General features: G+C 39.1%; 2 protein-coding genes, 2 long non-coding RNA genes, 1 other non-coding gene and 4 pseudogenes across 10 annotated transcripts; 4 read left to right on the top strand and 5 right to left on the bottom strand.

Moving 5' to 3' along the window:
• The first annotated feature begins 210,947 nt into the window (after positions 1–210,947).
• On the top strand, positions 210,948–214,138 carry LOC137254238 (lysophosphatidylcholine acyltransferase-like; annotated as a pseudogene).
• A 34,849-nt stretch (positions 214,139–248,987) lies between these two features.
• Positions 248,988–1,050,328, bottom strand: SREBP (Sterol regulatory element binding protein). 5 transcript variants are annotated; one of them, XM_067756908.1, is made up of 10 exons: positions 1,050,151–1,050,326; positions 945,660–946,249; positions 869,745–870,579; positions 792,494–792,666; positions 791,832–792,437; positions 791,403–791,776; positions 555,434–555,557; positions 525,832–525,999; positions 310,963–311,299; positions 248,988–249,511 (listed from the first exon to the last, which is right to left on the bottom strand). In XM_067756908.1, the coding sequence occupies exons 1-10, from the start codon at positions 1,050,269–1,050,271 to the stop codon at positions 249,501–249,503; spliced, it is 3,339 nt and encodes a 1,112-aa protein (XP_067613009.1). In that variant the 5' UTR covers positions 1,050,272–1,050,326; the 3' UTR covers positions 248,988–249,500. The 5 variants fall into 5 exon arrangements, with proteins under 5 accessions (XP_067613009.1, XP_067613008.1, XP_067613010.1 ...); XM_067756907.1 differs by lacking the exon at positions 248,988–249,511 and having other exon boundaries at positions 310,753–311,299; XM_067756909.1 differs by lacking the exon at positions 248,988–249,511 and having other exon boundaries at positions 310,753–311,299; positions 1,050,094–1,050,225.
• On the bottom strand, positions 282,116–285,000 carry LOC137252796 (glycosylphosphatidylinositol anchor attachment 1 protein-like; annotated as a pseudogene).
• On the bottom strand, positions 867,583–867,977 carry LOC137233674 (uncharacterized). The gene is made up of 2 exons (XR_010947531.1): positions 867,881–867,977; positions 867,583–867,819 (listed from the first exon to the last, which is right to left on the bottom strand). It is a non-coding gene; the product is annotated as an uncharacterized lncRNA (long non-coding RNA).
• Positions 875,613–901,857, top strand: LOC137252795 (T-complex protein 1 subunit eta-like; annotated as a pseudogene).
• Positions 992,011–993,055, top strand: LOC137252794 (uncharacterized; annotated as a pseudogene).
• A 15,125-nt stretch (positions 1,050,329–1,065,453) lies between the features above and the next one.
• Positions 1,065,454–1,065,532, top strand: LOC137234075 (U4 spliceosomal RNA). The gene has a single exon (XR_010947678.1). It is a non-coding gene; the product is annotated as a U4 spliceosomal RNA (small nuclear RNA).
• A 7,456-nt stretch (positions 1,065,533–1,072,988) lies between these two features.
• Positions 1,072,989–1,152,736, bottom strand: LOC137251840 (succinate--CoA ligase [ADP/GDP-forming] subunit alpha, mitochondrial-like). Of its 2 annotated transcripts, none has more exons than XM_067786733.1 (5): positions 1,152,615–1,152,736; positions 1,152,315–1,152,542; positions 1,080,607–1,080,796; positions 1,080,304–1,080,534; positions 1,072,989–1,073,308 (listed from the first exon to the last, which is right to left on the bottom strand). In XM_067786733.1, the coding sequence occupies exons 2-4, from the start codon at positions 1,152,398–1,152,400 to the stop codon at positions 1,080,391–1,080,393; spliced, it is 420 nt and encodes a 139-aa protein (XP_067642834.1). In that variant the 5' UTR covers positions 1,152,401–1,152,542; positions 1,152,615–1,152,736; the 3' UTR covers positions 1,072,989–1,073,308; positions 1,080,304–1,080,390. The 2 variants fall into 2 exon arrangements, with proteins under 2 accessions (XP_067642834.1, XP_067642835.1); XM_067786734.1 differs by lacking the exon at positions 1,072,989–1,073,308 and adding an exon at positions 1,077,673–1,077,811.
• Positions 1,129,021–1,146,707, bottom strand: LOC137251841 (uncharacterized). The gene is made up of 2 exons (XR_010953372.1): positions 1,144,398–1,146,707; positions 1,129,021–1,129,244 (listed from the first exon to the last, which is right to left on the bottom strand). It is a non-coding gene; the product is annotated as an uncharacterized lncRNA (long non-coding RNA).
• Positions 1,152,737–1,153,433: the final 697 nt, after the last annotated feature.

The raw sequence follows: 1,153,433 nt of genomic DNA, 5'->3' as shown, positions 1-1,153,433 counted from the left end.
GCCTATCAACGTTTACCTTCGAATTAGAGGCAAAGTACCCTATAAAGCCTACGTAGCAATCTTCGTTTACTTCGGATGCATTGTAAAGTTTTACAAGTAGGATATGTAGCAGCACGCACATACACAGCCACGCTCACCTGATCAAAATGCTTGTTCTTGTTCGTTTTTTTGTGGATGCTATTTGGCACTGTTGTACTTCTTAGGTCAAAAAAAAAAGTAGCAGCTGCTAACGAAAACCTGTAAAAACGTAATTGTAAAATTACAAAGAAATACCCTTATTTACTTTCAAACGAGCACTTAATTACATCTCTCTTTAAAATCCATATGTTTTGGACAATTTTTTTTAACAAATTGTGATACTTTATTACCGGGGACGATTGCTAAAACACGACCAAAACCATCAGGGGAGGCATTAATAGATGCGTTTTGGCCACGGTTTTAATAACCCGAACATGTTTTCGCTTATGGATTATTGATACCAGGACAAAACGCGTCTTTTCATACCTCCTTCCACAATTTTGGGCGGGTTATTGCAGTCGACCACGGTTTTAGACTGTTTTTCGCGGAGAACTTTTGAACGGGTAGAAAAACTAACATCCGTATTTGTATTCTTAATGCTGGCATAACTACGCGTCCTCATATACCCCAATCGAAGACTCTGTATAATTTTCTGTAGGACCCATATAGGTGCACTTTATTTTGATACTATATTCCTCTCCTTTTTTGTTTCCCTGCATCGCTTTCGGCGACAGCAACCCCTGTAATTTTGACACTTCGTTTAGTGTCAAACTCATGTTCCACGCAGATTCCACGCTATTTTGACACTGGCCGAAGTGTCAAACGGGAGTGTGCTAGAAAGAGAAAGGCATTGTTTTCTTCTCACATATATCATACTTGTAAACTTGTAAAATGGCTTAAGCGGATGATTGGTAGAAGAGGCCTTCCGTCAGACATATTTTGCGACAATGACACCAAGTTCGTTGCTGCTTGCAGCAAACTAGCTGAATTGAAAGAGAATCAAGATATAATACCTCTTTTTTTCTCTAATGAATTTATCAATTTTCACTTTATTCCTCCCAGCGCATCTCACTTCATCAATGTTAAGAATTAACGAAGAGAAGTTGACGCAAGAGATTATCACATTCAACATGGTTCCATCGTCAGTCCACGAATCATCAGTGGCAAAGTTTGCTTTAAAAAATTCCGCAAACAAATTAGCAGATTCACTAGGCGATGACGAAATCTTGGCTCTGGGATGTTAGTGTCACGAGAACATACATACCTACCAAATGATAGGGCATATTTATGCTACCTATGACGTAGGCATATTATATGTATATTCATTTACACGTATATATAAGTTCCACATATGCATTTACATTTACTTCATTACTCAATAAAGTCAGTCTTTAACTTGCACTCAGCGTATGTAGTTATACGGTCAGTACTCTATCGGCACATGGTGCCGAAACCCGTTTCGAGAAAAACAAATAACTCACAACGCAATAAAGTGCCAAAGACTCCCGTTGGAGTAGCGAATAAATTATATTAAAACTTATAAAATAAAAAATATAAGCAATATATACATAATTAAAATTCGCATAATTATTAAAAATAAATAAAACAAAATGGTAAAGCCACCAAAACCACTCCTAATAAATAGCGACCTGGATATGGCACGTGAATGGAGCGAATGGTTGGAAACCTACGAATGTTATGCCCTTGCTGCGAAGGTCAACAATGAGGAAGTCCCTGTCCAATTGGCAAATTTCAAAACTGTGCTAGGGCGAGAAGGTATTCGACTAATCAATAATTTGGGCTTAACCGATGCCCAAAAATCTGATTTAACCGAGTTAAAAAAGAAATTAATGGAGCATTTTGTACCAACGCGTAATAAGACGTACGAGCGGTATAATTTTCATCACATCAAACAGCAAGAAAATGAAGCTTTTGACGATTTTCTACAAAAAATTCGAGAGCAGGTACGAAAGTGCGATTTTAACGATGACGATGAATTCCTAACTAACCAAATCGCTCTTGGTATCCGCTCTGATGATACCAGACAAAAACTTTGGATCGAAGAACAGCAGTCACTGGCAAGAGCTATTAATGTGTGCCGCGCGGCAGAAAGAGCAACAAAACAAATACACGACTTGAACGAACCTAGTTCTGCAGTGAAAATTAATAAAATTGATAAAGCTTTTAACTGCCGTAGGTGCCTTACAACTCACGGGCCCAAAAGTTGCCCAGCATACAAAAAAGAATGCTCGCGTTGCGGAAAAAAGGGTCATTTTAAGGTTGCGTGTAAATCAAAAGCGAATAAAGAAAAATATTCCAAACCAAATCAAAAGAAAAAACTGAAAAGAATGTGAACGCTATAGAAACCAATGCCGATAGTGATAGCGATAGTTCCGAGTTTAGGTTCGTAGGCAATATAAGAAATTCCGTTAGGCCAGCCGAAAACGAAGAAAAATGGACAGAAAAGGTGCGAGTTGGCGATTACGAGCTAAAATTGAGGTTAGCTGAAGCTTTTTGTAATGTACTACCAATCAAAGTTGCCAGAAAGCTCGGCGTAGAAATAAACCCCAGCGAAATTAAGCGCCTAAAGGCCTACGATGGCGGTTTTATTAAAGTAATAGGCCAAACAGAATTGATGTGTCGCACCCAGCGCACATACAACAACGTCAGAAAAAATGTATGCTTCAAAGTAATCGAAGAAAACTTGCAGGCAATTTTAGGAGCTGATGACTGCGAAAACCTAGGATTCGTGAAGCGTGTAAGCCAATTAGGATGCTGTAACAATTTCGAGTATGACATAGATTTTGTAGACAACCCAAAATTTAAAGTCATCCCAGCGAGAAAAATACCGCACGCAATCGAGAAAAGCGTACAACAAGAAATACAACAAATGGTTAAACTCGGAGTAATAAAAAGCGTTAGTGAGCCCACACCGGCCGTTAGCCCAATGCTAGTTGTAAACAAAAGAAATAAGCTACGTGTATGCATGGACCCTACCGAACTAAATAAATATATTAAACGTCCTGTCTACCCAATAAAAACTGTCGAAGAGGTAGCAGCAAAAATTCATGGTAGCAAATTTTTTACTAAATTAGATTGCCAAAAAGGTTTCTGGCAAATCAAAGTAACGGAACGAACATCAAAATATTTAACATTTTCTACACCATGGGGACGTTTCAGTTACCTTCGTATGCCGTTCGGTATCTCATCAGCGCCAGAAGTTTTCTGCGGAGTAATGAATCGAACATTGGAGGGCATAGATAGGTGCGAAGTTGCCATGGACGACATTTTCATACACGCACCGACTTTAAGTGAACTACGAAAGACAACACAAAATGTAATTAAGCGATTGAATGATGCTGGATTTACGTTAAATTCCGAAAAATGGGAGTACGAAAAGAAGTCACTAAAGTTTCTAGGTCATATTTTCACCGAAAACGGGTACAAAGCAGACGAAGAAATGATAAAGGCAATCTGTCTACTCAAAAGGCCCACCTGCGTTAAAGAGCTGCAGCGCCTTTTGGGAATGGTAACGTATCTCGGTAAGTTTATAAAAAACTTGTCGCAATTGACAGAGCCATTGCGCCCACTGTTACGTAAAGAAAACGTGTGGAGATGGGAACACGAGCACACAAACGCTTTCGAAGCTATAAAACGAACATTAACAACGACTCCCGTACTAGCTTATTACGACGTAAAGAAACCGGTGAAGCTGTCCGTCGACGCCAGTAGTCAATCCATGGGGGCATGCCTAATGCAAGGCGGCAGGCCATTGGGATATGCCACAAAAGCATTCACCCAATCGCAACAAAAACAACCACAAATCAGCAAGGAAGCCTGGGTTATCCGTTTTGGATGCCAAAAGTTTCACGATTACGTTTACGGAAAGCAGTTAGAAATAGAAACTGACCATAAGCCACTGCAAACGATTTTCAGCAATCCGATCCAGAATGCACCTATACGATTGCAGAATGTGCTATACGATATTTTGCAATATTCGCCGAAAATAACGTACACAAAGGGAACGATGTTACAGATACCCTGAGTCGCGACTGCGAACCTACAGAAGTTGATAAAGATGAGCCAGTTCATTTAATTCACGCAATTTCTGACAACATACGTGAAATTTTAATTAGAGAAACTTCATCCGACGTCGAGCTACAAGCACTCAAAAAAGCGATCATGAAGAAATGGCCAGAAAATGAGGCAGAAATACCGCACATCATTAGAAAGTACTCGGCTTTTAAACACGAAATTACTTATGAAGACAAATTGCTGTTAAAGGGTAACAAAATTATTTTGCTACATAATTTAATACAATCTGTCATTGCAGAAGCACATAAGGGCCACAGCGGTATCTCAACGACCATACATCGCCTACGCCAATCATTTATTTGGAACGGGCTTACAGTTGATACAAAAAACTTCGTCGAAAGGTGTGCGGTATGCCAACGAACACAACGAGCGAACTGTAAGGAACCTTTAATACTACGTGACATACCAGAATACCCATTCCAATTAGTATCAACAGATATTTTCAAATTTAAAGGTGATGATTATCTACTTATCGCCGATCACTACTCTGGATTTAATGACTTCCGAAAACTTAAATCTGCTACATCAATGGAGGTAATATATTTTTTGCGTCAGTGGTTCTCCGTACATGGAATTCCCGAAATACTCGAATCCGATGGAGGTCCACAATACAGTAGCCAAGCATTTAAAGAGTTCACGACAAATTGGCAATTTAAGCACAGAATTTCGTCTCCACATTACCCTCAATCCAATGGATTCGCAGAGCGCAACGTTCAAACCGTGAAAGGTATTTTAAAGAAGTGTTGGCATGACGGAAGCGATCCGTACCTAGCGATGTTACTGCTGCGAAATACTCCACGCAACGAAATACTAAAATCATCAAGCAAACGATTATTCAGCCGTCAAACCCGTACCACTCTACCGACTGAAAAATCTAACTTAATACCAAAAGTCGTAATTGGCGTCGCAGAAGAATTGCATGAACTGCGAAACAATCAGAAACGCTACGTCGATCGGGTCGCAATACCTCGCGCAGTGCTTAAAACAGGCGACAACGTCAGAATGCAAACGGGTCACCGCGAGTGGAAACCAGCCAAAGTGGTCGAGTTGACTGCAAGTCCACGCTCAGTCATAGTGGAAACTCCTGAAGGCAGAAAATATCGTAGAAACAGCAAGTATCTCCACACAACAAAAGCGAACATACCTTCAGACAACGCGCCCACTTTAGAATGTGAATCCAATAATGCTCGCGAGCCTGTATCAAACGAGCACGAGAAAACGACGCCTACCGAACAAGCACCTACCCATAACAGCGGTACTAAAAGTCAGTATAGTGGTGATGGTATAGACCAGCAGGTCTCACGCTACGGACGCAAAATCAAACCGGTTGTAAAATACGATCCTTCAAATTATTAATACTAATCAAGATTTTTTTCTGTTTAAATTGGAATTAATAACTCATGTACCTTTTATTTTCTTTATAAACATATATATATATATATATTTATATATATATATATATATATTTATATATATATATATATATATATATATATATATATATATGTATATTTGCATTTATATAGTTTATGTATGCTCAAATTGACATCCAATATTGAGATTAAATAAATCATTGAACTAAATTTTTTTTTTTTTTCTGAAAAGAGAGGATGTCACGAGAACACTACCTATACCTACCAAATGATAGGGCATATTTATGCTACCTATGACGTAGGCATATTATATGTATATTCATTTACACGTATATATAAGTTCCACATATGCATTTACATTTACTTCATTACTCAATAAAGTCAGTTTTTAACTTGCACTCAGCGTATGTATGTAGTTATACGGTCAGTACTCTATCGTCACAGTTAGCACCCCATTTCTGGAATTTTATAACAAACATATGCCAAATAATTGGTCACTAATTGGTCATAATTGGTCAGCAGGTTTCAGTAATTGGTCAGCATTAGAAAAAATTTTATGGAAATTTTTAAATTTTCATGGTCGGGTGTGGGATGTTGGCACCCCATTTCTGGAATTTTATAACAAAACATATGCCAAATAATTGGCCACTAATTGGTCATAATTGGTCAGCGGGTCCCACTAATTGGTCAGCCATAGAAAATTTTTTATGGCCATTTAAAGTTTTCCAAGGGAAAAACAATTTTCCTGTTTAAACACCCTGTATACATAAATTTTCCAAAAAAAAATTATGCCAATTAATTGGTCATAATTGGTCACCAGGTTTCGTTAATTGGTTAGCCATAGGAACTTTTTAATTAATTTTTAAAGTTTTCTTTGTTATCGGATGTTACCCTGTTATCGGATGTTAGCACCCCATCGGTGGATTTTGAATTCGAAAAGCATGCCAAATAATTGGTCACTAATTGGTCATAATTGGTCAGTGGGTCCCACTAATTGGTCAGCCATAGACAATTTTTTATGGCCATTTAAAGTTTTCCAAGGAAAACCAATTTTCCTGTCTAGACACCCTGTATACATAAATGTTCACAAAAAAATTATGCCAATTAATTGGTCATAATTGGTCACCAGGTTTCGTTAATTGGTCAGCCATAGGAACTTTTTAATTAATTATTAAAATTTTCTTTGTTATCGGATGTTACCCTGTTATCGGATGTTAGCATCCCATCGGTGGATTTTGAAATCGAAAAGCATGCCAAATAATTGGTCACTAATTGGTCAGCGGGTCCCACTAATTGGTCAGCCACAGAAAATTTTTTATGGCCATTTAAAGTTTTCCAATGGAAAAACAATTTTCCTGTTTAAACACCCTGTATACATAAATTTTCCAAAAAAAATTATGCCAATTAATTGGTCACTAATTGGTCATAATTGGTCACCAGGTTTCGTTAATTGGTCAGCCATAGGAACTTTTTAATTAATTTTTAAAGTTTTCTTTGTTATCGGATGCGTTAATTGGTCAGCCATAGGAACTTTTTAATTAATTTTTAAAGTTTTCTTTGTTATCGGATGTTATCGTGTTATCGGATGTTAGCACCCCATCGGTGGATTTTCGATTCGAAAGGTATGCCAAATAATTGGTCACTAATTGATCAGCGGGTCCCACTAATTGGTCACCCATAGAAAATTGTTTATGGCCATTTAAAGTTTTCCAAGGGAAAAACAAATTTTCCTGTCTAAACACTGCTCTGGGATGTTAGCACCCCATTTCTGGAATTTTATAACAAAACATATGCCAAATAATTGGTCACTAATTGGTCATAATTGGTCAGCAGGTTTCAGTAATTGGTCAGCATTAGAAAAAATTGTATGGAAATTTTAAAATTTTCATGGTCGGGTGTGGGATGTTAGCACCCCATTTCTGGAATTTTATAACAAAACATATGCCAACTAATTGGTCACTAATTGGTCATAATTGGTCAGCGGGTCCCATTAATTGGTCAGCCATAGAAAAGTTTTTAGGGCCATTTAATGTTTTCCAAGGGAAAAACAATTTTCCTGTTTAAACACCCTGTATACATAAATTTTTCAAAAAAAATTATGCCAATTAATTGGTCACTAATTGGTCATAATTGGTCACCAGGTTTCGTTAATTGGTCAGCCATAGGAACTTTTTAATTAATTTTTAAAGTTTTCTTTGTTATCGGATGTTACCCTGTTATCGGATGTTAGCACCCCATCGGTGGATTTTGAAATCGAAAAGCATGCCAAATAATTGGTCACTAATTGGTCATAATTGGTCAGTGGGTCCCACTAATTGGTCAGCCATAGACAATTTTTTATGACCATTTAAAGTTTTCCAAGGAAAATCAATTTTCATGTCTAGACACCCTGTATACATAAATTTTCCAAAAAAAATTATGCCAATTAATTGGTCACTAATTGGTCATAATTGTTCACCAGGTTTCGTTAATTGGTCAGCCATAGGAACTTTTTAATTAATTTTTAAAGTTTTCTTTGTTATCGGATGTTATCGTGTTATCGGATGTTAGCACCCCATCGGTGGATTTTGAAATCGAAAAGCATGCCAAATAATTGTTCACTAATTGGTCATAATTGGTCAGTGGGTCCCACTAATTGGTCTGCCATAGACAATTTTTTATGACCATTTAAAGTTTTCCAAGGAAAATCAATTTTCCTGTCTAGACACCCTGTACACATACATTTTCCAAAAAAAATTATGCCAATTAATTGGTCACTAATTGGTCATAATTGGTCACCAGGTTTCGTTAATTGGTCACCCATAGAAACTTTTTAATTTATTTTTAAAATTTTCTTTGTTATCGGATGTTAGCACCCCATCGGTGGATTTTGAAATCGGAAAGCATGCCAAATAATTGGTCACTAATTGGTCATAATTGGTCAGCGAGTCCCACTAAGTGGTCAGCGATAGAAAATTTTTTACGGCCATTTAAAATTTTCCAAGGGAAAAACAGTTTTACTGTTTATACACCCTGTATACATAAGTTTTCCAAAAAAATTATGCCAATTAATTGGTCACTAATTGGCCATAATTTGTCAGCAGGTTGCGTTAAACGGTCAGCCATAGGAACTTTTTAATTAATTTTAAAGTTTTCTTTGTTATCGGATGTTACCCTGTTATCGGATGTTAGCACCCATCGGCGGATTTCCATATCGAAAATTTTAATTTCACTCTTTTTTAAGGTAGATGAGGTGGGTTTTGCCTAAGGCTGGGGTAATGCTCAGTTAATCCAGAGTCGAGTAAAGGTCCCATAAACCCCTACTGAATAAAAATACATCATTTATGTGTTACGAACACACGGCTGGAGGCAGGGCCGTAGAGAGAAAATCCGGGCCCGGAACTAAAGTCCACTAATACATTTGATTAATTTGAATTAATGACGTCTCATTCAAGAATCATTACTGATGGATTACATCAAAAAAATTTTTGCAACATCAACTAAATGATTTGTGGACTAAGAGCTGGAAATAAAATTAACACAGAATATTTACTATTTATACTATTTTATTGTAATGTAGTATTAAAATTCTCTTTTAACAGCCACATATTGTTTCAAATAATCTTTTCTAGTTATTTGGTAACATTTTAATACATTTATGATAAAATTAATGATGATTATAAATTTTAATTATTCAATATAGAAGGTTCGGATATCAAAGAACGGCTTTTCTTGCTTTTTTCGTTGCACAATTTTTTATAATATCAAAATTTAACAGTCTTGCCAAAACGGATTCAACACAAAGCGTGGCAAGTGCAGAAACTCGATCTTGAGATTAACACGATCTATGAAAGTTTTTGATCCTTGAAAGAACGCTGAAGGAACGTTCTGCACTAGATACAGTGACAGGTATAATACAAAATATAAGTAAAGCAACATAAATGTTGGGGAAAATTGTATACAGATTTTGAACATATGTAGATGGCATTTAGCAATTCCAATGATGATAGACCTTTATCAAAATTTGCTTCGTAAATGTTTTTCAAGTGAATTATTTCGCATCATAAGCTTTGATAAATGTCCGACTTAAAGTTTTCGACAAATTTTGCTGCGCTCGCCCGAACCGCAGTGTCTTCAAATTGCCACAAAAAGGAAAACGTCTCGCTCAAATCGTTCAGTAATGCCAGTGGTTACTGAATCAACGATCACCAGGAATGTATTGTTTTTAAAATCAGACTCTGAATCATCCGTAATCATATCATTTAAATTATCTTCAGAACGGCTTTTGGGGTTTCTCTTTCGAATGCCCGGAAACTTTGGCGAGATGTTCAATTGCATAGCAACTGTTTTGCATTCGTTTAAAATTGGTTCCCGTTGGTTCCTGATCAACTTCAAATCAGCTAATAAGGCATATAGATGGTGGACCTCAACATCTATGGTGGCATATCTAGCTTGGGGGACCACGTTTCATTCATTAATTCAACCAAATTGAGGAGATCAAGATACATCCGAACTTGTTGATGTACTTGAGAATGCCGGTAATATCTCCGTATGTTTGCGCAGTCAAATTTGGCTTTTGTCTGAAAGACTATGAAGAGAGCTCGGTACATTTTTTTTGAGGATGTCCCATCGTTGTGGATTGCTGCTGAAAATAGTAAAACATTTTTGTACAACTCCGAAGAAAGTAATTGCAGCCGTACAACATTCTGCAGCATGAACACCACATAAATTGAGAATGTGGGTTGCACAATGCGAGTAATCAGCATTCGAGTTTTTGTCGCGAATGTGACGTAGTGCTCCGTTGAAAGCTCCTTTCATATATGCACCGTTATCGTACCGTTGCGCACGACAATCTTTTAATGGGATTTCATGTTTACTAGAGTGTGGCAAATTAGATCAGCGATTTTCTGACCAGTTTTTTGGTTCCAATTCACGAAAACCAAAAACCGTTCTTGAATTGGAAAATTTGTTGCTTTCGAATTGAAATGGAGTTAGCGCAAAATGAACGTAGTCAACGTGACTAGAATCAGGCATAGCATCAACGATAATATCAAAATATTTGGCTTTCTTGCCTTGATCTAATAAAGTTTCTCTTACGTGCTACGCACAAATTTCTATAAACTCGTTCTGAATGTCTGGGGAAAGATAGTGAACTTGTAAACGTTTGTGCTGCTGTTGTGAAATCCTAACTTTCTCCAAATGATCTCTAAGTATCGGATCATAATGGCTTATGATCTCTTAGATGCCAAAGAAAACAAAATTTTGCATAAGTATTATAATTGCATAAGTTGATAATATGCAATAGCTTTACCGCGGCAGTCCCCGAGTGCCACACGTCCTTTTTTCTATCATCAAATAACATTGTTAATAAAATGTTTTCTAGATGAGCGTAATATGAATTATTTTGGATCACACCATCTACAATATTAAGTAAATTACGTGGTAGGTATCGTGTTCAACGAATAAACTTTGATAAAAGTACGCTGCCGTATATAACAAAATTATAGTATTTTACATTGAAATACATTGGCACATAAATTCTAATAATATAAACTGCTAGAGTTTTCAAATTTTCCGATGGTGTATTAGTTGTTGTATATAGACGTAATACTCCGCTCGCTTTGGTTAGCCATCGAGAATGTACAACTGGTCCTGGTTTTATGTTAGCTAAATCAACTGAAACAGCACCAATTGAAATTGCTTTGGCCATTTGATATCATCTGTAGATAATTCTCGTTCTTGCTCATCACTGATAATACAAGGCATATTTTCCAATGCTATTGGTTCAAAATCACTTACAACCGAAAAAGTAAATTTTTTAGATCAATTAAAATTAGTATTGTTGAGGTTTTCACTTTTAGCAATTCAATTGTATCTTACAATGTGGCAACTACATTTCGTTTCCTGTATGTCATAATTAAAATTATTGCGAATTCTGTAATTCCTTTTCCGTTTTTGTTATCTCTCTCTCTCTAAAAGATCTCGCTAAGGTGAACACGTTTCTTTTGATACGTCTTGTATATTTCATAAATTGTAATCAATACTCATCTATTAATTACTTGAATTAAATCATTTATCACATAGCATAAACCTTTGTCGTTATTACTTGGTCTGTTCTACGTTTTTATTTGGGTGATCCTGAAAAATCTTCATTCTATTAACAGGTTATGGGCCCAGGATCCTAACTGCACAAAACGCATACCATTTTATATGGAAAGTAAAGAACCATCTTCCCATATAGATTCTGCGATTGGAACGGAGCTGACAGAGAGTTTAACCGACGGTGATAGGTCTATTCAAGCCGAGGGTGAAGACATTACTGAGACAAAGATGAGTGAATCGAAGGTGTATCACATACATCGTTTTAATGGGCAGAACTACCAACTATGGCGTAGACAAATGGAAATATACATGGCTGAAAATAAGCTAAAGAAATATATCCTGGGAGCGGAAAAGCGAACGGACTCAAATGCCACAAAATGGGACGAAAAGGATGCAGAAGCGCAAGCCTTCATCATGAGAGGTATCGAGCTTGAACAATTAAAGTATCTTACAGAATGCTCTACAGCAGCCGAAATGTGGTCTAAATTAAAAGCTGTCCATGCCGAAAAAAGCGAGCAATCAGCGCAGGTTCTCTTAGAAAAATTTATGAGTGCTAAAATGAGCGAAGAGCAGCCAATTGTCGATTACGTCGCAGATATTACATCCGTAGCAGAACGACTTAAAAATATGGAGTTAGAGCAGAAGGAGCCTATGGTAATTGCAAAAATCTTAAGCAGTTTGCCAGCTAGATTTGACCATGTACGCACAGCCTGGTATGCAGTTCCACATGAAAGCCAAAATATTGAGCGGTTAACAGAGCATCTAGTAAACGAAGAAAGTCTCATGAATTCCCGATCAAATGTAGACACCAACAATGCGAGCAATTCGGTCTACTCAGCAAGTAAATTTAGAGGCAACAACAACTATTCAGCAAACAAAGGTAAGAACAACAATAATGCAAAGCGAAAAGGCAATTGCAACTATTGTCATAAGCCTGGCCATTGGGCTCGCGAATGTCGAAAACGTCAAAAACATCAACAAAACGTAATAGAGAAGAAAAATGAGTCTCAAAATCTATTACTTGAAAGTAAAACAAATGACAAGAAAGGGCAAACAAAAGAAACAGCTGATCGTCAAAGCTCATATTTATTTATTTTGAACGCATCAAAAAATGCAAATAAATTTGAGAATGTTTTCTATGCAGATTCTGGTGCAACAGATCACATGTCATTTCAGAAAGAACTCTTAACGAATTTTAATAACAAAGTGAGCAACGTATATGTAAAAGTTGGCGACGGCAGGCGTCTCAAAGTTGAAGGTAAAGGCGATATCGAGGTACGTGGCTACATGAACTGCTTGCACGTAATCAAGGACGTTTTACTAGTTCCAGATTTAGACAAAAATTTCATTTCAATATCTAAAGCAACCAGAGGTGGTGCAAGTGTAGTATTCGAATCTGGTGGTAAACACGTATACTTTATGAATGAAAATAATGTAATTAGCAAAGGTCAAATTGAGAGCGGCTTGTATCGTATGGACTTGAAACCAGAGGTGGCATCAGCTGCAAATGTTCTAACATCTGAGACTGCAATGTTATGGCATGAGAGATTGGGTCACGTGAACTTTAATACACTTCAAAAAATGTGTGAGAGGAGTGTGGTAGATGGGCTGAATCTAACCGATATACAAACAACCAATGTATTTTGTGAAGGCTGCGCATACGGAAAACAGCACAGACAATCTTTCCCAAAAAGCGGTGCGAAACGTGCCCAAGTACCCGGAGAAGTTTTTCACATGGACCTATGTGGAAAGATGAGTATTCCATCGGCTGGTGGGTCCAATTATTTTCTTCTTTTGAAAGATGACTACTCGCGTTATTGTATTGTTTATTTTTTGAAAAATAAAACAGATGTTTATAAAAAACTTTCGCAGTTCTTGGTAGACGTTCGAGCAGACGGACATTCTGTACAGCGCATACGTTCAGATGGTGGTTTAGAGTTTTGTAATGAACACATTAATCAATTGCTCCTGAAAAACAGCATAAAACACGAAGTTACTACGCCAAGAGCGCCCGAACAAAATGGTTTTATTGAAAGGCAAAACAGAACCATAGTTGAAAGTGCAAAATCAATGCTTCACAGCAGGCAGCTACCTTTGCATTTATGGGCTGATGCTACACATACAGCAGTTTATTTAAAAAATAGAACAGCTTCGAGCGTTATTGGTTGGCGTACCCCATATGAATTGTGGTTTGGTGAGAAACCGTCAGTGACACATCTTCGGGTTTTTGGTGGTGACGTGTATGTTCACATACCGAAAGAACAGCGTACAAAATGGGAGAGAAATGCTTTTAAGGGTATTTTAGTTGGCTACAATGAAGAGAGCAAAGCATATAGAGTATATGATCCTGAGACCAGAAGGGTCCTAATCCGGCGCGATGTTATTTTTAATGAAATACCTACAACAATCAACGAGGTATGTGAAAAGAAAATGGATGATAGTACAGTGTCAGAGGGAGTGGGCACAAAACCCACAGTATCATCCACATCACCTGAACGAAGAAACTCGCTAGAAAACGAAAAACAACAAACATTAATGAGAAGTCCATATAATACGAGAAGTGTAACAAAGACTAAAAAGCAAACTGTTAACACAGTGGTTGCTGAATTATGCATAGCATCTATAGAACCTTCATCATTAGAAGAGGCTTTGTCAAGTGAAGACTGCGACAAATGGACTGAAGCGATCCAAAGTGAAATTCAATCTTTGAGAGCAAATAATACATGGATTTTGGTACCACGTACGAGTGATATGCACGTTATCACAAATCGTTGGGTTTTTAAGAAAACGTTTAAAAGCAATGGAGAGATAGACAAGTTTAAGGCTCGATTAGTGGTAAGAGGATGCTCTCAAAAATATGGCGTCGACTATGAAGAGGTTTTTGCTCCCGTTGTCAGACATGAATCAGTAAGAATGGTTATAGCCGTTGCAGCAGCTCGTGGTTTGGATATGGTTCAATTCGACGTCAAAACTGCTTTTCTACATGGGAATTTAGACGAAGTCATATACATGGAACAACCGTATGGTTTTGTCACAGATGATCGAGTTTGCTTATTAAAAAAGAGCTTGTATGGCCTCAAGCAAGCTTCAAGGCAATGGAACAAGTGCATTGCAAAGTTTTTACTGAAGTTTGGGTTTAATCAGTCACGGGTTGATTCATGTGTATTCATCTACCAAACCGAAAAGGACATCATGTTCCTATTACTCTACGTTGACGACGGGCTAATATGTGGCAGCGATAAAGAAATAATGGAGAAGTTGTTACATAACCTACATCTTGAGTTCGAGATAACATACAACGAGGCAGAGTTTTTTGTTGGTTTTCAAATTGAAGTGAATAAACACAATCACATGTTGAAGTTGCATCAAAAGGTGTATGCAGAAAAGGTACTGGAACGTTTTAATCATATGCAATGTTGTCCTGTGTCAACACCAGCTGAAGTTGGAAGATATTTTTCAAAGGATGATGCAACTGAACAGAACCCTAAAATACCATACCGCGAAGCCATCGGGTCACTAATGTACTTAATGGTGTGTACCAGACCAGACATTGCTTACAGCGTGGGTGTGTTAAGCAGATATCTCGAGAGGCCTTCCGAAACGCATTGGCAAGGCGTAAAAAGAATTTTAAAATATTTGAAAGGTACAGTAGACCATGGCATATGTTTTAATTTGTATTCTGAGCATTTGCAGTTGACGATGTATTCTGACGCTGATTGGGGGGGTGACTTAGACACAAGGCGATCTATTTCTGGATGGGCTGCTTTCTTAAATGGTGGTCCAATTGCATGGAGCTCACGAAAACAAACAATCACTGCTACGTCAACTACAGAGGCCGAGTTCGTTTCGTTATGTGCAGCAGCAAAAGCGTCGAAGTGGCTTAGGGAGCTTATGTATGAGTGTGGGCATGAACAGCAATCACTTACAATATTGTATTCCGACAATCAACGTGCTATAACTTTGGTTAAAAGTCCCTCGTCGGCAAGGCGAACAAAACATATTGACATTCAATATTTTTATACATGCGACAGCAAGCTCAGGGCGCAATCGATGTTCAGTATATGGAAACAAAGGAATATACCATATTCACCAAGCCACTAAGCAAAGAAAAATTTCTTCATCTTGTCAATAAGTTTGTTCTATCCTAACATATGTTTAATTGTAAAAGCGAGAGGGAGTGTTGAGGTTTTCACTTTTAGCAATTAAATTGTATCTTACAATGTGGCAACTACATTTCGTTTCCTGTATGTCATAATTAAAATTATTGCGAATTCTGTAATTCCTTTTCCGTTTTTGTTATCTCTCTCTCTCTAAAAGATCTCGCTAAGGTGAACACGTTTCTTTTGATACGTCTTGTATATTTCATAAATTGTAATCAATACTCATCTATTAATTACTTGAATTAAATCATTTATCACATAGCATAAACCTTTGTCGTTATTACTTGGTCTGTTCTACGTTTTTATTTGGGTGATCCTGAAAAATCTTCATTCTATTAACAAGTATAATTTTCTTATTTTAATTTGATTGAAAAAGTAAAATAATTTTAACAAATCGTTAGCTTAATGTGAAAATGTGCTAAGTCACTTTTTTGGAAATTGTATTTTAATGCAGTTTTAAACCTGATTCAAAATACATCGATAACAAGAAAAAAATATTATAATTTTTAATTTTTACATGCTGTTTGCAATGATGTGTAAATACGCTAAGTCGTCAACTGTTCAAAAAAAAAAAAATGTGCTAAGTCAACCAGTCAATAATATCAATCTGAATTACTAGGCATTTCTTTGTGCGCGCATTTTATTTACTTATTTAATTCATTCAGTCTAAAAGTACATGCTTTGTTGTTGTTGCTGTATTAACGATAAAGACACTCCCCGAAAGCTTTGGGCCGATGTGGATGGTCCTTTGCCGCATATAGATCCGGTACGTTCCGGTAACAAAGCACTATTATTAAGGTACTAGTCTGACCATCTCGGGAACGATTTGTATGACCACATTAAACCTTCTAGGCCATCCCGTCCTCCCCACCCCCTAGTTCCATGAGGAACTTGCGATCGCCAGAGCCTCGGCTGTCAATGAAGCAGAATTCGCCACAGGTAGGTGAGGTTGGCAATTGGGTAGAAGAAGCCATATATTGCACTGGGAACCCCTTGAGGGGGTTGCCTGCACAACCCCTTGAAATTGGATGCACCCAATTGAGACTTACCTTTGGTGTTTGATAAATGCTTTGTGCTCCCCATAATCTACTTTAATTCTTACATGTCTATAACTACATGCTTTGTTACAGACAGTTAAAAATAGAAAACAATTCAAGCTTAAACTTATATAAGCTGTTATTAAAATTAAGAACACTGCTGAAACGATTTGCTAGATGTATATTCCTAGTTATAGGTTCATTCATAGCATAATTCGTGTTATTAGTTATTTAGATAAATAATCTATTATGGCGAAGATCACGTATTGGAATATATGGAATGAACAAATTAGATATATCAGAGTAATTTATTACATTATAGGCAAGCATGAGTGAGATAAAAGTTCTTCTGTCATGCAAAGTCTGAAGACCAAGCAATTTGTGCCTGCTGGAAGATGATGGGAGGCCGTCTGGCCAGTGAAGCATACGTTAAGCAATTTTTGTAAAAATTACTTGAACTTTCTCAATTTTATAGGAGTTAGATTCATAGAAAGGATTCCATATTATTGAGCAATATTCAAGACCACTTCTGACCAAGGATATATAAAGTGTCTTCAACGTTATAGGGCCCCTAAAGTCACTGGTGTTACGTCTACTGAACCCAATCATTGCAACAAATTTTGAAACAATGAAGTCAATGTGACTAGAAAAAGAGAGTTCAGAGGCAAAAATTACACCCAAGTCTTTACTCTCTTGACAACAATTAAGAGATTTAGCATTTAGTTTGTAGATAAAGTATGTGGCAGTTGTCTTTATGGAATAAGACACAAAACAGCATTTGTTTGAATTTAAAAATAAATTATCCGGCAAAAGAGTCCAGATCAGAACCGTTAGAAACAGTTTGACCAATAAATATTATCTTTGGTGAAATATATAGTTTTAGTGTTATATTTCAATCATTAAAGGGGAGGAGTGATGGGGAAACATATTGAGTAAAAAGTTCTAAATCAGGAGAAAAAATTTGTTTTGAGTGCGGAAATTATGCTAAGTCATAAAATAGCTGCTGGGTTGACATACATGATTTTTATTTATCTTTTTCAAAGCTTCTACACTCAAAAGCATTACAATTAAGATATCCTCATTCACAGTTTTGAAAAAAGAAGGTTATTTCAAAAGTTATTAATTTTTTCGTCTCCTGTATAATTTGTAAAGGTGTCTTAGCGCATTTTTACATTAACGAAATGCATACCTGAAATTTTTCACAGTCTTGAATGTCTTTGTACATATATTTTTCAACTTGCTGCTCTTGGTCCACTGGTGACTGTTTTATCTAATGCTCTGAATAAATGACCAAATGGTAATTCATTGAAATGAAGCAAACATATAAACCAGTACAGTAGTCTATTTAAATGCTTTTCAAAAAGTCTTATACACCATTTTCTATTCCAGAATTAGCTGGTTCTCCATCGCTGCATATGCCAATTAATTGATCTATTGACAGTTTTTTTCTATTGAAGAACTCATTTAATTTGTTTAATTTGCGTTTTACATTTTGTTCTTCACCCAAATTAACATATCCAAGTAATTCAGCATTAGGCTCTTTTTGAACAACTAAATGGGGTTCTTTTACCATATTTGTATGAAATTTCTCATTAATTTTCTCTCTAGTTAAAGAGCTTTAATTTTTTCTATTGCAACTTCTTCACCTATCTTCGAAAAGGGCTGTTGCTAAACATGAAGCAACTCTATCTGAAACACTGAATCTGTCACACATCATAGCAAAATTTATAGCATCGTATCGTTGAGTATAATGTACTCGTTTCATTGTAACAATTACTTCTGCAACTGCTTCATTTGCAATTTGTGCTTCACCTGTTTCCATATCTGTTCCAAGTGGACCGTATGTTGGATCATCACTTTTGGCATTGTTGGTATTGTTGTAGGTGTTTTTTCCTAAAATTTCATCCACATATTCAGGTATTGTGAATTTTCTATCATTATGTTGGTCCATCACAAAATCTTTTAAATGGTTTGGTATTAAACCACATGAGCATTCTGTTGTTTTTAACTTGCATTTACATTTTCCAAGGTAAAATAATTCATTTGTTGATTGTACGTATGCTGTAAATTCCTGAACTTTTTCTGTGTTTAATGCTTTCGTGATATTTTTCAATTAAAACATTTAGTTTTCTTAGAATAATACGTCTATCAATTAGTGGAATATTCAATTTATTCCAAATTTCAACCAATTTATCAATTAAACGAGGAGTTAAATTTTTATGCGAAACCATTTTACTTTGAGTTTCAGCATGATCACTTAAAAAAAAAAATCTTAAAATGTCAAGACTAACGGTAAAATCATACTATTTAATTCGCTAGATAAACCAAATGCAATAATATCGTGTTCAAGTATATGTGATAACGTGGATTCAGATGATGTAGAGGGATTTGGTTCATCCATTTTAAATTTAAATACAAAAAGCTGTAAAGAAAAAATTGTCCATAAGAAATTTGTTAAAAATGATAATATAGTAGTTAAAGTCCATTTTAGGCTAATTTCTCATAATTTAAGCCTGATAATCTACTAAAATTCAAAAATACTATAGATATTACAACAGATTCTGAAATGTACGTAAAATACCTTTAAAGTAAGCCCAATATGATATTTTTCCTATAATTCTATCAGAAGCTAAGAAGATTTTGCAAAAGTGGGGGACTAGAAATCGGACTTAGAGCTATGGTGTCTTCAGCAATTTTTCTGTGGATGTAGATTACGTTTTTGCTATTCTCCTGATAGAAAAAAAATTTGATCCGCTCTAATATATATATATATATATATACTAGCGGGACCCCGGTGTGCACCCCAGCGGGTTAGGGGATCAGAATATACCCGCGGTAGGTATGCCTGTCGTAAGAGGCGACTAAAATAGGGAGGGAGGGAATGGCCTGAAGGTTTAATGTGGCCACATAGATCGTTCCCGAGATGGTCGCGCTAGCACCTTAATGGTGCTATGGTACCGGAGCGTACCGGGGCGTACCGGATTTGTATCCGGCAAAGGACCATCACATCGACAGGACCAAAGCCTTCGGGTAGCAACCTTATCGCTACAACAACAACCACCCCGGTGTGCTTCGCTACACCAATAGAAATATTGGAAAAAGAATAAAATATCATAGAATTTTGTAAATCTTTATTTCAATTGTTAATCCAAAACATTTGGATACACTACATTTTTCGTTTTTCCATCTGGGATATGAATAAACAAACAATTTGGAATGTCTACTCAACGCATAGCTGTCCCTGCGAATAGCACGGTTCCTCCAAATTCAATCCGTATACTCGAAGCGTTTGGCCTTGCGCCTTGTTGACTGACATAGCAAATGACAGGCGCACTGGAAATTGCAAACGCTTGAATTCAAATGGCATGTCTGTTGGTATCCCTTCCTGTTCCTTCAATTAAATTCGTCATCTACTTTTTTACATTCAGTCTTGTTCCATTACACAATTTTAGTGCATTTAAATTCCGTAATAAAATAACTGATGAGCCGGCCTTCAAATTTAAACAAAGCGGTGGCATACCCGATGGTTCCGATGAATTCAAAAATTCAACTGGATAATTCACTGCGTCATCTTGATTCATTGCGCGTGACTTGTATGTTGTCACCACACCTGGCAATTTTTTCAGAATGTGATGATTGATTTCATTGACATGTACATTTTTTGGTGCCAGTATTGCGTGTTCTCTCAACCAATCGTGATTCATGTAATTTTGAACAATATGTGGAAACACTTGTTCAATTAATTCTTCTTTTGATTGGATAATTGTACAAAAATTGTTTGTCAATGTAATCCAACCATTTGTTTTGTCGATTAGAATTTTGCCGTTTCCGATCTCTAACAATTGCTTCGAGAACTGCTCTGCAGACTGATCTTTGTGCAACTGAACACGCATGTTTATGTGTAATGTTAATTTTTTCACGTATCGCCACAAAAGGGAAGACTTCAAACATGCATTGATCTTATCTGCCGGTGTTGATCGTGGAATAACGGGCAATGTTTGTCGAAAGTCACCTGACAATAAAATCAAAGCACCACCAAAAAGCCTTCGGGTTCCACGTAAATCTTGCATCGTTCGATTTAATGCTTCCAATGATTTTTTGTTTGCCGTTGTACACTCATCCAATGAAATGGCCGCTGCTTGTTGCAAAACTTTTGCCATCGCTGAGTTTTTGGATATTTTGTAGGTTGGAATTTCAACCACCTCTATATTCAATGGCAATTTTAAAGCTGAATGAGCTGTTCGTCCTCCATCCAATAAAGTTACAGCAATTCCAGAAAAAGCGAGTGCCAAAGCAATTTTCTGTTGCGATCGAATAGTTGCTGCAATCAATGAAATCAAAAATGTTTTTCCGGTGCCGCCAGGTTATCAGAAACAGCTTGCATGATTTTTTCATATATATCCTTTTGTTGATTGTTCAATTTGGTGATGTTGGATTGAACAAATGTACGTCAATCGTCACAATCGAATTGTTGTTCACGCTGCAACTTTCGACCAAATAAATCATGTATTGGACGATTTGGTAAAATCAAAGCTAATTGCCCCAATGCTTTATTGGCAATAGCAAGAAACATATGTTCAATTATTATCAAAGATTCATTGTACATTTCCAATGTAATCAGCAAATCAGAATCCATTGCTCTACGACGCATCCGAATTAAAATATCTTCAGTCATGTAATCTTTATATTTATTCCACAATTCAATTGGATTCGATGGCATGCATGTTGATATTATAATCGAAAATAGCATTCGTATTTGCTGTGGATGTAATGAAATCGATGCATCATGAAGTGTTGCTTCCCAATGAGTGTTATCTTCTAACAAATGCAAGAGCTGACATGCTTCGCGATATATCTGACAAACATGACCGTGAACTGTTCTTAAATCCTGAAATTATTTTGGTCCCCGAACGTTTACCAACAACATTCGCAAATAGAAATATTCAGCATTGTTGGGATGTACCGTATACATCCTGCCCAAGGCATCTGTTTGGAAAATACCTGGATGACCATCAACTGGTGTTCCTTGTTTACGCCGTTGACATTTTTTCGATGATGCATTCCAGGTGTAATATTGCGGTATATCAAAAATGTTGATTCAACATATATCAAATTTCTGGCAAATGTGTCGATTTCACACAATTAAAAAAAAGTCATTAAAGAAGTTGTTGGTGGTTGTGCTGCTGTCTGCTGTACATTCTCAGTAGTGAAATAAACTCGTTGACCATTCTCCAGATGAACTGTCAAATGGACAACAACAGGATGTCTTTCGTACAAAGGAAACGAAAAGATCCGCCAAACTGCTTCATTACTGCTTATGTATCACCCCATTTGATATTGAGTGATTTCATCATTTCTATTTTCACCATCTACTCTAAAAACAGCCATATAACTTCCTTTATTCACGTATTTACAAATGTATTTGATAGACTTTACTGAGTTACAGTACTCAACATTTATGTGAGCCTGAAAAACTTTTGACAGTATCGTTGAATATGGCACGACCCAACGATTGTCAACTTCGAGGTCTTGATTGCGCACTCTTATTATCGCCGTTTTACCATTATTTTCAAATGATCGACGTCGATACAATGGATATCCGTCATTGCCTGTTATGATATCGGAAATTAATGCTCTTGGTACCGCTTTGAACATTTCCCATCGATCATTCATGGTGAATTCATATTTATTTCACCGCATGGACCGTGAATCATGTTTCAAATAATTCTGGATCGATGGTTTGATCTGGTATTTCGGCTGATATGACGCTATAAATCTCGTCCGGTGTTATTTTAGGTACCAGCCATATCAATATATGTGCGTGTGGCAAACCTCTTTTTGCCAATCAATCGAGTACATCCAACATTGTACCTTTCCAAAAACGCTTAATTTCACAATTAGATCTATCAGTGACTTCAATTTTTGCCGGAATACACGTGCTGTAACATGTTGTTGTTGTTGTTGTAGCAGTGCTTCGCCCCACCTAATAGCTGCGACCGAACACAAATTTTCATCAATATCCTCTATCGGGAGTCCAAGAAAACTTGCTGTTTCAACAGGGATGGACCATAATGAAAGGGGTGTTAGAGGCGTTGGTTCCACATTACAATTAAAGAGATGGTTGGTGCCATGTGGGGACACATTGCAAGCGGGGCATACATTTTGTATGTCGGGGTTGATTCTGGATATGTAAGAGTTTAACTTGTTACAGTATCCAGAACGAAGTTGGCCCAGAGTGACTCGCGTTTCCCTGGGGAGTATGCGTTCCTCTTCCGCAAGTTTTGGGTACTGTTCTTTGAGTACTGGATTCACCGGGCAATTCCTGGCATAAAGGTCCGACGCCTGTTTGTAGAGTTCACCAAGGACCTGCTTGTGTTTTTTGCTTCATACGGCTGAGTTCTCAGATGCCGTATTTCCTCAAAATGCTTACGAGGATGACTCCTTAAGTCCCTAGGCGGTGTTGGCTCATCAATCAGATGTCTGTTGGGATGCCCATGGTTCTGGGTATTCAACAGGGACTGTTTGGTTAGCATCTCATTTCTCTCCCTGATGGGGAGTATTCTCGCCTCATTATGTAGATGGTGTTCTGGGGACATAAGAAGACAGCCCGTGGAGGTTCTAAGAGCAGTATTTTGGCAGGCCTGTAGCTTATTCCAGTGGGTAATTTTTAGGCTTGGCGACCATATGGCGGACGCGTAGCATGCAATCGTCTGGCCAATTGCTTTGTATGCGATAATGAGCGTTTCTTTGTCTTTTCCCCAAGTACTGCCAGCAAGGGATTTGAGGATTTTATTATGGGTCTGGATTTTCGGAAAAATTGCGACTGCGTGCTCACTAAAATGTAGATCCTGATCAAACGTCACACCTAAGATTTTGGGGGTGTAGGTCAGTCGGTAGCGTAGTGCCATCGACGTGGATGTTCAAAATGGTCGACATTTGGGACGTCCATGTTGTAAATAAGGTCGCGGAGGATTTAGACGGTGATAATTCCAGGTTTCGCGGGGCGCAAAAACTGGAGAGGTCAGGGAGTTAGCCGTTTATTCTGTTGCAAAGCTCATCGATCTGTGGGCCTGGACCTGTGGCCATTATTGTGCAGTCATCGGCGTAGGAAACGATAGTAACTCCTTCTGGTGACGAAAGTAGCTTAGATATGTAGAAATTAAACAAAAGTAGGGAGAGGCCACCACCCTGTGGCACCCCCTGTTTAATTCTTCTTGGTTTTGATGTTACGTTTCTAAATTGCACCGATGCCTGCCGACCACCCAGATAATTTGCAGTCCACCTTTTAAGACGTGCGGGAAGGGTAGACCCTTCCAGGTCTTGTAGTAACGTGCCATGGTTGACCGTATCAAAAGCTTTTGATAGGTATAGCGCAACGAGTACTGTTCTATGGTGGGCGTTTTGATTTAAACCGCTATTTATCTGGGTGCTGATGGCATTTAGCGCGGTGGTGGTGCTATGGAGTTTTCTTAAGCCATGCTGATGATAGGCTAGCGGCAAATTAGCTTTGAAGTAGGGGAGCAAAATGGCTTCAAGCGTCTTGGCTACTGGAGAGATATCGGGCGATATGACTCTCCTATATTAGCTGGTTTCCGAGGCTATAGTACCGGGAACAGCTTGGCCATTTTCCATTTTTCTGGTATGACAAAGGTGGAAAGATACAGGTTGAAGACATGCGCTAAATATTTGAAACCCTCTTTCCCTAGGCTTTTAAGCATCGACAAGGCTATGCCGCCTGTGCCCACTGCTTTGGATGGTTTAACATGACCGATGGCATCCTCAACCTCTTTGGCGGTGATGGTAATTGGCGCTGAATTTATGTTTATGTTCGTGTCTGTTGGCCCTCCGTCTCCCTTTGTCGACCGTAGAATGTATTATATATTGTCGGCAGAAAGCGCTCGCGCATTTTTTCGCATCCGACAGCACTTTATCGCCAAAGGCGATGGAAACTTTGTCATTGTGCCTAGACGGATTCGATAGGGACTTTACGGTGGACCAAAGTTTACCTACACCGGAAGAGAGGTTACAACCGCTTAGGTGCTCCTCCCATTTCGCACGCTTGTGTTCATCCACAAGCAATCTGATGCGTTGGTTTATATCCCTTATTTGGGGGTCGCCGGGATCGGTCTGTCTTATAAGGTCACGCTAAGCCTCCGCCGGGAGGTGGGGCCGAATTTCGGGAATTCTACCGGTGGGAATGAAACGAGCCGAGGCAGATTCAATGACCTTGCGTAAAAAGCACGCTCCTCTTGGCGGGTATCAGTCGGGATAGGGAGGGCAGCAAAGCGGTTGTATCTAAAGGATTTGTATTCGCCCCACTTTCCTTTTTTAAAGTTAATGAAAGTGCGTTTTTCTGTGACGATGAAGTCGGCGGAACGCTCGAGCGAAATAAGGATAGGCTTTCCGTAATTCGATATCGATCAATAACGAGTATAAAATAATCGGTTTCGCTTTGCGGAACACAAATTGTCGACGCGTCGTATCGAACGTTCGATACAAACTGTTCGATACCAAATTAGGTGTCGAATTGCCTTTTTGAAAATTATAATTTTATGCTTTGGTGATTATTTAGGGAATGATTTTTTCTTTAGAGATTAAGAAACAAACGCTATATATAAAAGAAACTATTTTGGTAGCTCCAAAAAGCCTAAACACCCTTTGAAATATGCAAATGATAGAGATCATACCAAGATACGGGAACTAAAATGGCATCATCGAGCGTTCGATATCGACTTGAAGTATCGAATCAACGAGTGTCGTCTATCGAATTACGGAAAGCCACCCCAGGTGGTCGGATGCCAATGTTACCATCGGCTGCCAGTTGACGCAGTTTACGAGTTCTGCGCTCACGATTGAAATATCCGGCGAAGTGTGACAGCTTCCTACCATACGTGTGGGGGCGTCTCCGTTTATTGTGCAGAACGTCTTTTTTACTATTTGATCCGCCAACATCTCACCCCTACTGTCCACCCGCAAGTATGAATGCCATAGATCGGTATCCAATAGCGGTATCCACTGCGGCAACAGGTGCCAGGAGGGATGTACATGTTGATGATTTCTAGGTTTGCATCGTCTGACCGGACAGATAAGCCTTGACATTCTAAGACAATGTCCCTGCGGTCGATGTCGGGATCAAATATATGATATTGCACAGAGTGGTGTATGATAAACGCGTAGCTGCCTCCATTTCCGCTCTCGCGATCGTTTCTGTGGACATTATACCCAGAACAGGTCTGCAATGCAAATATTGCTGTGAGTTTAGTCTTTTGAATCGCATCAATGTGGATGTTGTGCCGCTTCATGAAATCGACTATCTCCGTGATCTTCCCAGTTAATGCATTACAGTTTAACTGCATAATTCTGAAGTGCATAGGGGGAGACGTCGTCACTCTGGGAGTAAGTGACGGGTGACTACGCCTGGGTTGTGGAAAGCCAGGACGCGACTGCTGTTGTGGCCCTGGGACTGGACGTCCTTGGGTAAGCAATGGGGTACCCGGTGTATTTGGGTATGCGGCCTGGCAACATGGCGCAATGAAACTCGTTGGGGGGTTTCCGTCGCGAAGACCAGAACATCTGGGAAAGTGGCACAGTCCATGGCAGGAGCTGCATTGGGCGGATGTCGTAAACATATATGTTCTGTTCTGGCAGACGGTGCAAAGGGAGGTAGGGACTAAAAGTCTGTTTCCCCGACCTACACAATTGCTGCCGGAAAAGAGGGGAGAGAAGACGGGGGCAGGGGCTTATGCTCGGAATTGCTCCCGACTCTGCGGAGATTATAGGTATGAGTGGGAGCAGCCGTGTGAGTTGGTGGCGCCGTGGGGCGCGAGCAGCAGCGGGTACTTGTTGTGGCTTGCTGAGGAGCGGGGCTGCTGGAAGGTAGCGGGGGCGCTAAGGCGCAGACTACGGGACGTCCTAGGGTGTGAACATCAAGGAGCCACAAAAAATTTATAGAAGTTACGAGGACGTCTGGTTTTGGGATCTAGCCCAGAGCAACCTGTCCGATGCAACCATCCCTTACACGAGACACACTGACAAGAGCATGACCGTCCTAAAAAGATTATTTTCCGGCAGATGCAGCAAAACAATTTCTCAGGACCGGGGTCAGGAGACGGACCCGGATTGGGTTCGATACCTTCACGGATCAAGATAATATGGAGCAGTCCCCCTGCAAGGAGCTGGTGGGAGGATGACAATTTGTGGGAGCAACGCAACAAATTAAATGGGGTTACACTGAAATGGCAGTCCTTGGTCGGAAAAAATTCCAAGTCGCTCCGGTACATAGAACCGACGGCCTTGGGAAGCGGCGTGCTGTAACATCGTGTCGATCTTTTGGTGACTGATCGTCGAACAAATTATTTTTTATATCGTTCCACATCGGATTACACGTAAAAGTGATCTTGTGCATATTGAGAGCATCTTGTGCATATTCGTGCATGTGGCGTGGACTACCAATATAAGAAGCTGGTAATATCATCAGACGTCCGATATCATTCACATTTGCATCATTCGCTATTGCATCTTGCAAATGCATGTACTCTTCAGATCGCAATTTTTCTTCATTGATCCGGATGAAATTGAGACGTTCAGTTTCAATTTTTGCATACATGTCTACAATGTATTGGTGAAAAAGTTTACCACATCTCAGAATGTAATTTTGTTTTTGTGCACGAATCATCAATCGATAAGAATAATAATTCATCTCAATAACTTTCTTTTGAACATCTCGACCTGTAAAAAAGATATTCATTCGATTTTAAATTTTAGTTTTTATTTAATATCTGATTAGTATAATTAGTATATTATTTACCGGTTCTTGGATCTATCATTGGTATATTAATGTGATAACCATCATCACCTTTCCAATGTAGAATTGAATGTTGTAATGCGTCGTGCGATGAAGCTCCGAAACACGCTGTAATTGTTCATTTCTACAATGAAGTACAATGTCGAGGGATTGAAACTGATCGCCAACAATTACAATTGCCACTTCATCAATCGTCGTTATATTAAATCTTCTGGCATGCTCACCAAAAGGCGTTTTATCCTCTCTGATTATGATTTTGTGATTATCAGATGGCATACGATTGAGAGCGGTTTGAAAAATTTCACCAATTCATTGTTCTGATGAAAAAATCTTTGGAGATCGCAAATAATCGATCGTTTTGTGTGTGAGCCAATTGTGCAACGTTCATCCAACTCACGATTTTCATCTCCGATAAAATATATTTGCAAAAATTGATGGATAGCGTCAGGAAATGGTAACAATGCATGCGCTAGATGATAAATCTGATCTTCAATCTGTAATATGTATGCAATGTAATTTGATGTTGGATCAGAATCCTTAAAAACATTGTAGAAACTGTTACTTAAATCTACAGAACAATTAGATATTCCACATGAAGTATTCACTTTAAATGTCGGCATAAAATTGTCTCTTATAATTTTTATAGCACCAAAAGAAGTCATTTGAAGTGATGAATTTTATTCTTGTATATGATTCTTAAAATGCTTCGACATTGGTGATCCTCCAAAAATCAATGAGTGCAATGGATCAGCTGGAATTTCAAAGGCCGGCAATTTCACTTTGCCATTAGCACAACACACGCCAGCCGTTTCACCCATTAACTTAGTTGCTTCACAATGTGGACCATATCGCACTCATTAATCCAATATATCCATGCATACTGTAATTAATTTGTGGATCGTAATTAAAAGCAGCACGATACATATTTTCTAGGTCGTGCTGGTTTTTTTGCCGCTGTGGTTCTGCAGATCTATTTCGTGCATATCGTTCACGTCCTATTTCAATTTGTTGTGACAGGTCATCAATACTTTGCGCTCTTCTTTGAAGTAATACGCCAATTACACGGCTCAAGTATCCTTGTGCCAATTACCAATTTGCACAAGTATTTGCCCGGTGTGTGCACTGGTTGCGCTATTTGCGCAGAGAACTGCGCTAAAATCAAAACGATTTTGATATTTACGCATGTCTGCAAATATTGCACATGCTTTTTTCTTCGTGTGTGGTGAATCTTACACAGTTTACCTCTGGTTCCTGATAATATAACATCAGAAATTATTGCTTAAAAATGTTAATATAGAAGGCGTAAGGACCATCTCTAGCTTGTGACAGGAATTCACACAAATTCAATAATACATAATAATTTTTTATGCAATTAGAACACTGTTTCATTTGTTGCGCTAGTTGAAAAATGAATATTGCGCAGTGCTACAATGAGTTGAGTTGGTCTTGCAATTAAAATATATATTTTATAAATACAATGGAAAATAAACGCTTCTGGTGCGAGTTTTTCGACTTATACCGTGAATTACCAGCACTGTGGAAAGTAAATAGTGATTTTTATACAATTAGTGCCTTTTTTATACAATTAAAACACATGTTTCATTTGTTGCGCTACTTTAAAAATGAATATTGCGCAGTGTTTTTGAGCCGTGTATGTCAAAATTATCATTTGCACAAATTCCGTCGTTTTATATTTGCGCATGACTTTTGTGCCATGTATGGGCCGTCTAAGTAGTTAGCACTACGCGTACGTCAACCGTTGACGTCTAGCTCGAGGCATCTTCTTCAAGAGAAAGGAAAAAAATTCACTAAAACTCCATGTTCAACGCAAGAAATTTAATTTAAGAAAAGCACTTTGCCAAAACTAAAAAAATGCGCGGTCGAAATACACCCACACGTATATGTCCAAAAGACAAAACGAAAATACAAACCGTGCAAAAAATTTGATGAAAAACACAATAAAACACGTGCGCACGATTAGATACAGTTGAAATCGTTAAATGTGTTCTTTAAAATAAACGAAGAAAGAACATCTGAAACAATAAATTTGAAGAGAAAAACATGATACACCATTGCCACAATTTTCTACTATGTTTTTGCTCAACGATACGACATATTTACAGAAGGAATTCCCAATGTTTATAAATATTGATATGAATTCAATTGAAAATGAAGAAATACTCAATTATGAATCGAAAACTACATAAATATTGAACACACGTGTTGATTCTCCATAGTTCATAACAAAAAGACCTAAGGGCCTATTAGGGTATACAACTCAACTTTCAGACAACTCAACTCCTGTTTGGTATTACGAATTACAACTTATTTCAGTTGAAGTTGAATTGGTGCTGTCAACCTAAGAAAGTTAAATGAACAGCTGATCAATTTGTGGGGAAAATTTAAGCATTTGCAAAAGTGATTTTGTTAATAAAAAAAAAAAAATTTATGTAAGGCGCGATAACCTCCGAAGAGATCTAAGGCCGAGCTTCTCTTCCAATTTGCGTCGTGCTCCTCTTGATTTTCCCTACAAATTGGCCGGATGGGACCTACATGATTTTATGCCGACTCCGAACGGCATCTGCAAGGCAGATGAGTTTTCACTGAGAGCTTTTCATGGCAGAAATACACCCGGAGCGCTTGCCAAACACTGCCGAGGGGCGACCCCGCTTAGAAAAATTTTCTTCTAATTGAAAAACTTTATTTCTAAAAATTTTGATGTTGCTTTGCCCGGGGTTTGAACCAAGGGCATCCGGTGTGGTAGGCGGAGCACGCTACCATCACACCACGATGGCCGCCAAGATATTATATGATATGAAATCTATTTTATAATGGCGAAAATGTTGGTGATTAACATATCGCGAATACGGAAAACATTCGCGTGATCATTCCCTTGGAACTATCAAGCACAAAGTACGAAAATGTTTAAGTGACAAAAGATGAGCTTCAAATGAAGTTATTTTGCAGATTTGAAATGAAGCATTTTGCTTATTACTAAACACAATTAAGAACCATTTCCGCAAACGCGTTCGAGGGAAGGCTTTACCCCTATTTTAAAATTATTCGCCACACTCCGATTCCTTGCTGATGGCAGCTATCAAAAATGCTGTGGAAATGATTTTGGTGTTGGACTGGTTTTAGATATTATTGAAGAGCATATTTGTGCGAGGTGGATTAAAACCCAAACAGCAAAATTTGTATTTTACTCTAAAACAGGATTCCCAGGAGTAGTGATTAGTATCAATTGGACTCACGTTCGCATAATTTCACCTCTTTTGGCTGCATCCGAACTGTGGCCAGCCTCGTCCAACTTCGGAATGTCGCTCCATAAAGTCAAAAAGTTATTCAATGCAATCCTTCGTGTAAACGTTGTTTTTTCTATAAATGTGTACAAAATTGTCGATTATTGTTTGATTATAAAAGGTTTAACTACCGGCTTTAAATTTTTTGTTTTTTTTTTATAACGTTTTATGAGCCCATGCACCATCTAACTTTTATCAAAGGTGGTATCAAAAGACGCGTTTCGATCTCCGTTTTTAGGATTCGAAAGCGGAAATTAAAAATTTTATTTCTGTCGAAAAATATTTACAAAAACCCACAAAATGGCCCAGAGAGGGTCCGAAATGTGAGGCCCGCTCCACAGTTTTTTTTTGCACAGAAGATCTTTCTGTGTTGGCGGCATTTGGCCGCGATTTGTAAAAATAACCCTGGGTGGGTCCAACGCCTTTCTGCATTAGTGTGTAAAAAAATCTGGTAAAATACAACCATATGAAAATTTGAACCGAAATGGTATGACAAAAATTAAATTTGTAATTTTTGTTTTCGGATTCTTAAATCGGAGGTCGAAACGTGCCTTTTGATACAAACTTTGAAATTTTTTGTTAAAAATTAGGTGGTGAACCGTCTTCTAAAAATTAAAATTTTTTCAAAACAACTGCTAGTAATCAATTGTAAGATTTTGACGTCTTTGACAACTACACCAACACAAGGTTGTAAACGGTAATGCCACAAAAAGTTGTTAGACTAGAGAACTCCACCGACATTTTTTTTTTGACAGGGTGAGTTGTAATCGGTAATACCAAATTGCGAAATTTCAACCCAACCAGACTTGAGTTGTAAACGGTAATAGGGGCACTAATGTCAATATAAGTACACCGAAAGTACGATGTGACAGATACATTTCTTCATTATTTTTTTATTTTTTATTTTTTTTATTCTTAAGGCATCAGAGTAAACAAGTTAGTAAGTGTGTAGGAACAACAATTTTCGGGACGTTGGTGAATATATTCGTTGAACTCGAAGGATCCATGAGTTAGGTTACCAAATAGTTGTAGCGATATTGATTCGAAAACAGGTGGGCGACTGTTTCTAATGTTGACTTGATCCGTATTTCGAAGAAATATTGTATATGTAAATCTTATGGCTATCAGATTTGGTAGTCGTAAATTTGCAAGTTGAATGGCAACAGTCAACGATTCTGTATATTCGTTTTCCTAATAAGTGATTTCTCGTCGTGAAAGAAGATTGAACACGTTACGCCGAACCGTTGTTTGTTGGGACAGTTGTGTAATGAAGAGATATTGTAAATTTTCAGTAAGGAAGATACTTCCACCGATGATTGCCTACTTTTGGGAGTATCTCAGATATGTATATACATGGGTTTGTGCGTTTCTCTCCGCTGCTTGTATGGACATATGTGTAGATATAATGATTAATTTGTTTACGTACATACAAGTATGGCAGCTTGATTTATTGTTGTTGTGTTTTTATTTACTTAGTAAACACTTCGAGATGGTAATATTCGCCACAATATATATTCAATAATATATAAGTGTAAACCTCCATCATCCTCCGTCATTTAATTTGCAATCGTTTAAAGCGGCATGTCTATATCGCCGCTCCCAATGAAAACTAACATGGTTCGCTATTTGCGTGGAAGACTAACATACTTCGTTGTTCGCAAGAAAGACTAACATGCTTCAGTTGTAATATAAACTTTTAAAACTTGTATCACAAAAAAAGGTATACACCTATTGTGATTCACAACTCAACTAAATTTCCAGTTGTAATTTTGAAAGTTCCTTTATTATTCAAAACATAAACAAAGGAAGTTTTAAAATGTGAACTGAATATTCAGTTGAGTCGTGAATCACAATATGGCCATCATTATTTTGTTTAGTACCTCCATGCAGGAGATGCCGTTGGTAGAAGCTAGTTGTTAATAAATGTAATAACACGAGAAAATACTAACGTGGATTTGTCGGATCTACCATTTTTAAATTGATAGAGTAGCAATCTCACCCCTACAAAATAAAACAGGATACTGTAGTGCGTCATAAGACCGATGTGTTTCACATACACGTTGTAGTGTGTCGTTTCTTCTGCGAAGTACAATGTCACGAGATTGAAATTCATCACCAACAATTACAACAGCAACTTCATTGTTCAGAGGTGCATTAAATCTTCGTTCGTGTTCTCCAATCGGTCTTCTATTAGCACGTATGACGATTTTATGGTCATCGGACGGCATTTGATCAAGTGCTGTCTTAAAAGTTCTAATCAATACATTATGTTCGTGAAACAGTGTTTGCAGTTCTTGAATAATTATTCTTCTGGCATTTCTAAAAAATGAACAACGTGCTTCCACTTCATTTTCGTTATTTCCAAGAAAATAAATTTGCCAAAATTCATGTTTGACATCTGTTAATGGTAGCAATGAACCAATTGTGTGGTAAATTTGCCCTTGTATCTGCAATTGTAAGGCAAAAGATCCGTGAGAATTTGTGAAAAGCAGATATCGGAAATAAACCTATCCACTTTTGTCCCAAAAAAACTGTTGTAATCTAAGCAATAAACTAACACACCACTGAGAAGAGATGTTTTCTATTTTGCAGATGTGGGCTCTCGCTCAGTTCTAAACGGTTATTTATGTACATTAGTGTGACCGCTATTTACCAAGTAGAGCTGGATTCGATTCGATTTTTTTAAGAATCGATTTTTTCGATTCGATTCTAGAAAAAATCGATTTAATCGATTAAATCGGACCAAACAAAGTTTATTTAAATTTTGATTATTCTTTGTAACAGTTTACTTGCTTTCGTACGTAACCATTTACACGATTTTTCTTGACAAATAAAGCTGGGCAGTTTCTCAATCGTTTCGTTGCCTGCCGACAAAATTAGAATCATCAAGGAATGCCACATGGGTCTTCACTAGATCCTTCCATCGGAGTGAGATAATTAGTATAGTCTTTACCGAAATGTCATACTTTTTGCGCTTTTTTGAATCTTTTATTTCAAAATGTAGGGAAACCAACCTTGGGAACTGTAACCAATACACTTTCTTCCTTAATACTTATTATTACATTATGTATAATGTTCTCGCTAGAATCAATCTATCTTCATCGTCATATAAAAAGGAAGTATTTATTACATACCTAAGGTAACATGTTCTCAGTACACGTTTGCAGCTGGTTAACCAATTTGTGTCATGGTTTGCGTAGTTTCAGTTAAAAACTTTATGGAAGTATTTCCGTTATCTTCGAAAATCCTAAAGGGTTGCATATCTGTGGCAATCATTCTAATCAAATAACAATCCAGTTGTGTTGTTGTCGCTCATCTACAGACTGAGGCACCTTATGTTGTTGTTATTAGGTTCAAAAAAGGATTCTATAAGAGCTACTAATGAAGACATTTCCATCAACGTTGGATGTGACCGCTTCAAGTAATTTAACAAATTGGTTGTATTTCCACCTGTTTTGCATTTTTTTTTTCGTACTATTTGCATTTCGCAGATTCACCCCGCACTTGACTAAAATACTTCCAGACAACACATCTGCGAATCTTTGGATTACTTATAATATTAAATTCCCCTTCAGTCACTTTCAATTGGCTTACTAGAATCTAAAACTGTGGTATTAATTTCGTACTGAACACAATATCGTACCACAAAATAGATAAACATATGTTCATTATATTGCTTACCAGAAGTGCGAAGAAATTTCTTCATCTTTCTCCTTTCCCTCGAATCCACCAACGCAATAAAGCAAAGTTTATAAAAAAGAAAAAATTACAGAATATGTATTTCCTCAAGCATCCGTAAAGTAGATAGTGATGAAAACTTCGATGCTTAAAGAGTCGAACGTTAAAAAAAAATCGATTCTACATTTCTAAAAAAAAGATCGATTAAATCGATTAACAATCGAATCGAAATTCAGCTCTATTACCAAGTACCAAGTAAGTACAAACCCCTCAATGTACATACTGGTCTTTAGACCGGGTTGCCCTGAAAGCCTATATGTTTTGACACGTCAATTTTAAAAATCAGATGTCAAAAAAAGTAACAATAAAAAACCATTTGGCCTGTTTTTTCAAGGATCAACAAATTTTTCCCGAATCCCTCTCAACATAAGCTTCAAATTGCAACTTTTCTTTTTGTATGAGGATTAACCCGGTCTAAAAACACTATATGTAATAAATATTGGAACTGCTATAACTTCTTTGTTTATAAACTTAGTCAAATCGTTCTAAGGCAACATTATCATGAATTTTAAAGCGCTTTACTTTGGTGAAACAAAAAGGATGTTTTAAGGAGTCCAACTCCTTGCTGACGCAACTAAGTGTAAACGACTTCGGTGGTCAAAATGACATTAGATTATGTTATGAAGGCTCTCAAGATAAAAAAGTTTGACAAATAAATTTTAAAAATCGGATGTCAAATAAAAAATTTGAAATAAAGAAAACTATTTGGGCTGTTTTAGTAAAGCATATATGACACTACTTTATTTTTGCTTGGATTCCAAGCTAAAAAAACTTACGAAACTTTATCGGAACTTCAAAACACAAAAATAATTTCTATCATGAAAAAGCGAGACCACTATTCCCCAAAATTAGTGAGTTTGACATGTTTTGTTTATGTTTTACATTTTATTTTTACATTAACACTTTGAACAATAAAAACAATGCAAATAACACGCGAAAATTATTTCGGTCTCTAATGGTTCACTTTTTTCACAAGAAAGTTGATTTTAATTGTGTTTTTATTCACCAAATGTCAAAATGCCGAATGTCAAAAAAACCTATCGAAATACAAACTAGCTCGTTTGTTTTTAATGAACTAGACTGTATTTCCTTGTATTTCGTTAGTTTTTTGAAATATAGTTTACACACTTACACCAGTACTGAAGCCGTATTAGGAGGGAGTGCGACAAAAAATTGAAAGAAAAAATACACGAAAATAAAGTAGTGTCATATAGGTATAGGGATCAAAAAAAATTTTTTAATTTTCTCCAAGCGGTCTTTTTCAACTTTTTTTTCGACCCAGTCACTGGTCTTGGATACATATGGCCCTAATTGAGCTAAAAAAAAAGTTCATTTGGTTATATGCAAGTTTTCAAAATATTTTATTATGTCGTTTACATTGTATTCGATTTTAAACAAACTTCGGGTTGAGCTAGTGTGTAGGAATTTTCAGCCTCGCTCAGGTCTCGATGACAATACTATATAAAATAAAAATTATTCCGATAGCTTTCGCTTGATCCCTAAATTCTCAAAAATTTGATTTGCGTTCCAATTTCTCTGATATTTAAAAAAACTTACATATGTAGGTACATATATGTTTCTTACCTCTTTAGTTATTTGGCTACTGCTTCGGTATTACTTCCGTATCGACTTAGGACTATTAAGGGCTCATATCGATACCAAAAAATTATGGAAAATAATATTAAAAAAAGTAACAAAAAATACCCAAAATAGTAGCAAAACATACTAAATGCATTAAAGAAGTGCAGTAAAAAAGTATCAATAAATAAGAAAAAATTATGAGAAAATGTAGTAAGAAAATTAGTGTCACGGGAAAAAAGTCGTAGGAAGGTGGTAAGACAGTAGTAAAAAAGTACCAAAAAAATGCAAGAAAGCATTAAAAAGTTGTGAAAAACCACCAACAAAAGTAGTAGTAAAATACCAAAAAAGTATAAAAGAACAGTAGTTAAGAATAGAAAAATAGTACCAAAAAAAGTAAAAAGGTTTCAAAAAAGTATTTAAAAATGTTATCCAAAAAGGTAGCGTAAAAGTATTAAACAAGTAGTAAAGTGTTACCAGAAGTAGCAAAACAGTGGTAAAAAGTACCAAATGCAGTGAAAAAGTATCGAAATGGCTAGAAAAACTTTAAATGAGTAGTAAAAGTGTATCAAAAAGTAGTAAAAAAAGATCGCAAAAGTTTGAAAATCAGTGCTAAAAAAGTTCCAAAAAAGTAGTTACACAGGTAAAAAAAGTACCAAAAAGGTAGTAAAAACGTATTAAAAATAGTACTAAAGCTTTTCCAATAACGTATTAGAAATTTATCCGTACTTAGTAGGTTCATAACTTAACATACTTTTTCTATGAACGTGGTATATGAAAAACTGTGTAAGCAGTTATTAAAAACATTTATTCAAGGTTCGAAACGAGCACAAGGCCAGAACAATAATTTTTTGTAATGATTATTGTTTTTTTAATTTTTCCATAATTGAAACATTTTGTTTTGTTTTTGGAATAGTAAGTAGACAATTTTTCAGACAACCTGCCATAGCTGCCCAGATAGATCCATTTGGAAGGGTGCTAAGCCTTCATCATCAGTACACTTTAGGCACGCTGCGCTAACCATTTAGCTACACAGCCGTGGTTTGTTTGACTGACAAATTGCTACTTCTATTCCTTCTTACCAACTATATTTATTCAGCGTTGTGCCATCTGTTGCAAGACACTGATAATGTTGGATTTGCTTATTGCCAATTACTTTGTTTGACATTTCCCAAGTGCTCATGGTTTATTAACAATTATTTTTGTTTTATCGGCATATTGATAAAGTATTCAAGGTACGAAAGGAGCTCAAGGCAGAACAATAATTTTTTGTAATGATTATTGTTTTTTTAATTTTTCTATAATTGAAAATTTTTATTTTGTTTTTAGAATAGTAAGTAGAAAAATTTTCAGACAACCTGCATAGCTGCGCAGATAGATCCATTTCGAAGGGTGCTAAGCCTTCATCATCAGTACGCTTTAGGCACGCTGCGCTAACCATTTGGCTAAACAGCGGTGGTTTGTTTGACTACCAAACCAGAATAAAATTTTTCAATTATAGAAAAATTAAAAAAAAACAAATGATCATTACAAAAAATTATTGTTCTGGTCTTGAGCTCGTTTCGAACCTTGAATACTTTATCAATAGGCCGATAAAAACAAAAACAATTGTAAAAACATTTATGTGAAAAACTTAGGAATCTGTAAATTACATATTCCCAGGTCTTTGTTTTACTTAAATTGAGAGCGGTGTGACTAAACTAAAAAATATTGAAAAATATTGTTGCACTTCTTCCGAATAAAATTCCCAAAAATTGTAAAGCATTGGGCCAATTACATTTTTGACGGAGTTTTTCGTAGTTTGAAATCGCAGGCGGCTATCTGCCAAACAGGTAGAACAGAAAATATAAAAAATAAACTGACAGAAAAAATTTTGCTCTTTGAAATACTTGAAGTATAATATTGAGTCAAATTTTAACCAAGCAGGCAGGACAGAAAACTCAAAACAAAATTCAAAGGAAAAATACATTTCGAAATTTTAAATATTCTACGCAGTCGATATTTACGATGATTTTAGAAAATTTCTTACGGCAAGTTAAGTTTAGGTTTGTTTTCTTACATCTCCACTTAGATCATAACGCCATATACTTAGCTTAACTCAGCGTAATAAATTCATCAACCTTTTATATGAGAAAAGCTCATTAAGCAGTTATTGACATATTTGCGTAAAAACTTAAGGAAAGATTTAATATTCGCAGATTTTGTTTGACAAAAAAATATTATTGAAGAATATTTCATGAAAAAACTATATTTTCAAGTTTTCCTAATTTGAAATCACAGGCGGGTGACTGCCATAGGGTAGAACGGAAAATATAAAACAAAATTGTTTAACAAATTTTATTAATTTGAAATATTTTATGTAATGTATATGTAACAAACTTCTTACGCTGAGTACAGTTAGAGGTTATTTTCTTATGTCTCCATTTAGCACTTAGAGAAACAGTTGTAGTGTGAAAGTTTTGTCGTTGTCAAAGGCAAAGGCAATGCAAATAAGTGGAAAGAAACGGTTCCGAAATCCTGTGAAAAGTTTCACCTTAAATGTTTTATGTGCACGGAAATTACCTTGAACGTTGGCATATAGTTGTCTCTTATTATATTGGTAGCTCCAAACGAAGTCATTTGGAAACTTGAATTGTACATTTGTATATTGGCTAGAAAATGTCTTGATTCCCCTGTTGAACCAGAAATTAGTGTTGCTAATGATTCTGGTGGGCATTGCAATTCCTCTAGCCGAACTTTTCCTAAGGCGCAACACATTCCAGGCGTTTCGCTTTTAAATTTTAGTGCACAGCAAAATGGACATACATTGTTCATAATGCCAATTACCACAAATTTCTGCAAACTTTAATCGATATCGTTGTTATATTGAAATGCGGCACCACTCAAAGAAATATTAATGTTGCATCGACCTGGACGTGACCTGGCATATCGTTCCCTGTCAATGGCATTGTGAAGTACCCGTTGTTCGTCTGATCGACATTCTCTTTCGTTGGATCTATTTTGTGTTCTCCGCGATCGACGTCCAATAGTGCTACTTGCCCTGGAAGACATTTTGTAATTCACCCCACTTTTCACGAAAACTAACAGCCCAAAACTTAAAAAAAAGATTGGTCGAGTATATGCTCTTTGTTATCACACCACTTTTCACTAAAAGAAACTCGTTTGTAACAGCACAAAAACTTTAAGAGTGACCTCGTAAATAAATTCTATTTTTTGTTTGCTGGGTTGGAGCTGTTTTGGTCGATATGTATAAAGAAAAACCAAGAGTTTTTTACTTTTCTCTTCTATGCATTTCGACGCATCCGCGTCATCATCAGGAAGTCTATTTATTTTCAAACAAACAACATGAAAATACAAAAGTAATCATTATTTTCAATAAACATTACAAATTCAACATTAAAACAATAACTCACAATAATTTAATTAGTTGTACAAACACAATAATATCACAGGACAATCGACACATTCATTTTTCTTATTTTCTATTTTTGTTTTTATCATTTTCTATTATTGCTGTATAAGCGCTATTTGTATTGTCAATGTCTTCTTTAAAATTCATGACATTCGTCATATGTTGTTGGATGCGGAGACTTTCCAGTGTCATCCTCCTTTTGCATCTTCTCTCAACATCTAAAATTTTTGCGTTCCCAAAATCAGCTGTATGGTCATTGTCAGTCAGGTGTTGAGAAAGCGCGGTATTTGTTTTTCTGTTTTTTGCGTCCATTTCATGTTCGTGTATTCTCGTTCTCAATGCTCTTTTCGTTGTGCCAATGTAACATTTATTGCAGACATTGTTGTTGTTACCGTTGCATTGAATTTTATACACTACATTGCATTGTTGTCCCTTGTCTATTTTGTCTTTTGTTTTTGTAAAGAAACGATTAAGTGTATTGTGTGGTTTGTGAGCAAATGTTATGTTGTCTTTTTTCATAATTCTCCTGAGCGATTGATTACTTGTTAGTCCGGGTATATAGGTAACTCCAATATAAGTTTTGTTTGTGTTTGCTTCTGTTTGTCCATTTGATGAATTAGGGTGGTCCATTTCTTGTGTCGTATTAATTATAAGCTTTTCTATTAGAGTATTCGGGTAGCTATTTTTGAAGAGAATATTTTTTATTTTCTTCTTGTTTTCTTCTATGAAATCACCGTCACTTAGAAGATGTATTTTCCTTATTAGACTTGTTGCTGTGTTAATTTTCTGCTTCCATGGATGATTGGAGTGATAATTGATAATTCTTCCTGATGCCATCGACTTTGCATACCAGTTGAACGTTAAGTTTTGGTTTTTTCGGTGTATTTCTACGTCTAGGAAGGCAATTTTGTTGTTCTGCTCTAATTCTTTAGTAAATTGTATCCTGGTATGCTGTGCATTAAATACGGTTAGTATGTCTTCCACGTCTTTAGCTTTAACAATTGCGAATATGTCATCTACATATTTGGTTATGTATTTGACATATATGTCTTTGCTTTTTAATTCAGCGAGGCTGTCGTCCAATATTTTGTCCAGAACGATATTTGCAATGGTTGGAGATAGCGGGTTGCCCATTGGCATTCCGTAGATTTGTTGGTATATGGTGTTGTTATATGAAAAATAATTGTTGTCACGTAAGCAGAAATCTAGTATCGTCTGGAACTGTTTTTTGTCTATTTGTGTATGTGTCTCCAATTTTTCCCATTTTCGCATAATAGTGCGTATTGCTAAATGTATGGGTATATTCGTAAAAAGAGATACGACGTCGAATGAAATGAGAATTTCGTCGTCTTGAATTGTGAAATTATTGATTTTTTCTTTAAGTTGAAGTGAACTTTTTATATTAAGATCATCGGATATAATATTTTCTAAAATGCTTCCAACAAATTTTGATAATTTGTAACATGGTACATTAATAGATGAGCAAATCGGTCTAAGTGGTGCGTGTGGTTTGTGAATTTTCGGAAGTCCGTAAAGTCTTGGAGCATTAGCAGCCGCGGATGTCAGCTGAAATTTTTGTTTTGCATCGAGTCTCCTTTGTTTGTAAAGATTATTTATAATTGTGTTATTCTTCGTCATCAGTTTTTGTGTGGGATCATTCCTAATTGTTTTGTATGTGTTTTTGTCGTTTAGCAACTCTTTCATTTTTAGTTCGTATTCATTTTTGTACATCATAACTGTCTTGTTGCCTTTGTCTGCATTTGTTATTATGATCTCGTTTCTGTGTTGGTTAAGGAATCTTTTGGTGTCTGTCGATGTTTTCAGTATAAACTTGTCCTTAGTGCAGTTTCTAATTTTTTGCTGAAAAGTATTGATTTTTGCCGCAATGTCACTCCTTACAGTATCTTTTTCCCTCTCGTCCTCAAAACTTTGTACGCATTGTTCCAAATCGGCGATTATTTCAATGGGTGAAAATGTTTTTCTTGACACTGGTAGGGCGAATTTGTTGCCAAGTGACAATAACCAACGCGACTCCTGCGGTACTTCGATGTTCGTATTGTTCACAAACCAATCTTCATTTAATCTCATGCCAAATTTTATAGTATTCTTCGAAATTTGCTTCTGGAGTTTGTCGTTGTGTATACTTTGTGTGTTTGTGGCGATTTGTGTCGAAAAATGGTGGTGGTTCTCTATAATTTTTTCGTAATCTGTTTGCTGAAGTCTGTTTTGTAACGTTTCCTGTAAGTGCTTAACGGTCGTTGTGATAATTTTAATATTAATGTTTGATTCTTTTATTTCTAAGTTAACGACTTTCAGAAGAAAGCATTGTTCTAATTTCATAAGGTCTCGTCGTGTGGTGTCTAGTTTAAAGCAGTGTTGTATCGTTTTTGTCTTACCCTGTAAATGTGATGGAATGATGCCATAATCTTTGCACCGCAGTAAAAATTTTAGGCGCTCTTTTTGTTTAGCCAGTTTTTTGATGTTTTTGTTGTGTTGCTTGATTATGTAACAAATCTCTTCGTCGTATTTGTATTTGATGTGTTGGTAGAACTGCTTCATGTTGTTGTTTGTAATATTCCGCGTTTTTTTCCGGTTTTGCTCACCGTAAATATTTATATGTTGATTGGACCAAATTCTTTATGAAAATGTTTGCTGGGTTGGAGCTGTTTTGGTCGATATGTATAAAGAAAAAACCAAGAGTTTTTTACTTTTCTCTTCTATGCATTTCGACGCATCCGCGTCATCATCAGGAAGTAATAATTTAATTAGTTGTACAAACACAATAATATCACAGGACAATCGACACATTCATTTTTCTTAGAAAAAAGACCTTATGAAATTAGAACAATGCTTTCTTAGAAAAGAAGAATGTGTCGATTGTCCTGTGATATTATTGTGTTTGTACAACTAATTAAATTATTACTTCCTGATGATGACGCGGATGCGTCGAAATGCATAGAAGAGAAAAGTAAAAAACTCTTGGTTTTTTCTTTATACATATCGACCAAAACAGCTCCAACCCAGCAAACATTTTCATAAAGAATTTGGTCCAATCAACATATAAATATTTACGGTGAGCAAAACCGGAAAAAAACGCGGAATATTACAAACAACAACATGAAGCAGTTCTACCAACACATCAAATACAAATACGACGAAGAGATTTGTTACATAATCAAGCAACACAACAAAAACATCAAAAAACTGGCTAAACAAAAAGAGCGCCTAAAATTTTTACTGCGGTGCAAAGATTATGGCATCATTCCATCACATTTACAGGGTAAGACAAAAACGATACAACACTGCTTTAAACTAGACACCACACGACGAGACCTTATGAAATTAGAACAATGCTTTCTTCTGAAAGTCGTTAACTTAGAAATAAAAGAATCAAACATTAATATTAAAATTATCACAACGACCGTTAAGCACTTACAGGAAACGTTACAAAACAGACTTCAGCAAACAGATTACGAAAAAATTATAGAGAACCACCACCATTTTTCGACACAAATCGCCACAAACACACAAAGTATACACAACGACAAACTCCAGAAGCAAATTTCGAAGAATACTATAAAATTTGGCATGAGATTAAATGAAGATTGGTTTGTGAACAATACGAACATCGAAGTACCGCAGGAGTCGCGTTGGTTATTGTCACTTGGCAACAAATTCGCCCTACCAGTGTCAAGAAAAACATTTTCACCCATTGAAATAATCGCCGATTTGGAACAATGCGTACAAAGTTTTGAGGACGAGAGGGAAAAAGATACTGTAAGGAGTGACATTGCGGCAAAAATCAATACTTTTCAGCAAAAAATTAGAAACTGCACTAAGGACAAGTTTATACTGAAAACATCGACAGACACCAAAAGATTCCTTAACCAACACAGAAACGAGATCATAATAACAAATGCAGACAAAGGCAACAAGACAGTTATGATGTACAAAAATGAATACGAACTAAAAATGAAAGAGTTGCTAAACGACAAAAACACATACAAAACAATTAGGAATGATCCCACACAAAAACTGATGAGGAAGAATAACACAATTATAAATAATCTTTACAAACAAAGGAGACTCGATGCAAAACAAAAATTTCAGCTGACATCCGCGGCTGCTAATGCTCCAAGACTTTACGGACTTCCGAAAATTCACAAACCACACGCACCACTTAGACCGATTTGCTCATCTATTAATGTACCATGTTACAAATTATCAAAATTTGTTGGAAGCATTTTAGAAAATATTATATCCGATGATCTTAATATAAAAAGTTCACTTCAACTTAAAGAAAAAATCAATAATTTCACAATTCAAGACGACGAAATTCTCATTTCATTCGACGTCGTATCTCTTTTTACGAATATACCCATACATTTAGCAATACGCACTATTATGCGAAAATGGGAAAAATTGGAGACACATACACAAATAGACAAAAAACAGTTCCAGACGATACTAGATTTCTGCTTACGTGACAACAATTATTTTTCATATAACAACACCATATACCAACAAATCTACGGAATGCCAATGGGCAACCCGCTATCTCCAACCATTGCAAATATCGTTCTGGACAAAATATTGGACGACAGCCTCGCTGAATTAAAAAGCAAAGACATATATGTCAAATACATAACCAAATATGTAGATGACATATTCGCAATTGTTAAAGCTAAAGACGTGGAAGACATACTAACCGTATTTAATGCACAGCATACCAGGATACAATTTACTAAAGAATTAGAGCAGAACAACAAAATTGCCTTCCTAGACGTAGAAATACACCGAAAAAACCAAAACTTAACGTTCAACTGGTATGCAAAGTCGATGGCATCAGGAAGAATTATCAATTATCACTCCAATCATCCATGGAAGCAGAAAATTAACACAGCAACAAGTCTAATAAGGAAAATACATCTTCTAAGTGACGGTGATTTCATAGAAGAAAACAAGAAGAAAATAAAAAATATTCTCTTCAAAAATAGCTACCCGAATACTCTAATAGAAAAGCTTATAATTAATACGACACAAGAAATGGACCACCCTAATTCATCAAATGGACAAACAGAAGCAAACACAAACAAAACTTATATTGGAGTTACCTATATACCCGGACTAACAAGTAATCAATCGCTCAGGAGAATTATGAAAAAAGACAACATAACATTTGCTCACAAACCACACAATACACTTAATCGTTTCTTTACAAAAACAAAAGACAAAATAGACAAGGGACAACAATGCAATGTAGTGTATAAAATTCAATGCAACGGTAACAACAACAATGTCTGCAATAAATGTTACATTGGCACAACGAAAAGAGCATTGAGAACGAGAATACACGAACATGAAATGGACGCAAAAAACAGAAAAACAAATACCGCGCTTTCTCAACACCTGACTGACAATGACCATACAGCTGATTTTGGGAACGCAAAAAATTTTAGATGTTGAGAGAAGATGCAAAAGGAGGATGACACTGGAAAGTCTCCGCATCCAACAACATATGACGAATGTCATGAATTTTAAAGAAGACATTGACAATACAAATAGCGCTTATACAGCAATAATAAAAAATGATAAAAACAAAAATAGAAAATAAGAAAAATGAATGTGTCGATTGTCCTGTGATATTATTGTGTTTGTACAACTAATTAAATTATTGTGAGTTATTGTTTTAATGTTGAATTTGTAATGTTTATTGAAAATAATGATTACTTTTGTATTTTCATGTTGTTTGTTTGAAAATAAATAGACTTCCTGATGATGACGCGGATGCGTCGAAATGCATAGAAGAGAAAAGTAAAAAACTCTTGGTTTTTCTTTATACATATCGACCAAAACAGCTCCAACCCAGCAAACATTTTCATAAAGAATTTGGTCCAATCAACATATAATTCTATTTTTTATCACACCACTTTTCAATAAAATAAACACATTGTAGAAGCAGGAAAACTTTAAGAGTGACTTCGTGAAATAAATCTTATTTACTACTACCCTTTACCCGCGGCCCCGTCAGAAAGATATAATAAAATATATGGGCTATTCACGTTAGCCTGCTTATCAAGTTATCTGTTTAAATTATTTCTGTCAATGTATTTTATTTTTATAATAGAGTAAAAAAAAAATAACTAAATGAGCTGATAACCTGAAAGGCACGCTTACGTGAATAGTACGATACAATTTTTTCGAATTAAAAAAATACGTTTTGTTTTTTAGTTAAATTAATTGATATGACAGGGGAATTACTATTCATAGAACAAATGAGTGAACCTACAATTAGCTAAAACCAAAAGGAATTTTTTAGATGAAAATAGTGTTGCTTTTTCGGGTATTTAGTTGGTTAAAATAATACAAAAAGTGTAATTATAGTTATTACAGTTCGTTACAGGATTATTAAAAAAAAATCAAAGAACGAAAAGGCTGTGTTAGATATAAAGATAAAACATACCGAATTTTAGTTACGAATAATTTGCAGCGAATCCATGGCCATAAAAGCTCATAATTTAAAAAGGCATGTGTGGTGAACTACCGGTTTCAAAGAGTCCTTAAATGATACCGGAAGGGTCCCAAAATGATAGCAAAATAGTCCCGAAATGATCCCGACAAATCCCGAAAACCATCCAGAAATGATCCCTGAGGGATCTCCAAATGATCCCGAAATGACCCTGACGGATCCCGAAAACCATCCAGAAATGATGCCGGAAGAACCCTAAATGATCCCGAAAAAGTGCCGAAATAACCCTGATGGGATCCCGAAAGCCATCCAGAAATGATACAGGATCCCCAAGTAATCCCGAAATAGTGCCAAAAATGTTCCGAAATTACCCGGACGGATCCTGAAATGATTTCAGAAGGGTCCCAAATGATCTTGAAATAGTCCAGAAAAAGTCACGAAATGACCCCGTCCGGATCCCGGACGGTGTCTGAAAACCATCCAGAAATGATCCGGAAAGGATCCCCAAATTATCCCGAAATGATCCCCGACGGATCCCAGATGTGATCCTTAAAGAGTCCCCAAATGATCTCGAAATGAATCTGACGGGATCCCAGATTGATACCGGAAGCCCTGCAGAACTGGTGCCGGCAAACTCTCCAAATTATCCCGAAATAATCCAGTGAAAGTCACGAAGTGACTCCGACGGGATTCCGTAAGCCGTCCAGACAGGATCGCTGAAGGATCCCCAAATGACCCGGAATACTTCCGTAAAAGTCCCGAAATAACCGCGACGGGATCCCGGACGGATTCCGAAAACTGTCCAGAAATGATCCCGTAAAGGTTCCAAAATTATTCCGAAATAGTCCCGCACTTTGTATGCCCTCACTTTGTAAGCCCTCGACTTATTTGACCTATTGAGTTTATAATATAGGTGAAGGCAGTAAACGTAAAATTATAAGGTGTAAAAATTATTAAAAAGTAATTGTTCGAAGGGTCGTGAGACCACACCTCCCTTTCCATTTTCGAAAAAATTTCGCCAGTAGACTATTGTCTATCTGTGTCCCAAATTTCATCAATATCCGTGAAGACGTTCAGGCGTGATTCAGTCACAAAGACGAAAAAAAATTAAATTATAACTGTTCCTAGGGGGCGGGGACCTCCCCCCTTTTCAATAGAATATAGCTAGTAGATCTTTCTAGACTATTGGCTATATGTGTGCCAAATTTCATCCAAATCCGTCCAGCCGTTCTTGCGTGATTGATGCACAAAGACAAACGTCCGGACATACAAACATCCAAACTTTCCCATGTGTAATATATATTAGATTAGATTGCAAAAAGTAAAGCGCAATTAAAAATTTGTAATTTTAAATATTTCTAGGTACATATGTATTTATGTCTTGAATGAGTTTTCTTAATTTGAAATCGCAGGCGGCTAACTGCTGAACAGGTAGGATCGAAAATGTTCGTATAACAAAATTTTTTTGAAACTATTTTGAAATTTGAAATATTTTATATACATATAGTACATAAGTGATGTGTAGGAAATTTCTTATTGTAAATTAAGTATACGGAATAAAAAAAAGTGCGGAAAAGGAAAAAAAATATGTTTGTTCAATAGGGAAATGGATAGGGATAGGGATGGGGATAGGGATAGGGATAGGGATAGGGATAGGGATAGGGGCTTGCCTTATATAACGTCTTACCAATTTTCAGTAGTCTACATTAATACTTCCATAGATATTGAGTATGAAAGATCCCATTTGTATGGGGGATGCCACTGTAGCATTATACGTCATACCCACTGTAATGTAGCATTAAGCTTCATACCCACTGTAACACACTTGCAATAATAGGTATCATGAACTCCAAATATATTTTAGTAATAATCGTATTACAATATTTTCCAACATATATTATTGAACTAACCCAGACGGTTAACTAACATCAATGGAATGCCGAATATGAAACCCTTATCCGTTCACAGCTAATAAATTACTTATTACATACAACCCATTATGGGAACTAACTAAAATACTCACATCGATATTCCAACGTTGCGAACAGGCATACAAACTTACAAACTTACGTGTATGCATAGCATTAACTGAAGTACTCACATTGATCTGCTGACATAGCTAAATAACATATACAAAACTACATGTCTAGAGTCATGCATACAAAACTACATGTATACAAAGACTGTATACAAACTTACATGTACTCATACCACATTTTCAATGTGCATATTTTTAGTTATTAGTATTAAGATATTTATGAATGTATAGGTTAAGTAAATTACTATATAAGACAAAGAATTTATTGAATAAACAGAGATTTAATGTTTACACATCGAAGTCGTAACTTCTTTTCATTTTTCTCAAAACATTTCATGGCGATCCTGCCAGTCTAGATCAATAACTAGCACAACTGCTAAAAGATCTAGCTGGCCAGAAGAGCCTGTCGGTTCGGAAAAAATAAATAAAACTGGATTCGCCTGTAAATCAAACATTTTAACTGACTGGAAAAAATCCTGCCAGTCCGATCCTAAATAAGCATAAAAATTTGCTCAACAAGCAAATATTGCTAAAACGATCGACTGGAGGAAATTCCGCCAGTTTATAAACCAGGACAACAAGTAAAGCCTGCAAAATTGCAAACAAAATTTATATGATGAAAGAAAGAATCGACAACGCATCTGCAGTTTAAAGACCTGCTAATTCTTCAGTTGGTAAAAATCTCGGATGGTATTCAAACCAAGAAATTATTTTCATACACCACAAGCAATGCTGAAATAATTACACATACATACATGGCTAATCGCATAAAAGGTGGAATAAATTAGGACAGGAAGATACATGGCTACATACATAATCGTATAAAAGGTGGAATAAATTAAGGACAGGAAGATACATGGCTACATATATAATCGCATAAAAGGTGGAATAAATTGAGTACCGGTTGAGACGACAACAAAACTGGCAGCTATATAAATATAAGTAGGTATAAAATTTAGAACAAATTGGGCGGCCTTTACGGACGCTAAACAATGAGCAAACACGAAAGTTTTTGCTTAGGATTTTTTTTTGTCCTCTTTAAGTAGGAATTGAGATATGAAAGAAAATTAGTTAAAAAAAAAAAAAAATTTAGAAACACATTTGTATTAAACATGGAACAAATTTTTTTTAATTTCAAAAAAAATTATATATATATAATTTACCTTGTTAAAATTTAAAGTAAAATTTCTTTATGGAAAAAAAGAAGTAGCAGGAAAATTAAAATTTCTTAAATTCAAAAAAAAACTTTACTTAAATTTTTTAAATGTTAAAGTAAATTGGAATGTTTAGGACACTTCTTTAAAATAGTCAGTTAACTTCAGACAGTTTCACCTTTCCTTTGGAGAAAGCCTATAGGACATTTTTATAGATTTAAAAATAAAATTACTCTGTTAATAATAAATAAAAATGCAAAGAAACTCCTCGGACATTGGTGGGACGAAAATACCCGACACACTAGGGACCTACCCAAAGAATTAGAGGGTTTAAAGAAATTGTGGAAGATAATAGGTATGGAAAGGAAACCCACAATTGAGGACATTTTAAACCCCACTACTAGGGTGGAAGAAATAATGCGTATGATGAGGATAGTGTTCCCCAACAATGCCAAATGCTAAGTAGCATCTGAAAAAAAAAGCTCGTTTTCAACCTAAAAATTAGGAAAAAGATTGAAACTCAATGTGACATAGAGAAAAAAATAATAACAATAAATAATACTTAGAAATTTTTTTTCCCTTTCAATTTTAAGAAATGTCAAAAATATTAAATTTAAATAAAGAAAACTAAATCAGCAAAATTTAATTTTAAAATATTTTGAAGAAAAATTACTATTTCTAAAAATTAAAGAAAAATATTAGTTACTTTGTAAAATTATTTAAACAAAAGAAAAAAAAATTTAAAAATTTTCTTTAAGGAAAAATGTAAAATACTTAAATCTGAAATGAATAATTCTAAAGTAAAATAAAAATTACAATTTTAGAAGTAAATTGTTAAAATATCAGTTAATTAAATAAGATAAATTTCTTAATGGCAAGAGTAAAATAGAACGCATAGGATAAGAGAATGAAACCGAAAAATTTTATTAAAAATTAAATTTAGTTCATTACTCATAGAAGCAGGAAAATAATTATATTTCAAAATGTCTTGGTGGACAAAAATAGGCCAAGGCATTATGGTAGCCATAGCTGGCTACGAGGTAGGAAAAGGAAACTCTGAATCATCAGAGAACAGGATAGTAAAATATGAACCACCAGCCGAGGTAGAAACAAAAAGCACTCCAAACATTCCAGATGTTTTGCTAGCAGTTTTAATATGCATTATCGTGCTGTTAATCATAGCGATAGCCGCTATACTTAAAAAAACCTATATGAAATTTAAATATAGGCAAATGAATAACGTGCAACAGCGCGTCTAATATCCTTTGTGTCTCATACCCAAGTTTCCAAATTCAACACTGAGGAAGAGTAATAAACAATTGAAATAAAATCTCAAATAGAAAATCTTAAAATATCACAATAGACGGTAAAGGCAGCCCTGTCTAAAGCGAACAGCAAACCAAAAACTTGCATAACACCTCTAAATGCTCTTGACAAAATTAGTCAAGAAACAATAGCAAATTCTAGGACAGTGGAAATGGGCAAAAACTAAGAACAAAAAATAAATAATACAAAACTGCTAAAACCAGCCCATAACAACAAAAAAAAATAATGAAGAATAGTCACAAAAGAGAACATATAAACATATTAAAGCGCTATTTACAATAAAAGACTAGTCGCGCTCGTTTTTCATCTTAAGACAGAAAAATAGTAGCGTAGAAAATTTTCAAGTAACCAGATTGTTGAGGAAGTTATTGACTTAGGACAATATTCGACCAGGCATAAAAGAAATGCCGGCAATCCAGGATTTGAAAATTATAAGAAAATACACAGTTGTCCTGAGGGACAAATTGGTGATTAAGAATTGAATATTTACTGCAGTAGGCGAATTTATAAAATAATAATTGTTAACAAAGTTCTCTAAGACCAAACAATAGCACTAACCAAAGAGGTTGTGCATGTGACAATCCCGGTATAAAAATAAAAATATTCTTCATAAATGTTATAACGATTCTGTCTTGGTGGCCGCCGCGGAAATCGCATGACAAATAAGATCAAATAAATTGCTAGAAAAATAAGAAAAACAAATTAAAAGATGGGATAATTTTTGCATCCACTGTACCTTTTTTCCATTAACCAGCTAAACTACTACAACAAATATAAATTACTTCGCTCTTCCACCAACTACAGCTACTAAATTTCCCAAATAATTAGCTATACAATTTTTATTGATTTTAAGTTAAATGTAACCCTAATAAAATAATATAACAATGAAAAGGTGTTAAGAAATATATATAAGTATGAGGTGTTTCAGCTATAAAAACTCGCTTTTATAGAAACCATAATTTTAGGAAAAAAATTTTTTTTTTTCTTTAACTCCGATAAAATAGAATAGGAAATAGTAATAGGAAATATCTTTTACGCTAAACAGAATTGAATAGTAGTAAGAAATATTCTTACTTGAAATTCCTCAATAGATTAGAAAATATTAATAGGAAAATATTTCGATAGGAAAATAGGTTGCATGATAAAAATGGTAGGAACAATAAAAATAATTAATAGTCCATCTAAAATATCTCTTAGAAAGAATCTAAAAAGAAATATTCCAATTTGCTCAATTGTTTAATAATAATGTATATCTAAACAATTGAAAACAATTTGTTTTCTTCTGCTTCATATTTCCATACAAATATTAAAAATAAATTCTAAAAACAAGCGGATTTTATATGGGTCGACACATTTGAAATCCGGCAATAAAATAATAAAATAAATAAAATAAACAAGATAAATAAAATAAGTAAAATTTAAAAATTCTATATCTAAAAATTTAAAATTTTGAAAAAAGGACGTATACAAAAACAAAAAAAAAATATATGTAAAATGTAAACATTTTTGAAAAAAAAAAGAAAAGGGATATGCATTAATATACAAACAATAAAAACATCAAGGTCAGCAGATCAAAAGCAAAGCAAACAACCTCTTTCACTACAATATTAAGTAACAATAAAACATCAAAATCATTGAAAATACGACAAAGAGCCTTATACAATAGTCCACAAAACAATTATATAACACTCTTTTTTCTAAGGCGGATGGTGTAGCATTATACGTCATACCCACTGTAATGTAGCATTATGCTTCATACCCACTGTAACACACTTGCAATAATACGTATCATGAACTCCAAATATATTTTAGTAATTAACGTATTACAATATTTTCCAACATAAATTATTGAACTAACCCAGACGGTTAACTAACATCAATGGAATGCCGAATATGAAACCCTTATCCGTTCACAGCTAATAAATTACTTATTACATACAACCCATTATGGGAACTAACTAAAATACTCACATCGATATTCCAACGTTGCGAACAGGCATACAAACTTACAAAATTACGTGTAAGCATAGCATTAACCAAAGTACTCACATTGATCTGCTGACGTTGCTAAATAACATATACAAAACTACATGTATAGAGTCATGCATACAAAACTACATGTATACAAAGACTGTATACAAACTTACATGTAATCATACCCCATTTTCCATGTACATATTTTTAGTTATTAGTATTAAGATATTTATGAATGTATAGGTTAAGTAAATTACTATATAAAACAAAGAATTTATCGAATAAACAGAGATTTAATGTTTACACATTGAAGTCATAACTTCTTTTCATTTTTCTCCAAACATTTCACCACGCCCCTTTTTCCGATTTCAAAAAGGGATAAAAATAAGGATAGATCATCATCAGCATCATCTTCCTCAACTCCTATTGGAGCATAGGGCCTCGACCACCGACTTAAATCTTGTTCTGTTAGGCGCAGTTCTTGTGATATCATTCCACGTGTATCCTGCGTCTTCGAGTTCTTTATCCACAGTTCTTTCGCAGGTGCACCAGGTCTTCGGCTTCCTTGTGGATTCCATCGCAATGCTTGTCTGGTTATATTTACTGTAGGTCTTCTGAGAGTGTGACCAATCCACGGCCACTTACGCTTGGTTATTTCTGTGGCAGCCTTAGGTTGATTTGTTCTAGACCATAAGGATAGATACTTACCTTATATAAGGCCTTACCAAATTTCAGAAGTCTAGCATTAATATTTGCATAGATATTGAGTATGAAAGATCCCATTTGTATGGGAGGTGGCACGCCCCAATTTCCGATTTCAAAAAGGGATAAAAATAAGGATAGATACTTACCTTAAATAACGCCTTACCAAATTCCACTAGTCTAGCATTAATAGTTGTATAGATATTGGGTATGAAAGATCCCATTTGTATGGGAGGTGCCACGCCCCATTTTCCGATTTCAAAAGGGGATAGGTACAGGTATAGGGACTTACTTTATATAACGCCTTACCAAATTTCAGTAGTATAGCATTAATACTTCCAAAGATATTGAGTATGAAAGATCCCAATTGTATTGGAGGTGCCACGTCCCCTTTTCCGATTTCAAAAAAAAAAGTACATAAGAACCAGTACATAAGAACCAAAAAAGTGTACTTTTTATAATATGTATAGAAGAAGAAGAATAGAAGAAGATACATAAGTGATGTGTAGAAATTTCTTATTGTAAATTAAGTATACGGAATAAAAAAGGTGCATAAAGGCAAAAAATATGTTTGTTCAATAGGGCAATGGATAGGGATAGGGATAGGGATGGAGAAACCGGATAGGGATATGGATAGGTATAGGGATAGTGATAGGGATAGGGACTTACCTTATTTTACGCCTTACCAATTTTCCGTAGTCTACATTAATACTTCCATAGATATTGAGTATGAAAGATCCCATTCGTATGGGAGGTGCCACGCCCCCTTTTCCAATTTCAAAATGGGATAAAAATAAGGATAGATATTTACCTTATATAACGCCTTACCAAATTTCAGTAGTCTAGAATTAATAGTTGCATAGATATTGAGTATGAAAGATCCCATTTGTATGGGAGGTGCCACGCCCCATTTTCCGATTTCAAAAAGGGATAAAAATAAGGATAGATATTTACCTTATATAACGCCTTACCAAATTTCAGTAGTCTAGAATTAATACTTCCATAGATATTGAGTATGAAAGATCCCATTTGTATGGGAGGTGCCACGCCACTTTTCCAATTTCAAAATGGGATAAAAATAAGGATAGATATTTACCTTATATAACGCCTTACCAAATTTCAGTAGTCTAGAATTAATACTTCCATAGATATTGAGTATGAAAGATCCCATTTGTATGGGAGGTGCAACGCCCCCTTTTCCAATTTCAAAATGGGATAGAAATAAGGATAGATATTTGCCTTATATGACGCCTTATTAAATTTCAGTAGTCTACAATTAATAGTTGCATAGATTTTGAGTATGAAAAATCCCATTTGTATGGGAGGTGCCACGCCCCATTTTCCGATTTCAAAAAGAGATAGGTATAGTGATAGGGATTTACCTTACATAACGCCTTACCAAATTCCACTAGTCTAGCATTAATAGTTGCATAGATATTGAGTATGAAAGATCCCATTTGTATGGGAGGTGCCATGTCTCCTTTTCCGATTTCAAAAAAAGTACATAAGAACCATGCGGGGCCATGTATCTGACCTGTGTGTACGTTTGGTTAAAATCCGTCCACGCGTTTCAGCGTCAAGCGGCGACAGGAAAAAAAGTGCCTTCTTTTTATAATATGTATAGAAGAAGAAGAATAGAAGAAGATACATAAGTGATGTGTAGAAATTTCTTATTGTAAATTAAGTACACGGAATAAAAAAAATGCAGAAAGGCAAAAAATATATTTGTTCAATAGGGAAATGGATAGGGATAGGGATGGAGATAGGTATAGGGATATGGATGGGAATAGGGATAGGGATAGTGATAGGGGTGGGGATAGGGATAAGGACTTACCTTATATAACGCCTTACCAATTTTCGGTAGTCTAACATTAATACTTCCATAGATATTGAGTATGACAGATCCCATTTGTATGGGAGGTGCCACGCCCCCTTTTCCAATTTCAAAATGGGATAAAAATAAGGATAGATATTTACCTTATATAACGCCTTACCAAATTTCAGTAGTCTAGAATTAATAGTTGCATAGATATTGAGTATGAAAGATCCTGTTTGTATGGAAGGTGCCACGCCCCATTTTCCGATTTCAAAAAGGGATAAAAATAAGGATAGGTACTTACCTTATATAACGCCTTACCAAATTCCACTAGTCTAGCATTAATAGTTGCATATATTTTGAGTATGAAAGATTCCATTTGTATGGGAGGTGCCACGCCCCATTTTCTGATTTCAAAAAGGGATAGGTATAGGGATAGGAATTTACCTTACATAACGCCTTACCAAATTCCACTAGTCTAGCATTAATAGTTGCATAGATATTGAGTATGAAACATCCCATTTGTATGGGAGGTGCCACGCCCCATTTTCCGATTTCAAAAAAAGTACATAAGAACCATGCGGGGCCATGTGCCTGACCTGTGTGTACGTTTGGTTAAAATCCGTCCATGCGTAGATTATTCCAGAGCGGTTAAGTTCTGCAGCTAGTATAATTTTCTCCAGCATCAAAGAAATCGCACGCTAGCGCACGATAGGTGGTCACCCTGTCTGAAACCTCGTTTAGTTTCGAATGGCTGGGAGAGGTCCTTTCCAATTCTGACTGAGCTGATGGTGTTGCTCAACGTCATTTTGCACAACCGTATAAGTTTTGAGGCAGCTCCATTTCGTACTGTCGAAGGCGGCTTTAAAATAGACGAAGAGGTGATATGTGTCGATTCTTTTTTCGCGGGGTTTTCCAAGATTTGGCGTATTGTGAAAATCTGGTCGATGGATTTGCCAGGTCTGAAGCCGCACTGATAAGGTCCAATCAGTTGATTCTCGGTGGGCTTCAATCTTTCGCACAATACACTTGATAGGACCTTATATGCGATATTAAGAAGGCTGATTCCTCGATAGTTAGAGCAGTTTGCAGTATCCCCCTTCTTGTGGACTGGGCAAAGAACACTTAGATTCCAATCATCGGGCATGAACTCGTCCGCCCATATTTTGCGAAGAAGCTGATACATGCGCCTTACCAACTCGTCGCCGCCGTATTTGAATAGCTCTGCATGCAATCTATCAGCGCCCTCGGCCTTTTTGTTTTTCAATCTAGTTATTGCTATTCTGACTTTGTCATGATCAGGAGGGGGGATATTTATTCCATCATCATCGATTGCGGGATCGGGTTCGTCATCTCTGTGCGGTAAATCGTTGCCTCCATTTAAGAGAGCAGAGAAATGTTCCCTCTATAATCTAAGTACTCTCTGGACATCAGTTTAAAGGTCGCCGTTTTCGTTCTTACAGGAGTTTACCCCGATCTTAAAACCTTCCGTCTGTCGCCGAATTTTTTGGTAAAACTTTCGGGCGTTTTCCTGGTGGCTAGCAGCTCAAGCTCCTCGCACTCACGCATTTCAGCCTCTGCTTTTTTCCGTTTTTAATTCGCGGTAGCGTTCACACACTCCTCTTGTTGCGCTCCGTTCTAACGTAACCCTGTAGGCAGCGTCTTTTCTTTCGGTTGCAACGCGGCATTCTTCATAGTACCAGTTATTTTTCCGTGGACGCCGGTAACCAATTTTTTCCTCGGTAGCAGTACGAAGTGCTTGGGGGTATTTGCTCCTAATTCTCCTGTTTTCCTTCAGGCTGAGTTGTGCTCTCAGAGAGCAGGTGTGAGAGTCGAATTGCGAAATCATTGGCAGTCTCTTGCGATTGCAGCCTTTCGACGTCTAGCTTTCCTTGTGTTTTTTGTTCCTTGGTTTTAGCCACGCAGAGGCGGGTACGTATTTTAGCTGCGATGAGATAATGGTATCGCATATGTACGGTTACCTTGCGGGAAGCTGTTACAGAAAACAACTCCTGGTTCGCCGGGTGGCGTTACCTTCACCGCCTCTGACATCGTGGAGTGCGCCGCCTCCAGATTGTGGCCATTTTTAAAGGAAATTTATTAATTGATTAACGTGGCGGCCTTCTCCGCCAGGTTTTCATTATTAACCAGAAAAATACTTGTGTTTATTTAATATTTAAAATACACTTTACTTTTATTTTAAAAACACGTCCGCCGTAACAAGTTGCCAAAATTATAATGATGGCGGTGAAACATGAAAATGCCGATGCCACTCTTGCCAATCGTCATTTTCATGTTTCATTCCACATATATCTCATTATTTCTTACATGCTACCTTATAATATCTGATAATATATTAGGATGTGTTTTATTCTTTTTGTTTATGCTATTCACAAGGTCATATTAGCATGTGAGCAACTATGTAGCCAGATGGTTTATAAAAAGATGATTTGTGGGCTCTTACCCTTACATCACACTTTTTGGGGAAAAGAAGAATTGACAAAGTGATCAGTTTTGTCACATTCTTCTTGCCCATAAACTTATAAAAATTGTTGCGAACGAACGAATATGTTTATTAGGGTGTTCCTCCCCTTGTGGATTCGTTAGTTCTGAACCATTTCTATTATTATTAATTGAAAAAGAACTTAGAACTAAAATACTTGAAATTTAGTTACATATATGTTTAAAATATTTTCTTTGTTGTTTGTGTGTTTTTTTTTTTTGAATTTTTCTTTGTAAATATTTACATTATATATATATTCAATCTTAAGTGTTGTTAAAGTTTTACAGTTTTAATTTTGTTACTTGTGAAATATGTTTTTTGTTTTTTTTTTTTTTTGTGTAATTTGAGAAATACAATTTTATAATAATACAATAAGATTTGGTTAAACGGGAATTTGTGTTTAATTTTGTTTCATCTTTTGCTATGATTTCAATACAATGCTCATGTACCAATTATTTATTATTATAAAAACATTTTTTTTTTTGAATATACAAAATTTGTGCTATTCCCTTTTTTTGTTTTAATAAGTTTTTGTGCCTTCGTGGCTATTTTAAAATGACGAGAATGAAACTGGTACTAAAAAAAATTTGGATTTTTTTTCATTTGTTAAATTTAAATGTAATTTGTTTTGTTATGTTGATATAAAATGTTACTTTATTTTTATAAGTCGGTTTTTGTGTACGTCTTTTTCTTTTTTGTTTGTTTCATCGAAAATTGTTGCATTAGGCCCGTCTATTTTAGTGACCGTATATGTATTTTCGTGTTTTTGATGAGGCTCTTTTTATAAAAGAACCTTGTTGCCTACTTAGATAGATAGTGAACGTGCCGTTTTATCAAAATGTGTTTTAGCTTGAATTTTATGCCTATTTGTTAACCGTCAAATCATGTGACTTTTGCATTCTAAATTTGACTTCTTTACTATAGTTTTCTACGTTATAAATGGGATCTATTTGTTCTTTTTTCAATTCATGTGGCAATGTAGCCTTTTTCCCAAATACTAACTCAAAAGGAGTAAATTGGTTATTGAAAGATGTATTTGTTGTTGTGTTATGGAAAAATGTGAAATATTTCAGATATGTGTCCCAATCGGAATATGTTTCATCTAGGTATGCCCTTAAATATTCCTTAAAAACTCTATGATTTCTTTCGACTGTACCCACCGTTTCATGGTAATAGGCCGTTTAGAAATCATGTTTAATATTTAAAAGTTTGGTTAATTCGAAAAATACTTCATTTTTAAACTCTGTTCCTAAATCAGATCTAATGGATTTCATTATTCCGTAATTTAAAATGAAACTCTCAAAAATTGCTGATGCTACTGATTTATCTGGTATTGCAACTGTTACCAGATATTTAGTTAAATCACAAATCGTGGTAACTGCAAACCTGGTACCATATATGGATTCTGGTAAAGGTCCTATTGTAACTAATTTTAAAATATCAAACGGTTTGCAAGGTGTAGGTGTAATAACTAGTTTTTCTTTTGTTTTAGGTTTCGTTTTATACATTTATTGCAATTTTTACCGAATTTAGCTATATCACGACTCATATTTTTCCAATAGTATTTAGTTCTCAATTTTGCATATAGTTTTTTCGTACCGCAATGTCCACCTAGAAGTGGGTCATCGTGAAAAATTGTCATTAGTTTCTTTTTTGTTGTCGTTCCCTGTTACCGTTTCTACTGGGTATGTTAATATAATTTGTAAACATTCTAAAATTTGATTTCCTCTATCTTTCAAATTTATAATTGTAAAATATTTGAAAAATATATAATTTTTTGGCCATTCGTGCTGCTTAATCTTGTGAATGTCGGCTACTTTTTCAAGCCTCAAAAGTAACTCATCTAAATTCGTCATTTTGTTGGCACTCTCAAAATTAAGTAACTCGAGTTTTTTGTATTTTAAATGTGCATATAGTTGGAAATTTGAAATTTAGTCGCTTTTATCGTAAGTCGACTCGTAGGTGTTTTTACACCCTCCCTCCCTCATGTAGGGGCGGCGCCTCCTCCTGGTGGCACCTGGTAACGCTTCGGCGGCTAATTCGAGCGGCGACCTCTCTTCCCACTCCCCTCAACCCTATTTTCCCTTCTTCTTCCTTTTCCTTTTTCTCTCCCCTTCTCCTTAATGGGCTGGATCAAAGTGTTATACGACCCGTGCCGAGGATCAGCCTGGCTGGGGGCCCATAAATAGCCCAGTCGTTAACGGAGGGCATCGAATACCGGGCGACCTTCGATGCTATTAAGCCTTACCCGGACATCGCGGATCTCTGTCCGGGTGGACCTTTCCCCTTCTCCGCTACTCGTGGGATTTTAAGTATGGAGGAAAATTTTTCAAAAATTGGTAAGGAGGGCGACTCTCCAAATAAGAAGTCGTTAGGAGCTTGCTCCGCAAAGGCTACGGCTCAGCCAGGCCTAAAATTAGCTGAGAGAATTCCTCAGAGGTTCGCTGCTGCAGCGGCAGATAGGCAGAAAAGGGCCGAGAGTTTATCTGGTTCGAGCAGTCCGATGGCCAGTACCTCTCATGGAGGGGGTACTGACCGGGAGGCCATCAGTGCCACTACCGCCCCTCTCTTGGACCTCACCAGCAAACCCTCCACCCAGCGACAAGCGTCTGGTGGGTCAACTGCTGGGGGCCTCAGGGAGAGGGGGGTCGGCTATAGGGCCAAGGGCCAATCTAGGCAGGAAAGGGCTGAGGGAAAATCCAGCCAGGGTATTCCAAAGGCGATACCTCTCGGGGAGGGGCCACGGACCGGGAGGCCCTTGGGGCGGCTTCCGCCCATCTCGTAGCCACCAGCACGGATGCCACTCAGCGTCAAGCGTCTGGCGGTTTGGCTGCTGGGGCTCCAGGGGTGGGGAGGCAGCTCTAGGGTCAAGGGTGTCAAAAAGCCCAGTCATCAGGACAAGCGCTGGGCTGCCCGGATCCTACGAAGGAATGCCTCCTCGCCGATAAGGGAGGGGGAAGTTTCCGCGGAGGACTGGGCGAAGGCTCAGCGCGATCTTGCTTGGGCGAAGCAGATGTTGCCGGAGTTCAGGCCGGACTGGGTCCAGCGGTTTATGGATGAATTCAACCCTACGGCGCCGAAAAGGGCCAAGATGAAGGGAGGCTGGACTCGGTCTTTCGCCGAAATAGCCAAGGATCGGCAGATCATTGGTGTTATGGACGAGAGCAGCGAAGATGGCAGGATCCCGAAACAGCAGTGGAAGTGGATTGAGGCAGCGCTCGCTACTGTGGCCGTTAAGGTCAAAAAAGATAACCCTGGTCCGCCGCCTTCTTATACCGATGCGGGGTGGTTGCATGGCAATATAAAACTAATTGCGTGTGACGACGCCAGGTCGGCGAAGCTTTATAAAGCCACCGTTTCGCTGATAGGGGAGGTGTATCCGGGCGCGCTTCAAGGTAGTGGAGGCGTGTGATATCCCCCAAGGGCGAGAGCCTGGGTTCCAGTGACGCCAAATGACCCCGCTGATATCCTGGAACTGCTCCAGGCGTACAACCCGGCTCTACCGACCCAAAACTGGAAGGTTGTTAACGTGGAGAAGACTGAACTGGCCACGATGCAGATAGTCCTGCTGCAGACAGCGCAAGCGTCGAAGCGTTGAAAAGGCAGGATTTCAGGGTAAGCTACGGCTTCAAAAATATAAGCCTTAAGTTTTCTAAGGCTGACGTCGAAGCCTTGGTAAACCTTGCATCTCGTACGTAGTTGGCTTAACTCTCTAATCTGAGTATATGTAATAGGGGAAATGATCCCACTTTCATTACGAGGAACCGCGAAGAGGTCCTTGACATAACACTGGTCACAGACTCTTTCAGTGACCTGATCGTTTCATGGAGGGTTCTAAAGGAGCACTCCTTTTCTGACCATAGATATATAAGTTTTTCTATATCGCAGGCGCACGCAAGTCCTAAGTATATACAAAATATTAGAAGAACTAACTGGGGCTACTATAAGAAGATTATAGGTAAAAAGCTATCTGAGGAGGTACAAGTCCCAGAAAGCGAGGAGGAGCTGGACGTGTTTGTAAATAATATCAATCAAAATTGCAGGAATGCTTTAGATAGGGCTTGCCCGGCTAAAAAGGTTTTGGAAACTCACAAACCACCATGATGGACATGAATCCTCATGGGCTGCTTATAAAGCGAAGATAAAAATATATAAAAAAGCAATCCGGAAGGGAAAGCGATCCTCCTGGAGGGATTTCTGCGGCAGGATTGAATCCGCATCCGTGGCCTCCCGGTTAAGGAAGGTGCTATCGAAATCTCCAACTCAGCTAAGTTACGTCCAAAAGCCGGATGGGCACTGGACGGACTCCAGCGCTGAAACCATAAACTTGCTAATGGATACGCACTTCCCAGCAAGTACGGGCGTGTCTTCAAGTATTGTCAGCGGAGGGTCACCTAATGATCAGCTGATAAGCGAAATCACAGATGATAAAAGGATAGATTGGGCTTTACAGACCTTCAAGCCCTATAAATCGCCGGGCCGGATGGAACAAGGAATACACATTGGTGGCATTTCTAGATATAGCGGGTGCCTTCAACAACGTTCTCCCGGAGGTCAGCGCCTATGCGCTGACCGATCTGGGGGTGGACGCGTGCCTGGTGGAGTTTATATACAATCTGCTTACGCGTAGGCAGATTAAAACTTAACTAGGTGGATGCGTGAACCGCAGACCGGTCGGCAGAGGCACTCCGCAGGGAGGTCTTCTCTCTCCGCTACTTTGGGTGGTTACCGTCAACCAACTACTCCGCCTCATGGAATCGGAAGGTCACCAAGTGATCGCGTATGCAGATGACATCTGCGTCACCATGCGGGGGAAATTTCCGCAAACTCTTTGCAACCTAATGGAAGGGGCACTATCCAAAATCTCGCACTGGGCCACAGCCACAGGCTTGGAAGTGAACCCGGATAAAACCGAGCTTGTCCTTCACGAGGAGGTATAAGGTACCAAATCTAACACCGCCAAGAATTGGGGGTACGTTTTTAGCGTTTAGCGATCGAGTCAAGTATTTGGGAATAATTCTGGATAGGAAGCTATTATGGAGTGACCATATAGTGGAGCGATGCAAGAAGGCAGCAGCAGCGCTCTTCACCTGCAAGAGGGCAATTGGCACCTCCTAGGGATTCTCCCCCAAGGTGACATACTGGATTTATACAGCTATTGTGCGCCCGATTCTTCTTTATGGTGCCTTGGTCTGGTGACCTGCACTAGCTAAAACTACCTATCTTAAGACGCTTCAAAAGGTGCAACGGAGTTCGGAGCTCTGCATCACCGGGGCTCTCGGCTCCACTCCATCTGAAGCACTCAACACAATGCTATACCTTCCACCTCTTGACCTGGTGGCGAAGGAAATAGCGGTCTTCGCCGCTCTACGCATAAGGGAAACAGGTCTCTGGTCAAATGGATCTAGTGGACACGCGAAAATCCTGGGCACGAGCGCCCCAGTCCCAATACCGATACGCACTGACTACTGCACGCCAAATAACGTCTTCGTTAAAAATTATAGTATATATATACCATCGCGACAGGACTGGAATACCAGACAACATACGGTACCGGGTGCCATCAACATATACACGGATGGTTCTAAGCTAGACGGGAAGGTGGGAGCAGGCCTCTTTTCGCCGGATCTGGGTCTAGAGGTCTCTTTTCGCCTACCAGATTACTATAGTGTTTACCAAGCGGAAATGCTGGCGATACACAGGGCTGTGAACCATCTAGGGTCTATGCCTAAGGATGGTAAACGGGTGTTTATTTTCTCAGACAGCCAGGCCGCCTTAAAGGCCCTGGACTCATTCGTCGACAACGCAAAGTCGGTCACTGAATGCCGCAGATCTCTTAACGAGATGGCTCAGCACTTCAGTATCAGCTTATATGGGTACCTGGGAACAGGGATATCGATGGCAATTGCAGGGCAGACGAGCTGGCCAGAAGAGGCACCACCGACGATATCCTTCCGGGAAATGATTCGGTAGGCACACCCATGGCCACTTTCAGGCTTCGTGTGAACACAAGCACTATAAGAATCGCAAATGGACTATGGTCAGCCATATCATCGTGTGAGACATCCAGGCAAACCTGGCCCTCATATGACAAGGGGCGCACAGAAGCGCTTCTGTGTTAAACAAATCAGCTCTATCGTCCCTGATAAGGGTTCTAACAGGGCATTGCTTAATAGGCACGCACGGTGCTAGAATGGGGGTAACGACCTTCGACTATTGTCGCAGCTGCAGATGTACAGAAGAGGAAGAGAGCGTCCAGCACCTTCTCTGTCACTGTCCAGCGCTTAGTAGGCGTAGGATGGTTATCCTTGGTAAACCTTTTCTACATGACCTCGCTGAGGTCTCTTGCTATGAAGTAAAGGCTCTGGCAAAATTTATAATTTCCATGAGGTGGTTTGACCCGCTTTAGGCAGGGTAGGGGTCCTCTTTTGAGACCGTATAGGGTATTACAATGGGCCCATTGGTGGCCTAAGTAGTGAGCTGTTACCATAGTGCTCAGCCCTTGCAACCTAACCTAACCTATCGTAAGTTATTTGTGTTTTAACTCGCGGTATTTTCTTCGAGAAGTCGTACGAAAATTTGTCGTAAACCTGTACTGCCTGTATTTCACTAGTTTCGTCTGTCTTGGGTTTGCCGTCATTTTTTGGTTTTGTCTGTCTTGCTTTGACCTTGTTATAACTGCTAAAACTTGTTTCGTCGAGTCTTTTATTTCGTCTATGGTTATTCGTGAAAGCGCGCCAGCCACAACGTTCGATTTACCCTTAACATATACTATTGTAAAATTATATTCTGCAAGTTCTAATCTTATTCTTGTAAGTTTAGATGACGGATCCTTCATATTAAAAAGATAAACTAATGGTCGATGGTCGGACTTTACTATGAAATGATTACCATAAACGTACGGACGAAATTGTTTAATTGCGAAATATGTTGCTAAAAGTTCTAGCTCAATGATAGATTTTTTCTGTTCTCTTTGTTAAAAGATTTTGAGGCAAAACAGATTGGTAAGTCAGCATATTCATGTCTTTGACTTAATATAACACCGCATCCAACTTTTGAATCATCAACTGTAATTATTAACTCTTTACTAAAGTGAGGATATTGAAAAATTTGAGGAGACATTAGAGCTAATTTTAAATTCGAAAAAGCAACTTCACAAGCTTCCGTCCCAAACAAAAACCACTCTTTTCCTACTTAAACGAATGAGAGGTGCTGCCAGCAATGCAAAATTCGGAATAAATCGCCTATAATACGACAAAGCGCCGAACGGCATCTTTGTCATTAGGCTTTGTATATTTTTTAATAGCATTTATTTTAAAATCCTCTGGCAGCAATCCTTTCGAGGAACATTTGTGCCCTAGGAAAGTTACCTCTGGACGAAGGAAATTACATTTGTCGGGATTCAGTTTTAAGTTGAATTTTCTACAAGTTTCCAAAACTTTCTCTAAATTTTTACAATGATGTGACTCGCTACAACCTATGACGATAATATCGTCAATACACATGAATGCTTGATTAGGCGCGATGCCTGAAAATGCTAGTGACATCATACGCGAAAATGAGTTGGGTGCTACATTTAAACCAAAAGGTAAGACTTTCCAACGAAAAGCTCCTCTATCAGTAATTAAGGATGTTACGTCCCTGGAGTTAGGATCCAATGGAATTTGATGGAAACCAGAAAAAAGAGTTGAAAAATATTTTGCTCTACCAAGGTTGTCAGTACATCGTCCACGCTTGCTAACGGAAATTTGTCAGCGATAAGCTTGTTTTTAACCGCTCTAAAATCTACGCACATACGATATGCCTTTTTACCTGTGGGATCTTTTTTTGGAACTAAAATTAGTGGGCTATTTTAATTTGAAAAACTTGGCTCTATTAGATCGTTCTGCAATAAATTATCAAACTGTCTATTTATTTCTTCCCGTTGTGAATAAGGCAAACGATTGTTTTTAATGTAAACCGGATTTTTGTCAGTCAATCTAAGTTTCTGTTCGTAAAAGTTGTTAAGAGTCATACGATCCGTTTTTAAAGCAAATACATCGGCATATTTTAGGCATAAATCAAGTAATTGGCGTTGGTCATATTTTGGCATTTGTTTTTGTAGAACACTTTTTAATTCTTCCAAACGTTTCGAATTTTCAGAAGTTTCGCTGATTTTGTAAACGTTGAAGTTGGTGATTTCTTCAGTTACTATGTTGCATTTGTTGACATATTTTACCTCATTGGTTATATTTAAAACTTTACAAATTCGGTTATTTGTGTCAACAATGCACTTTGCAGTAAAAAAAACCACTACAAATTTCTTGCGCATCTACAAAAACAGGATTTTTAGATTTTTTCAAATTAAACAACCGATAAAATTCACATCTTGGAGGAATCAGTGTCTTGGAGTAAAGTGTCTGTAGTCGCACCATGTAAAATTTTTATACTATCCGAAGGTATGTTAAAATCGTCACTTACTACATGCAGTTTATGCGGAATGAAAAATTTTGATGCAATTAAATTTGTATTTACTCTACCTAACCTTGAAACCGAATCGGTTGTTACACCTGTTATGTTAATAATATCTTTACCCTTAACTTCAACTTTTTCTGTTAGACTTGAAAATTTTATTAAGGAAATATCAGTTTGAGAATCTACGAGGAAAGTTCAGGGTTTATAAGAATCACTACATTTTGTATTGAGTGTGTGATCTAGGTGTAAGCCATATACTATAAGATATTCCTATTAAGTTACATCTTTAAAATGAACGCATCTGTATAATATTACCAATGTATTATTAGTGTGCAGTTCGATAGTTCGATAGCTTTAGTACACGAATTGTAAGAAATAGACTTCCGTCTTGAACAATCTAGCTGTGCACACACGCCAAGTGGAAATTAAGTTAAATCTTTAAATATCTAATCAAACACATCAAGCTTTATACTTTTATAATATAATTACCATTGATATTTACCATAATGGCTGAAAATCGACTACCGTCTGAATTGGACTGCAGTAATCTCGCTAAAGACTGACCCAGTCTCACCTGCAAGTACTAGCAATGGCGGTGGGGTGCACGGTCATTAGCAAATGTGCTGGATGCTTTTGACAATTACTGCATTCCAAAAAGGAACGTGGCAATGGAATCATTCAAATTTAATACTCTAACGCAAAAAGAAAATCAGCCTTTTTCTGAGTTTAAAACGGAACTGCGCACTCAAATACGTTATTGCGAATACAACTGTAGCTGTGTGTCAGTCGTTCGGCGATCGTATGTTACGAGACCGAATAATTTTGGGTGTATATGACAAAACACTACAGCTTAAATTGCTTGATGGGAGAGATGATCCACTAGAAAAGATAATTGAGAAGTGTAAGGTATACGATGCTGCAAATGCTCACAAAATGCTATTGGAACAGGGAAATTCCAAAACTATCAACGCAATCGAAGAATCTGTGCATGCAATTACACGTTTTTGCTACAATTGCGGGCAACAATTTACAACTGGTCATTTAAATACGTGCAAAGCAAAGGAAGTAACCTGCCGAGGTTGTGAAAAAAAGGGTCATTTTGTGAAAATGTGTCGCGGAAAGAAAAACCAGCAATTAACGGATAAGAAGAAATCAAACAACGGACAGAGAGCAAATCCCGGAATAAGCAAGCAGCATGGACAGGTACACTCAGTAGCAGATCACTATAATTGGAACGATGAAGGTAAAGCTTGCAATAAAACAAATATATCAACCAGGTTAGTAGGTAATGTTCATATTTATAGAATAAATACCAGTAACAATGGAATATGCAAGTGGACCAAGAAATATTATATACAAAAAAAAAACCCAATTTCATTCAAAATAGACTCCGGATCCGATGTCAATTGCATTCCTGCGTTGTTTTCTCAAATCTTAGATTTAATATTGAACATAGGAAAGGTTCACTCAATGTGGTACCTGATTGTCTGTCACGACAAAATTTCTAGGAAGTAGCTGAAGGCCGTGAAATTGAGATCCGTCCGTTAGTTGATTTACAGTCGTCCGAGTTTTTGCCCGAAGATTATCAAAATTTATAAGTCATGTCCGTGAGAATGATAGCAGATTGCCTGACCTACAGGTAATCGACAACCTCCTTTATAAAAGCACTGAACATGCTGATGGCAATCCGAAAAGGGAATCGTTTAATTGGATGCTTTGGATTCCCAAATCTTTAGTTCCGGGTGTCATAGAAAATGCTCACTGTTCGCCAAATAAATGCCATGGTGGGATTGCGAAAACATTGGAGCGATTGCGAAATAATTTGTATTGGCCAAATATGACAGTTGATGTCAAGAACTACGTCAGCCGATGTGAAACTTGCAAACAAAGCAAATCGCCCAGTGTTACGCTAAGACCACCAATGTCCGCCCAATACACGGTACAAAGACCGTTTCAGAAATTGTATGTAGACTTTCTTGGACCTTACCCTAGATCCAAGCAAGGAAACATAGGAATATTCATTGTATTAGACCATTTGACAAAGTTTCCCATTTTAAAAACTGTTAAAAAGTTAAACACTTCAGTTGTATGCCACTTTCTCCAAGATAATGTCTTTAGTATTTTCGAAACTCCCGAAATTGTAATGAGTGACAATGGAAAGCAGTGGAATTAAACATGTTTATACCGCTTTGTACAGTCCGCAAGCCGATGCAAGCGAATGTGTCAACCGTTCAATAATCGCTGGTATCAGAGCTTACCTGAAGAAGGATCACGCACACTGGGACAGGAACATCTCCAAAATCGCTGAAGCTCTCAGGAGCTCGTATCATCAAACGATCGGAGCATCTCCATACTTTGCATTGTTTGGGCAGCAAATTATTTCCCATGCTGGTGACTATGAACTCCTAAGGAAGCTCAAAACATTGGATGATACCGTACTCGACAGGAGCGACACCCTGAAACTAATAAGATGAAATATTACCGAAAACGTCAGCAAAGCCTTTGAAAACTCGTCAAAACGTTACAATCTTCGTAGCATTGACAAACGCTTTGAGATTGGTGATTTCATTTTCCGTCGTAACTTTGTGTTGAGCGATGCCTCAAAGAAATTTTAAGCCAAACTAGCTCCAAAATTTTTAAAGTGTAAAGTTTTTGTGATAAAGGGCAATTGCATGTACGAGTTAGAGGACATCGATACAGGGAAAAGAGAAATTTATCACAGGAAAGATATTCAGAATAGCAACTAAGGCACACCGCACCAGCTCTCTAGGTGGGGGGATGTGTACCGTAGTACAAGGCAGCAAATATTTTTTTTTATAATTTCATCTTTTACTTCTTGCTGCTCTCAGTTTTTTCTATTGCGTTTATTTAGCCACCACTGTCCCTACTTAAGAATGTTGCTTAACAAAAGATATGTCAAAAACATATGTTTTTGAACAGACTTATCGACTCATTTTGGCAGCATGCGGGTCTAAATCTACTTCCGAAAAGAATCCTCTTTCTTTTCCTATGGAGTTTCCGCATCATCAACATCGTCAGTGGTCCGGGTAAAATTTGCAAACGTTAAAATTGCGAAGTTTTTTTATACTACCAAAGTTGAAGTGTAGTGAGTTAATAAATAACGCACTTAAAGAGATTTACTTATAAATATAATTCTCTATCAGAATACAGCATGATAGTGCTACATAGTTAAATCTAAATAAATAAGAACGGAATAAACTGTTTTGTGATTTAACTACAAATTCCCTCATATCAAACTAGGTAAGCTGCCGACATATTTGAACGACCGCGTGTTATATAATAATGAGGTCCATGCTTATCAAACGAGAAATAGAAACAATTTTCATTTGCCAGCTTTAAGATCGGAATTCGACAAAAAAATATATATTACGATGGATTAAGAGAATACAACGAGCTACCAAATGATATAAAACAATGTCGAAATAGCAATAAATTTAAGATTTTATTGTTCAACTACTGCAAAACAATGCCTTAATGCTAATTTAATGATGTAAACACAAAAATCAATTGCAATAACATAAAGAGATCTCATAGATGTAATTTTAGAAATTTAAGAAATTAAGTCTACAAGACTGTAAATAAATAAAATAAATAAATAAATAAAATAAAATAAATATAATCTTTCATATCCGCACCGATTTAATATAATTTCTAAATAAACAATTTGCATCCAGTCAACATACATATTTTGGGCAAAATTCTCTATGCAGGCGTAAATCTACATGCATGGTAAGTGTGCATATTTTTGATAGAGTAAACCTTATTCCCTTTCCCTTTTATATCTGTATGTTGTGTAAATAGTTTTAAATAAATTCCTAATAGAGCGGTATCGTTTTGTTCCGCAGATTCGTTCAAGAAATAAACACCACAATTTTCCGCAAATTCACTTGCAAGCATTTATTTTGCTTCCCCCCTTTTTACTTCACCCCGAATCAAGCTTCCACGGCGAAAATCTCTTTAAAATCCAAAAATATTCACCAGTTGCTGATGATCCAATAGACCGCATTTTCAACTAGCCAGAACAACGAACATGCATATTTGACCAGTTTTCCTCATCGTTGGAATGTTCAAAAACCTAACTTCCTAAACCATATTGAAATTTATATTGAAAGGTAAAAATTTAAAATTTGACTGAAAATTAAAAATGTAGATTAATTATTAAATAGTATACATAAAATATTAATAATGTCAATCTATTAAAAAGAGTCCCAACTCGAACCCTAAGAAGTAAGTTCTCCTTCTTCTTTAGTTTAGGTTTAGGAACATAAAATTATATTTATATATAAAATGTTGCAAACATATAAGAAAATGGTTATGAATTGATTGTTAGAAAGGATAAATCAAATGATTAATATAGTCAATATAAACAAATAGGTTTAAAGAAATGCTTTTTAAAACTTATGCCCCTTTATTTTAAAGGCCACTGTAATTAGCATTGGCCAACTTTGAAAAGTTGGTCAAATTTAATTACCTACCAAAGTATAGTTAGCCAAATCGCAACATATTGACTTTTACTTGGTTTTGTAGTACAGTAGTCTCGAACAAGTGCACGATCAAGCATATGTGAGGACAATGGACATGTTCGAGAGAGCTGTATGATGCATTGCGAGAGAGCGGTATGGCGCTCTTAGAAGTTTTGCATGATGTTCAAAACAAACCTTCGTTATACATAATTTTTCTCATATTGTGAGTACTTAACCCTTTCACCCCTGAGTTTTTTTTCCAAATCAGGCGGGATTTTCATCATTACGACAGCAAATACTGTAATATGGCTAAAATATAAGATGTTTGGCATACCTGAATCCTTACCGTTATCCTGGGATATATAATTCCAATAACATTTATAGGTGGGACGCATAAATCCCAATAATACCAAAAGGGCCAAAAAAATTGTACACGTCTAAAGGTATAAACAAATATTGGGATATTATTATCCCAAACAAATGCACTGTTGGGATTATATGTCCCAATGCAGTTATAAATATAAAAAACTTACTTTTTTCCTTATAATTACTTTCCAATTTCGAAGGAATAATATTTATTCACACCTAAATTTTACAGCAAGCGGTATATTATGAATAAAAACGGTACCAGATAGACGTTTCACACTGAAATACAACGCGTTACTGATGAAATTTCGCGACATGTCTGTGCAAAATATTGCGTAAAGGGAAATTGATGTCAATAATACTGGAAGGTGGGTACTGATCATCAAACAAGGCTTCAAGGTTTTATTGGGCGCATTTCAATGCGTAATTGGATAAAAATTAAAAGTTATACACATCTTTGAAGTTTGCTGGGACGTATTGTCCCAGTAGGGGCGAAGGGTTAAAATATTTGTACATTTCTTCACATGGTTGCCATCAATTGCGGTTTGGGCACATTATGATGTAATTTTTCTGTGGTAAACTTGTTACCATTATAGTTTGTTAGTTGCCTTAGAAAATACTATGCTTTTGAATTAAGAAATGAAAATCCATTTCCCGAGCAAGAACGCCTTCTAAGCTAGGTAGGAATGTTTTATACTCATGAAATGAATTTAATTACACATGTATATATATATATATATATATATATATATATTATATATATATATAAAGCATACTCTCATACATGGCGGCCGCCGTGGTGTGATGGTAGCGTGCTCCGCCTACCACATCTTATGCCCTGGGTTCACACCCCGGGCAAAGCAACATCAAAACTTTAGAAAATAAGATTTTTCAATTAGAACACAATTTTTCTAAGCGGGGTCGCCCCTCGGCAGTGTTTGGCAAGCGCTTCGGGTGTATTTCTGCCATGAAAAGCTCTCAGTGCCTTGCAGATGCCGTTCCGAGTCGGCATAAAACATGTAGGTCCCGTCCGGCCAATTTGTAGGGAAAATCAAGAGGAGCACGAAGCAAATTGGAAGAGAAGCTCGGCCTTAGATCTCTTCGAAGGTTATCTCGCCTTAAATTTATACTCACTTATTTTACATATTAGGTTTGTTAAGAATTTTCCTATTTTTTTTTTACATCAATATATTGATATACATGTGTCCTTTCAATTAAATTTCTTTTTGTTGCAATACTTTTTTTTGTATATGCGTACCTAATAGCGCATGTACATATTTACATACATATGTATATCAAAGTTAATTTTTCAATTCAAAGATATATGAGTTAATACGTGTGTGGAGACTAATTATAGTTCGACCAATGTATTTATATATTTTTTCCCCAACAATGATTTTTTTGAAACGGAGTTTTTTATTTTGGTTTATTAGTTTAGGTTAACTAGACTTAGCTAAACCTCAATTTGTAATGGATTGAACTTCTGAAATAATAATTCAAATAATGTGTAACTTATTTGCTTTAATTTGGTTTGAGTCATGGTGAGTTAGTAATAGTGGATCGCGGCCTCAATCACATCTAAGAGGCCAATTATAGGGCGGGTATAGACGCAGCCAACAAACGTTGCAACAACGAACTGCCAGGCATGAAGGGTAAGTATAGGGCGTCACATTGCTGAAGTGTGACATGCAAATGCGATAGTGGGTTTTATTTAATTATTTTTTTATTATTCTTTTTTTTGGTTGAAATCCCAGTGTGCAAAATAAATTATCCTGCGTGAACATTGACTGGGGAGAGCAGTGCTCTGCAGTGATCGCGTAAAAGAATCCACGAAGCTGAAGCTCCGGGCCTAAGCGCCAGTGCACACGCCGTGGTCATTGCACATTGCCACAAGCACTGCTGCTCTTTTGTCCGTGAATGTGCCTATCGCACACTCAGTCAATAGATATCATAACAAATTATTATCGCGGTTAAATTTTTTGTCAATAAACTGCAAGAAGAAGCAAAGGAACCACATTCGGAACAAACACAAATCTACAGCCACCCAGAAATGTCCAACGGTTATAAGGTGGTAAACAATTGGGAAGAAATTATCGAAGTCGGTCAGAGCATAAAAAGGGTCGAATAAACAACAGGACTGGTAGCATAATACGTATAATTATAATATGTATAATTAGCTTAATTCTGAAATCGGTTTGACAATTTAGACATTATTTTTAAGTAAGAAAATATTCGGGCAACCTAACGGCTACCTATTGAAAAGCAAAAATTTTATATTTCTGCTGTAAAATAAATATAATTTCTTTTACCCCTCTTTATTATGTTCCAAGAAAACCAAGAGCAGTTTGACCAAATCTTCGATAGTTTAACTGCATTGACTTTGGAATTAACAGAGAAAGGTAAAGTAGCCGAAGAGATTTGTCAAGGCCCTAAGCCGCTGACAATAGAAGAATATAGAAAAAGGAATAGGGTCCAAAAAATTCAAGAAACAAAAATTCCAAAGCCAATAAAGTTAAAACGGAAAAGAGGAGGAAAGCCAGTTAACATTAGAAAAACAATAACCAAGATCTATGAAAAAATAAATTTAAGTACTAATCAGGTAGAAAAAATTCAACTGAAACAAGAAATTAAGCGATTGAGAAATAATAATTACTCAGAGATGGTTTTTGCCGGCTCGAGGTCAAATATTGATTTTATAATAAAAACAACAAACACCCCTATTATGAATTTTCATACGATAGACGATAAACGCTTGCTAGCGTATCGTAAAAAATTAGCTTTCATATTGTGATTTCCACACGCCCGATAGATGTACTATTGTGAATGACAGCAGAGTTTTGCTTACAAATTTTTGTGAATTTATACGAAGCAGATAGCAAAACAAAACAAAAATAACCAAATTGAATTGTCTTTACGTAAAGTGGCAAAAGCTTTTAAAATATTTAATAAAAAAAAGGTTTCTGCAACCTCTGTTGCCTTTTAGATAAATGAACAAATTGACGAAACTCGGATAAAAGCCATAGAAAGAAGAAAATTGAGAGATCTTCCAATCCTCTTGAAATGAACTCTACGCTGTAAGTCTTGACATACTTAAAGTAAAAAAAAAGTTTATTAAAAAAAAATAGCTTTCAGAGTAATTTCCGTCTTTCAAAAGAAGCTTTCATGTATGTCTTAACAGAAGTGGAAGGCAGTTTTCGCGTCCGAAAAAATAGGACATCGATTCCAAATATTTTGAAAGTTTGTGCCACATTAAGGTTTCTTGCCCAGGGATCATATCAACAGAGTGTTGGAAATGAGGCTTTAGTTGGATTAGCTCAACCAACAGTTTCAATAGTGTTGACTGAAACACTAAATGCCTTACAAAGAGCACTCTGCAGTAAATGGATCAGATCGCAGTATACAGAGGAAGAAAAAAGGAGAGCTAAAAGAAATTTTTTTAGTACAAGCGGGATTCCAGGCTTAATCGGATGCATTGATGGTACGCACGTTAAGATTGTGGCACCGGAGAAAGGTTTGCAACATCTTTATTACTGTCGGAAGGGATAATTCAGTATAAATGCAATGATAGTGAGTATGAAAAAGAAAAATTGTATATAAAATTTTTTAAAACTAATTTTGCATACATTTCAGATGTGCGATGATTTAATGAATATTAAGTATGTCAATGCCAAGCACCCAGGGGCCACACATGACTCCATGGTTTTTCAAATGTCTGCGCTAAAGCCACAGTTGGAAGCAATGCATGATCGTGGTGAAGCTAACACTTGGTTGTTAGGTATTTATATATTTCAAAAATAGGTCCAATATGTTACTTTAACCATACGTTTTATTAAGGTGATGCCGGTTACACCTTGACTCCTTATTTGTTGACGCCTTACAGAAATGCTGACGAAGGTACCCTAGAGAGCATGTATAATAAGCGACACTCAAAGGCTAGAAACATGACTGAAAGAACCATTGGGGTTTTTAAGAGCAGATTTAGATGGTTGCTAAGTGCTAGATCCCTTCACTACATTCCACCAAAAGTCACTTTAATTATAAATGCTTGTGCGGCTTTACACAATATCTGCAACCATTACAATGTACCCTATGATGATGTCGAAGCTGAAATAAATCAAAATGAAGATTCTGAAGTTCTGGAAGATGGTGTCAACAATGATGGTACTACCTCACGACAAGCAGCGGAACAAATAAGAAGTGTGGTATTGTGCTTACGTTAAAATTCATCTTTTTATTTTAGCTTGAAGAAATAAATCATTTTTATTTAAAAGGTACATGTTTTCATTTATAAGGTACAAAATTAGTATCACATCCATTGCAAAAAAATTAAAAAACTTAAATACCAGGTAAAAAAAAAATACATTCAAATTAAATTTAATCCTACTCATTACATGATATTTACTAATATTTCTTTCTGTGCTTATCGCACATACATAGTTTTTCCAGTTGCCTCTTATATAAGTATACCTTTCCTTTTTGAGGGCCAACTTTTCTTTTTTTAAATGGTAATATTTTGTTTTGATATTTTCGATATTGGCTAAACGGTCGGCTATTTCCCTAAAAGTATTTAAATATTCCTTTTGGAACTCACCTTGCTGAGCTGTTTGTCGTTCCAGTAGTGCAATCTGTTCGAGTTATATGAGGCACCTCGCCATGTAACTTTTCATTTTTATGAGGCACCTCCTCATCATCGAGGATCTCCACGCTGAAAATTGCTCATTTTCGTTGCCTTAATTCTCGTCGACATCTGCACCAAATTTTTCTCCTGGGAGATCGTTATAAATTGTGTAGCTCATTAGCCTGTTTACCGTTTCCTCCAGGTTTGAAAGACTGACGGTGTTGTTTGTTCCCCCTCCTGTGACAGTACATTCTGCACGATTATGGGCGCCCTTTTTTTTTGTTTTGTATTTTAAGTCATTCCATACCTACATTTTAAATACATACTATATTCGGTTGAAAGATCACAACTTCTAATATTTTTACCCGTTGCCATGATTCAGAAAATCATTGAATTAAGTTCATCTGCTATTCTCTCCCAACGTGACTTGCAAAGATTCTTTGGGCATAAACCTCTTGCAAGGTCCGTATTTTCCTCCATTAAAGAAACAAGCCGCTCTAGCTGACGCTTTGTGCTTACAACTCTCGGCCTGAAAATCACAATATGATTACACTGCCTTTCAAAACTCGGGTTGTTAACTTTAATACTTACATATTTTTAATTTTTTTTCTTTTTAATTTTGTAAGAATTTTGTATTTACTTTTATTAAACTTTTATTGAAATGACCCGCATCGTATCGTGTAAAAATTGAGCAACGATAGCGAGAGTAGAAAATTGAGCAGCTGATGCGATAGTTAGCGTCTGGCAATACCACGATAAACGATAAACGCTAACGATCGGGTTTCACACGCTAGAATTTATTTCATAATACGGCATAACAGATTGCAAGCGTTTATCGTCTATCGTATGAGTTCATAATAGGGGTGAAAGTTTTAATTTTGTGTTCCGATATATTTCGATTACAACCTTCGGTAATCATCTTCAAGGGAAATTTTGTTTTACACTTCCGTTCTGTTTGACGCGGAGCTTTCTACACTAGTAGAAAGAAAACAAAATTTCCCTTGAAGATGATTACCGAAGGTTGTAATCGAAATATATCGGAACACAAAATTAAAACTTTGTTGTTTTTATTATAAAATCAATCAAGGCAACAGAGAGTATAAAAGCAGCGCAAGCTGAGTAATAACTAATCAGCTTGTTTTAAACACGCTATGAGTTGCGAAGTGAAGTATACTTGTGAAGTATAGTTGTACTACTGCCAAATTAGTCTCATAAAGACCATTTTGCAATACAGAATATCGGAGTGATTTATTCAACAGTTTAAGACATTCGAACGTTAGCAGCAGGCATAAATATCAGAAATCCCCAGAATTCGTTACAATATATATATATACAATTCTAAATATTGCCGCGGAATTTTGTTCTCGCGGATTTTTTTATTCCCGCGGAAAAATTCCTCCTCTTTTCTCCTAGGGAGAACAATAATTGGGGAATAGGAATTTCGAATTTTCAAAGTCAGCTGTTTTGTCAATTGAAATTTCGTTGCGCATTTCTTATTTTGTTTAAAAAATTTAAAAGTTTAATTATTGTTGCGAATTTGTTTGAAATTAAGAAATAAAATGTAAACAGTTCACAGTATTGCATTTCATATGGTATTCACTGAAATTAGTAACGAATTGGTGCCACAGCAACATCAACAGAGGAGCTTAAGAAGAAGTAGACGGCGGGATAACACAAAACCGCTGGAGGTGCCTATTTCCATTCAGCAAAGCAATTTTCTGGCGGCCAAGTCGAGTTGAATTCGTTTTTCGTCACATGCCAAAATCTATTTAAGCCTTCTTAAAAAAGCCTTGCGCTATTTCTGGCTGGCTGCATCAAATATACCAAGAGCTCTTCCGTTGCTTATGATATACTTTTCGACTTAAAATAAAGAATATTGTGATAGAATGTACATATTTTAGCACAAATTTGTACAAATAAGTGTTCTTTCTTAAACGAACCAATTTACTTTAACTATTTTGATGAATTCCCTTTAATGTAACAAGTGAAAAAACTCCTAAGAATTGGCAGAGAAATCTCACTCACATTCATAATACCTATTTTTCTCCCATAACCGGTTTCCGTCTTTTCGAACATTGTTCAGAATAAGAGGAAAGGGAGAAGTGAAAAAACTCACAAGGAATTTTTATTACGAGGAATGGGGAAAGGAAAAAACCCGCAAGAAAGTTTTGTTTAGAATTGGGCTGTATGAGTTTTTTCTCACTAGCCTGATCTCAGCACATCAGCATGTAGGTGCGTTCAACGGACGGAGGGAAATTTACATACATATAGCTCTTCTTACTCGCAAAAATACCATACATTCATTGCCTAAGTTAGGTTCAATGAAATTTTGCAATCAACTCCACGCTCACTCACTTGCGGTAGCGGGCGTCGAGTGGGTCAAAAAAAACCGCGGCCAAACAAAGATAAAAAAAAACGGGAGGAAAGAAAATCAATTAAATGTAAGTGACATGCAAAAAATTTGCTTACTACTAAAAATTTAAATCCAGTAGTTTGAATTTGCGTTCATATAAAAGTGCGTGAAATAATATGAACACCGCAGAAAAAATCATATGCTAAAGAAAACCACAAAAAAAAAAAAACCAAAAGTTGTTTAGAATCAACCAAAAATGTGCCTAAGTGGTAACAAAAAAATGTTCAAACCACGTGCATATAGCAAACAAAAATCTTTAAGCAAAATAAAACATCCCCATGCGGGTGTAGTAGATCAAAAAAATTTGTAGCGCCAGACAAAAAAATTACTAAGAGTAAACATAATTTGTGGCCATGATGCCATAAAAGGGAAAAAATGTGGTATGGTTAAAAAAGTGATCCTTCCGCCCTCTTTAGGCGTCGGTGATGGTGACGTCGCTGGTGTTGCTGTCGGCGTTTGTGATGGTGGTGATGCTTTCTCTGCTGCTGACGTTGGTTGGCTTTTGCTCAAAGTGTTGGTTGGCGTGGGCGCTGACTTTCGATCTATCAGTACTACTGCATGCAGGCGACGATCGTTTGCTCTGGCCTGGAAATCTCTCTCGCTCTATGACGTTCCACGGCAATCAGTTTGCTACATATATTATCGGAATATATGTTTCCAATATTTTGCATCATTCCCTTTTAAGTATATGCAAATGCGGGTAGGTAGGTTCTTTAGCCCCTTCCTAGGTCCTGCTTCAAAAATCTAGAAAAGTAAGAAACAGAAAAAAACGAAAAATTTTCTACAGGTCGAATATGATAAATATAGTTTCCTTTCTTTCCTTTATTTCTTCATGTACATATGTATGTACATACCATACACATAGCTTTCCAATTTCACTTGGCATATAATTTCACTTCAATTTTATGTTGAATATGCTTAGTTTTATTTTATTTCTACCAGGAACTTATTTTATTTTAAATGGATTTCCTTTTACTAAAACCCGATTCTAATTTTATTTTCCATAATTAAATTTTGAAATAACTTTGTTTGCAATGCTTGAAGTAAATTTTTAATTTAATTTTATTTTGAACAAATTTCTAATTTAATTACAATACATTTTTCATTTTTTTCTCTTTTTTTTCAAAATTGAAATTTTAAACAAATTCTGGTTAATATAGTTTTTTTTCTTCAGGACTTAAGGTGTTTTTTAATTTATTTAATTTTCGATTTTACACCAAGTTTATTTTATTTTATTTCTAAATTCACAAAAATTTTATTTTATTCTACTTGTCGTTTTCTACTGATTTTTCTTATGATTATTTTTTTCCTTTTATCATTCACCAGTGTTTAATTTCTTAATAATTTAACTTACATTTTTTAATTACAATACATTTTTTCTCATTTACATTCTATATATTTTAATTTACAATGTGAAATCTGCAAATCAAAATTAAAATTTGAAACAAATTCTAGTTAATATAGTGTTTCTTCTTCAGAACTTAAGGCGTTTTTTAATTTATTTAATTTTTGATTTTACACCAAGTTTATTTTATTTTATTTCTAAATTCAGAAAAATTTTATTTTGTTCTACTTGTCGTTTTCTACTGATTTTTCTTATATTTATTTTTTTCCTTTTATCAACCAGTGTTAAATTTCTTAGTAATTTAACAAAAAATTTTTTGTATAACTTTTATTAATTTTTAGCCTGCATTTTAAAGAAATTTTATTTCATCTTCGATTTATATTTAATGAAAAATTTTAATCTAAATTTAGGTTTATGTTAATGGAAAATAAGATGGATTTTGATTTATGTGAACTGAGAGATTTTTTTATTTATTTTACAATGCGAAAAATAGCTTTACTTTTCATGTCTGCTCAAAGAACTCATTTGAACTTGCTATTAAAATTGATTTTAACTAATTTTACATTTACATATGTAAAATGGGAACTTTCACTCAATTTAAGGCTACAAAAAAAGGTAAATAAAATTGAAAAATGTTGGGGCTATAAATTTTAATAAGCTAACTTTTAGTTCAAAAGTGAATCTTTTTCTTAAAAAAAAGGAAATAATTATCAACTGTAATTTTGATAAAACAACATAAGGTTTTTTTTCAAGCGATTTAGTTAAATAAACTGTACATTAGTAATTACCGATGGGAGGATGTCAAACACAATTTTCCTTTCGTTATCGGTTGGCTTATACTTTACAATTGCGCTGCAACGGATTCGAAACCGTTTTCCGAACACTACGGGATATGATTATATTTTTTTTCACTTAATTTGCACTGCCCAATACTTTAAATATTCCGCGGTACGCCCACGCACTTTAGATTCAACTTTTGCAATGATCTTCTGAACTTCAGCTAGATCGTGCGCATACCCCGATTCGTATCTAAACGGAAATTCACCCACGCATGTGCAGTTGCTTTAGTTTTTTTTTTGCGTACACAAACATCCATACCTGTACATATAGGCCTCCTTCCACTAATGTTGCGCAACATGCATAGATACCTGGTTGAGATACATTTTGTTGATAACAGTGTAACTCAAGAACAAGTTTGGTTGTATCTTAAGGCTAGCGTAACAACATTCTAAGGGTCCTTATGATCTCGGGTGCCATGACTGATAAAAATAATTTACTTTTCACCATCTCTCGCGCCTTACCTTTAAGACTCGCTTCAAATTTAATTAAATAAAATCGTTGTACCTTGCAACAGTGGTGCTGTTTTCGAAGCTGCTAATAAACAGCGGGCATTCTTCGGGGTCGCCGTTGAAGACCGGAAGCTGTTTGGGGATAGCCTGCCTCGCTGCTAGTTGTCCAGGTGCTCACCACATTGTCAAAAAATCTTACATTTGTTATCTAAGTATAACTGCTGAATTTTCATTTCTTCTTCCAATCTCTGAAGGTGCAAATTCCTAAATATTCCGGTGTATAACGGGATGGTAATGATTTTGGCTGGTTGTACGGTATACCAGTTGCAGAGATAGCGGCGCTGATCGACGCGGATTGTTGCGGCTGCATTTTTTCTTTCTTCTATTCTAATTTTAAAAAAAATTTCATTTAAGGAAAAATTCATCATAAAAATAACAATGATAAAATAATTATTGTTAAGCCTTGAGCTCGTTGCGAACCTGCGATCGTACAAATCAGTAGGCCGATATAACAACAAAAATTTTTAATACATCATAGAGCTCGGAGAAAAAGTGTCAAAAAATGTGACACTTTGGGATCATTACCATGAACCAAGTCCAATTTTCACGTAGTTTCTGCAAAAGATGTTGCTACGCTGTGAAAATCAATTGGCAAGAACCAGGATAGAAGTAGAAATATTGAAGAGAAACAAACAACTGCTTTGATGCCTAAATGGTTATAGCAGCAGCGTCGAAACGTTGCCTATGAAGGAATTTAGCAGTTCACAAAACGGATCTATACAACGAGCTTTGGCATTTGTCTAAATTTTTTCTTTCTTCTATTCTATTATGAAATTTTGTAGGCCGATATAAAAAAAATTTTCATATTTTAAATTATAAAAATATATAAAAAAAATTGTTATATTTTAATAATATACATTAAAACTAAATAACGGTCATCGGTACCACTCACATTTGGCATCATTGTCACACTGAATTAGTTTTAAACACAAAAAGGTAAGTTGGGGCGATGTCTGCTGTGTCTTTTTATCGTATTTTCTCTCTGTTGCATTATTCACAAGCTTTCTAATGTGTATCTGGTTCTCCCACGTTTGTTTTTGTTTAAAATTTTACAGTTTTATTACAAAGCTCATCGATGTTTGGGCCTGGACCTGCGGCCATTAATGTGCAGTCATCGGCGTAGGATATAATTGTGACTCCTGGTGGCGAGGTAGTTTCGATATGTAGAAGTTAAACAAAAGCGGGAATAGGAAACCACCCTGCGGAACCCCTTGTTTAATTCTTATGGGTTTAGATGTTGCGTTCCTGAATCGCACAGATGCTTGCCAACCAGATAGATTATTTTGGACCACATTTGGAGACTTGCAGTAACGTGCAGTGGTTGATTGTATCAAAAGATTTTGACAGGTCTACCGCTACGAGTACTGTTCTGTGGTGGGGTTTTTAGTTCAATCCGCAATTTAGCGACCTGTTAATGACGTTTAGCGCGGCGGTAGTGCTATGTAGCTTTCGAAAGTCGTGCTGATGATTGGCAATTCGCAAGTTATCAGCGAGGTAAGGAAGAAGAAGGGCTTCAAATGTCTTGCCTACTTTCGATAGGAGAGATATCGAACGAGTTTTTTAAGCAATGGCATGGCTATGCCATCTGGGCCTACTGCTTTAGATGACTTAGCATGAACGATGTCATCTTCATCCTTTTGGACGGTGACGGTAATTGGCGACGCGCTATGTTTATGCTTGTTGTCAACCGTAGAATGCATTACATATTGTCGGCAGAAAGCGTTTGCGCATTTTTTCGAATCCCATAGCACTTTATAGCCGAAGGCGATGGTTATTTTGTCGTTGTGCGCTAGTCGGGTTCGATAGGACTTTACCCGCACCGGCAGAGAGGTTACAATTCTTGAGTGCTCCTCCAATTTCGCCCGCTTGTGTTCTTATAAAGGCACGTTCTCTTGCTAGAGCTGCGGCCTCTGCTAGAAAATGTGGCCGGATTTCCGGGATTTATCCTGCAAGAATGAAACAGGCTGACGGTTGTTCGATGACCTTGCGGGAAGCACGCTCCCCTTGACGGGTATCAGCCAGTATAGGGAGCGGAGCAAAACATTTTCAGTATAAGTTTTGTAATCTAAATTTTTGGTCGCAGCGAGAGAGGTCAGACCCGTTTTGTTAGATCCGTGTCAGTTTTTAAATTGAGGCGCATTATAAATAAGCCTTATGTTTGATTTAAAAGTTATAAACAAGCCACTGATGAACAATCAATCAGCCCTATTCTGCACTTCGAACTAAACTGAAATTTCCTCATTTTGGTAACTTTGTTATCCTGCGTTCCGTTTTCATTCAGTCCAACTTCGAAAGCCTCGCTTTGACGTATTCTACACTTCGAGCGGAGTTCCGTTTTTCTCAGTTGCAAATTATTTAACGGAGATTGTTTTGATTTTTATTTTCGAGGACTTTAAAGCGAATTTTTTTAAAAAATATGTATGTAAAAATTAAATATGATTTTGACGACTTTTTATAGATTATACAATTTTTTTTTGCCAGCTCAAGGTCAATAAAACAAATTCTGTTTTTTATATTATTCCCAATATATTTCAATCTACGTCGGAGATCGTCTTCAGGGGCTACAACAATAATTACAAAAGTTTTCTTTTATATGTATAAACATTTTTTCATAAATACATTAATTATTTTCATCCGATACACAGCCTCCGTTTAGTTCGCCGTGCAGTTTAGGACAAATTTTACGTCTGTCAAGTAAGTGTATGTATATATGTGAACAGTTTTCTGTGTCTGTTTTGTAGTTAAGTCTCTTGTCTGTCGGTGTGTTTGCTATGTGAAGCATTTTCAAAGTGAATCTTTTGGAGTAATTGTTCTCTCTCCAGTATGCTCACCGATTCAGTCAGGTTGGTGGCCACTCTCTCCACAGTGGGCCGCAAGTGCTGTTTTTTGCGTGCTGCCAGATGATCTGCATTTTATGTCAGATCGGTGCCCAGCTATTCTGTTCTTTAATTTGTTTTTTGTTGTGCCCACATATTCTTTCGCACAGTTATCTTTTTTGTCTCCCTCACATGTAATTTTGTATATTGTGTTGTTTTTGTCCATCGTGTCTACCTTGCTTTTCATGTTGCTGAAAAATATATTATTAATATAAGCTGGTTTGTGTGCAATTCTGGTATTCTCCTTGTTATAAATATTTGATGTAGTCGTTCAGAAAAACCTTGTGTATACCATGGATTTATATTTTGTTGCAGATTTTTCTCCACTCTTCAGTTATTTCACTTTTGAGTGTTCTTTGGCCAATTTTTGTATTAAAGTGGGAGGGAAGTCATTCGTTTTTAGTATCTGTGCTATACGTTTTTTATTGTCTGGGTCAAACACCACATCGCTCGTGTCTAATACTCGTCCAATAAAGTTTTTGGCAGTGTTTATTATTCGTCCTGAATGAGTAGGTTTTTGATACCAGTCAAGTTTTATCTTATTGTCCATTTTGCACACCAACGTGTCTAGAAAAGATAATCTATTTTCGGACTCCAGCTCCATTGTAAACTTTATGCCTTTGTGGTACGAGTTTAATATTTTCAAGGTTTTGTCAAGTTCGTCCTCCTTTACTATGGCAAACACATCATCTACGTATTTGCTAAGTAGTCTTGTGTTTGTCACTCTTTCTAATACTTCTTCCATGATAATGGCGGCAACAATCGGTGATGCTGGGGATCCCATCGGAAGTCCTTTGAGTTGAGTATAAATTGTCTCTTCATAATTGAAGTATCTATTTTCCGATATACAGAACTTCACTATTTCCATGAAAAGATTTTTTGGAATACCAGTGTGCTCTTTTGCCTTCCCACAATATCAATATAGTCTGTATAGCCAAATCTGTTGGTATACTTGGAAATAGTGACACCACATCAAACGAAACGAGACATTCATCATCACAAATATAGGAGTCGTTGACTTTGTCTTTGAATTCTATTGCACTTTTTGCATTAAATTTAGATTTATTGGTCAAGTGTTTTAAAATATTTGTCAAGTATTTACATAAATTGTAAGACGGAGCATTTAACATTGAACAAAGGGGGTATTATCTTTATGGAATTTTGGTAAACCATATATACGGGGTGAGAGGGCTGTATGTGTAGACAATTTACATTTTTCGCTATCTTATATAGATATAAAAAGGAAGGCTAAAATGTTTGTTAGTTTGTAGCCGGTGTTTGAAGAGATGCGCCGGTCGATTTTGTTCAAACGTTCACGTAAGTTGCGTGTACCTCACGCGGTGGTTGCCACATAGGTTTTGTTGCGATTGACCCACAGGGTCTCGAGATATAGGCCAAAACGTGGACCCGGGTACCCCTAGAATATGTTTATACAATATGGATATCAAATGAAAGCTGTTCATGGGTCCTTTAGTAGGGGGTAATTTTCATATCCCTGGGTGACTAGGGTCTCGAGATATAGGCCAAAAATTGGACCCGGGTACCCCTAGAATGTGTTTATAGAATATGGACATCAAATGAAAGCTGTTGAAGAGTGCTTTAGTAGGGGGTAATTTTCATACCCCTGGGTGACTAGGGTATCGAGATATAGGCCCAAACGTAGACCCGGGTATCCCTAGAATGTGTTTATAGAATATCGATATCAAATGAAAGCTGTTGATGGGTGCTTTAGTAGAGGGTAATTTTCATACCCCTGGGTGACTAGGGTCTCGAGATATAGGCCAAAACGTGGATCAGGGTAACACTAGGATGTGTTTTTACATTATGGGTATCACATTCAAACTGTTGATGTGTGCTTTAGTGCAGAGTAAGTTTTATGCCGCTGGGTGACTAGGGTCTCGAGATATAGGCCAAAACGTGGACCCGGATACACCTAGAATGTGTTTTTACATTATGGGTATCAAATTGAAACTTTTGATGTGTGATTTAGTGCAGAGTAAGTTTTATGCCGCTGGGTGACTAGGGTCTCGAGATAAAGGCCAAAACGTGGACCCGGATACACCTAGAATGTGTTTTTACATTACGGGTATCAAATTGAAGCTGTTGATGTATGCTTTAGTGCAGAGTAAGTTTAAGACAGCTGGGTGACTAGGGTCTCGAGATATAGACCAACACATGGTCCCGGATACCCCAGAATGTGTGTGTATTATGCATATCAAATGGAAGCTGTTGCTGAGAGCTTTAAAGTAATTTTGATTGTGATATTCGATTTAGTCGCATCAACCTTGCAAAATTGATAAATATGCATGCGAAGCCGAAATAAAGACATGAATTAATAATACCCACATTCCTATATACTTGCGTCCTATTAGATTTGCCTGAAATTTGGTATATAAATTTGCCTTTATTAGTATTTACGATGCTTTTTTCCGGGAAGTAGACCAGAGACGGACTGGGACTGAGATTAGGACTGGGACTGGGACTGGGACTCGGAATGCGACTGGAACAGAATACATACCACCACCTGGGACTGGCAATAAGGGATGAAGAAAAATGAGAAGAACTTGAGAGAAGAGAAAAGAGAGAAGGAGACTGAGAAAGAAATAGAATGAGACGAAGATGGAGATAGATGAAGCCAAATGGACGGAGGGAGGAGTGAATAAAAAGATTAGGAAAAAGTGTAGAGGGGGAGGGCAGAGTTAGACGGCAAAAGCTTATTAAAATGTATGCAGATAGACCAAATTTAGGGCAGAACAACGTGTGCCTGGTCTTCTAGTTTGTTATAAGATTTAATTTGTGTAATTTTCGAACTAATTTATTATTTTTCTTTTGTAATCTTTACGTCGGGTCCTGCGTAAAGTTCGATAAGTTGACAAATCTTCCAGTAAGTTTTCCATTTTTTATCTATAGTCACTCTTTTCCATTGCCACCGTGACATTGCCTTTGTCCGCATTAACGATGATAATATTTTTATTTTTGCTTAAAAATGCACGTGTACATTCCACTGTGTCATTAATGGCAATATCCGTTGTTCTTGTTCAATTTTTGTGAGAGTGTCTTTTATAAGTAGTGACAACTTGTTCTCGCGGATTCTTGTTCTTCTTTGTTTGATATGCTCCTTACTAGTTCTTCTCCGTCAGCTGTGCATTCGAAAAGCGGGAAATTGTTTGTGTTGGCAGAGCGAACTTTGGACCTTTTCCAAACAGCGCTTCAACATCAGGTGGAAATTCTATATTTGTTTTGTTTATCAACCACTGTTTGTGGTTGTGAGTGTCCATTACCAATTTGTTTCGTGCCCTTCGTAGTTTTTCAAGTTTCGATTTTTGTTTGTTGTTCCACTGTGTAGCTCTTGTTAGTTGTTGTTCGCTTTCAAGGAAAGCTTTGACGTCCTCATCCCCGATAATGCGGCTTAGTTTTGTCGTTGTATATCCCAGCTGGTTTTTTTTTTGCTTTTAAACTTGCATGTGTTAGTTTAATCATGTTACTAAGTATTTTGTTTTGAAATAGTGTGATATGTTCGTCCAGTATGTCTTATATGGTTGGGTATGTGGTTGTTAGTGATGAATATATAATCTAATTTCGTTGTATTTTGTATGAACTTAGGTATAATTTTAGCCTTTCTACATTTTAATAAAAATCTTACATTACTCTGCAATTTTCATATATGATTGGATTTAGTCTTATATCTGTTGATAGCTGTCTTCGTTTTGTTGTTGTATGTATTTTTCAGCTTCGCATAAACCATTTTGCTGCTGTCCTTTTATGGCGTGCCTTCCGTGGTAAATATTAAATATGATTTTGACGACCTTTTTATAGATGAATCTACAATATCCTTTTTGCCGGCTCAAGGTCAATAAAACAAATTCTGTTTTTTATATTATTGCCAATATATTTCAATCTCAGTCAGAGATGTTGTTGTTGTTGTTGTAGCGCTAAGGTTGCTCCCTGAAGGCTTTGGGGAGTGTTATCGATGTGATGGTCCTTTGCCGGATACAGATCCGGTACACTCCGGTAACACAGCACCATTAAGGTGCTAGCCCGACCATCTCGGGAACGATTTATATGGCTACATTAAGCCTTCAGAACATTCCTCCCTCCCCAACCCCAAGTTCCATGAGGAGAACTTTTGTAATTATTGTTGTAGCCCCTAGAGATGATCTCCGACGGAGATTGAAATATATTGGGAATAATATAAAAAACAGAATTTATTTTATTGACCTTGTGCCGGAAAAAAGGAATTTATGTAAGTAAAATATACATTAATGTTTATAAAAATTAGTCAGCCCTATTCTGCACTTTGAACTGAACTGAAATTGCTCATTTTGGTAACTTTGCTATCCTGCGTTCCTTTTTCATTCAGTCCAAATTCGAAAATCTCGATTTGACGTATCCTACACTTCGAGCGGAGTTCCGTTTTTCTCAGTTGCAAATTAGTTGACGGAGATTGCTTTGATTTTTATTTTCGCAGGCTTTAAAGCGAATTTTTTTTAAAAATATGTAAGTAAAATATAAATTCATGTTTATAACAATTGTTTTAAAACAAACTTTTTATTTTTTTCGAGGTTTTGCAGGCCAACAAGTACAACACCAGAGCAATATGAAAAATTGTTGTAAATGATGTCAAAAAAAGAAGAGACATTGCAAAAGGTTTCTCAAAGAAGCCATGCTGGTAACTGCCTTCAGCAAAAAACCTCAAAGCAGCCATTACGCGGTTAATTGCTGTTAAGGAAGTCATAGTATTTTTCGGAAATTCTGCATCAAATATATCCAAGACATACATAAATGCGTCTTTATTTAACCTAAAGTTTTTTTTTTAATCTAAAAATATTTAAAATGTATGAAAGTTTAGCACTTTCAGCACCAACTTACAATTCATCGCTCATCCTGATTGGTCCACTGATGTCCTTCATACTCCGTCTTTCCACTCTCACGTCTACATTGTGAGACGCATTGTCCTCCTCTTCGGTTAAAACTGCAGCCGCTAATTCCATAATTTATTTATGTTAAATAAATGTTAAATAACGAAATTTTCACTAATTTATACTTTTTTCACAAATATTTCTTAATTTTTTTGTGTTCTAATTTCATCAATTTCTCACAAACAGCTGATTTTGAGAATTGGTTATTTCATCCTCTTCCTCTATCAATTCAAGCGGAACATTTGAAAGTCAGTCTAATGACGGATTTTAATTCACTCCTAGATCATAATGTGGAAATTAAAATAAATCAAATGAGAAAAGTCATATTAGCAGAATTGGCACAAACAAGAAACAAATAACGAAAAATTAAGTTCAGTTTTATCGGGCAATAATGCAAGCAACAACAACAACACAAATATTAAAAACAAAATTACATATGCACAAGCAGGCGCACTAAATGAAAATAGAGTAGTTATTAAATCAAAAGATAAAGATAAGAAAAACAAACATACGAACGCGTCCCAAGGCAGTCGGTGCTATGTACCGGAGCGACTCGGGATTTTTCCCGACCAAGGACTGTCATTTCAGTGTAACCCCATTTGCGTCCATCCCATAAATTTTCATCTTCCCAGCAGCTCCTTGCAGCGGGACTGCTCCATATTCTCTCGCTCCGGAAAGGTATCGAATCCAATCCGGGTCCGTCTCCTGACCTCGGTCCTGAGAAATGGTTTTGCTGCGTCTGCCGGAAAAGAATCTTTTTAGGACGGTCATATTCTTGTCAGTGTGTCTCGTGCAAGGGATGGTTGTATCGGACAGGTTCTGAGCTAGATCCCAAAACCCGACGTCCACGTAACTTTTATAAATCTTTTGTGGCTCCTTGCTATTCACGCCCATGGGCGTCCCGTAGTCTACGCCTTAGCGCCCCCCACTACCTTCCAGCAGCCCCGCTGCTCAGCAAGCCACAGCGAGCACCCGCTGCTGCTCGCGCCCCACGGCACCACCACCTCATACGGCCGCTCCCACTCATACCTACAACATCCGTAGTTGAGTCGGGAGCAATTCCGAGCATCAGTCCTTGCCCCCGTCTTCTTCCTCCCTTTTTTCCGGCAGCAACCGTGTACGTCAGGGAAACACAGCCTTAGTCCCTACCTCCTTTTGCACCATTTGCCAGCACAGAATATATATGTTTGCCACATCCGCCAAATGCAGCTCCTGCCTTGGACGGTGCCACTTTCCTAGATGTTCTGGCCTCCGCGACGGCAACCCCCCGACATGTTTCATAGCGCCATGCTGCCATGCCGAAAACCCAAATACACCGGGTACCCCAATGCTTGTCCAAGGACGTCCAGTCCCAGGGCTACAACAGCAGTTGCGTCACAGCCTTTCACAACCCAGGCGTAGTCACCCGTCACTTACTCCCAGACTGACGACGTCTCCCCCGTTGTACTTCAGAATTTTGCAGTTAAACTGTAATGGATTAACTGGGAAGACCATGGAGATAGTCGATTTCATGAAGTGGCACAACATCCGCATTGCTGCGATTCAAGAGACTAAACTCACAGCAAGATCTGCTCTGCAGATTTTTTCTGGGTATAATGTCCACAGAAAGGATCGCGATAGCGGAAATGGAGGTGGCCTCGCGTTTATCATACACCACTCTGTGCAATATCATATATTTGATCCCGACATCGGCCGCAGGGACAGTGTCTTAGAACGTCAAGGCTTATCTGTCCGGTCAGGTGATGCAAACCTAAAAATCATCAACATCTACATCTCTAATGCCAACTGTTTTCCCAAGTGGATACCGCCCTAATATCAACGCCTTACTCACTGGCAATAATCGCATTATCTTAGGCGATTTCATTACCCATCACTATCTATGGCATTCAAACTTGCAGGCAGACAGTAGGTGTGAGATGTTGGCGGATCAAGTAGAAGAAACGACATTCCGCATAATAAACGGAGACGCCCCACACGTATGGTAGAAAGCTGTCATAGTTCGCCAGATATATCAATCGTGAGCGCAGGACTCGTAAACTGCGTCAACTGGCAGCCGATGGTAATATTTGCATCCGACCACCTGCCTATACTTATTCCGCAAGGCCATTGAATCCGCCTCGGCTCGCTTCATTCCCGCCGGTAGAATTCCCGAAATTCGGCCTCACTTTTCGGCGGAAGCCGCAAATTTAGCGAGAGAACGTGACCTTATAAGACAGCTCGATCCCGGCGACCCCCAAATAAGGGAATAAACCAACGCATCAGATTGCTTGTGGATGAACACAAGCGGGCGAAATGGGAGGAGCACCTAAGCGGTTGTAACCTCTCTGCCGGTGTAGGTAAACTTTGGTCAACCCGTAAAGTCCCTATCGAATCCGTCTAAACACAATGACAAAATTTCCATCGCCTTTGGCGATAAAGTGCTGTCGGATGCGAAAAAGTGCGCGAGTGCTTTCTGCCGACAATATATAATGCATTTGAGTTTGCAACAGAATAAACCGCTAACTCCCTGATCTCTCCAGTTTTTTCGCCTCGCGAAACCTGGCATTATCACCGACTAAATCCTCCGCGACCTTATTTACAACATGGGCGTCCCAAATGTCAACCATTTTGAACATCCTCGTCGATGGCACTACGCTTCCGACTGTCCTACACCCCAAAATCATGGGTGTGTCTTTTGATCAGGATCTACATTTTGGTGAGCATGCAGCCGCAATTGTACCGAAAATCCAGAGCCGTAATAAAATCCTCAAATCTCTTGCTGGCAGTACTGGAGAAAAAGATAAAGAAACGCTCATAACCACTTACAAAGCAATTGGCCAGCCGATTGCATGCTACGCGTCCCCTATATGGTCGCCAAGCCTAAAAACTACCCAATGGAAGAAGCTTCAGGCCTGCCAAAATACTGCTCTCAGAACCGCCACGGCAGTCTTCTTATGTTCCCAGAACACCATCTACCTTTACGCCAGGAATTGCCCGGTGAATCCAGTACTCAAAGAACAGCACCCAAAACTTGCGGAAGAGGAACGCTCACTCCCCAGGGAAACGCGAGTCACTCTAGCTCAACTTCGATCTGGATACTGTAACAAGTTAAACTCTTACCTATCCAGAATCAACCCCGACATACTAAATGTATGCTCTGCTTGCAATGTGTCCCCGCTTGACACCAACCATCTCTTTAATTGTACTGTGGAACCAACGCCTCTAACACCCCTCAGATTATGGTCCACCCCTGTTGAAACAGCAAGTTTCGTTGGACTCTCGTTAGAGGATATTGATGACAATTTGTGATCGGTCACACTTATTGCATGGGGCGAAGCACTGCTACAACAACAACAACAAACATAGGAAAGTGGCGCTAAAAGCAGTGACCGAACCAACAGAATGTCATGTAACAATAGAGAAAGAAATCAACAACGGTGGGATAGTAGTGCAATGCAAGAACAAGGAATCATGCGAACTGTTGCAGAAGAAGATAGCGGAACAAATTGGAAATGAATTTGATATGAAAAAAAATAAAGATAAAAGAGAGCTGAAAAAACTATTTAAAGTTGTTGGTCGAACTGAGAGACTTAGTAGTGAGCGCCTAGTAGAATGTATTACGAAGCAAAACGGTATATGTGAAGGTAAACAATTTAAAGTTGTGAAGATTTTTGAAAATTTTAGTCGAAGAGAAGAATGTTTAATGCTATTGTTGAAACAGATAGAGAAACATATGAAAATATCATAAAACAAAAGATAATCTATGTAGAGTGCGACTCTTGTATTATTATTGAATATGAAAGATTATTTAGGTGTTTTAAATGTTTGGGTTTCAATCATAAATCTGTTGATTGTATTAACAAAAAAGCTTGTAGCAAATGTGGAGGTAATCACGACTTCAAAGATTGTACATCAATTGCTTATGATTGTGTTAATTGTTTGAACTTGTACAGAAAAAACTGTTAGAGGCGGATGTACACCATGCTGCATTCAGTAAGGAATGCCCAGCATATAAAAGATACATTCAAGTTAAAACCAAAACTAGAAAGTAGCAATCAAATAGTACCAATCTAATTTGTCTGTATCTCAATATAAATAGTATTTTAGGGAAAAAAAAAGAATTTGAAAGGCTGATTGAAATTAAAAATCCAGCTGTAATACTGTGTGCTGAAACATGTGTTACGCCAGCCTTTATGCTGCAAGTACGCTGGCAACAGCCTTTTTTTTCTTGAAATGTATCGCAACTGGGTATATGCTCGTGTTGCGCAACATTAGTGATAGGGTATCTACGTGTACCCTCGGTGTGACTGTGTGTGTGATGCAAACGAGGCCAGGTGCATCTGTGTGCGTGTAAATTCGTAAGGCAGTTGTAGGGAAATGCCGTTTGGATACGAACTCAGGGTTCGATCATTACTTGACTAGAATCCAAAACTCACAGCAGAAATAGTAGTTGAAGTGTGCGGTCGTGAACCTAAGCCTCGCCTCAATAAAAATCTGAAAAGTGCGCGCTATTTGAAACAAAAAAAAATTAATACAATTTTATGATTGAGTTGGGCCAAATATTTGCTTAGCTATTTAATATGAATTTGGAGCTTTTAGGCCGATTTAATTAAATAAAACAAGTTTATTTTTTTATTTCCGACGCGTTTCGACACATTTTCGTGTCTTCCTCAGGGAATCTATTTATTAAATACGAAAAACATATATGTTACATATACAATAATTGGTATTAATGTTCAATATTAAATCACTTACATTATTTAAACCAGTGGTTTTTGTCACATTTCTTTAAAAATATAAGTACACATATTAATAACAAACAAATAAGAACAATAATTAAAAATCACACCGACATTTGCTACATTAAAATACCGTCTATTAACATTAAAAACAATATTGCACTTGTCACCTCCAGACATTCTTTGTTATTGACGTCGCATAGGCACAATTAATATTATCAACGTCCTCTTTGAAGTTAATCGTTGTTGGTAGTTTTTGTTGTATGCGCAGTCCCTCTAGTGTCATCCTTCTACGTGTTCTGCTTTCCACATCCAGTATTGTTGCGTTGTCGAAATCAGCTGTGTGTTTCTTTTCCGTAAGGTGTTGGGCCAGTGCTGTGTTGCTTTTGTTGTTTTTTGCATCTAGTTTATGTTCCTTTATTCTCGTTCCTAGTGATCTTTTTGTTGTGCCGATATAAACTTTGTTACATTTCTCTCCTTCTTTACCATGACATCGAATTTCGTAAACTACGTTATGTAGTTGTTCCTTTTCAATTTTGTCCTTTGTTTTTGTATATATGCTTTTTAATGTATGATTAGGTTTGTGCGCATAGCTTGTGTTACTGCTTGGTATGATTTTGTGTAATGTTTTGTTGTCTGTTAGGTGTGGTATGTATGTAACGCTAGTGTATGTTTTTTTGGTATTTTCGCTATTTGCTGTATTCAGATTCTTGTGTTTGTTTTTGTTTATTGCTGTTTGTATTAAATTTTCTATTGTATTGACTGGATAACACTTTTTGCGTAATATGTGTATCACTTTCTCTCTGTTGTGATTTATGAACTCCTGGTCGCTCAAGGTGTAAATTTTTGATATAAAATTGATAATGGTGTTCTTCTTTTGCGTCCATGGGTGGTTTGAATGATAGTTAATTAGTCTTGATGATGCTATGGATTTTGTGTACCAGTTAGTTGTTAGTTTGTTATTGGATTTGTATATTTCTATGTCCAGGAATGCCAGTTTGCTGCCCATTTCTTTTTCTATTGTAAATTGTATCTTTGTGTGTTGTCTATTGAATGTTCTTAGAATTTCGTCCACGTCTTTGACCTTAACTACGGCGAATATATCATCTACATATTTCGTTATGTATTTGATGTATATGTCGGAAGATTTTAGCTCAGCGATGCTGTCGTCAATAATTTTGTCAAGGACAATGTCTGCAATGGTTGGGGATAAAGGATTTCCCATTGGCATTCCGTAAGTTTGCTGATAATAGGTTTCATTGTAAAGGAAGTAGTTATTCTCTCTCAGACAAAATTCAAGTAGTGTTAAAAAGTTTATTTTGTTGATGTTTGTAAAAGTCTTCAAGCTTGACCACTTCTTCATTATTGTGCTTATGGCGAATTGGATCGGTATGTTTGTGAAGAGGGAGACGACGTCCAAAGATATGAGAATTTCATCCTCTTCAATATTTAAATTTTTTATTTTTTCTTTTAGGCTTACGGAATTTTTAATATTCAGCGTTTCAGACACTACGTTTTTTAGAACTTTCCCAACAAATTTGGATAGTTTGGAGCAAGGTACATTGATTGATGATGAGATAGGTCTAAGTGGTGTGTTAATTTTGTGAACTTTTGGCAAGCCATAAAGTCTGGGAGCCGTAGCTGCTGTGCACATCAGATAGATTTTTTCTTTCAAGGTTATGTTGTTGTTTTTGTAGAGACAGTTTACAATGTTGTTGTTTTTGCGCACTAGATATTGGGTGGGATCATTTCTAATTGTTTTATATGTGGTTTTATCGTTTAACAGGTCTTGCATTTTCTTCTCGTAATCTTCTTTATACATCACCACTGTTTTGTTGCCTTTGTCTGCATTTGTGATAATTATGTTATATTTATGTTGACTAATAAATTTTCGTGTATTCTCGTAGATTTGGAGTATGAATTTATCTTTTGCGTTGTTCTGAATTTTGTTCCTAAAGGTATTAATTTTCTTCGCGAAATTGCATCTAGCCATATCTTTCTCCCTATTGTCTGTTATTGTCTGTATATTTTGCTCAATATCAGCAATTAGATGTAGTGGTGAAAAAGTTTTCCTGGAAACTGGTAGCGCGAATTTGTTACCTAATGATAGTATCCATTTACACTCCGGGGGAATGGTGATTTTAGTATTATTTGTAATCCAATCCTCATTATATCTCAAATCAAATTTTTCAAAATTTCTCTTAATTGAGTTATGTAGTTTTGTCGTGAGGGTACTTTCTGACTTTATTTTTGTATTTTCTAAAAATTGTTGTTGTGTTTCTACAATTGCTTTGTAATCCTTTTCTTCTACTTTTTGGCGCAATTTTTTCTCTATTTCTCTTGTAGTGTCTTTTATTAGTTTTATTTGTATGTTCGTTTCTTTTACCTCTAAGCTTAAGACTTTTTCCAAGAATTTCCTTTCTATCTTCTCCATTTCCTTCTTCGTTTTTTCTAATGTGAAGCCTTTTGTAAATTTACCAGCCTTACCGTTTAAGTGTGATGGTGTGATTCCAAAATCTTTGCATTTTAGCAGAAATTTCAGCCTTTGTTGTTGTTTTGCCAATGATTTTTGGTTTTTGCCGTATTGTTTAATAATGTAACAGGTGTCCATGTCATACTTGTACTTGATATGTCGGAAGAAGTGTTTCATTTTGAAGTCTTTATGTTTTTCGTACTTTGTTGTTGCGGGTTAAGCTCTCCGCTCTATTTATTATATGATTGAGTTGGGCCAAATATTTGCTTAGCTATTTAATATGAATTTGGAGCTTTTAGGCCGATTTAATTAAATAAAACAAGTTTATTTTTTTATTTCCGACGCGTTTCGACACATTTTCGTGTCTTCCTCAGGGAATCTATTTATTAAATACGAAAAACATATATGTTACATATACAATAATTGGTATTAATGTTCAATATTAAATCACTTACATTATTTAAACCAGTGGTTTTTGTCACATTTCTTTAAAAATATAAGTACACATATTAATAACAAACAAATAAGAACAATAATTAAAAATCACACCGACATTTGCTACATTAAAATACCGTCTATTAACATTAAAAACAATATTGCACTTGTCACCTCCAGACATTCTTTGTTATTGACGTCGCATAGGCACAATTAATATTATCAACGTCCTCTTTGAAGTTAATCGTTGTTGGTAGTTTTTGTTGTATGCGCAGTCCCTCTAGTGTCATCCTTCTACGTGTTCTGCTTTCCACATCCAGTATTGTTGCGTTGTCGAAATCAGCTGTGTGTTTCTTTTCCGTAAGGTGTTGGGCCAGTGCTGTGTTGCTTTTGTTGTTTTTTGCATCTAGTTTATGTTCCTTTATTCTCGTTCCTAGTGATCTTTTTGTTGTGCCGATATAAACTTTGTTACATTTCTCTCCTTCTTTACCATCGGCCTAAAAGCTCCAAATTCATATTTAATACAATTTTTTTCGCGGGTTCGAATCGAGCTCAAGGCCTAACAATAATTTTTTATCATTATTATTGTTATGAGAAATTTTTTCTTAATTGAAAAATTTTTTAAATTAGAATAGAAGAAAGAAAAAATTTAGACAACTGCCAAAGCTCGTTGTATAGATCCATGTCGGGAACTGCTAAATTCCTTCATCGGCAACGTTTAGGCGCCGCTGCTATAACCATTCAGCCATCACAGCGGTTTTTTGTTTGTCTTCATTAATCCTACTTCTATTCTGGTTCGTGCCAATTGATATTCACAACACTGCGACATCTGTTGCAGAATGGATGTGAAAATTGAACTTGTTTGATGGCAATGCTGCCATAGTGTCATATTTTATTGACACTTTTTCCCCGTGCTCTGTGATGTATTAACAATTTTTGTTGTTTTATCGGCCTACTGATTTGTAAGATCGCGGGTTCGAATCGAGCTCAAGGCCAAACAATAATTTTTTATCATTATTATTGTTATGGGAAATTTTTTCTTAATTGAAAAAATTTTTAAATTAGAATAGAAGAAAGAAAAAATGTTTAGGCAACTGCCAAAGCTCGTTGTATAGATCCATTTCGGGAACTGCTAAATTCCTTCATCGGCAACGTTTAGGCGCCGCTGCTATAACCATTCAGCCATCACAGCGGTTTTTTGTTTGTCTTCATTAATCCTACTTCTATTCTGGTTCGTGCCAATTGATATTTATTTATTTATTTATTTATTTATTTATTTAATCTTGAAATTGTTACATTTCTTACAGACTAATTACAAATGTAGGCAAATACCAACTAACTTAACTGGTCATTAAGTAGCATTTTAAACCTATTTTCACAAAAGGAGAAATCCAAAACTGAAGAATTCGGAAGCAAATTAAACTCTTTAAGAGCTCTGACAACAGGAGCATTGGCAGCATAATTAGTCCTCGCCAGCCCCACATAAAATGTGGCATGATTCCTTAAACAAATATTAGGAATAACAAAGAAAATACGTTCAAGTAAAAAGGGACAGTCCACCACCCCAGATATCAAATTAAAAATGAAAGTTAGAGATAAGAAGGTTCTCCTACAATTTAGTGTCTTAAGACCGATAAGCAAACATCTAGACTCATAAGCGGGAACCGGAAGTTCAAAATGAAGGGGTCGCAGAGCATACTTAATAAAGATTTTCTGAACTCTCTCCAATCGACTAATATGACAAGAATAATACGGACGCCAAATAAAGTAAAGAGTGTCTTTAAAGTATACGGATCGGAGAAATCTGAACTGAAACGTCTGACAAAAGCCAGCATAGAGTACGACTTAGCTATGGTATAGTTAAGATGGCTATGAAAAGTAAACTTGGAATCAAAGACCACCCCAAGATCAGTGATTTTAGAAACAATGTCTAGTTGTGAGCCACCAATAAAATATGAAGTAGGGATAAGAGTATGGGACTTGGAATAGGAGACATGGGAGCATTTTTTAATATTTAAGGGAAGCATATTTTTCTGACACCAAGCTACAACATTGTCAAGATCACTCTGAAGTTTCGTCGAGTCAAAGGAACACGTTATTTTGCTAAAAATCTTCATGTCATCAGCATATAAGAGAAATTTAGAATATTTAAAACAAGTAGTAATATCATTGATGAACATCACAAAAAGAATCGGACCCAATATACTTCCCTGAGGAACCCCAGAGGAGGCAATAAAAGAATACGAGGACACCCCATCAACTACAACTTCACATGATCTATTAGAAAGATACGATTTAATCCAATTTAAAAAATTTGAATGAAAACCAAAACTTTGTAACTTTGATAACAAAATACGATGGTTAACTTTATCAAACGCTTTCGAAAAATCCGTATACACTGTGTCAACTTGGGCGCGATTACTAAAGGCTTCAATGCAGTATTCGGAGAAAACTGCTAAATTAGAAGTGGTTGATCTCCCAGACATGAATCCATGCTGATCAACAGAGATGAGACGATGAATGGAGAAAAGAATTTTATTTTTCACTATGCATTCAAAAAGTTTTGAGACAGTGGAAATTTTAGAAATAGGGCGATAATTGGAAATATCGTTTTTATTGCCAGATTTAAAAACTGGAGTGATAAAGGAGATTTTCCATGCATCAATGAAGACGCCTTGCTCAAGGGATTTATTGAAAAGCAGCCAGATCGGGTAGGCGAGAGCTGCGCAGTTTTTAAAAAGGTGAGACGACAACCCATCGACATCAGTCTGTGACGACAGCTTGATTTGACGAATCCCAAGTTCAATATCATCTAACGAGAGTTCAAGAGCCCCAAAGTTTAGTGAAAAACCACTAGCATCCAAGGCACTAAAAAAACCACCACTACTCAAGACAGGGTCAGCCTCGAAATTCGTGCTGAAAAAATCTGCAAAAAGATTTGCAGCATCTAAAGCCGAATCCGCTTGTGTATCTTTGTAAAATACAGCAGAGGGAATACTAGAACACGATCTCTTTGACTTCACATAACGCCAAAAAGCCTTCGGATTCACTTTAATATCGTCTTCAAATTTACGTATATAATTCCGCTTCAAAACTTTGCTCAATGATTTAAATTCTTTCAAATATTTTAAATACAATTCCTTGGAAGTAGGAGACCTAGATTTTTTAAATTTTTTGAAAAACTTGTTTCGCAAAATCTTCAGTTTTTTCAACTCTTTTGTGAACCAAGGAATTTTGTAAACTTTTTTTCGTACACTCGGAATATGTTCACAACAAATGCAATTTAAATTATTCTTAAAAATATTAAAACAACTGGTAACTTCAACCTCAGCAAATAGCGAATCCCAATCAATAGACTCAATTGCCGCATTAACAGCATCAACATCGTAATTTTTAAAACAAAACTTGGAAAGTGAATCTTCTACGTAAGAATTAAACTCATAAAATTCCAAATGAAGAACAAGCGGTACATGATGGGGACCAGGAGTGGACAAAGGGTCTAGACATTCCTGGAGGCAAAAATTCATATTATCACTTAAAAATATGAGATCTAATATTCCATTAAGACTGTTATTAAAACTGTTAATCTGACTAAGGTCACATCTTGAGAAGCCGTCAATCAAATAGGTTTCAGCAAACGCATTTGAAGACATAGGAAGAAGCCCCCGACTATTATCAAAAGCAGACCATTCTAGATTACTGAGGTTGAAGTCGCCAAAAACGCAAACATTTTCATGACTAGATACTAAGGCTAAAATATTATCAACATGCTCTTTATAAAGTAAATCGCTACTAGTAGGCGGTACATAAGAAACACAAATTAAAAGTTTAGAAACTCCATGTACAGAAACGCAAAGCATATCTAAAAGAGAATCAGCATTCGGCAATGGCACCAGAGTCGCTCGATATTTTCGCCGAATCGCAATTAAAACGCCTCCTCCTCTAGACAGACCAGTTTTTAATGCATCGCGATCTTTTCGAAAAACGCAGAATAAATTTTCATCGAAAAATTCACCATCCATAAAAGTGTCATTTAGCCAGGTCTCGACAATAACAAAGATGTCAAAATCCAAGTTTGAACTCATCGTATATAGTGAGTCAGACTTGGTTCTTAGGCCAGATACGTTTTGAAAGTAAATTTTAAGATCCTTGTAAGAATGAATATTAGCTACATCCCGCGTCGAGGTTTGTATAGAAATGTATAAACGGTTCCTTGTACTATGTGACCCAACCGATTGCCATTGGACATCGGTTGGACCTTGTCGTTTTTTGAACGAAAATTAAAAGGACGCACGGCAATGTTTGAAGGCCATAAGTCAGGCACCAAAAGCTTAGGTAGTACACTTTCCTCAACACCCAATTTAAAATTAATATAACGCAGAGAATTGGAATCCACGCCAATCTTCACCAACGGAAAACAAACAATGGAGTTAACATCAATGCCAGTATGTTGAGAAATATGAAGTTTTATTTTATCGGATGTGACCGAGGCAGAGAAAGGCGAAATATGCAACCACTTCCTTTTAGAAACAGCACTTAAGTCACTATTAATGCCCGACCCAACAACTAAAGGTGGCGCTAACAAGCGCGAATTAATTTTATTACCATAATTGGGGGAGGGTCTAATGCTATCATTAGCATTGGCAGCGTTATTGTTGCTTACAGCATTATTCGGAATTGAACTAGTACCTGTGGTACCTGCATCAGAATTATCATTACTAGGACTGGGTCTAATGTTAACATTAGCAATGCCAGCATTGTTGTTGCTTTCAGCACTATCCGGCAATAAACTAGTACTTGTGGTACCTGCATCAGCATTATCATTGTTAGAAGCGCTTTCTTTGTTATGTTGAGTTTTATTTCTTCGTTTGAATTTTTTTTATTTTGCACTGTCTTCCATTCGTTTTGATTACCAACAACTGCAGGAGACGAAGTAGGCGAAGAAGATTGCAAAGCAACGGCGTTAGAAATTGGCGTCACAGTTGAAACATTGTTAACAACAGCAGCATCATTAGGCAACAACAACAACGATGGCTGAGCAGCAGTACAAATACCAGCTGATAATACGTCGGCAATAGAAGCGACGTCGACAGAGCCAGTAGCAACCGTTGGGGCGCACGCAGAGGCTGGCTGCATTGACGTAGCAAAGTTTTTTTTTTTTACACTACAATAACTTTCAAATTGCGTGAGCAATTGAGATAATAAAGAATTATTTTCGTTGAGCTTACAGTGCAAGTCACTAACTTCAGCTTGAAGAGAATCGGTTTTATGACGTAAGCACTCATTATCTTCACGCAAAGCAGTCACAGCAGAAAGAAGTTGAGTATTGACAATTTTTAACTCAGCAAAATTATTAACAATATCAGAGCGCGGAATTGGCATTTGCACTTGTGTGGCTTGTTGTTGTTGTAACGACGACTCGTCTTGCTGAGCGGGAGCACACAAACCACAGATGTATATATTATCAGCATTATTAAGATGATTGAACTCGGCAGGCATGTTACCAACAACACAATTCATGTGATAAATTTCTCTGCAATTTTCACACTGCACTGAAGTTTGAGCGCGCTCAACTCTGTGGCCACAGAAACAAGGCATATTAAATCAAATGTTAAAATATGATATGCACAGAAAAAAAGGCAAACAAGAGTCAATGTCTCCAACAATTATTGATTGTTAAGCGGCATTAAATAAAAAAGTTAAAAACTCAAAAATTAAATTAAAAATAGAAGAAAAACTCAGAGCACGGAAAAAACACAACCGTTCACGTGCGACATCTGTTGAAGAATGGATGTGAAAATTGGACTTGTTTGATGGCAATGCTGCCATAGTGTCATATTTTATTGACACTTTTTTCCCCGTGCTCTGGGATGTACTAACAATTTTTGTTGTTATATCGGCCTACTGATTTGTAAGATCGCGGGTTCGAATCGAGCTCAAGGCCTAACAATAATTTTTTATCATTATTATTGTTATGAGAAATTTTTTCTTAATTGAAAAAATTTTTAAATTAGAATAGAAGAAAGAAAAAATTTAGACAACTGCCAAAGCTCGTTGTATAGATCCATTTCGGGAACTGCTAAATTCCTTCATCGGCAACGTTTAGGCGGCGCTGCTATAACCATTCAGCCATCACAGCGGTTTCTTGTTTGTCTTCATTAATCCTACTTCTATTCTGGTTCGTGCCAATTGATATTCACAACACTGCGACATCTGTTGCAGAATGGATGTGAAAATTGGACTTGTTTGATGGCAATGCTGCCGTAGTGTCATATTTTATTGACACTTTTTTCCCCGTGCTCTGGGATGTATTAACAATTTTTGTTGTTATATCGGCCTACTGATTTGTAAGATCGCGGGTTCGAATCGAGCTCAAGGCCTAACAATAATTTTTTATCATTATTATTGTTATGAGACATTTTTTCATAATTGAAAAAATTTTTAAATTAGAATAGAAGAAAGAAAAAATTTAGACAACTGCCAAAGCTCGTTGTATAGATCCATTTCGGGAACTGCTAAATTCCTTCATCGGCAACGTTTAGGCGCCGCTGCTATAACCATTCAGCCATCACAGCGGTTTTTTGTTTGTCTTCATTAATCCTACTTCTATTCTGGTTCGTGCCAATTGATATTCACAACACTGCGACATCTGTTGCAGAATGGATGTGAAAATTGGACTTGTTTGATGGCAATGCTGCCATAGTGTCATATTTTATTGACACTTTTTCCCCGTGCTCTGGGATGTATTAACAATTTTTGTTGTTATATCGGCCTACTGATTTGTAAGATCGCGAGTTCGAATCGAGCTCAAGGCCTAACAACAATTTTTTTTATCATTATTATTGTTATGAGAATTTTTTTCTTAATTGAAAAAATTTTTAAATTAGAATATAAGAAAGAAAAAATTTTTAGACAACTGCCAAAGCTCGTTGTATAGATCCATTTCGGGAACTGCTATATTCCTTCATCGGCAACATTTAGGCGCCGGTGCTATAACCATTCAGCCATCACAGCGGTTTTTTGTTTGTCTTCATTAATCCTACTTCTATTCTGGTTCGTGCCAATTGATATTCACAACACTGCGACATATGTTGCAGAATGGATGTGAAAATTGGACTTGTTTGATGGCAATGCTGCCATAGTGTCATATTTTATTGACACTTTTTCCCCGTGCTCTGGGATGTATTAACAATTTTTGTTGTTATATCGGCCTACTGATTTGTAAGATCGCGGGTTCGAATCGAGCTCAAGGCCTAACAATAATTTTGTATCATTATTATTGTTATGAGAAATTTTTTCTTAATTGAAAAAATTTTTAAATTAGAATAGAAGAAAGAAAAAATTTTTAGACAACTGCCAAAGCTCGTTGTATAGATCCATTTCGGGAACTGCTAAATTCTTTCATCGGCAACGTTTAGGCGCCGCTGCTATAACCATTCAGCCATCACAGCGGTTTTTTGTTTGTCTTCATTAATCCTACTTCTATTCTGGTTCGTGCCAATTGATATTCACAACACTGCGACATCTGTTGCATAATGGATGTGAAAATTGGACTTGTTTGATGGCAATGCTGCCATAGTGTCATATTTTATTGACACTTTTTCCCCCGTGCTCTGGGATGTATTAACAATTTTTGTTGTTATATCGGCCTACTGATTTGTAAGATCGATGAAGGAATTTAGCAGTTCCCGAAATGGATCTATACAACGAGCTTTGGCAGTTGTCTAAATTTTTTCTTTCTTCTATTCTAATTTAACAATTTTTTCAATTAAGATTCGAACCCGCGATCTAACAAATCAGTAGGCCGATATAACAACAAAAATTGTTAATACATCCCAGAGCACGGGGAAAAAAGTGTCAATAAAATATGACACTATGGCAGCATTGTCATCAAACAAGTTCAATTTTCACATCCATTCTGCAACAGATGTCGCAGGGTTGTGAATATCAATTGCCACGAACCAGAATAGAAGTAGGATTAATGAAGACAAACAAAAAACCTCTGTGATGGCTGAATGGTTATAGCAGCGGCGCCTAAACGTTGCCGATGAAGGAATTTAGCAGTTCCCGAAATGGATTTATACAACGAGCTTTGGCAGTTGTCTAAAAATTTTTTCTTTCTTCTATTCTAATTTAAAAATTTTTTCAATTAAGAAAAAAATTCTCATAACAATAATAATGATAAAAAAAAATTATTGTTAGGCCTTGAGCTCGATTCGAACCCGCGATCTTACAAATCAGTAGGCCGATATAATAACAAAAATTGTTAATACATCCCAGAGCACGGGGAAAAAAGTGTCAATAAAATATGACACTATGGCAGCATTGCCATCAAACAAGTCCAATTTTCACATCCATTCTGCAACAGATGTCGCAGTGTTGTGAATATCAATTGGCACGAACCAGAATAGAAGTAGGATTAATGAAGACAAACAAAAAACCGCTGTGATGGCTGAATGATTATAGCAGCGGCGCCTAAACGTTGCCGATGAAGGAATTTAGCAGTTCCCGAAATGGATTTATACAACGAGCTTTGGCAGTTGTCTAAAAATTTTTTCTTTCTTCTATTCTAATTTAAAAATTTTTTCAATTAAGAAAAAAATTCTCATAACAATAATAATGATAAAAAAATTATTGTTAGGCCTTGAGCTCGATTCGAACCCGCGATCTTACAAATCAGTGGGCCGATATAACAACACAAATTGTTAATACATCCCAGAGCACGGGGAAAAAAGTGTCAATAAAATATGACACTATGGCAACATTGCCATCAAACAAGTCCAATTTTCACATCCATTCTGCAACAGACGTCGCAGTGTTGTGAATATCAATTGGCACGAACCAGAATAGAAGTAGGATTAATGAAGACAAACAAAAAACCGCTGTGATGGCTGAATGGTTATAGCAGCGGCGCCTAAACGTTGCCGATGAAGGAATTTAGCAGTTCCCGAAATGGATCTATACAACGAGCTTTGGCAGTTGTCTAAATTTTTTCTTTCTTCTATTCTAATTTAAAAATTTTTTCAATTAAGAAAAAATTTCTCATAACAATAATAATGATAAAAAATTATTGTTAGGCCTTATGGCAACAAAAATTGTTAATACATCCCAGAGCACGGGGAAAAAATGTCAATAAAATAAGACACTATGGCAGTATTGCCATCAAACAAGTCCAAGTTTCACATCCATTCTGCAACAGATGTCGCAGTGTTGTGAATATCAATTGGCACGAACCAGAATAGAAGTAGGATTAATGAAGGCAAACAAAAAACCGCTGTGATGGCTGAATGGTTATAGCAGCGGCGCCTAAACGTTGCCGATGAAGGAATTTAGCAGTTCCCGAAATGGATCTATACAACGAGCTTTGGCAGTTGTCTAGATTTTTTCTTTCTTCTACTCTAATTTAAAAATTTTTTCAATTAAGAAAAAATGTCTCATAACAATAATAATGATAAAAAATTATTGTTAGGCCTTGAGCTCGATTCGAACCCGCGATCTTACAAATCAGTAGGCCGATATAACAACAAAAATTGTTAATACATCCCAGAGCACGGGGAAAAAAATGTCAATAAAATATGACACTATGGCAGCATTGCCATCAAACAAGTCCAATTTTCACATCCATTCTGCAACAGATGTCGCAGTGTTGTGAATATCAATTGGCACGAACCGGAATAGAAGTAGGATTAATGAAGACAAACAAAAAACCGCTGTGATGGCTGAATGGTTATAGCAGCGGCGCCTAAACGTTGCCGATGAAGGAATTTAGCAGTTCCCGAAATGGATCTATACAACGAGCTTTGGCAGTTGTCTAAAAATGTTTTCTTTCTTCTATTCTAATTTAAAAATTTTTTCAATTAAGAAAAAAATTCTCATAACAATAATAATGATAAAAAAAAATTATTGTTAGGCCTTGAGCTCGATTCGAACCCGCGATCTTACAAATCAGTAGGCCGATATAACAACAAAACATGTTAATACATCCCAGAGCACGGGGAAAAAAGTGTCAATAAAATATGACACTATGGCAGCATTGCCATCAAACAAGTCGTATTTTCACATCCATTCTGCAACAGATGTCGCAGTGTTGTGAATATCAATTGGCACGAACCATAATAGAAGTAGGATTAATGAAGGCAAACAAAAAACCGCTGTGATGGCTGAATGGTTATAGCAGCGGCGCCTAAACGTTGCCGATGAAGGAATTTAGCAGTTCCCGAAATGGATCTATACAACGAGCTTTGGCAGTTGTCTAAATTTTTTCTTTCTTCTATTCTAATTTAAAAATTTTTTCAATTAAGAAAAAATTTCTCATAACAATAATAATGATAAAAAATTATTGTTAGGCCTTGAGCTCGATTCGAACCCGCGATCTAACAAATCAGTAGGCCGATATAACAACAAAAATTGTTAATACATCCCAGAGCACGGGGAAAAAAGTGTCAATAAAATATGACACTATGGCAGCATTGTCATCAAACAAGTTCAATTTTCACATCCATTCTGCAACAGATGTCGCAGGGTTGTGAATATCAATTGCCACGAACCAGAATAGAAGTAGGATTAATGAAGACAAACAAAAAACCTCTGTGATGGCTGAATGGTTATAGCAGCGGCGCCTAAACGTTGCCGATGAAGGAATTTAGCAGTTCCCGAAATGGATCTATACAACGAGCTTTGGCAGTTGTCTAAATTTTTTCTTTCTTCTATTCTAATTTAAAAATTTTTTCAATTAAGAAAAAATTTCTCATAACAATAATAATGATAAAAAATTATTGTTAGGCCTTGAGCTCGATTCGAACCCGCGATCTAACAAATCAGTAGGCCGATATAACAACAAAACATGTTAATACATCCCAGAGCACGGGGAAAAAAGTGTCAATAAAATATGACACTATGGCAGCATTGCCATCAAACAAGTCGTATTTTCACATCCATTCTGCAACAGATGTCGCAGTGTTGTGAATATCAATTGGCACGAACCAGAATAGAAGTAGGATTAATGAAGGCAAACAAAAAACCGCTGTGATGGCTGAATGGTTATAGCAGCGGCGCCTAAACGTTGCCGATGAAGGAATTTAGCAGTTCCCGAAATGGATCTATACAACGAGCTTTGGCAGTTGTCTAAATTTTTTCTTTCTTCTATTCTAATTTAAAAATTTTTTCAATTAAGAAAAAATTTCTCATAACAATAATAATGATAAAAAATTATTGTTAGGCCTTGAGCTCGATTCGAACCCGCGCTATAACAACAAAAATTGTTAATACATCCCAGAGCACGGGGAAAAAGTGTCAATAAAATATGACCCTATGGCAGCATTGCCATCAAACAAGTCCAATTTTCACATCCATTCTGCAACAGATGTCGCAGTGTTGTGAATATCAATTGGCACGAACCAGAATAGAAGTAGGATTAATGAAGGCAAACAAAAAACCGCTGTGTTGGCTGAATGGTTATAGCAGTGGCGCCTAAACGTTGCCGATGAAGGAATTTAGCAGTTCCCGAAATGGATCTATACAACGAGCTTTGGCAGTTGTCTAAATTTTTTCTTTCATCTATTCTAATTTAAAAAATTTTTCAATTAAGAAAAAATTTCTCATAACAATAATAATGATAAAAAATTATTGTTAGGCCTTGAGCTCGATTCGAACCCGCGATCTAACAAATCAGTAGGCCGATATAACAACAAAAATTGTTAATACATCCCAGAGCACGAGGAAAAAAGTGTCAATAAAATATGACACTATGGCAGCATTGTCATCAAACAGGTTCAATTTTCACATCCATTCTGCAACAGATGTCGCAGGGTTGTGAATATCAATTGCCACGAACCAGAATAGAAGTAGGATTAATGAAGACAAACAAAAAACCTCTGTGATGGCTGAATGGTTATAGCAGCGGCGCCTAAACGTTGCCGATGAAGGAATTTAGCAGTTCCCGAAATGGATCTATACAACGAGGTTTGGCAGTTGTCTAAATTTTTTCTTTCTTCTATTCTAATTTAAAACTTTTTTCAATTAAGAAAAAATTTCTCATAACAATAATAATGATAAAAAATTATTGTTAGGCCTTGAGCTCGATTCGAACCCGCGATCTAACAAATCAGTAGGCCGATATAACAACAAAACATGTTAATACATCCCAGAGCACGGGGAAAAAAGTGTCAATAAAATATGACACTATGGCAGCATTGCCATCAAACAAGTCCAATTTTCACATCCATTCTGCAACAGATGTCGCAGTGTTGTGAATATCAATTGGCACGAACCGGAATAGAAGTAGGATTAATGAAGACAAACAAAAAACCGCTGTGATGGCTGAATGGTTATAGCAGCGGCGCCTAAACGTTGCCGATGAAGGAATTTAGCAGTTCCCGAAATGGATCTATACAACGAGCTTTGGCAGTTGTCTAAAAATGTTTTCTTTCTTCTATTCTAATTTAAAAATTCTTTCAATTAAGAAAAAAATTCTCATAACAATAATAATGATAAAAAAAAATTATTGTTAGGCCTTGAGCTCGATTCGAACCCGCGATCTTACAAATCAGTAGGCCGATATAACAACAAAACATGTTAATACATCCCAGAGCACGGGGAAAAAAGTGTCAATAAAATATGACACTATGGCAGCATTGCCATCAAACAAGTCGTATTTTCACATCCATTCTGCAACAGATGTCGCAGTGTTGTGAATATCAATTGGCACGAACCAGAATAGAAGTAGGATTAATGAAGGCAAACAAAAAACCGCTGTGATGGCTGAATGGTTATAGCAGCGGCGCCTAAACGTTGCCGATGAAGGAATTTAGCAGTTCCCGAAATGGATCTATACAACGAGCTTTGGCAGTTGTCTAAATTTTTTCTTTCTTCTATTCTAATTTAAAAATTTTTTCAATTAAGAAAAAATTTCTCATAACAATAATAATGATAAAAAATTATTGTTAGGCCTTGAGCTCGATTCGAACCCGCGATCTAACAAATCAGTAGGCCGATATAACAACAAAAATTGTTAATACATCTCAGAGCACGGGGAAAAAAGTGTCAATAAAATATGACACTATGGCAGCATTGTCATCAAACAAGTTCAATTTTCACATCCATTCTGCAACAGATGTCGCAGGGTTGTGAATATCAATTGCCACGAACCAGAATAGAAGTAGGATTAATGAAGACAAACAAAAAACTTCTGTGATGGCTGAATGGTTATAGCAGCGGCGCCTAAACGTTGCCGATGAAGGAATTTAGCAGTTCCCGAAATGGATCTATACAACGAGTTTTGGCAGTTGTCTAAATTTTTTCTTTCTTCTATTATAATTTAAAAATTTTTTCAATTAAGAAAAAATTTCTCATAACAATAATAATGATAAAAAATTATTGTTAGGCCTTGAGCTCGATTCGAATCCGCGATCTTACAAATCAGTAGGCCGATATAACAACAAAAATTGTTAATACATCCCAGAGCACGGGGAAAAAAGTGTCAATAAAATATGACACTATGGCAGCATTGCCATCAAACAAGTCCAATTTTCACATCCATTCTGCAACAGATGTCGCAGTGTTGTGAATATCAATTGGCACGAACCAGAATAGAAGTAGGATTAATGAAGACAAACAAAAAACCGCTGTGATGGCTGAATGGTTATAGCAGCGGCGCCTAAACGTTGCCAATGAAGGAATTTAGCAGTTCCCGAAATGGATATATACAACAAGCTTTGGCAGTTGTCTAAATTTTTTCTTTCTTCTATTCTAATTTAAAAATTTTTTTAATTAAGAAAAAATTTCTCATAACAATAATAATGATAAAAAATTATTGTTATGCCTTGAGCTCGATTCGAACCCGCGATCTTACAAATCAGTAGGCCGATATAACAACAAAAATTGTTAAAATTTTTTTCTTTAACTGTTGTGGGCAGTTTATGAACCGAAAAGCCCAGGCAGCTGGAAGGAAGCCGCTGTAAGTCCTGCTACAGGTAAGTGCATATACATATATATATGTGTGATGAAGTGAAATTAGTGAAAAAAAAGGTGAAGCCCATAAAATTTATTTATAACTTCAAGTGAATAAAAATTAAAATGAATAAAAACCAACTTAAATGAAAATTAAATTAAATTAGATAAAACTAAAAACTAAAATAAATGAAAATTAAATTAAAATAAATTAAACTAAAAACTAAGATAAAAGAAAATTAAATTAAATTAAATAAAACTTAAAATAGATAAAAATTTAGACAAATAAAAATTAAATTAAATAAAAAGTGGATTAAATTTAAATTAAAATAAAATTATAAGTAAAGTAAATAAAACAAAAATTAGATTGAATAAAAATTAAATTAAAGCAAAATCAAATTAAATAGAAGCCAAATGAAATGAAAACCAGATTAAATTAAAGAAAATAAAATAAACGCCTAGTAAAATGCAGATAAAATTAAATAAAAATGAGAAAAAAACCCAAGATAAAATTAAATAAAATAAATGTAAAATTGGACGAAAAGCAAATTAAATAAAAATTAAGTTAAATGAAAATTAAGCTAAATAAGAAGTAAAGTATAGAGAAAATAAAGTCAATAAAATCCAAATCAAGTTAAAATAGAGGAAAAATTCGATAAAATAAATTGCAGATGTAGATATATATACATACTTACATGCCGGTGTGCAAATCCATAGGCCGGTGTGCATAGTGGCCAAGAAAGCATACCAGCATATATGTGTGTACCTAATTTCGAACACCAGATACTTGAATATTTCCCAAAATTTACCAAGCGTATCTTTTCTTTTGTATATCTTTACAGATTATTAGTGGCAGGACGCAGAAAAAGGCCTAAACCTTAAAGAACTTCAAATTTGGCTATACATACCAGCATACACCTCAAGGTGCGACGACAGCTAACACATAGCGACGGGAACTCTGTTCACATAAAACCAGAGAGGGAGAGAGATACGCACCGGGATTGGGTCACCGCACCAGAGCACCGAGACAAGTCAAAACCAACTATTAGCGCCATCGACAGCGTCAGTGCCCAAATGAGGCAGAGCAGCAGGAGCGGCGGCGACGACAGCAACGTCGTATTAAACAAATGCTGCTTACGCCAACGTCAACATCACCGGCAGAGCAGCGACGGATCGCTGACAGCGCAACCAGGAATTCAGCGGCGGGGCAACGCTAACCGCACCGTATTTACATCGGTTAATAAGTAATTTCTTTAGCTAATAGCGGCAGCGTGCGATAAAAAAAATAAAAAAATAATAATTTGTTCGCTTATCTGATTTACGGCCGTCAGAAGTAGTTTCCCGCTTTTTTTTATTTTTGCTATTTTTATTTTTTCGTATTTATTGCTAATTGCCGTGGATGATTCACTCGTTGCCCGCTATCACGAGTGAATGAGACCGGCATTCAACACTGAATCCCACTGAACCCTGCTTTGGTGAAGTATGTAGGTAGGTATGTGTACGAATCTTTTTTTCGTTTCTCCTCCACAGATTCTCTGCGGCTTGCTGGTACCAACAACGCTGAAGTGATCAGGTGAGTGGTATTTTGTGTTCCATTTTTCCCATGTACCTATACACATTAGCATTCATATACATATTAAGAACAAATGAACCTAGGTCAGGGATTAGAGGTGTGAAAAATATCAAATAAATTTTTATTTGCCCGACAGTACATATGAACGCGAGAAATTTATCTTAAGAAGACGTATCTTGGGCAAGAGTCTAGAAAAGAAAAAAAAAAAACACAAGGAAGGAAAAAGGATCGCACACATTAGGGTGTTCAGCTTTTGGCGTTTGAATTATCGTTTCCTTTTTTATTTTGTTTAAGAAATTGAATTAATGAAGATAGGAAATAGTTAGTTGTACGGTTAAGTTTAAGAAAATTGAATTAAATACTAGGTTAGAATCAAATTTGGAATTAAATTATTAAATTATTTAATTGTGAAAATAGGTTAGCGATAATACTAATAATTTGAATAAATAAATAAAAATTGTACATATTAGAAAGATGAAATTCCGTGTCTGAAAATTTTTGCGTTTGAAAAGATGGAAGGCTAAGTTTTCGTAGGCCTTTGGTGAGGGTGTTGCACCTGGGTAATTGAGGGGACGTAGGGGTGACGACCTGGCAATTGTCGACATGACTTGGTCCCTCAGACGGACGGACTTGGGTCAGGTTTTGGGGGGGCTGTAAAATAAGAGGAGTCAGCACAGCGCCAATGGCTTCGCGTACAATACGCTGAAGAGGGTGGGTAGACTCCCCCTGACTTTGGACGGGCTTCTTTTCTTTAACGCTTCTTCTTCTGCTTCCTCCTCTTCTTCTACCTCTTGGACTTGTCACTCCTTAATAAATTTTATCAGACATGACTCTCATAATTTTGTTGTCGTAGTTGTTGGTAAGGCTGGTGAGCAGAAGCCTACCCCATTCGACGAGCTAGCAGGGGCCAGCAACCACGCCACACGCCACCTTCGCCTTACCCCAACTATATAACACATGTACCATAAATTTAATAACGAATCAGGAGTTGAGTATACAAACTAATAACCTAGTCAGATGTTATTCACATAGTAGGCATACTCTTGGTGTTCTAGTGTATATGCATGATTCCATCGAATATAGCATTAAGTATAATAAAGCTAATAATAGCTAACAAGTAAGGAAGGTTAAGTTCGGGTGTAAGCGAATATCACATACTCAGTTGAGAGCTATGGTGACAAGATAAGGGAAAATAACTATGTAGGAAAATGAACCGAGGGTAACACTGGAATGTGTTTGTATGACATGTGTATCAAACGAAAGGTATTAAAGAGTATTTTATTAGTGAGTGGGCCATAGTTCTATAGGTGGTCGCCTTTTCGAGATATCGCCATAAAGGTGGACCAGGGCTGACTATAGAATGTGTTTGTACGATATGGGTATCAAATTAAGGGTTTTAAAAGGGAGTGGTGGTAGTACGATATGAGTATCAAATGAAAAGCGTTAATGAGTATTTTAAAAGGGCGTGGGGCTTAGTTCAATAGGTGGACGCCTTTTCGAGATATCGCCATAAAGGTGGACCAGGGGAGTGGTGGTAGTTTTATATGTGAAGGTGTTTCCGAAATATCGACCAAAATGTGGACCAGGGTGACCCACACCATCACCTGCCGGGTACCGCTAATTTATTTATATATGTAAAACCACGAACACTATTCCTGCCAAGATTCCAAGGGCTTTTGATTTCACCATGCAGAACTTTTTCATTTTCTTCTACTTAATATGGTAGGTGACACACCCATTTTTCAAAGTTTTTTTCTAAAGTTATATTTTGCGTCAATAAACCAATCCAATTACCATGTTTCATCCCTTTTTTCGTATTTGGTATAGAATTATGGCATTCTTTTCATTTTTCGTAATTTTCGATATCGAAAAAGTGGGCGTGGTCATAGTCGGATTTCGGCCATTTTTTATACCAATACAAAGTGAGTTCAGATAAGTACGTGAACTCAGTTTAGTAAAGATATATCGATTTATGCTCAAGTTATCGTGTTAACGGCCTAGCGGAAGGACAGACGGTAGACTGTGTATAAAAACTGGGCGTGGCTTCAACCGATTTCGCCCTTTTTCACAGAAATAAGTTATCGTCCTAGAATCTAAGCCCCTACAAAGTTTCACAAAGATTGGTAAATTTTTTCGACTTATGGCATTAAAAGTATCCTAAACAAATTAAATGAAAAAGGGCGGAGCCACGCGCATTTTGAAATTTTCCTTTAATTTTGTATTTTGTTGCACCACATCATTACTGGAGTTGAATGTTGACATAATTTACTTATATACTCTAAATATATTAAATTTGTTGTTAAAATTTGACTTAAAAAAAAAATAGTTTAAGAGTGGGCGTGGTCGTTCTCCGATTTTGCTGATTTTTATCAGGCATACATATAGTAATAGGAGTAACGTTCCTGCCAAATTTCATTATGATATCTTCAACGACTGCCAAATTACAGCTTGCAACATTTTTAAATTACCCTCTTTTAAAAGTGGGCGGTGCCACGCCCGTTGTCCAAAATTTTACTAATTTTCTATTCTGCATCATAAAATCAACTCACCTACCAAGTTTCATTGCTTTATCGGTCTTTGGTAATGACTTATCGCACTTTTTCGATTTTTCGAAATTTCATCAAGATACCTCAAAATTTACTCAAGTTATCGTGTTGACGGACTGACGGACGTACATTGCTCAATCAAATTTTTTTTCGATCCTGATGATTATGATATATGGAAGTCTATATCTATCTCGATTCCTTTATACCTGTACAACCAACCGTCCAATCAAAGTTAATATACTCTGTGAGCTCTGCTGAACTGAGTATAAAAATATGTGGTGTATTTTTTATTAAATTGAAGCATTTTAACCCAAAATGGCAAATCGGTGTGGTTTATCACTCACCGAGCACAAGTGATGCGGATTTCATTAACTACTTACGTACCGTCTTAGGTAGTACTAGTGAGCTGTCTATAAATAACATTCTTGTAGGCGATTTTAACATTTAACAATTAGTTGAACTTTTTAAATCACACTGTATGTATCAAGCAATTGATTTTGATACTCGCCTAACCGATGTATCCAAAACCAAAAATTGATTTACTTTTTTCGAATACTAAAGACATAGTGTGTGAAAAGTTAGATAATCACCAAATTTCCGATCATGAAACAATACAATTTAAAATGAAAAGAAGCCCTAAATTTAGAATGAGAGGCCCTATAATAATTACGTCATGGGAGTACTATAATATTGAATCACTTACAAATCAATTGCGCATATGTGATTTTAGCAATTTTGACAGAGTAAGTTTGGATAATAAAGTTTCGATCATTATTACTAATATTTTGAGTGTTATGCAAAATCTAACTTACGAAAAAGTAGTTCAATTAAAATTAATGAATAAATGGTATGACAATGAGTTAGCCAGTATGAATAAGTATAAATTTGAGCTGCATAAACTGGCGCAGTCTTCAGGAAAATGGGATGAGTACAGAAACATACAAAAAATACAAAGAGCTTGTAAAAATTTAAAAAATCAAACATATGGAACATAAAGTATATAGTAATATCCATGATAGTAAAATGATGTCGAAACATTTGGAACAGATTGATCAGAAAATATTATTATAAAAATTACCAAGCATTGGTATTAAACACATTGAATTAGATTGGTTTGATAATTTCAGCATTATCGGACGCAGTTGACGTTAAGATTGGTTTACCCCAAGGCTCTGTGCTAACTCCAATTTTATTTAATACTAGCAAGTACCCGGCTTACTTCGTTACGCCGAAAAAAGTAAATCTATTGGCCCGGAGTCAAGTCGAAATAAAATAGAGTTTTGGTTTAAACATGGTTCATGGTGGCGGCCACCGTGGTGCGATGGTAGCGTGCTCCGCCTATCACACCGTATGCCCTGGGTTCAACTCCCGGGCAAAGCAACATCAAAATTTTAGAAATAAGATTTTTCAATTAGAAGAAAATTTTTCTAAGCGGGGTCGCCCCTCGGCAGTGTCTGGCAAGCGCTCCGATTGTATTTCTGCCATGAAAAGCTCTCAGTGAAAACTCATCTGCCTTGCAGATGCCGTTCGGAGTCGGCATAAAACATGTAGGTCCCGTCCGGCCAATTTGTAGGGAAAAATCAAGAGGAGCACGACGCAAATTGGAAGAGAAGCTCGGCCTTAGATCTCTTCGGAGGTTATCGCGCCTTACATTTATTTATTTATTTTTATAAATTAAATATCATTTCAAGTCTGTTATAGTCCACTGAAACCCAATTTTATCTCTAAAAAAGTATTTTAAATTTAAAAAGACATGAGCACAATTTAAATTTTTAAAATAGGTTTTAAGTTGGTAGTCTGCTGTCAAAAGTTGCGAGAAATTATTTGCTATTTAAACGCAATGAATCTAAATGGAGGTGAAAAAAGGCTTCCTCGACAAGCAAATATACGTCAGGAACTAATTTATTATACCTAGAATGCGTATTAATATGTTTGTGACGAAATTTACACAATTTTAAAATGTGCGATGGTAACTTGGCTCCACGTATGCGAAATCTTTAATTAAGACTATTCCGCATTCATAGATATTTGTGAGTTTTGATATTTTAGTATCTTTTGAGGAAAAACAGCATCCTATACCGATTTTGGCATTAAATTTGGAAATAAATATTCAATGGAAGGAATTATTTACCATAGGCACCGATTTTTAATACATGTCCAAAAATTTCGGGAGAGGTTTCAAGTGACACGTTTTAACTTCGGAAGCAATAATCCGAAGGCGGCAAAGTAATACTTTTACTCTGTCAAGATATTTTTGCAAAAAAAAAAAAGACTTTCTTGTACACAGAAAAGAATCAACTAAAAAGGTGTTTTGCGCTGATACATTTTCACCAGTTTCGCAGCCGTTTGATGGTAATTATTCAGTTTTTTGTGAATATCTAATAATAAAAGAACAATTTCTTATTTCCGTCTTCTAATTATTGAATTACATTACAGAATTCTTGAATTCAATTCTGTTAGCATTTCCTTTTGTGTCTTCTATTCCCCTTTACATTTGCCAATTCCTCTTAAGAGAAAGCGTGAATTAAAACACGGAATACAATAAGAATTACTTACTTACTTACTTAATTGACGCTTAACCGTTTTAACGGTTATGGCCGTCCAACAAGGCGCACCAAGGGAGTTTAAATCGTTCTCCACCTGGTCCTTCCAACGGAGTGGGGGCCGCCCTTTACCTCTGCTTCCATAGGCGGGTTCCGATAGAAACACTTTCTTGGTCGGAGCGTCATCTTTCATTCGCATAACATGGCCTAGCCAGCGCAGCCACTGCGTTTTATTTCGCTGGACTATGTTGATGTCTGCGTAGAGCCCGTACAGCTCATCGTTAAATCTTCTTCGGTACTCGCCATCGCCAACGCGTAGAGGTCCATAAATCTTTCGAAGAACTTTTCTCTAGAACACTCCCAGAGCCGCTTCATCTGCTGTTGTCATGGTCCATGCTTCTGCACCATATAGCAGGACGGGTACGATAAGTGACTTGTAGAGTATGATTTTCGTTTACCGAGAGAGGACTTTACTTTTCAATTGCCTACCTAGTCCAAAGTAGCATTTATTGGCAAGAGTGATTCTTCGCTGGATTTCAGAGCTGATGTTGTTGCTAGTGTTGATGCTGGTTCCCAAATAAACAAAGCCTTTTACAATTGCGAAATTATGGCTGCCAACAGTAGCGTGGTTGCCAAGGCGCATATGCGCTGACTCTTTGCTCGATGACAGCAGGTACTTCGTTTTGTCCTCATTCACCATCAAGCCCATCTTTACCGCTTCTTTTTCCAGTTTGGAGTACGCAGAACTAACAGCGCGGGTATCAACGTCATCAGCATACGCCAGTAATTGCACGCTTTTATAGAATACTAGCTTATAGCAGTGGGTTTCACTCCACGTTGCTATAAAAAATATGGAAAATAAAAAAAAAACACCTTTAAAACACTTCTTGTTTTACATTTATAAGCGATATATATATTTATTATTTGTGTTAACATTTTCTGATGAATATTTAAATACTGTAATTAGCTAAAAAATTAAATAATGTAATTTTATGATTTTTTTTAAATTTAATTAAACCAAATTCTGGACTGGTACCCGACCAGAAAAGGAAAATATCTAAGGAAATTCCAAAAAAAAAAATAAAAATAAAGCTAATAATATTCGTAGGTATTTTTGAAAAAACGAACAAAGTGACGTTAGCTACAATGCTTATAACTGAAAAGCGCCAATTGTTAATGATTATGACCAAAAGAATGAATCAGACAAAAAAAATATCATAAATTAGCGGACGTACTAAAAGGAAAGTTAAAAGTTGTGGGAGTTCTCATTCCAAGAGTTTCATAGAAATGATTTCAATTTCTGTTGACAATGAATGGCAAGTGTGCAAATAGTATGCAATTCTTTCGGTATGAAATTAGAACCAATCGTTGAGTGTGGTCTGAATATGGGAAATTAATGTTTTTCATACGGTCAACTACATTTCTCATGTTCTTATGTTGGAAAAAAATTTACTTTGATAGTTTTAAGTTTACCTAAACGTGAACATGCTACATATAATTCACCGTGGGAGACGCATGGATATTCCAAATTAATAACACACAATGCTTTGTTTATGGTCATCGTAAACGCAAGACGTATTGGAAATTGCAATCGTTTAAACTGGAAAGGCAGATCTGATGGAATCATTTGAATCCGCGGAATCAATACATGCTGCCCTTCAAAATTACCTGTCAAAATCGTTGCCTCAATGAGGTTAGTCATAAGCCTTTTGACTGCTAGTCTGGTGAAAGCAAAAAACAAAAAGATGTGTTGACTTTGGTGGTCAGATCAATATTCACTTTATTACAAAAATTCTTTCCCTTTTTATAGCTAATTACTTAACCTACACATTTATAAATATACTAATACTAACAACTAAAAATAAGTACATTTGTATTACAGAGTATATATGTAGATTTGTATTGCTATGCATATATCTAGATTGTATTAACCCCTTGTTGACCAATCAAGAAAAAAGGCTTTTATGTTATATGCTTTAGTATATTTTTATTCAAAGGCATGAAATATTAACCAAAAAAATAAACAAAATATTTCAAGGACATTGTAGTATAAAAAAAGGATATGGATACTCGGAAGTACCTTCGGGCTTGAAGAGCTCATATTTTTATGCTTTAATGCCATGGTACTCGGAAAAACAGTTTTTTTTTGTCATTACAGCACAAAAATATTCCGCAGTGTTGACATTTCGAATGCGGCTTTGACTGAATTTTTTTTATACTGCACATTTCACATCTTCCTTGACTTTCTCCAAAAATTGGCCAATGTACTCCCAAATTACCTAATCGGACATCTTTTGGTACTGACTCACCTTTTCCACGACGTTTTTTGCTTGAGGGTGTTGGTGTAAGACTCACCTTGCGTTTGTTGGCAACATATTTTTGCGTCATTAAGCCTTGTGCAACGGATCGTCTATACTCTAGAAGAGTCATTTTATCATGACTTCGGCAATATACAATGTAGGAATTAACGAAAGCTATTTCCAAGAGCCCCCAAAACAATCTATGCCACCATTTTTTTGATCGCCTGCCTATACCGTATGCACAACGCAACTGATCTGCATGATCTACGCCACCCATGAATGAATTATAATCTTTAATTGCAGTTGGACATTGAACTTGCATTGCCTGACCTTTACGATCTCTCCTCTGGACAGTACTTTTCTCAGTGCCATGGAAGTTGGAAGCCAACAGTATGGGCTTGTTATCAATCCATTTAAAAAAAGTTACACCGTTCATAGTTGTTCGTGAATCGAACTCGCCTCTTTTCATTTTCTTGTCCGCTTTCATGTTTGAAGGAAGTCCTTTTCGATTTCCTCGTACTGTACCGCAAGCAAAAACTTTCTGCGTTTGTAGAAATTCTAGTAGCCTGACAGATGTAAAATAATTATCAAAGTACACGTACTTATTTTTTCCCCACTCCTCTTCTGTGAGAGATAAAACTACTCTCTCTCCCAGGCCATATCCTTCGTACTTTTCTTCGACAGCTTCGTCTTTTCCTTGGTATATAGAGAACTTTTTGATATATCCGCGTTGATCCGCCATTCACCAAAATTTGTAACCACGCTTAATTGGTTTCATAGGGCAATATTGTTTTATAGCACTTCTACCTTTGAAAAGAATCATAGATTCGTCATCTGGTAGCTCCTTCGTTCCATGGTATACCTCAAGGAAACGCTGATTCAGACCTTCAATCATAGGGCGAATTTTGAACAGTCGATCCTTATTGTTTTCCGGAATTTTAGAATTATCATTTATGTGCAAAAACGTAAGATTGAATCGAATCTGTTTCGGGACATGGTTTTTGGTACTATGGGCACAGCCAGATCTTCGCTAGTACTCCAATAATGACGATAACTTGGCAGGTGATGGTAGCCCATAAAAAAGTTTATGCCTACAAATGCATGAAAGTCACTTTTTTGTAAATTCAAGGTTTTATTTTTTTGTACCGCATATAAATTCGAATGAAATATGATTCCTTCCACAATAGGCTCCATATAAGATAGGAAAAATTGTTTTGACGTTTCCATATCGTCAAAAAATCCAATTATTGGTCCCTCTGCAGAATCAACTTGTGAAACCACGGTGGTTTTATCAATTTTTTTCCATTTTCGCAATGGTTCTTCGAAAACTGTGCTTCTTTCGTTTTCTAGCAATATATTTGTCTCTTCATTTTCTTCTTCCTGAATTTGATTTAGGACTTCAATCAAAAACTGATCTTCCCCGTTCGGTAAAGTAATCTCTTCATCTTCATCATCACTCTCGATATCTGTATCTTGCTCATTATCGATTGGAATTTCTTCCAAAATGGAAGCAATTTCATTTTCTGACAAAAATCTTCCACGGACTCCAGCCATTATCCACTAGTATTTGTAAAAAGCTGTGTATAAAAATCAGAAAATGCAAGGACAACAGAGCCCGACGGTACTTACAAGTCTCCTTCGGAAAATCAAAGATCACTGGTAAAAAAAAACAGTAAAGTTCTTTGTATCTTCAAAACTAAATACCAAATTCACAAAACTTATAATTTCTTTTTATTTAATAGAGATATTTTAAGAATTTAGCAAGATATAATTAAAATAATACACCACTTCTAATTTGTGACCGCACTATGGAAAACACTTCCTTGCAATGAGCATAAAAAGCAAAGAATCCACGAATTTTATTAAAAATCCCGTTATATATGTTCTATGTTTTTTACTTTAAAGTACCGTTGGTCTGCATAATGTAAAAAACTTACTGATTGCTTTTAAAGTAGCAAAATCAGAAGTGGTACTGGAGAGTACCGTCAGACAACAAGGGGTTAATATGCATATATGCAGTATATGTAGATTTGTATTATTATGCATATATGTAAATTTGTATTGCTATGCATATATGTATATTTGTATTACTATGCATGCATGTAGATTTGTATTAATATGCATGCATGTAGATTTGTATGCAAAGTCAGCAGATCGATATTCATGTGAAATGTGAATGTTTGGTTAATTCATATTATTGGTTGTATGTAAATATTTTGGTGACAAACTAACATAAACATAATTTGTGGTGTGTGAACTGACAAGGGGTTCATATTCGGCATTCCATTGATGTTAGCTAACCGCTGTGTGAGTTCAATGTAATTTATGTCTTATGATATTGTAATATGATTATGCTATTAAAATGTATTGGCACAGAAGTTCATGATGCGTAAGGCCGTAAATGTATTGCATAGGTGGGCATGACGCATAATGCTACACCATCCGCCATAGAAAAAGAGTATTATATAATTGTTTTGTGAACAATTGTATAAGACTCTTTGTTCGCATTTAAATGATTTTGATATTTTACCTTAGCTTGATATTGTAGTGAAAGAGGTTGCGTAATTTGTTTTTAATTTGCTGACCTTGATACTTTTATTATTTTTACATTTTATATATGTTTTTTTTTTTTCAATATTTGGTACAAATCTTTTTTTTCAAATTTTACATTTAACGATTATTTTACGTATAGGAAAAATTTTAAATTTAACAATTATTTTACTTATTTTACTTATTTATATATTTTATTTATTTTATAGCCGGATTTTAAATGTGTGCACTCATTTAAAATCCGCTTGTCTTTCGAAATTTTTATTAACTAACCGAGTAAATTGGAATACTATGGTTGAACCTGGTTTTTATTAAATTCTGTGTCAATAATAGATTTTTTTTTTTTTTTTGTGTATTTGTATTCCCATTACCATTTTCTAGTCAATTGAAGTAAGACTATTTCAGTTCTATTTAGCGTAAAAGATATTTCCTGTTACTAGTTCCTATTCTATTTTACCGGAGTTAAAGTAAAAAAATATTTTTCCTAAAATTATGATATCTATTCCCTCACTAGGGTAGGCACCTTGTCGTTGTTGTGAGGGCTTAGCCGAACTCCATAGCGCCCGACTATGAGGCGGAGCTGTTTAGGACTGACATCTACGCCGTTTCGCCTCATAGGAGGGCGGCGGGATGTCGGTGACCAAGAACTGCCAACCCCCTAATCCAGGGTGTTATGCGGACCGTGCCTATTGGACGATTTGCAGCCAGGGGATAAATTCGGCTGTATTCGAACGGAGCCTTCCCGATACCGGGCCATCTCGGGAAGTATTTATGGCCTTACCGCAGTAAGGGGCGCTGCTGTGGCGGACGGTTCTTTCCCCGTATATAATACTGGACCGCTGAGCCCGCCTTGTCGGGCAGGTGGTCGTACGACCAAGATGAACAACTCATTACCTGAACGTAATAAGGAGGATGTAAAGAGGAGGACTGAGTCGTAATCCAAGGACGACAAATACGAATTAAGCGATGCGTCGGACTCGGGGAGCGAGAGTAGTGCTGATTCAATGAACTCCGTGTTGGAGAAGCACACAAATGAAAACGGAGTAGAAAAGTGGAGAAGGGTACGGAGCAGAGGAAGTAAAAGAGCTCTCTCGCAGTACCGTGCAGCACTAAGAATTGTACAACGCTTGGGAGCAGTGGTCGACCCAACAGAAGTGGAGATCGAGCGCTTGGAATGGGCCCATGAAGCGGTAGAAGTAGGTCGAAGGCAGTTCAAAAGGTTTGCTGCGAGAAACCCCCGGTTCTGCAACCGGTACGAGGAGGAAGAAGCGTCGAATGGCAGAATGAAGAGGCAACGTTCGGCAGAAGGCGACAAGCCTGCTTTCAAGAGGCAGAAAGGACCCAGTCCTAGAGCCGCGAGGCAGGGCAGTCGCATAGACAAGACAAGTAGGCCCAAAGCTGTAAGACAGATGGGTTCCAATAGCGAGGTAGCAACTACCTCGAAAGCTGCCAGTCAGAGGGAAGTTCCAACTACGGAAGTAGGAAATAAGCCAAAGGGAGATAACGCTAAGACTCCGGCTTTCTCGGAGGCGCTAAAGGGAGTTAACGCGAAGACTCCGGTGTTCTCGGAGGTTCTAAAGGGAGATAACACTAAGACTCCTGCTTTTCCCGAGAAGATGAGTGATGTGGCAAAGCAGTCACTGACTGTGGCGCTGGTTGATCGTAGCAGTCCGTTCGGACAAATGACTACTGAAAGGTGGAGATCTGTGGAAAGGGAGCTTATTAGCTTAATGCTTAAGATGATGCGGGAACAACCAAGTAAGCCCCTTCCAACCTTTGATTCGGGGGGATGGTATAATGGTGTGAAGATGATAGCGTGCGACAACATCGCGAGCTTGCGGTGGCTGGAGGAAGTCGTTCCCCACGGTACCAAAAGTTAAGGTATGGATACCATGCGTGATGAAGTCGGAGGATACACTGCGACTTCTGCAGAATCAGAATCCGAACATACCGACACAGGATTGGAAGGTACTTACTGTATCTCGGCCTACCGAGGATGGTCAGTTCTACATCTTCCAAATAAACAAGCAGGCGGAGGATATTTTGTACACGCAGCTTGGCAAAATGTCCTTTGGCACTGGCAAAATTTACATGCGACTCAGGAAAAGAAGTCCCGAGGATAAAAATTCTAACACGCTGGAAGTGGGCGAAGTCGAAAAGGACCTCAGAAGCCTAAGGGAAAAAAGACAGGTGGAGGTCCCCGACGTCACCACGAACGTGCTAGAAGAGGACCAACCGCTAAATGGTGCTGTGACTCGCACAGAGGAACACACGGCACAACATTCACGAGGGGCTGAAGGGGGCCTCGAATACTCTAAACCAAAATAGCAAGAGGAGGACGACGACGTCAAGACGAAGGTGCTGGAGGGGGACAAACAGCCCAATGGTGCTGCGAGTCCTACAGATAAACCTCCAACACAGTAAAGTGGCGTCGAGCGAACTCCTCCTAACCCTTGAGGAGGGTTCGTTTGACGTGGCGCTGATCCAGGAGCCGTGGCTCTCATCGGGAGGAAAGGTTTCTGGACTTAGCGCGCGCGGGTTTGGCGTTTACTACGCACAAACGGAAGGACGGGTGCGAGCTGTAGTAATGGTAAGGAAACAGCTGCATTCATATATGCTGCCTAATTACACCACCGAGGATCTCGTAGCGGTGGCCGTTGAGCAAAAGAATAAGCAGGCATTTATCCTGGCCTCCTGCTACATGGCCCATGCTGCGGAGGTTCCACCGATGGAGTGCAAAAAGCTAGTACAGGAGGAAGGGCGCAAAGGGCGGTTGGTCATAGGCGCAGATGCAAATGCGCACCACAATGCGTGGGGAGGAGCAGATACGAACGAGAGAGGCGAATCTCTATTTTGTTACATCCTGCAAACCAATTTGCAGATAGCCAACAGGGGAAATGTTCCTACATACATTGGTCCAACATCCAGCAATGTTCTGGATATTACATTGAGCTCCGAGCGTGATATATCAAGGTATGATTGGATGGTTCTCGATAGACCATCCTTCTCCGACCATGCGTATATAAGCTTCAGCATCCCACTAAAGAGGGTAGAGAAGGGAGGAACCTTTAGAATCCCTAGGGCAACGAATTGGACTAAATTCCAGAAACATGTAGAAACGAAACTGGGACAACCCAAAGAGGTTGCTAATGTAGAGGAACTGGAGGAGTCGAATGAATTCCTAACAAGGACGCTTATGACTACGTATAACAAAGCTTGCCCTCTAAGAAGATTCAGAGGAAAAGCAAAGCCGCCATGGTGGAGCAATGAGCTGAGTCTTCTAAGAAGACAGGTAAAAGAAATGTTTAAACTCGCAAAGACCGCGGAAAGCGAAGCGTGTCGGGACGAGTACAGGGATCTACTGAGGATCTACAAGCGTGAAATTACCAGGGCGAAGAGAAACTCATGGAAAAGTTTCTGTACGGACATAGAGTGCTCCAGTGAAACAGTACGGTTGAAAAAAGTCCTAGCAAAGGGAAACATAGTCCAGGGACTAATAAAGAAAGAGAACGGGGAATGGTCACGTGATAGTGAGGAATCCCTTGGGGTGCTTCTCGATACACATTTCCCATCGGGAGACGGTTTAGAAGAACCAGCAGACATCACTCACACTTCGATCACGGAGCAAGTGGTGCCGGGCTTGGTGTGTAAACTATATTTCAAAAAACTAACGAAATGCAGTCTAGTTCATTAAAAACAAACGAGCCAATTTGTATTTCGATAGGTTTTTCTTGACATTCGGCCATTTTTTCTTTATTTTTTTCTGACACATGAAAATTTGGTTTTCAGTTTGAAAATTTGGTGAATAAAAACACAATTAAAATCAACTTTCTTGTGAAAAAAGTGAACCATTAGAGACCGAAATAATTTTCGCGTGTTATTTGCATTGTTTTTATTGTTCAAAGTGTTAATGTAAAAATAAAATGTAAAACATAAACAAAAACATGTCAAACTCACTAATTTTGGGGAATAGTGGTCTCGCTTTTTCATGATAGAAATTGTTTTTGTGTTTTGAAGTTCCGATAAAGTTTCGTAAGTTTTTTTAGCTTGGAATCCAAGCAAAAATAAAGTAGTATGTGCATTGAGGGGTTTGTACTTACTTGGTACTTGGTAATAGAGCTGCATTTCGATTCGATTGTTAATCGATTTAATCGATCTTTTTTTAGAAATGTAGAATCGATTTTTTTTTTTAAACGTTCGACTCTTTAGGCATCGAAGTTTTCATCACTATCTACTTTACGGATGCTTGAGGAAATACATATTCTGTAATTTTTGTTTTCATAAATTTTGCTTTATTGCGTTGGTGGCTTGGAGAGAAAGGAGAAAGATGAAGAAATTTCTTCGCACTTCTGGTAAGCAATATAATGAACATATGTTTATCTATTTTGTGGTACGATATTGTGTTCAGTACGGAATTAATACCACAGTTTTAGATTCTTGTAAGCCAATTGAAAGTGACTGAAGGGGAATTTAATATTACAAGTAATCCAAAGATTCGCAGATGTGTTGTCTGGAAGTATTTTAGTCAAGTGCGGGGTGAATCTGCGAAATGCAAATAGTACGGAAAAAAAATGCAAAACAGGTGGAAATACAACCAATTTGTTAAATTACTTGAAGCGGTCACATCCAACGTTGATCGAAATGTCTTGATTAGTAGCTCTTATAGAATTAGAGTTAGGTCGTTTCGTTCTGAACATGTTCAATTGACCGGGTCTCTCAACTGAACAAGTGAACTACATCTTCGATTTCGGTTCTTTTTGTTCTTTTTGTTCTTTTAGTTCATTTCTTCTTTTAGTTCGTTTTATCTAATGTTATTCTTTCTCTCTTCTCGTTCGCGAACACTGTAAATTCATACATACATACGCCGAAATTCACAGTGAGCATGAATGTCGATGATGCCACTTACACTAAAGATATGTGTGGTCATCTTTGTGTGTGGCACTGCTACAACAATATATGTATGGACTATTTATGAAAAACATGTTTTGTAAGAAACTAATTATTACATTTATTAAACTTGAATAGTTCATATTTACAATTTTTGTCTGTACTCTTTCAATTTCCTGGATCTTCCGAAATTTGTAACTTTTTTGAAGTTAATTATACATATATATATTAACTTATTTATTCATTACTCATTTAAATATACCTACACAAAGCATTGCTGCATACACACCCCCATCTATTCTTGATGGCTTTTTTCGCGGGTGCGAGCAGCAGTGATCAAATTTGCTTGAAAAAAAAGAGCAGATGAACAAAAAGAACAACTTGTTCGTTCATCAGAAAAAGAACGAAAGATTCGAATCTCTGAAATGAACGAAAAAGCACAACTCTATATAGAATCCTTTTTTGAACCTAATAACAACAATATAAGGAAGCCTCAGTCTGTAGATGAGTGAAAAAAACTACTGGATTGTTATTTGATTAGAATGATTGCCACAGATATGCAACCCTTTAGGATTTTCGAAGATAACGGAAATACTTCCATAAAGTTTTTAACTGAAACTACGCAAACCATGACACAAATTGGTTAAAAAGCTGCAAACGTGTACTGAGAACATGTTACCTTACGTATGTAATAAATACTTCCTTTTTATATGACGCTGAAGATAGATTGATTCTAATGCCGTAAACGAAGCGAGAACATTATACATATTGTAATAATAAGTATTAAAGAAGAAAGTGTATTGGTTAATGTTCCCAAGGTTGGTTTTCCTACATTTTGAATTAAAAGATTCAAAAAAGCGCAAAAGGTATGACATTTCGGTAAAGAATATACTAATTATCTCACTCCGATGGAAGGATCTAGTGAAGACCCATGTGGCATTCCTTGATAATTCCAATTTTCTCGGGAGGCAACGAAACGATTGAGAAACTGTCCAGCTTTATTTGTCAAGAAAAATCGTGTAAATGGTTACGTAAGAAAGCAAGTAAACTGTTACAAATAATAAGCAAAATTTAAATAAACTTTGTTTGGTTCGATCTAATCGATTAAATCGATTTTTTCTAGAATCGAATCGAAAAAATCGATTCTTAAAAAAATCGAATCGAATCCAGCTCTACTTGGTAAATAGCGGTCACACTAATGTACATAAATAACCGTTTAGAACTGAGCGAGAGCCCACATCTGCAAAATAGAAAACACCTCTTCTCAGTGGTGTGTTAGTTTATTGCTTAGATAAAAAAATAAAAAAATAAATGTAAGGCGCGATAACCTCCGAAGAGATCTAAGGCCGAGCTTCTCTTCCAATTTGCGTCGTGCTCCTCTTGATTTTTCCCTACAAATTGGCCGGACGGGACCTACATGTTTTATGCCGACTCCGAACGGCATCTGCAAGGCAGATGAGTTTTCACTGAGAGCTTTTTCATGGCAGAAATACAATCGGAGCGCTTGCCAGACACTGCCGAGGGGCGACCCCGCTTAGAAAAATTTTCTTCCAATTGAAAAATCTTATTTATAAAATTTTGATGTTGCTTTGCCCGGGAGTTGAACCTAGAGCATACGGTGTGATAGGCGGAGCACGCTACCATCACACCACGGCGGCCGCCGCTTAGATAGCAACAGTTTTTTTGGGACAAAAGTGGATAGGCTTATTTCCGATATCTGCTTTTCACAAATTCTCACGGATCTTTTGCCTTACAATTGCAGTTACAAGGGCAAATTTACCACACAATTGGTTCATTGCTACCATTAACAGATGTCAACCATCAATTTTGGCAAATTTATTTCTTTGGAAATAACGAAAATGAAGTGGAAGCACGTTGTTCATTTTTTAGAAATGCAAGAAGAATAATTATTCAAGAACTGCAAACACTGTTTCACGAACATAATGTATTGATTAGAACTTTTAAGACAGCACTTGATCAAATGCCGTCCGATGACCATAAAATCGTCATACGTGCTGATAGAAGACTGATTGGAGAACAGGAACGAAGATTTAATGCACCTCTGAACAATGAAGTTGCTGTTGTAATTGTTGGTGATGAATTTCAATCTCGTGACATTGTACTTCGCAGAAGAAAGGACACACTACAACGTGTATGTGAAACACATCGGTCTTATGACGCCCAACAGTATCCTGTTTTATTTTGTAGGGGTGAGATGGATACTCTATCAATTTAAAAATGGTAGATCCGACAAATCCACGTTAGTAATTTTCGTGTTATTACATTTATTAACAACTAGCTTCTACCAACGGCATCTCCTGCATAGAGGTACTAAACAAAATAATGATGGCCATATTGTGATTCACGACTCCACTGAATTTTCAGTTCTCATTTTAAAACTTCCTTTGTTTATGTTTTGAATAATAAAGGAACTTTCAAAATTACTTACTTACTTAATTGGCGCTTAACCGTCTAAACGGTTATGGCCGTCCAACAAGGCGCGCCAGTCGCTCCGCCAACCGACGCCAATTGGTCACACCAAGGGAGTTTAAATAGTTTTCCACCTGGTCATTCCAACGGAGTGGGGGCCGCCCTCTACCTCTGCTTCCATAGGCGGGTTCCGATAGAAACACTTTCTTGGCCGGAGCATCATCTTTCATTCGCATAACATGGCCTAGCCAGCGCAGCCGCTGCGTTTTAATTCGCTGGACTATGTTGATGTCTGCGTATAGCTCGTACAGTTCATCATTAAATCTTCTTCGGTACTCGCCATCGCCAACGCGTAGAGGTCCATAAATCTTTCGAAGAACTTTTCTCTCGAACACTCCCAAAGCCACTTCATTTGCTGTTGTCATGGTCCATGCTTCTGCCCCATATAGCAGGACGGGTACGATAAGTGACTTGTAGAGTATGATTTCCGTTCGCCGAGAGAGGACTTTACTTTTCAATTGCCTACCTAGTCCAAAGTAGCATTTATTGGCAAGATTGATTCTTCGCTGGATTTCAGTGCTGATGTTGTTGCTAGTGTTGATGCTGGTTCCCAAATAAACGAAGTCTTTTACTATTTCGAAATTATGGCTGCCAACAGTAGCGTGGTTACCAAGGCGCATATGCGCTGACTCTTTGCTCGATGACAGCAGGTACTTCCTTTTGTCCTCATTCACCATCAAACCCATCTTTACAGCTTCTTTTTCCAGTTTGGAGTAACCAGAACTAACTGCGCGGTGTTTCAAAATTACAACTGGAAATTTAGTTGAGTTGTGAATCACAATAGGTGTATACCTTTTTTTGTGATACAAGTTTTAAAAGTTTATATTACAACTGAAGCATGTTAGTCTTTCATGCGAACAATGAAGTATGTTAGTCTTCAACGCAAATAGCGAACCATGTCAGTTTTCATTGGGAGCGGCGATATGGACATGCCACTTTAAACGATTGCAAATTAAATGACTAAACCTCCACTTATATATTATTGAATATAAATTGTGACGAATATTACCATCTCTAAGTGTTTACTAAGTAAATAAAGGCACAACAACAATAAAGCAAGCTGCCATACTTGTATGTACGTAAACAAATTAATCATTATGTCTACACATATGTCCATACAAGCAGCGGAGAGAAACGCACAAACCCATGCATATATCTGAGATACTCCCAAAAGTAGGCAATCATCGGTGGAAGTATCACTCACATATACATGGCTATGCGAGAAGCTAGAATTGTGCATCTGTAGTTTTAGCTGAGAAATTTATAGCAAACAAATAGTAAATTCTAGAAATAAAAACGCCTAGAAATATGCCAACGAGGAAACCTAAGAGTATAAAAGCAACACCAGCTGAGGCACGACCACCCAGTTTGATATAAGCAGGCTATTGGTTGTGCAGTATAAGTGTTATTGTGAAGTACTTTTAAAGTAGTCTAATAAAGACCATTTCGCATTATTGAATATTGGAGTTATTCATTCAACAGTTTAGCGATACGAACTTTAGCAGAAGGGTAAAATAAGTGGAGTTTCACTAAATTCGTTACAATATATATCCTTGATGCGGGACGACGTATTAAAAAAATTGAAATAGATTTTGGACCTATCTGGGTCCACATTTTGCGCGATATCTCCCAACCCGATTCATATATCCAAGTAAAAGACACTGCTCTTTGCATACCTCTCTAGCCCCTTTTGTTTTATCTGTACAAACAAATTTTTTTGTATGTCTCTAGAATGTAGAGGGTATACCATTCTAAACTCCTGAAAAAGGGGGTACATAATTTCAAGGAGAAGGGTCCTGTAGTTTGATCGAGAAAGACTCGCGAACATACTCACAAACTTTCTCTTTCATAATTTAGGTAAGGAGTAACATGAGATAACAAGTACTTAAATATTGTTGCAAGTCAAGTTTTAACGTTGAATTTACTTTTTTCAGAAAATAAACTAAATAAAAACGCAAGTGCCATGAATTCCTATGCTTATAGGCTTATGGTACGCCAAAATCAGGAAAACAACATTTTGAAATGCCAAATATTGTTTCAACAATATGTTGTGGATATGTATGCGAAGATCGAGACCGAACGTTTGAATTTCATCCGATTCAATCAAAAGAAATTGAGATCGGAAGAATTCATCCATCTGCGGGATGCCGTCAATAATGATGATAGTGTTGCAGATATAGGTAGAATGGTTATTTTGCCTGCGACCTACACTGGAAGCCCCCGACATATGCGTGAATATGCGCAGGATGCCCTATGCTATGTCCGTTTATATGGTTGCCCAGATTTTTTAATAACATTCACATGTAATCCGCAAAGCAAAATTTGTACGTTGGACAATCTTCTGCAGACCGTGACGATATTACTGCACGGGTATTTCGTCAAAAGCTAGTCACTAATCAATTTAATTGTGAAACACAAAGTTTATGGGGAAGTTAACTGTTGTATGTATTCTGTGGAATGCAAAAGAGAGGATTGCCACACGCTCATATTTTGATATGGTTGGCCAACAAAATAATACCCAATCAAATGGATGATGTAATTTCAGCAGAGATTCCAGATCAGACTATTGATCCAGGTTTATTCGACGTTGTAACGAAAAACATGATACATGGGCCATGTGGTGTTATAAATGTCAATACGCCGTGAATGCGTGATGGAAAATGTACGAAACGCTATCCCAGAGCATTGCTTTCGCAAAGAATTACTGGGAATGATGGGTATCCATTATATCGTCGACGTTCAACAGAGGACAATGGCAAATCAATAGTTTTACGTGTAATGGTCAATAATAGGTAAGCTGACCAGACGTCCTCCTTTTAGGAGGATTGTCCTCCGAAAATGCAGATTGTCCTCCGAAAAATTCTTGTCCACTTTTGTCCTCCTTTTTGACAAAATTGTCCTCCTTGTCCTCCTTTTCTAGTGTGTCAGCTAAAATTTTATTCGACGAACTTTTATCTCCTGTGTACAATAAATTATTATATGCAAGCTTCGAAGATGCTCACAATACCACTTCGCATTAAGAAGTTGACTAAAAACTACCGATTTTGTTTGTCCAGGCTTTATACTGAAATACTATGTGTCTAGGCAATTATGTTGAATACTATCCTAACATATGTACGTAGTTATCGATGTATCGATACTTGGCTTGGATCACTATTGCTGTTATTGTTTTCGGATTACCTGTTGCTGTCGATATAAAAAGGTAATAAGTTAATTAGTAATAAAGATAAATAATAAATCTAACCTTTTCCCTAGAACTAACATGTCCGCGAAAAAAAGAAAATGTCATTTAACCGAAAATTTAAAGGCAGAATTCGCTTTCATACATTTATGCCAGAAGAAAGACGATTCTTTTGTGAGATGCGACATTTGCTCAGCTGAATTCACCATTGCAGTTGGCGATAGATCGAGCATAACAAAACATCTTTCTTCAAAAAAACACCAAAGCAGTTTAAATTTGGCAACTACCTCCCACAAGGTAACCAGCTTTGTAAGAGGTGAACAATTTGGAGATTCTGAAAAGAAATTGGCAACTGCGGAAGGTTTAACAGCATATCACGCTGTAATGCATAACCAAAGTTTTAGAAGCTTAGACTGTGTATCCAAAATTAACCGATGTTTGTATAATCAAAAATTTCACTGCGCTAGAACTAAAGGTGAGGCAATATTTCGTAATGTTTTTCATCAATATGCAATAGATGTGCTAAAAGATGACTTAGAGAAAGCTGCTTTTGTGACTATGTTGTCAGATGCCTCAAACCACAAAGATATAAAATTGTATCCTATTTTAGTTCTCTATATGGATTTTGATAAAGGTATTCAAAGAAAAATTTTATCTTTTGAATCAATACAAGGTGAGACGTCTGAAATATTGTCCAACCACTTACATAATGTGATCGAAACCAATAATTACAAAGTAAAGTAATTGCAATATCCGCTGATAACACCAATACAAACTTTGGAGGCGTCAATCGTAATGGTATTAACAATGTCCATAAAAAATGTATGTCTTTGTGTAAAAAAACACTCCTTGGAATAGGGTGCAATGCACATATTTTTTCAAATGCTTTAAATAATGCTTCTAGTTTAATGAGTATTGATGTTGAAATCATCATAATACAAATTTATTTACATTTTGAACGGTTTACGGTTAGGGTCGCTTCGTTGAAGGGTTTTTGTGAGGACGCCTCAGTAGAATACAAAAAGTTGTTAGGTTATTCAAAACCAGGTGGCTGGCGCTAACCCCAGCAATTGAAAGAGTGCTGAAATTATTTGAACCGTTGAAATCATATTTTATAAGTTTGGAAAAATGTCCTCTTAATCTAAAAAACTTCTTCCTAAATGAATGTGCTGAAACAATTTTGTTATTTATCCATAGTCAGGCCACCATGTTTCACTCATTAATAAAAAAGATTGAAAGGGAAAACATAACAGCAACTGAAGTAAGTTTTCACTGTAACACTTTGAAAGATCAGCTAAAACGACGATGTGAATGTAATTTTTTGCCATTAATTGTTCAGTCAAATTTAAACAAACTCACTCATTACTCATTTTTGTTTGAATGGGTTTTGTTAAAAAATTAAATCAAATGGGAGCATGTATTGAAACCTGTGCTCTTTTGTAAAAACAAACTAGGTATTGTTATTGATTATAACTTGCTGTTTGACGAGGTAGGCAGAATTAATAATATGTTGAGCAATAATATATAAATGAAATAGAAGATGTAGAGATTGATAAAAAATGGATCCATATATTCAACTTTTACAAAACACCACACTCCTTTTAATAACGTAAAAATAATAATAGAAATCGCTCTATGTTTACCGGGCACAAACGCAAATGTTGAAAGAGTTTTTTCAATACTTTTTGCTCATCTTAGCAATTTTTATGTTTTTAGTACATTTGTCCTCCTTTTTCTCCAAAAAATTCTGGTCAGCTTATAATAGGTGGGTTGTTCCTTATTCACCAATAGTGTCAAAGCTCATATAAATCGAGAGTATTGTAACTCTGTGAAATCAATTAAATACATCTGGAAGTATGTTAATAAAGGCAGTGACATGGCTGTTTTCGGTGTTGCGGATAATAGAAATGATGAAATTACCCAATACCAAATGGGCAGGTATATTTATAGCAACGAGGCAATATGGCGAATACTATCTCTACCGATTCATGAACGTAATCCACCTGCTGTTCATTTGACAGTACATTTGGAAAATGGTCAACGTGTTTACTTTACAGTTAATAATGCTCAACAGGTTGCAGAACGACCAACATCAACTACATTATTTTTTTAATTTACGTCAAAGAGATCCATTTGCTCGAACACTGCTTTACACCCAAGTATCAACATATTATACCTGGAACTTAAATTTAAAGGTCGTAGGAGAGGAACACCCGTTCAAGGATATCCTGGAGTGTTTGGAAGTGATACCATAGGACGGCTTTACACAGTGCATCCCAGTCATGGCGAGTGTTTTTATTTGCGTCTGTTGTTAATTAATGTTCGAGGCGCCACATCTTTTTTGGATTTGAAAACAGTTAATGGACAGTTGTTTCCTAGTTACCGTAGAGCATGCCAGGAATTGAATCTTTTAGAAAATGATAATCACTGGAATGCCACACTAATGAATGCAGCCAATACAGGTTCACCGCAACAAATACGATTATTATTCCAAAGGTAAAAACACCATCTTTTGACGGTTCTGTTCCTTTCCAGGTCTTTAAGCTACAGTTTGAAAAGACCGCAGCAGTGAGCAACTGGAATGCTGATGATAAAGTTGCTGCACTGTTCATGGCATTGAAAGGGCCTGCAGCTGAGATCTTACAAACCATTCCAGAGGGCGAACGGAACTGTTATGAAGCATTGATTGGCGCTCTAGAGAGACGATACGGAACCGAGCATAGGAGACAGATATACCAAGTGGAGTTACTGAACCGCTTCCAGAGGGCTGGAGAAACATTGCAAGAGTTTGCGTCGGATGTTGAAAGGCTGGCACATTTAGCGAATGCGGACGCACCCGTGGAATACACCGAAAGGGTAAAAATCCAGAGCTTTATTAATGGAATACGGAATGTCGAAACGAAGCGAGCGATGTACGAAAAGCCAAAACCTACATTCGCAGAAACGGTATCACATGCTCTGATTCAGGAAACACCGTCGTTTCCGTGTAAGCCAGTTTTCAAAGCACGCCGTGTGGAAGTAGAAAGGCCAGAGTGGGTAAACGCAATTTTGGGAGCTTTAAAAGCAACACAACAGAAGAATAATGAAGCAATCAAATGTTTTAAGTGTGGAAAGCCAGGGCACATTGCACGTCATTGCAGCACCGGTCCTGGTAGTTCCAACTTGGCGGTCGAAAACGTAAAGCTGGAGGAGATAAGCTAGAGCGAGTCAGATGTAAAGATCGAAAACTTGCCCCAGCTATTGAATGTCCTGTGACATCTATCTCTCAAAATTGGAAGAAACTCGAGCAGTCTTACCATCAAAGGAAATGTGGATGACAAGGAGCGTGTACTGACTGTAGATACGAGCGCTTCGCATTCCTTAATCCGATCTTATTTGGCCAACAGGAGAGTAAAGCCATTACCTGGAGCAAGGTTGCGTACGATCACTGGCGAGTATAACAAAGTCCAAAGAGAAGTGATATGTGAAGTCTTAATTGGGAAGGTCATGGTTCTACACAAATTTGTTGTGGTAGAGATTGTTGATGAAGTCATATTAGGAGTGAACTTCTTAGTCGACCCTGACATCAGGATCGATATGCAGAGAAGGAGTATGCGTTATAAGAACCAGGATATACCGCTTAACTTCAGTTTTGAGAAAGGGTTCAACAGTAATCGGGTACTGGTGGAGAAGATTCGACAAAGACCACGAAAGTCACAACTATACAAATAGTAAGTGGTTGGCTGAAAGAGCTATACTCGCTGCGAAAAATAAGACCGTTCATGAATTGAATCTAGATATTTTAACTCATATTCCTGGTAAATACCCTGTTTCTTATCCCTGTTACATATTAATGACGTTGACGCTGTTATAAATCAAGACGAAGCTGTGAATTATCACACGGAATTTTAGAATTCTTTAGATTTAACAAGATTTCCACCTCATTGTTTGCAATTAAAAGTAGGTGCTCCCATTATTATGCTTCGAAACATAAATCCACCTCGATTGTGTAATGGGACCAGTGTAGCATTATGCGTCACGCCCACCTATGCAATACATTTACGGCCTTACGCATCATTAACTTCTATGCCAATACATTTTAATAGCATAATCATATTACAATATCATAAGACATAAATTACCTTGAACTCACACAGCGGTTAGCTAACATCAATGGAATACCTAATATGAACCCCTTGTCAGTTCACACACCACAAATTATGTTTATGTTAGTTTGTCACCAAAATATTTACATACAACCAATAATATGAATTAACCAAATATTCACATTTCACATGAATATCGATCTGCTGACTTTGCATACAAATCTACATGCATGCATATTAATACAAATCTACATGCATGCATAATAATACAAATATACATATATGCATAGCAATACAAGTCTACATATACTGCATATGTATATGCATTTTAATACAAATCTACACATATGCATAGCAATACAAATCTATATATATACTCTGTAATACAAATGTACTTATTTTTAGTTGTTAGTATTAGGATATTTATAAATGTGTAGGTTAAGTAATTAGCTATAAAAAGGGAAAGAAATTTTGTAATAAAGTAATATTGATCTGACCACCAAAGTCAACACATCTTTTTGTTTTTTACTTTTCATGGCGATCCTGCCAGCTTGATCAAAATCAGAAAAAATTGCTAAAGATCTTGCTGGAGGAAAAAATCCTGCAAGTTTTATCTGCAATAAGCATACGATTTGCTGACCAAGCAAATATCGCTTAAAAGATTTAGCTGTTCAGAGATCCAGCCCAAGAAACTTTAAAAAACAAAGTATAAAAAAGTTAATAATTTTACCATCCGGGCAAAAGTTGAAAGGATCCTGATACAAAGGATTACAACTGCTATCACAGCACAAATACAATAAAACCAAATCAATATCAGCATGAGGGCAATGTTATCAACAAAATAACGAAGAAACAAATGCAGAAGGCAAATAACATTGAGGAACAAAATTAAGCAACAGCAGTGACCAAGGATGAATAAAGCATAAGACGAAGTGGAATAAATGGATTTAAAGGACACATTTTAGAAAAGGCAACCAAGGATGAATAAAGGATAAGGCGAAGTGGAATAAACGGATTGAAAGGACACATTTTAAACAGCAATATTCTGCAGGACCAATTGGTGGCATGACTGGCTGAAAGCAGTACTAATAAGTATATTTAGAAATAAATTGGGCGGCCTTTATGGACGCTAAACTATGAGCAAAAACGAAAGTTATAATGTCAAATAAATCAGGAAAAAATAGCATAAAAACTTATTTTTAAAATATTGTGTAAAATGAAAAAAAAAATGTTTACATTAAAATGCTAAAATTAAACAAATTTTTCCAACGAAATCTTTCTTAGACTTTTATGTCAACTAAATAAAGAAAAATAATAAAAGTAAAACGAAATGCATAGGATAAAGAATAAAATCAAAAATTTCATTAAAACTTAAATTTAGTTCATTTCTCACAAAAGCAGAAAAATAATTATAGGAAAATTTGAACATGGCTTGGAGGATAAAAATAGCCCAAGGCATTATGATAGCCATAGCTGGCTATGAGGTAGGAAAAGGCAACTCTGAAACGTCACAGAACAAGATAAAATATGAACCACCAGCCGAGGTAGAAACAAAAATCACCCCAAAAATTCCAGATGTTTGGCTAGGCGCAATGATTTGCGTAGTCGGGCTATTGATCATTGCAATGGCCACAATACTAAGAAAATATATGAAAATCAGATATAGGCAAATGGATAACGTGCAACAGCGCATCTAAAAATTTTTTTTTTCTTCTACCCAAGTTTCCAAACTCAAAGCTGAGGAAGAGCAATAAACAATTCAAGTAAACCTCAAATAGTAAACCTAAAAATGTCACAATCGGCAGTAAAGGTAGCTCTGCCTAATGCGAACACAAATCCAAAATTCGCACAATTCCTTCGATTGCTCCTGACAAAGAAGCAATAGGAAATTCTAGGACAGTGGAAGTAAGCAAAACCTAACGAAAAAAAAATACAAATATTTTACAACCAGCCCATAACAGCAAGCATGAAGAAAAAGTCACAACGAGAACCTATATATATGTATATATTAATGCGCTATATAAATTTGCAATAAAAGACTAGTCGCGCTCGTTTTCATCTTAGGATAGAAAAATGGTAGCGTAGAAAATTTTCAAGCAACCAGATTGTTGAGGAAGTTATTAATTTAGGACAATATTCGACCAGGCATAAAAGAAATGCCGGCAATCCAGGACTAGAAATTTTTAAGGAAAACACAGTTGTCCTGAGGGACAAATTGGTGAAAATAATTGAATATTTACTGCAGTAGGCGAATTTATAAAATAATAATTGGTACCCAGGTTCTCAAAGATCAAATAATTGCACTAACCAAAGAGGTTATGCATGTGACAATCCCGGTATAAAAATAAAAATAATTCTTCATAAAAGGAATGACGATTCTGTCTTGGTTGTCGCCGCAGAAATCGCAAGACACATAAGATCAAATATGTTGCTGGAAAATAGGGAAATTATCGAAAATATAAAAATAACATTTAAAAGATACGAAACATTTTTATTTGCACCCACTGTACCTTCCACTCATCCATTAATAGAACTACTATCGATACATATCTACCTCGCTCTTCCACCAACTACAGCTACTAAATTTTCCGAATAATTAGCTATACAATTTTTATTGGTTCTAAGTTTAATGTAACCCTAATAAAATGATATAACTATGAAAAGATGTTATTTAATAAAAATAATTAAAGAAATATATAAGTATGAGGGGTTTCAGCTACAAAAACTCGCTTTTATAGATATCATAGGTAGGTAGGTTGAACTGGCCGGTCCATGAGGACCTCACATAGACTGATTGAGTCCGTAGTGTTACCAGAAGTTTGTTTTAACGACCAAACTGAAAATCCCTATCAAAAACCAGGACCTATGTTATAAAATAACTCCGTCCTCTTGGCAAATACTAGAAGCTTCCTAGGACTTAAGCCACTTGCTGCTTCTAGATCTGACAGCTGTATCACTCCTAATAGCTGGAGTCTTAGCCTGGCAAGTGCAGGGCACGAGCACAGAACGTGCTCGATCGTTTCCTCCTCCAACCCGCACTTCCTACACCTGCTATCACTGACCAAGCCTAATTTAAAGGCATGTGACGCCTGAAGGCAGTGTCCAGTCAGAATACCCGTCATGAGTCTACAGTCCTCTCTTTTTAATGATAGAAGCAACTGTGTTAGTCTAAGGTTGTAAGACCTACACATAATCTTCGACACTTTACAGCCCCGCGCTTGAACACACGCCTTTTCTGCTTGGTCGATCATGTGCACCTCTCGCCTTCGCTTAATCTCGCCCAATCTAATTGGGACGTCTACGGAGCAAGCTTCAAGGGATGCGCCCTTTTTAGCTAATTCGTCCGCTTTTTCATTCCCATCTATTCCCATATGCCCTGGGACCCAATATAGATGTATGCTTCTCCCTGTCCCGATTCTCTCCAGAGACTGCTTACACTCTAACACGCATTTAGATGCTGTGCTATGCGAGATTATTGCCTTAATTGCTGCTTGACTGTCAATATAAAAGTTAACACGGTTGCAGCTTAAGCTATTCTCTTCCAGGGTTTCTACTGCTTTGGTTACGGCTAATATTTCCGCTTGGAAAACGCTACAGTAATCCGGCAGCCTGTAGGATCTGCTTAATTCCGGATCAGCGCAGTATACCGCAGACCCTACTCCTTCCACTATTTTGGAACCATCGGTGTACACATGTATCGCCTCGTCCGCCATTTGCGCACCCTTGCGCCAACCGTCCACCTCTATTGTGGCCTTAAGATCTCCCTCAAAGTGCAGGTAGGGAATCATGTAGTCTGTTCGTCTTGTGACTGAGGACGCTATACTACTATGGCCATATGGTCGGCGCTCAAGCTGCCCCGAAGCACCGAGCCTGGTTGCGGTCGTTAATGCTTTGTTCTTTGCTACCAGGTCTACAGGTGGAATGTGCAGAATGGCATACAGTGCAGCCGTCGGGGTTGTTTTCAGGGCTCCCGTAATGCAAAGCATCGATAGTCTGCATACCCCCTATAATTTTTTGAGGTATGTTGTTTTTTGTGTGGCTTTCCACCAAACAAGAACTCCATAGTATAGAATAGGGCTTATAATCGCTGTAAAAACCCAATGAGAAAGAGAGGGCGATATGCCCCACGTACACCCCAGCATTCTTTTACATGCATAGAGTGCCGTTGAGGCCTTCTTGACCCTCTCCTCCACGTTGAGCTTCCATGACAGCTTACTGTCTAGGATGATTCCTAGATATTTTGTGCAAGGTTTCTCCTGTAAGGTCACCGCTCCTAACTTAGGCCTGGTCCAATTTGGGACCTTGTACCTCTTTGTAAACAAGACCATATCCGTCTTCTCCGCATTGACTTTCAGCCCGACATTAGATGCCCAGGTATGAATATCCCGAAGCGCCCGATCCATCAAAGAACTAATCGTTGGAAGGCATTTTCCACTTATGACAATTGCAACGTCATCTGCGTAAGCCGTAAGTTTTACGGGTCCCTCATCGAATTGCCTGAGCAGTTAGTTGATGACCAGTGTCCACAGCAGAGGTGATAGCACCCCTCCCTGCGGCGTGCCCCTGTCCACTGATTTCGTGGCCTCGTACAATCCCCATTGTGATGTAATCTTTCTGCAATTTAACATGCAGCCGATCCATCTGATTAAGGCAGGATGTACTTTAATGTAATTAAGACCATCCATAATCGCCCATTTTGCAACATTATTGAAAGCCCCGGCAATGTCCAAGAAGACTCCTAGAGCATACTCCTTATATTCCAGGGATTTCTCTATGCTTATTACCACCCTATGCAATGCGGTGTCTACCGACTTGCCTTTGGTGTACGCATGCTGTGTTGTGGAGAGCAGCTTTCCATCCACGTTGGACTTTATGTACACATCTATCAGCCTCTCAAAGGTTTTGAGCAGAAATGATGTTAAGCTAATGGGTCTATAGTCTTTGGGATACACGTGACCGATCTTCCCCGCCTTTGGTAGAAAAGCTACACGAGCAGTTCTCCAAGAGTGCGGAACATGATTCAGTCTTATGCACCCATCGAATATTATTTTAAGCCATTCCACGACCGCCCTGCTTGAGAATTGTAGCATGGCCGGGAATATACCATCTGGGCCCGGCGATTTAAACTTAGAAAACGTCTTCACTGTCATATAGGTATAAGGATCAGAAAAAAAATTTTAAATTTTCCCCAGGCGGTCTTTTTCAACTTTTTTTTCGACCCAGTCACTGGTCTTGGATACTTATGGCCCTAATTGAGCTAAAAAAAAAGTTAATTTGGTTATATGCAAGTTTTCCAAATATTTTATTATATCGTTTACATTGTATTCGATTTTAAACAAACTTCGGGTTGAGCTAGTGTGTAGGAATTTTCAGCGTCGTTCAGGTCTCGATGACAATACTTATTATTACGATAGCTTTCGCTTGATCTCTAAATTCTCAAAAATTTGATTTACGTTCCAATTTCTCTGATATTTAAAAAAACTTACATATGTAGGTACATATATGTATGTTTTTACCTCTTTAGTTATTTGGCTACTCTTCGGTATTACTTCCGTATCGACTTAGGACTATTAAGGGCTCATATCGATACCAAAAAAGTATGGAAAATAATAGTAAAAAAAAGTAACAAAAAATACCCAAAAAAGTAGCAAAACGTACTAAATGCATTAAAGAAATGCAGTAAAAAAGTATCAATAAATAAGAAAAAAGTACGAGAAAATGTAGTAAGAAAATTAGTGTCACGGGAAAAAAGTCGTAGGAAGGTGGTAAGACAGTAGTAAAAAAGTACCAAAAAAATGCAAGAAAGCATTAAAAAGTTGTGAAAAACCACCAACAAAAGTAGTAGTAAAATACCAAAAAAGTATAAAAGAACAGTAGTTAAGAATAGAAAAATAGTACCAAAAAAGATTAGTAAAAAGGTTTCAAAAAAGTATTTAAAAATGTTATCCAAAAAGGTAGCGTAAAAGTATTAAACAAGTAGTAAAGTGTTACCAAAAGTAGTAAAACAGTGGTAAAAAGTACCAGCAAATGCAGTGAAAAAGTATCGAAATGGCTAGAAAAACTTTAAATGAGTAGTAAAAGTGTATCAAAAAGTAGTAAAAAAAGAACGCAAAGGTTTGAAAATCAGTACTAAAAAAGTTCCAAAAAAGTAGTTACACAGGTAACAAAAGTACCAAAAAGGTAGTAAAAACGTATTAAAAATAGTACTAAAGCTTTTCCAATAACGCATTAGAAATTTAACCGTACTTAGTAGGTTCATAACTTAGCATACTTCTTCTATGAACGTGGTATATGAAAAACTGTGTAAGCAGTTATTAAAAACATTTATTCAAGGTTCGAAACGAGCACAAGGCCAGAACAATAATTTTTTGTAATGATTATTCTTTTTTTAATTTTTCCATAATAATTTTTGTTGTTATATCGGCCTACTGATTTTAAGATCGCGGGTTCGAATCGAGCTCAAGGCCTAAACGTTGCCGATGAAGGAATTTAGCAGTTCCCGAAATGGATCTATACAACGAGCTTTGGCAGTTGTCTAAAATTTTTTCTTTCTTCTATTCTAATTTAAAAATTTTTTCAATTAAGAAAAAATTTATCATAACAATAATAATGATAAAAAATTATTGTTAGGCCTTGAGCTCGATTCGAACCCGCGATCTTAAAATCAGTAGGCCGATATAACAACAAAAATTGTTAATACATCCCAGAGCACGGGGAAAAAAGTGTCAATAAAATATGACACTATGGCAGCATTGCCAACAAACAAGTCCAATTTTCACAGCCATTCTGCAACAGATGTCGCAGTGTTGTGAATATCAATTGGCACGAAACAGAATAGAAGTAGGACTAATAAAGACAAACAAAAAACCGCTGTGATGGCTGAATGGTTATAGCAGCGGCGCCTAAACGTTGCCGATGAAGGAATTTAGCAGTTCCCGAAATGGATCTATACAACGAGCTTTGGCAGTTGTCTAAAATTTTTTCTTTCTTCTATTCTAATTTAAAAATTTTTTCAATTAAGAAAAAATTTATCATAACAATAATAATGATAAAAAATTATTGTTAGGCCTTGAGCTCGATTCGAACCCGCGATCTTAAAATCAGTAGGCCGATATAACAACAAAAATTGTTAATACATCCCAGAGCACGGGGAAAAAAGTGTCAATAAAATATGACACTATGGCAGCATTGCCAACAAACAAGTCCAATTTTCACAGCCATTCTGCAACAGATGTCGCAGTGTTGTGAATATCAATTGGCACGAAACAGAATAGAAGTAGGACTAATGAAGACAAACAAAAAACCGCTGTGATGGCTGAATGGTTATAGCAGCGGCGCCTAAACGTTGCCGATGAAAGAATTTAGCAGTTCCCGAAATGGATCTATACAACGAGCTTTGGCAGTTGTCTAAAATTTTTTCTTTCTTCTATTCTAATTTAAAAATTTTTTCAATTAAGAAAAAATTTATCATAACAATAATAATGATAAAAAATTATTGTTAGGCCTTGAGCTCGATTCGAACCCGCGATCTTAAAATCAGTAGGCCGATATAACAACAAAAATTGTTAATACATCCCAGAGCACGGGGAAAAAAGTGTCAATAAAATATGACACTATGGCAGCATTGCCAACAAACAAGTCCAATTTTCACAGCCATTCTGCAACAGATGTCGCAGTGTTGTGAATATCAATTGGCACGAAACAGAATAGAAGTAGGACTAATGAAGACAAACAAAAAACCGCTGTGATGGCTGAATGGTTATAGCAGCGGCGCCTAAACGTTGCCGATGAAGGAATTTAGCAGTTCCCGAAATGGATCTATACAACGAGCTTTGGCAGTTGTCTAAAATTTTTTCTTTCTTCTATTCTAATTTAAAAATTTTTTCAATTAAGAAAAAATTTATCATAACAATAATAATGATAAAAAATTATTGTTAGGCCTTGAGCTCGATTCGAACCCGCGATCTTAAAATCAGTAGGCCGATATAACAACAAAAATTGTTAATACATCCCAGAGCACGGGGAAAAAAGTGTCAATAAAATATGACACTATGGCAGCATTGCCAACAAACAAGTCCAATTTTCACAGCCATTCTGCAACAGATGTCGCAGTGTTGTGAATATCAATTGGCACGAAACAGAATAGAAGTAGGACTAATGAAGACAAACAAAAAACCGCTGTGATGGCTGAATGGTTATAGCAGCGGCGCCTAAACGTTGCCGATGAAGGAATTTAGCAGTTCCCGAAATGGATCTATACAACGAGCTTTGGCAGTTGTCTAAAATTTTTTCTTTCTTCTATTCTAATTTAAAAATTTTTTCAATTAAGAAAAAATTTATCATAACAATAATAATGATAAAAAATTATTGTTAGGCCTTGAGCTCGATTCGAACCCGCGATCTTAAAATCAGTAGGCCGATATAACAACAAAAATTGTTAATACATCCCAGAGCACGGGGAAAAAAGTGTCAATAAAATATGACACTATGGCAGCATTGCCAACAAACAAGTCCAATTTTCACAGCCATTCTGCAACAGATGTCGCAGTGTTGTGAATATCAATTGGCACGAAACAGAATAGAAGTAGGACTAATGAAGACAAACAAAAAACCGCTGTGATGGCTGAATGGTTATAGCAGCGGCGCCTAAACGTTGCCGATGAAGGAATTTAGCAGTTCCCGAAATGGATCTATACAACGAGCTTTGGCAGTTGTCTAAAATTTTTTCTTTCTTCTATTCTAATTTAAAAATTTTTTCAATTAAGAAAAAATTTATCATAACAATAATAATGATAAAAAATATTTTTCCATAATTGAAAAATTTTGTTTTGTTTTTGGAATAGTAAGTAGAAAATTTTTGTTTTTTCCATAATTGAAAAATTTTGTTTTGTTTTTGGAATAGTAAGTAGAAAATTTTTCAGACAACCTGCCATAGCTGCCCAGATATATCCATTTGGAAGGGTGCTAAGCCTTCATCATCAGTACGCTTTAAGCACGCTGCGCTAACCATTTAGCTACACAGCGGTGGTTTGTTTGACTGACAAATTGCTACTTCTATTCCTTCTTACCAACTACATTTATTCAGCGTTGCGCCATCTGTTGCAAGGCACTGATAATGTTGGATTTGCTTATTGTCAATTACTTTGTTTGACATTTCCCAAGTGCTTATGGTTTATTAACATGATTATTGTTTTTTTAATTTTTCTATAATTGAAAAATTTTATTTTGTTTTTAGAATAGTAAGTAGAAAATTTTTCAGACAACCTGCCATAGCTGCGCAGAAAGATCCATTTCGAAGGGTGCTAAGCCTTCATCATCAGTACGTTTTAGGCACGATGCGCTAACCATTTGGCTAAACAGCGGTGGTTTGTTTGACTACCAAACCAAAATAAAATTTTTAATTATAGCAAAATTAAAAAAAAAAAATGATCATTACAAAAAATTATTGTTCTGGTCTTGAGCTCGTTTCGAACATTGAATACTTTATCAATAGGCCGATAAAAACAAAAACAATTGTAAAAATATTTATGTAAAAAACTTAGGAATCTGTAAATTACATATTCCCAATTCTTTGTTTTACTTAAATTGAGAGCGGTGTGACTAAACTAAAAAATATTGAAAAATATTGTTGGGCCAATTACATTTTTGACGGAGTTTTTCGTATTTTGAAATCGCAGGCGGCTATCTGCAAAACAGGTAGAATTTTGCTCTTTGAAATACTTGAAGTATAATATTGTGTAAAATTTTAGCCAAGCAGGCAGGACAGAAAACTCAAAACAAAATTCAAAGGAAAAATAACTTTCGAAATTTAAAATTTTCTACGCAGTCGATATTAAAGATGATTTTAGAAAATTTCTTACGGCAAGTTAAGTTTAGGTTAGTTTTCTTACATCTCCACTTAGATCATAACGCCATATACTTAGCTTAACTCAGCGTAATAAATTCATCAACCTTTTATATGAGAAAAGCTCATTAAGCAGTTATTGACATATTTGCGTAAAAACTTAAGGAAAGATTTAATATTCATGGAAAAACTATATTTTTAAGTTTTCCTAATTTGAAATCGCAGGCGGGTGACTGCCAAAGAGGTAGAACGGAAAATATAAAACAAAATTGTTTAACAAATTTTATTAATTTGAAATATTTTGTGTAATGTATATGTAAGAAACTTCTTACGCTGAGTAAAGTTAGAGGTTATTTTCTTATGTCTCCATTTAGCACTGAGACAAACAGTTTTAGTGTGAAAGTTTTGTCGTTGTCAAAGGTAAAGGTAATGCAAATAAGTGGAAAGAAACGGTTCCGAAATCCTGTGAAAAGTTTCACCTTAAATGTTTTATGTGCACGGAAATTACCATGAACGTTGGCATATAGTTGTCTCTTATTATATTGGTAGCTCCAAACGAAGTCATTTGGAAACTTGAATTGTACATTTGTATATTGGCTAGAAAATGTCTTGATTCCCCTGTTGAACCAGAAATTAGTGTTGCTAATGATTCTGGTGGACATTGCAATTCCTCTAGCCGAACTTTTCCTAAGGCGCAACACATTCCAGGCGTTTCGCTTTTAAATTTTAGTGCACATCAAAATGGACATACATAGTTCATAATGCCAATTACCACAAATTTCTGCAAACTTTAATCGATATCGTTGTTATATTGAAATGCGGCACCACTCAAAGAAATATTAATGTTGCATCGACCTGGACGTGACCTGGCATATCGTTCCCTGCCAATGGCATTGTGAAGTACCCGTTGTTCGTCTGATCGACATTCTCTTTCGTTGGATCTATTTTGTGTTCTCCGCGATCGACGTCCAATAGTGCTACTTGCCCTGGAGGACATTTTGTAATTCACCCCACTTTTCACGAAAACTAACAGCCCAAAACTTTAAAAAAAGGTTGGTCGAGTATATGCTCTTTGTTATCACACCACTTTTCACTAAAAGAAACTCGTTTGTAGCAGCACAAAAACTTTAAGAGTGACCTCGTAAATAAATTCTATTTTTTATTACACCACTTTTCACTAAAATAAACACGTTTGTAGAAGCAGGAAAACTTTAAGAGTGACTTCGTGAAATAAACTTTATTTACTACTAGCCTTTACCCGCGGCCCCGTCAGAAAGAGATAATAAAATATATGGGCTATTCACGTTAGCCTGCTTATCAAGTTATTTGTTTAAATTATTTTTGTCAATGTATTTAATTTTTGTAATAGAGTAAAAATAACTAAATGAGCTGATCACCTGAAAGGCACGCTTACGTGAATAGTGCGATACAGTTTTTTCGAATTAAAAAAATACGTTTTGTTTTTAAGTTAAATTAATTGATATGACAGGGGAATTACTATTCATAGAACAAATGGGTGAACCTACAATTAGCTAAAACCAAAAGGAATTTTTTAGATGAAAATAGTGTTGCTTTTTCGGGTATTTAGTTGGTTAAAATATTACAAAAAGTGTAATTATAGTTATTACAGTTCGTTACAGGATTATTTAAAAAAAAATCTAAGAACGAAAAAGCTGTGTTAAATATAAAGATAAAACATACCGAATTTTAGTTACGAATAATTTGCAGCGAATCCATGGCCATAAAAGCTCATAATTTAAAAAGGCATGTGTGCTGAACTACCGGTTTCGAAGAGTCCTTAAATGATACCGGAAGGGTCCCAAAATGATACCAAAATAGTCCCGAAATGATCCCGACAAATCCCGAAAACCAGAAATGATCGCTGAGGGATCTCCAAATGATCCCGAAATGACCCTGACGGAATCCAGGACGGATCCCGAAAACCATCCAGAAATGATGCCGGAAGAACCCTAAATGATCCCGAAAAAGTGCCGAAATAACCCTGACGGGATCCCGAAAGCCATCCAGAAATGATACAGGATCCCCAAATAATCCCGAAATAGTGCCAAAAATGTTCCGAAATGACCCGGACGGATCCTGAAATGATTTCAGAAGGGTCCCAAATGATCTTGAAATAGTCCAGAAAAAGTCACGAAATGACCCCGTCGGGATCCCGGACGGTTTCCGAAAACCATCCAGAAACGATCCGGAAAGGATCCCGAAATGATCCCGGACGGATCCCAGATGTGATCCTTAAAGAGTCCCCAAATGATCTCGAAATGACTCTGACGGGATCCCAGATTGATCCCGGAAGCCCTGCAGAACTGGTACCGGCAAACTCTCCAAATGATCCCGAAATAATCCAGAGAAAGTCACGAAATTACTCCGACGGGATTCCGTAAACCGTCCAGACAGGATCGCTGAAGGATCCCCAAATGACCCGGAATACTCCTGTAAAAGTCCCGAAATAACCGCGACGGGATCCCGGACGGTTCCCGAAAACTATCCAGAAATGATCCCGTAAAGTTTCCAAAATGATTCCGAAATAGTCCCGCAAAAGTCTCGAAATTACCCTGACGGGTACCCGGACGGATGCCGAAAATTATCCATAAATTATACCGAAGAGTCCCCAAATGATCTCGAAATGAAAATTTTTAAACAATACAATGTTAAAACAAACAACAAAAACTACTCTAATGCAATTGTAGAGGTGGATGAAGATATGTTTACCAACGTTATGAAGTTAGATAAACTAAACGTAGGATGGGAAAGATGCAGGTTTTAAGATGGTGTTAATGTGACAACATGTTTCAAATGTAAAGGATACAACCATAAAGCGACCGAGTGTAAAAGTGATGAGGTGTGCAGCAAATGTTTGGGTAAACATAAAACCACGGAGTGTAATGAAACGCCTATAAACAAGTGTATAAATTGCATAAGGGCCAATGAAAAATTAAACTTAGGGCTAGATGTAAATCACTTGTGCAATAGCCGACAATGTCCGGTTTATTTAAAGCACTTAAGTGCAAAAAAGCATAGGCTTGGCTATTAGCAACTAACGCACTACTCAGAAGTTACAGATCAACTTGAGGATTATATTCCCGCAATAGTTAATCGAAAAAGCAAATCTGCAAAAGCTGATAACAATATATTAAAATGTATTTACCTAAACATTAATAGTATAGTTTCGAATAAAAGTGAATTGGAAGTGACGGCAGTAGTTCTCAAGCCGGCAATCATATTATGCTCTGAAACGTGTACAACAAAAGATATTGAAGATAATGAATTAGAAATAGCATCTTTTAACATGAAAAGATGTAATTCCCACAGTAGGCATACTGGCGGAGTACTAATATATGTACATAGAGAAATAAATTTTATATTATATATAATGGTAGTGTAAACATGAATTTGTGGTGCATTATAATAAAATTGAAAAAACTTGGAAAAAAGTGGCAAATAGGGGTGCTCTACCACTCGCCCAGCACAAGTGATGCAGCCTTCCTAGACTATTTAAATGAAATATTAATTGATAAATATGAAAAAAGTAACCACAATATACTAGTTGGTGATTTTAGTATCAACATGAATCACATATCAACATATAGTACAAAACTGAATGAAATATTTTCCGTGTTGGGTATTAGAGATATACACCGCCGATTAAAGCCGCCGCCGCCGCCGATTTTGGTCGTTTTTCGCACGCCGCCGCCGAATGTCAAAAATATCGGCGTGGCGGCGCGGCGTCCGGCGCGTTACTATATTTTCTACTCGTTTAAGACTGTTTAGGCCATTTATTGCTCATGTCGAAAATTGGTCGGATATGGTCGAAAGTGGTATCAACGGATGCGCATCACTGCCAGTTATAAGAAACTAATTGGGAAATTTAACTCTTTTTAACTATTCAAAAGTTATTTAAAATAACAGGCGCTTTTGATGTCAGCTTAACACGGACTTTCCATCACCCAATTCAGCAAGTTATTAAAACAAAATACTAAAAGAAAAGTTATATAATAAATTTATATGCTCACTTTGCATTTTTGAAAAAATTAATAATGAACAATTAATTCAAATAAAATTACCCAAGGCGAACATGTTTTTAAACTGTCCTCAAGAATAAGCGAAATCAGTGATGCAAAATCCTTTAGTATGTTCGGGGCATAAACACTCCATTGAAATTATTCTTACCTCATACTTAAGTTGAGGATATATGTACATATGAGAAGGGTTTGAAAAATCGCTTGGGCTTACATTCAAACATCTGTTGTTTATTTGCGAAACTATACAATAGCGTCTGAAATGTTAATTTTGATTTTCACACTTCATCCTTCAACACCCAAGTCTCCCGGTTTGACATTTCCTAAAGTTGGCGGCCCTATCCAAAACTAGTCCCTTGGAGTGAATCACATTGATTATAGCCTATCAACCAAGTTTAAATATCACCTACACGTTACGGCTCCTTTTAAAATTGTGAATACGTAGGCACATATATCTACCAGGTGAGGCTTTGTCCTTCGCAAGAACACTCAAAGTGGTGAAGCAAAAGCTTTCCCAAGACAGTGGAACTAATGACCGTGTGTGATACTACCCTAACGTAGTGGACAGTTGAACTTGTCTGAAAACTGAAGCTACGCGGTCATCCATAATGAGCTCCTATATCGTAAGGCCGGAAAACAGTAGTTAACAACTTTCAACTTAAAATCCGTCGACTTTCATTCTAAATTTGATTTAACGAAGACTATTGAAATCAATGTTGTGAACACAAACAGGGTCCTTGTAAAATTTTAGTTATGTAGATGCGCCGAGGATTATACGGATTTTCACCCATGACGCAATGACATCCACTTAGACTGCTTATGATTTCGAGGGCGGCATCTTTGGCCGAATAGTCACTCCCTAACGTTTCAAAGTGTAGCTCGACAGCATAGCGCAACAAAAGCATCCGTTGCAAAGTCTTCGGAGCTACACCTAGAGCTTCTAGGAAAGTGACGTCGACGAAGGTATGAGTTCGAAGTCGCAGTCGTATAGCTTCTGTACTGGCATATGGTGTGAGGCTCAGGAGTCGTGGTAGCAACTGGTGGTAGGATTTCCTACAGTTCGCACTTCGGAAATTTTAGCCCTTAAAAACAGCCGAAAAAAATGGAGGCGCCCTGTGCCACGATAGTCATGAGTATTAATAAACCATTCATAGCAACCCTAAGTCGCCTTTATGCGTGACCGCCAAGGAGCGACAAATGATTTAAAGAAATTGTGTTCGCGACGATTATTAGGAGTTAACCCTAGGTGAAACTACGCTTTGCACGAGATATACAGGCAAAAGTGTGACTATTTTATGTATCTCTATTTCTTTTCAGCAGACGCAGCAGTACCAATTCCAAAGACCGGGGTTAGGTTCGAAGCCTCTCTGGAGCATGCGAACGAGGGACAATCGCTTCGCAAGGAGCTACTCCTGAAAATGTTTGAACGGTCTGCGAGATTTTGATGCAAAAACCCCGGATCTTTCCGAAATGGCCAACACGTTGATTTCCTTAAATACATATAAACAAAAACTTTCCTAAATATTATTTTTTTAAATAGAAAAATCAAGCTTTTAAAGTAAGAACACCAGCCTACGCCGCCGCCGCCGATAAAGTGATCGGCGTAAACCTCTATTGGGTATGGTTCAAAAAGTGGATTTTAATACACGAATAACGGATACAACTGAATCTAAAATTGATCTCATATATTCAAATTCTGAAGAAATAAAGTGTAAATCTTTGCAAGCATACAGAATTTCTGATCATGAAACAATAATGTTCAATGTTCAAATATCTAAATCATATAAGATGAGAGTGATTAAGAAAATAATTGCTTGGGATAAATATAGTAATGACAGTTTATTAAACCTACTTAGGTCCCTTAATTTTACTTTCAATGAAAATTTACTAATAGATGATAAAGTTGAACTAGTGAACCACATTTTAACGCAAGCGATGGAAAATTTAACCTATGAAAAGGAAGTACATATAAAACTAATGAATAAGTGGTACGATAGAGAACTTGCATAAATAAATAAACATAAATTTTATTTGTATACATGTGCTATACAGACAGGACTGTGGGAAGAATACAAAAATATTAATAAAATGTACAAAAACCTAGTTAAAATAAAGAAAATTAAATACATGGAAAATAAAGTTATAATGAACGAAAACAACGCCAAAGAGATGTGGAAGTACCTTAAATCGACGGTCTGCTTGGCGCGGGATAACGATGGTATCAATAAAGCGGTAATCGATGGTATATTGGTAGAAGATGAACTTGCCTTGGCAAATGGCCTTAACAAATTTTTTATAAATAGTGTGATAGAAATAAATAACAATATAGAATATTTCGATATAGCACTCAGCGGTAGTCAAGCCAATTCTGAATTTAAGTTTCCTAAAATAACGACTGATGAAGTTATAAAAATCCTGCAAGAGTTTAAATACAAAATAGGTGGCAGGAACATTCTGTCCGATGGCGTAATGAAGGACTCTATAATGTATACAGGGTTTTTCTATGCCCAAATAATTAATAGCAGTTTGGAAGATGGTATTGTACCAGAAAAGTGGAAAATGTCAACGGTGATTCCAGTTGAAAAAATTAAAAAGACAATACAGCCAGAAGAGCTTAGACCTATAAACACCTTACCAAGTGACGCTAAAATCCTTGAAGTTTATGTTAAGAATCAATTGGTAAAATATCTATACTCAAACAAAATACTTGTCAATCAACAGTCGGGTTTTAGGAAAAAACATTCGTGTGAAACAGCTCTTAACTTTGTCATATCGGAGTGGAAAGATGATCTAAATGATAAGAAGGTGGTGGTTGCTGTCTTTCTTGACCTTAGAAGAGCCTTCGAAACGGTAGATAGGGAAATCCTTATCAAGAAACTTCAACAAATTGGTATTAAAGATATAGAGCTTGCTTGGTTCCGCAGTTATCTAAAACATAGGAAACAGCGAACAGTTATAAAAACAGCGATATCTGATGTATTGGAAGTGCCCATAGGCTTACCACAAGGCTCGGTCCTGGCACCAATATTGTTCCTAATATATATAAATGATATAGTTAATGCGATAGAAGACTGTGATATCAAACTATTTGCGGATGATGCATTACTTTTGATCAATGACAATAATATTACTACTGCGGTATTAAAAATGCAAAATGATCTCAACAATTTATACACATGGCTATGTGCGAATAGGCTAAAGCTTAATATAAACAAAGCCAAATATATGGCCATAACAAGAAAAAATATTAATGATGAGGACTTAAGTGAGCTAAAAATAAATAATGAAACCATACAAAAAGTTAATAGCATAAAATATTTAGGGATTATAATTGATAACAAACTTAAATTTGAAGAACATATAAACTACACAGTTGCGAAAGTCGCGAAAAAGATTGGTGTTGTGCAGAGATCTACCAAGTATATACAAGAAAAATATAAAATAATTATTTATAAATCTATTATTGAACCACATTTTGTGTATTGCCCATCGATATTATTCATAATAGCGGACAAAGAAATTGATAAGCTACAAAAGCTTCAAAATATGAGGTTTATTCTTAAAAAACGTAGAGATGCTAGAACGGCTGATATGTTAAGAAAGTTGAACTGGTTGAGTGTCAAGCAAAAAATTTATTTTCATACCATGAAGTTGATATTTAATATAAAACACGGAAATGTACCTGAATATTTAAGTAGTAACGTAGTTCTAGTGGAGCAAACACACAATATAAATACTAGAAATAGACATAATTTTAAATTGCCATTTTTTCGAACAGAAATAGATAAGCAAAAGATTTTTTACAAAGGCCTAAAGGGTTACAACGAGCTCCCATTGGAAATTAAAAACTGCAATGAAATCTTAGTTTTTAAGGCAAAATTTTATGAATTTTGTAAAACTCTACCTATAAAATAGAATAGTACTATTTGTATCTTAAATTAGGCTTTAAGCCGTAATAAATAAATAACTAACTAACTAACTAAATAACACCGACGGTATCCCGAAAACCATCCAGAAATGATCCCGGAAGGATTCCCAAATTACCTCGGAATGCTCCCGCAATAGTCCCGAAATGATCCTGACGGGCACCCGGATGGATCCCGAAAATCGTTCGGAAATTATACCAGAAGAGTCCCCAAATGATCCCGAAATAGTCCCGAAATAACCTTCACGGGATCCCGAAAACCATCCAGAAGTGATCCCCAAATTATCCCGAAATAATCCCGAACGGATCCCAGAAACCATCCAGATATGATCCCTAAAGAGTCCCCAAATGATCCCGAAATGACCCTGACGGGATCACAGATTGATCACAGAAATGATGCCGGAATGTCCCGCAATAGTCCCGAAAAAGTCCCGAAATTACCCTGACGGATACCCGGACGGATCTCGAAAATCATCCAGAAATTATACCGGAAGAGTCCTCAAATTATCCCGAAACACCATTCCTGATATGATCTTTAAAGAGTCCCCTAATGATCCCGAAATTACTCTGACGGGATCACAGATTGATCCCGAAAGCCTTGCAGAACTGATGCCGCAAACTCTCCAAATGATCCCGAAATAATCTAGAAAAAGTCACGAAATGACCCCGACGGGATTCCGTAAACCGTCCAGAAAGGATCCCTGAAGGATCCCCAAATGATCCCGAAATAGTCCCGACAACTATGCCCAAATGATTACGTAAGGGTCCCCAAATGATACCGAAATAGTCCCAAAATGAGCCCGGAAGGATCGCCAAATGACCCAGAATAGTCCCGAAAAAGACCCAAAATAACCCCGATGGGATCCCGGACGGATCCCAAAAAATATACAGAAATGACCCTGGAAGTTTCCCAAAATGATCCCGAACAGTCCAGAAAAAGTCCCGAAATTACCCCGACGGGATCCCGGACGGATACCGAAAACAATCCAGAAATGATCCCGGAAGGGTCTCGATATGACCCTGACGGGATTACAAATAAGGTGAATCTAATTAATAATAAAAGCACGTTAATAAGGCGGCAGTCGCGTTGAAGCGAATGAAGAGTTACAAACAAACATAGACGGAGGGTGTCACTGCTCACTTTGTAAGCCCTCGATTTATTTGACCTATTGAGTTTGTAATATTGGTGAAGGCAGTAAACGTAAAATTATAAGGTGTAAAAATTATTAAAAAGTAATTGTTCGAAGGGTCGTGAGACCCCACCTCCCTTTCCATTTTCGAAAAAATTTCGCCAGTAGACTATTGTCTACCTGTGTCCCAAATTTCATCAAGACCGTGAAGACGTTCTGGCGTGATTCAGTCACAAAGACGAAAAAAAATTAAATTATAACTGTTCCTAGGGGGCGGGGAACTCCCCCCTTTAGATCTTTCTAGACTATTGGCTATATGTGTGCCAAATTTCATCCAAATCCGTCCAGCCGTTCTTGCGTCATTGATACACAAAGACAAACGTCCGGACATACAAACATCCAAACTTTTCCATGTATAATATATATTAGATTAGATTGCAAAAAGTAAAGCGCAATTAAAAATTTGTAATTTTAAATATTTCTAGGTACATATGTATGTATGTCTTTGAATGAGTTTTCTTAATTTGAAATCGCAGGCGGCTAACTGCTGAACAGGTAGGATCGAAAATATTCGTATAATAAATTTTTTTTTTGAAACTATTTTGAAATTTGAAATATTTTATGTACATATAGTACATAAGTGATGTGTAGGAAACTTCTTATTGTAAATTAAGTATACGGAATAAAAAAAAAGTGCGGAAAAGGCAAAAAATATGTTTGTTCAATAGGGAAATGGATAGGGATAGGGATGGGGATAGGGATAGGGATAGGGACTTGCCTTATATAACGCCTTACCAATTTTCAGTAGTCTACATTAATACTTCCATAGATATTGAGTATGAAAAATCCCATTTGTATGGGAGTTGCCACGCCCCTTTTTCCGATTTCAAAAAGGGATAAAAATAAGGATAGATCATCATCATCATCTAACTCAACTCCTAGTGGAGCAAAGGGCCTCGACCACCGACTTAAATCTTATTCTGTTTGGTGCAGTTCTTGTGATATCATTCCACGTGTATCCTGCGTCTTCGAGTTCTTCATCCACAGTTCTGCGCCAAGTTTTCGCAGGTGCACCAGGTCTTCGGCTTCCTTGTGGATTCCATCGCAATGCTTGTCTGGTTATATTTACTGGAGGTCTTCTGAGAGTGTGACTAATCCACGACCACTTTCGCTTGGTTATTTCTGTAGCTGCCTTAGGTTGATTTGTTCTAGACCATAAGGATAGATACTTACCTTATATAAGGCCTTACCAAATTTCAGTAGTCTAGCAATAATAGTTCTATAGATATTGGGTATGAAAGATCCCATTTGTATGGGAGGTGCCACGCCCCATTTTCCGATTTCAAAAAGGGATAGGTACAGGTATAGGGACTTACCTTACATAACGCCTTGCCAACTTTCAGTAGTATAGCGTTAATACTTCCAAAGATATTGAGTATGAAAGATCCCAATTGTATTGGAGGTGCCACGTCCCCTGTCCGATTTCAAAAAAAAAAGTACATAAGAACCATGCGGGGCCATGTACCTGACCTGTGTGTAAGTTTGGTTAAAATCCGTCCACGCGTTTCAGCGTCAAGCGGCGACAGGAAAAAAAGTGTACTTTTTATAATATGTATAGAAGAAGAAGAATAGAAGAAGATATATGAGTGATGTGTAGAAATTTCTTATTGTTAATTAAGTATACGGAATAAAAAAATGTGCATAAAGGCAAAAAGTATGTTTGTTCAATAGGGAAATGGATAGGGATAGGGATAGGGATGGGGAAACGGGATAGGGATATGGATAAGTATAGGGATGAAGATAGGGATAGGGATAGTGATAGGGATAGGGACTTACCTTATTTAACGCCTTACCAATTTTCAGTAGTCTACATTAATACTTCCATAGATATTGAGTATGAAAGATCCCATTTGTATGGGAGGTGCCACGCTCCCTTTTCCAATTTCAAAATGGGATAAAAATAAGGATAGATATTTACCTTATATAACGCCTTACCAAATTCCACTAGTCTAGCATTAATAGTTGCTTAGATTTTGAGTATGAAAGATCCCATTTGTATGGGAGGTGCCACGCCCCATTTTCCGATTTCAAAAAGGGTAGGTATAGGGATAGGGATTTACTTTACATAACGCCTTACCAAATTCCACTAGTCTAGCATTAATAGTTGCATAGATATTGAGTATGACAGATCCCGTTTGTATGGGAGGTGCCACGCCCCCTTTTCCAATTTCAAAAAGGGATGAAAATAAGGATAGACACTTACCTTATATAACGCCTTACCAAATGTCAGTAGTCCATCATTAATAGTTGCATAGATATTGAGTATGAAAATCTCATTTGTATGGGAGGTACCACGCCCCATTTCCGATTTCAAAAAATTACATAAGAACCATGCGGGGCCATGTGCCTGACCTGTGTGTACGTTTGGTTAAAATCCGTCCATGCGTAGATTATTCCAGAGCGGTTAAGTTCTGCAGCTAGTATAATTTTCTCCAGCATCAAATTAAAGAAATCGCACGCTAGCGCACGATAGGTGGTCACCCTGTCTGAAACCTCGTTCAGTTTCGAATGGATGGGAGCGGACCTTCCCAATTCTGACTGAGCTGATGGTGTTGCTCAACGTCATTTTGCACAACCGTATAAGTTTTGAGGCAGCTCCTTTTCGTACTGTCGAAGGCGGCTTTAAAATAGACGAAGAGGTGATATGTGTCGATTCTTTTTACGCTTGGCTATTTCTGTAGCAGCCTTAGGTTGATTTGTTCTAGACCATAAGGATAGATACTTACCTTATATACCTTACCAAATTTCAGTAGTCTAGCATTAATAGTTGCATAGATATTGAGTATGAAAGATCCCATTTGTATGGGAGGTGGCACGCCCCAATTTCCGATTTCAAAAAGGGATAAAAATAAGGATAGATACTTACCTTATATAACGCCTTACCAAATTCCACTAGTCTAGCATTAATAGTTCTATAGATATTGGGTATGAAAGATCCCATTTGTATGGGAGGTGCCACACCCCATTTTCCGATTTCAAAAAGGGATAGGTACAGGTATAGGGACTTACCTTACATAACGCCTTGCCAAATTTCAGTAGTATAGCATTAATACTTCCAAAGATATTGAGTATGAAAGATCCCAATTGTATTGGAGGTGCCACGTCCCCTTTCCGATTTCAAAAAAAAAAAGTATATAAGAACCATGCGGGGCCATGTACCTGACCTGTGTGTAAGTTTGGTTAAAATCCGTCCACGCGTTTCAGCGTCAAACGGCGACAGGAAAAAAAGTGTACTTTTTATAATATGTATAGAAGAAGAAGAATAGAAGAAGATATATGAGTGATGTGTAGAAATTTCTTATTGTTAATTAAGTATACGGAATAAAAAAATGTGCATAAAGGCAAAAAATATGTTTGTTCAATAGGGAAATGGATAGGGATAGGGATGGGGAAACGGGATAGGGATATGGATAAGTATAGGGATGAAGATAGGGATAGGGATAGTGATAGGGATGGGGACTTACCTTATTTAACGCCTTACCAATTTTCAGTAGTCTACATTAATACTTCCATAGATATTGAGTATGAAAGATCCCATTTGTATGGGAGGTGCCACGCTCCCTTTTCCAATTTCAAAATGGGATAAAAATAAGGATAGATATTTACCTTATATAACGCCTTGCCAAATTTCAGTAGTCTAGAATTAATAGTTGCATAGATATTGAGTATGAAAGATCCCATTTGTATGGGAGGTGCCACGCCCCATTTTCCGATTTCAAAAAGGGAGAAAAATAAGGATAGGTACTTACCTTATATAACGCCTTACCAAATTCCACTAGTCTAGCATTAATAGTTGCATAGATTTTGAGTATGAAAGATCCCATTTGTATGGGAGGTGCCACGCCCCATTTTCCGATTTCAAAAAGGGATAGGTATAGGGATAGGGATTTGCTTTACATAACGCCTTACCAAATTCCACTAGTCTAGCATTAATAGTTGCATAGATATTGAGTATGAAACATCCCATTTGTATGGGAGGTGCCACGCCTCCTTTTCCGATTTCAAAAAAAGTACATAAGAACCATGCGGGGCCATGTACCTGACCTGTGTGTACGTTTGGTTAAAATCCGTCCACGCGTTTCAGCGTCAAGCGGCGACAGGAAAAAAGTGCCTACTTTTTATAATATGTATAGAAGAAAAAGAATAGAAGAAGATACATAAGTGATGTGTAGAAATTTCTTATTGTAAATTAAGTACACGGAATAAAAAAAATGCAGAAAGGCAAAAAATATGTTTGTTCAATAGGGAAATGGATAGGGATAGGGATGGGGATAGGTATAGGGATATGGATAGGGATAGGGGTAGGGATAGTGATAGGGGTGGGGATAGGGATAGGGATAAGGACTTACCTTATATAACGCCTTACCAATTTTCGGTAGTCTAACATTAATACTTCCATAGATATTGAGTATGACAGATCCCGTTTGTATGGGAGGTGCCACGCCCCCTTTTCCAATTTCAAAAAGGGATGAAAATAAGGATAGACACTTACCTTATATAACGCCTTACCAAATGTCAGTAGTCCACCATTAATAGTTGCATAGATATTGAGTATGAAAATCTCATTTGTATGGGAGGTGCCACGCCCCCTTTTCCGATTTCAAAAAAAGTACATAAGAACCATGCGGGGCCATGTGCCTGACCTGTGTGTACGTTTGGTTAAAATCCGTCCATGCGTAGATTATTCCAGAGCGGTTAAGTTCTGCAGCTAGTATAATTTTCTCCAGCATCAAATTAAAGAAATCGCACGCTAGCGCACGATAGGTGGTCACCCTGTCTGAAACCTCGTTCAGTTTCGAATGGATGGGAGCGGACCTTCCCAATTCTGACTGAGCTGATGATGTTGCTCAACGTCATTTTGCACAACCGTATAAGTTTTGAGGCAGCTCCTTTTCGTACTGTCGAAGGCGGCTTTAAAATAGACGAAGAGGTGATATGTGTCGATTCTTTTTTCGCGGGTTTTTTTTCAAGATTTGGCGCATTGTGAAAATCTGGTCGATGGATTTACCAGGTCTGAAGCCGCACTGATAAGGTCCAATCAGTTGATTCTCGGTGGGCTTCAATCTTTCGCACAATACACTTGATAGGACCTTATATGCGATATTAAGAAGGCTGATTCCTCGATAGTTAGTGCAGTTTGCAGTATCCCCCTTCTTGTGGACTGGGCAAAGAACACTTAGATTCCAATCATCGGGCATGAACTCGTCCGCCCATATTTTGCGAAGAAGCTGATGCATGCGCCTTACCAACTCCTCGCCGTCGTATTTGAATAGCTCCGCAGGCAATCCATCAGCGCCCTCGGCCTTTTTGTTTTTCAATCTAGTTATTGCTATTCTGACTTTGTCATGAACAGGTGGGGGGACATTTATTCCATCATCATCGATTGCGGGATCGGGTTCGTCATCTCTGTGCGGTAAATCGTTGCCTCCATTTAGGAGAGCAGAGAAGCGTTCCCTCTATAATCTAAGTACTCTCTGGACATCAGTTTAAAGGTCGCCGTTTTCGTTCTTATAGGTGTTAATCCCGGCCTTAAAACCTTCCGTCTGTCGCCGAATTTTTTTGTAAAATTTTCAGGCGTTTTCCTGGTGGCTAGCAACTCAAGCTCCACGTACTCACGCATTTCAGCCTCTGCTTTTTTCTTCCTGAAAAGGCGTCTCGCTTCCGTTTTTAATTCGCGGTAGCGTTCACACACTCCTCTTGTTGCGCTCCGTTCTAACGTAGCCCTTTAGGCAGCGTCTTTTCTTTCGGTTGCAACGCGGCATCCTTCATAGTACCAGTTATTTTTCCGTGGACGCCGGTAACCAATTTTTTCCTCGGGGATATGCTCCCAATGCTCCTGTTTTCCTTCAGGCAGGGTTGTGCTCTCAGAGAGCAGGTGTGAGAGTCGAGTTGCGAAATCATTGGCAGTCTGTTGCGATTGCAGCCTTTCGACGTCTAGCTTTCCTTGTGTTATTTGATCCTTGGTTTTAGCCGCGCTGAGGTGGGTGCGTATTTTAGCTGCGACGAGATAATGGTATCGCATATGTACGGTTACCTTGCGGGAAGCTGTTACCGAAAAAAACTCCTGGTACGCCGGGTGGCGTTACCTCCACCGCCTCTGACATCGTGGAGTGCGCCGTCTCCAGATTGTGGCCATTTTTAAACGAAATTTATTAATTAATTAACGTGGCGGCCTTCTCCGCCAGGTTTTCGTTATTAACCAGAAAAATACATGTGTTTATTTAATATTTAAAATACACTTTACTTTTATTTTAAAAACATGTCCGCCGTAACAATTTGCCAAAATTATAATGATGGCGGTGAAACATGAAAATGCCGATGCCACTCTTGCCAATCGTCATTTTCATGTTTCACCCCACATATGTATATCTCATTCTTTCTTACATGCTACCTTATAATATCTGATAATATATTAGGATGTGTTTTATTCTTTTTCTTTATGCTATTCCCAATGTCATATTAGCATTGGCGGTGAAACATGAAAATGCCGATGCCACTCTTGCCAATCGTCATTTTCATGTTTCACCCCACATATGTATATCTCATTCTTTCTTACATGCTACCTTATAATATCTGATAATATATTAGGATGTGTTTTATTCTTTTTCTTTATGCTATTCCCAATGTCATATTAGCATTGTGAGCAACGATGTAGCCAGATGGTTTATAAAAAGATGATTTGTGGGCTTTTACCCTTACATCACACTTTTTGGGGAAAAGAAGAATTGGCAAAGTGATCAGTTTTGTCACATTCTTCTTGCCTATAAACTTATAAAAATTGTTGCGAACGAACGAATATGTTTACAATACATTAGGGTGTTCCTCTCCTTGTGGATTCGTTAGTTCGGAACCATTTTTATTATTATTAATTGAAAAAGAACTTAGAACTAAAATACTTGAATTTTAGTCACATATATGTTTAAAATATTTTGTTTGTTGTTTGTTTGTTTTTTTTTGTTTGAATTTTTTTTTGTAAATATTTACATTATATATATATATATTCAATCTTAAGTTTTGTTAAAGTTTTACAGTTTTAATTTTGTTACTTGTGAAATATGTTTTTTGTTTTTTTCTCTGTGTAATTTGAGAAATACCATTTTATATTAATACAATAAGATTTGGTTAAACGGGAATTTGTGTTTAATTTTGTTTCATCTTTTGCTATTATTTCAATACAATACTCATGTACGAATTATTTATTATTATAAAAACATTTTTTTTTTTTTTGAATATACAAAATTTGTGCTATTCCCTTTTTTTGTTTTAATAAGTTTTTGTGCCTTCGTGGCTATTTTAAAATGACGAGAATGAAACTGGTACTAAAAAAATTTGGATTTTTTTTCATTTGTTAAGTTTAAATGTAATTTGTTTTGTTATGTTGATATAAAATGTTACTAGCTAAGCGTGGGGCAGTTGAGGGCGAGCAGTTTAATGTGAGTTGTAAGGGAGTAATTTGATGTGCTTGTATGCGTATGAGTCGTGGCACAGTGGATGACGTACCCGACTCACACGTTTGGGGTTGCGGGTTCCAAGCCCACTGCAAGCATTTTTTTAAATTTATTATCTTTTTTTTTTTTTTATTTTATGAATTACTATTTTAATGGACTGTATGTTGTTTTACTTTGTTTATGGTGTATTAAAAATACGGGACGATGCAAAGCATCGGTACACCTTATTTATGATATCTTTATTTTAATGTATTTGTTTGTTATTTTGAAATTTATTTAGACAGAGGTCACTATGTACCTGTTACACCTTGTATTTATTCATTGGGGGCGAGCACTGGGGGCTTCAAGGTGTTGGCTGCGGGATGAGCCACCTTGTTTTGCTTTGAAAAATCCATTTGTATTTATTCATTGGGGGCGACCACTGGGGGCTCTGAGGTTTCGCTCTAATGAGCCACCTCATTTTCTATTTGAAGAACCTCTTGTATTTATTCATTGGGGGCGAGCACTGGGGGCTCTGAGGTTTCGCTCTAATGAGCCATCTCATCTTCTATTTGAAGAACCCTTAAAAAATGTGATATGGAGGCGAGCACTGGGCTCTGAGGTATTGGCACCCCATCTTCTACTCGAAGAACCTCCTGTATTTATTCATTGGGGGCGAGCACTGGGGGCTCTGAGGTTTCGCTCTAATGAGCCACCTCATCTTCTAATTGAAGAACCCTTAAAAAATGTGATATGGAGGCGAGCACTGGGCTCTGAGGTATTGGCACCCAATCTTCTACTCGAAGAACCTCCATTTTAAATTAAAAACTAAAACTATATCTTTAGAATATTTCACTAACAAGTTGAGAATTACAAGCACACTCAATGGCTAATGAAACAAACGAAAGAAAAAAAGTCATAGTTTAAGTCGCTTAAACAGTTACTTCACTTTTATAAGTCGGTTTTTGTGTACTTCTTTTTCTTTTTTGTTTGTTTCATCAAAAATTGTTGCATTAGGCCCGTCTATTTTAGTGACCGTATATATATTTTCGTGTTTTTGATGAGGCTCTTTTTGTAAAAGAACCTTGTTGCCTACTTGGATTTTTGCATTCTAAATTTGACTTCTTTACTATAGTTTTCTAAGTTATAAATGGGATATATTTGTTCTTTTTTAAATTCATTTGGCCTTTTTCCCAAATACTAACTCAAACGGAGTAAATTGGTTATTGAAAGCTGTATTTGTTGTTGTGTTATGGAAAAATGTGAAATATTTCAGATGTGTGTCCCAATCGGAATATGTTTCATCTAGGTATGCCCTTAAATATTCCTTAAAAACTCTATGATTTCTTTCGACTGTACCCACCGTTTCATGGTAAGAGGCCGTTGAGAAATCATGTTTAATATTTAAAAGTTTGGTTAATTCGAAAAATACTTCATTTTAAACTCTGTTCCTAAATCAGATCTAATGGATTTCATTATTCCGTAATTTAAAATGAAACTCTCAAAAATTGCTGATGCTACTCATTTATCTGGTATTGCAGCTGTTACCAGATATTTAGTTTAATCACAAATCATGGTAACTGCGAACCTGCTACCATATTTGGATTCTGGTAAAGGTCCTATTGTATCTATTATTAAAATATCAAACGGTTTGCAAGGTATAGATGTAATAACTTGTTTTTCTTTTGTTTTAGGTTTCGCTTTATTTACAAGACATTTATTGTAATTTTTACCGAATTTAGCTATATCACGACTCATATTTTTCCAATAGTATTAAGTTCTCAATTTTGCATATAGTTTTTTCGTACCACAATGTCCACCTAGAAGTGGGTCATCGTGAAAAATTGTCATTAGTTTCTTTTTTTTTTGTCGTTCCCTGTCACCGCTTCTACTGGGTCTGTTAGTATAATTTGTAAACATTTTAAAATTTGATTTCCTCTATCTTTTAAATTTATAATTGTAAAATATTTGAAAAATATATCTTTTTTGGCCATTCTAGCTGCTTAATCTTGTGAATGTCGGCTACTTTTTCAAGCCTCAAAAGTAACTCATCTAAATTCGTTATTTTGTTGGCACTCGCAAAATTAAGTAGCTCGAGTTTTTTGTATTTTAAATGTGCTTATAGTTGGAAATTTGAAATTTGGTCGCTTTTATCGTAGGTTGTTTGTGTTTTAACTCGCGGTATTTTCTTCGAAAAGTCATACGAAAATTTGTCGTAAACCTGTACTGCCTGTATTTCACTAGCTTCGTCTGTCTTGGGTTTGCCGTAATTTTTTGGTTTTGTCTGTCTTGCCTTTGACCTTGTTATAACTGCTAAAACATGTTTCGTCGAGTCTTTTATTTCGTCTATCGTTATTCGTGAAAACGCGTCAGCCACAACGTTCGATTTACCCTTAACATATACTATTGTAAAATTATATTCTGCAAGTTCTAATCTTATTCTTGTAAGTTTGGATGACGGATCCTTCATATTAAAAAGATAAACTAATGGTCGATGGTCGCACTTTACTATGAAATGATTACCATAAACGTACGGACGAAATTGTTTAATTGCGAAATATACTGCTAAAAGTTCTAGCTCAATGATAGGTTTTTTCTGCTCTGCTTTGTTAAAAGATTTTGAGGCAAAACAGATTGGTAAGTCAGCATACTCATGTTTTTGACTTAATATAACACCGCATCCAACTTTTGAAGCATCAACTGTAATTATGAAGTCTTTACTAAAGTGAAGATATTGTAAAATTTGAGGAGACATTAGAGCTAATTTTAAATTCGAAAAAGCAACTTCACAAGCTTCCGTCCCAAACAAAGTCCACTTTTTTCCTACTTAAATGATTGAGAGGTGCTGCCAGCAATGCAAAATTCGGAATAAATCGCCTATAATAGGCGACAAAGCGCCGATCGGCATCTTTGTCATTAGGCTTTGTATATTTTTTAATCGCATTTATTTTAAAATCGCCTGGCAGCAATCCTTTCGAGGAACATTTGTGCCCTAGGAAAGTTACCTCTGGACGAAGGAAATTACATTTGTCGGGAATCAGTTTTAAGTTCAATTTTCTACAAGTTTCCAAAACTTTCTCTAAATTTTTACAATGATGTGACTCGCTACAACCTATGACGATAATATCGTCAATATACATGACATCATACGCGAAAATGAGTTGGGTACTACATTTAAACCAAAAGGTAAGACTTTCCAACGAAACGCTCCTCTATCAGTACTGAAGGATGTTACGTCCCTGGAGTTAGGATGCAATGGAATTTGGTGGAAACCAGAAAAAGATCTAGAGTTGAAAAATATTTTGCTCTACCAAGGTTGTCAAGTATATCGTCCACGCGTGCTAACGGAAATTTGTCAGCGATAAGCTTGTTATTAACCGCTCTAAAATCTACGCACATACGATATGCCTTTTTACCTGTGGGATCTTTTTTTGTAACTAAAATTAGTGGGCTAATGTAATTTGAAAAACTTGGCTCTATTAGATCGTTCTGCAATAAATTATCAACCTGTCTATTTATTTCTTCCCGTTGTGAATAAGGCAAACGATTGTTTTTAATGTAAACCGGATTTTTGTCAGTCAATCTAAGTTTCTGTTCGTAAAAGTTGTTAAGAGTCATACGATCCGTTTTTAAAGCAAATACATCGGCATATTTTAGGCATAAATCAAGCAATTGGCGTTGGTCATATTTTGGCATTTGTTTTTGTAGAACACTTTTTAATTCTTCCGAAAGTTTCGAATTTTCAGAAGTTTCGCTGATTTTGTAAACGTTGAAGTTGGTGATTTCTTCAGTTACTATGTTGCATTTGTTGACATATTTTACCTCATTGGTTATATTTAAAAATTAAAAATTCGGTTATTTCTGTGAACAATGCACTTTGCAGTAAAAACACCACTACAAATTTCTTGCGCGTCTACAAAAACAGGATATTTAGATTTTTTCAAATTAAACAACCGATAAACTTCACATCTTGGAGGAATCACTAAAGTGTCTGTAGTCGCACCATGTAAAATTTTTATACTATCCGAAGGTATGTTAAAATCGTCACTTACTACGTGCAGTTTATGCGGAATGAAAAAATTTTATGGAATTAAATTTGTATTTACTCTACCTAACCTTGAAACCGAATCTTATCTTAATATCTTTACACTTAACTTCAACTTTTTCTGTTAGACTTGAAAATTTTATTAAGGAAATATCAGTTTGAGAATCTACGAGGAAAGTTCAGGGCTTATAAGAATCACTACATTTTGTATTGAGTGTGTGAACTAGGTGTAAGCCACATACCATAAGATATTCCTATTATGTTACATCTTTAAAATGAACGCATCTGTAAAATATTACCAATGTATTATTAGTGTGCAGTTCGATAGTTCGATAACTTTAGTACACGAATTGTAAGACATAGACTTCCGTCTTGAACAATCTAGCTGTGCACACACGCCAAGTGGAAATTAAATTAAATCTTTAAATATCTAATCAATTGTTTTATTGAACGATACATGGTGTCAAAAGTGGGCCAAAACACATCAAGCTTTATACTTTTATAATATAATTGCCATTGATAATTGCCATAATGGCTGAAAATCGACTACCGCCTGAATTGGACTGCAGTGATCTCACTAAAAACTGACCCACATGGAAAGGAACTTTTTGCATGTACCTACATGCCAATGGAAAACTAAAAGAAAAAGAATGAAACTAAAAGAGAAAGATTTGTATGGCTTGTAGGACAGAAAGCAGTGGAAATGTATAACAGGCTGTTCCCAAATGATGGATCTACTGAGCAATTGCTTGGCATACCTGCAAGTACTAGCAATGGCGGTGGAGGTGCACGGTCATTAGCAAATGTGCTGGATGCTTTTGACAATTACTGCATTCCAAAAAGTAACGTGGCAATGGAATCATTAAAATTTAATACGCTAACGCAAAAAGAAAATCAGCCTTTTTCTGAGTTTGAAACGGAACTGCGCACTCAAATACGTTATTGCGAATACAACTGTAGCTGTGGTCAGTCGTTCGGCGATCGTATGTTACGAGACCGAATCATTTTGGGTGTATATGACAAAACACTACAGCTTAAATTGCTTGATGGGAGAGATGATCCACTAGAAAAGATAATTGAGAAGGGTAAGGTAAACGATGCTGCAGATTCTCACAAAATGCTATTGGAACAGGGAAATTCCAAAACTATCAACGCAATCGAAGAATCTGTGCATGCAATTACACGTTTTTGCTACAATTTCGGGCAACAATTTACAACTGGTCATTTAAGTACGTGCAAAGCACAGGAAGTAACCTGCCGAGGTTGTGGAAAAAAGGGTAATTTTGTGAAAATGTGTCGCGGAAAAAAAACCAGCAATTAACGGATAAGAAGACACCAAACAACGGACAGAGGGCAAATCCCGGAATAAGCAAGCAGCATGGACAGGTACACTCAGTAGCAGATCACTATAATTGGAACGATGAAGGTAAAGCTTGCAATAAAACAAATATATCAACCAGGTTAGTAGGTAATGTTCATATTTATAAAATAAATACCAGTAATAATAGAAAATGCAAGTGGACCAAGAAATATTATATACAAAAAAAAAAAACCCAATTTCATTCAAAATAGTGGGAATAAAAGAAAAACTCTTGGCACAGTAATATTAAAATGCACTGATCCTGACTTGAATACGGAACAAGAGGCAGAGTTTGTTGTTGTAGATAATACGAGCGCACAATTTTAGGGTTGGAGACTAGTGTGAACTTTAAGATCATAAAACTGATGGATATCAATACTGTACAGTCTAAAACGACACCGTTTCCAAAAAGTAAGAGTGATTTTATTAAGCAATATAGAAGTGTTTTTCAGTGGATTAGGTAAATTTCCAGGAACTGTTTCAATAACACTAAAGGAGGGGTCTATACCTTGTCTGCATTATAAGAAAATAATACAATTAAGTTTTTTAGAGCGTTTTAAATGCAAAATTGAGGAGATGGTGGGGAATAAAGTTATCACTCCAGTCAATCACCCTACGGACTGGGTACATAATCTACAGTTAGTGGAAAAGTAAAATGACATTCGAGTGTGTCCGGATCCAAAGCTATTAAATAAGTGTATAAAACGAGAGCATTTTCTGATCCCGACTTTCGATGATGTAACTAGCCAATTAGCAAACAAGTGTATATTTACTGTACTCGATCTCAGTAGTGGGTTTTGGCAAATTGAGTTGGATGACCCAAGCTCAAATTTAACCACGTTTATGACACCGTTTGGTCGCTATAAGTTCAATCGCGTACCCTTTGGCTTAAATTGTGCGCCAGAAATGTTTCAGAAAGAAATGGTCAAACATTTCGGAGATATTCCCGGTGTCATAATGTACTTTGATGATATGGCAATCGGGGCGGAAACTCTAAATCAGCATGACGAGATTCTCGCAACAGTCTTGAAGCGAGCAATTGACATAGGTATAAGATTCAATCCAGATAAAATTCAATATCGTCAAATGAAATTCATGGGTCGTGTAAAGGTAAAGGTACAATTCCACCAATTGACAAATATCGCGAAGCTATAATCAAGCTGAAAAAGCCAGAAAATAAAAGCGATGTTATGCGATTTTTGGGTATGCTTAAGTTTCTGGCCGCATATATTCCGCACTTATCAAAACAATCGGCAAAGGTACGTGAACTAACGCATAACAACTCTAAGTTTCAGTGGACTGATGCTCATGAAGATGAATTTCAAAATCTCATTACTATCATTACATCTGACCCAGTACTAGTTATATATGACAAGGAAAAACCGGTAGCCGTGCAGACAGATGCATCAAAAGATAGTTTAGGTTGCGTTTTACTTCAAGAGGGACATCCTGTAGCTTAGGCGTCCCGAACTCGCAGTAAATCACAACAGAAATGGGCACAAATAGAGAAAGAGTTGCTAGCTATAGTATTTTCCTGCATTAAGTTACCTTATTATCCCTACGGTCGTGAATTTTTAGTACAGAGTGATCATAAGCCGCTCAAATCCCTTTTGAAGAAAGAAATTGATGACGTCACGCCTAGGCTGCAGGCTATGTTCATGTTTTTACTCAAATATCCAAAGATGGAGGTAGTTTATGCTCCCGGTAAGCAAATGTTGTTTGCTGATTTCCTTTCTCGGGCTCCTTTCGGTGAAACGGCTGAAATTGCCGAGCTTAAGGGAGTTATTCATACGCTGTCAAGGAAAGTTTGCATATCGAAATCTAATTATGATTTATATTGCAAGCATATAGAGCAGGATGAGGATTGCTCAGTTATCACCAATTGAATGAGCTAAGCAAAAAGTTTCACAAATACAAGTCTGAAATCCACTACGAAAATAGAATGTTGCTTAAAAATCATAGACTAATAATTTCAACCTCGTTACAACCAGTTGTATGCAGGTGGTTGCACAGGCCACACCTCGGAATAGAAAAAACGTTAGCAAAAGCCATATCATTGTATTTTTGGCCAAACATGACTGAAAAGATTAAAGAACTAATCCTGGGATGTGTTGTGAAACTTTCAGACTTAATAATGCAAAAGAGCCATTGAGACAAGACGACGTCCCTAAATATCCTTTTAAAATAATAGGAATTGATATTTTTGAATATGCGGGCATATATTATGTCTCCCTGATCGAAGCATACTCTAACCTTGTGTTGTCGGAAAATCTTGCACATAAAACCGCTGGCTATGTAATCGACACGTTGAAAAAAAATTTTAACGAAAGTAGGATATCCCACAACAATCCGCTGCGACAACAAACCATTTAATTCATTAGAAATGGAAAACTTCTTTAATGATGCTAATATTGTGGTAAAGTTTTCAAGTCCTAGATACCCACAAAGAAATGGATTAGCGGAGAAAGGGATAGTAATTGCTAAGGGTTTGTTGAAACGGTATTTTGAAGCCAATGAAAAGGACAACTTTCAATATCATATTCTAGAATATAATAACACCCCAGTGGCAGATTTGCAGTTAGCTCCAACTCAGTTATTCTTCGGAGATTGATAAAAACAAAGCTCCCAACAGCAGAAACTATTGTTCCGAAACTCAATAGATGAATCAGAGATAGGGGAAAGGATTAAAAAAAAAAGGAAAAAGCAGAAAGATTATTTTGATCGCATTGCAAGGGACATTACCGGAATTACAGCTAGGCGATAGAATTATATTTAAGAAAACTGACAAAAAATGGTACTATGGCAAGATAGTGCAAAACATTAATGGAATATTGTATGTAATAAGAGATAATAATAATTATTATTTTAGACATAATCGAAGATTTATAGCAAGAAGTAAGAATAGTGTAAGTGGTCCTGAAATGTTATTTGAAGAAGGCATAAGTCAGTGTAATGAAAATTTGCCAATATGTGGCTTGAGCGGAATGATGAGAGAGAATCAGTAGCGCCGTCCTGCTCGTTAAATGAAAGTAGTGAAAATAATAGTAATACTGTTGAAAGAGATGAGGCCATGGATGCAGGCACAAGCAGTTCACAGCCATACTATCAAACACGAAGTGGACGTCTAGTTATTCCTCCCAAGCTGTATGGTTTTCATGATGATTAAAAATTAAAAGAAAAAAAAAAAAAAAACAGAGCATGTATTGAGTCTGTGAACTAGGTGTAAGCCACATACTATAAAATATTCCTATTATGTTACATCTTTAAAATGAACGCATCTGTATAATATTACCAATGTATTATTAGTGTGAGTGTGCAGTTTGATAGTTCGATAACTTTAGTACACGAATTGTAAGACATAGACTTCCGTCTTGAACAATCTAGCTGTGCACACACGCCAAGTGGGAATTAAATTAAATCTTTAAATATCAAAACAATTGTTTTATTGAACTATACACATTTACACATTTTAATTACCAAAGCAATTGTTTTATTGAACGATACACATTTTAATTCGATGAAGTCGGAATAGTTAAGATTGAAACAGTAGTGTTTTTAGGAAAGTTTTCATCTAGTATTCTAGCTCTTACTCCCCCAGTGTTCGCTCTTGAGGGGCATCCGCGTTTAAAACACGCACATGAGCATAATTACTCACATTTCCACGTCTGTTACTATTGCTTCCCCGAGAACTAGACCGATTGCCCGAATTATTGTTATTAGAATTATTACTGTGGCCCCTTCTAAAAATAAAATAAATGTAAGGCGCGATAACCTCCGAAGAGATCTAAGGCCGAGCTTCTCTTCCAATTTGCGTCGTGCTCCTCTTGATTTTTCCCTACAAATTGGCCGGACGGGACCTACATGTTTTATGCCGACTCCGAACGGCATCTGCAAGGCAGATGAGTTTTCACTAAGAGCTTTTCATGGCAGAAATACAATCGGAGCGCTTGCCAGACACTGCCGAGGGGCGACCCCGCTTAGAAAAATTTTCTTCTAATTGAAAAATCTTATTTCTAAAATTTTGATGTTGCTTTGCCCGGGAGTTGAACCCAGGGCATACGGTGTGATAGGCGGAGCACGCTACCATCACACCACGGCGGCCGCCACTGTGGCCCCTTCTACTATTGTTATTATACCTATAACTGTTTCCATTATTATTGTATCTGCTGTTGTTGTTATTGAAACGACTGTTATTGTTATTGAAACGACTGCTATTGTTATTGAACCTATTACTGTAATTATGTCCCCTAAATCCGCCTCGAAAACTATTTGGCCTATTAACACGCGACTGAAACGCTAGCACTTGACGCTCTTTAACCTCATAGTTTTGTTCTACAATTAGTTTTGCTACTACGTCTTTCGGATCAGTAAAGTTGAGTTGAGTCTAAAATAGTTTTGACTAAATTGGATTTTGCGTTTAAACGACACACGTTAACCGTTTGTTCGACTGCCATTTCATGAGCTTTCGCTTGAGTTATCCCTTCAATGATAAGAGACTCCTCAAGTGAATCAGCTAAATCTTCGACTTTTTTGGCAAAACCTGTATAATTGTTATTGTTAACGTGCAAAACTGCTATTTTCCCTGCTACAACTTTCGAGTTGTCTGGTTTGATCCTACTACGTAGGGCTACTTTAATTTCATTAACTGTAGTTACTTGCGTTGGTATTGCTTAACGGGCTTTTACCCTCAAGTTTTGATTTTAAAAATGCTATAAAACTACCAGTTAAATTTCCATCAGCGAACTTTTCAAGTAATTCAATTTTGTTTATAAAAGTCTCAAGTGTTAGAGGATCACCGCTGTAGTTTTCTCTAAAAGAAGTAGCACACATGTTAATGAAAGTTTTCTTTTCCTCAAGTGTTGCCATGATTTGATCGTTTAGATCTGAAGCTGAATTAGAAGAAGGTGAGGCAACGTTTGTACTAATTGGATCGTTAAGATCTGGGTTAACGTTAGAAGAAGGGGTAACTAAGTTTGTACTATTTGAGTAGTTAAGCTCTGATTTTAAAGTAGAAGAAGTTGATGTTAATTTTGCACTATTTGAATCATTAAGATTTGAAGCTAAATTGGAAGTTAAATTTTTACTGGAAGAATCTTCGAAGCCTGGAAAATCTGTTGACGAAGATAATATATTTTCCTGGTTTGTGACTTTTTCGGTCGAAGATGAAGTTAAACTTTCGTAGCTTGAGGCTGAATTATCGGAATCGGTTTCTGAATCTGAACTTTTTCCACTTGCTTACCACTTCTAAGGTACATATGTAGTTACCAGAATAGCAAAACGAATTCAGTTCAAATTGCTATGAAATTAATGAAGTACTTATTTGAATGTCTGAATTTATATTTGAAGCTGAAATATTGAGGAAAAAGAGAAAAAAAAATGTTTGTAAAAGGGAACTGATTTATAGGTGAATAGTCGCTAAAGAAATATTTAACAATTTATTGGAGGAATTAACTGAAACTGCAGTATACTTGTATGAAAAATCTGTAAAAAGTAATTGAATTTAAAATTGCTCAAAAGTATGTAAGTATGAATTGGTAAAAAATCTCAAAAATGTGGTAATCACGGACGCACCGCTTTATTCAAAAAAATTCAATTGGTTTTTCACGAAACCAGCTTATGTGAAAAAATTTTAATTGGTTTTTAACGCAACCACCGCATATATTAAAAATTTTAATTGATTTTAACGGAACCACCTGTCACGGTCGCCATGTGAAGTTCCATTTTGGAACTTCTAAAAATGTTCTTCTTGCGCCCACACACGCACAGCTGGGCACATGCACTTCTCTTTTATGTTTCTGGCTGCTTCCTTCTTTGCACTTTTTCTTTATTATCGAAACAAAACTTATTTACTTTTCAACATGTATATATCGTCTTTTATTCAACTCAGTTTCCTTTGTTTGTTTAATTTTAGGTTGATTAATTTATCTCATTTTGAAATAATGTTCCTTTTACTTTTCAATGCCGCCTCGTTCAGTCCAAATTTTAATAATGGCCGGTCTTTTTCTGCCTAGCCGAATTGCTCTGTTTCTAAGTTGTTCGTTCACACTAGACAACGGGTGTTGCAGCAATTTGGAAACACGGTGACATTTTTTTTATTTGTTAGACTGCTGTTACAAAACTGCGCGCTGCGAGATCTGGTGCAGATGACTTTCCGTATGTGAATGTATTGAGCTGGAATGTTTGAATATCATCATCTGGCGAACTTATTATATTTTGACTACGCCAAGCGCAAAGCAATGTAAACGAAAACGAAGTAAGAGAATGACGAGCTCGCTTTAAATAGTAGGTCCAACCATTTGGATATCATTTATGGATTTCTGAGAAGTTCGACAAGATACATCGAAAACCACTCTTAATTTAGTTGTTGTGCTATTAGGCCTCAAAACGCAGTGATGTGGGATATAATACTGAGGTTCATTTAGCTTCGGGTTTGGCACTGCTACCATGTGACCCAGGCCTTTATACTCATTCATAAATGCGACATATTCAGCGCTATTCTTGCATCCATCGTAGAAAATCTATGAATACAACCCTCCGCTATGGATACGAAGAATTTGCTATCACTGAACTCATATGAAACCGAAAAAAGTGCTGCCAACACATAATGTCAAATTTTGGTTATTCGAAGTCAGCTGAGCGATTTTAAATAAAATATGTCAGCTTAAATTTTAGTTTAAATTTTGCATTATAGCATTTAAAAAATGATTAGTGCTTAAAATGGATTCCGTAGCATTTGCAGTTGTGATAGAAGAAAAGAGCAAGAAAGACGTAATTTAAAAATTGCGAGGAAAGTCTTGAGAGATGCCAGCAATCCTCTTGAATTAGAAGATTCTTTGTAAGTAAAAGGATACTTATACTTGTTTCAATGAACTTATAAAGGTTTTCAAAAATTTAGGTTTATAAAAGATTTCCGCCTAAACAAGGCTGCGTTTACGTACGTGCTCGGTGTATTAAATGAAGGATGTCGTTAAGATCTGGGTTTACGTTAGAAGGAGGGGTAACTGAGTTGGCACTATTTGAATCGTTAAGATTTGAATCTAAATTAGAAGTTAAATTTTTGCTAGAAGATTCTTCGAAGCCTGAGAAATCTGCTGACAAAGATAATTTATTTTCCTGTTTTGTGACTTTTTCGGTCGAAGATGAAGTTAAACTTTCGGAGCTTGATGGTAATTTATCGGACTCTGGTTCTGAATTTGAAGTTTTGTGAACTCTCTTCCTATCTCTAAGGTTGTACATATGTAGTTATCGGAATAGCAAGAGAATTTAGTTTAAACTAATATGAAATTAATGAAGCACTTACTTGAATGTATAATTAAAGCTGAAATGTTGAGAGAAAAAAAATGGAAAAGGAACTGGTTTACAGTGAATTGTCGCTAACGAAGTATTTGGAATTTACTGGAAAATTTAATTGAAACAAAAATATTGATATGAGAAAGCTGAAAGAAGTAATTGAATTTAAAATGGGCTTAAAAATTTATGAGTATGAATTGGCAAAAATCTCAGTAATGTGGTAATCACGGACGCACCGCTTTGTTCAAAAAAAATCTCAGTTGGTTTTTCACGGAACCACCGTTTATATCAAAAAAAATCTCAGTTTGGTTTTTCACGGAACCACCGCTTATATAAAAAATTCAATTGGTTTACACGGAACCACCGCTTATATCAAAAAATCTGAATTGGTTTTCCACAAACCACCGTTTATATCAAAATTCCAAAATTTATAGATTACACGTAAACTGCTTATCTAGTCCACTGACTCTTATATGGTGAAAATTTCTTTGGAGAATGTACGTATTAAAAAAACTTAAGTATAATGAAATTTTGAGAAATGGAAATACAGATATGTGAAATTTTAAATGAAAGATTTGTGAAATTTGATATTAAAATGGAAGCTTGAAAGTATGGGAATTTGTGAAATGAGTTGAGAAGTTTTTAAATAGAAATTTGAAAATATTAAAAATTTGAAGAAAATGTAAATTTGTAAAATGAGTTGAAACTTGAGAGAAACATTTAAATGTAAATCTGAAAATGTTGAAATTTATGAAATGGTTCGAAAATTTTAGAATTGTTGAAAACTGAAAAAGTATTAGTCGTTAAGTTTGGACGGACGCACCGCTTTATTAAAAAAATGTATTTGGTTGTTCAACAGTACCACCGTTTTAATCAAAATCCAAAAAAAAAATGTATGTATATACGTAAATGTGTGTATGTAGAAAAAAAAATTTGCAAAAAACGACATATACATATGTATGTAATATATGTACTTAAATGCTGCTTCTTCCAAGGTTTTACGGCAATCGCGACTGCTTCTTCTGCTGCGCTGCTGCTGCGATGTTGGTGCTACGGCTTTTATGACGCTGACTGATGTTCGCCGCTGCGCGTTACTGCTGGTGGTGGTGACAAAATGGCGTTGCATTGGGTGGAGTGGTTTTTCGCGTTCCGTTATGCGTGGCGTGGCGTGGTGTGAGTGCCGTTACGTACAGGCCCGATGGTTTTACCAAAGTTACTAGCTTAATTTTGGCGATTCGATTTAGAAATTTTAGTTTTGTTAAATTTGCTTTAGAAGTTAGTAGTTTGGTTAAATTAGATTTAGAAATTGTAGTTTAATTAAATTTGATTTAGAAATTGTAGTTTTATTAAATTTGATTAAGAAAATTGAAGTTTTATTAAATTTGATATAGAAAATTGTATTTTAGTTTTGTTAAATTAGATTTAGAAATTGTAGTTTTATTAAATTTGATATTGCACACCACACACTTTATCCTTGATTTCACACACCACCCACTTTATCTTTTCACTGCTAGCCAAAGACTGCCCACATCAAAAAAATTCCACTCATCACCTGCAGTCCGGTCCTGTCACACTCGCCATATCGCATATGTACGGTTACCTTGCGGGAAGCTGTTACCGAAAAAAACTCCTGGTACGCCGGGTGGCGTTACCTTCACCACCTCTGACATCGTGGAGGGCGCCGCCTGCAGATTGTGGCCACTTTTAAACGAAATTTATTAATTGATTAACGTGGCGGCCTTCTCCGCCAGGTTTTCATTATTAAACAGAAAAATACTTGTGTTTATTTAATATTTAAAATACACTTTAATTTTATTTTAAGAACCGTCCGCCGTAACAAGTTGCCAAAATTATAATGATGGCGGTGAAACATGAAAATGCCGATGCCACTCTTGGCAATCGTCATTTTCATGTTTCACCCTACATATATATTACTCTTTCTTACATGCTACCTTATAATAGCTGATAATATATTAGGATGTGTTTTATTCTTTTTGCTTATGCTATTCACAATGACATATTAGCATTGTGAGCAACGATGTTGTCAGCTGGTTTATAAAAGATGATTTGTGGGATTTTACCCTTACAATGGTCCGAGTCGATGTTAGGTCCTCGGATCGTTCGCACATCTAAAACACTAGAGACATGCCGTCCGTATATCACAACGTGATCGATCTGATTGCGAGCATTTCGATCAGGGCAAAGCCATGTAGCTTGATGTATCTTTTTATGCATGAACCTCGTGCTGGATATGACCATGTTTCGAGCACCGGCAAAGTCAATCAGCCTCAGTCCATTAGGAGAAGTTTCATTGTGTATGCTGAACTTTTCGACTGTAGGGCCAAAACCACCTTCTTTGCCCACCCTGGCGTTAAAGTCGCCAAGCACGACTTTTATAATATGGCGGGGGCAGCGCTCGTAAGTGCGTTCTAATTGTTCATAAAAAGCGTCTTTCACCTCATCGTCTTTCTCCCCTGTTGGCGCATGGGCGCAGATGGATGATATATTAAAAAATTTTGGTTTTGTTCGGATAGCGGCGAGACGTTCGTCCACAGGCGTGAACGCCAATACTTGGCGACAAAGTCTCTCTCCCACCACGAATTCGACGCTGAAACTGCGCTTATTTATATGGCCACTCCAATAGATGCCATAATTTTTAATCTTCTTTCTTCCTTGCTTCGTCCAACGCATTTCTTGGATGGCGGTGATGTGAGATTTTGCTTTGACGAGGACATCAACCAGCCGGGCATCTGCACCAATCCCATTCAGGGAGCGGACGTTCCACGTGCATGCCCTCAATTCATTCTCCTTCAAACGTTTGCCATGGTCGTCATCAACAGAGAGTGTTCCTTTTATCCGAGGCATGTTGTTGCTTTTCATTGGAGTATGGTTTGACGTGGCGGGTCCAAATCCCAGCGCACAAACCGCTCAGCGGGGGTGAAAATATTACTTGCACGTTTATATAGCGAGCCGCTTGCTCCAAGACAGACGCCCGCTTGCAGCCGCACCTATTGGTGAACAGACGCTGCCGATGGGAGATCCCCCGGCTAGCTCTTAAACCGATTATGTCAGAATGGTCTAGCCAGGTTGTCGCCTTCTCTCATTAGGTTCCACTAAACGGATGTTTACTTGGCCGCAAGCAACCGGAAGTAGTGAGCTGCTTGAACCGCATGCAAAAGAATCGCTATGGCCATTCCCAGGTGAATGGCGGTCAGAAGCTTTCCCCACTTTCGTTGACTTCCACACACGGCTCCACCCTCCACCAACAAGAATTAGCAACAAAAATTTTAAGAACAGCTTGGTACGGGCGCTGCTGTACTACTTCTCTCCTTTATCAACCTCTTAGTCTATGTTATGATCGACTTGAGTTCAATGGCTCAACTTTCTAGGTCACTTCTTTCCTATGGAAACCTATACTAAAATCCCTTTATTTATGTTGCCTTTGCGAAGACAAACCTAAATTGGATTTAACCTGATTAACATTGAATGTCCTGCATATTTATTAGTATCGGGATTAGACATGTATATCCCTATTTGGTTTCGGGTCTATTAAAGTAAACTGCTTTAACGGTTAGGGCCACCTAACATTTAAGGTTTTCATCATTTTGTCCGTCACAACTGTCTTAATGCAAATAACTTTTCTTTACAACATTCTTACAAACTATCATATATATTATTTCTAATTCCTGTTTTTACGTACTGGTCCCATTTTCGCTCTTATTTGGAATCCAAGTCTATAAATAAAGTTTTGGTTGTAAAGATGGAGATTCGGGCTATTAGCGAGCTTTGGGCAATTTTGGTCGTAGTGCTTTTGTTTAGCTATATTTTATTAAAATAATTTGTTAAAAATAAACGATTGTGAGCAAACAAAGAAATCTATGTGTACTATGGCACTATTGTGAATATTTGCACTTCATTACCGGCAGTTGCTCTTATACGCCAGATGGCAGCACAAGCTGTAAGTTTTAACTGATTGATAGAACAGCTGATTTCTGTTGATATTTGATAAGAGTCTTTTAGATTGGTTGCGCAAGATGCGCACGGGTACGGCTCGTATAAACTATTCAACATAAATACGAGTGTATGAGTGAATCGCCTTGTTGCTTCCTTTGCATTAAGGACCCCAAATCCGCTTTAACTACCTATTCGTTTATTTTGCGAGATTTAAATAATTTATTTTTTAAGAACGAAATTAAGTAAATTTTCTTTAAATAAGTATGTTCATGTCCATTTAATAGATTGTGCGCTCAATTATAAAAAAGCGAATTTTTACAAAACGTTTGCTAATAACTTTTAAATAGAATTGAATGATAATAATCCGCCACGAGATTATGTTCAAAGCTCGTTTTCAGTTACTCCTTTGAAAATTTTTGTGGTATTTTAAGAGTTTTTGTTAATTAAAAAATAATCATTTTTTATACGTGGAGTCAAGTAACAACGGTTGTAAGGAAGACGGTGAACTTTTAAAACTTCTAAAAAATTTCTTCATAGCGCCAATCAATGCCTTATTTTCATGCGGATACCCTGTCCATGCTTATTTTAGCTGAAAACTGTGTTTAATATGTCTATGAATGATCAAAATTTTAAATTCCGTTTTCAATTTAGGCAAGATTTTAACCAAAGAGTATTTTAGTCAGCGACTATGATTACGGGCCATTGAGTTTTTGCTATTTGGGTATAGTTTAAAAGAAGATTATACACATACATAAATATGTCATGTATTTTTTCTGCTACGAAGGTATTAGTGTAATACCCTCTGTTGTATGAAATGCAAACACTTTTAAATTCGTTAGCGTTATAAACGATTTATTAATTAACAACTTTGAAAGAAAACAAAACGCAAAAAGATAACAATTCAAATAACATGAGTTAAGTACGTAAATCGACTGCTGAGTCTAATATCACTCTATTTCAAAACGCTTTTCAAAAACGCCCCACCTCAAAACTCTCTGTAAAAACACCCTACATCAGAATTTTTTTTCGAAAACGCTCTATCTCAGAATTTGATTGAAGAACGCCCTATCTCAGCTCAAAATGTATTGAATTTCTACCGAGATGAAACAAATTTTGAAATAGGGCATTTTTGAGTAAAATTCTCAGGTAGAACGCTTTTGAAAAGAATTTTGAATAGGGTGCTATTCCACTCCGGAGTCGAAATTGGATTCTAGAACGTAAAAAATTAATACATAAAAAAGGTAAATTTTTTTCATTAATTAAAAACTTCCGGGAATATAACATTCTTTGTTTTATTGTCATTTCCAGAAATTTGAAAACGTTGGTTCTGTGGGGAAACAATTCTTGAAATAGCGACATACATTGGGCCGTGAGGAAACACTTCACTACGAAGGTCTCCACCAACATAACTACATGTTTGTCCTTGCGACTTATTAATTTTAATTTTATTAGTCCAAGTGTAATAGGCGGGTACTTCGAGGTAAAGCAAAGTCTGCAATATCGTCAACTGATGAAAAGAGAAAACATGCTGTAAAAGTGGTTTGTAGTTGTTCTTGCAGTACCATAATCCATTGTCTATTTTCTAAGTGAACAGATAGACGCACAACCGTTGGGAATCGCTCATGAATCGAAAATCCCAGTAATCTCCAAAAACCTTCTGCTGTGCTTAAATATCTGCCATTCAAAAAATTTGCACTTCGTCCTTATTATCTTGAACGGAAAATGTCGCTGCGTCGCTACCTTTGTTGACATACTTACAAATATATTTTATTGCTTGCACTGTACTCTACATTTATGTGAGCAGAGAAACATCTGAAAAGAACGGGGCAATATGGAACGATCCATCGGTTGTCGACGTTGTCCCATTAGAAAGTACAAGGGTATAGCCACCGTCCGCTGAATACCTTCGCGTGTATATCGTTTTGAGCATCGTCCATTCAACATGCAGGGCGATGATAAATTATGAACCCCATATGGGCCGTGGATCATATTTTTAGTAATTATATCATACAACATCGGATCTTCATCTTTATTTGGAATTTCCGCTGATATAATGCGATCCATGTCATCGGGAAGAATTTTATCTATTAGCCAAATTAAAATATGCGCGTGCGGTAAAGCTCATTTTTGCCATTCAACAATAAACATATGGCATCTAACATTTCCAAAAATATCTTGTTTTGTAATTAAACTCATGAGTTGGTGTAGTTTGATATGGAATACTCTTGACATAATGTCGTGGCGCTCACCTGGTCGTTGATTCGGAAACAATTCGTTTTTGATTTTACTCCACCCTGGATTGCATGTCAATGTTATAAATAAGGCAGGTCTTACATAATGGCGGACATATAAGAGGACGTCTTGTGTACGATCATGCAAATATCGAGGCGATCCAGTAAATGAAGACGGAAAAATTACTAACTGACCAATATTCTCAGGATTGCAATCCTTATTAACAGCATCCCTTAGATGTATATATATAACTATTTGCACGCAACGTCGTTTGGTGTGCTCTTATAAAATTCAACCTTTTGGTCATCATTTTAGCAGCCATGTCCACACAGTATTGGTTACAGAGATATATATATCTATGAAGCGCATTAAAGCTATTTTCTCACATATCATAATTTGATACGCATAAAATTGCATACATTAAACTATTTTTGTGGGTTAGGTGACCCACTGCTTGGAGAAGTTTGTGGTATATTTATGCTGTAACCGTCCTCACCATTTAAAAATATGGTAGGGTATTGCAATGGGGTCATATGAAGGATGAATTTCTGACACACGATGGAGAGTGTTATCGTGTTATCGACCAGCATATTCGGCAACTATCAATACGGGGACCTCGCTTGTAGTCGGGGCATTATATCGACCACGGTGTTCATTAACAGGGCGTTTGTCGGCATGGATGATTGTTAACCACTATAACTCTATTTTAAATACCTTCTATATTATTGAATGGGAACTTTTATATATTTTCTTTTTTGAAAATATTTGTAACTCATTTTCTTTCTCCTCTTTATGTTCCATTTTATAATTTATCCCTATTTCTCATTTTCTTACTTTTCCCTTTTTCTATGTCACGAAACCCAAAATTGTAAGTCCTTAAAGGAAAATAGATAGACCCACCATTAAGTATACCGAAATAATCAGGTTGAAGAGCTGACTGATTTAGCCATGTCCGTCTGTCCGTCTGTCTGTTTGTATGCAAAATAGTCCCTCAATTTTTGAGATATCTTGATAAAATTGGGTGAGCGGGTGTATTTGGGTGTCCGATTAGACATTTGTCGGAACCGGCTGGATCGGATCCCTATAGCATATATCCTCCATACAACCAATTTTTCAGAAAGAGGATTTTTGTAATATCTTACTCAATTTAACAGATTGACGCTTCAAACTTCACCATATACTTTCGTATATTGTACATATTATTGCCTGAAAAAATTGTATAGATCGGTGGTATATATAGTATATATCGCATACAACCGATTGTTCAGATAAGAAACTTTTCGTAATTTCTGCCCCATTTTCACAGCTAGAAGCTTCAACTTTCACCGAATGTTTACATGTAGGGCATTCATTGTTGTCTGAAAAAATTGTGTAAATCGGTGGTATATATAGTATATATGTAATAAAACCGATTGTTCAGATTAGAAACTTTTCGTAATTTCTGCCCCATTTTAACAGCTAGAAGCTTAAATTTCACCAAATGCATACGTATAGAGCATTCATTGTTGTCTGAAAAAACTGTATAGATCGGTGGTATATATAGGATATATCTCATACACCGATTGTTCAGATAAGAAACTTTTCGCAATTTCTGCCCCATTTTAACAGCTAGAAGCTTGAAATTTCACCAAATGCTTACGTATATAGCAAATATTGTTTTCTGAAATAATAATATAGATCGGTGGTATATATAGTATATATCTCATACAACCGATTGTTCAGACAAGAAACTTTTCGCAATTTCTGCCCCATTTTAACAGCTAGAAGCTTCAAATTTCGCCAAATGTAAATCATAGAGATCGGTGGTATATATAGTATATACCTCGTATAAACTGTCATTTCTGTCCTTTTTTACGGCTAGAAGCTTCAAATTTCATCAAATACTTAAGCTTACGTCATGTATTGTTGAAATAAGTGATTCGTGGTCATAGTTTTTACACGCAGACCACAAAAAACGTGAAACTTTGCATCCTCACACAAAGCACCTACCTATTTTTTTATTTTGTACTAGCAAGTACCCTGCTTACTTCGTTACGCCGAGAAAAGGAAATCTATTTAGTTTTTATTTGGGTATAGTTTAAAAGAAGATATACACATACATACATATGTCATGTATTTTTTCTGGTACGAATATAATAGTGTAATACCCTCTGTTGTATGAAATGCAAACACTTTTAAATTCGTTAATGTTATAAACGATTAATAATGAACAACTTCGAAAGAAAACAAAACGCATAACGCAAAAAGATAACAAATATATTTTATTGTTTTCACTGAATGACAGTACTCTACATTTACATATGTGAGCGGAGAAACATCTGCAAAGAATTGGGAAATATGGAACGATCCATCGGTTGTCGACGTTGTACCCATTAGAAAGTACATGGGTATAGCCACCGTCCGCTGAATACCTTCGCCTATATTTTGGATACCCATATTCCCCGGTCTGCGTATGCTGTTGGAGCTCGCGTGTATATCGTTTTGAGCATCGTCCATTCAACATGCAGGGCGATGATAAATTATGAACCCCATATGGGCCGTGGATCATATTTTTAGTAATTATATCATACAACATCGGATCTTCATCTTTATTTGGAATTTCCGCTGATATAATGCGATCCATGTCATCGGGAAGAATTTTATCTATTGGCCAAATTAAAATATGCGCGTGCGGTAAAGCTCATTTTTGCCATTCAACAATAAATATCTTGTTTTGTAATTAAACTCATGAGTTGGTGTAGTTTGATATGGAATACTCTTGACATAATGTCGTGGCGCTCACTTGGTCGTTGATTAGGAAACAATTCGCTTTTGATTTTACTCCACCCTGGATTGCATGTCAATGTTATAAATAAGGCAGGCCTTCCATAATGGCGGACATATAGGAGGGCGTCTTGTGTACGATCATGCAAATATCGAGGCGATCCAGTAAATGAAGACGGAAAAATTACTAACTGACCAATATTCTCAGGATTGCAATCCTTATTAACAGCATCCCTTAGATGTATATATATAACTATTTGCACGCAACGTCGTTTGGTGTGCTCTTATAAAATTCAACCTTTTGGTCATCATTTTAGCAGCCATGTCCACACAGTATCGGTTACAGATATATATATATCTATGAAGCGCATTAAAGCTATTTTCTCACATATCATAATTTGATACGCATAAAATTGCATACATGAAACTGTTTTTGTGGGTTAGGTGACCCACTGCTTGGAGAAGTTTGTGGTATATTTATGCTGTAACCGTCCTCACCATTTAAAAATATGGTAGGGTATTGCAATGGGGTCATATGAAGGATGAATTTCTGACACACGATGGAGAGTGTTATCGTGTTATCGACCAGCATATTCGGCAACTATCAATACGGGGACCTCGCTTGTAGTCGGGGCATTATATCGACCACGGTGTTCATTAACAGGGCGTTTGTCGGCATGGATGATTGTTAACCACTATAACTCTATTTTAAATACCTTCTATATTATTGAATGGAAACTTTTATATATTTTCTTTTTTCAAAATATTTGTAACTCATTTTCTTTCTCCTCTTTATGTTCCATTTTATAATTTATCCCTATTTCTCATTTTCTTACTTTTCCCTTTTTCTATGTCACGAAACCCAAAATTGTAAGTCCTTAAAGGAAAATAGATAGACCCACCATTAAGTATACCGAAATAATCAGGTTGAAGAGCTGAGTTGATTTAGCCATGTCCGTCTGTCCGTCTGTCTGTTTGTATGCAAACTAGTCCCTCAATTTTTGAGATATCTTGATAAAATTTGGTGAGCGGGTGTATTTGGGTGTCCGATTAGAGATTTGTCGGAACCGGCTGGATCGGACCCTATAGCATATATCCTCCATACAACCAATTTTTCAGAAAGAGGATTTTTGTAATATCTTACTCAATTTAACAGATTGGCGCTTCAAACTTCACCATATACTTTCGTATATTGTACATATTATTGCCTGAAAAAATTGATGAGATCGGTCGTATATACATATAGTATATATCCCCCACAACCGATTGTTCAGATAAGAAACTTTTCGTAATTACTGCCCAATTTTAAGAGCTAGAGGCTTCAAATTTCAACGAATGCTTACGTATAGCATATATTGTTGTCTGAAAAAATCATAAAGATCGGTGGTATATATATTATATATATGGTGGTATATATAGTATATATATATAGTATATATATATAGTATATATATATAGTATATATATATATTTTCGCAATTTTAGCCCCATTTTAACAGCTAGAAGCTTAAAATTTCACAGAATGCTTACGTATATAGCATATATTGTTGTCTGAAAAAACTGTATAGATCGGTTGTATATATAGTATATATCTCATTCAACCGATTGTTCAGATAAGAAACTTTTCGCAATTTCTACCCCATTTTAACAGCTATAAGCTTCAAATTTCACCGATTGTTTACGTATATAGTATATATTGTTGTGTCAAAAAATCATAGAGATCCGTGATATATATAATATATATATATTTTAACAAATAAAAATAAAAAAAAGTGGATTACAACCCCATTCTTATTCGAATTAGATGGCATACGATCCATAGAAGTCATGAAACTTCCAACATACACATTATTTTCAAGCAGAATTTCTGGAATTAATTTCAAAATATCTCTTTGAAGAGTTGGTGCAGCATTTTGGCGCAACGAAAGCTGCTCCTCTGAGGAAGAAAAATATATTTGTAAAAATTTTGGGTGGTAATAAACTTCCAATAATATGGTACACTTGTCCATGTATTTTGAAAGTTGTCATGAAATTACTTTCTCTAATTTCATTACCGCCAAACGAAGTCATAGCGAAACAACCATTATATTTTCTTATATTTTGTTTAAAATGACTGGACTCCGTATGCTCTCCTGTAACCAGCGCTTAAGTAGCGGCTTAAAGGCGGTAGGATGGCGGACGGCCAACGGTCGTCGTAGCAGCGACTTAACGGCAGTAGGGTGGCGAACGGCCAACGTTCGTCGCAGCAGCGGCGGCTGAATGGCGATAGGATGGCGAACGGCCAGTGGTTGGTGTGGCAGCGGCGGCACCAGCAAGGCGGGATGGACACAGCGATAGTATGGCAGACGGCCAATGGTCGGCGTAGCACCGGCGGCACCAGAGGGGCGACGATGCGACGGTAGCGGCGGTGGGCTACGGAGAGCGTACCAGGGCCCTGGTGATAAGGGAAGTAGGCTAGCGATGGTGTTTACCTGAACAGCGGCGGCTCGTTCCGGGCGGGGTCGGTTAACGGTATCGGATTGATCGGTAGTGATCGCCAGATCCGGTAGTACGCGCGGTCGTTCACCTGGGGAAGAGACTGCGAGGACTCGGTTAGTGCTGGTTTCACCGCTGGACACCCCCGCCACCCTACTTGCACACTAGTAGAAGGTGCGTAAGGGGGGCGGGGTTGTACCAGCCGAGACGCCGTGGGTCGACCCGTGGCGGAGGGGAAGTGCACCTGAACGGCACAGCGGTAGCCCCTTGTGCGCACGCATCGGCTCACGGCCGAAACCAGCACTGCTTAGAGGGCGTCGTGCGTGCGTTCGGGGGGCGAGTCATTCCTTACCAGACCAGGACGACGGAGGGAAGGGTAGTCCGAAGACACCACTCACGACGTCTTGTTGCATCAGGGGGTGACTCGCGCCACGGCCGCACCTTCTTCTCCCCAGCTAACTAGAGGGAGTGGTCCCTCCGCTCCAGCCAGCCTACAAAAACCAGTGCTGAGGGGGAGGAGGGTTATTTGGTCATTAAGGCCGCTCAACGCCGAGGTGGGCGACGGAGGGAAGGATAGTCCGAAGACATCACTCGCGTCGTCCAGCCGAGGTGAAGGGTGACTTGCGCCATGACAGCGCCCTCTCCCGCTCAGTCCGAGCTGCGGGGGAGGGGGTTTTTGATCATTGAGGAGGCGGACCGCTCAACACCAGGGTGTGCGACGGAGGGAAGGATAGTCCGAAGACACCACTCGCGTCGTCCAGCCCTGGTGGAGGGTGACCAGCGGCATTGCAGAGCCCCCTTCCACTCAGCTGGCTAGCCGGAGTGGCAATTTTGTCTTTAAAAAGACAACCACTCCCGCTGGCTCACCTGCGAGGACTAAATTGCAAAAATACAAATTCGCTGTTTATATGGGTGGTGCCGCAAACTCGTTGAGAAATCAATACACCATTATTGTGATTTTCTTGTTTTGACGGAACACACCATTGGTTTGCTACCAGTCGTTGGTAGCGTGTGGTTATTTCCATAGTGGTTGTTGGTTATGCTATAGAAAAATAAGTACAGGGAGGTTCAGGTTTAAGTGAATAAGGAAATACAGGAGGGTGATGTTATTGTAACGCTACGTTACAGTCCCCCTCCCACTTCGGTTGACGGAAAGCTGCGGTGAGGAAAGATGGATCTCCAGGCATGGCCTAGGTCTTATGCCGGTGTGCATGTGGGCGAAGCACTTTATTAATTATTATTTTTTTCTTTTCTCTCAAAAATATACAGAGTAATTCCACTTATATCTAACAGAGTTTATAGGGGGACTCATGTAACCGTACAAATGCCTTATAAAGTGTGTAAACGTATAAATTTATCTAGTGCGTAAACGAGCTGTCAAATTTTTTATGAAAAATCATTTACACAATTTGTATAAATTTACGCGCACATTTCATTGTGTAAACGCGGTAAACTCAAAGGAATGCAACCTTGCAGACATTACAGCAGGCATTTGCATCAGAAATCTCCAACATCAGCAAGTAAAGGCGTTTTAGTTTTGATTTTTCATTTAATCTTGGCATTTTTTAATTTGTATAACAATCAAAAAAATTTTGTTTGGCAATAATACAGCTGAAAAACAATCAAGTTTATCAAGAGTATTACTAGGTGCGTTCATATAACCGCGCGTGTAAATGGATATAATTTTACACCTTATAAGTTTATATGCTTTCATGAGTCCCCCTTATGTTTTTAATTCATTTGTATAACGTAAGAATTATTACATTTCATTGTTCTTAAAACTAACAAAGTATATTTCATACAATTCATTATAATACATAATATTCTTCGTTTCCATCTTCCTCGGGTTGTGATTTCATCATGGCTATCAGGTATTCGGTAAAATGTGGCCCGAAAAAAGAATTGGTCCCCTTTGCGTTTTTGCTCGGTTGGCTGGCCACTGGTACTGCTCCCTCCGTGTGCACCCGCTCTGACGTCGCTTATTTCGCCGAAGTTTATGCCTGCTGAAGATACTTTTGTACCCTCTTTTCTGACCATGTTTATTGCAAGTGACATTTGTGGAATCTCGTAATCCCATGTGCGGTGGTCGCTCAGGAACGGTGCTAACGCTTTTCCGCCGATATGCTTCCCATTGTCGGTGAGGAAGGTTTTCGGACAACCAAGTAAGTATATGACCTTTTCTTGTAGCGCTTTGAGCACGCTTGCCGTTTTTGCTTGGCGAGCCGGGATTAACTCCACCCACTGTGTAAATCATGGCGAGGAGGTAATTGCTTCTTTGCTTGGAGCGTGGTAGTGGTGGCACGAAGTCGGCGGTTACTATTTCCCATGGCTGCGGATATTGCATGGTTGCCAATAATCTCACCGGGCTCTTCTCTGTCGCTTTTTATTGTGTAAAATATGTCTGGTTCGGTGTTTTGTAACGGGCGGCGGGAGAGCGCATTGCATATCGCGTTCGGCGCTCTTTTTCGGTACTCTTTATTGAAGTTGTATTTTTGTATAGCCCGGTAACGGAGGTAGAAGCGTTGCTTCAGCGGTCGGTTATGTTTACGGATGGTCGAACGTTCGGCTGCGGTAATTGGGCTAACGGTTTTACTCAATCGCTTCTGGTGGCGCTCCGGATTTTGACCATTGTTCACGTGTTCCCGGCTGGTCATTGCACATAGTGTGTCTAACTCGGCTGATCTCCTGGTCAAGGTGACTTTTAACGGCTGGCCATCTAGCGTTAAGGTGATTCCCCTTTCCCGTAGAAAGCCCATTCTTAAGGTCATCAGTTCTGACAGGTTCGGGATGACGGACATCATTGTTTTAGTCGATCGTCCTTGGTACGTAATTGGAACTTTAGATACACGTCTGGTCTGCCAATTGGACGCTCCGTCTGTGAAGATGTGGTTTGATGTTGCTCCTCTCCAGGTGATTTCGTATTGACCCATCGACGTATGAAGGGGTGGCGCCGGTGTTCACTAGTGCGCGCACGCTCATGCCCTCGATAGTTATCGGTATATAGAAACAGTCATCTACTTGCATTTCGGCAGCGAGCTCGCAGGCTGGAGGTTCCATTGGCATCTGTGGCCAAACAAATAATGCTTGTCGGCTTCCTCTCACATAGTTTCACGGCATACTGGATGTGTTGTTGTCGGTGGATTGGTTGGTCGAAAGGCATAGGCAGTCCCTGGAGAGGATGTTGTCTTGTCCACACCTGGAGCAGAACATTCTCCAGAGGCCCCTGCATTGGAAGCGGCGGTGTCCGCGTTCCTTGCAGCGCCAGCAGCACTCCTTGCTTTCGTACTCCGTTTGAAGATGATACAGGCTGCGGATCGCCACTTTGCCCTGCTTCGCTTCCTCGCTTTTTAGCAGCTAATATTCCTCTGTTATTTCGTCTTAAACTCGCTGCACTTGACGAAGAGGTTGTATTCAACGCATAGGCCATCGTATATTCGCTCGAGGTGGTTTCCTTGCACATTGTCGGATGCTGGCGGATCAGCGTTTCCAATGCGAGGACGTAGTGCTTGGCTTTTTCTCGGCCTTGCTGCCTGCGTTTTCGGATGGCCTCTTCTAAATGTTGAAGATGACGCTTAGGCAGAAAAAAATGTTTCACCTCCCTTCGAAAATCGCCCCAGTGGTTGATTTGTTGCTTACTGATGCGGTACCATTCGAGTATTTTGCCACGCAGCAGTTCCGGCATTGTTAGGAGGAGCCGGTGGACGGGGATGCGGTAACATTCGGCGAGCTCATCTATTCTCTCCAGAAATTCCTGCAGCGACTTCTCTCCCGAAAAATGCAGATCCCAGTGGCGGACGGTATTCATTAGCTCACCGATGCTCATTTCGTCTCGTTTCGGTTGCGCGCGTTCTCACCCATGCACATGTGAGGGGGGATTTTGTACCTGGGTGGCGGGTATTGACTTGGTCGGTTGTGTTGGGGTGATGTTTAGTGTCGGTGTTGGTAGTTTAGCTGGTTTCCCTTCGTCCTCTTCTACCTCCTTCTCCAACTCCTTCAGTACGTCTTCGCTTGATTTCCTCGTGCGTTTTGCTTGCACGTACGTGCTCAGTGCGCGGCGCAGATCGGCTACGGTTTGGCCTTCCACGTGAATCTTATGTTTCTTGCACTACTCTGTCAGACTCTCCCTTTTCAGAAATAGATCCAATTGAGTGAGTCGGTATTCAGCAGCGTGCCTTCAGGAACCGGTGCGTTTGTTGTTTCTAGTGGTATGTTCGTCGAACCCGCCGCGGCAGTGTTGATGGTTGTTGTATTTGTTTTTCCACGGTCATCTGCGGAGGAGGGTGCCTGCTCGGGCGTCATTTATGAGGTGGGTTTTTTTTAAGGCTGGGGTAACGCTCAGTCAATCCAGAGTCGAGTAAAGGTCCCACAAACCCCTACTGAATACACAATATTTATGTGTTACGAACACACGCACACACGGCTGGAGATATTAGGCGGGCGGCAGCTTTCCGTCGCAAGATGGCGAAGGGCGGAGCGGCGGCTAACGGTCGTTGGAGTAGAGGAGGTAGGACGGTTGAGCGGTCGGGTAACGGCCGGATTGGCACGGCGGTACGGAAGCAGCGGCGGGATAGAAGCAGCGGCTTAACGGCGGTAGGACGGCGGACGGCCAACGGTCGTCGTGGCAGCGGCAGGACGGAAGCAGCGGCGGGATAGAAGCAGCGGCTTAACGGCGGTACTATGGCGGACGGCCAACGGTCGGCGTAGCACCGGCGGGATGGAAGCAGCGGCGGAATCAGAGGGGCGACGATGCGACGGCAGCGGCGGTGGGCTACGGAGCGCGTACCAGGGCAGTGGTGACGAGGGAAGTAGGCTAGCGATGGTGTTTACCTGGACAGCGGCGGCTCGTTCCGGGCGGGGTCGGTTGACGGTATCGGTTTGATCGGTAGTCTTCGGCAGGATCGGTAGTCCGCGGGGTCGGTCACCTGGGGAAGAGACTGCGAGGACCCGGGTTAGTGCTGGTTTCACCGCTGGATAACCCCGCCTCCCTACTTGCACACTAGTAGAAGGTGCGTAAGGGGGGCGGGGTTTTACCAGCCGAGACGCCGTGGGTCGACCTATGGCGGAGGGGAAGTGCACCTTAACAGCACAGCGGTAGCCCCTTATGCGCACGCATCGGCTCACGGACGAAACCAGAGCTGCGGAGAGGGGATCGTGCGGTCGTTTGGGCGGCGAGTCATTCCTTACCAGACCAGGACGACGGAGGGAAGGGTAGTCCGAAGACACCACTCGCGACCTCTTGGTGCATCAGGGGGTGACTCGCGCCACGGCCGCACCTTCTTCTCCCCAGCTAACTAGAGGGAGTGGTCCCTCCGTTCCGGCCAGCCTACTAAAACCAGAGCTGAGGGGGAGGGGGTTATTTGGTCATTAAGGCCGCTTAACACCGAGGTGGGCGACGGAGGGAAGGATAGTCCGAAGACACCACTCGCGTCGTCCAGCCCAGGTGAAGGGTGACTCGCGCCATGACAGAGCCCCCTTCCACTCAGCTGGCTAGCCGGAATGGCAATTTTGTCTTTAAAAAGACAACCACTCCCGCTGGCTCACCTGCGAGGACTGAATTGCAAAAATACAAATTCGCTGTTTATATGGGTGGTGCCGCAAACTCGTTGAGAAACCAATACACCATTATTGTGATTTTCTTGTGTTGACGGAACACACCATTGGTTTGCTATCAGTCGTTGGTGTCGTGTAGTTATTTCCGTAGTGGTTGTTGGTTATGCTATAGAAAAATAAGTACAGGGAGGTTCAGGTTTAAGTGAATAAGGAAATACAGGAGGGTGATGATATTGTAACGCTACGTTACAGTTCCCCTCCCACTTCGGTTGACGGAAAGCTGCGGTGGGGAAAGATGGATCTCCAGGCATGGCCTAGGTCTTATGCCGGTGTGCATGTGGGCGAAGCCCTTTATTAATTATTATTTTTTTCTTTTCTCTCAAAAATATACAGAGCAATTCCACTTATATCTAACAGAGTTTATGTTTTTAATTCATTTGTATAACGTAAGAATTATTACATTTCATTGTTCTTAAAACTTACAAAGTATATTTCATACAATTCATTATAATACATAATATTCTTCTTCTTCGTTTCCATCTTCCTCGGGTTGTGATTTCATCATGGCTATCAGGTATTCGGTAAAATGTGGCCCGAAAAAAGAATTGGTCCCCTTTGCGTTTTTGCTCGGTTGGCTGGCCACTGGTACTGCTCCCTCCGTGTGCACCCGCTCTGACGTCGCTTATTTCGCCGAAGTTTATGCCTGCTGCAGATACTTTTGTACCCTCTTTTCTGACCATGTTTATTGCAAGTGACATTTGTGGAATCTCGTAATCCCATGTGCGGTGGTCGCTCAGGAACGGTGCTAGCGCTTTTCCGCCGATATGCTTCCCATTGTGGGTGAGGAAGGTTTTTAGACAACCAAGTAAGTATATGACCTTTCCATGTAGCGCTTTGAGCACGCTTGCCGTTTTTGCTTGGCGAGCCGGGATTAACTCCACCCACTTGTAGAATTTGTAGATTATGGCGAGGAGGTAATTGCTTCTTTGCTTGGAGCGTGGTAGTGGTGGCACTAAGTCGGCGGTTAGTATTTCCCATGGCTGCGGATATTTCATGGTTGCCAATAATCTCACCGGGCTCTTCTCTGTCGCTTTTTATTGTGTACAATATGTCTGGTTCGGTGTTTTGTGACGGGCGGCGGGAGAGCGCATTGCATATCGCGTTCGGCGCTCTTTTTCGGTACTCTTTATTGAAGTTGTTTTTGTATAGCCGAGTAAGGGGGGTAGAAGCGTTGCTTCAGCGGTCCGTTGTGTTTACGGATGGTCGAACGTTCGGCTGCGGTAATTGGGCTAACGGTTTTACTCAATCGCTTCTGGTGGCGCTCCGGATTTTGACCATTGTTCACATGTTCCCGGCTGGTCATTGCACATAGTGTGTCTAACTCGGCTGATCTCCTGGTCAAGGTGACTTCTAACGGCTGGCCATCTAGCGTGAGAGTGATTCCCCTTTCCCGTAGAAAGTCCATTCCTAAGATCATCAGTTCTGCCAGGTTCGGGATGACGGACATCATTGTTTTAGTCGTGCGTCCTTGGTACGTAATCCTTGCTGGATAGGAATTTGAACTATAGACACACGTCTGGTCTGCCAATTGGATGCTCCGTCTGTGAAGATGTGGTTTGATGTTGCTCCTCTCCAGGTGATTTCGTATTGACCCATCGACGTATGAAAGGGTGGCGCCGGTGTCCACTAGTGCGCGCACGCTCATGCCCTCGATGGTTATCGGTATATAGAAACAGTCATCTACTTGCATTTCGGCAGCGGGCTCGCAGGCTGGTGGTTGCATTGGCTTCTGTGGCCGAACAAATAATGCTTGAAGGCTTCCTCTCACATAGTTTCACGGCATACTGGATGTGTTGTTGTCGGTGGATTGGTTGGGCGAAAGGCATAGGCAGTCCCTGGAGAGGATGTTGTCTTGTCCACACCTGGAGCAGAACATTCTCCAGAGGCCCCTGCATTGGAAGCGGCGGTGTCCGCGTTCCTTGCAGCCCCAGCAGCACTCCTTGCTTTCGTACTACGTTTGAAGATGATACAGGCTGTGGATCGCCACTTTGCCCTGTTTCTCTTCCTCGCTTTTTAGCAGCTCGTATTCCTCCGTTATTTCCAGGAGCTCATCGATCGCCTTAAACTCGCTGCACGTGACGAAGAGGTGGTATTCAACGCGTAGGCCATCGTATATTCGCTGGAGGTGGTTTTCCTTGCACATTGTCGGATGCTGGCGGATCAGCGTTTCCAATGCGAGGACGTAGTGCTTGGCTTTTTCTCGGCCTTGCTGCCTGCGTTTTCGGATGGCCTCTTCTAAATGTTGAAGATGACGCTTAGGCAGAAAAAAATGTTTCACCTCCCTTCGAAAATCGCCCCAGTGGTTGATTTGTTGCTTACTGATGCGGTACCATTCGAGTATTTTGCCACGCAGCAGTTCCGGCATTGTTAGGAGGAGCCGGTGGACGGGGATGCGGTAACATTCGGCGAGCTCCTCTATTCTCTCCAGAAATTCGTGCAGCGACTCCTCTCCCGAAAATGCAGATCCCAGTGGCGGGCGGTATTCATTAGCTCACCGGTGCTCATTTCGTCTCGTTTCAGTTGCGCGCATTCTCTCTCATGCACATGTGAGGGGGGATTTTTTACCTGGGTGGCGGGTATTGACTTGCTCGGTTGTGTTGGGGTGATGTTTAGTGTCGGTGTTGGTAGTTTAGCTGCTTTCCCTTCGTCCTCTTCTACCTCCTTCTCCAACTCCTTCAGTATGTGTTCGCTTGATTTCCTCGTGCGTTTTGCTTGCACGTACGTGCTCAGTGCGCGGCGCAGATCGGCTACGGTTTGGCCTTCCACGTGAATCTTATGCTTCTTGCACTCCTCTGTCAGCCTCTCCCTTTTCAGCAATAAATCCAATTGAGTGAGTCGGTATTCAGCAGCGTGCCTTCAGGAACAGGTGTGTTTGTTGTTTTTGGTGGTGTGTTCTTCGAACCCACCGCGGCAGTGTTGGTGGTAGTTGTATTTGTTTTCCACGGTCATCTGCGGAGGAGGGTGCCTACTCGGGCGTCATTTATGAGGGGGGTTTTGTGTAAGGCTGGGGTAACGCTCAGTCAATCCAGAGTTGGGTAAAGGTCCCACAAACCCCTACTGAATAAATACACAATATTTATGTGTTACAAACACACGCACACACGGCTGGAGATATTAAGCGGGCGGCAGCTTTCCGTCGAAAGATCGGTTGAGCGGTCGGGCAACGGCCGGATTGGCACGGCGGTACGGAAGCAGCGGCGGGATAGAAGCAACGGCTTAACGGCGGTGATGGCGGACGGCCAATGGTCGTCGTAGCAGCGGCGGGATGAGTGCAGCAGCTTAACGGCGGTAGGATGACGGACGGCCAACGGTCGTCGTAGCAGCGGCAGGACGGAAGCAGCGGCGGGATAGAAGCAGCGGCTTAACGGCGGTAGGATGGCGGACGGCCAACGGTCGTTGTAGCAGCGGCTTAACGGCGGTAGGGTGGAGAATGGCCAACGGTCGTCGCAGCAGCGGCGGCTGAATGGCGATAGGATGGCGAACGGCCAGTGGCTGGTGTGGCATCGACGGCACCAGCAAGGCGGGATGGGCACGGCGGTAGTTTGGCGGACGGCCAGCGGTCGTCGTAGCATCAGCGGGATGGAAGCAGCGGCGGCACCAGAGGGGCGACGATGCGATGGCAGCGGCGGTGGGCTACGGAGCGCGTACCAGGGTCGTGGTGATAAGGGAAGTAGGCTAGCGATGGTGTTTACCTGGACAGCGGCGGCTCGTTCCGGGCGGGGTCGGTTGAATGTATCGGATTGATCGGTAGTCTTCGGCATGATCGGTAGTCCGCGGGGTCGGTCACCTGGGGAAGAGACTGCGAGGACTCGCGTTAGTGCTGGTTTCACCGCTGGACAATCCCCGCCTCCCTACTTGCACACTAGTAGAAGGTGCGTAAGGGGGGCGGGGTTTTACCAGCCGAGACGCCGTGGGTCGACCCGTGGCGGAGGGAAGTCCACCTTAAAGGCACAGCGGTAGCCCCTTATGCGCACGCATCGGCTCATGGACGAAACCAGAGCTGCGGAGAGGGGGTCGTGCGGTCGTTCGGGCGGCGAGTCATTCCTTGCCAGACCAGGACGACGGAGGGAAGGGTTGTCCGAACACAACTCGCGTCGTCCAGCCCTGGCGGAGGCTCCCGCTGGCTCACCTGCGGGGAATGAATTGCAAAAATGCAAATTCGCTGTTTATATAGGTGGTGCCGCAAACTGTTTGAGAAACCAATACACCATTATTGTGATTTTCTTGTGCTTTTCTTGTGTTTACTGAACACACAATTGGTTTGCTATCAGTCGTTGGTAGCGTGTGGTTATTTCCATAGTGGTTGTTGGCTATGCTATAGAAAAATAAGTACAGGGAGGTTCAGGTTTAAGTGAATAAGGAAATACAGGAGGGTGATGTTATTGTAACGCTGCGTTACAAATATCAGAATTGTAAATAAGGTAAAGGGAGGAAGAGGCAGAAATTGCGCGTTCATTATTTTGTTAAGCTACATACATATGTGTTCCTTTGTTTGTAACAAATCAATATAAAAGCAAATCACATTTTGGATTTCCATATAATGTATGTTTCTTTACCACATACATAAGTACATATCGTTAGCTTAATGTGAAAATGTGCTACGTCATTTTTTTGAAAATTTTTATTTTAATATAGTTTTAAAACTGAATTAAAAATATATCGATAAAAAAAATATTTTAAATTTTCATTTTTACGTGCTGTGGGCAGTGATGTGTAAATGTGCTAAGTCGTCAGCTGTTAAAAAGAATGTGCTAAGTCAACCTGTCAATAATATCAATCTGAATTAATAGTCATTTCTTTGTGCGCTCATTTTATTTATTTGTTTAATTCATTCAGTCTAAAAGTACATGCTCTGCTGTTGTTGTTGTATTAAATATAAAGACACTCCCCGAAGGCTTTGGGGATTATTACCGATGTTGATGGTCCTTTGCCCGATATAGATCCGGTACGTTCTGGTAACAAAGCACTATTAAGGTACTAGCCCAACCATCTCGGGAACGATTTATATGACCACATTAAACCTTCTAGGCCATACCGCCCTCCCCACCCCTAGTTCCATGAGGAACTTGGGGTCGCCAGAGCCTCGGATGTCAACGAAGCAGGATTCGCCACGGTTAGGTGAGGTTGACAATTGGGTTGGAGAAGCTATATATTGCGCTGGCAACCCCTTGAGAGGGTTGCGAACACAACCCCTTGCAATTGGATTCACCCAATTGAAACATGCCTTTGGTGTTTGATAAATGCTTTGTGCTGACCATAATCTACTTCAATTCTTACATGTCGATAACTGCACGCTTTCTTAGAGACTAGTTAAAAATAGAAAACAATTCAAGCTTAGACTTATATAAGCTGTTAGTAAAATTAATAACACTACTGAATCGGCTTGCTAGATGTATGGTCCTAGTTATAGGTTCATTCATACCATAATTCGCAGTGGAATATATGGAATGGACAAATTAGATAAATCTGAGTAATTCGTGCTGAAGTTTATTACATTACAGGCAAGCATGAGTGAGATAAAAATTCTTCTGTCATGTAAAGTCTGAAGACCAAACAATTTGTGCCTGCTGGTATATGATGGGAGGCCGTCTGGTCAGTGAAGCATATGTCAGACAACCGATTGGATTTATGCGTGTTTGTCTATTGGTAGTTCAAATGCAACTGAATTGAATTGTACAGAGTAATATGAATGTGTATCTGGAACAGTAATAATGAGAACAATATATATATGTATGAGTGTAATGAAATGAATAATAAACTAGCGATGACAGCTCGGCCTCTCCTGACATCCAAAATCGTCCCGATTTGGCTGCTCTTCGTCATCATCGCATTCGTCATCAATCTCTGGGAATAGGTTGCACCATGGCTTCATATTCTCAGGTGTGGAAATTGTTGAATACTTGCGATGTGAGCACTCTATGTCTTCGACGACGTATCGATTGTAGCGGAGGACCTTTTTGACGATATACGGCCCCTTGTAGGGTGGTTGGAGTTTACGTGATTCGCCAGAACTAGGAGGAGGAGCTGCGAGTAGAACTAGATCATTTTCGGTGTAGGTGGTTACTTTCGAGTGTTTAGCGTCAAACCGCTTTTTCCACTTTGTTCGGGCTTCGATGTGAAAGGCGATGGTAACTACAGTCGATGCATGGCTTTATGTATGCTTTTACGAAGTTCCGCATTCGAGGAAACCAAAAATATTTTAACACTCTATTGATGGTCCCGTCGACCCCTGGGTGACCACAGTCATCGTGGTATAATTTTACTATTCGCCACCTCATACCCTTTGGTACTACTAGCTGTGGTTGTTCATTGCCGTTAAATTTTAAAAGTCTATGAGTTTTCAAGATGTATTCTGAATTAAACTGAGATTTTTGAGGAGACGCTATCGCCCCTTGTAGAACATCGATTATTGATTTTAATTTCGCATTTTGTTGTTGCATAACTGATACCCAGTCATCAATAGTCAGCGCGTGTACATTACTCGTAGTCGCATGTGTCGATTCAGCTGGTTCGATTGGTGCGCGACTCATTGCATCAACGTGACACATTGATGTTCCAGCCCGGTGCACAATATCGTAATCATATTCAAGAAGTTTGAATAGCCAACGTGCTACTCGCGGAATCATTGGTGATATGGCTTGGCAATCAGTCACTATAGTAAAGTGCTTACCCAGCAGGAACGTTCGAAAACGTTGGCACGCCTCCACAACAGCTAGCACCTCTAGCTCATAGGCATGCTAATTTGTCTCCGGACGCACGCTTTACTAAAATACGCTACTGGTTTGAGATTACCATCTTTATCGCGTTGCAACAAAATACCAGCGATACCCTTACTTGAAGCATCTGAATGTAATTCATGCTCTTTTGTAACATCATAGATAGTGAGAACTGGTGCGCTCGCTATTGCGTCAATTAATTTTCTAAACGCATCCTCGCATGTTGAGATCCACTCAAATTCTATGTTCTTTCTTGTCAACTCTGTTAACGGCTTGGCTATTAGTGGATAACCATGTACAAACTTACGAAAGAATCCCGTCAGCCCACGAAAACGGCGAACTTCTAATGGGTTACGAGGTACAGGAAATTCTCTTATCGCTAGCGTCTTTGTTGCGCCTGGCCTAACACCATTTTCGTCTACTTCATGCCCAAGGAATGATACAGTGCGTTTCATAAATGCACATTTCGACAGTCTAAGAGTCAACCCTTCTTGTTCAATTATTTTTAAAAATTCTTCCAAATATTCTAAGTTTTCATCTTCAGTGCGACTAGCGATGATCACTTCATCGACATAACTAATAAACTTTTTCCCAAAGGCGCCACTAAATTAGCCATCATGCGTTGAAAGACACACGGAGCGTTCCGTAACCCGAATGGCATTCTAGTAAACTCGTAGTGACCATTGTGCGTTACAAATGCGGTAAAAGGTTTCGATGTCTCTACCAATTCTATCTGGTAGTACCCCGACATCATATCAAGAGTAGTGAAATACTTTTTCTCAGCTAACGTGGCTAGCACCCCATCGACAGTTGGCATCAGCCATGGTTGCTTTTCAGTAATAGCATTAATTTCACGGAAATCGACGCAAAGCCTATCCTCGCCGTTTGACTTCCGCACCAAGACGATGGGAGATGCATACAGCGATTTAGATTCACGTATAATGCCTAATCCCAACAATTCCTCTATCATTTTCTCAACAACCTGCTGTTTAGGTATCGGAATGCTATAAGGTTTCTTGGAAATTGACGTGGACGTTGTTAACCTGATGTCCATTTTAAAACGCTTTGATTTCCCTAACTCATACAATTTTTCCCCAAAACAGTGATTATACGTGTTTAATAGCTCAATTAATTTATCATCAGTACCTGGCTATAAATTATTTCCTACATCAACTGTGTTTCTCTCGATAGCCATTATGCTACACGTAACACCCTATATAACTACCTTTCCTTTTGATAATATATCGATTCCTATTAATGCTTCGTACTTCATTATCGAGTCATCGATTACTAATAACTCAGCTGCATACACCACTTCATCGAACTTAATTCGTGTAACCATTTTTTCTTTGCAGACCAACTCACCGCCGGCAAAGCCAATTAACTTATCTTCGCATGGTGTGAAACATTCGCAGCACCTATTAGCAATCGATCTCTTAATCAACGATTTAGCACTTCCCGAATCAATCAAAACATTGCATTTAACTTCTTGCGTACCCAAAATGGTAACACTCTTGAGTAACTCTCTTTGTTTTTCTTTAATTTGAATTTTGTTAACTGTCACTTCTTCCTATTCTTCACCTTCTACTGCCCTCGTATCTACACTTGCTTCTACATTCGTGTCAACACTTGCTTCTACACTATTTACTGACTTGCTTTGACTTTTCGTGTCAGTCTTTTGTTTTTTCGTGCAATTCTTTGCTATGTGACCCTTCTCTTTACATTTGAAACATGTCACACTCACTTCGCTTTTATTGGTTGCTTTTAGCTCACTCATACGAATGGAACGTTGTGGCATGCTTTTCTGCTCTACACCACTCACTCTCTTTCTATTAATGTCCCCTGCTGTTAAACTATGTAATGATTGCAATAAATCTGAACACATTTTAAAATTCATTGCGTTCAACGTACGTTTGATATTTTCGTCCCAAAGACCATTTATTATATACCGGTTAATTGACGCGTCGTCAATTCCTACACGGCGACCTAGTGCAACCATTTTATAATAAAACTCTATGACTTTTTCATCTTTCCCTATCTTTGAATTCATTAAACGTATGTGTGCGTCAGCAACATTATGCACATATGGAAAATCTAATAAGAATACACGAACAAACTCACCCCATTGTCTAAATACTGGCTGCGCATCTGCCCAACGCTTGGCAACACCTTTGAGCTTGCTCAATACGGCGAAAATAAGCAAAGAGTCTTCCCATTTGTAAACTTCTCTTAGCAGCTCGATTCGTTGCAAAAACTGAACCGATGAGTACTCATTGTCACACGGATCAAACGATGGTAAAATCGAAGCTATCTCATATAGCGTGTGTCGGTCTCTTACTGCTACAACTGGCTGTTCTGTACATGCATGTGTTTGTGGAAATATATTTATATACTCACGATTTGTGTAAAACGATGCTGGTGCCATTACTTGTGCTGGTGAATATGTATATTGAGATGACATACCTTGTCTGTTACTCTGCGCTGGCGTTGGCTGGCATGCTGTTGACGTATGTATTTGTGCTGCTGTGCTGTATGGCGAATTATCCAGATATGAAGCTATGCCTTCATTTTGCGTTGCGATGTGCGTTGACTGCGACGTAGGTAACCGTGCGTTGTTTGCGACTTGTGCAAGTACAGGCATGCTTGGCGACGTGCGTGTATAAAGAGCTTTCAACTCCGCACTAAGAGCTTCCACTACGCCTTGTAGCTCCCTTACCTGTGCCCCGAGTCCACTCTCCTCACCGTCCACCGTTCCTGCTGCCTCCTCCGTACCATTAACCGCTAAGATTGCTCCAACCACCTCTGCCACCTTTTCTGCGTCGGCTTCCTGCAAGCGTCGTATTAGCTCCACCTTGTTACCGGATACCTTCAACTCCATGTCACCCAGAGCTGCCTTGAGTTGCACTACACTCAATTTTGTTAAATCCATTTTTCGATTTTAAAACGCGATTTTCAATATATTTAAATATTTAATTCTGTATGTATGTACAATACAGTAGTTCACCTCACTTCTGAATTCTGTCAGACAACCGATTGGATTTATGCGTGTTTGTTTATTGGTAGTTCAAATGCAACTGAATTGAATTGTACAGAGTAATATGAATGTGTATCTGGAACAGTAATAATGAGAACAATATATATATGTATGAGTGTAATGAAATGAATAATAAACTAGCGATGACACATACGTAGAGCAATTTTTGTAAAAATTTCTTGAACATTCTCAATTTTATAGGAGTTAGATTATTAGAAAGGATTCCATATTATTGAGCAATATTCAAGACCACATCTGACCAAGGATATATAAAGTGCCTTCATCGTTATAGGGTCCTTAAAGTCACTGGTGTTACGTCTACTGAACCCAATCATTGCAACAAATTTTGAAACAATGAAGTCAATGTGACTAGAAAAAGAGAGTTTGGAGGCAAAAATTACACCCTAGTCTTTACTCTCTTGACAACGATTAAGAGATTTAGCATTTAGTTTGTAGATAAAATATGTGATAGTTGTCTTTATGTAATAAGACGCAACACGGCATTTGTTTGAATTTAAAAATAAATTATTGTCTGCGCACCATCCGGCAAAATAGTCCAGATCAGAACCGTTAGAAATACTTTGACAAATAAATAGTATTTTTTTTAAATATATAGTTTTAGTGTTATATTTCAATCATTAAAGGGGAGGAGTGGTGGGAAACATATTGAGTAAAAAGTGCTAAGTCAGGTGAAAAAATTGTTTTGAGTGCGGAAATTGTGCTGTCATAAAATAGCTGCTGGGTTAGCTTATATGATTTTTATTTGTCTTTTTCAAATCTTCTACACTCAAAAGTATTGCAGCTAAGGTATCCTCATTCACAGTTTATAATTTGTAATTTTATTAATATGGTTATCCTGGCACAACAATTTAACAAGAAATATTTTACAGTGTCAGTCGCTTATAACATAAATACATTTTCTTAGATTTATAAACAGTTAATGTAGTATTAGCAAGGAAAGAAATGGGAAAGAGAAACAGAGGAATGTAACAATGGGAAGGGGGAGTACAAGGGAGAGTAGAGTACAGTATTTGTTTAGGCCCGAAGCCTAAATTCTTCTTAACTTGCGCCATCCTATTAGCACCACTTTATCGCCCCCTAGTTCGCCCACCTGCATGTATATGTGTACATAGGTAGGGTTATGTTGTCCGTACACATATACATGCATGCCGGTACAACTATGTGGGGAAGCTTCCCCTTAAAACCGGAGACTTTTTCCGCGGTTCAACGGTTGTCCTCGACAAGGCAACCGTCTACTTTTCCAGCGATCGTTGAGCGAACCACAACTACCACCGTCCGAGGAGCCCCGCCACATTTTATTATACAAGGTAAATTATTGTGCTAATTTTAATTTTCACTATAATAAAGACAAATATTATAACGAGAAATATCTCTCGCCTTTCTTTCTTTTCTCTTATTTTTATCCTTAACACAATTGTGGTGCCTCCACTCCGTTGCCGAGTTTGCGACACACCACAATTGTTCATGGTCCTTTCTCCCCGTAAAAAGGAACCAACACCTATATAAATCTACAGTCCACATTGCGCAAAATTTTAACAAAATTATCCTGGTGCTTCATATAAAAGAACAAAAATCACTTATCCACACAAGCGTCGACATACACTGCATTTTATATAAATCGTGGTGGTATTCTTCAACCGTTTGGTGATACTTGATCTTGGTGATATACAACAATTTAACAAGAAATATTTTACAGTGTCAGTCGCTTATAACATAAATACATTTTCTTAGATTTATAAACAGTTAATGTAGTATTAGCAAGGAAAGAAATGGGAAAGAGAAACAGAGGAATGTAACAATGGGAAGGGGGAGTACAAGGGAGAGTAGAGTACAGTATTTGTTTAGGCCCGAAGCCTAAATTCTTCTTAACTTGCGCCATCCTATTAGCACCACTTTATCGCCCCCTAGTTCGCCCACCTGCATGTATATGTGTACATAGGTAGGGTTATGTTGTCCGTACACATATACATGCATGCCGGTACAACTATGTGGGGAAGCTTCCCCTTAAAACCGGAGACTTTTTCCGCGGTTCAACGGTTGTCCTCGACAAGGCAACCGTCTACTTTTCCAGCGATCGTTGAGCGAACCACAACTACCACCGTCCGAGGAGCCCCGCCACATTTTATTATACAAGGTAAATTATTGTGCTAATTTTAATTTTCACTATAATAAAGACAAATATTATAACGAGAAATATCTCTCGCCTTTCTTTCTTTTCTCTTATTTTTATCCTTAACACAATTGTGGTGCCTCCACTCCGTTGCCGAGTTTGCGACACACCACAATTGTTCATGGTCCTTTCTCCCCGTAAAAAGGAACCAACACCTATATAAATCTACAGTCCACATTGCGCAAAATTTTAACAAAATTATCCTGGTGCTTCATATAAAAGAACAAAAATCACTTATCCACACAAGCGTCGACATACACTGCATTTTATATAAATCGTGGTGGTATTCTTCAACCGTTTGGTGATACTTGATCTTGGTGATATACACAACCCACACACTTCTTCGTGATACCAGCATTTTTACACGTTTGGTGATATATTTTTGGTGGTATTTCAACAGTTTCTTGGTACAAGCCGCATCAAACAACAAACAAACACTCTTTCACGCAGCAGCTACGTAAGTAATATATTTCTTGCCACTTATTTTTTGGGGTTTGGTGATTTTGAGGTTAATTTTTATTTAAAAAAGTGCCGCGAGTGCTCCGAGCCCCTAAACAGTGAAATTTATCAGTGACCAGTCTGTGCGATATAGTGCCTCATTTTTGTTTTGTGCAATTGCTTTTCCCCTACCGCGTGTGTCGATCCGGAGTATTCCAAGACCACGGCAAGTTAATACACAAAGGTACCATAACCCCGCTTTTTTGAAGGCACCAAATATTTTCTGTGAAAGCAAATACACGGGCTCTGCACTTATATCCACTCACGAACACAATAATTTACTTCACAAATTTTGGCACTGGTAATTTTCACTATTCCGAGACGGTTTATTATATCGCGCACTCTGCACTTTGCTCCTTATCTGAGCCACAACCCCTTACAAATAAATTAACACACACACCAATACATACATACATATTATTTACGGGCGGGTGGCGAGTAAACCACACGGGTGTTTTAGTCTTCCCTGGGGAAAATCAGACGATTCGGCCAAGTCTGATCCAAACAAAAAATCGCGCAGAATCTACTAAAACACCGTCCTCAACACAAAATCATCATACAGACACATAAATATATATACGTCTGGGTGGCGAGTAGATCCTTGAAATTTTTGTCCTGAAAAATCAGACGAGTCTGCCAAGTCTGACCTACATAAAAAAATAAATAAAACCTTTAAAACATTGTTTCCATTTTGTTCAAAGAATTAGTTTGGTTTTAGTTGGGCAGGAAAGATTTGTTGAGAAAATGGAAAATTATGTCCGATCAGCTGAGTTAATCTCAGAGTTTGAACAGCAGTACAGCCTTATTCCAGAGGAAAGCCATAATAAGCACACTCTTGCGATACAGCAAGAAGAGTTGCGCTCCTTATGGAAGAAGGTTAAGTCTGTGTTTGACTCACTGATGGGATCAGACGATGTCGACGCAAATGATGTGTTGGCCATCCGGAAAAAACATATGTCTACCTACTCAATATATATGCGATGCTTATCCACAGTATCTGCTGAGGCAGAGAAATTTAAAAAAGGTAGAAAATAGTGCTATCTCTGAGCAAGCACTCCCAGCCGCACCTCGCGGGCATAAGATCCGCCTACCTCCTTGCGACACGGAGATTTTCAAAGGTGACTATTTATCATGGCCAACCTTTGGTGACCTGTTTACGGCCATATACATAAATAATTCCGACCTACAGGGGGTGGAAAAACTGTTCCATCTGAACAACAAGACACAGGGCGAGGCCAAAGGTATTGTAAAAAAATGCCCTCTAACAAATGATGGGTTCGATATGGCCTGGAAAAACCTGTGCGAAAGGTATGAAAACAAGCGTATATTAGTCAACACGCAATTGCAAATTCTTTTTAATTTAAAGAATGTAGAGAGCGAGTGTGGGAGCGCGTTAAAGAAATTACATAGCGATATAAACAATTGTCTATCGTCCCTCAAGTGTCACAAAATCGACACATCCAATTGGGATGCAATACTAACATATTTGTGTTCGACAAAATTACCGGAAAGTACCTTGGCTCTATGGGAACAAAGCATAGACCATAAAATGGACATATCTAAGTGGGAAGATATGGACAAGTTTCTATCAAATAGGTTTCAGACACTGGAAACAGTGTCTAGCTTCACCGGCACTAACGCCCAAAAGGGACAAAACCCAGCGAATACTCGGCGTGCAACCGAAACCCCAATAAAAAGACTTGGTGCCTTCCAAACGAAGGTATCAAAACCTACTTCAAAATCGACAGCAAGGGTTTTTTGTAAAATGTGCAAAGCTGAACACAGGTTACGGAATTGTCCCCGATTCTGTGATCTGACCCCAGTGGAGAGAATCAACTTCATCAAATCCACGGGTGGATGCCTGAACTGCTTCTCCCCAGGACACACAGTGACGAGGTGCACCAGTTCGTACAACTGTGCCAAATGCCATTCTCGTCACCACACGTTCCTGCATGCGGATACAGTTCAGCAAACTACGAGGCGCAATCTTTTTAAAGACGCGGATAATATCCCGTCAACTTCAGCACAAGCACAAAGAAGACAGGAATCAGGGCAACCAAATTCTTCTGCGAACCAGAATGTAAAATCCTGTCATGCTAATTCCAGCACAGGCGTGCTATTAGGAACTGCTCGCGTACACATTCATCATAATGGTACCGACTTCTCCGCGCGGGCACTAATTGATTCAGGGTCTGAATGCTCTTTCAGGACAAAGAGACTAAAACGCAGAATCAATTTGCCGGCAAGCAAAATGCATGCCCAAGTTTCAGGCATCACCAACGCAGTATCTGCTCAAGTTAAAGAGGCATCCACCATCGAGCTACGTTCACCAGTGGACCCATGCTTTAGCTTGACTACTCCTGTTCTAATTTTAGCCAAACTAACTGGGAATCTGCCATCCTGCCATATCGAAACAATGACTATGCAGGCATTTCCAGACTTAGTTTTGGCAGACAAGAGGTTCTGCGTCAATGAAGATGTAGGCCTCATACTTGGTGGAGACATATATCCCCAAATTATACTAAGCGGTCTAAAAAAGAATGTACTAAATACACTTCTGGCCCAAGAGACACTGTTCGGTTGGATACTAACCGGTCGTATTGAAGCACCGAATCCAACAAAGAACATAGTGTCGTTTTACAACGAAGTCGCGCTGGATAACCAACTAAAAGCATTCTGGGAGTTAGAAAATTTGCCAAAAGGCAAAAGCATTAATGCAGATGACGCATATTGCGAACAGCTGTATAAAGAAACAACAAGAAGGAACGAAGATTGGAGGTATATAGTATCCCTCCCATTCAAGCAGGGCTACTCATAAGAGCTGAGTTTAGGAGGATCCCTTAAGCGCGCATTCTCACAATATTATCGAAACGAGTCCCGGTTAATAAAAAATCCGGACTTAGGGAAAGAATATATTAGGGTACTCTCAGAATACGAGACTCTTGGACATATGGAAAAAATCAGCAGTGTCGTCGCGGCAGATGAAACAAATAATTACTTTCTGCCACACCACGCCGTTGTCAAAGCAGAAAGTATAACGACGAAAGTCCGAGTCGTTTTCAATGCCTCAAGCCCGACCGCTAATGGCACCAGTCTAAACGACATTCTCCTACCTGGTCCAATACTACAAGCAGATCTCCCAATTCTTATCCTACGTTGGAGACTCTATCGATATGTCTTCAATAGCGATATAGAAAAAATGTATTGGCAAATTTGGATGGATGCCAACCATACCAAATTTCAGAGGATTGTTTTCCGAAAAGACATTAGTGAACCAATAGACCTCTACGAGTTAAAGACTGTAACGTTCGGAGTTAACTGCGCTCCATACCTGGCCATCAGAACGCTTCTACAGCTAGCTGACGATGTTGAAAATTCCCATCCAACAGCATCGAGCATCCTGCGAGAATGCATGTATGTAGACGACGTATTAGCAGGAGGACACACCATTGCATCGACCATTAAGGCAAGGGATGAAATACGACAGGTACTACAGTCAGCTGGTTTTCCACTTCGGAAATGGACATCAAACTCGGAGGCAGTTCTAAAAGACATCCCGGAAACTGATCGACTAAGCGAAGACTTTCTGGCGTTTGAAGACACCAGCACCGCGAAGGCATTGGGCATAAGATGGAATGCGCACTCCGATCTATTTTATTTTAAAGCAGGACCATTGGAGGATCCGGAAAATGTAACTAAGCGAGAAATATTATCAGCCATCGCCAAGCTTTTCGACCCATTGGGGTGGCTCGCCCCAATGGTCATAGTGGCAAAAATATTAATGCAGAATATTTGGTTAGAAGGCACCGGATGGGACGAGCCTGTCTCACCAAATACATCAGAACGGTGGAAAACCTTCACCCAACACTATGGCGAAATAGAAATCCACGGCTTCTGTGACGCTTCTGAGAAAGCATATGCTGCAGCGATATATATGCGCGTAAAAAGAGAGGTTTTCATACACTTACTCTTAGCAAAAACCAGAGTAGCTCCAGTGAAAACCATCTCGCTACCACGTTTGGAACTCTGCGGCGCCGTGCTTCTCGCAGAAATGATGGAATCAATATTCCGAAATATTCATTTGGGACCAGTAAAAGTTCACCTCTGGACGGATTCAACCATCGTACTCGCATGGATACGCAAGCCGCCCTGTACTTGGTCAACCTTCGTCGCACATCGAATCACCAAGATCCTCGATATGGTCGGTAATAAGGACTGGCTTCACGTTGACTCGGAATCTAACCCAGCGGATTTAGGGAGCAGAGGACTACTAGCGTCAGATTTGGTCAACAATTCGTTGTGGTGGCAGGGTCCTTCTTGGCTACAAGAAGACAATTCTCACTGGCCAGCACAAGATGCCGATTACAACACGTCCGTTGAGGAAAAGAGGGCACAATCGTATGCCACGACAAGGGTAGATCATACAGATATTCTTGAACGATTTTCAGATTTGCCACTAGCTTTGAAAGCCTTATCTTATGTTAGGAGATTCTATAAAAGAACGCATCCTAAAACCAAAGCGGTGTTCCAAGAAAAGTCGTGCATAATCTCAGCCGATGAGATTAAGGCAACGACTCAAGCATTAATACGAGTCTGCCAGAAACAATTTTACGGTACCGAATATTTAAAATTAAAGAATAGGGAATCTATTGATCGGAAGAGTGAAATCCTGTCACTCAACCCATACATCGACAAAGATGATATTATCAGAACAGGAGGGCGTCTAGGGGCTTCAAAAGACATGTCATATAACGAGCGGCATCCGATCATCTTGCCTTACAATTGCAGGTTGTCTCGCCTTGCAGTCATGATGATTCATCATGATTCCCTTCATGGCGAGAACCAGCTCATGCTCCGCCTTATTCGCACTCAGTATTGGATTCCGAATGTCAAGACAATGATCAGAGCCATCATCCACAATTGCAAGACCTGCATTATTCACAGGAAGCAGGCGCATTCCCAACTTATGGGTACCCTTCCCTGCGAACGTACTACCTTTACTCGCGCGTTCACCAATACCGGGGTCGATTTCGCGGGGTCTTTCGACATCAAAAGCTACCGCGGTAGGGGATGTCGACTATCCAAAGGCTACGTATGCCCCTTTGTTTGTTTCTCCACTAAGGCCATCCACCTAGAAGCCACTAGTGACCTGAGCACCCCATGCTTCCTCGCAGCCTTTTCGCGTTTTATCGCGAGAAGAGGATGTCCAAAAAACATCTACTCCGACAATAGTACGAACTTTGTCGGAGCTTCCAGATCTCTACGATAGGAATTCAAAGCCTTCCCGGCAGAAAGCCGAGACCAAACCGTCTCCAAGTATAGCCATCAAGCATTAACTTGGCATTTTATTCCCGCCGGCGCTCCACATATGGGAGGCCTGTGGGAAGCGGGAGTGAAGAGCTTCAAAAGCAACTTCAAAAAGGTCGCTTCTCTCCATAAATATACCATGGAGGAGTTCTAAACCCTTTTGTGCCGGATCGAGGCATGCCTAAATTCACGGCCTCAGCCCGGCGTCCAATGACCCAACGGACCTGGTAGAGTCGTCAACGTACACCCCGGCGAAGATAACCGAGTACGTGTGGTTGACCTCATAACCGAGAAGGGTTAAGTCAGACGACCTTTGGTCAAACTGATCCTTCTTCCTACGGAGATAGATTGTGAGAGGACCACGAGCTCCTCTTAACAATCCTTCCGTTCCTCCACATCCCCGCTTTCATAAAAATCATCCCCAGCTCTCGCTCACCCAGAACGAGGCCAACCAAGCACCCTAATTCAGATCCGCCTCTGTCACCGAGACCAAAGACATTATCCGGCCCATTCAATTTTTAAATATTCAAAAAAAATCAAACTCAAAATTCACTCGTTATCCCATAACGAGGACAACAGAAAAACCTACCGCAGACGGGCGAACCGCTCTGCCACAGAAAACAGCTGCACTCGTTGGCGCGCAACGAGGCCCATCGCAAGCCTAACGCAGATGGAAAACCCACCTGCCCCAGATATCACCATTACTAAAGTATTCAGATTTTAGAAGCCTTAATGTACTCAATACGATAAGAACATTGCTAGACTCATCAAAAAAAAGGATATTCAAATATCATACCTCAGATGATTGAAAAGGTTCAAATTTACAAGTATTTTTTAATCGAAACATCAAGGTATCATTCATGATTCATATTCTTAAACACTTTTGTTTTTTTTTTCATCATATTTGATATGTTTGGATGATTGTGCCATCAACTTTTGGCATAAGTCGTCGTAATTTAATGGCACGATTTAACGAAACGGCGTTAAACGAACCAGCCATTGCTACACTAGAGGACGTTGATCATGCTCAAGAAGAAAAATATTTTAAAAAGAAAAAAAATTTAACTATTGAAAAGCCAATGGTTGCAGCAGTTGTTGAACAACCACCACCACCACAACAGCAACAACAACCGGTAGTTGAACCAGACGCCTCTGTGCACGGTGCTAAAGAATTGAAACAGCAAGAGGAAAAGATACGTCATGGTTCACCGAAGACACATGCCAACAACGCCAACAATATCAGCGGCGGTAATAGTAAAACCAACAACTTTCTTTCTCTGCCTCAGCAGAGTAAAAAACAAAACAAAGAAACTGCCGCTACGAAGGAATTATTTTGGCATTAGATAAACTTTCCGAATCGGGTGCAATTGGCGTTTCATTGCTAATGAATCTCTTTCGTCGTGCTGAACTTAATCGGTCCGAAATACAAATCCTCATCGATTATCTATTGAATAAACAGCAAGATACACCAGCAACACACTCTGAATGGTCCGATGACATATGTCAGAAGGTGAAACGTCAGCTGGAGGAGAAAGAAAAGGCCCTTGTCGAAGAGCAAGAAGGGGGATTTGAGCAAAATTACGTGAATTGCGCACCGAAATCAATACCGAACGCGCCCAAATTAATAATACTGTAAAATTATATCTTGAAAAACTTCAACCCAAGTTTTCGTAACTATAATGGCATTAATAAAAAAACTAAATTTATCTGATGAGCACAATAATTTGACTTAAATTTTGCATACAAAATTGGCTTTCACACGGACTATTTTAAGAACTAACTCTTATACCTCCACAAAAGAACTAAGCTAAGAAAAAAAATCGTTGGCCAAAGAGGTGTGCCTTTTTTCCAATTCTCGTTCCCTTGATTGTAGGAATTCACGCCGAACCTCACTGGATTTCATTTTTAAAATGCAACTTAATTTATTAAGAATATATTCGGCAGTGTGAGAATCTGCTTCAAAGTCGGTAACGCCTCAAATCATCATAACTCTCATATGCGTTTTAAGCATTGACGTCAACCAGTACCAATCTATAATGCAATTTTGGCGAGTAAGAGTTTCAAGTGTAAGCTCGCTAATATGTTCGTGACATTTGTGCTCTCAACCACTTAGCATTTGATCCCTTAATCGCTCAACTTGGGACCTGATCATTACCACTTTTTTTCCTCCTGTAATTTGTTGTTCACGGAATCTTCTTGGTCAGCACGTTTGCCTTTTCACTGACGGAAAAATGTCACACCTCTTTTGACAAAAGTGTTGATGTAACTGATGATGCTGGAGGTGGTAGCGGTATCGCATCAACAATAAAAAGTAAACTCGCTCTACCATTAGCGAATAGTCCCAAACAAGCTCAAAATAAATTTATGGAATATGCACGATTTGATGGCACTTATATGACAGGAATACAAACGAAAAGCATACATGTCTTTCTAAGTATGCTGCCGGAAAGGGATCGTAACTATCCAATAAAAATTTGCGTACTAGCCAGCGCAAAGATAATATTGAGGTAATTGGCCTTGTATGTTACAAAAGCAACAATACAGTACCCCGAGATTCCGTTCAAATCCATTAGGCATTATGCTTTATACATGACGGGAGATGGTATGGAAGACTTTCCCCCACTTTTCTCATCTAAAATTGGCGGAACGTAGGCCATTGGATCAAGTAATACGCGTTGATTATGCCAACAATTTAGCAACAAAATCTATTACATCTGAAGATCACAAAGCGAGAGTGGCAGCGGCAGCTGTACGCTCTATACAAAAAAATATATCCAAAAAACGGCGATAAATAGCTGTAGAGAATTTGAATATAGGTGGTTGGAAAGGATATTGACTGCCTAAATTAATGGTCACTTGAAATATGCCACCTTCGTACGGCGAATTTTTAGGCCCTGGAATTTTCGCTAATAAATATGAATAGTCATCCTCGTTAACAGGCATACATGAAATACCATGTTCATCTTTATTTTTTTATCTCAATTGGAATACGCATTTTTGTTATCTTGTTCATTTTAAAAATATTTTTAGCGCTTTGGCTCCCTACCGCTTTTGTGCACAAATAATGTTTGACATGATAAAAGGAAAGCACATTTAATCAATTAAAAGGAAATGTCATGTTATGTAAATTCGTATGACTTTAAAATTGAATCATAAAAAACAACTTAAAATAAATATGATGGGTTATAATTAAGGAAAAACTCATCAAAACGAATAGATTTATATGCTCACCGTGCTTTACTTCCCACTCGCGTTGTTGGCTGTTTTTTTATCACTTTTATCTGCATGGATGTTTGCCTGCATTGGTCTATATGGTCTTACAGTTGACGATGTGATGTCCAAACCAATTAGTGGTTGGCGTAGACATTTTAAACGAGTCACAGCCGCTGCTATGCGCATGTTATACGCTTCAGGGTCTTTTTATCATGTCAAAACGGTTGGGCAACGTGCCTCACCTAAACGAGCTCCAATTCTGGTGGTAGCACCGCACTCTTCCTACGTCGACTCGATTATTGTTGTAACAGCTGGGCCGCCATCAATTGTAGCAAAGCGTGAAACGGCTGATATACCCTTATTGGGCAAAATCATCAACTTCTCTCAACCGATTTATGTGCAACGCGAAGATGTAAATTCATGTCCAAATACGATACGTCAGATTGTACAGCGTGCACGTTCGGAGGAAGAATGGCCACAGGTGGTTATCTTTTCTGAGGGTACCTGCACAAATCGTAAGGCATTGATTAATTTTTAGCCTGGCGCTTCTATCCGGGCGTACCAGTGCAGCCGGTATTGCTAATATCCCAACAAGTATGACACATTCACATGGACTGGGGAAGGTCCAGGCATATTCAAGCTTATTTGGGTAACAAACGCACAATTTTATAATCGTTGCGAAATTGAGTATTTACCTGTTTATACGCCGTCAGAAGAGGAAAAATCAGATGCGTATTTGTATGCGAGGAATGTACGAGAAGTCATGGCAAAAGCGCTTGGCGTGCCAACGTCAGAATATTCCTTTGAAGATGTAATTACAATGAGCCGTGCAAAAGATATGCGTGTTCCCTTTCCTGGCGATATTATCGAAATTGATTGTCTTGCCTCAAAATAAAGCTCACTGTGACCGGGCGGGCGTATTTTTAAATAAAATTTTTTTTTCTGGGCCACAACTGTTCAAAAATTATTTTTTTAGTAATTACTACAAACATGTAGGTTGTACGCCAGGCCACGCCGTAGTAGAGAATGAAAGAACAGAAAATCACTTGATACATTTCCCATTGTTTCAATTATGAGGAATTTTACATTCTATACACGGGTATGTATGAATGTGCGTTTTTTGTTGTTGTCGTTGTTGTAGCAATGCTCGCCCCACCTAATAGCCGCGACCGATCACAAATTGTCATCAATATCCTCTAACGGGAGTCCAAGGAAACTTGCCGTTTCAACAGGGGTGGACCATAAGGAAAGGGGTGTTAGAGGCGTTGGTGCCACATTACAATTAAAGAGATGGTTGGTGTAATGTGGGGACACATTGCAAGCAGGGCATACATTTTGTATGTCGGGGTTGATTCTGGATAGGTAAGAGTTTAACCTGTTACAGTATCCAGAACGAAGTTGAGCAAGAGTGACACGCGTTTCCCTGGGGAGTATGCGTTCCTCTTCTGCGAGTTCTGGATATTTTTCTTCAAGTACTGGATTCACCGGGCAATTCCCGACATAAAGGTCCGACGCCTGTCTATGGAGTTCACCAAGGACCTGCTCGTGTTTTTCCGCTTCATACGGCTGGGTTCTCAGGTGCCGTATTTCCTCAAAATGCTTACGGAGATGACTCCTTAGGCCCCTAGGCGGTGCTGGTTCGTCAATCAGATGTCTGTTGGGATGTCCAGGTTTCTGGGTATTCAACAGAAACTGTTTGGTCAGCATCTCATTTCTCTCCCTGATGGGGAGTATTCTCGCCTCATTATGCAGATGGTGTTCTGGGGACATAAGAAGACAGCCCGTGGCGATTCTGAGAGCAGTATTTTGGCAGGCCTGTAGTTTCTTCCAGTGGGTGGTTTTTAGGCTTGGCGACCATATGGGTGACGCGTAGCACGTAATCGGCTGGCTAATTGCTTTGTATGTGGTCAAGAGCGTTTCTTTATCTTTTCCCCAGGTACTGCCAGCAAGGGATTTGAGGATTTTATTACGGCTCTGAATTCTTGGAAAAATTGCGGTTGCGTGCGCACCAAAATGTAGATCCTGATCAAACGTCACACCCAAGATTTTGGGGTGTAGGACAGTCGGTAGCGTAGTGCCATCGACGTGGATGTTCAATATGGTCGACATTTGGGGTGTCCATGTTGTAAATAAGGTCGCGGAAGATTTAGTCGGTGACAATGACAGGTTTCGCGAGGCGAAAAAACTGGAGAGATCAGGGAGATAGCCGTTTATTTTATTGCATAGCTCATCGATCTTTGGGCCTGGGCCTGTGGCCATTATTGTGCAGTCATCGGCGTAGGAAACGATTGTGACTCCTTCCGGTGGTGAAGGTAGCTTAGATATGTAGAAATTAAACAAAAGCGGGGATAGGACACCACCCTGTGGCACCCCTTGTTTAATTCTCCTTTGTTTTGATGTTTCGTTTCTGAATTGCACCGATGCCTGCCGACCACCCAGATAATTTGCGGTCCACCTTTTAAGACATGGGGGAAGGGTAGACCCTTCCAGGTCTTCCAGTAACGAGCCATGGTTGACCGTATCAAAAGCTTTTGATAGGTCTAACGCTACGAGTACTGTTCTATGGTGGGGATATTGATTCAAACCGCAATTTATCTGGGTGCTAATGACATTTAGCGCGGAGGTAGTGCTATGGAGTTTTCTGAAGCCATGCGGATGAGGGGCTAGCTGCAAATGTGCTTGGAAATGAGGGAGCAAAATGGCTTCAAGCGTCTTTGCCAATGGCGATAGGAGAGATATCGGACGGTATGACTCACCTACGTTAGCTGGTTTCCCAGGCTTTAGTAGCGGGACCACCTTGGCCATTTTCCATTTCTCGGGTATGACAAAGGTGGAAAGAGACAGGTTGAAGACATGCGCTAAATATTTGAAACCCTCTTTCCCTAGGTTTTTAAGCATCGGCATGGCTATGCCGTCTGGGCCCACTGCTTTGGATGGTTTAGCGCGACCAATGGCGTCCTCAACCTCTCTAGCGGTGATGGTAATTGGTGACGCGCTAAGTTTGTGTTTATGTGCACGTCTATTGGCTCTCCGTCTATCTTTGTCGACCGTAGGATGCATTATATATTGTCGGCAGAAAGCGCTCGCGCATTTTTTCGCATCCGACAGCACCTTATCGCCAAAGGCGATGGAAACTTTGTCTTTGTGCTTAGTCGGATTCGATAGGGACTTTACGGTGGACCAAAGTTTACCTACACCGGTAGAGAGGTTACAACCTCTTAGGTGCTCTTCCCATTTCGCCCGCTTGTGTTCGTCCACAAGCAATCTGATGCGTTGGTTTATATCCCTTATTTGGGGGTCGCCTGGATCAAGCTGTCTTATAAGGTCGCGTTCCCTCGCTAAGCTCGCGGCCTCCGCCGGGAAGTGGGGCCGGATTTCGGGAATTCTCCCGGCGGGAATGAAATGTGCCGAGGCGGATTCAATGACCTTACGGAAGGCACGCTCCCCTTGGCGGGCATCAGTCGGGACAGGGAGGGCAGCAAAGCTGCTGTCTGTTGCAGATTTATATTCTTCCCACTTTCCTTTTTTGAAGTTTATGAAAGTGCGTTTTTCGGTGACGATGAAGTCGGCGGTACGCTCGAACGAAATAAGTATGGGCAGGTGGTCGGATGCCAATGTTACCATCGGCTGCCAGTTGACGCAGTTTACGAGTTCTGCGCTCACGATTGAGATATCTGGCGAGCTATGACAGCTTCCTACCATACGTGTGGGGGCGTCTCCGTTAATTGTGCAGAACGTCGTTTCGTCTATTTGATCCGCCAACATCTCACCCCTACTGTCCGCCCGCAAGTTTGAATGCCAAAGGTCGTGATGGGCATTGAAATCGCCTAAGATAATGCGATTGTTGCCAGTGAGTAAGGCCTCGATATTAGGGCGGTATCCACTGGGGCAACAGGTGACAGGAGGGATGTAGATGTTGATGATTTCTAGATTTGCATCGCCTGACCGGACAGAGAGGCCTTGACGTTCTAAGACATTGTCACTGCGGTCGATGCCAGGATCAAATATATGATATTGCACAGAGTGGTGTATAATAAACGCGAGGCCGCCTCCATTTCCGCTCTCGCGATCTTTCCTGTGGACATTATAACCAGAGCAGGTCTGCAATGCAGATCTTGCTGTGAGTTTAGTCTCTTGAATCGCAGCAATGCGGATGTTGTGCCGCTTCATGAATTCGACTATCTCCGTAATCTTCCCAGTTAGTCCATTACAGTTGAACTGCAGAATTCTGAAGTGCATGAGGGGTGACGCCGCCACCCTAGGGGTAAGTGAGGGGTGACTACGCCTAGGTTGTGGAAGGCCAGGACGCAATTGCTGTTGTGGCCTTGGGACTGGGCGCCCTTGGGCAAGCATTGGGGTACCCGGATGATTTGGGTTTGCGACCTGGCAACATGGCGCGATGAAACCCGTCGAGGGGTTGCCGTCGCGGAGACCAGAACATCTAGGAAAGTGGCACCACCCTAGGCAGGAGCTGCATTGAGCGGATGTCGCAAACCTATATATTCTGTGCTGGCAGACGGTGCAAACGGAGGCAGGGACTAAGAGTCTGTTTCCCTGACCTGCACGATTGCTGCCAGAAAAGAGGGGAGGAGAAAAAGACGGGGTCAGGGGCTGATGCTCAGCATTGCTACCAGCTCTACTACGAAGGTAGTAGTTATGAGTGGTATCAGCTGTTTGAGTTGTTGGCGCCGTAGGGCGCGAGCAGCAGCGGGTACTTGTTGTGGCTTGCTGAGCAGCGAAGCTGCTGGAAGGTAGTGGGGATACGCTTAGGCGTAGACTACGGGACGCCCTTGGGCGTGAGCAGCAAGGAGCCACAAAAGATTTATAAAAGTTACGTGGACGTCGGGTTTTGGGATCAAGCCCAGAACAACCTGTCCGATGCAACCATCCCTTGCACGAGATACACTGAACAGAGTATGACCGTCCTAAAAAGATTCTTTTCTGGCAAATGCAGCAAAACCATTTCTCAGGACCGGGGTGAGGAGACGGACCTGGATTGGGTTCGATACCTTCCCGGAGTAAGAGAATATGTAGCAGTCCTGCTGCAAGGAGCTGCTGGGAGGATGACAATTTGTGGGAGGGACGAAACAAATTAAATGGGGTCACACTGAAATGACAGTCCTTGGTCGGGAAAAATCCCGAGTCGCTCCGGTACATAGAACCGACTGCCTTGGGAAGCGTGTGCGTTTTTTGTCTTTGCCGTTGGTATGCTGGTACCAGTGAGCGGAATTCTATAAATGAAGAGAGTAGTAGGTGGCAGGTTTTTTTTACCAAGAAAACAATAGCTACTGTTCATATTTATACCCAACAATTAATAATTTACTGTAAAACAAATAACGCGCATTTCAAGGAAATGACACTTTTTAAAATACGTACACAAGACAAAATTACGTGTACATTGGCAAATACCTCCAGAGCTTATGCCAATATAATACTCACCTTTTTGGCATTGCATTTTCTTAAACCGTGGATTTTTCGTTCAAATTGAATCACCAAAACTGATGAAAATAGCGTAGGGAAGTATTTGCGAACTCATTTGCAACAATTATCTCCGAATTTGTACACAAATTTTTTCAAAACTGGTTAGTGTCACCCCTAAATATTAGTTGGGTGGGCTCGGCAATTCAATACTGTAATGCAGTATACGGTTTCAGTGCGAAAATACTGAAATATTGGTAGAATCTAAGTTTTGGTAGCAGAAGTCGTAGTAGTAGAAAATGAAAAATGGGTCAAAAAGGTTGGTCAATCTACCGTGCAGTAAAGTCCGTGCACTGACTGCCCATATACTTATACCAACGTATGTACATATATATGCCGAGTTTTAAGTGTACATTATACTAGGGATGCATAAAAGGATGCAAACGGGTACCCAAAAACCCGTTTCTGGCAAATCGGTATCGGAGCCAAATACACTTCGGGAACCGTGCCGTTTAATAAAGACCATCAATAAAACCGGCCTAGAAGCGTACTTGGGGAAAAGTCGAACAAATAGTCGAAGGGCAATACAAAAGAATGGTTCGTTCGACAAATTTTTCTCCTCGTCCAAAACGAAGATTTTTTATTTTTTCTTTATATAGCATACAATTTTGCTGACGAAACATTTTTTTTTCTGTGGCGGGCAGGAAAGTTGTTGGTTTTTAGCACCAACAACACAAATAACAACGACTCGCAAGATCCCACATTATACACTCTCTACCCGGTTCGGTACCATAATGTGACTACCAAGCAACTTAAATGTTCACTTTTCTGCAGCACTAGTATGCCTGACTAGCTGAAGCGCTACCGGATGACACAAAATTAAACAGAATAAGGCACTAATGACCCAGGCACATAATGTGCGGGGAAAGAAGCAACGCACATAACGTACGCGAGATGAATATATTCTCGTAGGCCTTTAGACATATTTTCACCCTACTCACGCGCGAAATTTCAAAAGCGCCGATCATAGAATTGGGGCTTACTCGCCGCCGAACGCGTAACATAGTCATAATAAATCAACAAGTTCCCTTTATTTTTATTCCATCTTCTCTAAATAGAATGACTCGTTACGCTTCGCTACGAAAGAGGACCGAGCGCCAGGCCGCTCGTTACCCAAAGCCGTACCTTCATCCATCAGGTCATGCCCGATATACCGCGCAAAGTCCCCGCTGCAACGACTGCGCGAAATTATAAAGGCCAAGTACTGCCAAAATTGCCTTTCAATGGTACATCGCGCCCGAGACTGCACGAGTCAGGGCAGGTGCCGAAGATGTGGTAGCAACCATCATACTACGCTGCACCTGCCGATGGAGGACTTGTCGTCCGAGCCAGAGCCGCCGAAGAGCTGGAACCAGCTGGTCATGGAAGAAGAGGAAGCAGGGTATGAGCGTATGCCCACTATGCAAGAGGTGGACGACGGGACGATGGATGAGGCGCTGTCTCTCCACGCGTCCGAGTCGGCCTTTACAGACGATCAACTTTTTCCATCCGGGAGTGGAGCGGGCACCCATATAGCCCAACCAGACAGTAGGGGATCGGACCCACGGCCGTTCCGACCCCTACTAGCCCACGAGCGACGAGAGAAGAGTGGGCGGAATCACGGCCTTTCCGCCCACCTACGAAACGACGCCCACGAATAAAGCAAGAGAAGCGCGAGCGTAGACTGGCCCCTCGGCCGCGCCAGCTACGCGCTGTACGAAATCTCTACGAAGAAAACCGAGACGGTAGATTAGCCACTCGGCCGCGCCAGCTACCTCGCAGCAGTTCCTTCCGGAACGGAGTCATTCCGGCCCGTACTACAGCCGGCCCAACCCTTCGCCCAATGGCTACTTTGGCGCCGACCGCGGTCGTGAAGGTGGAAGCCGGGGGACGTCTACATCTCATCCGTGCACTCATTGATGCATGTTCCCCTCGCACAACGATCAACCGCAGGCTGGCGCGAGAGTTAGCACTGCCGACAACCAACGCCGCCGGCGAAACCGGCTGTTTTATTAGATTTAGAGGCAAATATGGACAGAGCAAGACGGTGACGACTCACGCAGTCTGCGTCCATGAGTTTAGGCGCGTCAGCCCAACTTATAGCGTCGACCCCAGCATCGCAGCTCCTTACGAACACATTCGTCTGGCGGATCCCCAATTTTACGCGTCAACACCAATCCGCCTCGTTCTGGGCGGCGACGTTTACGCTGAAGTAATTACACCGGGCACGTCACCGCCGTCGTTTGGCTCGCTCCTAGCCCAAAGCACCATCTTTGGATGGGTGCTTTCGGGGACCCACCCGATCTAACACGTCTTTGAAGGGTTACGTAGTTTTAAAGTTTATATATGTGAATAACATCGTTTTTTTCCCATAATAAATGGATTTTTGTAGCAACTGGCAAGAAATATATGATGCGTGTTCTTTTACTTTACCATTCCTTTATCTCGTCCTAGCTACAGGTACCGGCGAAGGCAAGGAGGATGCCGTCGCGCCATCCGGCGCGCACCGCTTAATTTTAGAATCTAGTTTTAAGACAAATCGTGGTCGGGGACGCTCGGGCGGAATCTGGGCTGTTGCGTACCGCAAGGGGGCCGGCATGTTTAGGCCCGAAGCCTAAATTCTTCTTAACTTGCGCCACCCTAATAGCACCACTTTATCGACCCCTAGCTCGCCCACCTGCATGTATATGTGTACATAGGTAGGGTTATGTTGTCCGTACACATATACATGCATGCCGGTACAACTATGTGGGGAAGCTTCCCCTTAAAACCGGAGACTTTTTCCGCGGTTCAACGGTTGTCCTCGACAAGGCAACCGTCTACTTTTCCAGCGATCGTTGAGCGAACCACAGCTACCACCGTTCGAGGAGCCCCGCCACATTTTATTATACAAGGTAAATTATTGTGCTAATTTTAATTTTCACTATAATAAAGACAAATATTATAACGAGAAATATCTCTCGCCTTTCTTTCTTTTCTCTTATTTTTATCCTTAACACAATTGTGGTGCCTCCACTCCGTTGCCGAGTTTGCGACACACAACAATTGTTCAGTATTTAATAATAATAATAACAACAATATGAAAACACGATTACATAAATCGTGGCAGGTTCGAGAAATGTATATATAACTAAGAGAGCTGTAGTGATTAACGAGCATTAAAAAAAATAGTCACCTTATTTTTAAATTGCAGTGTATTAGAAAGAAGTCTTAAACTAACTGGGAGTGAATTCCAAAGACGAACCGCATTAATAAAGAATTGACGTTCAGATGTCAAAGTTCTGTGCCTAGTGTAAATAAGCTGAGCTGATCTTGATATTGTACGAATTGAAGCCTCTGGTATAAATAGTTCGGTTCCTTTGTATGAATAACTTTGTGCATAAGCAACTGTATTAGGACTTTTGACAAATTATCGAAAGAAATATTTAGCAAATTTTCAGCAAACGCAGACACATGGTCAAGTCGTTTTAGCCCAAATACATGTCTGGCAATGTTGTTATAAACAACATTAAGCTTGCTTTTACATACAGAGTCACAATTAGCATAAATCTCACAGCCATACAGTAGCGTAGGTATTAAGTACGCTTTTGCAAAAAGAAGTCGGATGTGTAAAGGAGTGAAATACTGTGCTAGCCATAGTGTACGAAGCATTCCATACACTTTACCATCTGCGCTAATGATGTGCTTATTCCATGTCAGAGTTTTGTTAAATACTAAACCAAGATTTTTCGCTGTGTCAACATATTCAATAACTGCTCCGCCCAACAATACTTTATCTAAGTCTAGTGTATCGAAGGCTTTTCTGCGAATGACAATACACTTAGATTTGTTAGGATTTATTGATAAACCATTCGCAGATGCCCATTTACTTATTTGCGTCAGGTCAGAGTTAAGGTCGTTAATACACATACTAACACGGTCAATTGGACAGCAGACATATAATAGAACATCAGCATAAATATGGACACTACAATGCGTTAAGGTATTAGGTAAGTCATTAACATACAACACAAATAGCAGAGGGGCCCAAGATAGAGCATTGCGGAACAACCCCTAAGTACAGTTACGAAGTTAGACCTTTGCCCACCAGCGCACACGGCCTGACATCTGCCAACAAGGTAAGACCTGATCAAGTCAAGTGCATGACATGAGAAGCTAAATAAATTTTTTAGCTTGCGACATAGTTAGTAACTATGATCGACTGAGTCAAATGCCTTAGAATGGTCGAGAAGAGTTAGAAAAGCTAAATTATTACCATCAAATTCAATCCGAATGCTTTCGATTACATCTAGTAGCGCCGAAATGCAACTTCCTTTCGGTCTGAAACCAGACTAATGGTCAGTAATGAGCCTGTTATCATGCACAAATGACATTATTTGCTTATGCAAAATACGCTCGACAACTTTAGAGAGAAAAAGTATGATAGCAATGGGTCTGTACTCATTATTTTTCTTAAGTACAGGAATAATCTTGGCAACTTTCCAGCACTTCGGGAAAATAGATTTCGTTAGCATAGAGTTCACTAAGTAGGTCACATATGTCAGAATCTTAGGCAGTATTATTTTTAAAAACTTCGCACTAATTTCATCAAAGCCAATGGCGTTAGACTTGACCGAAACGATGGATTGAACAATATCACATTCGTCAACAAATTCAAAAGGACTGACATGAATACTTACACGATCACAATAGCTATCAGGACATACACGAGGGTTTGATACAGGCAAACAAGTAAAATTTTTGTACATTTCGTCTAAGTTTTTAGGGGGATGTAGTACTTAATCAAAAAGTCAGCCGATTTTATCTTGCAGGAAGCAAGCTTGATCATCAACTGATGTGAAACACCGGATGAGACTCCACTCCACCGACTTTACCGCAGAGTTGAGCAAATCATAACTAATTATCTTGAAGTCGCGATAAGTCAGGGAGCAAGGTATTCTGGTAGTCCGGAAATCGTAGGTCATGAAGATTAAGTCGTGTTTAGAAAAACTAGGGGCAGACAATTGGTTATAGTGGAGAGATTTTTGGAAGTCACTCACAAAGAATAAATCTAGAAGAGTGCTATTTGTGCGGGTGAAATGTGTAGGTGAGGAGGTGTTCACAGGATATAGTTCAAGAGATTCCATACATAGTTTCAAGTCGGAATCTTTAAGCAGGTTGCTGTTAAAATCCCTGGCTATTATAGTGTTACAGTAATTGCCTACTAGTCGTTGAATAAATTCTGTGAAATCCAAAAAGTTAACTTGACGATTAGGACCGTATACACATTAGACTGGGTCGAAAAAAAAGTTGTTAATGTCCGCCTCTAAATTTAAAGTTTATGTTGAGAGGGTTTCGGAAACAATTTTTTTTAAATTTTTTTTTTGATCCTTTGAAATACAGCCGAAAAGGGCTTTTTCGTTGTAACTTGGTTATTTGACGAACGATTTTTAAAATTGATATGCCATTATTTTGGCTTTGAGAAGCTTCACATTTCCGTTTAATGTCTTTTTAAGCTATGAAGTCGTTTCACATGATTAGGTCAGCTAACAAAAGTCAAAGTAAATAAGTGAGTCAAACCTGTTGTTTCGTATTTATAATAATAACACTATGCGACAAAATCAACTTTTTTTCTGGGTATTGGACAAAACCCACATTTTCGTAGAGATTGAGGCTTAAGTAAACAAAGTTCTATCTCCGTTTTTCGAACTTAGCCTCCAAAAAAATAGATATCGGCTTTCGAAGTTCGAAATTCTACATTTCGAAATTTTTTTTTATTTTTTTGTCAACGCGTTCAGCAAATTAAAAAAGTAAAAATGTGGGCGTGGTCCGCTCTTTTCCCTCATATGAAGGGCTGAATTCTTTTCTTGAGAAATTTAGTATAACAGCTGTTATACGAGGTGAAAAGTCAGAAGTCAGAGTCTGACTGTATTCAGAAGTCAGAGTCTGACTTTTCATTTCGTATAACAGCTGTTATACTAAATTTCTCAAAAAAAGAATTAAGCCCTTCATATAAGGGAAAAGAGCGGACCACGCTCACATTTTTACTTTTTCAATTTGCTGAACGCGTTAACAAAAAATAAAATAAAATTTAGAAATGTAGAATTTCGAACTTCGTATTTTATGTGAATTATGTTCAGTCCACTCGCTTGTCTGCATAGCACACGCATCATAGTAAAAGTAGCGTCTTTGGAACTCATAACATTAAGAGATAGCGAAGTCATAACCAGGACTTAAAAACAGAAACCTACAAATTGCACTGCTATACAACTCGCACAAGAGTAAATATATACTTAAAGAGGAAGTTATTGAGGAAAAGTACATAGGTGGATACAAACTAGACGTAAAAGTACAATAGAATATGAATATTAGAAAATAAATTGTATGTAATTATTTATGAACATCCTGGTGGTCGCCACAAGTATTCTGTCCTTCACGAAAGGATTGGCCGCTATCTGGGTTAGTGCATTCAAGTTCTTTCAGTAAGTCCAAAGAGTGTATAGGACAAGGATCGTCGGTTTTGCTGCTTTTAATGTAAACGGTGCCCCTTCTCGTGGACACGGAAACGATTTTTTTCCGTTTTTTTAGGCTAAGCACATATTTGAAAATCTCGTAATTAAGCCTAGTCAGTGATATGGATGCGGGCATAGGAGTCAATTCCCACATGCGTCAGACGTAGCCCATCCTTGTTGTTTTGGCGCCTGTAATCGGCCACGGCTTTTAGCAGCAAGTTCCTATCCTTAGGGGATTGAAACTTCATGATAACAGCGGGATAAACTTGGCTACCGGAAACATTACGGGCTCTAAATATGCCTTTGAGTGGGGACTGTTGAATATTTAGAGCAAAACAGAGGTGGTGGCGGATATTTTGAAGGTTTTCAGAATCTACACAAGGAATGCCGTGTACTCTGACTTCACGTGCAGCTGCAAGATTTTCTTGGACGGATAAACTCGCTTTTAAATCTACGATTTTGGCCTCAAGAACCCCGATTCTCTCCGTTACGGTCTCCAGGCATGTAGCTCTTTCATTCAATTGACATAAGGCACGTTGAAGAGTGTCAAACTTTTCCTCGAACTTACTCCGGAAAACCTCCATGATTCTCGTTTCGGACTCCAGGACTTGTTTTGCTACCAACTCATTGTTTTTGGCTAAACGTTGTTCAATAGTACGAAAGATATATGTTGGAAGATGAGTCGCTCATGTGCGGTGTTTTAGAATCGGTGTCATTGCTTGTGGCCTCACCACGACGCTTCCCAGCACCAGACGACCAGACGACGCACAGGTGTCGATGTTCGCGGGAATCCAAGGCACACACCAAGTTCAGATGAAAGAGGTGACACACAGATGGCGCTGATCACAAGAGCTGTATAGTAGTTGTTGGTATATCAAGCCGGCTGGCATGCAAACACAAAGCAAATAATTTGAGCACCTTTTCTACTTACTCGAATCTGTTGGATGAAACTAACTCCGGGATCAACTTTTGACGCAGTAATTACTTTAAAGCACATTTGCTATGGTAAATTAGTATTAACAATTCTTGTTTTAACGAAATTGCTTCACAAATGTAAAATTTACGAGGAGTGAAAAAACTTCCTTGTAGCAGTCACCAGGGTTGCCAATCCCACAGTTTTGAAAAAAAGGTTATTTAAAAAATTATTCAATTTTTTCGTCTCCTGTAATATTCGTAAAAAGTGACTTAGCACATTTTCACATTAAGCTAACGAATGGTGTTGCTTTGTACGGAAGTGACTGTTTTGATTTTCAGTGGTTGTCGCAAAAAAAAATCAAAAAACTCGTGCATTTGCTAAGAGTGAAATGGGCGTTGATCAGACAATTAAATAAAAGCGTCGTACGCGTCAAATTTCTATTTATAGTCATAAGTAAGACCAACTGAACCTTAATCAGGTTATGCTAGGCCTCATATATTTAGAAATTTCACGAGCCGAACGCTTTTATTTAATTGTCTGATCAACGCCCTAGATTGATGAGTTGTGTGATGACTAGTACCTAGGACCTACCTAATTATTTTCTATCTTTTAGTATTATTACTACTTAATGCAAGTATTGTTTTCAATAAAACCGTTTAACTTAAAAAAAAATTTTTTTAATTATTTTATTATATAATTAGTATAGATTTATATTAATGATATTAACAGCGTTATTCTATGCACTTCACAAATTGTCAATCAGTTGACAAGTAATCAAGATTTTTATCAAGTTGCCAAATATTTCTATTCTGTGCATAACTTGACAAGTCTAAAAAGCTCTACGACCTGTGCTTTCACCATATTTCGGTGAACTAAGTAATCCCATCAGGGTCATATCAAGACCCTTCCGGGATGATTTCTGGATGGTTTTCGGGATCCGTCCGGGCCCCGTCGGGGTTATTTTGGAACTTTTTAGGGACTATTCCGGTATCTTTTGGGGGTCATTTCGGGATCATTTGGGGACCCTTTTGGCATCATTTCTGGATGGGCTTCGGGATCCGTCCGGCATCCCGTCGGGGTGATTTCGGAAATTTTTCTGGACTATTTCGGGATCATTTTAAGACTCTTCCGGGATCATTTCTGTTATTTCGGAACTTTTTCGGGAGTATTTCGGATTCATTTCTGGATCCGTGCGGGATCCCGTCAGGATAATTTCGGAACATTTTCGGGACTACTTCGGTATCATTTTGGGACACTTCCGGACAGAAAAAAAAATTTAAACAGATAACTTCATAAGCAGGCTAACGTGAATAGGCCATATATTTTATTTTCTAATTGCGGATGGGGCTGCGGGTAAAGGCTAGTATCTATTATATAAAATAAATGAAAGTTTTAGTTTTTTAAAGTGTTGATATGTATCTAGATCTTGTTCTCTCTCCTTCGCGGGTGTACTGCGAAGAATCATTGAAATCTATTGTAAAACCATGACCATCTTCACCTAGATCTACCTCGTCTGGGGTACTTTTAGTGGTATTCGGGTTTGCAACCGGCGTGAGAAGCCACGGTTCCAATGGGTATCCTTGATATCCAATGAACCAAGACTCTCGTTGGTAAGGAACAGATGTTGCGTTAAGTTGGCACAAAAAATGTCAAGCACAAACGATGATCACATACCTTAAACATTTTTAAATTATAGAAGCATACCGTATTTTTAAATAAAAGCAAGATTTACCGTTTCAACATTTATGCTGTAGTAGCCCTTTCTACTTAGATATTTGCTAAGTGGCCGCTCCACATTGTTCGATGGCGGAGGAACTATTGCAATGTGGGTGCAATCAATTGCTGTTATCGTACTTTTTATACCGAATTTCCGGAAAAACCTAAAATTGTATACACAGATTTTTATTTAAAAATGTTCGGTAAAATATAACTAGCTATACCCTGTTTTAAAATGTTCTCTTTTTCGACTGTGCACGGAAATCCGATTTCTCTGCCCTTAACCCTCACAATATGGTTTGACACAGCCTTTAAACTCCGTGAAAAGGATGAATGGCTCATTGGCAAGATATAATTCTTGCCCACGCATTTCTGGTAGGATCCATTGGCAAAAAAGTTCAGTACGGCCAGAATCCGGATAGTTGCGTCTGTTGGTCATAGTGCGGTTCCAAGTCATCAATAAGGCGACGGCACAGTGTACGGGTGAAACGAAAACTTTGCACAAACACATTTTCACTCAATGAAAATGGATCACTGGCATCTCTTAGATATTTTAAGTACTTGGAACGATACTTATTTTCCGCGTTCTCCTCATCTTCCCATAATAATAGCAAAAGTAATAAATCTTGTTCCATTTTCTTTTTATCGCACAATAACAGAAATCTAATTTAAATTTATCCGTATAAATTAAATTATCAAGAGCGTTTGACTTATTGACAATTTGTCAGCGAAAAAGCTTTTTATTTTTTACATAGAATAGCAATTACTTGATAAATTGCCAAACTTGACAAATAAGCAAGAATAGGACTGTAAGTCTATATTGAAATTCAGTACCATAAAACTATTTGCGGATGATACACTAATTTCCATAAATGGTAGGAATGAACATGAAATAAGAGAAAAACTGCAATGTGATTTAGATGCTCTCTATATTTTGCTGTGTGATAACAGACAACGGCCCGATTCTGTGCACTTGACAAATTTTCAATAAGTTGACAAGTAATCAAGAGTTTTACCAAGTTGTCAAATATTTCTATTCTGTGCATAACTTGACAACTCTAAAAAGCTCTACGACCTGTGCTTTTCACCATACTGTGGTGACCTAAATAAAGTAAACCGAAATTAGCTGTTTAGTGCAACAATCGCGAAATGGAATAAACGTAAGAATTAAATATTGTTCATTATTTTTTGTAACAAATATTTTAATATCATGGTTTTTTCAGGGAAATCAAAAGTGGAACGTGCTACGAATGAGCAATTGGGGCGATATGTCTGATTTTATGCTGCTAACCCTGAAATGGGAATAGGAAAAAATAATCCGCGAGATTTTTTCGGGGTGATTTCGGCATGGCTTTGAAGACTCCCTCGGGGTCATTTGGGGGACATTCTGGAATGGTTTTGGGGACTCCATCTGGTCGTCCCGGCGTCATTTAGTGGGTATTCCCGGATGTTTTTGGGGACTTCCTCGGGGTCATTTGGGGGTCAATCCGGGATCTTTTTGGGGACTCCCTCGGGGTAATTTGGGGGGCATTCTGGGATTGTTTTGGGGACTTCATCGGGTCGTGCCGGCGTCATTTAGTGGTCATTCCGGTATGTTTTTGGAGACTCCCTCGGGATCATTTGGGGATATTCCGGGATGGTTTTGGGGACTCCCTCGCAGTAGTTCTGGGATGGTTTTGGGGACTCCCTCGGGATCATTCTGGTATGGTTTTGGGGTCTCCGTCGGGGTCATCCCGGGATGTCTTTGGGGACTTCTCCGCGTTCTCCCGGGGTCATTTGGGGACATTACGGGGTGGTTTTGGGGACTCCCTCGGGGTGATTTCGGGGACGTTCTGGAATGGTTTTGGGGACTCTCTCGGGGACATTTGGAGGTAATTCCGGGATAATCTTGGTGGGTCGTCCCGGCGTCATATGGTGGTCATCCCAACCATCCCCAATTACCCCCAAAATGACCCCGAGGGAGTCCCCAAAAGATCCCGGAATTACCCCCAATTGACCTCGAGAGGGTCCCCAAAACCATCCCATAATATCCCCAAATGACCCCAAGGGAGCGTCCAAAACCATCCCGGATTGTCCCCCAAATTAACCCGAGGGAGTCCCCAAAATAATCCCGGAACGACCACTAAATGACGCCGGGACGACCCGATGGAGTCCCCAAAACCTTCCTGGAATATCCCCCAAATTACCCCGAGGGAGTCCCCAAAACCATCCCGGAATCTCCTCCAAAGGACCCCGGGAGGACACGAGGGAGTCCCCAAAGACATCCCGGGATGACCCCAAATGACCCCAGTGTGTCCCCAAAACCATCCCGGAATGTCCCCCAAATGACACCGAGGGAGTCCCCAAAAAGATCCTGGAATTACCCCGAGAGAGTCCCCAAAACCATCCCAGAATGTCCCCTCATTGACCCCGAGGTAGTCCCCAAAACCATCCCGGAATGTAACCCTAAAGACTTCGAGGGAGTACCCAAAAACATCCGGGAACGCCCACTAAATGACGCCGGGACGACCCGATGGAGTTCCTAAAACCATCCCAGAATATCCCCCAAATGACCCCGACGGAGTCCCCAAAACCATTCCGGAATGTCCCCCAAATGACCCCGAGGGAGTCCCCAAAAAGATACCGGAATTACCCGGAGAGAGTCTCCAAAACCATCCCAGAATGTCCCTCATTGACCCCGAGGTAGTCCCCAAAACCATCCCGGAATGTACCCCTAAAGACTTCGAAGGAGTCCCCAAAAACATCCGGGAACGCCCACTTAATGACGCCGGGACGACCTGATGAACTCCCCAAAACCATACCGGAATATCCTCCAATTAATCTCGAGGGAGTCCCCAAAACCATTCAGGAATGTCCCCCAAATGATCCCGAGGGAAGCTCCAAAAACATACCGGAACGACCACTAAATGACGCCGGGACGACCTGATGAACTCCCCAAAACCATCCCAGAATGTCGCCCAAATTACCCCGAGGGAGTCCCCAAAAAGATCCCGGAATGACCCCCAAATGACCCCAGGAGGATCCGATGGAGTCCCCAAAACCATCCCGGAATGTCCCCCCAATAACCCCGAGTTAGTCCCCAAAAACATCCCGGAATGTCCCCCAAATGACCCCGGGAGGATCCGAGGGAGTCCCCAAAGGCATCCCGGGATGACCCCCAAATGACCCCCAGGTACTCCCCAAAACCATTCCGGAATGTCGCAAAATGACTCCGAGGGACTCCCCAAAAAGATCCCGGAATGACCCCCAAATGACCCCAGGAGGATCCGATGGAGTCCCCAAAACCATCCCAGAATGTCCCTCATTGACCCCGAGGTAGTCCCCAAAACCATCCCGGAATGTACCCCTAAAGACTTCGAAGGAGTCCCCAAAAACATCCGGGAACGCCCACTAAATGACGCCGGGACGACCCGATGGCGTTCCCAAAACCATCCCAGAATGTCCCCCAAATGACCCCAAGGGAGTCCCCAAAACCATGCCGGAATGTCCCCCAAATGACCCCGAGTTAGTCCCCAAAGACATCACGGAATATGCCCTAAATAACCCCGAGAGAGTCCCCAAACCATCCCATGTCCCCCAAATGACCTCGGGAGGACCCGAGGGAGTCCCCAAAGGCATCCCGGGATGACCCACAAATGACCCCCAGGGAGTCCCCAAAACCATCCCGGAATGTCGCAAAATGACTCCGAGGGACTCCCCAAAAAGATCCCGGAATTACCCCGAGAGAGTCCCCAAAACCATCCCAGAATATCCCCTCATTAACCCCGAGGTAGTCCCCAAAACCATCCCGGAATGTCCCCCTAAAGACCTCGAGGGAGTCCCCAAAAACATCCGGGAACGCCCACTAAATGACGCCGGGACGACCCGATGGAGTTCCCAAAACCTTCCCAGAATGTCCCCCAAATGACCCCAAGGGAGTCCCCAAAACCATCGCGGAATGTCCCCCAAATGACCCCGAGTTAGTCCCCAAAAACATCACGGAATATGCCCTAAATTACCCCGAGAGAGTCCCTAAAACCATCCCGGAATGTCCTCCGGATGACCCCGAGAGGACCCGAGGGAGTCCCCAAAGGTATCCCGGAATGTCCCCAAATGACCCCGAGGGAGTCCCCGAAAAGATCCCGGAATTACCCCGAGAGAGTCCCCAAAGCCATCCCAGAATGTCCCCTCATTGACCCCGAGTTAGTCCCCAAAACCATCACGGAATGTTCCCCTAAAGACCCCGAGGGAGTCCCCAAAACCATACCGGAATATTCTCCAATTTACCCCGAGGGAGTCCCCAAAACCATCCCGTAATGTCTCCCAAATGATCCCGAGGGAGTCTCCAAAACATACCGGAACGACCACTAAATGACGCCGGGACGACCCGATGGAGTTCCCAAAACCATCCCAAAATGTCCCCCAAATGGCCCCAAGAGAGTGTCCAAAACCATACTGGAATGTCCCCCAAATGAACCGCCAAAATAATCCCGGAACGACAACTAAATGACGCCGGGACGACCCGATGGAGTCCCCAAAACCATCCCAGGATGTCCCCCAAATGACCCCGAGGGAGTCTCAAACACCATCCCGAAATTCCCCCAAAAACCCCAGGAGGATCTTCCCACAATAATAGCAAACGTAATAAATGTTCTTCCATTTTCTCTCGATCGCACAATAACAGAATTCTAATTTAAATTTATCCGTATAAATTAAATTACCAAGAGCGTTTGACTTATTGACAATTTTTCAGCGAAAAGGCTTTTTATTTTTTACATAGAATAGCAATTACTTGATGAATTGTCAAACTTGACAAATAAGCAAGATGGTGAATTTGTCAAGAGCACAGAATAGTTGTAAAAATTAATATTGAAAAAACTAAATATATGGTAATAACAAGGAAGAAAATGGCTCATTTTGAAACTATTAAAATAAATAATACCAAAATTGATAAGGTGCAAACGATTAAATATCTCGGCAATCAAAAAGATTGCAGGCTAAAATTCTATGGCCATGTTGGTTATATAACAGGTACAATAGCTAAAAAAGATATTTCATTCAAAGAACCTGTAAAAACTTGAGTAGTTATTATATATAGTAAAATTATATAGAAGCGTAATTGAGCCATACTTCATACATATATTGTTCTACTATTTTCTTTATCTTGAAAGATTCGCAAATCGTTAACTACAAAAAATGCAGAATAAAGCTATGCGCTTTATATTAGGTAAACGTTTTGATACCCCTATTAAAGATATGCTACAAAGCTTGATTTGGATGAAGGTAAAACAGGAAATATTTTTCCACAGTATGAAGTTTATATACAATATAAAAACCGGGAATTCACCTGCTGATCTAAAAACAAGTATTAAATTTAACTAAGAGGTTCATGACAGAAATACGAGGCAGAGAAAGGATTTTAAATTACCTAATTAAAAAACGGAGTCTGAAAAAAATAGTATTTTTTAAGGGGTTAAAATGCTTCAACGAATTACCTGCAAATATTAAGAATTGTGATAATAACTTATTTAGAAAAGATTATATGCTCACGCGAAATCAATGAATATAAAATAAATATTAGGATTCGAATGCACTTGTGTTACCTGTTTCAAATTCAAATTCAAGTTCAGTTTCATACATAGCACATATTGTTAATTAATGCAATAACATTTTTGAATGTTGATCTAGGCTCTATGAGTCGTAATAAATAAAATAAATAAACAAGTTTTGTTGTTATAGCAAGTTTTTTTGATATATCGGCCTACTGATTTGTAAGATCGCAGGTTTGAATCGAGCTCAAGGCCTAACAATAATTATTTTGTCATTATTATTGTTATGATAAACTTTTTCTTAATTGAAAAAATTATTAAATTAGAATAGAAGAAAGAAAAAATTTAGACAACTGCCAAAGCTCGTTGTATAGATCCATTTCGGGAACTGCTAAATTCCTTCATCGGCAACGTTTAGGCGCCGCTGCTATAACCATTCAGCCATCACAGCGGTTTTTTGTTTGTCTTCATTATTCATACTTCTATTCTGGTTCTTGCCAATTGATATTCACATCACTGCGACATCTATTGCAGAATGGATGTGAAAATTGGACTTGTTTGATGGCAATGATGCTATAGTGTCATATTTTTATTGACACTTTTTCCCCGTGCTCTGGGACGTATTAACAAGTATTGTTAGGCCTTGAGCTCGATTCAAACCCGCTATCTTACAAATCAGTAGACCGATATAACAAAAAAACAGAAATTAGTATGAGTAGGGAGTTGGATGGGGGCTAAGATACTTGGCTTGGATATGGCACGTGGTTCCAGGCTTTGGGATCAGGGCTTGTGACGAACTGTCACGAGTGATTAGTTAGCACGTCCTGCACGAAGTGCCCCTGCTTCTACTGATAATGCCGGATCTAGAGAGGACAACTCGATAAAAACCGCACCCCCGAGTCATTTTGCCGAGCTCAGGGGAGGGAGGACTCTGTTTAGTGTCAAGATCGGTACACAACGGTGACGAACTGGATTGTTAGGGCTTTTGATGTTGACTTCGATTTTGGACTTGATTACTTTGGGCTGGTAGGTGCGGTATTCTACCACCTTAGTAGATCGGGGTGAAACCCTATCGAAATGGCTGGTAGGCTAATGCTGCACCTGCCCACGTCCCTTGAAAACCGTGGCGGGCCTCAAGGTACCTTTCGGCTCCATCACCGTTAAGTTGGTGGTGTAGGTGCGATTGAAAATTTTCCCACTTTCCGTCCGGTCTGGCTATGAACGAATTACCCATAAGGTAATGCGTCAACCCTCACGTGGCCTCCCTGCGTAGCACAGATAACCACGAGACTGTTGAGGGGCGACTATACAATCGGCTCCAAGTAGCGGCCTTGAGGAGGGACTTTTTAGAGTGGACACGACTAGTACGAATCTACAAAGGATGGGGTGCGGAAGAAGAGCGGTTTTGGTGGAAATCCGTCAAATCAATTTTCAGCACTCCAATGCGGCTTCCGCAAATTTGGTGCTCTGCCTTTAAAAAGGCAGAGTCGATATAGTCCTTGTCCAGGAGCCGTGGCTGAGTAGTAACGGCAGAAAATTTTCTGGATTAAGGACTGGAAAATTCAACACCTTGTTGCATTAGGAGGCAGGTAGGCCTAGATCCTGTGGGTTCTCACAAGAGGTGAGTGTAGGGTTCCTATTATCTTTATTTAACTTTGTATTTTAGTTACTTTGAACTTTTTAATTTTTAAATGTATTACCAATATTTTAAGTTTCAATATTGATTTCCAATTTTCAAAAATATTCATTGTTGTGAAAAATAAAAAATAAAAATAGACGCATACATTTAGGCGTATTAATAAAATATAGTATAAAGTTTAAAACATGGTTTCAATCTCCACACTGGCGATCTTAGTGATAAAGTGAATTAACTTTTATGACATTGTTACAAAAAAAAAAATAAAGTCAATTGTGCAAAATGAGAAGAAACTCAAACTAAAAATTAATTAACAAAACAACAGACATTCACTCCAGTTTACATCGGTCAAAAAGCATACACGCCGAATTGGAAATAACTTAAACAAAAGCAAAACCAACAACAAATATTTAGTCAACAAAATATTAACATTTTGGTGTAACACTCGGACATTTACAACTGAACAATTACGCCATTATCTGCCATTGCATCACAGTTTTGCTCGCCGCAGCTGGTCAAACTATTGAAAATATATTTACAAGGTACATAAAAAAAATACGCGATATAGCCATAGCATCCAAGAAAATATTACAATCAATACGAAACGAATTTCGTATATCGTTACCCGAACGTTTACCTCATATAGAACCAATATCTAATGCAGAAAGTCAGATTCGTCAAGAAGGTTGTTTCAACTCAGTACAAAGATTTGTTACATCGTACGAACTCCCTTCAAGACCGTATATCCAAATTGAACGTGTATCAAAAAGAATTTGTAGAATAATGTGTAGTCTTTCAAGCTGATCCAAATCACTACTTCTGTTGCTCTTAGATGTGTATAATTGTACCATTTATCATTAAATGCAATGTTAAGTAACAACAACAACAAAAATTAACAACATAACTCATCAATATTGTATCTTCCAACTATATTGAGGTCACGCAATCTCAACAAAGCCATTGCATAAACACAACTGTTATTTTTGAGTTCCCTGATTGAGCAGCTAAAACATCAAAAGCTATTGCATTAACAGCAACAAACTGCACATTCACAGCAAGTATTTTGGTGAACAGTTATATTTATATTATATGTGTTTATGTATGTATACTAATATATAGATATATTATTAATATTGTTGTAAACTCTCTGTTTATAGAATTACTAGTTTATTTTACTGTTTTGTTAGTTAACTCTCTTTTCATTTAATTCAATATGATTCGTTCACCACAACATAGAACGCAAACATCTACATTTACTAACAATTTAAACGACACCTTGATAGATTTACCACATGACACTTCTCAACAACAAATTACAAATCCATATGCAAATGTTACTCAAAATGAAATTTTGTCAGTTTCAGTAAAACTTCCACAATTTTGGACTAATTTTTCGGAATCATGGTTTATTCATGCCGAAACACAATTTAGTACTAAAAACATTACACAAGAAAACACTAAATACGAACACATCATTACAGCACTTCCGCAGGAAGTGATAATAACTATTTTGGATTTTATCCAAAATCCCCCCATTAATAACAAATTTACTGAACTTAAAAAAGTGTTGATAGAAAGACACTCACTTAGCGAAAATTCGAAACTTGATAAAATTTTAAACGATTCTGAGATGGGTGATCATAAGCCATCAGAATTTTATCGTTCATTAATTATATTAGCCGGATCAAATTTTAGTGAAAATATTTTAAAGAAAAATGAAATGCGTAAACTTCCTAAAAATTTGAGTATGATTTTGGCTAGTTCGAGTTCTAATAATATTACCGAATTAACAAAATTAGCAGATAATATTTGGGAAGTGATAAACAAAAATGAAGTATTTTCGGTTAATAATTTTTCGGATACAAAAGCACAAAATTCTTTTGTTGAAAACTTGGTTAAAACCACCTCTTTGGTGAGTGAAAATTTTCAGAAACTTTCTTTGGAGTTAGGTGAAATTAAAACAGAAATGTATCGGAATCAATCTAGGTCGCGTTCTATTCCTAGAAACAATTTTAGAAATTCTTTTAGGCGTCGATTTAACTCGCGTAATGATCCAAATTGGTTGTGTAGATTTCACTACAAATTTGGAAATAATGCTAGAAGTTGTGAACATCCTTGTTCTTATAACAAAAAACAAAGATTCAACAAACTAAATTCTTCCGTTGTTGCAGCGAGGAACAACGGAAACTTCGAATTTTCGACGCGTCGCTTATTTATTTTTGATAAAGAAAACAAATAGAATTTTTTAATTGATAGTGGAGCAGAAATTTCGGTATTACCCGCGTCTAAATTTCCTCATACGAAACGTTCAGACATAATTCTCACTGCAGCTAATGGCTCAAAAATTGCCACTTACGGGAAAAGGCTTTTAAACGTAAATTTGGGTTTAAGACGTGAATTTCCGTTTACATTTTTGATTGCAGATATAGCCAAGCCAATAATTGGCGCTGATTTTCTTTGTAAATATGGTCTTCTTATAGACATTAAACATAAACGTTTAGTAGATCCATTAAACAATCTCTCAGTTAATACAGTATCCTACTTTTGTGATATTCCATTACCGAAATTATTTGTGGTTGACAATAAATTTACAAAATTATTAAAAGAGTTTCCGTCACTTATTTCAGAGCCAGATTATACTAAACCTGTTAAACATACAACAGTACATCGACTTGTAACAGAAGGTAGTCTTCCATTTTCTAAGCCCAGGCGCTTAGATCCGGTTAAATACAAAGTCGCGAAAACGGAGTTTGATTTCTTAGTTAAAACAGGCATTTGTCGGCCTTCAAATTCTTCAGTTGCATCACCACTTCACCTTGTACCTAAAAAAGAGTTGAATGATTGGCGTCCATGTGGTGATTTTAGAAGATTGAATATTGTAACTGTTCCCGATCGTTATCCCTTACCTCACATTCAAGATTTTAATATGAACCTTCATAATAAAAATATATTTTCAAAATTAGATTTAGTTAGGGCATATCACCAAATTCCTATGGCTGAAGAAGATATTTATAAAACTGCTATTACAACTCCATTCGGTATGTTTGAATTCATGAGAATGCCTTTCGGACTTAGAAATTCTGCACAAACCTTTCAACGATTCATAAATGAGGTAGTAGGTGACTTAGATTTTGTATATGCTTACATCGACGACTTACTTATTGCAAGTACAGACGAAGAACAACATTTAGAAGATTTACGTATCCTTTTTCAACGCCTTACAGAGTACGGTTTAAACATTAAACCAAGTAAATGTACTTTAGGTGTAACGAATATAGATTTTTTAGACATAACATTTCTGGAACAGGTATTCGACCTTCCGATGAAAAGGTATCAGCTATTCGCAATTTCGAACGTCCAAAATCAGTTAAGCAGGCACAGAAATTTATTGGTATGGTAAATTATTATCATAGATACATTCCAAAACTAGCAGAATTTACAAATAAAATTTATGATATAATTAACAAAGTAAGTAAGAAACGTGACAAAACTTTGGTATGGGACGAGAATTCGAATGAAGCTCTTGAATGCATTAAAGATAAATTTGCATCTACGATATTGTTAAATCATTTTAACAAAGATGCTAAATTATCTCTAACGGTAGATGCATCTAACACAGCAATTGGAGGCGTTATACAACAAAATTACAATAATAAAATTGAGCCCATTGCATTCTTTTCTAAAAAACTTTCTCCAACTGAAATTAAGTATAGTGCTTTTGACAGGGAATTATTGGCGATTTATTTAAATATAAAACATTTTAGATATCTTTAGGAAGGACGACAATTTACAGTTTATACGGACCATAAACCTTTGACTACTGCTTTAAATTCAAAAACAGAACGAAGTCCTAGACAAACGAGACAATGGCCAATGGCTGTCGAGTGGTTGCATATGCAAATGACCTCGCTATCCTAGTCAGAGGCAAATTTCTGGGCACCCTGCGCGATGTCCTGCAGGGCTACCTGGATACTGTGGCGAGGTGGGCTGAATCATGTGGATTGGCGGTAAACGCGGGAAAACGGGATTGGTTCTTTTTACAAGGAGATATAAGATGCCCGATTTCAGAACTTCCTCGATTGGAGGGGTACCGTAGTAGAACAATATATGACCTCGCTTGCGATTGCTTCCAACTAACTGTCAAGCGGATCTCTTAGCCCGCAGCTGTATAAATGAACCGGATGAAGATGGCTGTAGGGATTTTGGGATTCCGCTGGCCACCTCTGGTTTGCTCCTCCATAGCTAGGCCTCGAATCAGATCAGCAAAAGTTGGGCGGACATCACCTCTTGCAGGGTAGCAGAATCTTTCTGGCCGAAAGTGGATGGCAGCAGGTCTGCCGAAATAGTTGGGTTCACTAAGTCTCACCTATCAATGGTCATTTGGGTTTTGACGGGGCACTGTCCCATGGGTATCCATGCGATACGTCTCAATATACTGGAAACTCCATCCTGCCGCCGAATGTCAAAAATATCGGCGCGGCGGCGGTGGCGTTCGGCTCGTTACTACATTTTCTACTCGTTTAATATTATTTAGGCCATTTATTGTTAATGTCGAAAATTTGTCGCATATGGTCGAAAGTGGCATCAGCGGATGCGCATCACTGCCAGTTATAAGAAACTAATTGCGAGATTTAACTCCTTCTAACTGTTCAAAAGTTGTTTAAAAAAACAGGCGCTTCCGATTTTAGCTTAACACGGACTTTTCATTACCCAATTCACCAAGTTATTAACACAAAACAATAAAAAAAGTATATAATAAATTTATATGCTCACTTCGCACATTTTTTTCAAAAAATTAATAATGAAAAATGAATTCAAATAAGATAACCCAAGACGAACATGTTTTCAAATTATCCTCAAGTTGTTAAAAAAAAGCAAATTACCCAAAAAAAAAGTGCCGATCTTTTTACAAAATTGTATATTGCGACTGGCTGAAAGAATAAGCGAAATCAGTGATGCAAAGTCGTTTAGTAAGTTCTAGGGCATAAACACTCCTTTGAAATGATTCTTACCTCATACTTAAGTTGAGGATATATGTACGTATGAGAAGGGTTTGAAAATTCACTTGGTCTTACATTCAAACATCTGTTGTTTATTTGCTAAAATATACAATAGCGTTTGAAATGTTAATTTTGATTTTCACACTTCATCATTCAACACCCAAGTCTCCCGGTTTTACATTTCCTAAAGTAGATGGCGCTATCCAAAACTAGTCTGTTTGGTCAGATTCAACCCACTGTGCCAGCGCATCATACTTACTTTCATATTTACATACATCATCTCTAATTTAATTATTTACTTACGCTGGCTAATTACATAGCTATGCTCAATCGCTCCCATATCATCATATATGTACTTGCATTTATTTTAACTAGCCTGCTTTGTGTCTCACCTACAAAGTTACTCGCATTGTATTTATATTAATATGTCGATATGTATATATGTATATACATTGTAGGCAACAAAGCATTGTGATTTAGTAGGCATTGAAAGGGTATCGAACCATATTATGGTGTATTTTTTTTATTTAGTATGCTATAGACAAATTCAGCAGTATAAAAATAATGATTTTTGTTGAGTACATTCGTTACTCAAATTATGTCATATTACGGGGTTCCACTTAATCATATATATCTCAAAAACGAATTGAGCAATTCCAAAACGGTTTCAAGCTTTTAAAAGGTAATAAAATTCTATAAACTGTGCATACAACACTTTTTGCTAGGCCTTGCAGATTCAAAGATAACGAACAATCATTACGGATTTTTTCCATTTTTTTTGTACCAATATAAAAAAATTTGTACTTTGCGGGGAAGGATCTCGAAAACTTCTTATTTTTTTGCAGATTTGTTTTTTTCGCTAACTAGCTGATATACGAATACTAACACATATGTACAGAGCTTAGAGAGAAAAAAACAAATCTGCAAAAAATAAAAAGTTTTCGAGATCCTTCCTCGGAAAATACAAATTTTTTTATATTTTTACAAAAAAAATGGAAAAAATCCTTAATTATTATTCGTTATCTTTGAATCTGCAGGGCCTAGCAAAAAGTGTTGTATGCACAGTTTATAGCATTTTATTTCCTTTTAAAAGCTTGAAACCGTTTTGGAATTGCTCAATTCGTTTCTTTTTTTTGGAAAACCTCGTTATCGTAAATATCTCAAAAAAGTTACCATAGAATTAAAAATAACCTTGATTTTCGAAATCAAGGGGTGATTTTACATAGGAATTTCATAATAGCGTCTCTGGTGCATTTTGGCTGTAAACTAGTGTTATCTTTCGTTTTATCGTCGCCGCTACTCCAAAAATCACTTGGCATAATCAACATTATTCGACCAGCTGCTGTGTTACTGGAGTACTAACTGGCAAATCACCTTTCGTTTTTTCGTCGCTGCTGCTCCAAAACCCACTGGGCATAATCAATATTATTATACCAGCTGCTGTGTTACAGGAGTACTAACTCGCCAATCATCTTTCGTTTTTTCGTCGCTGTTCTCCGAATATCAATTTGGCAGAATTAGCATTATTCGACCAGCTGATGGAAGCATACTGGAGCAAACACCAACTGCATCATCACCAACTTTCGTAAACTATCGGCCATCAACATTCGAAAATTGTTTAAAATTTTAATATCATCGATTTTGGTAAAGTATATATCAATTTTTATACACAATTGTCGTCGAGGCTCAACTACCAGTACATAAGTTAGCATGCTTACTCTTGTCAGTCAAATACCTATGTATATAAAATAGGAATACTTTGCGATTTATCCACATTTACAATACTTACTATCGTTGATTGAAAGTTTATGACCTACCAAACATTTAAATTCTTGCATAAACAATTTGTTTTTTTTTTCGATCTACTATTACTACACGATCTTCAAGGCTAAGTATAATTCCCATCATAATGCCTGATAGCCTGATAGTCCGCAAGGCGTACTTGAACTTTCCGCTGACAATCAAGCTTATCTAGCGTCACTTAGGCAAAGGAGTACCATCATTCTTCGCAATATAAGTAGCATGCAAGATCGAATTGGCGATGAAGATGGAGAAACCGATACCGCCGTACTTAAGTGCCGTTTGCAGATCGTTGAGTGGTATTTTCAACAGATTTGCGATGTACACAGCAATATTGAGGCTCTAGTCCCTACCGATAATTCAAGAGCGGAAATTGAAGAAACTTATATTTCAACCAAGTCAAAAATCGTGTCGCTCATCAACTCCAGAAATCGCGTCAGTGACTTGAACACTAGTATTTTAATTGCTACATCATTGGGACTCAATCCTAATCACAAACGGCTACCCAAACTAAAACTACCAAGTTTCGACGGAAAGTATGGGGAATTTAAAACGCTTATGCGTTTTATCCGCACATTTTCCAATATGGTGCACGATGACCCATTAATACCAGAGGTTGATTAATTTAACAACCTTTTGAACTGTCTTTCACGACCTGCTTTAAATGTTATTGAGCCATTCCAGGTAACCGAATAAAATTATCCGAAGGCACTGCAACGACTTAAGGAGCGGCATGATAACAACGTTCTAATTTTTCGCGATTATATCGCATCACTTTTCAGCATTCCAGTTGTAACGTAGCAAATGTTACGCCACAATATATGTTTCCTATATAGCGCCCACCCCTAACATCATATTTTCCATTTACTGCCCACCCCTAGTAGTGTATGTACCGACATACATATATACATACATACCGGCCCAACAACCATCGCGCAAGCACAAATCAAGCCAGCGATGGTGAACGCACAACGCTTGGGAATTTTCATTCGTGGAGCGCTGTGCGCGACAATGCGAGCATAATTCCCAACGTGTTCATAGTTACCTATGAATAAAATGATTGACCGGAATACACCAGGCACACTTCGCCGTAGGTAAGTGAAGTGCGTTGTAGGGGCTCCCTCTGGGTCGACGGGGGGTAAAGTTACAAGGTCGGTTCTGCCGATGGTACTTCCCCCCAGCCCTATGGGGAAGCCTTACCCATATTCCAGGGACTCCCTTTGGGTCGAGGGGGGGGGGGGGGGGGGGGGGGGGGTAAATTACAAGGTAGGTTCTGCCGATGGTACTCCCCCCCCCCCCCCCCCCCCGGCCTATTGGGCAACCCTAATATTTTGTTATCATCTCCTCTGAGTAAGACGGGGCTCACCCCCCTATTACTCAGAGGAAGGGTAATGCACGGATATACAGCTCAGGTAAGAGGGGAACATTTCCCACGCCTGCGGCGGGACAAACTCCCCTACTACCCTAGCCGAATACCCGAGCCAATATATTGTAGTTAGTTAGACTAGCCTCATACTAATATCGACACTTCGCCGTAGGTACAACATCCTCGGACATCCCATCCCGAAGTCTAGCCACCACCGTCGTCATAGCTATTTGGTGAGAGCCACCGTCACTCAGTACTCTCTTTTCGGGCTTGATCCTAACTGCCGCCGTCATTACTACCGCCGTTAGCACCCCGTAGCGAGAGCCACCGTCGTCTTCACCATCTCATCCACCGCTTAGCTAGCACTCTATCTCCCTCTCTCTGTGGAGAGCCGTCGTCCTTGGATTACACTATATTGTCAGCGACACTACCTAGTGAACATCTCTCTCTCTCTCTCTCTCTCTCTCTCCTGGATTCAAGGTCGTGGATATTTTAGTCTGAGAGCCGCGTGTGTGTGTGTGTTCGAAATAAAAACACTAATTTGCTGTGTATTTATTTAGGTGGGGGAAGTGGGACCTCCATCCGACTCTGGATTGACTTGGGCATACCTCAGCCTTTGACCAAACCCACCTCATACAGTAATGAAAAGTTCAGACGCCGTTCGTTAGGCTCTGAAAAAGACATAATAAACTCGATTCTTATATATATCGTTTTATCCGAAATAGATTCGGATTCGAAGGCATCTTATAATCAGAAGCAAGGATTTGAAACTCTACCATCATGGGATTATTGCTACAAATGTTTAAGTCGTCCTTGCCAAAATTAGAAACCTGTTCCAAAAAGGAAAATTTGGAGGTATCCCCTCTAGAAAGCAAACCAAATGGTAAGTGAACAACTGATAATTCTTTTGTTAGTGCTAAATATAGCTGTCTGCATTGCAAAAACGACCACCATGTCAACCGGTGCCCATGATTTATATCCTTTTCACCTAAGCAACGATTTGATTTTGTGAAGCAAGCCGGAGCTAAATGTCTATCAAACTCTCGTTTCCGTGTATGCCAACAGTCACATCACTCTAATTTACACTTTCCCTCGGTTTCAGCAAAAACTTCAGAGTCCACGCAATTAACGACAACAAATCAATCCACACCAGCATCTACTTCAACCAAGTTGTTATACAAATCTGGAACCAATTCGGCAGTTTCTTTAATTGCTCGCTCACATAAAACAGCTATAATACCTACCGATTTAATCTACATCCAAGACAAATTTGGTAAAATGCAGACTGCTCGTGCTCTATTGGATTCCTGCTCAGAATTGAACTTCATAACGCAAGAGACGGCTAAACGATTGCAACTCAAAAGGATCACATCGTCTGTGGAAGTGACAGGTATATCCGATATATATACTAATATAAAATTTGCAGTAAACACAACCATCAAATCTCGTATTGGAGATTTTATCTGGTCATCAAATTTTGCGATAACAAAACGTATTTCGTCACGTCCATTGATACATCTCAATGGCGCATACGCTCCCGGAATCCAGCTTGAAGACCCATTGTTCCAAAAACCGCAACTTATCTATCTTTTATTGAACAGCTAACTATTTTTTGAATGTCTTAAAGATGGCACCATATCTCTTGGGGAAGGTTGACCAATTTTGCAAAATAGTAAGCTAGGTTGGATAGTTGGAGGCAAACTTGTACGCGCTCTTAATTCTCGTCCTCTCGTATGCAATGTTGCATTAAGCTCGAAGCCATCTAACATCGACTCATTTCTACAGCTATTTTGGGAGATCGAGTAATTTGCCAAACCGCCATCTACATTGTCAGAAGAACACCGTTTAAGTGAGCAGCATTTCACTGAAACCGTCAAGGTAGAAAGCATGCAGGTGAAGTTGCCATTTAAATGTTCGCCAAACTTTTTAGAAAATTCTTTCGACAACGCTAAATTGCGTTTTTTCTCCCTTGAAGGTAGCTTATTACGCGACAAAACTTTAAAGAGCATGTAGTCGGAATTTATAAAGGAATATGTGGAACTTGGCAACATGTGTCCAATTAATGATTTCGATTTTAAAAATTCGCATTATATTATTCCCCATCACTGTATTCTCCGACCACAGAGTATAACTACCAAACCTCATGTATTTTTTGATGCTTCTGGGCGTACCACAAATGATGTACTTATGGTTGGACCCATCATCCAACCAGAGCTAATGAGTACACTTTTATCATTTCGCTTACATCGTATGTACTAACGGCTGATGTATCTAAAATGTATCGACAGTTTTCAGTTACCGAGGAAGACCGACGCTATCAACTTATCCTCTAGAGAAATGAACCACTGCAACCTTTTCAACTCAATACTGTTACGTATGGCTTTGCTGCTGCATCATTTCTCGCAATTCGACGTTTAGTTCATCTGGCAAACCTTAATGAGAAGGCCCATCCAGAAGCAGCGTCTGCCATTCGAGACAACTTTTATGTTGATGGTTTACTGACTGGCGCAGAGAGTATAGACGATTTAATTTCACTGAAATTTGAAATTGTAGAAGTTCTGAAAAGTGCAGGTTTGTCGCTAACTAAGTGGCACTCGAATTCGCCACAATTCTCTGACGCTTCTTGTAGCGAAATTAGTAGTAAGACAAATGAGGAGCATATCACTAAAACATTAGGTATATCTTGGAAACCTTCTGCATACATTTTCTGTTTTCGCTATGACTTACCAGATACTCAGCCATTTACAAAAAGATAAATCTTATCAGTTTTAACAAAATTTTTTGATATTCTTATCTATTAGCTCCAATTATTATTCGGGGCAAAATATTGGTGCAAGAAATTTTGATTCGAAAATTGCAGTGGGATGAAACTCTACCACAAGATTTGCAAAATACTTGTCTGCAAATCTGACCTAAAATTTATAAATAAAATAGAAATACCTCGTCACGTTTTCACATCAACCAATCCGTTTAGTGAATTTCATGTGTTTGCAGACGGCTCTACTCGAGCATATGGACTTTGTATTTATGCCAGTTCAAGGGTAGGAGCATATACAAAACAATATTGCTTATATCTAAATCCAAGGTATCCCCCATTAAGGCACAATCGCTTCCACGACTGGAGGTGTGTGCAGCGGTTTTACCTAGTCGCACTTGGCAAAAAATTCAAAATCAATTAATACAATACGCTTCTGAAGTTTATTTCTGGACAGATTCCGAGATAGTGCTTCAATGGCTTCAAACGCACTCGTCAACTTTAAATTGTTTTGTAGCAAATAGTCTCAGAGCTTGAGGAAAATTCGAAGATCATTTGGAGGCACGTTCCGACCAAGGATAACCCTGCTGACATTGTTTCGCGTGGGTCAAGTGCCATCAACCTTTTGGAAAACAAATGGTTCACAGGACCAAATTTCTTATACAGAGAGTACACAGATTGGCCTGTTAATAAACGGGTAGCAAATGTCACTAACCAAGAGCTAGAACGTCGGAAAGCGGTATCATTTAAGTGTGTAGTAGTAGCACTGAGGGAGTCATCATTAATGCAATAATCAATCGTAGCTCATAATGTCATCGCCTACTTCGCACTACCCCGTACGTCTATCGTGTTTTCAACAAAGTTCCAGTTGACACTCATCCTCGCGCTGCGATGGTGATACCCGTACCACATACAGAACTAGAACACACCTTCTGGAGAATTGTATCACAAACTCAATAAAGGAGTTCGCGCAAGAGATCGAATGTCTTCGCAAACAGGAACATGTGAAATCGTTTTTACAAAAACTAACTCCATTCATACATGAAATGAAAGTGAGCGATCTTACGAGTCCCATTTTAAGAGTTGGAGGTCGTCCATCTAAGGCACCAATACCTTTTGACACAAAGTTTCCAGCTATACTGCCAAAGGAATATCGTTTCACTACACTTTTTGTTGAATACTTTCATCGCAAGAATATACACGACAATAAGTCATTTCCCTATCACTCACCTTCACCTTACCTTGCCACGCACAAGCGCAGCACCTACACCAAAAATATGGATTTAGCCCTGCATATTTCAAGACAATATTTTCATCCAAACATTTTTATTTTATTTTTTATTTTTATTTATTACAAAGTTAGTTAAAAATACGTAGATATTCGCCCTTAGGGAAATGTACGCAATACCCAAAAGAATTCAAACAAACGAAGGTTAAATGCTATTCATACATATATGCTACGAATGTTGGCCAAAGACAGTTATAATTTCCCTACCACTCTAAAGGTATCTAATCTACCGAATGTAACCCAAAGCTATAAATAAAAAAAACGCTTAAAATTAATTTGTAAAAGAAGCAACGTAAAATAATAATATAAGATTTCAATTCAATTTGATTCAATACAATTGTTTGTAAAAGGAAAAAAAAAAACATCAGTAAAACAGGAAGGCTCCCCCCTTGTTTATTTCTGAAAAAAAAAATCAATTTTATGAGCCACCCTCATGCGCTATCCTACCAGCCCATATCTTAAAGTCTAACGATTCAGAATTCAAATAAAGTATGATGTAGGAGTAAACAAAGAAAAAAAATTCAAAAACCCCAATCCCTGACCTACCGCAACCGCTCAAGTGAAAGATCAATTATGTACAAAGAAAAAGTAGGTCATCAAAGTAAAAGAATTTATGTGTATATGAAAAGAAAAGGTACGCATGTAAGTGCAAATGTACGTTTGTGACGTTTTTCATGCATGTACATATGTTCGTTGCAATCTATTTTTATTTCTCTGATTTGCTAATTCCTGTTCTATTTTTGCAAGATCAGGAATCTGTGCTAACACATGTACATACAACTAAATAGGTGTATTTTGATAAATTTCAATGTTTCACTCAAAACACTCACCAAGTTACTCTTCTTATCCAACGGCGCCGCTGCAGTTGAGTAGCTGAAACAGAATCAATTTTAACCCCGTGATGATTGAACGCAAAGATTATATATAAAAAGAAAAATGTGCAATCTACAAAAAACTTCTTTAGTGCGGAGGGCACACTATTGTGTATACTCTCGGGGTGGCAAAGAAAACGTATGTTGGAATTGGTTTTCCCAATAATCCTTAAGGAAAACAGATAAAAAAGGGGAAAATTCAAAAATTCAGAAAATTTTGTTTTTCCTTTGTTGGTTCAGTGCTACCATAGGTAGCAGAAAACATGTGTGAATAAAGAAATGTGTATATGGTAGAAGATAAATGCACCAAAAGATAAAAAAAAGGACTGTCAAACCGAAAAAAAATGACACAACAAGATAATGTAGTACAAAAAGAAAAGGGATGGAGGCAGGAGTGCCACCATTAATTCCTGAAATATGGAGTTAAATTATGAAAAAAAACTATATATCTCCTAACAACAAAATGCTTTGCCCGGTAACGAAATGACCCTTTTGCGCATTCCTTACGAAGATTATGCCCTCTATGATAGTATTTAAATAAAAATATAAAAAAAATATTATAGTATATAAATATATGAAAACATAATACTATGACCAAATGTGATTCCGGAACAGCTCCTCCCTCCGCCGGTGTTTGCTGCTGTTTAGGTTACCACGACTACATGCACCGGCCAAAAATTGTACAAAACGTGTTGTGGTTGTTGCTGGTGTCTTTCTTTAGTGTCGCTTTGCCAAAAATCGTCTAGTACCCTTTTTTCTTGTATAAATCAATATAATAGAACATTTTCGTATGTACAACAATGCCAAGTAACAATAATGAATAAGAGATACATAGATAACAAAAAAGAGAACAGGGTTGACTTCATACTAAGAAATTATGGAATGTCAATTGTTGTGATGGCAGTTATTATGCTCTTACCTCCAGTAGCTGTTGTTGTGGTTGCGTCTCAATGCCGCCGGTGAAAAGTGATATCGATGTTGCCAATTTTATTGTGTTTTTGCAGTTGTTGTTGTGGTGTACACATGCAACGAATTAAATATAATGTAGTGTTTTTGGATGCGTGGCAATTCTTTTTGGCCGGAATGTCACCAGTATGATGTTGTTGTTGTTGGCGTTGCGTCGCCAATGTAATGGAGATGGTATAGTTGGTGTTGAGCGGTATGTCGCCAATGTGATGTAGTTGTTGTTGGGCGTTATGCTGCCAATATAAAAAAATGCTGTTGTGGTTGTTGCGGCCGCATATCGCCAATATAAAAATACTATAGTGGTTGTTGTTGTGGAGTGCGCTAACAAATTAAAATTTTAGTGTAGTGCGTGATAGTTGTTGTTGTTGTGTTGACCGCCACCAATTTGGGACTTTTTGCCGCCAACGATTCCGGGTTTTAGCCACCTTTTTCCCGATGCCGGTGCCCACTGTGCTATTTCCGCAAATTAAAAATGATCTACCACCAAAAAAGACAAAACAAAAAATTTATTAGTATACATATAAAAAAAATTATTCATGAAATACAAGTAACTTTATAGACGTACGCATGCTTGTTTGCCTGCTTCATTTCCTCACCTGTATACATATATACATATATGTATGTATGGGGGTGTGGAGCCATGCATGCAAGTTTACTTTTGGCTTGCCTGGAAACTAGGCTATATAGAAGCGAACTTCCCTGTGGGCATGGCAGGTTGGGAGAGAGAGTTAAAACACCGAAAGGTTACACTTTCCTGTTATTATAAATTTTGTTGGCGGGATACCAATGGAAACTGCCGGACTAGGGTATAAGTAGGCCTCGCAACTCCGCACAAGAAAACGTTTGCCCGTTGCCTAGCTTGATTCCCTTTTGTAGCCACCGCCGTGGCAAAGAACGTTATCCAGAAACGGAAAATTTTTACTACCACATGCCAAACTTTCTTTTCGGCTCTCCCGTATTTTCCATCTATACAATCAGGCACTCATACATTCACACGCTTACCGCTCCACAAAACGAACACCTACACAGATACATTTGGTTCGTGCCTTGACCACTCGCACTGATGCCTTCACACGCTTATAGCCATGCACACATACACATCAACATACATGGTCCAGAACAAAACAAACGCATAGGTAGGTGCATGACATTCGTCAATGTTGCTAGGTTGTTAGTAACATAGTGACTGCTGCTAACAACCTGATGCCAACGCGCAACATCTTATTTCCGGTGCAACATTGTGTCTACTGTAGGTACAATGTTGAATGTTGTCAATACGTGATGTCATTAGATTAGTGGCAACATTGCGGCTAAGGCACGGAATTGGACCTAGTACACATAGACACCTAGACGCATATACACTCTGCCACTCATTTAAGCCAGTATGGAGACAGGCTGTCGTTACATCTACTAATAACTTTCTGCTTTGCTTGAAACGTTTTATAGGTCGGCGCGGCATTCCTTAACGCCTTTATTGTGATAATGCAACCAATTTCATTGGACCTCAGGCCAAATTGAATGAACTTCAACAACAATTTTTCTCTACGGCAGCAGTCGATGATATCGTCAGCTACAGTAACACCACTGGTTTCGAACTTTGTTTCATTCCACCTCGCGCCCCTCATTTCGGTGGATTGTGGGAGGCAGCAGTGAAATCTATGAAAACAATTCTGATCGAAAATATTAGCAAAGGTCGAAGCGATTCTTAATTCTCGACCGTTAACCACTCTTTTTACCGATCCCAATGATATGGATCCATTGAAACCAGGTCATCTTCTGATTGGCAAACCTTTCCTATAAACTACAGAGAAGCATACTGAGGCCAAAAACGTGTCCTCTTTAACACAGTGGCAGCGAGTATCATACTTGAAACAACCTTTCTGGGAAGTCTGGGCGCGTGACTTTATTCTTAGTTTAAAACATCGGTCCAAATGGCTAAAACCAGAAACCAACATAAAGGTGGGAGAAATGGTCATTATACACAAGGAAAATTTGCCCCCGCAGCAGTGGCCTCTTGGAAGAATTGTGAACCCTGTTCCAGGTTCTGATGGCAAGGTTCGAGTTGTAGACATTAAAACCACAAAGGGTACGTCGCCAATAATAGCAGCATTACCAATTTCAGATTGAAACGCAGGCATTTCAATGGGGGGAGCATGTTTGGTCAGATTCAGCCCACTGTGCCAGCGCATCATACTTACTTTCATATTTACATACATCATCTCTAATTCAATCACTTACTTACGCTGGCTAATTACATAGCTATCCTCAATAGCTCTCATATATATGTACTTTCATTTATTTTAACTAGCCTACTTGGTGTGTCATCTACAAAAGTTACTCGCATTGTATTTATATTAATATGTAGATATGTATGTATGTATGTATATACATTGCATGCAACAAAGCATTGTGATTTAGTAGGCACCATATTTCCGTGAATTTTTTTTTTTTAGTATGCTATAGACAAATTCAGCAGTATGTTTAGTGCATTTGTTACTCAAATTATGTCATATTACGGGTACTCTTTTTATGATACAGAAAACCAGAACCTTAAGCACTTAGCAATAAGTAAGAGGAAATCACTTGAATAAATGAAATTGCCAATTGAACCTCGCGAATTGTGTTTTTCTTTGGCGGCAACATAGTCCCCTGGAGCGAATCACATTGATTATAGCCTATCAACCAAGTTTAAATATCACCTACATGTTAGGGCTCCTTTTACAAATGTGAAAACGTGGGCACATATGTATATTTACCAGGTGAGGGTTTGCCATTCGCAAGAACACTCAAAAGCTTTCCCGAGACAGTCGAACTAATGACCGTGTGTACTACTACCCTAAAAAAGTAGACAGTCGAACTATTATGAAAACTGAAGCTACGCGGTTATCCATAATGAGCTCTTATATCATAAAGCCGGAAAACAGCAGTTAACATCTTTCAACTTAAAATCGGTAGACTTTCATTCTAAAATATCGTTTTGATTTAAGGAAGACTATTGAAATCAATGTTGTGAAAACAAACGTCTGCAAACTTTGGTCTACATTTTAAAAATTTTATCCAGTGCCCTTGTAAAATTTTAATTATGTAGATGCGTCGAGGATTATACGATTTTCACTCAAGAGTTACGCAATGACATCCACTTAGACTGCTTATGATTTCGAGGTTGGCATCCTTGGCCGAATAGTCACTCCTTAACGTTTCAAGGTGTTTCTCTGGTGTAGCTCCCCAGCATAGCGCGACAAAAACATCCGTTAGAAAGTCTTCGAAGCTACACCTAGAGCTTCTACGAAACTGACGTCGACGAAGGTACATATGAGTTCTAAAGCTTCTGTGCTGGTATATTGTGTGAGGGTCAGGAGGCGTGGTAGCGACTGGTGGTCGGGATTGCTACTGTTCGCACATCGGGAATTGTAGCTCTTAATCATTGGGGATTGTAGCTCGAAAAACTCGATGCGCCCTGTGCCACGAGAGTCATGTGTATTAATAGACCAGAGAGTTGAAGAGATGGTTGGTGTCATGCGGCGACACGTTACAAGCAGGACATATGTTTTTTATGTGGGGGTTGATTCTGGATAGGTAAGAGTTTAACCTGTAACAGTATCCAGATCGAAGTTGAGCTAGAGAGACTCGCGTTTTCCAAGGGAGTGCGCGTTCCTCTTCTGCAATTTTAGGGTATTGTTCTTTGAGTACGGGATTCACTGGGCAATTCTTGGCATAGAGGTCCGACGCCTGTTTGTGGAGTTCAATGAGGACTTGCTTGTGTTTTTTGGCTTCATACGGCTGTGTTCTCAAGTGCCGTATTTCCTCATAATGCTTACGGAAATGACTTCTTAATAGCGGGTAAAATGCCACTTAACCGCACTCCTCCTAAGGGAGGAGGACGCCTGCTATCTCAGCAAACCCCAACCCATCAAATCAGCCAACAGCAAGAAAAGCTACCTCTTACGCAACCAACCCAATCCCAACCGCTCACCTCAATAACACAAGAGCAACAGAACTCGGAGCTACAAAAAACTCCCACAATCCCTACTGTGAGCGCCGGAAATATTGGGTAGCAGATAGAGTGTTGGTGGAGGAACTCTATAGTTGCAACTACTCTATAGTCAGCAACAAGCCACCCACCCAAAAAGTCACTAGTCCGACTCCAGCAGCCAACGAATGGGTGAACGTGCCAGTCTCTAAACGCCAACGCGAAAGCCCAGGTAAGAGTACAGAGTGAAAAAACAGGCCAAGCTCGAACAATATTGGCTTGGTAAGCGCCAAGTAAATGCCCCAGATACTAATACATTTTCCGTCCTTGAAGTCGAATAAGCAAGCCAACCCAAGGAGAAAGGACTGAAACCTCCCCCAATTTTCGGCGACAAAGTCAATAATATATCTCCACTGATGAGTTTATTACAAGAAATTGCCCCAAAATAGTAGATAATGAGCAAGTCAAAGTCCAAGCATCTTCTCTCGATATCTACAAAACTATCGTGACCCAATTAGAACTAAAGAACACAGAGCTCTTTACATATAAATCAAAACAAGAAAGTTCATTTAAAGTAGTTCTTAAAAATATGCACTTCTCGATAGATACCAAAGAAATTGTAGACGCACTCAAAAATTTTGGCCACTCTGTTACTAACATATGGAACATAAAGCACAGAATCACCAAAAAGCCGCTACGCATGTTCATAATTGAGCTCAAACCCGATACCAGCAATGAAGAGATTTACGAAATTGAAAGTCTCTTACACTCAAAAATTGTATTTGAGTCCCCACACCCAAAGCGGGAAATACCCCAATGTGCTAACTGCCAGCAATATGGTCATACGAAATCTTACTGCCGTCGGAAACCGGTATGTATAAAATGTGCTGGTAGCCACATGTCTGCAGAATGTAGTCGAAAATCCAAATCTGATGATGTCAAATGCGCTTTATGCGAAGCTAATCACCCAGCCAATTACAAAGGATGCGCGATCTATAAAAACTTACAAGCCATAAAATACCCATCACTGAGGAAAAAACTCACCCAAGTACTGTTGTCTTACATGGAGAAGAGAAATCCAATCAACAAGGTGCATCCTCAAGCCAAGTCAACCCAACTAGCAACACTATATCGTATGCTCAAGCCTTAGAAGGGCCCTTACCCAGCTCAAACTTACAAAACATAAAATAACCATCATTGAGGAAAAAACTCACCCAAGTACTGCTACCTCGCATGGAAAAGAGAAATCCAAACAACAAGGTGCATCTTTAAGCCAAGTCAACCCAATCAGCAATACTATGTCGTATACTTAAGCCTTAATGCTGGATCAGGTATCCTAGTAAGGGGCAATATTATGCATTGTAATACAAACTCGTACCACATGAATGCTTTCCAAGCCACTAATGTTACTGTCGAAGATTCAAATGACCCAATTACACTCTCAGCTATTTATAGCCCCCCAGACACGCTATCACTGCGGAAGAGTTTGAACATTTCTTTAAAACCCTTGTAAATCGATTCTTAGTTGGCGGTTCTGGGGCTCTCGCCTTATCACCACTAAGAGAAGGCAACTATATCAGGCTATTAGCCGTCTCAAATCAACTCCATTATCTACTGGAACACCCATTGGCCCTCAGATAAAAATAAACTACCCGACCTGACCGGCTTCTGTGTGGTAAAACGCATCTCTTCTTCAGAAATAACTTGCAAATCGTGCTTTGAATTGTCTTCTGACCACTCCCCAATATTGGTAAAAATTGATAAAAATCTCACATCCACAGCTATGGCCTCTATAATCGGAAGACTAATTGGGAGTACTTCCGATCTATGATCTCGTCTAATATTGACTTAAAACTATCGCTGAAATCCGACGAAGATATGGCTGAAGCAGTCGAACACTTTAACAGGTGTATCAAACAAGCTACATGGAACTCAACTCCAGGCACCACCGGGCAACAGGGAAATTTCTCCCACAGGAAATTATGACGCCAACGGTAGCAGGATTCACGTGGGCAAAAATCAACGGTATATACGTCTTCAGTTGCTATGCCCCTCCGAGCATGACCATCGCCGAGTTCGAAGACATGATATACGGGATCACCATTGAAGCACGAGGTAAACACCCGCTTTTAGTGTGTGGAGACTTCAATGCATGGTCCTCTGTGTGGGGAAGTAGACGAACCAACGAAAGAGGGAGAGTTTTCCTCGAAAGCCTTACTTCTTTGAGGCTAGAACTCCTAAATGAACCAGGGATATATACCTTCGATACAGGTACCAGACGATCCATTTTAGATCTCACCTTCGCTAGCAGCGAAATAGCAAGATGAGCAAAATGGTCCATAAGCAACGTGTACACACACAGCGACCATAAAGCTATTAGCGTAGAGCTGCTCGAAACTCCACGAACGGTAGCAGAAAGACATCGACAAAGTAGGAAATGGAAACAGCACCTTTTCGACCCACAAATATTTGACATTATCTGGAAGGACGCCATAGTACGAGAATCGCATGCGGAAGACCAGTGGGTTCAAATCACTAAGTTGCTATGTATGGCATGTGATGCTGCCATGCCCAGAAGTCGCGGAAAAGCACAGCGCACTCCGGTATATTGGTGGAATGACGAAATTGCGGAAGAGTGTAGAAAATGCCACAAAGCGCGAAGAATAGCGCAGAGGGCACGCTCATCACCACGATATGCAGAGCTACACAGCACCTATGTCGCACAAAGAAAGGCACTTAAAAATGCCATAAAAAAGAGCAAGAAGTTATGCTTTAGGGAACTGCTGGATAATGTCGACCTAGATCCTTGGGGATCAGCCTACAGAACTGTGATGGCCAAAGTTAAAGGACCGATATCACAGCAACCTACGTGCCCGATACTGATGAATATTATTGTTGAAATACTTCTCCCGGCGCAAGATCGCTGGACTTATCCAAGCGAGGATCTAGAAAGTACGGAAATTCCGCAAATTACAGAGCAAGAGGTGCTGGACGCTGCAAAAAGAGTTGCTGATAACAAATCCCCAGGACCCGACGAAGTACCAAACATAGCCCTTAAAGCCGCGATTACAACTAGGGCTACATTATTTACTGGTCTTTTTAATGCCTGTATGCAAGGAGGCGTGTTCCCTCGCCCGTGGAAACGACAAAGACTTGTCCTATTGCTGAAACGTGGTAAACAGCCGGACCAACCATCCTCATATAGGCCACTTTGTATGCTGGATTCCCTAGGGAAGATTTTCGAGCGTATAATTAGTGAGCGCCTACAGCTGACTCTAGAAATACCAGGTGGCTTATCGAATAGTCAATATGGATTTCGCAAATCAAGATCCACCGTAGATGCAATACAAACAGTCGTCAATATAGCTAGAGAAGCTATCTCTGGAGGCCAAAATAAAAGGAAGTTCTGTGCACTGATTATGTTGGACATCAAGAATGCTTTTAACCCTGCGAACTGGATGCAGATAATGGCAGCGCTGCAAAGCTTCGGCACTACAGCTTACTTACGCAGAATTATAGGTAGCTATCTTAAAGACAGAGTACTTCTTTTTGACACGGATCAAGGAGCAAAAGAGTACAAAATCACAGGAGGCGTCCCACAGGGATCTGTTCTCGGTCCAACGCTTTGGAATGTAATGTATGACGGGGTTCTAAAGATTGATCTACCAGAAAACATGCAAATTGTGGGATATGCTGATGATATTGCAGTGGTAGTAGTGGCCAAGAAACTGGACCTGCTTCAAGCATTATGTAATGACGCCGTAGCAAGAATAAAGGAATGGCTGACCAATACAGGACTGGAGTTGGCTAGCCAAAAGACGGAAGTGGTATTAGTAAGCTCCAAACGGTCGGCGAACGAGTTAGTCTTAACTGTCGAGGATCATCAAATCACCTCAAAGGATTCCTTAAAATACTTAGGAGTGCACATTAACTCTAAGTTAACTTTCAAAGAGCACTTCAGAGCGGTGGGGGAGAAAATTACCAAAGTTAATGGATCACTTATGCGAATAATGCCTAACATTGGTGGTCCGAGCGAAGCTATACGTCAGCTATTGTCCACAGTAACCAGCTCAATAATACTATACGCAGCACCAGTGTGGTATGGATCTAAACAGACCCATCAAAAATATATATTAGCAGCGTACCGACTTGCTTCTTTAAGAATAGCAAGTGCTTATCGGACGGTGTCCGACGACGCGGTCCTGGTTCTAACCCGGAAAATCCCAGTGGACTTACTGGCAAGCGAAATGGCCGATCTGTATAACACTAATATCGAGCGACCATCTGAAGAAGACAAGAAAAGAGCAAGGACACAAACAATAGCTAAGTGGCAAGAACGGTGGGAGGCCTCGAGTAAAGGGCGTTGGACTTTCACACTAGTTTGGAACGTAGCTCAATGGAATGAGCGGAAGCACGGCGAACTGAACTACCATCTCACGCAGATAATGAGTGGACATGGCGGTTTCAAAGAGTATTTATGGAAGCGTAGGATAGAGGAAGATCCTCATTGCCCAATGTGTACCACAGAGTTAGAAAACGCAGAACACGTCATGTTCTACTGCCCCCGTTTCCACGAAGAAAGACTCACCTTGCATGGGGTCTTTGGGGAGGAACCTACCACGAGAAATTTAGTTTCACATATGTGCAACAGGAAAGAGTACTGGACTGTAGTGACAAAATGGCATTTATAGTAATGACACGCCTGATGGATGCTGAGAGGGAGCGCAGAGAAATGCGCATGCGAAGCAGTGGCGCTTAAATGGACACTCAGAGCAAATAGCGGGAACCTGGACGCAGGGACAACAGTAGGCTCTTAAAAAATGAGAAATATGGAACGCCACCCTGAAGTAATGCGAAAGTGGTGCCGGGGTGGGCGACGGTTCCAGAACGGGGCTGTTTTTTAGTCTACGGACACACGGTTGCTGCGACGGCAGCAATTATGGTGCATTAGGCATTTTTCAGCCTCCCCGCAAAAAAAAAAAACAAAAAAAAAAAAAGGAACTCAACTCCCACACTCAGCAGGCAAAAAACCATAGTCGTTACCCACGAAGTAAAAGCCAAGCTTATAGAAAAGATGGCAGCAAACCCGGCATCCCGATGACAAGAAACGGTTGAATGCATTAACTAACGAACTTAAATCCATCCTTAATATGGAGCGCAACAGAGAAATTCAACAATACCTCAGTAATATTGATGCAACATTTGCAACTGATTACTCCCTTTGGAAAGCGACTAGCGAGCTAAATAGGCCAATTATCTCAAATGCACCTATACGAATGGAGAATAACGAAAAGGCAAAAAGTGATGTTGAAAAAGCAAATACTTTCGCACGCCACTTAAACTAGTATTCACTCCGCGTGATATTGAACCCCCACTAAGAATAACTAAGGAAGTGGGAACTACCTTAAGTCATCCATATCAAATGGATCCACTCATAAAAAATTCTCAATATCGGAGGTAAAAAACGTATTGCAAAACTCAAGCCAAAAAAAGCTCCGGGCTACGACCTTATCAATGGCACTGTTCTAAAAAATTTACCCCACGAAGGCATACCATTCTTGACACAATTGTTTAATGCAGTACTAAAACCTCAATTCATACCGCCACAGTGGAAAGTTTCGCAGATGAAAATGATTCTGAAACCCGGAAAGCCAGCTGATATAGTTGCATCTTACAGACCTATTAGTCTGCTGCCTATCGTCTCAAAAGTCATGAAAGTTATCTTTCTTAAAAGACTCTTGCCCATAATAGAAGAGCGTAAAATCATACCCAATCACCAGTTTGGTTCAGAAGAGGGCACGGAACAATTGAGCAGGTCCACAGACTCACCGAGCAAATATACGACGCTTTTGAGAAGAAAAAATACTTCACAACTTATTTTCTAGATATCTCACAAGCTTTTGATCGCGTATGGCATGACGGACTACTCTATAAAGTAAAATACACCCTCCCTATAAACTACTTCTTATTTATAAAATCATATCTAAAAGATCGTTATTTCCTCCTTCAACAAGGTGAGGAGCAGACTGCCCTTTATGAGTGCTTAGCAATTGTCCCACAAGGTAATGTAATGGGCCCAATACTCTATCTACTTTACACGTATGACCTCCCAATAGCGGTGCTGGCCGTTGACCCTAACCCTAGGGTGGCTTCATTCAAGCTCCAAGGAAGTTTAAAGAAAATTACCCGATGGCTGAAAGAATGGAGGATCAAATACAATAAATCAAAATCCGTTCAAGTGACGTTTACAACCAGACGTAACACTTGCCCACCCGTTAAACTCAACGATATTAGTATACCACAAAGCGACGAAACAAAGTACCTTGATATGCACCTCGACAGAAAATTAACCTGGAGGACCCATATATTCAACAAAAGAAAAGCCTTGGTATCAAACTAAGAAATCTGTAATGGCTTATGAACCGAAATTCACAATTATGAGTTGATAACAAAGTCCTGCTTTACTCAGCCATCATAAAATCCATTTGGACATATGGAATACAACAGTGGGGGACTGCAGCAAACTCAAACATCAAAATTCTCCAAAGATTCCAATCGAAAATCCCTAGAATAATTGTAAACGCACCCTACTATGTGACTAACAACCAGTTATACCGGGATCTAAAGGTTCCAACAAAAGCTGAAGAAATCAAAAAGTATTCTATTTCATACAACACGAGGCTTCTAACTCACCCCAACCCATTCATTCTAGCCCTGTCAGCGAGACAAACTAATTTCACGCGCCTGAAAAGAAAGTCATTCACAGATGTTCAACACTGATGAATTCTTAAAAAAATGGATGCACTACTGAGAGCAATCCATCCATGCCCATTAAGTTTATTAAGTTTAATTAATTATGAATTAATTTTAAAAAACCACAAATTTGTTAGATGTATTCTATGTATACAGTTGGCAATATATATTGGATGCTAAATGCTAAAAAAAAAAAAATAATGAGAGGGGTGTTAGAGGCGTTGGTTCCACAACACAGTTGAAGAGATGGTTGGTGTCATGTGGGGACACGTTACAAGCAGCACATATGTTTTTTATGTCGGGGTTGATTCTGGATAGGTAAGAGTTTAACCTGTTACAGTATCCAGATAGAAGTTGAGCTAGAGAGACTCGCGTTTCGGTAGGGAGTGTGCGTTCCTCTTCTGCAAGTTTAGGGTATTGTTCTTTGAGCACAGGATTCACTGGGCAATTCCTGGCATAGAGATCCGCGCCTGTTTGTGGAGTTCAATGACGACTTGCTTGTGTTTTTTGGCTTCATATGGCTGTGTTATCAGGTGCCTGTGGTTAGCATTTTATTTCTCTCCCTAATGGAGAGTATTCTCACCTCATTATGTAGACGGTATTCTGGGGACATAAGAAGACAACGCGTGACAGTTCTGAGGGCGGTATTTTGGCAGGCCTGTAGCTCCTTCCAGTGAGTAGTCTTTAGGCTTTTCGACCATATCGGGGACGCGTAGCATGCAATCGGCTGGCCAATTGCTTTGTAGGTGGTAATGAGCGTTTCTTTGTCTTTTCCCCAAGTACTGCCAGCAAGAGATTTTAGGATCTTATTACGGCTCTGGCTTTTCGACACAATTGCTGCTGTGTGCTCACCAAAATGTAGATCCTGATCAAACGTCACACCCAATATTTTGGGGTGTAAGACAATCGGTAGCGTATTGCCTGGGCCTGTGACCATTATTATGCAGTCATCGGCGTAAGAAACGATAGTAACTCCTTCTGGTGGCGAATGTAGCTTTGATATGTAGAAGTTAAACAAAAGTGGGGATAGGATACCACCCTTTGGCACCCCTTGTTTAATTCTTCTTGGTTTTCATGCTGCGTTTCTAAATTGCACCGATGCCTGCCGGCCACCCAGATAATTTGCGGTCCACCTTTTAAGACTTGGGGGAAGGGTTGACCCTTCCAGGTCTTGCATTAAAATGCCATGGTTGACCGTATCAAAAGCTTTTGATAGGTCTAGCGCAACGAGTACTGTTCTATGGTGGGGATTTTGATTTAAACCCCAATTTATCTGGGTGCCAATGACATTTAGCGCGGTGGTTGGCTTTGAAGTTTTCTAAAGCTATGCTGATGACAGGCTAGTTGCGAAGCCTCTCTGGAGTAAGTGAGCGAGGGACAATCCCTCCGCAAGGAGCTACTCCTCTGAAAATTTTTGAGCGATCTGCGAGCTTTTTAGGCAAAACCCCGGATCTTTCCAAAACGGTAAAAACGTTGATTTCCTTAAATACATACAAACAAACCTTTCCCTAATATTATTTTTTTTAAATAGAAAAATCAAGCTTTTCAAAGTAAGAACACCGGCGTACGCCGCCCACGCCGCCGCCACTGCCAGTATATAATAGAGCCTACGCCACCGCCGATAAAGTGATCTGCGTAAACCTCTGCTGTAGCTGTGTGGAGGATGAGGTGGAATCACGAAATCACTTTATGTTTGATTGCCCAGCTTTTGTCAGAACTAGGCGACAGTACTTCGGTCGCGACTCATTTGGATCTCCCGAGGATTTATCCAAGGTTGAGTACGGTATCATTTGGAACTTTATCGTTGCTACCCAACGATTCTCTAAGTAGCTAGATCTACGTCACCATTATATTGTTGTATATGGTATCACAATGGACCTTCGTGTTGTCCAAGTGAGCTTTCTTTATCAGGGCAGCTACCACCTAACCTAACCTAGATACTCAACAAGTCCTGCACTCACGATGAAAGTGTCTGGCGAACTGTGACAGCTTCCTACCAAACGTGTGAAGCGGACCCGTTTATCGTGAAGAACGTCGTTACTTCTATTTGGTCCACCAACATCTCGCCCCTGCTGCCCACCTGTAGATCAGAATGCCACAGATCGTGGTGAGCACTGAAATCGCCTAGGATAACTCAATTTTCGCCAGAAAGTATTGCGCTGATGTCAGGGCAGTATCCACTGTGGCAACATGTGACAAGACTGATGTTGATGATTTCTAAATTTGCATCGTCTGGCGGGACAGATATGCCTTGACGTTCCAGGACGATGTCGGGATCAAATAGATTATATTGCACTGAGTGGTGGGTGATAAAAGCGAGTCCGCCTGCATTTGAACTATCGCGATATTTTCTGTCGACGTTATACATTTTCATACATTTTTTTTTTTTTTCAAATAAATAAGTACTAAGTAAAAAAAAATTAATTTTATTAATTTTTGGGCCAATTGTTGAAATTTAAATATTTTGATTTTCAGAGCTTTAAGGCCGTTAATGTAAGACAAAAACTAAGTTTTTCCTTGTTCTCCTACGCGTTTCGATGTTTTTACAGCTTCTTCAGGGAGCCTGGTTTATTTAACATAAAACATAAAACAAAAATGACAATTATTAATATTTTCTGTATAATTACACACATTAAAATATTATTTAATTGTGACTACACCAATAACAATAATAATAAATAACACCACATTCTGCACATTTAAAAAGAGCCACTGCGTCCATTGCCTCGTACACTGTAATTGATTGCAGTCGCGTAGGGGCAGTTTATGTTATCCACATCTTCTTTGAAATTCATCATTTTGTTTACTTTTTGTTGTATGCGCAGCCCTTCTAATGTTAATCTCGTTTTCTCTCTTCTCTCAATATCTTTAATTTTCGTGTTTTCAAAATCTGCTGTATGGCCTGTGCTAGTCAGGTGCTCAGCAGGCGCTGTAGAGTTTTTTTTGTTTTTCGCGTCGGTTTTGTGCTCATTTATTCTTATGTTTAACGATCTCTTCGTAGTTCCAATATATATTTTATCACATTCTTCTCCTATTGCTCCATTGCACTTTATTTCATACACTACGTCGTGTTGTTGGTATTTGCTTATCTTGTCCTTTGTTTGTGTAAATATTGTGCTAAGCTTTTGGTTTGGTTTGTGTGCAATTTTTATGTTGTTGTTCTTTGTAAACCTTTGCATTGATTTGTTGTCTGTTAGGCCTGGTATGTATTTGACGCCTGTGTATATTTTCTTTTCGTTTTTAGTTCTTAAGCTTACATTATTTCGCGCATTGTTAGGTATGTTTGCCTTGGTTGTTGTAATCCATGCGTCTATGAGTTTATTAGGGTAGGCATTTTTGTATAAAATGTTTTTAATTCGTCGTTCGTTTTCTTTCATGAACTCCTGTTCGCTTAAGTTTAGAACTTTCTTAATAAAGTTAATTGCCGTATTTTTCTTCTGCACCCATTGGTAGTTGGAGTGATAGTTTATCATCCTTGATGATGCTACGGCCTTGGAGTACCAATTAATTTTAAGTTTATTGTTCGATTTTATTATTTCAACGTCTAGGAAGGCTATTTTGTTTTCCTTCTCTTTTTCTATTGTAAATTGGATTTTATTATGTTGTCTGTTTAGAGTTTTTAGTATTTCTTCTGCGTTCTTGGTTTTTATTATTGCGAATATATCATCTACATACTTATTGATGTATTTGATATATATGTCCTTAGTTTTTAATTCGGCAATGCTGTCGTCAAGAATCTTATCCAGCACTATATCAGCTACAGTTGGTGACAGTGGGTTGCCCATTGGAATTCCGTAAACCTGTTGGTAGAATTTTCCATCGTATGTAAAGTAATTATTATCCCTCAAACAAAATTCCAAGCAGGTTTGAAATTGTTTGTTTGTTAACGTCGTATGATCTTTTAACGTTGCCCATTGTCTCATAATTGTGCAAATAGCCAATTGTATCGGAATGTTGGTAGAGAGGGATGTTACATCGAACGATATTAGCGTTTCGTCATCTTCCACCGTCACATCTGTAAGGTTGTTCTTTTATTGTAGAGAATTACTTATGTTTAGGGTATCAATAATTATATTTTTCATTATTAGTCCTATGTGTCTAGAGAGTTTATAGCATAGCACACCTACGGAAGATGATATTGGTCTCAGAGGGCTGTTCTCTTTATGGATCTGTGGAAGTCCATATAGCCTTGGTGCAGTGGCCGCTGTTTTTTAATTTTAAGATTAATATTTTTCTGTTTATAGATGTTGTTTATTATATTATTGTTTTTCCTTAACAACTATTGCGTGGGATCATTTCTTATTGTTTTTTATATGTTTTTCTCTTTGAGTAATTGTTCCGTTTTTTGTTCATAATCCATTTTGTACATCATTACGGTTTTGTTTCCTTTGTCTGCGTTTGTAACGATTATTGTATCTTTATGTTTTTTAACAAAGTTTCTTGTGTTTTCAAATATTTTTAAAATAAATTTCTCTTTTGGATTGTTGGGTATTTTGTTTTTATATGTGTTTATTTTCGTTGCTAGATTACATCTTAGTATATCTTTTTGTCTCTCATCTTCTATTGTTTGAATGCCTTGTTCTAAGTCTGCAATCAAATGAATGGGTGAAAAGGTTTTTATCGAAACTGGTAACGCAAATTTTTTCCCCATTGATAGTAGCCAACGGTTCTCTGGTGATACTGGTATATTGGTTTCGTATATAAAACACTCTTCGTTCGTCCTTAGTTCAAACATTTCAAAATTTTTTCTGACATGCACATGTAGTTTTGAGTTTAAGTGTTCCTCTGTGGCAGTGTGTATTTTGTTTATAAATTATTTTTCACTTGCCAACACCGAAGTAAAATCATCCTCATTTAGTCGCTTTTTTAGGTCATACCTAATGTGTCTAATATCGGTACTGATGATTTTAATTTGAATATTGGCTTCCTTTATTTCTAGGTTTAAAATTTTCAATATAAATTGTTCTTGTATTTTCTCCATCTCTTTCTTTGTTTTCTCCAATTTAAACCCGTTTTTGATTCTGTCTGTCTTACCCTTTAAATGTGATGGTGTGATCCCGAAATCTTTGCATCGCAGTAGAAATTAACCTTTGTTGTTGTTTGGAAAGTTTTTTATTGTATTTGTTGTATTGCTTAATAATGTAACAGGTGGTCTCGTCATACCTATAACTTATGTGTTTGAAAAAGTGTTTCATTTTGTTGGTTTTATGTTTTATTTGTGCTTCGGTTTAGCTCTCCGATTGCTTTAATTTTAATAACAATTGTGGAAATTTAAATATTTTGATTTTCAGGGCTTTAAGGCCGTTAATGTAAGACAAAAACTAGGTTTTTCCTTGTTCTCCTACGCGTTTCGATGTTTTTACATCTTCTTCAGGGAGCCTGGTTTATTTAACATAAAACATAAAACAAAAATGACAATTATTAATATTTTCACAACAAACAACATTCATCAATATTTCACTTACATTAATTTGTATTATTACACTGTTTAGGCCACAAGCCTAAATATGGCGGTGCACCCTCGTATTACTTAACTTCTTCTTTTCGTTGTCCTTTTACCTCACATCTTTCATTTATACATATCGGTTTATACCGATAACCGTTTACCCCCCCGTTCGTGGTGAACGAGGGCTGGGTTATGGGGTTTGTTGGCCTCTTTCGGGGTGAACGAGAGCTGGGTTATGGGGTTTGTTGGCCTCGTTCGGGGTGAACGAGAGCTGGGTTATGAGGTTTGATGGCCTCGTTCGGGGTGAACGAGAGCTGGGTTACGGGGTTTGTTAGAACGGTTGGGAGTTACAAGTCTCCCTCACTGGAGGGAGGTAGTAGAACCAATTTCGTGATTGGTCTGGTGGTTTGTCCCCTTGCCGTATCCAGTTCGACGACTCGAACTCGCTTATCGGGGCCATAGTGAAGATTGGCTATCCGACCTAGTCTCCATTCGTTAGGGGGCAGATTATCCTCCTTAATGACGACTAGGTCTCCCTGTTTAAGGTTTGATTGTGGATGCTTCCACTTAACGCGCTTCTGCAATTCGGTGAGATACTCCGTTTTCCACCGTTTGCAGAAGGTTTGATGCAGCGCCTTAAGTTTTTCCCATCGATTGACGAGTGATGCGCGATTCTCGCTAACGTCGATCTCCGGTGGAGCTAACAGGTGCCCTCAAACGAGGAAATGGCCTGGAGTAAGGGGCTCCAAATTAGACGGCTGTGACGGACTTTTCCTTGACTTTGCCGGGGTTGTTCTCAGTCCGTCCAGGGTTCCTGGAAGTAGAAATTCCTAACGGTCCTTCTGAAAGAATAACTCAGTTTTGTTCGATACAAAACGTTATAAAAAATTATTTATTTGATAAAATTCTACTTTTCTACTCCTAGGCTGATTTCCTTGCTCTATAAGAGGTGACGGAGGTGATAAAGCCCTCGGCCAACCTCTGCGGTCGAATGGAGTGATAAAGCCTCCAGACGAGTATACTCTAAGTACAAATGAAGTGAAAAAGCCTTCAGGTGTACTCTTGGTCGGTAGTGATAAAGCCTACCGACTCGTATGCCTGTCTCCTAATCTCTGAATTTCAATGCGAACTCGTCGCTCTTATATACTAATTTTTGCACGCAGGCAAACGGTTATTTTATAATAACAACTTTGAGCTAATGGTATTAACAATATAAAACAACTGTTAATCCGGTAAATATTTCCTTCCCATGAATTTCCATGCACCATAATGAATACAATGCCTTTGTACTTGCTCATACTGTGCTTTCCAGGCTTTGGTTTATATATTGTGTGTTTGTATATTTGTTTGTGGTCACCTGATTCTAATGTTGTGTTTTGCTTTGCCCAATGCTTCTGCCTTCTGTTGTATGGCGTGCGTTGGTGTGTTGTATGCTAGTGCGTAAATATGTATAACGAAATTTCAATTAGTAGCGGCGCTTATTTTGACGACTTGCTGCTGATCTCCGTTCACTTAAGTTATTATGTATGTTGTATTTGTAACTGGGTACATTGGATTTTGAGTGTGCAAAGGGTTGATCGACCGCTGCATTTTTATGTTTTGTGCGTATCTACTTTCCAAATATTTAATGCATGTTAGGGTGATCCTATATTCAAAGTTTATGTTTGCGAAAATGTAAATACTTTGCTTGCGTGCAAAAGTGCGCAAGTCTAATTTGTCCTTCGATTTAACAATTATCAATTCAACGTACAACCGAATATATGTATTTAGAGTATAATTCATAAAGGTATACATATGTATATTTCATAAAAAATGTATAAGTGGTAAATTCAAATATAAACTCCAAGTTATTTCAAAACGTATCTTCTTTAGAAAAATGTATGGATATGTGTATGTTGTGAGGATACAAAGTCCTCGACTTTGGGGTCCTCACACTCCCCCTCACCTGCCGCAATGAGACCCACCGTCACCAGGTCGGTGCGCGTGATCCGTACGCGGAAGTGGTGTTCGCTCATGCTACTTCGTCGTCGCTGCCGTCGCTGGCCATCAGGCTCAATATGTCGCTGTTTTTGTCGTTGAGGCTGCCGTTGACCCCGCTGGCCAGACGGCTTAATTTGTTGATGTCGTCGTTGTCATCGTTGAGGCTGTTCGCATATCGCCCTTCCCGTCGGCAGTATGTGTGATGCCAGTCTATAAAATAAATGAAAAACTGGTGGATTTTCCTTAGGGTGTTCCCGCCATGTATGGTGGATTTAAAAAAAAAAGTGGTATATCATGCGCATAGCTAAAGAGTATATTTATGGTATATTTATGTAATTGTGGTTAGAGTTTACCGAGCTTTTAGTGGCTGATTCGACTTCCGGGTAATTCTTGATATGAAATTTCTTCGTGTATAATTTGACACTGTCTAGGCTGGGCGTGTCCGTTACTACCGATTTCATCCGGATTGAAGTAGAATCTTACAAAATAGTCTGTAATTCCGCAGTTGTCTCGGGGTGTGTGTTCGTTTAAGGCTGCCGTAGCGAACTGCCTTCCCATGTGCAATCTTGATCCATGCTCCGGTTTCCTGGCGATCTTTAATTTATTTTCTGGAAATATTCGTACCTGATTCTCCGCAATGTTTTGTACTTGACCGTCTCTGTATGCTATCAGCTGTTGACTTGTACCTTGGTTCTCTCCGTGTTGTCTCTCGGTCTCTTCGCTGACTCGTGTGAGCGTACCGCAAATGGCTACCTCGCTGTTATTTTTCTGTTGTTGTACCTCGGGCTTGTTGTTTGCTGTTCGATTGGATGGTGTTGACGCGGTTTGATCTTCACTAGCGCCCTTTTTGTATCTCTCTTTATGACTTTGCTTCCTGGATTCGTTGTTGTCGGCGGCGTCGGTTGCGTGGTATGCTTTCAGCTCACTTAGGTGGGCTGTCCTCCTCCTTCCTCTGAAGACTTTGTCTAGTTCTACGATCACTGGTGACACAAAGTTCATTACCCGGTGAGGTCCACTGTACCTTGGCGCTAGTTTGGCTGCAAAGTTATCTGCCGCTTTTGACAGCTGATGTTCCTTTACCAGCACTAGGTCGCCTATCGCCGGTCGCCATTGCCTTCTTCTTAAATTGTAATATTTCGCTTGCTCCATGGATGCTCTCTCTTGCTTCCGTCGTACCATCTCGAATATTTCTTTCATCCTCGTTGACTTCTCTCCTGGGTTCGCTAATTTCTCACCTGTACCAAATGTCTGCTCATCGTAAAGGCTGTTGGGGATTCTCGGTTCCCTCCCTTGTACTATGTATGCTGGACTGTAACCTGTCGATTCACATACACTTGTATTCAATGCCAGCGTTATCTCTGGTAACAACTCATCCCATGTCTTCTGCTCTTTTCCCGTAAATTGTGCTATCATCCTCTTGATGTTCCTGTTTGCCCTCTCTGTCGGGTTCTCCTGCGGTGTGTACGGTGCCGTTAATTGGTGTCTCACGCCAAGTCCCTCTAAAAATCTCTTAAAACGTCTGCTTATAAACTGTGCTCCGTTGTCCGTAATAAATACTTTTGGAACACCGAACCGTGCCAAAATCCTCTCTCGAAATCCTCTTATTAAACATTCTGTCGTTGCCTTTCTGATTGGTATTACTTCTACCCATTTTGAAAATTTGTCTAAGAATACTAGTGCCATTGTGTTTCTATGCTTCGATCGTGGCATTGGACCAACAAAGTCTGCACAGACTGTTGCCCAAGGCTCCTTTGCAATCTTCGTTAGCATCTTACCTGCGGCTGGCTGTTGACTCGGTTTGTAAATTTGACATGTGTGACACTGCTGTACGTACTTTCTTACATCACTGAACATTCCTGGCCAATAGTAACGTGTTGTTGCTCTTGCTATCGATTTTCGGATGCCCATATGCCCTGCGCTCGGTGTGTCGTGAATCTCCTCTAGCACTCTGCGTCGCTGTGAAGTCGGGACACATAGCTTCCATGGCACTGCATCTTCGCCATCCACCTGACTTCCTATGCGTCTGTACAATTTTCCATCCTCGATAACGTACTCTGGGAATTTCTCCGGGGTCTTTCTTACATCTTCCATCTTTGCTTAAAGCCACTTGCACTCGTCTTTTCCGTCATCCATCGTCAACGTACCCAACTGCTCGTCCATCGGTTGCCTTGATAATGCATCTGCCACAACGTTCAACTTTCCTTTTCGATACTGTACGTCAAATGAGTATTGCTGTAGTTCCAGCGCCCATCTCGCAATCCGACCAGTCGGACTCTCTATCGCATTCAACCATTTCAACGCTAGGTGATCTGTTATTACTGTAAACGTGTATCCTTCTACGTATGGCCTCATCTTTCGTATTGCCCAGACTATTGCCAAACACTCCTTTTCTGTCGGTGAGTAGTTCATCTCTGCCTTATTTAACCTGCGGCTTGCGTATGCTATTACTCGTTCTTCGTCGCCTGACCCTTGCGTAAGTACTGCACCAAGACCAAAATCACTTGCATCCGTCTGTAAACTAAACTTCCTCGAAAAATCTGGTATTTGCCAATATCCATTTTTCAAGTCGAGGCTACTAATAAATCTCGCGCTTCTTAATTTGTCCAAGATATGTTGTATACGTGGTAAAGGGTATGCGTCTGGTACTGATCTTGCGTTTAGTTGACGGTAGTCTACGCAGAGTCTCCATTTGCCATTCTTCTTCTTTGCCAAAACTATGGGTGCGCTGTGCGGGCTATTCGATGGTTCGATGCAACCTTTTTCGATCAGCTCGTCGACTTCCTTGTTGATAATTTCTTGCATTTTCGGATTCTTCGGATAGTACCTTTGCTTAATTGGACGGTCGTCTCTCATAACTATTTTGTGTGTGGCCACGTTGGATACTCCTGACATGTTTGCGAACACCTGTAATTCTTGGCTCAGAAATTTACTCACCGAATCCTCTGTCTTGCTAGTTGCTATCGCCGCCATTGGGTCGTGTTCCCTGAGACCTTCGCTATTCGTTTCGACCATAGTTGTACATGTCACTACCTCTTGCTTCCCTTCGTCTACTCTCAACGTTATTTCTTTACCACCACATCTCATCTCCAAGTTTACCTTCGCCAGATAGTCCGTGCCAATTACCACATCGTCGCCCAGTCCCGGTAGGATTAGCATCTCGTTCCTCTGTAGTTTATCACCCATTCTTAATTCTGCATCTACCGCTTCTTTGATTATTATTGCTCTGCCATCGCCCATTCTTACTCGCGTCTTTACTTCCTTGAATTTGTCATTTTTTAATCTTCTCGCCATTGCATCACTTATAAAGCTCCTCGTCGCTCCCGTGTCAATCGCTGCTACTGCTTCTTCTCCGTTCACATACGCTGTTACCAATATGCGGCCGTTTGTGTATTTGAACATGCTTAATTTCTCCGAGGTTGCACTTCCGAAGACCCCATCCCCCGGTTCCAATGTGGTCTCTGGTCGTTTCCCTGTGGCTTCCTACAACAATCACGAGTGAGCACGCCTATCTTACCACAAATCCAGCAAAATTCTCTTCTTATGCCTCGGCACCCGTATGAGAAGTGACCACCTCTTCCGCATCGTCTGCAGGCCGTTCTTGTATCTACATATTCTTGTTGTGGCTCTGACCTCTGCTGTTGTTGGATTTCTACTCGCTCTTCCTGTCTTTGTTCTGCCTGGAGACACTGGTACTGACCTTCTTGCCGCCGTGGTATGAATGGCCTTGTGGTTGGTCGCATTGGTTCCGTCAGGAATAATATTTTCATAGTCTTGAGCTAAACTTACCAGCTCCTCAAGATTGCTGACCTCGCTTCGCTTTATATATAGTTGGTACTCTCTGCGCGAGTTTCTGTAGATGCGGATTAATTTCTGCTCCTCGGTGTAGCCCGCGTGACGCATGATTCCTTGTAGTGCCAAGACATAATCTTTAAATAGCTCACCTTGTCGTTGTACGCGCATACGAATTTCATCTTCCAATTGCTCTAAGTATCGGGAGCTTAGGAAGAACTTCAGGAAGTCCTTCTTGAAGGTGTCCCACTCTTGCCAGTGCCGGTTGTTGTTGCTATACCATACCAACGCTTTGTCCTTCAACAACTCCGGCAGCGCTTTCGGAATTGTGTTGCGGTTGATTTCATACCCATCTGTTAGCTCCTCCACTCTTTCGATGAATCCTAGGGGATCTTTGCCTCCATCGTACTTTAATCCCCACTTCCTTACTCTGTCCATGGTCGTTGCATATGTGCCAGGCTGTTGAATATAATTTGTCGTTGCGTACATACCAGGCTGCTGAATAAAATGTACCGGCGGTTGTCCGACCTCCAATTGATTGGGTGCACCATTTGCCTGTTTATCATTTCTTGGTGAATTTAGTTCGTTGCTTGTCTTTGACGCTTGTGGACTTTTTAGCCGCGCGTACCGAATCGCCAACTCTGTGAATCGATCCCGTAAATTCTCGTTATCCTTCTCCTCTTGGATGAATGCCGCCAATCGTTTTCTTAGCTCGTCAACCGTTCCGCCATCCTCTAGCCCAAATTCCGTGCTGTAGGCTACCAGATCCTCTCGAGTGAGATAGTATACCCACGATACCTTTACCATTGTTTTGCTTTATATCCTCTTCGTATTAACTCAGAAGTGTGTGAACCTTGTTTCCCTCTTCGTTTCTGATTCTTTGAAAGTTTATCATAAAATTTGCTCTATTTAACCTGCTCGGGCGCCAAAATGTGACGGACTTTTCCTTGGCTTTGCCGGGGTTGTTCTCAGTCCGTCCAGGGTTCCTGGAAGTAGAAATTCCTAACGGTCCTTCTGAAAGAATAACTCAGTTTTGTTCGATACAAAACGTTATAAAAAATTATTTATTTGATAAAATTCTACTTTTCTACTCCTAGGCTGATTTCCTTGCTCTATAAGAGGTGACGGAGGTGATAAAGCCCTCGGCCAACCTCTGCGGTCGAATGGAGTGATAAAGCCTCCAGACGAGTATACTCTAAGTACAAATGAAGTGAAAAAGCCTTCAGGTGTACTCTTGGTCGGTAGTGATAAAGCCTACCGACTCGTATGCCTATCTCCTAATCTCTGAATTTCAATGCGAACTCGTCGCTCTTATATACTAATTTTTGCACGCAGGCAAACGGTTATTTTATAATAACAACTTTGAGCTAATGGTATTAACAATATAAAACAACTGTTAATGCGGTAAATATTTCCTTCCCATGAACTTCCATGCACCATAATGCTCCTTATTGAATACAATGCCTTTGTACTTGCTCATACTGTGCTTTCCAGGCTTTGGTTTATATATTGTGTGTTTGTATATTTGTTTGTGGTCACCTGATTCTAATGTTGTGTTTTGCTTTGCCCAATGCTTCTGCCTTCTGTTGTATGGCGTGCGTTGGTGTGTTGTATGCTAGTGCGTAAATATGTATAACGAAATTTCAATTAGTAGCGGCGCTTATTTTGACGACTTGCTGCTGATCTCCGTTCACTTAAGTTATTATGTATGTTGTATTTGTAACTGGGTACATTGGATTTTGAGTGTGCAAAGGGTTGATCGACCGCTGCATTTTTATGTTTTGTGCGTATCTACTTTCCAAATATTTAATGCATGTTAGGGTGATCCTATATTCAAAGTTTATGTTTGCGAAAATGTAAATACTTTGCTTGCGTGCAAAAGTGCGCAAGTCTAATTTGTCCTTCGATTTAACAATTATCAATTCAACGTACAACCGAATATATGTATTTAGAGTATAATTCATAAAGGTATACATATGTATATTTCATAAAAAATTTATAAGTGGTAAATTCAAATATAAACTCCAAGTTATTTCAAAACGTATCTTCTTTAGAAAAATGTATGGATATGTATATGTTGTGAGGATACAAAGTCCTCGACTTTGGGGTACTCACACGGCTCGTTGGAGGAGGGGCTTAACGGTCGAGAATTGAGACAGGACTCGATTCGACAAAGTAGTGTGCTGAACTCTTCAAGGGTAAATTTGTGACCCAAAGCGATCTTCTTGAAGTAGTTCTTGAAGCTTTTGACCCCTGCCTCCCATAGTCCGCCCATGTGAGGAGCTCCTGGTGGTATGAAATGCCATGTCAGGTTTTGGTGACTGTACTTGGATAAAGTTTGGTTGCGAGCGTCCGCCAGGAAAGCTTTGAGTTCTGAGCGGAGAGCTCTGGAGGCTCTGACAAAGTTGGTTCCGTTGTCGGAGTAGATGTTCTTTGGACATCCTCGCCGAGCGACAAACTTATCGAAAGCTGCCAGGAATGCGGCAGTACTGAGGTCACTAGTGGCTTCCAAGTGAATCGCTTTGGTTGCAAAGCAAACAAAAAGGCAGACGTAACCCTTTGACATGCGGCATCCTCTTCCGCTATAAGATTTTATGTCAAATGGTCCGGCAAAATCTACCCCCGCATTGGTGAAAGACCGGGAAAAGGTGGTTCGTTCTGAGGGTATATCTCCCATAAGTTGGGTTTGGGACCGCTTGCGGAACCTTGTGCACGTTTTGCAATTGTGTATGACCGATCGGATCATATTTTTGACCCTAGGGATCCAATATTGTGTGCGTAGGCGACGAAACATAAGTTGGTTCTCCCCATGCAGGGTGTCTTTATGGATGAACTGGACAAGAAGTCGTGTGAGCCGGCAGTCATACGGCAGAATGATCGGGTGCCGTTCACTGTAGGGAAGATCCTTGGCCCCTGAAAGACGACCGCCCACCCTCAATATGCCCTTTTCATCGACAAGGGGGGTAAGAGGGAGGATTTTACTCTTTGAACCGATGAGCTTCCCGGAATTTAAACTCGAAAGTTCCTCCGAATAGTGCCTCCGTTGGTAGAAAGCTATTAACTGACTTGTCGTGGCCTGGATTTCATCGGGTGAAATGAAGTGCGATGCCGCTTTTAAGGAAGATTTTGTCTTAGGATTGGTTCTTTGGATAAATCTTCGAACATACGATATGACCCTCAAGGCCCTGGACAAATTGGAAAACGTTCGAGGATGTCGTCTTTCTCTTTTATTTTTGAAGTTGCATGAACCTGCACCCGTTTTTCCTCTATGTTAGTCCGATAGTCCTTTTCTTGTATTGGCCATTCTGTCTTATCTTCTTGTAACCAAGAAGGTCCCTGCCACCACAAAGAGTTATTGACTAACTCCTTCGCTGATAGTCCTCGGCTAACCAGGTCTGCAGGATTGGATGCGGATTGTACGTGGTGCCAGGATTTGTTTCCTACCTTTTCTACTATTTTCGTTACTCGATGAGCGACAAAGGTTGACCAAGAACAAGGGGGTTTTCTTATCCATGCCAAAACAATCGTAGAGTCTGTCCATAGGTGTAGATTGAAATTTTCTAAATGCAGATTTTCACGCACTGATTCGATGGTTTCGGCCAGCAACACTGCACCGCATAGCTCCAATCGGGGTAAGGAAATTGTTTTAACGGGTGCTACTCTTGTTTTTGCTATTAATAAGTTAACGTAGACCTCATCCTTTATCTTTGCTCGTAAAAAGACTGTCGCGGCGTAAGCTTTTTCCGAGGCGTCGCAAAAGCCGTGTATTTCAACGTCGTTGGTTGGCGTAAAATACACCCAACGTGGGATACGAATTCCGTTAATGGAGGGGTATTCCTGCATAAAATTATGCCATCGGTCTAGGGTTCCTGCCGACACTGGTTCGTCCCAGTCAGTCCCTTCTAGCCAAATGCTTTGCATAATGATTTTGGCAACAATGACGACTGGGGCGAGCCAACCTAGAGGATCAAAAATTTTAGCGATTGCAGAAAGTATTGCCCTTTTCGTTAACATATCCCGATTTTCAATTGGTTTTTGGTGAAGTAAAAATAATCCGCATGCGCGTTCCATCGAATGCCCAGGGTCTTGACCGTACTTGTGTCCTCGAATTCCAAAAAGTCTTCGTTGAGCAGATGAGGTTTGGGTATCCCTTTCAGTATTCTTGAGCAATTTGACGTCCATTTGCGAAGTAAAAAACCTGCGGACTGTAAAGCATCTGTGATTTCATCGCGAGCTTTGAGTGTGGATTCGATGCTATGTCCCCGGCTAGAACGTCATCGACGTACATCCTGTCCGTAAGATATCTGCGGCAATTGATGATGAAGTTTCAACGTCGTCTGCTAGTTGGTGCAGTGTCCTTATCGCCAGATAAGGAGCACAATTGACTCCAAAGGTGACTGTCTTTAATTCGTAGACGCTGATAGGGTCACTAGGATTGTTGCGAAAAACTATTCTCTGGAATTGTGTTTGGTTTGGCTTTACCCATATCTGCCGGTACATCTTTTCGATGTCGCTATTAAAAACATATTTAAAGAATCTCCATCGAAGGAGTAGAATCGTTAAGTCGGCCTGAAGCACTGGTCCTGTATAAAGTACGTCGTTTAGGCTTGTGCCATTGGCTGTGGGACACGAAGTGTTGAACACCACACGAACTTTTGTCGTGGTGCTTTCTTCTTTTATAACCGCATGATGGGGTAAGAAATAGCAATCGGTCACGTGGGGTGGTATGATTTTTGGAACTTATGACATATCCCAATGTCTCATATTCCGCTAGTACCCTATTGTACTCTGTCTGTAGAGCCGGCGTCTTGGCCAGGCGTGTCTCATTCCGGTAGAATTGGGAGCATACGCCGTTTAGGGAAGGCCCTAAGGAGACGTTGTTAGGAAAATCCTGTTTAAAAGGAAGGGCGACAGTATATTTGCCATCGGAGTTTCTTTCTGTTGTAGCTTTGAAAAGTTCCTCGCAATAGGCATTATCTTCGTTAAGTGCCCTTTTCTTAGGTACGTTTTCATGTTCCCAGAAAGCGGTTAGTTGCTTGTCTAGGCTGATTTCATTAAAAAAGGATACCCGTGTATTAGTTGGCTGAGGTACTTCTGCACGACCAGTTAGAATCCAACCAAAGACGGTTTCTTGGGCGAGAAGCGTATTTAGAACGTTCTTCCTTATACCGTTCAGTATTATCTGGGGATAAATGTCGCCTCCAAGTATGAGGTCGACTGGTTCATTAATGAAGAACCTCTTATCCGCCAGAATCAGATCAGGGAACGCTTGCCGAGTCGTTGCGCTCACTTGGCAAGTCGGAAGGTCCCCTGTTAATTGAGGCAGGACTAGGGCCACTGTATTGATGCTTACTAAGGAGTCTGTAAGCGAACCTAGCGTAATCGCACATGATTCTTTTACCTGTGCAGATGGTGTATTATTTATTCCTGACACTTGCACATGCAGACGTTTGGATGGAAGGTTTATTCGCTTTTTTAGTCTTTCTGTTATGAAAGAGCATTCGGACCCAGAGTCTATCAGCGCTCTGGCGGAAAACTTCACTCCGTTGTAGATTATATTAACCCGCGCTGTTCCCAATAACACCCCTTTTGTTGTGTTAGCATGACACGAAGAGACGTTAATAGCATTATCTTGTCTTTTTTCAGACTCCATCCTTGCCCTAGCCTGCTGTGAGGTTGAAGGTGTATTGTCGGTGGCGTTTTGAGTCCACCTTTGAGGAGTTGTCTTTGGTTGTGCTGTCGGAAGATGGAGCAAGGTGTTGTGCCTTGCATGGCACGTGCTGCAATTAAATTGGCTAGTACATCGTGTCACGGTGTGTCCACCCGACAGACAATTCAGACAGTAACTATTGTTTTTTACAAATTCGATTTTCCCTGACGTAGACAACCTACGGAATTTTTGGCAATTTCGTAATTTGTGCTCCGTACTGTTGCACATCTTACATGCCGATTTTGGTACGCTGGCTTGGTAAACCCCAAGTTTTGTAGAATTTTCCCTAGAATTTGAATTTTGACTTTTGGGTGTTTTTGTCGTTTTATTACCCCTAAGATCGGAAACCGTCTCTAATGTCTGGAAGCGATTGGACAGGAAATTGTCCATATCCTCCCATTTCGGAATATCTGTTTTTCGTTCTACGGTCTGTTCCCAAGGAGCCAGTGTAGATTCAGGGAGTTTTGTGGAGCATAAGTAAGTTATAATTGCATCCCAATTTTTGATGTCAATATTATGACATTGTAGCGCGGAATGCAATTGTTTATCTCCCGTTGCAATTTTTTGATTGAGGTTCCACACTCCTGTTCGACTGCCGTCAGATTAAATAAAAGTTTAAGTTGTGTGTTGACGAGGATACGTTTATTTTCGTACCTGTCGCTTAGATTTTTCCAGGCGGGTGCAAAACCGTCGTTTGTTAATAAACACCTTCCCACTATTTCTTTTGCCTCCCCTTGCAATTTTTGTTTTAAATAATATAATTTCTCGACATCTTTCAGATCGGTATTGTGGATGTATAGTGCCGCGAACATATCTCTAAAGGCTGGCCAGGAGAGGTAGTCGCCTTTAAATACATCGGTGTCACAAGGCGGCAGCCGCATTTTGTGTCCACGGCGCGAAGAGTCTTCATCCTTTGCTTCATCTTTCGCCGGCTGTGGGGTGATAGCTTCGGCTTCAGCCGCCACAGCAGACATGCATTGTAGGTAGCATGCGAAGCAACTTTTGTTCTTTCTTCTTACCGAGCTGAGTTCCTCTTTGGACAGCTCAGGATTGCTGAGAAGACCTTCATATGCGGACTTGGTCTTCTTCCATAGTGCCCTTAGCTCCTCTTGCAGTAGTGCAAGGGTGTGCTTGTTACGGGATTCGGCCGGGGCAGAGTTGAAATCTTGCTCAAACTCCACTATGGAATCAGCCAATCTAATATAAGTCTCCATTGATTTTATTAATTTGAATAGTTTGTTTCTTTGAAGGTGTCGAGCGTGAAGGCAAAAGACTTAGTGGCGTTGGTGTATATTCAACCGCAGCAAAAATTGTAAGAGTGTTTTGTTTTTTGTACGTAGCCCAGCTATCAATCCTGCTGTGATTGTGCTGTGTGAGTCAAATCTAAAAAATACACGGATTTGAACTCCGATCGGATTGTATGTGTTAACACAGAAAGCAATCTTATGTGAATTTAGTGATAAGAAAAAATTTGAATCAGATGTAAATCTTGACGTGGTGTAATGTGTGGCCAGTGATATGAACCACTTATAGAGATCCTCACGAGGATTATGTAAGCCACAGATAGAAATCCTGACGAGGATTTAATGTGTATATAGTGATATGCAGCACAGATAGAAATCCTGAAAGGTTCTAGTGTGTACAAAGTGATATCAAACACAGATAGAAATCCTGACGAGGATTTAGTGTGTCTACAGTGATGTGCAATGCAGAGAAGAGAATTCGTCTGCAAATATTTAATGTGTCTAAAGGGTGTGTTGGACACAGATAGAAATATTTTCTGAAAACTTAGTGTGTCTAAAAAAAGTTTAAAACGCAGATGTAATCCCGATGTGGATATGATGTGTAATCCTCGAGATTTGAAACACAAATAGAGATCCTTATATGGATTTAATGTGTTTAAAGGGTGAAATTTGACCCACAGATAGAAATCCCGACGAGGATTTAATGTGTATACAAGTGAAAGTGAAACACAGATAGAAATCCTGACGAGGATTTAATGTGTATACAAAAGGTGTTATGTGAACGTTGATGAGTATCGCCGAGTATCCAACCAGGGTATCTTTCCCAATATAAATAAGACAATAAATTTGTTTATCCAACTTAATGTGGAAAATTACACTTTTAATTATTTATTATAAAAAACGCTGAAAACATACAGCTATGTAATATTAAACGATCAGTATAAAATTGTGTTTGTGACCAATTGTGATGAGCCACTAGCCACCCAACGCAGTGCTAATTTTTGGCGTTATGGTATTATTTCAGTTCGCAACTGATTAATAAACTGATTTCCGTTCAAAAGTTGTTGATTATATGTATATAATTCGGTGAAAAAATACTCTATATTAAATGCCTTCGAATTAATATGAATTAAGTGTATTCACAAATGAGCGATTTGCAACAATTCTTTGATTGATTGTCGCAATTAAGCAAAAATGACTACAAGCCACCCAACGAAGGTGAAATGCTTTAGAAAAAAAAAATTTTTATGTGGTTGCAGAATATTATAACTCCGAGAATATTGTGCTATTTCTTTGCAAGTTCATCAACCAAGTGAGAGTGTATGTAGATTGTTGCCGAAAATCAACAACCGAAAAGACTGTCTATAGAAACCGAGTGTAGTTGCACAGTGCAGTGATAATTTTGTTGCAAAAGGAGAAACAAAAGATCCACTGACTGTCTTGCCTTGAGTTGTGTCGGAAAAGTCTTACCACTGGTGGGGGACTTAGCCGATAATCAAAAGGCGCTAAGTGTGCGTTTAAAACACAATGAACCTCCACTTGCTTTGACTTGCAAATGGATATCACAAATTCACTCGATACGTGAATTCGTATATAAAAAAAAAAAAAAATGTGCACCAAAATCAACCACTTACCTTACACAAGTTTTGGTAACGTATGTGATTTGATATGATGTTATGTGGACTGTTGATGTGATGTTATGTGGACTGTTGATGCGATGTTATGTGGACTGTAGATGTGATGTTATTGTGATGATGTGAAAAATGGACGTGATATCGTATGATGAGTTGATTCGTTTTAGCTGTAGTGATAAATTTTTGGCTGTATGTGTGTTGTGATGACCAATTGGACTGTATGTGTTGCTCGTTCGTTTGCTTCTTCGCTGGTTGATTTTAATTTGTAAATTTGATACCTTTATATAAATAATATCTAAGCTCTTAGGCTTTTCACATGTGCTGGTTAATTTCTGATTGTAAAATTTGTGCTTCGATTTTATTCCTTCGATTTGGCAAATCTTTGTAATTAGGTCGCTTCGCTTTTATTTCGGGGAGAAGGACCAAATGTTGCGGCGGCAAGACCACAGATAGGGCGCGCTCGCAATAATGGTGAGGAGAAAAGAAAGGAAAAAACACAACGATTACGTTATAAAAAGATACACAATAATGTTTATTAAGAGAAAAGTAAATTCAAATTCAGAATTAATCCACTTAATCACAATTCACGATTTCCTGTGACGGAAGTGCAAAATGACTTCTATAATTTTTAGTATTATTGAAAGACTTACCTTCGGTGGCTTGGCTGCTGGCGGTTTCTTAAACGTTCGCAAAAGAAGTGAAAGAGGTAAAAAACCTTTTGTTCGCGGTCACCGCCGAATCCTAGGCTTAACTATTATCCGGCGGGGTAAACGGTTATCGGTATAAACCGATATGTATAAATGAAATATGTGAGGTAAAAGGACAACGAAAAGAAAAAGTTAAGTAATACGAGGGTGCACCGCCATATTTAGGCTTGTGGCCTAAACATGCCGGCCCCCTTGCGGCGAGCAACTTCGAAACGATCGTAACGCCCCAACAACCAAGTCCCAAAGGGCTCGCGAGAACGAGTCTCAACTTAAAATTAACGAATCTCAACTTAAATTTAGCCCCGCTGTAAATGCGTATGGAAGAAAAATAGTGTGACCAGGATACATAATTCGACCGACGCCAGACGCTTCTCCGTGGGATTCCTGTGAATAAAGAGATGTTAGTCGAAATAGACATGGGTTGATTTTAGTGCACTTTACTTATTGAATGGACAGAAACCCGGTTATTGCTGGTGGGCTCCAGACACTACCAACCCGAATATGGTGGCTTGAGTCAGCAGCCCGCCGACGTTCGACGGTGGTGTGCCGCTAACCATTAGGCTGGCGTAGACGCGCGCACCTAGTGTGAGCCGGACCGGTGTATACCAGCTTCATAAATTGGAATGGCGTGGCTACCGATGGATCTAGAGTTGCTGTCGGACTAAGCCGTGAATATCGCGACACCACTGTGGCCTGGGTCGTCACTGCTCCCGTTACTCCGTATTTCCCTCGCAGAACAAGCGTGCACTTCACGTGATAGGACGTGCCGGTACGCTCTAACCCGAGTTCCTTTGCGAGATTTGCATCGATGATTGAATTCGGAGCGCACGGATCGATAAGGGCGCGTACTGCGTGGAGCTTCCCTCCTGCTGCTATCCGAACGACCGCCGTTGGAGCTATGGCTACAAATGCGCGTGTAATGGTTGTTGCTAGAGGCGTCTCCCGGAGGCATCCTGTTCTGAAGCCGGCTGGCGTTGTTGGTTGGCGCGCGAGCGTGGTTACTTGGTTACGAGCATTATACGGGGCCGCCCTGCCAATTGAGCGTCGTGACGAGCGGGACGGACGCGGTTCCGCGTCGCCACGGCGCTCCCCGGCAGAGCGGTGCGATGGGGGAGAAAGGACGTATAAAAACGCGTCTCTTGTGCTTATTAAAATCTAAAGGGCCCTTTTTTTTCCAAAAAAAAAAAAAACAGCAGTCTGTGCAATTCATAATAATGCATACAATCTCACCTGACAGCATAATAGTAGCTAAAAGTATTTCCTTTGAGCAATTATGTCGACAGCCGGCAATTATCATTTTTGCAACTGTTGATCCAAATGGGAATTCCGATATAACAGCACCAAATCTGTCTAGCGATCTATAAGCTATTAAAAAACAAAATCATCAATGTACATAGAGCAACGAGATTACGGCACAGCCAACATTACCTTTCTGTCTTCCAAATTCCAAAATGCCACATGACTATTGGTACCTGACCAACTCAACCCCAATCTTGTTTGAATTCATAAGCACCTCATCGAGTTTAAAGTTAAGCACACCAATTGTGCCATCTTGATGCACCACAGCAGCAACATCCAGTGCTGGTGCAGGTTCAATACAAGTGACTTTGTTACCCCACCCAGCCAACGGGCATACCAAATCTATTTGGTACTCCATTAGAATGCGACTCACTTCTGGCCATAATTTTCAAAAGAACTATTTAGCAGTTAGGTTTGAAATTTTTAATTGATATTCAAGCAATGCTGAGAAATTGTTCGTTTATCACAAAATAAATACATAATGAGCATAAAAGTTGCAAATCTATTACTATTTGATCATTTGTAACAGCGCGTTCAAATGTTGAAACTCTAATCATGCTTTTTACTAGGATGAACGCTTGGAGTATGTCGGCCCAACGCAAGTGTCCAATATAAAATCCATAGCGTAAAATAAATGGCAGCATTGGCAGTATACAACCAATTGCCGTAAATAATACTGTCCATTAATCCAAATGTAATGGCATCTACTGATGCACCTAAAGCGCGTATAGCCAACTGACTGAGGGTTAACTCAGGAAATTCAAATAATGTCAGCCATAAAGCTAATAAATATATGACTATTATTGGATTGAGCAATAGTGTATAAGCGCGTGTTAAATTTTGACGAAATCCATTTTTTCTTTCACTGGACAATAATATTGTTAGAGGTGTGATGAGTACAGCCAATATAAAACCTAAAGCAAAATTTAGCAAACCAGTAACAATGAGTGCAACACCCATGAAAATTAATGCTGCTATATGTAGCAACTGCAGACCAGCCTCATCTGGCAAGTTATAGAAAAGCGGTAGTAACACGCCCATCCACACTTGTACGCCCAAAATCGTGGCAATAATCAGCTCAGTGCTCATACCAACCGAGGTAAAATAATCTCTTACTTGTTGGCTAAATGGCAAAGCATTACAGAGAAAACCTAATAGTAGCGCGATAACTGTATAAACTAAAACGGATATATATGGCAATTCCACAAGTGGATTTTCTTCAAAGATCACTATTTCATCTCCATCTATCGGTAGTGTAGTTGTTTCATCATTTGTTGTGATAGTAAGCCAGAGAAGAAAAGCCTTAATAAACATTGTGCTGGCTAAAGCTATAAGACATGGCATGAAATCACCAATTGAAACGAAACGGTCATTTTGCACAAGAATATAGAAGAAGTAGCTCTGATGAAAACGTTCCAACAAGTTGTTTAAGCTACGAGAGATGTGCAGTTCCAAAACGATTGTTGTTATTATGGTGTGTTGTACGTTTTACAGCTTCAAGTGTTAGTGATTCAATACGATAGCGATGAAAAAGACCATGATTACCATTTGGTACACCATTAGCTTGGCTCATTAGCATTTCCACCATGTGGTGAAAGTTATCCTCTAACGTTCCGCGCTGTGAACGCCTTCGCTTACGTGGTGAATGCTTGTAACCGGATGATAAACCGCTACGTGATGTAAGGCGTTGTACCAAATTAACATATCTAAATTGGGTAGTTGACCATTGAGGCCCTCGATTTTCACGTCAATATAATCGATATCTAAATCTTGTATTTCTAAATTTACAGCTACAGCTGCTTGTAGTGATCCTGCACGTCCTAGCAAATTACCACAACGTAAAATTTGTGGATCTTTGATTCCACCTTCATGATATGCCTCCAACCAGGCATGCATACCTAATTGCTCTTGCTCAGTTACAAGAAATATCAAATCTTTTGCCCAGTAATTTTTTTTTTGCGTGCAAAATCTGCAAACGCCAATATTATTGGTACACTAGCCGTAATGTCCGCATGCATGGAACCAATCCTTTTCAGCGTTGACGTGTGAGTCTTTTCTATCGTTAACTCCTGAAACACTCATCGAATTACCATCAGCAGCAACAACTGCTGCACTCTGCCGATGCATTGCCCGTTGCTTGATGATAAGGTGCGCACGATGTTGATACGCTCTATAACTGCGATGATTTATTAAGTACTGCCGCTTTGGTTTACGCCAACGTGCCGATGGATACGTTTATATTTGCCCACCACGAAATTCGGGCATTCGTTGCCGTTGTTTCATGAATAGAGCACAATGGGACTGAAATGACAAAAAAGAAAAGAAATAAGAAATTAGAAAATGTTACAAAATTATAAAAAGGGAACGATACTTATACTCACCCATCACACATTTTTTCCATAATGATTAATTCATTCAAAATGTCTCTATACTCATTTCCATGAATGAATCACATTTTGAATGAACGAATCAAGGTTGCCACTCGATGACATTTGCTTTCGTCGGTTCTTAAGCTGGAGACATTGGTGCTTTATCGGTAACCGTATCGGTAACCTTTTAACAGCTGATTTGACCAACCTTATGAGAATCAATGCAATCGATTATTGGTGCCGCTAAGGTCGTAACCGTATCGTAGCCAACCAATTGGGTTTTGGTCTACCGTCGTAACGATAAACAGCTGATTACGTTAGGGATAAGGATACAGCGATACGACATACGGCACCAATGACTCCGGCTTTACGTAGTAAGCACATTGCGCGCGATCCAAAGGGTATCTCAACTCGGATCCATGAGATCCAACACACCCGAGCGTTAGTATGTGAACAATGGGCTTCCTTTTATCAAAAAAAAAAAAAACATGAAAAAAATAAGCAAAATAGGAATTTTCCTTAAATCAGTTTGCCATTATTATTTTTATTAGGAAAAGTTAAGTTTTCTTCTAAACTCCAAATTAGTTTAGACTGTTTCGTGAACTATAAAGAAATAACTTCGAATTTTAAGACCGTAAAATTTCCAAGCCTTTCAACGTTGTTTAGTAGCGTACACTTAACGGTGGAAGAGCTAATGGGAGATTTCAATACAATCTTTACGATTGATAAAATAATTAAAGGAAGGGTCAGAATGTTTTTACGAAATAGTAATTCAACAAAATCAACGTTATGGGAAAACCCAAAACAAAAAAAATTTAAATTTCCAGAAATAATTATCAGCGTTGATGTCGCGTCAGGACTCAGACGCGAGCTGTCCCTAAATGATTGCATGACATGACCATTATGTCTCATTACGCTGCCAAATTGGCTGACAGCTCTACATATTACCACACTCGGTAGTGTAGGCTATTTCCGCCCGGATGTGTTGAAATCAACAAACACACCACAATTGTGATTCTCACACAACATGGCCCAAATCAACACAAAGAGTGTTCCCAGACAGCAAATAAAGGCCACTTTACATCTGTCGCACATTTATCTGCACGACGTCATTTGACTAGTCATTTTAGAGTCATTCAAAGGTTATATTCATAGTCACATTTGCATGGGCGTGGGTAAGCTTTGTGTCCAAATTTTTTATGGCAATTACAAGGAGCCGTGAAAATACACGGGTAACTCGTGATACCATCTGCTACACAAATGTAGCGTATATTACCGCATATTGCCTGTATTAGGCAAACACCAAAAAATATAGTTTGTCCTGAGTCTATATTTAATAATTCTAAATTTCACTCCTTGATTGTTTCAACATCAGAACTTTCATTCTGATGAAAATATTTTCAACATTACAGATACCTTTACGCGTATCTCAATGCAATTTTACTAAACCTAACAGTGGTTTCAATCAATACACGTCATTATGTCGGCAGACTGACTTAATCAGATTATTCATCCCGAGTACGCCAACCACAAGCTCAGCCTATTAAGCTCCTTGTCTCCGCTCATAAGCCACCCAACCCAAGGGCATCTACGAATGATCTATTAACAATTTGATATTCCAGAATGACTGGATTGTCCCATAAACGCGCCAAGACGGAGGCACGCGGCAGTACATTCAGCGTCATATGCCGGCTATGTGAAAAATCGCACAGCATAAGGCTCTGCCCAATTTACCGGGGCATGACGAACATGGATCGACTAAAGACGATTATAGATTTGAGATACTGCACCAATTGCTTATCGCCATTCCACCAACGGAAGACATGTCCCAGCGAAGATCGCTGTCATCGGTACAACGAGCAGCACCATCCACGCCACGGAACAAACCCTGTGGTGGGAAGCGGACATCGCCGACGAAGAGATCGAACGACGGGAAGATCCTACTGCAATAGTAGCAACAACACCACCGGGCGGTTCTGGACCACAACGTTTCCGACCGCTATTACGTCATGAAAAGCCTTCAAATTTACAACGCCGGGATGGCGGGGAGACACGTCCTTTCCCCCCATCGCACCGCTCTGCCGGGGGGCGCCGTGGCGACGCGGAACCGCGTCCGTCCCGCTCGTCACGACGCTCAATTGGCAGGGCGGCCCCGTATAATGCTCGTAACCAAGTAACCACGCTCGCTCGCCAACCAACAACGCCAGCCGGCTTCAGAACAGGACGCCTCCGGGAGACGCATCTAGCAACAACCATTATTCGCGCATTTGTAGCCATAGCTCCAACGGCGGTCGTTTGGATAGCAGCAGGAGGGAAGCTCCACGCAGTACGCGCCCTTATCGATCCGTGCGCTCCGAATTCAATCATCGATGCAAATCTCGCAAAGGACCTCGGGTTAGAGCGTACCGGCACGTCCTATCACGTGAAGTGCACGCTTGTTCTGCGAGGGAAATACGGGGTAACGGGAGCAGTGACGACCCAGGCCACAGTGGTGTCGCGATATTCACGGCTTAGTCCGACAGCAACTCTGGATCCATCGGTAGCCACGCCATTCCAATTTATGAAGCTGGTATACACCGGTCCGGCTCACACTAGGTGCCGACGTCTACGCCAGCCTAATGGTTAGCGGCACACCACCGTCGAACGTCGGCGGGCTGCTGACTCAAGCCACCATATTCGGGTTGGTAGTGTCTGGAGCCCACCAGCAATAATCGGGTTTCTGTCCATTCAATAAGTAAAGTGAACTAAAATCAACCCATGTCTATTTCGACTAACATCTCTTTATTCACAGGAATCCCACGGAGAAGCGTCTGGCGTCGGTCGAATTATGTATCCTGGTCACACTATTTTTCTTCCATACGCATTTACAGCGGGGCTAAATTTAAGTTGAGATTCGTTAATTTTAAGTTGAGATTCGTTCTCGCGAGCCCTTTGGGACTTGGTTGTTGGGGCGTTCCGATCGTTTCGAAGGTGCTCGCCGCAAGGGGGCCGGCATGTTTAGGCCACAAGCCTAAATATGGCGGTGCACCCTCGTACTACTTAACTTTTTCTTTTCGTTGTCCTTTTACCTCACATCTTTCATTTGTACATATCGGTTTATACCGATAACCGTTTACCCCGCCGGATAATAGTTAAGCCTAGGATTCGGCGGTGACCGCGAACGAAAGGTTTTTTACCTCTTTCACTTCTTTTGCGAACGTTTAAGAAACTGCCAGCAGCCAAGCCACGCTAGGTAAATCTTTCAATAATACTAAAAATTATAGAATTCATTTTGCACTTCCGTCATCGGAAATCGTGAATTGTGATTAAGCGGATTAACTCTGAATTTGAATTTACTTTTCTCTTAATAAACATTATTGTGTATCTTTTTATAACGTAATCGTTGTGTTTTTTCCTTTCTTTTCTGCTCACCATTATTGCGAGCGCGCCCTATCTGTGGTCTTGCCGCCGCAACAACACACATTAAAATATAATTTAATTGTTGTTTTAAATGTGCAGAATGTGGTGTTATTTATTATTATTGTTATTGTTGTAGTCTAAGAACAACCTTAGAGACGTGACGGTGGAAGATGACGAAACGCTAAGTTCGTTCGATGTAACATCCCTCTTTACCCACATTCCGATACAATTGGCTATTTGCACAATTATGAGACAATGGGCAACGTTAAAAGATCATACGACGTTAACAAACAAACAATTTCAAACCTGCTGGGAATTTTGTTTGAGGGATAATAATTACTTTACATACGATGGAAAATTCTACCAACAAGTTTACGGAATTCCAATGGGCAACCCACTGTCACCAACTGTAGCTGATATAGTGCTGGATAAGATTCTTGACGACAGCATTGCCGAATTAAAAACTAAGGACATATATATAAAATACATCAATAAATATGTAGATGATATATTCGCAATAATAAAAACCAAGAACGCGGAAGAAATACTAAAAACTCTAAACCGACAACATAATAAAATCCAATTTAGAATAGAAAAAGAGAAGGAAAACAAAATAGCCTTCCTAGACGTTGAAATAATAAAATCGAACAATAAACTTAAAATTAATTGGTACTCCAAGGCCGTAGCATCATCAAGGATGATAAACTATCACTCCAACTACCAATGGGTGCAGAAGAAAAATACGGCAATTAACTTTACTAAGAAAGTTCTAAACTTAAGCGAACAGAAGTTCATGAAAGAAAACGAACGACGAATTAAAAATATTTTATACAAAAATGCCTACCCTAATAAACTCATAGACGCATGGATTACAACAACCAAGGCAAACATACCTAACAATGCGCGAAATAATGTAAGCTTAAGAAATAAAAACGAAAAGAAAATATACACAGGCGTCAAATACATACCAGGCCTAACAGACAACAAATCAATGCAAAGCTTTACAAAGAACAACAACATAAAAATTGCACACAAACCAAACCAAACACTTAGCACAATATTTACACAAACAAAGGACAAGATAAGCAAATACCAACAACACGACGTAGTGTATGAAATAAAGTGCAATGGAGCAATAGGAGAAGAATGTGATAAAATATATATTGGAACCACGAAAAGATCGTTAAACATAAGAATAAATGAGCATAAAACCGACGCGAAAAACAAAAAAACCACAACAGCGCTTGCTGAGCACCTGACTAGCACAGGCCATACAGCAGATTTTGAAAACACGAAAATGATAAATATTGAGAGAAGAGAGAAAACGAGATTAACATTAGAAGGGCTGCGCATACAACAAAAAGTAAACAAAACGATGAATTTCAAAGAAGATGTGGATAACATAAACTGCGCCTGCGCGACTGCAATTAATTACAGTGTACGAGGCAATGGACGCAGTGGCTCTTTTTAAATGTGCAGAATGTGGTGTTATTTATTATTATTGTTATTGTTGTGGTCACAATTAAATTATATTTTAATATGTGTAATTATACAAATTAATGTAAGTGAAATATTGATGAAGTTTTTTGTTGTGAAAATATTAATAATTGTCATCTTTGTTTTATGTTTTATGTTAAATAAACCAGGCTCCCTGAAGAAGATGTAAAAACATCGAAACGCGTAGGAGAACAAGGAAAAACTTAGTTTTTGTCTTACATTAACGGCCTTAAAGCTCTGAAAATCAAAATAAAAAAAATTTAAATATGCAAAAAATTGCTACATAAAGTTTAGCTCAAACCCTGCTCATTACTAAATTTTATTGACGTCGCCAGCACGTAAAGGTCCATAATTCTTTCACTGAACTTTTCTCTCGAATGCTTGTAGAGTTTGATTTTCAATCTCAGAGAAGGGAATTTACTTTTCAATTGCCTTTTTTTTCAGTTCCCAGATCAAGTCCTTTAACATTTCGAAATTGATGCGAGCAACAGAAACGTGGTCACCAAGATAAGATTTCGATGAGCTCACTCTGCCAGATTTTCATCATACTTGGAATCTTTCACAGCATCTACCATTTTCATCAAAATAATTTTTGATAGCCCCGAACTTGAGCTATTTTTCAAATGGAATAGCCACCTCTACTAGCATTGTATACCAAAAGCTATAAAGCAACGAAATGAAAAGCAGATATTGCTGTGAGTTAAGTCTCTTCTATCGCAGCAATGCGAATGTTGTGCCGCTTCATAAAATCGACTATCTACGCGATCTTCCAAGTAAACCAATTACAGTTTAACTGCAGGATTCTGAAGTGCAACGAGGAACCCGTTGTCACTCTCGGAGTAAGTAACGGGTGACTGCATCTATGTTGAGGGAGGCCAGGTCGCAAGTGCTGTTGTAGCTCCAGGACTGGACGGCGCAGGGGCGTAGGCTTAGGATTCTTTTGGGCGTGAACCGTAAGGTACCACAAACGATTTGTAAACGTTACAGGGACGACGGGTTCTGGGGTCTCGCGCAGAACATCCCTTGCGATGTAACCATCCCTTACGGGTGACACACTGACAAGAGTGTGACCGTCCTAAAAATACTCTTTTCTGGCACACACAGAAAACCCATTTCTCTGGACCGGGATCAGGTACTGGCCCCGTATTGGATTCGATACCTTCCCGGAGTAGGAAAATATGGCGCAGTCCCGCTGCAAGGATCTGCTGGTATGATGACAATTTGTGGGAGGGACGCAACAAATTAAATGGGAATACACTGAAATGACAGCCCTTGGTCGGGAAAAATCTCGAGTCGTTCCGGTACATAGAACCGGCTGCCTTGGGAAGCGTTACATCTGATCTCTTACACAGCAATGTTTTGTTGTAGGGTTTGAGGGCTCTTTGTTTAAATATGTTATTAAAGGTGCAGTTTGATATATAAGCGAGAGCTGTTTTTTTTATGACTTATAATATCTTTTCTAGAGTTTCGGTGAGTTTAGGATTTTATTTTTTTATTTTTTCATAAAGCTTATTTATTGTAAATTATGGATGTAAATTTTCATTTCATTTCAAGATTGTGAATAATAAATTTTTCAACAAAAAGTTTATAAAATATTTATTTGCAAAACTATGGAATAAACAATTGAATTTTTAAAAAACTTTTGGGTGCGATATTGTTGTATTGGTAAGTACTTAACAAATAAGCAACAAGTTTTATTTTTCACAACTTCGGGGAAAATGGTGTGCGATCGAAAATACCAGCTTTCACATTCTTAGAATTCAGGTTTGGAAATGATTTTGAAATGTATTGGAAACATCCACAAATTTTTTCGAATGCCTTTACATATTGCTCCATAAGACTCAATTTGATATGCAGAGGAGGTAACATTATATGGTAGCAGTCAGTAGGTTGGGATGAATCCATTTAGAGTAATTTATGGGGTTTATTCCTGTGATGTTGAAATAGATAAATAAATACAAGGCGCAATACCCTCCGAGGAGATTTGAGGCCGAGCTTCTCTTCGAATTTGTGTCGTGCTCCTTTTTAAGTTTTTCTACAAATTGGTGTTTTATACCGACTCCGAACGGCATCTGCAAGGCAGGTGAGTTTTCACTGAGAAGCTTTTCATGGCAGAAATATTCTCGGAGTGCTTGCCAAATCACTGCCTAGGGACGAATCCGTTTAGAAAAACGTTCTTCTAATTGAAAGAAAATTGTTTCTAAAATTTTTGTTGTTGCTTTGCTCGCGGTGTGGACCAAAGATCTTATGCGGCCGCCACACTTGAAATTAGATCGTTTTTGTTTGCCGTTAAGCGTAATATATTTTCTTTTTCCAAAATATTTTCTTTTTTCAAAATATTTGTACCTCATTTTCTTTCTCCTCTTTGTGTTCCATTTTATCATGTATACCTATTTCTCATTTTCTTACTTTTCCCCTTTTTTATGTTAAGTATTTTTAATTGTCAGAATATCTTATATCATACGTGACTAGCACTGTTAAATACTTTTTTCAAAATTGTTGTGTCAGGATGAATATATATGTTAATAAATAAATAAATTCCTGAAAGCGTAATAACTCTACACAAATTTTACACATGAAATTTGGAAACCAGGGTTTATTTTAATTTCATATAGGGAATCGTCTAAGTCCATATAAGCTCGTTTTACTAGATCTGACGGATTCAAACGAAATTCTTTGAACATATCGAGCCATAACCGCACAAAGGGCTTAACCGACATAATTTTTGATTTTTTGTTTTTGATGGAAACCAAAAGGCCATTACCATATGCACCAGCTCCAAAAAAATCAAAGTCGTACGAAATACCGATACGAAGTTATAGATAAGCCAATTTTGGCTCAAGTGCACAAAACACTTTGTTTATATTTTTTGTGCTCGCAATGTGTAGGTTAAGCCTTTTTTTCCCAGAAAATTTTGTCATTTTAATACAAAGTTTTTACATTTTGGTATGCATGTTTCGTAATTTTCGTGTTTTTAATTTAAATATGGACGTCTTGCAAACACAGGTGATTATTTTAAGGTTTTTCTTAATATTTGATTTCTGATAAAGTTTCACTAGTTCCATACAGCGACACCGATTCTTCAGAGGAAATAGTTGAAGCAGATACTTGTGTTGGGAAACGAGGTAGGAGGATCCCGAAACCACTACCCAAAAGACTTCTACGAAAGTAGGGACCTTCTACTTCAGTTTATACAGGAGCTTACAGAGAATTTCATCGTTAAATTATTAAGATTTGATATCACTTTGTGATAAAAATATAATTCCCCAAATTTTCCACAGAGAGTACCTCAACTTAAAACACAACTCTTTTATCACAGATACATTACCAATTACTGATGTAGAAGACGGCAATGTGAAATGAATAGATTGTACCTTAGTTATATAGTTTTTATTTAGATAAACTTAGTTTAGTTGTAAATTTAAAATATTTGTTAATCAGTCTGAATCTTTAAATATGAATTCCGTCTTGAAATCTGAATAGAAACATTGATCTGCATCACCAACCACTGTTTTTATTGTTTTCAAATGTGTATATTTTAATATTTTAGTTTTGGATTAACCGACACTTTCAAGTAATGATGCCTTTTTTTGGAAAGCAAAAAGGGCGTAAGCGACAAATGCGCCATTATTATTAAAGAAATGAAAAAAATCCCACATTAGTATCCGTCAATTATATAGTCTTATATACACTCTAAAGTAATCGCAATATAGAGACAACAAAAGCGTCTACTGAATAATTTTGTTTATGCGGGTTAAGCCCTTTCTGCGGTTATGGCTCGATATACGCACCACCAATAAAACAAAAAACTGTTTGGATTGTTTACATACTCTCCTCCCCATTATGAACTCATAATAAACGCAATGGATTACAGCAGTTACTACCCGAATGGCTACCCTAAAAAACTAATACCGCGCGCGATCCACCACTGAATAGAGAATTGAACAAGAAAAGCAAATATACACAGGCGTAACATATTGTAACGAATTTACTGCAATTCCCCTTATTTGCAATCTTCTGCTAACGTTCGAATCACTAAACTGTGGAATAAATAACTCCACTATTCAATAATGCAAAATGGGCGATTTATTTGAAACTCCTGTTGCATATATGTCTTCTGTTCTTCCAGTTGAGATGACATTTGCGACGACATTGATGTTACTGTTGATGTTTGAGCAGTTATTGCAGCCAATATCATGTTCAAGTCTGTGCTCGTAACTGTCTGCGATGTTTCGTTTTTCTCTTAAATTTTTGTTGTTGTCTCGTCGACATCAAGATGAAAGACATACTCTTCCACGTTAATTCCTTCTGCTTCCATTCCCTCTCGTAGTCGTGCCTGAAATTAATGCCAGTTTTATTCAATCCAGGGCTCTCCAACTCCTTCTTCAGTTGCTGGATCATCAATTCACTGAACTTTGCCATGTCCTTGTTGTCCTCTGGAATTTATTCAACAATCCCACTTCTGACACCAATTACAACGAATTTACTGCAATTCCCCTTATTTGCAATCTTCTTCTAACATTTAAATCACTAAACTGTTGAATAAATAACTCCACTATTCAATAATGCAAAGTGGAATTTATTAAAGTACTTCCATAATAACACTACTATTGCTCGCCAGATAGCGTCTTACATTAAACGGATTGTAGCGCCTCTACTGTTGCTGCCTTTTATACTCTGTGATTTCCTCGTTGCATCTTCTAGGCGCTTCCAGAATTTACTTAGTTACTGCTATAAAATTATAACTACAGATGCACGTGTATAGCTCTCATATGCGCGTGTATTTGTTAGCGACACTTCCACAATTATAATTGCATACTTTTGGGAGCATCTCAGATAAGATATCTGCATGTGTTTGTGCGTTGCTTCTCCGCTGCGTGTAGGTACATATGTGTAGACATAATGATTGATCTATTGATGTGCATACAAGTCACTGCTTAGCATCGGCTTAGAGGTGATGTTGCTAATATTCGTCACAATATATATTCCAGGACTAACGGACAGCAAAACAATAGGCAGCATCAGACGCTACAGCAATACAATCCATTATCCAATGTTACTAACGAAAAAACTAATAAAGTATTGCGAGCCTACTTGCTTTACAAGAAAATATTTTTGGGACACCGGTGCCAATTATGCGTGAAAGGGCTAAGCACGTGTTACATGTTATAATGGTGAACGGGGTTCCTTCCATATAAGATCGGAATCTCTTCACATTCACGATCGCGGCATAGCATTCTAATTCATAATGCTGTAGTGCTGCGCCTTACTGAGTTTTGCTGAAACGTAGGCGATCGGTCTTTTGTTCAGGTCATCGTCTAGTTGAAAGAAAACCCCTCCTACTCTGTCAGCCGATGCATCGCATTGGATGTCAAACTTTCGATTAACGTCCGGGTGGGTAAGAACCGGTGCAGAAATCACACTTTGCTTTATAATTTCAAAAGATTTCATAGCTTCGTCCGTCATTGAAAACTTCTTAATTTTATCTTTCTTGAGGCAGTCGTAGAGCAGTGCTTCGTGGTTTTAGGTATGGGGAAGTCCCTCACAGCTACCTACTTTACCCGACTACGTACCCTAGATAACGAACCCCTTTAAAGCAAGACTTGCTCCTTTCGACATTGATTGTTAGTTTAGCCTCGCGAAGACATCGAGCGACATTTTCCATCAGACACATATGAGACCAGAAATCTTCGGAACAAACTAACAAATCTTCAAGATAAACAAACACACATTCACATTAAGTGACCGGAATGACTTTGTCCACTGAACGACACATTCGTTACGATGCGTTGCACAACCCTAAAGGCATAACGGTAAACAGGTATAGGGGTCGGCCAGGAACAGTAAAAGCAGTCTTTCCCTTGACTTCTGCTCCAGAGGAATCTGCCAGAACGCGTCCTTTAAGTCGATAGCGGAGATAAATGTTGTGTTTTGCAGCCGGCTGAGGATCCCGTCAATGTGAGGTAAGAGGTAGGCGTCCTTAATCGTCCTTTCGTTAACTCTGCGCACATCCAGGCAAAGACGGTTTTTGGTGCCTTTCATTCCGAGTGAGACTGGTGAGTTCCAACTGCTCTTGGGCGCCTCAATCATATCATGCTCAGCATTCTGTACAGCTCGGCGTAGATGAGTTTTTGGATGGCGGGAAAATTGGATAGTGCGGCTGTTTCACTGACAGATTATTGTCAACATCCTTGATGACGTGTTCCTCCTTACCTGTCTGGCCTAACCCTAACAGCGCCAAGGACAGAAACTGGGCTTTTACGCGCTTCAACATTGCATCTTGTTCCAGCGTTGAAGTGTGTTGAACGACACGTCACCCTCGGCGGGCACGAGCTCCGCCACACTGGCAACATTCATACTCTCATTCACACCCTTACTTACCACACTCAGACCGAATGCCTGCCAAAATACCAAAAGTTTACCCCCAGGTACCCCTCTTGTTGTAGACTAGGCCCGATCAAAAATTCGAATTCTTTTGTTGTGTTTTTCCCCACAACTGGTAACTTCATTACCCCTGCCACGGGGGTTTCCTCCCGTTCTGGGTTCGGATATTTCGCCCTTGATTTTCATGATCAAGGCATTCTTTCCTCGAAGGAGTGCAGCTGAGTATTTGCCTAGGCAGCTGGCACTCGTCTTTGAGTCCAAGAGAGCAAGGACCTCCTTATCTCCTTTCGCTGTTTTGGCAAATAACCGATTATCTCCTTTCACTGTAACAATAGTTGAGCTAATCTTGTTACGCAATCGTTTAAAGAATTTCCTTTTCTCCCTCATTTTCTGAATATTCTCATAATTCCTACTTTTCCTTTTGTTAAGTATAGTTTCACAAAAAATGCTACGTCTTGCCTACTCGTACTCCAGCTTTCGCTTGTGCAAGCTCTTAACCTCCTGTCTTTCTCCTCTAACTTCTGATTTTCTACTCCCTTCTTTCTTTTCAAAGCTTTCACTCTTGTATTACCGTTGCCTTTCTCATGGCTGGAGTCCCCGGCCAACTCCGCCAGTTTCGGGTTTCCCTGCTTGAAAACACAAAAGGACGAAGCACTTCCATATGCAAAACAAACCATACCGAGGAAGAGGACGAACATTTTTTCGATTTTTGTGCTTCTGCCGGGTTTTTTGGCGAAGTGATCCACCGGCATACCGCACGAAAAACACAATATTAAATGGAGTGGAGATGCACAGAAGGGATTGACAGTGGACTTAGACACGGGACTAACGGAAGGACTAGTACTATTGGGATGGGTAGAGATTTGGTGTTGGGGTTGGCGTTGAGGTTTCCTATCAAAATCTTCTATATTACTTTCTTCCAAATTATCGGGCTGTTCGACCTTATCTTATTAACTGCCCTGGTCCGGCCTGAGTTTTTCTTCTCCCTTACACTTGATCTCCGACACCAATCCATTATAATGGCGAAGATCAGGTTGGCTAAGGACGGCTTAAGGTTGCCTCTGATAATTCCAACCAATTCTCTATCGGGGATTCTCTTCCGCAAACGGAACGTCAGGTTATGGACTTCGCAATAAAAGTCTCCGAAAGCTTCTGTAGACTGCTGTTTTCTCTCCATTTTTTCGCGGATTATTTCCTAATCGGACTGAGCAGACTTGAAGTGGTTTAGCAGATCGACCTTTAGCTCGATGTAGCCAAAGTCGGGCTCCTCCGCATGGTCCTCATGGACCAATGTCACTTCAAGGCTCTGCCGGAAACCAGCCAGTGAAATTCCGTGAAAAGCTCCTGCATGCGTTCAACCCGAAAGATGAATCTTTCGACGCTTATACCTTTACTTCTGCCAACAAATTTGATGTGCCATTTTGCAAGATCCAGTTTTTCCATCAGGGTGCTGCTATCTCGCTCAACAAGATCGCTCGCTTGTGATCTGGTCAGATGAGTGGTTTGGTAGTATCGAACCTACCAACGTGGTGATAGCACAAAATTGAAAGTGACAAAAAAATGAAACCCCAGCGGGTTAGGGGATCAGAATATACCCGCGGTAGGTATGCCTGTCGTAAGAGGCGACTAAAATACCAGATTCAAAGGGCTGTGTAGCGCAACCTTTTAGGTTGCCAGCGCAATATATAGCTTCTCCAAACCCAATTGTCAACCTCACCTATCCGCGGCGAATCCTGTTTCACTAACAGACGAGGCTCTGGCGACCCGAAGCTCCTCATGGAACTTGGGGGTAGGGAGGGAGGGAATGGCCTGAAGGTTCAATGTGGCCACATAAATCGTTCCCGAGATGGTCGGGCTAGCACCTTAACGGTGCTATGGTACCGGAGCGTACCGGATTTGTATCCGGCAAAGGACCATCACATCGATAACACTCCCCAAAGCCTTCGGGGAGCAACCTTATCGCTACAACAACAACAACAAAAAAATGAATGTGAAGGGTAACAAACAAACCCTATTCGGATTAAATGATTAATTTTCGGTATGCCAGAAAGACAAAGGTAAGTTTATCGGAAGCGTTCTGGCAAATATATGTAGGTGAAAACTATGCGAAAAAAATCAAAGATAAATAGCCTTGTTTTATTACTGGTTGTTGTAGTTGTCGATCTCTCTAGGCTGAACCCGCTGGTACGAATGAATTGTGTGGAGCTGGTCAGTGCATGAAGGTGGTGTCGCAGTGGTTGTTGTTGTTGTGGCGATAATTCGCCGATACCAAAAAGTGTGGCCGCTAATAAAAATAGCGTTTTTGTTTCCGCTGCCTGAGCCGCAAATGGTAGTTGTTGTTGCCGGCAGTAAAAATGGGTAGTAATCATTGTTTCTGCTGGCGTTGTGCCGACGATAGAAGAAAAATGGTGCAGCTGATGTGGGCGTTGTGGGCCGTGGCAGTGCTGTGCCCGGTGAGTGAGGTGGCCTAGAATTTAATGCAATTACTGAGTTTAGCTCAAAATACTTCACTAATTTTTGACATCTATACAAATATAAATGTGTGCTTTTGTGTTTGCATGACTGCATCTATATTATGCTGTCTTCCTATTTGGCTTGCTTACGAAAATTGCTTGGTGGAAGCAAATTTCCAGTATGCACTCCAGATAGCAAACAGTGATTTTGGTTTACCTCGGCTTTTAACTGTCTGGTTCGTGGTCCACGGCTGGGACTGTCAAACGTACGCGCGGAAACTTACGGCACCCACAACTCTTATTCGCGCTTTACAAATAGCCTTTTTTTCTATTGAAGCCGCGCACTTCAAACTTATAATTTTAAATCGTTTTCGGGGACGAACTTTTAATTGAAAAGCACTCACTCTCACTGGACACTGATAATGTAATACTTTGTCCGTGACCTAATGTTGTGCCCTCTTAAAGCTACCGCCGTGGCAGAGAACGCTACGTATAACGGAAATTTTTACCTATAGGTGCAAAACTATCATTCGGCCTAACGTTATTCCCTTTTATAGCTACCGCCGTGACAGATAACGTTACTTAGAAGGGACAATTGACACTAACGCGACACTAGCAGTTTTGAAACAAATATCAACCGAAATGTCATCTCAACTGGAAGAACAAAAGACAAATATAACATCTCAACTGGAAGAACAGATATATCAAATTGAGTTGCAAAATCGCTACCAAAAAGCGCATGAGACGTTGCAGGAGTTTGCGTCGGATGTCGAAAGACTGGCCCACCTAGCACAATTTTGGAACCCCACTTAGCACAATTTTTGAAGCACTGAAGGTGTTACAACAGAAAACTGCCGGAGTTATGAAGTGTTTCAAGTGCGGTAACCCAAGTCACATTGCACGTCATTGCAGCACCGGTCCTGGTAGTTCCAACTTGGGTAAGCAGGAGGAGATGAGCAATAGTGTGCCAGATGTAAAACTCGCGAGCTAGCTCCAGCAGTTGAATGTCCTGTGATAACTGTGTCGGAAATTGGAAGAAAATCGAGTAGTATTAACGTAAGAGGAAATGTGGATGGCAAAGATCGTGTACTGACTGTCGATACGGGTGCATCTCATTCCTTGATCCGATTTGATTTGGTCAACAGGAGAGTGAAGCCATTACCTGGAGCAAGATTGCGTACGATTACTGGCGAGTATAACCAAGTCCAGGGAGAAGTGGTATGTGAAGTCTTAATTGGGGAGGTCATGGTTCTACACAAGTTCGTTGTGGCAGAGATCGTTGATGAAGTCATATTGGGAGTGGATTTCTTAGTTGACTATGACATCAGGATCGATATGCACAGAGGGATTATGCAGTATAAGAACAAGGACGTGCCACTTAAATTCAGTTTTGAGCAAGGGTTCAGCAGTAAGCGACTGCTGGTGGAGAAGACTCGAAAAAGACCACGAGAGTCAAAGGTAAAGGTTGATGGATCGAATGTGCCAAATAAAGCGAAAAAAAAGTACCTGCGAGAAAAATACTGGCATTGGCAAAATTAAATGGACGCACAAAAATGAAAGAAAGAATTTCCCAGAATGAGTGCGAGGGTAGTTTTAAGCCAGGGCGCACTACTTTTGTGAAGCGTCGGAACGATACTGATTATGCGAAGCCAATCCGTCAAGGGCAACCTCGACGAAGTAGTTCATTGGCCAAACAACAGAGTGTGAGGGAACAGTCTAGGATAATGAGTAGTAGGATGAAACACAGGTTTGCAAGAAAACAACAATTCGGAAGGTTTCTTGGAGGGAGATTTGGTACTATTATACAACCCTCACTGCCGGAGAGGTAGGTGGTGGGTAGGTAGGTGAAATGGCTGGGACCCTGGTCGCCCAAGTAGCTATTTAAAGCCGTTTTGATGCCATGTAACTCGTCTAAAAACCTGCGGAATGTTACGGTAAATGTATTACAACTAGCCAGGGTTGTTGATAAAATTAAGAATATTCGGGATTGCTATCACAGATAACCCTCTGAGGTCTTCTAGAAACAGGGTTCCAAGGAACGTTAGCCGGACTCTAGCTAGAACCGAACATTTGCACATAAAGCGTTTTCCTGTTGAATAATCTTGGGTATCTCTTCGCTACACTCTTCACTAAATAAAAGATTTGGGTTTTTTCTTAAACGTTATAAATCCACAAATCCACGGCCACCGTGGTGTGATGGTAGCGTGCTCCGCCTATCACACCGTATGCCCTGGGTTCAACTCCCGGGCAAAGCAACATCAAAATTTTAGAAATACGATTTTTCAATTAGAAGAAAATTTTTCTAAGCGGGGTCGCCCCTCGGCAGTGTCTGGCAAGCGCTCCGATTGTATTTCTGCCATGAAAAGCTCTCAGTGAAAACTCATCTGCCTTGCAGATGCAGTTCGGAGTCGGCATAAAACATGTAGGTCCCGTCCGGCCAATTTGTAGGGAAAAATCAAGAGGAGCACGACGCAAATTGGAAGAGAAGCTCGGCCTTAGATCTCTTCGGAGGTTATCGCGCCTTACATTTATTTTTTTTTTTATTTAATAATTATAAGTTAATTTCCAACTTCAAGTCACTTGCTTAAATTTCTTTACAATTCACTTTCTTCAAACTTGGTAAAATTCAAAGTATTTCAATATATACACGACTTTGTAATAGGAGCGCATCCGCGGTTGCCGTTTGGTAGTTCAAGACTAGCGAATGGAATCTTGCTCATGCGCGATGGCAGTGGTGGGTGTTCGTTCGCCTTTCCATTCGCCGCGCACGGCTGCGCATAGGAATTGCCGCCATCTAATGGGGATGGTGGCGGCTTAAACATCCTGCCCGCCCTGCAGGGAGGTGTTAGTAAGCACCTTCAGTAGTTTTTGTAAGGCGCGGGGTATCTAAGGCGCCACTGGCCGTGTTGCGCCGTTTGGCCACTTGGTGGGGTGCGCGCGATTATGCGCTTGGCCTTTCGTTCGGGTTTAGGGGTTGCCGCTGGTTTCTTCTCTTGTTCGATCCGCTGCGCGTGGTAGCAGTGGCAGAGCCCACACTGAAGGCAGCTGTCGGTCTCTGCCGTGGAAGCCAGATTGATGTCGTCCTGGAAGTATAAGAGCAGACAGAGAAACGCGAAGCGGTTTGATACAGCGGATGATAAACGGAAAGTTAATACTGAAAGTTAATTATACAAGGAAAATATATATAAGTTAGAGCGTTGTGCTCGAAGAGTGCTCCATTGGAAGGAAGCACAGTTTAACTAAGGGGCGCATGACAAGCCCATTTTGGGTGCGAACCTCTACAACCCGAACATGGTTATCAGGGCCCAGGCGAACGTTCTCGATTCGTCCCAGACGCCACTCGATGGGTGGGAGCGAATATTCTTTAATTACGACGAGGTCGCCTAGTTTGAGGATTTCGCTGTGGCGTTTGCCATTTATAGCGTCTCTGAAGGTCCTTCAGATAATCCTCTTTCCAGCGTCGACTGAAATGGTGATGAAGCGATTTGAGTTTTTCCCATCGATTTATCCAGGTGAGGTCTTCCGCGTTTAGCTCAGGAATGGCTAATAACGGTGCAGCTCGGAGGAAGTGACCCGGAGTGAGCGCTGTAAAGTCAGCTGGGTCCTGGGATAGTGAGGTTAGAGGCCTCGAATTGAGAACTGCTTCTATACCCACCAACAGCTTCGTGAATTCTTCGAATGTAAACTTGTGGGATGCAGCGGTTTTTTTGAAGTGACTTTTAAAACTTTTTACTGCGGATTCCCACCAGCCACCCATATGAGGGGAACTGGGTGGAATATACTGCCAGTTTATTCCCTGGGGGGCATATTTCTGCGCAATGTCTGCGGAGCATTCGTTAAGAAATTTAACGAAGTCGCGTTCGAGTGCGCGTTGAGCGCCAATGAACGTTTTACCATTGTCGCTCATCATTTTTGAGGGATAACCCCCTCTGCCAACGAATCGGGCGAATGCTGCTCGAAAGGCTTCGGTAGTAAGGTCCGAGCATAGATCGAGGTGTACTGCCTTTGTGGAAAAACAGACGAATATAGCCAAGTACCCTTTTATGATAGTCGTGGACCTCAGAACCGATGCTTTTATTTGGAATGGACCTGCAAAGTCTACTCTTGTTGTGGAAAAGGGGAAAAGGTTGAAAATGCATTTCTTTATAAGAGGCTTTAGTTTTGGTACGTAGTACTCTTGCCTCACCATTTGGAGCATTAACCGTATTTCTGCATGAAGAAGCAGGCGGTGTTAAAACTCTAGATACAACTGGCAGAACCTTGAATCCGGAGGAAGGATTACTGGATGCTTCTCGTTGTATGGTAATGTAGAATGTTCCAATCGGCCACCGATACGTAGGAGGCCGTCTCCATCGAGAAGGGGGTTAAGAGCCAGAAGGGAATTTTTTTTGCTAATTGGCATTTTGTTTTGTAGGGCGCTCTTTTCCGCCCCGAAATGGCGAGATTGTGCCATTGCCACAAGCGCCGTTTTTGCATGTTGCAACTCTTTATGGGTCAGATGGGGATTATGTGTTGTTTTCACCGATGTTGATTTGTTTGGGCTTGCAACCACGTGTACCAAGATCAGCAGGGTTGTCTTGGCTAGATACATGGCGCCAGGTGCCGCTAGGAAGATATTCTCGAATTTGAGAGGTACGGTTGGCCACATAAGTCTTCCAGGTCTATGGAGATTTTTCTAGCCAGGCTAGTACAATCTCAGAATCTGACCTAAGAATGTGTTGCATGCTTGTAAGTCGAGCTGTTTTTGAACAGTTGAAGCCAGTTTGGCGAGTAGGACTGCACCACATAGCTCTAAGCGGGATAAGCTAACAGTTTTTATTGGGGAAACTTTGCCCTTCGCAACCAAAAGAAAATATTTTATTTGGTTGCCCACATGTGTGCGCATGTAAATTGCTGCGCAATATGCTTTTTCCGAGGCATCACAGAACCCGTGGATTTGGGTGTTTTGCCCTGGAGGGACATTAATCCATCGAGGGATTTCGATGTGGCAAATGGCTTGCAATTTTTCTGCGAAATTTTGCCATTTTGATTGTGTTGGGGGCTTGGCGCTTTCATCCCAATCGCTGCCATCCAGCCAGATTTCTTGGAGGAGCATCTTGGCCTGGATCATTACTGGCGACAGCCATCCTGCCGGGTCAAAAAGTTTTGCAACAGAAGATAAAATTTATCGCTTTTTGACCACATTTTGGGTGTGTTCCGGCAGAATGGTGTATGAAAATTTATCCGTGAGCGCGTTCCATCGAATGCCAAGAGTTTTTGGTATTGGAAGTGCTCTCAAATTTCAAGAAGTTGGAGTCTAAAAGATCCTCCTTTGGAAACACTTTTAATATGGCCGGTGATTAGCCGTTAATTTCTTTAGTATGAAACCAGCTGATTTTAGGGCTTTTATCACTTGAACGAGTGATTCAGTGGCGTTATCGATGGTGTGACTTCCTGATAGGATGTCGTCGAAATACGTCTGCGTCTTGAGAATCGTTGCAGCCAACGGGAATGTCGCTTTCGTGTCATCGGATAGTTGATGCAACGTACGAATAGCGAGATATGGTTCACAATTGACGCCGATTGTTACCGCTTTTAGATTGAAATCGCTAACATTGGAGTTGGCCGATTTGCGAAATAGGATTCGCTGAAAATCTTTGTCGTCCTCGTGTATGCGGATCTGACGGTACATTTTTTCAATGTCTCCATTGAACACATACTTGTGCGTGCGTCTCTGTAGGATTAGTAGCATGAGATCTGGTTGGAGAGTCGGACCAGTGTATAAAACGTCATTCAGGGATTTGCCTGACCCAGATTTTTTGGAGGCGTTGGAAACCACACGATGGTGGTGACCTTATCTGGTTTGACTACCACATGATGTGGCAAGTATAATGAGAAGAACTTGGCATTCGAAGTTATTTCGCATGGGTCGGTAGATTCCATGTGGTAAAGGTCGAGATATTCTTGCAACACATTGTTGTACATTGTACCTAACTCCCCCTTTTTCTGAAGCGATCGCTCGATGCTGAAAAACTGCTGCAGAGCAGCCGGGCGGGATTTTCCGAGGAGAGTTTTTCAGGAAACTCTTTCTTGAATGGAAGTCGCACAATGTATCGACCGTTTGGTGCACGTGTCGTGGTTGTTGCATATATCTGCTCACACGCTTCATCCTTGGGGTATATCTGTGGAGGTTGTGGAATTTCCTCCTCTCCCCAAAATTTTCTCAGTTGAAAACTGAGTGTGTCGTTAGACGCTTGGACTTGTGTCAAGAATGACACAACATTTTCAGCTATTGGACCACTGAGAATCCAACCAAAAATGGTTTGTTGCGCAAGTATGCTACCGCACACCTTTTTTATACCTTCGAGCAGAACTTGTGGAAGTATGTCGCTGCCAATGACCATGTCAGTCTGACCTGGTATGTGGCAACCGGGATCAGCAAGCTCAAGGAGTTTGAACTGCTGCTACAATTTGCGACTAATGGTGGATGTTGGCAGATTCTTTGTCAGTTGCGGCAACACAATGGCATGAGCCTTTATCCTTTTCATGGCCTTGGATGCAACCAGTGTCAAAGGACAAAGCTTGGAGGACTTTTGTACGAATTGTCCACCCATACCAGAGATTTCGAACTTTGAATATTCGAATGGAAGTTTCAACCGTTTTTGAACTTTCGAGGAAATGAAAGTTCTTTCCGAGCCCTGATCGATAAGGGCTCTCAGTTGAAATAATTCCCCTTCGTGTTCGACTGCGACTATAGCAGTAGTAAGGAAAATTTGGCTGCATGCAATGATTGAACCGGTGCGTGTTTTGAACAACACGGTAGCTCGCTACAGTCGGAGCTATTCTGCGTTTGTCGAACGGGAGATGTTGACTCAGCAGTTGTGTGCTGCACGTTTGGTGCATTCGTTCGCGGGGTGGAACGTGGAGCTTGTGGGCTCGCATGCAACAGCGTGTGATGCCGTTGATGACATGTCGAACATGACCACTTGCTCGTGCACTCATTAATGATATGAGTGCTGCTAAGGCAGTTTGTACACAGCTTAGCTTGTTTTACGAATTGTGTCCGGTTTTGCACAGACATTCCTTTGAATCGTGGACAAAATCTAATAAGGTGCGGGGTGTTACAACATTGGCAAGTTTCCTTTTTAAGTTCTGCCACAAGGGTTTGCGTCCTGTTGAAGGATATGTTTTGCGCAGAATTTTGATGAGCGACTGGTTTTTGTTTGCTTGGTTCGAGCCTATTGACTTTTTCAGCGACTTCATATCTCGAGGTAAGAAAGTCGTTCATTTGTGGCCATGAGGGTAGATCTCTTCGAGAAGAGAGAGATTGTTCCCAAAGTGACAGGGCTGTTTCGGGGAGCTTTGATGAACAAATGTACACCAGAATCGGATCCCAACTGTCTGTCGTAACTCCTTGGGAGTGAAGAATGGATAGACAGTTGGTGATGGTATTTTGCAATTTCTGAAGCTGTTCACTGTTTTCGGATGGAATAGTGGCAAGAGTCAGTAAGGATTTTATCTGGATATCAACCAGAATCCGCTTGTTTTCGTATCGTGACCGTAAAGCTTCCCAGGCAAGGTAAAAGTTATCATCACTCAACGGATATTGTTTGACGATGGAGCCGGCTTTGCCTTGCGTTTTGTACCGGAGATGGTACAATTTCTGAGCACGGGAGAGCCTTGGGTGGTTAATGTACACCGCTGTGAACATATCACGAAAAGCGGGCCATTCTTCATAGCCACCATAAAAGGTCTCCGTGTCGCATGCTGGGACTTTGAGGTAAATATTTGCCTCCGCCGAAGGTTGTTCCACGCGGAGTGGTGGACTCGGCGTTGCCATCATTTTGATTAACGAAAGTTGATCGGCAATCTTCAGGGAAATTTTCATCTGGTTTCGAAAATACCATATCGTAAACCGATTGAAGCCGTGCCCAATAATCATCTAGTGATTTGTCCTTTATCATGAGATACGATTTAGTGTGATCTTGAGTCGGTGCTTCGTTAAATTTTGCACAGTATCTCATCAGATCGTCACTTTCCGCGATGAACTTTTGCGCGGATGGGTCAACTGATTTGGATTTCCGGCGGAGGGATGTTGACCTTTCGTTGGCCGTTTCTTCCTTTGGGCCACCTTTTGGTTTTGTCCTGGTTTCGGACGTTCTTGAGGGACTTAGACGCATTTTACGCAAACTTTTTGGTTTTTACCAAAAAAAAAACCAATAAAATATTTGTTCGCTCAGAGAACGTGCGCAAAATTCGAGGATAGATTGCTCTTCGTGCCACAGAAATTTAAAAAGGGAATTCAAATTGGTGGCGGTGTTTGTGTTTTTTTTTTGGAAAATAGAGTCAAGCACGGACAACGGGACGTTCCTTAAATAATTTAAATCCGCGAAATTCGGAATTTCATAGTATGTATATTTTGTAAAAACAAAAAAATAAATTTAAAAAAAAATCACAAACACTTTTCACTTATATATACGTGTGAAAATAAACGTGTATATGTAAATTATTGGTATATATATGTATGTATTAGAAGATTATACCTTTAAGTTTGTATGAATATTTTTTTCGAAAGTTCCTATAGGGACGAAAATATCTCAAACTTAGTTGTATGCGGTAGAATAAGTACAAATGTACATGCGCAATATATAAACGTATGTATATATGTTTGTTTGTGCGAACGTATGCACGTGTATAAAGGAGCTGCTCTGCTTTTGTTTACAAACAGAGTTTGTTTTGATTCGCTTCTTCGTCGCTTTAATATCGCGTTTCTTTTGTGAAGCTGAGTGCGCTTGATTGCACTGTTGGGAAAGTGCAGCAAAAAAAGATGAAAAAATTGCTATGGTAACGTTTGTGGAAATAAAGTTTTATTATTTTCTATATTTTTTATTTACGAAAGAAGATTCGATTTTAATTAAATTTTCATTAAATTTTTTAGGGGCGGCCAAAGATGGCTGCGTAGAACTATGAACAAATTGGCATTTCTTCGCTACACTTAACACTCCAAAATAAAAAGGTTTATAGTTTAGGTTTTTTTTTTCCAAAACGTTATAAAAATTCACTTGTTATTTATTATTTAATAATTAAGTAGTTAACTTTAACACGTATATTTGAATTTTTTTCAAACTCTAGCAATTGACTTGCAATATTCACTTTGTACAAACTTAAAGGATTCAATCTAAATATGTATATACAAACAGGAGCGCGTCCGCGGTTGCCGGTCGTAGTTATTGACTAGCGAATGGAATCTTGTTCATGCGCGATGGCAGTGGTGGGTGTTCGTTCGCCTTTCTATTCGCCGCGCACGGCTGCGCATAGGAATTGCCGCCGTCTAATGGGGATGGAGGCGGCTTAAACAACTGTCTCCTTGGCATTTGAATCTTTGCAGCTTCTGCAGTAGTCGTTATACGGAATGCCAATCTTTTCCGCATGCGTACCTACTGCCCAATGAGCGGTGCAGTCTGTTACCAGTTTGCGTGTGTTAGCCCTGGATTTGTTCAAAAGACTTCTCGTCCTCTTTCCATCATATTTTGGCCAAATGGATTTTGATACTGCACAGGTGGTGATGTTATTCCACTTTGTTTCTGCTTTCTTCAAGTAGAAGCCTTGGATATTCCCCTTGGCTACTGATAAGGGTATGCCTACTTCTACAGTGGTTATTTCCTCGTTCATCTCCGATGAAATCCTGCGTGCTAGCTCGTCGGCCTTCTCGTTACCCTCTATCCCCTTATGACCTGGGACCCAGGTAACGACTAGTTCTAGATTGGTGGATAACTGGGATATGAGTTGCTTACAAGCCCACACTAATTTTGAGTTAATGTGTGGAGAGGAAGCCGCTTTTATCGCTGCTTGGCTATCCGACAGGATTCAAACTTTACCAGCTACATTCAATCCCTCCAGTGATTTGAAGGCTTGCCAAATCGAGAGGAGTTCTGCTTGAAACACGCTGCAGTGCGGTGGGAGTCTGAATGATGCAGACAAATCTAGGGACTTAGAGAAGACTCCGGCCGCCACTCCCGATTCCATCTTGGAGCCGTCATTGTAGATTTGGATGTTTTCGACCCTTATGCCCGGGTTTCTCTTCCACTCGTTCCTGCTTGGAATGGCGATATTACTACCGTACTCAAACTTCACTTTGGAGGGTAGTAATCTGTCTCGGTACTACTGTACCATCCGGAAGTGTCTTTAGGATACTACTATGCCCTTGCTGAGTATCCTTCCAACACCCAGACTCCCTGAGTCTTAGGGCGGTTTGTAACGATGTACAAAGTGTATGCAAGTCGATCGGAAGCAGGTGCAAAATTGGGTCTAAAGCAGCTGTGGGGCAAGTGTGTCCGGCCCCTATGGCACCAACGCACGCAGAGCGCTGGACTTTTTGCAGGCTGGTGATATTGTAGCTCTTAATTAGAGCTTCCCACCAGATTATGGAACCATAGGTAAGAACCAGTCATACCACCACCTCGTATATCCAAAGAGCAATGCTTGGCTTGAGTCCCCATTTCTTACCAAACATTGATTTGCAGGCATAGAAGGCGATGCAGGCCTTCCGTACCCGCTCTTCGATGCATACTTTCCAATTCAACTTGCAGTCAATTGTTAGTCCCAGATACTTGGTACTCGATGACAGGTTTAGTTGCTTACCGTTTAAGAATGGTAGTCTGAAGGCAGGTGGCTTGTACTTCCTCGTCAAGAGAAGCAGGTCCGTCTTGTAGGGATTTAACCTAAGGCCACATCCCTGTGCCCACCTGCTGAGTTTAGTCAAGGCCCTTTTCATGATTTCGCTCATTACGGAGGGGAAAGGACCAGAGACCAAGGTCGCCACGTCGTTGGCATACGCCACGATCTTAACACCCCCTACGTTAAGTTTTCCTAGGATTTCATTTATGGTGATCAACTAAAGCAGAGGTGAAAGCAGTAGCCTTTCGAACGTTTTCAGAACAAAGGACGTGAGACTTATTGGCCGAAAGTCTTTAGCCACTTCATGCCCCCTTCTGCCGGCCTTAGGGATGAAAACCACCCTTGTTTTCGTCCACGATACCGGAATATGGTTGAGACGAATGCATGCCTCGAAGATCTCCTTTAGTTCCTTATCCAACGATTTCTGTGTCTTCTGCAGCATAATAGGTAGAATACCATCCACGCCCAATGATTTATATGTAGAGAAGCTAACTATTGCCCATGCAATTTTCTTCTCCACTAAAAGGTTGTCTATGAGCCCAACAGGTATTTCCTGATGTGCCGTCTATGTAACGCGTACTCCCTCTACCGATCCAAGGATATTTAGAGTACAGCCGCTGATCCTGCCCATGTTCCATCGGCGCGCTTGACAAATGTCTTGTTTGAACGACTATTGGCAAGAATCTTTCCGAGCCTGGCTGAGTCCTTCGTGGACTCAATCGACTCGCAGTATCCCCGCCAGGAGCTTGATTTTGCTGCCCATATGGCTTTCTTATACTTCCTGAGAGCCGTCCTGTACTCCTGGAAATTGTTCCTGAAGTGACAGTCGTTGAAGACCCTCCTCCGCTTTGACTTCAAGTCGCTGAGATTTTTATCCCACCACGGTGGGAAGGTCTTTTTGCTCCTAGAAATTGGACAGGCGACTTTAAAGGCCACCTGAAAATTTTTCTCCAGAGACCGGACTCGTCGTCAAGACTGTCTGTAGATTGAATAGGCGTCCTACTTCTATGGAGCCTATCACTGACTATCTTGTCAAATAGGCTCCAGGACGTCCGTTTAGAGTTTCTGTGCGGCTGACTTATTTCTTTTTCCCAGTCTATGTTGAAAATGATCAACGTGTGATCGGACAGGGAAAGTTTTTTCGACAACTCCCAGTTTCTAACCGTAAGCTCCCGGGAGTCAGATGTTATTATTATCAAGGACTTCCTCCCACCCGGGTAGTTCGCCGTACTCGGAAAACTAAAGGTGGGAGAGCTGCTCTTGTTACATACGTAAAGGTTGTTAGCTCAGCACCCGGCAGAGCCAGCATACCGGGGGTAAAGCACTTATACAACCGACCTTGCCCGGGCATCGGAGGGGCCGTTCGCGATCAGCCTTTCAATATACACCCGATGACCACACAGCCATCGGCACGGGTACCTCAACACCTTGGCTTGGGTGTTGTTGGTGCTGCAATCCTCACATCTCCTCCAGCGACAAGTGATGCGTTCTTCTGAACATGCCATCGACGCTGTAGGACATATGGGGCTTTCCTCTTAGTTCCTCTCGTGTTGAGACCCCTCCGCAGAAGAGATTCCAACATGATACGACAAGGCGATCAACATTTAAGGGGCGGAAAGGTGTTCCATCCAAATTTTGCTGCAGTTGGGAAGGCCCGTGCAGAGTTGTGAAGGGGATCAGTGATGTCATCTACCGCATACAAACAATTGGGAAACAACGAAATAGAAGGGGGGTCATTTGGAGAGGCTAGCAGCGATTAGATCGAGAGATTTGTTTGATCGGAACGATCAGACTTAGGTGGAGGGCAGTGTGACGAATATTAGTAACACTAAGTGATACTCACATCTCTAAGCCGATACTAAGCAGTGACTTGTATGCATATAAACATATCAATCATTATGTCTAACCATATGTCCATACAAGCAGCGGAGTGCAATGCACAAACACATGCATATATCTGAGATACTCCCAAAATTAGGCAATAATTTGTGCAAGTATCACTCACATATACACGCGCATATAAGAAGCTATACAAGTGCATTTGTAATTATAATTTTATAGCTGCTAACTAAGTAAATTCTGGAAACGCCTTGAAGTATGGAACGAGGAAATCGAAGTGTATAAAAGAGCGCAATCTGAGCAATCAGTCATCCGTTTGATTTTAGCACGTTATCTGTCGAGAAGTAGTAGTGTTATTGTGAAGTACTTGAATAAAGGCCATTTTGCATTATTGAATAGTGGAGTTATTTATTCAACAATTTAGTGATTCGAACGTTAGTAGAAGGTTGCAAATAAGAGAAACTGCACTAAATTTGTTACAATACTTTAAAAGCGAATTCGAAAGATATGAAAAAGTTACTCAGACTTGAGTATTTTTTTTTAAGTTAACAGTAATTACACAGGATTTGATTAATCAGAAGTCGATTAATGATTTGTCAGATAGATAGATGCGTATTTAATTTATTATTCGCAGTCCACAAAATATACTTTAAATGTTTTCGCCTATCCCATTTAATCTATTTTCTGAATATAAGGAAAATTTAAACTGTGAGTAGAACAATAGCTTTATATGGATTCGCCTTTATATGATTTACGTTTATATTTAAAGCTAAAAGCTACTAGTCTGTCTCACAAGTACCATTAAATAACTTTATGAGCTTATGGCAATCATTCAACCTTCGTTTATCTCCAAATCTTTTTAAAGTTTCAGCCGCTTCAGCCAGCATTCCTGCACGTTCTCCGGGAGAGCATAGAAGTGCAGCAGGTAGATATTTACATGCTATATAAATGGCAGACGCTCGTTCACGGTGAAATCTTTCATAGCAATTTTTCTTATCTTTACCACCACATATAGCAGATGATCTGAGAACTCTACGATGAAAACTTCTGTCTAGTAGTTGTTGAGTAGGTCCAGGAGAAACTCCCGCCATGAGGCGACAAACAGCTTCATACAGGTAAATGCGCCTGTTTCCAATCTGAAAGACATAAAAGATGAATATTTGAATAAATAAGTTTTTCCAGATATATAAGTCTTAATCTGTGGTGTCCAAGCCCTATACTCGAAAACTCATTTTGATTTTGTAAAACCCGTTAACATTGAAATTTATTTCGCAGCTCGCCTTTTCAAAAATAGAATCCCCGTAATAAAAGAGTAAAAAGTAAAATTGACGAGCAAAATTTGCGCGAAGGCATTTCATCTCCAAGGCATTGAGATGACGACAAACATTCCAAGTGTTGCAGCAGTTCTTTTTTCTCCAAAGTATAATAAAAGAAAATATGACATCAAAAAACAGTTTTTTTTAATATAATTCTAAATTTTCCCGCTGAAAGAAGTTGAAAAAGTTGAGAGAGATATTTAAAGACGAGTTTCGGTATGATTATTACACCTAATGTCAATACAAATTTTGATGTACTTTCAAATTTAGCTCCACAATAGTGCAAAGTAAAAACTGTTGGTGCAATGGTACATCATTACACTTTTCGGAGTGATATAAAAAATAAGTTTGGAGTCAACGCTGTTGCTCCTTGTTTTTGGTAATGGGATTTCAATCCGAACATCCTGGGTTCAAATCCACCCGAAGCAACATCAACATGCGAGCACTGGGTGTCCGACTTAAAGAGCACGAAGCCGACATGAGGAAGATGAAAACCACCACCGCCTTATCACAGCACACTACTGCAGCAAGTGGACACTCAGCTGATCTTCTAAACGCAAAAATAATAGACAAAAACAAAAAAGGCAGAACACGATATACATTGGAGAGTTTGCGAATAATGTGAAAGAGAGAAAACACAGTAAACAAGAAAGAAGATACTGATTTTATTGCAGCTACTTACCTTTTATGTTTATAATCAAAACTTAGTATGACAATGGCACCAGTGAAGAATGATATTGATTTATGACCTTTATAATAAAATAGCATTAAATTAAATTTTGTAAGTATTTTTATATGTTTTTACGTATGTACCATGACTGTCCGTTTTTGATGTCTAACGCATATTTGTTGTTGCAAATACATAGATCACCCCCGAGGATGCTAGGAAGCCTAGCGAAACTTAAGGTCGAACAAGTGGAGTTAATGTAACTTGCACTTCAAGCCAAATTGGTCAAAAAGCCCAATTTTGATTTAATTATAAAGTCAATTGACCGGAAAAACATTAAATTAAACATATCGGAAGGCCTGCCGAAGTACAATTCAGCAACAACAAGAAAGAAACAGACATATGCGATACAAACACGGTGAACATCCATGCATGGCACTAAAACACAAAAATTATCAAAACAAGTGGAACGACTGAAGTTTTTATTAGAAAACAAACGGTATGATCTAATTCCAAGTCATTTGATGAATGCAGTCGGGAAAATGCAATTAAACATTACATCTCAAAAATTAAAAGAAAAACTGCAAAAAACCAAGCATCAGTTCCTACGAAAAGTTTTGCTCATAGAAATGGCACAAACAAATTTAGAGATAAAGACACAGACCTATATAGGTGTATATATCATGCAACAAAGGAGCTAGAACGCAAGCTAAACGAAGGTTAGGTAAAAACTTATAAAAATAAAACACATTTTATTGGCAGAGAATAACGACAGAAATACAAGAAGTACACACAACAAAAATAAACCACTTAAAAACACAACAACCACGCAACTTAGGATTACATACAAACAAAGACTGGTTCGTAAATAAGACTAGTATAAGCTTCCCCGAAAAAGTCAAATGGCTGCTCTCGTTAGGGCAAAAATTCACGCTACCTACAACAAAAACGAACTTCCCAACAATAAACACAATTGCAGAAATATTGCAGAACCGGCAATTTAGGCGCTAAGAGATGAAGATGTAAAGGAAAAAAGGAGAAACAAGATTGGGATTCTCCAATTCAAAAGAAACATAAAAAACAGTCAAACGGCAAAATTCATCATAGAAACCTACAACAAAAGCAAAGCATTCCTAAAACTACAACAATAGTGATAACGGACGCAGACAAGGGAAACAAAACTGTGGTAATTCACAAAAAATAGTAAACAGAGAAAATGGAACAGTTACTAAAAGATAGCACGTATAGAAAAGTGAGAACGGATCCAACACCCACACTATAAAAGAAAAACAATAAACAAGTGGAAGACCTATACAAACAACAATACATAAACACACAAGAAAAAACTGCGTTATCTTGCTCAGCACCGATTGCCCCCAGGTTATACCGGCTACCAAAAATGTATAAACCTAACATGCCCTTACGCTCCATAGCCTCGTCATGCTACAAATTATCAAAACATATAGGAACCATCTTAAGAAATGTCACGTCGGAAGAGTAAAACATCAAGAATGTATTTGGGCTTAAAGAGAAGCTAAAAGAGATACGTGTCGACAGAGAAGAAGTTCTCGTATCATTCGACGTCGTATCATTATTTACAAATATTCCTACAGGTCTCGCCATACGTTTAATAATGAAAAAATGGGACAAAATAAAAACCATGACAAATATATCCAAAAGCAAATTCCGCGACATCTTAAGTTTTTGTTTACTAGACAACAACTACCTTATATACAACAACGAAGGTTATGCGGAAACATTTGGTATGCCAATGGGAAACCCACTTTCCCCTACAATTGTACGTATGTAGATGATATCTTGGCAATTGTCAAACGTAAAGATATCGAAGTGCACTGAATAATCACCACAGAAAAATTAAATTCACATGTGAACTAGAAAACGATTGCAAAATTCCCTACCTTGACGCCAAAATATACAAAAGCTGTGTTTTTTTTTAACGGTTTTATTTAGCTTGACTAGACAGGGCGGCCGGCCGGCCGTTGTGAACGAATTTTATAATTAAAATTTAAGTAACTTCCCGATAAGCTACAAGTTGAAACTTGGAATATAGTTCAGCTCCCGATGACAATGAAATAATAAGATAAAAAACTCCGATAGGTGGCGCATGGATCCAAATATTTCAAAAATCGTTGTTGTAGTCTGATTTAGCTCATATTTGGAACACATATTACCTTCCAAAAGAGAAAGCGACATATGAAAAAAAAATCACAGTTAGGTGTCGTAGATATCGAGATATTCAAAAAAAATCGTATTTATGCTCCTATTAGGCTCATATTCCGAATACATATTACATACATGAATAGAAAGCGACATATGAAAAAAAATCGCCGCCAGGTGTCACAAGGATCGATATATTAAAAAAGTCGTATTTGTGGTCCGATTTGACTCATATTCGGAGAACATATTACATACAGAAATAGAAATCGATTTATTGAAAAAAATTGTCAGGAAAGAGTCCTTGTAATAATGAGTCTCTAAATGAATTAAATAGTGTTCAAGCAACCTTGAACATTTTTTCTTATTTACAGGATAATAGTAGTTAACCGATTTGTAAATACAGTCCACTGTTAGAAACTATATTTTAGCGATTGAGCGACCTATTTAAATAAAGATAAGACAATCACGCACAAACACATGTATATAGATATGTAGTAAATGAACCTCTGTAAATATGAACTACTTACACAAACAAAGATAAGATAATGCATACGAGGTCGCTCATATCAACAAAACAAATATATGTAAATAAATATAGTTAAAGATAAGACATTCACACACACACACATGTAAATGAACCTTTGTAAATATTTATGTATACAACAACAAATTATAAGAAAGCTAGGATAAGACAAGTGTATATAAAGTAAGATAATTTTGTAAATAAATCAGAATTCTTTGAACTCTCAAACCAACCACTTCTTATTTTAATACAAACTGCTTCCCCCCACCAGAGATAAGGGGCATTTGTTGTAACGTTTGACAATGTATTTGGCTTCTCATTTAGAAACATTGTTTTGCTTCTTTAAAGTATTCTTTGGTTCCCCCCCACCAGCGGTAAGGGCCAAAAAATTACTTTTGGTATATGGCAATTTACGACTGCCTTATATTTGAGACCCTTACAAAATCTCAAGGAAGCTGCTCAATATTCAAATAGAATGAGAAATAATAGGCATTTAAATAATGAATAAAAACTTGAAAATAAAAGAATTAAAAAAAAATTTAAGTTAAACGGTTTTATTGAAAACAATACTTACATTAAGTAATAATAATACTAAAAGCTAGAAAATAATTAGGTAGGTCCTAGGTACTAATCAGCACACTCCTCATCAATCTAGGGCGTTGATGATCAGACAATTAAATAAAAGCGTTGGGCGCGTGAAATTTCTAAAAATGTGAGGCGTAGCTGTGGAGATTGAAACCACTTTCTAGTTTCATATATAAAGAAACTTTTATTCAATAAAGAATACGCCTAAATGTATGCGACAATATCTTGTATTTTTCACAACAATTAAAATTTTTGAAAAATCAATATTGAAACTTAAAATATTGATAATACATTTAAAAATTACAAAGTTCAATGTAACTAAAATACAAAGTTAAATAAAAATAAAAAGAACCCTATATTACTCCCCCTTCAAGAAAATTTAACATTAAACAAATTGAACGTAACTCTCTTTTTATGTAAATTCTTGGTGTTGCTTGTGTCTGTCGTTTCAATTATTGCAGGTTTTAATCTATCAATAGGAATAGTTTTAATATTATTATCTATTTCAAGTTTAAAACATTTTTGGTATTTTTCCACAATTTTGTAAGGTCCTTCATATGGTTGTTGTAATGAATGTTTATTAATGACTCTAACAAATGCAAATCTACAATTTTGAAGATCTTTTGCAACGTAAATTCCAGTATCAGAATTTTTATGATGACTTAAATTTGATCTAACATTTCGAAAATTTTCACGTAAATTACTTAAAATTTCAGTTGAAGAGAAATTTTTAGCTGATGGCACAACAAGTTCCCCTGGCAAACGTAAATTCTGACCGAAAACCATTTCCGCTGGTGTAGCCGAAATATCTTCTTTGTAAATAGATGGTAAACCAAGTAATATGACCGGTAACTCGTCATACCAATTATTTGTGTCCTCTCTAGCTATTATAGTAGTCTTTAATTCTCTATGAAACCTTTCAACCATACCATTTCCTTGAGGGTGATATGCGGATGTTCTAATTTGGTGACTACCAAGTAATTTAGATAACTCTGAAAACAATTTCGATGTAAATTGGCTACCTTGATCAGTTGTTATCTTTAACGGAACTCCAAACCGAGAAGTATATTCTCTAAAAAACTTATTTGCAATTGTAGTTGCTGAAATATCTTTTAATGCATATGCCTCAGGCCAACGGGTAAATCTTTCAATAATCGTGAAAATATAGCGATGTCCTTTTGAAATAGGTAATTGTCCAATTATATCTAAATGGATGTGTTCAAATCTATTCTTGGGAATTTGAATTTTGACAACAGGGGATTTTTTATGACGATAAACTTTAGATTTTTGATAATTAAGACACTCTTTTGAACAAATATTTATATCCTTACTCATATTAGGCCAATAATATTTTTTAACTATGAGCCGCCGTGTAGCTCTTGTACCCGGATGTGCTATTTCATGTAAAATATCAAATACTGTCTTTCGCAAATTACTCGGTACAAATGGCCTAGGAGTTTCTCCTGAAATTGCACACCAAATATTAAAATTTAAAATGGGAATACTAATTAGTTTTAAATTTAGATATTGAGAATCAGATACAAGTTGATTTAAGTCATCATCTCTTTGTTGTTCAGTTTGTAAAATTTTAAAATTCAGTTCTGCATTATATATTGCATTAACCTCGAAAGCTCTAGATAGCGTATCTGCTACAACATTGGATTCTCCTTTATGTATTGTATGTCATCAGTAAATTGTGCTATAAATTCTAAGTGCCTCGTTTGTCTAGGACTTCGTTCTGTGTTTGAATTTAAAGCAGTAGTCAAAGGTTTATGGTCCGTAAAAACTGTAAATTGTCGTCCTTCCAAAAGATATCTAAAATGTTTTACCAATTTTTGTTGTTATACATTTAAGTAAATTGCCAATAATTTCCTATCAAAAGCACTATATTTAATTTCAGTTGGAGAAAGTTTTTAAAAAAGAATGCAATGGGCTCAATTTTATTATTGTAATTTTGTTGTGTAACGCCCCCAATCGCGTGTTAGATGCATCTACTGTTAAAGATAATTTAGCATCTTTGTTAAAATGATTTAACAATATCGCAGATGCAAATTTATCTTTAATGCATTCAAAAGCTTAATTCGAATTCTCGTCCCATACCAAAGTTTTGTCACGTTTCTTACTTACTGTGTTAATTAGATCATAAATTTTGTTTGTAGATTCTGCTAGTTTTGGAATGTATCTATGATAATAATTTACCATACCAGTAAATTTCTGTGCCTGCTTAATTGATTTTGGACGTTCGAAATTGCGAATAGGTGATATCTTTTCATCGGAAGGTCGAATACCCGTTCCAGAAATGTTATGTCCTAAAAAATCTATATTTGTTACACCAAAAGTACATTTACTTGGTTTAATGTCACTGGACCGCGAATTTCAACCTTTTCTCTTTACCAGAAACGCCGTTGTGAAATTCGTATGTAAAATTACCCCCTTATTTCGAAAATTGAGTTCATTTTTGATTCTATGGTACTGTTTTTGAGATATTTGCAATTTACCGTTATTCGAAAAAACCAAGAAGATGGCTAACTAATTACGTATATCTCACGAACCGGTCAAGCAATTGCAAAAAAGTTTACAGAATCGGAAAGAAGATAAAATTTGCTATAAATGTATCATACATTGTTTTTTGCTCAACCAGTTTTCGAGATATTAGCTTATCATTTCAGATTTTTGTTTTTTTTTATGAAAAAATATGAAAAAAATTACTCTTTGCGAGGGCAGCATTCCAAAACCACAACTTTTTTTCCAGATCTTTTTCCTTTACGTAAAGCTCTGTTTAATTAGAAAAAATATAGGCTATCATCGAAGAAAATCGATGCAAAACTACGTAAGTTATAAGCGATCAAATAAAAATACCCAGGTTGCGCAACTTCAATGTATGTATACATACATATATTAAAGGTATAAAGTAAAGGTAAAAAGTCCGGATAAACGAATAACACCATAACAATGATAATACTTTTTCTTTAAATAAATTAAATAGTACTTTTAATACTCGAATTGTTTTATAGTAGGTAGAGTGGTTGCATCGAAAGCATGTAGTTATAAACATATATTTCCGTCACTTATGGGTAACCCTGCAAAAATCGTTGGATCATGTGGTTCACTGGAGTACTTACCATTGTACTCCATTGTAATGCAGCGATGGACCAACTCATATTTCTACACGAACATATTGTAAGCCGATCATTGCTCTTTTTTAATGATTGTAATCACTGCACGATGTTTATTGGACTGTGGGTACTCCATGGATTATTCTGATGTAATGCGGAGCTGGAGTATATGGTCCCGTCCTAGGACATCGCAATGTTAATTCGACCATATTTTTTGTATGAATTGTGGTAAATTTTGGAGCACTCGGTTGGTCCATAGCGATTACTCCATACATGCGTGCATGGAGTACTCGCGATTTTTGCAGGGAAGTATGCAGGTAGACTTTCAAAATTATAAGACACAGAAAATTTTTAAAGCCTACATCTAAAGCAGGTAGTATTTTCTTTTCCAGGCTTCGTATAAAAAGGAACCTTTCTGTCTAGGTAAGATTTGATTTTTTCAATTTTATTCTTGTTCCGAGTATAAATATGAGTTAGTGCGCCTTGAAACTTCATAACATCTGCAAGGCTCGCCGGAGATAGTTCAGTTCATGGGTCAAATTTCAATACCGCGGTTTATTAAAAAAAATAAAATGAATAAAAGGACGATCCAGATATGTTCTGTTTCATGTGTGGCCAATATACTATCATAAGGCGACGACGAGTGTTCTCAAATCATATCAAAACTTTATACTCCAAGTATTTTACTTTGTGTACATCGTGTCGAGTAGAATTGATTCAGTCGGAATCAGGACACCAATGATATGGAGAGAACCTACTTGCCATTCAATAAAGTGTTATATTTGTCAAACAAATGTACTTGGCGTTGGAAGATCAAGACGAGTAACCTATGCCAGCGTACCTACCAGTACTACATTCAACGGGAGTTGTGGATCCAGTTCCATTGTCAACAGTAATATCTGAGTGCGGGGAATCAAGTTGTACTGAATTTCGCATGGGAAACGAGAGAAACGTTCTGTCACAAGCACAACTTAATGATTGGATAAGAGATTTGGAACTATCCAAGGAAAAGGTCGAGATCCACACTTCTCGTATGCAACAATTTAAATTTGTGTCATCCGATGTTAAGGTGATATATTGTAGAACTCGTCACGAACCATTTTCCAAACACTATACCAAGAAAGACAGTATATGCTACTGCAACGACATTCCTGGTTTATTCAAAGAGTTTGGTCAAACATATGATTCAAAAGAGTGGAGATTGTTCATTGACAGCAATAAACTGAGTTTGAAGGCTTTACTATTGCATATTGGTAACAAAAAGCCTTCTATCCCGATTGCACATGCAGTAAATACAAAGGAAACCTACGAGGAAATGCAAAAACTACTCAAATTTATCAAATACGAAGAGCATGATTGGAAAATATGTTCTGATCTCAAAGTCGTTGCAATGCTATGCGGTCTTCAAAGTGGCTACACCAAGCACTGCTGCTTCCTCTGCAAGTGGGATTTCCGAGCTCGTAAGGACCACTACGTCAGAAAGGATTGGCCGGAAAGAGTCGAGTTTACCGTTGGTGTGGATAAAATCAAATACACCCCTCTTGTCAAGAAAGAGAAAATCATACTTCCACCCTTACACATCAAGCTCGGTCTCATTAAAAACTTTGTTAAGGCTTTGGACAAAGAAGGCGAAGCATTCGACTGTTTGAAAACAATTTTTCCAGATATTTCTCAAGCCAAGATAAAGGCAGGTATTTTTGTCGGACCACAAATAAAAAAGTTGATCAACAATAATCAATTCAAAGGACTACTCTCATCAGTTGAGGCAGCAGCGTGGGAATCCTTTGAAAAGGTCGTTGCTTCTTTTCTCGGGAGACACAAAAGCCCTAACTACGAGCAGATAGTGAATGACTTAATCAATAATTATGCGAAAATGGGTAAATATTAAAGGCCTATTAAAATTAATTTCCCAAATTTCTATAACTTGTTTACCTAACTAATATTTTCTTTCTAGGCGTAAATATGTCGTTAAAAATTCACTTTCTGCACTCACATTTGAGCTTTTTTCCGGCAAATCTTGGCGCCGAAAGTGAAGAACATGGCGAAAGGTTTCATCAGCAAATGAAATTAGTTGAGAATCGATATCAGGGATTCTGGGACGTCGCAATAATGGGTGATTACTGCTGGTTTCTCATAAGAGAAACCGACCCTAAACTGAATAAGCGTCAAAGTAGAACACATAATTATTTCGACTACATAGTAAAATCAAATTAAGATAAAGATTGTTAGAATATAGTATAAACATAAATAAATTAAAAAAAAGTAAAAAATATGAGTAATTTAATTCATAAATTGAACTTTTAACTAAATAGAAACAGAGCATAGCTAGATATTTCACTCTTCTTTATAGCATACATACGTTTTGAGGTATACGTTGAAATTGCGCAACCTGGGTATTTTTATTTGATCGCTTATAATATACATAGTTTTGCATCGATTTTCTTCGATGATAGCTTGTCTTTTTAACAGAGCTTTACGCAAAGAAAAAATATCTGGAAAAAAAATTGTGGTTTTGGAATGCTGCCCTCGCAAAGAGTAATTTTTTTCATATTTTTTCATAAAAAAACAAAAATCTGACATGATAAGCTAATATCTGGAAAACTATCTGGTTGAGCAAAAAACAATGTATGATGCATTTATAAATTTTTTCGTCTTTCCGATTCTGTAAACTTTTTTGAAATTGCTTGACCCGTTCGTGAGACATACGTAATTAAATGGAGCCATCGAATAACGGTAAATTGCAAATATCTCAAAAACGGTAGCATAGAATCAAAAATGATCTCGATTTTCGAAATCAGGGGGTGGTTTTTGATACGAATTTCATAACGGCGTCTCTGGTAAATTTTGGTCGTCGACCAGTGTGTTTAAACCGTACTCTGTAAGGCGTTGAAAAAGGATACGTAAATCTTTAAAATGTTGTTCTTCGTCTTTACTTGCAATAAGTAAGTCGTCGATGTAAGCATATACAAAATCTAAGTCACCTACTACCTCATTTATGAACCGTTGAAAGGTTTGTGCAGAATTTCTAAGTCCGAAAGGAATTCTCATGAATTCAAACATACCGAAAGGAGTTGTAATAGCAGTTTTATAAATATCTTCTTCAGCCATAGGAATTTGGTGATATGCCCTAACTAAATCTAATTTTGAAAATATATTTTTATTATGAAGGTTCATATTAAAATCCTGAATGTGAGGTAAGGGATAACGATCGGGACAGTTACAAAATTCAATCTTCTAAAAGCACCACATGGACGCCAATCATTCAACTCTTTTTTAGGTACAAGGGGAAGTGGTGATGCTACTGAAGAATTTGAAGGCCGACAAATGCCTGTTTTAACGAAGAAATCAAACTCCGTTTTCGCGACTTTGTATTTTACCGGATCTAAGCGCCTGGGCTTAGAAAATGGAAGACTACCTTCTGTTACAAGTCGATGTACTGTTTTATGTTTAACAGGTTTAATATAATCTGGCTCTGAAATAAGTGACGAAAACTCTTTTAATAATTTTGTAAATTTATTGTCAACCACAAATAATTTAGGTAATGGAATATCACAAAAGTAGGATACTGTATTAACTGATAGATGGGTTAATGGATCTACTAAACGTTTATGTTTATGGCTATAAGAAGACCATATTTACAAAGAAAATCAACACCAATTATTGGCTTGGCTATAGCCGCAATCAAAAATGTAAAGGGAAATTCACGTCTTAAACCCAAATTTACGTTTAGAATCCTTTTCCCGTAAGTGGCAATTGTTGGGCCATTAGCTGCAGTGAGAATTATGTCTGAATGTTTCGTATGAGGAAATTTGGACGCGGGTAATACCGAAATTTCTGCTCCACTATCAATTAAAAAATTTTGTTTGTTTTCTCTATCAAAAATAATTCTAAATTTCTAAATTTCCGTTGTTCGTCGCTGCAACAACGGAAGAATTTAGTTTGTTGAATCTTTGTTTTTGCCATATGAACACGGTTGTTCACACTTTCTGGCATTACTTCCAAATTTTTAGTGGAATCTACACAAACAATTTGGATTATTACGCGAGTTAGAACGATGGCTAAAAGAATTTCTAAAGAATTAGAACGCGACCTAGATTGATTCCGACACACTTCTGTTTTAATTTCTGCTAACTCCAAAGAAAGTTTCTGAAAACTTTCACACATTAAAGAAGCGCTTTTAACTAAATTTCCAACAAACGAATTTTGAACTTTTGTATCTGAAATTGTATTAACCGCAAAAACTTTCCTTTTGTTTATCACTTCCCAAATATTATCTGCTAATTTTGTTAATTCGTTAATATTATTAGAACTCGAACTAGCCAAAATCATACTCAAACTTTTAGGAAGTTTACGCATCCAAATTTTCTTTAAAATATTTTCGCTAAAATTTGACCCGGCTAATATAATTAATGAACGATAAAATTCTGAGGGCTTACGATCACCCATCTCAGAATCGTTTAAAATTTTATCAAGTTTCGAATTTTCGCTAAGTGAGTGTCTTTCTATCAACACTTTTTTAACTTCTGTAAATTTGTTATTAATATGAGGATTTTGGATAAAATCTAAAATAGTTATTATCACTTCCTGCGAAAGTGCTGTAATAAACCATGCTTCCGGACAATTAGTCCAAAATTGTGGAAGTTTGACTGAAGTAGCACAAATTTCAGAATTATTTTGATTTGCATATGTATTTATTAATTCTTCTTGAGAAGAATTTTTCTGTAAATCAATTAGCGAATCACTTAAATTTTGTGTAGAAGTGTGTGTATTGTGTCGTGGAGAATGAAACATTTTAACTAAATTGAAGTTTACAAATTTAGTAAAATATTAAATATCAATATTAAAAATATTTATATTTTATAATAACTGTTTAAATAAACAAAAAATATATATATATATATATATATATATATATATTTAACTTAGAACAAACCAATCTCAAAATTCTTCTTCCAAAATTTGTGTTAGTTTTTTCTTCCAAATTTTGTTCCCTTTTAAATTGTGCAATTGCTTTTGTTGAAACTTTATTTCTGCAGGAAGCCGGATGTAAAATAAAAGACTTGAATTAAACGTTTATACGTCTTAACAATTCGTTGATTTATTCAAGATAGAAAAAATTACATCAAATACTTCAGAAAATTTTTCAAATACATGAAACTCAAAGGTATTGTTGTTGAAAGAGAAAACTTAAATATCACATGTGTAGTTCTCAACTACAGTAGGTTTTCAACACTTCTCCTCAACAACAATTACGTTTTTATATTTTCAATCATTTTTCATTCCAAGTAAATCTATTAATTTAATATGTTTCGTTTTACAAAGGTTCTTGGTCATTATATCAGCTGGCATATTATCTGTACTCAAATATTTTAAATTCACAATATTACTCTTAACTACTTCTCTTATGTAGTGATACCTAATATCAATATGTTTGCTCCGATTATGATAAACCGGATTCTTTGCCAATTGATGTGAACTCAAATTATCGCCATATACTGTAAATGGACCTTCGCCTCTGTAAAAATTCACTTCGCATAGTAATTTTTTCAAGTACACAGCCTCTTTCGCAGCTGCTGAAAGCGCCATATATTCCGCTTCTGTGCTACTTAATGCAACTGAAGTTTGTTTTTTGCTCTCCCAAGAAAATGCACACCCTGCTAGTTTGAAAACATAACCAGTATATGACCTCCTGTCCTCTACACTACTACCCCAATCTGCGTCAACGAAACCTTCAGCTTGCTTGCCAGTCTTTCTGAAATGAAGCTTTAAGTTTTTAGTTACCGAAAGGTACCTTAAAATATGCTTTGCCGCTTTCTCGTGTTCAATATGAGGTTCTTGGTTGCGTTGTGCCAATTTGCTAACCGAATGTAGAATATCTGGTCTAGTTGTTACAGCCAGATACATCAACATACCGATAAGGGATTGGTATTTTGTAGTGTCTACTCTCTCGCACTCATCTATACAACATTTAGTTGTGAAACCAGGATCTAGTGGCGTAGAAGCCCCTCGGCATTGCTCCATGCCATAAAGTTTTAATAAGTCTTGCACATAATTTGTATGCCCAACAGAGATAGCACCAACGCTGCCAACGCGCTCAATCTCCATACCAAGAAAATGATGAACTCTGCCTTTGTCAACTATATCAAAACTCTCTGCTATTTTTCTCTTTATCATCACTAGATCTGTCTCACTCGAACAAGCAACAATTATATCATCGACGTAAACTGCTATCAAATTGTATTTATTGCCTTCATTCTTTTTGTACAAACACGGTTCCGTTTTGCAGCTTTCAAAACCAAAACTTTTCAAAATAGAATCCAACTTATGATTCCATTCCCAGCCTGACTGCTTTAGTCCATAAATAGCTTTGTTTAGCTTTAAGACTCGTTTAGGGTGACTCGAACTTACGAACCTCTCAGGTTGCGCCATGAAAACCTCATCCTCTAAGTCACTATTGAGATACGCGGTTGAGACATCTAGCTGATGCATATGCAGCTCTAGCTCCGCGGCTAATGCAAATAACATACGTATGGTTGCATAACGTACAACAGGCGAAAATGTTTCGAGGTAGTCTACACCATACTGCTGACTGCACCCTTTAGCAACCAGTCTTGCTTTGTAACGCTCAATATTGCCATGTTGGTCACGTTTCAAATTGAAAACCCATTTGCATCCAATCTTTCGTTTGCCTTCTGGCAAATCAACTAAAACCCACGTTCCTTTATTTATAAGAGAGTCATACTCTTTTTCCATCGCTTTTTTCCATTCTTGACTTTCATCACTTGATAAGGCTTCTGATACCGTGCGTGGGATTGTGATAGTATCTCTTTCAGCCAAATTCACTAAGTGGTACTCTTTACGTGGCCGACCAGGATTGCCTGTGCGCAGCACTTTTGGTCTTCCCCTTCCGCGTTTCGCATAAGTAATTGTCTCGCTGACACTACGATTATCGTATTCATCTTGGTCTTCATTTTCTTCAGCACTTGCTTGACTATCTGATCTGTCTGATGCTGTTTCATATTGCTCCTCCTCAAAATGAGCCTCATGTGCCACTATTTTCTCTTCAGAACTCAACGTTGTTTCCTCATTTTGCCCATTGTTCTTTGCTCCATTTACTTCAACTAATACGTGATCTCTATCTATCTCTTTCAGTTGTGCGTTCCCTGCATTGCCCAATACGCCTTCATCGAAAATTACATCGCGTTTTTCTACTACTCGTCTCTGTTCAAAATCGTAAAGCCGATATGCTTTTGCTGTCAAGGAAAATCCCACAAACGTATACTCTTTGCCTCTTTCATTAAACTTTTTGTGCTGACTCTTATCGAGTCCAAATGATTTTGCACCAAAAATTCGGAAATGTTTAACATTGGGCTTGAACCCCGTCCACAGCTCGTATGGAGTTTTATCACCTAACTGCTTTGTAACCGATCTGTTCCGTATGTATACAGCTGTTGCAACTGCTTCTGCCCAAAGAGATTCGCATAAGCCAGCTTGTATAAGCATACTTCGAGCCATTTCAACAATCGTCCTGTTCGCTCTTTCTGCAACTCCGTTTTGCTGAGGAGTGTAAGGAACGGTTAGCTGCCTCTGTATGCCGCATGCACTCAAAAAATCGTCAAACTCACGATTTATGTACTCTGTCCCATTGTCACTCCTAAGAACTTTTATTCTTCTCTCTGTTTGACATTCTACGAAGCTTTTAAACGTTTTGAATTTTTCAAATACTTCATTTTTTGATTTCAAAAAATAAACAAATAAGCGCTTGGACTTATCATCTATGAAAGTGGCAAAATAACGTGCGCCACCAAGAGACACAGTGGGCATAGGGCCACACACATCAGAATGAATTAAATCTAACAAATTTACCGAAGAATGCTCGCTGTTCTTTGGAAATGGCCGCGCACATATTTTAGCTTTCATGCAAACGTCACAATTTATATTTTTTGGCATACTTTTCAAATCCAACCCATTGACAATTTTTCGATTGGATAACTCTCCTAGACTTTGAAAGTTCAAATGCCCATAACGCTTATGCCAAATCATTGCATTCTCTTCGGCTGCACTAAAACACGAATGTGCTTTAATTCGAGTATTTACGTCAAAAATGTATAAATTGTTTTTCTTTTCAGCTTTTAACAAAATGTAGCCGCGTTGTTTCTTTAGGATAGCGCAATCATTTGTAAATGTTACACTTACACCATTACTTATAGCTTTTCCAACAGATATAAAATTTCCAATCATTGTTGGTACAAACAATACATCTTTTAAAATTTTTGTTGTTATATCGGCCTACTGATTTTAAGATCGCGGGTTCGAATCGAGCTCAAGGCCTAACAATAATTTTTTATCATTATTATTGTTATGATACATTTTTTCTTAATTGAAAAAATTTTTAAATTAGAATAGAAGAAAGAAAAAATTTTAGACAACTGCCAAAGCTCGTTGTATAGATCCATTTCGGGAACTGCTAAATTCCTTCATCGGCAACGTTTAGGCGCCGCTGCTATAACCATTCAGCCATCACAGCGGTTTTTTGTTTGTCTTCATTAATCCTACTTCTATTCTGGTTCGTGCCAATTGATATTCACAACACTGCGACATCTGTTGCAGAATGGCTGTGAAAATTGGACTTGTTTGTTGGCAATGCTGCCATAGTGTCATATTTTATTGACACTTTCCCCGTGCTCTGGGATGTATTAACAATTTTTGTTGTTATATCGGCCTACTGATTTTAAGATCGCGGGTTCGAATCGAGCTCAAGGCCTAACAATAATTTTTTATCATTATTATTGTTATGATACATTTTTTCTTAATTGAAAAAATTTTTAAATTAGAATAGAAGAAAGAAAAAATTTTAGACAACTGCCAAAGCTCGTTGTATAGATCCATTTCGGGAACTGCTAAATTCCTTCATCGGCAACGTTTAGGCGCCGCTGCTATAACCATTCAGCCATCACAGCGGTTTTTTGTTTGTCTTCATTAATCCTACTTCTATTCTGGTTCGTGCCAATTGATATTCACAACACTGCGACATCTGTTGCAGAATGGCTGTGAAAATTGGACTTGTTTGTTGGCAATGCTGCCATAGTGTCATATTTTATTGACACTTTCCCCGTGCTCTGGGATGTATTAACAATTTTTGTTGTTATATCGGCCTACTGATTTTAAGATCGCGGGTTCGAATCGAGCTCAAGGCCTAACAATAATTTTTTATCATTATTATTGTTATGATACATTTTTTCTTAATTGAAAAAATTTTTAAATTAGAATAAAAGAAAGAAAAAATTTTAGACAACTGCCAAAGCTCGTTGTATAGATCCATTTCGGGAACTGCTAAATTCCTTCATCGGCAACGTTTAGGCGCCGCTGCTATAACCATTCAGCCATCACAGCGGTTTTTTGTTTGTCTTCATTAATCCTACTTCTATTCTGGTTCGTGCCAATTGATATTCACAACACTGCGACATCTGTTGCAGAATGGCTGTGAAAATTGGACTTGTTTGTTGGCAATGCTGCCATACTGTCATATTTTATTGACACTTTCCCCGTGCTCTGGGATGTATTAACAATTTTTGTTGTTATATCGGCCTACTGATTTTAAGATCGCGGGTTCGAATCGAGCTCAAGGCCTAACAATAATTTTTTATCATTATTATTGTTATGATACATTTTTTCTTAATTGAAAAAATTTTTAAATTAGAATAGAAGAAAGAAAAAATTTTAGACAACTGCCAAAGCTCGTTGTATAGATCCATTTCGGGAACTGCTAAATTCCTTCATCGGCAACGTTTAGGCGCCGCTGCTATAACCATTCAGCCATCACAGCGGTTTTTTGTTTGTCTTCATTAATCCTACTTCTATTCTGGTTCGTGCCAATTGATATTCACAACACTGCGACATCTGTTGCAGAATGGCTGTGAAAATTGGACTTGTTTGTTGGCAATGCTGCCATAGTGTCATATTTTATTGACACTTTCCCCGTGCTCTGGGATGTATTAACAATTTTTGTTGTTATATCGGCCTACTGATTTTAAGATCGCGGGTTCGAATCGAGCTCAAGGCCTAACAATAATTTTTTATCATTATTATTGTTATGATACATTTTTTCTTAATTGAAAAAATTTTTAAATTAGAATAGAAGAAAGAAAAAATTGTAGACAACTGCCAAAGCTCGTTGTATAGATCCATTTCGGGAACTGCTAAATTCCTTCATCGGCAACGTTTAGGCGCCGCTGCTATAACCATTCAGCCATCACAGCGGTTTTTTGTTTGTCTTCATTAATCCTACTTCTATTCTGGTTCGTGCCAATTAATATTCACAACACTGCGACATCTGTTGCAGAATGGCTGTGAAAATTGGACTTGTTTGTTGGCAATGCTGCCATAGTGTCATATTTTATTGACACTTTCCCCGTGCTCTGGGATGTATTAACAATTTTTGTTGTTATATCGGCCTACTGATTTTAAGATCGCGGGTTCGAATCGAGCTCAAGGCCTAACAATAATTTTTTATCATTATTATTGTTATGATACATTTTTTCTTAATTGAAAAAATTTTTAAATTAGAATAGAAGAAAGAAAAAATTTTAGACAACTGCCAAAGCTCGTTGTATAGATCCATTTCGGGAACTGCTAAATTCCTTCATCGGCAACGTTTAGGCGCCGCTGCTATAACCATTCAGCCATCACAGCGGTTTTTTGTTTGTCTTCATTAATCCTACTTCTATTCTGGTTCGTGCCAATTGATATTCACAACACTGCGACATCTGTTGCAGAATGGCTGTGAAAAACAAGTCCAATTTTCACAGCCATTCTGCAACAGATGTCGCAGTGTTGTGAATATCAATTGGCACGAACCAGAATAGAAGTAGGATTAATGAAGACAAACAAAAAACCGCTGTGATGGCTGAATGGTTATAGCAGCGGCGCCTAAACGTTGCCGATGAAGGAATTTAGCAGTTCCCGAAATGGATCTATACAACGAGCTTTGGCAGTTGTCTAAAATTTTTTCTTTCTTCTATTCTAACTTAAAAATTTTTTCAATTAAGAAAAAATGTATCATAACAATAATAATGATAAAAAATTATTGTTAGGCCTTGAGCTCGATTCGAACCCGCGATCTTAAAATCAGTAGGCCGATATAACAACAAAAATTGTTAATACATCCCAGAGCACGGGGAAAGTGTCAATAAAATATGACACTATGGCAGCATTGCCAACAAACAAGTCCAATTTTCACAGCCATTCTGCAACAGATGTCGCAGTGTTGTGAATATTAATTGGCACGAACCAGAATAGAAGTAGGATTAATGAAGACAAACAAAAAACCGCTGTGATGGCTGAATGGTTATAGCAGCGGCGCCTAAACGTTGCCGATGAAGGAATTTAGCAGTTCCCGAAATGGATCTATACAACGAGCTTTGGCAGTTGTCTACAATTTTTTCTTTCTTCTATTCTAATTTAAAAATTTTTTCAATTAAGAAAAAATGTATCATAACAATAATAATGATAAAAAATTATTGTTAGGCCTTGAGCTCGATTCGAACCCGCGATCTTAAAATCAGTAGGCCGATATAACAACAAAAATTGTTAATACATCCCAGAGCACGGGGAAAGTGTCAATAAAATATGACACTATGGCAGCATTGCCAACAAACAAGTCCAATTTTCACAGCCATTCTGCAACAGATGTCGCAGTGTTGTGAATATCAATTGGCACGAACCAGAATAGAAGTAGGATTAATGAAGACAAACAAAAAACCGCTGTGATGGCTGAATGGTTATAGCAGCGGCGCCTAAACGTTGCCGATGAAGGAATTTAGCAGTTCCCGAAATGGATCTATACAACGAGCTTTGGCAGTTGTCTAAAATTTTTTCTTTCTTCTATTCTAATTTAAAAATTTTTTCAATTAAGAAAAAATGTATCATAACAATAATAATGATAAAAAATTATTGTTAGGCCTTGAGCTCGATTCGAACCCGCGATCTTAAAATCAGTAGGCCGATATAACAACAAAAATTGTTAATACATCCCAGAGCACGGGGAAAGTGTCAATAAAATATGACACTATGGCAGCATTGCCAACAAACAAGTCCAATTTTCACAGCCATTCTGCAACAGATGTCGCAGTGTTGTGAATATCAATTGGCACGAACCAGAATAGAAGTAGGATTAATGAAGACAAACAAAAAACCGCTGTGATGGCTGAATGGTTATAGCAGCGGCGCCTAAACGTTGCCGATGAAGGAATTTAGCAGTTCCCGAAATGGATCTATACAACGAGCTTTGGCAGTTGTCTAAAATTTTTTCTTTCTTCTATTCTAATTTAAAAATTTTTTCAATTAAGAAAAAATGTATCATAACAATAATAATGATAAAAAATTATTGTTAGGCCTTGAGCTCGATTCGAACCCGCGATCTTAAAATCAGTAGGCCGATATAACAACAAAAATTGTTAATACATCCCAGAGCACGGGGAAAGTGTCAATAAAATATGACACTATGGCAGCATTGCCAACAAACAAGTCCAATTTTCACAGCCATTCTGCAACAGATGTCGCAGTGTTGTGAATATCAATTGGCACGAACCAGAATAGAAGTAGGATTAATGAAGACAAACAAAAAACCGCTGTGATGGCTGAATGGTTACAGCAGCGGCGCCTAAACGTTGCCGATGATGGAATTTAGCAGTTCCCGAAATGGATCTATACAACGAGCTTTGGCAGTTGTCTAAAATTTTTTCTTTCTTCTATTCTAATTTAAAAATTTTTTCAATTAAGAAAAAATGTATCATAACAATAATAATGATAAAAAATTATTGTTAGGCCTTGAGCTCGATTCGAACCCGCGATCTTATAATCAGTAGGCCGATATAACAACAAAAATTGTTAATACATCCCAGAGCACGGTGAAAGTGTCAATAAAATATGACACTATGGCAGCATTGCCAACAAACAAGTCCAATTTTCACAGCCATTCTGCAACAGATGTCGCAGTGTTGTGAATATCAATTGGCACGAACCAGAATAGAAGTAGGATTAATGAAGACAAACAAAAAACCGCTGTGATGGCTGAATGGTTATAGCAGCGGCGCCTAAACGTTGCCGATGAAGGAATTTAGCAGTTCCCGAAATGGATCTATACAACGAGCTTTGGCAGTTGTCTAAAATTTTTTCTTTCTTCTATTCTAATTTAAAAATTTTTTCAATTAAGAAAAAATGTATCATAACAATAATAATGATAAAAAATTATTGTTAGGCCTTGAGCTCGATTCGAACCCGCCATCTTTTAAAATAATTTTACAATTTCCATTTATTTCAACGCTGCCTATTCCCTCAGCTTCCACATAAGTTTCCGTCGCCAACATCACTCTCTCTTTACTTTCTCTGAGAGAAACGAACATATTTCGCTCACTGCATATATGAGTGGAGGCACCGCTATCGAGACACCATGATGTTCTGCTGAAACCTGTGACATCTGCTGCTGCTAATGTTGCAAATGAACACTGCTCTTTCTGCTCGTTTCTAGTCTTTTTCGGCGCTCTACACTTCGACGCCATATGTCCACGCTTACCACAGTTGAAGCACTTGCCGTTAAATTGTTTCTTTCCCGATTTGCTTTCTCCTTTAGAATTTGCGAGAAAAACTTGCTGATTGGCTACAACTCCATTGCCCTTCTCCTTTTGATTCTGCCGGTCAAACTCCTCTAACAGCTTTGCCTTCAAAACTTCAAACGTTGGAAAAGAATCACGAGTTTCTATTGCTATAACAAAATTTTCAAAATTTCCAGGCAAACTAGATAGCAATATAATAACTAAAAGTTCCTCGTTCAAATCTATGCCTAATTCTGCTAACTTTCAGATACATTCATAAACTCTTGAATATGGTGTACCATTGATGTACCTTCAGACATACTGAGATTCAAAAGTTTTTTATATAATGTCACCCTTCTTATTGGTCCACTTGGCTTATATACACATTTTAACTTTTGCCATGCTTCGGAGGCATTGGTACAGTTTTTAAGATAACCTAATTGTGATGGCTTTACACACAGCATCATCGTAGCCAAGGCTTTTTCATTTTCGGCTTTCCATTTAACCAATAATTCGGCATCTTCTGGCTTTGCAAAATCGCCGTTTACCACGGTCCAAATCTCCGCATGTACAAGGACACACTGCATCTGAATGCACCACGTGTCGTAATTTGTATCGTCTAATTTTTCAATCTGGTATAGCGAACCCATTTTTAAATCAACGAGACTATGCGACAAACGCGAATATATACGAATATTTTATTTAAATTTTACACCGACACGGACTCTTGAAACTATGCGACAAACGCGAATATATACGAATATTTTATTTCAATTTTACACCACCACGGATTCTGGGCCCATAACCTGTTGAAACTTTATTTCTACAGGAAGCCCGATGTAAAATAAAAGACTTGAATTAAACGTTTATACGTCTTAACAATTCGTTGATTTATTCAAGATAGAAAAAATTGCATCAAATACTTCAGAAAATTTTTCAAATACATGAAACTCAAAGGTATTGTTGTTGAAAGAGAAAACTTAAATATCACATGTGTAGTTCTCAACTACAGTAGGTTTTCAACAGCTTTAAAATTGATTGATGAAATTTGACGATGGTTTTAGTATTGTGCAATGTCTTTAAAATTGATTGATGAAATTGGACAATGCATTGTGCAATGGCAAAGGAAGTATGATAGTAGTTTTTGAAAATGCACATCGCTGCTTTCAAAAAGTTTAGTTGTGCAGTAGTCTTTCTCCCTTTATTGAAATTTTCCAATTTTCATTATACAATGTTTGGTCATTGGTGCTCCATTAAATTCATACAAAACTACACTCAATTGTCACTGTTATTGCTATTTCTTAGTTTTAGTTGTTGTTGCCACTGCTCCGAATTCAATTAAATACGCGTTCTACGTATGTAGGTATATGCTAATGATTGGATTACTGATCGAACTGTTGTTGATGTTTTTAAAGTTTATATTTTTGGCATTTTTCTTTCACTTCTGGCGAAGAGAATTTGCAATAAAATAAAAACAAGTTGCTCTCCCGTTTTTTTTTAACTCTTTTTTTTAAATATATTTTGCTCGGCGAGCAGTTACGATCAAATGTGCATGCCGTTTTGTCTTCAGTAATTCAACTCACGAGAGCGTTTCCGCTGCTTTTATTTGGTTATTGCCGTTGTGTCGGTATGTGTTAGAAAATTCTTTTTCAATACTTTTTCTTTTTACGTCCACGCTGCTCTGCTCCTTTCTCTAAAGTTAGTTGGCTTGCTTTTTCTTTCGCCTTTCACGTTGTTCAAAAAAAATGCACACCACACAATTTTTTAAAATAGGCAGAGATCGCCAATGTGGAGATTGAAACCACTTTTTAAATTTTATTCAATAAAGAATACGCCTAAATGTATGCGTCAATATCTTTTATTTTTCACAACAATTAAAATTTTTGAAAATGAAAAATCAATATTGAAACTTAAAATATTGATAATACATTTAAAAATTACAAAGTCCAAAGTAACTAAAATACAAAGTTAAATAAAAATAATAAGAACCCTACAGTAGCATACACTGATTAAGGTTCAGTTGGTCTTACTTATAACTATCAATAGAAATTTGACGCGTCCAACGCTTTTATTTAATTGTCTGATCAACGCCCTCGATTGATGAGGGGTGTGATGACTAGTACCTACTTAATTATTTGCTAGCTTTTATTATTATTATAACTTAATGTATGTATTGTTTTCAATAAAACCATTTAACTTAAACATTTTTTTTTAAATTATTTTATTTTACATCTATAGACGTTTACGCTTAAACTTTATATAGACTGCTAAGCGCCAAACTTTAAATACACCTCTGAAATTGCTGCGCATAAAATTAGTACTACTAATTAATACTAATAAATAACTTACTTAGATGTAACTGAAATATGTGTCTATGTTTCACCTCTACCCTAATTCTATGTATCACCTCTTAAAATGGTGCGTGTCCACAATTCATCGCAACTGATTCCGCTATATGTTATATACTATGGAAATCAGAGGGTTGTGTCTCCGCTTTTCAGTACACCCTGTGCTGTAGCTAGTTGTTTAGCCACCGCTGCTAGATGGGTCTCCTAAGCATTATCTAAGCGAGGATAAGCGTTTTTTACGCGCAAACGTAAATGTATACGTGTGTAAAAAAAAACACGGCTAAAGATAAAAATTATGGAAGTCTCTCATTCGACTGGTACACGAAGTCCTTATCCTCTGGCCGCTTATTAAATTTGTATTCGCTGCAACCCTTAAAATACAAAATAAATACGACAAAAAATCTAATAAACAAAGTACTAACTATAACCGACAAGAAATTCGGGAATGCCAATCTACCAAAAATAAACAAAATACTAAAAAACAACAATTACTCAAGCACTCTAATAAAAAGCTTAACTGAACACAAAATACTTGAAATCAATAACAACAACAAAAACACAGATAAAATGAAACAAAGCAATATTTCAGCCCAACATACATTCCAAACATCTCCCGAAAACTCAGAAAAGCAATCATCAACAACAATCCAACTATATTATTAGCATATTATCTAATCGCACACTAGCCACCATATCTACACAAACAAAAAGACCCATAGAAAAACTGCAACAAAACAATGTCATATTCGAAATCACGAGCAAAGGGAAAGAAAATGAAAAGTGTGAACAATTATACATACGGACGACTAAGGGAGCACTGGGAGTCCGAATTAAAGAGCACGAATCCGACATAAGGAAGTTGCAAAACCACCACCACCTTATCACAGCACACTACTGCAAGTGGACAATCTTCTGAACGCAAAAATAATAGACAAAAACAAAAAAGGTAGAACAGAATACACATTGTAGAGTTTGCGAATAATGGGAAAGGGAGAAAACACAGCAAAAAAGAAAGAAGATACTGATTTTATTGCAGCTACTTACCTTAGTATGACAATGATACCAGTGAAGAGTGGTACTGATTTATGACCTTTATTATAAAATAGCATTAAGTTAATTTTTTAAGTATTGTTATATGTTTGCACGTATGTACCATTACTGATCGGTTCTGATGTCTAATGTATATATATTTGCAGTTGCAAATAAATAGATCACCCGTGCGGATGCTAGGAAGCCAAGCGAAACGTAGGGTCGAATAAATAGAGTTAATGTAACTTGCACTTCAAATCAAATTGGTAAAAAACCTAATTTTAATTTAACTATGAACATTTTTTTAATTATTATTCATATTTTGATTCAACTTATTGGTGTTGCTTGCCAGATGTGAACGCCAGATGTGAATACACCATAACAAGATTGGAAGGTACTTCATGTAATTCGACCCATGGTAGCGGCCAGTACTACATCCTCCAAATTAATAAGGAATCGGAGGATGTGTTGCACTTACAGGTCGGGAAAATGTCCTGTGACGCAGGTAGCATACATATGCGTCTTAAAAAAGGAGTTGTCAGGACAATAACCCCAATACGGTAAAAGCAGGGGAGGTGGAAAAGGACCTCGAGAACATGAAGCTAGCGGCATATGACGAGGCATAGGCGCAGTGGCGGAGATGCTCAAACAGATACACAATATGCTTAAAGCAGGAGAGGTAGAAAAGGAGCTCGAGTACCTGGAAGTAGCAGAAAAAGGCAAGGGTATAGCTCAATGATGCTATGAGTCCAACACACAGGAGGAGCAGGAGGAGGGAGAAATTGACCTCCAGGCCCTGGAAACAGCGGAAAAAATTCATCGCAGTGGAGGAGAATTTGGAAAGAGGACAACACAGCCAAGTGGCGTTGAGCGAACTTCTCTTGACTCTTGAGGAGAGTTCATTTGATGTGGCGCTGATACAGGAGCCATGGCTTACGTTAGATCTGCAGTCATGGTTAGGAAACACCTATACTCGTGTATAGTTTCTTAACTTCAGCACCGAAGATCTGCGGTGGTCGCAATATAGGAAAAAAATATCTGTCCCTTATCCTGGCATCCTGTTACATGGCCCGGAACAGGAAAGTCCTACCAGAAGAGATCAAAGCGCTGGTGGATCAAGAAGGCGGCAGAGGATGGCTTTTCATAAGCGCGGATGCGAATGCGCATCATAGCGTGTAGGGAGGCGCGATATAAGGATATTAATGATAGAGGTGAGTCCTTTTTTTGCGCTTCCCAAGGCAGTCGCTTCTATGTACCGGAGCGACTCGGGATTTTTCCCGACCAAGAACTGTCATTTCAATGTAACCCCATTTAATTTGTTGCGTCCCTCCCACAAATTGTCACCCTCCCAGCAGCTCCTTGCAGCGGGACTGCTCCATATTCTCTTGCTCCGGGAAGGTATCGAACCCAGTCCGGGTCCGTCTCTTGACCCCGGTCCTGAGAAATGGTTTTGTTGCATCTGCCAGAAAATAATCTTTTTAGGACGGTCATACTCTTGTCAGTGTGTCTCGTGTAAGGAATGGTTACACCGGACAGGTTGTTCTGGGCTAGATCCAAACACCAGACGTCCGCGTAATTTCTATAAATCCTTTGTGGGTCCTTGCTGTTCACGCCCTAGGATGCCCCGTAGTCTGCGCCTTAGCACCCCCCCCCCCCCCCCCCCCCCCACTACCTTCCAGCAGTCCCGCTGCTCTGCAAGCCACAACAAGTACCCGGTGCTGCTCGCGCCCCAGGGCGCCACCAACTCACACGGCTGCTCCCACTCATATCTACAATCTCCGTAATAGAGTCGAGAGCAATTCCGAGCATCAGCCCCTACACCCGTCTTCCCCCCCCCCCCCCTCTTTTCCGGGAGGTCAGGGAAACAGACTCTTAGTCCCTACCTCCCTTTGCACCGTTTGCCAGCGCAGAATATATATGTTTGCGACATCCGCCCAATGCAGCTCCTGCCATGGACGATGCCACTTTCCTAGATGTTCTGGTCTCCACGACGGCAACCCCCCGACGGGTTTCATTGCGCCATGTTGCCAGGCCGCATACCCAAATACACTGGGTACCCCAATGCTTACCCAAGGACGTTCAGTCCCAGGGCCACAACAGTGGTCGCGTCCTAGCCTTCCACAACCCAGGCGTAGTCACCCGTCACTGATTCCCAGACTAACGACGTCTCCCCCTATGCACTTCAGAATTCTGCAGTTAAACTGTAATGGATTAACTGGGAAGATCACGGAGATAGTCGATTTCAAGAGACTAAACTCACAGCAAGATCTGCACTGCAGACCTGTTCTGGGTATAATGTCCACAGGAAGAAAGATCGCGAGAACGGAAATGGAGGCGGCCTCGCGTTTGTCATACACCACTCTCTCTATCATATATTTGATCCAGACATCGACCGCAGGGACAGTGTCTTGGAACGTTAAGGCTTATCTGTCAGGTCAGCCGATATAAACGTAGAAATCATCAACCGACTTCATCGTCACAGAAAATGCACTTTCATTAACTTCAAAAAAGGAAAGTGGGACGAATACAAATCCTTTACAGACAACCGCTTTGATGCCTTCCCTATCCCGACTGATGCCCGCCAAGGGGAGCGTGCTTTCCGCAAGGTCATTGAATCCGCTTCGGCTCGCTTCATTCCCGCCGGCAGAATTCCCGAAATTCGGCCCCACTTCGCGGCGGAGGCCGCAGGTTTAGCGAGACAACGTGACCTTATAAGAAAGCTCGATCCCGGCGACCCCCAAATAAGGGATATAAACCAACCGGTCGACAAAGTTAGACGGAAGGCCAACAGACACGCACATAAACATAAATTCAGCGCGTCGCCAATTACTATCACCGCCAAAGAGGTTGAGGATGCCATCGGTCATGCCAAACTATCCAAAGCAGTGGGTCCAGACGGCATAGCCTTGCCGATGCTTAAAAGCCTAGGGAAATAGGGTTTCAAATATCTAGCACATGTCTTCAACCTGTCTCTTTCCACCTTTGTCATTCCCGAAAAATGGAAAATGGCCAAGGTGGTCCCGCTACTAAAGCCTGGGAAACCAGCTAATATAGGAGGGTCATATCGCCCGATATCTCTCCTATCGCCAGTAGCCAAGACGCTTGAAACCATTTTGCTCCCCTGCTTAAAAGAAAATTTGCAGCTAGCCTGTCATCAGCATGGCGTCAGGAAACTGCAAGCACCACCACCGCGCTAAATGCCATCAGCAACCAGCAGAGCAGATATTGCTGTGAGTTTAGTCTCTCGCAGCAATGCGTATGTTGTGCCTCTTCATGAAATCATTATCTCCGTGATCTTCCCAGTTAATCCATTACAGTTTAACTGCAGAATTCTGAAATGCATAGGGGAGACGTCGTCACTCTGGGAGTAAGTGACGGGTGACTACGCCTGGGTTGTGGAAGGCTAGGACGCAACTGCTGAGGTGGCCCTGGGACTGGACGTTCTTGGGCAAGCATTGGGAACCCTGGTGTATTTGGGTATGCGGCCTGGCAACATGGCGCAATGAAACCCGGCGGGGTATTGAATTCGCGGAGACCATAACATCTAGGAAAGTGGCACCGTCCATGGCATGAGCTGCATTGGGCGGATGTCGCAAACATATATATTCTGTGCTGGCAAACGGTGGAAATGGAGGTAGGGACTAAGAGTCTGTTTCGCTGACCTACACAATTGCTGCCGGAAGAGAGGGGGGGGGGAAGCCGGGGGAAGGGGCTGATGCTCGGCATTGCTTCCGACTTTACTACGGAGATTGTAGGTATGAGTTGGTGGCGCCGTGGGGCGCGAGCCGCAGCGGGTACTTATTGTGGCTTGCTGAGCAGCGGGGCTGCTGGAAGGTAGTGGGGGCGCTAGGGTGTAGACTACGGGTCGCCCTAGGGCGTGAACAGCAAGGAGCCACAAAAGATTTATAGAAGTTACGTGGACGTCTAGTTTTGGGATCTAGCCCAGAGCAACCTGTCCGATGCAACCATCCCTTACACGAGACACACTGACAAGAGTATGACCGTCCTAAAAAGATTCTTTTCCGGCAGATGCAGCAAAACCATTTCTCAGGACCGGGGTCGATACCTCTCCGGAGCAAGAGAATATGGAGCAGTCCCGCTGCAAAGAGCTGCTGGGAGGATGACAATTTGTGGGAGGGACGCAACAAATTAAATGGGGTTACACTGAAATGACAGTCCTCGGTCGGGAAAAATTCAGAGTCGCTCCGGTACATAGAACAGACTGCCTTTGCCGCTTCCACCTATCGTTGGGGCGTATTAAAAAATAAAATAAACAATGGTAAAACTTTGAAGGCATTGTCCACTACACTCTGGGAAGCACATTCGAATGCGAAGAATGCAGTTTACTATTCATTTGATATAATATTAGAGGCTCTGGAAATCATTGTTGTTGTTGTTGTAGCGATAAGGACACTCCCCGAAGGCCTTGTCCTTTGCCGGATGCAGATCCGGTACGTTCCGGTACCAAGCTCGACCATCTCGGGAACGATTTCTTATAACCACATGCGACCTCCTTGGCCATACCGCCCTCCCACCCCCTAGATCCATGAGCAGTTCGAGGCCGCCAGAGCCTCGGCTGTTAATGAAACAGGATTCGCCACGGATAGGCGAGGTTGACAGTTGGGTTTGGAGAAACTATATATTGCGCTGGCAACCGTTTCGCTACACGACCCCTTGAATCTGGTATTTTAGTCGCCTCTTACGACAGATATACATACCGCGGGTATATTCTGACCCCCTAACTCGCTGGGGAAGTGACCCCCTAACCCGCTAGGGCAGTAAATCATTGCTGATGATGAATCACAAAATACTGATATTCGTTAAGAGGCGACGTGTATCGCGAATAAAATGCCAAAATTCGAATTTGGTTTCATGTTAATTTTATGGAACTCTATTTTCACTGCTATGCGTTCAGTGAGTAAGTCAAGTGAAAAGGCAGATTTGCAAACGTGTGGATAGTTAGAAGAGAGTTTAGTTTCATTCCGTGAAAAGTTCAATGATTTCGAGGTGAAAACAAAACAATTATTACCTGGTGTAGGTTATACAGGAATCGTAAAACGTACTCGTCGTAGAAAAAAATAACCTAATGACGGAAATGCTCCAGAAGTCCAGAAGTAGAATTTTCGCCTCGCGATGATTTTAGGACAAAGGGTTTCCTCGAAATCATGGACAATCTTCACAGTGAAATCAAACGACGTGCGAAAGTGTATATGGAAGTTTCAGAGGGATTTGCATTTATCATCAACTTTTGTCTAAGTGATGGAGACCTCCGCGAAGCTATAAATAACTTAGTTCGTTTTAATTCTAGAGATTGGGAAGAACTTCTCCTTGAAATGAAACTATTCCAAAGTTACGTGAACTCCAGATACACTGATGCATAAAAAACTAATAGTCATTTGTATAAGATTCTAATGGAAGATCAATTAGCCGATGTATTTCCTAACACATAAATAGCTCTTCCGATTTTTTGAATATTAATGATCACAAATTGTTCTGCCGAACGATCCTCCTCGCAATTAAAAAGAATCAAAGCTGCTGAAAGAGCTACAACTCGATAAGAGCGACTCCAGATGTTAGGTATACTTTGCATTGAGTTAGATTTATTGAACAAAATCGATATTGATGATATAATTGATGAATTTGCCGAAAACAAATGTAGAAAACGACATGTTTGAAATGTAGATAGTAACTTTATTGATATTATTACATTGTGACAATAAAATTTATATAATAAATGGACATAAGTTTCAATCGAAAAAAAGAACGGAACGGACGTGAAAAAGGGCCCCAAATTGATGATTGCCTAGGGCACCGTTAAAGGTTAATGCGGCCCTGTACAGGTGGCTAAGAGGGGAGCGTTCCTAGATAAGTTGGGCCAACGTCAAGCAATGTGCTTGATATCACACTGAGCTCTGGTAATATCATATAGGGCCATGAAAATATCAGCTTAAAAAGGGTAGAGAAGGGGAAAACCTTTAGAACCCCTAGGGCAACGGACAGACACAAATTTCAGTAATGTGTATCAGGGGGGGGGGGGGGGGTGGAGCCGTGTGTAGAAGTCCACGAAAGTGGGGAAAGCTTCTGATCGCTATTCACCTGGGAATGGCCAAAGCGATTCCTTTGCATGCGGTTCAAGCAGCTCACTACTTCCGGACGCTTGAAGCCAATTATCCTCTGAGTAGCCACTAAACATCCGTTTAGTGGTGGGCTAATGTGAGAAGGCGACAACCTGGCTAGGACACTCTGACATAATCGGTTTAAGGGCTAGCCAGGGGATCTTTCACCAGCAGCGTCTGTCCACCACGAAGTGCGCCTGAAAGCGGGCGTCTGTCTTGGATCAAGCGGCTCGCTATATAAAAGGGCAAGTAATATTTTCACCCCCGCTGAGCGGGTTGTGCGCTTGGCTTGGGACCCGTCACGTCAAACCATACTCCAATGAAAAGCAACAACAAGCCTCGGATAAAAATATAACCCTTTATTGATGACGACCATGGCAAACGTTTGAAGGACAATGAATTGAAGGCATGCACATCCGCTCCCTGCATGGTCAAAACAAAATCTGACATCACCACCGTCCAAAAAATGCGTTGGACGAAGCAAGGAAAAAAGATGATTAAAAATTGTGACATCTGTTGGAGTGGCCATACAAATAAGCGCAGCTTCGGCGTCGGATTCGTGGTCGGAGAGAGACTTTGTCGCCAAGTACTGGCGTTCAGGTCTGTGGACGAACGTCTAGCCGCTATCCGAATAAAAGCAAAATTTTTTAATATATCATCCATCTGCCCTCATACGCCGACAGATGAGAAAGAGGATGAGGTGAAAGACGCTTTTTATGAACAATTAAAACGCACATATGAACGCTGCCCCCTCCATGATATAAAATCGTGCTTGGCGACTTTAACGCCAGGGTGGGCAAAGAAGGTGTTTTTGGCCCTATAGTCGGAAAGATCAGCCTACACAATGAATCTTATCCTAAATGGACTGAGGCTGATTGACTTTGCCGGTGCTCGTCACATGGTCATATCCAGCACGAGGTTCATGCGTAAAAAGATACATCAAGCTACATGGCTGTCCCCCATCGAAATACTCGTAATCAGATCGATCACGTTGTAATAGACGGACGGCATGCCTCCAGTGTTTTAGATGTGCGCGCGATCCGAGGATCTAACATCGACTCGGACCATTATCTCGTCGAACCCAAAATACGCACCCGCCTCTGCGCGACTAAAACCCAGCAAAGCTAGATGTCGAAAGGCTGTAATCGCAACAGACTGCTAATGATTTCGCAACTCGACTCTCACACCTGCTCTCTGAGAGCACAACTCAGCCTGAAGGAATGCAGGAGCAGTGGGAGTATATCTCCAAAGCACTTCGTACTGCTGCCGAGGGTAAAAATTGGTTACCGGCCGCCACGGAAAAACAACTGGTACGATGAAGAATGCCGCGTTACAACCGAAAGAAGAGACGCTGCTTACAGGGCTCCGTTAAAAGCGAGCGCAACAAGAGGAGTGTGTGAACGCTACCGCGAGTTAAAAAGGAAAGCGATCCGCCATTTCAAGAAGTAAAAAGCAGAGGCAGAAAGGCGTAGTGCGAAGAGCTTAAGCTGCTAGCCACCAGGAATAACGCCCGAAATTTTTACCAAAAAAAATCGGCGACGGAGGGAAGGTTTTAAGACCGGGTCAAACTCCTGTAAGAACGAAAACGGCGACCTTGTAACTGATGTCCAGAAAGTACTTAGATTATGGAGGGAACACTTCTCTGATTTACCGCACAGAGATGACGAATCCGATACCGCAATCGTTGATGATGGAATAAATGTCCCCCCATCCGATTATGACGAAGTCAGAATAACGATAACCAAATTGGAAAACAACAAGGCCGCGGGCGCTGATGGATTGTCTGCGGAGCTATTCAAATACGACGGCGAGGAGGTGGTAAGGCGAATGTATCAGCTTATTCGCAAAATATGGGCGGAGGAGTGCATGCCCGACAATTGTATTGTGTGAAATATTGAAGCCCACCGTGAATCGGCTGATTAGACCTTATCCGTGCGGCTTCAGACCTGGCAAATATACCATCGACCAGATTTTCACAAAAATCCGCGAAAAAAGAATCGATAAACATCACCTCTTCGTCGATTTTAAAGCCGCCTTCGACAGCTGCCTATATGTCGCTATGTCCGAATTTAGTTTCCCCGCAAAACTTATACGGCTGTGCAAAATGACGTTGAGCAACACCATCAGCTCAGTCAGAACAGGGTGACCCTATCGTGCGATTTCTTTAATTTGATGCTGGAGAAAATTATATTAGCTTCAGAACTTAACCGCTCTGGAACCATATTCTATAAAAGCGTGTAATTACTGGCATATGCTGATGACATTGATATCATCGGCCTAAACTCCCGCGCCCTTAGTTCTGCTTACTCCAAACTGGAAAAAGAAGCGGTAAAGATGCGTTTGATGATGAATGAGGACAAAACGAAGTACCTGCTGTCATCGAGCAAATGCGCCTTGGCAACCACGCTACTGTTGGCAGTCATAATTTCGAAATAGTAAAAGACTTCGTTTATTTGGGAACCAGCATCAACACTAGCAACAACATCAGCTCTGAAATCCAGCGAAGCATCACTCTTGCCAATAAATGCTACTTTGGACTAGGTAGGCAATTGAAAAGTAAAGTCCTCTCTGGGCAAACGAAAATCATACTCTACAAGTCACTTATCGTTCCCGTCCTGCTTTATGGTGCAGAACCATGGACCATGACAACATCAGATGAAACGGCTCTGGGAGTCTTCGAGAGAAAAGTTCTGCGAATGAAAGATGATACTCCGGCTAAGAAAATGTTTCTATCGGAACCTGCCTATGGAAGCAGAGGTTCGAGGGCGGCCCTCACTCCTTTGGAAGGACCAGATGGAAAACGGTTTAAACTCCCTTGGTGTGACCAATTGGCGCCGGTTTGCAGAGAGAAGGAACGACTGGCGCACCTTGTTGGACGGCCATAACCGTTTAAACGGTTAAGCGCCAATTAAGTAAGTAAGTTAGTATCAGGAAGACTGGGGCAGCCTAAAGGGGTTATCACCACAGAGGAGATGGAGGAGTGGAACAACTTCTTATCAAAGGTGCTGTAAACTGCCTACAATAGAGTTTATCCTCTGAGAAGATTCAAGAGGGAAGCAAGCCAGAGTTGAGCGCAGTTTAAAAAAGACTTTTAAGTTGCCGAAAGTGAGGATTAGTGGGACTTATATACAGATCGGTTGCGGATTTACAATCTCTTCTGTCAAAAAATAAAATTTTTCATTTTCAACCTTTTTAACCGGTCTCATGAGATATGGCTTTATTACCAGAATGCTGTGACCTTTCTAGGTATTAGTCAAACATACGGCATATTCAGATGACGTTTCGGTCCTCATAAGCGACAGATGCTTAACAATAATCAGTTCTCTGATGTATCAGACACTTCGGGATGTAAATGCCTGGGCATCGGGAATCGGGTTAACCGCCATCGCGGAAAAAACCAATATGCTGTTGTTTACTAGGAAATATAAGGTCCCTAATTGGACTAAGCCTATGATTGAAGGGTTAACCCTGCAAGAAAAAAATAGCAAAAAGTATACTAGAGAGCAGTTGTCGTGGAAATACCATGTGGAAGAGAGAGCGGAGAAAGACTCCGCGCACTGTATGCATGCAACAGGATGTTAGAATACACGTAAATTCCATCACCCACTCTCATTGAGTATTTACGACAATTTTGAAACCCATACGTTACTATGGCGTCCTTGTTTGGTGCATAGCCACACAAAAAAATACGTATTCCAAAAAACTTGAGGGGTTTGCAAATTATCAATGATTAGCATAACGGGAGCCCTTAACACTACCCCGACAACAGCATTACATGCCATTCTACACATCTCGCCTGCAGACTTAATGGCCAAAAATATCGCGTTAAAAGTAGGTTGTTTGGCCAAAGCTGTATTGTGCCATCTAATATCGGGCAAAGGGAATATATGGCCCCTGGCCTGAGCTTCGAAAGATATGTTGGGGCCACAATTACGCCGAAGGATAGAAGGTAAGGAGGGTGCACCCTCGCTGAATCGACGGTATACGTCCGGTCGCGAGAAATTATAAGGAAACAGGAGCTGCATATAATCCATCAAGCAGAAAAGGCGTGGAAAGAACACTGGTCTGCAAAATTTCTAAGATCATGTACAAATGCTTCGATATAAGAGCCACAAAGAGTCTCACATCTCCGAAGAAAGAAAAATAAAGGCACACAAAGGGCATGCTAGATGGGTACTGCCTTCTGGCGACACATGTTTATAAGTTAGGCCTCGTCAGAAACAACAGATGTTGGAGCTACATGAAGAAACGATTGAGCTCGCTCTGTGTTCGTGTCCTCCGCTCGCCAGGTCAATGCTATTAGGAGCAGCAGAGTTGCCAGATCTGGAGGTAACAATTAACCTAGGACCTAGAAACTTCTAGTATTTGCCAAGAGTACGGAGTTATACTATAACATAAGGCATCTGATTGGGGTTCTTCCATTTGGGCGTCAAACAAATTCTGGTAACACTATAGCCATTCACTCTATGTGAAGCCTTGACACCAATATTTTTTTGTGTGTAATAAACCGGCATCAAAGAGCCATATGCAGTTCTAAAGAAAATCCAAAAATCCATACCAAATCCAAGAAATGCTTAAGAAAGATTGCGGTTGTCAAATGTTGTTATGCAGTACGTATCTCTTAAGAATTTCTTAATTATTTTCTAAAGATTTTTCTAAGAAATAAATTATTGACACCTCGGAAGGGAAACAAAGAAACCAAGTTAAACATTTGTTAAAATCAATTCAATATCAATATTCTATATGTATTGTGCGTGAATCACCCTCCACTTTTTCGACCAATGTTTTCAACCAACCGTCGTACGTGCGCTTTAAAAATTTAAACTCATAAACCGTATTTCTTGTTTCGTGGAAATTTTTGGGTCTTTTGTTTCCTTTTTTATCACTGCCCTCATATTCGTTTCGTATGATATTTTTCCGTCAATTTCAATAGAAAATTTGACACTCTTGCAATCCATATTTGAGTAACTTCCCGAAATGCTAGGGCCTTGAGACTTGGAACACACATCCCGGTGACAATTTAACGCGAGGGAAAAAAACTTTGCTGAACCACCTTCCAGGGATCGTAAAAAAAACGTCCGAACTTTGAAATTTTGCTTTCGATTTTTATGGAACTTACAGATAACTCATATATATGAAACTTTGAACGAAGATTCGGCCTTATTATGCTGAATTATTTGAGGTAAAAGAGTTTTCTAGATGGGACAGGCATCGAGATATTTAGATATATGTATCTAGAAAGACCACTTACAAAATGTTGAGTCCTGAGACCGCTATTTGAGTAGCTTCCCATAGAGCTACAAAAACCATACTTTAGAACCCGATGACAATGCAACATGAAGGATAATTTTTTTGTTAGTTGGTCAATGGATCGTGAAAAATCCAAAAATTCTTCCGAGCTTGGAAATTTTGTTTTCGAGTCCTAAGAAACTTGCCAATAACCCAATGACCTGAAACTTTGAACATAGCTTCGGGCTTTACTACGTTGCAAAATTTGTGGTAAAAAAGTTTTCTCCATGGGACAGGAATCGAGATATTTAGAAAGTCCATTTACAACGTCTGAAATCGTGCGACCACATGACAATGCAACATGTGGGAACAATTTTCGCTAGTTCCAGGGATCGTGAAAATTCAAAAAATCGTACGAAATTGGAAATTCTTCTTTCGAGCCTTTAGGAACTTTTAACTAAGGACTTACTTCAGAGCCGCATTAAAATGCAACACTAAGGAAGACAGTTTTTGCTAGGTGATCCGGGGACCGCGAAAATTAAGAAAAAATGATCTAAATTACAAAATTTGGCTTTCGAGTTTTAAGTTTAAGAGTTTCAGATAACCTAGTGACCTGAAACTATGGCCAAATCTTTTGGGCTCATTTAGGTTCAAATACTAAGGATAAAAAGTTTTCTATATTGGACAGAGATCGAGATATCTAGAGATATTCAGAAAGTCCATTTACAACATGTGGAATTTTGCGACTGCTATTTGTATAGCGGCGGTCGCCGTGGTGTGATGGTAGCGTGCTCTGCCCAATACACTGAAAATCCTGGGTTCACGCTTCGGGCAAAGCAACATCAAAATTTTAGAAACAAGTTTTTTCAATTAGAAGAAAACTTTTCCAACTGGGTCGCCCCTAGGCACTCCGAGTGTATTTCTGCCATGAAAAGCTATCAGTGAAAACTCACCTGTTTTGCAGGTGCCGTTCAGAGTCGCTATAAAACATGTATGTCCCGCCAACTTGTAGAAAAAATGAAAAGGAGCACGGCGCAAATTGGAAGAGAAAGTCGGCCTAAAATCTCTTCGGAGGTTATCGCGCCTTACATTTATTTCATTTTTATTTGAATTCCCGTAGAGCTAGGTTCTTGTAACTAAGAACATAATTCAGAACCCCTCAACAATCAACATGAGGGAAAAAGATTTTCGCTAAGTGTTCCACTGATCGTGAAAAATTTAAAGCATAATACGAGCTGTAGTATAAACAGCCAACAATTTCAATGCCAAATGAGTAAACCAGTTAATATGGTACCCTGTAACAAAAAGAGTCTAAATTTTAATCAACACAAAAGGGGCATTTGCTAATTGTTGCTGACAGAGCTATTCACACGATTTAATACAGGTGTGTGTACAACGCACAACTAAATCAAATTTGCATTCAGGCAAATTTGCTGACATTGCGTTTCCCACGGACGTCACAGCTCAACACAAATATTTATGTACATATTTGTGTCAATTTGTATGTAGGTATGTATAATTAAAGTAAATATGTATGTAAGAATATGTTTAGAATAATTTAGTATAAATAAGTTTACAATATTTGAATAAAGATTCATTTACTCATTGGCACTTACATCTCACAAAACAGACAATTCATTTTCCACCTTTTATATTGTGTTCCTGCCTTTGATTCTGCTGGTTGATTTTTCAGCCTAACTTCATTACTGGCAAGGATACGCCTTTTATATGGCGATTATGTCTTGATTATACTGCCTGATTATTCAGTCTAATTAATTGGTAAGGATAATACTGGCTGATTGCAGCCTAAGCCTTATAAAAGGAGCGAGAAAGAGAAGCTATCGTACGTGTTTTCCAACTCTAATGTGTACCGTAGTACAAGGCAGCAAATATTTTTTTGTATATTTTCATCTTTTACTTCTTGCTGCTCTCAGTTTTTTGTATTGCGTTTATTTAGCCACCACTGTCCCTACTTAAGAATGTTGCTTAACAAAACATACGTCAAAAACATATGTTTTTAAACAGACTTATCGACTCATTTTGGCAGCATGCGGGTCTAAATCTACTTCCGAAAATAATCCTCTTTCTTTTCCTATGGAGTTTCCGCATCATCAACATAGTCAGTGGTCCGGGTAAAATTTGCAAACGTTAAAATTGCGAAGTTTTTTTATACTACCAAAGTCGAAGTGTAGTGAGTTAATAAATAACGCAATTAAAAAGATTTACTTATAAATATAATTCTCTATCAGAATACAGCATGATAGTGCTACATCGTTAAATCTAAATAAATAATAACGCAATAACCAGATTTGTGCTTTAACTACAAATTCCCTCGTATAATCTTTCATATCCGCGCCGATTTAATATAATTTCTAAATAAACAATTTGCATCCAGTCAACATACATATTTTGGGCAAAATTCTCTAAGCAGGCGTAAATCTACATGCATGGTAAGTGTGCACATTTTTGATAGAGTAAACCTTATGTCCCCTTCCCTTTTATATCTGTATGTAGTGTAAATAGTTTTAAATAAATTCCTAATAGAGCGGTATCGTTTTTTCCGCAGATTCGTTCAAGAAAGAAACACCACAATTTTCCGCAAATTCACTTGCAAGCATTTATTATGCTTCCCCCTTTTTACTTCACCCGAATCACGCTTCCACGGCGAAAATCTCTTTAAAATCCAAAAATATTCACCAGTTGCTGATGATCCAATAGACCGCATTTTCAACTAGCCAGCACAACGAACTTGCATATTTGACCAGTTTTCCTCATCGTTGGAATGTTCAAAAACCTAACTTCCTAAACCATATTGAAATTTATATTGAAAGGTAAATATTTAAAATTTGACTAGAAATTAAAAATGTAGATTATTAAATAGTATACATTAAATATTAATAATGTCAATCTATTAAAGAGAGTCCCAACTCGTACCCTAAGAAGTAAGTTCTCCTTCTTCGTTAGTTTAGGTTTAGGAACATAAAATTATAGGTATATATAAAATGTTGCAAACATATAAGAAAATGTTTATGAATTGATTGTTAAAAAAGATAAATCAAATGATTAATATAGTCAATATAAACAAATAGGCTTAAAGAAATGCTTTTTAAAACTTAGGCCCCTTTATTTTAAAGGCCACTGTAATTAGCATTGGCCAACTTTGAAAAGTTGGTCAAATTTAATTACCGACCAAAGTATAGTTAGCCAAATCGCAACATATTTAATTTTACTAGGGTTTGTTGTACAGTGGTCTCGAACAAGTGCACGATGTGAGGAAAATGGACATGTTGGAGAGAGCTGTATGATGCATTGCGAGAGAGCGGTATGGCGCTCTTAGAAGTTTTGCATGATGTTCAAACCAAACCTTCGTTATACATAATTTTTCTCATATTGTGAGTACTTAAAATATTTGTACATTTCTTCACATGGTTACCATCAATTGCGGTTTGGCCACATTATGATGTAATTTTTCTATGGTAAAATTATTACCATTATAGTTTGTTAGTTGCCTTAGAAAATACTATGATTTTGAATTAAGAAATGAAAATCCATTTCCCGAGCAAGAAGGCTTTCTAAGCTAGGTAGGAACGCTTTATACTCATGAAATGAATTTAATTACACATATATATAAACAAAGCATACTCACTTATTTTACATATTAGGTTTGTTAACAATTTTCCTATTATTTTTATGCATCAATATATTGATATACATGTACATACACATGTATGTACATACGTACGTTGCTATACATATATATTGGATTTAGTTTTCCTTTCAATTAAATTTCTTTTTGTTGCAATACTTTTTTTTGTATATGCGTACCTAATAGCGCATGTACATATTTATATATGTACATATGTCTAAATAAGTAGGATGTTACCTTAGTTTTATTACTAGAAATATTTCAATTTTATTTCAGTTTTTCTCAAATTTAGCTTCATTTATTTCAAGTAGTATTAGATTTAGATATTTAAGTAATTTTAGTTAAAGGTTAGAAAAATATTAGCTTTATATATTTAAGCTCATCTAAATTATATGCAGAAGTAATTGCTGCAACTTCGCACTGATCAAATTTGATAAAGTATATATATTACGAAAATATAGGGAATATAACTTTTTTAAGCGATTTGGATTTTCAAATGATTACAACTTTTATAAAAGTTCAACTTCGTTCTTAAATCAACACGACCGAGTTCTTCTCTTCAACTGTTCAACTAGTTTTTATGTTTGTTTGATATTTGTCATTTTTCGGACATAATCTAGGGTTGCCATGTTACACTCGGCCATCCTGATCGTCATCTGTCTCAGATGACAATAACACATCGTCATTTTCTAACGCTCACCACGGCTTCATGTTGTCGGCACTAGTAGATGTATTCCCCGGACCTTCAAATTCGCCACATTTTAAAACGTCGTATCTGCTGTTTCGCTTAATTTTGCTGATCTTGTATGGCCCTAAATATTCACTCGCTAATTTCTTTCCCGCAACAAACTGCGTCTTCTTTATGGCAACTAAGTCGCCAACGACGTATTCGTTTGCTGGTTTACATCTTTTGTCGTATTGCTGTTTCTGTCGTTCTTGCGCTTTTTGGATTTGCTCTTTTGCGTCCTTCCGTAATTGTTGTCGTTCCTCATCAAAACGTTGTACAAATTCTGGCTGTAGCATATCGGATATTTTATTGTTCATATTTGTATTCATTTTAACGCCAAACATAGCCTCAAAAGGTGAGGTATTCGTAGAACTGTTTATGCACGCGTTAATCGCTTTTTGGACCTGGCCGACCTGTTTAAACCATTTTGTTGTATCGTCCGCTGGCAACTTCGCGATTACGGCCAAAATTGTACGATTTGACCTTTCAATTTGTCCGTTGCCTCTTGGAACACCAGTGGTTATTAAAATATGTTCTACGTTACCTCCCTTACAAAAGTTTTCGAATATCTTCGAGGTAAATGCTGGTCCTCTGTCACTTACGATGCGGTGCGGATATCCATACGTATCGACCCACACTGCCAACTTTGCAATAGTCTCTTCCGCTGAGGTTGTTTTCGTGGGAAAAAGCCACAAAAATTTTGAAAACGCATCCGTTATAGCCAAAATGTATTTGCATTTCTTTGCGGTTGTGTCCATTGGACCCAGATGATCAACGTGTAGAATGTGCAACGGGGGTATCACCTTTATCAATTGCTTGCAACATTCCTTCTTTCTTTCCCAACTTTTTATTATGTATAATACATCTGACGCAATTGTTAATAACTTTGTTAACTTTTCTTTCTAAATGCGGTATATAAAACTGTTGCTCGATGATATATTCAGTTTTTTGCGTGCCAAAATGACCTTCTTCATGCGCATTTCTAATTATTTCGAGTTCCATTACTTTCGGAGTAAACAGTAACTCACGGCCATTTATACATTTGAATATTAGCCCATTTTTCATCTTGAAACCCTCATACGGGCCAGACTGTAGCGCGACTGCTATTGCGCGTATCGAGTCGTATTCTTTTTGTGCCTTTCGAAGTCTGCATGTTAGATCTGACGATACGACCATTACATCTACTGGATAGCGGCTTAAGCTGTCAACATGCTTCATTCATGCTGAGGATCGGTGTTCGACTGTAAATGTAAAGTCCTGGATATACATGACCCATTGAGCTACTGATCTTGGCAAATCCTTTTTGTTCGTTGTATGCTTGAACACCGAGCAATCTGTTATTAGTTTAAATCGTAAGCCTAATAAGTAATGCCGAAACTTCTGTAATGCCAAGTAAGCTGCCTTAACCTCTAACGTATAACTATTTTGCTGAGCCTCAGACGGTGAATTTTTCTTACTCCAAAAGTATACTGGATGTAGTCTGTTTTCGTATTTTTGAAGCAGTGTTGCACCAAAGCCTTCCTTCGATGCATCTGTATGTAACTCAGTTTCAGCTTGTCGGTCATATAAACGTAGTACAGGTTCTTTAGTAAGCTTAGATTTCAGTTGCTCAATAGCACATTTCTCAGCTTCTCCAATTTTGAAAACAGCCTCCTTTTTCAGTAAGTTTGTCAACGTAGCTGCTATCTGTGCATAACCAATTACAAACTTTCGAAAGTATTCTGTTAGACCCAGAAACGATTGGATATCCTTCACGTTTCTTGGACATGGGAATTTCTCGATTGCTCTGATTTTATCTTCTCCTGGCCAAATCTCACCATTCTCGATGGAGTGTCCCAAAAAATCTATCCTAGTTTTCAAAAATTTGCATTTTTTCCATTTAAGTTTCAAACCATATTGTGCTGCAACTTCAAATACATTATGTAGCTTTTTCATACATTCCTGTGGTGTTTCGCCGTATATTACTATATCGTCGATATATAGCTCCATCACATCGTTATTTATTAAACTTTGAAAAATATAGTTCACGTACCTTACAAAATTAGCAGGCGAGTTGCAAAACCCAAAAGGTGCACGATTAAATTCGTATAATCCTCGCTTCGTTACGAAAGCTGTGTACTTTTTGCTATTTTCGTTAATCGGGACATGAAAGAATCCATTTTCTAAGTCCATAGTGACAAACCACTTTGCCTTATTCAACTTTAACAACACATCTTCCACTATTGGCACTGGGAAACAGTCTTTTAAAACCATTGAGTTCAACTGCACATTTCTTCTTTACCACGACCACTCTGCTGGCAACTTCTGAGTGTGATCTACGAATTATTCCGCTCTGCAACCACTCACCTATTTGTTGGTTAACTGCTAACTCTTCTGGTTGAGGCAATCTTGCTGGAGCATGCCTTAATGGCTTCATGTCTGCACTTGGTACAATTTTCATAACAACAGATGAATTTTTAACATTGTCTACTGTTTTGTATTTGTATACCAAAGCTTCGATATCGTGCTTAAAATTCGGGTCGACATCCAGCTCTGACATGTCAACATTATACACATTTATTTCAATTTGATTATCTTCCGAATTTCTGTTGAAAAATGTATAACCGTCATCAAATTTACAAACAAAGTTTTTTATAAAATCAAATCCAATAATTGCATCAACTTTTACCGCATTGTTTTCTACAATAACAAAATTATGTTCCTTTTCGACGTTGTCCGCCCGCATCTTACCCCGGATATACCCAATCGGTTGAGTTGATTTTTGGCCTGAACCGAACAACATTAGTTTATTATCACATAATTTATGATTGGAGAATTTACTATGGTATATTTCTTTTTTCATTATCGAAACGTCGCACCTGTATCCACCAAACAATTTAATTCGACACCGTCTATCTTGATGGTTTTAAAGCGATTACTTGAAATGGCAACATTAACGCTTTTTTCCTGCAAAGTTTTATTTTTACTACATTCTTTTGAAATATGCCCAAATTTGTTGCATTTGAAACATTTCGCCTCATTTTTACATTCACTGCGTTTGTAATCTTTAGATCCACAATTGAAGCAGAATTTATTATTTTCCACTGTGTTTTTTGCCATCGGTTTAAAATTACTTTTGTTTTGCATATTATCCGTTCGCTCATTGACATGATCGAAAATTTCGTATTGGTCCCGGAGGTCTTTGTAACATTTTGCACTGTGCAAAATTTGCTTGGCACTCATCGGAATAGTCAATCCGTCTACTATATATCGTATTACCGCGCGTTCTTCCATGCCACAAAGTCTAGCTATTTTTTTTATTTGCAACATATACTCATGGAAGGTTTCGTCTCGTTTTTTCCGCCTTTCAGATAACATTTTGTGAACTTGAAAACTATCGTAATCGCGTACTCGTTTTCGTTGAATGTTGAGCAACAGCATCAGTTAAGTTTAGTTAAAAATAGATTTCCAAGCTTCGAAAAAGAAGGCTTAGGAAAAAAGTCTTTATTGTAGTACGAGATACAGCTCGAACCCAATGTCCGTCCGATAAAGCAGCGTTACTTTCCAATTTCACCAGCTGTCGAGAAACTCGTTCATGCCGAAATTGATGAAATGATTAAGTTAGGTGTAATCGGGGAATCTCCAAATAGTCCATGGTCCAGTCCGGTTGTGTTAGTGAAAAAGCCAGGTAAAGTCCGTCTGTGTCTTGATTCAAGAAAAGTAAATAGCGTTACCGTGAAGGACGCTTACCCCCTTCCTCATATTGATGGGATTCTTAGTAGAATACCCAAGGCAAAATTTATAAGTTCACTAGACTTAAGGCGTGCCTTTTGGCACATTCCCCTAGCCGAACAGTCCCGAGATTACACCTGTTTTACCGTCCCTAATCATCCGCTTTACCGATACCGTGTCCTTTGTCGTTTGGTAGATCGCGTAATTGCACCCAGTTTAAGAGATCAAGTTTTCGTCTATTTATACGATTTATTAATTGTGTCAGAAGATTTTGACACACATATGTCCGTCCTTGCTGAAGTTGCTCTACATTTAAGGAAATCGGGGTTGACCATAAACGTCAACAAAAGCAAATTTTGTGTTAAAGAAGTTAAGTATCTGGGGTATATTGTGGGCAACGGAACTATACGTATCGACCCCGAGAAGATTTATGCCTTAACCCAATACCCAGTTCCAATGAATGTCAAGCAGGTTAGACGATTCCTGGGAATGGCGGGTTGGTATCGCCGATTCGTGGACAACTTTGCTGCATTGACAAGTCCTCTCACTAATTTGTTGAAGAAGGGAAAAGGGTTTGACTGGAACGACGACGCTCAGCAAGCTTTCTGCGTTTTAAAAGAAAAACTTTGTACAGCACCAGTTTTGGCCAGTCCCGATTATAGCAAACCTTTCATCATCCAGTGTGATGCCAGTAAGCTAGGAGTTGGTGCGGTATTAATCCAAAAGAATGCTGATAATATTGAGGTCCCTATAGCATACTCCTCCTAGAAGTTGAACAAAGCGCAAAGTAACTATAGTGTAACAGATCGCGAAAATCTAGCAGCCCTGCTTAGCTTAAAAAAATTCCGAGCCTATGTAGAGGAACAAGAGTTCACTATAGTTACTGACCACGCTAGCTTGCAGTGGCTTATGCGACAAGCTGACTTATACAGCCGACTAGCGCTTTGGTCTCTCAAATTGCAAGGTTTTAAATTTAATATTGAGCATAGGAAAGGTTCACTCAATGTGGTACCTGATTGTCTGTCACGACAAAATTTCGAGGAAGTAGCTGAAGTCCGTGAACTTGAGATCCGTCCGTTAGTTGATTTACAGTCGTCCGAGTTTTCGTTCGAAGATTATCAAAAATTGATGTCATGTCCGTGAGAATGATAGCAGATTGTCTGACTTACAGGTAATCGACAACCTCCTTCATAAAACCACTGAACATGCTGATGGCAATCCGGAAAGGGAATCGTTTAATTGGAAGCTTTGGATTCCCAAATCTTTAGTTCCGGGTGTCATAGAAAATGCTCACTGTTCGCCAAATAAATGCCATGGTGGGATTGCGAAAACATTGGAGCGATTGCGAAATAATTTGTATTGGCCAAATATGACAGTTGATGTCAAGAACTACGTCAGCAACGTGAAACTTGCAAACAAAGCAAATCGCCCAATGTTACGCTAAGACCACCAATGTCCGCCCAATACACGGTACAAAGACCGTTTCAGAAATTGTATGTAGACTTTCTTGGACCTTACCCTAGATCCAAGCAAGGAAACATAGGAATATTCATTGTATTAGACCATTTGAGAAAGTTTCCCCTTTTAAAAACTGTTAAAAAGTTCAACACTTCAGTTGTATGCCACTTTCTCCAAGATAATGTCTTTAGTATTTTCGGAACTCCCGAAATTGTAATGAGTGACAATGGAAAGCAGTTCAGATCCTCGCAATTTAATACGTTGTTGTCGGCCCGTGGAATTAAACACGTTTATACCTCTTTGTACAGTCCGCAAGCCAATGCAAGCGAACGTGTCAACCGTTCAATAATCGCTGGTATCAGAGCTTACCTGAAGAAGGATCAGGCACACTGGACAGGAATATATCCGAAATCGCTGAAGCCCTCAGGAGCTCGTATCATCAAACGATCGGAGCATCTCCATACTTTGCATTGTTTGGGCAGCAAATTATTTCCCATGCTGGTGACTATGAACTCCTAAGGAAGCTCAAAACATTGGATGATACCGTACTCGACAGGAGCGACACCCTGAAACTAATAAGATGAAATATTACCGAAAACATCAGCAAAGCCTTTGAAAACTCGTCAAAACGTTACAATCTTCGTAGCACTGACAAACGCTTTGAGATTGGTGATTTCGTTTTCCGTCGTAACTTTGTGTTGAGCGATGCCTCAAAGAAATTTTCCGCGAAACTAGCTCCAAAACTTGTAAAGTGTAAAGTTCTTGCAATAAAGGGCAATTGCATGTGCGAGTTAGAGGACATCGATACAGGGAAAAGAGACATTTATCACAGGAAAGATATTCAGAATAGCAACTAAGGCACACCGCACCAGCTCTCTAGGTGGAGGGATGTGTACCGTAGTACAAGGCAGCAAATATTTTTTTTTATAATTTCATATTTTACTTCTTGCAGCTCCCAGTTTTTTGTATTGCGTTTATTTAGCCACCACTGTCCCTACTTAAGAATGTTGCTTAACAAAGCATAAGTCAAAAAACATATGTTTTTGAACAGACATATCGACTAATTTTGGAAGCATGCGGGTATAAATCTACTTCCGAAAAGAATCATCTTTCTTTTCCTATGGGTTTTCCGCATCATTAACATCGTCAGTGCTCCGGGTAAAATTTGCAAACGTTAAAATTGCGAAGTTTTTTATACTACCAAAGTCGAAGTGTAGTGAGTTAATAAATAACGCACTTAAAAAGATTTACTTATAAATATAATTATCTATCAGAATACAGCATGATAGTGCTACATAGTTAAATCTAAATAAATAAGAACGCAATAAACTGTTTTGTGATTTAACTACAAATTCCCTCATATAATCTTTCATATCCGCGCCGATTTAATATAATTTCTAAATAAACAATTTGCATCCAGTCAACATACATATTTTGGGCAAAATTCTCTAAGCATGCGTAAATCTACATGCATGGTAAGTGTGCACATTTTTGATAGAGTAAATCTCATGTCACTTTCCCTTTTATATCTGTATGTTGTGTAAATAGTTTTAAATAAATTTCTAATAGAGCGGTATCGTTTTTTTCCGCAGATTCGTTCAAGAAAGAAACACCACAATTTTCCGCAAATTCACTTGCAAGCATTTATTTTGCTTCCTCCCTTTTTACTTTACCCCGAATCACGCTTCCACGGCGAAAATCTCTTTAAAATCCAAAAATATTCACCAGTTGCTGATGATCCAATAGACCGCATTTTCAACTAGCCAGAGCAACGAACATGCATATTTGACCAGTTTTCCTCATCGTTGGAATGTTCAAAACCCTAACTTCCTACACCATATTGAAATTTATATTGAAAGGTAAAAATTTAAAATTTGACTAGAAATTAAAAATGTAGATTATTAAATAGTTTACATAAAATATTAATAATCTATTAAAGAGAGTCCCAACTCGAACCCTAAGAAGTAAGTTCTCCTTCTTCTTTAGTTTAGGTTTAGGAACAAAAAATTATATTTATATATAAAATTTTGCAAACATATAAGAAAATGTTTATGAATTGATTGTTAGAAAGGATAAATCAAATGATTAATATAGTCAATATAAACAAATAGGTTTAAAGAAATACTTTTTAAAACTTAGGCCCCTTTATTTTAAAGGCCACTGTAATTAGCATTGGCCAAATTTGAAAAGTTGGTCAAATATAAATACCTACCAAAGTATAGTTAGCCAAATCGCAACATATTGAATTCTACTTGGTTTTGTTGTACAATGGTCTCGAACAAGTGCAAGATCAAGCATATATGAGGAAAATGGACATGTGATGCATGATGTTCAAACCAAACCTTCGTTATACATAATTTTTCTCATATTGTGAGTACTTAACCCTTTCACCCCTGAGTTTTTTTCCAAATCAGGCGGGATTTTCATCATTACGACAGCAAATACTGTAATATGGCTAAAATATAAGATGTTTGGCATACCTGAATCCTTACCGTTATCCTGGGATATATAATCCCAATAACATTTAAAGGTGGGACGCATAAGTCCCAATAATACCAAAAGGGCCAAAAAATTGTACAAATCTAAAGGTATAAAGAAATATTGGGATATAATTATCCCAAACAAATGCATTATTGGGATTATATGTCCCAATGCAATTATAAATATAAAAAACTTACTTTTTTCCTTATAATTTCTTTCCATTTTCGAAGGAATAATATTTATTCACACCTAAATTTTACAGCAAGCGGTATATTATGAATAAAACCGGTACCAGATAGACGTTTCACACTGAAATACAACGCGTTACTGATGAAATTTCGCGACATGTCTGTGCAAAATATTGCGTAAAGGGAAATTGATGTCAATAATACTGGAATGTGGGTACTGATCATCAAACAAGGCTTCAAGGTTTTATTGGGCGCATTTCAATGCGTAATTGGATACAAATTAAAAGTTATACACATCTTTGAAGTTTGCTGGGACGTATTGTCCCAGTAGGGGCGAAAGGGTTAAAATATTTGTACATTTCTTCACATGGTTGCCAACAATTGCGGGTGGGCCACATTATGATGTAATTTTTCTATGGTAAACTTGTTGCCACTATAGTTTGTTAGTTGCCTTAGAAAATACTATGCTTTTGAATTAAGAAATGAAAATCCATTTCCCGAGCAAGAAGGCCTTCTAAGCTAGGTAGAAAGTAGATTTTATAAGATATGTGTTTGAAAACTCATGTGTTGATGTCATTTGCGTGTTGGAGACGTGGCTTCTTGAGGATCTTGATGATAGGCACTTTAATATTAATAACTACAAATTGTTTCGAAATGATAGGGTGGGTAGGAAAGGAGGTGGCGTAGCAGTTTATTGTAGGAGTCACATTAACGTGAAACTCATTTGCAAGTCGGTGGATTCGAGCATTGAATACTTGTTTGTCGAGGTGCACGATTTGTCTACGAAAGTCCTTGTATCTTGTGTTTATAGTCCCCACAAAACCAACAGCCCTGATATGTTATTTGCTACGTTGTCTCGGTACCTTGTAGACTATGACAGATTAATAGTTTGTGGAGACTTCAATGTTAATCTGCTTGTTCGTGACTCATATAGTAATAGTATGTCAAATTATGTATCTGGTGCTGGTCTAAGTGTTGTCAATAACAATGTGCCAACCAGGTTTGGTGTTAATTGTTGTCCTAGTCTTCTGGATTATTTTATTGTTTCTGACCCTTCAATAGTTTTAAAATTTGACCAGATGCCATTTTTATCAGACCATGATCTTATTTTTTGTTCCTTAGATATACAATTTAACCGCTGTGATACTGGTAGTACCTTTAGTTTTAGGGATTACCGCTTACTTGACTATAATGCTTTGTGTTCTGATTTGTCCTGTGTTAATTGGAGTGATTGTTGGCTACTAGTTTCTGCTGATGAAAAACTTGAGTTCCTTAACAGCAAAATCGTTAATGTCTTTAACATACATGTGCCTATTCGCTCAAGTAGACCTAGAAATGTTTCGTGTCCGTGGTTTAATGGCCAAGTTCAAGCGGCAATAAAAGACGTAGTAGGGCATACCAATCGTGGAGGAGGAGTAAAAGTAATGTTGCATGGCTTGCCTATAAAGCTGTCAGAAATATCGCTACTAAGATAATAAGGAACGAAAAAAGTAGATTTTTTACCTCAAGGCTAAACCCTTCGCTACCTCCAAAAACTCTTTGGCGTAATCTAAAAAGCTTGCGAGTATATGGAAGGGACAAACATGTATGCGAACTAAATGCTGATACCCTTAATGAATGCCCTCGCTGTCGAAATTTTTTGAAAGGCTGCTAGCAGAGCAATAATTTTGCACATTTCTAGAAATAACCTCTTATCACCACACCAAACGGCCTTTAGAGCCAAGCATAGTTGTACAACGGCACTACTTAAAATTCTTGATGACATACGCATACCTTTTGATAAAAACCAACTAACTCTGCTTTGGCTATTAGATTTTTCTAAAGCTTTTGATTCTGTTGACCATGTGTTACTTTCTTATAAACTTAAAACATATTTTGGATTTGCCTACAGTGCTTTGACGGTAATGGAGAGTTACTTAACAGGAAGATCACAACTTGTTAATAATGGTTGCGAAATTTCGGGGACCAAACACCTATCCCGAGGTGTTCCGCAGGGTTCCATTCTTGGGCCTTTGTTATTCAGTATTTTCGTAAACGATATCTTTTCGGTTTGTCAGCACATGAAAATGCACGCATATGCAGATGACATACAATTATATTTGTCTGGTAGTTTCACGGACGTAGCCAACCTCTGTCTTAAAGTAAATAATGATTTATTGTCAGTACAGAGCTGGGCCAATAATAATGGTCTCTGCCTTAATGCAACTAAATCGTTCATTTTGCCCATTTCGAAGAATAGGTCCGTTGATGCCCTTGCCTCACCAATATACATTGGAAACACGGCTTTACAAATTGTTTCTAGAATTAAAAATTTGGGGTTCGTTATCAACTCTAATCTAACTTGTGAAGACCACATCAATACAGTCATGGGTAAGTGTATACCACTTTGCGCAATCTTAGGCAATCTGCACCTTTCACACCTCCGCATATTAGAAGAAAACTGGCCCTACAGCTTCTTTTGCCAATAATAAACTATTCAGAGCTCGTTTATAACAAGTTGGACTCATGTTCTGCACACAAAGTTGAGGTCGCCTTTAATCATGTAACTCGTTACGTTTTCGGGTTACGAAAATTTGATAATATTTCGGCTTGGAGGTCCAAGCTATTAGGATGTAACATATTTGACTACCAAAAAGCTAGAAGTGTGATTTTTTTGTACCGCTTGATTGTCACAAAATCACCAGCATATCTTTTTGACAAATTGACATTCACTAGGTCTCCCAGGACGAGTAATCTAGTTGTGCCTAACTTTAACTTCGTTGCTTCGACAAGGCTGTTTTTCGTCAACACCGTACGTATTTGGAACTCTATCCCAGCTGCAATTAGGAATAATGTAAACCAAAGCAACTACAAACATATTATTTTCAGTTATTTTTCTAGTCAACAAACTTAAACTGGGCATTTATTTTATTTTTATCTTATCTTAATCTAATTTTAACCAAAATTTAAAATTTAAAAAATTAAAAATTTAAAATTTGTAGTATTGTTTTGATATGCTTGTTTTCTAGCATCCTTTATTTATTTATTTAAATGAATTATATGAATTATGTTTGTTGTACTACAAAAGACAATTTGTCTTACTGTACTAATGTATTTTCTCCGAATAAATGAAATGAAATGAATGTTTTATACTCATGAAATGAATTTAATTACACATGTATATATATATATATATATATATATATATATATATATATATATATATATTGTTACGAATATTAGCAAAACTAAGGGGTGCTGCTATCTCTAAGCCGATGCTAAGCAGTGACGCGAATTCACATCAATAATTCAATCATTATGTATCTAGATAAACGAAACAATAATTGCGTCTACACATATGTACCATGTACGTATACGAGCAGCGGAGAGTCAATGCACAAACACATGCATATATCTGAGATACTCCTGAAAGTATGCAATGAGAAAAGCTATAAAATTGTGCAATTGTAGTTACAGCTGAGAAGTTTGAGAGCTGCTGGACTAGTAGACTCTGGAAGCGCCTAGAAGATGCGAACGTTGAAATCCGAGAGTATAAAAGGCGGCAATTGTAGAGGCGCTGGAATTCAGTTTGATTTGAGATTTCGATTAAGACGCTATCTAGCGAGCAAGAGCAGTATTATTTTGAATAGTAGAGTTTCATTGAGCTATCAATCAGTGTGGTTATTAAGCAAGCTATTCGTTGCACAGTTTGAGTGTTATTATGAAGTAATTTAATAAAGGCCATTTTGCATTATTACATTTGGAGTTATTTATTCAACAGTTTAGTGATTCGAACTTAGCAAAGGGGCAAATAAGTGTATTTGCAAGTAAATTCGTTACAAAGGAATTGTTGAATAAATTCTGGACGACAACAAGGACATGGCAAAGTTCAGTGAATTAAGATCCAACAACTGAAGAAGGAGTTGAAGAGCCGTGGATTGAATACAAGCGGCGTTAAACTCGAACTTCAGGCACGGCTACGAGAGGCAATGGAAGCAGAAGGAATCGATGTGGACGAGTATGTCTTTTACCCTGATGGGGACGAGACAACAACAAAAATTGAAGAGAACAACGAAACGTAGACAGTTACGAGCACAGACTTGAACATGATTTTGGCTGCAACATCTGCATAAACATCGACAGTAACATCAATGTCGTCGCAAATGTCAGAAATGTCGAAACAGATTACATCCAAGATGGAAACACAGCTCGAAGAACAGGAGACATATATCGCATCCCAACTGGAATCACAGGAGGCACGTATTTCAGAAATGACGTCGCAAGTGTCATCTCAACTGGAAAACCAAAAGACATATATGGCATCTCAATTGGAAGCGCAAGAGGCACGTATATCTGAAATGTTGGCAGAAATTTTGGAACAGGTATCATCAAAACTGGAAGCGCAGGATGCAAAAATGGCTCAATTTAAGACAGAAGTAGATGATTTAAAATGTCGTATGGAGCAGTTACAACTAAATCGCCCAGCTGTTTCAGCAAGCAATCCAAAGGTAAAAACACCATCCTTTGACGGTTCTGTTCCTTTCCAGGTGTTTAAGATTCAGTTTGAGAAGACCGTAGCAGTGAACAACTGGAGTGCTGAAGCTAAAGTTGCTGCACTATTCGTGGCATTGAAAGGATCTGCTGCTGAAATCTTACAGACTATTCCTGAGGGAGAGCGGAACAACTACGAAACATCGATGAGCGCTCTAGAGAGGCGATAAGGAAGCGAACACAGGAAATAGATACTTCAAATAGAATTGCAAAACCGTTACCAAAAAGCTAATGAGACTTTGCAAGAGTTTGCTCCGGATGTTGAAAGGTTGGCTCATTTGGCAAATGCGGACGCACCCGTGGAATACACTGAAAGGGTAAAAATCCAGAGCTTCATAAATGGCATACGAGATGTGGAAACGAAGCGAGCTACATATGCGAATCCAAAACTAACATTCGCAGAAACGGTGCCACAAGCTCTGATTCAGGAAACAGCGTCGCTTCTGTGTAAGCCAGTTTTCAAAGCACGCCGTGTGGAAGTAGAAAGGCCAGAGTGGGTAGACACAATTTTGGAAGCGCTGAAAAGTTCTCAACAGAAGAATGCCAGAGTTATTAAATGTTTCAAGTGCGGCAACCCAGGTCACATTGCACGTCATTGCGATCTTGGTCCTAATAGTTCCAACAATGTGGGTGGCCGTAAACGCAAAGCTGGCGGAAATGAGGACGAGCGTGTCGAATGTAAAGAACGAAAATTTGCTCCGGCTATTGAATATCCTGTGATATCTGTGTCGCAAATTGGAAGGAAATCAAGCAGTCTTACCGTCAGAGGGAATGTGGATGGTAAAGAACGTGTACTGACTGTAGATACGGGCGCATCTCATTCCTTGATCTGATCTGACTTGGTCAACAGGAGAATAAAACCGTTACCTGGAGCAAAGTTGCGTACGGTCACTGGCGAGTATAACCAAGTCCGGGGAGAAGTGATCTGTGAAGTCTTAATTGATAAGCTCATGGTTTTACACAAATTCGTTGTGGCGGAGATTGTTGATGAAGTTATATTGGGAGTGGATTTCTTGGTTGACCATGACATCAAGATCGATATGCAGAGAAGGGTGATGCATTATGAGAACCAAGATGTGCCACTTAACTTCAGTTTGGAAAAAGGGTTCAGCGGTAAGCGAGTGCTGGTGGAGGAGATTCGACAGAGAACACGAAAGTCAAGGAAAGTAGATCGAGCAAAGGTTGATGCATCGAATGGGCCAAATAAAGCGAAATCAAAAGTACCTGCGAGAAAAACACTGGCATTGACAAACCCTAATGGACGCACTAAAACGACTGAAAGAATTTTCCAGAAAGAATGTAAGGGTGGTTTGAAGCCAGTGCGTACTACTGTTGTGAAACGTCAAGACGATACTGATGATGCAAAGTCAATCCGTCAAGATCAAGCTCTGCGAATTAGTTCTTCATTGGCCAAGCAACAGAGTGCGAGGGAACGATCCAGGATAATGAGTAGTAAGATTAAACACAGGTACGACAAGGAAAATAATTTGGAAGGTTTCCGGGAGGGAGATTTGGTACTGCTATACAACCCTCACCGGCGGAAAGGTGTTCCATCCAAATATCGGTGCAGTTGGGAAGGCCCGTACAGAGTTGTGAAGACGATCAGTGATGTCGTCTACCGCATACAAGCAATTGGGAAATCACGAAATAGAAGAGTGGTACATTTGGTGATGCTAGCAGCGTTTTGTTCGAGAGATTTGTCTGATTGGGACGATCAGACTTAGGTGGAGGGCAGTGTTACGAATATTAGCAAAACTAAGGGGTGCTGCTATCTCTAAGCTGATGCTAAGCAGTGACGCGAATTCACATCAATAATTCAATCATTATGTATCTACATAAACGAAACAATAATTGCGTACACACATATGTACCATGTACGTATACGAGCAGCGGAGAGTCAATGCACAAACACATGCATATATCTGAGATACTCCTGAAAGTATGCAATGAGAAAAGCTATAAAATTGTGCAATTGTAGTTACAGCTGAGAAGTTTGAGAGCTGCCGGACTAGTAGATTCTGGAAGCGCCTAGAAGATGCGAACGTTGAAATCCGAGAGTATAAAAGGCGGCAATTGTAGAGGCGCTGGAATTCAGTTTGATTTGAGGTTTCGATTAAGAAGCTATCTAGCGAGCAAGATCAGTATTATTTTGAATAGTAGAGTTTCATTGAGCTATCAATCAGTGTGGTTATTAAGCAAACTATTCGTTGCACAGTTTGAGTGTTATTGTGAATAAAGGCCATTTTGCATTATTACATTTGCAAGCAAATTCGTTACAATATATATATAAAGCATACTCTCATACATGGCGGCCGCCGTGGTGTGATGGTAGCGTGATCCGCCTACCACATCGTATGCCCTGAGTTCACACCCCGGGCAAAGCAACATCAAAACTTTAGAAAATAAGATTTTTCAATTAGAAGAAAATTTTTCTAAGCGGGGTCGCCCCTCGGCAGTGTTTGGCAAGCGCTCCGGCTGTATTTCTGCCATGAAAACCTCTCGGTGAAAACTCATCTGCCTTGCAGATGCCGTTCCGAGTCGGCATAAAACATGTAGGTCCCGTCCGGCCAATTTGTAGGGAAAAACAAGAGGAGCACGACGCAAATTGGAAGAGAAGCTCGGCCTTAGATCTCTTCGGAGGTTATCGCGCCTTACATTTATACTCACTTATTTTACATATTAGGTTTGTTAACAATTTTCCTATTTTTTTTTTTTTTGCATCAATATATTGATATACATGTAAATACACATGTACATATGCACATACGTACGTTGCTATACATATATATTGGATTTAGTTGTCCTTTCAATTAAATTTATTTTTGTTGCAATACTTTTTTTTTGTATATGCGTACCTAATAGCACATGTACATATTTACATACATATGTGTATCAAAGTTAATTTTTGAATTCAAAGATATATGAGTTAATACGTGTGTGGAGACTAATTATAGTTCGATCAATGTATTTATATATTTTTTCCCCAACAAGGATTTTTTTGAAACTCAAAGGGAGTTTGTTATTTTGGTTTATTAGTTTAGGTTAACTAGACTTAGCAAAACCTCAATTTGTAATGGATTGAACTTCTGAAATAATAATTCAAATAATGTGTAACTGATTTGCTTTAATTTGGTTTGTCATGGTGAGTTAGTGGTAGTGGATCGGGGCCTCAATCACATCTAAGAGGCCAATGGTAGGGCGGGTATAGAGGCAGCCACCAAACGTTGCAACAACGAACTGCCAGGCGTGAAGGGTAAGTATAGGGCGTCACATTGCTGAAGTGTGACATGCAAATGCGATAGTGGGTTTTATTTAATTATTTTTTTATTATTCGTTTTTTTTGGTTGAAATCCCAGTGTGCAAAATAAATTATCCTGCGTGAACATTGACTGGGGAGAGCAGTGCTGTGCAGTGATCGCGTAAAAGAATCCACGAAGCTGAAGCTCCGGGCCTAAGCGCCAGTGCACACGCCGTGGTCATTGCACATTGCCACAAGCACTGCTGCTCTTTTGTTCGTGAATGTGCCTATCGCACACTCAGTCAATGGATATCATAACAAATTATTATCGCGGTTAAATTTTTTGTCAATAAACTGCAAGAAGAAGCAAAGGAACCACATTCGGAACAAACACAAATATACAGCCAGCCAGAAATGTCCAACGGTTATAAGGTGGTAAACAATTGGGAAGAAATTATCGAAGTCGGTCAGAGGAAAAAAAGGGTGGAATAAACAACAGGACTGGCAGCATAATACGTATAATTATAATAAGTATAATTAGCTTAATTCTGAAGTCGGTTTGACAATTTAGACATTATTTTTAAGTAAGAAAATATTCAGGCAACCTAACGGCTGCCTGTTGACAAGCAAAAATTTTATATTTCTGCTGTAAGGAGGGTAGAAGGGGTAAAATAAATTATTTTACCCCTCTTAATTATGTTACCAGAAGAGGACATAGAAAACCAAGAGCAGTTTGACCAAATCTTCGATAGTTTAACTGCATTGACTTTGGAATTAACAGAGAAAAGTAAAGTAGCCGAAGAGATTAGTCAAGCCGCTGACAATCGAAGAATATAGAAAAAGGAATAGGGTCCAAAAAATTCAAGAAACAAAAATTCAAAGCCAATAAAGTTAAAAAGGAAAAGAGGAGGAAAGCCATTTAACATTAGAAAAACAATAACCAAGATCTATGAAAAAATAAATTTAAGTACTAATCAGGTAGAAAAATTCAACTAAAACAAGAAATTAAGCGATTGTGAAATAATAATTACTCAGAGATGGTTTTTGCCGGCTCGAGGTCAAATATTGATTTTATAATAAAAAAACAAAGTTTTAATTTTGTGTTCCGATATATTTCGATTACAACCTTCTACTCTAGTAGAAAGAAAACTCCGCGTCAAACAGAACGGACGTGTAAAACAAAATTTCCCTTGAAGATGATTACCGAAGGTTGTAATCGAAATATATCGGAACACAAAATTAAAACTTTGTTGTTTTTATTATAAAATCCATATTTGACCTCGAGCCGACAAAAACCATCTCTGAGTTATTAGATAAAGGCCGCCAAAATTATCATGAAATAATATATATATATAAATATAAAAAAAAAAAAAAAAAACATATATAAGCATTAGAGTGTCAAAATAAAAATAAAAATATTGTAAAACTATTAATTTTAAATTATGGAAAGAACTAGGAAGATTAAAACGTACGTAAAAGGCCCACTTGAGGACCTTAAAAATGAAATTAAAATTGTAGATGAAGAAAAAGCACTAGTATGTTTGAAAAAATGGTGGAAACTTATTGATATGCCTAGGGAACCAACAATATGGAATATAAGAAACAACACCTGAAGAATTATATAGGAACGAAGTCAAATTTTTAGGAAGAACATATTAATATAATGACAAACAATTAGTAAAGGAAAAAAAATTTTCTTTTTTCATATTTTTTATGATCGGAGGCCAAGAATACCAGCGGTAAACGTTGTAAACTCAGTCCAAGTAGTCTACCATACTGAGGCACTAGATACTATTAAGGTCATGCTTCTAATAATCTGCTCTACTCAACCCATAACAAATTCCTAAAAAAGCAATATGCCAGCCGCGCCGACGGTTTAGATGAGGCTTAACAAACTTTTTTATCTACCATCCCCAATGGGAATGGGAATGGGAAGATATCGTTAAACTACTTATAGAAGGAAAAACGATAGGAGAAAAATCTTACCAATGTATTAATAAAAAGACAAAAGTAAAGGCAGAAACAGTAGTAAAGCATCTCAAAATAATAGTTGACGCATTTAACAAAATAGGAAAAACAATACAACAGTTAAATCGTAAACTAGACGGCAATCGAAAAGACCAAGCATATCAAATTTTTGCCAGCGTTAGAGACAAATTGGTGTCCTCACTGGCAAGATATCATATAGAATTCATAGTACCAACGAGTTTCAAAAAGGAAATAGAAATAGACTTTAGCACATTCCTACTGGAGTCAGCCTCCGATTTAGAAGAGTAACCAGAAGTAGAACAAAAAGAAGAACAAAAACAGGAACAAAACGAAATTTTAATAGAGACACCAAACTACCAAACAAGAAAGAACAAAATGGCACAAACCAAAGTAGAATTCTTTAAAACGGCTTCGCCAATTCTGCCTGAGTTTGATGGTAAGCCTGAGAACTTACATAGTTTCTTAGACGCACTAGATATCCTAGAACAAATTAAGGATACTCACGAGACCATAGCAGTCTCCATGTAAAAACTAAGCTCAAGGAAACAGCTAGAAACCTTTTGAGAACTGAAAATTGAATACTAACAATAAAGCAAAAGTTGAGTTCAGCAATTAAATGTGAATCTGTAGAAGTTTTGACGGCAAAACTCCTAAACGTCCAACAGCACAGTAAAACAGCTAACCAGTACACTGCCGAAATCGAAAAATTAACAAAATCGTTGGAGGGTGCTTACATATCTGACGGTCTTGCACCTTATGTGGCAACCAAATATGCCACACAATCAGCTGTAAAGGCTATGTGTAAGAACTCAGCTAACGAAAGAATTAAACTGATAATGTAAGCAGGAACGTTCACATCTATGAACGAGGCTATTTCAAAATTCACGAATAGCTGTACTGAAGTCACGGGTAACCCAAATACAGTGTTACGCCTGACGCGCTCACAAGGTAATTACCGAGGTAACTTCCGAAGAAGCTACCAAAATAATAATTATGGAGGTAACCAAAACCGAAGATATTATGGTAATGCTAACAGATAAAATAATAATAATAGTAATAGACAAAATAATAATTTCCCAAGACGCAATTTTGGAGGTCAGTCAAGATCATCTAATCAGAGTAACACGAGTAATCTCCGTTATATAAACCAACAAGAAAACCAGCAAAATCCACTCCAACAGTAAACTCCAACGGTAATAAAGTATATACATTTAACTTGCATCTGAACAGCTCTACTTCAACGTTCCTGATATATGCAGGAGCGGATATCTCAATAATAAAAGAGGGTCATATTGACAGTAATGTCACAATAAATAACTCACAGATCACAGATTTAAAAGTTATTGGCCGAGGCATAACAAGCACACTTGAAAAAGTAAAATCAGATCTAACAGATGATAGTCTTTTAATAGGACACAAATTTCACATAGTAGAAGACAATTTCCCAATCCCATGTGATGGAATTTTGGGACTCGACTTCATTAAAAAATATAATTGCATTTTAGAGTATAATAAAAATGGGGACAGTCTACGACCATACGATTACCCAGAAGATATAGTTATACAAATGACAAATACACCAACAATCAATATCATTACAATACCCGCAAGATCCGAAGTAATTAGACAGGTTCATATCAATAGTTACAATAAGGAACTACTAGTACCACTGCAAGAATTTACTGATGGCATTTTTGTAGCCAACACGATAGTAAAAAAAATCAAGCCTTAATAAGAATAATAAATACAACAGATAAACATGCAATCATTCAAGATTATGACATCAAAACAGAAAGTTTAGAGGATTATGTAATAATTGAAAATACACCTCACTGTAAAGCTAATAATAAAGAAAAGTTAGAAAGATTGAATAAAAATTTCCCGCCATTCGCTAGTAAGTCACTCAAAATATTACACTCAGAATTCGCGTATATATTTTCATTAGAAACGGAACCAATCACGACCAACAATTTCTACAAACAAAAGTTGCATATGAAAGATAACACTCCTGTGTATATTAAAAATTGAGCATAAGAATGAAATAAATAAACTAGTAAATAAACTAATTCAAGATGATATTTTGGAACCATTAGCCTCAGAGTACAACAGCCCTATTTTATTGGTACCTAAAAAAATCTCTTCCGGGCAAACAAGAAAAAAGGTGGAGATTAGTTGTTGATTTCAGGCAAAGAAATAAAAAATTAACAGCTGATAAATTCCCTTTGCCTAGAATAGATGATATTCTGGATCAATTAGGAAGAGCGAAATATTTCTCATGCCTAGATTTAATGTCAGGATTTCACCAAATAGAACTCAGCCCAGAGTCAAGGGATATCACATCCTTTACAGAGGATAACGGTACTTATCGTTTCAAAAGATTACCTTATGGCCTCAAAGTAGCTCCAAACTCATTCCAGAGGATGATGACATTGGCATTCGCAGGTCTGAAATCAACACAAGCATTTTTATACATGGACGACTTAGTCGTATTAGGATGCTCCGAAAAACATATCATACAAAATTTAAGAAATGTCTTTTCAACTTGCAGAAAATATAATTTAAAATTACATACCGATAAATGTTTATTCCTCAGTCAATGAGTTACTTATCTGGAACATAAATGCACAAATACTGGAATTTTACCAGACCCAAATAAATTTAAAATTGTTCAAAATTACCCAACTCCCAAAAATGCCGATGAAGCAAAAAGACTTGTCGCATTTTGTAATTATTATTGAAGATTCATACCAAATTTCGCGGAATACGCCAGGATTCTAACAAGGCTTAGTAAGAAAAATTTAATTTTCAATTGGACAGACGACTGCGAGAAATCTTTTAGCTACCTTAAAAATGCAATAATTAGTCCAAATATCCTACAATATCCCAATTTTGATAGAGAGTTCTTTATTACAACTGACGCAAGTGGTTATGCTTGCGGTGCTGTGCTAAGCCAAGAGTATGAAAGAAAACAATTACCCATTGCCTATGCCTCAAGATCATTTATAAAAGGCGAAATAATCAAAGCCACGATCGGAAATGAATTGGCGGCCATATATTGGGCCATTATATATTTTAGACCATATGTTTATGGCAGAAAATTCACAGTGAAAACGGATCATCGACCTTTAACATATTTATTCTCAATGAAAAACCCTTCATCTAAATTAACTAGAATTAGATTAGATTTGTAAGAGTATGACTTTGGGGTGGAGTACCTAGCCGGGAAAGAAAATTACGTGGCAGACGCTCTGTCACCAATAGATATCAATGATTTAAAATAAATGGCAGGGCAGGCATGTAAAATAACGAAAGTCACGACAAGATCGCAAACTAAAAAGAATTCCAGTAATAACAGTAATAGAAATGAAGAGAAGAAAAGTCATAAAGAGAACCCTATAGTATACGAAGCTCTTAATAAATGTGAAGTAAAAAGACTACGCTTGAAGCTCGTTTTCGATCCTCCGAAATTATATTTCAAAAAAGGAAAGAAAATTTAATTATAATCGACTAGACACATTTAAAGAAACAGGTACTAAAGTTCTAAAAATTTAACAATTGCATGAACTCCGGAGGTTGTGCATGTGACGGAAAATGAGAAAATTAAAAAGATTCTTCAATTCTTCTTCTTATTGTATTTTGTGAATCTATATTTCTCAGCTGATGAGTTTCTCTGTAGCTGAGCGGTTTTGGATCTCGGCGCTTAAGAAGCCACTGCCTCTCAAAGACTCGGTAACAAAAAAATTATAAATAAAACATAAATAAGTATTAGGGCACAAAAACAAATACAAAAAAAAACAAAAAAAACAGGATTAGCCTGGTTTCATCGGGCCACTTGGGGGCAGCGCGTTGCCACAACGTCCGAGAAAAAAAAAACAAAAACCAAAAAAAAAATATCACGATGATCCTGTTAATGGTGGCCACCCAGGAATCAGTCATATAATTAATAAAATAACACAAAAATATTACTGGAAAAATATGAAAAATGATATAAGAAAATATATAAAGAGAATAAAAAAATAAAAATAAAATTTATAAAAATTTAAAAGAACCAATGATTTTGACTGAAACACCACCGAAGGCGTTCGAAACAGTACATATAGATACAATTGGACCTTTACGAAGGTCATTAAATGGAAGCGAATACGCTGTCACTCTGATATGTGATTTTACTAAATACTTAGTTGCAATTCCTATACAGAGCAAACATGCAAAAACAGTAGCCAGAGCCATATTCGAAAATTTCATCTTAATTTATGGAAGTATGAAAACAATAATAACGGATATGGGATCTGAATATAAAAATAGCTTGTTTGCGGAACTATGTAAGCTTCTGAATATTGAGCACAAAACATCTACGCCGTATCACCGCCAAACTTTAGGCACTCTTGAACGTAGCCATAGAACTTTCAATGAATATGTGCGTTCTTACATATCCATTAGCAAAGGTGATTGGAATGAGTGTCTGAAATAGTTTGCATATTGTTGCAATACAACCCCATCTACATTCCATTGTTATTGCCCATTCGAATTGATCTTTGGTAAAAAACCCCAGACTTACGAATTTTTACAAGAAAATACGGTAAGCCCATTATACAATTATGAGGCTTACGATGAAGAAATTAAATATAGGTTACAAATAGCACAGGATAGAGCCTTTAAATTAGTAAAAGAAGCTAAAGAAAAACAAAAGATTAGTTATGATAAAAATATTCAGTATAAGGAAATAACTATAGGAGATCTAGTGTTAGTAAAAAATGAACCAGGGCCCTATTCCACAAAAGAACTTATCAACTTTTCACTTTGCACTTTGCAAATTTTTGGCAATTTGCAAAACTTTGTGTTCCTCAGTAGTGTAAATTGGATCAGTTATAAGCCGAAGTTGATAAGTGTAATTTGAAAAGTCTTTGCAGTTTTTGTACCCTCTTTTCGATTTCTGTTCCACGTACGTTCTCTTGTGCAAAGTGCAAAGCTAATACTGAAAAGTGTAATTTGCAAAGGCTTTGCAAATAAATGCGCTCTTTCGTTCCTCAAAAACTGTAAATTCTATGTTTGCAAAGCCAACTTTGATAAGTTTGTCAAAAATTTGCTAGGTTAACGACCGCTTTGCAAATTCACAATGTTATTACTAGTGAAGTTTTTCAAAATGTTAAGACGTGAGTTTTTGTTCGACGATAGTGAAGACGCGGTTATAGGAAGAAATTATAGAGACCGAATTAATTTTTCAGGACTACAAAGCTTTTATTTTAAAGAGTGCTTCCGTTTAAACCAAACACAAGTTGATTTCATTTTAAACAAAGTTGGTGAAAAATTAGAGCACAAAACACAGCGCAGTCATGCTTTGTCGGTTGAAAATCAACTTCTATTTTGCTTACATTGGCTCGGAAATGGTTGCCAGTACCACAGTAGCGGAACTATGCATGGTGTTTCAAAATCAACAGTTTGCAGAGTCGTTCATAGAGCTGTCGATGTTGTAATAGACGTTTTATTTCAAAACACAGTGCGGTGGCCCGATGACGTCAGTGGTATTGCTGAAAAGATTCTTATTATGGTTGGATTCCCTTGTGTGTGTGGTACAATCATCAAAATTGATGCGCCTTCATTACACGAGGAAGTATATGTGGATCGGCATGGAACCCACTCATTGAATGTAATAATGATATGCGGTCCAGACTACACATTTTACAGTGTAAATGCATGTTGGCCGGGCAGCGTTCATGACTCAAGGGTGTTACGGAATTCGGCTGTAAGTCAAAGATTTGAAAAGGAATGGAGTTATTGGGTGATAATGGCTATGGACTGAAAAACTGGTTGATACCACCATTACGCCGAAATCCCGATAACCCTGCTGAAGGTGCTTTCAATCGTTGTCATAAAAAAAACACGGGTATAATTGAAAATAGTTTTGGTATTCTTAAAGAAAGATTCCCGTGTTTAAATTATTTGCGACTGAGGCCTGAGTTTGCAGGAAAGGTGATCATTGTTTTTGTCATCTTACACAATATTGCCAGCAGAATCGGAAGAAGTACTGAAAGCATGCAAACCATTGAAGACAATGGAGATGAAATGGAGGAACTGGATATGGAAAATGCTGAAGAAGAAAATGTAAATAATATGTATGATGCGAGTGGAATGGAAAGGCTTACTTCTCTGCTGCAGTACTTTTCATAATATCAACTACTAAAATATTGTATTGAAATAAAATTGTTTTTTTTTTTGACTACGAAACTACTAAATATTTTATTGAAACAAAATTGTTGTTTTTTTTTTTACTATGATATTTTTCTACTCCAAAACGTTGTTTCCTTTGAGGGCAGGTTTATGGTTTTAGATTAAGATCTCAGAAAATAAATAACACGGTGTTACGAAACAAAAAGTTAAAAGAACCTGGGAAGTGATCTCAGCAGTTGTCCATTTTCTTCATTGTTTCTTATTTCAGTATTATACCATAAAAATAAAATGTTTAACGTGAGTAAAACTTGATCCGTTTTTTTTTTAACATCATCTGTATCAGTCATCATCATCATTTATTGGCGCTCAAACGCCTAGGCGATTCTGGCCTGTATGTGTACTTTGAATTATTATGCAAGACTGAAGGAGGGGTTCGAAAAGTTTGAATGATTCAAAAAATGTTCCTGGTAAGGGCCCCCCCTAGTGGAAATCCAACTGGGGCCCCATTTCTATAGTTACGCCACTGGAAGTGATACCATTTTTCTGGTAGATCTGCATACAAGAAATTTTCAGGGAACCCCCAAAATCTTGAGTTAGAGGCGAAAATTCAGTTTTTGCTACCTCTGCACACTAATGACCCTGTACCGTAGTTGGCCATGGTCTGATTTTAAATTTTTTCTCAGATTTCGCAGGAAGAGACATATCCCTTTATGTTTGTTGGTCAAATATTTCCATTATAATATAAAAGCAAATATATGAAGTTCACTTAATGTTTATTTACGAAAATACTATATTATAATGATAATAAACAAAATAACAAGTTCATTTGCAAACGAAAAAAGAGCAATTCATTTAGAATAAAAAAATTTACAAATCTATTTAAAACTCCTCCAACAAAAGGATGTTTTCAACCCTTGCAGTCTCTGCCACTGTGAGTCCTTTTGTTACAACAGAGGGTGGCAGTTGAAGCTCCCTCTCCAATTTCAGGCATTGAAGTTTCCGGTAATAAACTTCAACCTCCAGGAGCTCCAGTCGACATTTTTTTCTCTATCCAAAGATTCACTTGGAAACTTGGTAGAGCTCTTCCTCTTCCTTATGGGTGCAGTTAGGTTTGCAGGTACTTCCTTTACGTTCGATATTATGGAATCAGACTCAGATGTTGGAAGGCTTTCTGAAATTCCATAGCTTTCTGATAAATTCAGTCCATCTACCACAGCTGAGTCTGATTCCAGAATATCTAGGATGACCAAGTCTCCTTCATCCATAATGCAATTCTTCCCACCTGCGCACCTAGTTTTTCGGGCTTTATCCCTTTTAGTCTGCAAAAAACAAAATTACATTCAAGGATAAATCTATATTTTATTATTGATTACACACAATTAGTTTTTTACGCGTTTTTCAGGAACGCATCTACCGTGTAAAAAGAGTACTGAGTGTATTTTCAAACAATCATAACCCAACAAACATTTTTATCAAATATCAATTTGAGATGCATTTGTGAAGCAACCCTATTCTCAAATAGCAAACGATATTTTTCAAATGCATCTCAAATAACGGTTGATAGTGTCCTGAACCTAAAAGAGCAGATATAAGATGCCTTATTATAATGTCTTACAAAAGCCTTATTTTAAAGGATTGATAACCCTTGGTATAAGGATATCATACGTTACGTAATGTATTATAATCATGCCTTTTGTAAGCCTTATTTTGTATGGGCATCAAGCCTTATATATAAGTTATCTTTCAAACCAACTTTATGCCCAATGACATGAGTACAAGAAAATAAGGTGTTTTATAAAGAATTTTTCATACGATTAAAACTCCTTAGGAATTTAAGGCCTTATTTTATAAACCTTATTGCCGAATGGAATAAGGCTTATATAAGGTTCAAAAGTTTGGTGGGATGCTACATTGCGTTTGAATGTATGTATGGTCTTTGATAATCATTTGTGTAATAATAATATGGACATGTTCGAGAGAGCTTTATGATGCGTTGCGAGAGAGCGGTATGGCGCTCTTAGAAGTTTTGAATGATGTTCAAACCAAACCTTCGTTATACATAATTTTTCTCATATCGTGAGTACTTAAAATATTTGTACATTTCTTCACATAGTTGCCATCAATTGCGGTTTGGCCATATTATTATGTAATTTTTCTATGGTAAACTTATTACCATTATAGTTTGTTAGTTGCCTTAGAAAATACTATGATTTTGAATTAAGAAATGAAAACCCATTTCCCGAGCAAGAAGGCCTTCTAAGCTAGGTAGGAATGCTTTATACTCATGAAATGAATTTAATTACACATGTATATAAACAAAGCATACTCACTTATTTTACATATTAGGTTTGTTAACAATTTTCCTATTATTTTTATGCATCAATATATTGATATACATGTACATACACATGTATGTACATACGTACGTTCCTATACATATATATTGGATTTAGTTGTTCTTTCAATACTTTTTTTTGTATATGCATACCTAATAGCGCATGTACATATTTACATACATATGTATATCAAAGTTAATTTTTGAATTCAAAGATAAATGAGTTAATACGTGTGTGGAGACTATTTATATATTTTTTCCCAAACAATGATTTTTTTTAAACTCAAAAGGAGTTTGTTATTTTGGTTTATTATTTTAGGTTAACTAGATTTAGCCAAACCTCGGATTGAACTTCTGAAATAATAATTCAAATAATGTGTAACTGATTTGCTTTAATTTGGTTTGAGTCATGGTGAGTTAGTGGTAGTGGATCGGGGTCTCAATCACATCTAAGAGGCCAATGGTAAGGCGGGTATAGAGGCAGCCACCAAACGTTGCAACAACGAAGTGCCAGGCGTGAATGCTAAGTATAGAGTGTCACATTGCTTAAGTGGGACATGCAAATGCGATAGTGGGTTTTATTTAATTATTATTTTTATTATTCTTTTTTTTTGGTTGAAATCCCAGTGTGCAAAATAAATTATCCTGTGTGAACATTGACTGGGGAGTGCAGTGCAGTGCAGTAATTGCGTAAGAGAATCCACGAAGATGAAGCTCCGGGCCTAAACGCCAGTGCACACGCCGTGGTCATTCCACCTTGCCACAAGCACTGCTGCTCTTTTGTCCGTGAATGTGCCTATCGCACACTCATAACAGATAAAATGGCACCCAACGTGTAGCCCGATAGAGGAAAGCAACTTTTGTGTGCTTTTGTCAAATATTGGCTTCACATGTATGATTCACTCCTTGAATCAAATAGTCTGTCTGCTTTTGGAATTTTTTTATTAGATTAACATTTTATAAATTTTTTAATTTTTTTTCTCGATTGTTGTTGTACTCAAACAGTTTTGTATGGATGCGTACCGCGTTAAAACTTCGCGTTTAGGGAATTATTTGAGCATAGCACTTCTTTTGGTTTTGTTGCAAGAATACGTTATACGCTTTTTGGGAATTTTTGTTATTACGGCTAAATGCCAATTGGCTTACCAGGCGTTCACATTTGCTACAATCCAATAGAAAAATAAAATATATGCAAGTTTTCATTAGTTAATACATCTCAAACTCATCGTCGAGATGCCACCTCAATTGTACACTCCTTATATAATTTTAATTTAATTTATTTGAGAAAGTTTTTGAATATGTCGGAATTTGTGAGTTTAAATCAAATAAATCACAAGCGATCTTTCTTTCTCAAAATGTTGCATGCCACAATAGAGTATGACAGTATGCCCTTACTTACACCTTTGTGCCACATTACCACTACAGAGACTCCCATGGTCTCAAACCAAGTTTATTTTTGATGATTTTTTGTTTTTTTTTTTTTTGATAAAGAACTTCTTTTTGCGTTGATTACCGAGCGAAAAAGCTTCTAATATTTTTGGTGATTTTTTTTTATTGGTTTTCTTAAAAACCATTTTGGTTGCGTTAAACTACCTTTTTTAACACTGCGTTAAAGGGTAAAATCTTTTTTTTGCGAGTGCAAATATATATATACCTTTTTGTTTTAACATTTTTTGGGAACATGCCATTGCGTCACAGCGACGAACACGCTCCTTTGCAGGCTGGATTTTTTCTATGTAGGAAGGCTTTTACGAATAGCGATAACATACCAACTACCGCGCGAGACCACCGCTTTCACCGAAACTGCTATTGCCGTGGCTTAAGAACAATTCTTCTTGCCCACTTTGTAGAGCTCCTTGCCGCAGTAGGGAGTTTAATCAAGATATATATAACACTAGATTATTGAAGACGATGTTTCAGGGCAACGCAGGTAATACTAGTGGGAGTGGAAACCTACAAAAGTCCCATAGGGAAGAGCAGCATGAGCTGCAACAAAGATCCGAAAATTCCAATAATTTGTCAGCTGAAGGAGCACATGGTGGTGACGTACCACCAGTAAATGATGACGAAGCTCGTATTAGGAATATGGTCTCGGCTATTGTATCAGCGAGGTCCGCAACCGTTTTTGAGGATTTAGAACAGCGGATAGAAAATACTTTATCCAATTTTTTAGAACGGTTAAATATTAACCAACACAAGCAGTCCCTGTTGGCAACGACATAAGCCAACCAGCTAATTTGTCCACAACTCAACACCCACCAAATAGGTCTACTACAGTGTGGCCTAGAGATGTACCTCCATTGCCAAATAATACCAATACAAATTTTCATAACCAGATCGACCAAATACGGCTAAGTGATATGTCGACCGTGTCGTACATGGGTAGAATAGCCCAATTAATTTCATGTTGGGATGTAAAGTTTGACGGTACGTCGCGTTTATCTGTAGATAGTTTCTTATCGAGAATAGAATTGTAATTATCGATTCGCTTAACGGCAATTTTAACCTTTTGTGTGAAGACATACAAAGCCTTTTTATTAATGAAGCCAAAGATTGGTACTGGCGATACCGTAGATCTGTCGAACGTGTAACCTGGCCAGCTCTTTGCCAAGCGTTATGAACCAATTTTCAACAACATAAGGGTGACTTCGAAATTAAAGAATCGATTCGTGCTCGAAAGCAGGGTCAAAATGAATGTTTTGACGAATTCCGTAACGCCATATTGAAAATCGCGGAACCTCTTGAAACCCCACTTTCAGAGGTAGAGTTACTCGAAATTTTAAAACATAATTTGCGACCTCGTATTCGGCAACAGCTTCTTTTCATTCCTATTCATTCTGTGGCAGAATTACGTAGACTCTGTTTGAAAGGTGTGAGTCTTGCCAATGAAATTGCGAAGACAACGCCATCTTCACAAACAAACAGCTTTCGACTATTGCCTAGGAGACAAGTTAACGAAGCCTACCTTGACTTGGAAGTAGAGGATGACGCGATAGTGCAAAGTGAATTTGCTAAGGTAGATGCAGTTTTTCAGCTAGCTTACAAACTAAAACCTGGCTGCTGGAATTGCAACAAGGAGGGACATAGATATTATGACTGCCTTGAGGAGCGAACAGTGTTTTGCTACGGTTGTGGCGCACCAAATACTTATCGTCTCAAATGCCCGAGGTGTAGCCCGGGAAAATGCAAAACGAGCGAGGAATCTCGACAGATCCCTCGCAACGACAGCAAATGCTAGACAGCAATATCTCACACAAGTATACGCAAACCAGCTGTGAACCGTCAAGTATACGCACTGGTGAATCTCAAATTTATACAACTCCGCCAAGAAAAGAAATTATTCCATACGAAGAACGGTTGAAGAGATACAATGAAGTTAGAAGAAGAATATTTAGTCCTGATGATAATACCTCAGAACTTCCAAAACGTTCCTCAACTCGTATGAAAGACTTTTGGATAAAAGTTAAAACAAATAGAAAAAACTTAAAGAAAGTTATTAGTTCGTTGCAGCGAAGCGAAAGTGATTTGAGGCCCTATGCCAAGGTTACGTTATTGGAAAGCGACCACTTAGGCCTCCTAGACAGTGGAGCTCAAGTGTCTTGCCTAGGAGGTTTGTTAGCAAAGGAGGTTTCCAAACGTCCTTTACGAAAACATCAAATTCCGATCTGCACAGCTGATGGCAAGAATCAAGTAGTTTTTGGCACTATAGACCTTACTGTAAAATATAAAAATAAAACAGAAATGATAACCTTCTTTGCTGTGCCTAGCATGTCGCAAGAGTTAATTTTAGGAATTGACTTTTGGCATAAGTTCCAAATTGCGCCGAATATTATTTCGGAAATTTCACTTGATGAAAATTATAATGACGAAAACTCGCTTTCGTTGAATGTTGAGCAACAGCATCAGTTAAGTTTAGTTAAAAATATATTTGCAAGCTTCGAAAAAGAAGGCTTAGGAAAAACTTCTTTATTGGAGTAAGAGATACAGCTCGAACCCAATGTCCGTCCGATAAAGCAGCGTTACTTTCCAATTTCACCAGCTGTCGAGAAACTCGTACATGCCGAAATTGATGAAATGATTCAGTTAGGTGTAATCGAGGAAGCTCCAAATAGTCCATGGTCCAGTCCGGTTGTGTTAGTGAAAAAGCCAGGTAAAGCCCGTCTGTGTCTTGATTCAAAAAACGTAAATAGCGTTACCGTGAAGGACGCTTACCCCCTTCCTCAAATTGATAGGATTCTTAGTAGAATACCCAAGGCAAAATTTATAACTTCACTAGACTTAAGGCGTGCCTTTTGGCAAATTCCCCTAGCCGAACAGTCCCGAGATTACACCTGATTAGGGACGGTAAAATCGTCCGCTTTACCGATACCGTGTCCTTTGTCGTTTGGTGGATCGCGTAATTGCACCCAGTTTAAGAGATCAAGTTTTCGTCTATTTAGACGATTTATTAATTGTGTCAGAAGATTTTGACACACATATGTCCGTCCTTGCTGAAGTTGCTCTACATTTAAGGAAAGCGGGGTTGACCATAAACGTCAACAAAAGCAAATTTTGTATTAAAGAAGTGAAATATCTGGGGTATATTGTGGGCAACGGAACTATACGTACCGACCCCGAGAAGATTTCTGCCTTAACCCAATACCCAGTTCCAACGAATGTCAAGCAGGTTAGAAGATTCCTGGGAATGGCGGGTTGGTATCGCCGATTCGTGGACAACTTTGCTGCACTGACAAGTCCTCTCACTAATTTGTTGAAGAAAGGAAAAGGTTTTGACTGGAACGACGACGCTCAGCAAGCTTTCTGCGATTTAAAAGAAAAACTTTGTACAGCACCAGTTTTGGCCAGTCCCGAGTATAGCAAACCTTTCATCATCCAGTGTGATCCCAGTAAGCTAGGAGTTGGTGCGGTATTAGTCCAAAAGAATGCTGATAATATTGAGCTCCCTATAGCATACTTTTCCCAGAAGTTGAACAAAGCGCAAAGTAACTGTAGTGTAACAGAGCTCGAATATCTAGCAGCTCTGCTTAGCTTAAAAAAATTCCGAGCCTATGTAGAGGGACAAGAGTTCACTATAGTTACTGACCACGATAGCTTGCAGTGGCTTATGCGACAAGCTGACTTATCCAGCCGACTAGCGCGTTGTTATCTTAAATCGCAAGGTTTTAGATTTAATATTGAGCATAGGAAAGGTTCACTCAATGTGGTACCCGATTGTCTGTCACGACAAAATTTCTAGGAAGTAGCTGAAGTCCGTGAAATTGAGATCCGTCCGTTAGTTGATTTACAGTCGTCCGAGTTTTTGTCCGAAGATTATCAAAATTGATAAGTCATGTCCGTGAGAATGATAGCAGATTACCTGACCTACAGGTAATCGACAACCTCCTTTATAAAAGCACTGAACATGCTGATGGCAATCCGGAAAGGGAATCGTTTAATTGGAAGCTTTGGATTCCCAAATCTTTAGTTCCGGGTGTCATAGAAAATGCTCACTGTTCGCCAAATAAATGCCATGGTGGGATTGCGAAAACATTGGAGCGATTGCGAAATAATTTGTATTGGCCAAATATGACAGTTGATGTCAAGAACTACGTCAGCCGATGTGAAACTTGCAAACAAAGCAAATCGCCCAATGTTACGCTAAGACCACCAATGTCCGCCCAATACACGGAACAAAGACCGTTTCAGAAATTGTATGTAGACTTTCTTGGACCTTACCCTAGATCCAAGCAAGGAAACATAGGAATATTCATTGTATTAGACCATTTGACAAAGTTTCCCCTTTTAAAAACTGTTAAAAAGTTCAACACTTCAGTTGTATGCCACTTTCTCCAAGATAATGTCTTTAGTATTTTCGGAACTCCCGAAATTGTAATGAGTGACAATGGAAAGCAGTTCAGATCCTCGCAATTTAATACGTTGTTGTCGGCCCATGGAATTAAACACGTTTATACCTCTTTGTACAGTCCGCAAGCCAATGCAAGCGAACGTGTCAACCGTTCAATAATCGCTGGTATCAGAGCTTACCTGAAGAAGGATCAGGCACACTGGGACAGGAATATCTCCGAAATCGCTGAAGCCCTCAGGAGCTCGTATCATCAAACGATCGGAGCATTTCCATACTTTGCATTGTTTGGGCAGCAAATTATTTCCCATGCTGGTGACTATGAACTCCTAAGGAAGCTCAAAGCATTGGATGATACCGTACTCGACAGGAGCGACACCCTGAAACTAATAAGATGAAATATTACCGAAAACATCAGCAAAGCCTTTGAAAACTCGTCAAAACGTTACAATCTTCGTAGCACTGACAAACGCTTTGAGATTGGTGATTTCGTTTTCCGTCGTAACTTTGTGTTGAGCGATGCCTCAAAGAAATTTTCCGCCAAAATAGCTCCAAAATTTGTAAAATGTAAAGTTCTTGCGATAAAGGGCAGTTGCATGTACGAGTTAGAGGACATCGATACAGGGAAAAGAGAAATTTATCACAGGAAAGATATTCAGAATAGCAACTAAGGCACACCTCACCAGCTCTCTAGGTGGGGGGATGTGTACCGTAGTACAAGGCAGCAAATATTTTTTTTTATAATTTCATCTTTTACTTCTTGCAGCTCCCAGTTTTTTGTATTGCGTTTATTTAGCCACCACTGTCCCTACTTAAGAATGTTGCTTAACAAAGCATAAGTCAAAAAACATATGTTTTTGAACAGACATATCGACTAATTTTGGAAGCATGCGGGTATAAATCTACTTCCGAAAAGAATCATCTTTCTTTTCCTATGGGTTTTCCGCATCATTAACATCGTCAGTGCTCCGGGTAAAATTTGCAAACGTTAAAATTGCGAAGTTTTTTATACTACCAAAGTCGAAGTGTAGTGAGTTAATAAATAACGCACTTAAAAAGATTTACTTATAAATATAATTATCTATTGGAATACAGCATGATAGTGCTACATAGTTAAATCTAAATAAATAAGAACGCAATAAACTGTTTTGTGATTTAACTACAAATTCCCTCGCATAATCTTCCATATCCGCGCCGATTTAATATAATTTCTAAATAAACAATTAGCATCCAGTCAACATACATATTTTGGGCAAAATTCTCTAAGCAGGCGTAAATCTACATGCACGGTAAGTGTGCACATTTTTGATAGAGTAAACTTATCTCCCTTTCACTTTTATATCTGTATGTGGTGTAAATAGTTTTAAATAAATTCCTAATAGAGCGGTATCGTTTTTTTCCGCAGATTCGTTCAGAAAGAAACACCACAATTTTCCGCAAATTAACTTGCAAGCATTTATTTTGCTTCCCCCTTTTTACTTCACCCCGAATCACGCTTCCACGGCGAAAATCTCTTTAAAATCCAAAAATATTCACCAGTTGCTGATGATCCAAAAGACCGCATTTTCAACTAGCCAGAATAACGAACTTGCATATTTGACCAGTTTTCCCCATCGTTGGAATGTTCAAAAACTTAACTTCCTAAACCATATTGAAATTTATATTGAAAGGTAAATATTTAAAATTTGACTAGAAATTAAAAATGTAGATTATTAAATAGTATACCTAAAATATTAATAGTGTCAATCTATTAAAGAGAGTCCTAACTCGAACCCCAAGAAGTAAGTTCTCCTTCTTCGTTAGTTTAGGTTTGGGAACATAAAATTATATGTATATATAAAATGATGCAAACATATAAGAGAATATTTATGAATTGATTGTTAGAAAGGATAAATCAAATGATTAATATAGTCAATATAAACAAATAGGCTTAAATAAATGCTTTTTAAAACTTAGGCCCCTTTATTTTAAAGGCCACTGTAATTAGCATTGGCCAACTTTGAAAAGTTGGTCAAATTTAATTACCGACCAAAGTATAGTTAGCCAAATCGCTACATATTGAATCTTACTTGGTTTTGTTGTACAGTGGTCTCGAACAAGTGCACGATGTGAGGAAATGGACATGTTTGAGAGAGCTGTATGATGTGTTGCGAGAGAGCGGTCGGACGCGAAAAAATGCGCGAGCGCTTTCTGCCGACAGTATATAATACATCCTACGGTCGACAAAGATAGACGGAGAGCCAATAGACACGCACATAAACCCAAATTCAGCGCGTCACCAATCACCATCACCGCTAAAGAGGTTGAGGACTCCATTGGTCGCGCTAAACCATCCAAAGCAGAGGGCCCTGACGGCATAGCCATGCCGATGCTTAAAAGCCTAGGGAAAGAGGGTTTCAAATATTTAGCGCATGTCTTTAACCTGTCTCTTTCCACCTTTGTCATACCCGAGAAATGGAAAATGGCCAATGTGGTCCCGCTACTAAAGCCTGGGAAACCAGCTAACATAGGAGGGTCGTATCGTCCGATATCTCTCCGATCGCCAGTAGCAAAGACGCTTGAAGCCATTTTGCTCCCTTATTTCCAAGCAAATTTGCAGCTAGCCTCTCATCAGCATGGTTTTAGAAAACTCCATAGCACTACCACCGCGCTAAATGCCATTAGCACCCAAATAAATTGCGGTTTAAGTCAATCCCCCTACCATAGAACAGTACTCGTAGCGCTAAACCTATCAAAAGCTTTTGATACGGTCAACCATGGCTCGTTACTGCAAGACCTGGAAGGGTCTACCCTTCCCCCATGTCTTAAAAGGTGGACCGCAAATTATCTGGGTGGTCGGCAGGCATCGGTGCAATTTATAAACGAAACATCAAAACCAAGGAGAATTAAACAAGTGGTGCCACAGGGTGGTGTTCTATCCCCACTTTTGTTTAATTTCTACATATCTAAGCTACCTTCACCACCGGAAGGAGTCACAATCGTTTCCTACGCCGATGACTGCACAATAATGGCCACAGGCCCAGGCCCACATATCGATGAGCTATGCAATAAAATAAACGGCTACCTCCCTCTCTCTCTCCAGTTTTTTCGCCTCGCGAAACCTGGCACTATCACCGACTAAATCTTCCGCGACCTTATTTACAACATGGACGTCCCAAATGTCGACCATTTTGAACATCCACGTCGATGGCACTACGCTACCGACTGTCCTACACCCCAAAATCTTGGGTGTGACGTTTGATTAGGACCTACATTTTGGTGAGCACGCAGCCGCAATTGTTCCGAGAATTCAGAACCGTAACAAAATCCTCAAATCCCTCGCTGGCAGTACATGGGGAAAAGATAAAGAAACGATCATGACTACATACAAAGCAATTAGCCAGCCGATTAGGTGCTACGCGTCACCCATATGGTCGCCAAGCCTAAAAACTACACACTGGAAGAAGCTACTGGCCTGCCAAAATACTGCTCTCAGAATTTCCACGGGCTGTCTTCTTATGTCCCCAGAACACCATCTGCATAATAAGGCGACAATACTCCCCATCAGGGAGAGAAATGAGATGCTGACCAAACAGTTCCTGTTGAATACCCAGAAACCTGAGCATCCCAACAAACATCTGATTGATGAACCAGCACCGCCAGCACCGGAGTCATCTCCGTAAGCATTTTGAGGAAATACGGCACCTGAGAACCCAGCCGTATGAAGCGAAAAAACACAAGCATGTCCTTGGTGAACTCCATAAACAGGCGTCGGACCTTTATGCCGGGAATTGCCCGGTGAATCCAGTACTTAAAGAAAAGTATCCAAAACTCGCGGAAGAGGAACGCATACTCCCCAGGGAAACGCGAGTCACTCTTGCTCAACTTCGTTCTGGATACTGTAACAGGTTAAACTGTTACCTATCCAGAATCAACCCCGACATACAAAATGTATGCCCCGCTTGCAATGTGTCCCCACATGACACAAACCATCTCTTTAATTGTAATGTGGAACCAACGCCTCTAACACCCCTTTCCTTATGGTCCACCCCTGTTGAAACGACAAGTTTCCTTGGACTCCCGTTAGGGGATATTAATGACAATTTGTGATCGGTCGCGGCTGTTAGGTGGGGCGAAGCATTGCTACAACAACAACAACAGAGAGCGGTATGGCGCTCTTAGAAGTTTTGCATGATGTTCAAACGAAACCTTCGTTATACATAATTTTTCTCATATTGTGAGTACTTAAAATATTTGTACATTTAATCACATGGTTACTATCAATTGCGGTTTGGCCACATTATGATGTAATTTTTCTATGGTAAACTTATTACCATTATAGTTTGTTAGTTGCTAGTTCGTTATACATAATTTTTCTCATATTGTGAGTACTTAAAATATTTGTACATTTAATCACATGGTTACTATCAATTGCGGTTTGGCCACATTATGATGTAATTTTTCTATGGTAAACTTATTACCATTATAGTTTGTTAGTTGCCGTAGAAAATACTATGATTTTGAATTAAGAAATGAAAATCCATTTCCCGAGCAAGAAGGCTTTCTAAGCTAGGTAGGGACGCTTTATACTCATGAAATGAATTTAATTACACATGTATATAAACAAAGCATACTCACTTATTTTACATTTTAGGTTTGTTAACAATTTCCCTATTATTTTTATGCATCAATGTATTGATATGCATGTACATACACATGTATGTACATATCTACGTTGCTATACATATATATTGGATTTAGTTGTCCTGTCAATACTTTTTTTTGTATATGCATACCTAATAGCGCATCTACATATTTACATACATATGTATATCAAAGTTAATTTTTGAATTCAAACATATATGAGTTAATACGTGTGTGGAGACTAATTATAGTTCGACCAATGTATTTATATATTTTTTCCCCAACAACGATTTTTTTTTAAACTCAAACGGAGTTTGTTATTTTGGTTTATTAGTTTAGGTTAACTAGATTTAGCAAAACCTCAGATTGTGAAAATTGTAATAAATTGATCTTCTGAAATAACAAATCAAATAATGTGTAACTGATTTGCTTTAATTTGGTTTGAGTCATGGTGAGTTAGTGGTAGTGGATCGGGGCCTCAATCACATCAAATAAATTTAAGAACTAATCTGGTAGACAAAATTCAACTAAAACAAGAAATTAAGGGATTCAGAAATAATAATTATAAAAATAAAAAAAACATATATAAGCAGTAGAGTGTCAAAATAAACATAAAAATATTGTAAAACTATTGATCTTAAATTATGGAAAGAAGTAGGAAGATTAAAACGTATGTAAAAGGCCCACTTGAGGACCTTAAAAATGAAATTACAATTGTAGATGAAGAAAAAACTCTAGTAAGGTTGGAAAAATGGTGGAAACTTATTGATATGCCTAGGGAACCAACAATATGGAATGTAAGAAACAACACCTGAAGAATTATATAGGTGCGAAGTCAAATTTTTAGGAAGAACAGATTAATATAACACAAAAAATAATAAAGAAAAAAAAATTGTTTTTGTTTTTATCGGCCTATTGATAAATCATTCAAGGTTCGAATCGAGCTCAAGGCCAGAACAATAATTTTTTTCAAATGATAATTATTGTTATTTTTTAATTTTTCTAAATTTGAAAAATTGAATTTTGTTTTTGGAATAGTAAGTAGAAAATTTTTCAGACAACCTGCCATAGCTGCGCAGATAGATCCATTTCGAAGGGTGCTAAGCCTTCATCATCAGTACGCTTTAGGCATGCTGCGCTAACCATTTAGCTATACAGCGGTGGTTTGTTTGACTGGCAAATTTGCTACTTCTATTCCTTTTTACCAACTATATTTATTCAGTGTTGCGCCATCTGGTGCAAAGCACTGATAATGCTGGATTTTTGTTTATTGTCAATTACTTTGTTTGACATTCCCAAGTGCTCATGGTTTATTAACAATTGTTTTTGTTTTTATCGGCCTATTGATAAATCATTCAAGGTTCGAATCGAGCTCAAGGCCAGAACAATAATTTTTTTCAAATGATAATTATTGTTATTTTTTAATTTTTCTAAATTTGAAAAATTGAATTTTGTTTTTGGAATAGTAAGTAGAAAATTTTTCAGACAACCTGCCATAGCTGCGCAGATAGATCCATTTCGAAGGGTGCTAAGCCTTCATCATCAGTACGCTTTAGGCATGCTGCGCTAACCATTTAGCTATACAGCGGTGGTTTGTTTGACTGGCAAATTTGCTACTTCTATTCCTTTTTACCAACTATATTTATTCAGTGTTGCGCCATCTGGTGCAAAGCACTGATAATGCTGAATTTTTGTTTATTGTCAATTACTTTGTTTGACATTCCCAAGTGCTCATGGTTTATTAACAATTGTTTTTGTTTTTATCGGCCTATTGATAAATCATTCAAGGTTCGAATCGAGCTCAAGGCCAGAACAATAATTTTTTTCAAATGATAATTATTGTTATTTTTTAATTTTTCTAAATTTGAAAAATAGAATTTTGTTTTTGGAATAGTAAGTAGAAAATTTTTCAGACAACCTGCCATAGCTGCGCAGATAGATCCATTTCGAAGGGTGCTAAGCCTTCATCATCAGTACGCTTTAGGCATGCTGCGCTAACCATTTAGCTATACAGCGGTGGTTTGTTTGACTGGCAAATTTGCTACTTCTATTCCTTTTTACCAACTATATTTATTCAGTGTTGCGCCATCTGGTGCAAAGCACTGATAATGCTGGATTTTTGTTTATTGTCAATTACTTTGTTTGACATTCCCAAGTGCTCATGGTTTATTAACAATTGTTTTTGTTTTTATCGGCCTATTGATAAATCATTCAAGGTTCGAATCGAGCTCAAGGCCAGAACAATAATTTTTTTCAAATGATAATTATTGTTATTTTTTAATTTTTCTAAATTTGAAAAATTGAATTTTGTTTTTGGAATAGTAAGTAGAAAATTTTTCAGACAACCTGCCATAGCTGCGCAGATAGATCCATTTCGAAGGGTGCTAAGCCTTCATCATCAGTACGCTTTAGGCATGCTGCGCTAACCATTTAGCTATACAGCGGTGGTTTGTTTGACTGGCAAATTTGCTACTTCTATTCCTTTTTACCAACTATATTTATTCAGTGTTGCGCCATCTGGTGCAAAGCACTGATAATGCTGGATTTTTGTTTATTGTCAATTACTTTGTTTGACATTCCCAAGTGCTCATGGTTTATTAACAATTGTTTTTGTTTTTATCGGCCTATTGATAAATCATTCAAGGTTCGAATCGAGCTCAAGGCCAGAACAATAATTTTTTTCAAATGATAATTATTGTTATTTTTTAATTTTTCTAAATTTGAAAAATTGAATTTTGTTTTTGGAATAGTAAGTAGAAAATTTTTCAGACAACCTGCCATAGCTGCGCAGATAGATCCATTTCGAAGGGTGCTAAGCCTTCATCATCAGTACGCTTTAGGCATGCTGCGCTAACCATTTAGCTATACAGCGGTGGTTTGTTTGACTGGCAAATTTGCTACTTCTATTCCTTTTTACCAACTATATTTATTCAGTGTTGCGCCATCTGGTGCAAAGCACTGATAATGCTGGATTTTTGTTTATTGTCAATTACTTTGTTGAATCCAGCATTATCAGTGCTTTGCACCAGATGGCGCAACACTGAATAAATATAGTTGGTAAAAAGGAATAGAAGTAGCAAATTTGCCAGTCAAACAAACCACCGCTGTATAGCTAAATGGTTAGCGCAGCATGCCTAAAGCGTACTGATGATGAAGGCTTAGCACCCTTCGAAATGGATCTATCTGCGCAGCTATGGCAGGTTGTCTGAAAAATTTTCTACTTACTATTCCAAAAACAAAATTCAATTTTTCAAATTTAGAAAAATTAAAAAATAACAATAATTATCATTTGAAAAAAATTATTGTTCTGGCCTTGAGCTCGATTCGAACCTTGAATGATTTATCAATAGGCCGATAAAAACAAAAACAATTGTTAATAAACCATGAGCACTTGGGAATGTCAAACAAAGTAATTGACAATAAACAAAAATCCAGCATTATCAGTGCTTTGCACCAGATGGCGCAACACTGAATAAATATAGTTGGTAAAAAGGAATAGAAGTAGCAAATTTGCCAGTCAAACAAACCACCGCTGTATAGCTAAATGGTTAGCGCAGCATGCCTAAAGCGTACTGATGATGAAGGCTTAGCACCCTTCGAAATGGATCTATCTGCGCAGCTATGGCAGGTTGTCTGAAAAATTTTCTACTTACTATTCCAAAAACAAAATTCTATTTTTCAAATTTAGAAAAATTAAAAAATAACAATAATTATCATTTGAAAAAAATTATTGTTCTGGCCTTGAGCTCGATTCGAACCTTGAATGATTTATCAATAGGCCGATAAAAACAAAAACAATTGTTAATAAACCATGAGCACTTGGGAATGTCAAACAAAGTAATTGACAATAAACAAAAATCCAGCATTATCAGTGCTTTGCACCAGATGGCGCAACACTGAATAAATATAGTTGGTAAAAAGGAATAGAAGTAGCAAATTTGCCAGTCAAACAAACCACCGCTGTATAGCTAAATGGTTAGCGCAGCATGCCTAAAGCGTACTGATGATGAAGGCTTAGCACCCTTCGAAATGGATCTATCTGCGCAGCTATGGCAGGTTGTCTGAAAAATTTTCTACTTACTATTCCAAAAACAAAATTCAATTTTTCAAATTTAGAAAAATTAAAAAATAACAATAATTATCATTTGAAAAAAATTATTGTTCTGGCCTTGAGCTCGATTCGAACCTTGGAAGAAAAAAAAATTATTTTTTCATATTTTTTATGATGGGAGGCCAAGAATCGAAAATAGAAAAACCAGCGGCAAACGTTGTAAATTCAGCCCAAGTAGTACACGATACTGAGGCACTAGATAATACTAAGGTCATGCTTCTAATCATCTGTGTAGTTAGTTGCATTAATTTGTTTCTGAAGCTCTACTCAACCCATAACAAATTCCTAAAAAAGCGATATGCCAGCCGCGCCGACGGTTTAGATTAGGCTTAACAAGCTTTTTTATCTACCATTCCCAATGCGAATGGGAATGGGAAGATATCGTTAAACTACTCATAGAAGAAAAAACGATGGGAGAAAAATCTTACAAATGTATTAATAAAAAGATAAAAGTAAAGGCAGAAACAGTAGTAAAGCATCTCAAAATAATAGCTGACGCATTTAACAAAATAGGAAAAACAATACAACAGTTAAATGGTAAACTAGACGGCAATCGAAAAGGCCAAGCATATCAAATTTTTGCCAGCTTTAGAGACAAATTGGTGTCCTCACTGGGAAGATATCATATAGAATTCATAGTACCAACGAGTTTCAAAAAGGAAATAGAAATAGACTTTAGCACATTCCTACTGGAGTCAGCCTCCGATTTAGAGAGGAACCAGAAGTAGAACAAAAACAGGAACAAAAAGAAATTTTAATAGAGACACCAAACTACCAAACAAGAAAAGAAATGGCACAAACCACAGTAGAATTCTTAAAAACGGCTTCGCCAATTCTACCTGAGTTTGATGGTAAGCCTGAGAACTTACATAGTTTCTTAGACGCACTAGATATTCTAGAACAAATTAAGGATACTCACGGGACCATAGCAGTCTCCGTGTAAAAACTAAGCTCAACGAAACAGCTAGAAACCTTTTGAGAACTGACAATTCAATACTAGCAATAAAGCAAAAGTTGAGTTCAGCAATTAAAGGTGAATCTGTAGAAGTTTTGACGGCAAAACTTCTAAACGTCCAACTGCGTAGTAAAACAGCTAACCAGTACACTGCCGAAATCGAAAAATTAACAAAATCGTTGGAGGGTGCTTACATATATGACGGTCTTGCACCTGATGTGGCAACCAAATATGCCACACAATCAGCTGTAAAGGCTATGTGTAAGAACTCAGCTAACGAAAGAGTTAAACTGATAATGTAAGCAGGAATGTTCACATCTATGAACGAGGCTATTTCAAAATTCACGAATAGCTGTACTGAAGTCACGGATAACCCAAATACAGTGTTACGCCTGACGCGCTCACAAGGTAATTACCGAGGTAACTTCCGAAGAAGCTACCAAAATTATAATTATCGAGGTAACCAAAACCGAAGATATTATGGTAATGCTAACAGATATAATAATAATAATAGTAATAGACAAAATAATAATTTCCCAAGACTCAAATTTTGGACGTCAGCCAAGATCATCTAATCAGAGTAACACGGAAAACCAGCAAACTCCAATCCATCAGTAAACTCCAACGGTAATAAAGTATATACATTTAACTTGCATCTGGACAGCTACATATCTTCCAATACTACTCTAAATAAGTCAACTTCAACGTTCCTGCTATATGCAGGAGCGGATACCTCAATAATAAAGAAGGGTCAAATTGACAGTAATGTCACAATAAATAACTCACAGTTCACAGATTTATAAGTTATTGGCCGAGGCATAACAAGCACACTTGGAACAGTAAAAGCAGATCTAACAGATGATAGTCTTTTAATAGGACACAAATTTCACATAGTAGAAGACAATTTCCCAATCCCATGTAATGGAATTTTGGGACTCGACTTCATTAAAAAATATAATTGCATTTTAGAGTATAATAAGAATGGGGGCAGCCTAATACTACGACCATACGATTACCCAGAAGATATAGTTATACAAATGACAAATAAACCAACAATCAATAGCATTACAATACCCGCAAGATCCGAAGTAATTAGACAGGTTCATATCAATAGTTACAATAAGGAACTATTAGTACCACTGCAATAATTTACTGATGGCATTTTTGTAGCTTTAATAAGAATAATAAATACAACAGTTAAACATGCAATCGTTCAAGATTATGACATCAAAACAGAAAGTTTAGACGTTATGTAATAATTGAAAATACACCTCACTGTAAAGCTAATAATAAAGAAAAGTTAGAAAGATTGAATAAAAAGCCACTCAAAATATTATGCTCAGAATTCGCTGATATATTTTCATTAGAAACAGAACCAATCACGACCAACAATTTTTACAAACAAGAAAGATAACACTCCTGTGTATGAGCATAAGAATGAAATAAATAAACTAGTATATAAACTAATTCAAGATGATATTTTGGAACCATTAACCTCAGAATACAACAGCCCTATTTTATTGGTACCTAAAAAATCTCTTCCGGGCAAACAAGAAAAAAGGTGGAGATTAGTTGTTGATTTCAGACAAAGAAATAAAAAATTAACAGCTGATAAATTCCCTTTGCCTAGAATAGATGATATTCTGGATCAATTAGGAAGAGCGAAATATGCCTAGATTTAATGTCAGGATTTCACCAAATAGAACTCAGCCCAGAGTCAAGGGATATCACATCCTTTACAGCGGATAACGGTACTTATCGTTTCAAAAGATTACCTTATGGCCTCAAAGTAGCTCCAAACTCATTTCAGAGGATGCTGACATTGGCATTCGCAGGTCTGAAATCATCACAAGCATTTTTATACATGGACGACTTAGTCGTATTAGGATGCTCCGAAACACATATGATACAAAATTTAAGAAATGTCTTTGCAACTTGCAGAAAATATAATTTAAAATTACATACCGATAAATGTTTATTCTTCAGTCAATGAGTTACTTATCTGTAACATAAATGCACAATTATTGGAATTTTACCAGACCCAAATAAATTTAAAATTGTTCAAAATTACCCAACTCCCAAAAATGCCAATGAAGAAAAAAGATTTGTCGCATTTTGTAATTATTATTGAAGATTCATACCAAATTTCGCGGAATACGCCAGGATTCTAACAAGGCTTAGTAAGAAAAATTTAATTTTCAATTGGACAGACGACTGCGAGAAATCTTTTAACTACCTTAAAAATGCATTAATTAGTCCAAATATCCTACAATATCCCAATTTTGATAGAGAGTTCTTTATTACAACTGACGCAAGTGGTTATGCTTGCGGTGCTGTGCTAAGCCAAGAGTATGAAGGAAAACAATTACCCATTGCCTATGCCTCAAGATCATTTACAAAAGGCGAAATAAATAAAGCCACGATCGAAAATGAATTGGCGGCCATACATTGGGCCATTATATATTTTAGACCATATGTTTATGGCAGAAAATTCACAGTGAAAACGGATCATCGACCTTTAACATATTTATTCTCAATGAAAAACCCTTCATCTAAATTAACTAGAATTAGATTAGATTTGTAAGAGTATGACTTTGGGGTGGAGTACCTAGCCGGGAAAGAAAATTACGTGGCAGAAGCTCTGTCACGAATAGATATCAATGATTTGAAAGAAATGTCAGTACGGGCATGTAAAATAACGAAAGTCATGACAAGATCGCAAACTAAAAAGAATTCCAGTAATAACAGTAATAGAAATGAAGAGAAGAAAAGTCACAAAGAGAACCCTATAGTATACGAAGCGCTTAATAAATGTGAAGTAAAAAGACTACGCTGGACGCTCGTTTTCGTTCCTCCGAAATTATATTTCAAAAAAGGAATGAAAATTTGTAGTGAAATAAATATAGAGAATCAAATTGTTGAGGCGAAGATTGACTTAGGCCAATTCTTTACCAGGCTTATGGAAAAAGTCGGCAATTTGGGAATTAAGAAAATACAGTTGTCCTTAGGAGACAAATTGTTTAATTATATTCGACTAGACACATTTAAAGAAATAGGTAATAAAGTTCTAAAAATTTAACAATTGCATTAACTCCGGAGGTTGTGCATGTGACGGAAAATGAGAAAATTAAAAAGATTCTTCAAAAATATCACTATTATCCTGTTAATGGTGGCCACCCAGGAATCAACGTACAATTAATAAAATAAGACAAAAATATTACTGGAAAAATATGAAAAATGATATAAGAAAATATATAAAAAGAATAAAAAAATAAAGTTTATAAAAATTTAAAAAAAACCAATGATTTTGACTGAAACACCACCGAAGGCGTTCGAAACAGTACAAAAAGATACAATTGGACCTTTACGAAGATCATTAAATGGAAGCGAATACGCTGTCACTCTTATATGTGATTTGAATAAATACTTAGTTGCAATTCCTATACAGAGCAAACATGCAAAAACAGTAGCCAGAGCCATATTCGAAAATTTCATCTTAATTTATGGAAGTATGAAAAATATAATAACGGATAAGGGATCTGAATATAAAAATAGCTTGTTTGAGGAACTATGTAAGCTTCTGAATATTGAGCACAAAACATTTACCCCGTATCACTACCAAACTTTAGGCACGGTTGAACGTAGCCATAGAACTTTCAATGAATATGTGCGTTCTTACATATCCAATAACAAAGATGATTGGGATGAGTGTCTTAAATATTTTGCATATTGTTACAATACGACCCCATCTACATTCCATTGTTATTGCCCATTCGAATTGATCTTTGGTAAAAAGCCCCAGACTTACGAATTTTTACAAGAAAATACGGTAAGCCCATTATACAATTATGAGGCTTACGATGAAGAAATTAAATATAGGTTACAAATAGCACAGGATAGAGCCTTTAAATTAGTAAAAGAAGCTAAAGAAAAACAAAAGATTAGTTATGATAAAAATATTCACTATAAGGAAATAACTATAGGAGGTCTAGTGTTAGTAAAAAATGAACCAGGGCCCTATTCCACAAAACAACTTATCAACTTTTCACTTTGCACTTTGCAAATTTTTGGCAATTTGCAAAACTTTTTGTTCCTCAGTAGTGTAAAATTGGATCAGTTATAAGCCGAAGTTGATAAGTGTAATTTGAAAAGTCTTTGCAGTTTTTGTACCCTCTTTTCGATTTCTGTTCCACGTACGTTCTCTTGTGCAAAGTGCAGAGCTAATATTGAAAAGTGTAATTTGCAAAGGCTTTGCAAATAAATGCGCTCTTTCGTTCCTCAAAAACTGTAAATTCTATGTTTGCAAAGCCAACTTTGATAAGTTTGCAAAAATTTGCTAGGTAAACGATCGCTTTGCAAATTCACATTGTTATTACTAGTGAAGTTTTTCAAAATGTTAAGACGTGAGTTTTTGTTCGACGATAGTGAAGACGCGGTTATAGGAAGAAATTATAGCGAATTAGTTTTTCAGGACTACAAAGCTTTTATTTTAAAGAGTGCTTCCGTTTAAACCAAACACAAGCTGATTTCATTTTAAATAAAGTTGGTGAAAAATTAGAGCACAAAACACAGCGCGGTCATGCTTTGTCGGTTGAAAATCAATTTCTATTGTGCTTACATTGGCTCGGAAATGGTTGCCAGTACCATGGTATCGGAGCTATGCATTGTGTTTCAAAATCAACAGTTTGCAGGGTCGTTCATAGAGTTGTCTATGTTGTAATAGACGTTTTATTTCAAAACACAGTGCGATGGACCGATGACGTCAGTGGTATTGCTGAAAAGTTTCTTATTATGGTTTGAATCCCTTGTGTGTGTGGTACAATCATCAAAATTGATGCGCCTTCATTACACGGCATGGAAACCACTCATTGAATGTAATGATGATATGCAGTCCAGACTACACATTTTACAGTGTAAATGCAAGTTGGCCGGGCAGTGTTCATGACTCAAGGGTGTTACGGAATTCGCCTGTAAGTCAAAGATTCGAAAATGGATGGAGACCTTTTCCGGATGCTGTTATTTTGGGTGATAGTGGCTATGGACTGAAAAACTGGTTGATACCACCATTACGCCGAAACCCCGATAACCCTGCTGAAGATGCTTTCAATCGTTGTCATAAAAAAACACGGCGTATAATTGAATATGTTTTGGTATTCTTAAAGAAAGATTCCCGTGTTTAAATTATATGCGACTAAGGCCTGAGTTTGCAGGAAAGGTGGTCATTGTTTTTGTCATCTTACACAATATTGCCAGCAGAATCGGAAGAAGTACTGAAAGCATGCAAACCACTGAAGACAATGATAATGAAATGGAGAAACTGGATATGGAAAATGCTGAAGAAGAAAATGAAAATAATATGTATGATGCGAGTGGAATGGAAATGCTTACTTCTCTGCTGCAGTACTTTTCATAATATCAACTACTAAAATATTGTATTGAAATAAATTTTTTTTTTTGACTACGAAACTACTAAAATATTGTATTAAAAAAAAATAGTTTTTTTTTTTACTATGATATTTTTCTACTCCAAAACGTTGTTTCCTTTGAGGGCAGGTTTATGGTTTTAGATTAAGATCTCAGAAAATAAATAACACGGTGTTATGAAACAAAAAGTTAAAAGAACCTGGGAAGTGATCTCAGAAGTTGTCCATTTTCTTCATTGTTTCTTATTTCAGTATTATACCATAAAAATAAAATGTTTAACGTGAGTAAAACTTGATCGGTTTTTTTTTTTTCAACAACATCTGTATCTGTCATCATCATCATTTATTGGCGCTCAAACGCCTAGGCGATTCTGGCCTGTATCTGTACTTTGAATTATTATGCAAGACTGAAGGAGGGGTTCGAAAAGTTTGAATGATTCAAAAAATGTTCCTGGTAAGGGCCCCCTAGTGGAAATCCAACTGGGGCCCCCATTTCTATAGTTACGCCACTGGAAGTGATACCATTTTTCTGGTAGATCTGCATACAAGAAATTTTCAGAGAACCCCCAAAATCTTGAGTTAGAGGCGAAAACTCAGTTTTTGCTACCTCTGCACACTAATGACCCTGTACCGTAGTTGGCCATGGTCTGATTTTAAATTTTTTCTCAGATTTCGCAAGAAGAGACATATCCCTTTATGTTTGTTGGTCAAATATTTCCATTATAATATAAAAGCAAATATATGAAGTTCACTTAATGTTTATTTACGAAAATACTATATTATAATGATAATAAACAAAATAACAAGTTCATTTGCAAACTAAAAAAGAACAATTAATTTAGAATAAAAAAATTTACAAATCTATCTAAAACTCCTCCAACAAAAGGATGTTTTCAACCCTTGCAGTCTCTGCCACTGTGAGTCCTTTTGTTACAACAAAGGGTGGAAGTTAAAGCTCCCTCTCCAATTTCAGTTTCCGGTAATAAACTTCAACCTCCAGGAGCTCCAGTCAACATTTTTTTCTCTATCCAAAGTGTCACTTGGAAACTTGGTAGAGCTCTTCCTCTTCCTTATGGGTGCAGTTGGGTTTGCAGGTACTTCCTTTGCGTTCGATATTATGGAATCAGACTCAGATGTTGGAAGGCTTTCTGAAATTCCAAAGCTTTCTGGTAAATTCAGTCCATCTACCACAGCTGAGTCTGATTCCAGAATATCTAGGATGACCAAGTCTCCTTCATCCATAATGCAATTCGTCCCACCTGCGGACCCAGTTTTTCGGGCGTTATCCCTTTTAGTCTGCAAAAAACAAAATTACATTCAAGGATAAATCTATATTTTATTATTTATTACACTCAATTAATTTTTTACGCGTTTTTTCAGGAACGCATCTATCGTGTAAAAAGAGAATTGAGTGTATTTTCAAACAATCATAACCCAACAAATATTTTTATCAAATATCAATTTGAGGTGCATTTGAGAAGCAACCCTATTCTCAAATAGCAAGCGTTAGTTTTCAAATGCATCTCAAATAACGGTTGATAGCGCCCTAAACATAAAAGAGCAGATACAAGATGCCTTATTATAATGTCTTATAAAGGCCTTATTTTAAAGGATTGATAACCCTTGGTATAAGGATATCATACGTTACGTAATGTATTATAATCATGCCTTTTGTAAGCCTTATTTTGTATGGGCATTAAGCCTTATATATAAGTTATCTTTCAGACAAACTTTATGCCCAATGACATGAGTACAAGAAAATAAGGTGTTTTATAAGGAATTTTTTATACGATTAAACCTCCTTAGGAATTTAAGGCCTTATTGTATAAACCTTATTACCGAATGGAAAAAGGCTTATATAAGGGTCAAAAGTTTGGTGGGATGCTACATTGCGTTTGAATGTATGTATGGTCTTTGATAATGATTTGTAAAATAATAATAATAGTGGTTTGTGGTGGAGTGCAATAACGGCCGCGGAAATAGCGCCCCTCGGCGTTATTTCTAAAAAAAGAAATAGGGCCCGCGGGCGTTCCACAGACATGAAATACAGCGCCACAGGCGAAAATTTGGAATAAAAAATCGCACGATATTTTTAAACTGTTCAGGCGATTTTTAATTTCCAATTTTCATTAAATATAGCGACAAAGAACGACATTATGGTCACTAATATTAGTTAAAATTAAAGAAGTTAAAGGTAGTAAAAAGGATTAAATGTAAGAAAGATTACTATAAAGAAAATCAGCACTGACAATAAGTAATAGATTCAGTAACGAGCAGTTTGAGATGCACTGTATTCTGACACTTAAAAAACAACCGCAAACAGCTGTGATAAATGTAGGAAAGATAGACAAAAAATGCACAACAACAACAATTAAGCAAAAGCCAATCAACAGCAATAAACACTATGCAAAATGACTCGGCAAGTAACGCGCGCGGTCTTAATTGACTTTCATCAGCGGGCGCTATTTCCGCTGCCGTTATTGCACTCCACATGATTTGTGTATTGTATTACAAGTAATACAAATTCTAACAAAAACAAGTGATGCAAATAAAATTATTTGCATGTATAGGCAATAAATTGTTTTACTTACCAATGTTCGACTCTTCCATAGCTCAAACAAGTTATCCCTCGCATAAGTCCATGTTTTTTGGTCCGACCCCAGTTGCAGTGACTGGGTTTTATTTAAAACTTCCTCCCAGGTTGCCTGCTTATCTAATTTATTAACCTTCAAAATATAATATAAGCTTAAATATGTTCTAAATACTCACAATAATTTTATAAAAACATACTTACTTTATTCTTTTGAAAGCTAACAAATAAAATACCTTTTTTCTTTAATTAGCTTTAGTACGGCAAATTTTTTCTCTTTTTATTTTTCGGCTCATAATCACACAATGCAAAGTGAAAAGAATCAAAACAAAGCAAAAACGTTTCAATGCTTTGTGGAACACCTTGCATGCTCACTTTTCAATAGAACCCAAAGACTTTGCAGAGAGGGAAGTCTTTGCAAAAATATGTTCCGTTAGCAAAGCCTTTGCAAAACTAACCTCAACGCATAGTGAGATTTGCAAAGAATATTGCGGAACAGAAACACTTTTCACTTTGCAATAAAATAAAAATCGATAAGTGCAAAGTGAAAAGTTGATAAGTTGTTTTGTGGAATAGGGCCCAGTCATAAGTTAGATAGTAGATATAAAGGGCCCTAGGTAGAAAATATCGATAAAAAATAATAATTTTACTCTAATACCCTATAAAGTAGGAAATATCGATAGTAAAAATAATTACACTTTAATCCCGTCTAGAATAGGAAATAATGATAAGCAAAAATTTCCCAGTAACATAGAAAATAGCAATATCATAAACAATAAGAATTTAATAATACAAAAAAACAGACTTAAATTAATATAATAAGTAAATTTTCAACCTACAAATATAAAATACAAAATATAGAATTAATTTATATTTAACTAAATAAAAGTAGAATGCTGTAGTGTAAACAGCCAACAATTTCAATGCCAAATGAATAAACCAGTTAATATGCTACCCTGTAACAAAAAGAGTCTAAATTTTAATCAACACAAAAGGCGCATTTGCTAATTGTTGCTGACATAGAAATTCACACGATTTAATACAGGTGTGTGTACAACGCACGACTAAAGAAAATTTGCATTCAGGCAAATTTGCTGACATTGCGTTTCCCACAGACGTCACAACTCACTCACAACTCAATTTGTATGTAGGTATGTAAGTATGTATAATTAAAGTAAATATGTATGTAAGAATATGTTTAGAATAATTTAGTATAAATAAGCTAACAATATTTGAATAAAGTATGTATAATTAAAGTAAATATGTATGTAAGAATATGTTTAGAATAATTTAGTATAAATAAGCTAACAATATTTGAATAAAGATTCATTCACTCATTCGCACTTACACCTCACAAAACAGACAATTCATTTTCCACCTTTTATAGAGCTAGGAAATTTTGCTTTCGAGTTTTAAGGAGCTTCCCGATAACCCAGAGACCTGATAGATAGAAGAAAACTTTAGGCTGTATAAGATGGAAATATTTAGGAAGTAAGAGTTTTCTAGATGAGACAGTGGCGGCCGCTGTGGTGTGGTAGTAACGTGCTCTGCCTACCATACCGAGGATCCTGGGTTGACGCCCAAAGCAAACCAACATCAACTTTTTAGAAACAAGTTCTTTCAATTATAAGAAAGTTTTTCTAAGCCGGGTCGCGCCTCAGCAGTGATTTGGCAAGCACTCCGAGTGAAAACCTTACTGACTAGATTGCAGGTTAACTTAGTACCAGTTTAACTAAACTTTAAAATGGGATTTACTGAGATAAGGGTCGAAATTTCTCAAGTAGGCCTCTTTAAAATCGATTGTCTCAGTTTTCATTAATTAATACGGTTTTTAATCGGCTTGGAGGTAAAAACGATCTCCCAAAAATATTTTTGTAAAAAAATTTTGCTTTCATTAGTTATTAGCAGTTAGAGTTTTTGATCATGTTATTTGAAAAAATTAATAACTCGTTAACGGTTTATCGAAACTCAACGTTTTCTACATCAAAATCTTCTTCAATTTATATACTTTGCCATAGGGTGGTTTACTAATCGATTTGTGTGGCTGACTGGCGTGGGTAAAAATCCGTAATTTTAGTCGTTTGACCTTTGTGGGTTTGTTGTTTTGGTGTGTGATTTGTTTTGTGTTTATTTGTTGTTGTGTGTTTGTCTGTTGTACTTGTCTGTTGTACCTGTGTGATTACTCTGTTTCTTGTAAACAAGTTTTAAAGGTTCGAATATTGTGTCAGAAATTGTGTTTATCTGTTCGTTTATTATTCTACCGTCGAATATTTTCTGTTTGTAGATTTCCATGTTTTCGAGTACGTTGAGACGTCGGCCTTTTTCTTGTATGTGAAGCCCTAACTGTTTTATTGATGTTTGCTGGGGAACATTCATTCTCGACCGCTTTCCATTGTAAATTTTATATTTTTGTTGCTTGTTGAGGTACTCCAGTACAAGCTCTTCGTTATTAGTAGTTAAAATGCATATTATGTCATCCACGTATCTAGCATAAAATGACACGCCTAGTCTGGACTTCAGCTCCTGTATGTACTTTTCTTCCAGATTTTGCATGAACACTTCCATAACACTTGGCGGCCACCGTGGTGTGATGGTAGCGTGCTCCGCCTATCACACCGTATGCCCTGGGTTCAACTCCCGGGCAAAGCAACATCAAAATTTTAGAAATAAGATTTTTCAATTAGAAGAAAATTTTTCTAAGCGGGGTCGCCCCTCGGCTGTGTCTGGCAAGCGCTCCGATTGTATTTCTGCCATGAAAAGCTCTCAGTGAAAACTCATCTGCCTTGCAGATGCCGTTCGGAGTCGGCATAAAACATGTAGGTCCCGTCCGGCCAATTTGTAGGGAAAAATCAAGAGGAGCACGACGCAAATTGGAAGAGAAGCTCGGCCTTAGATCTCTTCGGAGGTTATCGCGCCTTACATTTATTTATTTTATTTTACTTCCATAAGTATTGCTGATGTGGGGCTTCCCATTCCAAGACCGTTTGTTTGTCTATATATTTTATTGTTGAATTGAAAATAGTTTTGACGTAAAGTGGTTCTTAACGTATTTGTGATTTGCATACTTTTCACTTTGTTTTTTGTATTATGAACAATTGTTGAGCTAACTATGTCCAAAGTCCCCGATAGTCGTGTTGATGGGTATAAATTTTTATGTCAAAAGATACCAATTTGCTGTTCTTTAGCTCTACGGCCTCAAGTCTCTCTATTAGTTCTGTTGTGTTAGCTATTGCATATTCGTTTCTTAGCTCCAGAGCATCTTTCAATATCGTTTTTAAATATTTGGAAAGTTTGTAACATGGTGCCGATTTAAAATTAATGATGGGCCTCATTGGTGTGTCCGGCTTGTGGATTTTTGGTAGCGCAATCAGTGGAGGAGCCGAAGGGTTCATTTGGACCAATCTATATGCCTTATTAGAATCTACTATATTTGTTGCATTTTTTATAGCAACTTTGATTTGTTTTTGGTATTCATCTGTGGGATCCTCTCTCATTCTACGACATTTCATTGTCGCAACGAAAGCGGACAAAGGAAACACCACTGTGCTAATCGAAAAGAGAAATATATATCGAAAGCCGAAGATCTCATAGAGGAGATGAAATGTCGTAGAAGGAAAGAAGATCCCAAAAATGAATACCAAAAACAAATCAAAAAAAACATGCAACAAATATAGTAGATTCTAACATGGCACATTGATTGGCCCCAATGAACCCTTCAGCTCCTCCACTGATTGCGCTACGAAAAACTACAAGCCGGACACGCCAATGAGGCCCGTCATTAGTTTTTATTCGGTACCATGTTACAAAGTGTCAAAATATTTAAAAAAAATTGGAGCTAAGGAACGAATATGCAATAGCTAACAAAACAGAACTAATAGAGAGACTTGAGACCGTAGAGCTAACAAAGAAAAGCAAAAGGATATCTTTTTACATAAAAGATTTATACCCATCAATACCACTATCGGAGACTTTGGACATAGTTAGCTCAACAATAGTTCATAACACAAAAAACAAAGTGAAAAGTATACAAATCACAAATACGCTAAGAACCACTTTACGTCAAAACTATTTTCAATTCAACAATAAAATATATAGACAAACAAACAGTCTTGGAATGGGAAGCCCAACATCAGCAATTCTTATGGAAGTGTTCATGCAAAATCTGGAAGAAAAGTACATACAGGAGATGAAGTCCAAACTAGGCGTGTCAATTTATGCTAGATACGTGGGTGACATAATATGCATTTTAACTACTAATAACGAAGAGCTTGTACTGTAGTACCTCAACAAGCAGCACGGAAATATAAAATTTACTATGGAAACTGAAAAATACGGAGGAATCAACTATCTAGACCTCACGATAAATATTGATAAAGAAGCCAAAAGATTTAACTATGACATATATAGAAAACCAACGGCCACCGACACAATAATAAATAATACCTGAAATCACACCCAACAGCATAAAAATGCAGCATTAAGGCACTTGGTACATAGACTTGAAAGAACACCTCTTACACAAGAGGCATATAAGAGAGAACTTGAGGTCATATATAATATCGCTGCAAACAACGGATGTTAAAAAGCACTAGTAGATAAGCTCAGAAGGACAAAAGGAGAACCAAAAAGAAATAATGAAAATGAAAATAATAGCCGGACGACTATGACATATACTGGAAAAGCAACATATATATATATGAGTCAAAAATTACGCCAAGAGCGCGAAACCCATTAATTGAAGAAAAGGATACATTCGAAATCGAGCACACAAAAGAAACCAGACGCAATGCATCAGAAGTAGAGGAGATCCTCCGAAAGAGTTTTAAACCGTCAGCATAAAGCAAATAATTCGAATTGTAAAAGCATAAGCCAACATCATAAATAATCATTAAGAACAAAAAATAGAACAAGGATGCTACCTTGTGCTACAGTCGAGGTTGTTGAGAATTCATAAGACTTGATTTTCTCGATTTCAAGAAAAGAGAATCTATTTTCCAGGTAGGACTTCAAACACGACAGAATTTTGAATTCTAGAATACTGCGATCGATATTTAAGTAACTACTCACTGAGCTACAAAAATGAAATTTTAGTAACTTACACGATTGATAACACCAGACAACCAAAACCTTGGTGAAACGAAAGTCTTGACAAGAGCTACCACTTTTTTAGAATAGCAAATCAGAAAGTAAAAGCTTTACCGAGTCCGGAAAATATGGATAATATTATAGCTGAGCAAAAGAAAAGGAAAAAGGCAGTTAAAAAGGCCAAAAAAGAAGATTTTAAGAAAAAAAATAGAAGAAATAAATACCAATATGAGGAGGAAATCTTGGCGCTTTGTTAAGTCATTAAGGAGAGATTTTAATCAAGTAGAAGTAAGCATGTGGTATGCAGTCAACAACCAACATTTTTTAAATATGCTTAATCAACAAGTACCAGTTCAGAGTCAAAGACTCCCTCTTAACAACGAAGTAGAACCAAATCCTAATCTCACGTTTTCATTTGAGGAAATTAAAGAAACACTTTTTAAAAAGAACACAAACTCAGCAGCCGGTGCTGACAAAGTATCATACAGGATGTTAAGATCTCTTCCTGATATAACCTTAAACAACATCAAAACATGTTTGAACAAGATCTCAACAACTTTGAAAATTTAAGGTCAATAGCTTTAATAACAGTTTTTCTTAAAATAATCAATTCCTGTCTTAAGGATAGAATTAACTTATACATTGAAAACAACAAAATACGTCCACCCACAACCTTTACCTATAGGAAAAACAGTTCCACATCAACCTGATTAAATCACACAATACATCAAATCACTCTACTCAAAAGTAATAATAAACATGTAGTTTTCTGCACAACAGACATTTCAAATGCATATAACTGTGTGAATATAAATATCTTAAAAGATCAACTTTTTGATATCGGCTTAGAGAACTTATACACTGGATGGATAATAAACTTTCTTAGATATAGAATTCTCAAAATTGGAGATAAGACAATTGAAATTTTCTATGGTCTTCCTCAAGGCAGCTGCCTTTCACCACTTTTACTTATTCTGTACTGCCAAACTATTGAAGTGTAAAATCGAACGACACTTAAAACCATTAAATGCAACCCTGAATATGTATCCACTTTTCTTCTGAATAAATATGTACTTACTTCCGGTTTGAATTACTACCGAATGTGTCGTGTCTTCTATAAAACTGCGTGGAATAATCAATTTACAACAGGTTATGGGCCGCGAAATATTATTGATAAAGTTTAATAAAGTATATTTTCTAAACGGTTGAACATCTATTAAACGCGGATGGATTGTTTTTAACAGAATAATCAGTGATTTTTTTCTCAACATGACGGCAAACGCAGTAACCTTTACATTCGAAAAATTAAAAGGTCGCGAAAATTTCGACGTTTGGAAGTGCCACGCCAAATCCTATCTTGTAATAAAGAACTGCTGGAAGGTAGTTGAAACAGAACTACCCGCAGAACCTTCAGACAAGGAAAAAGACAGCGATGAACGTGTACTATCTGAAATAACCCTGATGATAGAGCCAAATAACTTTTCACATATAGCAATGGCTACAACGGCTCATCAAGCATGGATAGCATTATTTTCCGCATATGAAGACACTGGTCTTACGCGAAAAGTGGATTTATTGAAGCAACTAGTGCAGTTTAAACTTTCTAATTACGTATCAGTACAGGAATACGTAAATTCGGTCGTGATGACGTCACACACAGGTTATGGTGCCCCATTCTTCTATGCCATAGCTGATAATTATCGCGAGAAAAAAATGCATTGTTGCTTTTCGAGTCGTGACTATATTCTGTATCACAATTTAGACGAAATAAGCCATTCACCACATTTGCGGTTGCTATCAACTTTTTGTTGCTATTGTAAATTTTGCACCATTACCTTCGAACGTAATTTTATTTCCATTCATAGTCGATAGCAAATTTGCAACAGGTCCAAATCGTATAGATCGTTCAATCCTAAAACGCACAAAATCATAATAAGTAGGCATGTGGTTTTCTTTGAAAAGAAAAAGAAAAGCACGGGTGAAATGAACTATATAGTTGACCTATCAGACGCGAGTGAACTACTTAACATTGGCAATTCAGAAGAGGCAGATAGCAAAGAATCACCAACTGTTAAGAAAATTGAAATAAAACATGATGCCGATTGTGATAGTGAGTCGATCATAGTTGAGAATAGATTAGATATCGATTCCGCCACTGTAAGCAACAATACAGAGCGCAATACTGACAAAAGATCAGAATCTGACTGTTCTAGTTTTGAAAATGCAAATGACTCCGATGAAGTCAAAGTTTCGGAAGGTCATATTATAAGACGATCAAAAAGAATCGCAGCAAAAAGAGATGGTTACAATTTTTGTGTAGCCGATTTTGTATCGAATGAACCTCAAAATCTAGAATAGGCAATGGCCGGCGAACATGCAAATGAGTGGAAAGCCGCTGTAAATAGTGAAATGAACTCTCACCATTCGAACAATACATGGTGTTTGAGTGAATTGCCACCTGATAAGAAAGCACTGAAATCCAGGTGGGTGTTTAAAACCAAAACAGACGCAAATGGTCCGGTAATACGACGGAAAGCTAGATTAGTGATCAAATGGTGTAGTCAAATAAAGGGTATTGAATATGAGGATACGTTTGCTCCTGTAGTTAGATACACCTCGTTGCGTTTTCTCCTGGCGTTAGCTGCAAAACATGACCTACTTATCCATCAGATGGATGCAGTCACACCATTTCTCAATGCTGAAATTAACGACGAGATTTATATGGTACAACCCAACGGATTTGATGATGGTTCTGGTCGTGTTTGTAAGCTATTAAAATCTTTATGCGGACTGAAGCAATCAAGTAGATTGTGGAATGAGAAATTTAATCATGTTTTGCTAAAGATAGGTCTTACCCGAAGTACCGTAGACCAATGTGTGTATTACAAAGTACACAACAACGTAATGCTATTTATTGCCGTATATGCCGACGATGTACTTTTGTTTTCAAATGACGAATCTAACATGATTACGCTGAAAAAGCAACTTTCATCAGAATTTAAGATGAAAAATCTTGGTATGCGTATTACTAGAGACATTAAGAAAGGCACTATCGAAGTTGACCAGTCTCAATATATAACAGATATGTTGAATCATTTTGGAATGCTTGATAGCAACCCGGTGGCAACACCAATTGACTTGAATCAGCGTTTGGGCGCCACAATGTGTCCTACCAACGACTCTGAACAGCGTGATATGTCGAAAATCCCGTATATGCAAGCCGTTGGGTGCTTATTGTTTGCCGCACAAATAACGCGGCCTGACATCAGTTTTGCTGTAAACCGTCTCAGTCGTTTTTCAACAAATCCAGGAAAAGCACACTGGATTGCAGTGAAGCGCGTAATGCGTTACATAAAGGGCACCATTAATTACGGAATTGTGTTTAGCAGAGAAGACAGCAATCTTACTGGATATTGCGACGCAGATTGGGCTGGTGACCTCGATGAAAGGCGATCAACGACGGGCTATATATTTATGTTCCAGGAGGTCCGATATCTTGGTGTACTCGACGACAGCGAACTGTTGCTCTATCTTCAACTGAAGCAGAATTCATGGCTATGGCATCAGCGATTCAAGAATCAACGCGGCAAATGCGATTACAAGAAGAGTTGATGCCAAACACTTCCAGTGGCATGACTTTATTGCGATAATAAAAGTGCCATACAAGTGGCTTTGAACAATTCGTACTCACCTCTCACAAAACACCTTGACATTAAAGGTAAATTATTCGTCAACACTTGTATGAAGGCAAAATTAAGTTAATATACATACCAACCAACAACATGCTAGCAGATATCCTAACCAAAGGCATAGTCAAGTTAAATTATATCAATATTTGTAAATCACTTAGCCGCCAACAAAATTAGAAAAATAATAATAAAATGCTTCGTTTACAAATGAAATGAAAATATTAATTACAATTAATTATACTGTTTAAATTAATGATCTTGAATTAGCACGCAACCAATGTAATTAACGAAAAATATATTAATTAATCTTAATAATAACAAGTAAGGAAGGCTAAGTTCGGGTGTAACCGAATGTTTAGGCAGGATGCCTAACTTTTGCGCATCTGATTGCGACCCCCCCAATGCAACTCTGCAAATCGATACTCGATACTCGAATTAATTTATAACCACCCACACCATCACCCTCATGCATGTGCATGCGCGTGTGTGTGTGCTTTTTGTCATCACTCATGCATATGCATGTCGGGGTTGATGTGTGGGTGCCTTTCCCCTCCAAAATGGAGGATTTTGTGGGTCAACGGTTGTAGCTTGCTATAGAACCGGCCTCTTGGATTCTAACAGCCAACACGTACACATCTGCCGCCAACGATCTCTGCCGTTTATCAAAGGTAATATTAATTCCTGTCTATTTAATATCTACCAATAAAATCACAGCTATTATAACGAGAAATCTCGTCTTCTCTTATTTATTTTCAAACACCCCCGTTCTTTGAGATCGACCCGGTGCGCTCACCTCTCGCAAGGATCAGACGCACCCTGGCCGAACATTTGGTCCTATCTCCCCGAGAAAGGAATTAAAGCACCTAAAATACAGTCCACATCACAAAGTATCATAGCTGATCGCACAAATCGCAGGAATTGTCATAAAAAGTTTTCCGGATAATTTTGTCATAATCTTCAGTTGGACAACCAAAAAGTGGAAGGTTATAAATATACTTATATCACAGCGCGCGAAACCCCGAAAAAGCTACAGCCGGCTGAAGCAATTGCAACATCGCAAGCTACTTGCCACACCGGAATACAAATCACCAAAAAGTTCAAAGTAAGTGCAATATTTCTTGCCACATTTTTTTGGTTAAAAATAATAAATAAAAAGTGCGAAAATCCATTTGAAGTGCCATACGTGCTTGTAACTGACCGCGAAAAGTGTGAAAAACTGTATAGTGCCAAAAAGAAAAATAAGTGCAAACGCGTTGCATTAACGACGTTTAACATTCCTTGTGACTATCTGGTCTGTCCCCCCACCAGCGGTAAGGCTCTCCGGACACAGCACAAGGAAGAGGTGCACATAACCTCACATTCACATTAAAAATCTCACGCCATACGGCTGTGGCAATTTTCATTTTCTTTTCAAGCACTTTAATTTTCACTAATTCAATCGACACAGTTTTTGCAACAGTTTTCACTGAGTTTTTACACTTTTCGTCGAGTTGTTATATCAGCGCGCGCACTTATTTATAACAAATTTTAACGTTGAAGTGGCGAGTGGCCCCTTTAATTCCACAAAAGACGTTGTTGTTGCTTTCCCCTTCTCCCTGCTTTTCGGCACAAATAAGCTGCAAAGTCAGTGAAAAAATAAACAAATTGAAAGCGTTAAATAAAGAGTTTTTCTATATTTTAATCATTGTTGGTTGGGTGATTCGCACAGGTTTTTTCAGTTTTACAACCCCTTTTTAAGTTGATCACAAATTTTAATCCATGAACATGGAATCATATATTAGATTGGCCGATCGAATAATCGAATTCGAGGCCGATTTTAATGACATCAATGCGGCTCTGCACACTGTGCACACTCTTGCAATACAGCAAAAAGAGTTGCAAGCTAAGTGGGAAAAAGCAGAGAACGCCCTAGAGGAGTTGCTTGGCTCTGACACGCTCGACGCAAAGAAAATTGCAGCGGTCGAGATCAAGCATAAAGCGGCATATGCCGTATTCCTGAGATGCATGTCGAACATGGCTGAACTTCAAGCCAAATTGAAGGAGGAAAAAGATAGGGCAGTCAAACCTGAGGGAGAACGTGCGCGCGAGCATAGTATCCGCCTACCAGCCTGTGATACTGAGGTGTTCAAGGGCGACTACCTATCTTGGCCAACGTTTCGTGACCTGTTCACGGCCATATACAAAAACAACAGTCGCCTAAGCCCGGTAGAAAAGTTGTTCCACCTCAATCAGAAAACTCAAGGTGAGGCAAAGGACATCGTCAAGAAATGTCCCTTGACAAATGAAGGCTTCGAAACAGCCTGGAAAAACCTATGTGAGAGATACGAGAATAAGCGGATTCTCGTAAATTCACAACTACAAATTTTGTTTAATCTAAAAAAGATAGATAGCGAGTGCGGCAGCTCTATCGAAACCTTACAGCGCGACATAAATAATTGCTTGGCATCTTTAAAAACACATCAGATCGATGTTTCAAATTGGGATGCGATTATTACCTATTTATGTTCGACAAAATTACCTGAAAATACGTTGGCTCTATGGGAGCAGAACATTGACCACAAGACGGACATATCCAAGTGGGAGGATATGGACAAATTCTTGTCAAATCGTTTCCAGACACTTGAAACCGTGTCTGGTTTTACAGGGAATGCCACTTCTAAAGTGCAAAAATCAAACACGTCGCGCCAGTCGACGGAAAACCCTACAAAAAGACTTGGTGCTTTTCAAACCAAAGTAACCAAGCAAACAACAAAATCAATGTGTAAAATGTGCAAATCTACGGAGCACAGATTACGCAACTGTTCACGTTTTTGCGATTTAAACCCAGTAGAAAGGATTAAATTCGTCAAATCCACAAATGGCTGCCTGAATTGTTTATCCCCAGGACACAAAGTGACGAGGTGCACCAGTTCATACAACTGTTCCAAATGCCACTCTCGTCACCACACGCTCCTGCATGCGGACACACTTCAGCAACCGGCGGTACGAAATCCCTTCAAAGATGCGGATAATGCCCCATCAACTTCGGCACAGGCAAGGAAAAGACAGGAATCGGGACAACCGCCTTCCTTTGCGAATCAGAATGTCAAATCCTGCCATGCCAATTCCAGCACAGGCGTGCTATTAGGAACTGCTCGCGTACACATTCACCATAATGGTACCGACTTCTCCGCGCGGGCATTAATTGATTCTGGGTCTGAATGTTCCTTTATAACTGAAAGACTGAAACGCAGAATCAATTTTCCAGCGAGGAAAATGCATGCCCATGTTTCAGGCATCACAAATGCGGTGTCAGCTCAGGTGAAAGAAGCATCCAACATCGAACTACGTTCACCAGTGGATCCCTGCTTCAGCCTGACTACACCCGTACTAGTTCTAACGAAACTCACTGGGAATCTTCCATTCTGCCATATCAACGCAATGACTATGCAGGCATTCCCAGACTTGGTTTTGGCAGACAAGAGGTTCTACGTCAACGAAGACGTAGACCTCATACTTGGCGGAGACATATATCCCCAAATTATAATGAACGGTATAAAAAAGAATGTGCTAAACACACTCTTAGCCCAAGAGACAGTGTTCGGTTGGATACTGACCGGTCGTATCGAATCACCGAATCCAACGAAGAGCATTATGTCTTTCTACAACGAGGTTGCGTTAGACAATCAACTCAAAGCTTTCTGGGAGGTAGAAAATGTCCCCAAAAATAAAATATTAAATGAAGATGAAAGGTACTGCGAACAACTATTTAAAGAAACAACGCAGCGAAGTGAGAATGGAAGGTACACCGTGTCACTACCATTCCGGCAGGATTACCCTAACAATATTAACTTAGGACCATCCCTGAAGCGTGCATGCTCTCAATTCTTCCGGAATGAGGGGCGGCTAATAAAAAACCCAGATTTCGGTAAGGAATATGTTCGGGTGTTGTCAGAATATGAAACGCTCGGACATATGGAAAAATTGAAAGGAAATATCCCATCCGACGATTCGGATCATTACTTCCTGCCCCACCACGCCGTTATTAAAGCGGAAAGTACCACCACAAAGGTACGCGTAGTATTCAATGCCTCGAGCCCTACGGCCAACGGTAATAGCCTAAACGATATTCTCCTCCCAGGCACAGTTCTACAAGCCGATCTACCCATCCTTATCTTACGATGGAGACTATACCGTTTCGTCTTCAATAGCGACATCGAAAAGATGTATCGACAAATTTGGGTGAACGAAAATCACACCAAATTTCAACGTACTGTGCATCGCACTTCCCCGAATGACCCTATTAGTCTTTACGAATTAAAGACGGTTACCTTCGGAGTGAATTGCGCTCCATATCTCGCGATAAGAACGCTCCTACAACTGGCAGACGACGTGTCAAATTCACACCCTACAGCGGCTAACATATTACGAGAATACATGTATGTAGATGACGTGTTAGCGGGTGGCCATATGATCACATCGACTATTAAAGCCAGAGATGAAATTCGTCAAGTCCTACACTCAGCGGGCTTTCCACTTCGCAATGGACATCCAATTCAGAGGACATTCTAAGGGACATCCCCAAAGCAGACCTGCTAAATGAAAACTTCCTGGCATTCGAAGATACCAGTTCAGTTAAAGCGTTAGGCATTCGAAGGAATGCCCTCTCTGATTTATTTTATTTTAAAGCAGGGACGCTGGACAACCCGGAAAACATTACGAAGAGAGCGATACTATCAGCAATCGCCAAACTTTTCGATCCCTTGGGATGGCTGGCACCAATGGTCATTGTGGCAAAAATACTCATGCAGAGTATTTGGTTGGAAGGCACCGCTTGGGACGAACCAGTATCTACCAGTACGCTGGAACGATGGAAAACCTTCACCGACCAATACCATGAAATCGATAAAATCCGGATACCTGGATGGGTCAACTTTTCACCAGGAACCGACATCGAGATCCATGGATTTTGTGACGCATCCGAGAAGGCTTATGCAGCAGCCATTTACATGCACGTCAAAACGGATGATAATGTCTGCACGAACCTGCTTCTAGCCAAAACCCGAGTAGCCCCAGTGAAAACTGTTTCTCTTCCACGTTTGGAATTTTGCGGAGCCGTGCTGTTAGCGGAAATCACCGAATCAATTTTCAGGAACCTCAAGTTGGGACCAGTGAAAGTGCACCTTTGGACGGATTCAACTATCGTCCTCGCATGGATAAGGAAACCGCCCTGTTCTTGGTCCACTTTCGTCGCACATCGGATCACCAAGATCATCGACATGGTCGGAAATAAGGACTGGTTGCATGTAAACTCAGAATCTAACCCAGCAGATTTGGGTAGCAGAGGATTACCTGCGTCTGAATTGGTCAACAATTCGTTGTGGTGGCAGGGACCTTCTTGGCTGCAAGAAGACACTTCCCAATGGCCAGCACAAGAAAGTGACTACATCACCTCCGTAGAGGAAAAGAGGGCGAAGACATGCGCAACAACAACAGTAAATACTATCGATGTTCTTCAACGCTTTTCAGACCTACCTAGGGCTTTATGGGTGCTCTCATACGTAATGAGGTTCTACCGAAGAACTCACCCCAAAACAAAAAAAGCATTTCAGGTCAAGTCACCTTTAATCTCTCCTGATGAGATCAAATCAGTAACCCAACTCTTAATTAAAATCTATCAGAAACAACATTATAGTTCCGAATATAATGATATAAAGGCCGGAAAACCAATAGGAGGGAAAAGTGCAATACTCTCACTTAATCCCTACTTAGACCAAGATGGCATCATTCGGGTAGGAGGGCGACTCGGGGCGTCAAAGGACTTAGCCTTTAATGAACGCCACCGAATCCTCCTCCCATACAACTGCTGGTTATCCCGTCTGACAGTCCTAATGTTTCATCAACAAAGTCTGCATGGGGAAAACCAACTCATGTTGCGTCTGATACGCACCCAATACTGGATACTTAACATCAAAACCATGATTAGGGCAACCATTCATAATTGCAAAGTTTGCACGATACACCGAAAGCGTGCTCAGACCCAACTTATGGGTATTCTCCCTCGTGAACGCACGACATTCAGCCGTGCATTCACGAATACTGGAGTCGACTTCGCCGGACCCTTCGATATTAAAAGTTACCGCGGCAGAGGGTGTCGACTATCCAAAGGCTATGTCTGCCTTTTCGTGTGTTTTTCCACACGAGCGATTCATCTGGAGGCCACTACTGACCTCAGCACCCCATCATTTCTTGCGGCTTTTGCCCGTTTTATATCTAGACGCGGATGTCCCAAAAACGTCTACTCCGACAACGGTACAAACTTTGTCGGAGCTTCACGATCCCTACGATCGGAATTTAAAACTTCAATGCTGTCTCGAAGTACAGCCACCAGTCACTCACTTGGCATTTCATCCCTGCGGGCGCTCCCCACATGGGAGGGCTGTGGGAGGCTGGAGTGAAAAGCTTCAAAAGCCACTTCAAAAAGATAGCCTCACCACACAAATTCACATTCGAGGAATTCCATACACTCTTGTGCCGCATCGAGGCATGCCTGAACTCGCGGCCGCTCAGCCCGGCATCCAATGATCCAACGGATCTTGAGCCGCTTACTCCAGGTCATTTCCTCACTGGCAGCCATCTACTGGCTCCGCCAGAGCCGGATGCTAGTGAGAGCCCTGCCTCGATGATCAATCGGTGGCAGAAACTCAAAGTCCTCCATCACACTTTCTGCAAGCGATGGAAAACCGAATATCTGTACGAACTTCAAAAAAGAGTGAAGTGGAAGCATCCCAGACAGAATATAAAAGTGGGAGATCTCGCTGTCCTCAAAGAGGAGAACTTATCTCCCAACGAATGGAGGTTAGGTCGAGTTGTCAACGTACACCCCGGCGAAGATGACCGAGTACGTGTAGTCGACCTCAAAACAGAGAAGGGTCAAGTCAGACGGCCTTTGGTCAAACTGATCCTTCTCCCACCGGAAGAGACGGATTGCGAGAAGGCGACGAGCTCCTCCTAAGAATCCCTCCGTTCCTCCATATCCCTAATTTCAAAAAAAATCAGAGGCCCACGGTTGGTGATGGCATAGAAGGCAAATTAAGGAACCCGCGTCTTCGTGTCTCTCTATCCCTAAGCCTGTGGTTCTCCCGAGCCATATATTATAATCAACCCCCCGGTCTCGTGAGGGTGTGAGTCTACCGGAGGGGGAACCTAAGGCGTACTACGCGATGGCAATGGGGAAAGGGAGCGCGGGACATAAAGATGCGTTCAACCATGCGCCGTGATGCCCCGCTATCCCTAGGCTTCTGTCTCTCCCGAGGCCCGAATTATAATCAAACCCCCGGTCTCGTGATGGTGCGAGTCTACCGGAGGGCGATCCTACATCTGCTCTTTTTTTGTTCTCTACCCCCGGTCTCGTGTCGAGTCTACCGGAGGGAATCCTAAACTTGACTACTGGTGGGCAATGGGGAAAGGGAGCGAGACGCACGAAGACACGGGAGAGCTTACCAAAAGCTCGCAAACAAAAAGCAATTTTTTTCTATGGTTTTTAACAACACTAACCGTGGCCCCCCTGAACAAATAACCCAAATTCAATCACCCCCCAGAGCGAGGATACCAGAACAACCCTAATGCAGATCGCCCATCTGCCACCAAGCACTTATTTTAATTTTGCAAAATAAACCCCACAATTCACTCGCTCACCCAGAGCGAGGACACCAGAAAATCCCACAATTCACTCGCTCACCCCGAGCGAGGACACCAGAAACCATCCCATTCACTCGTTATCCCATAACGAGGACATCATAAAAGCCTACCGCAGAAGGGCGAACCGATCTGCCACAGAGTCTAAGGGCTTTCGGCCCTTTGTATATTTTAAACTTCCAAAATTCAACCCCCATTCACGCGCCTCGAACGAGGACGCCAGACCCAGGACGCAGATCTACTATCTGCCAGAGAACATAAATGCACTCGGACAAAAGCACGAGGCCAACAGAATTTTTTACTTAATGAGTAGGGACAGCCATATTCTAAATATGGGTTAACCTCGGTTTACAGAACTTTGCGGAAACCATGGAATCGTGGACCTTCGTAAACCTATGAACCTAAGAAACCTAAGCCAAAACAAAATTCATCGTTCAACGTCAAAAACCTCGACTAGTAAATGATTCGCGTAAAGCAAAAAGAATCCATATCGTTGGTAACTAGTGGAGATACCATAACGAAATGCACTCAATGACCATGTTGAATGATTGCTCGGAACCTTCGTCTCTATTTAAGAATTTGGGGAAGAGGTTATATTTGGAAATTAACGGTTCACGGACACGAGCTTTCCGAAACGGGTGAATACTCTTTGTTTAGCGGGATCGCACAAAAGTTGGACTCTTCTGCCCAAGTTAAGGCCGGAATCTAAAGTTCTAAGACAATAAGCCATTTTCTTTTGTTTTTGTTTTGGTCAGTTCATTGCGGCTGCTGAGTGGCGTATCACCCCATGCCGGCTACATCTTCAAATCATGCTATCTCAAAGTCAGAAATTTCCCAATACAGGATTTGTCTCCAAACCGCCCTATATTAGAGTGAGATTGAAGAACACTTAATCCCGGTATGCTTTTCATTAACTCCCTCCTGTGACAAAAATGCTTTGAACTTATGCTCGTAGGGGGAGTGTTGGCAACATAGTGCATTTTTGAATAAAATTCTAACGTACGGCATTCTTCAAACAATTTCGGGAAGGAATAACCAAAACAGCATGACTTTGTCAATTCACGAAATCTTTAGTAGAAACGGAATTATTTCCCCAAAAAACCTTTGGCATTTACAAATTTATTATCATTACTAATATACTACCAGAGATACTTGTCTACTACAATTTCACAGATTGTTCCTCAAAGCACAAACCTCTAGTAATTGAATCAAACTCACCCACTCATTCTCTGCCACAAAATCAGCAATAAAATTAGCAATATCATCACCTCATCATCCCATAAGAACTACGTCCAAATCTAAAAGTATTTTTCGATTAAAAAAGTAATGTATCGTCGGGAGAAAAATGTACCTTAAATGTGATTGTTCTTAAATAATCATTTAGGATTCACTTTACGAAACGCTTTATTCACAATTGATATCATTGTCAGAGTGAGCTTTAATTGTTTGGGAGTGATTCACAGGCATTTTCAGATCATGGTCATGAACATATTTTAATCGTTTTTGGTAGAGATGTATGAATGATTTTCGGATTGGATTATCATGTATTTATTCTTCATACCTCATAAAAAAAATAAGATCTTCAATGGACAGTTAAATTCTAACAAGTATAATATTCATTATTCACTCAACAGATATAATCAGAAAAGATTCAGAAAGCTGAATGAAAAATTATTAAAAATTGTTGATCCCCCAAAGTAACCACATTTAATTCGAATATGATTCCAAAGTATGATTGAAAAACTATATTCAATTTTTTGATCACCTAAGTATTCATATTTGATTATCTCTTTTGTTCAATTGTATGACAACTCATTATTCAGTCAGAAAGAGTAACCAGCTTTATGGATAGGTGGAAAATTTCGGAATTGTGGTAAAGCTTGACACATCGTCCATTGCATTCAACAGAGAGTAGGCGATATTTGTAAATAAAATTGATATATCAGACAGTAATTGCTAATATCCGCTTCTGTATTCAGTTATAGAGGTCCTTTTTTTCCGCCATCCTTACTTGTGGCTACAAGCCGCAGGAAGGGGCTCAGCGTATGATTGCGCAAGAATCGGTACCACCAAATCCAAATATACGACAAGGCTATTATCCTAACGGCGCACTTGATGCCTATCAAGGCACTGCAACTATTCACAACAACAAAAATGCATGCTTTCAAAACCTTGCAAAAGGACCCATAAGCCGGTAAATTGGCAGAAACCACGAAAAAATAACAAGTAACTTTATGAACCGAAAAGTTTTAGTCGGTTAAAAATATTGGGAAAACCAAAGATTGTTTATGCATATTAATTATTTATTTAATTGATTCTTACCACCAATTACATTCACGTCCTTAATCATTGTCCACGCCCTGCGATTGCAGTATCTCCAGACTAATATAATCGGGTGTGCCAACAGCGCTGCTCGACATCACCCAACCATTCGGTTCCATACGCCTACATGTACCAATTCCGGTCAGTTTTAAATGGCCACGACGATCGAGTAGCACCTTCTCTGGTTTCACATCACGATGCGCAAAACCCATATTATGTATGGTGTCAAGTGCGAGTACAACTTCCATTGTTAAAATATGGCCCATTCTTCTGGTATTGCTTACCTGGATATAGGCAAAACGTCGGTGCGCCGCCATGCAGGTGCATATCCGGACTCGGCGATCCCAGTTATTGTTTCGCTATCGGGGCTATGATATTAAGTTATGTATCTACCCAGAATTAAAAATTTATTATTTACCTTAGGGCGTTTGTTCAAAAGCGAACAAATTTATTTTGGTGTAAGATACACATCATCGCGTACTGGAATCACCGTCCGTAGCCAGTTTAATTAATTTTCTTCATCCCCTCACAAATCACAGCTTTTCAGACGTATTTTGTTGGGTGTAGTATAGGCTTCCATAATTAACGCATATGCATAACACTACGTGACACATTTAAATATATTTTTAGAGCCTTTCTGATTTAAATCTGATAAACCGACTTTATTTCTAGTTATTTCCATGTGCACGTTTTTGGTTCATCGCCTTGAATGGTCGAGTGTGGATTTTGAGCAGTTTTTATTATTTTTCCTTTATTCGTCGACTTTGATGTTTTTAATCTCGTTCCAGCACTTCAACTGATTTGGTGTTTGATTGTGTTCTTATTAATTCCACCATGGGCTTATGTTCATACATTTCGATAACACTGACACTTACGTTTTTAAAAAAGGGGTGTATCCGCTTCATACTTTCACTCCAAAAACTTTAAGAGCATAGCACCAACCACATTGTTAATTATGAAAGCGCCCCCGAAACAAACAAAAATTGTAGCACCCAGAACGATTAAGTTGTTATTGAAACGCTTTATGCGCTATTAAGGACTCAACTGCTTAATATATATTATATATATCTATTGTTATTACAAATCATTTAGTGGTTCCTTAAATAGCGAAAATTCCTCCCACAACAACGTACCTAGCCATTGCTATGCAGATTTCTCATTTGCTAAGTCCATTTTTGTTATGAAACGTCTCTGGCAATAAGAACACGGAACAACACTGCGTTTGCCGAAAAAAAGGGATAACCACAATGGGGGAAAATATACAGTGTCCTTTTGTGAACTGTTTCATTATGGTATTTCCATTCATCATAAACTTTAAAGTATTCATTACAATTGATGCAATGGTAACTTGTAGTAGTTTGCTCTGTATGTGTAGTGATGAAGTGACGCCTTAATGTAAAAGTTCGTGTAACCGATTGCTCACATAGTGGATCAGGACATTTGAAGTTACGTGGCCAATATCGTTGTTGGATATGCTCCAGTAGATGTATTTCGCACACATACGCCTATTCAGACTCATTGCATAAAGATCGCTTATCTTTGGGCATTATTTTATGAACGAGTTCAATGTGACGATAAAGAGTGGGCTTCCAAGAGAAACGCTGGGTACAATGCAAGCGAAAATGTTGGGGTCATATACTCCATTCACTGTGCGCCTCTGTCCTGTTATATGTTTACTTGTCTTCGTGCTGAAGTTGCACTCCTCACAATTGAAGATTACCACAATCGCAGGGTCTCCATCTTTCATACGCTTCGCTGATGGCTCACTTTGTGGTGATATCGTAACGTCTTCTTCCTTTTAGAATCGATCGAGCCTACTGTATGATGTCCTGGTGCTGGATTTAGTTCGGTATCGCAATTGTGAGGCATTTATGTGCTCTTCACTTTTTTCATGAACATTAGAATGCGCGTTTAATGTCTGCCTTTGCAAGAGGTTTTAACTGTGAACGTTGATATTGAAAGTTCTGTTCGGACTCTTGGCATTGTAATATAATGTTTTCAGCAACCAGAACAGATGCAGCACATTGTGAGAAAAATGGGCTTGTGGTTCATTCATTCATTGGAGATATTAACTCCCCGTTACTTATAACTTGTGGTTAATATTTCTTTTTCTTATACGTATAGATTGTAAAATTATCTGGACTTCGTTTAAAACAAATTATTTTCCTGAAAATAAAGAAAAAAATTGATTAACAATAATAAATAAAAGTATATTTATGTAAGTACCAAGTACAAAAATTTACCTACCATTTTTTCGTTCCTAAGAATCTTCAAACATGTACGATGGCCACGCGCCGTAGTAAAAGAATGATAAAACGGTTTAAATCATTCTGTTTATGTCCCATTTGTTTCAATTCTGTGGAATTTACATTATATACACGGGTGTGTATGAATGTTCATTTGTTTTGTCTTTTCCCGTTGGCATATTTGTAACAAACGTATGTAACAAATGTATGTATGCCTACTTGGTTCGGCACATCATATTAGTGTTGCACCAAAAGAGGCAACCGGGTACCGAAAACCGCAAGACATCACAATCGGGACTGACGCGTTTTTCTATTTTTACCCAGGTGGGCGTCTCATGCAGTACCAACCAGTCATACACAACAAAGGAATTCAAAAAAAAGGGAAACCAAAACAAAGACAAACCTCTCCTTGCACAAAAAATTTAACATTTTTTTACAAGGAAATTTTTTTTGTTGTTTTTTTTACCCTTTCCGTTTTTTGGGTACTGTTTTCGGGCGGGGGGCAGGACTTGTTGTTTTTCAACAACAAACATCACAAACAGTCATTATAAGGGCTCGGTACAAAAACAATCCGAGTCCCGAAATAAAAGAATCCCGACACGACAAAATCCCGAAATGGGAAAAGTCAACTGTTTCTACCGGCCTAGTGTGCTACTGCCCCAGTGACCTAGTTTTTTTTCAAGGGCAAGCAAATACATATATGTATATATATACTCGCACACCACAAATTCACCATACCAGCTGTCAGCTAACCCATAAATACACGACAGGGTTGCATGCAATCTCAGAATGGTACGTGCAGATAGAACGCGTCGTGAAGAACGCATCGCCAATCTGCATGTAAGCACCGGCAGTTGGTACATTTTCGAATTTAATTACGATGTTCGCTATTCGTCATGAGCTGTCGCACAAAATTAAATCAATACCGTCGTCAGCCTCTACGGTTCGTTTTAAACTCGGTTTATTCATATATTTTAACGTACGTTTGTTAATAAAACACCACGCGTATCACGAAAACAAGTAATTTTGCGCGGGTGGCTTGGAATCACGTCCGCTCCAACCTCCCACACACCGCAGTCTTGCTGGTTTTGTTGAAATACATAAGCTGCTCGAAATCACAGCACTAACTACTTTGCAAAAACGCTCTCGTCACTCCACGTCATTTGACTAGTCATTTTACGGTGATAGGTTATATTCGTAGTCACATTTGCATGGGCGTGGGTAGGTTTTGTGACCAGGTGTTTTGTAGGGTAATAATATAATACACAACTGACGAAATACATGCGCTGCAGCGAAAACGCGCATCACCCAACCAACCTCACGGCCACTCGCCCTGGCACATCCATAAAATGCCACAGTCGCCCTGAGAGCGACACGACACGTTATACGCTGGAACGGAGACCTCGGCCTCTTCGTCCAGCCCAGAAAAACCTAAAAACCCTCGAGTCTGGAACGGAGACCTCGGCCTCTTCGTCCACCCAACACAAAAAAACCGCAAATCTGGAATGGAGACCTCGGCCTCTCCATCCGAAACGACAAAAACCAAAGAATAACAAAAAATGGTGCCACTCTGGAACGGAGATCTCGGCCTCTTCGTCCATCCTTACTGGCCATCGACTATAGATATATTACGTTCTGAATTTCTATATTTAAGAATTATGTATAATACAATGGCAAGAAATATTCACTTCACTGTTCATAACCGCTAATTCTTTCATCTTAGCTCAGGTGGCATGCTAAGCAAGTCGGAAAGGATTCCCGGCCATTTTGCGTCGCAGACGAACTCTTCATTTAGATTAAGTTTAGCGTAAGTCTTATATTAATTTTTTCTCGTTTCAGCGGAGGTCATTGGCGAAAAACGATGTTGCGTATCGCAAGGGGGCCGGCATGTTTAGGCAGGATGCCAAACTTTTCCGCATCTGATTGCGACCCCCCCCCCCCCCCCCAATGCAACTCTGCAAATCGATACTCGATACTCGAATTAATTTATAACCACCCACACCATCACCCTCATGCATGTGCATGCGCGTGTATGTGTGCTTTTTGTCAGCACTCATGCATATGCATGTCGGGGTTGATGTGTGGGTGTCTTTCCCCTCCAAAACGGAGGATTTTGCGGGTCTACGGTTGTAGCTTGCTATACAACCGGCCTCTTGGATTCTAACAGCCAACGCGTACACATCTGCCGCCAACGATCTCTGCCGTTTATCAAAGGTAATATTAATTCCTGTCTATTTAATATCTACCAATAAAATCACAGCTATTATAACGAGAAATCTCGTCTTCTCTTATTTATTTTCAAACACCCCCGTTCTTTGAGATCGACCCGGTGCGCTCACCTCACGCAAGGATCAGACGCACCCCGGCCGAACACCGAACATTACATACTCAGTTGAGAGCTATGGAGACAAAGTAAGGGAAAATCACCATGTAGGAAAATGAACCTAGGGTAACCCTGGAATGTGTTTGTATGACATGTGTATCAAATGGATGGTATTAAAGAGTATTTTAAGAGGGCCATGGGTCTATAGGTGGACGCCTAGGGATATCGCCATAAAAGTGGACCAGGGCTGACTCTAGAATTTGTTTGTACGATATGGGTATCAAATCAAAGGTGTTTATGAGTATTTTAAATGGGCGTGGGCCTTAGTTCTATAGGTGGACGCCTTTTCGAGATATCGCCATAAAGGTGGACCAGGGGTGACTCTAGAATTTGTTTGTACGATATGGGTATCAAATGAAAGGTGCTAATGAGTATTTTAAAAGGGAGTGGGCCTTAGTTCTATAGGTGGACTTCTTTTCGAGATATCGCCATAAAGGTGGACCAGGGGTGACTCTAGAATGCGTTTGAACAATATGGGTATCAAACGAAAAGCGTTAATGAGTATTTTAAAAGGGAGCGGGCCTTAGTTATATGGGTGGACGCCTTTTCGAGATATCGCCATAAAGGTGGACCAGGGGTGACTCTAGAATGCGTTTGTACAATATGGGTATCAAATGAAAGGTGCTAATGAGTATTTGAAAAGGGAGTGGACCTTAGTTCCGTAGGTGGACGCCTTTTCGAGATATCACCATAAAGGTGGACCAGGGGTAACTCTAGAATTTGTTTGTACGATATGGGTACCAAATGAAAGGTGTTAATGAGTATTTTAAAAGGGAGTTGGCCTTAGTTCTATAGATTGATGCCTTTTCGAGATATCGCCATAAAGGTGGACCAGGGGTGACTCAAGAATGCGCTTGTAAAATATGGGTATCAAACGAAAGGTGTTAATGAGTATTTTAAAATGGAGCGGGCCTTAGTTCTATGGGTGGACGCCTTTTTGAGCCATCGCCATAAAGGTGGACCAAGGGTGACTCTAGAATTTGTTTGTACGATACTGGTATCAAATGAAAGGTGTTAATGAGTATTTTAAAAGGGAGTGGGCCTTAGTTCTATAGGTGGACGCCTTTTCGAGATATAGCCATAAAGGTGGACCAGGGGTGACTCTAGAATTTGTTTGTACGATATGGGTATCAAATGAAAGGTGTTAATGAGAATTTTAAAAGGGAGTGGGCCTTTGTTCTATAGGTGGATGCCTTTTCGGGATATCGTTATAAAGGTGGACCAGGGGTGACTCTAGAATTTGTTTGTACGATATGGGTATCAAATTAAAGGTATTAATGAGGGTTTTAAAAGGGAGTGGTGGTAGTTGTATATGTGAAGGCGTTTTCGAGATATCGACCAAAATGTGGACCAGGGTGACCCAGACAATCATCTGTCGGGTACCGCTAATTTATTTATATATGTAATACCACGAACAGTATTCCTGCCAAGATTCCAAGGGATTTTGATCTCGCCTGCAGAACTTTTTAATTTTATTTTACTTAATATAGAAGATGCCACATCCATTTTACAACGTTTTTTTCTAATGTTATATTTTGCGTCAATGAACCAATCCAATTACCATGTGTCATCCCTTTTTTCGTATTTGGTATAGAATTATGGCATTTTTTTTTTCATTTTTCGTAATTTTCGATATCGAAAAAGTGGGCGTGGTCATAGGCGGATTTCGGCCATTTTTTATACCAATACAAAGTGAGTTCAGATAATTACGTGAACTGAGTTTAGTAAAGATATATCGATTTTTGATAAAGTTATCGTGTTAACGGCCGAGCGGAAGGACAGACGGTCGACTGTGTATAAAAACTGGGCGTGGCTTCAACCGATTTCGCCCTTTTTCACAGAAAACCGTTATCGTCCTAGAATCTAATCTCTTACCAAATTTCACAAGGATTGGTAACTTTTTGTTCGACTTATGGCATTAAAAGTATCCTAGACAAATCAAACGAAAAAGGGCGGAGCCACGCTCATTTTGAAAATTTCTTTTATTTTTGTATTTTTTTGCAGCATATCATTACTGGAGTTGAATGTTGACATAAGTTACTTATATAATGTAGATATTAACTTTTTTTTTTTTTAATTTGACTTTAAAATTTTTTTTTTTTTTATGCGGGTGTGGTCGTTCTCCGATTTTGCTAATTTTTATTAAGCATACATATAGAAATAGCAGTAACGTTCCTGCCAAATTTAATCATGGCGGTGCCAAACCCACTGTCCAAAACTTTACAAATTTTCTATTCTGCGTCATAAGTTCAACTCACCTACCAAGTTTCATCGCTTTATCCGTCTTTGGTAATGAATTATCGCACTTTTTCGTTTTTTCGAAATTTTCGATATCGAAAAAGTGGGCGTGGTTATAGTCCGATATCGTTCATTTTAAATAGGGATCTGAGATGAGTGCCCAGGAACCTACATACCAAATTTCATCAAGATACCTCAAAATTTACTCAAGTTATCGTGTTAACGGACGGACGGATATGGCTCAATCAAATTTTTTTTCGATACTGATGATTTTGATATATGGAAGTCTATATCTATCTCGATTCCTTTATACCTGTACAACCAACCGTTATCCAATCAAAGTTAATATACTCTGTGAGCTCTGCTCAACTGAGTATAAAAGGATGTCGTTCAGGAAAAGTATTGAAGTGTAAAATCGAACGACACTTAAAGCCATTATATGCAACCCTGAATATATCCACTTTTCTACTGAATAAATATGTACTTACTTCCGGTTTGAATTACTACCGAATGTGTCGTGTCTTTTATAAAACTGCGTGGAATAATCAAATTACAACACAAACTCCATGATCTTCAAGATCAAAGTACTCAAGTATACCAATTTGCTGATGATGTCTTTTTCATATCCTCAGGATTTACACTAGAAAATGCAAATTCCAATCTTCAAAACTTTCTTAACTCCTTTGCATCAAATTGCAACACTCTTAATCTGAATTTTAATGCTAGCAAAACTAATGTCATGCATATAACCGAAGGTCCAACGAAGGAAGTCAATGTAACTATAAATGGTTCAACACTTGAACAAACAAAATCAGCAGCAATTTTAGTTAGAGCCATAAACAGTTCTTTAACTGCAAAAACACTATCAAAAAGTAATAAAATCATCTTCAAACAACGTAAAACTTTTTAAACATATTACCAATATCAAATCAGGTTAACATCCACAAAAAACTTTAAACATCTACAAAGCAATGGTCAGATCAAAGATTGAATATTGCAGCACCACACTTGCAAACAGTGCCAATTCAAGATGTTTAGGTCTAACACCATCAACACCAATACCATTAATATATGCTTTTGCCAATGAACGAGCCCTATGGCTTGTTGTCAAAGAAGTAGTCAAATTAATTGCATTTAACAATCCAATAGCAGAAACTATAAAATCTAGCTCACACCTTAACACTAGCTATGCAATTGCATACAACACTTTCTCCAACATCCTTGATGACATTGATGCGGTTCACCCCCATCCCCCGGCCACCAACCTTGTCATTTTTGAAAAAACTAATAGTACTAGAAAATCTAACATGACCCAAAAGAAATTCTAGCCCAGCACTCATCACTGCTTGCAGAATACAGAGGTACAAGTTTTAACATAATATATACAGATGCCTCAGTAGGTGAAGATAAAACAGGCTGTGGAATTTATGTGGGGTTCGGAGCCAAGTACTTACACTTTATTGAAACTAAGATCACTGTTCCATTAAAATAAGTTTAAATGGTATTTAGTACAATAGTTTATAACACATTTTATTGATTTTAATTAAATGTAAATAGACGTCCGTTGTGGCCTGCGGTAGCACGTAAACTGTAATTCTCTTCAGTAACTTGTATCTCTCGTTATCTGTGCCATTTTCGTTGTTCCTCAAATATACAGAGGTGTATTTGTTTGTACTATTGTCCGATCATACTATAGTTCGTTCATACTATCGTATAAGTCCGTCTAGTTGTCCATTTCTATATTCCCACATTCGGCCATCCTGATGTAACGTTTGGCCTCAAACGGGGGCTGCCACCTTTTCATATATTCGGCGACAGTGGTGGTTCGTTTTGGGCCTTCACCTTCCCCTACCTTTTCCACTTCATATCTTCCATGGTTCATTATCGTTACTACCGAGTAAGGCCCGAAGAATTTAGGTCGCAATCTTAGTGAACTACCGAACTGGGTACGCTTAATGGCTACCAAATCGTTTAGCTCGTAACTGGTTGCTTCTTTTCGTTTTGCATTAAAATTTCTTTTATTTTCTTGTTGGATTTTTTCAATGTTTTGCTGTGCTTCCGTACGTATGTATTCTCTCTCTTTGTTAAGTTCGTCAATCGCTTCATTTTCGAGGAGTTCTCGCAAATCCGGCATTGAATTGTCGCGCATCTCCACTCCGATAAGCAGTTTGAATGGTGAAATCTTAGTACTTCTAGGTGGCGTATTGCTCAAGGTTTTTTGGACTTGTTCGACATATTTGTACCAATTTTTCGGATTTTCTCCGCAAAGCTTTGTTAGCATGGGCAAGATGGTCCTATGTATTCTATCCACTTGTCCGTTTCCCCTTGGTACGAAAGTGGCTATCAATAGATGCTGGATGTTTTCGCTTTCGCAGTATTGCTTAAAGGACGTGGATGTAAAAGCCGTCCCTCTGTCTGAGATAATTCGTTTCGGGTTACCGAAAACTGACGACTGTTTCTTCAGATGGCCGACTACTTCCTCAGCGCCTGTGCTACGAGTTGGGTATAACCAAACGAATTTTGAGAACGCATCGACAATTTCCAATGAATAGACGTAACGCTTGCTGGTCTTCTCCATAGGGCCAACGTGGTCAATATGGTACGTACCCAGAGGACGATCGTCCTTGCATATTGGCTCTAGGTAACCTTCCTTTTTACCCGCCTTTGCATCCGAAATTATGCATTGTACGCAACTTCTCAATATTTGCTTTACCTTCGCTGAAATTTGTGGTATGTAGTACGTTTTTTCGACGATATCTTGAGTTGTCTTCGCTGAGAAATGACCTTGATTGTGTGCTATCTTTATAATTTCATCCTCCATTAATGCCGGTACCACTACAAGTTCCTTAATGGGATCTTTGTATAATACGCCACGTTTTATGTAGAAATCCTGGTAGGAGTCCTTCTCCAGAATTTTCATAATCGCTTTTGCCCATTCATCTTGAGCTTGGGCTTGCTGCAATTTATGTTGCAGGGAATCTTCCAGGAGTAGACATCTAACCCTACTCAGTGCGTCAACATGTCGCATTTTAGATCCACAGCGATGCTCCAACGTGTATGTAAAATCCTGCAAGAATAGTGCCCAACGCGACACTCTTAAAGGAACGTCTCTTTTCCGCATAGTCATCGTGAATGCATTGCAGTCCGTCACTATTTTAAACGAAATGCCTATTAAATACACGCGCCACTTCTTCAACGCAGCTATAATGGCCAAAACCTCAAGCTCATATGAGTGATATCGCTCTTCCGTTTCCGTGGTCTTGCGACTCATATACTGTACGGCGTGGTACTGTTGGTCTTCACTGTCCTTTTGGAGAAGTACCGCACCGTACCCATACATTGACGCATCAGCGTGAACTTCCGTTCCCGCTTTTGGGTTGTATAGACTCAGTACAGGTGCATTAATTAACGCTCCTTTTAATTGTTGAAACGCTGCGACTTGATCACTTCCAAGCACAAACTTGGTGCCCTGCCGTAAAAGGTCTGACAGTGGTTTAGCGACTACTGCATACCCATTTATAAAACGCCTAAAATATGAGGCCAGCCCTAAAAATCTCTGAACTGATTTCTTGTCTTTGGGCATAGGGAAATTTTCAACTGCGCACGTTTTTGCTTTCGAAGGTCGAATCTTACCATTTTCTACGATGTAGCCTAGAAATCAACTTTCTCTAACAGAAATTGACATTTCTCCCATTTTATTCGCATATTGTACTCGGCTGCCCTTTTTAACACAGTTCTTAGTTTGACGACGCCTTCCTCTCTGCCCTTGATGGGATAATTAGGTCGACCATTAAAGCAACTAGAGTATCATTATCTATTAGATCTTTAAAAACCGCAAAAATGTACCTTGAGAAAACCGCGGGAGAGTTACATATGCCAAATGGTGCGAATAGAAACTCGTATTGACCTTGGTGGGTTACGAACGACGTGTACTTTGGAGATTTAGTTTCGATAGGCACATGAAAAAATCCGTTACGTAAGTCGATGGTCGAAAACATACGCGCATTCTGCAACTTCTGAACGACGTCCATCAATGGCATCGGGAAATTATCTTTAATTATCTTTTGATTCAAGCGGCGGTAATCACAGCATAACCTGTGACTACCGTCCTTTTTGCCTACTAAAACGACGGGGGATGCATACTCCGAAGAACTTGGGCAAATGATTCCTTCTTGTAGCCACTCTGAAATCTGGTTCTCTACTATGTTCCTATTAGCGTAGGACACGCGTCTAGGTGTCTGGTAAACAGGGACATCGTCTATTAGAGAAATCTTCATTTCTATTGGGGAGGCATGGCGCATTCGAGGGTTATAACCTTTGATAAGGGTTTGAATTTCGTCGATTTGTGCCTGCTTAAGGTGCGATAAGTCTACGTCAACATCGCCTTTCTCTACTGATTCTGCGAACAAACACAAACTCCTAAATTCTCTTACTAAATCCAGCTCACCATCGCCCTATACAATATCTCCTACAAAATTACTATTTCCCTTCCGCTTAAATAAGACTTCGTCCTCTGATACCATTAGATCCACCTGCCTTAAAACATCATTTCCAATAATGGCTTGATATCCGATGTCACGCTCGCATACGACATGGAACGTGACATGTAACTCTATGTCGTCGACAATCAACTTCAAATCTAAACTACCCAGAGTACTAATGCCACTATTACCTATACCCTCCAGCCAGTGTATCTTGTTTGCTAACTCAACTTCCCCCATCATCATCAAAACGTCGTCTCGCATCAGGCATAAATCGCAGCCGGTATCTAGTAACGCCGAAAATGTAAAGTTGTTATATTTTAAATCTTTAAAAATCACGCAACCTTTCGATTTCTTTCTTTCCGAAACCCTTAATGTATTTATCTTGGGTTTCTCCTTTTTAACCTCAGATTGTTTCTTAGGACACTGCGCTAAACGATGATCTGGTTGACCACACCCGTAGCAAACTGTTTGTGTTTGTGCACAGCTAGTTGCTATGTGCCCTACCATTCCACATCGGTAGCAACGCCTTGAACTACCACTCCCTTGTGATTTAGAGGAAACCGGATTTTTCTCCTCTTTAACCCTAGATTGGTTCGAAAAGCTTGTACTGGGTTGGCGCCCGTTGCGAACCTTTTCGTATACAAGGATTTGTTCCTTCAACTCTTGTATTGTCTTTGATTGGTACAAGTTACTTTTGTTAGTCCTATCATCTGGTATGCCCTCGACAAAATATTCAATTAAACTCCTATCGTCTAAATTTATAGGCTTGCCGATTTCAATGAGACTGTATAAATATTCACGGAAGTCCTCATTGGGTCGTTTTCGGCGATTTTTAAGCGCCCTATGAACTTCAATGAAAGACACCGCTGTGCCGAACTCTTCTTTCAACGAACGCTTTAATGAGCTCCAATCTGAAACTCCGCGCTGACTGCGGACGAACATTTTAGCTGCCCCCTTGAGCAGCTGCTTCCCATATATATACTTTTGCAACTCATACCATTTCACGGCAGCTGCATTTTCTTCGAACACTTCTAGCCATTCTCCGACAGTAGGATAACCAGAGCCACTAAAAATAAGCATGGAGTGTTCAATGTCACGTAATGTGAAGACCGCACGTTCACCACCGACGGCCGGTGCAACAACGCTTTGAACCGATACGCTTTCATCACTTGAATAATTATCGTCGCTTACAGTCAGGCCGAAGTGCTCACATAGTCGGTCTTGTAACGTTGCCTTTCTACCATTAGTTGAAAGATTCAATCCACTTAATTTATCTTTAAGTTCGTTCACTGTTAATCTAAAAATTTGTTCACGGTCCATGGTCAATACAAACGTTAAAACTTACAATAATAATCAAATTAACAAGTATACATAAAACACAAATTGAATCAGATTTAATTTTTATATCAGCAAATTTTGAAATTTTAAATGCTTCGTAACTTATGCAAACAAATTAATAAGCAGTCTTCTTCGCAAAATAACAAACTTTGTTTACTTCTAGTTGCCTACGTTTAATTCTTATTGGATTTTGCTTTCTGTGTTATTAGTTCTCATCTTCTATGCTTACTTTAAATTCTTATTGGAATTGTATTTACTCTGTTATTATTTTTCTAATTTACGACAAATTTTTGTTTCAATGCTATTCCAATTGCAAACTCTTTTATTAGTGCAATGTATCAATTCTATTTCGTTCTAATTTCTCTCTGAGAAAATAAAAATCAAATAACGAATCAAATAAATCAAAAACTCATACCTTATTACTGTAAACTAAAAAATAAGTTCTCTTCTTACGATACCGCTGTCTGTTGTTGTTGTCCACTCGATGGTTTTTGTTTTCAAAAATTTTGCGATTTTGCCTTTGGTCGCTATGAAATGCACACGATTGCGTCTGTATTTAATAGTTGTTGCTGTTTTCTGCTACACATTTGCTTGTACAGTAACGGGCCGTAATTTCAATGTCTAAACGCCCTGCGTTCAATTGAATGTTTGACTTGAACGCTGAGTTTGAAACTTGGCTTTTCACTGCTTCACACAGAAGATAAACGCACCTGCTGCTATGCACCAATTTGTGCTATTTTGTCGATAACGGGCCGTAACTTCCGCGACTGAGCGTGACGCTGCGCTTAATGACGCTGCGTTTGAAATTTATACGTATACGTTGCTGATTCACATAGAGGCGAGCGCACCTGATACCGCGTACCAATTTAAACTGTTGATGATTTTCGCTTCACTCAGAAGCTCTTCTTGTTTGGACAATCGTATCGCCACTTTCTATATCTGTGCGCTTGAAGCTGCGCTCGACTGTAAAACGACTGTGCGCGTTGCTTCTTCACACAGAAGCCAACCGCGCCTGCTGCTATGCAAGTACAAATTCGATGTTTGATGACTGTGCGCGTCTCTGCTTCACACAGAAGCTCAACTGTCTTGGTGGTGCGCACAACTTTAAAACGACTATGCGCGTCGCTGCTTCACACAGAAGCCAACCGCGCTTACTAATTCGGTGTTTGACGACTGTGCGCGTCGCTGCTTCACACAGAAGCTCAACTGTCTCGGTGGTGCGCACAACTTTAAAACGACTATGCGCGTCGCTGCTTCACGCAGAAGCCAACCGCGCGTGCTGCTACAAACGAGCGTTACTGCGCTCACGTCTCTTAGCAACCGAGACTTTACCGTTTAACTTGGGGCTGAAACTAGCGGGATACTCCAATCATCGGGTGATGTGCATTTACCGGTGCTAACGGCTCACTGAGGCTACACAGTTAATGACTGTACTCGTCCAAAAACGAGAAAAATTCTGTTTCGCAGACCACACGTATTTTCGCACAAACTTTCGTACATTAAATGTTCATTTAAAAAAACGCTCACTTGAAAATTTTTGTAGGCTTTTTTTTTAGAGTTTCATCCTGCTTGTGGGGTTCGGAGCCAAGTACTTACACTTTGTTGAAACTAAGATCACTGTTCCATTAAAATAAGTTTAAATGGTATTTAGTACAATAGTTTATAACACATTTTATTGATTTTAATTAAATGTAAATAGACGTCCGTTGTGGCCTGCGGTAGCACGTAAACTGTATCTCTCGTCATCTGTGTAATTTTCGTTGTTCCTCAAATATACAGAGGTGTATTTGTTTGTACTATTGTCCGATCATACTATAGTCCGTTCATACTATCGTATAAGTCCGTCTAGTTGTCCATTTCTATATTCCCACATTTATTTACTAAATACAGCCACCGAACACTCTTTTCATATTCCATTTAAATCATCCTCAGCTTTTGGAGAATTACTCGCAATAGAAGACGCCATAAACATTTCAATACAAAACAACTACTCATCCGTCGTTATTTTTACAGATAGCCTAATAGCATGTCAAACACTTAAAAAACAGACATCTACGAATAGCATTGCAGCTAAAATTCTCAATACAATTTCAAACCACCACTTTAACAATGTACATGTCAAATGGATACCCAGTCACAAAAACATATTTGGCAACTAAAAAGCGGATGATATTGCCAAATCAGCTATTATAAACATCTCTTGTAAAACAGTAAAACTTCACTGAAAGAAAAATACTGGTAAAATCAACCGAAGTACGGGTCAATTCAACCGAAATTTCTGTCAATTTTTTATCCATCGCAACAAGATGTTGAATCAACTGCGCACAAATCGTTGATTCGTAATTGACCGTTTTAGTAGTCAAATGAACAAAAAAAGTTTTTGCGACAGCTTTGTATGAAAGTACCTATGTTGCCATATAAATAAATAAATGTAAGGCGCGATAACCCCCGAAGAGATTTTAGACCGAACTTCTCTTCCAATTTGCGTCGTGCTCTTTTTAATTTTTCTTACAAATTGGCGGGACGCTACCTACTTGTTTTATGCCGACTCCGAACGGCATCTGCAAGGCATATGAGTTTTCACTGAGAGCATTTCATGGCAGAAATACACTCGGAGTGCTTGCCGAACACTGCCGAGAGCGACTCCGCTTAGAAAATATTTCTTTTAATTGAAAAGCTTGTTTCTAAAATTTTAATGTTGCTTTTCCCGTGGTGTGAACCCAGGGTCTTCGGTGTGACAGGCGGAGCACGCGACCATCACACAACGGCGGCCGCCATATAAAAACGTAAATATGTGAATATATAAATACGCATGCTTGCTACATATACATACATATGAATATAGAAATGAAAATAGTAGTCACAAAACTGATTCTCAATTCTTTCAGTTGCAGCTCAGCTCATTCTCAATTTCTTCTCTCGCATGTAGTTGCCACACGTGATTGTTTCCAACAAAACTTGTAGTATAAATGTTTGACGTAACATTTTAAAAAGAGAACTTGTAAGTTATAGAGAAGTAAAGTATCAAATCGCAGGAAGATAGTTCACCACTGGAGCAACTTTACATGTAATTCAGCAAGTTTAATTTTTGTAAGACTTTAAGTTGAAACGATTCCAAAACAACTCAAACTTTTATTTTGTCGGAAAGATCTCAGTCCCAGTCCCACTCCGAGTCTTACCTAGCCCTAATCTCAGTCCCAGTCCGTCTGTGGATAATATATTACTCTGTACTAAAGCACTCAACAACAGCTTTCATTTGATATCCATACTGTATAAACACTGTCTAGGCATTCACTGGCCCACGTTTTGGCCTATATATCGAGACCCTAGTCACACAGGGATATGAAAATTACCCTCTACGCAACTAAAGACTCTACTGAATTAAAAAAAAATGTCATAGTACCTCTAAATCGCGGGCCCCCTCAGAAACTGCTAAACAGCTGATTAATTGGGTGAATAGCACACACAATAGTGCATAAAATAGCATATGTTCATACGTTCGGCTATACAAGTGTGCTATATCAATAGTAGAAGGTAGAAATAGCATCAGCAGTACACTTTGTGAACTCCTTAATTGATAGTACATTTAAAGAGGCATGTCACGAAGATTAAATGATGTGAAAGCTGTGATATAGTACTTATACACATGGGCATTTCTATGGTGGCGCAAGTGACATTCGTACGGATTCAGCAAAGCAGCGGTCAACTTAAATGTTCTCTCCTTCGATTTAATTTTTGAATAGCTCCTTATTATGCCTATATATGTGACCCGGTCTATGAAAACGTGGCTTATGACTAAAAAAAAAAAAATTGCGAGAAACAGCTGTTAAAGATAAACAATGCATTTCTTCAGTTTCTTAGTAGTTTTTCTTTGGCATTATGAACAGTCATGCCCAAAAGGCAAAGCACAAACCAGTTTTTGACCGATATTTTGGCTCCATTGCCATCGAAAAAAATGTTATCAAAAAAATCTGAGGATGCTTCACCAGCCACCAAAGTGGCATCGAAGGAACCAAAGGCTTCATCGTCTTTCATTTGTGCTCTTCTTTCTCTACATTTTTAGTACACTTCTAAGCAACTTAGGACTTTCTAGTTTTCACCACGTGAAAGAGCGTCTCAAAAACTATCGAAACCAGAAAAAAGTGGAAATATTTTTTTTAGTCACAAGCCACCTTTTCATAGACCGGGTCACATATAGTGAAAATTTTGGATCTATAGAAAAAGGTGTCTAGAAAATATAAACCAACTACTTAAAGCGGTTCGTGAAGTGGCATAAAATAGAGATTTCAGCTAAACTCCTAAGGAACTTGCTCATATGTAGATATTTTTATGTGTTTTATTCAATTTAAATGCAGGCTATCAATGCTTAGCAATACCGGAGCCCTGAAAAGAACCCCGACGACTGCATTGTATGCCATTCTGCACATTACACCTGTAGACACAATAGAGGTGGTTGGTTGTTGCCCAAATAGCGTGCGAGGCTATACATGTGTTCACAGATGGTTCCAAAGTAGTGGAAGAAGTAGGGTCTATGGTATACTGTGCTGATCCGAAAAAAAAAATTAAAAACAGATTCTACAAGCTGCCAGATCACTGTAGCGTTTTCAGAAGGAAGTATTAGCCGTAACCAAAGCAGTAGAAACACAGGAAGAAAATATCTTAAACTGCAGCCGCGTCAACTTTTATATTGACAACCTAGCAGCAATTAAGCCGATAATCTCGCATAGCGCAGTTCTAACAGTGTGTTAGAGTTTAAGCAATCCTGGAAAGAATCAAGACAGGGAGAAGTATAAATCTATGTTGGGTCGCAGGGCATATGGGAATATATGGAAAGAAAAAACGGATGAACTAGCTAAAAAGGGCGCATCCCTCCAAGTTTGCTCCGGAGACGTCCCAAACAGATTGGGCGAAATTAAGAGAAGGCGGGATGTGCACATGATCGACCAAGTGGGAAAGGCGTGGATCCAAGTGCGAAAAATTTTTGTAGGTCTTACAACCTTAGACTAACAAAGTTTCTCCTCATTTAAAAGAGAGGAATGTAGACTCATGACAGGTATTCTGACTGGAAACTGGCTTCTGGCGTCAAATGTCTTTAAATTAGGCATGGTCATTGATAGCAGATGTAGGAAGTGCGGTTTGGAGGAGAAAACGATCAAGCATTTTTGTGCTCATGCCCTGGTCTTGCCAGGCTACGGCTCGAGCTATTACGAGCGATACGGGTGTCAGATGTTCTAAGATTTTTTAAAAGAGAATTTTAAGGTACATGACGTTCGGGACCTGACATATAGATTACTACTAAAGAAATTGCTCACATAAATTCAGTTTTCAGTTATTATTTGACGAAAAGGGCAACATGAAATTGTAATATTAACATTTTAATGAATATACATTAGACTGGACATATTTTGTATGAAAAAAATAAAAGTTTATATAAACTCTGTACAGCCCCCTCAAATTCTTCCTTTGTATGTATGTAATTAATTTCCAAAGTCTTGAGCAGACAACTTCAGACTAAGGCGTGGCACATTGCCATTGAAAATGCTCAGAGACGGGTTTTTTGTAATGTTCGAGTCATGCCCGACAAAACCTTATAAAAAGTTGTTAATATTGTGACGAATATTAGTATCACTAAGCGATACTACCATCACTAAGCCGACACTAGGCAGTATGTACATAAACAAATCAATCATCATGTACACACATACATACAAGTCAACAGGGAGATACTCACAAACGCATGTCATCATCAGCGAAGTAGTACTAACACACGCATATGGATACAAATTATAAATATACATGTGTATAGCTGGTAAACAAGCATCAAGTTCACGAAATTACTAGACCTTAGGAGAAATGGGTGAACAAGGAAACCGAAGAGTATAAAAGCAGCACACGCTGAGGCATGACTAAGCAGTTTGATTTAAGCACGCTATCAGTTGCGAAGTGAAGTTTAATTTCGAAGTACTTTCAAAGTAGTCTAATAAAGACCATTTTGTAATGCAGAATATTGGAGTGTTTTAACCAATAGTTTAGCGATACGAACGTAAGCAGAAGGTTGCAAAAAGGCGGAAATTCACTAAATTCGTTACAATATGCTATTTCTCCCCTAAAGCGTATTTATAACAATTAAATGAAAATATCTATAAAACTCTTTCGTTATCTCCATATTCATTTCTTCCATTTATTCAAATAATAAACTTTAAATCACTCCATAGCGCGTTTTGCGTCAATTCGAGCTTCACGGCCGAGCCACAAAAATGTAATTTCTTATACATATTTTGCGGTTTTTATTGTATGTGGATATATGTACATAAACGTTTTGGTGGCATAAAAGTGAAAAAAGGAGCTAGCCGTTCATTGTTATCTTATGGCGGTGCCAGAGCAACAAAGTGTGGCGGTGCAGTTCAAGTTTTCAGAACAAAAGTGTTGCTTAGCAACTGACATTTGAATTTTATATTGTTCAACAAGTTTTCATAGTTGAGTCAGTCATTAAATATTTTTCATTGTGAAATAATAAAATACATTTATGTTTAAATTTCAATAGGAAATATTTATTCTTTATTTTCCTATATTGGTGACCCCGATAAAAGTTTAACGCGTATCTCATAAAATGCTTCGAGATGAAGATCAGCTCGTTACCCTTCGCGTAGAAAATGAGGAGCTTCAACGACAAATCGACGAATTACGCCAGCAAGCGCAACAACAACATAACCGTCAATTGGAGTATCAGCAGCAGCAGCAGCCACCATCACCGCAACCACGACAACAGCAGCAGCAGCCGCCATCACCGCACCCACGACAACAGCAGCAGCAGTCGGATTATGATTTTGCCGCTAACTTCGCCGATCATCGCCCTGCAGTCCATCGTGTTGCAGTAAAACTGCCGCCTTTTTGGTCTGACAAACCAAAATTATGGTTTTCACAGGCTGATTCGCAGTTTACGTTGTCGGATATCAAAAATGAGGTAACAAAGTTCCATTATGTTGTTTCGCAGCTGGACGCACGTATCGCATTGGAAATCGAGGACGTTATAGAAAATCCTCCTCTGCAGAATCCATACAAATTTTTGCGCACAAAATTGATTGATCGGTTGTCTGCGTCTGAGGAACAACGAGTCCGCCAACTTATCAGTGAGGAAGAGCTCGGCGATCGCAAACCATCGCAGTTTCTCCGTCACTTACGCTCTCTCGCTAGTTCAACTATCGTGCAGGATAACCTCCTTCGTCAACTCTGGCTTAAACGTCTTCCGTCCAACGTCCAGGCCATTCTGGCGACATAATCAGAATTGCAGCTCGACAACATTGCGGAGCTTGCTGACAAGATTGTCGAAGTCTCACCGAGCACACCGACTTTCGCTGTAAATTCAGCGCTCAGTGATAAAAGTATCGAAAGCAACCTATTAAATACGATCGCTGATCTACAAAAGCAAGTGGCCGAATTGTCTGTTTTCGTTCGTGCCCCCATCATTCCCATAGTTCTTCCAACAGCTCTCGATGTCGTAGCAAATCTCAAAATCGAAGCAACTCTAACCAACAAATTTGTTGGTACCATACAAAATTCCAGGACAAAGCGAAAAAATGTGTAAGTCCCTGTAATTATTTGGAAAACGGAAAAAGCAGTCTGTGAATGCGGCATCAGACTGCTTGTCAACCAGTTGCCGCCTTATTGTCACTGATAAGATATCAAAACATCGCTTTCTCGTCGATACTGGTTCTGACTTATGTTGCTTTCCTCGACGTCTATTACGTGATCGTCGTTCTCCTGTCAATTACGACTAGTGTGCTGCAAATGGAAGCAAAATCAAAACATATGGTTTTCTAACCTTAAATCTCAACTTAGGACTTCGTCGTGATTTTCCATGGAGATTTGTCGGCGCTGACGTCGATCTACCAATAATTGGATCGGATTTTCTCGCTTATTATCACCTTTTACCGGATTGTCGTACAAAACGCATCGTCGACGTCACAACTGGTCTTCAAGTACACGGTTTTTCTTAGCCTTCATCGCAAAGCAGTGTTAAAGCAGTTCAGGACTCGTCGACTTTCGGTGCTCTCATTTCTCAATTTCCTGAAATTACTTGTCCACCTGGTTTACCTCGTAATATAAAACACGAGACTGTTCATCACATTCGTACAACTCCTGGACCACCGGTGACAAGCAAAGTACGACGCTTAAATCCTGAGAAATTAAAAATAGCTAAACAAGAATTCGACGCTATGTTACAGGCTGGTACAACTCGTCCATCAGAGAGTTCTTGCTCATCGCCTTTACACTTGGCACTGAAAAGTGATTCAACTTGGCGTCCTTGTGGAGATTTTCGTGCATTGAATGCTCGTACTATCCCAGATCGGTATCCTGTCCGTCACATTCACGACATCACTAACTTTATCGATGGTTGTACGGTATTTTCGAAAATTGATCTTGTTAAAGCTTATCAACAAATTCCTGTAGCCGAAAATGACATTTCCAAAACTGCTATTATTACTCCATTTGGCCTTTTTGAATTTCCATTCATGACGTTTGGACTTCGAAATGCTGGCCAGACCTTTCAAAGATTCATGGATTAGGTTTAGATTTTTGTTTCGTTTATATGGATGACATTCTCGTTTTCTCTCGTTCCAAAGAAGAGCACGAACGCCATGTTAAGATCATTTTTGAACGTCTAGCAACATACGGATTGGTGATCAACGTCAAAAAGTGTACTTTTGGTGTTAATGAAATACCTTTTATTGGTTATATTATCTCTGCTGCTAGAATACAAGCTCCAGAAGAGCGCGTCCGGGTAATCAAGGACTTTCCATTGCCAAAAATAGCACAAGGTCTTCGACGTTTTCTTGGAATGTTAAACTTCTATCGCAGATTGATTCCGCATGTTTCTGAATACGAAGCTCCATTGAATAACGGAATCAGCAACCCACTCCTGAAAGGATCTCAACCAATCAACTGGACGTTTGAACTGGAAGAAGCTTTCAAAACCTGTAAAAACTGTATCTCTTCTGCTTCACTTCTGGTTTATCCTCGCATTGGTACGCCCCTTGGTTTGTTTACAGATGCTTCGAACCATTCAGTCGGAGCATGTTTACAACAGCTTGTCGATGGCGTGTGGCAACCTCTTGCCTTCTTCTCGAAGAAAATGTCCTCAAAAGAATGCTCTTGGCCTGCTTTCTATCGTGAACTTCTTGCGATCTACGCTGCAATCCAGCACTTTCGTCATTTTTTGGAAGGACATTCATTCACGATTTACACCGATCATAAACCATTGATTTACGCTTGTCAACAAAAACGTGAAAAACTTCCACCGGTTCAACTCAGACAACTCTCATTCATTGCGGAATTTTCAGCTGATATCCAGCACATCAAAGGAGCCGATAATGTCGTTGCTGATACACTCTCACGAGTTGAAGCTGTTTCTGCACCGTTGGATTACAAGTTATTGGTTGAATCTCAAGAAGAAGACGATGAACTTAAGAGAATTACCCAAGAAAATTCTTTTCTCTGCATCGAGCGTGTGCCAATTCCTGGTTCCTCACTTACTGTGTTTTGTGATACATCAACAGGAAAAGCTCGGCCTTTCATCACATCACCGTTTCGTCGTTCTGTTCTTGATCAGCTACATAACCTGAGCCATCCAGGTGCCAATGCTTCGCTCAAGCTAATCAGCGATCGTTTTGTGTGGCCGTCAATGAATAAAGACTGTCGAAATTGGGCTCGTGCTTGTAATGATTGTCAACGATCAAAAATCTCACGCCATGTTCATGCTTCACTTCGAAATTTTGAAACTCCAACAAAGAGATTTTCCCATATTCACATTGATCTGGTTGGTCCACTTCCACTTGCATGTTCTTTTCGATATTGCTTGATTGTCATCGATCGTTTTACTCGATGGCCGGAGGTATATCCTTTGCAGAACATAACTGCAGTTAATGTGACTCATGCACTTTTGGATTGTTGGATATCTCGTTTTAGCGTTCCTGAAATTATAACCTCAGATCGTGGAGCTCAATTTTCTTCTCATCTTTTCGAAATTTTTGTTAAACAATTCGGAATTCGACATAATTTCACTACAAGTTGGCATCCTGCTGCAAATGGTTTAGTCGAACGATTGCATCGTCACTTGAAAGCCGCAATCATGGCTCATTCCGACATTGACTGGGTTCGGGCTTTGCCTCTAGTTCTACTTGGAATTCGCTCAGCTTTTAAAGAAGATATCAAGGCTACTTCCTCTGAAATGGTTTATGGTGAGACGATTCGTTTGCCATTTGAATTTCTTTCTTCGAGTTTTGGACATAAAATTTCCGATGACACAAGCAGTTTTCTTTCAAGTTTACGTGAATTTATGTCGCGCTTGCGTCCACTTCCATCATCAAGACACTGTCAACCTGGATTTTTTGTTTTCAAGGAACTTTCGAAATGCAGTCACGCCTTTCTCAAAGTTGGACCATTTCTTAAAGGACTCCAGCCTCTATACACCGGGCCGTATGAAATAATTAATCGTGATAAAAAAAAAGTCACACTCAAAATTCTAAATGAACCAACTAAAGTCTCTATTGATCGTTTAAAACCAGCTTTTGTTATTCAAGATGACATTGTTTCAACACCTATTCCTACTTCTACATCAGATCCTGTTTCAACGTCTGTACCTGCTCCTGTTCCTACAAATGCACCAGTTCCAGAATGCACGACCCGGTCTGGCAGGAAAATTCGATTTAGAGAAATTTTGGATTTGTAGCCAAATTCTCTACCAAGGGGGGTAGTGTGGCGGTGTAGTTCAAGTTTTCAGAACAAAAGTGTTTGTTAGCAACTAACATTTGAATTTTATATTGTTCAACAAGTTGTCATAGTTGAGTCAGTCATTAAATATTTTTCATTGTGAAATAATAAAATACAAAAAAAGTCATTATTAATTACCTCGGAAGGCCTACCGAATAATAATTAACAAATTAGCAACAACAACAAAAGGCTCATAAACGGTGAAAAATCAAAAATGAAGGACTATTTTAAACACATGAAATATAAGTATGGCGAACACACATGCATGCGACTAAAATATTACAGCAAGCAATTAGCAAAACTAGCTAAACAAGTTGAGCGACTAAAATTCTTATTAGAATACCAAAGATACGATCTAAAAACAAACCACCTCAAAAATTCTGTGAAAAGTATCACAATAACAACTACATCACAAAAATTAAAACAGCGACTACAAAAAACCAAACTTGAATTTCTACGCAAACTACTAAAAATGGAAATAACAAATCTGGATATAAAAACCACAAAAGATTGCATTCATTACACGGAAAAAGAGCTTAAATAAAAACTAAGCGAAACAGAGTTCAATACATTTAAAAGCAAACAACACTTCATTAGTCAAAATATAGGAAAAGAAACTGAAGAAACGCACGCATCGAAAATACATACCTTAAAAGAACAACAACTACGTAACCTAGGAATTCGGACAAACAACGATTGGTTCGTGAACAACACAAAAATAAGTTTTCCTGAAGAAGTAAAATGGCTACTATCTCTAGGGGAAGAAATTCACATTACCTACAACAAAAACGAATTTCTCACCTATACACATAATAGCTGAAATGGAGCAAGCTATCCAAGCACTGAACGACGATAAGGCAAAAGAAATGGCAAGAAATAAACTGAGCAACCGAATTCTCCAATTCAAAAGGAATATAAAAAACAATGCGATGGAAAAATTTATTACAACAGCGTATAATAAAAGCAAGTCCTTCCTGAACTTACACAAAAACAAAATCATCATAACGGAGGCAGACAAGGGAAACAAAACAGTGGTAATGTACAAAAGAGAATATATGGAGAAAATGGACACGCTATTAGACGACAAAAAGACATACAAAAAAGTCAGATCTGACCCAACAGACTCCCTACAAAAGAAAAATAATAAGATAGTGGATGATCTTTATAAACAAAAATACATCAACGCAAGTGAAAAGTTTAAATTATTCTGCTCGGCAGCCATTGCACCCAGGCTTTATGGACTGCCAAAAATCCATAAACCCGATATGCACCTACGTCCAATTCGTCCTCCATAAATGTACCCTGCTACCAATTTTCTAAATATATAGGAGAAAAAATTCAAAATGTAACGTCAGAAGAATACAATTAAGATTAAAAGAAAGAGTTCAAGATATACATGTAGATGAAGATGAAGTGTTAGTGTCCTTTGATGTAGTGTCCCTGTTCACAAACATTCCCACCAATCTAGCCATAAACATAATCATAAGCAAATGGGACCAAATTAAGCCCACAACTAATATACCAAAGAACAAGTTTCATGACATACTAAAATTTTGTCTATTAGAAAATAACTATTTTATACACAATAATACAAACTACACACAAACTTTTGGTATGCCAATGGGCAACCCACTTTCCCCGACAATAGCTGACATAATTATGGATGATTTACTTGACAACACACTTAAGGCACTTAAGCAAAATCTTAACATCAGTATTAAATTTCTAGTCAAATATGTGGACGATATCTTCGCGATAGTAAAACAAAATGATTTTGAACAAATCTTAAATGGCCTTAACAGCTACCATAAAAACATTTAATTCACGTACGAAATGGAAAAAGATCGTACCATTCCCTTTCTGGACATAAGAATACATGACAACAAAGGAACCCTAATTTTTGATTGGTATACAAAACCATTATCATCCGGCCGTCTCATTAATTTTCATTCTTCACAGCCCCTAAAATATAAAATTAATACGGCAAAAAATATTATTAACAAGGTGCTAACAATAAGCGACAAACAATTTTGGAACAAAAATATTAGTAAAATGAACGAAATTTTAAGAAATAACAATTATCCGAGCACCCTAATAAAAAGCCTGACTGAACAAAAAGTAATTGAAATAAACAGCCAACAAAGTAAATCAACACGAGAAGAGGCAGAAACAAAACAATATTTCAGTGTAACCTACATACCGAAACTCACAGAAAACTTTAGCAAAACACTCACCAACAACAAACTGAAAATATCACTAGCCTACAAATCAAACCAAACATTATCGACGATATTCACAAGAACAAAAAGCCCTATTGAAAAACTACAGCAAAGAAATGTAATCTACGAAATAACATGCAAAGGCAATGAAAACGAAGACTGCAACAAAATATACATCGGTCAGACGAAACGGGCGTTACAAGTTCGACTAACCGAACATACAGCTGATATAAAGAAAAAGAAGCAAAGCACAGCATTATCACAGCACACAACAGAAAACGACCATACAGCTGATTTAGCGAATATACGGATACTTGATAAAAACAAACAAGGAAAAACCAGACTAACATTGGAAAGCTTAAGAATTTTACAAAATAGAGACAAAACAATAAATAAAAAGGAAGATACCGATGACGTCGCCGCTGCCTACACTTTATATCTATAGTCAAATTTATTAGTTTAGTATGACAAGGATACCACTAAAGAATGGTACAAATAATATTTTTTAGAATAATTTAATATTTAAAACAATATAAATATGTAAGTGTGATAAATGTTTTATTAGGGTGTTACGTGTTTATTTGTGATTTGTGATATTTATCATGTATTCATGTGTATATAAAAATGTGATGTAATATTAGTTTTCATTTCGGTTTTTACCACATGCTTTAATGTTTTTGTTGTTTTTCCTAAATAAACAGATATCCCCCTAAAGAAGCTAGAGAGACTAGCGAAACGTCGGGTAGAAAGATGAAATAAAGTTTTTATTTTGCATCTAAAATACATTGGTCAAAAAAGCCTAACCAAAATTTAAATACATTTATGTTTAAATTTCAATAGGAAATTCTTTTATTCTTTATTTTCCTATAAAAGCATAGCAACACAATCGAAATATATCTACCACAAAATATTTCTACAAAACCTTGCCTTTTTATAAATTTTAATAAGTTTTTATCTGCTCACTTGCTGATTTATTTGAAAATAATGAAACCGAACGGATTTCTGATATTCAAGACTCATTCTTGGAAACGAATGAACAATTGTTTACAATCGAATGAACAGACAGCTGATATTCAAGACCCATTCCTGGAAACGAATTGAGAGAGAATGAATGTTTAATATCAGGCCATCAGTGGCACAAGCTGACGCATGGCAGTTTGATTTAAGCACGCTATCAGTTGCGAAGTGAAGTCTAATTGCGAAGTACTTTCAAAGTAGTCTAAAAAAGGTCATTTTGTAATACAGAATATTGGAGTGTTTTATTCAACAGTTTAGCGATACGAACGTAAGCAAAAGGTTGCAAATAGGCGGAATTTCACTAAACTCGTTACAATATGCTATTTCTCCCCTAAAGCGTATTTATAACAATTAAATGAATCTCGATATATTTATAAAACTCCTTCGTTATTTCCATACTCATTTCTTCCATTAATTCAAATAATAAGTTTTAAATCACTCCGTGGCACGTTTTGCGTCAATTCGAGCTTCACGGCCGAGCCACAATCAAATTTCTCATATAGATGCGTTCAATGCAATCTTTTGCATGCCAGTAAAATCGCCACAATCACGCAAGATATTGCGTTTGTAAATATAAAGGTACTTCAGACTTAGCAATTGAAGTTTATTTCGCCTTGCCCATTCACATACAAAATTTCACAAAGCATTGTTATAAACATTCTCACAATAGAAGAAAAATACATATTTGATAACATATTTCGTGCCTTGCATTTAAAATTTTAAAACCAACGAGTGTGAAAAATAATTTCACTTGCTGAGTGTGAAAGCACATGTATCCAAAGAAAATGTCGAATTCTTCTTCTTATGCTTTGCTTGTAATAAAAGTTGTAACTTGGCAACTTTTCATGTTCAGCGCCAATGTCGCTTGATCTGACATTCTCCATAAAAATACGTGCAACCTACTCATAATGCATAACATTTCGTGAACGCCCTACCTCATTGCTTTTTTATCAACCGATAAACCACTGCCACTACGATGATTTTAGTCTTACTAACACATCCACACTTTTAATTTTGATGACCACTTGTCTAAAGTCAATTTTTATAATAAATAATAAATGGTTTTTTATTTAGCCAATAAATATAAGGACGTTGTTGGAAATAGTTACGCGCGAAATGGGCTTTCTTGCCTTGTTCAGCAACCCTTAACGAGGATTTTGATACCACTTAAAATTTTTTTCTATTTTAAAAAATAGCTTGGGTGCAAGTTATGTTTCTCGAAAGCACTGAAGACTCCGTGAACCAAAAAAAAGGACTTTCGTTTTTCGAAAGATATTTTACTCCCGCTGATTCTTTTAAAGTTGATCCATCAAAATGCCATAATGAGTCTGGATTTAAAAAGGAATTCATGTTTTTAATCATTTAACTGTTCTAAATGATGATTAAATAAAATTAAATAATTTTGGTCAACTTTACTACAAATATTCATACTTATAAAAAATAAGAATAAGTACTTTCTTTGCAAATTTCAACACAGAATAATGAATTGTCTAAAAAGGTGGGGTGAAACACAAATTTCAAATCATTAGTTTCTTAAATTTTTTGTTATAATGGTATTTTGAAAGTAAGTTGGTCTTTGATCCTTAAAAAAACTATTTATAAAAGGGGCGTGGTCCTTAACCAATGTGGCAGAAATATGTGACTTGAAACGTCAATTGGCTCTGAAACATTGAAAAATGCTTGATTGTTTTAGTTTCATTTTTTTCTTATAAATACACTATAAGTAAAACAGCATACTTAGAACTTTTTATAAGATTTTGTCGGGCATTATTTTCGATTAAAAAAAAAGGGTTTCGACATTTTCAATGGCAATGTGCCACTCCTTAAGCTGGTGTAATCTGCCTAAGAGTTGCGATATTGATTACTTACATGCAAAGGAATAATTTGAGAGGGCGGTACAATCTTTTTACGGAAATCAAATTTTTAATGCCACTCTAATGTACATAGTCATCTAAATTACTATAAAGGGTCGAATTTTCTCAAGTGGGTCACTTTAAAATCAAGTGTATTAGTTTTCATTCATTAATACGGGTTTTAATCGGCTTGGAGGTAGAGACGATCTCCCCATAATATTTTTGCAAACAAATTTTTGTTACATTAGTTATTAACCGTTAGATTTTTTGATCATGTCATTATCATGTTATTTTAAAAAATTAATAACTCGTGAACCGTTTATAGAAACATAACGTTTTATACATCAAAATTTTCTTCAATTTATATACTTTGCCATAAAAAAATCGCTTTTAATAACAAATTATTATTTTTAATAATCGGGGATTGCCCATATTGCTTTTTTTAAATGTATGAAAACATTTATTTGAAGCAATTTTTTAATTTTATAATTTATTTAATAATTTGGGAAAAATTTAAACAACGTGACATCAGGACGGACAAGGCGACAGCTGTTTCGATTATACCTTGTAAATCTCTTCAAAGCCTTTTCTCCCGGGAGTGGGAGTCGAACTCGCACCCCTACGATAGTTGAAATGGTTGTAAACGCATTCAGCTACGTCATGCCTGTTGTGAAGTCTTTCCCAATTGCCTTCTTTTTGCATATTTTAATCTTTTACACATTGCATACTTCGTATGCAATTATGTGTTAAAGTTATGCTTGGTACGGCGGTTTTCAAAGAAACTTTGGTTTTGTTGCTGTTTTCGTTCTATTTATAGAACTACAACGAATTAACCAATTTTGTCTGTTTGTATGATTTTTAATAATCGGGGATTGCCCATATTGCTTTTTTTAAATGTATGAAAACATTTATTTGAAGCAATTTTTTAATTTTATAATTTATTTAATAATTTGGGAAAAATTTAAACAACGTGACATCAGGACGGACAAGGCGACAGCTGTTTCGATTATACCTTGTAAATCTCTTCAAAGCCTTTTCTCCCGGGAGTGGGAGTCGAACTTGCACCCCTACGATAGTTGAAAAGGTTGTAAACGCATTCAGCTACGTCATGCCTGTTGTGAAGTCTTTCCCAATTGCCTTCTTTTTGCATATTTTAATCTTTTACACATTGCATACTTCGTATGCAATTATGTGTTAAAGCTATGCTTGGTACGGCGGTTTTCAAAGAAACTTTGGTTTTGTTGCTGTTTTCGTTCTATTTATAGAACTACAACGAATTAACCAATTTTGTCTGTTTGTATGATTTTTAATAATCGGGGATTGCCCATATTGCTTTTTTTAAATGTATGAAAACATTTATTTGAAGCAATTTTTTAATTTTATAATTTATTTAATAATTTGGGAAAAATTTAAACAACGTGACATCAGGACGGACAAGGCGACAGCTGTTTCGATTATACCTTGTAAATCTCTTCAAAGCCTTTTCTCCCGGGAGTGGGAGTCGAACTCGCACCCCTACGATAGTTGAAATGGTTGTAAACGCATTCAGCTACGTCATGCCTGTTGTGAAGTCTTTCCCAATTGCCTTCTTTTTGCATATTTTAATCTTTTACACATTGCATACTTCGTATGCAATTATGTGTTAAAGCTATGCTTGGTACGGCGGTTTTCAAAGAAACTTTGGTTTTGTTGCTGTTTTCGTTCTATTTATAGAACTACAACGAATTAACCAATTTTGTCTGTTTGTATGATTTTTAATAATCGGGGATTGCCCATATTGCTTTTTTTAAATGTATGAAAACATTTATTTGAAGCAATTTTTTAATTTTATAATTTATTTAATAATGATGGAAAAATTTAAACAACGTGACATCAGGACGGACAAGGCGACAGCTGTTTCGATTATACCTTGTAAATCTCTTCAAAGCCTTTTCTCCCGGGAGTGGGAGTCGAACTCGCACCCCTACGATAGTTGAAATGGTTGTAAACGCATTCAGCTACGTCATGCCTGTTGTGAAGTCTTTCCCAATTGCCTTCTTTTTGCATATTTTAATCTTTTACACATTGCATACTTCGTATGCAATTATGTGTTAAAGCTATGCTTGGTACGGCGGTTTTCAAAGAAACTTTGGTTTTGTTGCTGTTTTCGTTCTATTTATAGAACTACAACGAATTAACCAATTTTGTCTGTTTGTATGATTTTTAATAATCGGGGATTGCCCATATTGCTTTTTTTAAATGTATGAAAACATTTATTTGAAGCAATTTTTTAATTTTATAATTTATTTAATAATTTGGGAAAAATTTAAACAACGTGACATCAGGACGGACAAGGCGACAGCTGTTTCGATTATACCTTGTAAATCTCTTCAAAGCCTTTTCTCCCGGGAGTGGGAGTCGAACTCGCACCCCTACGATAGTTGAAATGGTTGTAAACGCATTCAGCTACGTCATGCCTGTTGTGAAGTCTTTCCCAATTGCCTTATTTTTGCATATTTTAATCTTTTACACATTGCATACTTCGTATGCAATTATGTGTTAAAGCTATGCTTGGTACGGCGGTTTTCAAAGAAACTTTGGTTTTGTTGCTGTTTTCGTTCTATTTATAGAACTACAACGAATTAACCAATTTTGTCTGTTTGTATGATTTTTAATAATCGGGGATTGCCCATATTGCTTTTTTTAAATGTATGAAAACATTTCTTTGAAGCAATTTTTTAATTTTATAATTTATTTAATAATTTGGGAAAAATTTAAACAACGTGACATCAGGACGGACAAGGCGACAGCTGTTTCGATTATACCTTGTAAATCTCTTCAAAGCCTTTTCTCCCGGGAGTGGGAGTCGAACTCGCACCCCTACGATAGTTGAAATGGTTGTAAACGCATTCAGCTACGTCATGCCTGTTGTGAAGTCTTTCCCAATTGCCTTCTTTTTGCATATTTTATTCTTTTACACATTGCATACTTCGTATGCAATTATGTGTTAAAGCTATGCTTGGTACGGCGGTTTTCAAAGAAACTTTGGTTTTGTTGCTGTTTTCGTTCTATTTATAGAACTACAACGAATTAACCAATTTTGTCTGTTTGTATGATTTTTTTTTGATGGGCAATCCCCGATTATTAAAAATCATACAAACAGACAAAATTGGTTAATTCGTTGTAGTTCTATAAATAGAACGAAAACAGCAACAAAACCAAAGTTTATTTGAAAACCGCCGTACCAAGCATAGCTTTAACACATAATTGCATACGAAGTATGCAATGTGTAAAAGATTAAAATATGCAAAAAGAAGGCAATTGGGAAAGACTTCACAACAGGCATGACGTAGCTGAATGCGTTTACAACCATTTCAACTATCGTAGGGGTGCGAGTTCGACTCCCACTCCCGGGAGAAAAGGCTTTGAAGAGATTTACAAGGTATAATCGAAACAGCTGTCGCCTTGTCCTTCCTGATGTCACGTTGTTTAAATTTTTCCCAAATTATTAAACAAATTATTATTTTGCTAAAAAATGCTGTTTGTTTTAAATAATTAAAAATTAATAAAACTTCTCCGCCTGCGAGAAAATTTTAACACATTTCATTCTACAATCCCTTAAATAAATGTTGGTGAAAAAAAGTCATTATTTTGCATTAGGTCGAAAGTGATACATGTTTTTGTGACCGCGCTCCTACCTCCTGTGCTAGACTAGCACGTTTTGATGCTCGCGACAAACATACCTACTTTAATAAGTATTAAATAAAAACGATTGATTTTTAATGCTAACTCCGATGATCTCGTTTTATTGGCAATATCATCCAAACAGCGGTCAAAAAAAGAAATGCACTTATATATATACTTGATCTTACTTACTAAAGTTTATCACTAATTAGGTACTAATATTTAGAACAAAGAGAAAAGGGTACGTAGCCTAAAAGAGAAGTTTGTAGGCAAGTTAACGTATGTAGCAATAACAGTAAATAATAGATGAAGAATTGAGAGTAGACAGACAATTAAATAAAAGTATTGGACGCGTCAAATTTCTATTGATAGTCATATATAAGACATATACGCCTCACATTTTTAGAAATTTCACGCGCCCAACGCTTTCATTTAATTGTCTGATCAACGCCCTAGATGATGAACTGTTATTGCTACATACGTTAACTTGCCTACAAACTTCTCTTTTAGGTTACATAACCTTTTCTCTTAGTTCTAAATATTAGTACCTAATTAGTGATGAACTTTAGTAAGTAAGATCAAGTATATATATAAGTGCATTTCTTTTTTTGAACGCTGTTTGGATGATATTACCAATAAAACGCGATCATAGGAGTTAGCATTAAAAATCAATCGTTTTTATTTAATACTTATTAAAGTAGGTATGTTAGTCGCGAGCATCAAAACGTGCTCGTCTAGCGCTGGAGGTAGGAGCGCGGGCACAAAAACATGTATAACTTTCGACGTAATGCAAAATAAATACTTTTTTTGCCAAAATTTTTTTAAGGGATTGTAGAATTGAATGAAATGTGTTAAAATTTTCTCGCAGGCAGAGAAGTTTTATTTTTTAATTATTTAAAACAAACAGGTTTTTTTTAGCAAACTAATAATTTGTTATAAAAATCAACTTTTTTATGGCAAAGTATATTAATTGACGAAAATTTTGATGTATAAAAGGTTAAGTTTCTATGAACCGTTCACAAGTTATTAATTTTTTAAAATAACATGATAATGCCATGATGAAAAACTCTAGCGGTTAATAACTAATGTAAAAAAAATTTTTTGCAAAAATATTTTGGGTAGAACGTCTTTACCTCCAAGCCGATTAAAAACCGTATTAATCAACGAAAACTGAGATAATCGATTTTAAGGTGGCCAACTTGAGAAAATTCGATCCAGCTGTAGTTGGTAGAAGAGAAAGGTAATTTATAATATGAAATATGTAACTAATTATGCAGAAATTTGGGAGCTATAATTCAACTAATGGGAAAGGAAGGTACAGTGGATGCAAAAATGTTCATATCTTTGAATGTCCTTTTCATATTTTTCATATTTTCCAGCAATATCTTTGATCTTATATGTCATGCGATTTCTGCGGCGCCCACCAAGACAGAATCGTCATGATATTTATGAAGAATTATTTAATTTTTACCGGGATATGTCATTTTCACAACCTCTAGGGTTAGTGCAATTATTAGACCTTAGAGAACTTGGGTAACTTTTTCTTTTTATTTTATTATTTTTAAATTTTCCTATTGCAGTAAATATTTTATTATTTCTCACCAACCCTGCAGTCAAAAGTCAAAGTAGTCAGAGAACATTCCAGTTCATTGACTACAATTTTGTGGCGTTATTCATACTAGTTAGTGTATGAGTAGTTAACTGACTATAATTGTGTGGCGTTCATCATACTAGTGTAGCATTATACGTCATACCCACTGTAATGTAGCATTATGCTTCATACCCACTGTAACACACTTGCAATAATACGTATCATGAACTCCAAATATATTTTAACAATAATTGTATCACAATATTTTCCAACATAAATTATTGAACTAACCCAGACGGTTAACTAACATCAATGGAATGCCGAATATGAAACCCTTATCCGTTCACAGCTAATAAATTACTTATTACATACAACCCATTATGGGAACTAACTAAAATACTCACATCGATATTACAACGTTGCGAACAGGCATACAAACTTACAAACTTACGTGTATGCATAGCATTAACCAAAGTACTCACATTGATCTGCTGACGTAGCTAAATAACATACAAAACTACATGTATAGAGTCATGCATACAAAACTTCATGTATACAAAGACTGCATACAAACTTGCATGTACTCATACCCCATTTTCAATGTACATATTTTTAGTTATTAGTATTAAGATATTTATGAATGTATAGGTTAAGTAAATTACTATATAAGACAAAGAATTTATTGAATAAGCAGAGATTTAATGTTTGCACATCGAAGTCGTAACTTCTTTTCATTTTCTCCAAACATTTCATGGCGATCCTGCCAGTCTAGCTCAATAACTAGCACAACTGCTAAAAGATCTAGCTGGCCAGAAGAGCCTGTTGGTTCGGAATAAATAAATAAAACAGGATTCGCCTGCAAGTCAAACATTTTAACTGACTGGAAAAAATCCTGCCAGTCCGATCCTAAATAAGCATAAACATTTGCTGAACAAGGACAACAAGTAAATCCTGCAAAATTGCAAAAAATTTTTATATGATGAAAGAAAGAATAGACAACGCATCTGCAGTTTAAAGAAATGCTAATTCTTCTGTTGGTAAAAATCTCGGATGGTATTCAAACCAAGGAATTATTTTCATACACCACAAGCAATGCTGAAATATTTACACATACATACATGGCTAATCGCATAAAAGGTGGAATAAATTAGGACAGGAATATACATGGCTACATATATAATCGCATAAAAGGTGGAATAAATTGAGACCGGAAATACATTAGCAATCGACGGAGTACCGGTTGAGACGACAACAAAACTGGCAGCTATATAAATATAAGTAGGTATAAAATTTAGAAACAAATTGGGCGGCCTTTATGGACGCTAAACAATGAGCAAAAACGAAAGTTTTTGCTTAGGTTTTTTTTTGTCCTCTTTAAGTAGGTATTGAGATATGAAAGAAAATTAGTTAAAAAAAAAAAAAACTTTACTTAAATTTTTTAAATGTTAAAGTAAATTGGATTGTTTAGGACACTTCTTTAAAATAGTCAGTTAACTTCAGACAGTTTCACCTTTCCTTTGGAGAAAGCCTATAGGACATTTTTATAGATTTAAAAATAAAATTACTCTGTTAATAATAAATAAAAATGCAAAGAAACTCCTCGGACATTCCTCTCTATTGGTGTGACGAAAATACCCGACACACTAGGGACCTACCCAAAGAATTAGAGGGTTTAAAGAAATTGTGGAAGATAATAGGTATGGAAAGGGAACCCACAATTGAGGACATTTTAAACCCCACTACCAAGGTGGAAGAAATAATGCGTATGATTAGGAGAGTGTTCCCCAACAATGCCAAATGCTAAGTAGCATCTGAAAAAAAAAAAAAAAAAAAATCTCGTTTTCAACCTAAAAATTAGGAAAAAATTTAAACCCAATGTGACATAGAGAAAAAAATAATAATAACAATAAATAATACTTGGAAATTTTTTTTTCCTTTCAATTTTAAGAAATGTCAAAAATATTAAATTTAAATAAAGAAAACTAAATCAGCAAAATTTAATTTTAAAATATTTTGAAGAAAAATTACTATTTCTGAAAATTAAAGAAAAATATTAGTTACTTTGTAAAATTATTTAAACAAAAGAAAATAAAAATTTAAAAATTTTCTTTAAGGAAAAATGTAAAATACTTAAATCGGAAATGAATAATTCTAAAATAAAACAAAAATTACAATTTTATAAGTAAATTGTTAAAATATCAATTAATTAAATTAGATACATTTATTAATGTCAAGAGTAAAATGGAACGCATAGGATAAGAGAATAAAACCAAAAATTTTATTAAAAATTAAATTTAGTTCATTACTCATAGAAGCAGGAAAATAATTATATTTCAAAATGTCTTGGTGGACAAAAATAGCCCAAGGCATTATGGTAGCCATAGCGGGCTACGAGGTAGGAAAAGGAAACTATGAAACATCAGAGAACAGGATAGTAAAATATGAACCACCAGCTGAACCAGAAACAAAGGCTGCTCCAAACATTCCAGATGTTTGGCTAGCAGTTTTAATATGCATTATCGTGCTGTTAATCATAGCGATAGCCGCTATACTTAAAACCTATATGAAATTTAAATATAGGCAAATGAATAACGTGCAACAGCGCGTCTAATATCCTTTGTGTCTCATACCCAAGTTTCCAAATTCAACACTGAGGAAGAGTAATAAACAATTGAAAAAAAATCTCAAATAGAAAATCTTAAAATATCACAATAGACAGTAAAGGCAGCCCTGCCTAAAGCGAACAGCAAACCAAAAACTTGCATAACACCTCTAAATGCCCTTGACAAAATTAGTCAAGAAACAATAGCAAATTCTAGGACAGTGGAAATGGGCAAAAACTAAGAACAAAAAATAAATAATACAAAATTGCTAAAACCAGCCCATAACAACAAAAAAAAATAATGAAAAATAGTCACAAAGAGAACATATAAACATATTAAAGCGCTATTTACAATAAAAGACTAGTCGCGCTCGTTTTTCATCTTAAGACAGAAAATAGTAGCGTAGAAAATTTTCAAGTAACCAGATTGTTGAGGAAGTTATTGACTTAGGACAATATTCGACCAGGCATAAAAGAAATGCCGGCAATCCAGGACTTGAAAATTATAAAAAAAATACACAGTTGTCCTGAGGGACAAATTGGCGATTAAGAATTGAATATTTACTGCAGTAGGCGAATTTATAAAATAATAATTGTTAACAAAGTTCTCTAAGACCAAACAATAGCACTAACCAAAGAGGTTGTGCATGTGACAATCCCGGTATAAAAATAAAAATATTCTTCATAAATGTTATAACGATTCTGTCTTGGTGGCCGCCGCAGAAATCGCATGACAAATAAGATCAAATAAATTGCTGGAAAAATAAGAAAAACAAATTAAAAGATGGGATAATTTTTGCATCCACTGTACCTTTTTTTTAAATTAACCAGCTAAACTACTACAACAAATATAAATTACCTCACCCTTCCACCAACTACAGCTACTAAATTTCCCGAATAATTAGCTATACAATTTTTATTGATTTTAAGTTTAATGTAACCCTAATAAAATAATATAACAATGAAAAGGTGTTAAGAAATATATATAAGTATGAGGCGTTTCAGCTATAAAAACTCGGTTTTATAGAAACCATAATTTTAGGGAAAATATTTTTTTTCTTTAACTCCGATAAAATGTAATAGGAAATAGTAATAGAAAATATCTTTTACGCTAAATAGAATTGAATAGTAGTAAGAAATATTCTTACTTCAAATTCCTCAATAGATTAGAAAATATTAATAGGAAAATATTTCGATAGGAAAATAGGTTGCATGATAAAAATGGTAGGAACAATAAAAAGAATTAATAGTCCATTTAAAATATCTCTTAGAAAGAATCTAAAAAGAAATATTCCAATTTGCTCAATTGTTTAATAATAATTTATATCTAAACAATTGAAAACAATTTTTTTTTCTTCTGCTTCATATTTCCATACAAATATTAAAAATAAATTCTAAAAACAAGCGGATTTTAGATGGGTCGACACGTTTAAAATCCGGCAATAAAATAATAAAATAAACAAGATAAATAAAATAAGTAAAATTTAAAAATTCTATATCTAAAAATTTAAAATTTTGAAAAAAGGACGTATACAAAAACAAAAGAAAATATATATATATATGTAAAATGTAAACATTTTTGAAAAAAAAGGAATATGAATTAAAATATCAACAATAAAAACATCAAGGTCAGCAGATCAAAAGCAAAGCAACAACCTCTTTCACTACAATATCAAGTAACAATAAAATATCAAAATCATTGAAAATACGACAAAGAGTCTTATACAATTGTCCACAAAACAATTATATAACACTCTTTTTTCTAAGGCGGATGGTGTAGCATTATACGTCATACCCACTGTAATGTAGCATTATGCTTCATACCCACTGTAACACACTTGCAATAATACGTATCATGAACTCCAAATATATTTTAGTAATAATCGTATTACTCACATTGATCTGCTGATGTAGCTAAATAACATATACAAAACTACATGTATAGAGTCATGCATACAAAACTACATGTATACAAAGACTGTATACAAACTTACATGTACTCATACCCCATTTTCAATGTACATATTTTTAGTTATTAGTATTAAGATATTTATGAATGTATAGGTTAGGTAAATTACTATATAAGAAAAAGAATTTATTGAATAAACAGAGATTTAATGTTTGCACGTCGAGTCGTAACTTCTTTTCATTATCTCCAAACATTTCACTAGTCAGCTTTTGAGTAGTTCATTGACTATAATTTTGTGGTGTGATTCATCCTAGTTTCTGTATGAGTAGTTAACAGACTTGAATTTTGTGGCGTTCATCATACTAGTCAGGTTTTGAGTAGTTCGTTAACTATAATTTTGTGGCATAGCACATCACCAGGCCCGGCGAGAGGGTGGGTCAATTGGGGGATTACCCCCGGCCCGGGGTTTAGAGGTACTCTGACATTTTTTTTAATTCAGGAGAGTCCTTATCTGTTCCATGTGCAATTTTTAAGCCGAATTTCAAAAGCAACGAAAATCTGCATTTCGTTTTAATATTATAGTGAAGTGTGAAAAATAAAAATTTATATATATAAAAAGAAAGGCTAAAATGTGTGTTAGTTGGTCGCCGGTGTTTGAAGAAATGCGTCAGTCGATGTTGTTCAAACTTTCACACAAGTTGCGTAAACCTCACGCGGTGGTTACTACACTACTACTACTGCGATCGATGTACAGGGTCTCGAGATATAGGCCGAAACGTGGACCCGAGTACCCCTAGAATGTGTTTATAGAATATGGATAACAAATGAAAGCTGTTGATGAGTGCTTTAGTAGAGGGTAATTTGCATACCCCTGGGTGACTAGGGTCTCGAGATATAGGCCAAAACGTGGGCCAGTGAATGCCTAGACAGTGTGTGGTGACCTGATGGTCGTCGGAAAAGGGTGAATAAGGCTCGAAAGCCGATCTCTAGGCCACCTACAGATGTAGGATAGGATAGGTTAGGTGGTAGCTGCCCTGATAAGGATAGCTCACTTGGACAACACGAAGGTCCGTTGTGATACCACATACATCAAAAATAACGGTGACTTAGATCTAGCTACTTAGAGAATCCTTGGGTAGCAACGATAAAGCTCCGAATGATACCGATCTCAACTTTGGATAAATCCTCGGGAGATTCAAGTGAGTCGCGACCGAAGTACTTTCGCCTAGTTCTGGCAAAAGCTGGCCAATCAAGCATAAAGTGATTTGGTGATTCCACCTCATCATCCTCCATACAGCTGCAGCAGGATGGAGTTTCCAGTATATTGAGACGTACCGCATGGATACCCATGGGACAGTGCCCTGTCAAAACGCCAATGACCATTCATAGGTGAGCCTTAATGAACCCAATTATTTCAGCAGACCTCCTGCCATCCAGTTTCGGTCAGAAAGATCTTGCTACCCTGCAAGACGTGGTGTCCGCCCAACGTTTGCTGATCTGATTCGAGGACCAGCTATGGAGGAGCGATCCACAGTTGGCCAGCGGGATCCCGAAATCCCTACAACCATCTTCATCCGGTTCAGTTGTACCGATGCGGGCTAAGAGATCCGCTTGACAGTTCACCATGGCCCGGGACCCAGATAATCTTAATTGTAAAACAATTCGATGCAATCGCAAGCCAGGTCAGGCACTCCCAGACCACCCTCGATCGCACTATAGTTGAGCTCAAGGCCTTGATAGCCAAGCGGTGCTTTCCACCAGACCAGCACCCCATATAGCAGAACCGGTTTGACCACCATCTCATAAATCCAGTGTACTACTCCTGGCGAGAGTCCCCATCTCTTTCCGAAAGCCCCTCTGCAGCAGTACAAGGCAATGGCGGCCTTCCTGGCCCGATCTTCCACATTGGGTCTTGTCCAAAACAATCCCCAAATATTTAACCCTATCAGAAAGTACCAACGGTATCCTTCCAATCGAGGGAGTTCTGAAATCGGGCATCTTATATCTCCTTGTAAAAAGAACCAATTCCATTTTTCCCGGGTTGACCGCCAATACACATGATTCAGCCCACCAAGCCACAGCATCCAGGTAGCCCTGCAGAACATCGCGGACGGTACCCAGAAATTTGCCTCTGACTAGGATAGCGAGGTCATCGGCATAGACAACCACCCGACAACCATTGGATTCCAGTTCCACAAGAAGCTCGTTGACTACCACAACCCTGAGAAGAGGAGATAGGACACCCCCCTGTGGCGTACCCCTGCACACCTTTCTCTTAATTATGGCCCCTCCCCACTCCACTGCGACAATTCTGCCGCATAGAAGTTTGCTAATAAATTCAACCAGAGCCGCATCGACTCCTAAACACACCAGAGCTCTTTCGATTGCCCCCGGTAAGACATTGTTAAAAGCCCCCTCGATGTCTAGAAAGGCACCCAGAGCATACTCTTTATGTTCTAGGGACCCCTCTATTTGCTTTACAATCGAATGGAGAGCCGTTTCCGTCGATCAGCGCTTGCAGTACGCATGCTGTGAAGCCGACAGTAACCCCCGAGGTATCCTTTCCCGTAGGTACAGGTAAATCAACCGCTCAACCGTCCTAAGAAGAAACGACGAGAGACTGATTGGCCTGAAATCCTTAGGTGATACATGAGAGCTTCTGCCGGCTTTTGGAATGAAAACAACCCTAACCGTGTGCCAAGACTTCGGGATATAATTAATCCTGAGGCGGTTAGTATAGATAATGGCCAACCAGCGGCAGGAAATCCACAAAGACTTTTGAAGTTGCGCAGGAATGATTCCATCCGGGCCCGGAGGCTTATAGGGCTTGAACGACCCTATAGCCCAGGTTATTACAGATGTAAGTTGCCGGGATGTTTTTAAGAGAAAGAAAAAGTCATCATATGTTTGATGTTCATATTCAATCTGTCTCTTTATTCGAAATCTTAATCTATTTATAAAATTTTTGGTAACACAAATTTAGTTTCTAACTCCGCCTTACTTGTCTCGTTTTCCCATGACTTCCAACGCTTGGTAATGCTTTGAAGGGCAACCAATCACATTTATAAATGTTCATTGTCTAACTGCATTCCGATGCAAGCAATCGCATTGCAGTAGGTCAGTACTCATGTTCATTGGTTGTGTGTACATATTTATGTACATATATATGTGACATTGCTACTCTAGCTCATTGATCGTGTGTATACACTACACCATCGCCTTTGAGATTGAAAAATTATTTCGTTTGCATAATGAAATAATTTTTCTGTTTTCTGAGTTAGAAAATACATTTGTGTTTTGTTTATACTAATTTCTTGTAGTTCTTATCTTATTTCTAAATACCTTGTTAAATTGTTATTGTGTAGTTCCTTATATTTACCATTAATTTCTAAAGTGGAGTTTATTCCATTTGTGCTTACAATTGTATACGGGCCGTGGTATGGGCTTTGATTTTTCTTTCTGTCTTCTATTCTTACATACACTAGATCTCCTGTTTCGAATTTATGTGTCTTAACATTTTTGTCACACTTAGTTTTTCTGTTTAGTTTTACATTGCTTATTAATTTTTTGGCGTTGTTTATGGACGGTTGGAGTTTCAATTTCAACTCATTAGCGTAATTTTCAATGTCGTTAATTTTGTTTACATTGTTTATGTCATCGCTTGGTATTGTGGGTAATTTTCCAAACACTAATTCAAATGGTGAATACTGGGTACCTACGTGTAGGGCAGTATTGTATGCGAAAGTGTAATATGGTATCCACTTGTCCCATTCATAATCGTCGGCGAATGAAAGTAAATATTCATTAAGAGTTCTATGACTTTTCTCAAGTGCTCCTATTGTTTGGTGGTGGTATGGGGTTGAGAATATTTCTTTAGTGTTAATTATATTACATACGTTATTCATCAGTTCATTTACGAATTCTGATCCTCTGTCTGACTTAAGTGTTTTAATGAAACCGTGTTTTAGGATAAGTTGTTCGACTAAAATGGTTGCAATAGTTTGGCGTCTTTATTTTCAATCGGGTGTGCTATTACATATTTTGACACATCGCATTGCATTGTTAATATGTATCTGTAGCCGTTTGATATGCGCAAAGGGCCTACAGTCTCAATCGTTATGGTCTCAAATGTTGCCGTTGGTGTGTTTGTCACTACAAGTGGTTCTTTTGTGTGTCTTACTACTTTATTCTGTGTGCATTTTTAATAAATTCTTTGACCATCTGTCTCATGTTTTTCCAGATGTATTTTTGTTTAAGTTTTAAAATTGTTTTTCGATTTCCTAAATGACCTGCAATGCTAGAGCAGTGGTATTCGTCTATAAGTTTGTATTTCATAATCATACTTTCTATTTCTATTGGAGCTTTGCATACATATATGTAATACTCCTATATTGCTAATAGAAAATGCTCGCAATGTGTTTTGAATTCGAAATCAAAACAAGAGAGCCTATAAAATTTTTGTGATTGTAGCAGCATAAGTGTGACAAGAAAAAATTTTAATTTAGGTACATTCGATTATTGAATACAAGAACAAAAACGTTTAAACAGCAATATATCGGCACTCTGATGTTTGGGAATGTACCTAGCCTTTTGTAGCAATATAGGAGTATTGCATACATATATGTTTGTATATTAAAATTTTTATTGGCGCGCGTTCATTTATTTCTAGCTCATTATATTTCTTTTTGAATGCATACATATCGATATTTTTAAATATCAAATCTTTTTCACAAACGGCAAGCTCCTTTATATGTGAATTCCTCAGTAAACTATGTAGTCTCTCCAACATTGCATCTTGATTCCAAGGCTCATCGCTACAAGTCGCGTGCACTTCATTATCAATTATTTTAATTGTAGTACTACTTTCTTTCCCTCACTAGGGTGGGCACCTTTTCGTTGGTGTGAGGGCTTAGCCGAACTCCATAGCGCCCGACTATGAGGCGGAGCTGTTTAGGACTGACATCTACGCCATTTCGCTTCATACGAGGGCGGCGCGATGTCGGTGACAAAGAACTGCCAACCCCCTAATCCAGGGTGTTATGCGGACCGTGCCTATTGGACGATTTGCAGCCAGGGGATAAAATCGGGTGTATTCGAACGGATCCTTCCCGATACCGGGCCACCTCGGGAAGTATTAATGGTCTTACCACAGTAAGGGGCGCTGCTATGGCGGACGGTTCTTCCCCGCTGAGCCCGCCTTGTCGGGCAGGTGGTCGTACGACCAAGATGAACGACTCAGTACCTGACTGTAATAAGGACGATGTAAAGAGGAGGACTGAGTCACAATCCAAGGACGACAAATACGAATTAAGCGATGCGTCGGACTCGGGGAGCGAGAGTAGTGCTGATTCAATGAACTCCGTGTTGGAGAAGCACACAAATGAAAACGGAGTAGAAGAGTGGAGAAGGGTACGGAGCAGAGGAAGTAAAAGAGCTCTCTCGCAGTACCGTGCAGCACTGAGAATTGTACAACCCTTGGGAGCAGTGGTCGACCCAACAGAAGTGGAGATCGAGCGCTTGGAATGGGCCCATGAAGCGGTAGAAGTAGGTCGAAGGCAGTTCAAAAGGTTTGCTGCGAGAAACCCTCGGTTCTGCAACCGGTACGAGGAGGAAAAAGCGTCGAATGGCAGAATGAAGAGGCAACGTTCGGCGGAAGGCGACAAGCCTGCTTTCAATAGGCAGAAATGACCCAGTCCCAGAGCCGCGAGGCAGGGCAGTCGCATAGGCAAGACAAGTAGGCCCAAAGCTGTAAGACAGATGGGCTCCAATAGCGAGGTAGCAACTACCTAGAAAGCTGCGAGTCAGAGGGAAGTTCCAATTAAGGAAGTAGGAGATAAGCCAAAGGGAGATAACGCTAAGACTCCGGCTTTCTCGAAGGCACTAAAGGGAGTTAACGCTAAGACTCCGACTTTCTCGGAGGTGCCAAAGGTAGATAACACTAAGACTCCTGCTTTTCCCGAGAAGATGAGTGATGTGGCAAAGCAGTCACTGACTGTGGCGCTGGTTGATCGTAGCAGTCCTTTCGGACAAATGACTACTGAAAGGTGGAGATCTGTGGAAAGGGAGTTTATTAGCTTAATGCTTAAGATGATGCGGGAACAACCAAGTAAGCCCCTTCCAACCTTTGATTCGGAGGGATGGTATAATGGTGTGAAGGTGATAGCGTGCGACAACATCGCGAGCTTGCGGTGGCTGGAGGAAGTGGTTGCAAACCTCCAAAGGCAAGGCACGAACGCGCGGTTTGAGGTGGTGGATAAAGCGCAAATCCCCACGGTACCAAAAGTTAAGGTATGGATAGCATGCGTGATAAAGTCGGAGGATACACTGCGACTTCTGCAGAATCAGAATCCGAACATACCGACACAGGGTTGGAAGGTACTTAATGTATCTCGGCCTACCGAGGATGGTCAGTTCTACATCTTCCAAATAAACAAGCAGGCGGAGGATATTTTGTACACGCAGCTTGGTAAAATGTCCTTTGGCACTGGCAAAATTTACATGCGACTCAGGAAAAGAAGTTCCGAGGATAAAAACACTAACATGCTAGAGGTGGGCGAAGTCGAAAAGGACCTCAAAAGCCTAAGGGAAAAAAGACAGGTGGAGGTCCCCGACGTCACCACGAGCGTGCTAGAAGAGGACCAACCGCTAAATGGTGCTGTGACTCGCACAGAGGACAACCCTGCACAACAGTCACGAGAGGCTGAAGGGGGCCTCGAATACTCTAAACCAAAAGGGCAAGGGGAGGACGACGACGTCAATACGAAGGTGCTGGAGGGGGACAAACAGCCCATTGGTGCTGCGAGTCCTACAGATAAACCTCCAACACAGTAAAGTGGCGTCGAGCGAACTCCTCCTAACCCTTGAGGAGGGTTTGTTTGACGTGGCGCTGATCCAGGAGCCGTGGCTCTCATCGGGAAGAAAGGTTTCTGGACTTAGCGCGCGCGGGTTTGGCGTTTACTACGCGCAAACGGAAGGACGGGTGCGAGCTGTAGTAATGGTAATGAAACAGCTGCATTCATATATGCTGCCTAATTACACCACTGAGGATCTCGTAGCGGTGGCCGTTGAGCAAAAGAATAAGCAGGCATTTTATCCTGGCGTCCTACTATATGGCCCATGCTGCGGAGGTCCCACCGATGAAGTGCAAAAGGCTAGTACAGGAGGAAGCGCGCAAAGGGCGGTTGGTCGTAGGCGCAGATGCAAATGCGCACCACAATGCGTGGGGAAGAGCAGATACGAACGAGAGAGGCGAATCTCTGTTTTGTTACATCCTGCAAACCAATTTGCAGATAGCCAACAGGGGAAATGTCCCTACATACATTGGTCCAACATCCAGCAATGTTCTGGATATTACATTGAGCTCCGAGCGTGATATATCAAGGTATGATTGGATGGTTCTTGATAGACCATCCTTCTCCGACCATGCGTATATCAGCTTCAACATCCCCCTAAAGAGGGTAGAGAAGGGAAGAACCTTTAGAAACCCTAGGTCAACGAACTGGACTAAATTCCAGAAACATGTAGAAACAAAACTGGGACAACCCAAAGAGGTTGCTAATGTAGAGGAACTGGAGGAGTCGAATGAATTCCTAACAAGGACGCTTATGACTGCGTAAAACAAAGCTTGCCCTCTAAGAAGATTCAGAGGAAAAGCAAAGCCGCCATGGTGGAGCAATCAGCTGAGTCTTTTAAGAAGACAGGTAAAAGAAATGTTTAAGCTCGCAAAGACCGCGGAAAGCGAAGCGTGTCGGGACGAGTACAGGGATCTACTGAGGATCTACAAGCGTGAGAAACTCATGGAAAAGTTTCTATACGGACATAGAGTGCTCCAGCGAAACAGCACGGTTGAAAAAAGTCCTAGCAAAGGGAAACATAGTCCAGGGACTAATAAAGAAAGAGAACGGGGAATGGTCACGTAATAGTGAGGAATCCCTTGAGGTGCTTCTCGATACACATTTCCCATCGGGAGACGGTTTAGAGGAGCCAGCAGACATCACTCACACTTCGATCATGTAGCTAGTAGTGCCGGGCTTGGTGACCGATACCAAGATCGAGTGGGCAGTGAAGACGTTTTCTAAGTTTAAATCGCCGGACCCAGATGGTATATTCCCGGCCATGCTACAAGTCTCAAGTAGGGCGGTCGTGGAATGGCTTAAAATAATATTCGATGGTTGCATACGACTGAATCATGTACCGCACTCTTGGAGAACTACTCGTGTAGCTTTTCTACCAAAGGCGGGGAAGATCGGTCGGGTGTATCCCAAAGACAAAGGCAATTCGGTAGACACCGCATTGCATAGGGTGGTAATAAGCATAGAGAAATCCCTGGAATATAAGGAGTATGCTCTAGGAGTCTTGTTGGACATTGCCGGGGCTTTCAATAATGTTGCAAAATGGGCGATTATGGGTGGTCTTAATTACATTAAAGTACATCCTGCCTAAATCAGATGGATCGGCTGCATGTTAAATTGCAGAAAGATTAAATCACAATGGGGATTGTACGACGCCACGAAATCAGTGGACAGGGGCACGCCGCAGGGAGGGGTGCTATCACCTCTGCTGTGGACGCTGGTCATCAACCAACTGCTCAGGCAATTCGATGAGGGACCCGTAAAACATACGGCTTGCGCAGATGACGTTGCAATTGTCATAAGTGGAAAGTGCCTTCCAACGATTAGTTCTTTGATGGATCGGGCGCTTCGCGATATTCATACCTGGGCATCTAATTTCGGATTGAAAATCAATGCAGAGAAGACGGATATGGTCTTGTTTACAAAGAGGTACAAGGTCCCAAATTGGACCAGGCCTAAGTTAGGAGGGGTGACCTTACAGGAGAAACCTTGCACAAAATATTTAGGAATCATCCTAGACAGTAAGCTGTCATGGAAGATCAACGTGGAGGAGAGGGTCAAGAAGGCCTCAACGGCACTCTATACATGTAAAAGAATGCTGGGGTGTACGTGGGCCCTATCGCCCTCTCTTTATCATTGGGTTTTTACAGCGATTGTAAGCCCCATTCTATACTATGGAGTTCTTGTTTGGTTGAAAGCCACACAAAAAACAACATACCTCAAAAAATTAGAGGGGGTATGCAGACTATCGATGCTTAGCATTACGGGAGCCCTGAAAACAATCACGACAGCTGCACTGTATGCCATTTTGCACATCCCACCTGTAGACCTGGTAGCAAAGAACAAAACGTTAACGACCGCAACCAGGCTCGGTGCTTCGGGGCAGCTTGAGCGCCGAACATATGGCCATAGTAGTATAGCGTCATCAATCACAAGACGAACATACTACATGAAACCCTATCTGCGCTTCGAGGGAGATCTTAAGGCCACAATAGAGGTGGACGGTTGGCGCAAGGGTGCGCAAATGGCGGACGAAGCGATACATGTGTACACCGATGGTTTCAAAGTAGTGGAAGGAGTAGGGTCTGCGGTATACTGCGCTGATCCGGAAATAAGCAGATCCTACAGGCTGCCGTATTACTGTAGCGTTTTCCAGGCGGAAATATTAGCCGTAACCAAAGCAGTAGAAACCCTGGAAGAGAATAGCTTAAGCTACAACCGTGTTAACTTTTATATTGACAGTCAAGCAGCAATTAAGGCAATAATCTCGCATAGCACATCTAAATGCGTGTTAGGGTGTAAGCAGTCTCTGGAGAGAATCGGGACAGGGAGAAGCATACATCTATATTGGGTCCCAGGGAATATGGGAATAGATGGGAATGAAAAAGCGGACGAACTAGCTAAAAAGGGCGCATCCCTTGAAGCTTGCTCCGTAGATGTCCCAATTAGATTGGGCGAGATTAAGCGAAGTCGAGAGGTGCACATGATCGACCAAGCGGGAAAGGCGTGGGTTCAAGCGCAGGGCTGTAAAGTGTCGAAGATTATGTGTAGGTCTTACAACCTTAGACTAACACAATTGCTCCTATCATTAAAAAGAGAGGACTGTATACTCATGACGGGTATTCTGCGGGTTGGAGGAAGAAACGATCGAGCACGTTCTATGCTCATGCCCTGCACTTGCCAGGCTAAGACGCCAGCTATTAGGAGTGATACAGCTGTCAGATCTGGAAGCAGCAAGTGGCTTAAGTCCTAGGAAGCTTCTAGTGTTTGCCAAGAGGACGGAGTTATTTTATAACAAAGGTTCTTGTTTTTGATAGGGTTTTTCAGTTTGGTCGTTAAAACAAACTTCTGGTAACACTACGGACTCAATCAGTCTATGTGAGGTCCTCATGGACCGGCCAGTTCAACCTACCTACCTACTACTTTCTTTTTCAACATAAAATTTCAATTTATTCATTTTCTTCACGTCATTATAAGATTTGCATTCCCAAATGTGAAGTTGATCAGGCTTCTTATGAGACATGCTGTCTTCGTTAATGCGTCTACCGGTATTCTTATTCTCTTGCGCTATTTATTTTTCTATCACTATCCATCTTGATGTATGATAGTGCATCTGCATTGGTATGGTATGATAGTGCATCTGCATTGGTGTTGATTTTCCCTTGCTTGTATACGATTTCAAAATCATGTTCTGACAGGTCTATTCTAATTCGTGTAATTTTTGATGATGGATTTCTTTGCGAAAATAGTGATACTAGTGGTCTGTGGTCCGTTACCACGATGAATTTTCTTCCATAAAGGTATGTCCTAAAGTAATTTATTCCCAGTGAATGGCTAATAACTCCTTTTCTATAATGGGTTTCTTTATGTCATGCTTTTGCAATGATTTGCTTGCGTATGATATTGGTAAATCGTGTCCTATTTCTCCTTGTGACAGTATGGCTCCTAGTGCAAAATCGGATGCGTCTGTTGTAAGTATAAAGGGTTTGTCAAGGTTTAAGCTATTAAACGCCTTTTCGCATTCTTCTGACCAAATAAAGGGTTTTCCTTTTTTCAATAGTGAGTTGAGGCATTTGACGATTTTTGCGAAGTCCGGGATAAAACATCTGTAATAATTTCAAAATGCAATGAACCTTCTAGTCTCGTCTGGATTTGTCGGTTTGGGGTAATTGCGTACTACTTCACGTTTGGCTAGATCGGTTTTTATACCGTTGTCCGTTATTAAGTGGCCTAAATAAATTACTTCTGACTTGAGTAATTGACATTTGCTCGGATTTAATTTGAGGTTGTAGTATTTTAATCTATCAAAGACTTTTAAAAGTTTATTATTGTGATTTTTTAAAGAGCATCCAAAAACAATGATGTCATCCACATAGAGAAATGCTTGTGACCTTAAACAGCTTAATGCAATTGTTAACATTCTTTGAAAACTATTGGATGATATTTTCAGTCCGAAGGGTAGGCGTTTGAATTGATAATGTCCGTCTTGTGTCAAAAATGCAGTCGGTGGTCTTGAATGATTGTCTAATGGTATTTGGTGAAAAGAGTTTGTCATATCTAGGGTTGTGAAATATTTCGCTCGTCCTAAAATATCAGGTATGTATTCTAATCTTGTCAATGGGATTGTAGCTTACTATTTTGTCATTTAGTTTTCTATAGTCTACTTCTAAGCGCAATTTCTTATCGTCACTTTCACTTTTCTTTGGTACTAAAAGCAAAGGAGAATTGTATGGGCTAACGGAAGGTTCAATCATGTCGTTGTCGATCATTTCTTGTACTTGGCTCTGAATTTGTACCTGTTGTGTTTGAGGTAGTCTATAGTTCTTTATGTACACTGGTAAGTTGTCTGTGAGATTGCGTTTTTGGTCATAGAAATTATTTACTGAAAGTTTCTCTCCTTCTAAATGGAATATTGACTGATTATGTCTAAAAATTTCTGTTAGTTCTGTTTCTGTGTATTTGTCTAAATTTTCGAGTTTTAATATTTTCATTGATTTTTTGAATCGTTGATTGTTGTAGGTATTTGGTTGACAATTGGCGTTTAAAATCGTGTAGTTTGATAATTTTTCTGTATTAAATTCTAATTCTTGAAGATTGACTGCATGTGTGTTGACGTTTAAAATATTTACATGGGAAATTCCCTTAGCTGGTGCAATTGAATTCGCTAAAAATACACCTTCTTGTAATTCTTTGTTTAATACTACGCTATCTTCTTGTATGTTTAGTTTAATTGGCAAGATTATCTCTGTCCTTGGCGGTATCCGTACTGTTTTTTGTGATGGTAATTTTGTATTGATTGGTAAAATATGTTCTGTATTGTTGACATTTATTGTAATGGTGAAAGTTTCGTAGTTAATTATACAAAGGTGGTTCATTAAAAAGTCTCTACCTATTATTCCGTCTGTTGCTATTGGAAAATCGTCGTTTACCATTTGAAAATCTATGGCCAGTTGGTCTTTCTGTATTACAAAGTTGAGCTTAGATGCGCCTACTGAGTAGATCTCTTCTTTGGTTATGCCTGTTAGTTTGCATTTGGAGCTGCTGTCAAAGTCATATTCGTTATTAAATGGATTTTTGCAAATTGAAATGTCCGCTGCTGTATCTATGACGAATGTCATTGGCCTATTCAGTTCTAAGTTATTTATTGTTACGTAGTTAGTTAAATTGTATGTAATAACGTAAATACAATTGGGCCTAGGGCTGTTTATATTTCCCTGTCCCCCGGAAGAGTGCCCTCGTGGTCCTTCGGATAGCCTTGGTTTCCCTGAAATTGGACATAGTTGACTCGGCGACTATTCCTCTCATTGCTCCTGAACTGCTGTGTTCCAGTTGACTATATTTTTGGTTCGGGTAATTACTTTGTCTTTGGTTAATGGAATATCCCTGGTTATTGTTTTGAATTTTGGTCTGTGATTATTTGAATACCCATTAATTGAATTATTGTTCCGTCCATGGTTGGGTATGTTCCTTGAACCATTTTGTTGTCTGTTGTTATTGTTGTTGTACCTAGGCTGAAAACTATTTCTGCTGTTGTTGTTATTCTGCCGATAAGTGTTTTGATTGTAATTGTTGTACCTCCTAAAGTAGTTCTGTCGATCATTTCTGAAGAATAATACATTTTTGCTGATGTTTTGGGTTCCTTGCTCTATCTCTAAGGCTAGGTCAACAGCGCTATCAAATGTTTTCGGTAGTGCGGCCAATACTGTTTGTTTTGACTGTTCATTAAGTCCATTTTTGAATACTGTTAGGCTATATTGTTCATTTAAGTTTGCAATCAAAGATTTTTGTTCCTTCGATGCACTCGCACATAATTGCCCTATTTGCAAAGCGTTTAATTCAGACACTAGTTGTAAAATTTTATTTTTATAGTTCGATATACTTAAATTTCTTTGGCTGAGATTGGCTAATTGGTTCTGTATATGTGTTATTGTAGCTGCGCTTTTATACTTTCTTTGTAAGGTGGTTTTGAGTTCTTCAAATGTTGTTGGGGTTGGAATTGCAATCACATTTGTCTTCACCGTATGACTCAGTTTTACATAAATTACAAAGTCGATAAGTGCTGGTCTGCTTGCCTCCGCTAAATCGTTATAAATGATTTCTGTAATCTTTAAAAAGGCTTCCAGCTCTTTGTAATTTCCGGAAAATCTCGGAATAGCTTTTAAGGCTAATTGTAAATTAAATTCCGACATTGTTGTTACGCTTTAAGAATTGTCTTTTTCAAAAATGTCTATAGGAAACTCAATGTTTTTGTCTATATCGTGAGGAATTTCAACTTCGTATTCGTATTTAGATAAAATTTTCAAAAGTTTGTCTCTTTTTTTCCAGAATAACTCTAAAAGCTTATGTTCCTTCGTCGTTTTCAAAGTATGCATTGGTAATACTTCTTATAGTTTCTAATTCCGTATATAGAATGGCTATATGTTTTAAAAATGTATCTTCTCTTACTCTAAGATACTTGTTCAGGCATTTATATGATTTATTGAATTTTTCTTCAGAAGTCATTTCGTTTCGTTTATTAACGTTGATTATCGTAACGAAATGATATCGTTTCGTTGGTTAAGCATGCCTGGATAATTTTATTTTCTCTTCTAGCTTTTGCCAAATAGAAATTTTTTAAATTTGGTAATTTTTCATATTACATTGTATTCTCTTTTTTAACTAGTTCCTATAGATGGAATGAAGTTTTATTATAAAGTCTATAATAAGGATTACAGTTATAATACAAAGCAAAATTTTTATACAATCATTATTTATGTCTTTCTTATTGTCGAGGGTTACCTCATTTATTACATTAGCTTTTGGGTCTTCTATTTTGGATTTTTCTGAACCCATAATTTGTTTAATTTGTAAAATTGTTTTTTTTTTTTTATGTAAAATGTATACATACTCAGTGTTTTAGTTGCTTAATAAGATCGCGAATTTGAATCGAGCTCAAGGCCTAACAATAATTATTTTATCATTATTATTGTTATAATATATTTTTTCTTAATTGAAAAAATTTTTAAATTAGAATAGAAGAAAGAAAAAATTTAGACAACTGCCAAAGCTCGTTGTATAGATCCATTTCGGGAACTGCTAAATTCCTTCATCGGCAACGTTTAGGCGCCGCTGCTATAACCATTCAGCCACCACAGCGGTTTTTTGTTTGTCTTCATTATTCCTACTTCAATTCTGTTTCTTGCCAATTGATATTCACAGCACTGCGACATCTGTTACAGAATAGTTGTGAAAATTGGACTTTGTTTATGGCGATGATGCCATAGTGTCATATTTTATTGACACTTTTTCCCCGTGCTCTGGGATGTAAAATTGTTAATACATCCCAGAGCACGGGGAAAAAGTGTCAATAAAGTATGACACTATGGCATCATCGCCATAAACAAAGTCCAATTTTCACAACTATTCTGTAACAGATGTTGCAGTGCTGTGAATATCAATTGGCAAGAAACAGAATTGAAGTAGGAATAATGAAGACAAACAAAAAACCGCTGTGGTGGCTGAATGGTTATAGCAGCGGCGCCTAAACGTTGCCGATGAAGGAATTTAGCAGTTCCCGAAATGGATCTATACAACGAGCTTTGGCAGTTGTCTAAATTTTTTCTTTCTTCTATTCTAATTTAAAAATTTTTTCAATTAAGAAAAAATTTATTATAACAATAATAATGATAAAATAATTATTGTTAGGCCTTGAGCTCGATTCAAATTCGCGATCTTACAAATCTGTAGGCCGATATAACAACAAAAATTGTTAATACATCCCAGAGCACGGGGAAAAAGTGTCAATAAAATATGACACTATGGCATCATCGCCATAAACAAAGTCCAATTTTCACAACTATTCTGTAACAGATGTCGCAGTGCTGTGAATATCAATTGGCAAGAAACAGAATTAAAGTAGGAATAATGAAGACAAACAAAAAACCGCTGTGGTGGCTGAATGGTTATAGCAGCGGCGCCTAAACGTTGCCGATGAAGGAATTTAGCAGTTCCCGAAATGGATCTATACAACGAGCTTTGGCAGTTGTCTAAATTTTTTCTTTCTTCTATTCTAATTAAAAAAATTGTTCAATTAAGAAAAAATATATTATAACAATAATAATGATAAAATAATTATTGTTAGGCCTTGAGCTCGATTCAAATTCGCGATCTTACAAATCTGTAGGCCGATATAACAACAAAAATTGTTAATACATCCCAGAGCACGGGGAAAAAGTGTCAATAAAATATGACACTATGGCATCATCGCCATAAACAAAGTCCAATTTTCACAACTATTCTGTAACAGATGTCGCAGTGCTGTGAATATCAATTGGCAAGAAACAGAATTGAAGTAGGAATAATGAAGACAAACAAAAAACCGCTGTGGTGGCTGAATGGTTATAGCAGCGGCGCCTAAACGTTGCCGATGAAGGAATTTAGCAGTTCCCGAAATGGATCTATACAACGAGCTTTGGCAGTTGTCTAAATTTTTTCTTTCTTCTATTCTAATTTAAAAATTTTTTCAATTAAGAAAAAATATATTATAACAATAATAATGATAAAATAATTATTGTTAGGCCTTGAGCTCGATTCAAATTCGCGATCTTACAAATCTGTAGGCCGATATAACAACAAAAATTGTTAGTTGCTTAATTTTACTAATGTGTGTAAGGTGGAGCAGTCTCTCCTGATAATTTACTGGTTTGTTGAGGAACGTAAGCCTCTTCTACAAGATTTTCGTATTTTGCGAAAATTTCGTCAATTTGAGCCTTGCTGATGGGGTTTTCTTTGTAGCTGTTCATTTGGTTTTTAAAATTGTAAAGTTGGATAAGTTTGGTTTGGCATGATCGGTTTGGTCTGGCAGGATCGCTATGTGGTGACCTGATGGTCGTCGGAAAAGGGTGAATAAGGGTCAAAAGCCGATCTCTAGGCTACCTACAGATGTAAGTTGCCGGAATGTTTTTAAGAGAAAGAAAAAGTCATCATATGTTTGATGTTCATATTCAATCTGTCTCTTTATTCAAAATCTTAATCTATTTATACAATTTTTGGTGATACAAATTTAGTTTCTAACTCCACCTTACTTGTCTCGTTTTCCAATAACTTCCAAGGATTGGTAATGCTTTGAAGGGCAACCAATCAGATTTCCGTTAGGTAAGCAGAAATATTTACATTTATAAATGTTGATTGTCTAACTGCATTCCGATGCAAGCAATGGCATTGCAGTAGGTCAGTACTCATGTTCATTGGTTCTGTGTACATATTTATGTACATATATATGTGACATTGCTACTCTAGCTCATTGATCGTGTGTATTGGGCTGGGTCGATTTGTATCGACGAAAGTTAACCATAAAAAAAAATATTTTTAGTATAATTTTTTTTTTCAAACTGCTATCGCCAACGTTTTTAGCGGACATATTTGGGTTGGACAGGGTATACATACGAACATTTTTTTAGTAGGTCAAGAAAAAACCTTAAAAATCAAAGTCGAAAAAAGTCAAAAAGATGAAATTTCATAGGGTCGAAAATTCTTTTTTTCGTTATGCGTAGAGGAACTTTTTTTCCTGAGCCCAAATCGTATCGAAAAATTGATGGCGCGATATCGGTTAATAAACGGACCCAGTCTAGTATGTATACACAACAAGTGTTTATACAATATGGATATCAAATGAAAGCTGTTGATGAGTTCTTTAGTACAGAGTAATATATTATACAGAGACGGACTGGGCCTGGGATTAGAACTAGGACTGGGACTGAGACTCGGAGTGGGACTGGGACTGGAATAAAATACATACCACCCTCTGGGCAGGCAATAAGGGATGCAGAAGAATGAGAAGAAATTGAGAGAAAAGAGAGATGGAGATTGAGAAAGAGATAGAATGAGACGAAGATGGAGATAGATGACGCGAAAAGACGGAGGGAGGAGTGAATAAAAGGATTAGGAAAAAGTGAAGAGGGGGGAGGGCAGAGTTAAACGGAAAAAGATTATTAAAATGGATGCAGATAGGCCAAATTTAGGGCAGAACAACGTCTGCCAGGTCTTCTAGTTGACTAAAATTTTGGGGTGATTCATTCTAGTTAGTGTATGAGTAGTTAACTGAATAGAATTTCATGGCATTCATCATATTAGTCAGATTTATAATAGTTTATTGACTATAAATTTGCGATGTTATTCATACTAGTTAGTATTTGAATCATTTAATCGGCTAGAATTTTGTCTCAGACGGAATACCTATGACGATGCAAAAATACCTTGACCATGAGGGCATCTGCAGCCTCGCACTTTTTTTCTACTTATCGTTAAAAGCACTTGCCATTCCAAAATAACGGAGAATGTCAAGGATAAACCCCCTACCAAAAACCGGAAATCCAACCAGTATCTAAAGATATTATCCCTTTAGTCAGTAACTCATTTAAACAAAATTATTCGGTTATCCAGACTTCCGTAAAGTGCATATCACTACTGAACTCCATTAACACTCATCATAGGACGGTGTTGGTGCTGCTTGGCCTGTCAACCACGACTGGCTCGTTCAAAAGCTTTTGATACGGTCAACCACGGCACGTTCATGGAAGACCTAGAAGGGTCTCCCCTTCCCTCAAGTCTGATCGACAAGCATCGGTGCAATTCAGGAAAGTAACATCAAACCAGAGAATTATTATACACTTTTGATTAACTTCTTCATATCATCACCAGAAGGAGTCACTATCGCTTCCTACGCCGATGACTGCAAAATAATGGCCACAGGTCCAGGACCACAGATGGATGATCTTTGGAACAGAATGTTGAAGACATGATTCAATTTTCGGACTAAGTCCGCCCCCTCCGTCTGGCAACAACCCGACCAGTGCGGCCAAGCGCAAGTGCAGCTCAGCTGTGCTTGCCGAACACCACCGCGCATAAGCTAAGTCAGTTGACCATAAACTACCCGCCCACTCGCATCGTGCCAGCAATCGTTCTTTTGCGTTTTATCGCCCGCCCGCCGTCGCGTACCTATTTCATTCTTATTTTGTTTTAAATATTTAAACAATTACGTAATTTTTATATACCTTATTAAAGGTTTACCTTGTGAATTCTAAATCTACATACATATATATACAAATAAATAAAGTGCCTGGTTTGAATTGTTCATTACAAAAGTATAGATTTTTTAAATAAAGTGTCTAGTGCTAAAATCTTTATACATGGTCCTTTGGTGCTAAAAAGGCAACCAGCGGCAAAAACAAAATTATTTTAAAGTTTATATACATTATATAATTAACATACAAAACGCGGTCTGTACGGACACAAGAAAGAACATAAAAGTGCTTAACAAATCATTTAAATTAAATGTGAACATAAATTAACGTTTTATAGTACGTTTTATATTTTTTAAAAAGGTAGCGGACTTGCGTCCGCTTTCATATTTATTGGTTGTGATTCAACTTAAGAATAATTACAATGAATGTCTTAACTTAAAATTACACCTATAATTGGCCATACGGCACACTGCATTTGCATGTGTGCCCTATTTCTTGTTATTGCCCAAAATCGAACTATTGCTGATTGTTGTTTACTGCGATCGTTGCTTACTGTTGTTTACTGTGCTTATTGCTGACTGTTGTTTGTTACAATTAAAGCGATGATGATGCATTTAATGAAGTTGCGCGTGCAGGCCGTTGGTAAGGGTCAACTTGGTAAGCGGTTGCCTTAACTCTTCCCCCTTTAAGTGTGAGCGTCCTCGATCATTAGTAGAATGGCAAATTGTTAAAACTCACATATGTTGGAATATGATTTTCTTGACTTGATTGACTAACTTCTTGATTCGTAATAGATTGTACTGGCTTTGCTATTTCTTCTTCTACATATCGTATTTCCACGGATCGTTTCCTTAGGGAAAAAAATAAGTATTATGATTATTAGGAAGCTGCCGTTGTGAAACTTCCGACAGAGAGTGTCGCTTTTTTAATTGAATTGATTTGATGCGTGTTTTTGATGTGCAGGATTTTTAAAGCTTCTAAGGAGAGTAATTCGATGTGGTCTTTTTCTAATGGAGTTGGCTGTAGTATTGCAGGAATGGTTTCAATTGGTCTTGCTTCAACATTTTCGAATGTTTGGCCGTTTATTTTTATTGTTGCATTGTAAAATATTATCACATGCGTTCCATTGATTGGTTGAGATACTTTATCAGTTTCCACTTCGCCTTCGAACCGGTTTAGCAATATTATTCCGGGTTTGATTTCTTCTAAGGTAGGGACGTGATGGCCGTTCGTTGTCGAACAAGTCGAATTTAAACTATTTATTATTCTAGCTATAAAATTTCTTTCTTTACAGATCGTTAGATCATTATAACTTTCACAATCATTTTTTATTCCGTACAGTGAATATTTTCCTTTTAGTATTTCATTATACTCAGTTTTTAGTATAGTATTTTTTGCCCTTTTTACAGGTCGTATGATAATTCTTCTAAATATTTCTTTCAATGTCACCGGTATTTTAACCATGTATAAAATTTTCATTCCTTTACTTAGTACATTTATTTGTGATACTTCTAGTGCTTCTTCGGCACTTTTAAATGGTATTTTTTCCTTTTTCATCTTGTTGATTGACAATTCTATTTCTTCTTTGCTTAATATTACAGAGTTCAATATATTTTCTTTTGCCCATTGGATGGCATATTTTATATTTATTAATTCTTCCTTAATTAACCTAATTCTATTTTGCAAATTTATTATGATTTCCGTTACAACATTTTCTTCTTTTCTAATAGTGTTTATCATTCTATCGACTATATTAGGTATGTTATTTATTCGTTTTTCAAATAGGTTATTAATTACTACTTGCTCATTATTATTTTCGTTTAGATTATTTAAATTATTGGTTATTATGTTTAAATCTTCGTGGTCGGGAGATCCGGCTATGTATTTCCATGCCGTTCCCAATATATAAATGGATCTTCTAGTTTTATAATTGATGTTAGAGGGTTTAAGTGTATTTAGGATTTCAAGGGTTGGAATGGTTTCATGTTTGAGGAGGGGATATAGGAAGTGATCGTTAGGGATTTGGTTATTTATCTCTTCATATGTCTCTGTCAAAAATTGTTCGTATTTTTCTAAGTCGATGAGGTAAATGAGTCTAAATGTTCCGTCTTGTATTTTCGCTTGTCAATTGTCTATTGTTACTAGTTGGGATTTGCTGTAGTCTAGAATTCGAACGTCTGAGGAAGAGGTAGTAGTCGTAATGAGGAGAATAAGAAGTTTGTAGAGGTCCATTTTATCTGGAAATTTAATTAGGTTTTTATTAGAGATTTGTGAATTGTTCGTCGTGATACTGTTCTAACTGTTGTCCTGTGATTTTCCAAGACTTCCTCCTTTTTATACTTTGGAGTTAGCTTGGAACCTAGTCTCTTGTTAATTTTAACATAGATTATTTCTCCTGTTGGGAAATCCTTATTTTCAGGTCTGTTTTTGTTGTGATACGAGAGATCCTGTTCTTGTTTTTTCTTGAGTAAGGCAATGTTTTCTTGCCTTTTCTATTCTAATTGTTGTGGGTCATTGTAAAGTCTATTTCCGAAAAATATCTCTATGGGTTTGTTCTTTGTGGTTGAGTGAATCGACGAATTGTATTCCTGTACCGATTTAAATAGAAGTTCTTCGAATGTTGTTGTAGGCTGATTGCTTTTGGGACATCTCATTATTTCTGAAAGTGTGCTGTGGAATCTTTCTACCTGACCGTTACTCGTACTACTGTACGGTGGTGTGGTGTGGACGTTAATGGACATTTCATCCTTAAGTAAGGATGAGATTGAGGCAGAGTTAAGAGCTTTTTCGTTATCAATTACTACGAGTCTTGGAATTCCAAATGCTATCATTAGTTCTTGAATCGGATCTTTAATATGCATTTTAACCTGGGCGTATTTAGAGAATTTATCAAGTAAGTATTAATTCTTTTTCAGTGGAATATATGTCAACGTGAATTATTTCACCTGGAGACTGAGGAATGGGGGTCGGCTGAATTTGCGGTTTTGCTGGATGCCTATTGTATTTTTGGACGCGACAAGTTGACAATTTTTTTACAAATTGTTCAATTTTCGCATTAATGTGTATAGACACATTACACGCAAAATTTTTTTGTTTTTTTACCACCCATACTTTTGCGGAGGTTTAACTGCGCGACCAGAACGTGTTCTATAATCGTTTCCGTTTACTGGTTCATTTCCGCTGCCTACATCTGACTCATCACTTTCAGCAGTGTTGTACTTCGATAGGGAGTTATCGAGGCTTCCACAGTCAACCTCTGTCGGATGTTCAATTCCCCAGCGACAACACCGTTAGATGGATTTATAGTGCCTACACCTTCGTTATTCGGCTCTATGTTGTTGCCATTCCGGCTTACATCATTCTGATCATTATAATTATAACTCTTGTTAATTGATATAATCTCAATTTCTGGTAGATTATTCCCTCGACCTGATTTAATATTTTTTTTCAAACAGGAAGTCGCTAGCATCAAAATCATCATTATTTGTTTTGGCTATTAACCTACGATTACGTCTAAAATAATTATCAAATGATATATGAGCGGCCATTAACCGTTCCACTAACTTTTCCGCAATACCATTTTTTATCAGTTTTTTTTTTTTTTTTTAAATAACTAAGTCGCCAATATTCAGTTTCGACAACGAATTTGCGTTTTTATCATAATAATATTTCTGTTTTTCCTTTTTTCTACTAATCTTGTTTTTAATAAACTCTTCTTTCACCTGTTTTCTACTAAGCATTTCTTCTAACACTGGCAGCTTTGTTTTAATTTATCTACTGAAGAACAATTCCGATGGGGTAATACTCATGCTTGCCATTGTATTGTATTCCATAATTCTATACTGAAACTGATCCACTTCATTGGCCTCATAGAACCTTTTTAGAATATTTTTAGCGATTGCTACTCCTTTTTCAGCCATTCTATTAATCTGTGGGTATCTTGGACTCGAATATTTAAATTGAACATTAAATTCACGTGAAAACTCGTCAAACCATGCCGAATTGAAGGGAACATTATCAGTTTTTATTTTCGAAGGGTACCCGATTAAGTTAAATATAGAGCAAAGAACATTAATAATATGTTCGGAAGTTTTATTGCTGACTTTTCTAGCTACTAAAAAATTAGAGTAATAATCATAAATCGCAATGTAGTCACTACCGGCATATTCAAATAAGTCCACTGAAGCCATGTGGTATGGGTATTTAGGAGTTTATTCTTGATTCAGTGGTTCTTTTTGATTATTTCGTTTAAAATGTTCACAAATAGTGCATGACGCAATCAAATCCTTTAAACTTTTGCTCATTCCTTGCCAAAAATAAAGCATTCTTGCCCTTGCAAGTGTTTTCTCAATTCTAAAATGTGGCGCATGTAACCACCTCAACATTTTGTCTTGTAATTTTTTTGGAATTACCAGTCGATGGTTCTTGAAAAGTAGCCCATCTTCAAAATGTAATTCTGCTTTAAATTTACGGAAGAAATGGCAAAAGTCATTTAAATGGCGGTAGTCTGGCCAACCCCTCCTCACATATTCGCACACTCGTTTCAGATTATCGTATGATTCCAATATTTGTCTGTAATAATCATAGTTATATTTCGATACACAGACGGATTTCGTTACCGAGTGGATGACAGTACTCAGTTCTGGTTCTTCTGTACCTGTATCCACTGATGCCCGAGACAAACAATCAGCTAAAAACATCTCTTTACCCGGTTTATAAACAATTTTGAATTGTGGATATTTTAACAACATCATGAACATTCTTTGCAATCTTGGTGTGACTGCATCAATATCGTGCAGGTTTAATACCTCCAGCGGTTTGTGATCACTTTCGACAATGAATGATCGACCATACACAAAGCTATGAAATCGTTTGCAGGAAAAGACCACTGCCAAAACCTCTTTTTCAATTTGTGCCCATTTTTATTCATTTTTGCTTAGGGTTCGAGATGGAAACGTAAGGCGCGATAACCTCCGAAGAGATCTAAGGCCGAGCTTCTCTTCCAATTTGCGTCGTGCTCCCCTTGATTTTCCCTACATATTGGTCGGACGGGACCTACATGTTTTATGCCGTCTCCGAACGGCATCTGCAAGGCAGAGGAGTTTTCACTGAGAGCTTTTCATGGCAGAAATACACCCGAAGTGCTTGCCAAACACTTCCGAGGGGCGACCCCGCTTAGAAAAAATGTCTTCTAATTGAAAAACCTTATTTCTAAAATTTTGATGGTGCTTTGCCGGAGGTGTGAACCCAGACATTCAGAACGAGTTTATAGGAATTTGTGCAAAACACGTGAGGGAAACTATATCAGATCAACGCGAAAAAGACAAGTATTTTGCTATTATCGTTGATTTTACGCCTGATGCTAGTCACGTTAAACAGACTACGTTCATTTTGCGCTACATTCATTTAAATTCGAAAGAAACAAACTTTACAATTCAAGAACGGTTTTTGGTTTTCGTGGATTGTAACCAAAAAATCGGGGATTTAATTTGCCATACTCTAGGTAAACATGAAACCCCATTAAAATATTGTCATGCACAAGGGTACGATAACGGCGCCAATATAAAAGGAGCTTACAACGGAGCACAACGTCACATTCGCGACAAAAACTCGAATGCTGATTACTCGCCTTGCGCAACACACAGTCTCAATTCATATGGTGTTGATGCTGGAGAATGTTGTACGGCTGCAATTACTTTCTTCGGAGTTGTACAAAAATGTTTTACAATTTTCAGCAGCAGTCCACAACGATGGGACATCCTCAAAAATAAAATAATAAACAAAATTTTAAGTTAAACCGTTTTATTGAAAACAATACTTACATCTCTCGGAGATCTTTCCTGGCAGCCTCTTACGTAATTGATAATTTTTGTCTTGTATCAGTAAATTATTTTGTTGACTTGGGAGTCACGATGGATGCTAAACTTTGTTTTAACCTTCATATTATGACTACTGCCAATAAAGCTAGAGATGCTCTATCATTCGTGAAGAGACGGTCTAAAGAATTTAGTGACCCTTATGTAACCAAAGCCCTTTTTACCACATTAGTTAGACCGATACTAGAATACGGATCAGTAGTCTGGAATCCGCGATATCAGGTTCACGCAGATAGGCTTGAGTCAATACAGAAGCAATTTTTACTTTTTTCTTTAAGGAATTTTCATTGGGACTCTGCATATAATCTTCCACCTTATACTAGTCGGTTAAAGCTTATCAATCTTCCAACGCTCGCTAGTCGTAGAGAAATGCTAGGCGTATTATTTATGGCTAAACTACTGAATGGAAAAATTTCTAGCCCTTTTCTTTTGAACGAAGTAAACTTCAATGTCTCATCACGAGCGTCAAGACATTACAAACCTCTTCTTATGAGGCAGTGCAGAACTAATTTCGAATTAAATGAACCTTTCCGGTGTTTGTGTCATGATTTTAACTCTTATTCGAATTCATTTGATATAACGGATTCACTTTTTACTATAAGGAAAACTGTCCTATCCTATCTTAACTCGTAACAAAATAAAAATAATAAAATAAAAAAAGATAAAAATCTTTATATGCTAAATCGTGAACTTATTTAACAATTTACTATATGTATAGTTTCCAACTGTTATGTATATAAAACTCAGCTGATTTTTATTCTGTAGCCAGCAGTTTTAGATCTCGAAGCTTAAAAAACCTCAGCCTAGCACAACTCCGCAAAAACAAAAACAAATCCGTGCGTCACGCGGATGCGCCCCTCGTGTCGGTTGGGCGGGCTTTGGAGGGTATTAATCCGTTGGGTTTATTATTATTATTATTATTATTAAGTAGTAATAATACTAAAAGATAGAAAATAATTAGGTAGGTCCTAGGTACTAGTCATCACATTCCTCATCAATCTAGGGCGTTGATCAGACAATAAAATAAAAGCGTTGGACGCGTCAAACTTTCTATTGATAGTCATAAGTAAGCCCAACTGAACCTTAATCAGGTTATGCTACGCCTCACATTTTTAGAAATTTCACGCGCCCAACGCTTTTATTTAATTGCCAGATCAACGCCCTAGATTGATGAGGAGTGTGATGACTAGTACCTAGGACCTACCTAATTATTTTCTATCTTTTAGTATTATTACGGCGGCCGCAGCACAGTGGCATATTTGCTTGGTTGAGATGCGAAAAAGTAAAAATTTTCATGTCGTTTTTGTTTTTTTAATTTGAATGCAGTTTGTTTTTGTAACGTCCACAGTATATAACGGTAATTATTTTTTCCTATAGTTATTGTTCTTCATTGCATAATCTGCTGCCAAACTTGTGATGGACTTTTCCTTTGGCCGGGGTATGCTCAGTCCGTCCAGGTTCCCTGTGGAAAGAGAAAATGATCCCTATCGTCTCCTTTCAAAGAGAAATACCCTGTTTCAATTTCAAACGTTATAATTTGTTTTATTCAATTTAGTTTCTATACTACTCTTAGGGCTAAAAGCCGCGGAGGTGGAAAAACCACCACTTCCTCCCAGTCGGTGGAGTTGGAAAACCCTGTTCTTCCTGAAGGCTGCGGAGATGGAAAAACCACCAAAATCCTTCTAACGATGGGGTTGGAAAAACCCCCAAAGTCTCCAAACTAAAAGGCTCGTGAGCTGGAAAATCTTAGGAGTCCAATTCACTGCTAAACCAGGCGTTAGCAGGCTACTATACCTAGCTAGCTACTACCCAACTTCTTACAAAATTCTCGCCTTTTATACTAGTTTGCGAGCAGGCAAACCGTTTCTTTGCAGCAACAAATCCTCATTATATCGTAGTACATAATTTACTGACATTTTCTAACAGTGTTTTATATACTTATGTGAATATGTAATGTTTATTGGGAATTAGAATTGGAAAATTATCCAAAAAGGACTTAAGGTCTTCTTACCTGCTCATGCCATGAGGAGTAGGTCCATCGGGACCCGTCTATTGGCTAGCAAAACATTGGTGGGGCGTTCGCGACCTTTCCTCATAGCACTAGACCCCATTACATTTTATTTCAGAGTCCCTGTTTATTTATCACAAAAAAATTTATTTGGTGCACTGGTCTCTCTAACCAACAAAAAAAAATGCGGCTAAGGGAAAAAAGGGGCATAACTAAGGCCAGAACTCTTCCTTCTCCAATTTATGGGCTGCCCAGGTGACATGGCGCTCGTGCTTCTTATATCCCTCCCTGCCTTGACATCTAATTTAGCACTAATAGTTGTAGATGTCCCTATGTAAACACCACTTACCACTTCACTTCGTTACCACCATTAATCAATTTACTCACTAATTTTTTGTTTCAATTCATTCACATATTAGATTTTTTATTTAATTAGAAATTACGCTTAAAGTGTAAATATGTACCAAATTATAGCTATTACATCTCGTGTACATACACAAGTACGTATCTAATTCATCCAATATAGAAATAGAAATATTAAAGCCTATTCGCCTATGTATGCTATCAATGTTTTATTATTTAAGATTGGAGAAGAGTTGTCAAAAACAATTTATTTTTATAGCCATGTAATCGCAAAAAAATTTACCTTTGTGGCACGAAAGTTCCCTATTTTAAATTGCATGTATAAGATAAAATATATGAAAAGTTTTAACTTGCAACGTTGTCGGACGTGCACAATTTAATATATGTATGTAAGTGTTTCAAAATCAACGCAACACCACTGTTATGAATGTTCTTACAAAGTCAGTATACATACGCTATTTATGTAAACCTTCTTTAACATCGGTGTTTGACGTGATTTAAATGTAATATGTTTGATATGTTCAAATTCCCAGAGAGCAATTATGTTAGTTTTTGACACAACATTCGATATTAGAACATCGAACATTTATACTTAATAAAACATTATCAGCACAATCCAACAAAATGTTTGCATCGACTTAACATCATACCAAAGAGTTTGCACAAAACTCTTTAATACAATTTATTTAACATCATATAGCCTGACTGAACATGATGTGCTCTCTGAGTAGTGATACCAATTATATAAGTTGAGCAATGTTAACTTACGTGAATTGAGAAACAGCCCACGATGAAAGCGCTTCCATGTATGCGTGTTGATCAGCTTGTAAAAGAAGTAATGTACATGTATTTATATGTGTTATGACCGCGAGAAACCATTAGGGTGACCAGAATATTTTAATTATTTATTTTTGCACATATATATATATATATTTTTTTTTTCAATTATACAAGTTGTTTAAGCTTTATAAACTCAACTCCGCACTTTTACAAATTTTGACCTAACCAAAGGCTTATTATTTCACTTTCATGAACAACACTTTCATGAGCAACTTTGTATATATTGTATAACTAGCTTTTAGAATTGCTTATGCATATATTTTATGTTTTCTATATACGCCACTAAATGAAAATCTTTCTTTTGTGTGTTTTTTTTTTTTTTTTTGTTTGAACGTAACTTTTTGAGCGGTTTTTATGTAGCCATGTACATATACATATACTTTTTGTGTGGTGCTTCTAACGTAAGACGGTTTCGTAAGCTTAAACACTTTTGTTTTTATGCTGTATTTACGTATTTACTTTTTTGGAAATTTAGCTAGTAACGTTGTTTTACTTAATTTCAGTTGCATTTATTTCATTTCACACCGTTTTGATTGCAACTCAAAGGGAACCAAAGTCCACGCTTTCTTTTTTATATTCACTAAAATTTATTATTTCTTATAACTTTATAGGCAATTATAAGCAATTAGAAATAGTTTGTATATGTATATATATATATATTTTTTTTTTGAACGACTTTGATTTCACTTTTCTTCATCGCGTTATTCTCTGTGCTTCCTTTTCTTTGGCCTACATAGGTGTTTATCTTTGCCCTTTTTTGCTTTTTTACATGTTTTCACTTTACAATTTTCCGTAAAATTTTTTTTTTGCTTTTCTTTATAGCTCTCTTGTGTCTATATGTAAATATGTTCACTTTTTTTACATAGCACTTCTTCTAAATTTTTCCTTACTTTTTATTTTGCCTTATGGCTTTCTTATCATGTAAATATTCTCACTTTTTTCCCTTTTTTATACTACTTGGGAATTATCCCTCATTTTTGGCTGACGCATTCAGCTTTTTAAAAATAGTTTTTATATTTATATATATATATTTATTTTTATTTTTAAATATCCTTTTTTGTGACTGCACCAAATTTTTAAGAAATTATTGTAGCACTGCTTCTTCCGTCCGCGTGATTTCCAAACTACCACTTGTCAATCTCCTCTCTTCTTTTATCTTCTCCTTCGTGATTTTTTTTTTTGCGAAATTTTTAGCTTGTGGTGGGAGAGTGGAAACTGTACGCAAGCGGTTTCTCTCCCACCAAACGTACTTATGCCTCCAACATGTATAATCTACGATTTCAGAATATTTTCATTATTTAAAATTAATTAAGTCGAAACTGAAAACCTATGCTATGATTCAAAAGGAATTTCTTCAGAAAGGATTTTCTTCAATCTTTCGATTCGAAATTTACTAAAATTTTTGAATAGTGATATTTAATGAAGTTTTTGATTAAATAATTTCGGCATAAGCTTTGCTTTGCCTCGAAAGAACTTTTCTTTAGATAAGGTTGTATGTACATACAAAAATGTTCGCATACTTTTCATATGTACAACCAAACCCTTTTTAAAGGAAGCTTTAACATATAAATTTTTTTTATTTTTACTTATTAAAATATTTAAATTAGCAAGTAAAATGAATTTTCTCCAATTTCCTTTATTGACTACAAAATAAGTTTGTCAAATAAAAAACACACTGATACACTAACAACATATATTTTTTATTTGGCACAACAAATGCATTTCGGACAGACCTGCTCTCCATCATCAGCGACGCGCTACTAAAACAAAGGAGTCAAGAATATAAACAAAATAGAAAATATAAGCAATATTATAGCAATTACAAATCAACGTACATATGTATGTATTAAACTAAAGAAAAAAGAGGGGAATTTATGTTCCCGTTGTCAGCATTCATGGCAATCTTGGTTTTTGTGATGTAGAGAGATTCGTAAGCGTCTAACTTTCTGTTGTTGTGCACAGCTTTTATTAAATGAAGACTCTCTTCTACAGTGCCGATGCTGTGCTTTGTTGAGCTGTCGTCATTTGTCGTGTGAATGTGCACTGCTACTGCAGACCGATGAATTTGTTTATTGTTGGCGTGCTTTTCGTGTTCTTTGAAACGAACAGAGATTTGCCTTCTAGTTTGTCCAACATATTTTGCATCGCAACCCAGGCAGCTAATTTGGTAAATGCCGCTACGCTCCAGCATTGGGACAGTATCTTTTGTGGAGCCCAAAATGTTTTTCAATTTGTTGTTGTTTGTATATACGATTTTCATTTCATTCTTTTCAAATATGTTCGTTAAATTATTGGTGATAGCAGGAAAATAACTAAATGGTATGCGTGTTAATTTGTTTGCTTTAATTTCAATATTCAATGGACAATATCTCGTTTGCAATTTTCATGGAAAACCAACAAAAATTCTTCGAACAATGCCATAACAGCTTCAAGAAAAAGCGCAATATACAAAATGGCAAATTAAAAAGACTCATCGAGGAACAACTTAGTCAACACCCAAAAGCCCGCCCCGAAATTCGCCCAGTAAAAAACCTCGTAATGAACCTATCTACCGCCATGTTCAACGAAGAAGAACTAGATCTATTAAATAGAGGTCTAAATTTTACTCCCCACACAATGTCCGGGAATGTAGAAGATGCCATCGTAGATATTGAATCCGCCATTCAGTTCAAACCGTTAAGTACACAAAAGACAATTCGTGAAACAGCAATGAAAGCAATAACAAATGCTAAACTCAAACATAAAAAACGTCAGAAACCAGAAGTAATCAAGACGATTAAACACTTAAAAGAGAAGGACGTCTACTATATGACGTCCGATAAAGGTAATAAAGTCGTTATTATGGACAAAAAAGACTACGACCGCCGAATGCATCTATCTATCGAAGAAGATGGTTTCCAACTTTTAGAACGATCCCCGCTTAATCGTATGGTTAATGACGCCAAATTAATCATCAAAAAAATTTGCGAAGTTTTTAAGACCAATAAATACGCCTTTTTGGTGCCAAATCCTAGTGTACCCAAAATGTACGGTTTGCCAAAGGTCCACAAGGAAGGAGAAAATATGCGGAAAATCGTCTCCAATACATCATCACCGTTGGTTCCCGTCGCAAAATGGTTGGTAAAAGAGTTGAGCAAATATGGAAATTTTGAGGGTGCCAGCATAAAAAGCACCTTCGAATTTGTTAACAGGACCAAAGATATAGAAATCCATAAAGGTGAAATTTTTGCATCCTTCGACGTAACAGCATTGTTTCCGAGCATCCCAGTTGATATTGCTATAGAGTCTCTTCGAAAACACCTGGAAAACAAACAGGCCAACCCGGATGAAATAAAAGTTTTAATTGAAGCATCCCAGATTTGTATGTCCCACAATTCTGTTGCCTTCAGAGATAAGTTTTATTCTAATGACTTCGGTACCAACATGGGAAACCCACTCTCACCACTAATTGCAGAAGCATTCATGACCAAATTCGAAAACGATTTGAAAGCAGAAGGTGTCTTACCTCGAATTTGGATCAGATACGTCGACGATGTGTTTTGTATAATTAAAAAACAAGAACTTCAACACACATTGGACACAATAAACAACAAATACGACAGCATAAAATTCACAGTTGAAGTGGAAGATGAACAAAACTCCATAAATTTCTTAGACTTGAAATGCACAAGAGTGAACAATAAAATTGACTATGCGGTATATCGAAAACCCACCTCAACTAACCGTTTAATCACAAGTGATTCTTTCTACCCCTATCAAACCAAAATAGCTGCATTTCATTCATTGGTTTATCGCCTTGTGAATTTACCACTCTCCGTAATTAATTATAAAAACGAGTATACAAAAATTATTGATCTCGCAACTACCAATGGCTTTGACAAGAAACTCATCGATAAACTAATAAAAAAACATTCCAGCTTACACTACAAAAACAATTTAACTACTCTCTTCGCTCAAAATAAAGAAATTAAAGCAAACAAATTAGCACGCATACCATTTAGTTATTTTCCTGCTATCACCAATAATTTAACGAACATATTTGAAAAGAATGAAATGAAAATCGTATATACAAACAACAACAAATTGAAAAACATTTTGGGCTCCACAAAAGATACTGTCCCAATGCTTGAGCGTAGCGGCATTTACCAAATTAGCTGCCTGGGTTGCGATGCAAAATATGTTGGACAAACTAGAAGGCAAATCTCTGTTCGTTTCAAAGAACACGAAAAGCACGCCAACAATAAACAAATTCATCGGTCTGCAGTAGCAGCGCACATTCACACGACAAATGACGACAGCTCAACAAAGCACAGCATCGGCACTGTAGAAGAGAGTCTTCATTTAATAAAAGCTGTGCACAACAACAGAAAGTTAGACGCTTACGAATCTCTCTACATCACAAAAACCAAGATTGCCATGAATGCTGACAACGGGAACATAAATTCCCCTCTTTTTTCTTTAGTTTAATACATACATATGTACGTTGATTTGTAATTGCTATAATATTGCTATAAGATTGCTTTGTTTATATTCTTGACTCCTTTGTTTTAGTAGCGCGTCGCTGATGATGGACAGCAGGTCTGTCCGAAATGCATTTGTTGTGCCAAATAAAAAATATATGTTGTTAGTGCATCAGTGTGTTTTTTATTTGACAAACTTATTTTGTAGTCAATAAAGGAAATTGGAGAAAAATCATTTTACTTGTTGTCAGACTACAAACCTTAGGTTCGGCTATTTTAATAAATAAATAGTTCTCACACAGTTTATTTAAATTAGCACTTACTAAACACTTTTCTCTTATAACAATTAACACACAAAAAAAATTTCCAACCTACCAAAAAGGTTGATGAGTTTTTGACGTCCGTCTCGGGTGAAGATCAAATACAAAAGGAGGAATGTCGATCACCGGAACGAAAGCCAACCCTCATTCTTGTCTCTTTTCTTTCATTTCCTTTGCTCAGTACATGACTTCCGTCATATGGATATCAGATTGAAGTTTAACAAAACTCTACTCTATTACAATTTGGAACTAGAATGATTTTGCGTTAATACGCTGGAAATGAATTGCTAAAAAAATTGAAAATTCTGAAATCGCACATTACAAAAAACTGGATAATTCACGATTTATTTTAAACCGGTGAATTAGACTGAAAAGGGGCGATCAAACTTTGATATCTTTGGCATGAAATGTTCCCACGATCTTCCCTTGCAAATCTTCTAAGACGTAGTAGGAATTACCCAGCTTCTCGCGAACTCTCGCTTTTATAAAAGCTTTACTTAATTTTGCATTGAAATTCTTCTCGAAATTACTTTGTGCAAAATTACGACGGAATACTTCTTGTCCTACTCTAAATGATACAGGTTTCGTTCGTATATTGTATTGTCTTTCATTACAATGATAGGCATTTGTTAAATTTTTCTTCAACTTGGCACGGCCAAGGGATAATATATCGTCTGTAGCTAGTTGTATGCAAGGTTCATCTAGCGCATGCGCTTTGCGTAACAATTCATATGATGATCCATGAGTGATCATATCGAGTCCATATAACGCGTGGTATGGTGAGCATTTTAAGCACTGATGTATTGAGTTCCGAAGCGCACAACTGATAAAGGTTAAATTTGTGTCCCATTCCAGCGATCAATGTACGGTTCACACGTTCAGGACCATTCGCTTGTGGCGAATATAGCGCTGTATATACATGTTTAACTCCATACTCCGAGAGAAATGCTTCAAAATCGTTGGATTTGAACTGTGACCCATTGTCACTGACAAGAGTTTCTGGTACTCCATATGTATGAAAAAATGTGTTTTTTGTAGGAATTCAATTATAATTGAAGACGTAAATTTTTTTAGAGGACACAGCCAGTGGAATTTGGACATGTGATCCAGAACTATTAACAGTCCGATATGACCTGCTTTGCTACGGGGATAAGGTCCTAAAATGTCTACATAAATTCTTTGAAAAGGACGATCTGTACTAACTTGGTTTCCCATTGGTGGTCGCAACACAACATTTGGAGCTTTGGTCGATTTGCATACTTCACAATTGCTTACGTAGGTTTTAACATCTCGAACTAATCCTGGCCAATAGAACTTGCGGCGTATAAGATCCAGTGTCTTATTAATCCCGCCGTGAGAAGAAATAATATGGTCGTGAGCACGCGACATGACATCTTTCCGAAGTTCACTAGGGATCCGCAGTTTCCAGGCGCATTCTTCGGTGACAGGTGTATCATCTGAGTGCTCTGTACGTATGTAAACAAATGTATCTACGACCCTAATGTCCGGAAACTTCTCTTGGTTTTCAGAAATCTTTGATTTTAAGGCTTGGTATTCTTCACTAGAAAAGTAAACAGAATCCAGATCGATTTCTGATTCAATCTCTAAAGAAAACAGCTCTTCACAATGCATCCTAGACAGTGCATCGGGAACTATATTATCCTTTCCTTTTCTATGGCTAACGTAAAATGTATAGCTCTGCAGCTTAAGCGCCCATCTTGCCAAGCGGCCATTTAACTTTGGTTGCCTCATAAGCCACACGAGACTAGAGTGGTCTGTAATAATTTCAAATTCGTGCATTTCTATGTAACACCCAAAACGTTCTATTGCTTCTATTGCTGCCAAACACTCACGTTCCGTAACGCTATAGTTCCTTTGGGCAGAGTTTAATTTCTTTGACACAAAGGCTATTGGACGTTCGTTTCCTTCACTATCTAGCTGTATTAAAACGACACCTATCCCGTAATCGCTGGCGTCGCAATGAACATAGAATTTTTTTGAAAAATCCGGGTTCTGTAAAACCGGAGCATTCATTAAACGTTCTTTAATTTTCTCAAAGGCTGATTGGGCAGCTTCGGTCCACTCAAACTTGCGTTTGGTAGACAAAACCTCAGTTATTGGATAAGCTATGTCCGAAAAGTTTTTTATGAATCTTATATGCCATCCCGCTAAACCTAGAAAACCTCTAACTTGTTTAATGTTTTTCGATGTTGGCCAGTCCTTTATTGACTCAATTTTCTCTGGGTCTGTCGCAATGCCACCGTTACCGATAACATAACCTAGATATTTTAATTTTGTTACACAAAATTGGCTCTTATTGATGTTAATTGTCAAATTCGGTTTTCTAAACTGCTCAGCTATCCTAACAAGAATAGATAAATGGGATTCAAAGGTGTCTCATACGATACAAAGATCGTCTAAATATCCAAATACACATGTTCGTGAGTCAGCTGGAATAATTTCGTCCATTAAACGAGACATAGTCTGCGCAGCGTTACATAAACCAAAAGACATCACAACAAATTGATACAAAGGACGTCCAGGCACAGTAAAAGCTGTAATTTCTTTGGCTTCCTCTGCCAAAGGAATCTGCCAAAAGGCATCCTTTAGATCGATTTTAGTTATAATATTTGCCTCTGGCAATCTAGAGAATATACCCTCTATTGATGGAAGTGGGTATGCATCTTTCTTTGTTACTTCGTTTATTTTTCTTGCATCTAGACACAGTCGAATTTTATTGGGTGTTATAACCATATGCATTGGTGAGCTCCAAGGACTTTGAGACTTTTCAATAACTCCTAACTTCAGCATTCTATCTACCTCTTGATACATTAATTTCTCTACTGCTGGTGAAACTGGATAAAAGCGTTGCTTTATTGCCTTTGCTTCTCCTACATCAATCTCGTGTCGCAAGAGACTTGTCCTGCCGAGTCCTTATTTTTCGAAATCAGGAAAAAGTAACTTAACTGCTTCTAGTTGCTGACGTGGACCCTCGGTCAGCGGATACAAAGTAGATTTATAGTTTTCACTTATGTGTGGGTTATCCCTATCTGAACTACTTTCACATTTGTCGTTGGAAGAAATACTACTAATTATGCTTGGAGCCAATTCAAACAATTTCCAAAAATCAATTCCTAAAATTAGGTCTTGGCTTATAGATGGAATTATATAAAGCTTTATCCTTTTAATTTTTGCCTTGTATTCTATATTTATATCAAGATAACCATTTATTGTTTGAGATTTCCCATCTGCTGTCTTGACATTAGATTTAAATTTTCGGAACTCGGATAAGTTTAACAAATCCTCTTTGGCTAAACTAGAACCTATACAACTGATATTCGCACCAGTATCTAGCAATCCGAACATTTCGCGGACAAGAAGCTTCACTTTTGCATAATACCTAGCATCTTCTTCATTTAAAATGGACAATATTAACATCTTTTTCTTATCTTTAATTGCCTTCCAAAAGCGCCTAAGTCGCAAGGTTGATCTTTTGGTTTTTATTGACGATTTATTGGGTTCAGGATGATCCTGGAAAATTCTGTTTCTTGCCTCAATATAGTTACGTATACGCTCATGTAATGGTTTGCGTGGGTAAATGAGTTTATCCACTTCTTTCGAATCGATATCTCATTTTAAAATTTTAAGGTTGTGGGAGTTTTCTACACCTAACGTTTGGTCGAATCCTAAATCACTATCGGAATTAATTTTAATTTTTTCACCATTTAACTCTAATTTTTCGGGTTGCTGGACGTTCGCTTGTGTTCGAACGTCTTCTTCGAGGGTTTTTTTTGGCCTGGATATGCAAGTTTCGCATTGGGGTTTGTATACATTTTTAGCACCACATCCGTAACAAAAAATGTTACGTGCCTTAGTGCACATATCCCATGGGTGACCTTCTTCATCACAGTTCCAACAGATTAGTTGCCGGATGTGACCGGATGTTAACTCCACTGCCGATACTTGTGCTTCCTCCAAATCAGAGTTGATTTCTTCCATTTCAGCTGCTTCTAACGATGCAACATTGCGTCTCGGAGCATATGTTGGCGGATTGGTCCAAGGTATGGGTGTTCGTTGATATGTGGCTTCATTGAACAGATTTTCCCTCATCTGTACTAACTTTCGTAGATGTGCTACTGAAAGTACAGGAACATATAGAAGCTCATGTCGGATATCGGGACGCAAATTCCTAGTTAGCAACTCTACTAATTCGTGCTCTTCCATTCGTATGGGGAGTCGATCTATCATGGACATTATTGAGTCATAAAAAGTTACAAAAGTTTCATTTGGAAGTTGCTTTCTGTTTCTTATTTCCTCACGTAGGTCGTATGTCGAACGGTAATCTTTGAATTCATACCTTAACACAGTACAGAAAGAATTCCAGTCGATTGCCGGTACTTGTTTGTGATATCGCCAATACCAGGTTTTGGCTTTGCCAGCAAGCAAAATATGTAAATTTTTGCAAACTGCATTAAAATTGTTGTTTAAACTTTCCGCTGTCAGCGCATGGACGCGATATATAAACTCGTTGCAAGTTAGTCCGTCAGCTGAACCGTCAAATTTTACGTGCCAGCTTTGTATGATGGTAGTTATTTTATCCTGGCGAATGGATGGAACGTTAGCTGGCTGAAAACCTTGCTGATCCTGTCGTATTTGGTTATTATCCGGGTACTGGTTTGTATTCGGAGTATTGGACTGAAGATTTAAGCTGGCTCTCAATCGTTCAATAGCTGCATCGACGATTTGAGATATTTGGCTACTATCAACTAAGTTTGAATTAACGTTTTGCCGGGTATTATCGTTTACTCGAAAACGATTATTTCGATTTTCAGAATTAATATTTATCAAAGGTAAAGAGCGATTTTGATCATCATTATTAGTTGGTTGTGATACGTTATTACTATTACTCTCGTTATATAGTCGGCGCTTAGAATTGTATCGAAAATTGTATCTGGGTACCGCTCCTCCTCGTCCTTGAGACGTTTGAGTCGGATTGGAAAATGTCGGATTATTACTTTTACCGATCGTAATCTTTTGCAATTCGCGAAAATTACAAGTTCTTCTACAATATGGACATTCTTGTGAAGTGGATAACCAACTTCTGATACACTCTGTGTGATATATATGGTTACATAAAGTTTTACGCACTTCCTGATCTGATTTAAGGTCTTGTTGACAGATGGTACAAATATTACCTTCGGCCTCTGAGCCTTCTGGTACCAGTGAAAGATTTTCATTACTATGTACTACTGCCATAGTGCTTTGTTTTCAAAAAAATTCCAAAAATAAAAAATATAACTCTTAAGGTGGTAACTTCTTGATGGGTAAGTGAACATCGAACGAGATGGAATTCTAGCTGGCGTTTACTTGGACTATTGCTGACAGATATTTTTCAGTTGTCCATTGTTTTAAGTAGGGGCTAATTTGGACTAAATAATGAACTAAAGTCGATAACTTAGTATTTCCAAAAATCACTTCTATTTGGTACAATGTTCTTTTATAGATTTTTTGGAACTGTATACTAAAGGTGATTAAACAAGAAAAGAAAACAGTTAAGAAGAGCCAGGCGGTCGATTCTACTGGGTCTTGAACACGCCCTATAGTCGATAATCCTGCGAGGATTCAAAACTTATTTCTAATATAAACAAAAAAAATTGTCTGAACTAAACAAGATATTTATGTGAAATTAAGGATATATATAAATAAAGATAATTGAGAAAGAGCATGTAGGAACGATAGAAAATGAAAAACGTATTACTAAAAAGAAACCGGTGCACTGTGGAACAAAATGATGGTTGCAGATGTTAAAGTTGCAAATTATTATGTATGTGTATACACATACAATGTATACATATATATCTTTCTTGGCTCTACCTAGCTTTTCTTGCCCCACACTTGGGCGCCATTTTGTAATGTTTATTGGGAATTAGAATTGGAAAATTATCCAAAAAGGACTTAAGGTCTTCTTACCTGCTCATGCCATGAGGAGTAGGTCCATCGGGACCCGTCTATTGGCTAGCAAAATAGTGGTGGGGGGGTTCGCGACCTTTTCTCATAGAACTAGACCCCATTACATTTTATTTCAGAGTCCCTGTTTATTTATCACAAAAAATTTATTTGGTGCACTGGTCTCTCTAACTAACAAAAAAAAAACGCGGCTAAGGGAAAAAGGGGCATAACTAAGGCCAGAACTCTTCCTTCTCCAATTTATGAGCTGCCCAGGTGACATGGCGCTCGTGCTTCTTATATCCCTCCCTGCCTTGACATCTAATTTAGCACTAATAGTTGTAGATGTCCCTATGTAAACACCACTTACCACTTCACTTCGTTACCACCATTAATCAATTTACTCACTAATTTTTTGTTTCAATTCATTCACATATTAGATTTTTTATTTAATTAGAAATTACGCTTAAAGTGTAAATATGTACCAAATTATAGCTATTACATCTCGTGTACATACACAAGTACGTATCTAATTCATCCAATATAGAAATAGAAATATTAAAGCCTATTCGCCTATGTATGCTGTCAATGTTTTATTATTTAAGATTGGAGAAGAGTTGTCAAAAACGATTTATTTTTATACCCATGTTATCGCAAAAAAATTTACCTTTGTGGCACGAAAGTTCCCTATTTTAAATTGCATGTATAAGATAAAATATATGAAAAGTTTTGACTTGCAACGTTGTCGAGCGTGCACAATTTAATATATTGTAACGAATTTGCTTGCAAATCCTCTTATTTGCAATCCTCTGCTAAGTTCGAATCACTAAACTGTTGAATAAATAACTCCAATTTGTAATAATGCAAAATGGCCTTTATTAAAGTACTTCACAATAACAAACTGTGCAACGAATAGCTTGCTTAATAACCACACTGATTGATAGCTCAATGAAACTCTACTATTCAAAATAACACTGCTATTGCTCGCTAGATATCGTCTTAATCAAACTGCTTGACAACTCAAATCAAACTGAATTACTTCTTACTCGCTTGCCCCGCTTTTATAGTTTACGCTGCATACTTCTAGGCTCTTCGATTTCCAGAACTTACTAGTTGTTTCGGCTACAAAATCGCCAGCCACAACTACGTGCACAAATTATTGCTCTCTCTTGTGACAACTCAGATAAGATATATGCATGGGTTTGTGCATTGCCGCTCCGCTGCTCGTATACGTACATATGTGTAGACGCAATTATTTATTCGGTTATGTAGATACATAAAGATTGAATTATTGATGTGAATGTTTGTAGTTTACAGTCTCTCGCGCGCACATAGGCATATAAGTAAATGCATCTGTGTGTGACATCTCTCTGAGCTGCCTTATATATGTGTATACTTGATTTAATTATTAACGTAAATACTGCTTGGCATGGCTTTAGCATCGCCTTAGTGATGGGATAATTTAGTGATGCTAATATCCGTGACACTGCCCTCCACCTAAGTCTGATCGTCCCGATCAGACAAATCTCTCGATCTAAACGTTGCTAGCCTTTCCAAATGGACCACCTTCATTTTGGTTCGTGGTTTACCGATGGTCTGTATGCGGTACACTACATCGTTGATCCGTTTTACAACTTTGTATGGGCCTTCCCAATTACACTGCAATTTCGGGGACAAACCTTTTTTACGTTGTGGGTTGTATAACAGCACCAAATCTCCTTCCTGAAAACCTTCTGAATTAATTGCTTTATCATATCTGGCTTTCATCTTGTCACTCATAATCTTTGTTCGTTGCCTTATCAGATCATGTATTTCTCTTAGCTCTTCTTCCAAATCACTAGTGGATTTCCTGACATTTCTCTCCGCATTGGCATCTATCCCAAACTTCAAATCAGCTGGCAGTCTAAGGTCATTGCCAAAAATTACTTTTGCAGGGGTTTGGCCCGTTGTCTCATGCACTGCTGATCGGTAAGCCATCAAGAATAATGGTATGCGGGTATCCCATTCTTTATGGTACTTGTCCACTACTTTCCTTAAGTGCTCCTCCAATGTTCTATTGAATCGTTCTACCATACCATCGGATTGAGGATGCAATGCAGTTGTCCGTGTTTTTCGAATGCCCAATGACTTACACATTTCCTGGAACACAGCTGATTCGAAATTCCTGCCTTGGTCAGAATGTAACTCCATTGGTACACCATACCTTGCAACCCAATTGTTTATAAACACTTCGGCTACCGTTTCCGCTTCTTGATTTGGGATTGGGTATACCTCTGGCCATTTGCTGAAATAATCCATAACTACCAGTACATATTTGTTTCCGCCGTTGCTAGTAGGAAATGGACCGGCGACATCCATAGCGATCCTTTCAAATGGCGCACCTGAGTTATATTGCTTCATCTGGCCATGACTTCGTGTTCTGCGCCCTTTCGCTCTGCTGCAAACCTCGCAGTTCGCAATCCACTCAGTGACCGACTGACGGCAACCAACCCAATAGAATCTCTGTTTAATCTTCTCGAGCGTCTTCGTGATTCCAAGATGACCTCCGCTTGGACCATTATGCAGCTCGCTGAGCACATCAGGAATCCTCTTTCTGGGAACAACTATCAGTTTATTCTTGTATTTACCATCCTCACTCTCCCATACTCGATGAAGGCAACCGGATATCAATTCTAAACTGTTCCACTGTGCCCAATATGACTTCGCAATGGGACTCTCTGCTGACATCTCTTCTCTGTTTGGTCTTTCATTTCGTTCGAGCCCTTGCATAACACGTGACAGATCTGCATCTTCTAGCTGGCACTTTCTTAGCTGTTCCTTGTCCCATTCATCTGTACATGTTATAGTCATTAGCCGGACATCTATAATGTCTTCTTTAGCCTCGGCTTTTGAACAGTGCTTGCATTCCAAACCACATGGTCTTCGTGACATTGCATCGGCATTTCCATGGGTACTACCTTTTCGATGCTCAATGGAAAAGTCATAGCTTTGTAGTCGCTCGATCCACCGTACCAATTGCCCTTCCGGATTACGGAACTGCAGTAGCCATTTTAAAGCTGCGTGATCTGTCCTGACACGGAATCGCTGGCCGTAGAGGTATTTGTGAAAATGTTTAACGCACTCTACCAATGCCAACAGCTCTCTCCGCGTAACGCAGTAGTTCCTCTCTGGTTTTCCAATCGAACGGCTGTAATATGCAACTACCTTCTCCTGTCCATCGACCAGTTGTGATAAAACGCCTCCTATAGCATATCCACTCGCATCTGTATCTAGAATAAATGTTGCTCCTGGAATCGGATATGCTAACATTGGGGCAGTGCACAAACGCTCCTTCAATGTTTGGAAAGCCACTTCTTGCTCCTTCTTCCATTCAAAAGCTTTATTTTTTCTTGTAAGCTCATGGAGGCTATGGGCTACGCTGGAAAAATGTTGTACAAATCGGCGGTAATATGTGCACAGCCCAAGGAAACTTCTTAATTCATGTAGGTTCTGTGGTCTTGGCCAATACTTTACAGCCTCTATCTTTTCGTTCACAGTGCAGATGCCCTCTGTCGTTACCTTGTGACCCAAATAATTTACTTCCTTTTTAAACAGCGCACACTTTTTGGGACTTAACTTCAGACCAGCGCCAGCTATTCTTTGGAAAACTTCCTCCAAGTTCTTAAGATGTTCATCGAAATTCTTGCCCAATACGATGATGTCGTCCAGGTACACCAAGCATGTTTTCCAATGTAGTCCTTTCAATACCTGATCCATGAGTCTCTCGAAAGTAGCTGGTGCATTACATAGTCCAAAGGGCATTACTGTAAATTGCCAAAGACCATCTCCGACGCTGAAGGCTGTTTTCTCTTTGTCTTCCTCCTTTACCTCCACTTGCCAGTAGCCGCTTTTTAAGTCCAGTGTGGAAAACCATTTCGTACCAGAGAGCGAGTCCAGAGTGTCATCAATTCTTGGCAATGGGTAGCTATCCTTTTTCGTAACGTCATTCAACTTCCGGTAGTCCACGCAAAACCTCATTTTTCCATCCTTCTTCTTTACAAGTACTACCGGTGAGCTCCAGGGACTAGCTGATGGTTCGATGACGCCGCTGTCGCTCATTTCTTGTATAATTTGACTCACAACTTGCCGCTTCGCCAGTGGAACACTACGTGGAGCTTGACGGATCGGCCTCGCATCTCCAGTGTCAATTTGATGTTTCACAACGTTGGTGCGGCCTGGTTTAGAACCATCCTGGTCAAATATGTTCGCGTACTTTAGGAGCAGTTGTTTTGCCTTACTCTGATATGCTTCCTCTAGCCCCTGCGTCCATGCCGTGATGTCATTTGAAATATTAGTATTACTAGCTGAAACGTGTTCCTGGAGCTGTTCACAGTTAATAACTACTTCAGCCTCTTGGCATCTTCCCAAAATAGCTCCTTTAGTCAGTTTGAGTGGTGAATTGAACTCATTGAGTACTCTTACCGGAACACGTCCATCTTGTTTTGTCATAGCCAGGGTTTTTCCTACAAGTATGTTCAGTGCTGATTTGTTTGCTGCTTCGACAACCCACAATTTGTTTGTCCCACAATCTCCATCAACCTTTGCCCAGATGACTGCTTCGGATTTTGGTGGTATTCGCTGACTCTCTTCCACCAGCACTCGTTTACTGCTGTAGCCTCTCTCGTAGCCGAAATTAAGTGGTACATCCATGTTCTTATATCGCATCGTCTTGCTTTGCATGTCGATCTTGATGCCCTGGTCGATTAAGAAGTCCACTCCAATTATGATTTCATCAACAATCTCTGCCACTATAAAATTGTGTACTACCGTGACGTTCCCAATTGCGACTTCGCATGATACTTCTCCTAGAACCGTGCTGTCTTCTCCAGTGGCTGTACGCAATCTTGCTCCATGCAATGGTGTTATCTTCTTGTTGACTAAATCCGCTCGAATGATGGAATGAGATGCACCCGTATCTACAGTCAGTAAACGTTCCTTTCCATCCACATGTCCTCCGACAGTAAGATTGTTTGACCTTCTTCCAATTTGTGAGATAGAGATTATGGGGCATTCAATTGAGGGAGCCAGCTGTCGCCCCTTGCGGCTGACTCGCTTTAGTTTAACGATTGAGTGGACTTGGAGATTTGCTCATCTCCTTCAGCTCTGCGTTTACGGACACCCACATTGTTGGAGCTATTGGGACCGGTGCTGCAATGTCGTGCAATATGACCTGGGTTGCCGCACTTGAAACATTTAATAACTCCGGCATTTTTCTGTTGTGATCCCTTCAGTGCTTCCAAAATTGTGTCTACCCATTCTGGCCTTTCTACTTCTACACGATGAGCCTTATATGCTGGTTTACTTAATAGGGAGGCAGTTTCCTGGGTCAATGCATGTGATACCGTTTCAGCAAATGTCAGTTTTGGGTTCGCGTATGTAGCTCGCTTCGTTTCCACGTCTCGTATGCCTTTTATAAAACTCTGGATTTTTACCCTCTCGGTGTATTCCACGGGTGCGTCCGCATTTGCGAGATGAGCCAACCTTTCAACATCTGAAGCAAACTCCTGCAATGTCTCATTTGCTTTTTGGTAGCGGTTTTGCAACTCAATTTGGAATATCTGTTTTCTATGCTCGCTTCCATAACGTCGTTCTACAGCAGCCATCAATGCGTCATAACTGTTCCGTTCGTACTCTGGAATAGTCTGTAATATTTCGGCAGCTGGTCCTTTCAATGCTACGAAGAGTGCGGCAACTTTATCTTCCACATTCCAGTTGTTCACTGCTGCGGTCTTCTCAAACTGTAGCTTAAAGACCTGGAAAGGAACAGAACCGTCAAAGGATGGTGTTTTTACCTTTGGATTACTCGTTGAAACTACTGGGCGATTTAGTTGCAACTGCTCGATACGTCCTCTTAAAGCATCCACCTCGGCCTCGATTTTTTCTTCAAACTGTAAAATTTTTGTATCTTGCGCCTTCAACTTCGAGGAAATACGTTCTTCTTGCTCTTCCAGTTGAGCAGATATCTGCGATGATATCTGTGCTGAAATTTGCGCCGACATTTCGGATATCCGTGCCTCTTGTGCTTCAATCTTCGCTGTTATACGGTTCTCCTGCGATTCCAGCTGAGACGACATCTTTGATGTTATACGTGTCTCTTGGGATTCCATCTGTGATGACAGTTGAGATGTTATTTCTGTCTTTTGCGATTCCAGTTGGGATATCATATACGTCTTCTGTTCGTGATGACATGTTGGTGATATTTGTGATGACATTTCTGTTATACGTGCCTCTTGCGCGTCCATCTTAGATGTTACTGTCGATGTTTGAGCAGTTATTGCAGCCAATATCATGTTCAAGTCTGTGCTGGTAATTGTCTGTGATGATTCGTTTTTCTCTTCAATTTTTGTTGTCTCCTCGCCATCAAGATGAAAGACATACTCTTCCACATCAATTCCTTCTAATTCCATTGCCTCTCGTAGTCGTGCCTGAAGTTCGAGTTTAATGCCAGTTGTATTCAATCCACGGTTCTCCAACTCCTTCTTCAGTTGCGGGATCTTCAATTCACTTAACTTTGCCATGTCCTTGTTGTCCTCTGGAATTTATTCAACAATTCCTCTTCTGACACCAATTGTAACGAATTTGCTTGCAAATCCTCTTATTTGCAATCCTCTGCTAAGTTCGAATCACTAAACTGTTGAATAAATAACTCCAATTTGTAATAATGCAAAATGGCCTTTATTAAAGTACTTCACAATAACAAACTGTGCAACGAATAGCTTGCTTAATAACCACACTGATTGATAGCTCAATGAAACTCTACTATTCAAAATAACACTGCTATTGCTCGCTAGATATCGTCTTAATCAAACTGCTTGACAACTCAAATCAAACTGAATTACTTCTTACTCGCTTGCCCCGCTTTTATAGTTTACGCTGCATACTTCTAGGCTCTTCGATTTCCAGAACTTACTAGTTGTTTCGGCTACAAAATCGCCAGCCACAACTACGTGCACAAATTATTGCTCTCTCTTGTGACAACTCAGATAAGATATATGCATGTGTTTGTGCATTGCCGCTCCGCTGCTCGTATACGTACATATGTGTAGACGCAATTATTTATTCGGTTATGTAGATACATAAAGATTGAATTATTGATGTGAATGTTTGTAGTTTACAGTCTCTCGCGCGCACATAGGCATATAAGTAAATGCATCTGTGTGTGACATCTCTCTGAGCTGCCTTATATATGTGTATACTTGATTTAATTATTAACGTAAATACTGCTTGGCATGGCCTTAGCATCGCCTTAGTGATGGGATAATTTAGTGATGCTAATATCCGTGACAATATATATGTAAGTGTTTATGTTATTCAAAATCAACGCAACACCACTGTTATGAATGTTCTTACAAAGTCAGTATACATACGCTATTTATGTAAGCCTTCTTTAACATCGGTGTTTGACGTGATTTAAATGTAATATGTTTGATATGTGCAAATTCCCAGAGAGCAATTATGTTAGTTTTTGACACAACATTTGATATTAGAACATCGAACATTTATACTTAATAAAACATTATCAGCACAATCCAACAAAATGTTTGCATCGACTTAACATCATACCAAAGAGTTTGCACAAAACTCTTTAATACAATTTATTTAACATCATATAGCCTGACTGAACATGATGTGCTCTCTGAGTAGTGCTACCAATTATATAAGTTGAGCAATGTTAACTTACGTGAATTGAGAAACAGCCCACGATGAAAGCGCTTCCATGTATGCGTGTTGATCAGCTTGTAAAAGAAGTAATGTACATGTATTTATATGTGTTATGACCGCGAGAAACCATTAGGGTGACCAGAATATTTTAATTATTTATTTTTGCACATATATATATATATATATTTTTTTTTTCAATTATACAAGTTGTTTAAGCTTTATAAACTCAACTCCGCACTTTTACAAATTTTGACCTAACCAAAGGCTTATTATTTCACTTCCATGAACAACACTTTCATGAGCAACTTTGTATATATTGTATAACTAGCTTTTAGAATTGCTTTTGCATATATTTTATGTTTTCTATATACGCCACTAAATGAAAATCTTTCTTTTGTGTTTTTTTTTTTTTTTTTTTGTTTGAACGTAACTTTTCGAGCGATTTTTATGTAGCCATGTACATATACATATACTTTTTGTGTGGTGCTTCTAACGTAAGACGGTTTCGTAAGCTTAAACACTTTTGTTTTCATGCTGTATTTACGTATTTACTTTTTTGGAAATTTAGCTAGTAACGTTGTTTTACTTAATTTCAGTTGCATTTATTTCATTTCACACCGTTTTCATTGCAACTCACTCAAAGGGAACCAAAGTCCATGCTTTCTTTTTTATATTCACTAAAATTTATTATTTCTTATTACTTTATAGGCAATTATAAGCAATTAGAAATAGTTTGTATATGTATATATATATTTTTTTGAACGACTTTGATTTCACTTTTCTTCATCGCGTTATTCTCTGTGCTTCCTTTTCTTTGGCCTACATAGGTCTTTATCTTTGCCCTTTTTTGCTTGTTTACATGTTTTCACTTTACAATTTTCCGTAAAATTTTTTTTTTTGCTTGTCTTTATAGCTCTCTTGTGTCTATATGTAAATATGTTCACTTTTTTTACATAACACTTCTTCTAAATTTTTCCTTACTTTTTACGTTGCCTTATGGCTTTCTTATCATGTAAATATTCTCACTTTTTTCCCTTTTTTATACTACTTGGGAATTATCCCTCATTTTTGGCTGACGCATTCAGCTTTTTACAAATAGTTTTTATATTTATATATATATATTTATTTTTATTTTTAAATATCCTTTTTTGTGACTGCACCAAATTTTTAAGAAATTATTGTAGCACTGCTTCTTCCGTCCGCGTGATTTCCAAACTACCACTTGTCAATCTCCTCCCTTCTTTCATCTTCTCCTTCGTGATTTTTTTTTTTTTTGCAAAATTTTTAGCTTGTGGTGGGAGAGTGGAAACTGTACGCAAGCGGTTTCTCTCCCACCAAACGTACTTATGCCTCCAACATGTATAATCTACGATTTCAGAATATTTTCATTATTTAAAATTAATTAAGTCGAAACTGAAAACCTATGCTATGATTCACCTTTCGAAAAAAGGGGTTGAAAGGATTTTCTTGAATCTTTCGATTCGAAATTTACTAAAATTTTGGAATAGTGATATTTAATGAAGTTTTTGATTAAATAATTTCGGCATAAGCTTGGCTTTGCCTCGAAAGAACTTTTCTTTAGATAAGGTTGTATGTACATACAAAAATGTTCGCATACTTTTCATATGTACAACCAAACCCTTTTTAAAGGAAGCTTTAACATATATAATTTTTTTATTTTTACTTATTAAAATATTTAAATTAGCATTAACTAAACACTTTCTCTTATAACAATTAACACACAAAAAAATTCCCAACTTACCAAAAAGGTTGATGAGTTTTTGACGTCCGTCTCGGGTGAAGATCAAATCCAAAAGAAGGAATGTCGATCACCGGAACGAAAGCCAAACCTCATTCTTGTCTCTTTTCTTTCATTTCCTTTGCTCAGTATATGACTTCTGTCATATGGAAATCAGATTGAAGTTTAACGAAACTCTACTCTATTACAATTTGGAACTAGAATGATTTTGCGTTAATACGCTGGAAATGAATTGCTTAAAAAATTGAAAATTCTGAAATCGCACATTACAAATATAATATTTTCTTATATATATATTGTAATTTCCCCTTCGGCCTGGAATTCCCCCCTCATATGTAAACATCTGTTGGCTAGCACTGCATCGATCAGCAGGTATTCTGCTGGGCATTCGTTGGGTGGTTTTCTGTGCTCCCATTGTCAGTCTACGCACTAACAATTTTCTTCTCCTTTTTGCTTTATGCTATGTCCGCACGCATCATATTGTCCACGGGCTAAATGTATTTTGTTAGTGTAACATTTGGTTCAGTGGGTTTGTGAACTTATTGCCTTGCTGTATTTCCGTTGTTGTTTTCCTTTCTTTAGAATTCCAGCCGGCTATGGGATATCTATGAAAAATATAATGTCCAACCAAAATATTCGCCGTATGCGGGCAGAGACAGTTATTTAAGCGACATAATTAGATGTTGTCATGAATGGTTATATGTACATACATATATTAGGGTCATTAAAAATGCAATATTTTATATGTATGGAAATTCAATTTTGTTAATTCAAATATATAGGGGTATTTATGTTTTACATATCATGTATGTGTATTAACCTGGGTCGATTTGTATGGACGAGAGTTAACCTATATCGCACCATAGATTTTTGCGATAGCAATTGGGCTCAGGAAAAAAAGTTCCACTACGCATACCCAAAAAATAATTTTTGAGCCTGCAAAAAAAATCGATTTTTCGACCAAAATTCTTCTAAATCTCAATAAAAGAATTTTTTTTTCAAAAAATTGCATTTACCAATTTTGCATTTGCAAATAGACACGAAAAAAAAATATATAAAAAATGATTTGGAGCCTTAAAAATGAAAAACTGCATAAAAAATCGAAAAAATCGTTGAAATTTTGCAGGCTAAAAATTATTTTTTTGGGTATGCGTAGTGGAACTTTTTTTCCTGAGCCCAAATCCTATCGAAAAATCGATGGCGCGCTATAGGTTAATAAACCGACCCAGTCTAATACTGTTTTCACACAGAAATTTAATGATCTCATTTCACCTTCTAATGAAATCGTAAATTTTTTGCTTTCACACAGAAGTAACTGCTCGATTAGTATGAAGGATGAAATGTCAAGCGAATAAAATGACAATGCTATATGACAGACAATCATGGCGGAACAATACAAGGTGGCAGCATGGTGACATACCTACAAATATAAAAAAATTCCATGTACTTGTAAATTCGATGGACAAATGTCAAAATCGTACTGCGCCGGTAGTTGATGTATCAAATCAAATAAAAAAGGTTATAGTCAGCTGTTCGACCACCTTGTATCGTTCCGCCATTTGACATTTTTAAGCACTGAACACACCAAAAACTAAGAAGCGGAAGGCTGCCAACAGAGTTGCATTGTGCTTTTGACTTCATTAGGCATTCGATTAGCTACTAATGAAATAATTATAGATTCGAATTTTGTAGGGAAGATTGAGTTCAATAAGCGTCTTAATGTAGAAAATTGCCTTTATTATTCAATAATCCGTCTGTGTGAAAATAGTATAATGTGCATAAATTCAATATTATATATATTATACTAGGTTCAAACACACACCAAATTGGCAATTTATACTGTTTGGGCAATTTATTACGCAATTTGTCATATAATAAATTGTAATAATAAATTGCCAATTTAAAAAAAATTGCGTAATAAATTGTTTCAAACTGCAAATGCAACATTGTAAAGTGTGTTTATTGAGTATATTTAAACGTCAGTTACGCATGGTTGAACTATATGGTTGGCTCATCTCATCAGCTGATTTTATGTCTTTCATTTCACTGGAGTAGGGATTGTCAAAAGAAGATGGGAAAATCAAAATGAAACCAAAACATTGAACACATTTTCTTACAACACACAAAAATTTCAAAGTTTTATGTTTTCATTCCATTCCATTCACCTAATACCAACACGCACATTTTGACAGTCTCAAAAAAGATATGTTGTTACTGTAGAGATGAGCCAACCAGCTATCAAATTACTATTGTGTAAGATAAATAGAGTTGTATGAACACCACTCCATTTAAATCGAAATAGCCTCAATTTATTTTTCTGTTTGAACATAGTATTAGATTGTTTTAAAAAATAACATTTTATATGAATTCGAAAACGATTTATAAATATTAAAATAAATTGTGACAAATATATGGGTTCGAATGTACGGGCTCCAAAGCCGGTTGATTTGGGTCCTCACACTCTCCCCTCACCTGCCGCAAGCAGAGTTATTGTTACCAGGCCTGTCCTGGTGATCCTCACCCGATAAGTACGACCATCTAGATTCCGGTGGAACCTCCTCTTTCTCCGTTTCATCCGTACCACCTGTAAGTGCTCCCTGATGTCTATGACTAGTTCTTCGGGGAGGGGTTAGACCCCGGTTGGCCCATGTTTCTGTCGCATCCGCTAGTGCTTTTTCGATCCACCTCTCGATTTCGGTGATTATATCTTCGCCCTCGCCTGTTTTGTCGTCGTCAGTGGGCTTATCGCCGACGTCGCTTTCTGTTGCCGACATGTCGTCGCTCGCGTTGAGGCTTAGCAAGTCGCTTACTTCGGTCGGGGCATGGTCTTCAATGGCCTCGCACCTGTATCGCTTGGCCGCTGGTGTGCCAGTCTCCGTATTGAGGTCGCCGTGGCAGATACGTATCCTTAAACGTATATTTCGGGTGTATTCCATGTACCCACGACCTGGTGTTTCCACGTCCTCCTGGCGGACCGACATTTCGTCTCTCCACGGTTCGGGTGCTGGGAGAACCGCTTTTGGTTTCGGTGCTCGGGTCAATGGCCCGTAGCTGTATTCGTCGTCCGAGCCATACGTTTGGCTCTGTATTTGGCTACACAAGTCGATGACTGATTCGACCGACTGGCATTCTGAAATTGTCTCGTACCTGGGGCTTAGTATCGGGCCGTCCTCGACGCTTCTGAGATGCCCAAACATTTCTGTGTTCTGGCTGTCGGTCTCGCTGGCACAGGCATACTCTTCCTCTTCTGGTGGCACTGGGCCCGTCGTATGACAGCTACTTTCGCTAGCGTAGCCTTCTCCCTCCTCGGTTGGCACTTGGCCCGTCGTATTGTTGTTGTCGTTTTGGTTATCGTAGTCTTCTCCCTCCTCGGTTGGCACTTGGCCCGTCGTATTGGTGTTGTTGTGGTCTAAGTCCCGCCGTATTCGGATACATAGGAGTGATCCCTTTTTATAGGAGTCCTCGCGGATCGTCTAACGGTAATATTCCCGGCAGCGCTCATCTCGATTTTCTGTGTCCAGTGTTTTGCTGCTGCAGGTTATTTGAATCTCTATATGTGCTTTGGTTTTCGCTGTTCGCTGCTTTGTTTGTGTGGTTCTGCTGATGCTCCATTGGAGTAGCGTATATTCCAATTTCTACTGTTTGTGTGTGTCAACGTGGGTATGTTTTGTGGCGCCTGATAATTGTTCGCTGAAGGGGTCGTGCGCCTGATGTTCGACTCGATGTTTTTTTTTTCTATGGGATAATCTCTCGCGATATGGGCCTTGTTCTGAAATGAAATGTTATAAAAAATTCGGCCATTAGGTTATAGCATTGGCTGGCTATGTTGTTGGCGTAGTTCATCGCCGCCTGGATCCCGTTATTCAGGGTTGGGGCCTGCACTTGTGCTGTGTGGCACCCACTCCGGTCGCCGTCTACCATCTGTTGATTATTGCTTAGGTCTGCCCGTTCGATTCTGGAACCATTTGCTCCTGAATTACCGAGTGCTAGCGAACCACATATCGCTACCGTGCTGTAATCTGTCTGACCTTCTTCCGTGACCTGGGCTGCTTGCGCTGTTGACGCACGTGGCGTTCCTCTTGCTACGGCCAGTTGCTTTGCGTGTTCCTCGGTGGATATCTCGGTGAATATTGGTTCGGGGTTCCAATACACGATGCTAATGATGGCGCGTGTTGTGTTGTTGCTATCGTCGTCGGCCGTCTCGTTTGTTCCCCGATGGGAACATCGGTGAAGCCCCCATTCGGGGCTTGACAAGATGCCTTCGACTTACCACGCTCACTAGGTGAACATATTCTTCTTTCTGCTGCCGGACTTGATTCTTATTCGACTGTCGCCTGATGGTACGCTTTTAGCTCGCTTATATGTGCCGTTCTGCTTTTGCCGTTATGCACCTTGTCTAGCTCGACGATCCCCTGGGATACGAAGTTCGTTATACGATGAGGCCCACTGTATCTGGGTGCTAGCTTTAGTGCGAAGTTGTCCACTGCCTTGGACAGCTGATGTTCTTTTACTAATACCAAGTCGCCCACCGCCGGTTGCCGCTGTCTCCTACGTAAGTTATAATGCCTTGCCTGCTCCGCTAATGCTTGCTGTTGTCTACGACGTGCCATCTGATACACCTCCTTCATCTTCGCCATCTTTTCGCTGAGAGCCACCTTCTCCCCAACTGTGCCAAATGTTTGCTCATCGTAGAGGGCGTTGGGGATCCTCGGTTCCCTACCCTGTACTACAAATGCTGGACTGTAGCCTGTTGACTCCCATACGCTCGTATTCAATGCTAGTGTCATCTCTGGCAACAACGATTCGCTCTCTGTCGGGTTCTCTTGCGGTGTGTACGGTGCCGTTAGCTGGTGCTTTGTGCCAGCCTTTTGTAAAAATTTCTTAAAATGCCTGCTTGTGAACTGTGCTCCATTGTCTGTGATTAGGATTTTAGGCGCTCCAAATCGGGCCAAAATCCTCTCCCTCATTCCTCTGATCAGATTCCCCGTCGTCGCCTTCCGTATTGCTATGATCTCTACCCATTTCGAGAATTTATCCACGAAAACTAGTGCCATCGTATTTCCATGCTTCGAGCGCGGAAGTGGTCCAACGAAATCTCCGCAAACAGTAGCAAAAGGTTCGTCAGAAATCTGCGTGAGCATCCTACCTGCAGCTTGTTGTTGGCTGGGCTTGTAGACTTGGCATGTGTTGCATGTGCTTCCGTACGTTTCTAAACATTCCAGGCCAGTAGTACCTAATCATTGTACGCGCGATGGATTTCCGTATAACCATGTGTCCTGCGCTCGGTGAGTCGTGTATTTCGTTGAGCACTCTTCTCCTCTCTGGTGTTGGTACGCATAGTTTCCACGTTATCGCATCCTCGCCATCCATTTCACTCCCTAATCTGCGATACAACCGCCCTTCCTCCATCACGTAATCGGGGAATTTCTCCGGCTCCTTCGATACTTCGGCCATCTTAGTCTTGTACCATTTGCATGTAATAGCATCCTCCTGTATGCTTCCCAAAACTTCTTCCAGTGGCTCCCTTGAGAGTGCGTCTGCGACCACATTCATTTTGCCTTTTCTGTATTGTATGTCGAACGAATACCGCTGTAATTCAAGACCCCATCTTGCGATCCGGCGCGATGGACTTTCGATCGCGTTCAACCATTTTAACGCCAAGTCATCGGTGATTACCGTAAAATTGTACCCCTCCAAATATGGGCTCATCTTCCTGGTAGCCCAAACGATGGCTAGACACTCCTTCTACGTTGCCGAGTAGTTTGTTTCGGCCTTATTCAACCGGCGGCTGGCGTACGCTATCACTCGTTCCTCGTCGTCCAACCCCTGAGTAAGAACTGCACCAAGGCCGTAATCGCTCGCATCAGCCTGTAACCGGAATCTTTTTGTAAAATCTGGGAACGCCAATGTTGGTGCTTGTATGAACGCGTTCTTCAACGCTTCGAATGCCACCTGTTGTTCCTCGCACCATTTCCACCTCCTTCCTTTTTTCAACATTGATGTTAGTGTGTGTGCAACCCGTGAAAAGTCGGGTACGAACCTTCGGTACCACGTAACTACTCTTAGAAATCGCCTTAACTCTCGTATGTTCTGTGGCGGCGTCAGGTCCTTGATGGCGGCGACTTTGTCAGGATCCGTATGGATACCCTCTTCGCTGACCACGTGACCTAGATATTTTAAACTTTTCTTAAAAACTCACATTTATCCGGATTGATCTTCAAGTTGGCTTGTCTTAGTCTCTCGAAGACTTCTCTCAGGTGGGTGATATGCTCTTCCAGTGTCGTGCTAGTAATTATTATATCGTCTAGGTAGGCAAACGCGTGTGGTTCCAACTCTGTGCCAATGACTCGATCGAGTGCTCGGAAGAGTGCAGTCCAAACGGCATAACTTTCCACTGGTACAATCCTCGTCCGGGCATCGTAAATGCTGTAAATTGCTTAGTACTTTCTTCCATCGGGATTTCCCAATAACCGTTTTTGAGACCCAAGCTGCTTATAAACCGCGCGCTGGGCAATCTATCTAAAATGTGCTGTATTCGGGGTAGAGGGTAAGCGTCTGGTACTGAGCGAGCGTTGAGTTGTCGAATCTCCATTTGGCGTTCTTCTTTCGGACCAGAACTATCGGCGCGCTGTGTGGGCTACGGGATGGCTCGATGCAGCCTTTCTCTATCAGCTCGTATATCTCCTTGTTTATTATCTCTTGTATCTTTGGGTGCTGTGGAAAATATCGTTGCTTTATCGGCCGATCATCTCGCATTACTATCTTGTGGGTGGCTACGTTCGACAAGCCGGACATCTCTTTAAAAATCTGTAACTCGTGTTTGAGAAAGGTACTCACCGCATCCTCCATGCTGTTCTCCGCTAGTGGACTTCTTGCTCACGCCCATCGATCTCCTTGACGTCTTTGTAATCTCCTTGGTTTACCATCGTTGTGCATGTTGCCGCCGGCTGCTTCTGATCATCAACTTGTAGTACTAATTTTTCTCCGCCACACTTCAGCTCCAACATAGTATTTGCCAGAGAGTCTGTGCCAATCGCCACGCTGTCGACTAGCCCAGGTAAAACTAATAGTTCACTCGCATTTCTTTGTTCGCCCAATTGTATCTCTGCCTCCACCGCTTGGATTACCCTCTGTGCTCTACCATCGCCCATCACCACTCGTGTCTCTACGTCTTTGAATTTGTGCGTGGCCAATTTCGCGGCTACCTTTTCGTTAACAAAGCTCCTTGTCGCTCCCGTAACGATCTATGCCATCATTTCTTGTCCCTCTAGTGTAATTGCAGCCAAGATTCGCCCTTGCGTCTGCCTAAGTTCTTTGTTGTGTACGAAGATTCGTTATTGGAGACCCCACCCCTCGCTATCAATGGGGTCTCGGGCCATTTCCCGGCTGCCTTCGACAGCAGTCACGTGTCAACACGCCTGGTCGGCCACAATGCCAACAGAAGTCGCGTCGCTCGTTGCGGCACCCATAGGCGAAGGGTCCGCTCTCCCCGCATCGTCTGCACGCGCTTCGTGTGTCTATGGTCCCTTGCTGTGGTCTAGCTGCGCTGCATTGTGCTCCTGCGGCCTCCTGTCTCGAGTATTCCTTCTCTCTCTCGCCTGTTTGCATGTACTGGTACCTCTCCTCCGGTCTTCGTGGTACGAAAGGTCTTGCTGTTGATTTTAGTGTTTCCTTCTCTGGCTTAATATTTTCATAGTCCTCGACTAGTGTTGAAGACATGATCCAATTTTCGGACTAAGTCCGCCCCCTCCGTCTGGCAACACTCGGCCAGTGCGGCCAAGCGCAAGCAGTGCAGCTCAGCCGTGGCTTGCCAACCACCACCGCGCTCACTCTCAATTGAGTTTAGTTGTCATTAAACTACCCACGCAAACGCATCATCGTGCCAGCATCATTCGCCGTGTTTTTTAATCTCCTGATAAGCTTTGGTCTCTCGCCCGCCCGCCGTCGCGCAAATATTTCGTTTTAATTTTAAATATTTAAATGAATTAGTATTTTATATACCGTGGTTTTGTAACTTAAAAGTTTTACATTTTAAATAAAACCATTGAATTTAATTTCGTGTGTCCTCCGTTTGTTGATACAGTACTAGGCTAGTGAAAATTATACATGGTCCTTTTGTGCCAAAAAAGGTAATCAGCGGCAAAAAGAGAAAAAAGTAAAAATAGAAAAAACAACACAAGCTTTTCACAAAAATTTATATTTTTAAATAAATACATAACAACCAAAAAAGTAAACGCGGTCGGCACGGACACAAAAAACAAAAGTGTAATAAACAGAAATTATTTAAACATACATACATATACATATGTGCACTAAAACAAAACATTAAGGTGAAAAAAATAATAATAAAATTTTTAGTGAGAAATCACAAAAAAAAAAAAAAAACCCAAAAATACATGAATAAAGTGAAGATTTATTTGAGGAAAAATAAATAAAATAAATTTTACATAATTTTTTTACAAAAAAAGAGAAAACAAATTTTCGAAAAAAAATTTACACAACGGTGATATTCAAAATATTGTGAGAAAAAGAAAATAAAATACTTGGAGAAAAAAAAATAAGAAGTGAAAATTTTTGAAAAAAACGAAAGTTTTAAGAAAAAATTGGGAAAAATTTAAAATTTGAGAAAATATATATATATAAATAAATTTGAAAAAACAAGTAATAAAAAAAAAAAATATATCCAAATATACAACATACAAAACAAAAGAAAAATATAAGCTCTACATAAAGAAAAGGGAAAGCCAAGAAAAACATAGGAGGGGTTGAAAAAGAAACAGTTTTGAAGAAAAAAAGGAAAAGTTTTGAAAAAACATAAGATTTATTTACAAAAAATCAAAGAATATTAAGGTTTGGAAAAAAAAAGTGGGTGAAGAAAGGAAAGAAAAGTTTAAAGCAAATAAAAATTTATTTGAAAAAATAAAAAATATAATTGTTTGAAAGAAAAAACCAGAGGAAAAATACAATTTTTAAATAAAACTAAAGTTGGAGAAAATAATTGGAAAGAAAAAAACACACCTCAAAAGAACATCACCATTACACCAGAGATACACAACATAAAGGAGATACAACATTACAACACAGCATATCACAAGTCACACATAAAACCAACAAAAAATGTCAGAGTGAGTACACCGTTTACCCAATATATTCCCATATATATTCCCTCCGTCTAAAGCACGGACCCCAAATCTAAAACCCTCAAACTTATATACTCCTCCGATCTAAAGATCCGGACCCTGGGTATATAACCCACATCAAAAGCCTAAACGGCAGAATTTTCATTTGCTTACTCACTGTTACCAACAGGTACAGTCCCTTCAAAAACACATAAATTTTTCAACAAATAAATTTGCATTCCCGTACCAACGGAAAATCTATTGCCCGGTTCTATATACCCAATAAGTTCGTTGCGCTAAATACCTACTTAATTATAAAAGTATATACGTATATATGTAATATATGTATATACCCACTTAGTTCGGTAATATCACCCGAGCTACACATTTTTCCAGCGTGAAATTCACCGCTGCCCAATTTACCCTTATATACATATATTACATAAAATATATTTTACAAAAAACCCATAGCAACAAACTTTGCCAAATTTTTGTCACTTTTCCAAAGTTTATTTTACCGGTGCACCCAATATTAATTCTGCATACAAACCTACAAGTATATGCACTCATAACACCCACACGCACTTGTACATCTTTTTGCATAAGCCAAAACCCACCCGCAACAAAGTAATTGCATGACCATAGGTAACTACATAATAGAAGGAAGCAACAAAGATCATCGATCACTTATTGGCATACATTTACTTTGTTAATAAAGATCAAGTGCATTGGCACAGCAAACAAAAGGTTGTTGGTACACCACAGTTTGTCGGCAAATATATTTCACCCATATATATAAATACTTACATACGTACTATATACCCATATTACTTGTGCTCAGACGCGCTGAGACAAGTACATATAACAAAGCAAAAAGCCGGTACACATTAGGCCGGTCTCAAAAAATAAAAAAATAAAAACCCAGTGAACACAAATATTATAATATTTATATTATTATACCCACATTACTTGTACTCAGAAGCGCTGAGACAAGCTCGTATTAAAACCAAGCGCACATTAAGCTGGTTTAAAAAAAAATTTTTTTGTGCCCTTTTGACAAAATTTTTTTTTTCTTCTCGATTTTCACAGCTTAATAAAAGCTCCCATTTCTTGGTAAATCACATTAAATTATAATGCCAAAAACCAACGAAACCCACAAATTGACCACTGCAGACCAATGCCTGCAGGAATTCATATACGACGGTAACCAATTAGAGGTTTACTGCTCAAGATGGTCACCCTCCCAAGCTACCGATTTATCAGAGTGTATGCTTAAGGTCAAATTAGAAGACCTTGATAAAATATGGGCAAAGGTGCTAGAGTCCCATCGAGATGTAAGTTTCTCTGATAATTATACAGATGTCAGCGGCTCGGTTGAGCAAAAATTTGCGAAATGCATGGAAACGTACCAAACATGCAAATCACAAATTTTAGAAGCCTTACAGCTTTTTAATACTGCTAGCACCAACCAACAACAAATACCCGCCCACCCAATAAATGATTCAAACGCAAACGGTTTTTATTTAAAAGTACCACCATGCGACACCGAAGTATTTCATGGTGGATACGAAGACTGGCCATCCTTTAGAGATATGTTCACGGCAGTCTATAAAAACCACCCTAAATTATCACCCGCTCAAAAATTATACCACCTACGCCTGAAAACAAAAGGACAAGCTGGGCTTATTGTAAAACAATACCCACTGAGCGATAATAATTTCGAGCTTGCCTGGGAAGCGCTCAGATCTGGGTACGAGAACAAAAGGATACTCGTCGACAACCAACTGAAGACGCTGTTCAACCTACCCACAATATTCGCAGAAAGCGGAGAACAAATACAGAAGATGCAGACAACAATCAACAATTGCATGCCAACCCTTAACACCCAAGGAATCCCGACAACGGACTGGGACCCAATCCTCGTTTACCTCTGCTCATCCAAGCTGCCAAGTGAAAGCCTTTCACTATGGGAACAATCCCTCAGCTCCCGAAAAGAACTCCCACTTTGGGAGGATATGAATAAATTTTTGACCAGCAGATACGAGGTAGTAGAGAGAATAAGTACCTATCGACCAGGCAAGGCGAAACCCCAATTTTCGAGTTTTACGCCACGAACGGTGAATCAAAACTCGACCCAATCTAACAATAATAGAACCCATGCATATCACACGGAGTTCAATAAAACGGCTTCGTGTAGATTATGCAATCAATACCACGCAGTCAAATCTTGCGTTAGGTTTAGAAATTTATCGGTATCAGACCGAATCAAATTTGTGAGAGAAAATAGTTATTGCGAAAACTGTTTGTCTACGTCACACCCCAAGAACGAATGTAAAAGTAGTTTCACGTGCGTTTATTGCCAAAAGCGTCATCATTCGCTACTGCATTTGCAGCCCAAACCCCAACAATCACAACCAAACCCCAGAGCTCAAAATGCCCAAGCCGGCACCCCTAGGAGAACGGACGACGAGCGAGCCTCAACATCGAAAGCCGCCGCAAGAGCCACCTCCTCCCAACAGTCTCAAGACAAAAACCCGGTTTCTTCACTCTTCTCGAGTAATCATGGAACCACCCTACTACCCACAGCAATAGTATCAGTATACTTTGCTGGCGAATTTCATAAAATTCGTGCCCTAATAGACCAAGGTTCACAAAAAACCTTTGTATCATCCCGCATACAAAAGGTTCTTGGTCTACCCACAAAAGAGTCTCTCCACCAGATATCCGGAATGGGTGGAACGGTTGTGAAAAATGCCAATAAAGTCTGCCAGATAACATTCTGTTCAGCAGACTTAACCCAAATGATAGACGCACAAGCAATAATTTTGCCAAAACTAACGAAGTTCTTGCCCACAGTCAGAGTTTCAAGCATCGATCTCGAAGAACTGTCCCATTTACCGTTAGCCGATCCGCAGTATTCGATACCATCAAAAATCGATGTGGTAATCGGCAGCGATATCACCCCGCAAATCCTCACCGAAGGGCTCCTACGAAATGTGAGTGGAACATTACTTGCCCAAAACACAATATTCGGATGGATATTAAGCGGCCCTGTAGCTGAAAAGGTATCAACCTTCAGCACTCATGTCACGGAATGCACCGATGACCCCATCAATCAACTTTTGAGACAATTTTGGGAACAGGAAGAAGTTCACCAAACCCAACAACGATCAGCAGATGATGAATACTGTGAAACACTCTACCGGACAACCACAATTCGTGAGGAAGATGGACGCTACAGAGTCAAACTACCCTTCAAATCGGAATTTCCAGCCAATCTGGCACTCGGTCGTTCACGACCCGCGGCACAACAGCAGTATATCAGCATCGAACGAACCCTCGAAAGAAAACCCGAATTAAGAGACAAATATTTTGAAGTCCTTAATGAATATTTAACCATGGATCACATGGAACCCGCCTCCCAACAAGAGATGATTAGAGATGGTAAATATCTATCGTTTTATCTACCCCATCATGCTGTCATAAAACCCGACAGCAAAACCACAAAAGTGCGAGTCGTCTTCAATGCATCAAAAATGTCGCATTCTGGCAACTCGTTGAACGACGTGCTTCATACAGGCCCCATTCTACAAAATGACTTAATGCTCGTCATACTCAAATGGCGACTTTATAAGTTTGTTTTCAACGGCGATATTGAGAAAATGTATCGCCAAATACTCATCCATGAAGAAGATAAAGATTTTCATCGACTCGTTTTTCGAAAACACCCAACTCTGCCGATAGAAGATTTCCGACTAAAAACAGTTACCTTTGGTGTAAATTGCGCGCCATATTTGGCGATTCGAACCCTACACCAACTCGCCCACGACTGTCAAGATGAATATCCGCTCGCTAAAGACATTTTGTTGAATGAAATGTATGTCGACGATATTTTGTCAGGCGGTCATAATATACAGTCCACTTTGAACTCTATGACTCAAGTTATCGAAGCCTTAAAATCGGCAGGGTTCCCTTTGAGGAAGATGTCGGCAAATCACCCTGAAATTTTAAAACCCGTTCCCGACCCTGATTTGCTAGACGTCGACTTCCTTAAATTCCATGATTCGAGTTCCACAAAAACCCTTGGAATTCAGTGGAACGCGCTAACCGACACCTTCACCTACACGTATGATCCACCATCAGCAGAAAACACGACTACAAAAAGGCAGATTCTATCAGCAGTCGCAAAACTGTTTGACCCCGCAGGATGGCTTTCACCAATAATGATTCTTGCCAAAATGTTGCTGCAACAACTCTGGATGGAAGGAACGGATTGGGACGAGGACGTGAAGCCCGGAGCTCTCGAAAAATGGACCTCAATTTATGAAAATTTACCTCATATCAGAGACATCAAAATCCCTATGTGGGTACAGTATTCCCCCGATAAACTAATCCAGCTGCATGGATTCTCAGATGCTTCAGAAAAAGCATTTTGTGCCTGTATATATTTACGAGTACAAACCCATGAAAATAGTTTTTCATCCCATTTGCTAGCTGCTAAAAGCAAAGTAACACCCCTCCAAACCGTGAGTCTTCCACGGTTGGAACTCTGTGGAGCAGTTTTACTCTCCAAGTTAGTGAAACAGCTGCGAAGTGAGCTGAATCTACCCCAACACGAACTCATTCTCTGGTGCGATTCTGCCATCGTACTGGCCTGGTTAGAAAAACCACCCCATACCTGGAAAACGTATGTCGCGAACAGAACCTCTGAAATTCTTAAGAACGTTGACAACGCCACTTGGAGGCACGTTTCCAGTAAGGATAACCCAGCGGATTTGGGCACTCGAGGCTGCAAGCCTCAGGATTTAGTCCAATGTCCATTATGGTGGGAAGGACCTAATTGGCTTATCAATCCATCAACTTCGTGGCCAAAGGATATTTCTCACCACCCAACTCCCCCCGAACAACGACATGTGGAAGTATTCCACACCCTGCAGGAAGAAAATATAGATATAATCGACCGTTTTTCGTCATTTTCTCGAGCGCTTAGAGTCGTGGCCTATATGTTGCGGTTTATCCGAAAAGCAAGAAAACTAGAAGTCCCATCCACGCTCAACCTCACCCGCGCCGAAGTGAATGATGCCAAAATCAAAATCATCATTCAAACTCAACGGAATCATTACGGAGACACGATAGAGCTGCTTCAAACGTCAGGACCCTTACCCAAAAAGAACACCCTTCTGACATTAAACCCCATGCTAGATGACTCAGGAATCATGCGAGTTTCTGGAAGATTAGCATATGCCACCTATAGCTTTAATGAGCGGCACCCAATTATCATACCCGAAAACTCTCGATTTTGTTCTCTTCTGTTGGACTTCCTCCATTCGAACCTGCTTCATGCCGACAAACAGCTGATGATCCGAATGGTACAGCAACAGTACTACATTCCACGTTTGAAGCAAAAGGTCAAAAAGCTCGTCTTCCACTGCAAAACCTGCACCATCTATAAACAGCAGATGAAAACGCAGATAATGGCCGCCTTGCCACCCGAGAGGTCAACGTATTCCCTACCCTTTCATACAACAGGAGTCGACTTTGCTGGACCATTTATGGTAAAAACTTCTCCCCTTCGCCGAGCTTCGTATGTCAAAGCTTACGTTTGTGTGTTCGTCTGTTTTTCCACAAAGGCTGTTCATTTAGAAGTGTGCTCTGATCTCACCACGAATGCCTTCAACGCAGCCTTTGCCCGATTTACTGGTCGCCGTGGCCTACCCCATCAGATATTTTCTGACAACGGAAAGACGTTCGTCGGCGCACAACGCGTATTTCAAAGGGAATTCACCACATTTCTCAAGGAAGTCGCTACAGACGTCGCAGAAAAATATGCAACTCACGGATTCTCATGGAAATTCATCCCACCATACGCTCCACACATGGGTGGGCTATGGGAAGCGGCCGTGAAAAGTTTCAAGATACACTTTACGAAAGTAGCAGGAAACCAGAAGTTCTCCTTCGAAGAGCTTACTACCCTCTTAGTACGCATAGAGGCGGTCCTCAACTCCCGACCGCTCTCCCCTATGTCCGAAGATCCAATGGATCCCCTAGTCCTAACTCCAGGGCATTTCCTACGTGGCGCGCCGCTCTTGTCGTTACCGGAGCCAACTGCAGAGCATCTCACCTTGGTCAACAAATGGCAGAAACTGAAAGTGCTTCACCACCAATTCAGCACACGATGGAAGAACGAGTATCTCAAGGAGCTGCATAAGCGGTATAAATGGAAATGCCCTCAACGCAATATTCAAGTTGGAGATTTAGTCGTGGTAAAGGATGATTTACTACCCCCGAACGAATGGCGTTTGGGACGGGTAATCACTTTACACCCTGGATCGGATAACAATGTTCGAGTTGTGGAACTCAAAACCCGAAATGGACTAATAACCCGTAATATTGCCAAACTGTGCGTGCTACCAACTGCCTAGTAATGCCAACCCTACCTCTGGTACCCTCTGTTTCATGACCCTAGCAATCTGAAAAAGATATATAAGCTACCCTCACCCATGCCTAAAAAATACGAATATTTTTTTTCTCCTTTCTTGTCTTTACAGGACCCGCAGAACAACCGAGGGACCAAAGTGTCGCCTCTGTGGTCAACGGCATGTGTTGAGACAGTGCCGGGCCTTTTTAGCGATGCAACCCGAGGAGAGATACCACTGTGCCAAAACCCACCGGCACTGCCTCAACTGCCTCGCAATCTCACACTCCACCGGGGCGTGCGACTTCCCAAGCAGCTGCGGAAAATGCTTACTCGGCCACCACACTTTGCTCCACCGGGCTCGACCGAACAACCATGCGGACAACGACAGCCGCCGAAGAGACAGGGCAACCCCACGAGCCCGCACGGAAAACCGCCAGAGCGCGGTACGAAGCCAATCGGCTCGTCAAAAAGAAAAAAAAATAAGACAATTAGTAGCCGAGGCACGAGCAGCCTTGGACAGAGTTGACGCCGCCCTTAACCCATCAACGCGTCGGGCGGGGGGGGGGGGGGGGGGGGGGGGAGCATGTTGAAGACATGATCCAATTTTCGGACTAAGTCCGCCCCTCCGTCTGGCAACACCCGGCCAGTGCGGCCAAGCGCAAGCAGTGCAGCTCAGCCGTGGCTTGCCAACCACCACCGCGCTCACTCTCAATTGAGTTTAGTTGTCATTAAACTACCCACGCAAACGCATCATCGTGCCAGCATCATTCGCCGTGTTTTTTAATCTCCTGATAAGCTTTGGTCTCTCGCCCGCCCGCCGTCGCGCAAATATTTCGTTTTAATTTTAAATATTTAAATGAATTAGTATTTTATATACCGTGGTTTTGTAACTTAAAAGTTTTACATTTTAAATAAAACCATTGAATTTAATTTCGTGTGTCCTCCGTTTGTTGATACAGTGCTAGGCTAGTGAAAATTATACAACTAGGCTGACCAATCCCTCCAAGCTACTAAACTCGCTTCTTTTTATGTATAGCTGGTACTCCCGCCGCGAATTTCTATATGTTCTATCCAGCTTTTTGTCATCGGTGTAGTCGGCGTGTCGCATTAGCCCCTGTAACGATAGCACATAGTCTTTAAAGGCCTCATCTGGTCGATGGACTCGCTGCCGGATCTCGTCATCCAAATGCTCAAAGTACCTGGAACTTAGGAAAAACCTTAGGAAGTCTTTCTTAAAGGCTTCCCACTATTGCCAGTATGGGTTGTTGTTGCGGTACCATACCAACGCCTTATCTTTCAAGAGTTCTGGTAGCGCTCCAGGGATGGAGTTGCGACCAACTTCGTAGCTGTCGGCCAGCTCCTCCACCCGTTCAATTAAACGGGGAATATTTTGAATAAGGTGCCACGATTTTCCAACTTTTTTTTCGAGGGGTGGCGGGGGTCCTAAAAATCACAAAATTATCATCCGCGACTCTAGGAAACTCTTAGTTTATGAAATATAAGCTTTTTAATTTCCAAATTTAGTAAAGTTTCAACTTAAGTCCTGTACTTAAAATTCGGGTCGCACATGTCGATAGCGGTATCAAAAGACGCGTATTTGCGTCTAGATTCAGAAAGCAGAAACTACATTTTTTATCTCGTTTAAAAGTTATTCGTGGAAAACCCGTCGGTACTATTGTCGCTTTTTTCGTTGTTGCAATTAAACAAACGAAAACAAATGAAGGTTGTGAATAGTGTTGCCAGCTCCGCAACAATATCTTTTTATCTTGGTAGAACATTATAAGGTGGTGACACGTCGACATAAATTCAAACAAACATACACTATCAATGTACTTTGTTTTGTAATTCTCTGAATAATTTGAAATTAATGTATTTAAGTGGAACAAGTGCAAAATACATACATTTGTCAAAAAAAAAAAAAATCGGGCTTTATAGAGATTTTTATGCTGATTCCAACGGTAATTCTGCGTAGAACACCTTCCTGCATAGGCGGCCTTCGGCCGCGCTTATAAAAAATAACCCTGGGCTACGCCATGCCAAGTCCGGGTGTGTGGTATAACCGTGGCTACCGCCACGGTGATGTGTTTCTGCGTAGTAGACCCTTCTGCGCAGCACTCCAAATAATATTAGACTACAAATTATTAAAAGTATTTTACCAAAACAAAATACATTGATAGTGTATGTTTGTTTGCATTTATGTCGACGTGCCACCACCTTATAATGTTCTACCAAGATAAAAAGATATTGTTGCGGAGCTGGCAATACTATTCACCACCTTCATTTGTTTTCGTTTGTTTAATTGCAACAACGAAAAAAGCGAAAATAGTACAGACGGGTTTTCCGCGAATGACTTTTAAACGAGATAAAAAACGTAGTTTCTGCTTTCGGATTCTTGACGCAAATACGCGTCCTTTGATACCGCTATCGACATGTGCGACCCGAATTTTAAGTGCAGGAATTAAGTTGAAATTTTACTAAATTTGGAAATTAAAAAGCTTATATTTCATAAACTAAGAGTTTCCTAGAGTTGCGGATGATAATTTTGTGATTTTTAGGACCCCCTCTACCCCTACAAATCAACAAAAGTTTGAAAATCGTGGCACCTAATATAAAATCCAACCCAATTAAACATAGCGGGTCCTTGCCGCCGTTATATTTCAGACCCCACTAGCGTACTCGATCCATTATATTTGTGTTTGATGCTGGCTGGTACATCGCGTATGTCTGCTGCTCCTCGTTTCTGGGTGTATCGACCAGATTCTTCTTCTGCTCCATCGTTTGATCCGCGGCTGAAACGCCGCTGCTGCCTGGTAGCACTAGCTGGTCGCCCGGCTTTGGAGTTATTGGTCTTGGATTCTGGGTCTCTAATTCGATGAAACGAGCCTCGAGGCTTAACTCGCTACCATGCGCTTGAATGAAGCTCGGCAAGCGCTTTCGTTGCTCACCCACTGTTCCACTGCTCTCTAGTTCAAATTCTACCGCGTATTTCACCAGATCCTCGCGGTTGAGGTAATACACCACGTAACTCTTGCCATTGTGTCTATGTGTCTCTCGTTGGTTTCTGTATGCTTATATTTCCGCAATTCAGGATTCCCTCCGTGTATTCTCCGTTGTATCCTCTGTGGTTATCCTCGTGTTTTTAATTACCTTTGTCTACTCTTGTGGTTATCCTCGTATTGTTAGTTGTTTACCATGTGACTCTATGTTCAGTGTCCCTGCTCGGGGGCCATTTGTGACGGACTTTTCCTTTGGCCGGGGTATGATCAGTCCGTCCAGGATCCCTGTGGAAAGAGAAAATGATCTCTATCGTCTCCTTTTAAAGAGAAAGGCCATGTTTCAATTTAAAACGTTATACTTTGTTTCATTGAATTTATTTTCTACACTACTCTTAAGGCTAAAGGCCGCGGAGGTGGAAAAACCACCACTTCCTCCCAGTCGGTGGAGTTGGAAAACCCCCACCGAGTATAATCTTAAAGAATACCCTATTCTTCCTGAAGGCTGCGGAGGTGGAAAAACCGCCACAATCCTTCTAACGATGGGGTTGGAAAAAAAATTTTCTAAACTAAAAGACTCGAGAGCTGGAAAATCCCAGGAGTCCCATTCACTGCTAAACATGGCGTTAGCAGGCTACTATACCTAGCTAGCTAATACCCAATTTCTTACAAAATTCTCGCCCTTTTATACTAGTTTGCGCGCAGGCTAACCGTTTCTTTACACTAACAAATCCTCATTATATCGTAATATGTGAATATACTATTTTCTTATAAACTGTGAATTGTTGACAACGCAGTAGTTCAATTTACAGAAGTGAAATAATGCGTGGTTTAAAATTAAATAAAACTTTGTGGTGAAACGAAAGGTAAAATATTTTTTGGTTATTTAAAATCTAGACGTAAGTATATTAATTTGCAAGTGATCAAAAGTTTTTTGGTTTAGTATTTTTTAGTAAATTAAGAGTTTTTAATGTGTGTGTGTGTTTGTGCTGAAAATATATAAAACCGTGAAAGGAAAAGCCTGCCAAAAGTTTTAACCACGCTGAACCAGAATAATTTTTAAATTTCTACAATAATTAAATGTTATTACATGTAACTCAAATGATTATTCACCCCCTAGGCCCCCGTTTTGATATAATGGCGATAACAAAGAAGGAGTTGTATGAGGTGTGGGTTGCAGAACATGGCCAAAAGCAAAAGGATAAAGCCGTTTTAGACCACGTGTGTACTGTTTTAGGTTTCAGAGAGGCAGTAACTAGAGACGAGGGATTGTATGATGAATGCTGCAGTAAAGTTAGAATTTGTTTATCAAAGCTCCGTCTGAGATGGATTCAAGTGAATTAAACCAAAGAGAATTTTTGAAAATTTTATACAGATAAGATTAATATAGGTATGTTCAATTATGAACAAAAGAACGATATAAGGCTATAAGAAAGTTTTTGTTTGGAGTCAATTCGAAATTTTGGGAGGGCGGTCCACCACCACCACACCCGCCCCCCCCCCCCCCTCCCCCCAGGGAAAACTCATCTGCCTTGCAGATTCCGTTCGGAGTCGGCATAAAACGAGTAGGTCCCGTCCCGCCAATTTGTAGGAAAAATTAAAAGGAGCACGACCCAAATTGGAAGAGAAGCTCAGCCTAAGATCTCTTCGGTGGTTATCAGGCCTTACATTTATTTATTTTTTTATGTGTTAAAAAACCTGAAGAAAACTTACTTGTAAACATTCAGTTATGTAACGCATGTAGTTGACGTCTTGTTGAAATTGCTCTAATTGTTCACTTGAAACCAGCTCGTGTAAAACGCCATCTTCAGTCATATGTTCGGTCTCCCATAGCTGTGTCCTCGTTTCAAGAACCCATTCACAAGCTAATAACTGGAACATCTATAATGAAATAAATCGTGAACTGAACACATGAATGCACAAGACCTTTATATTGAAAAGTAATTAACAAATTTGGTAAAACATTTGCAGATGACACGTCGAGGTGTTCTGTAAATAGATGTGATTCGTTTGCTTTCTCTGAAGATGTCAGCGAGAATTATCTGGCCTGAGTACAGCGGGGATGTTGAAGTGAATGTATCTCACTTTAACAATTAACAATGTGCTTCACGATATTTTTCACAAATGCATACCTATATCGGACACCTCGACAGCTACATCAACTGCTTCGTGCACTAAAGAACTAAAACGTCTGAAAAACCAAAAGAACTGCCTATGCTGCTTACTCTATTTTACGTCACAAATATAACACCCTAAACAACAGTTGCTATAGAGTATATTAGTAGGAATCGGAGTACAATTTATTGTAACCTTAAGGCGTTTTACAGTTTCGCTAACTCGGAAAAGAAATACTAAAGGGTTTCCTTCTACAATGAAGCTTAACGATCACACTTCGAACGGCAATGCTATAATTGCTAATATTGATTGATTATTTCAAATCTAACTATTCGGATTCATCCGATTCCGTGCCGTCAGATTATACTTTTATTTTATCCCCACTGAATTCGGCATTAGTTCCTCTTTTTTATTAGTGCTGAGGATGTTCTTTGGCATCTGGATAATCTGAAAATATCTTACCTTGCTGGACCTGATCATTTTCCGCCAATTGTGCTAAAAACTTGTGCACAATACCTATATCGACCTCTGCTTGATTTTTTAATGCCTCACTGAAGCAAGGGATGTTTCCTATGAAGTGGAAAAGGTCATTTATAATTCCTCTCTATAAGAGTGTCAGCAGATCTTGTGTCACAAATTACAGAGGAATAGCTAAACTCAATGCCATTCCCAAGCTGTTCGAAGCAATTGTCACAAAGCAACTGGCGTTCAGTGTATCTTCGGTTATTGACTTATCACAGCACGGCTTTTGTAAGGAAAAGTAAACAGTGTCTAAACTTCTAGAGTTCACGACCCTTGTATCCAATAGCTTTAAATCTAATTGCGAAATTAATGTTATTTACACATATTTTAGCAAGGCGTTTGATAAAATATCCCGTTCTCTACTCTTACACAAACACTACCGGTTAGGCTTTCCTCTTTTACTTCTCTCTTGAATTTCTTCTTATTTGAATAAACGTAAACAAACAGTTATTTTTAAGAACTGTTGGTCCAAATTTATCAATGTAACTCCTGGTTTTCCACAAGGTACCCCATCTTGAACCAGTATTATTCCTACTGTTCATTAATGACCTACCAAGTGTTTTGAAGCACTGTAAGCCGTTGATGTATGCGGATGACGTGAAACTTATTAAGCCTATCGGCCCACCAGAGAATAGAGCACTTCTTCAGTTGGATCTGAACAGCCTAGTTGTATGGTGTAATGTAAACCTCATGTCACTAAACCTTCCGAAGTGTAAGTTCATGTGTTTTACACGGCGAACCTTTAAGTCCCATGGGTATGTGATTGGAGATTATGTTATTAAGCAAGTCGCCAACTTCACTGAACTAGGTGTTACAATGTACCCTAAGCTTGATTTTAGATTACATATGGAAACTTGCGTTAATAGGGCGAAAGGTACTTTGGCGTTCGTGAAAAGGTGGTCTAAGGAATTTAATGATCCGTACGTTACTAAAACTCTCTTTACATCATTGGTGAGGCCAATATTGGAATATGCTTCGATAATCTGGAGCCAACGTTATCAGATTCACTGCTATAAACTGGAATCGGTCCAAACATAATTTTTGCTTTTTGCTTGCCATGGGACACGTCAAGTAATCTTCCGCCGTACTGCAGCCGGTTGAAACTATTACGTTACCTACAGTTAGACCGTCTAGGTATTTTCAACAACTGCATATAATTACATGCAGATCGAACTTCGAAATGCATGACCCACTTCGTGGCATTTGTCATGATTTCAATAATCACTGCAAAAACTTAGATGCTTGCGACCCGATTTTCAGAATTAAAAAGTACCTGCTTAATACGTTAAATATGTATGTAAGGGGTAACCCCCTATACCTCTGTGCGTCTTTTCGAATTTGATTTTGAATGATTTAATAAGTATACAGTGTATTTTTGTAATTATTATTTAAATGTATTTAAGTCGTTAAGACCTTTTTTTCAACTCCTTGTATTGTGTAATCTATGGGCCTATCTGTGGGGACTATGTCCTGTAGATATAGTATGCATATAAATAAATAAGTAAATAAATAAATGCACAAGACCTTTATATTGAAACTTAGTCGGTGTGACTCAGGCTGAGCTCAGGCCAAGGTAGTCACTGCCGGCAAACAGTGAAAAACTTACAAATTTTGGGTAAGCTGCGAATATGCAAATAGGCAGCCCTGGCCAAAAGCCGCTGGCGAGAAGGGTTTGGCTTAAAAGGCCTCATGCACCATGTGAACCTCCCGTGACGAGAAAAGCAGATACCACCCGTAATTTAAGCATTCACTACACACATTGAGGTTACCCAGAGGGAATACCTTGTGAGTGCGATTTTTCCGATCATCCATTTATTTTGCTTATCTTTAGAAAAAAAAAATTATAGAACTAGTTTGAGCAACTACCTTTTACAACACTGGGTGGGAACAGTTTCTTATTCCGAAAGCTGAGAATATTAATATTATATGAGAGCATCATTCTGGGTACTAAAAATTTTATTTTCAATAAGGGAAAAAATAAAAATATTGTTATTAATAATATTAATAATTATTTTGTTTGCATTGATATTAACTACGAGCTATTGATGAACAAAATGCCGAATCCAAATCACTGGTGAACCCTTTTCAAAAAAATAACCATAATACAGTGTACACAATTTTAGTGCGAATAAGTGATGAATATGTTAAATTTAGCGAACTAGCCGGACAATACGTAGGTCGGACGTGTAGAAAATATTTATACAACGGAAAATTACATTCGTCTCCTAATGGAAATACTGGTCATACCCTGTGCAAAGGTTATAATTATTTTTTATGTCACGTAAATAAATTCCACTGTTGAAGACGGTTCGCAAAATATTGTGGAAATCCTATAGATCTCCAAACCATTGAGAGCAGATCCAGAAAAAATTCCATCAAGTGCCAATTACGTTAAGAATACTTCCATGAGTAGTTCGGCTTATTTTCAGATTTTTTTCACTGTCGTCCATAGGACGCAAGGCGGAGAAATTGTTTAAATATTCAATTGTTTATAGAAAATGTATTGCAAACCAACAACGAAAACAATTTTTGCAAAAAAAAAATTTGCCCTGTACTTGAATGTCTTTTGAATCTATACCTAAAAAATTGTCCCATTTGGATGCTTACTTTCGGATAAAGAATTAATTTCCCAAACCAATCCAAAAATATTTAATTGCCAATTTAAAAAAAAACCATTCAGAATTTTGCAACAAATTTCACACAGTGTTCTTCTCGACCACAACACTCGGCGCTGACGAAATATCATCGCAAAATATTGACTTTGGTGAAAACGGTGCTCAGTTGAAAAAGCCTTACCCTATAGCAAATAAAAAAATTTAATATATGGGAAAAATTACATTTTTACCGTTAACTCATTTTCCTCACATTTCTTCAAAACTTGATTAATTTATTTATATAGTTAGGGTTATATACTATGAAATGTACTAGGTTTCATGGTTCGAAAAGGTTCGCGTTTTTGTTATTTTTTTTTTGGTTTTTTTTTATTTTAGTATTGCGAATCACTTTTTAATTTTGGGTAGAATTTAAAAACAAAAATATTTTTTTTTGTTTTTGTTTTCATTTTTTTTATTTTAGTATTGCGAATCACTTTTTAATTTTGGGTAGAATTTAAAAACAAAAATATTTTTTTGTTTTTTTGTTTGTTTTTTGCTTTTTTTTAATGTTAGTATTGCGAAAAACTTTTTAATTCTGGGTAATATTTAAAAACAAAAATATTTGATAATTCATATTATACATTTTATTTTCTATCAAGCTGTGATTTTTGCCGGCTCAAGGTCCAATGTAATAAAACACTTTTTTAAATATTTCCCAATATATATAAATCTCCTTCGGAGATCGTCTTCAGGGGCTATAACAATAACAAACAAATATTCACATATAAAACTGAATACAATTGGGATACAATTTTTCCATACATACATACATTAATTATCTTGCCCGATACACGACACTTGTTAGTTCGCCATGCAGTTCAGAACTAATTTTTTGTTTTTTTGTGAGTCAAGTAAGTGTCTATAAATATGGGAGCAATTTCCTGTGTCCGTTTTGTAGTTTAGTCTCTTGCTTGGTGGTGTATTTGCTATGTGTAGCATTTCTAACGTAAACCTTTTGCTATAATTTGTCTCCTGCTCTAGTATGCTCACCGCTTTAAAATCTGGTGTCCGTTCTCTGTACAGTGGACCGCAAGTGCTGTTTTATGAATTTTGCCAGATGATCTACATTTAATATCCGATCTGTGTCCTGTTATTCTTGTTTTTAACTTGTTCTTTGTTGTACCCACATATTCTTTTCCACAGTTATTATTTTCATTTCCCGCACATGTAATCTTATATATTACATTATGTTTGTCTGAATTTGTTATTTTGCTTTTCATGTTATTAAAAAATATGTTTGTTGTGTACGATGGTTTGTGTGCAATTCTTATATTCTCCTTGTCATAGATGTCTGAGCCCTGAAATCTTTCTGAAAAACCTGGTATATATACTACAGATCTATATTTTTTGTAGTCGTGTTCTCTCTGTTCTTCCGGCATTTATCTTTCGGGTATTCCTTTATTAACCTCTCTATTGCGTTAGGAGGCCTTTTGCCTTGAGCCGGCAAAAATCACAGTTTGATAAAGTCAAAGTAAAAAGGTCACTACAATCATATTTTATTACATTTAATTTTTTTATATTGAGTTTACATTTAACAATCCAAAAAAGGTTCAAATAAAAAATTTACCTATTCCAGCTTGTTCCTCAATTTTTTTTTTTATATGATGCTTACTATTCCAGCTTGATCGTTAGTACCAAAAGAGTAGTGTTTGGGAACCGCAGACTACTTTGTTCCATCGTAATAACTACTTGGGAACCTCTGCGATATCGTCATACGCCGGAAGTCATTCAACTCCTTCGACATAACATCATATTTAATACATAATAACTGCATAGCCTACTAAAGCTATGTATGCCTATCCCTATATACATACGAAGCGAATGCAAGTTCAATGCCAGCAGCATCATACGATTCTACCGCTACGCAGTCAATTGTTACAGTCCACTTATTGGTTCCAATATTTTCTATTATTTTATTTTTTCTTGATTTCATTGTTCTCTAATTTCCTTTGATAAACTCTTTACCTATGTAATTTATTTAATAAGTAAATAGACACCTTTTTGGCAATTGAAATATTAAAGTAAAGGCAGTCAATTTTTGCGCTCATATGCATTGTGAGGACCCAAATCCACCGGCTTTGGAGCCCACACATTCGAACCTACAAATATTTATCAAAACTCATTAAAACGTGTATAAATCCTACTTGAATTATAATGAATTTATACATATAGCATGTAAAATGTACAAAACTGAATTATATGAATTAAATTTACACATACAAAATAATCATTTTTGAATTACCCTAATATACATGCAAACATTCATGACAACATCTAATTTCTTCGTTTAAATAATTGTCTCTGCCCGCATACGGTAAATATTTTGGTTGAACATTATAATTTCCACAGATAACCCATAACCGGCTGGAATTTTAAATAATGCTGGGAATACAGCAATGCAATAAGCAACACACATAAGCTCCCATTGGAAGAACACCAAAAACATACAAACATACGTATACCAAGCCATTGCGACCAAGCACAGCAGGCATTAAAGCGAACCGTCGGGGCGGACATCGCACAAAGAGAAACGAAAAAATGCAATGTACTAGGAAGCGGTCACGTTAGCCATACCAACAACACAGCGTGGGTACTAGACACAAGTTACCTACGAAGGGCAACCAACTCGTCGACAACAAGACCCAATAAGCAAGCAGCAGAGGGAAAACAAAAATAACTATGCTAGCTAACTGGAGATGCGTACCAACGAACTCACATGTTAGGGGGAGCAGTACAAGAGGCATTTTTACATACGCAATTTGGAGATAAATACTTATAATGCGAGATATGGGTAGAATAATACAGTTAAATGTAAGATACCTTAAGTAAATACATATAATAAGTAAAATTTATTGTTGTAGGATAACTGTCCACCTGCGCGTGGATAAGTATAAAAGGGCGACAAATTTCGCGAATTGAGACAGTAGCCAGCTAGGTATAGTAGCCTGCTAACGCCTTGTTTAGCGGTGAATGGGACTCCTGGGATTTTTCCATCTCACGAGTTCTTTATTTTAGCAACTTTGGGGGTTTTTCCAACCCCATCGTTAGAGGGATTGTGGTGGTTTTTCCACCTCCGCAACCTTCAGAAAGAGCAGGGTATTCTTAAGCTATATACTCGGTGGGGGTTTTACCAACTCCACCGACTGGGAGGAAGTGGTGGTTCTCCACCTCCACTTTCTTTACGAAGTAGTCTGAGATTTTTAGTTTAAGCGTAGTCCCGGTGGGGGTTCTCCCAACCCCATCGGCGTAGAACCGACGGTGGTTTCCCACCTCCGTCGCCATAGCTTTAAGGGTAGTTTGAATATTTCGGAATAAAGAGTTTATAACGTTTCTTTTTAACAACAAAACGGGATCTTTCTCTTTAAAAGGAGACGATAGGGATTCTTCTCTAATTTCACAGGGATCCTGGACGGACTGAGCATACCCCGGCACAAGGAAAAGTCCGTCACAAATGGCGCCCGAGCAGGGACTCTGAATACATAGACTCATGGTAAACAAGTAACAACACGAGGATAACCACACAGAGGATTTCGAGACACAAACCACAGAGGATTGCGAGATACAAAACACCCACAGGAAAGGCACGGAGAGAAAGCAAAATACCTAGCAGGCATGGTGAAGGTAACTTGGGTGTATTACCTCAATCGTGAGGAACTTCTCAAATACGCATCCGAGTTTGGGCTGGAAGACAGCGGAACGGTGGAAGAGCTACGCAAGCGCCTAGCAGGCTTCATCCAGACGAAAGGTACCGACACAAGATTCCAGGAACGATTCACAGAATTAGCCCTACAGCACGTCCGACCAGTAATCACGGTAAGACCACCAACTCCGATAGAAAACGCCGAGCAAACATCGCCAGGCGGCAACACACAGGAAAATGTCAACGAAACAACCAGGCACGAAGAGGGGTCACGAACACCGCCATACGCGATGTACCAACCAGCATCACACACAAATATAATGGATCGAGTACGTAAGTGGGGCCTGAAATATGACGGTGGTAAGGACCCGCTATGTTTTATTGAACGGGTGGAGGAGCTGGCCGACAGTTACGAAGTTGGTCGCGATTCCATCCCACGAGCGTTACCTGAGTTGCTGAAGGACAAGGCCTTGGTGTGGTACCGGAACAACAACAGGCAGTGGCAAGAGTGGGAAGCCTTCAAGAAGGAATTTCTAAAATTTTTCCTGAGCTCGAGGTATTTCGAGAAGCTAGATGACGAGATCCGTCAGCGTACGCAGCGCGCAGGTGAGCAGTTTAAGGATTACGTTTTATCGTTACAGGCACTCATGCGTTACGCTGACTACAACGGCGAGCAGAAGCTGAATCGGATTTACAGAAATTGTCGACGAGAGTACCAACTTTACATCAAACGGAGCGAGTTCACCAGCTTAGAGGAACTGGTAAGCATGGCCGAGGATTACGAGAACATCTTACCGGAGAAAGAATCGCTAAGGCCGGCGGCGAAACCTTTTGTGCCGCGACGGCCAACCGAGCATTATCAATATATACACGAAGATGAGAAGCAAGGAGATCGGAGAACGGAGGCGCAACGACAAGCGAGCATGCCAGAGCATGCGACGACACCACGCCAAGGGCCCATCGATCCACGGAACGCATGCAGGCGATGCGGGGAAAGCGGACACTACGCACATGGGTATCGAAACGAACGAAGGGATTTCTGCTGGCAGTGTGGCCGAGTAGGTATACTAACGCGTGACTGCTGTCGTGGACAGCAGGGAAACGGGCAGAGACCCCATTGGTATCGAGGGGTGGCGTCTCAACAAACCCAACCTCGTACTCAGTAAGTACATTTAGGCAGACCCAAGGGCGAATCTTGGCTGCAGTAACCCTGGATGGAGAGGAAGTCATGGCGTCAGTAGATACGGGGGCGACACGAAGTTTCATCAGCGAGAAGACAGCGGCGAAAATAGACGCACGGAAGCTCAAGAAGATACATACACGAGTGGTGATGGGCGATGGCAGCGCAGCATGGATAGCGGAGGCAGTGGACGCAGAGGTAAAACTGGGGGATCAAGTGCATCAGAGTGAGTTGTTAGTTCTGCCTGGGTTAGTCGACAGCGTGGTGATCGGGACAGATTATCTGGCAAAGGCTAAATTTGAGCTGAGGTGTGGCAACGAAACAATGACGTTACGAGCAGAAGAGAGAGCGCAGGAGATGGTGACGTGTACAACCATGATGGAGGACGAAGGTAGCGCAAGTATCGAGAAAGACGTGAGGAGTGACGTTGCGGTGAGTACGTTTCTAAAGAGCGAATTACAGATTTTCGAAGAGATGACACGAGTATCCAACATTGCCACGCATAAGATAGTGATGCGAGGTGACCGTCCAATCAAACAGCGGTATTTCCCTAAGAACCCAAAGATGCAGGAGATCATAAACAAGGAGGTAGACGAGCTAATAAAGAAGGGTTGCATCGAACCATCCTACAGCCCACACAGTGCACCAATAGTTCTAGCCCGGAAGAAGAACGGCAAATGGAGACTCTGCGTTGACTATCGGCAGCTCAACGCTCGCTCAGTGCCAGATGCGTACCCACTCCCAAGAATACAGCATATCTTAGATAGGCTACGTAGCGCGCGTTTTATCAGCAGTCTGGACCTCAAAAATGGTTATTGGCAAATCCCGATGGAAGAAGATAGCAAGAAGTATACAGCATTTACCGTGCCCGGCCGAGGGTTGTATCAATGGAAAGTAATGCCGTTCCGTCTACATTCCGCTCCGGCTACGTTTCAGCGAGCACTCGACCGTGTTATTGGCCCAGAGTTGGAACCAAATGCGTTTGCCTACCTGGATGATATCATCATCACCAGCACAACTTTGGAAGAGCATATAAAGCACCTAGGGGAAGTATTTCGGCGGCTACGGAGGGCGAATCTGAAGATCAACCCAGAGAAATGTGAGTTTTTTAAGAAAAGTTTGAAATATCTAGGACACGTCGTCAGCGAGGAAGGGATACACACGGATCCCGACAAAGTTGCGGCTATCAAGGAGCTGACGCCACCACACAACATACGAGAGTTAAGGCGATTTCTGGGGATAGTTTCTTGGTACCGGAGGTTCGTACCCGACTTTTCACAAGTTGCGCACACACTGACGTCAATGTTGAAGAAGGGAAGTAGGTGGAAATGGTCCGAAGAACAACAGGCGGCATTCGAAGCGTTGAAGAATGCACTAATACAAGCACCAGCACTAGCTTGCCCAGATTTTACGAAAAGATTTCGATTACAGACAGACGCGAGCGATTATGGTCTCGGAGCAGTTCTCACACAGGGGTTGGATGACGAAGAGCGAGTAATAGCGTATGCTAGCCGCCGGCTGAATAAAGCCGAGATGAACTACTCACCAACTGAGAAGGAATGTTTAGCAATCGTGTGGGCAATAAGGAAAATGAGACCGTATTTAGAAGGGTACAATTTCACGGTTATCACCGATCACCTGGCTTTGAAATGGTTGAACGCGATCGAAAGTCCGTCAGGCCGGATCGCTCGATGGGCGCTCGAGTTACAGCAGTATTCGTTCGACGTGCAGTATAGGAAGGGCAAGATGAACGTGGTCGCAGATGCACTGTCGAGGCAGCCACTGGAGGAACAGCTGGGTAGCCTTACGACACATGAAGAAAGTTTGAGTTGCAAGTGGTACACGTCAAAGATGGCTGAAGTAACGAGGACACCAGAGAAGTTTCCCGAATACGTCATAGAGAAAGGAAGACTATACAGACGAATTGGAAGTCAAATGGATGGTGAGGATGCGGTACCGTGGAAGTTATGCGTACCGAAATCGGAGAGGCGAAGAGTGCTTAACGAGATTCACGACACACCAAGCGCGGGGCACTTGGGGATACGGAAATCCATCGCGCGTGCAATGATGCGGTATTACTGGCCTGGGATGTTCAGGGACGTACGGAAGTACGTGCAACAATGCCACGCATGCCAAGTCTACAAACCCAGCCAGCAAAAAGCTGCAGGTAAGATGCTAACGCAGATTTCAGATGAACCTTTTGCTACCGTTTGTGCAGATTTCGTTGGACCACTCCCTCGTTTGAAGCATGGTAATACGATGGCATTAGTTTTCGTGGATAAATTCTCGAAATGGGTAGAGATCATAGCAATACGGAAGGCGACGACGGAGAATGTGATCAGAGGTATGAGGGAGAGGATTTTGGCCCGATTTGGCGCGCCAAAAATTCTAATCACAGACAATGGAGCACAGTTCACAAGCAGGAATTTCAAGAAGTTTTTACAAGAAGCCGGCACAAAGCACCAGCTAACGGCACCGTACACACCGCAAGAGAACCCGACGGAGAGAGCGAATCGTAACATCAAGAGGATGATAGCACAATTCACTGGGAAGGAGCATAAGACATGGGATGAGTTGTTGCCAGAGATGACACTAGCACTGAATACGAGCGTATGCGAGTCAACAGGCTACAGTCCAGCATTCGTGGTACAGGGTAGGGAACCGAGGATCCCCAACGCCCTCTACGATGAGCAAACACTTGGCACAGGCGAGGAGAAGGTGGCTCTCAGTGAAAAGATGGCGAAAATGCGAGAGTTATATCAGATGGCACGTCGTAGACAACAGCAAGCATCAGCGGAGCAGGCAAGGCATTATAATTTACGTAGGAGGCAATGGCAACCGGCGGTGGGCGAATTGGTACTAGTAAAAGAGCATCAGCTGTCCAAGGCAGTGGACAATTTCGCAGCAAAGTTAGCACCAAGATACAGTGGGCCTCATCGTGTAACGAACTTCGTATCGCCCGTAATCGTCGAGCTAGACAAGGTGCATAACGGCAAAAGGAGGACGGCACACATAAGCGAGCTAAAAGCATACCATCAAGCGACAGTCGAAGAAGAAGCAAGTCCAGAAACAGAAAGAAGATCACGTTCACCCCGCGAACGTGGTAAGTCAAAAGCGCCCCGCCAAGCCCCGAATGGGGGCTTCACCGAAGTTCCCATCGGGGAACAAACGAGACGACCGACGACGATAGCAACAACACAACGCGCACCATCATCAGCATCGTGTAGTAGAAACTCGAACCAACATTCCACCGAGATATCCACCGAGGAACACACAGAGCAACTGGCCGTAGTAAGAGCAACGCCACGCGCGCAAACAGTCCAGGTCACGGAAGAAGATCAGACGGATTACAGCACGGTAGCGACGTGTGCTTCACTAGCACTCGCCAATTCAGGTGCAAATGGTTTCGGAATCGAACACGCAGACATAATCAACAACCAACAGGTGGTAGATGAAGACCGGAGTGGGTGGCACACAGCACGAGCGCAAGCCCCAACCCTAGACAACGGGATCCTGACGACGATGAACTACGTCAACCACATAGCCAGCCAATGCTATAACCTGGTGACGGAATTCTGCATAACATTTCATTTTAGAACAAGACCCAGATCGCGAGAGATTACCCTATAAATAACGCAAGTATTGACCGCTACGAGAAATTGAATTTTACAATAGTGACAGTTAGTCACATTACGGCAGGTGAGGAGAGAGCGTGAGGACCCAAATCCATCGGCCTTGGGGCCACACACGCAAAACCACATTTTTTCAAATTTTACAATATTCAAATTTACCGACATAATTTTTTTGAAATACCCTAATGTACATATACGTATAACTTTGAATTTACATTCGTATATTGGTACATCATCATTCCGCAGCAGTAGGACCGGCCTGGTAACGGTAACCCTGCTTACGGCAGGTGAGGGGAGAGTGTGAGGACCCAAATCCACCGGCTTTGGAGCCCACACATTCGAACCTACAAATATTTATCAAAACTCATTAAAACGTGTATAAATCCTACTTGAATTATAATGAATTTATACATATAGCATGTAAAATGTACAAAACTGAATTATATGAATTAAATTTACACATACAAAATAATCATTTTTGAATTACCCTAATATACATGCAAACATTCATGACAACATCTAATTTCTTCGTTTAAATAATTGTCTCTGCCCGCATACGGTAAATATTTTGGTTGAACATTATAATTTCCACAGATAACCCATAACCGGCTGGAATTTTAAATAATGCTGGGAATACAGCAATGCAATAAGCAACACACATAAGCTCCCATTGGAAGAACACCAAAAACATACAAACATACGTATACCAAGCCATTGCGACCAAGCACAGCAGGCATTAAAGCGAACCGTCGGGGCGGACATCGCACAAAGAGAAACGAAAAAATGCAATGTACTAGGAAGCGGTCACGTTAGCCATACCAACAACACAGCGTGGGTACTAGACACAAGTTACCTACGAAGGGCAACCAACTCGTCGACAACAAGACCCAATAAGCAAGCAGCAGAGGGAAAACAAAAATAACTATGCTAGCTAACTGGAGATGCGTACCAACGAACTCACATGTTAGGGGGAGCAGTACAAGAGGCATTTTTACATACGCAATTTGGAGATAAATACTTATAATGCGAGATATGGGTAGAATAATACAGTTAAATGTAAGATACCTTAAGTAAATACATATAATAAGTAAAATTTATTGTTGTAGGATAACTGTCCACCTGCGCGTGGATAAGTATAAAAGGGCGACAAATTTCGCGAATTGAGACAGTAGCAAGCTAGGTATAGTAGCCTGCTAACGCCTTGTTTAGCGGTGAATGGGACTCCTGGGATTTTTCCATCTCACGAGTTCTTTATTTTAGCAACTTTGGGGGTTTTTCCAACCCCATCGTTAGAGGGATTGTGGTGGTTTTTCCACCTCCGCAACCTTCAGAAAGAGCAGGGTATTCTTAAGCTATATACTCGGTGGGGGTTTTACCAACTCCACCGACTGGGAGGAAGTGGTGGTTCTCCACCTCCACTTTCTTTACGAAGTAGTCTGAGATTTTTAGTTTAAGCGTAGTCCCGGTGGGGGTTCTCCCAACCCCATCGGCGTAGAACCGACGGTGGTTTCCCACCTCCGTCGCCATAGCTTTAAGGGTAGTTTGAATATTTCGGAATAAAGAGTTTATAACGTTTCTTTTTAACAACAAAACGGGATCTTTCTCTTTAAAAGGAGACGATAGGGATTCTTCTCTAATTCCACAGGAATCCTGGACGGACTGAGCATACCCCGGCACAAGGAAAAGTCCGTCACAGCATACCGACGCGATATTACCGTCGGTAAATCAATAAAGAGTTTAAAATCAGCAGAAAATACTAAGAGTTTTATTTTAAACGGACTTAGTGAAATCGGTTGCTGGAAATTAGCACACGGGCTAAGTATTGTGTTTATTGTTCGTTACCAAGTAGATAAAAGCAAAAATTATTCGATCGGTCAATAGTCCATGAAATCTCCAAATATACAAAACAAAACAAACTAAAAAAAAACAATTTTTATTATTTTACGTAAATGTTTCGTTTCATATGCAGTATGTATATTCGTACCCAATTAAAATTGAGAAACTAAAATATTTAGTTTTCTGTATCATAGTCGAGGTTTTGCGGTGGGAGTAGTAGAGATTTCACTTCTTCGGATATTTCCTCATGCTTACTAGGTAATTTCGATATCTTCGATGAAATAAATAGGTCAGAAGTAACTAACAAATTATTTAAAATGTCCTCGTTTGTGGCTTTGCGGCTAATTTTTCTTGCATAGTCTCGATGATATGCTCTAAAATCTTTATTTCTGGATTCAGCGGCTTCTTCGGACAACTTTCCAATAGGAATGGAACCAAAATGCTCTATTATTGAAGCTCCGTGTACTAAAATTTAGTCAACTTCAGTGATAAAGCTAAGCCCAAAGCTTCATCCGATGAAAATGAGACCTGTTTTTTGTTTTGGAAAAGTAAATTGTTTACTTTATCTACATCTTGAGGATTTTTAATTAAGTGTTCAGTTATTTCTTAGACACTCTTATTTCCTGCTGCTTTTAACTGCGCGACATTTCGCGTATATCATATGTTTTATCATTTGAATAACTATTGGAGAGCATTTCAATGCGTCTCTTTTTTGTTTGTTACCTAATTTTTTGAAAGGTTTTCGAGGAGCTATATTAGTGGAGGTTCCTATAGATTTTTTTGTAGTCAAAAGGTTAGTAGATGTGCTGGGTAAACTGGATTCATCGGTGGATATTTTTATATAACCTGGCCAAGCTACTTGCTTCTGTAACCATTCACTGTATTTTTAAACACTTGATCTTTGGATCCTGATTTTTTCCACTTTCTATGCAGACTGAAGCAGTATTTTAAGCAAAAGGCTTTTAAACTGTTCAAATTTTTACCATTAAGATGTATCAAAACATTGGATTTAATAAAATTGTATAAAAATATATAGTTTTTAATATTGCCACATTCTTTAAATTTTTCAAATAAATCAGAATTTGTCACAAATCACAATCCATTTCGAAACCAGCGAGTCGTAGATAGTAAGTTAATTGATTCTCTGAATTTGAACAACAATCTATTACTTGATTTGTTAAAAATATCGTTTATAGCAAAAAAATATATGTCGCAGGATTAGGATCCTTTATTGCAATTTAAGTTAGTTTGACGCGCACTGCTTACTTTTGCTTCCACTTCCAAAAACTAAATGCCCAAAAACTTCAATAATTTTTTCAACTTTTGTTTCATGGCTCTCTTTGTAGTCTTTTTTATAGCAAGTAAAACTAAGCGTCACTTTGATTTTAAAATAAAATTGAAAGCTTCCGGGTTAGACCTTGATACATATTTTTATTGAGAATTAGTAAAAATTATTTTAGTGAAGCCAAAATAGCTGGAAATTGGAAAAAATACCTAGATGTACACATATGCTCGTTAGGGTATGTCGATATGAAACCCGGTTACTAAAAGTGTCATAACTTTTTTAAATTAGGTTTTACGAAAAAATGTTATATAACAATAAATTATGGAAAAAGATCACAGAATACAAAAATGTACATTTAAAGTCCTAAGTCCCAACTTTTCAATTTCGGTCCACTGTGCGGCGCCCTTTTCCACCCCGGTGGTAACATTGGCTCACTCGCTGGTTAGATAGTGCTGACTCGCTAGCTGGACACCACCGCCTCCATGCCTGCGCGAAGGCAGGGCTGGACGCAGAGATGTACCCGCCGGAACTTCGTAGGACGATCCGTGGGCTGAGGGGAAGTGCACTTTGACGGCACAGCGGTAGCCCTTTAGCCGACGAATCACTATACTGCCGGAGCCAGGACTGAGGGGAAGGGGTCGGTTGGCAGAACAGCGGCGAGCCCCCACTCTCTTAGCCGGGACACGGACGAGAAAACCTTAAATGCTCGATCCGTGAACCACGCAAGCGAAGAGTGACCAGGGCCGTGGCGACACTCCCCTTTCCCTATGGGAGTGGGATTGCCTCGTTGGCTGAGCATCGCCCGTCCCGTATTCGCACACTAAAGTAAGGTGCCGGGGAGCGGTGCACCAGCTCTGTCCTTGCCGGTTCGTAGACTGCGGGGAGGATCTGGGCCCGAAGGCATCACGCTACGCAGCTGTAGAACCGGGTCGGCTGGAGCCTTGGCTGAGAGGAATGGGTGGGGTAGCCATAAGGCGGTGAGCCTGCCTCACTTAGCTTGGACACGCGCGAGATACCATAAAGGCGCGACACGTTGTCCCCGCAAACAAAGGGTGACTCGTGATAAGGCAACACCCCTTCCACTCAGCTAGTCAGGAGGAGTCATTGGGCTGCTTTTAATAAAGCAGCCACTTCCTCTGACTAACCTGCGAGGAATGAAGTGCCAACAGCAAATTCATTACTTTTATACTGCTTCTGTTATGATGCGAGCCAGAAATGAAACGCTAATTGGGCACTTCAGTGAATTTCCATTTACTGTGGGTCGCCGTGCTATATATATATTATTGTTGTCGCCAAATGCCACTCGAATGCATTGGAATGTAACTATTGCTGTTGGCTACCTGTTAATATACTATGTATGTATACTCTCAGGCGTAGGCGAAAAAGGGTTCCAGTGGGGGTTGTACTTTTGTAACGCTACATTACAGTCCTCCTCCCACTACGGTTGACGGAAAGCTGCTGAGGGGAAAAAGAGTATCACGCCAGGCCTGGCCTAGCGGTTATATGTATGCCGTTATGCCGGCTTTGCCGGTGTGTATTCGAACATCGTTTTATTAATATTTTTATTTTTTCTCAAAAATATGTAGAGTCATTCCACTTATATCTAACAAAGGTAATGTTTACATTTCAGGTTTAATAAATTTTTACAACGCAAAAATAATTACAATTTCATTGTTCTTAAAACTAACAGAGTATTTTAATAATTTAATTTAATAAATATCTGGGGATCAATCTTCTTCTTCGTTGTTCCCATCTTCCTCGGGTTGTGATTTCATCATGACCATCAGGTATCTGGTAAAATATACCTTTTTGAATTTTCCTTCGGTTGGCTGGCCCCTGGTACTGCTCCCTCCGTGTGCACCCGCTCTGACGACGCTTTATTTCGCCAAAGTTTATGTCTGCTGAAGATGCTTTTGTTCACTCTTTGCAGACCATATTTACTGCAAATGCGATTTATGGAGTCTCCTGATCCCATGTGCGGTGGGCGCTCAGGAACGGTGCTAACGCTTTTCCGCCGAACTGCTTCACATTGTCGGTGAGGAAGGTTTTCGGATAACCAAGTCGGTATATGACCCCTTTCTTGTAGCATTTGAGCACGCTTGCCGTTATTGCTTGGCGCACGGGGATTAACGCCACCCTCTTGTAGAATTTGTCCACCATGATGAGGAGGTAAGTTTTTCTTTGATTGGGACGCGATAGGGGTCCAACGAAGTCGGCCGTTACTATTTCCCATAGCCGGATTACGGATTACGAAGCGTTGCTTCAGCGGACGGTTATGATTGTTGATGATCGAGTGTTCAGCTCCGGTACTTGGGCCAACGGTTTCGCCAAATCGCTTCTGGTGGTGCGCGAAAAAGTCTCCTGCTGCGAATTTCGGCCATTGCTCACGTGTTTCCGGCTAGTCATTGCTGATAGTGTGTCTAGCTCGGCTGATCTCCGGTGGCTTTTAACGGCTGGCCGTCAAGCGTGAGGGCGATTCCCCTTTCCCGTAGAAAGTCCATTCCTAAGATCACCCTTTCTGCCAGGTTCGGGATGATGGACATCATTGTGTAAGTCGTTCATCCGTGATACATAATCCTCGCTGGGTAGGAGTTCCGAGCTATAGACACACGTCTGGTCGGTCAGTTGCACGCTCCGCTTATTAAGACGTGGTTTGATATTGTTCCTCTCCGTACTGACTCATCAACGTATGATAGGGTGGCGCTAGTGTCCACTAGCGCGCGCACGCTCATGCCCTCGATGGTTATTGGTATGCAGAGATGGCCGTCCACTTGCATTTCGGCAGTGGGATCGCAGGCTGATGTTTTCATTGACTTCGGTGGCTGAACAAATAATGCTTGACGGCTTCCCCTCATATAGTTTGACGGCGGCCTGGCTGTGTTATTATCGGTGGATTGGTTGGTCGGGGGTATGGGCATTCCCTGGAGAGGATGCTTTCTTTCCCACACCTGGAGCAGAACATTCTCCAGAGGCCCCTGCATTGGTAGCGGCGACGTCCGCGTTCTTTGCAGCGCCAGCAGCACTCCTTGCTATCGTACTCCATTTGGAGATGATACAGGCTGTGGACCACATTTGCCCTGTTTCGCTTCCTCGCTTTTCAGCAGCCCATACTACTCCGTTAGTTCCAGGAGCTCGTCGATCGTCTTAAGCTCGCTGCGCTTGATGAAGAGGTGGTATTCCACGCGTAGGCCATCGTAGATCCGTTCGAGGTTGTTTTCTTTACACATTGTCGGGTGCTGGCGGATCAGCGTTTCCAATGCGAGGATGTAATCCTTGGCCTTTTCACGGCCTAGTTGCCTGTGTTGTCGGACGGCCTCTTCTAAATGTCGAATGTGACGCTTAGGCAGAAAAAAATTCTGCACTTCCGTTCGGAAATCGCTCCATTGGTTGATTTTTTGTTTACGGATGCGGTACCATTGGAGTGCTTTGCCACGTAGAAGTTCCGGCAGAGATGAGAGGAGCCGGTCAACGGGCAAGCGGTAACATTCGGCGAGCTCCTGTATCCTCTCAAGAAATTCATGCAGCGACTCCTCTCCCGAAAAATGCAAATCCCAGCGACGTACGGTATTCATTAGCTCAATTTCGCTCATTTCGTCTCGTTTTGGTGGTGCGCGTTTTCTGTCATGCGCATGCGAGTGGGGACTTTGTACCTGGATGGTGGGAATTGACTTGGTCGGTGGTGTTGGGGTGATATCCATAACGTTTAATGTCGGTGTTGGTAGTTTGGTTGGTTTTCCTTCATCCTCTTTTATTTCCCTCTCCAACTCCTTCAGCAGATCTTCACTAGATTTTCGTGTACGCTTTGATCGCACATACGTGGCGCACAGAGCGTGGCGTAGATCTGCGACGGTGTGTCCTTCCACGTCGATCCTATGTTTTTTGCACTCCTTTATCAGCCTCTCTTTCTTGAGAACGTCGATCCAGTTGAGAGAGTCCGTATCCAACGTCGTACCTTTGCGAACCGGTGTGTTTGTTGTTTCGGATGGTGTGTTCGTCGAACCCGCCCTGGCAGTGTTGGTGGTTGTTGTGTTTGTTTTTTCACTGTCATCTGCAGAGGAGGGTTCCTGCTCGGGCGTCATTTATGAGGTAGGTTTTTTCGAAGGCTGAGGTAGCACTCAGTCAATCCAAGGTAGAGTAGAGGTCCCACAAACCCCCACTTACTAAGAACACAATATGTACGTGCTAATGACGAATACACACACACACACGGCTTGAAGGGTTGAGAGAGCAGCAGCTTTCCGTACCAAAACAGTGGTGGGAGAGATATGGCTTAACGTAACAGCGCGACGGACGGAGTATGTGGACGGGCGGGGTCGGACGTTTTCCTTGGCAGGTAGCTGTTAGGGGATCAGCCAATAGCAGCAGCGGCGAATCGGCTTCGCTTCCCAAGGCAGTTGGTTCTATGTACTGGAGCGACTCGGGATTTTTCCCGACCAAGCACTGACATTTCAGTTTAACCCCATATAATTCGTTATGTCCTTCCCACAAATTGTCATCCCTCCAGCAGCTCCTCGCAGCGGGACTGCTCCATACTCTCCTGCTCCGGGCAGGTATCGAACCCAATCCGGGTCCGTCTCCTGACCACGGACCTGAGAAATGGGTTTGCTGCGTTTGCCGGAAAAGAATCTTTTTAGGACGGTCATACTCTTGTCAGTGTGTCTCGTTGGGATGGTTGCATCGGACAGGTTGTTCAGGGCTATACCCTAAAACCCGACGTCCCCGTAATTTCTATAAATCTTTTGTGGCTCCCTGCTGTTCACGCACAAGGGCGTCCCGTAGTCTGAGCCTTAGCACCCCCCTCTACATTCAAGCAGCTCCGCTGCTCAGCAAGCCACTACTAGTTCCCCAGCTGCTCGCGCCCTATAGTACCTCCACACCTCCACCTCATACGGCCGCTCCTACTTATAACTACACACTCGGTAGTAAAGTGGCAATGAAATGCCGTATATCAGCCCCTGCCCCTGTCTTCTTCCCCCTTCTTTTCCGGCAGCAATCGTGTTGGTCAGGGAAACAGACGATTATTCCCTACCACTTTTTGCACAGAATATATATGTTTGCGACTTCCGCCCAATGCAGCTCATGCCGCGGTCGGTGCCACTTTCCTAGATGTTCTGGTCTTCGCGACGGAAACCCCCCAACGGACTTCATTGCGCCGTGTTGTCAGGTCGCAAACCCAAATATCCCAATGCTTACCCAGGGACGAACAGTCCCAGGGCAACAAGAGCAATTGCGTCCTAGCCTCTCACAACCCAGGCGTAGTCATCCGTCACTTACTCCTAGAGTGACGACGTCTCCCCCGTTGCACTTCAGAATTCTGCAGTTAAACTGTAATGGATTAACTGGTAAGATCACGGAGGTAGTTTATTTCATAAAGCGGCACAACATCCGCACTGCTGCGATTCAAGAGACTAAACTCACAGCAAGATCTGCCCTGCAGCCCTTTTCTGGGTATAATGCCCACAGAAAAGATCGCGAGAGCGGGAATGGAGGCGGTCTCGTGTTTATCATATACCACTCAATGCAATACCATATATTTGATCCCGACATCGGCCGCAGGGACAACATCGTCATCAACATCTACACTCCTCCTGCCACCTGCTGCCCCAGTGGATACCGCCCTAATATTAGTGCGTTACTCACTGGCCACAATCGCATTATCTTAGACGATTTCAATGCCCATCTCGACCTATGGCATTCAAACGGCGGACAGGAGAGGTGAGATGTTGGCGGATCAAATAGAAGAAACGACGTTCTGCACAATAAACGGAGACGGCACCATTCGTATTATAGGAGGCTGTCACAGTTCGCCAGATATATTAATCGTGATTGCAGCACTCGTAAACTGCGTCAACTGGAAGCCGATCGTAACATTGGCATCCGACCACCTGCCAATACTCATCTCGCTCGAGTGTACCGCCGACTTCCTAGTCTCTGAAAAACGCACTTTCAAAAACTTTAAAAAAGGAAAATGGGAAGAATATAAATCCTTTACAGACAGCCGCTTTGCTGCTCTCTCTATCATGACTGATGCTCTCTAAAGGGAACGCGCTCTCCGCAAGGTCATTGAATCAGCCACGGCTTGCTTAATTCCCGCCGGAAGAATTTAGCGAGAGAACGTGACCTTATAAGACAGCTCGATCCCGGCGACCCCCAAATAAGGGATATAAACCAACACATCAGATTGCTTGTGGATGAACAAAAGCGGGCGAAATGGGAGGAGCATCCAAAAAGCTATAACCTCTCTGCCGGTGTGGGTAAGTTTTGGGCCAACGTAAAGTCCCTATGGAATTCATCCAAGCACCTTTGGTGATAAAGTGCTGTCGGATGCGAAAAAATGCGCGAGCGCCTTTTGCCGATAATATTTAATGCATTCTATGGTTGACAAAGCTAGACGGAGGGCCAACAGACACGCGCACAAACATAAATTCAGCGCGTCCCCACTTACCGTCACCGCCAAAGAGGTGGAGGATGCTATCAGTCAAGCTAAACCATCTATGCCCTGACGGCATAGCCATGCTGATGCTTAAAAGCCTAGGAAATGAGGGTTTTAAATATTTAGCACATGTCTTCAACCTGTCTCTTTTCACCTTTGTCATTCCCGAAAAAAATGGAAAATGGCCAAGGTGGGCCCGCTACTAAAGCCTGGGAACCAGCTAACATAGGAGAATAATATCGCCCGATATCTCTCCTATCGCCAGTAGCTAAGACGCTTCCCAAGGCAGTCGGTTCTATGTACCGGAGCGACTCGGGATTTTTCCCGACCAAGGACTGCCATTTCAGTGTGACCCCATTTAATTTGTTGCGTCCCTCCCACAAATTGTCATCCTCCCAGCAGCTCCTTGCAGCAGGACTGCTCCATATTCTCTTACTCCGGGAAGGCATCGAATCCAATCCGGGTCCGTATCCTGACCCCGGTCCTGAGAAATGGTTTTGCTGCATCTGCCGGAAAAGAATCTTTTTAGGACGGTCATACTCTGTTCAGTGTGTCTCGTGTAAGGGATGGTTGCATCGGACAGGTTGTTCTGGGCTTGATCCCAAAACCCGACATCCACGTAACTTTTATAAATCTTTTGTGGCTCCTTGCTGTTCACGCCCAAGGTCGTCCCGTAGTCTACGCCTAAGCGCCCCCCACTACCTTGCAGCAGCCCCGCTGCTCAGCAAGCCACAACAAGTACCCGCTGCTGCTCGCGCCCCACGGCGCCAACAATTCAAGCACCTGCTACCACTCATAACTACTACCTCCGTAGTAGAGTCGGTAGCAATGCTGAGCATCAGCCCCTGCCCTCGTCTTCTTCTCCCCTCTTTTCCGGCAGCAATCGTGTAGGTCAGGGAAACAGACTCTTAGTCCCTACCTCCGTTTGCAACGTTTGCCAGCACAGAATATATATGTTTGCGACATCCGCCCAATGCAGCTCCTGCCTTGGGTGGTGCCACTTTCCTAGATGTTCTGGTCTCCGCGACGGCAACCCCCTGACGGGTTTCATCGCGCCATGTTGCCAGGTCGCAAACCCAAATCATCCGGGTACCCCAATGCTTGCCCAAGGACGCCCAGTCCCAGGTCCACAACAGCAATTGCGTCCTGGCCTTCCACAACCCAGGCGTAGTCACCCGTCACTTACCCCCAGAGTGGCGGCGTCTCCCCTTATGCACTTCAGAATTCTGCAGTTAAACTGTAATGAACTAACTGGGAAGATTACGGAGATAGTCGATTTCATGAAGCGGCAGAACATCCGCATTGCTGCGATTCAAGAGACTAAACTCACAGCTAGATCTGCATTGCAGACCTGCTCTGGGTATAATGTCCACAGGAAAGACCGCGAGAGCGGAAATGGAGGCGGCCTCGCGTTTATCATACACCACTCTGTGCAATATTATAAAAAATTTATCCTGGCATCGACCCCAGGGACAATGTCTTAGAACGTCAAGGCCTATCTGTCCGGTCAGGCGATGCAAACCTAGAAATCATCAACATCTACATCCCTCCTGCCACCGTTTGCCCCAGTGGATACCGCCCTAATATCAGAGCCTTACTCACTGGCAACAATCGCATTATCTTAGGCGATTTCAATGCCCATCACGATATATGGCACTCAAACTTGCGGGCGGGTAGTTGGGGTGAGATGTTGGCGGTTCAAATAGAAGAAACGACGTTCTGCACAATAAACGGAGACGCCCCCACACGTATGGTAGGAAGCTGTCACAGTTCGCCAGATATCTCAATCGTGAGCGCAGAACTCGTAAACTGCGTCAACTGGCAGCCGATGGTAACATTGGCATCCGACCACCTGCCTATACTTATTTCGCTCGAGCGTACCGCCGGCTTCATCGTCACCGAAAAACGCACTTTCATAAACTTCAAAAAAGGAAAGTGGGAAGAATATAAATCTTTTACAGACAACCGCTTTGTTGCCCTCCCTATCCCGACTGATGCCCGCCAAGGGGAGCGTCCCTTCCGTAAGGTCATTGAATCCGCCTCGGCACATTTCATTCCCGCCGAGAGAATTCCCAAAATCCGGCCCAGTTCCCGGCGGAGGCCGCAAACTTAGCGAGAGAGCGTGACCTTATAAGACAGCTTGATCCAGGCGACCCCCAAATAAGGGATATAAACCAACGCATCAGATTGCTTGTGGACGAACACAAGCGGGAGAAATGGGAGGAGCACCTAAGAGGTTGTAAGCTCTCTATCGGTGTGGGTAAACTTTGGTCCACCGTAAAGTCCCTATCGAATCCGACTAAGCACAAAAACTAAGTTTCCATCGCCTTTGGCGACAAAGTGCTGTCGGATACGAAAAAATGTGCGAGCGCTTTCTGCCGACAATATATAATGAATCCTACGGTCGACAAAGATAGACGGAGAGCCAATAGACACGCACATAAACACAAATTCAGTGCGTCACCAATCACCATCACCGCTAAAGAGGTTGAGGACGCCATTGGTCGTGCTAAACCATCCAAAGCAGTGGGCCTAGACGGCATAGCCATGCCGATGCTTAAAAGCCTAGGGAAAGAGGGTTTCAAATATTTAGCGCATGTCTTCAACCTGTCTCTTTCCACCTTTGTCATACCCGAGAAATGGAAAATGGCCAAGGTGGTCCCGCTACTAAAGCCTGGGAAACCAGCTAACATAGGAGAGTCGTATCGTCCGCCAGTAGGAAAGACGCTTGAAGCCATTTTGCTCCCTTATTTCCATGCAAATTTACAGCTAGCCTCTCACCAGCATGGCTTCAGAAAACTCCATAGCACTACCACCGCGTTAAATGCCATTAGCACCCAGATAAATTGCGGTTTAAATCAATACCCCCACCAAAGAACAGTACTCGTAGCGCTAGACCTATCAAAAGCTTTTGATACGGTCAACCATGGCTCGTTACTGCAAGACCTGGAAGGGTCTACCCTTCCCCATGTCTTAAAAGGTGGACCGCAAATTATCTGGGCATCGGTGCAATTTAGAAACGAAACATCAAAACCAAGGAGAATTAAACAAGGGGTGCCACAGGGTGGTGTCCTATCCCCACTTTTGTTTAATTTCTACATATCTAAGCTACCTTCACCACCGTTTCCTACGCCGATGACTGCACAATAATGGCCACAGGCCCAGGCCCAAAGATCGATGAGCTATGCAATAAAATAAACGGCTACCTCCCTGATCTCTCCAGTTTTTTCGCCTCGCGAAACCTGGCATTATCACCGACTAAATCTTCCGCGACCTTATTTATAACATGGACGTCCCAAATGTCGACCATTTTGAACATCCACGTCAATGGCACTCCGCTACCGACTGTCCAACACCCCAAAATCTTGGGTGTGACGTTTGATCAGGATCTACATTTTGGTCAGCACGCAGCCGCAATTGTTCCTAGAATTCAGAGCCGTAACAAAATCCTCAAATCCCTCGCTGGCAGTACCTGGGGAAAAGATAAAGAAACGCTCATGACTACATACAAAGCAATTAGCCAGCCGATTGCGTGCTACGCGCCACCCATATGGTCGCCTAGCCTAAAAATTACCCACTGGAAGAAGCTACAGGCCTGCCAAAATACTGCTCTCAGAATTGCCACGGGCTGTCTTCTTATGTCCCCAGAACACCATCTGCAAAATGAGGCGAGAATACTCCCCATCAGGGAGAGAAATGAGATGCTGACCAAACAGTTCCTGTTGAATACCCAGAAACCTGAGCATCCCAACAGACATCTGATTGATGAACCAGCACCGCATAAGGGCTTAAGGAGTCATCTCCGTAAACATTTTGAGGAAATACGGCACCTGAGAACCTAGCCGTATGAAGCGAAAAAACACAAGCAGGTCCTTGGTGAACTCCATAAACAGGCGTCGGACCTTTATGCCGGAATTGCCCGGTGAATCCAGTATTTAAAGAAAAGTATCCAAAACTCGCGGAAGAGGAACGCATACTCCCCAGGGAAACGCGAGTCTCTCTAGCTCAACTTCTATCTTGATACTGTAACAGGTTAAACTCTTACCTATCCAGAATCAACCCCGACATACAAAATGTATGCCCCGCTTGCAATGTGTCCCCACATGACACCAATCATCTCTTTAATTGTAATGCGGAACCAACGCCTCTAACACCCCTTTCCTTATGGTCCACCCCTGTTGAAACGGCAAGTTTCCTTGGAATCCCGTTAGAGGATATTGATGACAATTTGTGATCGGTCGCGGCTGTTTGGTGGTGCGAAGCATTGCTACAACAACAACAACAACAACGCTTGAAGCCACTTTTCTGCCCCATTTCAAGGCAAATTTGCCACTAGCCCCTCATCACCATGGCTTTAGAAAACAACACAGCACTACCACCGCGCGAACGAAATACCATTAGCACCCAGATAAAGTGCGGTTTAAATCGCGCGCCCGATATGGTCGCCAAGCATAAAGATTACCCATTGGAAGAAGCTACAGGCCTGCCAAAATACTGCCTTTAGAACCGCGATGAGTTGTCTCCTTATGTCCCCAGAACACCATCTACATAATGAGGCGAGAATACTCCCAATAAGGGAAAGAAATGAAATGCTAACCAAACAGTTCCTGTTGAATACCCAGAAACCTGGGCATTCCAAAAAACTTCTGGTTGATGAGCCCGCACCGCCCAGGGGCTTAAGGAGTCACCTCCGTAAGCACTATGAGGAAATACGGCACATGAGAACACAGCCGTATGAAGCCAAAAAACATAAGCAAGTCCTTGGTGAACTCCATAAACAGGCGTCGGACCTCTATGTCAGGAATTTGCCCGGTGAATCCAGTGCTCAAAGAGCAATACCCTAAACTTGCGGAAGAGGAACGCACACTCCCTTGGGAAACGCGAGTCACTCTAACCCAACTTCGATCTGGATACTGAAACAGATTAAACTCTTACCTATCCAGAATCAACCCCGACATATAATGTGTCCCCAGATGACAGCAACCATATCTTCAATTGCGATGTGGAACCAACGTCTATAACACCTCTCTCATTATGGTCCACCCCTGTTGGAACAGCAAGTTTTCTCGGACTCCTGTTAAAGGAAATTGATGACAATTTGTGATTGGTCAGATCTATTGGATGGGACGAACCACTGCTACAACAACAACAACAATCGGCAAAGCAACAGCCGAACGGCGAGGTGGTAGCAATGGCAACAACAGGGCGTCGGGCGCGGCAGGGCTGGGTGCGGATTTGTACCAGCCGGAACTCCGTAGGCTGATCCTGGCGGCACAGCGGTAACCCCTTTAGCTGGTGAATCAGTATACGGCCGCAGTCGGGGCGAAGGGGAAATGGTCGGGTGGTCATAAGGAGGCGAGCCCCCTATCGCTTAGCTTAGGCACAGACGAGATAACCTTAAAGGCGCAATCCATCGCCCCCGCAAGCTGAGGGTGACCCGTTCCATGACGGCGCACCTTTCCACTCCGGTGGTAAGATTGTCTAACTCGCTGGTTAGCTAGTGCCGACTCGCTAGCTGGACACCACCGCCTCCATGCCTGCGCGAAGGCAGGGCTGGACGCAGACTTGTACCCGCCGGAAGTTCGTAGGCCAATCCGTGGGTTGAGGGGAAGCGCACCTCGACGGCACAGCGGTAGCCTCTTTAGCCGACGAATCACTCTACTGCCGGAGCCTAGACTGAGGGGAAGGGGTCGGTTGGCCGAAAGACAGCGAGTCCCCCTCTCTTAGCCGGGAAACGGACGAGAAAATCATAAAGGCGCGATGCGTGACCCACGCAAGCGAAGGGTAACCAGTGCCGTGGCGGCACTCCCCTTTCCCTCTGGGAGTGGGATTGGCGTGTTGGCTGAGTATCGTCCGTCCCGTGTTCGCACACTAAAATAAGGTGCCAAGGGAGCGGTGCACCAGCTCTGTCCTTGCCGGTTCGTAGGCTGCGGGGAGGATCTGGGCCCGAAGGCACCACGCAACGCAGCTGTAGAACCGGGTCAGCTGGAGCCCTGGCTGAGGGGAAGGGGTAGCCATAAGGCCGCGATCACCCCTCACTTATCTTGGACACGGCGAGAAAACCATAAAGGCGCGACCCGTTGTCCCCGCAAGCAAAGGGTGACCCGTGCTAAGGCAGCACCCCTTCCTCTCAGCTAGTCAGGAGGAGTGATTGGGCTGCTTTTAATAAAGCAAACACTTCCTCTGATTAACCTGCGAGGAATGAAGTGCCTCTTTATGATGTGCTTCTGTTATGATGCGGGTCAGAAATGAACTGCTAATTGGGCACTTCAGTGAATTGCCATTTACTGTGGGTCGCCGTGCTATATATATATTATTGTTGTCGCCAAATGCCACTCGAATGCATTAGTATGTAACTATTGCTGTTGGCTACCTGTTAATATACTATGTATGTATACTCTCAGGCGTAGGCGAAAAAGGGTTACAGTAGGGGTCGTACTTTTGTAACGCTACATTACAGTCCTCCTCCCACTGCGGTTGACGGAAAGCTGCTGTTAGGCTAAAAAGAGTATCACGCAAGGCCTGGTCCAGCGGTTATATATATGCCGTTATGCCGGCTTTGCCAGTGTGTATGCGCGCATGGGTTTATTAATATTTTTATTTTTTCTCAAAAATATGCAGAGTCATTCCACTTATATATAACAAAGATAATGTTTACATTTCAGGTTTAATAAACTTTTACGACGCAAAAGTAATTAATTTCATTGCTCTTAAAAATAACAGAGTATTTTAATAATTGAATTTAATTCGAACCGTGAATCACATGGTGAAACAGCAGTTGCCTTTAACCAATAGGCTATCCTGCTGGTAATTGCTTTCATACTTAATTCAGTTTTTCTCATTTCTACACTAACAACACAATTGAGGCATTTTGTCTCTATATTAATTTGTGTGCCATGTAGATTTATTTTTGTAAAGTTCTTCTTCGTTGCGAATGAGAAGCTTCGAAAACTCGGGCTCAGTTTTACATATTTGTATGTTTGTTTAATGGTGTGTTCAGTTTATACTTATATTTAAGAATTCATGAGCTTAACACCGGCTTATAATAATTGAATTTCAATTATTATGTTTTCTAATGAGAAATGAGAAAAACTGAGTAAAGCATGAAAACAATTACCAGCAGGATAGCCTATTGGTTAAAGGCAACTGCTGTTTCACCATGTGATTCACGGTTCGAATACCGGTGAAACCTTTGATAATATTACAAAATTGCCTGATGATGATTACGTTGGCGGTTTTCGAAATGGTTCCATCGCAATATGCCAGTAAATGTTTCTTTCTTTTCAGTTTCTCTTAGAAAACATAATAATTGAAATTCAATTATTATAAGCCGGTGTTAAGCTCATGAATTCTTAAATATAAGTATAAACTGAACATACCATTAAACAAACATACATAAATATGTAAAACTGAGCCCGAGTTTACAAAGCTTCTCATTCGCAACGAAGAAGAACTTTACAAAAACAAATCTACATGGCACACAAATTAATATAGAGACAAAATGCCTCAATTGTGTTGTTAGTGTAGAAATGAGAAAAACTGAATTAATTATGAAAACAATTACCAGCAGGATAGCCTATTGGTTAAAGGCAACTGCTGTTTCACCATGTGATTCACGGTTCGAATCCCGGTGAAACCTTTGATAACATTACAAAATTGCCTGATGATGATTACGTTTGCGGTTTTCGAAATGGTTCCATCGCAATATGCCAGTAAATGTTTCTTTCTTTTAAGTTTCTCTTAGAAAACATAATAATTGAAATTTAATTATTATAAGCCGGTGTTAAGCTCATGAATTCTTAAATAAATAAGGAATTTTTTGATGGCTCAGCGACGATATGATCATTATCTAACATTACAACCAAAAACTATAGCGCGCTATGTGCTTTTATGAGATCCTGAAAGCGGAAGTATAGAGTTTAAAGTAAAAAGTAGGAAAGAAACAAGAATATGTTATTCGAAAAGAACGAAAAATTAAATTTTTAAGAACAAAAATATTTTGCTTTACATTATATTACCAGTTTAATCTCCTTGACTTTCGTTATTTTATTACGACGTAAGCTTTCTTGAAGGTGCTTGCTGGATTCATTACACATCTCTATTACATTTTTCCAATCAGATTTTGATGAGCTGGCGTCGGATCTAGAAAATAAATCGTTTTTAATACGTAGGATAAAAGGGGGAGGCTTCGACAGATTAAGGCACAATACTATTTTTAGAGGAACTGGAGTAAAAAGTAGATATTTTCTTTAATATTTATGGATTCTATGCATGTTTATGACACTCTCAACTTGTCGTTAGTTTTCTTGTCTACCTTTTTTCAACCTTTTAATCTGAAAACTATCACGAGAATATATGACGAAACCTACCACTTTCAGGGAGGCTTCGTCAGCTCTATGGGAGCCTTCGACAGCGGTAGCCTTATGACACTCGCAACTTGTCGTTAGTTTTCTTATCTACCATATTTCAACCTTTTAATCAATAAAAAGATGATAAAAAAATTTTAAGGACTACCTTTATATAAATGGACCAAAAAATAGAAGAGCAATTTTTCCTTTAATACAGACATAGTCCTGTTGAATTTTGACTAAAAGACTTTAACAATAGCTCTTGTAAAAGAATTTTGGGATTTAAAATTATAAAGGCGGAGCGCACTCTTTCAATTTAAGGCAAACCATGTACTTGGGATTAACTAATTGATTATTTAAAATATAAACACGCACTCTACATTTATAATTTTAAATCCCAAATTTTTTTTACAAGAGCTATTGTTAAAGTTTTTAGTCAAAATTCAACAAGACTATGTCTGTATTAAAGGAGAAATTGCCTTCTATTTTTTGGTCCATTTATATAAAGGTAGTCCTGAAAATTTTTTTATCATCTTTTTATTTTCAATTTTTTAGTACTAAATGTAATTTAATTTAATTACTTTGATTAGTAATTTAAGTAATTCCTAAGTGAAAATTCTTATCTTTATTTATTTGTTCAAAATAGCAAGATTTACTAGAATTTGTGGAATTTTCGCTAACAACACTGGCGAAAACAAAGAGTTCCACATCGCATCATAACAAGAGAATTCCATATCGCTTGTCAGCTACTTAATTTGCACAGCTGAAAATCGTGGTGAAATTCGCATATGCCTGAAAGTGTAAAAGAATCGTCGTGAAAGTCGGGTACGCCTAAAAGTATGCAAGGATGTGCATTGAGTTGGGCCTTCAACGAGGTGGAACTCTACAACGCCAGCAACACTCAGGCGCTAGCCATGAAGGTATGGGCTAATCTTATAAATAGTTCGACTTGTGCGTTACGTAGCTGAAATGTTTTGAGCAAACATTGCACTGTCACCGAGTTTTAAACTATATTTCAGGTTTCAAGTCTCTATATATCCAGGAAGTTAGTTAAAAATCGATTGCAAGATTCCCAATTTAAAACTAGTTTTCTCAATATCTCGATCCATGCGCCACCTAGCAGAATTTGTTTGATAAAATATTACATTGTCACCGGGTTCTGACATACGGGCCAAGTTTCATGTCTCTAGCTCATCGGGAAGTTACTCGAAAATCGATCGCAAGATTCCCCCCGTTTTTAAACGATTTACATTTATCTTGACTAGCGCGCCATCTAGCGGAACTTTGTTTTCTATAAGTAGTATTGTCACCAGGCCTCTAACTAAGTGCCAAGTTTCAAGTCTCTAGGTAGCCGGGAGCTTAGTTAAAAATTTTTGTAATTATAATTTTCACAAAATGTCTGACATATTTAACAAACTGATATGTGATTGCTATAACATAAAATTACAAGTATACAAAAACCAAGTACAAACAACACCCCCTCTCAATCACATAAGTTTAGACTTCTACACAATTGTGTAAATCTTCTGTAATCCAAGGACTTCGTAAATACATCAGCTATTTGATTTTGAGTGTTAATATATTCTAATTTGACATTTCCTTTGGTAATGTGGTCACCAATGAAATGATGTTTGATGTCAGTATGAATTTTGCGTCGTGCTCCTCTTGATTTTCCCTACAAATTGGCCGGACGGGACCCACATGTTTTATGCCGACTCCGAACGGCATCTGCAAGGCAGATGAGTTTTCAGTGAAAGCTTTTCATGGCAGAAATACACCCGGAGCGCTTGCCAAACACTGCCGAGGGGCGACTCCGCTTAGAAAAATTTTCTTCTAATTGAAAAATCTTATTTCTAAAATTTTGATGTTGCTTTGCCCGGGGTTTGAACCCAGGGCATACGGTGTGGTAGGCGGAGCACGCTACCATCGCACCACGGTGGTCGCCAAATTGCGCAGTTATAATATTTAAATCGGTCAAAACACCTCGAATCCATAACCCTTTCGTAATTGCTTGACTTAAGGCAATGTATTCAGCTTCACTTGACGATGTTGCAACTATTGCTTGCTTTCGGCTTTCCCAAGATATCGGACAGCCATATACGAAAAATACAAAACCACTTACTGATTTTCTGTCTAGGTAGCATATGTCTGGACGTACACTTAACATCAGATACATTAAACTACCTAAGAGTTAACGATATGGTTTTTCATTTCGTTTTCCATTATCTAGCGACATCTGCAAACCTTTCTCCATTGGTGTTTTTGCAGGATTACAATCTGTCATTCCAAATTTTTCCAATATTCTATCAATATGGCTTCTTTGACTCATCTTGAGAACACCGCTCTTCTGCTCATAATCATTTTTTGTCCCAAGATAGTATCGTAAGGGTCCACAATCAGACATCTTAAAAAATTTGCCAAGCTCTTTTTTCAGTCGTTCAATTACTTCCAGAAATGAGTATGTCATCAACATTTAAAATTAGATATAATACTTTAGTACCAGACATTTTAAAATACAAACAGTAATCATGCTTAAAATGTTCGAAACCATTTGCCAAACAAAAATGAATTAAATTTCTCGTTCCAACATTTAGGACTTTGCTTTAAACCATAAAGCGATTTTCGGATTTTACATACCAATCCCTCCGATGCTCCCAAAACTTCGGGAACTGCCTTAAAAATTTCTTCTTTTAAAGTGCCGTACAAAAATGCTGTTTTTACATCTAGTTGGTGTAAATAGTAACATGTTTGCACACTGATCGTCAACACAATGCGGACTGTTGTCATCTTTGCCACAGGAGCGTATGTTTCCTCGTAATCAACACCAGCCTTCTGTAAGAAACCTTTCGCAACCAATCTCGCTTTGTGACGCACTGGATTTCCATCAGCATCCTCCTTCACACGAAAGATCCATTTTGATTTTAGTAACTTAACATTAGGTGGATGTGGAACTAATTCCCAAACACGGTTTTCATTCATTGAGTTTAGTTCTTCATTGATAGCCTTCATCCACAATTCCTTGTCAGACCTATTTTCGATATCTGCGTATGTAAGTGATTCACATGGTGCATCCAAAATTGCTAAATACCCAGAAATATATTGCATAAATCTATTTTTGATTCTCTCACTTCGGCGAGGCTGCGATTCGTATTCTTGAATATTGGAAGTACCATTTTCACTATCATAAGAAGATTCACGAACATCAGAATCTTCCACATCATCTTCAGGACAGCCACTCCTGTCATCTCTATCGTGATTTTCGTTAATTTTGTCAGGAGAGCAATCAGCATAAATTTCACCTTCCTCCCCTCTCGCTGATGACGTACGTCAATGAGCAAATAGTTCCTGTCCTCATCACATGATTTGTTTGTTCGTTAAAAACGTCCCTTGCTATTACAATTTTTTCTTTATTTATATCCCACAGTCTATAATCGTTAGGATCATACCCCATCACAGCAACCTCAATGAATTTAATATCGAGTTTCTTCCGTTTTTGTTGAGGGATCCATGGAAATGCCTTGCATCCGAAAACCCTTAAGCGCCAAATACACGACACAAACATTTCCGCGAACATTCCCGTTATGTCATGTTTCTGCGACCTTTTCTGTCGTGTATGGTGGTGTTTGCCAGTTCGCGCAAATGTTGGCCAAAAATCAAAATATTTTAATTTTTGGCGAACATTTGCGCGAACTGTTCGTGCGTGTATGGCCAAATAGCTCATAATCGTAGTAATTTCTGAACGGAACAGACGTGCGCGGAAAAGTAAAATGGACAATAAAAAATTTCTGAGTGAATTTATTGAAATGTATAAATCTTGCCACAAAGAATACAGTTATAAAAAAAATAAGTAGTTTGCGGGCGCAATAACGGCGTGAATGAAAAAAAAGAGAGATAGTTTGAAGTCTGGTGCTGGTGCTGAGGATGAATATGTTCCTACTCGTTGGTGCTATGATTTGCTATGCTTTTTTATTCAATTTTAATCAATAAATAATTACTTTAATAAAATCTTTCAATTGACTTATTAGGGCATCACAAGTCTCTGTAACTATTTTCCCAATCGTTTGGGGCGCAATTGCTGTCAAAAATTTTAAGTCTTCAAAGCTATTGCCACTAGCTAGAAAGCGCAAAGTTAAAGCAAGGCGGTGATGAGGGGGAATCGCTTCTCTCATTATTGTATCCCTTTTCGTTATGAGTGGCAATATTTTTTGTAAAAGTTGGTCAAATGTTGCCTTGCTTATACGGACGTAATTTTTAAAATCATTTTGTGACGTGAATTCCAGTTCTTCAATAAGCTCACTTTGTCCAAGAACTGCTCGTTTTTTAAACCATTCTTTGCACCAAATTCTTTTTTTGCGATCTTCTCTCTTTTTTTACGCTTAATTGCCACAGCGAGCAATATTGCTGCAGCACAATTGTTGTCCGTATTCATCGCTGTCTGAAAGAGAACTAATGTTCGGCCAAAAGTTCGTATGGTGTATGGCCAAAGCTGCGAACAAGATTGCGGAATGTTCGCGGAAATGTTCGTGTCGTGTATTTGGCGCTTTAGTTTGGATACATGGGGCTTTTGATTGTACCATAATCCAGCGGGGGTTTTTTTTTTTAAATAAAGACTTCGACAAGGATTTCTATTTAGAATATAATTTGCGACAAGCGCTGCTTCGCCCCAAAACATCTTTGGTTTAACGCTTTCGATTAGCATGGCCCTTATTTTTTCAACAAGTGTTCTATTGAATCGTTTAGCGACCCCATTTTGCTGTGGCGAATAAGCTATAGTGCATTGAATTTGAATCCCCTTCTGTTTCAAGAAAGATATAGCTTGTTTAGACATATACTCACGCCCTTGGTCGACAGTTATCATTGCAATAGAGATATGCATAGACGATACGATAGCTTTGCGAAATGTCTAAAATCGTCTATGAAACTTACAAAATATTTGTACCCATTCCATGTCATCGGATAAAAAGCACCACATATATCTATATCTGTATGAATCCTTTCTAGCAAACGTGATGATGTTGGACGACTACCGTTAAATGGACTTCGGCACTGCTTTCCTTGAATACATACATCACAGACACCAACAGGCACATATGTTTCCAAGCCACGAACCCTTTGATTTTGAACAAGATCTTGAACTAAACTATCACTTACGTGACCCATTCGTTTATGCCACAAGTTACTTTCATCAATTTTACTCAAATGAGACTCCCTTTTACAATCCAGCTGCATTTCATACAGATTTCCATTTTTATATGCCTTCAGTATTGTTACGCCTCCCTCTTGAAAAAACGCGACATCACCAGAAAATGTTATTGTTATTCCTACAGACGTTAGTTTTGGAACTGACAGTAAGCTATCTCGAAGATTTGGGACAAATAAAAATTCCTTAATGATAACAAAAACACCGTTTGACCAACCATTAATACAACCCACCGAACTAGCTTGGATACATTGATTCTCTTTTGCTACACTAATAACAACCGGATTCTGTGAATCTTCCAATGTAGAAAAACACGACTTAGAATTGCACATATGATCAGTCGCCCCAGAGTCAATCTCAAAAACAACAGTATTTCTCAAAGACTGCCTCTTAGTAGTTGATAGAAGTGAAGTCATAAAACATACTGATTTGAAGCTCGATTCCGCGCTAGTTTTGCCTTTGCGGCAATTTAACACGGCAGTCCTTTTTCATATGGCCCGCTTCTTACATCTATGGCAAACCCCAGTGAATTTCTTATATTCTCCAGAAAATGCTGTAACTTTATCAACATCACATTGCCCATCTTGCCGATCTATACGTTTAGCTTCCTCTGCTAAAAGCCGCTGCTTCACCAGACCAACATTAAGTTCTGCTTCGCTCATATTCTCAAGAGCTGTAACTACAGGATCATAAACCTCGGGTAAGGTTGCAAATAATTGCGCAACAACATCATTCTCTGTAAGAGTTGCTCCGGACGATTTGAGTTTACGTATAAGCTCATCAAAAACCAGAAAATGTTTGCGTAAATCATCACTTTTCTTCATTTTTAAATTGGCTAACTGTTTACGTACCGATGTCTGACTCGAAACAGACTTCTTCGCAACAGTGCATTCCAACGCTGCGCACATCTCTTTGGATGTTTCCTTCTCCCGAACATACTTCAGGTATTCATCAGCAATTAAGCTGACCAAAACTGATTTCGCTTTCTTATCCTTTTTGCAGAACTGCTCTGCCAAGTTCCGCTCTGCCGGAGGAGCCTCCTTTATGACTTCAAGAAAGCCCAGTGCATCTAAATGTAGTTGCACGCGAAAACTCCAGTTTTCAAAGTTTTTACCATGAAATTGCAAGATTCCATGTGATGAGTCTTTCTTGCTATCGCCCATAACGTTTTTTAATTATATAATATCGAATAATAGTTATAATTTTGTTCGATACAAAGTTCAGAAATGAATAATTATAATTTTCACGAAATGTCTGACATATTTAACAAACTGATATGTGATTGCTATAACATAAAATTACAAGTATATAAAAACCAAGTACAAACAACAAAAATGGATTGAAAGATTCCCAAATTAAAGTTTGTTTTCTTACTATCTCGATCCGCGTGCCACCTAGCGATTTTTTTATCAGATGTTGCATTGTCAGCGGGTTCTGACCCACGACCCAAGTTTCAAGTCTCTAGCTCACCGGCAAGTCACTCAAAAATGAATCGCAAAATTCCCCTCGTTTTTCAGGGATTTGTAGTTATCTCAATTAGCACACCACCCTAGTGTAACTTTGTTTTCTATAAATTGTATTGTCACCGGGTCTCGAATTATGTGCTAAGTTACAAGTCTCTAGGTAACCGGAAATTTAATGAAAAATGGATTGAAAGATTCCCAAATTAAAATTAATGTCCTAATATCTCGATCCATGCGCCACCTAGCGGAATTTTTTGATAAAATATTGCATTGTCACCGGGTTCATACTTACGGCTCAAGTTTCATATCTCTTTAGCTCACCGGGAAGTTACTCAAAAATCGATTACAAGATTCCCCCCGTTTTCAGGGATTTATACTTGTCTCAATTAGCATGCCACCTAGCGTTGTTTTCTATAAATCGCATTGTCACGGGGTCTCGAACTATGTGCTACTTACAATTCTCTAGGTAACCGGGAAGTTAGTTAAAAATGGATTAAAGATCCCCAAATTAAAATTAATTTCGTAATATCCCGCTCCATGCGCCACCTAGCGGAATTTTTTTGATAAAATATTGCATTGTCACGGGGTTCGGACTCACAGCTAAAGTTTCATATCTCCAGCTTACCGGGAAGTTGCTCAAAAATCGATTGCAAGATTACCCCCGTTTTTCAAGGATTGTATTGTCACCGGGTCTCGAACTATGTGCTAAGCTACAAGTTTCTAGGTAACCGGGAAGTTAGTTAAAAATGGATTAAAAGATTCCCAAATTAAAATTAATTTTCGTAATATCTCGATCCATGCGCCCCTAGCGGCATTTTTTTTTTGATCAAATGTTGCATTGTCACCGGGTTCTGACCCACGGAATTAAATAAATAAATAAAATGTGCGCACAAAGAAATGACTAGTAATTTAGATTGATATTATTGACAGGTTGACTTAGGACATTCTTTTTAACAGCTGACGACATAGCACATTTACACATCATTGCCCACAGCACGCATAAATGAAAAATTAAAATATTTTTTTTTGTGATCGATGTATTTTGAATTCAGTTTTAAAACTGCATTAAAATAAAAATTTTCAAAAAAGTGACTTAGCACATTTTCACATTAAGCTAACGATAAATTATAATATATTAAAAACTAGCGGACCCCGTTGCACTTCGTAGCAACCAACCAAAAAAAGAAATGAAAGATTATACATTTTTTTTATGAAATGAATGCATTGTATTTCAAAATTATCAATGTCAATCCAAAACATTTGGATATACAATATTTTTAGTTTGCCCATTGGAATCGAGCACAAACAAACAATTTGGAGTTCCAACTCTTGAGCACGTATAGCTGTCCATGTGAAAAGCACGGCTCCTCCAAATTTAATCCGCATATTTGAAGCGTTTGTCCTTGTGCCTTATTGATGGACATGACAAATGATAGACGCACTGGGAATTGCAAACGCTTAAATTCAAATGGCATGTATGTTGGAATCCGTGGTATGAGTAAAATTTCATTTTTCGCTGTTCCGGTCAATATTGTCGCTTCAATTAAATTCGGCATCAATTTTTTTACTACTAAGCTTGTGCCATTGCACAGTTTTGGTGCATTTAAATTCCGCAGTAAAATAATTGATGAGCCAACCTTTAAATTTAAATAATGCGGTGGCATATCAGGTGGTTCCAATGAGTTCAAAAATTCCATTGGATAATTCACTGCATCATCTGCATTGATTGCGCTATCAACAGATTTATATGATGTCACTGCACCTGCCAATTTTTATTGAATCTGGTAATTGATTGCATTGACGTGTAAAATTTTTGGAGCCAGTATTGCGCGTTCTCTCAACCAATTGTGATTCCTGTAATTTTGAACAATATTTGGAAACACACTTTCAATCAACTCTTCTGTTGATTGGAGAATGGTACAGAAATTGTTCGGCAATGTAATCAATCCATTTGTATTATCGACTCGAACTTTTCCATTGCCAATATCTAGCAATTGCTTCGAGAACCGATCTGCAGATTGGTCGTTTTGGAATTGAACGCGCATATTTATATTCAATGTCAATTTTTGCACATGTCGCCACAGAAGAGAAGACTTTAAACATGCGCTGATCTCATCCGCCGGTGTTGATCGTGGAACCACAGGCAATATTTGTCGAAAATCCCCTGACAATAATATTAATGCACCACCAAAAATTTCTTGATTCTGACGTAGATCTTGCATTGTACGGTGTAATGCTTCCATCGATTTTTTATGCATCATTGTACATTCAACCAATAGAAAATTGCTGCTTGTTGCAAAACTTTTGCCATCGCAGAATTTCTTGAAATATTGCACGTGGGATGTTCAATCACCTGTTAATTTGAAAATAATTACATTTTAATTAATATCGATTAAATTTTGAAGTGATCAATCAATAAATATAAGCATACCTGCACATTCAACGGCAATTTTAATGCAGAGTGCACTGTTCGTCCACCATCGAATAGAGTAGCAGCGATTCCCGACGAAGCAAGTGCCAATGCAATTTTTCGTTGCGATCGAATGGCTGAAAAAATGAGTGATATTACAAATGTTTTTCCCGTACCACCAGGCGCATGCAAAAAATATAATCCACCAACTTAATTTTGTCATGCTTGGATGATGGTATCATAGACATGTTTTTGATGGTCATTTAATTTAGGAACATTCAAATTCACAAATGTTTGCAATTCATTGGGATCATACTGTTGTTCACGGTGCAATTCTCGATCAAATAAATTATGCATTGGACGATTGGGTGGTGAAAAACCTAATTGCCCTAATCCTTTATTTGCAATCGTAAGGCACATATCTTCAATCGCTATCAATGTCTCATTATACATTTCCATTGAAATCAGCAAATCAGTGTTTCTTGTGTGATGAGGCATTCTAATCATATAGTCTTCTGCCATAATAATCAAGACGATTTGATCGAAAACACGTTGACACGATTATGGCATATAAGATACGTATTTGATGTGGAGAAGAAGCAATCGATGCATCGTGAAGCCTTAAATCCCAATGCTCATCATTTTCAAGCAAACCTAATTGCTCGCATGCTTCACGATACGTCATACATAAATGACCACTCACTCTTCGCAAATGTTAAAATGAACGTGGCCCAACAACATTTACTAACAACAATCGCAAATAATAACATTCTGCATTGTTTGGATGAACTGTGTACAATCTTCCCATGGTATCTGCAAAAAAAACACCCAGATAGCCATCAAGAGGTGTTCCTTGTTTACGCCGTTGCCATTTCTTTGCAGTCCAAGTGAAATAATGCGTTACATCTGAATACAGCAACGTTTTGGCAAAGTTATGAGTTGATTGCAGCTCAGGGCCACATTAATGCACTCGAAGCCAGCGCAGTCGCCACTGACTTAATAATTACTGGCGTCCCACATTCAGCAAGTGAGTGCTTACCTGAGCTATTTTCGAAGATCTGCAGAGTAACTGATAGCAAAGCACCACCATTGCGCGATGCGTTCCGATTGCGAAACAGTGGGAATAATAATAAACAAACCAAGCCCAACACTTCCCCTCCCATTGTTATAAAGTTGTTCTCTGCACCTGACCGCAATCAGTTGCTAAAATCGGTTTCTGTATTTTGTAAGTCTAAAAAGAGATCACTGACGCCCTCTGACATTGATTTGCTGGGCTATGGGACGGTGAATATTCATGAAAGTTTGCCTAGGAGATTGCGGGAGGTGATGACGCGTGCATCTGAGCTTAGGCGGCAAAAAAAGTTAGCGTCGGCGTTTTCCAATCGAGGCAGAGTATTTGTTCGGCTTAAGAGTGACGAAGAGCCCAAATTGGTTGGCAGCATCGCCGAGGTGGATGCTGTTGTTGGTACATGAGCGCATTTATAATATGAAACAAATAATTTTTAGAATGTTTATGTATATGTATATGTTAAACTTAAGCTCTGCCTTTCAATTTAATCTATGCTGTGAACTTTTCTCTTTATGCTCAATTATTTTAACACCTCTCTGAAGTTGGCAAGACAACTTTTACGTGGAAAAAAATTACCTATTGGCAAAATTGCCGTGAATTTGCCGTAATTTATCCGTGAAACAAAAAAATTTGCCGTGGCCATATTTTTGAAAATAAAGGGTGGCACGCCAACTTCACGTGAAGTTAGCGTGCCACCCTCAGAAAACCACCTTAAAGGCCAGCTAGGAAAATAATTCTTGCACACGAATTTGCCGTAAATTTGCCGTAGATAAGTGGCATATTTTATAAATTCGAAAAAAATAATTTCAAATTTTTTTATGGTGCACCGCCAACTTCACGTGAAGTTAGCGTGCCACCCTCAGAAAACCACCTTAGAGGCCAGCTAGGAAAATAATTCTTGCACACGAATTTGCCGTAAATTTGCCGTAGATAAGTGGCATATTTTATAAATTCGAAAAAGATAATTTCAAATTTTTTTTATGGTGCACCGCCAACTTCACGTGAAGTTAGCGTGCCACCCTCAGAAAACCACCTTAGAGTCGAGCTAGGAAAATATTTCTTGCACACGAATTTGCCGTAAATTTGCCGTAGATAAGTGGCATATTTTATAAATTCGAAAAAAAAAATTTCAAATTTTTTTTATGGTGCACCGCCAACTTCACGTGAAGTTAGCGTGCCACCCTCAGAAAACCACCTTAGAGTCGAGCTAGGAAAATAATTCTTGCACACGAATTTGCCGTAAATTTGCCGTAGATAAGTGGCATATTTTATAAATTCGAAAAAAATAATTTCAAATTTGTTTATGGTGCACCGCCAACTTCACGTGAAGTTAGCGTGCCACCCTCAGAAAACCACCTTAGAGGCCAGCTAGGAAAATAATTCTTGCACACGAATTTGCCGTAAATTTGCCGTAGATAAGTGGCATATTTTATAAATTCGAAAAAAATAATTTCAAATTTTTTTATGGTGCACCGCCAACTTCACGTGAAGTTAGCGTGGCACCCTCAGAAAACCACCTTAGAGGCCAGCTAGGAAAATAATTCTTGCACACGAATTTGCCGTAGATAAGTGGCATAGTTTATAAATTCGAAAAAAAAGAATTTCAAATTTTTTTTATGGTGCACCGCCAACTTCACGTGAAGTTAGCGTGCCACCCTCAGAAAACCACCTGAGAGGCCAGCTAAGAAAATAATTCTTGCAAACGAATTTGCCGTAGATAAGTGGCATATTATATAAATTCGAAAAAAAAAAAATTCAAATTTTTTTATGGTGCACCGCCAACTTCACGTGAAGTTAGCGTGGCACCCTCAGAAAACCACCTTAGAGGCCAGCTAGGAAAATAATTCTTGCACACGAATTTGCCGTAGATAAGTGGCATAGTTTATAAATTCGAAAAAACAAAATTTCAAATTTTTTTTATGGTGCACCGCCAACTTCACGTGAAGTTAGCGTGCCACCCTCAGAAAACCACCTGAGAGGCCAGCTAAGAAAATAATTCTTGCAAACGAATTTGCCGTAGATAAGTGGCATATTTTATAAATTCGAAAAAAAAAAATTTCAAATTTTTTTTATGGTGCACCGCCAACTTCACGTGAAGTTAGCGTGCCACCCTCAGAAAACCACCTTAGAGGCCAGCTAGGAAAATAATTCTTGCACACGAATTTGCCGTAAATTTGCCGTAGATAAGTGGCATATTTTATAAATTCGAAAAAAATAATTTCAAATATTTTTATGGTGCACCGCCAACTTCACGTGAAGTTAGCGTGGCACCCTCAGAAAACCACCTTAGAGGCCAGCTAGGAAAATAATTCTTGCAAACGAATTTGCCGTAGATAAGTGGCATATTATATAAATTCAAAAAAAAAAAAATTCAAATTTTTTTATGGTGCACCGTGTGGTAAGTGGCATATTTTATAAAAATATATAGGCGCATAGTCAAAATAAAATAGGTTTTAAATTTAGTTACAGCTTTTTGATATAATTTTCTATGAACTATCTGTCAAAAAATCTGCAGCTAAATATAAAATCTATTTTATTTTGACTATGACTATGCGCCATAGTCTTTGCATGTTCCTTCATAAACCATTCCAATAATGCCGCTTAAAATATGAGTTACATATGTACATCTGAGCAGAACTTTATGATGACGTGTGCATCACTTACGAAAGATTTTTATACTCAGTTGAGCAGAGCTCACAGAGTATATTAAGTTTGATTGGATAACGGTTGGTTGTACATATATAAAGGAATCGAGATAGATATAGACTTCCATATATCAAAATAATCAGGATCGAAAAATAATTTGATTGAGCCATGTCCGTCCGTCCGTCCGTCCGTCCGTCCGTCCGTTAACACGATAACTTGAGTAAATTTTGAGGTATCTTGATGAAATTTGGTATGTAGATTCCTGAGCACTCATCTCAGATCGCTATTTAAAATGAACGATATCGGACTATAACCACGCCCACTTTTTCGATATCGAAAATTAAAAAAAACCGAAAAAGTGCGATAATTCATTACAAAAGACAGATAAAGCGACGAAACTTGGTAGATGAGTTGAACTTATGACGCAGAATAGAAAATTAGTAAAATTTTGGACAATGGGCGTGGCACCGCCCACTTTTAAAAGAAGGTAATTTAGAAGTTTTGCAAGCTGTAATTTGGCAGTCGTTGAAGATATCATAATGAAATTTGGCAGGAACGTTACTACTATTACTACATATGTGCTAAATAAAACTTAGCAAAATCGGATGAAGAACACGCCCACTTTTTAAAAAAAAATTTTCTAAAAGTCAAATTTTAACAAAAAATTTAATATCTTTACAGTATATAAGTAAATTATGTCAACATTTAACTCCAGTAATGATATGGTGCAACAAAATACAAAAATAAAAGAAAATTTCAAAATGGGCGTGGCTCCGCCCTTTTTCATTTAATTTGTCTAGGATACTTTTAACGCCATAATTCGAACAAAAACTAACCAATCCTTTTGAAATTTGGTAGGGGCATAGATTTTATAACGTTAACTGTTTTCTGTGAAAATGGGCGAAATCGGTTGATGTCACGCCCAGTTTTTATACACAGTCGTCCGTCTGTCCTTCCGCATGTCCGTTAACACGATAACTTGAGCAAAAATCGGCATATCTTTAATGAACTTAGTTCACGTGCTTACTTGAACTCATTTTATCTTGGTATGAAAAATGAACGAAATCCGACTATGACCACGCCCACTTTTTCGATATCGAAAATTACGAAAAATGAAAAAAATGCCATAATTCTATACCAAATACGAAAAAAGGGATGAAACATGGTAAGGTAATTGGATTGTTTTATTGACGCGAAATATAACTTTAGAAAAAACTTTATAAAATGGTTGTGACACCTACCATATTAAGTAGAAGAAAATTAAAAAAGTTCTGCAGGGCGAAATAAAAAACCCTTAAAATCTTGGCAGGAATTACATATATAAATAAATTAGCGGTATCCAACAGATGATGTTCTGGGTCACCCTGGTCCACATTTTGGTCGATATCTGGAAAATGCCTTCACATATACAACTACCACCACTCACTTTTAAAACTCTCATTAACACCTTTCCTTTGATACCCATATTGTACAAACAAATTCTAGGGTCACCCCTGGTCCACCTTTATGGCGATATCTCGAAACGGCGTCCACCTATGGAACTAAGGCCCACTCCCTTTTAAAATACTCATTAACACCTTTCTTTTGATACCCATATTGTACAAACAAATTCTAGGGTCACCCCTGGTCCACCTTTATGGCGATATCTCGAAACGGCGTCCACCTATGGAACTAAGGATTACTCCCTTTTAAAATACTCATTAACACCTTTCATTTGATACCCATATCGTACAAACGCATTCTAGAGTCACCCCTGGTCCACCTTTATGGCGATATCCCGAAAAGGCGAACACCTATAGAACGAAGGCCCACTCCCTTTTAAAAATACTCATTAACACCTTTCATTTGATACCCATATCGTACAAACAAAGTCTATAGTCACCCCTGGTCCACCTTTATTGCGATACCTCGAAAAGGCGTACACCTATAGAACTAAGTCCCACGCCCTTTTAAAATACTCATTAAAACCCTTCATTTGATACCCATATTGTACAAACAAATTCTAGGGTCACCCCTGGTCCACCTTTATGGCCATATCTCGAAACGGCGTCCACCTATGGAACTAAGGATTACTCCCTTTTAAAATACTCATTAACACCTTTCATTTGATACCCATATCATACAAACGCATTCTAGAGTCACCCCTGGTCCACCTTTATGGCGATATCTCGAAAAGGCGACCACCTATACAACAACCACCACTCCCTTTTAAAACCCTCATTAATACCTTTAATTTGATACCTATATCGTACAAACACATTCTAGAGTCACCCCTGGTCCACTTTTATGGCGATATTTCGAAACGGCATCCACCTATAGAACTAAGGCCCACTCCCTTTTAAAATACTCATTAACACCATTCGTTTGATGCCCATATTGAACAAACAAATTCTAGGGTCACCCCTGCTCCACCTTTATGGCGATATCTCGAAACGGCGTCCACCTATGGAACTAAGGATTACTCCCTTTTAAAATACTCATTAACACCTTTCATTTGATACCCATATCGTACAAACGCATTCTAGAGTCACCCCTGGTCCACCTTTATGGCGATATCTCGAAAAGGCGACCACCTATACAACAACCACAACTCCCTTTTAAAACCCTCATTAATACCTTTAATTTGATACCTATATCGTACAAACACATTCTAGAGTCACCCCTGGTCCACTTTTATGGCGATATTTCGAAACGGCATCCACCTATAGAACTAAGGCCCACTCCCTTTTAAAATACTCATTAACACCATTCGTTTGATGCCCATATTGAACAAACAAATTCTAGGGTCACCCCTGGTCCACCTTTATGGCGATATCTCGAAACGGCGTCCACCTATGGAACTAAGGATTACTCCCTTTTAAAATACTCATTAACACCTTTCATTTGATACCCATATCGTACAAACGCATTCTAGAGTCACCCCTGGTCCACCTTTATGGCGATATCTCGAAAAGGCGACCACCTATACAACAACCACCACTCCCTTTTAAAACCCTCATTAATACCTTTAATTTGATACCTATATCGTACAAACACATTCTAGAGTCACCCCTGGTCCACTTTTATGGCGATATTTCGAAACGGCATCCACCTATAGAACTAAGGCCCACTCCCTTTTAAAATACTCATTAACACCATTCGTTTGATGCCCATATTGAACAAACAAATTCTAGGGTCACCCCTGGTCCACCTTTATGGCGATATCTCGAAACGGCGTCCACCTATGGAACTAAGGATTACTCCCTTTTAAAATACTCATTAACACCTTTCATTTGATACCCATATCGTACAAACGCATTCTAGAGTCACCCCTGGTCCACCTTTATGGCGATATCTCGAAAAGGCGACCACCTATACAACAACCACCACTCCCTTTTAAAACTCTCATTAATACCTATAATTTGATACCCATATCGTACAAACACATTCTAGAGTCACCCCTGGTCCACCTTTGTGGCGATATCTCGAAACGGCGTCCACCTATGGAACTAAGGATTACTCCCTTTTAAAATACTCATTAACACCTTTCATTTGATACCCATATCGTACAAACGCATTCTAGAGTCAACCCTGATCCACCTTTATGGCTATATCCCTAAATGGCGTCCACCTATAGAACTATGGCCCACTCCCTCATAAAATACTCTTTAATGCCTTTCATTTGATACACATATCATACAAACATATTCCAGGTTTTTCTCGGTTCATTTTCCTACATGGTTATTTTCCCTTATGTTGTCACCATAGCTCTCAACTGAGTATGTAATGTTCGGTTACACCCGAACTTAACCTTCCTTACTTGTTGTATTTGAGTTAGGTAGAAAGCTATGCAAATTTTCTGCATTATGCCTGCTATGGTTTTTATGCTCAAAAGAGTGTGTCAGGATGGAGCATCTGTAACGCGGGAAACACCCATACGCTAAGATAAATAGATAAAAAACAGTAGCGATCCTTTTCATCTTTTGATGCAACAGTTAAGGGTAAAAAACGCTGATGCCAATGTCTAGTATTGTACATTTGTAGAAATATTAAACAGACACCAAAAACGCCTGCGGTAGCGAACATAGTGGAATAGCCACTATGGCGCCGTCTGTCTATTCTACAAACGTCTGTCTGTTTTGTTATGTATATGCATATGCTTCGTACAGAGTCCTTGGAATGAGTGGTAATTCCCACGCAGTTGATAAGAGCTGAACAGCCTTTGGTGCAAGTATTAACACCATAAAAACAGACGCCGACGCCGCGGCGCGCCGCCTGGGTTATGTTGTTGAAATGTTTGTGGTTGTATTAGTACAGTGGTCACCAAAATGAAAACTGTGGCTGTGTGAGTAAAACTAAAATCATCTTATTGGTAGTGGTTTAGTTGTTGATGAAAAATCAATGAGGTAGAACATATGCACGAATGTTTGTTAACAAACAAAAATCAATTCGTAAATATGCTATACAAATACTACTTTATTATTTAAACAAAATAAATTGTTAACATTAAACCATGAAAACATTCTGCGCATGAGCGTTTGTTTGCAAAATACTTTTTCGCAAATGCGCAAATAATAGCCTCATCCGATGTTGCTACTCTGCTTGTTAAGAACAGAAGTAGTCCAAAACTTTAATTTTCTGGGAAAACGCAAACGAAGTTTTATTTTCCCATAGTTTTATTATAACAAGTAAGGACGGGACTGTCTTCGGCTATGCCGAAGACTTCATACCTTTCATGAATGGGGCTGAACAATAATCTTATCCCCTTCGTAATCTCCGAATAATCGGATGTATAAGATAAGAAATATCTAGTGAACAGATCTACATACCTAAACGATTTTTAAGATAAATATAAAATAAAAAATAGGTAGGTACTTTGTGTGAGGATGCAAAGTTTCAGGTTTTTTGTGGCCTGAGTGTAAAAACTATGACTACGAATCACGTATTTCAACAATATATGACGTAAACGTAACTATTTGATGAAATGTTAAGAATTTTGAAGCTTCTAGCCGTAAACAAGGGGCAAAAAAATACAGTTCATATGGGGTATATAATATATGTACCACCGATCTCTATGGTTTTTTCAGACAACAATATATGCTATACACGTAAACATTTGGTGAAATTTGACCATATCTAAACGATTTTTAAGTAAAATAGGTAGGTACTTTGTGTGAGGATGCAAAACTTCACGTTTTTTGTGGTCTACATGTAAAAACTATGACTACGAATCACGTATTTCAAAAATATATGAAGTAAAAGTAACTATTCAAGGTTCGAATCGAGCTCAAGGCCAGAACAAAAATTTTTTTCTAATTATAATTATTGTTATTTTTTAATTTTTCTAAATTTGAAAAATTGTATTTTGTGTAGCGCAGCATGCCTAAAGCGTACTGATGATGAAGACCCTTCGAAATGGATCTATCTGCGCAGCTATGGCAGGTTGTCTTAAAAAGTTTCTACTTACTATTCCAAAAACAAAATACAATTTTTCAAATTTAGAAAAATTAAAAAATAACAATAATTATCATTAGAAAAAAATTATTGTTCTGGCCTTGAGCTCGATTCGAACCTTGAATGATTTATCAATAGGCCGATAAAAACAAAAACAATTGTAAACGTAACTAATTGATGAAATTTGATGAATTTTGAAGCTTCTATCCGTAAAAAAGGGGCAAAAATGACAGTTTATATAAAGTATATAATATATATACCACCGATCTCTATGATTTTTTCAGACAACAATATATACTATATACGTAAGCAATCGGTGAAATTTGAAGCTTATAGCTGTTAAAATGGGGTAGAAATTGCGAAAAGTTTCTTATCTGAACAATCGGTTGTATGAGATATATACTATATATATAACCGATCTCTAGATTTTTTTAGACAACAATATACGCCATATACGTAAGCGTTCGGTGAAATTTGAAGCTTCTAGCTGTTAAAATGGGGCTAAAATTGCGAAAATATATATATATACTATATATACCACCATATATATACTATATATACCACCGATCTGTATGATTTTTTCAGACAACAATGTATGCTATATACGTAAGCATTCGTTGAAATTTGAAGCGTCTAGCTCTTAAAATAGAGCAGTAATTACGAAAAGTTTCTTATCTGAACAATCGGTTGTGGGGGATATATACTATATATACGACCGATCTCATCAATTTTTTCAGGCAACAATATGTGCAATATACGAAAGTATATGGTGAAGTTTGAAGTTTCAATCTGTTAAATTGAGTAAGATATTTCAAAAATCCTCTTTTTCTGAAAAATCGGTTGTATGGAGGATATATGCTATAGTGGTCCGATCCGGCCGGTTCCGACAAATGTCTAATCGGACACCCAAATACACCCGCTCACCAAATTGTATCAAGATATCTCAAAAATTGAGGGACTAGTTTGCATACAAACAGACAGACGGACATGGCTAAATCTACTCAGCTCTTCAACCTGATTATTTCGGTATACTTAATGATGGGTCTATCTATTTTCCTTTAAGGACTTACAATTTTGGGTTTCGTGACGAAATTAATATACCATTTCATTTTCATGAAAGGTATAAAAATAAGCCTTTTTGTCTTTTTAAGTATACTTTATACGTTCTCATAATCTCATCAGCCGTTTATTTAGGTATCATAAAATCTCGAAATATGAAAATTTTGTGTGTAAACCACAAGATGTCTGAAATCATCTTTTAAAAATTTCTGTTTTAGAAGGATAAATTGTTGAAATCGAACTTTTGGCATACATATAGATAAATGTCTTTCAAAAATAGAGGTTTCAATGTGAGAATGTTTTGCTTTTTACTTACATATATGCTATCGGTGTTGACGATCGGATTGTTGTAAACAACGAAAAAGCCAATTGAGCACGTGTGAAGGTCGAACATAGCTCGTTGCATAGGAAAGCAAATAACTGCTTTTGTTACAGATCTGCCTGTGACCGTTGCAATATGAAATGCTACATACATACATAATTTGTTCCTTTTTAGCAGCAGTGATTAAAAAAACAAATTACACACATGAAGTAAGCGAACATGGCAAGGTTATATGCATATGTATGTACAAAACGTACATGACCGCAACTATCCACTTAGCTGTCCTATTTGTAATACATAAGCATGAGGAGTATAGATAACATTTTCTAAGATCTGTTCCGCAGCCTTTCTCTAGTTTACGTTGTATTTTACGAAATTTTACGAAATTTTTTACGGATTTTTTTTGAAAGGGTTGAAGTTATTACTAATGTGTGGTAAGTGCGATGACAAGTGTTGATGCCTATTGAAAATGGAATGCGATGACAAGGTCTATTGAAATGGCACTCATATATGTACCTAAAAGGAATAGAAATTTGGTTACCCAAATCACTATCGTATCATTCTTTGATTTAGACGGTTTAGTTTCACTTAGCAAGTGCGCGAAAAGTTTTATTACAAATTTTAATATTTACATATATGAACAATGGCTTCACGTCCCCGCGGTAAACCGTGCAAGATTGACTCAACTTTTTTAGCCAGTCGAATTCTATTTTTTAAGAATGAAATCATAAAAAATGGGGGCATAGTTAGTGCTACAAACGAAATATGGAAGTTTATTTCCAAGGAAATGAACTTAAGTGCATCCACTCTTCATTCCTATGTAGTAAATAATAGATATAATTTAAGAGACCATATTTATGGAAGCCAAGTTAATGAAAGTGTAGAAAGTGAATCTCTGACTAAATAATTAATATAGAGCGGTAAACGACTCACACAATAAAGAATTAAAATTGAAACTCCTTATAGTCGTTTATATATATATATCTTTGCTTTATTTGGCAAAACAATTGTTTCGACACTCGCGACGTGTCATCATCAGTTGCTAGTTATCAACTGGTAGAAAATAGTAAAAGTCAGAGCTTGAATTCCACTGTATTATCCGTGGACCAGTATGAGACATTTTCATTCACAATCAATAAACGCATCTTTAATGAAATGTTAAACGAAATATCATATTACACCTTAATTAATGGAAAAAAACGACGGAGGGTAAAGACTGTGTTGCAACCCAATCTGTGGAGTGATGAAATTTCCAGAGCTATTTGGAATCATTCTAAACTTAAACATGGTTTTAATTTTAAGTCGCATCACGTCACCAGAGATGGATCTGCCGGAAAAATAAAAAGTAAGCATGCAAAGTTGGCGGTGCACCATAAAAAAAATTTGAAATTTGAAATTTTTTTTTTCGAATTTATAAAATATGCCACTTATCTACGGCAAATTTACGGCAAATTCGTGTGCAAGAATTATTTTTCTAGCTGGCCTCTAAGGTGGTTTTCTGAGGGTGGCACGCTAACTTCACGTGAAGTTGGCGTGCCACCCTTTATTTTCTAAAATATGGCCACGGCAAATTTACGGCAAATTCACGTGCAAGAATTATTTTCCTAACTGGTGTCTAAGGTGGTTTTCGAAAAGTGGCACGCTAACTTCACGTGAAGTTGGCGGTGCACCATAAAAAAAATTTGAATTTTCATTTTCGAATTTATAAAATATGCCACTTATCTACGGCAAATTTACGGCAAATTCGTGTGCAAGAATTATTTTCCTAGCTGGCCTCTAAGGTGGTTTTCTGAGGGTGGCACGCTAACTTCACGTGAAGTTGGCGTGCCACCCTGTATTTTCTAAAACATGGCCGCGGCAAACTTTTTTTGTTTCACGGATAATTCACGGCAAATTTACGGCAAATTCACGTGCAAGAATTATTTTCCTAACTGGTGTCTAAGGTGGTTTTCGAAAAGTGGCACGCTAACTTCACGTGAAGTTGGCGGTGCACCATAAAAAAAATTTGAATTTTCATTTTCGAATTTATAAAATATGCCACTTATCTACGGCAAATTTACGGCAAATTCGTGTGCAAGAATTATTTTCCTAGCTGGCCTCTAAGGTGGTTTTCTGAGGGTGGCACGCTAACTTCACGTGAAGTTGGCGGTGCACCATAAAAAAAATTTGAAATTTTTTTTTTCGAATTTATAAAATATGTCACTTATCTACGGCAAATTTACGGCAAATGCGTGTGCAAGAAATATTTTCCTAGCTCGACTCTAAGGTGGTTTTCTGAGGGTGGCACGCTAACTTCACGTGAAGTTGGCGGTGCACCATAAAAAAAATTTGAAATTATCTTTTTCGAATTTATAAAATATGCCACTTATCTACGGCAAATTTACGGCAAATTCGTGTGCAAGAATTATTTTCCTAGCTCGCCTCTAAGGTGGTTTTCTGAGGGTGGCACGCTAACTTCACGTGAAGTTGGCGTGCCACCCTTTATTTTCTAAAATATGGCCACGGCAAATTTTTTTGTTTCACGGATAATTCACGGCAAATTTACGGCAAATTCACGTGCAAGAATTATTTTCCTAACTGGTATCTAAGGTGGTTTTCGAAAAGTGGCACGCTAACTTCACGTGAAGTTGGCGGTGCACCATAAAAAAAAATTAAATTTTTTTTTTCGAAATTATATAATATGCCACTTATCTACGGCAAATTTACGGCAAATTCGTGTGCAAGAATTATTTTTCTAGCTGGCCTCTAAGGTGGTTTTCTGAGGGTGGCACGCTAACTTCACGTGAAGTTGGCGTGCCACCCTGTATTTTCTAAAACATGGCCGCGGCAAATTTTTTTTGTTTCACGGATAATTCACGGCAAATTTACGGCAAATTCACGTGCAAGAATTATTTTCCTAACTGGTGTCTAAGGTGGTTTTCGAAAAGTGGCACGCTAACTTCATGTGAAGTTGGCGGTGCACCATAAAAAAAATTTGAATTTTCATTTTCGAATTTATAAAATATGCCACTTATCTACGGCAAATTTACGGCAAATTCGTGTGCAAGAATTATTTTCCTAGCTGGCCTCTAAGGTGGGTTTCTGAGGGTGGCACGCTAACTTCACGTGAAGTTGGCGGTGCACCATAAAAAAAATTTGAAATTTTTTTTTTCGAATTTATAAAATATGTCACTTATCTACGGCAAATTTACGGCAAATGCGTGTGCAAGAAATATTTTCCTAGCTCGACTCTAAGGTGGTTTTCTGAGGGTGGCACGCTAACTTCACGTGAAGTTGGCGGTGCACCATAAAAAAAATTTGAAATTATCTTTTTCGAATTTATAAAATATGCCACTTATCTACGGCAAATTTACGGCAAATTCGTGTGCAAGAATTATTTTCCTAGCTCGCCTCTAAGGTGGTTTTCTGAGGGTGGCACGCTAACTTCATGTGAAGTTGGCGTGCCACACTTTATTTTCTAAAATATGGCCACGGCAAATTTTTTTGTTTCACGGATAATTCACGGCAAATTTACGGCAAATTCACGTGCAAGAATTATTTTCCTAACTGGTATCTAAGGTGGTTTTCGAAAAGTGGCACGCTAACTTCACGTGAAGTTGGCGGTGCACCATAAAAAAAAGTTAAATTTTTTTTTCGAAATTATATAATATGCCACTTATCTACGGCAAATTTACGGCAAATTCGTGTGCAAGAATTATTTTCCTAGCTGGTCTCTAAGGTGGTTTTCTGAGGGTGGCACGCTAACTTCACGTGAAGTTGGCGTGCCACCCTGTATTTTCTAAAATATGGGCACGGCAAATTTTTTTGTTTCACGGATAAATTACGGCAAATTCACGGCAATTTTCCCAATAGGTAATTTTTTTCCACGTAAAAGTTGTCTTGCCAACTTCAGAGAGGTTATTTTAACTCGTCTATTTTTCCGTTCTTATTTTGTTTCTAGCTTTAGTTTCAGTCATACTTATTTATTTTTTTTTCTCTGCTCTTTTTCTCTTTGTGCTTTTTATTTTTGCAGTCACAAATATTTGCATCAATGCTACGGTTTTTATGTGTATCATACTTTTTGCAGTCGTTCCTTCACCTTCTAATGGATTTAGACCCCTGTAGGAAATCTGCCTTCAACATTAGTGATAGCAACAAGGCATTAATAGATATCTTGTGTAAGCAATCTGATGGACTTAATGTAGTACACTTCAACGTCCGCAGTTTAAATAATGATAAGCTGGACTATGTTAGGGATGTATTTTCTGATTCTAATGTTGATCTTATTTGTGTCACGGAAACCTGGTTCACTAGTGATATTCCTGACGTTTGTTACAGCATCCCTAACTATAGTCTGACACGTGTCGACAGAAAAGGAAAGAGGGGGGGAGGAGTTGCTATCTACTGTAAGTCCTACTTGAAAATTAGTGTCTTGGCAGAATCAAAAAATAGTGACACGGAGTTTATCATTGCCGAAATATCGGACAACGTGAAAAAAGTTTTGGTATCTTGCGTGTACAACCCCCATAGGTGTAATTTGTTAAACTCATATTTTGAGGAGTTATCCCAGTTTTTAATTGATTTTGAGCGTTTTGTAATTTGTGGGGACTTTAACGTAAATCTTTTGTGTAATGGTGTTTACACTATGAAGCTACTTGATCATGTCGCGGGCGCTGGTCTTACCGTTGTTAACAATATTGACCAACAAGATATTCACATAACTCAACTCCGAGCCTGCTGGACATCATTATAACGGCAAGCCCTGACCACATTTTAAAATTTCAACAAATTTGCTTCATTTCCGATCATGATCTTATTTTTTGCACACTAGATGTTATGTAGTGCCACCGCATATCCGCATATAAATTAGAATAACATGAACATACTTAAAGCTATAGTCTGTTAACGCCTTTATAACAAAAGTATCATATATTTATATTCTACCGCTAATTTCTCTTTGTACCAATCATACATTAATCAGCTACTCTGTAACTGTCTATTAAAGTTAATAAACTTAGTCTTAGCAGAACCTTGTAGCCGTGCAGTGTTTGTTTAATTTAGTTCGCATATGTAAAAAGTAAGTACCTGTACACGGCGACTGTACATGGCGACCGCGACAGTTTTACAAGTTTGTGCGAACACAAACAAACAAAAAAAAAACGTTTAAAGACAATTAACTAAGTGAGTGATAGAACAAAAATGTGGAAAGAAATTACTTTAATTAATTTAAAGATATAATAAAATATATTGAACATATAATAACTGAACGAGTGTTTGCAAAATTAGAAGCTACATACAAAAACATAATATATTTGAACATATCTACTCACTTAGTGTCATATACAAAAAAAATACAAAAAAAGAGACGAAAAGTCCAGAAAAACAAATAAAAAAATGCATATATACGTATACAGAAATACTTTATTAATATGTAAAGGCGAACAGAGTGGTGTGCAATAAGCAGTACATATGTACACAAACATCACATGAAAGTTAAAAAATATATAAAAACTACAACGATTAAATTATTAAAAAGTTCAACAGAGAAAATATGGAAAAAATTCAGTTAATAGAAGGCAACAACAATAAAAGATAACACTTTAACAATTTTTAAAAAGTGAATAATTGCTAAACAAAAATTACAACTACATGAAGGACGAAAACAAGAACAACAAACACGGGTATACAAATATGTAAAAATCAACTAAATGAAATATACAAAGCGTAAGAATTTTAGATCCGGCAAAGTCAATGTACTTAAAACATATAATAGACGGCACAAAATGGGAAAGAAATACCTATATATACACATAAAATACGCAACGGTTACTTATGTACACATTTTAATGCAAAACTAAAACATCAAGAAAAAAATTATTACTTTCAATACAACAAACATTAAATATGCAAAACATCGGAAGTCAGAGCGCAAATGGGCTGTTGAAACAGCTAAGCGATATCCGGCAAGAGCAGCAGAGAGTCCAAGCATCAACCGATACAACAACGAAGGCATGAAGTAAAAAGCAGTAAACACGGGCAGAGACACCAACAGACAAAACAGCGAAGAGGAGTTACGTGGTACAGCTAAGTTAAATTACTAACATTGTACATATATTAATAAATTAAATTCAACATTTTTACATACAATTCATACATACATATAAATAATAAGAAAAAATTACTAGGGCTTTTTGTTAAACCAATAGTTTAAATATATTAAAATGAAAAACAACAATAAATTAGCAAAGCCACTTTTTGAATAAGCTGAATTAGGGTGTGTAGGATTTTTCACGATAAATTATTCAATTGCTATGAGTGATATTGAAGCAAGGGCAAAAGAAGCTCAAGAGTCATTTTTAAAAATCACCAAACGAATTTTACAAAGTCGCCCATTATCTACAAGAGAAGAAAAATTAACAGAATACAAAGAATTACTTATCGAATCGTATAATTCAATTATATCTTTAAACTTAGAAAACATTTCAAGTGTTAACGTAAAATCCATTAACGATATTATAGTACGTTGTAGAGAGCAGCTTATCAAATGTTTTGCTAAGCTAGAATGCAGAATAAAGGTTCCACAAGATTTTACTTCATTACTGTGTGAAGATATTATTAAAGATTACGAATCAGGTGACGAATTCGTATATGATACTTTGCAAGTTTCCGGAAAAAATATTAAACGGCACGCTTCCTTAAACGCGTTAGATAATTTAAATAATTTACTTGCTTTCCAAGACAAGCAATACGTATTCACTAAAGAACCAAACGCGAGTATTTCTAAACATTCAAATATAGCTACCGTAGAGCACAAAAAAATCATTTGTAACAATGTGTGCGTCTATAATTCGTGAAAATTATTCCGGGGACCTACTGGCTCTCGAATCGTTTATAGATAAAATAGATCTTGTTGGAAGTTTAGCTGAGGAAAACTTAATACCCACCCTAATATCATTTTTGAAATCTAAACTGGAAGGAAAAGCTCGAGAAGCTCTTCCTACGAGTATTTCATCTACCAGCGATATAAAACTTTCCCTACGAGCACGAATAAAGCCTGACAACTCAAAGGTTGTTGCAGGAAAAATCGCAGCCCTACATGTAAGCAACAATAATTATTCGGATTTTTCTAAACGTGTAGAAGAACTATCAGAGGCTCTTGAACGTTCTTTAATCATTGAAGGCATAACACAAGCAAAAGCTCACGAGATGGCAGTCGAGCAAACTGTCAACGTTTACCGACTAAATGCCAAATCAAGCTTAGTTAAATCAATCCTTGCCTCAACCCATTTTAAAGACCCAAAAGATGTTGTAGAAAAATTAATCGTCGAACAGAACAATGAAGTACAAGAAAGAAAGGTATTGACGTTTCGTGCTCGTACCAGCAATAACTTTAGATTGTTCCGTGGCAATCAAAACGGGTCTTATGGGCATAACTTTAGTCGAGGTCACAACAGTAGCCGAGGTTATAGGCAAAACCACAACAGCAACGCAAATTTTTCTAACAATAACTCGAGACAAACTCAAAGAGTTCCTAGCGGCAGAAACAATAACAACTATAATAATAATTCAAGACATACCAATAACAATAGACAAACCAATGTCCGTACTTTAAACGCGGAAGCCCCTCAGGAGCGAACACTGAGGGAGCAAACCGAGTAAATTCGGCCAACAAAGAAGGCGAAGTGTCCATATATTGCTTAAACTTAAACTACACAGATTTTGTTGAGTTAGGATGTACCGATTCCCACAAATGGTGCACATTTCTTGTTGACACACAAGCAGACATCTCCTTAATTAAACTTTCCGCCTTAAATAAAGATACGCCCATGGACAGCGGTAATATAATAAACATAACAGGTGTCACATCAGGTACAGTGTTTACTCTTGGAAAAATAACAACGAATTTAACAACATCCAATTACTTTTTTAAACATACATTACATGTCGTTCCAGACAATTTTAACATCCCCTCTGATGCCATTCTTGGCAAAGATTTTCTCAAAGCATACAGATGCAACATAAATTATGCAAATGATCGTCTTTCGTTTTGGTTAAATAACCAAAAATTTGAGATTCCAATTTTACATAGTACAAACGTTAATACATGCATCATACCACCCAGGTGTGAGGTGTACCGTGTCTTTAACTTAGGGAAACCCAACCGACAGCTATTCATAGAATCGCAGGAAATTTGCGACGGCGTTTTCACGGCAAGGTGTATTGCCAACAGTAGCAATCCTATATTAAAAATTATTAATACAACAGATAAAGTGAAGCTAGTTAACAATTGTCACGTTCAGTCAGAAATGTTAAGCAACTACAATGTTTATTCTATTAATAAAACAACAGCAGATGCAAAACGCATAAGCGAACTTACAAATATACTTACTCAGCAAATACCTAGGAATGGAAAAGAAAATTTATTAAACCTATGCCTTCAATACGCAGATATATTCGCATTAAAGGATGACGTAATGACAATAAATAATTTTCATGAGCAAAAACTTAGAGTAAAGGATGCAACGCCAGTTTATATGAAGAATTACCGATTACCCTATTCGCAACGAGAGGAAATTGATAGGCAAGTAAAAAATCTTTTAAAAAACAATCTTATAGAAGAAAGTAATTCAAACTACAACAGTCCTCTGATTTTAGTTCCAAAAAAAAGCAGTGAAGGTCAAAAATCTTACAGAATGTGTGTTGATTTCCGTGCTATCAATAAAAATCTTATAGCTGATAAATTTCCTTTGTCCCGCGTTGATGATATCTTAGATAATCTAGGCAGAGCAGGATTTCATCAAATTCCGCTTCATGTTGACTCGCGCGATATCACGTCATTTAGTACTGATCGATGTGCTGTTAGATGGAAAGTTTTGCCATTTGGATTAAATGTTGCCCCCAATTCATTTTCACGAATGATGTCCATAGCGTTTTTGGGAATTTCTCCGAATGAAGCATTTTTATATATTGACGATATTATTGTCATTGGATGTAGCGAAGAACATCACTTAAAAAATCTTGAGAAAGTTTTTGATACCTGCCGAACATTTAACCTTAAATTAAATCCACAAAAATGTAACTTCCTTCGATCCGAGGTAACATTCCTAGGTCACAAATGCTCGTCAACTGGAATTTCACCGGATAATTCAAAAATTGACAAAATTCAAAGCTACCCTATACCGACAGATAAGGATTCTTGTAGGCGATTTGTTGCTTTCGCGAATTACTATCGCAGGTTTATACCCAACTTCGCTTTGCTAGCAGCACCATTAAATGCAGTCGAAAAAATGCGCAATTTTTTTGGAGTGATGAATGCAAACATTCATTTGAATGTTTAAAAATGGCCCTGATTTCACCAAAAATTTTGCAGTATCCTGACTTCACAAAAAAATTCATTGTAACAGTCGATGCATCAAAAACAGGTTGCGGCGCAGTACTAAGCCAGCTCCATGACGGCAACGATTTACCAGTGCATTTCGCTTCTAAATCCTTTAGCAAGTCTGAACAAAACAAGCCTATTATAGAGCCAGAACTGTTAGCGATTTACTTCGCTATTAAGAAATTTCGACCATACATATATGGAACGCATTTCACGGTTAGGTCAGACCATAGACCACTGGTCTATCTTTTCAACATGAAAGATCCAACATCAAAACTTGCCAGAATAAGGCTAGAACTCGCGAAGTACGATTTCACAATCGAATATATCAAAGGAAAAACCAACGTAGCAGCTGATGCACTTTCGCGCATTTCATTTTCTGATTTAAAACAAGAATCTAAACACATTCTGGCAATGAAAACTCGGTCAATGACGAAAAAATTCCAACCAAATACAAACAATGAAAGTCACCCTTTAACAGAGACAGTTATGGTATATGACAAATTCGAATTTTCCAAGAAAATACCGAAAATAAGATCTCAAATATGTTATGATAAAAAAAAAATAAATTTTAATGTTCTTATATTTGCGCATATTAAATCCAAACGCATTTTTTAAACTAATGTTGCTACTGTTAACGAAACTCTGAATTTAGATGATTTGCTTTCGAGGTTGCAAAAGGCGGCCGACAGTCAGCACTTTAAGAAAATAGAATGGCCAAAAGATGACATAATTTTTAAACATATTTCCATATCCGAGCTAAAAGCCAAAGGAAATGACATCCTAAAAACATTAGAAATAATATTAACTGACCCGGTGGAAACAGTGACTGATAATTCCAAAAAACTACAGTTAATGACCATTTACCACACTGACCCATTATCAGGTGGTCATTGTGGAACAAAAAAGCTATACGCGAAACTGAGAACAAAGTTTTATTGGAAAAATATGACGAGAGATATATCCAAATTTGTGAAGCTCTGCGTGGATTGCATACACAACAAAGTTAAGCCCAAAAATAAAGAAAAATTAGTTATTACGGCAACACCAATAAAGCCTTTCGATGTTGTTGTAGTCGACACAATCGGGCCTTTACCAACCTCTGATATCGGTAACAAGTTCGCTGTTACCTTGATATGTGATTTAACAAAGTATCTTGTATCCATAGCAATACCTGATAAAACAGCCAGTACTGTTGCCAAAGCCTTTTTCGAAGGGTTCATTCTTACCTACGGTGTAATGAATACCATTAGAACGGATTTAGGCACCGAGTATAAAAACGAAATCTTTAACGAATTATGTAATATTTTAAAAATAACCCATGACTTTTCTACGGCTTACCACCATGAAACAGTCGGTACAATAGAACGTAACCATGGCGTTTTTAATGAATATCTTCGCGCATACTTGAATGAAACATCTTCTGACTGGGATACCTATGTAAAATATTTCACATTCCATCATAACGTAACCGTTAACTCAGCTTTCGATAATAAGATAACGCCATTTGAGTTAGTTTTCGGCAAAAACGCTATATTACCGCAAGAGGTACAAACTGTTACAATCGATCCTATTTACAATATTGATAACTATGCTAAAGAAATGAAGTATAGGATGCAAAAATCGCATAATCTTGCAAAAAGTTTGATAAGTAAACACAAAGCTCGAAACAAGTTGCTATATGATAAAGGCGCGCGACCGTTAAATTTGAAAATAAATGTCTTGGTACTAGTCGAAAGACAGCCCTACGAAAAACATAACAGCATCTATGAAGGCCCATTTCAGATTCAAAAGGTCGACGGTGTTAATGTCACATTCTTTGATGAAACACAAAAAAAATCTAGAACGATACACAAAAATAGATTAAGGAAAATTAATTAAAAAAAAAAAAATTATAAAATGGATATGTACAATTTTAGCCTTAAAATATATATTCACGCGCATATGAATCTATGAATTTTTAGATTAGTGCTGAACAAAGTCTTAAACTTTTACATTTATGAAAAAAAATTTTTGAATTACGTACCTACATTTTACATTTTCAATAAAACACTCAAATTGATTAAACTGAACGAATAAAAAAAAGGGGAAAAATATAACTTACCAATTTAAAAAGTTATTCGTTCAGTTCGTTCAATTAGTGTACAGCCCTGACAGCGGGACGATGATTGTATCAAGACTGATCAACTTGATGCAGTCTTCTTTCCTTTGGAAGGATGGTGTAGTGCCACCGCATATCCGCATATAAATTAGAATAACATGAACATACTTAAAGCTATAGTCTGTTAACGCCTTTATAACATAAGTATCATATATTTATATTCTACCGCTAATTTCTCTTTGTACCAATCATACATTAATCAGCTACTCTGTAACTGTCTATTAAAGATAATAAACTTAGTCTTAGCAGAACCTTGTAGCCGTGCAGTGTTTGTTTAATTTAGTTCGCATATGTAAAAAGTAAGTACCTGTACACGGCGACTGAACAGTTACGTTTAATTGTTCAGCTGACACCGTTACTTCTGTTTATCGTGATTTTAATTCTCTAAATGTGGATGAGTTGTTTGTTGATCTTTCATATGTCGATTGGGCCTCATGTTGGTTTCTTGCTACCGTGGATGAGAAGTTTGATTTTTTAAATAACACCCTCTGCAATCTATTTGATGTCCACGTACCGTTACGTGTAGTCCGATTTATAAAAAATGCTTGTCCTTGGTACACCAACAAAGGAAGATCTGCTATTAAACTACGCAATAAGCTGTACACGAAGTGGAAAAAGACCAACACTGAAACTGCTTGGTCGCAGTATAAAATCGCTCGCAACCAGGCCACTTACATCACTAGGCAAGCAAAGCAAATATATTGTCACCGAAAGTTAAATCCGACACTACCATCTAAAGACTTATGGTGAAACTTAAAGAATCTCAACATCCATGGTAAACAGACGATTGAGTGTCAGATTAATCCTAATACTCTTAACGATTATTTTAGTAGTTCGGTTATTGTTCAGGACAGAGCTGAGTACCTAGAACACACATTTTCACCAGAGAGAGAATTTCAATTTTGCGCAGTAAGTGAAAAAGATGTTCTTGAATCCCTTATGAGAATCAAGTCCGATGCCATTGGGGAGGACGGAATATCCTTGAAGTTTGTGAAAATTGTACTGCCTTTCGTGCTAGGAACCCTTACACACATAATCAATCATTGCTTTACAACTTCGTGTTTCCCAGTGGAATGGAAAAAGGCTGTGATTGTTCCTGTCGCCAAAAAAATGCAGCTACAACACCTTCTGATTACAGGCCAATCAGTGTTATTCCCGCATTCGCTAAAGTGTGTGAGTCCTTGATGACAGCTCAAATTTCATCTTATGTTCAAGAACATAATCTGCTCAATCCACTGCAATCTGGTTTTCGTCCCAAGCACAGTTGTTCTACAGCTATGTTGAAAATACTGGACGACATAAGAATTAATTTTGATAAAGGTGACCTAACTCTTCTTTGCCTCCTGGATTTTTCAAAGGCTTTTGACTTAGTTAGTCATAGACTTCTTTGTGAAAAGCTCAAATGTTTTTTTGGGTTTTCAGTTACGTCAGTTAGCCTCATGGCCAGCTACCTTGACGAAAGGACTAAGAAAGTTGTATTCAAAGGCACTGCATCTAGATCATGTATTGTCTCTTCTGGTGTACCGCAAGGCTCTGTCCTTGGTCCTCTTCTGTTTACTCTTTTTATCAATGATGTGTTCGCTAGGTGTCAGTATGTTAATGCACATGCTTATGCTGATGACATTCTATTGTATTTATCTAGTCGTGTTGGTCTTGTTGATCATTTGTGTTACAAAATAAATAGCGACTTGTCTGCTATTGCGAAATGGGCTTGTGAAAACGGTCTGTGCTTGAATGCTAAACAGTCATATGTTCTGCCTATAAGCAATAGTGTTGTGCATACTGAAGATATTCCAAAACTGTTCGTTGGTGAAAACGTGCTTTCGTTTACTAGCAAAATAAAAAATCTGAGCTTTGTGATTAACTCAAAATTAAACTGTGTCGACCATGTAAATAAAGTTGTGAGTAATGTTTATTATGTTTTACGTAGATTGAGAATGTCTGCTTCGTTTACTCCCCTAGAGACTAGGAAAAAACTAGCTATGCAGCTGATCCTTCCACACATAACGTACTCAGAGCTCGTTTACAGTCAACTTGACTCTGCTTCGTCCCATAAAATTGATATTACTTTTAACAACGTCACACGTTATGTTTACGGCCTACAAAAATATGATCATATATCTCCATGGAAGCGCAAAGTTCTCGGATGCAGTATTTTTGAGTATATAGCAGCTCGAAATTGTATATACATGTACAAGCTCATTGAATTCAAACACCAAAGTATCTTTTTGAGAAACTTAAATTTTCCGAGTCTGGTAGACATCGCAAATTGATCATTCCCAGATATTTCTATTTGTGCTCTTCGAGGCTATTCTTTGTACATGCTGTAAGGCTCTGGAATTCTATCCCACATTCTCTTAAGGGTGTGTTGTGTAGGAACAACTGCAGAAAGGTGATTCATGACTACTTCTGTTCAGTGAGCTTAATGTGATTGTGATAAAACTTTATACTCTTCCTTGTATTTCCACCTTTTTTTCTTTTACCAACAAAACTTTTTATTCGTTAAATTTATAATTATTGTTAGTATTTGTCTTATAAGAATTTAGGCTTAATTGTTAATTATTTTGCAATGTATAATCGTTGATGTGCTATAAAAGACTCTGTCTTACAGTCACAACCACTTTTTTTAAATAAATTGAATTGAATTGAATTGAATTATCGCTTTCGCACAATTGAAAGAATGCAGTTAATGTTGTTGCTGGTGGTTGTGCTGCTCTCTGCTGTAAATTTGCACCGGTAAAAGACACACGAGCCATATCACTGCCTTTATTCATATATTTGCAAATGTATTTAATCGATTTCACAGAATTACAGTACTCAACATTTATGTGAGGCTGAAATACTTTTGACAATAGTGGAGAATACGGCACAATCCAACGATTATCAACTTCAACGTCCTGATTGCGTTTTTTAATTGTTGTTGTATGGCCATTATCCTCCAGTGACCGACGTCGGTACAACGGGTATCCGTCGGCACCTGTAATAGTATCCGAAGTTAATGCTCTTGAATACCGTTTTGAACATTTTCCATCGATCATGCATGGCGAATTCATATTTATCTGACCACAAGGGCCATGGATCATATTTATCGTGACAACTTCAAATAATTCTGGATCACTGATTTCATCTGGAATTTCAGCTGATATAATGATATCAATTTGATCGGGTGTAATTTTACGAACCAGAGATATAAAGATATGCGCGTGCGGCAGCCCTGTCTTTTGCCATTCAATCGAATACATCCAGCAACGAACCTCCCCAAAAGTTCGCAATTTGATAATCAAATCCATCAGTGCTCTTACTTTTTGTCAAAATACACGTGCTGTTATATCGTGTCGATCTGTTGGATTCTGACCATCAAATAAATTGTGTGTGGCGCGGACTGCCAACATATGTCGATGGTAAAATTGTTAAACGTCCGATATCATTAACATTGCCATCATTCACTATTGCATCTCGCAAGTGTATGTATTCTTCCGATCGTAATTTGGCTTGATTGAATCGAAGATAATTAAGGCGTTCTGCTTCAATTTTCGCATACATGTCAACAACATATTGGTGGAAAAATTTGCCACATCGCATAATAAAGTTGTCTACTTGTGGGCGAATCATGAATCTATACGAATAATAATTCATCGCACTAACTGTTTTTTGTACGTCACGACCTATGATGAATACATTATCAGTAAATTAAAGTCATGTCTTCTTGTTATGAAATAAATACAATACATATTAAATTGAATTCATTTAATTTTACCGGTTCTTGGATCTATCATTCGTATATTGATATGATAGCCGTCGTCACTTTTCCAGTGCAATAATGGATATTGTAATGCATCATAGCTGCGGTGGAGCTCTGAAACACGCCGTAATTCTTCATTTCTTCGATGTAGCACAATATCGCGAGGTTGAAATTGGTCTCCAACAATCACAATTGCCACTTCATCAATTGTTGGTGCATTAAATCGTCTCGCATGCTCTCCAAAGGGCGTTTTGTCAGCCCTTATAACGATTCTGTGATCATCAGATGGCATACGATCGAGAGCGGTTTTAAACAATCGAATTAATTCATTGTACTGACGTAAGAAGGTTTTAAGTTCAGAAACAATTTGTCGCCTTGCATGCGCAGCAATTGTACAACCCCGATCCAATTCACAATTTGGATCTCCGATAAAATAGATTTGCAAAAATTGATGATCAGCGTCAGGACAAGGCAATAAGGATCCAGCTTAATGATAAATCTCACCTTGAATCTCTAATATTTTTTTGAAATGTAATTAGATACTGGATACGAATTCTTGAGCACATCAAAAAAATTGCTGCTCAGATCGCAATTTTCATATGATATTCCGCATGAAGTAATAACCTTAAATGTCGGCATGAAATTGTCTCTTACAATTTTGGTCGCACCAAGAGAAGTCATTTGAAATGCCGCATTGTATTCTTGAATGTGAGACAAAAAATGCTTAGACGTTTGCGACGTTACAAAAATGAATGAATGAAGTGGATCGGGGGGAGATTCAAATGCTGGTAGTCTCACTTTTCCATTAGCACAACACATGCCAGCGTTTCACCCTGAAATTTGGCTGCACCACAATGTGGACATCTCACCGTCATTCCACCAATATTGGCATGTTCACTATAATCATTTTCGCTATTTTAAGAGAAAGCAACGTATTCCATCTCTTGCACAGCACGCCGTGAAAGTCGTTTCGTTCGTCTCGATGCTGGATTTAATGGATTTGGATCTGTCGATCTATGACGACGTGCGTTTCGTAATTGTTGTACTTGGTTTTGTTGTGAGCGTTCCTCTACACTTTGCGCTCTCCTTTGATTAAATCTATAGGTAGAATTACGCGTACGTCGACCTATAGTTGATCGCCTTGTTGGTGGCATTTTGATGCATATGATGAAATTATGGAAAAATCTTTTTTAACTATGTTTTCTTGCACTGAACACACTTAAAATCACTTTTTAAATTAATAATAGTTGGAGAACTGTACAGCGTTTTCTACATCTATGTATATGCCAAATCAATAGGCAAACGAAATTTGGTTTTTATATGGCTTTATTTTGTCGTAACTCTTTGACGATTACAAATTCAATGATCTTACATGCTAAGAAAAAATTCAATTTAGGCAGCAGAATTTATGTTTAGGAATTTTCCATGGAAAAGTCCTGCTATTTAGTGTTGACAAAATAAGCGATGAGTGCGAAGAGTCAAAGTCATATTAGTGCAGGTGAGTGTGCATTATGTTGCTGAAGTGGGAGTGGGAGTGGGAGTGCAGTGCATTGAGGAATATGCAATAATAGCAAAATGATAAAAAAAGCGAAAAACAAAAGCGAAGACGGTGACGTTACGTTGTACAACAAAAGCATGAATGCGTGCGATGAGTGGGAGTGTGAGTTTGTATGTATGCAATTATTAACTTAACGAAGATATGTTGGAAAGGCAGGCGTGAACAATAGTTACCATCAGAGGAAAGTGATTGATAAACATTTGCATTTGGACAGGTTCATCTGTTTAAAATTTGTATGCTGTCAATGAAATTAACTTGTAATAGGTTGGATCGGTTTTTTTCGTTAGGTCGGACCGAAATGTAAACTTTTTTTTTCAAATTTTGAATTTTTTCTAAAAAAAAATCATAACTCAAGTATGGCTAAACCGATTTGGGATTTCAAAATCAACTAACCATCATCACTCCTTCCTGTATCTTCCCTTAAAATTTTATGGCAATCTTTCTATCCGTTCTCGAGTTATGGAGTGACAATCAAAATGTACACTTCTTTTTATATATATAGATAATATACAATTTCTTCTTACTAGAAGCAGCTAATGCACGATCATTCTGTTCCTTCCGTTTTAAATGATTTTTCTGACGTTCTTCCATTCTTTCTTCACTTACTGCTGTTTTGTAATCGATGCCATACATAAACCCCGGTCGACCTTTCTTCCTTTGATTCTCCAAAAATAATTTATCTCTGAATTTTTAATAAGGTCCAGTGCATTTGCACTTGCTATATGAAATAAGTTATCTAACTTCGACGTCGACACCTCTTCTCTTTCTCTTTGCGTTTCCGATTTAATTTTAGAATATTTATTCACTTTCCTCCATGCATTATATAAATCTTCAAGTTTTGTTATGCAGTGTTGCTTGGTTCTAGTGGGGATTCGAGCTTTATCCCAAAAAATATTCACTTCTTCGATCACTAATTTAGCACTCTCACGTAAATTTAATTATACTGCTCATAAATAAAGAAATAATACCTTCATAACTTCTTTGTTAGAAGGTAGTTTATACCCACTTAAGGAAGGAGAAAAATAGCCTAACAAATGATTTTTTTCACGCAAAACTCTTGATGACATGTCTAATTACTTTCAATGCACGACAATAAGTGAAATGTAGCCGTCGTTAAGTAACAACAAAAATAATATTCTGCTCTGCTACTCAGTAAGAACTAACGGTAAACTGTTGCACTAATTGTGTTGCAAATAATTATATGAAAATATGTTCGTATGCAAAGAATGCGTAGATATGTGAAAATTTCGCTGTTATTTTTTAATTTGGTTTTTTCTGGATTAAATATTAATGTTAAAGAAAACTAATACAGGGAAACATTGTTCATCAGATATGTCCCTAGAATATTTGTGAATAAAGTTGTTCTATAAAATAAATATTACTGAAGTTAAGAACAATCAAAGCGAGCCATAGTGAGAAAAATAGCATTTTTAGCAAACCTTGAGGGCTCAAGGCTCGCCCAATAATTATGTAAACGATCTAAAATTTTTTATATTTTTTTTTGTAATTTGGAATAAATCTAAGAGGTTTGCCAAGTGAAAATACGAAAAAATAAAATAACGGTCACACTAATGTTCATCTTCAAAGAAACCAAAAGAAAAACTGCGAAAGTTTGTAAAGGAGTGGGAATCTACATTTAGTTGGCGGCCGATTTGAATGGTATGCATTAAGCTACTCATGAATCAAAAAAATCATTTAAAACGACACGAGAAAACTAAAAAGCATGTAAGAAACATAAAGGATATATGTGAAGCTCAAAAAATAGGATAGGATAGGATAGGATACGATAGGTTGGGTGGTAGCTGCCGTGATAAGGATAGCTCACTTGGACAACACGAAGGTCGGTTGTGATACCTCATACACCAAAAACAACGGCGACTTAGATCTAGCTACTTAGAGAATCGTGGGTAGCAACGATAAAGCTCCAAATGATACCGATCTCAACTTTGGATAAATCCTCGGGAGATCCAAGTGAGTCGCGACCGAAGTAATTTCGCCTAGTTCTGGCAAAAGCTGGGCAATCAAGCATAAAGTGATTTGGTGATTCCACCTCATCATCCTCCATACAGCTGCAGCGGGATGGAGTTTCCAGTATATTGAGACGTACCGCATGGATACCCATGGGACAGTGCCCTGTTAAAACCCCAATGACCATTGATAGGTGAACCTTAGTGAACCCAATTATTTCAGAAGACCTCCTGCCATCCACTTTCGGCCAGAAAGATCTTGTTACCCTGCAAGACGTGGTGTCCGCCCAACGTTTGCTGAGCTGACTCGAGGCCCAGCTATGGAGGAGCAATCCACAGTTGGCCAGCGGAATTCCGGAATCCCTACAGCCATCTTCATCCGGTTCAGTTGTACCGATGCGGGCTAAGAGATCCGCTTGACAGTTACCTGGGATATCACTATGGCCCGGGAGCCAGATAATCTTAATTGTAAAATAATTCGATGCAATCGCAAGAGAGGTCAGGCACTCCCAGACCACCCTCGATCGCACTGTACTTGAGTTCAAGGCCTTGATAGCCGCCTGGCTATCAGAGTAGATGTTAAATTCCCTAACTGTAGCATCACTGGATAGCATTCCATCCACCGCATCCTTAATCGCAGTAACTTCCGCTTGGAATACACTGCGGTGATCAGCCAACTTAAACTTGCGGCTTAAATTTAGCTCTTGACAAAATATCTGACACATCGACGACTAAATGTTTAGTTTTGATGTTGTTGTTATATTAACAGTACTTCGCCCCACTCAATGGGCACGACCACTCACAAATTGTCATCAAAATGCTCTAACGGGAGTCCCAGGAAACTGGCCGTTTCAACAGGGGCGGACCATAGGGCGATGGGTGTTAGATGCGTAGGTTCTACATTACAATTGAAAAGATGGTTGGTGTCATGTGGGGACACATCACATGCAGGACATACATTACGTATCTCTGGGTTAACCTGTTACAGTACCCAGAACGAAGTTGGGCCAGGGTGACTCGTCTTTCCCTTGGTAGTGTCCTTTCTTCTTCTGCAAGGGTGGGATGTTGCATATTAATAACGGAGTTCACCGGGCGTGCCCTGACAAAGGCGTTTACCGATTCTGTATGGATTTGGCTAAAGACCTTTTTATGCTTGCCTGGCTCTCGTCATAGTGCTTTAGGAGATGTTCCCTTAATTCCCGTGGAGGCGGTGCTGAATCAAGCAGTTGTTTGCTAGGACGTCCTGCCTTTTGACAATTAAGCAATAACTGTTTGTTCATCATTTCATATATTAAGCTCTTTGGCCTCACTATGTAGATGGTGTTAGGGAGTCATAAAGAGACATCCGGTGGCAGTTCCGATTGCAGTATTTTGACAGGACTGTAGCTTTTTCCAGTGTGTATTTTTAAGACCAGATGACCAAATTGGTGACGCGTAGCTCACGAGCGGCCGGCCAATTGCTTTCTACGTGGTTGGCAACGTTTCTTTATCTTTTCCCCATGTGCTGCCAGCAAACAACTTGAGGATTTTGTTGCGACTTTGCACTTTAGAAACAATCTCGGTGGCATGAGCCTTGAAGGTTAGAGTATTATCGAACGTTACCCCTAAGATCTTGGGGTGTCTGACAGTCGGTAGTGTGACACCATCGACGCGTACGTCCAATATTTGCGACATCTGTTCGTTCCACGTCGTGAACAGGGTGGCCGTGGGTTTTGTCGGTGATAGTGCCAAGTTGCACGAGGTGAAAAACCCGGAAAGATCGGGGAGATATATGTTTATTTTAGAAACTAATTCATCAACTAAAAGGCCAGGTCCTGTAGCCACAATCGTGCAGTCGTCAATAGGAAATGATTGTGACTCCTTCTGTTGGAGAAGGGAGTTTCGATATGTAAAAATTAAACAGAAGCGGGACAGGACACCACCCTGTGGGACCCCCCGTTTAATTTTTCTAGGTTTAGATATTTCCTTCCTAAATTCAACTGACGCCTGCCGACCACTCAGGTAATGAGAGGTCCATCTTTTTAGACAAGCAGGAAGGTGTGAGCCTTCTATGTCTTGAAGTAGCGTGCCGTGGTTGACTGTGTCAAAAGCTTTTGACAGTTCGAGTGCCACAAGCACCGTCTAATGTTGGGGTTTTTGCTGATTAAACCCGTAATTAATCTGAGTGTTAATGGCATTGAGCGCGGTGGTGGTGCTGTGCATTTTACGGAAGCCATGTCGGTGCATTCCGAGGCGAAGATTTGCAAAACGGCTTCCAGTGTCTTCGCTACTGGCCAAAGGAGTGATATCTGTCGATAAGACTCGCCTTCATTGGTAGCTTTGCCAGGCTTTAGTAGCGGGATTATCCTTGCCATTTTCCGTTTTTCGGGAATGGCAAAGGATTCCAGTGACAGATTGAAAATATGTGTTAGATATTTTATTCCCTCATCCAAGATGTTTATTGGCATGGCTATTCCGTCGGGGCCAATCGACTTGGAAGGCCTGGCCTTGCGGATTGCTTTTTCAACCTCTGTGGGGGTGATTGTAATGGGTGGGACGTCGTGTTTATGTTAATGGGCTCGTCTGTTAGCAAGACATCTGGCTTTGTCTACATAAGAATGCATTATAAATTGTCGGAAAAAGCCGCGCGCGCTTTTCTTCGAATCGGATAAAGTTTTGTCACCGAAGGTTATCGAAACTTTGTCGATGTGTTTGGTAGGATTAGACAAAGATTTGACGGTTGACCACAATTTACCAACACCCGCAGAGAGGTTGCAGTTCTTAAGATTCTCCTCCCATTTTGTACGTTTATGTTCATTTACCAGCCGCATGATATCCAAATTGAGACTCCTAATAAGGGGGTCTCCAGGGTTGAGGTGTCTCGCAAGGTCACGTTCCCTTGCTAAATTTGCGGCTTCGGCCGGGAAATGCGGTATGATTTCAGGTATTCTACCGTGCAGAAGCTGAAGCTATGACCTTGCGGAACGCACGCTCGCCCTACCGGACATCGGTCGGAACGGGAAGAGCATCAAAAGATTGGTTTGCAAAGATTGTGTAATCTTCAAAACTGGCTTTTTTAAAATTAATGAAAGTCCGCTTTTTAGAGGTGATAAAATTGACAGGTCGCTCAATTGAAAGGATCAGAAGCTAGAGTAAGGATCGGTTGCCATTCAACGCAATTTATGAGCCCTGCGCTGACGATTGATATGTCAAGTGAGCTGTGGCAATTACCTGCAATTCTGGTGGGGGCATCGCCGTTTATCGTGCAGAAAAATGTATTGTCTATTTGGTATGCTAGCTGCCTGCCTCTGCTGTCGACTGGCAGACTGGAATGCCAGAGATCGTGGTCAGCGTTGCAATCGCAGTCGTCACTCTGGGAGTCAGAGATGGATGAAGGCGCCTTGAAGGATATAGGCTTTATCGAGTGTACAGTCCGATTGCTGCTGGTGTGCCTGGTGTCAGTGAGTTGTACTATTGTTTTGGCAGCAAGGTGCAACGAATGTGCCGGTCGGACGATTTCCGTTTGTAAGCCCAGAGCATCTATGGTGGTGGCATAGGCCAAGGCATGAACTGCATTTGACCGATGCCGCGATCGTAAACACTCTGAGTCGGCATACGGAACACACGGTGTGGGGGACAAGAAGTTGATGACTCCTTCTTACGCGAGTACGAGTGACGGAAAGGGAGGGGAGGGACGGGGGTAAAAGCTGGTGCTCGGAATTGCTACTAGCCATGCTACGTAGATTCTAGTGATGGGTTGTAGCGGCCGCATTAGGTGGAGGCGCCGTTTGGCGCGAGCAACAGCGGACGGTTGATGTGGACTGCTGAGCAGCGGCGCTGCTAGAAGTTGGCGGCAGTACGTTTGAGAGTGAACCACGAGACGTCCATGGACGTGAATAGCATGGAGCCACAAAAGTTTTATACAAGTTTCCGTGGCGACAAACGTTGGGTTCTAACACAGAAGAGCCCGCACCATGCAACCATCTTTTATACGAGACACACTGACAAGAGTATGACCGTCTAAGGTAAATCCTTTTCCAACATATGCAGCAGAAGCACAGCCTGGGACCGGGGTTAGGTTCAATACCTTCCCGGAGCAGGAGGGTATGAAGCATTCCAGCTGCTAGGAGCTGCTCCAAGGATGACAATTTGTGAGAGGGACGCAACATATTAAATGGGGTTACACTGAAATTACAGCCCTTGGTCGGGGAAAAAGTCCCGAGTCGCTCCGGTACGTAGAACCGGCTGCCGTGGGAAGCGTTTAGTTTTGATCGTACGACAATTCGATGTAGAAAAGGGAAAGTCCACGGAAGCCCGAAAACAGCCATAGTATCACATTATATAACTCCATAATTGTAACTTTGAAAGAAAACGATATTCCACTTTCTAATTGCATAGGATTTGCATACGATAAAGCAGCTACAATGGTTGGAAGAAAAAGTGGTGTAGCAACGCCGAATATATTCCATATTGGATGTGTATGCCATACGGTTGCCCTAATGAATAATGCCGCCTTAGTTCATGTACCAAATGATGTAGAAAACCTGTGAAGAATATATTTAATTACTTTAAAGGTGCGAGCAGGCAACGCTATTTTCTGCAACTACAAAGTATTTTCGATGTACCTGAACATAATTTACTACAACTTTGTAATACGAGGTGGCTATCATTTGAATTGGTGGCTAATAGAGTCGTAGAGCAGTGGTCTGTTTTGCAGCAGTTTTTTATATTAGAAAAATTTGAGCGTCGAGCGGAATATGATTTAACAAAAATATCATCAATACAAGACGTACTTTCCTCTACTATTTTGATATATGTATTTAAATTTTCTAATATATATCCTAAAACTGATGAATGAAATGAATCAAAATTTTTAAAGCGTGTCTTCCAAAATTAATTACAACGACGAAAGAAATATTACTTGAAATTTATAAAAATTTTATAAAAAAGGAATATATTATTAACGATGCCGATACAATTAAATACGAAAATGATGAATGCATTAAAAATTTAAGTGAAATATAGTTTGGGCACAAAGCTGAGAAAGTCTTGCTACAGAAAAATTTTTCTGAAAATGAAATTAAATGCGTGAAGCGATATTTTAAGTTATTATCAAAAGCTTTGATACGAAATATTGCAAAGAGTAGACATTTCCGATTAAAAGCTTAAGGTTTTAAGTTATATGGATCCATTAGTGATGAAATTAAATCAGGATATACGATTTTCTGATTTGGTGTTTGAATATTATCATTAAACAGAAGATCCCGAAGTAAATTTTAAATAGAGGCCCTTTTTTTCAGTAGGCCTCTTTTATGTGCGACTTTTTGAAAATATTCAGCGGCAACACTGATCGTCGATAGTGCAGCGAGCGTAACCTCTAATATGGATAAGCACATCTTTAAAGAGCTCCGAGTTCATCCATCCGTTGTTCGATAAAGGAACTTTTCCATTAAGAAAACTCGGGTTCATTCGCTTGCGGGGAAAAACGTAAATCGGTGGAATATGGTTAGCAGATCAGCTGAAAATCCTTACCATAGTTATCAAAGTTGGTGGGGTTGGGTGCAGCTTGAGACACGGTTCGCATTCCCTTCTCAGCAATAAGCTAGGAATTATTATGTAAGTACTTACTTTTGGTTTATTTGAAACACAAAAATAGAGCAATGCTTAGGAGAATCTAACACAGTAGTTATTCCAGTCTCATATATGTTGTATATTTGGTCAGAAGTTGTGTAAATCGTATACTTTTATATGTTTGAAAAAAAAAATAATGAAACAGCTTCCTCGGAAAACCCAGAGATGGGCGATGTGCTAGAGTCTTCAGATTTTCCTAGACTTTAGCGGCTACGTGGTGTGATAGTAGCGTGCTCCGCCTACCAGACCGAAGATCCTGGGTTCACGCCCCGGGTAGTAATAGAAGTTTTAGAAAAAGTATCGATACCGGTACTCGTATAAAGAACTCGGATCAAAGAAATGATGCTAGTACTCACACTCAGTAAAAGATATGGAGTATACTCGATCCAAGGGAGTACTTCGGAACTTTTACCAAAAGTGAGGAAACTTTTTTTAATGGGATCGTAGGTTTTGAATTTAATAGAAAACAAATAAGGAAGTTTAAGTTTGAACGAAACAGAACATTATATACACATTTGTGTGCTCTTACATATATTTTAAGGATACATTTAAAGAGAAACGTCACGAACATTAAATGATTTTTGATCGACTTATAGCGTTTATAATAAAAAGGTTTTTCAGTTAGAAAAAAGGTTCTCTAAAAAGAGTCGCCCCTTGGAAGTGGTTTGGCAAGCACTTGTTCTATGAAAAGTTTTCCCGTGGGAACTGCTCCGCCTTGCAGATGACGTTCGGAATCGGCATGAAATATGTAGCACGAAGCAAATTGGAGAAGAAGCTCGGTCTTAATCTCCTCGGGGGTAAATCGCGTCAACCATTTTTTTTATTTCATTAAACGTTTTGTGAATTGATTAACTAAATAGAACTTCTACTTTGCACTGCCATATCTCTACTGGTTGTTGTTGTAACAGTGCGTCGCCCTATCCAATAGGTACGCACACTCACAAATTGTTATCAATATCCTCTAACGGTAGTCTAAAGAAACCTACAGTTCAAACAGCGGTGAACCATATTGAAAGGGGTGTTAGAGGCGTCCGTGGTTGATCCGGGATAGGTTAGAGTTTAGCCTGTTACAGTATCCAGATCAAAATTGAGCTAGATCGACGCGCGTCTCCCTAGGGAGATCGCTCTCATCTTCTGCGAGCTCAGGGTATTTAACTTTTAGAGCGGGTTTCGCCGGGCAATTCCTGGCATGGAGGTCCACCGCCTTTTTGTGGATATCACCGAGGACCTTTTTTTGTTGTTCTTCTACATACGGCTGAGATCTCAGTGCCGTATTTCCTCATAATGCTTATGGAGATGACTCATTAAGAACCTGGGGGCGGGGTCCGTTAATTATATGTATGTTGGAGTACTCAGGTTTCTGTGTATTCATCAGAAACTGTTTGTTCATCATTTCATTTCTCGCTCGAGTAGAGAATACTCTCGCCTCACTATGTAGCTGGCGCTCTGGGGATATAACAAGACAGACCGTATCGGCTCTCAGAACGGTGTTTTGACAGGTCTGTTTGTTCATCATTTCATTTCTCGCACTAGTGGGAATACTCTTGCTTCACTATGTAGGTGGTGCTCTGGGGACATAAGAAGACAGCCCGTATCGGCTTTCAGAGCGGTGTTTTGACAGGTCTGTATTTGCTTCCATTAAGTAACATTTAGGCTCGGCAACCATATCGGACGGCTCGGCGACCATGTTACGGCTCTGAATTCTATGTAGGTACAATTGCGGATGCATGCTCGCCAAAATGTAGATCCTGATCGGACGTCACACCCAGTATTTTTGGTAGTCGTGTGGGTAATAGCATCGACGTGGATGTCCAATATGGTCGACATTGGTTTTGTGTGTATTGTAAAAAAGGCCGCCTATAAATCATAGGTCGGTGACAATATCAAGTTGCACGAGGCGAAAAATTTGGAGAAATAAGGGAGATAGTTGTTTATTTTATTATATAGCTCATCGATTGATGTGACAGGATCTGTAGCCATTATCGTACAGTCATCAGCGTAGGAAACAATGGTAACTCCTTCTGGTGGGGAAGGTAGTTTCGGCGCATGTAGAAATTAAACAGAAGCGGGGATAGAGCACCACCCTGCGGCACCCCTTGTTTAATTCTTCTGTTTTTCGATATCACGTTCCTGAATTGCATCGATACGTGCCGACAAGACAGATAATTTGCGTCCACGTTTTGAGATAGGAGGAAGAGAGGACCTTTACAAGTCTTGCAGTAACGTTCCGTGGTTGACTGTATTAAAAGCTTTTGATAAGTATACCTCTTCTGGTAGTATTTTTACGTTCCATATATCAGACCTGTAAAAAGATTGAATCAATTGAGTGTGCATTCTCTCAGCATTCTTTTAAAAATTTTGATTTTTTGGATGCATATTATAAATCTCCATTCCTGAATGGCTTAAAATACTTAAACTCAAAGCGAAAGTGTGTGTGTTATTGAATGGTAAAATATAATTCAGTATAGAGTGTGAATGTAGACACCATTGCCAATCTTTAATGAATGTAAACTTGAAATGATTGCACACTTTTTTTCCATTCAGTACTAAATACTTTTGCCTCAAGATTTTTTTTTTTATATTTTCATTGCGCTCAGATATGTTAAATCGATGTATGTAAGAGTTGGGTTCAAAAAAGGCGTAAAACTGCTCAATAGAAATAATAGCCCCTTCAAATTATTCAAGTAGTTTATTATAAAACTAGAAAGTCTTAAATCATCTTCATGGGGTCCAAACCAGACCTGTTAAGTTTGAATTAGCATTAGTAATCAATTAATTATATGCCTAGTCTAATGGCTAATAAGTATTTCAATTGTTTTCCGAAAAAGCAATTACGAATTGATTACCATTAGAAAAAAAATAAAAAAAAATCATGATTTTTCGTTTATTTTTGATTTTTTTTGATTATTTTTTCACTTTGTTACGGGGTAAGTAGACACACATGTGCATATTTTACTATACTCATTATATAAAATAATGTGGGATCGAAAACGGCGGTTTTTCTAATTGCCCAAACAAAATGTATAAAAATGTTGGATTCATAGCTTGGCGTCCAAAAGCTTTCATTTAGCAACAATCCTTTATGGTTTCATCCTTAAGTCTAGCCAATTTTGTTATAGCCAAAATAAATATACCCAATATTTTGTGTTACGTTATGGCTATGCACTGATACATACCTACCCACGTACAAATTATCGTGTCTATAGATGTATCCGACGAATACCTTGCGGGGTAGTCCGTATTGTTTTACTACAAAACAATATGCTCAAACAATATTGTAACGAATTTACTGCAATTCCGCTTATTTGCAACCTTCTGCTAGCGTTCGAATCACTAAACTGTTGAATAAATAACTCCAATATTCGATAATGAAAAATGGTCTTTATTAGACTACTTTCAAAATAACACTTCTATTGCTCTACAGATAGCGTGCTTAAATCAAACTGACTTTTCATGCCTCAACTGTTGCCGTTTTTATACTGTCCGGCTTCCTCGCCGACATATTTCTAGGAGCTTCTATTTCCAGAATTTACTAGTTAGTTATCAGTGTTTATGTGAGTGATACTTGCACAATTATTGCATACTTTCGGGTGTATCTCAGATAAATGCTTGTGGTTGTGCGTTGCTTCTCCGCTGCGTGTACGTACATATGTGTAGACATAATGATTGATTCGTTTATGTAGATAAAAGTGACTGTCTGATTTATTGTTTTTGTGGCTTCATTTACTTAGCATCAGTCTAGTGATGTGAGTATCACTTAGTGTCACTAATATTCGTCACACTGCCCTCCACCTAAACCTGATCATCCCGATCAGACAAATCTCTCGGTCTAACCGCTGCTAGCCTCTCCATATGAACCACCCTTCTATTTCGTGGTTTCCCAATTATTTGTATGCGGTAGATGACATCACTGATCCTCTTCACACCTCTCCACGGGCCTTCCCAACAGTATCAAAATTTGGATGGAACACCTTTCCGCCGGTAAGGGTTGTATAGCAGTACCAAATCTCCCTCCCGGAAACCTTCCGAATTATTTTTCTTGTCGTACCTGTGTTTCATCTTACTACTCATTACCCTGGGCCGTTCCATCACACTCTGTTGTTTGGCCAATGAACTACTTCGTAGAGCTTGCGCTTGACGGATTGGCTTTGCATAATCAGTATCATCTTGAAATTACTCAGTATCAAATGGGGCGCTATATTAGTAGCAATGAAGCTGTCTGGAGGATTATGTTGTTTCCAATGCACGAAAGACATCCTGCGGTTGTTCACTTGAATGTACATCTTGAGAATGGCCAACGTGTTTATTTTAATGTAGCAAATGTATTGGAAAGAGCAGCACAACCACCAGCAACTACGTTAACAGCTTTTTTGCATTTGCGATAACTTTGTTATATTCTGAAGTGCCTCAGTATTACACATGGAATGTGTCTTCGAAAGAACAGCAGTTCATGGGCATCCTGGCATTTTCCAAATAGATGCAATTGGGAGAATATATACAGTACATCCAAACAATGTTGAGTGTTTTTATTTGAGATTGTTATTAGTTAACGTGAATTGCCCAAAATCATTTCAAGAATTGAGAACAGTCAACGGTCATTTGTGTCAAACACAAATGCCAACTTTTGCATTTGTTGGAGGATGATGCACATTGGGATTCAACACTTCATGACGCATCTATTTCGGCTCATCCTCAACAAATACGAATGCTATTTGCCATTATATTATCAATTGATTTATGGAACAAATATAAACATTATACTGCAGAAGATATTTTAATTCGTATGCGTCATCGTGCAAGAAATCCTGATTTGTTGATAACTTTGGAAATGTACAACGAAGCTTTGATAAGAATTGAAGATATGTGTCTCACGATTGCAAATAAAACATTAGTACAATTGGGTATGCTCGCACTAAATCGTGAGATGCATGACTGTTTGATCGGAATTGCAACGTGAGCAGGAATTCTATTCTAATGATTTGCGTTTATTTGTACAATCGAATATAACCAAAATGAATATTCAGCAAAAACATGTATATGACACAATCATGCAAGCTATTTCCAATAATGCAGGTGGATTATATTTCTTGGATGCACCTGGTGGTACAGGCAAAACGTTCGTTATATCACTGATTTTAGCGACTATTCGATCGGAACAGAAAATTGCATTGGCACTTGCATCTTCGGAAATTGCTGCTACATTATTAGAAGGTGGTCGGACAGCACACTCTGCATTAAAATTGCCAGGTGATTGAAACTCCAACTTGTTCTGCTATTAACGTCTATTATTTTATGGGATGAGTGTACAATGGCGAATAAAAAATTACTAGAAGCATTTAATCGAACAATGCAAGATTTAGGTGGTAATCTACAGCTTTTTGGGGGTGCTTTGATGTTACTGTCAGGGGATTTTCGACAAACATTGCCTGTCATTCCTCGATCAACTCCTGCTGATGAAATAAATGCCTGTTTGAAGTCATCAGTTCTTTGGAGATATGCACAAAAATTTATAATGAACATTAATATGCGTATTCACCTACAAAATGATCCAGCTGCCCATGAGTTCTCAAAACAATTCTTAGAAATTGGTGATGGCAAAATACAAATCGACAGAACCAACGGATTGATCACTGTACCGAACAATTTTTGTACAATTACGAAATCGATAGATGAATTGATTGAATGTGTTTTTCCAAATATTCTTCAGAATTACAGAAATCATGATTGGTTGAGAGAACGCACCATTTTAGCACCGAACAACATTCATATCAATGCCATTAATTTTCAAATTCAAGCAAAACTCCCAGGTGTAGTCACGATATATAAGTCAATTGACAGTGCTATGAATCAAGATGAGGCAATGAATTATCCAATTGAATTTTTAAATTCATTACAACCGGCTGGTATGCCACCGCATTGTTTGAATCTGAAAGTGGGTTCTTTGATTATATTATTGCGAAATATTAATCCACCAAAACTGTGTAATGGCACCATATTGGCAGTGAAAAATTTATTGCCAAATTTTATTGAAGCTACGATCTTAACTGGTAAATCAAAAGAAGTCTGTTTAATACCGCGTATCTCTATGATTCCAACTGATATGCCATTTGAATTCAAACGATTACAATATCCTGTGCTTTTATCATTTGCGATGTCCATCAAAAAGCCCAAGGGAAAACACTTAACGTTTGTGGTGTGAATTTGGGGGAATCATATTTTTCACATGGCCAACTTTATGTGGCCTGTTCCAGAGTCGGTACCCCAGCCGTATATTTGTTTATTCATGCTCAAAATGGAAAAACAAAAAATATTGTTTATCCAAATGTTTTGGATTAAGTTTTAAAATAGCTAGCAAATAATAAAATATCTTATTTTTTGTAATAAATGAGTTTGATTTAATATTTCACTTTATACGAAGCACGTACCGGGCCGCAAGTTTTTTTATAAGCATGGAACGCCCTAGTGTTTTTCTTTATTTGGTGGTTAATGTGGTCGTTATAATACAAAAATTTATCTAGATATATGCCGAGATATTTGACTCTATCGGATTGTTTAATTATACAATTAGATTCGTTAGACATAATTTTGAATCTTTCCAGTTTTTTTAATATTTGAGTTGCATTTTTTGATAGGGGGCGCGAAACAGAACAGCTTCACATATGTTGGCGTTTACTTTGAGTTGCCAATCTATTGTATAGTCTTCAACAGTATTATATTTGATTTGCAGATTTGTGTTTATATTAGCAATAGAACTGTGTGAGTGATAAATTATAACATCATCGGCAAAGGCTTTAATGTTGTCTATTTTATCCAGCAAGTCTAGTACGTAGATGTTAAAAAGAAGAGGGGCATTTAGAGTACCTTGCTGTAGGCCATTTATTATATTAAAATCTCGTGTACTTTTTATACCGTTTGTATATACCGAGAATTTTCTATTAGAAAGCATATTATAAATTAATATTATTAACTGAAGGGGAAATTTATAACCAATGAGTTTTGTTATAAGTCCTTTTATCCACACTTTATCGAAAACCTTGTTTTTTGTTCCAGTTCCAGTTTATTTCGGAAACGAGAAGGCTGATGGCATGAGTAGTTGAGTGCCCATATTTAAAACCAAATTGTTTAGGGCTTATTAAGTCATTGTTTTCAATAATTCTATTGACATTTATATTTATTACTACCTCGAAACTTTACTAATGTTTGGAAGCAAACTGATCGGACGAAGATTTTTGAGACTGTTTTTGTCTTTGTTCTTTTTGGGTATAACTATTGTTTTGGCGGTTTTCCAAATGGGTGGGAAGTATGCATTGTTCAACATATTGTTGAAAAGCGTACAATATTCTAGAATTATATCTGTTAGACGATTTTTTGGGATGATATTTGGTATTTGATCTAAACCTGATGACAGTTTTCCCTTCAAATTCGCAAATACATCTGAGAGGTCATTAGTAAGAATGAAGAATCTTGCGGTTTGTTCTTCGTTAAGGTTATTTGCCCTTTTTTCTGCACTAAATGTTGTTTTGGTTACCTCGATGCTATCAAACAAAGTTCTAGTGTTTAAAAACTCATTTAAGCATTTTTCAACCTGTGAATGGATTAGATTGTCAGGATTGTTTTGTTTTAAAGAGTGAATTGATTCAAGATGAACGCCAATTATATCAACTATATCTTTGTTTTTTTTTTGAGATGTTCTATTTATTTTTGAAAGGGTTTTACTTTTTTCTGAAAGTAGAGATTTTAAAATGGGTATGTTTGTGAGTGTGTTAGTGATGCTGCTAGATCTTCTTTTGGCACATTCCTTTCTATGGCGGTTAGAATTATTTTGTTTAGTTTGCCTAAGTGATGGTCGATTTCAACGTCTTTCAAGTTCCTCCTGTCTGGTGTCCGAGCCTCGTTTTGCAGTTCTGAACTTAGGGTGTTTTTAATTTTTTCCCAGTTGGTTTTTTTATAATCCTACGTTTTTATAACGGAGTTATCCAGCAATGTAAAGAAGCTTGTGCTGTCTCTGCGAGCAATTATTTCTATGGCGTTATGGTCGCTGTCATAGTTAAAGCATCTTAGACAGTTAACCGTGTCGTTGTCTTTTTGTATGTCTAATCTGTTACGGGCAATACAGATGTCTAAAAACGAGTTAGATCTAAAGTATGAAGGAGATACGGAAGCGTACAAGTTGCATCGGCATTTTATCTCATTTGACATAAGCCAATTTCTAAGCGCTTTACCTTTAGGATATTCTTGTGCATTTCCCCAGTTCGTATGCTTACTATTCAGGTCCCCTGCTAGTATGTAGTAATGATTAGGTTGTTCAAGATTTAGAGCTTCGAAAACTGTATTTAGTTCCGTTTTAAATGCGTCGTTATTATTCCCCGCCGGATAATATGTTGCTATTATATACAAAGTGTTATTTGCAGGCATGTGTATTAGAATTATGCAAGTTTCCAAGACTGTTAAGCTATCAATTTTATGGTTAAAAACTTCGGGAAACTTTATGTTATCTTTGATAAGTATCGCTGTTCCACCACCTCTCATGCCTGCCGACCTATCTTTCCTTGTTAAGTTGTACCCAAGAAACTTTAGTTTATGTTTCGGGTTTAACTTAGTTTCATTGGGTAATAATATATCTGGATTTCTCTCCTTTAAAAATTTACTTAAGTCTAGTCTTCTGCTTAAATTTATAAGGGAGTAAACCATAAGAGAAATAATTTTTAAATTATATTTATTCATAGCTTGTAAGGGCCTAACGCTCATACAGAGTCTTAAGCCACAGATTACATCGGCAGTCTGCAATTCTAGTTGTTTCTGAAGGTTTGTAATTTGTTTACTTAGAGATAATATTGTATTTTTTAGTTCTACTAGAAAAGGGTTTTGTAGGTTTTGGTAATTCGGAGTGTCACAATTGACCTGCGCTACTCTAGCTGCGTTTGCATAGCTTATTTTAGGATTAGTAAAATTAGAGTTGGTTGTGTGGGTAGCTTTAGCCGAAGCTTAACTTTGTTTTCTCAATCTCATTTTCTGCTGTAGCTCTTTATAACGCTCACAACCTTTGTAGGATGCTGGGTGTCTATGCTTCTTGCATAGTACGTGTTGAAATAATCTGGCAACTCGAATAGCTGGTATACGTATTTGTTCTATCTCTTTATCATATAGTTTTTCTTATTGTAATGAGACATTTCTAGTTAGTTGTTAACGATCACTCAAGTCGATGAGACTTTAATAATAATAAACATCTTTGAATTTACTTCTACGAATACTTTTGTTTAGGCCCAAGGCCTAACTTTTACTTGATTGACGGCGCCCCTCCCTAACGTTTTAATAAGATTTCCAGCCACCCACACTCACGCCGCATTTGTGTGCATGCATGCACATGCATGCGCTTCATACGCATGCACGTGTGTGTGCGGGTTGTCAGCACCCATGCACGTATATGTGGGGGTTGTTGTGTGTGTGGCTTTTTTTTTCCCCTCCTTAATACCAGAGGACTTTTTCGCGGCTTAGCGGTTGTCCTCAACGGGATAACCGGCCTCTTTTTCGATCGACCGCCAACCAGCACACATCGCAAGGATCACCATCGTCACTTAAAGCGCCAAGGTAATATTGTATCAACACTGTATATATTCCCATCACTCTAAATTAAAGTATTATTTTATAACGAGGAATTCCTCTTGTGTTTTTATTTATTTCTTTTGAGCGAACCATCCACTCCAAGATCGACCCGTGTGCGCCTACCCACTGCCGGTTCCAGACGCACCCAGGCCGAACATTGGTCCTTACTCCCCGAAAAAGGAACTAAAAGCACCTACAAATTACAGTCCACATATCAACCTGCACAGCACATTTGCATACTAGACAAGTTGTCAAAGGATTGCCGCAACAGCCAAACACAACACGAGAAAAGTGGGATTATATTACACAAATTAGCAGCCACCGGAGCCACAGCCATAACCACAACTGTCCGCAATAAATACCGCCAGCACAAAAACCAATAAGAAGTAAGTGTTATATTTCTTGCCACCTTTTTTTTGAGTGTCCGTGACTAAAAAATTAAGAAAATACCCGTGTTTTTGCGAAAAAATTGAGATCGAGCGGGGGTGAAAAAGGTGAAACTTTATTTTAGTGAGCGCCAGTTTTTTTTCTTTCTTAAATTGTTTTTTCTTCGAATTTAATTCACTTGGTTTTAATATTTATTTCGGTCCTTGTGATTATCTGGTTCATCCCCCCACAAGCGGTAAGGTTTTCCAGACACAACACAAGGAAGAGGATAACCTAACCTCACTTTCCTCACTATATTGAATAGGTTTTTTTGTTGTTGTTATTTCGTGCACATCACAAAACGAAGTTAAGTTCAACTTAGTTAATCCGGCGCTCACTTCACTGAAAACACTTTTTACACTTTTTTTCCGCTTATTCTCAATTCCGAAAAACAATATCGCACGCACTTGTCTTTTTACAATTCAACCATTAGACTGTGTAGGTGGCGAGTGGTCCCCCTTTTTCTGTTATTTACTGCCGAGGCAAAAGTCCAAAAATAAATCCTTTTTGTTGTCGCTGTTGTGACAAAAAGTCGAAAAATCAACCTCTGTTGTTGTTGCTACCGAGACAAAAGTCTGCAATACAAAAATAAATAATAAAACTTCGAATTTCAATAGTGTTTATTTACGGCTGGGCAGGTATTTTCACTCAAAATCGTTCCATTTCTCTAATCAGCAATTATTTCTTTAATAAATTCAAAAAGGACCATGGAAACCTACATCAGACTGGTAGAATTAATCGCAGAGTTTGATACAGATTACAGCCTTATTCCGGAAAGCGACCATAGCAAACACACCCTTGCGATACAGCAGGAAGAGTTGCGGTCATTGTGGAAGAAGGTAAAGTCTGCGTTTGATTCGCTACTAGGATCTGAGGAGGTGTCAGGGGATGACGTTATGGCGGTAAGAAAAAAGCAAAAAGCAGCATACGCAATCTACTTGCGATGCTTAGCGTCTATATCTGCTGAGGCAGAAAAGTACAAGAAAGATGAAAAGAACGTCAACCCTGAGCAAGAACCTCATGCGCATAAAATTCGCCTCCCTGCTTGCGACACGGAAGTTTTTAAAGGGGATTATCTGTCTTGGCCAACTTTTCGCGACCTGTTCACGGCAATATATATAAACAATTCTAGTTTGAAAGGGGTGGAAAAGTTATTCCATCTCAACAACAAAACGCAGGGCGAAGCAAAAGATATCGTAAAAAAATGCCCTCTCACAAATGAAGGTTTCGAGATGGCCTGGAAAAACTTGTGTGAAAGATACGAAAACAAACGTATCTTAGTTAACACACAACTACAAATTTTATTTAACTTAAAAAAGGTAGAAAGTGAGTGTGGCAGTTCAATAAAAAAGCTGCAAAATGATATAAATAATTGTATTTCGTCCCTCAAATGCCACAAAATTGACACGTCCAATTGGGATGCAATCCTGACTTATCTCTGCTCAACCAAGCTACCAGAGAGCACGTTGGCTCTATGGGAGCAAAGTATAGATCATAAAATGGACATATCCAAGTGGGAGGATATGGATAAATTCCTGTCTAATCGGTTTCAGACACTTGAAACAGTGTCTGGTTTTACAGGGCATGCCACTTCGAAAGTGCAAAAACCAAACGCGTCGCGACAATCAACGGAACCCCCTACGAAAAGACTTGGTGCTTTTCAAACGAAAGTATCCAAGCAAACAATAAAATCAATTTGTAAAATGTGTAGATCCCCTGAACACAGATTACGCACCTGTTCACGTTTCTGCGAGTTAACCCCAGTAGAAAGGATTAAATTTATAAAATCCACAAGTGGCTGCCTGAATTGCTTATCCCCAGGACACACCGTGACGAAGTGCACCAGTTCCTACAACTGTTCCAAATGCCACTCTCGTCACCACACGCTCCTGCATGCGGATACATCTCAGCACACGGCTGTACGCAATCCGTTCAAAGATGCGGATAATATCCCAACAACTTCGGCACAGGCGCGACAATCTGCGAACCAGAATGTAAAATCCTGTCATGCCAATTCCAGCACAGGCGTGCTATTAGGAACTGCTCGCGTACACATCCGCCATAATGGTACCGACTTCTCCGCACGGGCATTAATTGATTCAGGGTCTGAATGTTCCTTTATAACTGAAAGACTGAAACGCAGAATCAATTTGCCAGCGAGAAAAATGCATGCCCAAGTTTCCGGCATCACAAATTCGGTGTCAGCTCAGGTGAAAGAAGCATCCAAAATTGAATTACGTTCACCAGTGGATGCCTGCTTCAGCCTGACTACACCCGTTCTAGTCCTAGCCAAACTCACTGGGAATCTTCCATCCTGCCATATCAACGCCATGACTATGCAGGCATTCCCAGACTTGGTGTTGGCAGACAAGAGGTTCTACATCAATGAAGATGTAGACCTCATACTTGGAGGAGACATATATCCCCAAATTATACTGAGTGGTCTGAAAAAGAATGTACTAAATACACTTTTGGCCCAAGAGACAGTGTTCGGTTGGATACTAACCGGTCGCATCGAAGCACCGAGTCCAACGAAGAGCATCACATGTCATTCTACAACGAGGTTGCGTTGGACAACCAATTAAAAGCTTTCTGGGAGGTAGAAAATGTTCCCAAAAACAAAATGCTTAATGAAGAAGAAAGGTATTGTGAACAATTATTTAAGGACACAACAAAACGTGATGAAAGTGGAAGATATACAGTCTCGCTACCATTCAGGCAGGATTACCCTGAGAAGATTGCATTAGGACCGTCTCTAAAGCGCGCATGTTCACAATTCTTCAGAAATGAGGGGCGATTACTGAAAAACCAAGAGTTAGGGAAAGAATATGTTCGGGTGTTATCCGAATACGAAACGCTTGGACATATGAGAAAAATCAAAAACAACATTCCATCCGACCATTCCGATAGTTATTTCCTGCCCCACCACGCCGTTGTAAAAGCGGAAAGTACCACTACCAAAGTGCGCGTCGTTTTCAACGCGTCAAGTCCGACAGCAAATGGCATTAGTCTAAACGACATACTCCACCCAGGTCCAGTACTCCAGGCAGACTTGCCTATTTTAATTCTACGTTGGAGACTGTACCGCTTTGTCTTTAATAGTGACATAGAAAAGATGTATAGGCAAATTTGGGTGACCGATAATCACGCCAAATTTCAAAGAATTGTCCATCGAACATCCCCCAACGAACCCATCAGTCTTTACAAACTAAAGACTGTCACCTTTGGTGTAAACTGCGCCCCCTACCTCGCGATACGGTCACTTCTACAATTGGCTGATGATGTAGAAAATACCCACCCAATAGCATCGGGTATATTACGCGAAAGTATGTATGTCGATGACGTTTTATCTGGAGGGCATACAATAGCGTCAACTATCAAAGCAAGGAACGAGATTCGCGAAGCATTACACTCAGCTGGCTTTCCATTGCGCAAGTGGACATCCAATTGTGAGGAAGTCCTTCAGGACATCCCCAAAACGGATTTGCTCAGCGAGGACTTCTTAGCGTTTGAAGAGGCTAGCTCGGTGAAGGCACTCGGAATACGATGGAACGCGCATTCAGACATGTTTTACTTCACCGCAGGAGTTTTAGAGAAGGGCGAGAACATCACCAAACGCGCAATCCTATCCGCTATAGCCAAACTTTTCGACCCTTTAGGCTGGCTTGCACCAATGGTCATAGTAGCAAAAATATTAATGCAGAATATTTGGTTAGAAGGCACCGGATGGGATGAGCCTGTCTCACCAAATACATTAGAACGGTGGAAAACCTTCACCCAACACTATAGTGAAATAGATAACATTAGGATACCGCGGTGGGTAAATTTTTCACCGGAAGACGACATAGAAATCCACGGCTTCTGTGACGCTTCCGAGAAAGCATATGCGGCAGCGATATACATGCGCGTGAAAAGAAACGATCAGGTTTTCATACACTTACTTTTAGCGAAAACCAGAGTAGCTCCAGTGAAAACCATCTCGCTACCACGTTTAGAACTATGCGGCGCCGTGCTGCTGGCAGAGGTCATGGAATCAATATTCAGAAACATTCATTTGGGGCCAGCAAAAGTTCACCTCTGGACGGATTCAACCATCGTACTCGCATCGATAAGAAAGCCGCCCTGTTCCTGGTCAACCTTCGTCGCACACCGAATCACTAAGATCATCGATATGGTCGGTAGAAAGGACTGGCTTCACGTGGACTCGGTATCTAATCCAGCGGATCTAGGAAGCAGAGGACTACTTGCATCAGAGTTGGTCAACAATTCGTTGTGGTGGCAGGGACCTTCTTGGCTGCAAGAAGACAATTCCCACTGGCCAGCACAAGAGACCGAATACAAAACGTCCGTTGAGGAGAAGAGGGCACAAACATATGCCACGACAAGGGTAGATCAAGGAGATATTCTCGACCGTTTTTCACATTTACCCAGGGCTTTGAAGGTTCTATCCTATGTTAGGAGATTCTATAAAAGAACGCATCCTAAAATTAAAGCAGTGTTCCAAGAAAAGTCGTGCATAATCTCAGCCGATGAGATTAAGGCAACGACTCAAGCATTAATACGAGTCTGCCAGAAACAATTTTACGGTACAGAATATTTAAAATTAAAAAATAGGGAACCTATTGATCGGAAGAGTGAAATCCTGTCACTCAACCCATACATCGACAAAGATGATATTATCAGAACCGGAGGGCGTCTAGGGGCTTCAAAAGACATATCATACAACGAGCGTCATCCGATCATCTTGCCTTACAATTGCAGGCTGTCTCGCCTGACAGTTATGATGGCTCATCATGACTCCCTTCATGGCGAGAACCAGCTCATGCTCCGTCTCATCCGAACCCAATACTGGATACCGAATGTCAAGACCATGATCAGAGCCATCATCCACAATTGCAAAACCTGCATTATTCACCGAAAGCAGGCACAGTCCCAACTTATGGGGACCCTTCCCTGCGAGCGGACTACTTTTACCCGCGCGTTCACCAATACCGGGGTAGACTTTGCAGGGCCTTTCGACATCAAAAGCTACCGCGGTAGGGGATGTCGACTGTCAAAAGGCTACGTATGCCTTTTCGTCTGTTTTTCCACTAAGGCTATCCACTTAGAAGCCACTAGTGACCTTAGTACCCCAGGCTTCCTCGCGGCCTTTTCGCGTTTTATCGCGAGAAGAGGATGTCCAAAAAACATCTACTCCGACAATGGTACGAACTTTGTCGGAGCTTCCAGATCTCTACGATCGGAATTCAGAGCCTTCCTGGCAGAAAGCCGAGACAAAACAGTCTCCAAGTATAGCCATCGAGCATTAACTTGGCATTTTATTCCCGCCGGCGCTCCGCATATGGGCGGCCTTTGGGAAGCGGGAGTGAAGAGCTTCAAAAGCCACTTCAAAAAGGTCGCTTCTCTCCATAAATATACCATGGAGGAGTTCCAAACCCTTTTGTGCCGGATCGAGGCATGCCTAAATTCACGGCCTCTCAGCCCGGCGTCCAATGACCCAACGGACCTGGAGCCACTAACCCCAGGACATTTCCTCACGGGCAGCCACCTGCTGGCTCCACCAGAACCAGATGCCAGTGAGAGCTCTGCCTCGATGATCAATCGATGGCAGAAACTCACAGCCCTCCATCACACTTTCTGCAAACGATGGAAGGTGGAATATCTCTCCGAACTTCAAAAACGAGTGAAGTGGAAGCATCCCAAAGAAAACATAAAAGTGGGAGACCTCGCTGTCCTCAAAGAGGACAACTTATCTCCCAACGAGTGGAGGCTAGGTAGAGTCGTCAACGTACACCCCGGCGAAGATAACCGAGTACGTGTTGCCGACCTCAGAACCGAGAAGGGTCAAGTCAGACGTCCTTTGGTCAAACTGATCCTTCTGCCCACGGAGACAGACTGTGAGAGGACCACGAGCTCCTCTTAACAATCCCTCCGTTCCTCCACATACCTCCTTTCAAAAAAAAAACAAAAATCAAAAAAAATCAACCCCAGCCCTCGTTCACCCGGAACGAGGCCAACCAATAACCTAACGCAGGCCCGATATCTGCTCCAGAACGTAAAGACATTCGGCCCATTATATCTTAAATTTTCAAAAATATCCCACAATTCACTCGCTCACCCGAGCGAGGTCACCAGAAGCCCTAACGCAGACCCGCTATCTGCCAAAGAACATAAAGGCCTTCGGCCTATATTATTTACAATTTTCAAGAAGCAACCCCAATTCACTCGTTATCCCATAACGAGGACAACAGAAAAACCTACCGCAGAAGAGAAAACTCATCTGCCCCAGATATTAGCAGTGGTTTATAATTTTAGAAATTTGGAAGCACCTGACTATTCCAAACTTCGAATGAAAACCCCCAAAACTTTCAAATAATTTTTAAAATTCTGAGCATTCAGCTTAATAGCGCAAGAATTTGCGTGCCCACATATGCTATCCAACTGCATGCAGCGTCGAAACATTGTTTGTTGTATAAATTTAAGAAACATTAGAAAGAGTTTTGGGCGCGTATTAAAAGTCGACCTTCTGTTCTCTTAATTCCGTATGTTCGGAACATTCGTCTCCATCTGAGAATTTGGATAATTGGCTTATATTTGGAAATATTATGCTTATTCAGACCTCGTGAGGTAGTATCAAACGAACGTATTCCAAATATGGTAAATTAACGGTTTATCCGGAACGCTTCCGTGAATACTTAACGGAACAGAGCTTTCCAAAATTCCAGAATAAAAAGGTGAATACTCCCCGTGTAGCAGGACCGCACAAAGCTTAACATTTCTGTCAAAGTCAAGGGAGGAATATGAAGTTCTGAAGCAATAAGCCATTTTCTTTTAGTTTTGTTTTTCTCAGTTCCTTGCGGCTGCGGAGGGTCGTCGTATCACCCCAAAAACCGCCCTATATTACAGTTAGGTTGAGGAACGCTGCATCTCGGAATGCGTTCCATTAACTTCTCTTATGACAAAATGCATCGCACTCATGCTCATACTGGGAGGTCTGGCAACAAATTTGAGATAGTGCGTTTTTGAATAAAATTCTAACGTACGGCACTCTTCAAACAATTTCTGAAAGAATGACCAAAACAACATGACTTTATCAGTTCACGAAATATTTAGTAGAAACTGAATTATTTCCCCAAAAACCCTTGGCATAAAAACCTTTGGCATTTCAAATTTATTATCACTACTAATATACTACCAAAATACTTGTCTACTGCGACCTCACCGATTGCTTATCGAAGCAACAAGCGCATAAACGCAATATTTGGCAGCATTAAGGAATTGTTGAAGCTCCTCCACAAACAGCTGCAACAGGTCGAGATGACCGTTGTGTGTGAAATGCACGTACGGCAGCAATAAAGCGCCCAGAGTGCCTTCGGGCTGCTTGGGTTGGCGATACCTTTTTTACATAGATCCGTGGCACCTTCGATTCTTTTCACCAACTTATTTCGACGTAAAAATGTTTCAATTTGCTTCTGTTCTCTAAAGGAATGGGCAATGTGAGAATTGTCGTGTTCATTTGGGATTGTTGTTACGTCTTTAATGGACATGTTCAGCACTAAATCATTGTGGATAAGACTATGCTCTAAATTTTATGAGAAATACGGAAACTATTCGAAGACAGCGTCATAATTGTCATGGCAGTTCTGCAAAAATTTTTCTTGTCAAACATTTAAAAAGTTTAATAACTATGACAGCTTTCCTTTCACCCTCATCTCAAATACGGTTCGCTTGAGGAGTAAATTCTTTAACCATTGCTTGTAGTTTTTATTAGTTGCCCAATGTGTGTTTTGGTTTGGAATTTTAAAATTCATCCTGGCATAGAGGACACTGAAATTTGCCATCCTCATGTATGCTGGAAGCACGATGTTTTACGAATCGAGGCTTTAGCCATATAATCTAACCAACAAAGAGGCAACTAAAAGCGGATACGAGTATTGTCTCTCCCATTGCGCAACTCTGCGCATTCGAAATTTCAAAACCTTTTTTTTGTTTTTACAAAATTCGCATTTATGCGGAGGATATATATATAGCATACGAGGTAAATTGCTACATACATGCGTGGTCCACAAAATATTTTACAATTCAGCTTTTTTTTTACTTTTGTAATAAATAGATAACAATGCTACGAATAATTCAAATGTGCTTCAATTATTCACTGTTTTAATACAAAACATTTTAAGCAATGGAATGATATAATTATAGGACTTGATTATTCAAGATTTATGAAAAGTTGTTAAGCAAGAAATGTAATTTTTTGAAGAAACAGGATATATGTCTGCATATCTATCGATATATTAAGACAGGATATGCATATTACTTAAGAAAGGCATGCATGTGAGCATAAGCTTTAAACGCTCTAGTCACTTTAAAATTATGGGACTGAGCCGCGGATGTACATAAAGTAGTCTCAAAGAAATTCTTTTGTACTGCTATAAATACGTATGTATGTATGTAGTAAGGATATATGTATCGTAAATATTGTTCGGCCATAGCTTATAAGGGTATAAAATAATAATATAAATGTTCAAAATCACAAGGTTGTTTCACACTGCTCTCCTCTACACGAGTAACATTTATTTTTAAGGTACACTCTCCAAACAGCTTCGTATAGAACTGCGTCGAAACATGCATGAGATCTTGCACCCAACTCTTGTCGGCTACGAACCGTCACAGTAACAGCTGATGGAATCTGTTTTCGTGTTATATCTCCTGTGGCACTATTCCGTGGTGTTTTTTAAAAACCGTACTCATTGCCTTGGACCGATAAGTTTAATGTATGATTTAGGTACCTGCTTTGTTTCGCAGAGATTTTAGAAAGTGGAGCGCATCTTTGACGCTACGTTTTTCAAAAACTTATAACCATATATTGCCATCCTAAAAAAGATTGAGGGTCTAATTTGGATGTGATCTTTTCATTGATGAAAAAAAAAACCGGGTTCAAATTTGAATTCCTTGTACACGAATTTGAATGAAGCTTTTGTAAAGGACTTATGAATGAAAGAAATGCAGATACCCACATTATTATTGGAACCTCAGTTTTACATAAATTATAACAGTTAGTGTTTTTGTAGCAATAAAGACCCCTTCCGAAGGTTTTTGGTAAGTGTTATCGAGGTCAATGGTTCTTTGACGAATATAGATCTGGCCCTTTCCGGTAACAAACCCCATTAAAGTATTATACGCACGACCATCTCGGGAGTGATTTAATATGACCACCTTCAACCTCCTAGTCCATCCCGCGCGTAACCATACGATGAGCTGCTTTTTGGTTTCCGATAGTGTACTCACTATGTTGCTAAAGTGCCCCCTTTTCAATATATTTGGCATGAATCTGGTGACATTCCAGATTAACCTCACTTTGGGTCATCTTTATTATCATTTCTGAGGTACCCCAGATGGGAAGCACGATGTTACATACAGTATGTACGTGAGCTTTGTAATTGACCAGCGCCACACGTTAACTTTGAATATCAGCACCATTGTAACGTCATCCATAGATGGAACGCGTAGTTACAACAACGTGCCTCCGCTGGAATCATGTAAAGAACTTAAAAGTAAAATTTATGTACCGCTTCTCTGCAAATAAAGACCGAACCCTGAAACGTTGAGTCGCAAATCTAGCGAACGGTTATTGGTAGCTTTGTATGCGAGTGCCAATATATATGCACATACGAACATCGAAAGCGTAAAAATTTCGGGTTGCCAAACTGTTATTGAAAACCTTCACCGCGTTCACAGCTTTTACACCCAAATGCTGTTGCAATAACTAAGCAAAATTAAGATTTAAATGTATAGCCTAACAAACAATGCACTATATACAGACAGGTAGTTTTCGTGTGCTTAAAGTAAATTAAGAAGAGACGGTGTATGCTGTCTTAACTATGCGTGTCTCCGCACACCCATATGTACCTAGAGAAGCACATTCAAACTGACGTCGCAACGTCATCACTCACCCGAGAAGCTTCTTTGATTTCTGAATGCAGATGCGCCAACAATCGATCCAATTGTTTTGGTTAGTTGTGGATGATTTAAATTAGCAATGCGATTTATCCTGTATAATACAGTTGCCGATTGAATATGTCTTGATTTTAAGTTTCGTACAAGTGAAAACATGTCTTCCTTTAAAATAGATATTTGGACAGCTGTATATAGTTTATTCTACAGTCAATAATCGATCAAATAATTTTTTTAAGCACCTGAAGCAATGTACAAGTTTAAAATTGTACCAAATCCTTCTGATTGATTACTTAATCGAATGGTTAATAAAGTTTAATTGCATTTCAAAGTACTTATACCGACGATGTCCTCTGTACTTTATGAAAATTGCATAGCACAAGCACTTTTTCCACTGTGGAACGTCATCGCAAGCAAACCGTATTCAACCACGCGTAAAAAATGAAAAAATGAAGCAACGGAAGAAGTCTTTCGATTAGTCCCGTTGGCTTCAATTCAGAGGAATTTACATTCTATTCACGGGTGTGTATGAATGTGCACAGTTTTTTTTTCTTTTCCTTGTTGCTAGTAAATATCTACCAGTGCACGGACCTTTTTTAAAAAAGGCAAAAATGTTGGTAAACAGGAAATGAAAATAGCAGTAGAAGTTTAATGAAAACAATAACTACGGTTTATATTGGTAACCAAAAAGTTGCCAATTCATTGTAAAACAAACAACTCTCAAAATAAATCACATACCAAAACGTCTGACAACCGCAACAATATTCCAAAGTACCAAAATACTGCCACAAAATAACCAATTCGGCATGTTATCGTTTACGTAAAACTTCCTATTGTCGTTCAAATTATTCAAAAGAGAAACAAACTGAGAAAAATAGCGCAGAGAATATTCGCGTACTCAGTCAATATATTTCTCTACTCAAAATTTATTTCCTGTTTAAGTTCTCTTTTTTTTTTCAAAATTTACTGATTTGGTCAGTATCGCCTCCTAACATTAGTTGAGTTAGGCCATTCAATACTGTAATGCAGTATACGTTTTCAGTGCGAAAATAGTGAAATATTGGTAGAATCTAAGTGTTGGTAGCAGAAGTAGTAGAAAATGAAAAATGAGTCAAAAAGGTATGTCAAACTACCAATGCGGTAAAGTACGTGCACTGACTGCCCATATACTTATACCAACGTATGTACATATATATGCCTAGTTTAAATGTACATTATATTAGGGATGCATAAAAAGATGCAAACGGGTACCCAAAAACTCGAGTCTGAGGAATCGGTATCGAAGCCAAATACCCTTCGGGAACCGTGCCGTTTGATAAAGGCCATCAATAAAACAGGACTACAAGAGTACTTGGGATAAGTTGAACAAATAAGCGGAGGGCAATACCAACAAATAAAAAATTATACATTTTATAAAGATCTCCCCTCTTCCAAAACGAACATATTTTTTCTTTATTGGCAGACAATTTTGCTGTCCAGACATTTTTTTTGCGGCGGGCAGGAAAGTTGTTGGTTTTTAGCACCAACAACACAAATAACAGCGACTCAAAAGAACCCACACTATACACTTTCTACCCGGGTCGGTACCAGAATGTGCGAACCGAAAAATCGTAAATGCTCATTTTTCTGCAGCACTAGTGTGCCCGTGGCAAACTAAAACGCTACAGGGCGACACAAAATAAACAAAATAAGGCACTAAAGACCCAGGCACATAACGTGCGTGGAAAGAGGCCATGCACATGATGTGCGCCAAATATGAATATTTTTATACTGCTACAGATGTTTGCCCCCTACGCAAGCGCTACTAAAATATCCCAAATCTCAACAATACAATTAGGGACTACTCGCCCCTGCACTTTGACAATGACCCGACCCATTGAAACCTATTTCACTCCTTTCAGAAAAATGGGTCGTTTTGCCGCTTTAAAACGTAATGCTGCCACGAACGCAGCGCGTTATTCGTCGGAATGCCGAGTGTGTCTTGAGCGACACCCTATCCGCTTGTGTCCAGCCTTTCGGGCGAAAAGGCCAGAAGAGCGCCTCTACGTAACCATTCGCGAAAGCTACTGCGGAAATTGTCTGGCGCCTGGTCACCGCTCTAACGCGTGCCCAAGCCAAGGGCGATGCAAACGGTGCGGCGAGAAGCACCACACGATGCTGCACATCGCCTTGATCGACGAAGAGGAGCAGCTATTACAAGAAGCCCGCTCCAAGCCATGGAGCGTCCAAGTGGAAGAGGAGCTAGATTCACCCCGAGAGCGGATAGACGACTCCATATCGTTATATGCGTCGGACGCTGGAACGGAGACTGGACCTCTTCGTCCACACCAAAACCGAGATGCCAGCCGAACCGGAGCGGAGACGCGGTCTCTTCGCCCGACCATACCATCTACAGCCAAATCATTTCGACCACTTCTGCAGCACGAGAGGAAGCGGCTCCAACAAGGGACAGCGACAGCACAGCGCCATACATATAACGGCCGAGCGGAGACCCGGTCTCTTCGCCGGCAAACCAGGAACCCCCAACGGAAACGACATCCGCGCGACCGCAGAGCGGAGACAAGGCCTCTTCGCCTGCATCAACGACATCAGCCACAAGATCGCAGCCACGGAGGCAACACGCTGCAGCTCACCACCGTGTCCGCCTTCCGGTCAGGGCTTGTAGCCCAGCATTCAGCAGCCACCGCCACCATGATACCAACGGTAGCGATCACACCCACCGCGGTCGTGAAGATAGAAGCTGGGGGGCGGCTACACCTCGTCCGTGCCTTGATTGACGGATGCTCCCCCACCACCGTTATCGCAGATGAGCTAGCCCGGGAGCTCCAACTCCCTACCAGCACCATTGGCGGGCAAGCAGGATGCCTACTACGCATACGAGGAAGACACGGCCAAAATAAACGAATTGCAACCCATGCGGCGGTCGTGTCCAATTTTCGGCGAATGGCCCCCACGACCAGCGTCGACAGCGCCATCGCATCCCCGTACGCACATCTCCGTCTGGCGGATCTACAGTTTTATTCATCTGCCCCGATCCGCCTCGTACTAGGGACAGACGTATATGCCGAAATAATGCTACCAGGGATTCTGCCCACCACGTTTGGCCCTTTGCTGGCTCAGAGTACCATCTTCGGTTGGGTACTCTCGGGCACAACCAAGGCCTAACATGAAAATGTTCGGTAACGACCGAAATCCATGAATTTTTACACTTTTTTTATTTTTTATTGAATTTCTGCTGTACACAGTCGCAAGAGGTGTGCGTTTAAAATCTTGTATCATTACAATAAGTTATTTTTTATTGAATTTTCTTCATACGACATTCACAAGCATAGAATTTCCAATGAATTTGTAATAAACGGCAAGAAATATGAACACGTATATCTTCTTACCTCTTTTCGCAATCCCTAGCTCTAGGCAAACCTGGCTTAGGCCTTGAATCATAACGGGAAAAGTGCCGAATGACAGAGGCATCAGCAACCAAGCTCACCCATTGCGCAGACCATCTTGCGTGCCGCCAAGCCGGCGGCCTGACCGGCATTTATGTTAAGTTAGATATAATTAGTTATAAGTTTTTTTATTTTTTTTCTTCTCTTCTTCACGGTCGGTGATCCTTGGCGGACTGTGATGTTGCGTACCGCAAGGGGGGCGGCATGTTTAGGCCCAAGGCCTAACTTTTACTTGATTGACGGCGCCCCTCCCTAACGTTTTAATAAGATTTCCAGCCACCCACACTCACGCCGCATTTGTGTGCATGCATGCACATGCATGCGCTTCATACGCATGCACGTGTGTGTGCGGGTTGTCAGCACCCATGCACGTATATGTGGGGGTTGTTGTGTGTGTGGCTTTTTTTTTCCCCTCCTTAATACCAGAGGACTTTTTCGCGGCTTAGCGGTTGTCCTCAACGGGATAACCGGCCTCTTTTTCGATCGACCGCCAACCAGCACACATCGCAAGGATCACCATCGTCACTTAAAGCGCCAAGGTAATATTGTATCAACACTGTATATATTCCCATCACTCTAAATTAAAGTATTATTTTATAACGAGGAATTCCTCTTGTGTTTTTATTTATTTCTTTTGAGCGAACCATCCACTCCAAGATCGACCCGTGTGCGCCTACCCACTGCCTGTTCCAGACGCACCCAGGCCGAACAACTTTTATTTCGCGGTTACGCCAAAAGGTAACGACCTCTGAATCTAACAAAAGGTTATGGGCCCAGGTGGACCTAAGACGCGAAGCCACAGTAAAGTAGAAGAACAAGAGATAACTGAAGAATCAAATTCGACAGATGACGACGTGTTTGAAGACACTTTACTGCAACCAGAGTCGATAAAATCCGAACAAGTGTCACGTGAGCATATTATAAGTGAATTCCCAGATATGGCAAATGGGCTATACGCTATTGAAAAGCTCGATGAGCATAACTTTGACTCATGGTGCGTGCAAATGCGTGGAGTGCTAATTAATTCGGATCAGTGGAAATTCGTGTCTGGTAAACTAGCACGGACTGATGACAATGCTGAAGAGCGGTATACGTTAGATGAGAAAGCGCTCGCTACAATGGTTTTGTCAGTCAAACCAACACAACTGAACCACATTAAAAATTGCAAGCAATCCAAGGAAGCGTGGGAAAAATTGGAGTCCATCTATAAACCCAAAGGTCCTGCTAGAAAAGTTACCCTATATAAAAGTCTGTTGAATCTCCGTTTGTCGGATGACGGTAATATGCTACAATTTTTAAACTACCGGAGTACAGCGTATTAAAAGTGAAACTTCTAGAAGAATACGAGCGAAGATATAATCGAAACAATAAAGAAAGCATTCAGCATGCATTTTCTGCTCAGAACAACAACAATAATAGAGCTCAACATCGAATGGACAAAAATAAGAACCCTAATGATTCTACTTCCACTTTGCATGGAAACTGTAAGGCGAAAAATAATGTTAAATGCTACCATTGCCATAAACGCGGGCACTATGCTTACAACTGTAAATCGAAAAAACCAAAAGAACAAAAAGAATCGAAGGAAAGCTCGATTGTGAATAGTGGTGCCACATGGTGTCGATTCCTGGAAATCAAATCGTCACAGCAGTAGGAAAGGGAGATGTGAAATTGACAACGGAAAATGGAAAATTACTGCTCAAAAATGTCTTGTATGCTCCCACTTTCCAACATAATTTTTTCTCAGTTATAAAGTGTGTTAAAAACGGCGCGAAGGTGACATTTTCAGACCAGGGTGTTGCTGTAAAAGATAAACATTGCAATGGTATAACCTTGAAAGCAAATATCAAAAATGATTTGTTTGTGTTTGAGAGTACAATGCTGTCGGCGTATTCGTGTGTATTGCAAGAAAATATGTGGCATTTGAGGCTTGGACATGTAAATTTCGGATGTTTGCATCAAATGAAAACAAAACAATTAGTGCGTGCTTTGAAAACTGGCTTACACAGAAGTGACGCTGTTTCCTGAATCAGAGCATGTGACACCGTTTCTGCGAATGTTGGCTTTGGGTTTGCGTATGTAGCTCGCTTTGTGTCGAACTCCCGCATGCCGTTTTCAAAGCTCTGAATTTTAACCCTTTCAGTGTACTCCACGGGTGCATCCGCTTTCGCTAAATGTGCCAGCCTTTAAACATCCGACGCAAACTCTTCCAATGTTTCACCAGGCCTCTGGAAGCGGTTCAGTAACTCCATTTGGTATATCTGACTCCTATGCTCAGTTCCGTATCGTTTCTCTAGAGCGCCCATCAATGCTTCATAACAGTTCCGTTCGCCCTCTGGAATGGTTTGTAAAATCTCAGCTGCAGGCCCTTTCAATGCCATGAACAGTGCAGCAACTTTATCTTCAGCATTCCAATTGTTCACTGCCGACGTCTTCTCGAACTGTAGCTTAAAGACCTGGAAAGGAACAGAACCGTCAAACGATGGAGTTTTTACCTTCGTATTACTCGCTGAAGCAGCCGGGCGATTAAGTTGCAATTCCCGCATACGACGTCTCAAAACATCCACATCTGCCTCGAATTTTTCTTCAAACTGCATTATTTTTTCGTCCTTGCGCGCTTCTAGTTTGGATGATATACGCGCCTCTTGTGCTTCTAGTTGTACTGTTGTACGTGTATCTTGTTCTTTCAGTTGAGTTGCCATATATGTCTTTTGTTCTTCCAGCTGTGATGAAAATTGTGTTTCCTGTGCTTCAATCTTGGCTGTTATACGGTTCTCCTGCGATTCCTGTTGCGATGACATGTTGGTGGATATTTGTGATGACATTTCGGACATTTGTGCCGATATTGCAGCCAATATCATGTTCAGGTCTGTGTTCGCCATTTTCTGCTGTGTTTCATTTTTCTCCTCCAATTTTGTTGTCTCATCGCCATCAAGATGAAAGACATACTCTTCCACGTCAATTCCTTCTAATTCCATTGCCTCTCGTAGTCGTGTCTGAAGTTCGAGTTTAATGCCGGTTCCCATTCATGGTAGAAAACGCTGTTTTGGGAATATCCGCCTCCTTCATTGCGATTTGGTGAAAACCTGAAGTGAGATCGATCGTTGTCAAATATTTGGCGTTGCCCAGACTAGCCAGAGTTGCATTGATATCCGGAATAGGATATGCGTCGGACACGGTAACCGCATTTAAACGTTTAAAATCTACGACCATTCTATACTGTTTTTCACCGGAGGGCTTTAGCATCTTTGGAACCACCCAAATGGGAGAATTGTAAGGAGTTTTAGATGGTTGTATGATACCTTCTTCAAGCAATTCGGCTATTTGGTTTTGTACCTCTGCCCTCATGTTTGCAGGATAGGGATAACTTTTTGTGTATATGGGCCCATCAGTGGTAGTCTCTATCTCCGCCCGAACAGAAGTTTGTTTTAGCATTTAGTGGACCGAACAAATGAGAGTACTTCCTTACTATGGCTTTCAAGTCCGGGAGAATTTCAGCGGGTATATCCTTGGTTTCGAGGAAATGTAGGTGGCCAATGGTTTTGTTTTTTAAAGGGATTTTTATGTTGGGGTCTATGGTAAGGACGTGATTTCTCCTGTGTATGATGGCGCCTAGGCTTTAAGGGTGTCACCTCCTATTATTCCATCGAATGAGTCTAAGCCAGAAAACACGTAAAACGTTACTATGGCGTCATTACCTACATTCTGAAACAACTTTCCTTTAATTGAATTTTTATAAGGATAGGGCCAGCAACAGTGTGGACTTGCAATGGTGACTTCACCAGGTCAGTTTCTAGGCCAGCGTGGGCTTAATGAAGTTTTTTTGGCACCTGTATCCACCAGGAATTTTAGAGGGACGTTATTTGCGGACAGACATGTTAAGTACGGTATCCTTGAGTGTTGGGCTTCCTCGTTCAAATAAAAAATGCCGGCGGTCCAGCCGTCATAAAATTTGCTTCGGTTGACACTTGTTCTTCATCTAATTCTAAATCCTATGCGCGCTGCTGCTTTGGAACTGCTCATAAGGACGACTCCGGCCCACGTTTGAACACGTTACGGTTGCTATTGGGCCTGTTCAAATAATTCACCTGCTTCTTTTGGACACTCCCATCCACTTCCATCTTCTCCGCCGATTTTGGAGCCGTATGCCTATTAGGAGGTTATTGTGCAATATTGTATTCCTGAGCGTTAAGTTTTGAATACTCAAGCATGCTGATAAAGCTTCTGGTAGGGTTTTTGGTCTCTGAACAATTAACATACGCGATATTTCCGGACTAAGGCCCCTAATGAAAACGTCAAGTGCCGTATTGCGGTACGTTTCCACAAGGACTGACATATTCTCGCGGCTATTCTCATCCGACATGATTTTGTTGACGATCAGGGAGGGTTGTTGACCGTTGCGAAAAATTCATCTAACGTTGCACCTCTTTGGACTAACTGATTGAGCTGGTGCTCCATGGTCCTTACGTCCCTTTTATCTGCGTAATGTAGCGAAAGTACCCTCTTAATTTCTTCCCAATCTCCCCCTAAGATACTGTATGCTACTAGTGCCGAATCGGCCACGCCACGAATTTTTTGCCTGATGTGCTAGAATGGCAGAATATAAGGGTTTTTCTTTTACCACAGCGTAGTCCGAAAGGATACCCTCGACGCAATGAACCAAAGTGCTACATTGGGAATGACTACCGTCGAAAACTTGCAGCTCCTTCGCGCAATCAGCAAGTCTGCCGATATTCTTTAAATCCTGTTCCGACAGCGGTGTTTGCACTGCGGCGGGTACAGCCTGCGGCTGCGGCCTAACCCTAGTTTGCTCTATGCTACCTAATCGTTCGTCGGCATTGGCCAGGTTCTGCTCCAAAATCATTAGCCTAGAGTTGAGGGCTACACCGTTGTTTTCTATGCCACCAAGCCACCCCTCGAGTCACCTAATCTGCTCGAACAGAGCATTAATACCACTAGTGAATTCGTTAACTAACGTTAATGGCGGCCACCGTGGTGTTGTGTTGTTGTTGTTGTTGTAGCGATAAGGTTGCTCCCCGAAGGCTTTGGGGAGTGTTATCGATGTGATGGTCCTTTGCCGGATACAAATCCGGTACGCTCCGGTACCACAGCACCATTAAGGTGCTAGCCCGACCATCTCGGGAACGATTTATGTGGCCACATTAAACCTTCAGGCCATTCCCTCCCTCCCTACCCCCAAGTTCCATGAGGAGCTTGGGGTCGCCAGAGCCTCGTTTGTTAGTGAAACAGGATTCGCCGCGGACAGGTGAGGTTGACAATTGGGTTTGGAGAAGCTATATATTGCGCTGGCAACCTAAAAGTTTGCGCTACACAGCCCTTTGAATCTGGTATTTTAGTCGCCTCTTACGACAGGCATACCTACCGCGGGTATATTCTGATCCCCTAACCCGCTGGGGTGCCACCGTGGTGTGATGGTGGCGTGCTCCGCCTACCAAACCGCATGCCCTGGGTTTACACCCCGGGCAAAGAAACATCAAAAATTTTATAAATAAGGTTTTTCAATTAGAAGAAAATTCTTCTAAGCGGTGTCGCCCCTCGGCAGTGTTTGGCAAGCGCTCCGAGTGTATTTCTGCCATGAAAAACTCTCAGTGAAAACTCATCTGCCTTGCAGATGTCGTTCGGAGTCGGCATAAAACATGTAGGTCCCGTCCGGCGAATTTGTAGGGAAAACCAAGAGGAGCACAACGCAAATTGGAAGAGAAGCTTGGCCTTAGATCTCTTCGGAGGTTATCGCGACTTACATTTATTTTATTTTTGAGTTCGTTAACCTTAGTGGTTAGGGTGTCCATGTCTACAATATTAAACGGGTTTTGATGGAAACGGAAATTTTCTTTAGAATAAATTTAACCTTGCACAAAGTGGCCTTTCTGTAATTCGCGTTATTTAATAGGGTAGACCGTCACGGAATGTTTATAAAACGGAAGGGTACTCCACAGCAGGATATTAGAATTTATTTTTATTAATATTATTTGATATGATTGAATGAAGTTTGGCTTTAGAATTTTAGTAATTGTTTTTTTTTTCTGTGGCAAAACTTTTTTTTTGGCAAATTTCTAGTTTGAATTCGGGTCCTTACAATTTTAGCATTTCCTGAAAATAAAAAAGGAATCCCGATTAGGCTGGTGAAACTTTACCGTGTTCTTATGTAAACGGCGACATGTACCCAATGGGTGTTTCACCATACATTAGTCATTATAGGTAAAGTTTTGGTCAGGGGAGGCTGTCTTTTTACCTTTTTAATCGCCTTCAATCAGATTGAAGGCAACCTACTTGGGCACAGTTGCTCCACATCGCAATCCCGGACTTGACGCAATCTCCAGTGTGTTCTTATGTATACACCAGAAGTACCGATAAACACAAAACTGCAGTATGTTCTTATGGCTATACTGGAAGTATTGTAGTGGGCACTTCCAGTGTATTCTTATGTGTAATCTGAAAGCCTCCAAAAATATGAAGTCCCCAGTGTGCTCTGATGTGTATGCTAGAGACAACTTGACGCAAGGGATAAAGCTCTGCCGTGTCCTTAAGGGAACAGCAGGGTGCACGCAATATGCAAAATGTTTCGGTTTATATTGCACGGTCGCAGGGTTCGTTAACCACAATCTGGCATTCGATGTGGTGAGCTCCGTCCTAGGAATATAGGCATACGGACTCCCATAGCCAATGCAAATGTGCTTTAACATTCGGATATGCGATAGCGGGTCGTAGGAAGAATCACTGTTTTTAATTTTTTGTTTTTTTTTTTCTTTGCATTCTTTTGTTTCTGTTTATCTTAATTGTCGTATTATTCATGTAAGTTAAAGGACAATAGTACTTGATTATTAAAAAAATTAATTTGTTGGGCCAACTTGCCCAATGAACAACACAACACAACACAAAATTTAACTAATAATGATTAAGTATATTTGACTGAACTTCCAATTACAATTAGAGGTAATTCTAATTATTACTAAACGCTATTCCGTCCCGAACTCGACTGCTTGCTCTACCGCAACTGCTCCCCTATATAGCCCAGCATCTAGCAGCGACGGGCCTCTTGCATAACTTTTTTACAGCCCGTTGTCTGAGAATGTTGAAGTCGGTTTCTTCTCACAGGTGCCGTATGCGTGTATTTCACAATTACGTGCAATATAATTTTGCTGAATGTGCGTCTGGAGTAATTCCGTAGCACAAGTATTAGTTGCTGTCACTAACTATGGCCGTGAATTAAGGTGTTAGGTTGTCATGCGCGGCCGTATGTTGTGAGAAATATAATTTGCTGACTCAGCGCACGTGTACCGGCCATACGTGGGAATGTTGCAATAAGGGCAACTGGCGCGTGTTAACTCTTCCCCCTTTAAAGATCTGCGTCCCGCAGATTAGGATTTGGACAAGTGTCCTCTTTATGTTGTCATCTAATGGACAGTCGCAATTCCGGGAATTTTGGTCCCGTTGTTAATTTCCTCCAAATTATCCAAAACATGGGTAGGAGCAGAAGTAGCCCCAAAGTTTCCGACGCCGTGAACCAATTTGCTTTGTCCCACAGGTACCTCAAGAGCTTAACATTGCCGATTGTCATCTCGTGTACAAGACTAAGGTTAACTACAAGGCTTTTATTCGCAATAGTAGATAGCACATGGGGGAGTATTAGAACTCCTGAACTACTCATACTCCAGTAGGTTCTGTCACCAATGCGAATCGTTTCATTGTCCAGTTGAAGGATGTAAGAGCCGCTCAAGTGATTGGGAGCATCACCTGACCACACGGTGTTATTGAAATTGTCTAAGAGAATCGTGTCTTCCTTGATCATCTCGATCGTTGAGTCGTTGCAATTGATGTACCGGCAACTAGTTTTACCACCTTTGAGCAGACATCGCAAACAGTCGTCCTCTCGAAGTATGTCCAGCGCTTTTTGTTTGCATACCATTGCGCCTGTAAGGTGGTTGCAGCTATCCTTGATACCATACCCATGTTACGCATGCATAATCAATCAAGATTTAGTTGCTCCTGTTTAAAGTGATTATAATATAGAATAAAAATATAAAAAAATATATAAAGATAAAAACAAAGTGTATAATGAGACAGTGACTCGAATTTAAAGTGGTAACCTTATAAAATCAGTGGAAATTTATATATAAAAGTCAAAAAAATAAAAAAGTCACCAGCATTGCGGTTTAAAATGCCCTCTGAGTGCTGCGAATGCACAGCGAAATTGACGCTTATAGAAGAGACGGTGGAGTGTAAGGGGGGATGTGGTAAAAGCTACTGCCTTAAATGCAGTAAAATTGGAAGAGCCCATTTGAAAGTTATAAATGGAAATATAAACATTAATTGGTTTTGTAATGAATGTACCTTATCAAGTACAAATATGAAGTTTTTGGAATTTAAACACATAATAAAAATAAATAAATGCAGAACAGAATAAATTGAAGAAGAGTGAGGTTAGAGAGGTTGTGGACGATATCTTTACAAAGAAGTATCAAAAATTTAAGAAGTATGAATAAATGAAAAAGCAAATAGTTGAAGAAGTAACAAAAGAACTAAGCAATAATATTGCAAAAATTAGTGTATCGTATGACCATAACAGTTCTAAAGTGAATGCAAATAATCGAAATAAAAAGCCAACATATGCACAAGCAGCAACCGCTTCCCAAGGCAGTCGGTTCTATGTACCGGAGCGACTCGGGATTTTTCCCGACCAAGGACTGTCATTTCAGTGTGACCCCATCTAAATTGTTTCGTCCCTCCCACAAATTGTCATCCTCCCAGCAGCTCCTTGCAGCAGGACTGCTCCATATTCTCTTACTCCGGGAAGGCATCGAATCCAATCCGGGTCCGTCTCCTGACCCCGGTCCTGAGAAATGGTTTTGCTGCATCTGCCGGAAATGAATCTTTTTAGGATGGTCATACTCTGTTCAGTGTGTCTCGTGCAAGGGATGGTTGCATCGGACAGGTTGTTCTGGGCTTGATCCCAAAACCCGACGTCCACGTAACTTTTATTAATCTTTTGTGGCTCCTTGCTGTTCACGCCCAAGGGCGTTCCGTAGTCTACGCCTAAGCGCCTAACCGCAGGGACAATGTCTTAGAACGTCAAAGCCTATCTCTCCGGTCAGGCGATGCAAACCTAGAAATCATCAACATCTACATCCCTCCTGCCACCTGTTGCCCCAGTGGATACCGCCCTAATATCAGGGCCTTACTCACTGGCAACAATCGCATTATCTTAGGCGATTTCAATGCCCATCATGATCTATGGCATTCAAACTTGCGGGCGGACAGTAGGGGTGAGATGTTGGCGGATCATATAGAAGAAACGACGTTCTGCACAATAAACGGCGACGCTCCCACACGTATGGTAGGAAGCTGTCAAAGCTCGCCAGATATCTCAATCGTGAGCGCAGAACTCGTAAACTGTGTCAACTGGCAGCCGATGGTAACATTGGCATCCGACCACCTGCCCATACTTATTTCGCTTGAGCGTACCGCCGACTTCATCGTCACTGAAAAACGCACTTTCATAAACTTCAAAAAAGGAAAGTGGGAAGAATATAAATCCTTTACAGACAACCGCTTTGCTGCCCTCCCTATCCCGACTGATGCCCGCCAAGGGGAGCGTGCCTTCCGTAAGGTCATTAAATCCGCCTCGGCACATTTCATTCCCGCCTGGAGAATTCCCGAAATCCGGCCCACTTCCCGGCGGAGGCCGCAAACTTAGCGAGAGAACGTGGCCTTATAAGACAGCTTGATCCAGGCGACCCCCAAATAAGGGATATAAACCAACGCATCAGATTGCTTGTGGATGAACACAAGCGGGCGAAATGGGAGGAGCAACTAAGAGGTTGTAACCTCTCTACCGGTGTAGGTAAATTTTGGTCCACCGTAAAGTCCCTATCGAATCCGACTAAGCACAAAGACAAAGTTTCCATCGCCTTTGGCGACAAAGTGCTGTCGGACGCGAAAAAATGCGCGAGCGCTTTCTGCCGCCAATATATAACGCATCCTACGGTCGACAAAGATAGACGGAGAGCTAATAGACACGCACATAAACACAAATTCAGCACGTCACCAATCACCATCACCGCTAAAGAGGTTGAGGACGACATTGGTCGTGCTAAACCATCCAAAGCAGTGGGTCCAGACGGCATAGCCATGCCGATGCTTAAAAGCCTAGGGAAAGAGGGTTTCAAATATTTAGCACATGTCTTCAACTTGTCTCTTTCCACCTTTGTCATACCTGAGAAATGGAAAATGGCCAAGGTGGTCCCGCTACTAAAGCCTGGGAAACCAGCTAACATAGGTGAGTCGTATCGTCCAATATCTCTCCTATCGCCAGTGGCAAAGACGCTTGAAGCAATTTTGCTCCCTTATTTCCAAGCAAATTTGCAGCTAGCCCCTCATCAGCATGGCTTCAGAAAACTCCATAGCACTACCACCGCGCTAAATGCCATTAGCACCCAAATAAATTGCGGTTTAAATCAATACCCCCACCATAGAACAGTACTCGTAGCGCTAGACCTATCAAAAGCTTTGATACGGTCAACCATGGCTCGTTACTGAAAGACCTGGAAGGGTCTACCCTTCCCCCATGTCTTAAAAGGTGGACCGCAAATTATCTGGGTGGTCGGCAGGCATCGGTGCAATTTAGAAACGAAACATCAAAACCAAGGACAGGGTGGTGTCCTATCCCCACTTTTGTTTAATTTCTACATATCTAAGCTACCTTCACCACCGGAAGGAGTCACAATCGTTTCCTACGCCGATGACTGCACAATAATGGCCACAGGCCCAGGCCCAAAGATCGATGCGCTATGCAATAAAATAAACGGCTACCTCCCTGATCTCTCCAGTTTTTTCGCCTCGCGAAACCTGGCATTATCACCGACTAAATCTTCCGCGACCTTATTTACAACATGTACGTCCCAAATGTCGACCATTTTGAACATCCTCGTCGATGGCACTACGCTAACGACTGTCCTACACCCCAAAATCTTGGGTGTGACGTTTGATCAGGATCTACATTTTGGCGAGCACGCAGCCGCAATTGTTCCGAGAATTCAGAGCCGCAACAAAATCCTCAAATCCCTCGCTGGCAGTACCTGGGGAAAAGATAAAGAAACGCTCATGACTACATACAAAGCAATTAGCCAGCCGATTACGTACTACGCGTCACACATATGGTCGCCAAGCCTAAAAATCACCCACTGGAAGAAACTACAGGCCTGCCAAAATACTGCTCTCAGAATCGCCACGGGCTGTCTTCTTATGTCCCCAGAACACCATCTGCATAATGAGGCGAGAATACTCCCCATCAGGGAGAGAAATGAGATGCTGACCAAACAGTTCCTGTTGAATACCCAGAAACCTGGGCATTCCAACAGACATCTGATTGATGAACCAGCACCGCCTAGGGCCTTAAGGAGTCATCTCCGTAAGCATTTTGAGGAAATACGGCACCTGAGAACCCAGCCGTATGAAGTAAAAAAACACAAGCAGGTCCTCGGTGAACTCCATAAACAGGCGTCGGATCTGTATGCCGGGAATTGCCCGGTGAATCCAGTACTTAACGAAAATTATCCAAAACTCGCGGAAGAGGAACGCATACTCCCCAGGGAAACGCGTGTCACTCTTGCTCAACTTCGTTCTGGATACTGTAACAGGTTAAACTCTTACCTATCCAGAATCAACCCCGACATACAAAATGTATGCCCCGCTTGCAATGTGTCCCCACATGACACCAACCATCTCTTCAATTGTAATGTGGAACCAACGCCTCTAACACCCCTTTCCTTATGGTCCACCCCTGTTGAAACGGCAAGTTTCCTTGGACTCCCGTTAGAGGATATTGATGACAATTTGTGATCGGTCGCGGCTATTAGGTGGGCGAGCATTGCTACAACAACAACAACAACAAGCAGCAAAAAAAAAAATGTGAACAAAGTAGTGATTAAACCAAAAGCGAGTGTAAACAAAAGTAATAGAGAGAAAAAAAATGCTCTTAAATCAGTGATAGAGCCGACAGAAGGTTTAATAAGTGAAGTGAGAGCAATAAACAGTGGCGGTATAATTGTTGAGTGCGCCGACGGCAATCCACTAGAGACGGTGCAAAAGAAAATAAGCGAGCAAATCGGTAACAATTATGAAATAGAGAAAGTAAAAGAAAAAACAAATAAGAGAATGGTTAAGCTGACGGGCTTGACATATAAACTGAGCGAAGAGCGAATTATGGAATGTTTGGTAAATCAAAATCAAATGGAAAATAATACGGAAATGAAAATAATAAAAGTCTATGAAGATAAAAACAAAAGACTTGAAAGCTATAATGTGCTAATAGAGAGTGATGCCAATACATGCGAAATGCTTATTGGTACAAAGAGAATCAAAATTGAATACGACAGTTGCAGAGTTTTTGAATATATGAATATTTTAAGGTGTTTTAAATGTTTAGGCTTTCAACACAAAGTCAGCGAATGCATAAATAAAATCGCGTGTGCCAAGTGTGGTGGCTCGCATGAAGTAAAAGATTGTAAGTCCGAAATAGTGAAATGTGTAAATTGTTACGAACTTGTGCAAAAAAAGATAGCAGACGTCAATGCAAATCATTTTGCATTTAGTACTAAATGTCCGGCTTATGAAAAATATTGCCGTAATAAAGGTTCTAACCGTAAATAGCAACTACTTGGTTTATACCTAAATGTAAGTAGCATCATAGCTAACAAAAATTAGGTTGAAATGCTCATATATAAAAAAAACCCCATTTATTGTGATGTGCTCAGAATCAAGAACAACAAGCGATATAGAAGATTCCGAATTGAAATTAACTAACTACACGATCGTAAGCTGTGATTCACATAGCCGTCACACAGGCGGTGTATTAATATATGTTCACGAAACAATTGAGTATAAAGTGATTTACAACAACAGCTTTGACCAAAACATGTGTTGTATAATTATTAAAATTAAAACAAATGGTACAAAATGGTGTATGGGACTCTTATACCATTCACCTAATAGTAACGACAGTGATTTTATAAATTACTTGTGTGAAAATGTTCTACATAAGTTTGAACCAAGCGATAATAACTTACTTATGGGGGATTTCAATATAGACATGAACAGGAACACTTCCATCCGAAATCAGTTAAACGACATTATGGCAAATGTATGTATGACTCAGGAAATCGATTTCAATACCCGTATAACAGAAACTTCTCAAACAAGAATTGATTTACTTTACTCAAATAGTGATAAAATTAACTGTATGTGGCTTGAAGAAAATAAAATCTCTGACCTTGAAACAATTGGGTTTAATTTAGAATCAGAGAAAGAGTACCAAATGCGTGTAACAAAAACTATAACTTCTTGGGAGTGCTACAATGCTGAAAACCTTCTTCATATCTTTAGATACTATAACTTGAGTATATTAAGCAATTTATCACTTGAAGATAAAATCAAAGCTTTAAATTATGTTACGGTTCAAGCAGTGAAAGTTCTAACGTTTGAAAAACAAATTGAAGTGAACTAATGAATAAATGGTATGATCGCGAGTTAACTGATCTAAACAGACGCAAAAATGGTCTCTATAAAAGTAGTCAAATGAGTGGTGACTGGAGGCAGTACAAAAGCCTTAACAGACACTACAAAAAACTAATTAAGATTAAGAAAAACAGGTACCTGGAAAGTAAAATCTTGGCTAATAGACAAAACAATAAGCTTATGTGGAAATATTTAAAAGACACAGTTAATTTAAAAAAAGAGAAAACTCCGATAACAAAAATGGAAATGAATAACATAATATACAGCGATGAAAAAGACATAGCTAATAAACTAAATCAATTTTTCGTGAACAGTATACAAAATATTAATAACGAGATTGAAATAGTGGGAAATAACTTTAACCATGATTATAATGTACACACATACTTCGAGTTCATGGAAGTGACAGCTGATACTGTAACAAAAATTGTTAAACAGTTTAAACACAAGATAGGTGGCAAGAAACTTTTGACGGATGGTGTTGTAAAAGACTCAGTTGAATAAACAGGGTACTTTTATGCTGATATAATTAATGAGAGCTTTAGAACTGCTACGGTAACGTCAGTTTATAAAGTCAAAAATACCATAAAATCGAATGAAAAGCGACCAATAAATACATTGCCAGCAGATGAGAAAATCATCGAATTAATTGTAAAAGAGTAGCTGGAAGAATACATTGAATTAAATAAAATTATAACTTCGAAGCAATCAGGTTTTCGAAAAAAAACTCATGTGAGACGGTTTAAAATTCAATTGTTTTTGAGTGGAAAAATCAACTAAATGAAAGAAACTACGTAATTGCGGTATTTTTGGACATAAAACTAGCTTTCGAAACTGTATCTCACCAAATTATGATGGATAAACTGTATAGTATCGGCATAAGAGACAAAGCGCTGGACTGGTTTATAAGTTATTTTTCCAACCGGCGTCAACAAACATTAATTAATGGTACTTCTATATCAAGTGAAGAAGCTGTTAATATCGGCCTTCCACAAGGATCGATACTTGCACCAATACTTTTTAAAATATATATAAATGACATAGTCAAAGCAGTAAACCATTGTGATATCAAATTGTTTGCAGATGACACCCTTATTATGATAAGCGATAAAAATCTCAATGTAGCTATTGAAAAAATGCAATCAGATTTAGATAGTATATATCTCTGGATGTGCCAAAATAAATTAAAGATAAATGCTGATAAGACCAAATATATGATCTTAAGTAGAACACTTATTAGTAATACAAATGAACTAAAAATCGGAAACTGCAAAATTATGGAAGTAGATAAAATAAAATACCTAGGTATAGTTTTTGATAATAAATTGAAATTCGAGGATCATGTAAACGACTTGAAGCAAAATATTGCAAAAAAGATAGGCTTTTTATACAGATCATGTAAATTTGTTTCAAAAAAGCATAAAATTCTTGTATATAGAACAATCGTGGAATCTCATTTTAATTACTGCCCTACCATACGATACTCCGACAAGAGAAATGCTAAATGAATTGCAATGGCTTAGTGTAAAACAGCGGAGCCTTTTCTTTGTGATGGTTTTTATTTTTAATATTAAAAAGGGTAATCTGCCGGAGTATTTGAGCAACAATATTGTATATCAAAGAGACGTTCACAATATTAATACGAGAAATAAAAATAGCTTCAGACTTCCGCTCTTTACAACGGAAAGAGGACAGCTTAACTTGTTTTATAAAGGTCTAAAAAGATTTAATGGACTTCCTGTAGAAATTAGAAACTGTGAAGCCTTATATATGTTTAAAAATAAATTATACTTATATTGTCGCACAACTGTTATACGATAGAGATTTCATATTACGTGTGATAAGTTTATATGTTGTAAATCTAGGCATAAAAGCTGTAATAATAATAATAAATAAATAAATACGTTTGTTCTTTGTTGATTAAGACTGTGCTGTACTTCAGGTCTATGCGATGTCCGTCCTTTACAATTGCTCTGGTGATCAGATGGTTAAATCTCGTTCTGGCAACGCCATTGCTGACAATGCAAGATGTGTCGTTATGTATTAAAATGGGGAATTTTATCACTACACCACCTTTGGCATAGACAAAACGTAGAGTCGCGTCGTGCCGTTGGTGTAGATTGAATGTTCGCTGAATTCTATTGAAGGACATCTACTTCGCTTATAAGTCTATTGATCTCTTCTTTGTCTAGTAGGTTGCTGTTGACAATACCTGCCTTAGCCATTTGGCAGGCCTGCACCAGTTCGTTCAAGTCGGTCTTCAGGATCATGACTTTCTGAAGGATTTCTTGAGAAAACTTTATGAGATGATTCTGGCCAATGATGTCATTTGTGCTGGTTATGTTGCCGTTGACAACCTGCAATAACTAAGGAGTTTTTTTTAGTATTTCAGAGTTTACCTTTTATTGTTGGTTATTGTTGGATACTAGCGAGCCTTGGGCTCGTAGGAGGTCATCCCAGTTGGAAGCGCCGGGGGAACCGGCTATCCATTTCCAAGCCTATCCTATCCAGTTGATTGATCGCTTAACTCTCTTGTCCTTTAGGCCCTTTAACTCCTCGAGCTGGGTTTGGATTTTACTCAAGTGAAAAAAAATGACGTCTGCGAGTTCGTTCGTTTCATCCAGTTTCTTGACCTCAAATTCCAGGCGGTTTGCTATTTCCTCATAACGGGCTAGGTTTATTACATGAATTAATTTGAAGTAGCCATTGATTATCCAGCCGTACCCATCACGTACGGTTACCACGGGCGAGTCGAGATTGAATACCACATATGCTTGTGCGGATGCACAGTGGCAGATTCTAGGAGTCGGAGTACACATAATTCTAGTAACTAGTGAAACACATACGGCGGCCACCGTGGTGTGATGGTAGCGTGCTCCGCCTACCACACCGTATTCCCTGGGTTCGCACCCCGGGCAAAGCAACGTCAAAATTTTAGAAATAAGGTTTTACAATTAGAAGAAATTTTTTCTAAGCGGGGTCGCCCCTCGGCAGTGTTTGGCAAGCGCTCCGAGTGTATTTTTGCCAATGAAAAGCTCTCAGTGAAAACTCATCTGCCTTGCAGATGCCGTTCGGAGTCGGCATAAAACATATAAGTCCCGTCCGTCCAATTTGTAGGGAAAATCAAGAGGAGCACGACGCAAATTGGAAGAGAAGCTCGGCCTTCGATCTCTTCGGAGGTTATCCCGACTTACATTTATTTTTTTTTTTTTAGTGAAATACATAGTCAACTATTGCTATTAAAAAATTCACATTTCAAAGTTTTACTTTTATATTTACATTTTCAGAGTACGACGTGAATTTGCTTATTAAGAACCGCCACCTCAGTTATATGTGCGCGGATTGCCTAAATGCCTACGGCAAGCTTTGTAACGCCTATGACGCTGTGTTGGCATCCCATAAAGCTACATTGGAGTCCACAATGCTTGCCTTGGACCTTAAATTTAAAGATTTGTTTGCGGAGATGGCTGATATAAAAAATGTCATCAAAAAACATTTTAAAGATAATGAAGACGACTCTAACAAAAACAATGAAAGGTGTGTGGAGGTGATGGCTGATGGCATAAATAAAATAAAAAATGTTGTCAGCTCTATCAGTAATCCGAACTCGTTGAGTAGTGGTAATATTAGTTGCGCGCTCAAACCTCATACTCTATCGATTTCATCTACACTAATGCGGCCATGTATACATTGCCATTTGCTCGCCCGATCATCTGTTTATGCAAGTCCAATTTCTGCTGATAACAATAGTGAGCCTTTTTGTGTACACTCAGCCACCCCCTGGCGTGATTTCAATGCACAAATGTCTTATGCTAAACGATTGACAGCACCTGGTAATACTGATGACTGTAAACCCTAGTACTGCTGCTAACTTTGCAATGTCTAGTAAGAACAAGACTCCAGCTTCAAAAAACAAAGCGAATGCTGTTGGGAACAGCACTAATTCTGTTAATGCTGATGATTATGATGGTGTTAATGTTCCTGTACCGTTAATAATGCTGATATTCCCAATACAACTGTTAACCCCAGTGCTGCTGCTAACATTGCAGTGTCTAGTAAGAAAAAGACTCCAGCTTCGAAAAACAAAGCGAATGCTAATGGGGAGACAGCACTAATTCTGTTAATGCTGATGATTCTGATGCTGTTAATGTTCCTGCTATTCAACCCAATTCTGGTAATGATTCGACTGCTGTAACAACAACCGCACTCGCAGCCCTAATCACAGCCCCTGTTTCTGAATCGATTGCTTTAGAACCTGGTGCTCCTAGGGAGGTGACTGCTGTTCCCCCCCGTAGGTCCATTTTTGTACCACGGCTCCACGCATCGCTGACGGAAGCTGATATATCTAACTACGTATGCTCCAAGCTGGGTGTTGAACTTAACAGCAATATTAATGTTTATAAATTTAATTTTAAGTCTGGGAGAGAGATCTCTTCTTTTAGAATCTTAGTTCCTGACAAATTTTTTGATAGGGTACTCGATTCTACTTTCTGGCCGAAACACTCTGTGGTGCATTTGTTTACTAGAAAGTCGAACCGTGACCACGCTACTTTAAATGCATCAAAAAACTTGCCAAGCAACACTCCAGAAGTGGTACAAAATTAAATTATGTCTTATCAAACGTAAATAATATCGCACTTAGTATATTTTATCAGAACGTTAGGGGGTTGAATACCAAACTAACGGAAATTTTTCTACTGAGCCATGAGAGTTCTTATGATGTACTCGTTTTTACTGAGACTTGGCTAAAACCAACAGTTTTTAATGCTGAAGTTTTACCGAGTTCGTTTCAAGTGTTTAGAAAAGACCGACTGGCCAGAGCTGGTGCAGGTGTGTTAATTGCCGTTCACACTAAGTTTTCCGCGGAGGAACTACATTTTCCTGACTTTAAGGATGCTGAGCTTCTTTGTGTGAGAGAAAAACTTTCCTCAACATACAAATATTTTATAGCCAACTACATTCCCCCACAATCTGACATTTCCTTATATTTGAATTATTCCTCAATAGTGAAATCTGTGTGGGGTACGCCAGGGCCTGTGATTCTGTCACTGTACTTGGCGATTTTAATCTGCCATGTGTGTCATGGAGTCTTATCGACGGGAAGCTAGTCCCTACTTCTTCTCGCGCTATCCACTATGATTTCCTAAACGTGTTTGCAGATGTTGGAATTTTTCAAGTTAACAACATTCAGAATAAATTCGGTAAATGCTTGGATTTAATTTTCTCAGACGATTCAAATTGTTTTTTAAATCGATGCGATCCCCTTGCCCTGCCTGAAAATGTGTATCATCCTGCTCTCGCGATGTTTATGGAATCTCATAATTTATCTGAGCGTTCCTCCAACGTAGTGCGAAAGACCCCTCACCGATTTCGGTTTAGAAAAGCCAATTGGTCTAAAGTAATACTTGAAGTATCGAGAATAAATTGGCCTGAGTACGATGGGGATATTGATGAGAGTATATCCCATTTTAATAATGTATTATACGGAATATTTAAAAAATGCATACCTACGTCCGAAACCACTGCTATATCATCATCGGCTTGGAGCACTAAAGAATTGAAATGCCTGAAAAACAGAAGACGCGTTCATTCAATCGTTACAAGCTTTCTGGATCAATGACTGAATATGCCGCCTACTCAATTTTGCGTCACAAATATAACACATTGAACAGAATTTGTTATAAGAACTATATCAGTAGGATTAAAAGCCAAATTTTTGTCAATCCTAAGTCGTTTTACAGCTTTGATAATTCAAAAAGGAAGATAAAAGGGTTTCCTTCTACAATGAAGCTAAATGATCAGATTTCCACCGATAGCTTCGAAATTGCTAACATGTTTGCGGATTTCTTCGAATCTAATTATTCAAATACCTATGATTACCCGCCATCGAATTATCCTTTCAGATTGTCTCCTCTGGATTCCCAGGTAGTCCCATATATATGTACTGATGATGTTTTAACTCATCTGGAAAATCTAAAAATTTCTTACTCTAGTGGTCCGGATCAAATTCCGTCGGTAGTGCTGAAATCTTGTGCTCTATACTTATATCGACCTCTAGCCTGTTTGTTTAATGCGTCCCTGAAGCAAGAGTTATTCCCCAAGAAGTGGAACGAATCATTCATTATACCACTGCATAAAAATGGAAGCAGAACGTGTGTTATAAATTATAGAGGAATAGCCAAACTCAACACTATTCCTAAGCTATTTGAATTGATTATCACAAAACAGATTGCTTTTAGAGTATCTCCATTAATTGACTTTTCACAAACATGGCTTTGCAAGGGTAAATGAACGGTGTCCAACTTGCTCGAGCTTACAACCTTTGTATCCAACAGTTTTAAGACTAATTGTGAAGTTGATGTTATTTATACTGATTTTAGTAAGGCATTTGATAAGGTTTCTCATTCTATACTTTTATTCAAACTTGTCGGTTAGGATTTTCTCCTTTGCTTCTATCTTGGGTTTCTTCTTATGTGAAGGAAAGAAAACAAAAAGTTATATTTAATAATTGTTGGTCTCGGTTCATAAACGTAACTTCTGGTGTTCCTCAAGGCAGTCATCTTGGTTCGGTTTTGTTCCTGTTGTTCATTAATGACCTTCCTAGTGTTTTGAAGAGCTGCAAGCCGTTGATGTACGCTGATGACGTCAAACTTGCAATGCCTATCCGCTCACCCGTGGATAGGGCATGTCTTCAGGCTGATCTGAATAGTCTTGGTTACTGGTGTAATGTAAACGCCATGTCACTAAACCTACCTAAATGCAAGTTCATGTGTTTTACAAGGAAGTCCTTCCAATCCCATGATTATGTTATTGGCGACTATGTAATCAAGCAAGTCACTAATTTTATTGATTTAGGCGTTACAATGGACCCAAAACTCGATTTTAAACTTCATATTGAATCTTGCGTGAATAGCGCTAAAGGCACCTTGGCTTTTGTTAAACGCTGGTCTAAAGAATTTAATGACCCATACGTTACCAAAACTCTTTTTAAATCATTGGTCAGACCTACTTTGGAATATGCTTCAATAATTTGGAATCCGCGTTATCAGGTTCATTCTGACAAGCTGGAATCGGTCCAGAAACAATTTTTGCTTTTCGCTTTAAAACACTTACCATGGGATCCTTCTAAAAATCTTCCCCCCTATTGCAGCCGGTTAAAACTAATACAGCTGCCCACATTGCAGAGCCGCAGGGAGATGCTTTGTGTCTTATTTATTGTTAAATTAATAAGAGGGTTAATAAATAGTCCATTTTTGCTTGGTGAAATTAAGTTTAACGTTCCTATTAGGCCCTCTAGACATTTTCAATCAATTTTTGTAGCTACATGTAGGTCGAATTATGAAATGCACAAACCACTTCACTGTTTATGTCGTGATTTTAATAAACACTGTAAAAATTTAGACATCTGCGACTCGTTTCTTGGTATTAAAAAATACCTTTTAACTACATTAAATTTGTAATTCGAAATGAAGCAAAGAACGCTAAACCGTGATATACTGTTCAACCCTCTGTTTCAAATATGAAGTACCAGTTACTTGAAACTTGTTTGCAAAATTGCCTTGTGATCATTATTTTTATATGTATGCAATCAAATTTACTCTGTATAAATTCTTTTTTGTATATATTTTATCTACTATTAATTTGCTTTATTGTCAATTTCATAAATTATTATTTACTAGCTCCTTCATGAGTACATTTTAACACATTTACAACATTTTAACTTTTGCTTACTTTTAAGTTTTTAATTGAAATTGTTAAGCGTTTAATTAAATACTGTTTAAATATTACTTTAAAATTTATATCGTGTATTACATCTGTGAATTAAGTGTCGGTATATTTGGTCTGTACAATTGTTTAATTTGTAGACTGATAAATATATAAATAAAATATGTTTAAGTACTAGTCTAAGTAAATTTCAAATTTAATTTTAATAATGTTGGTTATATTTTAAAATTTAGGTAGCGTTTAGATTCCAAAATTGTAATTAACATTTAAAGAGTAAAGTAGACTATTTCTTTAATCCTACTGCTATACCTAATGAGTGGAGTTCAGGTCGGCAAGGGTTTGACAGGATTTTACGAGGACCCAGGAGTGATGATAAAAGTGGAATTTATCTGACAGTTAGTTTTCAGTAATTAATTTAGTAAGCTAGTTATTAGTTTTTGTTAGATTTATATTTTATTTTTTTTTTTTTGTAAGTTAGTTAGTATTAGTATTTTTCGAGGAATGCTTCCCCTTTTTTCTTTTTTTTGTGGCTTTTAGCGCCTTTTCTTTGTGAGATTTTGTTTCTCTCTCAAATAATTCTTTGATTCTTGTTCTTTTGCTTTCAAAAACCTGGAGGGCTAATACTTTGGTTATATTTTTGAGAATTTACTTTTCTCTCGTTTTCTTTGTTTCTTTGTTTTTCTTTTTTTTTCTGGTGGAACATATGCATTTCGGACAGACCTGCTGTCCATCATCAGCGACTAAAAAGGAATTTCTATAATAAACAAAATTGAACATATGACAATGTAAAATGTATAAACTAAATTAACGAGAAGAGAGGCGAATTTATATTGCCGTTGTCAGCATTCATCGGATTCTTAGTTTTGCTGATATACAGAGATTCATATGCATCTTATTTTTTGTTGTTGTATACAGCTTTTATTAGGGCAATAAACTGGATCAGCAGACCGTTTGATCACAAAAGATTCTTTTTGTCCATATCAACATAAAGTTGCATCGTTCCACTCACTTGTTCATCGCCTTGTGAATTTACCATTGTCCATTAAAAATTACCTCAAAGAATATGAAAAAATTTTAGAGTTAGCACCGATAAATGCCTATGACAAAAATCTTATCGATAAATTGATAAATAAACATTCGAACTTCCATCACAAAAATAATATGACAACACTTTTCACACAAAATAATGAAATTAAAACAAATAAAATAATGCGCATACCATTTATATATTTTCCGACAATCACCAACAACTTGGTTAAAATATTTGAAAAACATGACATAAAGCATTCGACCCATAAGCATTCTGCCAGTATTATCTAAAGTTTTTGAGGCTGCTAGCAGATCAAATCAACTCACATATTTTGAGGCATAATCTACTTTCGCCGTACCAGTCGGGTTTTAGAGCTAATCACAGCTGTACAACTGCATTACCAAAAGTAATCGATGATATCCGAATACCCTTCGATAATAACCAGCTCACCCTGCTTTGCTTACTAGACTTTTCAAAAGCTTTCGACTTTGTCGACCACGAGTTGCTCTGTTATAAACTACAGCTAAACTTCGGATTTACTAAAAGCGCCTTGATGCTAATGGAAAGTTATTTAACTGGAAGGGTTCAATTTGTCAACACAGGAAGTGAAGTGTTGGGCATGAAAAACTTAATCCAAGGTGTTCCGCAGGGCTCCATCCTTGGGCCCTTATTATTTAGTATTTTTATAAACGACATTTTTTCAGTGTGTAAGCACATGAGCATGCATGCATATGCGGATGATATACATATGTATTTATCTACGTATTCGCGAACCTAAGCACACTTTGTGTCAAAGTAAATAATGACCTATCATGCGTGCAGTACTGGGCCAATAGTAATGGTGTTTGCCTTAATGCTAGTAAATCGTTTGTATTACCTATTTCTAAGAAAAGGTAACTGCTGCATTGGTAATACTGCTCTACAAACTGTTACTAAAATCACGAATCTGGGTTTGAAACTTAACTTGTGTTGACCATATCAACTCTGTTGTTGGTAAAGTGTGTGGTATATTGCGCAATCTGAGGCAATCTGCACCGTTTACGCCTCCTCAAATTAGAAGAAAGCTTGCCGTACAGCTTATATTGGCAATAATAACCTACTCTGAGCTAGTTTACAACAAATTAGATTCATGCTCTGCACATAAAATTGAGATTGCCTTTAATCAGGTAACTCGCTCGTATTTGGGTTACGCAGGTTCGACCATATTTCTGCGTGGCGATTCATATATTCACATATTCTTGCTCAGGTTGATTTCTACTAAATCCCCACCGTACTTATATGGAAAACTCCCATTTGCTAGATCTCTCAGGTCATGTAGTATAATTGTACCCAGCTTCAATTTCGTTGTCTCTACAAGGCTGTTTTTCGTCAACACCATTCGTATATGGAACTCAAACCCAGCTGAAATAAGGAACAATGTAAACCAAAGCAATTATAAGCTCATTCTTTTCAATTATTTCTCTACACATCTGACCATTTTGTTTTTTTTTTTTTCTTTTTTACTCAATTTTTTCCTAAGTCGTTTACTTTGAGTATAGTTTTAATTACAAAAAAAAAAAAAAAAAAAAAAAAAAAACTACTACTGTACTTTGTATAGCATCATTAACTTATGTTAACTTTAGTAATACTGTGTCTCCCTTTTTTATCCCAAAATTTTATTCAATCTTGTTAAATACATATCTGTGACACTGTTTGTTGTACTATAAAAGATATATATTATCTTACTGTACTCATATAATTTCTAATAAATGAAATGAAATGAAAATGAAAAAATAGTTTACACCAACAACAGTAAATTAAGAAATGTTCTTGGTTCCACAAAAGACATTGTGCCCATCTATAAACGCAGCGGGATTTATCAAATCAGCTGTACTGGTTGCGATGCAATATACATAGGCCAAACAAAAAGACAAATCTCCGTAAAATTTAAAGAGCATGAGAAGCACACAAAAGACACAAACTCATCTCTCTGCAGTAGCAGCACACATGACTTCAACGACAGATAAATCATCCACACATACCATCGGCATATTAGAAGAAAGTGTGCGCCTAATAAAAGCTGTATACAACAACAAAAAATAAGATGCATATGAATCTCTGTATATCAGCAAAACTAAGAATCCGATGAATGCTGACAACGGCAATATAAATTCGCCTTTCTTCTCGTTAATTTAGTTTATAAATTTTACATTGTCATATGTTCAAATTTGTTTATTATAGAAATTCCTTTTTTAGCAGCGCGTCGCTGATGATGGACAGCAGGTCTGTGCGAAATGCATACGGTTAAGTTGAATAAATTAATAAAGTTTGTTGCTTTACGGCTTATCCATAAACGCACCATTGTTTTTATTTGACTAAATAATTTTGTAGCCAATAAGAAAAAAAATAATAATTAATTAATTTAATAAAAATTATCTGCTAAGCTAAAGCTTCTCATAAACCTTAGACAAGACTGGCAACAGGCTAATTGCTCTAAACTCTTTGGAAGAACATGGAGACTAACTTTAGGAATAGGATTAGCATTAGCTGTTTTCCATTGACTTGGAAACCCACCGGACATAATTGAAAAGTTAAGTATATGTGTTAGTGAAGCTGTAACAAATCTATATATATAAAAAGAAGTGTACATTTTGATTGTCACTCCATAACTCGAGAACGGATAGAAAGATTGCCGTGAAATTTTTAGGAAAGATACAGGAAGGAGAGATGATGGTTAGTTGATTTTGAAATCCCAAATCGGTTTAGCCATTCTTGAGTTTTGATTTTTTTTAGAATATATGTATAAAAATGAATGTTTGTATGTATGTCGTCGATTAACTCAAAAACTACTGGACCGATTATTATGAAAACTGGTATATATATGTATTTTTCTACGGGGAAGGTTTGTATAATGAGTACTTTGATACCGGCTGACTAGGGTCTCGAGGTATAGGCCAAAACATTGACCCGGGTAACTCCAGGAAGTGTTTGTACAATATGGGTATCAAATGGATTTTTCATACCTATTGGTGACTAGGGTCTCGAGATATAGGCCAAAACGTGGACACGAAACCCATAGAATGTGTGTGTAATATGGATATCAAATGAAAGCTGTTGATGAGTGCTTTAGTAGAGGGTACTTTCATATCCCTGGGTGACTAGGGTCTCGAGATATAGGCCAAAACGTGGACACGATTACCCCTAGAATGTGTGTGTAATATGGATATCAAATGAAAGCTGTTGATGAGTGCTTTAGTAGAGGGTAATTTCATATCCCTGGGTGACTAGGGTCTCGAGATATAGGCCAAAACGTGGACACGATTACCCCTAGAATGTGTGTGTAATATGGATATGAAATGAAAGCTGTTGATGAGTGCTTTAGTAGAGGGTACTTTCATATCCCTGGGTGACTAGGGTCTCGAGATATAGGCCAAAACGTGGACCCCGGCCCCCTTAGAATATGTTTATAGAATATGGATAACAAATGAGTACTTTAGTAGAGAGTAATTTTCATACCTCTGCGTGACTAGGGTCTCGATATATAGGCCAAAACATGGACCTGGAAACACCTAGAATGTGTTTTTACATTATGGATATCAAATTGAAGCTGTTGATGTGTGCTTTAGTACAGAGTAAGTTTTATGCCGCTGGGTGACTAGGGTCTCGAGATATAAGCCAAAACATGGACTCGGATACCCCTAGAATGTGTTTTTATTATGGATATCAAATGAAAGCTGTTGCTGAGAACTTTAAAGTAATTTCCATTGCGATATTCGATTTAGTCGCATCAACCTGGCAAAACTGATAAATATGCATGCGAAGCCGAAATAAAGACATGAATTAATAATACCCACATACCTATTTACATACATCCAATTCGATTTGCCTGAAATTTGGTATATACATTTGCCTATATTAGTATCTACGATACTTTTTTCCGGGAAGTAGACCAGAGACGGACTGGGACTGTGATTAGGACTAGGACTGGGACTGAGACTGAGACTGAGACTCGGAGTGTGACTGGGACTGAGACTCGGAATGGGACTGGAACAAAATACATACCACCCTCTGGGACTGGCAATAAGATATGAAGAAGAATGAGAAAAACTTGAGAGAAGAGCAAAGAGAGAAGGAGACTGAGAAAGAGATAGAATGAGGCGAAGATGGAGATAGATGAAGCGAAAAATACGAAGGGAGGAGTGAATACAAAGATTAGGAAAAAGTGTAGAGGGGCGAGGGCAGAGTTAGACCGAAAAAGCTTATTAAAATATATGCAGATAGACCAAATTTAGGGCAGAACAACGTCTGTCGGGTCTGCTAGTGGAAGTATAAGTTTAAAAAATCGTATACTGATGCCATCGACTCCAACGGCATTAGACTTAACGTCAAACATAGCATCCAAGACATCACTTTCAGTTACAACTGAGAAGTCAAAAATATCAATAACAATATTCGGTCATCTGCCTATACTACCCATCTTACTGTGTTCATAACTGGTGTTATGATCATCATTATAATTTACACTGTTATCGCTTATATTACCATTCAAGAAGTGCGAGTTCATGACATTAGGGTCAAATTTGCATTGAATATTATCATTTTTGTATACTCCAAAAGTGCGAAGATTCCTCCATTGCATTTTTGGAGGCAAATTTGCATTAAATTTATTATTCAAATATGCTACCTTAATATTCGAGATACATAAGGTAGCTTGATTGCGCAAAAGACGATAGGCTTCCCATTTGTTTTCATATGGAAATTGCTACCATTCTCTGTAAGCTTTCTCACGTTTTCTTATAAGCTTCAAAATTTCATTTGAAAACCATGGTTTTTTATGACCTTGAATTTTAACGGTTTTTAGAGGAACATATCTATTATTTATTTATTTACTTATTTATTACAGTTCTTATAGACTGCCAATAATGGTAGATACAAAAAATATTAACACAAAGATAACAAAGTAAACATGTAAATATATAGCTTACAATAAATAATAAGTTGTTATAACTAACAAATTAAAAACGATTAAATAACTGACTTTAAAATATTTATAAAAGCGTCCCTACACATCGAAAAATTAAGCTCAATAGAAGATGAAATCTTATTGAATTCGTTCAGGACGCGTGCAATTGGCGCATTCCTTCCATAATTGGTTCTAATATTGATACCATGAAACGGGTAAACATTACGAAGATCCCTCATTGGAACATTAAAATTAATTTCCACAAGAAGGGCAGCGCAGTCTACATCTACGTGGATAATGTCAAACAAGAAAGTCAAGGAGAGAATAGATCTCCTGGCTTCCAGGGATTTAAGATTCAAAAGAAGTAACCGAGCAGTATATGGAGGAAGGGGGTATGTAAACCTTAATGACCGTAAAGCATAATTAAGAAAAACTTGTTGAACTCGCTCAAGCCTGTTGATTGAGAATTGTTGGAAAGATCTCTAAATGATGGTAGCATACTCAAGATGAGAACGCACGAATGAGGAGTAGAGTACTTTTAAAGTATACGGGTCAGAAAGTTCCGAACTATTACGCCGAATGAAGCCTAGCATAGCATAGGCCTTGGCAATGATGAAATCAATATGGTTCACGAACATACATTTTTTATCAACGACAACTCCAAGATCTTTGATTTTATCAACAGTCTGCAAGGTACTGTTAGCGATACTATATGAGCTGTTGAGATTTGAACGAGAATTTGAGTAGGTTCGTGGAAGCATTTATTTATATTTAATGGAAGATGAGATCTAATGCACCAGGAGTAAAGTTTATCAATACTAACTTGAAGATTAATCATATCGTTTGCGGAATTTACAACAGAGTAAAGTTTGAGATCATCGGCGCACAACAGAAATCTAGCGTAAGAAAAGCATGAGCTAATGTCATGGATGAATAAGACAAAAAGTAATGGTCCTAAAATACTACCCTGCGGAACGCCCGATGTCGCCAAAAAGGGATCTGATGATACCCTATCAATAGAGACGGCACACCATCTGATACATAGATATGATTTAAGCCATTGCAAAAAGGTTGAGTGAAAGCCAAGGCAGTACATTTTGTGAATTAGAATATCATGCGATAGAACAGATGAAAAGGCAGAGATACAATATTCACTGAACTCCACAAGATTGGAAATGGTAGAGCGTCCAGAAACAAACAGATCGAACGGACAGATCAAGTGCTTCACGAAAAATAAATCTTTTCCTTGACAATGCACTCAAATAGCTTAGAAACGGTGGAAAACTTTGAAATTGGCCTGTAATTGCAGACATCAGTCTTACCGCCAGATTTATAAATAGGAGTTATCGAGGCGATTTTCCAAGCATCAATAAACTCACCAAAGCTAAGTGACAATTTGAACATGATCTCTAACGGGACAACTAGGGAAGTGCATCCTTTTAGCAAGACAGCCGAAAGACCATCAGTGTCAGCTTAAGTAGAGTTGCTCAGTTTCGAGATACCACTGAAGATATCTTCAAATGAAATTGACATTGAACCAAAATTTAGGCACGAAGAAATTTCAGCCGAAAAGTCAGACGAGGGAATAGCATCATTAGCAAAATTAGAACTAAAAAATTCAGCAAACGCGTTACCACATCGTGGGGAGTGTTAGCAGGCCTGTCGTTGTAGAAGACGGTGGCAGGCACCGAGGTGCAAGATTTCTTCGACTTAACGAAATTCCAGAATACTTTCGGATTAGACTTTGTATTCGTCTCAAAGCTTGTAATGTAGTTTCTGTAAAGAAACTTCTCTAGATAGCTTGGTAAAAAATAACGGGTTTTTGGTTCTTTAAACTTTTTGAAGAATTTGTTTCTTAAATTCTTCAACTTTTTTAACCTTGTTGTGTACCATGGTAACCTATATGGTTTCCTTTTCACAACTGGTACATGCCTCGTACATAGATCAAAGAGATTCGACTTAAATATTTCAAAGCAATGACCAACATCAGAGATGGAAAGCAAATTGGCCCAATCTATTTCCGCTAGATCCTGATCGAGTCTAGAAAATCACACTTCGCAAAGTTAAATGAAAAATCATCAATTAAGGAGCGAGCTCCAAACTCATAAAATTCGAGTTTAAGAATTAAAGCAGAATGGTGCATATCCGTCGGAGCGAATGGCGCATGGCACTCAGAAAGATTACAATTTATGTCATTACTAATAAAAATTAGATCTAATATTCTATTGAGCCTGTTTGTGAAACTATTTGCTGCAAATTTTTGATGCAAATTTAGACTTAAAATATTATCTATAACGTATGACTCAAAAGACTTAGTAATATTAGTAGGTAATAGGCGTGACGCAGAGTAACTATTTATTTATTTATCAGTCTACAAATTAAACAATTATACAGACCAAATATACCGACACTTAAATCTCAGATGTAATACACGATATAAACAACATAAGCAGTCATCAATTTGAAAGTAATATTTAAACAGTATTGAATTAAACGCTTGACAATTTCAATTAAAAACTTAGAAGTAAGCAAAAGATAAAATGTTGTAAATGTGTTAAAATGTACTCATGAAGGAGCTAGTAAATAATAATTTATGAAATTGACAATAAAGCAAATTAATAGTAGATAAAATATATACAGAATAGAATTTATACAGAGTAAATTTGATTGCATACATATAAAAATAATGATCACAACGCAATTTTGCAAACAAGTTTCACGTAACTGGTACTTCATATTTGAAACAGAGGGTTGAATAGTATATCACGGTTTAGCGTTCTTTGCTTCATTTCGAATTACAAATTTAATGTAGTTAAAAGGTATTTTTTAATACCAAGAAACGAGTCGCAGACGTCTAAATTTTTACAGTGTTTATTAAAATCACGACATAAACAGTGAAGTGGTTCGTGCATTTCATAATTCGACCTGCACGTAGCTACAAAAATTGATTGAAAATGGCTAGATGGCCTAATAGGAACGTTAAACTTAATTTCACTAAGCAAGAATGGACTATTTATGGACCCTCTTATTAATTTAACAATAAATAAGACACCAAGCATCTCCCTGCGGCTCTGCAATGTAGGTAGCTGTATTAGTTTTAACCGGCTGCAATAGGGGAGAAGATTTTTAGAAGGTAAGTGTTTTAAAGCGAAAAGCAAAAATTGTTTCTGAACCGATTCCAGCTTGTCAGAATGAACCTGATAACGCGGATTCCAAATAATTGAAGCATATTCCAAAGTAGGTCTGACCAATGTGGTAAAAAGAGTTTTTGTAACGTATGGGTCATTAAATTCTTTAGATCAACGTTTAACGAAAGCCAAAGTACCTTTAGCGCTATTCACACAAGATTCAATATGAAGTTTAAAATCGAGTTTTGGGTCCATTGTAACGCCTAAATCAATAAAATTAGTAACTTGCTTGATTACATAGTCGCCAATAACATAATCATGGGATTGGAAGGACTTCCTTGTAAAACACACGAACTTACATTTAGGTAGGTTTAGTGACATGGCGTTTACATTACACCAGTCACCAAGACTATTCAGGTCAGTCTGAAGACATGCCCTATCCACGGGTGAGCGGATAGGCATTACAAGTTTTACATCATCAGCGTACATCAACGGCTTGCAGCTCTTCAAAACACTAGGAAGGTCATTAATGAACAACAGGAACAAAACCGGACCAAGATGGCTGCCTTGGGGAACACCAGAAGTTACGTTTATGAACCGAGACCAACAATTATTAAATATAACTGTTTGTTTTCTTTCCCTCACATAAGAAGAAATCCAAGATAGAAGCAAAGGAGGAAATCCTAACCGATCAAGTTTGAATAAAAGTATAGAATGAGAAACTTTGTCAAATGCCTTACTAAAATCAGTATAAATAACATCAACTTCACATTTAGTCTTAAAACTGTTGGACACAAAGGTTGTAAACTCGAGCAAGTTGGACACCGTTGATTTACCCTTACAGAAGCCGTGTTGTGACAAGTCAATTAATGAAGATACTCTAAAAGCAATCTGTTTTGTGATAATCAATTCAAATAGCTTAGGAATAGTGTTGAGTTTGGCTATTCCTCTATAATTTATAACCCACGTTCTGCTTCCATTTTTATGCAGTGGTATAATGAATGATTCTTTCCACATCTTGGGGAATACCCCTTGCTTCAGGGACGCATTAAACAAACAGGTTAGAGGTCGATATAAGTATCGAGCACAAGATTTCAGCACTACCGACGCAATATGATCCGGACCACTAGAGTAAGAAATTTTTAGATTTTCCAGATGAGTTAAAACATCATCAGTACATATATATGGAACTGCCTGGGAATCCAGAGGAGACAATCTGAAAGGATAATTCGATGGCGGGTAATCATAGGTGTTTGAATAATTAGATTCGAAGAAACCCGCAAACATGTTAGCAATTTCAAAGCTATCGTTGGAAATCTGATCATTTAGCTTCATTGTAGAAGGAAACCCTTTTATCTTCCTTTTTGAGTTAACGAAGCTGTAAAACGATTTAGGATTGACAAAAATTTGGCTTTTAATCCTACTGATATAGTTCTTGTAACAAATTCTGTTCAATGTGTTATATTTGTGACGTAAAATTGAGTAGGCCGTATAGTCAGTCATTGATCCGGAAAGTTTGTAACGTTTGAATGAACGCGTCTTCTGGTTTTTAAGGCGTTTCAATTCTTTAGTGCTCCAAGCCGATGATGATATAGCAGTGGTTTCTGACGTAGGTATGCATTTTTTAAATATTCCGTATAATACATTATTAAAATGGGATATACTGTCATCAATATCCCCATCGTACTCAGGCCAATTTATTCTCGATACTTCGAGTATTACTTCAGACAAATTGGCTTTTATATACAGAAATCGTTAAGGGGTCTTTCGCACTACGTTGGAGGAACGCTCAGATAAATTGTAAGATTCCATAAACATCGCGAGAGCAGGATGATACACATCTTCAGGCAGGGCAAGGGGGTCGCATCGATTTACAAAACAATTTGAATCGTCTGAGAAAATTAAATCCAAGCATTTCCCGAATTTATTCTGAATGTTGTTAACTTGAAAAAGTACAACATCTGCAAACTCGTTTAGGAAATCATAGTCGATAGCACTAGAAGAAGTAGGGACTAGCTTCCAATCGATAAGACTCCATGACACACATGCCAGATTAAAATCGCCAAGTACAGTGACAGAATCACAGGCCCTGGCAGTACTGCACACAGATTTCACTATTGAGGAATGATTCAAATATAAGGAAATGTCAGATTGTGGGGGAACGTAGTTGGCTATAAAATATTTGTAGGTTGAGAAAAAGTTTTACTCTTACACAAAGAAGCTCAGCATCCTCAAAGTCAGGAAAATGTAGTTCCTCCGCGGAAAACCTAGTGTGAACGGCAATTAACACACCTCCACCAGCTCTGGCCAGTCGGTCTTTTCTAAACACTTGAAACGAACTCGATAAAACTTCAGCATTAAAAACTGTTGGTTTTAGCCAAGTCTCAGTAAAAACGAGTACATCATAAGAACTCTCATGACTCCGTAGAAAAATGTCCGTTAGTTTGGTATTCAACCCCCTAACGTTCTGATAAAATATACTAATTGAGATATAATTTACGATTGATAAGACATAATTTAAGTTTGTACCACTTCTGGAGTGTTGTCTGGCAAGCTATTTGATGCATTTAAAGTAGCGCGGTCACGGTTCGACTTTCTAGTAAACAAATGCACCACAGAGTGTTTCGGCCAGAAAGTAGAATCGAGTACCCTATCAAAAAATGTGTCAGGAACTAAGATTCTGAAAGAAGAGATCTCTCTCCCAGACTTAAAATTAAATTTATAAACATTAATATTGCTGTTAAGTTCAACACCAAGCTTTGAGCATACGTAGTTAGATATATCAGCTTCCGTCAGCGATGCGTGGAGCCGTGATACAAAAATGGACCTACGGGGGGGAACAGCAGTCACCTCCCTAGGAGCACCAATTTCTAAAGCAACCGATTCAGAAACAGGGGATGTAATTGGGGCTGCGAGTGCGGTTGTTCTTACAGCAGTCGAATCATTGCCAGAATTGGGTTGAATAGCAGGAACATTAACAGCATCAGAATCATCAGCATTAACAGAATTAGTGCTGTTCCCAACAGCCTTCGCTTTGTTTTATGAAGCTGGAGTCTTGTTCTTACTAGCCATTGCAAAGTTAGCAGCAGCACTGGGGATAACAGTTGTATTGAGAATATCATCAGTATTAACAGGTGCTGTCAATCGTTTAGCATAAGACATTTGTGTATTGAAATCATGCGAGGGGGTAGCTGAGTGTACGCAAAAAGGCTCACTATTGTTATCAGCAGAAATTGGACTTGCATAAACATGTGATCGGGCGAGCAAATGGCAATGTATACATGGCCGCATTAGTGTAGGTGAAATCGATAGAGTATGAGGTTTGAGCGCGCAACTAATATTACCACTACTCAACGAGTTCGGATTAGTGATAGAGCTAACAACATTTTTTATTTTATTTATGCCATCAGCCATTACCTCCACACACCTTTCATTGTTTTTGTTAGAGTCGTCTTCATTATCTTTAAAATGTTTTTTGATGACACTTTTCATATCAGCCATCTCCGCAAACAAATCCTTAAATTTAAGGTCCAAGGCAAGCATTGTGGACTCCATTGTAGCTTTATGGGATGCCAACACAGCGTCATAGGCGTCACAAAGCTTGCCGTAGGCGTTTAGGCAATCCGCGCACATATAACTTAGGTGGCTGTTCCTCATAAGCTAATTCACGTCGTACTCTGAAAAGTTGCCTTCACAGCAAGAACGATGGTAGACTTTCTTGCAAAAGCCACCACAAGGCACAATAAGGGTATCCGAACGCGAAAAATGCTTGTCACACTTGGCACAATATTTATCCATTACACCAGATATCGTAATAGGTAAAATAAATAGATAAAAACTGGACGAAAATAATAAAAAACAGAGAGCGAGATAAAACACGTCTGTTCGGCACGAACGCATAAAGGTGGCTATGAGACCAAGAAATATCACAAAGGTTAAAATCCCCTAAAACACATAAATGATTATCTCCCAATTTATTAAGAAATAGGGACGATATATTGTTAACATGAGCTTTACAAATTTTTTCCAAGCTGTTCGGCGGTATGTATGATGCAACCAGATATAGAGATCCAGGCTGTGGAGAGCCACGGACATTGACGCAGATTTGGTCAAGTATGGTATCAGAATTATCCAACATAATAAGGGAGGCATTATACTTGCGTTGAACAGCGATTAGTACGCCACCCCCTCTTGAACGCCCAGTTTTAATACAATCCCTGTCCTTACTAAAAACGACGGATAGCTTGGGATCGAAGAACTCAGCGTCGAAGAAATCCGAAGTAAGCCAGGTTTCAACAATGACAAAAATATCGTTCTCCAATTGGCAACTAAATGCTCTCAAAATGTGCGATTTAGTCCTGATACCAGAAGCATTTTGGAAATATGCTTTAAGCTGTTTGTTAATTATGTTCTCATTACTGCTGGAAGCTAGGTAAACTGGAGTTGCTTTTCTACTTGAGGAAAAAAACGGAAAGGAAGAACGTTCACACCAGCAGGCCGCAAGTCGGGCGATAAAATTGTATCATATACCGCATTAGTAACCCCAAGCTTAAAGTTGACTTTGGTTATTGAGTCAAGAGGTGTATCTTTCTTAACGAGCCCTTTGCATAAAAAATTAGACCGATCAGCCTTCAGATGCCTTACCAGGTCGCTAATAATACCGTTAGAAGAAACTGATGGTTGAAATGACGATAGATGAAGCCAAATCATTCCAACGACTCCTAACTCATTATTAGCATTACAGCCAACGAAATTTGGCATACGACGCTTGAAAACTTCAGTGCTATCTTTCAGCGCAGAAGGGGATAAAGATGCAGGCGTAGAAATAGATGTAGATGTGAACGTAGAAGTAGATGATAAGTCAGATGCAGAAGTTGTAATCGAACCGGCAGTGCTGGGTTGCTTACGACGTTTTTATGTTTGTTTGGTATTAAAAAATAAAATAAATGTAAGGCGCGATAACCTCCGAAGAGATCTAAGGCCGAGCTTCTCTTCTAATTTGCGTCGTGCTCCTCTTGATTTTTCCCTGCAAATTGGCCGGACGGGACCTACATGCTTTATGCCGACTCCGAACGGCATCTGCAAGGCAGATGAGTTTTCACTGAGAGCTTTTCATGGCAGAAATACACTCGGAGCGCTTGCCAGACACTGCCGAGGGGCGACCCCGCTTAGAAAAATTTTCTTCTAATTGAAAAACCTTATTTCTAAAATTTTGATGTTGCTTTGCCCGGGAGTTGAACCCAGGGCATACGGTGTGATAGACGGAGCACGCTGCCGTCACACCACGGTGGCCACCGTTTGGTATTAACATTGTTTTTATTAACAGCGCCATCCATACAGGTAACATTAGAGTTATTAGCCTGTGATTTAAGAACCGAAGCAAACGATGTACCACTATTAGCAGAGTTGTTAACAAAATTATTCTCATAGGTTTGAATTGTTAATAGCTATTGATACTGAAGAATTATTGTTGTTGTTTTCAACGCTCATAGCACTATTTTTAACAGTAGATCAAGCATCAACATTGGTAGCCATAGCACAAGTAGTAGCAACTGCTGTATGTTTAGAAGCAGCAGGCAAAGCAGAAAGAATAACTACTTTTTCACTTGTCGTGTGTGACGATGAGGAAGTACCATTAGAATGAGCAGCACTAATTGTACCAACATTCCAACGAACCTTGGAAACAGCAGCAATGCAAGACTCAGAGGAAGAGCGACAGGTAGCCAGCGGCAAGTCACAGAGCGCATTCTGCATAGAGCTTAACTTAATTTGCAGGTAGCTGGCTTGTCGACGTAAACGATTGCCTTCATCTATTGATGGTTTAAGCAAACGTAAAATCCTTAAAAAGGTGATTGACAAGACTATTAAAATATTCCAACTTTTCGTCTAACTTAGAGAAGGAAAAACACCCATTCCAGTCAAGAAAAGCAGCCTCATTACTTAGCTCATCTAGGTTCACAGCATTATAGTTCCTATAGGTCAATTCAAAGTCGGGCCCTTTTGCGTGAAATTTCAGATCATACGATAAAAATAACATTTCGTGTTCAGAAATAACATCCGTGGGGAATTATTAGTTTTTTCTTTTTAGAATTTTTCTTGCACAGTTCCTTTCACTTCCTGGGACCCTGTTCGGGCGCCAGTTAAAGGACAATAGTCCTTGATTGTTAAAAAAATTAATTTGTTGGGTCAACTTGCCCAGTAACAACACAAAACAAAATTTAACTAATAATGAGTAATGAATGTACTTCCAATTACAATTAAAGGTAATTCTAATTATTACTAAACGCTATTCCGTCCCGAACTCGACTGCTTGCTCTGCCGCAACTACTCCCCTATATAGCCCAACATCCAGCAGCGACGCGCCTCTTGCATAACTTGTTTACAGCCCGTTGTCTAAGAATGTTGAAGTCGGTTTCTTCCCACAGGTGCCATATGCGTGTATTTCACAATTATGTGCAATATAATTTTGCTGACTGTGCGTCTGGAATAATTCCGTAGCATAAGTATTAGTTGCTGTCACTAACTATGGCCTTGAAGTAAGGCGTTGGGTTGCCATGCGCGGCCGTATGTTGTGAGAGATATAATTTGATGACTCGGCGTACGTGTACTGGCAATACGTGGGAATGTTGCAATAAGGGCAACTGACGCGTGTTAACTTGTATTAGCGCTTAGGCTATCAGGATAGGGCATACTAAAATTATTAAATTTTTTCACTTTATGTCCGGCCAATTTGTAGGGAAAAGCAAGAGGAGCACGACGCAAATTGGAAGAGAAGCTCGGCCTTAGATCTCTTCGGAGGTTATCGCGCCTTACATTTATTTATTTTTTTATATTTGTCACATCAGGGTGAGGTGCATTCCAATAACACTTCACCGCCGGCCTTAAGGAATGAACATATATAATTTGGTTCCTAATTATATACGGCCATTCTAGTGGTATTGATATAAGTCTGCCTTGCTGTTTCATTTTACGTTTAATGACCCACTTAACTTGCTTCGGGTTACCAAATTTCAATTGTCTTCCACATTAAGTTGTAATTTATTGCATAGTGGTAACTTGATATTAAAAGTGATGAATTTGTTTGTTTATGTGTTTTTGATTTTATTTATTTACATATGCTTTACATATGAACTGTTATGCTGACTGTTGTTTGTTATTTTTTTTGTTTGAACATATTGTGTTGTTGTTTTTTTTCTTTTTTTTTTGTTCTTGACGAGTAAAGTGGAAGGCTTATGTTGAGACTGTTTTTTTTTTCTTTTTTGTTAAATTATTTGAGTTACTTGCAGATGTTTTATATTGGTTTAAGCCTATCCTTATGGAATATTATTTCCTTATCTTTATTGTTCCTATTTCTATTTCCTATTCTGTGTGGTGTTGATGTGAAGTTGTTGTTTTTATCAATACTTTTAACTTCATAATATCCTTTATATCTACTATCTAGCTTATGGCCGGCCTCTTCTCTAACTAACACTAAATCTCCTATGTTTATTTCCTTACTGTAGCTACTCTTATCATAATTACGTTTTTGTTTTTCTTTAGCCTCTTGGAATAATTTCCTAGCTCTTTGCTGTGCTATTTGTAGACTGTGCTTTATTTCTTTATCCTATAACTCGTGGATATACACTGGGGTTATTTTATTTTCTTCTAGAAAGTCGGGGTTTTTTTTACAAATATGAGCTCGAAAGGACAATACCCATGTACGGTGAATGGCGTTGTATTGTAACAGTACGCGAAATACCTGAGGTATTAATCCCATTCATTTTGTCTCTAGATATGTATGAACGTACATATTCATTAAATGTTCTGTGACTACGCTCTACAGTGCCCAAAGTTTGATGATGGTATGGTGTTGAGTTTTTATGCTCAATTTTGAACAGCAGTTCTTCGAATAAGCTATTTTTGTATTCGGTTCCCATATCTGTTACGATTGTTTTCATGCGACCATAAGTCAAAATGAAATGCTCGAATACAGCTTTAGCAACTGTTATCGCATGTTCGCTTGGGACTGGGATTGCTACCAAGTATTTGGTTAGATTGCATATAATGGTAATTGCATATTCGTTTCCATTTATCGACTTCGGTATTGGTCCGACTGTATCGATTTGTACAATGTAAAAAGCCTTCGCAGGTTTCTCCGTTATTTTCAATGGTTCCTTTATATGCTTATTAACTTTATTCGTTTTACAGTGGATGCAGTTGTTTACGTATTTCTTTATGTCACTTCTCATGTTTTTCCGGCTATATTTTTGCTTGATTTTCTTTATCATGCGATTTATTCCTGGGTGGCCACCACTAGTAGGATCGTCATGATATTTGTGCAGCATTTCTTTAATCTTCCCGGGATTTGTCACATATATAACCTCTGGGGTTAGTGCGATTGTTAGATTTTTGAGAACCTTGATAAATTTGCCTACTGCAGTATAATTACTTTTAAACAATTTGTCCCCTAGGGACAACTGTATTTGTACAAGTCCTAAATTGGCGGTTTTTTTTTCAAGCCTGGTAAAGAATTGTCCTAAGTCAATTTTATCATCATCAATTAGGTTGCTTGTATTTATAGTGCTACACATTTTCTTTCCCTTTTTGAAATATAATTTCGGGGGATCGAAAACGAGCCTGACATGTCTTTTTACTTCAAATTTATTTAGCGCTTCATATACCTTGGGGTTCTCTTTGTGACCTTCTTCATTTTTAATATTATCTATAGTATTTTTAGCTGCTGATCTAGTTGTGACTTTCATTACTTTGCATGCTTCCACTGACATTTCTTTTAAGTTTGTTATGTTAATGCGAGACAGTGCGTCCGCGACGTGGTTTTATTTTCAAGCAATGTACTCCACTTCAAAATCATACTCCTCTAAATCGAGTCTTACTCGTGTTAACTCAGATGAAGGACTTTTCATCGAGAAAAGGTATGTTAAAGGGCGGTGGTCGGTCTTAATTAGGAATTTTCTGCCATAGACGTATGGTCTGAAGAAGGTTATGGCCCAATGGATTGCTGCTAATTCTTTCTATATTGTAGCATTGTTGGTTTCACCTTTTGTGAAAGATCTAGAAGCGTAAACAATTGGTAACTGTTTGCCATCGTGTTCTTGGCTAAGGACTGATCCGCAAGCATACCCACTAGCGTCTGTTGTTATGCAAAATGCTTTATTGAAGTCTGGGTATTGCAAAAGTTTTGGACTAATTAATGCTTCCTTTAAGTAGACAAAAGCTTTTCGACATTCTTCTGTCCAATCGAAGGAAACATTATTTTTGCAAAGCCTAGTTTTCTTGAGTATTCTGCGAAATTCCGTGCAAATCATCTGTAATAGTTGTAGCGTTCTGCAACTTTTAACTTCATCGGCTGTTTTGGGTGTTGGGTAGTTTTGAACTGTTTCAAATTTGCTTGGGTCGGGTAATATTCCCTTGCTTGTGTATTTATGTCCTAAGTAAGTCACTTCCTGGCTGAAAAATAGGCATTTATCTGGATGTATTTTTAGGTTGTATTTCCTACAGGTGAAGAACACGTCTCTTAGGTTTTTTAACATATGTTTTTCAGTACAAACTAATACAACCAAATCATCCATGTAGAGAAATGCTTGGGAAGGTTTGAGCACTGATGAAGCGGTTTTGATAAATTCTACTACTGTTTGTGCCATTTTTTTGTTTGTATTTGCAGATTCTGTTGGTTTATTTTCTTTTGTGCCTAGGGTTTGCGTCTGTGAAGACTCTGTTAACCCGACTGGTTTATTTTCTTCGGTCGAAGAGGGCTCAGTTATAAGAGTGTTAAAATCAATCTGAAGATTTTCTTCGATTGTAGTGGGTACTGTTATTTCGAAGTTATACCTTGGTTGCTTCAACTTGGTGACTTCTTGTTAATATGGAGTCTATTTCTCGTATTAACTTTCCTAGAGTATTTAATGATTCTAAAATAATTGACAAATATTTTACTACCGTTTCTGGTATTGTTGTGGTGTTTCTATTTATACATTTCTACGATTTTTCTGCTTTTATTTTTTCTTCAGATAGTGCCTCATAAATTTGTTCCCATTTGTTCATTTCTATCTTGGAAAAACATCAGTAAGCATATCAAAAAAAAAAAAAAAAATTCCACATTTAAGCATCCCAATTTACTGGTTTATTTAGTTGTTATTTCTTTCATAACGAATTGAATATTTGACATATATTTTAATTTTCTTATTTTTTCAAAACATTTTTCCTTAAATTTTAACAAGGTAGCTTTTTACTTTATATATTTTGTCTCAATTAAACTAGTTCCAAGTTTAAAAAAATTCTTAAGCAAAAACAAAATAAGGTCGCTTGATTTATTCTAAACCTTAAATATATTTATACATAAAATAGCTGCCAGTTAGGGTAGTTGTTTTGCTGTTACCAAAATATCCGCGGTTTGCTTATGTTGTCATAAAATAGCTGCCAGTTAGGGTAGTTGTTTTGCTGTTACCAAATTATCCACGGTTTGGTGATGTTGGCGTTCTGTAATAATATTCCACTCGATTATGCTTTGTCTATCTGTAGCTATTGTTGTTGCTTGAAGTTTCTTATTTTTGCAATGACATTTGGTTCTGCTATATTGTTGGATAATGCAATGGCATTTGATTCTTCTGCAGAGGAGCGCAATTTAATTCATTGTCTGGATCTTGATTTATATCCGTTTTGACATTACTGGATCAGTGGGTAAAATAAAGTATTCTTGCTCTACTGCTGTACGCGTTACAACGCGTGATCCCCTTTCCCGTTTAAAAAAAAAAAACTTGGCGGGATATTTTGCAGTAAGAACTTCTTAGCGTTGCTTGATCAGCAACTTTTATGCTTAAGGATCGAACTGGCAGGATCGCCATGTAAACTCGAAATAAGATAGAAAGAAACGATGATGTGTAGCGTAAGAATATTATTGAATTTTATTGGAGAAATGCTTTTCTTTTTTACAAAATTTCTTACATTAAAAATACGTAGCTACACTAATACCTACATACTTAGAGTACATGATTTCACAATACACAATTGCTTGTCAGCATATTATTGTTGTGACCTACATATTGTCAATATGACCTGCACATATGTCGTTTGGTGTAACTAATCGATATATGTGTGCGGTTGTAAACAAACTCATGCTGATTTTTTAAAATGTGAGAGCTTGTGTGGTCGATATTCGTGTATGTATATTTGTCACTTAGGGTGAGGTGCATTCCAATTATTAAATTTATTGTATGAGGTTTAATCTATCCTGGGGAGAGGAGCTTTTATACCCTGGAGGGTCCCGAAGGGAATCGCAGAATTAAGCTAATAGTATAAACCGGATGGTCCCCCCGAAGGTGGTGAATCGCGGTTTCACAAATATTTGTTTTCATCATTTTTTAATTTTGTTTAGTTCCTAGTTTTTATTTTATAAACCGAAGGTCGTGAACTGCGGTTTTAGCAATATTTCATTCATACGCCTCTTGGGCAATTATTATCCTTTGGGGATTTTTTTTCAAAAAAGGTTTCACTTAGATACCTCACTACACACCACACTACACAATTCCTTATTGTTTTATACACTATCACTTTTTCAGAACCTCTTTTTTAGGGATTCCTTTTTTCCAGGGACCCACATGCTAGTGGAATTCCTGCTCCGGCGCCAGTCACTGGGGCTCTAAAGAGGATAAAGGTAGGGGCCGCCCCACGGCCCCTTTGTTTCCCTGTAAGTAAATAAAACAACAGAATTCAAGTGCATTAATAGTATAATTACCATGAGTAGTCCAGCGTAACCAAAAACAGAATGACAATCTCAAACAAATAATGCTAAAACTAAACCCAAAAATTTTCATTGACTTAATTGTTAATTGCTGACGAGGCGCTTCCCATGAATTGCAATTTCGTTACCTGAAGCAATTCGATATTGCTTGCAGCGCAAATCGTTCACCTGCGCTGGCTATACGCACTTTTGGGAAAGTGCGTTGTCAGCTTATTCTCACTAATAAGCATATTAACCCTCGTCTTAACTTATATATATAGTATATATACGTATATAGCATATATTGTTGTCTGAAAAAATCATAGAGATCGGTGGTATATATAGTATATATCTCATACAACCAATTGTTCAGATAAGACACTTATCGCATTTGCTGCCCCATTTTAACAGCTATAAGCTTCAAATTGCACCAATTGCTGACATGTATAGCATATATTGTTGTCTGAAAAAATCATAGAGATCGGTGGTATATATATTATATACCCCACATAAACTATAATTTTTGCCCCTTTTTTACGGCTAGAAGCTTCAAATGACATTTGTCGGAACCGGCCGGATCGGACAACTATAGCATATATCCTCCAACAACAGATTTTTCAGAAAAAGAGGATTTTTGTTATATCTTCCTCAATTTATCAGATTGAAGCTTCAAACTTCAACATATGCTTTCGTATATTGCACGTATTGTTCTCTGGAAAAATGGATGAGATCGGTCGTATATATAGTATATATCACCCACAACCGATTGTTCAGATAAGAAACTTTTCGTAATTATTCCCCATTTTAAGGGCTAGAGGGTTCAAATTTCAACGAATGCTTACGTTTATAACATATATTGTTGTCTAAAAAAATCATAGAGATCCGTGGTATATATAGTATATATATATTTTCGTATTTTAAGCCCCATTTTAACAGCTAGAAGCTTCAAATTAGCATATATTGTTGTCTCAAAAAATCATAGATATCGGTGGTATATATAGTATATATCTGGTGCAACCGATTGTTCAGATAAGACACTTCGCATTTTCTGCCCCATTTTAACAGCTATAAGCTTCAAATGTCACCAATTGCCTACGTATATAGGATATATTGTTGTGTGAACAAATCATAGAGATCGGTGGTATATATAGTATATATATGTAGTCACAGTTAAATTAAACACACGACCGTTTAAAATTTAGTGGATTTATTATTTTATTCAATATTTAAACTGTTGAAGTGTAGAATAACTATAAAAATACTTATAGTCGAATTAATTAGATTGGCTTATATTTAGCCGGTCCGTGTCGTCTCGAATTCAAATTGCAACTGTCCAATCGTTCGTCAATGTCGCTGATGCTGTCCTCGTTTTGTTGTCGTTCGTCAAGAAAGGGTTGTTGTGCAAGGTTGCATATTAGCGTATTTGCAGGATCGTACCTTATGGCACGTTTAGGGATATCACGTTAAGGCATGCAATTCCACATTCGGCCATCCTGACTAATCGTTCGGCTCGAACGATGGGTTCTACTTTTTCATATACTCGGCGACTGGGGTCGTTCGTCCCGGACCTTCACCTTCACCAACCTTTTCTACCTCGTAGCGATCATGAGCCAGAACTTTCACAATCTTGTAAGGGCCAAGGTACTTCGGCCTTAACCGAAGGCAACTCCCAAATTGAGTACGCTTGATGGCAACTAACTCGTTTTGTTTGTACCTCACTGCTTCTTTTCTTTTAGTATCGTAGCTACGTTTATTTTCTTTTTGAATCAACGCAATATTTTTTTTGGCCTGTTCTCGTATAGCTTCACGTTCTAAATCTAGCACATCAAAAGCTGCATTCTGTAAAAACTCATTTAATTCCGACAACCCGGTTACCCTCATATCACACCCCGTCAATATTTTGAAAGGTGAAAACTTTGTTCTGCGCGTTGGAGTGTTATTTATGGCCTGCTGAACTCTTTGTATATGCCTATACCAGCATTTGGGCTCCTCCGCGCATAACTTTGACAACATTGGCACAACTACTTGGTGCATCCGCTCGACTTGGCCATTTCCCCTCGAAACTCCCGTTGCTATTAATAAATGCTCAATACCTTCTTTTCCGCAGTATCCTTTAAAGAGGTTACCTGTGAAAGCGACTCCACGGTCTGTTATTATACGCCTAGGATTCCCGAAATTCGCTGCCTGTTTGGAAAGACGGTCAACGACAGCTTCAGCACCAGTATTTTTGGTTGGGTAAAACCACACAAATTTGGAAAAGGCATCCACCACAACCAACATATAATTGTAGGCCTTCTTTGTTTGCTCCATGGACCCTACATGGTCGATATGGTAAGTGCTTAGAGGACGGGTCTCTTTATCTATGTGATTCAGCAGACCTTCCTTCCTCCCAGCCTTCGCGTCAGTAACAATGCAATCTACACAACTCCTTACGATTTTGCATATTTTTGAGTTAAGTTGTGGTATGAAAAAGCTTTTCTCAACAGCGTCTTGGGTTTCCTTTATTGAGAAATGCCCCTGCTTGTGTGCTGTTTTTATTATCTCGTCTTCCATAACCGAGGGTACTACTATAAGTTCCTTTACAAGATCCTTATACAAGAGATTGTGCTTCATAAAGAAATCTTCGTACGTCTCTCTCTCCAAGACCTTACAAATCGCTCGAATCCATTCATCCTGCTGCTGAGCTTGTTTGAGTCTATGGATTAATGAATCCTCTAGCACCAAACAGGCTACCCTACTGAACGCGTCAACGTGACGCATTTTCGTGCCACTACGATGCTCGATCACGTAATCGTAATCCTGTAACATCATTGCCCAACGAGTTACCCTTAGAGGCACGTCCTTTTTCTTCATTGTCATGGTGAACGCGTTGCAATCCGTGACAATCTTGAAGTGAATTCCCGCCATTTCTTGAGAGCTTCCACTATAGCTAGCCCTTCCAGCTCATATGAGTGGGACTTCTCGGTTTTGTCTTTCGGCTCATATACTGGGCCGGATGAAATAGCTGGTCTTCACTGTCTCTCTGTAGGAGTACTCCTCCGTACCCATACATAGACGCGTCAGTATGAACCTCAGTAAAGGCCTTCGCGTTATAAAGTTTCAAAACCGGTGCACTGATCAATGCTACCTTCAGCTGCTGAAACGCGGCCTGTTGACATTCCCCAAAAACAAATTTGGCGTCCTTACGCAAAAGGTCAGACAATGGTTTGTCGATCATTGCATACCCTTGAATAAATCGGCGGAAATAAGACGTTAAACCGAGAAACCTTTGCAATGCTTTTTTGTCATTCGGGATCGGAAATGTCTTTACTGCTTCGGTTTTACCTTCTGATGGTCTTATCGTACCTCCCTCCACTATATACCCTAAGAAGTCTACTTTTGTTTTGAGAAATTGGAGGAAACCATTTCTCAAATCTAGGGTTGTGAATACGCGTGCACTTTGCAGCCTCTCAATCACATCATCCATGAGCGGCATGGGAAAATTGTTTTTGATTATCTTCTCATTAAGACGACGATAATCGCAGCTCAATCTCTTACTACCGTCCTTTTTCTAGACAAGGACAATTGGCGATGCTTACTCTGAGGCACTGGGTTGGATAATGCCTTCCCTTAGCCACTCGGCAACTTGATTGTCAACGATACACCTGTCAGAGTATGACATTCGACGTGGTCCTTGAAAAACAGGACTATCATCAGTTAAAAAAATTTTCATCACACTCAGCAATGCGATGCCCAGTTTGGTTGCTGCCAAAATATGTGGACTTGCGTTCGCGTTGGCAGCCATTAGCTAAATGAGCTAGTTCACCACATCGATAACATCGCTTGGTATCAGTTACTTGAGACTTGCCTGTATTTTTGTTGGAATCCTCACGCTTTCCCTGCGACACACCTGAACTAACCTGACGACTTGATCGTATCTTTTCATATATTATAATCTGAGCTTTCAACTCGGCAACTGACCTAGCTTGATACAAATTTGCTTTTCCTGCCCTGGAGTCAGAAATACCTTCTACGAAATACTCTATGAGGCTTTTGTCGTCTAAATTTACGGGCCTGCCTATCTCCATAAGGCTATATAGATACTCCCGATAGTCCTCGTTTGGACGTTTCCTACGATTCCTAAGCTCATGGTACACCTCAGTAGAAGAAGCTATAACTCCAAATTCATTCTTTAGTGCTTCCTTCAGCAAACACCAACTGTTTATTCCGCGTTGGCTGCGCACAAAAATTTTAGCGGCACCCTTTAAAGCTGCTTGCCATATATAAATGTTTGCAAATCACCCCACTGCACAGCCGTGGCATTATCTTCAAAATCGTCAAGCCTTTCCTCAACCGAGGGATGTCCGACACCACTAAACGATGTCAGGGAACTTTCTATATCACGCAATTTGAAGGCCGGACGACTACCCACCCCTTCTTGCATTACGTTGTTCTGAAATGAATCAGCAGATGGTCAGGCCATAGTGCTCACAAAGACGATCCTGCAAGGTAGCTTTGCGTTCAGTCGTTGGAAGTCCGACAGCTACCAATTTCTCTTGCAACTCATTTACTGTTAATGTGAAAATTAGTTCCCTGTCCATATCGAGCTTATTGTATACTAATTTATTATAACCAAATCTAAATGTAAAATATTTTCAGAAATAGGAAATTAAAATAATATTTATTAGGAGTAAAATTGCTAAATGATTTTTCCTGTACTCACATGTATTATTTATCGAATTAGTTTTAGCTTTCTTTTAAACAATAACAAACAATATTTTATACATTTAATCGTTTTTGATTTCATAGTTTATTTTTTTTAATAATATTTTAATATTTTGCTTTTCACATTCAATAACTCATTTCAATTACATGTGTGTATTATTTTCCATTTCTTTTGTTTTGATTAACACATTCGTTTTCTTCTTCTTACGTACTAGCTTTTCTTCAGATATCAATTTTAGTAAAGCACTCTTCTCTACTTTTCTTTTGTTTTGATTAATACATTCAATTTACCTCTTCTTCTTTTGACTTTCTTTCACTTATTTACTATTCTTACCACTGCTTAAATTATTTCTTGTATTGGCTTTTTGTGTTGATTACAACCCTTTTTTCTACTTTACATACTCGTTTCCAATTCGTTTTAACTCTTTACATTACCATTTAATTTTCCTGAACAATCTTCTCTTTCAAAATTTTTATTATTATTTTTGTTGTTGTTTATTTTTCATTTGCATTACAAACCCATTCGTTTTACTTTACTTATACTTAGCCTTTACCAATTTGCAATGAACACACAACTACGTGGCGTTTGCCCTTTCGTTTTCGTCTTACACTCGTACTCCCGCTCTTCTTTTGTTTTCTCGACTTCGTCGGCCACTGCCTTCTTTGTATGTAACACTCTGTCGTACTCTCTCTTACACTTCAATTAGCCAGCAACGCATCTGTCCAGCATTGCACACCCTTTGGCATGAATTTGTTTTTTTCTCGTTGACTTTGCATTTATTTCGACGCCTTCGCCAAATGCTCACAACCACTAACGCAATACTACCTTTTCGCCTATGCCTTGCTGTCCAGCAATGACACGTTTCTTCACTGCAACAACGACTTCGGACTGTCGTGTATTTTGCTCAAACTCACCTTTATTTGCTCACTCTGCTCAAACTCGCAGATGTACTTATGACGACGCAATGCCTTCGCTGCTTTCGTCGACTGCGCTTGTCTACTTGGCGTTGGGATAGCTTCGGTTAACTTTCAAAAGTTCTAGAGCCTTCTGGACGCCACTTGTAAAATATTTAAACAAACGAAATTGGCATACATTCGTACGCACGTATGTTTTCATGCTTTTCAGAAACTGATTTTTAACATATTTTGCACATTAGCGGCTTATTGGCATACACACACGTACAAAATGTTTTCTTTTTTATTTAGTTTTTCGATTTGATTATAATTGTTACTTAGCGCCACGGTTTTATGATTATAATCATTTGGTTTAAGTATATGTGTATATACAGCAAACAATGCTAAATAAAATTGTGTGATATTGATCACGTTCACTTGGCAGGATTGCGATCCCACTTCTGACACCACTTGTAGAGTCACAGTTAAATTAAACACACGACCGCTTAAAATTTAGTGGATTTATTATTTTATACAATATTTAAACTGTTGAAGTGTAGAATAACTATAAAAATACTTATAGTCGAATTAATTAGATTGGCTTATATTTAGGCGGTCGTGTCGTCTCAAATTCAAATTGCAACTGTCCAATCGTTCGTCAATGTCGCTGATGCTGTCCTCGTTTTGTTGTCGTTCGTCAAGAAAGGGTTGTTGTGCAAGGTTGCATATTAGCGTATTTGCAGGATCGTACCTTATGGCACGTTTAGGGATATCACGTTAAGGCATGCAATTCCACATATATATAGTTTATATATACAGTATATATATAGCATATATATATGGTATATATATATAGTATATACATATTTTCGCAATTTCTGCCCCATTTTAACAGCCAGAAGCTTCAAATTTCACCACATGCGTACGAATATAGCATATATTGTTGTCTGAAAAAATCATAGAGATCGGTGGTAAATATAATATATACCCCAAATAAACTGTAATTTTTGCCCCTTTTTAACGGCTAGAAGCTTCAAATTTCACCAAATTTCATCAAATACTTACGTTTACGTCATATATTGTTAAAATACGTGAAACTTTGCATCCTCACACAAAGTACCTACCTATTTTTATACCTTTCATGAAAATGAAATGGTATATTAACTTTGGCACGAATCTCAAAATTGTAAGTCCTTAAAGGAAAATAAATAGACCCACCATTAAGTATACTGAAATAATCCGTCTGTTCGTCTGTCTGTTTGTATGCAAACTAGTCCCTCAATTTTTGAAATATCTCGATAAAATTTGGTGAGCGGGTGTATTCAGGTGTCCGATTAGACATTTGTTAGAACCGGCCGGATAGGACCACTATACAATATATCCTCCATACAACCGACTTTTCAGAAAAAGAGGATTTTTGTAATATCTTCCTCAATTTATCAGATTGAAGTTTCAAACTTCACCATATGCTGTCGTATATTGCACATATTGTTGTCTGAAAAAATGGATGATATCGGTCGTATATCTATATATATAAAAAGAAGTGTACATTTTGATTGTCACTCCATAACTCGAGAAGGGATGGAAAGATTGCCATGAAATTTTTAGGAAAGATAAAGGAAGGAGAGATGATGGTTAGTTGTTTTTGAAATCCCAAATCGGTTTAGCCATTCTTGAGTTATGATTTTTTTTTAGAATATATGTATAAAAATTAATGTTTGTATGTATGTCGTCGATTAACTCAAAAACTACTGGACCGATTATTATGAAAACTGGTATATATATGTATTTTTCCACGGGGAAGGTTTGCATAATGAGTACTTTTATACCGGCTGACTAGGGCCTCGAGGTATAGGCCAAAACATGGACCCGGGTAACTCCAGGAAGTGTTTGTACAATATGGGTATCAAATGGAAGCTGTTTATGAGTACTTTGATACTGGGTACTTTTCGTACCCCTGGGTGACTAGGGTCTCGAGATATAGGCCAAAACGTGGACCCGCGCACCCCTAGAATGTGTTTATACAATATGGATATCGAATGAAAGCTGTAGATGAGTGCTTTAGTACAGGGTATTTTTCATACCTATTGGTGACTAGGGTCTCGAGATATAGGCCAAAACCTGGACACAGAAACCCCTAGAATGTGTATGTAATATGGATATCAAATGAAAACTGTTGATGAATTCTTTAGTAGAGGGTACTTTCATATCCCTGGGTGACTAGGGTCTCGAGATCTAGGCCAAAACGTGGACCCGGGTACCCCTAGAATATCTTTCTACAATATGGATATCAAATGAAAGCTGTAGATGAGTGCTTTAGTACAGGGTATTTTTCATACCTATTGGTGACTAGGGTCTCGAGATATAGGCCAAAACGTGGACACGGAAACCCCTAGAATGTGTGTAATATGGATAACAAATGAAAGCTGTTGATGAGAACTTTAGTAGAGAGTAATTTCCATACCTCTGCGTGACTAGGGTCAGGAGATATATGCCAAAACGTGGGCCCGTGAACGCCTAGATAGTGTTTTTATATTATGGGTATCAAATTGAAGCTTTTAATGAGTGCTTTAGTACAGGGTAGTTTTCATACCTATTGGTGACTATGGTCTCGATATATAGGCCAAAACGTGGATCAGGGTAACAATAGGATGTGTTTTTAAAGTATGGATATCAAATTGAAGCTGCTGATGTGTGCTTTAGTACAGAGTAAGTTTTATGCCGCTGGGTGACTAGGGTCTCGATATATAGGCCAAAACATGGACCCGCAAACACCTAGAATGTGTTTTTACATTATGGGTATCAAATTGAAGCTGTTGATGTGTGCTTTAGTATAAGTTTAATGCCGCTGGGTGACTAGGGTCTCGAGATATAGGCCAAAACATGGACCCGGATACCCCTAGAATGTGTGTGTATTATGGATATCACATGAAAGCTGTTGCTGAGAACTTTAAAGTAATTTCCATTGCGATATTCGATTTAGTCGCATCAACCTGGCAAAACTGATAAATATGCATGCGAAGCCGAAATAAAGACATGAATTAATAATACCCACAGACCTATTCGATTTGCCTGAAATTTGGTATATACATTTGCCTATATTAGTATTTACGATGCTTTTTTCCGGGAAGTAGACCAGAGACGGACTGGGACTGTGATTAGGACTAGGACTGGGACTGAGACTGAGGCTGAGACTCGGAGTGTGACTGGGACTGAGACTCGGAATGGGACTGGAACAAAATACATACCACCCTCTGGGACTGGCAATAAGATATGAAGAAGAATGAGAAAAACTTGAGAGAAGAGAAAAGAGAGAAGGAGACTGAGAAAGAGATAGAATGAGGCGAAGATGGAGATAGATGAAGCGAAAAATACGAAGGGAGAAGTGAATTAGGAAAAAGTGTAGAAGGGCGAGGGCAGAGTTAAACCGAAAAAGCTTATTAAAATATATGCAGATAGACGCCTGCAGGGTCTGCTGTTAGTAAATATAAGTTAAGAGCCCCACTCCGGGGGATCTAAAAAGGATAAAGGTGGGGACCGCCCTACGGCCCTGGGTTTCCCTATAAGTAAATAAAACAACAGATTTCAACTTTCTTAATAATATAATTACCATGAGTAGTCCAGCGTTACCAAAAACAGAATGACAATCTCAAACAACTAATGCTAAAACTAAACCTAAAACTTTCATTGACTTAATTATTAATTGCTGACGAGGCGCCTCCCATGAATTGCGATTTCGTTACCTTAAGCAATTCAATATTGCTTGCAGCGCAGATCGTTAACTTGAAGAAATTCGATATTGCTTACAGCGCAGATTGTTTACCTGCGCTGGCTATGCGCCCGTGTGGGAAAGTGCGTCGTCAGCTTATTCTCACTAATAAGCATATTAACCCTCGTCTTAACGAGTAGTGGAAGTGATTTCCAAGGTGCTTAAACTGATGGATATGTTTTATGCTGAGCTCGTGGATGTAGTCCAGATTTAGTCTTAGACCTACGTTCGTAACATTTACTAGAGCTGGAGGCAGGGCTTGCGATGTGGGTGCTGATCGGCTGGTGAATGTTTTATTGCCCACCACCACCGTCCCGTTGCTGAGGAAGATCACGTATGTTCCGTTAAGTTGTTTCGAGAAATTTTTTCCTTGTATACGACCATTATAGTTGGTTAAAAATATTGATGTGTCGCTAAAATTTTCGACGCCTTCATTGTTTCCTGGTTCAAAGTGGCATTTCGCATTACCACCCCTTTTCAATCTTGCCAGGCATTCGTCTTCGGGCAGTCTTACTAAAGATTCGGGAGAGCAGATAGTGGAGTTGCTAATTGAAAGGCAATCTGAGTTTAGGCCAAAGGCTTCCTCTTCATTTATCAGTACTTTCTTGAAGCTTAGGTCGATATGTTGTCCCGATATGATAGCTGCTCGAGTAAGAAGAAGTCGATAGCTCTGTGGTTTAACCTTTGGCATTGAGAGCACGTAAAGGTGTATTGTGCCGTTAGAATACACAATTGCCAAACCGTATTCTATAGCCTCAATAACGTTTTGGTACGGGAGAGATTCTTCTTCATGTATAAGAGTTTGGATTTCGGTTCGATCGAGCAAGATTGTAAATTTTGAATTTTTCATTGCACGGATACAATTAGAACTGTTTTAGTTAGATAAGCATGGTTCCACCTTATGATGCTCTACCCATTACAAGTACAAAAAGTATACAATTTTTTTTATTTTCCTTTGATTCTTCTTTATTTCTTATTTTTTGTTTCTTAACTATGCACATTAATTCAATCGTTTCATTTTATACAATTTTACCGTCCCCGATTTTTGTGTGTTTTGGCAAAGACCACAAGGCATTGTATTTTGTGGTTAGTCATATAGTCTTCCCCAGATGCCCCATAAGAGTATATAAAAAAAAATGTTGGGCCATTTCTTTCATTTTTTTTGTTGGGCCTCTTGTGGAAAAAATTCTTGGGCCGTTTCTTTAAAAATTATTGTTTTTTTTTGTTCTATTTTTTTTTTATTTTTGGCCTTTTTACTTGTGACAAACAATTCTTGGGCCATTTATTTAAATAAATTTTTCTGTTGGCCTCTTTATTAGTTAGTTTTTCTGCGTGGAAAGAATTTGTTTTTTGTTTGCGCAGTTCAATTAATGGAATATTGCCAAGCGACTTTGCGTAATTGCCATTGTGTTTGCTTCGAGGATTGTCGTAGGCGTCTTGCCTCTTTTGTTGTTTGCAGTTCTCTATATTTTATTTATTGCTCGGTTATTGCCAAATGATTTTATGTTGTTGCCAAAGTCATTGATTACTTTCTATTCTTGATTTTATATGAGGGGGTTCAAGGATTTCTTACTTGTGCTTTGTGAATTTTTTTCTGTGCTTGTCACTAGCATTACCCGGTCCCTTGTTTGTCCTTTACATAGATTTCATCTCCTAGCTGGAATTTTCTAGGTCCCTTCCTTTTCCTGTTTGCCCGTGAATTTCTCAATTCCTGATTTTTCCTTATCTGTTCCCTAATTTCTTTCTGAACCCTTGTCTTGAAATCGGATAACATTTGATAGTTTATCCTTTCCGTGCTGTTAAAAAAAATATCGCTTGGCTTTCTCTTCGTGAATGTACTTTTGTGTTGTAGCGGTCTACTGCTATGTAAACCAACTCCTTTCGTCTAGTATTGCGAATTTCTCCTTTGAGGCATCGGAAAATTTCTATCAGGGTTGAATGAAATTTCTCAATCTGGCCGTTTACCTCACTTCTTTGGATTGGCGTTTGGTACAATTTTATTCCCAAGCCCCTGATATAGTTGCAAACTAAGGGAGTCATGCATCCCCTTTCATTGTCCATCACTATCATTTTGGGGGTTGTGAAATAGTGTATTGCCTTAGCCAATTTCGACCGAAGAGTAACTGCTGAGCGATTTTTTATGTGGAACAGTTTTGCAAACTTTGAAAATTTATCTATACAGGATAAAAACTTTTCGCCTTGGATTTCGAAGATATCCACATGTACTATCTCACATGGATATTTGGGGATAGGTGTGTCCTTCATAGGCGGCACCGCGGGATGCTTATATTATTTATTCGCCCTGCAAATTTCGCAAGTGGCAGCGAACTGTTTTATTCGACTCGCCATTTTCGGAAAATAGTATCTTTCCAAGATTTGCTCCTTATTTTCCTTAGGGTTTCTATAAGCCCTCCTATGCTCGGACTCTATTATTCCGCAAATTCTATCCTGGTTGGCCACATCTTCGACTACCCTTTGTGTTATCACGATTTTGTGCAAAAGGAAATGCTCTAAATACACTTCTTGTAGAAGACGGTTTTCTGGAATCTTTATTCCATTTATCAGCGATGGATTCAGGCGTTCTTTTAAAGCCTCGATTAAACTGGGTTTTTCAATGGCGGCCAACCTAACGTAGTGACCAGTGAAACCCGGATGCGGATTTTCCGAGCAAGTCATTGCACTCCCCTCTGTAAAGATAATCTGGTTTCGGAAAACGTTTAAAAGAGCCTCCACGTGCGGTATAAGATCTGACGAATCTTGATCCGCACTGTGAACCGTCCTTTCCTCGCTTCCGGCATCCGCTAATACGTTGATTGTTTCCGACGGTGCTGTTAAATGGTTTGCCTGACATGGAATTCTGGAGAGAGCATCTGCCACAACATTTGATTTACCAGGAGTGTAAATCAATTCGTGGTTATACTCTTCAATTCTATCCTTCCACCTCTTCAACTTAGCGTTGTAGTTTCTACTTCCCAACGCAAATTTGAGAGGCTGGTGGTCAGTGAAAATTCTGATTTTTTTCGCCTCATAGAGGTACGACCTAAAGTTATTTAGGGCCCAAACTATTGCCAGCATTTATTTCCCGTTTGTGGCATAGTTCTCCTCTGTTCTAGATAAAGATCTTGAGATGTAGGCGATGGGTCGACCCTTTTCTGATTCTCCTTGGGATAGCACCCCACCAATGGCATAATTTGCAGCATCGGTAGTGAGATTAAAAGGTTTTTCAAAATCTGGAAAGGCAAGAATATCTGAGGAGACAAGCAATTATTTCAGGTTATCGCAGGCTTGAAGGGCTTCGTTGTTCATACAGATTCGTGTTTTCTTGGACTGATTTGCCCTGGCCTGTACGTTTTCACCCCTAGTTAGATTGGTCAAAGGTTTGGCATCCTTCGCGTAGTCCCGAGTGAAATTTCGGTAATATGACGTCATTCCCAGAAAGCTTTTCAGTTATTTTAGTGTTTCCGGGGGCGAGATATTCTCTATAGCCTGAACCTTAGACGGGTCTGGTTTTATTCCGTTAGGTGTGATTATGTATCCCAGGAATTCTACTTCCGTTCTCATAAATTTGGTTTTTTCTAAATTCACCCACAAATTAGCATCTGCGAGCCTTTCAAATATTGTTTCCGTATTCTTAAAATGTCATTTATATTTTTCCCAAAGACAATGATGTCGTCTATATACACGTAATCCTTCCGATGTATTCCTTAAGGACGTCATCGATCATGCGTTGGAATATAGCAGGTGCGTTCTTCAATCCGAAGGGTAGCAGCAAAAATTCGTACTTCCCATTCATGGTGGAAAGCGCTGTTTTGGGAATATCCGCCTCCTTCATTGCGATTTGGTGAAAACCTGAAGTGAGATCGATCGTCGTGAAATATTTGGCGTTGCCCAGACTAGCCAGGGTTGCAATGATATCCGGAATAGGATACGCGTCGGACACGGTAACCGCAATTAAACGTTTAAAATCTACGACCATTCTATACTGTACAGGAGGGCTTTGGCTTTTTTGGAATCACCCAAATGGGAGAATTGTAAGAACTTTTAGATGGTTGTATGATACCTTCTTCAAGTAATTCGGCTATTTGGTTTTCCACCTCTGCCCTCATGTTTGCAGGATAGGGATAACTTTTTGTGTATATGGGCTCATAAGTGGTAGTCTTTATCTCCGCCCGAACAGAAGTTTTAATGTTTGTTGTAGCATTTAGTGGACCGAACAAATGGGAGTAGTTCTTTACTATGGCTTTCAAGTCCGGGAGTATTTCACCGGGTATATCCTTGGTTTCGAAGAAATGTAGGTGGCCAATGGTTTTCTTTTTTAAAGGGATTTTTATGTTGGGATCTATGGTTAGGACGTGAAATCTCCTGTCTATGATGGCGCCTAGGGCTTTAGGGGTGTCATCTCCTATTATTCCATCGAATGAGTCTAAGCCAGGTAGCACGTAAAACGTTACTATGGCGTCATTACCTACATTCCGAAAGAACTTTCCTTTAATTTGATTTTTTATAAGGATAGGGCCTGCAACAGTGTGGACTTAAATGGTGACTTCACCAGGTCAGCTTCTAGGGCTTAATAAAGTTTTTGTTGGCACCTTTATCCACCAGGAATTTTAAAGGGACGTTATTTGCGGACAGACATGTCAAGTAAGGTATGCTTGAGTGTTGGGCTTCCTTCTTTAAATAAAAACGTCGGTGGTCCAGCCGTCATAAAATTTGCTTCGGTCGACACTTGTTCTTGATCCACTTCCAAATCCTGTGCCTCCAATTTGCAAACGCGCTGCTGCTTTGGAACTCCTCCTAAAGATGACTCAGGCCCGCGTTTGAACAAGTTAAGGTTGTTATTGGGCCTGTTCAAATAATTCACCTGCTTCGTTTGGACACTCCCATCCACTTCCATCTTCTCCGCTGTTTTGGAGCCGTAGGCCTATTAGGAGGGGCAGGATTTCCCTGCTATTCATTTGGGGTCTATTGAAAGTGTTTCTCTCATATCCCTGGCTGGAGTTCCTATTGGCCCAGTTATAACTGGCACGTGCTCTCGGAGGGAGTGGTGGTCTTTGTGACTGTCGTGTTAGGGCATTGGAGGGAACCACAATTCTATTTGTCGAGTTATTGTGCACTATTGTATTCCTGAGCGTTAAATTTTGAATATCCAAGCATGCTGAATATGCTTCTGGTAGGGTTTTTGGTTTCTGTACAATTAACATACGCGACATTTCCGGACTAAGGCCCCTAATGAAAACGTCAAAAGCCCTACTGCGGTACGTTTCCATAAGGACTGACATAGTCTCGCGGCTATACTCATCCGACATGATTTTGTTGACGATCAGCGACAACTGGTTGTTGACCGTTGCGTAAAATTCATCCAACGTTGCACTCTTTGGACTAACAGATTGAGCTGGTGCTCCAGGGCCCTTATGTCCCTTTTATCTGCGTAATGTAGCGAAAGTACCCTTTTAATTTGTTCCCAATCTCCGCCTAAAACATTGTAAGCTACTAGTGCCGAATCGGCCACGCCACGAATTTTTGCCTGATGTGCTGCAGAATGGCACGGTATAAGGGTTTTTCTTTCACCACAGCGTAGTCCGAAAGGATACCCTCGACGCAATGAACACAAGTGCTATATTGGGAGAGACTACCTTCGAAAACTTGCAGCTCCTTCACGCAATCAGGAAGTCTGCCGATATCCTTTAAATCCTGTTCCGACAGCGGTGTTCGCACTGCTACCTAGGCTTTGGCCAGGTTCTGCTCCAAAATCATGAGCCTAGAGTCAAGGGCTACACCGTTGTTTTCTATGCCACTAAGCCGCCCCTCGAGTCACCTAATTTGCTCGAGCAGAGCATTAATACCACCAGTGAGTTCGTTAACTTTAGTAGTTAGGGCGTCCATGTCTACAATATTAAACGGTTTTTGATCGGAACGGAAATTTTCTTTAGAATAAATTTAACCTTGCACAAAGTAGCCTTTCTGTAATTCGCGTTATTTAATATGATATGTAGACGGTCACAGAATATTTATAAAACTGAGGGATACTTCACCGGAGGATATTAGAATTTATTTTTTTTATTAATATTATTTGATATCATTGAATCAAGCTTTGGCTAGGAATTTTTGTAATTGTTTTTTTTTTTCCTGTGGAAAAACTTTTTCTTTTTTGTAAATTTTTAGTTTGAATTAGGGTCCTTACAATTTTAGGATTCCCTGAATATAAAAAAGGAACCCCGATTAGGCTGATGAAACTTTTACCGTGTTCTTATGTTAACGGCGACATGTACCCAATGGGCGTTTCACCATACATTAGTCATTATAGGTAAAGGTTTGGTCAGGCGAGGCTGTATTTTTACCTTTTTAATCGTCCTCAATCAGATTGAAGGCAACCTACTTGGGCACAGTTGCTCCACAACGCAATCCCGGACATGATGCAATCTCCAGTGTGTTCTTATGTATACACCAGAAGGACCGATAAACACAAAACTGCAGTATGTTCTTATGGCTATACTGGAAGTATTGTAGTGACCACTTCCAGTGTGTTCTAATGTGTACCCCGGAAGCCTCCAAAAATATGAAGTCGTCCCCAGTGTGTTCTCATGTGTACGCTGGAGATAACTTGACGCAAGGGGTTAAGCTCTGCCGTGTCCTTAAGGGAACAGCAAGGTGCACGCAATATGCAAAATGTTTCGGTTTATATGGCACAGTCACAGGGTTCGTTAACCACAATTTGGCATTCGATGTGGTGAGCTCCGTCCAACGACTATAGGCATACGGACTCACTCAGCCAATGTGATTGTGCTTTAACATTCGGATATGCGATAGCGGGTCGTAGGAAGAATCACTGTTTTTAATTTTTTTTTCTTTTTCTCTTTGCGTGTTTCTGTTTATTTTAATTATCGTATTATTCCTGTATTAGCGCTTAGGCTATCATGATAGGACATTGTAAAATTATAAAATTTTTTCATTTTACGTGTTTTTTTCTTAATTTTCGTATTATTCCTGTATTAGCGCTTTGGCTGTCAGGATAGGACGTAGTAAAATTATTGAATTTATTGTATGAGGGTAACCTCTACTGGGGAGAGGAGCTTTTATACCCTGGAGGGTCCCGAAGGGAAACGCAGAATTAAGCCAGCATTATAAACCGGAGGGTTGCGGTTTCACAAATATTAGTTTTCGGCTGCACAAACCTTAAATTATTGTTTGATTTTGTTTAGTTCCTAGTTTTTATTTTATAAACCGTAGGGTCACCCCGAAGGTGGTTAACCGCGGTTTTAGCAATATTTCCTTTATACGGCTCTTGGGCAATTATTATGCTTTGGGGAATATTTTCCAAAAAAGGTTTCACTTAGATTCTTCACTACACACCACACTACATAATTCCTTATTATTTTTTGCACTATCACTTTTTCAGGACCTCTTTTTTAAGGAGGTCCTTTTTTCCAAGGACCCACATGCTAGTGGGTCCCTGCTCGGGCGCTAGTTAAGAGCACCACTCCGTAATAAATAATAAATAATAAATAAAATTATTGTGTGAACCAATCATAGAGATCGGTGGTATATATAGCAGATATATGGTGGTATATATAGTATATATATTGCAACGAATTTAGTACACTTCCGCTTATTTGCAACCTTCTGCTAACGTTCGAATGACTAAACTGTTGAATAAATAACTCCAATATTCGATAATGCAAAATGGTCGTTATTAGACTACTTTCAAAAAACACTTCTATTGCTCGACAGATACATACTTTTAGGCTTTTCCATTCTAGAACTTACTAGTTAGCTATAAGCTACAAAATCACCAGCCACAACTACGTTTATAGCTTCTCATATGCGCGTGTATACGTGAGTAATACTTGCACAAATTATTGCCCTCTCTTGTGAGCATCTCAGATAAGATATATGCATGTGTATGTGCGTCTCTTCTCCGCTGCTCGTATGGACATATTGGTAAACATAATGATTGATTTAATGATGTGCATACAAGTCACTGCTTAGCATCGGCTTAGAGATGATAGTATCGCTTAATGTTGCTAATGTTCGTCACAATATATATTTTTTTCGCAATTTCAGCCCCATTTTAACAGCTAGAAACTTCAGAAATGCTTACCTATATAGCATGTATTGTTGTCTGAAAAAATCATAGAGATCGGTGGTATATATAGTACATGTATATCTCATACAACCGATTGTTCAGATAAGAAACTTTTCGCAATTTCTGCCCCATTTTAGAAGCCAGAAGCTTCAAATTTCACCAAATGCATACGTATAGGGCATATATTGTTTGAAAAAACCATAGAGATCGGTGGTATATATATTATATACGCCATATAAACTGTAATTTTTGCCTCTTTTTTACGGCTAGAAGCTTCAAATTTCATCAAATGCTTACGTTTACGTCATACATTGTTGAAAAACTTGACTCGTAGTCATAGTTTTTACATGCAGACCACAAAAAACGGATGGTATATCGTTCGAACCTCACTCATTCTTTGTTGCATCAGGAGGTTTTGGCAGAAGAACTGTGAATATTATAGCATCCCACTCTTTCACTGGTAAGCTCATCACGGACAGAGCGCGGTAGTTGTTGTGCACATAGTCTATTATATCGCACAAGGCCCTTGGTGTGTCGGCCGGGCGATTTGCCAAATCCACTATGAGTTGGATGTGAACTTGAGACAACAGCATTGGGTTATCATACCATCGTTTGAGCTCAGATCATACTTCGTTGTATTCTCCAGTGTACAGTACACCGATCATTGGAACCTTCTCCGCCTTTACATATTGACGCAACTTACCCAATTTGTAGGTGGGAACGAGGTCGGTACGGTTATGTACAAGGCTTTCGAACTTGTCCTTAAAAACGAGCCAATTCGACAGTTGGCCATCGAACTCTGGTATAGCGAGTGGTTCTAACCTTAAGTCGCAGGAAAGGTGATGGGTTGAAGCTGCTTAAGTAGTTCGCTCGGGTATCAGCTGCAAAAGCTTCCTGTGCAGCTGTAGCCGAGCCTTGGTGAACATCTCATCATGAGTTTCTATCTCCGCATTTAAAGTGCCTCCAACGAGCAAGGTGTGGTGCTCTATAAAGCGGTCCCAATATTGCTGCAGCATCTGTGCTATGTGATCGATTTCTGTTGCGTCAGGTGAAAATCCTGTAGCCTGCACTATTCCAAGAATTCTAGCGATGGTTGCGGGAGCTGACTTTTAAGATGACAGATATATAAAGATGACATTATAATGCTTTAAGTGGCTCCTCACAGCAGACACCGGAAAATGTAAGCTAATTAACCGAACTCAAATCCATCCGGCTTTGTTAGGCTTAAGAATTTGAACAAAGGTGTGGTTATCACCGTCAATGTACAATGTATGTGATATAAGTATGTTCATGAGGGTACGTACATATGTTCGTACATAATTACATTGTTTTTGAAAAATAATAAGATGTGTAGCGGTACCATGGGATCATTCGATGGGCCGGTATCAAAGTACAAATAGTTGCCCTTTTAATATGCATGTTTACAAGAAAATGTCCGTACATATACTCCAACATCTAAAGCTTACTGTGAGAGTTACGTGCATTTATTAAGTATACGATCATACATACATATTTGCCTCAAAATAAGCAAAGTGCAGCGAGTGGTTCAAAAATAATGCCTTATATTATACACAGCCACGCCACTTCAAATAAACGAAAATAGGGCGTCTACAGACCACAACCACAATAAAGCAAAGCTTGACTACAACCGTAGCCCACCCCAGCGGGTTAGGGGGTTAGAATATACCCGAGGTAGGTATGCCTGTCGTAAGAGGCGACTAGAATATCAAATAGATTCAGAGTTGGGTACCGCAACCCTTTCAGGTTGCCAGCGCAATACACAGTTTCTCCAAACCCAATTGTCAACCTAACCTATCCGTGGCGAATCCTGCTTCATTAACAGCCGAGGCTTGGCGGCCCTGAACTCCTCTTGGCGGAATGCCCTAGAAGGTCGCATATGGTCATAACAAATCATATCCGAGATGGTCGGCCTTGGTACAGGAACGTACCGGATCTGCAACCGGCAAATCACTATCAACATCGATAACACTCCCCAAGGCCTTCGGGGAATGTCCTTATCGCTACAACAACAACAACCCTAGCCCAGCATTGGCTACTTGCATTATTTGAACGCAGCAGCCACAAATATAAATTATAGCAAGCAGTGGCGAAAAAATTAGAAAAAAATATTAATTATGTTTAAAAACGCCTAATAGAGTCATTTTAGCTTTTATTATTTGTCATTCACTTTTATTTTAGTTTCTATTGACATAGTAAAAAGGGCGTCACTCATCGTCGCTACCCAAAAATAGAATTAGGCTTAATCTGGCTACAACGGAATTTGTTATTGTTTCTCGTGTTGCTGCGTCGCGCCGAAAATAACGAACTTCATAAGAACATATGTAAACATAATTTGATAGATGTCGCTTTGTAGCCTCCCTCGTGAATGTAATCAGGTCTAATCCTGGAACAGTTTAATGGTTTCTTCACAAATACAATGCAACAAACTGCTGACCGTTGTTGATTTGTTTATATAAATTATTTTGATAACGTTTACGGTCTAGTGTGTGCTAGTGACGAAAACAACCTGAAAACCTGACTTTTTCTTCACTTTGTACAACACGTTTCGCCAATTTTCTTGACATCTTCAGGACAGGATCTTTAATTTATAAAAAGACAAACACACCAAGCCATACATTATATTATCGGGCACCTAGATCAATATGGAGCTAACTCAAAAAGCCTAAATTTCGAAGTTATGAGCACCTCCAGGCTTCCCAAGTAAATACCTGCCGAACTGAATACGCGATTTACTAATATATCTACTAATCAAGGAGAAAATGCTTTGTAAAACGTAAGGACTGGCGCATATGGGAGAGGCAGTAAGTTTTTCGCGTTTTCTGAAGATTGTGGTTTTTTGAAATTAGCGCTGTTTTGATCTAGGTACACAGTTGTACACTTGGAGTGAAATAAGCACACCAAACACACATCAGAAGTTATAAGTACCATCCATATCAAGTACATTTATCTGACTGATTTATTTATTTATTTATTTAGTTATCATAAACATAATAGATATGCTGTATCTTCTATTTTGTTCATTGTTTTCTTACTATTTACATATGTACTCTCCAGCGAATACCTTGTTCTTATCTTCTCTGTATCTAACATTTTATTTTTTTTTTTTGTATACTATCAGCTGTATGCATGTATTAGTATATGTAGTAAGAGGCTAGGTTAGGTGGAACCGGCGGGTGAATGAAAACTTCAGAGTTGCTGCAAAATGCAGAGTTTCCTACACTAGTAACTTTACCTCCAGCGGACTTACCAATAGCAGGTTTGATGCCAGCGGCTGAACTACAACTGGCAGCAGCCCAAGCACCCCTTTCTCCCAGTTCCTCTATAATTTTGTTCTGGAATCCTCCCTCAACATAATTCAAACAAGTACTCACGTTAAGCACTTATCATAATTCATACCAGTGTAAAGGCAGATGCCTTTAACCACTCAGCCATATGAATGCCCCGCTGCCCGCTATGCAATTGGTCTCTAAGTATTGCCTTTGTTGCTATTCCTTTTATTCGCCATTTTTCGGTACATATATAATCTATATGCTGTTTAATCCTAAAGATGTGGAATTTTTTGGAGAGCTTAAAAGCTTAGTAACAATGGATTTTTTACAGCACTGTTAGCTAATATATCAATGTTATCATCTGTATTTATTTAGCGAGACTTGCTCATATTGCTTTATACAATTGTTTTGTTATTGATATTAAAGAGGGGCATTCATATGGCTGAGTAGTTAAAGGCATCTGCCTTTACACTGGTATGAATGTTGGAGATTCGAGTTCAATACTCAGCTCCCGAGAAGCTAGCTGATGAATAAGTGAAATTCAGAAACATGTCCTAGTAACTATCGCCGTTTGTAAACTTTGCAATTTTTCTTTAATATAAATAACAAAAAAATTGTTTTTATTTGTTGGTTTTTAATAAATTTTGAAATATACAAAAAAATGCTTGTAACCTGAAATACATAGTTTTTAAACACTGCTTTGTTTGAGGAAACTCGATATCAATAAGGAAAAAAAATTTTAAATCTTTGCTTTACGTCGACATTACATACGAATATATTGGTTCGAGTGTTTCATAATATAAAAAAATTTCACGTATATTTGAAATGCATCAAGACCCAAGATGAGTTCCAAAAACATATATGTATTTATTGGTCGCCTGCGTTTAAAAATTTCGCTTTTCGCAATGTAATGTGATTTTAAAAGAAATAAGAAATCTGGTGTCACCCTGGCCCACACTTTTGGTCTATATTTTAGAATTGGTTTCACATATGAAAATAAAACATACTGAAAAAAGATCTAAGATACAAAACTATCAAAGATTGTCTAAATAATACAAATCGCACCATAAATAACATGTATTCCAATAGCTCGAGTCTCACATAATAAGCTAGTGAAGGTTTATATGTTGGGCTCTGAACTACTTGCCGGAAAGAAAACTTGTCGAAGAGGAACCCCTGTACTGAATTTTAAGCAAATTGCACCATAAACAAGATTTTTTCCAAGAGGTCTAGTCCATTTCCCGAAAGGAAAACATTATTTAATATTAAGCTACACAGAGAGGTACCTGTTCCAAATCTCAAGCAAATCCCAACATTAATACGATTTATTATGCTAGATAGGAAAGGAAAGTTTGTCAAATAATAATACGGTTGCCAGACGCGCTGATTTGGGCAGAACAGTACTGAATTTGCGCTAGCTGTACTGACTTTTTATAATTCCCTATTAAGTACGCCAATATCCTGATTTTTCAGAAATTCGCACTGATTTGTACTGACATATCCATCTCGACACCTTTAATCCGAAAGCCTGTGAAGTTATTGCACAAGATTAAAAAAAAAACGTGTGCGCCATTTCGCCAAAAACACATCATCGAAAAAAACTGGAATTTAATGCCTGTCTTTTAGTGCATGAAAAACTTGAAGCGGTTATACAAATCCTCTAGGAATTCCATTTTATTAAGACTTTAAAGTTTATCAAATATAAAAAAAATTGCAGTTAAGCAGTCAGTTAAAATTTATTCACACACTATGTGCTTCCAATGCAACTTATCCCACCAACCACAAGCTAATAAGAAAAATGCGAGGCGCGATAAAAGATTTTAGGCCGAGCTTCTCTTCAAATTTGCACGTGCATACAAATTGGCGGAACGGGACCTACATGTTTTACGCCGACACCGAAAGACATCTGCAAGGCAGATGAGGTTTTACTGAGAAGCTTTTCATGGCAGAAATACACTCGCAGCGCTTGCCAAATTACTGCCGAGGGGCGACCCTGCTTAGGAAAACTTGTTTCTAATTGAAAACACTTGTTTCTAAAATTGTGTTGCTTTGCACGGGGCGTTAACCAAGGATCTTCGGTGTGGTAGGCGAACCACGCTACCACCGCACCATGGCGGACGCAGGCTAATAACAAAATAATTAATACTCTATTTGTTAACTATACAAATCAAGTTTAGGAACAAATTGGAAGTTAGTTTCTCATTACAAGATATGGTAAGCCAAATTTGGAACGATTTTTAGTTTGTCTAAAATTCCAAAATGAAGACATCCATTTACATATGTAAATGGGTGTTTTGTAGTCTCACCCGTCACTCTTAGGAATTGCTAGTTTTTTTTTTTGTATAAGTTACACATTTTAGTCTAATATTTCATTATACCAATTTCACTAAGAAACTTAATGCAATCACAATTTTGTTTAATGCAATAACTAAGTCTTCCTTTTCACACAGGGCCACTTGTTTCATTAAGCGAATATCTGTCAGCAGCCTAAAAAAATATTACCCTTTTACAAAAAATAGTTGAAATATTTAGCAACCGTTTCCTCCTTAACTATAAATTAGAGTGAACTGGCCGGTAAATAAAGACCTCACATAGACTGAATGTGTCCATAGTGTTACCAGAATTTGTTTGACAACCAAACGGAAAACCCCAATCAGGTGCCAGGAAATATGTTATAGAATAACTTCTTCCTCATGCTAAATACTAGAAGTTTATCTTGTACCTTGCTTAATTGCTGCCTCGAGATATGGAAACTCTGCCACCCCCAATAGTTGGAGCCTTGAACAGGCGAGCGCAGGATACGAACATATAATGTGCTTAACAGTTTCGTCCTGTAGCTCGCACTTCCTAAATCTGCTCTTACTGAGCAGGACTAACTTTTAAGCATGTGACGCCAGAAGGAAGTGTTCATCTAGTATAACAACCGTGAGACTTTAGCCTTCTCTTTTCAAAGGTATGTATGAGCCAATTTTTGTGTCTAGTATCGTAGGATTTGCACATGTTCTTGAAAAATTTTCAGCCCGGCTTTTTGTCCACGCCTTTCCTGCTTGATGGATCATATGTAACTCCTGTCTCCATTTGATTTCTCCCTAATGTGAGTACTGCCCTCCCTTCGCCAACCCATCGGCCCTTTAGTTATCCTTTATCCCTTTATGACCGGGAACCTAGTATATATGAATGGTCCGATCCGTAGCGAAGCTTTCTCAATGCTTCCTTATATTCCAGGACACTTTTTCATGAAGTACTGTGTGAGATAATTGTCTTAATCGCGCCTGACTATAAATATATATTGACGCAGCTGCAGCTTAATCTGGGTTCCTCCAGAGTTTCTGCTGCTTTCTTCAGGGCTATAATTTCCGAATGAAAGACGCTGAAGTAAGTGGCGGCCTGTAGATCTTCATATTTCTGGATCGATACAGTAAACAGCAGACCCGACCCTTCTACCTCCCTTAGAACCACCGGTATACACGAGCATGGTATGTTCTGCCATTTCTGCACCCAGGCATTAACCCTCTGGCTCAACTGTGGCCCCAAGATATCTTTCGAAGCTCAGGCACGGAACCATATACTCCGCTTGCCCGATATTAGATGGCGCTATACTGCTACGGCCATACGGCCTGCACTCAAGTTGCCTCGTTGCAATTGCTATGGCGAAATTGTTGGTCATTAAGTCTGTAGACGGGATGTGTATGGCGTGGAATGGCATGCAATGCCTTTGTTGTTGTTGTTGTAGCAGTGCTTCGCCCAATCCACTAAGAGCGGCCTTTCACCAATTGTCATCAATATCCTTTAACGGGGGTCCAAAAAAAATTGCAGTTTTAACAAGGCTGGATCAACCAGATGTCTGTTGGGATTCCCAGGATCTGGGTGTTCAACACAAACTGTTTGTTCAGCATTTCATTTCTCTCCCTAATGGGGAGCACTACTGCCTCATCGTGTAGATGGTATTCTGGGGACATGAAAAGGCAGCCCGTGGAGGTTCTGAGAGTGGTGTTTTGGCAGGCCTGTGAGAATCCTTAAGGCTAGGCAACAATATCGGGGTTGCGTATCACGCAAGCGGCCGACCAACTGCTTTGTAGGAAGTAAAAAGCGTCTCTTTATAGCTACCTAAAGTGCTGGCGGCAACACATTCGAGGATTTTATTACGGCTCTGGATTTTAGTTACAATTGCGGATGCATTTCGGGTACTTTTCCTCTAGCGTTGGCGGTCTCCAGCCCTTGTGCGGTGCATCGTATGGTGCGTCGGGCAATGCTAGGTGCTGCTGAGGGAATGTTGTTTCCCGGGCGAGAACGGAGTCGCCCGGTGGCGGCAGGGGGTGCCGGTACGGCGGATCGACCAGGCCGGGATGCCTGGACGGCGCGTGCGGGTGCCGGAGTTGGTACGGCGGATCTGCCACGCTGGGGTGCCTAGATGGCGCGTTGGGCGCTTGGGGTAGCGTCCCGCCGATGGAGTGGGGAGTGATGTCGCGCTCCACAGATCCGGCATCTTTCGTACGAGCTGCACTCGCTGGTGATGTGAGATAATGCCAAGCAATTCAGGCAAAACTTATGAGCTCGTGCAAGCATCCGTCTCTGGGGTGGCTTCATCTTTTTAAATATTACACAATTCGAAGGGCGTGCTGACGGGTGCATATGCGGCACCGTCGGTAATCCGTTATTAGCGTCGAGCTGCGTGATTCATTGGCGCGGTTGGGAGTAACGATCTCCGACCGCACTGGCCTTCGTGACGACGATCGATGTGCACGATCCATAGCGATCTGTAATTACAGTTGTAAAAGTATTTTAGTGGAGATAAATACTGATACAGGGGATTTCAGCTGGCATTATGTTGCGAAATACGACATATTAGTGACGGTGATTTGGTAAGAGTGGGCAGAGGTGGTTTGGGAGTAGCTACGAATTCTCGGGTTTGCCCGAGATGGTGGGCTTTCAGTCTGAGGGAGGAAACAGAGCTTAACAAGTGGTCGTGTGAGGGTGCCGGTTTGCGTACGAACGTCAACAACACGTATATGGCCGTCAGGACCTGGATGTATTTTTTCAATACGTCCAAGGCGCCATTCAGTCGGGGGAAGTGAGTCGTCGTGAATGCAGACACACTCACCGACCTTGGGTTCGGGTTGTGGATTTTTCCACTTCTGCCTTTTCTGGAGATCCTTTAGGTAGTCTTCCTTCCACCTTTTGCTGAATTGATTATGTAAGCTTTTTACCCTGTCCCATCGGTTTATAAGAGATAAATCCGCGTGATCCACTTCAGGGATAGCAAGGAGGGGGCTACCTTTGAGAAAGTGGCCGGGAGTCAGCGCGGTAAACTCGGTGGGATCCTGGGATAAAGGTGAGATAGGACGAGAGTTCAATACGGCTTCTATTCTTACCAAGAGGGTGGTAAATTCTTCAAAGGTGAACTTGTTGGTTCCTGCAGTCCTCTTGAAGTGCAGTTTGAAACTCTTCACTGCAGACTCCCATAAGCCGCCCATGTGGGGAGCTCCGGGCGGAATGAATTTCCAATTGATGCCCTGGGGAGAGTATTTCGCGATTACTTCTTGAGAGGCAGTTTTCATGAAGTCAACGAACTCCTTTTCGGTCGCTCTTTTAGCTCCAATAAACGTTTTGCCGTTGTCACTCATCATTGTGGCAGGATATCCACGACGTCCGACGAAGAGAGCAAATGCTGCGAGAAAGGCATTGGTTGTTAAATCCAAGCACAGCTCAAGGTGGATAGCTTTTGTCACGAAACAGACAAAAACGGCAACGTAGCCTTTCAGTAAGGTGTGAGACCTTAGCAAGGAGGCTTTTATTTGAAAAGGCCCAGCAAAGTCGACACCGGTAGTGGTAAAAGGCGGAGCGTATGTGCATCGTTCCGGGGGCAAGGCCGCCATGATTTGCGATCGAATTTGCTGCTTGTGGAGAGTACAAGTTTTGCACTGATGGATGCATCTGTTTATGAGGGGTTTGAGACGTGGAATATAGAGATCCTGTCTGAGGCATTGCTGCATGAGACGTATTTCGGCGTGAAGAAGAAGTTCATGGAGGTACTGTATATAGAGGACAGCGAATCTTGATTTTTCTGGGATAATAACGGGATGTTTTTCATTGTAAGTCAACGTTGAATGAACTAATCTACCATGAAACCTAAGGAGCCCGTTTTCATCGAGGTATGGGTTGAGGGTTAGTAGAGAGCTTCTTTTATCAATTGGTTTTGCATTTTCCAAGCATGCTCTTTCGCGAGGAAAATATCGGGTTTGCGTTAACGTCACAAGTTTAGTTTTCGTTTTGCGGAGATATTCATGAGACAGAGAGGGAGTGTAAGCGGGTTTAATGCCTCGAATTCGGTCCTTGAGATTATTAATGAACCTGAAGGCATATGCTATGACTCTGAGAGCGCGAGGAAAAGAGGAAATCGATCGAATACATCGGGGTCATCTTCAGCTGAGTGTAGTGCTTCGACTCGGCGCATTTCAGGTGGGTTGATGCTGCGGGTATTTGGTTTTGGCCAGGCTTCGGGGGCTGGGTCAGCCACGCAGGGCCATTCCGCCACAGCGAAGAATTTGCCAAGTCCATGGGTTTGCATCCTCTTGTGCCCATATATGCTGGATTGTCGCGACTGCCTACATGCTTCCAGGAGGCGCTTCCGACGAGATCCATTATTTCAGCTGTTCGATTGGATACGAAAGTTTTCCAAGCGTGGGGAGGCTTTTCGAGCCATGCTAACACAATTTCCGAGTCAGACCACATGTAAAGATTTTTAAGAGAGAGCTCGAGATGGGATTGTACGACGGCGATTAGTCGGGCAAGGAGTAGAGCTGCACATAGTTCTAGTCTTGGAAGACTGGTAGTGCGAAGAGGGGAAACCTTGCCTTTAGCGACCAGAAGGTGGGACGACGTGGTGGCACCGTGGGTTGCTCGCAGATATATAGTGGCACAATATGCCTTTTCTGAAGCATCGCAGAAGCCATGCAGTTCATCCTGCTGGTTCGGGATGTAGTCAACCCATCGAGGTATCTTTATGTTTGAGATGTTGGGTAAATTTTTTGCGAACTGCGTCCATTTAATGAAGCGGAGGGGCTTCACTGGTTCGTCCCAGCCAGTTCCGTCTATCCATAGCTCTTGGAGTAAAATCTTGGCCTGAATCATAATCGGCGTAAGCCACCCTGCAGGGTCAAAAAGTTTTGCGACCGAGGAGAGAATTTGTCGTTTTGTACTAGCGGACGAGAGCGGTATTGAGTCCACTGTATACGAAAACGTGTCGGTCAGGGCGTTCCACTGTATGCCGAGAGTTTTGGTGTTGCTTGCTTTCTCGAATTCCAAAAGATTGGTGTCTAGCAAGTCCTCTTCTTTGATGTTTTTTATTATACTGGGGTAATTGGCCGTTATTTTCCGTAATGGAAATCCCGCTGACGCTAACACTTGAATGACTTGGGAGAGAGATGTTTCAGCAGAGAGAATTTCATGGCTGCCAGAGAGAATGTCATCTACATATGTTTCTTTGGTCAAGACAGGGACGGCTTTGGGGAAAGTTTCTTCTACATCTTTGGCCAGTTGGTGAAGACTACGTATGGCGAGGTAGGGGGCACAGTTCACACCAAATGTGACTGTTTTCAGACGATAGTCTTTTATGGGGTCGCTCGGAGATGAGCGAAAGACGATCATCTGATAGTCTCTGTCGTCTTCATGCATTATGATTTGACGATACATTTTTTCCACGTCTCCGTTAAAAACAAATTGGTATGTACGCCACTTGAGAATCAGCAGCAGCAGATCGGGTTGGTGGGTAGGGCCGGTATAAAGAACGTCGTTGAGCGCATGTCCAGATGCCGACTTCTTTGAGGCGTTAAACACGACCCTCACCTTTGATGTCTTTTTCTCGGGCCTAATAACTGCGTGATTGGGAAGATAAAATGAGAGGCATTTTCCTCCGTCAAATTTTTCATAGGAGCCGGTTTCCTCCATATGATCGAGGGTGAGGTATTCTTCTAGGACACTATCATATTGAGTCTTTAAATCCCCTTTCTTCTGGAGACTTCTCTCCATTCCAAGAAACTGGCTTAGAGCTGAAGACCGAGAGTGGGATAATGAGATTGACTCTGGGAAGCTGGGTTTACACGGCAGCCTTACGATGTAACGACCGTTATCATCGCGTGAGGTTGTGGCTGCGTAGAATTTCTCGCAAAACTCGTCTTCTGGGGTTATTTGGGATTTGGTGGGAACTTCCTCCAATTCCCAGAATTTTCGCAATAGAGAGTTAAGATATTCGTTCGTCACTTCTGACACTTGCATGCAGAAAGAGTTGACCATCACAGGGGCTCTACCGCTCAGAATCCATCCAAAAATGGTTTTCTGCGCTAAAAGATGGGGGGAAAGTTTCTCAACGCCACTTTGGATGATTTGCGGTATTACATCACTGCCTAGGACGAGATCTATTTGCGAGGGGGAGTGACAGTTCGGGTCTGCGAGGTTGAGGTGTGCCCTTTTTGCTTGAAGCTCGCTAGTGAGCTCAAGCGAGGGGAGCATTTTTGTTAGCCGGGGCAATACTATTGCCTCTGCACTTATTCTGGTTTTAAAATCGGGGGATACCAAAGTCAGAGAGCACAATTTGTTTGAGGTCTGAACTACCTTGCCGCCCATCCCTGATATTTCAAATCTAGTGGGGTTTTAATGGGAGTTTGAGTCTATCTTGGGCTCTGGTAGAGATAAAACCTCTACGGGTACGATAGCCGTGGGTAAAATTATTTCACAATCGTTTTCGGAATAAAACGATTGCACTTGGCTTTTCTGCGAGCATGAAGGGCTGTCATCCAGGGCATTGGCTTGATCGGGAGTATTACCGGGTGAGACTGTGGAATTCGTGGTAGTGGCTTGTGAGGCTGTCTTTTGCAATCGTGAGGGTTGTCTTTTCGGCACTTGAGATGTGTCTTCGTGAAGAACTGAGTTGTGTCGATCTTGACATTGACAGCTTCCTAAATTTGAAGCAACTTATAAGGGGGTGAGATGAAGTTTTACACATAGCGCACTTGTACATTGTCCGCTGCTCTGTCATATGAGACTGGGTGTGGGAGGTCGATTTATTTTGAAACGCATGTGACTGTTGGGGTTTAAATGGCGGCCTAGTTTGAGGAGGAGTGAATTTACTTTTACTTGGGCGCCATTGATCAACTCTTTCTACCACTTCGTATCGCGTTGTGAGGAATTCGTCCATTTTGGGCCCAGTTGGGAAGTTCTCTTCTTGAGGTTAGAGATTGCTCCCACAACGCGACTGTATTTTCTGGGAGTTTAGAGGTAACCAGATAAATAAGTATGGGGTCCCAGTTATCTGTGGAGACTTGTTGCGTGGCGAGAATTGAATTTGAGGGCAATTATTTACCGACGATTGCAACCTCTGAATGTCTTCACTGTTTTCTGTGGTCATAGTTTTTAAGTTCATCAGGGCCCGTATTTGATTATCTACGAGAACTCGTCTGTTCTCGTATCGGGCCTTTAGGGCTTCCCACGCTAAGGCAAAGTTGTCGTCAGTCAAGGGGAATTGATTGACTATTTGAGCTGCGTTTCCTTGGGTTTTGTATCTGAGGTGATACAATTTTTGCGCTTGGGAGAGTTTCAGGTGGTTAATATAAACGGATGTGAACATGTCACGAAATGAGGGCCATTTTTCATAACCACCATAAAATATTTCGGTATCGCAGGGAGGGATTTTAAGCGAAATACCGGAGTTGTCAGATGGAGCTGGTGTGACGGTAGGGGGAGCGGGGGCATTTGCTTGTTTAAGCAACTGAAGCTGGTCTTCGATCTGGTCTTTTGTGTCTTCGTACGCTATGAGACAGGACCTGTATTTGCTATAAGCAGATTTTGGCGGCCACCGTGGTGTGATGGTAGCGTGCTCCGCCTATCACACCGTATGCCCTGGGTTCAACTCCCGGGCAAAGCAACATCAAAATTTTAGAAATAAGATTTTTCAATTAGAAGAAAATTTTTCTAAGCGGGGTCGCCCCTCGGCAGTGTCTGGCAAGCGCTCCGATTGTATTTCTGCCATGAAAAGCTCTCAGTGAAAACTCATCTGCCTTGCAGATGCCGTTCGGAGTCGGCATAAAACATGTAGGTCCCGTCCGGCCAATTTGTAGGGAAAAATCAAGAGGAGCACGACGCAAATTGGAAGAGAAGCTCGGCCTTAGATCTCTTCGGAGGTTATCGCGCCTTACATTTATTTTATTAGATTTTGGAAAATCTTCGGGCAGGTCCTGATCTGGGGTTTCGACAATTTTATCGAAGACGTGTTGGACTCGATTACAGAATTTTTCTATATTCGAGTTTTTTATGTTGAGAGAAGAATCAGTGTTGTCTTGGAGAGACATCGACCTAAACCGGGCACAATAATCCATGATGTAAATTTTTTGGGGGCAGACGAGAGTTTAAATCTTTTAACTTTTTGAGTTTTGGAGCCACTTTGTTTGGTTTCATCGTCACTCATTTTTCAGCTTATTTTATGACGCTTACAAATGAGAATTAACAAAAAATTTAACTTCAGAGAGAAACAACTTTTTTTTTTGAATAGAGAGCATTTGCTTTTAACTATGTGAGGGAGTTACGTTTAAATATTCACGTTAAATAGCAAGAGGGAATAATTTTCAAAACCAAAAAAAGTTTTTAAGTTTAATTTATTTGAGGGTGAGACTAAGCAAATTTGACCACTGTGCTGCGTTTGCACTATATTTAATATATTTAATATGTATATGAGGGTGGTTTAAATATCCGTGGGAAAAATTATGTGATATATATGTGTATATACGTATTAAAAAGTATCTCGGGGGTAAATTATTATAATTTTGATACGGGAAATTAATTCGTATGAGATTATCTAAAAATGTGTCTTTTTTTTTTGTTTTTGTTTTTGTTTTTGGTGTGTGGAGTCTTATTTAGCTTCGATTTGTTGGACTGTTGAGGCTTTGAGGAGAGAGAAATTAGTAGCTTATCGAAATTCTTAATGGGGATTGACACCTTATAGTGTGCAAATTGAATGCGAGAAAAGTGCTATTACACACACTGCACCACTCTTGTAACACTTGTATATCCGTATGTATGTATACGCAAGTATGCAGATTTAAAAATATTTTTTGCGTTTTGTATTAATTTAAATAGGGATAAATAAGAAAACTTTAGAGGTTTTGCTATGATAAACAGCAAGAGAAGACTGTATCGATTTAAGAGGGATTAAATAATTTTAGAGCGATATACAAATGTAATGCCGAAAAAAATTATTTGAGAGGTAAAGTCGATATGCGTAAAGTGGGCACGTTTTAGCTTAGTTTTTCTTATTATGTTTTGCACATATACCGTACTGAGTTTTGCAATATGGGGTTATTGCTGTATATATATATATGTATATACGAAAAGGTATATGTATATATGAAGAGGTATATACGAGAAGTTTTGGCGGGAAATTGAGAAAATTTGGCGGGAAATGAGAATTATTGGCGGGAAATAATAATCCTCGAAACTGAAATTTTTCTTTAATTATCTGTTTATATATACTTTCCCGAGTTTAGGGGTGTACTAAGGGGGTGTATTATACTTGCATTACTACTCACGGTTTCCAAATTATAACTTGCCGTGTCTTTATAAATTTTTGGTCGCTTGCTTCTTGTTGGCGACGAAGGATCACTGTTTAGGGGAGCCGGCACTACAAAATTTACCTTACTTTTTGGTGTGTGGCTGCTGCTGACACGGCTGCTGCGGTGATGGCACGGCTGGGATGGCGAGGTTATGCTGGTAATGGCGAAGGTGGTGGTGCTTTGATGGTTCGACGAGTTGGTTGTGCTGTGGTTGGATATGGCGGTGGCAATTGACTTCGTTAGCCAATTTGTGCACTGGTGGTTGCGTAGCGGCAGTGGCCAAATAAAGTGACGACGGATCGGGGAATACGGAAAAACTCAACTTTTGGATGTTGAACTTACTTTACCGATGTGCTTAATGCGCAAAATTTTACACAAAGGGTTTTTAGTTAAAGATAAGATCACAATTTTATTTTCTGTGTCACACGCGAGATGGAGAATATATATAAAGCAAAATGTCAAAACAATAATAAATATATGTATGTGTACATAGTCACATCTGTCAACCCATTGTTGGGGTTGCCAGAGAGGTGAAATACGCTGGCGTGTTAGCGTACAATGCAAACGTCTCAAATACTTAAATTTAATAAGGAATAGGTACGTAATATAGGATATACGTATTTGTACATGCAAATAATTCAAGATGCGTACTTATACGTAAAAGGTACATATGTAAATAAATTCAATATAAAATTCAGGTAAATTCATTTAAATTCATTTTGTTGGAAAGAAAAATTATGGTTGACTGCGGACGACTGCGGCAGTCGCTCAGCCAGGGGTTTTGATTTAATCTGCAATTTAATGACGTTTGTTTGGTAGTGCCATGTAGTTTTCGAAAGCCATGTTGATTGGCAAGATGCAAGTTTACAGTGAAATAGGGAAGCAGAATGGCTTCAAGTGAGTAGTCACACTTGATACGAGAGATATCGGACGATAAAATTCTCCTATGTTGAAAGTGGACAAAGTCAGATTGAAGACATGCGCTAGATATTTAAATCCCTTTTTGCCAAGTTTTTTAAGCATCGATATGGCCATGCTGTCGGGGCCTACTGCTTTAGATGGCTTAGCATGAGCGATAGCATCTTAAACCTCTTTGACGGTGATGGTAATAGTGGTTGTGCTGTGTTTGTGCATGTGTGCGCGTGTGGCTTTATCAACCGTGGAATGCCTTACGTATTGTCGGCAAAAATCACTCGCATATTTTTCACGGTAGGCCATAGCTTACCTACACCGGCAGAGAGGTTTAATTTTATAAGTGCTTCTCTCATTTCACCAGCTTGTGTTTATCCACAAGCAGTGTGATGCGTTGGTTTATGCCCCTCATGTGGAAGTCGCTAGGGTCGTGCTGTCTTACATGTTCACGTTCTCGCGCTAAAGTTGAGGCCTCTGCGGAAAAGTGGCCGGATTCCCTTCCCTTGTGGAAAGCACGCTCCCCCTGACGAGTATCAGTCGGGATTGGAAGAGTAGAAAAGCGATTATCAGTATGTTAATGAAACTACGTTTTTCAGTGGAGATGAATTCGGCTGATCGCTAGAGCGAAAGGAGTATGGGTAGGTGGTCGGATGCAAATGTAGCGATTGGGTGCCAGTTGACGCAGTTAACCAGTTCTTGGCTCACGATTGAGATGTCTGGTAAGCTATGACTGCTTCCTACCATACGCGTGGGAGCGTCCGCATCTATCGTGCAGAGTGCCGTTTCTTCTAATTGGTCCGCCCGCATCGCAATGCCGGGGTAGTTTTTAGGGTTTCCTTTATGATAATCTGCATACACCCTCAAGTTTTTTGGTATACGTACATTTTTGTGTTTAACAGAAGAATATGAGTTCTTAATTAATATCACAGTACACTATCCATTTGAAGTATAAAAAATCCGCAGATGTGAAGAGCATTGCTATTAAAGTAGTATTTAAACAAATGTTGCTGCATTTTTTCGCAAAATGATTTGGGTTTTGAATATCTCGAAAGATTTTATACAACTCACTCTTTTAATTATTTTCCAAATATTAAACACTTATCTCTGCACTAGAATTAGATGTGTGAACTTGATTCTTCCCAAACACCGGTCATACAATGCTACAGCGTATTTTTTGTTTCACTTTGGGGAGAGTAGTATAAATATAAAGATTTCAAATATAAAATACTCCCTTTATATAAATTTATTTTTTTTTATTTATTTACTTGTAGACATAGATTAGGTACATGTATGAATGAGATTATTATCTTAACGGTAGTGCTTTGCAATAATTATATAATAATTTCTTAAATTTATTGATATTTTGAAATGAACAAAATGAAACGAAATATGTCTCTTTAAAAAAAGACATAATTTTGCTGAACTTTGATAATCAGATTTTAACATAACCACTGTAAAAATTTTTATGAGGATCAAAAATATGATCTAAAAAAATGGGATTTTTTCGGTAGTCGATAGTCTTAATCGGCGGTGGCGCCTAGCGATTTTTTTGATATCATACTGTGACGAATATTAGCAACACTAAGGTGTACTATCATCTCTAAGCCGATACTGAGCAGTGACTTGTATGCACATGACCAAATTAATCATTATGTCTACACATATGTCATAAGTATCACTCACATATACACGCGCATGGGGTATGAGAGAAGCTATAAAATCGTGCATCTGTAGTTATAGCTGAGAAATTTATAGCTGATAACTAGTAAATTCTGGAAATAGAAGCGCCTACAAATATGTCGGCGAGGAAACCGGACAGTATAAAAGCGGCAACAGTTGAGGCACGACAAGTCAGTTTTGACTTAAGCAAGCTATCAGTTGCGAAGTATAAGTGTACTTTCAAGTAGTCTAATAAAGACCATTTTTACACTATTCAATATTGGAGTTATTTATTAACCAGTTTAGTGATTCGAACGTTAGCAGAAGGTTGCAAATATGGGGAATTACCCTAAGTTCGTTACAATTGGTGTCAGAAGAGGAATTGTTGAATAAATTCCGTGGATTGAATACAACCGACAATAAGATCGAACTTCAAGCATGGCTACGAGAGGTATTAGAGTTGGAAGGAATTAATGTAGACGAGTATGTCTTTTATCTTGATGTGGAAGAGCCAGCGGCTAAAGTGGAAGAGAAGATAGAGACTCCGAATCCATTGGCAAGTGTTGACACTAACGCGATACTAGCAGTGTTGAACCAAATGTCGTCACAAATTTCATCACAATTGGAATCCCAGGAGAACCGTATAACGTCCAAGATTGAAGCACAAGAAAACGTATTTCAGAAATGTCGACACAGATAACATCCAAGATGGAAACTCTACTGGAATCACAGGAGACACGTTTAACATCCAAGATGGAAGCACAGGAGGCACGCATTTCAGAAATGTCGTCACAAATGTTATCTCAACTGGCAGAAACGAAGACAAGTATAGCATCCTAACTGGAATCGCAAGAGACACGTATAACATCCAAGATAGAAGAACAAGATAAGCGCTTATCATTGCAGGTGGCACAAATGTCTTCGCAGTTAGAAGCATAGGAAGCAAGGGTAACATCAAAGCTGGAAGCGCAGGATGCAAAAATCGCTCAATTTCAGGCAGAAGTCGATGATTTAAAAGGTCATGTGGAGCAGACGCAACTAAATCGGCCAGCAGTTTCAGCGAGTAAGCCAAAGGTAAAGACAACATCCTTCGACGGTTCTGTTCCTTCCCAGGTCTTTAAGCTAAAATTTGAGAAGACGTCAGCAGTGAACAACTGGAATGCGGAAGATAAAGTTGCTGCACTCTTCATGGAATTGAAAGGGCCTGGACCTGAGATTTTACAAACCATTCCAGGGGGCGAACGGAACTGTTATGAAGCATTGATGGGCGCTCTAGAGAGACGATACGGGACTGAGCATAGGAGACAGATATACCAAATGGAGTTACTGAACCACTTCCAGAGGCCTTGTGAAACATTGCATGAGTTTGCGTCGGATGTTGAAAGGCTGGCACATTTATCGAATGCGGACGCACCCGTGGAATACACCGATGGGTAAAAATCCAGAGCTTTTTTAATGGAATACGGGATGTCAAAACGAAGCGAGCGACATACGCAAACCCGAAACCTACATTCACAGAAACGGTATCGCATGCTCTGATTCAGGAAACAGCGTCGCTTCTTTGTAAGCCAGTTTTCAAAGCACGCCGTGTGGAAGTAGAAAGGCCAGAGTGGGTAGACGCAATTTTAGAAGCTTTAAAAGGAACCCAACAGAAGAATAATGGTGCAATCAAATGTTTCAAGTGCGGTAATCCAGGTCACATTGCTCGTCATTGCAGCGCCGGTCCTGGTAGTTCCAACTTGGGTGGCCGTAAACGCAAAGCTGGAGGAGATAAGCAAAAGCGAGTCAGATGTAATGATCGAAAACTTGCCCCAGCTATTGAATGCACTGTGCTACGCTTCTTTCCCACAGTGACATAGCAAAAAGGGGTTCATGCCTAGATAGAGTATACGATAAGAAAAGGTGGGAGGATAAAAGCGGGAGAAATAACTGTCCGTGTCAGGTTGGAGCCTTCCCACCACTTCTGTTCACAAAAGAGTGAACAGCCTTGGACTCCACTATGGCTCCGTCATCCGAGTGGAGTCCCCTATTTCCTGACAAGCGTCCGTCACTAAGTCATCAGTACATGTCCCTCACTCCTTCGACCTTCTCAACTCACCTTACATCTTGCCACAAGGCAACACCCGCACCAACAAAGGAAAAGACTTTACTTAATTGACGCTTAACCGTCTAAACGGTTATGGCCGTCCAACAAGGCACGCCGGTCGCTCCTTCGCTCCGCCAACCGGCGCCAATTGGCCACACCAAGGGAGTTTAAATCGTTTTCCACCTGGTCCTTTCAACGGAGTGGGGGTCGCCCTCTACCTCTGCTTCCATAGGCGGGTTCCGATTGAAACACTTTCTTGGCCGGAGTATCATCTTTCATTCGCATAACATGGCCTAGCCAGCGCAGCCGCTGCGTTTTAATTCGCTGAACTATGTTGATGTCAGCGTATAGCTCGTACAGCTCATCATTAAATCTTCTTCGGTACTCGCCAACGCGTAGAGGTCCATAAATCTTTCGAAGAACTTTTCTCTCAAACACTCCCAAAGCCGCTTCATCTGCTGTTGTCATGGTCCATGCTTCTGCCCCATATAGCAGGACGGGTACGATAAGTGACTTGTAGAGTATGATTTTCGTTCGCCGAGATAGGACTTTACTTTTCAATTGCCTACCTAGTCCAAAGTAGCATTTATTGGCAAGAATGATTCATCGCTGGAATTCAGTGCTGATGTTGTTGCTAGTGTTGATACTGGTTCCCAAATAAACGAAGTCTTTTACTATTTCGAAATTATGGCTGCCAACAGTAGCGTGGTTGCCAAGGCGCGTATGCGTTGACTCTTTGCTGGATGACAGCAGGTACTTCGTTTTGTCCTCATTCACCATCAAACCCATCTTTACCGCTTCTTTTTCCAGTTTGGAGTAAGCAGAACTAACAGCGCGGGTGTTTATGCCGATGATATCAATGTCATCAGCATATGCCAGTAATTGCACGCTTTTATAGTATATTGTTCCAGTTCGGTTAAGTTCTGCAGCTACTATAATTTTCTCCATCATCAAATTAAAGAAATCGCACGATAGGGGGTCACCCTGTCTGAAACCTCGTTTAGTTTCGAACGGCTCGGAGAGGTCCTTCCCAATTCTGACTGAGCTGATGGTGTTGCTCAACGTCATTTTGCACAGCCGTATAAGTTTTGCGGGGAAACCAAATTCAGGCATAGCGGCATATAGGCAGCTCCTTTTCGTGCTGTCGAAGGCGGCTTTAAAGTCGACGAAGAGGTGATGTGTGTCGATTCTTTTTTCACGGGTTTTTTTCAAGATTTGGCGCATTGTGAAAATCTGGTCGATGGTAGATTTACCAGGTCCGAAGCCGCACTGATAAGGTCCAATCAGCCGGTTCACGGTGGGCTTCAATCTTTCGCAAAATACACTTGAAAGGACCTTATATGCGATATTAAGAAGGCTGATTCCACGATAGTTGGTGCATTTTGCAGTATCCCCCTTCTTGTGGACTGGGCAAAAAACACTTAGATTCCAACCGTCGGGCATGCACTCGTCCGCCCATATTTTGTTAAGAAGCTGTTGCATGCGCCTTGCCAACTCCTCGCCGCCGTACTTGAATAGCTCCGCAGGCAATCTATCGGCGCCCACAGCCTTATTGTTTTTCAATCTGGTTATTGCTAATCTAACTTCGTCATAATCGGGCGAGGGGACATATATTCCATCATCATCGATTGCGGGATCGGGTTCTTCATCTCTGCGCGGTGAATTGCTGCCTCCATTTAGAAGAGCAGAGAAGTGTTCCCTCAATAATCTAATCACTCTCTGGACATCCGTTACAAGGTCGCCGTGTTAGTTACTACAGAAGTTTGCCCCGGTCTTAAAACCTTCCTTCTGTCGCCGTATTTTTTGGTAACATTTTCGGGCGTTATTCCTGGTGGCTAGCAGCTAAAGCTCCTCGCACTCACGCCTTCTGCTTTTGCTTTTTTCTTCCTGAAAAGGCGTCTCGCTTCCCTTTTCAACTCACGATAGCGTTCACACACTCCTCTTGTCGCGCTCGCTTTTAACGTAGCCCTGTAGGCAGCGTCTTTCGGTTGCAACGCGGCATTATTCATCGTACCAGTTGTTTTTTCGTGGCCGCCGGTAACCAATTTTATCCTCGGCGGGAGTACGAAGTGCTTTGGAGATATGCTCCCACTGCTCCTGTATTCCTTCCGGATGGGTTGTGCTCTAAGAGAGCAGGTGTGAGAGTCGAGTTGCGAAATTATTGGCAGTCTGTTGTAATTGAAGCTTTTCGACGTCTAGCTTTCCTTGTATTTTTTGTTCCGTGGTTTTAGCCGCATTGAGGCGGGTGCCTATTTTGGCTGCAACGAGATAATGGTCCGAGTCGATGTTAGGTCCTCGGATCGTGCGCACATCTAAAACACTGGAGGCATGCCGTCTGTCTATCACAATGTGATCGATCTGATTGCGAGTATTTCGATCAGGAGACAGCCATGTAGCTTGATCTTTCTTTTTATACATGAACCTCGTGCTGGATATGACCATGTTTCAAGCACCGGCAAAGTCAATCAGCCTCAGTCCGTTAGGAGAAGTTTCATTGTGTAGGCTAAACTTTCCGACTGTAGGGCCAAAAACACCTTCTTTGCCCACCCTGGCGTAAAAGTCGCCAAGCACGACTTTTATATCATGACGGGGCAGCGCTCGTATGTGCGTTCTAATTGTTCATAAAAAGTGTCTTTCACCTCATCGTCTTTCTCCTCTGTCCGCGCATGGGCGCAGATGAATGATATATTAAAAAATTTTGCTTTTATTCGGATAGCGGCGAGACGCTCGTCCACAGGTGTGGACGCCAGCACTTGGCGACACAGTCTCTCTCACACCACAAATCCGACGCCGAAACTGCGCTTATTCGTATGGCCACTCCAATAGATGTCACAATTTTTGATCTTCTTTCTTCCTTGCTTCGTCCAACGCATTTCTTGAATGGCGGTGATGCCAGATTTTGCTTTAACGAGGACATCAACCAGCCGGGCATCTGCACCAATCCCATTCAGGGAGCGGACGTTCCAGGTGCATGCCCTCATTTCATTGTCCTTCAAGCGTTTGCCATGGTCGTCATCAATAGAGAGTGTATTTATCCGAGGCTTATTGTTATATTTCATTGGAGTATGGTTTTACGTGGGGGGTCCCAAGCCCAGTGCACAACCCGCTCAGCGGGGGTGAAAATATTACTTGCACGTTTATATAGCGAGCCGCTTACTCCAAGACAGACGCCCGCTTGCAGCCGCACCTAGGGGTGTACAGACGCTGCGGAAAAGACTTTAGCTTGACATATTATTTATGTTTTGACTAATGAAAAACCTCAACTCATGGACAACTAAATCGATAGCTAGATTCGAAAAAATATACAAATTCTTTATTATTATACTTTGAAGTATCAACAAAAATGTCAGTAATTAAAACTCTAATTCATTCAAACCGCAAAATTCAACTGTCTAAAGGCAATTATCAAGACGCTTCTCATATCTATAGAAATTACTTCAACTTATGGTATTTAAAAGTAAAAAAAAAAATTATGAGAACTTAATTAAAACTTTTAATCGAAAGACTTATTTATTTCTGTTTCCAAAAAGTTTCTGACCTTGCCTAATATTCCTTTACCCAAGCATATGTACAAAAATCTACCTTACTTAAATACTTAAATATGTACATACGTTTGTACACTTGACTAACAAATATTAAATATATGTAAATGTGGTATGTATATGTGTTTACCTTAGCGTGCGTTCACCACGCTTTTGCCACCAGAGTTTGGTACCAAAGACGGCGTATGAAGCTGAAAGTGGAGATTAAAGAAAAGGTACAACAATATTACATACAGTGTATTCCACTAATCGAGAAAAAGCCGAGTAACTACAATCAAGGAAAGTTTAAGTTCTTGATGTTTTTACTCTTCTTTGCTTTTTAGTTTTAATAATTTTTCTCGGTCGCGCTGATGTGATAAATATGTTAGTGATATTAAAAAAAAAACAAAAAAAAAAAAAAAACAAAACCAATTGAAAAATAAAAAAAAAACGTTTGGTGCTGAAAAAGATCAGGTCTTCAAAATGTTAATGAAACAAAACTTATGCTTTATTCCTTTTTTTTCTTTTGTTAAATAATATAATCAATTAAAGAAAAGGAATTTAGTTGAACTCGAAGTGTTCAAAACAAAAACTATCAAAGCGAAACCCAATAGTCAAAAAGTGAATTAAGTTTAATGTATAATAATTAACTAAGCTAATTGAATAAAAAACCCAAACGTTTTGTTAACTTAATTAAGCGCCAATTTTTTTCCTTTGACTTCAGATTAAATAACTGAAAACATTTTTTTACCCAATGAGAAAGATATCTCAAAAAAGAACAAAATAAAAAATTCAAACAAAAATTTTCTTAAGTGAACTAAGGTGCTTTTGCACAAGAGTGAACGCATATGAATATGCTTGTGCGAGTCGAAATGGCAAATGAAAAAAAAATAAGCAAATAAAAAAATAAAGAAACGAGATAAGAAAAATTCAAAAGCGAATAATTTTTGCAAGTTATAAAAAAAATTTTCGTGAACTTAAGACTACGCTTATTACGTAAATTTCAAACAAAATTCTTACTTATTGATCTAAAAGAAAATATGTGTAAATTAAAACAAATGAAAAGTGCATAAAATAAATCAAATAGGAATTTCATGAAAAAAAAATTTTTGTGGTTTTTCCAGGTGTACCTTAATGGTTCATATCAGTGTGGTGAAAATGTGTAGCCGTGAGCGTGATCATGCGGCGATAGCGATCCTCCCAGTCGCTCACTCAGTGGATGTTGCTAACGATCTCTTTCGTGGTGGATGTTTCTGGTGAGTGGTGTTGCGTGTATAAATTGTTCTGTGGTGGCGGTTACGTGCTAGGTTATGTAGATCCTTTCGAGAATGTGAAACCGTATTGTCGTGAATTTTTGTTGTTACTAGTTGTGGTAATTGTTGTAGTTGCTATCGACTTTTAATTTTATTGTTTGTACTTGTATGGACTGCCTCGGGTATCTGAAATATCAAAAAAATACGTTTTACACCAAATATAAAGGAAAGCCAATTAAAAAAAAAAAATGACTACAAATAAGTGCACTATTCACGTCGGCGTGTTCATCGGGTTATCTGGTTACGTGGTCATATGCGTTACTTTATTACAAAAACAAAACAAAACTGAATCTGAGCTCACCAGTTCTTAGCCAGATAACTTGATGAACATGTCGACACGCCTAGGCCTACACATTCTTTTAATTTATGGTAGGAAATGCAACGACTATTCTTCTAAGAAGCCCCCATTCTCTTATTTCTCCCTACCAACGACCAATTCTTTAAAACATATTCTTTTACTACAAAAAAAACACGCAGTGACTTACCTGATTTCAACTGCCAATCAGTTCGCTCCTTCGGTGCGCTCGTTGCGCCAGCAGGGTGGCGGTAATCCTTTAGCAAAAATTCCCAGGGATTTAGATTAATTTTATAGACGCGAAACTTTTCGAAAACCACGCACTTTAAAATAAAACTTTAAACTTTTCGTTGTACATACTCGAGTTTGAAGCGCGCACTTTTGGCCTGGCACTTGGCACTTCACACTTTAAACAATTTAACTTGTTGCAAGCAGCACAGACCTCGACTTTCGACTTTAGTGATTACACTATGAAGCGGACCCCCTTTTATAGGCACTTTTACCTTCTTGCAGCATTTCCCTGCCTTCCAGCCACGGTCAAACTTAATCGTGATCGGCGTCATAGCGGGTGCACCTAGGCACGTATATGTATCCCACTAATCAACCACTAATACATGCGCGTATTTGGCGAAGTGTGTGTAAGCTAAAAAGGGGAACAATTTTTGTATGCCGTTGCATACCACCTGTTCATATACCCGGTTGTGTGAAAAAAATAAAAAAAATGTTAGGGTTGTCTACAAAGGCTATTGTTACACTTCTTAGTTTACCATGACATCAGGATCGATATGCGGAGAAAGATTATGCGCTATAAAAAACAAAGGATGTGCCACTTAACTTCAGTTCGGAAAATGGGTTCAGCAGTAATCGAGTACTGGTGGAGAAGAGTCGACAAAGACCACGAAAGTCAAAGGTAAAGGTTGATGGAACGAATGGGCCAAACAAATTAAAATCGAAGGTACCTGCGAGAAAAACACTGGCATTGACAAACCCTAATGAACACACTTAAACGACTGAAAGAATTTTTCAGAAAGAATGGAAGGGTGGTTTCAAGCCAGCGCGCACTACTGTTGTGAAACGTCAAGACGATACTGATGATGCAAAGTCAATCCGTCAAGATCAAGCTCTGCGAAGTAGTTCTTCATTGGCCAAAGAACAGAGTGTGCGGGAACGGCCCAGGGTAATGAGTACACTGATAGAAAAAAACTGGTAAAATCAACCGAAATACGGGTAAATACTACCGAAATTTCTGTCAATTTTTATCCATCTCAACAATATGTTGAATCAACTGCGCACAAATCGTTGATTCGTAATTGACCGTTTTAGTAATCAAATGAACAAAAAAAGGTGTAAATAAATGTAAGACGCGATAACCTCCGAAGAGATTTTAGGCCGAGCTTCTCTTCCACTTTGCGTCGTGCTCCTCTTGATTATCCCTACAAATTGGCCGGACGGGACCAACATGTTTTATGCAGACCCTGAACGGCATCTGCAAGGCAGATGAGTTTTCACTGAGAGCTTTTCATGACAGAAGTCCCCTCGAAGCGCTTGCCAAACACTGCCGAGGGGCGACTCCGCTTAGAAAAATTTTTTTCTAATTGAAAAACCTTATTTCTAATATTTTGATGTTGCTTTGCCCGGGGTGCGAACCCAGGGCATACGGTGTGGCAGGCGGAGCACGCTACCATCACACCACGGTGGCACTTATTAACCAAACGTCAATTGGGCTACATCAAATATGCTAGCACACATTAAACATTATACACATTATTATTTTGTTTTATTAAACGCACTTTCACCAAATTTTATATTTTATAATTTATTTAATTTATAGTTTTGAACTTCGCTTAGCAAATAGAAATGATAATAGAAGTCACAAAACTGATTCTCAATTCTTTCAGTTGCAGCTCAGCTCATTCTCGATTTCTTCTCTCGCATGTAGTTGCCACACTTGATTGTTTCGAACAAAACTTGTAGTATAAATGTTTGACACAACATTTTAAATAGAGAACTTGTAGGTTATAGAAAAGTAAATAATCAAATCGCAGGAAGGTAATTCACCACTGGAGTAACTTTACATGTAATTCGGCAAGTTTAATTTTCGTAACACTTTAAGTTGAAACGATTCCAAAACAACTCAAACTTTTAGTTGTCGGAAACATCAACATTAAAAAAGGATGTTTTTAAACGGTTTTATTTGGGTTGACTTGACAGGCTGCACGGCCGGCCGGCCAGCGCGAATTTTGTAATTAAAATTTAAGTAACTTCCCGATAAGCTACAAGCTTGAAACTTGGAATATAGTTCAGAACCCGAGGACAATGCAATAATAAGAAAAAATCGCCGCTAGGTGGCGCAATGGAGCGATGATGAAAATGGAAAAATTGCAATAAATAACGAAAAAGAAGATAGTGAAAATTTTGAAGTCATAACAAAAACAAAAATATTAAATTATAATTAATCAATAATTTTATATTTATTTAATAAAAAATAACTTGATAATGGATTTGGTTTTTTTTATAATTTTTTAGATTTTTGTATGATCTCCATTTATAGATAAACATTCTTGATCTAAAAGTAACATCATTTGCAAAAACATCATTATTTGATAAAACTATTACATGAGTTCTCATAATTACAGCATCATTTGCATATTTTACTTTTGCAGCAACTGTATCTCCACCAAATAACATTTTTAAAGTTTCAGTTGCTGATGCTTCTAATAAAAGTTCATTCCATAATATAACTCTTTAACTTACACAATCCATTAAAGGAAACGAACAATATCTATTAAAATTTCCTACTTGACCAAAATTTAAACAATAATATATAAAAGTATCAAAAAAATTTCCTGCATTTGGTGGAGACAATGGTATTTTTATTTGGAATATTTTTATCTATAACATTATAAAATTGAAATTTTAACAAATCTTCTAAAATTTCTATTGATTCATTTACAGTATAATAATAATCATATAGATTTCCAATAGGAGCATTAAATATTAAATTTTGAGGTTCTATACATTTTAAATATAAATATAATTCTTTAAAATTTAAAGTATTTATATCATTATATACAGTTTTTAAACAATTTTTAATTAATGTGGATTCAGTATTCAAAAATTTAAATTCGGATGATAACCAAACAGATGTATTTAAAATATGATGTATTGGAGCTGTAGGACGCTTTTTTATAAACTCTATTACTTTGTCTCCCTTTCCTCTCTTTTTGTTCCCGGAATTTGATTGATCTGATTGGTCGCAGATAGCAATAACTTCATGACCAATTGATGGTTCGGATCCAGTGGAGAATTTATTAAAAATGTCGAACGATAATTGGCTTTCTTCCACCATTCCGTCTTCGGCTTTTTTGAGATCTTCGAAAAATCGTAAACATCTAGTTTCACCACTTCGTCCACGTTCTCCCGGCGATGTTATAGTATAAGTACTCCATGGAATCCTTCTGGAGATAGATTGACAAATTGACCCAATGCTGGAGCGAGAATTGCCAGCTTCGAACGACTCTTCTAGCATATCTTCTATTGATTTGTTTACGGAATTGATTTGAAAAGAAACATCTACATGAGTTGTTTGAGTAGGAACAATCATGGACGATGTGGATGTGGTTGCCGTGATGCGCGATGATGAGCACGACCCCTGAAAATTTTCTGCATAATTGTTCGTTATCCAATTTGATGTTTCATCGTTTGTTCCATATATGTCGTGGATCACCGCTGTTTAGTAGGATGCTTACCAAACTCCTCACTGAACACTCTCCTAATTATAAAAATAAAATTATAGATATTAATATAACTACAATATTTAATTCTTACCTAATTCTTTCTTCTGGGCTAACAATGTTTTCTGCACAAATGCTAATGACTCCATTAGGGTATGAAGGTACCTCTTCGCCTCGTATTGCTTCTCCGTCAAGTGAGAGTGAGTGAGTAACTACAATCAAGGAAAGTTTAAGTTCTTGATGTTTTTACTCTTCTTTGCTTTTTAGTTTTAATAATTTTTCTCGGTCGCGCTGATGTGATATATATGTTAGTGATATTAAAAAAAAAAAAAAAAAACCAATTGAAAAATAAAAAAAAAACGTTTGGTGCTGAAAAAGATCAGGTCTTAAAAATGTTAATGAAACAAAAATTATTCTTTATTCCTTTTTTTCTCTTGTTAAATAATATACTCAATTAAAGAAAAGCAATTTAGTTGAACTCGAAATGTTCAAAACAAAAAATATCAAAGCGAAACCCAATAGTCAAAAAGTGAATTAAGTGTAATGTATAATAATTAACTAAGATAATTGAATAAAAAAAAACCCAACTTAATTAAGCGCCAATTTTTTTCCTTTCACTTCAGATTAAATAACTGAAAACATTTTTTTACCCAATGAGGAAGATATCTCAAAAAAGAACAAAATAAAAAGTTCAAACAAAAATTTTCTTAAGTGAACTAAGGTGCTTTTGCACAAGAGTGAACGCCTATGAATATGCTTGTGCGAGTCGACATGGCAAATGAAAAAAATAAGCAAATAAAAAAATAAAGAAACGAGATAAGAAAAATTCAAAAGCGAATAATTATTGCAAGTTATAAACAAAATTTTCGTGAACTTAAGACTTCGCTTATTACGTAAATTTCAAACAAAATTCTTACTTATTGATCTAAAAGAAAATATGTGTAAATTAAAACAAATGAAAAGTACATAAAATAAATCAAATAGGAATTTCATGAAAAAAAAAATTTTTTGTGGTTTTTCCAGGTGTACCTTAATGGTTCATATCAGTGTGGTGAAAATGTGTAGCCGTGAGCGTGATCATGCGGCGATAGCGATCCTCCCAGTCGCTCACTCAGTGGATGTTGCTAACGATCTCTTTCGTGGTGGATGTTTCTGGTGAGTGGTGTTGTGTGTATAAATTGTTCGTGGTGGCGGTTACGTGCTAGGTTATGTAGATCCTTTCGAGAATGTGAAACCGTATTGTCGTGAATTTTTGTTGTTACTAGTTGTGGTAATTGTTGTAGTTGCTATCGACTTTTAATTTTATTGTTTGTACTTGTATGGGCTGCCTCAGGTATCTGAAATATCAAAAAAATACGTTTTACACCAAATATAAAGGAAAGCCAATTAAAAAAAAATTACTACAAATAAGTGCACTATTCACGTCGGCGTGCTCATCGGGTTATCTGGTTACGTGGTTATATGCGTTTACTTTATTACAAAAACAAAACAAAACTGAATCTGAGCTCACCAGTTCTTAGCCAGATAACTCGATGAACATGTCGACACGCCTAGGCCTACACATTCTTTTAATTTATGGTAGGAAATGCAACGACTATTCTTCTAAGAAGCCCCCATTCTCTTATTTCTCACTACCAACGACCAATTCTTTAAAACATATTCTTTTACTACAAAAAAAAAAAGCACGCAGTGACTTACCTGATTTCAACTGCCAATCAGTTCGCTCCTTCGGTGCGCTCGTTGCGCCAGCAGGGTGGCGGTAATCCTTTAGCAAAAATTCCCAGGGATTTAGATTAATTTTATAGACGCGAAACTTTTCGAAAACCACGCACTTTAAAATAAAACTTCAAACTTTTCGTTATACATACTCGAGTTTGAAGCGCGCACTTTTGGCCTGGCACTGGGCACTTCACACTTTAAACAATTTAACTTGTTGCAAGCAGCACAGACCGCGACTTTCGACTTTAGTGATTAAACTATGAAGCGGACCCCCTTTTATAGGCACTTTTACCTTCTTGCGGCATTTCCCTGGTCACCGTTCAGCAAAGCCTTCCAGCCACGGTCAAACTTAATCGTGATCGGCGTCATAGCGGGTGCACCTAGGCACGTATATGTATCCCACAAATCAACCACTAATACATATGCGTATTTGGCGAAGTGTGTGTAAGCTAAAAAGGGGAACAATTTTTGTATGCCGTTGCATACCACCTGTTCATATACCCGGTTGTGTGAAAAAATAAAAAAAAAATGTTAGGGTTGTCTACAAAGGCTATCGTTACACTTCTTAGTTTACCATGACATCAGGATCGATATGCGGAGAAAGATTATGCGCTATAAAGAAACAAAGGATGTGCCACTTAACTTCAGATCGGAAAATGGGTTCAGCAGTAATCGAGTACTGGTGGAGAAGAGTCGACAAAGACCACGAAAGTCAAAGGTAAAGGTTGATGGAACGAATGGGCCAAACAAATCAAAATCGAAGGTACCTGCGAGAAAAACACTGGCATTGACAAACCCTAATGAACGCACTAAAACGACTGAAAGAATTTTTCAGAAAGAATGGAAGGGTGGTTTCAAGTCACCACGCACTACTGTTATGAAACGTCAAGACGATACTGATGATGCAAAGTCAATCCGTTAAGATCAAGCTCTGCGAAGTAGTTCTTCATTGGCCAAAGAACAGAGTGTGAGGGAACGGCCCAGGGTAATGAGTACACTGATAGAAAAATACTGGTAAAATCAACCGAAATTCGGGTAAATACTACCGAAATTTCTGTCAATTTTTATCCATCGCAACAATATGTTGAATCAACTGCGCACAAATCGTTGATTCGTAATTGACGGTTTTAGTAATCAAATGAACAAAAAAAGGTGTAAATAAATGTAAGACGCGATAACCTCCGAAGAGATTTTAGGCCGAGCTTCTCTTCCACTTTGCGTCGTGCTCCTCTTGATTATCCCTACAAATTGGCCGGACGGGACCAACATGTTTTATGCAGACGCCGAACGGCATCTGCAAGGCAGATGAGTTTTCACTGAGAGCTTTTCATGACAGAAGTACACTCGAAGCGCTTGCCAAACACTGCCGAGGGGCAACTCCGCTTAGAAAAATTTTCTTCTAATTGAAAAACCTTATTTCTAATATTTTGATGTTGCTTTGCCCGGGGTACGAAACCAGGGCATACGGTGTGGCAGGCGGAGCACGCTACCATCACACCACGGTGGCACTTATTAACCAAACGTCAATTGGGTTACATCAAATATGATGGCACACATTAAACATTATACACATGATTATTAAACGCACTTTCACCAAATTTTATATTTTATAATTTATTTAATTTATAGTTTTGAACTTCGCTTTCCAAATAGAAATGATAATAGTAGTCACAAAACTGATTATCAATTCATTCAATTGCAGCTCAGCTCATTCTCGATTTCTTCTCTCGCATGTAGTTGCCACACTTGATTGTTTCGAACAAAACTTGTAGTATAAATGTTTGACACAACATTTTAAATAGAGAACTTGTAGGTTATAGAAAAGTAAAGAATCAAATCGCAGGAAGGTAATTCACCACTGGAGTAACTTTACATGTAATTCGGCAAGTTTAATTTTCGTAACACTTTAAGTTGAAACGATTCCAAAACAACTCAAACTTTTAGTTGTCGGAAACATCAACATTAAAAAAGGATGTTTTTAAACGGTTATATTTGGGTTGACTTGACAGGCTCCCGGCCAGCGCGAATTTTGTAATTAAAATTTAAGTAACTTCCCGATAAGCTACAAGCTTGAAACTTGGAATATAGTTCCGAACCCGATGACAATGCAATAATAAGAAAAAATCGCCGCTAGGTGGCGCAATGAACCGATGATGAAAATGGAAAAATTGCAATAAATAACGAAGAAGAAGATAAAAAAAATTTTGAAGTCATAACAAAAACAAAAATATTAAATTTATAATTAATCAATAATTTTATATTTATTTAACAAAAAATAACTTTATAATGGATTTGGTTTTTTTTTTTTAATTTTTTAGATTTTTGTATGATCTCCATTTATACATAAACATTCTTGATCTAAAAGCAACTATTACAGGAGTTCTCATAATTACAGCATCGTTTGCATATTTTACTTTTGCAGCAACTGCATCTCCACCAAATAACATTTTTAAAGTTTCAGTTGCTGATGCTTCTAATAAAGGTTCATTCCATAATATAACTCTTTTACTTACACAATCCATTAAAGGAAACGAACAATATCTATTAAAATTTCCTACTTGACCAAAATTTAAACAATAATATATAAAAGTATCAAAAAAAAAAAAATTCCTGCATTTGGTGGAGACAATGGTATTTTTATTTGGAATATTTTTATCTATAACATTATATAAATCTTGTAAAAATTTTATAATTTTATATTCATCATTATAAAATTGATATTTTAACAAATCTTCTAAAATTTCTATTGATTCATTTACAGTATAATAATAATCATATAGCTTTCCTATAGGAGCATTAAATATTAAATTTTGAGGTTCTATACATTTTAAATATAAATATAATTCTTTAAAATTTCAAGTATTTATATCATTATATACAATTTTTAATTAATGTGGATTCAGTATTCCAAAATTTAAATTCGGATGATAACCAAACAGATGTATTTAAAATATGATGTATTGGAGCTGTTGGACGCTTTTTTAAAAACTCTATTACTTTGTCTCCCTTTCCTCTCTTTTTGTTCCCGGAATTTGATTGATCTGATTGGTCGCAGATAGCAATAACTTCATGACCAATTGATGGTTCAAATCCAGTGGAGAATTTATTAAAAATGTCGAACGATAATTGGCTTCCTTCCACCATTCCGTCTTCGGCTTTTTTGAGATCTTCGAAAAATCGTAAACATCTAGTTTCACCACTTGGCAGCCACGTTCTCCCGGCGATGTTATAGTATAAGTACTCCCTGGAATCCTCCTGGAGATAGATTGACAAATTGACCCAATGCTGGAGCGAGAATTGCCAGCTTGAAACGACTCTTCTAGCATATCTTCTATTGATTTGTTTACGGAATTGATTTGTAAAGAAACATCTACATGAGTTGTTTGAGTAGGAACATTGATGGACGATGTGGATGTGGTTGCCTTTATGCGCGATGATGTGCACGACCCCTGAAAATTTTCTGCATAATTGTTCGTTATCCAATTTGATGTTTCCATGCTCATCGTTTGTTCCATATATGTCGTGGATCACTCGCTGTTTAGTAGGATGCTTACCAAACTCCTCATTGAACACTTTCCTAATTATAAAAATAAAATTATAGATATTAATATAACTACAATATATAATTCTTACCTAATTCTTTCTTCTGGGCTAACAATGTTTTCTGCACAAATGCTAATGACTCCATTAGGGTATGAAGGTACCTCTTCGCCTCGTATTGCTTCTCCTTCAAGGAGAGTGAGATCAAAATCTCCAATGTCATAGTTATATCCAGTAAAAATTATTTGGTCCAAATTACGAACAGAACCGATAGAAGCGAAATATTCATCGAATCATCCTTCAATGTTGATGCTCTTCGTATTTCCTCCTCTATGTCTATTTTATTCTTCTTGTTCGCCGGTTCCTGATTGGCTTCCATGCTCCTTTTCCGTTTTTTCTCTTTCGTTACTGCTATCTCCACTAGTTGAGTATTCGGAAATTGATTCTTCTGAGTAGCTGGAAGAGATTGAACTTGATCTTCGTCTTTTTTCGACATCTCTTCTAATATCACTTCCTCTTCGTTTTCTGTCATTACGGATCACCACCGGTTCCCGATTCATCTTCACTTGTTTCTTTAAAATTATTTTCAGGTGAATAACAATAACTGCACACACTATTTTCACTGTCACTGTTACAAAAAATTTAACATTAAATTAAAAATTTCAGCTCTTATATACGATTTTCATGTCTAAAAATATATGTTCTACACCCGCACTATGCGTGGTAAAAATAATAAAACATTATAACGACGACGACGACGACGACGTTGTCTCCGCCTCTGCCAGCGTTCTTGTCGTTCTTGTCGTCGTCCTCGTCGTCGTTATAATGTTTTATTATTTTTACCGCGCATATTGCAAGTGCGCAATAGCGATACTACTAAAAATAGATATGATACAATGTTGCTAAAAGGTATTTAACGCCGTGTGCTACATTTCTAAAATTAGTATGTTTAAATACAGGGACGGATTAACATATCCAGGGCATAATTATTTGGGACCCGGAAATACAATATATAAAGACGATGAACCAGTGGATGACGTAGATGTTGATGCATATATTCACGATTTAGAATATGAGTTAGCAACCAAGGAGGAACAAATAAGAGAAGCTGATCTTGAGGCAAAAAATAATTTTATAAATGATTGGAAACATAATCAAAGTTTAGCAGAACTAATAGTAATTATTGGATTATCTGTTAAACATGGTTTTGAAACAATTTTCGGTGTTCAATACCCAAGTATGGCAAATAGAGAAAAAACATTTGGTCAATTATTATATGCATATAGAGAAAAGCATTTAGCTCAAGAATGGGACAATATTAAATTTAAACCTGGAAGAGACGGTTTTAGAGATATTCATGATTTAGAAAAAAATGCATTAATAGCTAAACAAATATATTCATATTACGCACCAGGAGGATATTAGTATAATCAATTAAAAAAAGATTACGACGAGCAACATAATATTATAAATGAGGAACAAGCAACAACTTCTGGAACAAATAATAAGACTTCCGGAAGCACCAGAACCAATAACGAACCTCCCACCAAGCGAGCAAAGCCTTCAGACGATAGTGATACTGATCAAACAAGCGAGCCTGATCCTACATTTATTGAAAAGCCTAATTATCGTAATAATAATACTGCTGATATGGATGTTGATATGCAAGAAAATATTCATCTCAAAAGTGGTTCAGGTCGTGGCCCGAATACGGGGGCGCGATCGGGTGCAATGGGAAGTCTAGATTCCCCTTCTACGGGTATCACATGGATAAGATCAAGTCAACCATGTTCTAGTAATCATATGAATTTTTCTAAAACAAAAATTTTAATAAGTTATGGTTATAGTACTGAAAATATACAAACTTCTGCCAGTATTGATCAAATTACAACTTTATTAGCTATAATTCCTGTAGATTTTGTACCGTTCTATTTAAGTGAAGCTGAATATATGTTACCTTCTACAGCAGAAGTTACAAAAGTAAAATGTAAAGTTACACCATTGGGAACTCGAACAGCATTTGATGTTGGAGCAACTATGTCTGGCACTGCAACTTCAGAATATGTTCACATATGTTTAGTTGCAGAAGGATTAAATAAAAAAATTTTGTGAAAAAAATGTTTAATATACTTCTTCTGCAACTGATCCAATGAAAGTTATTGGAATTGAAAATATTCAGCCAAAAGAAATGTATGAAAGATATTATAAACATGTTCCATGTAATGCTTTATGTGTACCGCAACCTATTGAACAATATTATATTCATGAATGGAATAGAGAAAAAAATCCAGATACAACCAAATTTCCAAATTATATTATTCATAATAAAGGTTGTGTAAGAATGGATGAACAAGTTCATCAATTTTTAATAAAGCTATTGGGATACCTATTGCTAATTATGAATGTATACCAAAAAGCGGTTTTATTAAACGCGGAAAAGAACATTTTGTTCCATATACCCGTCAAAAATATAAAGTACATTCTATTAAAAATAGACCTCATAGTCATGTTTTACAAGTTTTTAAAACTGGTTCTACTTCTATACCTGGTGACATTGGTTTAAGTAAAGTAAGTACAACCCCAATGTCATTAATAATATTAACGACATATATTCGAGGACAATTGAATCCTATGGAACGTATCATCCTGTTAGAGGTGGTTTTGGATATGATACTCAACCTCAATTACATGTTGGTATAATTGCAACACCACAATTAAAACCTACAGATAGTTCATCAACATATTTAAATAGTGCTTGTTATTGGAAAGTTGAATGTTCAATTGATATTAAATGTAATATTTCATCAGCTTTCGGAAAAGGAACTAGTGTAAGTTGGCCGTTGGGAACGAATTTTACTGCTAATTACGATCGTTCATACACTGATGGACAAACCCTATTTGGAGTAACCGATGATGAAAATGGAAAAATTGTAATAAATAACGAAGAAGAAGAAGAGAAGATAGTGAAAATTTTGAAGTCATAACAAAAACAAAAATGTTAAATTTATAATTAATCCATAATTTTATATTTATTTAATAAAAAATAACTTGATAATGGATTTGGTTTTTTTTTTTTTTATAATTTTTTAGATTTTTGTATGATCTCCATTTATACATAAACATTCTTGATCTAAAAGCAACATCATTTAGAAAAACATCATTATTTGATAATACTATTACAGGAGTTCTCATAATTACAGCATCATTTGCATATTTTACTTTTGCAGCAACTGTATCTCCACCAAATAACATTTTTAAAGTCTCAGTTGCTGTTGCTTCTAATAAAGGTTAATTCCAGTATAATAATAATCATATAGATTTCCAATAGGAGCATTAAATATTAAATTTTGAGGTTCTATACATTTTAAATATAAATATAATTCTTTGAAATTTAAAGTATTTATATCAATGTTTACAATTTTTAAACAATTTTTAATTAATGTGGATTCAGTATTCCAAAATTTAAATTCGGATGATAACCAAACAGATGTATTTGAAATATGATGTATTGGAGCTGTAGGATGCTTTTTTAAAAACTCTATTACATTGTCTCCCTTTCCTCTCTTTTTGTTCCCGGAATTTGATTGATCTGATTGGTGGCAGATAGCAATAACTTCATGACCAATTGATGGTTCGGATCCAGTGGAGAATTTATTAAAAATGTCGAACGATAATTGGCTTCCTTCCACCATTCCGTCTTCGGCTTTTTTGAGATCTTCGAAAAATCGTAAACATCTAGTTTCACCACTTGGTAGCCACGTTCTCCCGGCGATGTTATAGTATAAGTAATCCCTGGAATCCTTCTTGAGATAGATTGACAAATTTGCCCAATGCTGGAGCGAGAATTGCCAGCTTGGAACGACTCTTCTAGCATATCTTCTATTGATTTGTTTACGGAATTGATTTGGAAAAGAACATCTGCATGAGTTGTTTGGGTAGGAACAATCATGGACGATGTGGATGTGGTTGCCGTGATGCGCGATAATGGGCACGGCCCCTGAAAATTTTCTGCATAATTGTTCGTTATCCAATTTGATGTTTCCATGGTCATCGTTTGTTCCATATATGTCGTGGACCACTCGCTGTTTAGTAGGATGCTTACCAAACTCCTCATTGAACACTTTCCTAATTATAAAAATAAAATTATAGATATTACCTCGCCTCGTATTGCTTCTCCTTCAAGGAGAGTGAGATCAAAATCTCCAATGTCATAGTTATATCCAGTAAAAATTATTTGGTCCAAATTATATAAATATTCATCGAATCCTCCTTCAATGTTGATGCTCTTCGTATTTCCTCCTCTATGTCTATTTTCTTCTTCTTGTTCGTCGGTTCCTGATTGGCTTCCATGTTCCTTTTTCGTTTTTTCTCTTTCGTTACTGCTATCTCCACTAACTGAGTATTCGGAAATTGATTCTTCTAAGTAGTTGGAAGAGATTGAACTTGATCTTCGTCTTTTTTCGACATCTCTTCTAATAGCACTTCCTCTTGGTTTTTTGTCATTACGGATCACCACCGGTTCCCGATTCACCTTCACTTGTTTCTTTAACATTATTTTCAGGTGAATAACAATAAATGCACACATTATTTTCACTGTCACTGTTACAAAACATTTAACATTAAATTAAAAATTTCAGCTCTTATATACGATTTTCATGTCTAAATATATATGTTCTACACCCGCACTATGCGTGGTAAAAATAATAAAACATTATAATGATTTTCCGATAGACAGCAACGGCCGTAGGCCATGATGCTAATGTCATTATCTGGGAAAATTGCTTCCTCTGCCGGCGTTGTCTCCGCCTCTGCCAGCGTTCTTGTCGTTCTTGCCGTCGTCGTCGTCGTCGTCGTCGTTATAATGTTTTATTATTTTTACTGCGCATATTGCAAGTGCGCAATAGCGATACTGCTAAAAATAGATATGATACAATGTTGCTAAAAGGTATTTAACGCCGTGTATTTGTGGTCGGATTTGGCTCATATTTGGAATACATAATACATACATGAATAGAAAGCGACCTATAAAAAAAATCGCCGCTAGGTGGTGCAAGGATCGAGATATTCACAAAAATCGTATTTGTGGTCCGATTTGGCTCATATTTGACATACAGAAATAGAAACCGCTTTAGTAAAAGAAATTCACGCTAGGTGTCGCAAAAATTGAGATATTCAAAAAACTCGTACTTGTCTCTTTGAACAAATATTATATACAGTCCGGTAGAAGTGACATCAAAATACTTTGGAACACATAAGCTTAAATTTTGTTAGTGAAATTTCTGTAAAAAATTCATTTCCCAGATCAAAATACTTTGGAGCACATAAGTTCAAATTTTGCTAGTGAAATTTCAGTATAAAAATTCTAATCCCGTTAGAAGAGACGTCAAAATACTTTGGAGCACATAAGTTCAAATTTTGTTAGTAAAATTTCATTACAAAAATTCATTTCACGGTAGAAGTGACGTCAGAATACATTGGAGCACATAAATTCAAATTTTGCTAGTGAAATTTCAGTATAATAAAATAAATTAAAAAAAATGTTTAAGTTAAACGGTTTTATTGAAAGCAATGCTTACATTGAGTAATAATAATACTAAAAGATAGAATATAAAATAATTAAAACAAAATTTTTAAGTTAAACGGTTTTGTTGAAAAAAATACTTACATTAGGTAGTAATAATACTAAAAGATAGAAAATAAAATAATTTAAAAAAAATTGTTAAGTTAAACGGTTTTATTGAAAACAATACTTACATTAAGTAGTAATAATACTAAAAGATAGAAAATAATTAGTTAGGTCCTAGGTACTAGTCATCACACTCTTCATCAATCTAGGGCGTTGATCAGACAATTACATAAAAGCGTTGGACGCCTGAAATTTCTGAAAATGTGAGGCGTAGCATAACCTGATTAAGGTTCAGTTGGTCTTACTTATGACTATCAATAGTATCTCATAATTTTTGCACAGTAAATTCAAAAAAGAGTTTTTTGTTTTGTATTGATAACTGAAAAACTAGTTTTTTGTTGTTTTCCCATTTTGTGTTTTTTTTTAACAAGTGGCACCATCGTCATAAGCAAAAAGTAGAGAGCGCAGTGAGCGTAAAATTCTCTTTGAAATTTGCTCATGTATTGACAGTTGATCGCCTTTGAAATGACCTGTAAGATCAGTTGTGTTAACAGAAAAATTAGTTAGATTGACCAGGAATCTGTCAATTTTACAGAATTTTGTTAACTTAAGAGCGACAATTTCTCTTCTGTTGAAATGACTAAACTAATTTGTTCGTTTGACAAAGAACTCGTTCGAATTAACCATAATTCGATAAATTTCACCGAATCTCCGTTAAGTCAAGAACAACAGAACCGATTTGTTGATTTTAATAGCACCATTTCTTTCAGTGTAGTAAGATGAAACACAGGTACGAAAATAACTTTAATTCGGAAGGGTTCCGGGAGGGAGATTTGGTGCAGCTATACAACCCTCACCGGCGGAAAGGTGTTCTATCCAAATTTCGGCGCAGTTTGGAAGTCCCGTACAAGGTTGTGAAGCGATTCAGTGATACTATCTACCGTATACAAACCATTGGGAAACCACGAAATAGAATGGTGGTTCATTTGGAGATGCTGGCAGCGTTGAGATCGAGAGATTTGTCTGATCGGGACGATCAGACTTAGGTGGAGGGCAGTGTGACGAAGATTAGCAACACTAAGGGGTACTACCATCTCTAAGCCGATACTGAGCAGTGACTTGTATGCACATAACCAAATTAATCATTATGTCTACACATATGTCCATACAAGCAGCGGTGAGCAACGCACAAACACATGCATATATCCGAGATACTCCCAAAAGTATGCATTCATTTGTGCAAGAATCACTCACATATACACGCGCATGGGGTATGAGAGAAGTTATAAAATCGTACATATGTAGCTATAGCCGAAAAATTTATAGCTGATAACTAACTAGTAAATTCTGGAAATAGAAGCGCCTAGAAATTTGACGGCGAGGTAACCGGACAGTATAAAAGCGGCAAAAGTTTATTTATTTATTTATTTATTATTTAAAGTCGACGACAAACTATGGTCTACTGCATAATATAAAAGATAAAATTTAAGATATATCGAGATTCTGTTGGAATGCAACAAGATTCCAATCAGCATGTCATGGAAATCCGGCAGTGCTAAGAGTAGTGTAATGAGGATACGCCATCACAAGGCATAAAAAAGTAACATGACCTTTGTTGTTGGAATGCACCGGATTCCAATCAGCTAGATGCCTGTCCCATAAAATTATACTGCCGGAATGCATACGATTCCGGTCAGTGACTCATGAAAAAGCATGTTTTTAACGTTGTTGGAATGCACCAGATTCCAATCAACACAGCACTGTCTTCTTCCTTCTTAATAATACATGTTGATAAATGTTCCTCCATCCTTAAATGAGATAGTGCCTGTTTTTTACGGAAGAAATAAATGCCGGCAAATTAAATTTAATAAGCTTGTATCTCTTAAATTAGATAGGCAAGTTGTGAGGACCCCAAAACCGAGGGTTTTGTACCCTCACAACATATACCTATTTTTTCATCTTTTCACATACATGTTATACAAAAATTGAATTTAACTCTGAATTTAACATTTATACATTTTTAAGACATGAATTATATCTTTATGAATTACACGTCCAAATACATATAGGCGGTTGTATATTGAATTATTATTTACTAAATTGAAGGACAAACCAGACTTGCGCACTTTTGCACGCAAGCAAAATATTTACATTTTTCAACCACATAAATTTCAAATATGGGTCACCCTAACATACACTAAAACATTTGGAAGGGAAGTGGAAACCCACAAAACATAAAATTGCGCCGGTCAACCAACCCTTTGCGCATCCAATGCACTCAGCTACAAATACAACATACATAATAATTTGGATAAACGAAGATCAGCAGCAAAAGTCGCCAAAATAAGCGCCGCTACTAATAGGAACTTTTCGATACATACTTACACACGAGCATACGACACACCAACGCACGCCGTAAGCAGAAGTCGAAAGCATCAAGCGAGGCCAACGCACCACTAGAAACAAGTGACAGCGAACATACGCATAAACACAAATGATTTAATTCAATAGGTAAAGCGAAGATTGGAAAACACGGCAGGCATACAACAAATGTATGTACGAGATTAGGTACATTGTTCGTTATGTATATTAGGGCTCCCGAAAATTGGGATACGAAATGCCGGGATAGCAGATTATCCTACATGATCGAGAGTATGCATATATATATATATATATATACATACATAGGTACAAACCATAGGCTTGATAATGGAAGAAGGGAAAACGTATGTTAGCATATAAGCGTATGTATATACTAATAGAATCCAGCGAAAGTAGCGTTAGACTAGTATTCGATTTTTGCATTTCCACCTTTTATAATTGTTATAATTGTTATTGTAAAATTACTGACTGTCTGCGCGCAGTCCTACATAATTTTATCACGGAGGAATTATTACTGATGAGTTGTTTTTAGGAAATAACCGTCCTCCGGCGTACGAAATCGTATATAAGGGCGACAAATTAGCTTGTAAGATGAGAAGCTAGGAGATAGGCATATGAGTCAGTGGGCTTCTACCACTGACCAGAACACGACCTGAAGGTTTCTACTTCATTTCGTGATTAGTTTTATATTCAGTAAGAGGTTTCTACTCCAACTGACGGAGAGCTTAGCAGAGGGGTTCTACCTCAGCTACTCTTATCTAGACAGGGACAGAGAATAGGAGTAGCTATTAAGGACATTGAATTTTTAAATAAACCTTATAAAGTTTCCGGAACTCCTTTGTTTATTTATTTCAATCGGAATAGGTTCTCCCACCAACTATAGGAACCCTGGACGGACTGAGCATACCTCAGCAGAAATAAGTCCGTCACAAAGTATTGTATTACGTATAGTAGCAAAAGTACATTCAAGACTGATACAGCTATACAAGCCATGGTAGTGCGCGCACCAGATAAGAAGAGGATTATTTTCAGCAAAGTTTCGTCGACAAAGGGGTAAATAAAAAGGAACGTAGTGTCTGTATACTCTAGAGGGAACCGCAAAAAACAAGCGGCTGAGAAGGTCCGCAGAATCAATTTCTCCAATAAGGAGCTTATGGATGAACAATACCCCCAGTAATATTCTCCGATTTTCCAGAGTGGGTAAGTTACTAAGAGGAAGTATATTTCTGTATGGAGGAAGGTGGAGACATGAGTCCCAATTAAGGCCGCGCAATACGAATATCAAAAATTGCGTTAGAACTGACTCAAGACGCTTTATATGCTTTTGAGAAACAGGGGACCAAACGCATGAGCAATACTCGAGTATTGGACGAACCAGCGATGTTTAAAGAACCTTAGTGAGGTACGGATCATCGAACTCTTTAGCCCATCTTTTAACAAATGTAAGTAAACCCAACGCTTTATTGGCAATAGATGAAATATGCATGTTAAAATTGAATTTCGGATCAAAAAGGGCTCCTAGATCATTTGCAATAGATATACGCTCCAAAGGCGTACCATCTATTACATAAGGTTTCAATGCTGGCTTCCCTCGGTGAATGTCATATGCTTACATTTGGAGCAATTTAAGGTTAGTAAATTTGTTGTGCACCAACATTGGAACGAGTCCAAGTCGGCCTGAAGAAGATCCAAGGAACTGAAATCGGTAGGACAGTAAGTGTAGCACAGTTTTACATCACCCGCATACATTATAGTATGGGAATATAATATTGTCTGTGGCAAGTCATTAATGAAAAGGGTAAAGAGCAAAGGGCCTAGATGACTTCCCTGGGGTACACCGGAGGAAACTCCGAAAGATTCCGACAGATTGCACTTGAACAGGACTTTTTGGGTCCGGTTAGAAAGATAACTTTAGCCACATTAATAGGTGAAACGGAAAGCCCAGTAAATCGAGCTTATGAATAAGTAACTCATGGTTGACGGTATGAAATGCTTTGCTGAAGTCCGTGTAGATGACATCCGTTTGCTTGTTCGCTAAAAATCCTTCCATAACTATAGAGGTGAATACAAGCAAATTTGTAGTGGTTGACCTTTGACGAATGAAACCGTGTTGGCATGAAGATAAAAGACTAGAACACTGATACTGGAGTTGACTGGTGTTCAAAGACTTTAGGAATGGCTGAAAGGTTAGCAATACCCCTGTAGTTTTCAAATTTTAACCTACTACCTTTTTTATGCAGGGGTATAATAAAAACTGTTTCCAAAGTGGTGGGAATGACGCAGATCACAGAGATAGCTCAAATAAATTTAAAATAGACTCATACATGTTTTCGGCGCAGTACCTAAGCACGCAACTAGAAACACCGTCCGGTCCCGGAGAAAAGATGGGCTTCAAAGATTGAAGACTCTGAAGAACAATATTTCCATCAATAGCAGGATTCCTAATAGAATTCGAGCTATCTAAGCGATAGGGGTATTGACCGGAATGAAAACCGCTGGATGAATACGTGGACTTAAAGAACTCAGAAAATAGTTCAGCAAAGTCGTCATCAGTGCAAGCTTTTTTACATCCAAAGGTTAATGAGGAAGGATACCCAGAAGTGTTCCGCTTTGAATTTACGAAACTGTAAAACTTTTTAGGGTTTTTAAAAAATTGGGCTTTACAGCAACTCAAGTAATTTTTATAACAAAGCTGATTAAGATGGTGAAATTTAGATCGCGCTATTAGATATTTAGAGAGGTCTGCAGATGCTCCTGATTTCTTGAATCTCTTATAAAGCCTAGATTTAATGTTATTAAGTCTGATAAGTTGCCTTGAAAACCAAGGGGGCTTATTCGAACATAGGGTATAGCGAGTAGGAATGCAGGTATCAAAGAAGCCATCAAGCGTACTGTAAAATATAGAGATTGCCGAATCGACATCAGTGCAAGCATAGAATAGACCAATCATGGGAAGCCAACAGATCATTGAGCATAATGAAATTCGCTTTGTAGAAGCATTTAGATCGGGGACGAGACTGTACTTGAATCCTACGGGGTAGGCTGATATCAAGTGATATCTCTAGCGTAGGGTGAAGAGGGTCTTCTGGAGGGGATAATGGGGATTTGCGTAAGGGCAGTACCCACCGAGCCATCCACAAATACTAAATCCAGCATTTTATTTCCACTATTTGAAACATTGTTAATCTGTAAAAGAGATGAGTCTAACAAGCAATTGAGAAACTCATGTTGAGCAGTGGGAGTTAAAAAGTTTGAATCACTTATATTAACCCAACTAACTGTTGGCAAGTTAAAGTCGCCAACAACAACAAGTCGATCGTTATCTCCCAACTGCGAGTGCAAATCGCAGATGGCCGAGCTATGACTAGCATAAACATCCATATTCGAACGAGGTAGTATATACGAACTGCAAACAATTACGCTATAGCTACCGAATGAAATCCTAACTGCTATGAATTCGGTATGAGAGATATTGTCCAGCGAAATCAACTCAGATGGTAGGTTAGATTCAACAGCAATAAGGGCACCTCCCGCTCTAGAGATGCCATCACGCCGATAAACAGCATATTTATTTGAAAAACACCTCAGAATTGTAATTATCAGGCTTTAGCCAGGTCTCCGTAAAAGCTACAACTTGTGCAGAAAAGTTGAAAGAATTAAGGAAGAATGGAACAAGTTCTGATCGTAAACCACGAACATTTTGGTAATTAATGAGAAGACGGAACAGATCAGCAATTACATTTGTGTTGTTATTACTGTGTTCGTCATACCGTTTTTGGCTGTAATAAAACAGGTTCGGCCCTCGCCTTTCTTGTGAACAAGTGAACCACAGTATGCTTAGGCCAAAAGGAGGAATCAAGTACCTTATCGATATATTCATCTGAAAGAGATATTTTAAATGAGGAGATGTCTCTCTCATATTTAAAGTTAAATTTATACACATTGATGTTACTAGTGGGTGCAACACAAAGTTTAGAGCAAACGTAATGAGCAATATCAGTTTCGGTAAGCGAGGAGTGTAATCGGGACACAAATACAGCCCTACGAGGTGGCACGGCAGTCACCTGCAAAGGAGTAGCGGATAGCGCACCTGAGAGCTGGGAAATTGTGGCCGTTGTAGGACAGTTGACAGAAAACGCATTGCTTGACCAAGCGTTGGTTATCGAGCCCGTCAATAAAGTACTATTTTTTTTCAGGTACACTTGTATCGCTAGCAACAAACCTAGTATCGGTAACTGTTATTGTTGGAGCTAAAGATACCGGTGGAGGTGTAGGATGAATTGGGGAGTCCAGCGAAATCAACATTGGTGACGTTGAACAAACAGCCGCAAAGTACCACTATTAGCTGGTGCATCATTAATTTGCCAGAAATCGTCTCGCTAGAAGTCTCGACAGAGCTTTGTGGACATTCCTGAGCTGCATTGTTCATAACGTCTTTGGCAAGCCTGTTCGTATCAGTCAACGCGGTTGAAGGGACATTCTTAGGAGGACAGCTTTGCCCCTGACTCGAAGGCAAGTTGGAATCATTGTTGGGCATACATTTCTTACGTTTTGGGGATTCAGATATCACTTTAAATTTTTTAAAGTGAGCTTCCATCGTTTTGAATCTTTCGTTAAGGTCACGAAACCCAATAAAAATGTTGTTGAACTCTTTCTGAGTTTTCCTCATAAAGCTCGCATGTCATTTTCTACGGAACGACAATCATGACATGTCCAGTTCAGTCCAATTTTGCTGGATATTAGGTGAACAACCCGACCACCTATGTGAGAGAAACCGGCACAGATAACATGAGCCATATTATCACAGAGCCAACAACAAACATAAGTATCACCACGGGAAATTTTCTTTTGATTTGCACTTCTTGACACAGCAATCCAACATAATTGCAAAGTTAAACAAACATAAAAGAAAAATAGGCAAAAGAAACTATAAGTATAGGATAAATTGAACAGCTGTTCAAAAAATATGAGCGAGAGTTATTTTTGAGCACTGGATGCAAATCGCAAGACAGCGTATAGCTACAAGCGAACACAACAGAAAGCAAAAAGGGCACACAATTACTTGCTAATAGCAGCTACCAACAAAAAGGTATGCAGTTATCACACATTTTTGTGAAAATCTATGATCTATGAACACACAGACTAAATGTTTAAATTGCCCAAAAAGCCACTATGAATATTGCACTGTGTAAAGATTTAATACGAAATTAAACTTATAAACTGTTTTCTATTATATTAATGAATATTTATAAAAGATAAAACTTGGTAACAAAGTAAAAAGAATAACAATTCGAAGGGCGATCAAAAACACGCCCGGGCACGGAAAGGTTACCAGATCAATATAGTTGAGGCACGAAAAGTCAGTTTTGATTTAAGCAAACTATCAGTTGCGAAGTATAAGTGTACTTTCAAGTGGTCTAATAAAGACCATTTTTGCATTATTCAATATTGGAGTTATTTATTCAACAGTTTAGTGATTCGAACCTTAGCAGAAGGTTGCAAATAAGCGGAATTACCCTAAATTCGTTACAATACTTAAGTCAACCCAAAATATCGGTAGTCTCAACCGTAAAAAATGTTTATGTCAGAATTGCTCATCTTTTTATAGGTCTACACGTCACCCTATTTTTTTTTGCAATAACTTTCATTTAAACAAATGCATTGTAACGAAATTCAACAAACTAATTCTTCTGACCGCTGCTAATACTCCTGTAAAAAAAGAATTATTTAAAAATGAAATACAATTCTGTGATAATTCATAACTTAACGGGAGACTTCCGTCATATATAAAGCTACCAGCTAAAATTGTATATGGTCATCTTCGAAGGGTTTACTTAACCTGGAAAAAAGCTCTTGCCAACGTCTATTAAGGCAGCTCGAATTTTTTAAAATCTTTGCATCGACTTCAAAAACGGTTGAAGATTATGTTATATTATTTATAACCATCTTTCCTTTTCCAAATAGAATTGCCCTAGACAAGAATCACAAAATCATACATATAGAACAAACATACAACTTCGAGATCTGTAGCATCTACCGCTTTTGCCATGTATTTGGCGAAGAAAAAATTTACATAAATTGTTCATGAAAATACATTTGCATAGCAATTTCAGACATTAATTAATGTAGTGAGGACGATAGCCTCTATTTCCCGAAATGTTTTCATATCAAGTTCAAATTTTAAACATTAAAAGACCCATAAAGCTACGTGGCTGTCACCCGATTGAAAAACACGACATAGAATATAGGAAAAATTTAAAATGGTACCAAAAATTCGGCGAAAGATGGAAGGTTTTAAGGTGTCAGAATGAAAAGAGCGACCTGGTAACAAATCTTCAGAAAGTGCCCAGATTTTAGAGGGAAGTCGTCTACGTCCTCTTAAACGGAGGCAGCATTTAAGCACCCAGCGAAGGTGATAATTTTTCTCCCGCTCTTCACAATGGAGCCTTCCACGGTTGGTACGGGACAAATCGTACAAATGTTTTTTTCAGTTTTAGACCTTAACTGAAGAAAAACTACGCGATACCAATCAGTCAGGTGAAACCTTACCGATAATATAAATATAAAAAAATAATAAATTTGCTAGTAGTTAAAATAATAAAAAAATTTAAATACGTTTATTCGAAAAAAAATTTGTGTAAAAATTAAATGTTTTTTCGGGACACGTGTGAATACTTTATACTATATAGCGTAGCGTGCTCCTCCTACTACACCGACACGCAACACAAAAATTTAGAAACCAGTTACTCTGTGAAATTTCATCTTGATTAATTTGGAAATATCGTTGGGAGTCGGTGTAAAACATACCGGTTCCGCTCTGATAATTTGTAGGAAAAGTTAAAAGGAGCATGACGCAAATTTGAAGAGCAGCTCGGCCTAAATTCTCTTCGGAAGTATATCGCGCCTTATATTTTATATAGAAAAATTGATGCTTAAGCAATTTCATACATGGAAAATTACTCCTTACTGAAATAAACACTAAAGAAAAACTTCCGAAAATAAACAGATTATACAAGCTGTCAGATCACTATAGCGTTTTCAAGAGGAAGTATTAGCCGTTACTACAGCATTAGAAAACTGAATGAGAATAGCTTAAACAGCAGCGGTGTCAACATTTATTTATAATTAAGGCAAAAATCTCGTATAGCGCAGCATCTAAACGTGTGTTAGAGTGTAAGCAATCCCTGGAACAGGGAGAAGCATACATTTATATTGGGTGCCCTGCGCTTTCCAGGCTAAGACTACAGTTATTAGGAGTAAAACAGCTGTCAGTTCTAGAAGCAGCAAGTGGCATAGATCCTAGAAAGCTTATAGTATTTTTCAAGAGGACGGAGTTATGTTGTGGTCCTGGTTTTTGATAGGGTTCTTCATTTTGGTCGTTAAACAAATTTCTAGTAACACTACGAACTCATTCACAGTCAATGTGAGGTCCTCATGGACGTCTCAATTAGATTGGGCGAGATTAAGAGAAGGCGATAGGTACAAATGATCGACCGAACGTGACGGGGCTGTAAAGTGTCGAAGATTATGTGTTAGTCTTACAACCTTAGACTAACAAAGATTCTTCTATCATTAAATATATCATGACGGGTATTTTTGTCTGCACACTACATTTCTGTTTTGCGCTCGTGCCCTGCGCTTTCCAGGCTAAGACTCCAACTATTAGGAGTAATACAGCTGTGAGATCTAGAAGCAGCAAGTGGTATAGGTCCTAGAAAGCTTATTGTATTTTTGAAGAGGACGGAGTTATTTTATAACATAAGTACTGGCTTTTGATAGGGTCTTTCAGTTTGGTCGTTAAACAAATTTCTGGTAATACTGCGGACTCATTCAGTCTATGTCAGGTCCTCATAGACCGGCCAGTTCAACCTTACCTAAATGAATTTCCTTCTGTAACCTGTAAACCAGATTACACAACAGAAGTGAAACACCATACGTTTCATAGAAACCAAAGGTATTTTACCATTTCCGAAACCTAGACGTCTTCACCAAATTAAATTAAAAATTCCTGAAGATGAATTTGAATTTCTAGTTAAAGTAAATGCATGAAGGCCCTCAAATTCTCCTATGACATCTTCACTTCATCTCGTTCCTATTAAAAAAGAACCAAATGATTGGAGAACTTGCGGAGAATATAGAAGACTAAAGTTCCTACATCCTTTGTCACATATCAACAATAGATTTAAAACATAAACAAATTTTTTCTAAAATTGATGTTGTGCGTGCTTATCACCAAATCCCAATGGCTGAAGTAGACATTCATAAAACTACAATAACTACCCCTTTTAGAATGAGCTCGTAAGAATGCATTTTGGTTTACGAAACAGCGTTCAAACTTTCCAATGCTTTATTAATGAAGTATTTTCTGAGTTTGATCTTGTGTTTACATAGATACATTGATGACATTCTCATTGCCAGTGATGAAGAAGATCACCACATTAATCGTTGAAAAGCAGTTCCTAAACGACTCGAAAAAGCAGTTCTTAAATGACTCGGCAGCTTGTACTACGAGGACAGCCTTCCATTCTCTTCAACGAATTGTCGATCCTCCTCCCGCGGGTGTGGGGAATGTTGGGATTGCAACACCAACACCACCCTAATTCAAGGTGTCGAGATACCCCTGCCGCGGATGAATGGTCAGCAGGTGGTTTTCGAATAGCTGGTCCTGAACGGTCCACTCCGATGCCTGGCCAAGATCGGCTTTATAAGTGCATTCTCTGCGCATGTCGCCTCTGCGGACGAGTGATCAACCTTTTCCGGTATACTCGCGGGACCAAATATGAACTCAGTCACCAAAAATAAAGCAAGCAACTTAAACAAACTGACTCGAACAACGTGGACACAACTATTGACAAAGACACAACAGACAAGATAACTACGACTTAAACTACAACCATGGCAACAGGGACTTCGGACATTACTCCATTCGACAGGACGTACAGGACTCCAACGACAGAGGTCACGGAGTCAGACGAGTACACACTTCTCGCCTCCAGCCAGGAGGCGAATCCCAGTACTGCAGGGTGTAAACATCCTTAGTACCCCCACAACACAAGCAGTAAAAACACTCAAAAATTGCTACAGATAATCTGAAGGATATTGACATTGGCTTCATTCAAGACCCCTAGATACATAACCGAAATGTTTTGGGGGTCAAGGCAGTTCATACAATCTATTCTACAGAGCAGTTCACATAATCTGTTCCATGATGCCAATTCCAGAAATAGGATTTGTGGTGGTAGCGCTACAAACGATGGGGGTGAATCCCTCTTCAACTTTATGCTGAATTCAAATTTAAGTATTTGCAATAAGGGGACTAAGCTTACTTACTTACTGACTTAATTGGAGCTCAACCTTTTAAACTGTAATGGCCGTCCAACAAAGGGCGCTCGCTCCTTCTTCTCTCTGCCAACCGGCCCCAGTTGGGCACACCAAAGGAGTATAAATCGTTTTCCACCTGGTCCTTCCAGCCGAGTGGAGGCCTCTACCTCTGTTTCCATAGGCGGGTTCCGATAGAAACACTTTTTTGGCCGGGGCGTCATTTCTCATTGGCATAACATGGCCTAGCCAGGGCAGCCGCTGCGTTTTAAATCGCTGGACTATGGTGATGTCTGCTTAGAGGTCATACAGCTAATCGTTAAATCTTCTTCGGTACTCGCCATCGCCAACGCGTAGAGTTCCATAAATCTTTCAAAGAACTTTTTTCTCGAACACTGCCAAAGCCGCTTCATTTTATGTTGTCATGGTCCATGCTTATGCACCATATACCAAGACGGGTACGATAAGTTATTTGTAGAGTATGATTTTCGTTTGCCGAGAGAGGACTTTACTTTTCAATTGCCTACCTAGCCCAAAGTAGCATTTATTGGCAATAGTGATTTTTCGCTGGATTTCAGAGCTAATGTTGTTGTTAGTGTTAATGCTGGTTCCCAAATAAACGAAGTCTTTTACTATTTCGAAATTATGGCTGCCAACAGTAGCGTGATTGCCAAGGCGAATATGCGCTGACTCTTTGCTCGATGACAGTAGGTACTTTTTTCGTCCTCATTCACCATCAAACCCATCTTTACCGCTTCCTTGTCCAGTTTGGAGTAAGCACAACTAACGGCGCGGGTGTTAAGGCCGATAATACCAATGTCATCAGCATATGCCAGTAAATGCACGCTTTTATATAATACTGGCAGACCCGGCAGACGTTGTTCTGCCCTAAATTTGGTCAGTCTGCATAAATTTTAAGAAGCTTTTCCCGTCTTACTCAATCCCCCCCCCCCCCCCCCCCCCCCCCATTTTTTCTTAGTCCTTTTATTCACTCCTCCCTCTGCATTTCTATTTCCCTGCGACTCTTTTTCCCTCTCACTACTTTTTCGCTTCATATATCCCTATCTCTCTATCTTCGTCTCACTCTATCTATCTCTCTCTCAGTCTCTTTCTCCTTCCCTCTTTTCTCTTCTCTCTAGTTTTCTCATTCTTCTCTATCCCTTATTGCCAGTCCCAAAGGATGGCATGTATTCCGGTCTCATTCCAGGTCCCAGTCCCAGTCCCGGTCAAAATCCCAGTCTCTGTCACAGTCCCAGTACCAGCCGGTCCCTGGTCCACTTCCCGGAAGAAAGGATCGTAAATACTGATCTAGGCAAAGGGCTACCTGTATACCAAATTTCAGGCAAATCGAACCATGAATAGAATTAATTCGAATAGATCGATCCCTGGTTCACTTCCCGGAAAAAAGCATCGTAAATTTTTATCTAGGCAAAGGGCTACACAAACGGCCCCTTGAAGTAGCAATTAACAAAATGAAGGTAGTAATATTAGAAAAAAAGTTTGAGTTTATATGTAACCTCTTACTGTTCGTCTTCCACTTCCTCTTCGTCTTTGTCATTGTCTTTGTCTTCGTTGTCGTCTTCGTCTTCCTTTTCCTTTTCCTCTTCTTCTTTCTCATTCTCCTCGACTTCCTCATCATCGTCCTCTCCCTTGCAATAATTTCCTTATAATACATTTCTTGAAATAGGTAGGTTCCTGCTCCACGTCCCGGGAAAACAATTCATGGTTGTATGTAGTTTTGAATCAGGCATGCTTAACCAACGAACCGATATCATTTCGTTACGATAATTAACGTTAATAAACGAAACAAAGTCATTTCGTTTCGTGTATTAACGTTAAGAACGTCAAATTAACGAAATGATTTTGTTTCGTTTTCTGCCATATCAAAACGAAATCAAATCGTTTATGTTGATTATTAATTTCAAACTATGCTGGCAAAGCTGATTGATGGCGGAGTCATTAAAGGTGAAAGCATTAGCCAAGCTGATTGCAACTTTTTTCATGGATTTTGACAGTACGAACATTTCTCGGAGTATTTTTGACATTACCACCAACGAATTACACAAAAAAATTACATGGAGTTTGTGTGTATGTCCGCTCGCCTTACGGCTTCACCATGGCTATAGCATTGCCAGCACAATTCAAACATAAAGTATCAAGTTTTTGTTAACGTTTTTAACGTTAACGAAAGCTTTTCGTTTCGGTTAAAAACGAGATACAATTTATCTTGATCATTTCTTTATCGATAATATTTCGAAGTGTTGCAACGGAAACGGTGGAAATTTTTTGATAAACTATTAGTTTAACGTTAAGGCGCATCCCTGTTTTGAATGCTGTATCATAAAAAAATAAAAAAATGTTGCCAAAAAAATAAAAAAATAAGTGGTGGACTACCCTTAACATTTATGGTACCATATGATCAATGATGACCTTGTCACACCTACCCATATCGTGAACACCCATTCCTGGTAGCCCTAGTCAATATTTAGGTCTATATCCTGGAAACAGATTGAGATGTCATCCAGCCATAAAGTCCAATCAACTTAACGGGCAGGTAAAATATTCCTCACTTTAAAGTCAATTTTACGGTTTTCGGTTTCTCATGTGCCCTGTAAATGAAGCTTGCATTTGATGTAGATTTGTCAACGTCACATTAAAACTGTAATACGTTTACAATAAAAGTGTACTACTTTTTTTGCTGCATACTTTTAACCTTGACATGATATGCTTTAGTTTAAACCTGAGTAAAGAATATATTGTTGCGGCTGAACCTGCTAAGTCGCCGCTACTTTTTGCTGCTATGAAAAAAGCAAAGTTCGGCGGTTCGAATCTCACTGGCACCTGTTTTTTATTACATTTTTATACCTCTTATGAAAAATTGCTTGAAATTTTTTCACTTTCAAATTTTGTTTTTGTTTTCCATGATGTGTTAAATAAATGTATACAGAATATAAAATGAGATGACAAAACGAGGATTTTCAAAATTAAAAAAATTAAATAACTTACTAATAAAGTACAAGCAATATTTTCTGAAATGAAGTTCTTCTTTTGTTGAGCACACTCGAGATAATGATATAACAACCATATAAAAGTAGTCATAAAAACCTTTCTTTCAAACCCACTTATTGCTGGTTCAATCTTCTATCGACCAATCAAAAGATTCGAGTCGTCGAGGCTTCAATTTACAGAAAAGATCGGTTATTTCTTCAATGTCCGTTTATATTTCTTTGTGGACGTTCCCTAGTGCCAGACCAGTCAGTCGATTTTCAGACATATTGACTCTCAAATAAGTCTTCAAGCGCTTTAGAACAGAAAAAGAATGCTCTGCGGTCGCTGATGTCACGGGGATAGTCGGAAATATTTGCAACAGTGTCGTCACGTTTGGAAAATATGAAGAAAAGTGTGCTGATTTAATGATTTTCAGGGCATCAGTAGCTTTTTGAGCACACTTGAATGGATCACTTTTGCAATGGTTATGCCACAATAAAATCTCATTTTTCAGCACTGTCTCATTGTGACTGGTGAGATCTTCTTTATAAACTTCAGCAGCAAGTCCAATTTCTTCAATCGTTACTCCTGCAGAGTATGCTGGAATCAGTCCCTCCAGATGCAGTATTTTCAAAAATTCACCTTTGAACCTTGACGTCAATGAAGAAATCATGTAGTCCAGGAAAGGGTACTAAATTGTAGCTCTGTATTTCGGGTTTAGCCCCTAGCCCTTTTGTTGGCCCTCTTTAAAATGTTTGCCCTTTTTTGGCTCCAAATCTTTTTGGGCAACTCGGATTGTGAAATTTGTAATGTGTGTATCAAATGACATCGAAATTTTATTTTATTTTTTTTTCGTTATGATGATGTGGCAGCTTGGTAACCAGCTGATAATAAAACATTAATCGATTATCAAGTGTTATCACACAATATTTTGCATAAAACGCCACTAAAGAATTTTTTTATCAGATATTTAATAAGTGCCAGAAACAGCAGAAAACTTCGAAAATGAAGAAAGCGATGAAAGTGATGAAAGTCGTTTCGATGACAAGACGAGCCATGGCGGAACAAAGTAATTACTGCTTACTCAACGTATTTTTATTATTAAAAAATATAAATATAATTATAACAAGTAAGGACGGGGCTGACAATATGCTGTTAAGTTTTTAACGAGTAGAGCCCTCTATGCCATTTATTTCAACTTTCAGAGCTTCCTAACCATAAGAAAGTGAGTTTAATTCAATTTCTGTAAAAAATGCGAGATGCATTCGGTAAAGATATTCACAGTAGACAATTTTTTGCATAAAAAATTTAAAACCATACGGTGTGTCCTCAGTATGCCGTTACGTGCAAAATGCACGTAACTCGTACGTATAATACCTCAACCTTGCACGTAATGACTTAGTTCGAACGGAGGAGGGGGGGGGGGGGGGGGGGGGGGGGGGGAGGCTATGGGGGCTAAAGCCCGCTCCCCCCCCTAGATCCGCCACTGTGATCAACGCCCTAGATTGATGAGGAAAGTGATGACTAGTACCTAGGACCTACCTAATTATTTTATACTTTTAGTATTATTATTACTTAATGTAGATAAGTATTGTTTTCAATAAAACCGTTTATTTTTTTTTAATATTTTTTTTTCAAGTTTTTAGTCTTTATTTAATTGCCTATTATTTCCCATTATATTTAGTTCGTTTAGTGACTCTTTCCTGACAATTTGTTACAAATGTAAGTCCTAAATACATAATACTTCCAAAGGCTTTACTCGACTCGGCGCAACGTATGTTTGTCCCTCCTCGAACTCCCTAGCGGAATTTTTTTTTCATAAAGAGATTTCTATTCCTGTATGTAATATGTGTTCAAATATGAGCCAAATCGGACCACAAATACATTTTTTTTTATCTCAGTCCGTGCGCTTAATTGGAGCACAAATACGATTTTTTTGAATATCTCGATACCTGCGCCACTTAGCGGCGATTTCTATTCATGTATGTATTATGTGTTCCAAATATGAGCCAAATCGGACCACAATACGAAATATTTCGATCCACCTATCGGAGTTTCTTAATCTTATTATTGCATTGTCATCGGCTTCTGAACCATATTCCAAGTTTCAAGCTTGTAGCTTATCGGGAAGTTACTTAAATTTTAATTACAAAATTCGTTCACAACGACCTGCAAAGTCAAGCTAAATAAAACTGAAACTCTGAGATCGGTGGTATATATAGTATTTACCTATCCCATGCAACCGATTGTTCAGATAAGAAACTTTTCGCAATTTCTGCTCCATTTTAACAGCTAGGAGCTTCAAATTTCGCCAAATGCAAATCATAGAGATCGGTGGTATATATAGTATATATCTCGTATAAACTGTCATTTCTGTCCCCTTTTTTACGGCTAGAAGCTTCAAATTTCATCAAATACTTACGTTTACGTCATGTATTGTTGAAATAAGTGATTCGTGGTCATAGTTTTTACACGCATACCACAAAAAACGTGAATCTTTGCATCCTCACACAAAGCACCTACCTATTTTTTTTATTTTATACTAGCAAGTACCCTGCTTACTTCGTTACGCCGAGAAAAGGAAATCTATTGAGTTTTTGTTATTTGGGTATAGTTTAAAAGAAGATATACACATACATACATATGCCATGTATTTTTTCTGGTACGAAGGTAATAGTGTAATACCCTCCGTTGTATGAAATGTAAACACTTTTAAATTCGTTAACGTTATAAACGATGCGTGCTTGCGGCACGGGGTTTTTCTCTAAAGTTTTTCGTTAAAACAATTATTCATATAAGGCTTTTTGTTAGAATGAAAGTGTGTGTGACTTTGTACTTTACCACAACCAGAAATTAAAGATTTTACAAAAAATTCGGCACATTCGTGAATTGCCGAATTGTTTGTAAGCCAATGAAAACTTCAAAAATGTTGTCCATTTCTTTGAGATTTGGTCCTTTTTTCATGAATTTTGGTCCCAAATGAAAACATGGTGTGGCAACCGTGATCACAGACTCAAACATACATAGCTCTCATCACAGGAACAAAACCTTGAGCAAGTTACTTAAGCTGCGACTGAATAACAGTAGATGTCCCAAAAATTACGTAGAGTTTATCATTCGCAAAACAATCCTGTTGGCGTGGTATTTATTTTGTTTCTAGCACAGTGGTGGGTTAAAAACGCTGTAACTAATAGGCCACAGTCACAGATTACATTCGGCCAACATTACTGTCTGTTTGTATTTATTTTATTTTATTTATTTATTTATTTATTACAGCGTAAGCCTAGTTTGAACAATATTTATTAAATCACATTGTAGAACTTATCTTATAGGTAAGGTTTTACAATGTTCATATAGCCTGCTTTTAAATACATAAATTTCTTCACAATTTTTTATTTCATTAGGCAATTCATTAAAGTTTTTAAATCCTTTATGGAAAAGGTTTTGTTTGTCCACTTCAGTTCTATAGAGTGGCAGTTTAAAATCATTTTTTCTACGGGTATTAAAATTATGGGTTTCGTTTATATATACAACATTATTTGTTAAGTATTCAGGTACATTTCCCTTTCGTATATTGAAGATCATTTTCATAGTATAATAAAAAATAATTTGTTTGACACTTAGCCATTTTAGTTTTATTAGCATGTCGCTTATCGACGCATCTAACTTTTCCCGTAACACAAATCTCATACACCTATTTTGCAATATCTGAAGTCTATCTATTTTTGTATCTGGTATAATGAATAAGACTGATGGGCAATATTTAAAATTAGATTCAATCAATGTTTTGTATACAATATCCTTAAACTCTCTATTTATAAATTTACAGGTTCTTTGCATAAAACCGACTTGTTTAGCTATCTTTCCTACAGTGTATCGAATATGTTCATCAAATTTGAGTTTGTTGTCAATTACAATTCCAAGATATTTTATTGATTTTATTTGCTCTAACATTTCATCTTTCACCCTGAGCTGAATACTCGCAACTTCGCTTTCGATTTTTCGGCTAATAACCATATATTTTGTTTTACTCACGTTAAGTTTAAGTCTGTTACCACATAGCCATTTATATAAACTATCTAAGTCACACTGCATTTTTGTCAATGCAGTTGTTAAACTACTTTCACTTATTCTAAGCAGAGCATCATCCGCAAACAGTTTTATGTTACAGTACTTTACAGCTTTAACAATATCATTAATATAAATCAAAAATAATAAAGGAGCCAATACAGAACCTTGCGGTAACCCTAATGGGACCGAAATTTCGTTCGATACTTCATCACCGATTATGGCTTTTTGTTTTCTGCCAGTCAAGTAATTTTGGAACCACTTTAATTCTATACCCTGAATTCCCATGACTTTCATTTTCTGGAGCAAAATGTCTCGGTCCACTGTTTCGAATGCCCTTTTCAGATCCAGGAAAACGCAAACAGTGTCTTTTTTGTTATTTAGATCTTCCTTCCAGTTAGAGATCACTATATTCAGTGCCGTTTCACATGAGTGTTTTTTTCTAAATCCCGATTGTTCACTTATTATTAATTTATTGTCTTCCAAGTAATTTTCTAACTTATTTTTTATAACTGTTTCCATAATTTTTTCGTCACATGGTAGTGTATTTATAGGTCGCATTTCCTCAGGTTTATACGTATTTTTTATTTTTTTTACTGGTATAATGGTCGACGTTTTCCATCTTTGTGGTACAATGCCTGTTTCCATGCTTTCATTTATAATTTTTGCATAAAAATAAGCTGTATACTCTATTGAATCTTTTAAAACTCCTTCTGATAAAAGATTTTTGCCACCAATTTTGTTCTTGAATAGCCGAACTATTTTGACAATGTCATCTGCTACAACTTTATTAAATTTGAATGTCGAACTGCTATCAGATACGGTTAAATTTAAATCAAAATGTTCGATACTTTGGTTTATTTCTAAAACACTGTTTACGAAAAAGTTATTGAGCTCATTCGCAATTTCGATCTTTTCTTCTTGCTTATCTAATATTTGAATTTTGTTTATTTCTTGATGATCTTTTTTCAGGTTTAAGGTTTGCTTTAGATTTTTCCACATTTCTTTGCTATTATTTTTACTAATTAAGATTTTGTTTTCCATATATTTCGCCTTTTTCTTTTTGATAAGTTTTTTGTATCTTTTGTTTATTTCTTTATAATCGTCCCAATTTCCTGTTTTCTTAGACTCATTTAAAAGATTATATTTAAGTTTATTTAATTGTGTAAGCTCATGATCATACCACTTATTCATAAGTCTTACTTTCACTACTTTTTCAAATGTTATTCCTGTCATACATTGTAGAATTGCATTGTTTACTATGTCTAATTGGGATTCTATACTGGTTGAATCATTTATCACAAAACTGCATGCGCGCAACAAGTTAAGTAGATTTTCTTTATTATAAAGCTCCCATGAGGTAATTGTTTTTGTTGTTCTCATTTTATATGGTGCTGATGTATTAATTTTTATTTCTATCGTTTCATGATCTGATATTTTATACTTGTCCATGTTTTGACAAATAACATCATTCGAATTTGAGTATAGAAGGTCGATTTTTGTTTCAGTTGTATCTGTGATACGTGTGTTGAAGAGTATTTTTTGGCTCATTGCCAAATCATTAAACATATCTGTTAATTTCCTGCTATAGGTGTTGTTGGCATTATTAACGTTAATGTTATAGTCTCCAACCACGAAGCAATTCACACTTAACTCAACTTTTTCCAACAATATTTCATTTAGATAATTTAAGAAGTCAGAATCACTCGTATTAGGTGAGTGATATAGAACCCCTATTTGCCATTTTTTATCGCACTCTTTTAGTTTTATTACGATGCACCAAATGTTATTATTAATGCTGTTATTATATATAACGTTGTATTTCACAGAGTTGTGAGCATATATTAAGACACCTCCTGTGTGTCTGCTATGTGAGTCACATCTAATTACTGTATAGGCATTAATATGTAACTCTGCTTCTCTAATATCACCCGTGGCACATGTTTCCGAGCACAATAGTAACGCAGGTTTCTGCTCCACAATAAGATTTTCTAGTTCATTTTTGTTAGAAATAATACTACATATATTTAAATAGATACATTTAAATTCAAAGTTTTTATTTGGTTGCTATTTCTTCGCTTTTTTGCTCTGCAGATAGCGTATATATGCACGGCACTTAGTACTATAGGCATAGTGATCCACTTCAACATCTATAACTTTTCTTCTCACCAAGTCAAAGCAGTTAACACATCTTATGATGTTTCAGTTACACTCTTTAACATCATGCTGTTCACCACATTTGCTACATGCTTGTTTAAATGCACAATCACTAGCTTTATGTTGGAAACCTAGACATTTAAAACATCTAGGTACATTTATATGTTCAAAAACTCTACAAATATCCCATTCAACTTTTATTCTCTTCTTCTCAATTAGCTGCTCATACGTTTCACAATCTGTTTCTATAATAATATTATAGCTTTCTTCTCTTTTATTGCGATCTTCATAAACCTTAATAATTTTTAACTCTTTATTATCTTCAATATCGTTCTGTTTTTTTACACACTCAATAATTCTCTCATCATTTAATTTTGTTGAGAGCCCCACTATTTTTAACGCTCCCCGCTTTTTCGTTTCTCTCAATTTTTCCGTAGCATATTCTTGACCAATTTCTTTGTTTACTTTCTTTTGTACTTCTTCTACTGCTTCACTGTTTTTGCACTCAACTATTATCGCACCTTTATTTATATTAGTAACAGTCGTGATAAGACCTTCGGTTGGTTCGATTACTTTTTTAGTGCTTTCTTAGTTTCTTCTGTATTTTTGTTGTTTATAGGTTTAATAACTATTTTGTTTGCGTTTCTTTTTGCCATTTCTGCATATGATGATTTTGCAATTTATTTGTTTCTTTTCAGCCCGCATTTCACTTAATTTATCGCAGCTGCTGTTCAGACTCTTATGTATCTCACTTATGAGCTCCTGTTTCAATATTTTGCATCTTTCACTAAATATTTGTTCTATTACTGCATTCGTTTGAACTGTAAAGTCATTTTTCATTTTTTGCATTTTATTCGTTATTGCATCCTCCACTATTTCTTAAACATCTGATCTTTTGAGGTTTTTTGATTCACTTTTTTCAATAGAATGTTTTATTTCAATAAATTTTGTATTTATGTTTGATAAGCTACACTGGTTACAATACCATTTAATATTTAAATTTTCATTTAGAAATTTTAATTCTGCTCTTTTTAAATTGCTACACTTCACACAAAAAACATTATCACAGCCCCCAGTGCATGTTAGCATATCTTCCACTTGCACTATTTTTGCTGTGCAATCTTTACACTCTAGCTGAGGCATCATTAAAATTTTATTTATTTTTATTTTTTTTATTTTAAGAGTCACTGTCTCAATAATTTATAAGTTTAAATATCCAATTTCAATAATTGACTTTTTATTTTATGTTTAACAGCAATTTATGAGATATATCTTTGCATTTACCACTAAATTTTAGCAAAAGCACAGAGCAACACATAACACGTCAATTCTGATCGATGCTCTCTCTATGGCATGCAAACTAGTCCCTCAATTGTTGAGATATCTTGATAAAATTTGGTGAGCGGGTATATTTAGGTGTCCGATTAGACATTTGTCGGAACCGGCCGGATCAGACCACTATAACATATATCTCCCAGAAAAGAGGATTTTTGTCATATCTTCCTCAATTTATCAGATTTAAGCTTCAAGCTTCACCATATGCTTTCGTATATTACACATATTATTACCTGAAAAAAAAAAAACGGATGAGATCGGTGGTATAATAGCATATATGCCCCACAACCGATTGTTCAGATAAGAAGCTTTTCGTAATTATTGCCCCATTTTAATAGCTAGAGGCTTCAAATTTCACCGAATGCTTAATTGTTGTCTGAAAAAATTGTATAGATCGGTGGTATATATAGTATATATCTCATACAACCGATTGTTCAGATAAAAAACTTTTCGTAATTTCTGCCCCATTTTCACAGCTAGAAGCTTCAACTTTCACCGAATGTTTACATGTAGGGCATTCATTGTTGTCTGAAAAAATTGTGTAAATCGGTGGTATATATAGTATATATGTAATAAAACCGATTGTTCAGATTAGAAACTTTTGGTAATTTCTGCCCGATTTTAACAGCTAGAAGCTTAAATTTCACCAAATGCATACGTATAGAGCATTCATTGTTGTCTGAAAAAACTGTATAGATCGGTGGTATATATAGTATAATCTCATACACCGATTGTTCAGATAAGAAACTTTTCGCAATTTCTGCCCCATTTTAACAGCTAGAAGCTTGAAATTTCACCAAATGCTTACGTATATAGCAAATATTGTTTTCTGAAATAATAATAGAGATCGGTGGTATATATAGTATATATCTCATACAACCGATTGTTCAGACAAGAAACTTTTCGCGATTTCTGCCCTATTTTAACAGCTACAAGCTTCAAATTTCACCAAATGCTTACGTATATAGCATTTATTGTTGTCTGAAAAATCATAGAGATCGGTGGTATATATAGTATATACCTATCCCATACAACCGATTGTTCAGATAAGAAACTTTTCGCAATTTCTGTCCCATTTTAACAGCTAGAAGCTTCAAATTTCGCCAAATGCAAATCATAGAGATCGGCGGTATATATAGTATATACCTCGTATAAACTGTCATTTCTGTCCCCTTTTTTACGGCTAGAAGCTTCAAATTTCATCAAATACTTACGTTTACGTCATGTATTGTTGAAATAAGTGATTCGTGGTCATAGTTTTTACACGCATACCACAAAAAACGTGAAACTTTGCATCCTCACACAAAGCACCTACCTATTTTTTTATTTTGTACTAGCAAGTACCCTGCTTACTTCGTTACGCCGAGAAAAGGAAATCTATTTAGTTTTTATTTGGGTATAGTTTAAAAGAAGATACACACATACATATGTCATGTATTTTTTCTGGTACGAATGTAATAGTGTAATACCCTCTGTTGTATGAAATGCAAACACTTTTAAATTCGTTAATGTTATAAACGATTAATAATGAACAACTTCGAAAGAAAACAAAACGCATAACGCAAAAAGATAACAAATATATTTTATTGTTTTCACTGAATGACAGTACTCTACATTTACATATGTGAGCGGAGAAACATCTGCAAAGAATGGGGAAATATGGAACGATCCATCGGTTGTCGACGTTGTACCCATTAGAAAGTACATGGGTATAGCCACCCTCCGCTGAATACCTTCCTCTATATTTTGGATATCCATTTTCCCCGTTCTGCGTATGCTGTAGGCGCTCGCGTGGGTATCGTTTTGAGCATCGTCTATTCAACATACAGGGCGATGATAAATGATCAACACCAAATGGGCCGTGGATCATATATTTTTAGTAATTATACCATACAACATCGGATCTTCATCTTTATTTGGAATTTCCGCTGATATAATGCGATCCATGTCATCGGGAAGAATTTTATCTCTTAGCCAAATTAAAATATGAGCGTGAGGTAAACCCCCCTTTTACAATTCAACATTAAACATATGGCATCTAACTTTTCCAAAAATATCTTGTTTTGTAATTAAACTCACTAGTTGGTGTAGTTTGATATGGAATACTCTCGATACAATGTCACGGCGCTCACTTGGTCTTTAATTAGGAAACAATTCCGTTTTGATTTCACTCCACTCTGGATTGCATGTGAATGTTATAAATAAGTCAGGCCTTCCATAATGACGGACATATAAGAGGGCATCTTATGTACGTTCATGCAAATATCGATTCGATCCAGTAAATGAAGATGGCAAAATTACTAACTCACCAATATTTTCAAGATTGCAATCCTCGTTAACAGCAACGTAACAGCACGCAACGTCTTTTGGTGTGCTCTTATAAAATTCAACCTTTTGGTCATCATTTTAGCAGCCATGTCCACACAGTATCGCTTAAAGAGATATCCATATCTATGAAACGCATTAAAGCTGTTTTCTCTAATCATAATTTTATGTGCATACAATTGCATCCATGAAACTGTTTTTGTGGGTTAGGTGCCACACTGCTTGGTGAAGTTTGCGGTATATTTATGCTGTAACCGTCCCCACCATTTAAAAATATGATAGGGTATTGCAAGGGGTCATATGAAGGCTGAATTTATGACACGCGATGGAGAGTGTTATTGACCAGCATTTTCGTCAACTATCAATACTGCGACCTCGCCTGTAGTAGGGGAATTATATTGTCAACGGTATTCATTAACAGGGCGTATGTAGTTATTCGAATTAGATGGCATACGCTCCATAGAAGTCATAAAACTTCGAACATACACATTATTTTCAAGCAGAATTTCTTGAATTAATTTCAAAATATCTCTTTGAAGGGTTGGTGCAGCATTTTGGCGCAACGAAAGCTGCTCCTCTTGGGAAGAAAAATATATTTGTAAAAATTTTGGAACCAGGTTGGCCGGTGGTAATTAACTTCCAATAATATGGTACACTTGTCCTGAAAGTTGGCATGAAATTACCTTCTCTAATTTCATTACCGCCAAACGAAGTCATAGCGAAACAACCATTGTATTTTCTTACATTTTGTTTAAAATGACTGCACGACGTATGCTCTCCTGTAAGCAGCGCTTTGATTGCTGGCGGAGGCTCACCGATATCACTTAATTTGACGTGACTCCTACTACATCACATACCTGGTGTTTCATTTGGCCACTTCCTAGCCTTACAAAAAACGCAAATTTCACTAATGCGTCCAATAAAAGTGGAAAATCACTTCACTTCACACTTCAGACCAATCGCCCTTTGCCTGTTGTTCAATGCTCGCAACCTTTCATTTTAACTCTCCCCTTTGTTCCAAAAAGCATCAACTTCGCTAATAAATATCAGAATTGAAAATAAGGTAAAGGAAGGAAGAGACAGAAAGAGCGCTTTTAATATTTTCTTAAGCTACATATGTACATTTATGTTGCTTTGTTTGTAGCAAATCAATATGAAAGCCAATCACATTTCACAATGCATATAATCAGCCCAATTCTAAACGAAAATTCCGTGCGAGTTTTTCCCTTCTCCCATTCCTCGTATTCTAAATAAAAATTCCTTGTAAGTTTTTTCACTTCTCCCTTTCCTCCTATTCTGAACAATGTTCGAAACCGGTTACGGGAGAAAAGTAGGTATTATGAATGTGAGTGAGAGGGAGATTTCTCTGCCATTTCTTAGGAGTTTTTTCACTTGTTAAATTAAAGGGAATGCATTAAAATAATTAAAGAAAAATGGTTCTTTTAAGAAAGCACTTTTTGCAAATTTTTGCTAAAATATGTACATTTTAAGTCGAAAAGTATATCAGAAGCAACGGAAGAGCTCTTGGTATATTTGATGCAGCAATCCAGAAATTCCGCAAGGATTTTTTAAGAAGGCTTAAATAGATTTTGGCATATGACGAAAGACGAATTCAACTCTACTTGTCTGCCAGAAAATTGCTTTGCTGAATGGAAGAAGACAACTCCAACGGATTTGTCGATGTTGCTGTGGCACCAATTCATTACTAATTTTAGTCAATTCCATATGAAATGCAATATTGTGTATTGTAAATATTTTTTTTCTAAATTTTAAGCAAACTCGCAGCAATAATTAAACTTTTCAATTTCTTAAACAAAAATGGAAATGACCAACAAAATTTCAATTGGCAAAACAGCTGACTTCGAAAATTCGAAATTCCTATTCCCCAATTATTCTTCTTCCTAGGAGAACAGAATTGGAGGAATTTTTCCGTGGGAATAAAAAAATCCGCGAGAATATTTAGAATTGGTCTGATAATTTAAGGAGAAAAGCCAAAAACCAAAACATGCGTCGTCGTTTCGACGAAGTATGATATTCTAGGGTTGATAAAGAACACTTATTTGTACAAATTTGTGCTAAAATATGTATTTACATTCTACCACAATATTCTCACTGTTAATACAACAACAACAACCACAATATTCTTTATTTTAAGTCGAAAAGTATATCATAAGCAACGCAAGATCTCTTTGTATATTTGACGCCGCCATCCAGAAATTGCGCAAAGATTTTTTAAGAAGGCTTAAATAGATTTTGGCATATGGCGAAAGGCGAACTCAACTCGACTTAGCCGCCAGAAAATTGCTTTGCAGAATGAAAGCAGGCAACTCCGACGGATTTGTGTTATCCCGCCGCCTTTTTCTTCTTATGCTTCTCTGTTGATGTTGCTGTGGCACCAATTCATTACTCATTTCAGTGAATACCACATGAAATGCAATAATGTGCATTGTTTATACTTTATTTCTTAATTTCAAACAAATTCGCAACAATAATTAAACTTTTAAATTTTTTAAACAAAATAAAGAATGCGCAACGAAATTTCAATTGACAAAACAGCTGACTTCGAAAATTCGAAATTCCCATTCCCCAATTATTCTTCTCCCTAGGAGAAAAGAATTGGAGGAATGTTTCCGCGGGAATAAAAAATCCGCGAGAATATTTAGAATTGGTCTGATTGTGTGTTTCTAATCAACTGTACTACATACGTAAGTATGTGTTGCTTTGTACGGAATTGACTGTTTTGATTTTCAGTGGTTGTCGCAAAACAATAACAAAGCATCAACTTTATCCTAAAAAAAAGACATTGGTTTGTGAAAATGGAAAAAATAAAAAGCGCAGGGTGTTTATTTGCCCCAATACTTAAAAAAAAAATCATAAAAATCGGTTCGGTAGTTCTTGAGATTAGCCGTTCCAAACATTTCCCATATAAGCAATTTTATATAATTAGTATAGGTTTATCTTAAAAATCGCTTAGGTATGTACATCTTTTCAATATATGTGACCCGGCCTATGAAAAGGTGGCTTATGACCAAAAAAAAAACAGCTGTTAACAGCTGTTTCTCGCAATTTCCTTTTTGAGTCATAAGCCACCTTTTCATAGGCCGGGTCACATACAGTGTACTCTCTCCTAACGGACACCTCTCTTAAGCGGACACCTCTCATAAACAGACAATTTTTTCAGTACCAAAAAATCCTTAAGCATTTTTTAAGTTTTTCCCCGTTGAGCGGACAACCCTCCCATAACAGGACGCGGACACTTGCTTTTTACCCCAAAGGGACAGCTTACAACACTTTTTTTTTCATTTACTCTTTACCATATTCGTACAGCTGTTGCTTATTCACTAATACGTGCATGGATGTAGGGGAATCCCCTGAATACGAAGAACCTGTTTTCAATACAGTAAAAAACATAAAAATGTATGTACCTATTGCATGCACGTAGTTAGTATCTACTTGTGTGTGTACGTACGTGAATCGCAATGCCTAAAGTAGTGTTGGGTATTAAAGACAAAGTTAATGTCATTGACATTCATAAGAAAGAAAAACTAAGTGTACGAGAGTTGGCAAAGAAATGTAAGATCAGCAAAACGCAAGCTGCTAGCATTATCGAAAACAAAGATCAAATTTTAAGTTTGTAGGACACTGACGTCAACCCGGAGAGAAAAAGGAGTCTGCTGAAGCCCAAGGGCCTTAATATTGATAAATTGTGCTACGAATGGTTTGCGAAGGCTCGAAATAAGAGAATTCCTCTGTCAGGTACACTTATAAGGAGCAAAGCTAAAGAAATTGCAGTGAGACTCAATTACGACGATTTTAGTGCATCATCCGGCTGGCTGGAAAGGTTCAAAAAACGTCACAACATAACTTTCCGTACAAATTCTGGAGAAGCCGGTAGTGTAAACCAAGATGACGCCAAAAGTTTTTGCGCAAAAGTACCAGTACAGTATTAAAAGAAAAACTCGCCAAGCGAAAATTTCTGACTTTTTTAAAATACATATTTTGAATATTTTGTACACAAAACTTTATTCTTTAATTTATGATCAATGCTTTATTAACCTCCTAACTCATTCTTATTTGTATGTACTGTACTGTTTAAACATTCATCAATAATATTTTTTTCATAAGCGGACACGAAGAGATCTTAGGCCGAGCTTCTCTTCCAATTTGCCTCGTGCTCCTATTGATTTTCCCTACAAATCGGCCGGACGGGACCTACATGTTTTATGCCGACTCCGAACGGCATCTGCAAGGCAGATGAGTTTTCACTGAGAGCTTTTCATGGCAGAAATACACCCGGAGCGCTTGCCAAACACTTTCGAGGAGCGACCCCGCTTAGAAAAATTTTCTTCTAATTGAAAAACCTTATTTCTAAAATTTTGATGTTGCTTTGCCCGGGGTGTGAACCCAGGGCATACGGTGTGGTAGGCGGCGCACGCTACCATCAAACCACGGTGGCCGACACCTCTCATAAGCGGGCAAATTTGGCAATCTCTTAGGTATCCGTTTAAGAGAGAGTAAAAATGAAAATTTTTTATATCTTTACAGTATATAAGTAAATTATTTCAACATTCAACTCCAGTAATGATATGGTGCAACAAAATACAAAAATAAAAGAAAATTTCAAAATGGGCGTGGCTCCGCCCTTTTTCATTTAATTTGTCTAGGATACTTTTAATGCCATAAGTCGAAGAAAAATTTACCAATCCTTGTGAAATTTGGAAGGGGTTTAGATTCTAGGACGATAACTGTTTTCTGTGAAAAAGGGCGAAATCGGTTGAAGCCACGCCCAGTTTTTATACACAGTCGACCGTTTGTCCTCCCGCTCGGCCGTTAACACGATAACTAGAGCATAAATCGATATATCTTTACTAAACTTAGTTCACGTTCTTATCTGAACTCACTTTGTATTGGTATAAAAAATGGCCGAAATCCGACTATGACCACGCCCAATTTTTCGACATCGAAAATTACGAAAAATAAAAAAAATGCCATAATTCTATACCAAATACGAAAAAAGGGATGAAACATGGTAATTGGATTGGTTTATTGACGCAAAATATAACTTTAGAAAAAAACTTTGAAAAATGGGTGTGACACCTACCATATTAAGTAGAAAAAAATGAAAAAGTTCTGCATGGCGAAATCAAAAGCCCTTGGAATCTTGGCTTGAATAGTCTTCGTGGTATTACATATATAAATAAATTAGCGGTACCCGGCAGATGATGGTGTGGGTCACCCTGGTCCACATTTTGGTATTTCGAAAACGCCTTCACATATAAAACTACCACCACTCCTTTTTAAAACCCATTAATGCCTTAAATTTGATATCTATATCGTACAAACACATTATAGTCACCCCTGGTCCACCTATATGGCGATATCTCGAAAAGGCGTCCACCTATACAACTAAGGCCCACTCCCTTTTAAAATACTCATTAACACCTTTCATTTGATACCCATATCGTACAAATTCTAGGGTCACCCCTGGTCCACCTTTATGGCGATATCTCGAAAAGGCGTCCGCCTATAGAACTAAGGCCCACTCCCTTTTAAAATACTTATTAACACCTTTCATTTGATACCCATATCGTACAAACACATTCCAGGGTTGCCCAAGGTTCATTTTCCGACATGGTGATTTTCCCTTATTTTGTCTCCATAGCTCTCAACTGAGTATGTAATGTTCGGTTACACCCGAACTTAGCCTTCCTTACTTGTTTTATTTACGTTTGAACCTACGAATAAAGTTTAAAGGACAGATGAGCTGCTGGTAAATTATTCCGCCCGGTAATTTAAAAGGAACTTGAGCAAACGAAAATTCACGTACAGGCAGGATAAAGTGAGCGCTAAAATTAAAGGCTAGATGAGAAAATGGCCCTTAAGCTAGCATCAACAGCTTCCATTTCATATCAATATTTTTAAACACATCCACGAGTTACCCGGGTCCACGTTTTGGTCTATATCTCGAGACAATAGTCACCCAGCGGTATAAAAAATACTATGTACTAAGGCTCACATCAACAGCTTCAATTTGATACCCATAATGTAAAAACACATCCTAATGTTAACCAGATCCACATTTTGGCCTATATGCCTATATCTCGAGACCCTATTCACCCGTAGGTATGAAAACTACCCTTACTAAAGCACTAAACAACGGCTTTTTATTTGATATCCATATTGTAAAACACTGTCCAGGGGTACACGGGCCCATGTTTTGGCCTATTTCTCGAGACCCTAGTCACCCAGGGGTATGAAAATTACCCTCGACTAAAGCACTCATCAACAACTTTCATTTGTTATCCATATTGTATAAACACATTCTAGGGGTACCTGGGTCCACGTTTTGGCCTATATCTCGAGACCCTAGTCACCTAGGGATACCCCGCATCAAAGTACACATAACCTAGCGAAAAAAAGACTAGACTAAGTCCGAAATTTGGATCATGTCTTCAACATTCAACATGCTCCCCCCCCCCCCTCGCCCGACGTATGGTTGGGTTGAGAATGGCATCGATCCTGTCCAGGGCCGCCCGTGCCTCTTCGACTAATTTCTTGAGTTTGTCGTCGGTCTGTCGAGCCGACCGGCTTTGGATTGCCCGTTGGCAGTGTTGGGCTAGTGCGCGCCTTGGTCCGCTGTCCGTGAGACGTGTATTGGTGGTCTGGCGTCGAGCCCGTGTAGGAGAGTGTGGTGGCCAAGTGAGCATTTCCGGAAGCTGGACGGGGAGTCACATGCTCCGGTGCTGTGCGACACTGCCAGACAATTTATGCAGTACCGGTGGTTCCTCGCGCACTCGTAGCGCTCCTCAGGCTTAATTGCGAGGAGCGCCCGGCACTGTCTTAGCACGTGTCGCTGCCCACATAGTCGGCATTTCTGGGCCTCCGTTGATCTGCGGGTCCTGTAAGGACAAGAAAAGAAAAATACGTATTTCTCAAAAAATGGGTTAGATAAATACGTTGGTGAGGGTTATATATCCTTCTAGATTGCTAGTGGCATGAAGCAGAGGGTACCAGAGGTAGGGCTAGCACTGCTAGGCAGTTGGTAGCATGCACAGTTTTACAATATTCCGGGTTATTAGTCCGTTTTGGGTTTTGAGTTCCACAACTCGAACATGGTTATCCGATCCAGGGTGTAAAGTGATTACCCGTCCCAAACTCCATTCGTTCGGGGGTAGTAAATCATCCTTTACCACGACTAAATCTTCAACTTGAATATTGCGTTGAGGACATTTCTATTTGTACCGTTTGTGTAGCTCCTTGAGGTACTCGTTCTTTCATCGTGTGCTGAATAGAGTTGGGTCGTTTCGTTCTGAACTTGTTCAATTGACCGGGTCTCTCAACTGAACAAGTGAACTAGATCTTCGATTTCGGTTCTTTTTGTTCTTTTAGTTCATTTGTTCTTTTAGTTCGTTTTATCTAATGTTACTCTTTCTCTCTTCTCGTTTGCGAACATTGTAAATTCATGCATACATACGCAGAAATTCACAGTGAGCATGAATGTCGATGATGCCACTTACACTAAAGATATGTGTGGTCATCTTTGTGTGTGGCACTGCTACAACAATATATGTATGGACTATTTATGAAAAACATGCTTTGTAAGAAACTAATTATTACATTTATTAAACTTGAAAAGTTCATATTTACAATTTGTGTCTGTACTCTTTCAATTTCCTGGATCTTCCGAAATTCGTAACTTTTTTTGAAGTTAATTATACATATATATTAACTTATTTATTCATTACTCATTTAAATATACCTACACAAAGCATTGCTACATACACACCCCCATCTATACTTGTTGGTTTTTTTCGCGGGTACGAGCAGCAGTGATCAAATTTGCTTGAAAAAAAAAAGAACAGATGAACAAAAAGAACAGCTTGTTCGTTCATCAGAAAAAGAACTAAAGATTCGAATCTCTGAAATGAACGAAAAAGCACAACTCTAGTGCTGAACTGATGGTGAAGCATTTTCAGTTTCTGCCATTTGTTGACCAAGGTAAGATGCTCCGCAGTTGGCTCCGGTAATGATAAGAGTGGCGGCCACGTAGGAAATGCCTGGGGTTAGGACTAGGGTATCCATTGGATCTTCGGACATAGGGGAGAGCGGTCGAGAATTGAGGACCGCGTCTATGCCTACTAGGGGGGTAGTGAGCTCTTCGAAGGAGAACTTCTTGTTTCCTGCTACTTTCGTAAAGTATATCTTGAAACTTTTCACGGTCGCTTCCCATAGACCACCCATGTGTGGAGCGTATGATGGGATGAATTTCAATGAGAATCCGTGAGTTGCATATTTTTCTGCGACGTCTGTAGCGACTTCCTTGAGGAATATGGTGAATTCTCTTTGTAATACGCGTTTTGCGCCAACGAACGTCTTTCCGTTGTCAGAAAATATCTCATGGGATAGGCCACGGCGGGCAGTAAATCGGGCAAAGGCTGTGTTGAAGGCGTTCGTGGTAAGATCAGAACACACTTTTAAATGAACAGCCTTTGTGGAAAAACAGACGAACGCACAAACATAAGCTTTCAGATACGAAGCTCGGCGAAGGGGAGAAGTTTTTACCAAAAATGCTCCAGCAAAGTCCACTTCTATTGTATGGAAGGGTGGGGATTATGTTGACCCCTCGGATGGCAAAGCTACCATTATCTGCGTTTCATCTGCTGTTTGTAGATGGTGCATGTTTTGCAGTGGAATATGAGCTTTTTTACCTTTTGCTTCAAACGTGGAAGGTAGTACTGCTGCTGTACCATTGAAATCATAAGCTGTTTTTCGGCGTGCAGCAGGTTCGAATGGAGGAAGTCCAACAGAAGAGAGCAAAAACGAGTTTTCGGGTATCATAATTGGGTGCCGCTCATTAAAGCTATATGTGACATAGGATAATATTCGGGAATCTCGCCATCTAGCATAGGGTTTAATGTCAGAAGGGTGTTCTTTTTTCCATCGTGTCTCCGTAATAATTCCGTTGACTCTGAATGATGATTTTGATTTTGGCATCATTCACTTCGGCGTGAGTGAGGTTCAGCGTGGCTGGAACTTTCAGTTTCCTTGCTTTCCGGATAAACCTCAACATATAGGCCACGACTCTAAGCGCTCGAGAAAACGACGAAAAACGGTCGAGTATATCTATATTTTCTTCCTGCAGGGTGTGGAATACTTCCACAGGTCGTTGTTCGGGGAGAGTTGGGTGGTGATATATCCTTTGGCCACGCAGTTGATGATAAGCCAATTAGGTCCTTCCCACCATAATGGGCATTCGAGTAAGTCCTGAGGCTTGCAGCCTCGAGTGACCAAATCCGCTGGGTTATGGTAACGTGTCTCCAACTGGGGTTGTCAACGCTTTTAAGAATTTCTGATGTCCTGTTGGCGACATACGTTTTGCAGGTATGGGGTGGTTTTTCTAATCATGCCAGTACGAGGGCAGAATCGCACCATAGAATGAGTTCGTGTTGGGGTAGATTCAGCTCACTTTGCAGCTGTTTCCCTAATTTGGAGAGTAAAACTGCTCCACAGAGTTCTAACCGTGAAAACCTTGAAGGTGTGCTACTTTGCTATCTTTTAGCAGCTAGCAGGTGGGATGAAAAATTAGTTTCATGGGTAAGTATATACAGGCACAAAATGCTTTTTCCGAAGCATCTGAAAATCCATGCAGTTGTATTAGTTTATCGGGGGTATACTGTACCCAACTAGGGATTTTAATTTCTCTGATGTGAGGTAAATTTTCGTAAATTGAAGTCCATTTTTGGAGAGCACCGGCCTTCAGGTCTTCGTCCCAATCTGTTCCTTCCATCCACAATTGTTGCAGGAACATTTTCGCAAGAATCATTATTGGCAATAGCCATTCTGCGGGGTCAAACAGTTTCGCAACTGCTGATAAAATCTGCCTTTTTGTAGTCGTGTTTGCTGCTGATGGTGGGTCATACGTATAGGTGAAGATGTCGGTCAGCGCGTTCCACTGAATTCCGAGGGTTTTTGTGGAACTAGAATCGTGGATCGGGAACGGGTTCTAAAATTTCAGGGTGATTTGCCGACATCTTTCCCAAAGGGAACCCTGCCGATTTTAAAGCTTCGTTAACTTGGGCCATGGAGTTCAAAGTGGACTGCATATTATGACCGCCTGACAAAATATCGTTATAATACGTTTCATTCAATAAAATATTTTGTGCGAGCGGATATTCGTCTTGACAGTCGTGGGCGAGTTGGTGAAGGGTTCGAATTGCCAAATACGGCGCACAATTTACACCAAAGGTAACTGTTTTTAGTCGAAAATCTTCTATCGGCAGAGTTAGGTGTTTTCGAAAACCCATTCGCTGAAAGTCTTTATCTTCTTCATGGATGAGTATGTGGCGATAAATTTTCTCAATATCGAAGTTAAAAACAAACTTATAAAGTCGCCATTTAAGTATCACGAGCATTAAATCATTTTGTAGTTTGGGGCCTGTATGGAGAACGTCGTTCAACGAGTTGCCAGAATGTGACATTTTTGATGCGTTGAAGACGACTCGTACTTTTGTGGTTTTGCTGTCGGGTTTTATGACAGCATGATGGGGTAGATAAAATGATAAATGTTTACTATCTCTAATTATCTCTTGTTGGGACGCGGGTTCCATGTGATCCATGGTTAAATACTCTCTTAATTCGGGTTTTCTTTCGAGGGTTCGTTCGATGCTGATATACTGCTATTATGCTGCGGGTCGTGAATGACCAGTGCCAGATTGGCTGGAAATTCCGATTTGAATGGTAATTTGACTCTGTAGCGTCCATCTTCTTCGCAAATTGTGGTCATCCGGTATAGTGCTTCACAGTATTCGCTATCAGCATTTGGGGTTTCGCCTTGCCTGGTCTATATGTACTTAATCTCTCTACTACCTCGTCCCTGCTAGTCATAAATCTATTCATATCATCCCAAAGCGGGAGTTCTTTTCGGGAGCTGAGGGATTGTTCCCATAGTGAAAGGCTTTCACTTGGCAGCTTGGATGAGCAGAGGTAAACAAGGATCGGGTCCCAGTCCTTTGTCGGAATTCCTTAGGTATTAAGGGTTGACATGCATCTTTTGTATTTGTTCTCCGTTTTCCGCGAATATCGGGGGCAGATTGAACAGCGTCTTCAGTTGGTTATCGACCAGTATCCTTTTGTCTTCGTACCTAGATCTGAGCGCTTCCCAGGCAAGCTCGAAATTATCATCGCTCAGTGGGTATTGTTTGATAATAAGTCCAGCTTGTCCTTTTGTTTTCAGGCGTAGGTGGTATAATTTCTGATCGGGTGATAATTTATAATTTTTATAGACTGCCGTCAACATATCTCTTAAAGATGGCCGTCTTCGTGTTCACCATGAAAGACTTCGGTATCGCATGGTGGTACTTTCAAATAAAAACCATTTGAGTTTGAATCATTTATTGGTTTGCCGGGTATTTGGTGTTGGTTGGTGCTAGCAGTGTTAAAAAGTTGTAAGGCTTCCAAAATTTCAGATTTGCATGTTTGGCAAGTTTCCATGCATTTAGAGAATTTTTGCTGAAGCGAGCCGCTGACATCTGTATAATTATCGGAAAAACTTACTTCTCGATGGGACTCTAGCACCTTTGCCCATATTTTATCTAGGTCTTCTAATCCTAAAGCATACACTCTGATAAATCTGTAGCTTGGGAAGGTGACCATCTTGAGCAGTAAACGTATAATTGATTACCGTCATATATGAATTCCTGCAGGGTTTCGTTTGTTTTTGGCATTATAATTTAATGTAATTTATCAAAAAATGGGAGCTTTTTTTTGTACGCTTAGTTCTTTATACGTACTTGTCTCAGCGCTTCTTGAGTACAAGTAATGTGCGTATATAAATTTGTGTTCACTGGGGTGGTTTTGTGTTTGTTTTGAGACCCGCCTAATGTATGCTGGGTTTTTGTTATATGTACTTGTCTCAGCGCTTCTGACTACAAGTAATGTGCGCATGTATAATATATTTGCCGGTAAAAACTGTGGTGTACCAACAATACATTTTTTTTGCAATGCCAATGCACTTGATTTATTGACAAAGTAAAAGTATGCCACTATGTAACAGGTGATCTGCTTTTGTTGCTTCCTTCTATTATGTAGTTACATATGGTCATGCACTTACTTTGTTGAGGGTAGGTGTTTGGCTTAAGCAAAAAGATATACAAGTGCGTGTGGGTGTTATGGGTGCATATACTTGTGGGTTTGTATGCAAAATTAACTTGGGTGCACCGGTAAAATAAACTTTAAGAAAAGTGACAAAAATTTGGCAAAGTTCGTTGCTATGGCCATATTAAAAATTATATTTTATGTAAAATATGTATATAAGGGTAATTTGGGCAGCGGTGGATTTCGCGCTGGAAAAATATGTAGCTCGGGAATATTACCGAACTAAATGGGTATATACATATAATACATATATATATTACATTTATATGTATATATATATTTTTTTATATATATGTAAATTGGAGCAACGAGGGTATATAGAACCTGTCAGTGGATTTTCCGTTGGTACGGGAATACAAATTTATTTATTGAAAAAGTGTAATATTGGTAAAGTAACATATGTATGAGTATATATAAATGTATGTATGGTTTTAGGTGAAAGGGTACGGGTCTTAAGATCGGAGGGATATATATGTATGCAGGGTCGTAGAAACCGGGCATGGGACTAAACAATTTAGAGGCGTTAGTTCCACATTACAATTAAAGAGATGGTTGGTGTTATGCGGGGACACATTGCAAGCAGGGCATACATTTTGTATGTATGTATGTATGTATGTATGTATTTATTTAATGATCAAAATTATTAGTACAATAAGATTTGAGGTCTTTTATAGTACAACATGAAAGGAAAGATAGTTATAAGTAGTAGTACAAAAAGAAAATAAACAGTTACATGATACTGATATAAACAGATATATATATATTGTAAGCCTATACATAAAAGCTAATTTGTAATTTGTAATTTATTCTAGTATCGTGATCAAATACACGGCCAGTCTACATACTATTATCAGAAAAATAGTTATAGATAACATTCTTATAGTTGCTCCTACTTATACTATTTCTTATTGGGAATAGAATTCCAGGTACGTATAGTGTTCACGAAGAATAGTCTGGTCGACGCAACAGATTTAAATGTGGGTACTATAAGGTGAACGAGCGGATCTTGTGAAAGAAAGCTTATTATAAAGATATAAGGGCGTCTTAGTGAGCATGAGTCGGAAAAGGAAAATGCAGCTCCTGGCTTTGAGGTAGTCGGATATTTGACATCCTAGAAGGCTAGATTTCCAACGGGATATGTGGTCGAACTTCGAAAGTCCATACACATAGCGTATTATATGGTTAAAGGCCACGTCTAACCGATGAGCCGAGTCTAGCTTATTTATTATATATCAACTCGGAAGATGTCAAATAAGGTAAAATTACTTGGACAGCCAACTTATGGCGGATGTTACGAGGAGTAAACATCGCCGATAGCCTCAGATTTCGCAGTGCGCCATACACCCTTCCTATAGTCTGGTTAACGTGGTCAACACAAGTCAAACTGGAGTTGACTACAAAGCCAATGTTTGTAATTTTACTCACCAGTTTAATTTGGTCGGTACCAATACAAGTCGGTGGAATACCCGTCTCAGCCAACTTTTTCTTTGATGTAGGTAACACGAAAGTTTTATTTGCGTCAAGACGAAGCCCGTTGTGATTAGCCCAATGGAAAATTTCTGAGATGTCAGCGTTAAGTTTAGAACAGAGATCATCGACGTCATCAATACGACTATAAAGGTAAAGCTGAACATCGTCTGCATAAGCGTGCATAGTAACAAATTTACAAATGTCGTTGATAAATAAGCTAAACAGCAACGGCCCAAGAATTGACCCCTGAGGCACACCGCAGACTACTGCACTAAGTCGTGATATTTGGGACCCAATAATTACCCGTTGGTATCGGTTGGCTAAATAACTTTTAATTAACGCTAATGAATTGTAACTAAAACCAAAGTAGGACTTCAGCTTAGCGCAGAGCAAATCGTGGTCAAGTGAGTCAAATGCCTTGGAAAAGTCAACCAGACACAGCAACACAGCTTTCTACTATCAGGAGATAGGCTTTCATATATCGAGAGCTCTCCCTCAAGCCCAATAACATCTGAAGATAATGGGGACTTTGTCCGCTTGCGGCAATCACGGAAGGCTTTAAGCATACGATTACGGTCGAGAGTGGAGTGAAACTTTATAATTATGGCACTTTTTTCTGACCAAGAGGTGCGAAAAATATCTCTTACTTGTGGCGCCAGAAAATCTATATGAAGGCAAATTCTGTTAAACACAGTTTTGAGGTTTTCCGCCTCAGCAAGGGGTTGATTCTGTTACAGTATTTAGATCGAAGTTGAGCCAGAGTGACTCGCGTTTCCCTGGGGAGTGTGCCTTCCTCTTCCGCAAGTTTTGAGTACTGTGCTCTGAGTACTGGATTCACCGGGCAATTCCTGGCATAAAGGTCCGACGCCTGTTTGTGGAGTTTACCAAGGACCTGCTCTAACATTTTTATCATTGGTATAGTTGAATCAACTACAGAAAATTATGAAAATGTTTCACTATTATGGAAGTCATTAAAGCTTGATAAATTTAAGTGTAAAATCGCAACAGACTTGAAATTAGCGAATATATTGGTAGGCATTATGAGACATGCCAGTAAATATTCTTGCACTTGGTGTACAGTATCTAGTGGCAATTTAAATACGCGCGGTATGCTTAGAACACTTGGCGATTGCTTAGAAAATGTTAGAGCTTGGGAAGAAACGGAGGTAAAAAGAACATGCTAAGTTTTTTAAAAATTGTGTAAACAAACAGCTCTTTGATTTTAATGAAGACATTGAAATAATAGAGTTGATTCCACCTCCGGAACTTCATCTCTTACAAGGCGTTATAAATAAACTATATGAAAGCACGTTAAAAGAATCTGAAATAGAAAGCAATGAATGGTGTAAAGAATGCCATGTTTGATGTAAGAATAATAAATGAATTATTGTTATAGCTAGTACTGTAGATCGTGAAGTTTACTTCGGGCAGTCTTCTTTTAATGGCAATTCCTGCAAAAAATTACTTAAAAACGTAGATATTTTGAGAAGAATTTCGGAAAAACATGGTCGTAAATGTATGAAATATCTTCATTGTTTTCAAGATTTTGGTCTGGTAGTTAACTCTTGCTTTTCGCATAATCTAGAGCCTTAACTCAAAGTGCATATTAATAAATTTAAAACAAGTTATGAGGGCTTGGAAATTAGTATTACACCTAAAGTGGAAAAGGACTCGCATTTTGGAGAGAGCAAGCTTTTGAATCTGTGCATGCAGATTTTAAAAAGACGTGGGTTAAGTACATGGTTAAAATATCTCATCCAGAATACTCTAGTCTTTTATTGAGAGCAGTTTGCGAATACAATAGTTGCCGTTTGTGATTCAAATAAATTGGAGAAGCTGATTAACGAACTTTTGTGGTTTCAAACAAAAATATGCATTATTTTGTAAATTTTTTAAAATAACTGTTTGCTTTTATGTAATGTTACATAAAATAAATGTTTACATTATTTTTTTGCAAAGAAACATGATTATTATTGCGTTAAAATAGATTTCCCTATCAATAACGCGTATGAAAGCTCTAATTGCAAAATTTAAAAAATTAAAAAGTTCAAACGACTAAAAAAAAGCGCCGAATATGAGATTTCGCGGTTGGCTTTTTTTGCCACTAGGCACCTCCTAGAATAAGCCCACAAAAAAATTTCTCGGGTGGTCGGCAGAAAAATTCAAATTTTTTAAAACCCACCGTGTCCTGGATTCACCGGGCAATTCCTGGCATAAAGGTCCGACGCCTGTTTGTGGAGTTCACTGAGGACCTGCTTGTGTTTTTTTTTGCTTCATCCGGCTGAGTTCTCAGGTGCCGTATTTCCTCATAATGCTTACGGAGATGACTCCTTAAGCCCCTGGGCGGTGTTGGCTCATCAATCAGATGTCTGCTGGGATGCCCAGGTTACTGGGTATTCAACAGGAACTGTTTGGTTAGCATCTCATTTCTCTCCCTGATGGGGAGTATTCTCGCCTCATTATGTAGATGGTGTTCAGGGAACATAAGAAGACAGCCCGTGGCGGTTCTGAGAGCAGTATTTTGGCAGGCCTGTAGCTTCTCCCAGTGAGTAGTTTTTAGGCTTGGCGACCATATATGGGACGCGTAGCATGCAATCGGCTGGCCAATTGCTTTGTAAGTGGTAATGATCGTTTCTTTGTCTTTTCCCCAAATACTGCCAGCAATAGATTTGAGGATTTTATTACGGCTCTGAATTTTCTGTACAATTGCGGCTGCATGCTCACCAAAATGTAGATCCTGATCAAATGTCACACCCAAGATTTTGGGGTGTTGGACAGTGGGCAGCGTGGTGCCATCGACGTAGATGTTCAAAATCGTCGACATTTGGGACATCCATGTTGTAAATAAGGTCGCGGAGGATTTAGTCGGTGATAATGCCAGGTTTCGCGAGGCAAAATCTGGAGAGGTCGGGGAGGTAGCCGTTTATTCTGTTGCAAAGCTCATCGATCTGTGGGCCTGGGCCTGTGGCCATTATTGTGCAGTAATCAGCGTAGGAAACGATAGTAACTCCTTCTGGTGGCGAAAGTAGCTTTGATATGTAGAAGTTAAACAAAAGTAGGGATAGGACACCACCCTATGGCACCCTTGTTTAGTTCTTCATGGTTTTGATGTTGCAGTAACGTTCCATGGTTTACCGTATCAAAAATTTGTCAGGTCTAGCGCAATGAGTACTGTTCTATGGTGGCGGTTTTGATTTAAACCGCAATTTATCTGGGTGCTAATGGAGTTTAGCGCGGTGGTGGTGCTATGGAGTTTTCTAAAGCCATGCTGATGACAGGCTAGCTGCAAATTTGCTTTCAAGTAGGGGAATATTTAAGACTATTTTATTGTAACGTAGAAATAAAATTCTCTTTTAACAGCCACATTATGTTTCAAATGATCTTTTCTAGTTATTTGGTGACATTTTAATACATTTCGTATAAATTAAATGATGATTATAAATTTTAATTATTCAATATAGAAAGTTCGGATATCAAAGAGTAGCTTTACTTGCTTTTTTCGCTGCAAAATTTTTTATAATAATATCAAAATTTAACTGTCTTGCCAAAACGGATTCAACACAAAGCGTGGCAAGTCCTAAAACTCGCTCTTAAGATGAAAACGATTTATACAAGTTTTTGATTCTTGAAAGGACGCTGACGAAACGTTCTGCACTAGCTACAGTGACAGGTATAATGCAAAAGATACGTAAAGCAACACAAATATTGGGGAAAATTGTATACAGATTTTAAACATAGATGGCATTTAGCAATTCCAATGGTGACAGACCTTTATCAAAATTTGATTCGTAAATGTGTTTCAAGTGAATTATTTTGCATTCTAAGCTTTGAAAAATGTCCGACTTGTATTTTTCGACACATTTTGCTACGCTCGCCCGAACCGTAATTTCATCCATGCCTTCAAATTGCCACAAAAACGAAGACGTCCCGCTCAAATTTCTCATAACTGCAAATCGTTCAGTAATGCCAGTGATTACCCAATCATCGATCACCAGGAATGTATTGTTTTTAAAATCAGACTCTGAATCATCCGTAATCATCTCATTTACATTATATTCAGAACGTTTTTTGAGTTTTCTCTTTCGAATGTCACAAAACTTTGGCGAGATGTTCAATTGAATAGCAACTGGTTTGCATTCGTTTAAAATTGTTTCCCATTGGTTTCTGATCAACTTCAAATCAGCTAATAAAGCATCTAGATGTCGGACCTCAACATCTATGGCGACGTCTCTAGCTTGGAGGACCACGTTTCTTTCATTAATGGTTTTCAGTATTTTGAACCAAATTGAGGACAGCAAGATACATTCGAACTTGTTGATGTACTTGAGAATGCCGGTAACAACGCCGTATTCTTGCACAGTCAAATTTGGTTATTGGCTGAAAGACTATGAAGAGAGCTCGGCACATTTTTTTGAGGATGTCCCATCGTTGTGTAGCGCAGCTGAAAATAGTAAAACATTTTTGTACAACTCCGAAGAAAGTAATTGCAGCCGTACAACATTCTGCAGCATCAACACCACATAAATTGAGACTGTGGGTTGCACTAGGCGAGTAATCAGCATTCAAGTTTTTGTCGAGAATGTGACGTAGTGCTCCGTTGAAAGTTCCTTTTATATTGGCGCCGTTATCGTACCCTTGTGCATGACAATATTTTAATGGGATTTCATGTTTACCTAGAGTATGGCAAATTAGATCAGCGATTTTCTGACCAGTTTTTTGGTTACAATTTACGAAATCCAAAAACCGTTCTTGAATTGTAAAATTTGTTGCTTTCGAATTGAAATGGAGGTAGCGCAAAATGAACGCAGTCTGTTCAACGTGACTAGCATCAGGCGTAGTATCAACGATAATAGCAAAATACTTGGCTTTTTTGTGTTGATCTAATATAGTTTCCCTCACGTGCTTTGCACAAATTTCTATAAACTCGTTCTGAATGTCTGGGGAAAGATAGTGAACTTGTAAACGTTTGTGCTGCTGTTGTGAAATCCTAACTTTCTCCAAATGAACTCTAAGTATCATATCATAATGGCTTATGAGATCTTAGATGCCCAAAAATGTTCATTGTTTCGTTCACCAAGATATATATTTTCACCTTTGAAAGCTAGGCCTCTTTCACGCAAAAATAAAATAGTGTCCAAAATTCTATATAAAATTTCTTTCCACTTTTGACTTTCAGTGATTAGCTGTTCATTGATAAGTGTATCAATTGTAGCCTCCTTTTGAATTACATTTTGTAAAGATCTCCATTGAATATAACATTTAATGTGTTCTTGAGTATTTTCGTGTGATGGCAGTTTATCGTATAGCTTCTTCCATACCTGGAATTTCGAATATCCGCAAATTTTAGGTCAATTTAAAATATTGGTGATTAATAGACGACATGGTAGGCAATAAAAAGCGTTGCTACTGGCACTTCTTACTAACCAGTCACGCTCCACTTTCTCTCCATTGGGAAGATTCCGTTTAACAACGAGATAGGAATTGCCTCGTCATGACAATCACGTGGAAAAATAACAGGACACTTTTGATGACCTCGACGAATTATTTCGTTTACTTCTTCAGATCGCAAAAAATCATTATTCGCGGTACCGATATCGAAGTCCTTTAAATAATATGGACTTTGATACAGAGTTGGTGGTATTGTTGGAAGACTTTTTGAAGATGAACCTTCATCAGTGTCACCACGAAAACTTTACGATTTCGGATTCAGGTAAACATACGTTTTTGTTTGATGTTTTTATTGTCTCCTCAGGCCCAGGCAAAAAATCGTTATCAATATTCGTTGCTTCTGAAATTCGGCTTAAAATTTGCACATGGACCAATAAACACTCTCCTGAATTAAAAAAAAAAAATGTCTTAGTACCTCTAAATCGCGGGCCCCCTGAGAAACACATTTTTGTTTGATGTTTTTATTGTCTCCTCAGGCCTATGCAAAAAATCATTATCAATATTCGTTGCTTTTGAAATTCGACTTAAAATTTGGAACAACTAAACTCTCCTGAATTAAAAAAAATTGTCTTAGTACCTCTAAATCGCAGGCCCCCCGAGAAACCCCGGGTCCGGGGATAACTTTACGGTGGACCAAAGTTTACCTACACCGGCAGAGAGGTTACAACCGCTTAGGTGCTCCTCCCATTTCGCCCGCTTGTGTTCATCCACAAGCAATCTGATGCGTTGGTTTATATCCCTTATTTCGGGGTCGCCGGGATCGAGCTGTCTTATAAGGTCACGTGCTCTCGCTAAATTTGCGGCCTCCGCCGGAAAGTGGGGCCGAATTTCGGGAATACTACTGGCGGGAATAAAGCGAGGCGGATGCACGCTCCCCTTGGCGGGCATCAGTCGGGAGAGGGAGGGCAGCAAAGCGGTTGTCTGTAAAGGATTTGTATTCGTCCCACTTTCCTTTTTTAAAGTTAATGAAAGTGCGTTTTTCTGCGACGATGAAGTCGGCGAAACGCTCGGGCGAAATTAGTATGGGCAGGTGGTCGGATACCAATGTTACCGTCGGCCGCCAGTTGACGCAGCTTACGAGTTCTGGGCTCACGATTGAAATATCCGGCGAACTGTGACAGCTTCCTACCATACGTGTGGGGCGTATCCGTTTATTGTGCAGAACGTCGTTTCTTCTATTTGATCCGCCAGCATCTCACCCCTACTGTCCACCCGCAAGTTTGAATGCCATAGATCGTGAGGGGCATTGAAATCGCCTAAGATAATGCGATTATTTCCAGTGAGTACGCCGCTAATATTAGGGCGGTATCCACTGGGGCAACAGGTGGCAGGAGGGATGTAGATGTTGATGATTTCTAGGTTTGAATCGCCCGACCGGACAGACGCCGGCTACGGGACGTCCTAGGGCGTGAACAGCAAAGAGCCACAAAAGATTTATAGAAGTTACGTAGACGTCTGGTTTTGGCATCTAGCCCAGAACAACCTGTCCGATGCAACCATCCCTTACACGAGGCACACTGAACAGAGTTTGACCGTCCTAAAAAGATTATTTTCCGGCAGATGCAGCAAAACCATGTCTCAGGACCGGGGCCAGGAGACGGACACGGATTGGGTTCGATACCTTCCCGGAGCAAGAGCATATGGAGTAGTCCCGCTGCAAGGAGCTGCTGGGAGGATGACAATTTGTGGGAGGGACGCAACAAATTAAATTCGGTTACACTAAAATGGCAGTCCTTGGTCGGGAAAAATCCCGGGTCACTCCGGTACATAGAACGGACGGCCTTGGGAAGCGTGGTGGTGGTAAAATCGACGAAGAGGTGATGTGTGTCGATTGCTTTTCACGGGTTTTTTCCTAGATTTGGCGCATTGTGAAAATCTGGTCGATGTTAGATTTACCAGGTCTGAAGAAGCACTGACAAGGTCCAACCAGGCGATTCACGGTGGGCTTCAATCTTTGGCATAATACACTGGACAGGACCTTATGCGCGATAGTTGGCGAAATCATTGGCAGTCTGTTGCGATTGCAGCCATTCGAAGTCTAGCTTTCCTTGTGCTTTTTGTTCCTTGGTTTTAGCCGCGCAGAGGCGGGTGCGTATTTTGGCTGCGACGAGAAAATGTCCTCGATGTTAGGTCCTCGGATGGTGCGCACATCTAAGACACTCGAGGCATGCCATCCGTCTATCACAACGTGGTCGATCTGATTGCGAGTATTTCGATCGAGGACAGCCATGTAGCTTGATGTCTCTTTTTGTGCATGAATCTCGTGCTGGATATGACCATGTTTAGCGCATGGGGGACAGCCATGTAGCTTGATGTATCTTTTTGTGCATGAACCTCGTGCTGGATATGACCATGTTTAGCGCATAGCGGAGAGACGTTCCTCCGCAGGCGTGAACGCCAATAATTGGCGACAAAGTGTCTCTCCCACCACCAATCCGACGCCGAAACTGCGCTTATTTGTATGGCTACTACAATAGATGTCACAATTTTTAATCTTCTTTCTTCCTTGCTTCGTCCAACGCATTTCTTGGATGGCGGTGATGTCCGATTTTGCTTTGACGAGGGCACCAACCAGCCAGGCATTTCCACCAATCCCATTCAGTGAGCGGACGTTCCAGGTGCATGCCCTTAAATCGTTGTGCTTCAAACGTTTGCCATGGTCGTCATCAGTAAGGGGTTGTCTTTTTATCCGAGGCTTGGTTTTTCCTTTATTGGAGTGTGGTTTGACGTGGCGGGTCCCGAGCACAGCGCACAACCCGCTCAGCGGGGATGAAAATATTATATGCACGTTTACATAGCGAGCTGCTTGATCCAAGATGGTCGCCCGTTTGCAGCCGCACTTCGTGGTGGACAGACGCTGACAATGAAAGATCCCACAGCTAGCCCTTAAACCGAGTATGTCAGAGTCTACCCAGAGGATACTTGGCCCCAAGCGACCGGCAAAAGAATCGCGCTGGCCATTCCCAGGTGAATGGCAGTCAGAAGCTTTGGCCAATTTCGTCGAATTTTACACACGGCTTCACCCTCCAAAGAAGACTAAGCGTATCTTTATATTTCTTAGTTCGATAATGTCTAACGGTTGGGAGCAAGTGCTCGATCTCACATTAGCCACGGACGATGGTTTGGCGTTGGTTGATTAGCGGCGAGTGTCAAATAAGACCTCACTTTCCAACCACCGCTGGATGCTCCTCGTAAAAAGGTTCAGATCTAACCCTCCTCTGTGCTATGGAAACCTCAAAAGGATGAAATTGGATAAATTCATTAGTCTAATATCAAAACATCTCGAGCGCGCGAATTCTAACCGAACTTTCACCAACCCGTAAGAGCTGGACAAAGCGGTTCATGATTAAGGTGCGCTCTTACAATATCCTACAACACATCTACCCCGATCCAAAAGAAAAAATCCCCGCCTGGAGAGTGGTTAACTTAGGGTGCTAAGATTAGACGTACGTCAGCTATGCAACGAATGCTTCTTAACTAAGTTAAGGCAATCATACAATGAGGCTGAAGAAATTAAAGAAAGCAAAGATTTTTACGGCCCAACATGCTTACGTGAATGGTAGGTCACCCCCACCAAAGGGCTCATAGATTCTATAGAGAGATCCCTGCACTACAAAGAATGCACTCTGGTTGCCTTTTCAGATATAGAGTGAGCCTTCAACAATATAGAAATCAGTGTTGTTGCCAACGCCCTGGACAGTGTTGGTATAAGCCGCCTAGTCTGCCAATGGGCAAAATCAATGCTGGAGAATATGGCAATACAAGCCAGATGGGTTCGGCTACAACTACCCGCCTTGTGAGCAGAGGAACTCCGCAGGGAGGAGTTCTCTCACCGCATCTGTGGGTGGTCGCGCTGAACGAGATTCTACTGGAGCTCAATAAAAATGGAATGAAGGTAGTCGCATTTGCAGACGACGTCGTAATTGCTGTACCAGGTCCGTTCGACTCGACTTTAAGTGAAGTACTGAAAGAGGCGCTTCCAAGGGTTTAAGCTAAGGCAGCCAAAAGCGGCCTTAATGTAAACTCTAGTTAAATGGAGCTGATACTACTTACTAACAAGAATAAAGTACCACAGTCTCGACCGCTTTCTCTAAATGGTACTCCCCTCACACCGCCTACGAGAATCAAGTATCTGGGCGTCGAGATAGACAACAAGCTCAGCTGGAAATTGAATATCGAACGTAGGTTTAATTAGACTTCTATTCGTGTAAGAGAATCATCAGCAGAAACTGGGGTCTAAAACCCAAATATGTGATGTGGCTATATACCAAAGTCGTCAGACCCATATGATGGCGACAATATGGAGAAGGCGGCCACCACACCCAGAAAATGGTTTACCTATCGATACCTTTAGAATGGTTAAAGATGAAATTACCCGTATTATGCTTAAAACTTTTAGCTTTTTGTAGTCCAAACTTTGATCGATAGTCGCTGAAGTCGCAAGATCTCGACCCTATATCGCAGCACTGATGATCTTCTCCAGTTAATACCCATATTGTATTAATACCTCTTAGCTTTTTGTGGTCCAAACTTTGGTCGATAGCCGCTGAACCGCTTGAGGTATCGCATAGGCACTCATCCTAAACCAGAACATACTACCAAAGACTAGGGCAGGACTGATACGGAAAAAGTCGGAAATGGTTGTAACGAATTTTGTGAGAAGTCTCAAAACGTCTTTCAATGCAACTGCAAATTTGTGAATATTCAGTATAACAAGCAAAAATTTTAAAGACTCAAACAAAACGAATTTCATCCATAAGTTTTATATTGAGACTTTTATAATTTTCTTTTATAATTACACCGGTGGACAAAATAGCTTCAACAGGGGTGGACCAGATTGACGGTGTGTTAGAGGCGTTGGTTACACATTGCAATTAAAAAGATGTCATGTGGGGACACGTTGCAAGCAGGACATACATTATATATGTTGGTTCCGGATAGTCAAGAGTTGAACTTGTTACAGTATCCAGATCGAAGTTGAGCTAGAGTGACGAGCGTCTCCCTGGAGAGAATGCTCTCCTTTTCTGCGAGTTCAGCGTATTAATTTTAAAGAACGGGGTTCGCCGGGCAATTCCTGGCATAGAAGTCCGACGCTGTTTTGTGGATATCACTGAGGACCTGTTTGTGTTTTTGTTTGTTTTACATACGGCTGTTCTACAGGTGCCGTATTTCCTCATAATTATTGCGGAGATGCCTTTTTAAACCGCTTTGAGATGTGGCCTCTTCAATCTGATTTCTGGGCATTCAACAAGGAACTGTTTGCTAAGCATTTCATTTCTCTCCCTAATGGGGAGTACTCTCGCCTTACTGCGTAGCTGCTGTTCCGGGAACATAAGAAGACAGCCCGTAGCGGTTCTGAGAGCAGTGTTTTGGCAGGCTTGTATTTTCGTCCAGTGACTAGCCTTCAGGCTTGGCGACCATATAGGGGACGCGTAGCATGCAAGCGACCGGCCAATTGCATTGGTAGTGGTAATGAGCGCCTCTTTATCTTTACCCCAAGTGCTGCCGGCAAAAGATTTGAGGATTTTATAACGGCTCTGGATTTCGGTACAATGCATCCGCAGCTCGCGAAAATGTAGATCTTTACACTTATAGATAGAAAAAAAGATATTTTTCGGCAGTTGCGAAAATTGCATATTGATGAAAAACAAATCAGTGTTGTTTTCATTGGTTATCTCAATGTTGGAATTCTTCGGTTATTAATATTTTTTTTGTATCTCTGAAACTGACTTCGTGGTTCCTGTGCCTTGTTCTTAAAAAACCAAATAAGTTACTCACCTTCCCATACAGTATGCCTCCCCATATACGTCACATAAACGTCCCGATTTCGCTGAAACTTTATATTTGACCTTTTTTATGTAGGAAGTGGGACGTACGAAAATTTCATTGTCGTACCACTGTTGCTTGTATGTTATATACAAAAAGGTAACATCTATCCCCAATTTATTCCGCCATTTTTGGAGAAAATTGCGTAAAATGGATTTTGTCAACATTTACATTGGGAGGATTATATATGAAATATATTATGTATTAAGAAAATATTACAAAAACTACAACAAGAAAACGCTATATCACCTCAAATGTTTAAAGCACGAAAATCTTAAAATTTAATGGACAAAAAAGATCCCTTTTTGCACGCAACTAATCAATTGTTAGTAAAACTAAAATATGGCAATATATAGTTTAAATAAAAGGTATATTCTTATTCGATTGTCCTGACGTCGTTATCAATTGGCGGCGAGGAGTTGGTAAGGCGCATGTATCAGCTTCTTCGCAAAATATGGTCGGCCGATTGCATGCCCGATTGGAGTCTAAGGGTTCTTTGCACATTTCACAAGAAAGGGGATACTGTAAACTGCGCCAACTATCGCGGAATCAGCCTCCTTAATATCCCATATAAGGTCCTGTGAAATGTATTGCGCGAAAGATTGATGCCCACCGTGAATCGGCGGATTGAACCTAATGAGTGCGCCTCCAGATCTGGTAAATCTACCGTCGACCAGATTTTCACAATGCGCCAAAACTTGGAAAAATCCCGCGAAAAAAGAATCGACACACATCACCTCTTCGTCGATTTCAAAGCCGCCTTCGACAGCACGAAAGGAGCTGCCTATATGCCGCTATGTCTAAATTTGGTTTCCCCGCAAAAAATATACGGCTGTGCAAAATGACGTTGAGCAACACCATCATCTCAGTCATAATTGGGAAGGAGCTTTCCGAGCCGTTCGAAACTAAACGAGGTTTCAGCCACGGTGACCCCCTATCGTGCGATTTCCTTAATTTGATGAGAAAATTATACTAGCTGTAGAACTTAACCGCTCTGTAACAATATTCTATAAAAGCGTGCATTTACTGACATATGTTGATGACATTGATATCATCGGCATAAACACACGCGCCGTTAGTTCTGCTTACTCCAAACTGGAAAAAGAAGCGGTAAGGATGGGTTTGATGGTGAATGAGGACAAAACGAAGTACCCGCTGTCACCGAGCAAAGAGTCAGCGCATATGTGCCTTGGCAACCACGCTACTGTTGGCAGCCATAATTTCGAAATAGTAAAAGACTTCGTTTATTTGGGAACCAGCATCAACATCAGCTTTGAAATCCAACGAAGAATCACTCTTGCCAATAAAGTTACTTTGGACTAGGTAGGCAATTGAAAAGTAAAGTCCTCTCTCGGCAAACGAAAATCATACTCTACAAGTCACTTATCGTACTCGGCCTGCTATATGGTGCAGAAGCATGAACCATGACAAAATCAGATGAAGCGGCACTGGGAGTATTCGAGAGAAAAGTTCTTAGAAAGATTTTTGGACCTCTACGTGTTGGCGCTGGCGAGTACCGAAGAAGATTTAACGATAATCTAAACCAAGAAGAATTAAACAAGGGGTGCCACAGGGTGGTGTCCTATCCCCACTTTTGTTTAACTTCTACATATCAAAGCTACCTTCGCCACCAGAAGGAGTTACTATCGTTTCGTACGCCGATGACTGCACAATAATGACCACAGGCCCAGGCCCGCAGATCGATGAGCTTTGCAACAGAAAAAACGGCTACCTCCCTGATCTCTCCAGTTTTATCGCCTCGCGAAACCTGGCATTATCGCCGACTAAATCCTCCACGATCTTATCTACAACATGGACGTCCCAAATCGACCATTTTCAACATCCGTGTCGATGGCACTACGCTACTGACTGTCCTATACCCCAAAATCTTGGGTGTGACGTTTGATCAGGATCTACATTTTGGTGAGCATGCAGCCGCAGTTGTACCGAAAATCCAGAGCCATAATAAAATCCTCAAATCTCTTGCTGGCAGTGCTTGGGGAAAAGATAAAGAAACGCTCGTTACCACTTACAAAGCAACTGACCAGCGGATTGCATGCCACGCGTCCCCGATATGGTCGCCAAGCCTAAAGACCACTCACTGGAAGAAGCTACAGGCCTGCCAAAATACTGCCCTTAGAACCGCCACGGGTTGTCTTCTTATAATGAGGTGCTAACCACACAGTTCCTGTTGAATGCCCAGAAACCTGGGCATCCCAACAGACATCTGATTGATGAGCCAACACCGCCCAGGGGCTTAAAGAGTCATCTCCGTAAGCAGTATGAGGAAATACGGCACCTGAGAACTCAGCCGTATGAAGCCAAAAAACACAAGCAGGTCGTCAGCGAACTCCAAAAACAGGCGTCGGACCTTTATGCCAGAAATTGCCCGGTGAATCCAGTACTCAAACAATCGTACCCAAAGCTTGCGGAAGAGGAACGCATATTCCCCAGGGCAACGCGAGTCACACTAGCTCAACTTTGATCTGGATACTGTAACAGGTTAAACTCTTGCCTATCCAGAATCAACCCCGACATACAAATTTATGCCCCGCTTGCAATGTGTCCCCACATGACTCCAACCATCTCTTTAATTGTAATGTGGAACCAACGCCTCTAACACCCCTCTCATTATGGTCTACCCCTGTTGAAACTGCAAGTTTCCTCGGACTCCCGTTAGAGGACATTGACGACAATTTGTGATTGGTCGCACCTATTGGATGGGGCGAAGCACTGCTGCAACAACAACAACATAACCTGTACGGTACCTACGCAGACATCAACATAGTCCAGCGAATTAAAACGCAGCGGCTGCGCTGGCTAGGCCATGTTATGCGAATGAAAGATGGCGCTCCGGCCAAGAAAGTGTTTCTATCGGAATCCGCCTCTGGAAATAGAGGTAGAGGGCGGCACCCACTCCGGCGGAGGGGCCAGGTGGAAAACCATTCAAACTCCCTTGGTGTAACCAATTGGCGCCGATTGGCAGAGAAGAAGCGACTGGCGCGCCTTGTTGGACAGCCATAACCGTTTAAACGGTTAAGCACCAATTATTGTATGTATGCTGATGATGTAAAACTTTTTAGATCTTATGCGTCTATCGAAGAACGTCCCTTGCTTCAAGCGGATTTAAACTGCCTAGTTACTTGGTGCAAAGTAAATTCAATGCCGCTGAACATCAATAAATGGAAATTCATGTGCCTTTCTCGAAGATATTTGCCAGCAGCCTCTTACGTAATTAATATTTTTTGTCTTCTATCAGTAAACTATTTTGTGGGCTTGGGTGTCACGATAGATGCTAAACTTAGTTTCAACCTTGATACTAATGCTACTGTCAATAAGGCTAGAGGTGCTCTTTCACTCGTGAAACGGTGGTCCAAAAGTGACCCTTATGTAACTAAAGCTCTTTCCATTACTTTAGTTAGACCGATACTAGCATACGGATCAATAGTCTGGAATCCACAATATCGAGTTCATGCAGATAGACTTGCTTCAATACAAAAGCAATTTTTACTTTTCTCTCTAAGATATTTTCAGTGGGACTCTGCGTATAATCTAACTTCTTCTTCTTTCGTATATGTATCCAGTTGTTTGACAGTTGGGATAGCGTTGCCAGTTGGTGTGGTATTGGCAAAGTTGCCGTCGCTCCCAGTCGGCTTTCCTGACCATTCGTAGCGCCCTCGCTCGAAATGCTGGTTTCGTTGTCACTGATGTCATCAAGATCATCAGGTGGTAACTGACACCATGGTCGTATTTGATCAGATGCAAAGACGGATGTATAGTGGCGTTGTGTTCTTTCAGCATGAGGGAGATCTTCTATCACGTAGCGGTCATTTGGTAATACCTTGCTAACAATGAAAGGACCTTTGTATCGAGGTTCCAGCTTACGTGATGTACCCGTGCTCATCGTTCATTCGTGGTTAGCACTAGATCACCTTCGTTATACGTCTTCGGCCTGGAGTGCTGCGAATCGTACAGAGCTTTTGCGTGTGCTCGAATGTCGTCGATGCGATTAGCTACATCTCCTCGTAGCTGCTGTAATTCGGTGCCGGTCATTGGAATCATCTTGGAGAGCTTGGATGAGCTGGTTGTCCAGGATATCTCGTGGTGTATACCCATAGAGTAACTGGAATGGAGCACAACCCGTAGTCTTGTTGGGCATGTGTTGATGCACCATTGGATCCGGCGTAGATCGTCGTCCCATCGTTTTTCGCTTTCGGTTGTCGGTAATAGCATGGATAGTATAATGCGGTTCATTCGTTCGGCGTGGCCATTTGCACGTGGAGTACGCACGGCCTTGAGAACATGTTTGACGTTGTTGTCGTTGTAAAACTTCTGGAACGTTTTTGACGTGAAAGCCGTTTCGCGATCGGAGATGATGCGTTCAGGCATTCCTAAGTAGCTCGTTACTTCTAATAACACCTGGATTACGTGATTTGTTGCTGTGCTCTTTACTGCGCGTATTATGGTAAATTCCGTGAATGAGTCGACAATGGTCAATATGTGCTCGTTGCGTTTGGAACTTTTCGGAAACGGACCTAAATGATCGACGTGAATTGTATTAAATGGTATCGGCTTAACGTTGTCGTAATGGTACTGGCCTTCTCGTCGTCCACCTGGTGTTTTGTTCAGAGCGCATCCGACGCAGGAGTTGATGTAGCTCTTCACGTAATTAAGCGTGCGAGGAAACCAAAACATATTAAGAATGCGCTTTATCGTTTTATCGACCCCCATGTGACCTGCTTTGTCGTGGCATTCATGTAACACCACATGTCGTATTTGCTTCGGGACTACCCATAGAAGTTTGCCGTTGTACTTCCTGTATAGACGTCCTAACTCGATGACATAATCCGAGTGTTCTGGATTTGTACCATTCCTCATCTCGTCGACGATGTTCTTGAGCTTATCATCTTGCAATTGGATGCTGAATAACCAATCCGGCTTGCCGATGATTGTTTTAGCAAATTTGAGATCAGCGGTTTCCATCTCGTGGGCGCATTCATATGGCATATGGCTGAGTGCATCCACATGTTCCATACGGGAACCTGGTCGGTGAATGATCTCGACGTCGACTTCCTGGATTCTCAACCACCATCGGGCTATACGTGGTATCAGTTCTCGTTTTTCCATTGTAGTGCGCAGAGCGTTACAATCAGTAATGACTCGAATCTTCTTTCCATATACGTAATACTTGAATCTTTCCAGTGATTCCACGACCGCCAAAGCTTCCAGCTCATAACTGTAGAAACGCTTCTCGTTATCTGTAGTGGATCGACTAAAGTATGCACGCGGCTGGAGTTGCCCCTTCTCGGCTTGCATTAGGACGCTTGCAAGGCCAATGGAACTGGCGTCCGTATGTAGTTCGTGATCGGCATCGATGCGGTAGCTCACCATTGTTAGTTTTGAGATGAGCGTGTGTTTCAATTTGTTAAATGCTGATTCTTGTTGTTCTCCCCATACGAATTTTGTATTCTTGCGTAGTAACTTACGTAACGATTCGGATATGATGGAATATCCAGCGACAAACTTGCGAAAATAGCCGCTAAGACCTAAGAATTTGCGTACTTCGGTGACGTTTCGTGGTGGCGGAAAGTTGGCTATTGCATTTGTCTTAACTTCTCCTGGACTGATGCCTGTAGGATGTAGTTGATGTCCTAAGAATGTGATGGTTTGTTTGAACAATTCACACTTATTGACGTTTAGTGTGAGTCCACATGATAGTAACACTTGAAGTGTTCGGGAAAGTTTATCGTACATTTCTTCGAAAGAGTTGCTGCCAATCAGAATGTCGTCCATGTAGTGAAGCATGTCGCCTTTCTTCACTCGTTTTTGTATTTCGGCCATGAGTCGATTAAAAACTGCTGGTGCGTTCTTAAGCCCAAACGGCATACGTTTGAACTCGTACAATCCGTCGGTGGTAATAAATGCGGTGAATTTTGACTATCGGGTGCCATTGCGATTTGGTAGTAGCCACTATTCAGATCGAGCGACGAAAAATAACGAAAACGTTTGGCTTCTTGCAGCCTTTCTTCGATATTTGGGACCGGAAAGATCTCCTTTTTCGTTAACTTGTTGATGCGTCGGTAATCGATACATAATCGATCACTTCCATTTTTCTTTTTCACGAGTACGACTGGGATGTGGATTTCGTGATGATGTCATGTTCTAATAGCTCGTCGATCATACTATTGACGATGCCTCTTTTCGGCTCTGGAATGCGATATGGAGGTTGGGATACAATCTGACCGTTCTCCAGTTCGATGCTCGCTTGGACCACATCGGTTCTGCCGATGCCGCTTAACCCATTAGAGAAAACATCTTCATAACTCGTCAAAAGATTTTGCATTTTAACTTGCTCAGTTGGAACTCTGAAATTAGACAAAAGTTTGACAATTTTACATTCGGATATTACCAAATCTGCTGTAACTCGTTTATTCCCGAAAATAGTTCGACTATCCTCAATCTTCATTGTAACGTTGGCGTTGGCAATGACGTCTTGTCCTAAAAGTATTTCTTCTTGCAGTAGCTCGTCGTCAGCGATGTAAAATTCAGCTTTTATGACAGCTGTATCGATGCTTATGTCTATGACCATAGACTCGTGGAGCATTCGTGTTCCTACACAAATACCTTTTACTTGCATGCAACACTTTTTACGTTTTGCATTTATACGATTTGCCACTAAGTTACGATTGATACTGCACTGGCTACCAGTATCTATAAAAGCGATATACGGAAACGTTTGTATGTGAATTATTTTGTGGAAACATCCATCGAGATTATTTGCCCCAAGTCGTCTTGTAGCTGCCGTCGTTTTATCGCAATTTCCTCCATTTCGATGTACTTTGTTGCACGTTGTACAGCGATGACGTTTCTGTGGTAGTGGACATTTGTTTGAGAAATGCCCCGGTTCGTTGCAGTTGTAGCATTTCAGCTGCGGTTTCGTCTCGTTGCCTTTCTCTACAGCGTACAATTTTGTTTTTGCTTCGTCTCGTTTGATTACTTGATTTGCATGCGGCTCACTAGCCTTGCCACGATTAATGAAATAATCCTCGATTGCATCGCGCATGTGCTTCATCGTTGCAAACTTCATTGCTGCTATACTGTGCTGGAGTTCACGGTGTTTCAAACCCGACCTAGCGTATCTGATGACTGCTGCTACACTAAGCTTGTACCGAATACCTAGTGCTGATCACAATAGATAGATGATAGAACAATCTCGTCGTTTCTATTGCGTTCGTTTGCATTTTCGTCGCCTGCTACCGTGCTGTCTTTTTCTGCGCGCTGCTCTGCTACCTTTGACGTGTTTTCACTAGCGTTTGCGTTCTGCGTTTGCAAAAACTGCGCCACCATTTCACGAAGTTGCTTCATTTCTTGCTGTAGCTGGGATATCGTTAACATTTGAGGTGATTCTTCCTGAACATTCCCGTCCTGTATGACCACTTCATTGGATTCCTCGTGTGCACCGAGACGCTGTATTAATTGATCCCTTGTACCCGTCGTTGCCAAATCTCGTTCGCGTAGCAATTTCTTCAATTGCTCTACTTTAAGTTCGTTTATTTTCACCATTTCTATGTATAAACCAAAGATTTTTCGCTGTTACGTTGCAAATTCCTTTTCGTTCGTTTTGACGTTGCTGAGCGATGCTTGCTAGCCGTTGTATCGTTGCCTACTTGCTTGTAGTCGTTTTCGTTGTAAATCGTTGTCGCTGCTGCTGAGCGATTTCGTTTTAAGTCCACTGCTTTACGTTATTAAGTGGTACTTATTCGTCGTTCCGTCACTGCTGCGTCGCAGTTACTATGCGCAGTCGCTGCATATTTCGTATTTCGTTGCAAGAAAATAAAGGTGACTTGCCGTTTTGCATGTACTCACATGCGCTGCCACAAAATCATACGCTTTTGATTTTGTTATTTTTGTTATTCGAAGCAAGTGGAGTCTGATCCCACTCTGAAACTGTAGGCACATAATTGTTTGTGCGATATCCAAGATTAATTTTATTGATTAAAGTTTTGAAATTTACATGAATATATATATATAAGTTCAATAAGATAAAATAAATGTATTGAAGGCGTGGTGTATGACACGTTCGTTGTCCAAGTATTAACTAACTTCTTCTTCTTCTCTCGCTTATGTATCCAGCTGTTTGACAGTTGGGATAGCGTTGCCAGTTGGTGTGGTATTGGCAAAGTTGCCGTGGCTCACACGATTCACTTTTTACCATAAAGAAAACTGTATTATCCTATCTTAACTCTTACCAAAAAAAATTCATATAAACTAAAAATGTTCACTTATTTAACAATGTAGTATGTATATGTATAATTTCTAATTGTTATGTATAGTACTCAGCTGATGATTTTTATTCTGGAGGTGAGCAGTTTTAGATCTCGACGCTTAAAAAACCTCCGCTTATCAACAACTCGGCAAAGACAAATCCGTGCGTCATGCGGATGCACCCCTCGCGCCGGTCGGGCGGGCTTTGGAGAGCATTAATCCGTTGGGTATTATTATTATTATTATAAGTAAGTAAGTAAGACGTGTTTAAAGCAGTTGAAGGTACGTGTAGAATTGGTTACAAATACTAGAGATTATGTGGAAACCGCTTTACAACGAGTGCGCTGAGAATACATGCAGAAAACTTATAAAGTTGATAATTCGGCAACTTCAATAGACTTTCTGGAACAGTTAGCAAATAAATCTGGAAAAATTCTTAAGTGTGGTGAACTTGATATAACCAGTAACTAGTTACCCGTGCTATTGTTGTTGCATGTGTTTTGCGAGCAATAAAGAAAACGTACCTAAACGAAATGTAAATAACATAGAACGAGAATGGATGTAATAAACACAATATGTAAGAAAGCGAATCACACGTACATTTAAAAGTGATTAAGATGATAATTGTTGACCAAGTTATCGATGACGAGTATGTAATCGAGTACTTTTTCGAAGGATAGCAAAGTATTGTCAATGTTGTAAGGTTTTTGGAATAAAGATCACTGGATTGATAATTCTAATTTTTTTAAATATTTTCATTCGTATTAATTTCCAAATTTTTACAAACAAGCGCCACAATCAAAAATTATAAATAAATAAATAAAGTTTAAAAAAACTAAAAGACACGCTTTTAAATTATTTCGAACTAAAAAGTGTCGGGCGCTCGATATACGAAAAATATGGCACAAAGCGCCAACGCTGTTTTCACAATAATACTAGTATTTTTCGTTCATTTTGTTTTAAACTTATTTTGAAAATTTTTTTAACTTTTTAGTTCGATATTATGTAAAAGCGTGTTAGTTTAAACGATATTTATTTTTCATTTTTTGGCTTCATATACTGTAAAAGCGTGTTTTTAGTTTTTTTAAACCATATTTATTTGATTTGATATCCAAGTAAAGTTCCTTAATTCTAGTTTTCTATTTTTTGAAATATTTAAGTAACTGAGTCTTTCAGGTGTTCAATTTACGATAACGTTTTCATTTTTGAAATCCATATTTTTTCGTTTACTTTCAAATAATCGAATTAGATTTTAAAATAAATATTTCGCTTCGTTCAAAACTTTTTTCTATACTAAATCACGATTAATAAAAAATATTTAAATATCTAAATATAATTCTTCATATCCATTTTTTAGTTAGATTGTCTTTCGAAAAATCAATTTCGTTATATTGCTTGTTCATAATGCAACATAATTCATTGGAGGTTTACCCTTGATTTAGAGAAAAGCTTTTTCTGTTTTATTTTTTCGAAATTATGTACGTTTTTGTTTGAAATGTACAAATTACGCTAACTTTGTAATTTTTCAAATCCTTAAAGTGTGGATTTTAAAATGTATGAAATATGCGAATGAAGCAACGGAGAGTATAAAAGCAGTGCAAGCTGAGTAGTCAGGATTCAGTTGTGATTTAAGCACGCTATTGGTTGTGAAGTATATGTCTATTGTGAAATACTCTAAAAGTAGTCTAATATAGACAATTTTGCATTATTTATTTATTTATTCATTTCAGTATTAATCTAGAAAATATAAAAAATTTTCACACTGATTACAAGAAGAAAAAGCATTTAAAAAAATAACAGCCATTAATATTTTAACTTAAAGACTAATTAGCTAAGAAAAAGTTCATTTAATCTTTGTTTAGCACATCTTTCGTAGAGGAAAAATCAAGATTTCCAGGGTTCGTAAGCGAATTAAATTTTTGCAAAGCTCTAATAATCGGAGCATTAGTTGTGTAATTAGTTCTAACAAAGCCCAACCAGAAATTATCGTGATACCGTAAACTCCTCTGCGGGATATTAAAATCTATTCTCTCAAGAAAGAAGAGAGCCAATTAATCCACTTATTAAGTCGAACACAAAAGTGAGGGACAGAATGGACCATCTAGTATCTTAGGACTTTAAGCTAATAAGCAAACAACGACTCCTATAAGGAGGAATCGGGTCTCTGAAGTTTAAGGACCGCAACGCAAAGCGGACAAACAATTTTTGAACTCGCTCAAGCCTCTTAATATGACAATCATAGTATGGTCTCCAGATAAAAAGAGCGTATTCTAATTTGGAACGTACAAGCGAGGTGTACAGCAATTTTAAATTGTAGGGATCAGAAGTCAGAGCCAAAACGTCTAATGAATGCAAGTGCTGAATATGCCTTTGCAATTACGTAGCTCAAATGGCTGTGAAACAGAAATTTGGAATCGAATACAACACCAAGATCGATAATTTCACTTAAAGTGGATAGTGGAAGCCCATCAATGTTGTAAGATGTAGGCAGAAGACAGCGAGACTTAGAGTAGGAGACATGTGAGCATTTTTTAATATATAAATTTAGTTTATTTCGTTTACACCAAATCGCAACATTATCTAAATCAGATTGGAGATTCGACCCGTCCTCTTTACTTGTAATTGACGAATGCAACTTTAAATCTTCAGCATACAAAAGAAAATTAGTGTAGGTACTTGAAAAAACTGGATATATCATTTATGAAGATAACGAAAAGAAGTGGATCCAATATGCTACCCTGAGGAACTCCAGACGTCGCAATGAACGAATCCGATGAGAACCCATCAACAACGTCCTGACATTACCGACACGAGAGATAGGGATCAGACCAATTTAAAAGGGTGGAGTGAAATCCTAGAGCTCTAAGTTTCAATATAAAATTTTGTGTCTTACTTTGTCAGAAGCCTTTGAAAATTCTGTGTATACAGTATCAACTTGAAGTCGGTTTTGAATCGCTGAGATGCAATATTCCGAAAACACTGCCAGATTTGAGACCGTTGAACGACCTTTTACGAAACCATGCTGTTCAATGGAGATAAACATATTTACTGCAAAATAAATCTTATTTTTTACAATAGTCTCAAAAAATTTTTTTAAAAATTATTATTGGCCTTTAATCTTTAAAATTTATTAAACTATTTTATGAGCTCGAGGCCTTATCCAAATAAAAGCGCAGTATAAATATGTTATATTTTTATTTTATATTCGATATTTCGACTTCAGTCTGAAGTCATCATCAGGACTGTGAAACAAAACAAAAACAAAAATTATAACATTTTCAAAAATCAACCATAAAACAAATATCACTTACACAATTGAGTATGTTATACAGACTAACCATGTGTGCGAAAATTAAGATTGTTGGAGACAAATAATCATACAAAAATATAAACAATATTTCAAAGCACCGTAAATGTAAACAAAATTTTTGCAAAAACAAAAGAACATGGAGTGGCTGAAAGTACGACATATATCATCTGATTTTCCTATTGTTGTGGGAGAGATCTTCCTACCGCGCATTGTTGTTGCCTTAAAACTAAGTTCCGATACACATGTGCGCAGTGGTCAGTGTCCGCTTTAAAATTCATCCTAGTACTATTAGGGGTGTTCGCTATATGAAGCATTTCCAAAGTAAATCTTTTATTATAATTGCTCTCCTCCTGTAAAATAGTTACATTATCGAAGTCTGGACAATGCCCCGTATCTTTACAATGGGCTGACAAGGCCGTCTTATTTTCTGAATAATTGCTTCTTAACTTAATATTAGATCTGTGAGCGGAAATCCTTGTCTTGAGTTTTAATTTTGTTGTCCCCATATATACCTGAACGCATACGTGGGACCCGTCACCATTACACGGAATTCTATAAACAACGTCGGATTTCTCATGCTTTGGTATTTTATCTTTTGTACTGCTGTAGACCTTTCTAAGAGTGTGATTTTATGTCGATGCTATTTGGTATTTTTCCCGATTGCAAAGAATTGAGTATTTTATTCGGTTCGTTACGCCCGGCACATGTACTACTGATTTATATATTTTATCTCCCGAAGTTTGTCTAATTTTATCATTGTTCAACCTGATCACGGAATTTCTGAGCAATTTGTTAATTATTTTTATGGGCAATTCATTATTTCTCAAAGTTTCTTTGACAATTTCGATATTCTTCTTGTGAAAAGTGAAGTTACTCGCCGTATTTATAATAGTTATATTTTCGTGTTTTGAGTTAAAGTTTATGAGTCTACCTGATGCGGTCGGCTTTTTATACCAGTCAATAAGCAGGTTGTTATTCTTTCTTATAACAAGTGTATCCAAAAATGGTATTTTACCATCCTTTTCTAATTCTATTGTGAATTTTATTGATTTGTTGCAGCTATTAAGATTCTTAAGCATATTTTCCACCTCCTCTGTTTTAACAACCGCAAACAAGTCATCCACGTACTTAGTTAGTAAGCGGGGTTTGTTGGTGGATTCCATTACGAATTTGGATAATAGTTCCTCCATTACTATATCCGCTACGACAGGTGCTGCTGGCGATCCCATGGGCATCCCTGACCGCTGTTCATATATTTTATCATTGTATTTGCAATATCGGTTCTCTTTAATACAAAACTTGATAATTGTTATAAATAGTTCCTTTGGTATACGTGTATGTTTTTTATATCATTCCACTTAGAGGAAATTATCTCCAAGGCCAATTCTACTGGAATGCTCGCATTTGTGGAAAAAGTGCAAAGAAAACTTATAAATTTACTTATAAATATTAAGGATGAACTCATCAGAGAAAAGGAAAGAGAGGTAAATATATTAAGAACCCAAATTACTCAGTCTCTGGAGTTGAATCATTCTACTAAATTTTTCCGAAGTGAGGATATGTTAGTAAACAAGCTCGCGGAATGTATCAAAAATACACAAATTAAAAAGTACGACGAACTGGTAAGGAAACAAAGAGACAAGTTAAATATTAGGGTGATTCCTGAATGGTTTCAAAGTAAAACATCTTTAGAAATACCAAATGACATTCAGTGGCTTTTATCCTTAGGCCCTAAATATGCTCTTCCAATCCAAAATAAGGAGTTTCCACTTTTCCAACTTATTGCATACGGGGAGAATATTATACATAATTTAAGATAAGGAGGAACAGGAAATAGGAAGAAGCAATTTTACAAAGCTCATACACGATCATCTTAATAACAATACCTTGTCAGCGCGAGATAAATTTATACAAAATACCCTACATTCCGCAAGAAAGTTTCTTAAAAGAAATAAGGATATTTTAATACTACTACCGATAAGGGTAATATAACAGTAGCGATGGATAAATCTGAATACCACAGAAAAATGCAAACAATAGTTAATAATATTTCAAACTATAGAGTTTTGAAGCGTGATCCTACTAGCAAACTCCAAGAAAATAATAACGAGTTAGTCCAAAAAATGTTCAATCTGAATATAATTGATTTAAGGGAAAAGAATCATCTGGTCTGCAAAAGTGCAAACCCTCCACGAATATATGGTTTGCCAAAAATCCATAAAGAAGGGGTACCTCTCCGACCGATTTGCTCGTCCATAAACTCGCCGTCCTACAATTTATGCAAATATGTAGTAAATATACTTAAGCATATAACAAACACCTCCAAGTATAACGTTAAAGACTCAATTGAGTTTAGGAACAAAATAAAAGATACATTTATTCATGATGATGAGACTTTAGTGTCATTTGATGTGGTTTCTTTATTTCCAAGCATTCCAGTAGAATTGGCCTTGGAGATAATTTCCTCTAAGTGGAATGATATAAAAGAACATACACGTATACCAAAGGAACTATTTATAACGATTATCAAGTTTTGCATTAAAGAGAACCGATATTGCAAATACAATGATAAAATATATGAACAGCGGTCAGGGATGCCAATGGGATCGCCAGCAGCACCTGTCGTAGCGGATATAGTAATGGAAGAACTATTGTCCAAATTCGTAATGGAATCCACCAACAAACCCCGCTTAGTAACTAAGTACGTGGATGACTTGTTTGCGGTTGTTAAAACAGAGGAGGTGGAAAATATGCTTAAGAATCTTAATAGCTGCAACAAGTCAATAAAATTTACAATAGAATTAGAAAAGGATAGTAAAATACCATTCTTGGATACACTTGTTGTAAGCTGCTTATTGACAGGTATAAAAAGCCGACCGCATCAGGTAGACTCATAAACTTTACTTACTTAAAAACAAAACTACTTTTAAACAAAACACGAAAATAGAACTATTATAAATACGGCGAGTAACTTCATAAGAAGAGTTCTCTCAATAAGTGACAAGATTTTTCACAAGAAGAATATCGAAATTGTCAAAGAAACTTTGAGAAATAATGAATTCCCCATAAAGATAATTAACAAATTGCTCAGAAATTCCATGATCAGGTTGAACAATGATAAAATTATACAAACTTCGGGAGATAAAATATATAAATCAGTAGTACATGTGCCGGGCGTAACGAACCGAATAAAATACTCAAATCTTTACAATCGGGAAAAATACCAAATAGCATCGACATATAATCACACTCTTTGAAAGGTCTACAGCAGTACAAAAGATAAAATACCAAAGCATGAGAAATCCGACGTTGTTTATAGAATTCCGTGTAATGGTGACGGGTCCCACGTATGCGACAAGGTATATATGGGGACAATAAAATTAAAACTCAAGACAAGGATTTCCACTCACAGATCCAATATTAAGTTAAGAAACAATTATTCAGAAACTAAGACGGCCTTGTCAGCCCATTGTAAAGATGCGGGGTATTATCCAGACTTCGATAATGTAACTATTTTATAGGAGAGAAATTATAATAAAAGATTTACTTTGGAAATGATTCATATAGCGAACACCCCTAATAGTACTAGGATGAATTTTAAAGCGGACACTGACCACTGCGCACATGTGTATCGGAACTTAGTTTTAAGGCAACAACAATGCGCGGTAGGAAGATCTCTCCCACAACAATAGGAAAATCAGATGATATATGTATATATGGATGCTTATATGTCGTACTTTCAGCCACTCCATGTACTTTTGTTTTTGCAAACATTTTATTTACATTTACGGTGCTTTGAAATATTGTTTATATTTTTGTATGATTATTTGTCTCCAACAATCTTAATTTTCGCACACATGGTTAGTGTGTATAACATACTCAATTGTGTGATATTTGTTTTATGGTTGATTTTTGAAAATGTTATAATTTTTGTTTTTGATTTGTTTCACAGTCCTGATGATGACTTCAGACTGAAGTTGAAATATTGAGTATAAAATAAAAATACAAATATACAATATTTATACTGCGCTTTTATTTGGATAAGGCCTCGAGCTCATAAAATAGTTTAATAAAGTCTCAAACAATTTTGATACGGATGATATCTTAGCGATTGGTCTATAATTGGCAATATTATTCTTGTTGCCACTTTTAAATACTGGATTAATAGAGCCTACCTTCCAGGCATCAATGAACTGTCCCCGCTCAAGTGATTTATTGAACAGAAGCAGCAGAGGGCAGCAAATGCAGAACAACTTGTAAATAGATATGATGACAACCCATCAACATCAGTATTTGTAGATGTCTTCAGCTGTCGGATCCCTTCTTCAACATCATTAAGCGTTAAAGTTAATGATCCAAGATTTATTGGGGAACCAATGTTCGCGAAACACTCCGCATCCACGTCAGTGTCAGCTTCGAAATTAGACTTAAAGAACTGGGCAAAGAGATTAGCAGCCTCAGCAGTAGACTGGGCATCATTGAGATAAACCGCAAGATTTTCTGGAGTTGACATACCTCCAAAATGAGCTAGAACTATATTTTATATCCGATTCAAACATACCAATATAATTACGCTTAAGATCCTTCTTAAAAAAATTATATTGCTTTGAATAACGTAAATATATCTCTTTATGAGCCACAGAATTTGACAGCTTGAACTTCTTGAAATATTTATTTCTCAAATTTTTAAGTTTCAACAGCTCCTTGGTGTGCCAAGGAACTTTGTATTTGTATTTTTTAAGAACAGGGATATGTACTTCGCAAATTTCCTTAATCTTATGCCTAAACATTTCATAACAATTGGAGACTTCAACATCGGAAAATAATGTAATCTAGACAATGGAATCAACTGCAAAATTTACCATATAACATCCATATTTCTAAAGCGATAACTGATAGATTCATCAACGGCACTAAACTTTTAGAATTCTATCTTTAGAATTAACGGTACATGGTGAATACCAGGAGTGGAAAGAGGATCAAGGCACTCAGATATTGTATAATTTACGTTATCATTAACAAAAATTAAGTCTAAGATACGAGACAGCTGATTAGAAAAGCTATTTATCTGAGTAAGACCGCAACTCATTAGATTATCTATCAAATAAATTTTGGGTATGCTGTTGACATTATTAGCAAAAAGCTGATTACAACCATCAATATAGGACCAATCAATATTTCCCAGATTGAAGTCACCAAGAACACAGATACTGTCATGATCATGAAGGTTAAATGCAAGCTTCCGAATATTATCTACATGTGCTCTATAAAGCATATCATCACTAGAAGGAGGTATGTACGAAGCACAAATAGTGATATTTGAAACGCCTTTAGCTGATCCAAGAGTGTATCATTATTGTCTAAGATAACCAGTTAGGAGCGGTATTTCCTTTTGACTACGATTAAAACACCTCCACCTCTACTATGACCAGTTTTAGCATAATCACGATCCTTCCGAAACACATTGTAGAGATTAGTATCATAGCTTTATTAATGGAATACAGGATATCGAAACGAAGCTAGCGACATACGCAAACCCAAAACCTACATTCACAGAAACGGTATCACATCCTCTGATTCAGGAAACAGCATCGCTTCTATGTAAGCCAGCTTTCAAAGCACGGTGTGTGGAGGTAGAAAGGCCAGACTGGGTGAACACAATATTGGAGGCACTGAAATGATCGCAAAAGCGGAGTGGAAGAGTTGTCAAATGCTTCAAATGCGGGAAGCCAGGTCACATTGCACGTCATTGCGCTCTTGATCCTAGTGGTTTCAACAGCATGGGTGGTCTTAAGAACAAAGCTGGAGGAGATGAGCAAGAGCGAGTCAGATGTAAAGACCGAGAGCTAGGCTCCAGCTGTGGAATGACCCGTTATCTGTGTATTACAAATCGGAAGAAAATCGAGCAGTCTTACCGTCAGAGGAAATATGGATGGCAAGGAGCGTGTACTAACTGTAGATACGGCGCATCTCATTCCTTAATCCAATCTGATTTGGTCAACAGGAGAGTAAAGCCATTACCTGGAGCAAGGTTGCGTACGGTCACTGGCGAGTATAACCAAGTCCAGGGAGAAGTGATATGTGAAGTCTTAATTGGAAAGTTCACAGTTCTACAAAAATTCGTTGTGGAGGAGATCGTTGATGAAGTCATATTGGGAGTGGACTTCTTAGTTGACCATGGCATCAGGATCGACACGCAATGAAGGATTATGTGCTATAGGAACAATGATGTATCACTTAGCTTCAGTTTGGAGAAAGGTTTCAGCAGTAAAAGATTGCTGGTGGAGGAGATTCGACAAAGACCACCAAAGTCAAAGGCAGTAGATCGGGCAAAGTTTGATGGAACGAATGGGCCAAACAAATCAAAATCAGAAGTACCTGCGAGAAAAAAACTGACATTGACAAACTCAAATGGACGCACTGAAACGAAGGAAAGACTTTCCCAGAAAGAGTGCAAGGGTGGTTTTAGCCACCGCGCACTACTGTTGTGAAACGTCAAAACTATACTGGTTATGCAAAGCCAATCCGTCAAGATCAAGCCCTACGAAGTAGTTCATTGGCCAAACTACAGAGTGTGAGGGAACGAACCAGAGTAATGAGTAGTAAGATGAAACACAGGTACGACGAGAACAACCATTCGAAAGGTTTCTTGGAGAAAGATTTGGTACTGTTATACAACCCTCACAGGCGGAAAGGTGTTCCATCAAAATTTGATTGTAGCTGGGAAGGCCCGTACAAAGTTGTGTTGCGGATCAGCGACGTCATCTACCGCATGCAAACAATAGGGAAACTACGAAATGGAAGGTTTGTTCATTTGGAGAGACTAGCAGCGGTTGGATTGAGAGATTTGTCTGATCGGGACGATCAGACTTAGTGGAGGGCAGTGTGATGAATATTAGAATCACTAAGCTGATACTAAATAAATAATCACGCAGCAATAAAAAAACATGAAGCAGCCACTCGTATATACATGAACACATCAATCATCATTTACACAACTATATGCAAGGCAACGAAGAGATAACTCACACACAGATGTAGTCAACAGCCGAAGTTGTAACTCACACATACACACGCATATATGTAGCTCAATTACCAAGCAGGAGAGACAGCAGTTCTACAAGGGAAACGTCTAGACCTTAGTAGAAATATGCGAATGAAACAACGGAGAGTATAAAAGTAGCGCAAGCTAAGTAGTCAGGATTCAGTTGTGATTTAAGCACGCTATTGGTTGTGTAATATAAGTGTATTGTTGTGAAGTACTCTAAAAGTAGTCTAATAAAGACCATTTTGCATTACTGAATATTGGAGTTATTTATTCAATAGTTTAGCGATTCGAACGTTAGCAGAAGGTTTGGAATAAGCGGAATTTCTCTAAATTCGTTACAATATTATGTACTCTGCGTATAAGGGCCAAAAGGATGGCAGCAGGCGCGGAAAGGAGAGTTTCAAACAAACTAGTATTATTGTGAAAAAAGCGTCAGGCGCTCGATATACGAAAAATATGGTACAAAGGGCACAAGCTTTTTCACAATAATACTAGTGTTTTTGTTCAATATTGTTTTAAACTTATTTTGAGAATTACTTTTAACTTTTTAGTTCGATATTAGCTATGTTTTTTTTACGCTCATTACATTAACACTTAAGTTTTGTATGGACTGCTAAGTGTTAAACTTTTTTAACACCACTGAAATTGTTGCGCAGAAAATTAGTTCTGCTAAATATCAGTATGCATTATACTCAGTTTCAACTGAAATGTGTCTCTCAATTTTATATTTACTCTATTCTTCATTAAGTGTGTGTGTCCACGATTCATCGCAAGAGATCATTCAGCTATAGGTTATACACTATAGCCAACAGCGGCTCATGTCTCCGATTTAAGCACAACTCGTTTTGTAGCCAGTTATTTAAAAACTGCCGCGAGTTTTCAATTGCCGCTAGATGGGTCTCCTAAACATTATCTAACTCTCCTTTGCGTGCCTAGACTAGAGAGTTACAAAAATAGATACAAATGAAGCTAATATAAGCGTGTGAAAAATCACGCGATTTTTGACCCCACATTTTAGTATAAGCTTTAAAAAAAAAGTACATCATAATATTTTCAAATCAAGTCATATATAAAACTAAAAAATATATTTAATTTGGCTGATTCGACAGCGTTAACTTCCATAACGGAGTTTTTTTTGGCCGGTTTTGCTACTGCAACGCTTTTTGCTCCAAGCTCTTAGCTTGGGCGACGGGAAACAATGCAAAAGCGTCTTAAAGTTAAAAGGCGCATATTTCATTTTGGTAGCAACAATCTCAGATTCATAGGTGAGTGCCTAGGAGAAACAAATTTTAGTACTTACTGCAATAATAGATATTTGGCTTTCATAGCTAAGTCGAGCGCATTCGGAAGACTATCGCTTGCAGATTCCAATGAAATAGGCAGGGTCTTGGCTCTCTGATATGATTCGGTAGCTGTTGAGTCATCGCCTAAAAACCATGAAACGGAAAGTTCAAGTACTTTAACCCACCACTCCATATTTTCGTTTCTATGTTCTTCGGGAAATGTATCAAGTAATGTGGAAATATACTTCATCGCAGTACCCGCCACAGTATTATTTGCATTCGGTTCGTTTTTGTTATATGTTTCCCCGTTTGCTATTTTTTCATCAAAGGTATTGCACGTGAAACCAACTAGATATTGTATACATTTATGAAGCAAATATTCTTGATAATCCTAGAGATGAATTAACGTATAGAAAAATTGTTATTAAAATATAAAATACTTTTACCTTTAGCAAATATGACAGTGGGTCGGAAGAATTTAATACTTCAACAAAAATACAATCATCTGTATGTATGTTTTTTGGTATACAAAAATCGTGCTCTATAACGTACTGAAAACCTAAAGGCGTGAATATCCATTTATGATCCTTCGCGCTTTTATTCTGCTTAACAAATTCACTTTCCGCCTTTTCAACATAATAACGAAACAGAAATTTCAAGGTCCTAGGGAAGCTTCGCTTTACATGTAAAGCTGATATTAAGTAAATAATAACTAGTTCTTGGGTATTGAGACCACTTCCGGCTCTTTGTGCCATTTCCAATGTATACATCGATATAGTTAAACTTTGCTGACCATTTTTTGAGAAAAACAAATTCAAGCCACTCAGCCTGCTGAAAAAAAGTGCCAAGTTTCTAGCGTTTAAGGATTTATGTTGTTGCATTCCTTTAATTGTCACGTAATCTGGATTTCTGGATATCTTATAACGACATGTTAAAAAACGTATAAGTTGCCAGCCGGATATAAGCAGGAACTCAGATGTGCATCTTGGTAGAATTATTTCCAGATATTTAAAACAAGCCATGTACTCCGAATAAGCATCTTTAATGTTACCCTGATGTAAAAATACAGTATTAGTTTTTTGAAAATTACATACATTTTGCTGAGTACCATATCGAACAATTTATCTCCGCAGTCCTTTTGTTTCCAGAAATTTTCAACATTTGTACATTTTAAGGGATCCACATAATTTAATAACTTTACCAAACAGCACAAAACGATTAGTAAATTACTTATCCATATAAATATAGAAGAGCAATAGCTCTGAATGAAACTGTCGACACCTGTGCATGATAAAAAAGGTTTGAGGATATTAAGAAACATTAAATAGTTAAATCGTGCAAATCATATATGAACCTATCAGCCCATCATACTTATTAATGTATATGGGGCAATCCATATTGACATTTGACTCCGGAATCTTACTAATAATTAACTACAATTATTTCATACGTTTTTATACAATAATGGGGGCTAAGATACTTGGCTTGGATATCATAAGTGGTTTCAGGCTCTGGATCAGGGACTGATATCAGTCTTAGACCGGCCATAGTGACGAATGTCACGCGTGATTAGTTATCACGTCCTGCACGAAGTGCCCCTGCTTCTACTGATAATGGCGGATCTAGAGAGGACAGCTCGATAAAACCCGCACCCCTTGAGTCATTGTGCCGAGCTCAGGGGAGGGAGAGTCAAGATCGGTACACAACGGTGACGAACTGGACTGTTTTAGGACTTTGATTTCATATTACATTTTGACTTGATGACATTGGGCTGGTAGGTGCGGTATTCTGCCACTTTAGTAGGTCGGGGTGAAACCCTACCAAAATGGCTGGTAGGCTAATGCTGCACCTGCCCACGTCCCGTTAAAACCGTGGCGGGCCTCAAGGCACGTTCCGGCTCCGTCGCCGTTAAGTTGGTGGTGTAGGTGCGGTTGAAGATTTTCCCGCTTCGCGTCCGGTCTGGCTCTGAACGCATTACTCATAAGGTAATGCGTCAACCCTCGCGTGGCCTCCCTGCGTAGCATAGATAACCACGAGATCGTTAAAGGGCGACTACACAATCGGCTCCGGATAGCGGCCTTGAGGGGGGACTTTTTTAGAATGGACAATACTAATACGAATCCGCCAAGGATGGGGTGCGGAAGAAGAGCGCTTTTGATGGAAATCCGTCAAATCAATCTTCAGCACTCTAAGGCGGCTTCCGCAAATTTGTTGCTCTGCCTTGAAAAAGGCGGAGTGGATATAGTCCTTGTCCAGGAGCCGTGGCTGAGTAGTAACGGCAGTAAGATTTCTGGATTAAGGACTGGAAAATTCAACACCTTGGTGCATGGGGAGGCAAGTAGGCCTAGATCCTGTGTGCTTGTTAAAAAAGAGATTAAAGCTTTTATTCTCTCTAATTTCAGCAATGCTGACGTAACCACGGTCTGCCTCGAGCGAGGAAGTAATGAAATGTGGGTGGTCTCAGCGTACATGCCCCACGGGGACGTAGTGGGACCACCACCTCCGATACTGGGTGAAATCACCGCTGGAAGGTCGGATATCTGGATGGAGGGTTCTCAACGAGCACTCCTTCTCTGATCACCGATATATTCAGTTCTCAGTGAACGAAGAACGTCCCGGTAAAATATCTTTTAGGAACCCTAAAAGTACTAACTGGGACTTGTATTGTAGGAAGCTGGGAGAGCTACTGCCTGCGGTGCCTATCATTAGTTCGGGCCTGTCCGAATCTGAGATAGACGTTCTGGTGGAAAACTTCACCTCGGCAAGCAATAGCGCCTTTCAGCTGTCCTGCCCATTGAAAACTTACAGGGGGAAGGGCAAGCCGCCCTGGTGGTCGGATTCTCTTGACGACCTAAGAGCGTCCAGTCGGCGGCTCTTCAACAGAGCCAGGAGGAGTAAATTACCCTCGGACTGGGAGCTCTATAAGGTGAGTCTGGGGATTTATAAATATGAAATAAGGATAGCCAAGCGAGATGCATGGCGAAGCTTCTGCGAAAACGTAGAAGGCTGCAATGAATCCGCGAGATTTAGAAAAATACTCTATAGGAACCCCGCTCCTCTGGGGTATCTGAGAGATGATGGTGGGGACTGGTCGAAGAGTAGCGAGGAGTCCCTAAGGCTTTTACTGGACAATCATTTTCCCGATGTCCCAGTTGCGCAGGGCTCTTCGCCTGCATGGTCGGCGATCGTTGGCCATGCAGAAGTGCCTGCCATTCCAATACGGGAAAGTCAGATAACCTGGGCTATAGGGTCGTTCAAGCCCTATAAGTCTCCGGGCCCGGATGGAATCATTCCTGCGCAGCTTCAAAGGTCTTTGGGGATTTCCTGCCGCTGGTTGGCCATCATATATACTAACTGCCTCAGGCTTAACTATATCCCGAAGTCTTGGCACACGGTTAGGGTTATTTTCATTCCGAAGGCCGGCAGAAGCTCTCATGTATCACCTAAGGATTTCAGGCCAATCAGTCTCTCGTCGTTTCTTCTTAAGACGTTTGAGCGGTTGATTGACCTGTACCTACGGGAAAGGATACCTCGGGGGTTACTGTCGGCTTCACAACATGCGTACTGCAAGGGCAGATCGACGGAAACGGCTCTCCATTCGATTGTAAAGCAAATAGAGGGGTCCCTAGAACACAAAGAGTATGCTCTGGGTGCCTTTCTAGACATCGAGGGAGCTTTTAACAATGTCTTACCGGGGTCAATCGAAAGAGCTCTGGTGGGTTTAGGAGTCGAGGCGGCTCTGGTTGAATTTATTAGCAAACTTCTATGCGGCAGAATTGTCGCAGCGGAGTGGGGAGGGGCCATAATTAAGAGGAAGGTGTGCAGGGGCACGCCACAGGGGGGTGTCCTATCTCCTCTCCTCTGGGTTGTGGTAGTCAACGAGCTTCTTGTGGAGCTGGAAGCCAATGGTTGTCGGGTGGTTGCCTATGCAGATGACCTCGCTATCCTAGTCAGAGGCAAATTTCTGGGCGCCCTGCGCGATGTTCTTCAGGGCTACCTGGATACTGTGGCTGGGTGGGCTGAATCATGTGGATTGGCGGTCAACCTGGGAAAAACGGAATTGGTCCTTTTCACAAGAAGATATAAGGTGCCCGATTTCACAACTCCCTCGATTGGAGGGGTACCGTTGGTACTTTCTGATAGGGTTAAATATTTGGGGATTGTTTTGGACAAGAAACTGTCCTGGAGACCCAATGTGGAAGATCGGGCCAGGAAGGCCGCCATTGCCTTGTACTGCTGCAGAGGAGCTATCGGAAAGAGATGGGGACTCTCGCCAAGAATAGTACACTGGCTTTATGAGATGGTGGTCAAACCGATTCTGCTATATGGGGTGCTGGTCTGGTGGAAAGCACTGGACACGGCGAGCACCTCCAAAATGTTAGTGTCAGTCCAACGGACGGCGCTGATCGGTATCAGCGGCGCTCTCAGAACAACGCCTACCTTGGCACTGAACGTCATGCTGAACATATACCCAGTAGATATTGCGGGAAAGGCGGCCGCGGCAAGGTCGTTAGTCAGGCTTCGTGATATGGGATATAGACTTTCTGACCGCGGACACTCTAGCCTTCTTACCAGTTTCGACTTCATCCCGGACAGAACGGACTACTGTATGCCGATAACAGCTCCCTATACAACCTTCACCCCAGTTATTCCAGAGAGAGGATTGGGGAAGAGGAATTATCTGGGGCATGGGACCGGTTAACTTGTTCACGGATGGGTCAAAGCTGGATGGAAAGGTTGGTGGGGGGGTCTTTTGTCAAGAGCTAAATTTAAGCCGCAAGTTTAAGTTGGCTGATCACTGCAGTGTATTCCAAGCGGAAATTGCTGCGATTAAGGATGCGGTGGATGGAATGCTATCCAGTGCTACCACGGTTAGGGAATTTAACATCTACTCTGATAGCCAATCGGCTATCAAGGCCTTGAGCTCAACTACAGTGCGATCGAGGGTGGTCTGGGAGTGCCTGACCTCGCTTGCGATTGCATCGAATTATTTTACAATTAAGATTATCTGGGTCCCGGGCCATAGTGATATCCCGGGTAACTGTCAAGCGGATCTCTTAGCCCGCATCGGTACAACTGAACCGGATGAAGATGGCTGTAGGGACTTCGGGATCCCGCTGGCCACCTGTGGATTGCTCCTCCATAGCTGGGCCTCGAATCAGCTCAGCAAACGTTGGGCGGATACCACGTCTTGCAGGGTAGCAAGATCTTTCTGGCCGAAAGTGGATGGCAGGAGGTCTGCTGAAATAATTGGGTTCACTAAGGCTCACCTATCAATGGTCATTGGGGTTTTGACAGGGCACTGTCCCATGGGTATCTATGCGGTACGTCTCAATATACTGGAAACTCCATCCTGCTGCAGCTGTATGGAGGATGATGAGGTGGAATCACCAAATCACTTTATGCTTGATTGTCCAGCTTTTGCCAGAATTAGGCGAAAGTACTTCGGTCGCGACTCACTTGGATCTCCCGAGGATATATCCAAAGTTGAGATCGGTATCATTCGGAGCTTTATCGTTGCTACCCAACGATTCTCTAAGTAGCTGGATCTAGGTCACCGTTATTTTTGGTGTATGTGGTATCACAACGGACCTTCGTGTTGTCCAAGTGAGCTATCCTTATCAGGGCAGCTACCACCTAACCTATCCTATCCTATACAATAATAAAATTTATCCTACAATGCACCCTGGTCGATTCCATAGGCCATAAATAAAAAATAAAGGTGAAAAGCTTGTCACCAAATGTCTTTTTAGTATCTCTTACCCAGCCAGCATTTTTTGAAAATTTTGATCAAAAAATATTTAAATATCATACCCCAAGATGATTAAAAACGTTCAAATTTAAAAGCATTTTCTGTTCGAAAATTAATGTATCGTCGGGAGAAAAATGTACCATAAATGTGATTATTCTTGAATAATCATTTATGATTCATATTTCGAAACGCTTTTTGTTCATATTTGATATCATTGTAAAATTGAGCTTTAATTGCTTTTCACAGTCAATTTCTACGATGCATTTATTCTTCGTATCTCATTCAAAATAAGATACTACATAATAATCTTATTTCATCAGGGGAAGAAAGAATGGGGAAGTGAGCTATTTGAACCAAAGGTCACTCGCAAACAAACTTGACCGATATACACCTCGACTACAACATCCAGCATCAACTATGATCGCCAAGATCTTGAAATACGATATGGTACGGGATGTTGAAGACATATCCAGGTAGATACATATGTCAAGAGAGTTTCACTTACCTGGGGTTCACAACCTTTGTATTGTCTAATTTGTATTTTCTGGGAAGCCAAAGGTCGAGAAATGGTTGGGGACATCTTTTCTTAGGAGCAATATTTACATTATTTCTTGTCTTGAAGAATAAAGTTTTAATATATTTTTTCTGAACTTCATGATTGAAAAAATGTGAGTATGTGAAAAAATAAGATCTCCAATGAAAAGTAAAATTTTAACAAGTATAAAATTCATTATTTAGTCAACCAAGATAGCCAGAAAAGATTCAGAAAGCTGAATGAAAAATTATTAAAAATTTTTGATCACCTAAAGCAAACACATTTGATTCAAATATGATTCCAAAATGTGATTGAAAAGCTATATTGAGTTTTTGATCATCAAAAGTATTCATATTTGATTATTTCTTTTGTTCAATTGTATGATAACTCATTATTTAGTGAGAAAGAGTAATCAAATTGTATTCATATGTAGGGAAATTCAAATCTTAATCACCTAAATGCTGAGTGGGTATTAGAACAGCCTTTTGAAAGGTACATATATTTGTTTTTGTTGTATTCGAACTTACTCTTTTAGAATAGCTTTAAAAGTGAGGTTATGTATAGTTGGTTTTTGCAGTGTGAGCAAGTTAAAAATAAAGTGCAAGTGTAAGCCATTTTAAAATACATAAGGTATCATTAGGGGGACTTAGTTAATCGTATAAATGTCTATAAAGTGTGTAAACGTATAAATTTATCTAGTGTGTAAACGAAATGTCAAATTTTGTATGAAAGATCATTTACACAATTTTTATAAATTTACGCGCACATTTCATTGTGTAAACGCGGTAAACTCAAAGAAATGTAACCTTGCAAACATAACAGCCGTTATTTTCATCAGAAATCTCCAACATCAGCAAGTCATTTACAAGAATATCTTAGTAAAGAAGTTTTAGTTTTGGTTTTTCACTAAATCTTGGCATTTTTTATTTTTTTATTAGTTATACGACTAACTGACAATTAAGTTTATCAAGAATATTACAAGGTGTGTTCATATAACAGCGTTTGTAAATGGAAATAATTTTACACCTTATTTATTATTATTATTATTTATTAGGATAATATAAAATATCAAACTAATTTAACAGCACACTAGCTACATTGGAATTCAGTGCTTGGTTTCTTAGTACAGTTTTTCAACTAAAACAATATTTTTTATATAGTTAAATATTTTTATTACATTGTCTTCTGTGATAGTTTTCAAAAGTGTTGAAGGTTTTGTGGAACCAAATAAGGTTTTACGCTTAGCTTGTAAGATTACACAGGTATCAAGAATGTGTAGAAGATTGAGGTGGTTCTTGCAGAAAGGGCATTGGGAGGGAGATGTAGAAAGGAGGAGGTGTTCATGAGTTAGTTTTGAGTGGCCTATCCTTGAGCGGACGTATGTAGAAATTTGTTGTCTGGATAGTGAGGAGGGAAAAATTGACTTTTCACCTTCAGGGTTAAAGCTTTTGTAGGGGTGAGTGAATTGCGACCACGACTCATCATGTAGTTTAAAAAGATAGTTTTTAATACAAGCTTGAAGATCTTTGGAGAGAGGAGGAGCAACAAGAGTTGTGGGAGACTGGTGCATATGTTTTGCTGCTAGATCGGCAAACTCGTTTCCCTGGATACCTTTATGACTTGGTATCCAAATGATACGTATTTTGTTTTGGGTTCTTATCAAACAATCTCGTATTTGGCAAAGAAGTTGATTACGGTTGCGGATATTTTTTAATCCTTGTATCACCGAAAATCTGTCTGTGAATATAACGAACTTGTCTTTGGACTTCGAGGCATATTCCACTGCTTTGTGGATGGCAATTGCCTCAGATGAAAATTTTGAGCTGTAGCTAGGTAGCAAGCCTTCTGTTAAAAGTGGTCCCTTCCTTTGTACAACAGCAAAACTTGTGCTGAAATCTGTTTTAGATCCATCGGTGAATATTTGGGTTATATTGGCGAGATATTTACTGTTGAAGAGATCGGAACTGGTGTTACTTTTGGGGTAAGCATGAAGGTCGGAGTTTATTGAAACGGAGGGTAAGGTCCATGGGGCCCCTTGACCAAGCTTGAGGCAGGTTTTTGGTATTTGGATTCGCAGATCATGCAATGCTGCAGCACACCGGCGTATGGCGGACTTAATCTTGTATGCGCGTTTATGCCTTGAATCAGTCTTCAAAGTATTGTAAAGGGATCTGTTTGCAGTAGTCAGCAACCTTGGTGATAAGGCATGTTGAGTAATTTAAGTTTGAAGTTGCACATTCTCCACATATAGGTAGACCATAGTCTATTTTAGATAAAACCAATGCCCTCGTTATATTAATGAGTGTGTTGGTGTGAATGCATAAGTATTTTGATGAAATATATTTTATGATGTTGAGCCTGGTGATGAGACTATTTCTGAGAGAAAGGCAGTGATCTTTAAATGTATATTTAGCATCAAATATGACGCCAAGTATCTTAAGCTTTTGGACATTCTCTATATTTATATTTATTGTGTTTATTTGTAATACTTTACATTTGCTGTAAGGCAGATATGTAATACTTTACATTCTGTGTAAAAGAAGGCATCGTCAGCGTATACATGGAAGTCCAAGCTTTTTTCTTTAGAGGCGATTTTATTTATCTGCTCAAAAGCTATAACAAAAAGTACTACAGAGTGGTGAACCTAGAGGTATGCCATTTTCTAGGGAAAATATGGAAGAAAACTAACCATTGACTTTAACTTGAATTCTACGATTTGTTAAGAATGACTTTATTATCTGATATAATTTTGGGCATTCCAGGAAGATAATTGCTCAAGGACTACATGGGTTCCTATGCGGTCGAAAGCTTTTTCAAAATCTGTAGATAGTATAGTTACATGGCTTTTCGATGAGAGAACATCACTAATGTAACGTTGTAGGAGAAGAAGACCTTCCAGAGTCCCGTGCTGAAGGCAACTTGGTAACAGCTAACTAATCCGTTTTTGTTTATAAACTACATTAGTCTTTTCGCTACCATTTTTTCGAATGTTTCCCCCAGACAAGATAGGACGGAGATCGGCCTGTAGCTGTGGACGTTATTAATTGGTTTGTTTGGCTTGGGTATTGGGAGGACTGTGGCTGTCAGCCAAGTGTGAGGATAGTGCCCGGTTTTGAAAACTCTATTGTAGAGGAATAACAGTGTGTTTTTACATGACGTAGGGAGATTGTGTAGTATAGGAAAGGATATTCTGTCACTACCTGGAGTTCTCCCTTTGGCATGCTGCAGAGAAGTTTCAAGTTCAATATAAGTAAAGTCCATTTCCAAGCTGAGGGAATCTTTTTTTAGTTGTGGCGGAGATACGGGCGTTGCAATATTTGTGTTTTTTATTAATATACTCCGGAGGAAAATTGGAGTGTCTTGAATGCTCTGACCAAGTTCTGCAGAAGGTATTGGCTATGTATAGGGGCTGGCGGAAGACCCGGAGAGATTTAATGGAAGACCAAATTCTTTTTGGAGTGGAGGATGGGTTAATTTTTTCGGTGAATTTTGCTATGGATACTATTTTGGCTTCTTTGACTAGTTTTTTAAAAAATGCGTTGGCTTTCTTGTAGGCAATGAGATTAGAAATTGAAGGAGAGGATTTGTAGATATGCCAAAGATTTTGTTTATTGGTTCTAAGGTTGTTAAGGTCCTGACTCCACCAAGGTGCATAGTTTTTTAGCTGGGAGGTATTGCTTTGAGGTATAGTTATATTGGCTGCTGATTTAATGGATTTAGTAATTTTGGCTGCAAACTGGTGGACATTGGTAATATTCCAGTCAGACTCCAGTCTGCGAGATCAGTTTTGAATTTGGGAGATTTTTTAAGATTGCAAGTGACTCCATTCGTTTGTATTACAGTAATTATAGGATAGTGATCACTGCCGTGTAAATCGGCAAGAGTTTGCCAGGTGCATCTAGGAATTAACTGTGCCTCTACTAGTGTAAGATCGATATGTGAAAATGAGTTATGGGTGGAGAAGACGTTGGAGAATCATCATTCAAAACTACGAAGTTGTTTGTTATGATGATTAATTGACATATGCAGCGATGGAGAACCAGCTAATACTGGAATAGAAAATGGTGTTATAAGACTTTTTGAAAAGCATTTAAATAGACCACTACACTGGTTTATATGTTTGCTTCATTTCAAAGAATTACCATTTGGTCATTTATTCAGAGCATTAGATAAAACAGTCACGAGTGGACCAAGAGCAGCAAGTGGAAAAATATACAAAGACATTCAAACTGTGAAATATTTCAGGATGAATTTGTTAAAATTATTTTATAATATTTTTTCAATCAAATTAAAATAATTTTTATTCTAAAAATGTACATTATAACGTTGTAAAATCAAGTAAAAGCATATTTGATTTAAAAATTTCCCATTGTTATTTTAAACACTGTAAATTTTTGATTCAAAAGCTTTCATGCATGCTTTTTGTTAGTTTAAATGCACGTGGACAACATTGTAGGCTTAGTTTCTAAGAATTCTAATTGTAATTTCTGCATTCTGGGTGATTTTAATTTAACTAATTTAGAGTGGATTTCCTGTGATAACAACTTTACAGTCTTTCCAAAAACTGTTATTAGTTTCCCTGAGTCTTACGTAGTCGACAACATGGGAAGCTTAGATCTTTCTCAGGTGAACCATTTTTCCAATAGTCTTTCTAGATATCTTGATCTTATTTTCGTTAATTATAATATAAATTTTTCTAGACCCGAATGTTTGGATCCTATTTCTAAGACTACCATTCATCATATTCCTCTTATTATACTTATTGAGTTCTATAATTTTGGTGAAGTTTCGCTTAAAAGTGATTGTTCAAGTTTCAATTTCAGACGTGGAAACTTGCATAATGTTAATTTGGATATAGTTGCCTTAGATTGGGACTCCTTACTTGCTAATATCAATGCTGAGGAATGCTTTGAAGTATTTAGAAATAGAATTCAAACGTTCTGTACAAAACATGTTCCAGTTTGTGGGAAGAAATGCCATAGGATACCATGGTATACAGCGAAATTAAAGAGGTTAAAGAATCTAAGAAACAAATTCTACAAAAAGTACAAGTCTTCATTCGGGTGTTTTTATTGATGCCTGGAAATTCACCTCTATCACGCCTGTTTTCAAAAAAGGTAATAAAAATGATATTGCGAACTACCAAGGCCAATTTCAAAATTGTCAACCGTATCTAAACTGTTCGAATATATTTTCAAGCAAAAGATGTTTTTTCCCATCAAGAGATATATTTCTATCAACCCACATGGCTTCATGTCTGGTCGATCCACGGTTACCCACCTTGCCGTGTTTTCCGAATTCTGTACATCTGCTTTTAATGATCACCTGCAAGTTGACACTATTTATACTGACTTTTCCAAGGCCTTTGACAAAGTGAGTCACACACTTTTAGTTGAAAAGTTGGCGCATCTGGGCTTTCACTCTACTTTTTATCTTGAATAAAATCGTACCTTTCTTCTCGGCACTGCATTGTAGTTGTTGACAATTTATCATCTTATGACTTTATTGCCTCCTCTTGCGTGCCTCAAGGTAGCATTCTGGGACCCTTACTCTTTATCATTTTTATTAATAATATTTGTGAGTGTTTTACCTTCTCCAATTTTCTGCTATACGCTGACGATCTTAAAATTTATTCCTCTGTTCGTTCTCTGTCTGATTCATCTAGAATTCAGAATGATATAAACAACGTTGTTTTGTGGTGTCAAAAAAATCGACTTCTTCTTAATGTTAGTAAATGTTTCCATGTGTCGTTTGCGAAGTCTGGTTCCTCTATTCTCACCTCCTATTCCATTGGCAACTCTAATCTATCTACCCTGAATAAAAAATCCGCCCTGGGTGTTATTTTCGATGCTAAGTTTTCTTTCTTGAGCCATATCAACAGCACTATAGCTAAATCGTATGCTATGCTTGCTTTCATTCGTCGGTTTAGTTCGGACTTTAGTGATCTGTATACGCTGAAGCTCTTATACACGTCACTTGTTCGCTCCAAACTTGAATATATGGTCTTTTGGAGACCTTATTTTGATTGTCATATCAAACGACTTGAACGTGTTCAAAAGGTGTTTTTGCACTATGCTCTACGTTCATTCAATTTTATAGACCCACTTTCACCATATATTTCCAGATGAAAATTAATCAACCTGAAATTGTTAAACTCCAGAAGAACTATTCTCTCCCTCTCTACAGTGTTCGACATTATAAATGGTATAACAGATTGCCCTCTTTTACTTGAACGTATATTTTTCCATGTCCCGCAGCCTTGTCTTAGGAATAAAGATCTTTTTTCCTTAAGTTCATTAAATTTTATAGACCCACTTCCACCATATATTGCCAGATGAAAATTAATCAACCTGAAATCGTTAAACTCGAGAAGAACTATTCTCTCCCTCCCTACAGTGGGTCCTATTAAGGTGGCAGACACACTATAGCAAACAAAAATATTATATATTAAATAATTTATACCTCATTTATTGGCAATTTAATACCGCAAAAAAAATTTAAAGCTGCGTCCGGTTCCGAGAAACGGGAGTGTCTGCTAGCTTAAGACTCAAGCCAGCAGACACTTCGTGAAAACACGACCTACAGCTTCCGAACGAATTGGATAATTGATATTACATTTATTGGCAATTTAATACCGCAAAAAATTTTTAGAGCTGCGTCCGGTTCCGAGAAACGGGAGTGTCTGCTAGCTTAAGACTCAAGCCAGCAGACACTTCGTGAAAACACGACCTACAGCTTCCGAACGACTTGGATAATTGATATTACATTTATTGGCAATTTAATACCGCACAAAAAAATTTAAAGCTGCGTCCGGTTCCGAGAAACGGGAGTGTCTGCTAGCTTAAGACTCAAGCCAGCAGACACTTCGTGAAAACACGACCTACGACTACCGAACGACTTGGATAATTGATATTACATTTATTGGCAATTTAATACCGCAAAAAAAAATTTAAAGCTGCGTCCGGTTCCGAGAAACGGGAGTGTCTGCTAGCTTAAGACTCAAGCCAGCAGACACTTCGTGAAAACACGACCTACGACTTCCGAACGACTTGCATAATTGATATTACATTTATTGGCAATTTAATACCGCAAAAAAAAATTTAAAGCTGCGTCCGGTTCCGAAAAACGAGAGTGTCTGCTAGCTTAAGACTCAAGCCAGCAGACACTTCGTGAAAACACGACCTACAGCTTCCGAACGAATTGGATAATTGATATTACATTTATTGGCAATTTAATACCGCAAAAAAATTTAGAGCTGCGTCCGGTTCCGAGAAACGGGAGTGTCTGCTAGCTTAAGACTCAAGCCAGCAGACACTTCGTGAAAACACGACCTACAGCTTCCGAACGACTTGGATAATTGATATTACATTTATTGGCAATTTAATACCGCACAAAAAAATTTAAAGCTGCGTCCGGTTCCGAGAAACGGGAGTGTCTGCTAGCTTAAGACTCAAGCCAGCAGACACTTCGTGAAAACACGACCTACAGCTTCCGAACGATTTGGATAATTGATATTACATTTATTGGCAATTTAATACCGCACAAAAAATTTAAAGCTGCGTCCGGTTCCGAGAAACGGGAGTGTCTGCTAGCTTAAGACTCAAGCCAGCAGACACTTCGTGAAAACACGACCTACGACTTCCGAAGGACTTGGATAATTGATACTACATTTATTGGCAATTTAATACCGCAAACAGACATTTAAAGCTGCGTCCGGTTCCGAGAAACGGGAGTGTCTGCTAGCTTAAGACTCAAGCCAGCAGACACTTCGTGAAAACACGACCTACGACTTCCGAAGGACTTGGATAATTGATACTACATTTATTGGCAATTTAATAGCGCAAACAGAAATTTAAAGCTGCGTCCGGTTCCGAGAAACGGGAGTGTCTGCTAGCTTAAGACTCAAGCCAGCAGAGACTTCGTGACAACACGACGTACAGCTCCCTAACGACTACAATAATTTATACCTTATTGATTGCCTAAATGTTTCGTTGTCCTGAAAAATATTTTCACTATACCAAAAGGAAAAATTAAATTTTATATTTTGCCGACCCTAATAAACATAAATTATAACTTTCGAAAATCAGTGAGTTGCATGTTACTGATTACTCAAAACTTAGCAACACTTAACTTGACTTAGAAGTCTGTTGAATTTTGATTTTCTATGTAAGTTCTAAGTGACGTTTACATTTTGAGATGCCATTTGTTTGTTTCCATTTCATTTTGACATACAAATTGACATTTATTGATTATGATGCCAGAGTGTATGCGCTAAGTGGAGTATAATCGGTGCTAAATTTCCAAGTTTACGCCAAGTCAAGTCTATGCTAAGTATCAGTAATGGGCCCTTAAGTCTGAAGACAGGAGACGCTTCGCGAAAACACGTATGAACATACACATGTACACATGTACAATGTACATGTTAGCGCGCATACAATGATTTAAGTAATGCGTAAATTTAGTTGCATCAATATGTTGATTGTTTTTGTGTTGATGATGTTTGCAACTATAACGGTTTATAAAATACATGTCGGTCTTCTTTCTTTCGAAAATCAGAGAAAAGTTTGTGCATATTTCGTATTTGTATTTTCCCGCTTGCGCGCAGGATTTCTGATAACGGGTACATATGTATGTCCATATGTGCTTTAGGGTGTGCCGAGAAAAACAAGTTTTCAATTTCTATGCTCTCAAATGTTTCTATTTTATTAAAAAAAAAACCCTCACCAAAGATGGGTCCTATAACTCCACTCTACGGGGTACGATATTTTTATTTTATTTTCCCATTTCGTTAACATGGGAAAAATTATTTTTTGTCCTAACTTGAATTTACTCAACTTTTTACGAAAATCTTTTATGTGCCGTTTTGCCTAGTTTTGAGGTCTTGTACAGGTTACAAAAAGTTTTTATGATTTTTTTCTAATCATATCATTTGAAAACACTCTTAAGGTATTGAGACCTTAATTACGAATTTATGTTATTATTATATTGTTTTAGTTATGGCTATGTGAATTTACGCTTTATCATTTCAATACACTTTTTAAGTGTGAAATAACTGTTTACACAATTTCGTCAAAGAACACAACTTCAAATGGCCATGACTTTTGGAAAAAAATCGTAATTAAGATATCAATATATTAAAGAGTGTTTATAAATGATATGATTAGAGAAAAAAATCATAAAAATTGTTTGTAGCCTGTACAAGACCTTACAACTAGGCGGGAAATCCGTTTTTCGGGTACCACTTAGAGTGGAGTAATAGGACCAAACTTTGGTGGGGGTTTTATTTTTACATCAAATAGAAACATTTCAGAGGATAGAATTTGGACAAAATGTTTTTCGAACCACCCTAATATGCACTTTTTCATATGCACCCGTTAGCGCAGAAATCCTGCGCGCATGCCATCTGAAACATATCGAAATACAAACTTTTCTCTGATTTTCGAAAAATAGTAGAGCGAGATGAATTTTAGAAACCGTTATAGTAGCAAACATATCAGTTTGTGCTAACACATACACAATCAACATATTCATGCAACTAAATTTACTCATTATTCAAATCATTTGTAGTATGTTCCCTACCTTGAATGTATGTTGTTACAGCGTTGCCACTCGCGCAATTTTTTTTGTTCCAAAAGTTTATCATTCCTGAAAAAATGTATCAATTCGTTTTAATAGATTGATACATAGTTTTTGAGTCATTTCGTCTGAATTTTATATAATGTGTGAAACAAAATTCTGAAATTAATAATATTTAAAACAAAACATCACCGCACTATTTTGACTAAACGGATCACACAACTGAATTTTATAAAATTTTACTAACGCTCAGTTTTAAATAAGTGTCGCTGTTATAAAGGTTTTTCTATTTAACATATCGAAACGCGTTTATTTAAACGGAATTATTGTTTATACGTTTTTTAACAAACACTACTTATTTTAAACAAAACTAATACCAACAAAATAATTATGTAGAAGAAATACGGTTTATCTATATATATAATATAGATATAAAGGAAAAAATAAATATCATTCTAAAATTTGATTTACTATAAAACTGCATATTCAAACATTTTTTAGAAATTTTACTGAAAATTTGTAGTTCCCATGACAGGGACAGAGCTTCAATCTTCCAAAATAAAAATGTATACATTTTAGATTTTTTGTATCTTTGTATCCACTCATTAAAAATGTATTCAAATGTATACAATTGTATCCAAACGGCAACCCTGGCATGCACATTGTGCATATCTGTTTTCATATGTACGCACTAGGGTAGATCTCCTGCGCGCATGCTATTAGAAAATATTGTTTAGGACAACGAAAAATTTAGCCTGTCAAAATTGCAGGTTTTAATTTTAATGTTAAGAGGTGCAATCTGCGAATCTAGTTTTCTCTTACAAATTACATGGGGAATTTTTATTCGATGTGTAACTACGCTTTAATGACGTTTACTTAATGATCCGGTCCTATAGCGTTTTCTTTTCTGGCAAAAGTGTTATGATTTTTGTACGCGGCGCAAAAGTTGTAAATATATTTTGTTCTATTCTAAAAAGCAGGTAACGCCTTTACGGGGTATTTCGTTCTTTTGCGTAATTGTTGCCTGCTTGCAACGCAAAAGCGTTACATTTTTACCCTCCAAAAAATGGCGGTGTGGCAGTACAACCCTGCTAAACCAGCTGATCGTGGCAATTTATTTTCATAACTTCACAAATTTTTAGCGACGAAAATTGAAATGAAGGAAATAATTCTGTGTGCGTTTTTGAAAATCAGCTAATACACGGGGTAGCCATTTATGTTCTTTGCATACACTATAAATGTTGAAAATTTTCTGGGGTAGGAGTAACTCTATTAAGGCCCTACCATTTACTTAGGAAAACATTTATTTCAGAAAAGAAAACTCTATTATTCTCCTGGAATATATGGCAAAAGTGCGTAAGTTAGTCTTAAATTTTTTTTTTAAATCAACACGGCTTGTCAGCTGCTTGAAACTCACACTTTGTCTTACTCAAATTTAATTGGCTTCAACACTGCATAACCAGAATTCTTCTTAAGAGCCTAATTCAATGGGTCAAAGTTTAGGTAAAATATGCAGATCTTTGCATTGGGGGTTGACATTCAACCCAGAATACCTTACAAACGATTCGTCTTAGTGAAAAATCTCTTTAGACCTTTTTTGTAGATCGTCCAATTTTTTATACGAATGTGTATTGCTCATCATTTAAGACCCAGTCGTTAAAGCGCAGGTAAACTTCAAATAAAAAATCACAACCTTCCCAAAAAAAAAAAAAAAAAAAAACCTTCCCATATAATTTTGTATGGAGAAACTAAAATCGCGATGAGGCACTTCTTAACATAAAAATTAAAAGCTGCAATTTTTAAGGACCATCTTTTTCGTTGTTCTCGACAATATTTTTACTATACGAAAAGAACAAATTTTACTTTTTATATCTGGTCCACCCTAAAGAACATAAATTATGAAATACGTCTTGCTCTTCTTTACTCTTCATATACATCTACATTTGTGGTTTAAAAAACGCTTAGATAATGTTTAGGAGGTCCATCTAGCGGCAATTATTGAAGACTCGCAGCAGTGGTAAATAACTTGCTACAAAACGGGTTGTTCTGAATATCGGAGGCACGCACCTCTGTTGGTCATAGTGTATAACCTATAGCTGAATCGGTTACAATTAATAGTGGACACACACCCTTTTTCGGTCATAGAAGTGGAGAATGACGCAGAGATAAAACGGAGAGACACATTTCAGTTGCAACTGAGTATAAAGCATACCGCAATTTAGCAGTACTAATTTTAGGCGCAAAAATTTCATAATAGATAAAATTACACCTTAAGCAGTCCATATAATGTTTGAGTGCATATGTATGTATAAAACACAGCTATAATGTGAAAATCATACCATTTAGAATTTCACTGCTATTTTCGTGTTCACAACTGTACATACATACATGTTAGCGCGCATACTTGCTACACTACTGTTGCCAATTTGGTCCCTTCCAACCCCATTTGGTCCGTTGGTTCCTTTTTCAATTTTGGTCCTTTTTAGGAAGTAGCCACGATTTTGGTACTTTTCTTTCCTTTTCACTGAGGGAAAAATTCAAAATACTGCTCACAAAATTTGCCACACACTCGTTAACTCACATATAATTTTCAATTTACTTCAATGGAATTCTTAACATAAAAATTGGTCAGTCAACAAAATGTAACAGAGCAATGACATTTCACCAACGGGATAATTTAGACGAGGCATTAAAAAGAGATGTGTTGGATCCTTGGGCAAACACATTGTCATTAACTTTGGTGAAAGACATAGGCTTATCCTAGAAATGTGTAAATGTTATACCTAAATAATTAACGTAGTATTTGTACACTTTTAATATTTTTTTCTATTTATTAATTTAAACTCAGCTGGTGGTATCTATTTTTTGTAGGAAACCAAGGAAAAATCCTAAATATTTTACATTTTACAACGAAACGACACTCTAGTAAGTTCCCGAATTGTTTGTATAACAATAAACTAAAAGATAAATTTGGCCCTTTTATGAGATTTGGTCCTTTTTTCGATGAATTTTGGTCCCAAATGAAAACATGATGTGGCAACCGTGCTTACTACAAATGATTTAAGTAATGCGTAAATTTAGTTGCATAAATATGTTGATTGTATATACCTATGTTAACACAAAAGAAAAAGTTTGCTACTATAACGGTTTATAAAATGCATCTCGCTCTTCTTTCTTTCGAAAATCAGAGAAAATTTTGTATTTCGATAAGCTTCAAGCCGGAGTCATTGGTGCCGTATGTCGTATCGCTGTATCCGTATCCCTAACGTAATCAGCTGTTTATCGTTACGACTGTAAACCAAAACCCAATTGGTTGGCTACGATACGGTTACGACCTTAGCGGCACCAATAATCGATTGCATTAATTCTCATAAGGTTGGTCGAATCAGCTGTTAAAAGGTTACCGATACAGTTACCGATAAAGCACCAATGTCTCCAGCTTCCAATGGCATGCGCGCAGGACTCCTGCGCTAACAGGTACACGTGGGGTATGAACATATGAATGTTTTTGTGTGTAATTATCATTTAGTACAATTTTTTGAGGGTTTCAACTTCTTCGTTGCCGAATTCGATGTTTTATTGTTTCGCGATTTGTTAACTAAAGAGGTTGCTCTGAGGAATTTCTTCAGTTGCAAATAAGAAATAGACTCAAATGTGATAAAATATTATTTATTAATAGAGTGAATTTTGCGTTATTTTTATACGTTATTTAGTCGACATTTCTTTAAATCGCGAGTGTGAAAAAGTGTATCAAGAAGTAAGTATTTTTTTAATTCATATCGCAACATTTAATTAAAGCACAATGCACTAAACTTTTGTTTTCAACAACATTTTATGTTGGGTGGTAGTGGTAATAAATTCCAATTTTACAAAAATTTATTGAAAACTATGAAAAAGATTATTATCTTCCTTCCACTTACATACAAATTCCTTGCTTGATGTATAACAGGAATTTTTCACACCCTGCATGTTGTCGTAGGTCAGGAACACTTGCAAATGCATTTACTTTAAATTCAATCATTACCTTGCCATTTAATAATGCACATAACTATCGCATTGACATGTGTGTACCAACATAATTAATAGCTGTGTTTTTTTAGTTCTATATACGTTTACGCTTAAGCTTTATATGGACTGCTAAGCGACAAACTTTAAACACACCTCCGAAATTGCTGCGCATAAAATTTGTCCTATTAAATTTAAATACGCATTATACTCAGATGTAATTGAAATATGTGTCTTTGTTTCACCCTCTACACTAATTCTATGTATTCTAAGTGTGTCCACAATTCATCGCAACCGATTCAGCTATATGTTATGCCCTATGGCCATCAGAGGGTTGTGTCTCCGCTTTTCGGTACACCCTGTGATGTTATGTTAGTTATTTAACTACTGCCTCTAGATGGGTCTCCTAAGCATTATCTAAGAGAAGATAGGCGTTTTTTTTGCACGCGCAAACGAAACGTATACACGTCGTTCGGAAGTCGTGGGTCGTGTTTTCACGAAGTGTCTGCTGGCTTGAGTCTTAGGCTAGCAGACACTCCCGTTTCTCGGAACCGGACGCAGCTTTAAATTTTTTTTGCGGTATTAAATTGCCAATAAATGTAATATCAATTATCCAAGTCGTTCACCAAATGTCTGCTGGCTTGAGTCTTAAGCTAGCAGACACTCCCGTTTCTCGGAACCGGACGCAGTTTTAAAATTTTTTTTGCGGTATTAAATTGCCAATAAATGTAATATCAATTATCCAAGTCGTTCGGAAGTCGTAGGTCGTGTTTACACGAAATGTATGCTGGCTTGAGTCTTAAGCTAGCAGACACTCCCGTTTCTCGGAACCGGACGCAGCTTTAAATTTTTTTTTGCGGCATTAAATTGCCAATAAATGTAATATCAATTATCCAAGTCGTTTGGAAGCTGTAGGTCGTGTTTTCACGAAGTGTTTGCTGGCTTGAGTCTTAAGCTAGCAGGCACTCCCGTTTCTCGGAACCGGACGCAGCTTTAAATTTTTTTTTGCGGTATTAAATTGCCAATAAATGTAATATCAATTATCCAAGTCGTTCGGAAGTCGTAGGTCGTGTTTTCACGAAGTGTCTGCTGGCTTGAGTCTTAAGCTAGCAGACACTCCCGTTTCTCGGAACCGGACTCCGTTTTAAATTTTTTTTTGCGGTATTAAATTGCCAATAAATGTAATATCAATTATCCAAGTTGTTCGGGTGTCGTAGGTCGTGTTTTCACGAAGTGTCTGCTGGCTTGAGTCTTAAGCTAGCAGACACTCCCGTTTCTCGGAACCGGACGCAGCTTTAAATTTTTTTTTGCGGTATTAAATTGCTAATAAATGTAATATCAATTATCCAAGTCGTTCGGAAGTCGTAGGTCGTGTTTTCACGAAGTGTTTGCTGGCTTGAGTCTTAAGCTAGCAGACACTCCCGTTTCTCGGAACCGGACGCAGCTTTACATTTTTTTTTGCGGTATTAAATTGCCAATAAATGTAATATCAATTATCCAAGTCGTTCGGAATTCGTAGGTCGTATTTTTACGAAGTGTCTGCTGGCTTGAGTCTTAGGCTAGCAGACACTCCCGTTTCTCGGAACCGGACGCAGCTTTAAATTTTTTTTTGCGGTATTAAATTGCCAATAAATGTAATATCAATTACCCAAGTCGTTCGGAAGCTGTAGGTCATGTTTTCACGAAGTGTCTGCTGGCTTGAGTCTTAAGCTAGCAGACACTCCCGTTTCTCGGAACCGGACGCAGCTTTACATTTTTTTTTTTGCGGTATTAAATTGCCAATAAATGTAATATCAATTATCCAAGTCGTTCGGAATTCGTAGGTCGTGTTTTCACGAAGTGTCTGCTGGCTTGAGTCTTAAGCTAGCAGACACTCCCGTTTCTCGGAACCGGACGCAGCTTTAAATTTTTTTTGCGGTATTAAATTACCAATAAATGTAATATCAATTACCCAAGTCGTTCGTAAGCTGTAGGTCATGTTTTCACGAAGTGTCTGCTGGCTTGAGTCTTAAGCTAGCAGACACTCCCGTTTCTCGGAACCAGACGCAGCTTTAAATTTTTTTTGCGGTATTAAATTGCCAATAAATGTAATATCAATTATCCAATTCGTTCGGAAGCTGTAGGTCGTGTTTTCACGAACTGTCTGCTGGCTTGAGTCTTAAGCTAGCAGACACTCCCGTTTCTCGGAACCGGACGCAGCTTTAAATTTTTTTTTGCGGTATTAAATTGCCAACAAATGTAATATCAATTATCCAAGTCGTTTGGATGTCGTAGGTCGTGTTTTCACGAAGTGTCTGCTGGCTTGAGTCTTAAGCTTGCAGACACTCCCGTTTCTCGGAACCGGACGCAGCTTTAAATTTTTTTTTGCGGTATTAAATTGCCAATAAATGTAATATCAATTATCCAAGTCGTTCGGAAGTCGTAGGTCGCGTTTTCACGAAGTGTCTGCTGGCTTGAGTCTTAAGCTAGCAGACACTCCCGTTTCTCGGAACCGGACGCAGCTTTAAATTTTTTTTTGCGGTATTAAATTGCCAATAAATGAGGTATAAATTATTTAATGTATGATATTGTTGTTTGCTATAGTGTGTCTGCCACCTTAATAGGACCCCTACAGTGTTCGACATTATAAATGGTATAATAGATTGCCCTCTTTTACTTGAACGTATATTTTTCCATGTGCCGCAGCCTTGTCTTAGGAATAAAGATCTTTTAAGCTATTGCATAGATTTTATCGCGGGCTTGGCGACTAAATCAAATAAAACCGTAACGGATATTTGTCAAAAAAGGTTCGAAAAGATTCGAAAGAGGTTCGGTGTTAGCAACAGGCCAAATACATAAAATTGGATCTCTATCATAAAGTTAAAGTTAAAGTTAAAATTAAAGTTAAAGTTAAAGTTAAAGTGGAAGTTAAAGTTAAAGTTAAAGTGAATGTTAAAGTTAAAGTGAAAGTTAAAGTTAAAAATAAAGTTAAAGTTAAAAATAAAGTTAAAGTGAAAGTTAAAGTTAAAAATAAAGTTAAAGTTAACGTTAAAGTTAAAGTGGAAGTTAAAGTTAAAGTTAAAGTTGAAGTCAATATTAAGTTCTCATTTATTCAATAAAAGTAAAAAATTTTTCTTATCGGTCACCACGCTTAAAAAGTGTAACTTGAATTAATATCAAAGACAAAACTTGAGTTAATATCAAAGAAAACAAAATTTTGCATAAATATTATAATTGCATAAGTTGATAATATGCAATAGCTTTACCGCGGCAATCCCCGAGTGCCACACGTCCTTTTTTTTTCCTTAAAACAAGTCAGAAGTACTTATGCTACCAATGCACCTATCTATAGAGCTTTAAGGGAACTTAACACTCCATCGGGTTCTTTTGCGTCTGATTTATTTAGCTCTAAAGCCAAATTTGTAGCTTCACTACATGCAAGTTTTGATTAATGTTGTAATTGTATAATCTTGTAATATTTATATTGATCACTTAACATTTATTATTTATACTAAGCAAAAAAAAAAAACAAAAACAAAAACAAAAAAATCCAAATTTTTGTCATTAGTCTGTAAGTGCACTCTCGTCATGTATGACTACAAATAAATAAATAAATAAATACATATCAAATGTGTTTGAAATAAAAATTTTCATATTTAATTCAAATATGATTGATATGAAATTAAATACCTACATTGTTGAAATAAAAATAAGTTTTTTTTTTTGTTTTAATAATGAAACATTTTTATTTTTTTTTATTCACCACCATTCATCTATTTACGCTTTTTAAGCTGTATAAACATTGTTAGGGCTTTTGTTAAGCATATATGACACTACTTTATTTTTGCTTGGATTCCAAGCTAAAAAAACTGACGAAACTTTATCGGAACTTCAAAACACAAAAACTATTTCTATAATGAAAAAGCGAGACCACTCTTCCCCTAAAATTAGTGAGTTTGACATGTGTTTGTTTATGTTTTACATTTTATTTTTACATTAACACTTTTAGCAATAAAAACAATGCAAATGACACGCGAAAATTATTTCGGTCTCTAATGGTTCACTTTTTTTACAAGAAACTTGATTTTAATTGTGTATTTATGCACCAAATTTTCAAACTAAAAACAAAATTTTCATGTGTCAGAAAAAAATAAAGAAAAAACGGCCGAATGTCAAAAAAACCTATCGAAATACAAACTGGCTCGTTTGTTTTTAATGAACTAGATTGTATTTTCCTTGTATTTCGTTAGTTTTTTGAAATATAGTTTACACACTTACACCAGTACTGAATCCGTATTAGGAGGGAGTGCGACAAAAAATTGAAGATAAAATACAAGAAAACATACACGAAAATAAAGTAGTGTCATATAGGTATTATAATATAAGATATAGCATAAAAATTAACTAAATTGTGAAGAAAGTACAACTTAGAAATAAGAAACTAAATTATGAATAAAGTTAAACTTAGAAATAATAAACCTTTTAGCACATATAGGATAGCTTATAACATATATATTCTTATTTTGATGCAAAAAATGATTTAATTTTAAACAATTCAAGATTATTAGCAGAACATAGATAGTAATTGCTTTTATAATAAGTTCCTTTATAATGTATTTCGGGTAAAAGTATTACAGTTGTGTTGCAAAAAACCCAAGAATTTTCGCATTCCTGGGGATATTTTAGAAAAAGAGTTTGAAACTTTTTGAAGCAGATATCTAGGCACTCAAGCAAGGATTGAAATTTATACAATGTTTTATAAAAGTATATAAAAAATCTACTTATATTACCCTCATATATTCCCTCGACAAATATGAAAGGCTGTATTGTCATTCCTACAGAGTAGTATATACTTATCAACTCATTAATTTTTCTTTCGTAATCGTTGATTGAAGTTAATCTCAAAACAAAGCTTTCTTGCGAGTCTGCTATTGTAGCTTTTTTCCTTAGCTTTACGCAGGAAATTTGAAACCTTGACGAAGGAGGAAGAACTTCACTTAGCAGCAATGTCAGAATGTAGTCCTGCGTATCTTTAAAGATTTAATGAAAATGGATTGATTTAGTAGCTTTCTGTTGTTGGTTTGTTACCCTTCTTTAGTATACAACAACAACTTTATTCAATATTAATTATTAAATCTATATTTAACAACGTTATTCTTTGCTGCTCACTGCGCGACTGGCCATTTCTTGTACACCTCAATTCTACCTTCGGTTAAATGCAATACATACTTATGCATACATATGTTTTACATACTAAACAGTTTAATAGCAATACTTAAATAATGTAAGCAGTGAGAGGATGAGTCAAATTTATAGTTTGAGTGCATGAGTTCTACTCGAACATAACACCCCTTAACACCCAGGAACGGTATAATACTCCGGCGGTCTTCGAGCTCTTTTGGATCGTCGTGGTCCGATGGTCCGCTAGTTGAGCTAAGGTAGAGGGAGAGGAACTTTGTTGCGGGGAACTTTCCGAAACGAATGGCGATGGTGGTGTGACAGACGGATTGTTTGCCTCTGACGAACTACACTCTGATGATGTGTCAGCGTCTAGGTCTTTGTTAGGCAAACCTAAATCTTCCGAAGCTTCGGCAATCTGTCGGGGCCGTATTTGATCAATGTGCCGTTTTATGATACGCGAGTCGTTGAGCATCACATTATACGATATGGGTCCATTTCTGGCAGTTATTTTCGCTGGAGTCCACTTAGGACCTAAGGAATATTTCCGCACCCAAACTAGGTTTATAATTGAATGATATGAATTATTATAATATTCGATAGATTTATCAATTTTTTTTTTTAATACTTAACGCATTATTTTCTAAATATATAATTCTTATTTTTTCCGTCAATGTACTGTGTAGTGTCTCTATGTCAGCACTTCCTGTATGATTATTCGGTTTAGTTAAATGTAAATTAATATTTTCTGTTTTTAAATCATCTTTGATATTAATGCTTTTAAATTCATTATCTGCAATTAGAGTATGGAAATGTCCCTTCTGTGATTTATAATGTCTCATTTTTTCAATTATTGTTTGATTATTTCTATCTTCAAGATAATACGCTGTTGCAAATTTTTAAGATCGATCAATAAAAGTTAAAAAAATAGATATAGAATTAGTATATATGTCCATATTTATAATTTTATTTTTATATTTTGGAGTATCAGTCAAATAAAATTTAGGCCTTATAGGATTTCTATCATACTTTACTCTATTATAAATATCACAATTATTAATATATTTTTGAATTAAAACCTTTAAATCTGGATAATATATACATCTTTCATCACTTTCCGAACTCATATCCTTGGCATGATATGAATGATTTAACGTTAGGTTCATTTTCATAAATTTTAATAATTTTTTTCTGAAAAACATATTTTTTGAATAACTTTCTTCCGATCAGTATGTCATATGTGCAGATTAAGTTTCCTTTAAGCTATTCTGATCTATTGCGTTATAGTGCGAATAAAAACAAGGTTTCTTCCACCTTACGGCCCAACGTTTCGCCAAATTTCCTTGGCATCATCAGGGGCGTAATATTCTATTTATTTTTCTATACAAAGTAAAAACAACAAGAATTGAAATAAGTTACAATAATAAAGTTTTCAGATGCTTATGAATATACATATATCCACAGAAAAAATACAATGAAACAGATTGAACAATTACAACATACTTCTGAAAATCAACTTACTTAAGATGTGGAGATAGACAAACTTACAAATGGAAAATAAAAAAGTTACAAAAATTACACCATTAATTACATAGAAAATCGGTACCATCGAATTGTGGTAAACTTTGTCACATTAAACACTATAAACATAATAAATAAGCTGCGGCAATATTGTCAGTATCTTCCTTCCTGTTGATTGAATTTTCTCTATTTTGCAGTATTCGTAGGCTCTCTAAAGTGTATCGTTTTCTTTCTCTCATTTCTTTATCTAAAACTTTCGCGCCTGTAAAATCAGCTCTGTGATTATTTATTATTGCATGCTGGCTAATGCTGTGCTTTGTTTTTGTTTTCGTATATCGGCTTCATGCTCAGATAGTCGCGTACCTAAATCTCGTTTGGTTGTCCCGATATACACTTTGTTGTATTTTCCTCGTCGTTTTCTTTGCATTGTATTTGATACACTACGTTGCTTTGTTGGTGGAGATCTACAGGGCTTTTTGTTTTTGTAAAGCAAGTCGGCAACGTGCAATTTGATTTAAAAGTCAATGTCTTGTTTGATGTTTTTATAAGATCTCGCGCGAGGTTTTCTGTGAGCCTAGGGATATATGTGACACTGCGGTATTGCTTTGTTTGGTTGTTGTTGTCTGGGTATGTTGTTTGAAGTATAATATTTTTGATGTTCATTTGTTTGTGTTTGATTAGGCTTGATATCAAGTAGTCGGGGTAATTATTCTTTCTAAGTGTCATTTTGATTTTTCTTATATTAGCGTTGTGAAATGTTTGATGGCTGATTGTCAATATTTTGCTTATGAGGTTCTTGGCAGTATTTATTTTATATTTTAAAGGTTGCGATGAAAAATAATTTATTAGGCGCCAAGAAGCAGTTGGTTTGGAATACCAATCTAATATCAAATCATTGTTATTTCTATATATTCGGGTGTCTAAGAAAGGGATACTGCCGTTTTCTTCTTTTTCTATGGTAAATTTCAATTTGGTGTGGTATTTTTTCAATGTATTTAAAATTATATTTGTGTCTTTTCTTTTGATTATGGCGAGTATGTCATCAACGTATTTTATAAGGAACTTTATTTGTATGTTGTGTTGTTTTTATATATATTATTATTATATTATATTTTTTGTCATCAAGGTCTGTGTAAGTACTTACTTTTCCACCCTTAATATATTTGTTGTTTATAAGTTGTTGTCAATATCTTGTAAACTAATATAAATTTTCTTTTTGTTATTTACTATTTTAATACCGTAGTCAACAGGTTTCCGGTTCAAATTTTGTTAAGAATAACTCTCCGTAAAATATATTCATAAGCCGCTGGATTTGTGTTCAATATTCCAAGAATTGTATCCGCTTCTCTTAGAAATGAAGAAAGGGCGTATGTTCCATCTCCCCTAAACTTATGAATTCTGTGTGCATCTTTGATGACATCATTGATTGAAAGTTGAAACGTTTATATCGGTGCCGTATTTGAAGCATTATTTTACGCCATTGTACGATATTAACGAATAATATGTGAATTAACGTAGTTAACGATTAACGTTGAATATTTGTAATATATGTAAATCTCAAAGACAATTTTTATTTTTCTTATTGAGAGAATAAGTGACCCAGTGGAGATTTGATATATTTTATTGATAAATTACTAAATATGAGAAGCACTTATCATTGCGTATTATTTTGTTTTAGCTATTTTCACAGCTATATTAACTTTTTGTTACTGTTTCAAGCATTTACTCGCTTAATGTTCTTTTTGTTGTAATAAGTTCGATTTTCAGCTCTTCACAATTATAATTTGCAATTTGAATTGCAAATATGAAAATCTTTTTATTTGACATAAAATTGAAACTTTTTCGTTACGTCCTTTTTTTATTTGACTTATAATTCGAATTTTTCCTTTTAATTTTCAAAATTTTTCACAATTTATATGTATGCTTTCTTTCCTTTTTTTTTGCAAAAATCCTCCGCTCTTGTACAGGCTTTCTTGTTTTTACAAAATGTAGGTTCTTTCCGTTGACTGCGCCAATTACAAGTATATGACATCTTTATTTATCATTAACATAATATTTTTATTTTTTTTTTTTTATAACTGAAATTACAAAACGTTATTTTTAATAATGAAATTAAAGTTAAAGGCAAAGCTAATATAAATTAAATTTTAACGATTCTGTTTGAAACATAATGTAACTCACGTGTCACACGAATTCTTTTGTACTCTGTTTTAAGGGCGCGAGTGACGATCTTACCTTTTAAGTAAACACGATATTAGTTTCAATTTCTTTATTGAGTACTTACTCATTCAAAGGTTACACTAAAAAGAAAGGAAGTGACTTAAGGACTATAGCTTATATGTCTATTTTACATAAGAAATAAATTAACATTCATGTTAGTTAACAGAGAGGAAATTATTCGCTAACATAACTTCTCCCCCATTTAAATAAAGATACTCCTGGATCTTAGTGCAATTTACTAGTAATTATATTAAAGAATTATTATTTTCTAAATCCTTTATATTAATTGCTCGTTCATATTTATTTTTTCTTTTAACATTTGAGCTATGTATATTATCTAAGTTTTGAAATTTAAATTTTGGTTCTTTGTGCCTTAATGCTTTGTAATTTTTGATATAGCCTTGTTGGCGGCTATCTTCGTACACTTCTCTTCTCTTATATTTCTTATTTGTGTACTTATTTTTATAAGAAACAATATTATTATAAATTTCAGTTTTGTTGCAATTTCCAAACTCAACAATTAACGGCTTCTCTTTTATAACTGAATGGTAGCTGTTGTTATATAGCTCAATTGCTTTGTTAATCTTATCCTTGATGTTTAAGAACTTACATTCTAAAGAAAGCATTCGTACTTTCAATATCAGCATTTCCTGTGCGATTATAAGGTTTTGAATAATGTAAAGTAATATTTTCTTTCCTTAACAAATCCTTAATATTTATGCTTTTAAATTCATTATCACAAATTAGAGTATTAAAATAACTTCGTTGGGATTTATAAAGCCTTATCTTTTCTATAATGGTTTGGCGGGTCCTATCTTCCAACTAATATGCCGTACCAAATGTAGAAAACCTATCCATAAAGGTTAAGAAATTAGACTTAGAATTCGTGTAAATATCCATATGCACAATCTGTCTTATGTCATTTGGAGTTTCTGTTAAATAAAATTTTTCTTTTATGGGATTTCTGTCGAAATTCATCCTGGAACAAACCGAACAATGATTGATATACTTATGAATTAAATTTCTTAAATTTGGAAAATAGATTTTTCTTTTAAGTCCTTCGTAGTTTTCATTTATTCCTGTATGACCTGTTTCATTTTTATGGTAATTGTGTATGTATTTGTAGGTTTCATCTTCGGAGTTTCTGTTAAATAAAATTTTTCTTTTATGGGATTTCTGTCGAATTTCATCCTGGAACAAACCGAACAATTATTGATATACTTATGAATTAAATTTCTTAAATTTGGAAAATAGATTTTTCTTTTAAGTCCTTCGTAGTTTTCACTTATTCCTCTATGACCTGTTTCATTTTTATGGTAATTGTGTATGTATTTGTAGGTTTCATCTTCGGATGAATAGGAACAACGCGCACATTTTTTCTTCCTTCAAATATTTCTAATATCTTATTTTGTAAAATTAGGAATTTCTCCTCGTCTAAGTCTGTATAAATTCCCACTTTCCCTTTAGTTATACATATGTTTTCTTAAAATATTTTCTAAATTAGTTTCTAAATCCGAACTATCAATAAATATCTTTTTATTTTTATGTTTTATATCAATATCCTTTTGTTTTTCATCTGTAAGGATAATTTGAATTTTACACCTGTTTACTGATGTGTCTAAAATACTGATACCAAAGCTAATATTTTCTACTTGTGAATGTATGGTATCTATATCATCGTCCCGTTGTTGATTTCATTTTTATCAGTATTTATCCTGCACAAAAAAAATCTGCTAATTGATTGTCTTTTCCTTTTACGCAATTCACGGTGATATTAAATTCACTTAATTTTAGAATCCACCTGGAAGGTCTTGGATTTAAACACTTTGTTTGTGCTTTAGAGAAAAGCCATTTTATTGGTTGATGGTCGGATAATATTTCGAAGCTGTTACCATAAAGATGGGGCCTAAAATTATTCGTTGCCCAAATAATTGCCAAAAGTTCTATCTCTGTAGCTGCATACTTCTTCTCATGGTCATTAAGAGTTCTGCTGGCATAGGAAATTGGGTGATGTTCTTGTTGTAAAACGGCTCCAAGGCGTTATTACTCGCATCAGTTATAAGTTGTAAATTTTTTTTTAAATCCGGATACTTAAGTACCGGTGGTTCAGTCAAAATAGTTTTGAGTTTTTCAAAACTATTTATAAAGTTAGGATCGTTTAGATTTAATTTTACGTCCTTTTTTGAATATTTTATCATGGGGTAGGCTACTTTTCAGTAATCTCTTATAAATTTCCTATAATATCCGGACATACTAAGAAAGGGCTTAATTTGCTTTACTGTTTTTGGCAGTTTAAGATTAAAAATTTGACTAACCTTTTCAGGATTAGGCTTTACACCTTCAGGTGTTAAAATGTGTCCCAAATACAAAGTTTCTTTCCTAAAAAATTTGCATTTATTTGTATTCTAAGCTTGGCTTCCCTTAATCTTTTCAAAACTCGATTAACGTCACTTAAGTGCTCTTGGAAGCTAGTTGAGAATATAAGGATGTCATCCATATAAACTACGCATATCTTGTTAATTCGGTTTTTAAGCACGTTAATAATGAGCCGCTGAAATGTGGCTGGAGCATTTTTAAGCCCAAACGGCACCCTGATAAACTCGTAGTGACCGTAAGGTGTAGACAACGCTGTTTTCGACCGGTCTTCTTGTCTGACAAGAATTTGGTGAAAACCCTTCGCTAAGTCAATTGTTGAAAAATAATGAGAACGTCCTAACTTATCAAAGATATCATCAATATTAGGGATCGGAAATTTATCATCAACTGTAACTGAATTGAGAGTTCTGTAGTCAACAACCAGTCTCCACTTCTTTTCACCTGAACAATCTGACTTTTTGGGAACAATCCATAAAGGGCTATTATATGGTGAATGGCTGTCTTTTATTATGCCCTGCTTCATCATTTCTTCAATTTGTTTAGAAATCAGATGATGAAATCGGCCGGGCTGGTTTTAAAATTGCAACCGATTATCGGCAGGCAGCTTTTTTCTTACATTTTACCTTCTCGCAAATACGCTTGCGCTTATGCTTTTATGAGCTTATCCCATAAAGGACGCCTGTTTTGCACCCAATTAATTAATTTTTCACTCCATCGCAGAAATAATAAATTTTTATAAAAAACTGAACACGCGCGAATTTATCGGCAGTGAAAAACGACAACGGTAAACACCGGTTCGGTGATCGGTTGAAATGTACATATGCTCGTCTAAATAAATGTGTTTATTTTTATCGGGCGATTACGACCGGCATCGGGCGATCAAAATCGGTGGCTGTGTAAGCGTACTCTTACACATTTTTATATAGGCGACACACAACATATACAGCAACTACAACACTTCCACAAAATCGGCATTAGGCCAACAAAGCCATCCACACCAACTACAATATCTTGTTATAACGCCGGAGAAAAGGCTGCAACAATGGTACAACCACAGCATCACCACAGCATCAGTTACAGATTTCGCAACAACTCTAAAATTTTGATAGCCGTACAGCGATTGGAAGCAATATCTGGAGGAGCAACACAATCCCCGAGATTAACTTTTCTTTTTTTACCTTTTTATTATATTATTATTGTTACCTTCCTTTTTTTGTACATACTGATACTTGGATGGCGAATTGATTTTTAGACAAAATGGCATATGTAGGCAGAGATAGAGGACACCAAGTTAGTCAGGGGAGTTCAAGTTTTTAAGAAGTTAGATATTTCCTTGATTACGTGTCGGGTTTGGAGGAATTGTGCCTGCTTCTCTTAAAGGGGATATAACCAAATAAAGTTTTTTTTCTTCTTTTTGTTCACTTCTCTATTTTTCCCATTTTTTTTCTTTGGAAAGAACTCTTGTAAATTGATTACCTTTTTTCGTTTTTTTATATCACCATACTCCCACCCACACATTCGTATAAGAACCCATGTGATTCATTTACATTTTTTTTAATTTAATAACATTTTTTTATTAGACACTTACAGTTCTTTTTCAATTCCATTGGGGCTTCCGACACAACCTCATTCGGAAAAAAAACTTGTCCATTTATCAGTCTAGGGACGTACCAGTATGTATTTTGATCTCGGCATCGACACTTTGCTAAACTAACTCAATGTCCAAGATCACAAGCGAGTGATCTGGCTGAGTACCGAGAAAGAATAGTGTTCTGGATAAATGTATGTGCATTGAGCATATATATGCTTTGAGCGTTTGAGCAGGCGCCTCCAACGGAGTGAGTGACACGGTGAGTGATAATATTTGACATTTAGGCCCGCATTATGTATGTCACCGTGAATGATTGCATCGCATTCACTCACATTCACATTCACCCAGAATTCGTATTTTATAATTTCTTACGTATTTGCGTTTGTCGTCTTACGTAGTCACTAAGTGTTCACTTAGACTGTCAAACCCAATACGTAGCCAGTATAGCCACTTATTACTTTTGTTATTTCGGAAAACTTTGCAGTGCAATTTTTTCGGAATAACATCGTTTCAACGAGCTGGCAATATTGCAGCGAAACACCTGACCATTGTTTACTATATAGTTTGGCAGCTTAAATTGAGGTTATGTTGCGAATAGAGTGGAAGGCACTCGAATTCAGTGAAAGAGACACTCGAATGGGTGGAATGAAGAACAGTAGGAAGAGCAGAGTTGCATTGGATTAATATAACTTCAATCATTGCATCAATATTAAGGATAAATTTAGAAAAAATAATTAAACACTTGAGTATAAGCAAACATTTTCTTTCAGTTACTGCAATTAAGGTGTCCTAGATGCTATATATTCCAAAATTATAACATTTTATGTCTGTTTAAAAATTTAACTTCAATTTCCCTAAGATTTCCGTAATATGGCCATCAGTGATGTTTGTGTGTGTGTGCAAATTTTGAGCGATCAGCTGTTAGTTGCGCTACTTGGTAAAGTTTACAATGCACCTGACAATTATGAAAAAAAGAAAACAGTGTAAATTGCAATATTGATTGTTTGATTAAATGTTATTAAAAATAATTGCTTGTTTATTTCTCAATACGCTCTTTTATTTTGAGCTGTTTTTCATAACTTTAGTTTATATATAGTTTCAAATATGGAAATTTCCGTGGAAATTCGAGGCCTTTCGAGTGTGTGTACTTAAACTGGCTACGAGTAGAATAAGCGGTGGAGATTTGTATATTTCTTTATCTTCTTCCCAAGAACTGCCGGCAAGCGATTTATTGATTTTGTTGCGGCCTTGCACTACAGATGCAATTTTGGTACCGTGCGCCTTGAAGCTCATACCACTATGGCCGTATAGGCTGCGCTCAAGCTTCCCTAGGCACAGCCACGTTGCAGTTGTTAACGCTAAACTGTTTGTAACGTTAACCTGTTCTTTCTCATAATATAAAAGCTGACATTTTTTACGACAAACAAAATGTCTGTCAAAACGTCCAGAACAGGGGTCGACTGCTAATACGCGTCCAAAAATATAGAGAGAGGTGTCAAAAGACGCATATTGACCCCGACAGCAATAATCCGAAGGCGGAAAATAAAATGTTTATCTGTGATCCCACCCCATTGGTGGACCGGCCAGAGTAATTTTTTATAAGCGCGTCCGAAGACCACCAACGCAGAAAGGTGTTCTGCGCAAAAATACTATGGATGCCACCCCCGGATTCGGAGGGACCCGGGGCCATGTTTCGATTTTTCGTTAATAACTTTTGAACGAGGCCTGTTTGTGGATGTCACTGAGGACTTGTTTGTGCTTTTTTGCTTCATACGGGTGTGTTCTCAGGAGCCGTATTTCCTCATAATGCTTACGGAGATGATCCTTTAAGCCCCTGGGCGGTATAGACTCATCAATCACATGTCTGTTGGGATGCCCAGGTTTCTGGGTATTCAACAGGAACTGTTTGGTTAGCATTTCATTTCTCTTCCTAATGGGGAGTACTCTCTCCTCATTATGTAGGTGGTGTTCTGGGGACATAAGAATACAGCCCGTATCGGGGACGCGTATCATGCACTCGACCGGTCCATTGGTTCGTAAGTGGCAATGAGTGTTTGTCTTTACCCCAAGTGCTGCCGGCAAGAGAATTGAGGATTTTATTACGGATCTGGATTGTAGGGATTACTGCGGTTGCATGCTCACCAAAATGAAGATCCTCATCGAACGTCTCACCTAAGATTTTAGGGTGTAAGACAGTCGGTAGCGTGATGCCATCGACGTGGATGTTCAATATGGTCGACATTTGGCGCATCCATGGTGTAAATAAGGAGATGGTATTTTATTTTATTACCTAGCTCATCGATGGGTGGCCCGGGACCTGTAGCCATTATCGTGCAGTCATTGGCGTTGAATAGAATGGTAACTCTATCTGGTGGCGAAAGGAGCTTCGATATGTACAAGTTAAACAGAAGCCAGGATAGCACACCACCCTGTGGTACCCCTTGTTTAATTCTTCTGGGCTTAGATGTTGCGTTCCTGAATTATACATATGTTTGCCGATGAGACAGATAATTTGCCATACACCTTTGAGGCTTAATTTACTACGTTGTTCGGGAATCAGCAGAATCACTGATTTATAAGAAAATTTAAAAAAAGTAGCACGGAGGTTTAATTAGATATCATAAAAAATAAAAACAAAATAAAAATAAAATTAAAAAATCCACAATAAAATTATAATTTTTATTTTTCTATTACTCATAATTAGTTTTCGACATAAATCCAAGAAAAAAAGGATCGTGACGAAAGACAGTGACAAAACTGTAGTATAACTATTGGTGATAATCAGGGACTCATTTTAATAGGCTTTTTTTTGTTGACTCGTAAAAGTCCGGTTAAAACTTTTCCTTGGTGAAAGTGTTTGGGATTCCGGGGATACCCATAGCTTTTTCATGACGGATCAGCATCCTTTTTCAAAAAAGTCCACAAAAAAAATTTAATCCGGACATTTATTTTATAAGGCCGAAAATAAAAGTTAAATCCGGACTTCTATTTTTTAAGAAAAATATAAAAGTGCGACCCCATAACTAAGATACGGTTCGTCCAAATGAAATGAATTTTTTACCAATCCATTCTCGTAAATATCTGGATTTGAACCTGTAGGGACACTACAATTTTTCGTACTAGTACTTGTTATGGAAAAACCATAACCAATTGCTGTTGTTGTAGCGATAAAGAAACTCCCCGAAGGTTTCGGGGAGTGTTATCGATGTTGATAGTCCTTTACTGGATATATATCCGGTATGTTCCGGTAACAAGCACCATTAAGGTACAAGTTCGACCATCTCGGGAACGATTTAATATGACCACATTGAACCACCAATAATTTTTTCTGAAGTACTTTTATTAAAAAAGGAATAACAGTTTGGGTCCCTGGCTATAATTTTTATAGGTTTCGCTTTTTTTTTATTCCTGTAAAATTTAACGAAATATGCATCCACATTGAATGAAGCTCTAAATATAACCTTTATCGGCTGTATATGGAAAATTTCAATCTTTTTTCACGAAATGTTAACATTCTTCAATTTTTTCTCAAAAATGATAAAAAACGATAATAAAAAAGCGAAATGAATGAAGCAAACGCGACCCAGAAGCAAGTGAAAATTTAAAAAAAAATGAGTGTTCGTGACACTTTGCGTCGCTACATAATACGAAAAAACGTAAGACAATCACCTGCAGTCACCGAGAGTCACTGAAGTGAATGAATGGTCTTATATGATACGAATTTGATTTCACTTGGGTGAAAGTGACTCTTGGCGTCGCTTTGCACTATAAGTTAACACCTGCTAAGCAGATTTATGGGAAACAATATCTTCCCATATGAATTGCCGAATATGAAAACCTACTAATGCATTTAATGTGAACATCCGTTCACACCAAAAACGCTGACGCTATGTCTGTGAAGGTAGTTAACACCTGCTAAGCAAATTTATGGGAAACAATATCTTCCCATATGAATTGCCGAATATGAAACCTACTAATGCATTTAATGTGAACATCCGTTCACACCAAAAACGCTGACGCTATGTCTGTGAAGGTGCGCGTGACAATATTGAAGTAAAGTAGTAAACAACAACAATGCTTTGAAACGAATGATAAACAACGGCGAATGCGACAAATGCAACAACAATATCAACTGCGACCGCTGCTGCCGTCGCCACCGCTTTGGATAAAATAGTTTGATTCTGTTATTTACGTTTAGTCTTTTGCCAGGCTCTAATCGAGATTGTATTCGGTGATCAAAAATAAAGTAAACATAAAAAACCCTCTTTCGTTTTCATTTTGAAGAGCGAAAGTAACTGGCGCCCAAGTGTGGGGCCGCGCGTGTTTTAACTAAATCCTATTTATTGGACGAACAGCGTGGTCGTGATTTCGGACTCACCAAGGAAGAATTGAACCAGAGACGATCCAAAGCAGCAGCAAGAGGAGTCCAGCTACAACAAAAATGATAGTAACGAAGTAGATATAAGAAAGTGAATTAAATAAAAAAAACAAAAAAACGAAAAATTACGTTAAAGCATAATAAGTTGATTGATTAAATTGTGTTTTGGAAATTTATAAAAAAGTGAGCTGTAAGCCAGTGAATTTAATAAAAAAATAATAAGCTTAGTAGACTCAAGATAATTACGTGTTGAAAATCAAGATAGCAAAAAGCTGTAAGCCAGCGAATCTAAAAAGTTGTGAATTACATTTTAAATTAATATAAAAGAAAATGGATGAAATGCAACTTCGTTCAGTCATTAGTGCCGCTATAAGAGTAGCTACTGACCAAACAAAACGTGACTTTCAGAAAACTATAGACGAAATGACTCAAAGACTCGCTAGGATGGAAACACCCACTACAGTAGAAGAATATCAGGAAATAACATTTAGCCATGATATTGAGTGTAACTTATCACTGGACGTGGTGAAATCTTTGCCAGAGTTTTCTGGTGACCAGACACGTTATGTGTCATGGCGGCAGGCGGCTCATGCCGCCTACAAAATTTTCGAATCATTTGCTGGTAGTTGTAAACACTACCAAGCCGTGGCGATTATTCGTAACAAGGGTACAGGACGCGCAGATTCTGTGCTCTCCTCGTTCAACACCGTCCTTAATTTTAAAGCAATTATAGCAAGACTTGATTTTTCCTATGCCTATCCATGTTGTAGAACAGGAAATGTCCACCCTCCGCCAGGGAGGCCTGACAATTAATGACTTTTATGACAAGGTCGAAAAGAAACTGACGGCCATAACTAATAAAACTCTTATGACCTACGGAAGCGAGCGACAGGTTATTGAATCACTTATGACCAAATATCGCCAAGACGCTCTTAGGGTATTCATATCCGGACTTAATAGGCCATTATGTGACATCTTTACTTCATCTAGACCGAAAGACATGCCATCGGCTCTTGCTCTTGCGCAGGAATTGGAATCTAACCAAGCTAGATCATTCTTCGCCTCAAGGTTTGCCGATGGCAGAACCTCAGAAAATCGTTTGGCAAAACCAACTAATGTTAGGTCCTTTCCCATTGCCAATAGCCCTCATTTCAAAAGAGTATCAAGTAATCAAGTTCAACAAAATGTCACCCCAATGGAGGTTGATCCCAGTCTTTCTAAATTGAGGTATCCTTCTCAACACACGCCTTCCTCTTCTCGTAATCGCCCAAATTACCCTTCAGGCAGGACTCCATTTAGAAATCCAGTTTCAACCGGTTGCACTGCCGCGAATGCAAAAAGACCACATGGTAGTGACCAATTTAATTATAATAAAATGCAACGAATCAATGCCCTTAACCAATATGACGAGGAAGCCTACGCAGATTCCGACGCCTACGATGAGAAAGATGGGGAAATTGATAATAATGGCAATGCAATAGCAGAAGTACCAAGCGACGAAATAAATTTTTTAGAGTAGCGTCCCTGCTACCGTTTGTTAGCAGGAAGTTCAAAGGTAAACCAGTAAAATTTCTGATCGACACCGGCGCTTCTAAAAACTATGTAAAGGACTGTGGATGGCAAGGTGTAAAAACAGTAGAGTCAACATTCCTGGTGAAATCCATTCATGGTACCAATCGCGTTACGCAAAAATGCACTATCAACATTTTTGACACGAATTCTGAATTTTTTCTTTTACCAACTCTTGAAACATTCGACGGTATAATAGGTTACTACCTTTTGCGTAAAATCAATGCTAAGCTTGACCTCAATAAATTAATTCTTTCATACAAAACTGGTTCAGAAAATTTGCAACATCTCCACTGTAAAGACGTTAACAATATTGTACTGACCCCATTAATTGAAGAACTTAAAGTTAAGCATTCTGCGGCCTTTTCTAACCCAGAGGACTTCCTTCCTTACAATAAGAATATTGTGGCAACAATTAGAACCACAGACAACGAGGCAGTTTATTCAAAATCATATCCTTATCCAATGGCGGCATCAGAATTTGTAAATAGCGAAATCCCCAACCTCTTACGCGATGGAATAATCAGACCTTCCAGGTCCCCTTATAATAGTCCTATATGGGTAGTTCCTAAGAAAGGATTGACCGAATCTGGTGAAAAGAAAATGCGAATGGTGGTGGACTTCAAGAAGCTCAATGAAAGGACCATCAATGATAGATACCCTATACCTGACACCTCCATAATACTAGCGAATCTAGGTAAATCCTCAATTTTCACAACGATAGACCTTAAATCGGGTTTCCACCAGATAATACTGGCTGAGCGGGATAGAGAGAAAACCGCATTTTCCGTAAACAATGGAAAATACGAGTTCTGTAGACTGCCGTTTGGGCTGAAAAATGCCCCGAGTATTTTCCAACGTGCCATCGACGACGTGCTGAGGGAGGAGATAGGAAAAATATGCCACGTCTACATCGATGATATAATCGTGTTTTCCAAGGATTACGAGAGTCACTTCAGCGATGTCAGCCGTGTCCTTCGGAAGTTATATTTGGCTAATATGAGAGTTTCTTTAGAAAAGACCCAATTTTTCCAAACAGAGGTCGAATTCCTCGGATTTGTGGTCTCACAAAGTGGTATCAAAACGTCAAAGGACAAAGTTCAGGATATTGTTAATTATGAAGTCCCGAGAACACTTCGAGCATTGCGCTCTTTCCTCGGGCTATCAGGTTACTATCGACGTTTCATAAAAGACTATGCGTCAATAGCTAAACCCCTCACCAAGTACTTACGTGGCGAAAACGGAACAGTAAGCAGCACCGCTTCAAAGAAAACTAATGTTGAATTCGACGAAGAAGCCCACAATGCCTTTAGGAAAATTAAAGATATTCTATCATCCGAGGATGTGCTTCTCCTTTACCCCGATTTTCAAAAACCCTTCGACTTAACTACGGACGCATCCTCTCATGCTTTGGGAGCAGTTCTTTCTCAAGGAGGTCGGCCTATTACTATGATTTCACGTACACTGACCAAAACTGAGGAGAATTATGCTACTAACGAGCGAGAATTACTCGCCATTGTTTGGGCATTACAAAAGCTCAGAAATTACCTTTATGGTGTCAAAAACCTTAACATATTTACAGATCACCAACCTTTGACCTTCTCAATTTCGGATAAGAATCCGAACTCAAAACTAAAGCGATGGAGATCTTTTGTGGAGGAGTTCTCCCCTAGGTTTCACTATAAACCCGGAAAGGAAAATGTTGTCGCTGACGCGTTGTCAAGACAGCATATTTATGCTCTTAGCACTGACCGATCTGATGAAACTGTTCATAGTGAGGAATCCTCAACAATGACGATTAAAACAGCTAAGAATCCTATCAATTGTTTCGGGAACCAAATAATTCTTGAAAATGGGGACAATGAATCCGTAACTACGAAAATTCTGTTCAAAACTCAAATCAGGCATCGCATTATTTTCAATAAGCTCGAAAGAATACCAACCCTAATAAAGAATTACCTAAACTGACTTATCTTGTTTGGTTGATTTTCCGACAGGGTGGATAAATGATGTATATTGGAACGATTTTCCGTCATCCCTTGTCAAATTTGGTTTTGAGACAAACCGGTTTCGGCGTTGTGCCATCATCAGTGTCGATTTTCGTTCTGATCTGTTGTTGTCATTTGTCCTGTATTTATAGTTCGTAGGTATATGAGCAGGTATTGTCAAATTGATGCTTGTGTATATTTAGTTATGTGTATGTGCTGTGTGTTCGTTCAGAACCGAGGGTGGTTTACTAATCGATTTGTGTGGCTGACTGGGGTAGGTAGAAATCTGTGATTTTAGTCGTTTGACCTTCTTTGTCGGTTTTTTGTTTTGGTGTGTTAATTGTTTTGTGTTTATTTGTTGTTGTGTGTTTGTCTGTTGTACCTGTGTTATTAAGTCGTTTCCTGTAAACAAGTTTTAAAGGCTCGAATATTGTGTCAGAAATTGTGTTTATCTGTTCGTTTATTATTCTACCGTCGAATGTTTTCTGTTTGTAGATTTCCATGTTTTCGAGTACGTTGAGACGTCGGCCCTTTTCTTGTATGTGAAGAACCCTAACTGTTTTATTGATGTTTGCTGGGGAACATTCATTCTCGACCATGTGATTCGCGAAGTTAGACTCGGGTATAATATTTGGATTCCGTATTTTTTTGTTGTAATCTCTAATATGTTCTCTGAACCTCATTCTTATTTGCCGTCCTGTTTGTCCTATGTAACCATGCTGGCATCCGCAGGTAAGCTTAATGCATTTAATGTGACGCTATGTCTGTGAAGGTGCGCGTGACAATATTGAAGTAAAGTAGTAAACAACAACAATGCTTTGAAACGAATGATAAACAACGGCGAATGCGACAAATGCAACAACAATATCAACTGCGACCGCTGCTGCCTTCGCCACCGCTTTGGATAAAATAGTTTGATTCTGTTATTTACGTTTAGTCTTTTGCCAGGCTCTAATCGAGATTGCATTCGGTGATCAAAAATAAAGTAAACATAAAAAACCCTCTTTCGTTTTCATTTTGAAGAGCGAAAGTAACTTATACATAATAACGCCGTTAGATAAGTATATATGCACGTATGCATGTATGTACATTAACCTGGGTCGATTTGTATGGGCGAAAGTTAACCGATATCGCGACATCGATTTTTCGATAGGATTTGGGCTCAGGAAAAAAAAGGTCCACTACACATACCCAAAACAACAATTTTTGAGCCTGCGAAAAAAATTGCGGAACGAAAAACGTTGGCGATAACAGTTTTTTGAAAAAAAAAAATATTTTTTGGGTTTTGGGGAGTGTTTTGGTCGAAAAATTTACCTTTCGCCATTTTTTTTTTTTCGCAGGCTCGAAAATTATTTTTTTCCTGAGCCCCAATCCTATCGAAAAAATCGATGGCGCGATATCGGTTAATAAATCGACCCAGTCTAATGTACATATATTTCCAGGCAATTCCTAATCTTGTGTAGGTACATACATAAATTTATAAATACTTTGTATCACACGCACATACAACTTAACAAGGGGGCAGACACACTTACTTGTAAGAATGTGCTGACACCACACTTCAACAAACACAAGCAAAGCCAACGTAGGTAATTGATCCGATATCATATTGCGTAAGCACACAAAATGCAATCCATGGGAACTGCAGCGTAAGCGATATGATATGCGGACAAAATGCAAGTCGTGTGATTCGCCATGCAAGCGATAAAATATTATTTTGGCCAATCGTGGGAAGTGCAGTGTCAGCAATTATTAAATCACTTAGACTAAGGTAGAAGCTTAGAGCTTAGTTTAAGTTAATGATAGAGTCAGTCTGTTTTTGACATTGAACGGAAATAAATGGTAAATATTGTTAAGCGGAAAAACCTATTTTTTATTTGGATCTTTTCAGATTGCGCCCGAGCAGGGACCCACTGGCAAGTGGAGTGCTAAGAAAAAAAATAATAATAAAAATTTTACCGATAAAGGAATAAAAAAATATATAGAGAGGCAAGACCTCAGCTTAGATAATTTAAGGCTTGTACAGCCAATAACGAAAATACCAAAACCGAGATTCACCTTCGAGGTGACCCTCCGGTTATAACGATAGCTTAACCCTGCGATTCCCTTCGGGACCCTCCAGGGTATAAAAGCTCCTCTGCCCAGGAGAGGTAAAACGAATAATAAAAAAAAAACAAGTGAATAACAAAAAGTTGAGTGAAAAGTGATGCTACACGCAATAAATTACTACGTCCAATCCTAAAAGCCCTCAGAGTGCTATACAGGAATAATATGAAAAGAAGCGAGCCTGTGACCCCTAAGATCCTCTGGCGCGCGAATAAAATTCAACACGAAAATTGAAACATTTTATAAGTGAATTATCCTACGGCCCCACTATTGCTATTCCAAGTGCACGTATAATCACACTGGCTGGGTGAGTCCGTATACCTATACTTCTAGGACGGACCTCACCATACCAAAGGCCGAAAAATGATTAACGACTCCTGTGACCGTGTCATGTACACAAAAAATTTTTTTTGCAATATGCAACTTGCCGCTCCCTTCAGGATACGGCAAAAATTTCCTTCTGAAAAAGTTAACCCGAGCGTACACATAAGAACACACTTGGGCCGGCTTATCCTTTTGTGGAGTTTCCAGGGTACACATCAGCACACACTGGAAACGGCCACCCATAAGAACACGCTAAAGATTTGCAATATGTCCAAAGCGTAGTGGAGCAACTGTGCCTTAGTAGGTTGCCTTCAATCTGATTGTCGACGACTAAAAAGGAATGACACAGCCTCCCCTGACCAAAACCATAATTATTTAAAGACTAATGTACTGTGAAACGCCAACTTGGTACATGTCGCCGTTGCCATAAGAACACGGTAAAAGTTTCACAAATGTAACTAAAGTCCTTTTTTTCTTTGCAGGAAACTGTCAAAGTGTAAGGACAACCTTAAAACTAAAACAAAAAACAAACAAATCGTCTGTGCTATAAGAACTATCCCGTCAGGTGATCGCGAACGCCAGTAAGTAACACAAAAAAAAATAAAAACAATTTTTAAAGAGCCACCGTGTGCCAAATTAAAATTTAAAAATATATTTTTTAATCTCAAACTAAATTTTTTTTATCTGAAATGGATGCTTTAGCCACGAAAGTTAATGAACTTAATGGGGGCATCAATGCTCTCCTCGAGCAGATTAGGCGGCTTGAGACACGCCTTGGGGGGTATAGAAAGCAACGGTGTTGCTCTGAACTCTAGGCTAGGGAAAATTGAATGCAATAACGCGAGTTTAGAACAAAATCTTGCCAGAATCGATGAGCGATTTGGAAGAGTAGAACAGGGTGGCGTAAGAACGCAGCCACAGGGGGTATTGGCAGCGGTGCGAACACCACTGTCGGAGCAAGACCTAAAGGATATTGGCAGACTTCCCGACTGCGTGAAGGAGCTGCAAGTTTTTGAAGGCAGCCCTTCTCAATACATCTCTTGGGTTCACAGCGTTGAAGGAATTCTGTCGGACTACGATATCGTCAAGGAAAGGCCCCTGTATCGTGCCATACTGCAACATATTAGGCAGAAAATCCGTGGCTTTGCCGATGCAGCACTGGTAGCGTATAATGTTTTCGATAGCGATTGGGTAGAAATAAAAAGGGTATTATCGCTGCATTACGCAGACAAAAGGGACATTAGGACTTTAGAGCACCAACTGAATCAGCTAGCTCAGAGAGCTTCAAAACTAGATGATTTCTACGCAACGGTCAATCATCAGTTGTCTCTAATAGTGAACAAAATCAAGTGCGATGACTATAGCCAGGAAACCGTGTCGGTCCTTGTGGAAACATACCGTAACAGGGCACTCGATGTTTTCGTACGGGGTCTAAGTCCAGAATTGTCGCGTATGCTTATAGTGCAGAAGCCAAAAACACTGCCAGAAGCGTACTCGGCCTGCCTTGACATCCAGAACCTAACGTTAAGGAACACAATAGTCCATGCAAACACTCCAAATAGATTAGTTGTCCCCACCAATACCCTGTCGCAAGTTACTCAGAGACCACCGTTACCTCCTCGATCACGGTCTACATACAACTGGACGAATCGGAACAATACTCAGGGGAATGGCCGGTCATCCTACAACAGATTCCAAGGCAATCAAGGGACGAACACCGCACCTCCTGCTAGACCCGCAGCCCCAAAACCTGCGGAAAGAATCGATGTCGACGACAGTGTTCAAACCAGACAGGTGAACTACATGAACCGACCGACGAATAACAACGCCTTCAAAAGGGGACCTGCATCATCGATTGAAAAGATGCCCAAACAGCAGAGGCTCTACAACATGGAAGCCAACAGCGCAGATGTAGAAAGCGGACCTTCGGCGTATGCTGAATCGACAGAAGACAACTTCCAGCAGGTAAGTTTTATGGCGGACGGGCCACCAGCCTATTTCATATGAGGACTACCGCGCAATCCAGTATACCCTATCTCACTTGTTTGACACCAAACAAAGTAGCCCTAAAGTTCTTAGTTGACACAGGGGCAAATAAAAATTGTATAAGACCTGAATTGGCAACTAATACAGTCCCAGTCAATCCACCTTTCTCAGTAACCACCATAGCAGGACCTGTAGTAATAAACAAAAAATCAGTGGGAGATTTTTCCAAAATGCTGGTAACGAAGCTATGGTGACCTTTTACGCACTTCCTGGTTTAAGCTCGTTTGATGGGATAATAGGCGATGACACCCTCAAAGAACTGGGTGTCGTCATAGACAGGAAAAAACATGTCCTTACAATAGATCCCAATATAAGAATTCCGCTCAAAAACAAAGTCTGAGGAAGCCTAAATTTTTTCGAAACTGACGATATACCCGACGCAATTCTCCCAAGCCTAAAAGCCATGATAGAAAAATATTCTCATTTGTTCGGTCCACTTAACATCAAAACAAATATTAAAACCACAGTTCGAGCTGAGATAAAGACTACCACGAATGAGCCCATATACACGAAAAGTTACCCATATCCTGCAAACATGAGGGAAGAGGTTGAAAAACAAATTACTGAGTTGCTTGAAGAAGGAATTATACGACCATCCAAAAGCCCGTGCAATTCTCCTATTTGGGTAGTTCCGAAAAAACCCAAACCCTCTGGTGAAAAGCAGTATAGAATGGTAGTGGACTTCAAACGTCTGAATGCATTCACCGTGCCAGACGCCTATCATATCCCAGATATTAATGGAACGCTGGCAAGTTTAGGGAACGCAAAATATTTCACAACTATAGATCTGACCTCAGGCTTTCACCAAATCACAATGAAAGAAACAGATATACCCAAAACAGCGTTTTCAACCATGAATGGAAAGCACGAATTTCTGAGATTACCTTTTGGGTTAAAAAACGCTCCGGCTATATTCCAGCGAATGATTGATGACGTTCTTAAAGAGTATATAGGGAGGATATGCTACGTGTATATCGACGACATTATTGTCTTTGGAAAAAGTACCGACGAACATTTAGTAAATTTAGAGATAGTGTTTAAACGGCTTGCGGATGCTAATTTGAGAGTGAATTTGGAAAAAACTAAGTTTATGAGAACGGAAGTAGAATTTCTGGGATATGTAATAACATCCCACGGGATGAAGGCAGATCCTTCAAAGGTCTAAGCTATAGAGAACCTCTCACCCCCAGAAACGCTTAAGGAACTAAAAAGCTTTTTGGGAATGACGTCGTATTACCGAAAGTTCATTCGAGATTACGCTAAGGTTGCTAAACCCTTGACCAATCTCACACGCGGTGAGAATTCGCAGGTCAAGGCAAACCAATCTAGAAGAGTGCGTATCAAAATGAATTCCGAGGCCCTTCAGGCCTTCGATACTCTAAAAAAAACTACTCGTTTCCTCAGATATTCTCGCATTTCCAGATTTCGAAAAACCATTCAACCTTACCACAGACGCCTCAAACTATGCCATCCCAAGGAGAAACAGGGAAAGATCGACCCATCGCCTACATCTCAAGATCTTTAAGCAGAACAGAGGAAAACTATGCCACAAACGAGAAGGAAATGTTGGCTATAGTTTGGGCTCTAGACAACTTGAGATCCTACCTCTATGGGGCGAAGAAAGTTAGAATTTTCACTGACCACCAGCCTCTCACTTTTGCGTTAGGAAGTCGAAACTATAACGCCAAGTTGAAGAGGTGGAAGGCTAGAATAGAAGAGTATAACCACGAATTGATTTACACTCCTGGTAAATCGAATGTCGTGGCGGATGCTCTCTCCAGAAATCCATGCCAGGCAAACCATTTGACAGCACGGTCGGAACCCAACGATGCACCAACAGAAGCTAGAAGTGACGAGGGGACAGCTCACAGTGCTGAACAGGATTCTTCCTTATTCCACACGTAGAAGCCCCTTTGAACGTTTTCCGAAACCAAATAATTTTTACGAAGGGGAATGCAATGACTTGTGTTGAAAACCCACATCCAGGATTCACTCGTTATTATGTGAGACTAGATATAATTGAAAAGGCCAGCTTAACCGAAGCCTTGAAGGAACGCCTAAACCCGGCATTCATAAATGGAATAAAGATTCCAGAAAGTTACTTACAACTCCTACAAGAAGTATATATAGAAAATTTCCTTTTATACAAAATTAGGATAACTCAGAGGGTGGTCGAGGATGTGGCCAACGAGGATAGGATTTGCGGTATAATAGAGACAAAACATAGGAGGGCCCATAGAAACTCAAAAGAAAATAGGGAACAAATCTTGGAAGAGTATTATTTTCCCAAAATGGCTAGTAAGATAAAAAATTTCACTTCTAACTGTGAAACCTGCCTTGCTAACAAGTATGATAGGCATCCGGCAGTACCACCGATAAAAGAGACTCCAGTGCCGAAATATCCATGCGAAATACTGCATGTGGACATTTTTGAAATTCAAGGGGAGGAATTTTTATCTTGCATAGACAAATTTTCAAAATTTGCCAAGCTTTTTCACATTAAAAATAAAACATCCGTCACTCTCCGCGCTAAGCTAGCCAAAGTAATACACTATTTCACAACTCCTAAAATGATAGTCACCGACAATGAGAGGGGATTTATGACTCCATTGGTATGTAACTACATAAGAGGTTTGGGAATCGAACTATATCAGACTCCAATTCAAAGAAGTGAAGTAAACAGCCAGATCGAAAAATTCCACTCTACCATTATTGAGATTTATCGGTGCCTCCGGAAAGAAATTAATAACGCTAGACCAAAGGAATTGGTGTATATTGCTGTCGATCGTTACAACACAACAATACACTCTGTAACGAAGAGGAAGCCTAGCGACATATTTTTCAACAGAACCGAAAGAATTAACAACCAAGGCCTAACCAACTTCAAAAGTAGGGTCCACAAGGAGATCAGGGAACAAATCAAGAGAAACCAGGAGTTAAGAAATCTCCGATTGAATAAAAAAAAGGAAAAGAGCTAAGGAATCTAGGCCAGGAGATGAGATTTACATCAGGGATAAACAGATAAAATCAAAACAAAAGGCACTTTACAAAAAGGAAACGGTTGGTAAAGACAATACAGTGACATTGCTCACAGACACTGGCAAAAGGATTCATAAAGCGCAGATAAAAAATACGCCAACATAAGGTAAAAAAAAAAAAAACAAAAAAAAAATAAAAAAAAAAGATAATAAGGTCACCACGGGAAGTCAACAACAAAAAGATGTCCCAATAAGGGACCACAAAGATTTGAAATTCTATAGCACAGACGACGCCAAAAAGGCGTCAATTTCAAGATCAAAGATCTTTTCTATAACAAACCACATAAGCGATTAAGGAGGCAACATAAAATATTGCAAAAAAAAAAAAAACACAAAAAAAATACAAAAAAAAAACAGAGGAAACGATTTTTCGTTTAAAAAATTTTAATGAAGCCATATCTGCCCACAAGAATATTAATTACACGCTTAATAAAAGAGGCAAAATAAAAAATAAATTTTTTTCTTAAGAAGAAATCTGCCCACAACAAAAAACTAATTATGCGCTTACTAAAAAAGGCAAATTAGACAAATAGAAAAAATAAAAAAAAATAAAAAAAAAACAAAAAAACATAAAAAACTTTAAAGAAGGGGGTAAAGAGGAAACATTTCAGTAATTCTTAGAAATACTATCCTCTTTCCTCAGCTTCTTTACCACGAGTTTTTGTAAGGCGGCAGGATCCCAGGATAGTAGCCTTTAACGCTACCTTTCAAACAAAAGTAAAGAATTACAAACTACCTCCCTTTCATATCCATGCTTTCGGATCCTGTGGACCTTCCAAGTACCACGATGGGTGCCGGGGACGGTGGTAGGATATAGGAATACATTTAAACGCAACAAAAAACACATAAATAAATTGCAGTTCAATTCAAAAAAACACACAAAAAATTTAATTTTTTTAACTCTTCCCTTGGTGTGGAAAGATTTTTTTTATTATACAATAGAATGTTCTTTAAATAATAACAATAAAAGAAAAAAATACAAAAGAAAACAAGATTTACATTATGTAACCATTTATTATTAGTTCACCGTCCCTGGGATAAATAATAAAAGTGCCTAAAAACAAAAAATGGTCAATACTAATCTTACCAACACTAATGAGTTTTTTTTCTGTCCATAATGGAACACAGTTTATTTTTAATATCTGGCGTGTACGGCCTCAACATCTACAATTATGGCTCCCCACTGGTAACTATTGAGCACGGGCGTGGTTGGATCCTGAACGGACACTTCAGTTTAGTCCACGTGGTCGACCTAAACTACTTCCACACGGCTTTGGTCAAATTGATGGAGTCAACAGAGCACGATATTACAAGCAGGGCTGTGCGGACTGTGCCACAATTCCACCTAAATCAAACTAAGCTGCGTCTCGACGAACTACAAATAAGCAAATCAGGAAGGGTACGTTCCATTGACTGGATTGGTTCTGCATGGAAGTGGATAGCTGGGTCTCCAGATGCAGCGGATTGGGACTATATTCTTCGAAGCGTGAATGACGTGATAATAAACAACAATCACCAGTACCGGGTCAACGAAAAACTATTCAACGGTACCCGCGAGGCAATGGAGAAAGCAAACGAAGCGATGCTCCACATTAACGCTATAAGCAAAAACATTAGCGAGGAGAATATCGAACTTCTTGACCTAAGCAAAGTCCTTATCTTGAAGGAACAGGTGTCAGAAGTCGTCCATGCGTGCCAAATGGCGAAATCTGGCGTAATAAACACAAATCTTCTTGATCGAGACGAGATTGGAAGACTCATAATGGAGGAAGATTCCCTACCATATCAGAACACCATTGAAGCCATAGAGTACGGGTCGACCTCCGTGTATTCAAACGGTAGCACACTTTTGTACGTACTCTCAATGCCAAAGGTAAAACCAGATGGCTACCGACTCCTAATAACACGTGCCGCTGTTATAAAAGGACAACACGTTGAGCTCAGCTATAAAAAATGCTAATAAACGAAGTTGAAACGTTCGGGGTGAACGAGGATTGCCTTTCGGTCAGCAACACAACAATTTGTTCTCCCAAATCCCTGACTAAACTTCGGGAAAACGGGTGCCTAGCTAGGCTAGTTAAAGGTGACGATGCCAAATGCCGCTTTGAACCAGACAACACCAAAACCGTCGAGATGATCACAAACTCAACAATATTTGTTACAAGGCCTATTACAAGGGAGGAACTACTCCACAACCCTAAATGGAACGTACGTCATAATTTTGAACAACGAAACAGTCACGGTGGGAAATGAAACATTCACCAGCAGATCAGTACGCACAGCGCAGGCCCTGCCACCGCCCTTGGTAAACATCACGAGCGAAGAACTAAAATTGAACCTTAACTACATTCACGGCCTGAGCATGGAAAATATTAATCAGCTTAAACAACTTGGCAATAATTTTAACTTTTCGCTAATTTTTGACGCTCATGCCTTGGCCATTCTGGCAGCCGTATGCTACATTATCTGGAGAAAACTCACTACAACAATCAACTTTCCTAGACTAAATCAGACCACAGATCAGGACCAGCCAAGCCATGCAAAGGATCCCTCTGAAAAAGGAGCTCATCTGCGGGACGCAGATGTTTAAAGGGGGGGTACTTAACAAGGGGGCAGACACACTTACTTGTAAGAATGTGCTGACACCACACTTCAACAAACACAAGCAAAGCCAACGTAGGTAATTGATCCGATATCATATTGCGTAAGCACACAAAATGCAATCCATGGGAACTGTAGCGTAAGCGATATGATATGCGGACAAAATGCAAGTCGTGTGACTCGCCACGCAAGCGATAAAATATTATTTTGGCCAATCGTGGGAAGTGCAGTGTCAGCAATTATGAAATCACTTAGACTAAGGTAGAAGCTTAGAGCTTAGTTTAAGTTAATGATAGAGTCAGTCTGTTTTTGACATTGAACGGAAATAAATGGTAAATATTGTTAAGCGGAAAAACCTATTTTTATTTGGATCTTTTCAGATTGCAATGGGGCCGCGGGGCGGCCCCCAACTTTAACTTTTTGGAGCCCTAGTCCTTGGGCTCCTTAACTTACATTTCAATATTGTTTCGGGTTTTATCCATTTTAGCGCCTTTTGACTTTTTTTAATTTTTTACTCTGAACTTATTTTCCTTGGTTTTTTTGTTGTAGGTCAGGGATTTGATTTCCTTAGTTGTTTTTTTTTCATCACCAGCATAGGCAATAAACATCACCGTGACATTAGGGTGATGGCACGTAAATATTGTTTTTACAAGTATAAGGAACCTCACCCCTTGTTTTCTTTTTCCCTTTTTTGTTGATAAAGAATTGAATTGAATTGAAATCGTATGTTATTATTTTGTTTGCTTTTTGAAATTTAATTTTAATCGAAATCTTACTGTTACAACTATCTCTGTTTTGCATTCGATAGGATAGATAGCTTTAAGGCATAGATTTAAGAGAGATTAAATTGTTAATAAAATTGTATAGTGTATGGATGAAAACATAGATTTTCAATAATGCAGGGATAGATTTTTAACTTTTGGTGTGGGTGCTGCACTTGTGCGCCCCAAGGAAAGTGAAGGTGAGTGTTTAGGAAAAATGACTGAGTGACAGGGGACGGACCAATGTCAGCATTGGGGCACTGTAAGTTAGATAGGAGTCAGCACAGTGCCCATGGGAAGGGTGGGAAGAGTCCACCTGGCAGGAAAGGCTTTCATCTTTTTCTCTCCTTATGCTTTCCCCTTTCTAACTATGCCCCTCCCGTACGTTTCCATCTTTTTTAGCATTTTCCTTTTTTGTTTTTTTTTTCACTACACATGGGATATGAACCCTTTTTGTTCATGTGGTTCCGGGTGAGGACGGTGGTGTAATACCCCACCCAAGAGGACGAGCTAGCCTGGGATGCACCACCCCAAACAGTCAGCCACGTAACATATTGGTTGCGATAACTGCATATCATCGACATTGGCATCTAAGCTGGAAGAACCGAAGATTTATAGAACAGAAGACATATATGGCATCCCAACTAGAATCCTATGAAACGCTTATTTCAGAAATGTCGAAACAGATTACAGGAAAGATGGGAGCACAATTGGAAGAGCAGACGACATATATGGTATCTCAACTTGAAGCGCAAGGGGCACGCATATCTGAAATGATACCACAAATTTCGGAACAGGTATCATCGCAGACCTTTGCACAACTAGAAGAGCAGGAAGTCCGTATTTCAGCGAAACTGGAAGAGCAGGACGCAAAAATTTCACAACTTGAGGACAACATTGATGCCGAGATAGAAGCATTAAAAGGACGAATGCAGGAGTTGCTGCTAAATCGCCCAGAATTTTCGGCGAGCAATCCAAAAGTAAAAACATTATCCGTTTTCGGTTCTGTTCCTTTCCAGGTCTTTAAGCCACAGTTTGATGGCTGCTGTAAAGCGACGTTACGGAAGCGAACACAGGAAACAGAACTACCAAAATAAGGCAATTGATGATAGGAAAAGCTGTGCAAGTCTTTTTGTGGACATCACAAAGGCATTTGATATGGTGGACCACAATATTCTAATCAAGAAACTCAATTCCGTTGGTTTTGGAGGTAACATCCTCATTTGGTTTGAATCCTATCACACAAATAGAGTTCAAAAAGTAAAAATTGGTAATAATCTAAGTGAACCGAGGGCTATAACACTAGGAGTACCCCAGGGCTCGGTTCTTGGACCAGTTTTATTTTTAATCTACATTAACTCTATATTTTCGTTACCATTTATTGGGAAAGTTACAGCCTTTGCTGATGACCTTGCCATCGCATACGGGTCTAATAACTCTTTTAACCTCTTTGCTGATATAAATTATGATGTTTATTTGTTAAGATCTTGGTTTGCAAGCCATAAACTCGTGGTAAGCAGCAAAACTGAGTTAATATATTTTAGCCTTTGCGGTATGGAATATTAAGATCCGAAATAATCGTTCATGCGTCAGTTGCATGCGTCACAGGTTGTTCAAATAATTGTACTCAGCCGAACGCTTCTGTATATATTTGACCAGATAGCAAGATGCGACAAGAAATGCTTCGAGATCGTAATTGTTTTTAATTTTAAATATTTGGGTATTATAATAGATCAAAATCTAAGTTGGTCATCGCATATCTCTGCTGTTAAACAATATATCGTCAGTCCAATGCCAAAGTCACGAATTTGCATATTTGATGTTTTATGAAAAACGCGTTTCAAACCTTGAAGACATTGTTAAAAATAGACACTTAATAGAGATTTAATTTTGTATATCTCAACCAATATTGGGAGGTTTACTTTTGTAAACTACTAAGTAATGCTAATTGAAAAATGTTAATTTTTTATTTTTTAAATGCACATTCGTTTTGGCCTTGCAAAATTTGACATATATAATATTTCATTAAAACAAAAATGGCACATTCGTGACTTTGGCATTGTACCGACGATATGCTATCAGCCCTACGTTCTTTCTATACTTAAAAAAAATAGAATACTGACATTGGTGTATCATGGATTAATCCAGTCAAAATTGCAATACAGGGTCAGTTGTTGGGGTGGTGCCTACAGCATTAAGATTAGATCTCTGTTAGTCCTTCAGAAATGTCTTATTCGAAGAATTTGCAACACTGGTCGTCAAACTCACTCAATGGATCATTTCAGAAAACTTAATATCCTGCCCTTACGTCACTTATATTATTTTAAAGTTTTTAGATTTTTCATTAATAGAGGCGGGTATACTCAAAGCCCTATGTACAATCGCTACGGTCTAAGAAGCAAATCGTCATCTCATATAACCGTACCTAGCTTTCACACCGCTCTTTTTCGTAACTTCTACACCGCAATATCATGTAAATTATTTAATAAACTACCTGCAGAGTTACAAACAATTAGAAGGCAAACTGTGTTCCTGAGGGAAGTGAAGCAGTGGCTTCTTGGTTTCAATCATGGGGATATTGAAATTCTGCTGCGACCTATAATGTAATTTCTCGCTGTCTTTAAAATATGGTAATAACGAGTTATATGAAAGTGTTTACTTTGCACCTCCAGTTTAGTTCCAGCTCACTTAAATATATTTCCCTTTTTTATGATTTTTCTCTTTTTTATATACATATGTGTTCTTGTATTATCATTATGCGCCCCACAAGCATCTATAATACAAAATGTAGGATATGAAATTTCCACCGTTCTTAAAATGAACATTTAATGCCATTAACTGTTTTCTTATTGTTAATAATTTAGTAATATTTTATGAAAATTGTTAATAATTATAAGAAAATAATGAATAAACAAAGAAACAACAAATAGATTTGCAAAACCGCTTCCAAAAGGATAAGCAGACCTTGCAGGAGTTTGCTTCGGATGTTAAAAGATTGGCTCATCTCGCAAATTCGGACGCACCCGTGGAATACACCTCCGTCTTGCAACTCCCGGCCAAGCGCAAGTGCAGCTCAGCTGTGCTTACCGCCCACCACGGCGCTCACTCTCATCAGTTTTACGGCGTTATTATGTATAACGCAAAGCTACGCGAAGAGTCACTTTCACCCAAGTGAAACCAAATTCGTATCATATAAGAGCATTCATTCACTTCGGTGACTCTCAGTGACTATAGGTGACTGTAGGTGATTGTATTACGTTTTTTCGTATTATATAGCGACGCAAAGTGTCACGAACACTAATTTTTGCTGTCAAAATATTTACTTGCTTCTGGGTCGCGTTTGCTTCATTCACTTCGCTTTTTTATTGTCGTTTTTTATAATTTTTGAGTAAAAACTGAAGAATCTTAACATTTCGTGAGAAAAATTATTGAAATATTCCATAGACAGCCGATAAAGGTTATATTTAGAGCTTCGTTCAATGTGGATGCATATTTCGTCAAATTTTACAGGAATAAAAAAGGCGAAACCTATAAAAATTAGAGCCAGGGACCCAAACTGTTATTTCTTTTGTAATAAAAGTCCTTCAGAAAAATTTATTGGTGGTATGGCCTAGAAGGTTTAATGCGGTCATATTAAATCGTTCCCGAGATGATCAAGCTTGTACCTTAATGGTGCTTGTTACCGGAACATACCTGATATATATCCGGTGAAGGACCATCAAAATCCATAACGATTTATCGCTACAACAACAACAACAATGAAATGAAATGCTAACCAAACAGTTTGTGTTGAATACCCAGAAATCTGGGCATCCCAACAGAGATCTGATTGATGAGGCTACACCGCCCAGGGGCTAAGGGGTAATCTCCGTAAACATTATGAGGAAATACGGCACCTGAGAACAGACCCGTATGAAGCAAAAAAGCACAAACAGATCCTCAGTGATATCCACAAACAAGCGTCTGACCTCTATGCCAGGAATTGCCCGACAAATCCGGTACTCAAAGAAAAATTCCCAGAACTAGCAGAGGAAGAACTCACTCTCCCTAGGGAAATGCGCGTCACTCTAGCTAAACTTCCATCTGGGTACTGTAACAGGTTAAATTACCTATCCAGAATCAACCCCGACATACAACTTGAAAGAACACTGAAGGAAGTTTAAAATAAAATTCGAACACAAAATATTGAAAAAAAATTTAGAAATTTGGTAATACTCTAGAACAGGGGTCGACTACACTGTTTGTAACGTTGACCTGTTCTTTCTCATAAATAAAATTGAAATTTTTTACGACAAACAAAATTTCTGGTAAAAGTCCAGAACAGGGGTCGACTGCTAATACGCGTCCAAAAATATCGTGAGAGGTGTCAAACGAAAATAAAAATATTGACTCGTTCAAAGTTTATTAACGAAAAAACGGAAAAATGACCCCGGGCCCCTCCGAAACCGGGGGTGGCATCCATAGTATTTTTGCGCAGAATACCTTTCTGCGTTGGCGGTCTTCGGCCGAGCTTATCAAAAATTACTCTGGCCGATCCACCAATGGGGTGGGATAAAAATCCAAAATCCCTTTTTACACAAAATTTTTTTCAGTGCACACCATTACAACAACCACATAAAATTGCCAACTTCAACTGCAAATATCTACGGACCTTCGGATCGTTGTCGAGGTCAATACGCGTCTTTTGACACCTCTCTCTATATTTTTGGACGCGTATTAGCAGTCGACCTCAGTTCTGGACTTTTACCAGAAATTTTGTTTGTCGTAAAAAATTTCAATTTTATATTATTAACTTTGATTATGAGAAAGAACAGGTCAACGTTACAAACAGAGTACCGTTAACAACTGCAATGAGGCTGTGCCTACGGAAGCTTGAGCGCAGCCCATACGGCCATAGTGGTATGAACTTCAAGGCGCATGGTACCAAAATTGCAGCTGTAGTGCAAGGCCGCAACAAAATCCTCAAATCGACTGCCGGCAGTACTTGAGAAAAAGATAAAGAAACATACAAAATTCAACCGCAATTGAAAAATAAACAAGCAACTGGTTTTAAAAACATTAACAATCAGACAATCAATATTGCAATTTACACTGTTTTCTTTTTTTACAACTGTCAGGTGTTTCGCTGCAATATTGCCAGCTCGTTGAAACGAAGTTGGTTATTCCGAAAAAATTGCACTGCAAAGTTTTCCGAAATAACAAAAGTAATAAGTGGCTATACTGGCTATGTATTGGGTTTGACAGTCTCAGTGAATACGTAGTGACTACGTAAGAGGACAAACGCGAATACGTAAGAAGTTATAAAATACGAATTCTGGGTGAATGTGAATGTGAGTGAATGCGACGCAAACATTCACGGTGACATACATAATACGGGCCTTAATTAAAACTATTGTGAGGACCAAATATTGATATCAAATTTGGGCCACACAACATTCACAGCAACATAAAGCTGAGCGAAACCAGCCACACACACAACATTATAACCACAACATAAGGCTGAGCGAAGCCAGCAACATACAACATTATCACCGCAATATGAGGCTGAACGAAGCCAGCAACACGATCACACAATAAACACGGTATGCCTACAGCAAGTCAAACACACGAATACAACACGCAATAGACTAGGCCATACCAACTTCAACCGCAACATCAAACAACAACTACAGCTTCTACCGACACACGGCCGATCGTACCAACACGGTCGCAACACGTCGGCGAGCAAACCAAAATCATCAACACATTTATTACGAGTATACAATTCTATAATAGCAACGACCACAGCAAGAAAAATTTAGTCAGCACGGATCCGTGGTAGCGACCAGTTCTAAGCTGAAGAGTGATAGCTCGTATTTAGGGATGTTCATAAGTGCGAGACATCACTACTCAGGTTAGATGCGAAGTGAGCCCAGCCAAGCTTTAGGTTGCGCATTGCCACCATCACCAACCGTGAGTCGCTATTTTAAAAGCGAGTGCACGCAGCAGTAAAAGTAACGTCGACGTCGGCACAGTCCGTCAACCGCGCCAGCAACACAGCCATCGACGCCGACGCAACCAGCAAGCAGTAGAGACGCCAACGTGACGCGACCCAGCCAACCGCGCCAGCAGCAGAGTCACCGACGCCAACAAACGGTATAGCCCGGCACTGTGATTACTGTTCGGATCTACGTACGGAAGGTGACAGCTCGTAGTTAGGGGTGCTCACCAGTTCGAGACATCACCACCCGACGCAGACTGAACCGTACGTGAGTGTGCGGGCTTTCCCCCTCTCACTTAACGCTTCCCAGTCAACTGGGTATCGGTAGCCCAATCGCAAGTGTACACCAAAGCCACTGCGCGCCGGTCTTAATCACACGCCCTGAACAAGGCCATAATACCAGGGGCACATATAATAACAATCACCGGGACGTGGCGAACTCACTGTCCCGACAGCCATTGGAGACCTTAATACAAGCCACGACAACAAATCCACATTGCAGTTGGTGGCAGCTACGCGTCAATGAAGTGCACACCAACTCGGAGAAGTATGCCGACTATGTGCTAGTGGACGGACAACTCTACCGCCGCATTCCATGCCGATCCCACGACGAGGATACAGTGCCGTGGAAGTTATGCGTACCAACCCCGCTCCGACCGGGTGTACTACAAGAGAACCACGACACACCAAGCGCGGCACATATGGGTATTCGCCGGACGGTAGCAAGGATCGCCAACCGCTATTATTGGCCAGGGATGTTTCGCGACATCGGCCGTTACGTACACCAATGCGAGTCTTGCCAGAAGTATAAGGAGGGGCAACAGAAACCTGCCGGGAAAATATCCTCGCATCACCTACCAAAGGCCCGGCTTTGCCGCAAAACTGGCGCCCAAATACTACGGCCCGTACCAAATCTTGGGATACCTATCACCAGTTATCGTCAAACTTCGAAAAATCGAAGGAGGAAAAGAGAAAACGGCGAATATCAGCGAAATAAAATCGTCCCACGCGGCCGAGACCACAGAACTATAGCTAAGCCTACGGGAAAAGAAAAATTTTCTTTTTTACATGAAGGACACAACACCCATATCATTTTTTTTTTTTTGTTTCATTCTATCACTGACCAGCGAAGGGACAACACCCGATACCATTTGTCATTCGACCATCAAAGTGACAACACCGCTTACGAACAAGACAGAGATTTTAATAAACCGGGATTTAACAAAAATTGAGCAACAACGCAAGTGGATTGAAAGCGCGAAACGCGTACGCAAACGCATCGGGGAAGAAGAGGCGAAACGGCCCAGGACCATGATTCTGGGACTAGCAGGTGAGACCCCTCGAAACGCCAGATCGGCTCGCGAATACGCCACGCCATGTGGAGTTGACCCACACCGACCGTACTATACGTAAGAGCGCTGCCACGCACACCGTCGGCGCATCCTCAAGGCGCATAACATCAGCATACGCCACCGTCGGCGACCGTACAAACGGCCGCCACCGAAGCAAAAATAAGGTGCACAGTCACTCCGCTCGCCGCGGCCGCACGCACAGCAGCCTGGGCAGAGTCCATACGCTCCAGTAAGTCCCCAAAGCCATATCCAACCTGCACCGTAGGAAGGATAATGGCGAAGGGGACTAGCACACACGAAGATACCATAAAAGAGGAAAAAACCCAACAAGACCACCTGTCGACCACCAGTTCACCACCCGACGTAGACGCAGACTGAACCGTACGTGAGTGTGCAGGCTTTCCCCTTCTCACATAAAGCTTGAGGCTGCGCTCCACCGACTCATCACAGTCGACCGCGAGGTGATCCGTAAGGCGCAAGAATACCATCCCCGTCAACAAACTGTATAGCCCGGCGCCGTGATTACTGGTCGGACATACGGACGGAGGGTGATAGCTCGTAGTTAGGGGTGTTCACTAGTGCGAGACATCACCACCCGAAGTACACGCAGACTGAGCCGTACGTGAGTGTGCGGGCTTTCCCCTCTCACTTAACGCTTAAGGCTGCGCTCCGCCGACTCATTACAGTCGACCGCGAAGTGACCCGTAAGGCGCCACAACGCCATCCCCGTCAACAAACGGAATAGCCCGGCGCCGTGATCACTGGTCTGATCTACGGACGGAAGTGATAGCTCGTAGTTAGAGGTATTCACCAGTGCGAGACATCACCACCCGACGTACACGCAGACTGAGGCGTACGTGAGTATTCGGGTTTATCGCCACTCACTGAACGCTCAAGGCTGCGCTCCGCCGACTCATTACAGTCGAACGTGAGGCGACCCGTAAGGTGCTGCAGAACCGATGCCAGCATCAATGCGTCGTCAACAAGCGCCCAGTGGCCGCATATTTGTCAACGAGCGTCCTCAGTGACTGCATATCCTCTCATATCATCATTATCTTAAATACTAACCGCGACGCCAGTATCAACGCGTCGCCAACAGGCGCCCCAGTGGCCGCGCACTCACTACCATCGCGTATCCTCAGCGACAAAATATTAATCGCGACAGCCAGTGTAACGCCAGCGCCAACAGCAACAGAGCGCCATCAACGAGCGTCCTCCGTGACTGCACCCCTTTTACTTCGAGTGTCCTCAGTGACTACATACCTTTTTATTTTAAGCGTCCTCAGTGACTATATACTAAACCGCGACGCCAGCATCAACGCGTCGTCAACGAGCGTGCTCAGTGACCGCATACCATTTTATTTCAAGCGTCCTCAGTGACTATCTACTAAACCGCTACGCCAGCATCAAGGCGTCGTCAGCAAGCGCCCCAGTGTCCGCACGCTTATCAACGGGCGTCCTCAGTGACGGCATGCCTTTTTTATTTCAAGCGTCCTCAGTGACTATATACCAACCGCGACGCCAGCGCCTACGCGTCGCCAACGAGCGTCCGCAGTGACGGCATACTCATTAGCCGTGTTTTTTAACACGCGCGTATACGTTTCGTTTGCGCGTGTTAAAAAACGCCTATCTTCGCTTAGATAATGCTTAGGAGACCCATCTAGCGGCTGTGGTTAAACAACTAGCTACAGCAACACGGTGTACCGAAAAGCGGAGACGCAACGCTCTGATGGCCATAGGGTATAACATATAGCTGAATCAGTTGCGATGAATTGTGGACACACATAGAATACATAGAATTAGTGTAGAGGGTGACACAAAGACACATATTTCAGTTACATCTGAGTATAATGCGTATTGAAATTTAGTAGGACAAAATTTATGAGCAGCAATTTCAGAGGTGTATTTATAGTTTGTCCCTTAGCAGTCAATATAAAGTTTAAGCGTAAACGGATATACGCGTGTTAAAAAACACGGCTATTATCATCATTATCATACTCACTAATCGCGACAGCCAGAGCAACGTCAACGGCAGCAGAGCGTCATCAACGAACTTGGCGGACAACCGGCAGAAGTCGTGATCGACACCGGGGCCTCACGAAGTTTCATATCAACCGTCGCAGCAGAACGCATGGTAAACTCAGGAGGCGGAGAAAGGGTCGAACGGTAGAAGTGAACATCTTACCACGAATGGTGTCCCACGCAAGAAGGCCAAAGGAAGACGCTCAAGGCGAATCAAAACAAGAGGTGAGAAGAACGACAGGACAAATCATGGCAGTCCCATCACGCAAGCCTCCGGGAACGTGACTCACTCGGACTATCATCACAACAACAACCTGGGTCGGTTAATAAAATCCACATGAACAGTTTCCAACAACGAAAATAACTGCGTCACTTGCGAGTGCTCCGAAACATGGCAAAGATTGCCCGGGGGATCGAAACAAGCAGCACAATCCAGTCAACTGAGTATCGGTAGCCCAATCGCAAGTGTACACCAAAGCCACTGCGCGCCGGTCTTAATCACACGCCCTGAACAAGGCCATAATACCAGGGGCACATATAATAACAATCACCGGGACGTGGCGAACTCACTGTCCCGACAGCCATTGGAGACCTTAATACAAGCCACGACAACAAATCCACATTGCAGTTGGTGGCAGCTACGCGTCAATGAAGTGCACACCAACTCGGAGAAGTATGCCGACTATGTGCTAGTGGACGGACAACTCTACCGCCGCATTCCATGCCGATCCCACGACGAGGATACAGTGCCGTGGAAGTTATGCGTACCAACCCCGCTCCGACCGGGTGTACTACAAGAGAACCACGACACACCAAGCGCGGCACATATGGGTATTCGCCGGACGGTAGCAAGGATCGCCAACCGCTATTATTGGCCAGGGATGTTTCGCGACATCGGCCGTTACGTACACCAATGCGAGTCTTGCCAGAAGTATAAGGAGGGGCAACAGAAACCTGCCGGGAAAATATCCTCGCATCACCTACCAAATGCCGGAGGGGGCTTTGCCACAAAACTGGCGCCCAAATACTACGGCCCGTACCAAATCTTGGGATACCTATCACCAGTTATCGTCAAACTTCGAAAAATCGAAGGAGGAAAAGAGAAAACGGCGAATATCAGCGAATTAAAATCGTCCCACGCGGCCGAGACCACAGAACTATAGCTAAGCCTACGGGAAAAGAAAAATTTTCTTTTTTACATGAAGGACACAACACCCATATCATTTTTTTTTTTTTGTTTCATTCTATCACTGACCAGCGAAGGGACAACACCCGATACCATTTGTCATTCGACCATCAAAGTGACAACACCGCTTACGAAAAAGACAGAGATTTTAATAAACCGAGATTTAACAAAAATGGAGCAACAACGCAAGTGGATTGAAAGCGTGAAACGCGTACGCGAACGCATCGGGGAAGAAGAGGCGAAACGGCCCAGGACCATGATTCTGGGACTAGCAGGTGAGACCCCTCGAAACACCAGATCGGCTCGCGAATACGCCACGCCATGTGGAGTTGACCCACACCGACCGTACTATACCTAAGAGCGCTGCCACGCACACCGTCGGCGCATCCTCAAGGCGCATAACCTCAGCATACGCCACCGTCGGCGACCGTACAAACGGCCGCCACCGAAGCAAAAATAAGGCGCACAGTCACTCCGCTCGCCGCGGCCGCACGCACAGCAGCCTGGGCAGAGTCCACACGCTCCAGTAAGTCCCCAAAGCCATATCCAACCTGCACCGTAGGAAGGAAAATGGCGAAGGGGACTAGCGCACACGAAGATACCATACAAGAGGAAAAAACCCAACAAGACCACCTGTCGACCACCAGTTCAAGCAGCAGCTCAACCGACTCCAGCAGCAGTCCGGCTGACACCAGCGTAAGCAACAGCGCTGCCGTCTCCAGCGACGAAGCAGAAGGTGGCAAGGGGACCGACGCCGATGACAACGTCGTATTACGCAGCGAAATCACCGCCAACGTTGGTTGTTGTTGTTGTTGTTGTAGCAATGCTCGCCCCACCTAATAGCCGCGACCGATCACAAATTGTCATCAATATCCTCTAACGGCAGTCCAAGGAAACTTGGCGTTTCAACAGGGGTGGACCATAAGGAAAGGGGTGTTAGAGGCGTTGGTTCCACATTACAACTAAAGAGATGGTTGGTGTCATGTGGGGACACATTGCAAGCGAGGCATACATTTTGTATGTCGAGGTTGATTCTGAATAGGTAAGAGTTTAACCTGTTACAGTATCCAGAACGAAGTTGAGCAAGAGTGACACGCGTTTCCCTGGGGAGTATGCGTTCCTCTTCTGCGAGTTCTGGATATTTTTCTTCAAGTACTGGATTCACCGGGCAATTCCCGACATAAAGGTCCGACGCCTGTCTATGGAGTTCACCAAGGACCTGCTTGTGTTTTTTCGCTTCATACGGCTGGGTTCTCAGGTGCCGTATTTCCTCAAAATGCTTACGGAGATGACTCCTTAGGCCCCTAGGCGGTGCTGGTTCGTCAATCAGTTGTCTGTTGGGATGCCCAGGTTTCTGGGTATTCAACAGAAACTGTTTGGTCAGCAACTCATTTCTCTCCCTGATGGGGAGTATTATCGCCTCATTATGCAGATGGTGTTCTGGGGACATAAGAAGACAGCCCGTGGCGATTCTGAGAGCAGTATTTTGGCAGGCCTGTAGTTTCTTCCAGTGGGTAGTTTTTAGGCTTGGCGACCATATGGGTGACGCGTAGCACGTAATCGGCTGGCTAATTGCTTTGTATGTGTTTATGAGCGTTTCTTTATCTTTTCCCCAGGTACTGCCAGCAAGGGATTTGAGGATTTTATTACGGCTCGGAATTCTCGGAACAATTGCGGTTGCGTGCGCACTAAAATGTAGATCCTGATCAAACGTCACACCCAAGATTTTGGGGTGTAGGACAGTCGGTAGCGTAGTGCCATCGACGTGGATGTTCAATATGGTCGACATTTGGGGCGTCCATGTTGTAAATAAGGTCGCGGAAGATTTAGTCGGTGACAATGCCAGGTTTCGCGATGCGAAAAAACTGGAGAGATCAGGGAGATAGCCGTTTATTTTATTGCATAGCTCATCGATCTCTGGGCCTGGGCCTGTGGCCATTATTGTGCAGTCATCGGCGTAGGAAACGATTGTGACTCCTTCCGGTGGTGAAGGTAGCTTAGATATGTAGAAATTAAACAAAAGTGGGGATAGGACACCACCCTGTGGCACCCCTTGTTTAATTCTCCTTGGTTTTGATGTTTCGTTTCTGAATTGCACCGATGCCTGCCGACCACCCAGATAATTTGCGGTCCACCTTTTAAGACATGGGGGAAGGGTAGACCCTTCCAGGTCTTGCAGTAATGAGCCATGGTTGACCGTATCAAAGGCTTTTGATAGGTCTAGCGCTACGAGTACTGTTCTATGGTGGGGGTATTGATTCAAACCGCAATTTATCTGGGTGCTAATGACATTTAACGCGGAGGTAGTGCTATAGAGTTTTCTGAAGCCATGCTGATGAGGGGCTACCTGCAAATGTGCTTGGAAATAAGGGAGCAAAATGGCTTCAAGCGTCTTTGCCACTGGCGATAGGAGAGATATCGGACGATATGACTCACCTACGTTAGCTTGTTTCCCAGGCTTTAGTAGCGGGACCACCTTGGCCATTTTCCATTTCTCGGGTATGGCAAAGGTGGAGAGAGACAGGGTGAAGACATGCGCTAAATATTTGAAACCCTCTTTCCCTAGGTTTTTAAGCATCGGCATGGCTATGCCGTCTGGGCCCACTGCTTTGGATGGTTTAGCGCGACCAATGGCGTCCTCAACCTCTCTAGCGGTGATGGTGATTGGTGACGCGCTGAATTTGTGTTTATGTGCGTGTCTATTGGCTCTCCGTCTATCTTTGTCGACCGTAGGATGCATTATATATTGTCGGCAGAAAGCGCTCGCGCATTTTTCCGCATCCGACAGCACCTTATCGCCAAAGGCGATGGAAACTTTGTCTTTGTGCTTAGTCGGATTCGATAGGGACTTTACGGTGGACCAAAGTTTACCTACACCGGTAGAGAGGTTACAACCTCTTAGGTGCTCTTCCCATTTCGCCCGCTTGTGTTCGTCCACAAGCAATCTGATGCGTTGGTTTATATCCCTTATTTGGGGGTCGCCTGGATCAAGCTGTCTTATAAGGTCGCGTTCCCTCGCTAAGCTCGCGGCCTCCGCCGGGAAGTGGGCCGTATTTCGGAAATTCTCCCGGTGGGAATGAAATATGCCGAGGCGGATTCAATGACCTTACGGAAGGCACGCTCCCCTTGGCGGGCATCAGTCGGGATAGGGAGGGCAGCAAAGCTGCTGTCTGTTGCAGATTTATATTCTTCCCACTTTCCTTTTTTGAAGCTTATGAAAGTGCGTTTTTCGGTGACGATGAAGTCGGCGGTACGCTCGAACGAAATAAGTATGGGCAGGTGGTCGGATGCCAATGTTACCATCGGCTGCCAGTTGACGCAGTTTACGAGTTCTGCGCTCACGATTGAGATATCTGGCGAGCTATGACAGCTTCCTACCATACGTGTGGGGGCGTCTCCGTTTATTGTGCAGAACGTCGTTTCTTCTATTTGATCCGCCAACATCTCACCCCTACTGTCCGCCCGCAAGTTTGAATGCCATAGGTCGTGATGGGCATTGAAATCGCCTAAGATAATGCGATTGTTGCCAGTGAGTAAGGCCTCGATTTTAGGGCGGTATCCACTGGGGCAACAGGTGACAGGAGGGATGTAGATGTTGATGATTTCTAGATTTGCATCGCCTGACCGGACAGATAGGCCTTGACGTTCTAAGACATTGTCCCTGCGGTCGATGGCAGGATCAAATATATGATATTGCACAGAGTGGTGTATAATAAACGCGAGGCCGCCTCCATTTCCGCTCTCGCGGTCCTTCCTGTGGACATTATACCCAGAGCAGGTCTGCAATGCAGATCTTGTTGTGAGTTTAGTCTCTTGAATCGCAGCAATGCGGATGTTGTGCCGCTTCATGAAATCGACTATCTCCGTAATCTTCCCAGTTATTCCATTACAGTTTAACTGCAGAATTCTGAAGTGCATGAGGGGTGACGCCGCCACTCTAGGGGTGACGGGTGACTACGCCTAGGTTGTGGAAGGCCAGGACGCAATTGCTGTTGTGGTCTTGGGACTGGGCGCCCTTGGGAAAGCATTGGGGTACCCGGATGATTTGGGTTTGCGACCTGGCAACATGGCGCGATGAAACCCGTCGAGGGGTTGCCGTCGCGGAGACCAGAACATCTAGGAAAGTGGCACCACCCAAGGCAGGAGCTGCATTGAGCGGATGTCGCACAGAATATATGTGCTGGCAGACGGTGCAAACGGAGGTAAGGACTAAGGGTCTGTTTCCCTGACCTGCACGATTGCTGCCAGAAAAGAGGGGGGGAGAAGAAGACGGGGGCAGGGGCTGATGCTCAGCATTGCTACCAGCTCTACTACGAAGGTAGTAGTTATGAGTGGTATCAGCTGTTTGAGTTGTTGGCGCCGTGGGGCGCGAGCAGCAGCGGGTACTTGTTGTGGCTTGCTGAGCAGCGAGGCCGCTGGAAGGTAGTGGAGGGGCGCTTAGGCGTAGACTACGGTACGCCCTTGGGCGTGAGCAGCAAGGAGCCACAAAAGATTTATAAAAGTTACGTAGACGTCGGGTTTTGGGATCAAGCCCAGAACAATCTGTCCGATGCAACCATCCATTGCACGAGACACACTGAACAGAGTATGACCGTCCTAAAAAGATTCTTTTCTGGCAAATGCAGCAAACCATTTCTCAGGACCGGGGTCAGGAGACGGACCCGGATTGGGTTCGATACCTTCCCGGAGTAAGAGAATATGTAGCAGTCCTGCTGCAAGGAGCTGCTGGGAGGATGACAAATTGTGGGAGGGACGAAACAAATTAAATGGGGTCACACTGAAATGACAGTCCTTGGTCGAAAAAAATCCCGAGTCACAACCCCAGGACAAACAAATCGTCCAGAACTAGTCTACCCAACGGGACCGGATGGAATCACCCTACACGAAGTGGACCTGCGGTCGCTCGAGGGATCAAGCTGGTTGACCGACACTATAATAGACGCGTGGGCCAAGGGCATACAGGTCAAGTATTGTGAGCAGACCATCGTCCTCAGCCCGTTCGTCGTGTGGCAACTAGCCCAACCAGGGAGGTGCGGGGAGAGAGCGTATACACCGCAGGCTCCGGAAGACCGACATAGTCGGGAAGCGCGTGGTACTCGTACCACATAACGTAGCCAACCACTGGTATCTAATAGCACTGGCAACCTAAGAAGTCACCCATCACGTTACCGACATGGAGTGCTGGCACCAACGATACATATGGGTCGCGGACTCAAAGAAAAGAGGTAGAGTGCCATACGCAGCCAAGGCATGGCACGACTTCTTGCGATGGGAATACCAGCAGAGGTACGGCCGCGACGACTTTGCAGCCCACGAGCTGCAGTTAACGGTATCACAACAGGAGAACGACAATGACTGCGGCATCTATGTGTTGGAGGCCATGGAGAGAGTGATGCGCTACACAGGACGCAAGGAAGGCCCACCAGGGCTAATAAAACAAACCTTCACGGCAGAAATGGCTTCTTTAAAACAGATACAGATGCTCACAACACTCCGCAATACCGCATATGACCCACGAACAAGTATTGATATCAAATTCGGCCTACACAACATTCACAGCAACATAAAGCTGAACGAAACCAGCCACACACACAACATTTTAACCACAACATAAGGCTGAGCGAAGCCAACAACACGATCACACAATAAACATGGTATGCCTACAGCAAGTTAAACACACGAATACAACACGCAATAGGCTAGGTCATACCAACTTCAGCCGAAACATCAAACAACAACTACAGCTTCTACCGACACACGACCGATCGTACCAACACGGTCGCAACACGTCGGCGAGCAAACCAAAATCATCAACACATTTATTACGAGTATGCAATTCTATAATAGCAACGATCACAGCAAGAAAGTTAGCTAGCACGGAGCCGTGGTAGCGACCAGTTCTGAGCTGAAGAGTGATAGCTCGTATTTAGGGGTGTTCACCAGTGCGAGACATCACTACTCAGGTTAGACGCGAATTGAGCCCAGCCAAGCTTTATGTTGCGCACTGCCACCACCACCAACCGTGAGTCGCTGTTTTAAACGCGAGTGAACGCAGCAGTTAAAGTAACGCCGACGTCGGCACAGTCCGTCAACCGCGCCAGCAACAGAACCATCGACGCCAACGCAACCGACCGTGCCAGCAGTAGATACGCCGACGCGACGCGACGCAGCTAACAGCGCCAGCTGCAGAACCACCGACGCCAGCAAACGATATAGCCCGGCACTGTGATTACTGTTCGGATCTACTGACGGAAGGTGATAGCTCGTAGTTAGGGGTGTTAACCAGTGCGAGACATCACCACCCGACGTAGATGCAGAATGAGCCGTACGTGAGTGTGCGGGCTTCCCCCTCTCACTTAACGCTTAAGGCTGCGCTCCGCCGACTCATCACAGTCGACCGCGAGGTGACCCGTAAAGCGCCACAACGTCATCCCCGTCAACAAACGGAATAGCCCGGCGCCGTGATCACTGGTCGGATCTACGGACGGAAGGTGATAGCTCGTAGTTAGGGGTGTTCACCAGTGCGAGACATCACCACCCGACGTACACGCAGACTGAGGCGTACGTGAGTATTCGGTTTTTTCTCCACTCACTGAGCGCTTAAGGCTGCACTCCGCCGACTCATCACAGTCGACCGTGAGGCAACCCGTAAGACGCTGCAGAACCGATGCTAGCATCAACGCGTCATGAACAAGCGCTCCAGTGGCCGCATATTTATCAACGAGCGTCCTCAGTTACTGCATATCCTCTCATATCATCATTATCTTAAATACTAACCGCGACGCCAGTATCAACGCGTCGCCAACAGGCGCCCCAGTGGCCGCGCACTCACTACCATCGCGTATCCTGAGCGACAAAATATTAATCGCGACAGCCAGTGTAACGCCAGCGCCAACAGCAACAGAGCGCCATCAACGAGCGTCCTCCGTGACTGCACCCATTTTACTTCGAGTGTCCTCAGTAACTACATACCTTTTTATTTTAAGCGTCCTCAGTGACTATATACTAAACCGCGACGCAAGCAGCAACGCGTCGTCAACAAGCACCCCAGTGGCCGCATGTTTATCAACGAGCGTCCTCAGTGACGGCATACCTTTTTATTTCAAGCGTCCTCAGTGACTATATACCATCCGCGACGCCAGCGCCTACGTGTCGCCAACGAGCGTACTCAGTGACGGCATACTCATTATCATCATTATCATACTGACTAATCGCGACAGCCAGCGCAACGCCAACGGCAGCATAGCGTCATCAACGAACGTCCTTAGAGACCGCATACTCATTATCATCATTATCATACTCACTAATCACGACAGCCAGCGCAACGCCAACGGCAACAGAGCGTCCTCAGTGACCGCATACTTAGCACGACAGCCGATGCAGCGACGAACGCCAGCGTCCCATAACCACGCGCTAACGGGACCGGGTGGACCGTTAGCCGGTACAAAAGCTTACTAAGAACAACGTAAGCAAGCACGCCAGCAGGCACGCCAACGGGACTTGGGTGGACCGTTGCCCACCAGGCCACGCCGACACCGAATACCAATAACATTGAATAAAAATGGAATTTAACTGAAGTTTTAGATAGAATTTAGCTGTAAATAAAACAAGCTAAATAAAGTACGACTTGGAAAAGGGCCCCACAGTATAAATTTATTGTAAGGAACTCTGGACACGGCGAGTATACCCCAGCAATTTATTAAGAAGCATCGGGGCTCAGGGAAAGCTTCGTTACACTATCCACGCAAACGTGTTGTGACCGCTCGTTCGCTACCCAAAGATAATCGTTTTGGTTTATCGCCAGCCTCCGTCGCCCAGTTTTGAACATTTAAATAAATTAAATTCTGAATCGTGTCATGCAGTTTCTATTTTAATTTTGTAAATTTTCTCACCGTGTGAAATAAAATAATAATAAATTTTCTATTTACCAATAAATGCAGGACTTTTGTTGTGCTATTTTTTTGGGTGCATTGTGCAAAATTATACATGGTCCTTTCGCGGCCAAAGAACACCAGCGACCAAAAGTAAAAAGTTAACAAAAAAAAAAATATAGAAAATCAATTTTTACATAAAAACGCGATTCAGTACGGAGACAAAAAACCATAAAGGTGCTTTATAAAAAAAAAAATTATTTAAAAAATTACTCAATTGAACAAAAATACATACTTACTTTACTCGTATATATATAAATAGAATTTTAATGTTTATTCTTTAATATTTAATTCAATAAAACACAAACTTAAACTAAAAAGGAAAATTCCCCAAAATTATATATGCGTTGAAATTCAAAGTCTTAATAGACGTTGGCTGTAGCTGCTAAAACTCAGCTGTTCTATGATGTTGCCACATATTGCGGCAGGGTTCGATTTGGGTAGTCACTACACCACCTCCTTTCCAGAAAATCCGCCGATGTGCTTGCATCAATACTTGTATCTTGTGTTATTGCTGCTAATTCATCTCTAGGGAAATAAGTGGTTTAAGTCTATCGATGGATACGGTTACCGGCCTCGAACCAATCATTATCGTGTATGTCTTGGGGTATCTGTTAACAACCAGATATGGCCCGTCGTAAGGTGCTTTCAACGGCTTTTTAGTTATATCGTCGCGTAGAAAAACATGTGTCACACCTGTCTGTCACATCACTTACACTTATTAAAGCAAGCTAATTTAACTTAAACTTTATTGTATTTATTTCAAACGGTCATCCCATACGGATGCAGGTAAGCGTAAAACCTACCTTCGTGACAGTTCAGAAGTAGGACGTTCTAGTGTCTACGCCTGCGAACGAAAAAGTGCGTGGTTAAAACTAAGAGTGAAACGAAAACAATACAAATGTGCAGATTTATGAAATTGTGTGGAAAAAGCATACATAATTTGTGAATTGTACGTTTATAAACGTTTAGGCTTGCATACGCGTTGCAAGTTAAATAAAAAATAAATGTAAGGCGCGATAACCTCCGAAGAGATCTAAGGCCGAGCTTCTCTTCCAATTTGCGTCGTGCTCCTATTGATTTTCCCTACAATCGGCCGGACGGGACCTACAAGTTTTATGCCGACTCCGAGCGGCATCTGCAAGGCAGATGAGTTTTCACTGAGAGCTTTTCATGGCAGAAATACACCCGGAGCGCTTGCCAAACACTGCCGAGGGGCGACCCGCATAGAAAAATTTTCTTCTAATTGAAAAATCTTATTTCTAAAATTTTGATGTTGCTTTGCCCGGGGTGTGAACCCAGGGCATACGGTGTGGTAGGCGGAGCACGCTACCATCACACCACGGTGGCCGCCAAGTTAACCTAACCTAAAAATCGTGAACAGCGGAGCCCCAGTAGACATACGTTTTGTCGCTGAGCTCAACGGTTCGTATTCAGATTTTGTGGCTGCGTAGCGTTTTCGTTTCATATATGTATATACGTATATTGGTACATAACATACACACACGCTCATACAAATATTTGTTTTCCGGTAGTTTAAATATCTTCGTGCAACTTAATATTCGTTGGCTAGCTCGAACGTGTCGAATCTCTCTCATAGTATTTTCGTTCGATCAAATAACTCTATCTTTTTCTCGTATCATTTGACTCAAATTCATCTATCACTATCGCGCTCGTGTTTCTTGTGTTTATAGCAGAGCCGGCCACACAAATACTAAAACAATTGCATAAGTATGTGTAAAAGTTGAGTGACAACTTCCTACAGTGTGCTAAAAGAAAATGTGGACTGTGAAGTTCAAAATTAAAAAGGACTCTGGTTATTTGATTTCAAGCTAATCCTAACAATATTTACTTATATTCACATAACTAAGAACGCGGAGGTCGAGCTAATCAGATAAAACTTTTTTATAAAAAAAGGTATGGTGTTTTTTAATACAAAATTGACTTAAAGAAATCACTTTTTCATTAAGAAAGAACTATAAAACAAAATAAAAAAAAATGTATAAAAATGAACAAAACTGAGTAGAACGTATAAAAAGTTACTTATATTAAATTGTCAATATTTATTAATAATTAATTAATTATTATTAATATTTAAATTGTCAATATAAATATGTATGTTCAAAGAAACTTAATAATACTAACTAAAACGTATTAAGTCACTTTAACATTGCAGCATATTTTTTTATTATGTGCCCAAAAAGTAGCATGGACTTTTCCTTTTGCATTCACTGTTGATTTTAGTGAGTGACAAGCGAAAGCAAACGATCGTGATGGCACATCGTTAGTGTCTGTGTGAAAATACGAACTCAAATTGCACAATGTGCAACTTTTGGCCGGCTCTGATTTACTCTTTGCCACTACGGAGCAAAATTCACTCGCGGAGTTGTTGTGGTTGTCGAGTACCGTTGCATGTTTACGTTTGTATACATTGGTTGTATCGGAGACGACGCGATTGTTGGATGAAAATTTGGCACACACGTTTTTTCGAGCGCTGTTAAACGCTGAACCATTGTTTGGTCATGCTCACTCCCACTATCACTTGCATTTTCGAAATGCTCATTTATACGTTGGATGAGTTGGTTTTTAATACCAGACGTAGGTAAAACAGCATCCTTACATTGCTCTTTTAGATCTTTGAGTGTTTACTTGACATTTTGTTTCGTTTCGTTGTTTTAAGTGTAAGCTATAAACCAGAGCTAGTAGAGTAGAGCTAGTATCGCGCGACATATCGTAAATGGTGTCAATGATAACGATTTGAAATGAAAAATATCTAACGAGTACGTACGCTGTCAAGACTTATTAAAAGATATAATGAGTTACAGTATATATAACGATGTAGGCCAAAACAATAAACTAAAATCGGGTTACACCGCCACGAAAACCGTTTCAGTAAATGGAAAATCTGTGCAAAAACTGACAAACGTGAAAGAAGTGAGCCCTGCAAACAACGTTAAGTGTTTTAATTGTACCAAAATGGGGCACTTTTCTATTAAATTCCCAGAGCCGCAAAAGAAAGCTAGGTGCTCAAAGTGTCAACGAACCACTCATAAAAGCGAAGAGTGTCCGAACGTAAAGCAAAACAATGTGAATACAATACAAAATACGGACGCGCCGAAAATTTATGTTAATACTTCTGACGGTATAACTAAGACAATAAACGTGAACGGGCATACTACAAACGCATTTGTTGATTCCGTAGTACGCGCACGCTCGTGCGTAAAACGTTTTCGGAAAAAATCGGTAATTTTAAAAACATTGTGACTGTATTACGTGGTTTCGGGGGTGGTGAATATGTGTCAACACGTATCATCAACGTATTATTAACGCTTGATAATCACAAATTGCCCACAGATATGGTTGTTGTCAGCGACGAGCTGATTTGCGAAAACGTACTCCTAGGTAAAGATGTGCTGTGTGGCTCAGATACTCGGCTAATAATTGAAAATGAAAAGTGTCGTGTCGAACAAATGCTCGCCTCAAGGTTTAAACGAAACAGAAATCAGGCAATTTGAAAATATTATGAACGAATACCGTGAAATTTTCGCCAATAATATTGCTGATATTGGCAAGTGTAATCTTGGAAAAATGAAAATCGAGTTAACATCGAACATACCAATTCAACTTAAACCGTATCGTATTCCGTTTGCTAAAAGGCGAATCGTGTCACGTATCGTAACCGAGTTACTCGAAAATGACATTATTCGACCCAGTGAGTCCGCGTACTCGTCTCCTGTGGTCCTAGTTGAAAAGAAAACAAAGATCACCGTCTTTATATAGACTATCGTTGTGTAAACAAAATAACAGCAAAACAACCTTTTCCCATGCCGAACATGAAAGAGCAGTTCGCGCAACTCGCCGGTAATAAATTTTTCACGACGTTTGTTGTGCCAAGGGGTGTACGCTGGTGTATTGTGGAATTCTGCCACGACCAAGCCGGGCACAAGCTTTAGATAAAACACTTGAACGAATCAAAAAACGTACTGGTTTCCGAATATGAGACGATTTGTTAAAAACTACATAGCAGCATGCATTAGGTGTTGTTATCAAACGCAACGTACGGGTAAAACTGAGGGTAGCCTCCATTTTAACTCAGTTAAACCCATTCCGTTCTACCGTGTACATTTGGATCACATGGGTCCATTTCCACGCAGCAAACGGGGAAATTGTCATGTCCTCGCCATATCCGATGCTTTTAGTAAGTTTCTCGTAGATAAAGCCGTGCGCGATACCAAGACCATTCATGTTATAAAAGCGATTAATGAAATATCATCGTATTTTGGGTTACCATCGCAGATAGTCACCGATAGAGGTACATCTTTCACATCGAAATCATTCGAAGAATATTGTAAGAAAACATACAAAAACATCAGTACGAACGCCGCGCGCAAATGGCCAAGTAGAACGCGCCAATCAGAGTATTTTATCACATCTACGCACAACAACCGACAATCCTAAGATTGGGATCTTATTCTGAGAGATCTCCAATGGTCTGCTAATTCCCGTCGAAACGCGACTACCAAATTGAGACAAACGAGCTTGTGTTTGATTTCCCACTACGGCATCTAGTAACTAACCAACTTATTGCCTCTGTTAATGATGATATCGACAAAGAAAATTCTGAGCTAAGTTCCGCCGAAAAACGTAGCCAAGCAGTTATTAACATAGAAAATGAGCGCGAAAAATGGAAAAAACGATTTGACAAGACATCAGCAACCTAAGATTTACGCTGAGGAAGATTTAGTAGTCATTGAAAATGAGCCAGCTTCTACGGGCGAGTCGCGAAAGCTCGAGCCAAAATTTCGTGCACCGTACATTATCCGCAAAGTTTTGGGTAACGATCGGTATTTACTAGAAGATATACCAGGTTATCAAGTCAGCAACAAAAAGTTTAGCTCTGTTTATGCCTCCGACAAGTTCAAGCCATGGGGTAGCAACAGTCCCGAATTAGAGTCCAACGACGAAATCAAGACGATTTAGGTCAGGAAAGGCCGAGTTGTCACACCTGTTTGTCACATCACTTACAAAATGCTACCTTAGAAATACTACCAATGAATGCAACACTGTTACATTTGAACAATTGCCGTATACCGAAATTCCAACGACATTCAGTCTGTGAGTGAACACGAGCAAGCAACGCGATCGGAAAATAACCAACTACCATTCGTCTCAATAAACAATCATTTTCTATTTATATTAACTTGATCATTTTCTTTTATAATTAAAGCAAGCTAATTTAACTTAAACTTTATTGTATTTATTTCAAACGGTCCTCCCAAACGGGTGCAGGTAAGGGTAAAACCTACATTCGTGACACATGACTACAAAAGCGCAGATCCATGGGCACAAATACCGCAGGTTTACCATGCTGTGACGTTTGTATTGGTCGAACGGTCTCGAAATGCCGTCGCAGTTCTCGTAAAAAATTATGTTGGTCCACGGGACCCTCCTCCTCCGAGTCCATTATGTCACTAGGAAGCCGAATAGGTTGGCCGTAAATCATCTCTGCCACAGATACTCCCAAGTCTTCCTTAACAGCTGTTCTTAACCCCAGAAAGACGAGAGGCAGGACTTCCACCCAGTTTGCATCCGCTGCATGACATCTAAGGGCTGGCTTTACAACTCGGTGCCATCTTTCGCCCCTGGGTGGGCCAAACCATGACAAGCATTAAATATCACTTATCGTAACACTTTTGGTACGTATGGTCGCAGTATGCCGGTTGATTTATCACAAATTATTACGATGCCCGATTGTTGATGTCGGTGTTCCACTAACTGCAACGAGGATTGTTCGCCATCAAGTAATCCTTTAAGTTCGTTACATTTTGTTTGCTCGTCATGCAATTGTTGCATATCTACTGGCATCGGTAGCGAAAAGGTCTCGACCCCTGAGAGCATATCGGCTACAATATTATCCGCGCCACTGATGTGTCGTATGTCCGAAGAAAACTGACTAATGAAATTAAGCTGTCGTGTCTGCCGTGGTGAAATTTTCTCCCACTTCTGTTCCAATGCATGTGCCAACGGTTTGTGTTGCGTGAAAATAATGAAAACTGTTCCCTCTAAATGATAACAGAAATGCCGTATTGCCTTGTAAATTGCTGTTAGTTCACGATCATATGCGCTATAGCGTTGTTCTGTTGGGGTAAACTTCTGTGAGAAAAACCCTTATGGCATCCACTTACCTTGCTGTAGCACGGCACCGACTGCGACGTCGGAGGCGTCAGTCATTAAAGCTATAGTGGCATCTTTCATGGGGGAACGCAAGAAGGGCCGATTCTGCCAATTGTTGTTTCAGTCTCTCGAACGCTTCTGTTGCTTCTCTCATCCAACGGATCTCGGTTTTATCTCTTTTCTTACATGGTCCCATTAATTTCTGTAAAGGTGCCTCGGTGGCCGCAGCATGGGGCAAAAATCGCCTATAAAAATGGCCATCAATATACATGGTCAAAACAAACACCCATTTTCGTTTTTTTCAACCTCTAATTTGTTTTCAATGCGCAATAGGTACAGAATGCGAGCATTACTTTATGGGAAATTTATCGTTCGGTAGAAATGCGGGAAAAGTTCAAAAAAGAGGCTCCCGAAAGAGAAAATTAACATGCAAAGATAAAGGAAAACCAGTTTCTACAATTAAAATAAGAAAAGTGAATGATTAATGTGCTGCTAGAAATGATAGAAAGGTAAATTCAACAACCCAAGCAATAGACATTCCGCCACAGAGAAAGAGTTTACGGTAAATCTTATTTATAGCGGAAAAACAGTTCAAATGAACGCAATAACTTGTTTCTCATTTGTTTCAGATTACAGAACCGTAAAAAGGACTGACTGGAAAAAGTACAAAAGAAGTGACGTTTGTACGAATGATGACTACTTATCAAAGCTTAATATGGAAAAAATTAGGTTTAACTTCTAATTTATTTTAAAATCAATTAGCATGATAAAAAATATGTAAATTTTTTTGTTAATGACAATAATATAATAAACATAGTATATTATTAAGAAATTGCGCCCCACTTAAGTTGCAACTTAACCCCAACCATCTTCACAATGATACCCTACCTACGTTTCTACTCTCTGCCACCTTCTCAATAGAACTTATAGGACTTGGCATTATGGTCACAACCGTGCCACCGTAATATAAAGATCTTATCGCCAAGAAGAGCGCTTTGTACTTGTAGCTTGTCTACTTTCAGGGTGTTTTTCAGTAGTGAAACCACACAGGAAAATGACAAAAACAGCACAAAACAGAATTTTTATTTCCAAAATTTCAGCCCTTAAAACTGCGTCCTCGCGAAGAATCACCCATACAATAACTTGTATGCCATCTGGCATAATGCGGGCGCAAAGGCTGACTAGTATGTTAATTGGTATGACCCTGATGGGTATGCTGACTAGTATGGCATCTGGTACGATGTTGGTGTATATAATGACTAGTTTGTCAATTGGTATCATGCTGATGCAGAGACTGGCAATTGATATTTCGTAGGGCATCGCCATGTTAAAAAAAAAAACTAGTTGCTAATAGGGAAAAATTACAGAAGTCATAGTAGTTGGGATTTATGGCAAACTAGTATTCTTCTAGTATACAACTAGTTGGTTTGACTGTAGGGAATCTAGTGACATTTCACAGTCAACCCCGTTTTACAACAATCCTATATGTTAAATGATGCTCCCTTGAAGCGTATATCTGTAGTATGTGATCTAGGCGTTCTTGCGAAACTGAGCTTTAACACGCATATTTCATCTATCGTAAACAAAGCATCGGGTGTACTCGGATTTATTAAAAGATGGGCTAAAGAATCGAACCAAGCCCTTTTAGATATCATTAGTACGCCCAGTACTCGAGTATTCTTAGTGTATTTGGTCTCCGTGATATAAAAATAACATTCGATCTATATCGGTGCAGAAGCAGTTTCTAATCTTCGCATTACGTGGCCTTAACTTGAAACAAAGTCTTCATCTTCCGCCATATAGAAATAGACTTATTCTCATTAGTTTGAAAACAAGTTTTAAGCTTGAAGCTTATCGGGAAGTTACTTAAATTTCAATTACAAAATTCGTAAACAACGTTCGCTACACAGAACCAAGCTAAATAAGACCGTTTAATAAAGAATAAGCACATGTTGGCGGTTACCAAATATATGTTAGAACTCGTAAACCCGGCGTTGGTGTGGTGACTAGACATTTCTTGAGTGGTGTGGAGGGGTAAAATTTCGTTATTTCCATATGTATCAAAATAGCGTTTAAGGTTTCGGTAACCTTCGAACAAAAACGTAATAAGGAATTCGAATTAAAAAATCTTGAAGAGCTTTCAAAATGTACCAAGTGTGTATATACAAACCTCCATCACTAATATTCAGGATTCTTCGTTGAGCAACACCATCTATCCCTTCGTTCGCTTCGAATGATCCAAGCCTAACACGTGCTAGAAATATCTGGAACGGATTTATTGTGATAAATGTCATCATAAATATACACAAGGCCAGTCGTGAGTTAGACACATCCCGAATTTTACTTTGAGCGTTTCTCATTTTATACGTGTTTATATTTTCGGGAGAACATGGTACAGATGTGTCAAAATATGATGGTGATTGTGAAGCACTTGACTCATCACTACATGGTGGTGTAATAATAGTGTGTTTGTTTGTTGTCAATGTTTTCTTAGTTGTTTTGCTATCTCCATTAGGTGTGTTTTCCACTGCAGAAGATTTGACTAAATATTTGGCTTTGCCACAATTATGTTTCAGAAGTTCATTCTGAAGCCTTTGTATTTCAATATGCATTTCAGAGTTTTGCTTTTGCAGGTCACGTATTTTATCAATAGATTTGCGTAAGACAGCAGATTTGTTTAGCTTTGCTGATTCGCCTATAATTAAACTCTTAAGTTCGGAAATTTTATCATTAATTGAAGTACGATAGCGACGCTCTATTGCATTATGAGCAGATCTTTTGACCTCTTTTTTTTTAGGCTGAATTCGATTAATTGGAACTTTATGCTCAAGAGTTGGAACGCTTCCAATTTTTGGCAAGTTATATATGATAGGTATTTGTGATATTATCGAGCTTCCGCCTACAATGTTACTTGCGTTCATTATTGTCGGATTCCTTTGAATTAAAACACTCTGATCAATCTGAATGTCTTTTGAATCCTTTAAAGACATATTCGACCGGATTAACTGTAAAAATGAAATGAAATATGGTTTTAAAACCAATTCAAAAACTTTTAGACCTTAATTACTTCTACATACATTACTATTACAACTCAAAACAAAATATTATTATATTGGATGATAAATGTATGAACAAAAATATAAACTTCATTTTACAACATTCGGATATATGAAAAATTCAAAATAAGCATGCGTTTATTATGTAACACGATTCGAAAAAAATTTGTTTCGAATTTTGGGAAAAAAAATCCTTCGAATCGAGTTACAGAATAAGGCCGCAGTACATCATGATTCTTGGTTATTGTGAATCAAGTGAAGTTCCAGAGAAACTAATATTTGAGAAAAACAAAAGCGTCTTAGATAGTACTTGAGTTAAACTACTCCAAAAACAAAAATCGTGTGACGGAGTTTGCCTCGGTGCCGCACTGATTGTTTTTGAGTTATATTACCTACCACACCGAAGATCCTGGGTTAACGCCCGGGCAAGCTACATCAAAAATTTAGTGGCAGCGTGCTCCGACTACCGCACCGAAGATCGTGAATTCAAATGGATCACGGTCAAAGTAACATGAAAACATGATGTAGAAACAAGTTTTTACAATTACAAAAAAGGTTTCCTGAGCAGGATCGCTGCTTGACCGTGATTTGGCAAACACTCCGAGTGTATTTCTGCCATGAAAAGCTCCTCAGTGAAAACTTATCTTCCTTGCAGATGCCGTTCGGAGTCGGCGTAAAACTTGTAGGTCGCGTTCCGTCGATGGCCGACCCCGCTTAGAAAAAAATAGTCTTATAATTGTGTTATAATTGTTTTTGTTTGAGCGGCCTATTGATAAATGATTCAAGGTTCGATTCAAGCTCAAGGCCAGAACAATAATTTTTGTAATTGACAATAAACAAATGCAGCATTATCAGTGTTTTGCAATAGATGGCGCAATGCTGATTAAATATATTTGGTATGAAGGATTAGAAGTAGCAATTTATCAGTCAAACAAACCACCGCTGTATAGCTAAATGGTTAGCGCAGCGTGCCTAAAGCGTACTGTCTGAAAATTTTTCGACCATTATTCCAAAAACAAAATACATATTTTCAATTATAGAAAAATTAAAAGAAAAACTACAATTATCACTAAACCCCAGCGGGTTAGGGGGTCAAAATATACCCGCGGCAGGTATGCCTGTGGTAAGAGGCGACTAATATACCAGATTCAAGGGGCTGTGTAGCGCAACCCTTCAGGTTGCCAGCGCAATATATAGCTTCTCCAAACCCAATTGTCAACCTCACCTATCCGCGGCGAATCCCGTTTCGCTAACAGACGAGGCTCTGGCGACCCCAAGCTCCTCATGGAACTTGGGGGTGGGGAGGGAGGGATGGGCTGAAGGTTTAATGTGACCATATAAATCGTTCCCGAGATGGTCGGGCTAGCACCTTAATGGTGCTGTATTACCGAAGCGTATCGGATCTGTATCCGGCAAAGGACCATCACATCGATAACACTCCCCAAAGCCTTCGGGGAGTAACCTTATCGCTACAACAACAACATAATTATTATTAGAAAAAAATTATTAATCTGGCCTTGAGCTCGAATCGAACCTTGAATCGGAAAATTTAAAAATAATAATTAATATCAATTTTTGAGATGAATTTCGAAGCATCCTGTATGTATATTTATTTCAAAGCTAAAGCATTTCACTTTCAGAAGAATACTATACTTTTACAAAAATAAATACGTGTATCGAGTTTGGTAAATTTTGGTAAAGCGGTCACTAAGATAAATTTTTGTATAATAAGTGGGCAGTGCCCCGCCTCTTTTCAGCAATTAATTGGTTGCTTTATCTTTTCCTCAGAAACAACATTGCTGAACAACCTTCAATAACTGCCCTGCACCCTATATATATATTTGTTCTAAAACGTGGACATTTGACTTTTTTGTAAGAGCATTATATTGTAGCGAAGCTTTCTCTGAGCCCCGATGCTTCTTAAATTCTTGCTGGATATACTCGCCGTGTCCAGGGTTCCTTACAATAAATGTATACTTTGGGGCCCTTTTCCAAGTCGTACAATTCACTTTATTTAACTTACTTTCTATTTACAACAAAATGATGTCTAATACTTCATGTAATTCCAATTATTCACTTTATTGGTGTTGGACGTCGGCGTGACCTGCTTGGTAACGGTCCACCCGAGTCCCGTTAGCGTGCTTGCTTGCGTTGGTTTTTTTTTTTTTTTGTTTTTAGGATTGTTGACCAGAGAATGTATCTACACACGCCAGGTATTTTCTCTTAGTGTGAGTCTTTTAATTTCTGGATTAAACTTCCAATGTCAGTTCAGTGTATATTTGGGACCACTAGTACACAATGGTAGTACCTTAGAGGCCAGAACCATGTGCCAGCAGGCCCCTCCATAATTTGTAATTTCGATTGTAATTTGTATTCTAATTGTAATTTGTATTCTTAGTGTATTTGGTTTTTAAATGGCACCACGCCAAGCACAAAATCCTTTATATTGTATTGCAGTTAAGTAAATTATTACGTTGTATTCTTTGTGTATTTGGTTTTTAAATGATACCACGCTAAGCAAAAAAATTCTTTTTTTTTTTTCTTTTGGATTTATATGTAGTAAAAATTGGTTTTAATAAATTATTATTTTTTCCTTTTTTTAGATTTATATGTGGTCAAAATTCTTTTTTTCTTTCTTTTCGCATTATATATAGACAACTATGCGTGTTTTTCGTAGCATGTGGTTTTTAAAATGGCACCACACCAAGCACGAATTCAATTATGTGTTCTTCCGTTATTCTCATTGGCTCAGGCTCCGTTATTTGGTCGCCAGACACACAATGACGTTTTTTTTTCAATTGATCAGCCCTATGGTTTTTTATATTGTTTCGTTTTTAGCAGTAAAACTGAATTTATGTATATCCACTAACTCTTCAGTTTTTAAACGGTTTTATTTAGCTTGAGTTGACAGGCTGGTTGGTTGGCTGACTGGCACGAAATTTGTAATTGAAATTTAAGAAACTTCCCGATAAGCTACAAGCTTGAAACTTGGAATAGAGTTCAGAACCAGATGACAATGTAATAATAAGAAAAAATCGCCGCTAGGTGGCGCAAAGATCGAGATATTCAAAAAAATCGTATTTGTGGTCAGATTTGGTCCATATTTTATGTCCCTGCAAAAATTGTGTGACCAAAAACGCACACATTCACTTGAGTTTTTTTACAGCCACAAATTCACCGAGTGTACATGTGAGAATTAGGAGCATTGAGTTCAGAAAATGAAATAGCATGATGAAATATTTATCTTATATTTATTATCTCACTCTTTTTCTCACATATGCATACGGATGGTGAAATTTGAAAATTGTCAGCGGGAGTTGTGCGCCATTTTATTTCTTCGAAGTACTAATTCCAATTGTGATTTCCTCTGCGCATAACAAAAATTTATGAAATCAAAAAGTTCTGCGGAGGGACCACTTAAAAATCAAATATTCACCCCTATTCTGCATTTCGATTACGTTCCCGTTCTCCGCTCCGCTTTAATCGAAATTTGGTATTCTGCATTACGACGGAATCGTAAAGAGAAGAGGAAGAGCAAATGATTTTTCGAAATCATCTGTTGGTACGGAATGTGTGAACATTGGAACAAAATAAATTAAAGCAAATTTGTAAAAAACACTGAAAAACGTTTATATTTTATTATCCACGCCATTTTGTACAAAAAAAAGCAATAGAATATATTGCCGCAGTGTTATATTTTGTTGAGTGAAGTGCTTTCATAATTGTAAGTGTGTTTTTGTCGTTCTTTTGGCCAATTCCCTGCCGTGGCCACCAAGTTTTGTTAAAACGGATTCCTGCACGAATATAGTTGACATTTTCTGATTTTTAAGGATGTTAATTTCATTGCACTGGCCTAAAATACTTTATAAAGGTTTATTTATTCCTTCCGCAAGGATTGTTTACGTTTTCGCTTCACCTTCCTCTACGCCGGCAGCTTGCTTTGGCATATAACTGGACCCAACGAACAGACACAAATTATAGCTGTCTATTATAATGGAATCAATAGCCGCGGCATATTTGTGGAGTTGGAAAGCAACGCATACGAAAATGGCCAGACGATAATGGAAAGGCAAATATTGCGACATTTGTGTAATCCATTTGAGATGAGTGACGAATTGTAAGAAACTGAACTTAAAAGTGGTAAAGTTTAAAGACTTATTTTCTTATTTAGGTTCAAAAAAAACTCTCGACTTAACAAGGATGCTTTCAAGTATGTGTTAGATACTTTTGCGGGGCAAATACGTCCAAGGACTTCGACATCGACATGTTGTTTTTGACCTGGAAACATATAAAAAACAATCATCATCAAACCTTCTACGTTTCTTAACAAGTTTTACTTACATTTTTGTTAAAATTCTGTTATAAATTAATAAAAAAAATAAAAAGAAAATATTTTTCCGCCAACTAATTTGCAACTTAGAAAAACGGAACTACGATCGAAATGCAGAATACAAAAAATCGAACGATTCGAAGTTGGATCGAAAGAGATTGGAACACAGAATACCAAAATTGCCAAATCGAAAAAATTCCAATCCAAGTCGAAATGCAGAATAGGGCTGATTCCGGTAAGGATCATATAATTCTTTCTCGCCAACATATTTTTGTGTTAAAATACAAAAATAGAAGAGAAGATCTATACCGAGCTTTCCTCCCAAATTTGTGACGTGCTCCATTTTTAATTTTGCCTACAAATTGGCTTCCAAATACTGTGGATGTGCTTCCAAACGTGGCCCCTCGTGGCAATTTGAATTCATGCATATTGTATAAAACTATAATGAATTACAATTGTTTGAGCGGCCTATGTGCGCTAGTGCTTCTACAGTTGCCGCGTGTAAGCGAAACCTTCATAGTCACCGTTGACGCACACAATGAAGAATGCTTTTTCGAGAAGGTGGAAGGCGGCACAAAATTCGATGTAACATTTGAAGTAATTGAAGGTGGTTTCCTGGACATTGACATCAAAATAACTCGGCCGGATAATAATGTTATACATTACAGTGAGAAGGAATCTTATGCCAAGGAATATACTACAACAGCAACCGAATAATGTATGCTAATACAAATAATATAATTCAAAAATTAGTGATGATTATTTTTGTATTATTTTCTTTAGCAACCACCTGCACCTGGTACTGGTATATATCAACAGCCGCAACAGTATGATCAAGCCCAACGCCGTTTAGATCCCGATCAATCCGATAAGCGTTATTATTGAAAATCAAAATAGCGCTGGTGGTACTTTTATTACTAATAAACAGGGTTTATTACCACCATTGGTGACCACAAAATATGTGGTACAAGATCAGGGTAACTCCTCGCCACGTTACGTTAGGTATTGATATTCGAAATTAATGTTTTTTTTGCAATTACATTGATCTTTCTCCTTTACAGGTCCTCTTTGTCTTGCATACCTGCAACAGCTGATTTATTAAAAACAACAGCTTTTTCCATTACACTTCCCGCCTCACCAATGGCATGCACGGTTGGGGGTGAACATGAGCCACCCATTGTAAATTTTGGTGAATTGGGTCCATTTAGATGTAATCGTTGCAAGGCTCATATGCAATTTGTAGATGCTGGTCGTCGTTTCCAATGTCTTATGTGTAAAGTAACAACAGATGGTAAAAAAAAATCTTTCAGTTTTACTTGTGTTCATTGATCCATATTTTTTCTCAACAGTGCCAACTGAATATTTCCAACATTTGGGCCACACCGGAGAGCGTGTCGATAAATATGAACGTCCTGAACTTGTATTGGTTACATATGAGTTTTTGTGTAAGAAATGTTTGGGTTCCGATAGCTCTCAAGGTAAACCTAAACTCATATCCAACATCAATGTCTCGCAATCAATTGTGGACGCTGTACGCACTACATTGGGTCCACGCAGTATGGACAAGCATATTGTTGATTCCAGTGGTAAGGCCACAATTTCAAATGATGGTTCAACCATTATGAAACTATTGGATATTGTGCATCCAGCCGTAAAACTCTAGTCGACATCGCCAAATGCTGAGGTAAGTTTTTTGTTATATTAGAATGTGTAGAATAAAAATGTTTCTCTTATCAGGTCGGCGATGGCACCACTTCAGCAGTACTTTAAGCAGGTGAAATCTTAAAACAAGTTAAGCCATATGTTGAGGAAGGCGTGCATGCACGTATCATCATTAAAGCTATACGTAAACTATTACAATTATGCATGACCAAAATATGATATGGCTGTACATGTCGAAGCGCCCATCAAAGGAAGAACAACGTGCTTTATTGGAAAAATGCGCTGCCACAGCAATGTCCTCCAAACTTATTCATCAACAAAAATATTTATTTTCTAAAATGGTTCTGGACGCTGTACTTTTCTTTGATGGACCCAACGTCATACATATAAAATCGCATTATTACATATAGAATTGGAATTCAAGGCTGAGCGTGATAATGCTGAAGTACGTGTTGATAATGTTCAAGAGTATTAGAAAATTGTTGATGCTGAATGGCGTATTCTTTAAAATAAACTAGGTAAGTAAGGCACCAATGTTGTGTTATCTAAACTACCAATTGGTGATGTTGGTACACAGTATTTTGCAGATCGTGATATGTTCTGTGCTGTTAGTGTACCAGAAGAAGATTTGAAACGTACAATGAAAGCTGTTATGACTACAGCTAATGATATTAGTTCAAGTGTTTTGGGACAATGGGATTACTTTGAAGAACGTCAAGTTGGTGGTGAACGTTTCAACATTTTCCAAGATTTGATAGTGGGTTTGACATTGATTTTATTTTCATAGTTTATAATTATTTAAAGGTTGCGTTAATGCTAGAACATGTACATAGATTTTACGTGGCAGTGCCGAACAATTTTTGGAAGAAGCTGAGATTCGTTACATGATGCTATAATGATTTTGCGGCGTACAATTTAACATGATTATGTTGTTGCTGGTAAGTCAAAATACAAATTGAAAAAAATGTCTAATCTTAAATTGTTAAGTAATATAATGAAAAGATTGTGTCCAACTCCGGAAGAAAAAACTATAAAATTTGTGTCAATGAATGTGAAATGATAATTATTGTTTTTGGTTGTTAGTTTTAAGGCATCGTCTTCGAGTGCCTTCTGATCGTATATGCCGTTTCTTTTGCCAACTACCTGTAATGCGTTAAACTGATCAGTACCGTCGCCGTGGACTCGTTCAGTGTAATCTAGCTCAGCTCTATAACAAAACAATCAAAACATATTTGTACACCAAAGTAAACGAGGGACTCAAGGGGTTGACAAGCGACCAAGCTTTATAGGTTCAGAGCTTCCGCAACCCAATTGTCAACCTCATCTACGCGAGAGGAATCCTGTTACAAATATGAATGTATCACACACATATTTAGCAGGCGAACCTCTGCCGACCCCAAGTTCCTCGTGGAACCAGGGCGTAGGGCCTGGATGGCTTAGATGGTTTAATGTGATCATATTAATCGTTCCAGAGTTGGTTGTTGTTGTTGTTGTAGCAGTGCTTCGCCCCATCTAATAGGTCTGACCGATCACAAATTGTCATCAATGTCCTCCAACGGGAGTCCGAGGAAACTTGCTGTTTCAACAGGGTGGACCATAATGACAGGGGTGTTAGAGGCGTGGGTTCCACATTACAATTGAAGAGATGGTTGGTGTCATGTGGGGACACATTGCAAGCAGGGACATTTTGTATGTGGGGGTTGATTCTGGATAGGTAAGAGTTTAACCTGTTACAGTATCCAGATCGAAGTTGGCTAGAGTGACTCGCGTTTCTCTAGGGAGCGTGCGCTCCTGTTCTGCAAGTTTAGGGTATTGTTCTTTGAGTACTGAATTCACCGGGCAATTCCTGACATAGAGGTCCGACGCCTGTTTATGGAGTTCACCAAGGACCTGCTTGTGTTTTCTTGCTTCATACGGCTGAGCTCTCAGGTGCCGTATTTCCTCGTAGTGCTTACGGAGGTGACTCCTTAAGACCCTGGGCGGTGTTGACTTATCAATCAGATGTCTGTTTGGATGCGCAAGTTCCTGGGTATTCAACAGAAACTGTTCGGTTAGCATTTCATTTCTTTCACTTATTGGGAGTATTCTCGCCTCATTATGTAGATGGTGTTCTGGGGATATAAGGAGACAACCCGTGGCGGTTCTGAGGGCATTATTTTGGCAGGCCTGTAGCTTCTTCCAGTGGGTAATATTTAGGCTTGGCGACCATATGGTGTAGGAAACAATAGTGACTCATTCTGGTGGTGAAGATAGCTATTGATATGTAGAAGTTAAACAGAAGTAGGGATAGGACACCGATTTGAATGTTAGTTTTTCTGAAGTTATTGCAAAAAAATCGTTGAGGATTTTTAATATCTTACGAGGTACCTTCGTACATGTTTCTGAGAATGAAGAACGAGACCTATTCAAACTCAATTTTCACTAGGACAAGGCCGCTGAGACTTTGCTTTACTTTAATATACAATACTCTTCCCCTTTTTAGCAGAACTATAATTTTGATTTTATTTAATTTTAAAAATGTTCAGCATATCTTTTGCCAACACAGGTTGGCGATGTGTTTGCGCAGGACCGTGCCTTCGCTACTTTATAATGAATGTCAATTCCCATCAATGGATATTGCGGCGCGCGATTGACCAACAAGACGATGCCACGACACCTTTGGGTATTCTTGATCTGAAAATTAATATATAACGAATTTGTACAACAAACGAACAACACACACTGAAATAATATTGGTTAAAAATTATCTAAGAATCTAATAATTCTAAGCTTTTTCCTACGTTCCTATTCTAAGCTTTTCATCTCTAATTAAAAAAAAATATTTAACAATCGCATAAAGTTTGCAAAGATTTTTAAAGCAATTCAATTGCAACGAATTTGTCAATAATTTTTAACCAAACTTTATAAACTAGATGTATAACTGTTTGTAAATTGTCGAGCTCGAGGCCATACAATATTAAATAACAAACAAAGAAAACTTTTTATTTGTATATTTATATGTTGTCGTTTTTTTATTTATCGATATTTCGACTTCAATTAGAAGTCATCTTCAGGACTAGAAATACAAAAATACAAGTATTATAATAAAAAACATAAAAGTGCATGTATACATTTGACTTACATCGTTGGATGTACCAGATCGACTAATTTAAAATTTGATATGACAAAAACGAAAATAAACATAAAAAGTAAACAAATAAAGAACCGTAATTATAAACAAAATTCTTAACTAACAACAATATAGCATAAAAGGTTAAACTGTGAGCGACACCCATAGCATAAGTATATATTAAATTCCCACCAGGTAAATGTTGTTGTATAACACTCTCAGCATTAATTTTCGCAATTTTTCTTTACCAATTGTCTGTATGCGTGAGGGCATTGGTCTGCGTCTGACTTAAAATTCATTATTTTATCGTTGGGTGTGCTGATTATGTGAAGCATCTCCAAAATATAGCGTTTCGTATAATGTTTTTCTTGTTGTAGAATTTCTACCTCATCGAAATCCGGAGAGTGTCCAGTTGTTTTGCAATGCTGAATGAGGGCCGTTTTGTTAAGAAAATACAAACGAACAAATATGAGAAGCTTGGGGAAAAACAAAAACAATTACTTAACATAAAAAACGTACCGCAGTGGTTTCATAATACAACAAGTACTACCATACCACCAGACGTTCAGTGGATTCTCTCACCAGGCCCAAAATACTCTTTCCTAACAACAAATAATAGCCTCCCCGTTTTCAAATTATAGCAGATGGCGAAGACTGCATACATACAATCAAAGATGAAGAACAGCAAGAAATAGAGAGAAATAATTTTACAACAATTATACGAGATCACCAAAACAAAGCAGATATAAGCGCGAGGGACAGGTTTGTTCTAGATACCCTACAGTCGACAAAAATATTTCTTAGAAATAATAAAGAATTGTTAGTTCTAAACGCGGACAAAGGAAGTGCGACAGTTTTAATGCAAAGGGACGATTACGAAACAAAACTACAACGCATCGTCAATGACATTTCCACATATCGAGTATTAAAACGAGATCCAACTACCAAGCTCCAAGACAGAAACAATGCGATCGCGTAAAAGCTCATTAAAAACAATATGATAGACTTGAAAGAAAAATACCGACTCTTGAGTAAGACCGCTAATGCACCAAGACTGTATGGTCTACCGAAGATTCATAAAGAAGGTACCCCATTGAGGCTTATATGTTCTTATATGCCTTCGTACGACCTATGTAAATTCGTTGTAAATATTTTGATGAATATAACGGTTTTGTATTAAAGAAAACAGGTACTTCAACTACAACAATAAGATTTATGAACAACGTGCTGGAATGCCTATGGGGTCACCGGCATCTCCGGTCATAGCAGATATTGTGATGGAAGAACTGCTAACTAAATTTAAGGAAGATACACCATATAAACCACGCCTCCTCACTAAATATGTAGACGATCTGTTTGCCATTGCAAGAACGGACCATATTGAGAAAATGCTGGCTAACTTAAATGAATACAACAGATCTATAAAATTTACGTTAGAAGTTGAGAAAGATGGAGAATTGCGATTTCTGGACACACTGGTCATAAAAAACAACAACCACCTCACGTTCGATTGGTATAGAAAGCCTACTACCTCCGGTAGATTATTAAACTTTTATTCGAAACACGACAAGTCTGCAATTGTAAATACGGCCAAAAATTTCGTAAGACGTGTTCTCACAATTAGCGACGCGATGTACCATAAGAAAAATATTGAAATAATTTAAAAAGTTCTTGAAAATAATGAATTTCCTGCTCAACTTATAAAACAATTCATACATAGCCATTTCAAGACGACTAGAGAAAAGAAAGCTAAACCAGATAAAATATATAAATCCACCACTTTTGTAACAGCTTTGTCGAATAGGTACAAATTTCAAATTGCCTTCAAATATAACAACACTTTACAAAAAATATTTACAAATACAAAAAGCAAAGTCGGAAAATATGAGAAATCTGACGTTATATATTGTAACAAATTTACTTGCAAATCTTCTTATTTGCAACCCTCTGCTAAGTTCGAATCACTAAACTGTTGAATAAATAACTCCAATATGAAATAATGAAAAATGGCCTTTATTAAAGTACTTCACAATAACACTCAAACTGTGCAACGATAGCTCAAATGAAACTCTACTATTGCCCGCCAGATTGCGTGCTTAATCAATAACTGCTTGATAGCTCAAATCAAACTGAATTCCAGCACCTCTACATTTGCTGCCTTTTATACTCTCTGATTTCAACGTTGCATCTTCTAGGCGCTTCCATTTCCAGAATCTTCTAGTCCATCAGCTCTCAAACTTCTCAGTGTAACTACAATTGCCAGATTTTATAGCTTCTCATTGCATACTTTCAGGAGGATCTCAGATATATGCATGTGTTTTTGATAGCTCAAATCAAACTGAATTCCAGCACCTCTACATTTGCTGCCTTTTATACTCTCTGATTTCAACGTTGCATCTTCTAGGCGCTTCCATTTCCAGAATCTTCTAGTCCATCAGCTCTCAAACTTCTCAGTGTAACTACAATTGCCAGATTTTATAGCTTCTCATTGCATACTTTCAGGAGGATCTCAGATATATGCATGTGTTTTTGCATTTACTCTCCGCTGCTCGTATACGTACATGGTACATATGTGTAGACGCAATTATTGTTTCGTTTATGTAGATACATAATGATTGAATTATTGATGTGAATTCACGTCACTGCTTAGCATCGGTTTAGAGATAGCAGCACCCCTTAGTTTTGCTAATATTCGTAACACTGCCATCCACCTAAGTCTGATCATCCCGATCAGACAAATCTCTCGATCTAAACGCTGCTAGCCTCTCCAAATTAACCACTTTCATTTTGGTTCGTGGTTTGGTAACGGTTTGTATACGATACACTACATCGTTGATCCGTTTTACAACTTTGTATGGGCCTTCCCAGTTGCACTGCAATTTCGGGGACAAACCTTTTTTTCGTTGTGGGTTGTATAGCAGCACCAAACCTCCTTCATGAAACCCTTCCGAATTAATTGCTTTATCGTACCTCGCTTTCATCTTGTAACTCATAATCTTTGCTCGTTGCCTTACCAGATCGTGTATCTCTCTCAGCTCTTCTTCCAAGACACCAGTGGATTTCTTGACATTCCTCTCCGCATCGGCATCTATCCCATACTTCAAATCAGCAGGCAGTCGAAGGTCATTGCCAAAAATTACCTTTGCGGGAGTTTGGCCCGTTGTGTCATTTAGTGCCGATCGGTAGGCCATCAAGAATAATGATATGTGTGTATCCCAGTCCTTATGGTACTCGTCTACTACTTTCCTTAAATGCTCCTCCAATGTTCGATTGAAACGTTCCACCATACCATCAGACTGAGGATGCAATGCAGTTGTCCGTGTTTTTCGAATGCCCAACTTCTTGCACATTTCTTGGAACACAGCTGATTCAAGATTCCTGCCTTGGTCAGAATGTAACTCAATTGGTACACCATACCTTGCAACCCATTCGTTTATAACCACTTCTGCTACTGTTTCTGCTTCTTGGTTTGGGATTGGGTATACCTCTGGCCATTTACTGAAATAATCCATAACCACCAGTACGTATTTGTTTCCGCGGTTGTTAGTAGGAAATGGACCTGCGACATCCATGGCGATCCTTTCAAATGGTGCACCTGAAATATACTGCTTCATCTGGCCATGACTTCGGGTTTTGGGCCCTTTCGCTCTGTTGCATACCTCACAGTTGGCAATCCACTCGGTGACCGACTGACGGCAACCAACCCAATAGAATCTCTGCTTAATTTTCTCGAGTGTCTTCGTGATTCCAAGATGACCTCCACTTGGACCATTGTGCAGCTCGCTGAGCACGTCAGGAATCCTCTTTCTGGGAATAACTATCAGTTTCTTCTTGCATTGACCATCCTCACTCTCCCATACTCGATGCAAGCAACCGGATATCAATTCTAAACTGTTCCACTGTGCCCAATGTGACTTCGCAATGGGACTCTCTGCACACATCTACTCTCTGCTTGGTCTTTCGTTTCGTTCGAGCCCTTGTATAACATGTGACAGATCTGTATCTTCTAGCTGACACTTTCTTAGTTGTTCCATGTCCCATTCATCCGTACACGTTATAGTCATTAGCCGGACATCTATAATGTCTTCTTTAGCCTCGGCCTTTGAACAGTGCTTGCATTCCAAACTACATGGTCTTTGTGACATTGCATCTGCATTTCCATGGGTATTACCTTTTCGATGCTCAATGGAAAAGTCATAGCTTTGTAGTCGCTCCATCCATCGTGCCAATTGTCCTTCCGGATTACGGAACTGCAGAAGCCATTTCAACGCTGCGTGATCTCTCCTGACACGGAATCGCTGTCCGTAGAGGTATTTGTGAAAATGTTTAATGCATTCTACCAATGCCAACAGCTCTCTCCGCGTAACACAGTAGTTCCTCTCTGGTTTTCCAATCGAATGGCTGTAATATGCAACTTCCTTTTCCTGTCCATCGACCAGTTGTGATAAAACGCCTCCTATAGCATATCCGCTCGCATCTGTATCTAGAATAAATGGTGCTCCTGGAATCGGATATGCTAACATTCGGGCAGAGCACAAACGCTTCTTCAATGTTTGGAAAGCCACTTCTTGCTCCTTCTTCCATTCAAAAGCTTTGTTTTTTCTTGTAAGCTCATGGAGGCTATGGGCTACGCTGGACAAATTTGGTACAAATCGGCGGTAATATGTGCAGAGCCCAAGGAAACTTCTCAATTCATGCAGATTCTGTGGTCTTGGCCAATCCTTTACTGCCTCTATCTTTTCATTCGCTGTACGGATACCTTCTGTCGTTACCTTGTGACCCAAATAATTTACTTCCTTTTTAAACAGCGCACACTTTTTGGGACTTAACCTCAGACCAGCGCCAGCTATTCTCTGTGGAAAACCATTCCGTACCAGATAGCGAGTTCAGAGTGTCGTCAATTCTTGGCAATGGGTAGCTATCCTTTTTCGTAACGTCATTCAACTTCCGGTAGTCCACGCAAAACCTCATTTTTCCACCCTTCTTCTGTTGCTGGATCTTCAGTTCACTGAACTTTGCCATGTCCTTGTTTTCCTCTGGAATTTATTCAACAATTCCTCTTCTGACACCAATTGTAACGAATTTACTTGCAAATCTTCTTATTTGCAACCCTCTGCTAAGTTCGAATCACTAAACTGTTGAATAAATAACTCCAATATGAAATAATGCAAAATGGCCTTTATTAAAGTACTTCACAATAACACTCAAACTGTGCAACGAATGGCTTGCTTAATAACCAAACTGACTGATAGCTCAAATGAAACTCTCCTATTGCCCGCCAGATTAGGTGCTTAATCAATAACTGCTTGATAGCTCAGATCAAACTTAATTCCAGCGCCTCTACATTTGCTGCCTTTTATACTCTCTGATTTCAACGTGGCATCTTCTGGGCGCTTCCATTTCCATAATCTTCTAGTCCATCAGCTCTCAAACTTCTCAGTGTAACTACAGTTGCCCGACTTTATAGCTTCTCATTGCATACTTTCAGGAGTATCTCAGATATATGCATGTGTTTGTGCATTGACTCTCCGCTGCTCGTATACGTACATGGTACATATGTGTAGACGCAATTATTGTTTCGTTTATGTAGATTCATAATGATTGAATTATTGATGTGAATTCACGTCACTGCTTAGCATCGGCTTAGAGATAGCAGCACCCCTTAGTTTTGCTAATATTCGTAACAATATAAAATTAAATGCAACGGCGACGGGTCCCACGTATGCAATAAGGTATATATGGGGACAACTAAATCCAAACTAAAGACAAGGATTTCCGCTCACAAATCAAACATACAAAATAGGGACCACACTAATGATAACAAAACGGCCCTCACTCAGCATTGCAAAACAACTGGACACTCTCCGGATTTCGATGAGGTAGAAATTCTACAACAAGAAAAATATTATACGACACGCTATATTTTGGAGATGCTTCACATAATCAGCACACCCAACGATAAAAGAATGAATTTTAAGTCAGACACAGACCAATGCGCTCACGCATACAGACAATTGATAAAGAAAAATTGCAAAAATTAAGGCTGAGAGTGTTATACAACAACATTTACCTGGTGGGAATTTAATACATACTTATGTTATGGGTGTCGCTCACAGTTTTACTTTTTATGCTATAATGTTGTTAGTTAAGAATTTTGTTTATAATTACGGTTCTTTGTTTGTTTACTTTCTATGTTTATTTTCGTTTTTGTCATATCAAATTTTAAATTAGTCGATCTGGTACATCCAACGATGTAAGTCAAATGTATACATGTACTTTTATGTTTTTTATTATAATACTTGTATTTTTGTATTTCTAGTCCTGAAGATGACTTCTAATTGAAGTCGAAATATCGATAAATAAAAAACCAACAATATATAAATATACAAATAAAAAGTTTTCTTTGTTTGTTATTTAATATTGTATGGCCTCGGGCTCGACAATTTAAAAACATTTTTACAAACTAAAGGCCAAAAACCCACAAACAAATTAACTAGATGTATAACAAAAAAATATTTTGAATATAAATAGTTGCTGATGAATTTAACTGTCAGTACCAATACCATCACCTAAATGGCCCTTATAAATATTGTAATCACATAAAAAAGAAAATAGCATAAATTACCCTCAATGTAAAATTATTCTAAACTAAAAATGTTAAAACTTAAAAAAAAATTAAATCGGTATTTAAGTGTAAATCGATCCATGAAAGCATCGTAAAATAACTTATGTTTTTTTGGTAGTTAACGTTATCGTTTTGCTTGGTTTTGTTAAGAATTTTGTTATTTTTGTAGTATAAATCCACATTCAACACAAAACTTCTTTGATTATGAGTTGCAATACTTTTTGGTTTAGGTTGCGATATGTAAAATTACATATTTTTGTACACAGTTCTGAAATGTAAAGGAAAAAAAATTATATTTGTCTATTAATGAAATTATTAAAAATATATAGAGAAGCGCCAACACGAATGCAAGTGGTTTCAAACCTCTTGTAGGCAATTCACCACTTTAACTGTCAGAAAAAATGTTAAATTGTTCATTTTATGTAAACAAATTTTGAAACTTGCAATTGAAGTTCTGAAAGCTCGTGGATTTCAATTGAAGTTCAAAACATTACAATTGAAGTTCAGAATTTTCAATAGAAGTTCAGTAAATTATAATTGAAGCTCGGGAATTTCAACTGTAGTTCAGAAAATTACAACTGAAGTTCAGAAAATTACAATTTAAGTTCAATTATAATTTTCTGAACTAACAAACAGAAATTCTGAACTTCAATTTTAATTTTCTAAACTAAAAATAGAAATTCTGAGCTTGAATTAAAATTTTTGAACTTCAATTGTAACTTTCGAACCTCAATTGTAGCTTTCTGAACTAAAATAAAAAAGGTATAGTATTAAAATATATGAAGCAATTTATATATTTTTATGTTATTATTAAAGTACTTTCTTCTTTCTTATATTAAATGTATTCATTTAAGTTGCAATTTCAGGTACATATGAGGCTCCAAAATGCAAAATCAGATAAATGTTTATATTATATGTTATGTTTGGTTATTATAATTAAAAATAAATATAGAAAATTAAATTTTTTGGTTGATATTTTATTCATGTGGCTACTCCAGGTAAAGTAAATCGGCAGGTAAAATTGAAGTTATATGGCGGTTATATAAATTGTAAAACCGCAGTAAAATTTATTGTCAAAAGACTGGAAAATGTAGATTGAAATGACGGAAGAATTGACCGCCATTTGACGAGCATTGTGACGTGTGTGAGCAGAACAGTGCTATGCTCACATCCTATAAGCGGGAGCGGAATGCACGATCGCATTAATAGGAATGAAACGGAAAATTTGTCACAAAAGTGCATCGCCCCATGAAAAAAGACTATGAATATAACCGCTAAAAAAAAGTCACAATGACCGCAAAATGACTAGTCAAATGACGTGGAGCATTTTTGCAGTGGTAATGAGGACTTAGATTGTAACAAATTGTCAGGAAAGGGTCCTTGTAATAATGAGTCACTAAATGAACTAAATAGAATGAGAAATAATAGGCAATTAAATAAAGACTAAAAACTTGAAGATAAAATAATTAAAACAAAAATTTCAAGTTAAACGCTTTTATTGAAAACAATGCTTACATGAAGTAATAATAATACTAAAAGCTAGAAAATAATTAGGTAGGTCCTAGGTACTAGTCAACACACTCCTCATCAATCTAGGGCGTTGATCAGACAATTAAATAAAAGCGTTGGACGCGTAAAATTTCTATTGATAATCATATATAAGACCAACTGAACCTTAATCAGGTTATGCTACGCCTCACATTTTTAGAAATTTCACGCGCCCAACGCTTGTATTTAATTGTCTGATCAACGCCCTAGATTGATGAGGAGTGTGTTGCTGTTTTTGTTCTATTTATAGAACTTCAACACATAACTACATACGAAGTATGTGATGTGTAGAAGATAATATATGCGAAAGATGGCAATTGGGAAAAAACTTTACAACAACTGAGGCATGACGTAGCTGAATGCGTTTGTAACCATTTCAACTATCGTAGGAGTGCGGGTTCGACTCCCACTCCCGGGAGAAAATGCTTTGAAGAGATTTACAAGGTATAATCGAAACAGCTGTCTCCTTGTCCGTCCTGATGTCACGTTGTTTAAATTTTTCCCAAATTATAAATTTTTTTTTTTTAATTATTTTATTAGTTGTTTAATTTTGGTAGGCAAATTTTAGTTGTGTTAGGTATTTTAGTTATGTGTTGTGAATAAAGCTGTCTTTGTCCAGCATTTGTACTATTCCCGAGAAAGCCGAATGTCTACTTCTTGCAAAAAATCTAATTGGGTGTTGACAAAGTCTTTTCTCCATTTTATTAATCGCGAGTGCACTGAGTGCACATTTTATATTGAATTGGATTTTAGGTGGCACCAAGCCAGGGACAGTATTTAATTTTTTAATTAATTAATTTTTAATTAAATTTTTTTTCCATGTTCCTCATTTATTCACAATAAAGGTGCAATGAATATTGCATTCATTTGATGATTGCAATAACATTTGCATTTTGATGTGTGCAGTAAGTATTGCATAGTTTATAAAGCGAGCTGCTTGTTCAGCAAAAATTTTCTTTTGTTTCAATATATAACTGTATATTAAGATCCAATATGTGGCTTATTACGGTGTATTTTCCACTACCCCTTTACGATCCGTTAGGTGTATAGCACGAGTTGCTTTTTGGATGGCACCACGCCAATTTCTAATTATCACTGATTTCTGCTAGGAGTGCAAGAACACCACCCTAACACCAGGTCTCCTAACTTCGCCAAAATGCCCGAGGGGAGCGCAGAAGCCAACCCTGTGGTTTGTTTTAATTTTCTCCTCAACGGAAAAAAGCCCGAACATATTGCCGTTGAGCCGAGGATGACACCGCACGTCCACTCACACGAAAAGACAAGACCGGAATGCTTGCGTTGGTTTTAATAGGCTATTTGTGTTGGCTAGCGGTCCACCCGGTCCCGTTAGCGCGTGGTTATGGGGTGCCTTGGTGGCGTGCCTACGCTAGCGTTCATCGCTGCCCTGGCTGTCGTGCTAGGTATTCGGTCGCTGAGGACGCTCTGTTGTCGCTGACGCTGTTACTGTGCTGGCGGTCGTGGTTAGTATTCTGCCACTGAGGGGCTCTGCTGCCGTCGGCGCTGTCGTTGCGCCGGCTGTCGCGGTTAGTACTCTGTCGCTGAGGACGTTTTGGTTGTAATCACGGTTGCCACAGCCTGTTTTCATTTGGAACTAAAATTCGTCGAAAAAAGGACCAAATTTCAAAAAAAAATTACCAAAATTTGTTTTCATTTAGTGGTATACAAACAATGTAATAATCAACAACTTAACAAGTACAAAACAACACGACGTTACAAACAAACAAAAAATTGATTCCCTTAAAATTGATGATAATTATTGATGATGATAATTAAATACATTTTATCACATCTGGGCATATTTTCAGTCTTATACACATATGTATGTGTGTATATTTAAAAACTTAAGGCATATATTTTTAATATATTCTGGGCTACATCGAAAAATACGTATAATAAAAACAGTTTTATATAGTTCATTGTATAACTTTTCTAGGACCAGCCTATGTCTTTCACCCACCAAACGCAATGAGGACCTGGGTTTTGCATACAATGTTCTTTGGCTAACATTACGGTAGGACGGGGTACATTTGACACTTTCATTTAAAAGGCGTTTATTTTCTATAACATATAACATAATTTTAAAAGAGTTAAATGTGTAGAAGCTCCGGGGTTTGCATGTGCAATAATGAAAATAAAAAATTAGAAAAAAAAGTGTAGCTAATTTTTATTTTCATTTGAAAATTGTTATATAATTAGTCAAATGTGTTTCTGGGGCACATTTGACCATATTTTCTGCTAGGTTTTCTCAATAATTTATTAGTGAATTTTTTATTTAAAAAATACTCAGTTTATTTGTACGTATTAAGACTTATTACCAAAAAGATAAAATTAATGTTTAGATACAGTGTAGGTATTTATACTTATTATAACAAAAGATAGAATTGAAGTTTAGAAAAACTATTTTATGTATAAGCTGTCAAATTTAACATCAAATAATTATTTCGTGCTGCTGAGACAAATTGATGCTGGGTTATTGGAATCGGAAGTTTAAACTCAATCTTGGTTTTAAGTGTTATAGATATGTCTTTTATAACAGGTTGTATAAAAAATCAGTTGCCTGGAGATAGACTACGCAAATAATTTATATTGTGGGTGGAATCGCAAAATATCTCTTCAAATAAAAGGGCTTCTTGCAATTTTCCCCGAAGTCGACCAAAACGTATTCTCCAACCTTTAATACCTCGTCGTCAAATAACTTCAATTTTGAAATGCCTATCCAAGCTTTTTTTTTTTTCAAGCCTAGCCAGGCTTGTTTTTTGCAGGCTTTCTTAGTGTAAGCCAAGGATTTCGCTGCAAAAACCCATAAGGCCAGGTTTCTCCAGCCGCCTTATTAGTTATCCAACTAGATGGACATGATATGTTATTAGCGACCACAAACTCATAAACAAATCCTCGAAATGTATCGTAAGACAATCCATATGCAAAAAACGCACACCTCAATGCATATTCAACAAATTGCTCTTCTTGAAATTTTGTTAGCTTGTGTTTAGAATAATAACTAAAATTCTTATCACAACTACTGTCGTTTCCAGAGTCCGAATCGTTCCTCAAAGGATCTACTTTCTTCATTCGCATGATCAAAGTTGTTTTTTTTTTATATAATACTCGTACTTCTCCGCTACGAACTTAGCTGTTTCGCGCTTATGCCTAATATCTGAAAGGCTTTCTTCATATCGTTCTCATTTATCTGGCATCGGTTGGTCTTTCTCTTGTAGTTACGAACCATTATTACATTAAAACTGGGCAATAGAACACTATTTGTTTTATTATTTATCTACATATATTTAATGGGGAACATTTGACATTTGTCAAATGTGCCCCTTTGGCAAAAGTCAAAGGTGCCCCATTCTACTTACCGTTTCGTTTTCTTGAATTTTACAAACTGTATTTCACTTCAGAAAAAATCACTATTTAATTTTATAAACACACGTGCAGGGGGGCCTCTTTCAAAGTATGTCAAAAAATTATCGGTTCTTATTGTTTTGAAGAAAGCTTACGTCCGATCTACGAAAAATTACAACGAAGATCGCGAAAATGTAAAAACACGTGTTACTTCCCTACGCGTTGAATTATAATAGTGAATTTTTTTGCTGTTTCTTTTCTAAAGACTAAGATCCTTTCCACATCTGTATATTTTTCACAAAGGCCCCCGTACACACTACAGACAGTAAAGTCAAATGTACCCCGCTCTCCCCTATGTGGTTGATTGAAATAAACTCCAATTTATTGCGTAATTTGGTTTTAATAAGAGGCAATTCAAAAAAATTTCGCCCTGCGGCCGCCGAACTATGTGGCAGACTCAGTAAATCATATAAAAAACCAAGAAATTCTTCAAAACACTTTTCGTTCATACCATTTCTATAAAAGCTTACCTTTTCCCAAAAAGCTAAAACGTCTATATCAGGCTTAAAATCACAATTTAACAGTCTTAAAAGCTTACATTGTGTAACAATGGTATCTTGATCGCTCTTTATCAAGTACGAAAAGTTAGTTATTAACGGTATTATAGAAGTTTCGGTTACTGATAATACCTTGTCGGGAGTAACGGGGTTATTCTGTGTACTAGACAAATTGTCAATAAGTTGACAAGTAATCAAGATTTTTATCAAGTTGACAAAATATATCTATTCTGTGCATAGCTTGACAACTCTAAAAAGCTCTACGACCTGTGCTTTTCACCATATTGGGATGAACTAAATTAGCTAAGCGTGGGGTAGTTGAGGGCGAGCAGTTTAATGTGAGTTATAAGGGAGTAATTTGATGTGTGTCCAGGTGTGTGAGTCGTGGCACAGCGGATGACGTACCCGTCTCACACGTTTGGGTTTGCGGGTTCAAAGCCCACTGCAAGCAAGCATTTTTTTAATTTATTATTATTTTTATTTTATAAATTATTATTTTAATGGACTGTATTTTATTTTCATTTAAATCAACGGTTTAGTGCAACAATCGCGAAATGGAAAAAACGTAAGAGTTAAATATTGTTCTTAATTTTTTGTAACAAATATTTTAAAATCATAGTTTTTTCAAAGAAATCAAAAGTGGAACGTGCTACGCATGAGCAATTGGAGCGATATGTCTCATTTTATGCTTCTAACCCCGAAATTGGAATAGGAAAAAATAATCCGCTGGGTTTTTTGGGGGTCATTTCGGCATGGCCTTGGGGACTCCCTCGGGGCCTTTGGGGTTTCCCTCGGGTCATTTGGGGATAGTTCCGGGACGGGTTTGGGGACTCCCTCGGTGTCATTTGGGGGCCATTGCGGGATTGTTTTGGGGTCCCCAGAGGGTGGATTTGGGGGTCGTTCCGGGATCTTTTTGGGGACTCTCGGGATAATTTGGGTGTCTTCCGGGATGATTTTGGGGACTCCATCGGGGTCATTTAGGGGTCGTTCCGGGATGTTTATGGGGACTCCCTCGGGGTCTTTCCGGGGTGGTTTTGGCGACTCCCTCGGGGTCTTCCCAGGGTGAATTGGGGTCGTGCCGGGATGTTTTTAGGGACTCCCTTGGAGTCATTTGGGAAAATTCTGGGATGGTTTTGGGGACTCCCTCGGGCTCCTCTCGGGGTCACTTGGGGGTCATTCCGGGATCCATTTGGGGACTCCCTTGGGGTCATTTGGGGGCCATTCCGGGATGGTTTTGGGGACTCCATCGGGTCCTCCCGGGGTCTTTTAGGGGTCGTTCCGAGATCTTTTTGGAGACTCTCTGGGGGTAATTTGGGGGACGTAACCCCCAAATAACCTCGAAGGAGTCCCCAAAACCATTCCGCAATGACCTCGGGAGAGTCCCCAAAAAGATACCGGAACGACCCCTAAATGACGCCGGGAGGACCAGATGGAGTCCCCAAAACCATCCCGGAATATCCCCCATATGCCCCCGAGGGAGTCCCCAAAACCGTCCCGGAATGATCCCCAAATGACCACGAGGGACTCCCTAAAACCTTCCCGTAATGATCCCCAAATGACCTCGCGGGAGTTCCCAAAGCCATGCCAAAAGGTCCCCCAAATGACCCCGAGGGAGTCCCCAAAACCGTCCTGAAATTACCCCCAAAATCCCCAGAGGATCTTCGCACAATAATAGCAAAAGTAATAAATCTTCCATTTTCTCTCGATCGCACAATAACAGAATTCTAATTTAAGTTTATCCGTATAAATTAAATTATCAAGAGCGTTTGACTTATTGACAATTTGTCAGCGAAAAGGCTTTTTATTTTTTACATAGAATAGCAATTACTTGATAAATTATCAAACTTGACAAATAAGCAAGATGGTGAATTTGTCAAGTGCACAGAATAGGGCTGTAAGTGTACATAAAACTTGTATATCACATCTAGAAAAATTAAAGGGTTTTTGCAATTGCTTTAAGAGTTCAATATATAATCTAAAATATTTTTTTTTACAGCAAGTTGTCGTACATCTGTAAAGTTGTCGTTTTCAAGGAATACTTCAGCTTTACTTCCAACAAAAATATTTTTTAATTAAAGGTAGTAATTTATCACTTAAATCAAAATTGTTTAAGCATGCAATAGGGGAGTGTAGTAGTTTTACACAAAACGCCAAAAAATTATACCCCTATGCATTTGCTACGTAATGGCAAATACGGAACATAAAAACCCGTAGTTTGTTTTTTAAATTTTGAATAGCAAATTAACAACTGTCAAAACAAAACAAAATATGCAAAAAAAAATTTAAAACGAAAAAAAGTTGTTCAGGATCCGTAGCTTTCATTTGCAATAGCGATATTTCCAACACCAAATACACAAAATTCTGAACTCCCTTAATATTTTTTATGTACTCATTATGCATGAAGTTGCTCAAGATAAACTTGAAGTATGCTTCAATTTGATAGTATAGGAATGCCAGACGAATCTTTTCTGATTGGAACTCTTTATTTAAGGTACATATTTATAATTTTAAGAATATAGGCGAGAATAAGCATATACGCTTTTATTTCGAGATCTGACATTAAATTTGCTAATTGTATTGTGTAACGACACCCTAAGCGCAACTCACCACATCAATCATACATCAGCTGATGTATGTACTAGTTGACCAAACACGCTCGCACAGGCGAATGCAACCCGGCGCGTGAGTGGGTCTGCCATTATAAATTGGCAACTGGTAAAACTAACACCTGAATTTGTACAAAAATATATAAAGCTATAAATTACAAGATAATATAAAGTTTAATAAAAAGTACCTACTTCATAACTTGTATAAACCCATAAAAATGATATATTTCTCTATTATTTGCCGGCTGCAGTGCTTCTAGTGGTTTTTTGGGGACAATTACAAGAATGCAGCAATAGGGCGAAATTGAACGGAATGATGTGGGTAATTATTATAATATACATAACCTCATGCTACATGGCGACCGTGGCATCGAAACCATGCCGCGCGAAGTACAAAATGGCGGATTTACCCGTGTCAGCTTCAAGTTTTAACGTGAAATTATTTGATTTTCTTGGTTATGAAGCAGTAACCAAAATTAGATTAGTCTGCCAAAGGATAATCCAAATTTGACAATAAGTTTTACGTGGTAGTCAGTAGCGACATCATTTCACAATTTCGTCAATACGTTCATATGAATAACACAATTTCATCAATACGCTCATATGAATATAACCATTTCTCAAATTTTAAATGCCTCAAATCCACGCTGGCAAACATTTTCTTGAGATTCCAATTTTAGGTCATACGACTACAACACATAGTAAGTTGGCATATTTTCAAGCTTCAACATCAAGGTACAAGCACCAGTAGGAACCAGCAAAGACCATGCGGCAGAAATTAAGTATATAATATATATGTATGTATTACCTTTTTTTTCTCACGTCTTTTTTATTAAACACATATGTATGTATACCAAATATTGCAATCTTTATTAAATGCGGTGCGTTCGCATAATATATTTTGGATTTTGATTACAACGGTGCGTCTGTTAATATAAAACACGGCAGCGATTTAGTTTAGCACCCCCGAGTTCGGGGTTTAACTTGGTATCAAATGAAAGAGGGAGTTGTCCCGATCACAAATATATATTTTTAGTTATAATTTAAAAGTTATTTGTTGTTAATTTGAATACCTCAAATTTGCAAACCTCTATACAACTTTTATATGTGTATACGTATATATATTTTATGACATTACAAATCTGTGCTGCCACATCTAAAAAACGGAACAAGTGCAGAATCGAAAAATAACTCATAAAAATACCTTTCTACCGCTACGGTTATACCACACACCCGGACTTGGCATGGCGTAGCCCAGGGTTATTTTTTATAAGCGCGGCCGAAGGCCGCTTACGCGGAAAGGTGTTTCAACTTTTCAAAATGAGTAGTAAAAATATATATTTTCCTTTTTATACTCAGTTGAGCAGAGCTCACATAGTATATTAAGTTTGATTGGATAACGGTTGGTTGTACATATATAAAGGAATCGAGATAGATATAGACTTCCATATATCAAAATAATCAGGATCGAAAAGAAATTTGATTGAGCCATGTCCGTCCGTCCGTCCGTTAACACGATAACTTGAGTAAATTTTGAGGTATCTTGATGAAATTTGATATCTAGGTTCCTGAGCACTCATCTCAGATCGCTATTTAAAATGAACGATATTGGACTATAACCACGCCCACTTTTTCGATATCGAAAATTTCGAAAAACCGAAAAAGTGCGATAATTCATTACAAAAGACAGATAAAGCGACGAAACCTGGTAGATGGATTGAACTTATGACGCAGAATAGAAAATTAGTAAAATTTTGGACAATGGGCGTGGCACCGCCCACTTTTAAAAGAAGGTAATTTAAAATTTTGTAAGCTGTAATTTGGCAGTCGTTGAAGATATCATGATGAAATTTGGCAGGAACGTTACTCCTATTACTATATGTACGCTTAATAAAAATTAGCAAAATCGGAGAAGGACCACGCCCACTTTAAAAAAAAAATTTTTTTAAAGTAAAATTTTAACAAAAAATTTAATATCTTTACAGTATATAAGTAAATTATGTCAACATTCAACTCCAGTAATGATATGGTGCAACAAAATACAAAAATAAAAGAAAATTTCAAAATGGGCGTGGCTCCGCCTTTTTTCATTTAATTTGTCTAGGATACTTTTAACGCCATAAGTCGAACAAAAATTAACCAATCCTTTTGAAATGGCATAGGTTTTATGACGTTAACTGTTTTCTGTGAAAATAGGCGAAATCGGTTGATGCCACGCCCAGTTTTTATGCACAGTCGGTCGTCTGTCCTTTCGCATGGCCGTTAACACGATAACTTGAGCAAAAATCGTCATATCTTTAATGAACTTAGTTCACGTGCTTACTTAAACTCACTTTATCTTGGTATGAAAAATGAACGAAATCCGACTATGACCACGCCCACTTTTTCGATATCGAAAATTACGAAAAATGAAAAAAATTCCATAATTCTATACCAAATACGAAAAAAGGGATGAAACATGGTAAGGTAATTGGATTGTTTTATTGACGCGAAATATAACTTTAGAAAAAACTTTATAAAATGGTTGTAACACCTACCATATTAAGTAGAAGAAAACGAAAAAGTTCTGCAGGGCGAAATAAAAAACCCTTAAAATCTTGGCAGATATTACATATATAAATAAATTAGCGGTATCCAACAGATGATGTTCTGGGTCACCCTGGTCCACATTTTGTTCGATATCTGGAAAACGCCTTCACATATACAAGTACCACCACTCCCTTTTAAAACTCTCATTAATACCTTTAATTTGATACCCATATCGTACAAACTCATTCTAGAGTCACCCCTGGTCCACCTTTATGGCGATATCTCGAAAAGGCGTCCACCTATAGAACTAAGCCCCACGCCCTTTTAAAATACTCATTAACACCTTTCATTTGATACCCATATCGTACAAACATATTCTAAAGTCACCCCTGGTCCACCTTTATGGCGATATCTCGAAAAGGCGAACACCTATAGAACGAAGGCCCACTCCCTTTTAAAAATACTCATTAGCACCTTTCATTTGATATCCATATCGTACAAACAAAGTCTAGAGGCCCCCCTGGTCCACCTTTATTGCGATACCTCGAAAAGGCGTCCACCTATAGATCTAAGGCCCACCCCCTTTTAAAATACTCATTAACTCCTTTCTTTTGATATCTATATTGCACAAACGAATTCTAGAGTCACCCCTGGCCCACCTTTATGGCGATATCTCGAAACGGCGTCCACCTATGGAACTAAGGATTACTCCCTTTTAAAATACTCATTAATACCTTTCATTTGATACCCATATTGTACAAACAAATTCTAGGGTCACCCCTGGTCCACCTTTATGGCGATATCTCGAAACGGCGTCCACCTATGGAACTAATGATTACTCCCTTTTAGAATACTCATTAACACCTTGCATTTGATACCCATATCTTACAAACGCATTCTAGAGTCACCCCTGGTTCACCTTTATGGCGATATCTCGAAAAGGCGACCACCTATACAACAACCACCACTCCCTTTTAAAACCCTCATTAATACCTTTAATTTGATACCCATATCGTACAAACACATTCTAGAGTCACCACTGGTCCACCTTTATGGCGATATTTCGAAACGGCATCCCCTATAGAACTAAGGCCCACTCCCATTTAAAATACTCATTAACACCATTCGTTTGATGCCCATATTGTACAAACAAATTCTAGGGTCACCCCTGGTCCACCTTTGTGGCAATATCTCGAAACGGCGTCCACCTATGGATCTAAGGATTACTCCCTTTTAAAATACTCAACACCTTTCACTTGATACCCATATCGTACAAACGCATTCTAGAGTCAACCCTGATCCACCTTTATGGCTATATCCCTAAATGGCGTCCACCTATAGAACTATGGCCCACTCCCTCATAAAATACTTATTAGTACCTTTCATTTGATACACATGTCATATAAACACATTCCAGGGTTTCCCTCGGTTCATTTTCCTACATGGTTATTTTCCCTTATGTTGTCACCATAGCTCTCAACTGAGTATGTAATGTTCGGTTACACCCGAACTTAACCTTCCTTACTTGTTCTTTATTAACTGAAAGGTGGTAAGGTAATATTTATATTTATTCTAAAATTTTCCCGAATTTAATTAATATATTCTTTTTTCCCTTTTTTTCAAGAAATTTCCACCTTTTATCCTTTCCTTTGGCCTTTTTCTAAGGATTTTTAATTGTTTGAATTTTTTTCTTTTTCTTTTTTTGTATGTCGTATGTTTGTATGTATCTTAGTTACAAATTTTTATTTTTATTTGTTTTTTATGTACACACGTGTATGTATCTATTTATGTATGTATTTTTCCAAATTTTGAAATATTTCAACGTTTTCCTTTAAATTTCCTTTCTCCCTTTCACCTTCACCCACTTTTTCCTTTGTACTAACTTAATTTTGATCTTTTTTTATATTTTGTTATGTAAAAAATTTAAAATTTCTTTTTTCGTTTTTATATAAAATTAATTTTTTTTTAAAAATATATTTTTATTTGCCTTCAAATATTATAATTTATTAAATTTTAATGAGCTCGAGGCAGTTTAAAAAATTTAAACACAGTTTAAATTTTTATATTTCAATTTTATTTGGTCGATATTTCGATCTCATTCTGAGATCATCCTCAGGAAACATATTCAATTGTTTCCTGAGGATGATCTCAGAATGAGATCGAAATATCGACCAAATAAAATTGAAATATAAAAATTTAAACTGTGTTTCAATTTTTTAAACTGCCTCGAGCTCATTAAAATTTAATAAATTATAAAATTAATTTTGTCAAATAAATCTCCACTTTTTCGATAAAAATTTGTTCCACCTTAATGTTTCACTCCTTATGTATAAATTTTTTATATTTAAGTACTTGTATGAGTTAAGGCAACCGCTTACCAAGTTGACCCTTACGAACGGCCTGCACGCGCAACTTAATTAAATGCATCATCATCGGTTTAATTGTAACAAACAACAGTCAGCAATAAGCACAGTAAACAACAGTCAGCAACGATCGCAGTAAACAACAATCAGCAATAGTTCGATTTTGGGCAATAACAAGAAATAGGGCACATATGCAAATGCAACGTGACGTATGGCCAATGATAGGTGTAATTTTAAGTTAAGACATTTATTGTAATTATTCTTAAGTTGAATCACAACCAATAAATATGAAAGCGGACACAAGTCCGCTACCTTTTTAAAAAATATAAAACGTACTATAAAACGTTAATTGGCGCCCAAAATAAATATTCGGTCGAATAGTATTTGGCAAAAAGTGCCAACGCGAAAAAACGAGTTTCGTGAATATCGAGGCAAAAGCCAGCCCCAAAGAACCCAGCGTTGGATTCCTGTAGGAAGAACGCACGTCTCCAATAGTGCGCTTTGGCGATACCAGAATACGGCAGCAAAAAGGAGCAATATCCCACCGCCAGGAGGCGCTTACCGTAAGATAAGTTTAGGTAATATAAATTTTTTTTTTCCCTAAAGTGAAATTATATCGAAGTGATTGAAAAAAAAGGAAAGAAATTACATATATCGAAATTATACCAAAATGTGAAAAAAAAATTATCAATTATTGAGGCAAAATAAATTATATCGAAATTATATCAGAATATTTTAGCGAAAAAAAAAATATTTATTATCAATTATTGAGAGCAAAGAAATTAGGACAGACATAAGACATCTTGAAAAAAAACAAAACCCAAAAGAAAGAATAAGAATCATAAGGATTTACCACAAAAATTTTTTTAGGAAACTAAATATTGCTTAGACTAGTTTACAATCTAATATACCAATTTATAATAATATCTGGCTTCTACAGCCATAAAATAATATAATTCAAAGCTGCGATTCACCACGTTCGTGAGGACCCTCCAGCTTATAACAGCGAATATTCTCTGCGATTCACCACCAAAGGGACCCTCCAGGGAATAATAATACAAAAAAAAAAATATATTAATAGTATTAATAATAACAAACTGAAATAATATAAATTTTTTTTCAAATAATGTCAAACCCTAATGGCATAATGCGACCCTCTACGCTAAACGCTCCCACACCATCCCCTCAACCATCTGCCTTGCCATCAACTCCCTTCAATATGGACCAACTGACTAACATCGTTACAGGGTTAGTTAACAATATTCTGAAACAAGAAGGGCGGAACATAGTACAAGCAGCCCTTGACCCAAACGCTTGCTTTTCCAACATATCTGACGTAACCATAGACGAAAACCACTTGAACAACATAACGGAACTCGACAAAATACCGGACGTTGTTCGATGCCTGCGCGAATTTTCAGGTAATCCAGGGGAATACAATTCCTGGAAAAAAAGCGTAGATCGTATCCTTCAGATCTACGAGCCCCTAAAAGGAACGCCAAAATACTACGGCATCCTTAATGTTATAAGGAACAAAGTTGTGGGCAACGCCGATATTGCTCTGGAATCTTACAATACACCATTAGATTGGAAGGCTATTTCAAGATGCCTTACTCTCCATTACGCCGATAAGCGAGATTTAGGTACTCTCGAGTACCAAATGACCTCTCTAGTGCAGGGCAACCTCACTATTCAAGAATTCTACCAACGCGTTTATTCCCATCTCTCCCTCATCCTAAATAAGCTTGGATGCATGGAAGTCGGTGCAGAATATATGCATTTACTTACCCGCACATACCGTGATAAAGCCATCGACACTTTCATACGAGGACTGAAAGGTGATCTACCAAGATTGCTTGGTATGAGAGAGCCAGTAGATCTTCCCCAAGCTCTTCACCTGTGCCTAAAATTGGAGAACCAAAGCTTTCGTTCCCATTAAGCAATGAATAGCAATAGCGTAAATAGGAAGCCTCATGACTTCCGACCACCTCTACCACCCAAAAAACCAGTCAATGAATTTTACCCCCAGTTGGCATACATGCTAAGACCTCAGATGCAAGCCCAGAATCTTGCGTATCACTATCGCCCTCAACCTACCTTTAACAATTTCCAAAATAATCAAAAAATAGACCATTTGGTCAACAAACCCCTTTCTAGCCTCAACTTCCACGTCCAGAACCAATGGACGTCGACAAATCCCTACATTCTAGAGTGGTAAATTATATGAATAGACCACAAGCCAATAATGGTGTGAAGAGACAATCAAACTCCTCACAACAAGTACCCCTAAAACAACAGAGGAATTTCCACGTAGAGGCAGGTGAGCAAGATTACCAGCAAGACCACCAACAAAACTACCAACAAGATCCACAATACAACACTGACCAATACTATCAACCAAACTGGACTCCTACTGCACAGGAGTACGAGACAGCATTAACAGCAGAAGGAAATGGACAATCAGTCCAAGAATACGCTGAGGGATTCTCATATCCTGAAAAGCAGGACCATATTGATATCCATTTTTTAGAATGAAAAGTTCTTCGTTACCCTACGTCGAATGTAGAACGAAGAACGGGAAAATTCTTAAAATGTTGATCGATACAGGATCGAGCAAAAATTATATCCAACCCTGTCATGTCCCAAAGAAAATACCCAACGACGAACCTTTCATCGCGAACTCTATTGCCGGACAGGTTGCAATTACCCACCATACCATCATTAATATATTTGGCAAAAATTACACACCTTTGAAATTCTTCTTACTTCCCACATTAAAATCCTTTGACGGAATAATAGGAAATGACAGTCTTAAGGACCTTTGTTCAACAATAAATATACGCGACGATACCCTGACATTAGGTAATGGCCTAAGAATAAAAATTAGACAAAAACTTTCTCCAACCGTTAATAAAATTGACATTAGAACTGACCATATGACAGCTACACAAAAACAACACATACACCATTTGACTAGACGTTGTCCACATCTTTTTACAAAGCCCGATGAAAAATTAACATACACCACTACAGTAGTAGGAGAAATCAGGACCTCCTCTGACACCCCAGTCTATACAAGATACTACCCATACCCCCTTGCTATGAGAGACTTCGTAACAAAAGAAATAGGAAATCTACTAAAAGATGGAATCATCAGACCATCCCGTTCACCATATAACTCACCCGTGTGGGTTGTGCCAAAAAAAATTGATGCATCAGGACAAAGAAAATATAGACTAGTAATAGATTACAGAAAACTTAACACTCAAACAATAGCTGACAGATACCCAATCCCAGAAATCAATGAGGTTATCCCACAGCTGGGAAACAACAAATATTTTTCCGTTCTCGACCTGAAAAGTGGCTTCCATCAGATTCCATTAAAGGAATCAGACATTGAGAAGACAGCATTTTCGATTAACAACGGGAAGTACGAATTCACAAGACTTCCGTTCGGACTAAAGAACGCACCCTCTGTTTTCCAGCACGCACTCGACGATATATTGAAGGAGCACATAGGAAAAATATGTTATGTCTACATAGATGATTTAATAGTGTTTGGCAAAGACGAACAAAGCCATCTTCAAAACGTCGGGAAAATTTTTCATACGCTAGAAAAAGCGAACATGAAAGTCCAGCTCGACAAGTACGAATTTTTTCGTCAAGAAGTCGAATTTTTAGGATTTATCATATCCCCCACAGGTATAAAGACCAATCCCGCTAAAGTAAAAGCCATTCAAGAATTCCCATGTCCACGAACATTGAAAGACCTAAGATCTTTTCTTGGCCTCTCGGGTTATTATCGACGCTTCATCAGAGATTACGCCAAGCTAGCAAAACCTCTGACCTCGCTTTTAAGAGGGGAAGATGGACATGCGTCCAAAAATTCTTCCAACAAAAAGCCGGTTGTGTTCGATAACGACGCTATTGATGCCTTCAATAAAATAAAATCAGCATTAACATCGCAAGAAGTCATACTATCGTACCCTAATTTCAAAGAAGAATTCCACCTCACCACGGACGCTTCATACTACGCTCTAGGTGCCGTCCTTGAACAACCGATAACTTTCATATCTCGATCACTAAATAAAACTGAGGAGAATTACGCCGCAAATGAAAAAGAAATGCTGGCAATAATTTAGGCCCTCACTTCCTTACGAAACTACTTATATGGATCTGCAAAGGTTGTAATTTTCATTGATCACCAGCCACTCACTTTTGCATTGAGCAATAAAAACCACAATGGAAAAATGAAAAGATGGAAGTGTATCCTGGAAGAATACAACTATGAGATGAAGTACAAGCCCGGAAAAACAAACGTTGTTGCAGATGCACTATCAAGACCGCCACAAACTGACATTAACACCCTCACAACTACAGAACATAGCAGCGAAAGCTCCTCACACCCTCTTATTCCTGCCACTGAAGCCCCCATAAATGCTTTTAAGAATCAATTGTTTCTAATGTTTGGCAACGAAGATAGCTACTCGTTCCAGTTACCATTCCCTGCTTTCCACAGACATACAATTACAAAGCCAAACTTTTCTACACAGGACATCATTGATATATTTAAAAGATATTTAGACCCAGCCCTCGTCAACGGTCTGTACACTACAGAAGGGTTGATGGGTAAAATTCAGGAAATATTTCCTCTCCACTTTAGTAATGTTAAAATCCGTTACACACAAACTCTACTTCAGGACGTCACATCAGAAACAGAACGGAGCAAATTATAATCGAAGAACACCAACGAGCTCACACAAACAGCCGCGAAAATAAAACCCAAATTTTACGTAAATTCTACTTTCCAAGAATGTATGCGAAAATTGAACAATTTGTAAAAAAATTGTCAACTTGTCGCGTCCAAAAATACAATAGGCATCCAGCAAACCCGCAAATTCAGCCGACCCCCATTCCTCAGTCTCCAGGTGAAATAATTCACGTTGACATATATTCCACTGAAAAAGAATTAATACTTACTTGATAAATTCTCTAAATACGCCCAGGTTAAAATGCATATTAAAGATCCGATTCGAGAACTAATGATAGCATTTGGAATACCAAGACTCGTAGTAATTGATAACGAAAAATCTCTTAACTCTGCCTCAATCTCATCCTTACTTAAGGATGAAATGTCCATTAACGTCCACACCACACCACCGTACAGTAGCACGAGTAACGGTCAGGTAGAAAGATTCCACAGCACACTTTCAGAAATAATGAGATGTCTCAAAAGCAATCAGCCTACAACAACATTCGAAGAACTTCTATTTAAATCGGTACAGGAATACAATTCGTCGATTCACTCAACCACAAAGAACAAACCCATAGAGATATTTTTCGGAAATAGACTTTACAATGACCCACAACAATTAGAACAGAAAAGACAAGAAAACATTGCCTTACTCAAGAAAAAACAAGAACAGGATCTCTCGTATCACAACAAAAACAGACCTGAAAATAAGGATTTCCCAACAGGAGAAATAATCTATGTTAAAATTAACAAGAGACTAGGTTCCAAGCTAACTCCAAAGTATAAAAAGGAGGAAGTCTTGGAAAATCACAGGACAACAGTTAAAACAGTATCACGACGAACAATTCACAAATCTCTAATAAAAACCTAATTAAATTTCCAGATAAAATGGACCTCTACAAACTTCTTATTCTCCTCATTACGACTACTACCTCTTCCTCAGACGTTCGAATTCTAGACTACAGCAAATCCCAACTAGTAACAATAGACAATTGACAAGCGAAAATACAAGACGGAACATTTAGACTCATTTACCTCATCGACTTAGAAAAATACGAACAATTTTTGACAGAGACATATGAAGAGATAAATAACCAAATCCCTAACGATTACTTCCTATATCCCCTCCTCAAACATGAAACCATTCAAACCCTTGAAATCCTAAATACACTTAAACCCTCTAACATCAATTATAAAACTAGAAGATCCATTGATATATTGGGAACGGCATGGAAATACATAGCCGGATCTCCCGACCACGAGGATTTAAACATAATAACCAATAATTTAAATAATCTAAACGAAAATAATAATGAGCAAGTAGTAATTAATAACCTATTTGAAAAACGAATAAATAACATACCTAATATAGTCGATAGAATGATAAACACTATTAGAAAAGAAGAAAATGTTGTAACGGAAATCATAATAAATTTGCAAAATAGAATTAGGTTAATTAAGGAAGAATTAATAAATATAAAATATGCCATCCAATAGGCAAAAGAAAATATATTTAACTCTGTAATATTAAGCAAAGAAGAAATAGAATTGTCAATCAACAAGATGAAAAAGGAAAAAATACCATTTAAAAGTGCCGAAGAAGCACTAGAAGTATCACAAATAAATGTACTAAGTAAAGGAATGAAAATTTTATACATGGTTAAAATACCGCTGACATTGAAAGAAATATTTAGAAGAATTATCATACGACCTGTAAAAAGGGCAAAAAATACTATACTAAAAACTGAGTATAATGAAATACTAAAAGGAAAATATTCACTGTACGGAATAAAAAATGATTGTGAAAGTTATAATGATCTAACGATCTGTAAAGAAACAAATTTTATAGCTAGAATAATAAATAGTTTAAATTCGACTTGTTCGACAACGAACGGCCATCACGTCCCTACCTTAGAAGAAATCAAACCCGGAATAATATTGCTAAACCGGTTCGAAGGCGAAGTGGAAACTGATAAAGTATCTCAACCAATCAATGGAACGCATGTGATAATATTTTACAATGCAACAATAAAAATAAACGGCCAAACATTCGAAAATGTTGAAGCAAGACCAATTGAAACCATTCCTGCAATACTACAGCCAACTCCATTAGAAAAAGACCACATCGAATTACTCTCCTTAGAAGCTTTAAAAATCCTGCACATCAAAAACACGCATCAAATCAATTCTATTAAAAAAGCGACACTCTCTGTCGGAAGTTTCACAACGGCAGCTTCCTAATAATCATAATACTTATTTTTTTCCCTAAGGAAACGATCCGTGGAAATACGATATGTAGAAGAAGAAATAGCAAAGCCAGTACAATCTATTACGAATCAAGAAGTTAGCCAATCAAGTCAAGAAAATCATATTCCAACATATGTGTTTTAACAATTTGCTATTCTACTAATGATCGAGGACGCTCGCACTTAAAGGGGGAAGAGTTAAGGCAACCGCTTACCAAGTTGACCCTTACCAACGGCCTGCACGTGCAACTTCATTAAATGCATCATCATCGCTTTAATTGTAACAAACAACAGTCAGCAATAAGCACAGTAAACAACAGTAAGCAACGATCGCAGTAAACAACAATCAGCAATAGTTCGATTTTGGGCAATAACAAGAAATAGGGCACACATGCAAATGCAGCGTGCCGTATGGCCAATGATAGGTGTAATTTTAAGTTAAGACATTCATTGTAATTATTCTTAAGTTGAAGCACAACCAATAAATATGAAAGCGGACGCAAGTCCGCTACCTTTTTAAAAAATATAAAACGTACTATAAAACGTTAATTTATGTTCACATTTAATTTAAATGATTTAAGCACTTTTATGTTCTTTCTTGTGTCCGTACAGACCGCGTTTTGTATGTTAATTATATAATGTATATAAACTTTAAAATAATTATGTTTTTGCCGCTGATTGCCTTTTTAGCACCAAAGGACCATGTATAAAGATTTTAGCACTAGACACTTTATTTAAAAAATCTATACTTTTGTAATGAACAATTCAAACCAGGCACTTTATTTATTTGTATATATATGTATGTAGATTTAGAATTCACAAGGTAAACCTTTAATAAGGTATATAAAAATTACGTAATTGTTTAAATATTTAAAACAAAATAAGAATGAAATAGGTACGCGACGGCGGGCGGGCAATAAAACGCAAAAGAACGGATGCTGGCACGATGCGAGTGGGCGGGTAGTTTATGATCAACTGACTTAGCTTATGCGCGGTGGTGTTCGGCAAGCACATCTGAGCTGCACTTGCGCTTGGCCGCACTGGCCGGGTTGTTGCCAGACGGAGGGGGCGGACTTAGTCCGAAAATTGAATCATGTCTTCAACATTCTGTTCCAAAGATGATCCATCTGTGGTCCTGGACCTGTGGCCATTATTTTGCAGTCATCGGCGTAGGAAGCGATAGTGACTCCTTCTGGTGATGATATGAAGAAGTTAATCAAAAGTGGCACCCCTTGTATAATAATTCTCTGGTTTGATGTTACTTTCCTGAATTGCACCGATGCTTGCTGATCAGACTTGAGGGAAGGGGAGACCCTTCTAGGTCTTCCATGAACGTGCCGTGGTTGACCGTATCAAAAGCTTTTGAACGAGCCAGTCGTGGTTGACAGGCCAAGCAGCACCAACACCGTCCTATGATGAGTGTTAATGGAGTTCAGTAGTGATATGCACTTTAAGGAAGTCTGGATAACCGAATAATTTTGTTTAAATGAGTTACTGACTAAGGGGATAATATCTGTAGATACTGGTTGGATTTCCGGTTTTTGGTAGGGGGTTTATCCTTGACATTCTCCGTTATTTTGGAATGGCAAGTGCTTTTAACGATAAGTAGAAAAAAAGTGCGAGGCTGCAGATGCCCTCATGGTCAAGGTGTTTTTGCATCGTCATAGGTATTCCGTCTGAGACCAAATTCTAGCCGATTAAATGATTCAAATACTAACTAGTATGAATAACATCGCAAATTTATAGTCAATAAACTATTATAAATCTGACTAATATGATGAATGCCATGAAATTCTATTCAGTTAACTACTCATACACTAACTAGTATGAATCACACCACAAAATTATAGTCAACTAGAAGACCCGGCAGACGTTGTTCTGCCCTAAATTTGGCCTATCTGCATCCATTTTAATAATCTTTTTCCGTTTAACTCTGCCCTCCCCCCTCTTCACTTTTTCCTAATCCTTTTATTCACTCCTCCCTCCGTCTTTTCGCGTCATCTATCTCCATCTTCGTCTCATTCTATCTCTTTCTCAATCTCCATCTCTCTTTTCTCTTCTCTCAATTTCTTCCCATTCTTCTGCATCCCTTATTGCCTGTCCAGAGGGTGGTATGTATTTTATTCCAGTCCCAGTCCCAGTCCCACTCCGAGTCTCAGTCCCAGTCCTAGTTCTAATCCCAGTCCCAGTCCGTCTCTGTATAATATATTACTCTGTACTAAAGCACTCATCAACAGCTTTCATTTGATATCCATATTGTATAAACACTTGTTGTGTATACATACTAGACTGGGTCCGTTTATTAACCGATATCGCGCCATCAATTTTTCGATACGATTTGGGCTCAGGAAAAAAAGTTCCTCTACGCATAACGAAAAAAACAATTTTCGACTCTATGAAATTTCATCTTTTTGACTTTTTTTCGACTTTGATTTTTAAGGTTTTTTCTTGACCTACTAAAAAAATGTTCGTATGTATACCCTGTCCAACCCAAAAATGTCCGCTAAAAACGTTGGCGATAGCAGTTTGAAAAAAAAAAATTATACTAAAAATATTTTTTATTTCGACCCAGCCCAATACACACGATCAATGAGCTAGAGTAGCAATGTCACATATATATGTACATAAATATGTACACACAACCAATGAACATGAGTACTGACCTACTGCAATGCCATTGCTTGCATCAGAATGCAGTTAGACAATCAACATTTATAAATGTAAATATTTCTGCTTACCTAGCGGAAATCTGATTGGTTGCCCTTCAAAGCATTACCAAGCCTTGGAAGTTATGGGAAAACGAGACAAGTAAGGCGGAGTTAGAAACTAAATTTGTATCACCAAAAATTGTATAAATAGATTAAGATTTTGAATAAAGAGACAGATTGAATATGAACATCAAACATATGATGACTTTTTCTTTCTCTTAAAAACATTCCGGCAACTTACATCTGTAGGTAGCCTAGAGATCGGCTTTTGACCCTTATTCACCCTTTTCCTACGACCATCAGGTCACCACATAGCGATCCTGCCAGACCAAACCGATCCTGCCAAACCAAACTTATCCAACTTTACAATTTTAAAAACCAAATGAACAGCTACAAAGAAACCCCCATCAGCAAGGCTGAAATTGACGAAATTTTCGCAAAATACGAAAATCTTGTAGAAGAGGCTTACGTTCCTCAACAAACCAGTAAATTATCAGGAGAGACTGCTCCACCTTAATAAATGCCAACAATACACACATTAGTAAAATTAAGCAACTAAAACACTGAGTATGTATACATTTTACATAAAAAAAAAAAACAATTTTACAAATTAAACAAATTATGGGTTCAGAAAAATCCAAAATAGAAGACCCAAAAGCTAATGTAATAAATGAGGTAACCCTCGACAATAAGAAAGACATAAATAATGATTGTATAAAAATTTTGCTTTGTATTATAACTGTAATCCTTATTATAGACTTTATAATAAAACTTCATTCCATCTATAGGAACTAGTTAAAAAAGAGAATACAATGTAATATGAAAAATTACCAAATTTAAAAAATTTCTATTTGGCAAAAGCTAGAAGAGAAAATAAAATTATCCAGGCATGCTTAACCAACGAAACGATATCATTTCGTTACGATAATCGACGTTAATAAACGAAACGAAATGACTTCTGAAGAAAAATTCAATAAATCATAACAAGTATCTTAGAGTAAGAGAAGATACATTTTTAAAACATATAGCCATTCTATATACGGAATTAGAAACTATAAGAAGTATTACCAATGCATACTTTGAAAACGACGAAGGAACATAAGATTTTAGAGTTATTCTGAAAAAAAAAGAGACAAACTTTTGAAAATTTTATCTAAATACGAATACGAAGTTGAAATTCCTCACGATATAGACAAAAACATTGAGTTTCCTATAGAAATTTTTGAAAAAGACAATTCTTAAAGCGTAACAACAACGTCGGAATTTAATTTACAATTAGCCTTAAAAGCTATTCCGAGCTTTTCCGGAAATTACAAAGAGCTGGAAGCCTTTTTAAAGATTACAGAAATCATTTATAACGATTTAGCGGAGGCAAGCAGACCAGCACTTATCGACTTTGTATTTTATGTAAAACTGAGTCATACGGTGAAGACAAATGTGATTGCAATTCCAACCCCAACAACATTTTAAGAACTCAAAACCACCTTACAAAGAAAGTATAAAAGCGCAGCTACAATAACACATATACAGAACCAATTAGCCAATCTCAGCCAAAGAAATTTAAGTATATCGAACTATAAAAATAAAATTTTACAACTAGTGTCTGAATTAAACGCTTTGCAAATAGGGCAATTATGTGCGAGTGCATCGAAGGAACAAAAATCTTTGATTGCAAACTTAAATGAACAATATAGCCTAACGGTATTCAAAAACGGACTTAATGAACAGTCAAAACAAACAGTATTGGCCGCACTACCGAAAACATTTGATAGCGCTGTTGACCTAGCCTTAGAGATAGAGCAAGGAACCCAAAACATCAGCAAAAATGTATTGTTCTTCAGAAATGATCGACAGAACTACTTTAGGAGGTACAACAATTACAATCAAAACACTTATCGGCAGAATAACAACAACAGCAGAAATAGTTTTCAGCCTAGGTACAACAACAATAACAACAGACAACAAAATGGTTCAAGGAACATACCCAACCATGGACGGAACAATAATTCAATTAATGGGTATTCAAATAATCACAGACCAAAATTCAAAACAATAACCAGGGATATTCCATTAACCAAAGACAAAGTAATTACCCGAACCAAAACTATAGTAACTAAACTGGAACACAGCAGTTCAGGAGCAATGAGAGGAATAGTCGCCGAGTCAACTATGTCCAATTTCAGGGAAACCAAGGCTATCCGAAGGACCACGAGGGCACTCTTCCGGGGGACAGGGAAATATAAACAGCCCTAGGCCCAATTGTATTTACGTTATTACATACAATTTAACTAACTACGTAACAATAAATAACTTAGAACTGAATAGGCCAATGACATTCGTCATAGATACAGGAGCGGACATTTCAATTTGCAAAAATCCATTTAATAACGAATATGACTTTGACAGCAGCTCCAAATGCAAACTAACAGGCATAACCAAAGAAGAGATCTACTCAGTAGGCGCATCTAAGCTCAACTTTGTAATACAGAAAGACCAACTGGCCATAGATTTTCAAATGGTAAACGAAGATTTTCCAATAGCAACAGACGGAATAATAGGTAGAGACTTTTTAATGAACCACCTTTGTATAATTAACTACGAAACTTTCACCATTACAATAAATGTCAACAATACAGAACATATTTTACCAATCAATACAAAATTACCATCACAAAAAACAGTACGGATACCGCCAAGGACAGAGATAATCTTGCCAATTAAACTAAACATACAAGAAGATAGCGTAGTATTAAACAAAGAATTACAAGAAGGTGTATTTTTAGCGAATTCAATTGCACCAGCTAAGGGAATTTCCCATGTAAATATTTTAAACGTCAACACACATGCAGTCAATCTTCAAGAATTAGAATTTAATACAGAAAAATTATCAAACTACACGATTTTAAACGCCAATTGTCAACCAAATACCTACAACAATCAACGATTCAAAAAATCAATGAAAATATTAAAACTCGAAAATTTAGACAAATACACAGAAACAGAACTAACAGAAATTTTTAGACATAATCAGTCAATATTCCATTTAGAAGGAGAGAAACTTTCAGTAAATATTTTCTATGACCAAAAACGCAATCTCACAGACAACTTACCAGTGTACATAAAGAACTATAGACTACCTCAAACACAACAGGTACAAATTCAGAGCCAAGTACAAGAAATGATCGACAACGACATTATTGAACCTTCCGTTAGCCCATACAATTCTCCTTTGCTTTTAGTACCAAAGAAAAGTGAAAGTGACGATAAGAAATTGCGCTTAGAAGTAGACTATAGAAAACTAAATGACAAAATAGTAAGCTACAATCCCATTGACAAGATTAGAATACATACTTGATATTTTAGGACGAGCGAAATATTTCACAACCCTAGATATGACAAACTCTTTTCACCAAATACCATTAGACAATCATTCAATACCACCGACTGCATTTTTGACACAAGACGGACATTATCAATTCAAACGCCTACCCTTCGGACTGAAAATATCATTCAATAGTTTTCAAAGAATGTTAACAATTGCATTAAGCTGTTTAAGGTCACAAGCATTTCTCTATGTGGATGACATCATTGTTTTTGGATGCTCTTTAAAAAATCACAATAATAAACTTTTAAAAGTCTTTGATAGATTAAAATACTACAACCTCAAACTAAATCCGAGCAAATGTCAATTCCTCAAGTCAGAAGTAATTTATTTAGGCCACTTAATAACGGACAACGGTATAAAAACCGATCCAGCCAAACGTGAAGTAGTACGCAATTACCCCAAACCGACAACTCCAGACGAGACTAGAAGGTTCATTGCATTTTGCAATTATTACAGATGTTTTATCCCAGACTTCGCAAAAATCGTCAAATGCCTCAACTCACTATTGAAAAAAGGAAAACCCTTTATTTGGTCAGAAGAATGCGAAAAGGCGTTTAATAGCTTAAAAGAAAAACTAATTAACCCACCCATCTTACAGTACCCAGACCTTGACAAACCCTTTACACTTACAACAGACGCATCCGATTTTGCACTAGGAGCCATACTGTCACAAGGAGAAATAGGACACGATTTACCAATATCATACGCAAGCAAATCATTGCAAAAGCATGACATAAAGAAACCCATTATAGAAAAGGAGTTATTAGCCATTCACTGGGAATAAATTACTTTAGGACATACCTTTATGGAAGAAAATTCATCGTGGTAACGGACCACAGACCACTAGTATCACTATTTTTGCAAAGAAATCCATCATCAAAAATTACACGAATTAGAATAGACCTGTCAGAATATGATTTTGAAATCGTATACAAGCAAGGGAAAATCAATACCAATGCAGATGCACTATCATGCATCAAGATGGATAGTGACATACTCATATCAATGATTCCAATAAGCAAAAATGAGCAAGAAGATAGAAAAAGTGTACACATATTAACTAGAAACAAGGCCGCAAAATTGAAGGATAATCGGGAAAAATAAATAGCGCAAGAGAATAAGAATACCGGTAGACGCATTAACGAAGACAGCATGTCTCATAAGAAGCCTGATCAACTTCACATTTGGGAATGCAAATCTTATAATGACGTGAAGAAAATGAAGAAATTGAAATTTTATGTTGAAAAAGAAAGTAGTAGGTAGGTAGGTTGAACTGGCCGGTCCATGAGGACCCCACATAGACTGATTGAGTCCGTAGTGTTACCAGAAGTTTGTTTTAACGACCAAACTGAAAAACCCTATCAAAAACAAGGACCTTTGTTATAAAATAACTCCGTCCTCTTGGCAAACACTAGAAGCTTCCTAGGACTTAAGCCACTTGCTGCTTCCAGATCTGACAGCTGTATCACTCCTAATAGCTGGCGTCTTAGCCTGGCAAGTGCAGGGCACGAGCACAGAACGTGCTCGATCGTTTCTTCCTCCAACCCGCAGAATACCCGTCATGAGTCTACAGTCCTCTCTTTTTAATGATAGGAGCAATTGTGTTAGTCTAAGGTTGTAAGACCTACACATAATCTTCGACACTTTACAGCCCTGCGCTTGAACCCACGCCTTTCCCGCTTGGTCGATCATGTGCACCTCTCGACTTCGCTTAATCTCGCCCAATCTAATTGGGACATCTACGGAGCAAGCTTCAAGGGATGCGCCCTTTTTAGCTAGTTCGTCCGCTTTTTCATTCCCATCTATTCCCATATTCCCTGGGACCCAATATAGATGTATGCTTCTCCCTGTCCCGATTCTCTCCAGAGACTGCTTACACCCTAACACGCATTTAGATGTGCTATGCGAGATTATTGCCTTAATTGCTGCTTGACTGTCAATATAAAAGTTAACACGGTTGTAGCTTAAGCTATTCTCTTCCAGGGTTTCTACTGCTTTGGTTACGGCTAATATTTCCGCTTGGAAAACGCTACAGTAATACGGCAGCCTGTAGGATCTGCTTATTTCCGGATCAGCGCAGTATACCTCAGACCCTACCACTACTTTGAAACCATCGGTGTACACATGTATCGCCTCGTCCGCCATTTGCGCACCCTTGCGCCAACCGTCCACCTCTATTGTGGCCTTAAGATCTCCCTCGAAGCGCAGATAGGGAATCATGTAGTCTGTTCGTCTTGTGATTGATGACGCTATACTACTATGGCCATATGTTCGGCGCTCAAGCTGCCCCGAAGCACCGAGCTTGGTTGCGGTCGTTAACGTTTTGTTCTTTGCTACCAGGTCTACAGGTGGGATGTGCAAAATGGCATACAGTGCAGCTGTCGTGATTGTTTTCAGGGCTCCCGTAATGCTAAGCATCGATAGTCTGCGTACCCCTCTAATTTTTTGAGGTATGTTGTTTTTTGTGTGGCTTTCCACCAAACAAGAACTCCATAGTATAGAATAGGGCTTACAATCGCTGTAAAAACCCAATGATAAAGAGAGGGCGATAGGGCCCACGTACACCCCAGCATTCTTTTACATGTATAGAGTGCCGTTAAGGCCTTCTTGACCCTCTCCTCCACGTTGATCTTCCATGACAGCTTACTGTCTAGGATGATTCCTAAATATTTTGTGCAAGGTTTCTCCTGTAAGGTCACCCCTCCTAACTTAGGCCTGGTCCAATTTGGGACCTTGTACCTCGTTGTAAACAAGACCATATCCGTCTTCTCCGCATTGATTTTCAATCCGAAATTAGATGCCCAGGTATGAATATCTCGAAGCGCCCGATCCATCAAAGAACTAATCGTTGGAAGGCACTTTCCACTTATGACAATTGCAACGTCATCTGCGCAAGCCGTATGTTTTACGGGTCCCTCATCGAATTGCCTGAGCAGTTGGTTGATGACCAGCGTCCACAGCAGAGGTGATAGCACCCCTCCCTGCGGCGTGCCCCTGTCCACTGATTTCGTGGCGTCGTACAATCCCCATTGTGATGTAATCTTTCTGCAATTTAACATGCAGCCGATCCATCTGATTAAGGCAGGACGTACTTTAATGTAATTAAGACCATCCATAATCGCCCATTTTGCAACATTATTGAAAACCCCGGCAATGTCCAAGAAGACTCCTAGAGCATACTCCTTATTTTCCAGGGATTTCTCTATGCTTATTACCACCCTATGCAATGCGGTGTCTACCGACTTGCCTTTGGTGTACTCATGCTGTGTTGTGGAGAGCAGCTTTCCATCCACGTTGGACTTTATGTACACATCTATCAGCCTCTCAAAGGTTTTGAGCAGAAATGATGTTAAGCTAATTGGTCTATAATCTTTGGGATACACGTGACCGATCTTCCCCGCCTTTGGTAGGAAACCTACACGAGCAGTTCTCCAAGAGTGCGGTACATGATTCAGACGTATGCACCCATCGAATATTATTTTAAGCCATTCCACGACCGCCCTACTTGAGACTTGTAGCATGGCCGGGAATATACCATCCGGGTCCGGCGATTTAAACTTAGAAAACGTCTTCACTGCCCACTCGATCTTGGTATCGGTCACCAAGCCCGGCACTACTAGCTCCGTGATCGAAGTGTGAGTGATGTCAGCTGGCTCCTCTAAACCGTCTCCCGATGGGAAATGTGTATCGAGAAGCACCTCAAGGGATTCCTCACTATTACGTGACCACTCCCCGTTCTCTTTCTTTATTAGTCCCTGGACTATGTTTCCCTTTGCTAGGATTTTTTTCAACCGTGCTGTTTCGCTGGAGCACTCTATGTCCGTACAGAAACTTTTCCATGAGTTTCTCTTCGCCCTGGTAAATTCACGCTTGTAGATCCTTAGTAGATCCCTGTACTCGTCCCGACACGCTTCGCTTTCCGCGGTCTTTGCGTGCTTAAACATTTCTTTTACCTGTCTTCTTAGAAGACTCAGCTCATTGCTCCACCATGGCGGCTTTGCTTTTCCTCTGAATCTTCTTAGAGGGCAAGCTTTGTTATATGCAGTCATAAGCGTCCTTGTTAGGAATTCATTCGACTCCTCCCGTTCCTCTACATTAGCAACCTCTTTGGGTTGTCCCAGTTTTGTTTCTACATGTTTCTGGAATTTAGTCCAGTTCGTTGACCTAGGATTTCTAAAGGTTCCTCCCTTCTCTACCCTCTTTGGGGGGATGTTGAAGCTGATATACGCATGGTCGGAGAAGGATGGTCTATCAAGAACCATCCAATCATACCTTGATATATCACGCTCGGAGCTCAATGTAATATCCAGAACATTTCTGGATGTTGAACCAATGTATGTAGGGACATTTCCCCTGTTGGCTATCTGCAAATTGGTTTGCAGGATGTAACAAAACAGAGATTCGCCTCTCTCGTTCGTATCTGCTCTTCCGCACGCATTGTGGTGCGCATTTGCATCTGCGCCTATGACCAACCGTCCTTTGCGCCCTTCCTCCTGTACTAGCCTTTTGCACTCCATCGGTGGGACCTCCGCAGCATGGGCCATGTAGCAGGACGCCAGGATAAATGCCTGCGTATTCTTTTGCTCAACGGCCACCGCTACGAGATCCTCAGTGGTGTAATTAGGCAGCATATATGAATGCAGCTGTTTCCTTACCATTACTACAGCTCGCACCCGTCCTTCCGTTTGCGCGTAGTAAACGCCAAACCCGCGCGCTCCAGAAACCTTTCTTCCCGATGAGAGCCACGGCTCCTGGATCAGCGCCACGTCAAACGAACCCTCCTCAAGGGTTAGGAGGAGTTCGCTCGACGCCACTTTACTGTGTTGGAGGTTTATCTGTAGGACTCGCAGCACCATTGGGCTGTTTGTCCCCCTCCAGCACATTCGTCTCGACGTCGTCGTCCTCCCCTTGCCCTTTTGGTTTAGAGTATTCGCGGCCCCCTTCAGCCTCTCGTAAGTGTTGTGCAGGGTGGTCCTCTGTGCGAGTCACAGCACCATTTAGCGGTTGGTTCTCTTCTAGCGCGTTCGTGGTGACGTCGGGGACCTCCACCTGTCTTTTTTCCCTTAGGCTTTTGAGGTCCTTTTTGACTTCGCCCACCTCTAGCGTGTTGGGGTTTTTATTCTCGGGACTTCTTTTCCTGAGTCGCATGTAAATTTTGCCAGTGCCAAAGGATATTTTACCATGCTGCGTGTACAAAATATCCTCCGCCTGCTTGTTTATTTGGAAGATGTAGAACTGACCATCCTCGGTAGGCCGAGATATATTAAGTACCTTCCAATCCTGTGTCGGTATGTTCGGATTCTGATTCTGCAGAAGTCGCAGTGTATCCTCCGACTTCATCACGCATGGTATCCATACCTTAACTTTTGGTACCGTGGGGATTTGCGCTTTATCCACCACCTCAAAACGCGCGTTCGTGCCTTGCCTTTGGAGGTTTGTAACCACTTCCTCCAGCCACCGCAAGCTGGCGATGTTGTCGCACGCTATCATCTTCACACCATTATACCATCCCCCCGAATCAAAGGTTGGAAGGGGCTTACTTGGTTGCTCCCGCATCATCTTAAGCATTAAGCTAATAAGCTCCCTTCACAGATCTCCACCTTTCAGTAGTCATTTGTCCGAAAGGACTGGTACGATGAACCAGCGCCACAGTCAGTGACTGCTTTGCCACATCACTCATCTTCTTGGGAAAAGCAGGAGTCTTAGTGTTATCTCCCTTTGGCACCTCCGAGAAAGCCGGAGTCTTAGCGTTAACTCCTTTTAGCGCCTCCGAGAAAGCCGGAGTCTTAGCGTTATCTCCCTTTGGCTTATCTCCTACTTCCTTAATTGGAACTTCCCTCTGACTCGCAGCTTTCGAGGTAGTTGCTACCTCGCTATTGGAGCCCATCTGTCTTACAGCTTTGTGCCTACTTGTCTTGTCTATGCGACTGCCCTGCCTCGCGGCTCTAGGACTGGGTCCTTTCTGCCTCTTGAAAGCAGGCTTGTCGCCTTCCGCCGAACGTTGCCTCTTCATTCTGCCATTCGACGCTTCTTCCTCCTCGTACCGGTTGCAGAACCGAGGATTTCTCGCAGCAAACCTTTTGAACTGCCTTCGACCTACTTCTACCGCTTCATGGGCCCATTCCAATCGCTCGATCTCCACTTCTGTTGGGTCGACCACTGCTCCCAAGCGTTGTACAATTCTTAGTGTTGCACGGTACTGCGAGAGAGCTCTTTTACTTCCTCTGCTCCGTACCCTTCTCCACTCTTCTACTCCGTTTTCATTTGTGTGCTTCTCCAACACGGAGTTCATTGAATCAGCACTACTCTCGCTCCCCGAGTCCGACGCATCGCTTAATTCGTATTTGTCGTCCTTGGATTGCGACTCAGTCCTCCTCTTTACAGTCAGGTAATGGGTTGTTCATCTTGGTCGTACGACCACCTGCCCGACAAGGCGGGCTCATCGGTCCAGTATTATATACGGGGAAAGAACCGTCCGCCACAGGAGCGCCCCTTACTGTGGTAAGGCCATTAATACTTCCCGAGGTGGCCCGGTATCGGGAAGGCTCCGTTCGAATACAGCCGAATTTATCCCCTGGCTGCAAATCGTCCAATAGGCACGGTCCGCATAACACCCTGGATTAGGGGGTTGGCAGTTCTTAGTCACCGACATCCCGCCGCCCTCGTATGAGGCGAAACGGCGTAGATGTCAGTCCTAAACAGCTCCGCCTCAGAGTCGGGCGCTATGGAGTTCGGCTAAGCCCTCACACCAACGACAAGGTGCCTACCCTAGTGAGGGCACTTTTCGTGGACTCGCAGGAAATTGAAAAAGGCGTTTTCACAGCTAGGTGCATTGTTGATTCCGGTAACCCAGTGTTCAATCAGCGTTGCGTATTGTTATGAAAGTAAAAAATTGTGTGGATCGCCCAAAAAGGACCAAAATTGAAAAAAAGGACCAGCGGACCAAACGGGGTTGGAGCGGACCAAATTTGGTCCAAATGGACCCAAAGTGGCAACCGTGGTTGTAATGGATATTCTGTCACAGAGGACGCTCGGTTGTGATTGGTATTCTGTCGCTGAGGGCGCTCTCTTGCCGTTAGCGCTGTCGTTGCGCTGACTGTCGCGGTTAGTATTCTGTCGTTGATGACGCTCTGTTATGATAGATATTCTGTCACTGAGGACGCTCGGTTGTGATGGGCATTTTATCGTTGATGACGCTCTGTTGGTGTTGGAGCCCTGACGGGGAGGCAGCCGCCGCTGTTAGGTGTCGCCTCGCGGTCGACTGTGGTGGGTCGGTGGAGTACAGCCTTAAGTGTATAATGAGGGGGGAAGACCGCAACACTCAAGTACGGCTCAGTCTGCGTCTACGTCGGGTGGTGATGTCCCGCATTGTCAAAACCTATTTACTGGCTATCACCATCCACTCGTAGATCCGATTATGTACCACAGTGCCGGGCTATATCGTTTGCTGGGCGGCGATGGCTCTGTTGTACTCAAGTACGGCTCAGCCTGCGTCTAAGTCGAGTGGTGATGTGCCGCATTGGTCAAAACCTATTTACTGGCTATCACCATCCACTCGTAGATCCGATTATGTACCACAGCGCCCGGGCTATATCGTTTGCTGGGCAGTGATGTCTCTGTTGCTATTTTGGGTCGCCTCGCGGTCGGCTGTAGCGGGTGGGGGGAGCGCAGCCTTAAGCATATAATGAGCGGGGGAAACCGCAACACTCAACTACGGCTCAGTTTGCGCCTACTTTGGGTGGTGATGTCCCGCATTGGTCAAAGCCTATTTACCGGCTATAACCATCCGCTCGTAGATCCGCACACAGCACCGGGCTAAACCGTTTGGTGGGCGTCGATAGCCCAGTTCCTAACGCGGTTGGTAGCGTCGGCGTCGGCGTAATAACCTTCGTTCGCTTCTCTTCACTGCGCTCACTCGCGTTGATATGACGGCTCACGGTTGACTGTGGCGGAACGGCGGTGCGCAGCCTCAAGCGCATAATGAGCGGGGGAAGCCACAACAGTGAAGTACGGCTCAGTCTACGTCTAATCTGAATGATGATGTCTCACATTGGTCAAAACCTATTTACGAGCTATAACTCTTCATCCGTTTGCTCCGTGCTGACTGACTGCTTTCCTGCTGTGTTCCTCCTCTTATTGACAAAATTTTGATGATTATTGGTTTGCTCGACATGTTGTGACCGTTTTGTCACGATCGGTCGAAGCGTCGTTGTTGTTGTCGTATGACTTGGGTATCTTGCTGTTTGATGTCGCTGTTGAAGTTGGTGTGGCCTAGTTTATTGCGTTGTGTATTTGTGATCGTGTTGCTGGCTTCGCTGGCATCGTATTTGGGCGCAGTTGTGCTGCAAAGCCCTCTCAGGCCTTTGATAGGTGACGCTCCTTTGGACTAGTTCACCGACTTCAGGGTTCCATTTTCTCTCCATATTCTGCCTAACTATTTCAAGTGCCTCCTGCAACCTGTTGAACTTCTCCTCTGCGTCGGTAATCGTGGCTCGCGCCCTGTACAATAAATGCCGGACTGTACCCTGTTGAGGATGCAACACTGGTGTTTATGGCAAGCTGTCGTACCCCGATCTCTTGGAGGTAACGTTTCCATATGATGCTGGTGAATAGCACGCCGTTATCCGAGATGAGTATTTTTGGTATGCCGAATATTGCGATGATCCGCCGTGGCCCGCCTCATGGGAATTAGCACTACCTATTTGCTGAAAAGGTCGAATAACACATATAGCATGGTATTAACGTGTGTGGAGCGTGGTAGAGGTCCGATGAAATCGACGCAGACGGTGGCGAATGGTTCCTGTGCTATCTGTGAGAGCATTTTCCAGGCTGGTTTCTGTTGAACCTCCTTGTACTTTTTGCAAGACTCGCATTTGCGTACGTAACGGCTGATGTCGCGAAACATCCCTGGCCAATAATAGCGGTTGTCGATCTTTGCTACCGTCCGGCGAATACCCAAATGTGCAGCGCTTGGTGTGTCGTGGTTCTCTTGTAGTACACACTGTCGGAGCAGGGTTGGCACGCATAATTTCCACGGCACTGTATCCTCGTCGTGGGGTCGGCATGGAATGTGACGATAGAGTTGTCCGTCCACTAACAAATAGTCAGCGTAATTCTCCGGGTTGGTGTGCACTTCATAGACGCGTCGCTGCCACCACTTCCATTGTGGATTCGTTATCGTGGCCTGTAGTAGTAATGGCTGTCGGGACAGTGCTTCTTCCACGTTCTGTTGATTGCTATTGTATGTGCCCCTAGTATTACGATCTTATTCGGGTCGTGTGATAAGGGCCGTCGCGCAGTGGCTTTGCTGTACATTTGAAATTTGCTTACTGCTACTCATTCGGCTGGGTTTTGCCGCTTGATTCGAGCTCCAGGGGAACATTTGCCACGTTTCGGAACTTTCGAAAGTGACGCAGTTATTTTCATTGTTAGTAACTGAACGTGTTGATTTTGTTAGCCGGCCCAGGTTGTTGTTGTGATGACAGTCCGAATAAGCCCTGTTCCCGAAGGCTTGTGTGATGGAACTGCCATGATTTGTCCTTTCGGTCTTATCGTCTCTGGTTTTGCTCACCCTTGAGTGTCTTCTTCCGGTCTTCTTGTGTGTGTTACCGTTCGTAGTAACAGGTTTTTTTTTTTTTATGGCTCGCCACTTGTGATAGGGTAGCGCATGGTGTGGATGCGTTTACCTAAACGGGTCGGCCAAAACGATGTGGCTTGCTCCGCAGGATACTGTAGCTTTCATGCCCTCTATCGTATCTAGACCGATTATGATGTCATCAATGGCTCCGGGCATAACGTGCAACACTGTGTGGTCCGACCATTCGCCGAGGCGCACTTCCTTCCGTATCGCGTCGAAGATTTGGCTGCTAGTACCGTCGGCCATGGTTATTTGGAGGGCGTCTACCCTTTCTCCGCACCCTGAGTTAATGATGCGTTCTGCTACAACGGTTGATATGAAACTTTGCGAGGCCCCGGTGTCGATGATGGCTTCTGATGGTTGTCCGCCAAGTTGGACTAGGGCGTAGAGCCAGCCACGCTCTTGACGCATGGTTACTGGTTTTTCGATGCTGGGTCTTGTGGGTTCACCGCATGAATCCCTTTCTCGCTTCCTGACGGTTCGTCGACGGCATTCTATTGTTCGTACATCAGGCTGACCGCACTCCCAACAGAATAACTTTCTCAGATTTCGGCATCTGTAGTAGTACCCTTCTTGGCCACACCTTATGCATACCTTTTTCGGAGTTCTGGGTGGGGCGTGGTGCTGCGTGTTCGGTATCGAATCTCGTGGTGGCTGCGGGTGAGGTGACTGGTTTTATCGTGGTATCGTTGCTTTCTCACATACGACTTGTCTCGCCATATCACGTCGTGGCACTTCCGACGTCCGTCGGTGGCCTTCAAGGATGCCTTCATAGTCTTCCGCAAGGGTGAGAAGTTCCGCTAAATTGTTGAAATCTCATCGGCGGATATACAATAGGTAATCCGGTGTGAGGACCAAATAAAACCTAATTAATTTGCCCCACACAAAACGACCCCACACCATATGTATCACAACCACTAACACAACAGGCTGTCACAAAAAGCCCTAGCAACACGACCAACGAACAACTATCAGCAACACAACGGGCGGTCGCAACATTTAACAGCAACACGGTGAGCATTGCAACGCAACCATCTGAGCTAGCAACCCCAAACACAACAGCCATAAAAGGAGCGACACAACAGCACAGCAGGCAGTCAGCACTGAGCTGTGGTTGTGACCAGGGGTACTAGTGAAGCGCATCTTGAATGTGTCGGTTATACCACCAAGACAGATCGCTTCATAGGAGTCAGTCGTGGCCCCAAGTTGTGAATGTGTCGGTTATACCACCAAACACCGTTTGAGAATTCGTCCACACCCATATAGGCAAAGGCCCTGCCACGGTAACGCGAACAGGTGACGTGCGCTCGCCTGCGCCGACGTGGACCGCTCCGCGACAGTAGTATAGCGCACGGCAGCGACGCGACCACCCTAACGCCACCGAGACGCCAGCACGATGCCGACATAAGGCGCGGCAGGGCACCGCAGTAGAGAGAGGCGCCGACACAAGGCGTGACAGAGCATCGCCTCAGCAATACAGGAAGACGCCGACATAGGGCGTGGCAGAGCACCGCCTCCGCAATATAGGCAGACGCCGACGCAAGGCGCGACAGAGCACCGCACTAGAGAGAGGCGCCGATCGTTAAGGTCCGCCATTACAGTCGAGAATACCGCAAGATAACTATTTAAGCATTCAATCAATAAAGTGAAGTATTACAGTAAAATTATTTGCAAGGTGGCCCCAAATACAAATTTGTTGTAAACGAACCCCGGACATGGCGAGTATACCCCAGCAATTATTAAAGAAGCAACGGGGCTGCGGAAAAGCTTCGTTACTATCGGCGCCCGAGCAGGGACTTTGCCAATCGCATAACGTCAGAACGAAAATTCCTGACTAAAGATATAGCCACAAGATGGCCAACCAGGTCGACACCACGTGGTTAGGCAACATCGCGAAGGAACAGCTGGTGTCCATCGCACAGGAACTGGATATCGAGCACACAGGCACAACGCGGGAGATCCACAAACGCATCGGGGCATTGCCTGCTAAAGCACCAAACGGCTTAGAAATATATAATAAATTCCTGTCAGTGGAGGCAAGATACAAGGATACCGAAAAAGCAGATGAGGGAGGTGAGCCGAAGAGACCAATCCCTCCGGCCGCAGACGGAACCACGACCGGGGGCCGACCACAGCAGAACCCACAGGAATTTCCTCCACGGAATACGCAACCAGCGCAACCGTACTTACCATCGGGAATAAGAGCACCAGCCATCAATTATACAGCTCAGGTAGCTCAAGCACCGACCTTTGTATTCGCACCCATCATCGACCAAGTGTGGAAGTGGTCAGTAAAGTACGACGGTGGACGGGACCCATTAGCGTCCATCGCACGGCTAGAGGAGTTAACCGCAGTATACGCGCTAGACGTGGATCTCCTACCAAAAACCATGCCCTAGCTACTAGGGAGCACCGCGCTACAATGGTATCGCAATAACAATGCGTACTGGGGAAGGTGGACAAGCTTCAAACAGGATTTTTTATGTTTCTTCCTACCAGTCAGGTATTTCGAGCGTCTCGAGGAAGACATACGCTAACGAAGGCAGTATAACAGGGAGAAGAACAAGGATTACGTGCTAGCGATACATAGCTTGGTGAGACACAAAGGGTACACCAGCGAACAGTGGCTGGAACGAATTTTCCGTAATAGCCATCCCGATTACCTACTTTATATCCGTCGGAGGGATTTCACCAATCTTGCCGCACTCTTAATCCTTGCCGAGGAATACGAGAGCATACACGAGGGCTATCGAAGACCATCAGACGGACATCGCCGCGAAGTTACGCGACACGTCGTAGATGACAGGACTTTGGTTCCACCACCGCAACCTGCACCCCCACCACCGAACATACCGCACCACTCACATCCAGGTAATCAGAGATTCGACCCCAACAACGTATGCAGGAGGTGCGGTGAACAAGGACACTACGCCAATAGATGCCGAAACCCACGAAAAATTGTTTGCTGGGAGTGTGGTTGCAGTGATATACGCACAATCGAATGCTGCCGTCGACGTCAGGGAAACGACAGCGGGCTTCACGAAAAACAAGGCGCCGTGATCCCAAGGAACCCAGCGCCGAATCGGCAGTAGCAATGTACCAAGAGCATGGCCGCCTTTACACCGTAGCCAGGCTCGGCGCGGTATCAGCCGAGGCGGTCTTCGATACATAAGCATCGAGAAGTTTGGTTTCGAGCAGCCTTGCAAAACGTGTGGTAAACTCTGGGAGTGGAGAAATGGTGAGAGTGGCCATCAAAATAACGATGGCAAACGGGACTAGCACCACAATCTTCGACGCCATGAGGACTGAGGTACGTCTCGGAGAAGCGTCACACCACACAGTTTCACACGTCATGCTCGGAGAATCGCCGATATCATATTGGGCCTAGACACGCTAGGGAGCAGGGGAGCCACAATATCCTGCGGAGGAGGTCACCTCGCGCTATCCAGGCCAGTCACACAGCATATATTGCCACCAGCCAAGCCAACACAGACCACGGAGGAGGTAACGCCACCAGGCAAGGACAACAATAAAATAGATGAGAGGATCAACAGGATCAACGGTGCATTCGATGAGGACGAGGCGGAACGAGTACGCGGTTTTCTGGCAAAAGAACTCCAAGAATTCAAAAGCATGAGTGGGATGACGACAATAGCCGAGCACAAGATTATCCTGACGGACGACCGCCCTATCAAGCAACGCTACTTCCAACGCAACCCAGCTATGCAGACCGTCATCAACAACGAAATTAACGAATTACTTCACAAAGGATGCATCGAGCCGTCCTGTAGCCCACGCAGTATCGCAATAGACTCACCGCCTCCGCAATACAGGCAGACGCCGACGCAAGGCGCGACAGAGCATCGCAGTAGAGAGGCGCCGACATAAGGCGTGGCAGAGCATCTCCCCCGCAATACAGGCACACGCCGACGCAAGGCGCGACAGAGCAACGCATCAGAGAGATACGCCGACATAAGGCGCGACAGGGCACACACACCACATACTTACGGGATCCGTCTAACGGAATACGGCCGGACCTTTAAGGCCCGTAGTGGCCGAGGATACCGCAAGATAACTTAATTGAATTTGCAAGTGAAGGATACAAACACATTTTTATATTATAGTATTTAAGCATTCAATCAATAAAGTGAAGTATTATGGTAAAACGATTTGCAAGGTGCCCTAAAATAAAAATTTTTTGTAAAAGAACCTCGGACACGGCGAGTATACCCCAGCAATTATTAAAGCAGCAACGGGGCTACGAAAAAGCTTCGTTACAATTGGCGCCCGAGCAGGACTATGGCGGGACAGTTGTCCACCTTGTATTATGTTGTCTGCATATTTCTCTAGGTTAGTGCGCACTTCGTTCACGCGCTTGTGCCACCACTTTCATGGTCGCTCTGTTATCGTTGACAGTCGTAGGGTCTCCAGCGGCTGTCGTGATAGTGCGTCCCCCACCAGGTTCAGATTTCCTTTCCTGTACTCGATATCGAACGTGTGCTGCTGAAGTTTCAAGGCCTATCGTGCTATACAGGCGGAGGAGCTTTAGATGGAGTTTAGCCATTTTAGGGACATATAGTCCGTGGTTACCTTGAATCGGTACCCTTCCAAGTATAACCTCATCTTGCGTATTCCCCAGAGGATTGCGAGGCATTCCTTCTCGGTGGGCGAGCAGTTGCTTACCTGCTGGCGTAGGCGATCACGCGTTCTCCGACTTCCAAGTCCTGTGTCAATACGACGCCCAGCCCGAAATGGCTTGCGTCCGTTTGTAAGGGGAAGGTCTTGGTGAAGTCCGGACAGGCAAGTATCGGTGCTACAGTGAGTTTTTGCTTTAAGACCTCGAAGGCTTCCTGTTGTTCCGCCCCCCATTTCCAGCGTTTTCCCTTTTTCAGCGGGGTTGTGAGTGGCTGGCTGATCGTGGCGAAGTCGGGCACGAACCGTCGGTACTAAGACGCTATACCAAGATATTGACGCACCTCTTTCGCGTTCGTTAGTGGTTTCAGGTCTTTGATGGCTGCAACTTTCTCGGGGTCGGTGTGAATTCCCCTGTCGCTTACTACTTATCCTAGGTATCGCATTTCCTTCTTGAAAAAATCGTATTTCTCCGGATTTATTCTGAGGTTGGCGCGCTGCAGTCGCAGCATTACTTCTTTCAAGTTGCGAATGTGCTCCACCAAGGTGGATTCTATGATGATTATGTCATCGAGGCATGCGAAAGCGTAGGGTTCCATCTCCGGTCCAATAACCTGATCTAGCGCTCTTTGAAACGGTGCAAGTGCGGAGTGTGGGCCGAACGGCATAAAGCGCCGCTGGAATAACCCGCGTCCCGGTACCGTGAAAGCTTTGTGGGGCTCCAGTGGTATTTGCCAGTAGCCATTTTTCAAATCCAAGCTGCTGATGTACTTCGCTCGTCGTAGCTTGCCCAGTATATGTTGTATTCTGGGTAAGAGGTACGCGTCGGGTACGGATCCGGCGTTCAGCTATCGATAATCCACGCATTACCTCCACTTCCCGTTTTTCTTCTTGACTAGTACGGTTGGTGCACTGCGTGGGCTACAGGATGGCTCGAAGCATCCTTTCTGAAGTAATTCGTTAATTTCGTTGTTGATGGCGGTCTGCATAGTTGGGTTACGTGGGAGGTAACGTTGCTTGATAGGGCGGTCGTCCGCCAGGATAATCTTGTGCTCGGCTATTGTCGTCACCCCACTTATGTGGCAGAGCATCGCCTCCGCAATACAGGCAGACCCCGACGCAAGGCGCGACAGAGCATCGACTCAGCAATACAGGTAGACGCCGACTAAGGCGTGACAGAGCATCGCCTCAGAAAAACAGGTAGACGCCGCCATAAGGCGCGACAGGGCACAGACACCACATACTAATGGGATCCGTCTACCGGAATACGGCCGGACCGTTAAGGTCCGCCACTACAGCCGAGGATACCGCAAGATAACTTAAGTGAATTTGCAAGTGAAGAATACAAACACATTTTTATATTATAGTATTTTATTTAAGCATTCAATCAATAAAGTGAAGTATTACAGTAAAACGATCTGTATGGTGGCCCCAAAACAAATTTGTTGTAAACGAACCCCGGATATGGCGAGTACACCCCAGCAATTATTACAGAAGCAACGGGTCTACGGAAAAGCTTCGTTACACCGGATGGGTGTTTATAAATATCCTTTCTAGCTGTTGCTCGTTACTGTAACCGGCGCGTCGCATCAAGTTCTGTATTGACAGCACGTAATCCTTGTGTTTCTCCCGTGCATGTTGCTTTCGCTGTCGTATGTCGTCTTCTAGACGCTCGAAATATCTGGCCGGTAAGAAAAATTGGAGGAAATCACGCTTGAAGGGCGCGCAGTTTGGCCAGTGTTCGTTGTTGTTGCGGTACCACTGGAGGGCGGTGTTGCATAGTAATTCGGGCATAGTTTTCGGAAGGAGGTCTGCGTTTACAATGTATACGTCTGCCAATTCTTCCAGCCGTTCTATGAATGCTAGGGAATCCCGTCCACCATCATACTTCACTGACCACTTCCGTACTTGAGCGATTACAAGGGCTGATGCCTGATTACCTTGGGCTATCACATCTTTAGGGGTTACGTCGTTTGCTACTGGTGGGTAATGAGGTGGGAGTTGGAGGTTCTGTGTCGGAAATTCCAATTGTAACGGTTCTGGTGTCTTTGTGGGACCTCTATCTATCCGTTTTCGGATCTCCAGCGTTGTGCCTGTGCGCTCGATATCTAGCTCTTGTGCTATGGACACCAACTAGTTTTTGGAGACATTATCCAGCCACGTTGTATCAGCGAGTGTAGGTTTACCGTGAGTACCTGTCTTCGAAGACCTAACCTCACGTATGCACCAAGTACACGGGTCAAAGCAGGTCTGACCAGCCCCCAAGACTCGCTTACCTTGGTACCAATCGATAATGTGAGTGGACACATCATCACCTTGGTGGGGTTGGAGGCCTATCTAACACCTCTTCCATTCTATGGGTCATGGCACCCGGTTGCAATGCAACTCCACATTCGAGCTGACCAACTCTTACCGCATTCGGATATCAACCACAGCCACTACGTTGCTCCCAAAGGGGCCAACCGTAACCGAACAGAAACGGAGCAAGCTCCGCGGGCTATCTGTTCCCCGTGGTACCACTTTAAAGTCTTGGTATGACTTTCGCAGCCGAAGCCACTTCCGGTTGAGTATCCACCTACTCCGGACCGGCCGCCTAGGGGCGAGGTGGGGTTAGAACCCCCCACATCCACGGACACACACACGAATTAACCACCACGATCACCACCACGTCTCCCCCGTCTAAACACCTCCAAAGCATACCTATTGAGCAAATCAATAGTCCGACTAGTGGAGAGCGCTCTACTCACATCAACCCTTCCTTCTTCAACATTAACTCCACAACTACCCAAATCCCTTATGTCCGAATACTCCGGGCACTCGCACAACACATGCACCCAATCCTCACATACACACCCCTCCGTTTCGCTCAAGCTCCTGTTATGCAAGAATGCATTAAGAGGACCATCACCCGTAAGCAGAAAACCCAGGCTCAGATTAAATCTAGTCTGGATTTTCCGCCACAAATGAAACGTCCCGGATGTACCCGTACGTTACCCTGCCGTTGGGACTATTGTCCCAGCGCTCCTGCCACTTCCCTCTAACCACCCCTTCTAATCGACGCCTATTTTGTAACCATCCACTCTCCACATTATCGTCGGCGGCCCATTCATCCTCCAACAGCGGCAAACTTGCCCTCCTTCTCAGCCTGAAGGAAACAGCGAGCTGTATAACCACCAGGTCGAGGGGGTGCACCAAGAAGCACCTGCATCGCATCCGTAGATACGGTACGACACAAGGGCAAGCATGAGAGCATCATGCACCTCTGTATGCTCAGCACGCGCCTCTGACCATGAGCAGTCATGACCGTCTGGTACCATATGGCGGCACCAAAAGTAGCGCATGCTACGAATAGGCCACGATATATTGTACGAACGGCACGGCGACTCAGGTCCCCGTCACTCCGAATGATACGTCGTAACTGTTCCGAAATATTCTGCATCTTGTCCCTGACAGCATCAAAGTGTGGCAGGAAGTTCATTCGCTCACCCATTGTCAGCCCCAGGTATTTGACTTTCGTCGCATATCTGATGCTGACCCCGCCGATGCGGACAACCGGTGGGCGATTCTGTAACAATCTGCCCTTAAGCAGCATCATCACAGTTTTGTCCACCGAAATCTCTACGCCAACATGGGCGCCCCAGCCAGCCACTATTTGGCATAGGGACTCGCTGGTACATTCAATGCTGGCGCGAGAATCCCCCTCCACTAATAAGAGGTCATCCGCATAGGTGCAGAGTTTGCAAAGATGCTCGAGTTGCCTTAACAAGGAGTCCATCATCATGTTCCATATATATGGACCACAGATGGATCCCTGGCGACAACCTCGAGCCACCTCCCTTTCCACACTTTCACAGGCACCAACGATAGTAGCTCGTCTGTCCGAGAAACAGCTCTGCCACAAAGCAATTTCTGGGCAGCCGAGCTCCTCTAACCGCTCGATAACCCTGTCCCAACGCAGGAAGTCAAATGCCCCCTTGAAGTCAATAAATATGCCAATGACATATTTATTGGTGCTTCTCTCAACACAGTCTTGGACATGCATCCAGGCGTCTTCAATGATGCGTCCTTTCCTGAACCCAAACTGTCTATCTGACTGATTACCCCCAACTAGATCCTGAAGACGTTCAACCATAACCCTTTCCAGCACTTTGCCAAGCACTGGGAGAAGGCTGATACCTCGGTATGACCGAGGATCAGACCTTATTTTGTTGGGCGACTTCAAGAGAACAACAACCCTAGCAGCTTTCCACTCACGTGGGAAGTAACCCTCCCATATGCATTTATCATAAACGGCTTCCAAGTATTCCGGAATAAACTTCCACAAACACTTGCACATTTCTCCGTTTATCCCATCCAAACCCGGAGACCATTTAGACCTAACCAGGCCAGATGCATATTCCAGCTCTTCAACTTCTAGTGGAGGTACAGGTACATCCTGCGCAAGGGGAGGTACCTGGACCTCCGCCCTAGGAAAGAACCCTTCGATAAGCAGCTCTGAACGTTCCCTCCATGTTGATATTGTTCTTTCGCCTACACGGAGGGAATTAGCTTCGGTCTGGCGGCGACCACTACAGATCTTGTAGACCTGTCCCCAGGGGTCGTTCGAATTTTCTGACAGGAAGTTGCGCGATTGTTCTTCTTTCACTTCTACAATCATTCTCTTATATTCACGCGTTTCCACACTTAATTGACTTCTGAGCCGGGACAGACCATCGGAATCAATATACCGGCGCGTTGAAACTGACGTCTCAGGCGCCTGACAGATCTCCTCTTCTGGGTTAGCTCACGCGCCCACCACCTGACACGATGAAATCGCTGCTTCTTCCGCCTTTCAAAGATGCTGTCATTGACCCGCCAGATACAAGCATTCAAGAGGGCAATCTGCTGATCTACTGGAAGCTCTGCAAATACATCGAGGGGTATAGCAGTCACCTCCTGCTCGACGTATAACCCGTACAGAGTCCAATTTGCCCCGGCAGTACGCCACCCCATTACGGAAGGCGTACCAAGCATATCCGGGGTGGTACGGGGAGCAACCGCAATCTCAATGAGATTATGGTCGCTTATCCCCTCATCCCCCCTTACTCTCCATCCGCAACTGAATACTCTCGCTGCTGGCTCATTCATAAGGGTGACATCTATGTCACTCTTACCCATGGGCCCATCGAATGTGTACCACTCACTCGTTCATTCAAGACGTGAACTCGAGCAGTGAGTACCCACTCGCCCAACGCCTCTCCCGTCCATGACTAGCATATCCAGGAGAAGTCCTGGATATTTTGCTATGCCATATAGGGGATACGGCATTGGCATCCATACTAATGAAAGACGGCTCTACCAAAAGAGCCCTCAATGCTCACACACACTCCCCAATCAGACGCATTCAACAACAAGCATTCATAATTAGGCTCATTCACCACAACTGCAGCATTGCCCCGAAGGTCACAAAGAGACCTAAACCCTCCAGGGAGACCTCTCACCCTACACCATTGGTGGTGTAGGGTTCCTGAAGCAGGGCAATACTGCAACTCTCATCAGCCATATGCGCCCCCAATTCACACACAACGGAGTACGCTCTCTGACAATTGAGTTGAAGAACTAAACCCATTAAGGTCTGGCGAGCGCACGGGCAACAACGGCAGCATATGTCGGGCATTCCGCCGACATCATAAGATGTGCGGCGGGTCTGCCCCTAAATGCACAATTTCGGCAATGCACCCCATTAGGGCACTTTGCCTCAATATGCCCTTCCTGCCCGCACCTCCGACAGACGGCAGTCTTCAGCCCACAGTCCCTCACCTGGTGATCAAAGCTCAGGCAACGGAATCAGCTGTAGGTTAGGTTCTCTGGCCGAACCGGGAAGGAGAACCACTAGACGTAACAGCGGCCGCATCCAGGAGGGCGGACATTAACTTGTCCGGTCCCTCCAGGATGACATTGACCGTTGTCCCATCTGCGTCCGTCTTCCAGGGTCGACTGATCAGCCTAACCTCAGACTTCTGGCAGTCAGGGTCGACCTTCGTGAGGTTCAGACGATAAATCTCCTCCATGAATTCATCAGGGGAGATTTGGGCATAAACCCCCCGAATGACCACCCTGGTGCCTTGCTTCTTATTCTCGCACACTTCTAGCCCCACCTCAGAAAACTTCTTGTCCGCGAGGACTTTGTCCCGCTCCTCCTTGGAGGGTAGCCGAATGACTACCCCACCAGACGTCGCAGGTTTCACTTGGTGCACTCGTACACCAAGTGTCTGCCCAACCTCCTTGTTTATTTTCTCGACTACTTTCGAGGATACTCCGGGTTTGCCGCCCCTGACGACCGCCGACCAGGTGTGAAGCGGCTTTGGGACAGCAGGCGCAGGTACGATGGCAGCCGGGACCGTCGTGCTCGGAGGCGGCATCGCCAAACGATCTGCGTTGGCAGATCCACCGCTGCGTGGGGGTGCACCCCCCAGCATGACGCCCCGTAATGAAATCGCCTCAATTTGTCCGGGGAGGCGGGCATTCTCGGCTATAGCCGTCATTAGGACGGCCTCATACTCTGAGGAAACCTCCATCAGCCTCTCAGCACACTTGAGGTCTGCACCGCTGTCTCCAAAGACCACCCTGCTAAAGCTAGCGGTGATCCTCTTTAGGGCGACAACCCAGGAGCCATCCACTCCAGAGGTAGCCCTAGAAGCACTAGCGCTCCCGCTAGCTGCAGGGGATCCCCCACTCGAAGTCTTACCTCCAGCGGAATGACCGCCGGAAGGCTCGGTGCAAGAGGGGGGACCACAGCTGTCAACAGCGCCTGCGCCCTTCTCCCCCAAATTCCCCCCCCCCCCCCCCTAAATACCGGCTCGTTTGCGTCCTTGCCCGCAGTTATACTGCCATCAATTGCATCCCCACCGTCAGCAGCAGTCTCTGGTACGCCATCGGCTGCTTTACCGTCGGTTGAGGAGCCAGCGGCGACAGTGGGCACCACGGACTCAGCAGCGAAACCGGTACCCCCAGCAACATCAAATTTGTCCCAACTAAAGGGACCTACCCCGGATAGCCCGGATTCCGGCAGACTGCGTAACTCCGCGTCGTCGTCGGATTTCGGGAGAATACTCTCCTCATCCTCTGACTTCGCGGACTTACTCGGCCCGCCCTTACCCTCCTGCTCTGCACTTTTCGAGGTGGTCGCTTCCCCGACGCCACCGGTATCCCCGACTTACCCGCTTTTTTATCTGCTTTGCGACCTCCGTTTTGCACAGCGGTAACCTTCCAAGTGTTCACCTTTAGGAACTGTCGTGCACTTACCCCTCTCCCGAGGTCGACCCTTCAGCGGCCGTCGAAGAACGACCTCCGACAGAACGCGGCCACCGGCGCTTCTTTGCACCGCACAATCATCTTGCGAATTTTTTCGGGAATTTTTCCCCGTGGATAGCTAGTGGTACGACTTGAAGGGTATTTGCTCGGGCGCCAATTGCAACGAAGCTTTCCCAGAGCCCCTATGCCATAAAAGCCCCGTGAAATGAGCAGTTTTGTAAGATAGACGTATTCGGCTTTCGTCGCGTATAGACGTGTTTCGTTTACTTCGTGATTTTCTTTAAAATTTTTTTTTAAATGAATGACTTTTGTGCTAAGTGCAATAAAGCCTTTGCGAGAAATGACTCACTTGTTGTGCCATGTTCGGGTTTGTGCCAAAAAAGATTTCATAGAAACTGTTGTGATGGCCAGATTTCAGAATATGATGTGAAATTATTTAAACTTAATCGTAACATCGTATACTTATGTCAAGGGTGTGTTAACTTGCCTGAGCGCTTTATATCTTCTTTAGACTCTATTGCTGCTTCGCAAAAGCTTGGCATAGATTTTTTAAAAGATCTGTTCAGCTCTTAATTCGAGGATTTGATGAAGGAAGTTGAGGGGCTGAAACCGCTAATCAAATCAGATAAGCAACCTCAAAACTTTAACAGTGATAACATCAACAATGCCAATGACCTACAATTCTTACATAGTGCCGTCAGTCCATCTTGTGTTAGTGTGCGGGAAAATACAAACAACAATAACCACGGGTCTGCTACAGCTGCGCTTTCGTCTTTGCCGTTGTCTTTTACATCTTCTGTTTACCCTATACCTACGATGTTATCACCTGTTTTTTGCAATGTTAACGGCACTTCGCCATTCGTACAGTCAAATGGTGTGAGTAGGCAAAATACATGTCCTTTAACAGATATTACTAAGGGTCATGCAATGTCTGCTAATAATGCTATCGTGAGCAACGTACCTTCTGACGATGGGACTGTTATTGCTTCGATTGGTGCTCAAACGTTTGCCTCTGTTGTTGCTAACAGTGTGAATGCATTGGCTTCTTCAGCTGACGATGTTTATAATCGTAACAATGCTACTTATGCTTCTACGAATCCTGTTAAATCAGATGCTGCTGATACTGCTAATGCTAAAGCGTCAAAATCTACAAAGAAGCGCACACTTAAGGAAACCCCTGCTGCGATTGCTGTTAAACCTGATGAGTTAAATATTACTGCTAGTGGTGGGAATCCTAATATGCAACCAAGTACATCGTCGGGTTTGGACATTCAACCTAGCTCGCCTAATGACAATAATAATAATAACAACAACAAGAATGCCAACAACAACAACAATGTCGGTAACAACAACAATAATGTTAATAACAATCATATGCGTTCACGGAGGCGCGTGATTGGCTCTTGTGTCTACTGAACTTGGGGAAGCTGCTTGTTTCAGATGGTTTCATCTTTCTTCTTTTTTACCCTCGGTCAAACCTGAGGATATTATTGAGTATGTGATTAAACATGCTAATCTAAATAAGCATCAACTGCAGTGTTTCAAGCTTGCTAAGGAGTCGGAGTCGATTAACCGTAAATATGTAAATTTTAAACTTGGTGTAGATGAATTGCACTTTGATAAAGTTCTGAAGCCTCAGTTGTGGCCAGTCAATGTGACGATCAGCCACTTCCGTTTTTTTCTAAAGGACGCAAAACTACAACAGCGGACTTAGTTCATAGTGTCAATCACATGCCATGCAAATATATCAATATCTTCTTTCAAAATGTTTCTGGCCTTAGAAGCAAGACCGAAAATGTGCGCCTATTTAGTTCTTTATTGGAGTATGATGTATTTTTCATCATTGAGACTTGGCTGAATAGTAATTTCTTAGATGCTGAATTTTAGGATCCTAAGCTTTATCATGTTTTCCGTAAGGATAGAGATGCAACAAAGACTGGCCTAAATAGAGGAGGTGGTGTGCTGATTGCCGCCCCGGTCGGTCTCCAGGCCTCGCTTATTTCTTTAACTGTTAGTGACACGCTTCTTGATCAACTTTGTGTGCGGATTCATGGCTCTCTGGGTAAACTGCTCATTTGTGCTTCATATATTCCGCCGTCCAGCCCAGAAAGTATTTATAAGGCTCACGTAAATAATATCTTAAATCTTAAGCGAAGTTTAGGAGAAACGCAGCTATGTGTACTGAGGGATTTTAATTTAAGTAATGTTAGCTGGATCTCTCTTGAAAACAATCTCTATTTAACTCCTACTAATATTAACAGCTCTTATGAATCGTATCTTATTGATAATTTTGGAGGGGTTGGTTTATCTCAAATTAATAGTTTCCATAATTCTTTACATCGCACTCTTGATTTAATTTTTGTAACTAATAACATTAGTTTTGTTATCTCGGAACCTGCGTCTTCAATTTCGCCACCAGACTTGCATCACCTGCCCTTAAAGCTTGAAATTCAGTTCTTTGAGTATTTCTGTATTCCTACATCAAATATGAAAACATCGTTCAATTTTCGAAGATGTGATTTTAATCGTTTAAATTCTGCTTTACGTGGGGTTGATTGGGATGCTATGCTTGGCGAAAGTGAAGTTGGAAAGTCTTTCAATGTATTTAAAAATGAAATTCATAAGATTTGCGAAAAAATCGTGCTATATAAAAATAAAATTTATAAATCTCCCTGGCACAATAGTGAGCTCAAACATCGAAAAAATTTGAGAAACAAGTTCTTTAAAAAATATAAGTTTACTAATCAGCGTCGATTTTATGATTTGTTTATTGTTTATAAGAAAAAATTTAACAATCTTAATAAGTCTTTATATGCTAAGTACGTCAGAAATTTTGAGGTAAAAATCAAGAGCAATCCGAAGAACTTTTGGAATTACATTAACTCCATGAAGAGCGTATTTAGCATACCGAAATCAGTAAGCTACAATAATATTACTGCCAACTCTGTTAATGAGGCTGCTAATCTCTTTGCTGACTTCTTCTCGGCGAACTTTATCACAGATAATGATTTAACTGTGGAAGATACAGATAACATACACAAGTTAATTAAGTCTCCCTCCGTTAATAATTTTGGGTCACTTACTCTCACTGAGGCAGACATAGTTGAGGGGATTATAAAACTTAAAAATTCCTCCAGAACTGATGTTGACAATCTTTCAGTTATTCTATTGAAAAATTGTCCTTCGCTAGTACGACCTTTAATGATTATATTCAATAAATCATTCGCATCGGGTATTTTTATTGATGACTGGAAACAAGCAACCGTCACTCCCATTTTTAAGTCTGGCAACAAAAGTAACTGTTCTAATTACAGGCCTATTTCCAAATTGTCTACAACATCGAAGCTTTTTGAATGTGTTGTCAATGACAAGCTTTACTTTAGTATTAAGCACCTGATTTGCGCCAATCAACATGGTTTTGTCCCGGCCAGATCCACATTAACTAACCTCGCTGTCTTTTCTGAGGATTGCTACGCGGCATTTAGGCGGCGTTTTCAGGTTGATACAATATACCTAGACTTCTCCAAGGCATTCGATAATATTTCTCATAAAATTTTAATTGCGAAATTAGCTTGTTATGGGTTCCACTCTACGTTCCTACAGTGGATTAAATCTTACCTGCACAACAGAAGTAATGTTGTAAATATTGACGGTGTTTATTCGAAACCATTTTGGGCCACCTCTGGAGTGCCCCAGGGCAGTATTCTGGGCCGTTTGCTATTTATCTTGTTCATTAATGACATTCGCTCTTGCTTCTCATCTACCAAATTTCTGCTTTATGCTGATGATCTCAAGATCTATTCTGAGATCAGTTGTTATAATGATGTCGTTGTTCTTCAATCTGAGATTAATAAGCTTTATATCTGGTGTGTTAAGAACCGTCTTTTCCTTAATATAAGTAAGTGCCACACTGTGACGTATGGTAAACTGCTGAGGCCACTTCATACTTCCTATCATATTGCAGAAACCTTTCTTCGAGCGACTCTTGAAGTTAAAGACTTGGGGGTATACTTCGACTCAAAGTTTAATTTTAACACTCACGTCAGCTTCACAATTTCTAAGGCGCTTTCAATGCTTGCATTTGTCAGACGCCATTCCGCAAACTTCTCTGACCCCTCCACACTCAAAGTTTTATATACGTCCTTTGTGCGGTCCAAACTTGAGTATGCGGCTTTCATTTGGCGGCCCTACCACGGGTTCAAAAAATCTTTATGCGCTTCGTGCTTATTTCATTACGTTTCTCTGAACGGATCCCGTCTTATGAGTCTCGATGCCAACTAATATCATTACTATCCCTAAACAATCGCAGAATTCTTTTGGCCTCGTTGTTCATTTTCGACCTTTTCACGGGCAAAATTGACTGCGCGTTGCTTCTTGAAAGACTATGCTTAAATACTCCCTGTAGAAACCTCCGCCACTTTGAAATCTTTTTCATAGGGCTAAGTAGAACTGTTTATAACTCAAAAGCGCCTATTAGCAGAGCCCTATCAAAAATTAATTGCTTCTCAAGTGTTTTGGATATTGACTTCTCCGACCCAAAATACGCTTTTCAACTTAAACTAAAAAATTACTTAATCTGTAATAATATAAAATCTTTTTGCTAGTGTTCTCCATAGCTTAATATAAGCTGGTCTCTGTAATTTAGTCTTAAGTGTCTGTACTTAACATTTCTTACTAGACTAAAAAAAAAATTAATAAATATGTTTTTTTGTTTAACATTAAAAAAAAACAAAAAAATACTTGCTGGGGTATACTCGCCGTATCCAGGATTCCGCACAATAAATTTATACTTTGGGGCCCTTTTCCAAGTCGTACAATTCACCTTATTTAACTTACTTTTCTATTTACAACATAATTATGTCTAAAACTTCATGTTATTTCATTTATTCAGTTTATCGTCGGCGTGGCCTGCCTGGTAACGGTCCACCCGAGTCCCGTTAGCGTGCCTGCGTTGGTTTTACCAGGCTATTTGTTTTGGCTAGCGGTCCACCCGGTCCCGTTAACGCGTGGTTATGGGGTGCTTTAGTGGCGTGCCTACGCTGGCGTTCGTCGCTGCGCTGGCTGTCGTGCTAGGTATTCGGTCGCTGAGGACGCTCTGTTGTCGCTGACGCTGTTGCTGCGTTGGCGGTCGTGATTAGTATTCTGCCACTGAGGGGCGCTCTGTTGCCGTTGGCGCTGTCATTGCGCTGGCTGTCACGGTTAGTACTCTGTCGCTGAGGACGCTTTGGTCACGGAGGACGCTCGATTGTGATGGGTATTCTGTCGCTGAGGACGCTCTCTTGCCGTTAGCGCTGACTGTCGCCGTTAGTATTCTGTCGCTGAGAACGCTCGGTTGTGATGAGTATTCTATCGTTGATGACGCTCTGTTATGATAGATATTCTGTCGCTGAGGACGCCCGGTTATGATGGGTATTCTATCGCTGATGACGCTCTGTTGCCTTTGGAGACCTGACAGGGACCCGACTGTGGTCGGTCGGCGGAGCATAGCCTTAAGCGTATAATGAGCGGAGAATACCACAACACTCAAGTACGCCTCAGTCTGCGTCTACGTCCGGTGGTGATGTCCCGCATTGGTCAAAACCTATTTACCGGCTATCGCCATCCCCTCGTAGATCCGATTATGTACCACAGCGCCGGGCTATATCGTTTGCTGGGCGCCGGTGGTTCTGTTGCTATTATGGGTAACCCCGCGTTCGGCTGTGGCGGGTCAGGGGAGCGTAACCTTAAGCGTATAATGAGCGGAGAAACCGACCGTGTGTCGGTAGAAGCGTCGTGGTTGTTGTCGTATGATTTGGGTATCTTGCTGTTTGATGTCGAATGTTGAAGTTGGTCTGGCCTAGTTTATTGCGTTGTGTATTTGCGTGTTTGACTTGATGTAGGAATAATATGTTTATTATGTGATCGTGTTGCTGGTTTCGCTCAGCTTTATGTTGCCGTGACAATGTTGTGTGATCCAAATTTGGTATCAATATTTGGTCCTCACAATATTTAAAAGAAGCGATGCAGCTATCGAGTTTGATGGAGATTGATAACGTGGCTACTAAGATAAAACTTTTGTGTCGTAAGTGGGCAGTGGCACGCCTCTTCATAAAAATGATTAGTTTATCTGTGTTTATACTTAAACACACGGTGGCCGCCGTGGTGTGGTGCCAGCGTGCTCAACCTACCACACCGAAGGTCCTGCCTCCTAGTTAAGAAACATCAAAAATTTAGAAACAAGTCTTTTGCAATTAGAAAAAAGTTATTCTAGGAGGGGTCGCCCCCCTCCCCCCCCCCCCGGGGCAGTGATTTGGCATCTGCCTTGCAGAAGCCGTTCGGAAACGGCGTAAAACATTTAGGGCCGTCCCGCCAATTTGGAGGGAGAATAAAAAGGGCTCGACGCAAATTGGAAGATAGGCTCGGCCGTCGGAGCCTATCGCGCCTTGCATTTATTTTGTTTCTGCTTAAATACATCTTTATGGGCCAAATTTCATTAATCTGAAGGAAATAAAATACTAAAAAAAATTTCGTTTTTAATTTTTAAATCGTGGCCACTTATTTTGAAGCACCCTGTTGCTATTGCACCTCGTCTTTTCAAATATTTAAGTCCGAAAAATTACTGTCCAGGATCATCTTAAAATATTATTATATTGATAACATTGATGTTTAGGTTTTTTCCAAAATACCATAAGTTGGTTTTATCCACATTTACTTTCAACTTCCTAAGTCATAGCGATATGTATAGGGTGTCCAGATCTTGCATCTTTGACATAGCACAATCCACATTTCTTTCACTCATGGTAATCAATGAATCTTCCGTAACTAAATTGTTAAGAAATATCCACTAAAAATCACAAGATTTAATGGTCGTATTTTCTCGTCATGTTCATGAAGTCTTTTAGATGATGGTGATATCAACTTTTGCCTTCACCATTTTCTTTAAGGGACCGGGTATTCCTGGCACATACCTTCAAATCTAAAGCCTTTAACGCTTGCAGTGGTCGTTATAAGAAATGCTTTTCTATCAACCCAAGAGTTTTCATCTAGTGGGGTTTTATGTAGCGAGTCAAAAATGAAATATCTTTTATTTTTATAATTTATTTAATAATTTGGGGAAAATTTAAACAACGTGACATCAGGACGGACAAGGCGACAGCTGTTTCGATTATACCTTGTAAATCTCTTCAAAGCATTTCTCCCGGGAGTGGGAGTCGAACTCGCACTCCTACGATAGTTGAAATGGTTGTAAACGCATTCAGCTACGTCATGCCTGTTGTAAAGTTCCTCCCAATTGCCTTCTTTTTTGCATATTTTAATCTTTCACACATTGCATACTTCGTATGCAATTATGTGTTAAAGCTATGCTTGGTACGGCGGTTTTCAAAGAAACTTTGGTTTTTGTTGCTGTTTTCGTTCTATTTATAGAACTACAACGAATTAACCAATTTTTTCTGTTTGTATGATTTTAATAATCGGGGCATGACGTAGCTGAATGCGTTTACAACCATTTCAACTATCGTAGGAGTGCGAGTTCGACTCCCAAACAAGGTATAATCGAAACAGCTGTCGCCTTGTCCGTCCTGATGTCACGTTGTTTAAATTTTTCCCAAATTATTAAATAAATTATAAAAAAATTAAAAAATTGCTTCAAATAAATGTTTTCATACATTTAGAAAAGCAATATGGGCAATCCCCGATTATTAAAATCATACAAACAGACAAAATTGGTTAATTCGTTGTAGTTCTATAAATAGAACGAAAACAGCAACAAAAACCAAAGTTTCTTTGAAAACCGCCGTACCAAGCATAGCTTTAACACATAATTGCATACGAAGTATGCAATGTGTGAAAGATTAAAATATGCAAAAAAGAAGGCAATTGGGAGGAACTTTACAACAGGCATGACGTAGCTGAATGCGTTTACAACCATTTCAACTATCGTAGGAGTGCGAGTTCGACTCCCACTCCCGGGAGAAAAGGCTTTGAAGAGATTTACAAGGTATAATCGAAACAGCTGTCGCCTTGTCCGTCCTGATGTCACGTTGTTTAAATTTTTCCCAAATTATTAAATAAATTATAAAAAAATTAAAAAATTGCTTCAAATAAATGTTTTCATACATTTAGAAAAGCAATATGGGCAATCCCCGATTATTAAAATCATACAAACAGACAAAATTGGTTAATTCGTTGTAGTTATATAAATAGAACGAAAACAGCAACAAAAACCAAAGTTTCTTTGAAAACCGCCGTACCAAGCATAGCTTTAACACATAATTGCATACGAAGTATGCAATGTGTGAAAGATTAAAATATGCAAAAAAGAAGGCAATTGGGAGGAACTTTACAACAGACATGACGTAGCTGAATGCGTTTACAACCATTTCAACTATCGTAGGAGTGCGAGTTCGACTCCCACTCCCGGGAGAAAAGGCTTTGAAGAGATTTACAAGGTATAATCGAAACAGCTGTCGCCTTGTCCGTCCTGATGTCACGTTGTTTAAATTTTTCCCAAATTATTAAATAAATTATAAAAAAATTAAAAAATTGCTTCAAATAAATGTTTTCATACATTTAGAAAAGCAATATGGGCAATCCGCGATTATTAAAATCATACAAACAGACAAAATTGGTTAATTCGTTGTAGTTCTATAAATAGAACGAAAACAGCAACAAAAACCAAAGTTTCTTTGAAAACCGCCGTACCAAGCATAGTTTTAACACATAATTGCATACGAAGTATGCAATGTGTGAAAGATTAAAATATGCAAAAAAGAAGGCAATTGGGAGGAACTTTACAACAGGCATGACGTAGCTGAATGCGTTTACAACCATTTCAACTATCGTAGGAGTGCGAGTTCGACTCCCACTCCCGGGAGAAAAGGCTTTGAAGAGATTTACAAGGTATAATCGAAACAGCTGTCGCCTTGTCCGTCCTGATGTCACGTTGTTTAAATTTTTCCCAAATTATTAAATAAATTATAAAAAAATTAAAAAATTGCTTCAAATAAATGTTTTCATACATTTAGAAAAGCAATATGGGCAATCCCCGATTATTAAAATCTTTTATTTTTATTTTTATTTTTTTCTATACATATAATTGAATAGCAACTGCATGTAATTATGGTGTGAAACTGTTCAACAAACTACCAGAGTATGTTAAAACATCTCACAACATTATCACTTTTAAACGTGAAGTGATTCTGTTGTTACTTCAAAGACACGATTTCAGTATCGACCAATATTCATGATACAAGGCATTTAATTAACTGTGCTAAAAATCCTTTCTTTCTCTTTTATCTTTTAGTCAAACATTAAAAGAAACCAAAACCTTATATTTTATACTAACTATACTGTATTTATCAATTTGTGTTGCATTTTTATATAACATTAAATATCTTTTATTTTTATTTTTTTCTCTACATATAATTGAATAGCAACTGCATGACGGTATGCGTAGAAATTGTTAATTATCTGAGCTAAATTCTCACACAAAAATTAAATTTTTTTGAGAATGCATATGTATTATTGTATACGTATATCCAATGAATAAAGGAAAAAAAAAAACCAAGGCCGACATGCGGGGAACTGTGCTATATTACATTTTGTATTAGGGCCTGGACGCTAGCGGCCCAAAGCAGTAAGGCATTTAAAATAATCGTTTTCCCACTTGCACGATTATTTACACACGCCCGAACCTTCCATAGTTAAAATTTAATTCTTTGGGTGAACCTCATATTCCCGACAATACAATATCAAAAAGCAAAATCCCGACGAGATACAATTAGACAAATTTTCTTCAAACATTTAACATTTGCAGAAAAATTAAAATTGAAGCAATTATTTCAAAAAAGAAAATATTCATATCTAGTCTTGACTTTTGGTCGGTATTCTGATTGGCCGGGATTTGGTTGCGTCTGGATTTTGTGTTCGGTAGGAAATATTTTTAATTGCAATTCATTAATTCATTCGAAAAATTAGTTAAACAAAAAAGCTATTTTTTTCTAATTTTTGAGAATAATGGTTGTCCTCATCTGGGGACAATGGCAGTTTAAGTATGAAACTTAGCAAAGAGCTTGTGTTCGACGAAATGTGATTTTGTACACAATCCCCATCTCCAGCGGCACTTAGAATGAGAAACTATGTACCGCAGTTGGTTTTTGAAGCCTTCAGGATTGTGTCCGTTGTTTTTCGATACAGCAAAACAACAACAACAAGGACGAGGTTGTCTGGATGAAGTAGGTTTCAGAAAAGTTCGCACAATGTGGCGTCTGTATGAAAATTTGTCCCTTGGGGATGTACTGTCAACTTTGCATAGTAAAACTTGTAGCCTCCAAGAATCGTTTTTGAACCACATTAGTGGAGCAATATTCGATACTATAATAATATAGTATTAAATATGCCAATAGATTAGAAAGTGATACATACAAAGTATCAGACCAATCCGATGTTAACACGTGCCTCATTCAGGTCAAAGTTAGGAAAAACAGCGATTTTTCAGAAAAAATTTTTTGTGTTTCGTCAGTAAAAGTGAAACCATTTATGCCAGGAACTTGACTCGTACACCATTCGATAGGTAATTTTATTTGTATTGATTTTGATCTTAATAGTATTTTTATAAAACGGTTATTTTTAGCAGTATTTAACATTTATCAGATCAGGTCATAGAGGATATCCCTAATTTTTAATTTCTATGCAAACGTCTATGGACATTACAATATTCAATGGTATACGAGTCAAGTTCCTGGCATAAATGGTTTCACTTTTATTGACGAAACACTAAAATTTTTTCTGAAAAATCGCTGTTTTTCCTAATTTTGACCTCAATGAGGCACCTTTTAACATTATCGGATTGGCCTGAAACTTTGCAATAATCATTTTCTATTTTAGGAGGGTGCCCCGAAAGATAGAACAAAAATTTAAATTCACCATATACCTTGTAACCACCCTAATGTGTCATAGTAATGCCTTCAAAAACACCTGTTAAGCGATAAAAATAATTAATGGTAATGCCCAACTGGGGGCATCAATACAAAACTATACTTAACCATTACAGGAGCTTGTGCACTCTTCACCAATGAAAAATTCTAAAAATTTGAATATATACCCCATAAGAATTTACTCCACAAAATGCCTATATGCCTTGAAATTTCACTTTATTGACACAATCAACATATGTTTATGTTTACATATAATATTTCTGCTATTATATCTCGTAATTGCAGCGGTGTTAAAGACAGATTTCGCTATTTGAAGAAGTCTCCTCGTACGGGGACGGTTGCCGGTAATGGGTTAATCAACATCTTATATTGGACACCATTAACGAAAAACAGATTGAAGTTGAAACGCGCATAAAATAAATGTGTTCAAAAATATAATTTTATTATTTAAATTAAATAAAAATAATAATTGGCCACCAATAATATAAAAGATACTGAAGTTGTAAGGCGCATTATAAAATAAACGTGTTCAAAAATTAAATTTTATTGTGTAAATTAAATAAAAATAATAATATGTCACCAATCTAATTTTTGAACACATTTATTTTATAATGCGCGTTACAACTTCAGTCTCTTTTTATTACTCCAATAAGTTTTAGAAAATTTAAGCAATTATATAAATAGACTTGTTCTCTTATTATAAATTACAAATTTACAAAGGTTTTATTTTATCAGGTATTGTCCTCAACGTTTCACGTTTAGCTTACCTTTTCCACATTGTTTGGCTTGTTTTCGTTTACAAGATCTAGATGCTGCAGAAATGGAAAACCTTTATTAGCTATTGTCTCCCCTTTTTCTAAAGTATTATATTCAGATAATTTAATATTATTGCAAAATACTGTATCTCTCTTCATGTTTGCAGATGGTATTAAATTTCCAATTGGCATAGCATTCGAGCCATTCAATCCGTGGTCGTTGCACATACCGATCTTGTTGTATATAATATTTGGATTGCTGACTATTATCTGGGCTTCTACTGTGCTAAAAGCGTTTAAAGATTTAATGTCAGGAGATAAATCGGAGGCCGGTGATGACGAGTTTATAACAGGGTTAAAACACGCAGTCATCATGTGGTCTGATAAGTCGGTAGTTGCAATGTTCTCCTCCCTAGTACTACCCTCACACTCGGAATCCTCCCTTTGTTTTGTAAATAAATTAAACGAATTTGGTTCTTCATAATGGGTACAAGAGCTTAATTCATTTTGAATGTTTTCCACGTCATTAATCGATGTTCCAATTATACTAACATCATCGCACATCTGCATTTCGTGCATTCCCTCAAAAAAGCTCTGCATTTCTAAAAAAAAGAAGAGAAAATATATTATTAAAATTAACAATTGTTTTTTGTTTTATCGACATATTGATAAAGGATTCAAGGTTCGATTCGAGGTCAAGGCCAGGATAATAATTTTTTTTATGATAATTATTGTTTTTTTTTTGTAATATTGCTATAATTGAAAATTTTTATTTTGTTTTTGGAAGAGTAAGTAGACAAATTTTCAGACAACCTGCCATAGCTGCGCATATATATCCATTTCGAAGGGGGCTAAGCCAGTGGCATGCCTTTCATACAAGCCGAAAAGCCCGACTTGCCCAAATATTTCAACCCATTTTAAATTATATATTTTTTCAAAATGTGTGTAGTTATTTTCTGCTCGAAATGTGTTTTGTGCTTAAATTCATTCGTCTCTTTCAGTTGAATTTGTGTCATCCTGTGTTTTGCATGGGAACATTATGATAAAATGAACATTCATACGATTATAGCATGCTATCTCAGTAGCACACATGGGCTTTTATGAGGCTTTTAAAACAGAAAACCTTATATAGTTTTCTCGCTTTTACCAAAGAGAAGTCTGTTTAAGTTTCAGTTAATTGCGTATGGGCTCACTTTTTGCCTCTTTTAGTTCTTTTCCGCTTTTAAATAACCGAGACTTGCACCCTTTTTAAGCGGGAGACATTGGTGCTTTATCGGTAACCGTATATGTAACCTTATAACAGCTGATTCGACCAATCTTATGAGAATCAATGCAATCGATTATTGGTGCCACTAAGGTCGTAACCGTATCGTAGCCAACCAATTGGGGTTTGGTTTACCATCGTAACGATAAACAGCTGATTACGTTAGGGATACGGATACAGCGATACGACATACGGCACCAATGACTCCAGCTTTAATTTTATTCAAGGATACATTTATTTTCCAAATTAAGGTTATAAAATAAGTATAATTTAATTACTCGGTATTTTTATTTGCTTCACTTTTTGTTTTACAAATTATAATTTTAGCAAGGATTAGGATGCCGACATTAATATAAGCGCACTCAACGATAACTGACTGCCATTAGTTTTTTGGTCGTCCGCTAAACCGCTTGCTAAGTAGGTAAATAGGTATGTATGTATGTAAGTAAAAACAAAGGAAGCGGTATTTGTTCACCGTACTTTAATTTATGACACTAAGGGTGTTCCAAAATTATAGCAAGCGGTTTATCCATTTTTTATAGGAAATTTAATTAATGTAAGTTTGAAGGTAAGTATCAATTTTAAGGTAAATATGCATTTTAGGGCAATTATAAATTTTAGGTAAATCCAAATTTAAAGGTAAGTATGAATATGAAATGTATATAATTCAAAAGTTTTACAGGTAAGTATAAATTTGAATGTAAGTATGAAGTAACATGTGTATAATTCCAAAGGTTTACAGGTAAGTATAAATTTGAATGTAGGTATGAACATAAGAGGTATCAAAATGCAATTAGGTTCCGTCCCATGTCTTCAACATGGCGCCCCGTCTGCGGAGTTATGAGATGGAGGAGTTCTTGGAGCTTCTCGAGCGTGGTCACCGCCGTGTTGAAGAGCTTGCGTAGATTGCGTTAGTCTATCCTATGGTTCTGCGAGTGCGCGGCTGGCCTCTCGATCGTACATGGGGAAGCCCTGCGCCGTTGTTCATAGCGCCTGTTGCGTTCTAGTGGGGGTGTAGATGGACATCGATTACGCGGCGTTGAGGCGGTCGGACGATGTAGTAGGGTATGATGGGCCCTGCCGCAGTGCTGGCAACTCCCGAACGACGTGCATTCCCCTGTCTTGTGGGACGTGGCCAGGCAATTGATACAGCACTTATGGACGCGAGCGGACTCGTGTCGCTCCGCTGGCGTCATCGCCAAGAAAGCGTGGCAATGCCGTAATGAGTGTTGGCGACAGCACAGCCTGCATTTTCCGCGCTCCATTATGATATCTGTGGAGAAATTTGAAAGAAAAGAAAAAAAGAAAACGAAAACAGAGGAATTAGCTGTGATATTGAAAGAGAAGGGTGGCAAAGAGATTTGGAGGGATAGGGCACAGGAAGTGTGTGAGAGGGGGGCTATGACATGGGTAATAAACATATCTTTGTAATGTTGCGCCTGATTGTGCCGTTCTGGGTGTGAATGTCTACGACGCGCACATTCTCGTCAGGTCCTACGTTTAGGTTTGAAATTCGACCTAGTCGCCATTCGTTGGGGGGCAGAAGGTCGTCTTTGATGACGACTAGGTCCCCTACCTTGACGTTGATTTCCTGGGCCTTCCATTTTTGACGCTTATGCAATTCCTTTAAATATTCATTTTTCCAGCGATTGCTGAACTGATGGTGAAGTACTTTCAGTTTTTTCCATCGGTGAAGGAGACTAAGATTGTCGGTATTGGGTTCTGGGAGAGATATCAGGGGGGCTCCTCGCAAAAAATGGCCTGGGGTTAAAACGAGTAAATTATGGGGTCGTCGGACATTGGAGAGAGCGGTCTAGAATTGAGGACCGCTTCAATTCGAACTGGAAGTGTCGAGAACTCTTCAAACGAGAATTTATGGTTTCCGGCGACTTTGTGGAAGTGCATTTTGAATCTCTTCAGTGCTGCTTCCCAGAGACCGCCCATGTAAGGAGCGTAATGGGGGATGAACTGCCAAGAGAGGCCATGCAGAGCGTATTTGTCGGCTATGTCCGAGGCTTAGAAAAGACGATAGTTCTTTCTGAATTGTTCGTTGAGCTCCGACGAACGTTTTTCCATTATCTGACATTATCTTATGAGGCAGGCCGCGGCGACCGGCAAAGCTCTAAATGCTTCCGTTGTTAGGTCTGAACAGGCTTCTAGGCGAATAGCCTTGGTAGAGAAGCAGACAAACACACAGACGTAAGCCTTTGTGTGCGAGGCTCGACGTAGTGGTGATGTTTTGACGAGAAACGGGCCGGCAAAATCGACACCTATTGTGTGAAAGGGTTAGGTATATGTCGTCCTTTCCGCTGGTAGAGCAGCCATTGTCTGCGACTTCACGCTTCCAAAGGCAGCCGGTTCTATGTACCGGAGCGACTCGGGATTTTTCCCGACCAAGGACTGTCATTTCAGTGTGACCCCAAATAATTTGTTTCGTCCCTCCCACAAATTGTCATCCTCCCAGCAGCTCCTTGCAGCAGGACTGCTCCATATTCTCTTACTCCGGGAAGGCATCGAATCCTATCCGGGTCCGTCTCCTGACCCCGGTCCTGAGAAATGGTTTTGCTGCATCTGCCGGAAAAGAATCTTTTTTGGACGGTCATACTCTGTTCAGTGTGTCTCGTGCAAGGGATGGTTGCATCGGACAGGTTGTTCTGGGCTTGATCCCAAAACCCGACGTCCACGTAACTTTTATAAATCTTTTGTGGCTCCTTGCAGTTCACGCCCAAGGGCGTCCCGTAGTCTTCGCCTAAGCGCCCCCCTCCCACGACCTTCCAGCAGCCCCGCTGCTCAGCAAGCCACAACAAGTACCCGCTGCTGCTCGCGCCCCACGGCGCCAACAACTCAAATAGCTGATACCACTCATAACTACTACCTTCGTAGTAGAGTTGGCAGCAATGCTGAGCATCAGCCCCTGCCCCCGTCTTCTCCCCCCCCCCTCTTTTCCGGCAGCAATCGTGCAGGTCAGGGAAACAGACTCTTAGTCCCTACCTCCGTTTGCACCGTCTACCAGAACAGAATATATAGGTTTGCGACATCCGCCCAATGCAGCTCCTGCCTTGGGTGGTGCCACTTTCCTAGATGTTCTGGTCTCCGCGACGGCAACCCCCCGACGGGTTTCATCGCGCCATGTTGCCAGGTCGCAAACCCAAATCATCCGGGTACCCCAATGCTTGCCCAAGGACGCCTAGTCCCAGGGCCACAACAGCAATTGCGTCCTGGCCTTCCACAACCAAGGCGTAGTCACCCGTCACTTACCCCCAGAGTGGCGGCGTCTCCCCTTATGCACTGCAGAATTCTGCAGTTAAACTGTAATGGACCAACTGGGAAGATCACGGAGATAGTCGATTTCATGAAGCGGCACAACATCCGCATTGCTGCGATTCAAGAGACTAAACTCACAGCAAGATCTGCATTGCAGACCTGCTCTGGGTATAATGTCCATAGGAAATACCGCGAGAGCGGAAATAGAGGCGGTCTCCCGTTTATCATACACCACTCTGTGCAATATTATATATTTGATCCTGGAATCGACCGCAGGGACAATGTCTTAGAACGTCAAGGCCTATCTGTCCGGTCGGGCGATGCAAACCTAGAAATCATCAACATCTACATCCCTCCTGCCACCTGTTGCCCCAGTGGATACCGCCCTAATATCAGGGCCTTACTCACTGGCAACAATCGCATTATCTTAGGCGATTTCAATGCCCATCATGATCTGTGGCATTCAAACTTGCGGGCGGACAGTAGGGGTGAGATGTTGGCGGATCAAATAGAAGAAACGACGTTCTGCACAATAAACGGTCACTGGTCATTTCAACAGCGATCAACAGTCAATACCTGAGCAAATTTCAAAGAGAATTTTACCCTCACTGCACTCTTTACTTTGTACTTATGACGGTGGCGCCACTTGTTACAAAAGAACACCAAAATAAGAAAACCACCAGATCGAAAAAACACACAAACTGGGAAAACAACAAAAAACTATTTTTTCAGTTATAAATACAAAACGAAAAACCCTTTTTTGAATTTACTGTGCAAAAAATTATGAGATACACCTATTTACTGCAACTTCTCCTCCAAGCGATATGAAAAATTAGTAACATTTTGTGCAAGTTTTTACGAATTTTCACTCACGCGAACGAATCTAATAAGATAATAAAACCATCCTTTTTTAATGTTGATGTTTCCGACAACATAAAAGTTTGAGTTGTTTTGGAATCGTTTCAACTTAAAGTGTTACGAAAATTAAACTTGCCGAATTACATGTAAAGTTCCTTCAGTTGTGAATTCCTGCGATTTGATTCTTTACTTTTCTATAACTTACAAGTTCTCTATTTAAAATGTTATGTCAAACATTTATACTACAAGTTTTGTTCGAAACAATTAAGTGTGGCAACTACATGCGAGAGAAGAAATTGAGAATGAGCTGAGCTGCAACTGAAAGAATTGAGAATCAGTTTTTTGACTACTATTTTCATTTCTATTGCAAAGCGAAGTTCAAAACTATAAATTAAATAAATTATAAAATATAAAATTTGGTGAAAGTGAGTTTATAAAACAAAATAATAAAGTGTATAATGTTTAAAGTGTGCCAGCATATTTGATGTACGCCCAATTGAAGTTCGGTTAGTAAGTGCGTACATATGTATGTATATGTAGCAAGCATGCGCATGGGGTTAGTAATACATCTCCAAAATTAATACTGAATCAGAGGATCTATTGCACTCACAGCTTGGGGAGGGATAAAAGGACCTCGAGAACCTGGAAGTAGCGGCAATGTTGGAAGTGGACAAAGAGTTCAGTGATGCTGCGAGTCTAACAAAGACCTTTTCGATCATGAGTGGGAGAAATGGAACTCCAGACCCTGAAAACAGCGGGAAAAATTCATTGCGTGAGCGCAGTAGCGGAAGAATTTGAGGAGAGACAAAGAACTCAATGGCGCTGCGAGTCTTACAGATAAAACTCCAACACAGTAATGTGGCATCGAGCGAGCTCCTCCTGACTCTTGAGGAGGGTTCGTTTGAGGTGGCGCTGATACAGGAGCCGTGGTTTTCATCTGGAGATAAGGTGTCTGGACTCGGCGCTCGCCGATTGAGCAAAGACAGAAGGCAGAGTTAGAGCTGCAGTCATGGTAAGGAAACACCTAGACTCGTGTATGCTATCTAACTTCAGGATCTAAGACCTAGCGGTAGTCGCAATAGAGGGGAACGGAGGAGTTCAAAAGGCTGGTGGATCAAGAAGCGTGCAGAAGACTGCTTGTCATAGGCGCCGATGCGAATGCGCAACACAACGTATGGGGAGGGACGATATTATTAGAGGTGGGTCCCTCCTCTGAGAGGTTGATAGATGTGTACATAAAGTCCATCGTGGATGAAAAGCTGTTCTCCACAACACATTATGCGTACACCAAAGGCAAGTCGGTAGACACCGCATTGCATAGGGTAGTAATAAGCATAGAGAAATCCCTGGAATATAAGGAGTATGCTCTAGGAGTCTGCTTGAACATTGCCGGGGCTTTCAATAATGTTGCAAAATGGGCGATTATGGATGATCTTAATTACATTAAAGTACATCCTGCCTTAATCAGATGGATCGGCTTCATGTTAAATTGCAGAAAGATTACATCACAATGGGGATTGTACGAGGCCACGAAATCAGTGGACAGGGCACGCCGCAGGGAGGGGTGCTATCACCTCTGCTGTGGACGCTGGTCATCAACCAACTGCTCAGGCGATTCGATGAGGGACCCGTAAAACTTACGGCTTACGCAGATGACGTTGCAATTTTCATAAGTGAAAAGTGCCTTCCAACTATTTGGTTTTTTTATGGTTCGGGCGCTTCGGGATATTCATACCTGGGCATCTAATGTCGGGTTGAAAGTCAATGCGGAGAAGACGGATATGGTCTTGTTTACAAAGAGGTACAAGGTCCCAAATTGGACCAGGCCTAAGTTAGGTAGTGTGACCTTACAGCAGAAACCTTGCACAAGGTATCATCACTAGGAATCATCCTAGACAGTAAGCTCTCATGGAAGCTCAAAGTGGAGGAGAGGATCAAGAAGGCCTCAACGGCACTCTATGCATGTAAAAGAATGCTGGGGTGTACGTGGGGCTTATCGCCCTCTCTTTCTCATTGGGGTTTTACAGCGATTGTAAGCCCTATTCTATACTACGGAGTCCTTGTTTGGTAGAAAGCCACACAAAAAACAACATACCTCAAAAAATTAGTGGGGGTATGCAGACTATTGATGCTTATCATTACGGGAGCCCTGAAAACAACCCCGACGGCTGCACTGTATGCCATTCTGCACATTCCACCTGTAGCAAAGAACGAAGCATTAACAACAGCAACCAGGATCGGTGCCTCGGGGCAGCTTGAGCGCCGATCATATGGCCATAGTAGTATAGCGTCATCAATCGCAAGACGAACAGACTACCTGATTCCCTATCTGCTTTTCCAGGGAGATCTTAAGGCCACAATAGAGGTGGGCGGTTGGCGCAAGGGTGCGCAAATGGCGGACGAGGCGATACATGTGTACACAGATGGTTCTAAAGTAGTGGAAGGAGTAGGGTCTGCGGTATACTGTGCTGATCCGGTAATAAGCAGATCCTATAGGCTGCCGGATTACTGTAACGTTTTCCAAGCGGAAATATTAGCCGTAACCAAAGCAGTAGAAACCCTGGAAGAGAATAGCTTAAGCTGCAACCGTGCTAACTTTTATATTGACAGTCAAGCAGCAATTAAGGCAATAATCTCGCATAGCACAGCATCTAAATGCGTGTTAAGAGTGTAAGCAGTCTCTGGAGAGAATCGGGACAGGGAGAAGCATACATCTATATTGGGTCCCAGGGCATATGGGAATAGAAGCTTGAAGCTTGCTCCGTAGACGTCCCACGACTGGGCGAGATTAAGCGAAGGCGAGAGGTGCACACGATCGACCAAGCGGGAAAGGCGTGGGTTCAATCGCGGGGCTGTAAAGTGTCGAAGATTATGTGTAGGTCTTACAACCTTAGACTAACAAAGTTGCTTCTATCATTAAAAGAGAGGACTGTATACTCATGACGGGTATTCTGACTGGACACTGCCTTCTGGCGTCACATGCCTTTAAATTAGGGCTGGCCAGTGATAGCAGAAGTAGGAAGTGCGGGTTGGAGGAGGAAACGATCGAGCACGTTCTGTGCTCGTGCCCTGCACTTGGCAGGCTAAGACTCCAGCTATTAGGAGTGATACAGCTGTCAGATCAAGAAGCAGCAAGTGGCTTAAGTCCTAGGAAGCTTCTAGTATTTGCCAAGAGGACGGAGTTAATTTATAACATAGGTCCTGGTTTTTTGATAGGGTTTTTCAGTTTTGTCGTTAAAACAAACTTCTGGTAACACTACGGACTCAATTAGTATATGTGAGGTCCTCAAGGACCGGCCAGTTCAACCTAACTTAAAGATAAACACATGGATTACCCAGCTATTTTACGCAGTTCGATATTGAGTCAAGTGGACTTAATAGTAAAAGAAGACGGCGACATGCTCGCTTCCCGAGGCCGTCGGTTCTATGTACCGGACCGACTGGGGATTTTTCCCGACCAAGGACTGCCATTTCAGTGTATCCCCATTTAATTTGTTGCGTCCCTCCCACAAATTGTCATCCTCCAAGCAGCTCCTTGCAGCGGGACTGCTCCATATTCTCTTGCTCCGGGAAGGTATCCAGACCAATTCTAAATATTCTCGCGGAATTTTGTTCTCGCGGATTTTTTTATTCCCGCGGAAAAATTCCTCCAATTCTTTTCTCCTAGGGAGAAGAAAAATTGGGGAATAGGAATTTCGTATTTTCGAAGTCAGCTGTTTTGTCAATTGAACTTTCGTTGCGCATTTCTTATTTTGTTTAAAAAATTGAAAAGTTTAATTATTGTTGCGAATTTGTTTGAAATTAAGAAATAAGGTATAAAAAATGCACATTATTGTATTTCATGTGGTATTCACTGAAATGAGTAATGAATTTGTGCCATAGCAACATCAACAGACGAGCATAAGAAGAAGACGGCGGGATAACACATATCCGCCGGAGTTGCCTGCTTTCATTCTACAAAGCAATTTTCTGGCGGCCACGTCGAGTTGAGTTCGCCTTTCGCCATATGCCAAAATCTATTTAAGCCTTCTTAAAAAATCCTTGCGCAATTTCTGGATGGCTGCATCAAATATGCGAAGAGCTCTTCCGTTGCTTATGATATACTTTTCGACTTAAAATAAAGAATATTGTGGTTGCTGTTGTTGTTATTGTATTAACAGTGAGAATATTGGGGTAGAATGTAAATAAATATTTTATCACACGTTTGTACAAATAAGTGTTCTTTCTTAAAATAACCAATTTCCTTTAACTATTTTGATCCATTCCCTTTAATTTAACTAGTGAAAAAACTCCTATGAAATGGCAGAGAAATCTCCCTCTCCCTTACATTCATAATACCTACTTTTCTCCCATTACCGGTTTCCGCTTTTTCGAACATTGTTCAGAATAGGAGGAAAGGCAGAAGTGAAAAAACTCACAAGGAATTTTTATTTAGAATACGAGGAATGGGATAAGGGAAAAAACTCGCACGGAATTTTCGTTTAGAATTGGGCTGATCGAACACAATCCGGGTCCGTCTCTTGACGCAGGTCCTGAGAAATGGTTTTGCTGCATCTGCCGGAAAACAATCTTCATAGGACCGTCATACTCTTGTCAGTGTGTCTCGTGTAAGGGATGGTTGCATCGGACAGGTTGTTCTGGGCTAGACCCCAAAACCCGACGTCCACGTAACTTTTATGCGCCTCAGCGCCCCCCCCCCCCCCCCCCCGCCCCGCTGCTCAGCAAGCCACAACGAGTACCCGCTGTTGCTCGCGCCCCACGGCGCCACCAACTCACAAGTGTAGCGGCAGCCTCTGGGTTAATGCGATGGTAAGGATGTTCAAACATTTACGTATGTATCTGTGTGCATATACCAGCATAGCTACGTTCACATGCATTAGTAACTAGTAGGAAGCAAACACTTGGATAGATGCTCGAACACGTATCTGTTAGTATGCGTGAAGTTAGTTCGTGAAAGTTTATATCCGTCGTTTCCCGCTGTAGGATGCCGATATAATTTAAACTACGACCGTTCAATTCAATAGTAAATTTTATTCTGATTTTTTCAGTTTTCATTTTTTCAAATTCAAAAGTACAACTCGTTTACATATTTTTTTCAACGAGTCACGTACACTTATTTCCCTTTCAAAAATATGTAACGAGTTCAACAAGTGTATGCCCTTTCGAAAACATTCATACAAAACATAAATATTTTATAAATTGAAAATATACGTAATGACATACATTTAAATATTTTACATAAACATAAACATACAAATATTTTGGAAAAAGTTATCTTCAATATTGATTATTTGAAACAAAGCTTTCTGCTTTAAATATAAACCCAAAAAGTGTAACACAGTACATGTATATACAAGTATTCATGCTACAATTCGACCATCCTGACAATTGAGATCACCTGATCTCCAATTCAATCTATCAAAATTAAAACTAATTAAAAAATGTGTTTACAACAAAAAATGCTACAATAATTCGACCATCCTGACATCTTAGATCTCCTGATCTTCTGTCTTACCCCAATTTTTCTCATTCCCCGAAAACCACGGACGCATATTACTGATTGCCCACACCCCAAAATAAGGTATTCTAGACTGTTGAAAACCTTCAACATCTTTCACTACATAACGATCATTTTTAAGTACTTTATCTATCATATATGGTCCTTTAAATTTCGGAATAAGTTTTTTATGTACACCGACACTAGAATCAAAGTTTTTAAGCATTACGTAGTCTCCTTCTCGAAATATAGTTGGAGCTTTTCTCTTACTATTCACATATTCTTCATTATACTTTTGCAACTTTTTTTCTTTTTCTGCAGCACTATTTCTAATAACACAAAGAGATCTTGGCTCTTGAATTTGTTCCAACTCTATTAAATTCTCCTTCAAAACATTTAACACATTGCCTCGTTGTTTAACCCCAAACAACATTACACTAGGATATTCTTTTATAGTCCTATGTAATGTATTATTTAACGCAAATTCTACAGTTTCTATAACATTATCCCAGTAAACATTTTTATCCGAACTAGACAATTTTGCAATCATCGGACCTAAACTTCTATTTATCCTCTCAACTTGACCGTTTGCTTGTGGCGAGCCTGTAGCTATCTTAACATGATTAACATTCTCCTCCTTCAAAAAATTAGAAAACTCAACAGAAGTAAAACAACTACCCCTATCAGACACAATCGTTTTAGGACGACTATACGATCGAAAATAAAATTTTAAAGCAGAAATAACTTCTTGGTGTTGGTTGTTTTCGTTGGATATAATTTTACAAACTTTGTAAAGGCATCTACCACAACTAACAAATGTTTTACTAGTCTTGAATTATCTACTGGACCAAAATGATCTATATGTACTATTTCAAAAGGTATACTCCCTTTAGGAATACTATGTAAATATCCCTCTTCGCGACCATGTTTAGCTGAGAACGTTATACACTGCAAACAATTTTGAATATGAATAATAACTTTTTGTTTCATTTGAGGAAACCAATAACTTTTCGAAATAACATCCATTGTTTTATCTATACCCAAATGCCCCATATCGTTATGATATTTAAATAACACATGATTTTCCATATTTTCTGGAACATAAAATAAAACCGAACCATTTTGATTTTTTCTATAAACTACACCGTTACGCATTTCGTATGAGTTATGCTCTTTTTTCTCTAAAAAATTACGCAACTCCTTTATTTTCTGGTCATTATTTTGGCAAATAATCATATTATCTTCAAACGCATTTGTTTCTATTACTAAAATATTATTGCAACGACTTAATGCATCTACATGTTGCATGCGACTTCCAGAACGATGCTCCAGTACATAATCATAATTTTGAAGTTCTAATGCCCACCTTGCTATCCTTGGATTTAATTCTTTTTTATTCAAAGTTAACGCTAACGAATTACAATCTGTAACTATTTTGAATTTCAAACCTTGCAAATAAACTCTAAATCTTTTAAGAGCATAAATGATTGCAAGAGTTTCAAGTTCAAAACTATGATATTTTGATTCAGCCTCACTTGTTCGTTTAGAAAAATAAAATACTGGATGCAGTTTCCCGTCTTTTTTCCGCTGCAATAAAATCGCTCCGAAACCTACACTACTTGCATCACAATGCAACTCTGTCTCATCATTAGGATCATACAAAGCTAAAATAGGCGACGCCAACAAATTTTCTTTGAGATTTTCAAAACATAACAACTCATTTTCCCCAAACTGAAACTTCTTATCTTTTCTTGTTAAATCATACAATGGTTTTGCAAGCAAAGAAAAATCTTTAACAAACCTGCGGAAATACGAACATAGTCCAAGAAAACTCTGTACAGATTGTAACTTTGTTGGAATTGGAAAATTTTTGATTGCTTCTAATCCTTTATTGTCTGCTCGTATACCATCCTTTGTAATAGTATATCCTAGATACTTGACTTGACTTGCTAAAAATTCACACTTATCTAACCTAAGCATCAAATTATTTTCAACAAGATTTCGAAAAACTTCCGATAAAATTTCTAAATGTTCTTCTATAGTTTCTGTAGCTATCATTATATCATCCAAATATATAATAACCTTACCCTGTTTGATCATATCTGCAAAGACTTTGTTTACAAATCTTTGAAATGTTGACGGAGCATTCCTTAACCCAAAAGGCATTCTTAAAAATTCGAACTGTCCAAGTGGAGTAACAAACGACGTAAACTTAATTGAATCTGGATCCATATAAACATGGAAAAATCCATTTTTTAAATCTAACTTTGTAAAAATCTTTTTATTTACCAACCTATCAAGTAAATCATCAATCAAAGGTATTGGATAATTATCCTTAGCTGTCACTTTATTAATTGTCCTAAAGTCAACACACATCCTTAGATCCCCAGTTTTCTTTCGGACCAATACTATAGGTGACGCAAGCTCAGACTCACTTGGCCTGATAATATTTTGCTCTAAATAATCGTCTAATAATTTCTGTAACTCATTTTTTTCACTGTAAGACAAACGTCGAGGTGAACAACTAAACGGCTTAATACTACTTAACGCCAATTTCATTAGACATTTCACCTTTGGTTCCATCGGTCGAGGCCAACTCACATAATATTTTTTAAATAAACCAATAAGTTTTGTTTGATCCGTAAATTTAACATCATCTCCCACCTTAAGATTTATATCATCATTATCATTTGGAGAAATTGCCAACAATACTGTATCAAACAAAACTTCATTATTATTTTTCTGTTCAAAACTAGACACCATTTTTTTTACACCTTCACTACTAAAATTCTTCGACAAATTATCATTATTCTTCCCATTATAATTTATACTAATATCACAAATATCATCTTTACAATTATCAGCACATATTTTATCATTTTTATTTATAACTCCTAATACCGCGTTATTCTGAAAATTTATTTTAACTTCACGTTTTTCCCTTAAAATTTTAGACCCTCCAATTTTCAAAAAATCTCTACCCAATACTGCATCATATCCCATTGTCCTATCAGCAACCACAAAAAGAGTTATATTAAACTCCTCTTCATCCAACAAAATAGAACACAAAAGCTTTCCATAAGTTTGAACTCTTGTTTTATTTAATCCATAAAATTCAGAATTACTATTTAAAAATAAACTAACATCAACTCCACTGGGAATGTTAGACTTCCGAATGAAACTAATTGGACTTCCGGAATCTATCAGGCAATCTAAAGAAAAATAAAAATTACCAAAATGTCTAACTATGAACGAAAAAGATCTTACATATTCATCTCCCTCTACATGATGTACTGTCTTATTACGATCTGGGCATTCATTGATCCGATGAGCTTTGCTTCCGCAATCATAACAAGCTCCCTTCTCTATCTTTGGCTTTCGGCACTCTGAAGCATAGTGACCCATTGAGTTACAATTGTAACATCTTATATTTGCTTTATTTGTAGAAGTTGAGTTAAAAAATTTTCCTACAACTTCTCGTTGTTTAACTTTTGAAAATGCCTGCAGCAACTGTGCTTTACAATTATAACACTGCAAATATGCCTGAATACTATTGCAGGCGGGTTTGATGGGGCTCGACCCCTCCTCTGGCCTCCGCCAGGCTGCGTTGGACTTGTCGCGGAATGTGGGTATGCTTGCCTTTAAGCACGAACTAGCTCGTCGGATATGGGTGGGTTTCGTTTTCCACAGTCCACGCAGCAACCGCAATAAAAAAAATTCATACCCTTCAGTGACACCGGAGTAATCACTCCACCCTCATAGCATCTGACCAGCCACGGCCAATAGAATCATCAACCCCCCCTTTCGAACTCTCAATACCCCTAACTGTCCTTGTCCGTCCCCTTCGTACCCCCCTTGTCCGAGTTTCGGTTCGCCTCCTTTGTATGAGGCCGGCCAATCCGCCCCTCCTCAACCTTTTGCCAACCTAGGCCCTTGTGGCTGGCCCCTAAAATTCCCTACACCCCCATATTCATGAGTCACTCCCCACGCTCATGCCACCCTACCACTTCCCCATGTTATCCCGTCCTCGTCCGTCATGACCCCGTCAAGAAATTCACTCATCACACCTTCACTTCAATTTAACAATTCATTATAATGTTTTATTTATTAATCAATATGGTATGACAACTTAACGTAAGGTTGCTCATCGGTGCAACCCCTGTGCATGGACACGGTTGAGCCGAGCTAGGAATAATCACTCCAAAAAAAGTAATTCAAGAACCTACAGGCCTACCCTAGGACGTCCCAGCATCTGACCTGACTTTCGGACCAACGCAATTATTCATGTCCGATCTCGAACCTGTATGCGGCCCCCCCTGTATCATATCACATGTATTGCACCGACCTGCATTTCTTATTGGGATTTTACATCACCCTCATGTTCACACCAGGTTTTGGGAATTCGTATCTCACCTAAATCTACATAGATTAACAGCTCCTGGCTGATCACAAAAATATGCCTATTCAAATTCCTATTTCATTTAAATGTAGGTATACATATACAAAGTGAAAAAAATATATGCAAGAAAGAGGTTAATCCATCTTAGGTGAAGGAGGATCTGGTCAAAACAACCTGACATGACCAAAGGTTACGGTTCGCGATTGAAGATCGCGATCTCGCATACGCGAGTTTACAGTCCTGGGTTACGCTGTCCGATTGTTCCAACCAAACCCTACCTCACTCTTACTGTACTAATTTTATTATATAACTACCACGTATGTATTCTTGTATTTAAATAAAGTATGCAAAAAAAAAAATGTTAGTGTTTTACCACCAAATGTATTGACCTGATGCACTCTAACTCACAACTCCACTGGTGTGTGCGTTCTACCTCACCACCTTCAAATCCCTCGTCTGCTCAATGAGCTTTATGCGCCGCAATTACCCATGTGTGGAAGTAAATGGTTGCATCAAATCAACACACTCGGATTTACACTTTTACTGGATCACAATTGGTTCAGACACTTTGCTCGTGTGTATTTATGGGCCACCCCGCTGAAACGAACTGAAAGGACCAATCTTCCGTGCGAGTATAAATCCTCACCAATCCCCAAAAACTCCCGATCAGGGTTCAGGAAATGCGCACTTGGTTTTCTTTATTCGAATCGCAGCCCTGCATGATATCTTATGCGATGTCTTCCAAGAAAAAAAACACGGGTAATTCTCCCAATTAGCGCCACGGTATGCTCATGCATTAAGCGCACGACTTTATGCTTGTTTCCGGGTGTGCCAGCGCAATTTACTGGATCCAAATGGATGCCAAACTACGAAATACTTAGTTTTACCTTGTTTTTCCGATATTGTGGTAATTTGTGTGGGCTCCTGGCAGAACAACCAGCTGTTTTTGATGGTGTGCTGCGACCTGAAGGCTTCACCTTTATTGTGGGATGGTCACGGAGCTGCGCGAACCTTCCGTTTCCGTTTGGGTTAGTCACTCAAAGAAGTTCCCTTCCGCAGCCGGGAAATTCACTGGCTATCACCACGGTACTCCACTCCCTGGTACTGGATAGGATGCCCAAGATTTTTTTGGGGATAAAATTTTCGTAACTGGCGTGGTCGCCGTTTTCACCAGAAAGAACTTTTCCGGATATCTGTCACCTTAGCTGCGGCTTAACACTATAGCTTAGTGGCAAATTTTACCTTTTGTTCGCCAGCACTTTGGTGTGTTCGATTACCAATTTAGATCCAACTACGGTTTGCGATGCAACTGAGTCGGATTCAACTTTTCCATCGCATTACCGGTCGATCGCAACCAGTCGGTCGTAACAGAGCGAGTCGGCCGATGTAACACCTTGCATGGCAGGCTCGAAACACGACCATCGGCCATATGATATTACACCCGCATATCCTTGGCATGAAAAATGCCTTTGACCCTGCCGCACATATCCTCAAGCTCATATAAGCAATTTCCCACTGGTCTTAGAACCACCGCCTTCACATATTTATTCGCAAGCTTTGCATTGAAATTGCGCGTCGCGTCACTCTGCCTAAAGCTTCGCCTATAGACTACCTGCCCGGGTCTGTATGTGTTGGGCCTATCCCGTGTGTTGTACACTCTTTTGCCTTTCTCGTATGCGAGCTTCAAGCTATTTCTAATTTTATCCCTCAGAAGTTTCAGGCGTATGTCCCGCGGTACAACCTCTACTTCGGAATCGTTGGCACACTCCAGTCTGCGTAGTATCTCGTACGTGTCCCCGTGCTGCACCATGGATTGACCAAAGACTGCCTTGTAGGGCTCCGTCCGGATCGCCTCGTGAACCGCGCTCCGAAGAGCAAAAGCTGCCTTTGAGAGATGAGTGTCCCAAAACTTTTGATCGGTTTCATCAATGTAGGACCTAATGATGGCTAGTAAGGATCGGTTTATTCTTTCGGACGCGTTAGCCTGGGGTGAATAGGCGGCCGTACGGACATGTTTGACCCCATAACCCTTAAGGAAATCACTGAACGCCTCCGAGACGAACTGCCGGCCGTTATCCGAATGGATTGTCTCCGGCACACCGAAGATGTGAAAGATGTCGTTTTCTAAGTACCGGATTACCTCCCTCGAAGTCGCACTCCTCATAGGCTTGACGAATACGAATTTTGAATAGTGGTCGAGGACAACGAAGATACACGAATTGCCGTCACGAGATCTCGGATATGGACCGCAGAAGTCTATGTACAGCCGCTGGAAGACTCTTTCCGTCTCGACACGATCCCCCATCAACGGTCTCTGTATCGCGTTTGTTGCTTTGTAGCACTTGCACACGTCACAGTTGCGAACAAATTCCTTAACAGCAGAGACCATTCCGGGCCAGAAATAACGAGCACGAAGCCGGTTGACAGTCTTCGCTACGCCGCCATGTCCTGCCGCTACGCCGCAATGCATCATCTTCAGCAGCTCCCCTCTCAGTCCCTCGGGCACCCAAAGTTTCCACATGGAATCCTCGATTTCATCGTCTCGTTGGAAACGCACACGCTTACAGATCACGCCGTCCTGTATCCTTACATCGGGCAACTGTTCGGAGGTATCCTCCACAGCACGTTTTAGCTGGATATAATTCTCAGATTGGAACTCTGGACTACTTAGCGATATATCGGCCCGGAAAGTGTCATTACTCAATTCGTCCATGTGCACTCGGCTCAACGCGTCCGGTACTACATTCTTTGCGCCCTTTCGATGCACGATTTCGAAGTCGAATCCTTGGAGCTTGATGCTCCAGCGCGCTAAACGTCCCGAGAGATCGCGTTGATTCATGAGCCACTTAAGACTCATGTGATCTGTAATAATGGTGAACCGAACTCCGTCTATATACGGCCGAAACTTCTGCACACTTACCACCGCTGCTAAGCATTCTAGCTCCGTGATCGTATAGTTTCGTTGAGCGGAATTCAGTTTCTGCGAAATGTATGAGATGGGTCTCTCATTGCCCTCGCCGTCCAGCTGGAAGAGCACCCCTCCGATTCCCGTAGTGGACGCGTCACACTGAACATAGAAAGGCTTTGCGAAGTCCGGATTGACCAACACTCTTGGCGATACCAGCACGTTCTTCAATTCCTGGAAAGCAGTAACAGCCTCATCCGTCATACAAAACTCCTTCTTCTTCCTCAGACAATCCGTCAACGGTGACGTGATGGTAGCAAAGTTCGGCACAAATCTCCTGTAGCACCCTGTAAGTCCCAAGAATCTCCGAAGTTGTTTGATAGTTTTCGGTACGGGAAACTCCACCATCGCTTCGAGCTTCGCCGGATCCGTCCGCAGCTCTCCCTGACCTATAATAAACCCTAGGTATGGGATCTCTTTCTGGCACAACTTTGATTTCTGCACATTGATTGTCAGTCCGGCCTTCGCGAGGCACTCTGCTATCTCAGACAAGTGTTGAAGATGAGTTTCGAAGTCCGGTGAGCAAACCAAAAGGTCATCTATATAGATGAAAACATTGTCCCGGAGTCTGGACGGAACAACACGGTCCATCAGGCGACACAACCTTTGGCTGGCATTACATAGGCCGAACGGCATGACCTTGAAGTGGTAAAGTGGGCGGCCCGGAACCGTAAAGGCGGTTTTCTCCCGCGATCTCTTTTCCAGTCCCGTTATGAAGAATGCGTCCTTGAGTCTGCTGAGTATTCCCTCCACATGCTGAGTGGGATACGCATCCTTCTTCGTCCGCTCGTTCAGCTTCCTCATGTCGACGCACAGTCGATTCTTACCCGGCTTTTGGACCAGCACTATCGGTGAGCTCCATGCGCTGTCACTCTCTTCGATGACGCCAAGCTTCAACATCCGGTCTATCTCCTCATACGCACATTTCTGCTTCACTGGCGACAAGGGATAATAGCGTTGTTTTACGGGCACCGTCTCATCATAAACATCGATGACGTGCTCCATCAAGTGCGTTTTCCCTAGCCCCAATTTAGCAGAAGATGGGAATAGACTTTTAACGTGCTCCAGCTTAACCTTCTGTTCCTGTGATAGCTCAATCACATTGCTGTCCTCACCAGTTATTTCCGAAATTGCAGTCGGCATCAGACCAAACTTATCCCAGAAATCTATACCTAGGTAGAGTCTCCGCTTCAAACTGGGAACTATGTACAAGGTCAAATCCACTGTCGTCTGTCTCCACTGAACCTTTGCCTTTAGCTTTCCGATGATTGCCTGCACCTTTCCATCCGCTGTTCTTAGTTCCTCGTCCATGGATTGAACGTCGTCCGTACACAGCGTTTTAACCGCGTCTCCACCTACGCAACTAACCGACGCTCCGCTGTCCAACAGACCCTTGATCTTGACTCCATTTACGATGACTTCAGTATATGGCCGCTTATCCAATTCGCTTCGGATAATGGTCGCTTCTAGGGCTCGCCTAACATGTTTCCTCTCTTTGATTTTATCTCGCAACTTCTCAATCTTTTTCTTATTCCTTTCTCTATGCTTCCCTTTTTCCTTTTCCTCAACCTTATCCCCGAATATTCTCCTCCTAACCTCCAGGTAGTGCTGTCTTCTTTCATTCCAGGTTCTATATAACGATGTTCTCTTTGGCTTCGGTTGCACTGTGTTCTTAAGTATTGTCACTGTTCTTGTTTGTGGTCCGGGTGTGGCTGGTTCTGACGGTTCTTCCCGGAGTTGCCGCCAGCCATGTGGTTTTCCTGTTTGCATTTGTCGCACAGCACAAATCTCGTTCGCATCTCGTTGCATTTGAAGCAAACCAGGTCATGGAATTTGCAACTGCACGCCACATCTTCTCTCGTATACACCTTCTTGACCGTTTGACAGATCTTCGCCTCTGCGGGTCCTCTATTCGATTCGGTTCGGTGAAACGCCTTGCGATATCGACCGTACAGCGCCTCCAATGATACCTCCTCCGCGGCGTCGCATGGGTCCTTGTGCGGCTCTGCCTCTACCTCGTCGACCAGCTTCCTCCTCGGAAACTTTTGCTCTTGTTCCTTGAGGTGCTTCTCGGCCCGCCTGCACTCCTCCTTCAGCTGCTGCAGCGTTTCTATGTGACATCCAAAAATCAAGTTCTTAATTTTGTATTTCAAATTTCGTCTCATCAGGTTAACTAAACTAAGCTCGGGCATCCGATCCTTCATCGTAAATGCCACACCCTTGATGCTTGCGTAAAATTCGTCAAATGTTTCAGAAAATTCCTGTTTCCTTTCGTTCATTGCCTGTCTAATCTCTTCGTCGCAATCGGCTTTCCTGAACTGGTTCAGCAACGCGCTACGGAGTTCGGCAAACCCTACATTTTTCCCTTCCGAATGTTCCTCCATAAACAGCCAAAACCAATCCTGTGCCGATCCCTCCAAAAGCAAATGAAAGTTGGCATATAAATCCTCCGAAGAAATGTTGTGACGCTTTTGTAACGTTTCCACCCGAAACAAAAACCTTTCAACGGGTATTGACTTCGAGTTTCCCGCATATTTCAAGCCCCAATCTTTAATTATTTTAAACTTCAACTTCTCGGTCCGTGCGACCCCGGTATTACCATCTGGTGAATCGGTGAACAGCCGCCGGCAGGCCTGCGATCGCTGATCTCCTGACGGACCATTTGACTCGCACTCTTCGCACGAACGGTCTACCAACGCTTATTCCCCAGACCCCGATTTCTCGTCCAACTTATCATTGCTGTGGTGTCTCTCCACGGCTGAGACCCTATCCCCCAAGCTACGCGCGTCCTTCCGAACTTTCAACATCGCTTCATTGATAGCATCCGCCGTGGTTTTATTTACGTCCATCTGGTATTGGAAGAACATCGACTCGAACTTCTGCAACAGCTCGCCGCTGACTTTGTCCAACAGCGACACCTCTGGCGAAGGAATGTCACCCACGGGTATGATCCGCTGGCCTCCACGCGATGTCTCGACCGCTTGATTTCTGTCATCGCCTATGGCGCCTTCTTCCCTGCCGGTATCCTCTTGCTCGACTATGGCACTTTCGTCCTCGTTGGCGATTGTTTTCGAAGTCCTATCTTTATCCCCCACTTGTTTCTTATTACTGCCATGCAGCCCTGCTTTCCGCGAACCCCTTCTCGTCATGATACAACCGAGCTATTATCTCCTCACAAAAAAATTTGTTCGCGAAGCCCAAGCCGTGTGTTTACAAAATGTTAAAGTTTGTATACGTGTGTCGATATGTAAGTTTCAAGATTCAAATTAAGTGTAGATATGTAGATATATATATGTGTACTCAGTTATTTCTTCTGAAAGTTAAATTCTGCGCGTTAGAACAGCGCATCAATCCTGATTCAGCTCAATGTCCGTTTAGCAATTACCGTGTAATATAGTATTCCTTTACTATTCCGTGTGAATTTTAAATAACGAATGAATTGTTTCAAAAGTGTGTGTGATGAATTTCTTCCCAATCGGAAGCCCAGTCAAACTGCCCCAACCCCTCAAAAATCGTCCTAACAAAACCCCTGAGTGGACGCTCCACAGCCATGCGGACTTGCTCTTCATCCGCATGGGATGGCCACGAACACCCACTTAGCCCAGACCGGATTCAGGACTACCTCAAGCGTCACGCACATGCGTCGAAGCACGACACTGTAGCCGCCCCGGCCCGATCCAAACCCAACTTCAGTAAAACGAGTATGGGCTACCTCAATTAATACGCCCTAAAATCTGACGCAACCACTGTAGCCGCCCACCAGTTGAACTGAACTGATACTTCAAGTCGCATGTGGAACTACCTCAAGCGCGCGTCCTGATCCACCATCCGCACCGTAGCTGCTCCACCTCGACCTGAACAGACCCCCCCGATATTCCTTCAATTGTACTTATATCCCTTAGCACAATCATCCGGACATACTTCCCCAAAATGAGCTGCGTCGGGATCCCGCCCCTCCTAATGATGATTCTATTATGCCTCAAAATTTTTAGCCAGATGCAGAAGAATTGAATTTGAAAAAAAATCATGAAGTACCCACTTTCGTGGGCCCCACGTTGGGCGCCATTTTATTATTGCAGGCCAACCTAGGCCCTTGTGGCTGGCCCCTAAAATTCCCTACACCCCCATATTCATGAGTCACTCCCCACGCTCATGCCACCCTACCACTTCCCCATGTTATCCCGTCCTCGTCCGTCATGACCCCGTCAAGAAATTCACTCATCACACCTTCACTTCAATTTAACAATTCATTATAATGTTTTATTTATTAATCAATATGGTATGACAACTTAACGTAAGGTTGCTCATCGGTGCAACCCCTGTGCATGGACACGGTTGAGCCGAGCTCGGAATAATCACTCCAAAAAAAGTAATTCAAGAACCTACAGGCCTACCCTAGGACGTTCCAGCATCTGACCTGACTTTCGGACCAACGCAATTATTCATGTCCGATCTCGAACCTGTATGCGGCCCCCCTGTATCATATCACATGTATTGCACCGACCTGCATTTCTTATTGGGATTTTACATTACCCTCATGTTCACACCAGGTTTTGGGAATTCGTATCTCACCTAAATCTACATAGATTAACAGCTCCTGGCTGATCACAAAAATATGCCTATTCAAATTCCTATTTCATTTAAATGTAGGTATACATATACAAAGTGAAAAAAATATATGCAAGAAAGAGGTTAATCTATCTTAGGTGAAGGAGGATCTGGTCAAAACAACCTGACATGACCAAAGGTTACGGTTCGCGATTGAAGATGGCGATCTCGCATACGCGAGTTTACAGTCCTGGGTTACGCTGTCCGATTGTTCCAACCAAACCCTACCTCACTCTTACTGTACTAATTTTATTATATAAATAAAGTATGCAAAAAAAAAATGTTAGTGTTTTACCACCAAATGTATTGACCTGATGCACTCTAACTCACAACTCCACTGGTGTGTGCGTTCTACCTCACCACCTTCAAATCCCTCGTCTGCTCAATGAGCTTTATGCGCCGCAATTACCCATGTGTGGAAGTAAATGGTTGCATCAAATCAACACACTCGGATTTACACTTTTACTGGATCACAATTGGTTCAGACACTTTGCTCGTGTGTATTTATGGGCCACCCCGCTGAAACGAACTGAAAGGACCAATCTTCCGTGCGAGTATGAATCCTCACCAATCCCCAAAAACTCCCGTTCAGGGTTCAGGAAATGCGCACTTGGTTTTCTTTATTTGAATCGCAGCCCTGCATGATATCTTATGCGATGTCTTCCAAGAAAAAAAACACGGGTAATTCTCCCAATTAGCGCCACGGTATGCTCATGCATTAAGCGCACGACTTTATGCTTGTTTCCGGGTGTGCCAGCGCAATTTACTGGATCCAAATGGATGCCAAACTACGAAATACTTAGTTTTACCTTGTTTTTCCGATATTGTGGTAATTTGTGTGGGCTCCTGGCAGAACAACCAGCTGTTTTTGATGGTGTGCTGCAACCTGAAGGCTTCACCTTTATTGTGGGATGGTCACGGAGCTGCGCGAACCTTCCGTTTCCGTTTGGGTTAGTCACTCAAAGAAGTTCCCTTCCGCAGCCGGGAAATTCACTGGCTATCACCACGGTACTCCACTCCCTGGTACTGGATAGGATGCCCAAGATTTTTTTGGGGATAAAATTTTCGTAACTGGCGTGGTCGCCGTTTTCACCAGAAAGAACTTTTCCGGATATCTGTCACCTTAGCTGCGGCTTAACACTATAGCTTAGTGGCAAATTTTACCTTTTGTTCGCCAGCACTTTGGTGTGTTCGATTACCAATTTAGATCCAACTACGGTTTGCGATGCAACTGAGTCGGATTCAACTTTTCCATCGCATTACCGGTCGATCGCAACCAGTCGGTCGTAACAATACGTAACTGCTCGTCCATTATACCATCTATGAGATACTCAATTAATTCTTCTTCTTCCAAATTCAACGGGTTTGCTAACATAATTTTATCATTATAATATTCTGCAAAAATTTCTGTTTGCTTCCATTTACGTTTTTCGAATTTCTTGTGTAAAATCAATTTACTATAAGTAGTACCAAACATTACTTTCAACTCCTCTACCAGTTGCATAAAACTTTCAGCTACAAAATTTGGCTTTGAATGTAGCCATTGCTGAGCTTTGCCCTTTAATTTGCCTAATAGCAACAACCTCATGGTGTTTTCGTTAACACTATATATGCTTTTGATACTTTCTATCTGCATCACCCATGTATCTACGTCACCACTACCATCATAATCCGGTACTAATCCTCTTAAATTTTCGTAACTCATTTTTACAGTATCTGATACATGATTCGGTATTCCTGTATCCCTACAGACATCAAAACTTGAGATTTGCTTTAAAAATTCATTTTCCTTTTCAAGTAACTCTTTTTCTCGCCTCAATAAGTCAACTTCCCTCTGAACACCCAACAATTCAACTCCTGCTGCATCACAAGAACCAGTATGTGTGTCATTTACTTGTGGCTTAGAAAATAAATTCAAACCTTCCTCTTCCATAAAATCATCTGATTCAGCGTCAATAGGGCAAACTCCACGCTGATCAAAAGGTACTTCATTGATTCGCGAAGCAAGGGTAGCCTTGGACCCTGATGTAGGTAATTTCAATTGCCTAAGCCACTCACGCAATTGAGTGACTGTATAGTCTTTTACACAAATTGTATTCTCCATGAAGGCAACCTCGTTAAAATAATCAACAATGAAAGTAACAAAAATAATCAAAATAATAACAAAAACAAAAAAAAAATGTTTAGCTTATGGCGTTTTTTTTTTTTTTTTTTTAATTAAATATTACGTCTTCGTTACCACTTCTCTTCTTTCTCTAGTTACTAATTATCAGCTATCTACGGTTTTCTTTGTTTTGCTTTGTTTTAAAATATTTTGGTTTTCCGCTCTCGCTCTTTCGTTGCTTTAAATATTGCCGGGTTTACTTCCAATACCGTTCTCCATTACACCAATTTGATTTTTTGAAATATATTATTTTCAGTTTACCCGCTATTGCAGCTCTCCACTGCTGTTACTGTTTAACTACCACCAATTCTTGTTTTCCTTATCCTCCAGTATATTGTTTTCAGTCTTTGCCGCTATATGAATTCTCCACCTCCATTAACAGTAAAATACCACCAATTTCACCAATTTCTTTTCTTCAAGTCTCCTTTTCAACACAACTCGTTTCCCTTTTTCTTCAAAATTTCAACTTTTTCGCAGAAGCTGCATTAAATATATGCCACATTCGTTCCATATTGTAATCTTTTACAATATTTCTTGATCTCTTCTCGTAGGACATTCGTTTATATCTTTTTTTTTTTTATTCCTACTTAAAAGTCCTCTTGGAAATTAAGGATTTAATATCACAAATCGCCATCACAAAAATTATTTGAAAAAAAAAAAAAATTGTGCGATCCCACTTCTGAAATGTAGGATGCCGATATAATTTAAACTACGACCGTTCAATTCAATAGTAAATTTTATTCAACAACTCGTTTACATATTTTTTTCAACGAGTCACGTACACTTATTTCCCTTTCAAAAATATTTAACGAGTTCAACAAGTGTATGCCCTTTCGAAAACATTCATACAAAACATAAATATTTTATAAATTGAAAATATACGTAATGACATACATTTAAATATTTTACATAAACATAAACATACAAATATTTTGGAAAAAGTTATCTTCATTATTGATTATTTGAAACAAAGGTTTCTGCTTTAAATATAAACCCAAAAAGTGTAACACAGTACATGTATATACAAGTATTTATGCTACACCGCCAAAATAGGATTGTATGTATTGGTGTCTTTCGTTCTTGAGTGAATGTGGTGAGAAAGAAATGCTTTTGATTTATGGGGTACGACCGCCAAACGATTGCAGAGAATGTCTCAAAAGAAAAGTTGACTTAAGTGAGTGCGGAAGCAAGTTTTAATTATATATATTTTTTTTCGAAAAAAAAAGTTCGCGATTTTTTTTCATAAAACCGTGCTAACGGGTAATTTAGCGGAATCCCAAGGAGGAACCGGGAGCCCATACCCTGCTTGACAACAGCCCCAGGTGAGTCCAGTGAAACCCTTTTCCCCAGTCCATGGTGCTTGTGGACTAATAGTGAAAATGAATTAAAAAAAATGTTAAAAGTGGAAATTAATTTAAATAAAACTATATACCTACAATCAATAAAATTTAGTGAAATAAATGAAATTATATACAGAGATAAAATTAAGTAAAAAAATTAGATAAAATAATGATAGTTAAAAATAAAATAAAATTAAAATAAATTAACTAAAATTATAAAATAAAATTAAATATAAAACTAAGTAAAATAACTAAAATTACATACATAAATAAATAAAGCCAGATATTTAATAAAAATCTATTTGATAAAATCAAATAAAATAAACAAAACCAAATGAATGAATAAAATGACATAAATAGGTAAAATGAAATAAGTAGATAAAAGTCAATAAATATAATAAGGTTACATGACCCCAGTCCCTAATATTCTTCCCCTTTACACATCTAGATTGCTGTGCAAAAATTTAAGCTGTCCACCATCACAAGCCACAAACGCAAAAAGAAAGCGGGGTAGTATTTATCATCAAGAAGCCTGCCACTTCTGCCCCACCATCAAGTCATAAACGCACAAAAAAAAGATGGGTAGTATTTAGTATCAAGGAAGGGGAAGCATACAGACGGTGCCAGGCTATACGTCAAAGGAATAGAGGGACATCTTGACGCTCCTGTCCTGGCACCGCGATCATTAACTTGAGCATAGATTGGAGGAGGAAAGCAAACCCGAGGAGAGAGGCCAAGAAGGGAGCAGAATAATCCGTGCGCCGCGGCCGGAATGTACATTGTTTTCATTTGAACTTTTTTTAACTCATTAGAGAGTTTTTTTTTGGTTAATTTTTATACTCAGTTGAGCAGAGCTCACAGAGTATATTAAGTTTGATTGGATAACGGTTGGTTGTACATATATAAAGGAATCGAGATAGATATAGACTTCCATATATCAAAATAATCAGGATCGAAAAAAAATTTGATTGAGCCATGTCCGTCCGTCCGTCCGTCCGTTCGTCCGTTAACACGATAACTTGAGTAAATTTTGAGGTATCTTGATGAAATTTGGTATGTAGGTTCCTGAGCACTCATCTCAGATCGCTATTTAAAATGAACGATATCGGACTATAACCACGCCCACTTTTTCGATATCGAAAATTTCGAAAAACCGAAAAAGTGCGATAATTCATTACAAAAAACCGATAAAGCGACGAAACTTGGTAGATGAGTTGAACTTATGACGCAGAATATAAAATTAGTAAAATTTTAGACAATGGGCGTGGCACCGCCCACTTTTAAAAGAAGGTAATTTAAAACTTTTGCAAGATGTAATTTGGCAGTCGTTGAAGATATCATGATGAAATTTGTCAGGTACGTTACTCCTATTACTATATGTACGCATAATAAAAATTAGCAAAATCGGGGAAGGACCACGCCCACTTTTAAAAAAAAAATTTTTTAAAGTAAAATGTTTACAAAAAATTTAATATCTTTACAGTATATAAGTAAATTATGTCAACATTCAACTCCAGTAATGATATGATGCAACAAAATACAAAAATAAAAGAAAATTTAAAAATGGGCGTGGCTCCGCCCTTTTTCATTTAATTTGTCTAGGATACTTTTAACGCCATAAGTCGAACAAAAATTAACCAATCCTTTTGAAATTTGGTAGGGGCATAGATTTTACGACGTTAACTGTTTTCTGTGAAAATGGGCGAAATCGGTTGATGCCACGCCCAGTTTTTATACACAGTCGTCCGTCCGTCCGTCCGTCTGTCCGTTAACACGATAACTTGAGTAAATTTTGAGGTATCTTCATGAAATTTGGTATGTATGTTCCTGGATACTCATCTCAGATCGCTATTTAAAATGAACGATATCGGACAATAACCACGCCCAATTTTTCGATATCGAAAATTTCGAAAAATCAAAAAAGTGCGATAATTCATTACCAAATACGCATTAAGCGATGAAACTTGGTAGGTGAGTTGAGCTTATGACGCAGAATAGAAAACTAGTAAAATTTTGGACATTGGGCGTGGCACCGCCCACTTTTAAATGAAAGTAATTTAGAAGTTTTGCAAGCTGTAATTTGGCAGTCGTTAAAGATATCATAATGAAATTTGGCAGGAACATTGCTCTTATTACTTTATGTCTGTTTAATAAAAATTAGCAAAATCGGAGAACGACCACGCTCACTTTTTAAAAAAACTTTTTTTTAAATTCAAATTTTAAAAGAAAAGTTAATATCTTTACAGCATATAAGTAAATTACGCCAACATTCAACCCCAGTAATGATATGGTGCAACAAAATACAAAAATAAAAGAAAATTTCAAAATGGGCGTGGCTCCGCCCTTTTTCATTTAATTTGTATAGGATGCTTTTAATGCCATAAGTCGAACAAAAATTAACCAATCCTTGTGAAATTTGGTAGAGGCTTAGCTCCTAGGACGATAACTGTTTTCTGTGAAAAAGGGCGAAATCGGTTGAAGCTACGCCCAGTTTTTATACACAGTCGGCTGTCTATCCTTCCGCTCGGCCGTTAACACGATAACTTGAGCAAAAATCGATATATCTTTACTAAACTCAGTTCACGTACTTATCTGAACTCACTTTGTATTGTTGTAAAAGAGGGCCGAAATCCGACTATGACCTCGCCCACTTTTTCGATATCGAAAATTACGAAAAATGAAAAAAGTGCCATAATTATATACCAAATACGAAAAAAGAATGAAACATGGTAATTGTATTGGTTTATTGACGTAAAATATAACTTTAGAAAAAAACCTTTTTAAAATGGGTGTGACACCTACCATATTAAGTAGAAGAAAATGAAAAATTTCTGCAGGGCGAAATCAAAAGCCCTTGGAATCTTGGCAGGAATACTATTCGTGGTATTGCATATATAAATAAATTAGCGGTACCCGACAGATGATGTTCTGGGTCACCCTGGTCCACATTTTGGTCAATATCTCGAAAACGCCTTCACATATACAACTAAGGGCCACTCCCTTTTAAAAACCTTTATTCCTTTAATTTGATACCCATATCGTACAAACGCATTCTAGAATCACCCCTGGTCCGCCTTTATGGCGATATCTCGAAAAGGCGTCCACCTAGAGAACTAAGGCGAACTCCCTTTAAAAATACTTTTTATACCCAGCTGTACTTGTACACAGGGTATTATAACTTTGAGTGGATAACGGTTGGTTATTAATCATAAATCTGAAATCGTTTACTATAAGGAATGCTTTGAAAAAAAATTAACAAAATCGGTTAAGGACCACGCCCACTTTTATATAAAAGATTTTTAAAATGGTTGTAGACGAAAATAATAAGCTATATCTTAGCGAAAAAGAGCTTTATATCAATAACATTTGACTTTCTAAATTGAATTATTACATTAAATTGGAAAACACTAAAATTTTAGAAAATGGATGTGACATCGCTCCTTTTTTGTCTAAGCACTTTTCAATTTTTCGGGAGCCATATCTCGAAGAAAAATAAACATATCCTAACAAAATTGGGTACGCATATTTTCCTAATAGCAGGAAATATTTCTAGTAAAAATGGATAAGATTGGTTAAAGACCACGCCCACTTTTATATAAATTACTTTAAAAAGGGTCGTAGGCAAAAATAATAAGTTTAATTTTAGCGAAAAATAGTCAATATAACAAGAAATGAGACAAAATTTAAATCTTGAAAAATGGACGTGGCACTGCCCCTTTTTATACTCAGTTGAGCACCTACCATATTAAGTTTGATTGGATAACGGTTGGTTGTACATATATAAAGGAATCGAGATAGATATAGACTTCCATATATCAAAATAATCAGGATCGAAAAAAAATTTGATTGAGCCATGTCCGACCGTCCGTCCGTCCGTCCGTCCGTCCGTTAACACGATAACTTGAGTAAATTTTGAGGTATCTTGATGAAATTTGGTATGTAGGTTCCTGAGCACTCATCTCAGATCGCTATTTAAAATGAACGATATCGGACTATAACCACGCCCACTTTTTCGATATCGAAAATTTCGAAAAACCGAAAAAGTGTGATAATTCATTACAAAAGACCGATAAAGCGACGAAACTTGGTAGATAAGTTGAACTTATGACGCAAAATAGAAAATTAGTAAAATTTTGGACAATGGGCGTGGCACCGCCCACTTTTAAAAGAAGGTAATTTAAAACTTTTGCAAGCTGTAATTTGGCAGTCGTTGAAGATATCATGATGAAATTTGGCAGGAACGTTACTCTTATTACTATATGTACGCTTAATAAAAATTAGCATAATCGGAGAAGGACCACGCCCACCTTTAAAAAAAATTTTTTTTAAAAGTAAAATTTTAACAAAAAATTTAATATCTTTACAGTATATAAGTAAATTATGTCAAGATTCAACTCCAGTAATGATATGGTGCAACAAAATACAAAAATAAAAGAAAATTTAAAAATGGGCGTGGCTCCGCCCTTTTTCATTTAATTTGTCTAGCATACTTTTAACGCCATAAGTCGAACAAAAATTAACCAATCCTTTTGAAATTTGGTAGGGCCATAGATTTTATGGCGTTAACTGTTTTCTGTGAAAATGGGCGAAATCGGTTGATGCCACGCCCAGTTTTTATACACAGTCGTCCGTCTATCCTTCCGCATGGCCGTTAACACGATAACTTGAGCAAAAATCGATATATCTTTAATATACTCAGTTCACGTACTTATCTGAACTCACTTTATCTTGGTATGAAAAATGAACGAAATCCGACTATGACCACGCCCACTTTTTCCATATCGAAAATTACGAAAAATGAAAAAAATGCCATAATTCTATACCAAATACGAAAAAAGGGATGAAATATGGTAAGGTAATTGGATTGTTTTATTGACGCGAAATATAACTTTAGAAAAAACTTTATAAAATGATTGTGACACCTACCATATTAAGTAGAAGAAAATGAAAAAGTTCTGCAGGGCGAAATAAAAAACCCTTAAAATCTTGGCAGGTATTACATATATAAATAAATTAGCGGTATCCAACAGATGATGTTCTGGGTCACCCTGGTCCACATTTTGGTCGATATCTGGAAAACGCCTTCACATATACAACTACCACCACTCCCTTTTAAAACTCTCATTAATACCTTTAATTTGATACCCATATCGTACAAACTCATTCTAGAGTCACCCCTGGTCCACTTTTATGGCGATATTTCGAAAAGGCGAACACCTATAGAACGAAGGCCCACTCCCTTTCAAAAATACTCATTAACACCTTTCATTTGATACCCATATCGTACAAACAAAGTCTAGAGTCACCCCTGGTCCAGAAACGCCCACTCCCTCTTAAAATACTCATTAACTCCTTTCGTTTGATAACCATATTGCACAAACGAATTCTAGGGTCACCCCTGGTTCACCTTTATGGCGATATCTCGAAACGGCGTCCACCTATGGAACTAAGGATTACTCCCTTTTAAAATACTCATTAACACCTTTCATTTGATACCCATATCGTACAAACGCATTCTAGAGTCACACCTGGTCCATCTTTATGGCGATATCTCGAAAAGGCGTCCACCTATAGAACTAAGGCCCACTCCCTCTTAAAATACTCATTAACTTCTTTCGTTTGATACCCATATTGCACAAACGAATTCTAGAGTCACCCCTGGTCCACCTTTATGGCGATATCTCGAAAAGGGGTCCACCTATAGAACTAAGCCCCACGCCCTTTTAAAATAATCATTAACACCTTTCATTTGATACCCATATCATACAAACAAATTCTAAAGTCACCCCTGGTCCACCTTTATGGCGATATCTCGAAAAGGCGAACACCTATAAAACGAAGGCCCACTCCCTTTTAAAAATACACCTTTCATTTGATACCTTTCATTTGACACCTTTCATTTGATACCCATATCGTACAAACAAAGTCTAGAGTCAACCCTGGTCCACCTTTATTGCGATACCTCGAAAATGCGTCCACCTATAGAACTAAGGCCCACTCCCTCTTAAAATACTCATTAACTCCTTTCGTTTGATACCCATATTGCACAAACGAATTCTAGAGTCACCCCTGGCCCACCTTTATGGCGATATCTCGAAACGGCGTCCACCTATAGAACTAAGGCCCACTCCCTTTTAAAATACTCATTAACACCTTTCGTTTGATGCCCATATTGTGCAAACCAATTCTAGGGTCACCCCTGGTCCACCTTTATGGCGATATCTCGAAACGGTGTCCACCTATGGAACTAAGGATTACTCCCTTTTAAAATGCTCATTAACACCTTTCATTTGATACCCATATCGTACAAACGTATTCTAGAGTCACCACTGGTCCATCTTTACGGCGATATCTCGAAAAGGCGTCCATCTATAGTACTTAGGTCCACGCCCTTTTAAAATACTCATTAATACCTTTCATTTGATACCCATATCGTACAAACGCATTCTAGAGTCAACCCTGATCCACCTTTATGGCTATATCCCTAAATGGCGTCCACCTATAGAACTATGGCCCACTCCCTCATAAAATACTCTTTAATGCCTTTCATTTGATACACATGTCATACAAACACATTCCAGGGTTTCCCTCGGTTCATTTTCCTACATGGTTATTTTCCCTTATGTTGTCACCATAGCTCTCAACTGAGTATGTAATGTTCGGTTACACCCGAACTTAACCTTCCTTACTTGTTTTGTTTGTATAACTGTAGGTAAAGCGGGTGAGCAAAAACTCACCCCACCCGACGAGCTAGCAGGGGCTTGCCAGCATGCCAAATGCCACCTCCGCCTTACCCCAACAGTCAGTTATACAACAATGGCGCCCAACGAAATAGCCCAATTTTCAATTTCAATTTTTTTGTTTTTCTCTCAATTTCAGTTCCATCTTTATTTTGTTTTATTTTTGCATTCCTTAAAGCTTTTTTTGTCTAAAAAAAAAAAAATTTTCTATTCATAACTTTTCCTTTCTTTAACGATATCTTTTGTTTGCCGTTATAACTTCTACCTTTCCTTCAATTTCAGTTTTAGTTCTCTGACACGACGGAGACCCTTGTAGGGGCAACATCGCTTGGATCCGTCCGACGCGATAGGTGCCACTACAACAAACACAAGGGGGGATAATCGCCTTGCCGTAGAGGTTCCTTTTGAAAGCTGCAACGCTTGCATAAGTGGTATTCTGCGGTAGGGCTAGTATATTGACAAGTAGAGGTTGTAGCGTGTAGGTGACTGTTTAAGCTACCGTGTACGTAGTCCAGCACTGTGTGTACGTGAGGTTTGCAGTCAGCCTACACGAAGGCGATTTGAAGCAGTGTGGCAACCAAGCTTGAGGGCCGATCTTGTAGGCTTGTAGTGCTACACTGAATAAAAGGACGTATTTGGGAGACTTAGTTGACTAGGACCTAGACTAGTGACAAACGGACCACTCACTCACACTCACCATGACCTTACCGAAGTGCAACATCAACACACACCAAGCATATTTTGTTCTGAGTAAAACTTAAAATCTGATTAGCATTACAAAAACAACATCGAATAACAAAGATACATCGAGATTTATACATACATATACATATCTCACACATTAAAACGTACGTGTATTCTGTACTCTTTCCATATACATACGTGCATACATATTTATTTGGAAGTTTTTTTATTTTTTTGCCGCGGTGTCGTAGATTGAATTAATTTAGATTTTTTTTTTTTGTTGTTTTTGGTACTAATATTATTTTTGAATTAATTTCAAAATAACCATGGCTTAAGAGTTGAATTTTGAACCTGTTACTCTGTAACCATATTTTTTTTTTTTTTAAGTAAATATGGATCGTCATACCATTTTAATTTCAATATTTCTTTAAATACGTTGTTTAAAAAGTAACAGTACAACTTCTTGGGGGGAATATTTTGAATAAGGTGCCACGATTTTCCAACTTTTTTTTCGAGGGGTGGCGGGGGTCCTAAAAATCACAAAATTATCATCCGCAACTCTAGGAAACTCTTAGTTTATGAAATATAAGCTTTTTAATTTCCAAATTTAGTAAAATTTCAACTTAAGTCCTGCACTTAAAATTCGGGTCGCACATGTCGATAGCGGTATCAATGTCGATAGCGGTATCAAAAGACGCGTATTTGCGTCAAGATTCAGAATCCGAAAGCAGAAACTATATTTTTTATCTCGTTTAAAAGTTATTCCCGGAAAACACGTCGGTACTATTGTAGCTTTTTTCGTTGTTGCAATTAAACAAACGAAAATAAATGAAAGTTGTGAATAGTGTTGCCAGCAATATCTTTTTATCTTGGTAGAACATTATAAGGTGGTGGCACGTCGACATAAATGCAAACAAACATACACTATCAATGTATTTTGTTTTGTAAATCTCGGAATAATTTGAAATTAATGTATTTAATTGGAACAAGTGCAGAATACATACATTTGTCAAAAAAAAAAAAAAAAAAAAATCGGACTTTATAGATTTTTATGCTCATTCCAACGGTAATTCTGTGTAGAACACCTTTCTGCATAGGCGGCCTTCGGCAACAACGAAAAAAGTGACAATAGTGCCGACGTGTTTTCCGCGAATAACTTTTAAACGAGATAAAAAATATAGTTTCTGCTTTCGGATTCTGAATCTTGACGCAAATACGCGTCTTTTGATACCGCTATCGACATGTGCGACCCGAATTTTAAGTGCAGAACTTAAGTTGAAATTTTACTAAATTTGGAAATTAAAAAGCTTATATTTCATAAACTAAGAGTTTCCTAGAGCTGCGGATGATAATTTTGTGATTTTTATGACCCCCTCTACCCCTACAAATCAACAAAAGTTTGAAAATCGTGGCACCTTATATAAAATCCAACCCCTTCTTGGATTACCACTTGCTTTTTGATTTAAAGAAAAACTCCCTTGAAAAAAAATAAAATAAAAATTACTTTTATGTTATAATATAGTTATATAAAATACTTGCATAAAGGCGTGTTAATTTGATGATTCGACGCAACGAAATTGTTTTCGGATCGGCGTTTATGTATGTAATCGTATTATTATTTTAAGTTTTTTATTATTATTATATTTTTTTTAATTTGTCCGATTAGTCATTATTGCAAATTTTAGTTCCCATTTTATAATACTTTTAATTTTTAGTTTTTAAATTCCTTAAAACTTGCTTGAAATTTTTATGAATTTGAATTGAGATCCTCCCCAAGTTTATTTTGCGTAACCCTGTTATTTGTAATTTCTTTACCTCGGTTACTATACCTATTTACATATACATATTTAACCCATTGTTTGGAGTTTCGCTTGAAATTTTCGGTGACAGAATTTAACCCTAAGTGGGTTTATTTATTTTTTTTTGCCTACACATTTTTTTACTATCACGATTGTTTGGTTTTTATTTTTGGGTTACCTGCCTAATTTGTGAGTTTTAAAAGTTTTTTTTTATTCTTTTGCAAAGCCTTGAGTTCGTGGCTTTTGATTTTTTTCTTATATTTCGGCACTAGGTTTCTTTCTTCGTCGCATAGGGGTATTATACTTCAGAGTCTGCAGGCGAAATAAAGATTCACTACGTTTCTTATTGTTTCTTTTTGCTCTGTTTGGATTGAACTTAGCCTTTCTCATTTGTCCTGAGATTACACGGCGTTAGGGTAAATCTGTTTGGCGACTTAATCCCCATAGGTCAAGAAAGTTTTCCTTTCCTGTGCGAGTGTTGTCGTGTATGGAGGAGGAAGACACACCGGAACGAGTTACTGGTGGATTGGGGTTATTCAACAAGAACCAGAGGATCACAAGGAGTGTGAGCAGAGCGCTACAGAACCAGGTGGTAGGATCGATCTTTACGCAGATCGACACGGGCGTACCCCATCCCGTAGAGTTTTTGCCAACGGACTTTTTCAACAGGTGCACTTCGCGGGTCTTCAGGTCAACTAGTCGGGAGGAGGTGATTCGGCCGGTTACCATTAGAAGATCGGACAGCGTTTATTTTAGTGAGGGCGACAACAGCTTGAGTTTTTCGAGGAGAATAGACCAGCTGTTCGAAATGTCCGATACGGAAGAGTCTGGTGCTGTTGGTGGGGCAGCCCCTAGGAGGATTGAGCCACCAGCGAACGCGGGTGCTGGGGCAGCGGAACTGCGGAGAAGCGGACCTAGTTCCACAGCCGCCAACATCGAACATTTAAGCCAGATGATGGCGATGATGGCACAGCAAAACCAGGTGATGGCACAATATATGAACGATGTCCGTCATATCCGGGATAATGTGTCGAACCTCAGCAACCGCGTCGCTGATATGGAGAACTCAGCGCAACCGTTAGGGTACAGGTCTGAGCGCGCGTCTACACCAGAGCCTAGGGAGATAAGGAATGAGACAGCCCACCAGCGTGTCAATCCAGGTGCAGCAGGGGGGATTAGGAACACCCAGGACCCACCGAGATGGAATAAGTTGGACCTGGATAAGTGGCATGTGAAGTTTGACGGGACGACTAAGGGAATTACGGTGGATAACTTCATTTTTAGGATTGAAAAGTTGAGGCAACAACACAACATATCCCACTTTCAGCTCTTCACCGATTTCCATTGCCTCGTAACGGGCTCTGCCTTGAAGTGGTACTGGCAAGTTCTTGAAGGTCACGCCGACGAACCCGAGTTCGGGTCTTTTGGGCTCAAAGCGGAAAGTGGAACTGCTAGCCCACTTCAAGACTGCGGAGTCCGATTACGAGATTATAAGAGAAATTATGGAACGCAAACAACAGCAACAAAAAGGGTTCTACGACTTCTACGGTGAGGTCCATAACCTGACATTCCGCTTGCGGAAAAAGATCCAGGAGAAGGAGGTAGTGGGGATCATTAGGGGCAACCTGAAACCCTACCTTGCGAACTTAACCTTCGCATCGAAGATTGACACGTTGGCGGAGCTGAAGGCTGAGTGTAAGAGGGCAGAGCGGCTCATAAAGGAGAACCGAACCCGTACCAAACCGGTCAACGAATTAAAATATCCCGAATTGACACCTGCGGATGAGGGGATCAATAGGCAACCCGTGGAGGCGATCACGAATCCGACCAAACCGAGAGGGCCAAACCAACAACCATATCATCCAGTACCTAGAGCTACGAACCAACACAAACCTTTGAGCAACTCCAAACCCACCGCCAATTCGTTTTGTGCGTCCCCCTTTCACCTCATGTTATGTTTTTCGTGTGGAATGCCTGTTGATTTTTTTGTCAAGAATCCGTCCGAATTGTAGAGAGATAATCGTTTTAAATCGTCCTTTCATGATATGGTATGTTTTGCGTGTGGCGGTGATATGTCTTTTTGTGTTTACAAAGCGGGTAAGGGAAACTCCCAACTGGCGGAGATTGTCGGGAGCTCTCGCCAGGGAACAGACTACCCGGAGACCAACCCCGCTTCAGAATTTTAAAAAGGGCGGACGACAGTGCGTGTAGTGTCAAGTTAGGTGTAGGGAAAGCCGAGCCAAAAAGTCTACATCAATGGAAGCTGGAATACGAAGCAGCTAGACAACGGATTTTGTGCGAAGAATTTCTCGCTAGGAAGAGAAGTAGAAATTTTTAAAAGATAATGAATATGCGAGCAAAGAAAAAGAACATGAGACGAATTATTAATAAAATAGTAGCGACAATTGTCACCATGAAAGGCGATAACCGTTTCTTTGCGCAGATAAAGATCGGGGATAGGGATGTCGTAGCCTTGCTGGATTCAGGTGCTGGCGCGAGTTGTCTAGGTAAAAATTATGAGAAGCTGATAGAAGGCAGGGAGGATAGCATCATCCCACTGGCCAATCAAAACATACGCACAGCCAATGGTGGCGAACCGCCAGCGGTTGGTGCTATCGCTCTGTCTGTCTTCTGGGATGGAATATATAAGGACCTAGAGTTTCTCATCGTACCAGGCCTCCAGCAAGAGGTGTATTTAGGGGTAGACTTTTGGCAGGCTTTCGATCTGAATGTTGTTAGTCGTGGGGTTCTATCGCATCCAACTCACACTGGCGTTGCAGAACTTGTACTCGCCGAGGGCGACTTATCATTTGAAGCGGTACAGCATGTTCTGACAAGAGAGCAGAGTGTGGCGTTGGAGAAGGTCAAGGCGCAGGTTCCCTCATTTGCGGTCCTAGGTTTAGGGAAAACTAATGTGGAGGAACACGTAATAGAAGTCACAAATGAAAACCTCCCAGTCAAGCAAAGGCATTACCCTATATCACCAGCGATCCAAAAGCTAGTTTTTGAAGAGCTCGATAGGATGCTTGGTTTAGGCGTGATAGAGGAGAGCAATAGTAGCTGGAGCTCCCCTGTGTCGCTGGTGATAAAGGGAGAAAAGAAGCGTATGTGCCTCGACACACGAAAGATTAGTGAACGCACCATCAAAGATGCATATCCACTGCCAAATATCGACGGGATCATTAGCCGACTGCAGAACACTAGGTTCATTTCGGCAATTGATTTGAAAGATGCCTTTTGGCAGATCCCACTCGAGAAGAAATCTAGGGAAAAGACAGCATTTACAGTGCCAGGGCGTCCCCTATACCAATACACAGTCATGCCGTTTGGAATGTGTAACGCAGCGCAAAGAATGTGTAGACTTATGGACAAGGTTATACCCGCTTCTTTACGTGATTCCGTGTTTGTGTATTTAGATGATTTCTTGGTATGTTCCGTAGATTTTTCGTCTCATTTATGTTTGTTGGAAAAGGTCGCTAGATGTTTACGTGAGGCTAACCTTACCATTAACGTGGAAAAGAGTAAATTTTGTTTTAAAGAAGTTAGGTACTTAGGTTATGTAGTGGGCGATGGATGCATCCGTACCGATGCGAACAAAGTTGCTGCTGTGAGGGATTTTCCCGAGCCGAAAACACCAAAGCAGCTCCGACGGTTTCTAGGGATGTCAGGCTGGTACCGTCGTTTTATTCAAGACTACGTAACCGTCGCAGCTCCGCTGCACGACTGTCTCACTAAAGACAAAATAAAAAAGTTTACGATGACTGACGAGGCTAGAGATTCGTTTGAGCGACTAAAACAAAGCCTGATTTCGGCTCCCGTACTGGTACGCCCTGACTTTGACAGACGATTTTATATCCAGTGCGATGCTTCGACAGACGGTGTGGGCGGGGTACTCTTCCAGTTGGACGACGAGAACAGCGAAAGACCGATAGCTTACGTTTCCGCAAGATTGAACAAAGCACAACGAAACTATAGCATAACCGAGCTAGACTGCTACGCGGCAGTGATCAGTGTGAAGAGATTTCGGCCGTACGTCGAAGGGTTGCCGTTCACAATCATCACCAATCACGCGAGTCTCAAATGGTTGACGAACCAGAAAGATCTTTCTGGGATACTCGCGCGATGGAGTTTGAAATTGCAGGCATACGATTTTGAAATAGAACATAGGAAAGGAGCACTTAACGTAATCCCAGATACACTGTCGCGAGCACACATGGACAAAATTAAGCTATCTGACAGACTAATGGACATCGACTTGGACTCACCATACTTTAAAACGGAAGAGTATGATGAACTTAAGAAAACTGTGACAGAGAATCAAGATAAAATACCAGAGTTGTGCGTATCAGACGGGTATGTCTATAGACGGACTCAGTTTAACCGGGGGGACGATCTTCAGCAGGACAAAGCCTGGAAACTCTGGGTGCCGTCGGAACTGCGTGCAGGATTGGTGGAAGCCTCCCAGAGCTCACCTTCTACTGGGCACGGAGGCATCCATAAAACGTTAGCCCGAATACGCGAAAAATACTACTGGCCTGGTATGGTAACAGAGGTTCAAAATTATGTTAGGGAACGCGAAGTCTGTAAGGGAAATAAAACCCAGAACTCTTTTCACAAACCACTCATGGGAAAGCAACACGTGACTGAGAGACCTTTCCCACGTTTGTTTATTGACTTTATGGGCCCTTACCCACGTGCGTGTGATGGTAATGTGTATGTGTTTGTTTGTCTTGACCATTTTTCCACGTAAAGCCACGTCTGTAGATGTTATTAAGTTTTTGGAGAAAGCGGTTTTTCACATCTTTGGAGTCCCAGAATACATCCACTCAGATAATGGCAAATAGTTTGTATCCGATGTTTTTGCAAAATTTTTAGAAAAGTATGGCGCAAGACATATCCGGAATGCATTCTACTCTCCACAAGGGAATGCAGCGAGAGGGTGAATCGCTCAGTACTATAGATAGTAAGATCCTTCATTAGAGAGAATCAAAAGAGTTGGGATAGGGGCATCAGTGATGCGGCCTTTGCCCTATCCTTTGCCCTTACCGATGATGCAACATGGCACGTCTTATGAAGTATGCCGCATATTAGGCACCGTGAAAGATACTGATCTACAGATAGATGCGCGAGCAGATAGATTGCAAGGAATTAGGGACTCGATAATGAAGGAGCTTAAGTTAGCACATGGGCGAAGTCAGAAAGTTTAAAACACCCGATCCAGGGATGTGAAATTCCGAATCGGACAAGTGGTATATCGCCGAAATTTCAAACAGAGTTCACAAGTAAACAACTATAATGCTAAGCTTGCCCCAAAGCAAGTAAAGTGCGTCGTTCTTAAAGCGATCGGCAACTCGATGTATGAACTCGGCGATACCAGTGGCAAGAAAGTCGGCGTATACCACGCTAAGGATATTTTTGTTGCTTAATTATATGTTGAATGTTAGTTTTGGTGACCTATGTTAAATGTAGATGTGTGCAACGTTTTCTAGCTTTAGTTTTAGCTTGACCATTAGAGTAATTATTTATGCAATTATTTATTTCTTTGACCATGTTTATAGTTGACCTTATTTATTCATTTATTTATTGTTTTTTATTATTTATTTATTTATTTTTATTATTATTTTATAGATGCTGTGATATTTTATTACTAACATACCAAAAATTGTGATATAGATTTAGGTAGATAGATATCTGTGATATAGGCTTAAATACTTACCAGTGATATAACTTTAGATTTAACCCGCATGCCATTCTAGTCATTAATATAAGTAGATATCTGTGATATTAGGTTAGTAGTAGAAACATTTTTTTATTCCGCGTGCTGCCCTTATACGAGTTAACATAAACCCTAAATAATCAGAAGAATAGGCAATAGCCCGGCTTTAGGTCGTGGGTCGAGGCCACACGTTAGGCGTTTGAAGGTAGCTTTAGGACAGACTGCGCTTTGATTTTTTTTAACGCTCACGCTCCATGTTGCATGCAACACCGGCGGTTGCGAGCCTGTAGCGGCAGCCTGTGGGTTAATGCGATGGTAAGGATGTTCAAACATTTACGTATGTATCTGTGTGCATATACCGGCATAGCTACGTTCACATGTGTTAGTAACTGGTAGGAAGCAAACACTTGGATAGATGCTCGAACACGTATCTGTTAGTATGCGTGAAGTTAGTTCGTGAAAGTTTATATCCGTCTTTTCCCGCCAAAATAGGATTGTATGTATTGGTGTCTTTCGTTCTTGAATGAAAGTGGTGAGAAAGAAATGCTTTTGATTTATGGGGTACGACCGCCAAACGATTGCAGAGAACGTCTCAAAAGAAAAGTTGACTTAAGTGAGTGCGGAAGCAAGTTTTAATTATATATATTTTTTTGCGAAAAAAAAAGTTCGCGATTTTTTTCATAAAACCGTGCTAACGGGTAATTTAGCGGAATCCCAAGGAGGAACCGGGAGCCCATACCCTGCTTGACAACATCCCCAGGTGAGTCCAGTGAAACCTCTTTCCCCAGTCCATGGTGCATGTGGACTAATAGTGAAAATAAATTTAAAAAAATATTAAAAGTGGAAATTAATTTAAATAAAACTACATACCTACAATCAATAAAATTTAGTGAAATAAAGGAAATTATATACAGAGATAAAATTAAGTAAAAAATTTAGATAAAATAATGAAAGTTAAAAATATAATAAAATTAAAATAAATTAACTAAAATTATAAAATAAAATTAAATATAAAACTAAGTAAAATAACTAAAATTACATACATAAATAAATAAAGCCAGATATTTAATAAAAATCTATTGGATAAAATCAAGTAAAATAAATAAAACCAAATGAATGAATAAAATGACATAAATAGGTAAAATGAAATAAGTAGATAAAAGTCAATAAATATAATAAGGTCACATGCACCCTAATGTCTTCCTCTGCCGCCATGACCCCAGTCCCTAATATTCTTCCCCTTTACACATCTAGATTGCTGTGCAAAAGTTTAAGCCTTCCACCATCACAAGCCACAAACGCAAAAAGAAAGCGGGGTAGTATTTATCAAGAAGCCTGCCACTTCTGCACCACCATCAAGAGTCATAAACGCACAAAAAAAAAGAGGGGTAGTATTTAGTATCAAGGAAGGGGAAGCATACAGACGGTGCCAGGCTATACGTCAAAGGGGTAGAGGGGCATCTTGACGCTCCTGTCCTGGCACCGCGATCATTAACTTGAGCAGAGATTGGAGGAGGAAAGCAAACCCGAGGAGAGAGGCCAAGAAGGGAGCAGAATAATCCGTGCGCCGCGGTCGGAATTTACATTGTTTTCATTTGGACTTTTTTTAACTCATTAGAGAGTTTTTTTTGGTTAATTTTTAATCAGTATATTTAGTATTTAGCCGCACTATTGAGTTTTGCATTTTTCTTTTTTTATTATTCAATATTTTTTTATTTTTATAATTTTTTATATTTTTTATTAGACGATTTGGTTTTTTTGGGTTCACCGCATTGACATTAATTTTTAATTTGTTCATTTGTTATTCAAGTTGATCTTAAGAATTTTTTTGTCAATAATTTTTGTATCACCATAAGGTTGATAGGTAGCTTCTAGTTTGTTCGCCACATCACCTTTTTTTGTTTTTTTCATATACCAACCTATGTACATATTCATATACGTACATAGATACACATATGTATGGTACCTGGCCCTAAGCCCTATTGGCCCGCATTTTTTTCTTTTTGGGTTTCTTTGTTTTGTCTAAATCACCGCACTAAAATTTTCTTTCTGTATAATTTTTTTGTTCGCCTTTCCCACTTGCTTCTAGATTTTTTTGTTTTCCTTTGCTTTTTTGTTTATGCTTCTTACCAGGCGAATGAAATTTTTTTGCTGTGCAATCGCCAACTCTTTTATTTAGTTTTTTTAATCATTTGGTTCTTTCCGTTTACATTTTTTTATAAGATATCACAAATTGCTTTATTTTTTTTGTATTCACAGTCTAAATCTAATCTATATATATAAAAAGAAGTGTACATTTTGATTGTCACTCCATAACTCGAGAACGGATAGAACGATTGCCATGAAATTTTTAGAAAGATACAGGAAGGAGAGATGATGGTTAGTTGATTTTGAAATCCCAAATCGGTTTAGCCATTCTTGAGTTATGATTTTTTTTTTAGAAAAAATTCAAAATTTGAAAAAAAAGTTTACATTTCGGTCCGACCTAACGAAAAAAATCGATCCAACCTATTACAAGTTAATTTCATTGACAACATACAAATTTTAAACAGATGAACCTGTCCAAATGCAAATGTTTATCAATCACTTTCTTCTGATGGTAACTATTATACAAACACACACTCCCACTCATCGCACGCATTCATGCTTTTGTTGTACAACGTAACGTCACCGTCTTCGCTTTTGTTTTTCGCTTTTTTTTATCATTTTGCTATTATCGCATATTCCTCAATGCACTGCACTCCCACTCACTCCCACTCCCACTGCACTCCCACTGCAGCAACATAATGCACACTCGCCTGCACTAATATTACTTTGCCTATATACTCTTCGCACTCATCGGTTATTTTGTCAACATTAAATAGCAGGACTTTTCCATGGAAAATACCTAAACATAAATTCTGCTGCCTAAATTGAATTTTTTCTTAGCATGTAAGATCATTGAATTTGTAATCGTCAAAGAGTTACGACAAAATAAAGCCATATAAACACCAAATTTCGTTTGCCTATTGATTTGGCATATACATAGATGTAGAAAACGCTCTACATTTCTCCAACTATTATTAATTTAAAAAGTGATTTTAAGTGTGTTTAGTGCAAGAAAACATAGTTAAAAAAGATTTTTTCCATAATTTCATCATATGCATCAAAATGCCACCAACAAGACGATCAACTATAGGTCGACGTATGCGTAATTCTACCTATAGATTTAATCAAAGGAGAGCGCAAAGTGTAGAGGAACGCTCACAACAAAACCAAGTACAACAATTAAGAAACGCACGTCGTCATAGATCGACAGATCCAAATCCATTAAATCCAGCATCGAGACGAACGACACGACTTTCATCGTCGTGCTGTGCAAGAGATGGAATACGCTGCTTTCGCTTACAATAGCGAAAATGATTATATTGAACATGCCAATATTGGTGGAATGACGGCGAGATGTCCACATTGTGATGCAGCCAAATTTCAGGGTGAAACGCCTGGCATGTGTTGTGCTAATGGAAAAGTGAGACTACCAGCATTTGAATCTCCCCCCGATCCACTTCATTCATTCATTTTTGGAACGTCGCAAACGTCTAAGCATTTTTTGTCTCACATTCAAGAATACAATGCGGCATTTCAAATGACTTCTTTTGGTGCGACCAAAATTGTAAGAGACAATTTCATGCCGACATTTAAGGTAATTACTTCATGCGGAATATCATATGAAAATTGCGATCTGAGCAGCAATTTTTTTGATGTGTTCAAGAATTCGTATCCAGTATCTAATTACATTTCAAAAAAATATTACAGATTCAAGGTCAGATTTATCATCGAGCTGGATCCTTATTGCCGTATCCTGATGCTGATCCTCAATTTTTGCAAATCTATTTTATCGGAGATGCAAATTGTGAATTGGAACGGCGTTGTACAATTGCTGCGCATGCAAGACGACAAATTGTTTCTGAACTTTAAACCTTCTTACATCAGTACAATGAATTAATTCGATTGTTTAAAACCGCTCTCGATCGTGTGCCATCTGATGATCACAGAATCGTTATAAGGGCTGACAAAACGCCCTTTGGAGAGCATGCGAGACAATTTAATGCACCAACAATTGATGAAGTGGAAATTGTGATTGTTGGAGACCAGTTTCAATCTCGCGATATTGTGCTACATCGAAGAAATGAAGAATTACGGCGTGTTTCAGAGCTTCACCGCAGCTGTGATGCATTACAGTATCCATTATTGCACTGGAAAGGTGACGACGGCTATCATATCAATATACGAATGATAGATCCACGAACCGGTAAAATTAAATGAATTCAATTTAATATGTATTGTATTTATTTCATAACAAGAAGACATGACTTCAATTTACTGATAATGTATTCATCATAGGTCGTGACGTACAAAAACAGTTAGTGCAATGAATTATTATTCGTATAGATTCATGATTCGCCCACAAGAAGACAACTTTATTATGCGATGTGGCCAACTTTTCCACCAATACGTTGTTGACATGTATGCGAAAATTGAAGCAGAACGCCTTAATTATCTTCGATTCAATCAAGCCAAATTACGATCGGAAGAATACATACACTTGCGAGATGCAATAGTGAATGATGGCAATGTTAATAATATCGGACGTTTAACAATTTTACCATCGACATATGTTGGCAGTCCGCGCCACATGCACGAATATACGCAAGATGCAATGTCATACGTTCGCAAATATGGTCGTCCCGACCTATTCATAACATTCACATGCAATCCACAGTGGTCTAACATAAAAAACAATTTATTTGATGGTCAGAATCCAACAGATCGGCACGATATAACAGCACGTGTATTTCGACAAAAAGTAAGAGCACTGATGGATTTGATTATCAAATTGCGAACTTTTGGGGAGGTGCGTTGCTGAATGTATTCGATTGAATGGCAAAAGAGAGCGCTGCCGCACGCGCATATCTTGATATCGCTGGTTCGTAAAATAACACCCGATCAAATTGATATCATTATATCAGCTGAAATTCCAGATGAAATCAGTGATCCAGAATTATTTGAAGTTGTCGCGAAAAATATGATCCATGACCCTTGTGGTCAGATAAATATGAATTCGCCATGCATGATCGATGGAAAATGTTCAAAACGGTATTCAAGAGCATTAACTTCTGATACTATTACAGGTGCCGACGGATACCCGTTGTACCGACGTCGGTCACTGGAGGATAATGGCCATACAACAACAATTAAAATACGCAATCAAGACGTTGAAGTTGATAATCGTTGGATAGTGCCTTATTCTACACTATTGTCAAAAGTATTTCAGGCTCACATAAATGTTGAGTACTGTAATTCTGTGAAATCGATTAAATACATTTGCAAATATGTGAATAAAGGCAGTGATATGGCTGTTTTTGGAGTAGCTGGTGACAAATCGCACAATATCAAATGGGGCGCTATATTAGCACTAATGAAGCTCTTTGGAGAACTTATTCATTTCCAATTCATAAGCGATATCCTGCTGTGGTTCATTTGGCTGTTCATCTTGAAAATGGCCAGCGTGTGTCTTTTACCGATGCAAATGTACAGCAGAGAGCAGCACAACCACCAGCAACAACATTAACTGCATTCTTTCAATTGTGCGAAAGCGATAACTTTGCCAGAACGTTGCTGTATTCATATGTAACGCATTATTTCAATTGGACTGCAAAGAAATGGCAACGACGTAAACAAGGAACACCTCTTGATGGCCATCCGGGTGTTTTTTTGCAGATACCATTGGAAGATTGTACACAGTTCATCCAAACAATGCAGAATGTTATTATTTGCGATTGTTGTTAGTAAATGTTGTTGGGCCACGTTCATTTCAACATTTGCGTAGAGTGAATGGTCATTTATGTATGACGTATCGTGAAGCATGCGAGCAATTATGTTTGCTTGAAAATGATGCGCATTGGGTTTTAACACTTCACGATGCATCGATTGCTTCTTCTCCACATCAAATACGTATCTTATATGCCATAATCGTGTCAACATGTTTTCCATCAAATCCTCTTGAATTGTGGAATAAATACGAAGATTTTATGGCAGAAGACCAGGGATGCACCTTAACGTTAAGCTAATCGTTTATCCAAAAATTTCCACCGTTTCCGTTGAAACACTTCGAAATATTATCGATAAAGAAATTATCAAGACAAATTGTATCTCGTTTTTAACCGAAACGAAAAGCTTTCGTTAACGTTAAAAACGTTAACAAAAACGTGATACTTTATGTTTGAATTGTGTTGGCAATGCTATAGCCATGGTGAAGCCGTAAGGTGGTAACAGCGAGCGGACATACACACACAAACTCCATGTAACTTGTTCGTGTAATTCGTTGGTGGTAATGTCAAAAATACTCTGAGAAATGTTCGTACTGTCAAAATTCGTGAGAAAAGTTGCAATCAGATTGGCTAATGCTTTCACCTTAAATGACTCCGCCATCAATCAGCTTTGCCAGCATAGTTTGAAATTAATAAATCAACATAAACGATTTGATTTCGTTTTGATATGGCAGAAGACGAAGCAAAATCATTTCGTTAATTTGACGTTCTTAACGTTAATAAACGAAACGGAATGACTTTGTTTCATTTATTAACGTTAATTGTCGTTGGTTAAGAGTGCCTGCAGAAGACTATTTGATTCGAATGCGTCATCACACAAGAAACACTGATTTCATTGGAAATGTATAATGAGGCATTGATAGCGATTGAAGATATGTGCCTTACGATTGCAAATAAAGGATTAGGACAATTAGGTTTGTCACCACCCAATCGTCCAATACATAATTTATTTGATCGAGAATTGCAACGTGAACAACAGTATGATCCCAATGAATCGCCAACATTTGTGAATTTGAATGTTCCTAAATTAAATGGCCATCAAAAACATGTCTATGATACCATCATCCAAGCGGTACAAAATGAAGTCGGTGGATTATATTTTTTGGATGCGCCTGGTGGTACGGGAAAAACATTTGTGATATCACTCATTTTGGCAGCCATTCGATCGCAACGAAAAATTGCATTGGCACTTGCTTCGTCGGGAATCGCTGCTACTCTATTGGATGGTGGACGAACAGTGCAATCTGCATTAAAATTGCCGTTGAATGTGCAGGTATGCTTATATTTATTGATTGATCACTTTAAAATTTAATCGATATTAATTAAAATGTAATTATTTTCAAATTAACAGGTGATTGAACATCCCACGTGCAATATTTCAAGAAATTCTGCGATGGCAAAAGTTTTGCAATAAGCAGCAATTATTAAATTGGATGAATGTAATGATGCATAAAAAATCGCTGGAAGCATTACACCGTACAATGCAAGATCTACGTCAGAATCAAGAAATTTTTGGTGGTGCATTAATATTATTGTCAGGGGATTTTCGACAAATATTGCCTGTGGTTCCACGATCAACACCGGCGGATGAGATCAACGCATGTTTAAAGTGTTCTCTTCTGTGGCGACATGTGCAAAAATTGACATTGAACATAAATATGCACGTTCAATTCCACAACGACCAATCTGCAGATCGGTTCTCGAAGCAATTGTTAGATATTGGCGAGGGAAAAGTTCGAGTCGATAAAACAAATGGATTGATTACATTGCCGAACAATTTCTGTACGATTCTCCAATCAACAGAAGAGTTGATTGAAAGTGTGTTTCCAAATATTGTTCAAAATTACAGGAATCACAATTGGTTGAGAGAACGCGCAATACTGGCACAAAAAAATGTACACGTCAATGCAATCAATTATCAGATTCAATAAAAATTGCCAGGTGCAGTGACATCATATAAATCTGTTGATAGCGCAATGAATGCAGATGATGCAGTGAATTATCCAATTGAATTTTTGAACTCTTTGGAACCACCTGGTATGCCACCGCATTATTTGAATTTAAAGGTTGGCTCATCAATTATTTTACTGCGGAATTTAAATGCACCAAAACTGTGCAATGGCACAAGATTAGTAGTAAAAAAAATTGATGCCGAATTTAATTGAAGCGACAATACTGACCGGAACAGCGAAAAATGAAATTGTACCCATACCACGTATTCCACGGATTCCAACAGACACGCCATTTGAATTTAAGCGTTTGCAATTCCCAGTGCGTCTATCATTTGTCATGTCCATCGATAAGGCACAAGGACAAACGCTTCAAATATGCGGATTAAATTTGGAGGAGCCGTGCTTTTCACATGGACAGCTATACGTGGCCTGCTCATGAGTTGGAACTCCAAATTGTTTGTTTGTGCTCGCTTCCAATGGGCAAACTAAAGATATTGTATATCCAAATTTTTTGGATTGACATTAATAATTTTGAAATACAATGCATTCATTTCATAAAAAAAATTTATAATCTTTCATTTCTTTTTTTGGTTGGTTGCTACGAAGTGCAACGGGGTCCGCTAGTAACTAATAAATAAATAATAAGTTAAAGGGAAAAGTAAATAGGGGGAAGTTTTTTACTGTGATTCGGACCGCGACCGCGTATCCGAATGACAATAAAAGTGCCAACAGCAGGTTGGAAAAAAAAGGTTCCAATAGAGAATTCCCTTGTAGGCATACGTTCCCTGATGTATGCGCTCTTAATTTTTCAGCTACCTCTCTCTTCGACGCAGGCGCCTTCGTCGCTGGATTGATCGGTAAGTGCCAATATATGTCACCTTTTTGTTACATTACGTACAAATAAATACACGTATATCGAACAATTGAATTTTGCTTTGAAGTTAGTGAGAAACAATAAGAGTAAAAAAAATACAGTGGCGGGTCGATAATCCCTACCCTCAGATTTAAATTTTGATATCTTAATGAATTTTAAACGTAACCTTTTTTTCTTTGTTGAGAAGTTGATTTAATTTCCCTGATCCACGGTATTTATGCCCATACATATACATATCTATTTGCATATATATATATATTTATTTGAATTCATAGTATCAGAATAGTTCGATATTTTTTGCTGTAGAATTTCCTTTTTTATGGTAGACATAAGGTCATTTATTAAATACCCTCTGTATTTAAAAATTTCTTTTGAATTTTTCTGTCACTCTTAAGTTTAAGTAGTTTTAGTTTATTTTTGAATAAAAGTTCTGTTAAACCTTCCGTGGAAAATTACGCACTTTTCTGTTCATCTGATTCTATGGGTTGAAATTCTAACAACATGATAGGCTAGGTGAGAGTTAAATTGGTGTGGGTGTTGCACGAGTGCAATGTAGGGGATGTGGGTGTGAGGCGACTGTAACAGACTAGACAGGCTAGAGACATGGGACCGTAACGGACAGACAAATGTCAGGCAAAGGGGACGTTGCTAAATTTAGGAGCCACAGCGACGTCCAAGGCTGCGTCAAGGTGTTACGCAGGGTGTGAGGGATAACTCCACCTGACACGGACGGACCTTTTCTTCCAGCTTTGCCTTTTTCTCATACATTCAGGCATGAACCCCTTTTATTGTTTGTAGAACTGAAGGTAAGGCGGGTGAGCAAAAACTCACCCCACCCGACGAGCTAGCAGGGGCTTGCCAGCATGCCAAATGCCACCTCCGCCTTACCCCAACAGTCAGTTATGCAACACAAGGGCGCTCCCACTCATACCTACAATCTCCGTAGTAGAGTCGGGAGCAATGCCCAGTATCAGCCCCTGCCCCCATCTTCTTCCCCCCTCTTTTCCGGCAGCAATTGTGTAGGTCAGGGAAACAGACTCTTAGTCCGTACCTCCCTTTGTACCGTTTTCCAGCACAGAATATATACGTTTGCGACATCCGCTCAATGCAGCTCCTGCCATGGACGGTGCCACTTTCCTAGATGTTCTGGTCTCCGCGACGGCAACCCCCCCGACAGGTTTCATTGCGCCATGTTGCCAGGCCGCATACCCAAATACACCGGGTACCCCAATGCCTACCCAAGGACGTCTAGTCCCAGGGCCTCAACAGCAATCGCGTTCTGGCCTTCCACAACCCAGGCGTAGTCACCCGTCACTCCCAGAGTGACGACGTCTCCCCCTATGCACTTCAGAATTCTGCAGTTAAACTGCAATGGATTAACTGGGAAGATCACGGATATAGTCGACTTCATGAAGCGGCACAACATCCGCATTGCTGCGATTCAAGAAACTAAACTCACTGTTCTGGGTATAATGTCCACAGAAAAGATCGCGAGAGCGGAAATGGAGGCGGCCTCGCGTTTATCATACACCACATTGTGCAATATCATATATTTGATCCCGACATCGACCGCAGGGACAGTGTCTTAGAACGTCAAGGATTATCTGTCCGGTCAGGCGATGCAAATCTAGAAATCATCAACATCTACATCCCTCCTGTCACCTGTTGGCCCAGTGGATACCGCCCTGATATCAGCGGCGTACTCACTGGAAACAATCGCATTATCTTAGGCGATTTCAATGCCCATCACGATCTATGGCATTCAAACTTGCGGGTGGACAGTAGGGGTGAGATGTTAGCGGATCAAATAGAAGAAACGACGTTCTGCACTATAAACGGAGACGCCCCACACGTATGGTAGGAAGCTGTCACAGTTCGCCGGATATTTCAAACGTGAGCGCAGAACTCGTAAACTGCGTCAACTGGCAGCCGATGGTAATATTGGCATCCGACCACCTGCCTATACTTATTTCACTCGAGCGTCCCGCCGACTTCATCGTTGCAGAAAAACGCACTTTCATTAACTTTAAAAAAAGGAAAGTGGGACGAATACAAATCCTTTAGACAGCCGCTTTGCTGCCCTCCCTATTCCAACTGATGCCCGCCAAGGGGAGCGTGCTTTCCGCAAGGTCATTGAATTAGCCTCGTCTTGTTTCATTCCCGCAAGTAGAATTCCCGAAATTCGGCCCCACTTCCCGGCGGAGGCCGCAAGTTTAGCGAGAGAACGTGACCTTATAAGACAGCTCGACCCCGGCGACCCCCAAATAAGGGATATAAACCAACGCATCAAATTGCTTGTGGATGAACACAAGCGGACGAAATGGGAGGAGCACCTAAGCGGTTGTAACCTCTCTGCCGGTGTAGGTAAACTTTGGTCCACCGTAAAGTCCCTATCGAATCCGTCTAGGCACAATGACAAAGTTTCCATCGCCTTTGGCGACAAAGTGCTGTCGGATGCGAAAAAATGCACGAGCGCTTTCTGCCGACAATACATAATGCATTCTACGGTCGACAAAAATAGACGGAGTGCCAACAGACACGCACGTAAACGTAAGTTCAGCGCGTCACCAATTACCATCACCGCCAAAGAGGTTGAGGATGCCATCGGTCATGCTAAACCATCCAAAGCAGTGGGCCCAGACGGCATAGCCATGCCGATGCTTAAAAGCCTGTCCACCTGTCTCTTTCCACCTTTGTCATACCCGAAAAATGGAAAATCGCTAAGGTGGCCCCGCTACTGAAGCCTGGGAAACCAGCTAACATAGGAGAGTCATATCGCCCGATATCTCTCCTATCGCCAGTAACCAAGACGCTTGAAGGCATTTTGCTCCCCCACTTCAAACGAAATTTGCAGCTAGCCTGTCATCAGCATGACTTTAGAAAACTCCATAGCACCACCACCGCGCTGAATGCCATTAGCACCCAGATAAATTGTGGTTTAAATCAGAAGCCCCACCATAGAACAGTACTCGTAGCACTAGACCTATCAAAAGCTTTTGATACGGTCAACCATAGCACGTTACTGCAAGACTTGGAAGGGTCTAGCCTTCCCCCATGTCTTAAAAGGTGGACCGCAAATTATCTGGGTGGTCGGCAGGCATCGGTGCAATTCAGAAACGAAATATCAAAACCAAGAAGAATTAAATAAGGGGGTGCCTAAGGGTGGTGTCCTATCCCCACTTTCGTTTAATTTTTACATATCAAAACTATCTTCGCCACCAGAAGGAGTTACTATCGTTTCTTACGCCGATGACTGCACAATAATGGCCACAGACCCGGGCCCAAAGATCTATGAGCTTTGCAACAAAATAAACGGCTACCTCCCTGATCTCTCCAGTTTTTTCGCCTCGCGAAACCTGGCATTATCACCGACTAAATCATCCGCGACCCTATTTACAACTTGGACGTCCCAAATGTCGACCATTTTGAACATCCACGTCGATGGCACTACGCTACCGACTGTCCTACACCCCAAAATCTTGGATGTGACGTTTGATGAGGATCTACATTTTGGTTAGCATGCAGCCGCAATTGTTCCGAAAATCCAGAGCCGTAATAAAATCCTCAAATCCCTTGCTGGCAGTACTTGGGGAAAAGACAAAGAAACGCTCATTACCACATACAAAGCAATTGGCCAGCCGTTTGCGTGCTACGCGTCCCCTATATGGTTGCCAAGCCTAAAAACTACCCACTACAAACATTCATATCAATGTCAATTTTAATACAAGAATAACCGAATCATCACAAAACAAAATAGACCTTCTCTATAGCAATAGCGGTGATATCGAAATAAAAAACTTGGAGAATCAGAGAATATCAGATCATGAAACAATTTGTATCAAACTTCCTGTACAAAAAAACTACAAAATGAGAGTGTATGATAACCGCTTATGCTGGGACAACTATACGTGGAAAAATTTATTAAATCATCTTAGGAATTATAATCTGGCCAAACTTACAAACTGTGACATCGATGAGAAAGTCATGATAATAAATAACATTTTGGAACACGTAATGGATACGATAATATTTGAAAAGCAAGTTCAAATCAAACTAATGAATAAGTGGTACGATCGTGAACTTACAGAACTGAACAAGCAAAAATATGAACTTTACAAGTTGGCAAAGATATCATACTCATGGGAGAAGTACAATGATATAAAACGACACTACAAAAGAGTAATCAGCTTAAAATGAAAAAATACATGGAGAATAAAATCACAATCAACAGTAACAACCAAAGGCTGATGTGGAAATGTCTAAAAGATGCTGTAAATATGAACAACGATAATTCTCAAATAAAACGGGTTTTTATAAACAACATTATGTTGAGGAAGATTATGAAATTGCAGGACAATTAAATCAGTTTTTTGTTGAAAGTATAAGAATAATACGTAGTAGTATTGAAACCATTATGCCAGTTGAAGCTGAGGTAGACATAAATAGAAATTTATTTGATCTTCTATGCTTGCGCTGATGTCGATTCGGCTATCTTTATATTTTACAGTACGCTTGATGGCTTCTTTGATACCTGCATTCCTACTCGCTATACCCTATGTTCGAATAAGCCCCCTTGGTTTTCAAGGCAACTTATCAGACTTAATAACATTAAATCTAGGCTTTATAAGAGGTTCAAGAAATCTGGAGCATCTGCAGACCTCTCTAAATATCTAATAGCTCGTTCTAAATTTCACCGTCTTAATCAGCTTTGTTATAAAAATTACTTGAGTTGTTGTAAAGCCCAATTTTTTAGAAATCCAAAAAAGTTTTACAGTTTCGTAAATTCAAAGCGGAAAACTTCTGGGTATCCTTCCTCATTAACCTTTGGAGGTAAAAAAGCTTGCACTGATGACGACGTTGCTGAACTATTTTCTCAGTTCTTTAAGTCCACGTATTCATCCAGTGGTTTTCATTCCGGTCAATATCCCTATCACTTAGATAGCTCGAATTACATTATGAATCCTGCTATTGATGGTAATATTGATCTTCAGAGTCTTCAATCTTTGAAGCCCACCTTTTCTCCGGGACCGGACGGTGTTCCTAGTTGCGTGCTTAGGTACTGCGCCGAAAACATGTATGAGCCTATTTTAAAATTATTTGAGCTATCTCTGGGATCTGCGTCATTCCCGGCACTTTGGAAACAGTCTTTTATTATACCCCTGCATAAAAAAGGTAGTAGGTCAAAAGTTGAAAACTTCAGGGGTATTGCTAAACTTTCAGTCATTCCTAAAGTCTTTGAACAGATTGTCAACAGTCAACTGCAATATCAGTGTTCTAGTCTTTTATTTGCATGCCAACACGGTTTTATTCGTCAAAGGTCAACCACTACAAATTTGCTTGTATTCACCTCTATAGTCTTGGAAGGATTTTAGCGAACAAGCAAACGGATGTCATCTACACGGACTTCAGCAAAGCATTTGATACCGTCAACCATGAGTTGCGTATTCATAAGCTTGATTTACTGGGCTTTCCATTTCATCTATTAATGTGGCTGAAAAGCTATCTTTCTAACCGGACCCAAAAAGTCCTGTTCAAGTGCAATCTGTCGGAAACGTTCGGAGTTTCCTGCGGCGTACCCCAGGGAAGTCATCTAGGCCCTTTGCTCTTTGCCCTTTTCATTAATGACTTGCCACAGACAATATTATATTCCCATACTATAATGTATTCGGATGATGTAAAACTTTGCTACACTTACTGTCCTACCGATTTGAGTTCCTTGGATCTTCTTCAGGCCGACTTGGACTCGTTCCAATGTTGGTGCACAACAAATTTACTAGCTTTAAATTGCTTTAAATGTAAGCATATGACATTTCACCAAGTGAAGCCAGCATTGAAATCTTATGTAATAGATGGTACGCCTTTGGAGCGTATATCTATTGCAAATGATCTAGGTGTCCTTTTTGATCCGAAATTGAATTTTAACATGCATATTTCATCTATAGCCAACAAAGCGTTGGGTTTACGTGGATTTGTTAAAAGATGGGCTAAAGAGTTCGATGATCCGTACCTCACTAAGGTTCTTTACACATCGCTGGTTCGTCCAATACTCGAGTATTGCTCATGCGTTTGGTCCCCTATTTCTCAAAAGCATATAAAGCGTCTTGAGTCAGTTCAAAAGCAATTTTTGATATTTGCATTGCGCGGCCTTAATTGGGACTCAAGTCTCCACCTTCCTCCATACAGAAGTAGACTTCTTCTTATTAACTTACCCACTCTGGAAAATCGGATAATATTACTGGGGGTATTGTTCATCCATAAGCTCATTATTGGAGAAATTGATTCCGCGGACCTCCTCAGCCGCTTGTTTTTTGCGGTTCCCCCTAGAGTATCCAGACACTACGTTCCTTTCTATTTACCCCTTTGTCGACGAAACTTTGCTAAAAATAATCCTCTTCTTATCTGGTGCGCGCACTACAATGACTTGTATAGCTGCATCAGTCTAGAATGTACTTTTGCCATTATACGTAATGCAATACTTGCCTATCTAATTTAAGAGATACAAGCTAATTTAATTTGCCGGCATTTTATTCCTTCGATAAAAAACAGGAACTATCTCGCTTAAGGATGGAGAAACATTTATCAACATGTATCATTAAGAAGGAACAAGACAGTACTGTGTTGATGGGAATCTGGTGCATTCCAACAACGTAAAAACATGCTTTTTCATGAGTCACTGACCGGAATCGTATGCATTCCGGCAGTATAATCTTATGGGTCAGGCATCGAGCTGATTGGAATCCGGTGCATTCCAACAACACAGGTCATGTTACTTTTTTATGCCTTGTGATGGCGTATCCTCATTACACTACTCTTAGCACTGCCGGATTCCCATGACATGCTGATTGGAATCTTGTTGCATTCCAACAGGGAGACTGGAATCCACTGCATTCCGAAATCATGCTGAGCGGAATCTGATGCATTCCGCCTGTATAAGATTTCGGCATAAAATCTTATTTCTACTCATATTTCTTATTATTATTATATTCTGAAATTAAATAGTAATGTTCATTAATATTTCTTTGTTTGTAATATAACATTGTTGAAATCTCGATATATCTTAAATTTTATCTTTTGAGTTGTATATTTATATATCTTTTATATTATGCAGTCGACCATAGTTTGTCGTCGACTTTAAATAATAAATAAATAAATAAATAAATAAAAATGTAAGTGTGGATCAGTTCTTGCGTACAGCGGTAACATTAAAAAATAAATATTTTGGAAGAAAATTATTAACAGAAGGTGTCGGCAAAGATAGTATGGTATACTTAGGATACTATTATACTAGCATAGTTAATGAAAGCTTTAATAGTGGTGTTTTTCCAGCATGCTGGAAAACGTCGACAATTATACCAGTTGAAAAGGTTAAAGGAATTGTAAAACCAGAAGAAATACGGCCAATAAATACGTTACCTAGCGATGAAAAAATAATAGAGAAAATTGTAAAAGAACAGCTGCTAGAATATGTAAATAAATATGAAATTATTATTAGCGAGCAATCAGGGTTTAGATCAAAACACAGCTGTGAAACCGCACTGAACATGGCGATAGCAGAGTGGAAAGAAGGAATGTCTTGCAAACTAGTAACAGTCTCAGTTTTTCTTGACTTTAAAAGAGCTTATGAAACTATTAATAGAGATATGATGTTCAGGATATTATATAACATCGGCGTCCGCTTCCCAAGGCAGTCGGTTCTATGTACCAGAGCGACTCGGGATTTTTCCCGACCAAGGACTGTCATTTCAGTGTGACCCCATTTAATTTGTTGCGTCCCTCCCACAAATTGTCATCCTCCCAGCAGGTCCTTGCAGCAGGACTGCTCCATATTCTCTTACTCCGGGAAGGCATCGAATCCAATCCGGGTCCGTCTCCTGACCCCGGTCCTGAGAAATGGTTTTGCTGCATCTGCCGGAAAAGAATCTTTTTAGGACGGTCATACTCTGTTCAGTGTGTCTCGTGTAAGGGATGGTTGCATCGGACAGGTTGTTCTGGGCTTGATCCCAAAACCCGACGTCCACGTAACTTTTATAAATCTTTTGTGGCTCCTTGCTGTTCACGCCCAAGAGCGTCCCGTAGTCTACGCCTAAGCGCCCCCTACTACCTTCCAGCAGCCCCGCTGCTCAGCAAGCCACAACAAGTACCCGCTGCTGCTCGCGCCCCACGGCGCCAACTCAAACAGCTGCTACCACTCATAACTACTACCTTCGTAGTAGAGTCGGTAGCAATGCTGAGCATTAGCCCTTGCCCCCGTCTTCTCCCCCCCTCTTTTCCGGCAGCAATCGTGTAGGTCAGGGAAACAGACTCTTAGTCCCTACCTCCGTTTGCACCGTTTGCCAGCACAGAATATATATGTTTGCGACATCCGCACAATGCAGCTCCTGCCTTGGGTGGTGCCACTTTCCTAGATGTTCTGGTCTCCGCGACGGCAACCCCCCGACGGGTTTCATCGGGCCATGTTGCCAGGTCGCAAACCCAAATCATCCGGGTACTCCACTGCTTGCCCAAGGACGCCCAGTGCCAGGGCCACAACAGCAATTGCGTCCTGGCCTTCCACAACCGAGGCGTAGTCACCCGTCACTTACCCTCAGAGTGGCGGCGTCTCCCCTTATGCACTCCAGAATTCTGCAGTTAAACTGTAATGGACTAACTTGGAAGATTACGAAGATAGTCGATTTCATGAAGCGGCAAACATCCGCATTGCTGCGATTCAAGAGACTAAACTCACAGCAAGATCTGCATTGCCGACCTGCTCTGGGTATAATGTCCACAGGAAAGACCGCGAGAGCGGAAATGGAGGCGGCCTCGCGTTTATTATACACCACTCTGTGCAATATTATATATTTGATCCTGGCATCGACCGCAGGGACAATGTCTTAGAACGTCAAGGCCTATCTGTCCGATCAGGCGATGCAAACCTAGAAATCATCAACATCTACATCCCTCCTGCCACCTGTTGCTCCAGTGGATACCGCCCTGATATCAGAGCCTTACACACTGGCAACAATCGCATTATCTTAGGCGATTTCAATGCCCATCACGATCTATGGCACTCAAACTTGCGGGCGGACAGTAGGGGTGAGATGTTGGCGGAACAAATAGAAGAAACGACGTTCTGCACAATAAACGGAGACGCCCCCACACGTATGGTAGGAAGCTGTCACAGTTCGTCAGATATCTCAATCGTGAGCGCAGAACTCGCAAACTGCGTCAACTGGCAGCCGATGGTAACATTGGCATCCGACCACCTGCCTATACTTATTTCGCTCGAGCGTACCGCCGACTTCATCGTCACCGAAAAACGCACTTTCATAAACTTCAAAAAAGGAAAGTGGGAAGAATATAAATCTTTTACAGACAACCGCTATGCTGCCCTCCCTATCCCGACTGATGCTCGCCAAGGGGAGCGTGCCTTCCGTAAGGTCATTGAATCCGCCTCGGCACGTTTCATTCCCGCCGGGAGAGTTCCCGAAATCCGGCCCCACTTCCCGGCGGAGGCCGCAAACTTAGCGAGAGAACGTGACCTTATAAGACAGCTTGATCCAGGCGACCCCTAAATAAGGGATATAAACCAACGCATCAGATTGCTTGTGGACGAACACAAGCGGGCGAAATGGGAGGAGCACCTAAGAGGTTGTAACCTCTCTACCGGCGTGGGTAAACTTTGGTCCACCGTAAAGTCCTTATCGAATCCGACTAAGCACAAAGACAAAGTTTCCATCGCCTTTGGCGACAAAGTGCAGTCGGGTGCGAAAAAATGCGCGAGCGCTTTCTGCCGACGATATATAATGCATCCTACGGTCGACAAAGATAGACGGAGAGCCAATAGACACGCACATAAACACAAATTCAGCGCGTCACCAATCACCATCACCGCTAAAGAGGTTGAGGACGCCATTGGTCGCGCTAAACCATCCAAAGCAGTGGGCCCAGACGGCATAGCCATCCCGATGCTTAAAAGCCTAGGCAAAGAGGGTTTCCAATATTTAGCGCATGTCTTCAACGTGTCTCTTTCCACCTTTGTCATACCCGAGAAATGGAAAATGGCCACGGTGGTCGCGCTACTAAAGCCTGGGAAACCAGCTAACATAGGAGAATCGTATCTTCCGATATCTCTCCTATAGCCAGTAGCAAAGACGCTTGAAGCCATTTTGCTCCCCTATTTCCAAGCAAATTTGCAGCTAGCCTCTCATCAGCATGGCTTCAGAAAACTCCATAGCACTACCACCGCGCTAAATGCCATTAGCACCCAGATAAATTGCGGTTTAAATCAATACCCCCGCCATAGAATAGTACTCGTAGCGCCAGACCTATCAAAAGCTTTTGATACGGTCAACCATGGCTCGTTACTGCAAGACCTGGAAGGGTCTACCCTTCCCCCATGTCTTAAAAGGTGGACCGCAAATTATCTGGGTGGTCGGCAGGGATCGGTGCAATTTAGAAACGAAACATCAAAACCAAGAAGAATTAAACAAGGGGTGCCACAGGGTGGTGTCCTATCCCCACTTTTGTTTAATTCTACATATCTAAGCTACCTTCACCACCGGAAGGAGTCACAATCATTTCCTACGCCGATGACTGCACAATAATGGCCACAGGCCCAGGCCCAAAGATCGATGAGCTATGCAATAAAATAAACGGCTACCTCCCTGATCTCTCCAGTTTTTTCGCCTCGCGAAACCTGGCATTATCACCGACTAAATCTTCCGCGACCTTATTTACAACATGGACGTCCCAAATGTCGACCATTTTGAACATCCACGTCGATGGCACTACGCTACCGACTGCCCTACACCCCAAAATTTTGGGTGTGACGTTTGATCAGGATCTACATTTTGGTGAGCACGCAGCCGCAATTGTTCCGAGAATTCAGAGCCGTAACAAAATCCTCAAATCCCTCGCTGGCAGTACCTGGGGAAAAGATAAAGAAACGCTCATGACTACATACAAAGCAATTAGCCAGCCGATTACGTCCTACGCGTCACCCATATGGTCGCCAAGCCTAAAAATTACCCACTGGAAGAAGCTACAGGCCTGCCAAAATACTGCTCTCAGAATTGCCACCGGCTGTCTTCTTATGTCCCCAGAACACCATCTGCATAATGAGGCGAGAATACTCCCCATCAGGGAGAGAAATGAGATGCTGACCAAACAGTTCCTGTTGAATACCCAGAAACCTGAGCATCCCAACAGACATCTGATTGATGAACCAGCACCACCTAGGGGCTTAAGGAGTTATCTCCGTAAGCATTTTGAGGAAACACGGCGCCTGAGAACCCAGCCGTATGAAGCGAAAAAACGCAAGCAGGTCCTTGGTGAACTCCATAAACAGGTGTCGGACCTTTATGCCGAGAATTGCCCGGAGAATCCAGTACTCAAAGAAAAGTACCCAAAACTTGTGTAAGAGGAACGCATACTCCCCAGGGAAACGCGTGTCACTCTTGCTCAACTTCGTTCTGGATACTGTAACAGGTTAAACTCTTACCTATCCAGAATCAACCCCGACATACAAAATGTATGCCCCGCTTGCAATGTGTCCCCACGTGACACCAACCATCTCTTCAATTGTAATGTGGAACCAACGCCTCTAACACCCCTTTCCTTATGGTCCACCCCTGTTGAAACGGCAAGTTTCCTTGGACTCCCGTTAGAGGATATTGATGACAATTTGTGATCGGTCGCGGCTGTTAGGTGGGGCGAAGCATTGCAACAACAACATCGGCGTCCGAAATACAGCTTTAACGTGGTTCAGAAGCTACCTTACAGGAAGAAAATAGAGAACTTTAATTAGGAACGTGACATCTCCTGAAATAGAAGTTGAAATAGGTTTACCACAGGGATCAGTACTAGCCGCGATTCTGTTCATAATATACATAAATGATATTAAAACTTGTTTGAGTCACTGTAAAATAAGACTATTTGCAGATGATGCATTGTTGACGATAAGCTGTCCATCCATAACTGAGACCATATCAAAAATACAAGCGGATATATCCTCTGTATATAAATGGCTATGTCAAAACAAGCTCAAAATTAATATTGAGAAAACAAAATGGATGGTTATGAGTAAAATACACTCAGGAGTTGACAATGTAACCCTAAAAATAGCAAATATCCCATTAGAAAGAATAAACCAAATAAAATACTTAGGAGTTATAATAGACGAAAGATTAAAGTTTGATGAGCATCTTAAATATGTAGAGGGGAAAGTTTCAAAGAAGATAGGTTTTATGATACGTACGTGCAAGCACGTAAGCCGATACTATAAAACAATGGTTTATAAGTATATCGTTGAACCTCATTTTATATATTGCCCAATGATTCCATTTACAATAGCTGATTCAAGGATAAATACGTTGCAGAAAAAACAAAATATGGTGATACGATTTATTTTAAAGAAGCGTTTTGATACTCCCATACAAGAGCTACTAAACAGCTTGAACTGGCTTAGTGTAAAACAGCTTGTGTTATATTATACTTTGAAATTCATACACAACATGAAATTAGGAAACCTACCAAATTATCTAAATGATCGTGTAGAATACAACAACGATGTCCATAACTATAATACAAGAAACAAAAATAATTTCCACTTGCCAATTGTAAAATCCGAATTTGATAAAAAGAGTATATATTTTGAGGGATTAAGAGAATACAATGAACTTCCTAAGGACTTAAAAGATTGTAAAAATATGAAAGAGTTCAAGAGGCTATTATACGAATATTGTAAAGGAGTACCTATTAGGTAAAAAAGAAATACATTTTATAACTCAAAATTAATTATGCAAAATCCAAAAACTGTATAATGTATAAATGTGATCTCATAGATTTAATCTAAGTTCAAAGACTGTAATTAATAAAATAACTAACTAAATAACTGGAAGAAGCTGAAGGCCTGCCAAAATACCGCGCTCAGAACCGCCACGGGCTGTCTTCTTATGTCCCCAGAACACCATCTACATAATGAGGCGACAATACTTCCCATCAAGGAGAGAAATGAGATGCTAACCAAACAGTTCCTGTTGAATACCCTGAAACCTGGGCATCCCAACAGACATCTGATTGATGAGCCAGCACCGCCTAGGGACTTAAGGAGTCATCTCCGTAAGCATTTTGAGGAAATACGGCACCTGCGAACTCAGCCGTATGAAGCAAAAAAACACAAGCAGGTCCTTGGTGAACTCCACAAACAGGCGTCGGACCTTTATGCCGGGAATTGCCCGTTGAATCCAGTACTCGGGGAACAGTACCCAAAACTTGCGGAAGAGGAACGCATACTCCCCATCACTCTGGCTCAACTTCGTTCTGGATACTGTAACAGGTTAAACTATTACATATCCAGAATCAACCCCGACATACAAAATGTATGCCCCGCTTGCAATGTATCACCACATGACACCAACAATCTCTTTGATTGTAATGTGGAACCAACGCCTCTAACACCCCTTTCATTATGGTCCACCCCTGTCGAAACAGCAAGTTTCCTTGGACTCCCGTTAGAGGATATTGATGACAATTTGTGATCGGTCGCAGCTATTAGGTGGGGCGAAACATTGCTAAAACAACAACAACACGGCGACATGCTTACATCCAAGAATAAAGATATCAATGAAATGCGAATGTCTGACAGTAGTATAAAGCACTTAAGGGAAGAGCTTCTGGAATTATGCCTATGTGTCGACGAGACGCTTGAATCACAGGACGACCTAGCTCACCACAGTAATGGTGATGCAGCGGCTATTGATGAGTGATTGGTCAGTATGTACCATCGAAACGTATTGAATCTCCAGTGGAGATGAAGACCGTACTTAAGGATGATATGCCAGTGTATCATCGTCCTAGTAGAACGTCTTACGAGGATCAAAAGTTATCGAAGCACAGATAAAAACATGGTTAGATGAGGGTATAATAACCGCGAGTAATTCGGAATATGCTTCTCCAGTTGTCCTGGTAGGTAAAAAGGACCGAAGCAAACGTCTTTGCTGTGACTACAGGAAACTTAATGAGAAGGTGGTACGCGACAATTTCCCTATGACATTGATGGACGAGGTAGTTGAAAGACTGCTAGGCTATAAAGTGTTTATAACACTTGATTTAGAAAACGGATTTTTTCATGTACCCGTCGAAAAAAATTCACGCAAATATACAGCGTTTGTGACAAACCAGGGCCAATTCGAATTTTTGTATGTACTATTCGGAATATCGAACTCTCCCGCAGTGTTCTGTAGGTAGATAAACGCGATATTTAGGGAATTGATCAATGAAGGTACTATTATTACGTACATGGATGATAAATCAGTCCCGACGAAAAATAGGGATTTTGAAGTTAGAAAAGGTTTTGGAAGTGGCAGCAAAGGCAGGGCTGCGCATAAAGTGGAAAAAGTGTAGCTTTTTGAAACGCAAGGTAGATTTTCTTGGCTACATAATCGAGCACAATACGGTGCGACCATCAATAGAGAAAACGCGAGTAGTAGAATCATTCAAAGTTCGGAAAGATCAGAAGGCAGTTCAGCGGTTTGAGGGGTTAACGTCTTACTTTCGTAGATTCATTAAAAACTACGTAATGATAGCAAAGCCACTCACCGACCTGCTGTGAAAAAACGTAAATTTTAAATGGGGGGATGAGCAAGCTTTGGCTTTTCAGCAACTGAAAGAGGCGCTTGTACATTCTCCGGTTGTAGCGTCATGTAGTGCCAGCCAACTAAAAACTAAAAATAAAACTAAAAACTAAAATAGCTGGCATCACCCCCACATGCAACCATGCATGGATGCACTTGGCGTTACTGGGTGAAAGAGTCGAATGACGGAGAGAATTCTGATTGGCTGAATCTTCCGTTACTCGACTCTATCACGCCACTGCATCATGCGATTTTACCGCTATGCACTTTTGGCATAGCGGCAGGGCCGCTTTGAAGCGTCAGCATTTTTTCTACAGTTTGGAGTTAGAATTGAGCCGGCCGCCGCGTGAGAACAAAACGCTAAAAATTAAGTAAAACTAAAGTGAACCAAATTAGAAAGACAGAAAAACTAAATTATAAAAATAAGAACTTAAAACAATATATATATATATATATATTTGTATGAACAAACCAAAAAGTATATTTTTAAATAAAAGAAACTAAAATGTATTAAAATAGTGTTTTGCTGTGTGTGTGTGCGTGTGGCTGCAAGCCCAAAAATAAGTGGCATACAATGCCACTTTACATGGCGACCGTGACACAATCTGCAGATTGTAATATACTGGAAAAACTGGACAGTCTAAAATTTTACATATGTAAAATGCGTGAAGATGTAATAAATGTGCTGGAAAAAAACACTATGAAGTACCGTAGAGTGAAACCCAAAATGTGTGGGTATATGCCTCATCATTGGACTCCTTTATTGGACCGTTTTGACAAAATTCTGGAAGAAGCAGCATAAGTGTGAGAAGGCAAAAGTCTATAGTGCATGGGTCGTTTTAAATAAAGGAAAAATATAAAAATGTTAAAACGAAGAAAAAACTACAAAAAGTACAAAATGAAAAAATTACATAAAAATTCAGTCTAAAATTTTTTAAACAAAAATTTTTCAAAAAAAAAAACTTTCAAAGTGAAGAACCATAACTGTATGGACAAATTGAGTAAACACCATTAATTCTGAACAAAAAAAAATACCACAAACAATTTTAAGCTAAGTATTTGCAAAACAAATCTTTACGAAATACACACATTAAATTCAAACATTTTTTTTCAACTAATTCAAAAAAATTACTACAAAAGCATAAAATCAATAAATTACAAAAATTGTTCAAGTTCGAAATACTGGCGAAAACAAATCAAAATTTCTACTCAAACTACGAAAATTTACTACATTACTTAATATTAAATTCTAACAAATTTCGACATTTTCAACTAAATACATGGAAACTTAACCCTACGCAAAAAAAAAATGCAAATATGTCATAAATATCACGAAATTTATACAAACTACTTAAAAAATTATCTACAAACAAATTTTCGTAAAACTTTTAAATATAATAAAGCCACGGCAGTTTAGGTTTATATACATATACATATATGCTGGTGTGTACAGCTAACAAAAGCGCTAAAAAAAAAAAAAAAAAAAACAAGCCAATCGCATGGTTATCAGCAGAGAAAGAAAAATTCGGAAGATTAAACGCCGACAGAGGAATCTCCAGCAAAAACAGCAGCAGCGGAGAGTATATTGGCAGCAGTGGAGCACCATGAAAAAGCAGTACCAGACCGGCAACAGAAAGGGGTAACTGCCGTAAATATATGTATGTAACCATTTATTTCTATTTCTAATTATTCTTACATATATTTCTACCAACATTGATAAAAATTTAAAATTTGCATAATAATTCAAAGTAAACTAAATTTTAAATTTCGGGTTTTGCGTTTTGCCATAAGGCCGATCATAGCAGTAAGCAACTATATATTTTAATGTGCCTACTAATAAATTTCAAATGCCCTATCTATACAAACATTCAGCTATTGATTTGCGTTGCAAATTTACTTGAAACTTTATTGTTTTGGCAATATTTAAATCAGCAACTTTTCGGAAATATTTGAAATTTAGTGGTTATTATAATAATATGGAAATTGCATTAAGCTTATAAAACCTTGAATTTTTGTTTATAAATCATTTAGAAATAAGCGTCCAGTTATTGAAAAAAAAAAAAAAAAACGCTTATGAAAATAATTTAAAAATTTCCATGTCGAAAAAGTTGACAAACAGTTTTTCGTATTTTGTAAACAATTTACTTTCATACTCTAAATATTTATAAACAAATAACCTCAACGCCTACGAAATGGTTTTGAGAAAAATTAAAATAATATTGAATTTATTATTATCACAGCAAATCTGTTTCTAAGCCTCTTTAAATCAAAAATTTATTATTTTTATAATAAAATCGTCCTCTGATATGCCAGGAAATGAAATTTTTTCCTTCATATACAAAAACTGAATTTAATTTGGAAACAATAAAATATTTTCATTCATTTTGTTCGATTGCTATGGGAATTATAAAAACATTTTGGAAATTTTATTAGAAGCGGTGCGTCCGTGATATAATATACGTCATACTTTTCATACCTTCAATATAAAGCGATGTGGTCGTAAACATCGCCGTATATTCGGAAAAATTTTGGTTAGGCTTGTGAAAACAAGTGCGGTTTTTTTATATTTTTTTCCAATAGTCCGAAAAAAAATATACCAGCCTGTTTCGGTTTTCTACAAAATAAATAAAACCGGAACACGCTTGCCTATTTCCTTTTGCAAAGCCCATTCTGGGGGGCGAGAAACCACAGACCAAGTGTCCTTTTTAGGACAGCCTGTCCATTGGTTAGCTAGCGGGGCTAACCTAGTGGTGGACAGTCGGTAAGTCCGACTAAGTTCGGCACGGAAGGGGGGTAGGCATTTCTCTAGCCTATAATTTAGAGAAAATCCGCAGACCCGATGTTCCTTTGTTTTCAAAAAAAAAAAAACAAATTATATAATTTTCTTAACCAGACTTACCATTTTATACAATTTATACCAAACGCGACAAATATTAACAGGATTTTCAAATAATACTCGGATTTACAAAATTCTTACCTGATTTACAAAATTTTTTTCTTTTAAAATAATTATCAATAAAATTACCCTGTTTCAAACACATGTCCGATTCTGAGGGTAATTCCAGCGATAAATCAAGCTCTAAAGGAAGGAGTTCATTAGCTCGTCAAGAAGATTTTTTAGGATTTAATGACTCAGATATCGCAGAAAATAATAATTCAAATTTTCAGTCAGTAACTAATATTATACGCACTCAGCCTTCAGCAAATCCGTCTAATAACTCAGACAACCTACTAACTAGCACTTCCAATTTTCAGTCAGGAGCTGACTTTTCCAATTTTCAATCTACTTTAAATTCTTCTACTTTGCCTTCAACAAATAATTCTTCAGATTTACAATCGAATAACAATATTTCAATCATGGCAACCTCAGAACAGAAAAAGGTATTCATTACCAGTTGTGCCTCAATTATTAGGGATAACTACAGCGGCGGTCCACTGGCATTAGAATCTTTTATCGACAAAATAAAATTAATTGAAGTCTTCTCAGATGAAAATTTAAATAGCACTTTCATTGCATTTTTGAAATCCAAACTTGAGGGAAAAGCACGCTTAATGCTTAATGCTTCACCAACCGTAATAAATTCAGTCGATGACATAAAGACTGCCTTGAGAAATAGAATAAAACCCGACAACTCGAAAGTTGTTTCTGGTAAAATCGCCTCTTTACATGTCATCAATAATAACTACTCAGACTTTGCTAAGCGCGTTGAAGAACTATCCGACGCATTGGAACGTTCTTTGATTATTGAAGGCATGACACAAGCCAAGGCACATGAAATGGCCGTAGAGCAAACAGTGAATGTGTGCAGGTTGAACACTCGTTCAGAATTGATCAAATCCATCCTGGCTTCAACTACCTTCAGTGATTCAAAAGACGTAGTTGCAAAAATGATAGTCGAACGTAATAATGAGGTAAAAGAAAGACAAGTACTAGCATTCCGTACTCGTGGTAATTGGCAAAATAGTTTTCGAGGAAATTATAGAGGTAATAATTTCAATAGTAGGTACAACAATCCAAATGCAAGATTCAACAATAACAATAGAAATAACTACAACAATAATAATTATGGGTACAATAATTCTAATAGAGGTAATAATGACAGATATAGCACTAATAGAAACAATCAGCCTAGTAGTAGTAACAATAATGCTAATAATAATAATAGACGTTCAAATTCGCGAAGTAATGCCAATGTACGCGCTTTAAACGTGAACGACCCTAAGGAGCGAACACTGGGGGATCAGGATCACGATTTAGACAATTAACCGAATCTTCTTCAAAAATATTAAAATCCGTCTACTGCTTGAACCTTAATTATTCAGATTTTATTGAACTCCAATGTAGCGATTCCTACAAACCGTGTACTTTTCTAGTAGATTCTCAAGCAGATATTTCTTTAATCAAAATTTCAAGTTTATCTCAAAATTGTAACTTAATAGTAATGAAATTATTAATATAACAGGCGTAACAGCAGAAACAATTTCAACTTTAGGAACCCTAAAAACCAAATTAATTGCATATAAATTTTTAATACCGCATACTTTACATGTAGTTAACGACGATTTCAATATACCTTCAGACGGAATACTCGGCAAAGACTTTTTAAAATTAAATAAATGCATTATTAATTATGCAAGCGATAGCATAACTATTAATACCGGATTAGATAACGCAAATGTACCAATTTTACACGGCACAAGCACTGATTCTTTAGTTATTCCTCCGAGATGTGAAGTTTATCGGTTATTTAAATTACCAAAATGCGACAATCCCGTTTTTGTAGACTCACAAGAGATCTGTGGTGGTGTTTTTACGGCAAAGTGCATTGTTGACACAAATAATCCAGTTATAAAAATTTTAAATATTACTGACGAAGTAAAACATGTCAACAATTGCAATATCGTAACGGAAGATATCACCAACTACAATGTCTACAAAATCAATGAAACTTCAAAAGATCAAAACGCTTAGAGGAATTAACGAAAATTTTGAAAAATCAAATGCCGGGTTATGCTCAAAAACAATTACTAGATTTATGCTTAAAATATGCCGATGTATTCGCTTTAAAAACTGATCGTATGACTTTAAATAATTTTTACGAACAAAAGCTACGTTTAACTGATAAAAATCCAGTCTATATAAAAAATTATCGTTTACCATATACACAACGTGAAGAAATTAACAAACAAGTCGAAAATTTAATGCGAAATGATTTAATTGAGCCCAGCTTTTTTAATTATAACAGTCCTTTAATTTTGGTGCCGAAAAAGGATCCTACAGGCCAAAAGTCTTATCGTATGTGCGTTGATTTCAGAGCAGTCAACAAAAAGCTTATCGCAGACAAATTTCCGTCGGCACGCGTAGACGACATACTCGACAATCTTGGCAAAGCCAAATATTTTTCAACTTTAGATCTTTTTTCTGGTTTTCACCAAATACCACTTCATGTTAATTCTAGAGACGTTACATCTTTCAGTACAGATCGAGGAGCTTTTCGTTGGAAAGTTTTACCTTTCGGTTTAAATATAGCACCAAAATCTTTTTCACGTATGATGTCATTAGCATTTTCAGGCATTTCGCCAAATCAAGCTTTTATCTACATTGACGATGTTATCGTCATCGGATGTAGCGAGACACATCACCTCAAAAATTTAGAAAAAGTTTTCGAAACTTGTAGAAAATTCAATTTAAAGTTAAATCCCAACAAATGCAATTTCCTTCGTTCTGAAGTAACTTTTTTAGGCCATAAATGCACCTCCAAAGGCCTGCTGCCAGATGACTCAAAAATAGACGCAATTAAAAAATACACTAAGCCTAAAGACAAGGACGCTGTACCCCAGCGGGTAAGGGGGTCAGAATATACTCGCGGTAGGTATGCCTGTCGTAAGAGGCGACTAAAATACCAGATTCAAAGGGTGTGTAGCGCAACCCTTCAGGTTGCCAGCGCAATATATAGCTTCTCCAAATCCAATTGTCAACCTCACCTATCCGCGGCGAATCCTGTTTCACTAACAGACGAGGCTCTGGCGACCCCAAACTCCTCATGGATCTTGGGGTGGGGAGGGAGGGGATGGACTGAAGGTTTAATGTGGCCACATAAATCGTTCCCGAGATGGTCGGGCTAGCACCTTAATGGTGCTGTGGTACCGGAGCGTACCGGATCTGCATCCGGCAAAGGACCATCACATCGATAACACTCCCCAAAGCCTTCGGGGAGCAACCTTATCGCTACAACAACAACAACAACAACAAGGACGTTGTTAGGCGATTCGTTGCATTTGCAAATTATTATAGGGGTTTTATACCTAACTTTGCGTCACTGGCAGCCCCTTTAAATCGTCTAAATCGGAAAAAAGTTGAATTTGTTTGGGATGATGCTTGCGAAAATGCTTTCGAAAAATTAAGATTATCATTAATGTCTCCTCAATTATTACAATACCCTGATTTTTCAAAAGAATTTATTATCACCGTAGATGCATCTAAGAGTGGTTGTGGCGCTATATTGAGCCAAAAGCATGGAGATAATGACTTACCGATTTGCTTTGCATCAAAATCTTTCAATAAAGCCGAACAGAAAAAGGCAATCATAGAATTAGAACTTTTAGCAATACATTTTGCTATAAAACATTTTCGGCCGTATGTCTACGGTACACATTTCACGGTAAAATCAGACCATAGACCATTAGTTTATCTATTCAATATGAAAGATCCTTCCTCGAAACTCTCTAGAATCAGATTAGATTTATCAGAATACAATTTTACAATTGAATATATTAAAGGAAAATCGAATGTTGTGGCTGATGCTCTTTCGCGTATAAGTATAGACGAGATTAAAGATTCGACAAAACACGTTTTAGCCGTTAAAACGCGATCACAAACTAAACAACAAGAATTACAAAATGAAAAAATAAGTTTAAATGATACGACCTCTAACGATAATAAAGTACAAGTTTATGATAAATTTTCATACGATTTTTCAAAAAAGATACCGCGAGTAAAATCAACAATACAATATAATAAACATAAGGAGATCTCCAATTTACAAATTTATGCGCATTTAAAACATAAAAAATATAATTTACTTAATATCGTGACTGCTAACGAAATAACGAATTTAGATGAGTTACTTTCGAGGCTGGAAAAAGCAGCCGACAATCACAATATTAAACAATTAGAATGGCCAAAAAAATGATATGTTTTTCAATAATTTTTCAATTACGAATTTTAAAATCCGCGGAAATGAAATTTTAAAATCATTACAAATAATATTGACGGACCCTGTAGAGACCGTAACAGACAAGGAACAGAAACAAAAACTTATGACAATTTATCACGAAGATCCACTGTTAGGAGGTCATTGCGGAACAAAAATGTTATATGCCAAATTAAGAACTAAATATTACTGGAAAAACATGACACGTGATATAGCGAACTTCGTGAAAAACTGCAATAAATGTCTTTTAAATAAAGTGAGACCAAAAACAAAAGAAAATCTTGTCCTTACTCCAACACCCTGCAAACAATTTGACATAGTGATTATCGACACAATAGGTCCACTTCCAGAATCAAACTATGGTAACAAGTTCGCTGTTACTATGATTTGTGACTTTTCTAAATACCTGGTAACAGTAGCTGTACCAGATAAATCAGCAAAAACTATCGCATGTGCTATTTTTGAAACTTTTATATTAACATATGGTACAATGAAAGCCATTAGATCCGATTTAGGGACGGAATACAAAAATTAATTACTGACCCGATTTATAATATAGAAAATTATACAAAAGAGCTAAAATATAGAATTCAAAAATTTCATAAAATGGCAACGAATTTGATTAATAAACATAAAATTAGAAATAAAGAATTATACGATAAAACCGCTAAGCCTTTAGAAATTAAAATTAATGATAGGGTTTTAGTAGAAACAGAACCGAGAAATAAACATAGATATATATATCAGGGTCCCTACATAATAAAGAATATCGATGGACCAAATGTAAACATTTTTGATGAAATTAATAAAATTGAAAAAACTGTACACAAAAATCGTATACAAAAAATTAATTAAATTGATAGCCGAAAATAATCTTTGCATATAAACCTACTTTAAGAACATGTCAATGAAGGCCAAACTAAACAACCTGTTAATGTTAATTTTTAATACGGCCTAAATTGAAAAAACTGTACATAAAAACCGTATCCAAAAATTTTATTAAAATTTATAGTACTTTTAAATTTTACTAATTAATCTTTAAATATAAATATATTTTAAGAAAGCACCAAGGAATGTAACAAAAAAAAACTAAATATATGTCACCTAAATAATATAAAACAAGTAAGGAAGGTTAAGTTCGGGTGTAACCGAACATTACATACTCAGTTGAGAGCTATGGTGACAACATAAGGGAAAATAACCATGTAGGAAAATGAACCGAGGGAGACCCTGGAATGTGTTTGTATGACATGTGTATCAAATGAAAGGCATTAAAGAGTATTTTATGAGGGAGTGGGCCATAGTTCTATAGGTGGACGCCATTTAGGGATATAGCCATAAAGGTGGATCAGGGTTGACTCTAGAATGCGTTTGTACGATATGGGTATCAAATGAAAGGTATTAATGAGTATTTTAAAAGGGCGTGGACCTAAGTACTATAGATGGACGCCTTTTCGAGATATCGCCGTAAAGATGGACCAGGGGTGACTCTAGAATGCGTTTGTACGATATGGGTATCAAACGAAAGGAGTTAATGAGTATTTTAAGAGGGAGTGGGCCTTAGTTCTATAGGTGGACGCATTTTCGAGGTATCGCAATAAAGGTGGACCAGGGGTGACTCTAGACTTTGTTTGTACGATATGGGTATCAAATGAAAGGTGTTAATGAGTATTTTTAAAAGGGAGTGGGCCTTCGTTTTATAGGTGTTCGCCTTTTCGAGATATCGCCATAAAGGTGGACCAGGGGTGACTTTAGAATTTGTTTGTATGATATGGGTATCAAATGAAAGGTGTTAATGATTATTTTAAAAGGGCGTGGGGCTTAGTTCTATAGGTGGACCCCTTTTCGAGATATCGCCATAAAGGTGGACCAGGGGTGACTCTAGAATTCGTTTGTGCAATATGGGTATCAAACGAAAGGAATTAATGAGTATTTTAAGAGGGGTGGGCCTTAGTTCTATAGGTGGACGCCTTTTCGAGATATCGCCATAAAGATGGACCAGGTGTGACTCTAGAATGCGTTTGTACGATATGGGTATCAAATGAAAGGTGTTAATGAGTATTTTAAAAGGGAGTAATCCTTAGTTCCATAGGTGAACGCCGTTTCGAGATATCGCCATAAAAGTGGACCAGGGGTGACCCTAGAATTCGTTTGTGCAATATGGGTATCAAACGAAAGGAGTTAATGAGTATTTTAAGAGGGAGTGGGCCTTTCTGGACCAGGGGTGACTCTAGACTTTGTTTGTACGATATGGGTATCAAATGAAAGGTGTTAATGAGTATTTTTAAAAGGGAGTGGGCCCTTGTTCTATAGGTGTTCACCTTTTCGAAATATCGCCATAAAGGTGGACCAGGGGTGACTCTAGAATGAGTTTGTACGATATGGGTATCAAATTAAAGGTATTAATGAGAGTTTTAAAAGGGAGTGGTGGTAGTTTTATATGTGAAGGCGTTTTCCAGATATCGACCAAAATGTGGACCAGGGTGACCCAGAACATCATCTGTTGGATACCGCTAATTTATTTATATATGTAATACCTGCCAAGATTTTAAGGGTTTTTTATTTCGCCCTGCAGAACTTTTTCATTTTCTTCTACTTAATATGGTAGGTGTCACAATCATTTTATAAAGTTTTTTCTAAAGTTATATTTCGCGTCAATAAAACAATCCAATTACCTTACCATATTTCATCCTTTTTTTCGTATTTGGTATAGAATTATGGCATTTTTTTCATTTTTCGTAATTTTCGATATGGAAAAAGTGGGCGTGGTCATAGTCGGATTTCGTTCATTTTTCATACCAAGATAAAGTGAGTTCAGATAAGTACGTGAACTGAGTTTAGTAAAGATATATCGATTTTTGCTCAAGTTATCGTGTTAACGGCCATGCGGAAGGACAGACGGACGACTGTGTATAAAAACTGGGCGTGGCATCAACCGATTTCGCCCATTTTCACAGAAAACAGTTTACGCCATAAAATCTATGACCCTACCAAATTTCAAAAGGATTGGTTAATTTTTGTTCGACTTATGGCGTTAAAAGTATCCTAGACAAATTAAATGAAAAAGGGCGGAGCCACGCCCATTTTTAAATTTTCTTTTATTTTTGTATTTTGTTGCACCATATCATTACTGGAGTTGAATCTTGACATAATTTACTTATATACTGTAAAGATATTAAATTTTTTGTTAAAATTTTACTTTTAAAAAACATTTTTTTTTAAAGTGGGCGTGGTCCTTCTCCGATTTTGCTAATTTTTATTAAGCGTACATATAGTAATAAAAGTAACGTTCCTGCCAAATTTCATCATGATATCTTCAAAGACTGCCAAATTACAACTTGCAAAAGTTTTAAATTACCTTCTTTTAAAAGTGGGCGGTGCCACGCCCATTGTCCAAAATTTTACTAATTTTCTATTCTGCGTCATAAGTTCAACTCATCTACCAAGTTTCGTCGCTTTATCTGTCTTTTGTAATGAATTATCGCACTTTTTCGGTATCGAATTTTCTATATCGAAAAAGTGGGCGTGGTTATAGTCCGATATCGTTCATTTTAAATAGCGATCTGAGATGAGTGCTCAGGAACCTACATACCAAATTTCATCAATATACCTCAAAATTTACTCAAGTTATCGTGTTAACGGACGGACGGTCGGACGGACATGGCTCAATCAAATTTTTTTTCGATCCTGATTATTTTGATATATGGAAGTCTATATCTATCTCGATTCCTTTATATATGTACAACCAACCGTTATCCAATCAAACTTAATATACTCTGTGAGCTCTGCTCAACTGAGTATAAAAAGATATCAACTTACTTACGTTAAGTAGTGTAATAGTAGTAGCTTATACAATAAGCTTACCATACAAGATAAAATATCGGCTCACTTCAAACTAAACTAAATTATCAAAATCTAAAAATTAACTTTTCCTTTTTTGTTTTTGCAAATTTCAATTTTAACTCTTTTTGATATAGCCTAAAGAAGAATGTGGCAAGACTGATCACCTTGCCAAATTCTTCTTTTCCAAAGGGGGATGATGTAGCGTCATGTAGTGCCAGCCAACTAAAAACTAAAAATAAAACTAAAAACTAAAATAGCTCACCCCCACATGCAACCATGCATGTATGAACTTGGCGTTACTGGGTGAAAGAGTCGAATGACGGAGAGAATTCTGATTGGCTGAATCTTCCGTTACTCGACTCTATCACGCCACTGCATCATGCGATTTTACCGCTATGCACTTTTGGCATAGCGGCAGGGCCGCTTTGAAGCGTCAGCATTTTTTCTACAGTTTGGAGTTAGAATTGAGCCGGCCGCCGCGTGAGAAAAAAACGCTAAAAATTAAGTAAAACTAAAGTGAACCAAATTAGAAAGACAGGAGAACAAAATTATAAAAATAAGAACTTAAAACAATATATATATATATATATTTGTATGAACAAACCAAAAAGTATATTTTTAAATAAAAGAAACTAAAATGTATTAAAATAGTGTTTTGCTGTGTGTGTGTGCGTGTGGCTGCAAGCCCAAAAATAAGTGGCATGAAATGCCACTTGACACGGTATTGAAGCTGTATGATCCGCAGGCTGTTACGGAGATTCATACAGACGTGTCTAAATATGGGTACGGTGCTGTACTGATGCAACAAGAGCCAGAGAATCAACAGTTTCATCCGGTAATGTACATGAGCCGGAAGACGAAACCATCGGAGAAAAACTACCACTCTTATGAGCTTGAAGTACTCGCTATAGTAGAAGCTCTTAAGAAGTGGAGAGTTTATATGTTAGGGTTACCATTTAAAATAGTGACTGATTGCAACGCTTTTGCAATGACTTTGAAAAAGAAAGATGTACCAACGCTAGTTGCTAGGTGGGCGATGTTCCCTAAGGAGTTTAATTATACGGCGGAACATAGATCGGGGAGGCAAATGAAGCATGCAGATGCTCTTAGCAGAATGAGTTGCATGCTAGTAAATGATTCGTTACGTCACAGATTGAAAGAGGCCCAGTTGGAGGATGAATGGACTCGCGCAGTACGAAAAATTCTGGAAACTTCCAATTACGAAGACTTATGTTAACCATGATATATTGTTCAAAGATAACAATAAAGAACTAATAGTACTAGACTAGGGGTCGACTGCTAATACGCTACCAAAAATATCGAAAGAAGTGTCAAACGACGCGTCTTGACATCAGCATTAATAATCCGAAGTCGGAAAATAAAACGGTTAACTCGTTCAAAAGATATTAACGAAAAACCGAAAAAAGACCCGCGGGTACCTCCGAAACCGGGGGTGGTATCCACAGTATTTTTGCGCAGAACACCTTTCTGCGTTGGCGGCCTTCGGCCGCGCTTATAAAAATTAAGGTAATAGTCTAGTTGAGGGGTCGACTGATAATACGCTACCAAAAATATCGAGAGAGTTGTCAAAAGACGCGTATTAATCTCGAGAACAATAATCCGATGGCGGAAAAGAAAAACTAAGAACTAATAGTTCTTGGCTACATAATCGAGCACAATACGGTGCGACCATCAATAGAGAAAACGCGAGTAGTATAATCATTCAAAGTTCAGAAAGATCAGAAGTCAGTTCAGCGGTTTGACGGGTTAACGTCTTACTTTCGGAGATTCATTAAAAACTACGCAATGATAGCAAAACCACTCACCGACCTGTTGCGAAAAAACGTAAATTTAAAATGGGGGGATGAGCAAGCTTTGGCATTTCAGCAACTGAAAGAGGCGTTTGTACATTCTCCGGTATTGAAGCTGTATGATCAGCAGACTGTTACGGAGATTCATACGGACGTGTCTAAATATGAGTACGGTGCTGTACTGATGCAGCAAGAGCCAGAGGATCAACAGTTCCGGTAATGTACATGAGCCGGAAGACGAGACCATCGGAGGAAAACTACCACTCTTATGAGCTTGAAGTACTCGCTATAGTAGAAGCTCTTAAGAAGTGGAGAGTTTATATGTTAGGGTTACCATTTAAAATAGTGACTGATTGCGAAAAACCAAAAAAAGACCCGCGGGACCCACCGAAACCGGAGGTGGGATCCATAGTATTTTTGCGCAGAACACCTTTCTGCGTTGGCGGCCTTCGGCCGCGCTTATAAAAATTAAGGTAATAGTCTAGTTGAGGGGTCGACTGATAATACGCTACCAAAAATATCGAGAGAGGTGTGAAAAGACGCGTATTAATCTCGAGAACAATAATCTGATGGCGGAAAAGAAAAATTTTATCTATATCCGGTTATACCACACACCCGCAATTGGCATGGCGTAGCCCAGGGTTATTTATTATAAGCGCGGCCAAAGGCCGCGAACGCAGAAACGTGTTCTGCGCAAAAATACTATGGATCCCATCCCCGGTTTCGGTGGGTCCCGCGGGTCTTTTTTCGGTTTTTCGCAATCAGTCACTATTTTAAATGGTAACCCTAACATATAAACTCTCCACTTCTTAAGAGCTTCTACTATAGCGAGTACTTCAAGCTCATAAGAGTGGTAGTTTTCCTCCGATGGTTTCGTCTTCCGGCTCATGTACATTACCGGAACTGTTGATCCTCTGGATCTTGCTGCATCAGTACAGCACCGTACCTATATTTAGACACGTCTGTATGAATCTCCGTAACAGTCTGCTGATCATACAGCTTCAATACCGGAGAATGTACAAGCGCCTCTTTCAGTTGCTGAAATGCCAAAGCTTGCTCATCCCCCCATTTAAAATTTACGTTTTTTCGCAGCAGGTCGGTGAGTGGTTTTGCTATCATTGCGTAGTTTTTAATGAATCTCCGAAAGTAAGACGTTAACACCTCAAACCGCTGAACTGACTTCTGATCTTTCTGAACTTTGAATGATTATACTACTCGCGTTTTCTCTATTGATGGTCGCACCGTATTGTGCTCGATTATGTAGCCAAGAACTATTAGTTCTTAGTTTTTCTTTTCCGCCATCGGATTATTGTTCTCGAGATTAATACGCGTCTTTTGACACCTCTCTCGATATTTTTGGTAGCGTATTATCAGTCGACCCCTCAACTAGACTATTACCTTATTTTTTATAAGCGCGGCCGAAGGCCGCCAACGCAGAAAGGTATTCTGCGCAAAAATACTATGGATCCCACCCCCGGTTTCGGAGGGTCCCGCGGGTCTTTTTTCGGTTTTTCGTTATCTTTTGAACGGATAAAAAAAAGTTAACTTCCGCTATCGGATTCTTGATCTAGACGTGAATACGCGTCTTTTGATACCTCACTCGAAAATTTTGGCCCAAATTTCGGTGGGTACCGTAAACTGCACTATTACCAAAAATAACCCTGGGCTACACCATGCCAAGTCCGGGTGTGTGGTATAACCGTGGCTACCGCCACGGTGACGCACAATTTTTTTTTTGTCGGTACAACACAACAACAACCACATGAAAATCGCCAACTTCAACTGCATATATCTCCGGACAGAGATACAATTTTTCTTTTCCGCCTTCGTATTATTGTTCTCGAGTCTAATACGCGTCTTTTGACACTTCCCTCGATATTTTTTTACGCGTATTAGCAGTCGAACCCTCAACTAGACTATTACCAAAAATACTATGGATAACACACCCGGTTTCGGAGAGACCCGCGGGTCTTTTTTGGGTTTTTGTTTATATATTTTTAACGAGTTAACCTTTTTATTTTCCGACTTCGGATTATTAATACTGATGTCAATCCGCGTCGTTTGATACCTCTCTCGATATTTTTGGTAAGGTATTAGCAGTCGACCCCTAGACTAGTACTATTAGTTCTTTATTGTTATCTTTGAACAATATATCATGGTTGACATAAGTCTTCATAATTGGAAGTTTCCAGAATTTTTCGCACTGCGCGAGTCCATTTATCCTCCAACTGGGCCTCTTTCAATCTATGACGTAACGAATCATTTACTAGCATGCAACTCAATCTGCTAAGAGCATCTGCATGTTTCATTTGCTTCGCCGATCTGTGTTCCGCCGTATAATTAAACTCCTGAGGGAACATCGCCCACCTAGCAACTCGCGTTGGTACATCTTTCTTTTTCAAAGCCATTGCAAAAGCGTTGCAATCAGTCACTATTTTAAATGGTAACCCTAACATATAAACTCTCCATTTCTTAAGAGTTTCTACTATAGCGAGTACTTCAAGCTCATAAGAGTGGTAGTTTTCCTCCGATGGTTTCGTCTTCCGGCTCATGTACATTACCGGAACTGTTGATCCTCTGGCTCTTGCTGCATCAGTACAGCACCGTACCCATATTTAGACACGTCTGTATGAATCTCCGTAACAGTCTGCTGATCATACAGCTTCAATACCGGAGAATGTACAAGCGCCTCTTTCAGTTGCTGAAATGCCAAAGCTTGCTCATCCCCCCATTTAAAATTTACGTTTTTTCGCAACAGGTCGGTGAGTGGTTTTGCTATCATTGCGTAGTTTTTAATGAATCTCCGAAAGTAAGACGTTAACCCCTCAAACCGCTGAACTGACTTCTGATCTTTCTGAACTTTGAATGATTATACTACTCGCGTTTTCTCTATTGATGGTCGCACCGTATTGTGCTCGATTATGTAGCCAAGAAAATCTACCTTGCGTTTCAAAAAGCTACACTTTTTCCACTTTATGCGCAGCCCTGCCTTTGCTGCCACTTCCAAAACCTTTTCTAACTTCAAAATTCCCTCTTTTTCGTCGGGACTGATTTATCATCCATGTACGTAATAACAGTACCTTCATTGATCAATTCCCCAAATATCGCGTTTATCTACCTACAAAACACTGCGGGAGAGTTCGATATTCCGAATAGTATATACAAAAATTCGAATTGGCCCTGGTTTGTCACAAACGCTGTATATTTGCGTGAATTTTTTTCGACGGGTACATGAAAAAATCCGTTTTCTAAATCAAGTGTTATAAACACTTTATAGCCTAGCAGTCTTTCAACTACCTCGTCCATCAATGTCATAGGGAAATTGTCGCGTACCACCTTCTCATTAAGTTTCCTGTAGTCACAGCAAAGACGTTTGCTTCCGTCCTTTTTACCTGTGATTCAAGCGTCTCGTCGACACATAGGCATAATTCCAGAAGCTGTTCCCTTAAGTGCTTTATACTACTGTCAGACATTCGCATTTCATTATATCTTTATTCTTGGATGTAAGCATGTCGCCGTGTTGTTGTTGTTGTAGCAATGTTTCGCCCCACCTAATAGCTGCGATCGATCACAAATTGTCATCAATATCCTCTAACGGGAGTCCAAGGAAACTTGCTGTTTCGACAGGGGTGGACCGTAATGAAAGGGGTGTTAGAGGCGTTGGTTCCACATTACAATTAAAGAGATGGTTGGTGTCATGTGGGGACACATTGCAAGCGGGGCATACATTTTGTATGTCGGGGTTGATTCTGGATATGTAAGAGTTTAACCTGTTACAGTATCCAGAACGAAGTTGAGCCAGAGTGATGGGGAGTATGCGTTCCTCTTCCGCAAGTTTTGGGTACTGTTCCCCGAGTACTGGATTCACCGGGCAATTCCCGGCATAAAAGTCCGACGCCTGGTTGTGGAGTTCACCAAGGACCTGCTTGTGTTTTTTTGCTTCATACGGCTGAGTTCCCAGGTGCCGTATTTCCTCAAAATGCTTACGGAGATTACTCCTTAAGTCTCCAGGCGGTGCTGGCTCATCAATCAGATGTCTGTTGGGATGCCCAGGTTTCTGGGTATTCAACAGGAACTGTTTGGTTAGCATCTCATTTCTCTCCTTGATGGGAAGTATTGTCGCCTCATTATGTAGATAGTGTTCTGGGGACATAAGAAGACAGCCCGTGGCGGTTCTGAGCGCAGTATTTTGGCAGGCCTATAGCTTCTTCCAGTTATTTAGTTAGTTATTTTATTTATTACAGTCTTTAGACTTAGATTAAATCTATGAGATCACATTTATACATTATACAGTCTTTGGATTTTGCATAATTAATTTTGAGTTATAAAATGTATTTCTTTTTTACCTAATAGGTACTCCTTTACAATATTCGTATAATAGCCTCTTGAACTCTTTCATATTTTTACAATCTTTTAAGTCCTTAGGAACTTCATTGTATTCTCTTAATCCCTCAAAATATATACTCTTTTTATCAAATTCGGATTTTACAATTGGCAAGTGGAAATTATTTTTGTTTCTTGTGTTATAGTTATGGACATCGTTGTTGTATTTTACACGATCATTTAGATAATTTGGTAGGTTTCCTAATTTCATGTTGTGTATGAATTTCAAAGTATAATATAACACAAGCTGTTTTACACTAAGCCAGTTCAAGCTGTTTAGTAGCTCTTGTATGGGAGTAACAAAACGCTTCTTTAAAATAAATCGTATCACCGTATTTTGTTTTTTCTGCAACGTATTTATCCTTGAATCAGCTATTGAAAATGGAATCGTTGGGCAATATATAAAATGAGGTTCAACGATAGACTTATAAACCATTGTTTTATAGTATCGGCTTACGTGCTTGCACGTACGTATCATAAAACCTATCTTCTTTGAAACTTTCCCCTCTACATATTTAAGATGCTAATCAAACTTTAATCTTTCGTCTATTATAACTCCTTAGTATTTTATTTGGTTTATTCTTTCTAATGGGATATTTGCTATTTTTAGGGTTACATTGTCAACTCCTGAGTGTATTTTACTCATAACCATCCATTTTGTTTTCTCAATATTAATTTTAAGCTTGTTTTGACATAGCCATTTATTTATATACAGAGGCTATATCCGCTTGTATTTTTGATATGTATGTATGTATGTATGTATAATTTATTCAGTCTATGATTAAACAATCTTACAGACTAGAATACAAAAGCAAATAAATACTTAAACAAATAATCAACTGAAAACCACAACGAATAACGTAAGTAACATGACTAGCGAAAACAAAAAATAAAAAGATAATGCAAGTAAAGATTATAGGAACTCTTGCAAAGTTGACTTGAAGATGCTTCTCGACAAAGAAAAATCAATAAAAAAACCTCCTTGAGAGTCTATTAAATTCATTTAGTGCCCGAAAAATTGGGTCAAAATTACAATAATAATGTTCGAAGACTCCGATTAGGTACATTAAATGTCACCTTCGCTAAGAGAACTGGGCAATAAAGAGAGCCAACTATTAGATCATAGACGAACATTAGCAGATGTTCTATCCTTCTGGATTCGAGAGGTTGGAGATTTATGAGTAAGCAGCGCGAGTGATAGGATGGAATTGGGTCGTCAAAGTTGAAGGAAAATAGACAAAAACGAGTAAATTTTCTTTGAACCCTTTCAATTCTGGCAGCATAGCAGCTATAGATAGGATGCCAAACAATTGAGGCGTATTCTAGTTTTGAACAAACGAGAGAGGTATAAAGAGCCTTCTTTGTATAAAGATCCTTAAGGTCTTTTGCATATCTACGAAGAAAGGCAAGGTTTCTGTAAGCCTTGGGAAGCATATAAGAGATATGATTGACAAAAGAGAAAGAGGAATCAAAAACAACACCTAAGTCAATAAATTCATTAAACGAAACCAGTCGAGTACCTGCGATATCGTAGAGGGTGGATGTCACGTTGTTTAAATTTTTCCCAAATTATTAAATAAGTTAGATGATTTAGTAAAAGACATGTGGAAATATTTATTCAAATTGAGGAAGAGATTATTGGCATTACACCATTCAATAAGATTATTTCGGTCATTTTGTAGGAGTAGGGAATCCGACTCGCCATTAACTCTATGAAATAACTTTAAATCATCTGCATATAGAAGGAAAGAGAAAAAAAAACAGGAACCAATATCATTTATAAAAAGCACAAACAACAAAGGCCCGAGAATGATACCCTGAGGAACTCCAGATGTTGCATAAAAAGGTAGGGACTTGCAGCCCTCGATTTCAACACATAGAGACCGGTTCGATAGATACGATTTTAACCAAGATAAAAATACAGAGTGAAATCCAATATACGCAAGTTTAGATAGTAAGATTTGATGTGAAACTTTATCAAAAGCCTTTGAGAAGTCGGTATATATGGTATCAACCTGGCAGCCATCCTTAAATGCAGAGATACAGAAATCAGAAAACGACCCTAGATTAGTGACAGTAGAACGACCAGCAACAAACCCATGTTGACGCGGGTCAATCACCCTTTTAATGATAAAAGACAACTTCTCCTTTATTATTTTTTCGAAAAGCTTTGAGCATACTGTGAGTTTGGCAATCGGCCTATAGTTAGAGATGTCATTTTTATTACCAGATTTAAAAATAGGACAAATTGAGCTCATTTTCCATCTATCTATAAAAGATCCGGAGGACAGAGATAAATTGAAGATATGGCAAATGGGAGCGCATAGAGTTAAACTACAGTGCTTCAGTACAAAGGCGCAAAGGACATCAGTGTCACAACTTAGCGAGGGTTTAAGGGAAAGCATAGCATTGCGAACATCATCCTCTGAGATAATGAGGGAGCCAAAATCAATCTGATCACAAAGTCCCGAGCGCGAATGGGAGCCAGCCAAACCTACATTGGCATCATCAAAGTTAGATTTAAAGAACTCCGCAAAAAGCTCAACTGTTTCAGTTAGCGACTGGGAGCTTACCCCATTAAAGGTCATACAGATCGGAATATTCGTTGAACCACGTTTGGAGCGGATAAAGTTCCAAAAGGCTATTGGACTTTCTTTAAGCTCATCTTCGAGCCTACGCATGTAGCGATTATAAAGAAATTTATCGAGAACATTAAACTGCCGCACACTATTAGTGGCCTCAGTTATGGATGGACAGCTTATCGTCTACAATCATCTGCAAATAGTCTTATTTTATAGTGACTCAAACAAGTTTTAATATCATTTATGTATATTATGAATACCTCTCTCGATATTTTTATTACCGCCGGTAATAGTCTAGTTGAGGGGTCGACTGCTAATACGCGTCAAAAAATATCGAGAGAGGTGTCAAAAGACGCGTATTAATCTCAAGAACAATAATCCGAAGGCGGAAAAGAAAAAAAATAAAGTTGGCGATTTTCATGTGGTTGTTGTTGTTTGTACCCCCAAAAAAATTGTGCATCACCACACACCCGGACTTGGCATGGCGTAGCCCAGGGTTATTTTTTATAAGCGCGGCCGAAGGCCGCCAACGCAGAAAGGTGTTCTGCGCAAAAATACTATGGATTCCACCCCCGGTTTCGGAGGTAGCCGCGGGTATTTTTTCGGTTTTTCGTTAATATCTATCGGATTCTTGATCTAGACGTGAATACGCGTCTTTTTATACCTCACTCGAAAATTTTGGCCCAAATTTCGGTGGGTACCGTAAACTGCACTATTACCAAAAATAACCCTGGGCTACGCCATGCCAAGTCCGGGTGTGTGGTATAACCGTGGCTACCGTCACGGTGACGCACAATTTTTTTTTGTCGGTACAACACAACAACAACCACATGAAAATCGCCAACTTCAACTGCAAATATCTCCGGACAGAGATAAAATTTTTCTTTTTCGCATTCGGATTATTGTTCTCGAGTCTAATACGCGTCTTTTGACACTTCCCTCGATATTTTTTTACGCGTATTAGCAGTCGACCCCTCAACTAAAACGAGGTAACAATTTTTCCATTTTTGGAACGGCGCTTCCCAAGGCAGTCGGTTCTATGTACCGGAGCGACTCGGGATTTTTCCCGACCAAGGACTGTCATTTCAATGTGACCCCATTTAATTTGTTTCGTCCCTCCCACAAATTGTCATCCTCCCAGCAGCTCCTTGCAGCAGGAATGCTACATATTCTATTACTCCGGGAAGGTATCGAACCCAATCCGGGTCCGTCTCCTGACCCCGGTCCTGAGAAATGGTTTTGCTGCATTTGCCAGAAAAGAATCTTTTTAGGACGGTCATACTCTGTTCAGTGTGTCTCGTGCAAGGGATGGTTGCATCGGACAGGTTGTTCTGGGCTTGATCCCAAAACCCGACGTCCACGTAACTTTTATATATCTTTTGTGGCTCCTTGCTGCTCACGCCCAAGGGCGTCCCGTAGTCTACGCCTAAGCGTATCCCCACTACCTTCCAGCAGCCTCGCTGCTCAGCAAGCCACAACAAGTACCCGCTGCTGCTCGCGCCCCACGGCGCCAACAACTCAAACAGCTGATACCACTCATAACTACTACCTTCGTAGTAGAGCTGGTAGCAATGCTGAGCATCAGCCCATGCCCCCGTCTTCTTCTCCCCCCCCCCCCCCCCCCCCCCCTCCCTCTTTTCTGGCAGCAATCGTGCAGGTCAGGGAAACAGACTCTTAGTCCCTGCCTCCGTTTGCACCGTCTGCCAGCACAGAATATATAGGTTTGCGTCATCCGCTCAATGCAGCTCCTGCCTTGGGTGGTGCCACTTTCCTAGATGTTCTGGTCTCCGCGACGGCAACCCCTCGACGGGTTTCATCGCGCCATGTTGCCAGGTCGCAAACCCAAATCATCCGGGTACCCCAGATCTACTCTTTAGTAACAAAACTGAAGTTGAAGTATCGAATTTGGATTCGCATAAAATATCGGATCATGAAACTATTTCATTCAAACTACCAATTCAAAAGAAGTACCAAATGACAATCTTTGAAAACCGCGTGTGTTGGAATAACTATGCAAAAGACCACTTAGTAAATCTCCTTAGAACTTACAACTTAGCTGAACTAAACAACTGCGAAGTGAGCCTAAAGGTCCAAAGAATAAACAACATCCTTAATGACGTAATGGCCACTTTAACATATAAAAAGCGAGTTCAAGTTAAATTGATTAATAAATGGTACGACCATGAACTAACAGAGTTGAATAAGCTGAAGTATGAACAATTTAAAATAGCAGAGAGAACCAATATTTGGGATAACTATATTACAATAAAACGATATTACAAAAAAGCAGTTAAAATAAAAAAGAAAATATTTATGGAAAACAAAATCTCAAGAAATACTAATAACCAAAAGTTAATGTGGAAATGTCTAAAAGACGCCATAAATTTGAGTAGTGAGGTAGCACAAATTCAAAAAATTTCTATAAATAGTGCTCTTATTGAAGATGATTATGAAATAGCAACTGAATTAAACCGTTACTTTAATGAGAGCATAATCGGAATCAGAGATAGCATTGAAATCTTCGAAGCAGGTGGAAATCAAATGGAGATAAGCAGAAGCGTGTTTAAATTGAAGGAAATAGATGTTGAAGAAATTATGAGAGTTACAACGAAATTAAAAAACAAGTACGGAGGAAAAAAATTAGTAACGGAAGGTGTATTAAAGACAGCATGGAGTACTTAGGATATACCTACACATGTGTAATTAATGAAAGTTTCCAATTTGGTGTATTTCCAGACTGCTGGAAGACCTCAGTAATTGTACCTGTGGAAAAAGTAAAGGGAACAATTAAACCAGAGGAGATACGACCCATAAATACCTTACCTAGCGATGAGAAAATAATAGAAACTGTAGTTAAGAACCAATTGCTGGATTACTTAAATAAAAACGAAATTATTATAAAGGAGCAGTCGGGGTTTAGATCAAAACACTCGTGTGAAACTGCACTTAACCTGGTAATTGCGGAATGGAAAGAAAGTACAACAAAGAAACAATTTACAATTTCAGTTTTCCTCGACCTAAAAAGAGCTTTCGAAACAGTAGACAGAGATATTCTTATAAGAAAACTGTATAAAATTGGCATAAGAAACATAGCGCTTAACTGGTTCAAAAGTTACCTTAGTGGAAGAAAACAGAAAACTGTAATAAGAAATAAGATTTCCCCCGAAGTGGACATTGAAATAGGATTGCCACAGGGATCGGTGCTTGCAGCAATTCTTTTTATAATTTACATAAATGATATTAAAAACTGTATCAAATACTGCAAAATAAGATTATTCGCTGATGATGCACTTTTGACTATAAGAGGTAACACAATTAATGAGGCAGCCTCAAAAATACAATCGGACCTACAGGCAATATATAAGTGGTTGTGCCAAAATATGCTTAAAATAAACATAGAAAAGACAAAATGGATGATAATGGGGTCTAGAGTGACTCAAGATGATGTATCGCTAAAAATAGCAAATACCCCTATAGAAAGAGTAACCCGAATAAAATACCTGGGAATAATTATAGATGACAAATTAAAATTTGATGAACATCTTAAATACATCGAAGGGAAAATTTCCAAAAAAATAGGGTTCATGTTTCGTTCATGCAGGCATATTAGTATGCAATACAAAATAATGGTCTATAGATCCATTATCGAGCCGCATTTTATTTACTGTCCTACAATCCTATTCGCATTAGCTGATTCGCAAAAATCCAGGCTACAAATTAAACAAAACAAAGTTATGTGTTTCATATTAAGAAAACGGTATGATACCCCAATTAAGGATTTACTAGACAGCTTAAACTGGCTTAGTGTAAAACAGAACATCACTTACTACACATTGAAGTTTATACACAACATAAAGTTGGGAAACTTGCCGAATTACCTAAGTGAACGTGTCAGACTAAACAGAGAGGTCCATAGCTATCAAACAAGACACAATAACAACTTTTACTTGCCGGTAGTGAGATCTGAATTCGATAAAAAAAGTATATACTACGAAGGAATTAGAGAATATAATGATCTGCCAATTGATATTAAAAACTGTAATAATACCAAAAAATTCAGAAAGTTATTATACAGCTACTGTAAAGCGCTACCTGTAAAGTAGTTAAATTTATTTAGTAAATAATTTTATAGATTATTATATAGTTGAAGTCAAAGAAATTCAATGAATTGAAACAAATATGTAAACATTAAAAATACTTTGTACCTTATTAAATTATATAGATCTTCAAGATCGTAAATAAATAAATAAATAAATAAATAAAATGCTTGCCCAAGGGCGCCCAGTCCCAAGGCCACAACAGCAATTGCGTCCTGGCCTTCCACAACCTAGGTGTAGTCACCCGTCACTTACCCCTAGAGTGGCGGCGTCACCCCTCTTGCACTTCAGAATTCTGCAGTTAAACTGTAATGGACTAACTGGGAAGATTACGGAGATAGTCGATTTCATGAAGCGGCACAACATCCGCATTGCTGCGATTCAAGCGACTAAACTCACAGCAAGATCTGCATTACAGACCTGCTCTGGTTACAATGTCCACTGGAAAGACCGCGAGAGCGGAAATGGAGGCGGCCTCGCGTTTATTATACACCACTCTGTGCAATATTATATATTTGACCTGGCATCGACCGCAGGGACAATGTGTTAGAACGTCAAGGCCTATCTGTCCGGTCAGGCGATGCAAATCTAGAAATCATCAACATCTACATCCCTCCTGTCACCTGTTGCCCCAGTGGATACCGCCCTAATATCGAGGCCTTACTCAATGGCAACAATCGCATTATCTTAGGCGATTTCAATATCCATCACGGCCTATGGCATTCAAACTTGCGGGCGGACAGTAGGGGTGAGATGTTGGCGGATCAAATAGACGAAACGACGTTCTGCACAATAAACGGAGACGCCCCCACACGTATGGTAGGAAGCTGTCATAGCTCGCCAGATATCTCAATCGTGAGCGCAGAACTCGTAAACTGCGTCAACTGGCAGCCGATGGGTACATTGGCATCCGACCACCCGCCCATACTTATTTCGTTCGAGCGTACCGCCGACTTCATCGTCACCGAAAAACGCACTTTCATAAACTTCAAAAAAGGAAAGTGGGAAGAATATAAATCTGCAACAGACAGCAGCTTTGCTGCCCTCCCTATCCCGACTGATGCCCGCCAAGGGGAGCGTGCCTTCCGTAAGGTCATTGAATCCGCCTCGGCACATTTCATTCCCGCCGGGAGAATTCCCGAAATCCGGCCCACTTCCCGGCGGAGGCCGCGAGCTTAGCGAGGGAACGCGACCTTATAAGACAGTTTGTCCAGGCGACCCCTAAATAAGGGATATAAACCAACGCATCAGATTGCTTGTTGACGAACACAAGCGGGCGAAATGGGAAGAGCACCTAAGAGGTTGTAACCTCTCTACCGGTGTAGGTAAACTTTGGTCCACCGTAAAGTCCCTATCGAATCCGACTAAGCACAAAGACAAAGTTTCCATCGCCTTTGGCGATAAGGTGCTGTCGGATGCGAAAAAATGCGCGAGCGCTTTCTGCCGACAATATATAATGCTGCCTACGGTCGACAAAGATAGACGGAGAGCCAATAGACACGCACATAAACACAAATTCAGCGCGTCACCAATCACCATCACCGCTAGAGAGGTTGAGGACGCCATTGGTCGCGCTAAACCATCCAAAGCAGTGGGCCCAGACGGCATAGCCATGCCGATGCTTAAAAACCTAGGGAAAGAGGGTTTCAAGTATATAGCGCATGTCTTCAACCTGTCTCTTTCCACCTTTGTCATACCCGAGAAATGGAAAATGGCCAAGGTGGTCCCGCTACTAAAGCGTGGGAAACCAGCTAACGTAGGTGAGTCATATCGTCCGATACCTCTCCTATCGCCAGTGGCAAAGACGCTTGAAGCCATTTGCTCCCTTATTTCCAAGCACATTTGCAGCTAGCCCCTCATCAGCATGGCTTCAGAAAACTCCATAGCACTACCTCCGCGCTAAATGTCATTAGCACCCAGATAAATTGCGGTTTGAATCAATACCCCCACCATAGAACAGTACTCGTAGCGCTAGACCTATCAAAAGCTTTTGATACGGTCAACCATGGCTCGTTACTGCAAGACCTGGAAGGGTCTACCCTTCCCCCATGTCTTAAAAGGTGGACCGCAAATTATCTGGGTGGTCGGCAGGCATCGGTGCAATTCAGAAACGAAACATCAAAACAAAGGAGAATTAAACAAGGGGTGCCACAGGGTGGTGCCCTATCCCCACTTTTGTTTAATTTCTACATTTATTTATTTATTTATTTAAAGTCGACGCAAACACAAAGCGGTCGACTAATTATTGTAATAGACAGATATATATGTACAATACAGAGCCATTCTTAAAATTAAAAATTCAAAAAAGGTACATAGAAAATTTGTATGTTATAAACATTTGACATCGCATTGTATAAGAAAAAATAAAATTAAAATATCAGGCTAAACATAAGAGTATAGCAGTATGTAAAGCAGCAAACGAACATTCAAAGCCAATGCAGTTATACAAATCATTGTACCGCGAGCACCAATGGCGCAGGGGACTGTTTCTAGCAAAATTTTGCCGGCAGAGAGGTAAATGAAAAGGCACAAAATGTCTGGACGCCCTAGCAGGAACCGCAAAATTTAGTTGACTGATTAGGTAAGGGAGTCAATCACACCAATGATGAGCTTGTGAATGAACATAACGCCAAGTAATACTCTACGACTCTCTAGAGATGGCAAATTAATTAGAAGAAGTCTATTCCTGTATGGTGGAAGATGAGTACTTGATTACCAGTTGAGACCTCGTAATGCAAAAATTAAAAACCGTCTCTGGACCGATTCAGTCCGATCAACATGGATTTGATAGATCGGAGACCAGACACATGAACAGTACTCGAGAATAGGACGTACCAGCGAGGTATAAAGGATCTTTGTGAAATAAGGGTCATCAAACTCTTTAGCCCAACGTTTGATAAAACCTAATACACCAGTTGCTTTGTTTATAGCGGTTGAAATATGTGTGGTAAAACTTAATTTCGGATCAAAAATATCTACATATCTAAGCTACCTTCACCACCGGAAGGAGTCACAATCGTTTCCTACGCCGATGACTGCACAATAATGGCCACAGGCCCAGGCCCAGAGATCGATGAGCTATGCAATAAAATAAACGGCTATCTCCCTGATCTCTCCAGTTTTGTCGCCTCGCGAAACCTGGCATTGTCACCGACTAAATCTTCCGCGACCTTATTTACAACATGGACGCCCCAAATGTCGACCATATTGAACATCCACGTCGATGGCACTACGCTACAGACTGTCCTACACCCCAAAATCTTGGGTGTGACGTTTGATCAGGATCTACATTTTGGTGCGCACGCAACCGCAATTGTTCCAAGAATTCAGAGCCGTAATAAAATCCTCAAATCCCTTGCTGGCAGTACCTGGGGAAAAGATAAAGAAACGCTCTTGACCACATACAAAGCAATTAGCCAGCCAATTACGTGCTACGCGTCACCCATATGATCGCCAAGCCTAAAAACCACCCTGCCAAAATACTGCTCTCAGAATCGCCACGGGCTGTCTTCTTATGTCCCCAGAACACCATCTGCATAATGAGGCGAGAATACTCCCCATCAGGGAGATAAATGAGATGCTGACCGAACAGTTTCTGTTGAATACCCAGAAACCTGGGCATCCCAACAGACATCTGATTGACGAACCAGCACCGCCTAGGGGCCTAAGTAGTCATCTCCGTAAGCATTTTGAGGAAATACGGCACCTGAGAACCCAGCCGTATGAAGCGGAAAAACACAAGCAGGTCCTTGGTGAACTCCATAGACAGGCGTCGGACCTTTATGTCGGGAATTGCCCGGTGAATCCAGTACTTGAAGAAAAATATCCAGAACTCGCAGAAGAGGAACGCATACTCCCCAGGGAAACGCGTGTCACTCTTGCTCAACTTCGTTCTGGATACTGTAACAGGTTAAACTCTTACCTATCCAGAATCAACCCCGACATACAAAATGTATGCCCTGCTTGCAATGTGTCCCCACATGACACCAACCATCTCTTTAATTGTAATGTGGAACCAACGCCTCTAACACCCCTTTCCTTATGGTCCACCCCTGTTGAAACGGCAAGTTTCCTTGGACTCCCGTTAGAGGATATTGATGACAATTTGTGATCGGTCGCGGCTATTAGGTGGGGCGAGCATTGCCACAACAACAACAACAACAACAAGCGGAAAAACACAAGCAGGTCCTTGGTGAACTCCATAGACAGGCGTCGGACCTTTATGTCGGGAATTGCCCGGTGAATCCAGTACTTGAAGAAAAATATCCAGAACTCGCGGAAGAGGAACGCATACTCCCCAGGGAAACGCGTGTCACTCTTGCTCAACTTCGTTCTGGATACTGTAACAGGTTAAACTCTTACCTATCCAGAATCAACACCGACATACAAAATGTATGCCCCGCTTGCAATGTGTCCCCACATGACACCAACCATCTCTTTAATTGTAATGTGGAGCCAACGCCTCTAACACCCCTTTCCTTATGGTCCACCCCTGTTGAAACGGCAAGTTTCCTTGGACTCCCGTTAGAGGATATTGATGACAATTTGTGATCGGTCGCGGCTATTAGGTGGGGCGAGCATTGCTACAACAACAACAACAACCCCTCAACTAGACTATTACCAAAAATACTATGGATAACACACCCGGTTTCGGAGAGACCCGCGGGTCTTTTTTCGGGTTTTTGTTTATATCTTTTTAACGAGTTAACCTCTTTATTTTCCGACTTCGGATTATTAATACTGATGTCAAGCCGCGTCGTTTGATACCTCTCTCGATATTTTTGGTAACGTATTAGCATTCGACTCCTCAACTAGACTTTTACCCGCAAAAATCCTGTGGATACCACCCCCGATTTCGGAGGTACCCGCGGTTTTTTTTCGGTTTTTCGTTAATATCTTTTGAACGAGTTAAAATTTTTCGGTAATAGTCTAGTTGAGGGGTCGACTGCTAATACGCGTCATTAATCTCGACAGCAATAATCCGAAGGCGGAAAAGAAAAATTTTGTCGCTGTCCGGAGATATTTGAAGTTGGCGATTTTCATGTGGTTGTCGTTGTGTTAGTACCCCCAAAAAAAATTTGTGCATCACCGTGGCGGTAGCCACGGTTATACCACACAACCGGACTTAGCATGGCGTAGCCCAGGGTTATTTTTTATGGTAATAGTCTAGTTGAGGGGTCGACTGCTAATACGCTACCAAAAATATCGAGAGAGGTGTCAAACGACGCGTCTTGACATCAGTATTAATAATCCGAAGGCGGAAAATAAAAATTTTAACGCATTCAAAAGATATTAGCGAAAAACCGAAAAATGACCCGCGGGTACCTCCGAAACCGGGGGTCGGATCCATAGTATTTTTGTGCAGAACACTTTTTTGCGTTGGCGGCCTTCGGCCGCGATTATAAAAAATAACCCTGGGCTACGCCATGCCAAGTCCGGGTGTGTGGTATAACCGTGGCTACCGCCACGGTGATGCACAATTTTTTTTGGGGGTACAAACACAACAACAACCACATGGAAATCGCCAACTTCAAATGCAAATATCTCCGGACAGAGATAAAATTTTTCTTTTCCGCCATCGGATTATTGTTCTCGAGATTAATACGCGTCGTTTGACACCTCTCTCGATGTTTTTGGTAGCGTATTAGCAGTCGACCCCTCAACTAGACTATTACCTTTTTTATAAGCGCGGCCCAAGGCCGCCAACGCAGATAGGTGTTCTGCGTAAAAATACTATGGATCCGACCCCCGGTTTCGGAGGTACCCGTGGGTCTTTTTTCGGTTTTTCGTTAATATCTTTTGAACGCGTTAAAATTTTTATTTTCCGTTTGACACCTCTCTCGATATTTTTGGTAGCGTATTAGCAGTCGACCCCTCAACTAGACTATTACCATTTTGGTAAAAGTCTAGTTGAGGAGTCGACTGCTAACACGCTACCAAAAATATCGAGAGAGGTGTCAAAAGACGCGTGTTATCTCGACAACAATAATCTGAAGGCGGAAAAGAAAAGGCAATTCTTTACGACAGCATGACACTGCTAATACGCATCCTAAAATATCGAGAGAAGTATCAAACGACGCGTCTTGACATCAGTATTAATAATCCGAATGAGGAAAACATCTTTTGGACGAGTTAAAATTTTTATTTTCCGCCTTCGGATTATTAATACTGATGTCAAGACGCGTCGATTGACACCTCTCCATATTTTTGGTAGCGTATTAGCAGTGAACCCCTCAACTTGACTATTATCGCTATTTTTCTCCGATATAAACTAGATTTCGGTCGCGCTCCTTTTAATTGTTCAATCATGTTGATATAGGCGTCTTTGATTCAAATTTCACATTCACCAATCACATATGTTATGTGCTCACAATGGCATACAAAAACCTTGCTTTTATTCGCAAATATGCAAGAGACTAAAGATCCGTATACCAAGAAACCCCTAGATATATCGTTAGTGCCCTGTAACCAGGAATATGCTTCCAATATCTGGAACCCCATCTACAGCAGTCAATCGGCCAGAATAAAAAGAGTTGAAAGAAAGTTTGTCCGGTTTGCTTTGAACACCATACATTTTGATTACCCGCTGCTTTCTTATTCTTCTTGTTGTAAACTGATTAATTGATTTACTCTTTACAAAAGCTGTACCTATTGTGTATGTTTAATGTTTATATTTATTTTTAATATGTTTTTGTATTAAGTCTGTAAGTTTTTTGATCATATACTGAATAAACTAAACTAAATGCCCGTTGGTATGCCCCGGATTCTGGGTATTCAGCAGAAACTGTTTGTTCAGCATTTCAAATAATGTTCATTATGTAGGTGATGTTCCGGGGACATAAGAAGACAGTCCGCAGCGGTTCTGAGAGCTGGGTTTTGGCAGGACTGTATTTTCTTCCAGTGAGTAATCTTAAGGCTTTGAGACCATATCGCGGGCCCGTAACACGCAATGGGTCGGCATGTATACCCTGGTCGAACAACACACCCAGTATTTTTGGGTGCAAAACAGTCGGTTGCGTCATGCCATCGACGTGGATGCCAATATAGTCGAAATTTACAGTGTCAATGATGTAAATAAGGACGCCGATGATTTGGTCGGTGACAATTTCAGGTTTCGCGAGGCGGAAAAACTGTGGTCCTGGACCTGTGGCCATTATTATGCAGTTTTTGTTGTTGTAGCGATGACGACACTCCCCGAAGGCCTTGGGGAGTGGACCATAATGAAAAGATTGCAGGAAAAGAAAATTGGCAGTCATTGGCGTTGTTGTTGTAGCGATAAGGCCTTGGGGAGTGTTATGGCTGTTGTTGTTGTAGCAGTGCTTCGACCCATCCAATAGGTGCGACCGATCACAAATTGCCATCAATATCCTCTAACGGGAGTCCAAGGAAACTTGCTGTTTCAATAGGAGCCTTCGTACATTTTTACCATTTTACTTACGTGCTTGCAAGGCTAATTATTGTAGTTTTGACCCAATTTTTCGCGCGCTTACTGAATTTAATAGACTCTCGGGGAGGTTTTTTATTGATTTCTCTATGTCGAGAAATATTTTCAATTCAACTCTAGAAGTACATCTCTAATTTTAACTTGCAATATCTATTTGTATTTTTTTTTTATTTGTTGCTTATGCTATTCATATTTTCACATTTTTGTGTAGTTATAAGTTGTTTATTTAGTTTTAAATTACTTTTGTTTCTAGTCTGAAGATTATTTCTGACTAAATAAATTAAACATAAACAATAGGGGTGAACCATAATGAGAGGGTTGTTAGAGGCGTTGGTTCCACATTACAATTGAAGAGATGGATGGTCGGCAGGTATTCGTGCAATTTAGAAATGAAACATCAAAACCAAGAAGAGTTAAGCAAAGGGTGCCACAGGGTGGTGTCCTATCCCCACTTTTGCTTAATTTCTACATATCTAAGCTACCTTCGCCACCAGAAGGAGTTACTATCGTTTCCTACGCCGATGACTGCACAATAATGGCCACAGGCCCAGACCCACAGATCGATGAGCTTTGCAACAGAATAAACGGCTACCTTCTTGATCTCTCCAGTTCTTTTTCACCTCGCGAAACCTTACATTATCACCGATTAAATCCTCCGCGACCTTATTTACATGGACGTCCCAAATGTCAACCATTTGAACATCCACGTTGATGGCACTACGCTACCGACTGTCCTACACTCCAATCCAATCATGTGGGGACACATTGCAAGCAGGGCATACATTTTGTATGTCGGGGTTGATTCTGGGTAGGTAAGAGTTTAACCTGTTACATTATCCAGATCGAAGTTGAGATAGAGTGACTCGCGTTTCACTAGGGAGTGTTCCTCTTCTGCGAGTTAAGGTATTGTTCTTTGAGTACAGGATTCACCGAGCAATTCCTGACATAGAGGTCCGACGCCTGTTTGTGGAGTTCACTGAGGACCTGCTTGTGTTTTTTGGCTTGTTGTTGTTGACAGGTGACGTATTTCCTCATAATGCTTACGGAGATGAAACCTTAAGCCCCTGGGCGGTGTTGGGTCATCAATCAGATGTCTGTTGGGATGCCCAGGTTGCTGGGTATTCAACAGGAACTGTTTGGTTAGCATTTCATTTCTCTCCCTGATGGCGAGTATTCACATCTCATTATGTAGATGGTGTTCTGGGGATATAAGAAGAGCGGTTCTGACACAAGTATTTTGGCAGGCCTGTAGCTGTTGTTGTTGTTGTTGTAGCGATAAGGTTGCTGTTGTTGTTGTTGTTGTAGCAGTGCTTCGCCCCACCTAACAGACGCGACCGATCACAAACTGTCATCAATATCCTCTAACGGGAGTCCAAGGAAACTTGCTGTTTCAACAGGGGTGGACCATAGGGAAAGGGGTGTTAGAGGCGTTGGTTCCACATTACAATTAAAGAGATGGTTGGTGTCATGTGGGGACACATTGCAAGCGGGGCATACATTTTGTATGTCGGGGTTGATTCTGGATAGGTAAGAGTTTAACCTGTTACAGTATCCAGAACGAAGTTGAGCCAGAGTGACACGCGTTTCCCTGGGGAGTATGCGTTCCTCTTCCGCAAGTTTTGGATACTTTACTTTGAGTACTGGGTTCACCGGGCAATTCCCGGCATAAAGGTCCGACGCCTGTTTGTGGAGTTCACCAAGGACCTGCTTGTGTTTTTTCGCTTCATACGGCTGTGTTCTCAGATGCCGTATTTCCTCAAAATGCTTACGGAGATGACTCCTTAAGCCCCTAGGCGGTGCTGGCTCGTCAATCAGATGTCTGTTGGGATGCCCAGGTTTCTGGGTATTCAACAGGAACTGTTTGGTCAGCATCTCGTTTCTTTCCCTGATGGGGAGTATTCTCGCCTCATTATGTAGATGGTGTTCTGGGGACATAAGAAGACAGCCCGTGGCAATTCTGAGAGCAGTATTTTGGCAGGCCTGTAGCTTCTTCCAGTGGGTAATTTTTAGGCTTGGCGACCATATGGGTGACGCGTAGCACGTAATCGGCTGGCTAATTGCTTTGTATGTAGTCATGAGCGTTTCTTTATCTTTTCCCCAGGTACTGCCAGCAAGGGATTTGAGGATTTTGTTACGGCTCTGAATTCTCGGAACAATTGCGGCTGCGTGCTCACCAAAATGTAGATCCTGATCAAACGTCACACCCAAGATTTTGGGGTGTAGGACAGTCGGTAGCGTAGAGCCATCGACGTGGATGTTCAAAATGGTCGACATTTGGGACGTCCATGTTGTAAATAAGGTCGCGGAAGATTTAGTCGGTGATAATGCCAGGTTTCGCGAGGCGAAAAAACTGGAGAGATCAGGGAGGTAGCCGTTTATTTTATTGCATAGCTCATCGATCTGTGGGCCTGGGCCTGTGGCCATTACTGTGCAGTCATCGGCGTAGGAAACGATTGTGACTCCTTCCGGTGGTGAAGGTAGTTTAGATATGTAGAAATTAAACAAAAGTGGGGATAGGACACCACCCTGTGGCACCCCTTGTTTAATTCTCCTTGGCTTTGATGTTTCGTTTCTAAATAGCACCGATGCCTGCCGACCACCCAGATAATTTGCGGTCCACCTTTTAAGACATGGGGGAAGGGTAGACCCTTCCAGGTCTTGCAGTAACGAGCCGTGGTTGACCGTATCAAAAGCTTTTGATAGGTCTAGCGCTACGAGTACTGTTCTATGGTGGGGGTTTTGATTTAAACCGCAATTTATCTGGGTACTAATGGCATTTAGCGCGGAGGTAGTGCTATGGAGTTTTCTGAAGCCATGCTGATGGGAGGCTAGTTGCAAATTTGCTTGGAAATAAGGGAGCAAAATGGCTTCGAGCGTCTTTGCTACTGGCGATAGGAGAGATATCGGACGATACGACTCTCCTATGTTAGCTGGTTTACCAGGCTTTAGTAGCGGGACCACCTTGGCCATTCTCCATTTCTCGGGTATGACAAAGGTGGAAAGAGACAGGTTGAAGACCTGCGCTAAATATTTGAAACCCTCTTTCCCTAGGCTTTTAAGCATCGGCATGGCTATGCCGTCTGGGCCCACTGCTTTGGATGGTTTAGCGCGACCAATGGCGTCCTCAACCTCTTTAGCGGTGATGGTGATTGGTGACGCGCTGAATTTGTGTTTATGTGCGTGTCTGTTGGCCCTCCGTCTAACTTTGTCGACCGTAGAATGCATTATATATTGTCGGCAGAAAGCGCTCGCGCATTTTTTCGCATCCGACAGCACTTTGTCGCCAAAGGCGATGGAAACTTTGTCTTTGTGCTTAGTCGGATTCGATAGGGACTTTACGGTGGACCAAAGTTTACCCACACCGGTAGAGAGGTTACAACCTCTTAGGTGCTCCTCCCATTTCGCCCGCTTGTGTTCATCCACAAGCAATCTGATGCGTTGGTTTATATCCCTTATTTGGGGGTCGCCTGGATCAAGCTGCCTTATAAGGTCACGTTCTCTCGCTAAGTTTGCGGCCTCCGCCGGGAAGTGGGGCCGGATTTCGGGAATTCTCCCGGCGGGAATGAAACGTGCCGAGGCGGATTCAATGACCTTGCGAAAGGCACGCTCCCCTTGGCGGGCATCAGTCGGGATAGGGAGGGCAGCAAAGAGGTCTGTAAAGGATTTATATTCTCCCCACTTTCCTTTTTTAAAGTTTATGAAAGTGCGTTTTTCGGTGACGATGAAGTCGGCGGTACGCTCGAGCGAAACAAGTATAGGCAGGTGGTCGGATGCCAATGATACCATCGGCTGCCAGTTGACGCAGTTTACGAGTTCTGCGCTCACGATTGAGATATCTGGCGAACTGTGACAGCTTCCTACCATACGTGTGGGGGCGTCTCCGTTTATTGTGCAGAACGTCGTTTCTTCTATTTGATCCGCCAACATCTCGCCCCTACTGTCCGCCCGCAAATTTGAATGCCATAGATCATGATGGGCATTGAAGTCGCCTAAAATAATGCGATTGTTTCCAGTGAGTAAGGCTCTAATATTAGGGTGGTATCCACCGGGGCAACAGGTGGCAGGGGGGATGTAGATGTTGATGATTTCTAGGTTTGCATCGCCTGACCGGACAGATAGGCCTTGACGTTCTAAGACGTTGTCCCTGCGGTCGATGCCAGGATCAAATATGTGATATTGCACAGAGTGGTGTATTATAAACGCGAGGCCGCCTCCATTTCCGCTCTCGCGATCTTTTCTGTGGACATTATACCCAGAGCAGGACTGCAATGCAGATCGTGCTGTGAGTTTAGTCTCTTGAATCGCAGCAATGCGGATGTTGTGCCGCTTCATGAAATTGACTATCTCCGTAATCTTCCCAGTTAGTCCATTACAGTTTAACTGCAGAATTCTGAAGTGCATGAGGGGAGACGTCGCCACTCTGGGGGTAAGTGACGGGTGACTACGCCTGGGTTCAGGAAGGCCAGGACGCAATTGCTGTTGTGGCCCTGGGACTGGGCGTCCTTGGGCAAGCATTGGGGTACCCGGATGATTTGGGTTTGCGACCTGGCAACATGGCGCGATGAAACCCGCCGAGGGGTTGCCGTCGCGGAGACCAGAACATCTAGGAAAGTGGCACCACCCGAGGCAGGAGCTGCATTGGGCGGATGTCGCAAACATATATATTCTGTGCTGGCAAACGGTGCAAACGGAGAAAGGGACTAAGAGTCTGTTTCCCTGACCTACACGATTGCTGCCGGAAAAGAGGGGGGGGAGAAGACGGGGGCAGGGGCTGTTGCTCAGCATTGCTTCCGACTCTACTACGAAGATTGTAGTTATGAGTGGTAGCAGCTGTTTGAGTTGTTGGCGCCGTAAGGCGCGAGCAGCAGCGGGTACTTGTTGTGGCTTGCGGAGCAGCGGGGCTGCTGGAAGTTAATGGGGGGGGGCGCTTAGACGTAGACTACGGGACGCCCTTGGGCGTGAACAGCAAGGAGCCACAAAAGATTTATAAAAGTTACGTGGACGTCGGGTTTTGGGATCAAGCCCAGAACAACCTGTCCGATGCAACCATCCCTTACACGAGACACACTGAACAGAGTATGACCGTCCTAAAAAGATTCTTTTCCGGCAGATGCAGCAAAACCATTTCTCAGGACCGAGGTCAGGAGACGGACCCGGATTGGATTCGATACCTTCCCGGAGCAAGAGAATATGGAGCAGTCCTGCTGCAAGGAGCTGCTGGGAGGATGACAATTTGTGGGAGGGACGAAACAAATTAAATGGGGTTACACTGAAATGACAGTCCTTGGTCGGGAAAAATCCCGAGTCGCTCCGGTACATAGAACCGACTGCCTTGGGAAGCGATAAGGTTGCTCCCCGAAGGCATTGGGGAGTGTTATCGATGTGATGGTCCTTTGCCGGGTACAGATCCGGTACGCTCCGGTACCACAGCACCAAATCCCCCGCTGTCAAATCCCTCGCTGGCAGTACTTGGGGAAAAGATAAAGAAACGCTCATGACTACATACACAGCAATTAGCCAGCCGATTACGTCTACGCGTCACCCATGGCCAAGCCTAAAAATCACCCATTGGAAGAAACTACAGGCCTGCCAAAATACTGCTCTCAGAATCGCTACGGGCTGTCTTCTTATGTCCCCAGAACACCATCTGCATAATGAGGCGAGAATTCTCCCCATCAGGAGAGAGAAACAGTTCCTGTTGAATACCCAGAAACCTGGGCATCCCAACAGACATCTGATTGATGAACCAGCACCGCCTAGGGGCTTAAGGAGTCATCTCCGTAAAGGAAAGTGGGAAGAATATAAATCTGCAACAGACAGCAGCTTTGCTGCCCTCCCTATCCCGACTGATGCCCGCCAAGGGGAGCGTGCCTTCCGTAAGGTAATTGAATCCGCCTCGGCACATTTCATTCCCGCCGGGAGAATTCCCGAAATCCGGCCCACTTCCCGGCGGAGGCCGCGAGCTTAGCGAGGGAACGCGACCTTATAAGACAGCTTGATCCAGGCGACCCCCAAATAAGGGATATAAACCAACGCATCAGATTGCTTGTGGACGAACACAAGCGGGCGAAATGGGAAGAGCACCTAAGAGGTTGTAACCTCTCTACCGGTGTAGGTAAACCTTGGTCCACCGTAAAGTCCCTATCGAATCCGACTAAGCACAAAGACAAAGTTTCCATCGCCTTTGGCGATAACGTGCTGTCGGATGCGAAAAAATGCGCGAGCGCTTTCTGCCGACAATATATAATGCATCCTACGGTCGACAAAGATAGACGGAGAGCCAATAGACACGCACATAAACACAAATTCAGCGCGTCACCAATCACCATCACCGCTAGAGAGGTTGAGGACGCCATTGGTCGCGCTAAACCATCCAAAGCAGTGGGCCCAGACGGCATAGCCATGCCGATGCTTAAAAACCTAGGGAAAGAGGGTTTCAAATATTTAACGCATGTCTTCAACCTGTCTCTCTCCACCTTTGCCATACCCGAGAAATGGAAAATGGCAAAGGTGGTCCCGCTACTAAAGCCTGGGAAACCAGCTAACGTAGGTGAGTCATATCGTCCGATATCTCTCCTATCGCCAGTGGCAAAGACGCTTGAAGCCATTTTGCTCCCTTATTTCCAAGCACATTTGCAGCTAGCCCCTCATCAGCATGGCTTCAGAAAACTCTATAGCACTACCTCCGCGCTAAATGTCATTAGCACCCAGATAAATTGCGGTTTGAATCAATACCCCCACCATAGAACAGTACTCGTAGCGCTAGACCTATCAAAAGCCTTTGATACGGTCAACCATGGCTCATTACTGCAAGACCTGGAAGGGTCTACCCTTCCCCCATGTCTTAAAAGGTGGACCGCAAATTATCTGGGTGGTCGGCATGCATCGGTGCAATTCAGAAACGAAACATCAAAACCAAGGAGAATTAAACAAGGGGTGCCACAGGGTGGTGTCCTATCCCCACTTTTGTTTAATTTCTACATATCTAAGCTACCTTCACCACCGGAAGGAGTCACAATCGTTTCCTACGCCGATGACTGCACAATAATGGCCACAGGCCCAGACCCACAGATCGATGAGCTTTGCAACAGAATAAACGGCTACCTCCTTGATCTCTCCAGTTCTTTTTCACCTCGCGAAACCTTACATTATCACCGATTAAATCCTCCGCGACGTTATTTACATGGACGTCCCAAATGTCAACCATTTGAACATCCACGTTGATGGCACTACGCTACCGACTGTACTACACTCCAAAATCTTGGGTGTGACGTTTGATCAGGATCTACATTTTGGTGCGCACGCAACCGCAATTGTTCCAAGAATTCAGAGCCGTAATAAAATCCTCAAATCCCTTGCTGGCAGTACCTGGGGAAAAGATAAAGAAACGCTCTTGACCACATACAAAGCAATTAGCCAGCCGATTACGTGCTACGCGTCACCCATATGATCGCCAAGCCTAAAAACCACCCTGCCAAAATACTGCTCTCATAATCGCCACGGGCTGTCTTCTTATGTCCCCAGAACACCATCTGCATAATGAGGCGAGAATACTCCCCATCAGGGAGATAAATGAGATGCTGACCGAACAGTTTCTGTTGAATACCCAGAAACCTGGGCATCCCAACAGACATCTGATTGACGAGCCAGCACCGCCTAGGGGCTTAAGGAGTCATCTCCGTAAGCATTTTGAGGAAATACGGCATCTGAGAACACAGCCGTATGAAGCGAAAAAACACAAGCAGGTCCTTGGTGAACTCCACAAACAGGCGTCGGACCTTTATGCCGGGAATTGCCCGTTGAATCCAGTACTCGGGGAACAGTACCCAAAACTTGCGGAAGAGGAACGCATACTCCCCATCACTCTGGCTCAACTTCGTTCTGGATACTGTAACAGGTTAAACTATTACATATCCAGAATCAACCCCGACATACAAAATGTATGCCCCGCTTGCAATGTATCACCACATGACACCAACAATCTCTTTGATTGTAATGTGGAACCAACGCCTCTAACACCCCTTTCCTTATGGTCCACCCCTGTTGAAACGGCAAGTTTCCTTGGACTCCCGTTAGAGGATATTGATGACAATTTGTGATCGGTCGCGGCTATTAGGTGGGGCGAGCATTGCTACAACAACAACAACAACCCCTCAACTAGACTATTACCAAAAATACTATGGATAACACACCCGGTTTCGGAGAGACCCGCGGGTCTTTTTTCGGGTTTTTGTTTATATCTTTTTAACGAGTTAACCTCTTTATTTTCCGACTTCGGATTATTAATACTGATGTCAAGCCGCGTCGTTTGATATCTCTCTCGATATTTTTGGTAACGTATTAGCAGTCGACCCCTCAACTAGACTATTACCACCGATTTTTCTTTTCCGCCTTCGGATCATTATTCTCGAGATTTTTTGACGCGTATTAACAGTCGACCCCTCAACTAAACTATTACCCTACCATAGTTAGTAGGTGTTTTCATCACGGGTTATACGTATATATCCATTTGTTGCCTACCAGGCGACATCATATCCCTGATAATGTTGAATGCATCATCTTCTTTAAAAATATCCAAAGAATCGAGAGCGCCCGCTGCGAGTTCCATATCTAGTGTGTTCATTCCATTAAGGCTATCCATTTTGACGAAATGTCTAATAAAACTAGGGATAAAACAATATTAGTCCGATATTCTCGATCATATACCATCATGATGGATTATAGAATGTGGCGCATTGCGCATGTAAACATTAGTTCAGATGTTTTTTATGGGCAATTTTTACGTCATTTTCCTTTTGACAAAGATGATAAATACAATAAGAGCCGTCACTCGTTATTTTTTTGGCATTTACTCGATGTATACTGAGAGGTAGTCGCTACTTTTTTTTTGGGCGAGATGTTTATAAATGTCTTCTATACATTTTCGTGGTATAATTATGTTTATTTTTCGACTGTATTAAATTAATTTATTTAATTCTCTTTCCAAAAAACACGTTTGCATAAAGTGACGACACCGCATGGATAAATGCCAGACAATTAAAAATGTCCCTCTCAGAAAACATTCGGCATCATTTTTTTGAATTTTCAGCGAGATACTCGCCACAGAATAACGAGTGACGGTTCTTATTGTATTTATCCTCTTTGCTTTAGCTCTTGTTTTTATTCTCTCTTTCTTTCATTCGCTGAAGCAGTCAAGTGTGACGCAGTCCGAAGAACGAACAATTTTGAATTCGTGAATGCACAATCTTTATTGTGATTTGTGAATACCATGGTGGAATCACCAAGTGAAGTAAATAAAAAAAGACGGAAAATGTACGCTATATGAAACGTAAATGATGTATTTTCGACGGTCAGATGAGGGTAACATTTTTACCTGCTTTGAAGAAATAGGAGTAGAAAAATAAAAATCTTGCTACGAAAGCCATTACAGAAATTGCTGTTTTCAGCATATCCAAAGCAAAATTGAATACAAAGGACCAGTGCGAGTTAACATTACATTTAGGATCGAATAAAAATAAAAAATTCAATTTGGTCACATTAACTGATCTCAATTTCAACTGTAGTTGAAACTTTCATTGAAAAACCGGACTTAAAAGAAACATGAGTTATTCATATAAAGTACATACATATGTACGTCAGTTATTTATTTAAAAGTTTTACAGTCACAATTGGTAGTGATCGTGATAGTCTTAAATGTGTTTCCCCCCTTCCCCCCCCCCCCACCCTCCCCCATTAAAATTTATTAACATGTTTATCTGCTTTATTGATTTGTCGTATATTCGGGCTTAAAAATATGCTCTTCTAATATATAATAAAAAACTTAATCAGAAAATCCCACAAAAATTCTTGACAATTGAATTCATGATGTATTACTAACTTTACCAAGTTTTATTTACCAAAATATATCAGGGAATAGACTAGCCCAGTGGCGTTCGGCCTAGAACGATAATATGCTGATCCGATGCGAGCTGGATTCATGTATTCTAAATTACTATCCTTAGGTGTAACACTCCTCTCATCTTACTGTTCTGATTTTTAGGGTCAAACAGCAACAGTGAGTTATAATTTTTTTTTTATATTTAGCATACCACTGTTTAGCCGAAATTTTTTCAAAATAAGGTATAATACGACAATTTTGGTGTTCTTGTAGGAATAAGCAAAACTTTCTTCGAAAATCTTCACTATTACTGTACAGAGCAAAATCCTTGGTTGAATATGACGTGAATGCAAATAGTTTGTCCTTTTTAAATTTTTTTGGGAACAAATTAAACATATGTATATAATGATAATATCAAAAATATGGAATTATTAGTTTAGCACGGCCTTACTTATGGAAGAGAACACCAAAAGAGAACACCCAACTGATGAATTTCTGTAATTAAATCGAGTAAAGGTCCATCGATATTCACCTCATAGTTTGTGTGAAAAAAGTATTAAAAGTGGCATATTTTAATACCGAAAAATGCAAAAAGCAACACTTTTCAGGGACAACATTGGTTAAAATTTTCAGTTAGCCGAATGACAGTACAAAGAAGAATTTAGAACGAGACAACCCTGCAAAAACACTCTACGTCATTTGACTAGTCATTTTACTGCCATTGTGACTGTTTCGAGGAGGTGCTGTTTTGCACCACCTGTTTCGAAATAAAATAAAACAAGTATAATGTAGAGCACTTTATTGTTTCGTGATCACAGCAGAAGTGACGTCCAAAGTTTTACAATTTTTTGTCTTAGCTATGAATTTGATCTCATAGCAGTTATGAAAATGAATAGATGTTACAACAAATATTTAAATGCATTGTGTTAAGAGTAACAGTTATACATATGAGAAAAGGTTTAAAATATATTATGTGTTGTGCTGAGGGAATAACAGTTAGGTATGCATATTATCATCCCATTTAGTGATGTAAACGAAATAAGAAAGTAGTGCTGCTTCGAATATCGGGACTGCTCTGAACATCCTCCCCCCGTTGGAAGGTTTAGGCTTTCAACTGCTTCAGTCTCAATCGGAAGCACAGCAACTTTTCTTACTCCTCGCTTAACTAGTCCATTGGAAGTTTTGATCGTTATAACACGAACCACACCATCAGCGCCGCGTATCAAATTTTCCACACGCCCTAGTCGCCATTTCATGGATGGAAGGTCTTCGTCTTTTAAAATTACCATGTTTCCAGCCTGAATGCCTCCGTTTAACCTTTGCCACTTGACCCTCTCCTGCAACAGTGACAGGTATGAGGTACTCCATTTTTTCCAAAATACCTGTTGCATATGACATATGCTCTGCCATCGGTTTAAACGATTGATTTCAACACCGGTTACGTCTGGTTCAATTATGCTCGTAAATGGAGCGCCTATGAGGAAATGAGCTGGCGTGAGCACGTTCAAATCTTCTGGATTTTCTGAAATGGGACAAAGTGGACGAGAATTAATTATCGCTCCGATTTCACACACAAGGGTTCGGAGCTCTTCAAATGTTAAAATTAATAAACCAACGGTACGTAGAAAGTGGAATTTCGCTGACTTAACCGCAGCCTCCCATAATCCGCCGAAATGCGGAGATCGAGGTGGAATAAATTTCCAAGCGATACCTTCTGAGATGCATTGATTCATTATTTCTGTCTTATGTGAGTTGCTTGAAAACAGTTGTCTTAATTCTTGCAGCTCGTTTTTGGCACCAACAAAGTTCGTTGCATTATCTGATCAAATGGTGTGTGGTTTGCCTCTTGTGCAAATGAAGCGTTTGAGGGCTGCCAGAAATGATGACGTGGTAAGATCTGGAACAAGCTCTAAGTGGCAAGCCTTCGTGCTAAAACAAATGAAAATGCATATGTAGCATTTTATCGGTGCCCTTGTGCGAACTTCCGATTTGTAATAGAATGGCCCACAATAGTCGACGCCAGTTGTGAAAAATGTTCGGTTTGCTTGCAGTCGGTCGGATGGTAGGTTGCCCATAATATGCTCATAGATCTTGGGTTTCAAACGGAAACAACGAATGCATTTGTTTATGACGCTGGACACAGCCTTTCGACCGCCAATTGGCCAATACTGCTGTGGAATCGAAGCTAGTACGCTTTGAGGGCCTGCATGTAGATATTTTTGGTGAAAATATTCGATCATTGCGTTTGTTACTGGGTGATTCTTTGGCATCAAAATTGGGTGTTTTGCTTCAAAATTTAATGATGAGTTTTGCAAACGCCCACCAACACGAAGAAGCCCAAATGTATCAACGAATGGATTTAATGACTTGAGCTTGCTTGATGAATTGAGTTCCTCATTGGATCGTAGCGCCTTGAACTCAGCTGCAAAATGAATTTGTTGAATGTTACGAATGAGCATGTGCGTACCCATTTTGATATTCAGCGGAGTCAGTGGTTGATTATCAAGGGGAATATTCCGCGATCGGGCAAAGTAGTAGTAAACGTATGCAAATATACGCTGCAATTTATCAAAGGAGTTGTGGTACTTGCAGTCGAGTGCCACCTCCCGCAGTTTGCAAGTAAGTAAAGATCTGCGCCGTCGTTCAGGCAAATCGGTTAGAAAAACCATGTTGTTTGGCCAAAACGAACTCTCTCTTGTAAGAAATGTTGGACCACTGCTCCACAGTTTAGATGCCATTAGTTCATTGGGGGTCCATCCCCTTGAAAGTATGTCTGCCGGATTTAAAGAAGTAGGCACGTGATGCCAAGTCATACCTTCTGTTAAAGCTTGTATCTGGCTTACTCTATTCGATACAAAAACGTTAAAATTTGACGGTTGCTCTCGCAGCCAGGATAGAGTAACCATTGAGTCTGACCAGCAATGAACTCTATGAGGATGTGGAAAATCTTGCGATATGGGTGCCACGAGTTCCGCAAGCAATAAGGCTGCACACAATTCTAACTTGGGAACAGTTATACTCTTTAGGGGTGAGACCCTCGACTTTGCACAAAGCAAGTAAGATTTCAAAACACCATCACATTTTGAACGAATATAAACGCAGACACCAAAAGCTGCTAAGCTCGCGTCACAGAATGCGTGAATCTCCCAAGTTGAATAAGGAGTTAGTACATAACGAGGAAATTTAATGCTGCTGACTAGGGCGAATTTTGCTTGAAAATCAGTCCAAGAAGTTTGCAATGATTGGGGCAAGGCTTCGTCCCAATGTAACTTTGCTTTCCAAAGGGTTTGCATAAAAATTTTTGCCTTTGTAATGACTGGCGAAACTAAGCCAAGCGGATCATAAAATTTAGCAATATGCGAAAGTATTGCGCGTTTCGTAGTGCGTGAGCTGCATATTATAGGCGAAAAGGAGAATACGAAATAGTCTGTCTTTGGATCCCAGACAAGGCCAAGGGTTTTTGCAATATAAGTTCCATCATGGAACTTGAGTAGGCTTTCACGCTCTGAGTCATTTACATCATGCAGTGTACCAGCTTCGTTTGAGCACCATTTACGAATATTGAATCCTCCGCGTTGAAGTAAACCCTTTACTTGATGCCTTATTTCAATTACTTCTTGTATGGTATTTCCACCTGATAAAAGGTCATCAACATAAAAATCCCTTCTAAGTATTTTCGCACCTAATGGATATGACTCTTCTTCATCATAGGCAAGTTGATGCATAGCGCGTATTGCTAAAAAGGCAGCAGATTTTGTACCATAAGTGACAGTGTCTAACTTATATATCTGCAGTTCTTCGAGTGGATGCTCGCGCCATAAAATACATTGAAGATATTTGTCCGGAGGTGTCACTCGTACACATCGGTACATTTTACAAATATCTCCACACAAAGCGAATTTACGAAAACGAAATTGTAAAAGGGTTTTGAAAAGTGTCGGCTGAATAGTTGGGCCAGCTAACAGTAAATCATTAAGAGAATAGCCTGTGGTTGTTTTTGCAGAACCATCGAATACGACGCGAAGTTTTGTCGTAGTGCTGCTTAGCTTCTGCACGCAATGATGTGGAAGAAAAAATGTTGGTGTTGTTGTTGTACGCGACTTTGCTAGCGACATATGGTTTAACGATGCATACTCATTCATAAAGGAATTATACTGAATTCTCAAGTCATGATTTTTTTCCAATTTTTTTTCTAAGTTTTTGAATCTGTAGAGAGCATGATTGTAGGAATCGCCAAGAGCATTAAGGTTTGTTTTTTCTGGCAAACGTACTGAATACTCTCCAGATTCTAACCGAGAAAAGTTGTCCTTGAAATGGCGCTCACACCACTCATCATCTTCATCTGGTGGGGCAGCGGAATCGAATCGATTCTCTATTTCCCAGAATCGTTTCACAATGTCGTTCAAAGGGATGTTGGGTTGTTGTTCTTCAGCAATGTTTTTGCTGCAAGCAGCTAGAGTTGCTGATTTTTTATTGACATATGAAACCCCACCAGAGACAACCCAACCCAATCGAGTTTTTTGGAGAATGGGCAAATTCTTAGCTAGGCGATTTTGGCCAACGCACATCAGATCAAAAAATAAACCCGCTCCAATAAGCAAATCTATTCGCTGTGGTCTAAAGAACAAAGGGTCAGCCAGGTTAATATTCGATGGTATTTTCCATTCGGAAGAAAGACTGAAGTTTGGTTGGTAATCTGTTATGCTGGGAGTTACCACAGCAGTGAACGAAGTATTGTAGGTTTTATCTTGCGACTGTGCGAAAATGTCGATCTCCTTTTCGGCGGCAAAACTGGATTCGCCAATCCCGGAGAATGGAAGTTGCAGCTGATTTGCTAAACGAGTAGTGACGAAATTTATTTGAGAGGCCGAATCGAGAATGGCTCGACATGGTACAAATAGCACAGAACGATTTTTTACTGACAGTATAGCCGTAGCTAATGCCACATTACCTTCGACGCATGATTCCGAGGCCTTGGGCGTTAGATTTGTCGATAACGATGAAATTAGTGTTTGCTGTGACATGGTTGTGCCTTCAATTACTGACGTATTTGAGGGCGCTGACGACGAAGTAGAATTCAAATGAAGCAGCGAATTATGCTTGGATGAGCAATGACGGCAATTACCGGACTTACATCGTTGTAAACTATGGCCCTTGCGCAGACAGTTTAAGCAAAGTTGTAGCCGTTTGGCTTCTTTATAGCGTAAATTTGGAGACAGGTTCAAAAATTTTAGGCAACTATTTATGTAATGGTCTTTGGAATCACAAAATGCGCATGATATAGAACTACTTGAAGATGCAAATAAAACATTTTTGGTGCCTTTATTGGCATTCGAATTTTTGCTCACCTGGTTACTAGTAGATTGTGTTACCTTAGCACTTTGCAAATTTTCCATCATGCGGCATCGCTTCTCCAAAAACGATGTAAATGAAGCCACGTTTGGAAATGTTTGTGTAGGCAAGTCTTCTTCCCACTTTTCCTGCGTCTTTTGATCAAACTTTCTAGCGACAAGATGTATGAGTAATCCATCCGAAATTTCTTGCGGTGTTGCCAAGGTGTTGAGAGCGCGAAGATGTGAATTGAATTTGTCGCTCAATTCACGCAAATCAGTAGCAGAGCTTTTATCAACCACCTTGAATCCAAACATCGCCTTTATATGCGCCTGAAAAATAAGCAATTTGTTATCAAACCTGTTTTTTAGAAGCGACAGGGCCTTGTTATAATTTTCTTCCACTGGTTCGAGTGAGGATATTGTTTCTAAAGCAGCTCCTTGCAAGCTAGCGCGTAGATGTTGAAGTTTTTCCACTTTGCTCAATTCAAGATCTTTACCGATAACGCTGGTAAACATGGCGAAGTAGTTAGGCCAATCGATATACGCCCCACTAAAATTTGGTATTTTCAAATGCGGAAGTCGAGATTTTCGTAACGATGAGAATAAAGTAGTTGGCGAGTCTTCCGTTGGGAAATGTCTCGCTGTAGATGAATGTCTTGCGCTTGTTTTTTTGTGCAAATTGAGCTCGCGCGACAGCTTGGCCTTGACTTCTAGGTACACGTTAAACAATTCTGCTCGGCTTGTTGCTTCGAGTTCGCACGGATCAGCTTCTTCTAGAGTCGATTGCACGTGGTCGAATCTGCCGTATATGCTCTCCACGTACTCCATGTGGACAGAAAGTTCAGCCTCATCCAGCTCATTAAGACGATCCGCCGATAAAGTTTTGTTTAACTCAATTAGTTGATGTGTTATTGACGTAGCCTTTCTTTTATTGAACGTGATTACTTCAAAGTTGTTCATCGTTGCATTCGCTGGCGTTGTGTCAGCACTTTTCTTCAACTAGCTACCCTTTGTCATGGTGGCTGATTGCACGGCAATAATTCCAGCCTTGTACCAAATTTAATTAAATTAAAACGTGAACGAATTTTTACTTGTTCTCAAAGTAACCCGATCACGTCGGGGTCACCAAATGTTTCGAGGAGGTGCTGTTTTGCACCACCTGTTTCGAAATAAAATAAAACAAGTATAATGTAGAGCACTTTATTGTTTCGTGATCACAGCAGAAGTGACGTCCAAAGTTTTACAATTTTTTGTCTTAGCTATGAATTTGATCTCATAGCAGGAATGAAAATGAATAGATGTTACAACAAATATTTAAATGCATTGTGTTAAGAGTAACAGTTATACATATGAGAAAAGGTTTAAAATATATTATGTGTTGTGCTGAGGGAATAACAGTTAGGTATGCATATTATCATCCCATTTAGTGATGTAAACGAAATAAGAAATTAGTGCTGCTTCGAATATCGGGACTGCTCTGAACAGTGACATTTCCCAACGGTTATATTCAAAGTTACATTTGCATGGGCGTGATTAGGTTTTGTGACCAAATTTTCCGTTTCGTTCCTATTAATGTGATCGTGCATTCCGGTCCCACCTATAAGATGTGAGCATAGTACCGTGCTGCTCACACACGTCACAATGCTCGTCAAATGGCGGTCATATTCTCCGTCATTTCACTCTACATTTTAGAGTCATTTGCAAATCAATTTTACTGCGGTTTTTTCATTTATATAACCGCCATATAATATGAATTTTACCTACAGATTTACTTTACCTGGAGCAGCCATATGAATAAAATATGAACCAAAAAAATTGAATTTTCAATATTTAATATTTTCAATATTATTATATATGTACATGAAATTGGCCTTATATTAATACAGTTCATATAAAAAAGAAGTAAGTACTTGAATAATAAATAAACTCGCTTAATTGGTTTTTGTTTTCCATTTGAAATATTTTCTAAGCGAGCAGAAAATATTTTTAAGCTTTAGAAAAAACTCCAATTATTTGAATAATCTACAACTTAAAGCTTAGTAGAAATTCAGATTAGTTTTACTCTTTTTTCAGATCAAGAGTATTCAAAGGTGTCGTGGAATCCGGTTGCTGTCTTAATTGATGAACGTAAAAATGTACGACTAGTAATTGAGTCAGACTTATTATTGTTCTAAATGTAATCATTCAATCAATAATTCTGCAACCCTTAGCAGGAGCATTGATTGGTTTCAAATCTAATTCCGACAGCAATCGTATCACGACATCCCTTATTATACATGTACATGAAATTGCAACTTAAATTAACACAGTTCATATAAAAAAGAAGTAAGTACTTGAATAATAATTAAACTCGCTTAATTGGTTTTTGTTTTCCAATTGAAATCTTTTCTAAGCGAGCAGAAAATAAATTTAAGCTTTAGAAAAAACTCCAATTATTTGAATAATCTACAACTTAAAGTTTGGTAGAAATTCAGATTAGGTTTACTCTTTTTTCAGATCAAGAATATTCAAAGGTGTCGTGGAATCCGATTGCTGTCGTAATTGCTGAACGTAAAAATGTACGACTAGTAATTGAGTCAGACTTATTATTGTTCTAAATCTAATCATTCAATCAATAATTCTGCAACCCTTAGCAGGAGTATTGATTGGTTTCAAATCTAATTCCGACAGAAATCGTATCACGACATCCCTTATTATATATGTACATGAAATTGCAACTTAAATTAATACAGTTCATATAAAAAAGAAGTAAGTACTAGAATAATAAATAAAATCGTTTAATTGGTTTTTGTTTTCCAATTGAAATCTTTTCTAAGCGAGCAGAAAATAATTTTAAGCTTTAGAAAAAACTCCAATTATTTGAATAATCTACAACTTAAAGTTTGGTAGAAATTCAGATTAGGTTTACTCTTTTTTCAGATCAAGAATATTCAAAGGTGTCGTGGAATCCGATTGCTGTCGTAATTGCTGAACGTAAAAATGTACGACTAGTAATTGAGTCAGACTTATTATTGTTCTAAATCTAATCATTCAATCAATAATTCTGCAACCCTTAGCAGGAGAATTCATTGGTTTCAAATCTAATTCCGGCAGCAATCGTATCACGACATCCCTTATTATATATGCACATGAAATTGCAACTTAAATTAATACAGTTGATATAAAGAAAAGTAAGTAATTTAATAATAAATAAACTCTCTTAATTGGTTTTCGTTTTCCAAATGAAATAATTTCCTGTGCAAACACATCGCTAACCTGTGTTTGCAAAAGATATGATTATACTGTCTTCGATAGATAGTCGGCCGAGCCGCTACTCGGCGAAGTAGAGCTGACCGTTGTGTCGGTGGCAGCAGTTACAACAGCAGCTTCTAACTTTGCACCATCCGTACAATGTGATGAATGCTTCACTGCCTTTTTCCAAATGCTTGGCGCCCAATTTTTGCTGTTTGTAAAGCTTTAGCTGTAAGGCAAATATATAGATGGGTTAAAGTGGTTTTCGTATGTTATTCAACAACTCAACTTATATCAGCATCACAGCCTTCTCATCGATTTTGAATGTATGTACTGTTTCAGTATTCAGACCCAGTTCGTTGATGGATATGTATACTATCCGTTAGGCAGACAATTGGGTGCGTTCCATTCATTCATATACTGTGGATACATTTTTATTCTTTTTAAAGTGTAACATTTGTAAACAGTTGGGTTTCTCTGCTGTCACCATCACCACTAGAGAGCTATTGAAGAAACGCTCGACCAAGATAATATGTTGCGATTTACGTGCATAGATTTCTTCCACCTTGTCACAGTTATTGATGGAGAAAATGCGAAAGTCATATTTACCATCCAATACGGAAATGGAACTGTAGAGGAAGAAACATTTTATAAAATTTAATAAAATCAAAAAATGATAGTTCCCTGCAAAAATTGTTGGATTACGTGTTCCATTTTCTTCATGTTGGAGTACTCTAACTCCTTTGCAATGCGTTTGCGGACCACCATCAGCCGATCATTGCTCGTTTTTTAACGACCATGATCACGACACGATGACGTTCGAACAGAGTTGCCAAAAGTAAAATACTGCATACAAATAACTGACAATAAAATTTTAATATGGCAACTCTGTTAAAATGCAACCGCACTGGTTTTATGTTTACATACTATAGTATTGAGAAATATTAATTTATTCGCGCAAATGCTAAATAACATAAGAATATTCGTAGTATAAAATATAAAAGTTGTATTGCCCCTCTTCATTTACTTTCATTTTAAATTAAATTCACTCCTATAATTCTTTCCGACACAATTCCTCTTTAGTACTTTGGCATATGATCCTCTGTGGGTGCTCTATGTAGTACTACAGTAAAAGTACTTTGGAAAGTACTCTCACGTATGTACTCTATGGTATACTCACAAACAGAGCGAGAGTGGGATCACCTACTCCTCTCCTAGGACATCACAGTGTTAATTTGAGCACATTTTTTGTATGAATACAGATTAGTTTTGGAACACTCCTATACTCCCAAAGGGTATTCCTTACATTATTTATGGAGTACTCGCGTTTTTTGAAGGGTTGTGTTAAAATGGGGTAAAATATTGTATGTTAAATTATAGCGAAGTTTGAATAGGTCTCATTCTTCATTCTTAGAAACATGTACGAAGAAACCTCGTAAGATATTAAAAATCCTCAACGCTTTTTTTTGCAATAACTTAACAAAAAACTCATATTCATCAAATTTCTGTTTAACTTCTACATATCAATAGCTACCTTTACCACCAGAAGGAGTCACTATTGCTTCTACACCTATGCAATTGTTTCCTACATCGATGAGCTTTTTAATAAAATAAACAGCTATCTCCCCAATCTCTCCCCCACTAGGGTAGGCACCTCGTCGTTGGTGTGAGGGCTTAGCCGACCTCCATAGCGCCCGACTATGAGGCGGAGCTGTTTAGGACTGGCATCTACGCCGTTTTGCCTCATAGGAGTGCGGCGGGATGTCGGTGACCAAGAACTGCCAACCCCCTAATCCAGGGTGTTATGCGGACCGTACATATAGGACAATTTGCAGTCAGGGGATAAATTCGGCTGTATTCGAACGGATCCTTCCCGATACCGGACCACCTCGGGAAGTATTGATGGCCTTACCACAGTAAAGGGCGCTGCTGTGGCTGACGGTTCTTTCCCCGTATATAATACTGGACCGCTGAGCCCGCCTTGTCGGGCTGGTGGTCGTACGACCAAGATGAACGACTCTTTACCAAATTGTAATAAGGAGGATGATAAGAGGAGGACTGAGTCGCAAGCCAAGGACGACGAATACGCATTAAGCGATGCGTCGGACTCGGCGAGCGAGAGTAAGGCTGATTCAATGAACTCCGTGTTGGAAAAGCACACAAATGAGTAGAAGAGTGGAGAAGGGTACGGAGCAGGGGAAGTAAAAGAGCTCTCTCGCAGTACCGTGCAGCACTAAGAATTGTCCAACGCCTGGGAGAAGTGGTCGACCCAACCGAAGTGGAGAGCGAGCGCTTGGAATGGGCCCATGAGGCGGTAGAAGTAGGTCGAAGGCAGTTCAAAACCGTCGGTTTTGCAACCGGTACGAGGAAGAAGCGTCGAATCGTAGAATGAAGAGGCAACGTTCGGCGGAAGGCCACAAGCCTGCTTTCAAGAGGCAGAAAGAACCCAGTCCCAGAGCCGCGAGGCAGTGCAGTCGCAAAGACAAGACAAGTAGGCCCAAAGCTGTAAGACAGATGGGCCCCAATAGCGAGGTAGCAACTGCCTCGAAGGCTGCGAGTTAGAGGGAAGTTCCAACTACGGAAGTAGGAGATAAGCCAAATTGAGATAGCGCTAAGACTCCGACTTTCTTGGAGGTGCACGCCGGCTTTTCCCAATAAGATGAGTGATTCGATGGGTGCATAAGACTGAATCATGTACCGCACTCTTGGAGAACTGCTCGTGTAGCTTTCCTACCAAAGGCGGGGAAGATCGGTCACGTGTATCTAAAAGATTAGATTATAGACCCAATAGCTTAACATCATTTCTGCTCAAAACCTTTGAGAGGCTGATAGATGTATACATAAAGTCCAACGTGGATTAAAAGCTGCTCTCCACAACACAACAGCCGTACACCAAAGGCAAGTCAGTAGACACCGCATTGCATAGGGTGGTAATAAGCAAAGAAAAAGCCCTGGAATATAAGGAATATCTCTAGAAGTCTTCTTATGGATGGTCTTAATTACGTTAAAGTACATCCAGCCTTACCCAGATGGATCGACTGCATGTTAAACTGCAGTAAGATTACATCGCAATGTGGATTGTACGCGGCCACGAAATAAGAGGGCAGGGGCACTCCGCAGGGAGGGGTGCTATCACCTCTGCTGTTGACGCTGGTCATTAAACAACTGCTCAGGGGATTCTACGAGGGACCAGCAAAACTTACGGTTTACGAAGATGACGTTGCATATTGTCTTGTTTACAAAGAGATACAAAGTCCCTAAGTTAGAAGGGGCAACCCTACGGGAGAAACCGTGCACAAAATATCTAGGAATCATCCTAGACAGTAAGCTGTCATGGAAGCTCAACGTGGAGGAGAGGGTGGAGAAGGCTTCAACGGCACTTTATGCATGTAAAGGAATGCAAAAAACCGGCATATACGATCAGAAGGCACTCGAAGACGATGCCTCAAAACTAACAACCAAAAGCAATAATTATCATTTCACTGACACAAATTTTATAGTTTTTTTCTTCGGGAGTTGGACACAATCTTTTGATTATATTACTTAACAATTTAAAGGCTTCATTCTGTAGTGTGAACGATAGCTCAGACGAACGATTCGCCCCGTTAGAGGATATTGATGACAATTTGTGATCGGTCGCGGCTATTAGGTGGGGCGAGCATTGCTACAACAACAACAACAACGAACGATTCGCCTCCAAATGTTTTCGTCTAGCAATGGTATTCTCTATCATTTTTGTTCGGTCTTTACGTTTCTAACTAACAGGAAGGCAGAAGTAATTGTCAAGTGATAATTTGCCATCGTTTAACATAGTGCAAATACACTAGCGATTCGTCTCTGATCCGCAACGAAAGTTCGTTTCGTAATAGAGAATGAGGCCCTAAGATTAGAAATTTTTTTCAATTTGTATTTTGACTTACCAGCAACAGACAGACAGTGCGTGCTTACAGGAGTCCCTGTCGTGAAGACTTACCTCCGGTGTAAAACACAGATCAATGTCCGTTGATCTTCGGCCCAGCAAGTTGGTACCAATCGGTGAGCTGGGGTGTTCAAGTCAACCAGCCTTGGTTTGGCCGAGGAGGACTATCCATCCTCCTCTTCCATTTTCGGGTAATGGCACCCGGTTGCACGGCAACTCCACCGCGAGTTCCGTGCTTGCCTCAGAATCCCTCTTTCATTGATTTGATATCTCGATATCTGATTAACAAGTTAACCAGATTGAGATATTGTGTTTTTGTCGCAATTTAGGAATGTGACCAACCTTTTCGGCCCTGCAGTGTTACAACAATGTAAAATACATTGTTAACGACGGAGCTTGGTTTTGCTTAGATATTGCTTAAAGGGCCGCACTACGTTGACAAACAGAGTGAGCTTGGCATCAAATTATGCTCCGTCTTAAAAATCCATCACAATTAAAATCAAGGGATGTGACCAACCTTTTCCGCACACAGACCTGTGAGTGCCGAGTGCCCGCCTCAACAATGCCCCTCGACATCGCTTGAGGCCACACTACGTTGACAGACATTGTGTGCCATATTGTCTACTATTGGCTTCCATTTTTGCTACTAATTTCGCTCCAATTTCCACTCAATTACGCAACAATTATGCTCCGATATGCCTCCAAATAAACTCCTACCACAATTAAGGGATGTGTCCAACCTTTTCCGCTCACAGACCTGTAAGTGACCGAGTACCTGCCCCAGCAACATCCTTGCATTGCAGTCCGCCACACTGCAGTGATTTGACAACGTCAAATCTTGCCACATATAGGATGTAGCCATCCACACAGCGAACGCCTCCTATTCGCTTACGCAGTCTAAAGCAGCCTCAAACATCTCAAACGACGAGATGAGCACCGGCCCACTCGTACAATTATCGATTGTTTTTCGGCTGGCGATAGACATGCGTTCCTTCACCATCTTTCGTCATCTTTTTGCAGCTTATTTAACCGGCATCTCCGGTTGTCACAAATTAAGGGATGTGACCAACCTATCATCTGCCCCTCAGGGTCAGTTTCTCAATGAAATTGGGATTGCCGTGGCAAGCATGAGACCGAATTCCCTTGGGTCTTAGGTCCCCAAGGGAAAACAAGTCTACTCAGAGCGTGTGTCATAAGTGAACTCTATTTGAAACCACAGCCACCGCGATGCTCCCACAAGGGGGCCATCCCAGGACAGGAGGTGAGACCTGAGTACAAAGCATGGTTCGATGCAGTGCACCAGATCACACTGGCTTCTCCTGCTCCCGCGGTAGCAGTTTTATAAAGACCTTGCCTAGGGTCCCACAGGGTGATACCCGCGTCCACCCTGCTACCTTTCGAGTAAAACACCTTACTCATGGATTGGGTAACCATGGTATTATGGTCGCCTTTTACGACCGGTATACCTACCGTAGGCGATATCGTAACCAATGAGGTTCTACCGAGGTGCGATTATTGGTAGTTGAAAACTTACCAGCAACAAAAGAATCATGTTTAATTGTCCGCCGCACAATCATTATAGCATCATGTAACTAAGCTCAGTTTCTTCAAACAATTGTTCGGCACCGCCACGTAAAATCAATGTAGGTACATGTTCTAGCATTAACGCAACCTTTAAATAATTATAAATTTTGAAAATAAAATCAATGTCAAACCCACTATCAAACCTTGGTAAACGTTGAAACGTTCACCCCCAACTTGACGTTCTTCAAAGTAATCACATTGACCCAAAACACTTGAATTAATATCATTAGCTGTAGTCATAACAGCAACACCACAAGTTTTAATTGTACGTTTCAAATCTTCTTTTGGTACACGAACAGCACAGAACATAGCACAATCTGCAAAATAGTGTGTACCAACATCACCAATTGGTAGTTTAGATAACACAACATTGACGCCTTACTTAGCTAGTTCATTGTACAGAATACGCCATTCAGCACCAACAATTTTCTGATACTCTTGAGCATTATCAACACGTACTTTTCAGAATTATCACGCTCCGCCTTGAATTCCAAAACTATAATTAATAACGCGATTTTACATCTTTTGTATGACGTTGGGTCCATCAAAGCAAAGTATAGCGTCCACAACAATTTTAGAAAATAAATATTTTTGTTGATGAATAAGTTTGGAGGACATTGCTGTAGCAGCGTGTTTTCCAATAAAGCACGTTGTTGTTCTTTTGATTGGCGCTTCGACATGTACAGCCATGTCATATTTTGGTCATGCATAATTATAATGCTTTACGTATAGCTTTAATGATGATACGTGCATGCACGCCTTCCTCAACATATGGTTTAACTTGTTTTAAGATTTCACCTGCTTAAAGTACTACTGAAGTGGTGCCATCGCCGATCTGATAAGAGAAACATTTTTGTTCTACACATTCTAATATAACAAAAACTTACCTCAGCATTTGGCGATGTCGACTAGAGTTTTACGGCTGGATGCACAATATCCAATAGTTTCATAATGGTTGCACCATCATTTGAAATTGTGGCCTTACCACTGGAATCAACAATATGCTTGTCCATACTGCGTGGACCCAATGTAGTGCGTACAGCGTCCACAATTGATTGCGAGGCATTGATGTTGTGTGAAGAGTTTCCTAGAGTTGCGGACGATAATTTTGTGATTTTTAAGACCCCCTCCACCACTCGAAAAAAAGGGTAATAGTCTAGTTGAGGGGTCGACTGCTAATACGCTACAAAAAAAAAAAGGAAAAGAAAAATTTTATCTCTGTCGGGAGATATTTGTAGTTGAATTTGGCGATTTTCATGTGGTTGTTGTTGTGTTTGTACCCACAAAAAAAATTGTGCATCACCGTGGCGGTAGCCACGGTTATACCACACACCCGGACTTGGCATGGCGTAGCCCAGGAGTATTTGTTATAAGCGTGGCCGAAGGACGCCAACGCAGAAAGGTGTTCTGCGCAAAAATACTATGGATCCCACCCCCGGTTTCGGAGGTACCCACGGGTCTTTTTCCGGTTTTTCGTTAATATCTTTTGCACGAGTTAAAATTTTTATTCTCCGCCGTCGGATTATTAATACTGATGTCAAGACGCGTCGTTTGACACCTCTCTCGATATTTTTGGTAGCGTATTAGCAGTCGACCCCTCAACTAGACTATTACCCAAAAAAGTTGGAAAATCGTGGCACCTTATTCAATATATTCCCCAATACAAGTTCAGGACGTTGCATATTTATCGACACGCCGTCCGATGTGTCCCAAATGTTATAAATATACAGTTGGCACTGTTGAGAAAAAATATGGATCAATGAAAACAAGTAAAAGTGAAAGATTTTTTTTACCATCTGTTATTACTTTACACATAAGACATTGGTAACGACGACCAGCATCTACAAATTGCATATGAGCCTTGCAACTACATCTAATTGGACCCAATTCACCAAAATTTACAATGGATGGCTCATATTCACCCTCAACGAAACATTAATTTCGAATAGCGATACCTAACGTAACGTGGCGAGGAGTTACCCTGATCTTCTACCACATATTTTGTGGTCACCAATGGTGGTAATAAACAATGTTCATTAGTAATAAAAGCACCACCAGCGCTATTTTATTATCGGATTTGGCATCTGCTCGGGATCTAAACGGCCTTGGGTTTAATCATACAGTTACGGCTGTTGATATTTACCAGTAATAGGTGCAGGTGGTTGCTAAAGAAACTAACACAAAAATAATCATCAGCAAATTTTTAAATATATTAGTTGTATTAGCATATATTATAACCAGGACGTCCGGACGTGTCCGGGTATTGGGGGTTAACCCGGTGGTTGACTGGGCATCGGCGCCTGTCCAGGTTGTGTTGGTTGCGCCATTTGCCCCATGTAACCACGTGGTGCACGTGGTTGTTGTAGAGGATAACCTGGCCTGTTGAGGTTTTCCATTTGTGCTCGATTTCCAGGCAACGACGCGTATTGTGTTGTTGATTCCATTTGTTGGAGACGTGCACGAAGTGCAACAATTGTTTTCTGGAAAAATATTAGAATTTGTAATATTGTACAACTACCATGGTGGAATAACTAGGTGAAGTAAGCCGTCAATTGTCTCGCTCTAAATTCTTCTTTGTTCTGTCATTCGGCTATCTGACAATTTTTCACCAATGTTGTCCCCGAAAAAGTGTTGTTTTTTTGCATTTTTCAAGAGTAAAATATGGTAGTTTTAGTACTTTTTTTCATCTAAACCAGTAGGTGAATATCGAGGGACTTTTATCGGATTTAATTACAGAGATCCATATTTGGGTATCTTTGGTGTGCGCTTCCATAAGCAAGGTCGTGCTTAACTATTGCGTTCATATTATTGATGTTTCCATTATATAAGTGTGTTTAATTTGTTCCAAAAAAAATTGGAACAGGTCTTTGTTAAAACAAACTATTTGAATTCGCGTCATATCCAACAAGGATTTTTACCTGTGCAGCGCTACTGAAGACTTTCGAGAAATGTGCAAGAACACCAAAACTGTCGTATTACACCTTATTTATGTAAACACTTCGCTAAAACAATGGATTTCTAAATACATTTACAAAAAATTGTTACTCGCAATTGTTGTTTTGGCCTAAACATTAGACCACTAAGATAAGAGGAATGTTACAGTTATGGATTGTAATTTAGAATATATGAATCCGGCTCGATCGGATTAGCACCTTCTGGTTCTGGGCCGACTCCTATTATATCCCCTGACATATTTTTGTAAATAATAACTTGGGAACATTAGTAACACATCATGAATTAACTGTCAAGAGCTTATGGGAGATCTTCTGATCACGTTTGTATGATATATTAGAAGGTCATATGTTTTACTTCCGACTATCAATGTCAAATCAACATAGCAGATGGAAAGAACAATGGATTTTTAGAGATCGAAACACATTTAAAAGTATTACGATCACTTCCAAGTGTGACTGTAAAACTTTTCATCAAACCCGAAACCCATTTAAGTGCGGAAAGTTCCTACAGTTCAACTATATAATGGATAACACCTCTCCCACTTATGTCCGGTTTTTCGATAAAAGCTTCAACTGCAGTTGAAGTTGAGGTCAGTTTACTTTAGATGCATTATTGAATTTTACTATTCATCGCAGTTTGAGTTTTTAATTTTATTCGATGCCTAAAGTAATATAAGTTCGCACTGGTCTTGTTTATCCCTTTTGTATTGGCATTAGGTTGCACTGATATGCTGAAAAACAGTCTGTAATGGCTTTCGTAGCAAGGCATTTGTTTTTCTGCTCCTACTTTTCCAAAGCGGGTAAACATTTTACCCTCTTCTGACCGTTGAAAATACATCCCTACCGTTTCAGATAGCGTACATCTTCTATCTCTTTTTATTTACTTCACCTGGTGATTCCACCATGTACAACTAAAAACATAAATACATATTAAATTGACTTTCCAAACACTTACATCCAACATCGCTAAGTTATTTTAATTTAATTTAATTTAATTAAATGCTCCAAAATTAGCACAGGCCTGCAGCTCACTTCGCGGAAAATGGCTGACTCGCTGAAAAATTTTTTCCGCACAAAAATGACATATTTCACAATACCTATGAATAAAGTAGGTGCCAGAGAGCACGATACATTGTGGCAAAGCTAAATTTGTCAACATGCTATTTCATTTGGAGAATTTTTCATTCCAAATCGTCACCCCTGTCAAAAATTAGTGGGGCTGTGTACGTTTTTGGTCACGCGATTTTTGCAGGGAATTGACGGCTTACTTCACCTGGTTATTCCACCATAGTGAAACGTGAACTCGTGAGTGCGCAATCTATATGTAGATTTGTGTGGAAAAAAGGATTGACATAAGGAACGTTCCATTGAGCTGTCGAGCTCTGGATAACGATCAAATCTCATTGGAACGATCTGGATCAAACATCTGTTTTGTTGAAGGTGGTGGTCCACAGTCTCTTTTCACTAACAGAGAGGACGCTTACACAGCCACCGATCTTGATCGCCCGATGCCGGTCGTCATTGTGAATCGAAATAACAGCTGAATTCAGTAGGCCGTCTCTAGTCATTATTTTATTTATTTATTTATTTATTTATTATTGTCTACCGAATAGTTCTAACAGACTCATTAATTAAAAAGTATAAAGAGACTAGTCTTAAAGCTACTTATCTCTAAACTGAAATTCAAATTTTTAGCATATGAATTGCATATTCGAACGCATCTTGTAAGGGGCTCATTGAAACAATAATTGGTTGCATGAAAAATTACATCGAATAAACGAGTTGTCCTTAAATTAAGACTTGATGAGTGAATATGTATTAAATTAGAAATGAGTTCACAGTTGATTCTAGAATTCATCACATTATACACAAAAATAATAGAAAAATAAGACCTTCTCTCTTCCAAACTTTGTAGACCTAGCAACTTGCGTCTACCAATATAGTTTGGAAGCCCATCAGGCCATGACAGAGGACGCAAAGCCATTCTAGTGAACACCCGTTGCACCTTTTCAATTATAGAAGTAAGATTTTGATAGTAAGGGTTCCAAATTATACAGCAATAGTCCAATTGACTACGCACTAAAGATATGTACAGCGCTTTGAGAGTAAGTGGGTCAACAAAATCCACAGTGTTTCTGCGTATAAAACCAATCATAGAAAAAGACTTCGACACCACATGGTCTACATGGTTGGAAAAGGTCAACCTAGAGTCGAAAATAACCCCTAGATCCTTAATAGTATCTTTACGGCACAATTTTTGTCCATTTAGTACATTGTCGCAAGTCACTGTCTTAGACTTTTTAGCAAACGTGATGACGCAACATTTACTAACATTTAGATGGAGATGATTTAATATACACCAATTAGAAAGATTATTTAGATCAGACTGAATACTAGAACAGTCAATTGTATTTTGAATTTTTAGGAATAATTTAACATCATCCGCAAACATAAGACAATCCGCAGTTGAAAATTGATCAGGAAGGTCATTAATAAAAAGTAAAAAGAGGAGAGGCCCAAGATGTGTACCTTGGGGGATACCTGACCAAGCATGTATGTAAGTTTGAGATCTAGCGGATTCCATTTGGACGAAAAGTTTTCGTCCCATAAGAAAACTTGAGAAAAAATCTAGAATGTTTCCGTTAATGCCGAATGCTTTGAGTTTTTCCAAGAGGAACGAGTGGTTTACCTTGTCGAATGCCTTAGAAAAGTCAGTGTAAACTACATCTAACTGTGCTTGGCTCTCAAAGGCGTTAATTGTTTTGTTTGTAATTAAGACCAGATTTGAGAAAGTTGATCTCGAGGGTACAAATCCGTGTTGATGTATAGAGATATATGATTGAACGTGATCGTATAGTTTAGCTTTGACCACGTGATCAAAGATTTTTGCAAAATTACTTTGTTTCACAATGGGTCTATAGTTAGATACGTCATTTCGGTTACCCGATTTGTAGACTGGCAATATTGTGCAAAGCTTCCAAGAGTCTAAAAAGATACCTTTACTTAAGCACTTATTGAATAATTTAGCGATGGGAGTAGATATGATTGAGTTAAGTAGCCTGAAAAATATTGGAGGAAACCCCTTGTGATCAGCTTTTCAGCTGTTTTTTATAATAGATATTGCGTTGGCAACATCCTGTGGCGAGACGCTAAAGCCATCAACTTGATCCAATGTCAAGGCATTGGGCGTTGCATGGCAGACATTACAGCAGGCATTTTCATCAGAAATCTCCAACATCAGCAAGTAAAGGCGTTTTAGTTTTGATTTTTCACTTAATCTTGGCATTCTTTTAATTTGTATAACAATCAAAAAAAATTTGTTTGGCAACAATACAGCTGATAAACAATCAAGTTTAACAAGAGTATTACTAGGTGCGTTCATATAACCGCGTATGTAAATGGATATAATTTTACACCTTATAAGTTTATATGCTTTCGTGACTCCCCCTATTATGTAAATGATTTTTCGTACAAAATTTGACAGCTCGTTTACGCACTAGATAAATTTATACGTTTACACACTTTATAAGGCATTTATAAGGTTACATGAGTCCCCCTTTTATTTGAGAGATGATGGGAATTTACTTTTCTGAACGCTTGAATTTATCGAATTATCGAAGAATGACACTAGTGTTGATCGAATGAGTGTCATAATACCGAATGAAATTTCGTTCGATCAACTCTTTCGACCACAGTCGTAGATGGAATTTGTCTCATAATAGGGGCCTATTGTAGGTATAATCCATGGTGGAATTATAGAAGGTGGCGCATTGCGCTTGTAAACTTTAGTTCAGCTGCTTTTATGGGCAATTTTGTCTTTTTCTCTCTTTCTTTCATTCGCTGAAGCAGTCAAGTGTGACGTGTTTACGCAGAACGAAGCAATTTTGAACTCGTGAATGTGCCATCTTCTGTGTTTGATTTGTGGGTATTATCGATTCCTTTTCAATCTACCCTACAAGACAGGTATCCGTTACCTAATCGATTACTTAATCGTTACCAATAACTTGGTCACCAATTATCGTCTTAATTACTTTTACATTGCTGTCGTGAAAAAGGTAACGCATGCTCTCAAAATAGTGTACGTGTGACTCCTTTTCTCGCTCTTACCTATTGTGTTTTCGACATTCCTTCTCGCTCGATGTTATTTACATTTTTAAGTTACTTCATTAGGTATGTTTTCGTTATCGCTAAGCAAAACATATGCAACAACAACAACACGGGTGACTGGCCTATCGGTTACCCGTACCGCTTACCTTCTGTCAATTCGCTTTTTATATGAATGAAACGCGTCCCTTTTGTTTAAATAATATTTAATTATGAATAAATTATGTATACGAAGGTTTTTACAAATAATTTCCTTAATTTTCTAGTAAACCTTACATATGTGCATATTTATGTACAAACTACATATGTAAAGACATAAACTCATTCGTAGTCGTGCCCTTTCTGAAACCATTTTGAGTTTCCAAGCTCACACTGATGGTGCTCAATTTTTCCTGCGCGGGTGGTGTTGTTAGTATCAGTTTGCATAGATATGAGTGTTGTAGATATAATTCCGGAATATATGCAGCCCCATTTCGTGCTATCAAAGTCAATTTGCAGGTGATGTTGAGCCTTTGAACTTGACCCTTTCCCATAATATGCGTGGTAGGGCCTTATATGTGATACTAAAAAGGCCGAGGGACAGTTGTCGCAGTTTTCTTGTAGTTTGAGCAAATGTACGTTCTTCTTACAGCCACAGCTGGAATATTGCTATGCCCACATCGTCAAATCGAATTACCTAGAATGAAAAAGAAACGAATATCAGTAAGGATAGATAATAATTTTTTAATATAACCGGAAGTGCTTAATAAATACAAGATACTCAAGGGGATTTCAGATAACCAGAATCAGGATCTGTAAAGTAAATTCAAGTGAACCTCCACCATGCCAAGGCATCTTCCGGTAGCGGGGGTACCCGAAGATTATAACAAGGGATAATTGATAGATGTTGGGGTAATAGATAGTAAATTAGGCGTGCTACAAAAACAAAAACGAATAAATGCAGATGACTGTTTAATCCATTATGCGAAGTTCTTTGAATGGATGTGCAAATTGAAACGGGCAAAGCACTGCTAAAACTGCTTTCCCCGAGTAACCCGGGAACGAATTGATATGACTACGTCTATTCTTCTTTAGCAGCAGTGCCGACCACCAATTCCCTTTTGGACAGGAAAGTAAACGTTTGGTTGTCTGCAAGTTTATCATATGCCAGTACAGAACATACTCGGTTGCTGGATCTGAGCAGTACATCTAATTTTTCCAGATTTTCTGGGCTCAGCGAGGGTATCCTCCTGAATGGTGCATGTGTACCCTGCTGCCTTGCCTGGCCGCTCACCCAACAACACCAGGCACGACGGAACTTGCATTGCGACACCCAAAGTGCACTCACGCTTCTCCTGGCTACAGCGGGTTAGTGGGCTTAGAGTATACCCGTGGTAGATATGCCTGTCGTAAGAGGCGACTTAAATACCAAATTGATTCAAGGGGTTTTGTAGCGCAATCCTTTCAATGGGTTGCCAGCGCAATATATAGCCTCTCCAACCCAATTGTCAACGTCACCTACCCGTGGCGAATCCTGTTTCTTTAACAGCCGAGGCTCTGGCGACCTCATGTTCCTTATGGATCTAGATTTGGAGGCGTTTAGTTAGCTGACATCGCTTACTTAACCGGTAGATTCTAAAGTAAAAATCAAAACACAAAATATAGGTTAGGTTGAAGTGGCCGGTTCATGAGGATCTCACATAGACTGATGATTCCGTAGTGTTACCAGAAGTTTTTTTAACGACCAAGCTGAAAACCCTATCAAGAACCAGGACCTATGTTATAAAAAAACTCCGTCCTCTTGACAAATACTAGAAGCTTCCTAGGACTTAAGCCACTTGCTGCTTCTAGATCTGACAGCTTTATCACTCCTAATAGCTGGAGCAAGGCAAGCGCAGGGCACGATATTTCTCAGGGGGCCCGGTATTTCTCGGGGGTCCCGCGATTTAGAGGTACTAAGACATTTTTTTTTAATTCAGGAGAGTCTTTAGTTGTTCCATGTGGAAATTTTAAGCCGAATTTCAAAAGCAACGAATATTGATAATGATTTTTTACCTGGTCCCTCGAACACTGAGGAGACAATAAAAACATCAAACAAAAATATATGTTTACATGAATCCGAAATCGTAAAGTTTTCGTGGTAACACTGATGAAGGTTCATCTTCAAAAAGCCTTCCAACAATACCACCAACTCTGTATCAAAGTCTAGACTATTTAAACGACTTCGATATCGGTACCGTGAATAATGAGTTTTTGCGATCTGAAGAAGTCAACGAAATAATTCGTCGAGGTCATCAAAAGTGCCCTGTTATTTTTCCACGTGATTGTCATGACGAGGCATTTCCTACCTCGTTGTTAAACAGAATCTTGCCAAATGGAGAGAAAGTGGAGCGTCACTGGTTGGTGTGGAGTGCCAGGAGCAATGCTTTTTATTGCCTACCATGTCGTCTGTTAAGCACCAATACTTTAAATCGACCTAAAATTTGTTGTCCTGGCGAATATTCGAAATTCCAGGTATGGAAGAAGCTATACGCTAAACTGCCATCACACGAAAATAATGAAGATCGCATTAAATGTTATATTCAATGGCGATCTTTGCAAAACCTAATTCGAAAGGAGGTTACAATTGATACACTTATCAATGAACAGCTAATCACTGAAACTCAAAAGTGGAAAGAAATTTTATATAGAATTTTGGACACTATTTTTTTCCAAAAAGCGAAAGGATGGACATTTTTTGGGCATCTAAGATCTCATAAGCCATTATGATCCGATACTTAGAGATCATTTGGAGAAAGTTAGGATTTCACAATAGCACGCTTACAAGTTCACTATCTTTCCCCAGACATTCAGAACGAGTTTATAGAAATTTGTGCAAAGCATGTGAGGGAAACTATATTAGATCAAGGCAAGAAAGCTAAGTATTTTTCTATTATCGTTGATGCTATGCTTGATGCTAGTCACGTTGACTACGTTCATTTTTCGCTCACTCCATTTCAATTCGAAAGCAACAAATTTACAATTCCAGAACAGATTTTGGCTTTCGTGAATTGTAAACAAAAAACTGCTCAGAAAATCGCTGATCTAATTTGCCATACATGATTGAAGATTGTCGTGCACAAGGGTACGATAACGGCGCCAATATGAGAGGAGCTTACAACGGAGCACTACGTCACATTCTCGACAAAAACTCGAATGCTGATTACTCGCCTTGTGCAACCCGCAGCTATGATAGCGTTTTCTTTTCTGGATAAAGTGTTACGCAAGCGTTGTTGTTCTATTCTAAAAAACAGGCAACGCCCTTACGGGGTATTTCGTTCTTTTGTGAAAATTCTTGCCTGCTCGCAACGCAAAAGCGTTACACTTTTACCCTGTATAAAATGGCGGTGTGGCAGTGCAACTTTGTGAAACTCTCAATTCGCTCTTAAGTTCCACATATACTCTGTTAATATGAGTGAATTTGGTGAGTTGAAATGTTCTTTGTATGCACTATAAATGTTGACCATTTTCTGGGGTAGGAGTAACTCTATTGTTGTTGTTGTTGTTGTAGCGATAAGGTTCCTCCCCGAATGCTTTGAGGAGTATTATCGATGGGATGGTCCTTTGCCGGATACAGATCCGGTACGCTCCGGTACCACAGCACCATTAAGGTGCTAGCCCGACCATCTCGGGAACGATTTATGTGACCACATTAAACCTTCAGACCATCCCCTCCCTCCCCATCCCAAGTTCCATGAGGAGCTTGGGGTCGCCAGAGCCTCGTCTGTTAGTGAAACAGGATTCGCCGCGGATAGGGGAGGTTGACAATTAGGTTTGGGGAAGCTATATATTGCGCTGGCAACCTGCAGGGTTGCGCTACACAGCCTCTGGAATGTGATATTTTAGTCCCCTCTTACGCATACGACAGCCACAACGATGTGACATCCTCAAAAAAAATGTACCTAGCTCTCTTCATAGTCTTTCAGCCAAAAGCCAAATTTGACTGCGCAAGCATACGGCGATGTTATCGGCATTCTCAAGTACATCAACAAGTTCCAATGTATCTTGCTGTCCTCAATTTGGTTCAAAACCCTACCATTAATGAAAGAAGTGTGGTCCTCCAAGCGAGAGACGCCACCACAGGTGTTGGGATTCAAGGGGTTGTGTAGCGCAATATATAGCTTCTCCAACCCAATTGTCAACCTCACCTTCGAGCGGCGAATCCCGTTTCACTAACAGACGAGGCTCTGGCGACCCCAAGCTCCTCATGGAACTTGGGGGTGGGGAGGGAGGGATGGCCTGAAGGTTTAATGTGGCCATATAAATTGATCCCGAGATGGTCGGGCCAGCACCTTAATGGTGCTGTGTTACCGGAGCGTATCGGATCTGTATCCGACAAAGGACCATCACATCGATAACACTCCCCAAAGCCTTCGGGGAGTAACCTAATCGCTACAACAACAACAACAACCACAGATGTTGAGGTCCGACATCTAGATGCCTTATTAGCTGATTTGAAGTTGATCAGGAAACAATTTTAAACGAATGCAAAACAGTTGCTATTCAATTGAACATCTCGCCAAAGTTTCCGGACATTCGAAAGAGAAAACCCAAAAGGCGTTCTGAAGATAATTTAAATGAGATGATTACGGATGATTCAGAGTCTGATTTCAAAAACAATACATTCTTGGTGATCGTTGATTCGGTAATCACTGGCATTACTGAACGATTTGCAGCTATGAGAAATTTGAACGAAAATTTTTCCTTTTTGTGGCAATTTAAGACATGGATGAAACTACGGTTCGGGCGAGCGCAGCAAAATTTGTCGAAAAATACAAGTCGGATATTTCTCAAAGCTTAGAATGTGAAATAGTTAACTTGAAACACATTTACGAAGCAAATTTTGATAAAGGTCTGTCACCATTGGAATTGCTAAATGCCGTCTATTTTCAAAATATGTATACAATTTTCCCCCAACTTTTGTATTGGTTTACGTACCTTTTGCACTTTACCTATGACTGTATCTAGTGCAGAACGTTCCTTCAGCGTCCTTTCAAGAATGAAAGACTTTCAAAAATCGTGTTCATCTAAAGAGCGAGTTTTAGGACTTGCCACGCTTTGTGTTGCATCCGTTTTGGCAAGACAGTTAAATTTTGATATTATTATAAAAAATTTTGCAGCGAAAAAAGCAAGTAAAGCCACTCTTTGATATCCGAACATTCTATATTGAATAATTAAAATTTATAATCATCATTAAATTTATCAGAAATGTATGAATTTGTTACCAAATAACTAGAAAAGATTATTTGAAATAATATGTGGCTGTTAAAAGAGAATTTTATTTCTACCATACAATAAAATAAAACAAATAGTAAATATTCTGTGTTAATTTTATTGTCAGCTCTTAGCCAAAAATCATTTAGTTGATGTGGCAAAAATTTTTTTTGATGTAATCCATCAATAATGATTTATGAATGAAACGTCATTAATTCACGTTAATGAAATGTATTAGTGGATTTTTTTATAGGGGGCCGTAAATTTTTTTAGTCCCGGGCCCGGATTTTCTCTCTACGGCCCTGGTTCGAAGACGCCAGAGGGGATTGAAGCCAGAGTCTCCGGACCGAGAGCCAAAATATCAGTACTTCTAAAAGCACATACGAGCAGCTTTCAAGCGGAAGTATTCGCCATATGTTGGTGCGCTAAGCTGAACCTTCAGCGCTGATACTCCAATGAAACAATTGCCATACTCAGTCAGACAGTCAGGCCCCACTGTGGCGTTCGAAATAAAGTCAGCACTGGTCCTTGGGTGCACAACGTAGTACTGTTGAACTGGGTTCCAGGCCACAGGGGAGTACAGGGTAATGAGCAGGCGGACTCTAGTGTTTAGTTTGTTGCGTCCCTCCCACAAATTATCATCCTCCCAGCAGATCCATGCAGCGGGTCTGCGCCATACTCTCCTCCTCCGGGAAGGTATCGAACCCAATCCGTGTCCTTCTCCTGACCCCGGTCATGAGAAATGGTTTTGCTGCGTTTGCCGGAAAAAAATCTTTTTAGGACGGTCATACTCTTGTCAGTGTGTCACGTGCAAGGGATGGTTGCATCGGACAGGTTGCTCTGGGCTTGATCCCAAAACCCGACGTCCTCGTAACTTTTACAAATCTTTTGTGGCTTCTTGTTGTTCACGCCCTCATTACATTATGAGAAAATACGGCACCTGAGAACACAGCCGTATGAAGCTGAAAAACACAAGCAGGTCCTGAGTGAACTCCACAAACAGGCGTCGGACCTCTATGCCAGGAATTGCCCGGTGAATCCTGTACTCAAAGAAAAAACTAGCAGAGTAGGAACGCACTCTCCCTAAGGAAACGGGAGTCACTCTAGCCCAACTTCGATCTGGATACTGTAACAGGTTAAACTCTTACCTATCCAGAATCAACCCAGACATACAAAACATATGTCCTGCTTATAATGTGTCCCCACATGACACCAACCATCTCTTTAGCTGTATTGTGGAATCAACGCCTCTAACACTCCTCTCATTATGGTCCACCCCTGTTGAAACTTTCTGTTTCCTTGGACTCCCGTTAGAGGACATTGATGACAATTTGTGATCTGTCGCACCTATTGGATGGGGCGAAGCACTGCTACAACAAGAGCAGGCGGAAAACCCGGAAAGAGAGGCAGGAACTACATGACCCATCGATCCCGGGCCGTTCCTGTCAGTTGGCTCACAGGAGCATTTATTAGAAGAAGGGGGGGGGGGGGAGAGAGAAGAACACTGGAGCAATACGCCAGGTTTGAGACAATCTAAGTTACTGTTAGGAAGTTATAGCACAAGTCGCTACAGGGCAATAATAGACCTATCGAAAGATAACCGAAGAATCCCAAGAGCTATTCTTACAGGGCATTATAGACTGAGCAGCCGTATGCAGAAAGTGCGCATACTATCGAATAACACATGCCGATTTTGTGATCGATCAGCAGACGGCGGAACAAATCCTCCAAGAATACGAAGCAATCTCAAAACGTAGGGCTAAGTTTATGGGATCACCATGGCCAGTGCATTCCCACATTTAATCCCTCAAGCCAAGAATTCTGTCAGGGTTCATCAAAGAATTCGGCTACGATGAGGTGCTGTGAAGGAGATGTGCAAGTCACTGTACAATCCTCAATAAATTATCTATCTACGTTCCGGTAACAAGCACCATTGAGGTACTAACCCGACCATCTCCGAACCTATTGATATGACTACATTGAACCTTCTAGGGATTGAATATTAATAATGACCGCAATGCGAAAGTCTGCTAAAATTTACCATTCTCGATGGAATGGTACATATATAACTTCCCACGTTTTGAATCAGTAATGAAAAGAGGAAAATTTACTAAAATTTTAACTGGTTGTGGTTAAGGTGTTGATGTCCTCTCTTAACGTAATGTAATGGCAACGGCGACGCATGGAAAATAATAAAAATCCTATAAATCTACTGATCATAATTAATTAATCCCTCCCTTTCTATGCAGTTGTATGCATACATACATATGGGTTTTGTTCTCCAAACGCTATTTAAAGAAATCAATTGGTATTTACATGAACTTCGAACTCTTTGGTATTTGCCTTCTTCAGTTGATTATCAACAAAAGCATGACAAATTATCACTAACAAATTCATACATGTTGTTTATATATTTAATATGGTAGGCAATTTACTTACCCTTTCTGGTGCGATGATCCTGGACAATCGGGCCTGACTAGACGAGATTTATTTTGCTTTAACATAGCGTGCTTAACGCGAACCATATCATGTTAGGGCACAATTTCGATTATGCAACCAATCAAAGAAATGACGTGCTTGTAATACTGCTATGATAGCAGCAGCAGCTCCCGGTGGCGGCACATAAACAACAGTTGCATGTGGATCAGTTGCATTTTTTGCTTCGGCTACCTATTCAATTTTAATTCACATTACATTATCTACTATTGCAATTTTTAATCAATACAAATCAATATAAATTACCGAAGCAAATACTGGCAAACCAAGATGCGTAGTTCCACCCTTTTTTGGGAAAATACATCCAACCAATTTTGTACCGTATTCCAAAGCATGTTGGTTGTGGAAAGTACCTTTTTTCCCGGTAAATCCTTGGCAAATGACACGTGAATCTGCATTTAATTGTAGGTTTTTTGTTGTTTTGGCATATCCTGAGCTGAATCGCACCCCGGCAGAGATTATATATATTAGAATAATATAACATTTTTTTTATTATTTAAAAATACACATACGTATGAATGAAAAGCAGAGAGTAAATAATGTTGCTTTGGTTGTAGCGATAAGGACACTCCCCGGGAGCGATTTAGTATGACCACCTGAAACCTTCTAGGCCATCCCGTCGATTCCATACAACTTTCAGATTCTAAAAACGGATCTCGACACGCGTCTTTTGATACCACCTTTGTTTAGGTTGTGCACTGTCTTGAAAACGTTACCTTTTTTGGTTTTGGAAATCAAATCTTCTAATTCCAATTGGTGTCAAGAGGACTTGGCCGCCTCTAGTTAATGCGCCATGTTAATTTAGAAGTGCCTAAACAGCTAACACACGTCACACCTAAAAGCCCGTAGCACAAGCCCTTTTTTAATTTTTTAGTTTAATTACCACAATTATAGTTTTTCATCGTTTTAAAATGATTCCCGGAATAATTAATAAATTGCCGTATTAAGATGACGCTGTCATTTCGATGACAGCAAGAAACGTCGATGTGGCAGTGGAGAGCGAAAAAAGCTTTGAATGTGTGGGTGAACTAGTTACCTCCGTCTTGTAGGGTATTTGGTACGTTAAGTTAAATAATTTTTCTTTAGTTATCGAAAAGTTAGTTAGGTATATCTTTGATATCATATCTAGAATTTGTGCAAAGAAGAAGTTTTAATTTGTATTGATTAAATATAGTATTGGGGAATATTTTGAAAAGGTGCCACGATTTTCCAACTTTTTTTTCGAGGGGTGGCGGGGGTCCTAAAAATCACAAAATTATCATCCGTAACTCTAGGAAACTCTTAGTTTATGAAATATAAGCTTTTTAATTTCCAAATTTAGTAAAATTTCAACTTAAGTCCTGCACTTAAAATTCGGGTCGCATAATGCAGAAAAGTGTTCTACGCAGAATTACCGTTGGAATCAGCATAAAAATCTCGTATAAAGTCCGATTTTTTATTTTTATTTTTTTTTGACAAATGTATGTATTCTGCACTTGTTCCAATTAAATACATTAATTTCAAATTATTCAGAGAATTACAAAACAAAATACATTGATAGTGTATGTTTGTTTGCATTTATGTCGACGTGCCACCACCTTATAATGTTTTACCAAGATAAAAAGATATTGTTGCGGAGCTGGCAACACTATTCACCACCTTCATTTGTTTTCGTTTGTTTAATTGCAACAACGAAAAAGCGACAATAGTACCGACGTGTTTTCCGCGAATAACTTTTAAACGAGATAAAAAAATACAGCTTCTGCTTTCGGATTCTGAATCTTGACGCAAATACGCGTCTTTTGATACCGCTATCGACCCTGTGCGACCCGAATTTTAAGCGCAGGACCTAAGTTGAAATTTTACTAAATTTGGAAATTAAAAAGCTTATATTTCATAAACTAAGAGTTTCCTAGAGCTGCGGATGATAATTTTGTGATTTTTAGGACCCCCTCTACCCCTACAAATCAACAAAAGTTTGAAAATCGTGGCACCTTATATAAAATCCAACCCAAAAGTTAAAACAAATTATCAAATTAATAGCCAGTATTATTCGTTCTTTAAACAATGCCAAAAATGCTATATATTTTCCATATAAAATTGTATGGGATTTTGCAATTAAAAAAACGATGTAGTACGAATGCTTTACAACGTGATCGGCGGTTGAAATACGTCGAAAACTCTCGGGAGAAATACCAAAATAAGCATTTTGAATTAAATTAATATCATCCCAAGGCTGACATTTAAAATTTTACTTCTGTTAGGAGCTTTGTACAAAAAGCATTTCTTATATTTTTCAAATAAAAAGTTATAGTTATACTATCATGATTTAAAATGAATACAATGTAATTATTTGATGGCATTAATAATTTATTTGCAGACCAACACGACGCATAGTATGTTACTTACATGTTCTCGACAATATTAAGTTAAATAATTGTATCATTGAATTACAAAAATTCTTTTGAGATTCTATTTAGAAATGCATAATTATGCGAAAAAAATGAAAAAACAGGAAATTTGAACTAAGTTGAATCGACTAACCGAGCTTTATTTGGAAGCATATCAATTGGGAAAGAGTGTTAAGTCGACTTTTTGCCATTGAATGTGGAAGTTTAAATTGCTGGCCTGCTGTGAATTACACTTGAATTGCTAAAGCATAATATTGTGTTTATTTTCCTGATGTATGCTAATTTTAGTAAATATACATTTTGCGATTTTGTTGAACAGGAATTAGTTTTTCATGTAATAGTGTGATAATGTTAAATTAAGTAAAATTTTTTGACTTCATAACACCAGCAATCTCGTTATCCACCTTTATCCGATTTAAATTTATCTAAACTTGTTTGCTACTATTCGTAAAACTAAAATAGTAAAACTTTAGCTGCAGGAAAATGTAGGTTTTCATGTAATATTTCTTTTTCAGGAAATATGGCAATTTCAAGGGAGGAACTTTTCGAGATTCGGTATAAGCAAAATAACGCAAAAGAAAGAATGACAGCTGAAAGTTGAATCCAATAAAAAAACAGTTTCAAAATTTTTGAGTGGAAAAGTTGCAGACGTATTTTAAAAGAAGAAGGGAGGACCAGTGATATCTTTTTCGGAGGCTAGTGATCAGTCGAAAAGGAAAAAGTTATCACATTTCATAAGAAACTATTCAAAAGAAGAGTGGGCTTTTGCAACTGCTTCTAGCTTAAGTTTATCGGGTCAGCGGTATGCAGCATTAATTCAGACGCAACTAAAATATTGTAACAAATTTAGGGAAATTCCGCTTATTTGCAACCTTCTACTAACGTTCGTATAGCTAAACTGTTGAATAAATAACTCCTATATTCAATAATGCAAAATGGTCTTTATTAGACTACTTTGAAAATACTTCACAATAACACTGATACTTCGCAACTGATAGCGTGCTTAAATCAAACTGACTGCCCATGCCTCAGCTTGTGCTGCTTTTATACTCTTCGGCTGTGTCGTTCGCATACTTCTTCTAGAATTTAGTACTTGTTTACCAGCTATAAACTCACCAGTTATAAACTACAGATGCAAGTTTACAGCTTCTCGCATAGCAATATGCGCGATGATTGCATACTTTTGTGAGTATCTCAGATATATGCATGTGTTTGTGCGTATCTCTCCGCTGCTTGTATGGACATAAGCGCAGACATAATGATTGATTTGTTTATGTAGATACAAGTGACTGCTTAGTATCGGCTTAGTGATGATAGTATCCCTTAGTGTTGCTAATATTCGTCACAATATAATATGCCCTAACTCGTCCAGCATCAGTGTTAGTTAAATATACTCCAGAAGAGGCAGTAGCTCTATACATAAACCGAAAGTTTACAGTTAAAACGTTTTTAGAAATACGATCTGGGGCTAAACAAAGACATTTACACATCATATGAAATCCTTAGGAAAGAAAAAAATGCATGCTATCCTCCAAAGGAATCCATTCTTATAACTTATCTGTCAGCGGAAGTCCACCTGCAGTATGTTTGTAGATTTGTACCCAATGTATTACATGCCATCGAGCATTTACAAAATTTTGACTGTCTGCCCCATACACTCTGACTGTGGATTTCGTTGTGAACGGTTGTGCATTGAAGTCGCGGGCAGTTGTTTAAAGAAATTCGTGGAGTGCGTTAAGAGTGTTTTAGTAGCATACACAAAGGGGCGGAAAAAACCTTTGTTGTTGTGAATTGTGTAAAGTGATAGACATTTGGAGCACAAATTTAGCGGTCAGTTGAAGGTCAATCTCCGGCGGAGCCCTAATTTTGTGCGCGTGATTTTGGTTGCTACCAATTTTCGCCCTAACCTCAAAGTGCTTGCACGTGGAGGTAAACTTATGTGTGCGCGCATTCAATCGGCTGTGAGTGAGTACCCAGGTGAAAACTTGTGTGTGACTACACACTGTTCCGCTTGGGAACAGTGTTGGATTACTTGCTCAGTGAACAATTGTGGACTGCCTGCGTTAGGGGGCATAAACCCATACTTGAATTAGTGGCAGTATAAGCTGTAGTGTTTATAGTCTGCCCGTTCAGCTCGGCGTAGCTTTCGTGCCGGTCGACGGTCGTAGTGACCACGTCAGCACTTTGCTGACAAACAGCGTACGAGCTACGTTACCGCGTTATTGCTATAGCTGACGGGTTGGGCTGCTACTGCTGCTGACCACTGGTTCTGAGTGGTTATAGCCCTCTATTTTAGGGCAGCCTACATTCGCCCAGTGGGCATCGGTTTTCTCCTGGTGTTTACTCCCACATCCGTGTCGTATAAGTTTGTCTCTGGCGACAGGCGCTTTGTGGAAATGGTGGGCGGTGCAAAGAAGCGCCCGGGGCCATGTTCCGTCGGAGGTCGTTCTTTGACGGCCGCTGATGGGTCGACCTCGGGAGAGGATAAAGGGGTAAGTGCGCGGCAGTTCTTAAAGGTGAACACCGGGAAGGCTGCCACTGTGCAAACCGGTCGCAGAGCGGATAAAAAAGCGGGTAAGTCGTGGATACCGGTGGCGTCGGGGAAGGCGACCACCTCGAAAATTGCAGAGCAGGAGGGTAAGGGCGGGCCGAGTAAGTCCGCGAAGTCGGAGGATGAGGAGAGTATTCTCCCGAAATCCGACGACGACGCGGATATACGCAGTCTGCCGGAATCCGGGCTATCCGGGGTAGGTCCCTATAGTTGGGACACATTTGCTGTTGCTGGGGGTACCGGTTTCGCTGCTGAGTCCGTGGTGCCCACTGTCGCCGCTGGCTCCTCAACCGACGGTAAAGCAGCCGATGGCGTGCCAGAGACTGCTGCTGACGGTGAGGATGCAATTGGCGGCAGTATAACTGCGGGCAAGGACGCAAAAGAGTAGGGGAAGTCTTTAAGTGGAGAGAACCAAACCTGCAGCTGCTTCCGTTGCCTGAGCCTTGATCACCAGGTGAGGGACTGTGGGTTGAAGGCTGCCGTCTGACGGAGGTGCGGTCAGGAAGGGCATATTGAGGCAAAGTGCCCTAGTGGGGTGCATTGCCGAAATTGCGCATTTAGGGGCAGACCCGCCGCACATCTTATGATGTCGGCGGAATGCCCGACATATGCTGCCGTTGTTGCCCGTGCACTCGCCAGACATTAATGGGTTTAATTCTTCAACTCAACTGTCAGGGAGCGTACTCCGTTGTGTGCGAATTGGGGGCGCGTATGGCTGATGAGAGTTGCAGTATTGCCCTGCTCCAGGAACCCTACACTACCAATGGTGTGGTGAGAAGGCTTCCTGGAGGGTTTATGTCCTTTTGTGACCTTCGGGGCAATGCTGCAGTTGTGGTGAATGAGCCCAATTATGAATGCTTGTTGTTGAATGCGTCTGATTGGGGAGTATGTGTGAGCATTGAGGGCTCTTTTGGAAGAGCCATCTTTGCAAGCATATATTGTAAGTTTGGTGAACCCATGGAACCCTATATCCAATACCTTGATACGGTGCTACTACTAACGAGTAGCACGCCAGTTATCATTGGTATGGATGCCAATGCCGTATCCCCTATATGGCATATCAAAATATCCAGGGCTTCCCCTGGATATGCTAGTCATGGACGGGGAGGGGCGTTGGGCGAGTGGGTACTCACTTCTCACGTTCATGTTGTGAACGAACCGAGTGAGTAATTGCTCTGTGGCAGAGCTATTTCTCGGACAGACGAGCTACTAACGTTGGTGCCTGTGAAAGTGTGGAAAGGGAGGTGGCTCGAGGTTGTCCGCAGGGATCCATCTGTGGTCCATATATATGGAACATGATGATTGACTCCTTGATAAGGCAACTCGAGCATCTTTGCAAACTCTGCGCCTATGCGGATGACCTTCTCTTATTAGTGGAGGAGGATTCTCGCGCCAGCATTGAGCGTACCAGCGAGTCCCTATGTCAAATAGTGGCTGGCTGGGGCGCCCATGTTGGCGTAGAGATTTCGGTGGACAAAACTGTGATGATGCTGCTCAAGGGCAGATTGTCACAGAATCGCCCACCGGTTGTCCGCATCGGCGGGGTCAGCATCAGATATGCGACGAAAGTCAAATACCTGGGGCTGACAATGGGTGAGCGAATGAACTTCCTGCCACACTTGGATGCTGTCAGGGACAAGATGCAGAATGTTTCGGGGCAGCTACGACGTATCATTCGGAGTGACTGGGGCCTGAGCCGCCGTACCGTTCGTACAATATATCGTGGCCTATTCATAGCATGTGCTACTTTTGGTGCCGCCATATGGTACCGAACGGTCATGACTGCTCATGGTCAGAAGCGCGTGCTGAGCATACAGAGGTGCATGATGCTCCCATGCTTGCCCTTGTGTCGTACCGTATCCACGGATGCGATGCAGGTGCTTCTTGGTGCACCCCCTCTCGACCTGGTGGTTATACAGCTCGCTGTTTCCTTCCGGCTGAGAAGGAGGGCAAGTTTGCCGCTGCTGGAGGATGAATGGGCCGCCGACGATATTGTGGAGAGTGGATGGTTAGAAAATAGGCGTCGATTAGGAGGGGTGGTTAGAGGGAAGTGGCAGGAGCGCTGGGACCATAGTCCCAACGGCAGGGTAACGTACGGGTACATCCGTGACGTTTCATTTGTGGCGGAAAATCCAGACTTCAGATTTAATCTGAGCCTGGGTTTTCTGCTTACGGGTCATGGTCCTCTTAATGCATTCTTGCATAAGAGGGGCTTGAGCGAAACGGAGGGGTGTGTATGTGGGGCTGTATGTGAGGATTGGGTGCATGTGCTGTGCGAGTGCCCGGAGTACTCGGACATAAGGGATTTGGGTAGTTGTGGAGTTAATGTTGAAAAAGGTAGGGTTGATGTGAGTGGAGCGCTCTCCACTAGTCGGACTATTGATTTGCTCAATAGGTATGCTTTGGAGGTGTTTAGACGGAGGAGACGTGGTGTTGATCGTGGTGGTTAATTCGTGTGTGTGTCCGTGTATGTGAGGGGGGGTTCTAACCCCACCTCACCCCTAGGCGGCCGGTCCGGAGTAGGTGGATACTCAACCGGAATTGGCTGCGGCTGCGAAAGTCAGACCAAGACTTTAAAGTGGTACCACGGGGAACAAATAGCCCGCGGAGCTTGCTCCGTTTCTGTTCGATTGCGGTTGGCCCCTTTGGGAGCATCGTGGTGGCTGTGGTTGATATCCGAATGCGGTAAGAGTTGGTCAGTTCGAATGTGGAGTTGCATTGCAACCGGGTGCCATTACCCATAGAATGGAAGAGGTGTTAGATAAGCCTCCAACCCCACCAAGGTGATGATGTGTCCACTCACATTATCGATTGGTACCAAGGTAAGCGAGCCTTGGGGGCTGGTCAGACCTGCTTTGACCTGTGTACTTGGTACATACGTGAGGTTAGCTCTTCGAAGACAGGTACTCACGTAAAACCTACACTCGCTGTCTGCCCCATACATTATTAATAAAGCAGTACTTCCAACAGGAAAGCTCTCTTAGGAAGTACTGGAGAGTAGAAATAAAGATTTTAAGAGCTACAAGCGAAATGTTACAAGAAAGATGTCACGTAAATATACAATGGAAGATTTATTTTTGTGGGCCGATCACCTAATATACTCTATTTCAGAAAAGAACTCGAATGAATTTAAGGCAAATTAGGCATTCGACAAAAAAGTACTTAAATTATTGTCAAACCCAGAAGCGAATTTTGATCAAGGCTCCAAAATCTCAGACCTAGATTAAGAGTTCGACTCCAGTTTCAGCTTAGATTTTTTATCGACTTAGATTTTTTTGATTTTGATTACATTCATTTAAGTTTATTGCAATTACTTATTCTTATATACAAAATATGCTCTTCTTCACGATAATACGTTTTCTCTAATGAATTTTTCTAACTTTGATATAGCCTTTCTTGATTTAAATTTATTTAGCTCAATAAAAATTTAAAAAGGGGTGAAATAATAATAAATGTTTACAAATAATATATTTCTTTTTATGTAAATGCCGTAGTTGGTGAGTAGAGCTAGAAAAATTAATTATTTATTCCCATTGTGACTTTATATCAGCTTGGTTGATGATATATCACACTGTACGATGTTTACACATGCCCTAATCTACAATAAATCCTCAAAAGATAACCTACGCGTTTACATGTGTTCCATCCCTAGGAACTAGATTATTTTTTATAAAATTTTCAGGTTCCTCTTTTACTAAAGATTACACTCTAGAGGTAGAACTTTTTCTATGAAAAAAATCCGCATCTCTAAAATTTGATAATAACTGCCCATTATAGAAGGTAAAAATTTATATGCAAATAACGATAAGGAGTTAAGTACTAAAATGAAGATGATCACGGTATATATAAACTAGGTATTAAAGTAAAAATATATGGGTTGTCAAGTTATTGTTTGTCCTAGTGCATATGACTGTTAGTGCTACCAAGTACATAGGGAAAGCTGTCATAAATTTTCCACAAAAAACTAACCTCGCGTTCCAATGAAGCGTGATCTAGATACGGATAGAGATTTAACATGCAAATGCAACAACAATGAGATCCATATGGATCAATTTGTTGTTGCATTTGCATGCTAAATTTCTATTCATATGGATCACATTGTTGTTGCAATTGCATGTTAAATCTCTATCCGTATCTGGATCTCGCTTCATTCAGTGGTCACCAAAATTTAAACTGTGGCTATGTTAGCAAGAGTAAAATCATTATGCTTAGTAGTTGATAAAGAAGCAATGGAGTAGGACGTATGCACGCATGTTTGCCAACACTCAAAAAATTATACGCAAATATGCTATACAAATACTATTTTATTGCTTGGATCTAACAAAAAGTTTAAACAAAATGTATTGTTCACATTTAACAACTAAAACATTATGCGCTTGGGCTAAATATAATATAAAATACACTAGCCTCCTCTGATGTTGCTACTCTGTTGTTCTGGACATACTAAACTAAAGAGAATAATGTGTGAAGTGAGTGCGAATAATTATTCAATTCGCTTACTGTGAAAAACTAAAAAATGTACACTTATTGAAAACTTATTTGCACACAAAATTTACTCTTTTTTTCATGCGATTCTGTAAAGTATGGTGCACATAGTTTTGCTGAATGAGCGCTGCATGTAAAAGTCATATGTCAGTGAGAAAATGTTTATCAAACTCCATGAAAAGAAAAAAGTTATTCTGCAACAGTGCGCATGAGTTATGAATGTCACAATAGTGTACACTGGCTGTCAAAAAAACTCACGTAGTTTTTATCAGTGAGTTTTCTTGTTCACAGTTTTGCTTTACAGAATCACAATTTAAAAGTTTACACAATTTCTTGTGTACACCTTAAAACTCACAGATAGTGAATACGCCCATAGGATTACAGCATTGTTGTTCCATTTACATCTTAAATTTTTATCGGTACTGGATAAGGCTTCATTGGAACGGAACTGTTGGGATGGGGAAACTATTGATATTTTTCAAAAATAGTGTGTCTTATAACGGTGGCCTCCAGATACCTGACGCTCTCTGGTTGTAATTAGTCTTGCTGGGATATTGGGGGCTATGTCCCAGCTGACCTACCTTCCCTCATACTCGTGGGTATTTTTATGGATGAAAAAAATATAAAAAACAACCAAAATGGAGCTGAACAGCTCCTAATAGATCAGGTCGATTGCGACCTTTCGGTGCAAGCCGAATAAGCTGTCGCCACAGATTTGCCGGGGTCGAATAGACCCCTGCATGACGTGGAGATGGCATATGTGGGGACTCTGTAGTATGAAAATCGGGTAGAGTCACAATCCACAGTCTCGCCGGAGTATGAAGAGAGGCTCCTTGCCTATCCTGCGAAAAGCGCTCAGCCTGACCGGAATGCAGAGCGAGATCGGCTAAGTGGTGCCGCTGGAAAACGTCTCAAGCGATTATTGGCCAGGGGGATTAGCTACAATGAAGCCAGGGGACGTGCCAAAAAACCCTTGGCAAGCTGTGCATCAAATGTCGAGGCAAATATGCCTGCCCATCGTGATGCAATAGCCAAGCAGCCGGCAACTCAGGGATGTCCTGAGTGGGGTAAGGCTGAGCATTATACCTCCCGACAATCCAGCCACGGTCTGGTCTTCAGGGGAACTGAAGGCCATCCTGGGAGATGTCATCAGCCAAAAGATGGTGCTATAAAGCCCACCTTCAGCGGTTGTACACCTCACCCAGGCTAGCTTTCTATCACCTCCAGGGATGCAGCCACCGCGGAGTGGCTAAGGCCTATCGCCCCAAAGATCACTCCATGGCAAGGTGCCAAGCTGAGGGTGGTATCTGATGCGGATATACCACGTCGCATCATTCTCGTGGGGTACTTTAAGGAAGAGGAATGCCCTCAAACGACGACATCTTGAGGTTGTGAGGACCCCCAAATCCGAAGGCTTTGAAGTTCCCCACAACACCGTAAACATATATATTGAATTAAAAATTAAAATGTAAATACTTTGTACATACAATAAAATTATTGAATTATTTACCTATGTACACACCAATTTACATATACATATTTATATATTCTTATAAATTATTAAAATGCCAAATTTATATTATTTTACATAAACATATGAAACACCTGATTTTTCTGCCAAAGGCATATTTACATACAAGTAAAACTTAAATCGAACAATAGATGTTAGGCGCGAAGCTTAGAATTTACAAATGTACAAGGCGCGAAACTAAGAATTTACAAATATACAAGGCGCGAAGCTAAGAATTTACAAATGTACAAACACAAAAGAAAGCACAGCAGGCATGCCCAGTTAATCTAATGTAAGCATACAGGCGTGTGTACATATGTATGTTAAGTGAAGTTATTTGAAGATTTAAGACAAAAGAAGAATGTATCACAATAGAAGTGTTAAATAGATATAATTTTAGTGGTTAAGCATTGTTACTGTAATATCACCGTTTGCCTGTGCGCAAATTAGTATAAAAGGGCGACAAGTCCTTAAATAAATTGAGTAGTTAGCTAGCACTAGGTAGGTATGGTAGTTGGCTGGTTAAATTGGTCAGCGAATAGTACACCTGGGGGCTTTCACCTCACGAGTACTTAGTCAGTATACTTGTTGGGCGGTTTTCACCCCCATTAACCGGAAGGATTAGTGGGTGGTTTTCACCTCCGCTACCCTTTAATAAGCCAGGCTTAGAAATAAAAGAAGATAATAATTTGGGAAAAAATAAATGTATACATTTTATACATAATTACAGGGTTTCTTTTACTAGGTACCTAACTCTACTCTAGGGAACCCTGGACGGACCGAGCTCTACCCCGGCATAAGGAAAGATCCTTCAAAAATGGCGCCCGAGCAGGGACTCTAATCAAAACCGAGAGAATCTCCAGCACAAGAACCACACAGAGGACTTCGAGACACAAACCACAGAGGATTGCAAGATACAAAATCTCCAGAGGAAAAGGCACAGCGAGAAAGCAAAATAACCAGCAGGCATGGTGAAGGTAACTTGGGTGTATTACCTCAATCGTGAGGAACTTCTCAAATATGCATCCGAGTTCGGGCTGGAAGACAGCGGAACGGTAGAAGAGCTACGCAAGCGCCTAGCAGGCTTCATCCAGACGAAAGGTACCGACACAAGACTCCAGGAACGATTCACAGAATTAGCCCTACAGCACGCCCGACCAACAATCACGGTAAGCCCACCAATTCCGAAAGAAAACACCGAGAAAACATCGCCAGGCAGCAACGTACAGGAAAACGGCAACGAAACAACCAGGCATGAAGAGGGATCACCAACACCGCCATACACCATGTACCAACCAACGTCACATGCTAATATTATGGATCGCGTACGGAAATGGGGCTTGCGATACGATGGAGGTAAGGACCCGCTGGGGTTTATTTAACGGGTCTAGGAGCTGGCAGACAGCTACGAAATTAGCCGCAACTCTATTCCACGGGCGTTACCAGAGTTACTCAAGGATAAGGCACTGGTATGGTTCCGCAACAACAACCGACACTGGCAGGAATGGGAATCCTTCAAAAGAGATTTTCTGAAATTTTTCTTTAGTTCACGATATTTCTGATGATGCGACACTCCGACTACACCAGTGCCCAGAAGCTAACCGAGATATATAGAAATGCCCGCAGAGAGTACCAGCTCTATGTCAAACGAAACGAGTTCGACAGTCTAGAGGAGTTGGTGAGTCTGGTCGAGGACTATGACAACATTACCCCAGACAAGGAACCATTGAGGCCAGCAGCAAGACCTTGCAACCCACGACGACAGGAGGAAAGGTGCCAATATTTGCACGCCGAGAATTCTCACCAAAGGCAAGAAAATCCACAAAAAACATACGAGGCAAACAATTCGCACACACAGGAACAAGGACACATCGATCCACGGACCGCATGCAGGCGATGCGGCGATAGCGGACAATTCGCTTATAAGTGCCGCAACGCTCGTCACGAATTCTGTTGGCTATGCGGCCGACAAGGCATACTTACGCGCGACTGCTGTCGTTGGCAGCAGGGAAACGGCGAGAGGCCCCATTGGCATCGAGGGTTGGGGCTTCCAGCAGCACAACCTCGTATGCAGTAAATCCATTTAGGCAGACCCAGTGGCGAATCCTAGCTGCAGTAACGCTAGGTGGAGAAGAGGTAATAGCATCGATTTACACTGGAGCTGCAAGGAGTTTTGTGAACGAAGCAGTGGCGGCGAAACTAAATGCGCATAATTTGGAAGACGTAGACACACGGGTGGTGATGGGCGATGGCAGAGCAAAGAGGATAGTGGAAGCAGTAGATACAGAGGTGAAATTGGTTGACCAAGTGCATCGCAGCCAAATACTGGTGTTACCAGGATTGGTAGACAGTGTCGTGATCGGTACCGATTACCTGGCAAAGGCTAACCTGGAGCTAAAATGTGGCAAGCATGCACTGCAACTACAAGCAGATGACGAGCAGCGGGAAATAGTAACATGTACAACTATGATAGGAAGCACACATCGAGATGTCGAAGAGAATGTTAAGCAGGAACCAAGCACCCTAGTGGCGGAAAGTACGGAGGCAGCGGTGAGTAAATTTTTAAAACGTGAATTGCAGATGTTTTAAGGGATGTCGGAAGTATCGAACGTTGCCGAGCACAAGATTGTTATGCGAGATGACCGTCCGATTAAACAGAGATATTTCCCAAAAAAACCCAAGGATGCAAGAAATTATAAACAAAGAGATCGACGAGCTCATCGAGAAGGGTTGCATTGAGCCATCGCACAGCCCACATAGTGCCCCTATAGTATTGATAAAGAAGAAAAATGGTAAGTGGAGGCTCTGAGTTGACTACCGGCAGCTCAACGCTCGCTCAGTGCCGGATGCCTACCCATTGCCACGCATACAGCATATCCTGGACAGACTAAGAAATGCACACTTTATTAGCAGCTTGGACCTAAAAAATGGTTATTGGCAAATCCCCATGGAGAAGAATAGTAAGAAGTACACCGCATTTACAGTGCCTGGGCGCGGGTTATACCAGTGGAAAGTAATGCCCTTTGGCCTACATTCTGCCCCGGCCACCTTTCAGAGAGCACTCGATCGTGTCATTGGCCCAGAGTTGGAACCACACGCGGTCGCTTACCTGGACGATATTATCATCACTAGTACTACATTGGAGGAGCATGTAGGGCATATCAAAGAAGTTTTCGAGCGGCTGAGACGAGCGAACCTTAAGATCAATCCGGAAAAGTGCGAGTCCTTTAAGAGAAGTTTGAAGTATTTAGGCCATGTGGTAAGCGAAGAGGGAATCCACACAGATCCGGACAAAGTTGCGGCCATAAAATAACTTACACCACCGCGCAATATACGAGAGTTACGACGCTTTCTGGGAGTGGTTTCATGGTACCGAAGGTTTGTTCCCGATTTTTCGCGAGTCTCGCACCCACTGACGGCGATGTTAAAGAAGGACTGCAGATGGAAGTGGTCCGATGAACAACAGTTAGCATTCGAAGGTTTGAAGAGCGCACTTATACAAGCGCCGGTATTAGGTTTTCCGGATTTTACTAAGCGATTTAGATTACAGACAGACGCTAGTGATTTTGGTCTCGGTGCAGGCCTCACACAGGGATTAGACGACTAGGAGCGGATAACAGCGTATGCAAGCCGACGGTTGAATAAGGCCGAGACAAACTACTCACCCACGGAGAAGGAATGCCTAGCAATAGTTTGGGCGATCAAAAAGATGAGACCATACCTAGAAAGATACAATTTTACGGTGATCACAGACCATCTGGCGTTGAAATGGCTGAACGCAATAGAAAGTCCATCGGGGCGAATTTCTAGGTGGGCACTCGAACTACAACAATATTCATTCAACGTACAATACAGGAAGGGAAAAATGAACGTTGTAGCGGATGCGCTTTCGCAACAACCGTGGGAGGCACAGTTGGGCACCATAACGATAGAACAAGATGATATTCACTGTAAATGGCTCACGGCAAAGATGATCGAAGTGACGAAAACCCCAGTGAAGTTTCCGGACTACGTGATCGAAGCAGGAAGACTGTATAGGCGAATGTCAAATCAAGCAGACGACGAAGACGCAGTTCCTTGGAAGTTATGTGTACCGACATCGCAGCGGCGGAGAGTACTCCACGAAATTCATGACACTCCAAGTGCAGGAGATATGGGTATACGGAAATCGATAGCGCGTGCAATGACTCGTTACTACCGGCCCGGGATGTTTAGAGACGTGAGGAAGTATGTGCAGCAGTGCCACGAGTGCCAGGTGTACAAACCCAGCCAACAACGAGCGGCAGGTAAGATGCTCACACAAATATCTGAAGAACCCTTTGCGACTGTTTGCGCGGACTTTGTGGTACCGCTTCCGCGCTAAAAACACGAAAACACGATGGCGTTAGTATTTGTAGATCAATTTTCAAAATGGGTTGAAGTCATTGCGATACGGAAGGCAACAACTGATAATCTAATTCGAGGACTGAGAGAACGTGTTTTGGCTAGATTTGGCGCACCAAAAGTTTTGATCACAGATAATGGAGCACAATTTGTAAATAGAAACTTTAAGAAGTTTTGCAGGAGGTCGGAGTAAAACATCAACTTACGGCACCATATACACCGCAAGAGAACCCTACGGAGAGAGCTAATCGGAATATTAAGAGGACAATAGCTCAATTCTCGGGTAAGGAGCAGCGCAATTGGGATGAGTTGCTACCAGAAATAACACTAGCACTAAACACAAGTGCATGCGAGTCAACAGGCTACAGTCCAGCATACGGGGTACAAGGACGGGAACCGAGATTCCCGAACGCCCTATACGATCAGCCCACTTTCGGAACAGGCCAAGAAGGAATGATCCTGAGCGAGAAATCTGCGAAAATGAGGGAAGTGTATAATATGGTACGTCAGAAACAACAACGAGCATCCACGGAGCAGGCACGATACTACAATCTGCGCAGAAAGCAATGGCAACCGGCTGTAGGCGACGTAGTATTGGTGAAAGAGCACCAGTTGTCCAAAGCAGCGGACAATTTCGAGGCCAAGTTAGCTCCAAGATATAGCGGTCCACATCGAGTAATGACCTTCATATCCCCGGTTATCGTAGATTTGGACAAGGTACACAAGGCAAAAGAAGAACGGCACACGTGAGTGAACTAAAGGCATACCATCATGGGGAAGTGGAGAACAATGATCGACGGGAGCCAAGTACAACGCAGGAAAGACAAAAGGAGACGGAGCTACCCGAATTTCGCTGCCGAAACGAGGTGAAGGCGCAGCGTGATAAATCGCAGAGTATACACGTTTCAGAGATCCCAGACGCAGACGAGTCGCAGCCATCGAACCCATCGAGAGAAACACCAAGTACGACAACAGCACAGTTTGTAACCCAGGTCCCGAGTACGCAACAACCGGCAGGTCGTAACGCTGTAAATATATGCAGTTCACTGTTACTAGCTAACTCAGCAGAAAACCGGCCAAAGATCGAACATACATCCGAGAATAGAGAAATGGTCGCCAGAAACCGAGTGAGGTTAGCAGTAGGACACGGCCACCCGTCAACTATGGAAAACGAAATGCGAATAGCAATGGAACACGTCAATAACGTGACCAGCCAATATAATTATGATTATTTCGTAACGTTTCATTTCAGGCCAAAAACGCAGTACCCTACAACAGAAAATGGTCACACGATGCGCGAGGCAATATCGTCCCAGCCTCATAGATTCGCCATCCAACAGGGGAATATAAGGCTCGCGCAATGACGGAAGAACCATACCACGGCAGGTGAGGGGAGAGTGGGATGACCCCAAATCCACAGGCTTTACAGCCCCCACTAGAACTCACTAGTTTATACCACACAAATACTTCACATAACGTCAGTTACATACATCATATAATATCTCACATACACCGATTTACATATACACGTTCATATGTCATACCATATCCATTGCCTACCATACGGCCATTTACTTAATACATTTTTTTCGCAAACAAATATTTTTCCATATCATATAAATTTTACGGTAGATACGAAAACATACCACTGTGCAGCCCCATGCAATGCAAGCATCTGCTAGCGTCACTGACCGCCTAACAAAACATTAACCACTAAGCAATACAGCAAAGGAGGAATGAGGAAGAATGCAAAAAAATGTTAACAAAAACACTACTAACAAGTGCAACTTTCCTGCAAAGCACTACCAACAATGCAAAATATGTTTCAGGATAAAACGACGCCTGGAAAATCACAGCTTAATACGCAAGAAGGATTTGTATAAATACGGGCCGCACCCTGAAAAAGTGAGTCAACATGGAGAAATCAAGTTCGAACATAAATAATTACGCGGTAGTAAGAGCCACGGACGACTCCCTTAAGATCACGATAAGGCGAGTGTTACATACGACGGGCCCAGTGCCAACAGAGGAGGAATATATCGGTGAAGAAGTCAGCGAAGCCAGCTCGGTTCTTAGCCCGGTCTACAATATTGAGAAAGAGGTCAGCGAAATAGACAGTGTATGTACGGAACAGTTCGGGCAGATCATAACCGAACACGAAGGCCCGATATACAGCCCGGCTTACGAAACGGTATCTGAGCATAGTTTGGGATACGAAGAAGACGACGAATCAATGGCAAGGGCGCCGACACCTATCTCAATTTCATCGGAAAGCGAGGCCAGCAACGAAGAGGTCCCATGAAGAAAAGGAGAGCTCTTCATATGCAAAGAGGATACGGCAGAGCATGGCCGAGGGTTCGTAGACTATAATAGGCGCATAAATTTGAGGATGCTAGTCTACTATGGCGACCTTACTGGGGAAGAGACGGCCCAACCACCGGCAAAACTACAAATTTGCGACGGTGCCGAAGAAGACTGCGCCCCTGTCGACCGAAATGACGTGCTGAGTCTCACAGCAAGCGACGACGTGGCACTGGTAGAATCGGCCAGCGGTAACAACATTGGAGAAGTCAGCAACTCGCAAGAATTGATCGGCGAGATCGAACGGTGGGTCCAGGAATCCACAATACCCGACACGTGGGAGAATAACTCGGGCGTTGACCCACTCCCAGAAGCTCTCGTCAGAGAAATTGAGGCACATCTTCAAAAGACCCAGCAGAAGAGAGGGAAGCGAACGTTCCGGCGCGACATCGACGGCAACAGCTACAAAGTGCGGATCACGAGGACCGGCCTCGTAAGGATAGGCCTGATTCTAGCAGGTGAGGGGAGGGTGTGACGACCCCCAAATCCGAAGACTTTGAAGTTCCCCACTACGCCGTAAATATATATATTGAATTAAAAATTAAAATGTAAATTGTGAGGACCCCAAAGTCCTCGACTTTGTATCCTCACAACATACACATATCCATACATTTTTCTAAAGAACATACGTTTTGAAATAACTGGAAACTTATAATAATATTTGAATTTATCACTTATACATTTTGTATGAAATATACATATGTATACCTTCATGAATTATACCCTAAATACATATATTCGGTTGTACATTGAATTGATTATTATTAAATTGAAGGACAAATTAGACTTGCGCAATTTTGCACGCAAGCCAAATATTAACATTTTCGCAAATATAAATTTTAAATATAGGATCACCTTAACATGCATTGAATATTTGGAACGGAGGTAGATACGCACAAAACATAAAAATGCAGCGGTCAATCAACCCTTTGCACACTCAAAATCCAATACACCCAGCTACAAATAAAACATATATAATAACTTAAGTGAACGGAGATCAGCAGCAAGTTGTCAAAATAAGCGCCGCTACTAATTGAAATTTCGCTATACATATTTACGCACTAGCATACAACACACCAACACACGCCATACTACAGAAGGCAGAAGCATTGGGCAAAGCAAAACACAACATTAGAATCAGGTGATCACAAACAAATGTACAAACACACAATAATTATAGCAACGGCTGGAAAGCGCAGGATGAGCAAGTACTGAAATGTTTGGAGAAAATGAAAAGAAGTTACGACTTCGATGTGCAAACATTAAATCTCTGTTTATTCAATAAATTCTTTGTCTTATATAGTAATTTACTTAACCTATACATTCATAAATAATACTAATAACTAAAAATATGTACATTGAAAATGGGGTATGAGTACATGTAAGTTTGTATACAGTCTGTGTATACATGTAGTTTTGTATGCATGACTCTATACATGTAGTTTTGTATATGTTATTTAGCTACGTCAGCAGATCAATGTGAGTACTTTGGTTAATGCTATGCATACACGTAAGTTTGAAAGTTTGTATGCCTGTTCGCAATGTTGGAATATCGATGTGAATATTTTAGTTAGTTCCCATAATGGGTTGTATGTAATAAGTAATTTATTAGCTGTGAACGGATAAGGGTTTCATATTCGGCATTCCATTGATGTTAGTTAACCGTCTGGGTTAGTTAAATAATTTATGTTGGAAATTATTGTAATACGATTATTACTAAAATATATTTGGAGTTCATGATACGTATTATTGCAAGTGTGTCACAGTGGGTATGAAGCATAATGCTACATTACAGTGGGTATGACGTATAATGCTACACCATCCGCCTTAGAAAAAAGGGTGTTATATAATTGTTTTGTGGACAATTATATAAGACTCTTTGTCGTATTTTCAATGATTTTGTTACTTGATATTGCAGTGAAAGAGGTTGTTTGCTTTGCTTTTGATCTGATGACCTTGATGTTTTTATTGTTTATATTTTAATGCATATCCCTTTTTTTCAAAAATGTTTACATTTTACATATATTTTTTTTTTGTTTTTGGATACGTCCTTTTTTTCAAAATTTTAAATTTTTAGATATAGAATTTTTAAATTTTACTTATTTTATTTATCTTGTTTATTTTATATTTTATTGCCGGATTTTAAATGTGTCGACCCATCTAAAATCCGCTTGTTTTTAGAATTTATTTTTAATATTTGTGTGGAAATATGAAGCAGGAGAAAAAAAATTGTTTTCAATTCTTTAGATATAAATTATTATTAAACAATTGAATAAATTGGAATATTTCTTTTTAGATTCTTTCTAAGAGATATTTCAGATGGACTATTAATTAATTTTATTGTTCCTCCCATTTTTATCATGCAACTTATTTTCCTATCGAAATATTTTCCTATTAATATTTTCTAATCTATTGAGGAATTTGAATAAGAATATTTCTTACTACTATTCAATTCTATTTAGCGTAAAAGATATTTCCTATTACTATTTCCTATTCTATTTTATCGGAGTTAAAGAAAAAAAATATTTTTCCTAAAATAATGGTTTCTATAAAAGCGAGTTTTTATAGCTGAAACACCTCATACTTATATATATTTCTTAACACCTTTTTATTGTTATATTATTTTATTAAGGTTACATTAAACTTAAAATCAATAAAAATTGTATAGCTAATTATTCGGTAAATTTAGTAGCTGTAGTTAGTGGAAGAGCGAGGTAATTTATATTTGTTGTAGTAGTTTAGCTGGTTAATGGAAAAAATGTACAGTGGATGCAAAAATTATCCCATCTTTTAATTTGTTTTTCTTATTTTATTTATTTGATCTTATTTGTCATGCGATTTCTGCGGCGGCCACCAAGACAGAATCGTTATAACATTTATGAAGAAATTTTTATTTTTATACCGGGATTGTCACATGCACAACCTCTTTGGTTAGTGCTATTGTTTGGTCTTAGAGAACTTTGTTAACAATTATTATTTTATAAATTCGCCTACTGCAGTAAATATTCAATTCTTAATCACCAATTTGTCCCTCAGGACAACTGTGTATTTTCTTATAATTTCAAGTCCTGGATTGCCGGCATTTCTTTTATGCCTGGTCTAATATTGTCCTAAGTCAATAACTTCCTCAACAATCTGGTTACTTGAAAATTTTCTACGCTACTATTTTTCTGTCTTAAGATGAAAAACGAGCGCGACTAGTCTTTTATTGTAAATAGCGCTTTAATATGTTTATATGTTCTTTTTTGTGACTATTCTTCATTATTTTTTTTTGTTGTTATGGGCTGGTTTTAGCAGTTTTGTATTATTTATTTTTTGTTCTTAGTTTTTGCCCATTTCCACTGTCCTAGAATTTGCTATTGTTTCTTGACTAATTTTGTCAAGAGCATTTAGAGGTGGTAAGCAAGTTTTTGGTTTGCTGTTCGCTTTAGGCAGGGCTGCCTTTACCGTCTATTGTGATATTTTAAGGTTTTCTATTTGAGATTTTATTTCAATTGTTTATTACTATTCCTCAGTGTTGAATTTGGAAACTTGGGTATGAGACACAAAGGATATTAGACGCGCTGTTGCACGTTATTCATTTGCCTATATTTAAATTTCATATAGGTTTTAAGTATAGCGGCTATCGCTATGATTAACAGCACGATAATGCAGATTAAAACTGCTCGCCAAACATCTGGAATTTTTGGGGTGCTTTTTGTTTCTACCTCGGCTGGTGGTTCATATTTTGCTATCCTGTTCTCTGACGTTTCAGAGTTTCCTTTTCCTACCTCGTAGCCAGCTATGGCTACCATAATGCCTTGGGCTATTTTTGTCCACCAAGACATTTTGAAATATAATTATTTTCCTGCTTCTATGAGTAATGAACTAAATTTAATTTTTAATAAAATTTTTCGGTTTTATTCTCTTATCCTATGCGTTCCATTTTACTCTTGACATTAATAAATTTATCTAATTTAATTAATTGATATTTTAACAATTTACTTCTAAAATTGTAATTTTTGTTTTACTTTAGAATTATTCATTTCCGATTTAAGTATTTTACATTTTTCCTTAAAGAAAATTTTTAAATTTTTATTTTCTTTTGTTTAAATAATTTTACAAAGTAACTAATATTTTTCTTTAATTTTCAGAAATAGTAATTTTTCTTCAAAATATTTTAAAATTAAATTTTGCTGATTTAGTTTTCTTTATTTAAATTTAGTATTTTTGACATTTCTTAAAATTGCAAGGAAAAAAAAATTCCAAGTATTATTTATTGTTATTAATTTTTTTTTCTCTATGTCACATTGGGTTTCAATCTTTTTCCTAATTTTTAGGTTGAAAACGAGATTTTTTTTTTCAGATGCTACTTAGCATTTGGCATTGTTGGGGAACACTCTGCTCATCATACGCATTATTTCTTCCACCTTGGTAGTGGGGTTTAAAATGTTCTCAATTGTGGGTTCCCTTTCCATACCTATTAAATAAATAAATAAATGTAAGGCGCGATAACCTCCGAAGAGATCTAAGGCCGAGCTTCTCTTCCAATTTGCGTCGTGCTCCTCTTGATTTTTCCCTACAAATTGGCCGGACGGGACCTACATGTTTTATGCCGACTCCGAACGGCATCTGCAAGGCAGATGAGTTTTCACTGAGAGCTTTTCATGGCAGAAATACAATCGGAGCGCTTGCCAGACACTGCCGAGGGGCGACTCCGCTTAGAAAAATTTTCTTCTAATTGAAAAATCTTATTTCTAAAATTTTTGATGTTGCTTTGCCCGGGAGTTGAACCCAGGGCATACGGCGTGATAGGCGGAGCACCCTCTAATTCTTTGGGTAGGTCCCTAGTGTGTCGGGTATTTTCGTCCCACCAATAGAGAGGAATGTCCGAGGAGTTTCTTTGCATTTTTATTTATTATTAACAGAGTAATTTTATTTTTAAATCTATAGAAATGTCGTATAGGCTTTCTCCAAAGGAAAGGTGAAACTGTCTGAAGTTAACTGACTATTTTAAAGAAGTGTGCTAAACATCCAATTTACTTTAACATTTAAAAAATTTAAATAATTTTTTTTTTTTTAATTTAAGGAATTTTAATTTTCCTGCTACTTATTTTTTTCCATAAAGAAATTTTACTTTAAATTTAAACAAGGTAAATTATATATATATTTTTTTGAAATATTTTTTTTTAAATTTGTTCAATTAATACAAATGTGTTTCTAAAAAATTTTTTTTTTTTTAACTAATTTTCTTTCATATCTCAATTCCTACTTAAAGAGTACAAAAAAAAATCCTAAGCAAAAACTTTCGTTTTTGCTCATTGTTTAGCGTCCATAGACGCCGCCCAATTTGTTTCTAAATTTTATACCTACTTATATTTATATAGCTGCCAGTTTTGTTCTCGTCTCAACCGGTACTCCGTCGATTGCTAATGTATTTCCGGTCTCAATTTATTCCACCTTTTATGCGATTATATATGTAGCCATGTATCTTCCTGCCCTTAATTTATTCCACCTTTTATGCGACTATGTATGTAGCCATGTATCTTCCTGTCCTAATTTATTCCACCTTTTATGCGATTATATATGTAGCCATGTATCTTCCTGTCCTAATTTATTCCATCTTTTATGCGATTAGCCATGTATGTATGTGTAATTATTTCAGGATTGCTTGTGGTGTATGAAAATAATTCCTTGGTTTGAATACCATCCGAGATTTTTACCAACTGAAGAATTAGCAGGTCTTTAAACTGCAGATGCGTTGTCGATTCTTTTTTTCATCATATAAAAAATATTTGCAATTTTGCAGGATTTACTTGTTGTCCTGGTTTATAAACTGGCGGAATTTCCTCCAGTCGATCGTTTTAGCAATATTTGCTTGTTCAGCAAATTTTTATGCTTATTTAGGATCGGACTGGCAGGATTTTTTCCAGTCAGTTAAAATGTTTGACTTACAGGCGAATCCTGTTTTATTTATTTTTTCCGAACCGACAGGCTCTTCTGGCCAGCTAGATCTTTTAGCAGTTGTGCTAGTTATTGACCTACACTGGCAGGATCGCCATGAAATGTTTGGAGAAAATGAAAAGAAGTTACGACTTCGATGTGCAAACATTAAATCTCTGTTTATTCAATAAATTCTTTGTCTTATATAGTAATTTACTTAACCTATACATTCATAAATATCTTAATACTAATAACTAAAAATATGGGGTATGAGTACCTGTTTGTTTGTATACAGTCTTTGTATACATGTAGTTTTGTATGCATGACTCTATACATGTAGTTTTGTATGCATACACGTAAGTTTGTAAGTTTGTATGCCTGTTCGCAATGTTGGAATATCGATGTGAATATTTTAAGTTCCCATAATGGGTTGCATGTAACAAGTAATTTATTAGCTGTGAACGGATAAGGGTTTCATATACGGCATTCCATTGATGTTAGTTAACCGTCTGGGTTAGTTCAATAATTTATGTTGGAAAATATTGTAATACGATTATTACTAAAATATATTTGGAGTTCATGATACGTATTATTGCAAGTGTGTTACAGTGGGTATGAAGCATAATGTTACATTACAGTGGGTATGACGTATAATGCTACACCATCCGCCTTAGAAAAAAGGGTGTTATATAATTGTTTTGTGGACAATTGTATAAGACTCTTTGTCGTATTTTCAATGATTTTGTTACTTGATATTGTAGTGAAAGAGGTTGTTTGCTTCGCTTTTGATCTGATGACCTTGATGTTTTTATTGTTTATATTTTATGCATATCACTTTTTTTTCAAAAATGTTTACATTTTACATATATTTTTTTTTGTTTTTGTATACGTCCTTTTTCAAAATTTTAAATTTTTAGATATAGAATTTTTAAATTTTACTTATTTTATTTATCTTGTTTATTTTATTTATTTTATATTTTATTTCCGGATTTTAAATATGTCGACCCATCTAAAACCCGCTTGTTTTTAGAATTTATTTTAATATTTGTATGGAAATATGAAGCAGAAGAAAAAAAATTGTTTTCAATTGTTTAGATATAAATTATTATTAAACAATTGAATAAATTGGAATATTTCTTTTTAGATTCTTTCTAAGAGATATTTTAGCTGGACTATTAATTATTTTTATTGTTCCTCCCATTTTTATCATGCAACTTATTTTCCTATCGAAATATTTTCCTATTAATATTTTCTAATCTATTGAGGAATTTGAAGTAAGAATATTTCTTACTACTATTCAATTCTATTTAGCGTAAAAGATATTTCCTATTACTATTTCCTATTCTATTTTATCGGAGTTAAAGAAAAAAAATATTTTTCCTAAAATTATGGTTTCTATAAAAGCGAGTTTTTATAGCTGAAACACCTCATACTTATATATATTTCTTAACACCTTTTTATTGTTATATTATTTTATTAGGGTTACATTAAACTTAAAATCAATAAAAATTGTATAGCTAATTATTCGGGAAATTTATTAGCTGTAGTTGGTGGAAGAGCGAGGTAATTTATATTTGCTGTAGTAGTTTGGCTGGTTAATGGAAAAATGGTACAGTGGATGCAAAAATTATCCCATCTTTTAATTTGTTTTTCTTATTTTTCCAGCAATTTATTTGATCTTATTTGTCATGCGATTTCTGCGGCGGCCACCAAGACAGAATCGTTATAACATATATGAAGAATATTTTTATTTTTATACCGGGATTGTCACATGCACAACCTCTTTGGTTAGTGCTATTGTTTGGTCTTAGAGAACTTTGTTAACAATTATTATTTTATAAATTCGCCTACTGCAGTAAATATTCAATTCTTAATCACCAATTTGTCCCTCAGGACAACTGTGTATTTTCTTATAATTTTCAAATCCTGGATTGCCGGCATTTCTTTTATGCCTGGTCGAATATTGTCCTACGTCAATAACTTCCTCAACAATCTGGTTACTTGAAAATTTTCTACGCTACTATTTTTCTGTCTTAAGATGAAAAACGAGCGCGACTAGTCTTTTATTGTAAATAGCGCTTTAATATGTTTATATGTTCTTTTTTGTGACTATTCTTCATTATTTTTTTTTGGTTGTTATGGGCTGGTTTTAGCAGTTTTGTATTATTTATTTTTTGTTCTTAGTTTTTGCCCATTTCCACTGTCCTAGAATTTGCTACTGTTTCTTGACTAATTTTGTCAAGAGCATTTAGAAGTATTATGCAAGTTTTTGGTTTGCTGTTCGCTTTAGGCAGGGCTGCCTTTACCGTCTATTGTGATATTTTAAGGTTTTCTATTTGAGATTTTATTTCAATTGTTTATTACTCTTCCTCAGTGTTGAATTTGTGTGGGTATGAGACACAGGGGATATTAGACGCGCTGTTGCACGTTATTCATTTGCCTATATTTAAATTTCATATAGGTTTTAAGTATAGCGGCTATCGCTATGATTAACAGCACGATAATGCAGATTAAAACTGCTAGCCAAACATCTGGAATTTTTGGGGTGCTTTTTGTTTCTACCTCGGCTGGTGGTTCATATTTTGCTATCCTGTTCTCTGACGTTTCAGAGTTTCCTTTTCCTACCTCGTAGCCAGCTATGGCTACCATAATGCCTTGGGCTATTTTTGTCCACCAAGACATTTTGAAATATAATTATTTTCCTGCTGCTATGAGTAATGAACTAAATTTAATTTTTAATAAAATTTTTCGGTTTTATTCTCTTATCCTATGCGTTCCATTTTACTCTTGACATTAATAAATTTATCTAATTTAATTAATTGATATTTTAACAATTTACTTCTAAAATTGTAATTTTTGTTTTACTTTAGAATTATTCATTTCCGATTTAAGTATTTTACATTTTTCCTTAAAGAAAATTTTTAAATTTTTATTTTCTTTTGTTTAAATAATTTTACAAAGTAACTAATATTTTTCTTTAATTTTCAGAAATAGTAATTTTTCTTCAAAATATTTTACAATTAAATTTTGCTGATTTAGTTTTCTTTATTTAAATTTAATATTTTTAACATTTCTTAAAATTGAAAAGAAAAAAAATTTCCAAGTATTATTTATTGTTATTATTATTTTTTCTCTGTCACATTGGGTTTCAATCTTTTTCCTAATTTTTAGGTTGAAAACGAGATATTTTTTTTTTTTTCAGATGCTACTTAGCATTTGGCATTGTTGGGGAACACTCTCCTCATCATACGCATTATTTCTTCCACCTTGGTAGTGGGATAAAATGTCCTCAATTGTGGGTTCCCTTTCCATACCTATTATCTTCCACAATTTCTTTAAACCCTCTAATTCTTTGGGTAGGTCCCTAGTGTGTCGGGTATTTTCGTCCCACCAATAGAGAGGAATGTCCGAGGAGTTTCTTTGCATTTTTATTTATTATTAACAGAGTAATTTTATTTTTAAATCTATAAAAATGTCCTATAGGCTTTCTCCAAAGGAAAGGTGAAACTGTCTGAAGTTAACTGACTATTTTAAAGAAGTGTCCTAAACATTCCAATTTACTTTAACATTTAAAAAATTTAAGTAAATTTTTTTTTTAATTTAAGGAATTTTAATTTTCCTGCTACTTCTTTTTTCCATAAAGAAATTTTACTTTAAATTTTAACAAGGTAAATAATATATTTTTTATGAAAAATGTTTTTTTGTTTAAATTTGTTCAATGTTTAATACAAATGTGTTTCTAAAAAAATTTTTTTTTTTTTTAACTTATTTTCTTTCATATCTCAATTCCTACTTAAAGAGGACAAAAAAAAATCCTAAGCAAAAACTTTCGTTTTTGCTCATTGTTTAGCGTCCATAGACGCCGCCCAATTTGTTTCTCAATTTTATACCTACTTATATTTATATAGCTGCCAGTTTTGTTGTCGTCTCAACCGGTACTCCGTCGATTGCTAATGTATTTCCGGTCTCAATTTCTTCCACCTTTTATGCGATTATATATGTAGCCATGTATGTTCCTGTCCTTAATTTATTCCAGCTTTTATGCGATTATGTATGTAGCCATGTATCTTCCTGTCCTAATTTATTCCACCTTTTATGCGATTATATATGTAGCAATGTATCTTCCTGTCCTAATTTATTCCACCTTTTATGCGATTAGCCATGTATGTATGTGTAATTATTTCAGGATTGCTTGTGGTGTATGAAAATAATTCCTTGGTTTGAATACCATCCGAGATTTTTACCAACTGAAGAATTAGCAGGTCTTTAAACTGCAGATGCGTTGTCGATTCTTTCTTTCATCATATAAAAAATATTTGCAATTTTGCAGGATTTACTTGTTGTCCTGGTTTATAAACTGTCGGAATTTCCTCCAGTCGATCGTTTTAGCAATATTTGCTTGTTCAGCAAATTTTTATGCTTATTTAGGATCGGACTGTCAGGATTTTTTCCAGTCAGTTAAAATGTTTGACTTACAGGCGAATCCTGTTTTATTTATTTTTTCCGAACCGACAGGCTCTTCTGGCCAACTAGATCTTTTAGCAGTTGTGCTAGTTATTGACCTACACTGGCAGGATCGCCATGAAATGTTTGGAGAAAATGGAAAGAAGTTACGACTTCGATGTGCAAACATTAAATCTCTGTTTATTCAATAAATTCTTTGTCTTATATAGTAATTTACTTAACCTATACATTCATAAATATCTTAATACTAATAACTAAAAATATGTAGCCTAACAAAGCGTTGTTATGGTACAGGAATAACAACCGGCATTGGCAGGAGTGGGACGCCTTCAAGAAGGACTTCCTGAAGTTCTTTCTAAGCTCCCGATACTTAGAGCAATTGGAAGATGAAATTCGAATGCACGTACAACGACAAGGTGAGCTATTTAAAGATTATGTCTTAGTATTACATGGACTCATGCGTCACGCGGGCTACACCGAGGAACAGAAACTAACCCGCATCTACAGAAACTCGCGCAGAGAGTACCAACTATATATAAAGCGAAGCGAGGTCAGCAATCTTGAGGAGCTGGTAAGTTTAGCTAAAGACTATGAAAATATTACTCCTGACAGGGAACCAATGCGACCAACCACAAGGCCATTCATACCACGGCGTCAAGAAGGTCAGTACCAATGTCTCCAGGCAGAAAAAAATACAGGAGGAGCGAGTAGAAATCCCACAACAGCAGAGGTCAGAGCCACAACAAGAATATGTAGATACAAGAACGGCCTGCAGACGATGCGGTCACTTTTCATACGGGTGCCGAGGCATAAGGAGAGAATTTTGCTGGACATGTGGTAAGATAGGCGTGCTCACGCGTGATTGTTGTAGGAAGCCACAGGGAAACGACCAGAGACCACATTGTAACCGAGGCGGAAATGCAACCTCGGAGAGATTAGACATGTTCAAATACACAAAGGGCCGAATATTGCTAACAACGTATGTGAACGGAGAAGAAGCGGTAGCAGCGATTGACACGGGAGCGACGAGGAGCTTTATAAGTGATGCAATGGCGAGAAGATAAAAAACTGGCAAATTCAAGGAAGTAAAGACACGAGTAAGAATGGGCGATGGCAGAGCAATAATAATCAAAGAAGCGGTAGATGCAGAATTAAGAATGGGTGATAAAGTACAGAGGAACGAGATGCTAATCCTACCGGGACTGGGCGATGAGGTAGTAATCGGCACAGACTATCTGGAGAAGGTAAACTTGGAGATGAGATGTAGTGGTCAAGAAATAACGTTGAGAATAGACGAACGGAAGCAAGAGGTAGTGACATGTACAACTATGGTCGAAACAAATAGCGAATATTTCAAGGAACACAACCCAATGGCGGCGATAGCAACTAGCAAGACAGAAGATGCGGTGAGTAAATTTCTGAGCCAAGAATAGTTATGAGGGACGACGGTCCAATTAAGCAAAGGTACTTTCCGAAGAATCCGAAAATGCAAGAAATTATCAACAAGGAAGTCGACGAGCTGATCGAAAAAGGTTGCATCGAACCATCGAATAGCCCGCACAGTGCACCCATAGTTTTGGCAAAGAAGAAGAATTGCAAATGGAGACTCTGCGTAGACTACCGTCAACTAAACGCAAGATCAGTACCAGACGCATACCCTTTACTTCGTATACAACATATCTTGGACAAATTAAGAAGCGCGAGATTTATCAGTAGCTTGGACTTGAAAAATGGATTTTGGCAAATTCCTATGGAAGCAAGCGGCAAGCAATACACCGCATTTACAGTACCTGGGCGTGGACTATACCAATGGAGGATAATGCCATTTGGCTTGCACTCAGCCCCAGCAACTTTCCAGAGAGCACTTGATCGTGTCATAGGACCAGAATTGGAACCATACGCGTTTGCCTATCTTGACGATATTATCATTACAAGCAAAACATTGGAAGAGCACATTGCACATTTAACAGAAGTATTTGGAAGGCTGCATAGAGCGAACCTGAGAACAAACCCGGAAAAATGTGAGTTTTTTAAGAAAAGGTTAAAATATCTAGGTCATGTCGTTAGCGAGGAAGGCATCCATACCGACCCAGTGTAGCATTATACGTCATACCCACTGTAATGTAGCATTATGCTTCATACCCACTGTAACACACTTGCAATAATACGCATCATGAACTCCAAATATATTTTAGTAATAATCATATTACAATATTTTCCAACATAAATTATTGAACTAACCCAGACGGTCAACTAACTTCAATGGAATGCGAATATGAAACCCTTATCCGTTCACAGCCAATAAATTGCTTAGTACATACAAACCATTATGGGAACCAACTAAAAAGTACTCGCATCGATATGCCAACAGGCGTACAAACTTACATACTTACGTGTATGCATATCCTTGACCAAAGTACTCACATTGATCCGCCGACGTTGCTAAATAACATATACAAAACTACATGTATAGAGTCAAGCATACTAAACTACATGTATACAAAGACTGTATACAAACATACATGTACTCATACCCCATTTTCAATGTACATATTTTTAGTTATTAGTATTAAGATATTTATGAATGTATAGGTTAAGTAAATTATTATATAAGGCAAAGAATTTATTGAATAAACAGAGATTTAATGTTTGCACATCGAAGTCGCAACTTCTTTTAATTTCCAAACTTTTCATGGCGATCCTGCCAGTCTAGGTCAATAACTGCTAAACGATCTAGCTGGCCAGAAGAGCCCGTTTGTTTTCAAGTTTAAAGTCGCGATAATAAATAAATAAAGCAGGATTCGCCTGTAAAATCCTGCCAGTTCAACATTAAGGCAAAAGTTGCTGCCCAGGAAATCCAAAAGGATTTCATTAAAATAAATCCCAACAGTATGAAACAGAATATACTACCACAAAATTTGAGTCACCACCAGAGCGATATGTAAGACCAAGGCTCCACATCAAGCAAACGATTTGGATTTTAAAAAACGAACAAAGGCAAAATAAGATAATAATCCAGAACAAAAAGGCATACTTCATGGCAAACAGCAAACCGCAATTACGCATAAAACAGGGTGGAATAAACATAATATCTAACTGACGACCAGAGATGAAATATAGCAAACCAGCAGGACCAGATGAGCAGTACGATTGGCAACAAGATTGGCAACGATTTTTACGTATGATAAGTATATAAAATTTTAGAAATAAATTGGGCGGCCTTTATGGACGCTAAACAATGAGCAAAAACGAAAGTTTTTGCTTAGGATTTTTTTTGCACTCTTTAAGTAGGATATGAAAGAAAATTAGGTTTTTAGAAAAACAATTGTATTAAACTTTGAACAAATTAAAAAAAAAAAAAAAATTATAAATTTTTTCCCACTAAAATTTAAAGTAAAATTTCCTTGTGGAAAAGAAGTAGCAGAAAAATTTAAATTCAAAAAATTATCTTAAATTTTTAGAAAGAATATGTTAAAGTAAGTTGGAATATTTATAATAATCAATCAACTTCAAACATTTGACCTAGCCTCTGGAGAAATCCCATAAAATATTTTAATAAAATTTAAAAATTTAAATTATTCAGTCCACTACTATTAAAATGCAAAGAAATTCCTCAGACTTTCCTCTCTATTGGTGGGACGAAAATACCCGACATACTAGGGACCTACCCAAAGAGTTAGAGAGTTTAAAGAAATTTTGGAAGACAATAGGTATGGAAAGGGAACCCACAATTGAGGAAATTATAAACCCCACTACCAAGGTGGAAGAAATAATGCGTATGATGAGGAAAGTGTTCCCCAACAATTCCAAATGTTAGGTAGCACCTGAAAAAAAAATATATAGTAAAAGTTAGTTTAATACAAATGGATAAGAATATTTCCAAATATATTTTTCTGGAATATTAAAATTTATATATATAAAATATTTTTAACCAACAATACCGAAGAAAAAAAAAGATTTTATAAAACAAAATATCTAACTTCTTATTAACATTAGAAAACTTTCAAGATGTCTTGGTGGACAAAAATGCCCAAGGCATAATGATAGCGATAGCTGGCTATGAATTCGGTAAAGAAACCTCCGAAGAGGAAGTAGTTAACAACAAATTGATAAAATATGAGCCACAAGCCCAAGTAGACACAAAACCTACAGACATTTGGTTAGGTGCTTTAATATGCACAATAGTGCTATTAATCATAGCGATAGCCACTATATTTAAAACCTATATGAAATTTAAATATAGGCAAATGAATAACGTGCAACAGCGCGTCTAATATTTTTTTTCTCTCTCTCCTACACAAATTTCCAAACCCAAAGCTGAGGAAGAGCGATAAACAATTCAATTAATAACCCTCAATATGTAGCAAATGACCTTAAAGGCAGCTTCATTAGACCTTCCCAAATTTAATGACAAATCAATAATTTGCCAACTTCAAAATAATAGTTTCCATGGAAGTAATCAAAATAACATCCTTGAAGGCTGTCAAAGGAAAAGACTAATAAAACAGCCCTAGTAAAATTTCAGTCAGTGGACATATGCAAAAAAAAAAACCATAAATTTTACAACCAGCCAATATTAACAACAAAAATGAAGAAAAGTCACCAAGAGAACCTATATATATATATGTTCAAGCGCTATATAAATTTGCAATAAGACATGTCGCGCTCCTAAAATGGTAGTGTAGGAAATACAAGAAACCTGGTTGCAGATGATAAAAATTGACTTAGGACAATTACTTATCAGGCTGTACACACGTTGTACAAATGCCGCTAATCCAGGACTTGAAATGTTTAAGAAAAACACAGTTGTCCTGAGGGACAAATTGGTGAAAAATAATTGAATATTTACTCGAGTAGGCAAATTTAAAACAATAAAAGTGGGTACCCAAATTCTCTAAGATCAAACAATTGCACAAAACCAAAAAAAAAAAAATTTGTGAAAGTGACAAATCCCGGTATAAAAATAAAAATAAATTCTTCATAGAGTCATGACGATTCTGTCTTGGTGGCCGCCGCAAAAATCGCATGACAAATAAGATCAAAGAAATTGCTGGAAAATATGAAATTATCGAAAATATAAAAAGAACACTCAAAGATACGAAATTTTTTTTTTCATCCACTGCACCTTCTTTCCATTAACCAGCTAAACTACTACAACAAATAAAAATACAATTTTTATTGATTCTAAGTTTAATGTAACCCTAATAAAATAATATAACAATGAAAAGGTGTTAAGAAATATATATAAGTATGAGGTGTTTTAGCTATAAAAACTCGCTTTTATAGAAACCATAATTTTAGGAAAAATATTTTTTCTATAACTCCGATAAAATAGAATAGGAAATAGTAATAGGAAATATCTTCTACGCTAAATAGAATTGAATAGTAGTAAGAAATATTCTTTCTTCATAGATTAGAAAATATTAATAGGAAAATATTTCTATAGAATATTGTTTTCATGATAGAATAAAAATGGTAAAAATAGTTTAGAAACTAGTGATAGAAGCAATAAATAAGGAATTAGTAGTACATCTAAGATATCTCTTGAAAATAACCTAAAAATAAATATTCCAATCTACTCAGTAATAATTATACCTAAGCAATTGAAAACAATTTACCCAATTGTTTAATAATAATTTATATCTAAACAATTGAAAACAATTTTTTTTCTTCTGTTTCATATTTCCATACAAATATTAAAAATAATTCTTAAAAACAAGCAGATTTTAGATGGGTCGACACATTTAAAATCCGGCAATAAAATAATAAAATAAACAAGATAAATAAAAGAAGTAAAATTTAAAAACTTCTATATCTAAAAATTTAAAATTTTGAAAAAAAGGACTTGTACAAAAACAAACAAAAAAATATATGTAAAATGTAAACATTTTTGAAAAAAAGGGGATATGCATTAAAATATAAACAATAAAAACATCAAGGTCAGCAGATCAAAAGCAAAGCAAACAACCTCTTTTACTACAATATCAAGTAACAATAAAATATCAAAATCATTGAAAATATGACAAAGAGTCTTATACAATTGTTCACAAAACAATTATATAAAACTCTTTTTGTAACGCGGATGGTGTAGCATTATACGTCATACCCACTGTAATGTAGCATTATGCTTCATACCCACTGTAACACACTTGCAATAATACGCATCATGAACTCCAAATATATTTTAGTAATAATCATATTACAATATTTTGCAACATAAATTATTGAACTAACCCAGACGGCCAACTAACTTCAATGGAATGCCGAATATGAAACCCTTATCCGTTCACAGCCAATAAATTGCTTAGTACATACAAACCATTATGGGAACCAACTAAAAAGTACTCGCATCGATATGCCAACAGGCGTACAAACTTACATACTTACGTGTATGCATAGCCTTAACCAAAGTACTCACATTGATCTGCCGACGTTGCTAAACAACATATACAAAACTACATGTATAGAGTCAAGCATACTAAAATACATGTATACAAAGACTGTATACAAACATACATGTACTCATACCCCATTTTCAATGTACATATTTTTAGTTATTAGTATTAATATTTATGAATGTATAGGTTAAGTAAATTCCTATATAAGACAAAGAATTTATTGAATAAACAGAGATTTAATGTTTGCACATCGAAGTCGCAACTTCTTTTAATTTCCAAACTTTTCACCAGACAAGATAGCAGCCATCAAAGAACTGGAACCACCGAAGAATATACGAGAGTTACGACGTTTTCTAGGAGTTGTGTCATGGTATAGAAGATTCGTGCCGGATTTTTCACAAGTGTCACACCCGTTAACATCGATGCTTAAGAAAGGTCGTAAGTGGAGGTGGGCTGAGGAGCAACAATCAGCATTCGAAGCACTTAAGGCAGCACTGAGGCAGGCACCGGTACTCGCTTGTCCAGATTTATCGAGGAAGTTTAGTATACAGACGGATGCAAGTGATTTTGGTCTTGGTGCAGTACTTACGCAAGGTTCAGGCGACGAGGAGCGAGTAATAGAATACGCAAGCCGCAGGTTAAACAAGGCAGAGATGAACTACTCACCGAGAAAAAAGGAGTGTTTGGCAATAGTCTGGGCAATACGAAAGATGAGGCCATACGTAGAAGGATACACGTTTACAGTAATAACAGATCACCTAGCGTTGAAATGGTTGAATGCAATAGAGAGTCCGACTGGTCGGATTGCGAGATGGGCGCTGAAACTACAGCAATACTCATTTGAAGTACAGTATCGAAAAGGAAAGTTGAACGTTGTGGCAGATGCATTATCAAGGCAACGGATGGACGAGCAGTTGGGTACGTTGACGATGGACGACGGAAAAGCCGAGTGTAAGTGGCTTAAAGCAAAGATGGAAGATATAAGAAAGGCCCCGGAGAAATTCCCAGAGTACGTTATCGAGGATGGAAAGTTGTACAGACGCATAGGAAGTCAGGTGGATGGCGAAGATGCAGTGCCATGGAAGCTATGTGTGCCGACTCCACAGAGACGCAGAGTGCTAGAGGAGATTCACGACACACCGAGCGCAGGGCATATGGGCATACGCAAATCGATAGCAAGAGCAACAACACGTTATTACTGGTCAGGAATGTTCAGGGATATAAGGAAGTACGTACAGCAGTGTTACACATGTCAAATATACAAACCGAGTCAACAGCCAGCCGCGGGTAAGATGCTAACGAAGATTTCAGAGGAGCCTTGGGCAACAGTCTGTGCACACTTTGTTGGTCCAATGCCACGATCGAAGCATGGCAACACGATGGCATTAGTCTTCCTAGACAAATTTTCAAAATGGGTAGAGGTAGTACCAATCAGAAGGCAACGACAGAATGATTAATAAGAGGATTTCGAGAGAGGATTTTGGCACGGTTCGGCGTCCCAAAAGTATTTATTACGGACAACGGAGCACAGTTTATCAGCAGACGTTTAAAGAGATTTTTAGAGGAACTTGGCGTGAAACACCAATTAACGGCACCGTACACACCGCAGGAGAACCCGACAGAGAGGGCAAACAGGAACATCAAGAGGATGATAGCACAATTTACGGGAAAAGAGCAGAAGACATGGGATGAGTTGTTACCAGAGATAACGCTGGCATTTAATACAAGTGTATGTGAATCGACAGGTTACAGTCCAGCACACATAGTACAAGGGAGGGAACCGAGAATCTCCAACAGCCTTTACGATGAGCAGACATTTGGTACAGGTGAGAAATTAGCGAACCCAGGAGAGAAGTCAACGAGGATGACCTATTAATAATAATAATAAGTACCGAAACGAAAATATCCACCAAGAAATATTTGCGATATTTTATTCGTAAACAATGATATCGATTCTTACTTATATCTGTACTTTTTTTGTTATATATAATTAAAAAAAGGGATTGACTGCCAAAAACGTTCAAAAGTGTCCGGTCAAGAAAAACGCGCTTTGGAATCGGTATCAATAATTTGAAGGTGGAAATCAAAGATCGAGGTTGTTGTTGTTGTAGCAGTGCTTCAAGGTGTTATGTGCTTGTTAAATTTTTCAAGTTTTTATTGCATATACATAGGCCGGATGAGATTTACATAGAACCGTTGACGTACTTGACTGCTAAGTGTGCAACTTTATCCAAACTTATGAAATTGTTGCACAGTATATTAGTACAAAAAAATTTTAGGATGCTTTAGTTGCAACTGATGTGTGTGCTCACTTTATTACACTATTACACTTTATTACACTATTATACTACACTATTCTCCACTTCTGTGACCGAAAGTGGTGTGTGTCCACGATTCATTTTAACTGATTTAGCTATATGTAATACACCAAGATCAACAGAAGTAACAACCTGTTTTCTAGCGAGTTATTTAACCACTGCCGCGAGTCCTAAATTATTCCTTGAAATTATCTAAGTGGTGGTAAACGGGGATTATATATTATTATATTTATTATTATTATAGTGATGATAAGCGTTTTTTACCCGCAATTGCAGATGTATACGCATGTAAAAAAAAAAAACACGGCTATTCTTACCCTTCAAAAAACGCGAGTACTCCATAAATAATGTAAGGAATACTCCTTTGGGAGTATAGGAGTGTTCGAAAACTAAACTGTATTCATACAAAGAATGTGCTCCAATTAATATTGCGATGTCCTAGGAGAGGAGTAGGGGATCCCACTCTCGCTTTGTTTGTGAGTATTCCTTAGAGTACATACGTGAGAGTACTTTCTCTGTAGTACTCCATGGAGCACCCACAGAGGATCATATGCCAAAGTACTAAAGAGGAATTGTGTCGGAAAGAATTATCCGAGTGAATTTAATTTAAAATGAAAGTAAATGAAGAGGGGCAATACAACTTTTATATTTTTTACTACGAATATTCTTATGTTATTTAGCATTTGCGTGAATAATCCATCCATACTATACATACATAAAACCAAAGCGCGGTTGCATTTTATCAGAATTGCCATAGTAAAATTTTATTATCAGTTATTTGTATGCAATATTTTACTTTTGGCAACTCTGTTCGATCGTTAACGTGTCGTGATCACGGTCGTTAAAAAACGAGCAACGATCGGCTGATGGTGGTCTGCAAACACATTGCTAAGGAGTATTGTTAGAGTACTCCAACATGAAGAAAATGGAACACGTAATCCAACAATTTTTGCAGGGTAAGTTATGCCGCTCTCAAAACGTCAAAGGGATTCTGGCTTTTCATAAACGGGTTGTACCATTCAAAGCAAAAGAAGCAACAATTGGTTTCGTTGTCGTCTTGTAGTACAACACCTCAACTTTTTCCTCGCTTTACCAACCACAAACTTTGCGTAGCAAGATATGTTTGCGGCCATATATGAAGTAATCTTTCAGACAAAGCAAACCAGCACAAAGTTCTATGTAAATTCAAGAATCCACATACATACATATGTATAAGCCCGGAAAATCTTGTAGCAGGTGTTTGGACCGCGCTGGGTTACAATTTAAGCTAAGTTTATGATCAAGCGTAATCGCATCGCGCGATGCGCCGAGAAACGCTCCATCGCTTGTTACATTTTTGCTAGCGTTATCGCTGGCGATTGAGTGTTTATAGTAGTGCGAAATCGCAAGCGATGGAATGTTCAACAATATAACTCAACATCTTTTTATTCACGTTGTGGCAGTGTAGAGAAAGCGACATGCGTACATTAACTCGTAAAATTTTATTATTAGAAAATAACTATTTGTTACGAAAAAAATATTTAAAAAGTATGCATAAGAAAAAAAATATGAAGAGCATGCAATCGCGATTGTGGTAATCTGCATGACGCAAATTCCACAAACATTGCTTGTCACGTACCTTTTCAATAAAAACATCCATATTGTTTCGCTAATTTCGCTCCACTGAATCAAATATTTTGGTTGCAAATTTTCGTCGCTTGTAATCGCTCAATTCGCTTTACGCTAAATCGCTTTGCCATAAACATCTCCATATGCACTAATATAATTTATCGCTAACGACGATTCTCGTTGCATCGCACGATGCGATTACGCTCGATCACAAACTTAGCCTTAAGGCGCGAGTGCGTTCATAAAAGCATTGAAAATAGCGAATCTTGATATAATCTATTCCAGAGTATAATCACTAGGGTTTTAAAGCAATTTCTTGTGTTGAGGCCGTTTACTTAATTAACAATGATTCATTTAATTGATACGGTTGCATCGCTCATTTCCCCACCAAAGAAAAAGGTGCGTTGATGAGTTTGTCGATAGATCGTCGTTCGATAAAATTACTTCTTTTTTTCAGATACTACTCAGAATTCGGTGCAAAAGCATCAGCAACAATTTTTTTTATCAGATCGAAAGTATTGATATCTGCTTGTATTTACCAAATATTATCGAAAATAAAGATGTTGCAGGGACGAAAAATCGTGTGAAGCAAGCTTCACAAAACTTCTAGTAGGTCACATTCACCACTTACCACAGCAGAATTTGTGGGGAATATTTTGAATAAGGTGCCACGATTTTTCAACTTTTTTTTTTTCCAGGGGTGGCGGGGTCCTAAAAATCACAAAATTATCGTCCGCAACTCTAGGAAACTCTTAGTTTATGAAATATAAGCTTTTTAATTTCCAAATTAAGTAAAATTTCAACTTAAGGCCTGCACTTAAAATTCGGGTCGCACATGTTGATAGCGGTATCAAAAGACGCGTATTTGCGTCAAGATTCAGAATCCGAAAGCAGAAACTATATTTTTTTATCTCGTTTAAATGTTATTCGCGGAAAACCCCTCGATACTATTGTCGCTTTTTTCGTTGTTGCAATTAAACAAACGAAAACAAATGAAGGTGGTGAATAGTGTTGCCAGCTCCGCAACAATATCTTTTTATCTTGGTAGAACATTATAAGGTGGTGGCACGTCAACATAAATGCAAAGAAACATACACTATCAATGTATTTTGTTGGTGACTCCTACGATTGGTAATGGTTTTGACAAGCGCAAATTCTAAAAGTTGGCAGAACAGTCTGCCATCATGCAAATACCATTGTACACAAGGCAAATTTTGGAACGTTCCAGAGCTTTCGGTACACGCCGTAGTAGTAAAATAAGTATCAATTTATAAAAAATGTATAATAAATCATCTTGCCACCACTCAATGCTGCAAATGAAACTTCCAACGCAGGAAACAATTGGTTGTACGATTGCATAAGTACCCGAATTTTTCCCAGATGATCCAGAAACTTGGTTCGAGAAATTGGAATCAATTTTTCACGTCAACAATATCAGAAACGAAAATACAAAATTTCATTATGTTTTTGGTTTTGCTCCACCTGAAGTCAATCCATACGCAACTAATGTAGATAAAGAAACCATACCTGAGGGCAAAACCAAGTACTCGGTGCTACGTGAAAGAATCATTCAAGCTTTTTCTAGCTCCAAGGAAACGAAACTACGCAAATGTTCCAAGGGTCAAATGTTGGGAAATCGAAAGGCTACACAAATTTTTAAAGATTTTAATAAATGCTGCTTCAGACAGACAATAAGTTGGCAGCAAAGTAAAAAAGTGTATAAATCCATGTCTAATAGCTGAGGAAGGTAAATCGGAAAACTAAAGAAACCATCACGCGTTCAGGCTGCACTTGGTGGAAAGCTACACGACCGTCTGATAAAAACTGACAAACGGTCCGGCTGAACATTTCTTATAGATACCGGCGCTGAATTTTCTTTTCTTCCAGCTTCATACTCAGTCAACAGAACTCAAAGCAATTTCAAACTTTATGCAGCTAATAATACTGCAATTCCTACGTATGGTGACAAGCGCCTTATTCTCGATCTCGGACTTCGTCGGCCAATCGATTGGACATTTTGTATCGCCGCTGTACCCTATGCAATTATAGGTGCTGATCTCCTTTCGCACTACAACTTAATCATTGATCTTAAAGGCCAACTTCTTATTTATAAGACTACTAAGCTAACGTAAAAAGGTGTCTCTAGCCATATACAGCGATTAAAAATTTCTACTATCAACGACGGTAACAACGAGTTTATTAAATTTTGAAAGGATTTTCCGGAATCACTGGTATATTGCAAAATCACGCACCTATCAAGTGTAAAGTCGAGTATTTCATTCCGACTAAGGCTGCTCCAGTATTTCAACCAGCACGTCGACTCGATCCAGAGAAGTAAAAGGCCGCCAAAGCCGAATTCGAATACTTAATGAAGCTGGGATGGATCCGACCCTCCAAAAGCCCATGGGCTAGCCCGATACATTTAAAATCTGGAGATTGAGGTTGTGCCGTGATTACAGACGGTTTAACGATGTCACTGTACCTGACAGATATTCAATACCCCATGACTGCACTTATAACATCCTTTGGCCTTTTTGAAAGTCTGGTCATGCCATTTGGTCTCCGTGGGGCAGCGCAAACATTTCAAAGGTACATTGACGACATTTTTCGCAGATTACCTTTCGTTAAAACATACATCGACGACTTGTTAATTGCATCATCTTCAGCTGAAGAGCACAAGCAACACTAGATGACAGTGTTCCAACTTCTGCAAGACAATAATTTGAAAATCAATGTGGACAAATGTATTTTTGGAGCCAAAGAGGTAACATTTTTAGGTTATAGCATTTCCAGTGGGGGGGGGTTGCGCATCTACCTGAGAAGGTGCAGGCAGTGCAACATTTTCCAAAACCTAAGACAGTGGTAGAGTTAAGGCGATTCCTAGGAATGATTAATTTTTACCACCGCTCACTTCCAAAAGCAGCTATAGTGCAAGCCCCGCTCAACAAGTACTTGTCTGGTTCGAAAAAGAACGATCGAACGCCTATAGTTTGGATAACCGAGGGAGAATCTGCCTTTGAACAGTGTAAGGCTGATTTATCTAGGGCGACACTTCTGGTGCATCCGTCGGCAGATGCAAAACTTCGCGTAATCACAGACGCCTCTGATACAGCGATGAGGGCGGTCGTCGAACAACAAACGAAAGGTTCTACGTGGGATCCACTTTAATTTTTTCAAAAAAGTCTGTCCAGTTCAGTCAAGGTACAGCACCTATGATCGTGAGCTTACTGCAATTTACAAAAGCATAAAATATTTTCGGCATTACCTTGAAGGATGTAATTTTGCGATTCTCCCTGACCACAAAACTTAGTATATGTGTTCAAATAACGCATCGACAAAACATCTCCTCGTCAACAACTTCAACTGGAATATATATCACAGTTTTCAACAAATATATGCCATGTCGCCGGAGCAGATAATGTTGTGTCGGACGCACTTTCGCTGGTGCACGCATTCCATATGCCAACCAATTTCGATATTACAGAGTTGGCACAGTTACAACAATCCGGCAAGGAGTTAGAGGTGCTTCTTAAATCGACAACTACTTCATGCAAATTTACCAAAATGTATTGGGGTGCCAAAAAAACACCTATTGTGCCGGAAACATCTACGAAAGTTGGACGACCTTTCCTTCCAGAACATTTACGGCACCAAACATTCAATAGCTTCCACCGTTTGTCACATTCTAGTGGTAAGGCTACGCTACGTATTATCCAACAGCGATTTTTCTGGCCAAATATGAAACGCGATATTGTTGGTTGGGCTCGTAATTGCACAGACTGTCAACAATCCAAAGTAAGCCGACATGTACAAAGGATACCAAACGTAATTCAGGCGCCAGACGGCCGTTTTGACTACGTACACATCGATATTGTTGGACCCCTCCCGCTCAGCCAAGGATTCAGGTATTGTGTAACTTTATTGATCGTTTTTCCAAGTGGCCAGAAGCGATACCCACAAAAGATCAAAGCGCAGCCACCATCGCTAGAGCATTCCATACTGGCAGATTCGGCTAACCGAAATTAATTACAACAGATTAGGGTATGCAGTTCAAGTCAGCTTTGTTCACTGCACTGCTCAAGTTTATTGGTATTCAACATATTAGAACTACCACTTATCACTTGTTGTTGTTGTTGTAGCAATGCTCGCCCCACCTAATAGCCGCGACCGATCACAAATTGTCATCAATATCCTCTAACGGGAGTCCAAGGAAACTTGCCGTTTCAACAGGGGTGGACCATAAGGAACAGGGGTGTTAGAGGCGTTGGTTCCACATTACAATTAAAGAGATGGTTGGTGTCATGTGGGGACACATTGCAAGCAGGGCATACATTTTGTATGTCGGGGTTGATTCTGGATAGGTAAGAGTTTAACCTGTTACAGTATCCAGAACGAAGTTGAGCAAGAGTGACACGCGTTTCCCTGGGGAGTATGCGTTCCACTTCCGCGAGTTCTGGATATTTTTCTTCAAGTACTGGATTCACCGGGCAATTCCCGACATAAAGGTCCGACGCCTGTCTATGGAGTTCACCAAGGATCTGCTTGTGTTTTTTCGCTTCATACGGCTGGGTTCTCAGGTGCCGTATTTCCTCAAAATGCTTACGGAGATGACTCCTTAGGCCCCTAGGCGGTGCTGGTTCGTCAATCAGATGTCTGTTGGGATGCCCAGGTTTCTGGGTATTCAACAGAAACTGTTTGGTCAGCATCTCATTTCTCTCCCTGATGGGGAGTATTCTCGCCTCATTATGCAGATGGCGTTCTGGGGACATAAGAAGACAGCCCGTGACGATTCTGAGAGCAGTATTTTGGCAGGCCTTTAGTTTCTTCCAATGGGTGGTTTTTAGGCTTGGCGACCATATGGGTGACGCGTAGCACGTAATCGGCTGGCTAATTGCTTTGTATGTGGTCAAGAGCCTTTCTTTATCTTTTCCCCAGGTACTGCCAGCAAGGGATTTGAGGATTTTATTACGGCTCTGAATTCTTGGAACAATTGCGGTTGCGTTCGCACCAAAATGTAGATCCTGATCAAACGTCACACCCAAGATTTTGGGGTGTAGGGCAGTCGGTAGCGTAGTGCCATCGACGTGGATGTTCAATATGGTCGGCATTTGGGGCGTCCATGTTGTAAATAGGGTCGCGGAAGATTTAGTCGGTGACAATGCCAGGTTTCGCGAGGCGAAAAAACTGGAGAGATCTGGGAGATAGCCGTTTATTTTATTGCATAGCTCATCGATCTCTGGGCCTGGGCCTGTGGCCATTATTGTGCAGTCATCGGCGTAGGAAACGATTGTGACTCCTTCCGGTGGTGAAGGTAGCTTAGATATGTAGAAATTAAACAAAAGCGGGGATAGGACACCACCCTGTGGCACCCCTTGTTTAATTCTCCTTTGTTTTGATGTTTCGTTTCTGAATTGCACCGATGCCTGCCGACCACCCAGATAATTTGCGGTCCACCTTTTAAGACATGGGGGAAGGGTAGACCCTTCCAGGTCTTGCAGTAACGAGCCATGGTTGACCGTATCAAAAGCTTTTGATAGGTCTAGCGCTACGAGTACTGTTCTATGGTGGGGATATTGATTCAAACCGCAATTTATCTGGGTGCTAATGACATTTAGCGCGGAGGTAGTGCTATGGAGTTTTCTGAAGCCATGCTGATGAGGGGCTAGCTGCAAATGTGCTTGGAAATAAGGGAGCAAAATGACTTCAAGCGTCTTTGCCACTGGCGATAGGAGAGATATCGGACGATATGACTCACCTACGTTAGCTGGTTTCCCAGGCTTTAGTAGCGGGACCACCTTGGCCAATTTCCATTTCTCGGGTATGACAAAGGTGGAAAGAGACAGGTTGAAGACATGCGCTAAATATTTGAAACCCTCTTTCCCTAGGTTTTTAAGCATCGGCATGGCTATGCCGCCTGGGCCCACTGCTTTGGATGGTTTAGCGCGACCAATGGCGTCCTCAACCTCTCTAGCGGTGATGGTAATTGGTGACGCGCTGAGTTTGTGTTTATGTGCGTGTCTATTGGCTCTCCGTCTATCTTTGTCGACCGTAGGATGCATTATATATTGTCGGCAGAAAGCGCTCGCGCATTTTTTCGCATCCGACAGCACCTTATCGCCAAAGGCGATGGAAACTTTGTCTTTGTGCTTAGTCGGATTCGATAGGGACTTTACGGTGGACCAAAGTTTACCTACACCGGTAGAGAGGTTACAACCTCTTAGGTGCTCTTCCCATTTCGCCCGCTTGTGTTCGTCCACAAGCAATCTGATGCGTTGGTTTATATCCCTTATTTGGGGGTCGCCTGGATCAAGCTGTCTTATAAGGTCGCGTTCCCTCGCTAAGCTCGCGGCCTCCGCCGGGAAGTGGGCCGGATTTCGGGAATTCTCCCGGCGGGAATGAAATGTGCCGAGGCGGATTCAGTGACCTTACGGAAGGCACGCTCCCCTTGGCGGGCATCAGTCGGGATAGGGAGGGCAGCAAAGCTGCTGTCTGTTGCAGATTTATATTCTTCCCACTTTCCTTTTTTGAAGTTTATGAAAGTGCGTTTTTCGGTGACGATGAAGTCGGCGGTACGCTCGAACGAAATAAGTATGGGCAGGTGGTCGGATGCCAATGTTACCATCGGCTGCCAGTTGACGCAGTTTACGAGTTCTGCGCTCACGATTGAGATATCTGGCGAGCTATGACAGCTTCCTACCATGCGTGTGGGGGCGTCTCCGTTTACTGTGCAGAACGTCGTTTCGTCTATTTGATCCGCCAACATCTCACCCCTACTGTCCGCCCGCAAGTTTGAATGCCATAGGTCGTGATGTGCATTGAAATCGCCTAAGATAATGCGATTGTTGCCAGTGAGTAAGGCCTCGATATTAGGGCGGTATCCACTGGGGCAACAGGTGACAGGAGGGATGTAGATGTTGATGATTTCTAGATTTGCATCGCCTGACCGGACAGATAGGCCTTGACGTTCTAAGACATTGTCCCTGCGGTCGATGCCAGGATCAAATATATGATATTGCACAGAGTGGTGTATAATAAACGCGAGACCGCCTCCATTTCCGCTCTCGCGGTCTTTCCTGTGGACATTATAACCAGAGCGGGTCTGCAATGCAGATCTTGCTGTGAGTTTAGTCTCTTGAATCGCAGCAATGGGGATGTTTTGCCGCTTCATGAAATCGACTATCTCCGTAATCTTCCCAGTTAGTCCATTACAGTTGAACTGCAGAATTCTGAAGTGCATGAGGGGTGACGCCGCCACTCTGGGGGTAAGTGACGGGTGACTACGCCTAGGTTGTGGAAGGCCAGGACGCAATTGCTGTTGTGGCCTTAGGACTGGGCGCCCTTGGGCAAGCATTGGGGTACCCGGATGATTTGGGTTTGCGACCTGGCAACATGGCGCGATGAAACCCGTCGACGGGTTCCCGTCGCCGAGACCAGAACATCTAGGAAAGTGGCACCACCCAAGGCAGGAGCTGCATTGAGCGGATGTCGCAAACCTATATATTCTGTGCTGGCAGACGGTGCAAACGGAGGCAGGGACTAAGAGTCTGTTTCCCTGACCTCCACGATTGCTGCCTGAAAAAAGGGGGGGGGGAGAAGAAGACGGGGGCAGGGGCTGATGCTCAGCATTGCTACCAGCTCTACTACGAAGGTAGTAGTTATGAGTGGTATCAGCTGTATGAGTTGTTGGCGCCGTGGGGCGCGAGCAGCAGCGGGTACTTGTTGTGGCTTGCTGAGCAGCGAAGTTGCTGGAAGGTAGTGGGGATACGCTTAGGTGTAGACTACGGGACGCCCTTGGGCGTGAGCAGCAAGGAGCCACAAAAGATTTATAAAAGTTACGTGGACGTCGGGTTTTGGGATCAAGCCCAGAACAACCTGTCCGATGCAACCATCCCTTGCACGAGACACACTGAACAGAGTATGACCGTCCTAAAAAGATTCTTTTCTGGCAAATGCAGCAAAACCATCTCTCAGGACCGGGGTCAGGAGACGGACCCAGATTGGGTTCGATACCTTCCCGGAGTAAGAGAATATGTAGCAGTCCTGCTGCAAGGAGCTGCTGGGAGAATGACAATTTGTGGGAGGGACGAAACAAATTAAATGGGGTCACACTGAAATGACAGTCCTTGGTCGGGAAAAATCCCGAGTCGCTCCGGTACATAGAACCGACTGCCTTGGGAAGCGACCACTTATCACCTCGCGTCTAATGGTGTCATTGAGCGTTGGCACCGCTCCTTAAAATCGGCAATAATGTGTCATGAATCAAGGTTCAATTGGGTCGAAACTCTTCCAACGGTCCTTCTGGGTCTTCGAACTTGTATACGAGAAGGGCTACACGCATCTCCAGCCGAATATCTGTATGTTATGACATTAGGGGTTCCCGGAGAATTTTTCAATCATGACATCGCGCCTAATTCGCAAACGTTTCTCCATGAATTTAAAAAAACATATGCGTGAGTTTAAACCGGTTCCAACAGCGCATAATTACAAACGTAAACCGTTTTGTTTCAAGGATTTGACGTCATGCATTCATGTTCTTCTTCGCAAGGAGAACACACGCTCTCTTGAAAGACCATACGAAGGGCCTTTTGCAGTCATTGCTCGACCTTCTGACCGTATTTATCAAATTTATCAAAATGGCAAAACTGTGAATAATTCAATTGAGCGACTCAAACCTGCTCATTTGGTGCAAGTTGAGCCAAACGAAACCTTTTACACATACCGAGACGGCACCAGATAGTTTTGAGCAAGATTCATCACTGATGTTAGCAGAATAAAATCATCCTGCTTTTCAACCAGTTGTGCAACCTCACAATCCTTACGTCGTTCGCAAAGACCATTGCTATGCCAAACCCAATAATTCCAATGTCTTACTTGAGGACCACAGCTATGCAAAGCAACAATCAACCAAACAGTCACAGGGTAATAATCCTACTCCAAAGAAAAAATCTGTAAAATTTTGTAAAATTAATATTAATTCTGTCAAAAATGTGTCTATTTGAAAACTTTTAAGTTTTTATTTTTCAATGTTCATACATACAGTAAACCTTTGTAAAAATTAAAAATTTAGGGGGGTGTACTGTAGGTATTATCCATTCCTTTTCAATATATTTGGTACGTTAAGTTGAATTTTATCTGTACTAGTTTTTCTTTAGTTATCGGAAAGTTAGTTGGTGATCACTAGTATTTGTGCAAAGAAGTTTTAATTTGTATTGATTAAATATAGCATTTTATAAGAAATCAATGCATTCTTTTATTGTTAAGGAATAATTAACCCTACACTATTGCCGTTTTCCAGTGAGTTTTACAGCTCCGGCTCACGCTCAATTCTCACGGGAATGCTCTGGATCATTGAGAGACTTGAAAAGCAGATGTCGTGAAATTTTCGGACACGTGAAATGTGATGGGCAGATGCCGCCGCCGTTTTTCATTTAACTCATACGGCGAAAGGCTAAGCAGAGACATCTATTTTTGAAAAAGGAGGTTTATTAAAGACCGCGTTGCTAACCTAAAAAGAAGTAATTAACAAATTATCTGGCTCACAAATTGAACCAGACTTCTATCTGGATTTATATGGCTCAAATCGTTGTTCTTGCATTTACATGCAAAATTATTTATCTAGCTCAGGTTTTTGCCACCGGATGACAGCAAATGACACTCTTTCGATCAAAACTACCCTACAAGACAGGTACCCGTTACCTAATCGTTACCAATAACTTGGTCACCAATTATCGTCTTAATGACTTTTACATTGCTGTCGTGAAAAAGGTAACGCATGCGCTCTCTCAAAATAGTGTACGTGTGACTCGCTTTCTCGCTCTTACCTATTGTGTTTTCGACATTCTTTCTCGCTCGATGTTAATTACATTTTTAAGTTACTTCATTAGGTATGTTTTCGTTAGCGCTAACCAAAACATATGCAACAACAACAACACGGGCTACTGGCCTATCGGTTACCCGTACCAGTTACCTTCTGTCAATTCGCTTTTTATATGAATGAAACGCGTCCCTTTTGTTTAAATAATATTTAATTATGAATAAATTATGTATACAAAGGTTTTTACAAATAATTTCCTTAATTTTCTAGTAAACCTTACATATGTGCATATTTATATGTACAAACTACATATGTAAAGACATAAACTCATTCGTAGTCGTGCCATTTCTGAAACCATTTTGAGTTTCCAAGCTCCCCTGATGGTGCTCAATTTTTCCTGCGCGGGTGGTGTTGTTAGTATCAGTTTGCATAGATATGAGTGTTGTAGATATAATACCGGAATATATGCAGCCCCATTTCGTGCTATCAAAGTCGATTTGCAGGTGATGTTGGGCCTTTGAACTTGACCCTTTCCCATAATATGCGTGGTAGGGCCTTATATGTGATACTAAAAAGGCCGAGGGACAGTTGTCGCAGTTTTCTTGTAGTTTGAGCAAATGTACGTTCTTCTTACAGCACAGCTGGAATATTGCTATGCCCACATCGTCAAATCGAATTACCTAGAATGAAAAAGAAACGAATATCAGTAAGGATAGATAATAAGTTTTTAATATAACCGGAAGTGCTTAATAAATACAAGATACCCAAGGGGATTTCAGATAACCAGAATCAGGACCTGTAAAGTAAATTCAAGTGAACCTCCACCATACCAAGGCATCTTCCGGTAGCGGGGGTACCCGAAGATTATAACAAGGGATAATTGATAGATGTTGGGGTAATAGATAGTAAATTAGGCGTGCTACAAAAACAAAAACGAATAAATGCGGATGACTGTTTAATCCATTACGCGAAGTTCTTTGAATGGATGTGCAAATTGAAACGGGCAAAGCACTGCTAAATCTGCTTTCCCCGAGGAACCCGGGAACGAATTGATATGACTACGTCTATTCTTCTTTAGCAGCAGTGCCGAGCACCAATTCCCTTTTGGACAGGAAAGTAAACGTTTGGTTGTCTGCAAGTTTATCATATGCCAGTACAGAACATACTCGGTTGCTGGATCTGAGCAGTACATCTAATTTTTCCAGATTTTCTGGGCTCAGCGAGGGTATCCTCCTGAATGGTGCATGTGTACCCTGCTGCCTTGCCTGACCGCTCACCTAACAACACCAGGCACGACGGAACTTGGCTTGCGACACCCAAAGTGCACTCACGCTTCTCCTGGCTACAGCGGGTTAGTGGGCTTAGAGTATACCCGTGGTAGATATGCCTGTCGTAAGAGGCGACTTAAATACCAAATTGATTCAAGGGGTTTTGTAGCGCAATCCTTTCAATGGGTTGCCAGCGCAATAGCCTCTCCAACCCAATTGTCAACGTCACCTACCCGTGGCGAAACCTGTTTCTTTAACAGCCGAGGCTCTGGCGACCCCATGTTCCTTATGGATCTACAATTGGAGGCGCTTAGTTAGTTGACATCGAAATTTTAAGCCGAATTTCAAAAGCAACGAATATTGATAATGATTTTTTACCTGGTCCCTCGAACAGTGAGGAGAGAATAAAAACATCAAACAAAAATATATGTTTACATGAATCCGAAATCGTAAAGTTTTCGTGGTAACACTGATGAAGGTTCATCTTCAAAAAACCTTCCAACAATACCACCAACTCTGTATCAAAGTCTAGATTATTTAAACGACTTCGATATCGGTACCGTGAATATTGAGTTTTTGCGATCTGAAGAAGTCAACGAAATAATTCGCGAGGTCATCAAAAGTGCCCTGTTATTTTTCCACGTGATTGTCATGACGAGGCATTTCCTACCTCGTTGTTAAACAGAATCTTGCCAAGTGGAGAGAAAGTGGAGCGTTACTGGTTGGTGTGGAGTGCCAGTAGCAATGCTTTTTATTGCCTACCATGTCGCCGGTTAAGCACCAATACTTTAAATCGACCTAAAATTTGTTGTCCTGGCGAATATTCGAAGTTCCAGGTATCGAAGAAGCTATACGCTAAACTGCCACCACACGAAAATACTGAAGATCACATTAAATGTTATATTCAATGGCGATCTTTACAAAACCTAACTCGAAAGGAGGCTACAATTGATACACTTATCAATGAACAGCTAATCACTGAAACTCAAAAGTGGAAAGAAATTTTATATAGAATTTTGGACACTATTTTTTTTTTTCAAAAAGCGAAAGGATGGCCATTTTTTGGGCATCTAAGATCTCATAAGCCATTATGATCCGATACTTAGAGATCATTTGGAGAAAGTTAGGATTTCACAATAGCAGCACAAACGTTTACAAGTTCACTATCTTTCCCCAGACATTCAGAACGAGTTTATAGAAATTTGTTCAAAGCATGTGAGGGAAACTATATTAGATCAAGGCAAGAAAGCTAAGTATTTTGCTATTATCGTTGATGCTATGCTTGATGCTAGTCATGTTGACTACGTTCATTTTGCGCTCACTCCATTTCAATTCGAAAGCAACAAATTTACAATTCCAGAACAGATTTTGGCTTTCGTGAATTGTAACCAAAAAACTGCTCAGAAAATCGCTGATCTAATTTTGCCATACATGATTGAAGATTGTCGTGCACAAGGGTACGATAACGGCGCCAATATGAAAGGAGCTTACAACGGAGCACTACGTCACATTCTCGACAAAAACTCGAATGCTGAGTTTGAGTTAGTGAGTTGAAATGTTCTTTGTATGCACTATAAATGTTGACCATTTTCTGGGGTAGGAGTAACTCTATTGTTGTTGTTGTTGTTGTAGCGATAAGGTTGCTCCCCGAAGGCTTTGAGGAGTATTATCGATGTGATGGTCCTTTGCCGAATACAGATCCGGAACGCTCCGGTACCACAGCACCGTTAAGGTGCTAGCCCGACCATCTCGGGAACGATTTATGTGACCACATTAAACCTTCAGGCCATCCCCTCCCTCCCCATCCCAAGTTCTATGAGGAGCTTGGGGTCGCCAGAGCCTCGTCTGTTAGTGAAACAGGATTCGCCGCGGATAGGTGAGGTTGACAATTAGGTTTGGGGAAGCTATATATTGCGCTGGCAACCTGCAGGGTTGCGCTACACAGCCCCTGGAATCTGATATTTTAGTCCCCTCTTACGCATACGACAGGCATACCTACCGCGGGTATATTCTGACCCCCTAACCCGATGGGGTAGAGTATTACCATTTACTTAGGCAACAATTTATTTCAGAAAAGAAAACGCTATCAATTTATGTGGTGTTGATGCTGCAGAATGTTGTACGGCTGCAATTATTTTCTTCGGCAGCACTCCACAACGATGTGACATCCTCAAAAAAAATGTACCTAGCTCTCTTCATAGTCTTTCAGCCAAAAGCCAAATTTGACTGCGCAAGCATACGGCGATGTTACCGACATTCTCAAGTACATCAAAAAGTTCGAATGTATCTTGCTGTCCTCAAAACCCTACCATTAATGAAAGAAGCGTGGTCCTCCATGCGAGAGACGCCACCACAGATGTTAAGGTCCGACATCTAGATGCCTTATTAGCTGATTTGAAGTTGATAAGGAACCAATGGGAAACAATTTTAAACGAATGCAAAACAGTTGCTATTCAATTGAACATCTCGCCAAAGTTTCCGGACATTCGAAAGAGAAAACTCAAAAGGCGTTCTGAAGATAATTTAAATGAGATGATTACGGATGATTCAGAGTCTGATTTCAAAAACAATACATTCTTGGTGATCGTTGATTCGGTAATCACTGGCATTACTGAACGATTTGCAGCTATGAGAAATTTGAACGAAAAGTTTTCCTTTTTGTGGCAATTTAAGACATGGATGAAACTACGTTTCGGGCGAGCGCAGCAAAATTTGTCGAAAAATACAAGTCGGATATTTCTCAAAGCTTAGAATGTGAAATAGTTCACTTGAAACACATTTACGAAGCAAATTTTGATAAAGGTCTGTCACCATTGGAATTGCTAAATGCCGTCTATTTTCAAAATATGTATACAATTTTCCCCCAACTTTTGTATTGGTTTACGTACCTTTTGCACTTTACCTGTCACTGTATCTAGTGCAGAACGTTACTTCAGCGTCCTTTCAAGAATGAAAGACTTTCATAGATCGTGTTCATCTAAAGAGCGAGTTTTAGGACTTGCCACGCTTTGTGTTGCATCCGTTTTGGCAAGACAGTTAAATTTTGATATTATTATAAAAAATTTTGCAGCGAAAAAAGCAAGTACAGCCACTCTTCGATATCCGAACATTCTATATTGAATAATTAAAATTTATAATCATCATTAAATTTATCAGAAATGTATGAAAATGTTACCAAATAACTAGAAAAGATTATTTGAATAATATGTGGCTGTTAAAAGAGAATTTTATTTCTACGTTACAATAAAATAAAACAAATAGTAAATATTCTGTTAATTTTATTTTCAGCTCTTAGCCAAAAATCATTTAGTTGATGTGGCAAAATTTTTTTTGATTTAATCCATCAATAATGATTTATGAATGAAACGTCATTAATTCACGTTAATCAAATGTATTAGTGGATTTTTTATAGGGGGCCCGTACATTTTTTTAGTCCCGGGCCCGGATTTTCTCTCTACGGCCCTGGTTCGAAGACGCCAGAGGGGATTGAAGCCAGTCTCCGGACCCATAGCCAAAATATCAGTACCTCTAAAAGCACATACGAGCAGCTTTCAAGCGGAAGTATTCGCCATATGTTGGTGCGCTAAGCTGAACCTTCAGCACTGATACTCCAATGAAACAATTGCCATACTCAGTCAGACAGTCAGGCCCCACTGTGGCGTTCGAAATAAAGTCAGCACTGGTCCTTGGGTGCACAACGTAGTACTGTTGCACTGGGTCCCAGGCCACAGGAGAGTACAGGGTAATGAGCAGGCGGACTCTAGTGTTTAGTTTGTTGCGTCCCTCCTACAAATTAGCATCCTCCCAGCAGATCCATGCAGCGGGTCTGCGCCATACTCTCCTCCTCCGGGAAGGTATCGAACCCAATCTGTGTCCTTCTCCTAACCCCGGTCATGAGAAATGGTGTTGCTGCGTTTGCCGAAAAAGAATCTTTTTAGGACGGTCATACTCTTGTCAGTGTGTCACGTGCAAGGGATGGTTGCATCGGACAGGTTGCTCTGGGCTTGATCCCAAAACCCGACGTCCTCGTAACTTTTACAAATCTTTTGTGGCTTCTTGTTGTTCACGCCCTCATTACATTATGCGAAAATACGGCACCTGAGAACACAGCCGTGTGAAGCTGAAAAACACAAGCAGGTCCTGAGTGAACTCCACAAACAGGCGGATGGGGCGAAGCACTGCTACAACAAGAGCCGGCGGACAACCCGGAAAGAGAGGTAGGAACTGCATGACCCATCGATCCCGAGCCGTTCCTGTCAGTTGGCTCACAGGGGCATTTATTAGGGGGGGGGGGGGGGAGAGAGAACACTGGAGCCATACGCCAGGTTTGAGACAATCTAAGTTGCTGTTAGGAAGTTAAAGCACAAGTCGCTACAGGGAAATAATAGACCTATCGAAAGATAACCGAAGAATCCCAAGAGCTTTCTTACAGGGCATTATAGACTGAGCAGCCATATGCAGAAAGTGGGCATACTATCGAATAACACATGCCGATTTTGGGATTCAAGGGGTTGTGTAGCGCAATATATAGCTTCTCCAACCCAATTGTCAACCTCACCTTCGAGCAGCGAATCCCGTTTCACTAACAGACGAGGCTCTGGCGACCCCAAGCTCCTCATGAAACTTGGGGGTGGGGAGGGAGGGATGGCCTGAAGGTTCAATGTGGCCATATAAATCGTTCCCGAGATGGTCGGGCCAGCACCTTAATGGTGCTGTGTTACCGGAGCGTATCGGATCCGTATCCGACAAAGGACCATCACATCGATAACACTCCCCAAAGCCTTCGGGGAGTAACCTAATCGCTACAACAACAACAACAACAACATGCCGATTTTGTGATCGATCAGCAGACGACGGACCATATCCTCCAAGAATACGAAGCAATCTCAAAATGTAGGGCTAAGTTTATGGGCTCACCATGGCCAGTGCATTCCCACATTTAATCCCTCAAGCCAATAACTCTACTAGGTTTCATCAAAGAAGTCGGCTACGATGAGGTGCTGTGAAGGAGATGTGCAAGTCACTGTGCAATCCTCAATAAATTATCTATCTATTGATATGACTACATTGAACCTTCTAGGGATTGTGTAAATAAGTGAAATTTGGGTTGAATACGGGGATGCATTCCATAAGAATAAATATAGTGCCTTGTACTGTGATACATGTTATAAAAAGCGTGTTTTGATATTTTCCGACAGAATTTGCAAGTTTTTTAACTTCTTTATATACATACATAACTCTGTAATAGCACCAAATAAATTCGCTTAAGTGAATAGCGACGTAAGCAGGTGTGCAAATACTTTTTATTCGTACAGTGTTCAGGGTTGCTACTCAGCTGACATATATTAAGGTGACCAGGTGCGTCAAAGTTGTTTTCGATATTGGATCTGGTGTCTTCGCTTGGGTAATATGCCAAACATTACTCCTCCCGCAGTAAAACGTCGTTTGAGCAAGGGCTCCCCCGCCGCGAAAACACAAAAAGTTGATGGGGCTGCAGCTATCACCCTCTCAGCAGTGTACAACACCCTGAAGGAATTCGTGTCGAAGGTGCATCAACAGACTGCCCAGTTGCGGCTTTTGGTAGAGGGCGTCTCTCAAAGATTAGATGAAGTGGAGAAACAAATAAATAAGCGTATCGAAAAAGAGATCTCGTTACTTACCAACACTCTGTCTGCCTCATCCACGCAGATTTCTTTGTTGACGGAGAGATTAGAAAAGTCTGAGTCCGAAATAGAAAATCTCAAAAAAGAGTTGGCAAAAGGACTTCAGCAAAAACTGACTGCTGATGTCGCTGCTGATGCTGTCGCTTTTGGTGTCCCGTATAAGGAGGGCGAAAACCTAAAAAGTATTTTTAACGTGGTGTGCATGTCCATTGATTTTCAGTCACCGCAAATAAGGGACATTTTCCGCACGAGACCCTCACGTGCAGGCAACAACGGTGCGATTGTGATCAAGTTCCATTCGCCGCTGGATCGCAATCGTACTCTCCGTGCGTTTGGGGAGCACCGTAGGCGTATGAAAAGCGCAGTTTCTCTGGAACCCCTTGGTATCCAGGGAAACTTCCACCTTTACGAGAGCCTTACCAAGGAAAATAGGCTTTTGCTACAAGCGGCTATCCAATTAAGGCGGCAGGGAAAGCTGCAGGCGGCATTCACGCTCCGTGGCTGGGTCTACGTTAGGCATGGACTTGATACATCCGCACAGCCAACAAAAGTTACCAGTGAGGCTGATCTGGATCGATTTCGCCAACCTTAAGTTCATATGCTTATTCATTGTTTTTTGTTATGTAAAGATGGCGCAAACATTAATTTATTTTTTTTTCTTTTACTTCGGCTTTGTCTATAACTTACTTTAAAGTTGCTTTTAATTCGATTGTACTCAGTGTTTGGAGATAGTAGAAATTCGAATGGCATTGCGAATAATAGCCTAGCTTTGCTTAATGTCCTATGCAGGCACCATAAAGGTTTCAACGTGGTGCACTTTAATGCTCGTAGTTTAAATGGTGAAAAGATGGATGTAGTCAGAGCGATATTTGGACAATCTAGTGTTGATATCATTTGTGTTTCCGAGACTTGGTTTAAACCTGAAATACTTGATGACCATTTTGGCATAAAGGGATACGTACTCTATAGGATGGATAGAAAGGTAAAGAAAGGTGGTGGTGTTGCTATGTATTGTAAAAAACATCTCAAGTCGAGAATCATATCAAGTATAGCTGTTGGCATCACTGAGAACTTGCTAGTTGAAGTGTCTAGTTCAATGTCCAAAGTCCTTTTTTCGTGCGTCTATAACCCTAATAACTTGTGCAACGTGAAGGAATATTTTACAATGTTGTCCTCGGTCGCAGTTGATTACACTGATATAATTATCTGCGGAGATTTTAACGTTAATCTCTTATGTAGTGACCCGTATACCTGCCGTTTGGTAGACGATGTTTCAAGTGTTGGTCTTGAAGTGGTTAATGTGTGCGTACCAAAAAGGTATGGACAGAACTGCTGCCCCAGCCTTCTTGACTATTTCATTGTGTCCGATACGTCTAAAGTCTTAAAGTTTGATCAATTATCCTTTATCTCAGACCATGATCTAATTTTCTGTTCATTTGATGTAGTGCTCGATAACCACAGAGCAGTAGCTAGACCATCCATTTCACCAGATTATCGACGACTGGACGTAAATAACCTTCTTGGAGACATCTCCAGCATAAATTGGTCTACTTGTTGGAGCTTGAGTTCGGTGCATGAAAAGCTGAGATTTTTAAATGAAATTATTTTATACCTCTATACAACTCACGTTCCATCTCGGGTATATAGCAACAGATCTTCCTCTTGCCCTTGGTTTAATAGATCCGTCCGTGCTATGATTATCAAGCGCAATAAGCTTTATTCCCTTTGGAAGAAAAACCGAAGCGACGCAAATTGGCGTGCATACAAACTTACACGAAATGAGACCTCAGCCTATATTAGGAGAGAAAAATGCAGATACTACAGTAAAATGTTGAATATATCGTTGCCTAATCATGTTTTGTGGCGTAATCTGAAAAAACTTCGTGTACATGTGAGTGAGAGTTCTGACTATTCCCTTAATCCTGAAGATCTTAATGCAGCTTTTGTGAGCCAAGCTAACCCGTCTTGTCTTAATACCAGTTTCTCAACCCCTCCCTTATATGTGGTTCCTGTTTGTCAAGTATTTGAGTTTAAAGCTGTTTCGGAACTTGATGTGGCGAGATGCATAAATAAAATAAGGTCCAACGCAATCGGTCAGGACAATATACCACTCAAATTTGTTAAAATAATTGCCCCGTACATTCTTCCTACATTGACGCATAATATCAACCACATATCAACCACAGTATTACTACCTCCTGCTTCCCTGATATGTGGAAGATTGCCACGGTTATACCTATTGCAAAAACTAAGTTTGCAGATTGTCCTAGTGACTTTCGGCCTATCAGCATTTTGCCAGCACTCTCGAAAGTCTTTGAGATATTGTTGTCAGAACAAATTCAAGACCATGTTTGCAAACATAGTCTGCTATCAACATTCCAGTCAGGCTTCCGATCAAAGCACAGTTGCTCCACGGCTATCATAAAAATTTTAGACGACGTCAGGGCACCCTTTGACAAAAACCAGTTGACTTTATTATGCCTGCTTGACTTCTCAAAAGCCTTCGACTCTGTGAACCATGACCTGCTGTGCTTAAAATTAAAAAAATATTTTGGTTTTGATGACTCCGCAGTGCGGCTCATGCGAAGTTATCTGTCGGGTAGATCCCAGCTTGTCAAAGTCGGCTCCGAAACTTCAGGTCTAAAACCACTATTTTTAGTATTTTTATTAATGACATATTTAATGCATGTCAGCATGCTCATATGCATGCATATGCTGATGATGTCCAACTATATTTGTCGGGAAATCATGAGGGGACAAACGATTTATGCTCAAGATTGAATAATGACTTAACATCAATATTTGAATGGGCTAGGAAAAATGACTTATGCATGAACAGTGAGAATTCATACGTGTTGCCTATATCTAAAAAACGAATAAGTTTCTCAAGTATTCCGCCCTTGCGCGTTGCCAGTAAATGTCTCAAACTCGTTTCAAAAGTGACTAATCATGGTTTTGTTATTAACACGACGTTGTCCTGTGATGATCATGTAAATTCGGTGGTTAAGAAAGTATACTATATCTTAAGAAACTTACGAGTGTCTGCTATTTACACTCCGGTCAATGTTAGAAGAAAACTTGCAATTCAATTGATTATGCCGATCATTTGCTACTCTGAGCTAGTATACAGTAAACTGAGCTCCCAGTCTGCTCATCAAATTGATGTAGCATTTAATCATGTTACACGTTATGTATTTGGCTTAGCCAGATTTGATCATATATCCAGCTGGAGAGCGCGTCAATTTATTATTATTATTTATTTATCTCAAAGTACATTAAGACTTGGAGTCTTTCACTGCACATATTCACGAGGTTAATTACAATTTTTCTTCTCAAATTTAAGCTTAAGCTAACATTAGTTCTAGACAATACGACACAGGCGTTGTAGGTAGGTAGGTTGAAACAGGAGGAGGGGAGGGTTAGTGTTTGAAGAGATCTGTTACTGCCGTTTTGAAGCATCCATATGACTTAATGCATTTTATTGGAATAGGTAGAGAATTCCACAATTTCACAGCACTAACAAAGAATAATCTAGAAGCCGCTACTGTGCTATCCCTAGGGACTACGAAGTTGTAAGTTCGCGAAGATTGTACAAATTTTAGTTTCTCATAAAGATATCTAGGTTGTTGAAATTTAATTATTTTATATAAACTCAAAACATTTCGGACATTTAGATAGACTTCTATGCTAAATCCAAGTATATTTTTTGAGTATGGTGCAATGTGGTCAAATTTTGTTTTACAATAGATGAATCTTGCCACGTTGTTAATAGTCAAACTTAGTTTATTTTTAGATTCGCAGTCTAAATCTCCGTACACATTTTCAAAATATCTTATTTGAGGCACAATCAGAGCCTTAACTAATTTAAGTTTTATGTTATGAGGTAGGCAAAAACAGGTATGCCACAGGTTTCTTAAAGTATTGTATATTTTTGATATACTACAGGAAATGTAGTGTGTACATGTTAAGCGGGTGTTGACTTTAAAGCCGAGACTAGTAACGACGGATTGATACTGTAATATATTTCCATCGAGAACTATGGGTGATAGCGCAGTTAGATCAACCGAATCGTGCGATATTGGCAGGACCTGTGTTTTTTCCGCATTCAGGCAAAGGCCATTTGTTTCTGCCCAAACTGATATTTTATCAAGATCTTCGTTTAGCCTAAAGACAAGATCTTCCCCAAGTCCTATTGGGCGTGAAAAATAAATCTGAGTATCGTCAGCATATAAATGTATTGACGAATTTTGACAGCAATGAACGATGTCGTTGATAAAAGTTGTAAATAGTATAGGACCCAAGATTGATCCTTGAGGTACCCCTGAGGGAATTTTACTACGTTCAGAAATTACTTCACCACACTGAACTTGTTGTTGCCTACTCGAGAGGTAACTTTCAATAAGCTTAATTGAAGTTGAGTCAAAACCGAAATAATGTTTCAGCTTCAAAAGTAATATATCGTGATTGACAGTATCAAAAGCTTTAGAAAAATCTAAAAGAGTTAAAAATGTAAGTAATTTTCCATCGAGACTGGGGCGAATATCATCCATTACTTTGAGCATGGCTGTGGAACAGCTGTGACCAGCTCTAAAGCCAGATTGACTGTCAGCCAGCAGGCTATTCTTGCTCAGGTGAGATGTTATTTGATTAGCAATAAACCTTTCAAACACTTTCGATAAAGCTGGTAAAATACTTATAGGCCTTTAATTTTGAGGGCAGTCATAGTTTTTGCTCTTGGCTATAGGGACAATGTTTGCTACTTTCCATTGGTTTGGAAACGTAGATGAGGTTATGGCAAAGTTTATAAGATGTGTAAGAGAGGGGAGTTCAGAGGGCAATATTAATTTTAAAAAGCGTAGACTAAGCCATCCACACCCACAGCATTCGACTTGATGTTGTATACACACTTGGCGATCTCATCTTCAGTGCCTGAAACAAATGCTAATTTATTAGAGTGGTTGAAATTTTGAAACATGGGCATGCCCTCTATTTATTCCTATGAAATACGAGTTCATTAAATTTGCATCAATAACGCAAGTTTTATCAGCCTTCGGACGAACTCCCAACGATTTTAAATTTTTCCACAGAATTTTTGAAGGAACGTTATCATTAAATTTGGTTTTGAGATAATTTATTTTGGCTTGACGCAAATCAGTTGTTAATTTGTTTCTTAATTTTTTGTATTCTCTCCACCGCTCAGTAGTAGGGTTACGCTTCCAATATTTATAAGCATTATTACGGTTTTTGATAAGCTGTAATATTCTATTATTGAACCAAGGCTTTTTATTGTCAATTGCATTGGTAGCGGAAATAGGAACATACTTTTCATATAAATAATTCACCAGCATTACGAAATAAGATAGCTTATCTTCAATATGCGGAAGAAGATAGCAGTAATTCCAGTCCATTGCGAAACTTTCATACTGGAGAGCATTCATATTTATTTTTTTAAAATCCCTATACATAAGTTTCACAGCATTTTTAGTTTTGCTGAACTCAACATTGTAAGATAACAAGATTAACTCGTGGTCAGAAATTCCAGCTAAATGAAATTGGTCAATATGCATTATATTTCTAGTGCCACTTACACCAAAGAGATCCAGCATACTTGGTCTGCATTGAGGCGCGAAACGTGTAGCGTATTTGTTAACAATGGTAATACCAACAGAGTTAAATTTGCATAGCAAGTTCCTGGATCTATTACTATCAGATAAAATATCTACATTACAATCACCACAGGTCAGGACATGTACATAGTGCATTGACAATTCGGATATTTTATTGAAAACCATGGTAAGGTCATTGCTGTTATGGGGGTTGTAGATGCAAACAACTAAACATTTTTGAACATTATCATAAAATTCTACAAAAATACTCTCAACTAGATCTGTACAGCCTGATGCATGTATAACTTTACATTGCAAGTAAGGTTTAAAATAGATGGATATGCCGCCATCTCTGTTACCAGTGGATCGATCATTTCTTATCAATGAGTAATCACACAACGTATACATTAAGTCTTTCATACCAACCTTGAACCAAGATTCTGTTACGCATATCACGTCCATTTTAACATCATGAAAAATATAATTTAGATATTCGAGCTTAGCGACTGTTAAGCTACGAGAGTTAAAGTGACAGATATTAAAACCTCTGTTGTACTCACATGTTAATTGAAGCGCAGTTTTAGATATTGTTTAGTGCTCTCACTGATGTTAATCAGACCAACAAAATACAACAGATGCTTGCAAACGTTTAGTTACAAATATAGAATGGGAAAGAAAGGAAGAATATACAATGGGAACAGGGCAAAAAGAGAGGCGATCAAAGTATTTCTTAAGAGAATAAGCATTGGATATTATTAATATTTTCTTAATCATAACAAAATACATATGATGACATATTTATGGCTCATGCAGCGGCTGCATTGCTATCGATGTTTTCGCGATTCAGAACCTTTACTGCTTCACTGGTGCGATGCTTTCGTACATAAATATGCCCACGAATTGTAAATGCACTCACCAAATATTTTTGTCTCTTCAATCGTGTAGCATACTGTATTAATTCTCGATTCTTTTTGGTAAGACATTCGTGCACATACAATTTTCCATCAGCATCGATCCCAATGTCACGCAGAGTCAACGATTTGTTATTTGTTTGAAATAAACTAGCGTTTGCCTTGAATAAGAGAGAGCGGTCGTGTGGCGAATTTAGTTTAAAAATTATGGGAGGAGGGTTTCTGCTATTGGTACTGTTTTTGCTTTTGCTGCGTATTCTAAAACATGAGCGGATAGTGAGTGGGGCCACTTTAATTGCTTTGCATAGTTGAGAGAACAATGCAGGTAGGTTCTCATCAGTAAGTTGCGGTATTCCATACACAACAACGTCACTAGACACCAATGTATTTTCTAGATCATCGACACTTTTGCAAAGATTGTTTATGTTTTTACTTCGCTCACTTGTTTCGCCATAGCATCCTTCCAATGCCGTAACCCTCTCATCAATATTCATGACTTTCGTTTTTAGATTACATAGCTCTTCAGCATTGGGCTGCGAAATCTTCGAATATCTGAAAGCTAGGAACAGCATTTTCCTTTGTCAACTTATCATGTATAAGGAGCCTAGTTACCTATATAAGCTAATATTCCCCAGGTCTGCTCGAATCAACGACCTAATAGTACCAACTTATAACTATCTAACATCTGGACGGCTATTCTTTGTCAATGCCATTCGCCTATGGAACTCTATTCCAGTATCCGTACGTAGTAGTCTAAATAAAAGCAACTTTAAAAATGTTCTTTATGCTCATTTTAGTTGAAACCATTATACTTCTTGAGTTTTCGCCATCAATATGTATGAGTGTATACAATGTTTTGTTATTGAATTTAATTATTTGTTTATTTTAGATACTAGTAAATTACGATAATTCTCTAGGTTTGATGTGATTATTTAACTTACATAACCCTCTGTTATGACTTTTGTTCTTTTTTACATTGTGTCGACGACTTTAAATAAAAGGCGAAAGTTTTTTATGTATTTAGATTACATTTAATTAACACGGTAAAACTTTAAATAAAATACAACAGATTTAAAAGGCAATATTAACTTGACATGACGCGTTAAAAAAATTGCTGCCCTTGCTGGCCACTCGATTCGTCTTCTTTTCGATAACTGTGCTGCTGTTCAATTTGGTACCTGTATAAATACAAATGTGTGCACAATGAAAGAACAGCAAAATCATACGATTATGCCGCTATGCATTGAATTTGCAGTATGGTTCAAAGCAATAAACAACATTAGCATGTATTTGTTATTGTATGGTTTTCTATGTTGGAAAGTGCACCGTAACTTGAATTAAAAAAGGTAAATAACTGAGCAAACCCAGCAGACAATTAGATCAGCTCAGTAGCCCAGCAATATATTTTAATTTGCGTTGTTTGCTAAATTTATTATGAAATGACATCCCACCCGCCGGTGGATCCGCATGAGGATTCACCAACCATCAAAGCGGCTAGCTTACTGGCTGGTCGACGTATTAATCCGGATGCGGTTCGAACCACAGCACTCCGTACTTGGCCGTCTTTCGCAGTGAATACCTCCGTCACCCGACCTCGCATCCACTTGCTTCGTGGTACAGTGTTCACACACAATCACTAATTGCCCCGGTTTTAAAGGCATTGCCTGATCTCTCCTGTATGCTGCGGTGCCCTCACCTATGTTCACTGCCGTAGTTTCTCCATCGGACCCGGTGTCGCTATCATTCGCTTGACCGGACGTAGTCCTTACTTTCTGACGAGTGTTCATATTAAAAAGCCAATTAAAAAAAACAATGAAGATTTCTGAGGAAACAGTGCCGACCAGTTGCCTAAACCTTTATATGTTAGCCTATATTTATACTGCCGTGGCCACCGTGGTGTGATGGTAGCGTGCTCCGCCTATTACACCGTATGCCCTGGGTTCAACTCCCGGGCAAAGCAACATCAAAATTTTAGAAATAAGATTTTTCAATTAGAAGAAAATTTTTGTAAGCGGGGTCGCCCCTCGGCAGTGTCTGGCAAGCGCTCCGATTGTATTTCTGCCATGAAAAGCTCTCAGTGAAAACTCATCTGCCTTGCAGATGCCGTTCGGAGTCGGCATAAAACATGTAGGTCCCGTCCGGCCAATTTGTAGGGAAAAATCAAGAGGAGCACGACGCAAATTGGAAGAGAAGCTCGGCCTTAGATCTCTTCGGAGGTTATCGCGCCTTACATTTATTTTTTTTTTTTTTATATTTATACTGCCGACTGCCTTGACACCCTACACCTGTAACGCTGAAAAAACTCATAGTATAAACCGAAAGATTTATTTAATGTAAATGGATTAATGGCGAAATTCCAACAGGCTTTGAATCAAATTTACTTACTTTGTAACTTACGACTTTATGGCACTGACCAATTTGAACAGGTTACCACCAAATAACGAACGTTGACTATGATCACTTGACGGAGAACAATCTTGACACCAAATAAACGATGACGTTGACTTTGACCACTTGACGGAGATTTACACAAATTACCACCAAATAAACGAACGTTGACTATGGCCACTTGACGGAGAACAATTTCGTTGACACCAATAAACGATGACGTTGACTTTGTCTTGACGGAGAACAATTACGTTGACTTGACGGAGATTTGCCCAGATTACCACCAAATAACGAACGTTGACTATGGCCTGACCAATTTGCACAAATTATAAACGATGACTTTGATTATGGCCACACCAAATAAACGATGACGTTGACTATGACCACTTTACGGATATTTGCACAAATTATAAACGATGACGTTGACTATGATCACTTGACGGAGAACAATTTCGTTGACACCAAATAAACGATGACGTTGACTTTGACTTAACGGAGAACAATTACGTTGACTTGACGGAGATTTGCCCAGATTACCACCAAATAACGAACGTTGACAATGGCCTGATCAATTTGCACAAATTATAAACGATGACTTTGATTATGGCCACACCAAATAAACGATGACGTTGACTATAACCACTTTACGGATATTTGCACAAATTATAAACGATGACGTTGACTATGGCCACCAAATAAACAAACGTTGACTATGATCACTTGACGGAGAACAATCACGTTGACACCAAATAAACGATGACGTTGACTTTGACCACTTGACGGAGATTTACACGAATTACCACCAAATAAACGAACGTTGACTATGGCCACTTGACGGAGAACAATTTCGTTGACACCAATAAACGATGACGTTGACTTTGACTTGACGGAGAACAATTACGTTGATTTGACGGAGATTTGCCCAGATTACCACCAAATAACGAACGTTGACTATGGCCTGACCAATTTGCACAAATTATAAACGATGACTTTGATTATGGCCACACCAAATAAACGATGACGTTAACTATGACCACTTTACGGATATTTGCACAAATTATAAACGATGACGCTGACTATGATCACTTGACGGAGAACAATTTCGTTGACACCAAATAAACGATGACGTTGACTTTGACTTGACGGAGAACAATTACGTTGACTTGACGGAGATTTGCCCAGATTACCACCAAATAACGAACGTTGACAATGGCCTGACCAATTTGCACAAATTATAAACGATGACTTTGATTATGGCCACACCAAATAAACGATGACGTTGACTATGACCACTTTACGGATATTTGCACAAATTATAAACGATGACGTTGACTATGATCACTTGACGGAGAACAATTTCGTTGACACCAAATAAACGATGACGTTGACTTTGACTTGACGGAGAACAATTACGTTGACTTGACGGAGATTTGCCCAGATTACCACCAAATAACGAACGTTGACTATGGCCTGACCAATTTGCACAAATTATAAACGATGACTTTGATTATGGCCACACCAAATAAACGATGACGTTGACTATGACCACTTTACGGATATTTGCACAAATTATAAACGATGACGTTGACTATGATCACTTGACGGAGAACAATTTCGTTGACACCAAATAAACGATGACGTTGACGTTGACTCGACGGAGAACAATTACGTTGACTTGACGGAGATTTGCCCAGATTACCACCAAATAACGAACGTTGACTATGATCACTTGACGGAGAACAATCACGTTGACACCAAATAAACGATGACGTTAACTTTGACCACTTGACGGAGATTTACACGAATTACCACCAAATAAACGAACGTTGACTATGGCCACTTGACGGAGAACAATTTCGTTGACACCAATAAACGATGACGTTGACTTTTGTAGCATTATACGTCACACACTGTATTGTATCATTATATGCCACACCTACTGTAACATACTTGCAGCTTTACGCATAAAAAATTCAAATATATTTTAGTAATAATCATATTACAATTATTGAACTAACCCAGACGGCACGGAATGCCGAATATGAGACACATATCACAGTTAATAAATTATACATATAAACACACAACCCATTGTAATATACATACAAACATTCAACTAATTGTGGGAAAATACCAAAATATTCAAACTGATCTGCTGACGCTGCAAATTGTACAAAACTACATGTATGGAGTTATGCATACAAAACTACATGTATACAAAGACTGTATACAAACGTACATGTATGCATAACCCATTTCCTATGTACTTATTTTTAGTTATTAGTATTAAGATATTTATGAATGTATAGGTTAAGTAAATTAGTATAAAAGACAATAAAGCAGAGACTTAATGTCGCACAATCAAACGTGCAACGTCTTTCAATTACGAACATTTCATGGCGATCCTGCCAGCTCAGAACAAAAATCAGCACAACTGCTAAAACGTTCTGACTGGAGAAGATCCTGCCAGCTTGATCTTAACTTAGCTGAAAATTTGCTCATAAGCAAAATTCGCTAGATCTTGCCTGGACAGAGATCCTGCCATCTCACAAACAGCTCACTAACTGCCAAGAATTTGAAAAGAAAGGACTAAAGATCCTGCCAAACTAAAGTAGTCCTGAACGTAACAAGATACAAAGAAAGAAGATATTTTACGCTACAAAGAGGATTCAAAAAATTTTTTGCTAACATCATCAGGAGCTCAACAAATTAAAACCAAAATCATCAGTTATGAAAATTGGAGCAAATCAGAATCGAAGGATGACTGATCAAGTAAACGCATAAGCGAAGTGGAATAAAAAGGCAATAAGGAGAACGGATCAAATAAAAACGTAAGCAAACTGGAATAAAAATGACGGATCAAATATAAGCAAAAGAGGTGGAATAAATGTTGGAAATCTTCAGCAACAGAAAATTAACGGCAAACTACATCCAGACCGACAAGGAGTTATAAATATTTAAGTATACATTTTTAGAATCAATTGAGCGGCCTCAGGGACGCTAAACCATTAGCAAAAACGAAAGTTTTTGCTTAGGATTTTTTTTTCTCTCTTTAAGTAGGAAATAAAATTAATTGAAAATTCCTTTTTTTAAACATTGAACAAATTTTCTTTAAAATATATAGAAAAACTGCACTATTTAATTTTGAAAAAAAAAGTGTGTAGAAACAATTTCTTTTGAAAAAAAAAATATAATATAAAAATTTACTTTAAAAGTACCCAAAGAACTAGAGAGTTTAAAGAAATTTTGAAAGACAATAGGTATGGAACGGGAACACACAATTGAGGACGTTATAAACCCCACTACCAGGGTGGAAGAAATAATGCGAATGATGAGGAAAGTGTTCCCCAACAATTCCAAATGTTAGGTAGCACCTGAAAAAAAAATTTTATAAAACAAAAATATCTAACTTCCTATTAAAACCTTCAAGATGTCTTGGTGGATAAAAATAGCCCAAGGCATTATGGTAGCCATAGCTGGCTACGAAATAGGAAAAGAAAGCTCTGAAACAAGAGATAACAAAATAATCAAGTATGAGCCATCAACTAGGGTAGATACAGAAAGTACTCCGAACATCCCGAATGTTTGGTTAGCAATTAAAGGTTGCGTATTCATGCTATTAATCATCACAATAGCCATGATGCTCAAAAACTATATGAAGCACAAATTTAGGCAGGTAAAACCCGCCACAACTCGTATCTAACCCATTACCAGTACCAAACCTAAACTGAGGAAGAGCGATAAATTCAAACCCAAAATTTCACAATCGACAGTAAAGGCAACCCTGCCTAAAGCGAACAGCAAATCAAAAAAAATTAGCATAATTCCTTTGATGGCTCCTGACAAAAATAGTCATGAAGCAATAGGAAAATCTAGGACAGTGGAAGTAAGCAAAACCTAATGAAAAAAAAAATAAAAATATATAGAGATAATTTTTCTACCCAGCCAATATTAACAACTAAAATGAAGAAAAGTCACAAAGAGAACCTATATTAAATATATATGTTAAAGCGCTATATAAATTTGCAATAAGACATGTCGCGCTAGTTTTCATCTTAGGATAGAAAAATGGTAGCGTAGGAAATACAAGAAACCTGATTGTAGATGATAAAATTGACTTAGGACAATTACTTATCAGGCTGTACACACGTTGTACAAATGCCGCCAATACAGGACTTGGTATTTATATGAAAAACACAGTTGTCCTCAGGGACAAATTGGTGAAAAATAATTGATTATTTACTCGAGTAGGAAAATGTAAAACAATAATTGATAGTTCTCTAAAATAGAATATATGCATTAACCAAAGAGGTTGTGCACGTGACAAATCCCGGTATAAAAATAAAAATTAATTCTTCATAAAAGTTATGACGATTCTGTCCTGGTGGCCGCCGCAGAAATCGCATGACAAATAACATCAAATAAATTGCTGGAAAAATAACAAAAATAAATTAAAAGATAGAATAATTTTGCATCCACTGTACCTTCTTTCCATTAACCAGCTAAACTACTACAACAAATACAAATTACCTCGCTCTTCCACCAGCTACAGCTACAAAATTTTCCGAATAAATAAATGTAACCCTAATAAAATAATATAACAATGAAAATGTGTTAAAAATATGTATATAAATATGAAGTGTTTCAGCCATAAAAACAACGTTTATAGAAATCATAATCTTAGGAAAACTTCGATAAAATAGTAATAGGAAATATTTTTACGCTAAATAGAATTGAATAGTAGTAAGAAATAGTCTTATTTCAAAATCCCCAATAGATTAGAAAATATTAATAGCAAGGTTTCTTCTTCTCTAACCTTAGGTAAATAAATAATAAAAATTATTTCTATAGGAAACTAATTTGCATAAATTAATAAGTAATGGTAGAATAAATAATGGTAGGAACTATAAAAATAATTTAGAAATTAATAATAATAGCAATTATTATTAAGGAATTAAGTTCTCTTGGAAATAATATAAAAATAAATATTCCAATTTACTCGATTTGTAGGAACATGCCGATTTTTAAGTGAGTCGACGCTCTTAAAGACCGGCTGTGCAAAACAAATTTTAAAATTCTTTATATGAAAAATAACTATTACATTTAAAATTTTGAAAAAATAAGTAAAATTAAAAAAAAAAAAAAAATTTTCTATATCTAAAAGTCTAAAATGTTGAAAAAAAATGGACTTATACAAAACAAAAAATATACGTAAACAATAATTATAACAATAAAAATAGCAAGGTCAACAGATCAAAAGCAAAGCAAACAACCTCTTTCACTACAATAAAACATCAAAACAATTGAAAATATGACAAAAAGTCTTATACAATTGTTCACAAAACAATTATATAACACTTTTTTTTCTAAGGTGGATGGTGTAGCATTATACGTCACACACTGTATTGTATCATTATATGCCACACCTACTGTAACATACTTGCGGCTTTACGCATAACAAATTCAAATATATTTTAGTAATAATCATATTACAATTATTGAACTAACCCAGACGGCACGGAATGCCGAATATGAGACACATATCACAGTTAATAAATTATACATATAAACACACAACCCATTGTAATATACATACAAACATTCAACTAATTGTGGGAAAATACCAAAATATTCAAACTGATCTGCTGACGCTGCAAATTGTACAAAACTACATGTATGGAGTTATGCATACAAAACTACATGTATACAAAGACTGTATACAAACGTACATGTATGCATAACCCATTTCCTATGTACTTATTTTTAGTTATTAGTATTAAGATATTTATGAATATATAGGTTAAGTAAATTAGTATAAAATACAATAATTTATTCAATAAAGCAGAGACTTAATGTCGCACAATCAAACGTGCAACGTCTTTCAATTACGAATATTTCACATTGACTTGACGGAGAACAATTACGTTGACTTGACGGAGATTTGCCCAGATTACCACCAAATAACGAACGTTGACTATGGCCTGACCAATTTGCACAAATTATAAACGATGACTTTGATTATGGCCACACCAAATAAACTATGACGTTGACTATGACCACTTTCCGGATATTTGCACAAATTATAAACGATGACGTTGACTATGATCACTTGACGGAGAACAATTACGTTGACTTGACGGAGATTTGCCCAGTTGCCACCAAATAAACGAACGTTGACTATGGCCTGACCAATTTGCACAAATTATAAACGATGACTTTGATTATGGCCACACCAAATAAACGATCACGTTGACTATGACCACTTTACGGATATTTGCACAAATTATAAACGATGACGTTGACTATGATCACTTGACGGAGAAAAATTACGTTGACTTGACGGAGATTTGCCCAGTTACCACCGAATAAACGAACGTTGACTATGGCCTGACCAATTTGCACAGATTACCACCAAATAACGAACGTTGACTATGATCACTTGACGGAGAACAATCTTGACACCAAATAAACGAACGTTGACTATGGCCTGACCAATTTGCACAAATTATAAACGATGACATTGACTATGACTTGACGGAGATATGCGCAAAAAATATAAACGATGACGTTGACTATGACCACTTTACGGAAATTTGTACAAATTACCACCAATAAACGAAATTTGACTATGTCCACTTGACGGAGAACAATTTCGTTGACACCAAATAAACGATGACGTTGACTATGACCACTTTACGGAGATTTGTACAAATTACCACCAATAAACGGACGTTGACTATGTTCACTTGACGGAGAGCAATAACGTTAACACCAAATTAAGCGGAGAACTCCGTGGTATAAGATTTAGGCCAGGCACAGTTCACGTTGACAAGTAATTTGTTGCATTAATTTATTTTACTGTGACGATTTGATCGAGTGCAAGGGCAATTTTTTTAAACTTTTATGTCGACGACTTTAAATAAAAGGCGAAAGTTTTTTATGTATTTAGATTACATTTAATTAACACGGTAAAACTTTAAATAAAATACAACAGATTTAAAAGGCAATATTAACTTGACATGACGCGTTAAAAAAATTGCTGCCCTTGCTGGCCACTCGATTCGTCTTCTTTTCGATAACTGTGCTGCTGTTCAATTTGGTACCTGTATAAATACAAATGTGTGCACAATGAAAGAACAGCAAAATCATACGATTTTGCCGCTATGCATTGAAATTGCAGTATGGTTCAAAGCAATAAACAACATTAGCATGTATTTGTTATTGTATGGTTTTCTATGTTGGAAAGTGCACCGTAATTTGTATTAAAAAAGGTAAATAACTGAGCAAACCCAGCAGACAATTAGATCAGCTCAGTAGCCCAGCAATATATTTTAATTTGCGTTGTTTGCTAAATTTATTATGAAATGACACATTGCGATTTATATTTTTGTTGTACTATAAAAGATCCTAGATCTTATTGCACTAATACTATTTTTGCAATAAATGATGATGATGAAATGATGATGATGATTGAATATTAATAATGACCGAAATGCGAAAGTCTGCTAAAATTTACCATTCTCCATGGAATGCTACACATATAACTTCCCACGTTTCGAATCAGTAATGAAAATAGCAAAATTTACTAAAATTTTAACTGATTGTGGGTAAGGTGTTGATGTCCTCTCTTAACGAAATGTAATGGCAACGGCGACGCAGGGAAAATAATAAAAATCCTATAAATCTACTGATCATAATTAATTAATGCTTCCCTTTCTATGCAGTTGTATGCATACATACATATGGGTTTTGTTCTCCAAACGCTATTTAAAGAAATCAATTGGTATTTACATGAACTTCGAGCTCTTTGGTATTTGCCTTCTTCAGTTGATTATCAACAAAAGCATGACAAATTATCACTAACAAATGCATACATGTTGTTTATATATTTAATATGGTAGGCAATTTACTTACCCTTTCTGGTGCGATGATCCTGGACAATCGGGCCTGACTAGACGAGATTTATTTTGCTTTAACATAGCGTGCTTAACGCGAACCATATCATGTTAGGGCACAATTTCGATTATGCAACCAATCAAAGAAGTGTCGTGCTTGTAATACTGCTATGATAGCAGCAGCAGCTCCCGGTGGCGGCACATAAACAACAGTTGCATGCCGATCAGTTGCTTTTGCTTCGGCTACCTATTCAAATTTAATTCACATTACATTATCTACGATTGCAATTTTTAATCAATACAAATCAATATAAATTACCGAAGCAAATACTGGCAAACCAAGATGCGTAGTTCCACCCTTTTTTGGGAAAATACATCCAACCAATTTTGTACCCTATTCCAAAACATGTTGGTTGTAGAAAGTACCTTGTTTACCGGTAAATCTTTGGCAAATGACACGTGAATCTGCATTTAATAGTTGTTTTGGCATATCCCGAGCTGAATCGCACCCCGGCAGAGATGATATATATTACAATAATATACAATTTTTTTTATTATTTAAAAATACACATACGTATGAATCAAAAGCAGAGAGTAAATAATGTTGCTTTGGTTGTAGCGATAAGGACACTCCCGGGAGCGATTTAGTATGACCACCTGAAACCTTCTAGGCCATCCCGTCGATTCTATACAACTTTCAGATCCTAAAAACGGATCTCGACACGCGTCTTTTGATACCACCTTTGTTTAGGTTGTGCACTGTCTTGAAAACGTTACCTTTTTTGGTTTTGGAAATCGAATCTTCCAATTCCAATTGATGGCAAGAGGACTTGGCTGCCTCTAGTTAATTTAGAAGTGCCTAAACAGCTAACACATGTCACACCTAAAAGCCCGTAGCACAAGCACTTTTTTAGTTTAATTACCACTATTATAGTTTTTCATCGTTTTAAAATGTTTCCCGGAATAATTAATAAATTGTCGTATTAAGATGACGCTGTCATTTCGATGACAGCAAGAAACGTCGATGTGTTAGTGGAGAGCGAAAAAAGCTTTGAATGTGTGGGTGAACTAGTTAAGCTGGAGACATTGGTGCTTTATCGGTAACCGTATCGGTAACCTTTTAACAGCTGATTCGACC

This window comes from Eurosta solidaginis, chromosome 5 (assembly GCF_040869045.1).
Source record: "Eurosta solidaginis isolate ZX-2024a chromosome 5, ASM4086904v1, whole genome shotgun sequence".
Taxonomy (NCBI): domain Eukaryota; kingdom Metazoa; phylum Arthropoda; class Insecta; order Diptera; family Tephritidae; genus Eurosta; species Eurosta solidaginis.
This window is presented reverse-complemented; position numbering and strand designations above follow the sequence as displayed.

Coding starts and splice junctions, on each gene's coding strand:
- SREBP (XM_067756907.1), bottom strand. CDS start 1,050,271: ATGGATAGCCTTAATGGAATGAACACACTAGATATGGAACTCGCAGCG. Junction 870,580..945,659: donor AGCCAAACAATGTGGAAAAG/GTAAGCTAAACG, acceptor TCATTTTTACAG/TTAATCCGGTCGAATATGTC. Junction 311,300..525,831: donor ACATAACTGAATGTTTACAA/GTAAGTTTTCTT, acceptor TATGTCTTTCAG/ATTGGAAACAGGCGCATTTA.
- LOC137251840 (XM_067786733.1), bottom strand. CDS start 1,152,400: ATGGTTCGCGTTAAGCACGCTATGTTAAAGCAAAATAAATCTCGTCTA. Junction 1,080,797..1,152,314: donor GGATCATCGCACCAGAAAGG/GTAAGTAAATTG, acceptor GGTGCGATTCAG/CTCAGGATATGCCAAAACAA. Junction 1,080,535..1,080,606: donor GTTTGCCAGTATTTGCTTCG/GTAATTTATATT, acceptor AAAATTGAATAG/GTAGCCGAAGCAAAAAATGC.